At 38.3% G+C, this 1,016,562-nt stretch overlaps 4 protein-coding genes and 1 non-coding gene across 12 annotated transcripts; 3 read left to right on the top strand and 2 right to left on the bottom strand.

The window, feature by feature from the left end:
- The first annotated feature begins 106,339 nt into the window (after positions 1-106,339).
- On the top strand, positions 106,340-613,061 carry RARB (retinoic acid receptor beta). Of its 4 annotated transcripts, XM_058184373.1 has the most exons (12): positions 106,405-106,425; positions 186,968-187,037; positions 253,615-253,700; positions 308,810-309,278; positions 379,077-379,118; positions 508,131-508,279; positions 534,130-534,271; positions 577,169-577,329; positions 588,286-588,462; positions 602,828-603,032; positions 604,401-604,559; positions 611,610-613,061. In XM_058184373.1, exons 4-12 carry the CDS (start codon positions 309,101-309,103, stop codon positions 611,804-611,806), a joined length of 1,410 nt encoding a protein of 469 aa, XP_058040356.1. In that variant the 5' UTR covers positions 106,405-106,425; positions 186,968-187,037; positions 253,615-253,700; positions 308,810-309,100; the 3' UTR covers positions 611,807-613,061. The 4 variants fall into 4 exon arrangements, with proteins under 4 accessions (XP_058040357.1, XP_058040356.1, XP_058040354.1 ...); XM_058184374.1 differs by lacking the exons at positions 186,968-187,037; positions 253,615-253,700 and having other exon boundaries at positions 106,340-106,425; XM_058184371.1 differs by lacking the exons at positions 106,405-106,425; positions 186,968-187,037; positions 253,615-253,700; positions 308,810-309,278; positions 379,077-379,118 and adding an exon at positions 467,422-467,954.
- Positions 613,062-613,160: 99 nt separating this feature from the next.
- TOP2B (DNA topoisomerase II beta) lies at positions 613,161-682,869 on the bottom strand. 3 transcript variants are annotated; one of them, XM_058184369.1, is made up of 37 exons: positions 681,931-681,994; positions 676,968-677,057; positions 672,760-672,930; positions 672,416-672,506; positions 670,755-670,818; positions 670,049-670,194; positions 669,318-669,415; positions 668,571-668,783; positions 668,317-668,490; positions 666,791-666,892; positions 666,260-666,397; positions 665,434-665,572; positions 664,927-665,084; positions 664,706-664,831; positions 663,664-663,774; positions 660,519-660,624; positions 660,143-660,252; positions 656,425-656,517; positions 656,235-656,349; positions 655,639-655,760; positions 655,136-655,284; positions 645,458-645,689; positions 642,085-642,219; positions 641,801-642,001; positions 636,356-636,551; positions 636,156-636,247; positions 635,136-635,291; positions 634,440-634,523; positions 633,674-633,871; positions 631,333-631,477; positions 625,751-625,909; positions 624,536-624,743; positions 624,027-624,106; positions 616,763-616,873; positions 616,268-616,390; positions 614,016-614,113; positions 613,161-613,635 (listed from the first exon to the last, which is right to left on the bottom strand). In XM_058184369.1, the coding sequence occupies exons 2-37, from the start codon at positions 676,986-676,988 to the stop codon at positions 613,477-613,479; spliced, it is 4,824 nt and encodes a 1,607-aa protein (XP_058040352.1). In that variant the 5' UTR covers positions 676,989-677,057; positions 681,931-681,994; the 3' UTR covers positions 613,161-613,476. The 3 variants fall into 3 exon arrangements, with proteins under 3 accessions (XP_058040352.1, XP_058040351.1, XP_058040353.1); XM_058184368.1 differs by lacking the exon at positions 676,968-677,057 and having other exon boundaries at positions 681,931-682,869; XM_058184370.1 differs by lacking the exons at positions 669,318-669,415; positions 672,416-672,506; positions 672,760-672,930; positions 676,968-677,057; positions 681,931-681,994.
- A 24,859-nt stretch (positions 682,870-707,728) lies between these two features.
- On the bottom strand, positions 707,729-743,431 carry NGLY1 (N-glycanase 1). Of its 3 annotated transcripts, XM_058180212.1 has the most exons (12): positions 743,225-743,431; positions 739,704-739,818; positions 738,914-739,102; positions 725,705-725,867; positions 724,576-724,795; positions 723,763-723,884; positions 722,382-722,527; positions 722,063-722,173; positions 716,813-716,977; positions 715,762-715,947; positions 711,817-711,994; positions 707,729-708,416 (listed from the first exon to the last, which is right to left on the bottom strand). In XM_058180212.1, the coding sequence occupies exons 3-12, from the start codon at positions 738,992-738,994 to the stop codon at positions 708,244-708,246; spliced, it is 1,545 nt and encodes a 514-aa protein (XP_058036195.1). In that variant the 5' UTR covers positions 738,995-739,102; positions 739,704-739,818; positions 743,225-743,431; the 3' UTR covers positions 707,729-708,243. The 3 variants fall into 3 exon arrangements, with proteins under 3 accessions (XP_058036195.1, XP_058036194.1, XP_058036196.1); XM_058180211.1 differs by lacking the exon at positions 739,704-739,818 and having other exon boundaries at positions 743,225-743,430; XM_058180213.1 differs by lacking the exons at positions 738,914-739,102; positions 739,704-739,818.
- Positions 743,432-743,564: 133 nt separating this feature from the next.
- On the top strand, positions 743,565-752,753 carry OXSM (3-oxoacyl-ACP synthase, mitochondrial). The gene is made up of 3 exons (XM_058180214.1): positions 743,565-743,732; positions 746,366-747,373; positions 749,004-752,753. Exons 2-3 carry the CDS (start codon positions 746,391-746,393, stop codon positions 749,404-749,406), a joined length of 1,386 nt encoding a protein of 461 aa, XP_058036197.1. The 5' UTR covers positions 743,565-743,732; positions 746,366-746,390; the 3' UTR covers positions 749,407-752,753.
- A 79,183-nt stretch (positions 752,754-831,936) lies between these two features.
- LOC131198997 (U6 spliceosomal RNA) lies at positions 831,937-832,043 on the top strand. Its single transcript, XR_009155235.1, has one exon. It is a non-coding gene; the product is annotated as a U6 spliceosomal RNA (small nuclear RNA).
- Positions 832,044-1,016,562: the final 184,519 nt, after the last annotated feature.

Here is a 1,016,562-nt window from a genome sequence, read left to right as displayed (position 1 = left end):
TTAAAACCGGTATTCTATATTATATGTAATGAAGACAGATCTAGGAGTGGAACTATAGAGATAAGCAAACATTCTAAAACCAGGATGGGGAACCTGTAATCATCAGTAGGGATTATGTTGTAGAGTATAACTTTGAAGAGCTGGTTTGTGAACTCTCAGATTATATGGAGCAGCATCTTATTTCCCAGACAATCCTCCCTTACTATAGCCAATTTTTTGTTTACTTTAATTATCCATCCTGCTGTATTCTCCAGTTACAAAAGAGATGGAGGAAAATCTTGTACAAATTAGAATCACCTTTTTCCCAAGTTGAACTTAAATTCTCATAATTTCTTGTTCACTATTCTTCTAACATCTATTAATATAGTTTTCTTGATAGTAATATAGACACAGTTTGGAATTGTATTCTTCCAGGGTTTTTTAGGTTCTTAATTTAGGCTATAGATTTGGTATTTTCTAGATGACTCCCATTCACATATGCAGAGATCACTCCAGGTTTATCTTTCAAGTTCAGAGACATGCAACCAGGTGCTGCCACCTGCTGAGAGAAATGTTATGCCTGTTTTTTCATTGTATACTGCATAAAGGTAAGAACCATATCTATTACTCTACTAAAACAGTTGTCCATGCATTTGGGCACATTTATTTTGTATAGATTACCTATTAAATGTTCAACATTAAAATATTGCAAATTCTTCAAAATCTTTACCCAGTTGCCCTTTTTTGTAAGGATATCTTCACCTAGGCATCCTATTCCTAACCACATCATATCATAAAGTATCCTGCTTTATACTTGTGTCACAAGATGGGCATATATTAATTCCCTACATTTTGCCTAATTTGACATAAGTGACTTTTAAAATAAGTTTTATGGCATAATGTCTTTATTTGCCTTTGAAACCTTTTTTAATAATAAGACTCATTCATTGTTCTCAGTCATAAGAACAATGCTTTTTGCTTGCTTTTCTCACACAGATTGTATAAAAATATTGTTTTCCAACAGAGTAATAAAGGCAGGATAGAAATACAACAAACAAATAAAGAATTAATGGACCAGAGGAATGCTGTCGATATAATTTACTTGGACTTAGCAAAGCATTTGATAAAGTAGACCATAACCTACTACTAGATAAAGTAGAAAAATGTGGGTTAGACAGCACCACCACCAGATGGATTCATAACTGGCTGACCAACCGCACTCAACATGTAGTCCTCAATGGAACTACATCCACATGGAGGGAAGTATGCAGAGGAGTACCCTAAGTCTCTGTTTTAGGCCCAGTACTCTTCAATATCTTCATCAATAACTTGGATGAGGGGATATATGGGGAACTCATCAAATTTGCAGATGACACCAAGCTGGCAGGAATAGCCAACTCTCCAGAAGATAGGCTCAAGATACAGAAGGATCTTGACAGACTTGAACATTGGGCGCTAACTAACAGAATGAAATTCCACAGTGAAAAAAGTAAGGTTCTACATTTAGGCAAAAAACCCCAAAATGCACAGGTACCGTATATGTTTAGTCACTGCTTCTGCCAAAGTCTCCAAACAATTACAAATAAAATGACACTCAAGTTGGAGATATGCATTCACTTTAATGGTTCAAGTATATGCATAGCTGTCCAGGATAGGTAACAGCTGAATCATGGGATGTAATTACAATTATTTCTAGAAGTATATTCATAGAGCAAGATTTTCTTAAACATTAAATAAAAGTATAAAAAGAGAGCTATATAATATCTCTAGTCTATTCTCCAATGTGTCAACATAATTGACTACTCTTGCAGAGTTATATTTAGAGACTACACAGCAGACTGCAAATTAGTTCACACCAGAGTCTCCAGTGATTATTTTGAATCCAGTGTTCACACTTTGCTTCTTAAGATGGACTATATTTGGCAAAACGAGACACTTTCATTTCTTTATCCTTTCTAGTTCAAAATTGATATACAGATATATCACAAAGGAAGGGAGAGGAGCAGAATAATCCATAATTTGGTAATATTTTTATACAGTAGTATTTACACACACACACACACACACACACACACACACACATCTGGCACCTTCTGTGTGTGTTGAATAAACAATCCCATCAACCCCAAGCAAGCATCATATCCAAGCCATCTTGTTTACTGCATCTTTGTGTAAATATTATAATTTTGAGCACTGACCTAGTCACCAATTGACTAGACAAGTGAATAGAATTCTTTCCTGGCATTAAGTAAACCAATAGCATATTCTCCCCTAGCTATTACAAATGTATCTTTGTTCCTTGGTAGCAAGTATGAAAATACACTGAATGTTAAACAAGAGGCAGATTGCATTATCACTCTTTCCCAAAACTGCTTGGTTTGTGTGCTGACTATAAAAGCTGTTATTACTCCAAATCCAGTATAGAAATGTGATGGATTTGGAAATCAGAAATAATGTTCTATTTCTCTCTTGCCAGTCCACATCAGTTCTAGCCGTCAGAACTATGTCAGAACATTTTCCCCTCCCCCAATTTCAAAAAGAGACTTATTTTATGACTAGAAAGCAGCTGAATAAAGCAATAACTACCAATAGTTACCGGATAGATAATGTTTGATCAGGACTTAGATAAGTTACATAATACAATTATCTAAACAGGAATCTAAAAGAAATAGCAAAGGTCTGTGACAAAATTATTTAAATGCAATAGCCAATACCCCCGAAGACAAACTCAGAATCCAAATGGATCTTAACAGACTTGAATAATGGACCCTATACAAGAAAATGAAATTTAATGGAGAGAAAAGCAGGGTTTTACACAGGCAGGAAAAACCAAAGGTACAAGAAAAAATTAGGTGAAACCTGGCTCAAAAACCGTAACTGAGAGGAATCTTGGAGTCTAGTGGATGATCACTTTAATATGAGCCAGAAGTATGTGGCAGCAACCAGAAAAGCTAATATAATCTTTAGTTGCATAAACAGAGGCATAGAATCAAAATAATGGGAAGTATTAGTATCATTTTTTAAACCGTAATAAGACCACACCTGGAATACTGCATCCAGTTTTGGTCACTACATTACAAAAAGATGTTGAGACTTTAGAAAAAGTGCTGAGAAGAGCAACTAAGGTGATTAAGGACCTGGAGACTAAAACATGAAGATGGTTGCAGGAATTGGGTATGGCTAGTCTAGAGAAAAGAAGGACTAGGGGGTGACATTAAAGCAGTATTTCAGTATTTGAGGGCCTGTCACAAAGACGATGAGGTCTACTTCCAAAACACCAGAAAGTAAGACAAGAAACAATGGATGGAAACAGGAAAGCAACCTGGAATTAAGGAGAAACTTCCTAACATGAGAACAATTAATCAGTGGAACAACTTGCCTTCAGAAGTTGTGGGTACTTCAACACTGAAAGTCTTTAAGAAGAGACTGGACCACCACTTATCTGAAATGGTATAGGGTCTCCTGCTTAAGCAGGTTGGATTACATGACTTCTAAGGTCCCTTCCAGCTTTATTCTGATTTTGATTGTAAACTGTTGCCTATACGTTGTTCTCATGTTTCTTTCTCTGATATAATAGGCAGCAAAAAAGATGTCCATCACTGGTAGAACATCTGTTACCTCCAAAACATGGTCTGTGAATCTTTCTTAAAGCAAGAAATGTTATAAGATTTTTTGCTTTTCTTTTGAGAACTCATGTGATTTTAGCATCCTTAATTGAGACCCTATGAGACCCACAGCAAAAATTTGTGACATTTCATGAAATTTTGCTGATTTTTTGATCATTCAGCTAATTTTTATTTGGGTTATCATGTAACAGTACTTGAGATTTGAAAATCTTGCTGAGCCCTCCTTTAAGGTCTAGGATTTCAGCTAAATGAAATAAGGAACTCATGGTCTTCTAAATACCTCCAAGCATTACCCATCATTGGGTTCAGTGGATCTCCTAAGTTTATAATAAATAACATTTCAAACGTTCTTCTGTAGATAATATGTCTTTACATGTTTACATCTTTTGCATTTGCTAGTTTGTATATTTATTAAATTTACTCATTCAGCTAAGCTATTTTACTGCAAAAACTATTATGACTTTAATTTACAAGGACTGTAGCACCTTTCTATCTGATCATTTAGTCAACTACTAAATTATAAATAAGTTCTTTGTTTTCATGAAACTGAGTCATCTCTTGCAGAAAACTGCCTTCTCTTTTTGTTTATGCTTGTTTTCTCATGACATTGACAAGTTTCCTGCTTATTGACTGTATTCAGAAAAGCAGTTTAACAAAAGTTAATCTCATGCAGAATGGCATAAAACCAGGAGAATTAAAGGAATGTGCTGTTGTAGAAAGCAGTTTAACCAAGATTTTTCTCTGCCCTACTTCTGTAAAATGAATAGCAGACATGGTTGGAAATCAACTTTCATTCAAGTCTGAGATAAAGCAGAAAATTAGAAAAACAAGCATAAATCAGCATAGCCAATACAATTAAAACAAAATGCCTAGTTAAACAATTTAGTTAGTTCTTTGTTTACAGTTAATCCTTTCATTGATAAATATATTTTAGATGGCTAACAAGATAAACATTAAAATAATTACAATTAAAATATAACGAGGGCCTAATGAGAGTACATTAAATAACAATATGAAGACACTTCTCCAGCTTGTTCAAGCAAAAAGTCAAAGGCATAGGAAAATGCCATATTTTTTTCTTGCTGGCAGTAGAACATAATGAAACTGAATATAGGCTTAGTTAAGATGTCTATATATGTATCTCATTTGTTTGGAAGAAAATTTGCTATGTGTCAAAGAGATGTAATGCAACCTTTGCAGTTGTATCTTCGATATATTATCTCTATATATCTGTCAATAGTGATTGAACATGGGTTGAATCTCCATAGATAAATCTAATCAGGGTGATAAATCTATTTTCTGTGCATATAGCTGATGCCTTGAGATTTATGGATTTGATGTTGGTGTCTATATGTGGGGCCAGAGAATAAATGCTGAGTCACCCTGTGACAATTTTGTTGGAAAAAAATGATGGAATTGTACACTGATTACATACTGAACTATTCAAAAGCTGCCAAAATATGAAAGGTTGTTCCTGCCTAATGTGTGCTGGCGCAGAAGATGGCTAATATGTACCGTATGTAGGTCTATGTCCACAAAAGCAACTAAGACAATTCATTCCCAAATCCCTCAAACAAGACTGCATTGTAGAATACAGTCCTTCTCTTTGTAACTGTTAGTTCTGTCAAATGAGTCTTACTAATCAGGTCTTAAACATTAACCAGATTAAGAACCACAATTGTTGGACACGGAAACTTTCATCAGAGTGAACAGCTTTTCTATGTGGGACACATATTTCCCCTTATAGTAACCCTTGGAACTCTCTGAAATTAATTTAACAGGACATAATAACATTTTAAAAATACATTCAGCTGAGAAGATAAAGGAATTTGATATTTATATTCAACCTGTAATTATTTTGAGCCTTATCGTACAATAAATGTTCTGTCTTTGAAATCCTTCCAAATTTTTATGTTTGTTTTCCCAGTTAGGTGTCTCTTATAGGTTAGTAGAAAGTTTGTCAATAAATAAACAAAAAGAGTGTGATAACACAGTAAAATATTACGGCATTTTTTTTTCTCTGAAAAAAGAACTATCTGGGATAGTTTATTTTGCTGAAACACCAAAAAGAATATTATTGAATTAAATTTTCTGAATGTATTTCTTTTTATTTTAAAATGAAAATACATAGCTATTGCTATTTATTATTTAACGTATGGTAAAAACTTGATAGAAGAGAAATAAACATTGTATTGCTATTGCTACTAATAATTAACAATAATGATAAAATAGTTAAGAGTTTCTGGTATATAGCATTCACTTACAATAGAAAAAATGATAGTTAAAAATGATACAATTAAAAATTAAGATTAATTCCAATCTTCAGACTTCTATTATTTATCTTCCCTTTAAAATCACATTAAATTCACAAAATTATAAATCCTTTTATTCAGCAAATCCAGAATTCCACTGATTATTTTTGTCTATTTTCAGAAGAAGAAAAATCATAATTATTAAACCAACTGGTGAGTCAAGAGAATCAATGGACACCAAAAATATTTCTAAAAATACTAACTATGAGAATGTAAAACTTTAAGAGTTCACAAAAAAGAAAGGCTCAATGTTCTGGATATTCCATGAGCCACAGGTAGGTAAGACACTGAATAGAGATTGGGAGTTCTTCTGGCTGTGCTAAGAAGGTTAAAAAAAGTGGATAAGCAATAGTGCTCATAAAGCATCTTATCAGAGGTTCATTCACCGCAAAAAGCACCAACTCCAACTAATTAGACGCAACATGCAACAGAATTTTGTTCAACAAGGCAACTCTGAGAAGAATAAAGCCAAATCAATTCTTCATGTTTTCCCTCCTTTTTTTAAAACATTAAAAAACCTTGTTTCTACAAGAATATAAGAAACCATTTTAGGTACTCAGTAAAACAAAAGTCCACATTACTTTTAGCAATTTATCTTCCAGTTCTATGGAAAGAAATTAGTGAAATATTACCATCAAATTATATCAGTAAACGGAAGCAGTTTACTATTTGAAACATACGATATAAACCACACAAACACATAATTCTATTTATAACTATAGCTGATTTCTTTTCTAAAACTCTTTTCTTTCCCTGATCACATAACAAAGTATTGCTGAAACTGGGACTGTTTTTAATATCTTGGATGGTTATCTGAACAGAAAAAGATCTGGAAGTCTGAGCAGCCTACAAAGCCTCAGACAAAATTCTATTTGAATACTATATTAATAATAAGGCTTCACATCAGCAGCACAGCTTTCTGATGGTCAGATGTTAGGATGTGGGAGGAGAAACACTGGTGTAATTATAGCACCTAATGGCTTGCACATTTAACCTGATTACTGACTTAATCCAACTTCTGGCTTCACATAATATGAACCTATAAAACAAATCAACTTTAATTGTTGGTTTACCATGTGAAAATACAATCACTATATCTTTAATTAATCTGATTAAGACCTAGGCTGTATGAATGAATGAATAAATGAAGAACCACTAGCCAGAGAGCATCCAGATTTTTGCAACTCAGATCCCATAGTCCTGAATTTATGTGTTACATGAACACATTTTCCTAAATAAATCTAGTTGCAGTTCTCTGTTTGTTTGTTTGTTTGTTTGTTTGTTTTGTCACACAGTATATATAAGCATGAAATAATTATATAATATATAAGCATATATGAGTATGAGTATGTAATAACTATATTAATTGGATATAACGAAACGAAACAATAGGACAGGAACAGTAGGCATATTTGTGCTCTTATGCATGCCCCTTACAGACCGCTTAGGAATGGGGTGAGGTCAATGGTAGATAGTTTTTGATTGAAGCTTTGGGGATTTTGGGAAGAGACCACAGAGTCAGGTAGTGTATTCCATCATTAACAACTCTGTTACTGAAGTCATATTTTCTGCAATCAAGATTGGAGCGGTTAACATTAAGCTTAAATCTATTGTGTGCTCGTGTATTGTTGCAATAGAAGCTGAAGTAGTCTTCGACAGGAAGTACATTGTAACAGATGATTCTATGAGTTAAGCTCAGGTCATGTCGAAGGCAGCGGAGTTCTAAATTTTCTAAATCCAGGATTTCAAGTCTGGTGGCATAAGGTATTTTGTTGTATTTGGAGGAGTGGAGAACTCTTCTTGTAAAATACTTCTGGACACATTCAATTATATTGATGTTAGAAATGTGGTATGGGTTCCAAACAGTCGAGCTGTATTCAAGAATTGGTCTAGCAAATGTTTTATATGCTCTGGTTAGTAGTGTAGTGTTTTTGGAGAAGAAGCTACGCAAGATTAGGTTTACAACTTTTAAGGCCTTTTTTGCGATGTAGTTGCAGTGGGCTTTGGCACTTAGATCATTTGATATGAAAACTCCAAGATCTTTAAACTCCAAGATCTTTATCAGTAAGGTAGTGTCCATCAAGCTTGTACTTAGTGTTTAGGTTCTTTTTTCCAATATGTAAGACTGAGCATTTGTTGGTTGAGATTTGGAGTTGCCAAATTTTAGACCATTCTTTTTAAATCATGATCATAATATTATATATATATATATATATATATATATATATATATATATATATATATATATATATATATATATATATAAGTCTTTGGTTATTCGGGTTTTCTCCCGCGTAAAATTGGAAGTATCTTGGCGACGTTTCGACAAAGTCTCATTCGTCATCTTCAGGCTTCAGCTTCGTGCTTCTGGGAAGAATAAGTGCACGCATTGAAGAACATAAAAACTGTCAGAAAAGAGGAACCAACTTCTTCCCTGGTCCAACACCTTAAAGCCACAGGACATAAAATTGACTTTAACAATACCAGAACTATCGCCAAAACTGAACACTTTAACAACAGAATAATCAGAGAAGCCATTGAGATAGAAAAATGCCCACACAGCATGAACAAACAAGATGAAACCTCCCACCTACCAGCCATTTGGAAACCTGCCCTTATCAAGAAACAAGTCCCTAACATGAAGAATGACGCACACTCACAAGTGCCACACAGCATGTCACCACCACACATCCACTTGGAAAGCAGACTCAAACCCACACTGATAATGAAGCATGACCACGAACCAAAGCCAGACCGCAGCTGCATCATTAGCCATTCCAAACCCCTCCAATCCATACATGCAGCAGACTGGCATCCACCATGGAGATGTGGCACGATCACAAACGCAAAGCCAAACAACAGCAATGCAGCTCACCAACTCAAATCCCCCTGAAACTCAGACTAACCTGAACACAACCAAGCCGCCCCAAACAGAACACACCCCAGCCAATCAGAGCACAGACAACCCCACCATCCAATCAGAGCCAAAGCCCCAACCAATCAGTTCAAACCCCAACTAGCAGTTAAAAGGAAGAAACAGCTGTGATCACACATTGCTCCTAGAAGCACAAAGCTGATAACACCAGCCTGAAGATGACGAATCAGACTTCATCGAAACGTCACCAAGACACTTCCAATTTTACATGGGAGAAAACCCAAATAACCAAAGACCTATATCTATATCTATAAAATATATTATTATTAATAATATTATTAATATAATAATAATATAATATATATTATAATATATAATATATATAAGATCATATATTATTATAATATATATAATAATAATATAAGATCATGATCATAATCATTCGTTTTAATCATGAACCTTTGCACTTGAATTTACTTGAAATTAAAGAATTAAATCTGACATTTTGCATAAAAAGCAAATACTCTACTCTACTAGCCTCTCCTTTAATTAGAGTAAGACTGCTTGAAAATTGCTATGGTGCAAAGCTGAATCAGCTGTGAACTTGCCTCAAGAATGCCGTATCTGCATTTCTTTTTTCCACAGGTCATTTGTGCAATACTACCCATATTGTGAATGTGTTCCAACCAGTTAATTAAAGTATATCTTACATCTTTTATCTAAAATGCCACAAAGAGCAGTCACTTCCTTAGAGAAATATCACACCTTTGACTGGTTACTTCATTATATCTAAACTATAAAATTAGCTGCCCGCATTGTCAATTTTCTGGTAATAAATTATGTATGACATAATCTTTATTTTGCACTATGATTTGTTTTTTCCAACTGAAGAAAAAAAATGGGAAGCAAATTTTTAAAATGATCTTTTGTGCCGAGAAATCCTTTATTTATCAATCAAAACTTTTTTTTTTTTACTTTCTCTACTATTGTCTTGATTAATCGCCACTTCTTAGGGTCATCTGTGTTATATTCCAGTATCTTAGATTCCTCATACAGCCATTAGTATGTTAATTAACAATGTTATGCTGTCAGACAATTTAGTATGAGATAATTTTAATTTAACTTTTTTAATTTTAAAAACTTGTATTAAAAATAAAAATACCTAAAAAATTATTTTTTAAAAAAGTTATTAATTATTGGATCTGTTCATGCCAAGTTGTTTTCCTTTTGATAGGAACTGATATATATCATACACATATATATAAATTATAATAGGAATTTCTTTTGTCCAATATTAAATTGGAAGAATAATTTTTAAGAGTATTATACACTCAAAAATAATTTAGAAAATCTGTATCTCAATTTTCTGCCAAAAATAATGTGCAATGTGCAATAATGCATTAGGCTAAACTCCATAAATAATTTTTCTTTCCTCCATTCTTTCTTTTCAGTTTTCCTCCTCGATGTACTCATTCAAATATAATTGCAATATTTGTATATTATTACAAGAAGCAAATTTAATTTTTTCCCCTTTTATTTTTATATACAAAATTTAAAGCATGCAACTGTGGTTTGATTTCTCCATGGAAAATACAATCTATACAAACTAAAGGGTTGGATTTCTCAGCAGCCTTAGTAGTATTAACCATGGTGTCCTTCTGCATTGCCCTCAAGCCTTATGATTGGGAGTGAACATTTTGCTCTAGTTCTGTTCTGTTCTTTTCTCTTTGTTTATTTTATTTTTTACAAACATATCAAATCAATGCGTGAACAGTGTGGCACTAGAGTGTCATACATTCTAATTTATTTATTTATTTATTTATTTATTTATTTGTTCATATTTCTATACCACCCTTCTCCCGAAGGACTCAGGGCGGTTTACAGCCGTATTAAAACAATTTCTATAAACATTAAAATAAAATAAAATGAAATATTTAAATTTGGCTGGCTCTATAAAACCCATCTAAAACTCCCAATTAAAAACTCCCAATTAAAATACTATCAGGCCAGTCCTGCTCGATGAAACAGCCATGTTTTCAGCTCGCGTCTAAATGTCTGGAGATCAGGGAGTTGGCGCATGCCTGATGGTAATTCATTCCAGAGGGTTGGAGCCCCCACAGAAAAGGCCCTCCCCCTGGGGGTCGCCAGCCGACATTGTCTAGCCGACGGCACCCAGAGGAGGCCCACCCCATGGGAGCGCACTGGTCGCTGGGAGGCCATCGGTCGCAGAAGATGGTCCCGTAAGTAGCCAGGTCCCATGCCATGAAGCGCTTTAAAGGTGGTAACCAATACCTTGAATTGCACCCGGAAGACCACTGGAAGCCTGTGCAGCCTACGCAGGAGTGGTGTTATAGGGGAGCCTCGATTTGCTCCCTCTATCACCCATGCGGCCGCATTCTGGACCAGCTGGAGCCTCCGGGTGCTCTTCAAGGGAAGCCCCATGTAGAAAGCATTACAATAGTCCAGATGGGAAGTGACAAGGGCATGAGTGACCGTGCATAGGGCATCCGGTCTAAGAAGGACACAACTGGCGTATCAGATGGACCTGAAAGAAAGCTCCTCTGGTGACGGCCGTAATAAAAATAAATAATACAAATAAAACTAGTAAAATTGATCATAGTTATTATATTCAATCCTTATATATATATATATAAGGATATATATCCTTATATATTTTTAATAATGATACACATATAAAAAGTTGCAATCTGTCATTGTTCAATTATTCCATGTTTTCTCTTATTGTTACTTTATTTTATTATATAAAAGTGTCTACACTAACATTCCTCTTTCTCTTATTTCTATCACTTATTCTAACTTTTAATCATATCCCCTTTAACTGAAAAAAACATTTTATTTCTATCCTACCTGGCTTCTCTTTGTGTCACCTACCCGAAACAAAGAAAAAAGAAAAAGAAAAAGAAAAGAGAGAGGGAAAAGGAAACACAAATCAGTACAATAACAAAAATAAAGAAATCATTTATCCATTGTCTCTTGTCCACTTCAATACTTTGGTTGCTATGCTTTTTAAAATTTGCATTCCGCCTTCCTCTCTAGGATCTTTATTTCTATAATCTCTATCTGTAACGGCTTCAATCTGAATATTTCTCCCATCTCTCCCGTCTTCCAGTGCCTAATTTCCCAAATTTCTGCCCAAGCCCCTATCTCCCTTCCAAACATATCTTTCAACTCCCTTAATACATTCCCCGCCTACCCCCCTGCCCCGGTTTAATTCATCAATCACTGTTATTTTCATTGTTGTCACCTCCTTGTTTTCTTCCTTTATTACTTCTGTTGACTCTTCCCTTTCCTGGGTGTCTTGATCCCTACTCATCATCCCTCATATGGCCTTTTCCATTTTTCCCGTGATCTCCTTAAATCCTTTCTCCATAATGCCTTTTGTGTTTTGAAAAAGTAACACCATCTCCTTCAAGGAAGAAATGACGTTTCACTTCTTTGAAATGCATGTTATTTTATTTCTTTTTAATTCAACTTTTGTCCAGCAGTCCAAAAAACTATTTATTCAATCCTTGGGTTGCCCTTCAAAAGTACACTAGTCCCAGTTTTTTATATCCCATAGGTTGACAGTCAGTTTCATTTAGATTAGCCCAGAGAATATCAAAAGCCTCTTTGCATCTCCTTTACTCGTTCAACCTTCTAGTTAAATTTCCTTATTTTTATACTTGGGTCTGCAATAGTCCAGTAGTCATAGGGTGGTTAAAAGTAATGCAATAGAAATTTTCACACAATTTTATATAGATATTTCCAAACTCGTAATTTTTCCTTTCGTCAGCAGGTGGCACTGTCAGCTTAAATTTTTATTTCCATTTCCAGCGTTTTTTTAGTTATTGAAGAATTATAAAAGTTTTGTAAATAAATGATTCCAGCATTTTAAAATGCCTCCCCAGTACCATGCCTTCTCAGCTTAAGAGTTCAATTTTCTGTATATTTCAAAATTTCAAAGTTTTATTATTTTCATTCCTGCACCCTTCACTTCTGATCTGGTGGTTTCTCAGAATGCCTAGATGCTGCTTTGAGAGATGATTGTGACCAGATAATTCTAAATTGTTCCCTGGGGTTAAATTTAAAGTGGAAAAAAAATCCTCTCTCTCAGTTCCACTCACTGTTCACTTATTTATTTTTATTTATTTATTTTATTTATTCAATTTTTATACCGCCCTTCTCCCGAAGCACTCAGGGCGGTTTACAGCCAAATAAAACAACATAAACATAGACAAAAATTAAAAACATATTAAAAAACTGATTATAAAATGGCCTAATAGAATTAAAACTAAGATAAAACCATCATAAAACCCCCACTTAAAAATTTCATCAGGCTAGCCCCGCACGGTGAAATAAAAAGGTCTTGAGCTCGTGTTTTGCTCGGGAATTGATGCAACCCCAGAGGCAACTCATTCCAAAGGGCAGGAGCCCCCACAGAGAAGGCCCTCCCCCTGGGGGCCGCCAGTCGACATTGTTTGACTGACGACACCCTGAGGAGGCCCTCCCTATGGGAGCACACAGGCCGATGGGAGGCTATAGGTGGCAGTAGGCGGTCCCGTAAGTAACCCGGTCCTGTACCATGGAGCGCTTTAAAGGTGATAACCAACACCTTGAATTGCACCCGGAAGACCACCTGCAACCAGTGCAGGCTGCGCAGGAGAGGTGTTATATGGGAGCAATATGGTGCCCCTTCTATTACCCGCGCAGCTGCATTCTGGACCAGTTGGAGCCTCCTGGTGCTCTTCAAGGGGAGCCCCATGTAGAGACCATTGCAGTAGTCCAGGTGGGAAGTGACAAGGGCATGAGTGACCGTGCATAGGGAATCCCAGTCAAGGAAGGGATGCAACTTACTTCACTCCAACATCATGATGTTCATTGGCTGTCCCAGCTTTGTGGCAGCCATCTTTGGCTGCCTCTTCTTCTTGCCGTGGCTGAGTGGGAAAAAGAACCTTGGGCCTGACAGGAGAGCTGTGACTCTCCTCGACCTCTCAGGGTGCCCCTCTTTGCTTCACTGCCTCTACAGGGCGGCTTTGGCTCCTCTTGGAACCCATGAACATGGAGAAGGCAGCAAAGAGAATGCAGAGACCATTCTCTGCATCTGTATCGCCGCAACATCAAGCGGAAGCTCCCTAGTTCTTTTCTTTCCTAGTTGGCTAATTCCAGTTGGTGTGAATAGGGAAGAAGAAATAGGGTCTTTAGTCACTGTACTGTAGGGTATCCCAGGGATTTCTGATTTATTCAAAATCTATATTTATTCTTTTATTGAATTTATCTGTTGTCCATCTCATGACAAAACAACCATGGACAAATTAAAACATTAAAATCATAACAAATAAATATCTCTAAAACAATAAAAATAGAAAACCCAGGCAAGATAAAATTATAGTTAAAATATGGGAAGAGAGGAAACAGGATACACAAGGGTTGTGTAGGGTTGTCTCTTAATTCATCAACCATGTCCAGTGTGATGCTTTCCCAGTGGAGCCCCAAGACCTTTGGCAGAGTCAAGTCTTGTGGAAGGTTAGGAAAGCGAGACCCAATCTCGCCTCAGGAGATAAACTGTTCCAAAGGGCAGGAACCAGGTTCTGATAGCTTCTGGAGAACTGGTAGTGGAAATTTTGAGTAGTTCGGAGAACCAGCAAATACTTCCTTTCTCTGGCTCCAGACTGGGATGGGAATGGAGATTTTGCAATATCCTTCCCCAAGGAGTGAGAATGGGGATTTTGCAGTATCCTTCCCCTGGAGAGGGATGGGAATGGAGATTTTGCAGTATCCTTCCCCTGTCACATCCACCAAGCCATGCCAACAGAACCCATAGTAAAAAAAATTGAATTCCACCACTGTCAGGAACCATATGATAACTGGGAGATCAATTTAGTAGTAATAATAATAATGATAATGATGATGATGATGATGATGATGATGATGATGATGATGATAATAATAATAATAATAATAATAATAATAATAATAATAATAATAATAATTATTATTATTATTATTATTATTTAATTTGTATACTGCCCTTCTCCCGAAGGACTCAGGGCGGTTAACAGCCAAATAAAATAACAATCAAGACACATACAATACAACTAAAAACAATAATTAAAAAACTTATTAAATTTGGCCCAAGTTTTAAAATATATTCAAACCCTATAAAACTAATTAAAATTTAAAATCCATAAAATCATCTAAAAAATTAAAATTCAAGCCAGTCCTGTGTGAGAGAATAGATATGTCTTAAGTTTGCGGCGAAAGGTTCAAAGGTCAGGTAGTTGTCGAAGTTCAGGGGGAAGTTCGTTCCACAGGGTGGGAGCCCCCACAGAGAAGGCCCTTCCCCAGGGGGCTGCCAGCCGACATTGCTTGGCTGACGGCACCCTAAGGAATCCCTCTCTGTGAGAGTGCACGGGTCGATCGGAGGCACAAGATGGCAGTAGGCGGTCCCGTAAATAACCCGGTCCTAAGCCATGGAGCGCTTTAAAGGTGGTAACCAACACCTTGAAGCGCACCCGGAAGACAACAGGCAGCCAGTGCAGTCTGCGCAGGATAGGTGTTATATGGGAGCTCTGAACCACTCCCTCTATCATTTGCACAGCTGCATTCTGGACTAACTGGAGCCTCCGGGTGCTCTTCAAGGTGAGCCCCATGTAGAGAGCATTGCAATAGTCCAGGCGAGAGGTAACCAGAGCATGAGTGACTGTTCATAAGGAATCCCGGTCTAGAAAGGGGTGCAACTGGCGAATCAGGCGAACCTGATGAAAAGCTCTCCTGGAGACGGTCGTCAGATGTTCTTCAAAGGATAACCGACCATCCAGGAGAACACCTAAGTTGCGCACCCTCTCCATCGGGGCCAGTGACTCACCCCCAACAGTCAGCCACAATTGCAACTGACTGTACCGGGATGCTGGCATCCACAGCCACTCCGTCTTGGAGGGGTTGAGCTAAAGGAAATAAAACCATTATGCTGATGTTACTCAATATTTATCTCTATTCCAGGTCAAACAGGGCCATATGGACTATTCTTGAAAACAATCCAGAAACGATACTATGGCTGCTTGCATATTAATGGGGAGCTCTCATTACTGTCATGTTATATGGGTGTTACAGGAGCAGGGTCCATTTTTTTATTTGTTTCTGGATGCAGTTCCAGGTGCTGGTTATAACTAAAAAAGATCTATATGATTTGTGACCTGGTTAGTTTTGTGTTCACTCAAGCGTTAATCTATCCACCTAAAATGTGCAACGCCCACAATGAGTAATGGTGGAAGCTAGTTTAGACGCATGCATGAACTGTTGGGCTTTCCATCTTCTTTGTTGCCTAAACTATATTACTTCTTTGGATGAAACTATCCTTTCTTCCCCAATCTTGGTTGTCTTGATATGCCATATTTCAATATAGCATCTACACAATTTCCTGTTCTGCAAAAAGCATGTATATTCTTGTTTTGTTCTTTCTTTCTTTCTTTCCCTCCCTCTCTCTCTTTCTCTCTCTCTTTCTTTTCTTTTCCTTCCTTCTTTCTTTCCTTCCATCCTTCCTTCATTCTTTCCTTTCTCTTTGGGCTTCTTCAACTTTATCTCACTTTTTATTGCTTTTCCTATGGGTTCAGCTATTTTTCATGAGTTACTGCAAGGATCTTATTCCTTTTTCTGCTAAGGCTACATAAAGGCTACATATGCTTTCCCCCTTTTTCAAAAAAAATACAGTCATATGTGATCTTAGCTAGACTTCCTTCCTTGTCTTCTTACCAGAAGTGCGGTTTTCCACGCCCTCATTCTCTGCATTCCTTTGCCACATTAATCAGGATTTTAGGGAATAATTTAGCTTCTCCATTACAGACTTTCATGTTGCATATGAACACTGTAGATGAGTGTCTATGATTAGAAATTGTATTTTCCTCATTACTGTGCAAGTAATAATCACCTGTTGTACATAAGTGAATTTACAAAGCATTAAAGTAGTTTTAAAAATGCTAGTAGATTATACTGCCGCGAATTGAAAACGTATTTATTTATTCGCGCGGGGCTGGCTTAAATTTTGTTGTATTTTTAAATCTATATTTTATATTTCTAAATTTTATATGAATTTTAATGGGTTTGTAGAATTTTAAATGTTTTAAAGTTTTCGGCCAATTGTATAATAAGTTTTTAAATTTTGTTTTAATTGTATATTGTATTGTTTGGGTTTTTATTCTGGCTGTACACCGCCCTGAGTCCTTCGGGAGAAGGGCGGTATAGAAATCTAATAAATAATAATAATAATAATAATTCAGTTTTACATTATTGCATGTGGATTAGGATTGGAGCAATATCCTTTAATATGTTCCCTAGTGCAGTGTTTTCTTTCACCACATGAGGGCAGCTTCAAATAACATTTTCAGAAATCACAGAGGCACATACTTCAAGGCAATTATTTTAATGCCAAAAGCTCAAGATTATTCTAGCTTCATAAAAGACTGTAAATCAGATTCACTAGTTAAATCAATAAAATTAAATCCACCTGAGACCAAAGCTACATTCTAGACATCATACGTTACCACAGTAGCTTAATATGTACAAATTGTTCAAATATTATGTAATCTGCAACCTTACATTGTATTAAATGCTCACTATTACAAATGAAGGACTTATTTTCCACACCATTTATATTTACTAAGGAACAAAACAAAACAAAATCATCTATAATCAATGAGTCTACTTTTATTATCTGATTTTTTTGTTTTAAAAAAGGGTCACTTGGCGAACGAAAAAATGTCAGCAAGGAGCATTATTTGCATCACATTTTTTTTCCTGTACTGCCCTCTGGTGTAGAATATTTTAATGACAGAATTTGGTAAAAGTATCTGCAAGTTTTACAAACTTGATTCAATTAAGTCTCAGGAGACATGTTGCCCAGGGAAAGGAAGAACAATTTTGGGTTACAACTAATTCAGTAAAATGCTAGAGGCCTTGAATTTTTAAACCATTATCTACAAATCATAAATAAAGGATCATGAACAAGCAGCACACTTGAGATAATCTAATCCTCACTAGAAAAAAATGTTACAATGTTGTATTGCATGGAATAGGCATACATTTGTTGTGAATTTGGCAAGAGAATAGAAATGTATATTTAGCTAGAAAAAGAAATAAAACTGATTGAAGCTAGTATGACTTTTCCAGTGGTGCATGCAGTTCATAGTTAAAAAGAAACAAAAATCAAAACAGTGGCTAGAACAGGGTAAAGCTTTTTTTTTTTTTAATGTGCATTATATGGCGTCTATCTTGACTTTCTTGACCATATCCTGCATATATCCTGTCTGCAGTTTTCTTTATTTTTGAAATTACAATTTACTAGAAATATCTAATCGTCTCTTGACCATTTAACTCAGAACACACTACTTAATTTGAGCAAATTACTTAATTTGAGCAAACTGCTTTTCTTTAGTTATATTAGAAGAAATCACAAGTTGTCCAACTGATTTCCCAAGTCTCTCTAAAGTTCTTTAAGATCACCAGAATATTTAGGATAATTAATCTGATTCAAAATGAGCGAAACTACAACATACGACAAATAATATTGGTATGTGACAGGCACATTTTAGTTGCTTTCAAGTTAGCTAACTCTACCTTTAAGGCCCGCAGGCTGGATCTGGCCCACAGGGTACTTAGATTTGGCCTGCAGGGCTGTCCTTGAAACAGCAAAGGATCAGCCCATGGTTCCTCTGCCTGTGAAAAAGGGGCCTAGGGGGGCCATGCACGGCCTCTCCAGGACCTGTTTTTGGCCTCAGTGGCTTTCTGCAGCCCCCTGCCAGTGAAAACAAAACCTCCTGGGGTCCTGTTTTCACTGGCAGAGGGCTACAGGAGACCATAATGGCTGAAAATGGGGCCAGGGGGCACCCCGAGTTCCATTTTCATTGGCAGAGGGCTGCAGCAGGCCGTCACAGCCAAAAATGGAGCCTGAATGAGTGACGTTGAGCTAGCCACACCCAGTCTGGCCACGCCGTGGCCCCCAAGTCAAACACAACCCTGATGCAACCCACAATGAAATTGAGTTTGACACTTCTGCTATATACGAAGGTGCATGGAATACTGTTACTTTTCCAATAAATGGTACCTGTTTATCTACTCGCATTTGCATGCTTTCAAACTGCTATATCCAGACAATTTGAATATGGTTTATATTGAATTTAAAATCTCTTTTTCTTATTGTTGATATTAAGGTCTCTAAGCAACAAATTAAGCTACTTTTTGTATTTAGTATTATTTTTATCTTTTAGTATTATTTAGAGAGCCACAGTGGTTAAAATGCAGTATTCCAGGCTAGTTGTGCCAACTCCCAGAAGTTTGATCTGTATCAGCACAAGCTTGACTTAGACTTCCATTCTTCCAAGGTTGGTAAAATGTGGACCCGGATTGTTGGGAACAGTATATTGACTCTGTACTCTTAGAGAGGCTGTAAAGCACAATGAAGCAGTTTATAAGTCTAAATGCTATTGCTATTACTGAAGCAGGTCTTCCAGTTTCTGATAAAAGACTATGAAGAATATATACAGTAAGTTATATTAAATTTCTTCTCAAGCTGTTAATTTCTTTTTTTAAGAAAAGGTTGAAATTTCTGAATATAACTGAAAATTCATAATCTTTACAGCATTCATTGCCTACAACAGCACAACATTACCAGCTCTTGGAGTAGTAAACTCTTAAACTGGCAAAGCATTCTGTAAATATCTAATCTAAATCTAAAATATCTAAAACAACAGGCATTAAACCAGCAAGTACTACGTTTCCATAGCTCACATTTTGTCCCAGTAATTCCAATTCACAATTGTGTAGCAATTTGATCTATAGAATTCAAACAATGAAACATTTAATAGCACAGTGTTCAAGACAAAACATGGTAAATTAAGTGGCATATTCAAAACTTAACAAGTTAGCTTTGAGGAGATCATGCAGAGATGCAAAATGTAGCCACCGAGGCAGTTCCAATTTAATTTCTAAGTATAACAAGAAAATATATTAATTAAATTTGCTTTCATGATTACTCCTGGCCTGTAAGACTTCAACAGTGCCATTTTAAAAACTCCAGCCTGCATAATAATGTCTCTGATTATTTCCAAGGATTCTTTTTTAAGAGTAGTAGCCATCAGGAGCCAATAAAAATTGTATAGTCTAGATTATAATGTGCAAAAAGATATAAAAGTCTATTTATCTCATGAAAATTATAAAATCATGTATAAATTATATGCCTGTGATCTATGCTTTGTACGGATCATGTGGCTATTGTAGTGGTACTTCATGTAGGAAAACAAATACAAATGACCTAAAAAAAGGAGACAAATGCTACATTTATGCTCATTTTTGTTTATCTTCATGCTCTCTTTTGGAATTCAATACAAATCATCAATATTGAGCATCAAAATATATACTGAAACAAAATTGTGGGAACAATTTATTCATAAAGCATGGTAGAAAAGGATTTTCTAAAATAATGTAGTACAATGCAATATGTATTTAGAAGAGGTTTTAAGATTCATACCTTACTAATTTGTACCCTGTTGGCTATTTCCATAAATTTTAATTTATTAAGTATAATTCAGTCTATTCACTACTGCTCTCTATTAGTTGGTTTCAACTTTAGAACACTAAGAGTAAATTCATAGTAGTGCATTTTTTCACCTTAACTACACCAGGGGATCCCAACCCTCCATCTGCAGCCGGTACCAAGCCCCAGCCCATTCAGAACTGGGCCATGGAAGTGGTGGAGTGTGCATGTGTGTTTTTCTCAAAGTTGGGTAGAGGAGTCATACATGAACAAAGATAATGTAAAGGATTTTTTCCTTAATCATTGATCAGTTTATATACAAACTTATCAAAATATTTATGTGAATACGTGGAGAATTTGTTTTTCTGGCAATGCCTTTAGACTCAGTTTTGTCAGGGGTGTGGGGGGCAGCAGTGAAATGCATCAGCAATTAAGAAATAAAGTGACAGACTGTGAGATTCAATAAATATACTATGTGAATATTTCTTTGAGTGTTTCCCAATGAAAGTATTTCATAACCCTGCTAGGCAATTGAACTTTTAAATTAAGCAGAATAAAGCCCTCTCTGGGATTTTAGAATTATTTGTACTTTCTTAACTGCATACAAATTAAAATTAGAGTAGCAAGATCCTGGCTGTATTCCCACAATGCAGTTTGTGTGTTTATACATACTACAATAAGATATACAGCAATTTGTTTTGATTTCGTACATCTCAAGGATGTCTGTCCCAGAAATAAAAACAGAGCCATCTGTTCTGCTTTAAAGGAAACCAATGACTTGAATTTGACCCAGCTTAGTTCTAGACAAGAGATAAATACAATCATTTGGGCTTAAATAGCTTGTGGTTGTCAGCCCTAAAGAAATTCTGAGACAAGGCCAAAAGTTGACAGTAAGTTTAACTCAAGCTTCTGTTTTTCCATACTAGGAAACTAGGCAACATGTGACAAGGGAAAATATACCATTTCCTGCAATTCGGGAAAGTTATAAATAAAAGCCAGTTTGGGATAATGATTAGCATGTTGGACTTAGTTACTCTTTTTTTACCCTTGTAGCTGAGTGACCTAATGATCATTCCTTTTTCTCAATACAATTTATCTTATGTGTTTTCTATATAAAAATAGATAAGAGGTTTATGTTAACTTCCTTAGTTTTTTTGGAAAGAGGACAACACCCTTTCCTATGTGTTGTATTAAAGGTGGAAAAAAGGTGAAGTGATTTGTCTTGGTCTGATTTTTTACATCTCAAAACCTGGCATTTTAATAGGGGTGTGTAGACTTTTTATATCTACTGTGTGTGTATAATTCATTTAAATGCAGAAAAGTAATTCTATCCGTTCTGTTTTATTAGCCTGGTCTAAGTTATACTGGTATTGGCAGGGTAAAAAAATCAGAATGACTGCTATGATTCTGTGATCAGTTGTGTGTTTCTTTTAATGCACATTGCAGAGTTCTGACACATGGTCACAACTGCCATCTTGATCTTTTTTTATACCCCTTCACCTGGTTGTTCCTACTATATTAGGATTAGTTTTGGCTTATTGGATGTCATGAAGCTAACCATTATAACTGATAAGGCAAAATTCATGAGATTCAATAAACCAAAATTATGAATTGTGACAGACTCTTGTGTAAATCCTGTTGTGTTTATTCAGTGCATTGTTTAAGCAAAGAGAGGTAACTTTTTCTTTTTGGCAGGAGGTACAATTCGGTGAACATACCCATGAAATAACCGCCATGGGAGACTTGCTTGCATTCAGACTGGCTGCCATGCCAGAGAAGTTATATTTATAAAAAACAAATTAGCTTTCCAGAATATCAGTAAAAGAGAATATTTGTAGCTCAGAGTTGAAATGAGGTGTCCTTGGTACTTTCTAACTTGATTGTTTTATTGTAGACGTTTAGGTATTCAAGCTAAGTAACATCATAATTGATGTTAACTGATGATGATACCTATTGGGTAATAAAACATCTGCAAGAAAACAGCCAAGCTCAAGGACCACTCAGTTTCAGAATGCATTCCACTATTCCAGTATAACTATTGGGGCCCAAAGACATTCCTGAAAATGCTGTAAGTATTATATCATATTAGGGGTTGGTTCTTGTACCAGCTTAGATACTATTATTTATTTATGTTATGAAAATAAGGCAAATGAAACAAAAAACAAAACAAATTATCTCATTCAGAAATGAGATAATTTGGTCTTCATTAGCACCATTCACCTACTTTTTGCCTAATACCACATACAAAATCAGTTACAGACTCATTACTTGAAAGGTTTTAATCTGATCAGCATTCTAACAAAGATGAGTTTCATGAATTCTTGTTGATTTCTCTCAGTCTAAACCAAGATAGCCAAGACAGCATGTGAAAATCTTGAGACTATTATAACTTTTACCTGTAGGGGAAAGGCTGCCAATGTAAAGATTTCTGTATAATCAAACAGCTTGAATTATAACAAGCTCTGTTTACAGAATTAAAAGAAATAAGAGATCCACATGCTTGAATAATATTGTGAAATAACCTTGCAATCAAATTGGTGGTGGAAACTATCTTAGTCACAAACGTGAATTATTGTTGTTGTTGTTGTTAGTTGCGAAGTCATGTCCGACCCATCGCGACCCCATGGGCAACGTTCCTCCAGGCCTTCCTGTCCTCTACCATCCTCTGGAGTCCATTTAAACTCATGCCTACTGCTTCAGTGACTCCATCCAGCCACCTCATTCTCTGTCCTCCCCTTCTTCTTTTGCCCTCAATCTTTCCCAGCATTAGGCTCTTCTCCATTGAGTCCTTCCTTCTCATCAGGATCTGGCCTTCTAAAGAGCAATCAGGGTTGATCTCCTCTAGGACTGACTTGTTTGTTCGCCTTGCAGTCCAAGGGATTCACAGAAGTCTTCTCCAGCAGCAGAGTTCAAAGGCCTCAATTCTTCGGCGCTCAGCCTTTCTTATGGTCCAACTTCACAGCCATACATTGCAACTGGGAAAACCATAGCCTTGACTATACGCACTTTTGTTGGCAGGGTGATGTCTCTGCTTTTTATTACGCTGTCTAGATTTGCCATAGCTTTCCTCCCCAGGAGCAAGCGTCTTTTAATTTCTTGGCTGCAGTCCCCATCTGCAGTGATCTTGGAGCCTAGGAAAATAAAATCTGTCACTACCTCCATTTCTTCTCCATCTATCTGCCAGGAATTGAGAGGGCCGGATGCCACTATTTTAGTTTTCTTAATGTTGAGTTTCAAGCCAACTTCTCCTCCTTCACCTTCATATTATGTGAGTAATATCGCAGATCAAAGAAAACATAGTAAGCATTCAGAAGGATACAGTGGATGACTCTACCCCCTGCCCAGATTCTCAACGAGTTATTTTTTTAAAAAAAACAAGGACAAGATGGATGAATTTGTTTCTAGTATAAAGGCATTGCCATTTTCCAGTATGTCTACCTCTGTGTACCATGGTGCAAATATGAAGATGGTACTTTACACCTCCATCCAAACTAAGATATGCTCTTGAATTTTTCTTTCAGAATCTGGAGGTTGTAGGGATCTGGATGAGGAAAAGCAGACTTCAAACTACCTAGCAGGATTAAATGACTCAGGTTTTAGCACCTTCTGAATCAGGTAATTGCTATTACCTAGCCAGAACAAAATTGCAGTTTTGGACTTCTCCTGGACTTAAGGCTCCTGTTCAAAGAAGAACTAGCAGTTCAAAGAAGAAGTCCTAGCTCTTCTTTGAAGAGGAGCCTTGAGTCCAGTAGAAATTGCACCATTTCCTGGATCAAAAGACAGCATTCATGATAGGTCCCACCCCCAGCAGTAAATTATTGCAATGTATTCTACAAGGCCTACCTTTGAAAAACATTTGGATCTTCAGATGGCCCAAAATTCAACAGTCAAGCAATCAGAGGTATACCTTAATATGCCAGTTTGATACCTATGCTCCATGAGTTACATTGGCTTCCAATGTGATCCTAAGTGTTCCTGGATTCAATTCACGGTCCCTGTCTTCATGAAGTGGGGGCAGATTGTTTATGTCACTGCCTTTCTATCTATCCCACTTGGTTATAGAAATATAAATTATTTCTATCTATCCCATTTGGTTCAACAGAAAGGAAGTGGTCTAGTTATATCTATTAGGAAATGTCATCTAGCAGGTCCTAGGAAGAGAGACATTTCTATTACCTTAAGTCCTCTGAATCACTGTGTGAGCTAGGTGGTGATATAACTTACTTGATTCACTGTCATAAATAAATAAATAAATAACATATGTGCAATATATTGAACAGAAATTAGTCAAATAGTCAGTGAAAATGAATAATACCTAAAGAATTAGAAATAACTTTTTAATTTAACACCTTTAAGAAACTGTTTATTTTATATCTTGGAATACAACTGAAGTACACACACCTAAAATCACACTACTGTAGTTTCTCAAATATAAAAAAATTAGACAAAGTTAAATCATTTCAGAATTTTCTCCCACTTTTAAGGTAACATATATATAGCACAATTCAATTGCCAAGCAAACTGAAATCTGTTAGGTGGAAAAATAACAATAAAAAATGAAGAAATTTTATATCCACTGTAGCAGTGGTGGGTTTCAATTTTTTTTTACTACTGGTTCTGTGAGTGTGGCTTGGTGGGCATGGCTTGGCTTGGTGGATGTGGCTTGATGGGCAAGGCAATGGGAAGATACTGTAAAATCTCCATTCCCACCCCACTCCAGGGGAAGGATACTGTAAAATCTCCATTTCCTCCCGACTCCAAGGGAAGGTACTGCAAAATCCCCATTTCCTCCTGATCAGCTGGGACTTGGGAGGCAGAGAATAGATGGGGGCGGGGCCAGTCAGAATTTTTACTATCAGTTCTCTGAACTACTCAAAATTTCCGCTACCAGTTCTCCAGAACTGGTCAGAACCTGCTGAAACCCACCTCTGCACTGTAGGTCCACTGAAGATAGTCTGTTGGTGATTCCACCCTCATGTCATTTAATTTCCCCTGACTATTTCCTAAAGTCCTGAGAAAATACTGCTGCCAAAGTTGAGAAATTATAACCAACATGTCCCTGACTGCTCTTTGCTCCTAAACATTCTACCTCCCATTTCTTTTTCCCATATGGTCCACATCATTATTTTTCCTTTTAACTTTTCAATGAACTTATGTGGAATGTAAGATAGGTGAGGTAGGTGGCAGAATCTGTTGACTTTGTCTAAGATATCAAGAGAATATTATGGTTGTAATGATAATTTACATAGTTGCTAACACATGATCATGTTTTATACTGTTCTGAATTCAAACCTTAAATTAGCTTCTGCAGATCCTAATCAACAGTGAGATCTAATTTTCTAGTGGATTCTTCTTCCTGTTATATGCTAATTGAGTTACTTAAATGCTAATTGATAATTAAAATGTGATTACATCTTTATTATAGGTGTAATTTAGTTTTATTCTTTTTCAACCACACTTGCAATTTGCATATTCATAAGCCTCTGTGGGTGCTCTTTCAAAAGCCAAGTGAGTTTAATAAACATGGCAAAAACTGGTTTATTAAAGTCAAATTAAGGCTTTAGGCCCATAATTTAAACTATAGCTCAGAATGAATTAGTTTTAAAACCAAGCAGTAGTAAAAAGAACAATCACAGCTTGAAACATGAACAGGACTACCCTCCACTACTGCCAATTAATGTTAATACTTAGTGAAACATTTGTTTATGGAATATGATAACATTTCTATATCTGATAGAGTAATATTAGTAATATACTAGTAATATTAGTACTAGAACCAAATGCTGAGCAAATTGAAAGCTTCCAAAACCTACTAGTAAGTCAAAGCAATGGTTCTAAAATCTTATGGGATTTCTTTAATGGTTAAAGTAACACTATAAATAGATAGTTCAGAGAATGGTTGGTATATATACAAATGGATCAGGGAAATCAATTAATTTTATAAATAAAGTACTTAATTTTACACCTAAGTATTTTTTTTTCTTAATAAAAAATTTATTCGCTCAGCTAAGTAAATAAAACAGTCACTAACAGTAAGAGTTGTGAGAAAGGATACTTTTACAGGTTCTGAACATCACTCCTAAAATAATGAGATTGAATTAAATCTGATCACAACAATCACTTTGATTTGAGGGGAGAACCATCAGTTAGTGAATCTGCTAATCTATTTTCTTCCCTTTCCCACCAAAATAATAAAACACTTTTTTTCATTACCTATTCTGGTATGTGAAAAAGTTATTAGCTTAATATAACAGCAAAGATTCTTGGAGATTTTTGAAAAAGAGACAGAATAAATCAGAACTATCTAGTTTACGTTGTGGAAATTATAATGCTTCTGAATTTGCCTAATATATTCTGAGTATGTATATAGTATCTCAATTTTCAGTCAGAAACTCAAAGTATACAGAGCTGTACAATTTTTCTGAAATTAAGTTATTTCAATCAAATTTAACTATTGTACTATTCTATATATCAATGAATAAAACAGGACAGGACAGGACAGAGCAGGATACAATAGAACCAGAGCTGGTATTTAATTTTTTCCCTTATCAGTTCTTTGGGCGTGGTTTGGGGGGTCATGTGACTGAGTGAGCATGTCCAACTTGACGTCACTCATTGTTATGGCCACTCAGTCACATGACCTCCCTGCCAAGCCACGCTCATAGAACCTGATAGGAAAAAAATTTGAACTTACAGCTATTTTTTTACTTATTTTCTGCCTAGATCTGGCCTAATCTGCCAAAGATCTGGCCTAATCCTGTATGCCACCTGCTCTCCCATTTACCCAATTGCATGTGTCGCCTCATTTACCCTCCTTCAGAGACCTCAGCCCTTAATCTTCCCGCTTCCTCCCCCCATGACCGCCTCTTTCATCATCCTGCGGCCATGACCTTACCTTCCTCTTGTGGCTGGCTGCCAGGAAAGGCAAGTCAGGGCTGAGCCATCACCGCTGGGTGGCTCCCCGCCTGCCCACATCTTGCCTCCCCTTGTTGGAAGATGCCTGCAGTCTCACCAAAAAAAATGATGTGACGGCTGCAGGTTTCTTGCAGAAAAAATTACCAACTCTGCTCCAATGTGCCACCACTGCCCTGTTCTATATGCCCGCTGTGCAGGCGTACCCCATTGCCTGCTGCGCGTTTTGCTCAGACTTGCCGAGGCAAGTCCCTCTGGTGCAGCAATAGCAGGCAACAGGGTGCACCTGCACAGCAGGCACATAGGACAGGGTGGTGGCGGTGGTCATCGGAGAAGCAGAGCAGAGCCAGAGGTCAGTAATTTTCACTGCAAGAAGCCTGCAGCAGCCACCACATCTTTTTTTCAGTGTGGCTGCAGGCATTTCATGACAAGGTGGGGGGGGGGCGAGATGCAGGCTGGTAGGGACCCTCCCAGCATCAATGACTAAGTCCTGACTTGCCTTCCCTGGCAGTCAGCCATGGGAGAAAGGTAAGGTCATGGCCGCAGGATGATGAAAGAGGCACTCATGGGGAGAAGAAGAGGGGAGATTAAGGGCCGGGGCCTCTGAAGGAATGGAAACGGGGTGACATGTCATGCTTAAGGGAGAGTGGGCTGTGAGGCAGAGTGGGCAGAGACTCCAAGGCAAGGCTGGAGCCAGGGAATGGTGCATTCTCCAACCCAGCCAAGGTGGGCGGCAAGCAGGCAGAGCCTCCAGGACAAGGCCAGCACCAGGGAATGACACATTCCCTAACCTAGCTGAGGCAGGAGGTAAGCGGACGGAGGCTCAGGGACAAGCAAGACTGCAGCCATATGGCTGCAGCACTGGTAGCTTCGTGAGATACTCAAACCTGGGGACAGTGGGGGCAGCTAGCGAGTGCTTACCTATAGGCAGGAGGAAGCAGCTCCATTGGGGCGCAGGCACTGCAGAAAGAGAAATCAGCTTAGGCAGGCAAATCACAGAGCAGACTGTACATGTGCAAATGATAGCACCGGGGAAGTCAAGTCATGTGAGGAGTGACTGGGCTGCATGGCGAAGCAAAGGCAATATATATCGGGCTGGGATGGGCGGGACGAATGTCGGGCATGCATGGCAAGCTAGCTTTGAGTGGGTGAGCAAGCGTTGAGTAGGTGGGCGGCAACCAGGTGGGCAGGGCAAATGAGCAGCGACTGGGCAGTGAGCGGGGTCAGCCAATGGTCGCTGCCGGTTTGGTGACCCAGGCCAAATTTCAGCTGCTGGTTCACTCAAACTGATGCGAACTGGCTGAGTACCACCTCTGAATAGAACAGGACATGGCTGGACAGGACAGGACAGGACAGGGCATGAACAGAACAGAACAGAACACAGCTGGAAGGGAATTTATAGATGTTTTAGGTTAATTCCCTGCCCATGGCAGGACACTTTATACCATCCCAGACAAATAGTTCTCCAATCTTTTCTTGAAAACTTTCAGCAATTGACCACAACTCCAGGAGGCAACTTCTCACTGTCAGGAAGTTTCTCCTTGGTTCCAGGTTGGACCTCTCTTTAATAAACTCCTATTCATTTCATCTTTTCCTCCCCTCAGGAGCTTTTGGAAAATAAGTTGATATCCTTTTTGTGGTACCTCTCATGTATTAAAAGACAGCTATTATGTAATATTTTAATACACTCTGTGTATTTAGTACAAAGCTATATTTAGTGGAAGTATATCTAACAGGAAAATAATTCAGGTGGGTGCTGGGAGTTTCAACAAACACTATATTATTGTTTATTTTGAATCCAATTTAGCTACTGTAGTTTTTGGACTATAAGACATTCCAGACTGTAAGACACATCTAGCTTAGGAGAAGGGAAAAAAATCCCAGCAAATTGCCTCCTTGCAGCAAACAGCAAACATCCTGGTCAGCTTCAGCACAGCCTGATTTAGCAGGATCAGCTGATCTGGCTCCCAGAATACTGCCTATCAGTGATCTCCACCGTACATCACCATCACCACCACCCATCACTGCTGCCACCTATCACCGCCTGCACATGCCCCATTTTCAGCCTCTGCAAGTCCCAGTGTCGGCCTCTATGCACCCCATTTTCGGCCTGTTCCAGGCAGTGGGGATAGGTGGTGGCAGCAATCCTGCTGCCTGGAACAGGCCAAAAATGGGCCATGCAAAGGCCGAAAATGGGGCATGTGGAGGCTGAAAACGGGAAGTGCGGAGGCCAAAAATGGGGCGCGCAGAGGCGGCGATAGGCCGCAGAGGCGATGGGTGGCAGTGATGGCAGGGCAGTGGCAATTCCTGCAGCCTGGAACAGCTGATTAGCAGTATTCCGGGAGGTAGATCCAACCGCCAATCAGCTGCTTGTGCTAAATCAGGCTGTGCTGAAGCTGACCAAGCTGTTTGCTGTTTGCTGGAAGGAGGCAAATTGCTGGGAGGCAGAGGCTGAATGGTGGGTGCCAGTGGGTAGGTGGGGCTTTGGCAACATTCACTGTATAAGATGCACAGACATTTCCACCCACTTTTTTGGGGGGTGCATCTTATATACCGAAAGATACGGTAGCTAGTTTTGATGACCATGGATATGAAGACGTAGATTTCAAGGTACTGCTTCATATCATTCACAGATGTTCCACACTACACCATCCAATTGTCTTGGCTAATTTTACATCCTGTGTGTAAATTTATCTGGAAATTTCTTTGCTACTTTTTAAAATCAGAAGAAACATTTGCCAGATTTTCTGGTATAATAAAGTAAATAAAGTTGTCTCCCTTGATGTCAACAGTGTGTGCTGACTGTTTTACCCCACCATTCTAGTCATAAACCCAATATTTTTTCCTTGTTTCGCTAATCTTTCTTCTGATTATCACAAAGTACTCCAAGATAAAAAATGCTTCTCAAAGAACTTAATGAATACATAATATGTGCATGATTGCCTAATCATTTGAATTCCTGAATCTGTGGTTCTTTACAGAATCCACAAAGTTTGTGGGGGAAAAAATATAGGCGTCATTTAATTTTTTAAAAAGCTTAACAGTAAATCCTTTGTATTTTATAATTATGGACTTTAATAAGGTACAATGGAGCTTTTAAATATGGGTAGTAATTCAACTGGCATGTATAATTCTAAAGATCGCCATCCCTGCAATCCCTGCAATGGTAATCCCCTGCAGGGATTGCCATACCTATTGCTGCATGGGACTCTGCTGCTTGCTGCAAGAGGTAAATTGCTGGGCGCAGATTTTTTTTCCCTTTTGCTAATCAAGCTATGCTGAAAATGAAAGTAAAGAAGGCTGTTTGTTGTTTGCTGCAATGAGGCAAACTTGCTGGGAGACAGAGGCAGAGGCAGATTTCTTTTTCTTGTTTTCCTCACCAAAAAAGGTAGGTGCATCTTATAGTCTGGAGCACCTTATACTCCAAAAAAATACGGTAATTCAAGTTTGACTCTAGATGACATAGGAACATGCTACAGTACATGTTCTTCTGTCTTTGGCTAGAGCTGATCTGTTCTTTTTTGTTGTTGTTGCAAAATATAGGTTCAAAGATAAATAATATCCCATAAAATTACATCAATGTTTTAAGCAAGTAGACTATTCCTGTATCTTCAGTCCTAATAAGTGATTTTTGTCTCAAGGCATTGAGTGTTGGAAAATGCAGATGGGTATTATAGTCATCTGTACGATCACTAAATAACCCATTACTTTTTAAAAAGCTTTGAGATTCCATGAGTCTGAAAGGCACTACATAAAACTAAGTTCTCTTATAGTCAATTTACTTGTCTGTAAGTCACAACCAGTGAAATGGGGAAAATGGTAAGTTAAAGTGACATAAAAACCATGAAGGTCTCTATTCATCAGGGTTAGTGTAGCATTTCTCAAGCATCTGTCAGGAGAACTCATGTAAATGCCTCAGGAGGTTTAGCTGAGTATTTCTCTTCATGGAAGTTTTTTAGGCAAAATTGTTTTTATACTCTACGCAAGAAAGTGCTAATAGAACATTAAGATTATATGGGGAAAACAGGAAAAGCAAAGGAAAAAAGCAAACAAACTGGAATTAATGAACCCCATTGTCTTAAACTTCAGAAACTAAAAGCTCAGAAAGTAATAAAAGGAAACTCCATAAGCTGACAACAGGTTATTATTAAAAGTTGAGAGCTGAATCCTTTACATACAATGTATTCATTTTTTATAATGAATGTTGCACATGTTTATCTTGTCAAATAGTTTATTTCAAGGGCTAACATGAACTTGAGGTTGCCTGAAGAAAGAATATCTGGAATTTTACAGTAGGAGATAAAGTTAGATCAACTCTGTGGTGAAGTAGGCAATCAGTAGCCCAGGGCTTCCTGTGATCTTACTGTATTAGTAATAATGGAAATCATTGTGTGACTTTTGAACAAGAAACATAAAAAAGGATAAACCATGGTCTAACAGAGGCTTAAGATGCTTTGCTTTTCGTTTTGTTAAAATAAAACCTCAAAATTATGTTGGTGAAGGGAGCACAGTTAATCAAAGTGTTATCTATATTACATCATCACCTTCAAAAAGAAAAATCACTGCAACAGCCAAAACATTTTCCTTTCCTGCTATAAGGCAATCTTCCTTAACTTGTGGGTGGAAGAGATCAGCACATATAAACTGTACTGACTAGGGAAGTTATTCAGTTACATTTGAGTCATCAATCCAGGTTGGCCTTATGTTTACTGCTTTTTTAAAAATAAAAACCACCCCCCTCCTCTTTGATATCTAATCCAAGTATGTAATACATGTGAAAGACGTATATATACTGCAGCATAGTTGTGTCATTAATTAACATTCCAAAGGATTAATGAAAAAAGAATGTTGCCACGTAAAATATATTTAGCTGTGTGCATATAGTTCAGTAAAGTTAGGTTTCCATTTCTTCCACTTCTATGCTATGCTTCGTAGAAGTAACTTTTTAAATTAATAAATTAATAAGATGTAGACATTTTGTTATATAATAGCTAAACTGAAATGTACTTAAAATATTCTTGTTTCCTTTGAGATTGTATAGGATATCTTAAAATATGTACAGTCCCAATTGCTAAGGTTCCATTAACATAAACCCAATTGCTAAGGTTTCATTAACCTAAACACATCAGTCAATAGCAGCTGAAATGAGCTGCAAGTTTCAAATGCTTTTTTAAATGTTATACATTCAAATATTTTATTTGAAATATTTCAGAAAGTCATGGATATATTTCTTGAATTACATTTATTATATGGAAAAAGAAAAGAAAAATGAAAGAAGGGAAAAAGACACTCCCTATATCTATCTATCTATCTATCTATCTATCTATCTATCTATCTATCTATCTATCTATCTATCTATCTATCTATCTATCTATCTATCCAACAACACAGTATACATAAACATCATATATACCTATACATATACAAATACGTGTGTGTGTGTGTGTGTGTGTGTGTGTGTGTGTGTGTGTATATATATATATATATATATATATATATATATATATATATATATATATATATATATATATATATATATTTGTTTTCTGAGGTTTTCACGGGTGTTTGTATATAGGTCTTTGGTTGTTCGGGTTTTCTCCGTGTAAAATTGGAAGTGTCTTGGCGGCGTTTGAAGTCTCATTCATCATCTTCAGGCTTCAGCTTCGTGCTTCTGGGAGCAATGTGTGATCGCAGCTGTTTCTTCCTTTTAACTGCTAGTGGGGATTTGAACTGATTGGGTGGGAGTTTGGCTGTGCTCTGATTGGCTGGGGGTGTGTCCTGTGTTGGTGGGGGCTTGTTTGTGCTCAGTTTAGTCTGTGTTGCAGGGGGATCTGAGCCGGTGAGCTGCATAGCTGCTGTCTGGCTTCGCGGTCGTGCTACATCCTCATAGTGGGTGTTAGTCTGCTGCATGTATGGATTGGAGGGGGTTTGAAATGGCTAATGTTGCAGCTGCGGTCTGGCTTCTGGTCCTTGGTCGTGCTTCATGATCAGTGTGGGTTTGGGTCTGCTTTCTGGGTGGATGTGCGGTGGTGACATCCTGTGTGGACCTCGTGAGTGTGGGTCTGGTGTCATTCCTCGTGTTAGGGACTCGTTTGTCAATAAGGGCGGGTTTCCAAATGGCTGGTAGGCGGGAGGTGTCATCTCGTTTGTTCATGCTGTGTGGGCGTTTTTCTATCTCAATGGCTTCTCTGATTATTCTGTTGTTAAAGTGTTCAGTTTTGGCGATAGTTCTGGTCTTTTTAAAGTCAATATCGTGTCCTGTGACTTTAAAGTGTTGGACCAGGGAAGAAGTTGGTTCCTCTTTTTTGAATGAGTTCTTGTGTTCTTCAATCGTGCACTTATTCTCCTGTTGGTTTGTCCAATGTATGTGGTGGGGCAGGCGGTGCATGGGATTTCATATACTCCTTGATTTTCTAACTCAATTTTGTCTTTGGGGTTTCTTAGGATGGTGGATATTTTTCTGTTTGTGCAGAATGCTGTCTTGATGTTGTGTTTGTGGAGGATCTTGCTGATTCTGTCTGTGGTGCCTTTTATATATGGGAGGAGGGCTGTGCCGCTTTTCTTGTTCTCTGTCTTGGATTTTAGTGGGGGTTCTTTTGGATTAGCTTGGTAATCTTATTTCTTTGGAATCCATTGGATGTTAGTACGTTAGTGAGAGTGTCTAGTTCGGGTTTTAGGTGTTGTTCATCAGCTAAGCATTTTGTTCTGGAGATGAGTGTCTTGGCTACGGAGTTGATCTGTGCTGGGTGGTGGTGTGAGAGTGCGTGCAGATAGCGGTTTGTGTGTGTTTTCTTCTGGTAGATGGTGTGTCCTAGGGAGCCATTGGGTTTCTGTAGACTAAGACATCCAGGAAGGAAGTTGGTTATTAACTTCTGTTTCCATGGTGAACTGTATTTTGGGGTGTAGGCTATTGAGGTGTGTGAGGAAGTTGTCAAGTTTTTCTTTCCCGTGTGGCCAGATTATGAAGGTGTCGTCTACATATCTGAGCCAGAGTTTGGGTTTGTGATCAGATTTTTCTAGAGCTTGGGTTTCAAAGTGTTCCATGTAGAGATTGGCAATGACAGGTGAGAGGGGTGATCCCATGGGTGCTCCTTCTACTTGTTTGTATTTTTGTCCATTATAGATGAAGTATGTGTTGGATAGGCAGTGGTTGGTCAGATCTAGGATGTGCTTGGGGGGGTTATATTTGTTTTGGATAGCTGTCAAGGCTTCTTTGATTGGCACTTGGGTGAAGAGGGATATGACATAAAATAAAAGCCTCCCCCATCAGTGAAGAAATCCAACAAAGAATCATTCCCAGAGAGAAATCATCCAGATGCCCTAAGCTCTATGGCCTCCCCAAGATACACAAAGAAGGAACCCCACTCAGACCCATAGTCAGCTCCATAGGCTCACCTCTACAAAACCTAGCCAAATTTCTCGCCAAACAACTACAGCCCTATGCAGAATCCATCACCTCACACGTAAAAAACTCATTCCAGTTCATAGAGATCATAAAGAAACAAAACTTACAGCCCAGCGACCTACTCGTGACCTTTGATGTCATATCCCTCTTCACCCAAGTGCCAATCAAAGAAGCTCTAGAAAAATCTGATCACAAACCCAAACTCTGGCTCAGATATGTAGACGACACCTTCATAATCTGGCCACACGGGAAAGAAAAACTTGACAACTTCCTCACACACCTGAATAGCCTACACCCCAAAATACAGTTCACCATGGAAACAGAAGTTAATAACCAACTTCCCTTCCTGGATGTCTTAGTCTACAGAAAACCCAATGGCTCCCTAGGACACACCATCTACCAGAAGAAAACACACACAAACCGCTATCTGCACGCACTCTCACACCACCACCCAGCACAGATCAACTCCGTAGCCAAGACACTCATCTCCAGAACAAAATGCTTAGCTGATGAACAACACCTAAAACCCGAACTAGACACTCTCACTAACGTACTAACATCCAATGGATTCCAAAGAAATAAGATTACCAAGCTAATCCAAAAAGAACCCCCCACTAAAATCCAAGACAGAGAACAAGAAAACGGCACAGCCCTCCTCCCATATATAAAAGGCACCACAGACAGAATCAGCAAGATCCTCCACAAACACAACATCAAGACAGCATTCTGCACAAACAGAAAATATCCACCATCCTAAGAAACCCCAAAGACAAAATTGAGTTAGAAAATCAAGGAGTATATGAAATCCCATGCACCGCCTGCCCCACCACATACATTGGACAAACCAACAGAAGAATAAGTGCACGCATTGAAGAACACAAGAACTCATTCAAAAAAGAGGAACCAACTTCTTCCCTGGTCCAACACTTTAAAGTCACAGGACATGATATTGACTTTAAAAAGACCAGAACTATCGCCAAAACTGAACACTTTAACAACAGAATAATCAGAGAAGCCATTGAGATAGAAAAACGCCCACACAGCATGAACAAACGAGATGACACCTCCCGCCTACCAGCCATTTGGAAACCCGCCCTTATTGACAAACGAGTCCCTAACACGAGGAATGACACCAGACCCACACTCACGAGGTCCACACAGGATGTCACCACCGCACATCCACCCAGAAAGCAGACCCAAACCCACACTGATCATGAAGCACGACCAAGGACCAGAAGCCAGACCGCAGCTGCAACATTAGCCATTTCAAACCCCTCCAATCCATACATGCAGCAGACTAACACCCACTATGAGGATGTAGCACGACCGCGAAGCCAGACAGCAGCTATGCAGCTCACCGGCTCAGATCCCCCTGCAACACAGACTAAACTGAGCACAAACAAGCCCCCACCAACACAGGACACACCCCCAGCCAATCAGAGCACAGCCAAACTCCCACCCAATCAGTTCAAATCCCCACTAGCAGTTAAAAGGAAGAAACAGCTGCGATCACACATTGCTCCCAGAAGCACGAAGCTGAAGCCTGAAGATGACGAATGAGACTTCGTCGAAACGTCGCCAAGACACTTCCAATTTTACACAGGAGAAAACCCGAACAACCAAAGACCTATATATATATATATATATATATATATATATATATATATATATATATATATATATATATATATATATATATATATATACATACATACACTTTGTGTGTGTGTGTGAGTGTGTGTATTTGCAAAACTAGAGTGGGAAATTGAGACAAGACTAATTATCCTTCTTGTAATTCCATTTCTTTTTTCTTGCTTGTCTAATACCATTGAAGACTCCTTATCTGAAGGGGAACAGGGGAACAGAAGAATCAAAGCCAGAAGGAAACAGCAGTTCCAGGCTTGTGTAGGTCTGAGCCGAGCAATATTGCTGGATAATGTAATAAAAGCATATGACCTTGTAGATCCTTCTTCAGATCCTAGAGAATGAATTTCAAAACATGTTCATTCACCGGAAAACCTTATTGCATGTGTATTAATCTTCTCAAATAAACAATTAAAATTTGGATACCTGACTACTTATACCTCCCAAAAACCAAAAAGAAAGATCATGAGAGTCAGTGAACCTGACTCTCATGATCTTTCTTTTTGGTTTTTGGGAGGTAGCCAGTTGAAATCATGTTATGTGATATTATCACTGGAAGAAAATATAGCAGTTCAATATATAAATGTGAGACTGAGTTATACTCCAAAAAAAAGGGAATTGAAATCATATGAAGAAGTCTGGCCGCATCAACCCTGGGGTTCAGCAAATCTTATGTAGATAGAAAGAAATGCATACTTCAGGGCCTTCCAGTTGACATCACGGCAATATGGATGCAGGGAACAGGTCTCTGTGTTCCCTGTGCTGATTTCTCTATGTTCGTGGGCTCCAAGAGGAGCCAAAGCCACCCTGTAGGGTTGGTGAAGCAAAGAGTGGCACCCTGAGAGTTCGAGGAGAGTCGCAGCTCTGCTGTCGGCCCTGGGGTTTCTTCTCCCTCTCAGCCATGGCAAGAAGAAGAGGCAGCCTAAAGATGGCAAAGCTGGGACAGGTGATGAACATCTAAGATTGGTGCTAGAGCGAAGTAGGTAAACAGTAAGTTGAATGGGGGAGACAATTTTTTTTTTACTTTAAATTTAACCCCAAGGAACAATTTAGAATTTTCTGCTCAGAATTATCACTAATAGTGACATCTACACATTCTGAGAAATCACCAGACCACCAGACTGGAAGTGAAGGGTGCAGGAGTGAAAATAATAAACTGAAATTTTCAAATATACAGAAAATTGGACTGTTAAACTGGGAACATATAGTACTAGGGAGACATTTTAAATTTTGTAAAAATTTACAAACTTCAAAAATTATTTACAAAAGGTCCCCTGAATGTTATACTAGAAGACTGAACTAGTAAAGGAGATGCAAAGAGGTTTTTTATAACCTCTGGGATTATCTAAATGGAACTGACTGTCAAACATAGGATATAAAGAATTGGGACTAGTGTACTTTTGAAGGGACTGAATAAATAGCTTTTTGGACTGTTGGACAAAAGTTGGATTTTTTAAAAAATAAAATAAGATGCATTTTAAGAAAGAAATGAGTGAAACTTCAAAGGAGATGACGTTACTTTTTCAAAACACAAAAAACATTATGAAGAAAGGATTTAAGGAGATCATGGAAAAAATGGAAAAAGCCATACGAGGAATGATGAGTAAGGATCAAGACACCCAGGAAAGGGAGGAGTCAACAGAAGGAATGAAGGAAGACGAGGACGACAAGAAGGTGACAACCATGAAAGTAACAGTGATTGATGACTTAAACCGGGTGTGGGGGAATGTATTAAGGGAGTTGCAATATACGTTTGGAAGGGAAATAGGGGCTGAATTTCTTGGGCAGAAATTTGGGAAATTTGACAGTGGAAGAGGGTAGAGGTGGGAGAAATACCCAGATTGAATAGTCAAGAAGCAGTTACAGAGAGAGATAATAGAAATAATGATCCTAGAGAGGAAGGTGGGAGGCAAATTAAAAAAAGCAAAGTATTGAAGTGGTCAAGAGATGTTGGATAAATTATTTCTTTGTCTTTGTTGTTGTTGTTCTGATTTGTGTTTCCTTTTCTCTCTCTTTGTTTTTCTTTTTTTTCTTTGTTTCAGGTAGGTGACACAAAAGAAGCCAGAAAGAAAATGTGATATGATTAAAAGTTAGAATAAGTGATGAAAATAAGAGAAAGAGAAATGTTAGTGTAGACACTTTTATATAATAAAATAAAGTAACAATAAGAGAAAACATGGAATAATTGAACAATGACAAGATTACAACATTATAATTGTGTATCATTATTAGAACTATATAAGTTGATTGAATGTAGTAACTTCAATTTTAGTAGTTTTATTTGTAGAATTAGAATTATTTATTTATTGACCAGGTGATTGGACACACAAGGAATTTGTCTTTGTCTGTGTATTAGAATGTATGACACTTAGGTGCCACACTATTCACACATTAATTTGATATGTTTGTAAAAAGAAAGAAAGAAAGAAATATATGTATTTAAAAAGCAGATTCAATTCTTTATATTATAAAAATTAAAGATGGAATAATATATTTCTTGGTCTAGATTTATGTTAAGTTATTGAGCTCTGAATTAATATTATAAATCTCTTTTCCTCATTTTTTCTTCATTTTAATTGATACTAAGCTTACAATTCTTTTCTGGTTGTATTTTATTACTATTGAATTATTCTCTATTAATTCACTGTTAATTATTATCTATTATATTTCACCAAAATGATTAAAAATAAGTTTAAATATGAAAGCTATGAAATATAATTCTCATTTAAAGCAGAGGTGTCCTGTAACTACATTCAGCAATGTTTGCTGAATTTAGATGCTTCTCCAATTCAGGCTCCCCTGGGTGAATGAATGGCTAGATGGGAAGCAGGCCCAGGACCTGAGGGAACCTGATAAGGAGGATGAGTTGGAGAGGTAGGTAGGGGTGCAGTATTCCTGTGGCGGAATAAGGGTGAATGACTGTGGGGGTGCCGCAGAAGCTGTAACCTAAAGCTGGGTTGTAAGTAACTTTACAACTGAGGAGGCCTGTTGTAATTTCATCAGGCTGTAAATTGAGGACTGCCTGTTATGCAAGGTAGCTGAAACAGTAAGAACATTTAGGTGCAAAGGAATAGATGAACATTGCCATGATGAATGTTTGCTGCTATAAATATGAATGCCTGGTACCAATATCCCCCTCCTTACCAAGTAGCATAAATAAGAAGGAACATAGGTTTCAATCAGAAAAGGAGGAAGTGTATGCCAAACCACTTTTCTGACTTCCCAGGAGTCAGAAAAGATATCTGACTCTTGGGAAAGTAGAAATTCAAAAGAAGTCCACCTGGATTGTGTTAGGTATAAGTAAAGAGTGGCTTTAGCAGGCTTTCAAGAGTGTTGCAATATCCAAACTGCATTCCATTCCATTCCATTCCATTACGTTCCCAATGATGCTTGTTTCCTTGTCTATTTCAAATGGCTAGCACAGAGTTTTCAATTTCCTGCTGTCTGATTCCTATTAAAACACAACTAGCTCTATATTAAATATTTTTATTAACTTATCAAAATTTAAAATACAAATGAAAATGAAAATAGTGGGAAAATGGGAAAGAGATAAGAGAAAAGGGAGAAGTATAAAGGGTAAAAAAGAAAGAAAAATATTGATTTTCAACTCATTTTGCTGCAATGAAATAAAATAATAACATTATAGTCTTTTACATGCTTATTAAGTAGCTACTTCTATAAGAAACATATCTAATCAGCAAAACCCAAAGTCAAAGTTTCATTTTTTTTTCTATCTCAAGCATAAAATCCAGAAGTTAAATGTATTCTTTATTTTGATTAAAGCAGTTAATTTAGCCATCTTGGCTAATTCCATCCGTTTTTCCAGCCATTCTTCTATTGTAGGAATTAGGGTACCTTTCCATTTTTGTGCATATAACATTCTTGCTGCTTTCAATATTCAGTATATAACAACAAAGTTCCAGATTTTTTTCAAGTTAAGCCTAAATTCATTTAGTTTAAAAGAAAAGACTCTGGTTTGATTTTTATATTCATTCTGGGAATCTTCTATATTTAAATATGAATCTTACTCCAGTATTCCTTTGCTTTATCACAAGTCTACCAAAGATGGTAAAAAGTTTCTTCTTTTACATTTATCATTTCCAACATACATTTGAAATACCTTTACACATCTCTGAAAAATTATTGAGTGTTAAATACCAAACATACATTATTTTATAAACATTTTCATTTAAGTTATTTATAGTTCAATGTAAATTTCAAACCATATGTTTTCCCATTGTTCAAGCATTATATTATACCTATAATTCTTTGCCCATATAATGGTTCATATATTCATTGTCCAAATCCAAATTTGGTAATAGTTTATAAATCTTAAACATTCTTTCAATTGCAAGTATGTAAACCAGTGACAGACATATCCTTTTGATTTGAACACTTGTTTCCATTTAAGGATAGGTTCACCTTGATTAAAAAATATTATTTGATCCTAAATCCCCCAGTTTGGACTCACCATTGCTTCTTTTCTGAAAAAAGCTTCATGCGGTGATACCTAAAGATTTACCTTTGTAGAAAACCTTCTAAAACCATAACTAGTTCTTATGATTACGTTTGCAGTAAAAGCTGGTGCCTTAAAACATTTAAAGAAACTTGGAATACATTAAAAGTGTTTAAAATAATAAGTATCAGACCATGTTTGGAAGAGATGAGATAGCAACAAAGTAAATTAATATTGGCTGGAGAATTTTGGGAGTGGAAATCTACACATTAAAGTTGCCAATCTTGGGAAACACTGATCTAGAGATCAGAACATACAGAAGTAAGTGAATAAGATTTTTCCTTTCACCAAAAAATCCTCATGATTTAAAAATAATGTTGCATTTAAAGCATTAGGGCCACACTGAATTCAATTATCTGCATTCAACTCAGTGTAATCTGAAAATTCAACAAAAACACATAAAGTGGATTCAAGGTACTAGCATTGCATATCCCTCATGGGTCATAAATTGTTCATTTTTATCTCTTACTTAATATAACATATGATCAGCATCTCTTTTGCTTGTTCTCCAAGATTAGCTAATCACATTCTCCCAAAAAATTCATTCCAAGAAGGAAAATTTTAAAAAGAAGCGATTGAAATAATTCTACTAAATGATTCCATAACGATTTGATTTTTCTGTGGAAGAAAAAAAAACTGTTCAGAAAGACATACATCATCATCATTACCTTCCTAGTGTTTTTCCTACAGGAGCAGGGTCCAATTTTCAGGTCAATGAATGCAATATTACACAATTAAACACAGCATCTGGGTCACATCTGCATTTTGACAGAAATGATCAGAATAATAAGAGGTGGAAAGAAAAAATACATCACAATAATATAGCATAATTTTAAAAAAATTATTTAAAACTGTATGCAAAATTCTAGGGACATAGCCTGTATAGCAATTATGATATATATTTGTAGCATAATTCACCCTGGGTATAATATTTATTTTTCATTATTTCAGATCTAATTTTGTACTAATCTGTTGGCACAAATTGAGCTACATCATATGTGATATTAGGCATTATAAAATCTTGTTTATATTCTAAGGACAACTGGTCAAAGGTGAGATCAAGTTTTTCTAATACTGGTAGATGGTATTATCATTGCTTCGTTGAAACTAGAGATTTCAACTTTTTCATATAGGTGAAAAAAGGGCACTTATCAAGTGCCTTTTCCTTCAAATTTTCTGCATTCAGTGCCTCCAGCCTTAGTGATGCATTTGGCACACATTTAGGTACATAGAAAAGTGATTGAAGGAGCCTACTTTGTGCTCTTTCTAGAAGTTTATAATTAGGCAATGGGCATAACGAAGGACCATAACCATTTGGGCCATAATCTCACTAATGAACTACCAAAGACTTTCTTATATAAATACTTTTAAGCAAGGTATAATTACTGACATGCCTATGATGACAGCTAATAGTATTCTCTGACCTTCACTGGAATATGAACCAATGTGTATACAATGTAAAAAAAGAAATAAGGTATTTATTTTAATTTATACCAAATCTATTTCATAGAAGGAAAAGCAACTAGGAATGTCAACAGTAAAAATTGCCTCAATATTATTTTGACTAATAATAGCAAACTCAATTGCTTCCCTTAGAGCACAATGACTTCTGAATATACAAGTAATCCTCAAGTTACAATCACAATTGAGCCCAAAATTTATGTTGCTAAGTGAAACATTTGTTAAGTCAGTTTGTTCCATTTTACGATTTTTCTTGCCACAGTTAAGTGAATCATTGCATTTGTTAAATTAGTAACATGGTTGTTCAGTGAATCTGGATTCCCAATTGATTTTGTCAGAAGGTCACAAAAGCTGATCACATGATCCCAGGACACTGCGACCATTATAAATATGAACCAGATGCCAAGCATTTGAATTTTGATCTCATGATCATGGGGATGCTGAAGCGGCCATGTTATGTTTTTCAGGGCTGTTGTAACTTTGCACAATCACTAAACTGTTATAAGTCAAGCACTACCTATATAACTCTCAAACCACTGATTTATGCTCTGGATGAATCTCCTTAATTAATCTTGCATTTTCTTAGAAATAGCTTAATAAGATCTACAACATCCTCAGTTTATGATATAGACCAGTGATGGCCAACCTTTTCCGGACCGAATGCCCAAAGTGCGCACCCGAACCCCCAAAATCCAATATGCATGCATCCCCTGTGCAGATGCCCTGCCCCCCCATGCATGGTGTGGCCCCTGCGCACATACCCTCCAAATGCGCATGTCATCCCACGCATGCGTGCACAGCCCCCCTGCAAACTCCCCGCCCCCACACATGCACTGCAGAGATCTGATGACCAGCCGGTCAGTGAGAAGCACACATGCATGCGTGGCAGAGCTGAACTGGAGTGACGACTCATGTGCCCACAGAAAGGGCACTGTGTACCACCTGTGGCAGGTGTGCCATAGGTTCGCAATCACGGATATAAACACATACATTCTAGTTAAACGTTTAATACACTGGCACATCTGAATTAAAATCAAAAACTCTGGAAGAAGAATTAATAGAAGCTAGTATTGCTGATTGGATTGCTGTAGTTCTTTCCCAAAAACAATTGAAATTTCCACCCCACAAACATTCATCAGCTATCTTATTTTAATCTACTATTCTGCTTTTCTGCTTTCTTAACAACACCTTGAGATCTAAATGATGATACTTTATGACTTAAGTATCTGCCTCCACTTCCATAATCAATGTTGATCAAGGCTCTGCAGACAATATAATCACTACTACAGATGTAGTATTGGTTGAAAGAAAGAAACAGGAGTTAATGATAAATGGCTTGCAAAATTGAATGATATCTAGATACCCAAAGTTCATGAGATGGGATGAGATTATTCATGTGATAATAAAAGTGTTATCTGGAAGCATTTAGATGCCCATCACAAAATCTGTAGCAATGCATTTTACAATTTAACTATACTTTTAACAGTAGCACATGATTTTGTTCATGTGCTAACTATTTAGTAATTATCTGAGGGGAAAAAAAACTTTGGGTATCACTGTCACGACTGGTGACTGTACAAACTCAGCCATTTTTCTAAACCATGGTTTATGGCTTAGTTTGTTGTGTGAATTGTAGTTTATTGAACAAATAATGATTATCATGGTTAACTCACTAAATGAACCCAATTATGGTGAAATGACTATTGTACCTCCAATATAAGTAGGTGATAATTAAAAAAAAATAGTGACTATATTTTCAAATGTCTAATTATCTCCTCATTATGTAAAACTAATTATGTTCAATGTGATGTGTTATCAAGTTCACTTATGCAGGACTGCAGCCTTAATAATATAGGATTGAGGAAACAGACAAGTCACACTGATTCAGCTGCACTGGGGAAAAAATTGACCTTTTGTAGAGCCTTCTTATACCACTAAATGTACAATGAGGTTATAATTTCTATTCAATAGACTGCTTGACAGGAAAGTGTGTTAGATAAATTGATATCAGTTGAAATTAGCATCATTGATAGTTTTACTTCCCTTGCATCCATTTATATTTTGTTTGTAATTATGTAAATTACATGTCTTTTGTCAAGTGTATAGACTGCTTTTTTTAAAAAAAAATTGCTGCTTGGGCATAAAGTTGAAAGTAATGTATTGTCATTGTATCCAAAATATGTTGAATGGAGAGCCAGAGTATCAAGATTTATATATATATATATTCTTCTCTCACACACAAAAAAGATCCAGGGCTTCTGGGTGGCGCCACCTTTCTCGCTGGGTGCTAATTTATGGCACTCCGCATTGAATATGGTAAAAGCCGGATTTAATAACTGATCCCGGCTTCATTTCTCTCTCTGGTTGAAAGAGAGAGACAGAGCAAGGGGGAGGAATTGGGTAGATTCCCCTAGGGGCTTTGTTTTTGTAATACAAAGTCCTGAACGGTCGAATCCCCTTATTTACCCCTCCCCCACCTCCAGTATTCTCTGCGCTCCTGAAAAAGCAGGAAAAGAGGAAGGTGTCCACTTCTGCTAGCAATTGATTTCTTTTTGTGGATACGAAAAGCAGGCGGAACGAGTGTGAGGAACAATTATTGGTTTGCAAGTATTTTTGATTTTCTGACTTCTGCCCCCCCTTCAGTTTCGTTTTAGAGAAACTGAAAGCAGAGCGATACATCAAAGGGAGCTTTGCTGTTGAATCGAAACTGAATGGAGATTTTATCTTATTGTGTTTGACTGTGGACTGTTGGATTATATTACGCTGTTTAAGTACTTTACAAGGGGATTCTCAGCAGGAATTTTGTTATGGAGGTTCTTTCAGAAGAATGGATTCGTGACTTTATACAGGACTACACAGAAAGTATGTATTTAATTATTCAAAAATACGAATTGATAAAAAATGGGGACGTTTTGGATGAGAGTTTGGAGCAAATTAACCAGTGCAATTATTCGGAAAATGGAATGGAGGACATACAAATAAAAGTGGATAAATATGAAGATTTGATCGTGAAGAAACAAGGTGATCTAAAGAAGTTTTCTTTAAATAGTTTGGATGAGCTGCCTGAATTTGTGCTACAGGAGATTGTCCAAATGGAAAAGACTCACAAGCTTAATGTTTCCCAAGAGTTCTCTTTTTGGACTGATGGAATATACGGCAGTAATTTTTGGATTTCTGGACATAAGGAATTACTAGGAAATATTGTGATTGACTTTTTAAAAGGAGCAACGAAGGAAAGACAGAGATTAATGCACCAAAAAAATGGCAAGAGACAAAAGTATTATTTTGAAACAAGGTTTTTAAAATATTAATAGACAAAAAATATTAGTGTCCCCGAAAGACAATTTGTGATTATAAGAGACTAGATATTTGGATATACTGGATTTTGATGAGGAAGGACTAAAGTTGAATAGATATTGTAATTAATTAAATAATATTGTAATTTTCTCTATTGAAATTTTATAAATTTTATAATCTGTTGTATTGAATTTTAAATAGAATATTCTTGAAAGATCTTATGTAAGAAAGACTTGGGGGGGGAATTATATGGTTATATGGTTATAGAAGCTATAAGGGAGATATTCTCTGAACTGGATTGGATTTTTATGCTTTAGCTGGTTTTAAATATTTTAGGATTAATTTGTTCTACTGATTTATATATTTTATTACTGTTTATTGTTAATTTTTTGAAGGATTTGGTTATGTAAGGAGGAAGTCAGAGCTAGAGAGGGAGAATTGGTATAATAGTTTGGGGGAATTTTTTTTTAGCATATGTTTGTTTTATTTTTAACTATACCTTGTGTTTGTTCCGGTAAGCCAGGGGGGGAGGGGGGAGGGGGTTTGTGAAGGGAGAGGGGTTGGGGGGAAAGGGGGGGAAATTTTTTTTTTTGTAAAACTTTTTGAATAAAAAAAAAAAAAGATCCTGTGAAGTTGGAATTGATTGATTGAACTTTTCTTTTTTTTTAGTCCCACAAACTTTGTTTTCCTGCACCCAAATGCGAGAAATGTGATGGAGAAATGCCACAGAGCTGGAAATCAGGTTAGCAAAGAAATGCTTGGGGAAGTAAGGGCATCTGGGCAGTGGTATGTTGGGCAATCTCTGTGGTGCGGCACTGCACTGCAATGGAGAAAGGGGAAACAGAGCAGCTGGCGTGAGGGAAGGAGGAGGAACAGGAATCGGTTGTTAAATTATTTGAATCCTACCACTGCCCTAGTTGTAAGATTATCAGGAAAAAACCCTAAGGTAGTTTGCAGCTACCACACCACAAATAAATCCTAGGTGGAGGTGGATAGGAATACTTTCCAAAGGCTGAGCAATGTGTATTTCAGATTGCTTGAGCCAGCAATAGCAAAAAGGGTTCTAAGCTAATACTCTGATCCATTGAATTGTTTTCTATTTTATGCCCATCATGTGAGGTTGGTAACCCATTTTCAGAAGCTAGAAAATTTACCATTCTCTATTTTCACTCAAATGAATTTTATTAAAAATTTACTTGAACACAAATCAATTGAACTGATATCTCCTACACTCTGTCTTTATAACAAGACTCTTTGCATGTTATATATTTTCACAAAATTTTGCTTTTTCAATCTGTGCTACATCAGTGAATATGTTAATTGGTTCTAATGGCTTTGTTCTCTTTACAGAGGTGAGTTAGTTTCATTTGGTTTGAAATGAAATATTTGGTTACCCAAATACTGCTTCTTGCATAAAAAATATTACAGAAACATTCATGTAAAGCCAGTTTTGAATCTATTAGTGCATTATTAATATATTACAAACCTTTCAGCAGGTAATTTATCTGATATTCCTTAGACAACCTTGACCTTTACTTTCATGCAATGTGAATAACATTACATCACATCTACAAAAAACAGTGTAATCATCTTTTCTATTTGAGGCTTTAAGACAGTCAACAGTATTTGATACAATCAGCATGTGTCTTGATACTGAAGGCACATGGTGACAAGTCTAACTGAATGTAGTTATTCGGCTGTCATGAAATGAACCTTATAGTGATAAACTTCAGCCATAAAATTGGAAGACTATCACATAAACATGTTTCATGAAGAAATACACTAAGAGAATTCAATGCAAGTTTATTGCTGGAAAACTGTGTGTATTTATTACCATGCAATTTTTACAGTAAGCCAGTACTTGAAAACTCATTACATTTTACAGTGAAGTAATTACTGGATGCTGATTCCTTTATTTCAGCCAACAATAGTATCTAATTATTGTGCAATAAATTGAAATGCTGAGATTAGGGAACTGTGAAAAGACTTAGCACAGCGGGCATTGGCTTTAGCTCACACAGAATATGTTGTCTACTCAGCTATAATTTCACTGGATTGTTGCTTGCACAGATATGCAGAAAAGGGTTTCCTTTTTTTTTAATCGAATCCTAGAAATTTGTTTACCCAATTGGTTATTCTGGCCTAATTACTCCACTCCAGTTGTATTCTTTTCCATTTTTATTCTGTTTGCACACTTACTGAAGGGTTGGATTAGAGATTGATTTTAATCAAAAGTGATGCTCCTCTTGATTAGACAGGGAATATTGTTTTATTTTCACTTGCATATCTCAATCAGTGGTACCCAACTTCCTCCCCTCCCCCAAGCCAAGTTCCCTACTGTGAACAACACATAGCGTAGGGACTGAAAAAATATTAAAAAATAAGTTTCATTAGTTTACATAACATTTAACAGATAATATATTATTCCCATATATTTAAGGCAGTTCTGTCAAACTAACAATTGCAGCTTAGAAGGACTTTGGCCAAAATATTTAAAGTCTGCATGAATGATTGGCAATTTCTATTTTTATCCCTTTAAAGAGATTTTTATGTTAGGTTTATAATGTTTTAATGCTTGAAGCCGCCCAGAGTCATTTGCTATGAGATAGGCAGCAAATAAAACAAACAAATAAATACATAGGACCTCAGGCTGTGCACCTATGATGTTACTATCATATGAGGTGTCATCTGGATTAGAAGCAGAATAATCACAGCAGAGAAACGTTGACATTTGACTCATGAAGGACCACATTGCAATGACTTCAGTAAACTTTTACAACCAGCAACATAATATATCCAAATTATTCCATTGTTTGACCTGGGTGATCTCATTTGAATCTTCATTTAGCTGTGCTGAACTAAGAACTCCAGTATATATGTGCATATGAGGTTATATATTAAATGGTTATCTTTTGAGAGCTGAATGCAACTAAATTTCATTTTAATGTATGCTGATTAGTGTACATTTAAAATACAATATAGTTTTATTATAATTCTAATTTATTCTAATTCTAATAAGATTAGTATTTTCCCTGGGTGTTTAGAATATCAAGAAGAAAATGATGTGAATGTTGATTTGCTGTTTGGATAAGCATACTGAGAAGGGAAATCCATTATATTAGTAAACAGCAATTTTCAATCAGCCCACTTTTTCATAACCTTCTGCAATCTGGTTAAAACACTGACAGAAAATACAGTCTTGCCCTTGAAGTAAGAAACAAAGCAATTATTCTGCTCCAACATGCCAAGCAAACAGTCTTTTGTAGATTTCTATGACATTTCATTTGACAAATTAGGTAACTTGAAAGGATGGTGTTTGAAACAAGCCTATCCTATCAGACAGGTAATTTCTATTTCTAGTTTTGATAATTTATTTATTTATTTATTTATTATTCACACTTTTATACCGCCCTATCTCCCTAGGGACTCAGGGCGGTTTACAGCCATATAAAAAAACATATATATATACAGGGTAAAACATTAATTTAAAAAACTTATTACATAGGCCGAATATTTAAAATAGAGATATAAATAATAAAACCCATTTAAAACCAGATTTAAAATTTAAACATTTAAAAATTTAAAATTCTAGTCCAGTCCTGCGCAGATAAATAGATGTGTCTTAAGCTCACGGAAGGTTCAAGGTCAGGAAGTTGGCGAAGACCTGGGGGAAGCTCGTTCCAGAGGGTGGGGGCCCCCACAGAAAAGGCCCTTCCCCTGGGTGTCGCCAGTCGGCACTGCCTGGCCGACGGCACCCTGAGGAGTCCCTCTCTGTGAGAGCGCACGGGTCGGTGAGAGGCATTCGGTGGCAGCAGACGGTCCCTTAAGTAGCCCGGCCCTATGCCATGGAGCGCTTTGAAGATCATTACCAAAACCTTGAAGCGCACCCGGAAGACCACAGGCAGCCAGTGCAGTCTGCGCAGGAGAGGTGTTACGTGGGAGCCACGAGGGGCTCCCTCTATCACCCGCGCAGCCGCATTCTGAACTACCTGGAGTCTCCGGGTGCTCCTCAAGGGGAGGCCCATGTAGAGAGCATTGCAGTAATCCAGACGAGATGTCACGAGAGCATGAGTGACCGTGCATAGGGCATCCCGGTCTAGAAAGGGACGCAACTGGCGAACCAGGCGAACCTGGTGAAAAGCTCTCCTGGAGACGGCCGTCAAATGGTCTTCAAAAGACAGCTGTCCATCCAGGAGGACGCCCAAGTTGCGCACCCTCTCCATTGGGGACAATGACTCACCCCCAACAGTCAGCCGTGGCTGCAGCTGACTGTACCGGGATGCCGGCATCCACAGCCACTCCATCTTGGAGGGATTGAGCTTGAGCCTGTTTCTCCCCATCCAGACCCGTACGGCTTCCAGACACCGGGACAACACCTCGATGGCTTCGTTGGGGTGGTCCGGTGTGGAAAAGTACAGCTGAGTGTCGTCAGCGTACAGCTGGTACCTCACACCGAAACCACTGATGATCTCACCCAGCGGCTTCATATAGATGTTGAACAAGAGGGGCGAGAGAATCGACCCCTGAGGCACCCCACAGTAAGGCGTCTCAGGGCCGACCTCTGCCCCACCATCAACACCGTCTGTGACCGATCGGAGAGATAGGAGGAGAACCACCGATGAACGGTGCCTCCCACTCCCAATCCCTCCAACCAGTGCAGCAGGATACCATGGTCGATGGTATCAAAAGCCGCTGAGAGGTCTAATAGGACCAAGGCAGATGAATAACCCCTATCCCTGGCCCTCCAGAGATCATCCACCAACGCGACCAAAGCTGTCTCAGTGCTGTAACTGGGCCGAAAACCGGACTGGAACGGGTCTAGATAGACGGTTTCCTCCAGGTACTGGGGTAGCTGACATGCCACCACACTCTCTACAACCTTCACCGCGAAGCGAAGGTTGGAGACCGGACGATAATTACCTAAAACATCTGGGTCCAGGGAAGGCTTCTTGAGGAGAGCCTCACCACCGCCTCCTTCAAGGCGGCCGGAAAGACCCCCTCCAACAAAGAAGCATTCGTAATCCCCTGGAGCCAGCCTCGTGTCACCTCCTGTGCGGCCAGCACCAACCAGGAGGGACACGGGTCCAGTAAACATGTGGTGGCGTTCAACCTACCCAGCAACCTGTCCATGTCCTCGGGAGCCACAGGGTCAAACTCATCCCAAATAGTCTCAACAAGACGGCTCTCTGACATCCCACCTGGATCTATCCAATTTTGGTCCAGGCCGTCCCGAAGCTGAACGATTTTGTCGTATAGATAACCACTAAACTCCTCAGCATGTCCCTGCAACAGGTCATCCCACTCTCCCTGTTGAAGGAGAGAGCGAGTAACCCGAAACAGGGCGGCCGGCGCAATGAGGGAGGAGACATAGCAACATCTCGCTTCCCTCATTGCCACTAGGTAGGTCCTAGTATAGGACCTAACTAGTGTCCGATCAGCCTCTGAATGACTGGACCTCCAGGAACTCTCTAGGCGTCTTCTCCGGCGTTTCATCCCCCTCAGCTCCTCGGAGAACCAGGGAGCTGGTTGAGACCTACGCCGGGTCAGAGGCCGCAAAGGCACGACACGGTCCAAGGCCCCCGCCGCGGCCCGTTCCCAAGCCGCGACAAGTTCCTCTGCCGTGCCGTGAGCCAGACCCTCAGGAAACAGCCCAAGCTCCGTCTGGAATTCAATGCATGTAGATCCAATGATCAAATTATCAAGCATATATGGAAAACTTTACCAGAGATATCAAGTTTGCATCTAATAATTTTAAATTGTGGCATCACGCGTATGATGCCACAATAATTATTGATTATGGGATCATATATGTTCAACAAAAAAAGGGTGGAATCATTATTTATATTTTAATATAATGGGTAGAGATTTGTCTCCTGAGCATTGAAATATAAACCCACAGCTGCCAATAAACTGGAAGTTTACATGTAATTCATACATGTAAGTCTTTTCCCAGGTCAGCTGTGAAAATCTGGCAAAGGATATATTTACTTTAACACATTAACCATGCGTGCTTTAAAGCATTTCCCCACTCTTAGTTAGTAGGTCAGACACTGCTACGATTTACATAAGCTAAAGGTGATAAACTGGGATACAATAAATGTTGTACAATAAAGGGTACCACAGAGTCTGAAAGGAACTTGGTTTCATATAGCCCAACACATTGCTCAGTACTGGGTCTACTCTATCCTTTTCTTATGTAATAGAGTAATGTAATAAGGTATGGGGAATGTAATGTAATAAGGTACCGGGGAAGCTGCCATGTGGTGGCATGGCAGCTTCCCCGGTACCTGGATGAAGCTGTCTATCTAGACCCGTTCCAGTCCGGCTTCCGGGTCCGGATATAGTATGGAGACAGCTTTGGTTGCGTTGGTGGATGACCTCTGGAGGGCCAGGGATAGAGGTTGTTCCTCTGCCCTGGTCCTGTTAGATCTCTCAGCGGCTTTTGATACCATCGACCATGGTATCCTGCTGCACCGGTTGGAGAGTTTGGGAGTGGAAGACACCGTTTATCGGTGGTTCTCCTCCTATCTCTCTGACCGGTCACAGACATTGTTGACAGGAGGGCAGAGATCGACCGTGAGGCGCCTTACTTGTGGGGTTCCTCAGGGGTTGATTCTCTCGCCTCTCCTGTTCAACATCTATATGAAGCCATTGGGCGAGGTCATCAGTGGCTTTGGGGTGAATTACCAGCTGTACGCTGACGATACGCAGCTGTACTTTTCCACCCCGGGCCACCCCAACGAAGCTTTCGAAGTGCTGTCCCGGTGCCTGGAAGCCATAGGTGTCTGGATGGGGAGAAACAGACTCAAGCTCAATCCCTCCAAGACGGAGTGGCTGTGGATGCCGGCAACCGCAGCTGACTGTTGGGGTCGAGTCATCGGCCCCAACAGAAAGGGTGCGCAACTTGGGCGTTCTCCTGGATGGACGGCTGTCGTTTGAAGACCATTTGGCGGCCGTCTCCAGGAGAGCTTTTTACCAGGTCCACCTGGTTCGCCAGTTGCGCCCCTTTCTTGCCCAGGATGCCTTATGAACGGTCACTCACGCTCTTGTCACTTCTCGTTTGGATTATTGCAATGCTCTCTACATGGGGCTACCCTTGAGGTGCACTCGGAGGCTTCAGTTAGTTCAGAATGCAGCTGCACCAGTGATCAAGGGAGCCACACGTTGCTCCCGTGTAACACCGCTCCTGCGCAGTCTGCACTGGCTACCTGTGGTCTTTCGGGTGCGCTTCAAGGTGTTGGTTACTACCTTTAAAGCGTTCCATGGCTTAGGGCCCGGGTACTTACGGGACCGCCTGCTGTTACCTTATGCCTCCCACCGACCCGTACGCTCACACAGAGAGGGTCTTCTCAGGGTGCCATCCACCAAGCAATGTCGGCTGGCAGCCCCCAGGGGAAGGGCCTTCTCTGTTGGAGCACCTACCCTCTGGAACGAACTTCCCCCTGGTTTGCGTCAACTACCTGACCTTCGGTCCTTTCGCCGTGAATTGAAAACACATTTGTTTATCCAAGCGGGACTGGCCTAAATTTTTAAATTTTTTAAACTTTTTGAATTTTAAATAATTTTAATTGGGGGTATTTTATGAATTTTATGGGTTAAATTTGACGGTTTTAAATGTTTGGCCATTTATAGAATATGTTATTTTAACTTCTTTTTTTTTTAGTAAAAAAGTTTTATTTTTACAATCATGTCAAACAACTCATTCAATGAACAGTTATATACATTTAGTCGAGCCTGCCCAGTCACCACCCCCCTTTTTAACACTCTTCCCTCTTCTACCTTCTTTTACTTTCCAGACCTTCCTCTCCTTCTCTTATCTACATCCTCTCCTCGCTCCACCCTACACCTTCCTTCTCCCTCTTCTACCCCTCTTCCTTCCTCTTCTCCTCTTTCCTACCTCCTACTCTCTTTTCTCCCTCCCCACCGTTCAAAAATGGTAACTGGGCAGACCCGACCCTACATTAATCATATTTATACATCTTCAATAATCCCTGTACATTAACCATCACTCCATCTCTAGCCTCAACCCCCCAATTCCCCTCCCCCTTACCCCCCACCCCCCACCCCGACTTCCCAGAACAAAATGCAGGGTATCAAAACTAACAATCATAATCTAAAATAATTCCTAAATTATAATCTCTAGTCTCTCCACACTTAATCACACTCTCAATTCCCCTCTCCTTCAGAAATATATCTAATACAAAATATTTCCTAAATTTACTCATATGCTATTCGATATTTTTTTATCTGATACTTATTTTGAATATAATCAATCCACATTTTCCATTCTAAAATATATTTTTCTTGTGTATAGTCTTTCAAGTAAGCAGAGATTTTTGCCATTTCTGCCAGATTTGATACTTTAAATGTCCATTCTTCAATTGTAGGTAATTCTTCTTTCTTCCAATATTGAGTAATCAAAAGTCTTGCGGCTGTTATTAAGTTCAAAATCAATTTAGTCTCTATAGCTGTACAATCCATAATTATTCCTAGTAAAAAGAACTGCGGGGTAAACTTAATCTTCTTTTTCAAAATATTCTGCATGATCCACCATACTTTAATCCAAAATGTTTTAACTTTTTTACAAGTCCACCATATATGGTAATAAGTGGCATCTTCACAATCACATCTCCAACATTTAGCCTGTACATTAGGATACATACATGACAATTTTTGGGGGTCTAAATGCCATCTATAAAACATCTTATAAAAATTTTCTCTCATATTTTGCGCTTGTGTAAATTTAACATTCCTCACCCAAATTCTTTCCCAAGTTTCCAACATTATTGGTTGCTGAAAATTTTGTGCCCACTTAATCATACAATCCTTAACCAATTCAGTCTCTGAGTCTATTTCTACTAATACATTATACAACCTCCTAATATGCTGTTGGCTTTGATCTCTCATTTGTTTTAACAAATTATCCTCAATTTGCCTAACACCTATTTTTTGATCTAATTTCCATCTAGCTTGTAACTGTCCATATTGGAACCATGTATAATTTTTCCCTTCTTCCCCCATCTTTTCTCTAGATTTTAATTGTAATTCCCCCTTTTCCATACAAAGAAGTTCTTTCTAGGTAACTACCTCCATCTTTTGATATATATTTATATTTTCTATCATGTGTCTCGGGATTGCCCATATTGGAATCTTTCCATCTAATTTATATTGATATTTCCTCCAAACCCTCAATAATGCATTTCTAACAAAACTATTTCATCATCTGTTTTTTCTATTTTACTTTGAAATTCAGCCATTTTATTTTCTAATTTTGAATTATGTTGCTTAATTTCTTCAACTTCCTCTTCTAATAAAATCACATTTGTTGCCAAACTTTGTACTGCAATTACAAATCCTTCCTTAACTTCTTTATTTCCCACTTGAATTTCTAATATCTGCTCTTTCATTTCAGACATCTCATCAGTTATTACTTTAAATTTTTCTTGCATAAAGTCTTTTAAGTTCTCTTGTACCGCCTCTAAGTTCAATGTTCTAGTCTCTGCTGTATGAGCTGGAGAGGCACCAGCTGATGAAATTCCAGAGCCCTTTGTTACAGTAGACTTTAATTGTTTGGCTGCCATCTTCTATAAAATTATTTATTTATTTCCAACTTAATATTCACTTTAAATCTTCTTAACCTCTGAGAAACACAGTCTTTTAAAGCAATATTTAAAAATCTCCCCTAGATTCTATCAGCAGGCAGCAAAGAGTTAAAGAGTTAAAGTAGCAAATAACATGCAATTTACCAGCAGCAGACGGCAAACGCTAAAAGTATCACTTTCGTTTTCCACTCGTTAACTTGTTAACAATTCGCCTCCATTTTCTTGCTGTTTTCAAGCTTGTTACAAAGTAACGGGGAATTGGCTTGGCTACTTGCATAAAGTTCTCCCACTTTTGTTCTGTCTGGTATAATCCTTTATTGTCCAAAATAAATCTTGGTGTTTGGTCGTGGTGATTGGTTCCGCCAAAGCAGAAAAATCCTCGGATCTGGAACACTTCGGGTTGCTGGAGGGAACTTAACCCTTCAAACCCCTTTTTTCTCAGGGGCTTTAGGGAAATTCAACCTCTGCCCTCAGCTCACCATCTCTTCTTCTCCCGAAGAAAGGGTTTTTCGAACCGCTGGACAGCAGATTTAAGCTGTCCTAGCGATTCCACATAATCCAGAGGTTGGTGATTGTAAAGATCACCGCCATCACCTACGGTGCCAAACAGGAAGTCTTTTTTAACTTTTGTTTTAATCTGTATATTGTATTGTTTTTATAATCTGGCTGTACACCGCCCTGAGTCCTTCGGGAGAAGGGCGGTATAAAAATCGAAATAATAAATAAATAAATAAATAAATAATTTTTATAATGTATATTTTATATGTACAAATATAAAAAAACTAATACAAATTAATAAAAAATACAAAAAATAAAATAAAAATGCGGACAAACAAAGCAAAGAAAAGTATATATAAAGAAATAACTTTCTGCTATATTCCCAATAGTTAGGCTTTTAAATTTGTTATATACTTGAAGCAAAGGAGAACTTTTAACTCTCAAGGCAACATATAAGGAAAATACAGCCACCTATCTCCATAACCCCCATCTCAGACACACCAACAACAGCCAAGCTTCCTACAACTGACCCCATCCCATTGGGTTCACAACCTCTAGTAATCACAGAAAAGGCAGTGCAGGACCTATTTCACAGAAAAAAGCCAGGAAAAGCTCCAGGCTGAGACAAGATAACTCCTTCTTGCTTAAAAGTCTGTGCTGACCAATTGGCCCCCATCTTCACCCATATCTTCAACAAATCGCTAGAGATGTGCTATGTTCCTTCTTGCTTCAAATGCTCTACCATCATCCCAGTGCCGAAGAAGCCCACTATCAAGGAACTGAATGATTACAGACCGGTTGCTTTAACATCTGTAGTCATGAAAGCCTTTGAAAGGCTAGTGCTTTCCTACTTGAAAACCATCATGGATCCGCTGTTAGACCCCTTGCAATTTGCATACCGAGCAAATAGATCAACAGATGATGCTGTTAATATGGCTCTGCACTACATCTTACAACATCTTGAATCTCCAAAGACCTATGTAAGGGTCCTCTTTGTAGACTTTAGTTCAGCATTCAATACCCTCATTCCAGACACTCTTCTAACTAAGCTAAACCAGCTACAAGTACCTGAACAGACTTGTAAGTGGATCACAAGCTTCCTAACAAAGCAGCAGGTAAAGCTAAGCAGGATCACTTCAGATACTTGTACAATTAGCACAGCACCCCCCCCCCAAGGCTGTGTGCTCTCCCCACTTCTCTTCTCTCTGTATACCAATGATTGCATCTCCAACGATCCATCTGTTAAACTTCTGAAGTTCGCAGATGACACAAAAGTGATTGGTTTCATCCGAGACAATGACGAATCCGCATATAGACGTGAGGTCGAACGACTAGCCTTGTGGTGCGACCATAACAATCTGGAACTGAACACACTCAAAACTGTAGAAATGGTGGTAGACTTTAAGAGAAACCCTTCCATACTTCCACCTCTTACAATACTTGACAACACAGTATCAACAGTACAAACCTTCAAATTTCTAGGTTCTATCATATCGCAAGATCTAAAATGAACAATTAACATCAAAAACATCATCAAAAAAGGACAACAAAGACTGTTCTTTCTGCGCCAACTCAGAAAGCTCAAACTGCCCAAGGAGCTATTGATCTAGTTCTACAGAGGAATTATTGATTCCGTCATTTGCACCTCTATAACTGTCTGGTTCGGTTCTGCAACCCAACAAGAAAGACACAGACTTCAAAGGATAATTAGAACTGCAGAAAAAATAATTGCTACCAACCTGCCTTCCATTGAGGACCTGTATACTGCACGAATCAAGAAGAGGGCCGTGAAAATATTTACAGATCCCTCACATCCTGGACATAAACTGTTTTTGAACTCCTACCATCAAAACAACGCTATAGAGCATTGCACACCAGAACAACTAGACACAAGTTTTTTCCCGAAGGCCATCACTCTGCTAAACAAATAATTCCCTCAACACTGTCAAACTATTTACTAAATCTACACTACTATTAATTGTCTCATCGTTTTCATCACCAATCTCTTTCCACTTATGACTGTATGACTGTAACTTTTTGTTGCTATCATTAAGGGTTAAATTGCAACCTATGACCATCATTTGTGTTGTAAATGTTGTACCTTTGATGAAGGTATTTTTTTTCTTTTTTCTTTTTCTTTTATGTACACTGAGAGCATATGCACCAAAACAAATTCCTTGTGTGTCCAATCACACTTGGCCAATCTATTCTATTCTATTCTATTCTATTCTATTCTATTCTATTCTATTCTATTCTATTCTATTCTATTCTATTCTATAGAATAGAGGCAGCTCTCAGTGAAATGTTTTCTTTGCATAGAATTAATCTTTTTCTTTTAATCAAAGAACGGTAGTGGTGTATTCACATTGCATGCCATATCTTGTTTTATTCATGATTGATTGAATAATTAAATGCCTGGCTACATATGATATACTAAGTTAACTATGGCTAACTAATACAACTGCTGGGTTCAAACTCAGTTAAAACCAAACAATCACTCATGATGTGTGGACCTAATTTAATTAGAGTAGATGACAAACACATTTTCCGTATGAAGAATTCTGACATGCTGGGCCATTTAAAATTGCAATCATTTATCAGTTATCTCAGAGTAGTACAGTTTTTGAAAGAAGTACATTCTATTAATTTTCTGCATATTAAAATGGAGTTGCAGTCTAATACTGCATGCCCTACAAGAAAATGGCTTTATGCTTCTCATAAATGGTCAGTTAAATATATCCCTTAAATGTCACTTCTTTTTCCCTGTCATTATTTATGGAGTGATATCTAGCAAATGAAAAAAATCCATTTCAAATACCACTATGTTGAAATAAATTTCCTGTGAACATCAGATAATGACAAGAGATCATAGTTAAGATGGGAGAGAGCAATGTCTCCTCAATAGCATCCTTTGATTCTTTTGGCACAATTGCCTCTTTATGTTGCACCAACATGTCAGAATTCTGAAAATGTCTTTCATGTACTACCCTATAAAAGATGTATGGTAAAAATAAAGAAATGTCTGGGTAAGTAATTTTATATTTTATGACTCACGTCCCAAAAGGTCTTGAACTGTCAGATTTATAGTCTATCCAGTTTTATGACTTCCAGTTGTATTTATTCTTTGATGTTTACAATCAGCTGTGCCTACATGACTTCTTGCTCATGAGCTCTTGCTTATGAGACTTCCATATTGCTAATCATTTTTTAAGCTTTAGCTGTGTTCTTCTGTTTGCATCAATCCCCTGAGATTTACATTAGCATGAATCATTTTTTGAAAATATACAGTGCAATATGAACGTCTTGTTCAGTCAGTTATTCATTGTGATGGAAAGAAATGATGACCTTCACAGAAGTAGTACACTACAACTAAATATACGAGGAGATTACCATCATTGTCTGATTGTAAAATTTCTTTCTGTTTCTTTCTGCTTAGCAGAAAAATGCTTCTGAAAATTTTCTCCTTTTAAAAAGTAAAGCCTCGGAAAATCCATTTGATTTAATATTTAAAAATGTACTTATTCCAGCTTAAGAAACTATATCAACAATAACAAAGATACACAAGAAAAATACTCCAAGCAGTTAGTGATTAAAAATGCTCTCCACTTTTGTATATAATTGTATCATATTATACTCATGAATTAGATCACACTATTTCCTTTTGGGGCAAGAAACATTATATAAATACTGGTAATAGAAAATAAGGCAATGAAATTAAGGCATAAGAGAAAAGAAACTATATTACTATCCAGGTTACACCAATAAAGGTAAAGGTAAAGGTTCCCCTCGCACATATGTGCTAGTCATTGGCGACTCTAGGGGGCGGTGCTCATCTCCATTTCAAAGCCGAAGAGCCAGCGCTGTCCGAAGACGTCTCCATGGTCATGTGGCCGGCATGAGTAAATGCCAAAGCTGCACGGAACGCTGTTACCTTCCCATCAAATGCATTATATATTTCCATATAATTCATTACATCAATATACTAATTGTATGTTACAATTTTGTTGTTTAAGCATCTTATTTCTGTATTTTGGAGTTATCATGAATTTAATCAAATAAGAAATTTCTCTCTCTTCCCTTTTGTCCTCTTCATACGTTTTACAATTTGACCCTCATTCATTCTCTATACATGACCAAACCATTCCAACATATGTTTTGGAAAAGATCACGTGAAACGTTAGTACCATTTTATAATGCCTTGGAAAGACCATACTTGGACTATTGCATCCAGTTTTGATTGCCACAATATAAAAAAGAAATTGAGACTGTAGAAAGAGTTCATTGAAAAACCATACTTGGTATAAAATGATTGGTATAAAAATGATTAGGGGATGGGAGTAAAAACATATGAAGAACGGGTTCCAGGAACTGGGCCAGGATTAAATCCAGCCGGTTCTGACAGGTTCTGGAGAACCGGTAGCGGAAATTTTTAGTAGTTTGGAGAACCGGCAAATACCACCTCTGGCTGGCACCAGAGTGGGGAGGGAATGGAGATTTTGCGATATCCTTCCCCTGGAATGTGGTGGGAATAGAGATTTTGCAATATCCTTCCCCTACCATGTCCACGCCCATCAAGTCACACCATGCCAACCAAGCCACACTCACAGAACTGGTAGTAAAAAAAATTGAATTTCACCACTGAACTGGGCATGTTTAGTTTAATGAAAAGAAGGACTAGGAGTGATACGGTAACAATGTTCCAATATCTAAGGAACTGCCACAAAAAAGAAGGGGTCAACTTATTCTCCAAAGCACCTGAAGGCAGGATAGGAAACAATGGATTGAAACTAATCAACTAATCAACCTAGAACTAATCAATGGAATGACTTGCCTCCAGAAGTTGTGGGTTCTCTGAAAAACACTGAATGTTTTTAAGAAGACATTAAACAACCATTTGTCAGATGTTTTTGAGAAGACATTGAACAACCATTTTCTGAAATGAGCAGGTGGTTGGATTAGAAGACTTCCAAGGTCTCTTCCAACTGTTATTTTGTTAGTACTTAACAAGAAACTGTTTTTCCTTTCAGCATTATTTGAATCAATGATTGTTACAGCATGCTCTGTAGTGTAGAATAAGTTAATTTTGATTATACTATTATATTAACTTAATTTAAGTTATATTAAGTTGACACCAATAATTAAATGATTGTTCAAAGTTATGATAGACTTCTCTAAAGGTCTATCTGCACATATATCTGTGGTCATGTGATCACATTTTTGGATGCTTGGCAATGGACTCACCTTTACAGATTTTTGCAGTGTCCCACAAAGGGAGAAGGGCGGTCTATAAATTAAAATATTATTATTATTATTATATTATTATATAATTTATTTTGCCTGTTTCCAGTGTTTATTTCTGGGTTCTAGGGGAAAAAAAGCCCATTGGAGAAAATGGATCTGTTTAATGACTGCAACATTCACTTAAGAACCATATCATTTGTTTAAAAGTTGTTGCAAAATATGTCAAAAAATCAGGCCCAGCCATATGATATTTTGATTTATATCTGTTATTCTGGGGTCAATTACAATCATAAATGGAGGTTTATCTATATTGGAATGGACATAGCTTTTGACATAAAATAAATGCTAAATTAAATAAATACTTTACTATCTTATATGGCGCAGTATATCAGAACTAATCAGAAGGCACAGACAGATATTCATTCCACTTATTAGTTAAAATTCTGACATTTAAAAGTCAACACTAATAACAACAATTCTCAAAATATTTAACATTTTCAGTATTTATTCTGTTGTGTCCAATAGTGGAAAATATAGTAGCTGAGAGTTGTGTAAACTTGGTTGTTTTCATCCAGGAATTTTGTACAAAAGTTAACTAGTTCTTTATATACAGTAGCTTGGTCTATCAACCTTGATTGGGGTCATATTTTTCCTGATTATGGCCTTGTTTGTTCCCTAATTGTCCATCTAATACTGTCTTCCATACTGTGCTCATTGCTAGAAAAAAATGCATTCTTGGCCGTTTGTTTCCTTCTTGATTTACAGTTATATCTTTTAAATACATAAATGGGTTTATCTTCATGTGTCTGTTCTGTTAACAATGATTTTCAAAGTTTTGATCATACAAATAGCTATCAGTTAAGCAACATTTAAACACAATCTTAAGTTTAGTATGCTATACCCAACAGGTGCATATTTGTCTCATTCTATTGCTATTTTAACAGGTTTTTTTAAAAAAATTGCATATTGCAATTCCAGTCAATGTGTTGCTTAAGGATAATTACTTGGTACCTTCTCCCTATGAGATTGGCAATTACTAGTTATCAACTACCAGTCAGTTATTAAGTTGCTACTGTTTCATCTACACTATAGCTGAATAAATTTTCCCACCCTGCTAATGGTAGCACTCACTCAGAATTTTTAGTTCTTGTTTTTAGCCTTCAGTTTTGTGTATTGTTTTTTTATATAACTTCCATCATTCAGAGCTTTCTTAATCCAAATAAAATAAATCCATTGAAGTAAAAATCACAAATTATCTGTATGTGAAAGACACCTTTGAAAACTGGAATAATGTCTGTATATTGTTTTGCCTAACACAATTTAATTTTGCTTTGCTTACTAGTAAAATTCAGTTGTTACAGATGGCAAACTCCTGTGATGGCACTCTAATCTAGAGTATTCTAAATATATTTTATTTTTATTATTTTTGTTGTTGTTAGTTGCGAAGTTGTGTCCGACCCATCGCGACCCCATGGACAACATTCCTCCAGGCCTTCCTGTCCTCTACCATCCTCTGCAGTCCATTTAAACTCATGCCTACTGCTTCAGTGACTCCAGCCAGCCACCTCGTTCTCTGTCATCCTTTCTTCTTTTGCCCTCAATCTTTCCCAGCATTAGGCTCTTCTCCAGTGAGTCCTTCCTTCTCATTAGGTGGCCAAAGTATTTCAGTTTCATCTTCAGGATCTGGCCTTCTAAAAAGCAGTCAGGGTTGATTTCCTCTAGGACTGACTTGTTTGTTCACCTTGCAGTCCAAGGGACTTGCAGGAGTCTTCTCCAGCAGCAGAGTTCAAAGGCCTCAATTCTTTGGCGCTCAGCCTTTCTTATGGTCCAACCTTCACAGCCATACATTGCAACTGGGAAAACTATAGCCTTGACTATACGCACTTTTGTTGGCAGGGTGATGTCTCTGCTTTTTAGTACGCTGTCTAGATTTGCCATAGCTTTCCTCTCCAGGAGCAAGCATCTTTTAATTTCTTGGCTGCAGTCCCCATCTGCGGTGATCTTGGAGCCCAGGAAAATAAAATCTGTCACTACCTCCATTTCTTGTCCATCTATCTGCCAAGAATTGAGTGGGCCAGATGCCATGATTTTAGTTTTCTTAATGTTGAGTTTCAAGCCAACTTTTGCACTCTTTTCCTTCACCCGCATCAAGAGGCTCTTTAGTTCCTCTGTCTTTCTGTCATTAGAGTGGTATCATCTGCGTATCTGAGGTTGTTGATATTTCTTCCGGCAATCTTAATTCCAATTTTTGATTCATCTAGCCCCGCCTTTCTCATGATGTGCTCTGCATATAAGTTAAATAGGCAGGGTGATAGTATACAGCCTTGCCGGACTCCTTTCCCAATTTTGACCCAATCAGTGGTTCCGTGTCCAGTTCTCACTGTTGCTTCTTGACCCGCATACAGGTTTCTCAACAGACAAATAAGATGGTCTGGTACTTCCATCTCTTTAAGAATTTGCCACAATTTGTTGTGATCCACATAATCAAAGGCTTTAGCATAGTCAATGAAGCAGATGTTTTTCTGAAACTCCCTAGCTTTCTCCATGATCCATCATATGTTGGCAATTTGATCTCTAGTTCCTCTGCCTCTACGAAATCCTGCCTGTACTTCTGGTAGTTCTCGATCCACATACTGCTGGAGCCTAGCTTGTAGGATTTTAAGCATAACCTTACTAGCGTGTGCAATGAGTGCAATGGTGCGATAGTTTGAACAGTCTTTGGCATTGCCTTTCTTTGGAATTGGAATGTAAACTGACCTTTTCCAATCCTGTGGCCATTGTTGAGTTTTCCAAATTTGCTGGCAAATTGGGTGCAGCACTTTTTCTGCATTGTCTTTTAAGATTTATTTATTTATTTATTTATTTTTATTTATTTGTCACAATAGTATATATAAGCATAAGCATGAAATAACTATACGAATTGAATACAATCAAAGGGAACATTAGGACAGAGAAATTAGAAAATATTGAAATATATAGATCCTTATACCATAATCTCCATAGCCACACTTCAAAGACAATGCAAAACTTATATTCTATAGATAAATGAAAGGGATAAGCACACTCTCTTATATTAAACAAAAGCATATGTTATGATTAAAAATTTCCCTTTCTTTTAAGGCTAATGCATGGCATTTCCATTAGATTTCAAGCCTGAGCCATAGTTCAAATTAAATTCTCTGACATGTAAACTTGATTTTTTTTTTATTCAAAAGGTTTTACAGAAAAAAATTTTCCCCTTTCCCCCCACCTCCACTCCCCCTCCCTTCACAACCCCCTCCCCCCCCTGACTTCCCGGAACGAGCACAAGGTATAGTTAAAAATAAAACAAACATATGCTAAAAAATTTTCGTCCCAACTTAATTATACCCCTACAATCATCAATTCCTAACTTCCCCCAAAAACAATCAAAAATAATACATCATAATCATTCAAAAACAGTCTGATAACTCTTTTAATCTGATATCTACTTTGAATATAGTCAATCCATTTTTCCCATTCCTTTAAGTATCTTTCTTGTGTATTGTCTTTCAAAAAGGCTGATATCTTCGTCATCTCAGCCAAATTGGCAACTTTCAATATCCATTCTTCTATTGTAGGTACTTCTTTTTTCTTCCAGTATTGTCCTATTAGTAATCTTGCTGCTGTTATTAGATTTAAAATCAATTTAGTCTCAATTACTGTACAGTCCGTAATAATTCCCAACAAAAAAAATTGCGGCAGGAACTTTATCTTCTTTTTCAAAACATTTTGTAAAATCCACCAAATTTTTATCCAAAAGGCCTTTATATCCTTACAAGTCCACCAAATATGAAAATATGTAGCATCATCACAATTACATCTCCAACATTTTGCTTGCATATCTGGGTACATACATGATAGGATCTAAGTGCCATCTATAAAACATTTTATAAAAATTTTCCCTCAGATTCTGTGCCTGCGTGAATTTAACATTTCTAACCCAAATTTTCCCCAAGTTTCCAATAACATTGGCTCCTAAAAATTTTGTGCCCACTTTATCATAAAGTCCTTTACCAAGTCCCTTTCAGAATCTATTTCAAGTAACACATTATACAATCTCTTTATATGCTCCTGAGACTGATTTCTAATTTGCTTTACCAAATTTTCCTCGTTCTGCTCTATACCAATTTTCTGATCTTCCTTCCATCTAACACGTAGTTGCTCATATTGAAACCAAGTATAATTTTTCCCTTCTTCCTTTAGTACGTGCAGAGATTTTAATTGCAAATTACCTCTTTCAGTATACAAAAGATCTTTATATGTAATCATTTCCTGATTCTGTTCTATATTTATATTCTCTATTGTATGCTTAGGACTTGCCCATATAGGAACCTTATAATTTAGTTTGTAAGAGTATTTTTTCCAAACACGCAGAAGAGCAGTTCTTAACACATGATTTTTAAAGGCCTTATCCATCTTTTTGTCATAAATTAAATATGCATGCCATCCATATAGCAAGTCATAACCTTCTATATTCAAAATTTTTTCCTCCGTTAAATTAAACCAATCACTTATTACAGAGAGAGCAGCTGCTTCATAGTATAATTTAAAACTGGGCATTTTTAAACCTCCCCTTTCCCAAGAATCTTGAATTATTTTCATTTTAACCCTAGCTTTTTTACCTTCCCATATAAATTTATTAATTCCCTTCTGCCATTCCTCAAGATTCTTATCTTTCTTAATTATTGGTATCATCTGAAAGAGGAATAAAAATCTAGGTAAAACATTCATTTTAATAGCAGCTATTCTCCCCAGCAAGGATAATTGCAATTTTTTCCAAACAATCAACTCCTTCTGAACTTTTTGCCATAAAACCTCATAGTTATTCTTATACAATTTCACATTTGACGATGTAATATAGACCCCTAAGTATTTAACCTTCTTTACAATTTCAAATCCTGTTATTTCCTCTAATTTTTCTTTCTGTTGTCTGGCCATATTTTTTATTATCACTTTTGTCTTTTTCTGATTTAAACCCTGAAACCTTCCCATATTGATCAATTATTTCCAACAAAGATTTACTAGAGTTTATAAGGTTTGTTATGATTAAAAATGTTTCCCTTTCTTTTAAGGCTAATGCATGGCATTTCCATTAGATTTCAAGCCTGAGCCATAGTTCAAATTAAATTCTCTGACATGTAAACTTGATTTCTATGAGAAATTCAGTGAATTGTACTTGTAAGTCAGTGAATTGTACTTGTAAGTCAGTTTACCAATATTCTTCCCATACTGTCTAGAAAATTGCCAACTCTATTATTAAACAATCATGTTATAAGGGGTGGGGAGACTCACTTTTCTAGATTATACTTTTTTGGTCCTTCTGTTGAATCTGGGTTTTCAAAAGTTTTGACCTGAAACAATATACAATGTATACTGTGTGTTGAGCTTGTCGATCGAAAGGTCAGCAGCTCAGCAGTTCGAATCCCTAGGGCTGCCGTGTAACGGGGTGAGCTCCCGTTACTTGTCCCAGCTTCTGCCAACCTAGCAGTTTTGAAAGCATGTAAAAATGCAAGTAGAAAAAATAGGGACCACCTCTGGTGGGAAGGTAACAGCATTCCGTGCGCCTTTGGCGTTGAGTCATACCAGCCACATGACCACGGAGATGTCTTTGGACCGCGCTGGCTCTTTGGCTTTGAAACAGAGATGAGCACTGCCCCCTAGAGTCGGCAACGACTAGCACATATGTGCGAGGGGAACCTTTACCTTTACTTTTATACATAGTCATGTACTTATGCAATGCTTAACTGTCCTTTAGGTGTGTAACAAAAGCAAAATAATTTTCTATAAAATTACAACAGATCAGAAAAGGGGTGCTTATTTGAGATCATAGAGGAAAATGTGCTATTCTCTAAGACATAGAGGCATATTGTCTACTTCTTCAAATTCTTTTATTGGAGAAAAGATCCACTCTGATTTTATGCTGATTAAATATATTCTTTGAAATCTTAGATATTATGTTAACAAATATTTGTACACATAGTGTAAGTGGCACAATTGAAGAGAATGAGCATATATAATATAACAAATAACGAATTAAGTACACCACTGTGTTTTTTTTTGTGTTTTTTTGTTTTGTTTTTTTTTTGTTTACATTTATACCCCGCCCTTCTCCGAAGACTCAGGGCGGCTTACAATGTATAAGGCAATAGTCTCATTCTATTTGTATATTTTTTACAAAGTCAACTTATTGCCCCCCCAACAATCTGGGTCCTCATTTTACCTACCTTATAAAGGGTGGAAGGCTGAGTCAACCTTGGGCCGGGCTCGAACCTGCAGTAATTGCAGGCTTTGTGTTCTAATAACAGGCTTCTCTATTGCCTGAGCTATCCAGGCCCAAGTGTAAGCTCTTAGCTGCAGCTTTCCACTGGGTTTGCATCTGTTTGCCTGAGATCAGGGTGACATTCGCTTTTTACCAAGATGTTTTTCATGATTTATGTCTACATTCCTTCACAAGCACACAAATTAGCAGGGAAGTTGAAGGTTTGCTGACAAAAGATTTGTAGAGCTGCTGATTCTCAGTGGTAAGTCCTTTGGGAAGTATATCATGAAAGCAATAAATCTGAACTAATCATAAAGGATGAAAGCAGCTGAAATAATAGACTGACTGAAAATGACCACATTACAGATTTGACTGTACAGGCAATAAAATGCGGTGGCCCCTTATATTTTGTTGTTGATGTTACAGATGCAGAACTAAAATATCAAGTCTGAAACATTTCTACAAATGTCAACAAGGATTCATAAAAATCAAAGCAAAAAAGCACAACCAGAGTTTGAAATACTGGCACAAAGTGTCATCTTTAGAATGCAGGACTTTCAGGTTTTAATTACGGAGATGTTTATATAGGTATGTGAGAAAGACACAAAAAAGATGATTAGTGATGTATAATCCCAACTCATCTTAAATTCTTTTTATCCAGTGAATAAAAATATCTAAGATTAAGCTGCAAAAAAGTTTATTCCTATAAAATTGTAGGACTTAAGTTACATCACTTAAGTAACAGCTTTTTTAGGCACCATGTGATTTTTTTTGTTCTAGTCTTTTCAATATCTAATACTGGGTGGGTTAAACATTATTCTAAGCCATGGTTTAACATGTTTCCAGAGCCACTGTCAGAGCCAGAGCAAACATTTTATGACTTAGTATGATAAGTGAACCCCGTCATTTTGTTAATATTTTTAACAAAAATATTGTTTGTTTTGTGCTAATTTTGTGCTAATATTACAATATTTTATTTTTTTATGTTAAGATTGTTTTGCTATATTTTCTCATTAAAATGTAATCTATTAATTATGTTATGATTTAAAATTTTAGCCTGTAAATGATCCAAAAAATTGTTTTATTGTGTGCTATTTACATACTGAAAATTAAGCCAGTTCTCATCTATGGAAATTCTCAGTCATCAAGGTCATGATTATCTTGAAAATGCTTTTTCAAAAGGCAACTGCACTTTATTTTTTCCTTGAGGAAGACAGTTTGCTTCTTATCCAAGAAGTTTCTTCAGTTCTGAATGAATGGTGTGTGTAGGTGAGGGGGGAAATGGAAGGATTTATAGTCCTTTGCTAATCTGATTGTTAACACTCTTTCTGAGAGCCATGGAGACCATTTGTGCTTTATCTGTGCTTTCAGGGTCACCTGAATTTTCAACCAATACAACACACATGTACACTTTAAACCCAAGAATACACTAAGGCAGAAACTTATCCACCCCAAGGATAAAATACCCAGCCACAAACTAAACAATTTGATATTTGCACCTCTATAACTGTCTGGTTCGGTTCTGCAACCCAACAAGAAAAACACAGACTTCAGAGGATAATTAGAACTGCAGAAAAAATAATTGCTACCAACCTGCCTTCCATTGAGGACCTGTATACTGCACGAATCAAGAAGAGGGCCGTGAAAATATTTGCAGATCCCTCACATCCTGGACATAAACTGTCTCAACTCCTACCCTCAAAACGACGCTATAGAGCACTGCACACCAGAACAACTAGACACAAAAACAGTTTTTCTGCTAAACAAATAATTCCCTCAACACTGTCAGACTGAATCTGCACTACTATTAATCGTTTCATAGTTCCCATCACCAATCTCTTTCCACTTATGACTGTATGACTATAACTTGTTGCTGGCAATCCTTATGATTTATATTGATATATTGATCATCAATTGTGTTGTAAATGTTGTACCTTGATGAAGGTATCTTTTCTTTTATGTACACTGAGAGCATATCCACCAAGACAAATTCCTTGTGTGTCCAATCACACTTGGCCAATAAAATTCTATTCTATTCTAATGCAGTGTGCTTTGGAAAAACAGAATAACCACTTTACAAATGGCACAACATAGAAGAACAAACCCATCAAGACAAAATTCAGTGGTCCATCTACATTTGAAAAATAAAAGTCACTATTCCGAAGAAAAGCAAAATTCATATTCTGGATAGAAAGGATCACTGGTTCGAAAGAAGCATAAAGGAAGCCATCTATGTTAAAACTGAACAGCACTCTCTCAACAGAGAGGGAGAGATATGATACCTCCAACATAGTCCTTTCAGCATTTCCAAGAAGATTCTACACCCATTTTCACTTTGATTCAGGTGACTCAGGACACAGGACACAGAAAAACCCACAGGTGGCCTCAATGGCTCTCAGATGATTACAAGTAATATAAATTGTTCCATTCTACTCCCCATCCTCCACCATTCAGTCAAAACTAAAGAAACTTCTTGGATGAGAAGTGAATAGAATAGAATAGAATAGAATAGAATAGAATAGAATAGAATAGAATAGAATAGAATAGAATAGAATAGAATAGAATCGTCTTACTAAGGAAAAAAACAAAGTCGAGTTGCCTTTTGAAAAAGCATTTTTGAAATAAGCCAATTCTTGGCCATTTACACTACCTATGTTTTTTTAAAAATGTATAGTTCAGGGTGATAATATAGTGTATTAAATCATAAATACTTAGTTTTGGAATAGCGTGGTATGAGAAGTAAAAATGTGCAGAGCTTTAGATCTGAAAGCAAAATGTCCTTAATTGAATCAATGCACAATATTATTATATTTATTTATTTATTTATTAATCAAATTTCTAGACCGCCCTTCTCCCGAAGGACTCAGGGCGGTGTACAGCCATATTAAAATACATAGATAGACAATGAATTTAAAATAAATTTTAAAATGAAATATTTAGCCGGCCAATTGAACTAAAAATAATAAAACCAATTAAAATCAGTATAAAATTTAAAATTTAAAATTTAAAAGCTAAAAAATCTAATCCAGTCCTGCGCACCTGAATAAGTGTGTTTTAAGTTCACAGTGGAAGGTTCTAAGGTCCGAGAGTTGGCGAAGTCCTGGGGGGAGCTCGTTTCAGAGGGCGGGAGCCCCCGCAGAGAAGGCCCTTCCCCTGGGTGTCGCCAGACGACACTGCCTAGCTGACGGCACCCTGAGGAGTCCCTCTCTGTGGGAGCGCACGGGTCGGTGAGAGGTATTCGGTAGCAGAAGGCGGTCCCGTAAATAGCCCGGCCCTATGCCATGGAGCGCTTTAAAGGTGATCACCAACACCTTGAAGCGCACCCGGAAGGCCACAGGTAGCCAGTGCAGTCTGCGCAGGATAGGTGTCACCCGGGAGCCACGAGGGGCTCCTTCTATCACCCGCGCAGCCGCATTCTGGACTAACTGCAGTCTCCGGATGCCCTTCAAGGGGAGCCCCATGTAGAGAGCATTGCAATAATCTAGGCGAGATGTCACGAGGGCGTGAGTGACCGTGCATAGGGCATCCCGGTCTAGAAAGGGGCGCAACTGGCGCACCAGGCGAACCTGGTAAAAAGCTCTCCTGGAGACGGCCGCCAAATGATCTTCAAAGGACAGCCGTTCATCCAGGAGGACGCCCAAGTTGCGCACCCTCTCCATTGGGGCCAATGACTCACCCCCAACAGTCAGCCGCGGCTGCAACTGACTGTACCGGGATGCCGGTATCCACAGCCACTCTGTCTTGGAGGGATTGAGCCTGAGCCTGTTTCTCCCCATCCAGACCCGTACGGCTTCCAGACACCGGGACAGCACTTCGATAGCTTCATTGGGGTGGCCCGGTGTGGAAAAGTACAGCTGGGTGTCATCAGCGTACAGCTGGTACCTCACACCGAAGCCACTGATGATCTCACCCAGCGGCTTCATATAGATGTTGAACAAGAGGGGTGAGAGAATTGACCCCTGCGGCACCCCACAAGTGAGGTGCCTCGGAGTCGACCTCTGCCCCCGTCAACACCATCTGCGACGATCGGAGAGATAGGAGGAGAACCACCGATAAACGGTGCCTCCCACTCCCAATCCTCGAACCGGCGCAGCAGGATACCATGGTCGATGGTATCAAAAGCCGCTGAGAGGTCTAATAGGACCAGGGCAGAGGAACAACCCCTATCCCTGGCCCTCCAGAGATCATCCACCAATGCGACCAAAGCCGTCTCAGTGCTGTAACCGGGCCGGAAACCGGACTGGAACGGTCTAGATAGACAGTTTCATCCAGGTGCAAGGAAACTGATATGCCACCATACTCTCTACAACCTTCGCCGTGGCGAAGGTTGGAGACCGGACGATAGTTACTTAAAACAGCCGGGTCAAGGCAGGCTTCTTGAGGAGGGTCTCACCACCGCCTCTTTCAAGGCAGCCGGAAGACTCCTCCACCAAGGAAGCACTCGTAATTGCCTGGAGCCAGCCTCGTGTCACCTCCTGGGTGGCCAGCACCAACCAGGAGGGGCACGGGTCCAGTAAACATGTGGTGGCATTCAACCTACCCAACAACCTGTCCATGTCCTCGGGAGCCACAGGGTCAAACTCATCCCATAAAATATCACCAAGACCACCCTCGGACGCCTCCCCTGAGTCACTGCAATTTTGGTCCAGACCGTCCCGAAGCTGAACGATTTTATCGTATAGATAACCGTTAAACTCCTCAGCACGTCCCTGCAACGGGTCATCCCGCTCCCCCTGGTGGAGGAGGGCAGTCACCCGACACAGGGCGGCTGGGCGGCTATCTCCCGCCGCAGTGAGGGAGGAGGCGTAGCAACGCCTCGCATCCCTCAATGCCACTAGGTAAGTCCTAGTATAGGACTTCACTAGTGTCCGATCAGCCTCGGAACGGCTAGACCTCCAAGAACTCTCCAGGCGTCTTCTCTGGCGCTTCATCCCCCTCAACTCCTCGGAGAACCAAGGAGCCGTTTGGGACCTGCGCCGGGTCAGAGGCCGCAAAGGCACGACACGATCTAAGGCCCCCCCCGGCGCCCCTTCCCAGGCCGCAACCAGTTCCTCAGCCGTGTCGTGGGCCAGACCTTCAGGAAGTGGCCCAAGCTCCATCCGGAACCTCTCCGGGTCCATCAGGCGCCTGGGACGGAACCAACGTAATGGCTCCGTCTCCCTGCGGTGTTGAATGGCGGTCAGAAAGTCCAGGCGAAGAAGAGAGTGATCTGACCATGACAAAGGTTCAATAGCTAATTCCTTCAAATCCAGATCTCTCAACCACTGACCAGAGATAAAAATCAGATCCAGAGTGCCACCCCCAACGTGAGTAGGGCCATCAACTACTTGAGTCAGGTCCAAGGCCGTCATGGAAGCCATGAACTCCCGAGCAACTGTCGATGACGAGCCGGATATATTAGCACTCATCAAAGAAGCTGTACTGTTGCCTGCTTTTTACAGGTTATCCAGATTGACTCTCTCTACACAAAGAGATTGCATTAATTTATGCATGGGCATAAAAGAAATGTTGCCAAAGGGATTATCTTTGAGAACTGCTCTTTTGGGACTTTCTTTACAGAATGGTATCCTGCTTGTTGCAACAAAGTCAGTTTGATCTAGTTGTTAAGGGATCAGATAGAAAACCAGGAAATTTGAATTCCAGTGCCACTTTTAAATATTTGTCTTTGGACCAGGCACTATATCTCAATCCATTATATCAAGCTTGGTCAATTCTAATAACAAACAATGGATCAACATTTGACTGATCTAAAAAGTACACACTACACCTACATGAAAAACAGTAGTCCAGAACTTTGAAGGGGTGAGGGAGAAGTGCTGAGATAAGAGACTGCAATCAATAGGTACTGAGAATCTGATAATTTTGAATGCTGCTGTGCTTGGATGCTATGGCAATATAGGGATATGTTAGGGTACTGTTCACTCTGCTATGTAATACTGAAATTACTTCTGACATGGAGCTGAATCACCGCAAATGTCTTGTGGGACTTCAGTGTTTATATTAAGGTTCCTGAGTCAGCAAATTTACATACTATTGACCATAGTGTCCTTCTGAATTGTATAGCTGGATTAGACCTTGGGAAATATTGCTTTGCAATGGTTCTGCCTTTTAGCTGGGAGATGTTGAAAAGTTGGTGCTAGTGAACTACATTCTGATCTGTAGTGCCTTCAAGGTTTTATCTTCTTCATTATACTATTCAATATTTGAAATCAATATGGCGGGTCATTTGGAGCTGTGGATTGGAGTGCTATCATTACACTGATAATATCTAGCTTAGTTATCTTTTAGTTGCAAGAAAGCAGTCAGAAAGTTTAGTTGCAAGGAAACAATCAGTACTTTTGAGTGATTCTTCATTTTGATAATCAATTGAATCAAAGAGAATAAGCTAAGACTGAATTTAGCCAATACTGAGGCTGGTTTGGTTGGAAAAAGTGGTTGTCAGTTAAAGTTGTGGCAAGGAATGTATTTGCATAATTTACTTATTTGCTTGTTAAGCTTATCTGACAACCTGAGTCTACAAGATTACAGATTTTAAAAAATTAGAATAAAAATAATAAAAATAGTAATTAGGAATACTATTGTTGATCAGACAGAATGCTATTGAGAGTTCTAGAAGGACAAGTAAACTCATGCTTTGCTACAAATCACTCATGATAGTAACCAATATAGTTTCAGTTCCATGTCCAGGCCTAAGCTGGACAGCTCAGGATCCAGATAAACTGTAATGTCCAGACCCTCCTGCAATTACATCTTCTCAATAATCTTCTCCTAAAAGTGAAAGTTAGAAATATGACAAGAGTTGTACACTTTTGTTGGCTCTGGGCCTCGCCTCTAAAGTGTGTGTGAATCTGTGCATCTTTAAGGACCTCTAGTATTTCCGCTTATCACTCCTGATTCCAAGAAGGTTGAAAACACCCAGTACTAACAGCCTGAGTGAATTCAGAACCACTCCTAGAGTGAGATTGAGAGACATTGCTCTATAGTTGGGAGCATAGTACAATAGTCAAAAATTCAGTTTTTCTCTTTGGTTCAGCATTGCAAGGCTTTGCATCTGGATACCTTCAAAACAGCACTCCCCAAAATAGCTAGAGACTGTCAGTACATGATTTGTCACACATTTGTCAGTACATGATTTGTCACACATTTGTCCATGTTCTATGGAAGGACTGATGCACAAATTTCAGCCAGATAGACTTCCATGAGGGACCTGCATTCTCTGACTCTCATTTAGAACTCAGTAACATTAAGGCCTATACACAATTAAATTGTGAATGAAACTAGTTTTATTACAGACAGACCCAGCATTCAATAACATTATCTGATGATGGAGTAATATACTCACTGGTTCAAGCTGAAAGGGAGGACAAGTGCGGACAGACCCCATCAAAAATCAGGCCTTTCTTTTATCTCCTCTCCTAGCCCCCAACCATTTCTCAAGTGTTAAACAGTGAATAACTTACAACATTAACAACGGAAATAGTGGAATGGAATGATGCAACTCCCACTGACAACTTACACCAAACCAACACACTAAGCCCAGTCTGGCTCAGCAGAGAGGGTCCCCTTTTTTCCCCCAGGACCCCACCAGGCTAGTCTTTTATCTGCTCTCTTTAGACTTCCCCCACCCTCAATTCTGATATAATGTTTCAGATGGTTTAGAAAGGTATGACTAATTATTTATTGCATTTGTACACCACCCAATTCCCAACAACTACTTATTTATTTAAAATATTTATATGGCTACCCATCTTTCAGCCAACTGGGGGTCTCCCAATCTTTTTTCTATATGATGCTACATTCTGTAATAACAGATCAGATTGCAGATAATGTCTGTGATGACAGTCACAGTCCCTATGATCTCAAGTCTACAAAGTTTTGCTTATGAAGCCACTTTAGAGGGTTTCTAAGATTAAGTCGCCTTGTTATTTCCATTAACCTTTGGTTCTAGCTTCCACACTTCAGTCCATTATAGCTTTCCTAAATTTCACACTTGAACCATCCAAATTCTATGGCAGGCCTCCAAGATCAATTCCAGCCAGTCCAAACTGGGCTCTTTGTTCAGAAAAGGAAAATAAGATTTTTGCTTTATCTACAACCACCTCTGCGTAACTGCTAATAGCAGTTGTTAAATGGTTTAGTTGTAATTTGCTAAATTGTTTGGGCAACTACAAGAAGTGTAATTTCAATTGACTGTTGAATAGTAGGTATCATAGGCCATTAAAATATTAGATGCCAGCCACTAGAATCTTACAAGTCAAATGTGATTTACTGCTAATGAATGTGCGCCATGATGAATACTTCCATAATTTCACACAGCTGTTGTTTATCCAATATAATTTATAAAGCATTGCATGACAGCAACCTGCAAAGAATATTTGCAGTATAAAATGTAATGCTGCTCATTTAACAGAAAATAATTATCACTGGAATAGAAAGAAGACATAGTGTTGACACACTGTGCTGAACCGTAATCTGGTTTGGTTTACTATGCTACATGTTTTATAAAATAATGTACAAAGAAACAATGAGAAGAATATAATGAAACTTTGGATAAGGTGTATATAATTTATTATAAGGTAATGTAAATTAATGGTTCTTCATACTTCTCTGGATTCTGTCTGAATTTCTCCAAGAGAAATAGAGTTTGGAAAATCCTATACCAGGGGTCGGCAACCTTAGACACTCAAAGAGCTGCTTGGACCTGTTTCCTACAGGAAAAAAACACATTGGGAGCCACAAAACCTGGGTGGGCATGGCCAACTCGATGTCACTTCCTCCCACCCAGTCACATGACCACATAGCCACGCCTACCCAGCCACAAAACTAGTCTCTATGTCTCTTTGCCCCTCTCCCTATCTCCTTCCTCTGTGTCTCTCTGTATCTATCTCTCCCCCCTCTTTATGTATCACTGTTTGTGTCTCTCTCTCTCTCACACCCTCTGTGTATCATTCTGTATGTCTCTTTCTCTCTCTCTCTCTTTCTGTGTGTGTGTCTCAATCTCACCGCTCTCTTCAGGTGACCGTCCTCCTACTCCCACCTCCTCTCGTAATTCCCTAGCTGGCTGTGGCTGAGCCGGGAGTGTTCGCATGCACAGGGAGTCTGAAGTGGCAGGAAGCGAAGGCTGCCTTATGTACAAATGTGGCGCAAAGGCAGGTACATCGCTCCTGCACTCTCTGGTGACTCTTTTCCCCCTCCACCTCTCAGGATGCCCTGGATAGCTGTGGCTGACCCAAGAGCATGCACACACGCAGATTGACCCTCCTCAAGCAAGCGCCAAAGCTCAGGAAAGACACATACAGTGGGGTGGGCCACAGCTTGCTCACAGAGGGTCTCTCTATGCATGCGCACACTCCCAGTTCAACCACAGCCGGCCAGGGTTACGAGGGTTGGGGGAGGAAAGTGCAGGAGCGAAGCTCCCTTGTACCTGCATTCACACCATATTTACATGTAAGCCAGCCTTCGCTTCAGGCTGGAGTCCAAAAAAGAAATGAGTGGCAGGGCGAACTAATGATGGGACAGGGAGCTACGGCAGAAGGCCCAAAGAGCCACTCTGGAGCCACAGGTTGCGGACCCCTGTCCTATACCAAGCCTTGGTTTTTTTACATAAAATTCCACTGCCTAGATTTGCATTTTAAATTAAAACTATGGTTTATAAACCACAATGCCTGATTTGTAAAACAAGAATATGATTTAGTGTGTTGTATGAATTATATTTCTTTTCAGAATGGAGGAAACAGCTAGAAATGTTTATAGAATAAGTAACCATTCATATGATGCCCTCCAAAGTGCTAAGGCTACATTTGTGTTACTTTTGTGTAGGCTATCTCTGTGACACGGAAGTGTGAAAGTAGGTTTGGGGATTAGATCTGTCAAGATAAAAGATATTTACTCTCATTATTGTCCTTTCTCCATGTTCCATAGCAGAGAAGAGCTCTTGGTATCCTCCAGAATAGGACATTCTCCATGTCCTTTAAATCCCCAGATAGTATAAGCAATATCAGGATTATTGTAGTAATCATCTAAAACTACTGGAGAATAACAATTTTTAAATCTTCTTCTGTAGGAAGCTCTGCTGTTGTATAATCATGTTGCTGAATAGCATCTCTTTTAGTTGACTGAATAGAGAAATATTGAAGCATCTTGTCAAGCCCTCTTCTTGCAAGAGTTGATGAATAGAAAGGAAAGCTATCAAACTAATGCAGCTGGCCTATATATTTACCTTAATCTGCTCCAGTTTATAGTCACTTGGCATTTTCAGAACTATCATTCAGTACATCAACACAGATGTATTTTGGAAGGTCAAATGAATAGATTTAATCATTGCAAGGAAGGGAGACAATAGATTGTATCCACAATGCAAAGATCCAATAACTAATAAATGTTATGTAATAAGCATATCAACATGTTATGTAATAAAGATTATGTAATAACCAGTATATATAAAAATACAGCATTTGCAACTGAGGACAATTAAATCTTTGTCTTCAGCATTAATATAACTATAACTACATTAAGAAACATGATAGAGAAGATGGCCATGTACTTGCTGGACTGAACATTTCTATAATTATAACGTACATCATTTAAAGAATCCAAAATAATGTATTATTGTCACTTGTAAATGTAAAAATAAAATTATTCATCCACTTAGGCTTCTTTGGTCTACAATTCAAAAATGTGATAAAATAAATAAATAAAATTACATTTTTAATGTTGAGAGTTCTTTATGTAGGAGTAATACCTCAGGCCCTTTAAAGAAATCTCACAAACAAGTTACAGTATATCAAGTATTATTTATTTATTCATTGTATGGCACAGTCACATCACATTTCAATAACAACACAAGAGATAAAAATACAAAATATAAAATATAAAATTATGTCTTGATTTTAATTTTTGCTTCATTTGTCATAGCCAGAAAATCAACGAAGTAGCCATTATAAACTCTATTTTGGCACTCTGAGACTATATGTTGGATAGTTTGTTTTTCTGTTCCAGAGTTACAATTCAATGGTGGCATTTTACTTCATTTATAGAAGACATCTCCATTTCCTTCAAAAAAGGAGAAAAAAAACAGATCCAGGAAACTACAGACCTATCAGCCTAACCTCAATACCAGGGAAGATTCTGGAAAAGATAATCAAGCAACGAATCACCGAACACCTAGAAGCAAACAAAATAATAACCAAAAGCCAACATGGGTTTGTCAAAAACAGATCATGCCAGACTAATCTTATTGCATTCTTTGACAAAGTGACAAAATTAGTGGACCAGAGGAATGCTGTCGATATAATTTACTTGGACTTCAGTAAAGCATTTGATAAAGTAGACCACAACCTACTACTAGATAAGAAAAATGTGGGTTAGACAGCACCACCACCAGATGGATTCATAACTGGCTGATCAACCGCACTCAAAGTGTAGTCCTCAATGGAACTACATCCACATGGAGGGAAGTATGCAGTGGAATACCCCAAGGCTCTGTTTTAGGCCCAGTACTCTTCAACATCTTCATCAATGACTTGGACGAGGGGATACATGCGGAACTCATCAAATTTGCAGATGACACCAAGCTGGCAGGAATAGCCAACACTCCAGAAGATAGGCTCAAGATACAGAAAGATCTTGACAGACTTGAACATTGGGCACTATCTAACAAAATGAAATTCAACAGTGAAAAAAGTAAAGTTCTACATTTAGGCCAAAAAAACAAAATGCACAGGTACCGGATATGTGGTACCTTGCTCAATATTAATAACTGTGAGAGGGATCTTGGAGTCCTAGTGGACAACCATTTAGATATGAGCCAGCAGTGTGCAGCAGCTGCCAAAAAAACCAACACAGTTCTGGGCTGCATAAACAGAAGAATAGAATCAAGATCATGTGAAGTGTTAATACCACTTTATAATGCCTTGGCAAGGCCACACTTGGAATATTGCATTCAATTTTGGTCGCCATGATGTAAAAAGGATGTTGAGACTCTAGAAAGAGTGCAGAGAAGAGCAACAAATATGATTAGGGGACTGGAGGCTAAAACATATGAAGAACGGTTGCAGGAACTGGGTATGTCTAGTTTAATAAAAAGAAGGACTAGGGGAGACATGATAGCAGTGTTCCAATATCTCAGGGGTTGCCACAAAGAAGTGGGAGTCTAAAACTATTCTCCAAAGCACCAGAGGGTAGAACAAGAAGCAATGGGTGGAAACTAATCAAGGAGAGAAGCAACCTAGAACTAAGGAGAAATTTCCTGACAGTTAGAACAATTAATCAGTAGAACAACTTGCCTGCAGAAGTTGTAAATGCTCCAACACTGGCAATTTTAAAGAAAATGTTGGATAACCGTTTGTCTGAAATGGTGTAGGGTTTCCTGCCTGGGCAGGGGGTTTGACTAGAAGACCTCCAAGGCCCCTTCCAACTCTGATATTATTATTATTATTATTATTATTATTATTATTATTATTATTATTATTATTATCATCATCATCATCATCATCATCATCATCATCATCACCACCACCATCACCACCATCATCATCATCTATGATGGGCAGTGCAAACTTGGCACAGTGTTATCCATATCACAGATGGTTGGTCAAGTTAAGGTGGGTTTTCCAAGATACAAGGCAAACTTTGAGATCGGGGAGGGCATTTTTTTGTCTTATTTCTGGGGGCAGTATATGACTCAAAATACATGTAGTAGTAGTTTGAATTACCCCACTAACAATACAATCTGTGCCAAAATGCAATTGTGCATCAATCCTATTTGGGTATTGGGCTATTAAGCCATACTGAGGCATAGTATGTTGCTGAATAAATCAAGCTGAGTACAGATATCTGCAGTGTGTCTGTTGCCAAACCTCAATTAGTGTTGCACAATTTGTGCAGAATGTTCTATCTACTTGTCAATTTGGAGCAATTTTTGTCAAGTGTTCTTTGTAAGAAAGTGTCCTGTCCAAGGTAACCCCAAGATATTTAGGATATTTATTGTGATTGAGTCTGTTTTCCTTGAAATGTACATTAAGCTCCTGCTTGCTGATCCATTACAAAAATGAATGCATGTTATTTCCATCTTGGTTGGATTAGGCTATAACCTCCTTTTGCAGAAGTACTTATCTAATATATCTAAGTTTGAAGTGAGGATATCTTCAGTTGTCTCAAAGGTGGCTAAAGCCCAGTCATCTGCATAGCCAAAGTTCCTGGTCTTTGCATGAAAAGTATCAGCTATGTTTAAGTTGAAAAGAAGACGTGCAAGAACCGAACCTTGTGGTAATCCATTGTTTAGTATTTTAGGAACACTAATATTCTCTCCCCTAGTCACAGAAAATGTTCTACCAGAAAGTATATTATTAATCCTTTTTGGCATGGTATTACTTGTATTAATTTACATAACAATCCAATGGCTACATACTATATCATATGCTACATTTAGATCTATTAAAGGAAGCTGATGTTTTTTGTTTTGTTTTGTTTTGTTTTGTTTTGCCTGATATTCTGCTTCATTATAGGTTATTAATGAAAGCACTTGGTCAGTGCAACTTCGAGCACGGCAGAAACTGGCTTATTCCACTGTGATCATCTGAAAGATCTTCTCGCTGATTCTATTATGCAAGAGTATTTTGGGAAGCTTATAGACAATACTTAGCAGCCCAATTAGATAATAATTCTTTGGTTGTTCATTTGTTTTTCATGATTTATGTATTGCAATGGTTTTTGATTGCTTCATTTATATAATGCTTATTTCCATATCTGAGAAAAATTCTGACAACCACCTTTCCACATATTTTCAACAATGAAGGAGGAATTCAAGATGTATAACATCATGTCTAGTGTTTTGTTGACTTTTATGTCCTTAGGTGTCTTTATAATTTCAAAGATTGAAAAGGGGAATGAGAATTCAGATTGTTCAGTACAAGTCATTTAAGAATATTAAGTTTATGTCTAATTTCTTTAGCATGGGCTTTGTTTCTTGATGCTCTAGATATAGACAATATATGTGCATTGAGCTTATTGGCTGGAATATATGCCTTATTATTTATATTCTTCTTACTTCCGTAAACTTCCAAAAACTTACATAGTTTTTGTAACTATGCTTCTCTACTAGACATTTTACTGTTAAGCAATTCAGCTATTTCCATCTATTTGTCTCATGGGGATGCATCTGGGCTATGTAACAAATCGCCTGCAATTTCATAATCTCCAGTTTTAGAAATTCCTGATACAGATTTTCACGTCATTCCAGCCCAGAATATACTGCTTGTGATACCTTCTAGGAATAGCTTTACTTGCTCCGCATATAAATGCACCCATAGTTCTTTCCTTTAGGGGGGATCCAGCCCAAATATTTATCAAGCTCTCAGTAAATATATCACATTTTTCCCTCTTAGTTCCACCTTGGGTGAGAAAAAGATGACACAAAGGATATAACTGTATCAATTTCAATCAGAAATGGAAAGTGATGGTTATGGAGTAAATCTAGTACTAATTGAGAAGTATCAAGGATGTTGGAAAGGAAATGGATGATAATGTGCAATACTTCTTGACTATAACAATTTGTTTAATGGCTGTTTGAAGTTACAACAGCATTGAAAGTGACTTATGACTGTTTTCACATTTAGAATCATTACAGCCTGCTCATGGTTCCATAATCATAATTTGGGTATGTGGCAATTGACAGCCTCTCCCTTCCCAATGGTTCCAAAAGTAAACAACACTTAGTTGTTTTAGATTAAATTCTCTAAAGAAAAAAAAATGTTTTCAAGGGTCAAGTAAATGACAACAGAGCTGGAGCAACTTGAGCCTCTTAAACAGAATTTCAGAAGCATCTGGTAAAATGAAGGGTGGAGGTTTATGCCTATATATTAATATCAACTGGTGTCAAGATTTATCTGTAATTTACAAATTCTGTGACAACAATTTCGAGACTTTAATTATCAACTGCAAACCATACTATTCGCCTTGTGAATTTTCCTCATTTCTTCTAATTGCCACATAAATGCCTTGTGTAAACAAGGCATTATGAACTCTAGCTGACCAAATCATGGAGACTGAAGTCATATACCCTGATTCACTGGCCATTATTTTGGGAGATCTAAACAAAGCAAACTTAAGAAAAGAGCTACCTAAATACTTTCAGCATGTCAATTGTCCCACTAGAGGCAATAATACATTAGATCATTGCTACACAACACTAAAAGATGCTTATTGGTCTTTACCATGGTCCTACCCTGTAGGACACTCTGATTATTGCATGATTCACCTTGTACCTGCTTACAGGCAAAGACTTAAAACCACAAAACCAACCATTAAATCAGTGAAGATCTGGACAGAGGAGTCAAAATTAAAGCTGCAGGCTTGCTTTGACTGCACTGATTGGAACATTTTTGAAGATACCTCTGTAGACTTCGATGAACTCACAGATACTGTAACATCATATGTCAGCTTCTGTGAAGACCTATGTGTACCGACAAAGAACTTGCGAATATACAGTAACAACAAACCTTGGTTCACACCTAAACTTAACAGCTACGTCATTCCAAATAGGAAGCCTACAGGAAAGGTGATAAAATGCTGTACAATCAAACCAGAAATGTACTAACAAGGGAGATAAGAGCAGCAAAAAGAAGCTACTCTGAAAAGCTAAAGAATCAGTTTTCAGCAAATGAATCTGCAAACATGTGGAAAACTCTTAAAAATATCACTGGCTATGGCAAACCTTCCTCCCAGGCTGAAGGAAATCAACAACTGGCAGATGACCTGAATGTGTTTTACTGCAGGTTTGAAAGGAAACTACAGCCACCTATCTCTATAACCCCCATCTCAGACACACCAACAACAGCCAAGCCTCCTACAACAAATGATCTCATCCCATTGGGTTCACAACCTCTAGTAATCACAGAAAAGGCAATGCAGGACCTATTTCATAGACAAAAACCAGGAAAAGCTCCAGGCCCAGAAAAGATAACTCCTTCTTGCTTAAAAGTCTGTGCTGACCAATTGGCCCCCATCTTCACCCATATCTTCAACAAATCACTAGAGATGTGCTATGTTCCTTCTTGCTTCAAATGCTCTACCATCATCCCAGTGCCGAAGAAGCTCACCATCAAGGAACTGAATGACTACAGACCAGTTGCTTTAACATCTGTAATCATGAAAGCCTTTGAAAGGCTAGTGCTTTCCTACTTGAAAACCATCACAGATCCGCTGTTAGACCCTTGCAATTTGCATACCGAGCAAATAGATCAACAGATGATGCTGTTAATATGGCTCTGCACTACATCTTACAACATCTTGAATCTCCAAAGACCTATGCAAGGGTCCTCTTTGTAGACTTTAGTTCAGCATTCAATACCATCATTCCAGACACTCTTCTAACTAAGCTAAACCAGCTACAAGTACCTGAACAGACTTGTAAGTGGATCACAAGCTTCCTAACAAACAGGAAACAGCAGGTAAAGCTAAGCGGGATCACTTCAGATACCTGTACAATTAGCACAGAGCCCCCCCCCCCAAGGCTATGTGCTCTCCCCAATTCTCTTCTCTCTGTGTAACAATGACTGCATCTCCAACGATCCATCTGTTAAACTACTGAAGTTCGCAGATGACACAAAAGTGATTGGTCTCATTCGAGACAATGATGAATCCGCATATAGATGTGAGGTCGAACAACTACCCTTGTGGTGCGACCGTAACAGTCTGGAACTGAACACACTCAAAACTGTAGAAACGGTGGTAGACTTTAGGAGAAACCCTTCCATACTTCCACCTCTCACAATACTTGACAACACAGTATCAACAGTACAAAACTTCAAATTTCTAGGTTCTATCATATCGCAAGATCTAAAATGGACAGTTATAAGGTCCTTGAGTGGCTCAGACTGCTAAGACAGTCTGTTATTAACAGCAGCTGCTTGCAATTACTGCAGGTTCAAGTCCCACCAGGCCCAAGGTTGACTCAGCCTTCCATCCTTTATAAGGTAGGTAAAATGAGGACCCAGATTGTTGGGGGCAATAAGTTGACTTTGTATATAATATACAAATGGATGAAGACTATTGCTTGACATAGTGTAAGCTGCCCTGAGTCTTTGGAGAAGGGCGGGATATAAATGCAAATAAAAAACATCAAAAACATCAAAAACATCATCAAAAAAGGACAACAAAAACTGTTCTTTCTGCGACAACTCAGAAAGCTCAAACTGGCCAAGAAGCTACTGATTCAGTTTTACAAAGAATTATTGAGCCTGTGATTTGCACCTCTATAACAGTCTGGTTCAGTTCTGCAACCAAACAAGAAAGACACAGACTTCAGAGGATAATTAGAACTGCAGAAAAAATAATTGCTACCAACCTGCCTTCCATTGAGGATCTGTATACTGCACGAATCAAGAAGAGGGCCGTGAAAATATTTACAGATCCCTCACATCCTGGACATAAAATGTTTCAACTCCTACCTTCAAAACGACACTATAGAACAGGGGTGTCCAAACTTGGCCCCTTGAAGAGTGGTGGACTTCAACTCCCAGAATTCCCCAGCCAGCATGAGCTATAAATAGGAGCAAGTCGTAGGCTGGGGAATTCTGGGAGTTGAAGTCCACCATTCTTCAAGGGGCCAAGATTGGACACCCCTGCTATAGAACATTGCACCCCAGAACAACTAGACACAAGAACAGTTTTTTTCCCGAAGGCCATCACTCTGCTAAACAAATAATTCCCTCAACATTGTCAAACTATTTACTAAATCTACACTAATATTAATCTTCTCATCGTTTTCATCACCAATCTCTTTCCACTTATGACTGTATGACTGTAACTTTTTGTTGCTATCATTAAGGGTTAAATTGCAACCTATGACCATCATTTGTATTGTAAATGTTGTACCTTTGATGTATTTTTTTCCTTTTTCTTTTATGTACACTGAGAGCATATGCACCAAAACAAATTCCTTGTGTGTCCAATCACACTTGGCCAATAAAAATTCTATTCTATTCTATTAAAAGAACTCTTATAGAAGGCAAGTGCCCTGATAGAGAAGGCATATTTCCTAGGTCCTATTAGATGCTTTTAAGATGGAACCTGCAATATCAGCTCTTAGTAGATGGGCAAAAACAATGGTAAAAAGGTAGTCCTTAAGGACCTATGGTATGAAAGCTTAATAGACATCAAGCTGCACAATGGACTGCAGCCAGAACATTAGTTGCAAGCTGCACAGCTCATACATACCACAAAGGCATACTGAAGTACACCCAAAACTACCTATGACAATGCATTGTAGCTCAGCTGCAATTTCCAAGTGTCTACAAGGGCATCCTCAAATAAAGTCCATTGTATAAGTCCATATACAAAGTGACTAAAGCATAAATGATTAGGGACTCCTAGTCAAGAACACAGTTTAACATACTTACAAATTTAAGTAGACATTCCTATCCATGTGCATCTATAAAGACCCTGCAAAGCGAACATTTTTCGTGCCAGCATAGCCAGAGACTTCTTAGGGTCTACATCTACATCCCTAAGCAGGGCATGAACAAAGTCCCTGAGTGGACCATGAGAAAGCGAGCTGTACTGGCATAAGAGATGACCCTGGCTGGTACAGTAGGACGGCATGATGTTCCAGTCAGGGACAGGCAATGGTGACAGTTGGTGACTAAAAGGTAGTTGTAAATTATGGGTGGACACAAATGGGCCTGAAATTTGTTTCCAGGACCTTGAGGTCCTACAATAGCTTTCAGGACTGATTGTCCCCTTGTTCAGTGTTACTGTAATTTTGAACTGTTGATGAACAAATAGATGCTAAACAAGGATTACCTGTATCGTTTTAATTCAGTGTCTTATTTCACAGTTTCAGTGCTTTACAGTTAAGACATATAGAGACTATGATGTTTTGCAGGAAAGGAAAAGTATAGCTTAGTACAATTGGCATACAGTTGATCTTTAGCGTGAAATTCATGAATATTATTTCCTACAGGTTTAGGCAGATACAACATTGGAACAGACAAGTAACATGAGAAATAAATATTAAAGTGATTGGACAATTTTAGGGAGTTTTGCTCGGAAAATTAAATTTACTACCACCAAATGATTTCTGAATTGAACTTTAAAGTGCTTCTGTGACATATTGTGATTAGTATTGCCTAAGTGTAGTTAATTGTTGAGGGTTCCACAATATAAAACTAGTCAATCTCCATGTCAGTATCCTCATAGGAATTGAGAAAGATTACCAAAATTCTTTCTACAAGTTCCATAATTACTTCTAGCTCGGCTATGATGAAGATAATCCTGTATTGAACGGTTCCTTGAGAATCAGTAAATCTGTTCACCAGCAGAAGAAATCCTAGCATATTGAACACACGCCAATAGCTGTTAAATTGCCTAAATCCAACAAACTGGTAGGGAATTCTTCCTGGAAAAAAAGAAAAATTAATAATATGAATGGCTGTTGATAAACTAATTTCCTTAATGCACCCTGAAAAAAACAATCTAGGGAAGAATCTAGTAGGCAAGTAGTGGCATAAACAGAACCAATAATCTATATATATAAAAAAGGACCTATGTATGTAAGTATATATGTGTGTGTATATACGATCCAGCATAACTCTGGAACGGCTCAAGCAATTTCAACCAAATTTGGTACACAGATAACTTACTCTCTGGAAATAAATACTGTGGGGTAACACACCCCCGGTGTGTGTGTGTGTGTGCGCACACACATGTGTGTATGTGTGTCTATGTGTATGTGTTCCAGCATAACTCTTGAAACCCCTCTAGCAATTTTAACCAAACTTGCTACAGAGTTGACTTACTCTCTGGAAAAAAATACTGTGGAGGTAACACACTCCTAACACCCCTCAGAGAGTGTGTGTGTTTGTGTGTGTTCCAGCATAACTCTGGAATGGCTCAAGCAATTTCAACCAAACTTGGTACACAGATGACTTACTCTCTGGAAACAAATACTGTGGGGGTAAGACAACCCTGGTGTGTGTGTTTGTGTCTTGTGTCTATGTGTTTCAGTGTAAATCTGAAATGGCTTGAGCAATTTCAATCAAACTTGGTACACAAATGACTTACTCTCTGAAAAAAAATTCTGTAGGTGTTACATACCCCTAACAGCCCTCGGTGTGTGTGTGTGTGTGTGTGTGTGTGTGTGTGTGTGTGTTCCAGCATAATTCTGGAACAGCTCAAGCAATTTCAACCAAACTTGTTATATAGATGACTTACTCTCTGGAAAAAAATACTGTGGGGGGTAACATATTCCTAACACCCCTCTCTCTCTCTGTGTCTCTGTGTGTTCCACCATAACTCTGAAACACTTCGAGCAATTTTAACCAAACTTGGTCCACAGATGACTTACTCTCTGGACAAAAATTTGAATATTTTTTTTTTAAATTGAAACTTGCATTCTCAATCACGAGCAATAAGTCACAGGATCAGTCTATTAAATAAGGTGGAGTGGATTTGAGATCACCATGCTTCTCCCACAGATAACTTTATTTTGTTTGCTCAAGGGTGGGTTCACCACAGAATTTATTTATTCTTGGTCCTGGAGGTGAAATTAAAAATGTTGTTCATAATCAAGTTTTGTCTTAAATTAATATTATTCTTAATTTGAATAATATTTTACTTTATAATTTATATACTGTGCTTATACTTTTAAAACCCTGTGAATAAAATTGCTTTGATTTAACATTAAAGATATAATTCATTCCTTTTCCTGTCGAATACAAGATTGGGATAAATAAGTACTCGGGCAATGCGGAGTAATCATTATCAGGTAGTATTATATATAGTACTTCTTCAGGGAAAAATAATGCAAATGGTTTAGACGTGTACTGTATTAGCAGGCAGCATGATGAATGTCCTAGGTATAGCATTGCCACAAATGACATCCTTTTAAAGCATCTTGAAATATGTAGCAATGGAGTATTAGGGACTCCAACATGGAGATAGAAGGTATTTAAGATCCAATGTATTTAGCACCTTATACATTTTGTTCTTGTTCATCTCAGCCAGTCAGTGCTGCCTCTCACAGTTAAGTAGAACTGCTTTGCAACAGGTCTGCAACTGCTATTACTACCAGCCTCCAGATTATAATTACTGCTGTTTGTCAAACACTTCTTAATGGGCCGATTTTACTCATACCTTTTTTGACTTTAGATCAAGGTCTATTTTTGTTCTCAGATCTATGATTGATGATTATATGTCATCAGGTTGGTGCTAACTCTTAAGACTACAGAAATAGATTTTCTCAGAATGATTCAGATCTTTAGTTTTAATAGATCCTTTTGAGTCCGTTCTTAATAAATTAGTGAATATTTTCTTTGAATGTAACAGTTTATTTAATAGGACATTCTAGAAACTATTTCAACATCCTATGCCTAAGAGGGTCAAGTTCATAGGCAGTTATGTCCTTCAGAGGCAAGTTTTACCATACAGATACTTTACCTGTCTGAAAAAGGTATTTGGACATATACAATCCTTTGGGATAGAGAATCACTGAATAGGTCACTCTATCCCAAAGGTTATTCAGTGAGTTCTTAGAATTATAGTCCAATGAATTTAATGAATGTTACCTTAAAGAAGGTTACTGTTGTAATAGATAATAGGTAGACAATAATCTGCCATATTTTCAGTATTAAAAAAAAAATAGGCTAAGAAATTAAATCAAGCAAAACAATTATAATTCTTTTAATTACCGTATCATCACCATTATATCCTATTTGAAGAATCACAACTTGCAATAAATTAACTTGGTATCTTCAAATTAATTTCCTTTTGGACATTTACTGTCATAAATGAGATTTCATTATGAATCCCTATAGAGCTGTAAACCTCATTTTGTTTTACACTGAGGCAAGGAGTGTGACATCCAAACTCAACCAGAGATGTTCAGTGAAGAATAATTGATGAAAAAGTGCTTTTCCCATGGATATTAGAGCATGCTTGTTTCCTCAGATTCAGACATTATCATGCTCATGTATAGGCTGATTTTTTAAATCATCATGGAAGGTTAATATGAAATAATTGTTAATTATGCAGGAATACAGTGAAATTGTCCTTAAATACACACTTGAAGAGCAAAATTCCTTTGAGGCCACTGAGTAGCAATATTTTGGCAGTTTAATTGATTCACAGTTCTTTGCAGGGATCAACTCTATTGGCAATTTTTACTTTAATTATTCACAAGGCAGCAATTGCTTTAAAAAGTTGGTAGTGTATTTCATGTTTCAGTATAATTTTAATTGCAGTTTTTAAATAATCATGTAACCTAGATATGAAAGGGAATGAGGCGAAAATCTTACCTCTGCAAGATGATTATCTCTTTCTTTTAGATACCAGCTGGCATAAATTTTGGACAAGGTCTAGGTTGCAGAATTTGGACTGGTCAAACTAAAAATAGAAGAAAAATTAAACATTTTATAATTTTCTTCTTCTTTTTATTTCAAGTATCCTCTTCAATCAAGATTTTTTTCAAGATCTGGGACCAAACCTTATCCTTTTACTTTCTAAGATTTGATTTGATTGCTTATTTGTTCTCTATGACTATCATTAAATGTTGTACCTTATGATTCTTGATGAATGTATCTTTTCTTTTGTGTACAACAACAGCGTATGCACCAAGACAAATTCCTTGTGTGTCCGATCACACTTGGCCAATAAAGAATTCTCTTCTCGTCTTGTCTTGTCTCGTCTCATCTAATCTAGTCTATTCTATTCAGTAGAAGGGTAGGCGAAGAGGTATGGCCAATATTTCATATCACAAACATGGGTTCAACTCAGATAAAGGTGAAGGTTTTCTCTGTCATGTCCAATTCTAAAAGATGATGATTATCTCGGTTTCTTAGCTGAGGGAGCCAGTATTGTTCATGATGCCTCCATGGTCATGTCGTCAGCATGAATATATGCTGAGGTGAATGGAAGTTATTATCTTCCCATCAAAGTAGTACCTATTTATTTACCTGCATTTGCATGCTTTCAAACTGCTAGGCTGGCAGGAAGTAGGGCAAGCAACAGGAGCTTACACCATCACACAGCAGGGTCTCAAACCTGGCAGTCAGCTTTGTAGCTGACAAGCTCCATGTCTTTAACCATTTTGCCATTGTGGCTCCAACTAATTAAATAGATACACTAATATAAGTAGATAGATTTCAGATTGTCAAATACTGTTTAAAATCTAGATAGTTTTTTGGGGGGGAGAGAACAAACAAAGCAATAAGCCAGTTGCTGTTGCTCAGAGAGGAGAAAATATAAAATTTGCATAAAGTGCATAATACTGCATAAACAATTTCTTCTTAAAAGATCCCCGTTTTTTAAGATAAAACAAAATGCCTCTAGTAAATGTATTGTGTATTCTTTGCTAAAATTAAGAAACAAACCATATCTTTATAAATATAAACTGTTTTCCCCCAATATAAATTCAATAGAAAATCACTTTGGGTTGAAGAGAATGTTATGGTCTATAATCTTTTTTTATTTGGTTTATTCTTATTACAAGGACACCACAAGAACTTAGGAAAAGCACCTAGTTTCACATTCTTTAAAACAAGTACCACTAACTTCTTTTAGATAAAGGTAAAGGTTCCCCTTGCACATGTGCTAATAGTTTCCAACTCTAGGTAGCAGTGCTCATCTCCGTTTCAAAGCTGAAGAGGCAGTGCTGTCCGAAGACATCTTTGTGGTCATGTGGCCGGCATGACTCAACACCAAAGGCGCACGGAACGCTGTTACCTTCCCACCAAAGGTGATCCCTATTTTTCTACTTGCATTTTTTACATGCTTTAAAACTGCTAGGTTGGCAGAAGCTGGGACAAGTAACAGGAGCTAACCCCATTATGCAGCACTAGGGATTCGAACCACTGAACTGCCGACCTTTCGATCAACAAGCTCAGCGTCTTAGCCACTGTATCCCATTAACTTCTTCTAATAACTGTTAAATCTGCATAAGTATTAAAGCCATCTGCTGAAAATGTCTTCCCTGAAAGAAGTGTTATGAAGAAGGGATCACGTTTTACTCCTGTATGGCAGCCCAGTCCTGTTAAATTATTTTCACTTCTAAGTCCTTTCATTCAATCAATAAAAAAATATGGTTGACTTTGGTTAGCATATAAACATAGTTACCAATTACAATGTGCAATTCCCATCCATAAGGGTTATTATATGGGTTTTTAAATAAATATGTTTCAATAATTATTTTGGTTGTTATTATTGAATTGTGTGGTTATTTATAATTCAAATGTATAATATGGTTCAATATTAAAGTTAGTTGTATTATTTATCTAACCAAGTACTCATCTAAATGCATTTTAAGGTGTGTTTTTTAAAATTCTCAATATCTGTCAGGATTCTTTTTTTCTTTCAGTGTTTAACATTTTTTTTGCTTCCCATCCTTATAATATTTGTTTTATTGTTACTGGTAATATAGAATGTGGGTAAATTATTTTAATTTTCTTCGATTGTTTAAGTTACTGTCTAAAATATTACACAAATTAAGGATATACCTTTGTTTTTAATCAGGAAATCTCAGCATCTTAAAGACTAAATTATTTTGTTGCCCTGTGTTTTCAATCCTGGTACCAAAGAAAAATTAGCCTAATTATAGGTAAAATGCAGATAGTATCAGAAATCAAATCAAAAAACAAAACAAAACCCTGGCTTGCAACTTAGTGATATATGTAAAAGAGATTATGAGTCTGTCTTCCAAGTTAAATAGCATTTTATGGCCGTAGGAGATTTGATTAACTTCAATTGGGAAAGGGTTGTTGATTCCAATCCAGAACTCTTACAACATTTCAAACAAGAATCAAGCAATATGTTGTTGTTGTTGTTGTTGTTGTTGTTAGTTGCGAAGTCGTGTCCGACCCATCGTCACCCCATGGACAATGTTCCTCCAGGCCTTCCTATCCTCTACCCTCCTCTGGAGTCCATTTAAACTCATGCCTACTGCCTCAGTGACTCCATCCAGCCACCTCGTTCTCTGTCGTCCCATTCTTCTTTTACCCTCAATCTTTCCCAGCATTATCAAGCAATATACTGGTAATATAATGAAAACATTGGAAGCATCCAAGTCAGCAAAATAATTAAACTTTATGATGACAATTAATAAGAACTTTGGCTTACAATAGATAATGAAGCTTTCTTCTCCTTGGAAGAAAGAAGATTTATTCTAACATGATAAACGAATAAACCAAAGAAAAGAAGTAAATTGTTCAGATTTGTATCTCACGGCAAATAAGTCTATTAACTAAAAATTGGCTTTGTGTTGTTTAGCAAAAACAATTTTTGCATTGAAAATAAAGAATTTTTGGAGGATAATGAGCTGAAATTCACTTCAATTTCTGCCTACTTTAAAGAAAAATAATCTTCTCCTTTGATTTAATTGAGATGACTAAGCATTGCCTGTTCACTGCTCATGTGGTGTTTTCAACAGGTGAAACAAGTAACAAGAAAGTAAATGACAAGCTGAAACAATGCCATGTGAGCAAATCCAAAATTCGTCAAGAAAGGTAAAGCTTAATATAGAAAGTACCATGACCTCACGGGGGGGAGGGGGGGAGAAAAACATTCACTAATGAGACAATATGGACCTTAAAGCTCCAGATTTGACCAACAAATACCCTTATATTTTTGGAGGTCTTGTCAATGGACAGTTATATGACTGACAAGTGCTAAAGTGCATAACAGGGCACAATGGGATTATTTATTTATATGGGAGTCAATATTATTTCTAAAGTTATTCTAGATCAGGGCTGTCAAACTTTTGGCCAACGGGCCAGATGTGTCATGCACTAGCCACACCCATGCCCAATTTAGCGAAGGAGAAAAAAGTTCTGATACATCATGTGACACCACCATGAAGATGGGAATTTGACACCTCTGTTCTAGAGATATTTTTGCAACCAGTTATGTAAAGAGTGATTTATAGCTTCTAAAATAAATCACAAACCTGAAAGACAACCCAGCACATTATATTCCTTGATAGATTAGATAGATCTCTATTCCTAGATAGATAGATAGATAAGATACACACAGAGATATCTATTAGAGTTAAAGATTTGACAGATCCCTAACTCTAAGATGAATTACAGGTAGTCCTCAATTTACAACAGTTCATTTATTGACTGTTCGAAATTGTAATGCTACTGAAGAGTGACTCATGATCATTTTTCACACCTACAACCATTGCAGCATGCACATGATTACATGATCAAAATTCAGATGCTTAGCAACTGACTGATATTTCTGATGGTTGCAGTGTCCCAGAATCACATGATCATCTTTTGTAATCTTCTTACAAGCAAAATGAATGGGGAAGCCAGATAATAATAACCATGTTACTAACTTAAGACGACCTGTGATTCACTTAACAAACTCTGGCAGGAAAGGTTTTAAAATTGGGCAAAACTTATTTAACAAATGTCTCACCTAGCAACATAAATTTTGGGCTCAATTGTGGTCGTAAGTCGAGGACACCTGTACATGGATCTGGAACTTGTTCTTTGCTCGTACCCTCTAATGTCAAGAGCTCTCTTGTTCTTTTGATGGACTTTTGGATTATTGTTAGACCTTGTTTATGCCTAATCCCTTGATTGTTTATATAACTCATAAGAAAGATTTTAACTGCAAGGCTTATTTCCAGAAGCACATTTTCAAAAGTTCTTAAATTAATTAAAACATGTAAATCTTTTGTTTTGTTTTTTAAAATTGAGACACTGATGGGAATCTATACTCCAATTACCAAAATTTAATTTGTAACTATTGCTAACTCAATCGTGCTAAGTTTTAACCAATGTGCATAGATTCAACCTGAAAAATGTAATAGTTCGATTTATATTTAAGTATGAAAAATAAATCTTTGGGGTTTGTAAATTGTGACTGGTATCTTTTGATTTACTAATTTATTTTGGGTTTATTAATTTTGGATCTAAGATTTATTGAAGAAAGGTGGACATTGCCTTTCTATTTTTTATTCAATTAAGTCTGTTCAAACAACATAATCTGTGTGATCAGAAGAATTCCATCCACTTTTTTCATGACTCATAAACTTAATGTACAATTAATAGATTCTTATTCAAAATTCTTAAAATATAAAGTTGCCATTTGTTTACTGGCAAGGACTAATTAATTCAGATTTTAAGCAAATTAAGATAAAGTCTGCCATTATATTTTAAATTAAACTTCTGTTGCACAATATCTCAACTAGCTGTTGTAGTATTTTCAGTACACCAGAAAATTTAAAAACCCAGATGTGACAAGTGATGATACAGCAAATACATTCCTACATCAACCTAAGTTTCCAATTCCTTCCATATCCCATATTATGAGATGCATAATATGAAATCAGATGAGAACCTAGTATGTTCTCCATACAATTATTTCTGTTGCCAAAATTCTGCCTTGCATGTCAATGTTATTTTTCAGCAAAACGAACAGCTTATAACAATATAACAACAATGGTTCTAAGACATTGTAAATGTATAGCCTTAACCCTAGACTTAACTGCATTGCAAATAAAACCATTGAGATTTTACTCTGAGATAAAGGAAGATAGAGTAAGTTAATACATAAGAAGGAATATGCTAGAATTCACATACCATACAAAGCCAGGAGATATCAAATTGGAAGTCAAAATCAACTTAGAAAGGGGTGATATTTCTTTTAAAAGCTGATCAGAATTGTACAAACAAAGCAGGAGCTCTGGTTAAAAGTCACTCATGCTTTGTCTGTTCAAACATCTGTCAAACCCATCCTGCAAATCACAACAGTTTTATTTCTATTTATTTAATTTACTACTTATTTTTATAAGTTACTATCTTTATTCGCTTTCAATGAAGGCAAAAAACATACATAATATCCCTTTCTTTCTTATTTTGCCCACAACAACAACCCTGTGAGGTTAGTTGGACTGAGAGAGATTAACTAGCCCAAAATCATCCAGCCAGTTTTTCATACTTAAGGTAGAAAAGTAAAACTCACAGTCACCTGATTGCTAGACCACCACCTTAACCATTATCCCAAACTAAATGGAGATGGCATAACTCAATTTCTCATTTAGGTAGGGATTTAAAAAAAAATATTCTAATAAGCCCTCTTTTGCTTTTTTACTTTACTATGTGAAGCCAATCAATTGTTGCTTATTCAATGAAGTATACAGGTAGTCCTAACTTAAAGTTCACTTGTTCAGAGACTGTTCATAGATATAATGGGGGTACTTACTAAGGCCCTTGTAGGTACAACCATTTCAGTGTCTCCATAGTCATATTATTGCCTTTTGAAACTTTCACTGCTGGCTTCTTACAGTCAATAGGGAAGCTGGCAGAAGAGCCAAATGGTGATCATATTGCTGTGGGACATTGTAATTACAAGGGATTCGTGCTAGAAACTAGTGCAGTTAGAACTGCCATCCTACATCAGCATGGTTGCATTACATAGTACCATACAACTACATTGTTCAGTGATAAGAGTTCCTGGATCTAAAAACTGTTGGTAAGTTTAGGAGTAACTAATCTAACAATGAATTAGCACAATGAATTAATTCAGGAATATACTCTAGCTCTCCTGTAGATTTTTTAAAATGTTATGATCAAATAGCATTAACAATATTAACATTGTATTTTCATGGATCTCTGGATAAATGAATGTAACCATAAATCAACAGATATTATGTGCCTTAAAGTGATCTAGGAAGCAGAAAATCTATTAGATTAGAAGAACAGATAGTTGGAAAGAACATGAAAAAAACAAAGGAAACATTTGGATCATTCAGAATGCTGAACATTTGTTGAATGTCTGCTTAGAAAAAGATTTGATTTGGATATGTGGAATAAGCGTAAGTACACAACAAAGGAATTAAAATAAATTGAAAAGTATGATTGAATGGATTGTTTGTGATGAAAGACAAAAAACTAGTGAAACAAAAAGAGGTAATAAGATTCTGGATATGGACAAGCTCCTTTTTGAGAGTGGTAAAAATAAAACCTGGAAAAATAACTGTGGAATAAAAAGAAAGAAATGGAAAAATAACACTGAAAACAGAAGAATTGTAGGAAAAGAAAGTACTACTCTTTTATTGGAAAGTAGTAGAAATAGTAAAATATATATGGGACAGAATGAATAAAAGATTGCCATAAGGAACATTATTGAGTGAAAAGAATTTTAGTATGATATAAATCTGTGGATTTTGAAATTGACTGAATTAGCAGAGATGGAAAAATTAACTGCTTTGATTAGACATAATGGACTAGACATTGGAAACTGTTTCTATGTGCTAAATATAATAACAGACAGTATAATATTTAGTTCAACTTGTTGACTGCTTTTTCTTCTTTCTTCTATAGATATGTATTTGTTTTACTGTTTTGTATTTTATTTTCTATGAGAAAATAGTAAATTTAAATTTTAAAAAAAATGTAATATATAAATCTGCGGAATTACACTAGTGGGAAGTTGTAGAATGAAGGAATTAAAAAAACCAGGAATAAGGAAAAATATTTCTAAACACTGCTGCAAAAATAAAGAATAGAAAGAATAGATGATGATAGAAAGATGCTATAATTGCATACCTGGAGAAAAATACTGTTAGAAAGATTATATTCAAAGACAACAAGGAATGGCCAAAATTATACAAGGCAGAGAAAATCCAGAGTTATTTTTATGGAAATAAAATGTTACGTATGGAACTACTGGAGGGAAATTTAGGCGGGAAAATACCTGTTGCTTATTGGCTGGTATTTCGGCCGAATGGGTATAAAAGGGGAGCCATCCCTGGTGCCAGTTGTTGGATTCCCACCCTATATTAAAGACCTCCTCATTCACCCAACTCAACATTGATGACGAAGATGGGATTGAGGCTGGCACAGAGCGGCGAAGAACGAGCTAGTCACTCTTGAATCCAACCAACCAGGGAAACCTCGACAAAGACCGAGCAACAAGATGTCTGCCTACATGCCACCAGCTCCATTCGATCCGGCCACTGAAAAGTGGGGATCGTACATGGCCTGATTCGATTGCTTCCTCTAATTTCTGGGGGGTTTTTTCCTTCAAATTTCTGGGTTCTATCATATCGCAAGATCTCAAATGGACAGCTAACATCAAAAACATCATTAAAAAAGGACAACAAAGAATGTTCTTTCTGCGCCAACTCAGTAAGCTCAAACTGCCCAAGGAGCTGCTGATCCAGTTCTACAGAGGAATTATTGAGTCTGTCATTTGCACCTCTATAACTGTCTGGTTCGGTTCTGCAACCCAACAAGAAAGACACAGACTTCAGGGGATAATTAGAAATGCAGAAAAAATAATTGCTACCAACCTGCCTTCCATTGAGGACCTGTATACTGCACGAATCAAGAAGAGGGCCGTGAAAATATTGCAGATCCCTTACATCCAGGACATAAACTGTTTCAACTCCTACCCTCAAAACGACGCTATAGAGCACTGCACAACAGAACAACTAGACACAAGAACAGTTTTTTCCCGAAGGCCATCACTCTGCTAAACAAATAATTCCCTCAACACTGTCAGACTATTTACTGAATCTGCACTACTATTAATCTTCTCATAGTTCCCATCACCAATCTCTTTCTACTTATGACTGTATGACTGTAACTTGTTGCTGGCAATCCTTATGATTTATATTGATATATTGACCATCAATTGTGTTGTAAATGTTGTACCTTGATGAACGTATCTTTTCTTTTATGTACACTGAGAGCATATGCACCAAGACAAATTCCTTGTGTGTCCAATCACACTTGGCCAATAAAATTCTATTCTATTCTATTCTAAGCAAATGACTCCCAAGGACTACCAGACAAGCAGAAAAGAGCCTACTTCCTGAGCCACTGCGGCCCCGCAGTCTTTTACACCGCTGAATCTCTAACTGAGCCGATACCCTCAAGCCACACTATGGCCCAGTGCCATCCAAATTCGTACAGCGGTACAAATTCCGCCAATGACTACAGCACGAGGGCGAGTCAATCAGCACCTACATGGCCGCCCTGCGCAAGGTGGCAACACACTGCAAGTACCAAGATTTGGATGATGTCGTCCTAGAGCAACTAATCTGTGGAGAGATATACGGCTACAGAGAAAACTTCTGGCGGGATCAAACCTAACCCTACAGGTCACCCTTGATGAAGCACGAGTTCATGAACTTTCAATGAAAGCCACAGAGACACTCCAAAGACCGAACAACGAACACACCATCAAACTTGATGCCGGTGCATCAAGAGAAGGCTAAATTCGAAAGTGAGGGCAAATTGGAGGAAGAGGTATGCAAAACAGAAAGAGTGGCATGGGATGAAGAGGACAAATGTGCTAGCTGCGGGGAAGCCACCAAAGAAATACTTGCTGTTTCAAAGATGCTGTCTACCAGTGGTGCGAGCGGAAGGGACACCTGGCTAGAGTGTGCCAAGTGAGTCAACCTTCCTGCCAAAAGAATAGAACTGATTCAAAACCAGCAGCCGCCATTCCGCAGGAGGACTCAAAATGGCACCTTCAGAAAGGGCATGAAATCAAATCAAACACAAATCGGCCAAGCCAATGCCAGCCCAGAGGAAACAATCTTCACCATGGTTGGCATCGACGGCAAGAAAATGATGATGGATGTCGACACCGGATCATCCATCACGATCATTTCCTGGGACAACGTTAAAGCGGCACTTCCACACATCGAGAAGGCCAGACTACAACACCAAAGGCTTCGGGTGCAAGACTATCAAGGGAACAGAATCCCTGTGGATTCATCGCTACCGTGAACGTGACCTACAGTCAATACAAAAAATAATTTCCAGTAACCATCGTTCGGAAAAAACTCCCTAGCCTCCTGGGACTGGTCTGGTTCAGAGCTCTAGGGATGGGAGTATCCAGGGTCATCAGGATAAACGCCATCCACCAAAGCCTGAAGGAAGACCTCCTACGAAAATTCCAGGATGTGTTCACAGGCAATCTCGGCAAGTATGTGGGGACCTCTATTTCTTTTAATATAGACCCTGCCATTGCCCTGATCAGACTGAAAGCCAGGCGGGTATATTTTGCACTGAAACCCAAAATCGACCAGGAACTAGAAAACTAATAAGGCAGGGCATACTAGTTCCCATCGACCACGCAAAGTGGGAGACCCCAATAGTGACCTCCATTAAACCTGACAGGTCTGCCCGCATCTGCGCAGATTACAAAGCAACACTAAACAAGGCACTACAGAAGAGCGCCAATCCTGTGCCGATTGTGCAACATGTACTGCACTCCCTGGGGCCAGGAAAAACTTTTGCTAAACTAGACTTGGCGCAGGCGTACCAGCAATTGCCGGTAGATGGCACCACAGCAGAAGCACAGACTATTGTAACCCACAGAGATGCCTTCAAATGCACCCGATTACAATTCGGGGTCAGCATAGCCCCAGGACTTTTCCAAAACTTGATGGAACAGTTGCTGCAGGGGATACCAGGGGTGGTGCCATACTTCGACGATGTCCTGGTATTGGCAGCCAGCCAACAACAATTGGGAGATAGACTAAGGAGCGTCCTGACAGTTTTTAGAACTGCCGGACTACAAGTAAAACTAGAAAAATGCCAAATCGGACTACCGACAGTCGAGTTCCTGGGATACCGAATAGACGAATCGGGCATCCACCCCACAGAATCCAAAGTCAAAGCCATCAGAGAAGCACCCACCCCACAAAACAAAGCGGAACTACAAGCCTTCCTGGGTCTCCTAAACTTCTATGCGATATTCCTGCAACAAAAAGCCACAATAGCAGAACCCCTACATAGACTGCTAGCTAAAAGGGAAAGCTGAAGCGGCTGCATTCGCTGGGGTCAAGAAATTACTAGCAGAGGACAGCCTATTGATTCAGTATAATAATATTCTCCCAATTGTCCTTATCTGCGATGTCTCCCCCGTGTTGAGCCACCGGCTGCCCAACGGATCTTAAGCACCCATTGCATACTTCTCTCGAACCCTGTCCAGTGCTGAGAGGAATTACAGCCAGCTGGACAGGGAAGCCCTGGCCATCATTGCTGGGGTCAAAAAATTCCTCAAGTACCTCTTTGGAAGGACTTTTGAACTCATTACGGACCACCGCCCCCTACTAGGACTGTTGGCAGGGGACTGACCCACACCAGTAGCCATGTCACCGAGACTGACAAGATTGGCTATTTTCCTGGTTGCATATTCCTACACACTGGTCCACAACCCCAGCAAGGACTTGAGCCATGCCGATGCTCTAAGCAGATGCCCACTGCCGAAGTTGGTGGAGGACCCAAACCCCAGCATTGCTCATAGACTCTTTGGACTCGGGGCCTCTTACATCAGCGGAAGTTGCGCAGGCATCCAGAAGGGATTTTATTGTTAAGACTGTTATTGGCTGGGTACAGAGGGGGTGGCCTAGTGAACCAGTGCCGGATGAATTCAAACAGTTTGCAACAAAACAAGTTGAACTGTCAACGCGGGATGGGGTTGGGTTACTGTGGGGAGATCACATTGTAATACCAGCATGTATCCAAGAAAGAATATTGGAAATGTTGCATGAAGGGCACCCAGGGTGTCATGCCTCTTTCCCCCTCCGACGACCGGGTCAAGGAAGTCCGTATCAAACGTGGCAACGAAGCCTCTGCAGCTTGCCAAATTCCTTCGAGGTTTCTCAGGGCAGGCAGGAGTCCAAGTTGTGACTTCAGTGATCGAATCCGATATCAGCAAACTAAATGAGACTTTGCTTGACTCAAGGTTGGAATGCCAAAAGCAGGTCCTTTATATAGGCTGTGGGGTGTGGCTCCATGACTCAGCATTTCTCCCTTCCTTCTGCTGGCATCGCCTCTCAGATCTCCGGAAGCGAGGATCCTCCCACTTTGAATTCTCTTCAGCTGGATCTGCTGTCAGTAATTCCAGCACATGGCTGGCTTCCTGCTCACATGCTGTAGGAGTGAAGTTTCTCGGGCTTCTCTGTTCACTCCTGACATCCTCTCTAGGCATGGGGTCAGGGCCGGAGACTGGAGACATGACAGACTGTTCATCTTCATTATCAGACTCCGAGTCTGATAACAGGCTTGGGTGGAGATGGGAGGGGCCCGGCTGAGGAGAGGAGGGAGGACGAGGCACAACACAGGGATTGTATGGATGAAACAGCTGGCAAAGAGTTACGTGTGGTGGCCACAAATGGACAATGACATCTCAAAATGGGTAGTGAGATGCCCCCAGTGCCAGGAATTCAGACCCAACCCCCCCCCCCACAGCCCCGGTAAAAGAATGGGAGAGACCCCTGAGGCCCCTGGTCCCTGACTTCACGGGACCATTCCATGGCCAAACATTTTTAATAATAGTCGGTGCTTTCTCAAAGTGGTTAGAAGTAATACACATGAGATCTACCACTGCAGAAATGGTCATTAGAGCCCTCAGAAAATTATTTTCTACCCACAGGTTACCAGACACCCTGGTTTCAGATAATGGGCCCCAATTCACCGCAACCATTTTCAAGGGCTACCTGGCAGAGCTGGGAATTGCATCATTACTGAACTTCTATTACATGGGCAACATAAAGTTAAAAAGAATTATAAATAAAAAGTTAATATTGGCTTATGCTGAAACATCCATGTTAGATTGTTGAATGGTGACATAGGTTTTTTACATTTAATAATGGTTACACAGTACTTCTTTGAACTCATTTGGACTGTCAAATTTGATACATCTCTTTTTCTTCCATTGTGTTTAAAGATTCTGTAATCACAATACCAAGATAAACTGCCCCCACAAAGAGGGAAGAATTAGATTGAATGGAAAATTACAAAATGTTCTTTAGGCACTAGAAAGGACACAATGCAATTTTACATATATTTACTTAATAGTATGTCATGCTACATTGTATAAGTCATTAATAGTACACCTTATTTTTTTTCTAGATAATTTAGACGATCACCATCAACTCCAAGAAGGGTAGCTAAATAATAGCATAGGTTTGTGGGAGTTGTTGTAAAAAAAAATTACAAGGCTCCCTAACTCTTGTATTAGGTTTATTTTCCAGCAGATTTACATCACTGCATGTTATATATCTTAAACATAATGTACATATATTAGGTTGCATTAGTAAGGATCTTTATTTGTTTAATATTGCAAACATATAACAATGTTAACTTTACTGTGTGACTCAAAGCAAATCATTAAGGATATTGTTGTAAACAGCTGCATTAAAGTATATGTACGAACCAATAGTTTAATACAAGTCTAGCCACCACTGAACTTAACAAGCTTATATTCAACTTTATGCAAGTATCAGGTACATTTGTTTTTATCTCAGTTCCTTCAAATGGTAAGTCTGAATAGCTAGAGCCTTCAGGGCAAATAGAGACAGATATTGACAGCTGTAATTTATCAACATTTGCAGGGCCACAAGATCTTTCTATACTGAGGGTTATTTTCTGGGCAAGTGTTCTAATTTATATTGTATGGGTAAAGATTGTTTCCTGGATTTATAAAAATGTACCTCCATTTGCCTTTTTCCCCCCAACATTTCTAAAGACAATGGGGAGAATTCCAAAATTGTCACACAATAGCATCTTAACATTCACAAACTCTATTACCTTGTTTGGTACTTGGCTCACAGCAACATGCAACACCTGAACAAAGATAATCAATAGACTAGGTTTGCACAACTAGAAAAGTTTAAATATGATTGTTTATAGCTTATCATGTTGTGTGAATATAATTGGCATAATTAGCGAATGGTTTACTTTGTTGCATAAAACAAGACAAATTAATTCAGTTAATATGCTGAGTGAATACATTCAGATAGCAATGTATTTATTCATTAGAATTCCTCAGTTGAAGAATTGAGATAAAGTGTATCAGTTTTTTATAAAAGTATTGTCAGATAGGCTACATTATATATCTCAACACTAAATTTCACTTTAATCATTTGTAGAATTTAATTTTTCTTTGCTAGGTATTATGTGTTCCTAAGAACTTAAATGGGGGAGAGTGGGTTCTGTTCTCATAACATATCAACATTTTAGGCTGGTATATATAGCTTGAGTCTAGTTCATGTAATTAATTCAGAGTACTAATGTAAACCCCAAAGTATATTGTAAACCATTGGTATATAAAACGTAACATAACATAAAACATTGGTTTTATGTTGTGCCCTTGTTCTTTACAATATGAAGAGCACTCCAGTGCTCTTTAAAAAAAAACCAAAAAAAATCAAACCCTATTGATCTGGACACATATGTACAGATTGCCCGGAAAGGTAGCAAAACAGAACAACTGTTAACAAATGTAAACACTTGAGCAATACATAATTTGCGAGAGGAATACAAATTGTTCACTTCTATGGAGCAGTTGCTAGTTCTCCATGGAAGACCAGTGATTGCTATATGTTAATGAACAATGAAGTTAGTATGTGAGATACAGCTGTTCAGAGCTATCATCAGGAACTTTTGTGGGCCACAAGTTTTTCCTGCTCTGAATAGACCTACTTCCATGCTTGAAGGCTCAGTAAATTCATGTATTCAATCATAAATGTCTATACATATATGATGACACTGAATCATAAACTAAGCCATTTTGACTTTGTTGCACAAATCTTGACAGTGCATTTAGTGAACTCAGGAAATTGGGTTAATTCCATTATTAAGTTAGCCACGGGTAAGCAAGTTGTATAAAGATAGCCTATAGATTTAAACTCAATGAGTTCATTATCCTGGTGAGCAATAGTGACTTGCCCACAGGCATTCAGGATGGAACTGTAACTGAGGTCTCACAGGGCCAAATCTGACAGTCAAATTGCTTGAAAGCTGTTCTTTTGCATCTCAACAACAGCAATGGTCCCTTTGAGGTTTATTAGCTCTATTTCTTCACAGTTCCTTAACGATGGAACATTCTTTATAGATTTTCCAGTCTATTAATTTTGAAACATTTATGGCTTGAGAGTAGAATGTAGTATAGAAGGAAAATGTATGAGATCCCCTTACTCATGTCTTCTCAAAGTCTTCCATATTTATATATTATGTCATTTTTATCTGACCCTTCTTCTAAGGCGTTTTAGGGCAGCCTAAATCATCTTTAATCCTCATAGCTATCCTGAAAAATATTTTAACTAAGGGAGGCATTTTGAACTATTCACTGATAAGTTGTATAGCTAAGTAGAGACTTGAACTTTTGTTTCCTCAGCCTTTCAACCTCATGTTATGAAAACTCTAGGGATATTTGTTGATTTTTGAAAACAAATTTTGAAAATTTGAAAGTGAAGGACTGCTGGATATTATTGTTTCAGATAAAGCTCTGGAAACACTGTGGTAGGATGTATAGCTTATATATGATGTGTGCCATTATTAATAAAACTATGCAGCCAGTTGGATTTGAAGGGAAAAGAGGGTTTTGATTGTGTAGAGAAGCCCATGTTAGCATGTGCTTGATTAAGGAGTTTCCCATAGGTGCTAAGAGTACCTCAAATCTCTCAAGCATCACACAGCCTTAACTATTTATGTTGTATAAAAATGGCTACAAGAGCATTCCTATTAATCTGTATTCCTTTTGACTGGGCAAGGATAGGCCAGTTTGTTTGCATGACCTACATACCAATTATTTATTTAGTTAAAATCTATAATCAAGTAATCTTGGTTGGTTTGGCATACTGAGTTGTAAACTAATTAATCTGGGTACATTCATATATGGCTAAAACCTGATTTGCTTTCTTGCTTTTTAATATGTTATATGAACCTATCCTTTCTCTTCTGAAATTCCTTTGACATTTTCAAGGTCTGGTCATTGCACTGCAAATTGCCTCTAGAATGACTGGGTAAAGAACAAAACCTAGTTTCTGCATTTTTATAACAATATATTAGAATGAATTTCCATCCATGTACTTTTAACAAATTAATATTTTAAAAAGTAATTGCTTTTAAATTAAATGCATTACTAAAGACAGTACAGGAAGAGAACATGGTGACCTATATGGTGTCATCATGTGCTTCTGACAAAAATATGCAACTTTTGGTCTGTTTTCTGTTTATTAGCAAAAGATAAATCTTCTTTTCTGCATTTTTATGTAAAAGCATGCTTGGAGAAGAATGATGAATGGATTTTATATGGAAGGAGTAGTGAACTTGGTTAACTTGGAATTTATTACAAATTCCTTTGTCAAATATGTGTATAGAGTTGTGGTCTTTCTTAATTTTAGTAAAACTCACTAAACCATAATCTTATCAAATCATAGTTAAAGTAAATCACAATTTATGGCATGATATTTATAACTGGAAGCCATAAATATTATGCCATGAAGCACTCTCTGGAACAATAATGGCCTGTAAAGCAAACAAACCAAAGTCTTATCACGTCATATCAGAATTTGTCTAATGTATGAACTTTCTGGTTTGACTGTCTAAAATTCTAGGTCTGAGTTCAGTTACTGGAACTCTGCAACCTCAACTATTTGGCCTCAAAAACAAAAAGCATATTTCATATACTCCCAAAAATTAAACTTTGTCCTTATCCTGCTAAGTTTATGCTTGCATATGGTACTTATCTGCTAAACTAAAACCAAACAAACATTATGTCTTAGTGTGTGGTGTGCACCCCGCCCACATGAATTTATTTGGTTGGGGTGAAAAGCCACCCTGATATTGCAACTTATTAACTGATTATTGTGGTTTAGCATATTGATTTTTAAAGTTTGGAGACAGCAGAATGCATTCAGACTTTCAAAGGGGTCCCAATGATTAGGAAGCATTCCAAGCAGGCTGGGAACTCCTTGGGAACCCTGCTTTTAGTCCTCCTATTGGGGAAGCACTCTACAGTTGGGGTTGTGGTTATACAAAGCACTACTTTAGAGGCTTGGGTGCGGGAAGAAAGGAAGAGGTGAGCTTTTCTCACTGTCCCTCACTCTCAAATATCCTTACAGAACCTTGAAACCGAGCAGCTGAAGACGAAGTAAGGGTGTGGGGGAGCACAGGATTTCACGCATACCTTTCCCCAGGAGCTAAAACTCTGCCTTTTGGAAAGGGGGGGGGGAACCACTCAGCGTCCAGGCTGTCCTCCGGCTACGCGTCGTTTTGAGTAGCTTCGATTAAGCAGAGCTTTTAAGTAGAAGCCATAACGAGACGCACCGGCAGCAATGAAGTAAATCAAATAGCTTAAAGACCGCGGCGGTGGGCGTGGCAGGACGGCACGTGGATTGGCGAGAGCAGTGGCGGCGGCGGGGATCTAGTTGTTGCTATTTCTTAATCTGAGACGACTCAGGCTCTTGGCAGGAGGCGACGACGACCAGCGCACATCCGCCAAGGTATTGTAAAAGCCTTGTTGGTGCTTGGGTATAATTTGTACTTGCATTTATTTTGTATTTTTTCATCCCACAGCATAGTTAATTAAATGTACAGGAAATAAATAAGAAAACAAAGAAAAAGTGAGAACGATAGGAGGATGCTCTTCCTTGTGGTTCCCGCTGCCTCTCTTGGCATTAAATTCCACTTCCCGACCACTTTATTGCAGAGTGAAATGCGGTTTGCTCGTCTCCCCATACTTATTTTGTCTAGAAACTCCATTGTGTCCTATAAATGGGAAGACGTAGATCGACAGGGAATCAAAATGGTCCTGTCCCCAGTCCTCTGGAAGAATAACTCATGGTGGATGACGGTTTGAATTCTAAAAAACTGACGTTCATTTTGTAAAAAGCGTCGTGAGAGCGCAAGCAAATAAATCGGGGTGGTGGTGGGGATGCTGCTGCTGGTCGGAGACTGAACAGGAATATTCCGGGATTGATAGGTCTTTTTGCAGCAGCAGAACAAGAGGCGGGCTAGAATAAAGTTTGGAACGGGCGGCAGATGGTCATCCTTTTGAGACGAAGGGGTTGCGCAGGGTTTCTTAGTGGCTCCCGTTTCGGTAGCGTGTTTTCAGAGCACAGATCTAATGCAAACAAAGTCTCTTCTAGACTGCGCCATCCTAAATTACATCCTACCCTTCACGCAATTCAGGAATAACGCTCTTTAAAGTTTGGTGTCGACTTAAAAGTCCGAAGTTTGGGGGTGACAGCCGGAAGTTGCTTGCTTTTCCTCTTCTATTTTGATGTACAGTACAGGGTCTCTTCTGGGTATACACAGAAGTGTATCTGCAAGCCGCGAAGATGATGCTTATGTGGCATGAAGAGCTGGCTCCCATCAAGATGATGGAGTGAAGCTGAAGAAATAGGACCTGCGGCTCAAAGCAGCAGTGATCATTTTAAACTGTCACTAGTAACCTTTGAAGGCGGGGTTGATTGGACATGGGGTGAGCTCACTTTTTAGCAGCTTTGCAGGAAAGTTACACATTTCTCAGCCACCATAGTAAATAGACATCTACATAAAACTGGTGCTGTGTTTGCTGGAAAAGCTCCTGGAATTTAAAATTATGGCCTTAGTTAGTAATTGAGATTGATTGCTTTTATAACAAAACTGCTAAGAAGTGAAAAAAACAGATTAGCAGATTTTTAAACTCCACTAATTTCTTTTTCCTTAAAAAAATATTGCATAATAAATGCTTCTTCCTTCTCTCTGTGTGCTGTAGAAGTCTTGGGACATAAATGAAAAATATGGCTAGGCAGTTAAGTATCAGAAGGGAAGTTTTTAAGTGAAGCTTTAGACAGGATTAAATGGGATGTGTAACTGCTGTAAAGTACTGATGAAGCAATAAAATAGCTCAAAATAAAGTGGAAATAATTGTAAGAAGAAAATGAAAGCTTTGCAAGGACTGTGGTGATGAACTTATAATAGATGATACAATGCAGTAATTATTTTTCTATTTACATCATTAACAATTGTAATTTAACATTAATGCCTTGGTATTTTATTCTTTCTCATTTGCAGACAATGGCATATCTTAGACATCATGAGGGAGTAATTTAATAAACTAAAATAATGAATAGAAAACACTATGCTCAAAAGCCTGAAAACATAAAGTGTAGAACAAAACAAACTCATTCTGTTTTTATCATTGCTTGCATAAATGCATAGCAAATTATATAGTAAACCCATTTCTGTGGGTTAAAGTACCTTCACTATGAACAAGTTTGTTTGAATATTTTCAGGGCCCCTTTTGGGGAGTCAGGTAAAAAACTTTTTTAAATTAGCTTGAACTTTTTATGGAACAAAATTGAACTAGAATGCACAATTGTTCTCTGAAGCAGCAACATTTCCCCTTTGATGATTAAAATGGAATTAGTAATTTCACAATCTGATCTCTTATTTGTTAACTTAAAAAAATGGGCCTTTTTCACTAGTTTGTCTTTAACATAATTATCTTATATTATCTCTTTTGGAGACTGCTTAGTGAGCTAAATTTTGTGAGGTCCAGCAGTACTAAAGAATATGTTTCTAAACTCTGAATTGTCTGATAAAATCAAGAAAAGGAAATGACGTATTTTCATAGATAACAAAAGAAAGCTCATAATTGCAAGTGGATTTTTCCTCATGTAATACATTTGGAATTAAGTACCTTATGTGTTGCTGCTCCTGATTTTTGGTATGCTATAAGTTTGTAATGAGACTTTTCTTGGTAGTGTTTCTCTAGATACAGAATAGCTGGCCTGCCAGAAAGCACAAATTCCCAGTTTCCCTGAATCTCAGCTACTGTCACTAGTAATACAAAATTAATAAAACTTAGTTGTTCCTGTAACAGAATTCTGCTTCAGAAAAATAAAGTCTGTTTAATTACTGTATGGCATTCCTTCCAAACTGGGAGAATAATCTTGCAGAATAATTATTGCAGTTGGAAAAAAATGTAAATATGATATAATAGGGCTTGGGAAGAGGAATCAATGATAGTCAAGATTTTTTTTGTTCAAATGCTTAAGGGAGGCCTAGTGATTAATATTCAATGTTTTGAACTGGCATTGAGGAGACTGAGATTCTAATCCATCCTTAGTCATAGATGTCCCTTGTGTGATTTTGGACCACATCAGTTTTCCAAAGCCCCAAAATGCTTCAGGTGTGCTAGTGGGTGCTATCTCATCAACTTCAACTCAGACTAGTGACTCTCTTGTACAAGTAGTCCTTGAGTTAAAACTGTAATGGAGATTGCCCATTAAGCGAGATGGCCTTGCTTAAGGACTCTCATCCCTTGCTCTCTCTGATGCAGGTGTTAAAGAAACATAGACACTGTTAATGGAGCACAGGTTGGCTGGGATGGGGTGGCCATTTGAGACCTGTGTACCTCATTCTTTGCGTCTTGCTCCTCAGGATCCTGCAGTCCTTCAGTTTCCTTTCCATCCAGCGACCTAGGGGAGGTCAGGCTAGCTGGAGTTTGTAAACTTCCAACGGGAAAGGCAAATCATGCGAATGGCAGCTTGCAAGCATCCACTCAGCAAGGGAAAATCAGACCACCTGGAATTTGCAACTTCCAGTGAACAAGAAGAAATCATACTGGCTGAAGTTTCAGGGCCTCCAGTATACCGAATTCGTGCTATTCTGCCATACTGTAAAGCAGTGACACCCAGACTTTCTGGCTTTGTGAACTGGCTGGGGGGAAGGGAGGGGGAATGGTTACTCATGAGAAGCTCCATTTGCACGAACAGGCACACGTGCACAAACAGACCACGCTTGCGTGCTCACCCACCATTTCTGCAGCCCATTCTGAACGGGCCAAGGTCCAATAGTGGTCACAGCCCAGGGAATGGGGACCCCTGCTATAAAGGACTCCATTTTCTAAGGAGGTTTTGTTTGTTTATGGAATTTATGGAACTTGCTTAAAAAGAGAGCCTCCTACAGATTTGTGAGAATAATACCTATTTTGCCACCAGGCTGATTCTGTAAGAAATCCTCTCTCATTGCGAAAAATAGAAAGGTGAGTTGAGAGTTACTGAGCCCTGGAGTAGGCTGAGTCCTGCAAATCCCTGGGTGGGAAAGCAGTTGGAGGCTTGCAAGCTGCAGATGGCCTGATCTCCCCTTGCTTGTTGGCTAGGAAGGAAGTTGGAGACTTGCAAACTCTAGCTGATTTGCACATGTTTGTTTGTTTGTTTGTTTATTTATTTATTTATTTTGTTGAGTACATATTAGATTATATATATATATATAAGTATAAGCATGAATTGAATACATAAAATGAATACAATTAAAGGGAACATTAGGACAGGGACGGTAGGCACGCTGGTGCTCTTATGCACACCCCTTACAGATCTCTTAGGAATGGGTGAGGTCAATAGTAGACAGTCTTAGGTTAAAGTTTTGGGGATTTTGGGAGGAGACCACAGAGTCTGGTAGTGCATTCCAGGCATTAACAACTCTGTTACTGAAGTCATATTTTCTGCAATCGAGTTTGGAGCGGTTCACTTTAAGTTTGTATCTATTGTGTGCTCATGTATTGTTGTGGTTGAAGCTGAAGTAGTCATTGACAGGTAGGATATTGTAGCAGATGATTCTATGAGTTAAGCTCAGGTCATGTCGAAGGTGGCGTAGTTCTAAATTTTCTAAACCCAGGATTTCAAGTCTGGTGGCATAAGGTATTTTGTTGCGAGCAGAGGAGTGGAGGACTCTTCTTGTGAAATATTTCTGGACAATATTTCAATTGTATTAATGTCCAATATGCAGTGTGGATTCCAGACAGATGAGCTGTATTTGAGAATTGGTCCAGCAAATGTTTTGTATGCTCTGGTCAGTAGTGTAATATTACCGGAGAAGCAGCTACACAAGATTAGGTTTACATCTCTTAATGCCTTTTTGGCAATGTTGTTACAGTGGATTTGGTACTTAGATCATTTGATATGAGTACTCTAAGGTCCTTGACAGAATGAGGATCATCAAAAGGTCATGTTGACTTAGCTTGTATTTTGTCTTCTGATTCTTTTTGCCAATGTGTAAGACAGAGCATTTGTTGGTTGAGATTTGGAGTTGCCAGTTTTTTGACCATTCTGACACAAAGTCAAGGTCTTTTTGAAGGGTAGCAGCATTGTTGGTAGTATTAAATAGTTTAACATCATTGGCAAGAGAACACAGTTACTTATAATATGATCACAAAGGTCATTTATGTATAGTATGAAGAGTGTTGATCCTAGAAAGCTGCCTTGGGAGACACCGCTATTTTTTTTTATTTAAAAAGTTTTACAAAATTTCCCCCCATATATCCCCCCATCCCTCCCACCCTAACCCTCTTCCCTCCCCCTTCGCTCTCCCCCCAGACTTCCCAGAGCAATTGCAGGGTATAGTATCAACAATCACAAACTAAAATGTACTAATCAACCAAAAACTCCCACCTCTCTCTGAACCCTTAACTCCCCTTTTCCATAAAAACGAAGAAAAGATTATAACAATACAATTTACAGTCTTTCCATTTGTAAATTATTTAACTTTTTAGTCTTTCAGTCCAATTTTTAAATATCAGTCTATCTTCTCCTTTCCTGTATATATCTTGCATAAGCAGTCTTTTGAATATAATGTTTCCATGTTACCATCTAGGTTCATAAATTTTACTGTCCATTCTTTGATAATAAACGATATTCCAACTAGTCCATGTTTGCTTTCCAAAATATATTTGGCATACCTTATAGTCCATATTTATATATCAAACAAATAAACAAACAAATAAAGGCTTCTGGTGGCTCAGCAGACTAAGTCTGTCTGTTATTAAAAGAGCTGCTTGCAATTACTGCAAGTTCAAGTCCCACCAGGCCCAAGGTTGACTCAGACTTCCATCCTTTATAAGGGTAGGTAAAATGAGGACCCAGATTGTTGGGAGCAATAAAAGTTGATTTTGTATATAATATACAAATGGATGAAGACTATTGCTTAACACAGTGTAAGCCGCCCTGAGTCTTCGGAGAAGGGCGGGATATAAATTCAAATTAAAAACAAAAACAAAAAAAAATCATCCTTTTAATTTATTTAATCTAACATTTAACTCCAGTTCATTCCCATATTCCCACCATTACATTCTAAGCATTTTATAAACAATATCAACATATATAATTCCAACATTTAAATTAATAAACATTTTAAATTAATAAATATCCTTAACCAGTTACTTTTTTTAACAATAAAATTCCAATTATATCGCTACTCTTAATTAATCAAATAACATTACTAAAGTTACAGGAGACACTGCTATTAACAGGTGCAGGATTTGATAGGGCACTGCCTATTTTGACCACTTGTTTCCTGTTTGTCAGGAACGCAGTTATCCAATTATGGAGGAGTCCGGAGATGCCCTGTTATGATTATGTTATGTTATCAATTATGATCTGATCAGCCTGTTCTCATTTGGGTGGCTGAGTGTATGTACAGTATGTGGAATTGAGTGGGTGGGTGGGTGCTGCAATGCCTTTGTGATTGAGGATGAATGACTGCAATGGCTGTAACTTTGAAACTAGATCATAAGTAGCTTGGGGCAGGACTCTGTTGTAACTTCAGATAATTACTAACCAGTTGTAAGTCAAGACTATATCAGTGAAGAAAATTTCATTGCCTTGCTCATTCCATATTGTCTAATATCTCATGTTGACAAATTATTCTAGGATTACATTTAGTTTTTTTCTTTTTTCTTTTTTCTTTTCTCTTTTCAAAGAGAATTTGAATTAGCTTCCTAGGATTAATTGATTTGATGCCTTAAAAAGCATCCTTCTTATAAGCAATGCTCTTCTATTAATTTGAATGATAGATTATTTTTGTGGGTGTTTGGAGATCTACTCTGATGTGCCCTCACTTTGTGGACTTGTTTTTTCCTGGAGATCTGTTTGGCACTAACTAGTCCTGATATTATTCTATAAAATTGCCAAGAGAGGGCTATTCTGCATAGCATTTGATAGCTAATGTTGCTTGATACCTGAGTATTTGAAAATGTTTACTCGTTTTAATTATTTTATTATGTCACTGTTTGGGGGCTTAATTGCTTTTAATGGTTTGATGTTTTAATTGTTTTTAATGGCTAGCGTAAACTACCATGCATCGCAAGATTAGGCAGTAATACAGGCATAACAAATACATAGGATGGCACTATTCTGAGTGGCTAATGGCAGAGAAAAGACATTAACTCCATCAGAATAAACAGGCTTATTTTCAGCATTTCCCAATTTGCTCTCACTTTTGTCTTGATTCTAATGTTCTTATCCATGATATCACACTAAATAAGACGACTTTGATTACTTTTCCTCAAATGATCAGAATATTGAATTGGACACGATTTTGTTTTATTTTATATTCTTGGTGCTTTGCTATGATAGGAAAACAATGTAGAAGCAAACAGAATTTGCTAAATTGTTTTTTTTTAAAAGCAAAAAATTAAACATAAGCCATAATGAAAAAAAAAAACCCTGAAGTTTTGATTTGTAGCGATGTATTTTTAAGTTGCTGAACTTGCTATTAGAATGAGTTTAATATGTCACAAAGGGAACAATAAAATAGTGTATTTTAGTTGGAAGGAAGAGAGAGAGAGAGAGAGAGAGAGAGAGAGAGAGAGAGATGCAGACAGACAGACAGATAGACAGACAGACAGACATATTTGTAGAATTTTCTGCTGTACATAGTTACAAAACAGCATCTTGATTACTATAGAGATGCAGGCCCTAAATTAAACCTAATTTGATCAATATTTTTTCTTGTTATAAAACCTATCCAAGTAAATTGATTCATATTTAAGCCAAATGAAAATTAAAATAAAAGATTGCAGAAGTTCTTGCTCTCTAGTTGGCATAGATGTAAAATATATTATGTTCAAGCTTTATTCAGTCTTTGACCCTCAAAGTCTTTACAGAACAAATATATGCAACATGATCTTTAGGGAAAAGACAAGTAAGATTTACTCAAAAAATATTTTTGGTAGCTATATTAACAATATTTCCTTTTGATGATAGATTATTGTAACATGTTTGCTGAAAGCTATTTGCAAACTGCAACACCTGAGTAGTTTGACTATAATATCTTACTATCTGATATTGAGTTTTTCTGATATAAAGGAAAATTATAACTTTAGTGTCTAAATGATACAAAATCTTAATTCATCATTGAATACTGTAACTTTTCTGTTATTAATGACCAGAAGTCTCTTAATAATCCTGAACAATATAAATATTTTCTTTAACAATCAGTTATATAAAGCAAGCATCAATCAGAATAGTATTTGAGAGTTGATAAATGTGGTAATTAAAGCGCAACTGAGCAAATCCTGATTCAAATCTGCCATCAGCCATAGAGTTGACTCATTTTGGGCCTTTACTTTATGTCAACTCAACATACCTTACAAAGTTATTTGGATGCAATAACATCTTGCTGCCTTAAAGGAAAACTGAAATGTAATTATAAGAATAAATATTAATAAATCCCTTATGTTTTCCAGGAAATAAAAGAACAGTCAAAAGAAAGTATAGATTGTATAAGTTTTATTCTTATAATATAAATGCAGAATATTACATAGTTGCTCAGGGAAATAATAATTTCAATGATATATATATTTATAAGAAGATAAATCTAGAATTATCTGGAAGATAATTATCTAAAAAATGGTTTTCAGGGTGTTTACATATGTATGTACACATATCTGCAAGCAGATAAAAACACTTAAGGGTTACATTATTATCAGCTAAGTATAGTTGGAGAAGTCTTCCACTACGTTCTCTAGATCAGGGGTGTCAAACTCGATTTCATTGAGGGCCGCATCAAAGTTGTGGTTGATCTCGGAGGAGTTTGGAGTGTGGCCAAGATGGCTGTAGATATGGTGGGCGTGGCCAGCTTCCCTCCCTCCCTCCTTCTCATTTCCATCTCCCTCCCTCCCTCTCTCCTTCCTTCCTTTTCTCTCTCCCTCCCTCCCTCCCTCCTCTTCCTCTTCTCCCTGCTTTTCTCCTTCTCCTTCTCATGTCCTTCTCATGTCCTTCCTTCCTTCCTTCCTTCCTTCCTTCCTTCCTTCCTTCCTTCCCTCCCTCCCTCCCTCCCTCCCTCCCTCCTTCTCTCCTCATTCCCATCTCCTTCCTTCCTTTCTCCCTCCCTCCCTCCTTTTCTCCTTCTCATTCCCATCTTCTTCCTTCCTTCCTCCCTCCACTCCACTCCCCTTCCACCTTCTTTCTTTCTTATTCCCATCTCCTCCCTCCCTCCCTCCCTCCGTCCCCCTCCCCTTCCTCGTATCCTTCCCATCCCCATCCTTCCTTCCTTCCTTCTTCCTCCTTCCTTTCCTTTCCTGGGGAAAAAGGCAACTCTCCCCCCCAGCTTTTAAATGTGGCCCTTATTAAGGGCTGGGGATGCCTGCTCAGATACCTGCTGCTTGTTTTCCCCAAAAGGAAAAGAGAAATCCCTGGCCCAAGGTCAGCATCATAACTTTTTAAGGATTTCAAAAGCCATTCTTTTAATTTTGGGGTCTTGCTTTTTGGGACAACCTCACTTTCCTCCCCATTTCTCCTTTGTTTCCAAGAAAAAAAGAAATTGAAGGAAGGGAGAAGAAGAGGGAAAGAAAACAAGCCATACACACACATACACAAAGACACAGAGGAGACAAATCCAAAGTTGGAGAAAGGACCCTTACAAGCCCGAGTCACTGCCTCCTCTGCTCCCACTGCCTTTTCTTCTGAGGGAAACCCCCCCCCCAGTCCAGAAACAATGCTCCCAGAGCTGGAGAGCTGAGCTGTGGAGCAAGAAAACAGAGGAAGAAAAACCCAGGGAGGAAACCTCCCCCACAGCCTCCCTCTCACCCACATGGCTGCTTGTGAACTAAAGGAGACGAGTTTGGAACTAAAGGAGGTGAGCAACCAAGCAGGGAAGCCATAGCAGAGAGATCAACTGCCAGCCGGAGCAAATGTCAGCCTCAGGGATTTAGTTTTCAGATCACCTTTTTCATCCTTCCTTTCCCAGGAGCAGCAGGAATTGTACTTGGTTTGCAGGGGCTGACGTTTACTTTCCCTTTCTGCCTTTGCCTGCTTTCCGGCCAAGGAATGCTGCTTCTTTTGCTTGCTTGCTTGCTTGCTTGCTTGCTTGCTTCCTCCCTCCCTCCTTTTCAGTCCCATCTCGTTTCTTCTCTGCATTCAGGAATGGATGAGGGAATTGGGAGACATTGGCAGTGCTGCTGATAGCTGTGCTTATTGCAGCTGTGGCTTTCCCGCATTGGGTGGGGCGGGGGCAGTTTGAGTGAAAAGGAAGCTAAATGGGCTGCAAGGCCAGATGGCAAGCAGGCCATTCAGGTGCTGGTGGTGGGCGCAGTACTGATCTATAACTGGATGGGAGGCCATCTAGCCTGGAACATGGTGAACCTTAGATCCATGGACAGCCATGGAGACAGCTAGGGGACGCCTTGGCTGCCTCAGCCCTGCCGCCTGGATTTGTGCATAGGAGACAAGCGCCCAGAGAGTGGGGCTGAGGCAGGGCGGCTCGTCACCAGTTCCAGGGAGGCCCTGCAGATCTACCGCCTGGATCTACCGTGTTGTGGCCTGGATGGTGGCCATCAAGTTATAGATTAGTGCCTGGCCGGCCTGGGCCGGGACTGAGACACAAGGGACTTGTTCTTCGCTGTCTCAAGGGCAGCCCAGTGGGCCAGATCCGGCCTGCGGGTCTTGAGTTTGACGCCCCTGTTCTAGATTTTTTTTAAATCTTCAAGGCTGAGGGTTAAAACGATCAATTTAATACATCTGATGAGTAGCAAGTTGAAGGTTGATCTATAGCAAGTCATACTCAGCTTTTTATATATTGAATCCCATCACTTATACTGCCAAATAACATGGAATCTATTATGATATAATTATTTTTTATTATCCTTATCTTTGGTTCCATTGTCTATCAATCTTCTATGCTCACTAAGCATGCTCATACCTTAATGGGGCAATTGTCTGGAGTTCTTATCCTTTAAAAAAAAATTCTCCTGAATATGTACACTGGGATATCTACAAAAATATTGATAATATTTCTTAGCATGCTAATATCTTCTCTGTGATCATACTTTATTTTATCAAATAAGGCAGTTATAGAGTAATGTGGTTCCCAGTTTATCAAGTTAAGCAGGCAATCTATTTCACCAGAATCTTTTCTTTACTTAAGTAATAAAATGTTCAAGAAAATTTGCTTCCTAAGAAATTCCAGTTAAGTTTAACTCATTATTTTAGGTCTGCTGGTATACCTAAAAATATGTTATTTGCTTGCCTTTTCAACTAAACAGATATTTGTGGCATGAAATAAAATCTACAATTCTACATCTTTAGCAAGAATGCCTTAGAATGTTGGTTTGGGCAAGATTTCCTTTCATGTATTACTTGCTTTCTCAATCCAGATCACTGCTAAATGAGGAATATTTGCCAAATCTAAAACATTGAAAATGGGTAAATAACTATTCATGATATATAAATTGAAAAATAGACAAGAGCACACTGATTTACAGCATCTTAGTGACTGATTATAGAACTCTACTTCTTAACCACAGGGTCACAGAAATAGATGCAGTAGGGAAATTTGATGTTGTAGTGACTACAAGGGTATATTTTTTTCCATTTTTTAAAAAAAGTATATAAATAATGTACATATGTGGTTACATGATAATCACAATACAGTATTCCCTTGCGGATTAAATAGTATTACCCAGATGCAGAAAATAAATGAAAATAAATCAAATATGTTAAAGTTATAAGATAAAGAAAAGAAATTTCCATATAATAAAATGAATCAGAACATTTTTACACTCGGACATTTTTCTTTTTTTCACAGCTTAATTCTTTGTAACAGACCATCAGTATCTAATTATTATACTTACATGCTGGCAATCCTTATGATTTATATTGATATATTGACCATCAATTCTGTTGTAAATGTTGTACCTTGATGAATGTATCTTTTCTTTTATGTACACTGAGAGCATATGCACCAAGACAAATTCCTTGTGTGTCCAATCACACTTGGCCAATAAAAAATTCTATTCTATTCTATTCTATTCTATTCTATTCTATTCTATTCTATTCTATTCTATTCTATATTTCTACCCTCATTTGTATTTTTTAAAAATTCTCCATCCTTATCCCATATTTAGTATTGATTCTAAGATACATGAATTCAGGTGTTTACTTTGATTTATCATTTATTAGAATGTAGTATTGCAGGTTAATTTAGTTCATTGCCAGGAGTTTGATCCTGACTGGCTCAAGGTTGACCCAGCCTTCCATCCTTCCAAGATTGGTAAAATGAGGATTGTTGGGGACAGTATGCTGACACTGTAAACTGCTTAGAGAGGGCTGTAAAGCACTGTGAAATGGTATATAAGTCTAAGTGCTATTGTTAGTGCTATTATTATGTAGTGGTTGAAATTGTTAAGCCCACTTTCTGTATCAAAAACAACCGCTTTGCTCTGATAATTATTGTTTTTTGGATCCTTACTCCCTGTTGCATTGTTCAGCCTAGTATTCTCTGCAAATTATTTTGATTCTCAGTCAACAACATGGCATCCTGTATGTAAAAAAGTATACATACAATATTCATATTCACATTCTCAATCATGCTCCAATCACACATGCTTCACTACTGTGATATGGCATTGTAAATGCACTCAGCATTTAATTTTATTTTCACATGGATGTGTGAAGCTTATTCACTTTATCATATGCTTTTCTAGTTTGACTAACTGCAGTGAACATTCTATCTCACATTCATACATTTCTCTGTTGTTTGCTAAAAAGCCCTTGGCATAAAACTATACTGCTCATTGTTTTGCCAACCATCTAGTCCACTGAGCACTGACAGTTCCATGGTTTTAGGCATAATTCTTTGACATCGGCTTTTACCTCACCTTTTAACGAGAAATAGAACTAAACTTGAACATTACAGTTTTCACATGCAGAGTATTGCTTTATGCTATTCTTTCTGAAATTATATGATTTACATTCCAAAATGGATTGAAATCAATTTGAATTTGGTTGAATATTAGTTATAGCCCTTTTATAGCTTTAACTATTCTCAGCCAAATCAAAATCTTTTCTGATTGGTTTTTCAAGGTATGGAATTTAGATCAGGGTAACATGATCAAAGATGGCAAACTGAGTTGCCAAGATTGATGTCAGCTAGCATAAATGCCAAGAAGTTCTTTTGATCTCCCAAACCAAAGCCATAACTTGCTTTATGTTTATGTTGAGGGGAGCTAGTTGGTACAATTCTACACTCTGTTTTGCATTTGGACAAACAAATATAGGAAATAAAATTTCTGGCTTTAAAAAAAAATAAACATACTATGATTTGTATCTTAATTGTAGCTACCGTAATTTAAGATATTCACTAGCAGTAGGAAAAATAATACCAGCATTATTCAATCATTTCAAAAGATATTAAGATTAAAAAAAAGATAATACAAATTAGCAAGTCATATCAAATATGGTCAGAGGTATGGTATGTCTAATTCCATATTGAAAGTTAGAAATACGGAATGCAGTTAATGAACACATTTATATAGTATTTAATTTTTGGGGTTTGATAGAAATTTGTCTTCATGGATGTTCAGTTTGTCTGTATCTTATTTACAGTTTAGGGATCATAAAAATATATGCACTTTGATACATTTATTTATTTATTTTATTTTATTAATTACATTTTTATACCGCCCTTCTCCCGAAGGACTCAGGGCAGTTCACAGCCAAGTAAAACAACAATGAATAAATACAGAATAAAATCAATAATTAAAAAACTTATAAAATATGGCCCCAAATTAAAATGCATTTAGAACAATAAAACCCACTTTAAAATTTAAAACCGAATAATAAAAACTAATAATAAAAAATAATAATTTGTTTTTAGTTTTCCACAAATCGGTGAAAACTGTGGTAGGTACTACAATTCCTAGCAGAGGTATGAGGACTATAACACCTAGCATTCCAATTAGCATAGCCAGATAAAATTTAGGGAATTAAACTAGTTTATGATAAACTAGATTGGGAAGATTTAATTGTATAAGGTCCAAAAATGTACTTGTGTCACCAGAATGCCAAAGAGAGAGACCCAAGAAGAGGCTTGGGAAAATATCAGCTTTAATTTATACAAAGAAGAGCTGGGTAGACCATCCACTACATGCAGACAAAGAGCATGCAGTGAAAGGCCACACCTTGGGGAAGGTATGGCATCCTTTTATACCTTCAGAGACATCAGCTTACTACCCAATCTGGCCCCCTGGCCCATGCCTTCCTTTAGCAGTGCAGCAAGGGACAGGTGTGTGTGTGTTGAGCGCTTAGCAACAGAGGGGCTGGGTGCTTAGCAACACAGGTATTTGCCCAATGTAGCTCTGCCAAACCATGACATACCCTGCTTCTTGAGTTATCCACCAGGCACAGAGTTGTACAAAAAAACAAGATACCAGAAGTTAGATCACTGGCAGAAGCAGTGGCAGAGGCAATTCCAATTCTTAGGAGAGCAACTCTTACAGAAGTCAAACCAATTCTATTGACTCTACTATTATGTCCCACTGATTCTACCTACTCTATTATTATTATTATTATTATTATTATTATTATTATTATTATTATTATTATTATTATTATTATTATTATTATTATTATGTCCCTTGATTTGGATACTCCTGCTTTTTATAAAAGTGTTTTTGGATATTATAGAATTCATACTACTATACTATTAAAAAAAGGAAAGTAAACATTTCACAAATTAAATCTGACTACAGTTTCCTTTTTGCCATCTTATTTCTACGAATACTATGTTATTACATCATGTATATTATGGTTGGTTGCACAGTCAGCATGATGTGTAGACTGGATTTGGCATTTGACATCTGGAATCATTCCCAAGGACCTGTGATAAGCAGATGCAGTTTGATCTGTCATTAAAAGTATGTAGCAGTGTATAAGCTCTTCCAAGTAAAGCTCCTTTACTATTATTATTCTGTGCTTTAATGGGCTCTTTATTTTTTCCCTTCTCTCTTCAAGATGGAAGCTATTTTAGGTGCCACTGTCACAGTGCTTTGCTATTCTGCTATTCATATGTTATGTTGTAATGTAAGGTAAGTTTAAGTATTAGCCATAGCAGTTCTAAAAAAGAATATGTTGGTACATATTACGTTTCTGATTACTGAGCCATGGTTAAGAAACCAAGAACAGGTTTTTAAATCAGAAGACGATTGATTTAAATTTTGAGTTCGTTCTTGGAACATGAATCTCTTAAAAGCTAGCATAAAGTAATAATAGCTGCCATCATTAAACATGGCTAAAGATAGTCACTACTAGTGTGCACAATATTTGAAGCTAGAATGAAAGCTATGATAAAGAGGAGATTTGGATAGCTTTAGCAGCATTTTTAATTGATTTAGTTAGTATTGTGCTAAACAATCCATTATTTCAGCTTTAACCTAGGACAAAGTTGAAATCGAACAAATCAAGGTGCCACAAAATTCTCTGCAGGATCAAGTGGAGGAAAAGTCCCCTTATTTTATTTATGGGTGGCATTTTCTCTTCCCCTTGCCCTCTCTCTTGATACACTCACTCTCACTCACACTACCAAACTTTTAGTTCATTTTTATTGTTCCACTAATCACCTGCTCCTGAAATGGAGTGCTACATGATCATTGTAAAAGCTGTGTTAGACTTCTGCATTGCTGCATGTTAGGAAATGTACGTGTCTGTTGTTTGGAGGTGGTTGCATAGCTGTTGCATTTATATTTATGCAAATGTTAAATGTTCTGGCCAGAGAGCAGTCAACAAAGCACAAGCAGGAAGTTGGATCAACCAATCAGTATGCAGGACGTGCATTTGGACAATGTATAGTTGAAATTTAAGAGATGCATTCAGCCGTTCTGCAACCATCTAGAACAGTGGTTCTCAACCTTTATAGTGCTGCGACCCCTTTAATACAATTCCCCACAATGTGGCAACCCCTTTAATACAATTCCCCACGATGTGGCGACCCCAACCGTAAAATTATTTTCGTTTCAAATTTATCGCGCCTGAAGCCGTATTGGCTAGCGATCTGAACTGCTTGCGATTGTCTTGAGGACGGAGGCATTAAAGCGGAGATTGCTCCCCTATTAAGTTTATCGTGCCTGAAGCCAGATTAGGCTAGCGATTGGGAGTGATTGCAGCTGGCTTGAGAGGGAGACATCAGAGCAAAGATTCCTCTCTTTTTTAATTCATTGCGCCTGAAGCCGAATTCAGCTAGCGATTTGAAGAGCCTGCAGCTGGCTTGTGAAATCAACCATTGGAGTGCGATTCTTCGACTCGCAAGTATACTTCCCATATTTCCGATGGTCTTAGGCGACCCCTGGTAAATCGTCATTCAACCCCCAACGGGGTCGTGACCCACAGGTTGAGAACTGCTGATCTAGAACCTATGCTTACCCATCAATCCCTTTGCAGTGTAGACAACACTGAGGCAGTTGTAGACAAATTGAAATCAAAACTTAACACTAAAGGAAGACAAAAGAGATAGTATACCATTTTTAAAAGAACCCTCTCCAACCAGTTAGGACAGCCTTCGCTAAAAGTAAAGATACCTGCCAGCCCCCAGTTGTATTTTCAGTATTTTCTGAGAAAACCTCTGCTGATTTCTCATGAACTCACAGCTTTAACAAACACTGGGAACCTAATTTGACAAAACTTGACAAAATTTATTTTGTCAATTTACTTGCTCATTCAATTTAAAGAAATAAGGAAAAATTATGCAAAATAAAAATAAAGGTTTTATGAAAGGTAGCATGTATTCCATAGCTTAGCATACCTGTTTGTTTCAAGTAGCCCACTGCTTTATAGTGCTTAAAGCTGGTAAAATGTTTGGCATTTTTATCCATGGTACCTATAGTCTCCTCAGGGAGGAGACATGTTCTAAGTAATTAGAAAATATTTTCTAATTATTTAGAACATGTATTTAAAATGTCCATGTAACAAAATGAGATTTGTATGTGCGCGCGCACACACACAGAGTGCAGAAACCATACAATGGCTGTTCTAAAGCCTTGATTTTGGTAGTTTTTAAATACTGATGCATGATAATTTTTATAGATCTTCCAGTGACTCAGTTTGGCCACTATGTTACATTGTTTATAATCAGTTTGTAGGTATGTAATCTACAGTTTCTTCTGCTTCTTTGCATTAACCTGCACTTTTCCATTTTGGCCTTGATTAGATTGATTTGAATAGCTTGCTCCTGAGAGCAGGAAATCAAAAGTCTTCAGTTTCTTTATTTAATGTTTATGTTTATTTACTTTCCCCTTATTCTTTTTTAGAAATTGATTAATGCTTTTCCTTGCCAGCATTATGTTCCTGCTTTTATTAATTTATTTTGATATTCATGTTTTTTTTCTGTACATTAATAAATTCCAGTTTTTAACTTGCTGGTTGTTGACTCTTTTTTATACAATTAGCCAATGCATGTAGTTCTTTTTCAACTATTTATTTGACTTGAAATACAGATAGTCCTTGAATTATGACAATTGGGACTGGAAGTTCTGTTACTAAGTGAGGTGGCTGCAAAGTGATTTATGCCCAATTTTACAACCATTTTTGACATTGATGTGAAGTGAATTATTGTGTTTGTTAGATGAAGCATACGGTCATTAAACAAATATGGCTTCCCACATTGACTTTCCTTGTTGGAAGGTGGCTGAGAAGATTGCAAATGACTTCACCTTGTCGGAAGGTGGCTGGGACATTGCAATCATCTTAAATCCATGTTGGTTGCAAGATTGCAGTGGTTGCAAGTTTTTTCAGCAAACTTTAGCAACTTTGAGCAGTTGCTAAATGAATAGTTGTAAGCAGTGGTGGGTTTCACTTACCTTTGCTATTGGTTCGCTCGCTTTGCTCGCACGCATACCACTTCTGTGCATGCACAGATTATATTTGATGACATCCGGGCAGGTGGGCGGAGCCTCCCACCACTGCTGCTACCGGTTCGCTTTGGGCAAACCGGTAACAACCCACCTATGGTTATAAGTCAGGGACTACCTGTAAATCTTTGCCTCAGTTTTGTGGGATAGATACTTGTAGACTTCATTCTGAAATATACAACAAAATACCTTATGCCACCAGACTTGAAATCCTGGGTTTAGAAAATTTAGAACTACACCGCCTTCAATATGACCTGAGTTTAATTCATATAGTCATCTATTACAATGTCTTTCCTGTCGAAGACTACTTCAGCTTCAGTTGCAATAATAGATTGCAATTGAAGCACACAATAGATTTAAGCTTAATGTTAACCGCTCCAATCTTGATTGCAGAACATATGACTTCAGTAACAGAGTTGTTAATGCTTGGAATACACTACCTGACTCTGTGATCTCTTCCCAAAATCCCCAAAGCTTCAACCAAAAACTATCTACCATTGACCTCACCCCATTCCTAAGAGGTCTGTAAGGGGTGTGCATAAGAGCACAAACGTGCCTACCGTTCCTGTCCTATTGTTTCCTTTAGTTATATCCAATTAATATAGTTATTACATACTCATACTCATATATATGCTTATATGTTGTATAATTATTTCAGGCTTATGCTTATATATACTGTGTGACAAAAGAAAGAAAGAAAGAAAGAAAGAAAGAAAGAAAGAAAGAAAGAAAGAAAGAAAGAAAGAAAGAAAGAAAGAAAAAAAGAAAGAAAGGCTCCTGATGGTTTAACCAGTCAGCATTTCAATTTCATTGCTATTTGTGATATTATCCTTATTTTTTGCTACAATTTCACATTTCTCTATGCCAAATTCCTTTGTTATATCTATGCTAAAATTTCTTACAATGTTTGTCAACGATTGGATTTCAATTTCTGGACTTCCATAAAGCAAGTTTTCTCCTTTCTTCTTCCTCATTATTATTATTGTGTACATCAGATGTGATTATTATTAGAAATACTAAGTATAGATTATCTACAGTTAGGTTCACAGTGTAAAACTGGTGGAAACTTAATAATTCAAGTCTTAACCAAAGACGTAAGACTTATTCAGATGACATCTAAGAATATAGGCAGTCCCAAGCAGATTTTCTTTTGTAAAATTAGAGTGTTCACATGTGATAAATGCAGTATTTCCAAACATTGAGAGAGTCCTTTCTTTTTCCTTAAGTGTTCAATTTCAGTCTGCAAGTCTCAATATTTTGTAATTTTTTTCATTGTTTTTCTTCAATCCTAGCATTATCTGACATAGCAGCATCAATGAACCAGACTTTTTTTCCTAGTAACTGTTATATCAGAAGCAGGGTGGGTCACAATTTAAATCATTATTTAAATCACTAGTAAAAAGACCTGATTTAAATCAAGTTGATTTAAATCATAATTTTTAAAGAGAAGCTGTCATCTCTATCCTGCAATGGCTCCTCCTTTGACCCACTGCTAACTCACCGACAGCCCCATTTACTTTAATAAAAAAATCCAATTTAAATAAAAAATGCTTTTTTAATTTTTTTTAAACAATCATAGATTTTTATCCACCCTGATCAGGAATGTGGGGAATAAGATGCCTGTCTATTTGTATTTTAAAGCCCCTTAAATATTTTAACCTGCTCATAATGAGGACAGACAATGGTTAAGGCACTGGCTAGAAAGCAGAAAGTATGTGAGTTCAAGTCCTGCATAAAAGCCATCTGGATTACTTTGAGCCAGTCATTCTCTTTCAGAACAACCCATCTCAATCTCACAAGGTTGTTGTTGTGGGTAAATAGGAGAAGTAATGTGTTTTGGATATATTCACTGCCTTGACATATTTGTAAAAATAATAAATGCAAGAACGAAAAAAAGGAAGGAAGGAAGGAAGGAAGGAAGGAAGGAAGGAAGGAAGGAAGGAAAGAGAAAAAGAAAGAAATACTGTATTGTTTGCAGTATAAGACACATTTCCCCCCCGCCCCAAAAATGGGTGGAAATATCTGTGCTTCTTATACTCCAAATATTGTGGCGGGGGAGGGGCATTGGTGCAATACCGATCACCTGTTCTAGAATGGGCTGCGGCGGCGATGGAGGATGGGCAATGGGCCGACAGGCAAATGGACTGCGGTGAATGGGCCACGGCAAATGGGCTGTGGCAAATGGGCAGCAGTGCCAGCGGTGAATGGGCCATGGCAAACAGGCCAGATGAATACTGGATGGATGCTGGGAGGCAGAGGCAGATTTTTTCCCCCCCTTTGTTTTCCTCCCCAAAAGCTAGGTGCATCATATAGTCCAAAAAATATACGTAGTTAAGCATTTGTGTTTCCAAATAATTTTGGATCATTCATATAGACTATAAACAAAACGTTTATTTCTGTTAGGCTAATTCATATGCATGGTTTGTCTTGTTTGAAATTGTTTACATTGGGTCCATTTAAAGAATAAAGGTGATAATGAATCAAACTGGAGAGTTCCACACTTTATTTTAACTTCTCTTAACTCTACCCCATTAGCCATCAGCTTCTTTCATTAAAACTTTATTACGTATTCATAAATAACAAAATGTTTTCGTTGTTTCCAAAAACTTTTGAGACATTTCTCCATCCAGCTATGTGAAGTAGAATCAGATTCCTTTTTATAGTCTATCCCAGACCATAAACACATTTCTTTTTTCAACTCTTTAAAACTAATTTCTCATTCAATAATAATGTTTTGTTTCTCTTGAATTTCTGCAGCACCCTTTTTGTTCTATAGAGAATAAATCATTCTTTTCAAATAGCTATTTGTAAAATATATTGTTGACAAAGAAGTTATGGGTTGGTAATTTCCAAATTCATTTCCCTCTTCCTTATCTTTTTGAATTAGGAATGTCTTTCCTGTTGTTAGTCCTGTTTTGTTTTCTGGTGCTTCCAAAGACCTATTTATCTGGTCTGCAAATCACAAGTGCAGACTTGTCAGCAATGTTAGCAAGAATCCATTTAGCTCATCTGATTCAATAGCACTTCAGTTTTTGACATTGTCTTATGTCTTCCTTGGTTATTCTAATGTCTTTCATACTGAATATTTTCACTATTTTTTCAACTTGTCTGATCCATGTTGAATTCCTATTGTGACTCCTATTGTTTTTCTACAAACATTTCCAAAATTTTAAGGTTTCTTTTTTATCAGGCTTTTTATTATTTATAGCTGATTCTTTCCTACTTTAAAGAGTTTTGTAGAATTGATGTTAGTTTTCATATGTATTGAGTTCTTCTCAAGAATCCAAGATGTTATAATGTAAGAACCTTGAATGTCATAATGTAAGGTCAACGTATTGCATGAGATTGAATGGTTGCATTTCTTACACTATAATAATACCCATATTATCACATGCATTTTTCTCCTTGTCTCTGTCACCTTGGTCGGATGTGTGGGTGGGTGTAAGTGGGTGTTTTTTACACTAGCCTTCTGGTAAATGTATTTGAGAAGAACTGTATTTTGTCTTTAGAAATATAAGCCAGGGAATCAAATTTCACCCTCTCATAGATAGGATTGTCAAGTGTGAATTCGCTCATTGATGTATTCTAATGTGTGAAAGTGCTGTGGACAGCCATATGGTGATAAATCATCAGTGACAATTACCTCTTATCACTCCTAGGCCTTTATCCATCTAGTGTGCATGCCAACAATCATGTAACATGTGATGACAGTCACCCAAATTGAACTTTTGAACCTGCTTTCAGTTTTCCATACTGTATCTTTAAATTCTTTGCCACTGGATCATGTATATGCCTCTCTGCAAAAGGTTATTACAACAAATATAATTCCTTGATAATCTTAAATTTGAAACCAAGAATGGACATCTTTGATTATTCAAAGCACATTTTCCTATATGATGTCTATTATGCAACCACCTATACATATTCGCATGTTTTGGATTATAACCAGATTTCTAAGTGTAAAAGAACTTGGTTACTCTTATGTATTTCTGAAATGCATTGAGGTTTTTTGAGGGTCACCAAGGTTGACTCAGCCTTCCATCCTTCATAAGGTAGGTAAAATGAGGACCCAGATTGTTGGGGGGGGGCAATAAGTTGACTTTGTAAATATACAAATAGAATGAGACTATTGCCTTACACAATGTAAGTCACCCTGAGTCTTCGGAGAAGGGCAGGATATAAATGTAAATTAAAAAAAAAAAGCACTTGACTATTTGCTAAATTTGTTCGGTTTCTCTACCAAAAATAAATGGGAGGATATGCATGTATATAAAATATAGTAGAAAAACAAATGAAAACATTAGAAATCATTAAAGACTGATGAAACACATGAGTAAGTAATAAATAAAAGTATTTATTGGATTGTATCAAACTTATCAGTAGATTGCCTTAAGGCTATATATTGTAAATAAAAATGCCGTGATAGGATAATAGAAAATGTAGTAGCCTATGACCTCTTAACAGGGACTTCCAGCATGTGTAAATGGAGGGGGAGAATTTTCTTTCTTGTATTCTTTCCAGAAGATTTTCAGATGGGGCCTGTAGAGTGGCTCCCACAATGAGGGCAGGTTGATTTATGCAAATGAGGTAACTGTCCAGTCCTTAAGTCATGTAAAGTTTTGCGGGTTATAATCAGACCCAGAATTATTAAGAGGGTGAACTAAAGCACATAATATTACTTCAAATAAGATGTCTCAGTTGTAACATGTCCCCAAATGGGCAAAGGAATTAGATGTAGTACAATAAGAATATTTTTAATAGTTGTTATATGATATATCAAGCATGACTTCTTGGCAGTTTTATGGAAGTGGTTTTCCATTTTTCCAGGATGTTTTCAACTGCATTATCTAAATAGTAGTGTTGAGATTCACAAGTGGTAATACATCCAAGAAATAACTAAGGTTGATCCTGCTTATAAAAGCAGCTGAAGTTAATATTAGTATAGTAATCTCCTGCTCCTCCAGCTCCTGCTCCTGCTCCTCCATCACCATCACTTCAGGTGTCGTGAAAGATACAAAGTTCTAGCTCTTGCTCTTCTGACAGCCTCAACCATTGTTAATTGATGTTGCTGTCTCCATCTTATTTTGGGCCTGCCTTGTGTATTTTGACTTTCTCCTCTTTTTGTTCTCCAGACAATAAAATTTTAAGAGAAAACTTTGACCTCTTTGAACTGAAGGGGGCAGGTTTGATGAATTAGTGAATATTCTGAAAATTAAAATTTAGGACAGCTAAACAAGGTAACTACCCTGACCTTCAATTATCTCTTGAAGTCATGAACAAGATATTGTTACATCAATTCCTATAGAGTGTTTGTAAGGAATAAGTGTGTGTGTGTGCGCGAGCATATGTATTTTGGGAGATACAATTTGTATAAATATATTACAATGCAAATCCGGCATTTTATGAAAATATAAATGGATATTTTGATATCATAAACAGGTGCACAGCCCCAAATAAGATTTGTGAATTTAATAAACTTGTATTGATGGAGTAGTTATATGATGCTAATTTTTAGAAATTAAAATTCCCACCAATTTTTTCAGTACAAGAAAACTACTTGTACAGAATTGACTATTTTGAAATCAGAATATAAGGTAAGTATTTGAATCTTCTTTAGATACTAGGTTGGTGATGTTTACCTCTTCTAGAAGTAACAATTCTTTCAAGCAAGAATTGTTTGAAATTGTAATTAAATGCTTTTGTTTATAGTATTAATCTGAAGGTTGAAATCATATTACAGGTAGTCCTTAAGTTATGTCTATTCATTCAGCAACTGCTCTAAGTTAATGATATTTCTGAACAAATAGTAGCTGTGACCCATTCTCAAGTTTCTGGTTGTTGCAGTGCCTCCATGGCCACGGGATCAAAATTTGGATGCTTGGCAACTGACTGCCATTTACAGTTAAATCATGTGCTTCTGCCTATGCAAACTGCTTCAACTTCAGCATTCCCACAGCTGCCTCTCTCTCCTCCATCTTTGCTCTTTTTGCCAGCCTGCATTCTGCCACCTACTCTTTTCTTTCTGTCAGCACCCTGAGCTGATTTTCATAGTTTTCTGTGCTGGCCTGGCATGGTGATGTTTTGCTTAATGACCACTTTGTTTTGCAATGGAAATTCTGATCCTAATTATGGTCATAACCCAAGGACTATTTGTAAATTGTATTTTGCATGACATCACTATTTTAATAGGAATATTTACACTGCTTTCTTTTTGTAAAACTTCAATTGACCCAATACCTACTTCTTGCTGCTCTGTTTTTCAGTCTTTTAGCTGCAGAAAAAAATTAATAAACTTATGTAAAATATATATGTTTTTCCTGCAATAAGTATGTATTTGAATATCTAAGTAACCTTAAAACCTTCTTTTTAAAGTGAATTTTATATGACTGGTAGTCAGTGAAGGCAGGTAGATTTTAAATATTGCTCCTTTTAGTTTCTTTCATTATTTATGTGATTTTTTAGTTAAGAGATACGACTGTGGTGCTGTTTCAATTGTATGGCTTCTACAAATATGTTGGCTTCAGTGGGGGGAGATGTCAAACAATGCTCTTGATGATGGTTCAGTTAATTCACTTTCAGAAAGTTCAATAATTCATCTTCGAAGTGTCAGCAGCTTGCTCTTGTTAATGGTAAGCCTTTCATTTCTGTTAAATCAATTGTGAATAATAGAAGCTTTCAAAGAAAAATGATGAATAAGCATTGATTTCCAAACTGGATGTCTGATTTGGATCATTAATAAAACACAGTGCAAGCAGACAACAAGTACCTAATATATTCTGATCACCTAAGCAGTGAGCAGAGAAAAATCAATTATTTTTGTGTATAGCATTAGATCGTCTAACTTTTCACCTGCTTTCATTTGACACGATGTCTATAATGTCAATTTTACAATTATTTTGATATTTTAAATTTTTTTGGTTTATAGTTTGTTTGCATCAGAGTAAGTAATTCATTACCTGTTAAGTGACAAATATCAGCCTATTTGCCACATAGAGGCAAGATGCATTTAATATTCACATATAATGGAGAGATTGTATAAAGCAGTGATGGCTAACCTTTTTGCTGTCACATGCCAAAAGCGTGGGGAGTGTGTGGGGATCGCACACATGTGTGTTCACACCCATAATCCAATGTGCCCCACCCCCCTGTGCATGTGTGTGCGACCTCTCTTCACTCCCCCTGCTTTTGGCACGTGATGGCATGGTGGGCCCAGTAGGCCCGTTTTTCACTCTCCCCCACTCTCCACTTTCTAGGAGCCTGGGGAGGGTGAAAATGGGTCTTTCCCCCCCCCCAAAGCCCTCCAGAGGCCGGAAACAGCTTGTTTCCCAACTTCCGGTGGGCCCAGAAGGCCTGAAAATCAGTTGGCCGGCACGCACATATGTGCTGGAGCTGAGCTAGTGTAACGCTTGCATGCCCACCGATATGGCTCCATGTGCCATCTGCGGTATGCGTGTCATAGGTTCACTATCAAGGCTATAAAGGCTTCAATTGCTTACAAAATGCTTCAGAGTAAAATTAAGTAATCTTTAATTTATTTGTTTATAGTATGTTAGATTTCCAAAATATCTAAATATTTTTTTGTACTTTGTTTCTTCTCGCTTTTCAGAACATTATTTAATTACTTTGGTGAGAAATGTTAGCAACTGTGAGAAATCATTATCTTTGGTAGAGACCTCGTGTTATTACATAAAAATTTTGTTAGTTCAGAATCATTTTTCCCAAATAAAAGCTGGAGGAAGAATGAAGTAATTGTTTCCAGGAGGTGGGGATGGGAAATGCAACAAAGATGCAATTTTACCATTTGTAGAATTGAATGTAAATCTGCTTTGGAAGCTCAGAAGCATGGCCTTTAACTTTTTCAATTCCAACAGGAGTATGGAAGAGCATTTCACAACATTGACAACTTTAAGATGTGTAGAGTTCAATTCCCAGAATTCCCCTTCTAGTATGTTAAAGTAGAAGATTCAGCATCATTTGGAGAGTTCTGCATTGATTTATTCATGGCCTCTGCCTGCTTATGAATGTTTGGTTTATCTTAGCTAGTGGGCAAGGAAGTAGATTTAAGTTGCCATGCTTAATCTTTTCAAATATTTTTTTTATTTAAAAAATGAGTTATTTTTCTTTTACTCCTGGCAAAAAAAAAAGTCTCTCTAAAAACACTCTGTATCTCTCCGACCATTTTTTTGGTAACTTTTCTTTCTTGGAATACTGCAATTCTCTTGATTCCCACTATGGATGAATTGCTGCAAAAGTTCATGAAGTTAGCAGAGATGGCTAAATCGACTGCTTTGATTAAAAGAACACAATTAATTTTGTTTTTACTTCAAAACTGTTTTTGGATTTTATGCTTGAGATGAAAAAAAAAAGAAACTTTAGCTTTGGATTTTGCTAGTTAGATAGGTTTATTGTTATAGAAATGGCTAGTTTGCATCATCATATAAAAGTAAAAATTGAAGTTTTATTTCACTACCTTATTCTACTGCATGAAAAGGAGTCAGAAGTTAATACTCCCCCCCCCTGCACTTTTCTCTCTTACTCTTTTCTTCCGTTATTTTTCCCTTATTTTCATTTTTATTTCATGTATTTCTGTGCTTTATATTTTGATAAATTAATAAAAAAATATAAAATCAGGAATATTGAAATTCTCACAAACATAACCACATATCATAATTCTACCTCCACAATTAAGCTTGAAAAAAAGCATCTGCATGATTACAGGTAGTCCTTGGTTTCATCCTTCAATTATGGAGATTTCTCTTTAGTATTACATGTCATGATGGCCAATAAGTGAGCTTGTGTAGCTTAATGACCCTACTCACTGCTCTTCCTGATACGTTAAATACCACATGAGTTGTTTTGCAGAGCATGGAGTACATCAGATGGATAGGTCTGAGGTAAGGGCAGACATAGGCTCACCTGCCCAAGGCTTCCCCACCCCCCTCCCGCTCATACTCTGCTTAGCACTTCTTGGGCCCCCCATAGCCTTTGGTCTGCTTTCATTGCCTGATGGGTTCATACAGATATTCCACCCACGCCCAGGCAAGCTGCTTCATTGTTGGGCTATATGGTGCGCTCCTGGAAGGGGCCACCATTTTCTGACAGATCACAATTCAGAGTGGCTGCTTGTAAAAGCATATTTAATAAATATTTTATTTATTTATTTATGGATAGAGGATGTAAAATGGAGTCATGAGGATGAGGTTTTTTTTATTAAAAAATAAAATATTTATTAAATATTATAAATAAATAAATAGTAAATAAATAAATAAATAAATAAATAAATAAATAAATAAATAAATAAATAAATAAATTTATTATAAATAAAGCTTATACCACCAGACTTGAAATCCTGGGATTAGAAAACTTAGAACTCCGCCAATTCTGACAAGACCTATGTTTAACACACAGAATCATCTATTGCAATGTCCTTCCTGTTAAAGACTACTTCAGCTTCAATCGCAATAATACAAGAGCAAACAATAATATTCAAACTTAATGTTAAGCGCTTCAATCTTGACTGCAGAAAATATGACTTTTGTAACAGAGTTGTTAACGCTTGGAGCACACTATCTGTTGTGACCCATGTTCCTAGACTCGGACTCCTGGACTGATTCAGAAAGTGAGGGAGAAGACCTGGCAAGGCCTGCTTCTCCTGAGCCCTCTCCCTCCCTGGCACCCACCCAAAGGGAGGAGGATGGGCCGGCAAGGCCTGATTCTCCCGGGCCTTCTTCTGATTTGGCAACACCCCAAGAACAATTTTGGAGTGATGCAAGACTGTGCAGATGTGACTGGCACGCGCAGCAGAGGAAGCATTGGGACAAAGCCAAAGAATGATGGTCATGCAGTGACATCTGCAGAGACTATAAAAAGGAGGCGGAACTTCCTGTTTTTTTGTCTTGGACAAAGCAGTGAATTTACGCAGGCAAACTGTATCAATGGAGGGAAGAATATATTCGTGAGTAACTCTGGCCTTATCTATAATTTCCTCGTTATCTCCAGAGACTTGGCAGGCCCGTGGGTAGACGTGGCCAAAACATTTATCTATGTAAATAAATTAGAAAAGGAGGTCTTTGACTGACTCTTTGTTGGGATTATTGGGGGAGGGAAACAGAACACTACCTGACTCTGTGGTCTCTTCTCAAACTCCCAAAAGCTTTAACCAAAAACTGTCTACCATTGACCTCACCCTATTCCTAAAAGGACTATAAGGGGTGTGCATAAGAGCACAAAAGCGCCTACCATTCCTGTCCTATGGTTTCCTTTCATTATATATATGCTTATATGTTGTATAGTTGTTTCATGCTTATGCTTCTATATACTGTGGTGACAAAATAAAATAAAAAAAATGGCAGCTGCTTCCAGGATTGCTACACATAGCCTAGCAATAAAGTGGCTTGCTATGCTTCCCTAGTCTAAACTCCAGAGTTCTGGAGATCTTTGAAGGGTAAGTGAGAAGCAGGCTGTGGGAATGGCAGGGCAGGGTGGGAAGCAGATTCAAGCAAGGGTCACTGCAGCATTCCTGTAATCGGTTGTATGAGTGAATGATTGCAGGAGTGCTGCTGCAACTGTAACTTTGCAAATTGTAAACAGTTTTTGAATGGTTAGCTGCCATTCAAATAGATCTAAGCAGCAGGTTCTCAGTCAAGGAATAATTGAACAGTGTAGGCTTTTTAAAAGAAAATCCCAACCCTAATGTAATATATAGTTTCGTATGTATGTATATTGTGCTACTGCAACATACTTCTATGATTGTTAGTATACACAATCAAAATACAAAACAAACAAAATACATTTTGTTTAGTTGTTTGTTTAGTTGTTTAGTTGGATCCATGTATATATGACCATAATCAGTATATCTAGTGTGAAAACACACAATATGTAATAGAATAGAATAGAATAGAATAGAATAGAATAATAGAATAGAATAGAATAGAATAGATAGAATTTTTTATTGGCCAAGTGTAATTGGACACACAAGGAATTTGTCTTGGTGCATATGCTCTCAGTGTACATAAAAGAAAAGATACCTCCATCAAGGTACAACATTTACAACATTTATAACATTGTAACATAAGTCAGCTTATGGTTAAAAAATCCAGGTTCAATATAACATATGCAAAGAATCTATAGTAGAAGCACCTTTTTCAGTTTAAAATTTTTATTATAAAGCATTATTATATATAAATGCATAGGTAATGGTAATGAAAGTGATTTAACACTATTAAAGGTACTACAAAGTATACTTTGTGTCATATATACAACATAATATTATTGGAATCATAGGTGAAATATTACTAGCATAGTTTAGTATTAGTCTGAATGTAGATATATTTATGAAATTTTTATTTTTGAGAAAATAGATTTCCTAGAAAATATCTAAGAATAAACATATACTGTACAACAAAAGAATTATTTTTTTATTCATCAGGATGTGCAATTTTATAGAAATTTTCAAAGACATCTGTCAGCATCTTACACTAAAATACATCTAAAAGTATGGCAATATTAAAACAAATAATAAATTACTAAAAATGTTATTTTCTGAATAACCAAGGCTATTGGAGATTATTGTTTAGGATTAGAGAGTCTGTTGGTCTAGTGATTAAGGCACCACACTAGAAACTAGGATACCTGCGTTTTACATGTGTATTATGCTTTTGCATTTTGGGGAAGAAACAATTAGGTATTTTTCTAAATGTTTGATTTTAAAAGGATACATTTTATATTTTTTTTAAAAAAACATTTTATGTTTTTTTCCTATTTTTAAGGGCAATGCTACAGCAGAAGCAAAGACACACAAATTAAACTTTTGTACGAGGTTTCTAACATGATTTCCTCTATAATATTTCCAAATGTATAAATTTATTTATTCAATTTATACCATCACATTCTACTTATACAGAACCAGTTTGATTGTTAAGGCATCAGGCTAAAAACTAGGGTACTATGGAGTTCTAGTCCCACCTTAGATAGGAAGCTAGGTGTGTAATTTCGGACTAGGCATTTTCCCTTAGCTATAGGAAGGAGGCAAAAATCTTGCCAAGAAAATTGCAGGGATTTGTTCAGGTAGTCGGCAGGGGACAATACTGACTTGAAGGCAGCACGCCTTTAAAAACCAAATTATAGAAGAACTCAGATGATTCATAAAATTCAAAACAAAAGTACAAAATCAGAGAATGAAAATCAGTAAAACAGAAAGACCAACTAATATTGTTCAAAAGGTTCTAATACTTTATCAGGGTTAGGTTTGACAAACAGGTTTTTCAATTAAAAAAAAGGCTTATATTTTGATTTTTGTATGTAATCTCAAGTCATTTGCATTTTTCTGCAATGAAGAGAGGGTGAAATAAGATTGACTTGAAATATTAAATGCATATTTATTTATATGGGTTTTGGAAGCAGTGTATGAATTCCACAATTTCCCTTAATATATCAACTTGTAGCTGATAGCCTTGTTTCTCGTAATAGCTTTATTAAATTTGGGGGAAAGCAATAGCCAGGCTAATATCCTCTTAGTAATAGTGCGGATTTCCTTCTTTAATTGTTTGATGAAATTAGTGTCACTATAGAGCTATAGATCAATAAAGCCTGGATAGTCAATCAGAGTGGAATTTGATTAGCCAGTTCTCCTTATGCTTACAAAGCAAGCTTCTAATAAATGTTAAATGTTTAAGTAATGCTCAAAAATTCAGCCTAGTGATGAATAGCTATTATATTAAGCCTGGATATCTCTGTTTCTCCATCTTGTTCTCTCTTTCTCTTTCCTTCTCTTCCTCCCTGTCCCACTCCCTCCTTCCATCTATCTATCCAAATGTGTATAGTATTTCTTATCATTTCCCTTCCCTTTGCATTTTCCTTTTTATTAAAATAAAATTAGTTTATATTAAATTAAGAAAGCATGATGCTTTTAACTGGGTTTGTTTTTTAGGGATAGCCATCTGGTAATTTAAAACATTTTTTAAAATTAATTAATTTTAATTAAAAATTGGAAAAAAAAAGTCTTTGATATACTGCCCAAATCTTTGAATTGGTTAATATGCAAAAATGGTTAAAGAAATAAATGATACGAAATCACACAAAAAATATTGCTTTTTATTGGATGTAAATAATCCCTAGAATTTGTAGAAGATGAACAAACAATTACCAGTTGTGGGATTCTTGCATCACACCTTCATTTGTAAAGGAGGCTATAAGAAATAATAATGTAAAAATTTTACATCACACTTTTTTTAGCAGAACTGAATCAAAGAATAAAAAGATTAATGGTGATAAGATATATTTGTGTTAAATGTCCCTCATAATAGGCATTAAACTAATGGAAATACTAGAAAGATTTATTAAAATAATAGATTACATTGTATTGGTAATTTAAATGAGTTGGTAATTCATTTAACATAGTTGTATGATACTGTTTCTTTTGTACTAATCACTTTGAATAAAATCATTTAGAAAGTGTTTGATTTTGTAACAGTTTATCATAACTGTATTTGTCTTAACAGGTTTAGGTCAACCTGCACATGCAGGTTGATAATGTTGATATAAATCAACATTATCCAGTGTTTTGGAAAATATGAATTATCTTGGTTAGTATGCAGCATTTTTATTAAAAGAATTTCTGTGGATAGACAGGTTGATTATTCTATTTTTTTAGTTTAGGACACTGGGGATCTGATTAATGACCATGTTTAAAAAGAAAGAGAAAAAGATGCACATGCATCTTAAATGAAAGAAAGATTAAAGTAATTTATTATGAATTATTCAGATATGTATCAGCCCTACTATTCTTATAGAATGAAATATAATAAATTTGTCACATACAAATTTTCAACTATAGGAAATAACAAGTATGAGATATAACACCCAAAGAATGAATTACTTTTTCTGTCTTCTAATTGTGACATTTGCTTCAAAGTCTTTATTAAATATTTAATAAATTAGAAATAGTTTAAAATTTAAAGAAGAATCTATTTCAAAATCCAGTAATTGTATTATTTGTGAAAAGATATTAAAAGAGACTTCAGTGTATGCTGTCCCTATCCTATCCAGAGAACAACTATAATAAATTGAAATAAAATCCACTATTGATAAATGTTCCAATGTCAAGGCAAGCCTCATCTATTCTGTGCACTTTGCTAAGGCAGCAATATTAGTAGCATTTGAATGTTTTTCTTATTAAGGAGAAAAATGGCCAGCAACTGCACTATTATCTGTGCCAAAGGCCATGTTAAGTACAAACTGTCTTCAGCACATTTGAATTTCTCACTCTGTTCAGGAAAGAAACGCAGTGAAGAGGTGAAATTGTTCATTTTCCAAATTAGAATAAGCTATTGGAGCTTATAGGATGAAAGGGAGAAACTGATTACAACATAATGGAATGTACCATATTCATCTCTTTGAATTATGACCTCATTCAGCCTTTTCCATTTTACAATTGATTCTCCCACTCCATTAATGAACTAGTGTGCTCTCTAGTCTTTCTTGGAAGTATGCACATAAAGTATTAAGAGTGGCAAGGAAAAATTTCTACCCAGAAGGTATGAAGAATCTATTTAATTCAGTAATGCTGCACAGTGTTAGTGTGTCATAGTTTTTGAAATAATAAATAATAACATTGGGCATTCATTCTTCATAATATTGCAGGGTCTGCTGAAGCTCTAATTTTTGGCACTAGCACTTCATGCATATTGTAAGCCATGATGCTCTGTATTTTTGCTCAAATTTAAAAAACCCCAAACATTTTAAAAATTCAGCAGTATACATTCTAGAGGGGAAATAATTTAATAATGCCTTTTATGAGATACTGAATTTAATTATTTCAATAAAATTATGCAAGTTAAAAATATTAGACTTGCAAAGAAATTATTCTTGCTTACATATTGAAGAAATGGATTTATTACCTTAATACTCCTTCCTTTGTGATAAAAAGTTCTACTATCTTACAGTGAGGTATTCTTGTAGGATTCTTTTGAATTATTCAAAAGACAGTATATTACATTATGCTATTGGAGTCCATCTAACAGTGATAACATTCTCCAACAACTGAAGGTTACAATTTATTTACCTCATGATTATTTCATAATTGATGATTGAAGTGAATTTAATTTAAAAAAATGAATTAATTTATAATTCAAAAATAAAATATAAAATAGTAAGGTGTTCATTCCATACCTCACTCTGAATTCATGACTGGAAAGGATCTAGATAATAAATTTTCTGTAGAAACCTTTGTAAATCAGTTTGTAATTGTGTATGAGCTTGTATACTATGTAGTTAGTCTTAAATGTCATTTATGAAAACAAATAATACAATGTTGTTTAGGACTTTTTGCTTATTTCAAGATAGCATTTTCCAACTCTAAAAATATTGATTGCTGAAGAAAGGGGTAATTACAGCCCAGAAATTCTGTCAGAATCTTATTAGGATGCCCTAAACTATGCTTTGAATAGTAATTGTTAGGTTTAGAATTTAGAACTTAATTGGAAATAAATGTAAAACTTATAATTCTATCTATGCAAATTATATAAATAAATATATAAATATAAATATATATAAATAAAATGAAATGTTGTCCATTCTCTGAAATCTGTTCCATAAAATCAAGATTTCACTGCATTTTCCCTCTCTTCCTTCTTCTCATCTTACTTTCTATCATGTCTCTTATGGACATGATAGAAAGTAAGATGACAAGAAAAAGGGGGAAAAAAGAGAAATTCAGTAAAACCTTGATTTTATGCAACAGATTTCAGAGGGAATGGAGAGCATTCCATTTTATTTATATAATTTGCATAATGGTGCCACTCAGGGATGTCTGTAGCATAAAGCCATAAAACTCTAGATGATGGCCTCAGTGAGATGATCAAAGCTCTTGTTTTTATGCAGATTGCAGAATTTGAGTCACAGTGTTATTGCTGCCATCTTAACTATAACCTTTGGACAACATGCAAGTAATATATTTTCCAATTTAATAATGGAATAATGGACATTCTCTTCCCCTAATTGTTCCGGCAAATCAAAAATTCACTGCATACATTCAAGCCAGGTCATTATTAGCAGCGTTGTGTTTCTTTCTTTAATTAACAATAGTGTAATTGGGCAGATTCAGAGAAGCATGAGTAGTGCTATAGCTTTTTATTTAATTTGAGTGTTTATTTAGGATATATAATATATATAATATAACAACAGAGCTGGAAGGACCTTAGAGACCTTCTAGTCCAACCCACTGCCCAGGCAGGAAACCCTACACCATCTCAGACAGATGTTTATCCAACATTTTCTTAAAAATTTCCAGCGTTGGGGCATTCACAACTTCTGCAGGCAAGTCGTTCCACTTATTAATTGTTCTAACTGTCAGGAAATTTCTCCTTAGTTCTAAGTTGCTTCTTTCCTTGATCAGTTTCCACCCATTGCTTCTTGTTCTACCCTCAGATGCTTTAGAATAGAATAGAATAGAAGAATAGAATTTTTTTATTGGCCAAGTGTGATTGGACACACAAGGAATTTGTCTTGGTGCATATGCTCTCAGTGTACATAAAAGAAAAGATATGTTCATCAAGGTTCATCAAGAACAGCCCGACTCCCTCTTCTTTGTGGCAACCCCTGAGATATTGGAACACTGCTATCATGTCTCCCCTAGTCCTTCTTTTTATTAAACTAGACATACCGAGTTCCTGCAACCGTTCTTCACATGTTTTAGCCTCCAGTCCCCTAATCATCTTTGTTGCTCTTCTCTGCACTCTTTCTAGAGTCTCAGCATCTTTTTTACATCATGGCGACTAAAACTGAATGCAGTATTCCAAGTGTGGCCTTACCAAGGCATTATAAAGTGGCACTAACACTTCACGTGATCTTGATTCTATCCCTCTGTTTATGCAGCCCAGAACTCTGTTGGCTTTTTTATTATTGTTTCTGGTTATAGTTTATCAAACATTTTGATAATTTTAAGGATTATTTTCCATTTGATTATTTTATTTTATTTATTTAATTGTACAATAGCATATAGAGCATGGCAGCATGTAAGTAAAGCAAATAAAAGTGCATTTTCCTCTTAGATGGTAATAATAATATCTTCAATTATATACAAATATTAGCATTATCCATGCTTTGGATAAGTGCTTCAGCACAAACACATCAGTTGTATGCAAAATCATAAAGTATCTGTATTTTTCCCTTAGAAGTAATCACCAGCAGAGCAGAAGCATAGATAGAAATATGAAATGGGAAGGCTATGAAATTAAAAACAGGATAGAGGAGAATGTTATAAAAAACAACTTCATTTTACTTTTTTATAACTGTAATATTTCCAATATAACAGTTTTTGCTGGAAAAATTGTTGGGAATAATAAAAAAATTCTTTTTGAATTGTTACGATTCTTACTTACGGAAAACTGTTTTGGTCTTTTGTCTTTAAGCTCTTTAAGCGCCAATTCTTAGCCAACCTTCATTGATCTTTAAAAAAGCTAAGCAGGGTCAGTCCTGTTGGGATAGGAGAAGTATAGGACATGCTAGGGATATAGTTTAGAGTGGAATGTCAAAAAGTTTCTTAAGTTTCTTGAAGAAAGCAGTGGCAACATTCATGCTTACTGTTGCTAACTTGACTCAAGGGAAATTTCATCTTGAAATTAGAAAATATTATTTGGTATTCTCATCTCAGAGTAACTTTGGGTGGCATTATTTAAGTGTAAAAATGTTTCAGGATAGTTATATTTGTCTTATATCTGGACATTTTTTGTGGATTTTCTTTAGTCTAGTGGTGTGGGGTAAGAGAAAGAATCTTTCATACTCGCACTTAAAACACAATGACAATAGCCAATGCTTCTAAAATTTAGTTATATCTCAGTTTTCTGTTTCCAACCATATGTTAAGAAGAACCCGGCTTTTTAAAAAATATAAACTTGTGGTTTAGATTTAATGCAAGTCCTAATTTAGAACTAGAATATTCTTATTTTTAAAAAATAAATTTACAAGCAAACATTGTAAGGACTGTATATCATTTAAGGATTGGAGATGATTAACACAAAAACTGAAAGACTTTTAAATTCTCTTTGATCTTTAGCAGAGGAAATTTCAATTTATTCTTGAGCTCTTAATGCCTTGTCTCCCCACTGCTGTTTAACATATGTAAGAAGCTATTGGGAGAGGTGTCCCATTGATTTATAGTGAGGTGTTAGTTTGCTGATGATGTCCATTTACATATTGCCATCTTTGGCTGAGCTGGAAATGCTATTGAAGCATAGATCCAATATTTGGAAGTTAGAATAGAATAGAATAGAATTTTTTATTGGCCAAGTGTGATTGGATATACAAGGAATTTGTCTTGGTGCATATGCTTTCAGTGTACATAAAAGAAAAGATATGTTCATCAAGAATCATAAGATACAACACTTAATGATAGTCATAGGGTACAAATAAGCAATCAGGAAACAATATCAATATAAATCGTAAGATACAAGCAACAACATTACAGTCATAAATAGAAGGAGATGGGTGGTGGGAATGATGAGAAGAGTAATAGTAGTGCAGGCTTAGTAAATAGTTTGACAGTGTTGAGGGAATTATTTATTTAGCAGAGTGATGGTGTTTGGAAAAAAACTATTCTTGTGTCTAGTTGTTCTGGTGTGCAGTGCTCTATAGTGTCGTTTTGACGGTAGGAATTGAAACAGTTTATGTCCAGGTTGTGAAAAAATTGGCATTGGGTTATCTGAAGCATTTAAATTAATATCCCAAAAGATGGATTTGTTATTCGTCCATAAAATCTTGGTCAATGGTACCAGGGGAGATAGCTCTTTCTTTACATTCAAATAATTATTTCCTAATTACCTTACTAATCTGAACTGAGTCTCAAAGAGCTTGATCATCTTTATTGAGAATGGACAAACATGTCAGATTTAATGTCAAATAGTTTAATATTTTTAAAACCTTCATTTTTTCCATTTTTTTGCATTATTGGCCATTCTATAGAGGAGGAGTAGATAGAGGCAAAGTTAGATTAGGAATACATTATACTGAAATGATACTTTGCATAGGGTTAAAAGCTAAATGGTCTATAAAATTGGAGTTTCCAAGCTATCTACCCTCTAGTAATTAGCTATTTGGAATAAACTATGAAATGTTTTTGTGCTATATTACCCATTGGTGTGGTTTTTCTCGATGGTTGATAGATGTCAGTAATTTAATATATGCTAGAATGATAAACAATAGCAATTGATTTTTATAACTTGTCTTCCAGTTTACTAGGTGGAGCTGTCAATGACATAGAATAACAAGACAGCTTTTCCTTCAGAGCTATTTTTTGAAAGCACATAAAGACTGCTCTGTGTGATTGTACTAGTCAATATTGTGATAGAATGGCAATTTTATTCTGTGATATTGCCTGAGGCTACTCTATTCTGAAAGGTAATTCTGTGTAAGCTTTGTTTATTGATCTAACATATTTAGTATCTTTCTACAAATGCAAGATTTCCATTTAATTAAACTTTTATAGCAGGCACATGTAGCTCTTTTAGATTCATTTTTAATTTCATTGTACAGATTCTGCACAATTTACATAGAATAGAATAGAATAGAATAGAATAGAATAGAATAGAATAGAATAGAATAGAATAGAATAGAATAGAATTTATTGGCCAAGTGTGATTGGACACACAAGGAATTTGTCTTGGTGCATATGCTCTCAGTGTACATAAAAGAAAAGATACGTTCATCAAGGTACAACATTTACAACACAATTGATGATCAATATATCAATATAAATCATAAGGATTGCCAGCAACAAGTTATAGTCATACAGTCATAAGTGGAAAGAGATTGGTGATGGGAACTATGAAACGATTAATAGTAGTGCAGATTCAGTAAATAGTCTGACAGTGTTGAGGGAATTATTTGTTTAGCAGAGTGATGGCCTTCGGGAAAAAACTGTTCTTGTGTCTAGTTGTTCTGGTGTGCAGTGCTCTATAGCGTCGTTTTGAGGGTAGGAGTTGAAACAGTTTATGTCCAGGATGCGAGGGATCTGCAAATATTTTCACGGCCCTCTTCTTAATTCGTGCAGTATACAGGTCCTCAATGGAAGGCAAGTTGGTAGCAATTATTTTTTCTGCAGTTCTAATTATCCTCTGAAGTCTGTGTTTTTCTTGTTGGGTTGCAGAACCGAACCAGACAGTTATAGAGGTGCAAATGACAGACTCAATAATTCCTCTGTAGAATTGGATCAGCAGCTCCTTGGGCAGTTTGAGCTTACTGAGTTGGCGCAGAAAGAACATTCTTTGTTGTCCTTTTTTAATGATGTTTTTGATGTTAGCTGTCCATTTGAGATCTTGCGATATGATAGAACCCAGAAATTTGAAGGTTTCTACTGTTGATACTGTGTTGTCAAGTATTGTGAGAGGTGGAAGTATGGAAGGGTTTCTCCTAAAGTCTACCACCATTTCTAAGGTTTTGAGTGTGTTCAGTTCCAGATTGTTTTGGTTGCACCACAAGGCTAGTCGTTCGACCTCTCGTCTATATGCGGATTCGTCATTGTCTCGAATGAGACCAATCACTGTTGTGTCATCTGCGAACTTCAGTAGCTTAACAAATGGATCATTGGAGATGCAGTCATTGGTATACAGAGAGAAGAGAAGTGGGGAGAGCACACAGCCTTGGGGCGCCCCTGTGCTAATTGTACATAGGAAGTATAATTACTAAAACTAAGCAACTATGAAGAAAGAATGAACCAAAGATTGATTGGCATAATGTTACCCATAATGATGCATTTTTGGTAGTCTTTCTATTAGGTTAATGTATCCCAAAGCTTCAAATAATATTATGGAGGTACAGAGAATTTACACAATGAATTAGCAGCTTTGGATGTTTAATCATGATGGGCCCTTTAATGTAATTTTTATTAAACTTCCATAAGTTTAATAAATAAGAGGGACACGGTGGCTCAAGGGCTAGAATGTTGAGCTTGTCGATCGAAAGGTCGGCAGTTCGGCGGTTCAAATCCCTAGTGTTGCCGTGTAATGGGGTGAGCTCCCGTTACTTGTCCTAGCTTCTGCCAACCTAGCAGTTTCGAAAGCACGTAAAAATGCAAGTAGAAAAAATAGGGACCACCTTTGGTGGGAAGATAACAGCGTTCTGTGCGCCTTTGGCGTTGAGTCATGCCGGCCACATGACCACAGAGATGTCTTCGGACAGTGCTGGCTCTTTGGCTTTGAAACGGAGATGAGCACCGCCCCCTAGAGTCGGCAACAACTAGCACGTATGTGTGACGGAAACCTTTATCTTTACCTTTTAAGTTCCGTAATGATGAATCAAACTTTTAATTTTTTTTCTTATTTATTAAATTTATGCAGCTGGTCAGCTCACAAATTGACAGTTCAGTCATTTGTATCAAGAAACATTTTGGATAAACAGCAATTGGGCTGGAGGCTTTTATCATAAACCACTGAAGTTATCTTTATGTATATTAGACTACATATATAGTCCAATATATACTGTTCATCTCCAGCCAGCATGGCAAAGTTAATGGTTCTATATCTACATAGAAGGAAGGAAGCAGTGGGTTACTATAAGATAGTACTCTTATAGTACTATAGGCCCAGTACTCTTCAATATCTTCATAAATTACTTAGATGAGGGAACAGAAGGGGAATTTATCAAATGTGCAGATGACATGGCAGGAATAGCCAACATCCCAGAAGACAAGCTGAGGATCCAAAAAGATCTTAACAGACTTGAACACTAGGCTCTGTCAGCTTGAAATTTGATGTGGAGAAAAGCAAGGTTTTATACCTAGTCAGGAAAAATCAAAGGTGCAAGTACAGATTAGGCAAACCTGACTCAAAAACAATAACTGTGAGAGTATCTTAAGAGTCCTATCACGTGAACCAGCAGAGTGCAACAGCAGCCAAAAAGGCTAAAACAATCCTTGATTGTATAAATTTATTTATTTATTTATTTATTTATTTATTTATTTATTTATTTATTTATTTATTTATTATATTCCCGCTCTTCTCCCGAAGGACTCAGGGCGGTTCACAGCCAATAAAAGACATATATACATATGTAATAAAATACATATAATACAAATTAAAAACTATATAAGAAACTGATTCGATTGATGGCCTAAAATTTTTTAAATACAATTAAAACCCCGTTTAAAACCCCTAATTCAAAACCCCGGTTTAAAACTATGTTCAAGCTGGTCCTGCACGTCGAAACAACAGCGTCTTCAGCTCGCGGCGAAAGGTCCAGAGGTCGGGGAGTTGACAAAGCCCCTGAGGCAGCTCGTTCCAGAGGACGGGAGCCCCCACAGGCCCTCCCCCTGGAGGTCGCCAGCCAACATTGTTTGGCTGACGGTATCCGGAGGAGGCCCTCTCTGTGAGAGCGCACTGGTCGGTGTGAGGCTACTGGTGGCAGTAGGCGGTCCCGTAAATACCCCGATCCTAAGCCATAGAGCGCTTTGAAGGTGATAACAAGCACCTTGAATTGGACCCAGAAGATCACTGGGAGCCAGTGCAGACTGCACAGGAGTGGTGTCACACGGGAGCCACGAGGTGCTCCCTCTATCACCTGCGCAGCCGCATTCTGGACCAGTTGAAGCCTCCGGGTACCCTTCAAGGGGAGCCCCATGTAGAGAGCATTGCAGTAGTCCAGGCGGGATGTAACAAGGGCATGAGTGACTGTGCATAAGGAATAAGGACTGTGCATAAGGAATAAGGACTGTGCATAAATGGGGCTAGAATCAAAATCACATGAAGAACTAGTTGTTGTTCATTGCGAAGTCGTGTCCGACCCATTGCGACCCCATGGACAATGTTCGTCTAGGCTTTCCTGTCCTCTACCATCCTCTGGAGTCACGCTGACTGCTTCAGTGACTCCATCCAGCCACCTCATTCTTTGTTATCCCTTTCATCTTTTGCCCTCAATCTTTCCCAGCATTAGGAAATGAGTGAGTCCTTCTTTCTCATTAGGTGACCTATTTGAGTTTCATCTTCAGGACCTAGCCTTCTAAAGAGCAGTCTTTAGAGTATTAGTATTAGTAGAAGAGAAGTATTATATACACTTTATAAAACCTTAGTAAGATCAATTTTGGTCACAACTTTACAAAAAAGATGTTGACACTTTGGAAAAAGTGCAAAGAGTAAGTAAGATGATTAAGAGTCTGGAGAGATAAACAAATGAAGAACAGTTGCAGGAATTGGGTATAGCCTGTCTAGAGAAGAGAAGGACTAGGAGTTACATGATAGTCAGTATTCTAGTATTTGACAGGTTGCCACAAAAAAAAATCAATTTATTTTCCAAAGCACCAGAAGGCAAGAGAAGAAACAATGGATGGAAACTAACGAAGGATAGAAGCAACCTGGAATTAAGGAAAAACTTCCTAACAGTGAGGACAATTAACCAGTGGAGCAGCTTGCCTTCAGAAATTGTAGGTGCTTCATCACTAGAGGTTTTTAAGAAAAAGACAGTCACTTGGCTGAAATGGTATAGGGTCCAACCTGCTGCTCAGGCAAGAAATCCTATAGCATTTCAGACAAATGATTGTCCAATCTCTTCTTAAAAACTTCCATGTTGGAGTATTCAAAACTTCTGGAGGCAAGTTATTCCATTGATCAATTGTTGTAACTGTCAGAATATTTCTTCTTAGTTCTAGGTTCTCTCCTTGATTAGTTTCCATCCATTGCTTCTTGTCTTGCCCTCAGGTGCATTGGAGAATAGTATGACTTTCTCTTCTTTGTGGTAACCCCTGAAATACTGAAACACTGCAGTTATGTCACTCCTAGTCCTTCTGTTAAACTAGACATACCAAATTCCAGCAATTGTTCTTTATATGTTTTAGTCTCCAGTCCTCTAATCATCTTTACTCTTCTCTGCACTCTTTCTAGAGTCTCAACATCTTTTTTACATTGTGGTGACTAAAACTGGTTGCAGTATTCCAAGTGCGGTCAAACCAAGGTATTGAGATATTAACATTTCATGTGATCTTGATTCTATCTGTTCATGCAGCCTAGAATTGTGTTGGGGTTTTTTTGGCAGCTGCAGCACACTGCTGGCTCATTTTGAAGTGATTGTCCACTAGAATTCCAAGATCCCTCTCACAGTTACTACTTACTATTGAGTGAGGTACCATCTGTATTGTACCTGTGCATTTGGTTTTTCTTCCTAAATGTAGAACCTTGCTTTTTTCACCATTGAATTTCGTTTTCTTAGGTAGTGCCCAATGTCTGTCAAGATCCTTCTGTATCTTAAACCTATCTTCTGAGTATTGGCTATTCCTATCAGCTTAATGTCATTTGCAAATTTGATGAGTTCCCCATCTGTCCCCTCATATTATCCCCTCAATTATTCCCCAAATAATTGATGAAGATGTTGAAGAGTACTGGGTCTAAAACAGCTTTGTGGTACCCCTCTGCATACTTCCCTCAATGTAGATACATTTCCATTGAGGATTATATGTTAATTGCAATTGGTCAGCCAATTATGAATCCATCTGGTGGTGATGCTGTCTAACCCACATTTTTCTATTTTATCAAGAGGTAAGTTGTGGTCTATTTTATCAAATGCCTTACTGAAGTCCAAGTAAATTATATCCACAGCATTTCTCTGGTCCACTAATTTTGTGATTTTGTCAAAGAATATAATAAGTTTTGTCTGCATGATATGTTTTTGACAAACCCATGTTGGCTTTTGGTTATGACTTAGTTTGCCTTGTGAGATTTAAAACCCTGAATTTAATACTCCCATTTCAAAGACAAGTCCGGTTAACAAAATCAAAAATTTATTGGAGAAAACATAAAAAGAAAAAAGAAAAGCGGTTGCAAGCGCAGCCTCTTAGATCCTTCCCAAATGGATTGAGTTCAAACAGTGCAAAAAGCAGTTTTCAAGCTATATATTTTATACTTCTAACCATGCCTAATAAGCTCTCCCAACTCCCCTTTATTCTCCTAAGTAATTCTCCAAGTTATTTTACATTTTAAAGGGTCATCTTGACAATTTCTGTCTAACAGCAATTATCTTGTTTATTTGTAACTTTCACCTTGGGCGGATGTTCCTCTCTTACTGATAGTGGTTTTACCCAAAACATAGATTCCTGTCTCCTGGGCAGCTTTTAGCAAGTCATAATACACTGTCTTTACTGATTACAATTTGTGGTCATTTTGCATCAGCAGGAAGCAGCAGGCAGAGAGTCTCACACCTTGGTAATACATTTAATACAATTTATAAAAGAATAACTTTTATTTATTTCCTTTAGCCTCTAGGTGTTCACTGATTTGTTGCTTGATTATCTTTTATAAATCTTCCCAGGTATTGAGGTCAGACTGATAGGTCTGTAGTTTCCTGAATCTATGTTTTTTCCTTTTTCAAAATGGGAAAAAGACTTAAATTGGGGTTAGCTTAAGCTCTTGCAAATTTAGAAGAATAAGCTAGAATTCTACAGTAATCTAAAGCTTCATGTTGTTCCTATTAAGTCCTATTGAAAGATGGATGGATAATAAACATTATTGGTTCTAGATTGTGGGAATGTTTGCATTTGGAAATTTCCTTTTCGATCTTTTAGAATCAAGGCAGAATCAGAAGCCATTGTTTGCTGTTTCTTTAATTTAAAAAGCAAAGAGAAATTGTAATTGAACCTTGTACCTTGTTCAAATAATGTAAAATGTTTGAAGTGTGCTATTATTTAGCTTAACTTGTTTTTCCCTTGTATAACGTAAATCTTAGTTTTCTTCTTAAAACTAATTCCCCTTAGCATTATTTTTAAACCGTATTCCTTTAAGGCTGACAACTTGCTAAAAATTATCCTAGATTTCCCACATTGATGGTGAGCCATATGTTACTACTAATTATACAAATGAAATATTGTACAAAATGCAACTTGCTTAAACACATAGTGCTTTAAGGAATTATACAAATGAGCACTATCACGAATAAGTGTTAGGAGATGAAAAGGGGAACATTAGGTTTTGAGAGATGTTAGTAACTTTTCTTTTGCATTCATTGTTTTGAATACATTTCAGAAATACAGATAACTCAAACGTAACACTGCCAGACAGAAAATGATATTTATGACTATAGAAATACTCAAAAATATTTAAAAAATTTCTTATTAATTTAAAACCAAACCAAACCAACAAACAAAAAAATAGTGTAAAGGTATGTGATGTACTCTGAAGCCATCAGAGAAAATTGCAATCTCAAAGTGATTATAAATGCAAACAGGCTGCCAAGTATCCAGATTGTGATCACATGGCTGCAGGAGGTGGTGATGCAATGGTTGTAATGGCTACAAGTGCTTTATGGGGCAGGAGTCGCCAACCTGTGGCTCTGGAGCCACAAGCGGCTCTTTGGGCCCTCTGCTGAGTTTCCCTGTCCCATCACTGGTTGGGCCCACCCCTCATTTCTTTTTTGGACTCCAGCCCAAAACAGCAGGAAGCAAAGGCTGCCTTACACACAAATGTGATGTGAAGGCAGGTACAAGACTGCTTCGCTCCTGCACTTTCCTGCCCCCTCCTCTCATAACCCCTTGTCGGCTGTGGCTGTGGCTGAACCAGGAGTCTGTGCATGTGCAGGGAGACCCTCCTCGAGCAAGCGCCAAAGCTCAGAAAAGGCACGTGGGCAGCAGCTTGCTTAAGGAGGGTCTCCCCGCATGTGCACACGTTCCTGGCTCAGCCATAGCTGAACTGGGTGTTCTGAGAGGAGGATGGGGAAGAAGGTCACTGGAGAGTGCAGGAGAGAAGCTGCCCTGTACCTGTCTTTGTGCCCACATTTTATTTATTTATTTATTTTATTTATTTATTTTTATTTTATTTGCCCATAAGACAGCCTTTGTTTCCTGCTGCTTCGGGCAGGAGTCAAAAAAAGAAATAAGAGTGATGCGGCCATCCAGTGATGGGACAGGAATGGAAACTCCTCACTTTGGAATGGCAATAGAAATCCCCAATGTTTATGTTATATAAGAGAGAGAGTAACACATTGCTTTGCCAATTCACATGACTTCCTAATATGCAACTATTACACATCCACATGAATTTTCAATTGCCTCAACAGAGTTAAAGTTATTCCCTCAGGAAAGACACATGCGTGTTCTCTCTCTCTCTCCCTCCAAACTTGGCTGAAGAGCTGCTGGGGATGGGCAATTACACAGCAAGGCGATGGCTGGAACTTTAGTGTAAGAGAGAAGCTGCGTCCTGTTAAGAACTTCCTTAAGCAAGTGGCCACCCACCCCATGCACGACTTTGCTGCGCTTTGCTCCTGGCCAGGGAGTTACGAGAGGAGATGGGGGAAGAAGACAGTCTCCTGAAGGGAGGGGGGAAACACATACACATACACACAGAGAGAAGATGAGAGAGGAGAAGAGAGGGAGGGAGAGAGATACAGAGAGAGAAAGACACGGGGGGGGGGGAAGGGGAAGATAGGGACAGAGGCAGAAAGAGATACAGAGAGAGGGGGAGATAGGGAGAGTGGGAAAGAGACATAGAGAATGTTTTGTTGCTGGGTAGGCGTGGCTGGGGGGTGTGAGTGACATTGAGTTGGCCATGCCCACCCAGGTTTTGTGGCTCCCGGTGTGTTTTTATTCTGTAGGAAAAGGGTCCAAGTGGCTCTTTGAGTGTTTAAAGTTGCCAACCCCTTAAACATCTTTTCCAAGGCTGTTGTAAATCTGGATTACCATTAAAAAAATAGTTATAAATTGAGAACTATCGATATAATGATGCTAAAAATCCTTTGATAATAATAAAATATTAGACTGTTGTTTTGAGCTCTGAGCTTGGCAATTTGGTTGCAAATGTTTCGTCACCATTCGAGGAGACATTGTCAACTCAAAACACACTGCCCATGTCTTCTCAAATGATAATGAAACATTTGCAACCAAATTGCCAAGCTTGGAGCTCAAACTAATAGCCTAACTACCAACCGAAGCTACCAATATTCAAACACATTTCAACCATAATAAAATATTGCTTTGTGAAAATAGGGAGGAAGAGGTCTTGTTTAGCACATGAACACAGTTGGTAATTGAGCTTTTCTACTTATCCTCCCAACTCTGAATCTTTGGAAGAGGATTAGGTTAGGTTAGAATCAAGAAGAGGGCCGTGAAAATATTTACAGATCCCTCACATCCAGGACATAAACTGTTTCAACTCCTACCCTCAAAACGATGCTATAGAGCACTGCACAACAGAACAACTAGACACAAGAACAGTTTTTTCCCGAAGGCCATCACTCTGCTAAACAAATAATTCCCTCAACACTGTCAAACTATTTACTAAATCTGCACTACTATTAATCTTCTCATAGTTCCCATCACCAATCTCTTTCCACTTTATGACTGTATGACTGTAACTTTGTTGCTGGCAATCCTTATGATTTATATTGATATTGATATATTGACCATCAATTGTGTTGTAAATGTTGTACCTTGATGAACGTATCTTTTCTTTTATGTACACTGAGAGCATATGCACCAAGACAAATTCCTTGTGTGTCCAATCACACTTGGCCAATAAAAATTCTATTCTATTCTATTCTATTCTATTCTATTCTATTCTATTCTATTCTATTCTATTCTATTCTATTCTAAAGTAGTATTGTAGAATGAAAGGAAAGGAGATGTTTCTGAAAATTGTGTGGAGCCACCTGTTGATAAATGAGAGTACTATTACTCTCATTAAGGTAGAAAATATTAAGGTAGGGAGTGAGGGAGGATGGATGGAAGGGAGGGAGGGAGGGAGGGAGGGAGGGAAAGAACAAAAAGAAAAGATTGATAGGCTCCATTCAGTTGGTCATAAAAGATGCAAGTCTGACCAAATGCTTAGAATGCTGTTGATGAAACAATTTGAACTGCTGAAATCCAGACATGTAATTTCCACCTTAGGAGCAAGACACGAGGGACTAATCAAACTTGATGAATGGGATGCTTTTAATAACATTCATCTATTGCTTTTGGTCAGCTGCCTTTTCGTTGCTGGTAATCAGCTACCTTTGTCTTGCTGTATTTTATTTTATTTTTGTTACTGAGCATCCTACAACCTATAAAAAAGAACCATTTTCATATACTTAGAAGTAGTTTGTATTGCTTATAAAATTAATCTTATCTGCTGAAAATAAATTATAATATAAAGTAATTATGGAGTCACAAACGTAGAAATAATGCAAAGAGGCTTCATCTTTCCTGAAGACAGGATTTTTATCCTACAGATTTCCACGTAATTGGTTCAGACACCCACCCACCCCAATTAATCTGGAACAGGTATGCTTTTATGTATTTGAGACTAATACTAATTTAATGAATTGAAATTTAAAGAATAAAAGCATACCTGTTCCAGATTAATTGGGGTGGGTGGGTGTCTGAACCAATTACGTGGAAATCTGTAGGATAAAAATCCTGTCTTGCTAATACGTTGCTTGCAATCTAATATGGTGGCAGTGAATGGGTTGTCAAAATGACAACCACAACTCTTTTTATGTGCATTGACATTTCGAGTCCTGTACTGAAAATCCTGCTTGTAGGCTACTCTCAATCCCCTTAGTGGCCACTGTGAGAATAGAATGCTGGAATACATGTTTACTACCTCCTTTAATTTCAGCCTACTGATTACATGGTTTCATTGATTTTAAAATGACTCATTTCCTTATTTAATTAATTTAAAATACTTGGTTTGGGCATGCCAAAATTCTTTAATGCAAAAACCATGATCAATCTTCACATTAAAAATGAGAAGTAACAACATGAGCAAGAAGCTGCTTCAATGTCTATTTTTGCCATTTTCTATGTACAGATTAAGATCGTTTGTTTCACAAAATTAAGTTTTTTCCTTCTTGTCCAAAATTCATTTGAGCCTGTGTGTGTGTGTGTGTGTGCACATGCATGCACACGTATGTGTGTACATACATGCCTTTGAGTCAGCTTTGACTTTAGGCAACTGCTGGACTATCCCTGCAATTATCTTGGCAACATTTCAGAAGTGGTTTGCTATTGCCTAGGGTTGGGAGAAAATGACTGGCCCAGTGTTACCCAGCTGGCTTCATGTCTAAAATGGAACTAGAATTCAAATTCTCCCTGGTTCTAGCTTGGTGTCTTAATCACCACGCCAAACTGACTCAAATGAAGAGTTTTTACCTATTTGTAAATAATTGTTTATAAGGGAAAGACCACTACCAACAAACTCAAGATCTGAACTATTGGAGTAGTTCTGGCACAAATAGTTAAAATACTATAATGATGCACTGCATAACTGTATTTTCTGATATTATTTATTATTATTGTTAAATTTATTGGCCAACTCTTATGGTGATACTACTGTAGGCAGCTTACAATAATAAAAAGGAAAAAATGGAAAGAGTGTAACCAGACTAGAAGCTAATAAAATAATAACATAAACAATGAAAAAGAACACAATAAGAAATGTAACTATATGATTACCAAACAGAAAAAAAGAAGATGAAAGAAAGATGGACAGATAGTGAGTAGAAGACAATGGAGGGCAGGTGAGTGACATCAAGCCAGCAGCTACCTCAGTTTGGAACTCTCCCCCATTTGGATCCCAAATCAACTGGCAGAAACATATTTTTTAGGATCTTGTGGAAGGATAGGAGGGTGGGAGCAGATATTACTTTAGAGGGTAAGATGTTTCACAGAGGTGATATGGTACATTGGTACACCCTGTTCACTTCGGTCAGTTTCTCCCAGTTATCTGTGATCGGCCCATTTTTAATTACTGAATGTTTTCAAGCAGTTTTCCTTCTTTGTTTGATTTACTTGTTTTTTGTAAAATGATACTTAAACTTAAAATTGATTGATTATTTTAAACTATACTTTAGAAGTTGAGAAGAAAATAACATGAAAGGAACTGTCTTTTCTTAGCCTTCTACTTTTGCATGTGAAGAACACATAATATGCACTTTTGCCTTTAAAAAAGAGTGCACTTGCCATTGTATTTATCTGTGGAGCAGGGGCAGAGTAGCTTATTTGGTATTTGCAATGTGTGAATTTACCTTATCCTTAGTTTTTAGAATCTAGTGTTTCAGCAGAATAAATGTTGTTTGGAATTGGCTTTCTCTAAATTTGTTACAAAATTAATTTGTTTTATAAAAATCCTTAACCAGTAGAGGGCTTCTCTCCCCGGAAAAGATCATTTCTGACCGAGAGATTCTCTGAAAAAGATAGAGCTTTTGGCCACTCCTTTCTTTCTAAATTTGCTTTCTAAAGGCTCTTTTAATATTGGAGGTAAACCTTTAGTCTGGAATCCTGAGGTGTAAGAAGCTATGCAAAGTTTGGCTGTGCCATCCGATTGATTAGCTTTCACCCAGCAGTAAGGCCCTTGAATTTGGAAGCTCCTCTGCTAGCACTACCCTTAATAAAATGTTGGTTGTTCTTTCTCTCCTGTACAGCTTTTGAGGAAGCACATTTCTAATAAAAGGAAACTTTTTATAATTACCATTGGTTATATTGACCCATTGGTTAGTGTTTTAATCCAGTTTGCACATTAGAATCATCTGTATTTTCCAGCAGGTTTTGGTAAAAAAAGTACATTCAGTATCCAAGAATTGGATGGCAGCCAAATCTTCTTTTACTAGTGTTGGGCAAAGTAGTTGCAAAATGGGAGTCTGGATATCCTTCATAATAGAGTTGCTCCTAGGGTAAGTCTACAGCAGTTACATAAATTTGGTATATTTTCTATTTAAATCTTAATACAGCAGTCCTGTGTACAATTATAATGAACTATTTTTCAGGGACCCTTGGTTCTCAGGGACCCTGAGAAATGCAACAGAAATATTACTTAATGATACATGTTTTTGCCAGTTTCAAAAACAAGCAGTTTGTTCTGCCACTGTACTGATAAATAAAAAAGACTCTTTATATCTACAGTTAGTACTGATCTATTGGTGCCATGCCTCTGTGTTCCCATGATGCCACGAATTTAGCTGTTTTTGGTATATGGAGCTGGTTAACTTCTTGTTCTGCCACTTCTCTTTAGAAAATGCTGTGAGAAGAATTTTTATTTATTTATTTTTATTTATTTATTTTAATTTTGTCATAACAATATACACAAGCATAACACAAAAGATTATATAATATATAAACATATATATGAGGAGAAACAAGGAAGTATAAGCATATATATATATATATATATATATATATAGGGAAAGAAACAATAGGACAGGAACGGTAGCACGTTTGTGCTCTTATGCACGCCCCTTAGAGTCCTCTTAGGAATGGGGTGAGGTCAACAGTGGATAGATTTTGGTTAAAGCTTTTGGGGCTATTAGAAGAGACCACAGAGTCAGGTAATGCATTCCAAGCACAGAAAATTCTGTTACAGAAATCGTGTTTTCTGCAATCCAAACTGGAGCGGTTGACATTAAGTTTAAATCTGTTGGTAGCTCTTGTGTTACTGTAGTTGAAACTGAAGTAGTCATTAGTAGGAAGGACATTACAACGGATGATTCTATGAGCTAAACCCAGGTCCTGTCGAAGGCAACGGAGTTCCAAGTTTTCTAAAAACTTGGAGTTCCAGGATTTCAAGTCTGGTGGAATAAGGTATTTTGTTGGTTACGGAGGAGTGGAGAACTCTTCTCGTAAAATACTTCTGGACACGCTCAACTATATTGATGTCAGAAATATGGTATGGATTCCAGACCGGCGAGCTCTAATCAAGAATTGGCCTAGCAAATGTTTTATATGCTCTGGTCAGTAGTGTGGTGTTTTTGGAAAAGAAGCTACGTAGAATTAGGTTAACAACTCTTAGAGCCTTTTTTGCTATGTAGTTGCAGTGGGCTTTGGCACTTAGATCATTAGATATGAAAACTCCAAGGTCTTTGACAGAGTGGGGTCATCTGTAAGGTAATGTCCATCAAGCATGTACTTAGTGGTTGGGTTCTTTTTTCCAATATGTAAGACTGAGCATTTGCTGGTTGAGATAAGTAGTTGCCAAATTTTAGACCAAGCGGTTAGATGATCAAGGTCTTTTTGAATTGTAGATGTATTGTCGGTGGTGTTAAAAAGTTTGACGTCGTCAGCTGAGATATGGTCACAAAGATCATTTATGTATATTATAAAGAGAGTTGGTCCAAGAATGCTGCCTTGAGGAACGCCACTCTTGACAGGAACAGGATTTGATAGAGCATTACCAATTTTAACTACTTGTTGTCTGTTAGACAGAAAAGCAGATATCCAATTGTGTAGGGGTCCTGAAATGCCATAGGGTTTTAATTTTAGGAGAAGTTTATCATTATTATTATTATTATTATTATTATTATTATTATTATTATTATTATTATTATTATTATTATTATTATTATTATTATTAATTTGATTTTTATACCGCCCTTCTCCCGAAGGACTCAGGGCGGTGTACAGGCAACAATAAAATACAGACACTACAGTATACAATTTAAAATGCAAGTTAAAAAACTTATTATAATTAGCCTAGAACTTTAAAAATTTATAAAAACCAAAACCCCATTTAAAATTAGTAAAAAATTTAAAATCGATAAAATATATGTAATTTAAAATTTAAAATTTAAGCCACCCCGCGCGAATGAAAAGATGTGTCTTCAGTTCGCGGCGGAAGGTCCGAAGGTCAGGTATTTGGCGTAAGCCCGGGGGAAGTTCGTTCCAAAGTGTGGGAGCCCCCACAGAGAAGGACCTTCCCCTGGGGGCCGCCAGCTGACATTGCTTGGCGGACGGCACCCTGAGAAGTCCCTCTCTGTGAGAGCGTACAGGTCGGTGGGAGGCATACGGTAACAGCAGGCGGTCCCGTAAGTACCCAGGCCCTAAGCCATGGAGCGCTTTAAAGGTCGTAACCAACACCTTAAAGTGCACTCGAAAGGCCACAGGTAGCCAGTGCAGTCTGCGCAGGAGCGGTGTTACGTGGGAGCTACGCGAAGCTCCCTCTATCACCCGCGCAGCTGCATTCTGGACTAACTGAAGCCTCCGAGTGCACTTCAAGGGGAGCCCCATATAGAGAGCATTACAATAATCCAAGCGAGAGGTAACGAGCGCGTGAGTGACTGTGCACAAGGCATCCCGATCAAGGAAGGGGCGCAACTGCTTCAGGAACTGTTTCAGGAAGATCATGTACTACTGAGTCAAAAGCTTTACAAAAGTCTATGCAGATTGCATATATTGTTTTGCTTAGATCAAGATTTGTAGTCCATAGGTTTTTACAGTGGAGAAGTTGTAAGTTGCATGATAATTTTTTTCTGAAACCAAATTGTTTATTTGAGAGTAGGTTGTGCATTTCTAAATGGAAGGTAATGGATTGATTGATAATGGATTCCATTACTTTGCAGGTGATGCAACATAGGGAGATTGGTCTGTAATTTTCAACTAAGGTGGGGGTCGCCTTTTTTGAAGATTGGAATGACTGTGACTAGTGACCAAAGATTGGGAAGGGAACTGGTTGTGAAAGCTTTATTAAAGATTATACTTAGGGGTTCTGCTAAATTGAAGAAAGTTTTTTTAAGTAAGCACATAGTCTATCAGGTCCAATGGATAGAGCTGGTTTCAAGTTGCGAAGAGCTTTTCCAACATTATCTTCTGTGAAATCTATATGTGTTAAATCGTCATACTCATTGCTTGTACGATTTGGGAATGTCGGATATGTGTCATCACTGTTAACAAAAACTGAGCCAAAGAATGTATTAAAGAGGTTTGCTTTAGTTGTTTCGTCATTACATTCTTTGCCGTTAGAATCTTTTAGTGGTGGTATGGATCTAGAGTCTTTAAACTTATTGTTCACAAAATTATAGAAGGCACGATTGGAATTTGTGCGCAGAAGATCCTCTTCTTGCTTGGTGTGGTAATTTGTGCATTCAGTTTTTATTTGGTTGCATATAATTCTGTAGCGATTTTTAAAATTTGCTACATAGCCCTTTTTGTTTCTTCTCCAGAGGGATTTTTTTTAGATTGAAGCTTTTTTATTGATATGGGTAATTTGCTTTTCCTGATCTTGGTGATAGTTTGTGGTACGTATAGTTTAATGAGTCTATTGATTTCAAGTAGGAAAACTCTATAGTGGTCTTCAGCAGTTATACAGGTTGAGAACAGATTTTGCCAGTCCAGAGATGAAAGATCGTTGTTTATAAGGTCATAGTTGGCTTTTTTGAAGTTGTAGTTAGGAATACTATTGATATGACGATTTATGTAAGGACGTATATTAAGACGAAAGTCAATCATGCAGTGATCACTGTTGGAAAAGGGTTCTTTTATTTGTAGTCCATAAATGGTATTGGTGTTGTTGCAGAAGATGAGGTCAAGGCAGTTGTTGAGTCTTGTACTGTTAGTTACAAGTTTTCAAGACCTAGGTTTGTAACAGCTTTGTATAGTGTAGTAGGATGTGGATCAGTTGTACATACATTTGTTATCTAGTTAATGAGAGGTAGATTTAGGTCACCTAGGAAGATGAGGGGATATGGGCAAGAGGTAGCCCATTTAGTAGTGAGGTTAAAATATTAGCATGAGTAATGTCGTAGTCAGGGGCTCTGTAGCATAGTATGAATCGAAGTGTGGTGTTAGATGATAGGTCGCATACAATAGTTTCAGGAAGAGAAAGTTTGTGTGCAACTTGAATGTTTTTTAGATTCAGTGACTTTTTGTAAAAAATAGCCACTCCACCACCTTTTCAGTTTTCACGATCTGATCGGTGAACTTGATATTCTTTGTTTGAAATGATGGAGTCAGGGAGGGATGAGTTCAGCCATGTTTCACAAACAAATATAATATCAAATGTACCACTGTTTAACAGGAGGATAAATTCAGGTAATTTGTTTACAGTACTTCTTGCATTCATCAATTTACATTTAAAATTACATTTACATTTATCCGTGCAGGGCTGGCCTAGGATTTGATTTTTATAAATTTAATTTTAATGGGGTTTTGTATTTTAACTATAGTTTTAAATTTGGCCTAATGGAATAAGTTTTTTAAATGTGGTTTTAACATGTATTTATATTATATTTATGTTTTATAAGGCTGTAAACTGCCCTGAGTCCTTCGGGAGATAGGGCGGTATAAAAGTTTGAATAAATAAAATAAATAATAAATAAATAAAATCCGTAGAGAATGGTGTTGAAGAGGTAAGAGGCGTGCATACCTAGTTTTGGATGTTAGTTGGTTGAGGGATATGTACAACTGGTGGTTGTATAGGAGGTTGGATGGGTGGATGGATGTTTTGGGTGGTGAGTGTTTGGATGTTGGGTACTTGACTGTTCATTGATATGGTTGGTTGGTTGATGGATGGTTGAAAGGCTGTTGGATGGTTGGTTGGAAGGTTGGTTGGATGGATGTTCGGATGGCTGGCTGGCTGGTTTGTTGGATAGCTGGTTGAATGGTTTGTTGGATGGCTGATTGGATGGCAGTTTGGATGGGTGGTTGGGTAATGGGTACTTGATTAAACATTGGGATGTCTGGTTGGATGTTTTGGGTGATGGGGGGTTTGGTGGTGAGTTTTTGATTGTAGGATTTATTTTTAATGCAATCAGCACGATAGGCAATATATAGGTTTGATTCACCATTTTAGAATATTTTCTGAGTTACTGAGTGGCTGACTTTCACTAGTGAAAACATTTTACTTTATTCCTTAATTTTTTTCAAGCTCTCTCTCTTGAAGCCTGAATACCATAAAATGTTGTTATCAGGTGCTTTCCATTTCTGACGGGTGGCTTTGTTATTCCTTTGTTTCTTAAGATATAATGTATGTTGTTGTCCAGTCATTAAGTCATGTCTGACTCTATGTGACACCATTAACCACAGCACACCAGGCCGCCCACTCCTCCACTCTCTCCAGAACCTGTCCGAATTCATGCTTATTGCATCAATAACATCCACTAACCATCTCATCCTTTGCCATCTCCTTTTCCTTTTGCCTCTTAGTCTTCCAACATTAGCGTCTTTTCCAATGAATGGTCTCTTCTCATTAGGTGGCAAAAGCATTTGAGCTTCAGCATCTGTCCTTCCAAAAAAAAAGTCAGGGTTGATTTCCTTTAGGATTGAATGATTTGATCACCTGGAAGTCTATAGTGATCTTGGAGCCCAAGAAAATAAAATCTGTCACTGCTTCCATTTATTCCCCTTCTATTTACCAGGAACTGTTGGGGCCAGATGTTGTGCTCTTTTTTTTTTATGTTGAGTTTCAGGACAACTTTTACACATGTTGTAGCAAGATAAAGGTAGCATAGTAGCTAAAATTACTTATAATTAAAGTGTAGAATCATTAAAATAGCTTTGCAAACCATGCTTTTTTTGTGTTGGGCAATATGAAAGGCTAGAAAAATGAAACCAGCTTGTCAAAACATCAAGTTTATTGTAAATGGGAGGGGTGGATTGGGAGGAAGATAGATAACTGAGTCGACAAGTAAATACATGCTACATAAATATGCATAAATCCATTACCATCTGCCACATTGTCCAATTTGAGAAGGTTGTCTTTCAGTTTCTATCACATAAATCAATTTAAATTAGTTTCCCTTCAGCATAATTTTCTCTAATGAATCAGTAAAAGATTCCCCCCCTCTGTTAATGGCTGATATGCTAGTAAATAATATAGGGAATTTATTTATTTTATTTTATTTATTTTCAAAATGGAGATATGTGTAGTCAAGATTTACTTTGCTAGTTACTGGTGAAATGAAGGGTTTCTGGTGAATTAGAGGGTTTCAATCATAAAATTAGGTTACCTTCAAACATTATTAGCCATTACTCTTGCCATATAATTTATGTGGCATATTTGAAACTATGATTATAATACCCACGTTTTAAAGTATTGCTGTATAATTTACATGTCTATTTACCTTTCTGTCTTTCTCTTTCCATAATATAACTTTTTATTAGTAAATTTAGAAATATGTCAATTGTTAGCGTTCTAAGTTTGTTGCTAAATTGCTTATAAATCTGGGATTGTTTTGGGACAATCCTATAAAAGCAGAGTATGATGGAATATTTGTTACAATACAAATATTGTGAGTTTTTAGGCAAAAAGAAGAGTTTATGAAGAAATCCTAATGCCAGAATGCTTGATCATTTCAAACCATGTTTGATCCAGTTTACTGATCTTGAGTTACATGTTTAAGTGTGGTAATTGCTTTAGCAATTTTTGAATGAAAAGAATTGTATAGACTGATTTTAGTCTAGTTCACATCTGTGAATGCAACTAATGCACACATATATGTGTCTATATCTACAAGTAGTGCTTGACCTATGACCATTCAATCAACAACCATTTCAAATTATGATGACATTGAATAAATGATGGTTATGATTGGTCTTCAGAGTTTCAGTCGACATAGTATTCCTACTATCATATAAACATGCTTGGCATGCTTGGCAGTCAATTTGCACTTACAGCTTGTCACCAAGCACCCTATGATCATATGATTGTCGTTTGCAACATTCCCTAATATCTGCTCCAGAAAGTCATTGGGGAAAGTTATAGCTTCTGTGGCAAATAAACTCTGATCACTCTCTCCCAGCCCCTCCACAGTGTAGCATTGGCTTCTTATGCATGTCTACACACCCTCACTGATGCTTGTTGCACGTCCCCTGTATTCTCCTATGCTGTGCCACGCTTCTTATGCCCTCTCCCTAACTTGTATGGCATACACCATCCTATGCTATACATCTCATGCAACTTCCTTGTCCCTTCCCCACTCATTCACTATCTTTTCTATCTGGTATCAACCACTTAGATCTTAGAAAGCCATGGTGGCATTGTGGTTAGAATGCAGTAGTGCAAGCTTATTCTGCCGAATGCCAGCAGTTCGATTCTGAGTAGCTCAAAATTGACTCAGCCTTCCATCCTTCCAAGGTCGATAAAATTAGGACCCAGATTGTTGGGGGCAATATGTTGACTCTGTGAACTGCTTAGAGAGGACTGTAAAGCACTGTGAAGGGGTATATAAGCCTAACTGCCATTGCTATTGCCTGAAAGCCTGACACTTGCAATTGCTTGTTAGTTTCTCCACTGACAGTGGTTGTGAGAATCTGGTAGGAAGTTTTATTGCCTAATGACCATGGGATTTAGTTAATGATGGCAATTGGGATTATAGGTATTGTTGCTAAGCAATGTGGTGGCGCTTTACAACCATGTTGCTTATTGACAGAAATTCTGGTCCTAAGGCATAAATCAAGGACTACATGTGGTGGCACTGTGTTGGATTGCACCATGGAGCTCATTCTCTGAAGAACTTCCTGAAAAGCATAGTTGGCCTCTTTTCTTCATCCTTAAATTGTGTTTTACATGAGTTCAGTATTAATGAATTTTTATTTGTGGCATAATATTTTATCATCACTAACTTAATTATTTTTGATTATACTCAATTGGAGATCCCTTAGTGTAGATGGTTTTAAATAGAGGCTGGATAAATGAATGAATATAGGACTGTTGTTATATACTTCATTTGACTGTTGCACTACAGTACAGATGCCATAAATAAGCAGCTGCTTGAGACCAATAGTTGAGACAGACTGTTGCCCTTTTGTTCACATTTATAAATATGTCAGATGTGACACAGAATACTGGATGAATAAATGTTTGGGTAACCCAATAGATTAGGTTCTAATGTGCAATTTGCTGTCATGTTCCTCTATTTCACCAGTTGCTTTGAAGAGTTTTATATTCTGAAATACTTTAAAAACATTAAATAAACATTTTATTCACTAATTATTGGAATTCACCAAGCCTTGTACTTTACAGGAATGAGGTATTTCAGATTGAAAAATTGCAACAGTAGCAAAAAAATGAGCAAAGATGCAGCTAACCTTTGATGTTAGCTATCTAGTAAATTTATTATTAAAAATAATTTTTATTTATCTGTTTTTCATCAAATTTGTTTGCATTTCATCAAATTTATTTCTCTTTTGAACATTTAAAAAGCTTGTTGTCATAGTAAGCCGATAGTGAACAGTTAGCATATGGCTTTATGCAATGTATGAAGTTCCTTTTCTTTTTTTCTTTTTCTTTTTTTTTTATTGAAAGAGTTTTAAAAAAACAAAAACATTTTCCCCCCTTTTTTCCCCCTCCCTCCCCAAAAAAAACAAAACACCCCCCTCCCTCCCCCACCCCCCGGCTTCCCGGGTCAATCACAAGGTAAAGTCCAATCCAAATAACCACATCCAAAGCTTTTCGTCTCCCAACCCCCTCCCCATTACATAAAATAACTTTCTAATTATTCAAAGGCAATCTGATATTTCTTAATCTGATATCTGTTTTGTAGATAATCAATCCATTTTTCCATTCAATTAAATATCTTTCCTGCGTATTGTCTTTTAAAACGCTGAGATTTTAGCCATCTCAGCCAAATTAATAACTTTCAATATCCATTCTTCTATTGTAGGTATCTCTTCTTTCTTCCAGTATTGTCCAATCAACAGTCTTGCTGCTGTTATTAAGTTCAAAATCAATTTAGTCTCAATCCCTGTACAATCCATTATAATTCCCAAAAGGAAAAATTGTGGCAGGAACTTTATCTTCTTCTTCAGTACATTTTGAATAATCCACCAAATTCTTATCCAAAAGACCTTAATTTTCTTGCAAGTCCACCAAATATGAAAATATGTAGCATCATCACAATCACACCTCCAACATTTCGCTTGGATATTAGGATACATACATGATAATTTTTTGGGATCTAAATGCCATCTATAAAACATCTTATAAAAATTTTCCCTTAAATTCTGTGCTTGTGTAAACTTAACATTTCTAACCCAGATTTTCTCCCATGTTTCCAACATTATTGGTTCCTGAATATTCTGTGCCCATTTTATCATACAATCCTTTACCAAATCCTTTTCCGAATCTATTTCAAGACTCAAAGTCTTCCATCATTTCAAAAAAGGATTTTGGTAATTTTGCATGTATAGGTATCTTCTTGGAGGAGGTTCTCTTATCCCTTCTTGTATCAATTACTCCATTCCAGTCTCCTAATAAAATAAACGAACTATAATCCCAGAGGGTCAACCTCTCATGTAACATTTTGTAAAACTTTTCTTGTTGCTGATTAGGTGCATAAATACCTATCAACAAAGTCTTTTTTGCATCTATCACCAGTTCAATAGCAATAAATCTTCCTTGAATATCTGCCTCAATTAGCTTAGCTGGTAAATCCTTCCTGATATATACAACAATTCCATGCTTCTTTTCCAAAGCTGATGCAACAAAATGGTTACCCAATTTTGAATTAATTAAATATTTTTGGTCTGATAATTTTATATGTGTCTCTTGCAAACAAATCACATCATTTTTAAATTGTTTCAAGTAGTGAAATATTTTCCTTCTTTTCTGAGCTGAATTCAAGCCATTAACATTCCATGACAAGATTCTATTTGTCATTACTGGCCTCCTGAAGCTTTGAAGCAGACAACGGAAGCTCCTCCTCCGGTATCTTCCGTCTAGCTCCTCCCACAGCTTCCATAATGGGATCCTGACTTTTACTTTGAGACTGTTGCTCTTCTTTACGCTTAAGGGCTCCTCTTGTCACCCTTTGCTCTTGTGGTTCCTCTAATACTGGCAGCAATAAAGGCTCTTGGGTCACCACGCCTTCTTGAGTCTCTTGAAGTTTGTCTATCAGTTCTATTTCGACTTTCAAAACTGTAGAAAGAAAATCCTTTGCCTTTAAAACCGTGTCAATTCTATATCTCCTTCCTTGATAGAATAGTGTCAGTCCAACTGGCACCTCCCATCTGAATTGAATCTGATGTTTTTAAGTTCTTGTGTAAAAAAAGCAACTTCCTTCCTGTTTCTTAACATCTTTGAAGGAATCTCTTTCAACACCTTCAAGTCCTGTTCTCCAATTTTTAAAGTTGTCTGATATGAAACTTGCAGAATTTGATTTCTCATAGTCCTTTTCACAAAATAAACCACAATGTCGAGGAAGCTTTCTCTGTCTTGCAATCCAAGAATTAACTCTATATATTTTATCAATTTGGTAAGCTACCTCTTGGGGTCCGCTTCAATAAATTCAGCCAATGCTTCTGATATAATTTTTCTTAAGTCTTCTCACGCTCTTCTCGCATACCACAATTCTAAGAGCTCCTTCCATAAGTTTATATTGTAATATCACAACCTGATCTTCATTTTGATCCACTTTTTTCTGAACACCTTTCATTTCGTCTTCTAAATACTTATTTGACTGAGAGATCTGTTGCATTTCCACTTCCAATCCTTCAATTTTTTTACTCAGTCCTTGAACTGCCATAAGAATATCTTCTCTTATTTTTGCATTAAAATTCTCCATCATCTCTTTTTGCCTATCTTCAGAAAGTTTTAATTGTTCTTTCAATATTTCCTCAAGACTTGGTTCAGATCCCCTTCTTCCAGAAGGCTTTAAAGGTTTAGCTGCCATTCTGTCTTCAAAAGAATCAGGAATTCAAAGTTAATAACTCTCCTTCCCTCCTTTCAGTATAAAAAAACTCCGTTTGTAACAATCCACAAGTAACGCTGCTTCATCGTACTAAAAAATTTTTACTTTCACTTTTAGACGCCATTTTAAAAGTCAATTAATCAAAGACAAAGAAAGGTTTCAAATTTCAAAAAGGGAGTCGGTACTTGCCGTGCTGATTCTGCATCAAAGATTGAACGCTTGTGAAATTCCCGTCTGCTTGGAATATCAATCAATTTAATAAGTCCTCTAGAGCAGAAGCGACATTCCTCTCCTTTTCCCTGATAAAAACAGGGGCGTGCTGAAGTTGGAAGGAGTGGAATTCGGTGGGGTCATAAATCCAGGAAAATTCGCTCTTGAGAGCAAACCCCCTGTCAGACCTGCCACTCTTCCACAATTCTGATAACCTCTTTCACCCAGAGATTATGCTAAGCTCAGTGAACAGTGATTTATTTTCTGTTTCACTGACTTTTACAATCTTCTAACACGGAGTGCTCTGTTTGAGCACCCAGCAGGAGGGTGACGTCACTGGAGCCTCCTGAAGTTCCTTTTCTGATTGGGGAGTTTACATATGAGATTTTTACAATTTAGACACATACTGCCTCTGTGTATCAGCTTTGTGGATTAATATGAAAGTGCCTACATTTGCTATCAACAGAGGAAACCAACACCTCTGTGGCTCAGACTGGTAAGACAGTCTGTTATTAACACAGCTGCCTGCAATTACTGTAAGTTCTAGTCCCACCAGGCCCAAGGTTGACTCAGCCTTCCATCCTTTATAAGGTAGGTAAAATGAGGACCCAGATTGTTGGGGGGGGCAATAAGTTGACTTTGTATATAAATATACAAATAGGATGAAGACTATTGCTAACATAGTGTAAGCCGCCCTGAGTCTTCGGAGAAGGGCGGGATATAAATGCAAATAATTTAAAAAAAACTACAGGAAAAATGCAACTATTATATATTCATACTATATATTTATTGAATAAAAATTATTGCTTATTGCTTATTGCTATGAATTATATTTATACTAAAGTTTAAACTTTGTGATTTATCAATAATACATTCATTTAAAGCCTGTTATTAAGAACACAGTAGCCTGCAATTACTGCAGGTTCGAGCCCGGCCCAAGGTTGACTCAGCCTTCCATCCTTTATAAGGTAGGTAAAATGAGGACCCAGATTGTTGGGGGGGCAATAAGTTGACTTTGTAAAAATATACAAATAGAATGAGACTATTGCCTTATACACTGTAAGCCGCCCTGAGTCTTCGGAGAAGGGCGGGGTATAAATGTAAACAAAAAAAAAAATTACTTTGTTGAATCACTATTTGTGAATATAGTTTACATAGATCAGTTTACCTGAACAGCCACAGATTTAGAAAAACTATGATGTATTCAATTTGTATAGCATACACAGAAATTGGTGATACGTGACTTGCAGAAATAATTGTTTGTGCTATGAATTAAATTTAATTGTTTGTGCTATGAATTACTGGAGGCTCCAGTGACGTCACCCTCCTGCTGGGTGCTCAAACAGAGCACTCCGTGTTAGAAGATTGTAAAAGTCAGTGAAACAGAAAATAAATCACTGTTCACTGAGCTTAGCATAATCTCTGGGTGAAAGAGATTATCAGAATTGTGGAAGAGTGGCAGGTCTGACAGGGGGTTTGCTCTTAAGAGCGAATTTTCCTGGATTTATGACCCCACCGAATTCCACTCCTTCCAACTTCAGCACGCCCCTGTTTTTTATCAGGGAAAAGGAGAGGAATGTTGCTTCTGCTCTAGAGAACTTATTAAATTGATTGATATTCCAAGCAGACGGAATTTCACAAGCTCAACTTTGATGTAGAATCAGCACGGCAAGTACCGACTCCTTTTGAAATTTGAAACCTTTCTTTGTCTTTGATTAATTGACTTTTAAAATGGCGTCTAAAAGTGAAAGTAAAATTTTTAGTACGATGAAGCAGCGTTACTTGTGGATTGTTACAAACGGAGTTTTTTATACTGAAAGGAGGAAGGAGAGTTATTAAGTTTGAATTCTGATTCTTTTGAAGACAGAATGGCAGCTAAACCTTTAAAGCCTTCTGGAAGAAGGGATCTGAACCAAGTCTTGAGGAAATATTGAAAGAACAATTAAAACTTTCTGAAGATAGGCAAAAGAGATGATGGAGAATTTTAATGCAAAAATAAGAGAAGATATTCTTATGGCAGTTCAAGGACTGAGTAAAAAATTGAAGGATTGGAAGTGGAAATGCAACAGATCTCTCAGTCAAATAAGTATTTAGAAGATGAAATGAAAGGTGTTCAGAAAAAAGTGGATCAAAATGAAGATCAGGTTGTGATATTACAATATAAACTTATGGAAGGAGCTCTTAGAATTCGTGGTATGCAGAAGAGCGTGAGAAGACTTAAGAAAAATTATATCAGAAGCATTGGCTGAATTTATTGAAGCGGACCCCAAGAGGTAGCTTACCAAATTGATAAAATATATAGAGTTAATTCTTGGATTGCAAGACAGAGAAAGCTTCCTCGGGACATTGTGGTTTATTTTGTGAAAAGGACTATGAGAAATCAAATTCTGCAAGTTTCATATCAGACAACTTTAAAAATTGGAGAACAGGAGTTGAAGGTGTTGAAAGAGATTCCTTCAAAGATGTTAAGAGACAGGAAGCAATTTGCTTTTTACACAAGAACTTAAAAAACATCAGATTCAATTCAGATGGGAGGTGCCAGTTGGACTGACACTATTCTATCAAGGAAGGAGATATAGAATTGACACGGTTTTAAAGGCAAAAGTTTTCTTTCTACAGTTTTGAAAGTCGAAATAGAAGTGATAGAAAACTTCAAGAGACTCAAGAAGGCGTGGTGACCCAAGAGCCTTTATTGCTGCCAGTATTAGAGGAACCACAAGAGCAAAGGGTGACAAGAGGAGCCCTTAAGCGTAAAGAAGAGCAACAGTCTCAAAGTAAAAGTCAGGATCCCATTATGGAAGCTGTGGGAGGAGCTAGACGGAAGATACCGGAGGAGGAGCTTCCGTTGTCTGCTTCAAAGCTTCAGGAGGCCGCTAATGGCAAATAGAATCTTGTCATGGAATGTTAATGGCTTGAATTCAGCTCAGAAAAGAAGGAAAATATTTCACTACTTGAAACAATTTAAAAATGATGTGATTTGTTTGCAAGAGACACATATAAAATTATCAGACCAAAAATATTTAGTTAATTCAAAATTGGGTAACCATTTTGTTGCATCAGCTTTGGAAAAGAAGCATGGAATTGTTGTATATATCAGGAAGGATATACCAGCTAAGCTAATTGAGGCAGATATTCAAGGAAGATTTATTGCTATTGAACTGGTGATAGATGCAAAAAAGACTTTGTTGATAGGTATTTAAGCACCTAATCAGCAACAAGAAAAGTTTTACAGAATGTTACATGAGAGGTTGACCTCTGGGATTATAGTTCGTTTATTTTATTAGGAGACTGGAATGGAGTAATTGATACAAGAAGGGATAAGAGAACTTCCTCCAAGAAGATACCTATACATGCAAAATTACCAAAATCTTTTTTTGAAATGATGGAAGACTTTGAGTTTAGAGATATATGGAGGTTACGGAATCCAGATGAGAGAGATTTTACTTTTTTTTCTGATAGGCATCAATCTTTTTCACGCATTGATTTTATTTTAATTTCTAATGACTTGCTTTCTAGGGTGAAGAAAACGAAGATATTTTCGAGGTGTTTAACTGACCATAGCCCAGTATGGATGGAATTATTACAAGGGAAAAAAGGTGGTAGAACATGGAGGTTGAATGAAAATCTGTTTAGATATGAGGATAATGTAACTTATTGTAAGAAACAGTTAAAAGAATTTTTTGATTTTAATATGTACAAAGGGACACCTATAGGAACTGTGTGGGAAGCGAGCAAAGCGTTTATTAGAGGGATATTGATTTATTTGGACAATAGGCAAAGGAATAATAAACAAAAGCAGCGTAGATATTTGGAAGAAGAAATTCAAAGGAAGCAACAGTTATTAATTCAAAACCCACAAGATCATAAACTTAAAGAGGCTATAAAAATATTACAGAGTCAATTTAATATGTTAATGGCAGACCAGGTGGCAACGAATATACAATATGCTAAACATAATACTTTTGTAATGCAAATAAACCTGGGAGATGGTTGGCATATAATTTAAGGAAGAAACAGAAAGCACGTGTCATACAAAAATAGAATATAAAGGTAAAGAGACATATCAACAGGATAAAATTAAAAGGCATTCTCAGAATTTTATACTGCACTATATGCAAAAAGACAAAATATTGGATAGGGATATTTATGATTATTTGAAAGATTATAAGGTGAATATTCTAACATTAGAACAGAGGAGGAGCTGAACCGCCGATAGCTACTGGAGAAATAGTGGAGGCAATTAAACAATTAAAATGGGAAAACCCTGGTACAGATGGTCTTACAGCAACTTATTATAAAAACACAGGATGAAATATTAGGCCCACTTAAAGAATTATTTAATCAGATACAATTAGGGTGGAATACCCCGTCATGGAAAACATCTTTTATTTCACTGATACCAAAGAGGAGCAAGACTGCTCTAAACCTGGTAACTATAGGCCGATTTCACTTTTAAATAATGATTATAAGATTTTGTAAAATAATAGCAAATAGATTAATGTTAGTTTTACAACAAAGAATTCATACTGATCAATCTGGTTTTATAAAAGGGAGGCAGATGAGGAATAATGTTAGACAGATTATTAATATATTGGAATATTTGGAAAGAAGAATACTTCAAGCACTTATTTTTTGGATGCAGAGAAAGCCTTTGATCGATTGCATTGGGATTTTTTATTTAAATTAATAGAGAAAATGCAATTTGGAGACTGTTTTATTAGAATAATTAAAGCGATTTATGGAGAGCAAACAGCACAGATTATAGTAAATGGTAGTTTGACAGAAGTTATTAAGATTGCGAAAGGAACAAGACAGGGATGTCCCTTATCACCATTATTGTTTGTTTTGACTCTGGAACCATTATTAGATAAAATACGAGAATTAATGAAAATAGAGGAATTAAGATTAGACAATATGAGTACAAAGTTAGAGCTTTTGCAGATGATGTAGTGGTTACGTTAATGAATCCTATAAATTCAAGTAGATTTTGTTGGAAGTAATTGATAAATATGGAAAGGTATCAGGATTTAAAATAAATCAGAATAAAACAAAAGTGATAATTAAAAATATGTCTATACAACAGAAACAAAAACTAGAGGAAATGTCAGGATTTGAGGTAGTAAAAAAGGTTAAATATTTAGGGTCTATATTAGCTCATCGAACAAGAAACTTTATAAGAATAATTATGACTTGCTATGGCAAAAAGTTCAGAATGATATGAATGGCTGGAAGAAATTGCAGTTATCCCTATTGGGAAGGATTGCGGCTATTAAAATGAATGTGTTACCTAGATTTTTGTTTCTGTTCCAGATGATACCTATAATTAAAAAGGATAAAAATTTGGAAGATTGGCAGAGTGGGATTAATAAATTTATATGGCAGGGTAAAAAGGCGAGGGTTAAAATGAAAATAATACAGGATTCACGGGAAAGAGGTGGTTTAAGAATGCCTAATTTTAAACTATATTATGAAGCAGTAACCCTTTCAGTAATAAGTGACTGGTTTAACTTAACAGAGGAAAGAATTTTGAATATAGAAGGTTATGACTTGTTATATGGATGGCATGCGTACTTATTTTATGGGAAAAAAGTGGATAGGGCTTTTAAGAATCATGTGTTGAGAAGTGCTCTTTATGGTCTGGAATAAATATTCCTATAAATTAGATTATAAGATTCCTATATGGGCGAGCCCTAGACATGCAATAGAGAATATAAATATAGAACAGAAACAGGAAATGATTACATATAAAGAACTTTTGTATGCTGAAGGAGGTAGATTGCAATTAAAATCATTACAGGTATTAAATGAAGAAGGAGGAATTATACTTGGTTTCAATATGGGCAAATAAGTGCTAGATGGAAAGAAGATCAAAAATTGGTATAATGCAAAGGAGGAAAATTTAATAAAGCAAATTAGAAATCAGACCCAGGAGCATATAAAGAGATTGTATAATGTGTTGCTTGAAATAGATTCGAAAAGGATTTGGTAAAGGATTGTATGATAAAATGGGCACAGAATATTCAGGAACCAATAATGTTGGAAACATGGGAGAAAATTTGGGTTAGAAATGTTAAGTTTACACAAGCACAGAATTTAAGGAAAATTTTTATAAGATGTTTTATAGATGGCATTTAGATCCCAAAAATTATCATGTATGTATCCTAATATCCAAGCGAAATGTTGCAGGTGTGATTGTGATGATGCTACATATTTTCATATTTGGTGGACTTGCAAGAAAATTAAGGTCTTTTGGATAAGAATTTGGTGGATTATTCAAAATGTACTGAAGAAGAAGATAAAGTTCCTGCCACAATTTTTCCTTTTGGGAATTATAATGGATTGTACAGGGATTGAGACTAAATTGATTTTGAACTTAATAACAGCAGCAAGACTGTTGATTGGACAATACTGGAAGAAGAAGAGATACCTACAATAGAAGAATGGATATTGAAAGTTATTAATTTGGCTGAGATGGCTAAAATCTCAGCGTTTTTAAAAGACAATACGCAGGAAAGATATTTAATTGAATGGAAAAAATGGATTGATTATCTACAAAACAGATATCAGATTAAGAAATATCAGATTGCCTTTGAATAATTAGAAAGTTATTTTATGTAATGGGGAGGGGGTTGGGAGACGAAAAGCTTTGGATGTGGTTATTTGGATTGGACTTTACCTTGTGATTGACCCGGGAAGCCGGGGGTGGGGGAGGGAGGGGGATGTTTTGGTTTTTTTTTTTTTTTTTTTTTTTTTTGGGAGGGAGGGGGAAAAAAGGGGGAAAATGTTTTTGTTTTTTTTAAAACTCTTTCAATAAAAAAAAAAAAAAAAAAAAAAAAAAAATTACTTTGTTGAATCACTATTTGTGAATATAGTTTACATAGATCAGTTTACCTGAACAGCCACAGATTTAGAAAAACTATGATGTATTCAATTTGTATAGCATACACAGAAATTGGTGATACGTGACTTGCAGAAATAATTGTTTGTGCTATGAATTAAATTTAGCAGAAGTCAAGGGTACTGAAATACGTGAAAAAAGAGTAGACCCCACTGTATAAATTAGGTTTAATGGCAGAAAGCCAGAAACAAGCAAGAAATAAAACGTCCTGGAATCAATTTTAATGGTATTCAGACAAATAAAAAACTGAGACAGGGTGTTGAACACCTCTTAAAAACAGCTGTAATGAAAATGGTCATTCAATTGTTACTTAAAGACTTAATGAAGGAGATAGTTTTAATTAAAAGAAAAAAGAAAAAAAAGTAGAAGGAATTGTACCCAGTTTTGAATTAAGATGACCCAGATGAAAATAAATCAGTGGTGGGATTCAGCCAGTTTGCAGTGGTTTGGCAGAACCGATATCTAATTTTTGTTGAGTTTGGCAAACCAGTTATCCGCTTGAGCGAGGAGGAGGAGAAACATTGTGAAATCTAATGTTTATTACTGTTTTATGGAAATGGTATATCACCCGGATCATAGAATTATTAGCAATGTAGTGATGTGTGAAAAAAGAGATAAATTATGTAAATCTATTAAAAGAAAAGGAAGGAAGGAAGGAAGGAAGGAAGGAAGGAAGGAAAGAGAAAGAAAGAAAGAAAGAAAGAAAGAAAGAAAGAAGCCAGTTTGATGCAGTGATTAAGCATCAAGGTAGAAACCAGGAGGCTATGAGTTCTAGTCTTGCCTCACCCATTTTGAGCCTTAGGAAGGAGGCAGTATCAAGCCATTTCTGAAAAATGTTACTCAAAAGACTTTGCAGGGACGAATTGGTCATGAGAGGGAGGGAAGGAAGGAAGGAAAGCAGACATATAAATTATATGATAGACAGAGTATAAAATAAGTGTTCTAGTTCAGGATTTTTTTGCCTCTGGCAATTTCATTAGCAAAATGTGAATGTGACAGTTTTCTTCTATTGGTATCTTTGCAACCAATATTTCAAGCAGAGTGCCTTGCATTCTGAATTCTTGAATTCTGAAACCGTCAAGACAAAAAGTCATATCAGAGTTACTTATTTATAAAGCTAAAAGTTCAAGAAAGCTGAGACTTTGTAAATTTCAATGACTGATAAATTTCATAGAATTTTGGCAACTGTTGAAATTTAAAGTATTTCATTAAGCAATTTTAAAATTAATTTTTAGTTTTCTGTTTTTGAGAACCAAGGTGCTTGCTACTCTCTGGACTAGCTAAATATAGCTAAAGGATAGAAACCAGGAGAAGAGGTAAACATAGGATGAAATAGTGAAAGGTTGTAAGAAACATTTAGGAGCAGGATTTCTTGAAATACAGGAAATCTATGCTAAAGTGACACATCACAACAATCCAGAATAAACTTAGAATCATTTTGTTAAAGTTCAGCTTCTTGTCTTAGTCTTTCCTTATTGTGGTATTGGCATTAATTGCCAGGACTGTCTAGTTTTAATTATTCACAGCTACCTAACCTCATTGTCCTGTTAGAAGCTACTATGAAATCCTGCAATGTTCATCTGGATCTTAGTTTTCTGTACTTTTCTGATTGACCCTATTGATAGGCCGCTATCAACCAAACCCATATGTCAGAAAATATGTGACTCTAAATATTCACTAATATTGGTACCATTAACTTGCTCTTTCTGGAGATGTAGTCATGTTAGACAAACAAACTTAAAATGAGATGAGATATAATTTCTTGCTCTAAATTACTGGACTATGATTTTCAGTTGGCCAGGAATATTTGATTATTCGATCTCTGGAAAACTGCTTCTTTTATTCTCCTGCAAAAACTGTTGATACTTAAACATATTATTTAATATACACCTCTCCACAATCCCATATACACAAGTTCATATTAGATGTAACCAACATATAGTATGTAATAACTCCCAGTTGTTTCTGTGTGAATTGGAGAGGTTCCCCCCTCTCCGAAACAATGACTTGTTACTTTTGTATCTGTATTCTTGATAAATTCTATTTATTTGAATACACCTTCCACAGGAACATTCCCAATGGATTGCATCCATTGTTTGCTTCCTTTAGGCACTAAAATCAATAATGAAAACTGCCATAAAGTCAGGGTTTGATATTGATTTTTTTTGCACTTGAGATATCTATTGCCTTCAAAGATCACTATTTTTAATGTGTTCTGCACACTTGTGCACGCTACTGTAATAAACAAATAAACCAAGCTTTCTTTAAAGCCCAGAGGATGAACAAAATACATTTATTGTCTATTGTAATTTGAATATTGTGTTTCTTGTATTGAATAACAGTGAAGTAAAATGTGAAAGGATGTGGCATGTCAGCTATTATTTTTCGGTCATGTGCAATGCCACTTGTTAATTCAGTACTTATTTCAATCATCTTTAATAATAAGTTTTCTTATATGAAAAAATAGAGCAATAAAATAGAGCAATAGAGTTTTATCTTGTCTTTAAGAATAGTTTCCTAATGAAAAATAATCCAATGCAAAATGAATGAGTTGTCTTCTCTGAAATAATTAACAATCAGTAAAGTCTGGTTTATAGGACAGTCCTTGAAGAATTCTTTTTTGTTGCATTTATACCATTGTTTTCATTGTGAAAACAATGAAAAACATATAACCATAAATTAAAACCAATATCCAATAATACCATGATTGGAAATTAACAACACAAAAACAACAGGGGCAATGTATAATATATAAGTAATAATTTTAAAGGAAATGCTTCTAGAAAAGATCTAATGATGGAGAAGCAAACAGGATTAGATTGAATTATTGAAATGTTTTCTTTGGCTTTGAGCCATTTTAGTGGTGACAGGATATATATATATGCGCTTTGGGGGTAGATTTGTTCTTTTTGTAAGAATCTTCATAGTTCAATAAATAGTTACACATCGAAGGCATTTATACAAGTTTACCACAAAACATGTTAATATCAATCTATTAGCTATCTCTGCTTCTTCTGAAATATGATCTCTTGCATTGTACTTTTTTTTTGGTTTGTTTTACATTTATATCCCGCCCTTCTCCGAAGACTCAGGGCGGCTTACAGTATATAAGGCAATCTTGAATCTAGGGTTCTCGTTGAAAGAGCTAGTTATTTTTTTCTTTTCTGCATTGCTTGATTGCAATATATCTCATTCTTAGATAGAATTTTAGATGCTGGTAAGTGTCTACAGCTACAAAATGGGCGGGGATGACACACAAATATTTAAATAATGATATGTAGGAAAAATTATGCAGCTGTAGAAGAAAGCTAGAACAATAAACAGTGTTTATCCTTGGAATTTCAGTTTCTTATTTTTTAGATTTTAGATCTAAAAATTTATAGATTAGATTTTCTGATAAATGTGTCTTTTGGATCAATTTATCTATTTGCTTTTTATCACAATTAAAAATAATAGCCACTCTTCTCCCAATTTAAACAAATAAAACTTCGTTCCATTTTTAGCTGTACTATATGTCTAGATAATCCCACCAGATGCCGCTATGTTGTTATGCTGGCTGAGAGATCAACTTGGAAATGGAACAGTATCCTGTCCAAAATTGTACTGATAAATACTTATAAAAAGCAAAGGGAAATTGCAGCATAAGCTCTGTGACCTTACCAAGTCAGTATGAGTCACTAAGGGAGTCCCAATTAATCAGAGTGATCTGTACAATATGAGAAGCAATACTTTAGTGCAGGAAATTGCTGTGATACATATTATATCATTTGTGCAGTGTGTCCCTATCACACTCACAGATTGAGATATATAGGAAAGGGAGGGAATATGAAAAATTAAACTTCAAGAATAGCTTAGAGATTATGAGGATAATATACAAGGATACAGGGATTTCATATTTCTGTGCATTAATAATGTAAGTTTATATCTTTATAATAGCTCTTACATTTTCCTCTTGTGGAATCTATATCAATTATAGGGAACATAGGGAGCATAGGCTGAAATGTTTTATACTGTCAGCTATTGAAATGTATGGATGAAGGGAACTGGGGAAGAGCCATTCAAAGATTTTAATTTATTTTTAATTTTGTTCAGTAGAAGGCCAGCACATCAGAATACCATGGGTTTATGTTTACACACCATACTAATCTACGTTTTCATTTTATTTATTTATTTCATTTTATTTATATCATGCCATCAGTTTTTGCTATGTGACCAGCCCATTTCCATTTCAATTCCTTTACTCTCTATTGATATGGTATACTTTTGTTTGTTCTCTAATCCATGTGTAGGTCTTTCTATCTTGTCTTGTAATGCCGAGCATGTATTTTTCCATGGTTCTTTGCACCACCTGTAGATTTAGTATTGATTGTGAGATTAGTGTCCATGTTTCACTGGCATGGGCAGGTAGACCAAGGCAGTCATAGAATGGATCCCACTTGATAAAAAGTATCCATGAAAGAGACCTAAAACAAGATGGATTGATGAGATCAGCAAGTATTGCGGGCCCAATTGGCAAAAAAAAGTTCAGGATTGGTTGGAAGGCCTTCATTCTGCAGTGGATAGACAATGGCTAAAATGATGATGATGATGATGATGATGATGATATATCCTATCATCATCATCATAAACAACTCAAGGCAACAAACTTCTAGTACATCTCTATTTTCCCAACACAACAACCTTATGATGTGAGTTAGAATAAGAGAGTTACCGGCCCAAGGTCGGCCAGCTGGCTTTCATGGCTAAGGAAGGACTAGAATTCATTGTTTCTAAATTTGTGTTCTGGTGCCTTAACCACTAGAGCAACCTACCTTTCTGATTTTATTTGCTTTAGCTTTACTGTCTTGTACAAATACCTTAATTCAGTAAGCAATAATTATATTTAAATCTAACTTTGAACTCACAATTAGTTGCAAGACAGGTCAAAAGATATACCAGGGAGCCAAAACAGAAGATAGATATATTTCTAAGATAGTGCAAGAATTTAGCACATAAGAGATAACTTACTCAAGATCCAGACAGGTAAGTACCATCCAGTCCTAGCTGTTCAGATGATTGGAATTTTGACTCAGAAACAGCAGCTCTGTTCCATAGAATATATCATGGAAATCTAGTAATTATATAATGTCACATCATCAATATAATTTTTGGGGGAACATACATAGTAACTTTTGTGATACCGTGTTTCCCTGAAAATAAGATTTATCCCAAAAATAAGACCTAGCTTGATTTTTACATGTGAGCCTAATATAAGCCCTACATGAAAAATAAGCCCTAGTTATGATCCCGCCCGCTCCATTCCAGTGTCTGGTACAAGGTAAGACAAGGCACATGCGTAAAAATCAAGCTGGGGTGGGATGGGGGATAGAGCTGCCCCACGTGCCCCATACCTGCTTACTTTAGTACCACTGCAGCCAAGCCTTCTGTGCCCTAATACCTGTTGCACTGCTGCCTGACTCCTGCCGCTGCTCATGGCCAAACACCATAGGCACCAGTGTCTTGTTTGAGGTTGTACACCATGTGGCGCATCATGCCGGTGCTGCCACTTGCAGCACGATGCCACATGGCTTATCACACCAGTGCAGCCACTCGCTGCAGGAGGCCACATAACTTATCGTGCTGGTACTGCTGCTGTCATGCTCAGTGACACAACACTCCATGCAGCCTCCTTCCATGAGCGGCAGAACTGGCATGACTTTCCATGTGGCCTCCTGCTGAAAGCGGCACCGGCATGACGTGCCACACAGTCTTCTAGTGCGAGCAGCGGCACTGGTCAATATGCCACATGGTCGCCTGCAAGCAGCCGCAGAAGAAGTTGAGCAATGATACAACAGATGTTGGGATGTGGGAGACCTGGCTGCCTGGCAGTCCAAAGAAAAGGACCCATGTGGCGTCCTATCACTAGCAACAGCACTGGGGCAATATGTCATGTGGTGTTTGGACATGAATGACTGCAGAAGAAGTTGAGCAATGGTATGATAGTTGTCGGGGCTTGGGAGGCCTGGGTGCGGTAATCCAAAGGGTAAAACATTTTCTTAAAATAAGACCCGATTCTTATTTTGGGGCCTAGAAGAAAATAAGACAGGGTCTTATTTTTGGGGAAATAACAGTATACTTCATCTTGCTCTATCATCATTAGCTTTTTGACAGGAAATTAAGATGATTTTATTTCAGAAGACTATTCAGGTAAATTGAGTCATGATTAATTGCCCAGTGCAGTTGTAATGTTAGAGTATTGCATTTTGTTTGTTCTGTTTGTGCTAATAATAAATACTGATTTAGTTGTTATTAAAATTATTGCAAGCAATCATATTCAATTTGATCATCTTTTATTTACATCTGTCTTGATAGTACTGAAGTGATTAAGAATTTGATACTCTAATTTAATATCTAGATCCAGATAGTTTATATGGATAGTTTAAATAAAGTTTGGTTTTTTTCCTATTTTAAAAAAAAATAACATGTCCATTGTCCCATTTTTTTCCTATTACATAGTGTTTTGATATTTCCTTCAAATTCAATAGTTTTCGACTTGTAATTCAAGAAAGGGAAACTGTATTAAAAAATTAAACTGTGGGCATATATAATTTTGTAACATAGCCATATTTTTTGATAGCAGAAAAAGTAAATATGATTTTTCATATAATCCTGATAACTGATACTTAGAAAAACTTACTACTGTAAACAAACACGCAGACATAACTTTCTTAACTTGTATAAGGTTGGGCATAACTTTCACAAATTCAAGCTAAATTTTTTGACTGTTGTATATTATAATGTTATGTCTATGAAAGTATTTTCATTTGATAACTATCATTCTGACACTTGGCAAGTTTCATATTCCGGAATGTTGATTGCTTCTTCCTTATCCTTTTTGCTAAGTTGTTCATATCTTGTTTTGTTCTTACTTCTGTTTTAAAATATTGTGCACAGTTATGGATGGAATATAAATATTTGAAGTTAATATGTTTTGAAAATATTTTTGTGTAGAAAATGGCTAAAATAAAATGTTTAGAAAATGTATTTTTCACCCACTGGTTTAATGATTCTGTCGTAAATATCATCTTTTTTTTTCATAAATAGTGGCTTAGTTGTCCATTTTTTAAGCTATGTAGCCATAGACAGACAACAGAATAGATCTCCGTTATGTTTCAGCTCACCCTGTTGCTGCTTAACCCTGTAAGCCAAGCACGACGCACATTCATTTACATGTATGTATGTTTGCACTCATAAGTGAAGGGGAAGAATAGATTCTTAGATAGAATAAAGACTCCTGCTAGTTTAGATGGAAGTGGCTGTCACTGACGTTAATTTAGATGTAATGTAGGCAAGCCTCTTAAAGGTCAGGTTTCCCCTGGAGCGTTAGTTTTACTCAGAACATTTTTACAGATGATGTAATGTATCTAATAGCTGTGCTTTGGCTTCATCCACATAATTCATCAGATGTTTCTCTTTAAAACTGAACAATGTACATCAGTTGAACATATGAAAAACAGAGTGAAAAAATCTTTTGACCAATTTAATATTGTAGTTCGTTGTAGAAGCGTATGGTTTTTGGAAAAAGACTGAGAAGCAAATAATTCATCAATAGACTTGTACTTTTAAAACTTGGCTGAACCTGTTGTTTGATGTTAGGTAAAAAACAATATCTTAGAATGTCCAGTTTTTGATTCTGCTAATTAATAACCAAAATTGTAGAAGCATTCCAGATTGACTTGTACTTTTATTATGAAAAAATATGTTATATATATATATATATATATATATATATGATTTTTGTGCAAGTGTATTATTTAAAAAAAGGCAATGCAGCACAACTTCCAGTGCTCTAGAGAGGAAGTCTGCATGTTCGCTTTTTCCATTTACCATCCTTTTGTGTGCAGCTGAACATTTCATTCTAGGCTGTTTTGAAGCTATAATTGAGACTGAAGTTCTTTGTGGAATAGGATTCAGAGGATTGATGTTATATAATGAGAGTTAATATGATGACATGAAGCTACAATTTCAGTTTGGACCTAATCAGTATTCTAGTTTCAGTAAAAGAGGCAAAGCATAAAGGGAGGAAACATAAAGAAAAGCAAAGGCATAGAGAGGACAGATAGTTCAGGAAAGTAAATGGTGACCTTAAATATATTGTCATCTTAACAAAAAGCCAGAGGAGTCGAAACTGCCCAATATATGATAGTATATAGTCACCCAAATTTGAGCTGGATCCAAGATGAGTTTAGATAAATGTTGATTTCTGTATCTTGTCACCTCTTGGCATAAGTTTAAACTTCAGTTACGATAAAAGAATTGTTGCCCCTAAGGCTGATTCATTTCAGTGAAAACCGCTCTTTGTCCAGTGTAGATTCTGAAAAATGTGAAACACAAAGACCACAACTGGCCTTTCTTTGATCCTAGAATTTCCTTCTGTGTGTTTTGGCAATAAAACAGCATCCGTCTTAGACCTGTATGCAGTTGTTCAACCATGACCTCTAATTCTGAAACTGTCTTAAAATATTGATATTTTTCCTGGCACAATAAAAGGCATCTGAATTTATGGTTGATTTTAGAGTAGATGAGTTTTAAACACAAAAAAGAGTATAATCCTGCCTTGTTTAAATATTGAGCAGGGTATGAAGTGAAATTGCTTGAATATAGAGCAGTCACATGAGAATGGTATTCTCATTTAAGTATTCTCCTTCTCATTTCTTTTCTCTTGCTTATTGAATTTGGTTAAAACACATTTCAATGTTTGTGTAAATCTGGAAAAAGAATGGATTTGAAAGAAGTAAAAGAATAAGAAATCTTTCAGTGAGTTAAAAAATTGGAAATAAATTATTTTTCTTCACAAGCCAGAATAAACTTACAATGGCAAAGTTAATGCAGAAGTTCTCAAGCCACATCTCCTAACTTGCAAGAAATGCAAAAGAACAATTGAAATAAAAATGGCTTAATCTCGGAAAAAATTCTTTAGAATACCCAAGAACATAAACACAGTATCATTTTAAAGCCTGGTGACAAATTAAGCATTAATTTTAAAAAGATAAAACTACATTAAGGAAGTAATGTTTTCAAAATCCAAAATATCTTTTCTAAAATAATTCTTGAAGAATGCATAGCTTTAATAAATGTACTGTGTGTTCTTTTGGGATTGAATATTTGAGATTCCAATTATTAGAGGCAATGTCACTCTAATTGCCAGATTTAGAGATAGTATTATGCCAGATTTAGAGATTTAGAGATAGTATTATGCCATTTTTAGAGATAGTATTATGGTTAGCTTAAATTATTTTTATTTAAATTTAAAGTTTCTCTTTAACTCAGAAAATTGCCAGGACATTTTACTAACGTTGCTGGTCATTTAACAATGGTAATGGAAAAGTGTTTTTCTTCTCTCCTATTGCTCTGCTCTGTATCTTAATTGTTAAGATATAAGTTTCTGTTTTCATTGCAAATTTCTTTATTTTGGAACAAAATCAAAAATTGGATGGTGGCTCAAAGGAAATATATATTTGTTTATGAACTTAACCTTACCATCCTATTAATATTTTAACCAGCTATCATCAGATAATAATTATTTTTGCTTGCACTTATTTATATTTTTCTTGTCTCATGGAGGAGGAATAATATTCCTTTACATATTTTTGTGGTTATGTCATGCCTGATTCATTTGAACTGGAATTTGGAGAAATAACCAAACAAAACAAATAAGAAAAATCTTAAAATCTGTTTTAAATTAAAACTGCTCCATGAAACACTTTTGTACCAGTTTCTCCTTGCTCAACAGTTGTAGCCCTGTCTGAATGAGTCACCTAGACCTTTTAAGAATATCACAGTGATATTATTTCTACTGAGTTAGATTTTAGTTTGTGGGTTTTAACTTGGGTTTTAATTTTTTATATTTTTAATTATTAGGCTTTTGAATAAGTTTTTTAATTGTTTTTAGATTGTATTTATTGCTTTTAAATGCCTGTAAACCGCCCTGAGTCCTTTGGGAGATAGGGCGGTATATAAATATAAACAATAAATAAATAAATAAAATAAGAGATAAACTTTTTGATATTTTTTATAATATTCATCCCTGCTAATTTAACAATCTCATCTAACCTAAACTCTGCGCTGAAAGGATTCAACACTTGATATTATGTATCAATAAAAAATTATGGCTTCAATATCTGAAGATAAGATAGATGGACAGACCCATTTGATTGCAGTTCATTTAAAGAATACTATGAAATTTATTCTCCCATTCAATTATTGTTTTATGTTGGAAACACTTCTTTTACTTAAAATAGTGGCATACAGTCCTTTGTTTTTGGAACTAGAAAACTCAAAAGCAAAGTGAGATTTTTGAAACAATTGGATTATTTTTCATGGAGAGCAGTGGCTTGGTGATACTATGTTAAGCAAAGAATACCATTTTAATAACAAATGAAATCCATTGCAATTTATTCCTTCCATAATGTCAAAGAATATTCAAAAATGGATAGCTTTTTATTTTACTGTCTGAATCCACAGTTCCTTTTAAGTGCATATAATAAGATTCATAAATCTTATGGCATACATCCGATTTCCTAATTTTATTGGTTTATTTGGCTATATTTAACCTGAAAAACTCATCTGAATTAACAAAAAGCCCCTTCCGTCTTGTTTATTTTCTTGCCCACAGAAGGAGTGGAATATTCTAGAGATGAAGGGTTTTATGCTTTGATTGGTACTCACTTTCTCCTGTTTAATTAAGCCAAGGTTCCTAGCTTCGTACCTGAAAGCAACCATTAATATATTTGGAGCTTATGATATTCGGAATGGAGTTTAATATTTAATGATTTTTTTCTAAGTATTAAAATTCTATGTTTTTCTGAGCTACATAAGCATCTTAGGTTTCCAGAAAACCATTGTTGGACAGGAGAAGTGAAGTGTGTTTCCTAACCCTCCCCTTCCAATCATAAAACTTTTTAAATGCAGGGAAATAATATGGTGAGCATCTGTTGCTTTAGTATACTAAAGTTAATTTTAATCCCAGGTGTACTATGTGTGTATTCAGTGCAGGAGACATGGAAACTTTGCCAACCACTTTAGCTGTTTTTGGTTTTGTGCCTGATACATTTTTGTAGTTTATTAAGTGAATTTCATCTTATAATTGATGGGAACTTGGGATTTGAGATTATCAGGGAATCTTTAAGAATAGCTCAACAAGTACTGTATTTGTGTATGAAAAACATTGTGGCTGTTTCCTTTCTTTTAATTATTCTAGACGTAACAAGCAGCCAGGAAAGCTTATGAGCATGAACTCTTCAACACCTTTCCAGATTCAACAAAACTGACATTTATGACTTTATTGTAGTGGAGACATGGCGTTTCAATTGAGATTGTTTGGACTGCAGAGTGTCAGTATAAATAGCTATGATTGACTTTTGCATGGAGCACATCTGGAAGCAATTTCTGGCATTCCAGCTAGATTAAAGCATGTTTAAAGGAATTTCATGAACCATCTCACCCCCACTCCTACCCCCTTTGATGAATAAAATTTCAAAGCAGTTTTAGCTGCTGTTTCTATTAAGATGGACCATAGTGAAGTCAACTGTAGGGCAAATGGAAAAAAGCAACTCATTCCCCAAAGAGCAAAAGAGCTATTGATTATAAAAAAGGTTTAGCACATAGTAGTCTTATAGACTTTAAATGCAAGTAACTTTGAACAGGATAAAGATGCTAGAAGAATCTACTTAAAATATTCCCAGAAGGACAAGATAGTGGCTAAGAAAGGGAAATTGCCATATTTGGAGCAGTTTGCTTTTTGTTTGCTGGTTTTATGTGCTACTCTAATCATAGTCAATTCTTAAGTGGCATTTTTTTTCAGTGTTGCAAAGTAATCCAAATATCTGTCTGGAAATTAGAGCAAAATGCCTTAACTGTTCCAACTGACTTCAATTCATTTCCCTCTGGAACAAATTTATTTTGCTGACACTGAGTGCATTTTTCAGAGATGTTTTCTCTTGTTGGTAACTAAGTCATAATATATTATAATTTGTTGAATAAAGCACAATGTCTGGATTTATTATTATTATTATGGTTTGCTACACAGTCAACCAGATATTCAGACTGGATTTGGCACTTTTGTCTGCCAACCTAGTCTTTTTCAAAGACCTGGTATAGGCAGATGTGGATGTTTGATAGTGTTACAGATATCAAGGAAGGATGTAAGCTGCTACAAGTAAAGCTTGTACAAATATGCAATTGACTGATGGTCTATTTATCAATGCTGATGGTGTTCAAGCGGTATTCCAACTGTTTTGGGTTTGCACCCAAGGTGCACATTACTAATGGCACTACCTTTGTATTTTGTTATCTTCTCCTGTTCCTTCTCTTCTATTCTGATGTCTCCAAGTACTACTATGCAACAATCCAGACTTGTTTGTCTTTCTTATCAACAGTTGTTAACTCTGATATATTATGTGGCATATAACAAGTAGTGCCTGCTTGTTTGAATTCTAAAGTTCCAGAGCACTTTAGGTTCTTCATTTTCTAGCACTTTCTCTGTTTTATGGTCCCACTGTTTCTTGTTTGAAGACAAATGATATTTCTTGCAGATCTTCCAGTGTATCGTTGTTGCTACTTTGTCATGCTGCTATTCTCAATTGGTCTGTGTGATCAGTTAACAATGTGCTCCATTGTTTCTTCAACTTCTTTTCATAGGCAGCACTTGCTATTTGTTGCTATCTTCTCAATTATGGTTTTGTATGCATTTGTTTTTAAAGATTGGTCTTTGTGCAGCTAGAATTATCCTCTTTCTTGTTCTTAGACATTGCCAGATCTTTTTATTATCTAGTTTCCCTGCTATTTTTTAAATATACTGGTATATATTGCAACACGCTCTACATGGAGCATCCAGAAGCTCCAGTTGGTACAAAATGCAGCAGCAGCCTGCATGGTTTTGTTCAGACTCTGGTATGTACAATGTATCACCTCTCCTGCGGGAGCTACATTGGCTGTCGATTTGCTTCTTGGTGCAATTCAAAGTGCTGGTTGTCACCTTTAAAGCCCTTCATGGCTTGGGACCAGGTTATCTGAGGGACCATCTCTTCTTGGTCACATCTACCCAACCCATCAGAGCGAAGAAGCAGGTAATACTGTGGGTCCCATTCCCAAGGGTGATATACCTGGTGGGAACCAGAAGAAGGGCCTTCTGCTTGGTGGCTCACTCGCTCTGGAACATCATTCCCCCAGAGATTAGAATGGCCCCAACTCTAATACTCTTCTGGAGGGTGCTGAAGTCCTGATTCTGCCGGGGGCCTGCGGAACCCAGAGTGGGGTGAAGGCCATTAAATGGCTTGTGTGATCTGCTGTCGTTGGGTGGGGGGTGATTTTATTATATTATACTATATTAATTTATTTGATTTTATTAGTTTTATTGTTTTAAATGTGGTTTTATATTCTGTAAGCCACTTTGAGTCGTCATGGGCGAATAAATGGCAATATAAATTCAATAAATAAATATTAAAATTCTCTAAGAGTGAGAACAATTAACCAGTGGAACAGCTTGCTTTTAAAAGTTGTGGTTGCTTCATCTTAGAAGTTTTTTAAGAAGAGATTGGACAGCCACTTGACTGAAATGGTATAGGGCAGGGGTTGGCAATCTTAAACACTCAAAGAGTCATTGACCCGTTTTTCACAGAAAAGAAAACACCGGGAGCCACAAAACCCTTCCTGTGCCTGACTATTTCTTGAAGAGCCACAACACTAACGTATGTAGTTGAATTAAATGTTCTGTTTTCTTCTGAAACTTTTCTTTTCTTGGATTTATCCTGGTTGGCCTACCGGGGTTGAAGGGCAGGTGTCGTACATTGGCGGTTGTGACGTATATTTTTTTTTTTTTTGTGTGTGTGTGTGTTTTGTTGTTGTATGTTTATTATAAAAAACCAAGCAAGTCTATAATTAATGTAGCCACGGTATTTTGCAAGACACCTCAGCTATTTTTTTTATTTTATTTTATTTTTAATTTTTTTATTACTTTTTTGCAACAAACAAACAAAAAAAAAGAAAATACATTATTACACCCTTGTGCTATACATAAAAAAAGGAAGATTTGGGTCTTCGGATATATCCTCACGATCGCCAAAATCCACGTTCTCGAGGTACAGGTACCGAAGCGTCCAATGTTCCAAGCGCAAAGTCCACAAAAGGTTTCCAAGTCTTCCAGAAAATATCTTCTTTAAACACACCACTTCTAATTTTAATATCACATGTCATTTTATCATTTAAAGCTAATTTCCACATTTCAGAATTCCACTCTTCTATTCTAAAAATCACATCTAGTTTCCAATGTCTAGCTATTATAATTCTACCTATTATAATCATAATTCTAATCAATTCTTTTTCATATTTTGTTAATTCTATTTCCTTAATTACCAACAATAATATAGTTTCCACTCTCAATGTTATTACTTTCCCCATCATTTCAAATATCATTTTCTCCAATTGTTGCCAAAACTTTTAACCTTATCACATTTATACCACATATGTTCATAAGTCCCCAATTCCATCTCACATCTCCAACATTTTTACTAATTTTTTATCCATTTGTGACAATCTTACTGGAGTCAAATACCATTTCAAACAACTTTATAATTGTGCTCTTTAATCCTTATAGATAAAGTTCTCATAATTCTACTATTCCAATTCACATTCCAATCTGACTCTGGTATTTCAATATTAAGATCTTTTTCCCAATTTGTCCTCATCACTCTTTGTAATTTTTCATCAGAATTTATAATCTTATAAACCTTACTAACGAGTCCCTTTAGCCCAATTTCATCTTTCATAATCCGAGATACTAAATATTCAAATTCAGTTTCACATCTATTTATCGAATAATTTTCCTTAATTTTTTGTCCATTTTCTATCTGTATTTTTCAAACCAACTTAACCCTAATTTTTCAATAATTTCTTTATTCCTCCTTTCATTTTCCATAACTTTTATCCAATCTCTAATAATTTCTATATTTTCCTCTTTAATCACTTCATTACGTTTTATATTATTTTGAATCGGCCAAATTCCAATTGTCTCCCCAAAAGATTATATCCGAATTAAAATTTTAACAAATTTATTCCACATTTTTACTTAATCCTTTAACCAATAACTTCTACTTACACATTTTGAATTTGCTTTATCTAAAAACCACCTTGATCCAAATTTCTCTATATCCCTTAACTCTAAGTCTCTCCAATAGTTATCTTCACCTTTAAATATTTTTACCACTATCCGGATACCATACGCACAATAATAATTAAATAATTTGGGGATTCCTAATCCACCTTTCTTTTGATTTTGATACCACATTTTCTTCACTAATCTAGGTCTTTTGCCACCATTACAAATTTATCCAATTTTTCTGATATCCTTCAATATCTTTCTCTGTCAAATTTAGCGGTAGCATCTCAATAAAAAGTTGAACTTGGGCAGCAACATCATCTTACACATTGCAATTCTACCAAACCAAGACAACTTTAACATTTTATATTTATCTATCTTCTTCTCAATTTCATTAATCACCACATCATAATTAAGTTTTTCAATTCTTTAACCTTGAGTGAAAGCACTATACCCAAATATTTCAATGTATTTTAATCCTTATCCCAAATTGCTCTTGCATATTCTCAGACTCATTACCATTACTATCCATCAATAATTCTGACTTTGACCAATTTACTTTCAATCCTGTCATTCCCTCAAATTCTATCAAATGCTTATATATCTTTTTCAGGTCTTTCTCTACATTTTCAAAATAATTAAAGTATCATCCATACAAATTTATCTTATACCCCTTATATCCTTCTAATTCTTCATCTTTTTCTATCATTTTTGTCAAAATTTCCATAGCCAATAAAAATAATGTTGGGGACAAGGGACATCCTTGTCTCGTACCTGCTTCTAATTTTATCTCTTCAGTTAATATTCCATTCACCTTCACTCTTGCACTGCTTCTTTGATACAATTTTGAAATAACATGTATAAACTTATTACCAAAGCCTAAAGCCTCCACAATTACTTTAATAGTTTCCCATTGTACAGAATCAAAAGCTTTAAAAATATCCAATGATACTATACCAATTTTATCACCATTATATTCAGCTACATCTATAATATTTAATACTCTTCTAACAATATCACTCATGTATCTACCCTTCACAAAACCTACTTGGTTATAGCTTATATATCTATCTATAAATCTATTTAATCTATTACTTATAATAGCAGTAAATATCTTTGCATCCTGATTAATTAAAGAAATGGGCCGATAGGACTCAATCCTTTCTAAATCTTTATCTGGCTTAGGAATATCACCGTTCTATTCCATGACGAAGGTACTTCTCCACCATGTAATATTCCATTGAATAATTTTTGCAATCTTGGTATTATTAATTCTTTAAATTCTTTATAAAACTCAGCAGGTAATCCATCCTCACCTGGAGCTTTCCCTAATTTTAATTTTTGTATTATTCCATTAATCTCATCTTGTGTTATATCTTCTTCCATCAATTCCTTATATGTTTGATCAATTTTCACCACATACTTTTCTAAATAGCTTTGCAATTTTCTCCGATTAACTAGTTTCTTTGAATATAGATTCTGAAAAAAATTTCTAACCACTTCACATTTCTCTAATTTTTTATAACATCTTATACCTCTGTCATCTATCAAAGCTCCAATTTCTCTCTTCTCTCTTTTATTTTTCGCCATCTTTGCCAATAATTTAGAATTTCTATTACTAAATTCAAAAAAATTCCTATTTAAATATCTCAAATTTCTTTTTACTAACTCTGTATCCTCTTCTATCATTTTATTTCTTAACATATTAAGCTCCTGAAGAATTTTTTTTTCTTTAGTAAGCAAAAATTGATTTTCCAATTCTTTAATCTGATTTTTATCTCTTTCCATTTTAATTTTATAATTTTTATATTTCCTACTTGATAATTTAATACTCTCCCCTCTAAACACCGCTTTCATCGCATCCCAAACAATTTCAAATTTAACCTCCCCGTTATCATTTAATCTCCAACTTTCCTCCAGTTTTTTAAGTATCCATTTTTTATCCTTTTCATTTTTATAGTTTCTCGTCATATCTCCAATAGCTTCTTTTTTTCTCAAAATTAAAATCTAAATCCACCATAACTTCTGCATGATCAGAATCTTTAAAAATTCCCACATCTACCTTATCCACATTATTCAACAAATCTTTAGAAAGAAAAATATAATCAATTCTAGAATATGTATTATATATCTTAGAGAAAAAAGTGTATACTCTCTCAATTCCTTTGACCTCTCTCCACACATCCACCACGCCGTTTTGAAGCATCCACATATTTAAAATCCCCATTTTATTTGCTCCTCCACAGCGGGTGGGGTTAGTACTGTCTATTTTATCTCTGATTAAATTAAAATCCCCAGCCACAATTACTTTCCCTACACTTTCATTCTCCAAAATTTTTGTTATTTTTTCAAGAAATTCTCTTTGTTTTTCATTCGGTAAATATAAATTAACAAGTGTCACTTTTTCCTCATTAAGATTTCCAACAATTATTACATATCTTCCATCTTCATCCAAAATTACCTGATGTTTTTCAAAGTACACCCTATCTGATATCAGTGTTGCAACTCCTCTAGCTTTTGAAGTTCCAAATGCTTTTTCATATATTTGCATACCTTTTATATACATTCTATTTGAATCTTCAGATTTCTGATGGGTTTCTTGTAAAAATAAAATGTCTGGTAAATCTCTTTTAATCTTAAATTCCAATCTTCTTCTTTTAATCTGATTCCCTGTACCCTTCACATTCCATGACATTATTTTTATAACTCCCATTTAAAATATAAATTTTTTAATCCTATCCCCGCATCTTCCTTTCTGTGCCCACAACCCAACATTAAACTACCATATAACTTACATTTAACATATAAACAACGATAAGAAAACAAAACAAAAACAAAAAACAAGACAAACAATAAAATACAAACAATCTTCTTCCCCCACATCCTCATCGGTTTCGCCTCTATAAAGAGAATGGGGGAGAGGGGACGTGCCAATGCCCGGGCCACTTCTTTCGGGCTGTCTATTTAAATTCATCACTCAAAAAAAAAGATAGTGATGATTCTCTCCCGCATTCGGCTTCGTATTTTCCAAGACTCTTATCTGCTTCTTCTCCTGCTGTATCCTCATGACTTTTCTTCTGTTCAACCAACACAGGTGATATTTCTTTCCTCTTTAACCCTTTATAGTCTTGCCCTCCAATAGCCCCTTTTTCTTCTTCTGGGATTGATGTTTCCGCGTATGTTCCACCCATCTTAAGCATTTGATCTTTTATCTCCATTAAATCCTCCATCTCAATCAGTCCAAGCTCCCGTAAATATAATAATGCATCTATATCTGGGGTAATTGTACGCATCCTTCCTTTATAAAAAAATTTCAATTGTTGTGGTGGCCTCCAATTATATTTAATTCCATTATCTCTCAAAACTTTTGTAATTGGTTTTAAAAAAAATCTCCATGCCCTTTCTTCTCTTGATATATCCGGGAAGACTTGAATAGTCTTCCCTTCAAACTTCAAAGCATCTCCCATCTCTCTCACCTTGGCCATAACTTCCAGCTTATCACCAAGATTTGCGAACCTGACAAGCACATTCCTGTTAGAGCCATTTTGCCTTCTATATCCAATTCTAAAAACACTTGCCAGGTCTGCTATTGTAAACGTAAGTTGCGTATCCAAATCATTAATCCATTTCAAAACCCGCTGTTTCAATTTATCCTCCTTTTCTTCCGAGATTCCTCTGATAACCAAATTATATTTCCTCATCTCTTCTTCCAAAAGACAAATTCTCTTATCTTGCTGCTCATTTTTATAAAATATTTCGCCAATTTGCCGATCTACTTTTACCTCATGTACATGTATCTGCTCCATTTCATCTTTAATCATTATCATTTCCTCTCTTTGCTTCGCAAAGTTTTCATTCATCTCTTGCTTCAACTTTTTCATTTCGGATGTCAATTCCAATGTCATATTATCCATACGCTCTGATAGTCCTGCTATTTTTTCCCCAATTTTATTTAAAGCTGCAGCAAGTTGCTGCGTTTCTGAAAGTTGTTGAGTCATTTTGAAAAAAACCAAAATTTTTTCCCAAACTAGGATTCCAAACCAATTTTACAGAGGGTCTTAGTGAAGATCAAAGGACGGCAGTCTTTTAATTGAAGTGAAGCGGCTTATTTGCACTTGTTATCTCTCAGGTTTTCAAGGATAATCTCTCAGTAACTTATGACTCATAATCACTCCACAAAGAAACACAGAACCTCACAGCTAACATAAATCAGCGCCATTTTTTCTCCACGTCAGCAAAGCAGAAAGGAAAAAGAAACCAACTTAAGCTTCGAAACAAAGTCCTTTTTTTGTTTTCTGTGATATAGACAAGCTATTAATTTGCTCTCAAGAAAAAAAAATAAAGAAAAAATTATCCGCCCAGTAAAATCCTCTTGCTGCCAAACAGTCCAACACAAAAGGTCAGTTTCTCTTCAATTAAATTCTTCTCATTAACAGATTCAGTCTTTAATATTCACTCCTTAGCCTCAGCAATAAAAAAAAATTTTTTAACACAGAACACGATAGTTATAATTGGAAAAACAAAATACAGCAATTTATTCCAAACTTATCATGTCTGCCGGCCGGCTCGGTCATCCCATGCTGTAAAAACTCCTTAATTCAAGCCGTTTCAGATGACCTACCAGTTTTAAATTCAATCTGCTGGGCTATTAACACTTTCACTTCATGATTTATTAACTTTCATCCATAACAGTGCATTCCAAACAACATAAATTCTCATAAATTTTCATTAATAAGCCCTGTGAAGTGAAGGAAAGGTCCTTACCCCGCCACGGTCATGGCCACGCCCGTGACGTATATTTTGAACAACAGGAAGCCAAAGCAGAGGGGTGAAAGAGCCACATGCAGCTCCAGAGCTGCGGCTTGCTGACCCCTGGTATAGGGCAGTGATGGCTAACCTTTTTGCCATCACGTGCCGGGGGGTGGAGGGGGATCACATGCATGTGTGCCTACACCCATAATTCTATGTGCTCCACCCCCACGACCCCTTTACGCTCCCCCTGCTCCTGGCATGCGATGGCCCAGTAGGCCCATTTTTCTCTCTCACCTGACTCCTCTTCCCCACCTCTCCAGAGGCCAGAAACAGCCCGTTTGTCAACTTCCAGTGGGACTGGAAGGTCCATTTTTTGCTGTCCTAAGCTCCAGAGCCTCTCTAGAAGTCTGAGGAAGTGAAAACAGTCTCTCCCCCCCCGGAGGCCTTCTGGAGGCCAGAAACAGCCCATTTGCCAACTTCCAGTGGGACCAGAATACTCCTCTCTAGGAGTCTGGGGAGGGTAAAAATGGCCTGTCCCCACCCCTCCGGAGCCCCTCCAGATGCCAGAAATGGCGGGTGGGATCGGACGTTGGCAAACAGGCCGTTTTCGGCCTCTGGGTGTGTGGAAGGCCATTTTTATCCTCCCCAGACTCCTAGAGAGGCTCTGGAAGCTGGGGATAGCAAAAAATGGGCCTTCCCCCCCGGAGGCCTGTTTCCCTACTTCTGGTGGGCCCAGAAGGCTCAAAAATCAGCTGGCCAGTGTGCACATGCACGGTGGACCTCAGCTCATGTGCCCACTGATATGCTACGTGTGCCACAGGTGACACACATGTCGTAGGTTCGCCATCACAGGTATAGGGCATTGATGGCGAATCTATGGCATGCGTGCTGGAAGTGGCACACAGGACCATCTCTCTGGGCATGCAGAACTATTGCCCATTGCTCTTCTGGGTTCTGGCGCAATGGCCAGCTGTCTTCATGCACGTGGGAGTGTCAGAAACTTAAAGAGCAGCTGTGTGAAGACCAGTTGACTGGCATGCCAGAACGTGGAAGAGCAAGGGGAGCAGAGCTGCCAGCCGGGATATGCGGGCTGGGGTTTTCCTCCCTCCTCACCCAAGTGGGCTTCTTGTGCTGTGGCCTCCAGCCTGTGGTACTGATGTCCATTGTGTCTGGAGCACCTGGCCAGCTTGAGTGCACACGGCAGGTTTTCCTGAGGTAACTCCACTATTGGGTACCCAGGTTAATTTGAGAGCCAGGTTTGCAGAGCCAGATCTGCAAACAGATTTACTTGTTCAGGTGGACTTTCTTGATAGTTATTTGTTCAGCAACTGTTAAACTTGTGACAGTGCTGATCAAGTGTTACTTATTACTGATCCTTAGAGTTCTGGCCCTTTGCAGTGTCCCAGTAGATGCAATCACAATTTGATTTTTCTCTGCCAGCTTCAAACAAGCAAAGTCAATTATATTCTTTTGAACAGTTAATCCTTGATTTACTATCACATTTGAGCCCAAAATTTATATTGCAAGACAGTTGTTAGGTGACTTTTTTACCATTTTACAATATATTTGCAACACTTGTTAAGTGAATCAATGCAGTTATTAAGTTAGTAACATGGTTTGTAGGTGAATCTGGTTTCCTCATTAACTTTGCCGGTCAGAAGGTCGCAAAAGGGGAACATATTCCTCTGGGATTCTGAAATAATCATAAAAACGAGCCTGCTGCCAAGAGTCTGAATTTTGATCATACAACAATGTTGCAATGATTGTAAGTGTGAAAGTCACTTTTTCAGTGCTGGTGTAACTTCCAGTGGCTATTAAATGAACTGCTGTAAGTTGAGCTTCCAAGGATGCCATCCTAATTTCATTTATTGGGCATCTGTCAAGAAGATTACATTGTAAAAATAATAATGGTAATACTGTATACAAATAAATACATTTTGTTCCTAGGATCTGTATGTAATCATTTTGCAAACTGTAATTTAATAACTTCGGTAAATCTGAATGTAATTTTTTGGCATAAACAAAACTATTTCCTTACCTATAGTTTACTTTTATATTACGCCAAATACCTGACCTTCGGACATTCCGTCGTGAACTGAAGACACATCTTTTTATTCGCGCGGGGCTGTCTTAAATTGTATTTTATCAAATTTTAAAATTCTTATTAACTAATTTTAAATGGGGTTTTTAGCTCACTGTATATTTTAATTTTCAGGCCAATTTTAAAATAAGTTTTTTAATTGCATTTTAAATTATATATTGTACTGTTTGTTTTATTTTTGCCTGTACACCGCCCTGAGTCCTTCGGGAGAAGGGCGGTATAGAAATCAAATAAATAAATAAATAAATAAAATACTTTGATATTGGTATGTTTCCTTCAAAAAGTTTTTATACAGTAGATTTTTATGATGAAATCAAACTATGGGTAGCTTATACTTTCCTATTTGATGGGCATATTTTTCATAGAAATTGCAAAGTATGGATCCCTAATTATTTTATTTTTTAAAAGAGTAGTTGCACGTCACATATAAGATGACTTGAATTGTTTTCTTACATACAGTCTTGTTAATGATGCCCATAAGGAAGCAAATTCCGGCTAATTTTAAATTTTGTTGCCTCAGCTTTGGTTAACAGGAGTTGAAAAAAAAGGAAATTTACCTATTTCTCAATATAATTTGAACATAAGTACTTTGTAGGAGCATATTAATTTAGTAAAAACCACACAGTGTCAGAGTTTGGATGTGTGGAAGATATTTTCCTTCTCAGCACAGCTTCAGGGCATCTTGGCCTTGACCTTCTATAAAGAATTTTATTTTGGCTACACATCTTCTTCACTCTATACTATCCCCCCTCCCAACTTCCCACAGTAGGCTTCTGGCGGGCCTGAAGCCAGAAGGCACAAAGGTTGAAAGATGGCTTCTAGGTCTGACACACAGGATTTTTATAATGCTTTTAAGATACTCCCCTTTAGAAAACCTTGTGTTACAGTTGATATTATTTTCTTTAATAAATCTCAGAGAAGTGAAGCACGTACAAGAACAGATTGCGATGGAAGAAGATTTATTACAAGTGTTGGAAATACCTATGATGGGTTCAGATTAGAAGAAACAAAGGCTGACAAGAGCTGCTGCTAAACGCAAGGAACAAGATGTAAAGGCACAACAACAATTGGCAACTACTACAACAGAAACAGTGGGAGGAGCAAGGCCTAAAGCAAAATGTGATCTGCGGCTGGTGTTCCAAAAGTTTCCTTTAGCTGATAATAGCAATTAAACTATTATCTTGGAATGTTAATGGTTTGAATTCACCACAGAAGAGAAGGAAAGTATTTCATTATTTGAAACAATTTAAAAATGACATTATCTGTTTACAAGAAACACTTTAGACCAGAAATATTTGATAAACTCAAAACTGGGAGTACATTTTGTTGCCTCCGCTTTGGAAAAAAAGAATGGTTTAGTTATATATATAAAGAAGGATATATCAGCTAAATTAATTGAGGTGGATAAGCAAGGAAGATATATTGCTATTGAACTTTTGTTGGAGGGAAAGAAGATATTATTAATAGGAGTTTATGCTCCGAATCAACAACAAGAAAATTTTTTAAAGTTTTTACATAAAAGAATAGTATTTTGGGATTATAAATTATATATATTAATGGTGATTGGAATGGTGTGTTGGATACTCAAAAGGACAAAAAAAGTTTAAGGAAGATTTCAAGCCGGGCGAAATTACCAAAGGCTTTTTTTGAAATGATGGAGGATTTGGAACTAAGAGATATTTGGAGAGAACATGATACAGAAGAGAGGATTTTACCTTTTTTTCTGATAGGCATCAATCATTTTCGAGGATTGATTTTATTTTGATTTCTAATGATTTGTACTTCAGAGTGAAGAAGACAAAGATTTGTTCAAGAACTCTATCTGATCGTAGTCCGGTTTGGATTGAATTTGATCGGGAAAAGGAGGCTAGGAGATCATGGAGGTTGAATGAGAATTTGTTTAAATATGAACAAAATGTAAATGAATATAAAAAGCAAATGGAAGAATTTTTTATTATGAATATGAAAAAAGTGACATCTATAGAGATGATTTGGGACGCTAGTAAAGCTTATATGAGAGGAAGTCTTATACAAATGAATATTTATTTATTTATTTATTTATTTATTGTTTCAATTTCTATACCGCCCTTCTCCCAAAGGACTCAGGGCGGTTTACAGCCAAAGTAAAGACAGTTAGTACAATTAAATATATTTAATTGAATATTAAATATAGAGATAAACTGCAGAAAAAGAAAAAGGAATTGGAAGAGGAAATTAAAAAGAAAGAACAGTTATTGATAAATAGCCCAGGAAATAGTAAAATAAAAGAATCAATAAATATATTAAAAGGTCAGTTTAACATGTTGATGGCAGATCAAGTAGCAATTAATTTACAATATGTAAAACATAATACGTTCAATAACGCAAACAAGCCAGGAAGATGGCTTGCCTATTTAATAAGGAAAAAACAGAAATCACGAACGATTGATAAAATAGAATATAGAGGCAAAGAAGTGTATCAAAAGAATTTGATTAAAAAAGTGTTTTTAGAGTATTATACAAAGTTATATACTAGGGATATGATTGATGATACAGAGATAGAAAAATATTTACAACAACAAGATATTTGTGAGCTTACAGAAAATCAAAGGGAAGAATTGAATCAATTAATTACTTCAGAGGAAATTATGTTAGCAATTAAGCAGTTTAAAATCGGTAAAGCATCAGGTACAGATGGTTTAACAGCTGTTTATTATAAGATGGTATTAAAGCAGAGAATTATAGGCCAATATCACTTCTAAATATTGATTATAAGATATTTGCCAAGATGCTTGCTAATAGATTAATGCCAGTGATGCATCAAATAATTCATAATGATCAATCAGGATTTATTAAGGGTAGGCAGATGAGATATAATGTGAGGCAAATTGTAAATTTACTTGAATATTTGGAACTAAACAACCAAGTCTCAGCGGCACTCTTTTTTCTAGACGCTGAAAAAGCTTTTGACAGATTGGATTGGCAGTTTTTGTTTAAAGTAATAGAAAAAATGCAATTTGGGGATTATTTTATCCATGCAATTAAAGCAATATATCAGAAGCAAACAGCACAAATAATAGTAAATGGTGGGTTAACAGAAACTTTTAAAATTGAGAAAGGGACGAGACAGGGATGCCCCTTGTCTCCATTACTTTTTATTTTAACTTTAGAAATTCTTTTGAATAAAATACGTGGTTCTGATCGAAAAAAGGGAATTAGAATTAAACATCAAGATTATAGATTAAGAGCCTTTGTAGATGACTTGGTTGTTACTGTATCTCAACCAATATATTCAGCTACTGGTTTAAAAGAAATAATTGGTCAGTACAGTAAAGTATCTGGATTTAAGGTGAATCAGCAAAAGACAAAGATGATAACTAAAAATATGAATATACAACAAAAAGAAGAGTTAGAAAGATCTACGGGTTTTGAAATTGTTAAAAAGGTTAAATATTTAGGAATATATATTACAGCTTCAAATGTGAAATTATACAAAAATAACTATGAGGTATTGTGGCAGAAGGTATGGAAAGAAATGGAGAATTGGAAGAAGTTACAACTATCCTTTCTGGGAAAATAGCAGCTATAAAAATGAATGTTTTGCCCAGGTTTCTATTTTTGTTTCAAATGATGCCGGTACTTAAGAACAATATCAAATTACAGGAATTTTGTATGGATGGGCAAAACATCAAGAATAAAATTAAAAATAATGCAGGACACAAGGGAAAGGGGGTGTGTCTTAAAATGCCTAATTTAAAATTGTATTATGAAGCAGTTGTCTTATCATTAATTACTGATTGGATTAATTTAACTGAGGAAAGAGTTTTGAATATAGAAGGTTATGGTTTGTTATATGGGTGGCATGCCTATTTATTATATGACAAGAAAGCTGATAAGATATTTTAAAATAATATAATTAGAAATGCATTATTGAGGGTGTGGAGGAAATATCAATATAAATTAGATGGAAAGATACCAATATGGGCAATTCCGAGACACATGATAGAAAATATAAATATATATCAAAAGATGGAGGTAGTTACTTATAAAGAACTTCTTTGCATGGAAAAGGGGGAATTACAATTAAAATCCAGAGAAAAGATGGGGGAAGAAGGAAAAAATTATACATGGTTTCAATATGGACAATTACAAGCAAGATGGAAATTAGATCAAAAAATAGGTATTAGGCAAACTGAGGATAATTTGTTAAAACAAATGAGAGATCCAAGGTCAACAGCATATTAAGAGGTTGTATAATGTATTAGTAGAAATAGACTCAGAGACTGAATTGGTTAAGGATTGTATGATTAAATGGGCACAAAATTTTCAGCAACCAATAATGTTGGAAACTTGGGAAAGAATTTGGGTGAGGAATGTTAAATTTACACAAGTGCAAAATATGAGAGAAAATTTTTATAAGATGTTTTATAGATGGCATTTAGACTCCAAAAAGTTGTCATGTACGTGTCTTAATGTACAGGCTAAATGTTGGAGATGTGATTGTGAAGATGCCACTTATTATCATATATGGTGGACTTGTAAAAAAGTTAAAGCATTTTGGATTAAAGTATGGTGGATCATGCAGAACATTCTGAAAAAGAAGATTAAGTTTACTCTGCAGTTCTTTCTACTAGGAATAATTATGGATTGTACAGCTATAGAGACTAAATTGATTTTGAACTTAATAACAGCCGCAAGACTTTTGATTGCTCTATATTGGAAGAAAGAAGAATTACCTACAATTGAAGAATGGACACTTAAAGTATCAAATCTGGCAGAAATGGCAAAAATTTCTGCTTATTTGAAAGACTATACACAAGAAAAATATATTTTAGAATGGAAAATGTGGATTGATTATATTCAAAATAAGTATCAGATTAAAAAATATCGAATAGCATATGAGTACATTTAGGAAATATTTTATATTAGATATATCTTTGAGGGAAAGGGGAATTGAGAGCGTGATTATGTGTGACTAGAGATTATAATTTAAGATTTATTTTGGATTATGATTGTTAGTTTTGAAACCCTGCATTTTGTTCTGGGAAGTTGGGGGGGAGATAAGGGGGAGGGGAACTGGGGGGGGATGAGGGTAGAGGATGGAGTTATGGTTAATGTACAGCGGTTATTGAAGATGTATAAATATAATTAATGTAGGGTCGGGTTTGCCCAGCTACCATTTTAGAATGGTGGGAAGGGAGAAAGGAGGAGAGAGCAGGAGGTAGGAAAGAGGAGAAGAGGGGTAGAAGAGGGAGAAGAGGAAGGAAGAGGGGTAGAAGAGGGAGAAGGAAGGTGTAGGGTGGAGGGAGGAGAGGATGTAGATAAGAGAAGGGGAGGAAGGTCTGGAAAGTAGAAGAAGGTAGAAGAGGGAAGAGAGTTAAAAGGAGGGGGTGGTGACTGGGCAAGCCCAACTAATTGTATATGACTGTACATTGGATGAGTTGTTGGATATGAATGTAAAAATAAAACTTTTTTATAAAAACAACAATTGCCTTCTAATCTCTCATCATTCTTCTTAATTTGCTGAGCCAAATATGTAACTAAGCTTGATTTGAGGCTCAACATAACTGATTCCTGAAACTGCTAATGAATAATTCTTGGCTTTATATTTATTCTACAAATTGGAGAAATCCCTTTGGGAAATTTCATGATAAATGCATCATGCTAATATTTGTGATGTTGTCCTGCACTGTTACTAAGATCAATAATAATAATTCTACATCTAAATTGAAACTGGATTTTTACTTCTTAGAAACTTGTACAGAAAATGGAAAGACAATTTCATTTTATTAATGACACTTTTAAACACACTTTCTCTCTGTTAGCCATAGATACTGTCAGCCTCACATTTCATCCTAATCGGTATATTTTTCTTGGCTGGTTATACCCATTTGTTTGTTTATATGTGATATCATAGAACATTTGTGGCTCTGCCGTTCACATATAGATAGAACTCAGTCAATCTAGCTCCATGCCCATTAATGGGAAAATTCAGTTAACAAATATATCAATTATCAACAAATATTTTGGGCTCAATTGTGGTCTTAAGTTGAGAGTTACCTGTATTTGATATTATCCAAGAGTTATAGCTGTGACATGACCCCTGAAGTAAAGGTTAGAGAAAGCTCGAACAGCATTCTTCAAAATGAAAAAGGTCTTCTGCAGTCATGACATAAGTCTAAGACTGAAAATCAGGCTTGTCAGAAGTTACATCTTTTCTGTCCTGTTCTACAGAGTAGAGAGTTGGTCTCTGACAGAAAACCACTTGAAGAAGCAAGAAGAATTTGAAATGTATAAGCTGGGTTAACAAAATCATAAATGAGGAGGTGATAAACCGCCTGGGAGAGCAAAGGGAAATTATCAAAGCAATTAAAAAGCGAAAGTTAGAATATTTTGGACATGTGATGTGACACCCCAAAAAATACGGCATCCTTCATTTAATCCTCCAGGGAAAGATTGAAGGCAAACGAGGTCCAGGCAGAACCATGGCTTCAAAACTTAAGGCATTGGTTTGGACAAAATTCAGCAGCACTTTTTCACGTGGATGTTTACAAAAATAGGATTGCCAACATGATCGCCAACATCTGATGACAGATATAGAAGAGAAGAAGAAGAAGAAGAAGAAGAAGAAGAAAAGAAGAAGAAGAAGAAGAAGAAGAAGAAGAAGAAGAAGAAGAAGAAGAAGAAGAAGAAGAAGAAGAAGAAGAAGAAGAAGAAGAAGAAGGAGAGATAGAATGTTTAACCCTTCCTGTCAGTTAGTTGTTCAATAGATGAGGCATTTAACATTTCAATAATAGTTTTGGCAAAAATATATGAATGTATTGTAGATCATATCACAGCTTCTCATAGATAAGCATGAAAGCACCAAGAACAGTTACTTCAGATCACTGTATTGCAATCAAGAGAGACAGACACTTGGCTGCTAATCAGTGGTTGATAAGCCAACAGGAAAAACATATTGAAAAACAAATTCTACATGGTAATTGTTGTCCACTTTTCCCATGATTGGTGATATTTAAATCTTTATATAAGTATACAGTACAACTATGTGGAAAATAATATAGCATAGTGGTATTCCAAATGCCCTGTAGAAGAAGCAAGATTTTAGAAGGTAGATCAAGTCTGCTCTATGTCTAGGCCAGGGCATTAAATTTTAAGGAGCGCCAAAATTGAAAAGACCTCCAAAATGTGCAGTATGAATGTAATATATGATAATCTTTTCCATGACTTTAGAATGTTTTTTTCCTACACTTTTAAAAGTTGGTTGAATGGTAGTGAATGAATACTAACTACATGTCCACAATAACTTAAAAAATTGTGATTCACAGTAAATAAGACAAAAATGTCTGAGACAAAAAATTATCAAGGGCTAAAAATTGTATAGTAGGCGTCAGAATATAACTGCCCAGGGAACTAAAGTATTTAGAGCCAGCAATGGATAGGAGTTGTCCTGGTTCTGGGATAGGAGAAAAGCATAACAAAAGCATCTTTATGGATTGGTACCTTGTGGCTGTTAATGACTTAGTACTGCTGAAATCATAAGGATTTAGTAGCTTATCAAACACTATATTGGAGGTATTAGAACAGGGGTGTTAAACTTGATTTCATTGAGGGCCGCATCAAGATTGTGTTTGACCTTGGAGGGCTTGGGGGGGCATGGGGTATGGCTGGGTGGGTGGGTGTGGCCGTGGTGGGCAGGACATGGGATTTGTGTTGGGGGGGAGCACCTGTGGTGGTCAAGCGCTAAGGCAGGACTTCCCTCAGACCCTCACTCTCATTATACTCTCCTTCCTTCCTTCCTTCCTTCCTTCCTTCCTTCCTTCCTTCCTTCCTTCCTTCCTTCCTTCCTTCCTTCCTTCTTTCCTTCTCTTCTTTTTCCTTATCTCTTCATTCTAATTTCTTCTTTCTTCCTCTTTTCCCCTTTTTTCTTCCTTGCTCGCTTCCATCTTTTCTTCTTTTTCTTTGTCTTTCCTCTTTCCCTTTCTCCTTTCCTGCCCCTTCTTGCATGCTCTCTGTCAGGAAGATAATGAGCTCAATAATATGACAAACAGGTTCAAGGATCAGAGTGCAAGTTCAGAAAGTAGTCATAAAGACCTCAAGGGAAGAGAAAGAGAAGCAGAATCCAAGTCAACATAGGACTTCAGAAACCTCAACCAAGCCACCAGTAGCGTTTCTGTGACAAGTAGAATCTGTTAAAAAGGACATGTTTAATTACCTCTCTGGAGAATATAAATCAGAAAGGGGGTAGGATATGTTTTTCTGAATAATCTCAGAAAGAAGAGAAACAGTGAGTTGAGAAGCAAAAGTCACAGCAAGAGGAAACCCCAGAGGAAAAAAGGAAAGGAAACTCAATCCAGAAAATGCAGCCAAGGGAACTGCCCAAGCAAGGAAATAATGGCTGGCTATAGGAAAAAATGACAATGGGTGCAAACTAGAAAGTGCAGTTAAAAGTTGGGGTTAGAAAAGGGCTGAATAAGAGAAAGGAAAGAAATGCTGCTAAGGAGAAGATCATCTTGCCTTTGTAGGCAAAGTTCAGATAGATTAAAGCTGCCTAAAATTGAGTCTGTGTAGCCTCAAGGATCCCTTCTGTTGTCCTCTCTGCCACCAAATCAGAAGTCTTCCAGTCCTCTCAACGAGTGTCAGTGAAGCAAAATTAGGTGTCAAAATTTCTCAACTCAGAAACCTCTTGAACCTGCCAGTGCAAAGAATTATATCATGCCCAACTTCACTGCCTTAAGAAATTGACCCTGGAAGAGAGATTTCCTTGCAACTGGAGTTTGTTATCCAGTCGACAGATTGTTTTTTTAAACAGCTTTTCTCATTCCTATGCCATCCATATTTCTTCTGTGACAGTGTGCCTCCTTGCACCTTATATTTGGACTCTGCTCTTTGGCCACCTCCGTTTTTGAAAAAATGCTTTCATGACCATTTTTTCTTCTTCTGATTTCTGCCTGTGTTCCCAACTATCTTCTTTCCCAACTATTTTCCTGCAACACTTTGGCAGCCGAAACTGGTCATGGGGGGAGCGTGGGATGCCCCCCGTGCCCAGTTTTGGGCCTGGTCCACCTCCACCACCATCCTGGCTGTCTATACAGCTCATCTATCTGGAACCCATACTGCATATCGGACATAAATACAATTGAGAGAGTCCAGAGATATTTTACGAGAAGAGTCCTCCATTCCTCTACCCAGAATAGAATAGAATAGAATAAAATAGAATAGAATAGAATAGAATAGAATAGAATAGAATAGAATAGAATAGAATAGAATTCTTTATTGGCCAAGTGTGTTTGGACACACAATGACTTTATCTTGGTGCATATGCTCTCAGTGTACATAAAAGATATGTTTATCAAGAATCATAAGGTAGAACACTTAATGATAGTTATAGGGTACAAATAAGCAATCAGGAAACAATCAATATCAATATATATCTTAAGGATACAAGCAACAAAGTTACAGTCATATAGTCATAAGTGGGAAGTAATGGGTGATAGGAATGATGAGAAGATTAATAGTAATGCAGACTTAGTAACTAGATTGACAGTGTTGAGGGAATTATTTGTTTAGCAGAGTGATGGCGTTCGGGAAAAAACTAAGTTGGCGCAGAAAGAACATTCTTCATTGTGCTTTTTTGATGACATTTTTGATGTTAGGTGTCCATTTTAGGTTGTGAGATATGATAGAACCTAGAAATTTGAAGGTCTCTACTGTGGATACTCTGTTTTCTAGTATTGTAAGAGGTGATAGTATGAGACAGTTTCTCCTAAAGTCCATCACCATTTCTATGGTTTTGAGTGTGTTCAGTTCCAGATTGTTCTGGTCATACCATGAGGCTAGTTGTTCAACCTCCCATCTGTATGTAGATTCATGCTTGTCTCGAATGAAACCGATCACTGTTGTGTCATATGCAAACTTCAGTAGTTTAACAGATGGATCGTTTGAGATGCAGTCATTGGTATATAGAGAGAGGAGAAGTGGGGAGAGCCCACAGCCTTGTGGAGCCCCTGTTTAATTGTACAGGTATCTGATGTGATTCTGCTTAGCTTCACCTGCTGATTCTTTTCTGTTAGGAAGGTTATGATCCATTTACAAGTTTGTTCAGGTATCGCTAGCTGGTTCAACTTAGTTAGAAGAATGTCTGGAATGATGGTGTTGAATGCTGAACTAAAGTCTACAAAGAGGACCCTTGCATAGGTCTTTGGAGATTCAAGATGTTTAGGATGTAGTGCAGACCCATATTAACAGCATCATCTGTTGATCTATTTGCTTGGTATGCAAATTGCAAGGGGTCTAACAGCAGATCCGTGATGGTTTTCAAGTGAGACAGCACTAGCCTTTCAAAGGTTTTCATAACTACAGATGTTAGAGCAACTGGTCTGTAGTTGTGTATAATAGTGCAATGTATATGTTCTGAAGACCCTAAAAATGTTTTCACTAATTGACACAAGAGTTAGGATGATTATAGAAGAAAATACCTTGTCACCGGACTCCAAATTTTGGGCTTAGAAAATTTAGAGCTATGCCGACTTCAGTCTGACCTAAGCATAGTACATAAAATTATCTGCCACAATGTTCTACCTGTCAATGACTACTTCAGCTTCAATCACAACAATACACAAGCAAATAATAGATACAAACTCAAGATAAACCGCTCCAAACTCGATTGCAGAAAATATAACTTCAGTAACAGAGTGGTCAATTTCTGGAATGCACTACCTGACCAAAAACCTACCTAAACCCCCAAAACGTTAACCTTAAACTGTCTACTGTTGACCTCACTTCATTCCTAAGAGGTCTGTAAGGGGCGTGCATAAGTGCATCAGCGTGCCTACTGTCCCTGACCTAATATTCCTTTTTACTTACTCTTTTCATGTATTCAAATTATGTTTATACTTTTACCTGTTATCTTATATATGCTTAACAAAATAAATAAATAAATAAAATAAAATAAATTGAGCGTGCCCCCCCCCTCATGCCCCATTTTGGGCCTGGATGGCCTCCACCACCTTGGCAGCTGAAACGAAAAGATAAAAGATGGCAAAAGAGATGAAGTAAGTGGTTTCATTATCCCTTGCTGAAAGTCTGCATGTAAAACTAGGCCCTTGTGGTTCAATAAGAACTGGGGTGGGGAGGGGGATTTGGATTTTTGGGGAACCTTTTATGTCTTGTGGACTTCAACTCAAATGGCTGGCCCAGGAATTGTGGTAATTGAAGTCCACAAGTCATAAAATGACCATAGTTCTTCACCCTCTAAGGGTAGACGCTGTACAGGGAAGACATATTTCAGGAATCCCAAATGATGACATTGCTAAAACAAAGAAAACCCAATAGGAGGTTTTTTTTTTAATTTACTTGAGGATTTGAGAAATTATGACTCTTTAAATTTTTGCTAACTTACAATTGTCAGCATCCGCGAAGCTAATAGGAGTTGTTATTCAGCAACATTTGGAGATTCTTAGAATATATATTTCAGACTTTATTTTGTTACCATAAAATGTCAACCTGCTTGTAATGCTAGTCTAAACTGGAGAAATGAATATAGCAAAAATCTGAGAAAAGCTCATGTTTAGCTATTAAAGAAAACTGATCAGTGATCATTATGTTTGGTGCCCCTTCTCTAAAAAATTAAAAAAATATTTTCTTATATAGGACACAAAAGTTATTCTGTCTCCTTAACCACCCATCTCAAAACAAACAAACAAACAAACAAACAAACAAACAAACATAAACATCCTGGTGCATGAAGTTTGGGGATAATCATCCTAACCCTTGTGTCAATTAGTGAAAGCATTTTTAGGGTCTTCAGAACATACACATTGCACTGTTATACACAATCTTGAAGTATTTTTTAGTATAAAAAATACAAATAATCCTGCCTCGGTCTGGCTGTCACCTGGCCTGTGAAATCACTTTCTATTTCTTTTTCCTCTGTCTTGGCCATGCTTTTTCTCTTGGAGGAACTTGATCTCCTTGCAGGGTTTGTTCATATCTCCAATTAGTAGTTGTTCAGATATAAAGCTCATAATAATGTGGGAGAAGAATTGCATTTCCTCAGAAACGGGAAAATTTCTCTTTATAGATAAAAATGAACACTCTCTCAGCACTAAGTTTATTATCCTGGATTAGCAATTAAATTTACTGCTCAGGAACGTGAAGGTGTATTCTTTTATTTCAGCAGATTGGACAATTACAGTTATATTTCTATGACAGCCTATTGATATTTTATAAACCATAAATGTACATCCCCATCTGTCTGAACTAAGGTGGATGTTAGGAAGATGGGGGTGATATTTTTAAAATGTTTCTAATTTTCAGTATTAAACACATTTTTTTTTCCAGATCCATGATAGTGTTCTTTGTATTACACTTCTATTTGGCTTTATACTAATTCAGTATTGGTGTTAGGGTATTTTTATTTTTTACATGACACAAAGCAAAAAGAAAAGAAATCTAACCTTTAAGAGCTAGATGTGAGGCTTTAATAAATAATGTGATATAAAATATGATGAATAATAAATTGGGATAATGCATTTGAAATTAGTATTTCTGCTCTTTACCTTATTTAACACAAGGTAGATTTTGTGGCTCTTATAAGCATTGTGAATTTATTGAGAATTAGCAGAAAATATCTGTCTTGAGTAATGAAATATGCTCCATTACATAGTGTATAATCAACAGTGTTTGATTAAATAGGAAAAAAATACTTTAAAGGCTCCTTCCATAAGTCCAGAAACCTTTATAATTCATGCACATCAAACAAAAATTAGTTCTGTAATATAATATACAAAGAAAAAGTCACTTCATATATTTTTAGGCTTCCAGCAGTGTGTCATCAATTATGGTTTCCTGATTTCACATTTGTCATTTTTATATGCTTTTGTTTGTGGAAAGTTTTGACAAGGTGCTCTTTTTAGCGTGATTTGTTAGCAGCTTTCTCCCTTATTGTTAGTTTCACTAGGAGCTGTGGTGCAATATAATTATTTAGCAAGCCTATAACACCCCTATTTGGTCATCTATTATTAGGGTCATTTAGGCGAAGCCTACATAAAAATTGCATTCCTACACAAGTGTCTAATTTATAAGTAGCAATAAATATGCCAGGCCGTGTGCCAGATACAATTCTAAGGCTTGCAGCCTCTTAATGGCCAGAGAGCAAATCAGTGTCGCAAAAATTCTTTGCATTTTTAATAATAAAACTGGAGAGGAGGGATACTTGCCAGAACAATTTGGAGTTGCAATGAAATAAATGTATAGACTCTTTAAGCAGACTTGGAATTTTGTAACTGCTGAACTTACTTATTGAAAAAAAATTACACAATTCTTTGTATTAAGATTCTACACATTTCTTGTTATTTAATTGAAAAACATCTAAACACAATTAAATACATCACTTACAGTAAGTGAAACGGACCCACTTTTCTAAATGCCTTCAATAATATCAATTGGTGGAGACCAGTCCTCCAATACAACCCTTTAGAATAAATGAAGATAAAGCATAGTTTATTTGGCATTTTGAGATTCTGTGATGTATAAAAAATGTCTTAAGTCCATCTGCATTCTAAATAAGAAGCTAAGCCACTGCACAAGTATTTATAAGATACTCTTTAAAATTCTTTGGCTTATAGTTGTTCTGATGTTGATATCTGATGTCAAATAATTGAAAATCTGAGAATATATTGATTCAAGATTTGTTGTGGCGGATGCATCTGGTACTAGCAAGAGGGGTAAAAGTCTGCATTGCATTTGTTCTGAGTTGGGGGATCTGTGACCTTCTGTCAAGTCCCCAGCATGCTTCACTTGCTGTTGACTTGCTTGTTGACCCTGTTCACACTCCTTTGTACCTACAGGAAAATATACAGAAAAAGGTCAGGGCTGGTTCAGTACTATCTCAAAATATAGGACATGAAAAATAGAATAGAATAGATTTTTTTTTATTGGCCAAATGTGATTGGATACACAAGGAATTTGTCTTGGTGCATATGTTCTCAGTGTACATAAAAGAAAAGATAAAAAATAATAAATAAATCAATAAATAAATAAATAAAAGATTTTAAAAAATGGTCTTAAGTTAGAGGTAGGTAGCATTTAGTTGAATCTTGCTATAAATTCCTTAAGACTAGTTCAAATGTCACATATTACCAATAAAATCATAAATTCCCATTGGCTAGACTTGTGCATTGGATCCTTGCACTGAGAAAGAGACAGGAAGTGATACCAAAACTATATGTTTCCGTGAACATGTATTTCCCTTATTCTGCCTCGGTTATTGAGTTACTGAGATGAAGAAAACAGAAAGAAGATATTTTACCTATTGAACTGTATGTTAATTAGATATATTATCAATGAAATTTATTGTCCTTGGTCAAATATAATTAGAGATAAGTTAATCATTTAAAGCTTTAATTCTCCTGTAAGCTGCTTAGAGAGTACAAAGCAATGGATTGTTAACTTCATATGACTGGCCAGAGACTGAGTTGAATTTGTTTAAACACGCCTCCTCTTCCTGCATAGCTCCTCTTCCTGCATAGCTCTAGTTTATTAACTCAGTCAGAGAGACTTATCCTCCTTTAGCTCCATTGCTTTGACTCTTTAATCAGCATATTTAGGACCTTTTAAAATTCTAAAATATCTTTAAGCTTCTTCTAAACCTCCAAAAGCATTTCTCTGCCTGCTGGGAGCCTGAATTGCGGCGAAAGAGTTTACGCTTCATGCGGAGCCCAGCACAGCTCACCTGAGCCGCTAGGGCGAGGGTGGCCATTTTTTTCTACTCTGAGGGCTTCAAAGCCACGAAGGATCACTGGACTGCCGATTTGGACATCACTGGACCTCCAGAACTGTGAGTTGCGGCCAGCGGAGCACAGGAGAATCTGTGATGTCAGCTTTGCGCTAGCGGGGATAGAGAAAGAACCGTGTTGTCGGATGCAAGCTCTCCCTGCCTACGCTGCAGTGGTTAGGCGCTTAGAAGCTGTGATGTCTGCTTCGTGCCATTTTTGGCATTGCCCCCCCCCACGCAGCTTTAAAAGCACTTTTCAAGCCATGGTGCTGGCTTGGCGCTGATGGATCCTTCTCCTCTGATCTTTATTCTAGGATCACTGGATCTGGGGCTATAGTGAACAGAAAATATTTCTGAGGCTTTTCCTAATCCCCAGGCCTCTAATCCAAGATGGCGGATCACAGCAGGCTTCTGCCTCATCCTCCCTTGGACACCATTTTAACATGGCCCCAGCTCCTCATAGGAGCAGATCCAGCTCTAGGGGACCCTCCACCAGATCCAAGTCTTCTACTTCTCACCATACTTCTGCTGCTGCAGAAAAGGATGTCTTGAGAAGGCAACATGCCCTGGATAGGCAATTTGATAAGGCCAAACAAAAATTAGCAGAGGCCTGCAGGGAAGATATTGCCCCGCCCCCCCTAGAAGGCAGCAGTTTTTCTAACTCACCTCTGCAGACTGAAGCCTCTCAACAGCCTCAGCAGGGGCCTGGATGATCTCCCACCCTCCCTAGTGGTCCAGGAGAAAACCAGGAAACAGTCAGTGCAGTTTTTGGAGAAACTTCCAGGCCAATGCCCGAGCCATCGCATCAGGCACCACCTTTACTTCTACAGCAGCAGGAATCCACCACAGGGAGGACAATAATCCTAGCATTCCTAAAGATATTTGCAATCTTATTATGCAAACTGTTTCTCAAGGCATTGAAACAGCCTTTGCTCAGAGAGGATTCCCAGCTCCATCTCCATCTGGCAGCACAGGCCAAAGGACCCATTCTGAAAGCCATCCAAACAGGCAACGTGTGCAAGGAGGAGGCTTATGCCTATATATTAATTCAACCTGGTGTCAAGATTTTAACATAATTTACAAATTCTGTGACAACAATTTAGAGACTCTAATTATCAATTGCAAACCTTACTATTCGCCTCGTGAATTTTCCTCATTTCTTCTAATTGCTGTTTATGTCCCACCACAAGCCTGTGTAAACGAGGCATTACGAACTCTAGCTGACCAAATCATGGAGGCTGAAGCCAAACACCCTGATTCACTGGCCATTGTTTTGGGAGATCTAAACAAGGCAAACTTAAGGAAAGAACTACCAAAATACTTTCAGCATGTCAATTGTCCCACCAGAGGCAAGAATACTCTAGACCACTGCTACACAACACTAAAAGATGCCTATCGGTCTTTACCACGTGCAGCTGTAGGACACTCTGATCATTGCATGATTCACCTTGTACCTGCTTACAGGCAAAGACTTAAAGCCATAAAACCAATAATTAAATCAGTGAAAACCTGGACGGAGGAATCAGAATTAAAGCTACAGGCATGTTTTGACTGCACTGATTGGAATATTTTAAAGATACCTCTGCAGACCTGGATGAACTCACAGATACTGTAACATCATATGTCAGCTTCTGTGAAGACCTATGTGTACCTACAAGGAACTTGCGAATACACAGTAATAACAAACCTTGGTTTACACCTAAACTTAAGCAGCTACGACATTCCAAAGAGGAAGCCTACAGAAAAGGTGATAAAATGCTGTACAATCAGGCCAGAAATGCACTAACAAGGAGATAAGAGCAGCAAAAGAAGCTACTCTGAAAAGCTAAAGAATCAATTTTCAGCAAATGAACCAGCAAACATGTGGAAAACTCTTAAAAATATCACCGGCTATGGCAAACCTCCTTCCCAGGCTGAAGGTAATCAACAACTGGCAGATGACCTGAATGAGTTTTACTGCAGGTTTGAAAGGAAACTACAGCCACCTATCTCCACCACCCCATCTCAGACACAGCAACAACAGCCAAGCCTCCTACAACTGACCCCATTTCATTGGGTTCACAACCCCTAGTGATCACAGAAAAGGAAGTGCAGGACCTATTTCACAGACAAAAGCCAGGAAAAGCGCCAGGCCCAGACAAGATAACTCCTTCTTGCTTAAAAGTCTGTGCTGACCAATTGGCCCCATCTTCACCCATATTTTCAATAATTCACTAGAGATGTGCTATGTTCCTTCTTGCTCCAAACGCTCTACCATCATCCCAGTGCCGAAGAAGCCCACCATCAAGGAACTGAATGACTACAGACCAGTTGCTCTAACATCTGTAGTCATGAAAACCTTTGAAAGGCTAGTGCTTTCCTACCTGAAAAGCATCACGAATCCGCTTTTAGACCCTTGCAATTTGCATACCGAGCAAATAGATCAACAGATGATGCTGTTAATATGGCTCTGCACTACATCCTACAACATCTTGAGTCTCCAAAGACCTATGCAAGGGTCCTTTTGTAGACTTTAGTTCAGCATTCAATACCATCATTCCAGACATTCTTCTAACTAAGCTAAACCAGCTACAGGTACTGGAACAGACTTGTAAGTGGATCACAAGCTTCCTAACAAACAGGAAGCAGCAGGTGAAGCTAAGCAAGATCACATCAAATACCTGTACAATTAGCACAGGGGGCCCCCAAGGCTGTGTGCTCTCCCCACTTCTCTTCTCTCTGTATACCAATGACTGCATCTCCAATGATCCATTTGTTAAGCTACTGAAGTTCGCAGATGACACAACAGTGATTGGTCTCATTTGAGACAATGACGAATCCGCATATAGACGAGAGGTCGAACGACTAGCCTTGTGGTGCAACCAAAACAATCTGGAACTGAACACACTCAAAACCGTAGAAATGGTGGTAGACTTTAGGAAAAACCCTTCCATACTTCCACCTCTCACAATACTTGACAACACAGTATCAACAGTAGAAACCTTCAAATTTCTGGGTTCTATCATATCGCAAGATCTCAAATGGACAGCTAACATCAAAACATCATTAAAAAGGACAACAAAGAATGTTCTTTCTGCGCCAACTCAGTAAGCTCAAACTGCCCAAGGAGCTGCTGATCCAATTCTACAGAGGAATTATTGAGTCTGTCATTTGCACCTCTATAACTGTCTGGTTCGGTTCTGCAACCCAACAAGAAAAACACAGACTTCAGAGGATAATTAGAACTGCAGAAAAATAATTGCTACCAACTTGCCTTCCATTGAGGACCTGTATACTGCACGAATCAAGAAGAGAGCCGTGAAAATATTTGCAGATCCTCGCATCCTGGACATAAACTGTTTCAACTCCTACCCTCAAACGACGCTATAGAGCACTGCACACCAGAACAACTAGACACAAGAACAGTTTTTTCCCGAAGGCCATCACTCTGCTAAACAAATAATTCCCTCAACACTGTCAGACTATTTACTGAATCTGCACTACTATTAATCGTTTCATAGTTCCCATCACCAATCTCTTTCCACTTATGACTGTATGACTATAACTTGTTGCTGGCAATCCTTATGATTTATATTGATATATTGATCATCAATTGTGTTGTAAATGTTGTACCTTGATGAACGTATCTTTTCTTTTATGTACACTGAGAGCATATGCACCAAGACAAATTCCTTGTGTGTCCAATCACACTTGGCCAATAAAATTCTATTCTATTCTATTCTATTCTATTCTATTCTATTCTATTCAATGTACACGTTCTCCTACCCCTTCCCACCATAGTGAAGTTTCCTTTTTGGGGGAGGAAGACATGGCAGAATTTATAGAGATATCTGCCCCAGACAAACCTGCTTCCGCTAGGCTGTTTCATCATGAGCTTTTTTATACATTATTACCTAAGGCCAAAATCACGGCCAACATGGGGGTTGCTTCATGGCATTTGGAGGGAGCTTCAGATCCATCAGATCCCACCAAATTCCTTTTCACTGAACCAGTCACAGAGCAATGAGAAATTCCATCGCCAAAGCTCTTTATAGATGTCATTCAGCATCAGTGTGGACAGCCTGATGCCATCCCTGCTTCTAGTGGTTCAGACAAAAAGCTGTACATGACGACTGAGGAACTCGAGGATCTTCTTAAGGTTCTAACCATAGATACTCCCATGGCCACCTTGGCCACTTCTAACATATTACCTTCTGATGCCGCAGAAGGTCTCTGAACTGAGGATCGCAGGGTGGAACTTTCCACCCGCAAAACTCACCAAGTGGCTGCATGGGCCATTAGATCAGCCACAGCAGCCTCATTCTTCGCAAGAACTTCCTTGATCTGGCTCAGACGAATTGCAGGCAAGGGTTCCCCAAGATGACTCCCGATTGCATCAGGACATAAACAAATTGGTTGCGGCTGCCAAGTTCACCACTGATGCTACCCTTAATTCTGCTAAATTTGCATCCCGAGCCCTTGCCTCCAGAATCACCTCTAGAAGGTTACTATGGCTTAGACAATGGCAAGCTGACATGACAACCAAATGGCGGTTGGCGGCTGCCCCATTCAAGGGCAGATCCCTCTTTGGGGAGGCCCTGGATCCTAGTTTAGTTGAAGGGAGGGATTAGAGGAAGGTCCTTCCTTATGTTTCCAGATGGTCAGGCAGACGTTCCTCCCTCCCCTATTGCAGGCAGCCCTTTTGTACCCAGGATCCCTGGTTTCAAGCCCCGGCTTATCAACGATCCTTCCAGCCACCTCCTGATAGAGCACCTGACAGACAGCCCTTTCGAGACAGGACCAGACAATCTCAGGCCAGACGCCCCTTCCATGGATCCAGCTTTCAGCCTTATCGCAGAAACAAATGATCAGGATCCCATCCGTGGTTGCCTCGCCATGTTTGCCATCACCTGGCACAGCACGACCACCAATGCCTGGGTGCACCAGACCATTACGCTACTTTCTCTCGAATTCAACTCTGAACCCCCAAGGAGGTTCATCCAATGCTCTATCCCCAGGGAGCCCACCAAAAGGGCTCAAATGGAAGCCGAGATTCAGCATCTGCTGGGCCATAGAGTCAGTACCCCCTCCTCATCAGGGGTCCAGCTTCTATTTGATCCTCTTCTTGGTAGAGAAAAAATCAGGAGGAAACAGAGCTATTCTGGACCTAAAACAACTAAGCTTGTACATCAAGTATCGCAGATTCAAGATGCATTTTCCTGCATTCAATCTTGGGAAGCATCAGATGGGGAGATTATCTAACGTCCATCAATTTCAAGGAGCCTATTTACATGTGCCCATCAGGCCAGCTCACAGACACTTCCTCAGGTTCAGTTATGCAGGGGCCCACTTTCAATACCCGGCCCTGCCCTTCGCCCTCTCGTCCACTCCTCGCACCTTCACCAAGATTCTGGATGCAGTGACGGCCCACTTACGGACAACTCCTATAAGAATGCAGTTTTACCTGGGCGACATACTGATCCAGTCGGCTTCCTCCCAACAGGCGCTACTGGACCTGCAGGTAACAATTCAAACCCTACAGAATCACTGCTTCTCTGTGAACAGAGAAAAAAGCCATCTGGTACTATCAACCGACATCGTCCATCTGGGGGCAAGGATCAACACCAGATCCTACCAGTTTCTTGAGACCGATTCATCAATATCAGAGCCACGGTAAAGAAGGTAAGGGCACTCAGGAGGGCCCCACTATCATTGCTCTCCCAGTTACTGGGAAAGATGTCTCTTGTCTAGCAATTGTACCATGGGTACGCCTTCATTCACGACCCCTGCAATGATTTATTTATTTATTTATTTATTTATTACATTTGTATTTATTTATAGGGCTGGCACCTGCAATACCGAGACCAGGATTTTCCTGCCCCAAAAGGTCAGGAAATCCCTGCGGTGGTGGTTGTCCCCAGTTCTGTCAAAGGGCTGCTCATTTCAGGAACATCACCGTCTCATACTCACCACAGATGCCAGCCTTTAGGGCTGGGGTGCTCACCTCCTAGATCAGGTGACCAAAGGTCACTGATCATCGAGTGATCTCAAAAATGATATCAACTGGTTGGAACTGAGAGCTGCCCACCTGGCTGTAAGACACTTCCGAGCGCAGTTAACAGGCCCTCAGGTGTTATTGCTGACGGACAACGTAACGACAAAAGCTCATGTGAACTGTCGGGGGGGTACTCGGTCCCACCTCTTGATGAATGAGGCAGCAGCAATGGGCCCGGGGGACAGAAAAACATCTTCTATCATTACAGACAAACAACATATCCACACAAGCGGATTGCTGAGCAGGACTACCATTGACCAGTCAGAGTGGCAGCTACATCTGGATCTTTCTTACCATCACAAACAAATTCGGCCTGCCCATAGTAGATCTTTTTGCCAGCTCGACCAACAAACAACTTCTGAGATTCTTCTCCAGGTTCCATACCCCAGGAGCAGAAGGAACCGATACCCTTCAATGTCAGTGGCCCCAGGGTCTCCTTTATGCCTTCCCTCCAACCCCCCTTCTGCTGAGGGTCATTCAGAAAATTTTGGAACAGGAGGTGGAAGTCCTACTCATAGCCCCTTGCTGGCCACGACGGAGCTGATTCGCAGATCTTGTGAGCCTATCCATCACTCCTCCTTGGTGAATTCCACCAGATCAGATCTCCCTACGCCAAGGGGCCATTCTCCAACAAGAATGTCAATGGTGTCAATTAGCTGCCTGGCACTTGAGCGGGAGATGCTGAGGAAAGATAATCATTCCAGGAGGGGTATCTCCACCTTCCTGGCCTCAAAACACCCATCAATGACTCGTATATACGACACCACATGGTCAACCTTCCATCGCTAGTGTCTCAGACATCAAGTAACCCCCACTTCTGCTTCAATTCAGCAGATTCTAGAATTTCTCCAAGATGGATTGGACGCTCCGCCGGCAGGTTGCAGCTCTCACAACTGTCCTATTCTATGAGGGGATTTCCATACTTTTTCAATATCCCCGCATACATCATTTTTTAAAAGGAGCTTACAATCTGCGCCCCCCCTCCAGTCCACAGATATCCTATCTGGGATATGGCCCTTGTCCTTCAGATGCTTACATCATCCCCTTTTGAACCTTTGAGTTCCTCCAGCCTCAAGCTCTTAACTTTCAAAGTCGCCTTTCTCATAGACATAACTCCTGCTCGCAGGATCTCCGAGATGGCAGCACTTTCAGTGAGAAAGGACTTGTGCATTTTTCACTCTAGCAGGGTCATCCTCCATTTAAATCCTACGTTTCTTCCAAAAATAAACACATGGTTCCATAGATCTCAGGAAGTCATCTTACCGCACTTTTGTTCTCACCCCAAACATTCAACAGAGCGTTGATGGTACATGCTGGACATACGCAGGGCCCTGCATATTTACCTTGACAGAACAGCTCCATTTAGGAAGACAGAATCCCTATTTGTTTCTTTCCAACCCAGAGTCCTGGACATCAAAGTATCTCCATCCACCATCGGCAGGTAGATAAAGGCCTGCATTTCCATGGCTTACCACCACCAGAAACACCATCTTCCAAGCCTCATCACGGCATATTTGACCCGCAATGCGGCCACCACAGCTGCTTGGGCCACACTGGCCTCTATCTTGGACATCTGCAGAACAGCCACACGGGCCTCTCCTTCGCCCTTTATTAGAAACTACAAGATGGACCAATTTGCCTCAGCCGAAGCCTCATTCGGATAGAGGGTTCTGCAGCAGGTTCTTCCTGTTGCTGAGACTTCGGATTCTTCTGCTCCCCACCCTAGGGATATTTAGCTTGGATATATCCCATTGCTTTGGACTCTCTAAGCAGCGTACAGGAGAAGGAACATTGGCTTACCTGAAGGTTCCTTCTATGTACGCTGCGTGAGAGTCCAACCACTCCCTATGTTCTTTTATTTTTCTATACAGGAGCCTGGATGATCTGTTTCCTTTTCCAGATTGCAATTGAGTTCGTCTTCTCAAGTACTGGTTCTTCGTTAATAAACTGGAACTATGCAGGAAGAGGAGGCGTGTTTAAACAAATTCAACTCAGTCTCTGGCCAATCAGCTGAAGTTAACAGCGCATTGCTTTGGACTGTCACGCAGCGTACATAGAAGGAATCTTCAGGAAAGCCAATGTTTCTTTAATAAAATGTTATGCTGGGAAATTAATGACACTCTTGTTTAAGAATAACAAAAATTAGCTTTTTTTTGTTTTATTTATTTTATAGTAATTTTTTAGTTTGATTGTTGTGAGCCACACAGGGTCATTGAGAGTTGGATAGCATACAAGTTTAACATACTATTTATTATATAGATAGATAGATATAGATATAGAGAAAGAGAGAGAGTTTTCTGTTGAAGCACCTGGTCTGCCCCAATATGGGAGGAAGCATACTGCTTCCTTTTCACTTTTCAACTCCAATCCAGGAGCTCTCAGACAGTCACTTTCACAACAAACTATTTTGTACCAAATTTGTGTTTGCTGATAAAGAAATGAAGGAGACTAGTATAGATCTATCTCAAGCTATTTAGCTCTCATTAGCTGTCCATACCCTTACTCGGATAAGAACTTGGGCTGCCTGTATTTCAGGCAGTTGTATTAACCTCTGAGCCACAAGTTCTCCTCCCTTTCTTCATTTCTTTATCAGCAAACACAAATTTGGTACAAAATAGTTTGTCATGAAAGTGACTGCCTGAGGGCTCCTGGATTGGAATTGAAAGGTGAAAGGGAAGCAGTATGCTTCCTCCCATATTGGGGCAGACCAGGTGCTTCGACAGAAAAAACACTTACTCTCTCCCCTGACTCAGCTGATAAAGGGGGTTTGAAATAGATCTATAGTAGTTTCCTTTATTTCTTTATCAGCAAACACAAATTATATGTGAGTGTGAGTGTGTGTGTATGTATGTATGTATGTATGTATGTGTGTATCATATATATATATATATATATGGAATTAATATATAGATATATAATTATTACAATTCACATCTCAAATATTATAGTAGGACCCAAATGGAAAAGATTCAGCTGATGAGCTAGATTCTCAGTCTGACTTTGTGCTTCTTAATTTGTTTTATAAGTTTGAGTGCAATAAAATTCTTTTAATAAATTTACTTTAATTAGCAGAAGCTGAGAGGCTGAAGCTCTTTTGTAGTGAACACCAAATAGCTCAAAACTGCTTTTCATATTATGCCAAAATAGATCTTTCAGTCAATATTAATTGATTCCCTTGGAACTTTTCCAGGTAAACTATTTGTGAAACTTAAAAAACAAGCCAGATATGAACCTTATTAATGCAACAGTTATTTCATCCTGGAATGAATCAATAGAATCTTAGGTAATTACAAGAATATTTATAGCTAGTTCTTCTGTACTTTCATCTTAAAAGCACAACATGTGTTTAATTTCTGTTTCTCCCTTTATTTTAGCAAAATATTTATTCTGTTATGAATATGCTTCTTGTTTGTTAAACTAAAATATTTTGATCAAGAGTATAAACCTTATTTTTAATAGGAAAAATTTACACCTCTTTGGACACAATTTAGTGTTTTACCTAATTTGGCAATGATTTTCAGATTACTCCTTTTCTGAATGAAATTATATGAGCCCTCATATTATCATAAAATAAATGATCAATTCATTGGATTAAATGAGGTAAGTACCAGTGTTGCTGTTGCATTTAGATACTTCTCTGCAAAATGTTCATTTGTGAGCAGCATGCTACTCATAAAATTTATCTAAACACCTAAAGCAGACTACATTTTTGACTCTGGCATCCCAATGATATGCAATAGGCTGTTGATTCAATAATGTTAAGCAGCATAAATATGAAAATATTAATGAAGAAGATTCATTGCGTATTTTTGTCCTGAATTTTGTGATACTTTAATTTTGGAGTTTTATTAGGCTAATCTTAAAGGACTTTTTTCAGAATTCTCTATCTGCAGAAATGTTCCTACTGGCTTCTAGAAAGAAAAGTATCCATGTTAAGAAAGCCAATGCATATTTTGGTGAATAAAAAGTAAGCTACTTGTAGTCGTTCTGCAAAGCCTGATTAACATTTTGAGGTAAACACAATGTTACAAAGTAATGGTGCTGCTCTGCCTCTTTCTATGGCTACCTGAGGGTGTTAGAGAAAATCATTGGCATCAAAATTCAGCAGGCAAGCTCTAGGCTAAAAATATCAGTTTATTTTGAACATGCAAATACAGCAAGAACAATCAAAAGAGAGCCCTTGGATGAGATTTCTGGAGAGCTGCTGGCAAAGATATTCTATTAAAGAAGTTAACAAGAAACAAGGCCTTAGCCAGCACCAAGTTCTGTAAGCAATATTTTCCCCCTATTACGACAGTGAAAGAATGTGGTAAATCTAGTAGAACTGAATGCAGCAAGCAGCATGATGTGTAATGAACAAACTGTATAGATTTAAAGAGCCCTTCTCTGATTTTACAAAGTCAGGTTGGGGAGATGCCCTAGGTTCATTCTGTGACCTGAAGGATAATGGCAAAACAATGTCTATAGTGCAAATAGTTGTTAATATAAATTTGCCCTAGATATTCTTGAATTTCTGCACACAGTATTTTATCATATTTTCACCAAGGTCTTTCACAAACCAGTTTGAAGCAGGGAGTGATCTGCTAACTGCAAAATGTTATAATAGTAAAAACCAAGTCCGCTTGGTTCGCCAGTTGCGTCCCTTCCTTGACCGGGATGCCTTATGCACGGTCACTCACGCTCTGGTTACGTCTCGGCTGGATTATTGCAATGCTCTCTACATGGGGCTGCCCTTGAGGTGCACCCGGAGGCTGCAGTTAGTCCAGAATGCAGCTGCGCGAGTGGTAATGGGAGCCGCTCGAGGCTCCCACGTAACACCACTGCTCCGTAGTTTGCACTGGCTTCCTGTGGTCTTTCGGGTGCGCTTCAAGATCCTGGTTACCACCTTTAAAGCGCTCCATGGCTTAGGACCCGGGTACTTACGAGACCACCTGCTGTTACCGTATGCCTTCCATCGACCCGTATGCTCTCACAGAGAGGGCCTTCTCAGGGTGCCGTCCGCCAAACAATGTCGGCTGGTGGCTCCCAGGGGTAGGGCCTTCTCTGTGGGAGCACCGACGCTCTGGAACGAACTCCCCCCTGGCTTACGTCAAGTGCCTGATCTTCGGACCTTTCGTCGTGAGCTAAAAACATACTTATTCACTCAAGCAGGACTGGCATAAATAGTTGATTTTAAATTGGGGTTTTAGAGATTTTAAATATTTGTAAATTTTTAAATTATCGGCCATTTATTAATAGTTTCTTTTAATTTCTTTTAATTGTATATACTCTGTATTTTATTTCGGCTGTACACCGCCCTGAGTCCTTCGGGAGAAGGGCGGTATAAAAATCTAATAAAATAAAAAAATAAATAAAAAAATAATGTCCCCTCCTAGCAATCAGCAAGTAGTGTTTTTTTTAAGGATTCAAACCACATCTTTGCTTGAGTTGCCAGAGTCCTCTTACCTAAATGGCTGTAAGCATAGCATGTGATACTTGCAGTCAAGCATTTTATATAGGGTTGCAGGATGTAAAAAAAATGAGGTGAGGCAAGAATTTAATTAAGTATGTAAAATCAAGCTTGTCAACATTTTAAAGGGTTTGGGAAACTGACTAGAAGATTAAGCTTGCTGACCTGCTTGTGAGAAGTCAAGTCTGCAGTTATCTTAAGATAGGGATCCCAATTAAAGTGGTTTGCACAATTAATAGATTGCTCTAGTATCAAACGGTTACCAGTTGTGTATAAGTAGAAGCTTTGAATGAAGTAAAAATAAACTTGTTTTAATTTTTGTAGCAGAATTAAATTGTAGGGAATGCTAAGAATCTTCCACCAGATAGATTGCTAAATGTCCCAAAGTAATTCCATATTCCCTCTTTTGCTGGATTATGGCTTAGAATAATAAAATTGTGGCCCACAAAGAGAAGTACTTCTCTCCTCTGATTTAAAGGGAATTGATAGCTTTGAATGATATTGTCACTTGGATGAATGCCAGAGCATTTCCCAGTAATTTCCCATTACAGATTAAAGTGACAACTGGTCATTTTTAGTAGAATTATCAGTAGAACAGCGTACAGGGTAATTGGCTTCATATACATTTATGGGTCAATGGTGAGATAAAGGTACTTACTTTTTATCCGATCTAGGATATGATGGGTTATATACAGAAGGGGTCTTGTAGTAATAAAGGAAATTTACAAGAGAATATATACTGATCTGATCTCTTTGGAACCCACCAAATATTTTTGAACATGGTAAAAACCTAATAATAATAATAACAATGGTATATTGATCAAAAACCATAAAATGTACAAGTATATACAGTTTATAAATGTAAATTATGTAGTCCCTTCTAATGGAGAACATTGTTGTGAAAGACTTTACCATTTGGATGTAGTTTAAATAAAGTGAATTTTAACTATTTTTCAATTGAATTTGAAAACAATAACAGTAGACATGAAAGTAATGAAATTATTCTTTGAACTCTTTTGTCTGGAAGTAATAATAATAATAATAATAGAGTTGGAAGGGACCTTGGAATTCTTCTAGTCCAACCCCCTGCCCAGGCAGGAAACCCTATACCATTTCAGACAAATGGCTATCCAACATTTTCTTAAAAATTTCCAGTGTTGGAGCATTCACAACTTCTGCAGGCAAGTTGTTCCACTGATTAATTGTTCTAACTGTCAGGAAATTTCTCCTTAGTTCTAGGTTGCTTCTCTCCTTGTGAAGAACTTTGACATTAAAAAATGATGGAACTTATGATTAATACAAACACAAATAGATATAAGTGTATACATTAATCCATGGTTCAGTATTTGTTGAACAGGGGCTTAAGAGACCACTTTGAATAGCTCTTTCAGATTCTTTTTAAGATGTCAGGGCAACTGCAGGTTGAGAATACATTCTTCTGTCTAGGTCTAATTCCGCTCCCCCCCCCTGCTTTTTTTTCATGTTCAATGAAACTTTTTTTGTATTGGGTTTTTTTCATGCACCTGGATGGGATTAAGTTCAGGTTGAAGACTGAGAACTGTAGGGTTTCAGGTTTTATGTTAATGGGAATTATATAATCTGTTTGCCTTTGAAAACCTGAAGGGCATTCAGAGAGTACATTAACAATTTGAGTTAGAGTGTGAGTGTTTTTAAATGACACAAAATTAATAAAGTAATTTTGTTCTTGATTCAGGCAACCATTTACTGAACTGGAATAACAATTTAATATAGGAAATAAAAATGAACAGACTTTAAAATAATCTATGTGAACTTCTGCATTAAATTACAACAGAGTGAAAATGTCTGTGTCATCATTTAAATTTTCAGCTAATTAAAGGGTTATGGACTAACTTCTGCTCCTTAATTTCTTTTTGTGCTGGAATCAGTAGTATGGAATCTAAAAAGAATTATTGTGTGATTTTAATAAAATAGGTCCACTTCTGTGCAGTTATTTTGTGTTTAAGTCTCGCCCTGCTGATTCTTGGTGTCAAAACCAAAGCCATTTAATTCATTGTGCTAAAACATATCAAACACTATTGCAGCATAAAATTATAGTTTAAAATGTTGTTTAGATGTCTCTTCTATTCATATTGCATTTCCTGCATACTATACATACTTTTGCTGTTACATTCAGTTTATACCTGATCTAAATATTATTTTAGATAGATATGGACAGATGGGTAAGTTTCTGTTTCAGTTTGTTTACTATTTTTATATATATAAAATTGGAAATGTCTTGGCAACGTTTCGACGGAGTCTCATTCGTCATCTTCAGGCTTCAGCTTCGTGCTTCTGGGAGCAAATCATCTCGTCTGTTCATGCTGTGTGGGCGTTTTTCTATCTCGATGGCCCACACAGCATGAACAAACGAGATGATACCTCCCACCTACCAGCCATTTGGAAACCCGCCCTTATTGACAAACACAAGGAATGACACCAGACCCACACTCACGAGGTCCACACAGGAAGTCACCACCACACATCCACCCAGAAAGCAGACCCAAACCCACACTGATCAGGAAGCACGACCAAGGACCAGAAGCCAGACCGCAGCTGCAACATTAGCCATTTCAAACCCCTCCAATCCATACAGGCAGCAGACTGACACCCACTACAAAGATGTAGCACGACCACGAACACGAAGCCAAACAGCAGCAGTGCAGCTCACCAGCTCAAATCCCCCTGCAACTCAGACTACCTGAGCACAACCAAGCCCACACCAAACAGGACACACCCCAGCCAATCAGGCACAAACCCCCATCCAATCAGGCACAGCCAGCTCCCACCCAATCAGTTCAAACCCCACCAGCAGTTAAAGGAAGAAACAGCTGCAATCACACATTGCTCTCAGCACGAAGCTGAAGCCTGAAGATGACGATGAGACTTCGTCAAGCGTCGCCAAGACACTTCCATTTACGCAGGAGAAAACTCGAATAACCAAAGACCTACATACAAACACCGCGAAACCTCAGAAAACAAACATATATATATATATATATTTGTTTTCTGAGGTTTCACGGTGTTTGTATATAGGTCTTTGGTTGTTCGGTTTTCTCCCGTAAAATTGGAAGTGTCTTGGCAACGCTTCGACGAAGTCTCATTCGCCATCTTCAGGCTTCAGCTTCGTGCTCTGGGAGCAATGTGATCGCAGCTGTTTCTTCCTTTTAACTGCTAGAGGGGGTTTGAACTGATTGGGTGGGAGCTTGGCTGTGCTCTGATTGGATGAGGGTTTTTTTGTGCTCTGATTGGCTGGGGGTGTGTCCTGTTTGGGTGGGGGCTTGGTTGTGCTCAGATTAGTTTGAGTGGCAGGGGGATTTGAGCTGGTGAGCTGAATTGCTGTTGTTTGGCTTTGTGTTCGTGCTACATCTTCATAGTGGGTGTCAGTCTGCTGCGTGTATGGATTGGAGGGGTTTGAAGTGGCTAATGATGCAGCTGGGGTCTGGCTTCTGATCCTTGGTCGTGCTTCATCATCAGTGTGGGTTTGGGTCTGCTTTTTGGTTGGATGCGTGGTGGTGACATCCTGTGTGGACCTCGTGAGTGTGGGTCTGGTGTCATTCCTCGTGTTAAGGACTCGTTTCTCAATAAGGGCGGGTTTCCAGATGGCTGGTAGGCGGAGGTGTCATCTCGTTTGTTCATGCTGTGTGGGCGTTTTCTATCTCAATGGCTTCTCTGATTATTCTGTTGTTAAAGTGTTCAGTTTTGACGATAGTTCTGGTCTTTTAAAGTCAATATCATGTCCTGTGACTTTAAGGTGTTGGACCAGGGAAGAAGTTGGTTCCTATTTTTTGAGTGAGTTCTTGTGTTCTTCAATGCGTGCACTTATTCTTCTGTTGGTTTGTCCAATGTATGTGGTGGGGCAGGCATCTCATATACTCCTTGATTTTCTAACTCAATTTTGTCTTTGGGGTTTCTTAGGATGGTGGATATTTTTCTGTTTGTGCAGAATGCTGTCTTGATGTTGTGTTTGTGGAGGATCTTGCTGATTCTGTCTGTGGTGCCTTTTATATATGGGAGGAGGGCTGTGCCATTTTCTTGTTCTCTGTCTTGGATTTTAGTGGGGGGTTCTTTTTGGATTAGCTTGGTAATCTTATTTGTTTGGAATCCATTGGATGTTAGTACGTTAGTGAGAGTGTCTAGTTCGGGTTTTAGGTGTTGTTCATCAGCTAAGCATTTTGTTCTGGAGATGAGTGTCTTGGCTACGGAGTTGATCTGTGCTGGGTGGTGGTGTGAGAGTGCGTGCAGATAGCGGTTTGTGTGTGTTTTCTTCTGGTAGATGGTGTGTCCTAGGGAGCCATTGGGTTTTCTGTAGACTAAGACATCCAGGAAGGGAAGTTGGTTATTAACTTCTGTTTCCATGGTGAACTGTATTTTGGGGTGTAGGCTATTGAGGTGTGTGAGGAAGTTGTCAAGTTTTTCTCAGTTCATCCAGTTTGTGCAATGGCTACATTTTTAGAATACAAAAATGTGTAGATAATGTGTTTCTCTGTATATACTCCCAATATATGCAGTTTTGCTTACAGTTTGCAAACAGCTGGAAGACAATGTTTTATTTTCACAAATACAATTTTTTTTGCCTGCCTATCTACCTAATATACACTTTATTGCATATATAAGTGTAACATTGAATAAATTGACTTTTTTAAAACTAGGCATATTTTAAGGTACATATTTCACACAGTTTTCCTATATACCTGTGTTTTTGTGGTTCTGACTCCAAAAAAAGAAAACTATTAAAACCTTCAAATGTCCACATACCAGATTTCTTAGAGTACTTAATATTTAATAACAGCAGTGCATAAGCTGTCACTTTAGTGTGTAACAATCACATTTCTCATGATAGTACCTTCTTATTTTGAAACAAAAACATAAGATGATTCTATCATGTAAAAATAAGCTTGCTTAAAAATATAAATTAATAATAAAATTATAAATTAAAATAATAAATCTTCATTGGCTAAAACAGACATTGAAAGCATTGGCACAAAACTTGGAAAAGAAGCTCAAATGTGTGGTAGGAGCATTTGTAAAAGAATGTAGCAGAAATGGTCTTACTGCTTACTTTTTTATTTTACCAATCAAATTATTTTCAATGAGTTGTAATTATAGTAAGTCAATTTTTTTGTCCATTGAACATTAACCCCAGTTAGTATTGAATCTTTTCTTCTCTCTCATAAACTCTTGAAAGTGTCCTATAGAAGGGAGGCTTCTCTTTCCATAAAGTCTAGGCTTTCCTGTTACATGGTTATAAATCTTTCAGAAGGAGACGATATACAATTGATTACAAAAAGTAGGACTAACCGGCTTGTGACCATTGCATTTATCAGCAAGACTGAAAAATGTGTGGCAAGTGGGAACCTTCTGTTCACCCTATTATTGATGGGTTGAAACCAAGTCTCCTTATTCGCCTTTTGCTTCAGGGGGCTTTCTCTCCATCCATTCTGTTCTGCTTGGAGAATACCTCATCAATCACCAATCTGCTTTAGGGACTTTTGCATCAATCACTGATCTACTATAGGGTACTCCTCAGCACCAGGGCTCAGTGATGGGCAGTTCCTAATTACCAGTACTTCCTATGTCCATGTATTTTTGAGTTGGATGGTAGTAATTTTACATTTCCTTTCTCTAGAATCTTCAACACAACTTTTCCCATTCTTGTGCCATATTGTATTCTAAACTTTAGCCTTCCTGCTGGCTAGGGATTATGGGAATAGTCTTCCTTTTTTTTTAGTGAATTTTATTTTAAAAAAAATCACAAAGATTTTATCTTTATCATAGCTACCAAAACACAGAAGAATAAAATGAAAAAGAAAGAGATAATAAAAGGGTGAAGAAAACAATAGCAAGAAAAAGAAAAATATTTAAAGAAATGATTTCCAATCTTCTTTGCAGCGGTTACAAACATAGCAGTTACCATATCTAACTTCCCATATAGCATATCAAGGTTCTCTTCTTCCCTCTAGCACCCTTTTCTAATCAATAAATCCCAAAATCAGTTATCCATTTTTATCCATTTTAGCAAGTCAGCAAATTTAGCCATTTCTGCAAAAAGTTGGAAGTCTATCTTCATAATCCATCTTTTTTTTAATAAAAGTTTTTTATTTTTATTTCTCATAAAACATATATAAATGTACAATCTCTTTAACCATTCTTATTACACATATTATCTTTTGGTTTCTGTATTGGTTCATTCTTCATCCTAAAACTTTAAAATACATTTGGAGTTACTCTTCAACCATTCCATATCTCCCTTTTTCCACAACAACCTTTCTTCTCTCCTCTTACCCTTCCCTCTCCTTCTATTCTTTTCAACTTTCTTCTTTTCTCGTCTCCTTCCTCTTCTCTCCTTTCCCTTCCTTTCCCCCACTCCTCCTTCCTCTCTTTCTAACCTTCTCTCCTCTTATTTCCCATCCCTTTTTCCTCTCCTTTTCTCTCTCTTTTCCTCCCTACTCCTCCTTCCTACCTGTCCCACTACTCCTCTCTCCCTTCCCTCTCTGTTGTTGTGTCCATTTTCAATTCAATATTTTATCAAGAGGGTATTCGAGCAACCCTGATCTTATATAGGAGATTGGGAGTGCTGCAATGCTTATCTTGGCCTGTGCTGCACTTCCCAGGGCTACTCCCTGAGGTACCTCATGCTCTATTAATGACACATTGTCTTTTATGACCCTAAAGGGGAAAGCAAAGATTGTGGTAGATAAGCAAGGTGATCAAATGGGTATCTTGCTTAATGATTGCCATGACTTAAGACCATAACCCTGAGCTCAATTGTGGCCATTGTAAGTGGGGAGAAGTTGTAACATTTTGAGAACATATCCCTAAAAATGGTTAAACAAGACTTGATAAACTATGAGAGAGATGCAGTGATGTCCCTTAGTAACATAATACATTATCTGATATTCCTGTACTCATATTTAGGCTGATAAGGTGGGAGAAGTAGCTGTAACTGCAAGATAACAAATGATTTATATCTGCTTTCTTTTAAACCTATCAAGAATTATCATTGACTTAAATAGTAATAATAAATTAAATATTAAATATCTGTATGTCTTGTTGTTAAGTATTACAGTTAATACATAATTTGCAAATATCATTTTGTTTTAGAATAGTTTTTATTTCAGCATATTTTAATCTTATATATTAATTTGGTTTATATATTTCACCATACCAAATTGGTCATCTTCCATATGTGTACATTTTAGTTCCGAGAATTCTTTTTTTTTTTTATTCAAAAAGTTTTACAGAAAAATTCCCCCCCCCTTTCCCCCCAACCCCCCTCCCTTCAATAATACCCTCCCCCCTCCCCCCTGGCTTCCCGGAACAAGCACAAGGTATAGTTAAAAATAAGACAAACATATGCTAAGAAAATTTTCTCCCAAAACTATTATACCAATTTTCCTTCTCTAGCTCTGACTTCCTCCTAACATAACCAAAATCCTTCAAAAAAAATAAAAAATAAAAATTAAGAATTAACAATAGTAAAATATATAAATCAATAGAACAAATTAATCCTAAAGTATTTAAAACCAACTAAAGCATAAAAATCCAATCCAATTCAAAAAATATGTCCCTTATAACTTCTATAACCATATAATTTCCCCCCCCATGTCTTTCTTACATAAGATCTTTTGAAAATATTCTATTTAAAATTTAGTGCAACACCTTATAAAATTTCAATACAGAAAATTACAATATCTATTCAACTTTAGTCCTTCCTCATCAAAATCCAGTATAGATCCAAATATCTAGTCTTTTATGATAGATATAAAACATATAATCAACCCATTTCTTCCAGATTCCTCACAAATTGTCTTTCCGGAACACTAATATTTTTGTCTATTAATATTTTAAAAAAACCTTGTTTCAAGAATAATACTTTTGTCTCTTGCCATTTTTTTTGGTGCATTAATCTCTGTCTTTCCTTCGTTACTCCTTTTAAAAAGTCAATCACAATATTTCCTAGTAATTCCTTATGTCCAAGAATCCAAAAATTACTGCCGTATATTCCATCAGTCCAAAAAGAGAACTCTTGGGAAACATTAAGCTTGTGAGTCTTTTCCATTTGAGGGACAATCTCCTGTAGCACAAATTCAGGCAGTTCATCCAAACTATTTAAAGAAAACTTCTTTACATCACCTTGTTTCTTCACGATCAAATCTTCATATTTATCCACTTTTATTTGTATCTCCTGCATTCCATTTTCCGAGTGGTTGCACTGGTTAATTTGCTCCAAGCTCTCATCCAAAACGTCCCCATTTTTTATCAATTTGTATTTTTGAATAATTAAATGCATACTTTCTGTATAGTCCTGTATAAAGTCACAAATCCATTCTTCTGAAAGAACCTCCATGACAAAGTTCCTGCTGAGAATCCCCTTGTAAAGTACTTAAACAACGTAATATAATCCAACAGTCCACAGTCAAACACAATAAGATAAAATCTCCATTCAGTTTTGATTCAACAGCAAAGCTCCCTTTGATGTATCGCTCTGCTTTCAGTTTCTCTAAAACGAAACTGAAGGGGGGGCAGAAATTTCTCTTTTTTTTTTTTAAAAAAAGGTAGAAGTCAGAAAATCAAAAATACTTGCAAACCAATAATTGTTCACTCACGCTTGTTCCGCCTGCTTTTAGTAACCACAAAAAGAAATCAATTGCTAGCAGAAGTGGACACCTTCCTCTTTTCCTGCTTTTTCAGGAGCGCAGTGAATACTGGAGGTTGGGGGAGGGGTTCAAGGGGATTCGACCTTTCAGGACTTTGCATTACAAAAACAAAGCCCCTAGGGGAATCTACCAGAGAGAGAAATTAAGCCGGGATCAGTTGTTATGTCCGGCTTTTACCATATTCAATGCGGAGTGCCATAAATTAGCACCCAGCGAGAAAGGTGGCGCCACCCAGAAGCCAGTTCCAAGAATTCTTAACAGTAACTACTACTTTATAAAAAATATTTTTAATATCCGTGTGTTTGAGATATTTATTGTTTTATACATTTTTCCTGTACACTGCCTAGAAACATTTCTTGTGAGATGGGCAGCCGTATAAATCAGACAGACAGACAGACAGTCAGACAGACAGACAGACAACATTCACACTGTAACATACTGTATTGTGTAAACCAATATATTTTATGTAAACCATTGGAAATCAAATTTTTTGACTTAATATGTTGTGTAAGTTTAGCTGATTAAGTTTTATTAGCAGACATTGGTTAAACAAAGTACAGTTTCATATAAGGTGTGTATCCATTTCCAGCTATTGATTTTTTTTGAAGAAGTTTTGGGATAATATTAGATATGGTCTTGGCCCCACTTGTCATTTCTGAAAAGGTTATTGTTACCTCTAGATTTGTGATTATGAGCTACTTTGAAAATATTTGTTACTTCAATGTGGTCTTGTTTCTCTCACCCACTCTCCCATGTTATGATTCTTTATTGCTAATTGTCATATAGGGATGTTGCTTGAATAGTCAGTTTTACACAAACCAATAACCACAATGTCATATTTCTTCTAACAAGTTCAAAATAGTTCCGGTTGATCTTGCGGTGGGATCGGACACATGGGACAGGTCTCCATGCTCCTGTGCCAAGTTCTCCCCATTGGTGGGCTCAGAAAGGAGCCGAAGCTGCCCTGTAGGGGCGTTGAAGTAAAGAGAGGCACCTTGCGAGGTTGCGGAGAGTCTCAGCTCTCCTGTCTATTTATTTATTTATTTATTATTTAAATTTTTATACCGCCCTTCTCTCGAAGGACTCAGGGCGGTTTACAGCCAGATAAAATAAACATTCCTATTACAAAATAAATACTATTAAAATACCACTAAAAAACTTATTCAATTTGGCCGCAATTAAAATTTAGCAAATAATAAAACCCATTAAAAACCCATTAAAAACCCATCGATAAAACCCAATTAAAAACCCATAAAAAGCTAACCCAGTCCAGCGCAAATAAATAAGTGAGTTTTAAGCTCGCGGCGAAAGGTTCGGAGGTCCGGAAGTTGACGAAGTCCTGGGGGGAGTTCGTTCCAGAGGGCGGGAGCCCCCACAGAGAAGGCCCTTCCCCTGGGTGTCGCCAGACGACACTGTCGCGCCGACGGCACCCCGAGGAGTCCCTCTCTGTGAGAGCGCACGGGTCGGTGAGAGGTATTCGGTAGCAGCAGGCGGTCCCGTAAGTAACCCGGCCCTATGCCATGGAGCGCTTTAAAGACGTTCACCAATACCTTGAAGCGCACCCGGAAGGCCACAGGTAGCCAGTGCAGCCTGCGCAGGATAGGTGTCACTGGGAGCCACGAGGGCTCCTCTATCACCCAGCAGCTGCATTCTGACCAACTGCAGCCTCCGGATGCCCTTCAAGGGAGCCCCATGTAGAGAGCATTGCAGTAGTCCAGGCGAGGCGTCACAAGGGCGTGAGTGACTGTGCACAAGGCATCCCGGTCTAGAAAGGGGCGCAACTGGCGCACCAGGCGAACCTGGTGGAAAGCTCTCCTGGAGGCGGCCGTCAAATGATCTTCAAAAGACAGCCGTGCATCCAGGAGAACGCCCAAATTGCGCACCCTCTCCATCGGGGCCAATGACTCGCTCCCGACAGTCAGCCGCGGACTCAGCTGACTGTACCGGGATGCCGGCATCCACAGCCACTCCGTCTTGGGGGGATTGGGCTTGGGCCTGTTTCTCCCCATCCCGGCCCGTACGGCTTCTAAACACCGGGACAGCACTTCGATAGCTTCATTGGGGTGGCCCGGTGTGGAAAAGTACAGCTGGGTGTCATCAGCGTACAGCTGGTACCTCACACCGAAGCCACTGATGATCTCACCCAGCGGCTTCATATAGATGTTGAACAGAAGGGGCGAGAGAATCGACCCCTGCGGCACCCCACAAGTGAGGTGCCGCGGGGTCGACCTCTGCCCCCCCGTCAACACCGTCTGCGACCGGTCGGAGAGATAGGAGGAGAACCACCGATAAACGGTGCCCCCCACTCCCAATCCCTCCAACCGGCGCAGCAGGATACCATGGTCGATGGTATCGAAAGCCGCTGAGAGGTCTAATAGGACCAGGGCAGAGGAATAACCCCTATCCCTGGCCCTCCAGAGATCATCCACCAACGTGACCAAAGCCGTCTCAGTGCTGTAACCGGTCGGAAGCCGGACTGGAGCAGGTCCAGATAGACAGTTTCCTCCAGGTGCAGGGGAAACTGATATGCCACCATACTCTCTACAACCTTCGCCGGGCGGGTTGGAGACCGACGATAGTTAGCCAAAACAGCGGGGTCCAGGGAAGGCTTCTTGAGGAGGGGCCCCACCACCGCCTCTTTCAAGGCGGCCGGAAAGACTCCCTCCAACAAGGAAGCACTCGTAAGCCCCTGGAGCCAGCCTCGTGTCACCTCCTGAGTGGCCAGCACCAGCCAGGAGGGGCACGGGTCCAGTAAACACGTGGTGGCATTCAATCTACCCAGCAACCTGTCCATGTCCTCGGAGTCACAGGGTCAAACTCATCCCAAACAACATCACCAAGACCGCCTCAGATACCCCGTCTGAATCGCCACAATTTTGGTCCAGACCGTCCCTAAGCTGAACGATTTTATCGTATAGATAACGTTAAACTCCTCAGCACGTCCCTAGCGGGTCATCCCGCTCCCCTGGTGAAGGAGGGAGCGGGTCACCCGAACAGGGCAGCTGGGCGGTTATCTGCCGACGCAATGAGGGAGGAGGCGAGGAACGCCTCGCTTCCTCAGTGCCACTAGGTAGGTCCTAGTATAGGATCTAACTAGTGTCCGATCAGCCTCTGAACGGCTGGACCTCCAGGAACTCTCTAGGCGTCTTCTCCGGCGTTTCATCCCCTCAGCTCCTCGGAGAACCAAGGAGCCGGTTGGGATCTCGCCGGGTCAGAGGCAAAGGCACGACACGGTCTAAGGCCCCGGCCGCAGCCCGTTCCCAGGCTGCAGCTAGTTCCTCTGCCGTGCCGTGAGCCAGACCCTCAGGAAGTGGCCCAAGCTCCGTCCGAAACCTCTCTGGGTCCATCAGGCGCCTGGGGCGGTACCATCGTAATGGTTCCGTCTCCCTGCGGTGTTGGGTAGCGGTCAGAAAGTCCAGGCGAAGGAGAGTGATCTGACCATGACAAAGGTTCAATGACTATTTCCTTTAAGTCCAGATCTCTCAACCACTGACCAGAGACAAAAATCAGGTCCAGTGTGCCTCCCCGATGTGAGTGGGGCCATCCACTACTTGAGTCAGGTCCAAGGCCGTCATGGAGGCCAAGAACTCCCGAGCTACCGTCGATGACGAGCCGGCAGATGGCAAGTTAAAGTCCCCCATGACTAACAGTCTGGGGGTCTCCACTGCCACCCCGGCAAGCACCTCCAGGAGCTCGGGCAGGGCAGCTGTCACGCAGCAAGGAGCCAGGTACGCGACCAGCAAGCCCATCTGACATCTATGACCCCACCTCACAAAGAGGGATTCACACCGCGATCTGAGGTACAGTGGTCTCCCTCGGCTCTAGACTCTCTTTAATAGCAACCGCCACCCTCCACCCCTACCCTGGGCCTCGGCTGATGGAATGCACGGAAACCCGGTGGGCACATCTCGACCAGGGCACACCCCTTCAGTGCCCAACCAGGTCTCCGTAACGCCTATAATATCCGCTGCACCCCTGAATCAGATCATGTATTAGGGGCCTTATTGGCCACGGACCGTGCGTTGTATAACATCAGACGAGGCCCAGGCTCTGAGGGTCTTGACCATCCGGGAACGGGAAAAGTCAGATCGGGCACGCGATCGCCTGTAAACATCGAACGCGTGACCCCTATGTTGATACGATCCCCTTCCGCCATATCTGCCCCTCCCACTTACCGTGCAAATAGACTCACCCTCACACAAAGGAACACACTCCCCCATAACCTCCGAACCCATTTGATAGTCGCCACGAGCATGCGCTGGAACTGGTTTCCTCCCGACGGGCTACCCCTCACCCACCCTAACCCTCCACCCCGACCCTGGGCCCTCGCCTGATAGAATGCACGGAAACCCGGTGGGCACATCTCACCCTGGGGGACTCCCCCTTCAGTCCCCAACCACGTCTCCGTATCGCCTATAATATCCGCTGCACCCCTGAATCAGATCATGTATTAGGGGCCTTATTGGCCACGGACCGTGCGTTGCATAACATCAGACGAGGCCCAGGCTCTGAGGGTCTTGACCATCCGGGAACGGAAAAGTCAGATCGGGCACGCGTTCGCCTGTAGACATCGAACGCGTGACCCCTATGTTGATACGATCCCCTTCCGCCATATCTGCCCCTCCCACTTACTGCAAATAGACTCACCTCACACAAAGGAACACACTTCATAACCTCCGAACCCATTTGATAGTCGCCACGAGCATGCGCTTGAACTGGTTTCCTCCCGACGGGCTACCCCTCACCCACCCTAACCTCCCACCCCACCCAACACTACCTCCTCCAACCCAGACCCGTCAGTTCCTACCCCCTTAAAATTCCCATTAAAATTCCCTTTAAAACCCTATTAAAATAATTAATTAAAATCCCTGAGTCTCCTATTTTGGCATGCCATCTCGGGTTCCAAAACCGTCCTCAAGATGGACCCTCGATAATGTGGAGGGCCAGACCCGCGAGAGGGAATCTCGAGGGCAAGAAGGTCAGCCGCTGTAAATGTCCGCATGATAAAGTCCGCAACGGACCCATCCTGGACCTGTCAAGATGGAAGTTGACGCACCAGGAGTTCCGAGTAGAAGACAGACGGATATAGGTCTTGGGCGGTAGATGAACAAACCGCCATGATTAAGTCAGAGCTCCAACCCTCTTCTCCAGTCCCGAGGGTGGTCTATGGGCACAAAGGGGAGAGGATATAGTCCTACAATAGTCAAGCTAGGATTGTCCAGGACCATCCTCAATTCCCCCACTGGGGACCAAAGGACTTCAAACGATCCCCTTGCAGCCAGCCCATGGGCATCCTCAAAGATGGTAAAAAAGGTGCCTACATGGCCCGTGATCGTCCTTCAAGTTGACAAAGAGGACGAAACACGCGCCTAGTGGGCCAAGCTGCTCCACCGACGAGGCATCTCTCTCCAAAAAGTCCGGGGGGGGGCAAAGGACTCAAAAAGCCCCCACTGACGGTCTATAGACGTCCTCCAGGTGGTAGCGAGGGCGTCCCCTGGACCCGTGGACAGCCTTCAAGATGACAAAGAAGGCGACCATCGGGCCTCTTTGTGGCTGCTAAGCCTGGCCTCCAGCTGGAATAGGCCACTCACCCGCCAGGTTTGCTGGGTCATGCCACGAATTGCCGAACCCAGTCAACCACCAACAGGCTAGGCCCTGGCCAAGCCGGTCCAGCCAGGCCGCCGCCACCGCCGTCACCGTCACCGACACCGACTCTTCCGCTGCCGGGGGGAGAGAGCCTCCAGGCCAGGCCGCCGCCGCCACCGAAAGACTCGGCCGCCGCCGACACCGTTGGATAAGGGCCAGGCTGCTCCCACACCGGCACCGCAGACGAGGGGGGACTATCCCGGGGTCTATCCCGGGGTTCTTTTTGTTTCTTAGCTATGGCAAGGAGAAGAGGCAGCCTAAAGATGGCTGCCATGAAGCTGGGACAGCCAAGGACTAACTAAGACTGGTGCTGGAGTAAAGTAGGTGAACAGTGACTGGAACTGGGGGAGAAAATTCCTTTTCGCTTAAAACCTGATCCCAAGGAATAATTTAGAACTATTTGCTCAGAATTATTTCTTAAAGTGGTGATTAAGCATTTTGAGAAAAAGACTAGACTGCAAGGAAAAGACGCAAAGAGAGAAAAATAATAATTCTTTAAAAACACAGTTTTTGGACTCTTAAACGGGAAGATGTAATGGGAAGGCATTTTAAAATGCTGGAATTATTTATTTTAAAAACTTATCTTGCTTCTATAATTGAACTACAACTAAAATAATGAGTCAAGGACTAAAATCAGATTGACAAGTAGCAACACTGAAATTTAAATTGAGAGCGCCACCTGCTGACGAAAGGAAAATGTACAAATCTGGGAATATGAAGAATTGTAAAAATATTTATTGGATTATATCTAACTACCCCATGACTACTGGACACTCAAATAAGAGAACAATAAAGTTAATTAAAGTTTAATTAAAATGACCCCTGAATGTTATGCTGGAAGATTGAACTTGTAAAGGGGATGTAAAGAGACGTTTGATAACTTCTGGGACTATTCAAATGGAACTGATTGATTACCTATGGGATACAAAGAGCTGTGATTATTGTACCGCTTGAAGGGTAACTTTAGGACTGAATAAATGGTTCCTGGATTACTGGACAAAAGTTGGATTTTTAAAAACAAAATAAGATGCTTCATAAGGAAGAAATGAGTGGAATTTTGAAGGAGATGGCGTTGCTTTTTCAAAATACAAAGGACATGGAGAAAGGATTTAAGGAGACTATAGAAAAAATGGAAAATACTACACGAGGGATGATGAGTAAAGACCAAGACGCTCAGAAAGGGAGGAGCTAACTGAAGAAATGGAGGAAAAGGTTGAACTGACGAACCAGTTAACAAAAGAAGAAGACGAGGAGATAATAATGAAGATAACAGTGATTGATGAATTAAACCAGGGGGAAAATATTAAAAGAAAATTGGAGTTTGAGGAAGATATTTTTGAAAGGGAGATAGGAGCTTGAGTAGAAATTTTAGAAACCAGGCAGTGAAAGAGTGTAGAGATGAGAGAAATACTTAGATTGAATAGCCAAGAAGTAGATGCAGACAGAGATAAAAATCCAAGAAAGGAATATGGGAGGCAAGTAAAAAAAAAGCATAGCAACTAAAGTACTGAAGTGGGCAAGAGACGATGGATAGAAAGGAAATGCTTTTTCTTTTTTGTTGTTGTTCTGATTTGCTTTTCTTTTTCTTTCTTTTCCTTCCTTTTTAGGTTGGAGGCATGATTAGAAGATTAGGATAGAAAGAAAACGTTTTTTAGTAAAAGGATGACATGATTAAAAGTTAGAATAAGAGAAATAAGAGAAAGGGGGAATATTAATGTATACACTTTTACATAATAAAATAAAAGCAATAATAAACATTAAATAATGATAGACTATAATTAATATAAATGTGTATTATTATTAGAAATATATAAGTTGATTCACTGTAATAACTTTGATTAATTCTACTAGTTTTATCTGTATTAGAATGTAAGACACCCAGGTTGCCTACTGTTCACACATTGATACAAATATGTAAAACAAAATAAAAAACTTGAAACAAAAAAAATATTTTGAATCATGCATCAACTAAAATGTGTAGATTCAAATCTATACATTTTTTTTTGACTGATCTCTTCAGTTAACTGTCAGAGTCAGACAGTAACTGTAAAAGCCAGAGTCACATTGTGAGGTTGCTGACAACGCCCTGAATATGTTCAAGAAAGGGAGAGACTTGAAGCCAGTGATAACATACTTGAATTAGGCTGACTTCTGAAATTAATATTGAGATTTGTTGTTAGGTAGGTATTATTCTATTTAAAAATTACCTTGTCTTGTATTAGGTAGCTTGTATCCCCTAGCAGTATGGTTTTTCTGATTTCCTCTCGGTATTTACAATAAGGTTATTCAGTTATGCAAACATGATAAAGGAACGAAAAGACCCAAAAATTCTACAGGAAAAGGGAAGAACAAATGACATTAAGCATCCTGAAGTCAGTATTTATGTATTCCCCTGAGGATAGTCAACAAAGCACATTGTAAAAAAAAAACACCACCAAATTCTGACACTTCAGTGAGGGCTTAAAAAGAGGCCTTATCATCTCAAATGGTATAGGAAAATGTTCTTGCTTTAGGCTGAAATAAACTCAGAGATTCAATTTAGAACTATAGAGATGGAGGTTAATAAATTCCGTTCTTCTTCCCTTGATATTCAGTCCTTGGTCTTTTTTCAACAATACACATTTTTCAATGCAGAGCAAAAGTGCATTGTTGCGATTTGTAAGGACAGAAGTTTACTTTCCCCGCCCCCCTGCTCCCTCCACCGGCAATATGTTTGGATTCTTTTAATAGCTCACACATTTCCTTTTGCCCTTTTTGTCAAAGGAAAAAAAGAATAAATTAAGCTAGGTTTTAAGACAGTCCAATATCTGACCTGCTAAATTTCTGATTTCAGAAAATCTTTTTTTGCTCATTGATAAATATAAATCAGTTAGTTTGCCACAGATTAGTTCAATTACAACTTGTAACTGAGAACCAATGGTGCGCGAATCACCAAAGAGTCTTAGAACAGATGGGACACAGAATAAGTTTTGAAACAACTGTTAATTATATATAAAACAACCACATGCTCATAAAACAAATTAATTTCATGTTATGATGGTGTATTTTTCTGATTTTCACATAGAGGAATTTACGTTCTTTGATATAATAATCCTATCAGCTGAGTCTTATGTTTCCACCTTCTCCTATATGTTCCTGGCTGGGGAATTTCTGGAGTTGAAGTCCACACTTCTTCAAGGTGCCTAGTTGAAAAACACTATGATAGACAAAGTAAGAAAATTGGAATTTTATAGTTTTGGTTATAACCGAACCTAACTGTTTTCTTACAAATGCTGATTCTTTGAACTATTCCTTGGCTCACTAATGCACAGGAAGTGAAACCATCAACTCAATTTGATGACTTCTTCTTTTTTACTTCTTTTTTAAATAATGAGTTGTCATCTCATCCCAGCTTACAGTTTTTAGAGGATGTCGTAAAAAGTACTTATTGAGATCAATGTTATTTTCAAAGAAATGGAGTGATTTAGGAGCAAACTGTATTGGAAATATTTTAGATCTTTTTATGTTTTTATGTTGAACTATGTAAGTTAATAATAAGCCCAGAATTATTTCCTTTTATAATGGTTTAATGACATTTAGGGATTATTGATTCCAACATCCTTTTTTCGTACCATATAATTCTTTCCTATATGATAATCCAATGTGGCAGTTTTTCTCTAACTCAATAGAACATTGGAAAGAAATTACATACTCTGAGTAACAACATTTTCAGAGGTTTTAATCTATTATGAAAATAAGATGCACACTAGTCTTAATTTCAATGCATTCTGTTTTTGCAGCAGCTTGTAATTGTTTCTAAATTATTTCTGAAGATCATTCAAATGATAATTTGCCTGGTTATACATGCATTTTTCTACTGTATTTAAATACATTATAAAATACATTGTTTTACAAATTATTTTTGAAATACTATATATAGTTGTAAATACTTTCTCTTGATACATGTGCATTAATTTGCAATTTAAAAATTATAAACAATATTCTAGTATTTGGGGAAAAATGACAACTACATATAGTACAATTTTTCTGTTTCTTTGCTTGTAGATTTAGACATTATAAACTAATGAAGTTTGCATTAAAATGCAAACCAAGCAAGAACCTTTTCATCCCTAGTAAAAATTGCACATGTTCTGTTTGATCAAAGGTAAGCCTCAAGGAATTTTGCCATTCCTGCCTCTCTGCATAAGCCCTGAATCTGGGTTTTTTAAGAACTAATAAATTAAGTTTATTCTCTGAGGTCATTAATTAATTTTTGACATGAAATTATTATTTATATATTAATTTATTTTTACATTTATTGGAAAACAAGTAATTGGAGGTGTATAAATGTGTAGTTGTCTTGAAACTATATCCCCATTCATTTTTCCTTCATAATCTCAATTATGTGCAGGAATAGAAAAGATGTTATTTGACATCATTGTTACTGTTTTTGACTGTATTTTAGTTCATGAACTGAGGAGTCTATAAAGAAAAAAATGGAGTATGTAGGATAAATAAGATATTCTCCTTTTTTCCTACTTGTTTTTCTTTTCCAAAAGTTTTTAAAATTATTTTACTCTATTTTGTGAAGGTTTGTTTTCTATCTTTGGAATTTGGTAGCATATATATGCAGAATTCCTACTTGTGATATATTTGTCAAAAATTGATATCCACTCAGTGTTTTAACTGTTGCAGGGTTTTTGGGTGGGTTTTTTTTTTGGCATTTTACATTTGTTTCCTAAATAACAGTTGTTTATAATGACATTTTTAAAAACAAATCTGTCCTTTGACGTCAGTAGGAAGTTGACAGTCACATTCTGAAAATATGGCCTCCTGTTTACTGTAGCAACGTTTGGAGGAGATTAGAGTTAAGCATATTTTAAAAAGATTTGAAAAAGTCGAACTAGTGTTCCAAATGCTGATTTTAAGAAAATGGACTCTTACTTTTGTTAACACGTCTGATCTATTGGCAATCTTTGGGCTATATCTTGGTGTTCGTTCTGCAAGTGTTGCTACCAATTTTAAATGTTAAAGTTACCATATTAGATCAGCAAATGAGAAATGATCTAAACTTGGAATATTGAATTGGTCCATACTTAGCTATCCTTACTTACAATAATAATTATAATGATAATCCTGAAAAGCATCTTTCTATCAGAAATAGCAATAGCACTTAGATATATATGCTACTTCACAATGCTTTAAAGCATTCTTTAAGTGGTTTACAAAGTCAGCATATTATCCCCTACAATCTGGTTCCTCATTTTACCGACCTCAGAAGGATGAAAGCAATGGTGGATTTCAAATTTTTTTACTACCAGGTCTGTGGGCGTGGCTTAATGGACGTGGTGTGGCAGGGGAAGGATACTGCAAAATCTTCATTTCCACCTCACTCCAGGGGAAGGATACTGCAAAATCCCCATTCCCTCCCCACTCTTGGGAGAAGGATATTGCGAAATTTCCATTCCAACCCCACCCTGGGGCCAGCCAGAGATGGTATTTGCTGGTTCTCTGAACCACTCAAAATTTCCACTACCGGTTCCCCAGAACCTGTTAGAACCTGCTGAATTTCACCCCGGATGGAAGGCTGTGTCAACCTTGAATTGGTGAGAATCGAACTGCTGGCAGTCACCAGAATTAGCCTGAAATACCTAAGCACTGCGCCATTACTGTGCCACCATGGAAATCCACAAAGTTCTGTTCCTGACCTTAGGAAAACTTTAAGATATTTTCAGAAGGGCATACAAAATTTGTTATCAGTATGTGTGTGTGTATGTGTGTGTGTTTGTGTATATGTTTTCTGAGGTTTTCGCAGGTGTTTGTATATAGGTCTTTGGTTATTCAGGTTTTCTCCCACGTAAAATTGGAAGTGTCTTGGCGACGTTTCGACGAAGTCTCATTCGTCATCTTCAGGCTTCAGCTTCATGCTTCTGGGAGCAATGTGTGATTGCAGCTGTTTCTTCCTTTTTAACTGATAGTGGGGGTGTGTCCTGTTTGGGTGGGGACTTGGTTGTGCTCAGATTAGCCTGAGTTGCAGGGGGATTTGAGCTGGTGAGCTGCATTGCTGTTGTTTGGCTTCGTGTTCGTGGTTGTGCTACATTTTCATAGTGGGTGTCAGTCTGCTGCATGTATGGATTGGAGAGGTTTGAAATGGCTAATGATGCAGCTGTGGTCTGGTTTCTGGTCCTTGGTCGTGCTTCATGATCAGTGTGGGTTTGGGTCTGCTTTCTGGGTGGATGTGCGGTGGTGACATCCTGTGTGGACCTCGTGAGTGTGGGTCTGGTGTCATTCCTCGTGTTAGGGACTCATTTGTCAATGAGGGCGGGTATCCAAATGGCTGGTAGGCGGGAGGTATCATCTCGTTTGTTCATGCTGTGTGGGCGTTTTTCTATCTCGATGGCTTCTCTGATTATTCTGTTGTTAAAATGTTCAGTTTTGGCGATAGTTCTGGTCTTTTTAAAGTCAATATCGTGTCCTGTGGCTTTAAGGTGTTGGACCAGGGAAGAAGTTGGTTTCTCTTTTTTGACTGAGTTCTTGTGTTCTTCAATGCATGCACTTATTCTTCTGTTGTTTGTCCGATGTATATGGTGGGGCAAGCGGTGCATGGGACTTCATATACTCCTTGATTTTCTAACTCAATGTTGTCTTTGGGGTTTCTTAGGATGGTGGATATTTTTCGGTTTGTGCAGAATGCTGTCTTGATATTATGTTTGTGGAGGATCTTGCTGATTCTGTCTGTGGTGCCTTTTATATATGGGAGGAGGGCTGTGCCGTTTTCTTGTTCTCTGTCTTGAATTTTAGTGGGGGGTTCTTTTTGGATTAGTTTGGTAATCTTATTTCTCTGGAATCCATTGGATGTTAGTACGTTAGTGAAAGTGTGTAGTTCGGTTTTTAGGTGTTGTTCGTCAGCTAAGCGTTTTGTTCTGGAGATGAGTGTCTTGGCTACGGAGTTGATCTGTGCTGGGTGATGGTGTGAGAGTGCGTGCAGATAGCGGTTTGTGTGTGTCTTCTTCTGGTAGATGGTGTGTCCTAGGGAGCCATAGGGTTTTCTATAGACTAAGACATCTAGGAAGGGAAGTTGGTTGTTAACTTCTGTTTCCATGGTGAACTGTATTTTGGGATGTAGGCTATTGAGGTGTGTGAGGAAGTTGTCAAGTTTTACTTTTCCATGTGACCAGATTATGAAGGTGTCGTCTACGTATCTGAGCCAGAGTTGGGTTTGTGATCAGATTTTTCTAGAGCTTTGGTTTCCATGTAGAGGTTGGCAATGACAGGTGAGAGGGGTGATCCCATGGGTGCTCCTTCTATTTGTTTGTATTTTTGTCCATTATAGATGAAGTATGTGTTGGATAGGCAGTGGTTGGTCAGATCTAGGATGTGCTTGGGGGGTTATATTAGGGGGGTTATATTTATATAAAATCTAGGATGTGCTTGGGTGGGTTATATTTATATAAAAACCCCATCAAATCAGAGCACAGCCAAGCTCCCACCCAATCAGTTCAAACCCCCACTAGCAGTTAAAAAGGAAGAAACAGCTGTAATCACACATTGCTCCCAGATGCACGAAGCTGAAGCCTCAAGATGACAAATGAGACTTTGTCGAAACGTCGCCAAGACACTTCCAATTTTACGCGGGAGAAAACCCGAATAACCAAAGACCTACATATATATATTTGTATATATTTGTATGTATGTATGTATATATTTTCATTCATTCACAAGGGTAGGAGGAGCTTCAAGTCAGTATTGATTCCTGGTGACAGGACAAGTTCTTGCAGTTTGCTTGGCAAAATTTCAGAGGTGGTTTACCATATCTTGGAAGTTCCTTATTGATGGGGAATTAATTAAAAGGAAAAGTCTCCTGAATAATTTATAATTGCAGTTTGCGAAATAAATTTTATTACATCCATTCAGTTTTCCATTTGTTATCCACAATCTCTTGTAGGTCTTAATGTTTGAATTAGTATTATTTCTGTATTATTGTTTTAATTATTTTAAAATTTAATTATTTTTAAATAATTATTTTATAGTAATTATACATTACTATGTGGAATATGGTTTCACATTTATATATGGGATATAAACGTGGTAAATTAAAAAAGTCCTTTTGCATGATGTAAATTACTATAAAATTACTTTTAAAGCTAAAAGACATTTATCTAGGTGGGAGTACCATAATATGTCTTGATATTAACAGAAAATTTAAGATAATATTTCATTGTGTCCTGTTATGTAAGCTTGAGAATTGTGAAGGCTATATTAATATGGTTCTATATTTTTTTTTATGAAGACCATTCTCCAGGGTAATAACAAATAAAATGAATGATCAAATAGAACTCCTTTTGAGGTCGCTTCTGGGTTCTGTACAATGCCTTTATTAGGTATTTTGATGAGGGATTTGACAAATTCTCACTGTCCTAAAAATTCTTTAAGATTGTAGGCTGAAAATGATTCCAATAAAGTGGTGACGATGAAGAATTATTTTAATAACCATTGTAGCCTACAGGTCATAGCCTCTTAACAAAAGAATAGTATGTCTTCTTGGTGTTGTATTCTTTCAAATCAAATAACTTTTTACAGTGGATATCAACATCAGGATAGTTTCACATACTCTAAAAGAAGACTTTCTATATATTCTGGGTCAATAATTTCTAACTGTAACTTTGCAAAAAAATAATTTCTGTTATCTCAAGCCAGAGAATAATGTGAATGGTAATGTATTATATCAGCCAGGTGGTAAAGACTGTTTTAAGTCTTTGAATTATATAATGGCCTTCTTGAGTTGTATTTTCTCTACTTAGGTGCGGAAAGCACAAATATAAAAGACCACAATTTTGCAGAAGAAATTGAAGCTGACAATAGGAAAAAGAACTACATGATGAGTTAGTCTTTGAGTTACAATCACTTAAAGTGGTTGTTCAAAGTTATGAGGGATACTTACTATCTCTTCATGAAGCTGCAGCCATTGCAGTGTACTTGTAATATGTAAGAGCTTGGCGATCTGTTCACAATTAAGATGGTTACAGAAGTTCATAGTCACATGATCTAATTTGCAACCTTTCTTGCTGGCTTACTACAAGCAAAGTCAATCCTCCTAGGGCCTTTTGCCTATGCATTCATCTGCTTGTGCTTTGTTTGTTTGCCTGTTGCACCAAATCACTTGTAGTTCTCACCCATAACCTGCTTGCCTGGCACTCTGCCTCTTCCCACTTGGTGGTCAAATAAGATCCTCACTTAACAATGGAAATACCTGTCCAATTGCTGTTATAACCTGAGGGCTACCTCAGATTGCAGATGAACACTTGGGGAAACTAACACCTTGCTTAGTTTTACCTTAAGGTAATTTCATTTGATGAAAAAAATGTTGGATAGAAAATATAGTATACTTCTTTTTTTAAGGCTGTATTAATAGGTAAGTATTTAAGAATTTCCAAGATTAAGGTATAATGCTATAATGCCAAAAAGTGAATTGGAGTTTTACATTGAGATCGTGTGCTTTATGTAGTCTGCAATGCAGTCTTCTATACAAGGAATGCTAATCAGCTTTCAGCTAAGGATTTAAATCAGAATGAAAACCAGCTGTTCTGACCTAGTTTGCAGTTCTTACTAAAGAAGTTACTACTATAATTAGAGATGTGTTCCCCACCTATTTTTCCTAGGATTATTCTTAAATAATCTTAAAACAAACTTCTGGGATTTCTTATGTTTTGCAGTGAAATTGCCAATATTTCTTTAAATTCTATTTTTTCCCTTAAAAATTAACTATGTCAGTTTCAGTGGGGTGCAAATTGACATCCAGTGTTGTTGCAGCTTTCTATAATAAGATGATGAGCGAATTCAAGTGAGACTTACTACCATTTAGTTATTTAAAACATTTCTAGGCTGCCTTAAATCTTCCTAAGCTGACAGTGTTGGGATCTGAAGAACACAGGTTGCATTCAAGAGAGGGGCTATTACAAAATGCTTATTTTATAATGCATTAGATGTGAAATTTTGCAAGGCCTTCTAGTCTATTATATTTTCTCTTTCAAATGTACCTGGAGCCAGTGGTGGGTTCCAAATTTTTTAACAACCAGTTCTCTGCTGGGTGGGCATGGCTGGGGGGAGGGTCATGTGACTGAGTGGGCATGGCCAATTCCAGTGGTGGGATTCAATTTTTTTAACAACCGGTTCTGTGGGCGTGGCTTATTTGGGGGCGTGACTTGGTGGTCATGTGACTGGATGGGTATGGTAGCTGGTCATGTGACTGGGTGGGCGTGGCTATGTGCATAGGGACTCCTCAGAGGGCTGAAAAAAGTCATTTCTGACTGGTCTTCGCACTTATGACCATCCTCATATTTATGCCCATTGCAGCATTCTTAACAACCATGTCACTCATTTCACAACTGCTTCTCTACACCACGGCTTCAAGATAGGGCACAAAACGTAAAATGTGAGGACAGTTGTAAGTGCAAGGACCGGTCAAAAGTGCGATGACCTATCAAAAATAACTTTTTCAGCCCTCTGAGTAGTCCCTATGCACATAGGGACTATCCAGAGGGCTGAAAAAAGTGATTTCTGACAGTCCTTGCACTTTTGACCAGTCCTCGCACTTATGACCGGTCACCATTTATGCCTGTTGCAGCATTCTTAACAACTGTGTCACTCATTTCACAACTGCGGTGCTTCATGTGACCGGGTGGGTGTGGCCAGGTGGTCATGTGACATTGCTTCTTTGCCCTAATGACAGCTTGCTGCAACGGTTGTAAGTGTGAAAAACATTTATAAGTCACTTTTTTCAGTGCCATTGTAACTAGTCAGGGATTACCTGTACAAAAGTACAAAAAGCTTCTTTGCTTGCAAAAAGCTGCCCTAAATACCAATCATTAGATTAGAAATACCTGCAAACTGGAGTTACAAATCAGGCAGGGTGACAGAGCACCTTGAGGAATTAAACTGGTTAAAATGCAATGATAACTATCAGCAGCCAACTCTTCCTCATAAAGTGAAATCCTATAGCGGAGAGGTCATTTAAGCTCTCCAAAATGAAGCAAAGGAGCAAACAGTATCTGTTGCTTGTTAAACCAATTACCAGAACAAGTAGACACAGAAACTAGCCAGATTTCCAAAGCTGCTTCTTTTCAGGAACAGAGATTAACCTTTTCCCTTCTAAACAAAGCTGACTAGGGAAAATTATCTCATCACTAAACACAGGATTAAACATCACCAAGCACAGAATTAAACTTCACCAAAAAACAGTTTTAGACCACAAGTCAGAAAGAATATGTAAACTCACGTTTCAATGTCAATCTTTCTAACTAGCCAATAAGCCTTGCTGAATTACACTCATCTTGGTTACTTGTCATTAAAAGCTTCTGCTTCGTTATTCAATTATTTCTTCAAAGTGCTGATCATTTCATCCTGGCTGGAAGAACTCCAACAGGAGAGTATTTCCTCCCAATAGCGGTGTAAAAAGCTTAAAACAACCCTTCCCCTTTAGGAAAGTCAAGGAAAAAAAAACTCCAAGAAGCTCTGGAACAGTAAGTCTAGGCATACTCCCAAGAATGTAATAAGGATTAACAAAGAGGCAGTTTCTGTAAGCAGGGCAATAAAGATTAGGCTAGGAAACAACACCAGAAAGTTGTAATTCCTTACAGGATTAACCCTGTAAAGTGGAAAAAAACAAAAAGATTTCTTCCAACACCCGGTTCTCTGAATTGCTTAACAACCGGTTCTATTGAACCAGTGCGAACTAGTAGAATCCCACCACTGGCCAATTCTATGTCACTTGTGTGGGTGGTACCTGTATGGAACAGCATGGGGAAGGAATCCAGGGTTTCTGGTGAGGGTGGGTGGGAGGAAAGAAAGATCCAACCTCTGTGTGTGTATGTGTGTGAGAGAGAAAGTGTGTGTGTGTGAGAGAGAGACAGACAGACAGACAGACAGAGAGACCATACAGCTAGACTAGGAAAGCTGGCTGCAAGAGGAAGAGAAGTTGGGTAAGCTGTTTGGGGGAAGGTTTTTTGGAGTCTTTTTTTTTTTTTTTTTTGGCCGTTTTCAGGCCAATTTTGGCTCGAAAATGCCCCAGCCTGTGAACAGCCCAGAAAATGGCCTGTTTTGTGGGCATTTTGGGGCCATTTTCAGGCTGGTTTTTGGACCATTTTTCAGGTGAAAAATGGCCCGAAAATGGCCTGTTTTTTGGTCTGTTTTCAGGCCGATTTTGAGGCGGATTTTGGCTGGGGAAAAAACATGTGAAAACTGCCCCAAAAATAGGCAGGGGCAGGGCCAGATGGTCCAATTTGCCAGTTCTCCGAACCGCATAGAATCGGAACTTTGCTGGTCCAAACCAGCAGCATCCCACCTCTGCCTGGAGCTGCTTCTACATTTCCTTATTAGAAAACACGTTTGTCCATTCAGTTTCATGAAAAAAAAACCCAACAACGGGTAAAGTATGCCATTCTCAAACTATATTTTGCTCCTCATTTGGACGTGCTACATCATATATACGGTAGTTTGGGTTTTGTGGATGTCTAGATACTAAATGCCAGATTGTTATAAGAGGAACTGGATTTTCCAATAGATGAATACTATGCTAGCATGGTTTTTGATTGTATCTAGATTTAATCACTATCAACTTGATTTCAGTTGGTTTATTCTAAGGACAAACTTTCTGGATCCAACTGAATGGATTAGTAGGGTATTCGTTCTTTCCTATCTAAACATTTTTCTAGTAGTTGTGATTGAAGAAGTAGGTACACTAAATAAGGATTATTGTAATTGAGTCCCTGACTGATCATAATTTAATAATAATAATAATAACAGAGTTGGAAGGGACCTTGGAGGTCTTCTAGTCCAACCCCCTGCCCAGGCAGGAAACCCTACACCATTTCAGACAAATGGTTATCCAACATTTTCTTAAAAATTTCCAGTTTTGGACCATTTACAACTTCTGCAGGCAAGTTGTTCCACTTAGTGATTGTTCTAACTGTCAGGAAATTTCTCCTTAATTCTAGGTTGCTTCTCTCCTTGATTAGTTTCCACCCATTGTTTCTTGTTCTGCCCTCAGGTGCTTTGGAGAATAGTTTGACTCCTTCTTCTTTGTGGCAACCCTGAGATATTGGAACACTGCTATCATGTCTCCCCAGTCCGTTTTTTCATTAAACTAGACATACCGAGTTCCTGCAACTGTTCTTCATATGTTTTAGCCTCCAGTCCCCTAATCATCTTTGTTGCTCTTCTCTGCACTCTTTCTAGAGTCTCCAAATCTTTTTTACATCGTGGTGACCAAAACTGAATGCAATATTCCAAGTGTGGCCTTACCAAGGCATTATAAAGTGGTATTAACACTTCACATGATCTTGATTCTATCCCTCTGTTTATGCAGCCCAGAACTGTGTTGTCTTTTTTGGCAGCTGCTGCACATTGCTGGCTCATATCTAAATGGTTGTCCACTAGGACTCCAAGATCCCTCTCACAGTTACTACTATTAAGCAAGGTACCACATATCTGGTACCTGTGCATTTTGTTTATTTTTGGCCTAAATGTAGAACCTTACTTTTTTCACCGTTGGATTTCATTTTGTTAGATAGTGCCCAATGTTCAAGTCTGTCAAGATCTTTCTGTATCTTGAGCCTATCTTCTGGATTGTTGGCTATTCTTGCCAGCTTGGTATCATCTGCAAATTTGATGAGTTCCGCATGTATCCCCTCGTCCAAGTCATTGATGAAGATGTTGAAGAGTACTGGGCCTAAAACAGAGCCTTGGGGTACTCCACTGCATACTTCCCTCCATGCGGATGTAGTTCCATTGAGGACTACATGTTGAGTGCGGTTGGTCAGCCAGTTACGAATCCATCCGTCTAACCACATTTTTCTACTTTATCTAGTAGTAGGTTATGGTCTACTTTATCAAATGCTTTACTGAAGTCCAAGGTAAATTATATTGACAGCATTCCTCTGGTCTAATTTTGTCCCTTTGTCAAAGATAAGATTAGTCTGGCATGATCTGTTTTTGACAAACCCATGTTGGCTTTTGATTCATGATCTGCTTTGGAAAACACTTTGGAAAACATCATGATCTGCTTTGGAAAACATTTTTTGAATTTTAGGATTATGGGTTATGGGGAATATGTCATCAGAGCCCTGGAGTTGTAGGAAAAGTTTATGTTCCTAAATTGGCCTCTTATTTCTTTGTTAAAATTTGAAAGGAGACATTGAATATCTTTTATAACTTTTAGTGCCCCAGCAAGTTTGTTTAGTCTTGCTGTTCAAGAAATCAATTAAATTGCAATTGCAATTAATTTTTTTATTACAGAATTTGTTTTTCAGTTTATAGTGTGCTATTCTTCAGTTCACAGTTCATTGCACATTTTTAGCTGCCATAGTTGATGCTTTTCATTACCAACTGGTTTTTTTTAAAAAAAATCAGTAGAATCTACTTTTTATATCCTCATTGTTTCAAGAATCTTTTCACTCTTTTTAGTTGTCAAACCATACCTAGTAAAAGGATGCTAAATGGACCATGAGTCATGGTAACATTTCTAGACCGATAAGTAGCATGTTCTTATTTTATAGGGATTCCTGAGAAATATTTGCTCATATCTTAGTCTGCATAGTTTAATAGAACTTTAACAGAGAGACAGTTTGGTTTAGTGCAGGGGTCTCCAACCTTGGCAACTTTAAGATTTGTGGACTTCAATTCCCAGAGTTCCTCAGCCAGATTTGCCAACCTGGGAGTTGAAGTCCACAAGTCTTAAAGTTGCCAAGGTTGAAGACCCCTGGTCTAATGGCTAAGGCACCAGGCTTGAAACCGAGTGAGTTCATGTCATGCCTTAGCCATGAAAATCAGCAAGGTGTCTTTGAACCAGTCATTCACTCTCAGTCCAACTCAGCTCACGGGTTTGTTGTAGTGAAAAAAGGAAGAGAAAGGTGCATTAGATAGTTTCACTTCCTTGAATTATTGGTAAAATTAATAAGGCTGGGAAATAAATAAAGAAACAAATAAACAAAGGCAGTTTTGCAATGAGCCTTTTGTAAATGTTCTCATTTTCATTGGAATAAAAGCTATATTAAGATACAAGATCAATAAGAATAAAAAGCTTATAACATTGCCTATTAATCCATTAATAAGAGGAATGAATAGGATAGTTCAGTTCATCTGTGAGTTGAATGAGTTATTGCCAGTATTTTTAATTTTGTTTTTAAAGAAGAGGGTCCTTTCATACAACACATTATTGATTTTTTCTGTTAATGTGATGCCTTAAAAACAGTTTCTCCTTAGTAGAGCTTCTTAATTACTAATTACTCTTAATTACAAATTCTGAAATACATTAAATGGCTTCCAGAAAAGCCTGAAACAAAATAAAAATTAATTTGGTTTTAAATATACAAAATCATGGCTATTTAAAACTAAGGAATATTCAGCATAGTATGCATTTAAAGCTTTTCAGACAGGGAATAGTATTAAACTTCAGAAATATTCCGGAATGGTCATTTTAGTTTTTAAATTGCATCATTTTCTTGAGAGACAAATTGATTACCTTTGTGTGCATTTTTGCATGCATGTTATTTTTTAAAACATTAAAAGCTAGTTTGGTCTACCTTTTAATACAATGAAAAGTGGGAATGTTAATACATAATATGCTAGTTATTTATCACAAATGTATATGCAAAACATGCATATTCTAGTCACTGTTTTCCTCTTTGTCATACCCCATCTTATGTGTTGTTTTCACTCGGTCAAATCCACTCTTTAAATGTAACTATTTATTTAGTTGTTGACTTGTCTAGCTGCCTGGACAAGACCCTTCAGGTTTTCTGGCATTTTTTTTTTTAGAAGTGGCTTGCCTTTGCCTTCTCCTTAGAGTCGAATAACAATGACTGGCCCAGTGTTTGTGTATGTGTCCATACATGTGCCATATTTTCTATAGTTTGGTAATGTTATATGTTGGTAACATATGTAATCATCAAGAAACAGATAATGGCTACTACATCTTCCAACTTCAGCAAGTAATTTAGGAGACTCTAGGATTTTTTCCCCCACATATGACCTTTGTTGATAAATGAATTTCATTATTTTAACAACCATGTAATGTATACATCATTCCAAAGTACTTTATAGAATGACGAATGGAAGTAAGGTTAAGTGAGTAGTTTGGTTGATAGGACTATGAGCCACAATGGATATTCAGTTGTGATATTCCCATTTAGTGAAAGACAGAATCATCTATTCTCAGTATTAAAAGCATTTAGGATTAGTAGGAATAACACTGGAGAAAGGAAAATATTTATGAACTGAGAACTGCAATCTATTTCTATTCTGTTTGAATTCTTCTTATTCACAAGGGGAAAGCATATGAAATACAAACTCAATTGCATAGAGACATCTAGCCTGCAAGCATTAATTTTGATGAATAAAATTGGTTAAACGGTGTTGGTATATGATTGGTCCTATTTTGATCATCAAAATCTCTGAGAAAAATGGATGATTAAGATAATAGGATAACCAAAGAAACAAAACATATTAATTATGAATATGAATGTTAACATCTTTTTTAGTGTCAGATTCTGATTGAGAGAAGAAAAATAGCTGTCATACTAATATTTTGAGGACTACCTAGGGGGTATGAGGGTTCAATTCTGTGTGTTGACTAACTTTGGAATAAATATTCATAGCAGCTTTGTAGCTTTGGATCATAACTTTGATAAAAAGATGATGATTTTTTTAGCTGAAGTCCAGATACTGTTGAGCCACAATATCTACTGCAATCCTAATTGGTATTGCTGAAAGTCATAATTAACAAAATATAAAAGACGACAAGTTCTCTAGCTCTTTCTTAAGTATGAGCTAAACTTCTAAGTCATTTGGAGATACATTTTGAAATGTTGCCTGAGGCATTTAGTATATATAAAATCCTTGCTGTATGCGCGTAGTTAGAACTACTGCTGAAAAGATGCGATTAGACACAGTTTAATGGTCAACTAATATTTGTGAAATTAGGTATGCTCCAAATCTATATTTAGAGAACTATATAATTGGTCCTGTTTTCAGATATGCTAAGCAGTTTTTATTGATTTCAAACAGATGTAGATTTCTTAAAGTTTGACATTTTGTCTTTAAGTGTCAGCAAGTCACTGGAAAAAAGATTAAAAATAAAGACTTCCTGACTATTAAGGAAACATCATGCTCATTTGACCTTTGCCAAGGGGAAAAAGCAAAAGGACACAACTAATATAATAACAACAGCAATGCTAATTTTAACATGAAGCTACCAGGCAATTTGATTTTAGAGTTTTATGGGTTTTTTAAAAGACAATATTAATAATTACCACAACTAATTTATCCATGCTTTTGTGAGGTTGTTAAATTATTTTTCCATATAGTGATATGCTGTGTAATATTTCTACATATTTCTGTATCAGCCTTAGACTAGTAAATTTTGCAAGTGCAAAATTTACAAGATGTGCAATGATATCTGAAGAACTAATTAATTTCAGGCATATTTCCTGCTTAGCTAGACTATTTTCTCTATGAGATGTTCCAATCCTTCTCCAAAGTGTAGAATAGTTATATTAAAAGAGTATTGAGGTTTTTGCTGGTCTTTCTGTCTCAGCCTTGCTCAGCTCTGCTAAGTAGATTAGAATAGGTGCTTGTATTGTAGAGGCATTTGCAATGTACATTGAAAATATGAACCACTAACTTACATAGTGTTTGAAAATGCACCTAAGGCTAGAATTTGTGAATCTTTGTGAATCTTATTGGTTACTGCTTATAGTGGATTTTTTTTTCTACTTGTATAGATCAAAGTCCACTCATCTGCTTTAGAGAGGGAGAAATATTTTGTTTGCCTTTGCTGGTGTGATGGCTGAACTTTGAGATGTTGGAGGTATGTTCTGTTTCTCTAGAATATGACAAAACAACTTAGCTCTAAACTGGATATATTTCCATCCATTTTGGACTTACTTCCAATTTTTTTGCTGTTTCATGCTCCTTCTTTATCATCTTCTATAGCGGGCTTTCAAACACATTTATTTCTGTAATGGTAAAAGCATCATTATTGTTATTATCATTATCAATTCTAGCAATATTCTTATACTTCCATAATAACAAAATAGAAATAGATTGTGCTTTCTTATCTAAGCAATGTACACTTTGCATGTAATAAATTTTGATCACCTAAGTACATATACTAATATTCGGTTTCACTTTATTAAATAGTATGACCTCTTGGAAGTTGAAATTGTAGATTAGTATATACAGATGTGTGAATCTTCAATTTTCAAAACCCCTCAGCTGGCACAGCCATTGAAAATCACTGACGAAAGTTGCTATGTGTATGCTGCATGCATAGAATGGAAATAAGACACTGTTGTTGATATAAGGAGCTTGTTAGGTCAGACCAAGAGTATACACTTTTGTGTGCCACACAGTGACTAACTAGGCACATTCAGGAAACTCATAAATATGCACAGATAACTATTGTAGATGATCTTCTTCCATTTCCATTCTCCATCACAAGTATTTCCTTTTGGTTTAATATTGTGGTTAGCTGCACAGTCACCCAGATGTTCAAACTGGATTTGTCATTTTTATCCACCTATCAAGCCCTTTCCAAGAACCTGAGATAGTCAGATGTTGTTTGATGGTGCTATAGGTATTGTTTCAGGACATAACCTCTTCCAAGTAAACCCCCCAAGGTTTTTGGACGGTATTTTTTTGTGTGCAATTGATTGATGGTGACTTTTGTCAGTATTGGAATAGTGCTCCAGTGGTTTGGGATTGCACCCAGGGCACCTATTACTATTGGTAGTATCTTTTCTTTCTTTTGTTATAGTTATTCTGCTTTTATTTGCAGGTCTTAGTAATTTTTCCAGTTATTTCTTTTCTTTTTTGCTGTTTTCAGGAACTTCAATGTCTGGTCTAATGAAAAGAAGAACAAGGGGAGGTATGATAGCAGGGTTCCAATATTTAGGGGCTTCTATAAATATGAAGAGGTCAAACTATTTTTCAAAACACCAAAAGGCAAGGCAAGAAATAATAGATGCAAAAGCACTTAGACTTATATACTGCTTCACAGTGCTCTTCTTGCACTTTTCTTTTAAATACTACATGACAGGAATGACAGAGGATGATAAGAGCTTTGAATTTAGGAAGATATAAAGTATCAGGTTTTACTCATTCCTTTTGTACATGCTGTTTGTACATTTACAATCCTCTTGTAAGTGCTGTTTGTATAGCCAAAATTGTAGAGGAAGGCTAGAAGCCTTACTGAAACCTCTGATGTCTCTACAAAGCACTGGAATGGTTGATTCTCAATTGTATCTCAAAATTCATTAATGCATTGAACATAAGGGAACAAGCAGTTTTAGACCAGGGCAGCCATGTTGTGGCCAAATCCTAAACCTTACACAACATATTGGGATGGTTTCAAAAGACAGCTAATCATTGGAATTGCTATCATCAACCTACTTGCAACATATCACACTGTTAACCATAAAATATTGCTATATACGTTAAATAATATCATCAGAGAAAATAAACTTACCAGGGTCATTGGCACCTTCCTCCAGAACTGGAGATTTTATGTGATGCTGAATGGTAAGTAGAAAAACAGGCTGCCACAACAAAGTGTATTGTCTCCAACATTGTATAACATATATATGAACAATCAACCAGACCCTGACAACATGTTTAATCATCTAGGCATACAATACAGCCATGGCCGCACAAAGATCAACTTTGATGAGGTAGCAGGGAAACTTGGGGTGCATCTACACATAAGAAATAAGATGCTGTCCACCATCTCCGGATGGTAGGAGAAAGGAAGGCGAAATTAAAGAAAAAGAAGTGATAGTAATGGAAGAAGATCTTTTACAAGTGTTGGATGTGCCTAAGATGGGATCAGAGATTTCAAAAGAGCCAAGGATGACAAGAGCGGCTGTCAAACGTAAGGAACAAGAAGAAAAGGCTTAACAGGCTCAATCTGCTATTACAAAGACGGAAACAGTGGGAGGAGCAAGGCCCAAAGAAAGATATGATTTGCGGCTGGTGCTTCAAAAGTTTCCGATTGCTGATAATGGCAATTAGACTTTTATCTTGGAATGTTAATGGATTAAACTCACCACAAAAGAGAAGAAAGATATTTCATTATTTGAAGCAATTTAAAAATGACATTGTATGTTTACAAGAAACACATATTAGAACATTAGACCAGAAATATTTGATAAATTCAAAATTGGGAATACATTTTGTTGCATCTGCTACAGAAAAGAAGAGTGGACTAGTTGTTTATATAAAGAGTAATTTATCTGCAACATTAATTGAGGCGGATAATCAAGGAAGATATATTGCTATTGAACTTTTATTGGAAGGAGAAAAATACTTTTAATAGGAGTTTATGCACCAAATCAACAACAAGAAAATTTTTATAAGTTTTTACATAAAAGAATAATATCTTGGGATTATAAAACTTATATATTAATGGGTGATTGGAATGGAGTGATGGATACCCAGAAAGATAAAAGAAGTCTTAGAAATATTTCCAATCGTGTAAAACTGCCAAAGGCATTCTTTGATTTGATGGAAGATTTAGAATTGAGAGATGTATGGCGAGAACGCAATGAAAAAGAGAGAGATTTTACATTTTTTTCTGACAGACATCAATCTTTTTCTAGAATTGATTTCATTTTAATTACTAATGATTTGTTTTTCAGAGTGAAGAAGACAAAAATTTGTTCTAGAACTTTGTCTGATTATAGCCCGGTATGGATTGAGTTAGATCAGGAAAAAGAGGCCAGGAGGTCGTGGAGGATGAATGAGAACTTGTTCAAATATGAACAAAATGTAAATGAATGTAAAACTCTAATGAAGGAATTTTTTTCTTTGAACATGGATAAAGGGACACCTATAGAGATAGTTTGGGACACCAGCAAAGCTTATATGAGGGGAATTTTATTAGAGATGAATAATAAATATAGAAATAGACTGCACAAAAGGCGAAAAGAACTAGAAGAGGAAATTAAAAGGAAGGAGCAGTTATTGGTATGTAATCCAGGAGATAGTAAAATAAAAGAGTCAATAAATATATTAAGAGGTCAATTTAATATGTTAATGGCAGATCAGGTGGCAACTAATTTACAATATGCAAAACATAATTTGTTTAATAATTCTAATAAACCTGGAAGGTGGTTAGCATATTTATTAAGAAAGAAACAGAAACGACGTATAATTGATAAAATAGAATATAGAGGTAAGGAAGTATATCAGCAAAATTTGATCAAAAAAGCTTTTTTAGAATATTATACTAAGTTATATTCTAGAGATGTGATTAATGATAAAGATATAGATAGATATTTACAGGACCACGGTATTTTAGAAATTACAGTAGATCAAAGGGAAGAGTTGAATCAATTAATTTCTTCAGAGGAAATAGTGTTTGCAATTAAGCAGCTTAAAGCGAATAAAGCACCAGGTACAGATGGCTTGACAACTACTTATTATAAAAATTTACAAAATGAGATGATTGTACCACTTAAGGAGTTATTTAACAGAATACAAAGGAGGAAAAGCTCCTCCTTCATGGAGGACAGCTTTTATCTCATTAATACCTAAAGAAGATCGAGATGGTGTTAAACCAGAGAATTATAGGCCAATATCGCTTTTAAATACTGATTATAAGATATTTGCTAAGATACTAGCGAATAGATTGATGCCACTGATGAATCAATTAATTCATAATGACCAATCAGGATTTATTAAGGGGAGACAGATGAGATATAATATGAGACAAATTGTAAATTTACTTGAATATTTGGAAAGAAACAGCCAGGTTTCAGCAGCATTCCTCTTTTTGGATGCGAAAAAGCTTTTGATAGATTGGATTGGCAGTTTTGTTTAAAGTAATAGAAAAAATGCAATTTGGGGATTATTTTATTCAAGCAATTAAGGCTATATATCAAAAGCAAACAGCTCAAATAATAGTAAATGGTGGATTAACAGAATCTTTCAAGATTGAGAAAGGGACTAGACAAGGATGTCCCTTGTCACCATTATTATTCATTCTAACTTTGGAAATATTATTGAGTAAGATACGTGGTTTAGATCGAATAAAAGGAATTAGAATTAAAAATCAAGATTATAAATTAAGAGCGTTTGCAGATGATTTGGTTGTTTCTTTATCTCAACCAATACATTCAGCTGTATATATGATGGAGACAATTGATCAGTATAGTAAGGTATCTGGGTTTAAAGTGAATCAACAGAAGACAAAAATGATAATTAAAAATATGAATACACATCAGAGGGAAGAATTAGAAAGAATAACTGGATATGAAGTAGTTAAAAAGGTTAAATACTTAGGAGTATACATTACAGCATCGAATGTAAAATTATATAAAAATAATTATGAGGTATTGTGGGGAAAAGTAATTAAAGAAATGGAGAAATGGAAGAAGTTACAATTATCATTGTTGGGAAGAGTGGCAGCTATAAAAATGAATGTTTTGCCTAGATTTTTATTTTTGTTTCAAATGATTCCAATATTGAAGAAAGATGCAAATTTACAAGAATGGCAAAAAGGGATTAATAATTTTGTATGGAAGGGTAAAAAACTGAGGATAAAGTTAAAAATAATGCAAGACGTTAGGGAAAGAGGGGGTTTAAAAATGCCTAACTTGAAATTGTACTATGATGCAGTTGTTTTAACTTTAATTTCTGATTGGATTAATTTAACAGAGGACAGGATTTTGAATATAGAAGGTTATGGTTTGTTATATGGATGGCATGCATATGTAATATATGACAAGAAAATTGATAAGACATTTAAGAATAATATGGTCAGAAGTGCGTTGTTGAAGATTTGGAAAAAATATCAATATAAGTTAGATGGAAAGATACCAATATGGACCATCCCCAGACATATGATAGAGAATATAAATATATTACAAAAAATGGAAGTTATCACTTACAAAGAGCTTTTGACTATGGAAAAAGGGGAATTACAGTTAAAATCTAGGGAGAAATTGAGGGATGAAGGAAAAAATTATACATGGTTCCAGTATGGACAATTGCAATCTAGATGGAAAATAGATCAGAAAATTGGTATAAGGCAAAGTGATGATAATTTGGTAAAACAAATAAAAGATCAAGGTCAACAGCATATAAAGAGATTATATAATGTATTGGTTGAAATTGATTCAGAAATGGAGTTGGTTAAAGATTGTATGGTAAAATGGGCACAAAATTTTCAACAACCTATAATGTTAGAAACATGGGAAAAAATTTGGGTGAGGAATGTTAAATTCACGCAAGCACAAAATTTAAGAGAAAATTTTTATAAAATGTTTTATAGATGGCATTTAGATCCTAAAAAACTGTCATGTATGTATCCAAATGTGAAAGCAAAATGCTGGAGATGTGATTGTGAGGATGCTACCTATTATCATATATGGTGGACTTGCAAAAAAGTTAAAGCCTTTTGGATTAAAATATGGTGGATTATGCAGAACATTTTGAAAAAGAAGATCAAGTTTGTTCCACAGTTCTTTTTATTAGGAATAACTTCAGATTGCACTGTTATAGAGACAAAACTGATTCTGAATTTAATAACTACTGCAAGACTATTGATTGCACAATATTGGAAGAAAGAAGACTTACCTACAATTGGAGAATGGATTAGTAAAGTATCAAATTTAGCAGAAATGGCAAAAATTTCTGCCTACTTGAAAGACTGTACACAAGAAAAATATATTTTGGAATGGAGGAAGTGGATTGATTATATTCAAAATAAGTATCAGATTAAAAATATCAATTAGTTTTTGAGTGAAGTTAGGAATTGCTATGTATTAGTTTAAGAAAGAAGGAATTGATAGTGTGATGGTGTGAAATGGAATATGTTTTATGTTATATTTTAGATTATGTTTGTTAGTTACAATACCCTGTATTCTGTTCTGGGAAGTCTCGGGGAATGAGGGGGAAGGGAAGACTATAAATTGATTGGTTGCCATTGTACAGGAATAATGGTAGAATTAAACAAGTTGAATGGTGTAATGTCGGGACTGCTCGGCAAACACTCCCGAAGGAAAGGGTAAGGAAAGAGGAGTAAAGAAGGAAGAAAGTAGGTAGGCAGGTGGGTAGGGAGGAAAGAAGGGAGGGAGAAGAAAGGATAGGAGGAGGAGAAGAAGGAGAAGATAGAGGGTTAGAAAGGATGGTAGTGAGAAGTGGGAAAGAGGAGGGGAAGTAGGAAAGCGAGGAGAAGGTGGTGGGGGAAGTTTAAGAAGGATGAGAAGGGAAGAAAGGATTAAAGGGGGGAGTGGCAGTCGAGCAGCCCTGATTGAGTATAATTTGAGTATAGGACTGATTGTTGGATAAGTGATTGTATTGTACACTGGTCAAATTGTGGGAATTATTATGGAAAATAAAAAAATTTTGCTTTAAAAAAAAAAAAGAAATAAGATGCTGTCACCTTCAATGAAGCAGTAAATTTAGTGACAGGTTGTCTCAAACCTACACCAATTGAGAAAATACATTATCTCACTGGCATTGCCTTGCCAAAGATTAGGAGAGAAGTAGCAACAGATGCAGCGAGAACTAAGCAAGAGAATTATTCGCGATATGCTCTGAATGGACACATGCCTCAAGCTGCCAACTCTAATCTAGATTTATCACAAAAACATTAAAACTAAAATCCTACGGCATTTCAGGACCTCTCTACAATTGGATAAATGCCTTCCTATCAAACAGACAACAAGTGGTCAAAATTGGCAACGCTCTATTAAATCCTGTTCCTGTCAAAAGTGGCGTTCCGCAAGGTAGTGTTCTTGGACCAATGCTCTTCATACTATACATAAATGATCTCTGTGACCTCATCTCAAATTATTGTGTTCTCTTCGCTGACGACGTCAAACTATTCAATACCACTAACAATACTTCTACTCTTCAAAATGACGCTGACTTTTTTTCTGATTGGTCTAAAACTTGGCAACTTCAAATATCAACCAGCAAATGCTCAGTCTTACATATTGGTAAAAAGAACCCTAATATCAAGTACAAGCTTGATGGACATTACCTTACTGATGACCCCCTACCTGTCAAAGACCTTGGAGTTATCAAATGACCTAAATGCCAAAGCCAACTGCAACTACATAGCAAAAAAAGCTCTAAGAGTTGTAAACTTAATTTTACGTAGCTTCTTTTCCAAAAACTCTACACTACTAACCAGAGCATACAAAATTTTTGCCAGACCTATTCTTGAATACAGCTCATCCGTCTGGAACCCATACCACATCTCTGACATTAATACTATCAAACGCGTCCAGAAATATTTTACTAGAAGAGTTCTTCACTCCTCCGAAAACAACAAAATACCTTATACCACCAGGCTTGAAATCCTGGGGTTAGAAAACTTAGAACTCCACCGACTCCGACATGATCTGTGTTTAACACACAGAATCATTTATTGTAATATCCTTCCTGTAAAAGACTACTTCAGCTTCAATCACAACAATAAAAGAGCAAACAATAGATTTAAACTTAATGTCAACGCCTTCAAACTTGATTGCAGAAAATATGACTTTTGTAACAGAGTTGTTAACGCTTGGAACTCACTACCTGACTCTATAGTCTCTACTCAAAACCCCAAAATCTTCAACCAAAACTGTCTACTATTGACCTCACCCCATTCCTAAAAGGACTATAAGGGGCGTGCATAAGAGCACAAAAGTGCCTACCGTTCCTGTCCTATTGTTCTCTTCATTATAGTATTATATGCATACTTTTACTTATACCTTTACTTATATATACTTTTTCTCATGATGAATTATTGTTTATGTTAATGTTTGTACAAACTGTTGTGACAAAATAAAAAAAACATTCTTGAGGGTACACAAGAACTAAATTCAATTAAAAGATGGAGGAAGGAGACCTTAAAGCAAGGAATAACATTAAAGGAGGGTATGGTTAAAGAATCTGATCTCCTTTATCTCCTTGGAGGGCCCTGAATAGGTTGAAAATTGAAGTGCCTATAATATGCTCAATATAATATCAATATAATATGCTCAAGTGGAGGCTCTTTGAGGATATGTGAATGTGGAGAGACACAGAGCACGGTCGATCGGCTGGTATGTCACCTACCAGAAACATGTATTGATAATGACTTATTTTTTGCCAGTGACAAAGCCAAAAAGGTAGCTTCATTCTGACAGTTTAAGGGTTTGATCTAGATAGGGGAGAAGAATTATGGATGGTACAGAGAATTGTCTGCTGTGTTCTTTGGTTTCTGAGAATTGTGAATTATTATTAGAATCATCTATTGCTTAATATCATGAATCTAAGCTACTACGTTTAGGTGAAAGATATATTGATTTAAACATTGCTCTAGTCTAGCAATCCTTTCACCACTTTTACTCTGGTCACTAGAGACATATAACCAGAGGTGATGTAAACACCTGAAAAAAATGTGTAGCTTCCAGCCACACAAGAAGTCAAATATGAGACAGTAAGTCGGGATTGCCTTTCTTTCGGGAGAAAACTACCAATTATTTCTCTTTTTTCTTCAGCAGAAAAAGTGTAAACATTTTGAATCTCTGCAGGAAAAAATGGAGAATCTTGAAGACTTTCTATTAGTCCCAGTGAAAAGAAAGGATATCATTGCATTTCTGATTGAATTAATCATAAAAATGCTACAGGATCTTATTTTGAAAGTTGGAGATATGAATGGTGCTACCATGACATTCAGCAACAAGATAATAGGATGTTCCATGACCTCATGTGATCCTTAAGTCACTGGTTGCCCAAGGCTCTCATTTTAGACTATCAAGAGTGGTTTATAAATGCTTCCATGTGGGTTTTGTTTATTTATTAATCAAATTTATATAGCTTACCATCTCAGGAGAATTGATTGTGGGCTACTTATAATAATTTATCTCAAGGATCAATCAAGGAGATTGTATTTTTAAATGTGGTCTATTTCTGTGCAAATGACTGATGGAAAAAGGAAAAAAAAGGGGGAGGAATGGGTGAAAAAGGGGAAAATACAAGACAGGCAGGAAACTCCATTTCTCTTCTCTTGAAGATCAAACATGTTCCTCTGAAAACACTTCCAAAAATCTAAATTATTTCTAGGACTGCTTAGCAATTTCTCCCAAGCTTTTCAGTTTTCAACAGAAATTTAATAGGATGATTTTTTATGCTGCCTTGAGCAGTGTAGAAGTTAGCATATTATAGCATTGCCAGGAAAACTGTATCTTATAACAAGAAATCCTGTTTGCCATAATTCCCATAAACTCTATCCACAGTTGTGATCATTTTTCAGTTTAAGACATTTTAAATTTTCCCACAGATTATGAAATGAGCAAATGACCCCCCTAAAGAATAATTGGCCAATGCTTAAATAGGATAAGAGCTATTAACTTTCTTACCTTGCTGCCTCTGAGGTATTCTGCAACCTTGAAATTTGCAAGGATTTGAGGGGGATGAAGTGAAATTTAAATAATTTGTAAAAATTAATTAAAGTACATTGTATAGTATAGCCTTTATTGTTATTGTACATCATGTATACAATGAAATTGGTTAATTAAATTATCTGTTAATTAGTGGGAGAGTCTGAACTAATGTAAATTAAATGTTTATGTTTTTTCATATAACAGCTTACTCATACCTGAGAGTGTATCCAAATTATTTGGAAAAAATTGCTAATACTATTTTAAATAGAAGTGTCAAACTTGTGGCTTGCAGATGTTGCTAAATTATAATTGTCATCTCTGACTTCTTTTTTGGAGCAACATCTGTCGGACCACAATCCCACCCATTTGCCTTACAATTTTTAAGAACATAAAGATGTTTTTTCTCCTAGTTACTTTGATTTAACAACAAAGCAAAGAGGAGAGTTGGAAAAAAGAAGCAACTTATCTCTCATTTTCTTTTTTTGCTGACTTCTGTTCAATTTCATTCAGAAGTAATTGGATGCGCTGTGCCTAATTTTTCATGAAATAGCAGCACATTATCATGATATTGCCAGTATCTTTGCTAGTTCCATTGTCCCTTTTGAAAGTTATATTCTGCTTCAAAACAATTTGCTGTGACTGCTCTTGTTTGCTTGCCACACTAGTCTTTGTTCTGGTTGAAAACATTGATTTATCACTGTATGTAATTGATGGCTGTGGGGAAGGTGGACTATAGCTATTGCTCCTCCTCTTTTAATCTAGCTTTGCCTAGAAATCCAGGCTGTGGGGCATTCTCAAGGGAACCAGACTGGGAAATTTTTTGTATACCCAATGGGAGCCCATTAATCATAGTGAAGAGTCTCTTATGGACTGCATCCACGTTTGTGAAAGGAAAACGAAACAGTGAACTCCCACAAAATGACTTATTAGGAGAATAGATGTTAAAGTAAATGTATTCATTGAGGTAGCATTAAAAAAGAGTTGTTTGTGCATCACTAATTGCACCACAATATATATTTTGGGATGGAGATTATTCTGGTTAGACTCGGTAAGATACTATGTGAATCAGGAAGGGAAAAATAAATGAGTATAACAGAATAAAAGAAATAAAAATCAAACTGCTTTTGAGAAATAATACAAAACAGATAAAATATATTTATACCTAAAATAACAATATTTATAATTGTAGTATAATATAAAATGGATAACTTTTCATTCAGAAGAAAAACTAGATTGGGAGCTGAATGCCCTTCACTGGCAATTAAGATATTTACTTAATTTCCAGGTGGTTCTTAGTCCTGTATTATCACTGAACAATTCTTGAATGTGAAACAGAGAGCTACTGTACATTTTAAATGTATAGGGGATACATTTTAACAGTTTCCTGTTCTACTTGACATACTAATATTGAAAAAAGAGGTGCCAAATACCGTAATAGCTATGAAAAAACTAGCCAAAGTCAAAATTGTCTCTCTATGTAAACATCTTAGCTATATTTGTAGGGCATGTCAAATTTTTCAACTTTTAATTTCCAAACATTAGGAGTTCTCAAAAGTTATGACATGCCTTGAGGAGTGTAAAGTTATTCTGGTTACTTTAATATAATTTAGATGTGCTTGGTAAGTAACTACATAAATATCATAAGTTTTTAACATTTATTTTCATTTGATAGTATATTCAACAAGATTGGCTGTGCAAAAGCAATTTGTCAAAAGCTATGCATTGAATTGGATTCAGATATAATAATAAATATTTTGGTTCTATTGATTTTAATGAATCAACTACTTAGTTTTGGGATGATCAAAGAGATGGAGTTTAGAGCAGGGATGAATAACCTTTTCATTAAACTAATCTGTTGGAGTAGAGTTGTATGCTGAAAGGGGTGGAGTAGAAACTTTTCTATCTGATCTTTTTTTCCACTTTACTCGGCATCCCTATACTCTGTCTCTTTCTTCTGGATAACCTCTGATAAGGAAAAGACAAATGACTTTTGCCAGAGGCTTAATTTAGTTGCTCACAAAATACTTGACATTTGTATATAAGTTGGGTGAAGTGAAAACAAGGGCTGAAAGTTACTGAACTCTGCTTAGAACAGAGTCCAATGTTATATCCTGGGTGTATTTACTTTGCCCCCATGATGCCTTAGACCTTATTCCAGTGGTGGGATTCAGCCAGTTCGCACCACTTGGGGAGAACCGGTTGTTACCTTTCTGAGCAGTTTGGTGACTTGGTTGTTGGAAGAAATCATTAGGGCAGAGAACCGGTTGTTAAATTATTTGAATTCCCATATCTGTCTTAGATGTGATAAAGTCTTATGAAAATCATTTTTATCATAGATAATGCATCTCACCTTAAGGTAAGGTAAGATTTTTTAAAAAGTATCATGCTTAAGATGTTTTTGGAAGCAAAGCTATTTAAAATTAAGAAAACTTTGAGGCTAAAGAAGCATATATCATAATAATGATTACAGTGCAATGTCAAACAAAAAATATAATAACCAGAGGTTTTTTCCAGATCAATTTAACCAGCTATTGCTATTGCTCATTAAAGTCAAAGGTATTTGTTTTTGTAGTAAATAAAAATGTTACTCCAGCACACTTACTATGTAACTCAAGTCAGCTTCTTTCTTTTTTACTAAAGAGTTTTCATGTCTGCTTGCTGTGTCAGTAAAATATCATGATTTATTTCACCCTTTGACCAACGTTTTTACAATCCTTCACCTTTTCATGGCATGTTCAAACTAGCTCTGTAATTGCTAAGCATGATTAGTAATTGTCATGAACTTATAGTGGCCCTTTTCTGTGATATTATATAAAAATATCTTACTGGAGAGAAATAAATAGAGTTCTATATACATTTTAATCCCATGCTGTCAGGTTTTTCTCCCATATAAATAACAGTGAATCACAAAAAGGAGAATAATAACACATAGCACAAGATACTGCTAACGTGGCAGGAAGAATCCTCAGACTTAGTGGATTTGGAGGCATCATCAGACTAGGACTATCAGATCCTGACATCTTATTTTAAAGTTTCAGTGTAACTATTGAGAGAAATGTAAGTAGGAAGCTCTGACTTGTGTTCTTAAAGATCTTAATGATTCTTTTTCTTGCTCTGATCTAAACCAGTGCTTCTCAACCTTAGCAACTTTAAAATGCCTGGTTTTCAAACTCCCGGCTTGCTAGCTGGGGAATTCTGGGAGTTGAAGTCTAGACATCTTAAGTTGTTGTGGTTGAGAAACACTGATCTAGACTTCACTTCATTTTTTTTTTTCTCTTTGGAGCTCTCAGCTAGTTCAAGGTAGCATTCAGAAGTCTGGCAGAACAAAGAAATGAAACATATGCCAGTCCTTGCTGGATTAAACCATTCTCTTTGTTACAATAATGAGTCAGAGAGTATGGGACTCTTATAATAAGACAGGAGAAAAATGGATAGCTAGTTGTTGTATTCCAGTTATTGGTAATCAGGGACAGGCTGTATCTGATCCCAGAGAGAACATATAGCCAATAATATAGCCTTATTTACTATGAATTTGTACAATCTGCTTTTATAATACTCCAGTAGTAGCTTCATTCTGTATTTTAATAATGTACTTCATATAGGAGTACTTTGTTTGTCTACCCCAAGTTTATGTAATGCCCCACAATTTGGATATTATCAGTGAGATGGAATTGTTTTCTTTATACCCTTGCATAATTTTATTAAGCTCTTTCTTCTTCTGTAACTAAGATACAATTTTTATTTTGACTAAACTACTTAATTGCCATAGTACAAATGGCACTTTGACAAATCGGTCACCATCATAGATATAAACGATATCTATATACCAAAGGGGACAATTAACAACTGAAAAGAGGAACAAAAAGACCAGAAAATCTCCTCACTAGCAAGCAACACCCAGATGATTAGAGATTAGTGGTTAACATTACATCTATACTCAAGCAGCAAACAATATCCCAATCAAGGAATTGCTAAATAAGCTAACAGTAAACAGCCCAACTGAAGAATCACAAGTGCACTGACAGGCAAGAATAGAATATAAAATGAGAGCAAACAGCACTCCCAAGTAGCACAGATAATTTATTTATTTATTTATTTATTTATTTATTTTATTTGATTTTTATACCGCCCTTCTCCCGAAGGACTCAGGGCGGTGTACAGGCATAATAAAACCAACAATACAATATACAAATTTAAAATACGATTTAAAAAACTTATTTTAAATTAGCCCAATGATTAAAATTTACCATACTAAAAAACCCCGTTTAAAATTAATAAATTTAAACAATAAAATCCCATTTTAAGCCAGCCCCGCGCGGATAAAAAGATGAGTCTTGAGTTCGCGACAAAATGTCCGAAGGTCGGGTATTTGGCGTAAACCCGGGGGAAGCTCGTTCCAGAGTGTGGGAGCCCCCACAGAGAAGGCCCTTCCCCTGGGGGCCGCCAGCCGACATTGTTTGGCGGACGGCACCCTGAGAAGTCCCTTTCTATGGGAGCGTACGGGTTGGTGGGAGGCATAATGTTATGAAGTTTGGGTAATGAAATGTCTGCTGGAAAACAACCAAGGTCAGAGAATACCAAGGATTCTTTATTTACTGAAATTGGATATTACATAATCTTGCACGTCTGACTGCTGTAGATTCCCATCACTTCATATATGCCAAGATCTCAAGATATTGTTTTGTTTCTCAGAGCTTAAAAACTATTTCAGACCCTTTTGTCTAAATATTAATTTCTGCATATTTCTGTCAGGGTCATCTTACTTACTCTATTCAAGTATTGTCCTATGAAGCTGCACATGACTTGACTCCAAGATTTATGTTTATGTATGTACTTGAGTTAGAATATCTCTGGCCCCCATAATAATGTACGGGATGCTTAGGGCCTCTGGTGGCTCAGACTGCTAAGACAGTCTGTTATTAACACAGCTGCTTGCAATTACTGCAGGTTCAAGTCCCACCAGGCCCAAGGTTGACTCAGCCTTCCATCCTTTATAAGGTAGGTAAAATGAGGACCCAGATTGTTGGGGGCAATAAAGTTGACTTTGTATATAATATACAAATGGATGACGACTATTGCTTAACATAGTGTAAGCCGCCCTGAGTCTTCGGAGAAGGGTGGGATATAAATGCAAATAAAAAAAAAAGGTTCTATCTCTTGAAAGAGCCAATATGAACTTGAAAGCAGCTCTTTTTCATAGTGGCCCCATGTGGTGAAATATGACCAGAAGAACCAAATTCAAATCTGTGGAAGTACATTGGGTGATTTTAGTTCAGTCAGCTTAATTTATCTCAGTATGGTATTGTTAGGGAAAATTGGAGGTAAGAATTTTGCATTTTGTGCTTTGAGATTCTGAAAGATAGGTGCTACAGAAATTAAGATATAAACACATATAAAAAATGATTGAAACTTTCCTTTATATTAACTGGTTAGATTTTATATTGTTGTCTATTGTAAAGGATGGGGATAGTGGTTGGGGGAGCTAAAATGGTAAGCAAGCAGCAGCTTCCCTACTTAGCTCCTTACGATTTTTTTATCTGTTTTATCCCATTTTATAAATAGCCTAGCTACTGTAAAGGACTAGAGTAGGTGTGCATAAAGGTGAATATGAAAGAAATGAATACAGGATTTTAGATTGAAGAGGGAATCCTTCCCTATGGACATATCATATTTGTACTGAGCTTTGCACTTTTGAAAGGGTTAACTGTGGAATACAAAAATACTTACAAAAAGATTGATCAACTGCACTACTTTTTAATGCTTTGTGTTTTGTTTTTTGTTTTTGCTTGCAGGCTGAAACAGCTTTGTAGTACAATAGTGCTTAGAACTGATAAGCAAATCCAGAGTTTCTCCCCGATTTAAAATTAGTGGAGTCTTATGCCATGAATCCATCTAATTGTAGTGCTTGGAAACATTGGTCCCACTTTCCCACAAGCAGTTTGTTGATTCCTATTTGTTTAGAAGTGAGTATTAGTCAGCTCAGTTTAGCTGATCTTTACTGCTGGGTCTGAGCATGGATCACAAAGTAGTTGGAAGTCTGTGTTACTGGCTTGTGCTTCCAACAGTGAATTGAATGCAAAGCACCTCTTGGCATAATAATAGGATTCCCTCCCCCAATTTCATAATTGAATTAGGGCAAATGGTGATAATCTAGAAAGTTAGTTGCACACAGATGCAAAGTCTCAGATAATTGGGCACTAGAACTGGTTTTCAGACAATGGCAATGTAGCACACCACCACAAAGTAGGAACTTGGGAAGGCGGGTGGACAGAAGAAAGGAATTTGTAGAGGTGTGATTGAAAGTTGAGTCTGAGAAAAATGTCAAATCCTAGGCTATGGAAATAGACTGGTTTTGGAAGTGATAATTACTATTGCAGAAAACAAATATTTTTGTTAGTAGCCCAAGATGCTTTGTATAGCATAAGTGACTAGGAATTTCCTCACTGCAAGGATGAGAGAGTACTCTGTAGAAGTTAACCTAAATGATATTCTTAAAGAGACCTTATTTTTTATTTAAACCATTTATATGGCTACCCATCTGAAGCAATTCCAAACAAATCACAACAGTAAAAATAAAATAAAACAATAATAAAGTAGTAAATACAGTAAAACAAAAACTCTGTGCTTTAATCGTCCCTTTGGATGCCCCACAGCATGTACAGTTGCATGCTATCTGTCTATGTAATGCTATATGAAACAGCATAGGGCCCATCAACCACCTGGGCAGGCCATCCTAATAAGCTCCACTTCCCTATGGTGAGGGTAGCTGCTGAGAACTCTTGAGTTAACAGAGAGGCCTACCCATGACAGATGACTGATTTAACACCCCCCATGCAAAGCCACTGCTCTGAAGCAAACACCAGATCTAGTGCATCTTCCCCATGTGAATCAGGCCATGAGTAAGTGAAATCAGGTCCATGGCACCATGGTGACTGGCCCAGAGATGGCAGGTGGAAATTCCCCCAGAAGGATGAGCCTGGGGCACAGCACTGCCGGTTTAAGACACAGAGTCCAGGAGTACAGACAAGTATGCAGCTACATTGCAGGTAGAAAGGTAAGTGAACAGTAATCCCCATGATTTCCCTGCCCAACCCCACAAATGACTTTTATCTAAGGATATAAGGGCCCCTGAAGCCATCAGTCCCTTAATCTTGCCCTGGTTCATTTCTGATGCCACATTCAAAATTTGGGAGGGCACATTTCAGAGAGAAAAATACCCCCTTCGATGCCCAACTAGGTCTCAGTAATAAACACCAGTTAGACTTTCTTACCAACAATCTATTTGAGGCTTTATTACAAGTTGACTTAGCATTAAGCAGCAGCCAGAAACCAAAGCACCTGAAGCTCACACAAGGAAAAGAATCCAGCCACATCTGGCCCCCATTCCAACTATTAAAACCGTGTAAAAAAACCCTGCTCCATTCAATATCTTAAATATGGATGCCAGCAGCTTCAGTCTGAGGTTCTGTCAGAATAGCAAGGAAATCTACTAAAATGGCTGCTTTACCATGTAGCCATTTGAACAACTGCTGCAAAACACAAGGGAGTTCCCCCCACAAGTCCCCTGCATATCTTCTTCTACTATAACAAACCGTCTGGCTGCCTAGGCCCTCAGCTCTACTGGGGACTCCAAGTGCCAGGATCTTATAGCCACTGTGAGTTCCTTGTCCTGTGCTAGTCTTGTCTATCTTTATATTCTTAATGCGCTAGAGTACATTCTGTGCAATTTGTCAGCTAAAGCAAGAATAGCTGATTGATAGCAATGCTGAGCGCTGCAGCCTGCTGTCCATTCACCAGAGAGCCTCTGCAACCCCCACCTGCAATGCAGGCCCATTTGCCCAGGCAATTACTCCAGCTGCTCAGTCCACTACTGGGCTGCCACTGCTGCTCATCCATTTCTCCTGCTGGCCCAGGTAATCAGCACCAATACTGCTGACCATCCACATATCAGCCAGACCACCAAATTTTTCCAAATAGTATTCATACTATCCTCAACCTTTTCAGTGGTATGAACCTACCAAGTAGACATCCACCTCAGCATCATGATGAAAACAAAAAATAAAATAATAGAAGTTTATTTGAGTCTTTGTTCAAAATATATAAATATTTTATATTTCTTCATGTTCTACTATGTGATATCTCTTTTGTGAAGGAAAAGGAGAAGAATCAAAGATTTGCAAAGTCAAGAAGGGTATTGGTAGTGGCAGCAAAATTAGTAGATTCCTTAAGGATTATTGAGATTATATTTTGATTCTTAAGAATCAAAGAAAGAATATCCACAACATTTAGGATGTATCATACATGTGTCTTAGTTTCTTAAATTCCTACCTCCTTAACCAACAATCCGTCTCAATTGTATCCTGATCTGTCAATCTTGATTAATAGAAAGTACATTTTAAACATTTTTGAGTTAGCAAGCAATCTTGATTAAGCAAGCAATCTTGATTAATCTTGATTACAAAAATGCAGATGAATATTATGTATTTATTTCCTGAATAATACACTATCTGAATAACATCCATGGACTTCTTTTTATTGTAAAATTCAAAAATGTTTTCGTATATTCTTATAACAATTCAGTTACATCAAGAAGCATAAGTAGAATGAAATTTTTAATTGGGAATAATTGTTTTGTCTTTTACTATCAGTGGCAATAGTAAACATTTAATGCCAGAGTCTAGATGGAATACTTCTTTAGGGATTTTAATGGGGCAATAAGTTAATATCTTGAATGAATCCTTACCAATTCAATAGTTTCATGCAAGTGAGAAATTTATTTTTAAAGGATTTGCTGTGAGGATAAGATTCTCTGGACTGGCTCAGTGCTTTCCATAACTGTGTGCTATGGGTAGTAAATATGTAACTAGCGGAACTTTACCCTTTTCTTGCCACCTTTAATTTCCTTTTCATAGATACAACTGAATGTTTTAATAATAATGTCATATCATTTATTTGACAGTAAATATTTTGCAACTCTAAACACATCATCATAAAGCCCTGCCTAGTTGAGACAATCTCTGATAGAGTATTGAATTTATGTAATGTTTGTAAATGGCAAAATAGCTGGCCTCCATGCAATTTAAATTCTGTTAACATAACACTCAAAATAATATTGGGGAGAATAAATAGTATTAGGGCTGGAATTGCTGCCACTAAGTGATGTAGTTGTAAACTGGATGCTACATGAAGTATCATTTAATGATTACAATTCCATCAATCCTTGTTAAGTGTTAAGTAAGGCGTGTGAAGATTGGGAAGTGAGAACTTCACATAATCACAACTTTTGACTTCCTGTCAGCTTCTTCTATTGCTTATGGGAAGTTAGAAATTGTAATCATGTAACTGTGGGTATGCTGTTAGGGCCAGACCTCAGGGGACCTGTTGTAATTCCCCTTGTTCAGTACCATTGTAAATTTGAGTAGTTACTGAATGAGTGTTCACAGCCCAAATACCACTTGTATAGAATTATGCTGTAGAAGTAAGTATTTGGTGTGATCCATTAGGATTTTTAAAAAGCTAAACTCCTTAAAACTTAAATAAAAGTTGTATGCTTTTCACAAGACAGTTTAAATAAATTGCTTGTACCTGAAGAATCTTTTAGGTAAATGTTTTTTGGCAATTTATTAGGGATGCTACTGACTAATTTAAAATTAGTTTAAGAAAGGAAATTTCTTAATTTCTAGAATACTAAGTCACTAATATCCGTTTTTTTTTATTCAAAAAATTTTACAAATTTTTTTTCACTAATATCCGTTTTTGATTCACTTTTTTCTACTTTGGATTGTGAATATGAACACTTGGTAGGAATGATATGAAAATAATATCTGAAAATAAGGTTCAGTTCACATCTTTTGGAAATAATATATTGTACTAGATCAGTGATGGTGAACCTTTTAGGCACAGAATGCCCAAACTAAAAGGTGGCATATGCGTGCACCACAGCGGCAGAAATCTGATGACCAGACAGCTGGTGCACATACGCGCCACAGAAACCTGACGCACAGCTGGCCGGTGCACATGTACATATCAGAAACACCGACGACCAGCTGGCTGAGTTGGGGCAGTGGCCTGCATGCGCACAGAGAAGGCTCAGAGCCTGCCAGCTCTGGCTCGCGTTCCATAGGTTTGCAATCACGGCACTAGGTAGTGAGATTTTTATAGAATTCGAGTTACATGTATGAGAGGTTTTCTCCAAAATCCTAACTAAAATAAGTCATAGATCATTGTAGAATAATTAAAAGAAAGGAATTCAATTAATTTAAGTAGCCAATATTTCAAAATAAAGCTGGATGATCAGAATTTGATATTATTTTATTAATCTTAGATTTAGGCACAATCCTGTTCTTGATTTCTGATTACATTTTTTAAAAATATAGTATAATGTAAAATGTTATTGCATTTTGTATTTGAGCAAGCAAGATGAAACTTGTTGGACACTGAACGAACAATGTATTTGGGAAATGCAAAGCTTGGCGTATTAGAAACCTTGCATAGATCCTTCCTCAAACAAGATGATGTGGTGCATATAATATAAATGCAGGAAGAAGCCCTTTTACTGAATGATTACTGCCAAATTTATTTTCATGTATTCTCTCTTCTGCATAAATTGCAATCATATTTCTAGTCAGGATTATTCAATAATAATCGTGCATCCTTCTTTTTGGACAGCATATTTATTATAACAATTGGAAAAATATAGCTCTGCAAGAGGTAAAGCTTTCCTTTCTGGCTCCCGCAGAAGTATATAAAATCCTTGTTACACCATGTTGCTGACTTAAAATAAGATAGTTCTAGACATCTTGTGGTGATTTACCTATAGAAAATTTGATGTGGTACCAATAATTTACAATCATTTGAGTAAAAGTCCTGGAAATGCTATATTTTCTCCCTTTTAATCATTTTTAATACTTCTAAATTATACTTCATATTTCCTGCACAATTTCAAGGCTACATATAAAGTCCTTCCTCCTTCAGTTTCCCCAGAATAGTTCTGCAAGGAAGATTGACTTTAGAATATGAGTGGTGCACTAAGATACTATACCATAGAAACCAGAGTCCAGCTGAAATTGTACTTGAAACTTAGCCTCATCTAACACCATGCCATACTGGCTTTTTGTCCTAAACCATAAGGGGCCTGAGAAATAAGCACCAGTATTTTGGACTGAGCTTGGGGAAAGATTTACAAGTCATCACTTTAATAGGGGTAAAATACAATGCACTAGTTGCATTACATTTGACAATTTGGAATTCTGACTCTGACAGATTTTGACCAGCTTACAAAGTCATAATATTTCGATAGAGATGAAGTTCACCTAGAACAGGTTGATACAATGAACGAGAATTATATATTTCAGTAAAATGTCTTTCATAATATAGAAAGCAATGTTAATTGCATTGAGCAACATATAAACATTTGTATAAAATATTATTGACTCTGAGTGTTTGCCCAGAGGTAAATGGTTTGCTTTCCTCTAAAATAACTATTGGGAGTAAATTGTTTTTTTTTTTTAATTACTTTTTTTACAACAAACAAACAAAAAAAAATACATTATTACACCCTTGTGCTATACATAAAAGGAAGATTTGGGTCTTCGGATATATCCTCATGATTGCCAAAATCCACGTTCTCGAGGTACAGGTACTGAAGCGTCCAATGTTCCAAGCGCAAAGTCCACAAATGGTTTCCAAGTCTTCCAGAAAATATCTTCTTTATACACACCACTTCTAATTTTAATATCACATGTCATTTTATCATTTAAAGCTAATTTCCACATTTCAGAATTCCACTCTTCTATTCTAAAAATCACATCTAGTTTCCAATATCTAGCTATTATAATTCTACCTATTATAATCATAATTCTAATCAATTCTTTTTCATATTTTGTTAATTCTATTTCCTTAATTACCAACAATAATATAGTTTCCACTCTCAATGTTATTACTTTCCCCATCATTTCAAATATCATTTTCTCCAATTGTTGCCAAAACTTTTAACCTTATCACAATTATACCACATATGTTCATAAGTCCCCAATTCCATCTCACATCTCCAACATTTTTACTAATTTTTTATCCATTTGTGACAATCTTACTGAGTCAAATACCATTTCCAAACAACTTTATAATTGTGCTCTTTAATCCTTATAGATAAAGTTCTCATAATTCTACTCTTCCAATTCACATTCCAATCTGACTCTGGTATTTCAATATTAAGATCTTTTTCCCAATTTGTCCTCATCACTCTTTGTAATTTTTCATCAGAATTTATAATCTTATAAACCCTACTAACGAGTCCCTTTAGCCCAATTTCATCTTTCATAATCCGAGATACTAAATATTCAAATTCAGTTTCACATCTATTTATCGAATAATTTTCCTTTAGTTTTTTTGTCCATTTTTCTATCTGTATTTTTTCAAACCAACTTAACCCTAATTTTTCAATAATTTCTTTATTCCTCCTTTCATTTCCCATAACTTTTATCCAATCTCTAATAATTTCTATATTTTCCTCTTTAATCACTTCATTACGTTTTATATTATTTTTAATCGGCCAAATTGTTTGCTAACTTGACTGCCTGTTAGATAAACCAAACTGATGCAGCCTTTTGAAACAAAAAACCTCAAATAGTTGAAAAAGGGGCTTCCCTCTTTGATATGTCTATGTTTTGAAATTACTGAATTCCTACTTCAGGTGTCTCTTTTATAAGATATTCAGAATTTAATACCAAGAGAACAATTTTTCACTCCTGGCACCTAACTGGGCAAGATCTTACAAATCCTACCATAGTATTTTTGTCACCCTAGCTAATTGTGAACTTTTCTGAAACCTTATAAAGGTTGCAGGGGTTATCTAAAATATTCATAATTGATGTATAAACTACCTGTCTCTCAGTTTTATGAAAGTTTTCAGTCTGGGCATTTGATTAATGTAAGTTTAAGGTATCATTCTGAGTTATTTGTTTTTAGTTCCACATTTAGCTGCTTTGCACCAGTTTCTACCTGACTTTATTTATTTATTTATTTATTTATTCATATTTTTATACTGCCCTATCTCCCTAGGGACTCAGGGCGGTGTACAGCCATCTAAAAACAACATAAATATACACAGTAAAACATTAATCTAAAAAACTTATTAAATAGGCCGAATATTTAAAATAGACATAAATAATAAAACCCCAAGTTAAAACCAAATCTAAAATTTAAACAATTAAAATTTAAGAATCTAGTCCAGTCCTGCGCAAATAAATAGATGTGTCTTAAGCTTGCGGCGGAAGGTCCGAAGGTCAGGAAGTTGATGAAGTACTGGGGGAAGCTCGTTCCAGAGGGTGGGAGCCCCCACAGAAAAGGCCCTTCCCCTGGGCGTCGCCAGTCGGCACTGCCTAGCTGACGGCACCCTGAGGAGTCCCTCCCTGTGGGAGCGCACGGGTCGGTGGGAGGCATTTGGTGGCAGCAGACGGTCCCGTAAGTAACCCGGCCCTATGCCATGGAGCACTTTAAAGATCATTACCAAAATCACTTCACTGTTCAGTAAATCACTTTTAATAAGCAACTATTTGTTAATGTGAGGGCATGAAAAATAATAATAAATAGCATTAGGGGTATGTGGTTGCAGTCTTTTCCATGATAATGAGACTTCTGCTCAGTTTCTTGTTGTAGAGTTCAATGTTATTTCTTTTCTAGATAGAGGAGAATAGCATTCTTTGCAATTTATACTTCGTTTGAATATCCATGTGGAGATAGTATGTTAGGTGGCATCATCATCATCATCATCATCATTATTATTATTATTATTATTGCTAATAAGATTCTAAATGTTCATTCTGACTTCTTGGGATGTATTGTAAAAAATATAGTAGTCAAATGAGTGCTTCCTTTGATATACTAAAAAAAAACAGAAAAAGGCAGTTCTGTTTTTACATATTCTTAAGGAAACAGAAATAGAAATATTCTTTCCCTGCTCTGAAATTAATATTGGTAGACAGCATTGTAGAGTTAGACAGTAAACATTAAAAAACACAATACTTTTGCATAGAAAGGTGGACCTTTCTTTCTTTGTACTGTTTCCTTTCAAGTTGTTCAAAAGCTTGCGCAGGCAACCACTTTAAAGCAGAATTTCTCAATTCAACCTATTCTCAGATTTCCATCCTTCCCTCCTAGCAACTTCATATTGTCTTTTTAGTAGTTGCTATGATGTATATGGCTGAAAGAAAGTGGTTTTACATAAATGTCATGTTTACTGTACATTCTTTTTCATTTGCTTAAGACAAGTCTGTGCTCAGTATTACTAGCTGTAACATAAGAGAGATATCAGCAGATGGATTTTTATGTGGAAAAATCAAATGTAATTTAAATGCAAACATTAGCTTTTATTGCCTCAACCCGGCCGCCCCTCCCCCCTTGATGCACTATGAAAGGAAACATGTTGCAATCCTAAAGCAGTAGTGGGTTGCTACCGGTTCTCCCCAGTTCGCAAGAACCAGTAGTAAACATTTTTAGTAGTTCGGAGAACCGGTAGTAAAAATTCTGCCTGGCCCCACCCCCAATCTATTGCTGCCTCCCAACTCCCAACTGATTGGTTAGAAGGAAAAAATCAAGACTCACTTGTTGAAGAAGAGAGAGGAAAAAAACAAGACACCGTCCATTTAAATTGAGAAGCCAAGAAGCCTCCCAACTGATCGGCTCGCTTCTCAGCCAGGAGATCGCTTGGCAAAGAAGAAGTGGTGGGGGGAAACACTGTCATTTTAAATTGACAGAGCGGCTAGAAACTCCTTTCTGGGTCAGCTGAACAACAAACTGGATAAGAGGAGGCATTCTTATATGGTTCAATGTTTTTGAAGTTTTGGAGTTTGTGCAACATGGGCTTTGTGTTTCTAAAAAGGTTTGGGCAATTTCCATTGTGAAGTATCCTGTCTTGAATGAGTTTTCTGCCTGCTTGTAAATGGAGCGTCCATTCTTCAATTGTAGGCAATTCTTCTTTCTTCCAGTGTTGCACCACAAAATATTCAATAACCTATAATGATGGCAACATGGGAGAAAATTTGGGTTAGAAATGTTAAATTTACTCAAGCACAAAACTTAAGAGAAAATTTTTCAAAATGTTTTATAGATGGCATTTAGACCCTAAAAAAACTGGCATGTATGTATCCGAATATGCAACCTAAATGTTGGAGATGTGATTGTGATGATGCTACCTATTATCATATATGGTGGACTTGCAAAAAAATCAAACCGTTTTGGATTAAAATATGGTGAATTATGCAGAATATCTTGAAAATGAAGATAAAGTTTACTCCACAATTGTTTTTATTAGGTATAATTACGGATTGTGCAGTAATAGAGACTAAATTAATATTGAACCTAATATCAGCAGCGAGACTTTTGGTGGTGCAACACTGGAAGAAAGAAGAATTGCCTACAATTGAAGAATGGACACTCAAAGTTTCAAACTTAGCAGAAATGGCAAAACTTTCTGCGTACCTGAAAGATCATTCACAAGAACGATATATAGTAGAATGGAGAAAATGGATTGATTATATTCAAAATAAGTATCAGACTAAAAGTATCAAATAGCTTATGTAGATTGTAGATTGTAGAAAGTATCAAATAGCTTATGTAGATTGTAGGAAATGTATTGTATTTGTGTATTTGTTTAAAAGGGAAAGGGGAGTTAAGGAAGCAAAGGGAGAGAAGAGATTATGGGTTGTGGTTTATGTAGTATTCTAGCGTATGCTTGTTAGATGTTTTACCCTCTATTTTGCTCTGGGAAGTCTCCAGGGGGGAGGGGGGAGGGGGGAGGGGAGGGGGGAGAGGGGGGAGGGTGGAGGGTGGAGATAATTGTAAAAAAAAATTTATTGTAAAACTTTTTCAATTAAAAAAAAAAGACTTTAAGACAGCAAAGCTGGCTGAGGAATTCTGGGAGTTGAAGTCCATAAATCTTAAAGTGGCCAAGTTTGGAGACCCCTGATCTATAGTATGTAGATAATAAAATTGAAAAAAGGTGAACAACATTTTTGCAGAACTATAGATACATTGAGGCTAGGTGTGACAAGGAATGGCTGGGAAGGAAGGGCCAGACGAGGTACCCCTTGACATGAGAGACATTGAGTTGGCCATGCCTACCCAGTCATATGACCACCAAGCCACACGTCTGTCATATGACGATCAAGTCACGTCCACAAATTAAGCCATGCCCACAGAACCGGTAGTAAAAAAATTTAGAACCCACCCCTGTGCTAGAGGGATATTTTCAGATTATTTTTCTTCTATTTTCTTGTTTATTATTTTTCTGTTGCTAAAAGATAAAGTGTACAAATGTAAAAGAATTTTAAACCAAAAGCTTAAATTTTCTTTAAAGCAAAAACTGTTAAAATCTTAAATTTAATCAAATCCTGTTTTAAAAATATGTATACCGAGACATTTTTAAATATGCAATTTAAAGGATTTTGAGAAACCATCAGTCAGCTATCTAGATAGTAATAGATTGCTGAGTGGGGCTAGAAAAATCTCAAACGTAAGTTACTATGATATGTAATTGTGACATGTATGAGTGGTACATTTTTTAGTGACCTCTTGTCACCCAGACTTAAGCCATATGCAACCTTAAAATAATAATTAATACTTTATATTGTACCAGGAAACCAATTGCCATCTATTTTAGTAGAGGTGTAATATGGTCTCATTGAGATCTTGGTTGCTGATATCTGTATACATTAAAGTTCTTGACAAATTCCTGCACAGATTGCATTGCAAGTATCAGATCTAGAATTTATCAGTGCATGTGCCCATCATCTTCTAAGAAGGGGCATAGCTAAAACTGATCATGGCATTGGAAAACCAGGGAGATTATATTTTCATTTTTTTACTTTTTTAACATTTCTGAGTGAATTAAATTCATTCTAGACCCAGGAGATATATGTTTTTCTTGAAATTATGGCCCCTCTGCCTTGTCTTGATTTTGTTTCAGTTTGATGTGTCTCATCTGACATTTTATCAATTGCACGCAGACATTCAACAGAACCCCATACCATTAACTGTAAATGTTAGAAAGAGATTGGACGCCATAAGCCTCCCAACTGAACATCATTCAAATCCAAATTTTCTGATAGCCTTTCCCAGTCACTTTTATGGAGATATTGAAATGTATTTCAGATGGAATGGAGCACTAGGAGATTCTATATAACAACATCTGTTTGTAGGAACAAATTCTTTTAAATGATAATACCTTAAATCTGCCTGAAAACTACTGTGAATCAGTGTTTCTTATTTTGTATTATCCCAGGAGAGCAACAAAATACCAAGATTGATTCTTAACTGAATAGAGTAGAAGATTATTGAAATATATGGAAAGTTTGATATAAATTTACATAAATAAATAATAGAATTTACTAATGAGTCAGGAAGAGTTTTCAGAGTAGCACAATTTGTCACGATCTCAAAAGATCATCCATATGGATTTTCATGGCAATCTCAATCTTATAGATCGTATCTGGAGCCAGTTTGAAATCAGTCATGGTAATGGCCTCTCTAAAATAGACAGCAATCTACCAGTTCCTTGATTATTTTTTGCAAAAATGGGTGTTGAGAGATTATGCTGTAATTGCATGATTTGAAGTAATCTAGTGCTTCTTAAGAAAAGGTTTGATAACTCTGTCCTTTAAAAATGGAGGCATTATGTCCTTCCTTAGAGAAATATGGATGATATTAAATAAGGCCTCTCTAATAATCTGCTGAGTCGGAATTACAAACCCTTTTGATTACTGATCAGAAGAAGGATTAGTTGCAACAGTTTTCCTAAATCCTTTGCTATCACAGATTAAAATTGTTCCAGTCTAACCATATGAGATAAACTACAGATACCTCTATGATGGACTCAGTATAAACGGTATGTATAGTATATTCTAGGGGGTCCCCAGACTCTTCAGCTAATCAACCTCTTCATGAAGTTTTAGATTATTCATCAAGTTTCAAATATTTAATAATATTGGAAATAACAATAATAACAACAATGTCCCATCTATCCTTGGGAATCATTATTGACCACTTTGAGAATCATTTTGAGGTCTTGTAGGCTGGTCTGAATGTGATAAATTTTAAGTGATGAATTATATCACAAGCCAGTAAAAGTTTGATAAACAGTAGGAAAAAGCAGAAATATAAATTGCTTCTTATATTTCTAATTCAGTTGGGAAAAGTCTCTTCTATGTGATAGTATGAACACTCAACTGGGCTTTATGTTATGCTTTTTCAAATTCCTGGTGTCCTTGCTGTCTCTTCTGTCACTTTAGCAATTGCGGATCATCTATATGTGAAAATCTTCTGAATTCCACCCTACTATGTGAAAGTGGCTTCTGTGATTCTTAGAGCATCAAGATCTTGGCATAATGCGCTGCTCAGGGAAAAACATTAGATAAGCAATCTAAAAGAGGTTTTCTGTTAGAGAATCTTTGAAGTATAAATAGTTTAAAATGGAATAGAATGAAAGAATATAAATTAATAATACAAAACAGAAATATGAATGCACTTTATATAAATAGTGTAGCATTGTAATTTATAGCAATAGCAGTAGAACTTCGACTTCTAGATGGTTTCACAGTGCTTTACAGCCCTCTCTAAGCAGTTTACAGAGTCAGCATATTGCCCTCAGTTTACCAATCTCAGAAGGATGGAAGACTGAGTCAACCTTGAGTCTGTGGGATTCTAACTGCCAAACTACTGGCAGCCGGCAGTCAGCAGAAGTAGCCTGCAATTATGTCTGGCTTATACCCTGGATGAAAGCCAGTTTGGTCTGGTAGTTAAGGCACCAGGATAGAAATCACAGGACTGTGAGTTCCAGTCCTGCCTTAAGTATGAAAGCAGTTACATGACATTGGGGTAGTAACTCTTTTTCAGCACATGACATCAGACTTGGAGGACAAGCCAATCAGTCAATTGCTATCATAGGAAATGGATCAATCCTTGTGAATAAGGGCTATGTAATTAAATAATAAGAATGGCTTTCATAGATAGTTGTGAGTAGGAGAGACTTTTATGTAACTTTCTGTTGTGCTCCAGTTATGCCTTTACTAGATTGTGAGGCTCTATGTTCAGTCACTCATGCCTTGGTTTTCTCCCAGTTGATTACTGCAAGACACTCTACATGGTCCTACCCTTGAAAAATATTTGAAAGATACAACTGGTACAGAGTGTAGCAATGCAGACAGTTCTGGAGGCCCGTTGGATGGCACATGTGACACTCCTCCTAACACGAGCTACCCTCGCTGTCAGTTTGCTTCTGAGTTCAATTCAAAATGTTGATTATTATCTTTAAAGCCGTTTATGGCACGAGTCCATGACATCTGAGGAACCATATTTTCTCATTAGGGGTGAGGGCCACCCCCCAATTCCTACCATTCTAGAAGAGCCTTAAAACTTGGTTTTGTTACTTTGCCTAAGGCCCTAGTGGCTGACTGGGTAGAGAAGATCTTGACTCCCAAGGGTCATCATCTTGGTTTTTAACTTTTCTATTCAATCTTTTCTATTAATTTATTTTAATTAATTGTTTTTTTTAGGATTTTCTAACCTTTTATTATTATTATTTTGTTAGCTACCCAGAGTCACTGTATTTGTGAATTGGGTCTTGACATTAACAAGATACAGCTTTATTTTATTCCTTTAATTCTTTGGCTTCCTTTTAATTTTTTTAGTCTCTTTCTGTGTTTTGTAAAAAAATAATAATAATTATCCTGAAAGTGAATAGTGTGATGGATATATGCTTGAAATATATTAAAGGCAGTTATTGACCACAAGATTGACCATTCCCATTCAGATATTTTAAAAATTTCAATGAAATTTCAGTGTTTGCATGCTTTAAAAAAGAATGAAAATAGTCCTTTTTTTTTCAAAACTAAATGTAATTTTTGAACTGATGCCAAGATTTGGAATTCAGTAAATGCTAATACTAATACCAAAGACAAATGAGCTTCCTTAAGAAAAGAGGTAAGGAAACTTCATGAGAATATCATAGCTAAGATACTTTGTACACTGTCTTAATTGCCTTTCCAGTGCTGCAGAGAGTGAATTATTTTACAAAGCATTTTTAGACAGCATGTTCAGAAGGCTGTTACTACAAAAATAACCATTTCATCTGGAATAACTACATAGCTTCCATATTTGGGTATGAAATGACAAGAAGGAAGGCAGCACATATGGAGTACAGTGTTCAAAGTATTCTTTGAATTCCGGATACCAATCTACTTAAAAGAGAGGGAATAACTGAAAAGATTGATTGCATATATGTGTGTTTGGATGAGTAATTGTGTTTGAAGTAAATAAAGGTGAAGTGAAAGGCAAATTACATTAATAAAAGAAGTAATGGAACATGAAAAAGTATGTAGCTGCTGTTCTTTTTCCAAAAGGAACTATTACCCCTCATAATGACAGAATTGTTAATTTCCACTTTGATTAATATTGGAAATCAATGGAAATACATAAGGTTGGTGGTCATTAAATAAACGTTCAGCAACACTTTTGCAATGTGATAATAACACTGCAATACTGCTTAAAATTTTGCCAGCCTGATATTTCCATACAAATCTCCAAATTCCTAGCCAATACATCATGTATCTGATGTCATAAATTAACTTGCTATGAAGTGTTTTATAAAAATGCACATAATCCTATATAGAAATAAAATATATGCTAATCACTATCTAGTAATCTGTACAGAGTTTACATTAATCCAAGGCTTTCCAAGAAATGAATCTTGCCCTTTTTGTAGCTAAGCAAATTATGTACAATAGGATTTTAAAATCTTTTTTGTTTGATCAGTTAACTTCTCTCATATGTATCAGATTAGGTCTTGTTTCCAAGCCAATTTTACAGAAATGACCATTTTTCCATGATTTTTTGAATCCTGCTGTATATCATTGCTAAACCTGTCCCTCGTCAAGATTGACTACTCTAATGTTCTTTATATAGAACAAAGTTTAGAAAACTGTTTGTTTGATGCATTTCAAATAGTTTATTCATACAAAGTACAGAATTCCATGACCTCTGTACAGAAAGATTAGACAGTTACCGCTTTTATCATTTCCTAATTATTTTTATCTTAGAAGCATTGGAAATAAATTAAAACATTGAAACCAAGCAGATGCTCCACTCAGCATTTTAGTTCTTATACTACATCCCTTTTGTCCCAATAGACTTTCGTAATGCCCATCAGATTGCTGCTACATAGAGTATCAGAAATCATCTTGTTGTAGGTCCATTAAAATCTGGCATTGGATTTAGGGTCAATACCAAGAGTATAAAGTGATTTATGTCAGTATAGTGTAATGACATTGCTTAACACAATAAAGTCAAATTGGCTTTTATGAAATTGAACATTTGATAAATATTTTAAACTTGATTTATAAATTTCATCACAGATGCCAGGGAAATTTAAATGTGTAATTGAACTGATATACTACTCGTGGACTTTAACATTCACAAATTAAAAGACATCGATCCATATCTTTGTAAAAGGTGCAAATATATTTCAGTTAAGAATTGGTGTGGGTTTTTTTGCTTTATTCTAGCAACAACAACAGTAATCTGTATAAATATCCAGAATATTTTTTCCATATTTTCCTTTATACAGAGAAACAATTCATTTTGCATGATCTTTGCCTGATCTTATGCACTGGTTTGTTGAATTATTTTCTACATATTGTTGCATAAAAACCCTTCTGTGTGTAATAAGAGTTGATTATAGCAAAGCCCATGCTTTTGATTATAGAAATAGCCCCTTACTTTTGATTGATGGCCCAATAGTTGGAAGTTCTTAGCCAGAAATCTACACAGTTGGAAACTAACATGACACCACTAGAATATTGGATTCTGAGAATTAAGAATAGGAATTCTTTCCTTTAACCTTCAAAATATTTTCAATAAACTAGTTAAAAAAGTTGAAAATATTTTGAAGCTTAAATGAAAGAGTTCACATTTCCTTTCTGGAACTGTCTGAATAACCTGTTCTGTTTTGTAAATTGTCTGTGTATTGGATTGGCAGATGTTTCCTCTGTTTTATTACTTTTATAGAGTTTTTTGGCATTGGATTGTCTTCTAGGAAATTCTGTCCCTAATCTCATCTTCAGACCTTTTAACAGGGTACTTGTTCCCACTGTAACCTTGTTGCTAACTATCCACACCTTCTTCTTCCTTCCATCTTTCCCAATATTAGAGCTTTTTCCCAGAGAGCGAGGTTATTGCATAAGTGTCCACATTAAGATAATTTGAGCCTGGACATCTAGTGAGAACTCTGGGTTGATTCATTCAGTGATCATTGGCTTGTTTTCTTGACTGACCTTGTCATTTCTTTTCCAACACCAATGTTCAAAAGCTTCAGTACTGTTCCTGCTTCTTCATAGTTCAATTTTTACTTCCATAGACTGTCACAGGGAATGCAGTTGCGTTCCCAATTCTGATCTTTGTAGTTATAGATCCTTCACAGCATCTGAATATCTTTGCTTAAGCCTTTGTAGTTCTTCCACCCTTCAGCATATTTCTTGACTGCTTGTTCCTTTACTGTTGATAGGTGATCCTAAAAGTCAGAAACTATACACCACTTAGCTATTTTCACTGTCAATTCTAAGACATAGGCAAATTTGTGTCCTGTAGTAATATAATATTATGTCTGATCTTTAATTGTCTGACTTGTATTTTGCTAGCACTCCTTATTCAGAATTGATCGCCTGTTAGCAATTCTGATTTTCATTGATATGTATTAGGAAATTTCAAATGAGGAATCGAAAAGTAAAATAGCTTCACTATCATCCAAAACAGTCTCTAAAATGTAACAGTTCTCCTGTACGCTGCTAAGAGAGTCCAAAGCAATGGGTTGTTAACTTCATCTGATTGGCCTGAGACTGAGTTGAATTTGTTTAAACACACCTCCTCTTCCTGTTTAGCTCCAGTTTATTAACTCAGTCGGCCATAGAGAGACTACCTCCTTTAGCTCCATTGCTTTTGACTCTTTTACAGCTCATAGGACTTCAATAAATATAGCAAAATTCTTAAAAAAAGTTTTTAAAGTGCCCAATTGTTTTTCTTTGACTGCTGGGAGCCGGAGCGGCAAGGAAAGAGGCTCGCGCTTCGCGCGCAGCCCAGCGCAGCTCAGCTGAGCCGCCCAAAGGCCGGCGGCCATTTTTTTACACTCCAAGCCTCTCAAGCCTCGTGGAATCGCCGGTTTGAGGAACGGACATCGCTGGACTTCACCAAACTGTAAGTGGAGGCCAGCGGAGCGCAGGAGAAGCCGTGGTGTCGGCTTCGCGCTTGCAGGGGTGAAGATAAAGATCCGTGGTGTCGGAGGCTAGCTCCCCCTGCCAACGCTGCAGTAAAAAAGGCGCTTTAGGAGCAGTGGTGCCTGCTTCACGCCATTTGGGGACACACACACCCCACGCAACCCCCAGGCAGCTTTTGAATGCTTTGAATCCAGCTGTGGTGTCAGCTTGGTGCTAACTGGCCCTTATTGTTTGATCTTATTCCAGGATTCTCAGATCAGGGCCACTATATTATTTGGGCAAATATTCCAAGGCCTCTGATAACCACTAGGCCTCATTTCCAAGATGGCGGATCGCAGCAGATCTCCTTCCCGGGCTTCTGCCTCGCCCTTCCAAGGACACCTTACTAGCGTGGCTCCTCCCCCTCACAAGAGCAGATCCAAATCAAGGGCTTCTGCCACCAAATCTAAGTCTTCTACTTCTCTCCAAACCTCTGCTGCTACAGAGAGAGATGCCTCAAGAAGACAACGGGCCTTGGATAGGCAATTTGATATAACAAAACAAAAATTAGCAGAGGAAGGCAGGGAAATTTCTGTTCCACTAACTGAAGATTCTCCTCTATTAAATCAGCCTGGATGGTCTCCCACTATCCCTAGTGGTTCAGGAGAAGACCAGGAAGCAATTTGTACAGTTTTTGGAGATTCTTCTAGATCCATGCCTGAGCCTCCACATCAGGCACCTTCTGCCACCTTCACTCCCACAGCAGCGGGAGTCTCCCACAGAGAGGACAGTATTCCTGCCATTCCTCAGGATATACGTCATCTTATCATGCAAACCATTTCTCAAGGCATTGACAATGCCTTCACTCAGAGAGGTTTCCCAGCTCCATCTCCTTCGGGCAGCTCTGACCAAAGACTCCAGTCTGATAGCCACTTACCCAGACTACGCGCACTGCGCACATGCTCTCCAACTCCTTCACACCATAGTGAGGACTCCTTTTTGGGGAAGGAAGACATAGCAGAGTATAACCTGTCTGAAGACGAAGAGTCTGCCCCAGACAAACCTGCTCCCACCGGCCTTTTTCGCCATGAGCTTTTCTACACTTTACTACACAAGGCAAAAGTTACGGCCAACATGGGGGTTGTCTTACGCCAATCTGAGGGAGCTTCAGATCCGTCAGACCCCAACAAATTCCTCTTTACTGAACCAGTCTCAGAGTAACGGGTAATTCCTTCACCCAAGCTCTTCTTAGACACCATCCAACGTCAATGGGGTCACCCTGGTGCCATTCCTACTCCTAGTGGCTCAGACAAAAAGATGTACACAACGGATCAAGATCTTGAGGACCTCCTCAAGGTTCCTACCGTAAACACCCCAATTGCCACTTTGGCTTCTTCCTCCAACATTATACCTTCAGATGCAGCAGAGGGTCTCCGAACAGAGGACTGCAGAGCGGAACTCTCCACCCGCAAAACCCATCAAGCGGCTGCCTGGGCTATCAGATCTGCCACAGCAGCCTCATTCTTTGCTAGAACCTCTTTGATATGGCTCAGACAAATGCAGGAGAGGATTCCTCAGGATGACTCCAGATTACATCAGGACATAAATAAATTGGTAGCGGCTGCTGAATACACTGCGGATGCCACCCTTAATTCTGCAAAATTTGCATCCCGAGCCCTTGCCTCCAGCATCACCTCCAGGAGGCTGTTATGGCTCAGACAATGGCAAGCCGACATGAAGACCAAATGGCGGTTAGCGGCTGCCCCATTTAAGGGTAGATCTCTCTTTGGTGAAGCCCTAGACCCTATTTTAGTTGAGGGAAAGGACAAACGTAAGATCCTTCCCTACGTCTCTAGACGTTCAGACAGACGTCCTTCTCTTCCTTACCGCAGACAGCCTTTTCGCACCCAGGATCCCGGGTTCCAATCCCCGGCCTATCAACGTTCCTTCCAACCTCCCCCTGACAGGTTTCAGGACAGACAGTCCTTTCATGAGAGGACCAGGCAATCCCAGACCAGACGTCCCTCCCGTGGATCAGGCTTTTGACCTTATCGCAGGAACAAATGACTATCCCGACCAGGATCCCATCGTCGTCTCACCAAGTTCGTCCCTACCTGGTCCCGCACGACAACCAATGCCTGGGTACTGCAAACCATCACCCTTGGTCTCTCCCTCGAATTCAATTCAAATCCTCCGAGGAGATTCATCCAATGCCAGATTCCCAAAGAACCCACCAAGAGGGCTCAAATGGAAGATGAGATTCAACACCTGCTGTCCATCAGTGCCATAGAACCGGTTCCCACGCCTCACTATTCAATTCTTTTCCTAGTGGACAAAAAATTAGGCGGCACCAGAGCCATCTTAGACCTGAAGCAACTGAACCTTCATATCAAATATCGCAGATTCAAGATGCACTCCCTCAATTCAATCTTAGGAAGCATCAGAAGAGGGGACTATCTAACATCCATCGACCTCAAGGAGGCCTATCTACATGTACCCATCAGACCAGCCCACAGATGCTTTCTCAGGTTCAGTTATGCCGGAGCCCACTTTCAATACAGGGCCCTGCCCTTCGGTCTATCTTCCGCTCCTCATACCTTCACCAAGATTCTGGATGCTGTGGCGGCCCACCTTCGCACAATTCCAGTAAGAATGCAATGTTACCTGGACGATATATTGATTCTGTCATCTTCCGCCCAGCAGGCGTTACGGGACTTACAGGTAACAATTCAATCCCTACAGGATCACGGCTTTTCGGTCAACAGAGCAAAGAGCCATCTAGTGCCTATGACCGAAATTGTCCATCTGGGAGCGAGAATCAACACCAGATCCTGCCAGGTGTTTCTTTCCCGAGACCGTCTCCTCAACATAAGAGACACGACAAAAAAGGTAAAGGCACTCAAGAGGGTTCCACTTTCACTGCTCTCACAGTTATTGGGAAAGATGGTCTCTTGTCTGTCGATCGTGCCCTGGGCACGTCTTCACTCACGAGCCCTACAATGGTTACTTCTCCCACACCAAAGAACAGGCAACAGCCACACCGAAATCAGAATTCCTCTGCCCCCAAAGGTCAGAAAGTCTCTACAGTGGTGGCTGCCTCCAGCCCTGACAAAGGGCTGCTCATTCCAGGAACATTGCTGTCTTGTCCTCACCACGGATGCAAGCCTCTACGGCTGGGGTGCCCACCTATTAGACCAGGTGACTCAGGGTCGTTGGTTTCCCAACGACCTCAAGAATGACATCAACTGGTTGGAAATGAGAGCTGCTCATCTAGCTCTCAGGTACTTCCAAGCGCAGCTATCAAACCATCATGTGCTACTGCTGACGGACAACACTACCACGAAGGCCCATGTGAACCGTCAAGGAGGCACCCGATCCCGCATATTGATGAAAGAGGCTGCAGCCATAGGCCTGTGGGCAGAAAAACATCTTCTCTCACTACAGGCAGCCCACATATCCGGAGTCGCCAACACACAAGCGGATTGGCTGAGCAGGACGACCATCGATCAGTCAGAGTGGCAACTGCATCCGGATCTGTTTCTCACAATCACGAGCAAATTCGGGCAACCCATAGTAGACCTCTTTGCCAGCCCGACCAACAAACAGCTTCCAAGGTTCTTCTCCAGGTTCCAAACCCCAGGAGCAGAAGGAACAGATGCCCTACGATGTCAGTGGCCCCGGGGCCTTCTTTATGCCTTCCCCCCGACCCCCCTTCAGCCATGGGTCATACGAAGGATCTTGGAACAGAAGGCAGAAGTTCTCCTCATAGCCCCTTACTGGCCTCGACGGAGTTGGTTTGCAGATCTGGTGAGCCTGTCCGTCAATCCACCTTGGCAAATTCCACCGGATCAGATTTCTCTACGCCAAGGAGCCATTCTCCACCCAGAACCTCAATGTTACCAACTAGCCGTCTGGCACTTGACAGGGAGATACTAAGGAAAGAAAAGCATTCCATGGGGGTCATCTCCACCCTTCTGGCTTCTAGACGCCCATCCACAACGCGTATTTACGAGGCCACATGGTCATCATTCCATTGCTGATGTCTTAGACATCGAATAGAACCTACTTCTGCCTCCATTAGACATATCCTGCAATTCCTCCAGGACGGATTGGACAAGGGTTTAGCCACCAATACCATCCACTGGCAGGTTGCAGCTCTTGCCGCTGTTTTATTCTGTGATGGGACCTCCACACTTTCTCAACACCCCCGTATCCGAAGTTTTCTGAGGGGAGCTTACAATCTGCGACCGCCTCCGGTACACAGATACCCTACCTGGGACCTAACCCTTGTCCTTCAGAAGCTTACGTCTTCCCCTTTTGAACCCTTGAGCTCCTCCAGTCTTAAGCTCTTAACCTTTAAAGTCGCCTTTCTCATAGCCATAACCTCAGCCCGCAGGATCTCCAAGATCGCTGCCCTTTCGGTCAGGAAGGACTTATGCATTTTTCACTCTAACAGAGTCATTCTCCGTTTAGACCCTACCTTTCTTCCTAAAATAAACACAAGGGTCTCTTCATAGGTCTCAAGAAGTCATCTTACCGGATTTTTGTCCTCATCCCAAGCATCCATCGGAGCGTCGTTGGCACACTCTGGACGTAAGAAGGGCCCTGCGTATTTACCTCAACAGAACAGCTCCTTTCAGGAAGACAGAATCCCTATTTGTTTCTTTTCAACCAAGGGCTCTGGGCACCAAAGAGCAGGTGGATAAAGGCCTGTATTTCCATGGCCTACGACCAGCAGAAACACCATCTTCCAGGCCGCATCACTGCACACTCCACCCGCAGCGCGGCCACCACAGCTGCCTGGGCCACCCAGGCCTCTATCTTGGACATTTGCAGAGCAGCCACGTGGGCCTCTCCTTCGCCATTTATTAAAAACTACAAGATGGACCAATTTGCCTCAGCCGAGGCCTCATTCGGACGGAGGGTCCTGCAGCGAGTTCTTCCTGTTGCTGAGTCTTCCTAATTTCCTTTCCCGCCCTAGGGATATTTAGCTTGGGTATATCCCATTGCTTTGGATTCTCTTAGCAGCGTACAGGAGAAGGAACATTGGCTTACCTGAAGGTTCCTTCTATGTACGCTGCGTGAGAGTCCAACCCCTCCCTATTTTACTTATTGTTTTTTTGTCTATATACAGGAATCTGGAGATTATTGTTCCGTTTTTTCCAGTTTCAAATTGAGTACGTCTTCTCTAATACCGCTTCTTCGTTAATAAACTGGAGCTAAACAGGAAGAGGAGGTGTGTTTAAACAAATTCAACTCAGTCTCAGGCCAATCAGATGAAGTTAACAACCCATTGCTTTGGACTCTCACGCAGCATACATAGAAGGAACCTTCAGGTAAGCCAATGTTCCTTTCACATTTAAGAATGTAAAATCTGATATTGAAAATGTCTCAAAGGCCAAAGTCTAAAGAACAGATTACACTTTCGGTTTTTCTTTATTTCAATAATTATTGATTATTAAGTTAAATAGTTTTATTAGGACTGAAAGCTGTGAAAACTTACTGAGGAACTTTGCACCAGTCAGCTTCAAAGGGTTGTTTTTGTGGATATAAAATGAAGAGACTCATGCAAAAAAGGCAGATTATTGAGAGGCTTGCACTTGGAGTAGAAAGAAACCTGCAAGAATAGGAATGCTATGTGGGGTTTCTGGTATCTTATTCTCAGTAGTTTAAGAGTCCAGAGGGTAGTGAAAACAAAGCCTGGCTCCTGCTCTTTCCTGTCTCTTTCCTCAGTGTAATTCACCCAGAGGTAGACTTCAGCCGTTTCGAACCGGTTTTTAACTTTTTGCCCAGTTTGGAGAACCAGCTAATCCCACCTCTGGCTGGCTCCACCCACCCCACCATGCCCCTCCTAGGAATCCCTATGCAACCTGTTTTGACTTCCAGATTGGTGCAGGAGACTGTCCAGGCCCAAAACGGGACCATTTTGGCTTCTAGGGTGATGTAGGAGGCATTCCAGGCCCCAAACCTCTGCTCTAGGTTGAGTTGGGAATGGGGATTTTGTGTTGTCATTACTGTGGGGTGAGTATGGAATGGGGATTTTGCATTATGATTGCTCATAAGTAAGTAGGAACCAGTAAAAGAGGAATGGAAAAATCCCTATCTGTAGATCAACATTTTTCAGTCTTGGCAAGTTTAAGATGGGCGAACTTCATGGTGCCTGGGGAATTCTGGAAATTAAAGTCCATGCACCTTAAAGTTGCCAACATGGGGAAGCATGGGTCTACACTGGAGTTTAGGATTTTCCATTCCTGTTTTATTTAGAATTTTGTACAATTAAATAAATCAGTTACGATTTGTTAACAATTAGTGATTAAAGCGATATAAAGAATTACTGGACTTTTTGTCAGAAACTGAATTAAATGTTTGGGCTTTGATGATTAAATAAGTGATTATGGGAATAATGTAGACAAATGTTAATCTTAGAATAAGAGTATGATTTTTTTTTATTTATATCTGTTCCAAAGAAAGTTGGAAGTAATTCTTTTTCAATTTTCCTTCTTTTCCTCTTTTCTTATATTTTCATTCTTTTTCTTCCTGAGCCTTTTCTTCTTCCAGATCAGTTTTTAATTTGTTTCTCCTTTAGCTTTGTATTTTTTGATGTATGAAGGACTCAGCCATTATAATTCTACATTCCTTATTTACAGAAATCATATCAAAATTTATTATAAAATCCACTGGGAGCCTTCTCATATAACGCAGGCTCTGAGTTCCTCTAACAAAAAGTGTTTATTTATTTATTTATTTAATTTAATTTATATACCGCCCTTCTCCCGAAGGACTCAGGGCGGCTTACAACCAGGGTAAAAACACAACTCAGAAAAGTTAAAAAACATATAAAAACTACTTAAATTAAAAACTGAAGGAATATAAGACTATAATAAAACCCCAACAAAAACTTCATTAAGCCAGCCCTACACAATAAAATAGAAAGGTCTTTACCTCGCGGCGAAAGGTCCGGAGATCAGGCAGTTGACGTATCCTCGGAGGCAGCTCATTCCAGAGGGCAGGAGCCCCCACAGAGAAGGGTCTCCCCCTGGGGGTCGCCAGTCTACATTGTTTGACCGACGGCACCCTGAGGAGACCCTCTCTATGGGAGCGCACGGGTCGATGGGAGACTATTGGTAGCAGCAGGCGGTCTCATAAATAACCCGGTCCTATGCCATGGAGCGCTTTAAAGGTGATAACCAACACCTTGAATTGCACCCAGAAGACCACCAGAAGCCAGTGCAGCTCGCGCAGGACAGGTGTTACATGGGAGCCTCGGGTTGTTCCCACTATTACCTGCGTGGCCGCATTCTGAACCAGTTGGAGCCTCCGGGTGCTCTTTAAGGGGAGCCCCATGTAGAGAGCATTACAGGTAGTCCAGGCTGGAAGTGACGAGGGCGTGAGTGACCATGCATAAAGAATCCCGGTCCAGAAAGGGCGTATCTAAACTGGTGTATCAGGCGAACCTGATAAAAAGCCCCCCTGACAACGGCCATCATATGCTCTTCTAAAGACAGCCGTACATCCAGGAGGACGCCTAGATTGCGAGCCCTCTCCATGGGTGCCAATGACTCACCCCAACAGCCAGCGATGGCGTTAGCTGGCTATATCGGGACGCCGGCACCCATAGCCACTCAGTCTTGGAAGGGTTGAGTCAAAGCCTGTTTCTCCCCATCCAGACCCGCACGGCCTCCAGATACCGGGACATCACTTCAGCGGCATCGTTGGGATGGTTTGGGGTGGAAATGTACAGCTGAGTATCGTCAGCGTATAGATGGCATCGCACTCCAAAACCACGGATCATCTCCCCTAGCGGCTTCACATAGGTGTTGAACAGAAGAGGCGAGAGAACCGATCCCTGTGGCACCCCACATATGAGGTGCCTCGTGGCCAATCTGCCCTCCTGCCAACACCGACTGCGACCTATCAGAAAGATAGGAGAAGAACCACCGCAAAATGGTGCCCCCCACTCCTAAACCCTCCAACCGGCGGAGCAAAATACCATGGTCCATAGCATCAAAGGCCGCTGAGAGATCTAATAGGACCAGGACAGAGGAACAACCCCTGTCCCGAGCCCTCCAGAGATCATCCACCAACGCAACCAATGCTGTCTCCGTGCTGTACCCAGGCTGGAAGCCGGATTGAAACGGGTCGAGATAGGCAGTTTCATCTAGGTACTGTGGGAGTTGTCGCGCCACCACACACTCTACAACTTTCGCCACAAAACAAAGGTTGGAGACAGGACGATAGTTCGCTAGAACAGCTGAATCCAGGGAGGGCTTCTTGAGCAGGGGCCTCACTACAGCCTCTTTCAAGGCGGCAGGGAAAACACCCTCTGTCAAGGAAGCATTGACAATTCCCTGAAGCCAGCCTCGTGTAACCTCCCAGGTGGTCAATACCAGCCAGGAGGGACATGGATCCAATAAACATGTGGTCGCATTCAACCTACCCAGTATCCTGTCCATATCTTCCGGAGCAACAGTATCAAACTCTTCCCAGATAACATCCTCAAGGCCTATCTCCGTCACCCCGCCCGAATCCACCCAGTCAGAGTCCAGACCATCCCGAATCTGAGCAATTTTATCGTGCAGATATTGTCCAAAATCCTCAGTATGCCCTTGCAAGGGGTCCTCCCATGCTCCCAGATGAAGGAGGGAGTGGGTCACCCTAAACAGGGCGGCTGGGTGATTCTCTGCCGATGCAATAAGAGCAGAAAAATACTCACATTTTGCCGCTCTTATCACCACTAAATAGGTCTGAATATGAGACCTTACTAGTGTCTGGTCGGATTCGGAATGACTGGCCTTCCAACCGCTCTCTAGGCATCTTTTCCGGCACTTCATCCCTCTGAGCTCCTCAGAATACCAAGGAGCCAGTCAAGATCGGCGCCGGGTCAGAGGCCGCAAAGGCACGGTGCAATCCAAAGCCTCAGCGGCCGTCCTTTCCCAGGCAGCCACTAGTTCTTCAGTCGAGCTGTGAGCTAATTCCTCAGGAAATGGCCCAAGCTCCATCAGAAACCTCTCCGGGTCCATCTGGCACCTGGGACGAAACCAACTAGTCGGCTCCATCTCCCTGCGATGGGGGTTGGCGGTTCGAAAGTTGAGTTGAAGGAGCGAATGATCTGACCATGACAGGGGTTTGATGACTAACTCCCCTAATTCTAGATCATTCAACCACTGTCCAGAGACAAAAATCAGATCCAGAGTGTTTCCCCCAATGTGAGTGGGACCATTAACTAACTGGGTCAGGTCCAAGGCTGTCATGGAAGCCATGAACTCCTGAGCCACCACTGATGTTTCACCGACTGACGGCAGGTTGTAATCCCCCATAACCATAAGTCTGGGGGTATCAACCGCCATCCTGGCTATCCAGTAGTTCGGGCAGGGCTGCTTTCATGTAGCAAGGAGCCAGGTACATAATCAGCAAGCCCACCTGTATCCCTTGGCCCCACTTCACAAAGAGGGACTCACATCCGGCTAGTGACTCCCTCGGCTCAAGTCCTTCTTTAACAATAACTGCCACCCCCATCCCTACCCTGGGCCCTCGGCTGATGGAATGCTCGGAAGCCTGGTGGGCACATTTCAACAAGGGGCACCCCCCCTTCCGCGCCCAATCAGGTCTCCAAAATGCCCATCAGGTCCGCATCCCCCTCTTGTATGAGATCGAAAATGAAGGGGGCTTTATTCACCACGGACCTGGCATTACATACCATCAGCCGAAGGCCCAGGCTCTGAGGATTCAAGCCACCTGGGGAACGAGAAAAATCAGGGGGACCAGAGTGCGCGATCGCTGGCACACAGAGAGCACGCACTCCCCGAACATAACCCGGCCCCTGCTTCCTTCATATCTGCCCCTCCCATTTACCGTGCAGATGGAATAGCCCTCTTTAAATCGAGCTCCAACCTCCTCCGTCGCCTCCAAACCTATAATATCTATACCGCAAACCCTTGCAGGGTCAAGCCATAGCCCTAATGGGTTTCCCCCAGAACCCATCCTAACCCTCCCTCCCCTTAACAACCCTTTACTAGGATCATTTAAAGAAGTTATAAAAGAGAATTTTAAAAAACCCCTCAATCCCTTCTTTGCAGCATGCCACCCCTCGGGATTCCAAACTCCATCATCGAGGTAGGCCCTCGATAGAGTGGAGGGCCATATTTGCGAGAGGGGGGAATCTCGCAGACCAAGAAGTTCCACTGGCGAATACATCACAGTCTCAACAAATGGCAGGCAATTTATCTCGGCAAGTCCAGATGGTATCCCAGCAAGTCCAGATGATAATATAATATAACAGGTTCAGGAGGCACAAATATGATAAGGCCTTTACTTACACAGTAAAGTAAGGCCTTTACTGTGTTTACACAACAGTAAACCACCCCAAAACGTCCAGCCAGGACAAAGAAAACCCAAATACCCACTCATGGTGTTCGGATCGGTGTTCCATCCGATCACTGGAGACATGGGAGCTATGTAACATTTTAACTAGCTCGAGGGATTAAAAATCCAGACCACTCTCTCACTGTGGCCGGTCTGATGGTCCAGGCCCCCTGCTAAGTAGAAGCCAAACGCCAAACCGACACAGCCCGAGGGGGGTAGAGGCCTAAACCGCCCTCTCACTGTGGTAGAACAGATGGTTAGTCCCCTCTGCTGGTGAAATGACAGAAGTAAACCAGCTTCAATAGCCATGCACTATTCATGTCCTCCGGCTGGGAAACGGGATTAGATGACAAAAAAACCCAAGGTGGAGAATGATATCACTGGTGTCTTCAACTCCACTCCACTCGGCATCCTTCGATCACGGGGGGGGGGAGGGTCCGACCAGCCCAGGACAGCCCAGGACAGCAACCAAGCCAACACCTGGGCCATGCCAGACTACCAAAGACCTCCATGTGAAGAGCCATCGCAATCGCCCTGCTCTGGCTGCTCTAGCGTCCGATATGGCTCCCCCCCGGAGGAAAAACGCCGCCATCACCATCACCACCCAGCTAATGCAGTTAGTATAACCGCCACTCATCTCCAATCTCGTTCCAGCCAGCCATGCTCTCCCGGGGCGAAAAAATCCTCTTCAGGCTAACGGGATATTCTCCCAGCCGAACCAGGGGTCAAAGATGTTAAGTTGACCCCCTTGTAAGGACAAAACCGGAAAAGGCCACCATTCCTTAATCCTTATTCCGCCATCACCACCTTCTTGAGCAATTTACAACCAGGAAATACCTTTATCGATAGAAGAGAATATTTGTATCTTAGGGTTGAATTGTAGGGTCCTTGTGCTCTCTGAGATTAATGGTTTTCTTGCAGATGTTTCATTATCAAACTAGGTAACATCATCAGTACTAGAAGGGAGTGGAGTTTGCTCTTATTTTCATATGCTAGTGACTTACCCTGTCAGTGTTGATCAGTTGCTTCACAAACGGTGTTTTGATTGGTGCCAGGTCTCTACAATCTTGGGCAGAGAAGGGTTATTCTGCACGCTCCCTCAAATGTTTTTCTTTTAAAACATTTCTTTTAAAAGAAATGTGTTTCATTCCTTTAGGAACCTCCAACATGCAATCTGTGGTTACTCATCTTAAAATGAATCCTCTTTACCTGGAGCTTCAAATTATGCTGTTTGCTGGGGAGATGTGTAGCTAAAAGTCAGTTTACATTTAGTGTACATCTGACTTTGGGATATTTCTTCATAACCAAACAAAAGTATATTTTCTGTGCAATTCACACCCGTTGCTCGCTGGATCTGGTTGTCACAAAGCAAAGCCCACATTTTGTAATTAACCCCCGTGCCCTGTTTTGACTGGCAGTGCTGCAGGAGGCTGTGTGCTGTCCTGCCCCGTGGCCACGCCCACCTGGCCATGCCCATCCCGCTGGTCATTAGGGCAGAGAACCAGCTGTTAAATTATTTGAATCCTACCACTGATTCCACCCCAGCCTCAGTGTAGAATGTGGTATTTAAGTATTTGTGGAATGTGTATCACAACTTATTTCATAAAAAGAGAATTCTGAGATAGCTGTTATAATGTAGGATTGAAAATAAACTGGTTGATGGCTTTATGTTAATAGTGATGCAGTGTGTATGTCAAGATCTGGTGCAGGAAATTAGGAACCTGCAGAAAATCATTAATCAGTTGAAAGAGTAGTTGAAAGGGATACGGTTTATTGATTTACATGAAGTTGTACATTTTTACATATTCATAAGCAATGTAGTTTGCTACATTAAATGTAGCTCCATTTATCTGTATCATGCGTCACTTGCTAGGTTCATCTTCCTCATTTTTGCACTATTATGTAATCTTACTTAAAGAAAAAATTCAGGAAAATGGTAAAAATGTAATTAAATTTTCATTTCATACACTTCTTAGACCAAATTCAGAGCCTCACATATTGCATATCTTTTTTAAGCAATTGAATCAGCATGGGATAAAGAGAGATGAAAGTGGTGTGGCAGCGCAGAGTAAACCCTATCTCTTTTGTACACACACAGCACATACGTTAAAAAAAGTGCATTGCCACTTCTGAATTACATTCCAAAGATGCAATTTTTTAAAAATGGCTTGGGAAGGCTACATTATATCAGTTCTACCAGCTGTCCTTGTAGACAACACAGTGGTGCTACTTGTTATCTAAGTGATATTTCTACCTATTTACATTATTGTAGTAATATAAGTTAAAATAACAATAAAATTGGTCCTTAATACTCCCTTTGTTTTCATACCAGTATTTTATTTTATTTTTTGCAATCGGTGCAAATAATTTAGCAGTACTAAATTATCTTAATATATTATGCATGTAGCATTTGTGGTTCCTTGTTAGGCAAAATTTTGAGTAAGAAATTGTTGTTTTACCCTCCATCTCATCATATTATTTTATTCCCCCTCAATTAATGGTTGTTCTTTCTTAGGATTATTTCCTTATTGCTCTTTTGACAAGAAACTAAATAGAGATATAGTTTTTGAAATAGGTACATAATCACGATCAATTCAGTAGTATATTTGGCTGACCTTGCAAAATATTAGTGTGATTGAAGTGTGCTTGAGCTCATAACTGAAGGACTGGAATAGAATAGTTAAAAAATAGTGCATCCTTTATCCTGGAGAAATGGGTTTTTTCCTATATCATCCAGGTTCTATTTTGAAGCATTTGAGATCTCAAAGCATGTAAGTAAGGAAAAGGAAATGGTTTGTTTGGATTTCTTGTGTATATCTATGTGTTGTTAGCGTCTTCTAATAATTTTTATATATCTAATTTATAGATCTTGAATTTTGTTGTAATGTATCAATGTAGCAACCTAATTTCACAGAATTTCTTTAGAAAGGAAGAATGAGTTATTTGTACTTTTTTTCCTCATGCATGAAACATTTTGTTTATCTCTTTTTCAATATAAGAGAAGGGTAAGATAATCATACCACTGCTTTAATTACTTTATAATATTTTAGCTGGTTCTTAGTAAACTTTGCAGAGGAAAGCTACAGTAGTTTATTAAGATTATTTTTTTTTAAAAAAGAACATGAAGTCAAATCTGGTAGATGATGGAATAGTCTTGCATGTAATGTTCATTTTTTGAAAAAACAAATTGTATGAGCAGGTTTTCATTGGCAATTTTTCCCACACAACATACAGCAGCTTTAAAAGAAAGTGTTATTTCAGTAGAAAGGAGATGGTTAAATTAAAGGTCTTCTCCATGCCTGCTTCTCCCTGTTAATTATTTCTTTCTCCTAGCATTTTCAGTATAAAAATTTCTGCATCAGGAACAAAGAAATGTTAAGTGCATAATCCATGGACAACAAGACCCTTTTCCAAGAATAATTTAACACCTTCCAGCCACTGATTTTGAGTTTTATCTTCAGTACCAAATTCTTCATTTTCCCCTTGTGTGGTTTCTCTGCCATCCACCTTTCTGTACTATCTATCTCTGTTTCTTTTTTTAATGTGCCAAGTGGCAAAATGAGAGAAGATGTTATAGTATATACTCTGGATATGCTCAATTTTTCTTTCCTATGCCTTCTGTGTGGCCCCTAACATATTCAATTTGACATACATACTGACTTCCATCCCTAAAACGTTATGCTGCTTAAATTTAATGATGGTTTGGAAGTGTCTAAAATAAAGAATATATACTCTACCAATTCTTAAGATTTTTGCTGTGTAGCCTGTGGACTAACTTTCCAGGCACATTGCTGATGCTGCTTCATGTACTTTTAATGGCCATATAACGAATTCACACATCAAAAAAGATAAATGTCAAGCATAGAGATTTAAGGGAATCAGTGTGACACCTTGGATAAAATTGATCACCATATATTTGGATCAGTCTCATACGTTGGACTCACATAACTTAATCTTACTGCACCCTATTTCAAGAATATTGAGTATGTACAGCACTGCTTTTACAGGAAATATCACTCAAACTCTGAAAAAAAATATGCCCATTAAGCAAAGTTTAACTAGCATAAGGCATTGATTTTAATATCATATATGTGTACAAAGTAATGCACATAATTGCAGCTGTAGCATATAATCACAGTATTATATGTAAGAAGGATAAAACATCTCTATTATCTGTAACTGCCTGTTCTCTGTTGAGGTAATTATGCTGCATTCCCTTGCAGGATGTTTTGGAACTTGACAGCACAGGAAATTCACTACTTATCCTTTATATAAACACAATCAAGCTCTCCTACATCTGGCTTCTCAAGGCTCTACAAACAGAAAAATTGTTAACCCATCCATTGACCCATCCATTTATCTTTCTTTACAGAATTCTCTGGTCTATGGCTGACTAATGAAAGAGTTATGGAATGAAAAGACAGAACAGAAAAGAGATTGTTCTTAATGGATAGTGAAACAAAGGGATTTATATTCCTTCTAAGAACAGCAATTCCCAGGAGCATGATGCTTGGACAACTATTTATACATTTCTTAATATATGTAATAGCAATATATATGTTGAAAAAGATTGAGTTCAGATACGTAGTATAATTTTGGCTTGGGTGTGAAAGGTCTAGCAGATAAATTTGGTTATTCAATAAGTGAGGTAGTGTTGCATTATTTTTCTCCAGCATGGCCCTCTATAGGAGTTGTCTGTCAGCACATTAATACTCATATTGATCAGAACATAAGGGGAGCTAATCCAAAACCAAGTAGGAGAATACAGTGTTTTATTAACAATATTGTTCAATGCTTGTAGTAATATCATATTTATAAGATACTACAATCTTATAAATTAAACCTTCAGTATCAAAACCAAAGGATTTTGTGTGTCTTTGTTCTTTTTATCAGTATCCTATTTTTATTTTTTGAATTATAGCAATGGCCCTATGCAGAGAGAAAAATACTTATTTGTATTTTTCGTTCAAGATGCCTGTATCTCTTCCAGACAAAAGGGTACATTAAGTTCCATCTGTAAACAGAATCTGCTAATTAAGAGTTATTACATGGGAAATGGGCACAGGCCTTTCAGAATTAGATGTATATTCCTCTCTGATATCCATTAGCAGCTAATAAGATAATGCCGATGGACCATTCAGTTTCCTGTTTCCTTCTATTGTGCTTTCAAACCATATATGGACCAATGGGATGGGTTGAACAATAACTGGATGTTCTTCTGCTCTTTACATAGGATTCAAAGAATGTTTGTTATTAGATTACTCATGCTGTTTAGTTTCACAGAGCTGCACTAATAAAAGAAACATAACACTTCGACAGCTAATCTCCTCCATCACAGGCTGTTTTAAAAACCTTTTGTATCACAACTAACCTGTTCTGTTGATTTATGTTATTGTAGTATGCAGTTAGCAGCTTCTAGTAATCACAGATAAACTATGCAATGAATAAGATTTCTGTTTTATATAGAATTATTTTATTTTATTAATGTTAAAGACAGTTGAGTATTACTTTATATCAGGGGTATCAAACTGGCAGCCCATGAGCCGGATATGTCACACACAGGCCATGCCAACCTCTGCTCCATGAAGGGAAAAATGTCACGAAACATCATGTGACGGCAATGTGACGTCACAAGTTTGACGCCTGTGCTTTAAATAATTAGAGAATTAGAAAGCCCATTACTTCAAACTGTTTTTGAAGTAGAAAATGAGCCATTAAAAATTTAAATTGTTGCCTATTTTTAGTGGGGTTAAATTTTATAAATGGGGATTTTTCTGCAAGTCCTGATGTCTTATTTTCTCATATGTTCACATACAGCATGAATCTGATAGTTAAAGTTGTACAGAGAGAGGCATCAAGCTGCAGGATTCCTTGGATAACCTCCAAACCCTGCAAAGTTGTTAGTATGTTTTAATTTTTAATCTTGCATAATTGAGAGATGGTTTGATATTGCCATGCTTTGGATTCAAAGAAAAGAAAGTAGTTTGCTTTTGCTCCTGCAGCATCCTGGGAAAAACCATATTTGGTTGAAGGAGTTGCCAGCAGGTGTTACCTATACAATACTACAAGGAAACCTTTTTGCCTTTAAATCTGCAATACTGCTCTCTCATAAGGAGAGAGTAATCCTATTAAATATATGTAATTTTAAATAAGTTTAAATGTAAATAAAGTTAAGTCAGATTTAGTTTTTGTCCTGCTCCTGCCAACTACCTGACTGAAAAGTATTCAAGCTAAATATAATTAATTTTAATTAAGTTTACATATAAATAAGGTCAGTTCAAATGCTGCTTTTCTCCTGTCTCCACCAACTATTTTTTGGAGGACACTATACCACACAGAGTCTAAAAACATTCTTCAGCCTAGAAAGGTCACCAACCTTAAGATCTTGGGGTCAGAATAACTATTATTATTATTGAAGTATTTTAAAGTTTGCTAAGAAGAAACAGCAATTGAAATCAGATCAGTCCATCAGTCCAGTCTGATGGTATCATGTTTTATTTTGCTTATCTTGTACAGTGATTGATTGCCTTCTCAAAATGTACCAGTTTATGGATTGGCATTTTTGCTCTCCTCGTCTTTTTCAATAGCCTTTGTGGTCACTGAGTAAGCTGCCAGTGCGACTCATTAATTTATCTGGAAATAAACACATCTTCTGTCATATTCTTAAGGGGTTTAAGTAGAAGTGTTAAGTGAAAGGAAAATGGAAAAATTGTTTTTCCAAGTTAGAATAGAATAGAATAGAATAGAATTTTATTGGCCAAGTGTGATTGGACACACAAGGAATTTGTCTTGGTACATATGCTCTCAGTGTACATAAAAGAAAAGATACGTTCATCAAGGTACAACATTTACAACACAATTGATGATCAATATATCGATATAAATCATAAGGATTGCCATTGTTGTTATTGTTATTGTTATTGTTATAAGTTATTGTTGCTTTTGCCTTTTCTGATCAATTTGCTCTCATTTTAGGCAAGGCTCAAAAATTGTTTGAGTTTAGCATACATTTGGAATGTGGTAACATTGAAGAAAATTGTTATCATCTAAGGAGAAGTAAATTTGTTTTACTACAGTTGACAAGACATTGACCATTAGAAAACATATCCATTTTTGTTTAGAAATACATTGCCATTCATTCCTGATTTTTCATGATCATAAAGGATAGAAGAAGATGTTTCTCATTTCCTTCTTTCTAGTTTATGCTAAGTACAAAATGTTCTCTGAGCCTTTTAAGGTTGGCTAGGTCAAAAAACAAAGTACCCTAATAAAAGATAGAGTATGCTTTTATTGATATAGATCAGGGATGACAAACTTTCTGAGCTTGGCATATAAAAAAGCTAGAAATTGTTTAACTTTATTTTGCTGACAAGACACACATACACAAATGCACACATCCTGAACAAAAGAGAAACAATTGGCTTCTCCCCATTTAGGTAATTCTGAACAACGGCACTATTGCATTGAAGATTTACAATGACGTTTATGTTTCTGTATAAAATGTAATAAGAAATACTTTCTTAAGGATAGCAATAGTTATCATTTCATCTCAATATTTTTCTGTTTCTGGGGAAATTCAAATTCTGTGGAAATGTAAATGCATATGGTCTAAATTTAAATGTGAATATGCCTACCTAGATAACTGAATACAGAATGGGCATCATAGATGGCAGAATGTTACAATAAATTAAATTAATAAACTGCTTGGGAATCAGCAAATGGGCTATTCTTTTCCACACCAGAGCACCAAAGATCGTTCTGAATGTATTATTATTTTCCAAGAGAGATTTTTGTGTAATTTATTTGAAAGTGAAGTAATAGAGAAAACTAAATATAAAACATAGCTCACTGGTTATTGTGCATCAGAATACAGATTTTTCACTTAAATGAAATAGCAACGTATTTGCAGTCTACACTATTTTTTGTAGAAGCAGAGAAGGAACATATAGCAGATGATTTTTAGAAATATTTCTGTTCTAGGAATATGGGAGAAATCTCTCATTGATTTTTTTTCAAATCAAATGGAACAATCTGCCAAATACAATTTGTGATTTAAACAGACATCACAGTACATGATGTTCACTATGTTCATCCTGAAATATTTTTCAGATGGGAGACTTGCTTATAATAAATATATTGATCCGATTGCATATACAAAATTTATGTATTGGGGAAATTTGAAAACAAAGTGCATTTATTAGAAAAAGATGCTTATAAAATGGATTGTCTGGTAGGATTGTAAAAGAATGATATAGAACTTCAATAAAACAATCAAACATTTGTGTGTGTGTGTGTGTATATATATATATATATATATGTATGTATGTATGTATGTATGTATGTATGTATGTATGTATGTATGTGTGTAATTGTGTCACCTCCTTCATTCTGTCATATGTTGGCAAAAATAGTCTTAGAACGGTTTTTCTTTTAAAGAAAGGGGTAACACTCACCCTGAGTAAGGAAAAAAGAGGAAAACCCCCAGGACGCATAAGTATATGACTTAGCCTTCTATCCTCCCAAGATTGGTAAAATGAGGACCCAGATTGTTAGAAATAATTTGCTTACTCTGTAAACTGCTTAGAGAGGGCTGTGAAGCAGTATAAAGTGGTGTATAAGTCTAAGTACTATTGTTGCTGTTATGAATACTTTTTGACATCCATATGTATCCTGTAATACTTTATATTTTCAAGAAGTTGTTTATTTGGATTACATCTTTTAAGCATATGCTTATCTATCTGGTTTATATGCCTACTAATTCTATCTAGGGCTTAAATCAATTATACAGAAAAATAATTATATATTTGGGCACAATAAAGTATTAGATCCTATTATGAGTTTATATAATTTCATTAACATACTCTTGCCCTATTTTATTAGGTAATTGCTAAAAAGATTATGGATATGGTGAGGAAATAGTTTATATTTGAAATCAATACATCTGGATTGCAGCAAAAGAGTTGAGAAAGTTAAATCATGGTGGTAACCAATATAGATCTAGTTGGTTTCATAGTTGGTTTGAAAATTATACTTAAAGGGTGATAAAGAATAGCTTTAGTCAATATAAAGGGAAGTATTGAGTGTGGTATCATAAAATTAGTCTGAGTCTGAAACATCACATTTTTATTTAGACTAAATGAAGAGATAGAGAGAATGCTTATCAGATTTGTAGGTATCGCAAATGGGTCAGAAGAGCTAATAATCTAGAAACAAAATTCAATATTACCTTGAAGGTTTAGAGAAGTGAGGTAAAAATAACCAAGTGTCATTTAATAGAGAAAAATGCAAAGTAATTAAATGGACATATAATAGGATGAGGAATACTTGATAGCAGTGTTTTTGAGGAATATATAGAAATGTGACTGTAACCACAATTGTAAGCAACATAGTTTCTGAAACTACACATGCAATAGAACTATATTGACAAAATGATAGGAAATAACAGATTAACTTTTTAATGTATTAGTTAGGCTCAGCTTTGAGTACTGTAACCAGTTTTGGACTCTATATTATAAAAAAAAGATTCAGAGAATGAATGAAAAAGAAACAAAGAAAGGCAGTAAGAATGATTAAAGGGTCTGGAAATTAAGCTTTACGAGGAGAGGCTGAGAGAACGATTACTTACGAAAAATATGATTGAGGCAAAAAGTAAGACTGTGTGATCCATAGTGCTCTCTGAGCTTGGTTATTTTTTAGCCCTGATGATAATCTAGTTGGTAATGAAATGTCTATAAGAAAACCACCAAACTCAGAGAATGAACATTAAGCAGAGTGCATTCCCACAGTCCAACCTCTATTGGTACAAAATATAATAATTTTCAAAGAGATCATAGGAAAAACCCAGATTTCTTTTCTATCTTCTCATAATGCTGGATATGATATATAAGCAAAAAATTGATTGATCATCTTAATATGGAACTAGTTACCTAGAGAAGTTGTATACACTTTCCCTGGATGTGCTTAAAGCAGAGAGACGCATCGGTGGTCAATATTTATTCTGGATATCTGTACTGGATAGAGAGCCAATTAATAGGTACATGATCTTTTCCAAACTTGGTGATTTTGTGATTTCCAGGATCTATGTCTTCAGAAACCTTGAAATTAGTTAAAGCAAATCCGTTGATCAATTCCTTATTATTTCTATGTCTGACACTAATCTCTTTTGACACCAATTATTCTATCTTGTTAGGGGACCTTTCTGCTCATTTTATTGTTCTGGATGCTCTACTTCTGTTCCCATGGTCCACTGTGAAACCAACATTAGCTGAAATTGCCTTATAATTCTTGTTTAAATTTCACTGCTCACTTGCCTTATGGAGAGCTTCTTGATGATTATAGAATAGTATTCTTTATTGGCCAAGTGTGATTGGACACACAAGGAATTTGTCTTTGGTGCATATGCTCTCAGTGTACATAAAAGAAAAAAATACATTCATTAAGAATGTACAAGACTTGTATAACACTTAGTGATAGTCATAGGTTACTAATAAGCAATCAAATCATACTAGGAAACAAAACAATATAAATTATAGAGATACAAGCAACAAGGTTATAGTCATAAGTGGGAGGAGATAGGTAATAGGAAGGATGAGAAGAATAATAGTAATACAGTCTTAATAAATAATTAACAGTGTTGTCGGAATTAGTTGTTAAGCAGAGTGATGGCATTTGGGGAAAAACTCCTTGTGTCTAGTTGTTCTGGTGTGCTGTGCCCTATAGCATCTTTTTGAGGGTAGAAGTTGAAACAATTTATGTCCAGGAATGGAGGGGTCTATAGATGCTTTCACAGCCCTCTTTTTTGAATTGTGCACTATAAAAGATCCTCAATAGAAGGCAGATTGGTAGCAATTGATTTTTTTGTAGTTCTAATTCCCAAAATCCCCAAAGCTTTAACCAAAGACTATCTACTGTTGACCTCACCCCATTCCTAAGAGGTCTGTAAGGGGCATGCATAAAAGCACCAGCGTGCCTACCGTTCCTGTCCTAATGTTCCCTTTGATTGTATCCAATTCATATGGTTATTTCATGCTTATACTTATATATACTGTTGTGTTTGACAAATAAAATAAATAAAAATAAAATAATTATCCGTTGAAGTTTGTGTCTGCCTTGTTTGGTTGCAGAGCCAAACTCCGATAGCTATAGATGTTGAAAACATTGCATTCATGGAAGTTATTAATGAAAAAGTATGCTTGTGTTTATTTGAGCCTTACACTTTAGGTGACCTCTAGGTTAGTTCATAGAAGTTTAATGCAGCTATCATACTTTTTTTTGCATAAAATTGAGTGTTTGTCCACCAGTATTTCTTAGGTTTTAACTAATGTGAAGATAGCCAGCATCATAATGAAACTGCTGGGCACTAGAATTCATAGAAGACAACATTGTATTGACGTTCTATCTGTAAAAGTGAAGAGGCATGATCATATATTGCATTATTAAAATTAATATAAATATACATCCTTTTAACGAATGTCTATGAGACTTTGCAGGCAGAGAGGCTGAGTCACATTAATGTTTATTAATGTCCATTTGAGTTCCTGCTGTTATCCCATCTATCTCTTATTCCCAGGATGATCTTTGTTTGAAAAAGGATTTTTTTTAAAAAAAATGATTCCTTATTCATTAATTTTATCATGGTTTGATTAGATTATTGTTACAAGAAAAATAAAATTAGCTAATGTTCATGCTTATTTTTTATTATAATACGGAGAAAAATAATAATTGAATGTTTAATTTGGCTTCCTTCTTGCAAAGGTGATTCATAGTTGGATTCAGACCCCACCCCCCACTCTCTCTCCCTCTCCTCATTTCTAGCTATGTCTAAATATAAAAAAGCTCAGAGAGCACCAAGGACTCCATAGTTCAACCCTGCGATACAAACATTTTCTTCTATCAAAAAGTTTATTTTGCAGAGTTACTAGTATTATAATTTCTATTTATTTTCCTGTTCCCTACAGAACACTTCCACAACCAGCTGTAGAGTGAACCTATTGCTCCAAGAAAAAAGAAAAAGCTTGGAACAAAAGAGGAACAGCCATCCCCATATGAAGTGATATTAGAACAAAAACAAAAAAGTTATAATTACAGCAGGAATGTACCAGGAAAATGACTGGAAAAATTCAGTAAGGAGAAAAAATGAGAAATTATCTCTTGAGAAAATAATGCACGCTGTATTGCCAGACTAGGTGTCCTGTTTCCAGATTTCTATGGAGCAGTGACTGGACATCTCTTCCCTTCAAGGTATAATCATGACAACCAGCAGCCGTGCGTGTTCTGTACCAACAGTCAGTGGACATATGACTCATTTTCCTGGACCACCATACCCATTACTTTTTCCTCCTGTCATTGGAGGACTCTCACTTTCAACTCTTCATAGCATTCAAGACAATCCATCAACCAATCGATACAACATTCCTTCACCAGCAAGTAAGTTTTTATTTAAAATTTTACCTTCTATAATAGTTTCTAGATAAAATCCAGTGTAGCTTGATGCAGATAATTCTGTTTGCAGAGCAAAGAGTTGAGAATCTACTGTAATTCAATAAATCCTACAACAATCCAAAATCTGTTCAGAAAGTTTTGAGAACCTTGAAAGTACCATATTTTTCGGAGCATAAGATGAATATTAGTTTTTGGGGAGGAAAACAAGAAAAAAAAATCTGCCTCTGCCTACCAGCATCCATTGGTATTCATCTGGCTAGTATCCTTGCAGCAAATACCAAACAGCCTGGTCAGCTTCAGGACGTTATTGCTGCCTGATTCAGCACGAGCAGCTGATTGGCGATTGGATCGACCTCCCAGAATACCACCAATCAGTTGTTCCAGGCTGTGGGGATCGCCACAGCCCATCGCAGCTTCCATGCATTGCATTTTTGGCCTCTGCACATTGCGTTTTTGGCCTCAGCATGCTTCATTTTTGATCCATTTCAGGCTGCCAGGATTGGTACAGCACATCACCGCCGATTGCCGCCTCCTCACATCGTGTTTTCAGCCTCCAAGCATTGTATTTTTGACCTCTGCATGCCCCCCTTTTGGCTTCTGTGCATCGCATTATTGGCCAGTTCCAGGCGGTGGGGATCACCGCCTGGAACTGGCCGAAAACACAATGCTCGGAGGCAAAAAGGCGATGTGCGGAGGCCAAAAATTTGACACGCAGAGGCAGTGATTGGTGGTGATGTGCTGTGGCAATCCTCGCAGCCTGGAACGGGCTAAAATAGAGCATGTGGAGGCCAAAAATGCAACACGTGGAAGCTGAAAATGGCTGGCTGCTGGGGGCTGGCAGGTGGGCAGGACCCTGGCAACATTTGGTGTATAAGACGCGCAGACATTTCCACCCCCTTTTAGGCGGGGAAAAGGGTGTCTTATACTCCGAAAAAATACGGTACTTTTAGGGAATACTTGGGAAGAAAACAAGAAAATTATGGTGCAGTGATGGATTTAATTATCTCTTTACTATTTGTTTCTAAAAATTGACAAAGCATAATTGTGTATATTTGGTTTAGTTGCTGACAGCAATGTCTGCTTATCCAAATTAGCTCCTATGCTATGGGAATCCATTAAAAAGTAAAATTATAGCAGATACTGCCTCCTAATGCGATTGCTTTTGTAACCTGGTAATTTATCAGAATGGTTTATTTATTACATTTATAGCTAAAATTTATCGTCCATTTAAAAATACAGTAACAATAATTAATTGAATAAACCATCCACTTCCTGAGTACAGCAAACCTTTTTGTTTTAGGTTATTTAGCTATTGTATAGGGGATGTCAGAGTTCCTCTGTTTAGGAAAAAAATACCATTGGTCGGAATTATCAGGCAGTCTATCTGTTAAAGTTTAGATTAGTACACATCTTGTAAAATTTATACTGTAGGAGACATATTATGTTTAGCATTCTTAATTGCAGAATGAAGGGCACTGAAACATGTTCTTGAGAAAGAAAAATAATATTGGTAATAGGATAACTTGTGTAAGAATTGTGAGTTGCCATTTTCTTGTGTCCCTATATAATTGACATAGTCTTACGGCAGCCACAATATTCTTCTGTAATTCCATAACTTTTAGTCTATGTTTAATGTCATCCTTTGTTTAATTAGATCTCATGATTAAAAGGAAATCAAATGACACTGTCAAATGGAGCAGTTTGCTATATATGGTCCTGCATCTTTTGGATTGGAAAATGTTCCACACTAACAAAGGCAGCAGCCTTACAGGAGATAAATTGACTTTGACTTAATAATACGTTGCTATCGGCCTAGTTCTACTTTCTATGTTATATAGTCCATCCTAAGTCTAAATAAAGCATTAGAGAAACATTCTGGCATAGAAAATATTGCTGTCAGAAAATACAACTGAATTCTTTTGTATATTAGTAATCCTGGCCCTTCATCAGGTAGTTGTTCATGCACAGCCTTGGAAAGAGGACTATGCTGAGTTATCAGATTCCTCGCAAAGGGCCATGCTGGCCATGCCTCATAAAGCAGTAGGAGGAAAGAAAATGACAAAGACCAAACAGGGAGGCAAGCACAAGGTGGTTAAAAGGACAGAGATGGGGAAATAGGCAAGTGGGAGTAGTTGAAAATTTTTATACAGAAATCTTATACATTTCTTTTGACCGAAGCGTGTCTTACTTCTACAGTCTACATGGGTGAGAAATTTATTGGTTATGAGATTTACATAAGATAGATCAGGCCAAAACCTGTTCTGATTGTGAAGTAGCAATTCAATTGTCCCTCTCATCTCTATGGAAGTGATTATACTGTTTTATCATAAATATATTGTATATGAAAAGAGTTAGGTTTATCAAATACTCTGAAAAAGAATCACATTTTGGTGTACTAGTATATTTGACTAGTATATTTGACATATTCAATATCTGTGATCAACTTACAATCACAATTGAGGCCCACATTACTGTTAATAAGCAAGACAATTATTAAATGAATTTGTTCCATTTTTCTTCCCTCAGTTAAATGAATCACTGCAGTTATTAAGTTAGTAACACGGTTGCTAAGTGAATCTGATTTCCCCATTTACTTTGCTTGTCAGAAAGTTGCAAAAGTTGATCAATCACATGATCACTGCAACCATCATAAATACATGCCAGTTTGCACAAGTGTCTGAATTTTGATCCTGTGACCTTAAGTGTGAAAAATGCCATAAGTCACTTTTTCAGTGCTGTTGTAATTTGGTCGGTCATGAAATGAATGGTTGTAAGTTTTGATGCCTTCAAAACAGTGATATATATTTGGTATAAGATAATCATTATTTTAGAAATCGTAATGCTATTTGTTTTAATGGAAAAAACCTGAATCATGAACATATTTCATAGTGAAATTATGATAGTCCCCTCCATTTATATTAATAGTGATACTGGTGAATGTGATTCCTGGGCAGCCTGAGCACCTAATAATCTTTCCCTTAAATATAGATTTGACATTTCTTAGTAATTTGACATTTATAAATAGTGAAAAATACATAAATTATCTGGATTCTATTATTTATTTTCCCAAAAAAATTTTTTGATGAGCTACATTGTTCCATCTAATACTTATGCTTTATAGTGAAAATGTTCATGCAACAGTCATTATCCATATTGGTGGAGACAGCAGCCAGGAATGGGTTGTGCTCTGTTCAGACGGAGGACTGGGTCTGTGCAAAGTTGTTAAGTCCTGCCCTTGTTGCCAGGGTCCCCCAGCTTTTGGCTCAGTCCTCAGACTGGACAGATGTGTTGGAATTTTCTCCCCTTTCTGGCTGTTGCCTCACCTTTCTTTCTTTGGAAAATTTCTAATTTCTCTTGTGAATTGTTGTGTGTAGACTTTCTCATTCCTTCCCTAGGATGAGTTGGTGGGGAGGGAAATTCTTTTTCTCAGCGGTGTGCTTTGGCCCTGCTGCTTGGAGCCTTTATCTTTTTCCTCGAGGAGTAAGATCGTCCCAAGAAGAAGAAGCAGGCCGGGTGAGGAGTCTACAGGAGCTTTGTGCTCCAATTTGGTCAGAAATTAGTACAGAAGCTTCGCGCTCCACGGACCGCAGCAGGAGCTTCGGGTTCCAAAACTACCACAGCATGGTTACAGGAGCTTCACACTCCAATTTGGTCAACAGATATTGCAGGAGCTTCGTGCTCCATTTCCTTTTTTTTTTATTGAAAAAGTTTTTACAAAATTTTTTACCCCCCCTTCTTTTTTTCCCCCCTCCCCCCTCCCCCCTCCCTCCTTCTTCCAAAACCACCATCCTCCCCCTCCCGACTTCCCAGAACGAACACAAGATATAGTTCAAAAAACAATAATTCACTAAATTCTCCCTTTCTCAGAACACCCATAAGGTATAGTTCAAAAACAAACATAAGCTAAATTATTCCAAAACAATTATACAAATTTTTCCTCTCTGGCTCTGACTTCCCCCTTACATAACCAAAATCCTTCAAGTAATAACAATTAACATTGATAAACTATATTCAATACAGCAGATTAATCCTAAAGTATTTAAAACCAGATAATGCTTAAAAATCCAATCCAATTCAGAGAATATCTCCCTTGTAACTTCTATAAACCATATAATCAACCCATTTTCCCCCCAAATCTTTCTTACATAAAGTCTTTCAAAAGTATTCTATTTACAATTCAGTAAAACACATTACATAATTTCAATACAGCAAATTACAATGTCTATTCAACTTTAATCCTTCCTCCTCTGACCATTGCCATTTTTTTTAGTACACAAGTTTAAGAGAAAAGAAAAAAAAAGAAAAAAAATCCCATATAATTCCAAATATCTAGTCTTTTGTGATATATATCAAACATATAATCAACCCATTTCTTGCAGATCTTTCTTGCATACAATCTTTCAGGAACGCTAATATTTTTATCTGTTAATATTTCAAAAAAAAACTTCTTTCAAGAATAATACTTTTATCTCTAGCCGTTTTTTTTGATGCATTAGTCTCTGTCTTTCCTTCATTATTCCTTTTAAAAAGTCAATCACAATGTCTCCTAATGGTTCCTTTTGTCCAGCAATCCACAAATTACTACCATATATTCCATCAATCCGGAAAGAAAACTCTTGTAAAACATTAGCCCTGTGTAGCTGGTTCTGGAAACAACCTCTTGTAACGCAAATTCAGGTGTTTCATTCAAATGTTTTAAAGAAAGCCTCTTTACATCGTCTTGTTTATTCACGATCATATCTTCATTTTTATCCACTTTTGCTGGTATCTCCTCCACTCCATTTTCCAAGTATTGATTGGACTGATTAGTTTCCTCCAAACTCTCATCCAAAACATCCCAATTTTTTATCAATTCATATTTTTGGATAATTACATAATTTTCTCTCTATATTCCTGTATAAAGTCACGAATCCATTCTTCTGAAAGAACCTTCATAGCCAAATTCTTACTGAGAGTCCCCTTCTCAAATACCTAAACAAACTGAAGTAATCCAGCAGTCCGTTTAAATCCAAATAAAAAGAAGAAGAAATTAAAAATAAGCAAAAATCCAGTCTGCTCTGCTTACAGTCCAACACGATACGTTACCATTCACTTTCGCTTTCTCAGCAACTAACGAGCGCCATTTTGTTTCAATGTTGATTGTAAGCGGAAAAAAGTTTTAACTGCAGATTTAATATTTGCAGTTTAAATGACTGATCTCTTATGTTTGTTCCGTCTGCTTATTAAAATCCACAGCAATCATTTGAAGCAGAGATGGTCGCTTTCTTCTCTTTCTGCCAAAGCAGAGACACGCTGGGTCTGGAGCTGCTGCAGAGGGATTTCCAGGGAACTTTCCCCTTCGAGTTCCCCGCTTTAAAATCAAGAAAGCGGGGCCTCTAGGGAGTTCTTCCTATCCCTCCTCTGCTCTTTCCTTTCCCCTTTACCCGGGGAAAGGGGATCTTGCCCATGGCACGGCTGAAGAACTAGTCGCGGCTTGGGAACTGGCTGGGGCTTTAGACCGTGTCATGCCTTTGCGGCCTCTGACCCGGCGTAGGTCTCAACCAGCTCCTTGGTTCTCTGAGGAGCTGAGGGAGATGAAACGCCGGAGAAGACGCCTAGAGAGTGTCTGGAGATCCAGCCGTTCAGAGGCTGATCGGACACTAGTTAGGTCTTTTAGTAGGACCTACCTAGTGACACTGAGGGAAGCGAGGCGTTCTTATGTCTCCTCCCTCATTGCGTCGGCAGATAACCGCCCAGCCGCCCTGTTTCGGGTGACCCGCTCCCTATTTCAACAGGGGGTGCGGGATGACCCATTACAAGGGCATGCCAAGGAGTTTAGTGGTTATCTATACGATAAAATCGCTCAGCTTCGGGATGGTTTGGATCAAAATTGGGTGGATCCAGGTGAGATATCAGAGACCCGTCTTGTCGAGACTGTTTGGGATGGATTTGATCCTGTGGCTCCCGAGGACATGGACAGGTTACTGGGGAGGTTGAATGCCACCACATGTTTACTGGATCCGTGCCCCTCCTGGTTGGTGCTGGTCACGCAGGAGGTGACACAAGGCTGGCTCCGGGGGATTATAAATGCTTCCTTGTTGGAGGGGGTCGTCCCTGCCGCCTTGAAAGAGGTGGTGGTGAGACCCCTCCTCAAAAAGCCTTCTCTGGATCCGACTGTTTTAGGAAATTATCGTCCAGTCTCCAACCTTCGCTTTGTGGCGAAGGTTGTAGAGAGTGTGGTGGCATGTCAATTACCCCGGTACCTGGATGAAACTGTCTATTTGGACCCATTCCAGTCCGGCTTTCGTCCCGGTTATAGCACGGAGACGGCTTTGGTCGCGTTGGTTGATGATCTCTGGAGGGCCAGAGATAGGGGTTTTTCCTCTGCCCTGGTCCTATTAGACCTCTCAGCGGCTTTTGATATCATCGACCATGATATCCTGCTGCACCGATTGGGGGGATTGGGAGTGGGAGGCACCGTCTATCGGTGGTTCTCCTCCTATCTCTCCGATCGGTCGCAGACGGTGTTGACAGGGGGCCAGAGGTCATCCCCGAGGCACCTCACTTGTGGGGTGCCGCAGGGGTCGATTCTCTCGCCCCTCCTTTTCAACATCTATATGAAGCCGCTGGGTGAGATCATCATTGGCTTTGGGGTGAGGTACCATCTGTACGCTGATGATACTCAGCTGTACTTTTCCACCCCGGGCCACCCCAATGAAGCTATCGAAGTGCTGTCCTGATGCCTGGAAGCCGTATGGGTCTGGATGGGGAGAAACAGGCTCAAACTCAATCCCTCCAAGACGGAGTGGCTGTGGATGCCGGCACCCCGGTACAGTCAGTTGCAGCCGCAGCTGACTGTTGGGGGCGAGTTACTGGCCCCGATGGAAAGGGTGCGCAACTTGGGTGTTCTCCTGGATGGATGGCTGTCTTTGAAAGATCATTTGGTGGCCGTCTCCAGGAGAGCTTTTTACCAGGTTCGCCTGGTTCACCAGTTGCGCCCCTTCCTAGACCGGGGTGCCCTATGCACGGTTACTCATGCGCTCGTCACATCTCGCTTGGATTACTGCAATGCTCTCTACATGGGGCTCCCCTTGAGAGAGCATCCGGAGGCTTCAGTTGGTTCAGAATGCAGCTGCGCGGGTAATAGAGGGAGCCTCTCGTGGTTCCCATGTGACACCCCTCTCCTGCACAGACTGCACTGACTACCTGTGGCCTTTCGGGTGCACTTCAAGGTTTTGGTTACCATCTTTAAAGCGCTCCATGGCATAGGGCTGGGTTATTTACGGGACCGCCTGCTGCCACCGCCTGCCTCCCACCGACCTGTACGCTCCCACAGAGAGGGACTCCTTAGGGTGCCGTCCGCCAGGCAGTGCTGACTGGCAACACCCAGGGGAAGGGCTTTCTCTGTGGGGGCTCCCACCCTCTGGAACAAGTTCCCCCCAGGACTGTGCCAACTTCCTGACCTTCGAACCTTCCGCCGCGAGCTTAAGACACATCTATTTATTTGTGCGGGGCTGGCCTAGAGTTTAGTTTTAAAATTAGTTTTAAATGGGGTTTTGTATTATTTTAACGATAGTTTTAAATTTGGCCTAATGTAATAAGTTTTTTAAATGTTGTTTTAACTTGTATTTATTCTTATGTTTTCTATGTTTTTATAAGGCTGTAAACTGCCCTGAGTCCTTTGGGAGATAGGGCGGTATAAAAATTTGAATAATAAATAAATAAAAATAAAGTACTTTCAGCTGGCGAAAAGCTGATATTCGCTTTTTTGCCCGCTTTTTACAGAATCCCAGTGCGGGCGCCTTTCAGGCATCCATCGAAGAGAGTGGAGCCTCCAGAAGTCCCAAGCCACTGGAAGTCCCCTTCGTACTCCATTTCTTGAGCTTCCATGGACCGTAGCAGGAGCTTCGTGCTCCAAAATTGCCCCAGCGCATCACGCTCTATTAATTCACAGATTGGTTCAGGAGCTTGATCTAGTGACCACCAGGAGCTTAGCAATCCATTTTAAAAGGCATTTAGGAGCTGCAGTGTAAACGCTGGCCGTCCATTTCGGAGCTCCATTTTTGTGGTTGAGCTTGCGATTTCAATCCCCTGTGGCCCTTGTTTTGGCACAGTAGCTTTGCACTCTCTGAAGGCAATTTGGAGGTTTTTGGGGGGTTCTTTCAACCACTCAACATATTGTTTGAACCGTTGCCCTGTATTTAAGCCTCATTGGTCTGCTATGCACATAAGCCTTATTATTTCTGATAACTGCTAGGAGATTGCATGTATCAGAGTCTGTGGCTGAGGCTGCCAGTTCAAGTGCAGCTGTGCAAGAGTCTTGTGCTCCATTGTTGGCCTTGTATCGTGGCAAGATCTGGTTGCTTGGTTCAAGAGTTTTGCGCTCTGCTTTACGTTATCCTTATAAGCCTAGTGTGGCAGCCATTTTAGCAACAGGGCAGCATACGATATCAGATCTTTGTTGAACCCTTGAGGGGTCTTATAATCTTCTGAGTCTGGTTTGTCTTTTTGAAATTTCTAGAGATTTCTAGAAATTTCTAGAGATTCCTTTCTAGAGATCCAAGATGCCCAAGGCCAAATCTAAGTCTAAGTGGTAAGATGTTAACATGGTTAAGCCATTGTCTGGGCCAGTTCATTAGCTGGGGAGAGAGAAAGACACCTCTGTTCTATTTCTGATGCCTAAGTCCTCAGGTGGAGACCTATTTTGGACCTTAAAAGACTGAACAGATACATTTTATATCATCTTTTTAAGATGCAATCTTTACAGTCTATTTTAGCTGGCGTCAGGAAGGGCAACTTCCTTACCTCTATAGACATCACAGAGACTTATTTACACATTCCTATTTGTTTATCCCATCATAGATTTCTCAGATTTTGTTATGCCGGTAAGCACTATCAATACCAGGCATTACCTTTTGGCTTTTCTTCTGCCCCCCCTACCTTTACTAAGGTACTCACCGCTCTGACGGCTCACATTCAAGCCATCCCTGTCCATGTTCAATGTTACCTGGATGACATTTTGATCCAGTCCTCACTGTGGCGTTGATCTCCCAAGGCTCTCCAGATAACTATTTCCTGTCTCCAGAAGCATGGGTTTTCGCCAAACTTGGAAAAGAGTCACTTAGATCCTGCTACTTGCATTAATCATCCTGGGTGATTATTGATTCTCTAGAAGGGATAGTTTATTTTTCCTTGGAGTGGCAGAACACTATCAAAGAGCTAGTCAGTGTAGTGCAGAGCAGTTCCAAGGTATCCTTGGTCTGCTATCCATGCTCCTGAGTAAGATGGTTTCAACTATTCAGATCACCCCATGGGTGTGACTCCATTTACGAGATCTTCAGTGGCTTTAATTGCCTTTTCAGAAGGTGGGAAAGAGATCTTTCCCATCAAAGGTCCAGATCCCACCTGGAGTCAGACGATCCCTCATCTGGTGGTGGTCTCTGGCAATTTCCAAAGGCTGACTGTTTCATGAGCCAACTCGGCTAGTACTGACCACAGATGTCAGTCTTATTGGTTGGGGGGTGCACCTCCAGTTGCAGATCACTCAGGGCTGTTGGTCAAGCCATGAGCGGCAGCACAGCATCAACTGGCTGGAGCTGCAAACCATCTTTCTTGCCCTTCAGCATTTCCATTGCCTGGTCACGAACCACCACGTGTTGGTTCTCACCAACAATGTGACCACGAAGGCGCACATAAATAGCCAGGAAAGTACCAGGTTGTCCAGTTTGATGTTGGAAGCCAGGAGACTGGGATTTTGGGCAGAACACCACCTGTGCTCGTTGAGGGCAGAACACATATCCGGGATAGCCAACGTACAGGCCAATTGGCTAAGCCATCAAACCATTGATCACGTGGAGTGGCACCTGAACCCGTCCATCTTTCAGCAGATATCGGACCAGTTCGGGCTTCCGGCAGTGGATTTATTTGCTACCCCGCAGAATGATCAGCTGCCACGCTTTTATGTCCAATTTCCAGCCTTGCGTGCAGAGGGCGTAAATGCAATCCAGAGTCCATGGTCTTGGGGTCTACTTTATGCTTTTCCCCCACTTCCGTCATCCCCAAGGTGGTGCAGAAGATCTTGCACGAGAAGGCGGATGTCATTCTTATCACACTGCATTGGCCTCTACGAGGTTGGTTTGTAGACCTCAGAACCCTGTCCCCAGGATATCGCTCTCTTCAGCCAGGGATCGGTGATTCACCCGGATCCTCAGTGGTTCCAGCTGACCACCTGGTGCTTGAGTAGCGCGCTCTGAGTGGAGCCCACTTTTCTTCCAGAGTTATCCAAACTATCCAGGCTGGCCTTCAGGCAGCCACGAAATGTATTTATTTGGCCACTTGGCAATCTTTTTGTTCATGGTGTGACGGGGCCTCAATTTCTCTCTACAGGCGTCAATTGCTTAAATCCTGGATTTCCTTCAGGATGGTCTCGACCGAAGCCTCTTGCCTGACACCATTCAGTAGCAGGTGATGGCGTTATCTTCTGTCCTAACTTGTGGATCGTTTTCTTCTTTATCGCAGCATCCCACAATTAAAAGGTTCCTGAAAGGGGCCACTAACTTATGCCCTCCTGTCATGCAGAGGTATCCCACCTGGGATCTCTCTATCGTCCTGAACTCTCTTACCGGACCTCCATATGAGCCACTACAAACAACCAGTCTATGCTTGTTGTCCTGCAAAGTCGCATTCTTAGTAGCAATCACGTCTGCCAGGAGAATTTTGAAGATTTCTGCCCGTAGTGACCTTTATATTTTCCATGCCAACCGTGTGGTTCTTTGCCTCGATCTGTCTTTCATCCCCAAAATCAACACTCTGTTTCACTGGATGCAGGAATTGATTCTTTCCAACTTTTGTCCTCAACCAGCCCATCCGTTGGAGAGGCGCTGGAATTCCCTGGATGTTCGCCGGGGTCTTCATATTTACCTAAAGAGGACTAAGGACCTTCGCTGCACAGAGTCCTTATTTGTTTCTTTTACACTAGTCTCATTGGGTTCTTGAGTAACTTCATCCATCATTGGCCAGTGGCTTCGTCAGACCATTGCCAAGGCTTACAAATTTTGTTCTCTGCAGCGGCCTACTCATGTAACAGCGCATTTGACCCACAACGCAGCTACATCAGTGGCACGGGCCGCTCAGGCATCCTTGCTTGAAATAATCAGAGTGGCCACCTGGACTTCTCCTTCACTCTTTATCAAGCATTACAAGATAGATCAGTTCAGCAGCATTTGGCTACAGGGTGTTGCAAAGTGTTCATACTAGTGGGGAGTTCCAAGACCAGACTAGGGCCCACCCATAGTTGGGACTGCAAGCTTTGGTATGTCCCATTCCTGGCTGCTGTCTCCACCAAAACAGAGAAGGGGCATTGGTTCTTACCTGACATGCACCTTCTTGTTGAGTGGAGACAGCAACCAGCCCCTCCCTTGGATGTCTGGTTTTTGTCTTGTCTCCTTTTTATTTCTTACCTTGTTCCAACACATCTAATCTTTTTATCTTCACCTTCGCCGTAAACTGGGGGACCCTGGCAACAAGGCTGGGACTTAACAACTTTGTACAGGCTCAGTCCTCCGTCTGAACACAGCACAACCCATTTCTGGCTGCTGTTTCCGCTCCACGAGAAGATGCGTGTCAGGTACGAACCAACGCCCCTTTTAATGTCAACTTGTGTTTTTACCCCATTGATTTCAGTGATACATTTCTTTACTTATTCCTTACATGTACTTTTACTCAAGATATGCTATTAAGAAAATAATTCTCAAAACTAGTGCCTGCCTTGGCTGTGAATTGTATGTCTTTGTTTCATATTAGTTTAAAAGTAACGCAAACTAATTTTTCAGCTGCATCTGCTTACACTCAGTTGCTTATTAAGCACAGTTATCTCCATTCTAAAGCAGAGAAACAGTGACACAGTTAATTGAGCCCTGAAAGGAAAGAAAAATCATTGCCATTCTCCTTGTCCTGGAATCATTTAGTTCCTCACATAGCATAGACCTATATCAGTAATATTCCTAAATGTTTTGCAGAATAATTTTTCTGTAACAGTTTAAGATTTCAAGTTTTATGTTGCTGACAGATGTGCTTGTGTGATCTTAAAAAACTGATTTTAAATCGTGGTAGAATTTAGATTGTAAGAAATTGAAATAGTTAAAAGACCATAGTATATTTATATTTCTGTTTACCCAAATTCATCCAGAATCTGTGGTCCATTTTCACAAAATCTGTGTTCAATCTTAGAATGGCATTAGAAACGTATTTCAGAACTTGAAGGGATGACCTTAAAAAATGGGATGGAACAAGTTCTAATGATGCAGAATTGGAAAAGAGATCCAGCTGGGTAACACTGCAGACATTGATAGCAAACATCTCACCATTTCTAATGTAAAATGTAAGTAACAGGTTATGTTTTCCAACCAACAGTATAGTCTACCTGGAAAATCTTGTAAGGAGAAAGGATGTTGGTTTCTTTGTAACTTACGGTCTTGTTACTCATAAGAATTGAGAAGTACTAAATTACAATTTCAAAAAAGCCAAGTATGGTCTTATAAACAACTACCTCTCATCTCTTGACTGGCAAAATCTATTCTCAATCTGTATCACTACTAAAGACCACTATAGAGTTTTCCTACTTGAAGTCAATAGAGTCATTAAACTATAAGTACCACGAACCACCACCAAAATCAGAAAAAAAAACAAATTACCCATATCAATAAAAAAGCTCCAATCCAAAAAAAAAAAAATCCTTCTGGTGAAGAAACAAAACTGGCTATGTAACCAACTTCAGAAACCACTACAAAAATATATGCAACCAAATAAAAATTGAATGCACCAATTACCACAGCAAACAAGAAGACCTTCTGCGCACAAAATCCAATCGTGCTTTTTATAATTTTGTAAACAACAAACTTAAAGACTCGAGATCCATCCCACCACTAAAAGGATCTAATGGCAAAGAATATAATGATGAAACAGTTAAAGCAAACCTCTTTAATACATTTTTCGGCTCAGTCTTTGTTAACAGTAATGGCTCACACGCAACATTCCCCAGTTGTACCAACAAATTAGTACAATGACCTAACACAAATAGATTTGACAGAAGATAATGTTGAAAAGGCCCTTCGCAATCTGAAACCATCTCTATCTATTGGACCTGATGGCCTATGTGCATACTTCTTAAAAAAGCTTTCCACTAATATAGCAGAACCCCTAAGCATAATCTTTGAAAAAGCTTTCACAACCAGCTTCCTTCCCAAACTTTGGTCACTAGCCACGGTCATCCCTGTCTTCAAAAAAGGAGACCCCAGCCTAGTTGAAAATTACAGACCAATTTCTTTATGCTGCATCACCTGCAAAGTAATGGAATCTTTCATCAACCAATCCATTATCCTCCACCTAGAAACAAACAGCCTACTCTCTAATAAACAATTTGATTTCAGAAAAAAATTATCCTGTAATTTACAACTTCTGCACTGCAAAAACATATGGACTACAAATCTTGATCAGGGCAAAGCAATAGATGCAATTTACATAGACTTTTGTAAAGCTTTTGAATCAGTGGTACATGACAAACTTCTAAAACTAAAATCCTACGGCATCTCCGGACCCCTCCACAATTGGATAACAGCGTTCCTGTCAAACAGACAACAAGTGGTCAAAATAGGCAGTGCCCTATCAAATCCTGTTCCTGTCAATAGTGGTGTTCCCCAAGGCAGCGTTCTTGGACCAATACTCTTCATATTATACATTAATGATCTCTGTGACCATATTATAAGTAATTGTGTTCTCTTCGCCGATGATGTTAAACTATTTAACACTACCAACAATACAGCTACCCTTCAAAAAGACGTTGACTTTGTGTGGGAATGGTCAAAAACTTGGCAACTCCAAATCTCAACCAGCAAATGCTCTGTCTTACACATTGAAAAAAAGAATCTAAACAGTAAATACAAGCTCGATGGACATTATCTTGTAGATGACCTCCACACCGTTAAAGACCTTGGAGTTTTCATAGCAAATGATCTGACTGCCAAAGCTCATTGCAACTATATCGCAAAAAAGGCTTTAAGAGTTGTTAACTTAATCTTGCGTTTCTGGAGCTTCTTCTCCAGAAACACTACACTACTAACCAGAGCATACAAAACATTTGCTAGAACAATTCTCGAATACAGCTCGCTTGTCTGGAACCCATACCTCATTTCGGACATTAACACAATTGAGCGTGTCCAGAAATATTTTACAAGAAGAGTTCTCCACTCCTCTGATTACAACAAAATACCTTATGCCACCAGACTTGAAATCCTGGGTTTAGAAAATTTATAACTCTGCTGCCTTCGACATGACCTGAGCCTAACTCATTGAATCATCTACTACAATGTCCTTCCTGTTGAAGACTACTTCAGCTTCAATCACAACAATACATGAGCACACAATAGATTTAAGCTTAATGTAAACTGCTCCAATCTTGATTGCAGAAAATATGACTTCAGTAACAGAGTTGTTAATGCTTGGAATATACTACCTGACTCTGTGGTCTCTTCCCAAAATCCCCAAAGCTTTAACCAAAAACTGTCTACTATTGACCTCACCCCATTCCTAAGAGGTCCATAAGGGGCATGCATAAGAGCACCAATGTGCCTACCGTTCCTGTCCTAATGTTCCCTTTGATTGTATCCAATTCATATAGTTATTACATACTTATGATTATATTTATGCTTATTTATCATATAGTTATTTCATGCTTATGGTTATAGATACTGATGTGATAAATAAAATAAATAAATATAAATAAAATATAGTTAGAAGGACTATAGTGGAACACTGCAAGAAATAATAACATTTAAAAATTAAGTTTATCATTATAAACTTATAATGATATTAAGTATATCATTAAACTTAATTGGAATATTTTGAAATATATATTATGTATTCAGTTGCAATTTCATCTGTTTGTCTAATAGCTATAAACACAGGATTGTTTTTTATAAATGAAGAGGCTGATACAAAACAATCCCTGCTTTATGTTATTGCATATCATGCCTTCGTTGCTGGCAAAATACAGAGTGGCTTTTGGCAGTTACTACAACCAATAGAAAAGGAAATTCTTCAGCTATACTTGGTGCAGTAGTATAGTAGAAGATTACTTAGAAACTCAAATTTGTACAGAATGCAGTAACCAGATAAGAGCAGTAGTGGGATTCAAATTTTTTAACAGCTAGTTCTCTGCCCTAATGACTGGCTGGGTGGGCATGTGACTGGGTGGGCGTGGCCAATTCAATATCACTCATGTCAAAGGGTGCCTCAACCGGCCCCTCCCCTCCCAGCCACTCTTTGTCATGCCCGGCCTCAACATATCTATAGTTCTGTAAAAATGTTGTTCGTCTTTTTTCTACTTTATTATCTGCATCTACATACTGTAAATGTACTTTCATGGACCATTGAAAGGAGGAAATGGCTCACATGCCAAGAGTGTGATAGGCAGGTTAAAAAACAGTTTTTTGTGGGGCTGCCACAAAGAAGGGGGGAAGGCAAAGAAGCAGAAGGCAAAACGAGAAGCAATGGATGGAAACTGAACAAAGAGAGAAACAATTTAAAACTAAGGAGAAACTTCCTGACAGTAAGAACACTTAACCAGAGGAACTGCTTGTCTCCAGAAGTTCTGGGTGCTCAATCACTGGAAGATTTTAACAAAATACTGGACAGCCATTTCTCTGAAATGGTTTAGGGTCCCCCCTGCCCAAGTCCCTGTTCTGTTATTCTGTTATTCTGATACTTTTCCCATGCCGTCCACTCAGATTTTGGCATCCTCAATTTTCCTGCCTAAACAGGAGTTGGACTACAAGACCTCCAAAGGTCTTCTGTTATTCTGTTATTCCTGAGCTCAATAGCTAAGACACTCACAGGGATCCTATCTCGTTTGCTCCGACTGGACTAATGAGTTAAAGAGCTGCCTCTAGACATTCATTTTAATAAGATTTTTAAAAACCTGCAGTTGAAAGTTCTTCATGTCTCCTTAACCTGAAGACCCAATTTCATTTGGAATTTAATCTCAAACTGACTGCTCTTTTGGCATTTTTCTTGATACTTCTTCAAAATGCACCCCGAAGAAGCCATACATCCCTCTCTCTTTCTCCCTATCTCTCCCCCCTCCCTCCTTCCCTCTCTCCCTCCCCCCCCCTCTCTCACACACACAATTTAAACAAATTCCCTTATCTTGGAGACTTTAGAATCATAGACTAGAAGAAGGTACCTTGAAGGTCTTATAGTTCAACCTTCTGCTCAAGGCAGAAGACTTCATACATACTTGCGGGTTGGCAGACATCCCGACTTTGGCTGCGAGAACTGCAAGCAGTCTTCCTGGCCACACACTTCTTCCTCCTGCTGCAGGTAGGAGGCCTGAGAGAAAATGCCTGGTCTGGGCACATAGCCCTCCACAACAGAGTCCTTCCCAGAGCAGCAGCAGGCAGCAGCAGAAGGCAGAAGGCGAGCTCCAGAGTGGCGGTGGTGCTCTGGGAGGGAGAGCGGATGTCCCGGGGCTGCATGCACACAGTGGAGCAGCAGTTTCGGCCACAGCGCCAAATCTCCTGCTGGCTGGCCTGGCCTGGAAGCAGCATGTCTCCTTATCAGGACCTAAGGTGAAAGATGAGTGGGTGGCAGTTGCCCAGAGGCTCTGTGGAAGCTGAGCATGCCAGGCCCAAAAGGCAAGTGAACCTCGCTGTGTCCACTTGAAGTGGCTCTTCAGCCTTATCTTCCAGAGCTTCCACACACACTTGCCAGCCTGAATGCCCTGTCCTTCGGATCCAACGTGGCCAGTGCATGGCTGTCCACAAAGGTAAGGCTGATGGCAGGCAGCCCTTGGGGTGGGGGGACGCTGCACTGGGGCCGAGACTGCTGTGATGCGTACGTGCAGCCCCTAGATATCCAGCCACCCTCTCGGAGTGCTGTTGCTGTCGGGTGCTGACCCTATTGGGATCTGAAGGGCAGGGCATTAGGGCCAGCGGAGGCACGTGAAAAGTCTGGAGCTCCTCGAGGCCTTCAGAATAGATCAAATCATTCAAGGCTTTGCTCCCCAAGAAGGGTTCTGTTGTGGCAGGCTGTGTGCCCAAACCAGCTGCTTTGTCTTGGCTTCGAGAAGTGGTAGAGGGAGAGAAATGATAGGAAGTAGAGGGAGAGAAGCGGTAGGCAGAGGGAGAGAAAGTTGTCAAAAATGAGATGGTGAAGATCTTGTGGGACTTTTGAATACGGATCATCATTTGGAACACAACATGATAGATATTACGGTTGTCGAGGGCCAAAGTGTACAATTTAGTGATATCGCTGTACCAGGAAACACCAGAGTCAAAGAAAAAGAACTGGAGGAAAATCACGAAATATCACAACCAAAAAAGTCTGATAGTGGACGTGGCAGTGCCTGGAGACAGCAGAATAGAAGAAAAAGAACTGGAAAAGATAATAAAATACAGACTTACTAATAGAAATAGAACATCTGTGGCAAAGGCAAGCAAGGGTAGTATCAATAGTAATAGGCGCCTTGGGTACAATCCCAAAACAACTGGAGCACCAATTGAACACCATTGGCATTGATAAATGTTTCATCAGACAATTGCAAAAGGCGGCTTTGCTGGGAACAGCTTCCATCCTGCAATGATATCTCCAACACCATCAAACATCTACATCTGCCAATCCTAGGTCTTTGGTAAGAACTCGATAGATAGACAAAAATGCCAAATCCAGTTTGACTGACTGTGCAATGATTGATGATGATGATGATGATGATGATGAAAAAGTCAGTCTACATATATTCTTTTATATGTTCAACAGCATAAAAAGGGACATTTCTGAATGTTTAATCCAATAATGATGCAATTCAGGTGTATGGAGGATTCTTGTTATGTTTGAATGTGTTGTTTTTGTTCATTGAATATAATAATTCACAGATAAAACTGCAAAACACATTAATTCAGAATTAACTTTCGAAGTCTTTAAGTTAGAGATTTGTTCTGATTATAAATAGCTTTTCTTATCTCTGTACATAAAATAATCCAGGTAACTCCGAATTACCTGCAGAAGTTGTGAATGCTCCAACATTGGAAATTTTTAAGAAAATGCTGGATAGCCATTTGTCTGAAATGGTGTAGGGTTTCCTACCTTGGCAAAGGGTTGGACTAGAAGACCTCAAGGTCCTTCCAACTCTGTTATTATATTATATTATATTATATTATATTATATTATATTATATTATATTATATTATATTATTTTATATTATATTATATTATATTATATTATATTATATTATATTATATTATATTATATTATATTATATTATATTATATTATATCATATCATATCATATCATATCATATCATATCATATTATATTACCTTCCTTAGAGTATTATAATTTTGGGGGGAAACCACAAATGCTTCAGAACATATTACAAATTACCTAGAAATTGAACAATGCATCCAGATTCTAGCCATCTCTGCTCTGCAGTGGTGATGCTATGTGTTTAACAAAGGTATAAAGTACACATTTGGGTATAATTAGGGAAAGGATATATATATCTGAAACAAATTCTAACTCGTATGTTGATCTGTTCCAAAATAATGTGGTCTTCAACAAGAGTGAATCCCTGGATAAAATCCTAAATAAAGCTGGATAAAGATGGACATCTTAAAATGATTCAAAAGTCATTCCTCCATTGCCTCAAAGGCTCTGTGGAAGCTGAGCATGCCAGGCCCAAAAGGCAAGTGAACCTCGCTGTGTCCACTTGAAGTGGCTCTTCAGCCTTATCTTCCAGAGCTTCCACACACACTTGCCAGCCTGAATGCCCTGTCCTTCGGATCCAACGTGGCCAGTGCATGGCTGTCCACAAAGGTAAGGCTGATGGCAGGCAGCCCTTGGGGTGGGGGGACGCTGCACTGGGGCCGAGACTGCTGTGATGCGTACGTGCAGCCCCTAGATATCCAGCCACCCTCTCGGAGTGCTGTTGCTGTCGGGTGCTGACCCTATTGGGATCTGAAGGGCAGGGCATTAGGGCCAGCGGAGGCACGTGAAAAGTCTGGAGCTCCTCGAGGCCTTCAGAATAGATCAAATCATTCAAGGCTTTGCTCCCCAAGAAGGGTTCTGTTGTGGCAGGCTGTGTGCCCAAACCAGCTGCTTTGTCTTGGCTTCGAGAAGTGGTAGAGGGAGAGAAATGATAGGAAGTAGAGGGAGAGAAGCGGTAGGCAGAGGGAGAGAAAGTTGTCAAAAATGAGATGGTGAAGATCTTGTGGGACTTTTGAATACGGATCATCATTTGGAACACAACATGATAGATATTACGGTTGTCGAGGGCCAAAGTGTACAATTTAGTGATATCGCTGTACCAGGAAACACCAGAGTCAAAGAAAAAGAACTGGAGGAAAATCACGAAATATCACAACCAAAAAAGTCTGATAGTGGACGTGGCAGTGCCTGGAGACAGCAGAATAGAAGAAAAAGAACTGGAAAAGATAATAAAATACAGACTTACTAATAGAAATAGAACATCTGTGGCAAAGGCAAGCAAGGGTAGTATCAATAGTAATAGGCGCCTTGGGTACAATCCCAAAACAACTGGAGCACCAATTGAACACCATTGGCATTGATCAAAGTTTCATAAGACAATTGCAAAAGGCGGCTTTGCTGGGAACAGCTTCCATCCTGCAATGATATCTCCAACACCATCAAACATCTACATCTGCCAATCCTAGGTCTTTGGTAAGAACTCGATAGATAGACAAAAATGCCAAATCCAGTTTGACTGACTGTGCAATGATTGATGATGATGATGATGATGATGATGAAAAAGTCAGTCTACATATATTCTTTTATATGTTCAACAGCATAAAAAGGGACATTTCTGAATGTTTAATCCAATAATGATGCAATTCAGGTGTATGGAGGATTCTTGTTATGTTTGAATGTGTTGTTTTTGTTCATTGAATATAATAATTCACAGATAAAACTGCAAAACACATTAATTCAGAATTAACTTTCGAAGTCTTTAAGTTAGAGATTTGTTCTGATTATAAATAGCTTTTCTTATCTCTGTACATAAAATAATCCAGGTAACTCCGAATTACCTGCAGAAGTTGTGAATGCTCCAACATTGGAAATTTTTAAGAAAATGCTGGATAGCCATTTGTCTGAAATGGTGTAGGGTTTCCTACCTTGGCAAAGGGTTGGACTAGAAGACCTCCAAGGTCCCTTCCAACTCTGTTATTATATTATATTATATTATATTATATTATATTATATTATATTATATTATATTATATTATATTATATTATATTATATTATATTATATTATATTATATTATATTATATTATATTATATTATATTATAATATTATATCATATCATATCATATCATATATCATATCATATCATATCATATTATATTACCTTCCTTAGAGTATTATAATTTTGGGGGGAAACCACAAATGCTTCAGAACATATTACAAATTACCTAGAAATTGAACAATGCATCCAGATTCTAGCCATCTCTGCTCTGCAGTGGTGATGCTATGTGTTTAACAAAGGTATAAAGTACACATTTGGGTATAATTAGGGAAAGGATATATATATCTGAAACAAATTCTAACTCGTATGTTGATCTGTTCCAAAATAATGTGGTCTTCAACAAGAGTGAATCCCTGGATAAAATCCTAAATAAAGCTGGATAAAGATGGACATCTTAAAATGATTCAAAAGTCATTCCTCCATTGCCTCAAAGGCTTTTGGTATCCTGCAAGATTTGGCATTGAGTGAACTATTGGTCTGATAATGTTTCACAGTAATGCATTGCTGATGTGACACATGTATTATCCAGAAGTCAAACTAATAATGCATTTTTCTGTCTAATGAAGAAAGTGTCTAGTAATTGATGTGCTACAATTGAATGATAACATCAGGCTGAGTAGGACATAATAGAAAAGACAGATAACTGTATATCATTTCTTTAAATGGTTCTCAAGCACCCCTCTACCCAGTGACTGTATTTTCCCTGTTCATATTTGAGAATAAATAAAATGTATCCAAAAGTAGAGGGTTTTTTTTAATCCAGTAAATGACAGTTGTTTCCTTGGCCACACGATTTATTTCAAAAATATTTTCTTGAGGTAAAATATAAAAGTTAGACTCTTCTTTGTGCTTTCCTTCAAAAATCAATGCAGTTTTCATTTATTTCATCTCATGTTGTCCCTTGCATTTTCTGTGGTATAACTTTCCATGATTTAAAAATGCCTTCAGAATTCATTAAGATGCTTAAGTGTTGGTTTAAAAGAGCAGGCTCATCTAGTAAAGATGATTGATGCAAGGCTCAAGATTTACCACTTTTCCGTAGTTCAGCATTCTTTCTGATTGAGGCCATTTTATTTTTGCTTCCTTGTCACTGGACATTAATATGCCTGATTTCTATTTGCTGCCTGTCTTATGTAAGTCACTTGCCTCCTGGATGACGTTATTGACAATTTTGACAATTGTCCACTTATTTCTACGTCTAAAAACTAAGCCAGCACTGTAAAGCAGCACAGTACTATTAGCGTTATTGGTTGTAGTTCATATAAATTTGCTTCACACAGAGGGTTCTTGTGAAAAGATCATAAAATAGCTTAAGGTGTAATAGCTCTTGAAACTGGAGGAAAATCAGCCTATCTAAGCCACAGTTTGGCACTTTCAAACGACAGTTTTCTTCTATCCTGAATGAAAAAAAAGTTCTACATAAGAATAAAAATAATCTTTAATTTTTGGAAAATAGCAAAAGGAGGACTAGAATGTCGAATTTCAAGAGTTAAAAGACTAGATAGACTTGAAAGAATATTTCCTCTGTGGTATTTAAAATTATATAAAAGAATACATGAAGAACATATTAAAGAACATAGTAAAACTCTAGTTAGGGTGACCGACCCAGATTTGATTTTGCAATATATGAACATTTTGAAATTAACTGTAAGAAATCTTCCTATGGGGAGGTTTTGTTGATTGGAAAATAGCCTTTTGATAATTGACCAGATGGAACTAGAAAGAACTAAATATTTAAATTAAAGAGAAGAAACTCATTGATACAATGGAACAATATTATTTGACTATAGAAGAAGTTAAAACTGTTTGAGAACAATTTACCCAGAAATTATTTACAAGATTGTCTAATATTACAAAATGGAAAAAGAAATTTTACTGGATAAAACAGCAACTGAGGCTGATTTGAATGTACACGTGAGAATGGATTTTTTTAAAAAATGCCAGACTATGGGAAAAGATGCCACAGTGCACGTAAATGTAAATGTGAATTTGTTGTTTTGATCAGTAAAGAGGACATACAAATAATAAATCAGAATAATGATTTGAAAAGCTTCCATATTTTGGATTTACAGAAGGGATATGTTAAACTATTTAAGTTAATCCTGAAAGGAGAAAAAGAGTAAATGATAACAAATCAACTTGTGGGGCATTATATGATGGCAATAAGCATTAAATTTCTTTAAAATGTACTGAAGGAACATAAAGTAAACTTATTTGAATAGGGTTAAAATGTATATGTTGTGGTTTCTGGTATCAATGCAAATTTCTATTTGACTAGGACTGGCTTTAAAAATTGATTTATAAATTTCTTTTGCTTTTTTTCTTAAAAGAGAACAAAGCTGGAATGCAAAATAGATTTATTTAATTAAGGTTAAAATATTTTTATTTATTTATTCATTAATTCAGTTTTTATAGCCACTCAATTCAACCAAGTTATTCTGTAAAAGTTAATCTTTCAAGTTATTAGACTTTGTTGATTAGAACAAAATAATATGTTTTTACAATTTGATTGTTAATAAGGGATGAGATATGGGAAGGTTTTTTTTCTGTGAAATACAACAAGGTGTTAAGTTATGGTTTATACTTGTCTGGAAGGAGAAGGGAAATCATTTTTCTATATTTCTTTTTCTTTATTTTTTTTCTATTTCTTTCCGCTTATCCTTTTGTTTACATTTAATTTTTTTATTTTGTATTTGTAAACTTTAATAAAATTATTTTTTAAAAAAAATAATATTGGGGGAAAGGAAGGTGATGGGTTTTAATAATTGGGGAAAAGGTGCATGTTAAATTGGACATACAATTTAGACATCTCTAAGTTCTTTTGTATAATAGTCTCCTTTAGGCATTAACCTAATGTCTTTTCAATATTTCATAATGGATTTGGGGCATGAAATAGTAAATTTAACAACAGGTTGCTTACTTTAAATATTTACTTCAAGTAATGTAGAAAAAGCAGATGTCAATTTTAGCTTTTCTTTAAGTAGCAGAACCAGTACTTAGCACTAAGCAGGGGATTCAGGGATCCCTCCATAGGACATAGAACATACAAAAATAGAATTGGAAGGAACCTTGCAGGTCTTCTAGTCCAACCCGCTGCTGAAGCAGGAGACCCTATACCATTTCAGACAAATGGTTGTCTAGTCTCCTTTTGAAAGCTTCCAATCACGGAGCACTCAAAATTTCTTATGGCAAGCTATTCCAATGATTGATTGATCTACCTAAACATTGATTCTCTAAATATTGATTCTTAAACATTGATTCAATGGTTTGCACCATACAAATATGAATCTTTGTTAATATAAAATTTCTACGTAGAACAAAACTAGAAACTAGAAATTTGTATGACATATATTCAAAAAATATGTATTAGTACATCCTGTTTACAACAAGCTAGTCATTCTTATTTGCTGAGCTATAATGAGATATAGATAAGCTGGCTGAAAAGAAATAGGAATTGCATTTGGATTTTATGAAGATGGTAAATCACTGACTCTATTCTAGGTCTTCCAAATGCAGTTATAAATAATGATTTTGATGGTGACAGCAACTAATTATGCTGACTCCAGAGAACTGAGTATTGTGACAAGAATGGTGGATCTTTGCCAAGCCCTTGATTCATATCAACATATTGAATTTTCAGATGACTTTGTCTCTGACTTTGAATCACAAGCCTTAGTTTCAAAAAAATCAAAGTGCTTTATAGGTTGATATAACTTTCCATCATCACTTCAATTCTTTGAATAGCTAAAGCATTATAGCAACATGGATCAAAGATTCTCTATAAGATTATGTTCATACTCAAAGACGCTTTTAAAGAATAAACATATGTGGCATCTACTGCCAAAGAACAGACACAGGAAAGAGAAAGTAATGTTAGGGGAGAAATGTATGGAATAAATACATTCTGATCAACTGTAAATATGAATGTGATTGACAGGTTGAATCTTACATGGGTTTTTAAATTCTGCTGTTTCATTGCATACCAGGAGACCCAATAAATCTAGCCAGTTCTTTACATAAACTGTGCTTTCTAAAAACCATTTAGATAGATGAAAAGGTTCTTCCAGAAATTTATGTATTGTCTTCATTTATCATCATACTAAGCCATAATATAGGACATAGGGGAAGATTACGTTCCTGTCCAGGAGGGCTGTTCCATCGGCACGGTAAGTGGGAGGGGCAGATATGGCGGAAGCGGGGGGCCATATCATGTTAAGGGGGTGCGCGCTCGCTGTCTAAAAGTGATCGCGTGCTCCAGCCCCCCAGACTCTTCCTGTTCCCCGAGTCGCCGGAATCCTCAGAGCTTGGACCTTCGGCTGATGCTATGCAATGCTAGGTCCATGGTAAATAAAGCCCCCCTGATTTGTGATCTTATACAGGGGGGGCACGGACCTTATGGGCATTACGGAGACCTGGTTGGGCACGGAAGGGGGGTTCCCCTGGTTGAAATATGCCCACCGGGTTTCCGAGCATTCCATAAGTCGAGGGCCCAAGGTAGGGGTGGGGTGGTGGTGGTCATTATTAAGGAGAGTCTAGAATCGAGGGAGACCACTGTACCTCAGATAGCTGGTTGTGAATCCCTCTGTGTGAAGTGGGGTTGTAGGTTGCAGGTGGGCTTGTTTGTCACGTACCTGGCTCCTTGCTACGTGACAACAGCCCTGCCCGAGCTGTTGGAGGTGCTTGCCGGGATGGCGGTTGAGACCCCTAGACTTATGGTCATGGGGGATTTCAACTTGCCATCTACCGGCGTGGCATCGATGACAGCTCGGGAGTTCATGGCCTCCATGATGACCATGGACCTGACTTAAGTAGTTAATGGCCCTACTCACATCGAGGGAGGCACACTGGATCTGATTTTTGTCTCTGGGCACTGGTTGAATGATCTGGAACTAGGAGATTTAGTTATTGAGCCCTTGTCATGGTCAGATCATTCTCTTCTTCGTCTGGACTTTCGGACCGCTACTCAACACCGCAGGAAGATGGGTCCAATGCGTTGGTTCCGTCCCAGGTGCCTGATGGACCCTGAGAGGTTCCTGATGGAGCTTGGGCCGTTCCCTGAGGATTTAGCCCACGGCACGGCCGAAGAGCTGGTCGCGGCCTGGGAATGGGCCACGGCCGGGGCTTTGGACCGTGTCGTGCCTTTGCGGCCTCTGACCCGGTGTAGAGCTCAACCGGCTCCTTGGTTTTCCGAGGAGCTGAGGGAGATGAAGTGCCGGAAAAGACGCCTAGAGAGTGTCTGGAGGTCCAGCTGCTCTGAAGCTGACCGAACACTAGTTAGGTCATATATTCAGACCTACCTAGTGGCATTGAGGGAGGCTAAGCGTTCTTACATTTCCTCCCTTATTGCATCGGCAGATAACCGCCCAGTCGCCCTGTTTCAGGTGACCCGCTCTCTCCTGCAGCAGGAGGTGCGGGATGATCCCCTGCAAGGACGTGCCGAGGATTTTAGTGTGTATCTGCACGATAAAATCGCTCAACTTTGGGATGGGTTGGACCAAAATTGGGTAGATTCAGGTGAGACGTCGGAGACTCGTCTTGTTGAGACCATTTGGGATGAGTTTGATCCTGTGGCTCCTGAGGACATGGACAGGTTGCTGGGAAGGCTGAATGCCACCACATGTTTACTGGACCCATGTCCCTCCTGGTTGGTGCTGGCCACACAGGAGGTGACACGAGGCTGGCTCCAGGGGATTATTAATGCTTCCTTGCTGGAGGGGGTTGTTCCTACCGCCTTGAAAGAAGCCCTCCTCAAGAAGCCTTCCCTGGATCCAGCTGTTTTAGGAAATTACCGTCCCATCTCCAACCTTCACTTTGTGGCGAAGGTTGTAGAGAGTGTGGTGGTACGTCAGTTACCCCAGTACCTGGATGAAACTGTCTATCTGGACCTATTCCAGTCCGGCTTTCGGCCTGGGTACAGCACAGAGACAGCTTTGGTCGCATTGGTTGATGATCTCTGGAGGGCTCGGGACAGGGGTTATTCCTCTTCCCTGGTCCTGTTAGATCTCTCAGCGGCTTTTGATACCATCGACCATGGTATCCTGCTGCGCCAGCTGGGGAGTTTGGGAGTGGGAGGCACCGTTTTTCGGTGGTTCTCCTCCTATCTCTCTGACCGGTCGCAGACTGTGTTGGCAGGGGGCAGAGATCGACCGCGAGGCGCCTCATGTGTGGGGTGCCACAGGGGTCGATTCTCTCGCCTCTCCTGTTCAACATCTATATGAAGCTGCTGGGTGAGCTCATCGGTGGTTTTGGGGTGAGTTACCAACTGTACGCTGATGATACGCAGCTGTACTTTTCCACCCCAGGCCACCCCAACAAAGCTGTCAAAGTGCTGTCCTGGTGTCTGGAAGCCGTGCGGGTCTGGATGGGGAGAAACAGGCTCAATCTCAACCCCTCCAAGACAGAGTGGCTGTGGATGCCAGCAGGATGCAACCGCGGCTGACTGTTGAGGGCGAGACATTGGCCCCAATGGAAAGGGTGCGCAGCTTAGTCGTTCTCCTGGATGAGCGGTTGTCTTTTGAAGAACATTTGACAAGTGTCTCCAGGAGAGCTTTTTATCAGGTACGCCTGATCTGCGAGTTGCGCCCCTTTTTTGACCGGGATTCCTTATGCACAGTCACTCATGCTCTTGTTACCTCTCACCTGGACTATTGCAATGCTCTCTACATGGGGCTCTCCTTGAAGAGCACCCGGAGGTTCCAGTGATCCAGAATGCAGCCGCGCGGGTGATAGAGGGAGCCGTTCGTAGCTCCCATATAACACCATTCCTGCGCAGACTGCACTGGCTGCCTGTGGTCTTCCGGCTGCACTTCAAGGTCTTGGTTACCACCTTTAAAGCGCTCCATGGCTTAGGACCGGGTTACTTATGGGACTGCCTACTGCCACCGTTTGCCTCCCACCAACCCATGCGCTGTCACAGGGAGGAACTCCTCAGGGTGCCGTCAGCCAAACAATGTCGGCTGGCGACCCCCAGGGGAAGGGCCTTCTCTATGGCGGCTCCTACCCTTTGGAACGAACTTCCCCCAGGACTTCGACAACTTCCTGACCTTCGGACCTTCCGCCGCGAACTGAAGACATATCTATTTCTCCGCGCAGGACTGGCATAGAATTTTTTAGATTTTTATTATTGGGTTTTAAATTTTAATGGGTTTATGGTTTTAAATGTATTCTTAAATTGGGGCCAAACTGAATAAGTTTTTTAATTATTGATTTTATTTGTATTGTATTTTTCTATTGTCATTTTTACTTGGCTGTGAACTGCCCTGAGTCCTTCGGGAGAAGGGCGGTATAAAAATTAAATAATAATAATAATAATAATAATAATAATAATAATAATAATAATAATAATAATAATAATAATAATAATAATAATAATACCTAAAGCGTGGGTAGAGTTAGTGAATCATGGTTCCTTTTAGCTCTATTTGTAAACTGTGATTAATAAACCAAGGCTTAATGTAAGAATTGATAATAAACCAAGGCTCAATGTAAGAATTGGTATCTTCATCGCATCACAAATGTTTTGTTGAGTTTTTCTTGAAGAGCAAATAAGGTGAAATAAATAAATTTTGAAATTTTATGTAGTTTACCATATACTATATTTTTCTAGGGACAAAAAGTATGAATTTTTTGATCATATCCTGATATACTGCTATGATTTATGACCTTCTATATCATATTACACTGTGATTCAAAACACAGTATGATAGCTAAGAAATATAATATAATATGACATGTTTAGTGCTTAGTGCTACTATTCAGTTCAGAATAGAGCTGGAAGGGACCAACCCTCTGCTCAAGCAGGAGACCCTATACCATTCTGAAAGCAAGCTTTTCCACTGGTTAATTGTCCTCACTGTTGGGAAGTTTCTCCTTAATTCCATGTTCCTTGACTAGTTTCCATCCATTGAACAAATAGTTTAGAATTCTATGACTAGTTCCCATCATGGATAAGTCACTGTCAATTTTTCTGGGGTATGCTCAAAAATACACACACATTTTCTTCTGTGTCTTCATCCTATGTTGCTTTGATATATTATCTCAGTTGCCTCTAAGGATGTCTTCCATGAACATAACAGTACTATTTGAACCAGAATTGATTAAAAGGAGAAAGAATACCTTTGTGTAGTTTTCTTTTGTGTAAGCTACATAGAGATGTTATATCTGGGAAACAATTTATTTATTTATTTATTTATATTTATTTATTTATTTTGGTAGTTTATTATTTATTATATATTTATTATTTATTATAACTACCAATTTATTATTGGTAGTTGTAGGAATCCAAGAAAACACTAAAGGCTTCTGGCAGTATTTAGATTACACCAGCTTTCTTTAATTTGGGACATTCAAAGTACAGAGATAACACAAGTCCTATCATTTACGGTCAGCATATAGAATACTGTTGGAGAAGACTGATACAGAACTTGAGATACAAGAAAGTTATTATTTTTAAATGCAAGAACAATACTTTTGATTATAATTAAATAAAGTTTTCCTGCTAATAAAGTTAACAACTACCTGCAGCATAACTTGCTCATCATTTAACTGTATATATTTATATTGGGCATAAAGACATTTTTGTTCTAGTAGATCAATTATCTAAAGTATACTGTTCACCTATTCTTTGGGATAGTATCAGATCACCTATTCTTTGGGATAGTATCGGAGAATGCCTTACAATTAGATAAAGACTTCTGTAAAAAGTATTTTCTTTTATAACAGAGATTTATGAAACAAATAAATTTAGAAACAAATATCAAATGGGGTTTTTTTTTCTGTGAAAGATTAACCTACATCTCCAAACTTGTGTATGTGTATGTATGCGCTGTAGAACTCTTTAATAACATCCGTTTCCAACCTATATGTACATACTGACTATCCTGATAAGTACACTATTCTAAGCATTGCAGCTCAAGACTTCTAAGAAAATAAGAAATTGCAGAAGACTCTTTTGATAATTCCTACAATGGCTTCCATAAAATTTATGTTCATATGAACTGCATGATTATAGCAGCTTGCAAGGAAATTCTGGTCCTTATTATAAATCTAGAATGAAAAATTTACCTGTATTTAAATTACAATAAAGTAACCAGATGATAATAACCGCAAACAAAAGTATCAATTTGTTTCATTCATTAAATGTAACATAAAGATCTGTTTTTCCCATTTATTTTAACTTTTGTTTTTTCTTTATGGAAGTATTGTATAAATGTGGCTTAAAATGCTAAAAACATATATGTTTATTCCATTTGGAAAAAAATGGTGGAAAGGAATGTTCCTCAATCAAAGACTTTCTTCAGCTATTGCTTCATGCAGTTGTCTGTCTTCTACAGTGGGTCTTTGTTCAAATCATTAAATGGAAAGTTTAAGATTAATTCCCTATGAGGTCAAAAGGAGAAGGATAAATAACCAGTCCTGCTCAGTGTTCTTTCTTAATGACTTTGACACAGTGTGAAAGAGTAAACAGTTTTGACAAAAGACATAACTGATTGCTTAGGTGTGAGTGGTCTGTCAGAAATGTAGCTTACCCACTTTCAGAAGATGGTCCTTAATGAAGTGAGCTGCAGTTTGTTGTACAAAGAGGATAGAAAATGAAAGCCACCAGCTTGGCTTTTTGAGAATACAAGTGGGGAAGATGATGATTTTGGACAGATAAGTGAAACTAAGTACACGCTATGCCAAAAAAAAGGTTTCCTCTTCCCTATTTTAAAATCTTTCATTATTTTGTTGTGTGATGTTAGAAAGCTAATGTAGGCCATTAGAGTTCATTTCAGTTCTTGATCAATCATTAGAAACCAATATGCCATGCCTGGTTTGTGTTAAGAGAGCTATATATGTCTTGCAAATAAGACTCACAAGAAACACAAATGACTTGGGAATCTTTTGCTGCTTCTACTCTGTTTTCAGATATGAGCATAAAGATGTTTCCCTCTCAGCCTGGCCAGATTAATATCATGATTGTTCATATTTATTTTCCCATACAAGTAAAATAAGTTTGTGAAGTTGCAGTAAGACACCTAAAAGCCAATAAGGGATACAGTGGCTCAGTGGCTAAGATGCTGAGCTTGTCAATCAAAAGGTCGGCAGTTCAGTGGTTGGAATCCCTAGTGCCACATAATGGGGTGACCTCCCATTACTTGTCCCAGCTTCTGCCAACCTAGCAGTTCAAAAGCACGTAAAAAAATGCAAGTAGAAAAATAGGGACCACCTTTGGTGGGAAGGTAACAGTGTTCCGTGCACCTCTGGCGTTTAGTCATGCCAGCCACATGACCACGGAGATGTCTTCGGACAGCGCTGGCTCTTCAGCTTTGAAATGGAGATTAGCACCACCCCCTAGAGTCGGGAACGACTAGCACATATGTGCGAGGGCAACCTTTATCTTTGCCTTAAAGTAAAAATAAAAGGGGAATGAAGGATTCTGATCCTATCTATTTAATATATATCTGCAACACTCCAGGCAAAACTTAGCAGGAAAAAAAACACGGCAGTATTTAGCCACACAAAAAGAATCCAAAAGTATTCCTGCTTTTGTCTGTCTGATAAGAATTAGTTTATTTATCATATTTTTTGAAATAAATATGTAAGAAGAAATGAGATGGAAGCAACTCAGGAGCAGAGTAGTATGATAATTTTTTATTTACTTCGGAGTGTTGAAATAATTATAGAAGATTGGTAAAAATATATATTCACTATAAGAATTGGTCAAACAAGTAAATAAATAAATATCTTTGATTCCCAGTTGTCTGCAGTCATTGTACATTTGTTGTACACATCTCTCTATATAACTCTTATAGTAAAGACAGTCTACCCTCCTGACTTAAACTCCAGTTGATGGATCTTAGTTTTGAATTCAGTTATGGGACAATAAACAAAATACCATATTTTTCCGAGTATAAGACGCACCGGAGTATAAGACACACCTTAATTTTGGGGGAGGAAAACAAGAAAACAAGAATTCTATGTCTGCCTACCAGCATTTAAGGTGCTGCTGCTACTCGCTTTCCCCAAAGAGACCCCTCGCATGCTGTGCGGGAAGGGTTGGGGCACAACCTGAGGAACAAGTCTCTTCAGGATGGTCTGTGGGGGGAGGAATCTGCCTGGCAGCTTCGATGAACAAGATTTCCCCACAATGGAACAGTGGTGGCGTCCAGCTTCCGCCTTCACTATGAGAATTTTGATGACATCACTTCCCTTCGGTTTCCTGGTTGACTAACTGTACTCTGGACTCGTTGCCCCTGTGAGTGCCCCCTGGTGGATCCGGAGGAAATTACAAGGATACTGTGCTTGCCTGAGGATTTTGATTCTTTTTTTCAAATGGCAAAGGTCAGAGACCAACTGCTGGAGAGATGGAGAGAATTCTGGAAAAGTTATCCAATATGGACAAGAAACTGGATGATTTGCAAAGAGGCCAAGCGAAATAAGAGAAGAAATTGTGACTATCCAAAAGGATTTAAAGGATACTCAACAAGTCTCAGCAGAAAACAAGCAGAAAGTGGAAGGTCTGGAGGGTGAAATGCGGGCAGTGCAGAAAAGAGAGGAGGCGACAGGCAATGCTGTGCTTGGACTACAGATGGATAAAATGTCTTATTTCCTTAGGTTTCAAAATTTGGAAGAAGTGGACCAAGAAGACTTGAGAGATGTTGTGACTAAATTGTTGGGAGAATTTCTTGGGAGAGGTGTTGATTTCATGAATTGGGATCTGGATCGAGTTTATAGAGTTAATTCACAATATGCACGCACGCATGCAGTTCCCAGAGAGGTTCATGTCAAATTTGTGAGAAGAGGCGAGAGATGAAATTCTTAGAAAACATAGGAGTGGGGCACTGATTTACAGGGGCAGGAGATAGCCATTCTGAGGCAGATTCCCAGACAGGTGCGTGAAAAAGAAAGAAATATTATTTTTGTCAAGCAAATTGTACCAGAAGGAGTGGGCTTCAGATGGCTGATGCCAGAGGATTGATGATTTTCCGGAGGGCATTACGAAAAAATCAGTACAATTGCGGAGGCTACGGCCTATGTGGAGGAACACAAAGCCTTCCTGGAATCAGATGACCCAGGAATTGAAGAAGGAGGTTATAGATCATGGGGCTGAGCGGCTGCCGCTGTTGCGGCCCTGGAGTTAGGTCAGGCTGAACCCAGAGTTCTGAGATCCAAAACTAGGAAGTGATAAAGATATTTGGGATTGTGTTGGTTTTCCTTATTCTCTTTTGTACGATATTCTGTTTATTCTTGACTCTTCTTTATTACGTATTTAAAATTTGCAAACTTTGCTACTTTGTCACCTGCTTGCCTTATGGCTGTTGTATGTGTTAAAAAATTTGAGTAAAATTCTTATTTTAGATAAGAAAAATGAAAATTTACCATACCTGATATGTATTTGTATAAACCTTTTTTGACTAATAAAAACTTTTTTGAACAGGAAAAAAGATTTCCCCACAATCCAGACCGTCTCGAAGAGACTCGCTCCTCAGGCTGTACCCTGACCCAGATCCCCGCTGCCTGGAACTGCCCAAAATGCAACACATGGAAGTCGAAAATATCCGAAGGGTGGGGGCTGGTGGGTGGGCATGACTATATTTGGAGTATAAGACGCAGCCAGATTTTCAGCCTCTTTTTGGGGGTAAAAAGGTGCATCTTATACTCTGAAAAATAGGTAGTTTCCCCAGATAAAATATATATTCACTATAAGAATTGGTCAAACAAGTAAATAAATAAATATCTTTGATTCCCAGTTGTCTGCAGTCATTGTACATTTGTTGTACACATCTCTCTATATAACTCTTATAGTAAAGACAGTCTACCCTCCTGACTTAAACTCCAGTTGATGGATCTTAGTTTTGAATTCAGTTATGGGACAATAAACAAAATACCATATTTTTCCGAGTATAAGACGCACCGGAGTATAAGACACACCTTAATTTTGGGGGAGGAAAACAAGAAAACAAGAATTCTATGTCTGCCTACCAGCATTTAAGGTGCTGCTGCTACTCGCTTTCCCCAAAGAGACCCCTCGCATGCTGTGCGGGAAGGGTTGGGGCACAACCTGAGGAACAAGTCTCTTCAGGATGGTCTGTGGGGGGAGGAATCTGCCTGGCAGCTTCGATGAACAAGATTTCCCCACAATGGAACAGTGGTGGCGTCCAGCTTCCGCCTTCACTATGAGAATTTTGTTGACATCACCTTCCCTTCGTTTTCCTGGTTGACTAACTGTACTCTGGACTCGTTGCTCCTGTGAGTGCCCCTGGTGGATCCGGAGGAAATTACAAGGATACTGTGCTTGCCTGAGGATTTTGATTCTTTTTTTCAAATGGCAAAGGTCAGAGACCAACTGCTGGAGAGATGGAGAGAATTCTGGAAAAGTTATCCAATATGGACAAGAAACTGGATGATTTGCAAAGAGGCCAAACGGAAATAAGAGAAGAAATTGTGACTATCCAAAAGGATTTAAAGGATACTCAACAAGTCTCAGCAGAAAACAAGCAGAAAGTGGAAGGTCTGGAGGGTGAAATGCGGGCAGTGCAGAAAAGAGAGGAGGACAGGCAATGCTGTGCTTGGACTACAGATGGATAAAATGTCTTATTTCCTTAGGTTTCAAAATTTGGAAGAAGTGGACCAAGAAGACTTGAGAGATGTTGTGACTAAATTGTTGGGAGAATTTCTTGGGAGAAGTGTTGATTTCATGAATTGGGATGTGGATCGAGTTTATAGAGTTAATTCGCAATATGCACGCACGCATGCAGTTCCCAGAGAGGTTCATGTCAAATTTGTGAGAAGAGAGCGAGAGATGAAATTCTTAGAAAACATAGGAGTGGGGCACTGATTTACAGGGGCAGGAGATAGCCATTCTGAGGCAGATTCCCAGACAGGTACGTGAAAAAGAAAGAAATATTATTTTTGTCAAGCAAATTGTACCAGAAGGAGTGGGCTTCAGATGGCTGATGCCAGAGGATTGATGATTTTCCGGGAGGGCATTACGAAAAAATCAGTACAATTGCGGAGGCTACGGCCTATGTGGAGGAACACAAAGCCTTCCTGGAATCAGATGACCCAGGAATTGAAGAAGGGAGGTTATAGATCATGGGGCTGAAGCGGCTGCCGCTGTTGCGGCCCTGGAGTTGGGTCAGGCTGAACCCAGAGTTCTGAGATCCAAAACTAGGAAGTGATAAAGATATTTGGGATTGTGTTGGTTTTCCTTATTCTCTTTTGTACGATATTCTGTTTATTCTTGACTCTTCTTTATTACGTATTTAAAATTTGCAAACTTTGCTACTTCGTGTCACCTGCTTGCCTTATGGCTGTTGTATGTGTTAAAAAATTTGAGTAAAATTCTTATTTTAGATAAGAAAAATGAAAATTTACCATACCTGATATGTATTTGTATAAACCTTTTTTGACTAATAAAAACTTTTTTGAACAGGAAAAAAGATTTCCCCACAATCCAGACCGTCTCGAAGAGACTCGCTCCTCAGGCTGTACCCTGACCCAGATCCCCGCTGCCTGGAACTGCCCAAAATGCAACACATGGAAGTCGAAAATATCCGAAGGGTGGGGGCTGGTGGGTGGGCATGACTATATTTGGAGTATAAGACGCAGCCAGATTTTCAGCCTCTTTTTGGGGGTAAAAAGGTGCATCTTATACTCTGAAAAATAGGTAGTTTCCCCAGATAAAAATTATTTATACCAAATCTGGTAAATAGTATGTACAAGTGGATATTAGGAATGTCCAGTGCCAGCAAAGTTCGATGAGACAAAAATTATTTAAGAATTTAGCATTTCCATTCCATTTTAATTGGATTAATTGATATGTTTTTAAATAGTGGTCTTAGATCTAAAATTGATTGAAAAGGTTGATTATAATTACTGTTTCTTTTAATTATATCATGAAATGTGTGAACATGTATATATTGAACTGCTTTAATCATTTTGTTGTGCAAAAGTATGCAATAAAAATACTATTTCTCCATATTGGTGAAGACAGCAGCCAGAGTGGGTAATCCTCTTCCATTCAGATTGGAAAACTGAGTCTGACAAAGATAGTAAATGATTTTTTTTAAGAATAAACATTTGCCTCATATACCTTATGCATAGAGGGAGAAATAACCCTGAAAGACAAGTGAAGAGAGGCAATGAGTTGGAATCTTGAATTAAAAAAAAATAAAATGGCTAATTTACTTTTAAAAAGTGTCTTTTTCTACATTTGTAATAAAGGTAGTCCTCTACTTAAGTTCACAATTGAACCGAAAGTATCCCTTGCTAGGTAAGACAGTTGTTAAGTAAGTTTTGCTCATTTAACAACTTATCTTGTCCCAGTTGTTAAGTGAATCACTGCTATCATTAAGTTAGTAATACAATTATTAAGTGAATCTGGCTTTCTTATTAACGTTGCTTGTCAGAAGGTCGCATAAGGTGATCACATGACCTAGGGACCTAACAACTATAATAAATATGAACCAGTTGCCAAGCACTCGAATTTTGATTACGTGATTACAGGGATGCTGCAACAGTTATAAGTGTAAAAAATGGTGATTAGTCACTTTTTTCCAATGCCGTTGTAACTTCAAATGTTGCTAAATAATAGATGTAAGTCTAGGACTATCTGTATTTGCTTAGCAACAAGTGTTGGTGATTTGATTCTGGGCTACTGAATTGGAAAATAATACTAAACTGAAAAAAAAAGAAATGCTTAAGTGTTCTTTTTAAATATTCTTTGATGACAAATCACATAAATATTGCATCATTTCTATTTTCATGTATTCAAAATGTACCTTGTTATCTAGACCAGGGGTATCAAACTCAAGGTCTGGGACTCGATCCAGCCCATGTAGTGCTTAGAACTGGCCTGTGGGACCATTCTGGAAACAGCAAAGGTCCAGCCCATGGAAAATAAAATTCGAGAGGGCAGTGTGCAGCCTCCCAAGTTCCATTATCACTGACAGAGGGTTGCAGGAGGCCATTGCAGCCGGAAATGGAGCTCAGGAGCCCATTTTTACTGTCAGACCATTTGGGCCACCAAAGACACCCCTGACACGAGTGACATTGAGCTAACCATGCCCACTCTGGCCATGCCCACCCTGGCCTCTCAAGGTCAAACACAACCCTGATGTGGTCCTCAATGAAATCGAGTTTGACACCCCTGATCTAGATTTTCAGTGTCATTTTTCATAGAGAGATTAAAAATTGCTAGAAATTCAAACTCAAGGGTCAAAGAACAATATTTATTAATTCAATTTCTATAGCTGCCCACTTCAGCTTGTGGTGTTGTGTTTTACAGTACGTGCATATATATGGCCAATAGAAAGTTCCTGGGCTCTGGAATTACATCACTTAGTTGCCTATAAAACTAAGGAGAAACTTCCTAACAGTGTGATATAAAACTAAGGAGAAACTTCCTAACAGTGTGAACCAATATGGCCAATATAGGTTTCAGTCAAAATTTCACATATAAAATACACATTTGTGTAATACAACCTGCATATTGTTCAAAACAGTCATTAGTATTATGGCTGATGTTTGACAGCAAGCCTAAAATCCCCATTCCCTCCCCACTCTAGGGGAAGGTTACTTCAAAATCCCCATTCCCTCCACATTCCTGCCAGCTGCATAAAGGAAACTTTGTAAGCAGAAAACAGCTACCGGTGCTTAGAAATAATATAAAGTGGAAGCCGGAAGTTCGGCTCCATTTACAAGCAGGCAGAAAACTAATTCAAGACAGGATATTTCACAATGGAAATCACCCAAACATTTTTAGAAACACAAAGCCCATGTAAGATTGGATAACCATCTGACTGAGATGGTGCAGGGTTTCCTGCCTGGGCCATAACTTTATACTCAGGATATGGGCTTCTCCAACAATATTCATTATAATCAATTGCATCTGCTCAGGCATGAACTAATTCAGATATAAACTAGGTTGAACCAGCTTCTACTTTCCGTTCCAACTTTAACACTAATAATCAAAAGTGAATCAAATTAATTCAAGTATTGATCTATCAGAATTGTCACACATTTTCTTTTCATTGCATTAAAAAATCTGAATACAGAATGGATTCATAAGGTTTTTATTGCTCTTCTAATTGTATGTTTACGTGTGAAACATCTATTATCATTTTTTTTTCTCAAAGTTCAGGTTAAAACTGAAGTTAAATAGGAAAAAACAGCATTAGCCATGTTCAAGTAATTTGGTTTTTTTGCACCTTTTTCATGCTAAAAATAGAATATTCTCAGTTTTCTCCTGTAAATCAACATCTGATATTTTTTCTGGTAATCCAATTAATAAAATTGTGCTAAATTAATCCTTGGTAGATTATGATTAAACTGCAGATATCTCTGTCAATTAAAAAAAGTTTGTCAAGTTGCTAGCATGTGTGTGTATTGTATGTACACATGCAAATAATATATATTGTTGTTTTAACCATTCAGTTGTGATTAAAACAATTTAGCATCTTAGCGACTTTCTAGGGAAGTGCTGTCTATGCTACCCTGTCAAGCACAGCATCTTTAGGGTGTTGGATATTCATCTTTGTATCAGATTTGACATTATCAAGCCAGCATGTTCTTTGCTTGTCCCCTCTTCTTGTTTCACTTAGCATCATTGAATTCTTCAATGAATTCGCAGGCATGGCTTGACCAAAGTAAATCAAATATAGTCTTATGTTTTCAGCTTCTAGTTTTATATCTGGTTTTATATGATTTAGCACCCCTCTTAGTTATTCTGGTTGGCGATGTTATATGTAATGATTTATGCCAGCAACACAGTTCAAAGGCATCAATTCTTCTTCAACCAGCCGTTCTTAGTGTCCAGTTCTCACACCTATACATCCTTATAAGGAATATTATTGCTGTAATTAGCCTGCTTTTTGTATTTATATCAATATCTCTGTTTTTCCAGATCTTATTCATGTTAATCCTTGCCATGTGGCCTAAAGTTATCCTATATTTGATTTCAGGAGTAGAATTATCTTTGTGAACAATCTTTTTATCCAAGGAAGATAAATTCAATTTCCTCCTGGTTGATTTTAAACATTTCATGTTCATCTGCATGAGTTGTCATTATCTTTGTTTTCCTGATATTAAGACTCACATCTACTTTTTCACTTTTGTCCTTTAATTTTTTGTGAGTCAACCGGTAGCAAAGGTAAATGAAACCCACCACTGGACTATATAGCTAGGTTCATACAACTTTCTTGGCAACATTTGCAGAGATAGTTTGTTATTGTCTTCTTCTTAGGTTTGAGAAAAAGTGACTGGCCTATCTAGATGGTTTAGGTGCCTACTGTAGAATTAGAATTTATGGCCTTCTGTTTTCTAATCCAGTGTGTTTAACTGCTACATTAAATTGTCTCTTATTTATTCACATTTTTATACCGCCCTTCTCCGAAGACTCAGGGCGGTGTACAGCAAGTAAAACAACAATAATCCAAAAACCATTTAAAATACCATAACAAAATTAAAAATTGAATTAAACTGCTGTATACTTAAAACTATTAGGTAAAAAATACAAAAGATAAAAACTCCTGTTAAAAAACCCGCTAAAATCCCCAAATATTAAAATCAATCAATCAGGCCAGCCCCGCTTGGTGAAAAAAGAAAGTCTTGAGCTCGCGTTTAAAGGTCCGAAGATCAGGGAGAAGATGGAGTCCCAACGGTAGCTAGTTCCACAGAGCCGGGGGCCCCCACAGAGAACGCTCTTCCCCTGGGGGTCACCAGCCAACATTGGCTAAGGAGGCCCTCCCTGTGAGAGCGCACTGGACGCACCGGACAATGGGAGGGAACTAGCAGCAGCAGGCGGTCCCATAAATATCCCGGTCCGATGCCATGGAGCACTTTAAAGGTGATAACCAACACCTTGAAGCACACCCAGAAGACATATCCCACACTGGCAACCAATGCAGCCCGCGCAGGAGAGCTGTTACATGGGAGCTACGAGGAGCTCCCTCAATCCCCCGCGTGGCCGCATTCTGTACCAGTTGGAGCCTCCAGATGCTCTTCAAGGGGAGCCCCATGTAGAGAGCATTGCAGTAATCCAGGCGGGAAGTGACGAAGGCATGTGTGACTGTGCATAACGAGTCCCGGTCCAGGAAAGGGCGCAATTGGCGAATCAGGCGGACCTGATAAAAAGCTCCCCTGGCGACGGCCATCAGATGATCTTCTAAAGACAGCCGTGCGTCCAGGAGAACGCCTAAATTGCGCACCGATTCCATGGGGTCCAACGATTCGCCCCCCACAGTCAGCAATGGGATAAGCTAACTGTGCCGGGATGCTGGCATCCACAGCCACTCTGTCTTGGATGGGTTGAGTTGGAGCCTGTTCGTCCCCATCCAGACCCGAACGGCTTCAAGACATCGAGTCATTACATCGACGGCTTCGTTGGGGTGATTTGGGGTGGAGATGTACAGCTGAGTGTCGTCGGCATACAGCTGACAACTCACCCCAAAACCACAAATGATCTCTCCCAGCGGCTTCATATAAATGTTGAACAGGAGGGGTGAGAGAATCGACCCCTGCGGCACCCCACACGTGAGTTGCCTAGCGGTCAATCTCTGCCCTCCTGTCAACACCATCTGCGAACGGTCGGAGAGGTAGGAGGAGAACCACTGTAAAACGGTGCCTCCCACTCCCAAACCTCCCAACCGTTGCAGCAAGATACCATGGTTGAAGGTATCGAATGCCGCTGACAAATCTAACAGAACAAGAACAGAGGAGCAACCTCTGTCCTGTGCCTTCCAGAGATCATCAACCAACACGACCAAAGCCGTCTTTGTGCTGTACCCAGGCCTGAAGCCGGACTGGCACGGGTCTAGATAAACAGTTTCCTCCAGGTACTGGGGGAGCTGCCAAGCCACCACACTCTCAACAACCTTCGCCAAAAAGCGGAGGTTGGAGACCGGACGATAATTAGCCAAAATAGCTGGGTCCAGGGAAGGCTTCTTAAGGAGGGGCTTCTTAAGGTGTGTGTGCCCCTCGTTGAAATGTGTCCACCGGGTTTGTGTCACCACCCCTCTCACCCGCCCTAGCCCTCCCACCCCTTAAAAGCCCTTTAAAAGATTTAGTTAAAAAGTTCCTCAAACCCCTTTTTTCTGCATTTTTTCTTCTTTCCTTATTTTATATGGACCTATTTCCAGTTTTCCAGGCATCAGAAAGAGACAGTTTTTAACATATCTATAAAGTATATTCTATACTATTGAACTTGCTATGTTTCCTGTCTGCTACCTGCTAAGTCTCTAATCTGCTATGTTTTTAATCAAATGTCCTTGGAATTATTTTATAGAGTCCTTTATTTAGAATAATGAATAGAGGGGATCAATATTGACTGATTTAGCCTGTGCTTTATGTGCAGAAAGTTCCAGATACATTCCCTAGAAACATTTTGTGGAGATTTTAGTGGCAATATTGTTCTCAGTACTTTGGAAAACCAAGATAACTCAGCATTTAACCTTAGTCTTAAATGGAATTGCAGTCCCCTTCTGATGCCCAACTTGGGGTGGCATCTTTTTAGGCTCACAACTCCTGTTTGAGGAGAAAGTTTTAGCTGTGATTAAGAAGGCCTTCACACAAATTCATGTTTTCTAGCAACGGTGGCATTCCCTGGATTGGGAAAGTGTTTAGATAGTCAGTCCCACTTCGATATCTTGTTTCGCGTATTATTTTCAATGCAGTCTACATGGGTCCATCTTTGAAAACTAAAGTCAGTCCTCCACTTACAACAGCTCATTTGATGACCATTTGAAGTTACAATGACACTGAAAAAAGTGACGTATGACTGTTTTTCACAGTTACAACCATTATAGCATCCCCATGGTCATATGATCAAAATTCAGATGCTTGGCAATTGACTTATATTTATGACATTTGCAGTGTCCTGGGATCCGTGTTCTATAATCTTTTGACATGCAAAGTCAATGGGGAAGTCAGATTCGCTTAACAACTATGTCATTAATTTAGCAACTTCAGTGATTCACTTAACAACTCTGACAAGAAAGTTCATAAAATGGTACAAAATTGACTTAACAACTGTTTTGCATAGCAACAGAAATTTTGAGCACAGTTGTGGTAGTAAGTCGAGGACTATCTATATTCTGAAGCTGCAGCTGAAGCAGAAGGGACAATATGGGCAATTATGTGTCAGGCTCATATGACACCTTTTCTTTTTGAGTTTCAGTAAGGTTCCAGATACAATATAAAGTGCTGGTCGTTCCTACAATGGCCTAGCTTTGTAAACCTTTCTGTGGTTTCTGCCTAGCCTGTACAAGTGGGCTGAGTTGTTATACTGCAAATTTCATCTATTAAGCAGTGCCATATATAATGGCATATAGGAAGTTTGTCTTCTCTGTCACAGCATCTCTTCTCTGGAGCACTGTGACACCAAGATATATTTAACTTCATCCCTGGGCACATTTTAAAGAATCCAGAAAATTTGGCATTTTTACCAAGTCTTGGATTAGAGTGGGTGGTATGTGTTTGATGGAGTCAGTAGTGGTTTTTCTTTCAAAGTTTGGATTCTTAAAATACAGTTTTTGCTTTTATTGCATGCTGGTCAGAATTTGTATAGAATTGAGTAAGCTTATCACTTTCAGAGAGAGAGAACCTGCACAAAATAGTTCAACACCAGTGGGATACCCAATATGGTGTGATGCTTTGCGGGCTCCCAATCTCCTCCATTTGCTTCTCCTTTGTTCAGTAATAAGCTGTCTTTTCTGTATATAAATGTTCATTCCCATACCTACCAGCTGGTACTTTGTACCAGTACAAAGAGAAAATTTGCCACTTAGCTCTCACATTGCATAAAGCTATAATTGACAGTATAAAAAACAATAGTTGGATTTATATAACACTGTAAGCCAAACCCAGACAAATCACTTGCCAGATGTGTATATGAGTATTCATGTTAATATACAGCAATGGGCTTTAATGGCACATAGAAAGAGAAGTATTTAAAGTGGTATTGATGACAGACCACCTCATTCAAAATCTAGCTGAATATAGTGATTACAGAAGAAAGGTGGAATGGTGAAGAATTGTTTTATAATCTATTTAGAAGCATTAGATACTGTGAATTCAGGATCTTTATTTCTGTTTTTTTCTTAACATCCTTCCCTTCCCTTCCCTTTGATTACAGAGAATGAAGATGAAGGAACGTCATTTTCTTCTTTCAGTGGCAAACTTTCTTCTTGCCTGACATTTTTATGTCTCTCCTGAGATATTCTCAGTGGCTATAGCATTGTCTCTTACTTTACAGCTATTTTATTAAAAGTAGGTGTTCGTATGTATTAATATGCATAATATTTTTTATAATTTTACCTATTTTTCAAACTTAATCAGAAATAGACCAAGAAAAGAAATGGCTACCAAGATGTAGCTTGAAAAATAATAAAAGATTGAAGTTTCCTAGATCTACAGGAACAGAGACTGTGAAGCCCAGTTTAGGTACAAAGCCAGCTGGATGATCTTAGCAATTTCATTAATTATTCTCTGTCAACCTTAGGAACAAACTATTTTCACCTTTCTTCTCTAATCACCAAAATCGTATTCTCAATTATTATGTTGGAGGGCAAGGTTTGACTCAACTTCCTTCCTTCCTTCCTTCCTTCCTTCCTTCCTTCCTTCCTTCCTTCCTTCCTTCCTTCCTTCCTTCTTTTCTCCCTTTCTCCCTCCCTCCCTCCCTCCCTTCCATGGTGGTGCAGTGATTAGGATGCAGTATTGCAGGATAACTCTGCCCACTGTCTGGAATTTGATCCTGACAGACTCAAGGTTGACTCAGTCTTCCATCCTTCCATGGTTGGTAAAATGAGGACCCAGATTGTTTGAGAGTAATATGCTGATTCTGTAAACTGCTTAGAGAGGACTGTAAAACACTATGAAGCAGTTTGTTTATTTAGCGTATGGCAAATACATGGACTTACAGTGGTTCAAATGTTAATGTCCAGTCCACCCAGCCATTCAAGGATAGGGTGTTCTATGTTGAAAAAATCAGACATTGGGCCGGTGTAAGCTCTTGATGGACATTCAGACACAATGTGATGGATATTTTGTCGAGGAGCACCACAGTCACACTGAGGGGTAGAGACAAGACCCCACTTAAACAATGAGTCCTGACAGACACTATGTTGGGTACGTATCCTTTATATGAAGCAATACATAAATCTAAGTGCTATTGCTATTGTTTCCGTCTCACTAAATCTAGGCCCGAACTTTCTCCTTAAAATACCATTTTAGTCCTTTGTGCAATACGTATATTGCTAATTATCATGGTTAGCACCTGCAGCATTGCTTTGGTCTTCATATAAGAATTAATTCATCCATGTCACCTAGACTCAAGCACTACAATGATCCAGATCAGCCAATGTTTTTACTTTTTCACTAGTCATGTGACTAGAAAATCTTTCCATAGAATCATCTTACAAATATATGTCTATGCATTTTATTTTTGTGTGTCATAAGGATTCAGGTAAATGATGATCAAAAAGCATATAGTCATATCAAAGTGAAAAATAACTGCATGTTGAGTATTTTGCTTTTGTACATAAATCTTGATTGAAACATTTTGATCAACTAACCAGAAAAGGGCTAGCTGGTGATTCCAATACATATTTTTCCATTTTTTGCTGTCTTCCCATATTGTCTGGTCAATTTTTTCTTCTTCTTCTTATTTAGAGCCTCAGACTTCCTCCATTTTCATAATCTTTTCCAGCATTCTCAAACTATTCACGAATACTATAAACTAAAGCAATAATATAAACAAAACATGCGATACAAGCAAGTTTGCTTCTTTCGTTTTGCACATCTTGTGTAAGCATAATAATATGAAACTTTTTCACTATGTGTTCCTTTTAAAGGAATAAAAATTAGATGATAAACCATAAAGATTTAAACAACTGCCATTATAGAAACATGCATCTGATTCTAGGAAAATTATTGCTTTATTGTGTAGCTCTAAATGGTCCCATATGAATAGTTCAGTTAACTCCTATAATTGTTAGACATTCTTTGAAAAATGTTTTATGTGCAAATTATATTTCAATCATAATATGGCACTATATACAGGGTGCCTTGGTACTCAGCTGCTTTGAAACTCATTAAATTTGGAACTCAACATATTTTGATTGAAAATTTTGTCCCGGTACTCATTGTTTGGTACTCAATGCACAAACTAGAACTCATTGAAGTAACCTGGCTTGTGATTCCCTACATTACTTCTTATGGGGAAAATTTATTAGGTACTCATTGGTTTTGGTATTCATTGCACTTCCTGGAACCAATTAAGGATGAGTACAGAGGTACCACTGAATGTGCTTGCAGTTCTAAATGTCCTTTGTTGAACATTAATAAACAATTTCATATTGTAACAACTAGTTTTAAAATGAAGCATTTTGAAATAGAGTATTAGTTTTCTTTCATAATTCTATTATTTGGCACAAATGATATGCATATACCAAGAGAGGGAAAATGTGTTTTGCATACATTATTATTAGCAACTTGCCACATTTAGACATAAGCAGTGACAGATTTGTGTCAGAATGTTTGTGCCAGTTGTTATTATATGTTTTCCCTACTTCTTTTTAAAGAGAGTAGATGCACTTCACTCTTTTATCATCCAACATACAATGAAAGTTTCTTTATCATATTTACAAGAACCTGGATGGGCATTGTGGTGAAAGAACAGTCCTTTTTGGCAAGGACTGTGTGAAAGACACAGTCATTTCAAGAGTGAATATATATATTTTCACAGGGTTTTGACACTTTTTCATTTTCTCCCTCCTCACTAAAATGCACTTTCAAACTAGTCTTCTCACAGTGTAGATTTGTGCAGAATTCAGCAGCAGGGAGGTTATTCCAGCAGACATGGATTAAATGCAACTCTAATAATGTCCAACATCTGGAAATCTCCATCTTGGAGAAAAATGCTCTGTTGGGTTGATTTAGTTGAGCTACAACAACAGCAGTTATTACCTGTATAAATCAATGGTAGTGAATTAAACAGTGGATCTTCAAATGTATCTTTTAATTAAACATGAGTCTTGTGTCTGAAAAAAATCCTAGATAATAAATAGTAGTAATTTCTGTGCATTTATCCCATTTTTTTCCTAGGTCCCTGTTTGCTGTCTAATGAGAAAATAAAATAACTGCTGATCTTACGCAGTTTTCATTTATAAAACCACTATTTGATTGATCAGTGAAGAACATTCTGAACATGTAGTTCTCTTGACTGCTTGCCTAGTTCTGAATACTTTAGAAAAAGATTAGGAGGGGAATAAAAGTCTGCATACCATTTTAAGGACAAATCATATTTACTGTTAGCATTTTCACTTAGTTAGCAAAAGCAAGAATGTCTACGAACCTTAATTTGAATTTAAAGTATAAATATGAAAAATGGGGTCTGTTCTAAGCTTGTCCTTAAAGAGATTATAAATCTACTTGTTCTGATTTGAGCTGTTTTTGAATGCTTTACCCAGATATACCAAAATGTTAACTTTTGAAAGCAAAGATATGTAGCTGAGTTGGGCAGTTGGCAGCCATGGTTGTACTTCAGAAAGAGAATACCTATACAATGGCCAGATCTGTGGTACGAATGTACCAGATAGAATGAATAGTACTGAAGTATTAGATTTGGCACTTCATAGGTTAATACTCTTTGTGTATGGTTCAAGCGAAGGCCAACGGCAATGACTTCACTTTGGCTGGGGTTTCCTTGTAATCCATTTAGCAAATTAAAGAGATTACTTTGATTGGTGCCATTATCTCCTATTCTCTTGTGGTTGAACCACTTAACCTGTACTTAATTGAAAGAGATAGAAAGGGTACAGTAACAAATACAATCAAATGAAAGGGGCAATAGGATCTGTAGGCCAAACAAATGATCGGCATTGGGCGAACAATAGCAGATTAGAGGTGAGATCAATTAATTAGAAGCTATTGTAGGTTTTGGGTGGCTGCCAAGTTTTCTAATAGCCTAAGCAGTATGCAGCTCTGTTGAGGCAGATTTTAATGACTAGTATTTGATGTGCCTGTTTTAATAATTACTAATTTTAATAATTAGTTAAGTAGTACACAAAATGAATTGTTTAAAAATTTCAGATAAGGGGTAAGGAAGTATTCTTCTCCCAATGTAACTCGTATAGATGATCTAGGCTTTTGGAAGAAATAGAATATGACCAAAGTGGTTTTATTAAATTGTATGGTATTTCATAATAATCTGTGTCTTTCCTTAAGGAGCTTCATTTGTAGATACAATAACCTTCTCTCTGTTTCTCAAACTAAGATTGGTTGTATATGTATGATCAGTAAATATTTGGAGTTTGACAATTTGTTTTCTTAAATGACAAGTGATTAAGGGAAGTGTCTATCTATGTATGGAGATCTCATTACTTAAATTCCTGTGGGATTTTATTCTACATATTGTTAACTGTTGAAAAATTGTTTTAAGTATTAAATTACATTATCTTGTTTGTAAATTCCAATCACTGCAATATAAGATAAGTACTGTGTGAATTATGCCTACCATATTTGTTCCCTGAAAAAAAATGAAAGTACTATTTAATCTTTTGAAAGCCATTTTATTTTATTTAAATAAAATATGTGCTAGAAAGCATCAGTGAGAAAAAAACAAAATATTACAGCCAGCTAAGGTGTAATTAGAGAGAGAGAGAGTTGTTGTTGTTGTTAGTTGTGAAGTCGTATCCAAACCATTGCGAGCCCCTGGACAATATTCTTCCAGGCCTTCCTGTCCTCTACTATCCCGCGGACTCCATTTAAGCTCACGCTGACTGCTTCAGTGATTCCATCCAGCAACATAATTCTCTGTTGTCCCATTCTTCTTTTGCCCTCAATTGTTCCCAGCATTAGGCTCTTCTCCAGTGAGTCCTTCCTTCTCATTAGGTGGCCAAAGTATTTGCGTTTCATCTTCAGGATCTGACCTTCTAAAGAGCAGTCAGGGTTGATCTCCTCTAGGATTGACCGGTCCTAGAAAAAGTAGCTACCTTAAAAGACAGTAAAAGTAGGAAGATTATCTTGAAAATTGAACAAAGTATTTTTGAGAAATAAATATTTTTAAATCGTCTACTTTCAAAATAAAATATGTTTTTTTCTCTTATAAGATCTTAAATGGTGAAGTACTCTTTTGGATGGTGTGCATTAATGGCACTTGCATTTCATTGCCAATCGCAGGTTTCCTTCTTGCCAAAAACTCCCTTATTCATAGCCTCCTTTCTGAATTATAAAAATAGTATGGCTAGAAGGGCTGTGAGTAGCCGGCAATATGAGTATACAGTAAACAGTTACTTAAATTTGAAAAATAAAATTAATGTCCTCTAAAAAGTTCAGAAGATATATTTTGATGAAGAACAATATATTTAAAACCAGTGTTTAAATATTACCGGTAGTCTAAATAACAAGGTCTCTGATGCTGTTATGCTCTTTCTAGTACATTACACTGACTACTGCTACCACGGGAAGTTGATTTGGATTTTATTAGAAGTTCCATCAAACAAACAATAAAATCAATACTTTTGTGGGAAAGCATATATTTAATCTGCAGTAGATCCTCAATTCAAGTTTCATCACCTCCAGAGAGGCCAGAAGAATTCTTGCCTTAAATTCAGCAGAACAGCTTCCAGGCCATGTGATTCTGGATTAAAATTACAGTACAGATAGTCCTTCACTTATGACCACAATTGAGCCCAAAATTTCTGTTGTTAAGTGAAAAATTGGTTAAGTGAGCTTTGCCCCATTTTACGACATTCCTTGCCACAGTTGTTGAGAAAATCACTGCAATTGATAAGTTAGTAACCTGGTTGTTAAGTGAATCTGGCTTTCCCATTGACTTTGCATGACAGAAAGTTGCAAAAGAGGATATAATAATAATAATAATAATAATAATAATAATAATAATAATAATAATAATAATAATAATAATAATAATAATAATAATAATTTAATTTGTATACCGCCCTTCTCCCGAAGGACTCAGGGCGGTGAACAGCCAAATAAAATACAAAAACAAACACATACAATATTAAGAACAACCCTTTAAAAACTTATTCAATTGGCCAGAAATTTAAAATACATTTACACCCTATAAAATTACAGAAATTTAAAACCCATTAAATCAAATTAAAATTTTAAAAATCAAGCCAGTCCAGCAATACGAAATAAATAGGTTTTCACATGACCTGGGGCATTGAGACCGTCATAAGTATGGACCAATTGCAAAGCATCTGAATTGTGATCACATTGTCATGGGGATGCTGCAAAGCTTGTAACTGTGAAAAATGGTCATAAATCACTTTTTCAGTGCCATTGTAACTTTGAATGGCCACTAAATGAACTTGTTGTGTCTTCAGCTCCTGAGCCGGGCCTCCTGGCAGAGAGTGACTCAGAGAGTGAGGGGGAAGAGCCAACAGGGCTTCCCTCTGCAGGACCTTCCTCTCTGGCTCCACTCCAGGTCCCAGAGGCAGGCCAGGTGGAGGAGATGACAAAGCCTCTTTCTCCCGCACCTTCCCCCTCCCAGGAAATGCCTCAAGATGCAGCTGCTGACAATCAGTCCTGGGTAAATCCCAGGCATCACAGAAAGGAGAGGCGGGAACAACAAAAGAAGGGGTGGGGCAGGCCTAGAGAGTACTGAGTCACGGAGCCACACCCCACAGGATATAAAAGCAGGAAGAGCTGCTCTATAGCTTCTTGTGACAGACAAAAACTGACTCTTGGAAACTTTGGCTGCAATATTTTGAGACTAAGACTTTGGCTTCTGTTTATTTCTGAACTGCAGTTACGCTGGTCTGAGGAGATAAGAAAACTTGGCAGGCAATCGCAGGTTCGTTGCCAGATATCTGTCGTTGGAGTAAATTGCTGGCAGATATAGTCAGCTCGCGTGTCTTCTTGGTTGTGGTTGGTGGGACAGAACAGAACTGTTATAAAATTGAACAGTATCTTAGAAGGGAAAAATTATACTTGGTTTCAATATGAGCAACTATGTGCTAGATGGAAGGAAGATCAGAAAATCGGTATAGAGCAGAACGAGGGAAATTTGGTAAAGCAAATTAGAAATCAGTCTCAGGAGCATATAAAGAGATTGTATAATGTGTTACTTGAAATAGATTCTGAAAGGGACTTGGTAAAGGACTGTATGATAAAGTGGGCACAAAATTTTCAGGAGCCAATATTATTGGAAACTTGGGGAAAAATTTGGGTTAGAAATGTTAAATTCACGCAGGCACAGAATTTGAGGGAAAAAATTTATAAAATGTTTTATAGATGGCATTTAGATCCTAAGAAATTATCGTGTATGTATCCAGATATGCAAGCAAAATGTTGGAGATGTAATTGTGATGACGCTACATATTTTCATATTTGGTGGACTTGTAAGGATATAAAGGCCTTTTGGATAAAAACTTGGTGGATTTTACAAAATGTTTTGAAAAAGAAGATAAAGTTGCTGCCGCAATTTTTTCTGTTGGGAATTATTACGGACTGTACAGTAATTGAGACTAAATTGATTTTAAATTTAATAACAGCAGCAAGATTACTAATAGGACAGTACTGGAAGAAAAAAGAAGTACCTACAATAGAAAGATATTGAAAGTTGCCAATTTGGCTGAGATGGCGAAGATATCAGCCTTTTTGAAAGACAATACGCAAGAAAGATACTTAAAGGAATGGAAAAAATGGATTGACTATATTCAAAGTAGATATCAGACTAAGAGTTATCAGACTGCCTTTGAATGATTATGATGTATTATTTTTGATTGTTTTGGGGGGAAGTTAGGAATTGATGATTGTAGGGGTATAATTAAGTTGGGACGAAAATTTTTTAGCATATGTTTGTTTTATTTTTAACTATACCTTGTGCTTGTTCCGGGAAGTCCGGGGGGGAGGGGGGTTGTGAAGGGAGGGGAGGGGAGGGGGGGAAAGGGGAAAATTTTTTTTCTGTAAAACTTTTTGAATAAAAAAAAAGTTGAACAGTATCTTTACTATATTCCTATATTGCAGGATTTGCTGGATTTTACTTTGGATTCAGGAATATGTATGTAGGAAATCTTATGGTATTCTCATCTGCTATTAGCCTTTATACAGTAATAGCACAAACTGGAGATGGTCAAATTTTGTGAAATGTCATTGATCCAAAAACACATTTTGGACAAAGAATTTCAGAATATTGTTATAATTGAACATCTCGCAAGCTTTCAGTCTCTTTGAACATTGAATAAATGATAAAAATTATAATAAATGAATTAAATAGAAATTAATTTTTAATTTAATTTGCCATGGAACAATATACAGAGGTTATTTGCATAGCATTTATTTTTCTTGGCCAGCATTCAAATACTAAAAAAACTTGACTGGGGTAAATTTATATTTTTTTAAAAATAGTTATTTTTCCATGCATTTAACACACCCACACACATACACACACCATAATCAGCATTAGCTGAAACTGTTCACATGGTTCACAGATTTTAAATATATTTCTGAAGTGTACCAACCAAAACTGGAAAATCATACAATGTACAGAAATACTGATATGCAGCATTGTACATATTAATATATTAATGTTTTTGTCATTTTTTTTTTTTTTACATTTATATCCCGCCCTTCTCCGAAGACTCAGGGCGGCTTACAGTGTGTAAGGCAATAGTCTCATTCTATTTGTATATTTACAAAGTCAACTTATTTGCTGCCTATTGAAATAAAAAATGCTGCGTAATTTATCAAGAGAGCACAGTACATCTGGAAATTATTGTGGTACATGTTGAAATTGTCCTGTGGGGAATTTTAGTTCTGGGAAAATTAGTCTCAATTTGATACTGCTCATTGTTTAATCGCCTACCATTTAAATGAACGCCAAGTAGCTAAGTGATCAAGAAAGTGTCTCTCTCCAATATAATTATATTATCAGGGATTATAATAGGAATCAGTATAAACTACTTAGGAATCAGATTGATATAGCTCCTATTTCCATTCACAAGTTTGTCTATTTGCTTCGTTTTGCTTTTTTAATAGATATTTTAAATTCAGCATAAGATATGGATAAAGCCTGATTATTCAAATTTATGTCATACTCTAGGCAAAGGATCTAGTAGTTCCTTTGAGGATCATCCCGAGGTTGAATTGGCATCAAAGTTAAATATCTTCTGGTTCCCAGGGATGCTAGTCACTCCAGGCCTGGATGGAGGTCATTAGCAGGTCAGCCTAGAAAACCACATACTGCCTGCATCTCCTGGCCTGAAGATAAACAGAAGATTTGAATGTTGGCTGTAACCAGGCCAATAACCCTACAAACTGAAAGGATTGCTTAACAAATGTCAGCAATATTATTTTTCTTACAGGCTAGAATATTTTGATATTTTCCCTCAGTTATATTGTATTTTTACAAATGTTCTTTGAGAAAGTTGCTGAAAGTTGCTGAATACTGGAACTGTGTCATGTAACTGAAAAACCACAAATATTATATAAATAAATAAATTTTATGCAAATTGCAAGGGATGTGGTGGATGACTTGCTATTTTTTCATTTTAATTTATTGTATTAATTAACAAAAAATGCAGTCATGTAATAATTGTAACAACTTAAATTTGCTTTAGCTTTCAAAAACTACAATTTAAAAATAATCTATAAATTTTAATCAAATTGACCAAAACTTTGTTTGTCTCTTTCTGAAAAGAAGCCTAATTAAAAGATGAGACTTAATAGCAATCCATTGCTGCAAATAATGTATAGAATAATCCTTTCCAGTGATTCTTTTGGCCATCTCTCATGCATGAAAAATGTGTTCCAGATGCTTCAATATAAACAAACTGTGTGTAACAATTAGTCTAAATTCAAGTTAAGAATTCAGAGGATTTCATATCAAATTGTGGCAAGATATTTTACACTGTGTAAATAATATTTTTTCATCTGAAAATGCAATTACCGTATATACTCGAATATAAGCCGATCCGAGTATAAGCCGAGGTCCCCAATTTTACCCCAAAAACTGGGGTAAACTGGGGACTCGAGTATAAGCCGAGGGTGGGAAATGAGGCACCTACCGGTTGAAACCCTCCCTCAGCTGAGAAGGCTGGCGGCCCCCCCCCCCCGCCCTCTCACTGCACCGGCAGGGCTTCCCCGCGCCGTCCGGTAAAATGTGAAAAAAAGAAAAAAAAAAAAACTCGAGTATAAGCCGTATATACTCGAGTATAAGCCGAGGGGCTTAAAAAAAAAACAAAACTCGAGTATAAGCCGTATAGACCCGAGTATAAGCCGAGGGGACGTTTTTCAGCACAAAAAACGTGCTGAAAAACTCGGCTTATACTCGAGTATATACGGTAAATTGTAACTATGGTCTAATTTTATTGGGCATTTCTGGTGTGTCTAATATAGTCTAAATAGATTTTTCTGGTCTATTAACACATGTAAAGATTTAAAAAAAACATTAAAAAGTAACATTCTGCTGGTAATTATTTAAATTAGCTTTTTCTAAAAGTTGCATAAACAGTATTAATTATTGGGAGGAGCTCAGTTGACTTATCTAAAATCTTTAATATTGTGGACTTTTACAAAACGGCATCAAGATCAAATAATTCAGGAACAAGTGCTTAAATTTAATCAGCAAGCAACATTTGATGATAGATCAACCTCACTTTAATCTACATAACTATTTAAGGCAGCTTCATTAGAACTGAGTTACGCTCAACAGAAATATAAACATAAAAACCTGAAGGCAGAGAAAGACCTAGTGGTCCAACTCTTTTGAGTTTTTTGGTTGTTTGTTTTTGTTTTCTTTTTAATTTATTTTTAAATTTTTAATTTAATTTAATTTAATAAATTAATTTAATAAATAATTAATTTATTTAATTATTATTTAATTATTTTATTTTAATTTTTAATTTTTTTTCAGATGATACATAAGTGTTTATCTAACGTTACTTTTGAACTTTCCTCCTGTCAATTTGAGGTTATGTTCTTGTCTTCTTGATTTTTGCTTAATATTAAAAATACTGCTTTCTAGAACCTTATTTACACTCAATATATTTCAAAATTTCAAAATATCCCCCTTTTCCCTTCTCCAGGCTGTACATATTCAGTTCCTCCAGTCGCTTCTGATATGTTTTGTTTCTCAGACCCTGTCCCAAGGGTGCTTTTTCAAGAGGCATCTGGACTTTTTGGTTTTTCTTTCAAGGTGTTTTGCTTCTCATCCAAGAAGCTTCTTCATGTCTGACTGGAGGAAGATGATGATGATGCAATACACAAATATCAGAAAAGCTCAGGAGGATTTTCAGCCAACAAAACATACGTGCATGTTTCAAATCCAAGAATACACTAAGGCAGAAGCTGGAATAAAACACCCAGACACAAACTTAGTAATGTGATATATGCAGTACAATGCAGTGAGCCATATGTAGATCTGTATATCGGGGAAACAAAACTACTACTTTATAAACACATATGGCACAATATAGGAGAACAAACCAAGTCATGTTTGCATTCATCTTGCTTCAGATCTGCTGGAGCTGCGCTTGTCCTTGCCTTACTTTGAGCTAGTTGGGGCTGTGGTTGCTTTCACTGAGCCATGCCACTGTGGGGGTCATGACTGCCTTCATGTACCTTGAACTTGGAAAATTAAATTTACTTGTCCTTTCACCCAGTTTTTGTTCACCAGAGGCCTCTCTAAGGAGTTGTAAGTAAGAAATTATTTGCAAACTACAGTTAGTCCTCAGTTAATGATGGTAATTTCCATTACTAAGCGATGTGGCTGTAAAGTGTGATGTCACATGATTGCATCTTTTAGCAATTGCTATCCCAGCCGATCCCATTAAATAAGATGTTGTTAAGTGAGGACCTCATTGTAACCTGCTACTTAGTTATCTAGTTTATATATTGCACTAAGTTTAGTGACTTTATTGTTTAAGACACAGTTGTCTGAATTCATATTAGCATTAAACTATTAACCATGCTTACAAACAAAGGTATCTGAATTAACAGAAGATGCTACTTTAGAACCAATCACATTTTGGTTTAGTGCAGTGTATGAACCTATCTCTTTCCTTACAATGCTTCAAGGCATTATTTACTGCAGTTAATAAAACTTTTGGTTGGTTTGTATAATTTACAGGAACCGTCATTTGCCATGCACTATTATAGTTTTGAAATATCAATTCTGTCTCATCTGTTGAATCAAGTATACCCACCTATTCAAAAACAATTGTGCCAATCAAGCATAGTTGACAAAGTGTGGACATTAAATGACCACAATTTGATTGACCTTATTGTAACAATATGGCAGCATTGCAGCACTTGACTGCAGCTTTGCTAAATTTCAATCCCACAGCAATCACAAATCCCAGATTTTGGACATATTCTCAAATTAGGCCATTTAAGGTAAATTGATTTAAAAATTGTTCCCCTGTGATGCACGATTTTGCCCAATTGAAGGTTACAAACAATCAAACATACACAAGAATTTTAGTAATATTTAGATTACTGGGAAATGTTGTATTTCATGGATTCAACCCTTAGTCCCAATTTTTATCCTTGGTGTATCAGTGGACTATTGCATCAAAGTCTGGATAATCAGGTAAAATCTAAACATAGCTTTATGCTGGGTAGACTACTTTACAACATTCAAGACTGCAGACAGGGAAGGAAGGTAACACCATCACTTGCGTATTGACAATGTAAACTTCATAATCTGTATATTAAACATATCTTTAAAATTATATATTAATTTAAGATATAGATAGAGAGAGAGAGAGAGAGAGAGATTGCTGTTGTTAGTTGTGAAGTCGTGTCTGACCCATTGCGACCCCATGGACAATGTTCCTCAAGGCCTTCCTATCCTCTACCATCCTCTAGAATCCATTTAAGCTCATGACTACTGCTTCAGTAACTCCATCCAGCCACCTCGTTCTCTGTCATCCCCTTCTTCATTTGTCCTTGATCTTCTCCAGTGGGTCCTTCCTTCTCATTAGGTGGTCAAAGTATTTCAATTTCATCTTCAGGATTTGGCCTTCTAAGGAACAGTCAGGGTTGATCTCCTCTACGGCCGAAGAGGTTGTAGAAAAAATGCTTTTAAAAGGAAAAAAAATTTTTGGCCACGCCCACTCAGTGACATTACCTCCACTAGCCACACCCACAGAACCAGTAGTATCAAATTTTACATTTCACCCCTGATTAGGGGTGACATAATAGCAGTGTTCTGTTATCTCAGGTGTTGCTACAAAGAAGAGGGAGTCAAGCTTTTCTCCAAAGCACCCGAAGGGCAGGACAAGAAGCAATGGATGGAAACTAATCAAGGAGAGGAGCAACCTAGAACTAAGAAGAAATTTCCTGACAATTAGAACAATTAATCATGGAACAACTTGCCTCCAGAAGTTGTAAATGCTCCAACATTTACAACAAGTTTTTAAGAAGAGATTTGATAACCATTTGTTTGAAATGGTATTGTTCTGTCCTCCCTCACCTCCATCCGAGTGATGGCTTAATTAGCCAGCACTATCAGCTCTGGCAGCAGAATAGCCAGTGTCTGCCAAGAGGCTCCATTATCTTCCACGATGCTGGTGAGTCACCCAGGAACAAACAGCTCAATCAGTGGATTTGCCTGTTATAAAGAGACACAGCAGCTCTCGCTCCTTTTATATCCTGTGGGATGTGGCTTCATGACTCAGCACTTCCTAGGCCTGCCCCACCCTTGCTTCTGTTGTTCCCTCCTCTCCTGCCTACGAAACCCAGGGTTCAACCAAGCCTGATTGCCATCAGCTGGTCTACAGGCGTGGCCTGGGAGGGGAAGAGTCAGGGGATGGAGGCCTCGTTATCTCTTCCACCTGGCCTGTTTCTGGCTCCTGGAGCTGAGCCAGGGAAGCCGGTACTCCCGAGGTAAGTCCTGATGGCCCTTTTCCCTCACTGTCCAAATCATTTTCTGGCAGCAGGCCCAGCTCCAAGTCACTTTCTGGCAGCAGGGCCAGCTCAGGGGGTGCAGACATAACAGGTATAGGGTTTCCTGCCTAAGTCAGGGTTGGACTACAAGACTTCCAAAATCCCTTCCAACTCTGTTTTCTGTTATATTCTATTCTGTTCTGTTCTGTTCTGTTCTGTTCTGTTCTAGTCTAGTCTAGTCTAGTCTAGTCTAGTCTAGTCTAGTCTAGTCTAGTCTAAGGTAAAGGTAAAGGTAAAGGTAAAGGTTCCCCTTGTACATATGTGCTAGTTGTTCCCGACTCTAGGGGGCGGTGCTCATTTCTGTTTCAAAGCCGAAGAGCTAGCACTGTCTGAAGATGTCTCTGTGGTCATGTGGCAAGCATGACTAAATGCCAAAGGCGCACGGAACGCTGTTACATTCCCACCAAAGATAGTCCCTATTTTTCTACTGCATTTTTAATGGGCTTTCGAACTGCTAGGCTGGCAGAAGCTGGAACAAGTAACGGAAGCTCACCCCATTACGCGGTACTAGGGATTTGAACTGCTGAACCTTTCAATCGACAAGCTCAGCGTTTTAGCCACTGAGCCACTGCGTCCCATGTCTAGTCTAGTCTAATTTTCCAAAAGTTTTTTTCTGATAGGTTTGGCATACTTCTGTCAGGAAATTGTTATTTGTCTAACCAGTTGGCCAAGCAATATGTAAACTAACTATGTATGTTTGTATAAAGGCATGATATTGTTTTAAGGCTGTGCTGCATCATGCAAGCATCCTGAATGGCTGATCTCTGTAGCCAATGTATAAAAGAAAAGCTAAATTATGACTTGTGGGGAATATACAGGGACGCTACAGCATTGTTACCTGATGATATGCTGCAATGTATATTTGAGCTTTATGATCATTGCTTGATCATGGCTAGTTACTGATTCCTCAATATTTACTGACTGTTGTATATTGAACTGTGTTTTGCCGAACTGAGAGAAGACCAAGTCTATGTTTGGTAAGAAGACTTAATATTCATATCATCCCTGACTGGCTTTATATGTGTATGACCTGGATTGTTTTTGGACTATGACTTTGCCCTTTTCCTAAAAGTAAAGGAATATCAAACCCTAGTTTGTCTGTGTAGTGACTGTTATTGTCTACAACCAGTCTCAGTCGTTTTCATGCTCAACAGTCCACAACCTTGGTTGTGAACCCAGATTACCCTTAACATTGGTTATGGGCCCAGAACACTGAGAGTGGCTGTGACTATACAGTAATATAGTTCAGATGGCTGTGTTTGACACAAATAGTCCATGTGATGGCACAAGAACAATCATCCAGTATATCCATGATAACCCGGTTGGATGGAACAAATTATGCATCCTGGTCTGTGAAATGCAACCTACTTCTACGTAAGGAAGGACTATGGGTTGTGGTTAATAATCCACCAGATGTAACTGCATGGGATCCAGACAATGAGGAAGATGAAAAGAAAATAGCCAGATTTAACCAGCATAACGAACGGGCTCTTTGTATAATTGGACTGATATTGAATGACCAGCAGCTTGTCCATATTCGTGGTGAGGAGTCTGCTGCTAGGTGTTGGAATAATTTGAAGAGAATCTGTGTTCGAGATAGTGTGGGTGCACACATACACCTTACATGTAAACTGTTTCAAACTCGACTTCTTAAAGGTGGAGATATGGAGTTTATGATAAGAACTTTCCCAGAGCTACATGAAAAGGAACTCATTTTTCCGGAATTATAACAGGTGTATATTATTCTTTCCTTTTTGGATGAAAGTTATGACAACTATGTTTCTTCACTGGAGGTTTTGACCAGAGATGAACTAACATTGTCTGGCATAACCTGAAGATTGTTGGAAGAGTCCAGGAGAAGGCAAGAAAGAGAACAATTAAGAGAGAGACAACCACAGGAAGAAAAATTGTCTTCAACTGCTTATATTGTTAGAAAACGTTTTTCTTGTGGGGCTAAGGGTCATATAGCCAAATACTGTAATAAGAGTAAGAAAATGCCTACTCATACTCAAAAAAGGACCAAAAATGACGTTATTCTAGCTATATCAGGGTCTGCTCCTGGAAACAATGATTTATGGGTAGTTGATAGTGGAGCATCACAATCAATTACTAGGATGAAAGAAAAGTTTGTGAAACTGAATAATAGTAAACAATACGTAACATTAGCAAATGGGTGGAAAATGAAAGTGGCTGGCGAAGGTATTGCACATTGTTCATTTGTCAATGAGCAGTTGCCAATCTTATATATACCGAAACTAAAATACAACCTATTATCTGTTAAATCTTTAGTACAAGTTGGCTTTGTAATAAACTTTAGGGGAGATAAATGCCTAATCGAAAAGGACGATAAATGTGTTACCACAAAGTTAGAAAAGGATTTATTCATATTGAAAGATAATCCAGCTATAGTGGATAATGCTAACTCAGTTTACGATAATAAGAAGCCACATGATGAATATATTCATCTACTTCATCGATGCTTAGGCCATACAAATTTTAAAGCATTGAAAAAGACAGTAGCATTATCTGAGGGAATAAGGTTAAAACCATGTAATAAGTACCTCAATTGTAATGCTTGCAATCAAGAGAAAAGCAAAGTAACCTCAGCAAACTGAGTGAACGGATTCAAAACTAAACGACCACTAGAGGTAGTATTTGCAAACTTAATTGGACCTAAAAAACCCAGTTTAGGGGAAGCCTGCTATATAATGAGCTTAGTTGATCATTTCTCTAGATTTTGATTCTGTTACTTGATGAAAACAAAGTCTGAAACATTTTAGCGTATGGCAAACTCGCTGAAATTTGTTGAGAGGAAACAGAAACATAAGGTTGTTTGCTTGGTAACAGAAAATAGTACTGAGTTTACTAATCTTAGATTAGAGAAAATGTTGCAGGAGGCAGGTATTGAACATAAATGTTCTGCCCCTTATAGACCACAACGTAATGCTTGAGGTCAAACACTGCAAGCTATGGCTAGATCTATGTTAACAGATCTATGTTAACAGATTCTAGTTTATCAGAAACACTTTGGGGTGAAGCCATAATGTGTGCTAACCACGTGTTAAACAATGTAGTTCATTCATCTACTGGTGAATTACTGTTTACACTTTGGCATGGTAGAAAACCTAATCTTAGCTATCTGCATACATTTGGTGCTCCTGCTTGGATTCATATACCATCGCAATTAAGGCAAAAGGGACACCAAAGAGCAAGGGAAATGTTTTTTGTTGGGTATGAACAGGGGTGAAATCTAAAAATTTTCCTTACCGGTTCTATGGGCGTGGCTTGGTGGTCAGATGACTGGGTGGGCATGGCCAATAACAATAAATAATAAAAATAATAAACAAAGTGTAAAAAACCATAAGAGGTATCAAAAGCCAACTTTCACACTTTACACACACACAACTCAACACAACACAACTGACTCACACACAATGTAAAAGCAGCTGCACTTCACACTTCACACTTCACACAGCCACAAAAAACTCAAAAACCAACTTTCACACTTTACACACACACAACACAACTCTCTCTCTCACACACACACACACAAACATACACATACCCAAAATGCCACATACAGCTTTCTGAGATTTTGTGTGTTTGTGTAGTTAGAGTGAAATACTACAGAAACACACCAAATCTCAGGAAGCTGCACAAATATTTTATTTTATTATTTCATTTCATTTCATTTCATTTCATTTTATTTTCGACTTCAATTCCCAGAGTTCCTCAGCCAGCAAAGCCAGCCAGCGTTAATTGATCACTAAGGAAATAGATTAGCTAAGCAATTGATTCTGTCTGGGATAAAAGTGAAACTGTTTTCGGGCTGCGAAAAAAGCCATGCATTCATCAGTAATCAGGTAAGTGCCTTAGAATCTCTACTTTTACTTGTAGAAAACATGTTTTCTACAAGTAAGAGTACAAGTAAGGCTCTTCTGATGAGGAACTCAGGTGAGATCGCCAGAGGAGACTTTAAACATTTTTTTTTAAACCTTAAAGATCTCAGCTGAGGGGCGGGATCCTCAAAGGCTTTTTTTTTACTTTTAAAGGCTGTTTTCGGCTGAAGAAAAACTGGCTTTTAAAAGTAAAAGAAAAAACCTCTGCTGATGGTGCGGCTCAGCAGAGGTGGGGGGCGAGGCCAGGGATTTTTGCTACCGGTCCTTCGAACCAGCCGCTGCCATCGCTACTGGATCGTGCGAGCTGGTCCAAACTGGGAGCATTTCATCCCTGGGTATGAATCTAATCACAGATCATTTAGATTTTGGGCGCCAGGTACCACTAGTGTTTATCGTAGTGCTAGTGCAAAATTCCTGGAGCATGAAGGTTGGGATAAGCTTGAGCAAATTAATTACAGAAAGGAGGATAATGTTGTTATTGATAATCAAATGTTCAATAATACCCCTGAAGATGAAATAGATGATGTAGAATCTACTATAAAAGGAGAAGAAAGTTTAGGGGAGGAAGTTGATGAAAGACCAGTTATGAGTCCTGTATTACCTAGAAGATCTACTAGGGTATGACGTCAACCCGATAGATATCAAGCAAGTGTGGTTTGTCAAGTAAACATAGAACCTTCTAACTATGATGATATTAGAATGTATCCTGAAAAGGACCAATTAGCTTGGAAGGAAGCTATGGATAGAGAACTGAAATTGTTAACAGAGTTAGGTGTATATGAAAATGTTAAGTTACCACCAGAAGAATGGTTAATTGGTTGTAAATGGGTTTATAAGTTAAAGACAAGTGCTGATGGAACTGTAACCCATAAAGCGCAATTAGTTGCTCAAGGTTTTGCTCAGTCTGAAAAAGACTATGATGAAGTTTTTGCTCCCAGTTTGAGAGCAACCACGTTGAGAGCAATGTTAGTGTGGGCTGCGAAGAATGATTATCAAATTACTCATATAGTTGTTGAACAGCATATTTACATGCACCTTTACATCACGATATCTATATGAAAAAGCAATTAGGTGTGAGAATGGATGAGCGAACTGATTTCTAGAAATTAAAAAAGAGCCTTTATGGTTTGAAGCAATCAGGATTTGAATGGAATAGATGTATAGTCAAAGAATTAAATGCTATAGGTTTTAGGGCAGGTATAGCAGATAAATGTCTCTTTAAATGGGAGAAAGATGGTTTGGTTTCATTTTTATTCTTGTTTACAGACGATATTTTTATTATAACAAAAACTGAAAAGAAAGCAATAGGACTTATTGCTATGTTACAGAAGAAATTCAGAATATGGAATCTTGGTAAAATCAAACATTATTTAAGACTTGATATTGTGAAAACAACTAGAGGGTATAAACTGTCACAATCTAGTAAAATTAGACAATTATTGAAACGCTTTTGCTGTGTAAACGAGCAAAAACATCTATGAGTCAGGATTTTAAACACGGAAATATACAAAGTCCTGTATTCAGCAATGAAATTTATCAATCCTTGATAGGTAGTCTATCTTACATTAGTAATTAGTCTAGGCCTGATATTTACTATTGTGTTAACCAATTAGCTAGGTATAATGTAGAAGCAACTGAGAGGCATTGGCAAGCTGCAAAATGAATACTGAGATATTTGAAGCTAACAATGCATTACACATTATATCTAGAACCTAACTGCTATCTCATACTGATTGCATATGCTGATGCTAGTTTTGCTACTGATTTAGCTACAAGAAAATCTATATCAGGTATTGCAATAATATTAGGGAATTCATTAATTGGATGGAAATCAATCAGGCAAAAGCACAAAAGTTTAGCAACAATGGAAGCTGAATTTTCCTGTTTGTCTTTATTGTGCACAGAATTAATCTATTATAGACAATTGATGTTAAATATAGGTTTAAATGTACATAATCCAATTGTTGTTTTTGAGGATAATCAAGCGACTATTAAAATGGCAACTAATTTAGCTGTGAAAATAAGATCTAAATATACTGACATTAGATACCTAAATGTAAGGCAATGTATACAGAATAATATGATACAACTGAAGTATTGTATGTCAGAAAATAATATCGCCGATAATTTTACAAAACCGCAGGGTGCAATCAGATGTAAAATATGTTGTGAGAGTTATGGGCTGAGATTATAAGCCATTATATACTGACCTGTCCAAAGGGGAGTATGTCAGGAAATTGTATAAAAGCATATCGTGCTTTTATACAAACTAACTATGTATGTTTGTATAAAAGCATGATATTGTTTTAAGGCTGTGCTGCATCATGCAAGCATCCTGATTGGCTGAGCTTTGTAGCCAATGTATAAAAGGAAAGCTAAATTATGACTTGTGGGGAATATACAGGGACGCTACAGCATTGTTACCTGATGATACGCTGCAACTGTATATTTGAGCTTTATGATCGTTGCTTGATCATAGCTAGTTACTGATTCCTCAATATTTACTGACTGTTGTGTATTGAACTGTGTTTTGCCGAACTGAGAGAAGACCTTGTTTGTTGTGCGAGTCTACATTTGGTAAGAAGACTTGATATTCTATCATCCCTGACTGGCTTTATATGTGTATGACCTGGATTGTTTTTGGACTATGACTTTGCCCTTTCCCTAAAAGTAAAGAAACATCAAACCCCAGTTTGTCTGTGTGGTGACTGTTATTGTCTACAACCAGTGTCAGTCGTTTTCATGCGTAAGGTACTCTGCTCAACAGTCCACAACCTTGGCTGTGAACCCAGATTACCCTTAACAACTTCCAATGCACTGGACTGCATTCTTGGAAATAAGGCACTATGTAGATCTGGTGGTGCTTTGCTTGCACTGATCTATTTCATTATTCTCAGTTAAAATTAGGTAAACAAAGCAATATTTTGTTTTGTGTTATGGGCCCCAGTTTTGAAATCTAAAACTAGATATCAAAATGTCAGACAAATGTAAATCACTAAAACATAATTGATTTATTTCTAGGAAACAGAAGTCAAATATTGAACTACAGTACCTGTTACAATCAGGTAGTTCAACTAGTAACATAAGACCACAGGATGTCTATCCTTAGAAAGTTGAGTAAGTTTCAAACAAACAGCAGCTTCTAATTTAAAAAAGAGAGAAGTGACTTGATATATACGGTAGTTCTTCACGAACAGCAGCATGGTAGATTAGAATAATAAAATCAATGTAGCCAAATCCTGTTTGAGTTTTGATGTTGGATGATCTGTGGTAATGCAGTAGCATTGAATAAAACCAAATTCCAATATTGATTTGTCCATTTTAGTTCTTCACAAATATTGTTTCAATAATAATCTCTACAATATCAGAGATCACTTGAGAAAAAAGATAAATTTTGTAATTGAAGATATGCTTAATCAGAAAATTATCAACCTTGATAATTTTATATTATAGTATTCTATACACAGCAGTTAGACGCAAAATGGACATGAAAGAACTTGAACTGATTTTGGAGTATAGTATAATCAAAACTAATTAACCACCTTTTTCTCTCATGAATTCATTTTGAGGAAGCCTAACAATGTATTTTATTCAGTTTTGCATATTGTATAAACTTTAGTTTTGTCCTAATCTGGGAATGTCTAATACCTAATCAGCCATTACCATATTTTAAATCACCTATGTTCTCCCCTTTTGGGAAAAGGGCACTGCCATCTCTTACAGATCTTGACATCTAAAGGAAAAATATTGTCGAATATTCTGGTAAGGTTATTTCTTTTGGATTATTCTACATACAGGATTCTATCTGTATTCTTTAAGATCCTATGGATTCTATGGCATTATCCTTAGGCATTTTAGTACTGCAGTTGTAACTTGTTACAGGAAAGGTTAAGGCTGAATTATAGTAAATATCAGTAATCATGTTCATGCCTAACTAGCTAATCCTTATTAGGGTTTTTTTTAAAGTACAGAAATAATGTTGCATATCAGATATTTAATTGAGTATAATTACTGTGGTGCCACAACATGATAACTGGAGATTCTCAGTCTGCAGTTCTCCAGACTTTGCCCCAGAGGTAAAGGCTAGTTAGTGCTTGAAGACAATCTACTGTTGTAGATTGTCATTCCTGTTACTACATACTTTTTGTTACTGTCCTGTCTAGGCTTTCTGCATAGCTCCAGGTGATCAATTGGCCTTTGCTGGGAAATCGGCTGTAGTCCTTGAGGCAAGGCATTGTTTTCATGCTGTTTTGTTATTTAAATCAGCTCAGCTCCTGATGACTAGGTGGATGGGGTTTTTTCTTGGCAATAAGAACATGTGTTTTGCCATTGCCTTATTTCTGGATGATTTAAAAAAAAATTCTCTTCAGTTTTGGGGTTTCCTTAAGGCCATTCATCCAAACACTAATCAAGTTTAACTCTGGTTCTAAGCCCAGATGAAATTTTTGAGAGAAGGAAGAAGATAACAAAACAATTGTTGATCAAGGCAGAAAGATCCAAAACTGTTTTTTGAACATGTGTAAAAATAGTTCTAAGTACAAGGGCCTGAATTAATTCTACTTATTCATAGCTAGTTTCTGAGACTATTTAAAGCCAATTTAGGATATATAAATTGTTACTTGTACAATATACTTTATCTACTGTAGTTGTATGCCTTCTAAATAGAGTGAGGGAAAGCCTAGGGGACTGTTAAATGAAGGCTTCATCTATCTGTCTATATTGCAAGATCACTATAGCAACCAAACATAAATCAAGAAAATAGCCCCTTTTGTAAGTTTGTTAATAGGCACAACATGCTTCTTTAGAAAATCCAACTATTCTTTCAATGGACTTTGATTGAAAGTCAGCCTTTTCTACAGACACATTCACATTCACATCTAGTAGCAGCTTGTATGGTTGTCCAAGACCTAATTTATTATCCTTTAAAGATTGTATAAAGAAAAAAATGGTTCTCAGAACAATGTTTATATTCAAAGGAATAAGCACAGGACCACAAAAGAGCATCCTTTTGTTCTTGGTGTGGAATATTAATCTTTAACTTCTTTGATCACCCCATCTTCCACAAAGCTTTTTGTGTTTGGTTACCCATATTCTTGCCTTGTAATGGAGATTTTGGCTACATCATCATCACCACCATCATCATTTTTCTACCCATTTTCCACCCCCACTTCTCAATGTGCTCCCTGACATTCAAAGACTTTTGGTTTGAAGTTTTTTTAGGGCCAAGCTGAACATTCTTACAGAAGATCCTTGAATTCTCCATGCCCTAATTGTTTTAAAAGAAGGGTTATGGACTTAAAATAAAATAAGGCGAAGGTATGCAAATGAAGAATCAGTTCTCCAGCTTTCTTTCCTATAGCTTTCTGTTTAAGTTTTTCTTCCAGTTGAGCTATGCCTGCAATGTGTGAACTTCACATTGGACAGGGAATGCCTGAGACAGCATAATCTGTACTTATTTCCCCTTTTCTTGAAATTAAAAATGCATTTTTAATATTTCTGTACTCTTCCTTTTGTGTTTTGTAGCAAATCTCTTATATCACATGTAACTCAGCCAGAAGGCAGTTTGCTACCTGAGGTGACATGTCTTCCACTCCTTTTCCTAATCAAGATGTATTGAATTCAGTTACTCAGTTACTCAGAAACTGATGTGAAGCCCAGAATCACAAAAATAGCTTCTAAAGTACAGTAAATGGTTGCCATGTCGTAACACCTTCTTTGCCTTGAGTTTAGCCCACATTCAGCAGACAAAAACAGAAAGCAAGTCTTCTTTTGGCTTCATGTCACTGCAGACAAGAACATGGGTAGATGTATAATTTCCAATCCCTGTGAAAACTGCAATGGGGAAAAATATCCCTAGTTTTATCAAGTCATTAAAATGTCAGAATCTTAAAAAAAAAGTCAGGAAGGAATGCAATGAAAGTAGCCCAGAGCCTTTGATAAAAGAGTGGGAGTTAGTGATCATTGATCGTAAAACAAGATTTTGCTTAAAGGCATTTCAAAATAATTTGTTTTTCTGTTGCTTTTTCACAGGGAACAAAGATAAGGAAAAAATTTTTTGAGGTACAGTTATTATAAGAGCTATTAACCTTTGGTTGTAAAGATCAGAAAGTAGAGTAGAAATAATAATATTTCAAAGAAAATCAAACATACAACAAGTAACAATTACAGAAATATTCTCTATTCCAGGATTCAAGTGATTTCTAAGAATAGGCAACTAGTGAAATTCTTAAGTAACCCTACTGATTACATTCAGACATTAAATGTTATGATGAACTATAAAAAAGTCAATTTCAATTCAAGGTCAACTTCTAGGGCTTGCCGTGTCAATTCACATACCTTTTGCCTTTCCAATTTGGCCAGTACTTGCATTTCTGAGTGTTAGTTCCCCAAATATCTCCCCAGCAGGTCTAACCCTACTTAACTTTTTCAACATCTTAAGATCATCTAGATTTTGCTAGTTATCATAGTGTTATACCATAGTTTATGTGAATATATTTCTAAGAATGAGCCTTCTTTTCCTTGGGTTTGAGATGAGAAACATTTGCTTTTATTTTCACTTACCATTGTGTACAAACCCTAAATTCTAGTTTATTTTAATAAATTGAAACAAAATATCTTTATCACCATGATTTTGAAATTGGTTTGTTTTAGCCTAATATAGCTTAAAATATGAGTGTCTAGAATTGAAGAAAATTCTAAAGCAAAACTTCCTAGAAATAGATAGCAGAGTTTTTAGTGTGCCAGATCCATGGATGCCTAAGTTTGGATGATAAATATGTAACTCATCAACTGTAGCTCCTAAAATGTACCTTTGCATCCTTAAAGGGATTCAGTCTGTATATATGTTGTGCAGTTGAGAAATCATAAAATGCACAGTTTTATGTATATCTATCAAAGGTATATATCATAATTCCCATTTACAGGTTTTAGCAATTCACCATGATGTTTTTATGCATAGCTATATGTTTGGTATTAATAGCTATAGTCATAATAAGGTAATCTGTTGTTCAGGGCTAGACAACCTGTTTCAGTAATGCCTGATGAACATTTGTATCCACCAAGCTTCTCACCCAGTCTGACTTTATAATTATCTAAAGCTGGATGGAGAGATATAGACCACTGTTTTGTCTTAACATTAGTTTATACATGAGAATGTATCAGCATTGTATTAAAGTCCTACATCGTTTCCCAAACGTTGTCTAAATCAGGGGTAGTCAATCTTTTTATACCTACCGCCCACTTTTGTATCTCTGTTAGTAGTAAAATTTTCTAACCACCTACAGGTTCCACAGTAATGCGCCATGTATCGTCATCTGCGCATGCCTCCCCCACATAGTGGATTGGGTTTGGGGGGGCGCCGGCTACCAGCTCTGCTCGTCTGTTACAGCTGGGTGGTGTGGGCGAGATATGCGAACTATTCTGGGATGATGCTGTTTTGTTTGCAGTCACACTATAGCACCATTTAGTTTCATTTACGTAATGTGAACTAAACGTATGCGTGGGCGATATAAATAGTATATTTTCAGAAGTTTAAATTGTCACGGGGAATTTTATGAAAACCTAATGAAAATGTTTTTAAATAATGCTGTGAATTTTTTTTAAAAAGTCAATTAAATTAAAAAACGGAAAGTGCTTCAGTATTGGACAAAACCCCTACCGCCTATCATGAAAGCTGGAACGCCCACTAGTGGGCAGTAGGGACCAGGTTGACTACCACTGGTCTAAATCTTCTGCAACTGTTCTGTTAATATTTAGATATTAAATTGAATGAACAACCACAGGAATAGCAAAGAGAATATAAAATGTGTACTTTGCCCTCTGTTTCATAAACCCTCATTATGCAAAATATTTCTTAACAGTTGTAAACATGCATGACATGGGCCAGGGGGATATAACTCATGCAGTATTTTGTAATGTTTCTCTTTTGACTGGTATTTATATAGAGAGGTGTGTTGTAATTGAGTTCTGATTAGGAATGACCCCTAAACTTAGACATGTCAGGCATGACTATCTTTTTTTTTAATTTAGTTTTTTCTTCTCCCAGGAATTTCAAATAGTGTTCCATAGGTAATTTTTCCAAAGTTAGTATGTTGTATATACTGTATATTGGCACTGTAACATCCATATTCAGAATTGCCAATCTGACAATTACAGGTAGCTCTCTACATACAACAGTTCACTTAGTGACTATTCAAAGTTACAATGTCACTGAAAAAAGTGATATGACCATTTTTCATACTTACAAACATATCAGTATCTCCATGGTTATGTGATCAAAATTAAACTGCTTGGCAACTGATTCATATTTATAATATTGGCAGTGTCCCAGGATCATGTGATCAGCTTTTGCAACCTTCTGACGAGCCAAAATCAATGAGGAAACTAGATTCACTTTAACAACCATAGTATCGGGGGTAAAATGCTCCCAGTTCGGACTGGATCCCGCGATCCGGTAGTGATTGCGGCCGCTGGTTCAGCGATCCGGTAGCGATGGTGGAGCAAACCTCTGCCCAGCTGCCTGGGTATCATTACTTCCTGGTTTTAACCAGGAAGTAATGTGTTTTTTACCTTCTGTGCATGCGCAGAAGGTCTGCACATGCATGTGACACGTGTGTGCAGTGCCAAACTGGTGCCAAACTGGTAAGGAAGGTAAGTAGATTTCACCCCTGCATAGTATTGACTTAACTGCAATGATTCACTTACCGTAATTGTGGCTAGGTAGGTCATAAAATGGGACTTAAAACTCACTTAATAAATGTCTGTCTTAGCAACATAAATTTTGAATTCAATTGTGGTCATAAATCAAGGATTATCTATATAGTCTCAAAAATCTGGAAAATAGCAAATTGGGAAAGATGGCTTTAAATCATATTTGTATTTAAAAGACTATATTTAATATTCATCTTCAACTTCACTTTTATTAACTAAACTGGGTCAATCTATAGAATATATATAGCTATTCGGAAGGTATTAATGTTAGCCTCACAGTGTGATTAAGCTGGGTACCCACTGCTTTTATATGAGCACTGTTTAGCTATATAGGCTGCAATACTAGTACGGCCGGTTTAGCTCTGCCTGGTAAGGCCTGTTATTAAGAACACAAAGCCTGCAATTACTGCAGGTTCGAGCCCGGCCCAAGGTTGACTCAGCCTTCCATCCTTTATAAGGTAGGTAAAATGAGGACCCAGATTGTTGGGGGGGCAATAAGTTGACTTTGTAAATATATACAAATAGAATGAGACTATTGCCCTATACATTGTAAGCCGCCCTGAGTCTTCGGAGAAGGGCGGGGTATAAATGTAAACAAAAAAAAAAAAAAAAAATACTCAGCTGCAATTATACCAAGCAAGAGCTGGTGTCTTAAGTACTGTAGCATTCCCCAGCTGAGCACAGAAAGTCTATGTAGAATTAATAATACACACACACACACACACACAAATGTTTATATGATCATTTCTGTCTCTGAGATGGTTTATTTTAATTTATTTTCATTTTTCTGTTACATGTTATAGATAAACTTGATCACATCTAGTGTTTAACAGGCAGTTTTTTGCTCTGAAGTGAGTGCATGTGCATTAGAAATGGCAATAGAAGGGGGGAAATAGAAACATTCATTTTTAATCTGTTTACTTTGAGAGATTGCCAAGAAATGATTCATCTCTTCTAATTCATTTTTTTTTTCGTTTCAGCTACGGGACAAAGGATTGTTGAATATATACCATTATCTAAAAGTAAGCTTTATATTATTTATTTGAACTGATATAAAAATACTGCAATTGTTGTGTAACCTAGTTGTGTCATGCTCTATAAAAGCATTCAGTCTTTAGTGTTTTCTAAAAGCTTGTAGAATAGTTAGTTATTCCTGATACAAATGCATTTTCTTGAATGCAGAAGCAAAAGTATTCTTGCACTCCTGAAGAAGTTTGAGATTCACTTCTTGGTAGGATTTTCATCCTGAATACTTGTTATTTGGTATATACAGAGGTGCAATTGTTGTCCTGAAACCATATATTGATTATTGGTTCTAGAGAAATTATGTGGCTCCTAAGTCAACAACCTTTCTTTAGAAATTGAAAAAAGGTACTATAATTATTTATGGAATTTTATATTATGTGATTTTAAAAAACCCTTTCTTTTTGACGAACTTGTTAATTTCATTCAGCTTAGCTTTCTCATTCTTCCTTTTCAGAGGTGATATTCAGCAGGTTCTGACCAGTTCTGGAGAATTGGTAGCGGAAATTTTGAGTAGTTCGGAGAACTGATAAATACCACCTCTGACTGTCTCCGCTCCCATCTATTCTCTGCCTTCCGAGTCCCAGCTGATCGGGAGGAAATGGGGATTTTGCAGTAACCTTCCCCTGGAATGGGGAGGGAATGGAGATTTTATAGTATTCTTCCCCTCGAGTCAGTGGTGGGTTGCTACCGGTTTGCCCCGGACTGGATGAATTGGTAGTGGCAATGGTGGGAGGCTCCACCTCTGTGAGACATCTCTGTGCATGCACAGAAGCTTCTGCGCATGCGCAGAAGTGTTGCAAGCACAAGTGCACGCGCGCCCACAAGTGAACCGGTAGCGGTCGAAATTAAAACCCACTACTGCCTGGAGTGGGGTGGGAATGGAGATTCCACGCCCACCAAGTCATGCCAACCAAGCCATGCCACGCCCACCAAGCCATACCCATAGAACAGGTAGTAAAATTTTTTGAATCCTTCCACTGTTCCTTTTCCTTTCATTTTTTTCCCTTTATGATTTGTTTTATGATTTTTTTCTTCATTTTTATATTGTGGCCACCCATCTGGAATTGGACAATATCTAAATCTAAATTTTATACATTTACTTAACTAAATTAAAAAAATAATATAAAATGAATACAGATTATTTTTGTATTCTTCTGACCTAGCTCTTATTTCCATGTAATAAAACAGACTGTTGCAGACATTTTCCATTCATTTTTTCACAGATATTCATTTTGTCGATGTTCCGACTGACAAATCCAGTCAAAGCAAGCATGGACGAGGCAATCCAATCTCTGAATTCAAAACTTTATCGAGTACATTATTTTGGCACTGATTAGAGCAAAGCCAGCTCTAGCTAATTCCCGTGCAAACCCACATAATTAAAGTATAGAATTTTCCCTCCCCCTGCAGGTCACATTGTCCAATTGAGTATCATTGTATTGTTATGAGAAAAAGTGTTTGGATTTAGCAAGCAAGCAAATGCAGAAGTGACCTTGAATTGGCTTTTTTTCTTGATGTCTGGAATCTACATTCCATCTCACTCTTCCCTCGCCCTGGTTTGTTGGCAAGATGAGAAGTGATAATAGTTGCAACAGCATAAGCGCACTTCGCACTTGACACATTTCTCATCATAACACATATTTTATACATAGGTTTTTTTATTTTTTTATTTTTTTTTATTTTTTTTTGCATTTATATCCCGCCCTTCTCCGAAGACTCAGGGCGGCTTACACTGTGTCAAGCAATAGTCTTCATCCATTTGTATATTATATACAAAGTCAACTTAATTGCCCCCCCAACAATCTGGGTCCTCATTTTACCTACCTTATAAAGGATGGAAGGCTGAGTCAACCTTGGGCCTCAAGTCCAGCCAGGGACTTGAACCTGCATTAATTGCATGCAGCTGCTGTTAATAACAGACTGTCTTAGCAGTCTGAGCCACCAGAGGCCCTTTTATCAGTATTTTAATGTTTTAAAAATTCTCAATCCATTTCTTCCCTTTACTAAAGCATTTACCAAGATAATAGAAGATCATCTACTATTCTAGTCTACTTTTTTTCTATTCGCATATAATTTTCAGATTTTTCTCATTGTTAACTCTTGTATCCTTTCAATCAAAATTCTGCAAAATATCTCCGAGCCACATTAATAAACTAATTGCTGCATTATTTTTATATCCCCTGTTGCTACCTTTCCTATTATATAAGGCTCAACCCCCAGGCCTGTAGTAGTGGGCCATGGCCTGTTCGAAACCAGGCAGCAGGAAAGATGAGCAAGCATGGGCACATGAAACTCCACTCACATGACTGGGTGATTGGCTTGCACTCACAAGTGAGGCGCCTCTCTCATGAATGGTGCTTAATGTGTGAGTGGAGGACGCTTGCACGCAAAGTGCCATTTGAACGAGTGGAACTTCTCACATGAGCACAAACCCCTGCTGCTCACACAAATGGAACTCTGCGTGATGCGCCTGTCACTTATACGTTCCCACTTCCACTCCCTACTGGGCCAGGCCAGGCTGCCAAGCTAGAAACATTGGGGACTGATGATATAAGGTAATATTAACAGCTTTCTTCTAACCATCAGGCCATGTGTCAGAATATTCATGAACTGGAACAGGGGCATAGCAACAAGGTCAGCTAATGGGAGCTAAGACAGGAAGGAGCCTGGATGTGGCTCTGTGCTCAGCTCTAAAACGAAACTAGTCTCTGCAACTCTGAACTGAAAACTGTTCTCTGCTGTTGCTGTTGCTGTTGTTGTATATTTACTTTATGTATTATATTGTGTATAAAGAGAAGTTAATGAATCCTGCTGAATCAGTTACCCTGTGTGTGCTTTCTGGATTTGATTTTTGCAACAAACTCTGACAGGTTATAGGCCCAGAGCACACAGAAAGATTAAACTGTAATTAAGGTGAGAGACTGCCTGTGTTTAAAAGGGGAAACAAGGCAAAGAAAGCTTGCAGGATGGCTGCTGTTGAAATTAAGGAGAGCTCTTTGCTTCATTTGGGACAGAAGAATTCTATTATTTGGGCTGCAAAAATGGAATGTTTCCTGAAGGCCAAGGAGCTCTTGGATATTGTTGTTAATCCACACCAGGTACCATTAGCAGCTGCAGATCAGAGGCAGCATGATAAAGCAATCGCTTATATCATCTTAAATTTAGAAGATGAACAATTTCTCAATGTAGCTGATTTAAAGACTGCAAAGGAGGTCTGGTTGAAATTGAGAAGTGTGCATATGAGTGTGTCAGCATGAAATATTGTGCAATTATCACACAATTATTCCATAAGAAAAGCATATTCATTCTGTAATACTTTTACATTTTACAGTTATACTTCAGTTTTGCTATTTTTTCCTTTTTTTTTCTTGTGCTTGAATTCTAAAATTTATAGCATTTAAGTTCCACTCTTCCAGACCACTATCATTCCTTAAAAGTCCAAACATTTCCTTCTTTTAATTTTTTTGCAAATTATTTCTCACCAAAAATAATTTTTAAAATATTTTTATTCTTAATTTCATTTACTCTGCTGGAAGCTCAATGTTTAGCTCCTTTGCTCCTTTTTAACGTCTACATGAAACTGCTGGGTGAGATCATCTGTACTCGCGGGATGGGGTAGCATAAGTATGCTGATGATATCCAATGTATACTGTTAAGTTCGGGAAGTAACGAGGCTGGAGACCAGGGTAGTGACAACAGCTCTTTAATATAGGGTGAACCCAGCGACAGGCTGGGGGAAAAACCTCTCCTTTTATACAGTTCTGCTGGAGGCTTCGTCCAATCAGCAACGTGCTGATTTCCCGCTCAAATATTTAAAGGCACAACTGTTAATACATAACACTCCTCCCCTCCCAGAAAACACTTGGTCTTATTTACATATTTATTTACATGTTATTTTTCGACGTAGTCACGCAAATAACCTGGGCGTCTCCTAGTTCTTTCTGACCTGCGCGGTTCAGTTCTGGGTGGTGTTTTGAGCTGGTCGGAGGGGCTGTTTTCTCCTCCCAGCTCTTTCTCTAGGCCATCGGGCTCTGGATTATTGGCCGACTCTTTTTCTTGGCTATCCGGCCTTGGATTAATTTTGGAATTTTCCTTGCTGTTTCCCTCGGGGACCTGATGGCGTCGCTGGAACTCTGGGACCTCAGCTAAGTCTTGCGCCTCCCCCGGGTCATTGTCAGCTGTGGATTCAAAGTGGTATTGGTCATTACCTGTCTCTGTTGGTTTGGTTTGGTCAGTTATTCGTTTCCTTAACTGATCTATGTGGCGCCACACTCGGTTGTCTGGTAGCTCTACCACGCACGATTTTGGCCCTGTTATTTTTGTTACTTGTCCGGCGACCCAACTCGGGCCGTCCCCATAGTTTCGGCCCACACCCGGTCGCCTATGCTCATTTCCCTTGTTTTTCTAGCTCCCCTTGTAACCCTCGGGTGTGTAATGGGGTTCAAAGCAGTCAAGTGGGCACGGAGTTTTCGTCCCATTAGCAATTCGGCTGGACTTTTCCAGTGGCTGTGCTTGGGGTTCTGTGCTGGACGGCTAGGAAAAAGTCTATTTTGTTTGCCAGTCACCTGGCTTGAGCCTGGACAATGCCTCCTTAGCGCCCGGACGGAACGCCTGCAAGGCCATTCGGCGCAGGGTGGAAAGGTGCAGAGAGGGCATGTCGGATGCCTTCCTCTGCCAGGTACTCTTCAAACTGGGCTGCCGTGAATTGGGGCCCATTGTCGGACACCAGAGTGTCCGCAACCCGTGAGTTGCGAATAGGTGGCGAGGGTTGCGATTACTGCTTCGGCTGTGGTGGACTTCATAAGTATGATCTCTAACCATTTGGAAAATGCGTCCACCACCACTAGGAACGTTTGGCCGTGAAAGGGGCCAGCAAAGTCAATGTGGATTCTTGACCAAGGCCCTTGGGGCTTTTCCCATTCTCTGACTGGGGCTGTTGGGGTAGCGGTCTGGACTCTTGGCAAGCTTGGCATTTCCCTACCCTCTCAGCAATCTCTGCGTCCATGAGTGGCCACCATACATAGCTTCTAGCTAACCCTTCATCCTTACGATGCCTGGGTGACCCTCGTGGAGGAGGTCCAATACCTTGCCCCTTAACTTAACAGGAATTATTACACGATCACCCCATAACAGGCACCCCCCTTGAGCCGAGAGCTCATCACGTTTCTTAACAAATTCTTTGAACCGTTGGCCCGGCGCAGCGGCCACCCTCTGTACCCAACCGAGTACAGTCCTTAACACAATGTCCCGGTATGATGCCCGAGCCACTTCCTTTGATGTGACTGGGCCAGAGTCCAACGAGTCAATAAGGAGGATGGGTGTCCCCGGAGTGGGGTCTTCGGTCGCCCCTGGCAGTGGGCATCGGCTCAATGCGTCTGCATGCCCCACTTCTTTTCCCGGTCGATGCTGCAGCTTGTATGAGTAAGCGGCTAAAATATAGTCCATCGAGTCAAGCGTGGCGAAAGTGCTACAGGCGTTGGCGGTCGCCAGCCAGTAATCCCAGTAACGGTCTGTGGTCAGTCACGATTTCAAAATTCCGCCCAAAGACATACTCATGGAATTTTTGACCCTGATACAATGGCTAATGCTTCTTTGTCTAATTGGCTGTAGTTCCTCTCTGGGGAGGACATCGTTCTAGAGTAGAACGCTATAGGGGCTTCTGTGCCGTTTGAAGTCTATGGCTGAGTACAGCCCCACCCCATAAGGGACGATCGCAAACCAGCACTAGGGGTAGTGAGTCGTGATATTGGATGAGCAGGCTATCACTTGAGAGCAGGTTCTTTACTGCTTCAAAAGCCCTATTTTCTGACTTTCCCCAAGACCAAACAGTATTTTTTCCTAAGAGCCTATGCAGCGGTTCCGCAACGGTTGCTTTGTTCTTTAAAAAGACCGCGTAAAAATTAACCAATCCCAGGAATGCCTGCAGCTCTGCTTTGTTTTTGGGCGCTGGAGCCTTCCTAATTGCCTTAACTTTGCTCTCAGTAGGGTGAATTCCTTTCTTGTCTATCCGGTAGCCCAAGAAATCGACCGATTCGACCCCTATCTGACATTTATTTGTCTTGACTTTTAATCCGGCTGTCCGGAAAATGCTCAAGACCTTTCTTAACCGCCCCCCCAATTCCTCCATGTTTTCCCCTGAAATTAGGACATCATCGAAGTAGGGAACTACCCCTGGGAGCCCTTGCAGTAGTCGTTCCATCAGGTTTTGGAACAGCCCTGGTGCCACACTAACCCCAAATTGCAATCGGGTGCACTTGAATGCCCCCCTGTGCGTCACAATCGTTTGGGCTTCGGCTGTGCGGGCGTCTACTGGCAGTTGTTGGTAGGCTTGGGCCAAGTCTAACTTTGCAAAGACTTGCCCATGCCCCAAGGAGTGCAATAAGTGTTGCACCACGGAACCGGCACGCTTTTCTGTAAGGCTTTGTTAAGCGTCGCCTTGTAGTCAGCGCAAATTCTAATTGACCCGTCCGATTTGATGGGGGTGACGATTGGCGTCTCCCACTTTGCGTGATCGACTGGCACCAAAATCCCCTGGTTTATGAGCTTGTCCAGCTCCTTATCGATTTTTGGTTTAAGGGCAAAAGGGACTCTCCTCGCCTTAAGCCTAATGGGGGCTACCTGGGGGTCTAAGTTGAAGGAAATAGGGGTCCCCTTATACTTGCCCAGGCAGTCCTTGAAGACATCTTCGAACTCGTTAAAGAGCATGTCTTTCAAATTGCAGTCACTTCTGTAGATGCCAGTCACTCCCATGCCCAGGGCACGAAACCAGTCTAGTCCCAACAGACTGGGCAGAGTTCCTTCGACGATCGTTATGGGCAGGGTCTTTTTGTGTGGGCCGTACTCGACTCGGACGGAGGTGGTCCCTCGAACAGGGATGCGATTCCCCTGGTAGTCGTGCACTCGTAGCCGCTGTGCTTGCAGATGGCGCTTCGCGACGGACGGCAGCGACTTCGCCAGAGTGTCCCAGGACATGATGGTGATCGCTGATCCCGTGTCTACTTCAAGCCTGCACCGTACTCCCTCGATCTTGGGCTTTGTGAAAATCTTCTTTTCCACTTTGGTTGAGGCGCGGCCTATAATGACAGTCGTTTGGTTAGACTTCGCGCCTTTCTTGTTTGAACCAATCGCGGGCCGCCTTTCCGGTTCCGCGTTTTGATTGGCCGATTTGAATTTTCGGCGGGAAGGTTGGGCCGCTCTGCAAACCTGAGCTAAGTGTCCTTTCTTCCCACACCGCCGGCATGTCGCGTCTTTAAACCTGCAGCGTTGGCGCTGATGCTGCCCTCCGCAGCTTCCGCACTCGTCACGGTCCTCAGTGTCGCGTTTCTCGGTCCGGCAGACCCCTTCCTCATCCTCGCCCTCACCTTCGGATTCGGACTGAATCTCCTCCTGGTGTACTGGCGTTGGCTTTGCGCTCGCCTTGGATTGAAGAGGCTTTTGCAGGGTCTCTGCTGCTTTAGTAGACATTTCGTGTGCTCTGGCCTCGTCCAGAGCGGTGGCTAGTGTCAGGTTGCTCCTGGCTAGCAGTCGTCGCCGTAGGCGGATGTCCTTGACCCCTCGGATGAGTTGCTCGAGTAGCACTTCGTCTAAGTCTCGGTATCCGCAGTCCTTGGACGCTCTTCTTAAAGCGGCCATGTAGTCACCGATGGACTCGCCCTCCATCTGTCTACGTTCTCCGAATTCAAACCGCTGCACGTATTTGGACGGCGTCGGTGCGAAATGGTTCTTCAGCAAGGTCTGCAGAGTCGGCCACGATACCGATTGTATCGGCGTTGGCTCTGCCAGGGCTTCCGCAATCTCGATTACCTCCGGCCCGCAATGGCTTAGGAAGTAAGCCCGTTTGCGGTTATCAGGGGTCCCCTGTAGGTCGTTGGCTTCTAGAAAGCTTTCAAACGGGTCATATATGTTCCCCATTTCTCCTTGCCCGGGTTGTACGGTGCGGGTGGCGTGTTTGCCATTTCCGCGTTTCTGCCCTGAGTTTGCTGGGTTCGGAAACACTAGCGTGCTTCAGCTCGGTTCTGGTTCCCCTTAGCCTCGAGATCCCACCTTCGTCGCCAAATGTTAAGTTCGGGAAGTAACGAGGCTGGAGACCAGGGTAGTGACAACAGCTCTTTAATATAGGGTGAACCCAGCGACAGGCTGGGGGAAAAACCTCTCCTTTTATACAGTTCTGCTGGAGGCTTCGTCCAATCAGCAACGTGCTGATTTCCCGCTCAAATATTTAAAGGCACAACTGTTAATACATAACATATACCTCTGCACTGGGCTTGCTTGTATTTGTGTTGAAAGCTCCAAAGCACTTCCAGGCTGAAAGGATTAGTCGGTGACATTATCGTTACCCAGGGAATGCCTGGTTGGCAGCTCCTTTCCTATCCCCATTAATGCGCCCACTGAAGTGATACCTATCTATCTAGTTGTGATTACTTGTTTTCAAACTAATATGTCAGCAGGAGTTGGAGGTGAATAATGGGAGCTCACCCCATCATGCAGCAGCAATCAGGTGTCAAACATAGGATTGCTGATCGTCAACCCAACTATATGAGTCACTGAAGTCCTTGAGTCCTGGGCAAAATAAATGACACTGTGGATTCTGTTTCATGGTACCTGGTGGCTATGGGAATGGGGAACAATGGTTGAGGGCAGGAGGATCTGTTGTATACAGGAGTTTACCTTCTTTGGTCTGGGTGGAGGTTACACTGCCCCAGACAGACCTGGTGCATAATCAAGCTCCAGGTGCCTCCTGGATTCCTAACTCTTACTTGAGGAACATATGGCAGAAGTGTCTAGAAGTACCTTTGCTCATCTTCATGCTATGGACCAATTCCATCATTTCCTGGATCAAGAAACCCTTCTTTCAGTCATTAACATCCTGGTCATCTTGTAAATGGATTGCTGCAATGCATTTTTTATGGGTTATCCTTGAAAAGTATCCAGAAGCTGCAGTTGGTACAGAAAAATCAGTGAGAGCAGTTTTTGGTGACTGCCAAATTGCGTATGTAACACATCTATTACATGAGCTGCATTGAGTGACAGTTTGCTTCCAAGTTCAGTTCAAGGTATTGGTTATTCCCGGGGTGTGTGTGTGTGTTTCTACTTACCTTTACCTTCACAATGGGAGCGGGCATATGCGCTTCTGTGCATGCGCAGAAGCCCCTTGATGACATTGGGATGAGTGGGCGGAGCCTCCTGCCGGTTTTACTGCCGGTTCTATAGAACCGGACAGAACCGGGAGCAACCCACCTTTGGTTATTACCTTGAAAGGTAACCTGGAATGGAACCAGGTTACCTGAGGAACTGTCCCATGTTCCCATCCCATCTGGTGAGGCAAGGAGGATTTGTTGCAGTTCCTATCAATTAAAGAATTTTGCCAGCTGGGATCCAGGAAGAGATCTTCCTGGAGTCTTTGAAACATCTGTTATGTCCTCCTCACCTCTGTCTGAACAATGGCTTAATTAGCCGGCTCTTATCAGCTCTGGCAGCAAAAGAGCCAGCGTCTGCCAAGAGCCCTCGTTGGCTGCCAAGATGCTGGTGAATCACAACCTTCAGCTCTAGTTAATCCGTGGATTTGCCTAATACAAAGAGACACACCAGCTCTTTGGTGCCTTTTATATCCTGTGGGGTGTGACTCCATGACTCAGCACTTCCTAGCCTGCCCCTCTCCTGCTTCTGTTGTTCTCTTCTCTCCTGCCTATGAAATTGAGCCAAGCCTATGGGATTGAGCCAAGTCTGATAGCTGTCAGCTGGGTCTGCAGGCGTGGCCTGGGAGGGGAAAGAATCAGGAGAAGGATGCCTCGTTATCTCTTTCGCTTGGCCTGCTTCTGGCTCCTGGAGCTGATCCAGGGAGGCCGGTGTTTCCGAGGTAAGTCCTGATGGCCCTTCCCCCTCACTATCCAAATCACTTTCTAGCAGCAGGCCCGGCTCCGAGTCACTTTCTGGCAGCAGGCCCAGCTCCAAGGCACTTTCGAGCATGGGGCCAGGTTCAGGGGCGGGAGCCACAACAACATCTTGCCTCTAAACGTGAGGCAGGCCCCCACTCTTAAAACCTGGCTCTGGCAATTGGCATAAGGATCAAAGAATTGTGTGCATTCTGATACCATGTTTGGTGACATGAGACTGCTTTCTCCGCCTTTTAAAATCTGTAATATTTTAATTTTAACTTAGTTCTTAGCTCTGTTTTATCTTTGTTTTTGTTTTTTTTATTTATGCGTCTATGCAACTTTTTTGTTTCCATTATAAGCCATTCAGGTCATTTAGGTGAAATGGGTAGTATAAAAATCTGATAAACACAAATAAAACAAACAAATATTGCTGTGAGAAAAGCGTTGAAGTTAGTGTCCTTTGGCATTTTTAAAGCATATGTATAAGTATCTCACTGGTTTTAAAAAGGGGCTTTACTGCTCAGAAAAACATTCTTGGGTAAAGCATATTGGTTTTGTTGGGCTTCCAAGTCTTGAATATATTATTTATTCATAGCCTATCATTAAGCATGTCCCTACGAAAATGAGAGCAGATGTTTTTTATAAGCTTATCCTGAACCATGTTGTCCTCAATAAGAGAAGAACTCAAACTTGTGGAAACACCTGAGCCAGGTTCCAATGGGAAAAGTCAGTAAGAGAACTGATTGAGAAATAGTTTTTTAAACTTTTTTTTAAAACTGTAATTTCCAGTTTTCATTAATATTTTGTTGAGATAGGACTGATTTTACTGATAAGGTAGAACGAACATTTTTGAAAGGATTAAATGAATATTGAAAGTGGAATCTCAGTGGGATCTATTTGTTGTTGTTGTTAGTTGCGAAGTCGTGTCCCACCCATCGCGACCCCATGGACAAAATTCCTCCACGCCTTCCTATTCTCTACCATCCTCTGGAGTCCATTTAAGTTCACGCCTACTGTTTCAGTGACTCCATCCAGCCACCTCATTCTCTGTCGTCCCCTTCTTCTTTTGCCCTCAATCTTTCCCAGCATTAAGCTCTTCTCCAGTGAGTCCTTCCTTCTCATTAGGTGGCCAAAGTATTTGAGTTTCATCTTCAGGATCTGGCCTTCTAAAGAGCAGTCAGGGTTGGCTTCCTCTAAGATTGACTTGTTTGTTCGCCTTGCAGTCCAAGCGACTCGCAGGAGTCTTCTCCAGCACCAGAGTTCAAAGGCCTCAATTCTTTGGCGCCTCAGCCTTTCTTATGGTCCAACCTTCACAGCCATACATTGCAACTGGGAAAACCATAGTCTTCACTATACGCATTTTTGTTGGCAGGGTGATGTCTCTGCTTTTTAGTATAATGTCTAGATTTGCCGTAGCTTTCCTCCCCAGGAGCAAGCGTCTTTTAATTTCTTGGCTGCAGTCCCCATCTGCGGTGATCTTGGAGCCGAGGAAAATAAATCTATCACTACCTCCATTTCTTCCCCATCTATCTGTCAGGAATTGAGAGGGCCGGATGCCATGATCTTAGTTTTTTTAATGTTGAGTTTCAAGCCAACTTTTGCATTTTCCTCTTTCACCTGCATCAAGAGGCTTTTTAGTTCCTCTTCACTTTGTGTCATTAGAGTGGTATCATCTGCATATCTGAGGTTGTTGATATTTCTCCCAGCAATCTAAATTCCAACTTTTGATTCATCCAGCCCGGCCTTTCTCATATGTGCTCTGCATGTAAGTTAAATAGGCAGGGCGATAGTATACAGCCTTGCTGGACTCCTTTCCCAATTTTGAACCAATCAGTTGTTCCGTGTTCAGTTCTCACTGTTGCTTCTTGACCTGCATACAGGTTTCTCAAGAGACAAATGAGATGGTTTGGTACGCCCATCTCTTTAAGAACTTGCCACAATTTGTTATGATCCACACAATCAAAGGCTTTAGCATAGTCAATGAAGCAGAAGTAGATGTTTTTCTGGAACTCCCTAGCTTTCTCCATGATCCAGCGTAAGTTGGCAATTTGATCTGTAGTTCCTCTGCCTCTTCGAAATCCTGCCTGTACTTCTGGTAGTTCTCGATCCACATACTGCTGGAGCCTAACTTGTAGAATTTTAAGCATAACCTTACTAGCATGTGAAATGAGTGCAATGGTGCGATAGTTTGAATATTCTTTGGCATTGCCGTTCTTTGGAATTGGAATGTAAACTGACCTTTTCCAATCCTTAAAAAGTCTTGGAATCTTTATCATATCTGGAGTGTATTTGCAAGTAGAAAAACCAATTCATTTTTATACCTTGTGTTTCTAATTCTTGCATACTTTTAAGTTCACCCTTTTCATTCAACAATTCACTATATCTAACAATTTGTTCCTTTCTAAATGTTATTGAGTTTGAGAATGCCTCGGTAGTTGATAACCAGATTGGAATTTTTAAGTAGTGGTTTTTCTTAATCCTTTCCCAGTTTAATAACAAGCCTCTCTTATAAACTGTCTTCTAAAATACCCCTGTGCTTTAGCTTCCCCATAAAAAGGCATGCCATCCCAATAACAAGTCATGTTCTTCTAAAGTCAGTATTCTAGTATTTCTTAATGTTATCCATTTCTTGATCCACATTCCCTTCATATTTCCAATTTTCTTGAGGAGATCTCTGGTCCTCCGTATTCTATTGTTTTCTTCTATTTCTTTGCACTGTTCATTTAAGAATGTATTATCTCTTCTAGCTATTCTCTGGAGTTCTGCATTCAACTGGGTGTATCTTTCTCTTTCTCCCTTGCCTTTTGCTTCCCTTCTTTCCTCAACTATTTGCAAAGTTTCCTCAGACAGCCATTTTGCTTTCTTGCCTTTCTTGGTTTTAGTTGCTACCTCTTGTACAATGTTGCGGACCTCTGTCCATAATTCTTCAGACATTCTGTCTATCAGATCTAATTCCTTAAATCTATTTGTCCCCTCTACTGTATATTCATCAGAGATATGATTTAATTCATACCCGAGTGGCCTGGGGCTTTTCCCTACTTTCTTTAATTTAAGCCTAAATTTTGCAAGGAGAAGCTCATGATCTGAGCCACAGTCAGCTCCTGGTCTTGTTTTTACTGACTGTATAGAGCAGGGGTGTCCAAACTTGGTCCCTTTAAGACTTTTGGACTTCAACTCCCAGAGTTCCTCAGCCAGCTTTGCTGGCTGAGGGACTCTGGGAGTTGAAGTCCAAAAGTCTTAAAGGGACCAAGTTTGGACACCCCTGGTATAGAGCTTCTCCATCTTTGGCTGCAGAGAACATAGTCAATACGATTTCTGTGTTGACCGTCTGGTGATGCCCATGTGTAGAGTCGTCTCTTGGGCTGTTGTAAAAGAGTGCTTACTATGACCATCGAATTAACTTGACAGAATTCTATCAGCTTGTGCCCTGCTTTATTTTGTACTCCAAGGCCAAACTTGCCTGTTATTCCGGTTATCTTTTTATTTATTTATTTATTAATTAAACTTTTATACCGCCCTTCTCCCGAAGGACTCAGGGCGGTGTACAGCCAAGATAAAAAGCAGTAAGTATACAAAGTTAAAAATCAATTTAAAATACCTATTCAATAGTGGCCGAATTAAAACCGTCAAATTGACCAACCTAAAATACCCCATATAAAATTACAGAAAATTTAAAAATTTAAAATTTAAAATTTAGAAATTTAAAAAATCTAAAAAATCAGTCCAGTCCCGCTTGGATGAATAAATAAGTTTTTAATTCCCGACGAAAGGTCCGAAGGTCAGATATTTGGCGCAAACCGGGGGGAAGGTCGTTCCAGAGAGTAGGAGCTCCAACAGAGAAGGCCCTTCCCCTGGGGGCCGCCAGCCGGCATTGCTTGGCGGACGGCACCCTGAGAAGACCCTCTCTGTGAGAGCGTACGGGTCGGTGGGAGGCATGTGGAAACAGCAGGCGGTCCCGTAAGTACCCGGGCCCTAAGCCATGGAGCGCTTTGAAGGTGGTAACCAAAACCTTGAAGCGCACCCGGAAGACCACAGGTAGCCAGTGCAGACTGCGCAGGAGAGGTGTTACCCGGGAGCAACGCGGTGCTCCCTCAATCACCCGCGCAGCTGCATTCTGGACTAACTGCAGTCTCCGGGTACACTTCAAAGGTAGCCCCATGTAGAGAGCATTGCAATAATCCAGTCGAGAAGTGACGAGAGCATGAGTGACCGTGCATAAGGCATCCCGGTCAAGAAAGGGGCGCAACTGGCGGACCAGGCGAACCTGGTAAAAAGCTCTCCTGGAGACGGCCGTCAAGTGATCTTCAAACGACAGCCGTTCATCCAGGAGAACGCCCAAGTTGCGCACTCTTTCCGTTAGCCGGTGACTCGCCCCCAACAGTCAGCCGCGGTTGCAGCTGACTGTACCGGGATGCCGGCATCCACAGCCACTCCGTCTTGGATGGATTGAGTCTGAGTCTGTTTCTCCCCATCCAGACCCGTACGGCCTCCAAACAACGGGACAGCACTTCGACAGCTTCGCTGGGGTGGCCTGGGGTGGAAAAGTACAGCTGAGTATCATCAGCGTACAGATGATAACTCACCCCAAAGCCACTGATGACCTCGCCCAACGGCTTCATGTAGATGTTGAACAGGAGGCGAGAGAACCGCCCCCTGCGGCACCCCACAAGTGAGGCGCCCCGCGGCCGATCTCTGCCCCCCTGTCAACACCGACTGCGACCGGTCGGAGAGGTAGGAGGAGAACCACCGATAAACGGTGCCTCCCACTCCCAACCCCTCCAACCGGCGCAGCAGGATACCATGGTCGATGGTATCAAAAGCCGATGAGAGATCCAACAGGACCAGGGCAGAGGAACAACCCCTATCCCTGGCCCTCCAGAGGTCATCCACCAACGCGACCAAAGCTGTCTCCGTGCTATAACCGGGCCGGAAGCCGGACTGGAACGGGTCTAGATAGACAGCTTCCTCCAGGTACTGAGGAACCTGCCACGCCACCACTCTCTACAACCTTCGCAACAAAGCGAAGGTTGGAGACTGGACGATAATTACCCAAAATAGCTGGGTCCAGGGAAGGCTTCTTGAGGAGGGGTCTCACCACCGCCTCTTTCAAGGCAGCGGGAAAGACCCCCTCCATCAAAGAAGCATTTATAATACCCCGGAGCCAGCCTCGTGTCACCTCCTGAGTGGCCAGCACCAGCCAGGAGGCACGGGTCCAGTAAACATGTAGTGGCATGCAGCCTCCCAGCAACCTGTCCATGTCCTCGGGAGCCACAGAATCAAACTCATCCCAAACCACATCAACAAGACGAGCCTCAGTCATCTCATCTGGATCATCGCAATCTTGGTCCAAGCTATCCCGAAGCTGAGCGATTTTATCGTATAGATAACCACTAAACTCCTCGGCACGTCCCTGTAAGGGGTCATCCCGTCCCCCCTGGTGAAGAAGGGAACGGTCACCAAACAGGGCGGCCGGGCGGTTATCTGCCGGCGCAATGAGGGAGGAGGCGAGAACGCCGCCACCCTCAGTGCCACTAGGTAGGTCTTTGAAAAGACCTAACTAGTGTCCGATCAGCTTCGAGCGGCTGGACCTCCAGGTGCTCTCTAGGCGTCTTCTCCGGCGTTTCATCTCTCTCAGCTCCTCAGAGAACCAAGGAGCTAATCGAGATCTGCGCCGGGTCAGAGGCCGCAAAGGCACGACACGGTCCAAAGCCCCAGCGCGGCCTGTTCCCAGGCCGCGACTCAGTTCTTCAGTCGTGCCATGGGTAAGATCCTCAGGAACGGCCCAAGCTCCGTCTGGAACCTCTCAGGGTCCATCAGGCGCCTGGGACGGAACCAACGCATTGGCTCCGTCTCCCTGCAGTGGTGAGTAGCGGTCTGAAAGTCTAGGCGGAGGAGAAATGATCTGACCATGACACCGGTATTGTCACTAAATCTCTTACTACCAGATCATTAAACCACTGTCCAGAGATATAAATCAGATCCAGCGCAGATCCCCGTGTGAGTAGGGCCATCAGTTACTTGAATCAGGTCCAAGGCCGTCATGGAAGCCTGGAACTCCTGAACCACTGTTGATGACAAGCCAGCCGATGGCAGATTGAAATCGCCCATGACCAAAAGTCTGGGGATCTCAACAGCCACCCGGCAAGCACCTCCAGTAGCTCAGGCAGGGCTGTAGTCACGTAGCAAGGAGCCAGGTACGCGATCAACAAACCCATCTGATTCTTATGGCCCCACTTCACAAGAAGGGATTCACAGCCGGCTATCTGAGGAACAGTGGTCTCTCTCGGCTCTAGACCCTCTCTCATTACAACCGCCACCCCTCCACCCCTACCCTGGGCCCTTGGCTGATGGAATGCTCGGAAACCTGGCGGGCACAGTTCAACTAGGGGCACCCCCCCTTCTGCACCCAGCCAGGTCTCCGTAATGCCCATAAAGTCCGTGGATTCCCCCTGGATAAGATCGCAAATCTGCAGTGCCTTTGAAACCACGGACCGGGCATTGCACAACATCAACCGGAGGCCCGGGCTCTGAGGATCCTGACCTTCCGGGGAACGGGGAAAGACTAGGGGGCCGGAGCACACGATCGCTTTTAAACAGCGAACACGTGCTCCCAACGAACGATACGGCCCCTTGCTTCCGCCATATCTGCCCCTCCCACTTACCGTACAGATGGAACCAACTTCCAATTCTGGAACGAACCCCTCACCCCCCTCCCTCGGACCAGATGAAAAAACGCCGTGAACTGGGACTGGGACTGAACCAACCCTCCCCGACGGGATCTCCCCCCCTCCCGTCACTTTCCTCCCCCCCTTTAAAAAACCCTTATTAAAAAACCTATGTACAAAACCCCATAAATTCTTCTTCCTCGCATGCCACCTCTCCGGGTCCCAAGACCCCTCGTTAAGGCCGGCCCTCGATAACCCAGATGGCCATTCCTGCGAGGCGGGGGAACCTCGCAGTTGAAGAAGTTCGGCAGCCGTATATTTCATGCATAAAGATCTAAATAACAGCGGGGAGAGGAGAAGTTCCCGGTCAGTAGATGGTATTTTGGCTTCCTACTTTAGCATTCCAATCCCCCATGATGATAAGGACATCGTTTTTTCGTATTAATTCTATAAAGTGCTGTAGGGATTCACAGAACCGGTCAATTTCATCCTCTTCAGCACCAGTGGTTGGGGCATAGACTTGGACTACTGTGATATTGAATGGTCTGCCTTGGATTCGAATTGAGATCATTCTGTCATTTTGGGGATTGTATCCCAGAATTGCTTTTACTACTCTTTTATTGATTATGAAGGCCACTCCATTTCTTCTGAGGGATTCTTGCCCGCAGTAGTATAACTGATGGTCATCTGAATTAAATTCACCCATTTCTGTCCATTTTAATTCACTGATTCCTAAAATGTCGATGTTTAGTCTTGTCATCTCTTGTTTGACCACATCCAGCTTACCTTGATTCATGAATCTTACATTCCAGGTTCCTATGGAGAAAAAATCTTTACAGCATCGGACTTTCCTTTCACCACCAGATACATCCACAGCTGAGTGTCCTTTCAGCTTTGGCCCAGTCGCTTCATTCTTTCTGGCGCTACTAGTACTAGCACTCCGCTCTCCCCCAGTAGCATATTGGACATCTTCCAACCTGAGGGGCTCATCTTCTGGCATCATATCTTTTTTCATTTTTGTACTGTCCATAGGGTTTTCATGACAAAGATACTGGAGTGGGTTGCCATTTCCTTCTCCAGTGGATCATGTTTGTCAGAACTCTCTGCTATGACCTGTCCGTCTTGGGTGTCCCTGCACGGCATAGCTCATAGCTTCATTGAGCTACACAAGCTCTTTGCCACAACAAGGCAGTAATCCATAAAGTGAGCGATCTATTGGAGCTGTACATTATATCAGTAAGATTCTAATTTTATTGGCTTTCCATTTAATTCCAAGCCAAACGCATATTTAAAGCTATGAAAGCAATTTGATAGGTGGCTCAGTGGCTAAGACACTGAGCTTGTCAATCAGAAAGGTCGACAGTTTGGCGGTTCGAATCCCTACTATAGGTCTCCTGTGTGAGCAGGGGGTTGACTAGATGACCTCTAAGGTCCCTTCCAACTCTGTTATTGTTATCTGAAAAAAAAACTGTTTCCATGTTTTCTTCTTGCCTAGTGATATTTGCAGGGGTGAGACCTGTGCCCCATATTGTTGAGGTATACATGGTGATAAGAATGCAGGACAGACTTTCCTGTTTGCAGTTTCAAGATAGTGAAAGACTTCTTTTGTTATTAACTAGTTGCTATAATTATTATTTCCTATTATTATCTGACCATTTTCATTGTGTTTCAGTATTGATTTCTAAGCTGCTTTTCACTGTCTTAATTTCTAGTTCTATTTTCTATGCTGCTCAAATGCTATTTTGTTTCACTATTCAAACCTGAATGATTTAAAACAAGATTTTTTGAGAGTATCCATAGATTCACTTAACTCTACAATAGTAGCTAGTCCTCAAAACTTAATACAAGGAATAAACAACTTCAAATAACAAGTTCTGAAGTATGTCAGCAACTTTCAGATGAATACATATTTTCTTTACATCCTAGCCTTTTCTTCTGATTTTCAGCCAATGATGTTTTGTGTGAAATGCAATTTTCACAGTCAATGTTGAGGAATAACAATAGAAGTCAAAATGAAACCACTCAAATAACATAACAGTATAAACTGTAATATCCACAAATTATGGCTGTGAATGTTAGGACACTAATGAGTCTTAAAATTCACAACCAGACTAATAAGATTGAACTGAAACTTAAACTGCTGAGTGATTCAACATATATGCCGTTTTCTGCCAACAGTCAACTTAAGGACATATCTATAACATTTATCAAGAGCTCTTCTTGATGATATGGAAACAACTCTCCATTTTGATCCATTTTATACCAGACTCTGTTATCATCTTCCTACAGGCAACATGGAAAATTGAGAAAGTGGAGCTCAAAGAATATATATTCTTGCAGACAGCTTTGAGGATAGTCATGCTCATTTTGATTATGTGTGCTACCCAGAGTCATCTTTGGTAAGATAGGAAGCAATAGAAATTGGATTAATACAATTAATCAAGATAAAATAAAATAATTTTATTAGTTATGCCAAAATATTTTCCATTACTTTTGTCCTTAAAATGTGTAATCATGTGACTATTATTGAGCTAACAAAATGGTAACGATGCATTTGAAGCAACCAGTATCTTTTGGAAGCTGCAAATGAGGTTCAATTGTTGTTCTTTAACTACAGAAACAGAATGGATTGGAGTTCTTTCTAATTTTAGTATGCCTAGCATAGATTTCAAAACTCTTTATGACCAATTCTGAATTGTACATAACTGTACAAAAGTATTACTAATTTAAATAGTTATACTTGATAAAATAACTCACGGTAGGGACACTGTCAGATGGTTACATGGAAGCATTTATTGAATAATGGTCCATGAAAGTAAAATAGAAGTAGTATACTTGCTTTCTTCCACTGAGAACAGAAAGTGTTAATCAAAGAAGTTGATAACAGTTGTACGATCTTTTATCACAAACCTAATAGCTGCCTGCATGAAATCATGGTTCGTTCATTCATTAGCTCTGCCCAATTTGTCATTGACTCTGAAAAGCTTTAAAAAAAAAAGAAAAGAAAAATTGATATAAAAGAACATGCCCAACCAGAAAAACAAACACTCAACTTTAAATTAAATAAATGAAACTGACAAGAAGAGACTATACAACTGCCTTAAACTAGAGAAAAACAGATTTTGAAATTTTTTTGGAACATCTTAAAGGTGGGAGCTCCATGAATCTCTAGGGGGATACCAGTGTAGAAGACAGATGCTGCTACTGACAATATGCACCTCCTGGTTTCCATAAGATGACATTGATAGACAAAACTATGCAAAAGTTATTGGTGCTTCTTTATACTGTATGTTTTCCATCTATAAAGTGCACCATGAATAAAGACAGGCAAGCTCTGCTCCTGGAACTGAAATAGTGGTTTAGTTATACACACTTTATCCTAGCAGAGATGTGATTTTTTTTTTTTGCATTAGGATATTTAAGAGTTCTGGGTTTAAGTTCATCTGATAGCATAGTCAGAATGGCTCTGCTTTGCTTTGTTTCGGACTGGTAGACATCTGTGAGTCAAGCTGAAGAGCTGCATATTCCTTTTTCACTAGTATCAGATTTAAGTACATTTTATTTAGAAACTAAACACTTTATTATTATTTAATGGATACCTACAAAAGAATGTGCTAAGAAATTCAGCTGAAACAATGTGCCAAGAATAGAAGCTACTGATCAACATTCTGTTGGTGTGGAGTAGAGGATCCTGGGGGGCTTAGGATACAGGATTTGTGTTTCCACTGTTATTGCAATGTCTGGATTTGCCCTGGATGAGAAGCAGATTTGTTGACTCTGCAGCATGGGAAAAAGCCAACCACAGATTTACTGCAAAGTTAGTTTAGCTGTTTGCCCCTTTCCAAGTGTTATGAAAAGAGTTTTTAAAATGTTTGGCTTGGCCTGTCTGCTGCACAATAAATTGTTATCTAAAACAATAGAGAACAAAGGAGGAAAAAAGTCATAAATACATACCAGGAAATGCAAAGCTCCATTTTGGTGCTGGAGCCACAAGGGCATTGGGTTTCATTGCCTTGAGTCTCTGTGGAAAGCTGTCTGCTCCACAGGAAGACCCTGCGTTCCTGTCCTTTCGGTGAACCTGCCTGAAAGGAATACAGGAGTTATTGAGTAATCAAGGCTTGTCAGCACCTTGGTTATGCAGCATGGTTCAATCCGATAATGTGAATGGAACCAGTAATAGCACTGATGAAAAGCACACTGGTTTGAAAAGGGCCTTGAATGATTTTTTTTGTTCATTTTCTGTTTACATGTAATGTGTTATTGATGCCATTACCTTATAACACAGCTGCTTGTTTCATAGAAAAATGGGAAATTAGTCATTATTTCTTTAAAAGAAGAGAAGGAGAGCCAGGGAAGTAGAGAAACAGAAGGGAAGAAAGACAGACAGAAAGAAGCAGTGTTATATGAAGAAAATTGCATTTGAATACTGTGACTGAAACATATTGATTTTGTGGAACAGACTTTTTAGATTAAAAATGCCAATGCTAAATCCTTGCATGACCTATAGTTCATATGAAGTTCATGTGTCATTTATTGTTATTCTGGGAAAACAGCACAATCTTTAGAGAAAACATAGTTTGGAAAAGTCTTGACTTGCTAGCATTTGCATGCCTTTGTCAAAAATCATGGCTTGGAGCTCAGCATACCAAGGTTATTTCTCAAACACTTTGCTTTAAATTGCAACACATTTATCCTTTTTAATTGTCTGTGCATCTTCATTTGATATTTAGATCTTTTTTATTTTTATTTTTTTATTCATACTTGTTCATTGATTGCATTGAACATGTAAGAGGAATTCCCTCTCCACAAGTAGTTTACTGGTCCTTGATTTTAATTTAGACAAGTTTGAAATAGGATTAATGTCTTGTCTATATCTCCTTTACCTATTATAGAGAAGTGGCTACATAAAGTGATTATTTCTCTCCCCACTTTTGCAAAATAAAATATCTGAAGTTTGGTTATCAGAATGTCCTGGCTGCATTAATTAAAGAAGTATTTTATATATCTGCGGTAATCTTACTCAGCCAAGTCTAAATAAATGATTTTTCCATTCATGATATAAGCATGTAAGCACCCCCCAACTCTCTTAGTGTTCCCTGTTAGCTTCCAGAATGGTTCTTGGGCTTATGCCTATATTCATAAATGTATTGGCTAATTTGGCTACTTATTATTGGGTCTGCTTATCTTGATATCATTCTCTATCTGCCTGAATTTTGAAAAAAGTGTACAAATATAGGAGTAATGGTATGTGAATGCAGAAAAAATAGTAACTATTTGAGACTAGAGAATATGCTTGTTATAAATTTATGGGGAATTATGTATACAGTATTAAGACATAATTTGTTTAATGGGTGTGCAGTAAATTAATCTCTAGTATGTTAGAACATTTCAAAAATGCGCTAAAATATATAATTAAACATATGCACAAAGAAGTATTTTGTTTCAAGTTATCTTAATTTGTTTAAGCTAAACAGAACTGTCTATTATATAGGTCTGCCCATTTAATTTAAGAATTTTCAGACCGAAGCATCTTTAAGGTAAAGGTAAAGGTTCCTCTTGCATGTATGTGCTAGTCGTTCCCGACTCTAGGGGGCGGTGCTCATCTCTGGTTCAAAGCCGAAGAGCCAGCGCTGTCCGAAGATGTCTCCGTGGTCATGTGGCTGGCATGAGTAAATGCCAAAGACGCATGGAACCTGTTACTTTCCCACCAAAGGTGGTCCCTATTTTCCTACTTGAATTTTTTACATGCTTTCGAACTGCTAGGTTGGCAGAAGCTGGGACAAGTAATGGGAGCTCACCCTGTTATGCGGCATTTGGGATTTGAACCGCTGAACTGCCCATCTTTTGATCAACAAGCTCACCGTCGATCACTGAGCCACCATGTCCCCTTTGAAGCATCTTTACCTTGCTTCATATTATTGCAGTGTTTTTAGATATGTATAAAAATGATCACATATTTTCCAATGTTTTCTTTAATAGCAATACTATTTTTTGTTTCAATGTTTTAAATCATTTCCCCTTCATTTGTTTTTTTAAAATATTTGTTTTTTTAATATTAACATTGCTGAAGCTAAACCTTGGAATTATGTGTTGATAATAGCATATTATATAGCCAATAAAATAAATCTGATAGAATAGAATAGAAAATAGAATAGAATAGAATAGAATAGAATAGAATAGAATAGAATAGAATAGAATTCAATTCTTTATTGGCCAAGTATGATTGGACACACAAGGAATTTGTCTTCGATGCATAAAAAGAAAAAAATGCATTCATCAAGAATCATATGATGTCAAATATGCTACATAATCTTTCCAATACCAAGAGGTGATATGCTAATAAAGGAAGATGGAAGTTTGGTGGAGCAATGATTTTTAAATAGGCAAAGTGAAATTTCTATTACTATCCTTTTACTTGTTTTTTAGGTTTTTCTCATTTATTGTCTGTTTTCTCATTTTGTTTCTTATTACTAGAACTAACATGGTGACATTTTCTTAAAATTCTATAAAATAAAAATTAGTAATGTAGTTTTTCTGTTAAATTCAATTTTATATCTTACATTCAGCTTTAAAGAAAATGTACTCATTTAAGTCTAAGATAATTTAGCCATGCTTTAATCCAGTTAAATAAAGAGTAATAACTATTCTGCATTTTTTTTTAAATTTCAGTAATGCAAGAAAAATATCTAGATTTAATTTTTAACAATGCTCTTAAAAATTATTTATTTTAGGATTTGGATAAACTAATCAGTTTATTTCTTCCCCACTTTTAGTTTCATTTGTATTTAGTACTGAATTTCTTCTGTCTTATATCCTCATCTGATTAAAATATGCTGCTTATTTTAACATGCAATGCCCTCTAATATATAGAAAAGGTAAAATATAGCTTTTGCATTACCCTGAATTTTGCAGTGTGATGGATAACTGTTCCAGTATATACATTTATCCAAAAATATTGGTTCCTTAAAAAGGGTATCCAATAAAACTCTTTCATCTGCATCTGGAGTCTTAATAAATATTGGCACATAAAGATGGATGGAGAATAAGATTGCTTTCAGAAAGGCTATAATTGAATTCATCTTGCTTTTAGCAAATCCCAGGAATATTAGATTGTATTGTAAACATGCAGAGCTAGTTTGGTGTTTTGTAGTGGTAAAAACATCTAAAGTGAAAGCCATGAGACAATGAGTTCTAGTTCCAGTTTAGGCATGAAACCAGCTTGGGTCAGTTCTTTTTTCTGTTATCCTTAGGAAAAATGCAGTACAGTAGTAAACCATTCTGGGGAAAAAAAGTCTTTTCTATCACTTAAATTTGTTCTCTTTGAACTAGAAATATTATATGTTGAACCTACATATAAAACGTGCTCCTTACTGCTAGTACAGGCTCACCCAAGTAAGTAGCAATGAACTTAGATTGACCATTAAAGGAGCATGGTTTTAATGAATTTCCCTACCTTTTTGCTGTTGCTGCTGGCCTTTTTCTTTCAGTCCATGATGGCAGTTTGCTTACCACAGGGACTCTGGAGAAGCTCTGTTTTAATTTTCTTTTCATCTTTCCTAGCTGTGTGCGTAAGAGTAGGAGCATAAGTGAGATATAAATAGAGATGAGTGGAAGTCTCTGGAGATGATGAACTGCAGGGCTTTGCAGACAGAAGAGAAGAAACTGTCAGAGATTTAAAATGCACTCATAGTAGATAATTAGTTTTAATAAAACACAAATAGCCAATCATTATATGTTCTAAATTGTGCTTTAACAGAAAAAAATATTCATATAATTGAGTCTAAACATTAATCTAGAAAACCTCTTCTTTGTTTCTTTTAAATACAAACTATGAGGAAAGGATATAGGACAGAGGAAAGAGGGGAGACAAAAATGTCTTGTTAAATTCTGATTCCTCTTGCAGTAAATCACTGGGGGCAGGGAGGCTATGTATCATTGAAAGGAATGTTTTCCGCCTTTTCAATTGAATTTAAAACTAGTGTTCTTTCTCCGGTTGGTCAGGAAGTGTAATAATTCTGTCACTGCATTTGGATTGAAAGTGGCTAGTTCCAGGTCACGAATCAGAGCAGCTATGATTGAGAAAGTTTTAACTACTTAGGGGTTTGGATGATCGAATATATTCTATATTGGATACAGTAGAGATGGGCTAGTGGTCAAAGTGCAGGGTGAGGCATTCAGCCATGCATGAGAGAATTTTGTCACATGGGTCTACAGTTCACCACACATAGCAAAATACAGAAGCTCTTGAGGAATCAGACTTTCTACTGCCTTAACTCTCAGTTGGAGACCCTGACATTTATTGTGTTTATCTGTTATTTGTAAATGTGAACATCTGTCATATATGTTTTTAATAATATATTTTCTTAAGCAGTGTACAATAAGATAGGATTTACATGCTGGTATTGATCTGGAGGTAGGAGTAATTCAAAAGTTGGATCAATATCAGCAGCAAATACTATCTTGTTCTACTGTATTTGAGAAATTACTGCTATATTTGGTTAGAATATTTACTAGGGGCTTGAATTTAGCTCATAATAAAATAAGTTAATGTTTCATTTCTTTGTCTGTTAAAAGGTAAATAATTACTTTGTGATGCAGGAAACTAATCATATAATCATATTATACCAAGATAATTTAAAAAAGAAATCTAGTTGCAAAAGAGAAAACAAATGCATTTCCACCTATCCTATATGGTTTCATATGTTCCAGATTCTCTTGGTTGGAACCAATGAGAGTTACAATTCCAAACAAATGGAGGATTCAGATAAATGCACATTGCCTTACAGTCCCATTATCTTTCTCTCCTTCTCGCCCTATAGGTTTGTGTCTACATATAAATGGGCATTTACGTTTGTTATGTTTGCATACATTCTGTTTCCTTAATAAAAGCAAAATATTGAACCTAAATTTCTTGACCTTTGTAAATTTCTGATTTACATAATCATTACATAATCATAACAAAAAAGTTATATTTTCAGAATAACTTTTTGAGTAAAGTAGTAATGTTTAGGATTAAATGTACAGAGCCAGGTATGTTTCTTTATCCTATTTTTTTTTCAGCAGGAAGACTAATTTGTGGTGGGATTCTATTAAAAAAATGGAAAGCTGTAAAGTTTCTTCTTAATAGCTTTGCTAGAGAAAGATGGGGAAGCTTGGCCCTAGACCCGTGATGGTGAACCTATGGCACACCTGCCCAAAGTGGCATGCGAAGCCATGTCACCCGGCACGCATGACCTTGGCTGTTCATCTTCTGGGTTTCTGGCGTGCATATGTGCATGATGATTAGCTGTCTTTCGTGCATGAGGTAGTGCCGAAAACCAGTGTGCACATGCACACCGGCCATGTGATCATCAAGTGTGCATGTGTGCTAAAACCCAGAAGTTTTGGCTTTCCCGGTGCACGGTGTGCGCACCCACTTGCAACATTCCTGCATGAAAAGGTTTGCCATCACTGCCCTAGATAATCACCTAAACTTTCCTTCAGAAGGCTGAATTACACTGTGGTGTTATATGTGAACTATGCATTTCTTTTAGGAATACTGAAAAGTTATCAGGAGATGAATTTTAGCCTACCTCAGAATCTGATTTGAGTGGTTTTGATTAGCTCAGTGTATAAATGGTTTATAAATCATAGCTTAGCATGATATGAATTAGATTGTGATAATTCTTCAGCAAAACAAAATTAAATCATGGCACTTTTGTGAATACTATTTCTCAAATTAGCATTCAAATAAGCATCTATGCAAGTTAGGAGTATAGATAAACTCAACTTCAGGGGCTATACATAAGAAAGCTTTTGTATTCCTGACATTTCCTTATTAAAGACTGTTTCTTATCTTCAAAATGGCATTTACTTTTTTAATGAGTGAGATGAGTCATCTTTTAGTAGAAGAAAAGAATGAAAATAAATGCTAATCTTCAGTGCAAATAAAAATATCTGTCTAATTGGTATTTCCAGGAAATACTTTAGTTTGTTAGTCAAAGGGCAGTAGCCATCTGAAAAGTTCTGAACAGCCAGATGATGTTATCTGTTGACTTATTTATTTCTAGAAAAGGAATGAACAATTTTTGCACTTACTAGTCAACTTCAAATATAATTGTTGAAATAATGATAAGCTATGATGAAAGAAAAGCAAAATCACAGGCCATAATCCATTTTGGCACTACTTTAGACGATGCACAACATACTAGATAAACTTGTTTAGATTTCTAGTAAGTGGTAAAGGACAAAATGATGGAAATCTGTGCTTGTATTATAAAGAAACTGAGGTGGTTTATTTAAAAAGGAAAAATAAATAATATTTAAAAAATGAACAACTTTCATTTCCAGAGGTTTGTTGTTGTTTTTTTTTTTTAGTTTTAAACATTAAATTCTGACATAAAGCTTACTGGATTGTGGAATTAATAATGAAGTACTAAGATAGATTTTCTATTTAAGAAGTGTAAATAAATGTAAAAAATTTCTGTTGTTAGAAATAAATAAAATTCCATGTAGTGGTTATTATAGTACATACCAATTTTAAATAAAAGATTAACAGAGTAAAATGAAAACCCTAACATTTATAATATAGCATTTATATTCAGGAGAATAATTTCTATCCAATATTGATATAACAATTAATATTATGTAATATTCAAAGTAATATTAAAAAAAACTTTTAAATGTATTGATGCTGTAAAGGACTTAAATGAATTTACAGAGCAGAAATGATCAATGGACATGTTCTTACTTCCAGAAATTCTATTACTGGAGAATTGTATGGGGTTTTGTGGCACTTTTATGACCTCTGTCCTGCTTTCAAATAATTAGAATGTATTAACTCAGAGTACATTTTCTGGACTTGCCCAAGAGTTATAGAGTTTGATTGACATGAGAAAATGTATTTACTGTCTTAATGGCTACCTGGTAAATTTATTAACTTGCAGGCTAAAAGTTTAATTTCCAAGTTCGTAGTAGTAACATGATGCTGGCACTTAGATCATTATGCAAGCATTCCGGTCTATCATGTACTACATTCACCATGGTGTGGTGGCCTGAGTCAGATGTATATATTTCTGGTAAAATAATAATGGTATTACTAAATGCTGCAGGTCTGTTTTCTGTTTTCCATTGTTTTCTAAGCTCTTTCCCAGTGTATTGGTGAGATGGGTAGTATATACCGGTAAGTTAAATAAATAAATTCACTAATACAAAAGTTTCAGTTTGTGAATACAGATTCTTTTTTTATTCATATCTGTTAAGTTCGGGAAGTAACAAGGCTGGAGACCAGGGTAGTGACAACAGCTCTTTAATATATGGTGAACCCAGCAACCAGGCTGGGGAAAAACCTCTCCTTATATACAGTTCAACCGGCGGCTTTAACCAATCAGCAACGTGCTTGTTTCCCGCCGAAACCATTTAAAGATACATTACACTCCTTCCCTCCCAGCAAACACTTTACCCATATTTACATGATATTTACATATTATTTTTCAACGTAATCGCGCAAATAGACTGGGCGTCTCCTGACTCTTTCGGACCTGCGCAGTACATTCCCTGGGAGTGGGTCGAGCTGACCGGAGGGGCTGTTTGCTCCTCTCAGCTCCTTTTCTAGGCCATCCCGCCCTGGATTATTAGCAGAGTCGTCCCTGCTGTTTTCTACTGGAACCTGTGGGCGTCGCTGGACCTCCGGAATTTCAGATAAGTCCTGCGTTTTTTCCGGGTTTGAGTCAGCTGTGGAATCAAACATTGTATAGTCAGGGCCCGTTTCGATTAGTTCAGATTGTTCGGCTATGCGTTTTCGTATTTGGTCTATGTGGCGCCTCCATACTCGGCCGTCCTTTAACTCTACCAAGTATGATTTTGGACCTGTTCTGTTGAGGATTTGTCCTGCTATCCAGGTTGGGCCTTCACCATAGTTGTGTGCCCACACTCGGTCGCCTATGTCCATTTCTCTTGTTTTTCCTATTTCCCCCTTGTAACCCTCCGGCGTATAGTTTGGGTTTAGACGGTCTAGGGGGCACCTGAGCTTTCGGCCCATTAATAATTCGGCTGGGCTTCTGCCGGTTGTGACACAGGGGGTTCTGTGTTGGACGGCCAGGAAAACATCGATTTTTGTTTGCCAGTCGCCTGGCTTAAGTCTGGACAATGCCTCTTTGCGCCCGGACGGAACGCTCTGCAAGGCCATTCGTCGCAGGGTGGAAAGGCGCCGAGAGGGCATGTCGGATGCCCTCCTCTGCCAAGTACTCCTCAAATTGGATTGCCGTGAATTGCGGGCCGTTATCGGAAACTAGCGTGTCGGGCAACCCATGGGTTACAAATAGGTGCCGTAGGACTGAGATCACGGCCTCGGCTGTCATGGATCTCATGAGAATGATTTCCAGCCATTTGGAGTAGGCATCTACTACGACCAGGAAGGTTTGGCCGTGGAAGTGGCCGGCAAAATCAATGTGTATTCTAGACCAGGGGCCCTGGGGTTTCTCCCATTCCCGAACCGGGGCCGTTGGGGGTAGTGGTCTGGACTCCTGGCAGGCCTGGCATTTCCCTACCCTTTCAGCAATTTCTGAGTCCATTAAGGGCCACCACACATAGCTTCTCGCTAGACCCTTCATCCTAACGATCCCTGGGTGACCCTCGTGGAGGAGGTCCAACACCTTTTTCCTCAATTTTTCTGGGATCACCACTCTATCCCCCATAGCAGGCACCCCCTTGAGCCGAAAGTTCCCACTTTTTACAAATTCTTTAAAACGCCGCCCGGCGCAGCGGCCACCCTCTTTGTACCCAACCGAGTACAGTTCTCAAAGTAATGTCCGGTATGACGCCCGAGCCACCTCCTTAGATGTGACTGGGCCAGAGTCCAGAGAGTCAATTAACAGTATGGGCGCCCCGGAGTGGGGTCTTCGATCGCCCTGGTAGTGGGCATCTGCTTAATGCGTCCGCATGCCCCAACTCTTTTCCCGGCCGATGCTGCAGTTTGTAGGAATAGGCGGCTAAGAAGATAGTCCATCGGGTCAATCGTGGCGAAAGTGCCACAGGCGTTGGGCGATCGCCAGCCAGTATCCCTAACAGTGGTCTATGGTCTGTCACAATTTCAAAGTCTCTACCAAAACGATTCGTGAAACTTTTTACCCTGACACAATAGCTAGCGCTTCCTTATCCAACTGGCTATAGTTCCTCTCTGTCGAGGACATCGCTCTGGAGTAGAAGGCTATTGGGGCTTCTGTGCCATTTGGAAGCCTGCGGCTGAGCACAGCCCCCACCCCGTAAGGGGAAGCATCGCAGACTAATACCAATGGCAATGAGCTATGATACTGAATCAGTAAGCTATCGCTCGAGAGTAGGTTTTTTACTGCTTCGAAAGCCCTAGCTTCCGACTTTCCCCAAGACCAAGCAGTATTCTTTCCCAGTAACTTATGTAGCGGCTCGGCAACGGTTGCCTTATTTTTTAAAAAGACCGCGTAAAAATTCACTAGACCCAGGAATGCCTGTAGCTCTGTTTTGTTTTTGGGCGCTGGAGCCTTTCGTATTGCCTTGACCTTGCTTTCTGTGGGGTGAATTCCCTCCTTGTCTATTCGGTAGCCCAAGAACTCTACGGATTCTACCCCTATCTGGCATTTGTTCACTTTAACCTTTAGACCGGCTGACCGGAAAATGCCCAGAACTTTTCTCAAACGCTCCCCCAATTCTTCTAAATTTTCGGCTGATATCAATACATCATCGAAATAGGGGACTACCCCCGGGAGCCCTTGCAGAAGTCGCTCCATTAAATTTTGGAATAGACCAGGTGCCACACTCACCCCAAACTGTAACCGGGTACACTTAAAAGCACCTCTGTGAGTCACAATCGTCTGGGCTTCGGCTGTGTTGGCGTCTATGGGCAGTTGTTGATAGGCTTGAGCCAAATCTAACTTGGCAAAAACGTGTCCTTGCCCCAGCGAGTGCAGCAAGTGTTGCACCACGGGGACCGGGTAAGCGCTTTTCTGCAAGGCTTTGTTTAACATTGCCTTGTAGTCAGCGCAGATTCTAACTGACCCATCTGGTTTCACTGGGGTGACGATTGGCGTCTCCCACTTTGCGTGATCGACTGGCACCAGAATCCCCTGACTGATGAGCTTGTCTATCTCCTTGTCAATCTTAGGTTTAAGGGCAAAGGGGACTCTCCTTGCCTTTAACCTAATGGGGGCTACCTGGGGGTCTAAATTGAAGGAAATAGGGGTCCCCTTGTACTTGCCCAGGCAGTCCTTGAAGACATCTTCGAACTCGTTCATGAGTGTGTCTTTTAGGTTAAAGTCACTTCTGTAGATGCCAGTCACTCCCATGCCCAATGCACGGAACCAGTCTAGTCCCAACAGACTTGGCAGGGTCCCTTCGACTATCGTGATGGGTAGGGTCTTCTTGTGTGGTCCGTACTCGACGCGGACGGAGGTGGTCCCTCGAACAGGGATGCGATTCCCTTGGTAGTCGTGCACTCGTAGCCGTTGTGTTTGCAGTTTGCGTTTGGCGATTCTCGGCAAAGCTTTCGCAAAAGTGTCCCAGGACATGATTGTGATCGCTGACCCTGTGTCCACTTCTAGTCGGCACGGCACTCCTTCGATTTTCGGTTTAGTGAAGATTTTCTTCTCGACGCGGGTTGCTGCACGGCCTATGATCACGGTCGTTCGATTTGAGTTCGCGCCCTTTTTGTTTTGACCAATCGCGGGTCGCCTTGCCGATCCTGCGCTCTGATTGGTTGGTTTGAATTTTCGGCGGGAAGGTTGGGGTGCTCGACAGACTTGAGCCAGGTGCCCCTTCTTCTCGCACCGCCGACATGTAGCGTCCTTGAACTTGCATCGTTGACGCTGGTGTTGCCCTCCGCAACTTCCGCATTCATCCCGGTCTTCTTTGCCCCTTCTCTCGGTGAGGCAAACTCCTTCCTCATCCTCGCCGTCTGATTCGGTCTGGATTTCTTCATTGTGGACTGGGGTTGATTTCGCGCTTGCGCTCGCCGTTGGCGTGAGTGGCTTTTGTAGGGTTTCCGCCGCTTGGGTGGACATCTCATGAGCTCTGGCTTCGTCCAGAGCGTTTGCCAGCGTTAGATTTCTTTTTGATAGCAGCCGCCTCCGCAAACGAATGTCTCTGACCCCACGGATGAGTTGCTCTAGCAGCTCCTCATCCAAGTCTCGGTACCCACAGTCCTTGGAGGCTTTTCGCAGGGCGGCCATGTAATCGCTGATGGATTCGCCCTCTTGCTGTCTGCGCTCCCCAAATTCAAAACGCCGTACGTATTTGGACGGTGTTGGCGCGAAATGGTTCTTCAATAGATTTTGCAGAGTTTGCCACGATACCGATTGTACCGGCGTTGGCTCTGCCAGGGCTTCCGCAATGTCGATGACCTCAGGACCGCAGTGGCTCAGGAAATATGCCCTTTTGCGGTTGTCTGGAACTTCTTGCAGTTCGTTTGCTTCTAGGAAGCTTTCGAAACGGGTCATGTACGCTCCCATTTCTCCTGGCTGGGTCAAGCGCGGGCGGAGTGTAGCTGGCCATCTCCGCGTTTCTGCCCTGAGTTTGCTGGGTTCGGTTCCTCCGTGCTTCAGCTCGTTCCTGGTGCTCTTTAGCCTCGAGATCCCACCTTCGTCGCCAGTGTTAAGTTCGGGAAGTAACGAGGCTGGAGACCAGGGTAGTGACAACAGCTCTTTAATATATGGTGAACCCAGCAACCAGGCTGGGGAAAAACCTCTCCTTATATACAGTTCAACCGGCGGCTTTAACCAATCAGCAACGTGCTTGTTTCCCACCGAAACCATTTAAAGATACATTACAATATCCATATTTTTGTTCTTAAAAATTGTACTGTATTACAACCCAATTCCATTTTAAGAATACTTGATTACATATCATGCAATAAATGTATAAAATTTCTAGAACAAGTTTAATTGTGGTTGTGATTTCCAGAATAAGCCCTAGAAATACCTGAAGGGTGCAGTGAAAAAATCAAGAGAGTAGTCATTGCCGGTGCAATCAAAGTTCCAGGTGTTTTTAAAAAACATCACATCATTGCAGTAACCATATTGATATTTTTATCATTTCTTGTGGGCTCTCTGGTAGGTCCACAAGTGATATAAAAGCAGTCCCCAGGTTAAGAAGGTCCAACTTATGTCCAGTTTATACTCACAAACAAACTAGCTATTGCTAAAAATGGTGGGTTGCATTCTCCTTCCTTGAGCTGACAAACTGCTGAACCAGCACAAAATGTCCAGCTTTGCTAAAATTGCACATGTTTAATATACAGCCTGCTTTCACCGCTTGATAAAAACATTGTATGTTTTAGTGGTTTATTGGCTCAAGAAATAAAAGCACCATCCCTTATTTTTAATAATAGGCCTTATTAAATTGTTGGTTTGCCATTGATATGAGTTCTGACTTACATACAAATTCAAGTTAAAGACAGATTTGGAAACAGAACTAATTCTAATCCAGGAATTTCCTGTTCCTCCTTGACTGAACCAAAAATGTCTCAGCGAGGAAAATAAAATCCTATCTTGTCCAGTAAAGAAAACACTCTGTCTTCCTTTTTACCTTTCATTGTGACAAAACTCATTAAACAGCTTTTTAATAATATACTTAATGAGCTTTGGTACCAGGTAGCCATTTCTTTTACTTTTTAAGTTGTCATTACATTTTTCAAGGCATTTTAGATATTTTACACTATTTCTCTTTTGTACAGTTTTGGGATTTTAAATTGATTTTCTTAATATTTTAAAACAACAAGATGTTGAAATAAGAGGAAATAAGATTCTTCCTGTCTGTTCCTCCCTTTCACTTATCAGCTTCCTGTTTATCACATGAAGAAGTGTTAGATAGAGCCAAAGGATTAACTCCATTATAACTATTTGGAATGTAGTCACGGAGAATCTGGATTTAAAATGAAAATGATAAAAATTTCTCTTAGGAAAAGAAAATGCACACCTTCAACAAATTAGACATTGTGTGAAATAATCTTATGAAAGCATAAAGAACCAGTGAGTTCTAAAGTAATATGTCTATATGTTCTGTGAAGGTTTTCATAACACTACTATTTTAAAGATGGATTTCTTTCTTCCTAAATAAATTAAAAAAACAGAAGCAAAATATAAACAAAGTATTCAGGAATTATTTAATCAGATTTCGTAGAACAGGTTCAACTCTTTCTCAATTGTTTATTTATTTGATTTATATTATAACATATTTGGAATTTCATTTAAAGTTCACCATTGTTTTTCAGCTACTGTAATTTTAGGTTAACTATATTTTATCCTCAGTTGCTATATTTGGTCTGCAAGTTATTATTGTAGTTCCTTGGGGTATATTTAAGCTTACCTTATTGTAATAGATTATGGAATATAGTGTCTAATATGTCTAATGTGGAATAAATGACTCTAAAGATTTATGATGCAGCTCTTCAGTTTTATTGAACATAAGGATTATTGTACAAAAATGGATGATGTATTGCATATTTAGCATAAAATACTGAATAACATATTCAAGAAATGAATGGAACGGCCAGTTCTTAATATTCTGGTCCTTCAGCAAAGAGATCTTTAATAAGCAAAAGTGTCATTACACTTGAAAATGTATGGGTAGATGATTCATTATCTAGAACAATGACAGTGATCAGCTGAGTTGCATGTTAAAGAGAAAGCTTCACAGAAGATGATATATATCCCGTTTTGATACATGGAATGGGCACTTCTGTTCCACTTTGCATTTTTGCTGCATTGATGATAGCAGGAATTAGTGTATAGGAAATACATCTTTCCGATTAGGCAATTAAAGCCAGAGAGAATTTTTCTCAGCGTTAATGTGAGTGATTATATAATGCAGAACTCTTTTCAAACCTTTATTATTCATAAACTCTGCGTGCCTTTGATGTAAATGTCCCTGCATTTTATTTTTGTATCATCATATTTTTGATATAGTTCTATTTAAACATCTCCTCATTAACATTCCTAGTTGGCTTTTAATATTGTTGGTATGCAAAGGTACAATTTTATGTTTTTATTTGCTTGTTGCTATGGCAAAAAGCAACTAAGAAAAAGGTTTGCATAAAACTATAGATTAAATGTGTTTATTAGATAATAATAGGTCACTGACATTGTTCAGATCTTCAGGAAATCAGCATATATGTATGGTGCACATATAATCCAGGACATCTACTATATAACATATGTTCACATTTATTTTGCAGATTAATAAGGTATACCATGCTGCAAAGGATAAACTAAGCCATAAGTGATACAGGAATCATTCTTGAACCTTTGGCACACTGCAAAAGAAAAATATGTTTTGAAAAACAAGCATACTCATTGAAGGAGAAATTAGAGCTTTCCTTCAGGGATTAGAGATTAGAGTGTCATCGTATGTTTTGCCTTCTGAAGCTTCCCGTATAATAATTGCCATGCCCTATTCAAAGGATCAAATAGCAAAGAAGGAAACTTTCCAAAAGCCTGCTTCCAGTCAAAGCAGTTACTACTATGGTGGATGAATGAAAATAATCTTTGTAAACTGCATAATAATGAGCAAGATACAAAGAAACAAGAAGTTAAATTTGCTGAGGTTGGCCTGCATGTTCCTGTGAGAATCTCCAGTGGCCAGCAGCATGCTACATCATTGCCCATGTTTGGATCAGCTGATAATTTGGAATTCAACATTATGCAAGCGCAAGTAATAGAACAATCTCAAACTAAATCTTGGACTTTAAGATACCTAAATTCACTAAACTTAGAGAGAGCTTGGGAAGGATTCCATGGATGAGAATCCTCAAGGGGAAAACAATTCAAGAAGCTTGGGAAAATTTAAAAAGTGAGTTTATGAAAGCCTAGTCTAGCACAAGGGATGCGGTGGCTCAGGGGCTAGGACGTTGAGCTTGTCGATCGAAAGGTCAGCAGCTCAGTGGTTCGAATCCCTATTGCTGTTGTGTAATGGGGTGAGCTCCCGTTACTTGTCCCGGCTTCTGCCAACCTAGCACTTTCAAAAGCACGTAAAAAATGCAAGTAGAAAAAATAGGGACCACCTCTGGTGGGAAGGTAACAGCGTTCCGTGCGCCTTGGCGTTGAGTCATGCCGGCCACATGACCACGGAGACTGCTGGCTCTTTGGCTTTGAAACGGAGATGAGCACCATCCCCTAGAGTCGGCAACGACTAGCACGTATGTGCGAGGGGAACCTTTACCTTTACCTTTTAGTCTAGCACAATACCAATGACGAAGTAGAATAACAGCTTTAAAAAGAAATCAGCCTGGCTTCATAAAGAACTCTCTGATAAATTGGAAGAGAAAAAGGACAAGTGGAAACAGGCACATAACTGGGGCAGAATATCAGCAAATAGCCAGAGCCTGCAAAGATGAAGTGAGGAAAGCTAAGGTTCAAAATGAACATGGTTTCCGACAAAAGTCAAAAATAACAACAACAAAAAAGCTTCTTTCAACATGTTAAAAACAAGAAAAAGTCAATAAAATGATTGGTCCATTGTTGGGAGAAAGTGGCAAGAAGGTGGACAAGCAACAGGCAGAAAGCTAGAAAGAACTATTTAACTTGTTTTTTACATCCATCTTTACATAAATGTAAAAGACATCCCACCTATCAAAAACAGCACTGCAAAAAGCAGATTAGGAACACAAGTTAAAATAGGAAAAAAAATTGTAAGTGAGCACCTGTCCACCCTAGATGAGTTTAAATCACCAGGACCAAATAGATTACACCCCAAGATTCTGAAGGAACTGGCAGACGTGATCTCCAAACCACTGAACTATATCTTTCAAAGACCCTGGAGCACCAGGGAACTGCCAGAGGACAGGAAAAGAGCTAATGTAGTTCCTATCTTAAAAAAAGGGAGGGGGGCTGGAAATAGATCCAGGAAACTACAGACCTATCAGCCTGACCACAATACCTGGGAAAATTCTGGAAAAGACAAGCAATGAATTGAACAATGAACAACTAAAGACAAACAAAGTAATAACCAAAAGCCAACATGTGTTTGTGAGAAATAGATCATGCCAGACTAATTATTGCATTCTTTGACCAAATGACAAAATTAGTGGACCAGAGGAATACTATCAATATAATTTACTTGGAGTTCAGTAAGGCATTTGATAAAGTAGATCATAACCTGCTACTGTATATAGTAGAAAAATTTGGGTTAGACAGCATCACCACTGGATGGATTCATAACTGGCTGACCAACCACACTCAATGTGTAGTCCTCAATGGAACTGCATCTCCATGGAAGGAAGTATGCAGTGGGGTACCCCAAGGTTCTGTTTTAGGCCAAGTACTCTTCAACACCTTCATCAATTATTTGGACGAAGGGATAGATGGGAAACTCATCAAATTTGCGGACGACACCAAGCTGGCAGGAATAGCTAACATTCCAGAAGATAGATTTAAGATATAGAAGGATTTGACAGACTTGAACATTGGACCTAGGTAACAAATGAAATTCAGTGGTGAAAAAGTAAGGTTTTACATTTAGGCAAAAAAAAAACCCAAAATGCACAGGTACAAAATGTAGAGGTACAATATATGTGGTACCTCACTAGTAGCAACTGTGAGAGGGATCTTGGAATCCTAGTGGACAATCATTGAAATATGAACCAGCAGTATGCTGCAGCTGTCAAAAAAGTTCTAGGCTGCATTAACAAAGGGATGGACTCAAGATTACGTGAAGTGTTAATAACACTTTATAATGCCTTGGTAAGGCCACACTTGGAATACTTCATCCAGTTTTGGTCGCCACAATGTAAAAAAGATGTTGAGACTCTAGAAAGAGTGCAGAGAAGAGCAACAAACATGATTAGGGGACTGGAGGCTAAAACATATGAAGAATGGTTGCAGGAACTGGGTATGTCTAGTTTAATGAAAAGAAGGACTGGGGAGACATGATAACAGTGTGTTGTTGTTGTTTTTTAATTTGCATTTATATCCCGCCCTTCTCCGAAGACTCAGGGCGGCTTACACTATGTTAAGCAATAGGCTTCATCCATTTGTATATTATATACAAAGTCAACTTATTGCCCCCAACAATCTGGGTCCTCATTTTACCTATCTTATAAAGGATGGAAGGCTGAGTCAACCTTGACGTGTTGATATCTCAGGGGTTGTCACAGAGAAGAGAGAGTCAAGCTATTCTCCAAAGAGGAGAATTCTTGTCCTGAGAGCAGGACAAGAAGCAATGGATGGAAACAAATCAAGGAAAGAAGCAACCTAGAACTAAGAAGAAATTTCCTGACAGAACAATTTATCAGTGGAACAAGTTGCCTCCAGAAATTGTGAATGCTCCAAAACTGGAAGTTTTGAAGAAGAGATTGGATAACCATTTGTCTAAAATGGTATAGGGTTCCCTGCCTAAGCAGGGGGTTGGATTAGAAGATCTCCAAGGTCCCTTTGAACTCTGTTATTCTAATTCTAGAATGTTATTAATGTCCAGAACCTTTACAGCGCCATAATGTTTCCTATAAAAGGAAAAAAAGATGGGAGACCGAGCAATGTTTATCAGATATCTTTGATCATTAATCTTTCTACCCACCCTTCAAATACCTGCTGCGTCATCACATCCCACATGATACTAAAGTGTCATAAAAATATTTTTATCTATATAATATTGTGTGTGAGTTGAACAGCTATATAAATTATTTGTTTAATTCATGATTTACAGGCAGAAAATCTCAGACTGAATCCTCAGCATCTCCAACTGGAGCTTAAAACTATATAAAACTATTGGCTGATCAGTAACCGGGAAGGCAGCAGCAAACAAACCTGACTTCCATTCATGGGCTGGCAAAAATGGATTAGGCCTAGTGTTGCTTACCATCATCTCATTTTTTAAAAGATAACTTAACAGAATAGCTACTTTCATGCATATATAATTAAGAGTGTTCGTTTTGTCAATATTACACCTTTTGGCAACACATTGATTCTTGTTCCAAAGAGATAAACGAAACTGCAAAAAACAAATTCCTCCAAATTCATTAAGGTGGTGTCCAAAATGAGCAAGCTACACAAGTCCCTCAAATCCTGGTGAATTGCTATTTATCTCTGTAGGCCAGAATTGGGAATCTTTTAATGACTAAGGTCACACTTATTATTTTTGAAAAGAGAAAAATGTGACTAGATAACTATGACAATAAGCTGTTAGTTAGAGCTAGGATTTTTTTCCTTGCTCTTCATGCAGGTGTAGTATGCATCTATATTGTTGTTGTTGTTGTTTACTACATTAGGCCAGGAGCATAGTGATTTATAAATGTTTAACAGGCCTTCTTCTTCCCCCAAAAAACATTCAGTTGATTGATGCCTAAAGGTATCCACAAACTGAACTGCGGGAAGTTCTGTCTGCGGGAAGTAGGAAGTTCTGTCTGCGGGAAGTAGGAAGGATTTTGACAAATACATATAGCATTAGAATCACAGCTTGTATATTGTTGAAATAGACAACCTTGGGCTGGTTGGACAATGATGTAACGGGTTATAGCATATCTTCCTTGTTGCTTACTTTTAAAATCTGCTTTTAGGAGATTCTACTTAAAAGGACTAGGTAGATGACTTATCTATGATTTGTCTTTCCATCAGCAGATTTTATTAAGATTAGGTAGATTCAATATGTAGCACTGTATTAATCCAGAGAAATAATAGAACTACGATCTTCAATTTCAAGGATCCTTTATTTCCAACCGAATAGGCATTAAGATACCGTATCACCTTAGACACCACTTTAATAATGATTTCATGATTTCCTACATATTGCCTTCTGGCTGTTTGCTTGGCACCTGCTACTAGATTTAATTTCTTTGTTTTTTTGTTTCAACATTTCATCTCTTTCTCTGCTTGTCATCTATTTGTTTACTCTAACATTATCAACCAATCTCAGCTGCACAAATTAGATTATTGTAATGACTGCAGTTTGATTGCATTTGATTATGTTTTGATGTCAGCTGAATTTAATTCTAGTGAATTTAATTTTGCTTCTTCATTGGCTTAAATCCTGAATCTCATTCTTATTTTTAAAATCCAAATTAGGCTTTGAGAAGCTGGTTTAAAAGAGTTTCCTGCATTAATCTTGTAAAAGCCTTATTTATTGTTAACATTGATATAATGACTCCAAGGTTATCCAATTACTTTTATGTGCTCACATTTATTTTATGTTTATCGATGAAGCTGAAATTTATATATTTCTCTCCATATTTTTGCTTTGTATATTTAAATAATAAGAGTTGAACTAAATACTGAATTTATACATAGCCTGATGGGTTTTTATTTTTTACTTCTAAGAGATTATAGTTGTATTGAAGATTTCCAGTTCATTGCCTAAACAATGGCTGTTTAGCATTGTATCATATAATCTGTCCAAGAAGCTGGCAAGCCATACAACGAGACAGGGGTGAAATGCTACACTTTGGATAGGTTTTGGAGAGCTGGTAGCGGGGATTGGGGCTGGTTCGTTGAACCAGTAGCAATTGCTGGCTGGCCACACGCCTGAACCAGTCCACAGCCCGCAGCCCTGCCATGCTTCCCTGCTTTCCACACGGTCTTCCCGGCATCCTGTGGCCAATTTGTGAAGGCAAGCAAGTGGAAAACCATGAAGAAGGCAGGCAAGCAAAGGAGTGCTGCGGGGAACAGAGCTAGCAGCCTACTCCCTTCCCTGAAGCTTGCCTGCCTTCCACACTGCCTTCCTGGCAGTCCCCCATGCCCACTTGCCTTCTGAGGACAGCATCTAGCCTAGCCTGGCCAGTGGGTGGGCAGGTAGCCCTTGGTGGAGACACAGCCGCTGCTCTGGGGCTGAGAAGGGCAGCGGAGGTGGCGGTGGTGTTCCGGGAGGGCAGACACCAGGAGAATGTCTTGGGGTTGCCAACGCCAGGCTTATCAACACTCCCTGTCGGATAATCCCATCACTGGGTGACTCCTCCCCTCTCCCTCACTCTTCGTCTGCCCTGAGAAGAGAAGGCGGATGGAGACTCGCTCCCTATTCCAAAGTTCCAAAGTCCTATTGCCTCTTTTTCCAGCCTCTCATCTCTCTCTTCCTTTCTCTTTCTCCCACTCTCATTTGTGGGTGTGGATGTGGGTGTGCACGTGTGTGTGTTCCTTCTTGAACCATTTCCAAAAACAGGTGAGGGTTGGGTTTGTTTGGATTTTTTTTGCTGATGTTGTTCTTCTTTGAATGCTTTTTACCATATGATTTAAATCAAGAGTCATTTCAGGTTCCCAAATAAATGAAGCTCTTTCATCCCTCTGCTGTGGTTCTTTGTTGGCTGGCCGCCCTTCCCTCCCCTTTACTCCTCACCTGTCCTGAGAAGAAAAGGGCGATGATGGCAGATGGAGACTCACTCTGTAATCCAGAGTGGAAGCGAAGCGCCCCTCTACTTGCTTCTTTTTTCACCCCTTGTTGGGAGACATGTGACTTTTTTCCTGCTTGGGGAGAATGGCAGTCAGGCATGGGTAGACTCTGTCTGTGAGCCAATAGGACCGAGTCTGCTGATTTTAAAGTCCCACCTCTTCCTGCTTGACTCCAGTTTATTAACTCGGTCTGGCTTGACAGACGTGTCTTCCCTGCTTTCTGCATTTTGCCTAAATTCTCCTACCATTTATTCACTTCCTTTCTGGACAAGAGATTTCAGCAAAAGAAAGGTTTTTTACATTTTCTTCGCTGGGAGCCACTCTGCGGCTGGACTGCCGGCTGGCAGATCCTTCAGGCAGCACTCAGGAGCTTGCTCCGACGTGCTGACCCAGGAGCCCGGTTACAGGACCATCGGCAACGGGGTGGCCGTGTTTACAGCATTAGCTCAGCGGCTTGATTTGGCACGAAGAGCCACCCAGCACCATTTTGGAGTCGCCTTTCAGCCGGACGGCTGGCGACATCGTTTCGAGCGGCTGCTTGAATTTGGTCTCATTTGCCTCTTCACCTTCGGGATTGGAGGACTAGAGGACGCTGAGTACAATGAGTAGCAGGCTCTTAAGGGTCCTGGAGCACTTTTCTTGTAAGCGGCCATGTGTTAGTGGATCCAAAATTGCGGATGCTCAGCCTTCTCGGCCTTCCTGTGCTACAGCTTCCAAGGGAACAAGACCCTTGGAGGCAGATCCTGGGGAAGGCTCTTCTGGGACTGCCCCTCCCAGCAAATGAGTTAAGGGCCACAAAGCTTCTTCCAAATCGCACTCTTTTTCTTCCCAGATCTCTAAAGTTGAAGAAAGACACCACAAGGCTATTGAAAAAGTTTTTCTAAATGCCCATCACGAGGCCAGCAAGTAGGCTATTTGTCCTCCTGGAGTTAAGCCTCCCATCAGGGTGATTTCTACTCCTCTTCCTCCTATTCCTGTGGTGGCTCCAGACATTAAAGGGGTTTCCTTGTCTCCTGATGTTCCTTCTGCAAGGGATATTCCTCCTCCTGCAGATGCAGCCCTCCTATTTGCTCCTATTTCCAGGGAGCTACTACTCATTCACCAAATGCCTGAGACCAGTGATCCAGAGGTTCTTGTTCCTCATAGCAGTCCTATTTCAGCCCTGGCTGTTCCTACGAAGGCGCAGATTCCGACCAACCTAGCATCTCTTATTTCGGAGGCCATTTGCCAGGGCATTGCCCAGGGTATTCAGCTGAGATCATTCCTTGTGGCTTCTCCTTCTGTAACCCGCCCCAATTAGGCCCAGGGGATCCATGAAGCAGAAGATTCTGCAGCACGGCGGACCATGCTAATTCCCCAAGTTTGGGCAGTCAGGCCTCTATTTCTGAGGAAGGCAAAATTCTTCCAGATCCAGAATTTTCGGATGATGAAGGCCTTGAACTGGATAAGCCATCCTTTATTGGTCTTTTCAGGCTTCAGGTTTTCAGATCCCTGTTATACAAGGTTCAAACTTCTACCCGTCTGGGCAACCCTATTTCTACTTCTGAATCCACTCTGGCTGGGGTGGATCAAACTACTCCCTTCACAGACTGAAACGATTCCTGCTCCCAGGATGTTTTCTGATGTGGTGCAGAGACAATAGTCTTCTCCTGGCTCTGGTCCCTTGCCCAATGGGCTTGATAAATGCTTATATAACCTTGCTCCGGATCTATCTGATCTTTTACAGGTTCCAACTGTTGATCCTCCAGTGGTGGCTCTTTCTACCTCCTCAAATCTCACTGGTCCACCTGAGGAATCCTTACATCGGAGGATTGGTGGGCAGAGGGTAATGTCATCAAGGGGCACCAAGCTGCGGCCTGATCTGTAAAAGCGGCTTTGACCGCATCCTTTTTTAACCTGGCTTCCATTTTATGGCATCAGCAAATGCAGGGAAGAATTCCTGCTTCAGACTCTAGATCGCACCAGGATCTCAACAAAATTAGAGCTGCTATCAAATTTTCTGCTGACACTACTCTTAATGTAGCCAGATTTGCTTCCAAATCCATAGGTTCTATTGTTACCTCAAGACTGCTTTGGCTTCAACATTGGCAGGCAGATGCCAGGAACAAGTGGCGTCTCGCATCTTCTTCCTATCTTGACAACAAATTATTTGGAGCCTCGCTTGACTCCATCCTGATTGAAACCAAAGCTGATCATAAGATCTTTCCGTCCGCCTATTGCCAGCCTGAGGCTCGACAGCAGGGCTCCTTTCATTCTCAGTCCTTTCGGAGTTCAAATGGCAGTTTCCAGTCCCAACGTCCTCAGCATTCCTTCCAATCCCGAGGGAGTCACCTCCAGGGCAGTCAGGTTAGACAAGGTTATAGGTACCAACCCAGGAAATCATTCAGGGGCAGAAGGGGTCACCCCTTCTGTAGGTTTAAATAACACCCCTCCTGATTCCCTCATCGGAGGTAGCTGTTCTTTTCCACTAGTAATTGGGCGTCCACTTCCATGGATGTTTGGATAAGGGAAACTGTCAGGCTTGGTCGTCTGGATGTCCGTAGGGCCCTCAAGATTTACATTTTACCCACATCCTCCTTTCGTTGGACTGAGGCTCTCTTCATAGCCTTTCATCCGGGTTCCATGGGCTCTAAGGTGTCTGCGCCAGCATTGGGACAGTGGATCAGGGCCGCCATTTCCACGGCTTATGAAGTTCAATCTTTGTCTAAGTCTTGTACATCATGGCTCACTCTATACAGAGCGCGGCCACCTCTGCTGCATGGGCGACTCAAGCGTCCTTAGAGGAAGTTTGCAAGGCTGCCACCTGGTCCTCCCCAACTCTCTTCATTTGGCATTATTGTTTGGATTCTTATGCTTCCGTTAATGCTGCCTTCGGCAGACGAGTGTTACAAGGAGTTCATCTGGATCGGAGTTAGACGGCCTCAATGCTCCCTCCCAATAGGACAAGTTTTGGTATGTCCCATGCCTGACTGCTGTTCCCCCCCAAGCAGGAGGATGGGCATTGTTCTTACCTGATATGCCCTTTCAGTCAGCCCCATTTTGGCTGGTCAGCCGGGGGTGTCGGGGAGAGTGGCTACTAATTTTTTCTCATTCCAAATATGACACGTCAGTCTGTATCAAGGTCGTCATCAATAAACTGGAGTCAAGCAGGAAGAGGCGAGATTTTAAAATCAGCAGACTTGGTCCTATTGGCTGACAGACAGAGTCTACCCATGCCTGACTGCCGTTTCCTCCTATACAGAGAAAGGGCGTATCAGGTAAGAACAACGCCCATTCTCCGCACCTAGACACTGGCTGGGTTGCCTGGCTGCAAGAGTGGCAAGCAGCCATGGAGGCAGCGAGGGGAATATGGGGAGACGCACCCCAGCTGGTGTCTCAGGATGGAGAAATTCTCCATATTCTTCTTGCCGCCTCCATGGTTGCTTGCTGCTTTTGCACTTAAACTTAGCAGGCTGCACAATGGGAGAGATGACATCCCGTCCTCCTTCTCCTGGAGTCCATTACAGCAAAAAAGACCAAACACACCCAACCCTCACCTGTTTTTGGAAATGGTTCAAGAGGGTACAGGCCTGCGCATGCACACACACACAAACACACATGAGAGAGGGAGAAAGATGAGAGAAGGAGAGAGATGAGAGAGAGAGAGATTCAGCTCCATCTGCTCCCCTCGAGGCAACCTCGTGACACTGTGCTGTAACAGCCTGAGAGTCACTCCTTTTGCAATGCAGTGTTTATTTTTTGTGTTTTTCCAGAGACAGAAAGAATGTGGCCGAATTTCCTTACAATTATTCCCTGGGTGTGGAGGTTGGGAATGGCGGTGGGGCAGAGTGAAATGCTACCAGATCAGACTTGATTGCATGATCTGGTAGCGATTGCGGGCGGTAATTTGGCGACCCACCTGCCTGGGTGTTAGTACTTTTTGGTTTTAACCAGGAAGTAATGTGTTCTTTATCTTTTGTGCATGCTTGGAGTGGGAAGTGGGAGAGAGGGAGGGAGGAAGAGAGAGAGAGAGAGAAAGAAAGAGGAAGGAAATTTTGGATTTCATCACTGGTTTGTATGGAGGATTGGAGGGCGGAATGCACGGCCCTCCGATGGAGAGTAGGGCAAGAGAAGGGTTCGATGTTTGCTTGGGTGGCGGAGGGAAACTCAGGGCTTCAGAAGGGGCAGGATGTGCTTCAAAATGTACAGCTCCTGGCTCCAACAGTGAGTAATGTCAAGTTTGCCATGCCCACCCGGTTACATGACCACCAAGCCATGCCCATCAAAGCCACACCAGTAGCAAACATTTTTACATTTCATCCCTGCAATGAGAGAAATGTTACCATTAGTTTCTTCTGTATATGAATTGGAGGGAGATTGTGGTAAAATGTTAATCTCCATGCAACTAGTTGCTATAAACATCTGGCTCCCAATTTGATTTACATTCAGGCTATTTTAACAACCACATGGCATATGGTCATATGTAACTGCCCACTTCTCTCTTCAGATTTGTGCCAGAACCATAAGCCAGATCTTTGAAACAGTGAGATCAATAACATTGTGTAGAAAAATTGCCCTAGCTCTGAAATTATTCAGATGATTTTACATAGTAATTGATCTCTTGGAAATAAGTGATAGAAACCTCTTTGAAACAAGGATCCTAGGCATTTTATACCATCAGTGGGATAATAATGTAATGCCCTTATATAGCTGCAGTTCAATTAATCTATAGTTTAGCATCTGTCATTTTTTTCCAATTATATCTGTTTGATTGTTTATGTAATGGAGTACTGTAGAAGAACTAGCAATTTTAAGCTTTTTCTAAAATGGCTATTCTCTCTTAATTGTGTATTTCACTATCAGGGTTAGCTGATTGGAATCAACTCAGCACACAAACACAAATGTTCCTGAATGTTACTGTTATAGGTAAAGGTAAAGGTAAAGGTAAAGGTAAAGGTTCCCCTCGCACATACATGCTAGTTGTTGCTGACTCTAGGGGGCGGTGCTCATCTCTGTTTCAAAGCTGAAGAGCCAGCACTGTCCAAAGACGTCTCCATGGTCATGTGGCCAGCAACGCCAAAGGCGCACGAACGTTGTTACCTTCCCATCAAAGGTGGTCCCTATTTTTTCTACTTGCATTTTTACGTGCTTTCAAAACTGCTAGGTTGGCAGAAGCTGGGACAAATAACAGGAGCTCACCCCGTTACATGGCAGCACTAGGGATTCAAACCGCCAAGCTGTTGACCTTTCAATCAACAAGCTGAACATCCTAGCCCCTGAGCCACCGTGTCCCCTTGTTACTGTTATACTATTTTAATAATAATAAAACATGCTTGGTTTAATTTATATTTGATTATTAGCAGAATACATTCACATTTTTGCAGAAATCATAACTTCTAATCCAGATAATAAGCACACCTTAATCCACTTATTTCTTAACAGTTTAGTATCAATCAAATACTAATCTATTTGATTTTAAGAAGTTGTATCAACTACAAAAAGAAAAAGAAAAGAAAATGATATTGAAATTACAAAAGAGAATATTAATGGAAAACATGGCTATTCAAACAGAGTCACTTTGATCTAATAGTTAAATTTATATTAGCCCACTATATCTCCCATTTCCCATCATTCATATTATCAGCAGAAGCAGAATGCTCTGTCCTATATTTGGGTAGACCAGGTTGCCCTGATAAAAAACACTTGATCTAGTAGTTAACTAGAAAGCAGGAGAATGTAAATTCCAGTCTCATATTAGCTATGAAAGTCAGATGAGTGACCTTGGGCCAGTTTCTCTCCCTCAGCCCAATTCATCTAGTAGTTCCACTTGTTACATTCTCAAAGTTTTACTCATATTCTTGTTAATCTCAAACTCAAATTTATATAAAATGCAACCTTTTATAATACATCAGTAGCACTTGCCTCTGTCATGGCACTTGTCCCGTGGTACCTTATCCTGCCTTTTGTGAGATTGGTTCCATCTCTTTTGATCTTCCAGAAGTTCTTTAAAGCAGCGTTGTTAAATCGGACCTGAGACCACAGTAATTTGATCACTCCATTGTTTATAATCTAATATTCTCTCTTAGCCTTTTATAATGATATTAATTTTTTTATACTTTTTAAATGTTTTAAAAATTCTAAAAAGTATAAAAAATTTATACCATTATAAAAGGCTGAGAGAACATTTGATTATAAATAAAAATAGTAGGAAGTGAGTTACCATCTCTCCTTGATCTATCTGTCATAGATTCAGCTGAATGACTAAGTATAATGTGTGCATATTTATTGCAAGAACCAATTAGAATAGAGTCATTCAAATTCCCAGTTACCAAAAAGATTCAAAATTAGATTGCCACTTCACCTCTGTTGATTGCCTTGAGGCAAGTATGCCTGTCCAACTCAAGACATCATACATATATTTCCTTTGAGAAAGGCAAATCAAAGATGTTTGTAGTCTCAGTTGCTGCTCAATGAAGTAAAGTGGATCCCATTGAGAGAAGAGAGGTGAAGCCCACTATATCTCCCATTTTCCAGCATTTAGGGAAAAAAGATAGAAAAAATATGGGTTTCTCTGATGCCCAGAATTTGGGCTTCTGGCAATAAAAGTAGGATAATAGATATTTTATACTATACACTGAATCTCCATGTGAGGCAATTCTACAGGAAAAAGCAGTTTCAAAGAAGCTATTTCAAGGCTCACTTTTTTTTTTTTTGCTAGAATAGAAGGTGGCAGCCATGGCTAGGAGGGTTGATGTTTGCTCACGGTCACACATGCTTTTGTACCTTTATTCTGATTTACTGCAATGCATTCTATGTAGGGTGTCCTTAAAAAGTATTCACAAGCTTCAACTGGTGCAAAACGTAGCTGCATTAGTAATAAACAGATTTTTAACACATGTAATACCAATGCCTGAGCTTCATTGGTTGCCAGTAATGTTTCTGTGTCCAGTTCAAGATGCTGCTTGTCATCTTTAAAGCCTTTCATGGTTTGCTACCGGATTACCTGTGGGACCATCTTCTCCCGGTAGTTGTACTATCCAATTCAGGCCAGCATATTGGGCATTTTATGGGTCCCTTGAGACAAGGAATGTCAGCTGGCAGAGACTAGAAGATGTGTCTTATTTCCCCTAGCCCTGAAATATTCTTCAGAGACCAACCTGATCCAGAGCTTGCTGGCCTTCTGTAGGCCATGAAGTCTCAAATTTGTTAAGGATTCTGTTCCATGACTATATTAACATCTATGTTAATAGTTTTACTCAACAACTATGCATTTTAATTGCTTAATAATTTTATGTATTCAATCTATATTGTTGAGATGGGAGGCTATATGACATTATGACATATAATGATATTGGTATCAATATGATACCAATATCATTATGATACAAATACCAATTATTATGATTGTTACTTGCTGCTTTGCATTACACTGAGTGCTTTTGCACTGAAGACAGATTCCTTGTGTGTCAAATCACTGGTCAATAAAGTATTCTTATTCTATTCAAATTCTATTCAAATAAAAGCAATTCCACATTCTCAAGATCCCTTGGTTAAGTGTTATCTTCTAAAATAGCAGTGAAAAATGAGAGGACAAAAAGAGAGAGAATATCCCATTTCATTTTCTTTATTACTAAAGAATGGAATAATATCCAGATAGGTCCTCCCCAAAATTTAGCCTTCCTGCAGGTTAGGAATAACTTTTTGAAAATAAGGAAAAATAGCAAAATTGGTTGCAAGACCTTCACTTGGAAGTTAATAAATTGCAGAGGTTACAGTCATGCCTTTTCTTTTTAATGACTTCTCCTTTTCCCCTTTATCCACCTTGACAGTTTCCTTTCATGGTAGTTCTATTTTTCCAGTTTCCTAAGCTCATAATCTCCCACTCTTCTTTGGTCTGAGCCTCCTTTAGAAATCTATGTTAATCAGATTATTTATGAAACAGTCTTAGTATCAGCCTCATAATCTTGCCTGATGATAGGTGATTTATACTGTCATGTAAGGAAGCTGTATTGTATTATAAATACATGCACGCACACACATAGTATTCTGTAACTATTATAGATTGCTAATAAGTTTTCTAATTCTATACTTTTATTTTGACTTTCTATCACAATCCTTCTCTTAACAGCTGCACACTGTTGCCCATATGCCAAGAAAATTCAGTTCCGTGACTTAAGGGATTTCCAGAATATGCTACATTCAACTTTTGTTAGAATTCCTCTTAACTTTAGGTCTTTCTTCTATAGAATGGCTGAATCCTTGTGGTGATTGTAGAAGGCGAACTTTATAAAAATGTTGTTTCTTCCAAAGTGAGCAAAGGGAAACTGTGTTTATGCTACATCTTCCACTGATGTTGACATATCCCTTGATAAATAAACACATGTTTGGTTTTGTATCTAACACTGTTGTCTGAGTGATGATTCATAGAAGGATTCTTTATCATTTTTAAGGTGTTTTTTGTACATTTTAAATGAAAGGTGCCTGATGTTATGCAAAATGTCCCTCAGGGTCAGCCATAGGGGATCTGTTTCTTCTCTTCTGTCATGGGACTAAATCATTTAACTGAAATTTCAACAAATAATCCTTAAAAGTCTCCCTAACTAATCACCCACCAATCTTGACTATGTCTCTTTAATAAAGAAAAAATATAGCAAACTTACAAGGTGTGCCATAGTTCTTTATCAGAGAAATACCTGCATTATTCAAGTTAGCTATGTATGTATGACTATAGCCTATTAAATTAAAACTGTTCAGTGTTCAAGTTGCACTGCATTGCAAAAAGCCATGTTGATTTAAATTCAGAGCAATTAACATCAAATAGTGTGGCATAGAATGCAGTCACCATGCCTCTGAAATCATGGTTTAAGCTTGTTTCAACAGATGCCTTATGATGTTACTTTCATCTAAGGCATTTATCCATCTTGTCTTTTGAGAAGGAAAGCTTGTTGTAGCCATCTGATAAATTGAGCTAATGCCTTGTAATAAAATGTGTTAATCTGAAAAGTGCTACCAACTCCTTCTGTTTTTGCTTATGATGACCAATGATCAACATAATTTTATTACAAATGATATTGAGTTGTGAAGAAGAGAGGGGAAAAATAGTCACATATTTTTATATGAATTTACTGTGAGCAGCTAGTACTTACTTACCAATAATTCAGTCAGCAACCACTCAAGGTTACAATAGTATTGAAAAGGGAACCTTAATAAAGGGAAGCTTAAAATTGCAGCTGTCAAAGACTCCCTACAATCATGTGATCACAATTTGCGCATTTGCAAACCAACCCTGGACTTAGGATGGTCTCAACATTCTGTGGTCATGCAATCACCATTTGCAACTTCACACCTAGTTTCTAAAAAAGCAAAGTTAGTGGAGGAGCAAGTTGGGGATATGTGATATAGTGCTTAAAGATCTGTGGTGATTCGAAAAACGACTGCAACCACAATTGTCCTAATAAATTGGTACATCACATGACATTTCACTTCACAATTATATCACTGAGCAACAGAGTTACTGATTCCTATTGTGGTTGGTAATTGAGAACTATTTGTATGTAGTTCCTCAATCTCTATTTGAACTAGAGTACCCTTAAATGTGAAGATCTGCTCTGTGTAGTTCATAACTTCATGAAATAAAAATAAAGCATACATGAAATAAAGATGTTAGATATTCATATTAAAGGGAATATGACTTGTAAAAAGACTTACACTAAGATAGTAGTAAATAAGTATTTATGTTATGGGGAATATGCAAGAAAATCAGTATAGTTATCTCAGTGACACTTTTTAGCAAGTTCATATAAAAGCAGCCTAAATAGATTTACATTCAGGGAGATAGTTAGAGAAAGGTGAAATTGATGAATTTGTCCACAGTATTTTGAATATAAAGTAATCTAATAACTGGAAATGCAATAAAAATCATCAAAATGGTTGGATCAAAATAAAGATTTTAGAATGGCCAAGTGAATTTACAATTTCTGCCTGTTCCTAGGATTCGATCATATTACCATTGAGCTATGTATATTCTAATGTTGGAATAACCTAGTTTCACCTTCTTTGATCAATGAAGTTATGCTTTTTTCCTAATATTACTGGGATTCACATAAATTATTTTTATTCTTTTACAATCTGGTATGGCACATATTTATTTTAGATCCCCGAGGAAATTGCAAGTAGGTGATTAATAACCTACTCACTAGGCATAATTTTGATTATGTTCTTTTTTCATAAATTAAAAATATTTTTTCCGAACCATCTCTAACTGGTCATAGCACTGCATAATATCTGGGGGGGGGGGAAACAGAAGATGGTTCAGTTAAATCTTGACTGTTAAAATCAAATAACTGAATAAATTTTGCTTTTCTTTTCTTTCTTTCTTTCTTTCTTTCTTTCTTTCTTTCTTTCTTTCTTTTTTCTTTTTGCCTTTTCAAGGAGTAATATGACCTGCAGATGTTTGAACAAACCAATACATATTTTGTTAATGACAGCTACTGTTGGAACTTGCTCAGAGAAAGGCTGCTTATAAGCAGAAACAAAGGATATTCTTCATACTTTGTATTTATCTTTTTAAAAAAGTTTAAGTGGGCTAAAAAAATTGAAATAGTAATTCACCTACTTTTAGACAGCTTGGCAGAATAGATTTGAGGAAATAAGAAACTAATAGAAAGGTTTGCCACGAGTTTGTGGTAGCAATTGAATTGTGTTAGAGATTGCATGCTCATAAGCAAATCTACTCTTTTAAAAAAAAAATGCAATGTATATCAGGATGTGTATGTATAATGTGTGTATTTGATATATATATATGAGATATATATCACTCAGAAACAAAAATAGAGAAAACATTTTAGAGTATATCATATGAAAGGTTCATAGAAATACAATAATTCTATTTTAAACTTATATTTTGGAATATTTTTCTTTGGATGCAGCTTCATTTATTTGATTTTAACAGTCAAGATTTAACTGAACCATCTTCTGTTTTTTCCCCCCAGATATTATGCAGTGCTATGACCAGTTAGAGATGGTTCGGAAAAAATATTTTTAATTTATGAAAAAAGAACATAATCAAAATTATGCCTAGTGAGTAGGAATGCATATTTCATGATACTCTTTCACACATTTACTTGCATTACTTTTCTGCTGCCTTTGATCTGAAAGCACAGATCTATAAATAGGAAGGGGAATTCAGCAATGGACTTAAAGCTGCAAATCTCTTTTTCTCTGGCTCAGGATAATCATTTTCTGTGAACAACGGGCAGATTTTCCCAGCCAGAATATCATAGAGGCATATTAGTTGCCTCAGTTTTGGTTTATCAGTTAATCACTTTAGCTTTGATCTCTCATGATCAAGAAAATCAGCTCATTACAGCCTTGAGAGATTTTCATCCACTCTTGGTAGTTTTATTTTCCACATTTTTATATAATTTTGGATGGATTAAATATCCTTTTCAGTGGCTAAGTTTTATTTTGCTTTCAGAATTATGTTACTATAATTATGAGATTCTTGTGTTTTTAGTCTTCGGAAAAATTTATAGCATAGTACTTCAGTTAAAGATATAAAAAGAGCATCCCTGATTATATGCCATATAATCAGCTTTATCCTTATAATCACAAAACTCTTAACACATAAGGACTGATTATAAATAAATGAAGCCAAGGCTAGATCCAGTATTGAATATTGACAAACCCATTGATGGCAATCAAGGTCACAGACTACAATTAGCAATATTATAGGAATTGTTCCCTATAAAGGAGAGCTATGTTTTAGTTTTATACTGCAAAGTTATTATGTTTGGTTTTGGATTGAACATATGGAGTTTCTCAGCCAATTGATACATAGGTATCAAATCAAGTCATACCAATATGTCAGGCTCTGACATAATCCTAGAAGAAGACATGGCTGCTTTAACGAATTGCAGATAGGCGCTGAACAACTTGTTTTGAATCAGATCTGAAGTATTGCACCTCCACACCTGCCTGGCTAGGTGGCTCAGTGGCTAAGGCACTCGGCAGTTCGGCGGTTCGAATCCCTAGTATAGGTCTCCTGCATGAGCAAGGGATTGGACTAGATGACCTCCAAGGTCCCTTCCAACTCTGTTACTGTTACCTGTTACCATGGGTGTCAAACTCAGTCATGTCATGTGATGTCACAAGACTTATCGTGACATTTTTTGCCTTTGCAGAGCCGGGATGGATGTGGCCTGTACATGACGCATCCAGCCTGTGGGCTGCCAGTTTAACAATCCTGCCACTATTTATCTCTTATTTGTGCACATAATAGGGAGGAATTTAATAGTTTTAATTTGGAGATAAAAACACATCACTATATTGTACCACAGTCCAAGTTCTTTAAGCAATTCATGTACTGCTCTATTTTGTCCAGCAAAGTTTCTTTTTCTCTACTACACTGCATGTATTGATAAAAACTCTGAACTGCTTTTTGCAGTGAGGAAAGCAACATTAGTCCCTAGGGAACAACAGCTAATGAAGGGTGCCATGTTGTTTTGGCTACTCTGATATTTAATGACTTAAATATATCTCAGATATATATACCTTAAAGAACAAAATAGACACAGTTGTCTATTTATGGGTTCATTTGAGCTGCTTAAAAACCTAATTTGTTAATCCTGTGATACTTGTATTACTGTCTCTTTTTTGTTTATCTAGAATATTCAGTGTCTGTGTACTCTTATTGTACTAATGCTTCTAAGCAATACATACAATTAGTTTATTGGGAAGTTTTTGTAAAATATTTTGATTAGAGCTTTCTGGAACAATGACAGTGAAAACACTTCAAAGGCTCATTGTATACCACATATTTGTTGCTCAAAGAATTATATGGCTTCAGATGAATCTGGTTTGTTCTGGTTTGCTTTACATACAAAATTTAGGAACAGAGTATCATAGATCTCCATGGCAAATATAAACATGTATCTCCCATGCATCTTTTTCTTTGTAGTCGAAAGAAACTATTTTGAAACACAAACTATTTTGAAAATTCACTTGAAATTGAGATCAATTTACGTTAGTAATATTATGCCACATAAAAATGAAATGCAGTGTTCATGAACATAGCAGAGACATTGTAGACAAAGAGATGAGAAGCTGACTAACAAATAATAGAAAACATGACGATGTCACGGAGCTGATGGATGTTAGAGATCTTGCGCACTCCACCTTCTGTTTCAGAATGCCCCACAGATGCTCAATAGGGTTTAGGTCTGGAGACATGCTTGGCCAGTCCATCACCTTTACCCTCAGCTTCTTTAGCAATGCAGTGGTCGTTTTGGATATGTGTTTCGAATTCATGTTGGAATACTGCCCTGCGTTCCAGTCTCCGAAGGGAGGGGATTTTGCTCCGCTTCAGTATGTCATAGTACATGTTGGCATTCATGGTTACCTCAATGAACTGAGAACAATGAACTCCCCAGTGCCTTCAGCACTCATGCAGCCCCAGACCATGACATTCCCACCATCATGCTTAACTGTAGGCAAGACACACTTGTCTTTGTACTCCTCACCTGGTTGCCCCCAAACATACTTGGCGCCATCTGAACCAAATAAGTTTAACTTGGTCTCACTGGACCACAGGACATGATTCCAGGAATCCATGTCTTAAGTCTGCTTGTCTGTAGCAAACCATTTGCGGGCTTTCTTGTGCATCATCTTTAGAAGAGGCTTCCTTCTGGGACGATAGTCCTCTAGACTAGTTTGATGCAGCATGTGGCTTATGGTCTGAGCACTGACAGGCTGAACCCCCACCACTTTAACCTCTGCAGCAATGCTGGCAGCACTCATACATCTATTTCCCAAAGCCAACCTCTGAATATGACACTGAGCACGAGCATTCAACTTCTTTGGTCAACTATGGTGAGGCCTGTTCTGAATGGAACCTGTCCTGTTAAACCGCTATATGGTCTTGGCCACCGTTCTGCAGCTCAGTTTCAGGGTCTTGGCAATCTTTTTATAGCCTAGACCATCTTTATGTAGAGCAACAATTCATTTTTTCAGAGCTTGAGAGAGTTCATTACCATGAGGTGCCATGTTGAACTTCCAGTGACCAGTATGAAAAAGTGAGAGCGATAACACACCTGCTCTCCCTTCACACCTGAGACCTTGTAACACTAATGTGTCATATGACAGCAGGGAGGGAAAATGGCTACTTTTGTTGCCAGGAGTTTAGACATTAATGGCTGTGTATTGCGTTATTTTGAGGGGACAGCACATGTACAGTATTATACAAGCTATTATACTCACTACTTTACATTGTAGCCAAGTGTCATTTCTTCAGTGTTGTCTCATGAAAAGATATACTTAAATATTTACAAAATGTGAGGGGGTGTACTCCTGTGATATACTGTATATTGTTTTGGCAGCAATAGTAGCAGTTTAAAACTTGTTCTATTTTTCTCACACCAACAATCTCAATATATTCAGCTCTGAATATATAACAATTCCTGAGTTTAATAATTCTGGCCTCTTCCTTCCTTCTGAGTAAGACTTCTCGGTTTCTTTTCAAGCTTTCTTCTCTGCCTGGTCAATGAACTAAGACCCAGTCTGGGAGCATGGCTGGAGGAGACGGATAGCTTGTATATACAAGCCTGAAAAGGATAATCCTGCAGGCATCTACTCCAACTTCTCAAGTCTGCCCTTCTTCAGAGCAGCCTTTATGCTTAGTAAGCAATGAGTATGTAGACACTCATGTTCCGATGCTGTAGTTATTCACAAGAAGACTGATGTTTCCCTTTCTCTAGTCTAGAATGAGATTGTGTTATCTTGCATTTATTTTCATGGAGTTTAGGTATATGCCATCCAAATGCTAGTTGACTCAGACTTTCTTATCTGTAATGTCAAGGAGATGCCAAAATATTAAGAAATTTTCCATTTTTTATCTTAAACATATAAATACATGTTATAAAATTGGAAGTCATTCATTTTTAATTTTTCCATTAGAATTCCTAGAGCTGGAAAGAGCCAACTTTGTGATCAGTACAGTAATCCAAGCTATGACTCCCTGATAGATGATTAACCATCATTTGAACACATCCAATGAAGGAAAAGCTATGATATCTCTGGACAATAAATTCCACTGTTGGAGAAACTGAAATAATGCCAACTGTTCCTAACGAGCTTATTGATTATTCCACTATTTTTATACATCAGTGGTTATAACAGGAGTGTTGGATAATATATTAATCAGTATATTGATACACAGTGGTTGCTTACTTGGCTATATCTAAAGATTTCATATAAAGGCATATATTTCTAATTATTTTAAAAGATAGGGATAAAAACTGAAAGCAAGCAGATATGTGGATAAACTAGATTAGGTTTGAGACCATTATATTGAATTCTGAACCTAATTATTATTGAGGTGTACTCCTGAATTATTTAGATGCTTGTAAAATTGATTTTGTGTAAACAGTATTCTCAAAAAATGCCTGCTCTTTGCAGTGAACACAAGTTATACAACGTGTATTGACCTATTGTTTGTGTACTAGCATTTAGAGGTCTGTTTGGATAATTTTGTGTATATGAACTCCCATTGCACTATTCTGACTGTTGGATATTGATGGACACCTGACTAATAAATAAAATAGGAGTATTAATACCAGATTATTCAGACCTAAATAATCATTTTCTACTTTATAAGTTAATGCAAGGTTTTTCTGACAAGCAAGATGAGGATAGATCTCTAACATGGATTTGCTTTTTGATCTGTTTCATTTGGTTAGTCAACATGTAAAACAAAGGATTAGATGTAACTGTTTTGAATATATAATGTGCTATTTTGTAATTATAAACAACAAAGAACGTGTTGATTAAACTGAAATGGTTTTCTAATTTGTTGATTTATGAGGCCTATTGATATAAGATATGCGGATAAACTATATTAGATCAGATGCTATTATATTGAATTCTAAATATGCGCTCATAAAGTAGCTTCTTACTTGGTACTATACTGTGGTATATTTGATTAGATATATTTTTCCTTTTTTAAGGTAAAGGTCATTTTATTAACTCTGTGCAGTCTTTCTAAAACACTTCCTTATTTTAACATCAGCATTTTGATGGGATTTGCTGCTTATGGAAGCTAAAATTCCATTTTAAGAAGTAAAGATTTTCTTTTTCTCTTGGATTTTAAAGAGTTTTGTTCAAAAGAATTTGTAAAGAAGCTTTTCATATATCTTTCTGTTGACTAGTCTCCTTTCTTTGAGAGAAACTCAGCACTTTATTCCAAAGAGAAAACATTGCTGTAGTTTTCAAAGGAAAGTGCCTGTTTCTGCCTTCTGGGCACAACTACAGGTATAAGAAGAATCAGCATAATTACTTTTTCCTGTCTTTCCTTTGTTCTGCTATGTGGTGAGCATCAGCTTTTATTTTTAGCAAAAGCTAACTGCAATAAGCATGCAGTTGACTCATTCATACACAGATTGTTTATCTGTTCTGCCAGTTTTCCAAGAAAAATCTGCTTCATAGTTTAGTTCATTTATGAAAAGATTTTCCTGCCTTATTCAGTTTTTCTAGGATGTTAAATATTTTGAAATTCCAAGAATAATAAATCAAAGTAAACTCAATACAAAGGTAAATCTAATAGGGGGTTGTAAATAAATGTATAAGCATCTATAGAGCAGAAATGTCCTATATTAATGTATCATACCTTGTTCAGAAAGTCATCTTTTTATCTAATCGCAGGATTATTTTAAATAATGTTCAATATGAACCACAATGTTCAAAGACAGACAGGAGCAGAAATATATGGCCTATATAACTATTAAGTTTTTTAAAATGTTTATGTATTCTGAAGTACTTATAGCCAATACTAGACGTAGTTTTTAATTTAAAAATTTAGCTCACAAAATAAATAACTCCTCTCGCCCACATGTTCAGTTTGATATCATCTTAATTAATATTTTTCTAGTAGGAAATCCAAAAGCACTCACAAGCATTCCCACCAAAGTTTGGTTCCATTAAGGAAGTTGTATCAGAAATAACATGGTAGGAAACGTTTAAGACAATTAGTTGCACAAAGTGCTTGGTCAATATTCAAGTAACAGGCCAAAATAAGGAGAAAAATAATAAAAGTGTCAGCTTGCCTCCAATCAATGTTTAAGAAAATAAAGACCCAACTCCATCAGTTTGAAGAGATTGGTAATTTTTACTAAACAAGTCAGATTGCAAAGAAAGCTAAGCCAGAACTAAAAGTAATTACAACTGTACAAAAGTATTTCCTCTCTTGAACCCTCCTCCCTCCAGGGTTCAAACAGTCATAGTCCAATATCTTCTTCCTCCTTGGCCATGTGTTGTTTCACTTCCAATGTTCTCCCTCTGTCAATCTTCGAAGCATGCAACTCCCGTTATATTCAGCCGCCAAATCAGTTCAAACCTCTGGTTGAAAGACTATCTCCTTCTTCACCTGAAATGACAGCCGAACGCTGGCAACAGTACAAACCTCCCCCCTTCCCCATAAATCAAGTAAGATATTCAATAAGAAGAAAATCTTTAACTAAGTAATAAAACAGTAAAACACTCCAATAGGTAAATATACACTTCAAATAAAGTGGAGGCTGACAAAAAGTTTCTTTATGCAGCTTTCATAAAACATAGAGACATAATCTTTTAGAAACCAACTAAATATTAATTCACTATGGAAAATCTATTGGTACTTTATTTAACCTATTGCCTTTTAAATAATCATACTGCATTGCCATGAAAGCAAAAGCAGGACAGCTTAGTAGAAATAAGGATACTCTAATTTTCCAGTTGAAATCAATATTTCAGTAGCACTCATTATCTGTAGTTAAAGCAAAGATTTTTTAAAAAAATAAAACAACTAATTTGAGGAATAAATTCCAGAAGTAGTTTTTCCAATTCTGACAGTGTCTGTTTTTTGGAATAGGTCTGTGCTGCCCTGCTTCCCTCACACACATGAATACCAAGAATTCTACAGGTGTTTATTCAAACCCCCCAAACAGGTCTTCAGAAAGAAGGGTCGGGTTCTGAGCTCAGCATGGCAAGAGTCACTGGACAGGAGTTCAACATGCAAACACAAAGTCTAGGAAAGCAATCTACAAATTGAACAGGTCAGGATACATTGCATAAGCACACAAGTCACAGAACTGGACACATTGCCAGCAACACTTTGGGGGCAGATTAAATAGGCAATGCCAGTGTAGCCCTTCACGAGAGGCAAGGTTGGCCTCCTCAATGACTGTCATTGTGACTCTGTCTGCCCTATGTCCTTGACGGAATTCCACATTCTCCTCATTGCTAATGCTTCTCATGATCCTCACCTGGGGACTTACTCACCTTCAACCTGTCCTTCGTCCAATCAACCCAACTAAAGCTGCTCAGTCAGGCTAGCACTCCCCGAACCCTGATCCAGGCCATCACTTGACTGCTTGACTCTGCTGTTTCTTCTGCTGACTCAAACTCATTTTTATTTATTTATTTATTTTATTTATTTTTATTTGTCGTAACAATATATACAAGTATTGCAAAAAGGGTTATATAATATATGAACATATATAAGAGGAGAAACGAGGTACTAAAAACATATATATACATAGGGGAAGAAACAATAGGACAGGAACGGTAGGCACGTTTGTGCTCTTATGCACGCCCCTTTAGAGTCCTCTTAGGAAAGTGGTGAGGTCAACCGTGGACAGTTTTTGAGTAAAGCCTTTGGGGTTATGAGAAGAAACCACAGAGTCAGGTAATGCATTCCAAGCATATACAATTCTGTTACAGAAATCATGTTTTCTGCAATCTAAACTGGAGCGGTTGACATTGAGTTTAAATCTGTTGTTAGCTCTTGTGATATTGTTATTGAAATTAAAGAAGTCATTGACAGGAAGGACATTACAACGGATGATTTTATATGCTAAACCCAGGTCCTGTCGAAGGCGACAAAGTTCCAAGTTTTCTAGACCCAGGATATCAAGTCTGGTGGAATAAGGTATTTTATTGGTTTCGGAGGAGTGGAGAACTCTTCTCGTAAAATACCTTTGGACACGCTCAACTGTGTTGATGTCAGATATATGGTATGGGTTCCAGACAGGAGAGCAGTAATCAAGAATTGGCCTAGCAAATGTTTTATATGCTCTGGTCAGTAGCGTGGTGTTTTTTGAAAAGAAGCTAGGTAGAATTAAGTTAACAACTCTTAGAGCCTTCTTAGCTATATAGTTGCAGTGGGCTTTGGCACTTAAATCGTTAGATGTAAAAACTCCAAGGTCTTTGACAGGGTGGGGGTCATCTGCGAGGCAATGTCCATCAAGCATGTACTTTGTGATTGGGTTCTTTCTTCCAATATGCAAGACTGAGCATTTACTGGTTGAGATTTGTAGTTGCCAAATTTTCCTCCTTTGAACTCACATTTGGAGTGGGTGGTGGTCCCGGGACAGATCAATGGCAAAGTCAATATGCCAAGTTACATGCATTCATATTCCAATGAATATCTTGTTTTGAATAACAGCCAAATTAAATCATAGCTGTCAAATAACCCATTACGTTAAAGATAAAGCTACTGAATAGCTTTTTTTTTCTTATAGTTAGTTTCCTAGAGAAAAATTAGCCTTATGCCTTTTTTCAAGATGAAGGAAACATTTGTGTTATCAGAGGAATTACAAATGTGGCCCTTCTATTCTCATTTGAGCCCATCTGGGAAAAATGGCATAAAGGCATCCAGCTTCATTTTCCCTTGTTTTGTTTCTCAGTGAGACCTTCCCCACCTACACAACATAAATGCTACTTACTTTTTTAAAATAACATTTATCTTCTGAATCTATTAAATCTCTTTCTTAGATGCAACATTCATAATTATATTTTTCCATTTAAAATGCATATATTCCATTTAAAAATTATCCTAGAAATTATTCTATTTATTTTAAAATTTATCCTTCTAGGATAAATTTAATTAAAAGACTGCTTAATTTCATTTTATTGATAATCTGACTTTCCTGAAAAAGCCATAAAATGGCACATTTTTTCTCATTTTATTACTCAACAGTTTTCTTAAACTGTGTTGGATTTCTGAAGTACCGTAGTTGTTGGGATTAAAGAAATAAATTGTGTTTTTTACCCGTTAACTTGTGTTTTACCAAATTGGTAGTTATTTTTGCAATTTCTGAAATTGCAAAATTTAGCCTAGTAAGCCAATGGAGACTTATTTTATGTAATGTCAGTGTAGTTTCTTGTTATTGGCATCCTTCAGTCTCGAAAGACTATGGTATCATGCTCTGGAAAGAGATCCTAAAACAGCATCTAGTGTGATTAAAAAGGCCAATTCGAGAGTGGCAATCCCTTCTACACTGAGGGCAGATACATTCTGTCCCCTGCCCAGCCCCCAGATTTTGCTGGTTCCGGGACTGCCTCTTTGCCTCAGCCTGCCAAACAAATGTCTCTTCGAATTGGAGAAGGCCATGCTGCGTCTTTAGACTCCAAGCTGATTGGAGATCAGGGTTCCCCAGTTGTTAATGTCTATTCCCAGGGCCTATAGGTGTAGTTTCCTATTATCTTAAAATAAAGTTAATAAAACAAATTTCTAGTTAATTAATAATTGCAAGGCTATTTAATAAGAATTTGTGGCAACAGCCTTGATTTTTTAGATGCAATTCAGGAGTTAGTAAATTAGCTCATGAAACTCTGCTTGTCTATTATTGCCATGTTTGGGACCAAATCAATACAATTGTTAATACAATTCCAAATTAATCACTGTGTGTTAAAAGATGTGTGTCATTACATGCCAGTGTTTAGAATCTGTGATTATGGTTTTTGAAACTGGCTGAAAGAAGTATTACACAGTGCTAGAAAGAGAAATCTGTACCTAATCTTTATGTGGTTAATATATTAATAATAATAGTTTACAAAGGGGCAAAGAAGATTTCTGAACAAATGTATGGTCAAATAATTTGTTCTGTTTATAGTAAAATTCTCCAGTCTTTCCCTTCTTTCTAGTATGATTTTTGATGTTATATTTATAATAATTTTGCATTTATTATATAAATACACTTTCTGTTATATTAATTACTTTAGTTTTTTTTAAATAAAGGAGAGGGTAGGACTATGAAATGTTATAATGATCTCCATGCTTGAAAATTCAGACATTGAATGCCCATATCTGTTCTAACCACTTTGTAGTACAATAAATTCCATAGTTGACATAATTCACTCCTAAGCAGTTCTATAATTAGAAAATCAGCTACTGAATATTTGAAACAGCTGAATGTAGAAGTTGAAACATTTTGTGTTCAAACTTAGATTTAGATTTCTGTTTGTCATTTTAGTAGTAATATATGTCATATTTATAATGATATTAAGAGTGTTTTCACCGTCTCTGAAAAAGGAGTTTTGCTCCTTTTGTTTAAAATTTAACAAACATCAAAACCAAATAAATACTAAATAAAATCTTACCGTTACTTTTTTAATGTATGAATACCATTTTTTAAATTCTTGAATTTAGTAGTAAATTTATCCTTTACTTTTAATCATAAATTCAATTTAAAATTATTTAAACTTTTAGTCTGAAATAGAAACTTGATTAAAAAAATTGGATCCAGATTATTTTCTTATTTTTTTCATTTCCTATACTCTAATTTGTAACAAACAATGCTGAAAGTTAAAGCTTTTTTAAAGGGGTTAAAACTATGATAAGTTAGGCAGACTTTTTTGATATTAAAATTAAATTAAACTCAGTCTGAACTTCATGTAAAAGAGGGCAGATTTTTGATGCTGCCATCAAGTATGTTCAATGCATAAGGTCCTATTCCGGTTTAATTTGATTGTGGTAGGAGAATGGGGAAATAAGTATTGTATGAAAGCCAAAAGGGAGAGACACATCTGAAATACAACAAGAAAAAAAAAAAGAGTATCATGAAAAAAGGTTTTACAGTGTTCCTGGATTTGTTTTATTTTCTACAGCCCTGAATTAGTTATTAAGTCAAATAAGTAAGTGTTTAGGGTATCAAGGGAAGGGGGACACTAAATATACAGGATTTTTTCCCTTAGCAATCATGCCCTTAAATTTATTTATTTAGCATATATGGACTTTTATTATATATTAACATTTCACCTAGATTAGAAAAACACAGTAAAATTAAAATATATATGTTCAAATACCAATGTCTGGGCCAGAGGTGTCAAAGTCAAGGCCCAGGGGCCAGATCTGGCCCACAGCACTGCCCTGGAAACAGCGAAGGATCGGCCAACCGTGCCTTTGTCAATGCAAATGGCTTCATTTTAGTTGGGATGGCCTCCTGCAGCTGTCTGCCAGCGAAAACAGATTCTTTTTATCTTCTTTTCACTGACAGAGGGCTGCAAAAAGCTGTACCCTGGCAAAAATGGGATCCATGCTCTTAAATGAGCTCCATTTTTGTTGGCAGAGGCCCACCCCCACCCTATCCAGTCCTCTCCACCTGATCACCTGGTCAAACACAACCCTGATGCAGCCCTCAATGAAATCGAATTTGACACCCCTGGTCTAGGCCATCTAACTATTGAAGTGCAACATTGTTTATATTAAAAAAATTAGATACTGAACCAGTGTATGCCATCAGCTTACAGCTCCTCACAGTGTGAGCTACAGTTTGCCGTGAGATCCCATGGTCACACTGAGAGGACGATACTCTTCTTCATTTATAGAGAGTCCTGGCAGATACTGTTGTCGTGTCCCACTCCTCCGCTGACGGCCGGGTCAGGGAAATCCGAATCAGGCGTGCCTCTGCAGCTCTGCCAAAGTCCTAGCAAAGTTCTTAAGGCAGGCAGGAGACCAGAAAGTGACTTCAGCAAGATATGTTCGACTTTGCCTGACTCAGAGAATGCCAGAAAACAGATCCTTTATATAGGCCATGGGGTGTGGCTCCATGATTCAGCACTTATCCAGGCCTGCCCCTCCCTTCCTTCTGACGCCGCCGCCTATCAATTCTTTTGAAGCGAGGGTCTCTCCAGTCGGCAGCTGTTGGTAATTGACCTCCCTCAGGCTCACATGCTGTGGGGGAGGGGGAGGGGTCTAGTTGCTCCGTTTGCCTGGGCATGGAGCCAGGGCTGGGGCCGGGAGGTGCTTCCTCCTCCTCAGCCTGTCTGGGCATGGAGCCAGGGCTGGGGCGGGAGGCATACTAGGACATTCCTCAGCGTTCGGAAGCAGATAAGAAGGCCCCGGCTGCGGTGAGAGCGGGCAAGACACAACAACTGTGTGAGGTGTGAATCCTATTCAGGATTGTTCATTGCTGACGTAGTTTAAAGCCTAGCATCTTTTTTGTGGAGTCATTTATATGTCTACTTATGTCTGGATGTTCAGTGACCATTTGGCTTTCCATTGGGAATCTGTTAAAGTTGTTGGGCAGATGCTGTGCAAGTGCCAGAGGGAGCTTCCTGGATTTCAGTTTTCTGGCTGATAAATGAGAAAGGTCGGCATGCATGGTAGGAGTGAGTTGTTTATAATTTTTCTATATTCTTTCACTAGTGCATCTTGCCTTCATAAAACTGGCAATGCTGGAGACGACTTCCGGTGTCCAGTGGCAACGGTCGTCTGGAGGCTTCTCCTGCCTCCAGTGTCCGAATCCGGCCGCCGCCGAGGCCCCCAGGGGCCAGGTGTTCCGAAAAGGACGCCTGCCGCACGGACGGCTCGCCAGGGGTCTCCCAGCCGACATACAGGACTGGGGGGACCGATGCTGGCGCGTCCTAGGCTCGGCGGGGTTTGGAGGCCACAGGCCACGGCCATTACTTTGGTCGTCGCCTGGGCCGCTGTGCCCGGTGACACCGGGGCTTTGGATTTATAACTGCAGCAGCCTGGTGGTGAACAGGGAACGGAGAAGAATTGAGGAATGGAGAAGGGAAGGGGATATCGGTAAACGCGAGTGGAGTGCTCCGGAGTGCGGGGGGGTTTTTCTCCCCTGCGGCTGGAAGGAGCACGAGTCATTCTGGAGAGAGGAGAACTTAAAATAAGAAGATTACCGGTTTTGTGGAGCTCTGGAGAGAAGAGGTGATGGAGAAATTTAGGAGGGAGGGTTTGAGGCCCCCCCTCCCTCTGGGGAACAGTGGTGGCGTCCAGCTTCCGCCTTCACTATGAGAATCTTGATGACATCACTTCCCTTCGGCTTCCTGGTTGACTAACTGTACTCTGGACTCGTTGCTCCTGTGAGTGCCCCCTGGTGGATCCGGAGGAAATTACAAGGATACTGTGCTTGCCTGAGGATTTTGAAATTTTTTTTTTAAATGGCAGAAGGTCAGAGACCAACTGCTGGAGAGATGGAGAGAATTCTGGAAAAGTTATCCAATATGGACAAGAAACTGGATGATTTGCAAAGAGGCCAAACGGAAATAAGAGCAGAAATTGTGACTATCCAAAAGGATTTAAAGGATACTCAACAAGTCTCAGCAGAAAATAAGCAGAAAGTGGAAGGTCTGGAGGGTGAGATGCGGGCAGTGCAGAAAAGAGAGGAGACGACAGGCAATGCTGTGCTTGGACTACAGATGGATAAAATGTCTTATTTCCTTAGGTTTCAAAATCTGGAAGAAGTGGACCAAGAAGATTTGAGAGATGTTGTGACTAAATTGTTGGGAGAATTTCTTGGGAGAGGTGTTGATTTCATGAATTGGGATGTGGATCGAGTTTATAGAGTTAATTCACAATATGCACGCACGCATGCAGTTCCCAGAGAGGTTCATGTCAAATTTGTGAGAAGAGAGACGAAAGATGAAATTCTTAGAAAACATAGGAGTGGGGCACTGACTTATAGGGGCAGGGAGATAGCCATTCTGAGGCAGATTCCCAGACAGGTACGTGAAATGAGAAAGAAATATTACTTTTTGTCAAGCAAATTGTACCAGAAGGAGTAGGCTTCAGATGGCTGATGCCAGAGGATTGATGATTTTCCGGGAGGGCATTACGAAAAAAATTAGTACAATTGCGGAGGCTACGGCCTACGTGGAGGAACACAAAGCCCTCCTGGAATTAGATGACCCAGGAATTGAAGAAGGGGAGGTTATAGACCATGGGGCGGAGGCGGCTGCCGCTGTTGCGGCCCTGGAGTTGGGTCAGGCTGAACCCAGAGTTCTGAGATCCAAAACTAGGAAGTGACAAAGATATTTGGTATTGTGTTGGTTTTCCTTATTCTCTTTTGTATGATATTCTGTTTATTCTTGACCCTTCTTTATTGCGTATGTAAGATTTGTAAACTTAGCTACTTCGTGTCACCTGCTTGCCATATGGCTGTTGTATGTGTTTAAAATTTGAGCAAAATTCTTATCTTGCATAAGAAAAATGAAAATTTACCATACCTGATATGTATTTGTATAAACCTTTTTTGACCAATAAAAACTTTTTGAACAGCAAAACTGGCAATGCTATATGGCTCACAACAGGAAGCCAGCATGTCAGAATGGTTTTAATACATTAGTTTATAATGTATTGCATTTGCATTGGCAAAGGCACCGTGATATCATTGAGTCTTGGATCTAATGTATTAGTATAGCAGCTGTTAAACTATACAGAGGCACAGTAATATGCTGCTCAGTAGTCCAATCCTACTATTAATAATCTGGCACTGGAAGCTTCCCATTTAGTTTTACATAATTTCTGGAATATGTTGTTCCTAGTATTGATATTTTGATGTATTCTCTAGGTGTATCTTATAGGGAAAGCGGACCAATGTTATTCCAAAGATAGGGTTATAGGGGACTAGGTTGGTGTTTAAGTAGATCTTCAGGGCTTCATATGCTAGTTTGTTGTTAAGATGTAAATACATAGCTATCATTTTGCTGGTTTTAGGATTAAGTTTCCAGTCAATGAAGAATTTCTCCAAGATTTTAAAATCTTTGGCCAGAAAGCTGTCTGCCATTTTCATGTATTTTTCTTTTACTATTATGGTGTATCTAAACCAGTGGTGGGTTTCAATTTTTTTTTACTACCAGTTCTGTGGGCATGGCTTGGTGGGTGTGGCATAGCTTGGTGGATGTGGCTTGGTGGATGTGACGGGGGAAGGATAATGTAAAATCTCCATTCCCTCATGATCAGCTGGGACTTGGGAGGCAGAGAATAGATGGGGGCAGGGCCAGTCAGAATGTTTACTACCTGTTCTCCAAACTACTCAAAATTTCCACTACCAGTTCTCCAGAATTGGTCAGAACCTGCTGAAACCCATCTTTGATCTAAACATATCAAATGTGCTTGTTGCCGGCACATCTGATATGTTTCAGTTGAATAGTGAAGTGCATTACAGAGCCTTGTGGGAGACTTGTTTAATTTTTTTACCTTACCTTTGTGGTCCCTCATAATTATCTGAAAAGTCCTATCACTCTGCATGTTATTAATTAATTGATAGAGATTTTTAACAGACGATAATATGCAGATTAAAGTCAAGAAGGCAGATAAGGAGTGTTACAAAAATTCAAATGTTCCCTTAAATATTTCACTGTCACTTTGACTTTAGTCAAAATTTTTGTAATTGTCCTTCTAGATCATGTAATTTCAATAGGGGAATTGATATGAGTGTTTATTTTTCCTCATAATCTTTAGTAAATTGATTAAAAATAGCTTTCAAGAATTTTAATATCTGCAATTTTTCCTTATAACAGTTTTATTAAGAATGCATAAAAAGTTGTTGAAAATTTTCATTTTTTCATTGCTCTAGTTCTAAATAAATAATTTGCTTATATTATTTTCTCCTATTACGAACATTTTACATTTTAAAAATTGTAAGCTTCTATATTAATGTAGTTATGGGAAATGGCCTAGAAGAAAATGAAATTTTAATCTCTTATTTATGTTTAATGTCTAGAACAAGACAGATGCTTTATTGTGAAATAAATGTATTCCACTAAAATGTTTAAATTACTGTTAATTCATATATACAAGAGATCTTTCACTTCTTATTATTAACTATTTTCTTCTAACACAGAATACTGAATCAGTAATATTTTTCAATATTTTAATTTGGTTATTTTTAAAAATACTGTAGAAAATAAAACAATTCATATTTGACAATCTGACATATTTTTCCCTCTAAAATAAGTCTTTTAAACAGTGATGAATCAATTTAGAATATTTTCAACCAATTTAATTTTAGAAGACTTATTAATGATTTTATCTATATGTAATTATGGTTTCAGTTCTATGTTATTAATCTGCAAATAATAAAATGGTACAATGGAAATTTATTTTTATATATCTGCATAATTCCATAAAATTGCAATGATATTTCTAGTTATTCTGCAATATTCTTGAAAGTTACAATTTGTTATAAGATAGAAAGAATTGCATGCAACTTCATATAATTCCTTGTATTTTATAGAGACCTGGTTCACCTTGCTCTAATCTATACATTTAACTAGAGTTTAATTAAGAAACTATAATTTTCCAGGTTAATTCTGTCTGCTAAATTAACACATGCTAAGGCATCCACCATAGTTTATAATATAGAGTACTTCAGTTTGTACAAAGAAGTCAATTATTATGTGCTATAGATATTAGCATGAGAAATGGATTGAAAAGAATAAGTGAACCATTTATCTTGAGTGGGACAATGAAAGAAGGACAAGGGCAAATGAAGAAATGTGTGTCATAACATCATTATAAATACCATGACTTATAGATGTCATATACTTTAGATCACAAGTCATATCACTCTATGTTGTTATGGATGGTAATGATTTGGATACCTTTGTTTACAAAAATGGCAATCAAACAGAAATCAGTGGAACTGAGATATTTTAGGTGTTTTGAGGCTGAATCCAGTGATGCTGACAATAAGCAAGGTGGGTTCACCTTTTCATATGAAACAGATTTATATGATTAAAAACAAAGCAAAACCATATTAGAAAATATGACATAATTGCTAATTAAAGAGGAATATTCTCTTCAAAACTCACTGTTGTGATTAAACAATTGTGCAATAAATGTCTCACCTGGCAATATTATCTACAAAAATCATTGATAAAACTAAACAGATTAGCAATAAATATCTAATCTGGCAACTCTGTCAATAATAGGACCTTAATTCAGTATTTTTCTCGACATAAAAATTCATTTGCTTTATTACAGTAAGTAGTAGAAACCTAAGTCTAGTTTAAAGATAAGTGTGCCTTAGTTACACATTTTTTTAAAGCTGTGCTGATTTGACAGTATTCAGGAAAAAAATTCTTTGTTTGGAAAAGAGAGTGTTTTTCTGCCTATTTCATGGGCAGGGATTAAATTACTTACCAAATCTGCTGAAAAAATTTACAGCTACATAGAAGAACATAACAATATACTGTAAGGCAGTTTAAGTTAGTGAATGGTTGCATCTAGAAGAAAACCCTCAAGTTCTGACTTTTAAAACCCACAAAATGTTTTCTGCTTTTCATAGACCCTACAGATATAATTTCAAATTCTTCTAGAAAGGTAATTGAGCTATCCACTAATAGATCAATACATTGATGGATATTAGTCCACAAGTCAAGTTATCCTCCTCTTATGGTAAGTTCGCAGTGGTACAGGTAGTTTTCGACTTAACAACAATTCATTTAGTTCCACTTGAAGCTACATGGGCACTGAAAAAAGTGTCTTATGACTGTTTTTCACATTTATGACTATTGCAGCATCCCCATGGTCATGTGATCAAAATTCAGATGCTTGCCAATTGGTTGTCTATGGAGATTCTCAGTCATCCAGATCATGGTTGTCCCAAAGGGTGGAAATGATAAATCCTTGGAGCTCTCTGGGCATGGTTGTTCTCTTGCAAACATTTCATTATATTGATGTTACCTAGTTTGGGTAATGAAACGTCTGCAAGAAAATAACCAAGCTCAGAAAGCACCACGACCCCTCATTAATAGAAATACTTTGAATTTCTATACTTTGAATTAGGTTCTTATTAATTTCAGGGTGAGAAAAGAAATGAACAAAGATCTTATGAAGGTATTGTTATGAAGGAATCTCTTATGAAGAATTTGTTTTTATGCTTCTATTTGATCCTAAAAAATCTGTAATAATTCTAAAACCTTTTTGTGTTCAGTAACAAGCATAGTTTGTTAGTATGTTGAAGAAGGCATTCATGTCTTACTGGAGAAGTGGCCCAGATTTAATTCTGCTATTTCCAGGTAGGTCAGGATAAAATCTTATCAGAAAGTCCAATCTGATTCAATACCAATCATCGTTAAAAAATTAACTGGACTTAAATGGACTTAAATGGACAATGCTTGCCTGATGAATAATGATGAGAGCAGAGGGTAAATAAAGAAAAAGTGTATTTAATACAAATGTCAAATACTGGGCTCTTTGCATTACTCTTGTCATTGCATAGCCATTTTATCATTTTTTGCCATATCTGTAGCTATATTCCTACATTTTTGTTTATTTGAAAATATCAGTATTGCTAAAAATCCTAGGCAGATAGACAAAAAGTATAGACATAATAACTGCATTATTACAGAATGTATATAAAATATGCTTAAATAAATGAAAAGGAGCTCAAATCATAATTAACCTAGTATATAGTACATCCTAAAATTTCCTATGAATGGCATGTAGTTGGATAATTTGTGCACATACAGACTTCTTTTAGAAACTCTTCGTTAGGAACAAGTACCAGTTTGTTGCTGATTAACCATTTACTTTTAAATTAAATAAGGTTTTGAAATTACTAATATATCCCAGAGGAAGTCTATTGGGAAGAATATCTGTAATAAGTCTCAGTATGCCTGGGCATTGACATTAGTCTTGTTTGCTGCTGCTCCATATATTGTTGCTCTTTGATGTACAGTTGAGAATTAGTCCTACAGATCCTGGATATTGGACTTAAGGTCCAGGTATTATTGCACCTATGTACCTAGGCAAAACGATAACAGAGTGATCAACAGCTGAGTCTGTAAATCTTGGTCTTTGTCTGATTACAACATGTCCAACATGAGATGGTGATAAAGCATGGAACAAAGGGATTCAAATAATGATTGCAGCAGTATACAGGCAGTCTTATGTGCCATAAGGTGGTCTTTGAAATTTCATATATCCAATGGTTTAGAATTCTATTAGTTAATTACATATTCATTGGTGCTCTGAATTGTACAGTATTTGGACGGAAATATCCAAGAGAACTTTCAACGTACATGCTTAAAAATTTGTGAGATATGACTTATATTTTCAACTTTAAATTATGGAACATAATTTAAAATATGGCTTTTAATATTTTATTTATGTTATTTATTTGTTTATTTATTTATTTATTTATTTTTCACAACAGTATATATGAGCATAAGCATGAAATAACTATATGATTATAAGCATATATATAAGCGTACGTATGAAATAACTGTACAATTTGGATACGATCAAATGGAACATTAGGACAGGAACGGTAGGCACGCTAGTGCTCTTATGCACGCCCCTTATAGACCTCTTAGGAATGGGATGAGGTCAATAATAGATAGTCTTTGATTAAAGCTTTGGGGATTTTGGGAAGACACCACAGAGTCAGGTAGTGCATTCCAGGCATTAACAACTCTGTTACTGAAGTCATATTTCCTGCAATCAAGGTTAGAGCGGTTCACATTAAGCTTAAATCTATTGTGTGCTCGTGTATTGTTGCAATAGAAGCAGAAGTATTTTTCAATAGGAAGGACATTGTAAGAGATGATTTTATGAGTTAAACTTAGGTCATGCCAAAAGCGGCGGAGTTCTAAATTTTCTAAACCCAGGATTTCAAGTCTGGTGACATAAGGTATTTTGTTGTATTCAGAGGAGTGCAGGACTCTTCTTGTGAAATATTTCTGGACACGCTCAATTGTATTTATGTCAGAACTGAGGTGTGGGTTTCAGACACGTGAGTTGTATTCAAGAATTGGTCTAGCAAATGTTTTGTATACTCCGGTTAGTAATGTAATGTTTCTGGAGAAGAAGATATGCAAGATTAAGTTTACAACTCTTAAAGCCTTTTTTGCGATGTAGTTGCAGTGGGCTTTGGCACTTAAATCATTTGATATGAAAACTCCAAGGTCTTTAATGAGGAGAGGGTCATCTACAAGGTAAGGTCAATCGAGCTTGTATTTAGTGTTCTGATTTTTTTTTCCAATGTGTAAGACTGAGCATTTGCTGGTTGAGATCTGAAGTTGCCGAATTTTTGACCATTCCGACACAAAGTCAAGGTCTTTTTGAAGGATAGCTGCATTGTTGGTAGTGTTAAATAGTTTAACATCATTGGTGAAGAGAACACAATTACTTATAATATGGTCACAGAGGTCGTTAATGTATAATATGAAAAGTGTTGGTCCTAGAATGCTGCCTTGGGGGACACCATTATTGACAGGAGCAGGATTTGATAGTGCACTGCCTATTTTGACCACTTGTTGTCTATTTGACAGGAACATTGTTATCCAATTATGGAGGGGTCTGGAGATGCTGTAGGATTTTAGTTTTAGAAGAAGTTTGTCATGTACCACTGAGTCAAAAGCTTTACAGAATTCTATGTAAATTGCATCTATTGCTTTGCCCTGATCAAGAATTGTAGTCCATATGTTTTTGCAGTGAAGAAGTTGTAAATTACAGGATAATTTTTTTCTGAAACCAAATTGTTTATTAGAGAGTAGGTTGTTTGTTTCTAGGTGGAGAGTGATGGATTGGTTGATGATTGATTCCATTACTTTACAGGCTACGCCACATAAAGAAATTGGTCTGTAATTTTCAACTAGGCTGGGGTCTCCTTTTTTGAAGACAGGGATGACTGTGGCTAGTGACCATAGTTTGGGAAGATCTATCTATCTATGAAAGATTCCTAATTTTTCAGATTATTATTTCTTATGTAAGTGGCTGGAATATGATCATGGATCTGAATTCTCTATATACTCATTATTATATAAAAAGATGTGGATACTATATTTGAACTTTGGCTAGAAATTGTTGCTTTATAATCTAGACAAATACAATTAGTACCAAATGCAGGTTTTTTTTAATTGTTTAACTTTAGCTCTTTATTGTAAATTTTTTGCAATTGAAAATTAGAAGAAAACAAATAATGGAAAATACTTGAAATAAGAATGAAAAGAATTTGAGAATAGATGTTTTTCTGTGAATTTTTAACTGTTAGAGCTGATCACCATTGTATACGGGAAAATACTTTTTTAACGCAAAAAAATGTTTGTTTTGATTGATTCAGTGATATATCAACATATAGAGTTATTAAGTCAAATTGTTTCATTAATGCATGCATATTCTTTTTCTGAAATAGATTTTAATTAATTTATCTGATATATGGAAGGAAAGGAGTGAAATTATTTTCTTAGCAATGCACTTTATTAGATGTATATTATTTATTTGATGTATATTGGTATCCCATGATACTATCAATTTTAGAATATATTTGACTGAATCAGTTGGCAAAACAATTCTGTATGGGTGTCCAAAAGTGCAGACTCCACCCTATAATGACTTTCTGAATCTATGAGAAATTCACAGAAAATAGGTCAGTGGGTGTAGACTCTCAATCACTAATGTGAACATTAATAGATGATAGTCGAGAAAATTTCCCACTAGGATAATTTATATATGCTTTGAGGACATTCAAAAGAATGAAAGGGAGCTGTACTCAATTTATTTGAATGAATTAACATTTTATTGCAGTCCACCAGATCATAAAAGTTAAAAAAACTAAATATAATGTGAGAATATATTAAATCTAATTAATTAAGTGAATAGCCTACTTATTTTGTTCTGAACAGAGTAAAGGTTTATGGCTTGACACAGAATTTAGCAATTGTATATGTATTTCGGGGCACTTATTTTTGTGAGAGATTGTAAATGCCATTGGCCGGAACAGCCAGGCAGTCTATCAATTAAAAATTGGATTAGTTGGGCGGATAATTCTTTTTTAACTCTATACTTCAGAAAGACGTATTTTTAGATTTAAATTTTCTTAAGGCACAGCCACACATCTATTTTTAATTTCATACTAGTTTCTACACCGGAGGGTAGAATGAGAGATTAAAATAAAATAAACTCAAGTGATGGGCCTTTATGTCTCAACAAGATGCCTTTCTCCAATCCCCATTTTAAAATAAACAAGCCAATGTGCTGTGACCATTGAAGTGTTGCATATATACAGAGGAGACAATGTTCATGCCGATTATGGAAAATGCTTTGGGTAACTTTGGTCCAGCTTCACATGCTCTTTCCAGCAACTTAACCCACAGAGTTGTTGCTGTAAGGATAAATAAAGGGAGATCATCATGTTAACCATCTTAAATACATCTAACAAATAAATAAAACTTTGATTAAGTAAAGTGGTGGTGATATTTATTAAACATGTCCATTACCCTCTTTACAATATGTTGCAAAGAAGGAACAAGAACCAGTATATTGCTGATGGAATTATGTTTGGCTTACTATCTTACATGGAAAGCTCTAATTTCAACATATTTTCTCAACTCTGTTAAGATTAATGTTGTGCCCAAGTTGTCTCCAGTTTTTCAAAAGTTTTCTTCCCCTGTAAAATGGGTTCATGTTATTTTACCTTTATATTTGCACAATATTTAATAATTGCACATCTTAGTTTTTTACAATTATTTTTAGAAGCAGATGTATACATCCAAGGAATCCTTGACTGATAACAAGAATGAAGCACAGGATTTCTCTAGTAAGTCATGACAATCATAAATTGAAGCATCCATATGAATGATCAAATTCTGGCGTTTCTACAGAAGCACATCCCACTAGTCACATGTTTGCATTTCAGAAATTTTGGAACTTGGTTGTAAGTTTCCTTTTGGGGAGGTCTATCATAATTTCAAAAGGCACTAAACAGCCAAATAATGTTTTCTGATACACATCTTTGTATCATTCTGAAATCTTCTGGTAGCTCACTTTTCCCACTACGAAACAGCCAGTAGGAAGAATTTTCTCATGAAGTTTTTATGGTGTAACAAAAGCATAGAAAAACAGAGACGATACTAGAAAGGGGATTGCATGAATAAAAATGAAATTCTCATCCCACTACCACCCTTGAATAAATTCAAGAATAACACTTCCATTTATTTAATGGTTAAGCAACATAATTCCACTGCAGTTGTCTTCCCCTTTAAAAGTTCTTCTGAAAGCAAACTATTTCATCAAATTGCATTACCACATAGTGAAACAACGTAAGAGTATTTTCTTCTTCTATGGCACCAAGCAGTCTATTAGTCAATCTGTCATTTAATTTCAGTCTCAGACCAATACAGTCTGAGACCAATACAGTCTCAGACCAATATACAATAGCTGATTAAATTATTTGTAAGCTTGTATAGAATAGTCTAGCTTAAGAAAACTGTAAATAAAAATTAAAATACAGTTATAAAACAATCTGATATCGTTCTGCGCATGTGCAAGATGGCGGCGCCCTGAGGATCGGCGTCGGCGGTTTTCTTGGCTCCGACGGGATGGCAGCGCCCCTGGCCGCCTGCTCAGCCGCCCATGTCCGGATCGGATGAGTTGAAGTTCCAGGTAGCCGTGGGAGAGGTTTCTGGACATCTTAAGCCCCACGGTTGCCAGGAACGGACCCGGGAAGGTGAGCGGCGGATGGCGGCGGCCATGTTTGTGGCGCCGGCGGGGTGGTGAGCCGGCCTGTTTTCTAACTTGGTCGTGTTATGTTGGACCCTTTCCCTCGGCTGTGAATTCGAACTGCAGCGGAGGGGGAAGTGGTGAACTGGTGCAGCAGCGGTTTTTTGGCGTTTGGACAGCTTTTGCCACTTTTTCCATCTTCTGCTTCTGTCGTTTCCACTATATGGCTTTGGCCATGAAGGTTTTCGGGACTTATTCTCCTGCGGCCTTTGCTCATCCTGGCGGCGTATTGCGGCCTACTGTGGCCTGCTATGGCCTGTTGCGGCCTCTACTTTCATCTGGGCATCCTGTTTCCTCCTGTCCTTCGGCCCCTCGGGGGAGGCCTTGCCTTTTTGTGAGACCTCTTGGAGAGTTTTGGAGAGACTTGGAGGGACCTGGTCTCTGGAGCGATCCAGACCTGGGCATTCCAGGGGTGTTGGTGACGGAGATGGAGCGACCCCTGGCTGGTATGGGCTGGACGAATTTGGAGCTGGTTATTGGAGGACTGCCTGAGGCCGGCGGAGAGTAAGACAATGGAGGTACCTTGGTCTGTTCCTGACCTGTTCTTTTTTCTTGACACTGTGATATCATCGACAGTTTTTTGGCCTTTTGCGACCTTTATGGCCATACTTTATGCCTTTGTGGGTCATCAGGAATCAAGAAGAGACTTGTCCGGGAACAGCAAATTTCATCGATAGTGGAAACAAAACACCAACCCCACCCTTTCTCTCATGTTTAGGACCTGGCTTTGGACTCTCTTACATCATTCTATCCTGGACTTAAGAACTCATATTTATTGGACCGAATTAAGATCTTGGTCCGGATATTAACCAGGAGATACCATCATGACTGTCCATTGACTGTATTATTGTACGTTCGTCCTTAACTGAGAACTAATTTTATATTATCATCTTAGCCAATTTCGAGATGGAGCCAGTGTTTCGCCGATTTTTATTATGCGATATTCCTCAATTAAACTCTTGCACCTGCGAGGTGCCCCCGCCTCGCAGGAATGGCCCCCTACGTTACCGAGGGCCAGCCTCAATGGCGGGTCTTGGGATCCACAGAGGTGGCATGCACGTAGAAAGAACCTGTGGGGATTTTTAGATAGGGAATTTTTAAGAGGGGGGAGGGTAAGGCGGGTGCTGGGGGTAGTCCGCCGAGGGAGGGGCCAGTCACTGCACGTGCTCGCGGCGGGGTTTTAATAGGTCCGAAGGTTTTGGGGGAGGTCGAAGTTCCTGATAATGAGGGTGGGTCCATCTGTTTGGTTAGTGGGAGAGGCAGATATGGCGGAAGTGAGGGGACATATCGATATTTGGGGGCGCGTGCTCGCTGTTTAAAAGCGATCAAATGCCCCGACCCCTCAGACTTTTCCCGTTCCCCAGGCGGCCAGGATCCTCAGAGCTTGGGCCTCCGGTTGATGCTGTGCAATGCACGGTCCGTGGTCAATAAAGCCCCCCTGCTCTGCGATCTTATGCAGGAGGGATCCGCGGACCTTATGGGCATTACGGAGACCTGGTTGGGCACAGAAGGGGGAACTCCCCTTGTCGAAATGTGCCCACCGGGTTTCCGAGCATTCCATCAACCGAGGGCCCAAGGTAGGGGTGGGGGGATGGCGGTTGTTATAAGAGAGAGTCTGGAACCGAGGAAGACCACTGTGCCTCAGATAGCCGGTTGTGAATCCCTCTTTGTGAAGTGGGGTCATAGGGTGCAGGTGGGCTTGCTAGTCACATACCTGGCTCCTTGCTACGTGACTACAGCCCTGCCCGAGCTGCTGGAGGTGCTTGCCGGGGTGGTGGTGGAGACCCCCAGGCTTATAGTCATGGGGGACTTTAACCTACCATCAACCGGCTTGTCATCAACGGCAGCTCGGGAGTTCATGGCCTCCATGACGGCCCTCAACCTGACACAAATAGTTGATGGCCCTACTCACATGGGGGGAGGCACACTGGATCTGATTTTTATCTCTGGACAGTGGCTAAATGATCTGGATTTAGGAGATTTAATTACCAAGCCGTTGTCATGGTCAGATCATTTTCTCCTTCGTCTAGACTTTCAGACCGCTGCTCGACATTGCAGGAAGACGGGACCAACACGCTGGTTCCGTCCCAGGCGCCTGATGGACCCGGAGAGGTTCCTGATGGAGCTTGGACCATTTCCTGAGGATCTGGCCCACGGCACGGCTGAGGAATTAGTTGCGGCCTGGGACTGGCGCTTTGGACCGTGTCGTGCCTTTGCGGCCTCTGACCCGGCGCAGATCTCAACCAGCCCCCTGGTTATCCGAGGGGCTGAGGGAGATGAAACGCCGGAAAAGACGCCTAGAGAGTGCCTGGAGATCCAGCCGTTCCGAGGCTGAATGGACACTAATTAGGTCCTATACTAGAACTTACCTAGTGGCACTGAGGGAAGTGAAGCGTTCCTACGTTTCCTCCCTCATTGCGTTGCCAGATAACCGCCCGGCGGCCCTGTTTCGGGTGACCCGCTCCCTCCTTCATCAGGAGGTGCGGGATGACCCCTTACAGGGACGTGCCGAGGAGTTTAGTGGTTATCTATACGATAAAATCATTCAGCTTAGGGACGGAATGGATCAACAGTGGGTAGATCCGGGTGAGGAGCCGGAGACACGTCTTGTTGAGTTTATTTGGGATGGATTTGACCCTGTGACTCCCGAGGACATGGACAGGTTGTTGGGGTGGTTGAATGCCACCACATGTTTACTGGACCTGTGCCCCTCCTGGTTGGTGCTGGCCACACAGGAGGTGACGCGAGGTTGGCTCCAGGGGATTATAAATGCTTCTTTGATGGAGGGTGTTTTCCTCGCCGCCTTGAAAGAGGCGGTGGTAAGACCCCTCCTCAAGAAGCCTTCCCTGGACCCGGCTGTTTTAGGAAATTACCGTCCTGTCTCCAACCTTCGCTTTGTGGCGAAGGTTGTTGAGAGTGTGGTGGCATGTCAATTACCCCAATACCTGGAGGAATCTGTCTATCTAGACCCGTTCCAGTCTGGCTTCCGACCCGGCTACAGCACGGAGACGGCTTTGGTCGCGTTGGTTGATGATCTCTGGAGGGCCAGGGACAGGGGTTGTTCCTCTGCCCTGGTCCTATTAGACCTCTCAGCGGCTTTTGATACCATCGACCATGGTATCCTGCTGCACCGGTTGGGGAGTTTGGGAGTGGGAGGCACCGTTTATCGGTGGTTCTCCTATCTCTCTGATCGGTCGCAGACGGTGTTGGCAGGAGGGCAGAGATCGACCGCGAGGCCCCTCACATGTGGGGTGCCGCAGGGGTCGATTCTCTCGCCTCTCCTGTTCAACATCTATATGAAGCCGCTGGGTGAGATCATCAATGGCTTTGGGGTGAGGTACCAACTGTACGCTGACGATACGCAGCTGTACTTTTCCACCCCAGGACATCCCAACGAAGCCATCGAAGTGCTATCCCGGTGCTTGGAAGCTGTACGGGTCTGGATGGGGAGAAACAGGCTCAAACTCAATCCCTCCAAGACGGAGTGGCTGTGGATGCCGGCACCCCGGTACAGTCAGCTGCAGCCGCGGCTGACTGTTGGGGGCGAATCATTGGCCCCAATGGAAAGGGTGCGCAACTTGGGCATCCTCCTAGATGGACGGTTGTCTTTCGAAGATCATTTGACGACCGTCGCCAGGAGGGCTTTTTACCAGGTTTGCCTGGTTCGCCAGTTGCGCCCCTTCCTCGACCGGGATGCCCTATGCACGGTCACTCATGCTCTGGTTACCTCTCGCTTGGACTACTGTAACGCTCTCTACATGGGGCTCCCCTTGAAGAGTACCCGGAGGCTCCAGTTGGTTCAGAACGCAGCTGCGCGGGAGCCACACGTTGCTCCCATGTAACACCTCTCCTGCGCAGTCTGCACTGGCTACCTGTAGTTTTTCGGGTACACTTCAAAGTGTTGGTGACTACCTTTAAAGCGCTGCATGGCTTAGGGCCAGGGTACTTACGGGACCACCTGCTGTTACCGAATGCCTCCCACCAACCTGTACGCTTGCACAGAGAGGGACTCCTTGGGGTGCCGTCCGCCAAGCAATGTCGGCTGGCAGCCCCCAGGGGAGGGCCTTCTGTGGGGCTCCCACCCTTTGGAACGAACTTCCCTGGACCCGGCTGTTTTAGGAAATTACCGTCCTGTCTCCAACCTTCGCTTTGTGGCGAAGGTTGTTGAGAGTGTGGTGGCATGTCAATTACCCCAATACCTGGAGGAATCTGTCTATCTAGACCCGTTCCAGTCTGGCTTCCGACCCGGCTACAGCACGGAGACGGCTTTGGTCGCGTTGGTTGATGATCTCTGGAGGGCCAGGGACAGGGGTTGTTCCTCTGCCCTGGTCCTATTAGACCTCTCAGCGGCTTTTGATACCATCGACCATGGTATCCTGCTGCACCGGTTGGGGAGTTTGGGAGTGGGAGGCACCGTTTATCGGTGGTTCTCCTATCTCTCTGATCGGTCGCAGACGGTGTTGGCAGGAGGGCAGAGATCGACCGCGAGGCCCCTCACATGTGGGGTGCCGCAGGGGTCGATTCTCTCGCCTCCTGTCCAACATCTATATGAAGCCGCTGGGTGAGATCATCAATGGCTTTGGGGTGAGGTACCAACTGTACGCTGACGATACGCAGCTGTACTTTTCCACCCCAGGACATCCCAACGAAGCCATCGAAGTGCTATCCCGGTGCTTGGAAGCTGTACGGGTCTGGATGGGGAGAAACAGGCTCAAACTCAATCCCTCCAAGACGGAGTGGCTGTGGATGCCGGCACCCCGGTACAGTCAGCTGCAGCCGCGGCTGACTGTTGGGGGCGAATCATTGGCCCCAATGGAAAGGGTGCGCAACTTGGGCATCCTCCTAGATGGACGGTTGTCTTTCGAAGATCATTTGACGACCGTCGCCAGGAGGGCTTTTTACCAGGTTTGCCTGGTTCGCCAGTTGCGCCCCTTCCTCGACCGGGATGCCCTATGCACGGTCACTCATGCTCTGGTTACCTCTCGCTTGGACTACTGTAACGCTCTCTACATGGGGCTCCCCTTGAAGAGTACCCGGAGGCTCCAGTTGGTTCAGAACGCAGCTGCGCGGGAGCCACACGTTGCTCCCATGTAACACCTCTCCTGCGCAGTCTGCACTGGCTACCTGTAGTTTTTCGGGTACACTTCAAAGTGTTGGTGACTACCTTTAAAGCGCTGCATGGCTTAGGGCCAGGGTACTTACGGGACCACCTGCTGTTACCGAATGCCTCCCACCAACCTGTACGCTTGCACAGAGAGGGACTCCTTGGGGTGCCGTCCGCCAAGCAATGTCGGCTGGCAGCCCCCAGGGGGAGGGCCTTCTCTGTGGGGGCTCCCACCCTTTGGAACGAACTTCCCCCTGGACTTCGGCAACTGCCGGACCTTCGGACTTTCCGCCGAGAACTGAAGACCTATTTGTTTGTTCGCGCAGGACTGGCATAGGATTTTAATAGGATTTTAAATTAGTCTTAATGTTTTAACATTTTAAAATTTGGGTATTATTCTAAATGTTTTAATTCGGCCATTTGTAAAATAAGTTTTTTAAATTATGGTTTTATGTGTATCCCATTGTTGTTTTTATCATGGCTGTAAACCGCCCTGAGTCCTTCGGGAGAAGGGCGGTATAAAAATTTAATAAATAAATAAATAAATAAATAAAATCTGGCTGGGGTTCATGAATGAAACCCAAAAGTAATAACGTATATCTAAACCAGTGGTAGTCAACCTTGTCCCTACCACCCACTAGTGGGCGTTCCAGCTTTCATGGTGGGTGGTACAGGTTTTGTCCGATACTGAAGCACTTTCCTTTTTTTTAATTTAATTGACATTTAAAAAAATTTTTATAGCATTATTTAAAAACGTTTTCATTAGGTTTTCATAATTTATGCTTCTATATATGCAAAGTATAAATAAAAAGATAGATTTAACTACAGTAAGTTGTTTTATAAAGATTTATTATACCAAACTTAGCGAAAGTCCAACATAAAGTATTTGGTAAGTAATTATTATTATATGCTTTAACTTGCTGTAACTCTGCTTTATAAATTTTATAAAGTAAAGTTACTTCCCTACTTTATAAATCACCATTACTGTGGAACCGGTAGATGGTTAGAAAATTTTACTACTAATAGAGATACAAAAGTGGGCAGTAGGTTTAAAAAGGTTGACTACCCCTGATCTAGACTATAAATAATATCTAAATGTACACAAAATGTTATCAATATCTAATGTTACCAAAATACGATGTATTAATTACATAAAATGTGATAATATATAATTTACATAGAATGTAATAATATATAAATTTATGTAGCAGGAACCTGAACTGTTAAGGTTTGGCAGATCTTTTAGGCTACTGCAAAACACCTAGCCTCATGCTCTGTAATAAATGGTAGTTCATTTGAATAGAATAGAATAGAATAGAATTTTTATTGGCCAAGTGTAATTGGACACATAAGGAATTTGTCTTGATGCATATGCTCTCAGCGTACATAAAAGAAAAGATACATTCGTCAAGAATCATAAGGTACAACACTTAATGATAATCATAGGGAACAAATAAACAATTAAAATATATTAGGAAACAGTCAATATAAATCGTAAGGATACCAGCAACAAGGTTACAGTCATACAGTCATAAGCGGGAGGAGATGGGTGATAGGAACGATGATAAGATTAATAGTAATGCAGACTTAATAACTAGTTTGACAATGTTGAGGGAATTATTTGTTTAGCAGAGTGATGGCATTTGGGAAAAACGTTCTTGTGTCTAGTTGTTTTGGTGTGCAGTGCTCTATAGTATTGTTTTGAGGGTAGAAGTTGAAACAGTTTATGTCCAGGATGCAAGGGGTCTGTAAATATTTTCACAGCCCTCTTTTTGACTCATGCAGTATACAAGTCCTCAATGGAAGGCAGGGTGGTAGCAATTGTTTTTTCTGCAGTTCTAATTATCCTCTGAAGTCTGTGTCTGTCTTGTTGGGTTGCAGAATCAAACCAGACAGTTATAGAGGTGCAGATGACAGACTCAATAATTCCTCTGTAGAACTGGATCAGCAGCTCCTTGGGCAGTTTGAGTTTTCTGCGTTGGCACAGAAAGAACATTCTTTGTTGTGCTTTTTTGATGACGTTTTAGCTGTCTAGATCTTGCGATGTCATAGAACCTAGAAATTTGAAGGTCTCTCCTGTTGATACTGCATTGTCTAGTATTGTGAGAGGTGGAAGTATGGAAGGGTTTCTCCTAAGTCTACCACCATTTCTACGGTTTTGAGTGTGTTGAGCGTGTTCCAGTCGCACCAAGAGGCTAGTCATTCAACCTCCCGTCTCTTTGCGGATTTATCATTGTTTCGAATGTGACCAATCACTGTTGTGTCATCTGCGAACTTCAGTATTTTAACAGATGGATCGTTAGAGATGCAGTCATTGGTATATAGAGAGAAGAAAAGTAGAACGAGCACACAGCCTTGGGGGACCCCTGTGCTAATTGTACAGCTTCACCTGCTGCTTCTTGTCGTTAGGAAGCTTATATTCTCTTAGAAGTGTGTTCAGGTACTGCTAGCTGATTAGCTTAGTTAGAAGAATGTCTGGAATGATGGTGTTGAATGCTGAACTGAAGTCCACAAAGAGGACCTTTGCATAGGTCTTTGGAGATTCAAGATGTTGTAGGATGTAGTGCAGAGCCATATTAACAGCATAATCTGTTGATCTATTTGCTCGGTATGCAAATTGCAGGGGGTCTAACAGCGGATCGGTGATAGTTTTCAAGTGGGACCGCACTAGCCTTTCAAAGGTTTTCATAACTACAGATGTCAGAGCAACTGGTCTGCAGTCTTTCAGTTCCTTGATGGTGGGCTTCTTCGGCACTGGGATGATAGTGTGTTTGAAGTAAGAAGGAACATAGCACATCTCTAGCAATTTATTGAAGAGAAATGGTTGAAGATGGAGGCCAATTGGTCAGCACAGACTTTTAAGCAAGAAAGAGTTATCTTGTCTGGGCCTGGAGCTTTTCCTGGCTTTTGTCAGTGATCACTAGGGGTTATGAACCCGATGGGATGGGGTCAGTTGTTGGAGGTTTGGCTGTTGTTCGTGTGTCTGAGATGGGGGTTGTGGAGCTAGGTGGCTGTAGTTTCTTTTCAAACCTGCAGTAAACACATTCAGGTCATCTGCCAGTTGTTGATTTCCTTCAGTCTGGGAAGGAGGTTTTTCATAACCGGTGATATTTTTAAGAGTTTTCCACATGTTTGCTGGTTCATTTTTAAGAGTTTTCCACATGTTTGCTGGTTCATTTGTTGAGAACTGATTCTTTGTAAGTGGCATTTGGTCTGTAAGAAGTAATCGCCCACACCCACCTCCTGAGAATGAAATATTTTGGGGAATATTAAAAGAGGCAGAATATTATGTTTCCCCAAAGGAGAAATGGAGAAAAAATCTTAAGAAAGGCAGAAAGCAGCCAAACAGCCTCCAGCAGATGCCTTAAGTCTTTTAGAGATGGTTATTTTGTCTCATTAAAAAATTTAGGCCAACCTATTCACAAGCAAAACATCTTCAACTGCAGATGATGGCATTAGGAATTTACATCCCACCCCCCAAATTCTAAGAACAGGACATGACCTTTGGGACATAACAGAATTAATCCACTACCATTAGAATAGCAAAAAACACAAGAATAGCAAAAGTTTACAGTACTATATTGCACAATCCCTGAGTGTATTATAGACATTACACAGCCCCCTGCAGCATCTCAGAACAGTATAAAAATGTATATACTCATCAAATAAACATGTCAGCTGTTCCAGAACAACATGCTGTTGTTGTTTCTGTTCATCAATAAACAGAGTTCTTTTTTCTAATCAGCCTCAGTTTTATTTCCAGCACCTTTCTCTTGGGTTGGAACCAGACTGGATTTTTCTTCCTACAGATCATAGTCCAGATCTGATTGTTCAGGATATCTGATAATCAGGAAGAGGTAAATCTTTTTCATATGCCTCTGTAAATGGAGGAATGTGCATTTCCATGGTTTTTACTTGTTCAGTTGAAAGGACAGAACCTTTCAACCAATGCTATTTGCTATGCAAAACTGAGCAAAGCTGCCGTGGCAGCTGGGGAAGTAAAATATATTTCAAAATTGAAATATTTCTTGAATATCTAACAATGTATAATATTTCTGGATATTAAAAATTATTATACATCACAGTGGAACTGGCATCAGCAATGAATGGAATGCATCATTCTTTGCAAGTGTTTAAAGCAGTATATAGCTTGCTAAATTAGATGTATGTATGAATATTGGTGTAAAGGTTATATTGAGAATGCCTGCTCAGGTTTATTGTGATTAATACAGTTTATATGAAGAAAATTGTATAGTAAATCTAAACATTATCACACATTCTCACATTAATCTTTATATCAATCATATTCAGGTAGTTCGCAACTTACTATCAGTCACATAGGAACCATTGAAAGTTATCATGACCTCACAAAAGGTACTTATGAACTGATTTCAATGTTCTGAAAAATGTCTCCTGAGTCACATGACTACATTCTGGGGAATTTGGCAACCCAACTGCATTTATGGTTATTTGTAACTTCCCAAATTCACACTAACAAAATTTATGTTTTTGACAAAACTTTTCAGCAAAAACTTCCAACAGTGAAAAATGTGTTGCTTAATGATCATGGATTCACTTAACAATCATGGTAATTAGCTTAACAACTACTACAAAAACGGTGAAATTGAGATGGTCATGACCTGCTTTACAACATTCACGACTTATGACCATAATGGGCAGACTCCACAATGTGAGACTACCTCATTCTTTGGCTAGGGAAAAGCAGATCCAAAATTGTAAAAAATGTTTTCAAGGTTTTTTGAATAGCTTTTTTTTTAAGCATTTTAAATTTGAAGAGAAAAAGTTATATTCAAAAACATGCGACATTCACTGGTACTTGTTTCAAATTCATTGCATCTCTGATTATATCATTCCTCTTTGATATTTGATATTTTCTAGGTTCTAATGCCTAGAAAAAAAATTACTATTTTTATGATATTGAAATTGGAGCAGGTGAATAGTCATTATACAAAGATTCATGTTGTGCTTAAAACATTGTTGTGCACGCAGTACTTTGTAGCCATATCGGGAACAAATCTCTGGTTTCTTCCATTTTCTGATATTGAAGATGTTGCCACATGTCATTTATTTTCTCCCTCATTTATGCTGTTTTAAAAGTTAGAGCATTTCCACTAATAATGTGTGTGTCAGCACAGGAAATGCATTGCATATGTTTCATATATTTATTATGATACTTCTACTTCATTGATATAAACTGTGGAAAAATTATTACGCATTCAGCCTATATGCAGTCATTACGTTATGTTAATAGCAGATGAAGAAAAGTACAAATTGTGAAAATGTTTCACAAGGAATTGCTAATTAGAAAAAAAAAATCTTATCTGCAGTTTAGTGTAAATCAGAAGTAGTCTACCTTTTTATACCTACTGCCCACTTTTGTATCTGTTAGTAGTAAAATTTTCTAACCGCCCACTGGTTCCACAGTAGTGCGTCATGTATCGTTGTCTGCGCATGCCTCTCCCGCATTGTGGATTGGGTTTGGGGGGGGGGTGCCGGTTACCAGCTCTGCTTGTCTGTTACAGCTGGGTGGGGTGGGGGGAGATGTGTGAGCTATTCTGGGAAGAGGCTCTTTTGTTTGCAGTCGCACTATAGCGCCATTTAGTTTCACTTACGTAATGCGAACTAAACTTATGCGCGGGCGATACAAATAGTATATTTTAAGAAATTTAAATTGTTACGGGGAATTTAATTAAAACCTAATGAATTTTCATAGCATTAAATAATGCTACGAAATTTTTTTTAAAAGTCAAATAAAAAAAAAGGAAAGTGCTTCAGCATCAGACAAAACCCTTACTGCCCACCATGAAAGCTAGAACTCCCACTAGTAGGCGGTAGGAACAGGTTGATTACTACTGGTGTAAATTGATAAAAACACGATGAATGGAAATTTGCAAGTGTCTTAGAAATCTGTGCTTCTTCCCCCATCAGTGCATTTTTACTTTGGCTTCACATTAATTTAACCAAAGGGGCTCAATTTTATTTTATTGAGCCTTCAAGTCAGAGCTGAGTCCTCGTGATTGCCTGGTCAGTCACCCAGGTAACTTTGTACCTAAGATAGAACTAGAACTCAAGATCTCCTGATTATTGTCTTGGTGTCTTAACCACTAAACCTAAATTCTTGACTCTCTTGGTTAAGTATATTCTGCAAACCTTTTAATAAAAAGACTGAATTGTCATCTTGGAGTTTTCATATCAAATGATCTAAGTGCCAAAGCCCACTGTAACTACATAGCAAAAAAGGCTTTAAAAGTTGTAAACCTAATCATGTGTAGCTTTTTCTCCAAAAACACTACACTACTAACCGGAGCATATAAAACATTTGCTAGACCAATTCTCGAATACAGCTCGATTGTTTGGAACTCATACTACATTTCTGACATCAATATAATTGAACGTGTCCAGAAATATTTTACAAGAAGAGCACTCCACTCCTCTGATCACAACAAAATACCTTATGCCACTAGACTTGAAATCCTGGGTTTAGAAAATTTAGAACTCTGCCGCCTTCGACAGGACCTGAGTTTAACTCATAGAATCATCTATTACAATGTCCTTCCTGTCAAAGACTACTTCAGCTTCAATTGCAACAATACATGAGCACACAATAGATTTAAGCTTAATGTTAACCGCTCCAATCTTGATTGCAGAAAATATGACTTCAGTAACAGAGTTGTTAATGCCTGGAATGCACTACCAGACTCTGTGGTCTCTTCCCAAAATCCCCAAAGCTTCAACCAAAAACTTGACCTCACCCCATTCCTAAGAGGTCTGTAAGGGGCGTGCATAAGAGCACAAATGTGCCTACCGTTCCTGTCCTATTGTTTTCCTTCGTTATATCCAATTAATATAGTTATTACATACTCATATATATGCTTATATATTGTATAATTATTTCATGTTTATGCTTATATATACTGTGTGACAAAATATAAATAAATAAAAATAAATAAATAAATATTTTCATAAAGGGGATAGAACATGTCTTGAATAAACAATTATTTTTACACCGGAAAGAAAGACATTACTGTCAGCATCATCCCAACTGCCAATTAGGCAAAGGAATCTCCTTCACTGTATACTGCTGGTTATACAATAAAAGCAGAGAAACTTGAAGCAGCCAGAGCTAAATCAAGAGATGCCTCTAATTCTGTTTTAAGCTTGCAAGTCTCAATGCTTTGTGAATGCATTCTCCGCTCGGTATTTTCTTTTCACTCTCTTCTGGCCACCGTTTTGCTTTCTCTGTTTTCAGACAGGAAAATGATTTCTTCTTTTGGCTATGGAGTAAATGCATCTTGGTTTCTCCTGTGAGCAGTCTAACAGGGAACATGCATGTGCACAGAACTGAGCATTTAACTAAAAGCAGCAGCTTGATGCCTTTGTAGGAAAAGAATTTTTGCAAAAGGTAGTTTTGCTGCTTAGAATTCCAAGGCATCTCTTATGTCTGTTTTATATCCTTACATGTTTTTGTTTTTAAAGGGAACTTGCTTCAGTACGGGAGCGGGCACTTGCCCGTTACCCTGCCTTCCCTGCTTTATTCTGTAAGGCTGTTGGGAGTTTTTAAGCTGTGTGAGAATCCTGGGAGTTGGTGATGTCAGACGGGTTGGGTCATTTGAAGGTTAGCAGCCTGGGAAGGGTTCATAGAAAGTTCATTCGCATATATTAAGCAATTCAATCTTTCATTCTCTGTGACACAAGTAGTAGGAAGTGAGCCGTTCGAAAGCAGAAGGATCTATTCAGCAGCAAAGGGGGATCTCAAGCTGATACCGAAGACTGTTTCGTCCGCAAAACTTCAAGGCAGCACGGGAAGCAAAAAAAAAAAAATCGCTTCAGAGCAAGGCAAAGTTGCTCGAAGGCTTCTGAAAGATTTGGGGGCACAGATTAATGGGAAGTAGAACTTGGAATGCTGCTTGTTTTCCCCTCCTCCCTTTATTCGACTGGATTGGCTGAACAGCCTGGAAAATGGTAAATGATCATTTGGATCAATTACAGGCTTTTAGCTGTGTTGTCTGTCATAATTCATGATTCTGGTCTGGGAAAAAGACCAACAGCTTACGTGCCAAAAAAGGGGCAGAGTTTTATGGAGTTGGATGTACTTTTATATGTCATTTCCCCCCACACCTAGAGGAAGGCACTTTTGCAAACCTACTGAAGAGGGAATCATGTTTGACTGCATGGATGTCCTAGCAGTTAGCCCTGGTCAAATGCTGGATTTCTACACAGCAAGTCCATCTTCCTGCATGCTCCAGGAGAAGGCTCTGAAAGCCTGCTTCACTGGATTGGCACAAACAGAGTGGCAGCACCGGCACAGTGCTCAATGTAGGTCCTCCTATTGTTTTGTTGCACTTACTTGCTCTCCTTTTTTAAAAAAAATTGCATGCCAAAATCAGGAGAAAAATGCTACCCAAAAGAAAACAGGAAAGATTAAAGCAAGGTGTATTTCCCCCAAATCGATTTTTATGCAGGTATATGTGTATGCATGCACATTTTGGCTTTGCATTTTTAAAAAAAAAATATATCACAAATTTAAGCATGTTTCACCTTCCAACCTTATTCCTCTAGTATATTTAAATAGTTTTGTCATTAGATGTAAATGCAGTAATGCTTTTTATTAAATAAAATATGCCATATACATGAAAAGCTGTTTCCTTTTCTGTATGTTTATTTGCTTTTCATAGGGTTTTTAAAAAAAAATAATTTTTAATATTTTAACTAGATGTATTTTAGTATCTAAAACGATGGAGTATTTTGCAAAGCAGCAGTCTCTGGGTAGGTAAAATGCAAAGTTGAGGGCTTCTGTAAAAAAATTTTTTCTCTGACCAAGAAAAAGAAAGCAGCAGCAGCAGTAGTATTTCTTTGCATTGACCATGCTGCCACCTTTCTTTCCTTTTTTTACTTTATTGCTCTAAGAAGTCCCTGTTTTTTCTAGAAAACTAACTATGAACACCCCTTGTGTTTTGCCATCAATTATCTCAGCACTTCCTTGGTGTGTGAACAATTCAGTCTGGATAAGAAAAGCTATAGTTTGGTCCTGCAAAATTCTTTTTAAATGCCTATTATGTTATCAGATCTTCATCCAGCCTTAAAGGACATGGGTGTCAAAACATGGCATACTTTCATAGTTTACTTTAAAGTTTGAGAAAGAGCAAGCAGTGCTAAAGTTCCAACATTGCACCGTCTGCAGGGTGATGGGGGAGGGAGACCCTTGTAGGATGCTTCATTGCTTTGACACTGATTTGGATAAATGATGACTATCTATCAAATTGTTTTAACATGCTCTTTGACACCTCAGTGGACCATTAACTAGAGAGTACCATTGACATTAGTGTGGTTCTTAGGCTTCTCAATTGGTTAAAATACACAAGCTTTAAAAGATGCAATCTGCAAAGAAAGTAAATTATGATTTTTTTCATATCTATAATATGAGCATTTTGATAACAAATGCCATAATTAGAAGTATTGCCATTGTGATTAAGTCACCATTATTCATTACAAAAGCAAAAGAACGTAGAAAATGAGTCTGGGATAAAATATTGAGAATGTTTCAGGAATAAAGTGTGAAGTGTAAAATCAACAGGCAAATAAAATAGTGAAGGTACTTACAAATATTGCCATACTAGGGTGGGAAGGTATTTAAACTGCATTAATTCAGCATTACTGACTAAAATAATTTTATTTAACACTGTTAGGACACTTTCAACACTTCTGTTCTTTTTTTAAGCAAGAATTTTATAATGTATAGTTTAGTTGTAATCATAGTATAAATATTTAAATGTTAAGATGTTGCTTAGTGGAACAAGAGCTTTTATAGTGTCAGTGTCATAGAAAAAGCTAACATTGCAGAGTTCTACAATAGATTGCTATGAAACAGAACTATGTTTTCTTTTTTAAAAAAAATGTCATGTCAGTTGCTCAAGAACAAGTTAAGACAGGCTTACCCTGATCTGTGAATTGCAGGTTCTAAATATGCCATTTAGTCGAAGCTGGTACAATGTTAATTAAATTACACTATCATACAGCAAAATGATTTCAAAATATACTTTCATGGATTGAAATTACTTTTCAATTTGCAAATTATGATTTTAAATTAATGATATAGCAATTTATTTATTTTTTTCACATCCTGCAATTATCACATCCTGCAATATGTTTGATTTTATTCTTATATTTAACCTATTATCTTTAATTATAAAAATATACTCTCCATAGTAAGCAGTAACTCCAGTTAAAAATATTTTCTTTTGTTAACAACAAACTACAGTTTTGCATAATGTATTGAGATAAGAACCATTTTAGAAGATATGAAAAAAAGGGAACAGTGTATTTTGTTTTGGGTATAATCATTATGTTGCAATAGTTGATTTATTCCACAGTTTTTGATGCATCAATACTAGAAGTTTAATAAGTAGACAGTAACAGCAGTTATATTGGTTCAGTAATTAGTGTAGAAACACCCAGGAAAATATTGGCAGTTCTCTGAGATGCAAACATCCAAATAATTGAAATGTTACACCACAGTAATGCAGTACATATTTGATATATCCTAAAATCATATGTTTAAAGATTGAGTTGCCAATATTAAAATTGTGTGTGCGCGCACTTATTGTATATTGTTCTCAAATGTGCTAAAATGTGAGTTTCCTCTCAAAATAAAAATATGATTGGAGTTTAAAATTTATTGTAATCTTAGGGCCAATATTGCAAAGTGAAACGAACAAGTTTTGAGTGAAGAATTTAGAAATAACCTATTGTACTTTTCCTATAGCAAACTGCTTTAAGGAATTTTACGAAAATCCAAAAGGCTTAGATAAAACCTTTGTATATATTTCTGATTTTTAAAATGATGTGAAGCATAAATGAATGAAAGCTATTTTATTTCTGATTATTTTTATAAGAAAAGTAATAAACCAGCTTTTCAATGGATAATGCCTGTTTTAGAATGGTCCTTATATATTTTGTCATTGTTTTCAGAGAAAATATAATGGTATCAGCGTTGTTTTTTATTTAAATAAGATAATGAAGTACATGTATAATAACATATTCCTGTGTATCTCTACTCAAAAATAAGTCCAGTGAAGTTAAATGTTACATACTTTAAGGGAACTGCATAGGATTGCAAGGTAACGACATAATCTTGTTTATTCAGAAGTAAGCTTCACTGTGTTGAGTGAGGTCTAATCCTTATGTGTGTTTAGGATTAAAAATTTGATCTCTTTCGCAATAGAATGTATGGGACTGAAAAATGTCAGTTTACACAAATTAAGCATACAGGATAATAGTTTATAGATCTGTATAAAATCTCTGAAAAAAATCTGGAATTACAGGACATTGTAAAATATTATTAATATTTTATGTTATGTTATTAATGTTTAGATCGGACTGCATTCTTGCAGTAATCAGCTTCATAAAGTTCACAAGCAACTATCCTAAGAGAAAACTCACTGTTTATTTTTCGTATCTTTAGTCAGAATATAAAAACAAACATATTTAAGTGTATGACATGACATCTACATTCCTAGGTATTGAATTGCAGCAGGTGCTGTTGGAGGTTCTGCATTTCAAGCCAAAGAGAAGATTCATTGTTATATAGGTTTATTTAAAGGTTCTAACAAATGTTGGTATGGTTACTAAAAAACTTTCATTAAGAAGCTTTTATTTGCTATTTATTATTTATTATTTAATATGGATCCAAATTAATTTACGGCACTTTGAAAAACAGTGAATCTAACTTTCTAGATTTTTCTTGTGAGATTTGACATTTTATTTGACGAAGACAGCTTCTTTTCAATATATTCTACTTTAAAAGAAAAGACCAAAAGCTGAAGTTAATATACCTGAATTTGAAGAGGCAGAGAGGCTAATTATTGTTTTTTCATAAACGGGAATTCACTTACTTTCATCTTGCTTGGAGAAAATATCGATTACCTCCAGATTTTAGCCCAGTATTATATATCAAATCATTATAATCCAGCTAGTAAGATAAGATAAAGTCCATCTCAGATTGTGATAATATTTATATTATTTATATTATCCAAACAAGTATATTTCCAAAGCTGCTTATACATTGATTGTATTCATACATTGGTCATCTTCAACCATCTCTACTGAAAGCTGTTTGTTTATTCTGTTCGTGCACTCTTACCAATTTAAAAGTGTAATAATATCTGCCTCATTCATGTTTCCTGTGTCACTTTTTACAAAGGTGGCACATTTAATTCATACTTATGGCAACATGTCTGATCTCAAAGTAAAATGTCTGACGTTTAGCATCACTTCAATTTACTGTTAACCTCCACTAGCTGACAGAAAATAAAACTGATGCCAAGGACATTTTGGATCAAGGAGTCAGAATTAGTTGAATATAATTCTCATCTGACTTTGCATTATACATTTGAATGTCAAAAGTCTGAAAATAGTTGTATAAATATCTACTTTTTTTGTTCTTTTCTTTCTGATTGATCTTGTCAGAAAGGAAAGTCTTGAAATAAGAACAGAAAGGGAAAGGAATTGAAAATATTGCGTTTTTAAAAGTGCATGTGGAATTAAATAAATGACATTTCAGGATTTTTTTCTTCTCAATTTGATGTTTAATTATCATTGTTCTATAATTTTAAAAGTTTTAATCATAATTTAAATTTAACATTAAATTTATGTTGTTTTGTTTATGTTATATTATATAGTACACCACCCAGAGCCCCTTTTTGAGGAAGATGGGCAATTTAGTAATAAGAACTCTATATAAATAAACATAAATGGAGAGGGTCCGCAACTTAGGCGTCCTCCTGGATGAACGGCTGTCTTTAGAAGATCATTTGACGGCCGTCTCCAGGAGAGCATTCTACCAGGTTCGCCTGGTACGCCAGTTGCGCCCCTTTCTGGACCAAGATGCCCTATGCACGGTCACTCACGCACTCGTGACGTCTCGCCTGGATTACTGCAATGCTCTCTACATGGGGCTCCCCTTGAAGGGCATCCGGAGGCTACAGTTAGTCCAGAATGCGGCTGCGCGGGTGATAGATGGAGCCCCTCGTGGCTCCCGCATAACACCCATCCTGCGCAGACTGCACTGGCTACCTGTGGCCCTCCGGGTGCGCTTCAAGGTTTTGGTGACCACCTTTAAAGCGCTCCATGGCATTGGGCCGGGTTATTTACGGGACCGCCTACTGCTACCGAATACCTCTCACCGACCCGTGCGCTCTCATAGAGAGGGTCTCCTCAGGGTGCCGTCAGCGAGGCAATGTCGTCTGGCGACGCCCAGGGGAAGGGCCTTCTCTGTGGGGGCTCCCACCCTCTGGAACGAACTACCCCCCGGACTTCGTCAGCTTCCGGACCTTCGGACCTTCCGCCGCGGGCTTAAAACATACTTATTTAATTGTGCAGGACTGAGCTAGATTTTAAATTTATGGTTTTAATTGGGTTTTATTTTTATATTTTAATTAACGGGCTTTTAGAATAAGTTTTTTAACTGCTTTTATATTGTATTTATGTGTTTTTTAAGTGCCTGTGAACCGCCCTGAGTCCTTCGGGAGATAGGGCGGTATATAAATATGATTAAATAAATAAATAAATAAATAAATAAATAAATAAATAAATAAATAAATAAATAATGTGAGCTGGAAATAATTATGAAATTCCCAAAGACTGGGGTTATTTACCACACCTGTATTAATCAGTTCACTATTGAAAGAATGGGTCATATCCTAAACTGCAGTTTATGAATGGCCACAATCTATAGACAATTATCACCCACATTTCACTTTTATCTCTGACTTCTTAGTGTTTACAGTTGTTTCCCTACCAACAGTTGTTTCCCTCTAATACTCCATACATGTGATAAATGATTGCAGAACCTAATAATTCTGTAGTTTTTAGATTTACTACAAGATATTTGGTTATTATTGTTTAAGCTTCCCTTTGGCTGTGTATATATATTTGTGTAACCCAATTTACCACTTCTGAAGAACTCTTCTGAGAATCTGATAGTTAACTAGATACATTCACCCCATACAGTAGTAAGGAATCCAATCTTACAGACTTTACTACATTTGTATTTTCTGTTCCATGTCCCTGCCATCACAGACCAAATGTAACAGAAATGAAAAACAGCTTCCTGTGATCATAAATGCACGCCAGACTACAGGACACATGATCTGCCATTTCTGTAATGCTACTTTTCTGGTTTCTATATTCTGTAAATATGGAATATTTGGAACTAGACAGTACAGTCACTTAGTTATAGTAATACAACTTTGGGTGCACCAACTTCAAATAACATGTTCATAAAGCTCAAAACATGAATTTTTTTCAAGGATTTAAATGATTATAGGCTGTTTTTGAGAATTAAAAATGTATTTTTATAAAAAAATAATTTTTATTAAATTTTTAACTTTTAAAAAACAAAATAAAGAAAAATACAACAAAAACCAAAAACACATTAAAAACATATAACAGACATAACATTACATATTTTACATCTTGCTGTATTGGCATAAATATATATTCTCTGTTCTTATTCAATCGTTCCTCTACATGCTTACATTTACATTGGTATCTATTTACCAATCCATCCTTATCCGGTTAACACAATTCAATGGTTTACATTTCCTGATTTTAACTTAATTAGGTTAACATTCCAATTTATTAACCAATCATATAATCTATTCCACATTTTGTAGTATTCCGACTCTTCCCTTTCCTTAATTTCTAGTGTCATCTTCAAAATGTTAATCTAACAATTGAGAGGACTACTTTTGTGCCTATGAAGCTATTGAAACTATTTAGGGTTGGGGTTGTTTTTTTGTTTTTTTTTTGCATTTGTTTAAATCTAACATAAAACCTATTTATGTCAGCATTTTTCATGCAAACAGAAAAATCCCTAGCAAGGTCAAAGCAGTATATATTCATGCCTGAGAAAAAAAAGGGGGGTATTGTACCACCATGGAATAGCATCAACAGGACTGGTAGTTGAAGTTCATTGTATATTGGCAATAGAATTGGGTTTCTGAAACCATTCAAGTCTTTACAGTAGATTAAGAGTGTATTGTGCCACAATTAGATCTATTCCCAAAGAGCAAGATAAAGAAGGGGAGAACAAGCAAGATGGCAGAAGGAGAACATTGCAAAGCAGAACATTTATCTTTGGAAAAGCAGTTTTGTTCAGTAAGACAAACTATGTCAAGGGTTAACTAATCATACCACTGATAGGGGCATCAAACCAACACCACCCAGACTCGTTTGCTGAGATGGGCAGCTATAGAAATCAATCAAACAAAAAACACACTTCATCTAATGCAGGTCTGGCTATAGCCATTTGTTCTGTGAGGAGAATGCCCCAGATTCAAACCTTTTAAGAAGCAAATTTGAATTCTTCAAATTCATATTAAAGCTTCTGCATTTCATTTCAGCATATTGAACTAAAAGCAGAAGGGGAAGTGCAGCAACGTATTCCCAAAAGGACACAGATTCATGATTTGTATGACGCAAATGTCCAGCAAAAAGTAACTAGCCTGTGACCGGATAGGATATTTTCCCAGTAGTTGTGTCCATTATAATTTCGCACTGCTGTTCAACACGAACTTTACAACTATGAAATATTTACAGGAGGAGACTGTTTGACTATTAGTTTATATATTTCTACAGGAAATATGACTGAACTAAATTTAAGTTTATTTAATTAAATTTTAATATAGTCCTTCCTTGTTTGTTACTGTGCTTTCACATTAGTCTTTTCCTAATCGTTTTTTAAAAATATCTTAATAAACAATGTATTCAACCTTCTTTTTAAAGCAGGCACAAAAAGAAAGAATCACTGGATATTCTTTGAATTTTTCTGAGCATCTCTTTATTTTGTTACTATGGTTTGAATTTAGAGGGCCTAAGAATGCTTCCATTTCTACAAAATGGATTGTCCTTGCTTCAATCTATGTTGGCTGGTAAACACTTTACAATGAATAACAGAATAACAGAGTTGGAAGGGATCCTGAAGGTCTTCTTGTCCAGCTCCCCCCACCCTCACTCAAGTAAGAGATCCTATACTAGTCTAGACAAATGGCTGTGAAATCTCTTCTTAAAACCTCCAGTGATAGAGCAATCAGAGCTTCTGGAGGCAGGCCATTCCATTAATTATTTGATCTCACTGTCAGGAAATTTCTCTTAGTTCTAGGTTGGATCTCTCCTTAATATGTTTATTCCTTACTTCATGTCCTGCCCTCAGAGTCCTTGGAAAATAGGTTAACACCTACTGTATTTAATAACCAAATATTGAAGATGATATCATCTTTCCCCTAGTCCTTCTTTTCATTAGATTAGACACACCCCAATATTGCAACCATGCATATGTTTTATCCTCCAGTCTCCTAATCATTTCTGTTGCTCTTCTCAGCACTTTTTCTAAAGTTCTCAGCATCTTTTTTGTATCACGGTGACCAAAACTGGGCACAGTATACCAAGTGTGATCTTACCAAAGTGTGGTACTTTAATACCACACTTGATCTTGATATTATCTTTCTGTTGATGCTGCCTAGGATTGCATAAGCTTTTTTGACAACTGCAGCACCCTGCTAATTCATATTTAAGATGTAAGTAACTCTTACATCTTTGTCGCAGTTACTGCTGGAAAGCCAGGTACCACCTATTTTATATTTGTGCATTTGATTTTTTCTTGCCTAATTATAAAACCCTACTTTTCTCTCCACTGAATTTCAATTTGTTGGATAGAGCATTCAAGTCTGTCAAGATCCTTCTTGATCATGAATCTATATTTTCTCAAGTATTGACTATTCCCCCCCATTTGGTATTGTCTGCAAATTTGCTGAGCCCCCCCTTCTATCCCTATCTAAATCATTTATGAAGATGTTGGAGTGCTGGGCCTAAAAACAGAAGCTTGGAATACTATATGCTTCCTTCCCTATAGATGTAGTTCTATTGAAGACTACATGTTGACTGCGATTGATTAGGCAGTTATAAATAACTGGTGGTGATGCTGCATATCCCACATTTTTCTATATTATCAAGAAGTAAATGGTGTATTTTATTAGTTGTTCATATGAACAGTCATATTGTTTTCTTTGAAAAAATATGCTTGGAATTTCATTTTTGCCTGTACACCGCCCTGAGTCCTTCGGGAGAAGGGCGGTATAAAAATCAAAATAATAAATCAAAATAAATAAATAAATAAATTTTTAGCCAGAGAGAAACGTGGCATACTTGCACTAAAGATATATGGAATTCCTAGTCCTTTATCACTGATAGAATATATTCATGATAAATGCAGTGGTTGTAATGTTTAACACTCCTGTTAAAATGACAAGCTTGAGATATAAAAAATCAGATCAAGATAAAAGACTTCAGATTTGTTTTCACTTTTAATATAGCATATAAACTGAACATTTCAATTGAAAAACAAATTGAAATCTCTTAGGAGAAAAATAAAAAAAATAATATGCTTAAACTAATACTTCGTTAAAACAACTTTTGATGTTATTGACACATTCAGACTTATGGAGTAGGAGCCTGCCGTGGGAATCTTCTTTGCAAAAGCGCTCCAAGCGCTGTCAGATACAAGGGCATATCATATGCACAGCCCTCTTCAGCTCACTCAGTAGATTTTCAATTGGATTCACTTTCAGGCTTTGGCTGGGCCATTCTAGCAAGAATAATGACCTTTTTCATTGATCTTCTGGTGAACCCAATTTTTTGTTGATTTTTAGCTATGCTTTGAGTCATTGTCATGTTGAAAGGTGAAATTCTTTTTTATCTTCAGTATTTTAATAGAAGCCTGAAGGTTTTGTACTAATATTGACCAATATTTGGAATGTTCATAATTCCCTCCACTTTGACTAAAGCCCCAATTCCAGCTGAAAAAAACTGATACATTCTAACAATGAGAATCTTTTGATGCTTTATAAGTTCTTTACAGAACATGGCTTTTGTTCTAAGAGGCAATTGTGTAATGTCAGAAAACTCCTACTATAACAGCTGAAGTTTAGATGGGCTTGATCAGAATCACTTTATCTTTAGATGGGCTTGATCAGAATAGAATAGAATTTAGAATAGAATTGATTGGCCAAATGTGATTGGACACATAAGGAATTTGTTTTGATGCATATGCTTTGAAAAAGAAAAAGAAAGAAAAAAAATACCTTCATCAAAGGTACAACATTTACAACACAAATGATGGTCATAGGTTGCAATTTAACCCTTAGTGATAGCAACAAAAAGTTAAAAGTCATACAGTCATAAGTGGAAAGAGATTGGTGATGAAAACGGTGAGAAGATTAATAGTAGTGTAGATTTAGTAAATAGTTTGACATTATTGAGGGAATCACTTTAACAAGTATGTATTGATTACTATTTAACATCAGTTTGAATGTTGATGGGTTAATTCTGAATATAGCTAAATTCTTACTTATTAGATAGTGCACACACTTATGAAACCATGTTACTGTAAGTATTTTTATTTTATTTTTCTGAAAGATTTCAATTTTGTTTGTTCAATTGAGTTCTACAGCTTATATGTTATATTAAAAGTGTAAAGAATTCTGAAGTTTGAACATCTTGGTTTGATTTTTTTTAATATCTCAAAATGCTATCATTTTAACAGGGAGTGTAGGTTCTTTATATTCTCTCTAAGTTCTTAGGGTGAGGAGGCATAAGATGTTTGTACATTTGACCAAACTAGTCTACTCTGATTGATGGCAATTTTTCAAGTTCTCACTGATCTTCCAGGCACCTAGTGCTGAATCAAGATATTATTGATTGTATTTAGAAGCCCTACATTCATTTAGTTTACGGAGTTGCATATAGTCATCCAACATTCCTCATATAAACTAGTATTCCCCAATCCAATATCTTCAAGTTCTCAAGTCCTGCAATCTGTCACACAAATATTTTGGTCAATGAAAACTCTAGGAATCATTCCTTGGAAGATAATTTTGGAAGATCTCTGAGTTGGAAAATCAAGTCTTCTTGGTACTGGTAAATAAATAATCATATTGGGTGTTGAGTGATGTGTGAAGAAAACCTTAATCCATTTGAAGGATATTTGGGCTGACAATGTAATATTATAAAATAATAATCTCTAGTGCTTGACTGCAATTTTTGAATTTGTTATGCCTATCATTATTCCATCTCTTCAAACAATATCCATTAATATAATGTGTGTATGCATTCAGATTACTGAGTAAGAAAGCCTTTCTCATTTTTGCGATGTCTACATGTGAGTGATATGTAACTTATAACCGAATTTCATTATAAAAGCCAGTTATTTTCTTGGTACAATTAATATTGAATTCAGGGTATTGTATTCTGATAGTCCTTAGTTTTTATAAAGTACTGAAGCCCATGTTGCTTCTCTTGAAACATTTTCTATAAGTTTCTGTTAACTCCCTCTATAAAGAATTATTTTTAAAAAAACTATGAGATAAGTATATAGAAGGAACTTTGCATGTGCGTTTATATGAATGTATGCCTGGGATCTTCATAGATATTTAATATGCTTAATGAATTAACCTATTTTCTCCTATTTTCTAGCTTCATAAATTATATTTAAAAATAAATTTATTCAAATCTCTAACTTTGGCAGTCAATATATTTAGTTGTCCAAGTTAAACATGTTCCATAGACGCAACCTAAATGTCATTTTATTTTCTATGATGATAGAATATGATATAGAAAGTTATATGTTACACGTTTGGACAGATTTTTCTCCTCAGAGGCTGAAGCTCTATCCTGAGATACACTTCATTTCAAAAGTTCTGATATTAATCCAATATCATGCAATTTCTATCCTGCTACAAAACCAACTGCAACTCAGTAAGCTTCTAGGTGTGCTGCCTGTCTGGATTGTAAGAAGAATAAGACAAGCTGCATATATACAGTAATATGTTTTCTAGTCGCCTGTCATCAATTTAGGAAAGTTTTAATAAGTTGTGCAGGTCTGTCTTAATCTATATTAAATTCATGTGAATTGCTTCAGAGTTGGTTCATAGTGGCTAAACCAAGTTGCCAGATTCCAAATTACAAGTCTGAGTTACTGCCAAATAGAGATGGGGCAATTTATGTAATTGCTTGAGAAATTAAGCTTGAATACATCCTAAATTTGAGCCAACTTTCTTCCAAACTGTAGATTGTATTTCCTTGAAATATTAAAGAGTTCGGGGACTGAATTACCTTTGTTTCTTCATTAAAGTTGTAACTATTAAAGGATGCTTTTCTTTGAGACATTTCAGCTTCAAAAGATTTTTGAGGCTTAGTCTGTTGAAAAGCTTGAGGATATAATTAGCTAATATGGAGGCAAGTGAAATTTAGCTGCCTGTGTTCAGTTCAATGCTTGTGTTGCTATATGTTGTTGAAGAGAAGAATTCTTGAAAGCAAACATAATTATTTCATGATGATCTTCCAAATGCCTTTATTGGATTTAATGAGAAGCTATTGCATATGGAATTATGCATTTTAATCAGTTTTTCCTTTCACTGCATCAGAAAAACAACAAACATTAAAAAAAACATCATGAATAGTTGCTTCACAGATATTTTTGATTATGCAAACAATGTCACAATTTAATTATCTAGGATTATTGTTGTAACAGATCTACTTGAATAGTATGATTTTTATGCATTATCCTAAATTCACAGTGATGCAAGCCTGATCTTCAGAAGCCCAAAAAGGGGGAGAAGTATCTTTCATTATTTGTATGTACGTGATATTATACAGGTTTTGCTAATCAGTTAGCATAAGTGTACTTGTCTAAGGAAGCTTCTACCCTCTTCACCCTTTAAGTATCAGCAACATTTCCATTTACTAGGAAAAAAAACCACAGGCATTGCTTGCAGTGAATTTCTTGTTATTTCTGACCTAAACAAAATTGTGCATGTCTCTGTGTGTAGTGGAAGAGTGATTTTTACTTGCTTGAAGTACTGAAGGAAGTAACGAGTGTGCTGCTATAGATACAAGTATTAACTGTCAGAACATGGGGCCAGCACAAGAACGAAGGACTGGTTATAAAGGCAGATTAGCCTATCAGCAAGTTTATTTTTTGGTTTGCAGTACAGGAGTAAAGACTTAGATTTGTATAATTTAATCAACACAATTGAAATTAATTAAACTTAAAAAGCATTTCTAGGGTATGAAATTTGAATTACCGTACTTAGAAATGCAAAAAAGAGTAAAGGAGATGAGTTTTAAAGTTAACTTGTGAATTTTTTTTATTCTTCTATTTTTTTAATAGAAAAATTAAAAAAAAATTCACAAATTCTATTTTTTTGAGAGCCTTTGTCATTCTTTCCCAATCTGGGGAATCTCAACATTCTCAAACCACATGTCTTTTATTCATAGGGTCTGGAAATTTTCAAAGCATAATTTTTCTGACTTGATGGTATTGGTTATTATTATTTTAATTAGTTCAGATAAACAATTCCATCTTAAAATATCCATTTTCTTAATATATATGTTACAAATAAATACTTTCTCTTTTTTATAAGTAAATATTTTACAGAAAAAGATGTGTCTGGAGATGTGGAAACTAACTAGCACAATTATATTCGTATTTTAAAATGTAATACTTTATTATATTGCTGGCAAAACATAAACCAAACCCAAAGCATAACTTTCATTCTTCATTTCTTTAAAAGTGTCAAACACTAATGACTATTGATTTTCAATTTTGCTACAATTACAAGTAAGTGTGATGAGTGGCAGATAAAAAGTAATAAACCATAGAATTCTGTTTCATGTTTGTCTGTAGTTCTGTGCATGATCAATATTAACTGTCCCATTGAAACTAACTGCTATATCAAATAACAGTAAATCAAAGGAATGTGCTTACAGATTATTTATTGAAAGGTTTAATTGTTCACTGTGGTCCAGCTTATCTGAGGAAACACTAAAATGTAGTTGTTTGACAAACCAATGTGTAAATACTGAACTGTCATGTGTATCTCCAGATCACAGATTTTATAAGTAAATACCTCAACATTAAAAACAACAGCAGCAGCTAGTCAGGTGCCCTTGAAGCCCTGCAGCCCATGGCAGCAGCCATGTATCACTTTGCTCAATATTAAACTGAATGTTTTCTCTTGTAATAAGATTTTATATGACACAACTGATGCAGCAACAAACAAACATTCTGCAGAAGTCGGCAGGGATGTTCAGAAAGGGATTTTTCTTTGTTTTTAAATAATGTTTAATGTATTTAGGCCATGTTTCTTAAACACCAATGGGAAAGAGTTTTGGTCAGAGGAACTTTGAGGGCTACAAAGAATGAGAATTAGGCTCCAGGTTTTTCATCACTGGCTGAGGTAAAATACTGCATCCCATAATTGCAATCTATTATTTATTTTATTCATTTATTAAATTTCAATACTACTGAACTCACCGAAATGACAACAGTTTGTATACAATTGTTCTTATGGGCCAAGGAAGGCTGTAATATTCTAGGCAATATTCAATTCTAGGTAATATTCAACTGTATAATAAATAGAAATAGATTTTCTATTTATTATACACTTGATTACACAGGGTTATTGAGGACTTTTAATATTGTTTTAGTAGACAAATTCTCAGGTATGTGTACTATAAATGATTTTTTTAACAGTATATTGGCACAGTCATTGTTCCGTACAATGTATATATCTTAGATTTTCCTAATATGGCACCCTCAGAATAGATTGGGAGTATAGACTCCCAAATGCCAAATATTCCTCAGGTTGAATGCACAACCTGCAGTATTCTATCCACATGCCCTTGTCAGGAGTTCTCAGAGAGTTCCAAAAATTATTTTGAATTGTATTTTGTAATTGTATTTGTATTTATTTTGAATTGAATCTGCACTACTATTAATCGTTTCATAGTTCCCATCACCAATCTCTTTCCACTTATGACTGTATGACTATAACTTGTTGCTGGCAATCCTTATGATTTATATTGATATATTGATCATCAATTGTGTTGTAAATGTTGTACCTTGATGAACGTATCTTTTCTTTTATGTACACTGAGAGCATATGCACCAAGACAAATTCCTTGTGTGTCCAATCACACTTGGCCAATAAAATTCTATTCTATTCTATTCTATTCTATTCTATTCTATTCTAATATGATAGCAAGGGAAACTGTTAAAATATTTGAGAAGAGACTAGCACTAGCACTAAGATTTATATACCGCTTCACGGTGCTTTACAGCCCTCTCTAAGCGGTTTACAGAGTCAGTATATTGCCCCAACAATCTGGGTCCTCACTAGAGATTAATCAGATTGACAGTATTTAATTTTAATGATACTTAATAACAAGTAAAAAAAATTATTCTTAGTTGTTGCCTTAACACAACTGTTAAATAAATAATAGATGGTGTTAGCACATAATTGAAAGGCATATGTGGTTGCGTCCTGGCAGAAGTTGCATAGAAAAGAAATAAATGTTCCTCTATTATATTATTTTATTATTGTCAATAGATATCTTTTGTATTTGAATGTGGCAATCAAAGTAAGTATTCTAATAATTTTGAAAACATTCAATAGGAGAAACTCAGTGAAAATTATGAAGACTCATTTCAGAAAATCTTGCCATTGAATCTCAGAACTAATAATAAGTCTTGTGAAATATTGAAAATAATTTGATCTTTCTGTGCTGTACAATTCAAAACAAATTGCCAGTTTCTAAGAAATATAAGGACAATTAATACATTGCTGTTTCTGTTTCATATTGAGGTAAGTTTATTTATATGTACAGAGAAAACAAAAAATAGCTAAGTAAGATTTTTCTGAATAATATACAGATAGATGTTGACTTATGATCAGTCACTTAATAGCTATTGAAAGTTATGGTGGACTCCTTCCACCCCCTCAAAAAAGCTACTGTTCCCAAAGGTGCAGAAGTGGAGCATAGGGAGTCTTGGAGGGGAGCCCTTGGGAGACATAGAACAGGTGTGTTTGAGCCTTGTTATTTCTCCAAGTTTCTCCCTTACTGTTGAGGCAACCCATTCTCTGAGTGATAACCTGCATGTTTGTTTATTGGCCACATCAGAGAGAGCAGGAGAATCACTAAGTGAGGCCATCTTGCTTAACAGACATCATGGCATTCAAATGTAATTGCTCCATTACAGTTGAATGTCAAAGACTATCTCTATATTACATTGTAATATATTTTGTCCAGCGAACAACAGGTTTGAAGCTTTCATAATTAACTTTTGACAATAGTGGTGGTAAAAGTAGTAGTAGTAGTAATAATAGTAGTAGTTTAAGCAATTGGGGGGGAAGTATAATGAAAAACCTGCTAGTTCTAATTATAAAAGGTAGCATATCATTCAGTCTAATGAGTATACTCAGTTACATTTTTTCATCCTATGGAGAAAAATACAAGTTCCATATCTTTTAGAATAATTCAGGCATAACTCACTTAAATAATTTTGCTAGTTCCCTAATGACTCTTTCCAACTGGAACACATAGGAAGGTATATAAATCAATTAACACACCAGTATACCTGGGATGATCCCAATTAATTGGGGGACACTACAGTTATGAGAGAATATGATTCTAAGTTGTAAATAATTCTAGTCATTAAGTCAGTGCATTAATTTTAAGATTTTAACTATGATGCAAAATTTTAAGTTTCTTTAATTACCGCAACATGAAATTGTCAAATAAAATGTTACATAAATATTACTTTAAAAATCAATTATATTACTTATGATTATAACACTGGTGTTTTAGTCTGTCCACATGCTATTGGACAAATATGTAATAAATTAACGGCATTAAACCTCCCACATTTTCTTTGCTTTCAGCTAGGACATAAAATGGGATAAATAATTTTAACAGAAAAAGTTCCTATAAAAATATGTAATGCACACTATTGTGTTCTGATAGAAACAAAACTTAATAAAAAAATTATACAATACTTATTTGAAAATGAATGCATATTCATTGGATTTCTCTTTGAAACAGCCTGCCAAAAGTAAAAAAAAAGAAACAAATCAATGAATCCTATAATGGAAAAGTCACTTGTGGATGGGATAAATGCATAATCAATAGTTGAGGATCCATTTCTCAAGAAATATCTTTGGTAGTTTCCCATCAATGTAGAATACATCTAAGGCTTGGCATTATGAAGTTCCATATTGAGAAATAGTTAGGGTACAACCATTTCAGTAAAGAGGAAAAAGAGCCATCCTCAAGAATCAGTGGAAATAGGGAGCTAGAAGCCGTTCTCTTCTCAGAGTTTCCATTTTTTTAATTTCCAAACCTGGAACTCAATTGATCAAAATTATATTAACTGAGATACTATAATAATGATTGACAGTAAAAATCATTAAAAGTAACTGTTTAAGATTGTAATAAGATATAATTGTATTAGCTTTCCTCTGGAAAATTACTCCCATGGGTACCCTCTGGTGTTTTATTTCCAGTGTTGTGTTCTATTCATGCATTCCCTGTGGTAATTCTGTTGAGCCGAATTAACAATAGTCCAGATTATTGTGCTGATTGAGAGCTAAGGGAGAGAGGGCAGTGATTTATTCATTCAAAATGCTGGCTTCTTTAGAGTATCTGGAGTCTGGGACACCAGTTCATTCTATCATCTGTAAGAAATTGCAGCCATTTCCAAGGAATAAGTAGTCTACTATAAACTTGCTCCCGTTTTCTGTCCTATGGTGTAGATTTCTAATGCAGCCCAAAAAAATTCTGGTACTTAATTAAAAATATGAATAGATTCTTGAGAATTTATTTTTTAAAAAAATAAATAAAGAGAACATGATAGGATTTTCTGCTGCCAAACGCTTCATGTGCTCAGTGTACTGCTAGTTGTATATTCATTCAGAAGTCTTTTCTCATGCAAAGTTTTTTAGATTGACCATGATACTGCTATCACTACCCTTCCTTCATGTTTCTCTCCTAAAACAGCCTACCTGCAGGTAAGTTGATCTGAGAGATAACGGAAAGCAGAAAGTTCCCAAAGCTTATAGTGGATTTGTATCTATTTCTAGTCCAGCATCTTAACTAGTACAGTATCTCTCATTGGCTTTCAAAGTCTCTTATTTTTCTCATATTTTGTATTGAACTTATTATTGTTCATAGATGTCTGCTGTATTTGGCTAGCAGGAAATGTGAGTCATACAGCATAAATGGAGTTTGGGTAGCAGGTACAAAGCAGAATATAGGATCTTAAGCATGATCTTATGTGAGGAGGGGTGTGATAGCTGCCATGTGAAACAGCCTCCCTACCTGTCTATCTTCTTCTGTATGTTATCTCTAGTTCCCACAGTGCAGCGTATGTTTGCCACCCACAGTTTGCCTGATGTGGTAGTTTCAGATAACGGGCCACAGTTCACCTCGGCCATTTTCCAGATGTTCATGGCTAGTTTGGACATCAGGCATGTCCAGGTTGCGCCCTACCATCCGGCCAGCAATGGCTGGGCTGAACAAGCTGTCTGGTCTGTTAAGGATGCCCTGACCTGGTGCAGGTCGGGGACATGGCAGGAGAAATTAACGAAATACCTCCTGGCACAACATACTACCCCATGCCCGACGACCAATCGCAGCCCAGCCGAGCTTCCCATGGGCTGGCGCCTGAGAAGAGCCCTAGACATGTTGCATCCCAATTATGCCTCTGATACCCCATTGGACTCGACCAGCCGTATCAGGACCTTTACTGAGTGGGAACGGGTTTTTGTCCAGAACCATGGGGGTGATCCCTTGTGGTTGCCAGGCCGAATTGTCCAAGTAATGGGGCCCTGTTCTTCCAGGGTGGAGCTTGAGGATGGGCGGATTTGGCGGTGTCATGTGGACCAGATTCAGGGATGTAAATTCACTGCCCCTGCAATACCCCGAGATTCGCCGGACAGGACTCCTGATGGATTACCTTTGGTTCCTACTTTTCAGCCGGTCGGCAATTTCGACGTTCCCCTACAACCAATTTCCCGATGGCTAAGTTACCAGATGGGTTCAACTCTTCCATCGGCCACCCCTCCAGAGGTGCCGCCCTCCAGAGGTGCTGCCCTCCAGCCCTCCTGAGATATCACCCTCATCGGTCTCGGTTATTCCTGCGGTTCTAAAACTACCTCCTTCTGGTCAACCTGGTGGAAGCCCTGAACTGCGTCGATCGGGATGATTGCATAGGCGCCCCGCATATTTGCAGGATTATGCATGTGCCATTTGAGGGGGGAGGAGTGTAGCGTATGCAGCCACGCCTCTTCTTGGCAACTGAGAATCGTTGCCTATTGGCTGTGACGTTTCCCCTTAGCCGGCGAGAGAAATGAGCGGCCGTCATTGGCCAATAGTTGACTGCTGCTATATAAATAGCAGCTGTGAGAGAAGTTGTGCACTCTCGGTAAAACTGCCTTTTTTACTTGCCGTTCGTGTGTTCCTTTTGCCTGTTAGTTGTTAATAAAGAGTTATTGCTTTACCGTGAAGCCTCCATTCCTTCCTTCATTCCTGGAATGAAGCACACAGCTACCCACAAAATACTATTTTTGAGATCATGTAATATTTTACTTTGATTAAATTGAATGTTATCTTCATCCAGAAAAGTGTGATAAATTTAGGTGCATCTGTGGATTTTATATCCAACAACAGCCAACTCAATTAAAAGAGAACAGATGAAATGTTCAATTTTGAGTTGAATTGAACATTTCCTCTGCATTTTCAGTTCCATTCTTTTTATATTTGAAGAAAAAGAAGTTTTCTGTTGTTTTCCCCTGAAAGACAGAGAGAAATAAAATCTGTACGGGTAGGATGCAAAACCAATCGCAAGGTAACTAAAGGGGTGTATTTTATTGTACATTAATAAATGTGGTGATTTGCTTCCTCCCTTGCATCTCATACCTTGGATAAATTTCAAAAGAAGAGATCAGGTGGGAATGCCTGTCTTGGGATATTTTTAAGTTCGTTTGTTTATTCCCTCTGTCTTCTTCTGAGACTACAACAGTATTACTTGAAAAACAAATGTCAGTTTTGAAGAATATTGAGCATAATTTTACTTAAAAATTCCTTTGATCTTTTTGCAAAAAAAAAAAAGAAAAAGCAAAAGCAGCCATCCAGTCAAAGGAAAAGCATGTTTTGTTTTGTTTTTTAAAAAACATAACCTTTGAATTTAAAAGTTTAAATAAATAGCACGGTTTCAATTACTTTGCATGCACCTTTATTATGTGAAGCTCTCATTGTCAGTATGTCAGCAGAGTGATAAGGCATCCTGACTTTATCTTCTGACTACGAACAATGATATAGATCAGAATTACAAAAGATACACTCCAATCACAGGGTCAGGGTCAATATTCACATTAACTGTAGTGGCTGCAATACATGATCCCAATAGTTAATGTTTTAGTATCACCATTGGAACACAGTCATTTCTAGATGAAAAGCATTAGGAAAGATACTATCATTCAGCCCTGCAGAGCTTTCTAATATGTAATGGAGAGCATAGTACCATTACATTTTTTAAAAGTTTAGGATGCATCCTAAAACACATTTCAAACAAGAATTTGCCATTGAAAAGTGCCATGTACTGTATTACAATTCACAAAAGCTGAAGGGCTGTTAAATATGGACATAGAAGATTTGCAGATGCAGCTATACAATCTAAGACGTAGGACCCTTACTTCCATTTTGGAAGAAAAGAGCATGACTCATTAAATCAGCTGTTTTTGATACTGCTGATGCAAGTCGTCCTCATCTTGTGATCATTCAAAGTTACAACTGTACTAAACAAAATGACTTGCAAACACTTTTTATATTTAAAACTCATAGTTATAGTGTCCCATGATCATATGATCAAAATTTAGACTTTTGGCAGCTGGTATGTATTTATATAGCTGCAGTGTCTTGTCATGTGATTATATAGCTGCAGTGTCTTGTCATGTGATCATTTGTGGCTTTTCCAGCCAACAATAAGGAAAGCCAGATTCTCTTAAGAAACATGAAATTCACTTAACAATTGTGATAATTTGCTTAGCAACATCAGCAAAAAAATGCATAACATTGGGCATGATTCACTTAACCTCTAACTTGCTTAGTAACCAAAGTGGTTATAAATCAAGGACTACCTTTACATATTTTGGAACATAATAACATTCAGAATTCCCAGCCAACCAATTATATTGGGAAGAAATAATTTAATAGAAATACTTTCTATTTTCTAAGTGTTTCTTTCTAAGGCCTCAGATATTTAAGTGTTTTTAAATCGTATATGAAAAGTAAAATGTTATTCTGAAAATACCCTATCACTTTGGTCCATTGTTAAATATTTAACAATGTATTCATATGAGTAATTTTGACAAAGCCGAAAGGACACTTATCTGTGGATGTATCTGGTGGTGAGAGGAAAGTCTGATGCTGTAAAGAGCTATACTCCATAGGATCCTGGAATGTAAGATTCATGAATGAAGGCAAACTGAACGTGGTCAAACGAGATGACAAGACTGAACATCAATATCTTAGGAATCAGCGAACTAAAATGAACAGGAATGGGTGAATTTAATTCAGATGACCATCAGGTATACCACTGCAGGCAAGAATCCCTCAGAAGAATTGGAGTAGCCTTAATAGTCAATAAAAAAGTAAAAAAAACAATACTGGGATACAATCCCCAAAATGACAGAATGATCTCAATTCAAATCCAAGGCAGACCATTCAATATCACAGTACTATACCCCAACCACTGGTGCTGAAGAGGATGAAATTGACCGGTTCTATGAAGCTCTACAGCACCTTACAGAGTTAACATCAAAAAATGATATCCTTATCATCATGGAGGATTGGAATGCTAAAGTAGGAAGCCAAAAGATAACTGGAATAACAGGCAAGTTTGGCCTTGGAGTACAAAATGAAGCAGGACACAGGCTAATAGAATTTTGTAAAGAGAATACGATGATCGTAGCAAACACTCTTTTCCAACAACCCAATAGACGATTCTATACATGGACATCAGCAGACGGTCAACACAGAAATCAGATTGATTATGTGCTCTGCAGCCAAAGATGAAGAAGTTCTATACAGTCAGTAAAAACAAGACCAGGAGCTGACTGTGGCTCAGCTCATGAGCTTCTTATTGCAAAATTTAAGGAATTAGATCTGATAGACAGAGTGCCTGAAGAACTATGGATGGAGGTCCGCAACATTGTACAAGAGGTAGCAACTAAAACCATTCCAAAGAAAAAGAAATGCAAGAAAGCAAAATGGCTGTCTGAGGAAGCTTTGCAAATAGCTAAGGAAAGAAGGGAATGAACAGTGCAAAGAAATAGAAGAAAACAATAGAATATGGAGGACCAGAAATCTCCTCAAGAAAATTGGGGATATGAAGGGAACGCTTCATGCAAAGATGGGCATGGTAAAGGACCAAAATGGCAGGACCTAACAGAGGCAGAAGAGATTAAGAAGAGGTAAGTGGAACAACTATAAGTGGAGCAATTTGCCTGCAGAAGTTGTGAATGTTCCAACACTGGACATTTTAAAGAAAATGTTGGATAGCCATTTGTCTGAAGTGGTGTAGAGTTTCCTGCTTGGGCAGGGGGTTGGACTAGAAGATCTCCAAGGTCCCTTCCAACTCTGTTATTATGTTATGTTATGTTATGAGGTGGCAAAATTACACAGAAGAACTATACAAGAATGAGCTTAATGTCTCTGATAACCACATTGGGGTGGTCACTGACCTCAAGCCAGACATCCTAGAATGTGAATTCAAATAGGCCTTAGGCAACCTGAGCAACAATAAAGCTGGTGGTGGTGATAGTATTCCAGCTGAGCTATTCAAAATTGTAAAAGTCGATGCAGTAAAAGTGCTACACTCAATTTGCCAGCAAATTTGGAAAACTCAACAGTGGCCACAGGATTGGAAAAGGTCAGTTTACATTCTAATTCCAAAGAAAGGCAATGCCAAAGAATGTTCAAACTATTGCACCACTGCACTCATTTCACATACTAGTAAAGTTTTGCTTAAAGTCCTACAAGTATGTGGATTGAGAACTATCAGAAGTATAGGCAGGATTTCGAAGAGGCAGAAGAACTAAAGATCAAATTGCCAACATATGCTGGATCATGGAGAAAGCTAGGGAGTTCCAGAAAAAACAACTACTTCTGTTTCATTGACTATGCTAAAGCCTTTGATTGTGTGGATCCCAACGAATTATGGGAAATTCTTAAAGAGATGGGAGTACCAGACCATCTTATTTGATAAACCTATATGTGGGTCAAGAAGCAACAGTGAGAACTGGACACAGAACCACTAATTGGTTCAAAATTGGGAAAGGAATCCAGCAAGGCTGTATACTGTCGCCTTCCCTATTTAATTTACATGCAGAGCACATCATGAGAAAGGCGGGGCTAGATGAATCAAAAGTTGAAATTAAGATTTCCAGGAGAAATAACAACAACTTAAGATATGCAGATGATACCTCTCTAATGGCAGAAAGTAAAGAAGAACTAAAGAGACTCTTGATGAAGAATGAGAGTGCAAAGGTTGCCTTTAAATGCAACATTAAGAAAACTAATATCATAACATCTGGCCCTCTCAATTCCTGTCAGATAGATGGGGAAGAAATTGAGATAGTGATGGATTTTATTTTCCTTCTTGACTGTAGCCAAGAAATTAAAAGATGCTTGCTCCTGGAGAGGAAAGTTATGGCAAATCTAGACATCATCCTGAAAACAAAGTGTGTATAGGCTATGGTTTTCCCAGTTGCAATGTATGTCTGTGAAAGTTGGACCATAAGAAAGGCTGAGCACCAAAGAATTGAGGCTTTTGAACTATGGTTCTGGAGAAGACTCCAGACTCCTTGGACTGCAGGGCAATCAAACTGGTCAGTCCTAGAGGAGATCAACCCTGACTGCTCTTTAGAAGGCCAGATCCTGAAGATGAAATTCAAATACTTTGACCACCTAATGAGAAGGAAGGACTCACTGGAGAAGAACCTAATGCTGGGAAAGATTGAGGGCAAAAGGAAAAGGGGATGACAGAGAATGAGATGGCTGGATGGAGTCACTGAAGCAGTAGGCATGAGCTTAAATGGACTCCAGAGATTGGTAGAGGGTGAGTCAGACACGACTTCACAACTAACAACAACAAAATTTTGACAAATGCCACAGATAGAACCATGTTGTGGGAGTTCTCTGGGCTGTTACAGGTTTCTTGCAATAAAGCCAACAAAGATTATATGGCAACTTAAAGACCAAGTAAGGACTTTGCTTGTCTCTTTGGCTATCTTGAACTTAGTAAATTCAAACAGGGGTCTACTTTGTGGTATAAACCTTTTTAGGTTGGTGGCTATATTGTCCGATATATGGAAAATGTATTGTAACCGGAAGACTACAATAAATAGAATAATCTTTATGGTGATATCTCTTTATGTTGCATTCCTGTGATTTTGAAGATTAGATAATATTTTCTCTTCCACAAAATGAAGAAAAAGATGGGATAAATGTAGCCAAACAAAATCAGTGTAGGTATTTAATTTTCTAGATCTTCTGTAATTACAGTTGAACTTATAGATGAACTTCAGACTAAAGGAGGATATTTTTCATTTTTTTTGTCCTATCAAATAAGCAAAGTAGAGAAATTAGCTTTTTAAAAGAAATGTACATTTACTAAATAAAATCAATATCTGAAAAATATGGGCACAAATTAAAATGAGGTATTTTGCAATATAATTGTTTTAAACACAAAGCTGAATGTAATAGTGGTAAAAGATAATAAACTCACTACTACAAAAATATTTGAGAAAATAAAAAGGCCTGGCTGGACAATTATTCCCTAGTTGAAACTGTTACCACTACAAGTTTTCTTTTTTAACTCTCAGAAATTGAAACAGATTAGGAGTGAATTTTAAAAAATGAAGATGACGATGTCATGATGTCAACTCTGGTGCAGCAGTTGTTTTTCATGGGCCTTTAAAACATTGCAAAATTATTTCTGTGGTTCATTTTATAGCAGTGATCGTGTTGGTTGATAATAGTAGTTGCTATTTAGCATATCTGCAGAACGTTAAACTGAAAATTCATGGTAAGGGCATACAGCATTTATTTGATTAACTTATGGTTTTCTAAGTATTTTCCTATTTTGAATCCTTTTGCTGCCTTTCTTGGCTTAATGTTTCCCAGATGTGTTGGGATGAGTATAAGTTATAGTTTCTGCAGACTTAGAAGACCACCAGCTTGGAAATGTAGATGTAAAAAGATGCTGAAATAAAAGTATATATCTTGAAGTTTCTTTCTTGCCGTATTTTGATTGGAAAGGGAAAAAAACCTTGAAGAAAAGGGGGGGGAGTGTTTTATAATGCCAGTTTGTTTTCTTCATTGTCCTCAGTGAACTGCACCTGTTCTAAAATATGTGTCAAAAATAGCAGGGAGCCATTCTTAAGCCAGCAAGAAGACCCAGCCAGAGCCTTCTGTGACCTGGTCACGTACAGTATATTCTTGAGTGCAGGGTCATGGCCAGGTTACTAGTCCAGTCCGACAACCATCTGTGATCGCATTTATTTTACTCCTGCTCTCACTCTTTCTTCATCTCTCTTCCCACATTATATTTTCCTCTAGAATATGTATCCCAAATAGTGTCTTTTTCAAGTGTATAATGAGCAAATCACATATTATTCTGAATCTTAAAGTATAAAATATCTTTGAACAACACATGGAAAAAAAAATAGAACACACACAAATGACTTAACAAAGGCCTCTTCCAGAAGATAATTAAAAGCAGATTTTTTTGTCCCAGACTAGACATGAAAATTAAATGATACCTTACAAGAAGAGTTTGGGGCTTATAAATAACTTCTACAATAAAGTACACGTATCAGCAGCAAAGAATCTGGTTCTAATTACTTGTACTTTGGTTGAACTTTGGTGTTTCCTTTTGACTTTCCTTCTAAAGTATGTGAGATGTAGGTTTTGTATTTCTGCAGTGTATTCACATGTGGAGATGCATGTGTGTATGCACATATCCTGACTCTTTCTGGTGCCAATAGAAATTAGGGTTAATAGAATGTTTTGACCAAATGCAACACTTCACGATTCACCCTCAAATTGCTTCTTCTCTGGAAAGATTCAGAACTTAGTGTTCCCACTTTCCTAACAGCATTCCAGGAAATGCCATTTGCTTTACAACTACTGATTCTTTGAAAACTCAGCTGGTCTGAAAGAAGTGCATTAAATTTCTGCATGTGCATTTGTAGTAAAAACGAAAGAGATTTCAGAAATGTGTGTTCTATTTTTAATCAGCCAGAACATTAAAGTCCTTCAATTTATCAAAATATATTCACTATCATGAATATATTTATATACCTGTAAAGCATAATTCACTTCCTTAAACATCTCATCTACCACTTGAGCTAAATATTTTACATTTTAAAAAATGTATATAAATATATACAATAAATATATACAATAACTAGTTGCTCACATGCTTATAAATAAGTAAAATTCAAATTAAGAATGCAAGTCAAAAATAAGCAAGAAAATGGTAAGAGACTATCTATCCATTCTAGATGAGTTCATATCACTAGAACCAGATGGATTACACTTAAGGTTTTGAAGGAACTGGCCGATACGATCTTAGAACTACAACTTTCAAAAATCCTGTAGCTCCAGGTAACTACCAGATGAGTGGAAAAGGGCTGATGTACTGTAGTTCCCATTTCAAAAAAGGGGAAAAAATAGATCCAGGAAACCACAGACCTATCAGCCTGACATCAATACCTTGGAAGATTCTGGAAAAGATAATCAGGTAACGAATCCGTGAATATCTATTTATAACTGGAAATCAACATGGGTTTGTCAAAAATAGATCATGCCACACAAACATTATTGCACTTTTTGACAATGTGACAAAATTAGTGGACCAGAGAAATGCTATGGATATAATTTACTTGGACTTCAGTAAGGCATTTGATAAACTTGATCATAACTTACTAAACAGAAAAATGCGGGTTAGACACCATCACCATCAGTTGGATTCATAACTGTCTGACTAACCACATTCATGTAGTCCTTAATGGAACTGCATCTGCATGAAGAGAATGTAGTGGGGCACCCCAAGGCTCTGTCTTAGGCCAGTACTCTACCATATCTTCATAAATGATTTAGATGAGATAGAAGGGAAACTCATCAAATTTGCAGATGACACTAAGCTGGCAGGAACACTAGAAACAGGATCAAGATATAGTAGCAACTTGACGGACTTGAACATTGAAAATGAAATCAGCATTACTCCATATTAAGTATACATGATACATTCTCAGACCTAAGGAATTTATATAAGAAGGAATTATTGTATTTTTCGCTCTATAGGATGCACTTTTTTTTCTTTCCAAAAGTATGTGGAAATGTCTGCATTTTATGGAACAAATATGGGTGACAGGCTGCAGCGGCGAATGGTGGCAGCAATCCCTGTCACTTGGAACATCTGCTCAGCGATATTATGGGAAGCTGATCCAACTGCCGATCAGCTGCTTGGAGGCAAAGCAGACATGGAGGAGGCAAGCTGCTTGGTGCTTGCTGCAGGGATGCTAGCCAGATCATTACTAGATGGATGCTGGGACGCAGAGGCAATTTTTTTTTCTTGTTTTTGTCCTCTAAATTTAGGTGCGTCTTATGGTCAGGAGCATATTACGGAGCAAAAAATACGGTATGTTGGATCTCAATACAAATTGAGGCTTACCTTCGTAGGTTGAAAGGAAAAAAAGATTAATGTGCATCAGCATGTCATTGTAAAATAATGCAATGTATATAATTTGAAATCATATAATTAATTTATTTGCAAAATATGTCAGGATATGCATTGAATCACCAAAGCTGGTGTCAGATCCCTGTTTTACCTGTCCCAGTTAAAAAATGAAGGGAAAGAAAAATATAAAAAAATGAAACAACTGAGAAGGAAAAACATTTAACCCACCCAAATTATGCCCAACAGTGATCTTCCTGGTTAACTATATCTTAAACATAATATGTAAGGGATCCTAATTTTACTGACCACATGATCTGGACAGAAAACAGCCACACTATGTGTCCTATATTCTTGTGATGCTCAAGAACAGAAGATGGTAGAATATTAGCAAACAATGGTTTGTTTTATTTTATAAGTAAAACCAACAAAAGATAGAAAAATTCAGGCCTGGAACTTTTTATTTACTTATATGTATCTGTAGATGACATTTCAAAGTATCTACAATCCAGTGCAATGCAGGCTGCCACCTCCATTGTGCATCAATACTCTGTGTTAATAAAGATGGGCAGAATGAGTTCACCCATATGCAATCTACCAGAAAAGCTAGCTGACTTTAAAGAGAGAGCTACCATGTTTCCCTGAAAATAAGATCCAGTCTTATATTTTTGGGGCTCCAAAATAAGCATTAGGACTTATTTTTGGGGAAACATGATATCAGGGTGATCAGCCTGGCTTCTGGCCCCGCCCGGCATGTGCACAAAAGGCAGTGAGTGTGTGGGGGCCGATGGTGTCCAGCTGCAGCACAGGTGAGATGATTATCTATCTAAGCAGCAGATGGAGGCAGAAGCACAGAGAGGAGCCATGTGACCCGGACGTGCTGTGTCAATCGCAGGAGAGCTGAGGGTTGATGGACCGGTCACGAGAGGTTTGTCTTTGTGCAGCGGCAACAGACAGAGGCAGAGGCATGGGGGAAAGGCAAGTGAGAGACACAACGACAAGCCTCCTTCAGCTGCTCCTCCACTCTGTCATATCATTTCTTGACTTGCTTGCTGCCCGCATGGCAGGTCTGGATTGTCTGTCTTTCCCCATGCCTCTGCCTCCGCCTCCCATCTCCTGCCAATATTGCTGCACGAAGACAAACTTCCTGCAGTCGGCCACCTGTTCCAGCCAGACTCTGTTTTCTTGTGGCCCGAGCAGTGCATCTGGATCACCTGCTTTCCCCCCATGCCTCTGCCTGCATCTGCTGTCACTGTCGCCATGCAAAGACATTGCTCCTGCAGTTGGCCACCTGCTCCAGTGAACTGACTCAGCTTTTCTACAGCCCATGCCCCATGTCTGGGGTCGCCTGCCTTCCCTCCTATGCTTTTGCCTTGGTCTGTTGCTGGTGCCGCTATGTAAAGATGAGCCTCCTGTGGCCACCAGTTTTTTCTGGCCCACCGATTCTTGGCTTTCTTTGAACCTGATGCAGCGCGTCATGGTTGCCTGTCTTCCTACCTTGCTTCTGTCTCTATCTGCTGCGTGGGGAGATAATCAACTCACCTGCATTGTGCGGGCTGCAGCTGCTGTCTGATACCGTTGGCCCCTGTACCCTCACTGCTCTGGTGCTGGCCACACCCACCCGCACCCCCGGCTTATGACAACCTTAATTGGGGCTTATTTTGGGGGCAGGGCTTATATTAGGAGCACACAAAAATCGGGCTTATTTTCTAGTTGGGTCTTATTTTCAAGGAAATACAGTAGGTTTGCATATATTGATATACTTATATATCACTTCAATCTGTTGTGTAATGACAATATTTGGACATTTTCCTTCAGAAATAGGGTTCATATATAAGAAATCCTTTTGGTTCAGTAACTCTTCAAATAAGTGCTATGGATTCCTGTTTTCCTGCAGTAGGTAGAATTAAATAGCAGCTTATTCTACCCTTACTTTTCTTAGGTGGATACTTCTTTGATCTTATCAATTTGAAAATTGTACTTAGAGCTAGCTCTTTGTTTTTGTTTAATGATGTTAGCAGCTTGAACATTCTAATTGGAGGGCATTGAAATATTTGGGAGAGCAAATTTATTTATTTATTTATTTATTTATTTATTTATTTATTTATTTATTTTTCTGGGTCTCCTACCACTATCATAAAAAAAAGCTTTTGAGAGCAATACAGAAATTGAATAGCTTTCAGAGTGAAATATTTTTCCTCTTTTACACTGATTTGGGAATAACATGCGTGAATGAAATAAGAAGAACAGAATGCTTTGAGGCTTCTCAAGGGCATTTGATGAATCTAATTTTAATTTAAAGGGACTAATAGATTATTGATCGAAGTCAGAACACTCTCCTGCAATTGATTCTCAAAGCACTTTCTGCCTATCCTAAATAGCAACAAAAATTACTATAGAGAATATTGTACTCCTACCTTTCTTTCATAAGGAAGTGTAATTGTAAAGCTTAGAGTTAGACTTAGATATTTATATTTGACTGGTTGATCGATAAATATGACCTTTTGTTGAAGCATGTGCTCCATAAGTTACCTGTTCTCCCAACAATAAATAGTATTCACTAAAAGCTAAAGTAGTATCTTTGTATCTCCACAAATAAAAAGAAAAAAATAGATTGTAACTACTTTTATAAGTAATTTAACTTCATATTGGGCTTTCTTTATCCACCACGAACAGAGCTGTCTAAATTTACTTGCTTTATTTAGTAATTTTTGTACTGCCAAGAATCAATATTGGAAGTTTTAGACTATTTTATTTATTTATTTAATTAGATTTTTATACCGCCCTTCTCCCGAAGGACTCAGGGCGGTGAACAACCAAATAAAAACAATTCATACATAAATAAGCTTAAAAACATATTAAAAACTAATTATAAACTGGCCAAATTTAAAATTAACAATAAAATAAACAATCCTAAAACCCCTCTTAAAATTCCTTCAAGCTAGCCCTGCACGGGGGAATAAAAAAGTCTTGAGTTCGCGTTTAAAAGACCGGAGGTCGGGGAGTTGACGTATGCATGCAGACTACATGCATCTACAGACAAAGATCCAAAAATTCCTTTAAACATCTCAAATCTCCAAATTTTCCTTGGGTTTGAGAACAAGCTAAAGTAGTTTAAAGGATTGTGTTCGTACTCTACTTGCCTATACTATGTAGAAGATCTCTGATAGAAGAGCTTAGATAATGCCTGCACAGCCAATTAAAATTAATTTAAATGGTCATGCTGCCACTCCTATTTTGTTACCAAGTTGATACTTGAGTTCCTTAGATTTGTTCTTTGGACACAGCTAGTGCTATTTCATACCACACTAAACCTATCACTGTGAATTCAAAAGCTAGATTGTTTCTAACCCATTGGCTCAAATATGTCATCATATAGGATAAAGAATTAGGCTAAAACAATAACAAAAATTTAAAGATAGCGAACTTTCTTTTATGTGGAGCAAATTACCTAGCTTGATCTCCTAAGGCCCATGTGCAGCAGTAAGTGAAATAGAAAGGTTGAGTCATCTCTATATCTTTCTTATTTTGATGCCATTGCCATTGCCTGTCACTCATGTAACATTCAGCAAGTTATTGAAGATGGAACACATGGCTTGAGCACTAAAAATAAAATAAGTTTGTGAAAGTGGATTACCCTTAATTATTTCAGTATCAAAGTTGGTTTTGTACTCCTTATTTTGACTAAAAGCATTACTTCTAAAACGATTCATGAATAATTTCATAAAGAATTATAAATGACTTCAATGAGGTGAATTGCAGATCACACCATGCTGAGTGGAATAGCCAATACTTTAGAAGATAGACTCAAGATCCAGAGGGATCTTGACAGACTTGAACAATGGGTCCTATCTAACAAAATGAGTATTAGTAGTGAGAAAACTAAGAAAAACCAAATGCACAGGTATAGAATAGGTGGTACCTAGCTTAATAACAGTAACTATGAAAGGATCTGTAAGTCCTAGTGGCCAACCACTTAAATATGAGCCAGCAGTGTGTTGCAGCGGCCAAAAGGGCCAATGCAATTCTAGGCTGCATCAACAGAGAGATAATATTAAGATCATATCAAGTGCTGCTTTATACTGCTTTAGTAAGACCAAACTTGCAATACTGCACCCAGTTTTGGCAGCTGGATGTTAAAACGTGATGAACAATTGCAGGAACTGGATATGTCTACTCTAATGATGACAAGGATTGGGATAACAAAACCGCAATCTTCCAATATTTGAGGAGCTGTCCCAGACAAAACGAGGGCAACCTATTCTCCAAAGCACCTGAAGTCAGGATAGGAAGCAATGAATGGAAACTAATCAAGGAGAGATCCAATCTAGAATTATGGAGAAATTATCTGACAGTAAGAAGAATTAACCTGTGGAAGGACTTGCTTCTAGAAGTTGTAGTTGTTCCATCACTAGAAGAATAGATTGGACAGTCATTTGTCTGAAATGGTATAGGGTCTCCTGCTTGAACACGAAGATTGGACTAGAACAGGAGTTGGCAAACTGTGGCTCTGGAGGCATGCAGCTCTTTGGGTCCTCTGCCACGGTTCCCTGTTGCCCTGTCACAGCAGTGGCATGGTTGGACCCTTAGTGCAGGAGCAAAGCACCCCTGCACTTGCCTTTCTGAGGCAACAGGATTCCGCCTGGTACATTTGCTGTTGCCACCAGCAAAGACTGCTGGGAGTGAATGGTGGGGGCAGATTCCCCCAAGCCTGGCCTTCTTCCCTTGTCAGCAGGGCCAAGAGAAAGAAGGGGCCGGCATGGGGAAGTGCACCCCTGCCCTGCCGATCACAACAGCCCAGCGGGAGTGGGGTGGAGTGGAATGTGGAGATGGCCCGGCAGAAGCGCCCCCATTGATGAGTTGGATGGCAGAAAGGTGTGGTCTGGCTCTTGCAGCGGAAGGTCAGAAGATAACCTCCCATGTCACCCCAACACACATTTCCAGTGCGCACTCCTCTGTCCCAAAGTAGGATTGAGCAGGAAGAAGGGAGGAGGGAAGGAGAAACCCTCGCCAAAGACGCTCACCCATCAGTCAGTCTCCCTCACTATCTCTCTGTGTGTGTGTCTGTGTGTGTGTATGTGTCTGTCTGTCTGTGAGTGGGTGGGTGGGTGGGTTGTGCTCTCTCGTTCCCTGCCTCTGTCTCTTCTCACTGGAAAGCCCTGCAGTCCTGCGTGCTCTCTTTGGGGCTTTCGCCAGCTGTTTTTCTTCCTTCCTTTTGGAAAGCCTGCTGTGGCAGGGCCAGGAGGGTGCGCACAAGAGGAGAAGAAGGGGGGGATGAGGAGGGAAGCCTCTGCTGCAGGTTGCTCTCATTGCTCCGCCAGCCCAGCTTTTCAAAAGGAAGAAAAAAGCCCAAAAGAGAGCATGCAGGGCTGCAGGGTTTTCCCGAGAGTGAGAAGAGACAGATGCAGGGAGCGAGAGAAAGCGACACACACACACACACACACGTGTGCACGCGCGCGCGCACACACACACACACACACACACACACACACACACACACACACAGAGCGAGGGGGAGAGAAAGAAAGAGAAAGAGACAGAATAGTGAAAGAGGGATGAGGGTGATAGAAAAAGAAAGATGAGGGAAAGAGAAAGATAGGGAGGGAGATAGATAAAAAGAAAGATGAGAGAGAAAAAGATACAGAGAGAGAGAGAGAGAGACAGAGAGGGAGTTACCTATTTCCCATACAAAACACGGAGTCACAAAACCTGAGTAAGCGTGGCTGGGTGGGAGTTAGTGAGGTGGAGTTGGCCATACCCTCCCAGGTTTTGTGGCTCCCAGTGTTTTGTTTTCTGTGGGAAACAGGCCTAAGTGGCTCTTTGAGTGTTTAAGGTTGCTGACCCCTGAACTAGAAGTTCTCTAAGGTCCCTTCCAACTGTGTTATTCTCTATTCTGTATAATATGTCAGAGTGCACACAGTGTGACTATTTGGAGATAGGAACAAAATACAGTAAACAGGTTTGTCTTTCAAATAGAGGTTTAGCCAGAAGGAATATAGACATACACCTACTAAGCAAAGTCAGGCAATCAATCATCAGCTACAGCACAGAAGCACACACGGAGAGACACCCTCACAGGGCCTCTTATAAAACAGCCTCTTAAAGTGGTAATGAGTCAAATAACCCTGCTGACCACTGCATCATTGTTACAGTGTGACAGTATTACAACATTACAGCAGCTGGTCAGCTATTAGATCATCATTACCATGACATAATAACATAACAAGGAGACAAAATTGGACAACCTGAGATCATTTAATTCTGTTTTTGTGATTTCCGAACTCTATAGCTAATACTTACAAAAAATGGAAGTGGAGTTTCCTATCATTTTGAGACAGAAAACAAACATAAGCTCTACAATAGTTCCCTCCCTCCATTTATGTTGAAGATAACAACAACTCATTACCCATACTTCCCCAACAACACAGAAAAGTGAGAAATCCCAGCCACGCCATATATATAGTCTATCATACCAGCTCCCCGTCTTTAGGTACCATTTTTTATATTTCCATCCACTTGTATCTTTTCCCTACCTATTCTAGTTCTCATAATATTAGATTTGCCCATAATTGTTAACTTTACTGTGGATAACAAAAAACTCCTAACACTTCACAATTCAAAGAGTTAAAATTTTTGAAGAATAGAAATACAGGACCATGGTTAAGAAACATGGAAAATATTTCATATAATATATCTGAATCAGTAAGCTGTTTTTTTCTCTATTTTGTGGTTTTATGATCATGTCCTCCCTCCTTTCTCCCACTAATTCAAAGGCTTTCTCCTTTCCCAAAGTGCCGGAGAGAACTAGAAACCTGTTCTGTCCCCTCTCCACCTCACAAAGAAGATGCACAGACGTGTGTTTCACAGTCCTTTATATTTACAACAGACCTGACTTCCTGTAGTGGATGACAGACTTGGCAGTGACAGTGCAAAGGCCTGCCAAGTTCCGAGTTCTTTATCTCTTACGGAGACAGAAGCCCACGTGTCCAACATCCGTTGCCAAGAGCTCACAGAAAAATCCTTTGCACAGTCCAGGCCTTTTAACTCCCAAATGACCGATCTGCAGTTCACACTTGGTAGCCTTTTGTCTGTCACAAGGGCCAGATGGCAACTCCACCCGGTTTTATCCCCTCTGGGGTGTGGCTCAGTGACTCAGCAATCTCTGAGTTTGCCACACCTCTTCCTTTGCTGCACACGCTTATCTTTTCGTCATGCCTCAGGTCAATCCAAGATTGATCCTCAGCAGCTGGAGCCGGAGGCGTTGCCAGGGAGGAGGAGGGTCCGGGGGAGGGAGGCCTTGTCAGCTCCTCCTCCTGGCCTGGAGCTGGAATCTGGGGCGATGCCAGGGAGGAGGAGGGTCCGGGGGAGGGAGGCCTTATCGGCTCCTCCCCATCACTCTCAGAGTCAACCTCCTCCATGAGGACAGGTGCGGGAGCCGGAGTCACAACAAAACCTTTGCCTAAGGATGTTTTATTTCATGCTTGAGTTTTAGAATAGAATAGAATAGAATAGAATTTTATTGGCCAAGTGTGATTGGACACACAAGGAATTTGTTTTGGTGCATATGCTTTCAATTTGTGATTATATCATTGTATAATGCAGAGGTAAAATATACTAGAAGATATACCTAGTTCTCTTTCATATTTACATGATACCTATTTGGCAAAATATCTTCAAATGTTGCTCAAATGCTGCTTTTACTATGAAGTAAATTCTTTTCTATTTCTCTTTGTATTATAGATAGATAGATAGATAGATAGATAGATAGATAGATAGATAGATAGATAGATAGATAGATAGATTACATTGTCTTTTTACCTTGGCTGTACACCGCCCTGAGTCCTTCGGGAGAAGGGCGGTATAAAAATTGAATAAATAAATAAATAAAATAAATAAAGTAGGAATACATTAACCAGATAAAAATAGATGCTTTATATCTATAATAAATTAAGAGCTATAATAAATTAAAAGAGCTATAAAGTCTACTAGAATATATATTGTGAAATATAACATAATTTTCCACATGACATAGGATAGGCATATGATAGGATATGACATGCTTCAATATATAAACAATATAATCTAATTAATGTATTTAGATATTTCTCCTCTGCTCTCTAGAACTTGTGCTTTTTTTGCAACATTATTGTTAATTGATGGATCTGTTCTAGAGAAGATAGAATAATTATTAATAAAGAGGATTTTCTATATATTTTGATAGGTTTTTAAAAAGTGGTCTATTTACATGTTTTTCCTTTAAATTGCAGGAAAAAAAGTCCCAAAGAAAGAGAAAACTTAGGAAAAACAGCTAAAATACATGGCTGATTATTTATGATTGTTGAAGGCATTTGCATTTCTGTTCTTCTTTATACTGGAGGGGGTGAAAGAAATATCTGAATATTCTAATGTATTGTGCCTCTAGACTCAGACCTCTCTCTGACTCTTTAACTTCTTAAGAGAAATCATTCATTGGTATGGGGTGAAGAATGATCAATATGCAGATGATATCAAGTTTTACATTCCTATATTGGGTTGAATAGGAAATGCTGTGGAGGTCTTGATGACATATCTGAAATTGTGAGGTACTGGATGGGATAAAAAGGCTTAGGATGACTCCCAATGGGATAAAATAGGTGTTCATGGAACATCCTTTCAGGATTTTCATCTTTAGTTCTTGCTGGGATTGCACAACACCTGAAAGAGAAGGTAGGCAATTTGGGATTCTCTTGGACTTGCAGCTCCTTTTTGATCACTAGGTGGAAGCTGTAGCCAGGAAATCTTTTGCTCAAGTTCAGATATTGCAGCAGTTTTAGTTTCTCCTAAACTTGGAATTCATGCTTTCATTTATAATTTGGTTTGTTGAAATTCATTTTAGATGGTGCTGCCCTTGAACCTTTTTGGAAGTTGCAGCTGACTCAGCATTCTCTCAGGAAGAAGCTATTTACCATCAGTTTTTTTGAATACTGCCAGTTAGCTTCTAGTAGCAGTTCAAAGTATTGGTATCATCAGATAGTTGTTACTCAAAAAATCCATTAGGCTTGGGTCTGATAGATTAAAGGCTCTCTGTTCTAGGTAGAATCAACCCATACAGTATGTTCTGCTATGGTTATGAAGGTATGCTGGGGATACTTCCTTCTTTTCTTATGCTTCTCTCTTACCCTTTTGCAGGGGATACTTGCCTCTTTTACTTTTCTATTCTTAGTTTCATTGCTTTTAGCATCCTGCTCCAAGATCAGGTTGTCCCATTTCTGGGACCTTTTCTCAAAATGTGTTGAACAGTGGTGTTTCAAATAGCCTTGAGTGCAGGGAATGCTACTTATCTGGAAGCAGCTGCTTTTTAAGACTATTTTTAATTTTCATTTAATTACACCATGAGACAGAGAGTCTATATTAAATTGGGTAGCATTCATATGAAGAAGGTAGGGCCCCTTAAATTAGTTCAGCTTGGCTGCTTATATGATCATGTTCAGTAAATTCCTTGACAATAATTTTATTCCAGGTTGTTGTTTTTTTACTATCTGCTTTTATTGTTTTATCTATCTATCTATCTATCTATCTATCTATCTATCTATCTATCTATCTATCTATCTATCTATCTATCTATCTATCTATCTATCTATCTGTAAATAATACAAAGAGAAATAGAAAAGAAAGGGGGTGGGAAATGTAAGATACAAGGGAAAAAAGAAAAAACAGGTGCTGATTTCCGACTCTTCCTAGCTCAGTACAAGATAAAAACTCTCCATCCTCAACTTTTGCTTTTACACATTAGTATATAAGTAGCCATTTCTATAATGACAAATTTATCTAAACAACAAAATTATCTAATCGACAAAACCAAAGTCAAAGTTTCTTTCTTTTTTTCATCACAAATACAAAAACCAGGAGTAATATCCAAATGAAAAACTTACTGAAATATATTCTCTGCTTTGAATAAAATAACCAATTTAACCATTTCTGCTTTATCTTCCTTGCTGTGGAAATAATATATATTTCTATTTGCATATAATAATCTTTGTAATAATTCACTGTATTCTTTCAGATACTTTGACCTTACTTTTTTTCATCCTTGTTAAAATGCTAAACTTTTCTTTAAACACATTTCAAAACTTTCTACTATATCTTTTTCTTTTAAGTTCTTTACATACATGCTTTGAAATTCAGTATTAAATTTAGGTCCCTTTCTCCAAACTACGAACTTTCTTCTCATAAATTATGGTCCATGAAGGTGGGGAGATTAGTGATCCTTAGATGCCTTTCTATAGTTATATGCATAAAGCATGTTTCTATTAGAGTCTTCCTTCATAGATATGCTGCTCGGGATAATCTGTTGGTTTTTTTTAAAGGCGATCAAAGCAGTTCCCTAAAAAGGATTTGCCCATTTTTGACAGGGTTTTTCAAATTTACAATACTAAAATGTGTGGACTTCCAGAATTGCATGGATAGCATTCCAGTAGACTTCTGGAAGTTGATGTATATGCATCTTTAAAGTTGCCAAATTTGAAAAACATTGATATATGTTGATAGATCTATCAGAGCATCTAGCTCAATTTTATTTCAGGTTATAGATAGATAGATTCTCAATCTTGGGATTTCCCACTTAGAATTTCCTGTGCATTTGAAGTGTAAACCAAGTCTAATCCTACATATATGTTTTTCTAATATGACTATAGATGTTTCTGTTTGCTGACAGCTGTATCTTTATTAGGGCCGATCAGTTATACAAAATAATATGTAACTGAGAGACTTTGCTTATCTTGCTTTTCATCTAGAGCCTCAATGTGATAGTTCACAAATGATAATTCTCCTAGGAGGAAAAAGTACTATAAGGTACTAGGAACTCTGTAATGTGACTTACTGGCTGGCTAAGGTAGCCCAAACATTTTTTTAATTACAAGTACCCACCTACTGGTAGTTATATATATATTGCAGTACTATAGATATAAAACTTACATATTTTCTCTCCTCTTTTGAAATACCTTTTGAGATATTTCCTTGAAATTTGCAATGTTATTAGGATTTTTTCTTATAAGTCTCTTTCCTAGTTCTGCATTTCACAGGAAGAGTTTGTTCTCCATGGGAAAAATTTGTCTCTTTCCTTCTGTAATGCACTTGTCAGAGCCTGGGAAAGAATATGGTAGATTTGCAAATATTACACTTTCTGAACATCTGCACGTTCTTCTTTTATTCAGACCCCCCCCCCCCGCACACACACACATACTACATGAACAGGTGGTTAACAAAACAATCAAGAAATCCCCACCCTAACTAAGATAATTGGGTGTTAAAATAAATATATCAGATCACTAAATTTCTGTAATCTAAATTCTTTTTTTCCCTTTCAGTGTATCTGCTTAATAGGACATGAGAATTTAGTTTTTTGTTGATAAGCAGCTGCTTGGAGTTGATACCAACTTATAGTTCCTGTATTTAGGTTCAGACTTTTCTTTCCAATTCAAACCAGAATGGTATCTTGTCTCCCTCGTATCCCATAGATCTGACAGGTTATTTATCGATTTTAATATTTATATTTCTATTTTTAACAATTGGTATTAACTATTGGCATTAGAATAAGTCTTTTAATGATTATTTTAATTTGTATATTGATGTTTTTTATATGCCTGTAAACCGCCCTGAGTCCTTTGGGAGATAGGGCGGTATATAAGTTTAAATAATAAATAAATAAAATAAATATTCAAACAAAAAAAGCAGAGAGGACAAGGAGACAGAGATAAATCATCAAGTTTATAGTTTTATAGAAGACTTTGCGCTCAGAATTGTTTCTATGCCACCACATGATTTAAAAAAAAAAACGCCACTCAGGGTGGCTTTTATATGCACTATAGTTTGTAATATCACTGTGCCATTCCTCACAGTATTATTTTCAATAGTTTTTACTCCTTTTTTATTGTAGCAGAGAAATTTTGGCAAATTAAGGTGGAGGAAAGAGTGATACAAGCAAATTATTGTACTTAACTTTTTGTATATGAAGTATTTTATTCACTTGCAGAATTGTGATTAAATGAAAATTGATGACATCCATGATGATGTGATAGACATTTGAAAAGAAAAAGTTTTGATGGACCATCAGATGGGCCATTTTGACTGTTTTTTTACTACACTGTGGATATTGCTGAATGGATGGGATCAATGTGGATTCATTTCTTTATCAATTTGAGGTAGTCTGGGATTATGTTGATTGAATGATATTCCCCCCCCCTCTCTCTCTGTCTCTCTGGTTATGGTGCTATAAATGTCTGCATACATAAAAAAGTAAAAACTTCAGGTGTTCTCTGAATTTATTATGTGTATTTTGAAGACTTGGGAAAAGGACAAGCAGTTAATGAAAGTCTTACCGTATATACTCGAGTATAAGCCGAGTTTTTCAGCACGTTTTTTGTGCTGAAAAACGTCCCCTCGGCTTATACTCGGGTCTATACGGCTTATACTCGAGTTTGTTTTTTTTTAAGCCCCTCGGCTTATACTCGAGTATATACGGCTTATACTCGAGTTTGTTTTTTTTTTCTTTTTTTCACATTTTACCGGACGGCGCGGGGAAGCCCTGCCGGTGCAGTGAGAGGGCGGGGCGGGGGAGCCGCCAGCCTTCTCAGCTGAGGGAGGGAGGGTTTCCCCAACCGGTAGGTGCCTCATTTCCCACCCTCGGCTTATACTCGAGTCCCCAGTTTACCCCAGTTTTTGGGGTAAAATTGGGGACCTCGGCTTATACTCGGATCGGCTTATATTCGAGTATATACGGTAATTTGTCTCTGCTATTAGCACTATACCATAGCAATGTCAATAGTTAAATGCACTAAAATTATCTTTCTCTTTCTCTTTCTCTCTTTCTCTCTTTTTAGCAATTGAAACTCAAAGCACCAGTTCTGAGGAGCTTGTTCCCAGTCCACCTTCCCCGCTTCCTCCCCCTCGTGTTTACAAGCCCTGTTTTGTTTGTCAGGACAAATCTTCTGGATATCACTATGGTGTCAGTGCTTGTGAGGGGTGTAAGGTGAGTGTCCAAACATCTCAGTTAAATTGCATTCCTTTCATGGTGACAGAAGCCTAATAACAGTCAAAATACACAATCATACTGAGGCAATGGAAGGGATTGGAAATAGAGAAAAAGTCCAGTGTATAGTAGTGAAGCCATTTAATAATAATAAAAGGTAAAAATAAAGGTTCCCCTCACACATATATGCTAGTTTTTGCCGATTCTAGGGGGCGGTGCTCATCTCTGTTTCAAAGCCAAAGAGCCAGCGCTGTCTGAAGATGTCTCAGTGGTCATGTGACCGGCATGACTCAATGCCAAAGGCGCACGGAACGCTGTTAACTTCCCACCAAAGGTGGTCCCTATTTTTTCTACTTGCATTTTTACGTGCTTTCAAAACTGCTAGGTTGGCAGAAGCTGGGACAAGTAACAGGAGCTCACCCCGTTACACGGCAGCACTAGGGATTTGAACCGCTGATCTGCGACCTTTCAATCAACAAGCTCAACGTCCTAGCCCCTGAGCCACCGCGTTCCCTTAATAATAATATATATGGCTAAAAGGATGGGAACTCTAGCTTAAATGAATACGTTATATGCAATAGGTATTTTAAGTAGTTTGGGGAAAGGGAATATGCCCTTACAGTAGTTGTATAGTAGTACTATATTTATGCCATGTATGACAACAAACAAAGTGAGAGTGAGAGGGGGTGTGAAGGAAGTCCTGCCTTAGCACTTGGCCACCACCAGCCCTGCTGCCTTCTTGCCATCCTCCTTGCTCTCTCCTCCTGGCCTCTCTCATCCTTTCTCTGAGGATGCTTTGTTTACAAAGCTGGGGCTTCTTGCACGGAGATGGAGTGGGCCTCCCTCTGACCCACACACTTTGTTTTCTGCTGCCTCATGTGCCTTGGCTCTGTGCTCACCATGCAAGACCAGGGATTGGCAGGAGGTCAGCATTGGGTCAGGACTGGTGTGGGGACCTCCAGGCATGACCAAGGAAAGCAAGCACAGCAGCAGCAGTCTTAAGGAAGAGGTAAGTATGGCCAGGCACCCCCTCGTGGAAGCAGGGTTGGGATGGGCTGCAGGGTTGGGATGGGCTCCTGTGTCCCAGGAGCTCAAGGGCTGGGCTTTGTACTTGCCTTCCACTTCCCAGAACTCCGCCACCATCTGGGATTCCTCTGCATGGGGTAAGAGGGATAGTGAGGCTCCTCTGATGAATGATGCTTTGATGCTCGCCCTGGTTTCTCTTTCCTCTGCTGGAGACCTCTGGATCCCCCACCCAGCCTTGTCCCCCAAAAGAGGCGGAGGACGATGCTGATGTGGAAGCAGCATCCACACGAAGCAGCGTGTGGAAGTGCAAAGGAGAAAGTTTTCAGGAAGCAGTTTCCTCTGAGTTCAACAACTGTTGGATCTCTGGCGAGGGAGCTGTATGAGGGAAGGCTGCCCTAACAAGCCAGCATATTTACCACGCATAGTTCCCTTTCGAGAAGGACCAGCCTCCCTCATGCAGGATATACACACCCACAGAGCTTTCCTCATGCACACACACAGACAGACACGTGCACGCGCACACACACAAACACTATTCCAAGTTTGGAGACTTTTATTCACGTCTGAGCTTACAAACTGCCAATCATGCCTGGGCTTGGAGAGAAGGCCCTCTCTTTCCTCTGTGGATAAAAGTCCGCAAACTTGGAATTCTGGGAGTATGTGTGCGTGCACATCTGGCTGCCAGCCGTTAGGGAAGGCAAGGAACTTGTGGGGCAGCAAATTGTATCCACAGCGAGTTAGCTGGTGCAACTTGTTCCATCCCAAGTCAGCCGCGCCCAGTGAACAGTTGAGCTGACCATGCCCACCAAGCACACCCACCTAGTTGAGGTGACCTGGCTGTGACCACTCAGCCACACCTACCCACCACACCTACCTGGCCAATGTGTGTTATCATAGTCTTACATGCTACTGGCCCTTTAAGGGTCACCGTAATGCTAATGTGGTCCCCAGTGAAATTTAGTTTGATACTCCTGCTCTAAACTGATTCAGTTCACTGTGCTTGTTCATAGTTGTAGGTGGATTACCGACTTTTTATAGATAGAAAGCAACATGAAGCTAGGTAAAATTAGAGCTAGGGAGATATTACAACTAATACCAAGGCAAATAGCACAAAGCTGTGCACTCTCTCCATTGTTCTTCTCTCTCTCTATATATATACCTGTTCTGTCTTCGCTACACATTACTCTGTGTGCAGCTTGACATGCATCTAAACCCACCTATCCTCCAATAAAACAGACCATGTGTGTAGATCTGGATGTTTTATTGAAGGGTGAAACTAGGAAAAATAGAAATACATACAGTGAACAAATATAAAATAAGTGGTGTTGAGGTGCTGGTGAGCATAACAATAACAAACCCAGATCAGTCTAAATCTCACCAGCTATGCTGTGTGTATGGGATGTGGATTTTTGCCTTCAGATGAACATGTGTAACTGATTAGTTTCCTCAGACTGCTCAAGAAGTCTGGCTTCCCAGGATGCATTTGTTTTTGGAATGAGGGGTGATGGAAGATGGGTGTCTTAAAGGACTGGATTAGTTTCCAAATAATAAAGATTGGTATTTGGCTCTGGCCACTAGAAGGGGACAGAGAACAACAGTATATACCCAAATTATATGCTGGGGGCATGACAGTACCAATGACCGCACTTCAAGAAAATGGTCTGTTAAAGTATTGAAGACCATACAGCGATTATTGGCCTCATTCAAGACAGTGAGTCTGCATATAGATGGGAGGGTGAACAACTGGCCCTGTGCTACAGTTGTAGCAATATGGAACTGGACATGTTTAAAACTGTACAGATGAGATTGGATTTAAGAAGAAGCCTTTCAGTTTTATCTCTTACTATATTCGACAGCATAGCATCAGGAGTAGAGTAGAGAACACCTGATTCTCACAGTGCTGTCTAATGTCTGTATGTATTTACCAATGTAGTAAGGGTGTAGTAGGATTACTTTTTCTTATTATCTTCTTTATTCCCCCCCTTATTGGTATTATTGTTGTTAATCTTTAATCTTCAAATTGATTCATAGTCTGGGACTGGTAAAAATTATTATTATTCTGTTGCCTTATATGTGCACTGAGCACTTCTGCACTGAAGATGAATTCCCTGTGTGTCTAATAACACTTGACCAAAGAAAGTATTTAAAAAAAGGACCTCCCCAGTGGTTCCTCTGATTCTGATGGATCTTACATAGAGGAACATTTTCAAAAACTTCATTTTGCTTGTTTACATCTGCACATTTTATATCATATAGCCAACCTTCTATGTGTAATATGCACTCTTTACACTTGTACTTGTTCTGCTTTTTTATTTATATTTTTATATATAGATAATTTATGTACAGATAAACTCTCAAAAAACCTGATCCTTGGTTTTGTCTTTTTGCAAAGAATTCTATTAGCTTTTCTCCTTGTCAGCATTGTTGTTTTATTGATATACACCTTTAATTACTTTTAAAACCTAGTGCAATGTTTATTGTTTGACTCCTTATAAGGTTACCATTGCTTCTTACTTTTTATCATTAAATTCTAAGCTGATCCTTTTGACTAAAGTAGTTTAGTTAGTAATTTAACTAAATATATTACCTCTCTTCTTGATTAACATAACTTTTAAATATTTGTTTTCTTCCCTATAACTTTTTCTAAGAGTTTTCCTTCTTCTTCAGCTTTTCTTAATCCCATATTGGCCAATCAACATCTTCCCCTATTATGCTTTGCAATCTGATTTTTTGCACCTCAAGTCTTCAAGCTTGGATACTTTTAAATTATTGTAATTTTAATTATATTATGGTAATATTATTTACTTAAATATATAATAATATTTACATATTATGTTGATATAAATTTGGGTGGATAACAGATTTTTCAGTTTCTTGGGGGAGATAAAAGCTATATTTCAGTTAGGACTCCCATCAGTATAGCAAACTGGAAGAAGTGGAGTTTTTGTGAGTTGTATGTACATTATGTAGTTTCATCTTATGCTGTTTATTAAAAATATGAAAGTATGTCCCTATGACAAAACTGTTGTAATATCAATCTTGTTCACTGTCACAATGTTGCACATTAACAGATATGTCCTTATAGTCATTATTTATCAGATAGTATGTTCATTGTGCCCTGAATCAAAACTGTTCAGACTAACCTCATAGTCTGATACATTAATATGAGGACTTCACATTCATCTATGGTATCTCATTGTGCTATGATTAGGCAAGTTAAATGCGGTTTTGGCTGAAGTCTCAGTTGAAAAGCCGATAGCCTTGAGGAGAAGAAAATCAGAAACCATGGCTTAAACTGAATTTTAGATATTTTGTTAATGATATTCAGGTGCAATATTTCTATTTCAAATACTCATTGCAGCCACTATATGGTGTCAATGAATGTACTATAGAGAAGAGAGTGGCTTTCTGAAATTTATGATGAAAGCTTATGAAGGACCAATTAACCAAAATAGAAAATAACTTTAAACTGTAATTAATATAAGAGTATTCTTAATATTTACAAGCATAATTTCTTTGCAGTAAAATTATGTTTTTCCTGATCTGTTTCTTGATTTTCAGTTTGCAGTATATAAAAATACTAGACTCAGCAATTCTAATGTCATTGCTTAAAACTCTGGCTTTTTTGGTACTAATTTTGTCTTCTTTCTAACACAGCCTGCAAAAGATTTATGGGGGAGGAAAGAGTATACCAAGCATTTACCCCAAATAATGCTGGCATTGTGCTAGTAAATAGAAAAAAAACCAAGGTTTTGGCATATACAGCCATCTATTAGAAACTTGTCTCTTGTTAGAAACATTTAGAAGGCAACATTCATTTGGTACTGAAACACGATGCACGTTTCTGGCATAAACTAAATATGTAGTAACATGACTAGAACAAATTCAGACCAAAAAATGGAAGATTTACCCATTCACTTTCTCACTTTCTCTCTCTCACACACACACATACACAAACATATACACAATTTGTGTGTGTGTGTGTGTGTGTACACATGTGTATGCTTGTTTGTGGATTGATAAATATTTTAGTTTGGAAACTAATTCATTTCAAAAGTGAAAAGGAATAAATATTCAGAAAAGCTAGATCATGTTCAACTCAAACTTTTATAGTTATTTATTTTTTCCCTCTTGTCAAAGACACTACAGCTAACATGAATAAGTTTAAATTAATTTGACTTAAACTTAAAACTTTCAAAATCTTCTCACTCTTATCACATTGATTTTAGTAGATCTACAGTCTAAATTTTCATAGCAAAATATGAATATTTGTATTCCTCCATTTTAATCCACATTTCACGTATTGTTAGAGATTTTGTGGGGAGTGGGGGTTTCCATCATAGTTTGCATTTCATTGAAGGTAATATGGTGGAGTTGTTTTGGGGAGCTAACAGTGCTTGATTTAGAAGTTTAAAGAAAAGGTAAAGTTCCTCCTGTCCAATAATGTCCGACTTTAGGGGGCGGTGCACATCTCTGTTTCTTAGCTGAGGGAGCCAGCATTGTCCGAAGACATTTCTGTGGTCATGTGGCCAGCATGACAGTATATTGCAGGGTCACCAACTTTTCGGACCTCAGGGACCACTAAATTCGTAATTGCAAATCCCACGGACCACTAATACGAGTTTTTTAAAAGATAAGTAGTATTTAGTTCAATATAAAAAATGCAAATAATTTTTCTGTGGATCACCAAAATTTTCTCACAGACCACTGGTGATCCATGGACCACCAGTTGGTGACCGCTGGTATATTGGAACCCTGTTACCTTCCCATCAAAGTGTACCTATTAATCTCACATTTGCATGTCTTCAAACAAGACCTGGGGCAAGTAACAGGCAGGGCCCAGGGCAAGTAATGGGAGCTCACCTCATTATCACTCATATCTCAAACCTGGACTGTCAGCTTCCGAGCTGACATGTCAGTGTCTTAATCGTTTATCCCCCTTTTATTTTTGGCCATCTTTATCATATACCGACATGGCAAAATGATTGTGAGCTTCAAATTTTCTGGCAATAATATGTTTAATTATTTCTTGGGGATGAAAGGAAATGATACTGCTGCTTTTCATACAGAAGGCATCCCAAAAGTTTGGAGCTCAACCAAGAACTGAAGAACTAATTTTTTACCATGCTCTTTGTTCCCATGTGATGCTTCGTCTGGATCTACAATCTCTCCAGCTTCTTTAGTATTTTCCTTTCTCACAATTTACATTGGAAGCTTCATTTTTCTTTGTTATTTTGAGCAGATTAGCATTTATATCTTTTACCTACTTTACAAACATGGACAAATTTTGTATTCCTGCCTTGATAATGTTACTCACTTCATTCAGCCATTTGATTTCAAACTGCAGAAATTACAATTTTTGAAATTGATTGCATATTTTTCTCCCTGGTTCTAGTTTTTTATTTCCTTAACAAAATGCATTTCAAAGGATCCAGAAATAAGCAATGTGCTGTTTATTCTTTTCTTATGGTGCCATTGAAACTGAAGTTATCTAATTTGTTCACACTAATTTCCCCATAATTACTAGTTTAACTTGGTAAATTTAATTAATAAGTCAAAATTAAACAACAATTTCCAGGTTGTGATGTAATAAAGCATGTAAATAACCTGAAGCTGGTCACATATAAAAAGGAAGAAAGGCTGGGAATATAACAGTAGAGCCATTATTTTTTTAGTTTATTTTTGTTCTATTTTCAGAAATTTCATTATGTATTACATACCACTGAGAACTAACTGTATTACATACCACTGAGAACCAAGAGTTGAAGCCTGGCAAAACAATATTATTTCATGGTGCACATTATTTTTCTTCCTATTAAAAGGAGTGTTTGAATCACAATATTGGGATAAATATTATTTATTTATATTTATATCACGATATTGGGATAAATATTATTTATCATATTAAATATGGTCTCTTCCCATAATCCTAAAAACTTTAACCAAAAACTTTCTACTATTGACCTCACCCCATTCCTAAGAGGACCATAAGGGGCGTGCATAAGTGCACAAATGTGCTTACCATTCCTGTCCTATTGTTTTTCTTTTCTTCCTATATATCAATATGCTTATACCTCCTAATATTTACTCATATATATGTTTATATACTATATAGTTTTTTTGTATGACACTTATATATATTGTTGTGACAAAATAAATAAAATAAAAAAATAATATATATATATATTTGCAGATTAGTTTCTCTGGCAATGAAAAGGACTCTTAAAGTAGGACTGGGTGTCATTTTCTGTCATTTCCCACTGCCAGATCAGCTTAGAAAAAGCCATGTTGCAATTCACAAGTCACTGTGATAGTGCAGGCTTCATTAGTTTTAATGGGGCTTATGGCAGAACATACTTTGAGGATTGAGGCTGTTAACATAAATAGCTTTTCTCATGACCAGACATGGCAAATTTGTTTGCTTTTGAAATCCATCTTAAATAGCAACAATTCTAAATGTTTGAAATGTATTTGGTGGCTTTCTTCTAAATCAGTGAAGCTGAATTATTTTACAAGTGGCCATAATTATATGTTTCAACTTACTAAAAGTTTTGCCTTAAAAAGTTAAAGAGGAAAAAAAATAAGAGTTAAATGTAGCTGAATATAGTTGTACTTTGTCTGTCTGTAACATTTGGATTACATTTCTATCCTATTCTTCCAACAGAGAATTCAACCACATACAGTCCCATTTTGGGACTGGCAAGAACATAGCCTGAGGCAACAAATTATATCCTTTGTTCCCAGGTGTATAACACTTTCCCATCATGGCATTCTCTAAATATGTTGTAATCCAACTCTTAGAATTTTTAGCCAGCATTCCATACAAAGAATAGAATACCAAATGTCTACTATGACTACTGAGAGCTAGTTGGTCTAGTGGTTAAGATACCAGTCTAGAAAGCAGAAGAATGTGAGTTCTAGTCTCCACTTAGTCATGAAAGCCAGCTGGGTAACTTTGGATCAGTCATTTTCTCAGCCCAATTAAATTAATTAAATTAATTAATTAATTTAATTAATTAATTAATTAAATTAAAGCAAATCTCTTTAACATATTCTTTGGCTCAGTCTTGACTGAGAGATGGCTTATATCCGACATTCCCCAATCGTACCAACAATGAGTATGACTTAACACATTTAGACTTCACAGAAGATAATGTTGAAAAAGCTCTTCGCAAACTGAAACCATCTTTATCTATTGGGCCTGATGGATTATGTGCATACTTCTTAAAAAAACTTTCCATTAATATAGCACAACCCCAAGCATAATCTTTGATAAAGCTTTCACGACTAGTTCCCTTCCCAAACTTTGGTCTCTAGCCACAGACATCTCTATCTTCAAAAAAGAAGATCCCAGGCTAGTTGAAAATTACAGACCAATCTGTCTATGCTGCGTCACCTGCAAAGTAATGGAATCTATCATCAACCAATTCATTACCCTCCACCTAGAAACAAACAACCTACTCTCTAATAAACAATTTGGTTTCAGAAAAAATTATCATATAACTTACAACTTCTCCACTGCAAAAACATATGGAATAGTAATCTTGATCAAGGCAAAGCAATAGATGCAATCTACATAGACTTCTGCAAAGCTTTTGACTCAGTAGTACATGATAAACTTCTCCTAAAACTAAAACCCTAAGGCATTTCAGGACCTCTTCACAATTGGATAATTGCTTTCCTGTCAAACAGACAACAAGTGGTCAACATTGGCAATGCTTATCAAATCCTGTTCCTGTCAAAAGTGGCGTTCCTCAAGGAAACGTTCTTGGACCAACGTTCTTCATACTATATATAATTGATCTCTGTAACCTTATCTCAAGTTATTGTGTTCTCTTTGCTGACGATGTCAAACTATTTAACACCACCAACAATACTACTACCCTTCAAAAAGACCTTGAATTTATATCTGATTGGTCTAAAACTTGGCAACTCCATATCTCAACCAGCAGATGCTCAGTCTTACATATTGGAAAAAAGAACCCAAACACTAAGTACAAGCTTGATGGACATTGCCTTACAGATGACCCCCACCCTGTTAAAGACCTTGGAGTTTTCATATCAAATGATCTAAGTGCCAAAGCCCACTGCAACTACATAGCAAAAAAGCCTCTTAGAGCTGTAAAACTAATTTTGCATAGCTTCTTTTCCAAAAATTCTACACTACTAACCAGAGCATACAAAACATTTGCTAGACCTATTCTTGAATACAGCTCGCCTGTCTGGAACCCATACCACATCTCTGACATTAATACAATTGAACGCATCCAGAAATATTTTACAAGAATAGTTCTCCGCTCCTCTGTAAACAACAAAATATCTTATACCACCAGACTTGAAATCCTGGGATTAGAAAACTTAGAACTCCGCCGACTCCGACAAGACCTGTGTTTAACACAGAGAATCATCTATTGCAATGTCCTTCCTGTTAAAGACGACGTCAGCTTCAATCGCAATAATACAAGAGCAAACAACAGATTTAAACTTAATGTTAACCGCTTCAATCTTGATTGCAGAAAATATAACTTTTGTAACAGAGTTGTTAACGCTTGGAACACACTACCTGACTGTGGTCTCGTCTCAAAATCCCAAAAACTTCAACCAAAAACTGTCTACTATTGACCTCACCCCATTCGTAACAGGACTATAAGGGGCGTGCATAAGAGCACAAAAGTGCTTACCGTTCCTGTCCTATTGTTTCCTTTCATTATATCAAATTAATATAGTTATTGCATACTTTTGCTTATATATATGCTTATATGATGTGTTGTTGTTTTATGTTAATGCTTGTGTGTACTGTTTTGACAAAATAAAAAAAAATCACCTCATTGGGTTGCTATTGTGGAGAAAATAGAAGGTGGAAAATGTGTTGGATGTGCTCACTGCCATCAATTATTTGTAAAAATAATGAAGGCAGACTATAAATAAATATATCCTAACCCTAATTTTCTACCAATAGTTCATTTGGAGTGCTCTAAATGAGTTTGTTATGTTATTGCTAAATTTTTACTGGCAGTGTATAAAATTTGCCCAAAGGGGCACATTCATTTACCTGTAGTTGGCATTTGATACTGTATTTCAGAATTAAAACTACATGTCAAGACTATCCAGCTTTTATATTTGTTCTGTTTATTTCATCTGATTTTACATGTTTAATAGCCTATCATTCTTCCCACAGATGGGAAGAATTTCATAATACTGTTTACCAAATAATGTATTACCAATCTCCTTCTTTTATGCCTTCTGCTTCAGAGTCATGTCTCCCCTGCATTATTAAACATACAGAATGTGTGATTCTGTGTGTTTAATAATGTGGACAGAAAACTAAGCAGAACAGTTCTGTAAGTATTAGTTAGAAGTGGTTCCAGTTGAATTCAAAGAAATTTATTCCTATATGGAGTTGAAGTGCATCAATAAGAAGTTCAGTTCACAAAAATGTCTTTATTCAGGCTGAAATTTTTTTCCAGAAGTTGCCTAAGGCAAAAGCAAAGGTTTGACTTTTAAATAAGGAAGTATCTGTGTATTAAATATTTCATTGGTTCACCGAGTATTTATGTAGGAATAAGCCTCTGCTCAAGAGCTTTCAGAATCCTTCTAATACATATGTTACAGGACATTTTTTGGGAGAAACCTACCTTGAACAAAAGATGATCATTTCAGTGAATACGATGAGACTTTGTCACTGTATCATCTAATTTTATGTATCATTCAACCAAGCCAGCTATCTTCTGTTTACCTTTACAGGTAGAAGGCAGAGTATGTCTGAGCACCGTTTATTCTTTCTTTGCCATTCTTGTAAACTTCTTTGTATGCATATGGAAGAGTTAATATCTAATCAGGATAGATTTTAAAGTGCTAGACATACAACTCTAAACAATCCTGAAAACAGTTTCTTTCCTTCCTTCCTTCCTTCCTCCCTTCCTCCCTCCCTCACTCCTTCCCTCCCTACCTGTCTCTATCTTTCTCTGTCTTTCTCTTTCTCTCTTTTACATATTTATTTATATCCTGGCTTTATTATTTTTGCAACTAACTTAAGTGGCAAACATCTCCAACGTACTTTCTACCTCCTATTTTCCTCACAACAACAACACTGAGAGGGCTGAGAGAAAGTGACTGGTCCAAATTCACCCAAATGGCTTTCATGGCTAAGGTGAGACTAAAATTCAGTTTCCTGCTTTCTAGCCTGACGCTACAACTTTTTTTTCCTCTTGATGGTTGGGGAGGGGGAACAGAATTCTTTTCTTGCAATATTGATTTTGGACCTTCATGGTTGCAGAAATTATGTTTGATAAAAGAAACTCTGCTTTCTCTACAGCTTTTGAAGGTAAGGATGCCATTCTGAGATGCACAATTGACAATTCTAATCTAACAAAGATACATATAATTTTCTTCACAAATATTTTTAAAAGAGTAAGCCTCTTTCAAGTTCAGTTTGATTTCCCCACATCTTTGTGGACATGGTCATGCAATTTTCTTATTACCATAGAACACTAGAAGTTATTTGCCATTGCTTTTTGCTACCAACTTGCTACCAACTTGCCTTCCATTGAGGACCTGTATACTGCACGAATCAAGAAGAGGGCCGTGAAAATATTTGCAGATCCCTCGCATCCTGGACATAAACTGTTTCAACTCCTACCCTCAAAACGACGCTATAGAGCACTGCACACCAGAACAACTAGACACAAGAACAGTTTTTTCCCGAAGGCCATCACTCTGCTAAACAATTCCCTCAACACTGTCAGACTATTTACTGAATCTGCACTACTATTAATCGTTTCATAGTTCCCATCACCAATCTCTTTCCACTTATGACTGTATGACTATAACTTGTTGCTGGCAATCCTTATGATTTATATTGATATATTGACCATCAATTGTGTTGTAAATGTTGTACCTTGATGAACGTATCTTTTCTTTTATGTACACTGAGAGCATATGCACCAAGACAAATTCCTTGTGTGTCCAATCACACTTGGCCAATAAAAATTCTATTCTATTCTATTCTATTCTATTCATCTTCCTCTTCCTTAGTCATAGAGCCGCAGAATTTTCTACCTACAATGAGCCTGCTTAGTTTTTTCAAGATCAGCTTCCCAAATGTTACATGTGTGACTTAGCAAGTATTAGCTCTGCTGAATTTAGACAGAGTTTCATCTTCCTTGGCTTTTGTGTTTGACTGTTTTATCAGGCTAATCTAAATGGGCCTTATCTAAGCACAGTCCTTTGAAAAAGGGTGCCTGAAGTATGTGTGTATTCTTTGTACTAACATTGTAAGAGAGCATATTATATGTCATTTGAATTAGCTTTCTTTTTGGGTAACTGCAGAGAAGTCAGTTTGGAAGCTATTTTATATACAAAAGCTGATACTTACAGTTAACGAAAGCTGGTTGGATGAGCTGTTCCATAAAAGTTTTCAGCTTGCACTGGATGGTTTTTTGTTTTTTTTTTGTTTTTTTTGTTTCCAGTGCTTAATCTAAACTAATTTGCAAGTTTAGTTTTCTACTTGTAAATTTGTGCCTTTGTCAATAGGAGGCATGCATATAACCAGACAATACTATGCATTCTCATGATTTTAAAAGAAACACACTGTGCTAAACTAAGGCTTTTCCCTTTGAGAAAACAGTGGTATATATGAGTAGATTTTTCTCCAATTTTTGGCAATATTTATTTATTTGTTAGATTTGTTTGCCACCCATTTTGCCTTAAGGCTGAATGTTATACGCTGGTATAGATGCCTCTCTTTTCATCATGTTGGATAACAAGGCGAGATGTTCCAAAACATTTATATTGGTTTAAATGCCTTTGAATTTTGAGCAAATAGCCATTTGGTTTATTATCAAAGAGGATGTGATTACAATGACCTCCTTTGTATTCAGATGGCATTCAAAAGTTCTTTGTGATGCTAGTTATTAAATATTTTCAGATCTTCTTGAACAATCTATCTCTGAACTAAACTCTTTCATGTTTGACATAGTAATAGACAAGTATTACGAAAGTAAATAATAAGAAGTTTGGTCTTTTTTTCTCTTCTTTTGTTTCTTTTTTTAGCATTGTGCTACGGTAATATTGTCTAGATTGCATAATCTGGCTTTAAATAATGGACCTAGGAACTGTCTTTATTTGTTTTTGGGTACATGTGGTTTCACATACCATTCTCCACTTTCGATGGGGCAGATAAAGTATCAACACAATTAAATGTGAAAATAATCCATCTGCTTTGCCAATGGCGAATGCTCAGAGAACACACGTTGATACAGTCGATTTTAAATTATTTATACTAGGTGTTTTTCGTCCCATTGCAATCTGTAAATGGGGACATCTAATGCAACATGACTAAGATGATACTCTATCCAATAACCTTTAAGAAAAATTATTGAAGAAGGAATGGGTTGTAGAAAGGAGTCCAATATTCTGTTCTGAAGAATTTTGAATTGTAGAGCTTGAGAGAAAAGGAGGAAAAGAAAAAGTAACATGTATATATGAATAAGAATGTAACTGATGAAAGTTTTTTTCCAGAAGTGGATTGCTCTATCATTCTTTATCTATTAACTAAATTAAAATAGAAATATCCAAATTTCTTTTATAATTTGTTAATGAACATGGCATGCTTAGACAAAACATTCTCACTGTTTATTCCTTTTCTAAAAACCTACTTTAGATGTCAAGTAAAACACATGCAGTTTGGAATATACTGCTCTGAACATACAATAATTTGTCTGGCAAATCTTTCCTGCTTATTTTTGTCACTGACACTCTCATGCTTCTATCACAGAGGATTTATGTAGGTATTGAACAGCCATTAACACTAATGAGAATGGTTCATGTAAATTCCTTATGCCTCACAGGCATAATATGCTTCCTTGTAAGAGTACGCAGTGCTAATAAAAAGAATGAAATGTGGGCAAATGAATTCTTGAAAAAATAACTTAGATATCTCATACCCTGCTGGCTATTAATTTGAAGTCACTACATTATTATTATTATTGTTATTCGAGATAATAAATTACATATCATCTTAGGATATGTATAGTTCTCTCAGAGGGAAATGCCAAATGTATAAGACTGTGCTATTAAAGAAATACTTTCCAAGAACGATGGGTCTGATTTTATCCTGTATTCTGTTAGTATTTGGTGGAAGTGTTTTAGATTGGAGAATTACGCATCCTTTATATTGGGGATTAAGTTCTCTTTATCTTGAATTACAGTTCCTAGTATTCCCAGTTAGTATGACCAATTCTAGGTACAGCTAGCATCAGGAGACCATATATCCAAATTTGAGAAGTCTTCTGGCAAATGTAAGGTTTCCAGCTATATGCTTATTTTGTAGTATTAGTATCGAAATGGGAGCCCATTTCCAGGAAAAGCTTAGTTTGTAAGATTATATGGGTTATTTCCTACTAGTTTAATTTTCTGGCATGCTCTTTCTCCACATCTGCCCCAATTCTTCTAGTGCACTCTCTTCTAGTAGCTTCAAAATGCCTGTATTGTGATGGGCAACTTTTCTGGGTTGTGAAAACACCCACCCCAGCCCAAAACTTTATTTTGGGGAAGATGCCAAGACAGGAGTAGGGAACAAGATAAGCATGTACTAATGCGTTTCTGTTCTCTTCCTGTAAATGAGAGGAGCCTTCTCATGTTCTTTCTTCAGCAGTTGTAATAGGACCTTTGGGTTAAAAGGATTGCCTAGGTTGGTAGCGTAACAGGACAACTGTCAAACAGGTGACCTATAAATGGAAGTCAAATGGGTAGAGTGTCCTTCCTCATATTGCAGGCTTTGTTTCTTTCATTCTGTGGATTGGATAGCTCATTTTTTAAAAATGCATTATTCTTTAATTATCCCATCATGCCAGTATCTGTATTAATTTGAATTCAGATAGCCCTTTCAACTGTAGGGAATTTCTTCTGTCCATGTTATTTCTAATAGTTGATAATTGTCTGAGTTTGTTCTAGCTGCAGCACCCATAATGTTGGTATATCTCTTTCTAGAGGAACTGTTCCTTTCTAGGAACTGTCTGGGAAGCCTATTTCCAAAAGCTGAAATTTGTATGGTATAACCAAAGACCTATATATATATATATATGTTTTCTGAGGTTTGCGCGGGTGTTTGTATGTAGGTCTTTGGTTATTCGGGTTTTCTCCCGCGTAAAATTGGAAGTGTCTTGGCGACGTTTCGACGAAGTCTCATTCGTCATCTTCAGGCTTCAGCTTCGTGCTTCTGGGAGCAATGTGTGATTGCAGCTGTTTCTTCCTTTTTAACTGCTAGTGGGGGTTTGAACTGATTGGGTGGGAGCTTGGCTGTGCTCTGATTGGATGGGGGTTTTTTTGTGCTCTGATTGGCTGGGGGTGTGTCCTGTTTGGGTGGGGGCTTGGTTGTGCTCAGATTAGTCTGAGTTGCAGGGGGATTTGAGCTGGTGAGCTGCATTGCTGCTGTTTGGCTTCGTGTTCGTGGTCGTGCTACATCTTCGTAGTGGGTGTCAGTCTGCTGCATGTATGGATTGGAGGGGTTTGAAATGGCTAATGTTGCAACTGCGGTCTGGCTTCTGGTCCTTGGTCGTGCTTCCTGAACTGAACTGAACTGAACACTTTAACAATAGAATAATCAGAGAAGCCATCGAGATAGAAAAACGCCCACACAGCATGAACAAACGAGATGATACCTCCCGCCTACCAGCCATTTGGAAACCCGCCCTTATTGACAAGCGAGTCCTTAGCACGAGGAATGACACCAGACCCACACTCACGAGGTCCACACAGGATGTCACCACCACACATCCACCCAGAAAGCAGACCCAAACCCACACTGATCAGGAAGCACGACCAAGGACCAGAAGCCAGACCGCAGTTGCAACATTAGCCATTTCAAACCCCTCCAATCCATACATGCAGCAGACTGACACCCACTACGAAGATGTAGCACGACCACGAACACGAAGCCAAACAGCAATGCAGCTCACCAGCTCAAATCCCCCTGCAACTCAGACTAATCTGTGCACAACCAAGCCCCCACCCAACCACGACACACCCCAGCCAATCAGAGCACAAAACCCCATCCAATCAGAGCACAGCCAGCTCCCACCCAATCAGTTCAAACCCCACTAGCAGTTAAAAGGAAGAAACAGCTGCAATCACATTGCTCCCAGAAGCACGAAGCTGAAGCCTGAAGATGACGAATGAGACTTCGTCGAACGTCGCCAAGACACTTCAATTTCTGGGAGAAAACCGAATAACCAAAGACCTACATATATATATATATATATATATATATATATATATATATATATATATATATATATATATATATATATATATATATATATATATATATATATATATATATTCTGAGGTTTTCACGGTGTTTGTATATAGGTCTTTGGTTGTTCGGGTTTTCTCCGTGTAAAATTGGAAGTGTCTTGGCGACGTTTCGACGAAGTCTCATTCGTCATCTTCAGGCTTCAGCTTCGTGCTTCTGGGAGCAATGTGTGATCGCAGCTGTTTCTTCCTTTTAACTGCTAGTGGGGGTTTGAACTGATTGGGTGGGAGCTTGGCTGTGCTCTGATTGGATGGGGGGGTTGTGCTCTGATTGGCTGGGGGTGTGTCCTGTGTTGGTGGGGGCTTGTTTGTGCTCAGTTTAGTCTGTGTTGCAGGGGGATTTGAGCTGGTGAGCTGCATAGCTGTTGTTTGGCTTTGTGGTCGTGCTACATCTTCATAGTGGGTGTCGGTCTGCTGCATGTATGGATTGGTACGTACTAACATCCAATGGATTCCAAAGAAATAAGATTACCAAGCTAATCCAAAAAGAACCTCCCACTAAAATCCAAGACAGAGAACAAGAAAACGGCACAGCCCTCCTCCCATATATAAAAGGCACCACAGACAGAATCAGCAAGATCCTCCACAAACACAACATCAAGACAGCATTCTGCACAAACAAAAAAATATCCACCATCCTAAGAAACCCCAAAGACAAAATTGAGTTAGAAAATCAAGGAGTATATGAAATCCCATGCACCGCCTGCCCCACCACATACATTGGACAAACCAACAGAAGAATAAGTGCACGCATTGAAGAACACAAGAACTCATTCAAAAAAGAGGAACCAACTTCTTCCCTGGTCCAACACTTTAAAGTCACAGGACATGATATTGACTTTAAAAAGACCAGAACTATCGCCAAAACTGAACACTTTAACAACAGAATAATCAGAGAAGCCATTGAGATAGAAAACGCCCACACAGCATGAACAAACGAGATGACACCTCCGCCTACCAGCCATTTGAAACCCGCCCTTATTGACAAACGAGTCCCTAACACGAGGAATGACACCAGACCCACACTCACAAGGTCCACACAGGATGTCACCACCACATCCACCCAGAAAGCAGACCCAAACCCACACTGATCATGAAGCTCGACCAAGGACCAGAAGCCAGACCGCAGCTGCAACATTAGCCATTTCAAACCCCTCCAATCCATTCATGCAGCAGACTGACACCCACTATGAAGATGTAGCACGACCACAAAGCCAAACAACAGCTATGCAGCTCACCAGCTCAAATCCCCCTGCAGGACAGACTAGACTGAGCACAACCAAGCCCCCACCAACACAGGACACACCCCAGCCAATCAGAGCACAGAAAACCCCATCCAATCAGAGCACAGCCAAGCTCCCACCCAATCAGTTCAAACCTCCACTAGCAGTTAAAAGGATGAAACAGCTGCGATCCCACATTGCTCCCAGAAGCACAAAGCTGAAGCCTGAAGATGACGAATGAGACTTCATCGAAACGTCGCCAAGACACTTCCAATTTTACGGGAGAAAACCGAACAACCAAAGACCTATATACAAACACCGTGAAAACCTCAGAAAACATATATATATATATATATATATATATATATATATATATATATATATATATATATATATATATATATATATATATATATAGAGAGAGAGAGAGAGAGAGAGAGAGAGAGAGAGAGAGAGAGAGATGGAGGGTGGGGGAGAGAGAGAGGGAGAGAGAATGCACATAAAACCCACTTATTTATCATAAAGTGCCAACATGGCAATTTAACCTGAATAATGAGGTTTTGTGAGGAATTTCAGTCACTCTTTCACAACTTGACTTCTCCCTCATTGCATTGGATTTCTGTAACATCACAACTCAGGAATGATGGGAGTGTAGTGCAGTAGCCTTTGAAGGCCATCACATCCTCCTTCCTTCCTTCCTTCCTTCCTTCCTTCTCTGATTTCACCTTCCTTTACAGAGATCGACCGCGAGGCGCCTCACTTGTGGGGTGCCGCAGGGGTCGATTCTCTCGCCTCTCCTGTTCAACATCTACATGAAGCCGTTGGGTGAGGTCATCAGTGGTTTCGGGGTGAGTTACCATCTGTACGCTGATGATACGCAGCTGTACTTTTCCACCCCGGATCACCCCAACGAAGCTGTCGAAGTGCTGTCCCGGTGCCTGGAAGCCGTACGGGTCTGGATGGGGAGAAACAGACTCAAGCTCAATCCCTCCAAGACGGAGTGGCTGTGGATGCCGGCACCCCGGTACAGCCAGCTGCAGCCGCAGCTGGCTATCGGGGGCAAGTTATTGGCCCCAATGGAAAGGGTGCGCAACTTGGGCGTCCTCCTGGATGGGCGGCTGTCGTTTGACGATCATTTGTCGGCCGTCTCCAGGAGGGCTTTTTACCAGGTACGCTTGGTCCGCCAGTTGCGCCCCTTCCTTGACCGGGATGCCTTATGCACGGTCACTCACGCTCTTGTCACTTCCCGTTTGGATTATTGCAATGCTCTCTACATGGGGCTGCCCTTGAAGTGCACCCGGAGACTGCAGCTAGTCCAGAATGCAGCTGCGTGGGTTATAGTGGGAGCAACTTGTTGCTCCCATGTAACACCAATCCTGCGCGGCTTGCACTGGCTTCCTGTAGTCTTTCAGGTGCGCTTTAAGATCCTGGTCACCACCTTCAAAGCGCTCCATGGCTTAGGGCCCGGGTACTTACGGGACCGCCTGCTGTTACCTTATGCCTCCCACCGACCCGTACGCTCACATAGAGAGGGTCTTCTCAGGGTGCCGTCCGCCAAACAATGCCGGCTGGCGGCCCCCAGGGGCAGGGCCTTCTCTGTGGGAACTCCTATGGTCTGGAACGAACTTCCCCCTGGATTACGTCAAGTGCCCGATCTTCGGACCTTTCGCCGTGAGCTGAAAACATATTTATTTATTCAAGCGGGTCTGGCCTAATATTTTTAAATTTTAATTGGGGTTTTATCATTTTAGGGTTTGAAATTTTAAATTTTTAATTTTTAATACTGGCCATTTTTTCTAATTTGCTCGGTTTTAAATTGTTGTTTTAATTGTATATTTTTATATTTCTTATCTTTTGGCTGTACACCGCCCTGAGTCCCTCGGGAGAAGGGCGGTATAAAAATTTAATAAAACTAAACTAAAAAACTTTAATCCTGTATATTATGGTTCATTATTGTTAGTATTTATTAAAGAATGCTGTGTAGTTTAGAAACTCTCAGCAAAAATAACAGCAGCTACTTACTTGCTTACACACACACAACACACACACACACACACACACACACACAACACGCACACACACACACACTCTTACACTTTTTTTTATTCCACTTTCCCTGGGTCCTTGGGAAAGGAATTGCATCTTTTCCCCAACCCCATCTTTAATAAATCCTAACTCTAACCCCCCTCCCATCCTTTTAGCTACTATTGTCCCACCTTGCTTCCCTTTTCCCTTAAAACAAGGCTAGGAAAGAAAGCTGGGAGGGGGAATCTAAGGGCGAGGGAAGAAGATCCCTTTCTGAATAGCGTCCCACCCAGATTTCAACTGATTTCCTCTCCAATCCTCCAACAAACAGATTCCACACCCTCTTTTTGGACTCTGACCGCCGGGCCTTTTCCCCCCATTTATTGGAGGGAATTGGATTTTTATTAGGTTCCCCCCCCCCCGCTGCATGCCAAAAGGAAAGCCAGCCAGGCTTCTTTTAGAAGCCCCCCTACACTTCCCCCTGTTCCCTGCTCCCTTCCCCCTACCACCCATTCAATCCCACTTGGGGACAGAGGAGTGTGCATTGGAAAAGGTGTTGGGGTGATCTGGGAGCGAGCCTCTCTGCGCTCCTCAGCCTGGTTTCTGAGGAGGGGGGGAGTAGCCCTGATGCCTTCGCTGCTGTACCCATGGCCCCAGCCATCGCTAGCCGACTTCCTCAAAGGTGTGGTGCATTTCAAAGGTGGTAGCTCATGTCTGGAGGTGGCGAACAGCAGGACAGCTGTGAGAGCCAGGTCAGGCTTCTCCATCATCCAACTCACCAATGGGGGTGCTTCTGCTGGACCAGCCACCCCCATCCGCTGGGCTTTTGTGCTCAGTGCTCGGCCAGGGGATGGGAGAGCTTTACTACACTGTTCCCTTCCTTCTCTTGGCCCCGCCATCAAGGGAGGAAGAAGGCCAGGCATGGGGGATGGCCATCACCCCATAAGAACCACCCCCACCGTTTTCTCCCAGCCCTCTTTGCTTGCAGGAACAGTAAATGTACCACAAGGAAGGCAGAATGCTATTGCCACGCAAAGGCAAGTGCGGGGGTGCTTCACTCCCACACTAAGGCTTCACTCATCGCCACTGGCATGACAGGACAGCTCTTTCATCCCTCTGCTGTGATAGGGTGACAGGGAGCTGCAGCAGAGGGGTGCACATGGATTGTATTATGGCTCTGCGTCTTATTGGGCTTCAGGAGGAGGGGAACCCACCTCCCTCACTGTGAAGTGCGTGAGTGAAAAAGTTCACTCAATCAATTCCAACTTCATGAGAACTTTTTCTTTCGTGAGAAGTTGGACTTGACTGAATGAAATGCAATGGAGAAACGTGGTCGGAGCTAGGCTGGGGGGATGGCATGCGTGCCCACAGACAAGGCTCTGGGTGCCACGTCTGGCATGCTTGCCCATAGGTTCGCCATCACGGTTCTAATTTGATCAAGTTTGTTTTTTCTAATTTCAGTGATGCATAATTGCAGGTTAAAAATCTTTACAATCCATTATATTACATTGTGGTTTCAATATAGTTGCATATTAAATCCTATTAAGGGTTGGGTATATTTAACCTTCAGAAAATATTATTAGAGAAGATATGATAGTATCTTCAACTAACTAAAAGTAATAGTGATAGATTGTATTTTAATATTGAGATAAGTACTGTTTGAAGTTTGAACTGATAACTAGACTTCCTTGAATATGTGCAAGTAGATGATTGGTGATATTTTAATCTGACTCCTCTAGTGAGCAGAGAAATGTATCAAAATTTATTTTATGTATGATTTGTTCATTAATTAATTATTAAAATTAATTAATTAAAATTGATGTCCACTGCATTAAGGATACTCTTACTGTTTGGATGACAAAAATACTTATTTGATGCAATGTTTACTTTTTAAAAAAAGTCAATCAAGAAAATCTATTTTTTTAAATGCATTTGACAGATTTATATTATCTTTTATTCAGTTACTCAACTGGTACACAGGATTCTCTCCACCTATTCTCCACTATGAGATTCATTGGACTGAAATAGAATGTCTGGCACCAATGTCTTAGTCCAGTCCAACAACTTAAATACTATTCCAGTATATTATTAAATCCTAGCCTTTATAGCATTATTTCCTTATCATGCCATTTATTGCATAGTATAAAAGGTGCAGAAAAGGATTGAGAAGTAATGCATACAACACATTGGAGAAATAAAACCCAGTCTACTGTACACTAGTGGTTGTATTTTAAGATGCAGTGATAAGTTGCTGAATGAGTAGTTACTTTGTAGTCATCGACAGCAGCTCGGGAGTTCACGGCTTCCATGACGGCCTTGGATCTGACCCAAGTAGTCGATGGCCCTACTCACATTGGGGGTGGCACTCTGGACCTGATTTTTGTCTCTGGTCAGTGGTCGAGAGATCTGGACTTGAAGGAAATAGTCATTGAACCTTTGTCATGGTCAGATCACTCTCTCCTTCGCCTGGACTTTCTGACCACCATTCAACACCGCAGGGAGACGGAGCCGATACGTTGGTTCGGTCCCAGGCGCCTGATGGACCCGGAGAGGTTCCGGACGGAGCTTGGGCCACTTCCTGAGGGCCTGGCTCACGGCTCGGTTGAGGAACTTGCTGCGGCCTGGGAACGGGCCGCGGCGGGGGCCTTAGACCAGGTCGTGCCTTTGCGGCCTCTGACCTGACGCAGGTCCCAACCGGCTCCTTGGTTCTCCAAGGAGCTGAGAGGGATGAAGCGCCGGAGAAGACGCCTAGAGAGTTCCTGGAGGTCTAGCCGCTCGGAAGCTGATCGGACACTAGTGAAGTCCTATAATAGGGCTTACCTAGTGGCATTGAGGGAAGCGAGGCGTAGCTACGCCTCCTCCCTCATTGCATCGGCAGATAACCGCCCAGCCGCCCTGTTTCGGGTGACTCGTTCCCTCCTTCACCAGGGGGAGCGGGATGACCCGCTGCAGGGACGTGCTGAGGAGTTTAACGGTTATCTATACGATAAAATCGTTCAGCTTCGGGATGGTCTGGACCAAAATTGCGGTGACTCAGGTGAGACGGCTGAGGGTGGTCTTGGTGACATTTTATGGGATGAGTTTGACCCTGTGGCTCCCGAGGACATGGACAGGTTGTTGGGTAGGCTGAATGCCACCACGTGTTTACTGGACCCGTGCCCCTCCTGGTTGGTGCTGGCCACTCAGGAGGTGACACGAGGCTGGCTCCAGGCAATTATGAGTGCTTCCTTGGTGGAGGGAGTCTTCCCGGCCGCCTTGAAAGAGGCGGTGGTGAGACCCCTCCTCAAGAAGCCTTCCCTGGACCCGGCTGTTTTAGGTAACTATCGTCCGGTCTCCAACCTTCGCTTCGCGGCGAAGGTTGTAGAGAGTATGGTGGCATATCAGTTTCCCTTACACCTGGATGAAACTGTCTATCTAAACCCGTTCCAGTCCGGTTTCCGGCCCGGTTACAGCACTGAGACGGCTTTGGTCGCGTTGGTGGATGATCTCTTGAGGGCCAGGGATAGGGGTTGTTCCTCTGCCCTGGTCCTTTTAGACCTCTCAGCGGCTTTCAATACCATCGACCATGGTATCCTGCTGCGCCGGTTGGGGGGATTGGGAGTGGGAGGCACCGTTTATCGGTGGTTCTCCTCCTATCTCTCCGATCGGTCGCAGACGGTGTTGACAGGGGGGCAGAGGTCGGCTCCGAGGCGCCTCACTTGTGGGGTGCCGCAGGGGTCGATTCTCTCGCCCCTTCTGTTCAACATCTATATGGGTGGGTGAGATCATCAGTGGCTTCGGTGTGAGGTACCAGCTGTACGCTGATGACACCCAGCTGTACTTTTCCACACCGGGCCACCCCAACGAAGCTATCGAAGTGCTGTCCCGGTGTTTGGAAGCCGTACGGGTCTGGATGGGGAGAAACAGGCTCAAGCTCAATCCCTCCAAGACAGAGTGGCTGTGGATGCCAGCATCCCGGTACAGTCAGCTGAGTCCACGGCTGACTGTTGGGGGCGAGTCATTGGCCCCGATGGAGAGGGTACGCAACTTGGGCGTCCTCCTGGATGAACGGCTGTCCTTTGAAGATCATTTGGCGGCTGTCTCCAGGAGAGCTTTTTACCAGGTTCGCCTGGTGCGCCAGTTGCGCCCCTTTCTAGACCGGAATGCCCTATGCACGGTCACTCACGCCCTCGTGACGTCTCGCCTGGATTACTGCAATGCTCTCTACATGGGGCTTCCCTTGAAGGGCATCCGGAGACTGCAGTTAGTTCAGAATGCGGCTGCGCGGGTTATAGAGGGAGCCCCTCGTGGCTCCCGTATGACACCTATCCTGCGCAGGCTGCACTGGCTACCTGTGGCCTTCCGGGTGTGCTTCAAGATTTTGGTAACCACCTTTAAAGCGCTCCATGGCATAGGGCCGGGTTACTTATGGGACCGCCTACTGCTACCGAATGCCTCTCACCGACCCGTGCGCTCTCACAGAGAGGGACTCCTCAGGGTGCCGTCAGCCAGGCAGTGTCGTCTGGCGACGCCCAGGGGAAGGGCCTTCTCTGTGGGGGCTCCCACCCTCTGGAACGAACTCCCCCCAGGACTCCGTCAACTTCCGGACCTCCGAACTTTCCGTCGCGAGCTTAAAACACATCTTTTTATCTGTGCAGGACTGGACTAAATTTTAAATTTATAGGGGTTTTAAATTAGTTTTAATATTTATATTATTTTTTAAGAATTTTGGCTTTTAGAATAAGTTTTTTAATGGTTATTTTAATTTGTACATAAATGTTTTTATCTGCCTGTGAACCGCCCTGAGTCCTTCGGGAGATAGGGCGGTATACAAATACGAATAAACTAAACTAAACTAAACTAAACTTTGTCTCCCCCCCCCTTTTTTTTTCCTTTTATTTTTTTTTATTTTTTTATTTTATTTTGTCACAACAGTATATATAAGCATAAGCATGAAATAACTATACAACATATTAGCGTATATATAATTAAAGGAAACAATAGGACAGGAATGGTAGGCACTTTTGTGCTCTTATGCATGCCCCTTATAGTCCTCTTAGGAATGGGGTGAGGTCAATGGTAGACAGTTTTTGGTTAAAGCTTTTGGGAGTTTGAGAAGAGACCACAGAGTCAGGTAGTGTGTTCCAAGCGTTAACAACTCTTACAAAAGTCATATTTTCTGCAATCAAGATTGAAGCGGTTAACATTAAGTTTGAATCTATTGTTTGCTCTTGTATTATTGTGATTGAAGCTGAAGTAGTCTTTAACAGGAAGGACATTGCAATAGATGATTCTCTGTGTTAAATACAGGTCTCGTCGGAGTCGGTGGAGTTCTAAATTTTCTAATCCCAGGATTTCAAGTCTGGTGGTATAAGGTATTTTGTTGTTTTCAGAGGAGCAGAGAGCTCTTCTTGTAAAATATCTCTGGATGCGTTCAATTGTATTAATGTCAGAGATGTGGTATGGGTTCCAGACAGGTGAGCTGTATTCAGGAATAGGTCTAGCAAATGTTTTTGTATGCTCTGGTTAGTAGTGTAGAGTTTTTGAAAAAGAAGCTGCGCAAAATTAGGTTTACAACTCTTAGAGCCTTTTTTGCTATGTAGTTGCAGTGGGCTTTGGCACTTAGATCATTTGATACGAAAACTCCAAGGTCTTTAACAGGGTGGGGGTCATCTGTCATCTTTTGGGGATTTTTAAAAACTATTTTTAATATTTTTTTCCTCTTTTTTAAAATACACTTTTAAATTAGGTTCTTATATTATTTTTTTCTGTTTAATATAATTCCTAATAAAACTTGTTGAAGAAAAGAATAAAAACCAACACCAGCATGTACATTAACCATGTCTCATTATACCTTTCTGTTTTTGGTTCTTCTGTGTCAATATACTGCTTGGTGTTCTGTATTTTTAACTTTCTTACTTAAGAATCTTATCAGCTCCAGTTCTCTTTCCTCTTGACCCTTTATTTGTACCTCCCTTATTGTTATAATTGGATAGCAAAAGTATGCCAGAAAATGTTTTACTGTCATTCAGTCTTTCTTCCTCCAGGTTGATACAAGACAATTCCTAAACACTATCCTTTGTTTGCTGACAGCCTATTTTAGATATTAGACACTATTGTTTATTTTTTTAAAAACAGTTTCCTTTTGTTGAATGTTGAATATTTTTAAAACTTGAATGTTATCAAATTGCATCATAATGTTACACTTTCTGTCACTTAACAGAACAATTTGAAAGACAATAACACTTTTCACTTCACTCATTTTTCTTTTTTGCTTGATTGCAGGGTTTTTTCCGTAGAAGCATTCAAAAGAACATGGTTTATACATGTCATCGAGATAAGAACTGTGTTATTAATAAAGTCACTAGGAATCGCTGCCAATACTGCAGACTACAGAAGTGCTTTGAAGTGGGAATGTCCAAAGAATGTAAGTAGAAATTGTATCATTTGCTTTATCTTTCTTTTGACATCATAGTGGCATTCATGGGAATCTAGTATTTAATTGGACTAGTTGAGATCAAATGTTGGAGTGAAAACATCAAATGTCTCTTTTTTCATAAGGCTGTCATGTACTGTACATTTTGTTGGCAGTTTCTGCACAGTATTTAGGTAGCTTGAATTCTTGCAGTGCATAGCACCTCTCAGTTGCAACTCAGTACCTTGTTATTAGGATATTTATAATATGCAATCTAGATGAAAAATCAGGTAAACGTATTTAAAAATCCTTGAAAAGAAAGTGGTGAGAAAGATAGAGAAGTTAAGGACTACATATGAAACAGTAAGTGACACAGTAAAAATACATACACATGCAAAAAAATCCAGAATCTAATTTCGCTTGTGAAATAAGAATATATTAATAGTAAAAATGGAATAGAAGCTTTAAAAGGCTTCTCTTAAGTACAAACAGGATATGTAAATAAGAATAAGCAATGGTAAAAACTGTTAGCAAAAGAATGGTGAGTATAATCAGATTTAAAAATGAAAAATGGCCAACAAGAATTTGCGGGAGGTAAGTATTCACATAGTTACCTAAGTGGCCTTTGATGTTGTTGCAGGATAAGAAAATGTATCCAGTATATTTTCCCCCTGAATTAGAGTTACTTGATAGTTGCAGCAGTTCAGAAAAACACAGACATTGGTAACTGGATCTTTGTTATAGCAAATGCAACATTCCCATGTCAACACAATGGAATCAGAATACTCAATATGTCTGAGTAAATCCTAAGGTATGTTCAAAAAACCTTTGTAACAATCAACACCCTAAAACAAAAGAAAAACTGCCTTGTGAGAACTGAGACTGTTCAATGGGAATCCTGGAGTAAAAAGGATGGTAGAAAAGAATCACGATGGAGACAGTGAGAATAGGGACAATTAGTTTGATTTAATATTGTACTGCAGTAATATGGAGAAAGATATAGTTGCTAGAAAAATAATTGCATATAGTAAGAAATTGATAGCATGGTGTTACATTTTGCTTTTTCTCTGTTTGTTTTATATATTTATCAAATAACTAATATGTGCACAATTTATATATTTCAGAAAACCTTCCTATGCCTGACCTTCTCTACTGTTAGTGGGTCAGATAGTGAACATTAAGTAATTATTTGCATTCTAATTCTCTTTTGAACGTCTACTCTTAAGCCTATATTTTTCTACATTGAAAATAAGAAATAAGACTTATAAGCAAACTGTGACTTACATCAGAAGGCTCAATTAAATAGCCAACTTTCTTCAATTACAGTGGAATTTGTAAGTTAATATTCAGTGCTTAGATGAGAAAGCAAAACAGATAACTGTTTTTTGTTTACAAGCATTAGCCACAAAAGGAATCTGAAAAGTAATATGCCCTGAGTGAAATAAGATATTTCTTGTACCTGCCCCATGAAACAACGTTTATTAGAGTAGGAATTTAGAAATTTCTCATATAAACTAGCTATTCAGATCTTAAGAGTATTGCAACTGAATTTTGAATTGTGAATGTTAATTACATTGGCAATAACAAGAATTGGGATAAAACTGAATAATAATATTATACTTAACACACTGTGTAACGGATAAGACTAACATAATATTTGACTATGAGAAGAAATACAACACAGTGTTACAAATGACACTACTATAATACTATGCATGCTTACCATGGAAGAATCTTCACTGAATATAGTTGAACTGTGATAATATGCAACATAATATTGTATTAGTTCTCTTGGATCTTCGGAATCGAAGCTTTTGAGTTCAGTCTCATATCCTAAGCTATGCATTTCAATAGCAAATTATTCATTTCTCAAAGAAAAACTGAGAAGGCAAACCACTAAGACTCAAAAAATAAATCACATATGAGACAGGAGAAGATAGGGCTGCAATTGTCCAATCATATATCTGCTCTGGTGAAAGTGCCCATGTTCTCAGAAGTAAAACTACAGAATTTTCCTTTGAAAAATAAAAACAAGTAGGCAGAATATTATACATCTACAATAAAAAAACCCTGCTAAAACATTTCAAAATGTATTCTTATTCCCAAGGTCCCTAAATGACTTCCAGGCCAGATGTTGCTTTTCTGCAGTCTGAATTAGAGCTGCAGACTGAAAATTCAAATGCTTGTTTAAAAGTGGGATTACACTTAATATTTTGTTGCTATTACCGTGTTTCTCCGAAAATAATACAGGGTCTTCTAAGACAGAGTGGGGTGTCTTATTATTTTGGAGGTAGAGGAGGTGGCGAGCATGGGACTGGATGTCCCATCACTGCCACCGCCTCCGCTCCCTGTTCTTTGCGCCAGCCGAGCAGCTTGCTGCCACTGCCCTGACAAACATAAATGTGAGAATATTAATTTTTCATCACTATCCTACCTGCGAACAGTTGCTAAAAGAGGCAGTCACTCTTCAAGGATTACTTGAGGTATTATGCTTACACTGACCTCTACTTTCTCTTTAGAAGTAGCTTTATACCCTATTGAAAAGCTTAGGATTTTTTTTATCTGTATCTTTTTTATTTAAGTGCATTTATTGGAGGCTTCTGTGCATATTTTGGTTTGTGTATGCATTCTGCGTTTGGAATGCTTGATTTGTTTTGTGCACATGGAGAAAAAAGGTACTCAGAAAGTCATATAGGAAAACAAACTCACACAGCTTAGTCAGAACCCAGTGGGAAAATTAATCATAGGGGACAACTAAAATAGCAACTGAAATGCCTGCTCAGAGGGCACAGAAAGAATAAGTATCCAATTTGAGTAATGTGAAATTCTCTCTGTATCTATTACTGCTGGGCCTGTGGATGTCTTATAAAAAGGCAAAGTATAGCCCTATGGCTAAATGCTGTTCTTCTATGAAGTTCTAGCAGAAAACAGCTTTGTGTGCAAATCTAAGACCAGTCCCTACCATTCATATGATTTTAAAGATAGTAATTAATACATAATATGGCTCCAAATAACTGGAGAGCTGTTTAAAACTTCAGTTGTGTAACAGTGAAATGCAATTAATCCCTAAATTTTAGATAATATTTATGTTCCTGGAACATATTTGTTACGTATTTCCCCCTTTCTCTGCAGAGTTATTAATAATTTTCTTTTTTTAAAAATATTTTTATTAGTTTCTACCATTAACCTTAAATAGGGACTATAATATATGGGAAGGAAGAACAAACTAATCAGGCAGCCTTTTTTCTGTAAGTACTTTCACATATAGGCACAAGACGCTTTGTATTATCTCCCCTCCCACCCCCCAAATACATTTTGGGCAAAGTATATTCTTCATAGTTTGCTTTAAAAAGTCAAAAATTCAGCAGGTTGGACTTTTCTTGGCATGTATTTTCAGAGGATAGAACATTATTAATAATCCTTTACGTAAGGCTTCAGTATATTAAATATATACAATATATACAATACATCATTGTCTGGCAATATTCAGGGTTTCATCCCATCAAAATGCCTTGTTCATTAATGCCAGTATTTGCAGAGAAAGTTCTACTTGTTCATAGTCTCCACATGCTGACCTGTGAATGGTAATCTATAAATTCTCCTGCTTCTTGGGAATGGCAGTCAGACATGGGTAGACTCCTCCTGTCAGCCAGTAGGAACCGAGTCTGCTAAACTTAAAGCCTGCCTCTTCCTGCCTGGGCTCCAGTTTATCGACTCGGTCTGGCTTGGACACTGGAAATTTTAAAGAAAATGTTGGATAACCATCTGACTGAGATGGTGTAGGGTTTCCTGCCTGGGCAGGGGGTTGGACTAGAAGGCCTCCAAGGTCCCTTCCAATTCTGTTGTTATATTATATATTAAAACAATACAGGGCTACAGATTATTTTAAAAGTTGTTAATTACGACCACAATTTTTATACTTATATTTTTTTTTAAAAAGTTCCACGCTTATTTTAGCTGCCACCAGCAATCCACTTCCTTGTCATTAAGAATAAAGAAGTCTCAAAAATGGCAATAGCTGTGAAAAGGAGTGATAAGTTGTAACTAAAGAGAGCCTCTTTTAGCTAATAGAGATAATAGTCTCATAAATTGATTAAGAAACAAGGGGAAAAGCTTATTGTCCATTTAAAAAATAAATTCCAAAATGGCTGTTTTATCCAACAACGATGTGGTTTTAGTCCTATCCCCAGATTCAGCTTACCAGCTATTTTGGAGCATGGCTTCTAAAACAACTTGCAGACTGTTGCTGTTATCAGAGGATCTTGAGGGATGATTCTAGAACTATCCCCAACCCAAGAGAGTCAAATAAATAAAAGGAAGCCTCTTCCTTCTGTTGTTGACAGTCCAAGAGAGGAAATTCTCTGGGCATGTCAGGTGCTGGCCATGTCTTCACTGGAAGTTGAGAACTTTTTCTTGTAGAAAGTGCTAAAGTTCCTGAAAAGGACAAAAACATTTCCTGTTTAGGTATGGATTAGCCATATTATCAACGTATCATCGCAAACAGAGTATGAAATTCGTTGTAGTAAAATAACTAATATTACATAAGATGTTCTTAGCAGAAACTGGACTTCCTTATGCCTCCCATTATAGATATGGGCATAATAAGGGAGATGCATGTAGTAAAGTAGATTATTCCCTGTCTGCAAAATACTAATTTTTTTCTTCTAATTTATAAGCGTAGTGAAGAGATTTTCATTATATTCTGTATTATACACTATACTTTTGATAAACCTTTTATTGCCATTTAGAGTTTCCATTTTGTCAGGTTTTCTGCCAACTTGAGTGGTTCTTACCCATGTTTGCTTTGGACATCGCAACCTTTCATTCATTTATTTACAGTTGATACACATCTTACATCTGCTGATGTTATTCCTGATGATCATTAGTAAAAAGTGCTGAAGTGTTACATTGTTGTGAACCTATCTATATATAAGAATAAAAATGAGATGTATTTTTCAATGGATTAGTTTGTATTTAACATGGCAAGGCTGATCTGGGGCAGCATTAGTGTAGAATATGATCGGGCTGAGTTACTTTGTGACTCTGCATAAGGTAGTTTCATATTAATATAATTGTTGCTGTAGTTCACACTTCCGGAGAATTCAGTAAATATATGCTTATAAATACATTTTTGTAGAACTGACATCCTGCATTCATAAATCCACAGTACACAAACAATTAAAAAAATTGTTCAAGTAATCAGATAAATGGAACCAAACTATGGTGGCTTGCATGAGGTTTGCATAAATCAGATGTATGGTCATTATAACTTAAATACTGAGAATTAATATGTGGCTGAAGAGTTGAAGGAAATATTTAGACATTCTTGTCCATCAAAATCTCATACAGATGTCACATAGTTTTATTCCCTGCATACATATATATATACTGAAAGCTATAATCTTGATGAACCAGCTCACAATAAGGCTTTGTGTTATTGTTCTTCTAGCTCATATGACAGAAAGCTAACTTTATGGCTCAGTGCTAAAAATAACATCTGACTGGAGTGTTTTCACTCTTGAACTGTTTTATTTTAGATCTCCTTTGAAGAAATTTATTTTCTAAATTCCATTTTTTGAAACAAAAGTGAATTTTTAGTTCTTAGTTTTACAAACAACTTCATGTAATAAATGAATTAAATAAGTAGAAGTGAAGCAATAAAAGGGTCTTGTCGCCAGTGTTCTGTTCTGAGAACAAGGTAAGGAAAGGCAGAGGCTAGGCTAATGCAACAAACTCTTTATTTCTAACAAGAACTGCTAACAAACAAGGCAAACTCTGTGCCAGCTCGGCACACTGACAGAAAGTTGCCGTCTAACAGCTGCTTAAATAGGAAGCTGTCAGACGGGGAGAACCAATAGCGGCGTTCCAATTCCAAATCTACCGCTATTTGGCTGCATGCGTCTCAGCCAATCAGGAGCGAGTAGCAACTAGCCTTGCTGGGGCGGAGTCGTAACTGCAATGACATAACAAATTATTTTTACTTTGCATAATTTTTTAGAAATAATAAATAGTCAGATTACACTAACTATAATTTTTGTTATTAATACAAAATAAAATATATGTGTATCCTTTGTCTTTAAAATCTGTTTTGTCTCTTGCCTTGACCTTTTTAAATGTATCTTACTTCTTCCCACTACAAAAAAAATATATGGTATTTTTGTTTATTCATTAAATCCAGCCCTAGTGAAAAAATATGAGATCTTAATCTTAGCACAATTACTTGGGTATATATTCCATTGAACTTCCTTCGAAATATTTTTAAGTAAGGATAATAGTATCATTACAAAATATAAAGCAAAATTTGAATTGTGTTTAAGAAATGAACAATGCCTGTATTTTATGTACAGATTTGCTATACATTTTCTATAACACATATATTTATATGCGTTTTTGCTTTTCATTACTGGAAAATAATTAATTTTATTTATTTATTTCTTAAATTTATACATCTGCCCATCTCATGAGAAGTGATTCTGAGTGGGATAGAATAGTTATGTCCTAATATTCTAAAAATCTATGTCAGATTGCTTTTTGATATGGATTGGATAAAATTTTCAAGAGCATAATGTTATAAATAGAAAATATTTTATTTACTTCATGTTGCACATCATGTTGCAAACTCTTTTTAAAGGACAGAATTTCCCTGATTTAAAAAAAAAAAAAGTCCTTTCCAGTTGAAGTGGAGTGGCAGGAAAGCAAAATTATTTTGTCTTAACCAGCCATACGTTCTTCTGTGAGAGTATAAAATCCCAGCTATGTCACTTTATACAAACTATGCACAATTATTTGTAATGTAAATTTTAGCAAGCTTGGGCCTCCCTAAGGGCCACTGCACTCATCTAATGAGAGACCATTTGTTGAAACCAGACAGAGGGACAGAGGCCTGCCTTCAGTGAGTTGGAACACCCAAGCCTTTCCTTTCAGATCCATATAATATACAAGTTTCATCTTTTGTTTCCCATTCAAGAGTCTGGAAAAACTGGGTCAGTTAATCCAAGTAGAAAACATTTTATTGAATTAACTCTATGATGAACTACTGCTATTTTGCCTTATTGGGGAAACTCCCTAAAGTACTGTAATTCTTGACATAGAAGTCATACAGCATCTCTAGCAATTACTTTGATTTGAAAACATCAGAGCCATACTTTGTTCTTTAGAGATAACAGTGTTTTTGAGAGACAAATGTTCTCTGTTTCTCTGCCTTTTGCTAATTCTTTTATCATTAGACATGGTACGAAATCATTTAGTAAAAATAATTAGGTGTTATATAAGGTATCAGTAGGAGGAAATTAAACAAAACAAATCAACGTGATGGCTATGGCTGTGTGATCCCAGTACCAACCCTTTTTTCCACACATTGTTTGTATCTGTGTGTATGAGATGCACATAGAAGGTGGAGGAACATCAGTGGAGGAACATCCACGGATGCCATCCTGACTTTATTGACTTGCGCTGTAGAATGTTGTAAAATGATGAATGGAATGAGATTACAGTTTGGCGTATATGTTTTTTATATGTAGAAAAATACTTTTAAAATGATGCAATAATTATTGGTTTGACTTATTCTTTAAGAATCAGTTCAATCATAATAATATTATAACATAAATATTGAAATAATCAATAAAATAAATCAATTGTGGTCACTAGCCTCGGTCATCCCTGTTTTCAAAAAGGGAGACCCCAGCCTAGTTGAAAATTACAGACCAATCTCTTTATGCTTCGTCACCTGCAAAGTAATGGAATCAATCATCAACCAATTCATTACCCTTCACCTAGAAACAAACACCCTACTCTCTAATAAACAATTTGGTTTCAGAAAAAATTATTCTCTAATCTACAACTTCTACACTGCAAAAACATATGGACTACAAATCTTGATCAGGGCAAAGCAATAGATGCAAATTACATAGACTTCTGTAAAGCCTTTGATTCAGTAGTACAAACTACTTCTAAAACTAAAATCCTACGGCATCTCCGGATCCCTCCATAATTGGATAACTGCGTTCCTGTCAAACAGGCAACAAGTGGTTAAAATAAGCAGCGCGTTTTCAAATCCTGCACCTGTTAATAGCGGTGTCCCCCAAGGCAGCCATCTAGGACCAACACTCTTCATATTATATATAAATGATCTTTGTGATAATATTATAAGTAACTGCGTTCTCTTCGCTGATGATGTTAAACTATTTAACACTACCAACAATGCCCTTCAGAAAGACTTTGACTTTGTGTTGGAATGGTCAAAAAATTGCCAACTCCAAATTTCAACCAACAAATGCTCTGTCTTACACATTGGCAAAAAGAATCAGAACACAAAATACAAGCTAGGTGGACATGACCTTGTAGATGACCCTCACTCTGTTAAGGACCTTGGAGTACTCATATCAAATGATCTAAGCCCACTGCAACTACATCGCCATTAAGGGTTGTAAAACTAATCTTGCATAGCTTCTTCTCCAGTAATATTACACTACTAACCAGAGCATTCAAAACATTTGCTACACCAATTCTCAAATACAGCTCATCTGTATGGAACCCACACTGCATATCAGACATTAATACAATTAAGCGTGTCCAGAAATATTTCACAAGAAGAGTCCTCCACTCCTCTGCTCGCAACAAAATACCTTATGCCACCAGACTTTAAATTCTGGGTTTAGAAAATTTAGAACTATGCCACCTTTGGTATGACCTCATAAAATCATCTGCTACAATGTCCTTCCTGTCAATGACTACTTCAGCTTCAACCACAACAATACACAATAGATTCAAACTTAAAGTGAACCGCTCCAATCTTGATTGCAGAAAATATGACTTCAGTAACAGAGTTGTTAATGCCTAGAATGCACTGTCAAATTCTGTGGTCTCATCCCAAAATCCCCAAAACTTTAACCTAATTACTGTTGACCTAACCCCATTCCTAAGAGGTCTGTAAGGAGCGTGAATAAGAGCACCAGTGTTCTGTTTCCCTCCCCCCAATACTCCCAGCAAAGAGTCAGTCAGAGGCCTTCTTTTCTCCTTTTATTTACATAGATATATGTCCTGGCCACGTCTACCCACGGTCCTGCCAAGTTTCTGAAGATAACGAGGAAATTATAGATAAGGCCAGAATTACTCACGAATATATTCTTCCCTCCATTGAGACAGTTTGCCCGCGCCAATTCATTGCTTTGTCCAAGACAAAAAACCAGGAAGTCCCGCCTCCTATTTATAGTCTCTGCAGATGTCACTGCATGACAATTATGACTTGGCTTTCCCCCAACACTGCTTCTGCTGCGCACGCCGGTCACGCCTGCGCAGCCTTGCATCACTCCAAAACTGTTCTTGGGGCGTTGCCAAATCAGAAGAAGGCTCCAGGGAATCAGGTCTTGCCGGCCCCTCCTCCTCCCTTTGAGTGGGTGCCAGGGAGGGAAAGGGCTCAAGAGAAGCAGGGCTTGCCAGGTCTTCTCCCTCACTTTCTGAATCATCCGAGTCCAGGAGTCCGGGTCCAGGAACCTGGGTCACAACAACCAGCGTGCGTACTGTCCCTGCCCTAATGTTCCCTTTAATTGTATTCATTTTATGTATTCGATTCATGCTTATACTTATACATATTATTTAATATGTATTCGACAAAATAAATAAATAAATACAATTTTTAAATCTATTAACAATTAACAAATCTATTCATCTTTTGTAGAATGAAACAAAAAATCTTAAAAAGTTATGATATTTATGTACATAGTTACTTATCAAGCACATCTAAATTATATTAATGTAACCAAAATACCTTTACAATCTTCAAGGCATGTCACAAAATCTGAGCACCCCTAATGTTTAGAAATAGCAAGTTGAAAAATCTGTCCCACCCTACCAATATTTATTTGCATTAACAGTTTCCTGTATTCAGATATAGATGAAATTCAAAAAGAATGCATAATAGTACAATAGATTTAATTTATTAAATTACATAAGATGTTTCTTTAAGTAGGTATACTAGTCAAACTACAGGATTTTACAAAATAACTTGTTTTAAAAAGTTCATAAGGAAAGGAAAGGAACCTGGTTTACAACACTAGGCTACTTGAGTCTGACAAATATTTGCTGGCAATAAGATATGGGCAAAATCGGATTCAAATACACTGCATTTAAAAATCTTTAGATTGCTAGATGACATAGAATTATATCTGCAAGATACATGGAGGGAAATAAACAAGGAAAAAAACCAATACACATTCTATTCTAATCCATATCAATCATGGTCTAGGATAGATATGGTATGGATGATGACAGAGCTTAGAAAAGATGTGGAAGAAGACTTCTGGTGGCTCCGCGCACGTTGGAGATGGTCATCTCAGATCGCCGCCCCCATGATTCTGTTAAAGCCACTCAGACAGCGCAAATCAGCTGTCTGGCGGCTTGAAAACCTTTCCCTCAGAAGAAGAGGGAAAGGTGAACAGCCGGGTGGGGGTAGAGCTCCAGGAATAATTCCTGGAGCTTGAAAGGTGAGAGCTCCCTATTTAAACCTGGCAAATGCTCCAGATTCAGGAAGCTTCTGCATTTATGCAGAACAAAGTGCTCGCAACCATCTCTGCTATCAAGATGAAGATATCCTAATTAATTTAAACAGATGGAGCGGAGGCAAGAAGCAGGGTGGATGCATGTTTTAGACCTCATCTTGATCTTCGAAAGGTATTTGAGAAGAAGGAAAATGGCGGATTTGTTTAATGAGGCGTGAAAACAAAACTTAAGGAAGTCCTTTTTAACATCGCGCCTTGTTAACTCTGTGCAAGATGTTAACTCTGCTTAAATTAGCAGAGCTTGTTAACTCTGCTGATTAGCACCTTGTTAACTCTTGTTAGTGCCTGGTTAACTCTGCTTAAATTTGATGGATTTTATAATTAAGTGAAGAAATCTTAAAGAGAAAAGCCGAAGGTTTATAGAACTGATTTATCCATTTCAAATAAAGTGCTTGAAAAGATTTGACTTTGTTGCAATTTACAAAGTAGCAAGATGGCTTCTAAACAAATACAGCCTGCTGATTCTAAGGGAGCTGCCTCGCTAGTTCAAATACACAAATTACAAGAGGAGCTGAAAGAATTTTTGAAGGCTCAAATTTTTGCTTGAGACAAAAAACTTAAAGAAATTGAGGAGAAATTATTGGAAATTAAAAATTCTGCTACAGCTGAGAATGAAGATTTACAAGAAGATATGAGGTCAGCCTTTATGACTATGTTTGAATTTATAAAAAAGCTGGATGGAAAAGTTCATGAGATCGATCAAATTAATTTGAATTTAAAAAGTCAAATAGAGGTGCTTCGGAACAAGGTGGACAGAGCAGATGAAGAACGAATTTTAGTACAATATAAAATAATGGAATCTGCATTTGAGGGTGAGAGGTTTAAAAGAAAATAAGCAAGAGAATCTGAAAAAGATATTTGCAAAAGCCTTCTCACAGGTGATTGGACTGACATCAGTGGATCTTGAAAATCAAATTGAGAAAATTTACCGTGTTAATTCATGGGTGGCAAGGCAGAGACAACTGCCAAGGGATATAGTGATTTATTTTACATGTAGGAAGATTAGGAGTGAAATTTCACAAGCCTCCTATAAAAGTAAAATTCAAATATTGGGTCAAGAGGTTTTGGTATTGAAAGAAATTCCTTCCAAAATATTGAGGGATAGAAAAGAATATGTTTTTTTGGTAAATGAGCTTAGAAACCGCCAGGTATGGTATAGATGGAATGTGCCAGCCGGATTAACAGTAAATTATATGGGAGGGAAGTATTGTCTTAACGCAGTTACTAAAGCAAGAGATTTTTATATTAAGGTATTGAAGGCTGGAAGTTTACCAGTCGTAGAAGTTAAGGTGGGAGGAGAAGTGGAAGTGGCTAAAAAAAGTGAGAAGGAAGTAAAGCAAGCACAATTTGAAATTGGGGCTGTAACTTTGGGAGAAGAAATTCAGAAAACAGCAGGGGAGGAGCAAAGGATGGTAATCTCTAAAAAAGAGCAAGGAGTCAGAAAAGTGTTTCCTTTTATGGGAAAGGGTAAACTGTAAGTGAAAATTTCTGAACATAAAAGAAATAGAAAGGATAATGTGCATTTGTTTGAGTCTGTAAGTTAAATGTGGGTGTATTATATTTATGCTGTTATTATATATGGTGGATTTATTTATTTTGGATAAAAATTGAAAGTAAGAAAGGATAATTTAAACTCTTTTTTATATAAAATGTTTTATAGATGGTATTTGGAAATTAAGTTGGGGTGTATTTGTTTTAATTTGTAAGTAAAATGTGGGAGATATATTTTATTGACGTTATTTTATTAATGGTGGATTTAGTTACTTTGGATAAAAATTGATGTTGGGTTTAAAGTGTTGGGGGGAAATTAAATTAAAAATTAAAACATAAAGGGAATTGCTTAAGGTTAAAATGTTAAAATGGTCATAAAATACTTGTAATTTATTGTGATGGAAATATAGGGGGGGGGTGAAAAATTGAGATAATGTCAGCGTAATATTGGAAGATGGATTATATGTTTGTTATCAAACACTGGAGGTTAAAAATATTGAACTTGTTGGAAACTTCAATGTACCAGACTGAAAATCCACAAGAAAATATATGAGGAAGATGGACTGACTATATTTAGAACAATTATTGGATGAAGAAACATCAAATATTCTCCTGTATGCTGCTTAGAGAGTCCAAAGCAATGGGTTGTTAACTTCAGCTGATTGGCCAGAGACTGAGTTGAATTTGTTTAAACATGCCTCCTCTTCCTGCTTAGCTCCAGTTTATTAACTCAGTCGGCCATAGAGAGACTACCTCCTTTAGCTCCATTGCTTTGACTCTTCAATCAGCGTATTTTAATGGTTCTCAACCTTTATAGTGCTGCGATCCCTTTAATACAATTTCCGACAATGTGGTGACCCCTTTAATACAATTCCCCACGATGTGGCGACCCGAACCGTAAAATTATTTTTGTTTTGAATTTATCGCGCCTGAAGCCATATTGGCTAGCGATATGAACTGCTTGCGATTGCCTTGAGGATGGAGGCATTAAAATGGAGACTCCTCCCCTATTAAGTTTATCGTGCCTGAAGTCAGATTAGGCTAGCGATTGGGAGTGATTACAACTGGCTTGAGAGGGAGACATCAGAGCAAAAATTTCTCTCTTTTTTAATTCATCGCACCTGAAGCCGAATTCGGCTAGTGATTTGAAGAGCCTGCAGCTGGCTTTTGGAGTCAACCATTGGAGCGTGATTCTTTGACTCGCAAGTATACTTCCCATATTTCCGATGGTCTTAGGCGACCCCTGGCAAATCGTCATTCGACCCCCAATAGGGTCCCAACCCACAGATTGAGAACCGCTGGCGTATTTGGACCTTAAATTAAAAGAAAAAAATTCTCAAACCTCTCCAAAAAACTTTTCTTTATTATTTATTATTTAAATGAAATAAATAAATTATTTATTATTTTATTGAGCTGAATAAAATTGCTCATAGTGCCATCCTTTCTATGTCAAAGTTGACACAGCTCATTCTCAAAACACCTATAGTGCACTCCTAATTTTGAGTTCATTTGCTCAACTGTTTCAAGTATGCATCAAAAATATACTGCTCTTATGATTATGATGTATTATTTTTGTTTGTTTTCGGGGGAAGTTAGGAATTGATGATTGTAGGGGTATAATTAAGTTGGGACAAAAATTTTTTAGCATATGTTTGTTTTATTTTTAACTATACCTTGTGCTCGTTCTGGGAAGTCGGGGAGGGGTTGTGAAGGGAGGGGAGGGGGGGAAAGGGGGGGAAATTTTTCTGTAAAACTTTTTGAATTAATAAAAAATATACTGCTCTTTTCCAATTCCCATTCGTACCATGGCTAAATGAAAAGAAAAATACCTTGACAATATTTTCCCCCAAAACAAAGAATAGAATTACCATATTGCCAGCAAATGTAAGATGGGACATGCAACCTCTTGTCCTCCAATTTTAAAGAGAATTTTTTTCAGGAGCAGCATAGATTTCTTTTGGTTATAATGCAGCCATAACTCTGAGATACATTTTTATACCCAAGAGCTAATGGCTAATTTACCAATTACTGCAAAGACAACAAAGCATAAATCAGTATGATAACTATCCCAATTGTGGAAGAACTGAGATGACTCTCTGGGCAGGTGTAATTGACAGTTATTGTGATGCATTTTAAATAAAAAATTGTACATAACTGCTTGATTGGGAAAACTGTGTCATTTTATGAGACTCCACAACAGGATTCATATACAGGAAATTCTCAGGCAAGAAATGTTAGAATACCAGGTCAGGGCCACCTACCCTATCCCATTTGGAGAAAGAGTGATGGAGAGAAAGAAGGGGGCAGAAAATGATGAAGGAGAGAAAGAGAGATGAAGGATAGAAAGGGGAGAAAGATGGAGAGAAAGTGGGGGAGAAAGATGGAGAGAAAGAGAAGGAGAGAGAAGGAGAGATTAAGGAGAGAAAGATTGAGAGAAAAAGGGGGGAGAAAGATGAAGGAGAGAAAGGGGGGGAGAAAGATGGAGAGAAAGAAAGAGGGAGAAGGAGAGATTAAGGAGAGAAAGATTGAGAGAAAGGGGGGAGAAAGATGAAGGAGAGAAAGGGGGCTAGAAAGATGGAGAGAAAGAGGGAGGGAGAATGGATTTGTTCTGGTAATTGGTTTAACAAGCATGGCATGAAAAAGTGACTTATGACTGTTTTTCACACTTACGAACATTGCAGCAAACTGTCATTAGGGCAAAGAAGCTATGTTACATGACCACCTGGCCGCGCTCACCCGGTCACATGAAGCACTGCAGTTGTGACATGAGTGACATGGCTATTAAAAATGCTGCAACAGGCATAAATGATGACCGGTCATAAGTGTGAGGACTGGTCAAAAGTGTGAGAACCTGTGAGAAATCACTTTTTTCAGTCCTCTGGGTAGTCCCTATGTGCATAGGGACTACTGACAAGGCTGAAAAAAGTGATTTCTGATAGGTTCTGACACCTTTGAACAGACCTCGCATTTATGACCATCTTCACATTTATGCCTGTTGCAGCATTCTTAACCGTGTCGTTCATTTCACAACTACTTCTCTTCACTACGGTTACAAGATAGGGTGCAAAACGTAAAATGTGAGGACAGTCGTAAGTGCGAGGACTGGTCAAAAGTGCAAGGACAGGTCAAAAATAACTTTTTCAGCCCTCTGAGTAGTCCCTTGCACATAAGAACTACTCAGAGGGCTGAAAAAAGTGGTTTCTGACAGGTTCTTGCACTTTTGACTAGTCCTCACACTTATGACCGGTCATCATTTATGCCTGTTTGCAGCATTTTGTGCATAGGGACTACTCAGAGGGCTGAAAAAGTTATTTTTGATCTGTCCTCACACTTTTGACTGGTCCTCACACTTACGACTGTCCTCACATTTTACATTTTGCGCCCTATCTTGTAACTGTGGTGAAGAGAAGCAGTTGTGAAATGAGTGACATGGTTGCTAAAAATGCTGCAATGGGCATTAATGTGAGGATGGTCATAAGTGCGAGGACCAGTCAAAAGTGCGAGGACTGGTCAGAAATGACTTTTTTTAGCCCTCTGAGTAGTTTCTATGCCCATAGCCACGGCCACCCAGTCACATGACCAGCTAGCCACACCCACCCAGTCACATGACCAGCCATGCCTACCTGGTCACATGACCAGCTAGCCACAGCCCAAAATAAGCCACGCCCACAGAACCGGTTGTTAAAAAAATTGAATCCCACCACTGCCTATATGCACAAGAAAACATACCTGAAGAAAATATTAAACGATACCTAAACAAATCAGATCTATTGCACTTAGAAGAGACACAGAGGGAAATATTAAATGGGCCAATTAGTCTGAATGAATTATTATTATTATTATTTATTTTATTTTGTCACAACGTTATATACAAGCACATACAATGAAAGGAAACAGTAGACAGGAACGGTAGGCACTTTTGTGCACTTATGCACGCCCCTTATAGTCCTCTTAGGAATGGGATGAGGTCAGTGGTAGATAGTTTTTGGTTAAAGCTATTGGGAGTTTGAGAAGAGACCACAGAATCAGGTAGTATATTCCAAGCATTAACAACTCTATTACAAAAGTCATATTTTCTGCAATCAAGATTGAAGCGGTTAACATTAAGTTTGAATCTATTGTTTGCTCTTGTATTATTGCGATTGAAGCTGAAGTAGTCTTTAACGGGAAGGACATTGAATAGATGATTCTGTGTGTTAAACACAGGTCTTGTCGGAGTCGGTGAAGTTCTAAATTTTCTAATCCCAGGATTTCAAATCTAGTGGTATAAGGTATTGTTGTTTACAGAGGAGCGGAGAACTCTTCTTGTAAAATATTTCTGGACTCATTCAATTGTATTAATGTCAGAGATGTGATATGGGTTCCAGGCAGGTGAGCTGTAGTCAAGGATAGGTCTAGCAAATGTTTTGTATGCTCTGGTTAGTAGTTTAGAGTTTTTGGAAAAGAAGCTACGCAAAATTAGGTTAAAACTCTTAGAGCCTTTTTTGCTATGTAGTTGCATAGCAACTACATAGTTAACTACATAGTTAATGGAGGCAAGGCAAAAACAGAAAAATAACAAAACTCCAGGTCCAGATGGCCTACCAGTAGAATTTTACAAGACATGTCAGCAGTCATGTCTACTGTCAGCAGTAGACAAAATTTTATTAGAAACTTTTAATGAAGCAGTTTTGAAGCCCAAAATACCCAATTCATGGACCAAAGCCATTATCACGCTATCCCAAAAGAGGAGACAGACAAATCAAAAATTATAGACCAATATCATCACTAAACGTAGATTATAAACTGTTTACTTGATAATGGCGTAAAGATTAAAGAAAGTAATAAATGAATTTTATATTTATTTATTTATTTATTTATTTATTAATCATATTTATATACCGCCCTATCTCCCGAAGGACTCAGGGCGGTTTACAGGCACTTAAAAAACACATAGACACATAAATACACTATAAAAACAATTAAAAACTTATTCTATAAGCCCGTATTTTAAAATATAAAAAATAAAACCCGGTTAAAACCCATAAATTTAAAATCTAGCTCAGTCCTGCACAATTAAATAGGTATGTTTTGAGCCCGCGACGGAAGGTCCGAAGGTCCGAAAGCTGACAAAGGCCGGGGGGTAGTTCGTTCCAGAGGGTGGGAGCCCCCACAGAGAAGGCCCTTCCCCTGGGCGTCGCCAGGCGACATTGCCTCGCTGACGGCACCCTGAGGAGACCCTCTCTATGAGAGCGCACGGGTCGGTGAGAGGCATTCGGTAGCAGTAGGCGGTCCCGTAAATAACCCGGCCCAATGCCATGGAGCGCTTTAAAGGTGGTAACCAAAACCTTGAAGCGCACCCGGAAGGCCACAGGTAGCCAGTGCAGTCTGCGCAGGATGGGTGTCATGCGGGAGCCACGAGGGGCTCCATCTATCACCCGCGCAGCCGCATTCTGGACTAACTGCAGCCTCCGGATGCCCTTCAAGGGGAGCCCCATGTAGAGAGCATTGCAGTAATCCAGGCGAGACGTCACGAGTGCGTGAGTGACCGTGCATAGGGCATCCCGGTCCAGAAAGGGGCGCAACTGGCGTACCAGGCGAACCTGGTAGAACGCTCTCCTGGAGACGGCCGTCAAATGATCTTCTAAAGACAGCCGTTCATCCAGGAGGACGCCTAAGTTGCGAACCCTCTCCATCGGGGCCACTGACTCGCCACCGATGGTCAGCCGCGGATTTAGCTGACTGTACCGGGATGCCGGCATCCACAGCCACTCTGTCTTGGCGGGATTGAGCTTGAGCCTGTTTCTCCCCATCCAGACCCGTACGGCCTCCAGACACCGGGACAGCACTTCGATAGCTTCGTTGGGGTGGTCCGGTGTAGAAAAGTACAGCTGGGTGTCATCCGCATACAGCTGGTACTTCACACCGAAACCACTGATGATCTCACCCAGCGGCTTCATGTAGATGTTAAACAGTAGGGGCGAGAGGATCGACCCCTGCGGCACCCCACAAGTGAGGCGCCCCGGGGCCGACCTCTGCCCCCCTGTCAACACCGACTGCGACCGGTCGGAGAGATAGGAGGAGAACCACCGATAAACGGTGCCTCCCACTCCCAATCCCTCCAACCGGCGCAGCAGGATACCATGGTCGATGGTATCGAAAGCCGCTGAGAGGTCTAATAGGACCAGGGCAGAGGAACAACCCCTATCCCTGGCCCTCCAGAGATCATCCACCAACGCGACCAAAGCCGTCTCCGTGCTGTAACCGGGCCGGAAACCGGACTGGAACGGGTCTAGATAGACAGTTTCATCCAGGTGTAAGGGAAACTGATATGCCACCATACTCTCTACAACCTTCGCGCGGCGGGTTGGAGACCGGACGATAATTACCTAAAACAGCTGGGTCCAGGGAAGGCTTCTTAAGGAGGGGCCTCACCACCGCCTCTTTCAAGGCGGCCGGGAAGACGCCCTCCACCAAAGAAGCAATCGTAATCGCCTGGAGCCAGCCTCGTGTCACCTCCTGAGTGGCCAGCACCAGCCAGGAGGGGCACGGGTCCAGTAAACACGTGTTGGCATTCAGCCTACCCAACAACCTGTCCATGTCCTCGGGAGCCACAGGGTCAAACTCATCCCAAACAATATCGCCAAGACCACCCTCGAGCATCTCACCCGTGTCACCGCAATCTTGGTCCAGACCATCCCGGTTGAACGATTTTATCGTATAGATAACCGTTAAACTCCTCAGCACGTCCCTGCAACGGGTCATCCCGCTCCCCCTGGTGTAGGAGGGAGCGAGTCACCCGGAACAGGGCGGCTGGGCGGTTATCTGCCGATGCAATGAGGGAGGAGGCGTAGCTATGCCTCGCTTCCCTCAATGCCACTAGGTAAGTCCTAGTATAGGACTTCACTAGTGTCCGATCAGCTTCCGAACGGCTAGACCTCCAGGAACTCTCTAGGCGTCTTCTCCGCGCTTCATCCTCTCAGCTCCTCGGAGAACCAAGGAGCCGGTTGGGACCCGCGCCGGTCAGAGGTCGCAGGCACGACACGGTCTAAGGCCCCGCCGCGCCCGTTCCCAGGCCGCAACAAGTTCCTCAGCCGAGCCGTGAGCCAGACCCTCAGGAAATGGCCCAAGCTCCGTCCGGAACCCATCCGGGTCCATCAGGCGCCTGGGACGGAACCAACGTATCGGCTCCGTCTCCCTGCGGTGGTGAATGGCGGTCAGAAAGTCCAGGCGAAGAAGAGAGTGATCTGACCATGACAAAGGTTCAGTGACTATTTCCTTTAAGTCCAGATCTCTCAACCACTGACCAGAGAGAAAAATCAGGTCCAGAGTGCCACCCCCAATGTGAGTAGGGCCATCAACTACTTGGGTCAGGTCCAAGGCCGTCATGGAAGCCATGAACTCCCGAGCTGCCGTCGATGACGAGCCGGAAGATGGCAAGTTAAAATCCCCCATGACTAAAAGTCTGGGGGTCTCAACTGCCACCCCAGCCAGCACCTCCAGGAGCTCGGGCAGGGCGGCTGTCACGCAGCAAGGAGCCAGGTACGTGACCAGCAAGCCCATCTGACACCTATGACCCCACCTCACAAAGAGGATTCACACCCGGCAATCTGAGGTACAGTGGTCTCCCTCGGCTCTAGACTCTCTTTAATAACAACCGCCACCCCCACCCCTACCCTGGGCCTCGGCTGATGGAATGCACGGAAACCCGTGGGCACATCTCGACCAGGGCACGCCTTCAGTGCCCAACCAGGTCTCCGTAACGCCTATAATATCCGCGGCACCCCCCTGAATCAGATCATGTATTAGGGGGGCCTTATTGGCCACGGACCGTGCGTTGCATAACATCAGACGAAGGCCCAGGCTCTGAGGGTCTTGACCATCCGGGGAACGGGAGAAGGGAGGGGGATCGGGGCGCGCGATCGCCTGCAGACATCGAGCGCGCGCCCCCCCAGAACGATACGGTCCCCCCCTTCCGCCATATCTGCCCCTCCCACTTACCGTGCAAATGGAACCACCCTCACCAAAAGGAACGCAACCCCCCCCTATAACCTCCGAACCCATTACTGAACCGCCACGAGCATGCGCAAGGACTGGCTCCCCACCCGGCGGGCTACTCCCAATACCCGCCCTAACCCTCCCACCCCTCCCGACGGGTTCTCTCCCCTACCGTCGAATCCCTCCCCCCCCTTCCAAACCCTTAAAATCCCCATTAAAACTCCCCTTAAAAAATCTCTTAAAACAGCTAATTAAAAAGCCCCTAAGCCTTCTATTTTTAGCATGCCACCTCTCGGGGCTCCAAAGCCCGTCCTCAAGGTGGGCCCTCGATAGTATGGAGGGCCAAACCCGCGAGAGAGGGGCATCTCGCAGGGCAAGAAGGTCAGCCGCCGTAAACGTTCGCATCACCATATGATCAGAACGGTTTTATGCCAAAAATGCAAATAAAGAACAACATGAGAATAATAATAGATCTATTGGAATATAATGAAGCAAACCCAGACAAACAAATGGCATTAATATTCTTAGGCCTTCAATAATTTAAATTGGAGATTTCTTTTTTTTACAATTAGAAAATATGAAATTTGGTGATAAATTTGTAAATATGATAAAGAAGATAAATTTGTAAATATGATAAAGAAGTTATACTCAACCCAAACAGCAAAGATAGCAATAAATGGAGATATGACTGAACAATTTACAATAACAAAAGGAGTGAAGCAGGGATGCCTTTTGTTAAATAAAATTAGAAGCAATAATGAAATAAAAGGACTGAAAGTGAAAAAAGAAGAATACAAACTTCAAGCCTTTGCTGGTGACTTGGTCTTCATCCTGGTGCAACCGATATTGACAGGACCCAAACTACTATCACAAATAGAATATGGGAAGGTAGCAGGACTCAAAATAAACAGGCTAAAAACAAAGGCACTAATGAAAAATCTTACAAAACAACAGGAGAAGGAATTAGAAGACAAAATGGGTATAGAATGACAAAAAAAATATCTAGGAATTTGGCTAACAAATAAAGATTCATCAATCAGAGAAGACAATTATAATAAATTAACACAACAGATAAAGAAAGACTTAGAAATTTGGAGCAAATTACAGCTGTCTTTGCTAAGGAAAATAGGATCAATCGAAATGAAGTGTTACCAAGAATATTATTTTTATTCCAAGTAATACCCATAAAATTAGGGGAAATTTTTTTTAAGACTTCAATAAACTTATAGCATATTATATTTAGCACGGGAAGGAACCAAGAATTAAAATAAAATCTTTACAAGATAGCAGGGAAAGAGGAGGATTTCCAGATTGGGAAACCTATTATAAAGCAACATCATTGATATGGATCAAGGATTGCATAGAATTAGAGCGGTACGATATACAAAGAGGGTGGCATGCATTTCTGTGAGAAGGAAAAAATAGACAACATGGATATTTTCAAAGACATTTAATTAGAGAAGCATTGTTACAGACATAGCAAGGGATAAAAAAGAACCACTATGATAAAATTCCAGAATGGTTATTTGGGCCAATGGAGGCACATTGGCCCAAACGCATTAGACATTGGTAAAATGAAAAGATACAAAGATTTGTTAAATAATCAAGGGGAACTATTATTTATTTATTATTTATTAATTCGATTTGTATACCGCCCTTCTCCCGAGGACTCAGGGTGGTTCACAGCCAGTAAAAAATACATATAGTACAAGTTAAGAACAATATAAAAACCTGATTCAATTTATGGCCTAAAAACTAAAATAAGAATAAAACCCCGTTTAAAAGACTACATTTAAGCTAGCCCTGGGCGATGGAACAGAAGAAGATGGAACTAACCCTGCGCGATGGAACAGAATATGGAACTAAAAACAAGACAGGAATTAAAAGAACAGGTAGCCTTATATGCAAATAAAATCTAGATACAAGACAGATTTGATACAATTTAGATTCCAAAAGGAAGCATATGAATTAGACAAAATTCTTCAAGGTACAGAAGACAAATTGATTTAAAAAATTTACAATTATTTATTAAGATACAAATTGGAAGAAGAGGTAGTCAAAGAAAACATGATAATTTGGGCAAAAAAATTCAGCTATAATATTGAATTAGATAAGTGGAGAAATTATGGAATATAAATTATAAACTAACAATGTCTGTACCCATAAAAAAGAGATGAATAAAATGTTTTATAGGTGGCACCTGCCACCAACTAGATTGGCAAAGATGTTCCCCAATACTTCATCATTATGTTGGAAATGTAAACAACAAAAGGGAACGTATTATCATATGTGGTGGTCCTGTCATAAAGCAAAACAATATTGGCAAAAAATTAAATTACAAATAGAAGAAATTATAAATTAACATATAGAAATGAGGCCAGAAACATTTTTACTGGGAATAATTCCAGAGTCATATGAAAAAGAAGTTCAGTATTTAATGATCCACATAGTTACAGCAGCATGAATAGTCTACACACAGAACTGGAAAAATGACAATATACGATCGGAAGACAATGTAATTAGAAAAATTATGGAATGTGCAGAAATGGATAAGCTTACGAAGGAGATACAAGAAAAAGAGGAAATAATATTATTTAGTATGGGAGAGATGGTATAAATGGTTGGAGGAAAAGGGGGAAAAAAGTGCAAGGAAAGATTAAATAATGGATAAACTAGGACTAGAAATAGAAGAACAAATCGGAAGAAACAGAAATTGTGGAAAGGAAATTGGGTACACGTGTATATCTAAGTATATATGTAAATAAAATAAATAGAATAATATATTATAGTAATATACATATGATATATTAGAAATATTTGTATAAAAGATACATTAGGATAAGAGAGAGAAAATGTATAAGTATTGATCACTGACGCGAAACTGTTGGAAAGAAGAAAGTGTTAATATTTCTTTTTTGATTTTGTTTTTGCCTTTTTTAAAAAAAAATCTGTTTAATAAAAATTATTTTTTAAAAAATCTTTAGATTGCTGATAATGGAACTGTGCAAAGCATTCTGCATTTTAAAAAAGTTATTTCCAACTAGTTTAGCAATCTGAAATCTACTTTCTTGATATTAACCATTTTTCATTATGTTTTATTATTTTTGAAGCATGACTTTTAGAAAAACTTGGTAGATTTTACCTGAAGCTTAAAACAGAGAAATATAGAAAAGGCATTAAGTTTTTGGACTTAAAGCAATAAGAATTATGAAATCTCATAATATTTTAAAATGTATGACCATGTGTGCAATATAATAACCAATTAATTGCAAATTATACAAAAACATAGTGGCTATTTCAATGCCATTTCAAATAAAATGGGATATAAACCAAGAACTTCCATTTTTAAGTCTTATATTGTGTACTTATTTCAATTTTATTTTATTGGTAAAATATAACAACTATATCAACAAAATACCTCAATGATTACACAGTAAAAACCCTACAGACATAATTAAAATAAATTAGACATACAGGAAGAAAAAGAAAGTTAATATTAAAGGGAAAAATGATCCATGTACTATCAATATGAAATTAATGTTAATAATCCACTATAGATTAGTGGCTGTGGTCTTTTAGAAATAAATAATTAAAATACATCAATATGAAAAACAAAATAGCTTGTTTGGTTTTGTGGTTAAGTTACTAGAAACCAAGAGAGAGTCCTAGTCCTGCCTTAAGCATGAAAACTGGCTGGATGATTTTGGGCCAATGACTTTGTCTCAGCCCAACTCATCTCACAAGCAGGAGGAGGATAAAAAAATATTAGGTATATATTCACCGCTTTGAGTTATTTATTAAAATAATAAAAGCAGAATTTTAAAAAATCTTTAAAAAATAAACTAAATGACCTGGGGGGAAAAAATTTAAAGCCTTTCTTAAAATATTACAACTGAATCACATCATAGAACTTCCTTTCAAATCCATAGTTTACTCTTCCTAATAAATTAGAGTGAGAAGCCATAATTTGTTCTTGGAATTTTAACAAATTCCAAGACTTTATACTGCTTTACTGCAACATATAAAGTCTCACACTAACAGTAGTTAGTTTGAAATGAATTTCAAAATCAAGTTTATTTGTTTAAATGTAAATGTTACCATAACACTATGATAACATTTTTACATAATTCTAAATCTAAACCATAATTATATTTTTAAAAATGCAGTAATACACAGCTAGTATTTCTGGCTTTCACAGAACTATATCTGTTTTGGGAATTTAAAAGATATTTACTTCTCTAAGTTTGAGTTATTTGACTGTTTGCATCATATTGCTAAAATACAAACATAACATAACATTGTAACATCATTAGAAACTATCATACACCCACCATCTCCCCTGACAAAATAATCGAAGTCTCCGGAGATGGACCAGAATACAAAAACAGTGATGGCTCAGTGGCGCCTAGATTCTTTAGTGTCATCTGCATAAATGAGACCAGCAAATGAAAGTTCATTTATGCTATAAATTCATTTGCCAGAACCAACCCCAACCACAGCAAACTTCGATCACGGCCTGATCTATCATTTCTGCAACGGATCCGCTCCCGTGAACTCCACACAGAACTCAAAAGACAGCAAGACGAAGGCGAATCCAACCTATACATTGACTACCGCGCTGACTGCATAAAAAGAAAAACCTACAATCACTTGCCTAACATCCAGCCCTCCATCACCCAAAACATCCAACCATCCGTCGTACAAAACTTTCAACCAGCTGTCATCCAAAACTAGGTACGCACGCCCCTTATTTCCTCTATACCAGCCACTGCTGAATTTAAATGCAAACTGATAAATGCAAGAAGCATTGTAAACAAAACGCCTGAATTTCTCCTCTTGTTAAATACTGGTACATTTTTTTTTTGTTTACATTTATACCCCGCCCTTCTCCGAAGACTCAGGGCGGCTTACAGTGTATATATATTATATTTGTCTGTGAAACATGGCTGAACTCATCCCTCCCTGACTCCATCATTTCAGAAAGAGAATATCAGGTTTTCTTGTCGGATCGCGAAACCCAGGGGAGGTGGAGTGGCTATCTTTTACAAAAAGTCACTGAATCTAAAAAATATTCAAGTTGCACATAAACTCACTCTTCCTGAAACTATCGTCTGCGAACTGCCCCTTAACATCACACTTCGCGTCTTACTATGCTACAGAGCCCCCGACTATGACATTGCACATGCGAACAAGTTAACCACACTGCTAACATGGGCTGCCTCTTGCCCAGGGGTGAAATGCTCCTGGTTTGCACCGGCTCGCCCGATTAGGTAGCAATGGCAGCTGCCGGTTCAGAGGACCGGTAGCAAAAATCCCTGGCCCCGCCCCCTGCCTCTGCTGAGCTGCACCATCAGCAGAGGTGTTGTTTTTACTTTTAAAAGTTTTTTTTCAGCCGAAACATGCCTTTAAAAGTAAAAAAAAAAACCTCTGATGATCGTGGGGCTGAGCAGAGATCATCAAAACCCTTTAAAAGTTTTTTTTTTTTTAAAAACCCTCTTCAGCCGAACGGGGAAAAAAACCAGAAAAAAACCCGAGGTTTTAAAAGCCTCCTCTGGCGATCCCAGAGGAGTTTCCTGATCCCCACAGGCTTTTAAACTCACTTTTTAACAGCCCCCACTTATAAGAGTCCTCACCCATGCCCAGCCAATTCCCCCTCCTCACTTATCTATAATTACTGCTCCTTTCGGGCTGGCAACGCGATGCTTTCTTCAGCTACTGAAGAAAAAAAAAAGCTTGCTTTGACTTTCTGCTTTGCTGAATGAGGAACTCTGGGAGTTGAAGTCCACAAACTAAGTTACTAAGGTTGGAGACCCCATTCTAAAAAAATAAATAAAAATAATAAAATAAAATATTTGTGCAGATTTGGTGTGTTTCTGTAGTGTTTCACTCTAACTACACAAACACACAAAATCTCACAAAGCTGTATGTGGCATTGTGTGTGTGTGTGTGTGTGTGTGTGTGTGTGTCAGTTGTGTTGTGTGTGTGTAAAGTGCAAAAGTGTGAGGTTCCTGCTTGTTGCAGGGGCCATTTTGGGTGAAGTGCAGCTGCTTTTACATTGTGTGTGAGTCAGTTGTGTTGTATTGTGTGTGTATAAAGTGTGAAAGTTGGTTTTTGGTACCTCTTATTGTTTTGTATACCTTATTTATTATTTTTATTATTTATTGTTATTGGCCATGCCCACCAATTAAGCCATGCCCACAGAACCGGTAGGGAAAATTTTTAGATTTCACCCCTGCTCTTGCCCTTATCCTCTCATCTTTCTGGTGACCTCAACCTATCTCTTATTAATTGGAAGACAAATGAATGTACTACTGAACTCATCCATACTACCCTGTACAATGCTGTTACAAATCTAAGTCTTGATCAACTGGTAATTAACAACACAAGACTCAACAACTGCCTTGACCTCATCTTCTGCAACAATGCAAACTCAGTTTATGGACTACAAATAAAAGAACCCTTTTCCAACAGTGACCAACATGATAGACTTTTGTTTCAATATACGCCCTTATAAAAATCTCCATAATAATGGTATACCAAACTACAATTTCAAAAAAGCCAACTATGATCTTATAGACACCGACCTCTCATCTCTTGACTGGCAAATTCTATTCTCTAACTGTATCACTGCTGAAGACCACTATAGTTTTTTCCTGCTTGAAGTCAATAGAGTCATTAAACTATACGTACCACAAATCACCACCAAATTCAGGAAAAACAAATTACACATAACAATAAAAAAGCTCCAATCCCAAAAAAAATCCCTCTGGCGAAAAAACAAAACTGGCTATGTAGCTAATTTTAAAAACCGCTACAAAAATATATGCCACCAAATAAGGATTGAATCCACCAATTACCACATCAAACAAGAAAAAGACCTTCTGCGCACAAAATCCAATCACACTTTCTATAATTTTGTAAACAAAAAACTTAAAGACTTGAGAGCCATCCAACCCATAAAAGGATCTAATGGTAAAGAATGCAATGATGAAACAGTTAAAACAAACCTCTTTAACACATTCTTCAGCTCAGTCTTTGTTAACAGTAATGGCTCATACCCAACATTCCCTAGTCGTACCAATAATGATTACAACAATTTGACACAAATAGATTTCACAGAAGCTAATGTTGAAAAGGCACTACGCAGACTGAAACTATCTCTGTTTATTGGACCTGATGGTCTATGTGCATACTTCTTAAAAAAGTTTTCCACTGTTATAGCAGAATCTCTAAGCATAATCTTTGAAAAATCCTCAGGACCAGCTCCCTTCCCAATTTATGGTCACTAGCCATGGTCATTCCTGTCTTCAAAAAAGGAGACCCCAGCCTAGTTGAAAATTACAGACCAATTTCTTTATACTGCGTTCACCTGCAAAGTAATGGAATCAATCATCAGCCAATCTATTACCCTCTGCCTAGAAACAAACAACCTACTCTCTAATAAACAATTTGGTTTCAGAAAAAAATTATCCTGTAATCTACAATTTCGTCACTGCAAAAACATATGGACTACAAATCTTGATCAGGGCAAAGCAATAGTAAAGGCTTCTGTAAAGCCTTTGACTCAGTGGTACACGACAAACTTCTTCTAAAACTAGAATCCCACGGCATCTCCAGACTCCTTCATAATTGAATAATTTCATTCCTGTCAAACAGGCAACAAGTGGTCAAAATAGGCAGTGCCCTATCAAATCCTGCACCTGTTAATAGCAGTGTCCCTCAAGGCAGCATTCTAGGTCCAACAGTCTTCATATTATACATTAACAACCTCTGTGACTATATTATAAGTAATTGTGTTCTTTTCGCCAATGATGTCAAACTATTTTGACATTGATCCGTCAGTTATTGATTGATCCGCCAACTATTGATCCGCCAGTTGCGCCCCTTCCTGGACCGGGATGCCCTATGTACGGTCACTCATGCTCTCATTACCTCTCGTCTGGACTATTGCAATGCTCTCTACATGGGGCTCCCCTTGAGGAGCACCCGGAGACTCCAGTTAGTTCAGAATGCGGCTGCGCAGGTTATTGAGGGAGAAGTTCGGAGCTCCCATGTAACACCTATCCTGCGCAGACTGCACTGACTGCCTGTTGTCTTCCGGGTGCGCTTCAAGGTGTTAGTTACTACCTTTAAAGCGCTTCATGGCTTAGGACCGGGATACCTACGGGACCGTCTACTGCCAACGTCTATCTCCCAACGACTGGTGCGCTCTCACAGAGAGGGGCTCCTCAGGGTGCCATCAGCCAAGCAATGTCGGCTGGTGGCCCCCAGGGGGAGGGCCTTCTCTGTGGGGGCTCCTACCCTATGGAACGAGCTTCCCCCTGGACTCCGACAAATACCTGATCTTAGGACCTTCCGCCGCGAACTTAAAACCTACTTATTTCGTCTTGCTGGTCTCGCTTAAATTTTAAATTATCAAATTGATTTTATGGGTTTTAAATTTTTTGTAAATTTTAGAGGGTAATATTTTATCTATAAGTAGCCATATCAAATAGGTTTTTTAAGGGTTGTTTTTAGTTTGTATTGTTGTTTTCTTTCTGTATTTTATTCTTGGCTGTACACCGTCCTGAGTCCTTCGGGAGAAGGGCGGTCTATAAATAAAAATATTCTATTCTATTCTATTCTATTCTATTTAACACTATCAACAATGCTGCTACTCTTCAAAAAGACCTTGACTTTACGTTGGAATAATCAAAAATTTGGCAACTCCAAATCTCAACCACAGATGCTCTGTCTTACACATTGTAAAAAAGAATCACAACACAAAATACAAGCTTTGATGGACATGACCTTGTAGATGACCCTCACTCCTTCAAAGACCTTGGAGTTCTCATATCAAATGATCTAAGCCCACTGCAACTACATCACCATTAAGGGTTGTAAAACTAATCTTGCATAGCTTCTTCTCCAGAAAGATTACACTACTAACCAGAGCATACAAAACATTTGCTAGACCAATTCTCGATTACCGCTCACCTGTCTGGAACCCACACTTCATTTCGAACATTATACAATTGAGCGTGTCCAGAAATATTTTACAAGAAGAGTCCTCCACTCCTCTGATCACAACAAAATACCTTATGCCACCAGACTTGAAATTCTGGATTTAGAAAATTTAGAACTTTGGCGCGACCTGAGCATAACTCATAAAATTATCTGCTACAATGTCCTTCCTGTCGAAAACTACTTCAGCTTCAACCACAACAATACACGAGCACACAATAGATTTAAACTTAAAGTGAACCGCTCCAATCTTGATTGTAGAAAATATGACTTCAGTAACAGAGTTGTTAATGCCTGGAATGCACTACCTGACTCCGTGGTCTCATTCCAAAATCCCCACACCTTTAACCAAAGACAGTCTACTGTTGACCTTACCCCATTCCTAAGAGGTCTGTAAGGGGCGTGCATAAGAGCACCAGCGTGCCTACCGTTCCTGTCCTAATGTTACCTTTGGTTGTATTCAATTTGTGTGGTTATATCATGCTTATACTTATATATATTGTTGTGTTTGACAAAATAAAATAAAATAAATAAATAAATAAATAAATAAATAAATAAATAAATAAATAAATAAATAAATAAATAAATAAATAAATAAATAAATAAATTAATATATGCTACTTTGACATCTGATATTTATTATATGCCATCAAGTCATTTTAACTCCTAGTAACAACAAATATAAATTTTCTCCATGATGATCAATCTCTAATCTAATCTCTCAGGTCTTCCATCCTGCACTCATTGCCATTTGAACTGAGTCTATTTATTCTGCTGCAGATGATCCTATTCTTCCCCCTTTTTCACTTTTAGAATCTTTTTCATAGAGTTGGGTCTTCACATGAATAATTTGAGTATGGTCATTTGTGCATCAAATGAGAACTTAGGGTTGATTTTATTTTATTTTTAGTTCTTCTACTGTATAAATGGTGATTTCTTCAATTATTTTTAAATAATTATTAAAGTATTATAAATGTTTTGCCCCAAAATAGGTAGTATTGTTAAATGCTATTTATAGAGAGTGTTTTAATGATCTTTGGAGCAGTGTATTTTACACCCTCAGTATTTTCCTTTTTTAAAAAATCAAAAAGATCTCCAAAAAACCCAATTTCTCTACATTATCGACCATTTTCTTGGGTTACATAACAACATTAATGCAATATTTATATATTCTTAAATGATTAATCTCTAAGGTTATAGGTCAAATCTGGGCTATTTATTTTTGTAATAATCTGTCTAAAGGAATTACTGTTACAAATTCCAAGGCCCCATCCCTAAAGGTCACTTGCTTCAAGAAGTTAGCTCTCAAGGACATTTATACATCTGGAATGAGATAACACAACTTAAAGATTTTCTTTTAGTGATCTCTATCTGAAGGTTTAAAATTGATATTCAGATATTTCAAAATTTACAATAGAAATCTTTGTTTTTCTATTAAATTGATAATCCTTTATGAGGAAAAAATGTTTTTTCTAGGCTAGAAAAGAGTTGTTACATGTTATATGTTGATATTGCAGTTAAAAATTATTCCACAATAACAAATTATACCTCTATGTCGATTTTTGTACCCAGCAACCGTAGAGGTTTTAATTCTAAATCAATCTTCTTTTACCAGTAGTAGCATAACAGTGTTAAATGGCATTAGGAAAACAAATGTTAATTTTAATGAAATTTACTTTTTACATTATGTTAGCCCAATCATTTGTCTTATAAGATTTGATAAAGAACAATTAACAGTTTCTTTTAAATTTATCAAAATTGTAAACAAAAATTATTGTTGGCCAAAAGTGAACAGGAAACAATAAAAGCCCCATAAAGGCATAAATGTAGATTTCTGCAAAAATTAGGACTTACCATGTTGAATACTCTGGATAATTAAATTAAGGTACTATTTAAATTTCCCACTATGTGCATAGTACCTTTTTACGGTACTAAGAGAAATTAAAATAGTGACTGCTCAATGCTGGACAATATTCCCTGCCCTTCCTTTATCAATATTCCCTGGTAAAGGAATAGGCTGATTAAAAGTGTTCTTAGAAGTTGAAGTTTTTTTTTTAATTTTGGGTAATGATGTCTGAAAGCATATTCAAAACAATATACTTACTCATTTTAATGTTTATTGAAGAGTGGTGCAGACAATATGTAAAGTGAACACCATTATTGCCTTATTTCATCTTTTATATACTTTTTTAATTGTAGAAAATATGTCCAGATTTTGATCAGAAGTTCAGAGAATCTAATCTCTCGGCTGTTAAAAAACAGCCTTTGCATTACATAGTCTTTAAAATGAACAGTAGAAGATTACATGTTTTCTTACAATTAAAGTAAAAAACCCCAAAATAGAGCAAAATTATATACATTTGAATTCAAAAATAAAGCCCATATCTAAGCCTTAGGCAAGTTTATCATCATACTTCAGAATCCACATTTTATTTTTAATAATTAGGTTCTCCCTTCTAAAGAAAAAAGCATTACAATAAACAAGTCCTGCCCAATGCATGCAATGCTGCAAAAATATCCAGGATACAACCTAGCTACCCAAATTTTGTGTGTCTCATAATTAATATGAAACTGTTTATTTAAGAATAAAAACACAACATTTAATATTATTTCTGTTTTCAAGGATATTTAAAAAATCTGTAGTCTGTGAAAGAGATGAAACTGCTTAGGTTCCTCTCCCTGAGGATGGAATCAATCACTGTAGCAGAAAAAGCTGACATTTAAAGAAGGAAACTCTTAAGGAAAATGTCATGCTTAAAAAAACTAGATTTAAATGCACTGGCTCCTGATTGATTTTTATTACCCACAGATGCATGCAGTGATTGATTATGAGACTTACAGAGGTTTAGCACCTTTTTTCCCCTCTTATAATAAGAATAATCTAATTTTCTATGTCATTCAATGTACAGTATCAGAAGGTTACAATAGATTATGTTTATAGTGATAGCAACAATTATCTAATGTATAAGTATATTGAAGCCAGGCATACTTCAGACTCTCACACTGTTGTTGGAATAATCTAGAAATGATTATTCCAGTAATAATTCCAACTGCCAAATGCAGTATAATGTGTAAATGAATGGGCTTAAAATAATGTGAAACTTTTAGGATACCTTCTAAACCAAATAGTGTATTCCCAGAAGATGGTTGAGATCCTAAAGGAAAGCGATAAATTTATCAGCATTTTGGTACTTGCAACAAATAGTTTTATTTTATTTTGATTTGATTTGCTATGTACATTTCTTTCAATTAGCCATAAAATTAACAGTAAGACAATAGTCTTTAACATTTTGTTTTACTTTCTATTATTAATACTATATCAATTATATATAAATTTGAATGTATTCATTAGAAAGTCTTTTAAGATTGCTGAGTGTATAAAAATTACAGATAGTCCTCAACTTAAAATCATATTTGAGCCTAAATCACAATTGTAAGTTTTACCAATTCATTGCCTGCAATGGGAATTTTTTTATTGGAAATCAGATGTAAATGCCATTTCAATCAAAAAATTAAATTGTAGTCCCCTGACTATATGACACTTTACAGTCACTGCCAAGTGCCCAGAATGTGATCGTGGGGTCGTAGGTGGGGAAAGCTATAGGAACTTGGATTTCAGGTCCTGAACATCTTTTTTTGTGTCCAACATAACTTTGAATGATCACTAAGCAACCAATCATAAGTCAGGGACTACCTGTACTTTTGAAAGCCTAATTATTTATATGAAATAATAATTAAGGGTGCTTACTTTTCAAAAATACTACATACTCTTTTTATTTTTCTAGTAGCCAGAAAAGCAAACTGGTAAGTAATTACAATGACACTATGTTAGCTATTTTGTTAAGTGGTAGCATTCCTCAGCAGTTACGCTGGCCAAACACCCAAACATTTACTGAAATGTCTAACTATAGCCACTAATGCCAAAAGAGTAATAATCTGTATTATAATGCAGCGACCTTGTAGTTCAGAATATGAAACATGACATACAACGGTATATACATGCATACACAAACAATTTTGTGTAATACTTAAATTAAAATATTTCATGAATAGGTGTCAGAGTTCCTCCTTTAATATATTAACATTACAGTTGATAATTAATAAGCACATATAAAAGGATGGTATATAGCAACATCTGAGTCTACATGTTTAAACATATAATTTACATTTTTTCTTTGTGAAAGGAAGATTTTTTTTCCATTAACATTCCTCCACGCATATTACCTACAATGAAAGAATTCATAGGTATTATAGTTTCATTTAGATTCTGTGATCTTACATTTGTGCAAAGATAAAAGTTTTAGAAGATTCATAACATGTGTATTTCCACATAGTTAGAATTACTTTGGAAACCCTACTTTATAGCATATTGATTTTTTTACTTGTTTACTTAATTCTTCTGCGCATGCGCATAATAGCGGTGGCGTTTTGAGGCTCGTGAAGACAGCGGCTGGTGTTCCCAGCCGAGATGCCGCTTGGCCGCTTGCCGGGCTGCGTGGACTTCGGCCCCAGGTTGGTTATCATGTCAGCAGTCGAGAGCGAGGTCTTTGGACCTCGGTGGTCTCTCGGCTGCTGAGAGCGGGGCCAGAGTCCTGGGCGAGCAGCGGATGGCGGCGGCCATTTTGGGGCCGGGGTGGCCGTTCTGGACTGGCTTTTGTGATCCCCGGCCGTGAGCAAATGCTGGCGGCAGCGTGGTGGGCCGTTCGGGCACGACCTTTGGAGGGCTTGAAGATCGGCCGTTTCTCCCCCCCAGCTGACTTTCGGGCAGGTTTAGCCCCTGCCGCAATTTTCAGCAGCAGCAGGATTTTGGGCCTCATTTTTTACCAATTGATGAGTCAGCGGATCAGCGGATGGCGGCGGCCATTTCGGGGTGGGGTAGCCGTCCCAGACTGGCCCTGGTTCGATCCCCGGCTGCGCGCGATGTCGGCGGCAGTGTGGTGGGCCGCTCGGGCCGGAGTTTCTGAGGGCCCGAAGATCGGCCGTTTCTCCCCCCCCAACTGACTTTTGGTTAGGCCCAGCCTTCGCCGTAATGTCCATCAGCGGCTTGGGTTTGTGCCGTGTTTTTCATCAACGGCACATTGGCGGTCTGTTCCTGATTTCCATCTACGGCATGCTGGAGCATGAATTTAACATTGACCCAGCACTATTAATGGCGGCCATAGGAACGGCGGCGGCATTGACAGCATCAGCGGTAATGGCGGTACTGGTGCGTGCGGTATTCCATCTGACCACCGAGCTGCACGAGCCCCTTTCCCAGGATGGAGTTAACCCGGGACTCCGAGGGACATTATTCCATCTTAGCGGTCAGCAACCGAGGAGGATATTATTGTACCAACTTTTAGGAGGGAGGCCATTAGATTTGGCCGAACCTCTGGACCCCTTGGCTGTTTCCTGGATCATCTGGACTTGGGCCGGTTTTGTTCCCCGGATTTCAACGGATTGTGGGCTTAGCATTTTAGCCTCCTTTTCTCCATCTGTGATGAGGACAGGGGCAAAGCGGTCAATTCGGTTGGCCTAGAACTTGTTTAACATCTATGCCGGCTTGGGATGTACACTTTTTTGCTGTCTTAAATTGATATTCTTTCATGAGATATTCGTCCACCGACCTATTACGACTGCGAGGTTCCCCCACCTCGCAGGAATGGCCCTCTAAGTTATCGAGAGCCTACCTTAACGAAGGGTCTTGGGACCCAGAGAGGTGGCATGCGGCTAAGGAATTTTTGGAGGTTTTTAAATGGGTTTTTAAAGAGGGGTCTTTTAAGGGGAGGGAGGGATATGACGGGTGGGGGGAATAACCCGTCGGCGAGGGGTCTAGCCGCTGTGCTCGTTCGCGGCACTACGCCATCTGGTCCGAAGGCAGAGGGGGATGGGTTCCTTCCAGGAGTAGAGTGTTGTTTAATCTGTATGGTAAGTGGGAGGGGCAGATATGATGCTTCTTTGTTGGAGGGGGTTTTCCCAGCCGCCTTGAAGGAGGCGGTGGTGAGACCCCTCCTGAAGAAGCCTTCCCTGGATCCAGCTATTTTAGGTAATTATCGTCTGGTCTCCAACCTTTGCTTTATTGCGAAGGTTGTAGAGAGTGCCGTGGTACGGCAGCTACCCCAGTACCTGGATGAAGCTGTCTATCTAGACCCATTCCAGTCCGGCTTCCGACCCGGATACAGCACGGAGACAGCTTTGGTCACGTTGGTGGATGATCTCTGGAGGGCCAGAGACAGGGGTTATTCCTCTGCCCTGGTCCTGTTAGATCTCTCAGCGGCTTTTGATACCATCAACCATGGTATCCTGCTGCGCCGGTTGGGGGGTTGGGAGTGGGAGGCACCGTTTATCGGTGGTTCTCCTCCTATCTCTCTGACTGGTCGCAGACGGTGTTGACAGGGGGGCAGAGGTCGACCGCGAGGCACCTTACTTGTGGGGTGCCACAGGAGTCGATTCTCTCGCCCCTCCTGTTCAACATCTATATGAAGCCGTTGGGCGAGATCATCAGTGGCTTCAGGGTGAGATACCAGCGGTACGCTGATGATACTCAGCTGTACTTTTCCACCCCGGGCCACCCCAACGAAGCTGTCGAAGTGCTGTCCCGGTGTTTGGAGGCCGTACGGGTCTGGATGGGGAGAAACAGGCTCAAGCTCAATCCCTCCAAGATGGAGTTGCTGTGGATGCCGGCACCCCGATACAGTCAGCTGCAGCCGCAGCTGACTGTTGGGGGCGAGTTATTGGCCCCAAAGGAGGGAGTGCGCAACTTGGGTGTTCTCCTGGATGCACGGCTGTCGTTTGAAGATCATTTGGCAGCCGTCTCCAGGAGAGCCTTTCACCAGGTTTGCCTGGTTCGCCAGTTGCGCCCCTTCCTTGATCGGGATGCCCTATGCACAGTCACTCATGCTCTCGTTACCTCTCGCCTGGATTATTGCAATGCTCTCTACATGGGGCTCCCCTTGAGATGCACTCGGAGGCTTCAGTTGGTCCAGAATGCGACTGCGCAGGTGATAGAGGGAGCTCCACGTAGCTCCCATGTAACACCTCTCCTGCACAGACTGCACTGGCTACCTGTTGCCTTTCGGGTGCATTTCAAGGTTTTGGTTACCACCTTTAAAGCGCTCCATGGCTTGGGGCCTGGGTACTTACGGGACCGCCTGCTGTTACCTCATGCCTCCCACTGACCTGTACGCTCACACAGAGAGGGACTTCTCAGGGTGCCGTCCGCCAAACAATGTCGGCTGGCGGCCCCCAGGGGAAGATGTGGGGGCGCCTACTCTCTGGAATGAACTTCCCCCGGGTTTACGCCAAATATCTGACCTTTGGACCTTTCGCCGCGAACTGAAAACATATTTGTTTGTTCACGCGGGGCTTTCTTAAATTGTCTAGATTTTAAATTTAAATGTTATTTAAGTTTTAAATTGGGGTTTTTTAGATTTTTTATATATTTTAATTTATCGATTATAATTTAATTTATCGACCAAACTGTATAAGTTTTTTAATTTATTTTTAATTGAACATTTTTTATTTTTATCTTGGTTGTACACTGCCCTGAGTCCTTCGGGAGAAGGGCGGTCTAGAAATCTAATAAAATAAATAAATAAATAAATAAATAATTTTCTGGTCTGTAAGACTCTTAACTATTATGTGTGTCCTAATTAATTATATTCCTAAATATGTCCACTGCTTATACAAGTTCTTTACCATTTAGCAAAATACATCATTTGCTTTGCTTCAGCTGTGCATCATATTAAGCAGTGCATTCCTGATCAAGTCTGCCTAAAATGGAACACCACTTTTCATTAAATAGTATTGGAATCTTAAGCTTGATTAATACTAAAAATGTGAATATTTTTCAGGAAAATTGCATCGAAGAGAGAGAGGAGAGAGGGGAAGATATATATATATAGGGGGGGAGATAGGAAAGGGGAGAGAGATACAGAGAGGAGAGAGAGGGAAGATATATAGGGGGAGAGGGGGAGAGGGGGAGAGAGATACAGAGAGAGGGAGAGAGAGGGGAAGATAGAGAAGTGGGGAGAGAGAGTCATAGTGATGGGGAAGAATGGGGAAGATAGGGAGAGGGGAAGAGAGAGATACAGGGAGAGGGGGAGAGACATACAGAGAGAGAGAGAGAGAGAGAGAGAAGGGTTTTATGGTTCCTGGTTCTTTGCCCTAATGATCGGTTGGGTAGGCGTGGCTAGGCAGGGGTCATGTGACTGGGAGTGAGTGATGTCAAGTTGGCCATGCCCACTCAGGTTTTTTGGCTCCCAGTGTTTTTTTTTTCTGTGGGAAACTGGTCCAAATGGATCTTTGAGTATTTAAGGTTGCAGATCCCTGATCCAAGGTCACCCAGCTGGCTTTGTGCCTAAGGTGGGTCTAGAATTCAAGGTTTCCATGTTTCTAGCCTAATGTCTTAACTACTAAAGTGGCTCTCCTAATAATTTAATTACATTTAAAAGATTAAAATATGAAGTACTAGAATAATATTTCTCTTAATTTATGTTCCCTATAATATTTTTCTCAGGAGAATATAAACCATATGGCAAAATAGTTTATTTTTTTGACGAAAACGTAATAGATTGTGAGTAGCAGAAAAAGAACAAAGGGAAAGAAAAGTCCTTGACATGTGAGTCATCTTGTAGCTTTTGCATTTGGCAGCTTTTCCTAATATTTTCTGAAATAAGCATTCACATTTTGTAAAGCACTCAAAACTGTTAATTTAAATGGCTGATGAGAACTTATGCTGAGCAAAGCATTTTAGTCAACCCTTGGGCATTTAGGTAAGTGGAGTTTCTTTGCAAACATTTTGTGTTCCATTGCACTGGAAGATGATTAAAAGCAATTCTTTGCTTCTCTAGAATTTTCTCTATTCTATAGGACTTGTAGCTCAGAGTTGAAATGAGGGTCCTTAGTCTCTCTAAGTTTGGTTGTTTTCTTGCAGATGTTTCATTACCAAAATTAGATAACATCAGTGCTAGTGTTAGTGATCACTGATGTTGCCTAGTTTGGGTAATGAAACAAAATGCAACAAAACAATCAAGCTCAGAGAGCACTAGGGATGCCTCTTTACTTCTTTGCTCAGACTGATATCCGTGGAAGTTAGCGGAGTAGTATCAAAATTATCTATCGCACATTCAAGAAGGATGCAAAAATTAATACAAGAAAGTGGGAGTCCCTCAGTTGCTTGTTTAATGTGTGATATCCTTTGTTCTGTGAGAATGAAGTTATTGGCAGAAAAAAGAAAGAAAATAGTGGGTCAGATTACATCAAATATACATGAAAATGAGAACAGTTTTATTAACTAAGACTAATTCCACATGCCAGTGGCAGTTTCTCTGGATCTTTGTGTTTGAAAGTTTTATTTTTGGGGAATATAATGGGATCCTAACAACAATGCGCAGTTGTCAAGTAGAGAGGGATTACAAGGGAGACCTGTTTGCCAATTCTGATTACTCTGTTTAGTAAAAGAATATTAACATAAGTGTTCAGTTGCCTATGTCTTCCTATAATAATGGTGAACCCAAAAGACTTTTGAATTTGTAAACTCAATACTCTTAGAAGCATTGGTGCAGTGTTCTGGAGCTGTGAGTTGTAGCTGTTTTTTATTTTAATTATGTATAAAGAATAGAGTATGCCATTAATTTTTCCTTCAAATGCTGGATTACCAGCAGTGTGCATAATGAAAACAGTATATTCTTATTTGAAAGCAACCACAGTTTCTAGCTCAGACAAGCTTGTCTTGTCAGTGTCTGCCTAAGAGTGCCAGGTGATAGCATGACCTAACAGTGGGTGGAGAGAAGGAAAATTTGTATTAAATTTATGCACATTGCAGGTCTTACAAAGCATAAACCTAACCATATGCCTTAAATATTCTTTCAAGTCACAATGAACTTCATTAAAGATTAATTAATTACAAATTTTACCTGCAAAAATATATGGACTATTTTTTGGAAGAACTTTCAACATTCCCAATAGTTCTAGTGAAATCTACAATAACTTCTTCCTTCTCCTTTTCTTAATGACTATAGATTTGGAGTTTTTGATATCATAGGACTCATGGCTGCTCATTGCTATTCTTGAGTCTTCTTTGATTTTCATCATACTAAAAGATTGCAAGATGTTCAGGGCAGATTTGTTCATTTGTATATTATTTGCTTATTTCTTTACAATACAACATGCTTCATTCATGCAATTTATACGGACACTATTGACATTATCTTCTTTGAAAAGTATAAAATACATATAGTATTGCAAACCAGCGGTTGACTGATTCAGTGTAATATTCTTTACCACATTTTCAGTACACTTGAGACATAGAATTTTTTTCTACAAAAGGTCTTAGCTAATCATGCTTTGTCTCAGAAGTATCACAAATGTTGACATCCTGATGTTAATATGTTCATAAATGGTCTCTAAGGTATATAATCCAATATAGAAATGGAAATAATGTAAGTATGATACTGAAATGTGATTTGAAGGTAGCTATTTGGGGTATCATATTTATAGAAACTTTCTCAATCTTTTGTCCAATATACAGTATTTGCTAACTGGGAATTTGGGGAGCTGTCACTCAGGAAGACTCCAGAATAGAGTATTTTCTGTCAAAAAGAGGGCCACTTCCAAGTGAAATAAAGAGGGACAAAATATTGCTTATTTCCAGATTGTGGGAAAGCTGCACTTCTCAGATAGAGAAAGGAGAAAAAAAACCTCAGCTTCACTCAATTTTTAATATAGCTTTACACAAAGAGGAAACAAATGCACTGAGCATAAATTGAAAATAATTGCCCATGCCAGACTATCGGTTATGACGCAGTGTTTCCAAAAAGGAATACGGAGAGGAAAGAAACTCTTACAGATTTCATCAGAACTATTGATAATGTTCAGACCTCTCCCAAAACACTACTTCATATGTTTGAGCAGATAAAATTACACTGTGTTGTATCTGCCCTACCAAGGACTCTGGATTTCTGATTTTGTTGATAGTCAGTTAAGAGGAAGTATTTTAATTTTATTTCAAAGCAAGAATATTTTGCATCTTTAAAGATCCTAATACATTTCCAAGTAGAATTAGGGAAGAGTCCTGTCAAATTTAGCTTCTGTAAGACCATTTCACAAGATTTTACACATAACAAGATATAAAATGATCAAATTAATCTTATAAATATATTAATCCTATAATTATATATTTTGTAAAATACAAAATATTTCTTATGGCCATGGTTTTCAAATAGTGCACTCATAACTTTAAGGTTGCTATTCTAAAAGAAGCCACAGATTAAAAGATCAGGGGCGGGTTTCAAAACCTTCACTACTGGTTTGCTCATGGGCATGGGTGTACTTACGCACACGCGCAGTGCTTTTGCGCATGCACAAAAACATCTGGGCAGATGGACAGAACCTCCCGCCAGTGCTGCTACTAGTTCAGGGTGAACCGGTAGCAACCCACCACTGGTAATGGTATATTACACCCAAACCACAATTTTGTCCTTAACCAAATTTAGATAATAAAAAAATAATATTTTCAGGAATGTTTTTATATGTATAAATAGTAAATAAGTAAAAGTAATGAGACAGATCTTCAGTCTGTAGTTGTATATGTAGGTCCTTTGTGCCAGCAGGATTTTATAGAATTTCCATTGATCACTAGCTGAAGTTTTAAAGAACTCTATTAATTATTATTAATTTATACAATTGTATTACTCTCTGATTCTCTGCATGTACTATATTGCCTGTCCACCTAAAATCATTCCCCCCATATAAAGTTCAGCTGTTCTAGAAGATTTTTCTGAAATTTACTTAGCTGTCTCTTACAGCAAAAGCCATAGTCTATAAAGAGCATATCAAGATCACTATCTGGACTTTTTTGACTACCCCCTACAGACAATCCTGTTAGAAGAAAATTGTAGGAAATTAGATTTTTGTGGTAGGACTAGCAGCAAGGTAAACCATCCCTGTCTAAAAAGTACCAATCAATGTAAACTTAAATATTTAATGCCAATGGACATTTTATTGGAAAATCATATCTTAGAAATAAAAATGATGCTGGAAGCTGGCATGTAATATGCAGAATATTAGTTTCCCATTATTATAGTCAAAAGAAAAAAATTAAAAGTCAAAGTTGTGTTGGAGTCCACAGGCTTTCTCAATTTTAGTGGGCCCAGTGTGGCAGAGCTAAATGATTATAAGGTCCTCATGTTCCTGTTTGATTCCTTGATACTTTTTTGCATTCCAATAGCTGATATTTGGAGAATTTTTTCTTCTAATAAGACTAAGTGGTTCTAATATCAAAAATAACGTTCTAATTTTTAACATTGACTTCATGAAATATCAGATTTGTAGAGAAGGAGAATTTCTTACCGGTATTATAACTTTTTTACCCAAGTTTTTTATTTTTTTATAAAAATGTCAAATCAATGCGTGAACAGTGTGGCATCTGAGTGCCATACATTCCAGTACAAACAAAACTGATCAGATTAAACATTATTATTACATTCAATGAACTTATAAAATTCCCATAACAATACACATCTCTATTTGGTTACAGTCTATTGTTATCCAATTATTCCACCTATTTCTCATTACAAAAAGAGGAGTGGGGAGAAAAAGTATAGAAAGGGTGAGATAGGGAAAGATAATTCAATACAGCAACCGAGAGAAGGAATCATCCAACCATCATCTCTTGCCTGCTTTGTACTTTAGTTGCTATACTTTAAAAGAAAGAGGTAAAAGGAAAAGCAAGACAAAACAACATTAGAGAAAGAAAAAAGAAAAATCATCTACCCATCTTCTCTTGCCCGCTTTGATACTTCAATTGCTATGCTTTTGTTTTTTACTTGTCTCCCCCATTCTTCTCTTAAGTCTCCATTTATTTCTGTTTCTTGGCTGTCCAATCTAAATGTTCCTCCCACCTCTACCCTCCTCCACTGCCTATTTTACCGAGGCCCCTGTCTTCATTTCAAACATATCTTCCAACTCCCTTAATATGTTTTCCCCCTGGTTTAATTTATCAATCATTATTATTTTCATTGTAGTCTCCTCCTTGTCTTCTTTGTTTCTTCTTTTAGCTCCTTCCTTTTCTGGGCTTCTCAGTCTGTAATATCATACCTTGTATAGTGTTTTCCATTTTTTTCCATAGTATCCCTAAATCCTTTGTCCATTTCCTGGACAATTCCACTCATATCTGCTTCTTCGATATCATATTTTATTTTTAAGAAGGTTGATTTTTATCCAACAGTCCAAGAATTATTTATTTAGTTTTTAAGCTACCCTTCAAGGAGTGCACTAGTCCCAATTCTTTGTATCTCTTTAGTTAATACTCCATTCCGTTCAAGTAGTCCCCAGAAGTTATTAAAAAAAACTTTTATATCCTCTTTGGAAATTCAATCTCTAATACGGTATTCAAATGTCTCTTACTTAAATCACTTTCTTGTAGTTTATTCTTTTTGTCAGCAGGTGGCACTCTCCATTTAAATTTCAGTTTGCTAGATTACTAATCTGTTGTTGTTTGGGTTATCCAGCAAATATTGAGTAGAGTATGTTTTTTATATATATAAATAAATCCAATGTTTAAAAATAGCTACCCAGTAGCATTTCTTCCCAGTTTAGGAGTCAGTTTATTTCATAGTCTGTTGTTTATTCTCCTACAACTCTTGTTTCCGGTTAGTTATTACTTTTTTTCAAAATATCCCAAAATGCTTAGGCGCCGCTTTAACACTCAATTCTGGGCAAATAGTTCTGGTTATTTTTTGGGGATCAATTTAAGACAAAAGAAGAATCCTCTAGAATCCTCACTTCCACTACTGCTCATCTTCTTGTTCTCTCTATGTTTGGCCTCTTTAATACTTACTCAAGATCTATTGAATTTAGATAATTAAATAACTAAATTTGAATTGCTTTTTCTTGCCTCCAGCTGTCAGAAATGACAGGAACAAAAAGAAAAAGGAGCCTTTAAAGCAAGAGTTCTTAGAGAATTATGAAATGACAGCAGAACTGGATGATCTCACTGAGAAAATCAGAAAATCTCACCAGGAAACATTCCCTTCACTCTGCCAGCTGGGCAAATATACAACGGTAAGAGCTATTATAAAAAATTTTATTTTATTTTATTATTTTATTTTTATTTTTAGGACTGGAAGATTGGATGGAATTTCAGAATTACAAAAATTAATTGCTCTAGAGGGACCATGCCTATTATAGTACAATCACATGCATTAAAATAGAATTCTTTTATACTACACTGATCTAGCTTGGATAGTCCAGTAAATAAGTGAATGTAGTATTTAGTTGATGGACCAAAAATAAACAGAACAAATTTGTACTTGTAAGCAAATTCTTGCAACTGATAATAGTAAATCAGTTAAACAAAAGTATCTCTTGGGTACAGCATATGTTATGGAGTGGAAATAGGAAATTTGGATGCTTTTATTTTATTTTATTGGAAAATGGGAAAAGAAACTGGGAAAAGAAAATTTAACCTGGATGGGTTAGAATAGAATAGAATAGAATTTTTTATTGGCCAAGTGTGATTGGACACACAAGGAATTTGTCTTGGTACATATGCTCTCAGTGTACATAAAATAAAAGATACATTCATCAAGAATCATAAGGTACAAAACTTAATGATAGTCATAGGGTACAAATAAGAAACCAGGAAACAATATCAATATAAATCGTAAGGATACAAGCAACAAGGTTACAGTCATATAGTCATAAGTGGAAGGAAATAGGTGATAGGAATGATGAGAAGATTAATAGTAGAGCAGATTTAGTAAATAGTTTGACAGTGTTGAGGGAATTATTTGTTTAGCAGAGTGATCGCGTTGTATGCCCTAATGATAAAAGAAATACCATTTTTAAAGTGGAAATGTAAGGAAGAAAAGCAAAAGTTGGGGGTGTTGAGCTGCAAAGTATAATTCAGTATCCAGTGGATAAATAATAAGACAGCCAACTTCCCAATAAGAATATGTATATGTATCCATAATTGAAATTAGTAATACAGTTTGCATATACAATATTATACATACATATACAAGTTATAGGTATATTGCTATACTGTAGCAGAATAAGACATTATATAATCAAGTCAGTTCAAGAGGATAAAAGTGAAATAAATCCCGGGAGTCAAACAAGGTAAGAATTGAAGATCAAAATCTTGAGCAAGCAAGAACAAGGAAAGAAATAAGAATTAATTAATTAATCAATCAATCAATTTTTATTTGGTAACAGACTAGCAATATACAAATAGAATGAGACTATTGCCTTATACACTGTAAGCCGCCCTGAGTCTTCGGAGAAGGGCGGGGTATAAATGTAAACAAAAAAATAAAAATAAAATAAAATAAAATAAAAAACCACAGTTAATTAAGATAAAAAGAAAAACACACAACCTTCTAAAATATTTAAGAAAAATTGGAAGAGGTGCTAAGGTGTACTGTACAATCTATAGAGCAATACTTAGCTGTGAACAACAAATGAAATCAGATTGATCAGATAGTAATAATATAAGATAGAATGAGTTAGGATGTTTAGTGAAGAATGGACATAATAATGCATAGTGACCATGCATTAGAGAGAGAACAATATTAAATAACGTATTTCACCATTTCAGTTATCCCTCCACAGATTAACCCAGTCTCTGTTCAAAAGGGATATTTTGATATTGCTCTTCAGTAATAGCTGCTGGGGGGGGGGGGAACTATCAGTTCTGAAAGGATTGAAACACTTTATGCATGGATATATACTCCCAAGAAATACGGTTCCATAAATGGACATTGTCCAAAGATGCTTTTTTCCCCAAAAGGCAACTGAACATCACAAATGTGAACGTTGTTTCACCTGATTTGTACATGGGCTTCAGTGTTTTGTGTGTTTTTATGAGGTTTTGTTTTCTTTGTCTGATTCAACTGTGGGAGCTGGAATCTCAAAGGGAGACCAGATCTTTTCTGGCATCTTCAAGTTTCTATTGTGAATTACCAGTTTCCTCTTTCTCTAATAAGGTGGGGTGCATGTTTGATAAAACAGTTGAGAAGCACACCTATTTCTCTGGTTGATTGTGGTCTGTGATTAGATGTCACAAACAAGTTGAATTTCAGAAAGTCCAGTTGTTCAGGCAGTCCTTGACTTATGACCATACATTCAGTGATTGCTCTAAATTACAACAGTGCTGAATGAAGGGACTTAATACCTTTGCCTAAAATTAGGGCTTGCACGCATAATAAAAATCAGTAGCAGTCAACTCACACTTATAGTGCAGGGGTGTTGCAACTTTTCCTACATGCCTATCTTTGCCTCCATGTCAGCTATCAACCTGACCTACCAGCATGCACAAAGCTGCTGCAGGCCACTTCTTGACCATCAGCACATTGAAAGGTTCTGAGGATTGGGAAGTCACAGCCTGCTACCCAACCCACCAGTTTGCAAACTTGCCATCACCTAGTAGACCTTGGCCTTTTGTCTTGCCCACCAACATAGGTAAAATGCCCCACTTACCTACACTGTTTTTCTCCAGCCACTGATAGGCATGCCTAGCTTATGAATGGTGTTGCTTTCTTATGAAAGCTACCATGCACCATTCTCCAAGTAGCTTTCTTCTCCAAATCACTTAAGACTTGCAGAAGGAAGCTTCAGAAGGATTGCAAGAATAGAATCTCCTTTGTAGGGCTTTGCTATGTTTTCCAAATCACGTCCCAATTTTGGTCATCGATCAAGGACTACCTGTGGTGTAAAACCCCTGAAGTAAATATTTGGATGTTTGGTAGACTAGACAATAAAAGAGATATTGAGCCCTTACAAACAATACCATAAGTGACAGGGGCCAATCAATCAGTTAATCAGTCAGAATAGAATTGGAAGGGACGTTAGAGGTCTTCTAATCCAAACACCTACTCAAACAGGAGACCCTATACCATTTCAGACAGTGACTGTCCAGTCTTTTCTTAAAAATGTCCAGTGATGAAGTATCTAAAACTTCTGAGACAAGCCATTCCACTGGTTAATTGTTCTCACTGTTAAGAAATTTCTCCTTGATTCCATGTTGCTTCTCTCCTTGATTTGTTTCCATCCATTGTTTCTTGTGTTGTCTTCTGGTGCTTTGAAAAATAAGCTGACCTTCTCTTCTTTGCGGCAGCCCCTCAAATATTGGAATACTGCTATATGTATAGTATAGCCTTTATTGTCATTGTACAATCATGTATACAACAAAATTGGTTTTAGCCTCACTGGTGCAATCCATGACAAAAAATACAAACAATATAAATAGTTTAAAGAATAATCCCTATGCAAGTAATTAGAGGAAAAAAGAAAAAGAAAAGAAAAAAATCCTAGTCATATGTTTCCGCGTGTGCGTGGAGTGATTATGGTTGTATTTAAGAGTCTGACAGCCCAAGGATAGAAACTATTTTTAAATCTATTTGTCTGGCTGGCTATGCTATGCTATGTCACCCCAGTCTTTCTTTTCTCTAGACTAGATATACCCAATTCCTGCATCCATTCTTTGTATGTTTTAGTCTCCAGGCCTTTAATCATCTTAGTTGCTCTTTGCATTTTTTCTAAAGTCTCAATATCTTTTTTTGTAAAGATGGTTTATAATGTAGTGACTAAAGATGGTTTTATAAAGTGGTGACCAAAACTGGATGCAGTATTCCAAGTATGATCTTATGAAGGATTTATGAACAGTATAATACTTCATGTGATTTTGGTTCTGTGCCTCTGCTTATACAACCAAGGAGCTTTTTTGTTACTGCCGCACACTGCTGGCTCATGTTTAAGTGATCATCCACTGGGACAGCAGTCTGCAATCTTAAACACTCAAAGAGCCATTTGGACCCATTTCCCACAGAAAAGAAAACACCAGGAGACACAAAACTTGGATGGGCGTGGCCAACTCAACATCACTCCCATCCAGTTGCATGATTCCTCCAAGCCACTCCTACTCAGGTTTCATGGCTTTTGGTGTTTTCTGTGGGAAATGGGTCCCTTCCCCCCCCCTCTCTCTTCCCTTCCCTTCCTTCCTCCCTCCTTCTCGTTTCTGTTTTTCTCTCTTTTTCTTCTCCCTCTCCCTCCCTTCCCTCCCTCCCTCCCTCCCTCTTTCCTCCCTCCCTTCTTTCCTTCCTCTCTTTTCTTCTCCCTCTCCCTCCCTTCCCTCCCTCCCTCCCTCCCTCTTTCCTCCCTCCCTTCTTTCCTTCCCTCTCTTCTTTCTTTTTCTTTCTTTCTCATTGAATACAATAGCAAATCCAAAATAAAGTTATTAATTGTGGGAAATTGCTTCTCTGTAATCTTTTCATAGTGAACTCTTAAGTTGACAGAAGCTAGCAAGATACTAACAGCAATAGCATATACATTTTGATTTCTTTTGAGTTTGACAATATAATACATTTAGCCATCTCTGTTATTTCCTTAGTAAAAAAAATCAGACTTGATTCCAATTTGTGCCTTCTGGCAAACTGCAGTTTTCTTGGCAAGAGATCTAGCTTGCCATTGCTTTCATCATAGGTCTGAAAGAATCCTTCCTTCTTCCTTCCTTCCTTCCTTCCTTCCTTCCTTCCTTCCTTCCTTCCTTCCTTCCTTCCTTCCTTCCCTCCCTCCCTCCCTCCCTCCTTCCTTCCTTTCTCTCCCTTTCTCTCTCAATTGTTTCTCTCTTTTTTCCTCTCTCTCATTCTCTCCCTCCATCATTTCTCTCTCTGTCTCTCTCTCTCTGACTCTCGCTCTCTCCTTTTCTCTTTCTCATCTCTTTCTCGCATAAGCGCGCACACAAGCGAAACAGTCTCCTGGGCCGGGATCATGGTGGTGGCGGGAATGGCAACTCCTCTTCTCGCTGCCGCCACTGCGCAGTGAGGTTAGTAGCCAGCTGCACAGCGCAGGAGAGCCGCACTGCGTAGGAGACCCATGCTGCCCAGGAGAGCTAGAGCTCTTCCCTCCCTGCAACCGGCGATGGCAGCTTCTACTCCTCCCTATTCCCCTCCTTTCTGAGCCAACATGAAGGGGACCACAGCTGGCACTGAGCTGCCTGTGAAGGACATAGAATCGCAAAAAGCAGGCAGTGTGGAAAAAATGTTAGGGGTACTTCAGCCGTGCAGCTCTGAGGAAAGGCTTGTGCCTTCTTGGGGTGAAGAGCAGATTGCACAGTTGGGTCGGCAGGGAACTGCAGGAGAGGGGTCAAAGAGCCGCATGTGGATCTTGGGCCGCAGGTTGCTAACACCCACACTAGGACTTCAAAGTCTCTCTCACTGTTATCATTTTTTTTAGCCTGGTTTTCCTAATTTGTATTTGTACCTTTGGGTTTCCTGCCTAGGTGTAAAGCCTTGCTTTTCTTCGCATTAAATTTCATGTTGTTGGATAGGGCCCATTGTTCAAGTCTGTCAAGATTCTTTTGGATCCTGAGCTTGTCTTATGGATTGTTCACCATTCCTGCCAGCTTAGTGTTATCTGCAAATTTGATGAGTTCCCCTTCTATTCCCTCATCTAAGTCATTTATAAAGATATTGAAGAGTACTGGGTGTAAGACGGAACCTTGTGGTACCCCACTGCTTACTTCCCTCCATGTAGATGTAGTACCATTAATCATTAATACATTTGGTGGTGATGCTGTCTATCCCACATTTTTTTACCAAGAAATAGGTTGTGGTCTTCTTTGTTGAAGCCTTGCTTGAAATCTAAATATGATGTCCACAGCGTTTCGCTGATCTACTAATTTAGTCACTTTGTCAAATAATGAAATAAGATTGGTCTTATTTATTAATTTTCATTTTATTATTTATTTATTATTATCACCTAAAAATTGAATTTCCTATCATCAATATTCACCTTTTTTCCTTAAGGAAGTCTAGAAGTCATGAATCTTACATATCACATAATATAGGATGATGGCCTAATTCAAAAATAAATGAGAGAATTCTCGCAGCATGAAGGTGCTCTTTTGGCTTTGACCCTACTTATGTCTTGTCCTACTGATCATGCTATTCCCAGCAAATCATTAGTCAATTTAAAAAAGGCTGCTCAGGCTCGGCTTACAGATTCAAAAATTTGCATCTCCTGTTAATCTAAACCTCAGTGGGCAAGTGGAAATCAGTAAAGAAAAGCCAGTGTGGTCTAAAGGTTAATGCACAAAACTAGAAACCAGAAAACTGTGAATTCTAGTCCTGTCTTAGTAATAAAAGCTGGCTGGGTGACTTTGGACCACTCATTCTCTCAGATCAACTCACCTCATAGGATTGTTGTGCAAAAAGAAAAAATAAGGGGAAGGATTTTATGTATGTTTACTTCCTTGAGTTACGTATAAAGTAATAAAGGCAATGTTTTAAAAATCTGAAAATAAAGATCTTTTGTTCTTGTGCATTGTGTGGTTTTCTTTTCTGTGATCTCTATGTCTTTCTCTTTTTAGTAAGAGATGCAGCAAATAGTGGCAAAAAAAGGATATCACTTAAATGAAAAATTAAAAAAAAAACTAAATATCAAATGGCAGTACAACAGGCTTGTGCTTTTTTGCTAATAAAAACTGGACTAGAGTGCTTTCCAGCTTTATTCCTACCTCCTTACTTGGCTGGCATGTCATTGCTGAATTGATTTTATCATTTTGTATGGAGCAGTGGTGGGTTTCTACCGGTTCACTCCAGTTCGGGCGAACCGGTAGTGTTAGCAGTGGGAGGCTCCGCCCACCCGCCTGGACATCATTGCAGACGCTCTGTGCATGCGCAGAACCTTATACGCATGTGCAGAAGCACCGTGCATACTCACAGTTCCAAACCAGTAGCGAAGGTAAGTGGAACCCACTGCTGGTATGGAGGGAAATTGCTAAAACAATATTTCTAGAAATACTTTTAAATGCCTATTACCAAATGAAAGCTACAAATGCTTTCTGGCTAAAGCTCCCATAGTTATGAGGTATCTAGCCATTTTCAGTTGGAGTCTCTCTTGATTTAGCAGGGCAGTAAAGCAACAAGATAATTTTGTGCTTTATTCACAGTCTTTTCTCTTCAGTTTGCATACTAATCAAATTAGATTTATGCTTTGTTAGAGCTGTTAGTCATTGGCTCAGACCCAGATGCATCTAACTTTCTTGCAAGGGTGGTAGGGAAGCATGATAAAAAGAGCTGGGAAGATCCTGCTGAAGATTTCATTCACACTAGCTCGTTTCATGCAACAACTTCTTTCCAGATGGATGCCCTACTGTGGAATAAATTTCAAGCTCTAGGCTGTGTTGTGTTCATGTCTTCATTGCCATTTTTCTAGGAAAGTGGATATAAACTGGCTATTGTATTTAATTACATCCAAATCACTACACATCATGATTTTATCTCTGTTACCCTACCCCCCATGTACAGCATTTCACTAAGATCCTTGAGGATATAAAGTAAATCTTTATACTTATAGGATGCAGAATCCTGAAAAAGGAATGTATCAGATCATCAAAACAAAACCTATTAACCCCACCCCCCCAGGTGTGTCATATTGTACCACTAGAATATAATCTGCTGGATAAAATCCAACATTGGAATTCAATTCTTTGCACAATATATGTAGGAAACTGTAGAAGTGAAATATGGAGGTGTTTAGTACTATTTTATTTTACCTTCTGGATAGGTGTCATCTATGTTTCCTGTATATGACAAATTATTCGGGTTATGTTTAAAAATGAGGGAAAAAAGATCTAAGAGATAGCTCAGACATGGACTCTCATCTCAATTTACCTTAGTGTAATGCAATGTATGCAGTTTATTGTTATGGTCAAAAGACCAGCATAAGGAATATAGAAAAATAAACACACAGAAAGAGTTTATATATAACCAGAACGTAAAATAGAACAAATATAGAAAATTTCTATGTGTTTTAAAATAGTTCTTGCATCTCAGACTGTGGTTCATCATTCGTTGTATTTGTATCTTTTTCAAGTCTTGAAAACTCAGTCTGATCATTATTTTTATTCTTCAGGTGTTTGTAATTGGTGCACTCCTGTGCCAATCCTGTCCTGTCTCTAAGGGGCAGTTGTGACATTCCTAATCTTTCACTACATTGAATGCTCTATATCAAGGGTCCACAATCCCCAAGCCACATACTGGTACCATTCTATGATTTGTTAGGAACCCAGCTGCACAGCTGGAGGTGAGTGGCAGCCCAGTGAGAAAAATTGAAATCATCTCTCCCCCCCCACCCGCCTGGACATCATTGCAGACGCTCTGTGCATGCGCAGAACCTTATACGCATGTGCAGAAGCACCGTGCATACTCACAGTTCCAAACCAGTAGCGAAGGTAAGTGGAACCCACTGCTGGTATGGAGGGAAATTGCTAAAACAATATTTCTAGAAATACTTTTAAATGCCTATTACCAAATGAAAGCTACAAATGCTTTCTGGCTAAAGCTCCCATAGTTATGAGGTATCTAGCCATTTTCAGTTGGAGTCTCTCTTGATTTAGCAGGGCAGTAAAGCAACAAGATAATTTTGTGCTTTATTCACAGTCTTTTCTCTTCAGTTTGCATACTAATCAAATTAGATTTATGCTTTGTTAGAGCTGTTAGTCATTGGCTCAGACCCAGATGCATCTAACTTTCTTGCAAGGGTGGTAGGGAAGCATGATAAAAAGAGCTGGGAAGATCCTGCTGAAGATTTCATTCACACTAGCTCGTTTCATGCAACAACTTCTTTCCAGATGGATGCCCTACTGTGGAATAAATTTCAAGCTCTAGGCTGTGTTGTGTTCATGTCTTCATTGCCATTTTTCTAGGAAAGTGGATATAAACTGGCTATTGTATTTAATTACATCCAAATCACTACACATCATGATTTTATCTCTGTTACCCTACCCCCCATGTACAGCATTTCACTAAGATCCTTGAGGATATAAAGTAAATCTTTATACTTATAGGATGCAGAATCCTGAAAAGGGAATGTATCAGATCATCAAAACAAAACCTATTAACCCCACCCCCCCAGGTGTGTCATATTGTACCACTAGAATATAATCTGCTGGATAAAATCCAACATTGGAATTCAATTCTTTGCACAATATATGTAGGAAACTGTAGAAGTGAAATATGGAGGTGTTTAGTACTATTTTATTTTACCTTCTGGATAGGTGTCATCTATGTTTCCTGTATATGACAAATTATTCGGGTTATGTTTAAAAATGAGGGAAAAAAGATCTAAGAGATAGCTCAGACATGGACTCTCATCTCAATTTACCTTAGTGTAATGCAATGTATGCAGTTTATTGTTATGGTCAAAAGACCAGCATAAGGAATATAGAAAAATAAACACACAGAAAGAGTTTATATATAACCAGAACGTAAAATAGAACAAATATAGAAAATTTCTATGTGTTTTAAAATAGTTCTTGCATCTCAGACTGTGGTTCATCATTCGTTGTATTTGTATCTTTTTCAAGTCTTGAAAACTCAGTCTGATCATTATTTTTATTCTTCAGGTGTTTGTAATTGGTGCACTCCTGTGCCAATCCTGTCCTGTCTCTAAGGGGCAGTTGTGACATTCCTAATCTTTCACTACATTGAATGCTCTATATCAAGGGTCCACAATCCCCAAGCCACATACTGGTACCATTCTATGATTTGTTAGGAACCCAGCTGCACAGCTGGAGGTGAGTGGCAGCCCAGTGAGAAAAATTGAAATCATCTCTCCCCCCCCACCCGCCCGTCTGTGGAAAAGTTGTTTTCCACGAAACTGGTCCCTTGTGCCAAAAAGGTTCGGGACCATTGCTCTATCAGAAATGCAAGAAAGAATCTCTTGCTGCATTTTAGAAGTAGTTACTTAACCTCAGTACTTTAGGAACAGATGTGGGAACAGCAATCCTGACATCCCTCTCTGCTGACCATGGTGCTTTGAACCTGTGAGAGTATAGTTCAGTGATATTATACTTCCTGTTCTAACAGTTTGGTTGTATCTGCCCTCTCTACTCAGGCTCATTTCCATAATAATTCATTTTTGGAAACTATATATTTTTGTTTTAACTGACTTTAGTCAAATGTAGAAGCTATTCCATTTTTTATTTTGTAGGTGCAGACAATATCTAGATAGATCACAAAACTGTAATATTCTTCATAAGATGCTGCTTGTGCACATTACCCAATTTTTCAACATTTGTAAAGCAGACTGAACCCCAGGGCAATATAGTTTATATAGCTTTGGAGGTGACTGCTAACTCAGAACTTATTGTCAAATTGTATACTTTAATCAGATGGAAAGATATATCGGATATATTAGATATATACCCTAGAAATTGTGATTACTTGATTTAATTTTCATTACAATTAATGTGTATAAATCAGGTTTAGCTTTTGTTCTATTCTCACCCACTTGGGGAGATGTGTCTCTCACTATGCTCTCCCTCTCCCATAGTTATGCATCCTCGATTTAAATTCAAATGGTACAACTGGCACCAACATATGCATAATACTAAGTAAAGATCTAGCATATATTTTCTCAGTGGACAACAGTTTGTAGATGAAGAATTTTGAACCCAGGGTAGAAGAGATTATTATCAAATACCATATTTGGCAAGGGGAAAGGAAAAGGAATTCCTAATTGTTTTCTTCTGCAGAAATAAATGGTTCTTCTTTTGTTCATAATAAATTTATTTTTTTCAGAGATGTAAAAGCTTTTTGAGCCATAGAGGAGAAAGGCTAACTTGAACTACTAATTTGCTGACCTTTAAGCATGTGAAAAGAGGTCACATTGCATGGAAAGTGTACTCTGCAAAATGAAGCTGTTTTTCCCACACATGGAAACCATTCTTCTAGTTACACATAATTAATTCCTCGGTTCTGACAGTAAAGGGTGGGATTTCAGAGTAGACACTGTATACCATATGGGAAAAGAAGATTTAGAAATGCTGTCATTTATTTTACCCATTGGACGATATAGCCTTTAATCACAAGCATAAGAAAAAAATATAAGGAAAGATTAGACAAGATTAAAAAACAAAAGGATGATACTGAAATTGTTAAGATAAGTTGCTTTTAGGGGTCTTTGTTTCAACTACATTTTGTCACAGCAATTGATTCATTTTGTTCTTTTTAGAACTCTAGTGCGGACCATAGAGTTCGTCTGGACCTTGGGCTTTGGGACAAATTCAGTGAACTTGCAACAAAGTGCATTATTAAAATAGTGGAATTTGCAAAACGATTGCCTGGTTTCACAAGTTTGACAATTGCAGACCAGATCACACTACTTAAGGCTGCTTGCTTGGACATTTTGGTATGTAACTTGTCTCTTTACAGTATTCTGTTGACTTTTGCTTCCAGTAACCAGTTATTCAGGGGGAATCACGCTGATTAATACTGGTAATAGAAAGATAATGGGCACAACAGCCTTTGGGGGAGGGGGCATGTGCCATGGAAAAGTTTGCATTTTTATATAAATCACTGCCAGGAAACAAACAAGCAAGAATATTTTTACTGTTTTCTTTTGCCTCTTCATATTCATTCCCATACACTCTAGCATAGTCAGGCAAGCACACTTTTAAACGAAGCAGAGGCATTTTTGGGAACAAAGGAGGTTGTCACTTTAATTTCTCTTACAGTATTGCTGTGTGAGTGTGTATGTGTGTGAAGGGGTGGAGGGAGGGAGGGAGAGAAAGAACACTCATTTGAGGCAAGGAAACTGCTTCACACTAAAATAAGTTCTTGCAGTTAATGGTATTTCTTGTACCTTGCTGTAGTAAACAAAGGCTGCTCAAAACAGCTGTAACTAGCCATTTCCCAATTCCCCTGTATCTATCCAATCAAGTTCTAAAGAGAGACTCTGCCAATTTTAAGCAATTGGAAATTGAAACTGAATGCTTTTCCTCTTTCCTCTCCCATGATTAGAGGCAAACAAAAAGATCATAAAGAGAAATACTGCAGAACTGAAGAATGTATGGAAGTTTTTCTGTTCAGAATTCATAGCACTAAGATCCAAAATGTTTTCTTTTTTTAAGTTCAGGGATACTACTCCCAAGCTATCTTACAAATTTGTGATCCCTAGTAAATGTTGTGAGAGTTCATGTGTATATGATTAATCATTTTTTCTATGGCCCTGCAGATGTTCCTTAATATCATTAGCTTTAGCCAGTATAGCCAATGGTGAACAGTACTAGGAGGCTCCAGCAACAATTGAAGGACCATACATACCCTATCTTTGCTTTAGGGTAAAGTAAGTAATACAGAATTAATTCCCCAATATCTGGCTTGCCTCTTGTTAAATAGATTTGAAGTTTGGTTTGTACAGGAACATTGGCTACTAAAATAATTAATGTTATGTTGCCAGAAACCTATAAAGTTTGGTTGAAAACTTCAAACAAAATCCTAGGGAGGGGAATATGGTAAGTAGCTTCTTTTCCTTTTCTTGCAAGTTCTACCACCACTACTACAAGACGATGAGAAGAAAAGAGGCAAGAGGAGATTATTGTGCAGGTCAAAGATGCACCTAGCAGAGTCCTTTTTTATACAGGCTTTCACATTTGTTAGTCTTCTTTTTATTGTGTGTGCTTTTTCTTCAAGACAGACCCATCTATTGTCAATTACATGCTTGCCATAGTTAATGCTGCTGTAACATAACACAGTGAAGTAATGCTATGATTTATAAAATCTGGCATGGTTCCAAGCATGCTCGAGGAAGAATTCTGAGTGGGAAGTTGAGCTGCAGTTGAGAGGCAGAGTAGCTTAAATGGTTGGTTGCTGTATTATTGCTGGTATGGCTCTTTTAAATAAAGGCGAAGAGAGAGTTTTCATAGCTTAACTTCTCTTCAACTCTTCACTCTTAAGAGGCTTCTTGCTATTTTCAGCTTGCCATTCCTCTGGAACATTTATCAGCAGCTAGATATGATCATCTATAATCTCCCCTTATTTTAAGGACCATCCTGGATCCTAGACAGGATTGGACCAAGCTTTTGGCACAGGTGGTAATATAGCTCCTGTAGATATGTGCCATCTTTAGCATTTTGGACAACTTTCCTCTTTGGAGGAATTGAGACATTTCTCTTGTGTATATCTGATCCTCATCTGATCCTTTATATTCTCACTGTTTAGGTTGGCAGTAGTTAGGTAGGCATGGCATTCTTACTTTTTTGAATATCCTTTTATGCCAGGGGTGTCAAACTTGTGGGCCGGATGCATCACATGTCGACCTCACCCCCACCTGGTTTAGTGAAGGGGAAAAAAGTCCCGATATATCATGTGATAATGCCATGATGATGCGAACTTGACATTCCTGCTTTATGCTCTTCTGATCACTCCTTTTTATTTCTTTTTATTTCTATGCTTGTTTTCTCTTTCCCTACCCTATCTCTCTTCTGCTTGCTGAGAAGTCGGAATTGATTGCTATCAGGCCAAAAAAAAAAAATACATGAAATGAAACTATGGTCCTCTTTGAAACTAGGGGTTCAAATTTTCCACTTTTGCATTATGGGATTAATTATGGTAGAGTTCTTTCTTGCAGGACTTTCTCTAAAGATGAAATGTTACTCTTGATTACAGATACAGTGCATTCAGAAAGTATTCAGACCCGTTTCACTTTTGCCAATTTTGTTGTGTGGCAGTTTGATTCTACAGTTGTTGAAATTCATTTTTTCTCATTAGTCTACATTCAGTACTCCATAATGACAAAGTGAAAACAGAATTTTAGAAATGCCTGTAAATTTATTTTAAAAAATCCTGAAATATTATATTGGCATAAGTATTCAGACCCTTTGCAATGACACATGAAATTCAGCTCTAGTGCCTTCTATTTCTCTTGATCATTACTGACATGCTTCTAAACCTTGAATGGAGTCAACCTGTGGTAAATTAAATTGATTGGACATGATTTGGAAAGGCACACACGTCTCTATAGAAGGCATCACAGATGACAATGCATACTATAGGAGAGCAAAAGCCATAAGGTCAAAGAAACTGCCTGCAGAGGTCAGAGATAGGATTATTGCAATGCACTGATCTGGGGAAAGCTACAATAGAAATTCTGCTGCACTGAAGATTCCTAAGAGCACATGACCTCCATAATTCTCAAATGGAGAAGTTTAGCACAACCAGGACTCATCCAAGAGTTGGTCGCCCGGTCAAACTGAGCAATCAGGGGAGAAGGGCCTTAGGAAGAAAAGTGACCAAGGACCTGATGGTCACTCTGGCTGAGCCCCAACTGAGCTCCAGAGATCCTGTGTGGAGATAGGACAGAATTCCAGAAGGACAACCATCACTGCAACCATCTATTAATTTGGGCTTTATGGAAGAGTGACTAGATGGAAGCCTCTTAGTGCAAAACACATGAAAGCCCACTGAGAGTTTGTTCCTCATAGTCAGAGTTCTTCAGATGCTTTTTTGCAAACTCCAAGTGGACTTTCATCTAGCCACTCTTCCATAAAGCCCAGATCAGTGGGTTATCACTATGAGGAAAACAATATATTTATGAATACAAGCCATAAATTGTTATTTCCCCAATGAGGGGGAAGATCCATTCATTTATCAATATAAGCTACCCTAAAGAAGTCAACATATTCATTTAGAAATAAAAATTAAAACAATATTTGAAGTCTTTAGAAGTTTCCATTGTCTTACCATTCTTTAGAATTGAAAGTTCTGTTTGGCTACGAAGCGGTTCTTTAGGATGCACCATTTATTTGGAAACTAATTAATAATGATTGAGAATGCATAATAAATTACTGTGTCAGGTTTTTTAGGAGATGCAGGTAGGCAGAGGATGGATTAGTACACATGGATCCTTTGTATATTCTTAAAAGCATGAGTGTTTCAGAAGTGAGGAAATTAAATAATGTGTTTACTTGGAACACTTATCAAAGTAGATAACCTTGTTTCATTCTCACTCAGATGATAAGGCTTTTCCATTTCTGAAGATAATCTTTTCTTATATAGGATCAACTTTAGCAATATTCCTTTCTCTCATACACCCACAATACTATGATACTTCCACTGAACTATATAGAAAAACTCCAATAAGATTAACAATAAGCAGAATGAGGTATTACAGGATGGACTACTACTTTTTTCTGCACAATTAGCAGTGTTCCAATACCTAAGGTGCTCCCAAAGAAGAGGGAGTCAACCTATTCTCCAAAGCACCTAAAGGCAGGACAAGAAGCAATGGATGGAAACTAATCAAGGAGAGAAGCAACCTAGGAGAAATTTCCTGATAGTTAGAACAATTAATTAGTGGAATGACTTGGCTTCAGTGACTTGTGGATATTCCAACATTGGATGTTTTAAAGAAGAGATTGGACAACCATTTGTCTGAAACATTATAGGCTTTTCTGCTTGAGCAGCGGTTTGGATCAGAAGACTTCCAATAACAGCTCTGTTATTCTGTTCTGTTATTCTGAGACGACTAAAATTTCAAGCCACCAAATTCCAGCATCAGTGTGATTTTTCATATAAATTCTAGCAGGATTCTTAGAGTGTTCAAAATTAGAATGAGTCACCTGGATCTTCAACTTCAAATCCTGTTCTGTAAGGCAGGGGTTTCCAACCTTGACAACTTTAAAATTTGTGGACTTCAACTGGCTGGGGAAATCTGGGAGTTCTTAAAGTTGCCAAGTTTGGAGACTTCTGTTGTAAGGAATCCAGAACAGAACATAACAGAACAGCTGACTAGTTTCCACTTGAATACATTGAGCAATAGGAAGTAGACCAGTGGTGAAATCCTTTGCGGGTTACCACTGGTTCACTGCACATGCACGTGCAGTGTGCACCAAATGCCTGCTACATGTGTATATGTGCATGCTGTGCATGCAAACATGTGCAGTGTGTGCCAAATGCAAGCTGTACATACCTGCACAGTGCGCACCAAACTCACACTGCATATACATGCATGCATGCACGCACAGTGAACACGAAAGGCGCGCTGTGTGCGGAAAAAGGAGCCATTTGAAGGTAAGTAGAACAGCGGGGGGGAACAGCTGTGCCGTGCAATTAGGATTTCCTGCTTTCTAGTGAATATAAATTGCACTGTACAGCTGATCATCGGAAATACTGATTCGGACGAACTGGTAGCTTTTTTTACTACCAGTTAGTCCGAACTGGTTTGAATCAGTAGCATTTCATCCCTGAAATAGATTATTTGTTCTGTCTCCTTCCCCACTTTGGATTAACGAGCTGGCCTTCAGCCAGTGGATTCACGGCTCTTATCAGTCCTGGCAGAGAAATCGCAGCTGCCTGCCAAAGTTCAAACAAATGACTCACATAGCAAGACTTTCAGCTCTTTTTGAAATGATTCAGCTAAACTTTTGCTTCCCGTGGAGTGAGAGCAGTCCCAAAGCGCCTTATATATCCTGTGGGGTGGGGCTCCTGCCCCACCCTTCCCTTTGATGACACCGCCTCTCTAATCTTCTGAAGCACGGGTCAATCCAAGCTTGATTATTATTATTATCACCTGAGTCTGATGGCGTAGCCTGGGAAAGGGAGGAATCGGGGATGACGGCCTCATTACGTCCTCCAACTGGCCTGGTTCTGGATCCTGGAGCCGGGCCAAAGGAATTGGGGTTCCCGAGATAAGCCTTACCGGTCCTCCCCCTCACTCTCGGAGTTACTTTCAGGCATGGGGCCAGGTTCGGGGGCTGGAGTCACAACACTATTTCCTTGGTCATTAGGGTTGAACTGCTCTTACTATTGAAAAGATTTCTCTAAGATTCACTCAGGATACACTTTGCTATAAATTAAATTCATTGCAGTATTTTGTTTTCCGCTTAATAATATTATTTTACCTCTATTTTTATTACAATTTTATAATAATTTTATATGCTTGTGTGTGTGTGTGTGTGTGTGTGTGTGTGTGTGTGTGTGTGTGTGTATGTCTTTGGTTATTCGGGTTTTCTCCCATGTAAAATTGGAAGTGTCTTGGCGACGTTTTGATGAAGACTCATTCGTCATCTTCAGGCTGGTGTTTACAGCTTCGTGCTTCTAGGAGCAAAGTGTGATCACAGCTGTTTCTTCCTTTGAACCGCTAGTGGGGGTTTGAACTGATTGGTTGGGAGCTTGGCTGTGTTCTGATTGGTTGGGGGTTTGGCTGTGCTCTGATTGGATGATGGGGTTGTTTGTGCTCTGATTGGCTGGGGGTGTGTTCTGTTTGAGGGGGGCTTGGTTGTGCTCAGGTTAGTCTGAGTTGCAGGGGGATTTGAGTTGGTGAGCTGCATTGCTGTTGTTTGGCTTTGCGTTCATGGTTGTGCTACATCTTCATGGTGGTTGTCAGTCTGCTGCTTGTATGGATTGGAGGGGTTTGAAATGACTAATGATGCAGCTGCGGTCTGGCTTCTAGTCCATGGTCGTGCTTCATCATTGGTATGGGTTTGAGTCTGCTTTCCGCGTGGATGTGTGGTGGTGACATGCCGTGTGGCACTCATGAATGTGGGTCTTGCGTCATTCTTCATGATAGGGATTCGTTTGTTGATAAGGGCGGGTTTCCAAATGGCTGGTAGGCGGGAGGTATCTTCTCGTTTATTCATGCTGTGTGGGCGTTTTTCTATCTCGATGGCTTCTCTGCTTATTCTGTTGTTAAAGTGTTCAGTTTTGGTGATAGTTCTGGTATTTTTAAAGTCAATTTTATGTCCTATGGCTTTAAGATGTTGGACCAGGGAAGAAGTTGGTTCCTCTTTTTTGATTGAGTTCTTATGTTCTTCAATGCGTGCACTTATTCTTCTGTTGGTTTGTCCGATGTATGTGGTGGGACAGGCGGTGCATGGGATTTCATATACTCCTTGATTTTCTAACTCAATTTTGTCTTTGGGGTTTCTTAGGATGGTGGATATTTTTCGGTTTGTGCAGAATGCTGCCTTGATGTTGTGGAGGATCTTGTTGATTCTGTCTGTGGTGCCTTTTATATATGGGAGGAGGGCTTTGCCGTTTTCTTATTGTCTGTCTTGGATTGTAGTGGGGGTTTCTTTATGGATTAGTTTGGTAATCTTATTTCTTTGGAATCCATTGGATGTTAGTACGTTAGTGAGAGTGTCTAGTTCGGTTTTTAGGTGTTGCTCATCAGCTAAGGATTTTGTTCTGGAGATGAGTGTCTTGGCTACGGAGTTGATCTATGCTGGGTGGTGGTGTGAGAGTGCGTGCAGATAGCGGTTTGTGTCTGTTTTCTTCCGGTAGATGGTGTGTCCTAGGAAGCCATTGGATTTCCTGTAGACTAAGACATGCAGGAAGGGAAGTTGGTTGTTAGCTTCTGTTTCCATGGTGAATTGTATTTTGGGGTGTAGGCTGTTGAGGTGTATAAGGAAGTTGTCCAGTTTTTCTTTCCCATATGGCCAGATTGTGAAGGTGTCATCTACGTATCTGAGCCAGAGTTTGGTTTGTGGTCAGATTTTTCTAGAGCTTGGGTTTCAAAGTGTTCCATGTAGAGGTTTGCAATGATAGGTGAGAGGGGTGATCCCATGGGTGCTCCTTCTGTTTGTTTGTATTTTTATCCATTTTAGATGAAGTATGTTTTGGATAAGCAGTGATTGGTCAGATCTAGGATGTGCTTGGGGGGGTTATATTTGTTTTGGATTGCTGTTAAGGCTTCTTTGATTGGCACTTGGATGAAGAGGGATATGACATCAAAGCTCACGAGTAGATCGCTGGGCTGTAACTTTTGTTTCTTTATGATCTCTATGAACTGGAATGAGTTTTTTACATGTGAGGTGATGGATTCTGCATAGGGCTATAGTTGTTTGGTGAGAAATTTGGCTAGGTTTTGTAGAGGTGAGCCTATGGAGCTGACTATGGGTCTAAGTGGGATTCCTTCTTTGTGTATATTGGGGAGACCATAGAGCTTAGGACATCTCGATGATTTCTCTCTGGGAATGATTCTTTGCTGGTTTTCTTCACTGATGGGGGAGGATTTTATTTTGGATCTAGTGGTTTTTTCTAGGTAGGTGGTGGGGTCTGTTTTTAGGGGCTTGTATGCAGGGTCTTGGAGTAGGTTGGTTAATTTGGTTTGGTAGTCAGATGTGTTCATAACCACGGTGGCGTTGTCCTTGTCTGCTGGTAGGATTATTATTATTATTTACATGGGAGAAAACCCGAATATCCAAAGACCTACATACAAACACCCGTGAAAACCTCAGAATATATATATTTATATGTGTGTGTATGTATGTATGTATATGTGTGTGTGTGTGTGTGTGTGTGTGTGTGTGTGTGTGTGTGTGTGTTTTCTGAGGTTTTCGCGGATGTTTGTATGTAGGTCTTTGGTTATTCGGGTTTTCTCCCGCGTAAAATTGGAAGTGTCTTGGCGACGTTTCGACGAAGTCTCATTCGTCATCTTCAGGCTTCAGCTTCGTGCTTCTGGGAGCAATGTGTGATTGCAGCTGTTTCTTCCTTTTTAACTGCTAGTGGGGGTTTGAACTGATTGGGTGGGAGCTTGGCTGTGCTCTGATTGGATGGGGTTTTTTTGTGTGCTCTGATTGGCTGGGGGTGTGTCCTCTTTGGGTGGGGGCTTGGTTGTGCTCAGATTAGTCTGAGTTGCAGGGGGATTTGAGCTGGTGAGTTGCACTGCTGCTGTTTGGCTTCGTGTTCGTGGTCGTGCTACATCTTCATAGTGGGTGTCAGTCTGCTGCATGTATGGATTGGAGGGGTTTGAAATGGCTAATGTTGCAACTGCGGTCTGGCTTCTGGTCCTTGGTCGTGCTTCCTGATCAGTATGGGTTTGGGTCTGCTTTCTGGGTGGATGTATGGTGGTGACAATGGATTCCAGAGAAATAAGATTACCAAACTAATCCAAAAAGAACCCCCCACTAAAACCCAAGACAGAGAACAAGAAAACGGCACAGCCCTCCTCCCATATATAAAAAGCACCACAGACAGAATCAGCAAGATCCTCCACAAACATAACATCAAGACAGCATTCTGCACAAACCAAAAAATATCCACCATCCTAAGAAACCCCAAAGACAAAATTGAGTTAGAAAATCAAGGAGTATATGAAATCCCATGCACCGCCTGCCCCACCACCTATATCGGACAAACCAACAGAAGAAATTTTATGGATTTTATAGTTTTTATTATTAATTTTAAATGGGGTTTTAGTTTCTATATATTTTAAATTTTTAGGCAAATTATAATAAGTTTTTTAATCTTGCATTTTATATAATATTGTCTTGTCTGTTTTTATTTGCCTGTACACCGCCCTGAGTCCTTCGGGAGAAGGGCGGTATAAAAATTAAATTAATAATAATAATAATAATTTAACAACAGAATAATCAGAGAAGCCATCGAGATAGAAAAACGCCCACACAGCATGAACAAATGAGATGATACCTCCCACCTACCAGCCATTTGGAAACCTGCCCTTATTGACAAACGAGTCCTTAACACGAGGAATGACACCAGACCCACACTCACGAGGTCCACACAGGATGTCACCACCACACATCCACCCAGAAAGCAGACCCAAACCCATACTGATCAGGAAGCACGACCAAGGACCAGAAGCCAGACCGCAGCTGCAACATTAGCCATTTCAAACCCCTCCAATCCATACATGCAGCAGACTGACACCCACTATGAAGATGTAGCACGACCACGAACATGAAGCCAAACAGCAGCAGTGCAGCTCACCAGCTCAAATCCCCCTGCAACTCAGACTAATCTGAGCACAACCAAGCCCCCACCCAAACAGGACACACTCCCATCCAATCAGAGCACACACAAAAAACCCCATCCAATCAGAGCACAGCCAAGCTCCCACCCAATCAGTTCAAACCCCCACTAGCAGTTAAAAAGGAAGAAACAGCTGCAATCACACATTGCTCCCAGAAGCACGAAGCTGAAGCCTGAAGATGACGAATGAGACTTCGTCGAAACGTCGCCAACACACTTCCAATTTTACGCGGGAGAAAACCCGAATAACCAAAGACCTATATATATATATATATATATATATATATATATATATATACATATACACATATACATATACATATACATATACATATACATATACATATACATATATACACACACACACACATACATACATACACGTAGCTCTTGGCATTTTCAGGTCTTTTCCCGTGTAAGGTTGAGAGTATCTTGGTGATGTTTCGATGAGGTCTCACTCATCATCTTTAGGCTGGTGTCTTCGGCTTCGCACGTCTCTCTATAAATACTGGTGAGAAGGTGGGGAGTGTTGCTTTGAGCGGATTGGTTGGCTGTGTAATTGCCTCTTGATTGGTAGATGGAGTGGGTCTTTGCAGATTGGTCGGCTGTTTCGTAGCATCCTGTGTGGGTGTGGTTCTGGTCTTTTGTTCCTGAGCTTTGGTGTTATTGCCTCTGAAGTTCTGTGATGTGATGTCTTGAGCAGATGGCTGTGATGCAGCATCCCGGGCCCTGGTTTGGCTCCAAGGTCCTGTCATGTGTTCCTCGTGTGTGTCAGCCTGCTTTGTGTGGGGATCGGAGGGGGCGCAGTAGCCAGTGGTGTCAGCATGGTCAGGCTTCTGGATGGTGGTTGTGTTTCGTCTGTGGGATGGGTTTGGGTTTGAATCTGGTGAGGATGATTGGTGGTGGCGTTGTGTGTTGTCCTGGGTCCGGAGTCAATTTTCGTGGCTGGGACTTGTTTGTTGACCAAGGCTGGTTTCCAGATGTCTGGTAGGCGGGAGGTGTCGTCCTGTTTGTTCATATTTGGGTGGAGGTGTTTCTATATTTCAATGGCTTCCACAATTATTGTCTTGTTATAATGTTCAGTTTTGGAGATTAATTTGGTTCCTTCAGAATCAATTTCGTGTCCTGTGGTTTTAAGGTGCTGCAAAAGGGAGGAGGTTTTTTTCTTCTTTTCTGACTGTGTTTTTGTGTTCTGCGATGCGTGCATTTATTCTCCTATTAGTTTGTCCAATTTATGTGGCTGGGCAGATTTTGCATGGTATTTCATAGACTTCTTTTCTAGATGGATCTTGTCTTTGGGGTTTCTTAAGATGTTGGCTATTTTTTGGTCTGTGCAGAAGGCTGCCTTGATGTTGTGTTTGTAGAGAATTTTGCTGATTTTATCTGTGGTGCCTTTGATGTATGGGAGGAGGGCGACGCCGTTGTCTTGTTCTGTGTCTTGGTTCTTGGGTGGTGTCTCCCTTTGGATTAGGCTAGTAATTGTGTTTCTTTGGTATCCGTTGGAGATTAATACGTTTGTGAGGGTGTGTAATTCAATTTTCAGGTGGTCTTTGTCAGCTAAGCGTTTGGTCCTGGAGATGAGAGTCTTGGCTACAGAGCTGATCTGTGCAGGGTGGTGATGTGATTGTGCATTTAAGTAGCGGTTGGTGTGTGTTTTTTTCTAGTAGATGGTGTCCTAGGGACCCATTGGGTTTTTTGTAGATTAGGACGTCCAGAAAGGGGAGTTGGTTGTTAGCTTTTATTTCCATAATGAATTGTATTTTGGGGTGTAGGCTGTTGAGATGTGTGTGGAAGTTGTCCAGTTTCTCCTTTCCATTTTGGCAAATTACGAAAGTGTTATCTATGTATCTAAGCCAGAGTTTGGGTTTGAGTTAAGATTTATATAAAACGTTGGTTTCAAAGTATTTCATGTATAGGTTTGCGATGACGGGTGAGAGGGGTGATCCCATGGGTGCTCCTTCTATGTGTTTTTATCTTTGTCTGTTATGGATGAAGTATGTGTTGGTTAGGCAGTGGTTGGTTAGATCTAGGATGTGTTTGGGAGGGTTGTATTTGTTTTGGATAGCTGTCAAGGCTTCTTTAATAGGCACTTTGGTGAAGAGGGATATGACATCGAAACTCACGAGTAGGTCGCTGGGTTGTAGGTTTTGTTTCTTTATTGTTTCTATGAAGTGGAATGAGTTTTGCACGTGTGTGGTGATGGATTCTGCATAGGGCTGAAGTTGTTTGGCAAGGAATTTGGCAAGGAATTTGTAGAGGTGAGCCTATGGAGCTGACTATGGATCTGAGTGGTGTTCCTTCTTCGTGTATCTTGGGGAGACTATAAAGCTTTGGGCATCTGGATGATTTCTCTCTGGGGATGATTCTTTGCTGGATCTCTTCATTGATGGGGAAGGCTTTTATTTTGGATTTGGTGGTTTTTTCCAGGTAGGTGGTGGAGTTCGTGTTTAGAGGTTTGTAAGCAGTGTCGTGGAGTAGGTTGGATTGGTAGCCAGATAGTATTCATCACCACTGTGGCATTGCCTTTGTCTGCTGGGAGAATGATTATGTTATTGTCTTTCCTCAAATTGCTGAGTGCTTTTTGTTCTTCTTTGTGTAAGTTGCTTCTGGGTGGGTTGCTGGAGCAGAGGACGTTGGTGACTTCAAGTCTGATTTTATTGGCTTCATCTGGGTTCACCACCCTGCACAGATCAGCTGCATAGCCAAGACTCTCATCTCCAGGACCAAACGCTTAGCCGACAAAGACCACCTGAAAACTGAATTACACACTCTCACAAACGTATTAATCTCCAACGGATATCAAAGAAACACAATTACCAGCCTAATTCAAAAGGAGACACTGCCCAAGAATCAAGAGACAGAACAAGACAACGGCATCGCCCTCCTCCCGTACATCAAAGCCACCACAGATAAATCAGCAAAATTCTCCACAAACACAACATCAAGACAGCCTTCTGCACAGACCAAAAAATAGCCAACATCTTAAGAAACCCCAAAGACAAGATCCATCTAGAAAAGAAGTCTATGAAATACCATGCAAAATCTGCCCAGCCACATAAATTGGACAAACTAATAGGAGAATAAATGCACGCATCGCAGAACACAAAAACACAGTCAGAAAAGAAGAAAAAAACCTCCTCCCTTTTGCAGCACCTTAAAACCACAGGACACGAAATTGATTTTGAAGGAACCAAATTAATCTCCAAAACTGAACACTATAACAAGACAATAATTATGGAAGCCATTGAAATAGAGAAACACCCTCCCCCCCAATATGAACAAACGGGATGACACCTCCCGCCTACCAGACATCTGGAAACCAGCCTTGGTCAACAAACAAGTCCCAGCCATGAAAATTGACTCCGGACCCAGGACAACACACAACGCCACCACCAATCATCCTCACCAGATTCAAACCCAAACCCATCCCACAGACGAAACACAACCACCATCCAGGAGCCAGACCATGCTGACACCACTGGCTACTGCGCCTCCTCCGATCCCCACACAAAGCAGGCTGACACAACGAGGAACACATGACAGGACCTCGGACTCGGAGCCAAACCAGGGCCCGGGATGCTGCATTACAGCCATCTGCTCAAGACATCACATCACAGAACTTCAGAGGCGACAACACCAAAGCTCAGGAACAAAAGACCAGGACCACACCCACACAGGGTGCTACGAAACAGCTGACCAATCTGCAAAGACCCACTCCATCTACCAATCAAGAGGCAACCACACAGCCAACCAACCCGCTCACAGCAACACTCCCCACCTTCCCACCAGTATTTATAGAGAGACGCGCGAAGCCGAAGACACCAGTCTGAAGATGATGAGTGAGATCTCGTCGAAACGTCGTCAAGATACTCTCAACCTTACACGAGAAAAGACCCGAAAATTCCAAGACCTACATACCTATACCCGTGAAAAGCCACAAAAACATACACACACACACACACACACACAGAGACACACACACACACACACACACACACACATATTCTGAGGTTTTCATGGGTGTTTGTATGTAGGTCTTTGGTTATTCGGGTTTTCTCCCGCGTAAAATTGGAAGTGTCTTGGCAACGTTTCGACGAAGTCTCATTTGACATTTTCAGGCTGGTGTTTTCAGCTTCGTGCTTCTAGGAGCAATGTGTGATCGCAGCTCTTTCTTCCTTTTAACTGAAACCCCCACTAGCAGTTAAAAGGAAGAAACAGCTGCGATCACACATTGCCCCTAGAAGCACAAAGCTGAAAACACCAGCCTGAAGATGATGAATGAGACTTCATCGAAACATCGCCAAGACACTTCCAATTTTACACGGGAGAAAACCCGAATAACCAAAGACCTACACACACACACACACACACACACACACACACCCCACCCCACACCACACACACACACACACACACACACACACACACACACATATTTCATTTTGATGTTATAAACCATCCTGAGTCGCTGCAAGGTGAGTATCGAACAAATTTAATAAACCAACAAAGAAAGAGAACAGACTTTGATCAATTCCAACTCTGAATAAATAGGGGCACTCCATTGTAATCTATGGTACATTGCCTTCCCTTTCTTGACTTGAAAGAAAAATTGCAATAATGGCAGACAGAGAATTTTTACCTATTAAATCATATGTGATACATATTAAAACATTTGTTACAAAGAAAAGATAGAGAAAAAATGAGCATTTGGCCTAAAACACCTAAAATATTTTGCTTCAAACAAGTATTTCTGAGAGAACACAATACTTGAGTCTTAATTTCTAAGTTAACATTTAATATTTGGTGGCATAAGATGTACATTGTTGGATTTTTAAAAAGTAATTTAGCTAAGTGGTGGCTCCAAAATTGTAGAGAGAAATTTTGGTCTAATCAAACCTATTGATTGAGGCAATAACTATAAGGATTATTTCCAAAATTCATAATTTTTAACCTTCCTAAATAGACGTAACTTTTCTTTCTTCCTTTCTTTCCTTCCTTCCCAGATTCTCCGCATTTGCACAAGATACACCCCTGAACAAGACACAATGACATTTTCTGATGGCCTTACACTAAACCGAACTCAGATGCATAATGCTGGATTTGGTCCCTTGACAGATCTTGTGTTCACATTTGCCAATCAGCTTCTGCCATTGGAAATGGATGACACTGAAACTGGCCTGCTAAGTGCCATCTGCTTAATTTGTGGAGGTGTGTTTGAATGACATCAGCTTAATTGTGGAATGAGTTGAATAGGCAGGCTACTATTGCTCCAGATTTGGCAACAGGATTTTAAATTTTGATGCAGTTAACATGGAAGTAGGAGGAAGTTTGCTAGCTATTGCAGGACATTTCCTGTCTTACTAAGATCAGATATTGGGAAAGCCTTATTGCTAATATATATTCAATTTATATGCTGTCCAATTCTCAGCAACTTTGCAGTTCAGCACATATTTAAAACATGACAGTGAAAACAAGAAACAAAAAAACGGGTAGAGGTGGTAGAATAATCAACTGGGTTAATAAAAGAAACCTACCTAAGTTAAAAGGAAGCTTCAGTCATCCCCACCAAAGGATTGGATAAGTGCCATGTGTTCCAGTCTCTTGAAACGTTAGTAGGATGGGGACTGTTCAGTTCTTCAGGGGTAGATACATCAAGAGAAGGCATTCTTCCAGAGTCCAGATACATAGCACTGCTTAATTGAAGGAACCTGAATTGATTTGCCTGGCCAGATACAGTAGGGAGATAGATAATCCCTCAAGTAATCAGGGTCTCTGTCATGTTTTTCTATTTGTTTTTGCTTCTTAATGTTCTAGTCTCGAGATGAAATCTGTTGGTAGCTGAAGACAGTATCCTGGTACGGTAACTGTGAAACACAGAATTCTGTGTAAAGGGATTAGAAAGAAAGAAGGTGGTATTGAAATGCCTTGAGATAAAACTAAACTGTAATCAAAATTGGATTACTATGACCAGTACTTAAAAATGATTTGAATGTTGGAAAAAATTGGAGGAAAGCACAGCCAAAATCTAAATATTTCTTCATATATTCATTCAGGCAAAATCTGGTGGTAGATACATTAAAGAGGAAGCATTAGCAATAATTTTCAGTGTTTAAATATGAATGGAGGAAAGCAATAGATCTAGCTTTCCTTTAATCTTTTGCTGACATCTACTGGCACCCAAAGGCTATATTACTCTGGGATCAGGGATATAAAAGATAAAAGAAAGAATATATACTATTCTAATCTTTGAAATTTATTTTGTTTTATGTTACTGTTTTACAAATTAAAACGTTATTGATACTTACAGTTGGACTTTATATAAATATTTTCTTTTGATAGTGCAATGGTCTACAGCTGGAAAAGAGGAAATAAAATAGTTCATCAGTTGCAGTCTCACCAGTTAGAAAAAAACAAGTTGTGCAAAGAATGTTACCACAGGGATGACAAGTAGGAATTGATTTTTTTTTAAAAATCTCCAGAACAAATAATAGTAAAGGAAAATAGAAAGCCATCATAACATGTGTTTATAACGGTTTGATGTTTAGGTTCAGGCATTTAACTATTATACTTTCTCAGACCGCCAGGACCTTGAAGAACCAGCAAAAATAGATGAACTACAGGAGCCATTACTAGAAGCTCTCAAAATATACATCCGAAAAAGAAGACCCAGCAAACCTCATATGTTTCCAAAGATCTTAATGAAAATCACAGATTTGCGCAGTATCAGTGCAAAAGGTAAGTTTGATCACTTTTTAAGGAAGATGGAGATGTATTATCAACAGGAAATTGTTGACAATTGCAGTTGTTGACATAGCTGGTTAATCCTAAAAGTGTTACAGAAGTACATTTTTAAAAAGGCATTAGTACCTTTTACAGAATAGTAGAGCTGAAAGAGATCTAGGTCTTTCTTGTTCAGGCAGGAAACTCTATATCATGGGTGTCAAACTCGCCATGTCACATTGCCATCACATGACTTTTTCCCCTTTACGGAGCTGAGGTGGGTGTGGCCAGGATGTGATGCATCCAGCCTACAGGCCACCAGTTTGATACCCTTGCCCTATACCATTTCAGACAAATGTTTGTCCAACTCTTCTTTAAAACTTCCAGTGTTGGAGCATCCACAACGATCGGAGAGAAGTTGTTCCACTGATCGTTTTGTCAGGAAATTTCTCCTTAGTTTTAAGTTGTTTCTTTCCTTGATTAGTTTCCATTCATTGCTTCTTGTCCTGGCTTTAGGTGCTTTGGAGAATAGATTAATTCCTTCTTTATGGCAATGCCTTAGATATGCTTGTTACGTTTGCATAATCCGCTGTTAAACCCCCTACAATTTTCATACCGAGCAAATAGATCAACAGATGATGCTGTTAATATGGCTCTGCACTACATCCTACAACATCTTGAATCTCCAAAGACTTATGCAAGGGTTCTCTTTGTAGACTTTAGTTCAGCATTCAACACCATCAGACATTTTTCTAACTAAGCTGAACCAGCTAGCGGTATCTGAACACACTTGTAAATGGATCATAAGATTCCTAACAGACAAGAAGCAGCAGGTGAAGCTAAGCAGAATTACATCAGATACCTGTACAATTAAACAGGGGCCCCACAAGGCTTTGTGCTCTCTCCACTTCTCTCTCTATACCAATGACTGCATCTCAAATGATCCATCTGTTAAACTACTGAAGTTTGCAGATGACACAACAGTGATCGGTCTCATTCGAGACAAGGATGATGAATCTGCATACAGACAGGTTGAACAACTAGTCTCGTGGTGCAACCAGAACAATCTGGAACTGAACATACTCAAAACCGTAGAAATGGTGGTGCACTTTAGAAGAAACCCTCCCATACTACCACTGCTTACAATACTAGACAACGCAGTATCAACAGTAGAGACCTCCAAATTTCTAGGTTCTACCATATCTCATGACCCAGAAGTGGGTTCTAAATTTTTTACTACCAGTTCTGTGGGCATGCCTTATTTTGTGGGCATGGCTCAATGGTCATGTGACTGGGTAGGTATGGCCAACTCAGTGTCACTCACATCAAGGGGTGCCTCACTTGCCCCTCTCCTCCCAGCCATTCCTTTTCACACCCAGCCTCAATGTATCTATAATTCTATAAAAATGTTGTTCACCTTTTTTCAACTTTATTCTCTACATATTGTAGATGCACTTTCATGGTGCATCTATAGTATGCACCATGAAAGTGAGGAAATGGCTCACATGCTTTGAAAGGAGGAAATGGCTCACATGCTTTGCCCAAGAGTGTGATAGGCAACAGGCTTTTAAGGGGCTGCCAGAAATTAGGGAGGGCAATGTATTTTCCAAAGCACCAGAAGGCAAAACTAAGAAGCAATGGATGGAAACTGAACAAGAGAGAAGTAACTTAAAACTAACGAGAAACTTCCTGACATGAACCAATATAGGTGCAGAAATATTTCAGTCATAATTTCACATATAAAATAGCCATTCATGTAATACAACCTACATATTGTTCAAAACAGTCATTAGTATTATGGCTGATGTTTGACAGCAAACCTAAAAATCAAAGATTACAAGAGTGCTTCTTTCTCTGTATGTATACAAACAATCACATACCAGGAATAGCATATTAAGATGGACTTAATATGCTATTAAGATTAAGATTTATATTGACTGTTTTCCTATGACTATCATTAAGTGTTGTACCTTATGATTCATGATGAATGTATATTTTCTTTTATGTACTCTGAGAGCGTATGTATCAAGACAAATTCCTTGTATGTCCAATCACACTTGGTCAATAAAGAATTCTATTCTATTCTATTCTATTCTATTCTAAATTCAGTTTCCTTAATGGAAACAAATATTGATCCTGAACTTCTTGAATTATGTAAATTTCTAATTTACATAATCATGATGAGCTTTATATAAATTTGATTTATGTAAATCTCGTCAATAACAAAAAGTTATCATTGCAGAATCAGTTTTTAAGTAAAGTAGTAATGTTTAGTGTTAAATGTACGGAGCCAGGTAAAGAGAACTGCTGTCATGTCACCTAGTCCTTCTTTTCATTAAACTAGACATACTTAATTCTATCAACCATTCTTTATACATATGTTTTAGCTTCCAATTACCTAATCATCTTTGTTGTTGTTCGGTGTACATTTTCTAGAGTGTTAACTCTTTTTTACCTCATGGCAACTAAAACTGGATACAGTATTTCAAGCATGGTCTTACCAATGCATTGTAGTGTGGTATTGATACTTCATGTGATCTTGATTTTGTTAACGTAACCTAGGACTGCTTTGACCTTTTTGGCACCTGCAACACAGTGCTGGCTTATATTTAAGTAATTGTTCACTAGGACTTCATGATCACTTTTACTATTGAGCCATATACCATTTATACTATACCTATTTTGTTACATAGGTGTTCAAGTTTGTCAATATCCTGTATCTTGTAGAGTGTTGGCTATTTCTGCTAGCTTGATGTTATGTGCAAATTCAATGAGCTCTCCATCTATCCCTTCATCTAAATCATTGATAAAGATATTGAAGATTACCGGGCCTAAGACAGAGCCTTGGGTACCCCACTGCATACTTCCCTCCATAAAGAATTCTATTCTATTCTATTCTATTCTATTCTAAATTCAGTTTCCTTAATGGAAACAAATATTGATCCTGAACTTCTTGAATTATGTAAATTTCTAATTTACATAATCATGATGAGCTTTATATAAATTTGATTTATGTAAATCTCGTCAATAACAAAAAGTTATCATTGCAGAATCAGTTTTTAAGTAAAGTAGTAATGTTTAGTGTTAAATGTACGGAGCCAGGTAAAGAGAACTGCTGTCATGTCACCTAGTCCTTCTTTTCATTAAACTAGACATACTTAATTCTATCAACCATTCTTTATACATATGTTTTAGCTTCCAATTACCTAATCATCTTTGTTGTTGTTCGGTGTACATTTTCTAGAGTGTTAACTCTTTTTTACCTCATGGCAACTAAAACTGGATACAGTATTTCAAGCATGGTCTTACCAATGCATTGTAGTGTGGTATTGATACTTCATGTGATCTTGATTTTGTTAACGTAACCTAGGACTGCTTTGACCTTTTTGGCACCTGCAACACAGTGCTGGCTTATATTTAAGTAATTGTTCACTAGGACTTCATGATCACTTTTACTATTGAGCCATATACCATTTATACTATACCTATTTTGTTACATAGGTGTTCAAGTTTGTCAATATCCTGTATCTTGTAGAGTGTTGGCTATTTCTGCTAGCTTGATGTTATGTGCAAATTCAATGAGCTCTCCATCTATCCCTTCATCTAAATCATTGATAAAGATATTGAAGATTACCGGGCCTAAGACAGAGCCTTGGGTACCCCACTGCATACTTCCCTCCATGTAGATTCAGTTCCATTGAGACTACATGTTGAGTGCAGTTGGTCAGCCAGTTACTAATCCATCTGTGGTGATGTTGTCTAATCTATATTTTTCTATCTTATCAAGTAGTAAGTTATTAAGTTGTGGCCTATTTTTGACAAACCAATGTTGGCTTTTGGTTACGACTTTGTTTGCTACTAGGTCTTCGCAGAATGGTTGCTTGATTATCTTTTCCAGAATCTTCCCAGTTATTGATGTCTGGCTGATAGGTCTGTAGTCTCCTGTGTCCAGGAATAGAATAGAATAGAGCTTGAAGGGTACCTGGAAGTCTTCTAGTCTAGCCCCTGCTCAAGCAGGAGAACCTATACAATCTCAGGCAAGTAACTGTCCAGTCTCTTCTTAAAAATTTCCAGGATAGAGCTTCCTCGATTTATGAAGGCAAGCTGGTTAATTGTCCTCATTGTTAGGAAGTTTCTCCTTATTCCAGGTTGCTTATCTCTTCGGTTAGTTTCCAATCATTGTTTCTTGTCCTGCCCTCTAGTGCTTTGTAGAATAATTTGACCCCCTTTTCTTTGTGGCAGCCCTTCAAATACTAGAGTACTGTTATCATGTTGCCTCTAATCTTCTTTTCTTTAGACTAGCCAAACCCAAATCCTGCAACCATTCTTCATATGTTTTAGTGTCCAGGCCTTTGATCGGTTTAGTTGCTCTTCTCTGAACTTTTTCCAAAGTCTCAACATCTTTTTTTTGTAATATGGTGACTAAAATTGGTTGCATACCTATGGTCTTACTAGAGTTTTATAAAGCAGTACTAATACTTCATGTGATCTTGATTCTGTGTCTGCTTATACAACCCAGGATTGTATTAACTTTTTTGGCTGTTGCCGCACACTGCTGGCTCATATTCAAGAGATCATCTACTAGGACGCCAAAGTCCCTCTCACAGTTACTGTTTTTGAGTCAGGTCTCACCTAATCTGTATTTACAACTTTGATTATTCCTGTCTAAATGTAAAACTTCGCTTTTCTCCACATTAAAATTCATTTTGTTGGATAGGGCCCATTGTTCAGGTTTGTTGATCCTGTCTACCTGGCTATGATTGTAATGCCATTAATTCTGATTGCATGATCCTAAAAAATTTTTTTAAAAAAATGGTAAGACGAAAAGAGTAAAGTAGGAAAACGAATTACCAACTTTTTTCAGAGTTTTTGGGATGGCTGGAAAAATTATTTAATGGAGACATCAGATTCAGACTTCTGATATGATGAGCTATCAGTGCAGATATATAGATTGATTAGTCAATAATAGATATGGCTAAACCTATTATACTGGCTGAGGAGTACCATTATTTCATGAAAAAAATCAAAGACATAGTGTAAGCCACCCTGAATCTTCGGAGAAGGGTGGGATATAAATGCAAAAAAAAAAAAAGAGAGAGAGCATTTTCTTCTGACGTATTCATATGGGAGCTCAAGAAATAAAAGCAACTATGCTACATAGTCAAAGCTGTACCCTTTTTTAAAGAGAGACTAGCTGATAACCTGGCGTTGCCCAGATATTTATTTATCCCAATCCTGTACTAGACAGGAAAAACCATCACACACTGTGATGAGAATTAGAGACCTAACTGCCCTGGCCAACAGCCTGGGAAAAATTGTACAGGGAACAGCCTTTAAGGTGATTATCTGCATTAGCAGGCACCTCCCCCGACAACTTGTCCTCTTTGCTTGAAGCTGAGGGCCTAGGGGGTTTAATTTTTGTTTGTTTGTTTGTTTATTTAAGAACCAATCCCCCTTACCAGAGGGAGCCCCCTTGTGGAGTACTGTGAAGCCGTTACCATGGCAACTCCATTATGATGTACATTAGAAGCATTTTAAGGCATAACAGGCTGTATCTTAACAGAACTTTAATACAAAATGCACATATTCATTGTCAAAAGTATTGTGATTTGATACTAGATATAATTCATTCCTTTTCATTTCAGCAGCCCAACATAATTATGTTCTAGAGTTATGTTGAAACGCACACGCGCGCGCACACACACACACACACACACACACACACAGACTGAAGGGTGTTGGGGTGTCTTACCCCCACAGTATTTTTTTACAGAGAGGAAGTCATCTATGTACCAAGTTTGGTTGAAATTGTTTGAGCTGTTCCAGAGTTATGCTGGAATACACATACGCAAGGGGTGTTTGGGGTGTCTCATCCCACAGTATTTTTTTCCACAAAGTCATCTGTATACTAAGTTTGGTTAAAATTGCTCTTGGCATTCCAGAGTTATGGTGGAAAACACCCACACCCACACCCTGAGGGGTATTAGGGGTGTTTTACCCCCACAGTATTTGTTTCCAGAGGGTAAGTCATCTGTGTACCAAGTTTGGTTGAATTTGCTTGAGCCATTCCAGAGTTATCATATACATACATGCATAGATCCTTTTTTATATAGATAGATAGATAAGTCTGGTTCACTTAACGTGAAAATGTTAGATGTCACATCTCAACCAAAACATGTTTTTCTTTATGACTTGTGCCTAGAAGTTGAAACATATGACCATAGGTGGGTAAATTTGATTTTCCTTGAAATGTAGGCAGTTATGAGTTCAACATACCGTTTTCCTGAAAATAAGATCCTGTCTTACATTTTTTTGAACCATAAAATAAGTGCTTGGCTTTATTGCCATGTGGTAAGAAGCCCGATTGGGCTTATTATCAGGGGATGTCTTATTTTGGGGAAACAGGGTATTAATAATCATATATTTTAGTATAAACTAATATGCAAACAAATGTTTTTTGCCATATTTTTGCTAAGGTGCTCAATTTTGTTGGTATGCCTATTTATTCTGAACATTGTTCAGAAAACAAGAGTAATCCAAAATGGCTCCTAAAGGTTGACTATATTAAACCTACATGCATGCACGTTTGCTTATGTGTGAGTACTGGTGTGCAATGTGCATAGATAATGTTTGTGCATGTGCATTGTGTGCTCGAAAACTATGTGCATGTGCAGATTGTGTGATTGTCCATGCAGCACACAGTAAGGGGTGCACACAGTAACTGTGCACTTCCACAGTTATTGCAACAGTTGTATGTGCAGCACATGGGTAAGGAGCTGCACATTAGCACCCGTGCAAAACACATGAAGCGCATACCTGTTCAGCACTCAGTGACTAAAAGGTTCACCACTACTGCTCTAATTAAACACCTGAATAGTTTTCCTATTGCTGTTACCCAAATATAGGCATGGTTTCTTGCAATAATTATGTAATGTGGATTATTTTGTGTATTAGTTCTAATATTACCTAAATTTCTTGTCCTCTGAGAGAAATGAAGTATGACTGGAAAAAATTCCGATATACTAACTTTTTACATTTTTTTTTCTTTGCTGAACAATTCATAAGGTGCTGAACGTGTTATTACATTGAAAATGGAGATCCCTGGATCTATGCCACCTCTTATCCAGGAAATGTTGGAGAACTCAGAAGGACATGAACCATTGACACCAAGCTCAACAGTGACAACAGCAGATCACAGTCCAAGTATTTCTCCAACCTTGGTAGATAATTGCAGTGTCTCTCAGGCTCCTTTGGTGCAGTAAGACATTTTCTCTAACGAAATTCCTAATTCTTGATGCACAAGAATTATATGGCATATTCTCTCTACGACTGCTTGTTTTCTGGACTTTACAGACACCACAACCCAAAAGGACCAAGAATTGTTCATATGTATCTATATTGTGTGAAGGTATGAGTATGTATACACACACAAAAAGGAGTAACTTGCAGTTTAATTTGAAACATGTTTAGTACACTAAAATTTCAATATTTGTGCATGTGTGGGTATGCACACACACGCGCATACACACACACTGGGAGTAAGTTGCATTACTTCTCTACATTTGTAGGACTGTGCTCTGAATCTGTAATTTCATGAAATAAACTGATATGTTGCTATTACTTCTTTTGAATGTCCAACATTGCAAGTGATAAGATTGATCTCAAAGCGGAGGTTTAAAAGTTGTGGTTATACCATTTCTGATGACTTTGTACATATAAAATATATGAATATGTACTTTCTATCCTGGATATTTGATGCTTTCCCTTTTTAAATGTGTACATGAAATGCTCCAGACATCCCTTAGAAATGGATAACATACTTGTCTGGATAAGAACGTTTTAAAAGACACAGTCTTAGTTAGGATGAAAACTTATCATTGTTCTTTTTAAAGACCTCAGTGTATTACTTCTTTCCCAGCAAAAGATCAAAGAATTTCATTGCATTAGCAGAAGTAACTTTTGTGGGAGTGTAACTGCCAGCTGTTATTTGAACAGAATTTGTTCTATTGTTAATGTCACTTTAAAAATATACAAAGAGTTTATTACTTTATTGACTTCTCTACTTTTAAAAATACTGAAATTTTACTTCATTTATAGCCTTCAAGGCAAAAACACTTTACAGTGTTGTTTTACTTGTTCACAAGCTATTAGGGAAACTTGGTGAAATAATAACCAGGCATAATCACTACCTCTGATCGGTGGCACTAGTGAAAAAAAAACCACTCTGGAGAAAAGTGTTCCTCAGTCCTATCATTCTCTTCTGTGGCATCACAGGGCTGGCACTGGAACACCTTGAAACAGATGATGGAATCTGTCTCTATGATCTTGCTAATCACCATAAAACAGTGAAAATGTGGTAGAATGGTTACAATTTTTAAAGTGTCAGGTTTTTTTTAGGTTTCATTAAAAGCACTAGTGGATTTTTTTTATATATTCTAGCAAATCTGTGATGTACTTTCACTGAGTCTGTTTGTACATTGAGATTGTTTAACAATGCTTTCTATGTTCATATACTGTTTACCTTTTTCCATGAATTCTCTTGGCAAAAAATAAAATATATTTATTTTGACCCTGTGTAAACAAAATTTATTTAGAGAAAGCTCTATACACAAGTAAATGGTTTTATATTTTAATGTTTAAACTTCATTTCAAAAAGTTGCTGTTTGCAACCATGACAATTAAAATGTGTGCTTTTGCACAGCTCTCTAGAACATTTCTACAAGCCGGTCAGACACATGACATTTCAATGAGTAAAAAAGAGCATAAAACTGTAAGTGTAAGAACAAAATGTTAAAATGCCTACACACAATAATAAAAACCATCAATTACATCACATAAAATAAGTCAAATGTACAAAAAGTCTGCGACAGAAAAGGACAAAAGGACAACTTAAGATATTTGTTGGAAGTTTGTGTGCTCTTTCAGCACTTAATTAAAACATAGGAAAATCATCATCTTCATCAGACTCTGCAAAATACTTCACTTCTTTTCTTGCCCGACCTGTCCGTGGTCTGGAAGTTGTTTCAGAAGCAAAGTCAGATGGGAAAATGTCTACATCAGAATCCTGATCAAAGGCTGTTTTCTTCAGTTTCTGTTTTAAAATAATTATTAAAAGTTACTGGTGATGAAGAGATTAATTATGTAGTCATTTAAAGCTATAAATATGCAATTTTAAAAAAAATATGCAAGCTAACCCATAAATATTTACAATGCTTTCATTATCATTAAGAAGTGCAGTGGTGCAGTAGCTGCAGTACTATAGGCTACTTCTGCTGACTGCCAGCTGCTGCAATTTGGCAGCAAATCTCACCAGGCTCAAGTTTGATTCAGCCTTTCATCCTTCCGAGATGGGTAAAATGAGTACCCAAATTGTTGGGCGTAAACTGCTTAGAGAGGGCTGTAAAGTGGTATATAAGTAACTGCTATTGCCATTAATAACTTCTAAATATATCTAGCAGTTTGTTAAATTACCTTGCTCGCAATTGACTTGGGTGGTTTTCTTCCAGGGTTATATTCACCTTCATTTTCAGAACCAGATGCTTTCCTTTTTTTTGCTCCCTTGCCTTTTCCTATTAAAAGATTGAAGGGAGAATCTACCTCAGTTCATTGTATGTTTTACCATAATAAATAGTAAAACTGAATGATACAGCTGAATGGATATCATCATCATAGTAAACAAATAAAATTTAAATAACGTTTTAAAGAGAAATCATTAAATATAAAATTGTTTAGAGGAATTGCTATTATTTACTATTACTAATAAATAACTACTATTACTTCCATATAATAATAAAATAGAACCAACATTTCTTGCTATTTGTTACCGTATAACCAATTTCTCAAAGCAAGGTCCTTGATTGAATGACAGACAGAAGCTGTATGTTTTTTATTCTTGAGAAATTGTGCATCCCAATTTAATTGTATTAATAAAAAGTAAAACTAATCAATTCTCTATCCTTAATAGGATATTAATAGATTAAAATATCATAGAATCTCTTAAATGCTATAGCAACCAATAGTTTAACATGAAACGGATTGATTAAAACCATAATCACTACTCTGAAATCTATTATTTTCTATTCTGTTTTTTTTTTAACTTGTCTGGGTCTTCAATAATAATAAATATACCATAGTTTGAACTTTTAGCTGTTATAAGTAGCTGATTTTATTTTGTGTGTCATAATTCTGCTTCTTCTTTTATAGTTTTATACTTTACATATGGAAATGCTTACAGAGGTTTCTTGCGTTTCCAAGCACTGGTGCACTGAAGGAAACCCAGATTTTTCCTTGTCATCAAAATTTAAAGAATCCGATCAAACTTTGATCAAATTAGCTAATATGTAAGAAGTTAAAACAAAAATGGAAGCTTACTCTAGACAAGACAACATTCAACTGCTTTGCATGTTTCCCTGTCACAGACTGAATTAATTTGTAGATTTAATTCTAAACATGAAAATAACTTTTTTCAGTAGTGCCCAGAGTGCATTTATGAAATTACAATTCCTACAATAACTAATTGTTTCCAGAGTTGTAAGATCTGGCCTTAGTGATATCAGCTGTGTTATTATCACATGCAAAGTATCTGTAAAGTATTCCATATTTTAATTTTGGGAAGAATTAAAAAACTATATTCACAAAGGTCAACAATTTCAGTAAGTATGGAATACTGCAGAAGTATCTCTTAGAAGATACTGCAGGAATTGCTGACCGACAGATTACTATGCAAATTGAAATTAAGTGAAAAATCTGTTTTATGACTATATTTTCTTTATCTCTGCCATGACAAGAAATTAAGATCTGGATATTTTGGTGGGTACTGCTGGATTGTGTTGCTATGGGACACAAGCATATTTCATCTCTTGTTCTTCTGCCAGAAAGCAGATTCAAGCAAACTTCTTTCTGAAAAACATGTTGATGAAGTAGGCCCAGATACTTGATGGAATTCTTCTTCCAGAATGAACTTTCTTGAATATTAAAAATAGCCAAATAGTACTTTTCTGCATCTCACTTTGGGACGGCTACATTTTGCGAAATGTATGCCATTTGAATTGTTTTTGTACTGGTAGTCCTTGACTTATGATTACAGTCATAAGCGAGGCAGTTAAGTGAGTTTTGTCTCATTTTACAACCATTTTTGCTACTGTTCAGTGAATCACTGCAGTTGTTAAGTTAGTAACATGATTGTTAAGTGAATCTGGCTTCCTCACTGACACTTTTCTTGTCTAAAGTTCGCAATAGATGACCCTGAAACACTGCAACCATCATGAAAAGTGTTTGAATTTTGATCACATGACCATAGGGATGCTACAATGGTGTGATGGTCCTAAGTCACTTTTTTCAGTGCTGTCGTAACTTTGAACAATCATTAAATGAAATGTTTTAAATAAAAGACTCTTTATTGGTATTATATTATAGGTAGGAGAATTACTTTTTCCTTTTTATTGTATCTATTTTCATTATTGATTTTACATTGTTCTGAGAACACTGAGTTCTTTAATAAAATAAAACTATAACATACTTGCTTTTGTTTGATAGAATAAATTCAGTAAATATTTCTAAATTTGTCAATGTATATAAACATTAAAATACATGTACAAGTCACACTTAACACACTTTAGCTGCTGCCTTTTAACAAGAAAATCAATTGTTAAATAAGAATAAGATTAGAAATGTGCATCATAGTGTTAAGACAATTGGAAATTTAGAACATCAGCTTTTTTTACCTTTGGGAACTATGGACTTCTTTGGAATACCAAATTCAGATTCTGAATCAGAGTTTATTAGTTCCATCTTCTTAGGTTTAGGAGATCTTTTCAGCTTAGAGGGCATATCTGATGATAGTTTTGCTGTTAATTATGTAAATAAATATTAGTTTGCAGAAGCATCAACAGATTAGATTTCTACTAATTCTTTTTTCTCTGTCCTATACCCTGGCAAAATTAAGTGTTAACAAAATTAAATCTACTTCTCAGGCAGTATTTTTAAAACTATTACAGAGAGATTGATTTTTATGTGCTAGATTATGTTCTGTACCCATACTTCTGTATCATACCAGTGTTTCAGAAGCTAAGAGATATGCCCTCTACAGGTTTTAATAGAGCAATGTCTAGCATGTTCGCATCTTAAGACATGAAGTTAATCACATTTTATATTTTTATACTAATTATCAAGAACATTAAATTTAGAAGAGCAAGTAAAGTAATAAATGTAACACTTGCCTTTTTTAGTAACAATTGTTTTACTTGAAAGTGTTTCTGTTTGTTTTGGAATAAAAGATGAAGAAAAGACTGGTGTTGAATCTTCCTCTTCACTATCAAATTTTGATGTATCTAAAAAATACAAAATCTTTGTAAGGCCATACATGCCAACTAATACTTTCTAAACACTAAATATAAATATTTTTTCATATTAAAATGACAAAACACAAGTTAACTAGTTAACAAAGATGCTTAAAATATTTGAAATGTTCGGCATTCAGTTTAGGCATGCTAAATATGTCTAAAATTTGTGACTCCAAAAAAAGCTCAGAACAGCTCATTTCACAGCTCAGAAAATTAAAGTTTTGCCTTTAAGCTAGATCATTTGGGGTTTCCAGTGACGTCACCGCTCCTGCAGGGCGCTCTAACAGGGCGCTCCGCGTTAGAAGATCGTAAAAGTCAGTGAAACAGTATAAATCACTGTTCATTGACCTTACATTACTCCTTGGGCAAAAGGGGGTGTGCAGAGCTGTGGGGGAGTGGTAGATCTCTCCAGGGGTTTGCTCTTAAGAGCAAATTTTTCTGGATTGGAGATCCCATCGAACCTCATTTACTCCGACTTCAAACGTGCTCCTGTTTTTTCAGGAAAAGGGAGTAGGAGTCACTTCTGCTCAAAACGACTTGTCAAATTGATTGATTTTCTAAGCAGACGGGATTTCACAAGCGTTCGATCTTTGAAGCAGAAACAATACGCAAGTACACTGACTCTCCCTTTTGAAATTTGAAACTTCTCTTTGTCTCTGATTAATTGACTTTTAAAATGGCGTCTGAAAGTGAAAGTGAATTCTTTAGTACAACAAAGTAGTGTTATTTGTGGATTGTTATAAATGGAGCTCTCCTATACTGAAAGGAGTAAAGGAAAGTTTTTAAGTTTAAATTTTTGATTCTTTTGAAGACAGAATGGCGGCTAAACCTTTAAAGCCTTCTGGAAGAAGGGGATCTGAAGCAAATCTTGAGGATATATTAAAAGAACAATTAAAACTTTCTGAAGATAGGCAAAAAGAGATGATGGAAAAATTTAATGCAAAAATAAGAGAAGATATTATGATGGCTGTTCAAGGTTTGAGTAAAAAAATTGAGGGATTGGAAGAAGAGATGCAACAGATCTCTCAGTCAAATAAGCACTTAGAAGAAAAAATGCAAGGTGTTCAGAAAAAAGTGGATCAAAATGAAGATCAGGTTGTGATATTGCAATACAAACTTATGGAATGAGCTCTTAGAATCTGTGGCATGCAGGAACAGAGAGGAGAGGACCTAAGAAAAATCATATCAGAAGCATTGGCTGAATTTATTGAAGTGGAACCCCAAGAGGTAGCTTACCAAATTGATAAAATATATAGAGTTAATTCCTGGATCGCAAGACAGAGAAAGCTTCCTCGGGACATTGTGGTTTATTTTGTGAAAAGAACTATGAGAAATCAGATTTTGCAAGTTGCATATCAGACAACTTTGAAAATTGGAGAACAGGAGCTGAAGGTCCTGAAAGAGATTCCTTCCAAGATGTTAAGAGATAGGAAGGAATTTGTTTTTTTTACACAAGAACTTAAAAAACACCAGATTCAATTCAGATGGGAGGTGCCAGTTGGTCTGACAGTATTTTATCAAGGAAGGAGATATAGAATTGATACTGTTTTAAAGGCAAAGGATTTTCTTTCTACAGTTTTGAAAGTTGAAATAGAAATGATAGAAAAACTTCAAGAGATCCAAGAAGGCATGGTGATTCAAGAGGCTTCATTGCTGCCAGCATCAGAGAAATCACAAGAGCAAAGGGTGACAAGAGGAGCTCTTAAGTGTAAAGAAGAGCAACAGCTTCAAAGTAGAAGTCAGGACCCCAGTATGGAAGCTGTGGGAGGAGCTAGACGGAAGATACCGGAGGAGGATCTTCCGTTGTCTGCTTCAAAGTTTCAGGAGGCCAGTAATGGCAAATAGAATTTTGTCATGGAATGTTAATGGTTTGAATTCAGCTCAGAAAAGAAGGAAAATATTTCACTACTTGAAACAATTTAAAAATGATGTGATTTGCCTGCAAGAAACACATATCAAATTATCAGACCAAAAATACTTTATAAACTCAAAATTAGGTAAACATTTTGTTGCATCAGCTTTGGATAAGAAGCAAATTGGAATCGTTGTATATATCAGGAAGGATATACCAGCTAAGTTAATTGAGGCCGATATTCAAGGAAGATTTATTGCTATTGAACTGGTGATAGATGCAAAAAAGACTTTGCTGATAGGTATTTATGCACCTAATCAGCAACAAGAAAAGTTTTATAAAATGTTACACGAGAGGTTGATCCTCTGGGATTACAGTTCGTTTATTTTATTAGGAGATTGGAATGGAGTAATTGATACAAGAAATGATAAGAGAACCTCTTCTAAGAAGATGCCTATACATGCAAAACTATCAAAATCCTTCTTTGAAATGATGGGAGACTTTGAGTTTAGAGATATATGGAGGTTACGGAATCCAGATGAGAGAGATTTTACTTTTTTTTCCGATAGGCATCAATCTTTTTCACGTATTGACTTTATTTTAATTTCTAATGACTTGCTTTCTAGGGTGAAGAAAATGAAGATATTTCCGAGGTGTTTAACTGACCATAGCCCAGTATGGATGGAATTATTACAAGGGAAAAAAGGTGGTAGAACATGGAGGCTGAATGAAAATCTGTTTAGATATGAGGATAATGTAAATCATTGTAAGAAACAGATGAAGGAATTTTTTGATTTTAATATGCACAAGGGGACACCTATAGGAACTGTGTGGGAGGCAAGTAAAGCTTTTATTAGAGGTATATTGATATATTTGGACAATAGGCAGAGGAATAATAAACAAAGGCAGCGTAGGTACTTGGAAGAAGAAATTCAAAAGAAACAACAATTATTAATTCAAAACCCACAAGATCACAAACTTAAAGAGGCTATAAGAATATTACAGAGTCAATTTAATATGTTAATGGCAGACCAGGTGGCAACGAATATACAATATGCTAAACATAATACCTTCTGTAATGCAAATAAACCTGGGAGATGGCTGGCATATAACTTAAGGAAAAAACAGAAAGCACGTGTCATACAAAAAATAGAATATAAAGGTAAAGAGATATATCAACAGGATAAAATTAAAAAGGCCTTCTCAGAATTTTACACTACTCTATATGCAAAAGATAAAATATCGAATAGGGACATTTATGATTATTTGGAAGATTATAAGGTTAATACTCTAACATTAGAACAAAGGGAGGAATTGAATTGGCCGATAGCTACTGGAGAAATAGTGGAGGCAATTAAACAATTAAAAATCAGGAAAAACCCCGGTACAGATGGTCTTACAGCAAGTTATTATAAAAAATTACAGGATGAAATACTAGGCCCACTTAAAGAATTATTTAATCAGATACAACTAGGAGGGGGAATACCCCCGTCATGGAAAACATTTTTTATTTCACTGATACCAAAAGAGGAGCAAGATTGCTCTAAACCAGGTAATTACAGGCCGATCTCACTTTTAAATAATGATTATAAGATTTTTGTTAAAATAATAGCAAATAGGTTAATGTTAGTTTTACAACAAAGAATTCATACTGATCAATCTGGTTTTATAAAAGGGAGGCAGATGAGGAATAATGTTAGACAGATTATTAATATATTGGAATATTTGGAAAAGAAGAATACTTCAGCAGCACTTATTTTTTTGGATGCGGAAAAGGCCTTTGATCAATTGCATTGGGATTTTTTATTTAAATTAATAGAGAAAATGCAATTTGAAGATTGTTTTGTTAGAATAATTAAAGCGATTTATGGAGAGCAAACAGCTCAGATTATAATAAATGGTAGTCTGACAGAAGTTATTAAGATTGCGAAAGGAACGAGACAGGGATGTCCTTTATCACCATTATTGTTTGTTTTGACTCTGGAACCATTATTGGATAAAATACGAGAGTTAACGAAAATAGAGGGAATTAAAATTAGACAATATGAGTACAAAGTTAGAGCTTTTGCAGACGACGTAGTGGTTACTTTAACAAATCCTATAAATTCAAGTAGATTTTTGTTGGAAACAATTGATAAATATGGAAAGGTATCAGGATTTAAAATAAATCAGAATAAAACAAAAGTGATAATAAAAAATATGTCTATACAACAGAAACAAAAACTAGAGGAAATAACAGGATTTGAGGTGGTAAAAAAGGTTAAATACTTAGGGGTTTATATTAGTTCATCGAAGAAGAAACTTTATAAGAATAATTATGACTTGCTATGGCAAAAAGTTCAGAATGATATGAGTGTCTGGAAAAAACTGCAGTTATCGCTATTGGGGAGGATTGCGGTTATCAAAATGAATGTGTTACCTAGATTTTTGTTTCTGTTCCAGATGATACCAATAATTAAGAAAGATAAAAATTTGGAGGATTGGCAGATTGGGATTAATAAATTTATATGTCAAGGTAAAAAAGCAAGGGTTAAAATGAAAATAATTCAGAACTCACGGGAAAGAGGTGGCCTAAAAATGCCTAATTTTAAACTATATTATGAAGCAGTAGCCCTTTCAGTAATAAGTGACTGGTTTAATTTAACGGAGGAAAGAATTTTGAATATAGAAGGTTATGACTTGTTATATGGATGGCATGCGTATTTATTTTATGAAAAAAAAGCGGATAGGGCTTTTAAGAATCATGTGTTGAGAAGTGCTCTTTTGCAGGTCTGGAAAAAATATTCTTATAAACTAGACTATAAGATTCCTATATGGGCGAGCCCCAGACATGCAATAGAGAATATAAATATAGAACAGAAACAGGAAATGATTATTTATAAAGAATTTTTGTATGCTGAAGGAGGTAGATTGCAATTAAAATCATTACAGGTATTAAATGAAGAAGGGAGGAATTATACTTGGTTTTAATATGGGCAACTAAGAGCTAGATGGAAAGAAGATCAAAAAATTGGTATAATGCAAGGGGAGTAAAATTTAATAAAGCAAATTAGAAATCAGACCCAGGAGCATATAAAGAGATTGTATAATGTGTTGCTTGAAATAGATTCGGAAAAGGATTTGGTAAAGGACTGTATGATAAAATGGGCACATAATATTCAGGAACCAATAATGTTGGAAACATGGGAGAAAATCTGGGTTAGAAATGTTAAGTTTACACAAGCACAGAATTTAAGGGAAAATTTTTATAAGATGTTTTATAGATGGCACTTAGATCCCAAAAAATTATCATGTATATATCCTGATATCCAAGCGAAATGTTGGAGATGTGACTGTGATGACGCTACATATTTTCATATTTGGTGGACTTGTAAGAAAATTAAGGCCTTTTGGATAAGAATATGGTGGATTATTCAAAATGTCCTGAAGAAGAAGATAAAGTTCCTGCTGCAATTTTTCCTTTTGGGAATTATAACGGATTGTACAGGGATTGAGACTAAATTGATTCTGAATTTAATAACAGCAACAAGGCTGTTGATTGGACAATATTGGAAGAAAAAAGAGTTACCTACAATAGAAGAATGGATATTGAAAGTTACTAATTTGGCTGAGATGGCTAAAATCTCAGCTTTTCTGAAAGACAATACGCAGGAAAGATATTTAATTGAATGGAAAAAATGGATTGATTATTTACAAAACAGATATCAGATTAAGAAATATCAGATTGCCTTTGAATAATTAGGAAGTATTATTTTATGTAATGGGGGGGTTGGGAAATGAAAAGATTTGGATGAGGTTAATTGGATTAGAAGGGAAAATTTTACTCTCTGTTTGGTTTATGTGTAACAATACCTTGTGATTGACCCAGGAAGCCGGGGGGAGGGGAGGGAGGGGGGAAGGGGGTTTTGTGGGGGGGAGGGGGGGAAAAGGGGGGAAAATGTTTTTGTTTGTTAAAACTTTTTCAATTAAAAAAAAAAACTAAGATCATTTGTGAAGTGAGATATTTCAGAATAAAATATTTGCACATAGCAACTTAACAGACAGAATAGAATAGAATAGAATAGAATAGAATAGAATTTTATTGGCCAAGTGTGATTGGACACACAAGGAATTTGTCTTGGTGCATATGCTCTCAGTGTACATAAAAGAAAGATACGTTCATCAAGGTACAACATTTACAACACAATTGATGATCAATATATCAATATAAATCATAAGGATTGAGGATCATAAGGGGAATTGAAAGCAGTATTTTGCTCAGCATTTATAGAAAATAACCATGTTGTTCTAGGTAAAGAAAATAGCACTTCTCTACCAGCATCTGAGAAAAGTACAAAGAAGATCTCAAATGATGCTTTTTTCCTGCCAATGGATTATCATGACGTGCCAATAATGGCAGCAAAAAAAAAAAAAGCTGACATGGAAGCTCAATATGAAACTATTAAAGCCATCACTCAGAACTGACTATACAAAGACTGATAATTTATGAAGATAAATGATTTGGGCTAATGATTGGCCCAAAGTTATCCATGAACTTCCATGGTTGAAGGTAAACTTGGCTCCCCTAGTTCTAGTCTATACTATTAACCACTTTACCACACTACCCATTATTTAATGGAACAGAGTTCCTATGTAGGTGAAGGTAATTAGCACAACACTAATAGTAAGTGGTTCCCAGGTAAACCCTAAGGGAGGGATATCCAACTTTTCCATTTAAGATGTATGTTGAACCATTTCAAAAAAAGGTTTTTCTTTAATAACAATTAAATATAGTTTATACAATTATTATCTAGTTATGTTGGTAATTATGCAAATTATTAAATCAAGAATTACAATGTATAGTGTACAACTTTTTGGGAAGTCTATGAGGGGTACACTCAAGACCGAAAGCTCAAATAATTCACTTCTGATTTAAGGCATAAAAAGCAAAAAGCAAATTTGCTCTCATTGCTGTAATGGATGGCCACAGATAAAACAGAAATCTAATTTTTCCATCATGGTTCAGCTTTGTGTATGATCAGAGTGTGATACATAATACTTAATAGTAATAGTAATTAAACAGCAAATTTTAAACCAGAAGATATTGAATTTAATAAAATACTGGAGTTTATATTTTTATCATCTTAACATAACTGTCTTATGTACCAAATTTTCAAATGTTTGGATATTTCCCAGGAAAAGTGTATTTTCTGAGATTCAAGAAGAGGTTCAGCAGCCTTTAGTGACAATGGGTTTTAAGCAAAGGCTCCTTGCCTACCAAGTTGAATGTTTAATATATTTTATACATACCAATATTGGCTTTCCGAGAATAAGAAGGAAACGTGAACAGGTTGCCAAAATCTTGATTAGTTTTGTCTTGGGAAACCTTCCTACAATAAAAAGAGAATTTTATTTAAAAATTTCCTCTTCCTAAGTTCCTAAAAAAAACTGCAGAAGAAAGGCATTTGATTTTATGCAGGACTGCAATACAAAGTATGTAATAATACACAGATTAACCTGTACATATACATACATACATATACATACATACATATACATATACATATACATATACATATATAAATATATAATAATACATAAAAATAATGGCTAGTTATATTTCATTTCTATATATGTCAATAGTCAAAAAATGCACATACTCCAAATAATATATATTTAACAAGTAGCATCTGTTAACACCTTAGATACATAATATGTTTGCAAATTTGTCTCATCCTACAGATCTGTAATGATTTATGTTTTGTTAATCTTCATCTTTAGAGACTAACAAGATACTATCTCAAACCTATGATACTTACTCTGGAGAAGGCTTTGATTTGATTGGAGAGAAATCATATTCATCCTTTTCAAGACTATCTGAAGGCACAAACTCATCTTCTCTGTCATTGATGTTTGGAGATGTTTTTACTTTGAGTTCATTAAGATCATTATTGTTGTTGGCATCTTCATCCTCATCAGCATCATCTTCTTCTTCTGAGAAATCAAAGGTGTATTTGGGCCTTTCAGCTGGAAAGTAGACACAACCACAATTTCTGTTTTTTGTTACACGTTTTACTTTGCATTTCATACTACAAACATTTGAGAAATTCTGGGAAGCCTATAGAATTGCAACATTTTTTTTGCAACATATAAACATTGAATAACAAATCAATACTGTAGTGAACACTAAATAGGTCACCTTTCTGCAAATTTGATCACATAATTTGTTATACATTCGGAAGATGATAATTGTATATATGGTAAGTGCAGAAGTTTGGATTACTTTTCCATTGTAAATTTAGTAAGATCCAAAAGGAATTAACTTTTAGGTCTTATAAGTAGCCAGGAAAAGACAATTCCATAGATGGAGAAATACTTTATTTGCAAATGCTAATGAAGATAATTAGTTCACAAAGCAAGTTAAGGTATAAATAATACAAATGTTTCCAGCTAAATAATTTCACTGGTGAAAAAGTCTATTAAAAGTTGTGCTGTATGGAACTTATGCCACCAGACTTGAAATTTTGGGCTTAGAAAATTTAGAACTACGCCACCTTCGGTATGACCTAAGCGTAGCTCATAAAATCATCTGCTACAATGTCCTACCTGTCAATGACTACTTCAGCTTCAACCACAACAATACACGAGCACACAATAGATATAAACGTAAAGTGAACCGCTCTAAAGTTGAAACACCAGAAAAAACACTGATAAAAGAGTTTCAAAACTAGTCATATATACAAAGGAGGGCCAACAGATCACTGCAAACTTACTGAAAGGTTTAGCTGACACTGGGATAATTTTAGACAGAATATTGTATATAACAATGATCTGCATGATAGGGATGTCAGAAGTAAAACATTTTATCTGACAACGCAAAATCTATTTTCAAAAACATGAAAAAAGCCTTTTTAAAAAATGATTTTATGATTAAGCACAACATTCTTACTGTAAAATCAGTAATCAATTATTAAAATTTATTTACAATATAAAATTAAAAGATTCTGCTACATTATATATATTGGCATTACTACCTGCAGCTCTTCTAAGTAAAGAATCTCTTGGAATAATCACAGGGTCATTTTCTTCCAAGTCACTTTCAGATTTTGTTTCATCATCTGACCATGGATTTCGTTTCTTTACTTTTTTTGCAGAGGTCTTTGTGGCAGATGGTGTTCTTCTCACTCTAGTACCTAAAACAAGCAATACATTAGCAGGGTAAAAAATAATCTTCATTATATTTTCTCTCATTTAGCATTGATAACTTCCCAGATTAATGATACAGAAATTAATTACATATAGGTAGTCCTTGATTTATAACCATTCTTTTAATGACTTTTCAAAGTTACAATGGAATTGAAAAAGTAACTTCACACTTATGAGCATTGCAGCATCCCCATGTTCACGTGATCAAAATTCAACCACTTGACAATTGGCATGTATTTATTATAATTGGGAAGCCAGATTCACTTAACAACTGTGTTATTAATTTAACAACTGCAATGATCCATTTAATAACTGTGGCAAGATAGATTGTAAAATGGGGCAGTACTCCCTTAGCAACTGTCTTGCTTAGCAATTGAAACTTTGGGCTCAATTGTAGTCATAGGTAGAGGATTCTGTAAGTATATGTTACATATATATATTCATCATTTTAGCCATTGCCTATGGCTATTAGTCTTCTGTGTTCTAGTCTTCTGTGTTGTAACAGAAGACTAATGGGCACACAACTAGGACCACACCCATATAGGATGCTACGAAACAGCCAACTAATCTGCAAACATCCACCCCACCTAGCAATCAAGATGCAACCACACAGCCAACCAACCCACTTACAGCAATAAAGCCAAAACTCCACACCTCCGCACCAGTATTTATAGAGAGACAGCAGCTCCAACCACGCTTTGCTCGCACGAAGCCGTAAGCACCAGCCTGAAGATGACAAGTGAGACCTCCTCGAAACGTCGCCAAGATACCTTCAACCTTACACAGGAAAAGACCCGAATACGCCAAGACCTACATACATATATTGCATGCATATATATATGTATGTATGTATGTATGTATATGTATATATATATGTATGTATGTATGTATGTATGTATGTATGTATGCATGTCTTGGCATTTTCGGATCTTTTCCCGTGTAAGGTTGAGAATATCTTGGCGACATTTTGACGAGGTCTCACTCATCATCTTCAGGCTGGTGTCTTCGGCTTCGGGCTTCTCGAGCAAAGAGTGGTCGGAGCTGCTGTCTCTCTTTAAATACTGGTGGGGAGGTGGGGAGTGTTGCTGTGAGCGGGTTGATTGGCTGTGTGGTTGCATCTTGATTGGTAGATGGAGTGGGTGTTTACAGATTGGTCGAGGTGGGGATTGTTGCTATGAGCGAGTTGGTTGGCTGTGTGGTTGCATCTTGAGTGGTAGATGGAGTGGGTGTTTGCAGATTGGTCAGCTGCCTCGCAGATCCTGTGTGGGTGTGGTCCTAGTCTTTTGTTCCTGAGCTTTGGTGTTGTGACTTCTGGAGTTCTGTGATGTGATGTCTTGAGCAGATGGCTGTGATGCAGCATCCCAGGCCCTGGCGTGGCTCAGAGTCCGAGGTCCTGTCATGTGTTCCTGGCGTGTGTCAGCTTGCTTTGCGTGGGGATCGGAGGGGGGCGCAGCATCCAGTGGTGCCAGCATGGTCTGGCTTCTGGATGGCGGTTGTGTTTTGTCTGTGGGATGAGTTTGGGTTTGAATCTGGTGAGGATGATCTTTGGTGGCGTTGTGTGTTATCCTAGGTCCAGTGTCAATTTTCGTGCTGGGACTCATTTGTTGACTAAGGCCAGTTTCCAGATGTTTGGTAGGCGGGAGGTGTCCCAAAGCTGCTGAACAGGAAAGCAGAGATCAACCAATAACTACTTAATATATTCTCTGGAGTGGATCATTTTATCAGCAGATCAAAGCTGCTGAGTGAATAATTGAATCTTGCATTTCTCTTCTTTTATATTAAGCTAAGTTGCCATAATTCAAACACAGCATTACATATGTTTATGAGTCCAATAAATTCTATTGAAACATATTGCATATATGTGTGTGTGTGTGTATTTGTTTTTGTAGATTTTCACGGATATAGGTATGTAGGTCTTGACATATTCGGGTCTTTTCCCGTGTAAGGTTGAGAGTATCTTGGCGACATTTTGACGAGGTCTCACTCATCATCTTCAGGCTGGTGTCTTCGGCTTCGGCTTCGAGCAAAGAGTGGTCGGAGCTGTTGTGTCTCTTTAAATACTGGTGGGGAGGTGGGGAGTGTTGCTGTGAGCGGGTTGATTGGCTGTGTGGTTGCATCTTGATTGGTAGATGGAGTGGGTGTTTACAGATTGGTCGAGGTGGGGATTGTTGCTATGAGCGAGTTGGTTGGCTGTGTGGTTGCATCTTGAGTGGTAGATGGAGTGGGTGTTTGCAGATTGGTCAGCTGCCTCGCAGATCCTGTGTGGGTGTGGTCCTAGTCTTTTGTTCCTGAGCTTTGGTGTTGTGACTTCTGGAGTTCTGTGATGTGATGTCTTGAGCAGATGGCTGTGATGCAGCATCCCAGGCCCTGGCGTGGCTCAGAGTCCGAGGTCCTGTCATGTGTTCCTGGCGTGTGTCAGCTTGCTGCGTGGGGATCGGAGGCGCAGCATCCAGTGGTGCCAGCATGGTCTGGCTTCTGGATGGCGGTTGTGTTTTGTCTGTGGGATGAGTTTGGGTTTGAATCTGGTGAGGATGATCTTTGGTGGCGTTGTGTGTTATCCTAGGTCCAGTGTCAATTTTCGTGCTGGGACTCATTTGTTGACTAAGGCCAGTTTCCAGATGTTTGGTAGGCGGGAGGTGTCCCAAAGCTGCTGAACAGGAAAGCAGAGATCAACCAATAACTACTTAATATATTCTCTGGAGTGGATCATTTTATCAGCAGATCAAAGCTGCTGAGTGAATAATTGAATCTTGCATTTCTCTTCTTTTATATTAAGCTAAGTTGCCATAATTCAAACACAGCATTACATATGTTTATGAGTCCAATAAATTCTATTGAAACATATTGCATATATGTGTGTGTGTGTGTATTTGTTTTTGTAGATTTTCACGGATATAGGTATGTAGGTCTTGACATATTCGGGTCTTTTCCCGTGTAAGGTTGAGAGTATCTTGGCGACGTTTCGGTGACCTACCCATGCAATCCTCACCTTTTCTGCTGTCAACACCAGTTTTATCTGACAGCTGCTGATCCTAATACCATTGTCTCTCTCAGAAATAGCCTGATGACAAGGGAGGTGGTTTGGTAGGCCTTGTATCAAGTTTGTGGTGGTAATGATCACATTGGATGTCTCCTTGCCCCATAGATATCTTGTGATCTGTACAATGTGATTTTTCATTATGCTAAACTAAATCAGAGATTCAATTTGGCGTAATGTTAAGGCATCAGTTTAGAAACTATGAGGCAGTAAATTCTAATCCTAATTTAGGCACAAAATCAGCTGGGTGACCAGGCACTTTGTCTCAGCCCCAGGAAAAAGACAACGGCAACCAAAACCTTGCTAAGAAAATGGCAGGAACTTGTCCAGACAGTCTCTAAGAATTGGACATGACTGAGCAGAAAAAGAAAAAATTAAATCAGGATCTGCAAAATTTTAAAGGAAATTACATATTGTCTTGATGTTTATGATTCAACACATATGCATGTTAATCAACTCCTTAATGCTATTTTAAATATAGTATTGGTGGATCACATTAAACAGATAAGTCACTGGTCAGTGCAACTCCTGTAATTTGGGGATCTTGCACAATTTTTTAGTATTATGTTAAATGCCACTGGCGATATGTTTTATTTATTTGATTGGGTTAAAATTAAAATATGGTTCACTTCTTCTTCTGGCTAAAGTTGCAATTGAAGGACTGCACCCACTATTACTATACTAATATGTACTTTTTGTGTAGTTCCTAAAAGATAATACTCTTTATTATCAAAAACTCATACAAGGGCAATTCAATTCAGGGCCATATCATTCTGGGTATAAATACATCAGTTGCTATTGTTTTACCATATTTCCAGAGGTAAGCACTCTAGCTATTATTTTGAATGGTATTCCTCCTGAAAGCAGATCTTATGTTCTATTTTTGTTGTCAGTGCCTTTACACCACAATTTACAATCTCTTTTTGCTTTTGTATTAATGGGGAACAATTACTGGTCCCAGATTCCTTTCTACATAGACTGTCACATGAGATGCATCTTCATTCCATATTAATATAGCACCAATCTTTTGCACCAATATTAATCTGTAGTTTTATAGTAATGTTGATCATTTTCTCCTCATTGCACATGGTAATGACACTTAGGTTGAAAATCCTATTGTACTTTTCTGCCATCTAACAGATTAGGGACACAAAACTAATGTGTAGAGTTGCAATTTTATAAAATTCAAATTCTCTGTGGGGGTTATTTGATTTCACAGATTAGGGTCAATTATTTCAGAGGAGGAGCAGGGAGGTTATTTTGTGAATGCCATCTTCTACCAATAAAAAAGAATTGAATTCTGTTCTTCACATGGTGGGATTTTTGTCATTTCTGAAGAACCAACTTTGATTCTCAAGTTCAATTATTATTATTACGTTTGATGCTCTCTGACTTTGGTTGTTTTCTTGCAGGTTCATTATTCAAATCTGGTAACATCATCAGTGCTACAGAGAGTACCAAAGACCCTCCATTTCAACTCTGAGCTAGACGTATTTTCCTTTATTGGTATCCATTATTATAGTCTCTTCTTTAACAAATGTTTCTTTTATTTGGACTCAGGATCATGACCAAATTTTCTGTCAATTGAAGCAACACTGGCTTCTGCCCCTCTTAGTTTAATTATTCTTTAACTGTTACCCTGTTATGTCATGAACATGAGGTTATGTCTAACCTCTGCTGTAATTTATTCAAATTAATGATGATTATTTTTATCAAGTAATATATTACTAGTCACAAGTTGGATCCAATTGTATTGATTTTGTTTCCATGTTGAACAACTTATTGCCTTCTTAGTCCATAGCCTGTTGGGAACTGGACCATGCAAGCAGTGGACGAGTGTGTGTAACTCCATTTGCACAAGTGGCAGGCATGTGTGCAAAACAATATACACACATCCCCGCCACCATCACCACTGCGAGTCCCCATAGCCAGAAAGATTGGGGACTGTTGTATTATAGGACTATCCTCACTGCATCTGTTCTACACATAGTGGTGACTCTGCTTTCTCATTATGTTGCCTTGTCCTTGATTCCCCAGTAGTTGGACAAATTTAATAATATAAACGAATAAATAAATGCTTCTTAATTTCATCCTCTATATTACACATAATAATGGAAAAGGTATGGCTATCAAAATATTCATTTTTTCCAATACTTACATAGTTATTTTATTTTTATCAGTAGATCCAAATGTTATAGTTTTAGCCTACTTTTTTTTAAAAGTAGTGCATCTGAGACAAAGATTGTTTTAAACACTAAAAATACATGATACTGGTAGTACACCTTTGAATGTTCGAGTTTGAATGATGGTCTATGAGCATAAAACCTACTCTGGGTCTCCACAGGAGATTTCCTTCTGTCAACTATTACTCACCAGGCTCTTTCTTCTCTTTCTTGGGCTTAGGTGTCTTAATCACTGGACCAGAGGTATTAAGCAATTCTTCTCCAGCACCTTCTATTGGTGTACCACCAAATTCTTCATCAAATTCCAACTTTATTGCTGAAGTATCAAGGTCCCCCTAAAATTAAAAAGAAAACAAGTGAAGTTACTGTTCTGCTTGGGAGAATGATGCAAATTGAGAAATATGCTCAATTATATAGCTTCGGAGATAAACCTCAATTTTTCAAATTCCATTTCCAACTTAGAATTTGAAATTATATACTGTGTTTCCCCAAAAATAAGACCCTTATATTTTTTTGGGGACTTGGCCTTATTATCAGGGGGGGTCTTATTATTTTGGAGGTGCAGGAGGCAGGGAGCGTGGCCACCTCATGGCTGCTGCAGTGTTGCAGCACAACACTGCTGTGGCAGCGCAACACAGCCGCTCATCAGCTGTTCCCAAAGCTGGGAATCTCCCTGGCATTTTTGGCGCTTGCCTGCCTCCTTTCCACCCATCCACCCACCCATCCATCCATCCATCCATCCTCATCACCTGCAAAGTCCCGCCCTGCTCCTGCCTCTTGGCCAGGCACCCCTGGCAGCCCTAGATGCCCAAAGCCTGTGCTCGCTCAGCTACCTTTTCCATAGTGTCCAGTTCTTTATTGAGGGGGGTGGCAGGTGGGGCAATGGAGAAGCGAGACTCATGGAGCGAGACAATGCTTTCTCCCCTTGCCGTCTCTTCTTCCCCCCTTGCCGGGGGCTGGAGAGATGCGAGACATGCATCTTACTTGCCTTGCTGCTTCATCACATGTCTCGCCGTTGTCTGCAGGCAAACAAGTTTTAGGGTAAAAAAAAACTTTGCACAAGTTCAATCAAACTTCTTAAACTCGTGAGAAGTTTTTTTTTTAACCCTATGAACAGACAAAAGTGAGACATGCAACGGAGCTGCAAGGCAGATAAGATGGCTCCACATGCCCCAATGGTACCGTAACAGCCTGTCTGCTTCCCTTCCCCACCATCCTTTTGTTGAGGGAGGGTGGCAGGTGGGGTGGGGGAGAAGTGAGACATGTGGAGCGAGATGGTTAGCTGGAAGGCAGCTAAAATATGCATCTTGCATCTCCCCGGCCCCACCCCTCCCCACCTGCCACCCCTACATTGCATGCCATGCCCGGCGAGGGGGGGGGGAAAGATGGCAAGAAGAGCGAGCCCCATCTTACTCATAGGTCAGGACGAAATAAGGGTAAAAAAATTTGTGGATAGCTATTGCTACAATATCCTTTGGAAGGTCGGCACGAGGTGCATGGGGTGCATCACTTGGCCTCCTGCTGCAGAAGTAGCCGCAATCAATGGCAAAAGTGGCAGCACTTACTGAAGGCAGCTGTTCCATGGATGGTGCCTGAGCAGCACCACGAGGCATCTGTTCCATGGATGGAATTGCCTGCTGTGATTGTCACCGTTAGGTAAGAAGGGTGTGAGCCATGTGGGGTGCCTCCAGCTTCTTTTGCAACTGCAATTGGCTGCAAAAGTGGTTGCACTTGCTGGAGGCAGCAGCTGGAGCGGCACCCGTGAATCAGCAATTTCATGAATTGCAGCCAGAGCGTCTCAGCTGATCCAATTAAGGGGCCAAGAATCATGAGGTGACTGGGGAAGGTAAGGGCTGCTTCCTGTGCTGGCCACGCCTACCCCTTCACTAGGGCTCATCTTTGGGAAAGTGCGTGTAAATTAGATCAACCCCAAAAATCAGGCTTGGCCTTCTTTTTGGGACATGTTGTATTTTCGGGAAAACACGGTACATATATTGTCTTTCCATTTCACAAAGATATATAAGGCAACTAGCAATAAATTAAATTCAAAAATAGAAACTATATTAAAACACATACATTAAAAATAAAATCATAATAAAAGATTCATAAATTAAAATTTAAAATTTGGGTTTTAACCTTTGTAAAAACCAAAGAGATAAGAATAACATTCAATTTCCAAGGAAGCACATTCTACATTTGGATAGTACTACAGAAAGAAAATCTTATATTCTAGTTATTTTTTGTTAGGTTACTATTAAAGAGCATTAAATACTGCTATTGTAAGGAAAATCCAAAAATATTCAGATAGTCTAGATCAAACTGGACAATCATTTCATAGTATTGCCCTCCCGTTTTTCTTTTTATTGGTTTAATCACATTGCCTTTTGGTTTTACTATAGTTTTTTTAAAAAAATATTTGCAATTTTGTATTTCTTCAGTAATTTTTAAACTGCTTTTAATAAAAAAGATATAAATTGTTCTGGGGAAAATCAAAGATATGCTAACCAAAATATTTTAAAAGATTTATTTACCTTCTTTTTTTTTAGTAATTTCTTACTGGCATCAGCTTTCATAGCTGATGTAATCTGTGGAACTATTCTCCTACCAAAAGGTGAGGGCATGGTCTCTTCTAAGTGAAGTCTTTTCATCTTGGGTTTACCAACTTTGCCTTTTATGGGTTTGCCAGTCATTCCTGCCAATATATCTTCTCTTTCCTGAGCTTCTACTTTCTAAAATATGCATGAAAATAAAAATTAGATATAAACAGCTTCTATTCCAATGTATTATATTAACATAGTACACATATTTTTTAATTCATGTAATTATGACAGTATCTTTAAATATAATGTAGCTGTATTCTCTCACTACTATTCCTATAAAAAGTTAGATTAGACAATTACATCAAATCTCTTAACAAATATTTGCTTTGAAAATCAGACAAAAAATTAAAAGCTCATCAGTGTATATATAAAGAAATATAATTAGATTTTTTAAGTTGCAAAGTAAGAAGTAAAATATGTAGAAAAATTTAGGAACAATTGAGGAACTCTAAACCAGTTTTACTAAACCTAAAACTGTCTGAATGCATTCCAAGTCCCACAGACACCAGAAGCTTATTGTGTCCTCACTGCAAAATTTGCAACAAATACAGATTTGATAACACAATTCAAAAATGAAATTGCAAAATCCCATTCTCTTATAATGAACTTAGCTATCTGAAGATAATTAATTGCTGCCAAATAATAGCCTAATGTAAAACTTGACGGTATACATGGATTTTAATATAGGTCAGCATACATCAAGTTCTTCTATAAAAGCTGCTAAATCTTCTTTCCAAAGGTCAGAAGAAGATTTTCTCTTGAGATCATTGAGTTCCTTTCCCTACAAGACATAAAAGAATAACAAAATAATTTGTATTAGAAAGATGTTTTGAACATTTAAGGTAAGCCAATATAAGAACATAAATATAACTGTGCTGGATAAAACCAAGGTCCAACTTAATCCAATGTTTGTTCTGAAGTACTCAGAAGTAGAAGCTGGAAATCTATCTCCCTCCTTCTGATGTTGTCCTACAATTGATATTTGGAGGCAAAGTTCTCTCAATTGGGAGGTAACATTAAGATTTCAAAGCAAATAGGATATGACAGACCTTATCCTGGGTAAATTTATCCCAGGCACCATTTATAACCATTCAGATTAGTGGCTATCGCCTTGTCTTGTGGCAATGGGTTCTTCACAATAATTATGAACCAAGTAAAGTTGAACTTTGATCTTCTATATCAATATTATCAAGGCATGTAAAAATTATGTACATTTTGTTATATTTTGTTCATTAACAATATAAGTGCTATTAAATTATACATTTTAAGGAATAAATTTAATTTAAAAATTAACATGTGTAACTTGTAATTTTGCATTTTTATCAACCTAAAACAATATTATCAATAGCATATTAGGAAATACCTTCATCTTCAAAACTCAGAAAATACCTACTTTTGTATCTCGGTGCTTAATGATTTCCTCAACTTTCTCTTTAGTAAGACACCATAAAGACATATTTAAGATGTAATTGAAATCTGGACCTGAAGTAGATCCTGAAGAAGATGAATTATCATCATTCAGATTCTGCATTTCTTCCTCTTCTGCAGCCTATTTAAAGATAAAATTAATTAAAATACTGCACACATATGAATAAATTGGGAAACATAATAAAAAATTTAATAAGGATGAAAAATAATTTTTAACATATTACTTAGATTATCAAAACATGAATCACTCTTTTAAAGAATAAATATAATAGCAATAGCACTTAAGACTTATATACCACTTCACATTACTTTACAGATCTATCTAAGTGGTTTACAGTGTCAGCATCTTGCCCCCAACAATTTGGTTTCTCATTTTACCGACGTGGAAGGATGGAAGGCTGAATCAACCTTGAACCGGTAAGAATCGAACTGCCAAACTGCTGGCAGCCAACAGTTAGCAGAAGTAGCCTGCAGTACTGCATTCTAACCATTGTGCCACCACAGCTCTTGCAAAAATGCTCAAATTCAAATTTTCAGAAATACTGGCATGTAGACAGCTCTTCAGAGAAAAGCAAAATTTATTACAATATGAATAGCTGGCTTGTTTATGGATAGATATTAATCATAGCTACAATAGATTGTAATAAATTTTCCCCGAAGACTGCTATACAGCAGTCCCCATTTTCCCCGAAGACTGCAAAATAGAATCTCAAAGGCTAACCACACCTATACAATTGTGAAAAATAACAGTTTGACTTTGACTGAATTTTCATACATTGTATGAAATTCTAAAAAGGGACTTCAGTTCTAAAAAATTAATAATATTTCTTCCAACCAGTCAATTTGCCTAGGCTTAAACTTCTTTTTAAACTCTTTAAATTCTATTGAAGAAATCGATGTATTTATCTTTTTGAAATGCATGAATGTGACTGTGATTTTCTCAACCAAACAAATTAAAAAGACCAGTGGTGAAATTATGACTTACTTTTTCTTGAGCTTCCTTCCAGGCTTTGACAGGGTCAGATTCATAACCTCTCTGGACTAACATCTGAATCAAATCTCTCTTTGATTTGTTCTCTACAGGGGAAAAAGAGATTACAATGATATATATATATGAATCAAACAGATCAATTCAAGAGAAAATTATAAATTTCACAATAGCCTTTAATTCTGTATTGTTCTTACCTATGGCAATTTTCCCTTGTATTTTCTCTAAAATAAAGCGAGCTTGATTGTTAAGCTTTGTAGATTCTGCCCCTAACATTCCTGCAAGCCACTCCTTACGCAAACCATAATAATTTAAACGTAAGTCAAAGAATTCTTTTAAGATATCTTGTACAGTTTCATATTTCTTCAGACATCCCATATGATCAAATAGTACCTGCATAAATGTAAAAAAAATTGATTAAAACTATTTCCACTTTCCACAATGTTAACTAAGTGCTATTGACTGAATGACTACAGACCAGTTGCTCTAACATCTGTAGTCATGAAAACCTTTGAAAGGCTAGTGCTTTCCTACCTGAAAACCATCACGAATCCACTCTTAGACCCCTTGCAATTTGCATACCGAGCAAATAGATCAACAGATGATGCTGTTAACATGGCTCTGCACTACATCCTACAACATCTTGAGTCTCCAAAGACCTATGCAAGGGTCCTTTTTGTAGACTTTAGTTCAGCATTCAATACCATCATTCCAGACATTCTTCTAACTAAGCTAAACCAGCTACAGGTACCGGAACAGACTTGTAAGTGGATCACAAGCTTCCTAACAAACAGGAAGCAGCAGGTGAAGCTAAGCAAGATCACATCAAATACCTGTACAATTAGCACAGGGGCCCCCCAAGGCTGTGTGCTCTCCCCACTTCTCTTCTCTCTGTATACCAATGACTGCATCTCCAATGATCCATTTGTTAAGCTACTGAAGTTCGCAGATGACACAACAGTGATTGGTCTCATTCGAGACAATGACGAATCTGCATATAGACGAGAGGTCGAACGACTAGCCTTGTGGTGCAACCAAAACAATCTGGAACTGAACACACTCAAAACCGTAGAAATGGTGGTAGACTTTAGGAAAAACCCTTCCATACTTCCACCTCTCACAATACTTGACAACACAGTATCAACAGTAGAAACCTTCAAATTTCTGGGTTCTATCATATCGCAAGATCTCAAATGGACAGCTAACATCAAAAACATCATTAAAAAAGGACAACAAAGAATGTTCTTTCTGCCAACTCAGTAAGCTCAAACTGCCCAAGGAGCTGCTGATCCAATTCTACAGAGGAATTATTGAGTCTGTCATTTGCACCTCTATAACTGTCTGGTTCGGTTCTGCAACCCAACAAGAAAAACACAGACTTCAGAGGATAATTAGAACTGCAGAAAAAATAATTGCTACCAACTTGCCTTCCATTGAGGACCTGTATACTGCACGAATCAAGAAGAGGGCCGTGAAAATATTTGCAGATCCCTCGCATCCTGGACATAAACTGTTTCAACTCCTACCCTCAAAACGACGCTATAGAGCACTGCACACCAGAACAACTAGACACAAGAACAGTTTTTCCCCAAAGGCCATCACTCTGCTAAACAAATAATTCCCTCAACACTGTCAGACTATTTACTGAATCTGCACTACTATTAATCGTTTCATAGTTCCCATCACCAATCTCTTTCCACTTATGACTGTATGACTATAACTTGTTGCTGGCAATCCTTATGATTTATATTGATATATTGATCATCAATTGTGTTGTAAATGTTGTACCTTGATGAACGTATCTTTTCTTTTATGTACACTGAGAGCATATGCACCAAGACAAATTCCTTGTGTGTCCAATCACACTTGGCCAATAAAATTCTATTCTATTCTATTATTTCTAAAGGAAAAGTATAATTATTATAGAAAACTAGAGACTTAAAATTTATCAGCTTTACATTCAAAAATCAGATTTCACTTGTTTTACCTGAAATACAGTTATTTTTTGGAAATTAATAATGTATTAATCTTTGTTAAATATACTTGAAATTTTTTTTCATTTTGGTTTTTTTCCCCCAAAAGTATCAAATATTAAAGTCAAAGAAGCATTTGATTTTAACTTACAACTAGTCTTTTTGTTTACATATAGTTTTACAATGTTATTGCTTGTGGCCGGCATGTGTGCAAAAGACCATGGAATAATGTGCAGGTGGGCAAGACATAGCCCAGTGACTTGCCACCTTCTCTTTTGGTTTCAGCAGTAAGTTTCTGGAGAAACTGAAAGGAAGGCTGCAAGTGGCAATCACATAATCACAGAGTGCTGCAACCACTCATGAGTGAAAACTATTTGCTAAATGTCCAAATCATAATCATATGGCTATAGGGGTGCTTGGAGAGCTGGAATTCTGAGGACCAGTTGTAACCACCATTCAGTGGTGTCATAACCTTGAATAATCTTTGATTGAATGGTGATAGGAAGCAAAATTAACCAGTAGTGCAAAAATCCAGTAACTATCCATCTCTCACACAACTTGGGAAGAAGTGCAAACAATTTTATTGCAGTCATAGACCAGCATAGAATAATAACATAACAATTACGTTAAAATAGAAATAAAAACAATGTTATATTGATAGAATAAGATAAATATAAAATTACAGAGTACAGGTATTAAAATGCAAATGAACCCAATGAAATTACAATTAATTTTATAATAACTAATTTATTTTTAGGACAAATAAAATAATATAAGTAATACTGGAATTTAAAAAGAACACTATGAGAATGTAAAGTTATGCTAAATTATATTAATTCTAATATTTGCTATAGCCCTGCTCAGGTTTGTTATAATTATGGCCATTATATTCCAACCAACTTTAACAAAGAAATAGCAGAAGAAAACATAAAGTGGTATGTGCATATTTAAAAGGAGAAGAGGAAAAAAAGTGAGGGAGAGGAAGGGAGAAAGAGGGATGAAAGGAAGAGAAAATATGTTGAATTATGGAAACCTAGTAAGGCTTAGAATCACTTCATTTAGAAGACTTGCTGTAAACATCATTTTTAATCATAACTCTGAGAGAGAATCAGACTACATTGTCTGAAATTTCCACCATCTGGTCACCTAGCAAGACTAATTAACTTGCCCTGCCCAGATATTATGTTATACACAAGGAAATATGAGCCATAGTTTCAATTTCCCTTCACCACAGGGACTGAGCTAATTTTAATATACCTTTTTCAACAAGACAGCAGAGCAGAAAACATTATAGTGAGCAAGAGTAAAAACTCTTTTGTTGTTTTGGGGACAATATTGTAGAAGTAATGTGCAGAAAGCTTTTTGTGGGTTCACTAAATATATGGTGCAGCCTAATTAAGTTGATTTTGCGGAGCTATAACTCTGGCACACTGTTTGAAAGATGCTTTGGCTTCATCAAATCCAACTGGAATCAACACAGCAGGGTAGACTCCATAATAACTTAAAGTGGCACTAAGTAATTTATGCCAAGAAATCTGAAATTGATCTCGAAGAGTCAAAGAAGCCAAACCACATGGAACAGAACACAACAAGAAACCAAAAACAGATTCCTTAGGAATTCTTTGTAGTGCTTCTAAGGGTTCTATGTTCTTGTATGCACATTTTGGAAGTCATAGGACAACTGTGATATTATTTTGTCCTCAAATACTTTTAGTCCACCAGGTGTATGGAAAAAAAACTTTAATATAAAAGCTTAATTTCTGATCTTCTCATTTAGGAAGTATATTTGTTGGCACCATGAAAAAACCCCAAGATTTTGAAGACATAAACTTGTTTAATATCTTTGCTATTGATTTGCCACCTATGATTATGTCCATAAGACTTGTTTGAAAAAAAAGCTTTTTAAATTATTAATAACTAAATTATTATCTCTGAAGTAGGAAGCACTTTTACGGCTCCCCTCAAAATAGTGGATGAAATAGAAATGGTAGCTAGGCAAAACTTATTGGAAGTTATTTTATTTTGCCTATAAATTGATAGCCGATTCTGCATAACTCATATAAGAATTTAAAGGTGTTTAATACACCTATTACGATGAGAAATCATTCTGCATCTTTAACAACAATGGGTTATTATTAACTTTAAGGTTGCAATCCTAAGCATATTAGTTGGTTGCAAGCCTTACCAAACAAAATACTGTATAGTTTCCTTCTGAAGAAACATACAGTATTACACTATATATTTCTGTAAACCCACACTGGTATATATGAAATAATACTTATTTAATCACTGTTTTAGGAATCAGATGCTAAAAGAAATTGCCAGTTTTGAATTTTCAGCTCATTTAAATGCTGATTAATATCTTGAATATGTAAATAATTATAGGCCAGGAGCAAGTTTTTATTTTAAAATATTTTGAAAAGGAATTCCCAGCTTTATTTTAAATGAAAAATTACCAGGGAATGGATGACCTGAAGTAGACAGCAAAAATAGGAATGAAACCGACAAACTATAAATCCTTATGATTTATATTGATATTTATTGTTCCTAATTGCTTATTTGTACCCTATGCTTATCATTAAGTGTTGTATCATTAAGTGTTAAATTGTACCCTATGACCATCATTTTGTGTTGTAAATGTTGTACCTTGAAGAAGGTATCTTTTCTTTTATGTACATTGAGAGCATATGCACCAAGACAAATTCCTTATGTGTCCAATCACACTTGGCCAATAAAAATTCTATTCTATTCTATTCTAAAAAACTAAAGAGACTTCTAATCAACAGAAGGAATAGGCTGGGGACTATAATTCAATCTCTTCTGAAAGGAATTGGACTCTCTTATCCTAGGATGCCACTTTACCTTTAAAAGTTGGACATGATTAGAAGTGTATTATGTTCAATGCATGATTAATGGTTAATCTCTCAAAAATTATTCCTATCTTGGTTATATTACATTTACATTGTATTACATTTATGCAACACCTTTTTTTACAGAACTACCTTTGAAGTAGTAGTAGTAGAACAATTCCTAAGCTATTTTTATTCAAATATTTTAGGACCATAGGGATCTATTAAACACTGGACAACAAATATTTTGCTTCCTGAAAATGTTTGGATGTATCTTATAAATTTTTGGCTGCTAATCACAAAAATAATTATATAGTTATAAATATTTAAAGTACATTTGTTGTACTCTTATTTAAAGTACATTTGTTCAGTGACTATTCACAGTTATGATAGCACCGAATGAGGAATACTTACAAGGAATTCTGAAAGTTGCAGCTGTCACAGTGTCCTGATGGTCACATGATTGCAATTCAGGCGCTCGGCAACAAAGCCAATGCAAAATCCAGCAGAAAGATGCACATGGCAATCATATGACTATGGAATCCTGCAACATCAGATTTCACCTAATGACTGCAGCTGAGAACTACATCATAAATTTGTGCAGTCACATAATGTGAAACCTTATTACTACATCACTTAGCAACAGAGTTCCTGATCTCAACTGCCATAATTAATTGAGCAAAAAGAGAATACTACTTTTTGTATAAAATATACGAAGAGAAACATTAGTCATGTGCTACACAGAATGTATTATTGCTACGTAACACTGAAAAATGGTAAACAGCTACTGGTCTGGAGGTCAAACATAGAGGAAATTTACCATAGAATTACAAGTTAAACTTGTTTGAAGCTTAAAAACTTTGTGGAGTCCAGCAGCCTCTGCTTGAGCAAGTTTTTCTTCTGTCATTTTTACAACGAATTTCACAGTTGTATCAGTGTGATATTCTTTGTAATCAGAAATTAACGCTGGTGTTTTTTCAGTTCCATTCAACATTGGTTCTAATACTTGTTCTTTGTAAACCTGTAAAGACATTAAAATGAAAATAAAGTGCAAAGAAAATAGTAGACAAATTTTAAGTCTAAAATTGCATCAAAAATATTTACCTGAGTCCATGTTCGAACTGGAAGTTCTGTAATTTCTACTGTGTTCCTATCAACCACAAATATTTCTCCACTCACTACATATTGATTTTGACCAAGTTCTTGGATTGCTCCTTTAAAGTTTTTGTAATTTGGAAGCTACAACATTAAAAATATGCATTAATTATACACAACTTAAAAAGTCTCATATATATTTTTATAATTGTAGATAACAAAAACATTCAGTTAATATCAAATCAGTATTTAAGGCTGATTTAACGTATATAGAAATGGCATATTATTTCTGTAGAAAATTTCACACTATTAATTATTTCATATAAATGAGCAAACTAGTATATAACCACAGAGAAAGGAAAAAAGTTAGTGGGAATCAGAGTGTATACAAGGGTGCTTAAAAGATAGTTTGATTTTTCAATATTTCTGCATAAATATGACCTAAAATGTGATCTTCTTTTAAAAAGTCCCAAAACTAGATAAACAGAAATCAATTAAACAAATGGATCAAAAATATTATAGTTGTTCACTTATTTATTGAGGAAAATTATCCAAAAGTACATAATTGTGTGGCAAAAGTATTAGTTGCATTGTAGGAAAGTAAGATTGTCATTCCTCTAGAGCTTGCTGAATAGAGTGGGTAGACTATGTTTTTGGTTGAGTATTCCTATTTTATTATTTCAACACAAAAGTCTGGTAGTGTTTTTCTCATGCTTGAGTTCTCTTAGTATTGCTGATAGTTACACTCAAGATGGCGCAGTGGTTAGAATGCAGTACTGCAGGCTACTTCTGCTGGCTGCCTGCAATTTGGCAGATCAAATTTCACCAAGCTCAAGGCTGACTCAGTCTTCCATCCTTCTGAGGTCAGTAAAATGAGGGCCCAGATTGTCAGGGCAATATGCTGACTCTGTAAAACGCTTAGAGAGTGCTGTAAAGCACTGTGAAATGGTATATAAGTCTAAGTGTTATTGTTATTGTTATCTTGTTGTAATAGTCCATACTGAATCATCTCTGAAAATGTTAAGTCTATAAGAAGCCGTCCTTAACTTCTTGTCCTCATCTGAAAAACATATTCTTTCTCTCTAAGTCTCTTATGTTCTCCACCCGTGAAGACATTCTACTCTTCTATCTTTCTAGCTAGGTTAGTTAGTTCTACTATAGTAGTGGCCAAAATTGTGGAAACATTTTGGGAAAAGTGTTACTTTCTAAAACTAGCTAATAACACCACTTTTTTGTAGTAGTAGTACCATAAAATTATATATCAGTGGAAAGATAATTTAATTAAGAATGTAATGCAATAACTTTTATGAAGGATTTGCTATCAGAATAGCAGATACATTATAAAGAAGAAAAGTGAAACACATAGAAAAAATGAGATATACAAAAATTATCACCATAGAAAAACGAGATATACAAAAATTATTACATCAGTTAATACTTAGTTGGGTAACCTTTTAGCATGATTACGGCCTTACAGCGTCTTCCCATGGAGTGAACCAAATCTTTTAGTTCTGCAGCTGTTATAATGTGAAACCAAGATTGAATGATTGCTTCTATTAACTGGGCTCCATAGATTTTCAATTGGGTTAAGGTCTGGGCTATTCCTAGGCCATTCCAGCAGTGGAATATGATTATTTTGAAACTCAAAAAAAAAAAGTGGTGTTATTAGCCATCAACCCTCAAAAATACACTTTTCGCAAAAGGTTTCCACAATTTTGGCCACTACTGTATGTTGCAATCACTTCTCTTCCCTCAAACAAAACTTCCCTGATGGTGCTCCTAATCTTGCTATTCATCATGCTGACAATGGGAACAAGAAATCCTCTTTCATATCCAGTAGTTCTTTTAAATATGGAAATCACCTCCTCTGTTGGTGTGAATGATTTCCCACTTGACTGTATAAATTTATCTGGTCACATGAGTTCTGTATGTTCAGCCATGCTACTTTGTCATTATCAGGGAAAAGAAGAGAGAGTAGGGGCACCTTCACTGCCACTTCTGAGTTAAATAGAGAGATCTGGGATAGAATGTTGGTTTGAATAAAAGAGAAGTAGAATGAGAATGTAAAGTCATTATAGAGAAGAGATTTATACTCTGGGAAAATATAAAGCATGAAAAAGAAACTCAACTCTGATGTGAGGATGTTAGGTGTAAATTGAACTAGAAAAAGTTTTTGACAGATTTGAAACTGTCCAATTATTAAAGTAGATTCTAATACTTTTAATAATTTTATTGCTTGACCTTTCCTATCTTGAAGGGATGAGAAGATATCTAATCCGATTTTCTCCAGTGAGAAAAACAGCAACACCACTGCTTTCAGTGAATTATTTATCTGCATGTGTAACAGTTTTTCCAGCTTGGAAAAAAAGGGAGGATGGAGTTGAAAACCACAATTCTCCTCAAGCCATTTCTTGGGCGAAACAAAAGGAAGTCAGCTTTTCTCCTGCTGGTATTGATTGTTGCAGCTTCTTTTACAAGCCATATATGTTCCATGTGACTGAAGGTTCTTTGTTCAAAAGAACAAAGCTCAGCTCTACAGGAAAAGTTTATGTTAATATTCTTATCTCTCTCTTTTCCTTCATTATTTTCCTTCCTTCCTTCCTTCCTTCCTTCCTTCCTTCCTTGCATCTTTTTCTTAAAGCCTCTAACTAGATAGGCCTGAATAGGAAAAAAAAAATCCTACCACACTTGCAGAAAGCAGAACTAAGAGGGTTTTCCTCAATAGGAAAAAGTAAGCATTGGAAAAAATTGGCTTAATCCTAATGCTTTCCATGCTATAGATAATTGCATGTTCATTCATAATGATATCATGTTTTGGATAAGGTTTGAGTACCAGAAATACTGAGTACATACTTTGGGAGAATATATAATAAAACTTAAGGAAAAATACAAAATTCTAAATAAATGCAATATTTCTATGCAAATGACACTTTTATGAATAGAGGTAAATTATTTTATAATTATTGTTAAAAACTAAGGCCAAATTGTCCTCAACAAAAGATTTTTAAACCATTACTAGTCAATCAAACACTGATGAAAGAAGCACCAAATAATATTATCTTACTGCACTGATTTTAACTGCTAAATTTCTTCTCCTTTACTTCTCTTTCCACAGTTTCTTTAGTGTGATTGTGAACAAGATTTGTTTCTCTTCTAACAAAAGCTTAAAGCCTTTCTTTATTATTGCTTTCTGATTTCTGGCTTAATTGTCAAATCACACATAGAACATTCTATAAAAATATTCTATAGTTTGCTTAGCCTCTTCTTCTTCTAGCCATATTTTTTGTACACTGATTTACAAAACCTAAGTTTATCCCTCTGTAAATAAACATGTTTATGAAAAAAATTATATTACATTATTCTGCAGTGAATGTTGCATTACCATGGGATGAGGATCCAATCCATCCAACATTCGTCTGACATTGTTCACAATCTCCCTGGTATCATAGTTTGGAATCTTACATGCCCATCCTGTACCGATGCCCTCGGCACCATTTATTAAGACCATAGGAATTATGGGAATGTACCATTCAGGTTCCACACGCTGATTATCATCATACAGGAACTTAAGAAGATTATCATCTACTGCAGGAAAAAGTAATCTTGCTAAAGTGCTTTAAAGAAAAGACAAATAAAAATTTGAGGTTATTTTGGTTTGTAATTCAATCAATTGTTAAGCTGAATTGCTGTAGAAGTTCCAAATTATTAAATTATGCAGTTTATTTTGTAAATTTACATAGCTGCCCATCTCATAAAAAAGTGCCTTTTATTCTTTTTAAAATGAACTATAATGTTACAGGTATTCTTTATGTAATGCATCTAGTAAGAAGCTTTCCTCAGGCAGTACAATATTAAAGTAATTTTCAACAGGGGTTAGAAAACTTTAATTACTATTCTAACTACAAACACTTTCCAGACATCTTATGCAAAAATTCAGGTTGCATGAAAAAGTACCCTTTGATCCCAGCTGAATAGGGGTGTGTGTGTGTGTGTGTGTGTGTGTGTGCGCGTGTGTATGTGTGTATTGTTCAAATCAGACTGTGGCACTATTATTCATACTTATTCTTAAACACTTTCATTTTTTCCCTTTTATTCTAATTTCTCCCTATAAAATAAAAGCCATTATGTACTTGGGTATCAGAATTATTGTCAAGAAAGAAAGTGAAAATATAGGTTTGGATTAGGGCCTAACAGCATTTCAAATTTAGTTATAAAATCAAAAGCTGAATAATAGTAAATAAAGCTATGTTTTTTTTACTCTATAAATTCAAATTTATTTCTCTCTCTCTCTGTCTCCCTCCAAGTCAGTGTTGACTCCTAATGACTGTCTGAACAGGTTTCTGCAGTTTTCTTGGCAAGATTCCAGAACTGATTTGCCACTGTCTCCTTCCTAGGACTGAAAAGCAGTGATTGACTTAAAGTCTTCCTGCCTAATAAGGCAGGTCTAGAATTCATTCTGGTTTCTAGTGTGGTGCTTTACACTACACCAGCTTGGCTCTCCCTTTCTCTTACAAAAAATTCAAATTAAATGAAGATACGTTTTTCATTTTTGTTTTTTGGCAGGTTATGGGTTTTGTGTTTCTTCCAGACTTCTGAAGGACAATTTTCATTGTGCTCTATCCTATAGGCATTGAGTTGACCAAAACGTTGCACTTCTGGACTAAGAACTAAGGAACTGAAATACTTATGTATTTCTTTCTAGTTGTCTTCCACAATAACAATAACATACTTCCAGACTTCCGTTGGTGAGGCTCGGACGAAGAGAGGCTATGAGGAGCTAGCTCTGCTCTTCATCCCTCTTTTTTGGTGCTGGAGCAAAACCTAAAAGGGTACACGAAGCCTGTAGGGAAGCGTGTTGAAGTGGGGAGATTCGAGGAGCAGTTTGGTGACAGGCAATCATCAACGCGACGGAGAAAAACCCCATGGACCCCAGCAAGCAAAAAGCTGGCATTTCTTAATGCCGGCTCCGTAGTCTGACAGCCAACAAAGTGGGAAGCAAGATTACTGACAGCTTGTGGTGAGAAGCAAGGAAAGGTCAGTGCTAAAGAATTTGTGTAACAGAAGATTAACAACAACAACAAAAAAAAGGTCCACACTTCATTGTGAAGATTGATTGATCGTAACCCGAGAAGGCAGCTAAGAAGCTGGTGAGAAAGAATGGAGAGTGACTGGGTGTGATTGATAGCCTGAAAAAGGCAGGACAGTTTAACGAACAAAACAGGAGAAGACAGTACTTCGGAATATCCTTTGAACATTTGCACATTGAATTTCAGACTTTAAACTTTGAACTTTGAAAAACTGAGAACTGAACACTAGTTACGAGGCTGTGAGCTTTGGTTTTTTTTCATTAGAAGCAGCTGAAGTAACGGAAGTGAAGAGCGACCATAGCAAACAGCATTACTCAGCAACTTATCAGCATAATAAGGAAGACTGAGTTGATGGGAACTTTTGAGAGACCAACACATTAATAAGAAATTGAGGAATTGGTGACTCTTTTACTTTTTGCCTACTTTTGTTTACTGAATCTGCCAACTGATTTTTTTTCTCTTTTTTTCTACTGGATATAACGATTTGAATGCTTTTTGGAAATCACTATCATTATTTAATCCACTTAAACCATTAACTTACTTGTTAGAAGGCTAACTATCCCAGCCAAAGAATTGATTATAGCTAAATATTCTAATTTATACATTATATATTAACTAACTGAAAGTGCTACGTAAGTTATCTTATACATTGATACTCCTTTCATGTTTGTTTTTGCGCTTTCTTTTTTATATTTTTTCAACCTATATACATAATTATATATATACTGATTTATAACTCAGATTTATAGATTACTAGATATTTTGATTAATATATCAATATTTATATATACTTGTTAAGATTTATATTTATAACTCAAACTATAAGTTACTGTTATATTTAGTTATAGTCAGATTTGGGGAAAAAAAGAGAGTTTCATATAGATATTTATAATTAGGTACCTCAACCCTCTAATTAATTATGCATTCTATGATTTCTGAATATTGATGTGAACATCGAGATCTATACAAATAATATAATAACACAAAAGTTTATAGTAAGAACTAAATTATACTAATAACGAACTTTCAAAGTATAGAATTTGAAGGTGTTTAATGCCAGTTTGGGACAACGTGTATAATATTCTTAAAAAGCAGAAAGAGATACTATAAGAGATGACTTCCACAAACATCACATTAACTAAGGCAGGAAAGAAAGCTATATTATCTCTAACACCCTCAACAACAATACCTTCAGCAATAACACAAAAAACAACAGAGGGAATGCTGAAAGCCGAGGAACAAAATACTCCCTCCAATATTAATATTCAAATCTCGCTATCTTTGTTACAAGAATCAATGGCAAAACTCCAGGAAATAATGGTAAAGAATCATTTAGAGACAAGAGCGGATATTAACGAACTGAAAGAGGAAATGGGGAAATTAAAACTGGAAATGAGATCAGACATATCGAAACTCGATGAAAAAATAGGATCAATCCAACAAGCATTAGAGAAGAATGAACACACAATAAAGGAAGTAGAGAAAAGAACGTAGCAAACAGAGAAGGAACTAGAAAAGATGGACCAACAAATAAATATGGTGAGCAAAGAAATTGGAAACTCCCTGACCTTCATAGAGATGGATAAGGCTGCATCATATTTAAGATTTCAAAATGTAGTGCAAGAAAAAGATGAAGATTTGGAACTAGTGATGGCAGAAATCTTAGCTGAAGTATTAGATAGAGACAAGGAGGAAATGTTAAAGGAGATGGACAACGTTTATAGGGTCAGCACGAGTTATGCGAGAAGAAACAAACTCCCAAAAGAGGTCCACATTCGATTTACAAGAAGGAAGTAGATATTATATATAAAATATCCAGAGAAGAAATAATAACACATAAAGGTAAAGAAATTCAGATTCTTAAGCAAATCCCAAGAAGAGTAAGGGAGCAGAGAAAGGATTATAAATTTCTGGCGACTGAGTTGAATAAACGAAACATTTTATTTCGATGGCTGATTCCAGAAGGGATGTTGGTTACTTGGGAGGAAAGGACAATTAAAATAGATATGCTTGAAAAAGCTCAGGATTTTTTTAAACAACTGGTGGGGTCAGAAGACCAAAATAGCAAAGAAGATTTAGAGCTAAATCCCCAAAGAAGGCAAGACCAACTAAAAAATAAACACAAAGAACAAGAAGAAATAGATACTAATCAACAACAAACAGAAAGGGATATAAGAGCAATCAGAAGACAAAAAGCGAAAGATAACTAGGGCTATGGAAAAGGAGGTGAAACTCTTATCCATCAACATAAATGGACTAAATTCAATGACAAAAAGGAAAAGGATTTTTGCAAATTTAATAAAACAAAATGTAGATATTATATGCTTACAGGAAACACATATTCTAAAAACTGATGAAAAATATTTAAATTGCCCCAAATTAGGGAGGCTGTTTACAGCTTCTGCAGATCAGGAGAAAAAGAAAGGAATAGCGGTGTACATTAAGGAAGAGATAGAGGCAAATTTAATATTTGAAGACCCTAAAGGAAGAATTTTGGCAATAGAAATACAGATAAATTTTAAAAAAATCCTATTAGTGGTAATTTATGCCCCCAATGACAATCAAAGTGAATTTTATAAAGCCCTATATGACAAAATTATTGAATTAGAAAAGGAAAACATTTGTATCATAGGCGATTTCAATGCGATATCAAATTATCAAAAAGACTACAACGGGGGGAATAAGAAAGTGGGGGGAAAAAGAGAGCTACCAAAAATATTTGTAGAAATGACTAAAGAATTAAATTTAATAGATATATGGAGAATACTAAACTCAGAAAAAAGACAATTTACCTTTTATTCAAACCCCCATAAATCTTGGTCACGCATTGATATGGCATGGATGAGTGGAGATCTAGTAGAAGAAGTGGCAGAAGTAGAAATCTTATTGAATTCATGGGCAGACCACAACCCACTTAAAATTAGCTGGAAGGGGGGAAAAAAGCCAAGGAGAAGATGGACACTAAATACTCAATTATTGAAAGATGAGGAATTTACCAAGAAAATTAAGGAAGAACTAAATTTTTATTTTAAAGAAAATAATAATCAATATACATCGACCCAAAACCTATGGGATACTATGAAAGCTGTGATTCGGGGAGTTATAATATCCTTTACTGCAAAAAGAACAAAGAAAAATAGATGAGGAGCAGATTAGGAACTATCTAAGGAAAAAGAACTAGAAATAAAAGGATTGAAAATCAGAAGTGAAGAATATAAACTGCAAGCATTTGCAGATGATTTGGCTTTTATCATTGAAGAACCACTAGAGAGAGGACAAGCACTAATTAAGGAATTAGAAAGATATGGAACTGTAGCAGGGCTGAAAATTAATAGACAGAAAACAAAACTTCTACCAAAAAATTGAACAGAACCACAAACAATAGAACTGGAAAGATCACTTGGACTTCAAACAATTAAAAATTAGAGACTAACCTACAGAATAACCCATTAAATTCTCAACTACAAGAACAACTGATTCTCTATAAACACAAACTCAATTTAGTTGAGCAAGAAGAACTGGTCAGAAATCTGAAAGCAACCAAACAAATACACTTTGAACAAGCAAATAAACCAGGAAGATGGCTCTCTTATAAACTCAAAAAGAGAGAGAAAAGAACCATCTACCAATTACAAGATGAAAACGGAGAAAACCAATATAAAATAGAAAAGAAAAAGAGATTGCACATAAATATTTTGAAGATCTCTATAAGAAAGAAAAATAGATGAGGAGCAGATTAGGAACTATCTAAGGGAAAAAAGAACTCGAGAAATAAAAGATGAACTGAAAGAAATGCTGACTAAGGATATAACTATGATGGAATTAAATCAAGCAATTAGATCCCAGAAAAGTAGTAAAACACCAGGCCCTGATGGTTTTCCAGCAGAATTCTATAAGACAATAGAAGAACAAATAGGACCAATAATGGTTGATTTATTTAATGAGGTATTAACATCAGCTAAAATGCGGATACATGGAGGAAACACTAATTTCGCTAATCCCGAAGGAGGATACGGATCCTAGGCTGATACAAAATTATAGACCAATCTCTCTGTTAAATGTAGATTATAAAATATTTGCTACTATTATCGCCAATAGATTAAAGAAAATTTTGAATGATTATATACACTCAGACCAAAATGGATTCCTTCCAGACAGACAAATTAGAAACAATTTAAGAATAATTATGGATAGTTTGGAATACTATGAAGCTCACCCAGAGAAACAGGTAGCCCTTGTTTTCTTGGATGCCCAAAAAGTATTTGACAATCTCAATTGGCAATTTATGATTCAACAAGCATATGATATGAATTTTGGCAATAGAAATACAGATAATTTTTTAAAAAATCCTATTAGTGGTAATTTATGCCCCCAATGACAATCAAAGTGAATTTTATAAAGCCCTATATGACAAAATTATTGAATTAGAAAAGGAAAACATTTGTATCATAGGCGATTTCAATGCGATATCAAATTATCAAAAGACTACAACAGGGAATAAGAAAGTGGGGAAAAAGAGAGCTACCAAAAATATTTGTAGAAATGACTAAAGAATTAAATTTAATAGATATATGGAGAATACTAAACTCAGAAAAAAGACAATTTACCTTTTATTCAAACCCCCATAAATCTTGGTCACGCATTGATATGGCATGGATGAGTGGAGATCTAGTAGAAGAAGTGGCAGAAGTAGAAATCTTATTGAATTCATGGGCAGACCACAACCCACTTAAAATTAGCTGGAAGGGGGGAAAAAAGCCAAGGAGAAGATGGACACTAAATACTCAATTATTGAAAGATGAGGAATTTACTAAGAAAATTAACGAAGAACTAAATTTTATTTTAAAGAAAATAATAATCAATATACATCGACCCAAAACCTATGGGATACTATGAAAGCTGTGATTCGGGGAGTTATAATATCCTTTACTGCAAAAAAGAACAAAGAAAAATATGCCCAACAAAATAATATACTTCAAACAATTAAAAAATTAGAGACTAACCTACAGAATAACCCATTAAACTCTCAACTACAAGAACAACTGATTCTCTATAAACACAAACTCAATTTAGTTAAGCAAGAAGAACTGGTCAGAAATCTGAAAGCAACCAAACAAATACACTTTGAACAAGCAAATAAACCAGGAAGATGGCTCTCTTATAAACTCAAAAAAGAGAGAGAGAAAAGAACCATCTATCAATTACAAGATGAAAACGGAGAAAACCAATATAAAATAGAAAAGAAAAAAGAGATTGCACATAAATATTTTGAAGATCTCTATAAGAAAGAAAAAATAGATGAGGAGCAGATTAGGAACTATCTAAGGGAAAAAAGAACTCGAGAAATAAAAGATGAACTGAAAGAAATGCTGACTAAGGATATAACTATGATGGAATTAAATCAAGCAATTAGATCCCAGAAAAGTAATAAAACACCAGGCCCTGATGGTTTTCCAGCAGAATTCTATAAGACAATAGAAGAACAAATAGGACCAATAATGGTTGATTTATTTAATGAGGTATTAACATCAGCCAAAAATCCGGATACATGGAGGGAAACACTAATTTCGCTAATCCCGAAGGAGGATACGGATCCTAGGCTGATACAAAATTATAGACCAATCTCTCTGTTAAATGTAGATTATAAAATATTTGCTACTATTATCGCCAATAGATTAAAGAAAATTTTGAATGATTATATACACTCAGACCAAAATGGATTCCTTCCAGACAGACAAATTAGAAACAATTTAAGAATAATTATGGATAGTTTGGAATACTATGAAGCTCACCCAGAGAAACAGGTAGCCCTTGTTTTCTTGGACGCCCAAAAAGCATTTGACAATCTCAATTGGCAATTTATGATTCAACAAGTATATGATATGAATTTTGGCACCAAATTTGAGAATATTATAACAGCAATATATTCGATACAAAAAGCAAAAATTATAATCAATGGAGAAAATACCCAAACTTTAAATATAGAAAAAGGAGTTCGACAAGGCTGCCCCCTATCCCCTCTGCTCTTCATACTTTCATTAGAAGTATTACTAGAACGAATTAGACAAAATCCAGAAATAAAAGGATTGAAAATCAGAAGTGAAGAATATAAACTGCAAGCATTTGCAGATGATTTGGCTTTTATCATTGAAGAACCACTAGAGAGAGGACAAGCACTAATTAAGGAATTAGAAAGATATGGAACTGTAGCAGGGCTGAAAATTAATAGACAGAAAACAAAACTTCTACCAAAAAATTTAACAGAACCACAAACAATAGAACTGGAAAGATCACTTGGACTTCAAACAACAAGAAAAATCAAATACTTAGGGATATGGTTGTCAGCACATTGCAAAGCAATAAAGGAGAATAATTACAACAAATTATTACAAGAAACAAAAAAAGATTTAGAATTGTGGAAGAAGATGCAGCTGTCACTATTAGGAAGAATAGCAGCCGTAAAGATGTCTATACTACCAAAATTCCTATATTTGTTTCAGACTGTTCCAGTCAAATTAGAAAAGACCTTTTTTAATGACCTTAATAAACAATTGGAAAATTTATTTGGCAGGGGAAAAACCTAGAATAAAAATGAAATATTTACAAGATATGAAGAGCAGAGGAGGATTGGATTACCAAATTGGGAATTATATTATAGTGCAGCAACACTAGTTTGGTTAAAAGACTGGATCAATTTAAAGAATAAAAGAATACTAACTATAGAAGGCCACGACCTACAGAGAGGGTGGCATGCCTTTCTGTGGGAAACAGGCCATACGAAACAAAAGTATTTCCACAGACATTTGATTAGAGATTCCCTAATAAACAATTGGATTAAAGTTAAAAAGAAACACTATATAAAAATCCCAATCTGGCTATCCACAATGGAAGCAATGATTCACCCAAATAATTTAGATTTGAATAAAATGCTAAAATATAAAGATCTATTAGATATTCATGGAAAATTAAAAACACTACAGGACCTCCAAGAACAAGGACTACGGGTTGACTGGTGGGCCTATCTTCAGTTACAAAATCGATACAAACAAGATATAAAAGAATATGGAATATATCTTAAACCACAGCAATTAGATAAAATTTTACTAGGGCCAGACAAAAAAAATATTACCCAAATTTATAAATATTTGCTAGAAGTAGATTTGGAAGAAGAAGTAGTGAAAGGATGTATGATCGCATGGGGTCAAAATATTGGACATAATATAAATTTATCAGCAGCATACAAAGAAAATGCATATAAAATGTTCTATAGGTGGCACCTGCCCCCTTCGAGATTAGCGAAAATGTATCCCAAAATGTCTCCCATATGCTGGAAATGTAAAAATAAAGAGGGAACATATTACCATATGTGGTGGTCTTGCCCCGAAGCACGTAAATATTGGTTAAAAATTAAAAAGTGGCTACAAGAAATCACGAATGAACAATTGGATCTAGAACCCGAACTTTTTTTATTGGGGATCTTTAAAAAAAAATACGTGAAGAGTATAAAATATTTAATACTACATATATTAACTGCTGCTAGGATGGCCTTCGCTCAATGTTGGAAACAGCCATGTGTGCCCACAGAGAGACTTATTGTACAAAAGATTATGAATTGCGCAGAAATGGACAAACTAACTTTGAGTCTGAAGGATAAGGAGACATCAGTATTTTATGGTATATGGGAACGGTGGTATGGATGGATGGAAAGGAGATAGGAATATTTAGTTACTAAACATAATCAATAGATAAAATAAGAACACAAATATGTATAATTTAATGTTTGTCATTATTGCATCGATTATTATTAGATGAAAAACACCACAAATAAGCTGTTAAATGATATAAGCCTTTTTTCCCCTTTTTTTTATGCTTTTAATGTTAAAAAGTTTAATAAAGTTTAATAATAAAAAAAAAACAATAACATACTTCCCAATTCTGTATTATTTAGATTTCTGTTTTGAACTACACTTTACCTCAACATGGTGAAGATGTAACGAGGGCTTGCAGCATCCTTGCCACCATGAAGTCTAGTACCAAACTGACCAATAGGCTGTAGCAAGCTGACATTATTACTTCCAACAAAATTCTGAGCCAAATTGACAATTGTCATCATTAAAGCTTGCTAGAAGAAAATATTAAAGTTATGTTACTACCAAAAAGAAAAATCCAATATTATCAGAAAACTACTTAATGCTCTAACTATGACAAAGCTAGAAAAAAGAAATGGCAGCTCCCTTTTGAAAGGATATTTATTATCAAGTTATTATCATTTTATACATTATTAATTAGAAATAACAATATTGATGATGATCATGGTTATGACAAATTTGAATTTCAATGGAATATTTTTCTCTTTCAAAGTTAGTACAGGTGGAGCAAAAAGATTTAACTTTTCAAGTTTGCCTACTTTGCTTTACAAAATTATTCTTCCAAAATAATCAGGGTAAAATGGGTATGTTTTTATTTCTATACCCACCTCTCCATGGTGATAAGCAGACATTTCTGCCACAGAACCAGCCAACTGAGCAACTTTAACTTCACGTTTATCATTTCTCTTAAAGCAAGTATACAAAACTTTACGTTGCCCTGGTTTAAAGCCTTCATTAAAACAAAAAATGAAAAATTTCAAAATTGTACTCTTTCAAAGTAATATTAATATAAGAAGAGATATTTAATTAAAGTGCACATTTATCTAATTAAATTTATATATGTTGAAAGCAGCAAAAATTATCTAGTAAATATAAGGAATTATAAATTTATGTGTTTGATTTCTTGATACATACCATAATAAAGTTAGCAAATTTAAGGGTAGTTTTTTTACAACTTCATTTGTAAAGAAGACGATAAAATGAAGGTTGGTAAAATGAGGGGAAAAATTATTGGGGGAAATATACTAATATTGTCAATTACTTAGAGGTAATGCTATTGCTATTGCTAAAGCAACTAAGCTTATTCTAGATAGAAGGCTAACAATGAAAAAAGAACAGAAAAAAAATGCAAACAACAGTATTCCAGTATAATTACATATTTAAGTCACAAAAAAAGATACTATACATCATAAAAGTGACTCACCATCAACAAGAGATGGGATGGATCGCTCGTTATCTGAGTTGGAAAAGAGAATCAGCTCCTTGTTGATAAAGTCATTATAAGTGAGATGCTTGGTTGCAGTCCCATATAGAAATTGCTAAAATAAATAACAGTTATTATTACTTTGCAACAAATAACATCATTTTTTTCTCCTTAATATTCCAAAAATTACCTCTGGTAATCCATGCAACCGACGTTGTCTTCTATCTTCCATGAAATTTGTCAACCATTCTTTTCTGTCATCAATTTTTTTCTTACTGAAGGCCTACAAAAATATAACATACTACTGCTCACAATTATAAAATAGATTAAGGTGGCTATAAAACACCAAGTTTTAATCAAGGTCCAACAAAGACATAAACTAGAAATAGCTTATATAAGCTACATGCTGAACAACTGTACAAATGACCAGAGATCAGAAAATATTGTATCTATCTATTCCATGCTACATTCTAAAATATGTAACAGAAACTAATAGATGGCACATTTCTTTTAGAAAAAGGTCCTAATTTGAAGGCAATTTAATATCCTGCATATAACTTGTACACTTAAAACATGTGGTAATTATTTATAAATAACCTATACTTATAGGTTATTTTTATTCCAAAATAAAGAAAAGAGAAAATGGTTGTTTATTTTATTCTCTTTTTTTTCCAAGTAAAGAAAAATAGTAAAAGGAATAAGGAAAAACACCTTTAAAAACATTTTTAAACCTTGAGTCACATGAAAAATATTGCGCATTCTTTCCATTATGTTGACAAAGAATAAAGACTATAAAACTAGAAAGGCAACATGTCTATGGAGATTTTCATTATCCAGGTCATGGTTGTCCCAAAAGTACTTTTTCAAGAGGCAACTGAATCAATCAGAGCTGAAGAAGCTTCTTGGATGAGAAGTGAACCATCTTCAAAGAAAAACAAGAATGTCCTGTTGCCTCTTGAAAAGCACCCTTGGAACTAGAACGACAACATTATTCTGCTGCATAGAACACTCTAAATTCAACCATAGCAATTCATCTACCATATTTTTCAGACTATAAAATGCTCTGGATTATAAAACACACCTAGCTTTTGAGAAGAAACAAGAAAAAAAAATCTGCCTGTCTTGCCTCCCAGCAATTTGCCTACTTGCAGCAAACAGCCTGGTCAGCTTCAGCACAGTCTGATTTAGCACGAGCAGCTGATTGGCGGTTGGATCAGCCTCTTGGAATACCGCCTATTAGCTGTTCCAGGCTGCAGGGATCTCTGCCCATTGTGGCCGCCACCTATCACTGCGTCCGCGTACCCCATTTTCAGCCTCCATGCATCCAGTCCAGGCAGCAAGGCTCATGGAGGCCAAAAAATGGGGCACGTTAAGGGCTGAAAACAGGGCACATGTAAGTGGTGATAGGTGGTGGTGACAATGGGCTGCAATCCCTGCAGCCTGGAACAGCTGATAGGTGGTATTCCAGGAGGCCGATCCAACCACCAATCAGCTGTTCATGTTAAATTAGGCTGTGCTGAAGCTGACCAGGCTGTTTACTGCAAGGAGGCAAATTGCTGGGAGGCAGAGGAGGCTGGTGGTAGGCGGGGCTTCGGCAACATTTGCTCTATAAGACGCACAGACATTTCCACCCACTTTTGGAGAGGGAAAGCGCATCTTACACTGAAAAATATGTTAATTACCTATATCAGTATTGAAATTATTTAGCAGGATCCAACTTTTATTTAGTTTTAAAATATTTTAATCTAAAAATAAGGAGATATTTTATAAACCAGAAAAAGTGTGATTAAGGATTTAATAAATTTGGAAACCTGTATTATAGACAAAGTTCTTGTTCTTCCTTTCCTATTCATAAGATCCACACAAGTGACCTTCACTATACTAAACCTGCAAAACTTTATGTTTTCAATGCAGATAACAATACAGGTAATCCTCAATTTATGACCAGTCACTTAGTAACCATTCAAAGCTATGGCAAACTGCCCAAAAGATATTTATAACCCAGTTTAAAGGTTTGACTGCTATAGCATCCCCAGTGATTTTACAATTGACTGCAGACATGCTACAGCACAACCCCCCTCCCATCCTGTCCAGGAAATTCCCCGCAGACATTGGGTCTGCTTTAGCATCCCATCAGATTCCATACCCTTCTCCCCATCTTGGTCACCAGTCACTCAATTATATTTAAAAGATTTTCAGAGCAAGGGAGATCGGGATAGGGAAGGGAAGAGGCTGCTCTGTTACTGGGCCACTTCGTTTTGCTCTGCTGGCATTAGCCGAGCAAGAATTACTAATGCTAGCAGAACAAAACAGAGAGGAGCAAAGAACCTCTCCATTTTGCTCTTCTGGCATTAGTTAGGCAAAAAGTTCACTATTGCCAGTGGAGCAAATAGGACTCGTCAACTTATAGAAAGCTTAGCTTTTCTTCTCAGAAAAAGGCCTCAGTTGCTTGGAATCCACAAGCAGATGTCATTTTACAAACTGGTATTTCTGTGATTATGCTACACAGCCATAAATTGCTTTGCTGGACAAAACAGTTTGTATCAAGGTTTAGAAAAAGATAGCCACTTGTGGGATTATGCCATCTGTCCTCCTTCCCGATTCCTGAGCTCTGTAGATCTTCAAAAGGTAAGTGTGTAATTGTGATGAATATGGGTGGGAGGAGGCCCAAGTAGCTGTGAGCATCCGAAGGAATAGGAAGCAAAGCATAGGGTATCTTGGGGTGGGGAGATCTTGGGAGGCCAGATACACCAGTATGGTGTATCTGGGACACACCATACTTCACTTTAAAACCCACGTTTGTTAAGTCACTGCATTCAGGAGAGAAGGGTGGGGAATGATTAAGGAAGGCAATTCATTTAATGAGCTGGCTACATTACAGTAATAACTCGAGGACTACTGGTACCGTCTTATGACAAGACAAATATAGCATCTCATAAATAGCTCCATATTGAGAGGATTCAGCTTTTCCTAATACAATTTTTTCCATGTAATACATTTATATAAAGGTGCAACTGATGAAACCTACCCTTCATTTCTAAGTTTCATCAGGAAGTAAACATAGTTATTAGATAAATTCCAATTTGCTGCCTAGAACCTAAACAACATAGATGTAGCATTCTCCTTGTCTGGACAAAGCAACAATTTAAAGACCCTAAATGATTGGCATTCACTCTCATTTTATAAAACTGGGAAAAGTATTCAGGAAAGAAAAGGAAAAGGAAAGGATCAAGGAGTGCAGGTAAGAGAACACTGAAGCAGAAGGCCTCTGCTGTCATCTTCTTGGTAATGAACCTGAATATATGATGAAACCCAAGACCTTACTCCTTGAATAATAAATAGAGTTTAGCTAAGCTGGTTTGATTGATGCAATTTGGAAATTTTACTTTGTGATTCTGCAATTCCTTGCTTTCCTGTGTTTCTTCATAAAATTCCTTTCTTATATATGTATGGTACATTGGTTTTATAAAGAATTTTAAAATTAAACACTGAAATTACACATTACCCTTCATGTTTCAGGATCAGCAGTTTGTTTAATTTTGTATTTTTAGCTTTGGGCATATTCCAAGCAGGCCTCTTTTAAGATTTAGTTTTTAGATTTTTTCCTTTACTTAATTTTTAAACAAACTGACAACATGCAAAGACAATTTTTCATGAAATTTTACAGATGATAGGAATAAATCTTAAAACATTGTATTTTATTTTTGTAAGGTTAGAAAGTCACCCTCATCAGTTTCCTTTTACTGTGGTTTCTTACAGGTTTTTGCTACATAAATTTAGATATCATTACTTAATAATCGGATAAGATATTGTATCTGTCACTACAAAATACAATGATTTCAATAGGTTTCAATAATTTAAATAATTATAATTAACAAAAAAAAAAAAGATATTCAGCAGATATTTACCAATGTAATGGCTGCATCATCTTCAGGACCAGCATATCGAAATAAAATCCTATGTCTTTCCATATCTGCAAAATATTCTTTTGCTTCTTTAGCAGTGCTGGTGCCTAAACCTAGTTCCAATTGGAAAAAAATCTTGACATTTCAATCTATAGTTTTTTCTCAATGTATTACAGTTAACTTAATAATCACTTAGGAACACTAAAAAAGTACAACCAAAACAGTTTAATATTAATCCAATAGTGATTATATAAAAATAAAAAAATAAAAATGTTAATCCAATTAGTATTACGAATGACAAATCAACTCCATTTCATTTTAAAGTGCATTTTGAATTAAAAATATTTTTGAGAAAGGAGAAAAGAAGTTCAGTACAAACCTTTGTAGTATTTTATTTTCCATGCTTTATGATTCTCCATATGTTTTTTCCATTCATCAAATTCAGGAATACTATAGAAGGAAAGTTCCTGCTTATTTTTACTTGCCTTAAAATAAAGAGAATTTCAATTAGATTTTAATTCATAATTTTCCCTGTGTTTTATAAAATTACATATAATATTTGCAATGGTTATTTCAAGTATGATTTAGGCCATCTTAATTCAGCATAATAATAATAACAACAACAACAACAGTAATAATAATAACAGAGTTGGAAGGGATCTTGGAGGCCTTCTAGTCCAACCCCCTGCCTAGGCAGGAGACCCTACACCATTTCAGACAAATGGTTATCCAACATTTTCTTAAAAATTTCCAGTGTTGGAACATTCACAACTTCTGCAGGGAAGTTGTTCCACTGACTTTTTGTTCTAACTGTCAGAAAATTTCTCCTTAGTTCTAAGTTGCTTCTCTCCTTGATTAATTTCCACCCATTGCTTCTTGTTCTACCCTCTGGTGCTTTGGAGAATAGTTTTAGACTCCCTCTTCTTTGTGGCAACCCCTGAGATATTGGAACACTGCTATCATGTCTCCCCTAGTCCTTCTTTTTATTAAACTAGACATACCCAGTTCCTGCAACCATTCTTCATATGTTTTAGTCTCCAGTCTCCTAATCATCTTTGTTACTCTTCTCTGCACTCTTTCTAGAGTCTCAATATCTTTTTTACATCGTGGCGACAAAAACTGAATGCAATATTCCAAATGTGTCCTTACCAAGGCATTATAAAGTGGTATTAACACTTCATGTGATCTTGATTCTATCCCTCTGTTTATGCAGCACAGAACTGTGTTGGCTTTTTTGGCAGCTGCTGCACACTGCTGGCTCATATCTAAATGATTGTCCCCTAGGACTCCAAGATCCCTCTCACAGGTACTACTATTGAGCAAGGTACCACATATACGGTACCTGTGCATTTTAGTTTTTTTGCCTAAATGTAGAACCTTACATTTTTCAATGTTGAATTTCATTTTGTTAGATAGCGCCCAATGTTCAAGTCTGTCAAGATACTTCTGTATCTTGAGCCTATCTTCTGAAGTGTTGGCTATTCCTGCTAGCTTGGTCTCATCTGCAAATTTGATGAGTTCCCCATCTATCCCCTTGTCCAAGTCATTGATGAAGATGTTGAAGAGTACTGGGCTTAAAACAGAGCCTTGGGGTTCTCTACTGCATACTTCCCTCCATGTGGATGTAGTTCAGTTGAGGACTACATGTTGAGTGCAGTTGGTCAGCCAGTTACGAATCCATCTGGTGGTGATGCTGTCTAACCCACATTTTTCTACTTTATCTAGTAGTAGGTTATGGTCTACTTTATCAAATGCTTTACTGAAGTCCAAGTAAATTATATCAACAGCATTCCTCTGGTCCACTAATTTTGTCACTTTGTCAAAGAATGCAATAAGATTAGTCTGGCATGATCTGTTTCTGACAAACCCATGTTGGCTTTTGGTTATTACTTTGTTTGCTTCTAGGTGTTCGGTGATTCGTTGCTTGATTATCTTTTCCAGAATCTTCCCTGGTATTGAGGTCAGGCTGATAGCTCTGTAGTTTCCTGGATCTGTTTTTTTTTCCTTTTCTGAAGATGGGAACTATATCAGCTCTTTTCTAGTCCTCTGGCAGTTCCCCTGTGCTCCAGGATCTTTGAAAGATATAGTTCAGTGGTTCTGAGATCTCGTCTGCCAGTTCTGGCAGCTCCTCCTGCCAGAATCTCGGGGTGTAATACATCCAGTCCTGGTTACTTGAACTCGTCTAGGGTAGACAGATGTTCACTTACCATTTTCTTCCCTATTTTAACTTGTGTTCCTAATCTGTTTTTTGTAGTGCTGTTTTTGATAGGTTGGATTGTTTTTTTCCTTTTGTGTAAAGACAGATGCAAAAAATGAGTTAAGTAGATCTGCTTTCTCCCTGTTGCTTGTCACCTTCTTGTCACTTTCTCCCAGCAATGGGCCAATGGTTTCCTTGACTTTTTTCTTGTTTTCAACATGTTGGAAGAAGCTTTTTTTGTTATTTTTTACTTTTGTCGCTAGCCTTTGTTCAGCCTTAGCTTTCCTCACTTCATCTTTAAAGGCTCGGGCTATTTGCTGATATTCTGCCTTAGTTATTTGTCCCTCTTTCCACTTTTTATACTTGTCCTTTTTGTCTTTCAATTTGTCAGATAGTTCTTTATGCATCCATGCTGGTTTCTTTTGAGAGTTATTATTTTTCTTCTTCATTGGTATTGTGCTAGACTGGGCTTTTATAATATCACTTTTCAAAATTTCCCAAGCTTCTTGAGTTGTTTTACTCTTGAGGATTCTCATCCATGGAATCCTTCTCAAGCTCTCTCTAAGTTTATTGAAATTAGCTCTAGTTAGACTCTAGTTTGACTTTGTTCTACTACTTGTGTTTGAATAATGTTGAATTCCAATATTGTGTGATCACTTGCCCCCAAAGTTCCTGTAGCTTCAACATCTTCTATCATTTCATCTCTGTTAGTGAGAATTAAGTCCGATATGGCTGATCCCCTTGTTCCCTTCTCTACATTTTGGGAAACAAAGTTGTCTGCTTGGTTTGTTAGGAACCTGTTGGATCTTGACTTATATCTTGACTTATAATAGGTTAATCCAAATACAGCTCAAAATATTTTTGTTTGGCCATATAAGCCATGTCATTAGAATGAATAATATGTTTATTTCAAGATTTTCAAGTACTGGATATTGAATAATTAAATTAGAACACTTGAGAAGGTGGACATAGTACCATACAAAACTTACTATGATTCGCTAACTGATTGCTATTTCATATAATAAATTCGGATATCATACTAAGAAATAAAAGCAACAAGTTTATATAAAGCTTTATTTCTGTGCAATAAAAGCTTGTGCCTATGATATACAATCAAAGCCAGAAACACAAATGCTAAATGTTTTATATACAACTTTTGCTGAAGAAAAAAAAAAAGATTTTCTTAAGTCTTGAATCATTTTTAAATAAAAAAAAATATACTTGAATATTGGAAGAATTATATTCATACTTCATTTCAAATATTAAATGACATAAATTTTATCTCAGGTTTATTAATTATAGCATGTACACTGACGATACTAATTACCTTTACAATTGGAGTAATGAATTCTTCAAGGAAACCATGTTTCAGAAGTGAAGGCCAATTGTGATGAATAAAATTGATTAGCAAACCCTTAATATGTGATCCATCTTGATCCTGAATAAAAAATGAAAGATGGCCAAATATGATGAATCTCAAATAAAAATAAAATATGACTGTGCCACAAGGGATAACTTTTACAAATGATTCAATATTTATTATTTAAATAATTCAATTAAGATTCATATATCTATGACCACACTGAAAGCTAGTTAGACTATATTCAGATAAATATGCTTATACGGTATTCTATTACTTCTATACCTATTTATCTGAGGGAGATGGGAGGTTTAGAAATATAAATAAACATTTCTTCTGCAAGTCATGTAGAATTGAATGAATGTTACAGTTTTAATAGCAATATCAACTTAGATATCACTTCATAATGCTTTACAGCCCTCTCTAAGTCGTTTACAGAGTCAGCATATTGTCCCCAACAATCTGAGTTCTAATTTTACCGACCTCAGAAGTATGGAAGGCTGATTCAAACTTGAACCAGTCTGGATTGCATTGCCGGCAGTCGGCAGCTTGCAATATTGTATTCTAACTACTATGTCACCGTGGCTCTTTAAGCATAGCTTTTTTTATATATAGATCCAGGCTTCAAGTAACATATAAAAATTCTTCTATAAAAAAATAATATATATAATATGAATGCTAAAAATACAGTGTACAACTGAAAATATATCAGAAAAAATAATGGCAGAAAACTATAAATACATAATCTATTAAAAACTTTAAAAAATTGAAAACGACTGGAAATCTTTCTACCAAGAATCAATCACTTCAAAAAATAAAATCAATGGAAACTTGTTTATGATGTTTATTTTAATAAAATATTAATGTCATCAATTAGTATAATGTACACAGACTGTCAAGAAAGATGTCAGCAAATTAAATAAAGTCTGAAGGATAATAAAGTAAATGTAAATGAGAAGCAATAGAAAGGATTGCATGATAGATATTTAATTTTAGAATTTCAACTGACCTGATCAGTCATAATCATAATTTTGCCATATCTTAATGTTTTCAGAGACTCTGGATCTTCATAACTTTTCTTATATTGTAGACCAACTATTTTTATAATGTTATTAATTTCTGCATTTTCCATAATCTGTGTAGAAATAAAGAATTAAAACAAGCTATATTAGTAAATACATGCATATAATTAGCTAGGCACTCAACAACTCTTTAAATGACATATTTTACCTGTTTATGAGATGCCTCACGAACGTTAAGAATTTTTCCCCTGAGTGGAAATACCCCATATCTATCTCTTCCAATAACACCTAAACCAGAGACAGCTAAAGATTTGGCAGAATCTCCCTCAGTTAAAATTAATGTACAATCCAAAGAATGCTTGCCACCTATAACATAATGAAAAGAGCCAAAAAAATCAAAGTAAGGGGATTGAAGTAATCTTTAGTTCAAACCTAAATTCTTAAAATAGAGAATATCATATTTTTAGAAAAAAAAAACATTTTATTAAAAATTATAGATACTTGACATGATTTTGCTTTTTAAATAGCATGGCTCTTTAACCATGGTATAACTATGTTCAGTATTAATCTACCTATCCTGAAAAATACTTCTTTCAACGAATGTGTTCAACTTAGCAAGAATATTTACCTGAAGCGTGTTCGTAGTCATTAATTAATGACTTTGGAGGCATTTGTATTATTATAAAAAGTATCACAAGTGATTGTTAGCTCTTACCAGCATCATTAGCATCATCAAGTTTTGGAATGCCTTTAATTTTACTATGTTTCACTGATGAACATTTTTTGTTCAGCTGTGTCTGTGCCTTGAATTTCACCCAATTCAGTATACTTTCTACAATGCCACAGTTAGAAGCCTATAAAAATTAAATTCACAGTCATATTAAAAAATACTAGAAAAAGATTTACATTAAAAATAAACAAACATATCAAAGCACTAAAATCCATTTTTTCTTAGAAAATATCGCATATGTCAGAGTTTATTCTTTATGCAGCTTGATATTCCTTATTTTTATTCTCATAATTAACAGCAATAGCACTTAAATTTATATACCACTTCACAGTACTTTACAACACTCTCTCAGCAGTTTACAAATATCAACATATTGACCTCTATGATCTGGATCCTCAATTTACCAACTCAGAAGGATAGAAGGCTGAGTCAACATTGAGCTGGTCAGGATCAAACTGCTGGCTGTGAGCAGTGTTAGCCTGCACTACTACTGCATTTTAACCATTGTGTCACCAGTCTCTTTCACATACCACTCAAAGAGCTACAAAGTTTATGAGTTGAATTATGTGTTATATTCCCAAAACTAGATAATATTTTGCAAAACAGTTAATAAACTTCAGTATTTATTAATTAAAAAGAAAATGCATTTCAAATATTAGAGCATCATTCTTTTATTACTTTTCATTTAATCATATTAAGAATAGTTTTTGAAATGTAAAGGGATGTAAATGTAAAGGGATTTACTTTATTTAAAGAAGTTGGAATGATTCTTCAAATGATTATGGTTATGAAATAAATATGAAATACTTACTGCTTTAAAAAACTTTTCTGATAACTGACATTTGGACCCAAAGCTTTTCGGTTGGAGTGTCATATTCTCTTTTGTTTGAGAATCAAAAGAAGGGTTTTCAATAAGACAATTAATAAAAACCCATATATGGTTTTTTACCTGTTCAAAATAATAATAATAATAATAATAATAATAATAATAATAATAATAATAATAACAACAACAACAACAACAACAAAAACAACAATATATGTATACAATATATGTATATATATGTTTTCTGAGAAACCCGAATAACCAAAGACATATATATATATGTATGTAAAAACAATATATGTATATATATGTATATATATGTATATATATGTATATATATGTATATATATGTATATATATGTATACAATATATGTATACAATATATGTATATATATATACACACACACACACATACATACACACACACACACGTATATAAATCAGAAAACAAAGTTATAGAAATAATGAAGCAATATTTTTTGTGAAATTATTTTAAAATATGAACATCAACTTACCTGAAATGGTTTTACTGAAACACCAGCTTTGTTCTTTTTTTTGACTACCTCTATCAATTTTCCAACAATTTGATCTACCACATAATCGACATGCCTACCTCCCTTAAGGTAAAAAAATAAAAGAAGTAAGCAACAATAACAAAACAAAATTGTATTTTTGTGTTCTAATAATGAGAACTTTTCACAGTAGGAACAAAGAATATCAAATAAGCAAAAGAATGCTATACATCCTGAACACATTAGGAAAGTTACTACTTTCACATTGAAGTATTTTTAATTTATCTGTGTTTACCATATAAAATTTATATATGGTACACACATATGTGAACATATTTTCATTTTTAAAATTAAACTGTACAGTAGAGCTTCACAACTACATTGAGGTAACAAATGGGAATATTTACTGTAATATAATACAGTAAAAATCCATTTTTTATGGCAAAAAATTATGAAATGGTTTGCCATTACAGTCTTCCTAGCCTGGCCCAAGGTCACCTAGCTGGCTTATGCCTAAAGAAGTCATAGTCTCAACCACTATACCAAGATGTATCTCAAGGATTGCAGTAATACCAATATAATCTAATTTTGCAATCTTAACTGCCTATCACTGAGATTAAAAAATGAAAAGTGAGTAACAATTATACTGAAAATGTAATATCTGATCTGCTGACCAGCTATCTTTGAATTGGATGACTTGTTATACTAAGAATCACTAACAACAGAATTTTTAAAACAGACTATTTTTCTAAGTAATCTGCTCAAAAATATTCAAATACAGAGTTTTAGAAAGAATTAAATGATGCGCTATGTACTAACATATTATAATTTTAAGGCATGTAACAGACATTGATACTGACACCAATATTTAATACAAATCATATACATTACATTTGTTTATATGAAATCAATAACCTGTTTGACATTACTTTCACAACTTTTTAAAAAAAATTTGCATTACTTGCTTCAGGCATATATGTGATGAATATCAAAATTAGCCCAGTGATTTTCTATCATTGCATTTTATGTTGTTGTGTATATAATACAATTTATAAAATTAAAAACCAAAAGTACATTAATTCCAATTCAAAGATTGTGCTGTGCTTTGCAATAGTGGCAAATATTTGTAGCTCTCCTGATGAGGGAGAAGGTTCATTATCCGAGGCTATTGGTTAGTTTCCAAACATTCCATTACCAAGCTAGGTAACATCTTTAGTGGAGTTTAGGGGACGTCAGTGTTTATAAGGCCTATTTATAAGGCCTTAAGATGTGGGTGTGCCAAGTAAGGGTCTTGTGATAAGTCAACTGTGACTCATCAGTGGGTCTTGTGATGGGTCTTGTGATAAGGAGATTACATCAGGTCAGGGTCATTGGGAGGTGAACTGCTGGTGTGGGTTGTGTGGATTGGTTGAGGATTGGTACTGTCTCTGGTTGGCTGTGCAGTTGATTTGGATTCTGAGGGGTTCATAGGCTGATTGTTGTGCTGTGCTGTGTATTTTAATCACTCTTAAGTATGTAAAATAACTCACCTTTGTGGTAGCAATACTGTTCACAAAACTAATTTGCTGAAATCCCTTTTCACTTAAAGTAAGACAGACATCCCAGCGTTCATTAGCAAGTTCATGAATAACTTTCAAAGCAAGTCCAGTTTCATCCAACTTATCCTTTACATAAAGATCAACATAACTACGAAAGCCATTCACCTAGGATTTAACAAGAATAATCACTTTCTGCTTTGAATACATAGAATTTCATTATATAAATATTTTACTAACATTCTTACAGGTAATTTCTTTCCATTAAGCATAACTTTGACTCCTTTGCATGCTCCTGCCAAATCATAAGCTCTTCTTGTCATAAGAGCTACTATATCTTTGTCAAGCTTTTCCATCTTAAACTTTGAAAGATCTGGTTGGAATGTCACACATGTGTAGTCATCTCCTTCAAAATGTTTAATCTTGGGCTCTGAAGTCTTCATCATATTATTCATCCAAGTCTTAATTTAAAAAAAAGATAAAAAACAAACATATTCATTAATAGAAAATTTCTGACAAAAACACAGCAGTAAAGAAATATGTTTTTCAGTCAGTCATTCTAAATTTCTTTTTTTCAGTTCCCATATAAACTAAAATAACATCACATGTTATTTATTTTATATTTCTCTTGAAAAACATAAGCCATGTGTTCACAATACTATATAATTAATGCATTGAATATAATGTGCTTATTTACCACATTATCACTAGATTAATTTATGATATACTGACTAGATGTTGAATAAAGTGGAAAAAATAAATCAGGATTCTGACAAATAATATTTTTTAGTTCTCAATTAAGATTAAGACTAAGTAAAATTATATACTTCTACAATTACATTCATTTAAATAAATTCTATTGTTCAAAGCTTCAATCAGAGAAATCCCTGTGAACTTATCTCTGAATATCTTGTCCTATCATCTTTTTAAAAACTGTTTGAAAACTTTTAATCACATAAGAGATACGTTAAGAAAGCAAACGGAAACAATCATACCTGCTTAAAACTATGTTTGTATTCTTTGCAAGCAGTCTCAACTGTAAATTTGGTACTGAATATATTACAAAGTTTTGCACCATAGCCATTGCGACCACCTGAAAAGGTAGGGAACATGAATACCTCTCAAAATGTTTTTTTTTACTATGTCTCCCCCACTGATACATGCCATGCATCTGCAAATGGTATACAGGTAGTCCTTGACTTACAATAGTTCATTTAATGACCATTCAAAGTTACAACATCATGAAAAAAATGACGAGAATTTTTCACACTTATAGCCATTGCAGCATCCCCATGGTTGCATGATCAAAATTCAAATGCTTGGCAACTGATTCATATTTACAACAGTTGCAATGTTCTGGGATCATGTGATCACCTTTTGTGACCTTCTGACAAGCAAAATCAATGGGGAAGTCAGATTTAACAACCATGTTACTAACCTAACAACTGTAGCAAGAAAGGTCATAAAATCGTGCAAAATTAATTAACAACTGTCTCGTTAGCAACATAAATTTTGGGCTCAATTTTGATAATAAATCAAGAGCTATCTGTGTTGTATTTTAACATACAAATACTATAGCACTTCGTTTAGAATTTTGCAGCAGGAATGTAAAATTAGTTCCACTTATAAATCTCTTAACTTCCACCAATTAAAGCATCAAATGCCATGAAATTGTTATTACTACTTAAAAATTATCATTTATGTTATGCTGTATTAGTATATTTACCGGTAACTTTTTTTTCATCATCATCATAATTACTGGATGTTAATAGCTGTCCAAAAATTAAGGCAGGAACATACATCTTTTCCACTTTATGTTCCACAACAGGAATACCTTTTCCATTATTCCATATACTTATAATATTTGACTCACTGGAAGTGAAAATAGTAAATATTTTAACCACAGAAAAGTACAGTTGCCTTTATAGTTTTCAGCAATGTAATACAAATGCTTCAGTCTATCATATCTAATAGTTTACAAATATACAAGTTACCCGATTAGCAGTAAGTTCACTGCAGCTACCAATATCTTACGCTGTGGGAGAGCAATTAAGATAACGTGCAAGAAAAACATAACAAACAATGAAGATAACGTGCAAGAAAAACACAACAAACAATGAAGATAACGTGCAAGAAAAACACAACAAACAATGAAAATAACGTGCAAGAAAAACATAACAAACAATGATATCGCTGGTAGAATACCACACAGTGCATATTTTTTCTCCAGTGCTGAGAGAAGTGGTGGCTGTAGTTGCAATCTTCAAATTAGAATCTTGCCTATATTTTAGACTGTATTTTACTTAAAGCAATATTAAAGTTACAAGGCTTTCCAATCCCACCACGTATGTTCTACAACTACATAGAATCTTCTTCACAATGAGAATTTTAATAGTATGTTGTCATTATTAAAGAACAAACATCATACTTACGGATCAATTGATATTTTGATACATGTCATATTCTTATCTCTTTGCTTATTGTCAGCTGCATTTACTAGAATAAATAAGCATTTATTTAACTTAATAACTTAATAACTTCTGTTAAACAATTTTTAAAAGTTACAAATAAGAGAAATGCTTTACTTTTATATGCAGTAATTACAACAAATCTCAGCAATTGTGCAAGAAAGTTTTACAGGCCCAGAGTTCAATTGGATTTTCTTATAGAATGATTTAGAATAGTATCATCACTTATATTTTGCAATTAGTTTTCTATTCTTTCTATATAAAAATATACACTAAAGGGCACCTTGTATATTATGTTTATGTCAGTTTTCCAAAATGAAAATGTTAACAATCAAGTTTTGGTCATTTGTGTTTAGTTACAATATTTTAATCTTACAGATTTCCTATACTTCTGTCAACTGAGATATTTCAGTATCTGTTTTCCTTTTATTATATAATCATAAAGAAAAAAAGTTGAATTTCTAAGCAAGATTCATTAAAAGTAAAGAAACCTTCTAAGAAAATGTAGTAATTCTCTTGATGAAATTGCAGGAAACATCCTGTGTTCTGCTTCTCATCCCTTTGATTCCCACTCCCACCAGGTCCCCAAAGGCCTTTCTCCCTCCATCTTGGTCATCCTAGATCTTTTCCTCCTTTCTACTGGGTCCCTGTAGGTTTTTCTCTCCCTAATGGGTATCCACAGACCACTTTGCCTTCTTTCAGGCTAATCCCCCCTCCCACCAGGTCTTTGCAGGCCTTTCCCTCCCTCAATGTGTCAATGCAATGCAACGTGTCAAAAGGCCTGTGAGGGCTTGGGGAGATACATGAGAAAGGGCTGCAGTGTCTCTGCAGTTGGTTGTAAGACTGAATGACCACTGGGGTGCAGTGGCCATAAATTTGGGAATGATTTGTAAATAATTTTTGGGAGGTCCACTATAAATTCAAATGGCCATTAAATGTTAAGAGACTGGTTGTAATCAAGGATTATCCATGCAACCTCTTAATTTGTAATACTTAGGAAAAATTATAATTGATTATCAGGATATTGTAAATATAAGAATTTGATAGTGAACCAGACTGATTCAAATCAACCTGCTGAATATTTTTAAAAAGCATATGCTGATACTTGACATGAAATTGTAATAAGAAAATATGAAATAAAGATGTACTACAAAGTTATGCCACATAAGTAGCAGTTTTGATTAAATTACTTTTGAATTAATTCCTGTTGTAAAATTATCATTGATTAGTATAGCTTCCCACAATTAGTTACCAGGATTTTCATAGAAATGTATTTTAAAAAAAAAATCTAGGTCACAGAAAAATAATATGAGTATGTTAATATATATACATACATATACATATACATATACATATATACATACATACATACATACATACATATATATATATATATATATATATATACACATATACACACACATACACACACACACACATATACATACATTACGAATAAATTCATAATTAATTCTGAAAGGAAAAGGTTTCTTTTCATCTCTTTAAAAGTTAACACATTTACTATTAATAACAATGTATCTACAATATGCCAAAATATACCTGAATTCTTCTGTTTCAAAATAATTTTGAAATGCTGTTAATATATCATTGTTATAAATACTTACCAAGAATTTCATCAAATATTTTATATAAACCAGGAACAAAAGTGACTTCTCTGCAATTCATTCCTGCATCTTCATCAAACACCCACATCAGCTGTAAATAAAGTTTTGTTATGAATAAAAATGTTATATATATTATTTTAAAATATGTTTAATTTTTTAAAAGAATGCTCACTATATTTTAGAATTTATTTAATTATATTACCACTCACTCACCAAATGACTGAACAAATATTAAAAAATAGAAAAAAAGTCCAAATTACCATCTGTACCAGCCAAATACAAGCAAGATTTGATATACTCAATGATAATATCAACACTTCAAATAAATAGAAAAAGGAAATTACCTGAGTTAAAGGTTCTACCGAACCTATGTATGTATCAGGACGGAGAAGAATATGCTCAAGTTGAGTCTTTTTTTGATAAACTCTCTCAACAGACAGTTTTTTTGAATCATTTTTATTTGTGTGTTCAGGTTCTTCTTTTTTTGAAGCATTGTTTTGATTATCAAACAGTGTCTGTAATACATATAAAATAATATAAGTCCTAGTTTTGACCTACTCAAAAGCTTTGGAAAATGTTTTACTGGTACAACAATACCTATAATCTGAAAGTTAATCTACTTTGTTACTATATATATATATATATATATATATGTATGTATGTATGTATGTATGTATAATTTTAAATTATCTTTTTCAGTCTATAGGCTCCTTTGAAATCTGGAGGGACATACAGATGTTGAAAAATAACTATAAAGAGGAAAGGCCGGTGAATTTAAGAAATCTTTGCCAAGGTGAATGTGAAGACAAGTAGGCTACTTTTTTCCCACCTTATTTAGCACTTGAAAAACTATCATGCCAGTTTAATGTAGTTGGCAAACATGCATATTTCTAAACAAATAGTGAGTTGCAAATATTATTTTAATTTTTTAGATAAAACTGGGCCTAAATGAGCTTACAATTATTTGTGGAGATAAAATTGTTAGCAACTGGTATTTTGCTTACAATTTATTCATTTATTGTTGTAAATAATAAGATAAGGTAGAGTCCAGCAATGCCAAGAGATGTTGCCTACAATACTATTTTTTAATCTGCCAGGAATTTCACTAAATGGCTATCATAGATGGCTAAAATCCCATTCAAGAAGAATGCTGCTGAGGATAGTTTCTGAGGTAATAAAATTACATTTGGAATTATGTTAATAATCCTTGGATTCATGTATTTCATTGTCTTTGGTTTGCCAATTTACATTGATCATAATTTGTTGTTTAACTATAGGGACAACTAAAGCTTTGCCAAAAACCAGAAAGAAAGAGAACTGTACAATAAAGAAGATGAGGCTTGTTTAAGGTTCAAATAGTTTAAAATCATATTTTATTTATTATCCAGTGTATACTTTAGATGATTTCTAATTAATCAGAAAAATCTGGAGAATTTTTTTTTAAAAGAAGTTATTTCTCTATGTTAGTTAAATGTTAATCTTTTGTTATATTAAGATATTAGGATTATTATTTGTGAAATGTGGAAGTGCACCTATGGATTAGAGTGGAATATGACATGTATATTCAAATTGCAAAAGTTGCTGTTTAGAATATTGTGTATTAGAGTTAGTCTTTTTGTAAAGGAGAAATTATCTTCCTTTGCCATGTCAAACCTGGGTTTTCTTTTACAGACATTACAAATATTTGTTGTGAACATTTGTATATACAAACAAACCTGTCCAAAACCCACTTCTTGGTAAGCTAGAAAAATGTGAGATAAACAGCATCACCACCAGGTGGATTTGTAACTGGCTGACAAACTGTACTCAATGAGTAGTTGTTAACGATAGTTATATTTACATGGAGGGAAGTAAGCAGTGGGGTAGAGCAATGTTTTGTCTTAGGCCCAGTATTCTTCAATATCTTCATAATGACTTAGAAGAGGAAATAGAAGGAATTCATCAAAATTGCAGATGATGAAGAGAGAGAACACCCCAGAAGATAACCCAGAACACTAAGAGAGAGCACCCCAGAAGACAAGCTCAGGATCCAAAGAAATCATGACAAACTTGAACAATGGGCCCTATCCAATAAAATGAAATTGGAGAAAAACAAGGTTTTACACTTAAGACAGGAAAAACGAAAGGTACAAGTACAGATTAGGTAAAACCTGGCTGAAAAACAATAACTGTGAGAGGGGCCTTGGAGTCCTAGAGGAGGTTCAGCACTAGATATGCAGCAGCAGCTAAAAAAACTAATACAATCCTTGTATCAACAGAGGCACAGAACCAAATCCACATATAGTATTAGCACGGCTTTATAAAGCCTTAGTACGGCCACACCTCAAATACTGCATCTAATTTTGGTCACCCCATTACAAAAATTTTTTTGAACCTTTGGAAAAAGTGCAGAGAAGAGCAACTAAGATTATTAAAGTCATGGAGACTGAAACATGAACAATGGTTGCAGGATTTGGGTTTGCCTAGTCTAGAAAAAAAAAAACTGAAGGGAAAGTATTCCGGTATTTGAGACTGCCACAAAAGAGGAGGGATCAGCTTATTTTCCAAAGCACCAGAGAGCAAAGTAAGAAACAATGGATGGAAATTAATCAAGGAAAAAAACAACTGGAATCAAGGAAAAGCTTTCTAATAGTGAGAACAATTAAGAAGTGGAACAGCTTGCCTTCAGAAATTGTGGATGCTTCCTCACTGGAGGTTTTTAAGAGACTGGACAGCCACTTGTCTGAAATGGTGTAAGGTCTCCTGTTTGAGAAGGGGACTGGACTAAAAGACTCCAATGTCCCTTCCAGCTCTATTCTATTCAGTTCAAATCTCCAACCCTAGAAGATCCTAAAGCTGGAAAAAGGTGGGAACAGTTTCTAGAACTGCTATATAGGTGATGCTCTGGAAATTAATCCTTTCCAGTTTTCTTTTTCTGCCTTCTCCTGACTTCCATTTGCACAATACTTACAGGTCTGCTTGCATATTGTAAAATGAGAACTGTACTGACCATGTTGAATTTGCAAACAAAATGGACTTCTTGGAACATAACCTTTTATTGATAGAACAATATGTTTGTTTACATTGGGATATTGGAACCATTTTCTGTCTTCTGCCTTATACTGTTGAAATCTGGAATGTTGAATTTAATATATATTAACTAATGTTAAAATCTTAGATCTTTGTTTGGATCTTTTGCTGGTAATTAGATTGAAGAATGAGGAATTTATTTATTTCATTTGCCTATTATGGAATGGGTTTTATGGTTCTTAGTTAAGAGGAGGTGAACAGATTATGGAGTTGTTTATATAAACTATGATTAGAGTGGAATCACTTTCTTAGGGATGAGAGGAAGTCCTTTTTATTTTCTATTGCATTTTTTCTTTCTTTTCTTTTTTAATTTTTACCTTTTAGTGTTCTATTTTAAACCTTTAATATAATTATTGAACAAATATTCATTTAAAACTGTTAAAATAGTAATTAGATTACAAAAACAATCACAAACATTACTAAATAATCAAACTGTCATAGACTGCCACAAATTCCTTGTATGTCCAATTACACTTGGCCAATAAAATTCTATTCTATTCTATTCTATTCTATTCTATTCTATTCTATTCTATTCTATTCTATTCTATTCTATTCTATTCTATTCTACTCTATTCAAACCAATGGGACAGAGAGGAATTTAGAGTCTAGAGTTAATTGTTAGAATAACTCAGTATTTCAATTGCTACAATTGAAAAAAATACATTATTGCTTCCCCTTCCAACTGATATAGTTTGTATTAAATGGTTGTTTTTTCTTTTTAAAACAAAATAAGTCAGACATTCAATATATTAAATCTTTGGAATGAACAGCAATTCATTTCTGAATATTTCCTCCTAAAAGTAAAAATGGGGCAAAATATTATTTCTATCCACAATGAGTAACATCTGTATATCTAACTATGCTTGAGATTTTGAAAAGCCTCCGAAATACACAAATTAGCTACTTCTTCAAAAATACTGTCCATCCAATATACAATTAGACTTTACTTGAAACATACTAGCAATTCTGAAAAGCAATTATTTTTTTGCAGAAAACAGTGGTTTTAGACAAAATTATTCATGTTAACATTGAATATTATACAGCTATATTCAGCTTTCTCGAAGATAATACTAAACTTTTTAAAGAATGGAAATAACACGTAAAATACTTGGCACATAGTAACTTGAAATATCAGTGGCATTCATTAAAAAAAACTCTGCTTTTTCTGGAAGGGTCCTCATTTAGTTATAAAAGATAAAAGAAAGCTGGAATGATTCAAAACATATTTGGAAATGGGGAAGCGAGTTGGAAAACAAACTTGCCAGTTAACCATCTGTTATCAACCATAGATGGATATTTTGTAACTCAACACATCCATGACAAACATGCACAATCTTTATTGCAGGCATTCTGTGAGGACATGCAACATGCTCACAAAATTGTAAATTAGCCTAAAAGGACTAACCAAAAAAAAAAAAAAAAAGCTTGCCTAGCCTGCTTTAAAGCCATCACAGAATAGGACATATAGACTCCAAGAAGTTACCTTTCTTACTAAAATTTTCATTCAAGTACTTCTTTGCTCATATACAAACTCACAACTTCTTCAGATATGTTGGACAATCTCACCTCATTTCTTGAAATAAAAAATGTGTTAGGATGCAACATCATTTATTCTTGCAAACTCACTTCTTGAAGTACACCATTTTAAGTTCATATTAATTTTTAAATCATTCAGCTTATTTCAAATGTCTTATAAGATTTAAGATACATTGCTATGTGAATTATATGTGTTATGCTCTTTCCTAGAGGTTTGTTTTCCCAGCTTTGTAAATGCTTTTTTGGTAAATACACATTAATTACTCATTAAGCCACCTCTTATCTGTTTTGAAACATGTGCACATAGCTGCTGATAGGAATATCTTAACACAGATACCTCATTTCCTTAGCACAGCAGTCCTCTGGAATGACCATGTAAACTTGGAAAAAAAAAGGCTTGGTTTAAGATATTCCCAACATGTATTTTACATATTGGGAATACCTTACATAAACCACATTTTTTTTAATTTTCTTGCTCAAATTAAGAAAGATAAGGTACATAAGCAATACAGATGTAGATTTGATAGGAAAAAGTCATTGTAACATTTAATTTTGATGGGAGGCAAAATGGATCAAAATCATATTCACATTAATATTCACTGATTCTGTATTCTGTATGCAGGTTATCTTAATCAAACTGACAGAAAATTTAATGGATATTGCTGGCATATAAATTTCTAGATTCGGAGTTGGGCACAATATAATTTTATATATACACATGTATATATAGTTTCAGATTTTTGGAATTGAATGAGTTTTTGCTTTCTGAAAATTAATATTTAGCTACTTAAGGACTATATATTGTTAAGAGTGACAATTTCCAATCAATTTCCTCAGATAGATTGCTAGTGACAGTTTTATGGAAATATAAAAATGGATGCTATCCTTTCAAAATATATATCATTAAATCATATATTAAGTCAAATAAACACCAGTTGGTAAAATGTGTTGCAAATCTTTCAATTTAAACTTTAAAAGTATCAATTTAAGGACATTCTGCAATTTATTCAGAAAGGATATTTTGGGTCAGAATGTAGCTATAACCAAATACACACAAGAAATTACATGTGCATTAAATTATCTAGGGTCAATATACTTTTAATCAATAAATACAATGTGTTTTTACAGAAATAAAAATTGTTATTGATTTACAGGAATTATCCAGAAGAAATGCTGCAAGTTATATTTTACTCATAATAAAAAAGGTTATTTTCAAAATATTCAAATAAAACTTGTATATTATCCAAATTTAATTGAAACTATCATTTATTTGCTTTATTCAAAATTCAAAATTGTTATTCATATAAAATTCAGTATCGGGTAGAAAATTCAAGGCATAACCTTGTTGCTGAAGATGTAGTGGAAAATAAGGACAGAAATAATTTATTAGCAAATAAATACGAATGAAGACTATGAAGAAAGATTAATTAAAGGTTTTTGGAACCCATGAAATGAATGTTTTCACACATAGTGCTACTAATTTTTTTTTTGCAGTTTCAGACTATTTATGTTTACCATTATTATAAAAAGCAACAAAGTTAAATCCATGATTTAATGGAGCATTTACGAAGTAATGCATATTATTAAAATGTCTGTTAAATCCATAAATTAATCAATTTGTGTCATTCCCGTCAACTTTTTATTTATATTCATACAAATAATATATTTTTTCACTACTTTGTATCAATTTACATCATTTGCTTAGACATAGTGACAAAAATTGGCAAAAAAGATGCAATTTATATGAGTTATCCAAATGTCAGATACAGGAGACTTTGTCTATTGTTTTGGTATTATTTTAGCAAAAGGTTTGGGGATTATATCCAGAGTTCTATATCTTGACAATTTGTTGTATTTTTTAAAAGCTAAAATTTATCAAGGCATACACACAACTGTGATAGATTTTTATTTAGGTGCTATAAGCTATGAAGTGCTTGAATTTTTTTTTTTTATTTGCATTTATAGCCCGCCCTTCTCCGAATAATCAGGGCAGCTTACACTATGTTATTTAAGTATTTATTTGCTGTTCTATTTTTCATTAGATGCAAAATCACAATTTTATTTTACAAAAAAATGTAGAATTACCTAAGAATCAAAATGTTAATTGATTGCTTTTAAAATAACTTTAATAAGGTTATTTCCTTATATTAACCTTCCCCAACCTTACTATCTGCCAGATATGCAAGTTTCAGCTGCCTGAATTCTTAAGTCTTTGTTAAGCCACTGTTAATGACTATGAAGTTCACAACTCTAGAAGGCACTTAAGATTGAGAAGTCAAAGTTAGCAATGTAGTAGCTAGTAAGATAATAACATTTTATGACCGAAAAGGGAACTAAGATTAATGGCTTCCAAATAATAACAGTAATAACAATAAATGCCATCTATTAATTACACACTGCTTGGATCCACACATATACTATGTCAACAAATTATGAATCCTAGATTCTTGAGAAAAACTTAAATGTGTATGAAGGGCAACTGGCTAAAGAACTGGCAATTGTGATTTCACATTATTATCTATATAATGCAAAGAAAGCCAATTTTAAATCATGACCGTCATCTATTGCTTGCTTGGAAGCCATTGTGGATAATATTCGAAATATGAACTTTTGCCAATACTACCAAATCTGTCCACAATTCCAACCAAGAAGTTACCAGTTATACATAAAATAACCCTTTCCCATCTTCTCAAAACTTCACTTGCATGCTGTTTGCTGTTGTGCATAAATACTGTTCACTGTTTAGAGGTGTGTACTATAGTAACTGTGCATGCCCGAAATTAAGCGCAAGAGTGATTTTTAGAGTGATGTTTGGACTTATGAACATGATAGATTTACAGTCCCCCGGAACATAACTTGTTTGTAACTAGGTTATAAAGAGCAATGCCATGTGACTGCACTGATTTAAATGACAATTGTGGCAGTCTCAGTTGTTACTGTTAGACAAATCCTGTGAAGTCATGTGATCACCATTTGTAACGTCTTGCTGGCTTTTCCATTGAGTTTGCTTGTTGGAAGATGACACTGAAATTTGCAAGTTGTAAAAAGTTATAAGCAGTGATCACATGACTAAGAGGAAATGCAACAGTATAACTATAAAGTACTACCAAGTATGAACTGCAATCACATAATCTCAGGGACATTGTGATGGCCCCAACTACAAAGAATTATCATAAGTCCTGATCCTTCAGCACTGTCACAACTTCCAATGATTGCTGAATGAGTAATTATTCAACAAGATTTTTTTATGGATGTTTAAACTTTTGGCTTGCCTGGGCTACACTGAATGAAGAGGAGTTGCCTTGACCACATCTAAAATATATAACTGTATATAAATCAGATAATAACATGAAAAGTTCATGATCCTGGGAAGCTGTACTACTAGCTGTCAAGCACTGCATGTGGCCTGTGGCTCTGGGTAGAACATGCCTGATCTATACTTAAAATAACCACTTTTAAATATCTCTTAGAGAAGACAATTAAGAAAACCATTAAAAGAAATACTTCTGAATCATTGCTACTCTGAAGAGTAAGCTGGAAATATTCACTTGCAACTTAACCTACAACATGTCTGTAATCTGTTATTTTAAAAAACTGGTTTGCTTATTGGTTTGCTTATGAGAAGATGGCATTTACTGTCATAAGATACAACAGGTTGAGGCACTTACAAGTTACAGGCCCATTTTTATACAATCCATTTTGTTGCCCCTTCTGCACTTTGCAAATGTAAATCACTTTTGTATGAAAAGCAAAAGAATGAACTTTGCAGGTAAATACAAATTATTTTTCTATCAGTCCAATGCTGACGGAATCTTAGTTTATAAGACTGTAGTCTCAGCATCCTTTACTTTTAAGATGCAGCTGCTTCTGTAAAAACACATTCTTCAACACAAAAAAGACATGTGACTTTATTAGTTTTACAAAGAAACAGCAACATTAACATGAAAAGTAGATTTTAAAGATTTTTTTCAAGTACCACTTCAAGTTCTAACATTCTATTTGTTCATGCATCTGTAGAATAGCAGCAAGCCCTTTTGATAAACACATGAACTGCTTTGCTACTGTTCTGCTATGTTGCCTTTTTTAATGGTCAGTTACAATAAGGAAGTGACCCTGTTTGAACTTTCTGTGGAATAAGAGAAATAGAAGTTAGTAATAGGCTAAAGAAATTACAGTATCCATTCTATTGTCTCTCTGCCAGCCCCACAATCTTTCAAGAAAAAAATGATTACTCTTAATTAGACTAAAAGAACACCTCACTGTTTAATTTTTTCTTATATTGCACCTTACATACTCTTGCCCAACTAACTCAATTCTATTCTACTATAAGATTGAAAAGACTATCATTTCATGATTTTATTATTTTGTGACAGGAGATATGGAGTAAACTTAAAAACACATGTAGGTGTAGAAAAAAACTGGACTGATTTTCATATAGGTGAAATTATTGTCCAGAAAGCTTCTTCCTTGGTCTAAATCTAAACAAGTCTAGCAGCTTTACAGTGTCAGAAACTAGCAAGAGGCAAATACCTCTTCTCAAACGAGCAATTCAGTGAAAGAGACCTGTAATTTAATGGCATGAATACCAATAGCAAGACCCTTCTGCTAAATAAGTGAATGAATCCTCGGGGAACTAGCAAATCCTGCAGGCCCAGACCAAACATGTCAGCCTCCCCATGCCATCAAATCCACGATTCCCATTGCCTCCATCCCTTTCGCGGACCGGGAATAACAGTCCCCCCGCCCCAGTTCCTCGTATTACCTTCCCGCATCTCCATCCTAATAAGCATCTTTGCTCCTCCATTATTCCCTCGGGGCCTTCCACCTCTCATTTCGGTCTGGACCTGTTAGGAAAGCATCAACAGCGGGGAGGGGAAAAAGAAATACGGAGAAAATGCCAGGCAACTTACCACCCAGGTTAGACCCCCGCTGCCGCCGCCGCCAGCGGCTCCTCCACTGCCATTGCCGCCGCCGCCGCCGCCACCGCCACCTCCTGATTTTGCCATTATTTTATAATCGTTTCAGTATAAATAGTTATAAATATAAAGGCCTAAAAAGGGGTCGGTAGAAGGGAGGGGGAAAAAAAGCCACCCCGAACCGGACTTGGGCTACAGCTACACTCACACCCTCGTTTCCTGCACCGCAATTTCGGGGGGCGGGAGGAGGTGTTCCCGATCCACAGAGAAAGATTCTTCCCACCCAGCTCGCGCGCGCGCCTACACGCACACAAAACACACAAGAGATACGGAACCCAAGGCTCCCTCTCGTGCGAACGTGCGACCACCCCTTTCCCCCACAGCCCCTAACTTAGCTCCGAGGCACGCGCGCACCTAAGCGGTGTGAGTTCTAAAGAACACCCCCCCACACAGACACAGACACGTTTCACAGTGCACGCGCCCCTATACAATTCCCCTCAGGGACTTTATAGAGCGCGGGCAACAGCTCTGTTTCTCTGTTCTGGGTTTCAGATCACAAGTATTTATTTCATATTTGAGACAGAGCTTTTTCTTTTAAATACCGACAAATAAAAAAACGACTAGAAATCAGCACGCGAGGGCCCAGAGAACGCCGCAGATGGGGGAGGGGAAGTCTGCTCCGATGACGCTCCTGACACCAACGTTGGGCGGCGGCGTAGCAGATCGGCCAGCTTGGAGTCTTGTGCGTAATCGCGGAGGTGTGGGCCACCTTTTTTCTTCGAAGTAGGATCCAAACTGCCAAGAGGTCGAATTAAAAAACGGCCTGGCAAACCTCCGACCGATTGTCCGCCCCCGGAAAGGACCTATCCTCAGACAATAACTGCACTGCCCCCGTCCGGCATAGCTACCGCAACCTCCAAATGCTCCGTTTCTCCTCTCCCCACCCCGCCAAGCCGCTATCAGCCAATTATAATCAAATGACAGCCGCACAGATCTCATCTTCCACCAATCCCAAAAAAGCCATTCTGAGGGTGGTTCTACATCACCGCGGGTGGCAACGAGAGAACACTTTTTCGGAATGAGGATTCCAGGGATCGATGCTACGTTGCTGAGTTAAAAGAGAAACAGAAAGAGAAAATTCTTCTTCAGTTGCGAAGTTTCTGATTTAGGCCACAGTCTTTCTTTCAGACGTAGACGGTTAGCAGTGCCTAAATTAAAACTGCTTTGTTGCTCCTGATTTTGGATACTCTTAAGTGCTGTTAGATTATGTGAAAAATAGAATAGAATAGAATAGAATTTTTTATTGGCCAAGTGTGATTGGACACACAAGGAATTTGTCTTGGTGCGTATGCTCTCAGTGTACATAAAAGAAAAGATACGTTCATCAAGGTACAACATTTACAACATAATTGATGGTCAGTATATCAATATAAATCATAAGGATTGCCAGCAATAAAGTTACAGTCATACAGTCATAAGTGGAAAGAGATTGGTGAGAAGATTAATGAGAAGATTAATAGTAGTGCAGATTCAGTAAATAGTTTGACAGTGTTGATGGAATTATTTGTTTAGCAGAGTGATGGCCTTCGGGGAAAAAAACTGTTCTTGTGTCTAGTTGTTCTGGTGCGTAGTGCTCTATAGCGTCGTTTTGAGGGTAGGAGTTGAAACAGTTTATGTCCAGGATGCGAGAGGTCTGTAAATATTTTCACGGCCCTCTTCTTGATTCGTGCAGTATACAAGTCCTCAATGGAAGGCAGGTTGGTAGCAATTATTTTTTCTGCAGTTCTAATTATCCTCTGAAGTCTGTGTTTTTCTTGTTGGGTTGCAGAACTGAACCAGACAGTTATAGAGGTGCAAATGACAGACTCAATAATTCCTCTGTAGAACTGAATCAGCAGCTCCTTGGTCAGTTAGAGCTTACTGAGTTGGCGCAGAAAGAACATTCTTTGTTGTCCTTTTTTGATGATGTTTTTGATGTTAGCTGTCCATTTTAGATCTTGCGATATGATAGAACCTAGAAATTTGAAGGTTTCTACTGTTGATACTGTGTTGTCTAGTATTGTGAGAGGTGGAAGTATGGAATGGTTTCTCCTAAAGTCTACCACCATTTCTACGGTTTTGAGTGTGTTCAGTTCCAGATTGTTTTGGTTGCACCACAAGGCTAGTCGTTCGACTTCTCATCTATATGCGGATTTGTCATTGTCTCGAATGAGACCAATCACTGTTGTGTTATCTGCGAACTTCAGTAGCTTAACAGATGGATCATTGGAGATGCAGTCATTGGTATACAGAGAGAAGAGAAGCGGGGAGAACACACAGCCTTGGGGGGCCCCTGTGCTAATTGTACAGGTATTTGATGTGATCTTGCTTAGCTTCACCTGCTGCTTCCTGTTTCTTAGGAAGCTTGTGATCCACTTACAAGTCTGTTCCGGTACCTGTAGCTGGTTTAGCTTAGTTAGAAGAATGTCTGGAATGATGGTATTGAATGCTAAACTAATGTCTACAAAAAGGACCCTTGCATAGGATTTTGGAGACTCAAGATGTTGTAGGATATAGTGCAGTGCCATATTAACAGCATCATCTGTTGATCTATTTGCTCGGTATGCAAATTGCAAGGGGTCTAGCAGCGGATCCGTGATGGTTTTCAAGTAGGAAAGCACTAGTCTTTCAAAGGTTTTCATGACTACAGATGTTAAAGCAACTGGTCTGTAGTCATTCAGTTCCTTGATGGTGGGCTTCTTCGGCACTGGGATGATGGTAGAGCGTTTGAAGCAAGAAGGAACATAGCATATCTCTAGTGATTTATTGAAAATATGGGTGAAGATGGGGGCCAATTGGTCAGCACAGACTTTTAAGCAAGAAGGAGTTATCTTGTCTGGGCCTGAAGCTTTTCCTGGCTTTTATCTATGAAGTAGGTCCTGCACTTCTTTTTCTGTGATCACTAGGGGTTGTGAACCCAATGAAATGGGGTCAGTTGTAGGAGGCTTGGCTGTTGTTGGTGTGTCTGAGATGGGGGTTGTGGAGATAGGTGGCTGTAGTTTCCTTTCAAACCTGCAGTAAAACTCATTCAGGTCATCTGCCAGTTGTTGATTACCTTCAGCCTGGGAAGGAGGTTTGCCATAGCCGGTGATATTTTTAAGAGTTTTCTACATGTTTGCTGGTTCATTTGCTGAAAACTGATTCTTTAGCTTTTCAGAGTAGCTTCTTTTTGCTGCTCTGATCTCCCTTGTTAGTGCATTTCTGGCCTGATTGTACAGCATTTTATCACCTTTTCTGTAGGCTTCCTCTTTGGAATGTCGTAGCTGCTTAAGTTTAGGTGTGAACCAAGGTTTGTTGTTATTGTATATTCGCAAGTTCCTTGTAGGTACACATAGGTCTTCACAGAAGCTGACATATGATGTTATAGTATCTGTGAGTTCATCCAGGTCTGCAGAGGTATCTTCAAAGATATTCTAATCAGTGCAGTCAAAGCATGCCTGCAGCTTTAATTTTGCCTCCTCCGTCCAGGTCTTCACTGATTTAATTGTTGGTTTTGTGGTTTTAAGTCTTTGCCTGTAAGCAGGTACAAGGTGAATCATGCAATGATCAGAGTGTCCTACAGCTGCACATGGTAAAAAAAATACTTATAGAAATAAAATCTTACTGATATTTATTTATTTATTTATTTATTTATTTAGTCACAACAATATATGTAAGTATCATATAAAAAGATTATATAGTATATAAACATATATATGAGTAAATATTAGGAGGTATAAGTATATATATATATATATATATATATATATATATATATATATATATATATATATATATATATAGGTCTTTGGTTGTTCGGTTTTCTCCGTGTAAAATTGGAAGTGTCTTGGCGACGTTCGACGAAGTCTCATTCGTCATCTTCAGGCTTCAGCTTCGTGCTTCTGGGAGCAATGTGTGATTGCAGCTGTTTCTTCCTTTTAACTGCTAGTGGGGGTTTGAACTGATTGGGTGGGAGCTTGGCTGTGCTCTGATTGGATGGGGGTTTTTCTGTGCTCTGATTGGATGGGGGTGTGTCCTGTGTTGGTGGGGGCTTGGTTGTGCTCAGTCTAGTCTGTGCTGCAGGGGGATTTGAGCTGGTGAGCTGCATAGCTGTTGTTTGGCTTTGTGGTCGTGCTACATCTTCATAGTGGGTGTCAGTCTGCTGCATGAATGGGTTGGAGGGGTTTGAAATGGCTAATGTTGCAGCTGCGGTCTGGCTTCTGGTCCTTGGTCGTGCTTCATGATCAGTGTGGGTTTGGGTCTGCTTTCTGGGTGGATGTGCGGTGGTGACATCCTGTGTGGACCTTGTGAGTGTGGGTCTGATGTCATTCCTCGTGTTAGGGACTCGTTTGTCAATAAGGGCGGGTTTCCAAATGGCTGGTAGGCGGGAGGTGTCATCTCGTTTGTTCATGTTGTGTGGGCGTTTTTCTATCTCAATGGCTTCTCTGATTATTCTGTTGTTAAAGTGTTCAGTTTTGGCGATAGTTCTGGTCTTTTTAAAGTCAATATCATGTCCTGTGACTTTAAAGTGTTTGACCAGGGAAGAAGTTGGTTCCTCTTTTTTGAATGAGTTCTTGTGTTCTTCAATGCGTGCACTTATTCTTCTGTTGGTTTGTCCAATGTATGTGGTGGGGCAGGCGGTGCATGGGATTTCATATACTCCTTGATTTTCTAACTCAATTTTGTCTTTGGGGTTTCTTAGGATGGTGGATATTTTTCTGTTTGTGCAGAATGCTGTCTTGATGTTGTGTTTGTGGAGGATCTTGCTGATTCTGTCTGTGGTGCCTTTTATATATGGGAGGAGGGCTGTGCCGTTTTCTTGTTCTCTGTCTTGGATTTTAGTGGGGGGTTCTTTTTGGATTAGCTTGGTAATCTTATTTGTTTGGAATCCATTGGATGTTAGTACGTTAGTGAGAGTGTCTAGTTCGGGTTTTAGGTGTTGTTCATCAGCTAAGCATTTTGTTCTGGAGATGAGTGTCTTGGCTACGGAGTTGATCTGTGCTGGGGGGTGGTGTGAGAGTGCGTGCAGATAGCGGTTTGTGTGTGTTTTCTTCTGGTAGATGGTGTGTCCTAGGGAGCCATTGGGTTTTCTGTAGACTAAGACATCCAGGAAGGGAAGTTGGTTATTAACTTCTGTTTCCATGGTGAACTGTATTTTGAGGTGTAGGCTATTGAGGTGTGTGAGGAAGTTGTCAAGTTTTTCTTTCCCGTGTGGCCAGATTATGAAGGTGTCGTCTACATATCTGAGCCAGAATTTGGGTTTGTGATCAGATTTTTCTAGAGCTTGGGTTTCAAAGTGTTCCATGTAGAGATTGGCAATGACAGGTGAGAGGGGTGATCCCATGGGTGCTCCTTCTACTTGTTTGTATTTTTGTCCATTATAGATGAAGTATGTGTTGGATAGGCAGTGGTTGGTCAGATCTAGGATGTGCTTGGGGGGGTTATATTTGTTTTGGATAGCTGTCAAGGCTTCTTTGATTGGCACTTGGGTGAAGAGGGATATGACATCAAAGCTCACGAGTAGGTCGCTGGGCTGTAAGTTTTGTTTCTTTATGATCTCTATGAACTGGAATGAGTTTTTTACGTGTGAGGTGATGGATTCTGCATAGGGCTGTAGTTGTTTGGCGAGAAATTTGGCTAGGTTTTGTAGAGGTGAGCCTATGGAGCTGACTATGGGTCTGAGTGGGGTTCCTTCTTTGTGTATCTTGGGGAGGCCATAGAGCTTAGGGCATCTGGATGATTTCTCTCTGGGAATGATTCTTTGTTGGATTTCTTCGCTGATGGGGGAGGCTTTTATTTTGGATCTAGTGGTTTTTTCTAGGTAGGTGGTGGGGTCTGTGTTTAGGGGCTTGTATGCAGGGTCTTGGAGTAGGTTGGTTAATTTGGTTTGGTGTGTTCATAACCACCGTGGCGTCAATAGCCTACACCCCAAAATACAGTTCACCATGGAAACAGAAGTTAATAACCAACTTCCCTTCCTGGATGTCTTAATCTACAGAAAACCCAATGGCACGACCAAGGACCAGAAGCCAGACCGCAGCTGCAACATTAGCCATTTCAAACCCCTCCAATCCATTCATGCAGCAGACTGACACCTACTATGAAGATGTAGCACGACCACAAAGCCAAACAACAGCTATGCAGCTCACCAGCTCAAATCCCCCTGCAGCACAGACTAGACTGAGCACAACCAAGCCCCCACCAACACAGGACACACCCCCAGCCAATCAGAGCACAGAAAAACCCCCATCCAATCAGAGCACAGCCAAGCTCCCACCCAATCAGTTCAAACCCCCACTAGCAGTTAAAAGGAAGAAACAGCTGCAATCACACATTGCTCCCAGAAGCACGAAGCTGAAGCCTGAAGATGACGAATGAGACTTCGTCGAAACGTCGCCAAGACACTTCCAATTTTACACGGGAGAAAACCCGAACAACCAAAGACCTATATACAAACACCCGTGAAAGCCTCAGAAAACAAATATATATATATATATGAAGAAGAAAAGAAAAACAATAGGACAGGAACGGTAGGCACGTTTGTGTGCTTATGCACGCCCCTTATGGTCATCTTAGGAATGGGGTGAGGTCAATAGTAGAGAGTTTTTGGTTAAAGCTTTTAGGATTATGGGAAGAGACCACAGAGTCAGGTAAAGTATTCCAAGCACTGATGATTGTGTTATAGAAGTCATATTTTCTGCAATCTAGATTAAAGCGGTTGACATTAAGTTTAAATCTATTGGTTGCTCTTGTATTGTTGCAATTAAAGCTGAAGTAGTCTTTAAGAGGAAGGACATTACAATAGATGATTCTATGAGTTAAACTTAGGTCTTGTCGAAGGCGACGGAGTTCCAAGTTTTCTAAGCCTAGGATTTCAAGTCTGGTGGGATAAGTTATTTTGTTGTTTTCAGAGGAATGGAGAACTCTTCTTGTAAAATATTTCTGGACACGTTCAATTGTATTGATGTTAGAAATGTGGTGAGGGTTCCAGACAGGCGAGCTGTATTCTAGAATTGGTCTAGCAAATGTTTTATATGCTCTGGTTAGTAGTGTAGTGTTTTTGGAAAAGAAGCTACGCAAGATTAGATTTACAACTCTTAGAGCCTTTTTTGCTATGTAGTTGCAGTGGGCTTTGGCACTTAGATCATTTGACATGAAAACTCCAAGGTCTTTAACGGGAGGGGGGTCATCTGTAAGGTAATGTCCATCAAGTACGTACTTAGCGTTTGGGTTCTTTTGCTGGTTGAGATTTGGAGTTGCCAAGTTTTAGACCAAGTGGTTAGATGATCAAGGTCTTTTTGAATGATAGATGTATTGTCTGTGGTATTAAATAGTTTGACATCATCAGCAAAGAGAACACAATTACTTGAGATATGGTCACAAAGATCATTAATGTATAGTATGAAGAGCGTTGGTCCAAGGACGCTGCCTTGAGGAACGCCACGCTTGACAGGAACAGGATTTGATAGAGCATTGCCAATTTTGACCACTTGTTGTCCATTAGACAGAAAAGCAGATATCCATTTGTGAAGGGGTCCTGAAATGCCATAGGATTTTAGTTTTAGGAGAAGTTTATCATGTACTACTGAGTCCAAAGCTTTGCAGAAGTCTATGTAGATTGCATCTATTGTTTTGCCTTGATCAAGATTTGTAGTCCATATGTTTTTATAGTGGAGAAGTTGTAAGTTGCATGATAATTTTTTCCTGAAACCAAATTGTTTATTGGAGAGTAGGTTGTTAGTTTCTAAGTGTGAGGTAATGGATTGGTTGATGATTGATTCCATGACTTTGCAGGTGACGCAGCACAGAGACATTGGTTTATAATTTTCGACTAAGCTGGGGTCTCCTTTTTTGAAGATAGGGATGACTGTGGCTAGTGACCAAAGTTTGGGAAGTGACTGATAAACATATTTAAATCTCGATTTAAATACGCTGAATAATCTGCCTTAAAATTTTGTTTTTTGTTTTTTGTTTTTTTGTTTAATTTTTTTATTACTTTTTTCCAACAAACAAAAAAGAAAATACATTATTACACCCTTGTGCTATACATAAAAAAAAAAAAAGGAAGATTTGGGTCTTCGGATATGTCCTCATAATTGCCAAAATCCACGTTCTCGAGGTACAGGTACCGAAGCGTCCAATTTTCCAAGCGCATAGTCCACGAATGGTTTCCAAGTCTTCCAGAAAATATCTTCTTTATACACACCACTTCTAATTTTAATATCACATGTCATTTTATCATTTAAGGCTAATTTCCACATTTCAGAATTCCACTCTTCTATTCTAAAAATCACATCTAATTTCCAATATCTAGCTATTATAATTCTACCTATTATAATCATAATTCTAATCAATTCTTTTTCATATATTGTTAATTCTATTTCCTTAATTACCAACAATAATATAGTTTCCACTCTCAATATTATTACTTTCCCCATCATTTCAAATATCATTTTCTCCAATTGTTGCCAAAACTTTTTAACCTTGTCACATTTATACCACATATGTTAATAAGTCCCCAATTCCATCTCACATCTCCAACATTTTTTACTAATTTTTTTATCCATTTGTGACAATCTTACTGGAGTCAAATACCATTTCCAAACAACTTTATAATTATGCTCTTTAATCCTTATAGATAAAGTTCTCATAATTCTACTATTCCAATTCACATTCCAATCTGACTCTGGTATTTCAATATTAAGATCTTTTTCCCAATTTGTCCTCATCACTCTTTGTAATTTTTCATCAGAATTTATAATCTTATAAACCCTACTAACGAGTCCCTTTAGCCCAATTTCATCTTTCATAATCCGAGATACTAAATATTCAAATTCAGTTTCACATCTATTTATCGAATAATTTTCCCTTAATTTTTTTGTCCATTTTTCTATCTGTATTTTTTCAAACCAACTTAACCCTAATTTTTCAATAATTTCTTTATTCCTCCTTTCATTTTCCATAACTTTTATCCAATCTCTAACAATTTCTATATTTTCCTCTTTAATCACTTCATTACGTTTTATATTATTTTTAATCGGCCAATTTCCAATTGTCTCCCCCAAAAAGATTATATCCGGAATTAAAATTTTAACAAATTTATTCCACATTTTACTTAATCCCTTTAACAAATAACTTCTAATTACACATTTTGAGTTTGCTTTATCTAAAAACCACCTTGAACCAAATTTCTCTATATCCCTTAACTCTAAGTCTCTCCAATAGTTATCTTCACCTTTAAATATTTTTACCACTATCCGGATACCATACGCACAGTAATAATTAAATAATTTGGGGATTCCTAATCCACCTTCCTTTTGATTTTGATACCACATTTTCTTCACTAATCTAGGTCTTTTGCCACCATTACAAAATTTGTCCAATTTTTTCTGATATCCTTCAATATCTTTCTCTGTCTCTGTATTTAGCGGTAGCATCTCGAATAAAAAGTTGAACTTGGGCAGCAACAACTTGGGGGAGGGATTTGACGGGTGGGGGGGAAGACCCGTCGGGGAGGGATCCAGCCCCTGCGCTAGTTCGCGACATCACGCCATCTTGTCTGAAGGCAGGGGGGAGGACGTTCCAGGTTTAGAGGGCTGTTCGATCTGTACGGTAAGTGGGAGAGGCAGATATGGCGTGCGGGAGGGGCCGTATCGAGTTGTGGGAGCACGTGTTCGATGTTTGAGAGCGATCACGTGCTCCGGCCCCTCAGTCCCTACCCGTTCCTCGGGTGGCCATGATCCTCAGAGCTTGGATTTTCGGCTGATGTTATGTAATGCCCGGTCCGTGGTTAATAAGGCTCCCCTGATTTGTGATCTTATTCAGGGGGGGTCCGCGGACCTTATGGGCATTACGGAGACCTGGTTGGGCCCTGAGGGGGGGGTCCCCCTTGTTGAGATGTGCCCTCCAGGCTTCCGAGCATTTCATCAGCCGAGGGTCCAAGGTAGGGTGGGGGGGTGGCGGTTGTTATTAAGGAAGATCTAGAGCCGAGGGAGACCACTGTTTCTCAGATTGCCGGCTGCGAATCCCTCTGCGTGCGTTGGGGCTATAGGAATCAGTTGGGCTTGGTGATCGCGTACCTGGCTCCTTGCTGCGTGACCACAGCCCTGCCCGAGCTGCTGGAGGTACTGGCTGCTGTGGCGGTTGAGACCCCCAGACTTATAGTCATGGGGGATTTCAACTTGCCATCAGTTGGCTTGTCATCGACGGCAGCTCGGGAGTTCCAGGCTTCCATGACGGCCTTGGACCTGATTCGAGTAAATGATGGCCCTACGCACACGGGGGGAGGCATGCTGGATCTGATTTATATCTCTGGACAGTGGTTAAATGATCTGGTATTAGATGATTTAGTAACAGAACCAATGTCATGGTCGGATCATTTTCTCCTTCGCCTAGACTTCCGAACTGCCATTCACCACCGCAGGGAGACGGAACCTATACGGTGGTTCCGTCCCAGGCGCCTGATGGACCCTGAGAGGTTCCAGACGGAGCTTGGGCCATTCCCATTCTCTGGCCCACGGCACGACTGAGGAACTGGTTGTGGCCTGGGAGCGGGCCGCGGCCGGGGCCCTGGACCGTGTCGCGCCTTTGCGGCCTCTGACCCGGCGTAGATCTCGTCCGGCCCCTTAGTTCTCCGAGGGGCTGAGGGAGATGAAACGCCGGAGAAGACGCCTAGAGAGCACCTGGAGGTCCAGTCGCTCCGAAGCTGATCGGACACTAGTTAGGACCTATTCTAGGACCTACCTAGTGGCAATGAGGGAAGCGAGGCGCTCCTACGCCTCCACCCTCATTGCGTCGGCAGATAACCGCCCGGCCGCCCTGTTTCGGGTGACCCGCTCTCTCCTACATCAGGAGGTGCGGGATGACCCTTTGCAGGGACGAGCCGAGGAATTTAGTGGTTATCTATACAATAAAATCGCTCAGCTGAGGGACGGTCTGGACCGAATTTGGGGTGATCCAAGCGAGGGAGAGGAGGCACGTCTTGTTGAGCACATTTGGGATGAGTTTGACCCTGTGGCTCCCGAGGACGTGGACAGGTTGTTGGGGAGGCTTCACGGCACGACATGTTTACTGGACCCATGCCCTTCCTGGCTGGTACTGGCCATTCAGGCGGTGACACGAGGCTGGCTCCAGAGGATTATCAACGCTTCTTTGTTGGACGGGGTTTTCCCTGCCGCCTTGAAAGAGGCGGTGGTGAGACCCCTCCTTAAGAAGCCCTCTTTGGACCCAGCTATTTTGGGTAATTATCGTCCAGTCTCCAACCTTCGCTTTGTTGCGAAGGTTGTAGAGAGTGCCGTGGCGCGACAGCTGCCCCAACACCTGGATGAAGATGTCTATCTAGACCCGTTCCAGTCCGGCTTCCGACCCGGATACAGCACGGAGACAGCTTTGGTCGCATTGGTGGATGATCTCTGGAGGGCCAGGGACAGGGGATATTCCTCTGCCCTGGTCCTATTAGACCTCTCAGCGGCATTCGATACCATCGATCATGGTATCCTGCTGCGCCGGTTGGGGATTGGGAGTGGGAGGCACCGTATATCGGTGGTTCTCCTCCTATCTCTCCGACCGTCGCAGACGGTGTTGACGGGGCAGAGATCGACCGCGAGGGCCTCACTTGTGGGTCCCACAGGGGTCGATTCTCTCGCCCCTGCTGTTCAACATCTACATGAAGCCGTTGGGTGAGATCATCAGTGGTTTCGGGGTGAGATACCAGCAGTACGCTGACGACACCCAGCTGTACTTTTCCACCCCAGACCACCCCAATGAAGTTGTTGAAGTGCTGTCCCAGTGTTTGGAAGCTGTACGGGTCTGGATGGGGAGAAACAGGCTCAAGCTTAATCCGTCCAAGACGGAGTGGCTGTGGATGCCGGCACCCCGATTCAGTCAGCTGCAGCCGCGGCTGGCTGTTGGAGGCGAGTTACTGGCCCCAAAGGATAGGGTGCGCAACTTGGGTGTCCTCCTGGATGATCGGCTGTCGTTTGAAGACCATTTGACGGCCGTCTCCAGGATAGCCTTCCACCAGGTTCGCCTGGTTCGGCAGTTGCGCCCCTTCCTTGATCGGGATGCCTTATGCACAGTCACTCATGCGCTCGTTACCTCTCGCTTGGATTACTGTAATGCTCTCTACATGGGGCTCCCCTTGAAGTGCACTCGGAGGCTTCAGTTAGTCCAGAATGCAGCTGCGCGGGTTATAGAGGGAGCTACACGTAGCTCCCTTGTAACACCGCTCCTGCGCAGACTGCACTGGCTGCCTGTGGCCTTCCGGGTGCACTTTAAGGTGCTGGTTATGACCTTTAAATCGCTCCATGGCTTAGGACCTGGGTACTTACGGGACCGCCTGCTGTTATCACACGCCTCCCACCGACCCGTACGCTCCCATAGAGAGGGACTTCTCAGGGTGCCGTCCGCCAAACAATGTCGGCTGGCGGCCCCCAGGGAGAGGGCCTTCTCTGTGGGGGCTCCCACACTCTGGAACGAGCTTCCCCCGGGTTTACGCCAAATACCTGACCTTTGGACATTTCGTCGCGAACTCAAGACTCATCTTTTTATCCGCGCGGGGCTGGCTTAAATTGGGATTTTAATGTTAAATTTTATTAATTTTAAACGGGTTTTTTTTAGTATGGTAAATTTTAATTACTGGGCTAATTTAAATAAGTTTTTTAAATCGTATTTTAAACTTGTATATTGTATTGTCGGTTTTATTATGCCTGTACACCGCCCTGAGTCCTTCGGGAGAAGGGCGGTATAAAAATCAAATCAAATCAAATAAATAAATAATAAATAATCTTACACATTGCAATTCTACCAAACCAAGACAACTTTAACATTTTATATTTGTCTATCTTCTTCTCAATTTCATTAATCACCACATCATAATTAAGTTTTTTCAATTCTTTAACCTTGAGTGAAAGCACTATACCCAAATATTTCAATGTATTTTTAATCCTTATCCCAAATTGCTCTTGCATATTCTCACACTCATTACCATTACTATCCATCAATAATTCTGACTTTGACCAATTTACTTTCAGACCTGTCATTTCCTCAAATTCTTTCAAAAGCTTATATATCTTTTTCAGGTCTTTCTCTACATTTTTCAAAATAATTAAAGTATCATCCGCATACAAATTTATCTTATACCCCTTATATCCTTCTAATTCTTCATCTTTTTCTATCATTTTTGTCAAAATTTCCATAGCCAATAAAAATAATGTTGGGGACAAGGGACATCCTTGTCTCGTACCTGCTTCTAATTTTATCTCTTCAGTTAATATTCCATTCACCTTCACTTTTGCACTGCTTTTTTGATACAATTTTGAAATAACATGTATAAACTTATTACCAAAGCCTAAAGCCTCCACAATTACTTTAATAGTTTCCCATTGTACGAAATCAAAAGCTTTAAAAATATCCAATGATACTATACCAATTTTATCACCGTTATGTTCAGCTACATCTATAATATTTAATACTCTTCTAACAATATCACTCATGTATCTACCCTTCACGAAACCTACTTGGTTGTAACTTATATATCTATCTATAAATCTATTTAATCTATTACTTATAAAAGCAGTAAATATCTTTGCATCCTGATTAATTAAAGAAATGGGCCGATAGGACTCAATCCTTTCTAAATCTTTATCTGGTTTAGGAATTAGGGATATCACCGTTCTATTCCATGACGAAGGTACTTCACCACCATGTAATATTCCATTAAATAATTTTTGCAATCTTGGTATTATTAATTCTTTAAATTCTTTATAGAACTCAGCAGGTAATCCATCCTCACCTGGAGCTTTCCCTAATTTTATTTTTTGTATAATTCCATTAATCTCATCTTGTGTTATATCTTCTTCCATCAATTCCTTATATGTTTGATCAATTTTCACCACATGTTTTTCTAAATAGCTTTGCAATTTTCCCCGATTAACTGGTTTCTTTGAATATAAATTCTGAAAAAAATTTCTAACCACTTCACATTTCTCTAATTTTTTATAACATCTTATACCTCTGTCATCTATCAAAGCTCCAATTTCTCTCTTCTCTCTTTTATTTTTCGCCATCTTTGCCAATAACTTAGAATTTCTGTTACTAAATTCAAAAAAATTCCTATTTAAATATCTCAAATTTCTTTTTACCAACTCTGTATCCTCTTCTATCATTTTATTTCTTAACATATTAAGCTCCTGAAGAATTTTTTTTTCTTTAGTAAGCAAAAATTGATTTTCCAATTCTTTAATCTGGTTTTTATCTCTTTCCATTTTAATTTTATAATTTTTATATTTCCTACTTGATAATTTAATATTCTCCCCTCTAAACACCGCTTTCATCGCATCCCAAACAATTTCAAATTTAACCTCCCCATTATCATTTAATCTCCAACTTTCCTCCAATTTTTTAAGTATCCATTTTTTATCCTTTTCATTTTTATAGTTTCTCCTCATATCTCCAATAGCTTCTTTTTTTCTCAAAATTAAAATCTAAATCCACCATAACTTCTGCATGATCAGAATCTTTAAAAATTCCCACATCTACCTTATCCACATTATTCAACAAATCTTTAGAAAGAAAAATATAATCAATTCTAGAATATGTATTATATATCTTAGAGAAAAAAGTATATACTCTTTCAATTCCTTTGACCTCTCTCCACACATCCACCACGCCGTTTCGAAGCATCCACGTATTTAAAATCCCCATTTTATTTGCTCCTCCACAGCGGGTGGGATTAGTTCTGTCTATTTTATCTCTGATTAAATTAAAATCCCCAGCCACAATTACTTTCCCTACACTTTCTTTCTCCAAAATTTTTGTTATTTTTTCAAGAAATTCTCTTTGTTTTTCATTCGGTAAATATAAATTAACAAGTGTCACTTTTTCCTCATTAAGATTTCCAACAATTATTACATATCTTCCATCTTCATCCAAAATTACCTGATGTTTTTCAAAATACACCCTATCTGATATCAGTGTTGCAACTCCTCTGGCTTTTGAAGTTCCAAATGCTTTTTCATATATTTGCATACCTTTTATATACATTCTATTTGAATCTTCAGATTTCTGATGGGTTTCTTGTAAAAATAAAATATCTGGTAAATCTCTTTTAATCTTAAATTCCAATCTTCTTCTTTAATCTGATTCCTGTACCCTTCACATTCCATGACATTATTTTTATGACTCCCATTTAAAATATAAATTTTTCAATCCTATCCCCGCATCTTCCTTTCTGTGCCCACAACCCAACATTAAACTCCCATATAACCAACATTTAACATATAAAAAACGATAAGAAAACCAAAAAAAATCAAAAAACAAGACAAACAATAAAATACAAACAATCTTCTTCCCCCACATCCTCATCGGTTTCGCCTCTATAAAGAGAATGGGGGAGAGGGGATGTGCCAATGTCCGGGCCACTTCTTTCGGGCTATCTATTTAAATTCATCACTCAAGAAAAAAGATAGTGATGGTTCTCTCCCGCATTCGGCTTCGTATTTTCCAAGACTCTTGTCTGCTTCTTCTCCTACTGTATCCTCACGACTTTTCTTCTGTTCAACCAACACAGGTGATATTTCTTTCCTCTTTAACCCTTTAGGGTCTTGCCCTCCAATAGCCCCTTTTTCTTCTTCTGGGGTTGATGTTTCCGCGTATGTTCCACCCATCTTAAGCATTTGATCCTTTATCTCCATTAAATCCTCCATCTCAATCAGTCCAAGCTCCCGTAAATATAATAGTGCATCTATGTCTGGGGTAATTGTACGCATCCTTCCTTTATAAAAAAATTTCAATTGTTGTGGTGGCCTCCAATTATATTTAATTCCATTATCTCTCAAAACTTTTGTAATTGGTTTTTAAAAAAATCTCCATGCCCTTTCTTCTCTTGATATATCCGGGAAGACTTGAATAGTCTTCCCTTCAAACTTCAAAGCATCTCCCATCTCTCTCACCTTGGCCATAACTTCCAGCTTGTCACCAAGATTTGCGAACCTGACAAGCACATTCCTGTTAGAGCCATTTTGCCTTCTATATCCATGACCGTGGTGGGGTAAGGACCTTTCCTTCACTTCACAGGGCTTATTAATGAAGATTTATGAGGATTTATGCTGTTTGGAACGCACCGTTATGGATGAAAGTTAATAAATCATGAAGTGAAAGTGTTAATAGCACAGCAGACTGAATTTAAAACTGGTAGGTCATCTGAAACTGCTTGAATTAAGGAGTTTTTACAGCGTGGGGGTGACCGAGCCGACTGGCAGACACGATAAGTTTGGAATAAATTGTTGTCTTTTGCCTTTCCTATTATAACTATCGTGTTCTGTGTTAAAAAAATTTTTTTATTGCTGAGGCTAAGGAGTGAATATTAAAGACTGAATTTGTTAATGAGAAGAATTTAACTGAAGAGAAACCGATCTTTTGTGTTGGACTGACTGGCAGCAATAGGATTTCACTGTGCGGATAATTTTTTTTTTATTTTTTTTTATTTTGAGAGGAAATTAATAGCTTGTTTATATCACAGAAAACAAAAAAGGGACTTTGTTTTGAAGTTTAAGTTGGGTTTTTTTTTCTTTCTCCTTTGCTGACGTGGAGAAAAAATGGCACTGATTATTGTTTAAAAGCTGTGAGGTATTGTGTTTCTTTGTGGAGTGACTATGAGTCACAAGCTATTGAGTGCAAATAAGCCGCTTCGCTTCAATTAAAAGACTGCCGTCCCTTGATCTTCATTAAGACCCTCTGTAAAATTGGTTTGGAATACTAGTTTGGAAAATTTTTTAGGTTTTTTTAAAATGACTCAACAACTTTCAGAAACGCAGCAACTTGCTGCAGCTTTAAATAAAATTGGGGAAAAAATAGCAAGACTATCAGAGCGCATGGATAATATGACATTGGAAATGACATCGGAAATGAAAAAGATGAAACAAGAGATGAATGAAAATTTTGCAAAGCAAAGAGAGGAAATGACAATTATTAAAGATGAAATGGAGCAGATCCATGTACATGAGGTAAAAGTGGATCGGCAAATTGGTGAAATATTTTATAAAAATGAGCAGCAAGATAAGAGAATTTGTCTCTTGGAAGAAGAGATGAGGAAATATAATTTGGTTATCTGAGGAATTTCAGAAGAAAAGGAGGATAAATTGAAACAGCGGGTTTTGAAATGGATTAATGATCTGGATACGCAACTTACGTTTACAATAGCAGACCTGCCTTAAAATTTTGTATTGTAGCTCTTCACCTCATTTCATTAGTAACCTTTGAGACTAACAACCATTAAAGTTTAATGGGACGTTGGTAAATACGGTAGAACAATCGAACTCAAGAAATCAGTTGATTTCTCCAGATTTTAAAGTATCCGACTGGAATATTTACATGCTTAATTACTGTCACTTTTATTGCTAGTTTTGCCCAAATAAGAGATTTTCTAATATAAAAAGATCAGGTATTTTTGGGTTATTCAAATTTCAAAATAATTTTCTGTTCGTAGTAATTTGTATTAAGTGAAAATCCACATTATTTATTTAGGGAATGGCATATCATGCATGGTCTAGCAATATAAATGAACATTTCAACCAGATTAGTAGAACCCAATAAAATATAAATTTTAAAAAGATCTATGTTCAAATATCAATGTCTAGGCCCATGATAGCGAACTTATGGCACCTGTGCCACAGGTAGCACGCGTAGCCATACCGGTGGGCATGTGAGCTCAGCTCTGATGTGCATGCACGCACCGGCCAACTAATTTTCAGGACTTCTGGGCCCACCAGAAGTTGGCAAATGGGCCATTTCTGGCCTCCAGGGGATGGGAAAAGCCATTTTTGCCCTCCACAGGCTCCTAGAAAGGCTTTGGAGCCTGGGGAAAAGCAAAAAACGGGACTTCTGTTCCCACCGGAAGTTGTCAAATGGGCTGTTTCTGTCCTCCAGAGGGCCTCCGGGGGGGGAGGCCATTTTCACCCTCCCCAATGGGTTTACCAGGCCCACTGTGCCATTATATGCCAGGAGCGGGGGGGGGTCATGTGCGTGAGGGTGGGGCACATAGAATTGTGGGTGTGGGCATGCAACCCCCCCTCCCCCTGTCTTCTGGCACACGATGGCAAAAAGGTTAGCCATTGCTGGCCTAGACCATCTAGCTATTGAAGTGCAGCAGCATTTACTGCACTTACTACTGGGCCACTATAGGCCTTCAGTTTACAGCCAGTCATGAGGTGATCTATAGTTTGACCTGGGAGTCTGCAACGATACTGAGGGGAAGATATTATGTCCATTTATAGAGTTTTGGCAAATGCCCTGAGGGACCTGAATCCTATTAAGGTTTGTCCATTGATGATTTAGTTCAAAGTCTAGCACCTTTTTTGTGGGGTCAGTTATATGTCTTCCTATAACAGAGCTTTTAACAATCCATTTTTTCCATTATCCAGAATTAAACATAAACAGCAACTTGTAAAGCAGACTATACTTAGAAGTACTGTAAATATAAGTAGATGATGATCCAATTCTTTCTTTCCTTTCAATGGGATATCTTGAATCACTCCCTGTGAGGTTCATCTTTTGGACTGTTAAATATGGATGCTACCTCCTAGCTGAAATTTCTTAACCATATTTCATTATAAAATCTATAATACTGTAATACAGGTAGTCCTCATCTTACAACCACAATGGAGCCCAAATTTTTCTGTTATTAAGTGAGACACCTTTCTTGCTCCAGTTACTAAGTTAATAACTACTGTTGATAAATTGACTTTTCTTATCAGGTCATAAAATGGGATCAAAATACCTTGGGAAACAGCAATGGTCATAATATGAGCCAGTCGCAAAGTGACTGAATTTTAATCATGTGATCATAGGGAGGTTGCAAAGGTAACTATAAAAAATGGTCAGAAGTCATTTTTTCAGTATTGTTGTAAGTGAACGGTCACTAAATGAACTGTTGTAAGTCAAGGACTATCTGTATAATCTCAATATTGCTTTTTTAGGCCTAGCTACCTGCAGAACACGATTACTGTTTTATATTCTTATAATATAGCCAATCACATTAACATTATATACAATTAGAAGTATTAATACACCAGCAAGATGAGAATGTAATCCTAAAGATTGTATAGTCAATGAGAATGTAATCCTAAAGATTGTATAGTCAATTGTCAATGTTGAATTTTGCCTCTAAATATTCACTTCAGCTTCCATAGCATATGCAGATTCTAAAAGCATTTTAAATGCTACTTTCTTTGGAGATGAGCAGAATAATCTCTCTTTGGAGACCAGCAGCTGTTACGACGTTTGGTGTAATGATGAACACAGGCTAAAAGCTAGAAGACTGTGAGTTTTAGTTCTAGTCCTGTCCTACACACAAAACCAGTTGGTTGTCTCTGTCTTTCTAGTCCTAAAAAGCAGGCATTGGCAAACCACTTCTGAAATCTTGCCAAGAAAACTGCAGGGTAGGGGTAGGTGTCAAGAGTCAATACTGACTTGAAGGCATATGCACATACAAAGATGATAACTGTCATGTAAAATCGGTCCTTAAAAAGAAGAAAGACTAAAATGAGAGCTAAATCAGTATGGTTTAAGGCAGTGAGCTAGAAGTGGGTGATTCTGAGTTCTAGTCTGGATAACCTAAACAAAAATTGGCAATAATTTATGTGGATAAATTCTCTTCAGTTCTATCAGCATTGTCAATGGCAATGTGCCTGATTCTAGGCGTAAGTCCAAACTTTTTGGAAACAATATCCTTTATTCTGTAAATAGTTAACAGAACACATTTCAGTCTTAACAGATAGGTAGAAAAATTGCCTAATGAATCCCTACCTAAATTTATATCTATTTATATTTATTTAGAGTTTAAATCCTGGGCTTTTTCTACTGCTTTTTCAAATGAACTTATGCTTTACCATTGTCCAAAGCAAAGTGATCAGAGGCAATTGCAAATGAGGTACATTAACATGACTTATATTACATAGCTATATATCATAGCTTTCCAGTGTGCCAGGTTTAGACTTTCTAGTCTGAGTATTGGCCCACAATATGTCCACTATAGTTGCCTACCCCTGAATTACATTTCAGTATATCTATTGTATTGCACAGACAGCTTGTCCTTGATTTACAACCATTTGTTTAGTGACCAAACTTATAATGGCAGTGGAAAAAAAATGGCTTCTGACAAGTTTTCATTTATAGCTGTTGCAACATTCCCAAGATCACATTAAAAACTGGGTGCTTGGCAATTGGCAAATATTTATGACAGTTGCACCGTATTGTGTCATATGATCTCCATTTGTAACCTTCTCAGCTGCCTTTCAACAATGGCAGTCAATGAAGAAAAATCAGATTTGCTTAACAAATGCACAATTCACTAAACAACTGCAGTGATTCTTTTGGCAAAAAAAAAAGTACTCAGGCAAAACTCACAACTGCTTTGCTTAGCAACAGAAATGTTGGGCTCAATTGCAGTCATAAATAGAGCACTACCTGTAATTAATTCCAATCTAAATCAAGTCACCTGATTCATATAGAAAGAAGAAATACTACTGAGCATTTTCAAACATTTGCAATTTTAAAGCTTTTTACTAGAAAATCTGATTGATGTAAAAATATTTACTTATTCATGATCACAGCCATAATTTTTTTTTAAAAAAAATAGTTATATCAGGAAGAATAGGAAAAACTGCTTTAAAAAGAGATGGGTTTTTTAAGAGGCAATTGAAATATTATTCGATATTTTGAAGGTTTTCTGCAGTAGTCCGTGCTCTGGAATATCCTCCCCTCAGATTGGATTGGTCCAAACCCTGATGTCCTTTTGTAAAGCTTCAAAATTCTGGTTGTGTTCCTCAATCTGGGACACTGAATGTTTCCTGGCTTTATTTGTAATTGGCCAAGTATCTTTTTATTGTTTTCAAATGTTTTTTTATTTTAATTGTAGTATTTTTTAATTATAAGCCTCCCAGTCATTGATTGAGATGGACAACTACAGGAATTGAATAATTTTTTTATTGACATATTACAGAGACCTGCCATATGATTGTTTTATATTTATCGCTATGTTTGAAATGATTGACAATCTTATTTTTATTTATTGTAAACCAACGAGTCATGTACTGCAAGCTGGGCACTGTAAAATAAATACCGTATATACTCGAGTATAAGCCGAGTTTTTCAGCACGTTTTTTGTGCTGAAAAACGTCCCCTCGGCTTATACTCGGGTCTATACGGCTTATACTCGAGTTTGTTTGTTTTTTAAGCCCCTCGGCTTATACTCGAGTATATTCGGCTTATACTCGAGTTTTTTTTTTTTTTTTAAGCCCCTCGGCTTATACTCGAGTATATTCGGCTTATACTCGAGTTTTTTTTCTTTTTCTTTTTTTCACATTTTACCGGACGGGCTTTTGCATTAGCGCGGGGAAGCCCTGCCGGTGCAGTGAGAGGGCGGGGCGGGGGAGCCGCCAGCCTTCTCAGCTGAGGGAGGGAGGGTTTCCCCAACCGGTAGGTGCCTCATTTCCCACCCTCGGCTTATACTCGAGTCCCCAGTTTACCCCAGTTTTTGGGGTAAAATTGGGGACCTCGGCTTATACTCGGATCGGCTTATATTCGAGTATATACGGTAAGTTCATATAATCTATTTTACATATATTCTCATATCTGAATATATAAAAATCCATTCAGTAGATTTAGTGTCTTCCTGATTTTAAAATGTTTCTGGGTGGCCTACATAAAAAATAAGAATGGAAAAACAATAAAAAGGCAGTTCAATGCAAGACACTTCCCTAATAACAACAAAATCACCAACAGGATGCCACAAACATCCGATTCAAGGCCTGGAAGAGACTTAATTTTTTCCCCATCAGCATGGAAATGCGATAGATCTCTGGGTGGATATATTTATCAGATGGCAGATACCATAACAAAGAATGCATGTCTTCCAAGTCCTGCTAGATGGCATTCTTTGATTGAAAAGACCCAACATGAACCAACTCTGCCCAATCTTACTGGATAGGAAAGAATTATGGATAGGCAATCCCTCAAATAACCTGGCCCTAACAAATAGATAAAGAAGTTGTCTTATTTAACACTAGAAAATAGGAAATTCAGAATATAAATTTGTATATGCAACACAAATATTTAAACACTCATTCAAATGAGAATTTGGATCTGAGTTGCATTTGTTTTTGGGCCCATTGAAGCCTTCATTGCCTTAGATTATGGGTGAGGCAAATCCTTTGTGGAATTTTCTTGATCCATATCTTGAATAGGTTTTCTTTTCTAAAGAAACAAATTAATAAAAATACAAAATACTGTGATTTTAATCAGAAAAATCCATTATTAACTGTTTCAGACTTGTCTTGTAATCATTTTATATTTTTTAAGCTGCAGTATTTGATGTATTTTTATGATTTTCTTAGATCATAACAAATGAACTGAATATATTCAGAGTTTAACTGCCATCTAATATGGGTTTTTTAATTTGAATTCCCAAACAACTGTTGGTTGTACCCAATGGCCTGAGTGATCCCTTCCAAGTCTATAATTCTATGATTTTGTTTCATTAGGACTTAATTCAGAATCAATACCTGCATTACAAATTCAGCAGCTACCATCATGCATTTGATCCAGACTTAGTTAGAGGCAGCTCATTTAGTAATGATCTATTGTTCTGCAGGCTAAGGTATTTCAACAGTAATATAAAAAGGGAATGTGATGAAACCTCTTCATGAATGTGTAAAAATCTAGTTCTAGCTGTGACTGAGCACTTTGTGAACTTGTAGATCTGAAAACCAGAATACTGGTTTGACAAGGCAACTTAGAATTGAGTGGTTGGATAGTACAAAGCTGCTATAACCCCACAAATGGAGCACAAATTCTCACAAATTCATGAGCATGTCTCATCACATTCCCTTAATGACCTGAGGTGATGGGCAAGTTAATTGCATTTGAAGCAAGACTTGTCTAGCAACTGGAAGAGTTGGAATTAGTCTGGCCTTATCTTGCCTTTGATTTAGAATGCTTTGAAACTGAGTTTTGATGCTTAATATTTCTACATTCTAGAAATAGTTCTTATATATTATTAGTAGGTTTTATTGTTAAATTGTAAGACAAAATAAACAAAATTGAAACCTTTAAATTGGCTCCATGCTTCCTTGTGTAATGGCGTAAACATTTAGTTCAAATTTCTGGGGTTTTGTTTTTACCAGTCAAATCTATGAATTGTGTCAGTCATTCCAATGAATAAGCAAATGGAATCCTGCATATTCTTTTAATGCAACTGTAATTTCTTAAAGACTAAATCATAATATGTATATAATAGTACTATGAAAAAGATGTGGGTAATTTTCCCACTAAAGTTTGTATTGTATTAACATAAGGATAGTGATGTTGTTATAACTGGTGAAGTAACCTGGATGGGCAAGCAAAGGCTATTTATACTAAAGTTCCACAGTGAAACTTGATGGATTGTTAATAATTATGTCATAGAAGAAATCATTGTTCAAAATACATTCTGAAAGTATCCTTATGAGATGTTCGATAGATTCAGTTCCGATTTTCCCATAGAGGAAAATGCTATCAGAATAGCTGATTCTAGTTAACTTTTTCCTTGAATATTAAATCTCTTATATAGAAAATTGGTGTTTTTTTCAATACAATGCATCAAATAATCGGAACAGTATTGTTCAGTGTATTAGGGTTGTCAGCTATTTTGGTCTATTTCAGTTTGAGCAATTTCAAAAATGAGGTTATATTTAGAATGTCACTTACAAAACAAAATAAATCAAATATAGTTAGGAGCTTGCTGGATGGTAGACAAAGCATCCTGTTGCCACATTGGTGACCATAGGCACAATAGATTACAGGGAATCAGAGCAATAGAATAACAAAAAAAATTATAAATAAAAATAAATAATTAAAAAGTCAAAACAGGAGGTCCATTAAAAAGAGAAGATGGCAAGGAAGTAATAGACAGTAGGGAGAAAGCTCTCGCAAAAAGAAACTATAGCCAAACATATCAAAAACCTAACCATAAAGGATAGATTAGAAGTAAATATTAAAATAAACAAGAAAATGATCAGAGAATACCTATCTGATCTTGATGAATTTAAGTCACCGGACCTGAAGTATTATATCCCAGAGTTCTGAAAGAGCTAGCAAATGTTGTCTAGAACCATTGTACCATATCTTTCAAAAATTCTAGAAAATGGGAATTATCGGAGGACTGGAAAACAGCTGATGTGGTTCCCATCTTCAAAAAAGGTAAAATAAGAGACCCAGGAAATTGCAGACTAATTAGCCTAACATCAATACCTCGGAAGATATTGGAATCAAAAAACAGATCTGTGAACATCTAGAAACAAATGAAGTTATAACTAAAAGCCAGCATGGGTTTGTTAAAAACAGATTATGTCAGACCAATCTTATTTCATTCTTTGGCAAAGTGTCTAAATTAGTAGATCAGCGAAATGCTATGGACATACGGTAATATGAACCGTCCTGAGTCCTTCGGGAGAAGGGTGGTATACAAATGTAATAAATAAAGAAATAAATATACTTAGACTTCAGTAAGGCATTTGACAAAGTAGACCAAATCTCCTACTTGATAAGCTGCAAAAATGTGGGCTAAAAAGCATGATCACCAGATGGATTTGTAACTGGTACTCAATGAATAGTCCTTAATGGTACTACATCTACATGGAGAGAAGTAAGCAGTGGAGTACCACAAAGTTCTGTCTTAAGCCCAGTACTCTTCAATATCTTCATAAATGACTTAGATGAGGGAATAGAAGGGGAATTCATCAAATCTGCAGACAACACTAAACTGGCAAGAATAGCTAATACAAGCTCAGAATCCAAAAAGATCTTGACAAACTTGAACACTGAGCCCTAACCAATAAAATGAAATTTAATGTGGAGAAAAGCAAGATTTTACACTTAGTCGATCACTTAAAACATGAAACAGCAGGTGTGCATCAGTTCATACAATCCTTGGTTGTATCAACAGAGGCACAGAATCAAAATCATGTGAAGTATTAATGCCACTTTATAAAACCTTAGTAAGGCCACACCTCAAATACTGCATCCAGTTTTGGTCACCACATTACAAAAAAGATGTTGAGACATAAAAAAAATGCAAAGAAGGGCAACTTAAGATGATTAAGAGCCTGGAGACAAAAACATATGAAGAACAGTTACAGGAATTGGGTATAGCCTGTCTAGAGAAAAGAAGGACATGATAGCAGCATTCCAGTATTTGAAGAGGCCATAAAGAGGGGATCAACATATTTCCAAAGCATCAGACAGCAGGAGAAGAAACAATAGATGAAATAAAGATAGATCTTAGGTTTGTTTTTGTTTGTAGTTTTACAGTTTATATTTATCTCACTCAGTACCATTTACTAAGAGTCAGGTGGTGCAAAAGAATTAAATAAACAAATATTTGGTGGCTGGAACAGGTTGAAGATTGATTCTCTTGCATAAACTAACATAAGATGGTCTTGAATAACTGTAGCAAAGAAGCAATTTTATATAAAAATGTGAGTCAATCCAAATTTATACATTATAACATGCTAATTCAAATTAGATAGTTTATCAAAGCTCTACACTTTTAAGTAATGTATATCTTTATATTAGAATAGTCCAAATTTTAGGAACATAATTAATGTATTTAATATTTTTCTCTATCAGAATCTATACCAAATTTGGAATAATTAGAAATCATCAAAATTATCTTTTATCAAAATTTCATTTTTAAAAACTAAAGTTTAAGTAAATTAAAAATTACAAGAAGCAGTAGTACTATACTTCTATTAGTTTACTTTAATATTGTGAATGCAATAGATTGTCTACTATAAAATTACAGGTAAACAAAAATATTAAAATATGACACAAGTGTTTTTTAAAAAATGACATTCCAGAACCCAGATTTAAGACACTAAAATCTTCATTCAATTTTTTAAAAAACTTCTTTTATAGATTAAAAAAATTTAACCTGTATTTTAAAACTGAAAGAATATGCAGGAGATGCCATGCATGATTATTTAGCATCTAACTCAACTGTTTCCCTCTGTATAGGTATTCAGAGAATTGCTTTCCAAATTAATAAAAAAAAATCATATCCTTTTTCCGTGATATATTTTTTTCATTATTTTCAAGAAAACAAAAGTAATATAGAATTTTACTGCATTTCACATTAGTGTTTTTAGATTGTTTTCAACAGTAATAAAATATGAATCTTGAGGTGTTTTTTATTCTATTCATTTACTTCTAAAATATTTTGCATGGAAGTTGTTGTTTCATCAGAATATTTAATATTCAGAATTCAGTCAATGTTATAATTATCTCGAAACAATCTTCAATCTCTTTTAAACTTTGTCTAAATAGCTGTGCATGTTGCCATGCAATATTGCCATCTCCGCCACTTAGTTCAGCTTCTAACATAACATTTGTTGTATTGGAAATATCAGGATAAAAACGAAGTCTTTTATCTATGAAATGGAAACAAAAAAAGCCTGTTAAAAGAATTGTAATTACACACACAGAGAGACACACACATTGATAAGCTCTGTAAATTATTTATTATACAATAGTAATTGTTTAAATCATTTTCAGAATTTGCTTACGTAGAACAGGCAAGAGAATACATATCAGTTTACTATCTTCTCATGTATTTAAAAAGGCTTGTGCATTCTCTTTTCTACATTCTTTTTTTGACTCTGTAGTACATATATTACATCTGATGTACATTATTCGTATTTGGAAACTGACATGTGTATGGTAATACTGTTTCAGAAAATGAGTTTAACTAGTTGCCATAGTCTCCATAGCAGGAAGTAACTTAGAAAATGCAAAACATACATCCTTAAAGAGGATCAAGTTGCACTAATGGACATTAATAAAAAAGATTTGAGGAAAAAATTCATGAAAACCAGAAAAATGTTACAGAATGTCCCTAGCAATTTCTAAGTTTTTGTACAATTAATTAAAGAGAAAGGTTTCAAATGGGGAGAAGAGGGTCAAAGAAAGTTCAGAGAAAGAAATTCTCTTTTACAGGCACTACAGGTAGTCGTCGAGTTACGAATATAATGGAGCTTGCCAATTACATTCGTAACCCAAGGGTTCGTAGGAGTGAATTGCATAACTTGACCGCAATCACTCCATGCTTTGGCCTATGCATTTGCTAATCTAATTTGCAAGTCATTAAGTGCACATGAGGTATCTCAGGGTGGGAAAATCCATGGGGGCTGTAGGCCACCTGCTTCAGACCACCCAAGGCCTGTCCCGACCCCCTGGGATACTTCATGTTCCATTCCCTGGGCTCCCCACAATTACTCTCTCCCCCATCCTTCTGCGCCGGATCACATAGCTTTTGGAGATCTGTCTCCTATCTGCCACAATTTCTTTATCCGCATGCAGTCTCAGTGTGAAAAGGTTTGCAAGCCAATGGGAGACTTCGAGGCTTTGATTTCATTGCCCCAAAGTCTCATCGGTTTACAAGTGCTCTTCAGCTGGATCTGGTATAGGCCTCAGTTCACAGAGAAGTGAATACAAGATCACGCAAAATCAGTAGTGAAATCAGAGCAAATAATCTCTCACTACTTTAGACCTGTTTTCTGCAAATGCACAAAAGCAGGCAAAGGAACTGATGGCTTGCTAGATCATCACAAGTGAATCTCCACAGACTCAATGGCTGTGGAGACCCAGCGGAGGGGTGGGGGATAGGCAGAGTAAATATTGCAATGCCTCTGCCATCGTTTGTAAGTGTAAATGACGGCTGTGGTGCTGCAACATTTGTAACTTCAAGACGAGGTTGTAAGTATTTGAGTGGGGCTAGACCATAACTTCAAATGGTCACTAACTGAACTGTCGTACCTCAGGGATTATCTGTACTTGGAAATACTTGTTAAATGAATCACTACAGTTGTTAAATTAGTAACATGGTTGTTAAGTGAATTGGCTTCCTGATTGATTTTGTAGAGCCACAAAAGGTGACCATGCGACCCCACCCCCAGGAGACTGCAAACATAAATATGAGTCAATTGCCAAATATGAGTGAATTTTGGTCACATGACCAGGGGGATACTGGAGTGGTTGTGTGAAAAACAGTTGTAAATCACGTTTTTCAGTGTCATCATAACTTTGAATGGTCATTAAATGAACTGGTATAAGTCAAGGACTACCTGTATAGAGTAGCATTTTGCTATTCTTATGACCACAGAGATTCTGCAGCACCCTACACCTTTTTCGCTCTTATCTCACCCACTGGGTGCCCACAAGGACTAGACCTGCTTCTGGGTTTCTTACACACTTGCTCAGTTCCATCACAAATTGCTCACTTATCTTTTATAATAGATTTCCTTCTGGAATCTCCACAGATTGCACTGGGGAAGAACAACAGTGTTCCATCCCTAAGCCACCTGATCCAGAGCAAGCACCCTTTTTGGAGCAGGCCAGAGAGGCTATCTAGCAATGCAGCTCAGCAGCATGGCCTAGGAATGGAACAGCCTCTCTTCTGCAATGCCTTTCTTTCTAGACTCGGCATGCTAGAAGCTCTGGGAAAGTCAACTTTTTTGGTCAAATTCTTTCATTTTTATTTGGGCATGAGAGGCTAGAACCTGCAGGAAAGCGACATTGGGACAAAGTTCTCCTATCTTTATTTCCATTTTCGCAGCATGTAGCCTATTTTTTTATCCCTTTGTAATCTTTTCCCAATGCTTCTCATTAGACAGACAGACAGACAATTGCACAGCAGGCATGTGAGCAAGCAAGAAGCGTTGGCAAAGAAGAGATATGTGCAGTTGCCTTTGTCAGTTCCACCACTGTCATTCCCAGGACAAAAGACAGCAGCAGAACCAGCAAAGGTAACAACGTCCAGCGTTGTCCTCCAATGCTTCTCACTCAAAGGTTGTTGTGTGATGTGCATACAACTAAGAAGCACTAGTGAAGAAAAACAAGCTGCTTTATTTTTTAGGACACATTCCTCTATTCTAGAAGTGAGCAACATTTTAAAGCACTCTAAAATAGCACTTGATTTTGGGCCACAGTCTAGGGATGCCAAAGATGGGGCAGCTTGTTCTCATTGTTAATGTGATCTATGGAATGTGCAAATGGAGAGCTATGATAAAAGGTAAGTGAGCAATGGGTAAGCAATAGGTGACAGATTTGGGGAGGAGCATGTGAGATCCTGAGGGGAAAAAGTAGAGCACAGGTGTTCAGGGAGTGGTGGCGGCGTTGGGAAGTTTCAGGCAGGGCCTGCACTAGATCTCCCAGAATACCCATGGCACCTGTGCTCTGCTTAACAACCCATGCATACATTTTATGATTACATCCGCAGAGCTGGGATGAGGGTCATTAATGAGGCAATTCCAACTTTTGACCATAATGGGCAGGTTCCATTATTATTGTGAGTCAAGGACTACCAATGCTGACTAAATAATAATTTTTGAGACAAATATATTTCAAACAAATGCAGAATTATTTACATTTATTTGTAACATGTAACTCTCAGGATAGCAACACAATCCTTTGGTTATAGAATTAAATTCCACTATATTCAAATATTTATGAAATATATGAGAATCCAGCTATAGGTTGGAATCAGATTCACAACTAGTGATACATTCTAAATAATATTGTTAAGAGTTGCAATATAAACCACAAAAATTTGAAGTTTTAGTCTCTGATTTGTTAGCTTAATTCTTCTCATACCATTCTGAAAAAAGACACATTTGTTTGTGTTTTACTTGTTTTGTGTTTTACTAAAAATTGATAAACATGATGTATTGTTAGCATTGGATACACTATATTACCATCAAAATCTTAATTTTTAATATAATATTTTTAATATTTTTGCGCTGGCTGTATATAGTTATTAAATATTATATATACCTCCATTAACATCAACTGTAATGCTTCCAGAGTGCAGTGTCCACTTTACTCTTCCACTCTCAAATGTTTGGTTGGTTGTTCTAACTGAAATGTTGTCTATTTTCAGACCAACAGAACCACATTCAAACTTCCAACAGATGTAGCCAGATGAGAAGCCTTCCTTTCGAGCTAAATAAACCTAGTTAGATTGACAAAAAGTGTGAATATTAACCACTGAATTGCAATACTTATTTATTTATTAGATTATATTGCCACCTATTTGCACATGCCACCTATTTGCACTCAATATCACATTAATATTGTGATATTACACTCAACTTACTGCATAATTGTTTCAGTGATACCAGTGAAATATTAGTTGCTTCTTAAAAGTGCAAACCTTAGTATATTTAGTCATATAGACTACTAAGTTATCTGCAGTTTATTTCCTAATACATGCTGAGCATTCATCCTATTAAAAATAACTTCTAAAAAGAATTCTATATATAACTTAGTAGAATTCACATGTTTTCTTATGGTTTTACAATAAAATTCACATGCAGATAGTTTTATAGACTATTTAAAGGTTTTGTGCTTTACCAAATAATATTTTACGTAAGAAAATAAAATTACAGATATTAAAAACCTATCTGATTCTGACATACAGCAATGAGGCAGATATGTGCCAAAATATATTCAATTTCAAACTATCAAAAGGTGATAGTTTAGTCCAGGGATAGTCAACCTTTTTATACCTACTGCCCACTTTTGTATCTCTGTTAGTAGTAGAATTTTCTAACCGCCCACCAGTTCCACAGTAATGCGCCGTGTATCGTCATCTGTGCATGCCTCTTGCGCATCGTAGATTGGGGGTTTTTTTTGGAGGGGGGCGCCGGCTACCAGCTCTGCTTGTCTGTTACAGCTGGGTGGTGTGGGAGGAGATGCGCGAGCTATTCTGGGACGAGGCTCTTTTGTTTGTGGTCGCACTGTCGCGCCATTTAGCTTCACTTACGTAACGTGAACTAAACTTACGCGTGGGCGATACAAATAGTATATTTTCAGAAATTTAAATTTTCACAGGGAATTTTATGAAAACCTAATGAAAATGTTTTTAAATAATGCTATGAATTTTTTTTAAAAAAGTCAATTAAATTAAAAAAAAGGAAAATAATTCAGTATCGGACAAAACCCCTACTGCCCACCATGAAAGCTGAAACGCTCACTAGTAGGCGGTAGGGACCAGGTTGACTACCACTGGTTTAGTCCCTTGCTTTGAAAATAGGGTTTGCTTCTATCAACTTTAAATAAGAATCTTACATATCTGGAGCTGCACAGCTGAACTAGATGTAGCACAGTTGATCAAAGGTCTCTGTACCAGATGTGGTAATCCTTACTTATTAGCTACAGTTGGGACTAGAAGGTCTGTTGCTAAGTCAAGTTGTCATTAAGAGGGAAATCACATAATCTCCCTATGATTTCTTTTTCTCATTCCCCCTTCTCTTTAGAATGCTGAAAACACATTTTCTGTCTTTTTTGGATCTACTACCACTTCTCCACACTTGGGAATCCTCATCCTGATGTTGAGATAAGCATTTGCAATAAGTAAATTCATATCTGTATTTTGCATTGAGCAGGGAGAGATTACAAGACAATAAACAGGTATACAATGGGAAATACACATCAAATGGGATGGACTAGCTGTCACTAACATGCTACACAGATAGCCCCATATATTCCCCATTATGTGCCTGTTTACTTGCTACCGTGTTTCCCTGAAAATACAACCTACCCTGAAAACAAGCCTAGCTAGATTTTCATGCCTGCACTTAAAATAAGCCTTACCCCCAAAATAAGGCCTAGTTAAGCTATGCACACCACCTGGTTGAACAAGATAGGGTGAGGCACAGCTGTAAAAATCAAGCTAGGGCAGGGATGGTAGGAGTGGAGGACGAAATGAGGTGATGGGGGTGGAGGATGAAACGAGGCAGGGGGGTGCAGAGATACCACCACCACCCCGTACTGGCTTACCTGAGGTCTCGCAGCCAGGCCATTAACATCCTGACAACTGCCTGGCTTCCCAGCAGCAGCTTCAGAAACCTGTCAAGGAGCCAGTGTAGCTGCTGGACCATTTCTCCTTGCTTGCTGCCTCAACAGAGGAGGCTGAGCAATGCATATGAGGTCCTAGATGGGGCTGCTGGAGCCGCTGCAAGAGGAGGCAGTTGTTAAGATGTTGATGGCCTGGCTGCAGGGCTATCAACATCCCTGCCCCGCACTGGTAAGCCAGTGCGGGGCAGCTGAAGAGCTTGAACACCACACTTTCAGCATCACTTAGTTTTCCATCCCACCCCCACCAGACTGGTCTGGTCTGGTTGGGGGGGAAATTACATTCCACCACAAATGGGGATTGACCATCCCCCAAGCCCCGCCATTGTAAATACTGAGCACTGTGCTGCCCACAGATGAAAAGCGCAGCTTTTGTCTGAAGGAAGAGCAGACGCAGGAGAAGAAAGAGGGAGAGCGGCTGAGTGAGAAGCATCCCATCGGTCAGGCACTGAAGCCCATCACCACCAGAGGGAGAGAGAAAGGGAGGGCCGGAAAGCGAGAGAGAGAACGCAATCCAACGTGTGTGTGTGTGTGTGTGTGTGTGTGTGTGAGAGAGAGAGAGAGAGAGAGAGAGAGAGAGAGATGGAGAGAGAGAGAGAGATCCGATCCAACCTCAGAGAGATATACCAGGGCTGGCAGCAGTGTGATCTCTCTCTCTTTCACACTCACACACAGACCCAGAGGTTTGATCAGATTGTTCTCTCAGTCTCTCACCCCACCTCATGGCGATGGCACCAGACATGCTCTCCATGGGGGCCTGCAGCTGATCCAAGGCACGCAGGCCAATGCCTGCCTCTCTCTCTCCTGCTGTAGTCGGCCTCTGCACCGTCATCGCCTCTTGTATAAGCATGGGGAGGCAGGACGTACAGCCAGGCCAAGCCTTGTGATAAAAAAAAAAAAGCCTGAGTGCTTATTTTGGGCCCAAAAGAAAATAAGTAATCCTTTCCTTTCCATTTTCTCTACTCTGTGAGGAAGGTCAAGTTTAAAACAACATCTATTGACTGTAGTTATTACATTGCTATCATGTAATAGCGATCACATGTCTGAGGAATGTTGCAAGGGTTATAAATGATAGCACTGCTTATAAAGTTTTTTTCAGTATTGTCACAACTTCAAACAGTTGCTGAATTACGCAGTCACTAACAAGGACTACCTGTATCACTTTCTAAACTGAATGGAGTGTATATATACAGACAAATGTTAGAATGTCAGGCTGTCCATTTCAATTATCTTTTGCAACTGGTACTTATGGTGACTATTGAAAATACTTGATTCATGTTTAATCTACCAGTCCTCTTTTTATGTTGTATTTGGATATGTCAACTATTTAATTTCTTCACAAAACTGAAAACAGGTCGAATCTTAAATGTATAAAGACTGATGTGCTTTATTCTTTGCTCATGATTAAGTAAAATTTAGTGTAAGAAAATTTTGCATAGTTCTTATGTTGAATAATATAGATGTAAGATAAATATCCTCACTCTAGAATTAAATAAATAATACTCTAGGTAGCCAAACTTCTAACAGGAGTAATAGTTATACCAGTTCTTTCAGAGTAAAGTCATGGAAGCTATATTGATAAAGAAATGTTTTACATTAAGGCATACAGTGCTTTGGACTTGAAGACATAAAAGTGCTTTGGAGCATCCTTATCAACAACTTGTCAAAACAAATGTTTATTTAGTAAAGTCTTACTGCAGCTGCAGAAGATATCCAATAGATACCCAGAAAAGATTCAACTGTTCTAAGGAGTTGCCAACTGCTGTCACATGAGCATCCCTGCATGCACATGCCAAGCACCTTTTCCTTTTAAATAGGAGTCATGTGCAGCCCTATTTTAGAATAACGTTTTTTTCTACTTACCATTTTCCAATCTGATTCAATCTTTCTCCATAAAGAGTTCACTTTCCAAACACCATTCTCCCAACCATTTATTTTTTCATTATTATTTGATATCCGCGTGTAACAATCTTCCACTATATTATAGTTGAGGTGAAAAAGCTTGGAGGCTTTCTCTTTTACAGTTGGAATAAATACTACTTCTTTAGTCTAAATAATCAAACCCAAAACTGAAGTTAATTTCTTGTCATTTTAGAAACATCACTAATAAATAATATGTATCTGATACAAACATTTTATATAATATACAGTCATGCGAAAAGAAAGTACATCCTCTTGGTTTTATGTATCAGGATACAGTAAAAATCATCTAGTACTTGGCAGTACTTAAAAGTAAGTAAATGCAACCTCAGATGAACCACACATGAGATGTTATATCATGTTATTATTTATTATACAAAAAGAAAGCCAAAATGGAGAAGCAGAAGAAGGAATAAATTCTGTATGGCTTTCTCAGGTAGAAGGGTTTTTTGTTTTTTTTACTAGATTGGTACATTACAAAATTTTTAAAAATGTAAAAACAGAAAGGCAAATACATTTAGATTTGCATATTAATTTGGGAAATGAGGTTTAAGTTAGTTGATATTAACAGATGAAGCACACACTTTGCTAACATGCCTAAAAGCATGATTGTACTTACAGTACTTACATTAATACTATTAATACTAATTAATATTATTTTTAAAATGCTTTGTATTTTAGTTGCTTGAAATTTTACTGTTCCATTAATAGGAAGTTGAATCCAATCAAAGAATAAAATAAGTCTGTTTTTCTTTGTTCAAGTAGGATCTATTTGCTGTTGAAATTTTGATTCTAATTTACTCTAGATGAGACTAAAACAAATAAAAAAAACTGAATTACAATTTTGGTCTGAAATAAATAGGACAAACCTTTAGTTACTAAATAAAACCAACAAAATATAAGCATATTTTTCTTTGAATACACACCAAACCAACAAGTGACAATTAGGCTTATGCTAAAAATTCTAAAAATTGCTACTCGATGCTATAAATACCTCTAAAGCAATTTCATCTCTGGCAACTCTCCAAGCCAATGATCCAGACACTCTTCCACCAAGTTCTCCTGGCTTTGGTGTTTTTGGAGAAATAAACTCAACAAGCTCTACGATGAGTCTCTGTAAGAGCTCGTGTTTTCTTCCCTCACTCAATATTTCCTGCCTCTAGAATCAATGACAATAAAATTACACCAGAAATTTATACCTATGTACTCAAGAGGCAAATATTATCAGGAAACTGAGGATTAGAATCTGAATTTCATTGTAATAAATCATAATATAAAAATAATGTATGATAATTTATTTTACATAATCTTAGATATCAGCTGCAATTAGTTATTTTACATAATCTTAGATATCAGCTGCAATTTGTATGACATTTATTTATTAAATTTATATCTATTGAATTATTCACACACAAGATATAACAAAATTAATTTTAATTAGCATTAATATTAAAGCAAAGTTAAATAGGAAGATAAAAAAAGTGGGGAAAATTTTAACAGTGGTTTAAATCATGCTGTAATGTAAAGTCAGATAAACTGACAGTTTCATTTAAAGGTGTAGTTGTCAACATATGACTGAAATTTAAATAATAAATAATTTAAATTTAAATAATAAATAAATGTATTTATAAATTAATTATATTTATTAATATTAATATATTATTAATAATATTAATAATATATATTTAATTATTATTAAATATAATATTATATATTATTATTATTAATAATAATATAATAATAATATATTTATTTATTAATAATAAATACAATTTGAAGACTGTTCAGTTACAGCTACTTAAAAAAGCTACTTATGATCTATCCTTGAAGTTATGATTGCCACCAACCTTCTCCCTGCCCGCCTCCCTGCAGGCACTTGACAACCTGCTTGCATTGACACCAGTTGCAGTATCCCATGGTCATGTGACTGCCATTTGGAACATTTTGGGCTATTTTCTGTTATGTATTTCCAGACAAAAATGCCCCTTGGGAGAATGGAGTTACATAACAAATCTGTAATTTGCTTAATCACTACATGATTTTTTTAATGACTGCACTGCCTCACTTAAGAACTGTTATAAAGACAGTTGTAAAATTGAATCCGGTCATACAGTGCCTCCACATATGACTGAAACAACTTTAAGTGAAATCCCAGTCCAAATTGTGATTTTAAGTTAATTCTTTTGCAAGCAGGATTACAGGTAATCCCCAAATTACGTCAGTTCACTTAGTGACCGTTAAAAGTTATGACCTATCAACCCCCCAGTATTTATGACCCAGTCCCAAAGTTACAGCACCACAGCCATCATTCACACTTATGAACGATGGCAGAGGCACTGCAACAGTCACCCTGCCTATTCCCTCACCCCACCCTGCCAGGATTTACCTTGTGACGATCTAGCAAGCTATCAGTTCCTTTGCCAGTTTTGGTGCATTTGCAGAAAACAGAGACCTAAATAGTGACAGATCACATGAGATCAGTAGCTTTTGCAAAGCCTTTTGCCCCGGATCTTGTGCAGGCCTCGGATTGTAGAGTACAGAGGCCTAAGTACTGTAGTAAGACATCAGAAGCATGAAATCTTGTGCTACTGATTTCACGTGATCTTAACACTAAAGTAATTTAGGCCTCTGTTCCCTGCAAATTGAGGCCTGTACCAGATCCAGCCGAACAGCACTTGCAAGTCGACAAGTCAACTTTGAGGCAGCGAAATCACCTTGCTTCAAGCCTCCCATCAGCTTGCAAATGCCTTTCACACCATTCCAGTCTCAGTGCAAAGAGCATTTACAAGCCTATGGAAGGCTTGAAGCAAGACAATGAGACTCTGGGGCAGAGAAGTCCCTTGCTTCAAGCCTTCCATAACACCTTTTGCACCATCCCAGTCTCAGCACTAGTCGATAGGAGGCTCAAAGCAAGGGATTTTGCTGCCCCCAAGTCTTCATGCCAAGTCTGCCAGCAGCCAAAGAAACCATGGGAGTTTCTGGAGACAGATCTTCACAAGGTGAGTAACCTGGCACAGCAGGATGAAGGGAACAATTATGGAGACCCACGGAAGCGTGACGTATCCCAGGGGTTCAGGAGAACCCCTGGGTGGTCTGAAGCGGGTGGTCTGTTCCATCACTAGGCCCCTATGGCCTTCCCCACCCTGAGATACCTCATATGCACTTAATGACCCACACATTCAATTAGCAAATGCATGGATGATAAGCAGGGAGTGATCACAGTCAAGTTATGTAATTCACTTCCACAAATCCTTGGTTACAAATGTAATATGCAGGCTCCATTACATTCATAACTTGAGGACTACCTGTACTGATGAATTTCTATGCATGTCTATTTAAAAAGTAAGTTCCCATTGAATTATAAAGGATTTACAGTATTTCTGAATAAGTGTTATGGTTGGGGTTATAAAGCACAAAAGTCCATTACATCTAATTGTTTTAAAAAGTTTTAACATTAAATTGGATTTATGATATTTGAAAATTTAATTCTCTGGTGAGATTTGTTCTGTACTGTAATGAAGAAAAAAAAAGTGAATGTCTAGAAATAGATATGTCAATGTATGTTAAACTTGTATGTGAGATATGATTATATTGAGTATGGATGTAGCTGTTTAGGAGGAATTAACCTACATACTTGACATCTAAGAAGTAATGTAAATTTGTACAAAGATAAAGAAGTATATCATTTATTAGCTTAAATTTGACGACAATATTTAAAATCAGAAGCGTTAAACCATGCCCATTGTTTTTAATTTGAATTACTAATAAAAAACTTTTTTAAAAAGAAAAAAAAAACATTTAAAAAGTTGTTGGATGGATCAAAAACGTTATTCTGTACAATTACAATTGGGACTTGAATTTCTGTCATTGACTGATGTGGCTGTAAAGTGTGGTGTCACGTGACCGCACGTCTTAGGAATGGCAATCATGACATTCACCGATGCCATCGTTAAGCAAATTTCACAGTTAGTTAAGGACCCTCGCCAAACTAAGCCATTCCAGTCTTGTTTCCTCCAACTCAGGGACTGCCTCCCCGTTAACTCTCCACAATTGCCTATTCCCTGTATTTCTGCCCTTTTAGTTGCTCTATATCCCAAGGCATCAAGATATCCTGCATTCCGCTATCCCAGTTGGCCTTCATTAAGGTTCTTCATGAAGCAGCTGTTAACCACATGACGCCTTCTTCACCAGGTCTTGTGGGAAAATTGCCATGCAAAACGTTGTGCGGTGAGCAACTATGTCTCATAGGGCATGCTTAGTTAGCAGTGGGAGCAAGCAGAGAGCAAAGATTAGCTAAGGGAGTAGGGGCCTTGAAGTGCACGGATCTGAAAAAGCGTAGATGGGAAGAACCTGAAGTGCCAAGTGCCAAATTTTGATCATGTGACCAAGGGCACTGCAACAGCGATAACATCAGACGCTTTGTTCAGCACCACCGCAACTTTGAATGATTACTGAACAAATTGTCCTAAGTCTATCATTACCTATATGACTGTGTGTCCTTGGAATATAAGAATTAATGTTGTGAATAAGACAATATTTGATAAGTTTGGTTAAAAAGTTTGAATTCTTAAAGACATGTGTTTTGTCCTATTAAGCATTACACAATTTCAGTTGTAACAGAAAAGTCTGTACTAAATTAGATCATTGATGAATCATTTAAATCACATGAGCCTTCTATCTACACACAGAGTATTTGTCATAAGTTTAATAACTGAACATTTCAGAGAGGAGGAAATAGTTATTATGAGGACCCAGGTTGTTGGGAGCAATATGTTGACTCTGCAAATTGCTTAGAAAGGGCTGTAAAGTACTGTGAAGCAGTATATAAGTCTATAGGTTATTGCTATTGTTATTTTCATGAAAGCTATCTCTAATTTTTTTTTTACTGACAATTCTTTGAAATAAAGAGAATAGCCATTATCTTCAGAAAACACCACAGACTCCAGTGAGATTTAAAGAGATATAAATAAATCCAAAATTGCAATATCTGCCAAAATTGGATAAATCTGAAACACATATAGGCAAATAGAATCTGCTAAGTAGGTATCTTTCTCCAACTAAAATTTCACAGGGGCAGGAGAGCTTTAAAAACTGATTCACCAGTTGCGCCCCTTCCTTGACCGGGATGCCCTATGCACGGTCACTCATGCTCTTGTTACCTCTCGCTTGGATTACTGCAATGCTCTCTACATGGGGCTCCCCTTGAAGAGCACCCGGAGGCTCCAGTTGGTTCAGAATGCAGCTGCGTGGGTGATAGAGGGAGCCGCTTGTGGCTCCCATGTAACACCACTCCTGCGCAGGCTGCACTGGCAACCTGTGGTCTTTCGGGTGCACTTCAAGGTCTTGGTTACTACCTTTAAAGCGCTCCATGGCTTAGGGCCGGGGTACTTATGGGACCGCCTACTGCTACCAAATGCCTCCCACCAACTCGTGTGCTCGCAGAGAGAGGGACTCCTCAGGGTGCCGTCCGCCAAGCAATGTCGGCTGGTGGCCCCCAGGGGAAGGGCCTTCTCTGTGGGGGCTCCCACCCTCTGGAATGAACTCCCCCCAGGACTTCGTCAACTGCTTGACCTTCGGACCTTCCGTCGCGAGTTGAAGACTTACCTATTTATTCGCGCAGGACTGGCATAGAAATTTTAATAGTTTTTAATATTTGACATAAATTTTATGGGGTTTTTACGGTTTTAAATGGTTTTAATTTTGGCCTTATATCTAATAAGTTTTTTAACTATTGTTTTATTGTGTATATTATTGTTGTTTTATTTTGGCTGTGAACCGCCCTGAGTCCTTCGGGAGAAGGGCGGTATAAAAATCCAATAAATCTAATCTAATCTAATCTAAAAATCCAGGAAATTTACATGAGAAAAATCAAGGCCCTTGATAAGGACTTGCAGGAAAAGAGATAAAAATATGACTCTGTGAAATAAAATTTGTAACGGAGAATGTATGCCACGACAGGCTACAAGTCAATGTGGTCCTCTTACTTTTTTCAAAGAGTGCTATATTCAATTATGCAGCAGTTTATCACTTATATGGGGAGGTGTGTAATTTTTTTCTTGCCATCGATTGTAATTTACATGCAACTAATTTTTCATTCAGAAATAGCACATATATCTAGAGTGATAAGTCTGTTATCTCCTCTCAATTAACTGAACAGCTACAGGTTACATTTTCAATCTTTGATTCAAGACATGTTTGAATTCATTTTTTCTGTAAATTTAACAGATTAGTTAAAACTACATACAATTTTGTTAAGATTATTGATTGTTTCTCGTAACACAGTTTCTCTGACTTGTGTCCTTCTAGAAAGCAATTCTTCATGTTTACAAGAGTAACGCCAGGTGACATCAACAACCTGTAAAACACAAATTATGAAACAAAATACCTTATACAGCATTATAGAGACAAAATAGACTAAATTTCAAGTATGCTAAGATTAGAATTATTCCAATGAAGAAACGATATCCTCCTTGCTCTGCAGGTATATGACTACTTTATCAGAACCAGTACTATAGCTATAGCTACTGGAAGTCTGTTTAATTCAGTAAGCATTGTTCACCTACCTCCTCTTTAGAAAAGGCAATGATATATGACAATTTTTTCCCCCATCCAATCTCATACAAAAGGGGTTTATCGCAGACATTTTCACAAGAGTCGCAATGAAGCCATCTTTGCTGTGATATAGAATAAACTTCAGTCCATACATGATCTGAGAAAAAAAAAAACCCAATAGAAGCAGCGAGCATTAAAAAAGAAACTTCTCAAATTTAGAATGTTAAACTCCTCAAAGAAAGATTTTTTTCTTTTTACACTTCACTTAAATTTCATTTGCTTATTGATTTAAATATATACTCTCCTCATATTGCTTTATCAAGATCACTTAAAGAAAAAGCATGTCTAATTGTAGTAGTTATTCCTGACTTAGACTATTTAGAAAGATTAGACAAATACATAAATAAAGGTATTGATTAGTAGTAATCTCTCTCTCGACCTCCCTCTCTCCCTCTTTTTGTTCCTTGCCCTATACATTAATTTCAGGATTTCAGGATGTGGTACAATTAATAAAACTGTATTTTTTGCTAAATTGATAGGTTTGTTTGGCTAAGTTTGTTTTAGGTAGATGATGTTCAAAAAGAATGAAAGACATCTAAATAAACAGAATGACTAAACAACAGTTATGGCAAATAAAAGCTTGTTATTTTGTTTGTACTACCTTCCCAAGATTCCAAAGCTGGAGTTCCAACTACCATATATGAATGCCTTTTTGGTTCTTTTAATAGTGGGGGAGTTGACAGTCCCCTCAATAGCTGAATATAAAGAAATATCACCTCAGACCTCAGTTTATAGACTTCTCAGTGTGTGTTTGTGTGTGTGTGTTTGTGTGTGTGTGTGTGTGTATGTCTGTCCAAGCTCAGAAAATTCAATCTTCCTGCTTTTCAACCTCAACAATAAACCTCTGAGGTAGAATTTGCTAAAAAATGTTTTCAGTAAATTCTGTGTATGAGGTCTCAGCCTGGATATCCCCAATTCCTACCCATCTCCCTTAACTATCACATATTGCTTACCAAATATAGACCAACCATCTGCTTCTTAGGTCTAATCTTTTGGTGAAAAAGCTATTTTTACTATCCCAATTCCAAATTTATGAATCTTCCTCTGTCTCCAAAATAACTTCTTTCACTTCAGAAACTCTCTTAGTCAAGATAATAAGTGTGTGTTAGTAATAATAAATGTACTCATAAATGAAAATTTAAGAGGTTACATCAGTATATTCTGAAGCAGTTTATAAATAGAAACTCAGTGGGATTTAGATAAATAGGATTGCATTAATACTATAAACTAGAAGTCATTAAAATGGTTCTTGGTACAGCACTATTGATTAACAATTTCAGAATGCCTATAGAACATTTTGCTTTAATATAAGGTATTCTAAAACAGCTATACCTGTTGCATCCCAAATGTATCTTGCTTCAAATCCTACTGCTCTACAACAAAGTGTAAAGCAATTAGCCCATTCACCACAACGCCCTTGTCTAGTTTCCAGGAGTTTCTCAGGATTGTTGTATCTGGAAACATAATTTTTTAAATATGAAGTTTTTAGTTACTGTTATAAGAGCCAAAATAATTCAATTATCTTAAAACGTTTTCTCATAACTACCAGTATCTAAAGTTAATAGCTAGAAATTTTACAATAGGTCAAATATTATAATGTAAAAATTTGTCTTTTGGTTTATTACATCCAAGAATTCTTTCATAATGGTACTTTAATTTGTTTAGTTTTATCTTCTATCACTGTTTCCTTTTTGTGATATGGAGCCCAAAACAAAGCACTTTATGACTTCAAATCTTTAAGCTGGCTATTATTATCTGAATAAATCCAGAGGTATAAAATCCTATTACTTGATTCATGATTAAAATAAAACTTACAAAACTAGAGTAATATTTTAATATTTTAAATTTATTGATAGCACTGCTGCTCAACTCCAGATTTTGTAGTAAATCTTGAAACAATAAAATTTGAATGACTATCTTCCTCTGCTCACCAATATAATTTAAAAAGAAATCAGAAAGAAGATAAGGCACATATTCTACTCTATGTGATAGCAAAGAACCACCATGTTGTGCTATCCAATGGTTGTTGTGACCTTGCATTATGGAATTCCAAACTATGCAGACTGAAATACAAATGAGATACATATATTAAAGTAATAATGTCTAATACAAACTCAATTGTTAAAGAAAATTTACTAAACTCACCTTGGGAACCTGTTGCTGAACTGGCATTGGTTACAGAAGTGATTTTCAACTCTACTTGCATCCCATCTCAGGTCATCCTCGTTAGGTGACAAATTATCTTTAGTTTCTGTTTGTCCCCCACATTTGCTACACAGTAAGCTATCTACCCATTTGAAAAAACTACATTTAAACCAGTTGATTAACTCCACCAGAAGAATATCCTCTTCTCTCAGAATGCAATCTATATATTTAAAAAAGAATTAAAATTAAAGCAGGAGTCCAGGTTATCAAATTGGAATAACCATTTCAGGAATTATACAGAATTGAAAAGAAAATAATTTCCTTTCCTAAAGGAGCACCAAGAAATAGTAACTTTATATCAAATGTGGTATAACTTCTATAATATTCCTGTATTTTAGGGAGATATTAATTGGTTGTTTTAATCTAAGACACACTTGACTTGTTCATTATTTTACGTACTGAATATTTGAAAAAAAAATACAGTAGCTTTCAAGGTTCAGGTACTGAAAGAAATTCTTCATTAATTCAGAGCCAGGAAATTGGAAATATAAGCATTCTATACATAAATATCAGGACATCTCCACTGCCATAACTAACACATAATCAATAGGATGACAGATCTTGAATTCAAGCTTTCAATTTAGAATTTCAACCAAGTCTTACTTAAGTTGGGCTTTTTCTGCCTTGAAATGCAACATTAAGGCAGTTATTCTGATGGTACCAGGTGAAAAAAACTACTTTGAGTATAACATCAGAATTATTTGTAATTCACTTACAAATAATTTTGTAATAATTTGTAATTATTTGTAATTCACTTAATTACAATAATTTGTAATTCACTTAAAAATATTTGCTGCACTAGATAAATATAAATCAGGGACAAAAATGACCACTTTTAATAGAATCATGACAGTATAATGGAGATAACTTCACCATCTAAAATATCTTTCTATCAGGTTGCATGAACACAGAGCTACAATTCTTAAACTTACATAAAAATACATAGCTTTATTATTTCTAAAGCCATTCCAAAATGCATCCCCTGTGACAATTGTGTTTGCTAACAGATGAATGCATTTATATAGTAATGTTTTGTTTGATACTGTCAAACAACCTATTCAGATATTACCTCTGTCCAGTTTTTGGGTTTGTGATAACTTTTTCTGAGCTTGCTTTTTCAGATTTTGAAGTGGAATACAAGCCAAGGCTTTCTTTTGTAAAATTGGATTTTCATATGCCATTACATGCAGAAAATTTGACTGAAGTGTCTTCAAGAAAATTGATTCGGTTGTCTAAAACGGGAAAAAATCTTCTCATTTCAATTGTTTTAAACAGAATTTCTAGGAACTTCAGATAAATTTATTCTTCTACATAAATGTTCTTAAATCTGATGGTCCTCCAGATATATTCTTACAGCATAGATTTCAAGGTGTTCAGGGCTATTGGAAGTTATGGTCCTAATATATTTGGGGAACAATGATTTTAAAAAGGCTGTTTGAAATATCTCAAAAAGGACATTTGTACTAGTCTGAGAGGTTTCTTCACATATTTAAGTAAAACAAGTTTAAACAAGCTGTTCAAGCATAAATATTTTCCGTTGTTCAAAATCAGTATGTAATGTAAAATACTTGGGTATGCTTTTATAAAAAATGACATGATTTAGGAATAGAAATAATATCAGCAACCATTACAAGTTTATAACATCAGATTCTAGGGCAGAATATAGAATTGCAGGGTGCTTGGTACTCTCCAAGCTCAGATGTTTCATCACCAAACCAGGTAACATTATCAGGGCTAGTAGGCAGTGGGGTTTGTTCTCATTTTATATACTAGTGGCTTGCCCTGTCAGTGTTGGTGGGAGTGGTCTTGAATATTTTCTAGTGCTAGTTGTTGGTGATGATGACGTTACTAGTTTGGTAATGAAATAGGAGTTCACCGTTGAACTATAAATATTCTTTTCTATTGACATAGATGAATAAATGACTAAGCAGAATATACCCAAATCTGAAGTTAATAAACTAGTTTCTAGCGCAAATAAACAATCACAAGCAATTATGAGGTGCTTGGAATAATTATTTAAGGAAATTACATCAGAGAGTACCTCCAAAATGGGATCATGTATGCCATTTTTTTTAAACAAAAGGTTCTTTTGTTCAGCCTCTAAGCTCCTCAGAGATTTTGAAGGAATGTTGGCTGGCCCTTCCATACCTGACAATGGGTCACTTGCTGGTTCCTGATATTTCTCAGGATTTATCTTAGAAGATATTGTAAAGTATAGTCAATCAATTTATGTCAGTACATTTAACCTAATAACCAAAAGTCCAAAATGTGATTTTACAGTATCTTTTGGTGATAAGTACGAAGTACCCACTCCCACTTTTCTTTAACAATTTTTCTCCATAGGGTCTCCTAAGGTATTATGAGGTAGGAAAGGAAGTGGACTTAAATCCCCACAATCTTCATAGACATAATAAATTTTTGATCCAGTGTACTTTCGAATAATGTATATCTTTGAATCAGAAATATTGATTTACCAGAAGGCAAACTGATGTTATGTACAACCTTTTCTGAATATGTAATGATATGTTTCCTTCTAAAGCATTGGGAGGGGCACATGTGATCCAGAGATATCCAGTAACACACAATAGGAATACTGATTCCTACAACCCAGAGTCACATTCATAAGATGGGCAGATATATACGTTCGATAAATAAACTCTTGCTTTAGGAAATCTCTGATAGAAACTTGTTGGGAATCATTATGGCAATAGTCAGATAATTCTGCTTTGCATTAGCCACATAATCTCTTAGATAAACAACATAAACTTGTAGATGTAGATTCTTCTAAGAATTGGATCATGTACAAGCAAAAGTAGCAAGCAGACAAAGTCTCCATTGTATGTGTATTACTGCATACCCTGTTCCAACCACATAACCCTAACTGTGATGTTTCCATGTCTCGCTACATTTGAGCATTCTGTAGAAATGTATCCACACATGCTGTTGCAAACTGCTCAGAAACGCTAACTATAGAGCCTGTCCGGGTAACACCGGACATGATAAGAAAACTGCTTGCTCAGCTGTGCTTGCAAACATATTGCCACAATATGCATATCCAACCCAATGTGTCAATTTATGTATGGTTAATCAGGATCACATGCTTGCCTTCTGAATCTCTGTAACCCACCCCTAATCTTAATAAAAGAGTTTGTCTCGAGCTAGCTCGGGGCTCGCTCACCCCGAGGAGAATTGGACTCCGCGTCTTCATTTCTCACTCCGTCCGGTACGGAAGGCCGGACCCTTTCGTGGCGAGCCCGCTGGCCGCGAGAAAAGCCACAACTGGTGACCCCGATGTGATCCCCTCAAGGATACGTCTCGGACCGTCCATACTTATTCGCCCGAAGGAGGCCGCGCACTCGACTGGTCTGAAACACGACTACGTCTTTCGTAAGTATGGGCGGAAAGTTTTCTCAGCAGCAGGCAGCGCACTTGCAGGAGTTGAGAGAACTAACCGATTCCTCAACTAAGATAGCCTCAAACGGAGGAAAAACACTTCCCCATTTGAAGAACAAGGACTTAATTGGTCTTTTGTCCTACATTTGGAAACAGTGTCCATCATATCCCGAAAAGGGAAGTTTAAGAATTTCCACATGGACCAAGTTGGGGACTTTTTTCCACACATCCCCTAGAGCTTCTATCCAAATTTTAACAACCTGGCGGATAGTCATGGAATGCTTAATGATTCATCATAAATTTGACAATCAAACGCCCGCTGAAGTTATGCCGCCTCCCTACGTGTGTGATACAATTCCACCTGTCGCCTCACACACACCGACTGCCCCACCAAGCAAAACGGTTGATCTCTGCCCTCTGGCGAGTGACTCTCCTCAGGCAGGAGGTCACCTTATTCGAGCTGTCCTAGAGGCAAGGGGTAAGGGAGAATTGGGGGGGGGGGAGATTTGGAAGCTTGTGCAGCATACCCGGTGAGTTTTGTTGTCCCAGCGGGAGCCCCTGCCGGGGCAGCCGCAGTCCCAGTATACAACCCCATAAATTTCAAGCTTGTTAAAGATCTAAAAAATGCTGTTGTCACTTATGGTCTGAAATCTCGCTATACGCAGGGCATTTTAGCTTCATTGACTAACGCAACAACAGAAATGCTTTTGGCTGATTGGCAGTTGCTCTTTAACATGCTTTTATCTCCTGCACAATATGTTGTATGGTGGTCAGAATATCAAAAACAGGCTGAGATTGCTATTCAAGCAGGCTTACCTAACAATGTCTTGAGAGATCATCTTCTGGCACAGGAACAGTTAACACTGTAGCAGCCCAGATGCAATCAGATAGGGCCGCTTTTCCAATAATTACCCGGTGTGCCCTTGCGGCCATCAGAAAAGTGGATGATTCTACTTCCAGGCCGATTCAAACCTTTTCTAAAATTATTCAACAGCCAAGCGAAAATTATTCAGAGTTTTTGAGCCGCCTCCAGTTGACTCTGGAGAGGCAAATAGATAATGAAGAGGCACGCACAGAACTTTCTCTTAAACTGGCTTTCGAAAATGCGAATAAAGATTGCCAGAAGGTCTTCCAGCCCATAGCAAACAAGCCTGGGGTGACTCTGGCCGATTTTCTTCAAGCGTGCCGCATTGTAGGAACCACAAGCCACAAAATGGAGGCCCTTGCTGCTGCCTTGCAGACTAACACTTCATTCCCACTTTCTCCCTCACCTAAACGCCTGTCCGGCAATTGTTTTAATTGCGGGAAGCCCAGCCATTTTAAATCTCAATGCCGTGCCCAAGGGGGTGGTGCAAATAACAACCGAGCCACTGCCAAGCCAAAGACAGTGTGCCCGAAATGTAAGAAAGGCTTACATTGGGCGAACCAATGCAGGTCTAGATCCCAAAATCAACAGCCGGGAAACTAGATCTGGGGTGTTCAGCCAACCCCACACCAAAGACTGAATCTCCCCCGCTGGAACTAGATCCAGACATCATTGAACTCAGAGCGGCTGAATCAGTCATTGCTCCCCTCCCCGCAATCACTTATCTCGTTTCTCTCAAACCTGCTATCGCTGTCCCTGAGCCAGAAAATACCCCTGCTATAATTTTTCCCCACCGTAATTTGGTTGTGCAAGGTGTCATTGCTTCACCTTTCCTTCGAAACTCCGAAGAGCTTTCCTCTCTTGCTTTGGCTTTTATGGTTACTGTAGAGGTTCATATTAATGAAGGGGACATTGTCGCTACCATGATTCCTCTCCCTTATCCCCCCGCTACTATCACTTCCTTCCCACCCGCTGATGTTCTAACTATACAGAAGCCACTAAGGAGTCGCCCGGTTGTCACTTTTGTAATACAAGGCCAATCCTTTTCTGGTCTTCTAGATACCGGCGCAGACGTATCGGTAATCCGTTCTGAAGAATGGCCCCCGACCTGGCCCACTGTCTCCTCTCCAGCAGTCCGTGGTGTCGGAGGCGTTCAGCACGCCCAGGTCAGCAGAAATTGGCTTCCAGTGATATCCCCGGACTCTCCCACAGTCGCCTTTGTCAGGCCTGTTATTCTTCCTTTGCACATAAATTTGTGGGGGCAAGATCTTATGCAGCAGTTTCACGCTAGACTAACTCTTGATTGATAATGGTTTTCTCTGCTCCTGCTCCGCTTTCTCTTTCGCTAAAATCTGAAACCCCAGTGTGGGTGGATCAATGGCCACTGACTCAGGAAAAACTTGCTGCGCTTCATTCGCTTGTACAAGAGCAGCTTCAAAAAGGACATATTGAGCCTTCCCTAAGTCCTTACAATACCCCGGTCTTTGTAATAAAAAAGAAATCGGGAAAATGGAGATTCCTTCATGATCTGCGCCAAATCAATATTATTATTCACCCAATGGGGGCGCTACAATGTGGCCTCCCCAATCCAAATTTGATTCCTAAGGATTATGATCTCATAATAATTGACTTAAAGGATTGCTTCTTTTCAATTCCCTTGCACCCTAAAGATAAGCAATTATTCGCTTTCACAGTCCCAGTTTTTAACAATGCCAAACACACAACTAGATACCAATGGAAGATTCTACCACAAGGTATGCTCAATAGTCCCACGATGTGTCAATATCATGTAGATAAAATTCTCCAACCTTTTTGTTCTTTGTTCCCTTCTTTTCTTGTCTATCATTATATGGATGACATTCTTGTTGCTGCGCCTGGGCCCCCAGGCACAGTCAAACAGCAACTGCCAAAACTCTTACACATCCTTCAGAAGGGTGGCCTTACCGTTGCCCCAGAAAAAATTCAATCCCACCCTCCTTTCTCTTATTTAGGACATACAGTCCTTAGGTCAGCAGCAACCCCGAATGTGCCAACCCTCCACCTTTCAAACAACCCCACTTTAGTTCAGTTACAGCAATACTTAGGGACCCTGAATTGGGTTCGCTCTTACACAGCTCTAACCACTGCCCAATTATCTCCACTTTTCACAGCCCTCACACAAGGCTCTCACCCATCAGACCGCATACAACTGACCGATCAACAAACGCATGCCATGCATCAAGTCAATCAAACCCTAAAACACATATGGGTAGACAGACTTGCCCCCAATATCCCATTTGGCATGCTCATTGTCAACACTGTAATGCTCCCTACTGGGGCACTATTTCAAAAGGAGGAGAAACTTCTAATCCTAGAATGGTTTCATCTCCCTCACACCTCTCGCACTTCTTTGACCCCAAAGCCTACACAGTTAGCGCAGCTTATTACAAAGATTAGATCTAGAAGTAAACTCCTCGCTGGAATAGAACCATCTATTTTATATGTTCCTTTTTCTTTGTCTATTTGGGAATCTTTGTTGTCTGTTTCTGATGAATTGCAATTTGCGCTTGCTGAATGGCTTGCTGGTGCCATCCGCCACCAGACCCACGGCTGCTACTTCTAAGAACCATTCCTTTCTCCTGGAATTCCCCCTTCTCTCCCCAACCACTACCTAATGCTTTCACTGTCTTTGCCGATGGTAGCAAGTCTTATGGTGCCTGTGCTTGGCAGAAAGGCGGTCAGTGGCTCACCAAAATTACTCCTCCTCAAAAATCTGCCCAGAGAGCAGAACTCTTTGCTTCTATATTGGCTTTTCAAAACTTTTCTGATGAACCTTTTAACCTCATCTTAGACAGTTTGTATGTTACTCAAATTGTTAGCTCTCTCTATGAGTCATATCTGGCTCCCTCCCTCGATGCAGAACTGCTATCTTTGTTTCTCAAACTACAAACACTCATTTCTGCTCGACATCTTCCTTTTCATGTTTCACACATTCGAAGCCACCAGCCTCTGCCTGGAATACTTCAAAAAGGCAATAATGTGGCCGATGCTGCAGCTGCTGCTGCCTCTGCTAGTACCTTACTATCTGTTCTCTCTCTCTCTCCCCAATCTCCCTGGGAGAGTCACGCTTATTTTCATCAAAATAAAAAGGCGCTCATGAAACAATTTGGCTTAACGGCTGCTGAGGCATCTGCTATCATACAACAATGCCCTACCTGCAGCCGCCAAGGTCACTCTCTTCCGATGGGGGTCAACCCCAGAGGAATAGTGGCCTGTCAACTTTGGCAAATGGATGTTACTCAATATCCATCCTTTGCTCCATGGAAATTCTTGCATGTATCAGTGGATACCTTCTCAGGCTTCATCATGGCCACCCCTCAAAGGGGAGAAGCCACTAAACATGTAATCAATCATTGTATTCGGACCTTTGCATCGCTGGGATGCCCCAATGAACTAAAAACAGATAATGGTCCCGCTTACACCAGTGCTGCATTTGCAGACTTCTGCGGGCGGTGGAACATTACTCATAAATTCGGAATTCCATACAACAGCCAAGGTCAAGCTCTGGTAGAACGCGCCAACCAGACATTAAAAACAGCCCTTGACCGGTACACCAAACAACAGGGGAAAAATGCCCCTGGTCTCCCAGCAGTGCAAGATACCTTGAATCGTTGCTTATATGTGTTGAATTTTTTAAACTTAACTGGACAACCGCTCGCGACCGCTGCAGAGCAACATTTTTCCTCTCTCCCATCTGCAGGTCTACCCAAACCACAGGTATACTACCGCGACTTACCTGACCTGACATGGAGAGGGCCTGCTGATCTCATCACCTGGGGTCGAGGTTACGCAGCTGTCCAGCTGCCGGACCGACTGCTTTGGGTTCCAGCCAGACACACCAGACCGTATTTGGTTAAAGACGGTTCCCTTCAGCCATGCCTCAACTAGGAAGAATACTGTGGTTACCTGTTGCCCTTCAGCTACTGAACATTGCCTTCTACACCTCTAACTGTGCGCAACTCAATCCTCACTAGCCCCAAAACTTAACGTGGGAAGTATTGGACACACACCTGGACATCCTGAACTCCACTTCATCCATAGTGGTGCCGGGATCTTGGTTTCCTGATTTGTACTTTGACTTTGGCATAATGATGGACACCACCACTAGCCCCAACAAGCCGGGTATGACTAACCACGCAGCGGTCAAGCGAAGCCAACTTTATGTCTGCCCTGGCCATAAGAAGGAAACAACACACTGGAAAAAGTGCGGGGGGGCACGCCACTATTTCTGTGCAGACTGGAGCTGTGTCTCCACGGGACAAATATCTTGGGACTCTCCCATCAAAGACTATTTCATTACGCTCAAACAGGCTGAGAATTATGCAGTTAAGCCACACCATATGTTTGAGGACGCACTATGTGACAGAAACCAATGGGGGGGATGGGAACCATGTAATCCGGTAAAAATTTCCTTCACCACTTACGGAAAAGGATACAAGAAGTGGCAGGCAGGGGTCACTTGGGGAGGTCGTATTTATGACAAAAGCGGGGATCCAGGAAACATCTTTACCATAAAATTAGTGCAAACCCCCATAGGACCTCCGGTACCGGTAGGCCCCAAAAATATACTAACCGACCGTAAGGTACCACCCCCACAACCCACCGGTACTCCAGAAAAAAGTTCGCTTACTCCCATTAGTTATTCTTACTCTCCTTCACAGAGCCGCCCTGGGAACCCTCTTTGGGACATCGTCACAGCCACCTATCAATTGATAAATAACACCAATCCCAACCTTACTGAAGCCTGCTGGTTGTTCTACAATGTTCAACCCCCGTATTACGAGGCTGTTGGGCTTGTCTCTCCATACAATACTTCCTCGGATGACAAGGCATGCAGATGGAAACATGGCTCACAAACATTACGATCAGTCTCAGGTAAGGGAACCTGCATTGGACAGGTACCCACACAGTACAAACAATACTGCAACACGACACATAGCGAGATTGACACAACACTCTTTTACATACCACCTACAGATGGATGGTGGGCCTGCTCTACAGGCCTTACAGCCTGTGCCCACGGCCATGTGATAAGCACCAAAGGCTTTTGCATCCTTGTCCAAGTCATACCACGCATATACCTCTACACAGAAGAGGAAGTTTACAACACTTACTCAGGGCCAGAACTCATAAGACACAAGCGAGAACCCATCTCCACTCTCACAATAGCTCTTTTGGTAGGACTTGGCCTAACAGGAGCAGGAACTGGAATAGCTTCTTTCGCACATCAGTATACTCAATACCACAACCTTAGGGCGGCCATCGATGAAGACTTAGAGAGAATAGAAACTTCTATCTCTCACTTACAAACATCTCTAACCTCCCTCTCAGAAATGGTCCTACAAAACAGAAGGGGGCTTGATTTGCTTTTTCTAAAAGAAGGGGGATTATGTGTGGCTTTAAGAGAAGAATGTTGCTTCTATGCAGACCACTCTGGCATAGTGCAGGACTCCATGACCAAACTCAGGGAGGGCCTGAATAAACGTAAGAAAGAGAGGGAGGATCAACAAGGATGGTTTAGAAACTGGTACAACCTCCCCCCTTGGCTCACCACTCTGCTAAGCGCTCTTATAGGACCATTAATTTTGCTTGTATTAATGTGCACATTTGGACCATGTTTGTTTAACCGCTTCTCTAGATTTATCACAAGTAAAATAGATTCATTACAGATCCTGCTGTTGCTATCCCAGAATACCCCCTGGGACCAGGAAAGTGGTGGCACCTATCAATCTGTGCCACAGGATGATATGTCAGCAAAAAATCTCTCCATCTTGAACAGTGAGGATGAGGACGATTCAGTTCTCTAACTCATCTTGCCAGCCAGATAAACATCTCCTCAGACAAAAATAGGGTAAGGTCAAACGGTGCAGGCCGAGTCGGAGGACTTGACTCTATGCCCAGTGGTTGGTAAGTGGAAGTGACCCTCAGGCTCAGAGGAGTCTGGGCTAAACGCCGGCTTAACCTACCACAGCCTTTCCTTTGAAATAAAAAAAGAAAGGAGATGTTGGGAATCATTATGGCAATGGCCAGATAATTCTGCTTTGCATTAGCCACATAATCTCTTAGATAAACAACATAAACTTGTAGATGTAGATTCTTCTAAGAATTGGATCATGTACAAGCATGATCAAGTAGCAAGCAGACAAAGTCTCCATTGTATGTGTATTACTGCATACCCTGTTCCAACCACATAACCCTAACTGTGATGTTTCCATGTCTCGCTACATTTGAGCATTCTGTAGAAATGTATCCACACCTGCTGTTGCAAACTGCTCAGAAACGCTAACTACAGAGCCTGTCCGGGTAACACCGGACATGATAAGAAAACTGCTTGCTCAGCTGTGCTTGCAAACATATTGCCACAATATGCATATCCAACCCAATGTGTCAATTTATATATGGTTAATCAGGATCACATGCTTGCCTTCTGAATCTCTGTAACCCACCCCTAATCTTAATAAAAGAGTTTGTCTTGAGCTAACTCGGGGCTCGCTCACCCCGAGGAGAATTGGACTCTGCGTCTTCATTTCTCACTCCGTCCGGTACGGAAGGCCGGACCCTTTCGTGGCGAGCCCGCTGGCCACGAGAAAAGCCACAGAAACTGAATTAATGTATTGTTGTAGTTGTGCCAGAACAATTATCACCAATATACATGCATCCAATAAAACTGATACATGTACATTCAACTCAGAGTGTATGAAGCAGCTTGGATTCAACCTGAATCGCTAACTAGATCGTTCACCCAATTTGGAATCTCTAGCTGATTCAGATATTGAAAGCCCAGGGTAGGGGTGGGGGGGTGGCGGTTGTGATTAGAGAGAGTCTGGAGCCGAGGGAGACCACTGTACCTCAGATTGTCGGGTGTGAATCCCTCCTTGTGAAGTGGGGCCATAGATGTCAGATGGGCTTGCTGGTCGCGTACCTGGCTCCTTGCTACGTGACAGCTGCCCTGCCCGAGCTCCTGGAGGTGCTTGCTGGGGTGGCAGTTGAAACCCCCAGACTTTTAGTCATGGGGGACTTTAACTTGCCTTCTTCCGGCTCGTCATCGACAGCAGCTCGGGAGTTCACGGCTTCCATGACGGCCTTGGACCTGACGCAAGTAGTTGATGGCCCTACCCACACTGGGGGTGGTACACTCGATTTGATTTTTGTCTCTGGTCAGTGGTTGAGAGATCTGGACTTAAAGGAAATAGTCATTGAACCTTTGTCATGGTCAGATCACTCTCTCCTTCGCCTAGACTTTCTGACCGCCACCCAACACCGCAGGGAGACGGAGCCGATGCGTTGGTTCCGTCCCAGGCGCCTGATGGACCCGGAGAAGTTCCGGACGGAGCTTGGGCCATTCCCTGAGGGTCTGGCTCACGGCACGTCTGAGGAACTTGTTGCGGCCTGGGAACGGGCCGCGGCGGGGGCCTTAGATCGTGTCGTGCCTTTGCGGCCTCTGACCCGGCGCAGGTCCCAACCGGCTCCCTGGTTCTCCGAGGAGCTGAGGGGGATGAAGCGCCGGAGAAGACGCCTAGAGAGTTCCTGGAGGTCTAGCCGTTCAGAGGCTGATCGGACACTAGTGAAGTCCTATACAAGGACTTACCTAGTGGCATTGAGGGAAGCGAGGCGTTGCTACGCCTCCTCCCTCATTGCGTCGGCAGATAACCGCCCAGCCGCCCTGTTCCGGGTGACTCGTTCCCTTCTTCACCAGGGGGAGCGAGATGACCCGCTGCAGGGACGTGCTGAGGAGTTTAACGGTTATCTATACGATAAAATCGTTCAGCTTCGGGACGGGTTGGACCAAGATTGCGGTGACTCAGGTGAGGCGTCCGAGGGTGGTCTTGGTGACATTGTCTGGGATGAGTTTGACCCTGTGGCTCCCGGGGATATGGACAGGTTGTTGGGTAGACTGAATGCTACCACGTGTTTACTGGACCCGTGCCCCTCCTGGCTGGTGCTGGCCACTCAGGAGGTGACACGAGGCTGGCTCCAGGCGATTACGATCGCTTCTTTGGTGGAGGGCGTCTTTCCGGCCGCCTTGAAAGAGGCGGTGGTGAGACCCCTCCTTAAGAAGCCTTCCCTGGACCCGGCTGTTTTAGGTAATTATCGTCCGGTCTCCAACCTTCGCTTCGCGGCGAAGGTTGTAGAGAGTATGGTGGCATATCAGTTTCCCCTGCACCTGGATGAAACCGTCTATCTAGACCCGTTCCAGTCCGGTTTCCGGCCCGGTTACAGCACAGAGACGGCTTTGGTCGCGTTGGTGGATGATCTCTGGAGGGCCAGGGATAGGGGTTGTTCCTCTGCCCTGGTCCTATTAGACCTCTCAGCGGCTTTCGATACCATCGACCATGGTATCCTGCTGTGCCGGCTGGAGGGATTGGGAGTGGAGGCACCGTTTATCGGTGGTTCTCCTCCTATCTCTCCGACCGTCGCAGTCGGTGTTGACAGGGGCAGAGGTCACCCCGAGGCGCCTCACTTGTGGGGTGCCGCAGGGTCGATCCTCTCGCCTTCTGTTTAACATCTACATGAAGCCGCTGGGTGAGATCATCAGTGGTTTCGCGTGAGGTATCAGCTGTATGCGGATGACACCCAGCTGTACCTTTCCACGCGGACCACCCCAACGGCTATCAAGTGCTGTCCCGGTGTCTGGAGGCTGTACGGGTCTGGATGGGGAGAAACAGGCTCAAGCTCAATCCTCCAAGACAGAGTGGCTGTGGATGCCGGCATCCCGGTACAGTCAGCTAACCGCGGCTGACCATCGGTGGCGAGTCATTGGCCCCGATGGAGGGGTGCGCAACTTAGGCGCCCTCCTGGACGAACGGCTGTCTTTGGAAGATCATTTGACGGCCGCTCCAGGAGAGCGTTTACCAGGTTCGCCTGGTGCGCCAGTTGCGCCTTTCTGGACCGGGATGCCCTGTGCACAGTCACCCACGCACTCGTGACGCCTCGCCTGGATTACTGCAATGCTCTCACATGGGGCTCCTTGAAGGGCATCCGGAGGCTGCAGTTAGTCCAGAATGCGGCTGCGCTGGTGATAGAGGAGCCCCTCGTGGCTCCCGTATAACACCCATCCTGCGCAGACTGCACTGGCTACCTGTGGCCTTCCGGGTGCGCTTCAAGGTTTTGGTGACCACCTTTAAAGTGCTCCATGGCATAGGGCCGGGTTATCTACGGGACCGCCTACTGCTACCGAATACCTCTCACCGACCCGTGCGCTCTCACGGAGAGGGACTCCTCAGGGTGCCGTCAGCGAGGCAATGTCGTCTGGCGACGCCCAGGGGAAGAGCCTTCTCTGTGGGGGCTCCCACCCTCTGGAATGAACTGCCCCCAGGACTTCGTCAGCTTCCGGACCTTCGGACCTTCCGCCGCGAGCTTAAAACATACCTATTTAACTGCGCAGGACTGAGTTAGTTTTTAGTTTGTGGGTTTTAATTTGGGTTTTAATTTTTTATATTTTTAATTATTAGGCTTTTGAATAAGTTTTTTAATTGTTTTTAGAATTGTATTTATTGCTTTTAAATGCCTGTAAACCGCCCTGAGTCCTTTGGGAGATAGGGCGGTATATAAATATAAACAATAAATAAATAAATAAATAAATAAATAAAGCATTGATATGATTTGATCAAGTGAACTTCAAAGTAAATTTCCAAATACTCACATACTACTCAGCATGGTTATATAGGCAGGGCATACAAATAATTTCAGCATGATTTGCAAGTATGTTATCAAATATCATGTAAATGACCTTAAATCCACTATAAATTTTGTTTTAATATTATATAACATATTTGCAATCATACTTTATTGGGTATATCCTTGAAGACTAAATGCTTATGCAATATATAACTTTAAAGATTTTATATAAGCATAGAAAATAATATTTCTAGGAATTGATATATGAATTAATTTCCATTTCACACTGATTTAAAAATCTTCAATTTACACTCCCAATTTCAAATATTATTGTTTAATGTAACAAACTTTAAAATAGGTTACCATGACAGCAGACTGAGTATTTGTGTCTAATTTGGCGTCAGTAGTAGGCTGTGTACTTATTATCTTTCCAGAGGATCTCATTTGATCTGATCCATTTATTCAGCTATTCTTTTCCCCAGCAATTAGATTTCAAATTCTGCATAGCTGCTCAATTGATGCCTTCTTAGGAGAAGTAAGATGGGTTTTCCCCTGAAATTACAATTACAAAAGCAAAATTATCTATATTAAAAATTATTTTATTCTGCATTATGCCATGTCTTCCAGCCTGGTAAAATAAATGCATAAATAAAAAATACTCTTGTCAACTACAGATAAACTTGCTTAATAATGGTAACTGAGATCGGAATTTCCATTTCCACTTTCATTAAATGATGGAATCATAAAGTAAAACTCTATGAGACCACATCACTTAGTGATGGCAATACCAGCAATCATCATTACCATCTTTAAGTAAGAATCAATAGTTAAGCAAGGGTTTCATTTAACTGTTACTTGTGACCTCCTGCCAGCTTCCAAAAAGCAAAATCAATGGGGAAGTTAGCAGAAAATCTAACTAGCCATGACTAGTTTGTGTGTATATACAAATTATAAAATAGATAATACAATCAAGAATGGTTGAATATGGCATACGTATTTTTCACTAGGATAGATGTTGGTAATCTTAAAAAATGATCAAGTTTTCCTTAGCCAGAACAACAGGAAAAATACCTTCACTGTAGACGATGAAAATAATAGACATTTCAAAAGGACCAAATAAAATTCTTCCACATAACAATTTCAAGGTACTTACCGCTACAAACCCCATTTCAAAAAGGCATTCAACAGCTCCTCTGACAGCCAACAATGTAGTTGAAAATGCTTGATCTCCAATCCAAAGAGATCTATATTTTTCTTCATTTGAGTGTCTGATTAGATGAAAACTATTTAAAGTATTTTTCTAAGACATACTTGTGTTTTGAAGCTAAGAACATTGCTCTCAATTTCAGTAACAAACTATGGCTGTTTGCTGACCCCATGAGCCCAACCATGACTATTTTGAGTTCCATGGATATGTTCTCCGGTTTCACAATGCTGAGATATTATTATTCGCATTTTTAAAGTCTGTAAATCGATTAAAGTCTTTTATTGCTTATATTCCCAGCACCTTACATGATCAGTATTTTTAAGGGAACACAGCTGGGCTAATCAAATTATTTTGCCATATTTTGCAACTATTTCCTCTATTTCATCTTAGTGTTTTTAGATAAAGAAATTCTACTCATAAACACTCACACATTGATCAACTCCTGAATACATTACCTTTTGTACTGTCTACCTTTGAAAATTCTTTGAACTGGCTTCCAGTGAAGATGGCCAACTGACCAGAAAGCACTTTCCAGACCAAAGTCTTTTCAGTTTTACAAAATAATGAACTAAATTCTATAAGTTTATATAAGTCTCCTGGATTGCGGAAAGTCTAATAATCATCCCACAGCATCTTCCATACAGCAATGGTCTGCAAGGAGATTCTGGAGCAGCACTTCAAAGAAACCAAGTGAGCCATTTAACTAGAGGTAAGTTGGGAGCTGCTGTCACTCTGTTGTGGAAAAGCAGCCATTTTAGAGTTTATTTTTCAAATAGACAATAAGTTGTCCCTTTCATTTCTTAAACAATTTATTAGCTTATTACATTTACTGAGCTAAAAGAGGCTTCTTTCAATCACAGCCTATTCTATTCTATTCTTCTATTCTATTCTATTCTACTCCTTTTTGAAGGTCTTCACCTTTTGGAGACATTGTTATTGTTGAACGATGAGAAAGGCTACCAGATAACCTATAGGTTTTATTAGAAAATATAAATAAAAAATGTGATGGGTCAACAGTGACTCTGAACCAAATCCAGGAGGATATTCAAAAGCAGGAAATAACTGTTGGACTTGATTTGCAACTTGATGAAATAAAGTACGATCTGTTGCTGCCAAATGTGAAGAAGAAAGTATTTGGTTTGAAAAGGAATATGCAGACAAGAAATGTTGAGATAATGAATGATGAAGGATGGATTGGATTTTCTTGGCAAGATTAATGTTGTGTTTTTACGGAGAATTTTTCAACAATAGATGCTGCAGAAATATTCACAACAGAGACTTATGAACTTCAGAAATGAAATGCAACTTTTTGGAAAATTCCCAATTAAAATCCAAGAAATAGTTTTATTATTAAGACTCAAATGCATTTCCAGCATTTAGAGGACAGATTGCTGAACCTTTTCGCTAATCTTGCAGATGGTAGATGCCACCTGTAAGACATTTTATAGACGTTTTCTTTGTAGGCCGAAGCCATTGTCAATTTGTAATTTCTGTTGCAAAGTTTTAACCATTTCTCTAATTCTATATTGTATCCGAAATCCTTTGCCGAAAACCCTCATCATTTCTTTAACAATTTTTTCCTCCATTTTATAGTTAAATGAATAAACATATATACTTTTTGATCAATCCTGGAAATGCAATCAGACTCTAGGCACCATGTGGTGGACGTGCAGTAAAGCAAGAAAATGCTGGGAGAAAATATATAACTGGTTGGAAATGATAACTGAGCAAAATATTGAATTTAAACCAGAAATGTCTATCAGAAAGTTATGATAAAGCAATCACATATTTAGTGTTACGTATATTGACGGCAGCAAGAATTATATATGCTAAATATTGGAAAAACGTGAACACCCCATCAGACAAGGATATAATTGGGAAAATTTGGGATTGTGCTGAAATGGATAGACTAACTTTAAAAACTGAAGATAAAGAAGACTCAGAATATTATCGGACATGGAATAAATTTTATGAATGGATAGACAAGAGGTAGAAATGAGAGAAAGTAAGAGTATGAATGTTAATAATTGTTAATATGGAAAATAAAGATGTATAAAACTATAACTATAGTAAGGGATAAAAATGTAAATAAGCTAATGTAAGAAGAAATTTAGTTTAAGTTTTTTGGTTACACTATTATAATTACTATTATTATATTATTCTTATCATTAGTTTATGTGTTAAGATTTACTATCAATTTTTCTTTAATTTTGTCCTATTTGTAAATATTATCCTGACAAAGCACAAAAATGCATCTGAATAAAAAAAATTTTTTAAAAAAAAGACTCAAATGATGGTATTTGATCCTGGACCGTTAGAGATGATGACTGGGAATTTGAGGTAGATAAGAAACCATTGTAGACTCTCTATGAGTAAATTACAATAATAGTTTGTTAACAGAGGCCCTTGAACTTTAACTTCGCTGTTGTTTAACTCAGGGGTCCTTAACCCTGGTCGACAGGCAATTGGGAATTGGGCTGTGCAAGCAGCAGGCACATGTGTGAAATAATATCCACTCCCCCTCTCCGCTGCTGGAGATTCTCAGTCATCTAGATCATGGTTGTCCCAAAGGTGCTTTTTTCAAGAGGTAACTGGACTTTCTGAAGCTGCCTCTTGAAAAAAGCACCTTTGGGATTCTTAATCAGAACTTATTCCAACCCTGAGAATAAACTGGATTTCCCATTGTTAACACATTCAAATATGTTTTGTGCTACCCCAAACATCCAGAAGCATATTATTCCAACCTATAATTTTATCCTGATCTTTGAATAATAAATGTTCTAGATAGCTGCATTACTTGCTTGTTTTTCGATTGTGATATTACAGCTCTCAATTCAACTTTACATGCTTAATTTTTAAAATGAATTCTATTGCAAATCCAATTATACTAAGTCACTTTTCTATTCAATCTGAAACACAAACATTATTTTGTGAAGGGAATATGCACTCTGCACATACATAAGGTTCTCCCCAGCTCTCAAATTGGCATATGCTGGACAGAACAAATAGCAGGGTACATCTTTGTTTTAAATTCATCTACCTGGCAGAAAGAAGCTACTATAAGAGATTCGCCTTTCCACAATATTGGAATGTTGGAATGCAGCTTCGTATTCACGCTGAACAAATGCAGAAACTAGTAATGCCCTAGCAGTGCTATACTGTATACAACGCAGATCTTAATGGTGACTTCCTTCTCCTTAAACAGATGCAGGAGAGAGAGTTTAATTTGCAATTGAACGAGCACAAAAACAGGAAATTGCGCAACTGATTTTGTCAGCTAGTAACCCGCCCGCGACACTGAAAACAATTCTTATGCCCCCGATCCAGAAAGGTTTTTATATATATATATAAATATAAATATATATAAATATATATATCTAGGGAAGTCCCATTCCGACAGTCTTCACTGAAAAACAGACCCCCAACGTCGTCACCTCCTGTTTGGCGGACCCGTCCGTCCTTCTCACCTGGTGATATAACACGCGTAGGTAAGCAGCAACCAAAGGCCTCTAAAAACGTGTCTCTAGAATTCTGGGACAGGTCGCTTAGTCCACCATTCCCATTGCAATACCATTTGCCTACTGTTAGTCTTCGCCAGAAAACATTAACTTGTTTTTCGCGGCGCGCCCGCCCGCACTCAATTCTAAATCTTTCTGACTCAGACTACCATACGTCTAAATGGGGCGCCGACTATGGTGACTCAGAAAAGGATAGCGATGACGCCTTCATTCGTGTGACAGGACCTCTTTCCCCATCCCCGTGATGAGCATGCGCAGCAGCTACATTGTCGTTCTCCCCCCCCCCCGCAAACACCCCATCTGATAGATTTCCCGAACCTTACATGTGGGGAGGCGACTTCTTGAAGGTTTACCGATGCTGAGCAACAGAAATCCGGGCTACTGAATGGCAGTGACAGCAAAATAACACTTCTTTGTTCCCAGTTAGTGTAGTCTGGATTTTACATCTCCAGATATGGTAATCCTATAGGGCTTTCGAGCAAATTGTTTTTGTTAATGCTAGTGTCTTTTATGTCTGCTTGATATGTGTTGCAGAATCCAGACAGTAACTAGAAGATAAGAAAACTTTACTGTAACTTAGTGCTTATTCGGCTTTTGCAATTCAGATTTGGCAACTTTAATCAAAAAGCACTATGGATCTTATCCTCATTGTTCCCACTTTTTTCTTTTAAGAAAATAAGAGGAAAAATGATAAGGAAAATCAATATGTTTTATAAATTAGAAAACACTTATCACCCTAGATCCCTTTGGTGAATGAAAAAAGCCAGTCATATGAATTGCATGCTAACAAGCCTCAACTGGATTCATCTGCACTGCAATCCTAATCCTTATAATATTCATATAAAATGCTAAATGATGTATTTTTATTTTCCTGCAAAGTTAAATCTCGCTTACCTTTATTGGAGTTACTTCCTAAATCTGAACAATTATATATTAGTTGAAAGTAAACTTGCAAGCTCTGCCAATTCATTATGGTTTAGCTCCTTAGTACGGTAAAATTCCTTCCTCATACAGTTGAATGTTGGTGATCTGGAATTAAAATCTATCTACATTGTATTACCACAAGAAATGAGCAATATGAGTTCTCCAAATTTTGCAGCAATATAGGCTAGTAACATCAGTAGGATCACAGGATTATTTACACTTTCTATGCAATACAATTAAAATAGAATGTATATGATCATGTTATATAGGCCCCAAATTAAAAGGCTTGTATGGCATAAAAGACTTGGCATAAAAGACTTTTTTTTTTTGTTTTTGTTTACATTTATACCCCGCCCTTCTCCGAAGACTCAGGGCGGCTTACAATGTATAGGGCAATACATATATATATATGTATAAGGATTTGTTGGTGATATAAAGTAAACAGTAGCAAGGATATAAATTGTCTCTGATTTTGAATAGCTAATCCCTTTTTTCCCTTGTTCTCTTCGATTCAAATTAAACTATTTTTTCTTTCATTATTTGTCTTCAGCAATGCTGAAATTTATATAAGATACTGAGATCCAAATAGAGTTTCAGTAATAAGTAATAAGTAAGCGGCGTGCATAAGAGCACAAAAGTGCCTACCGTTCCTATCCTATTGTTCCCTTTATTATATCAAATTAATATAGCTAATGCATATTCTTTACATACATACATATACATATACATATATATATATTCTTCATGATATTTTTTTTTACTTATGACAATGTTTGTGTATACTGTTGTGACAAAATGAAATAATAATAATAAATTCTATATACTGAAGAGGACACTTCTGTTTCTTAAAGAATAGCATCATTTTATAAATATGCTCTAGGCAGTGAAAAAAACCTCTAAAAATAGGTTATGTATTATATGAGCCAGGTAAATACAAAGAACATAGAATAATAGGGTTAGAAGGGATAATGGGGGTCTTCTAGAACAAGCCTCTGCTCAAGCAGGAGACCTATACATTCCAGACAATAAAAAGTGTTTATGGACATATTTCAGCCCTTATATATTCCTGTCCTCCCTTTTTTTGGGGGGGGGGATGGCTATTGTCCTCATACCCCAAAAGGTGGAAACAGAAGGCTTATGAGCCAATTTGGCTAAACATCAGAGAATTATATATACAAATCAGAGACATGAATCAAATTGCTTATGAAGTTGGCTACTGCAGCGTGTTCTTGATGTTGTTGCTGACTAAAAAGTGATTTTAATAGATCCATACAGTTTTCATTACAACAGTGTCCTTCCTTTTTCTAGGACGTTTGAATAAAATTCTGAATCTATTTTCCAGTCTTGATAGTCTTTGACAGTGTCCCGTAGAATCATTAATCAAGCCTGACACTGTTTGCTTCCAAGCTAAAGTGTATTGTAGTATATATAACAAAACTGTGGCATAGTGAGTTGTTTTTCAAATTATTTCCTGGAAAGCAGTAAAATTCCAAAGTTTTGTTCTACTTCCAAAAATTTACAAGAAAGATAAAATTATAATAGTAAAGACTTCAAAGTTTGAGCTGAAAATTTCCATGCATATATTTTTGATTTAATACGTTACTTTGTGAATTTAATACATCAAATACATTGAGTTTAGTATGACCAAAGAGTCATTTCTTGCAAATTTTATGAATAATTTGACTGGAATATACTGGAAACTGATTACCTCTGTTCTCAAATTTCAAAGATAAATTCTTCAATTAGGCTTGAAAATTAGAATGTATTTATTTCATTTTACTTAAATTTATATTATTATAATTCACATGTTTGGTATATTGATAACTTTTTTTACTAAGAAATACAAACTTGGTGAAAGCTTGTAAATAAAACAGCTTCCTGACCTCCGGACCTTTCGCCGCGAGCTGAAGATGTACTTATTCTTCCTCGCAGGGCTGGCATAAAACTATTAGTAATTTTAATTAGGTTTTTTATAGTTTGAGTGTGTATTTTAATTAATGGGCCAAATTGAATAGATTTTTGAATGGGTTTTTAACTGTATATTGTATGTTTTATTGTGTTTTTACCTGGCTGGAAACCGCCCTGAGTCCTTCGGGAGAAGGGCGGTATAGAAATTAAATTATTCTTATTCTTATTCTAATGATTTTATTTTCCTCCCCTCCATAGGAATAAACTTTGAAGTAGTATAGTGATGATTCTCCAACACTTGAGAACTAGATTCAGAGCTACAAGCCTCTGCCTTCCAAGTTCACAAGTACAACAATATCTAAATATCAATAAAAGATGTCTGAATACTAGGTTAATTCATGGTCGAAGAAGGGTTGTTGTCACAGGTATAGGATTAGTATCTCCTCTTGGTGTTGGAACCCAGTTGGTTTGGAACAATCTTCTCCAAGGAAATTGTGGGATTGTTGCCCTTGAAGGGGAAGAATATGCTTCTGTCCCTTGTAAAGTTGCTGCTTGCGTGCCAAAAGGGGTTGATGAAGGTCAGTTCCATGGAGAAAATTTTATAATAAAATCAGACAGCAAAGCTATGTCTTCTGCCACCATCATGGCCATAGGCGCTGCTGACCTAGCATTAAAAGATTCTGATTGGTCTCCGCAATCTGACCAGGATAGTTTGAAAGCTGGTGTGGCTATAGGAATGGGAATGGTTCCACTGGAAGATATCTCCGATACAGCCTTGATATTCAAAACAAAAGGCTACAGCAAAGTCAGCCCATTTTTTGTTCCAAAGATTTTGATCAATATGGCAGCAGGTCATATTAGTATCAAACATCAATTAAAAGGACCAAACCATTCTGTGTCCACTGCTTGTACCACTGGAGCACATGCTGTCGGAGACGCTTTTCGATTTATAACTCATGGTGATGCTGATATGATGTTGGCTGGAGGAACGGAAGCTTGTATTAGCCCATTGTCTCTGGCTGGATTTGCCAGAGCTCGGGCTCTGAGCACTAGCTTTAACTCCAACCCTCAAAAAGCTTGTCGTCCATTCCATCCACTAAGAGAAGGATTTGTTATGGGAGAAGGTGCTGCAGTTTTGGTTTTGGAAGAATACATGCATGCTATCCAGAGAGGAGTCAAACCATATGCAGAAATTTTAGGCTATGGACTGTCAGCTGATGCCTGCCACATTACAGCACCTGATCCAAATGGAGATGGAGCTTTAAGGTAACAGCTATTATCATAAATCATTGGTATAATTTCCTAATGTAGGAATGGCTTGCTTTCTGGCTGATCAGAGGTCTTTTATACCGGAACATTAACTAGCTAATTGAGAAATCTGTTTACCAGCAAAGTGATACCAGTTTTGGGTGTGGTGGTGGTGTGTTTGTATGTATAAATATGTGTCTCCATGTGTGAAGAGCCTTCTGGCAAAGAGTCTCTATGGAGATTGGTAACCAGAAAGTCCAATTGCCTTTTTGAAAAAGCACTTTTGGAACTGCTGGCAGTGAGCAGATACTGAGACTTGCTATTTACCCTATAAGCAAAGTTACAATGCTGGGTTAGCCTTGGCTGCCATTTCACAATCATTTGAACTAATCACCAGGTGCAGCTGTGCATTCATGTTATTTGCCCAATGACAAATTATGGTGGCCACCCATCTTCCCAGGATAAAGCCAGATATGACATGGATACCAACAGCCTTCCTTTAAGGCGTCTTCCTTTAAGATTATGTAAATGGTACACTGGTAGAGAACCTTTTTTGTGGTCACACTTTGAAAAAATGTCTTTTCATATAAAAATTAGATTGGCATTAGTACACTTATTACTGAGACATCTTTTCATTTTCCTGTTTCTGTTTTCCTGGTTTTTTGATGGTTGATGAATGGAATATTTTTATTCCTTTATTTGCCTGTTTCTGGGGCTTTATATTACTGCCTCCTTTATACTGTTCTAAGTTTTTAGTTACATTTCCATATAATTATAAATTATATAATTATAATTATTTTCCATTCAAAATAATAATTATATTTTTAAAAAGGAATTGAGAAACAGCTGACCCAGTGTACTAGTTGTTAGCTTAATACCTGTTTTTTCATAATTTGGTGAAAGTATTAAAGTGTGAGCAGAGCTGTTATTTAGGAAGGATGTGAACCTGACATAGTTTTAAATTTGAATTTGGATAAAGCCATGAAATATTTTTGTGATTATTGGAGATAATCATGAGCCAATCATGCTGGCACATTGTAAATAAGGAAAAAATTATGAATTATATAGTATCTACATACTAAGTTAGAAATGACACTATTGCATTAAAAGTTAAACTAATCTATCTTATCCATTCTTAAAATAATGATGATCCTCCATTATGTAAAAAAAGACTACATTTACTGCTATTAATTGCTTCTGCTTGTTCAGCTCCAAAATACATACAGTGAAATATCCTACCAACAGCACAACTGAAAATTCAAGATAATTAAATTTATCAGCTCACTAGAATTTAATTTTCTAGTTTCAACCAATCAGGCAATACATATTATATAGAATATCATTTTTCAATTAAAATTATAATATAGAAGAAAAAGATGTCTATTCGTGTCTTAAAGACCCAGTTTAAGAATTCAACATTTAGTTGTAACAGGTGTCTTGTGAAGTTCTTCATACTTCTTAGTTTGGGTGAGGATCTCCTAATCTTCAGTGCAGGATTGCAGTAGATGGGATCCCAGAGTATCCCATTTACATATATGACATTTTACATCCTTACAGTGTTGCATGTTTCATTATTTCCAGGCATACTGATGGATTGAAATAACTTTCTGATATCTGATAAGCTAACGTCTTCCTTTTTGTTCCAAAGGTGCATGTCTGCAGCAGTCAAAGATTCTGGGATTTCTCTAGAAGATATAACATACATCAATGCTCATGCCACCTCCACTCCACTAGGAGACGCTGCAGAGAATCAAGCTATCAAAGACCTTTTTAAAGGTCATGCTTCTGCTCTTGCAGTCTCCTCAACTAAGGGAGCAACAGGTCATCTCTTGGGTGCTGCAGGAGCTATTGAGGCAGCTTTTACTGCTTTAGCTTGTTACCATAGAATTTTGCCACCTACTTTAAATCTGGATCAGACAGAGCCACTATTTGATCTCAATTATGTTCCTCTAGTACCACAAGAATGGAAAAGTAAAAAGCGGCTTATTGCTCTCAGTAACTCCTTTGGTTTTGGTGGAACTAATGCATCGTTGTGTTTTGCCAGTATTTAATCTTGCAATCTCTATATGTAAGTACTATGTTCCCTCCTCCATTTAACCTATCAACCAAATATAAGTATAAATGTAAATCATTTGTTTATTTTTTAATTCACATCTTTTTTGTTTTTTTGAATGCTTTCCTTCAACTGAATTTCTGAAGATTAGAACTTCTTCATTAAAAGGATGTGAAAGGTTTCAAATTCAGAACTTTTTGAATTTGTAATACCCTATGGGGTTGAAACAGTTGAAACAGAAAATTTGAAGTGAGTGAACACCTACTCTGAATCAAAAAGGAAATTCAGGTTATTTTATCCCATTTTTATTTTGCCTTAAAGTGTAATCCACAAGTCATGTATTTAGGTTAGGAGGCCAAATAAAATTTATTAAGTAAATAAATAAATAAATAAATATTCCCTGCATTTCTGTGCCACATTTATGCACACTAAAGAGAAAGATAGCTTCTTCATTTTTTTAGTTACCTAAACTTTAGTTACCTATTCTTTTGTCTACTTCTTATTTCCTTCTATTGTATAACATTTTTGATCTGATTATTTTCTTCCTTTATGAGTGGTTGGTTTGGTGAAAAGCCCTGGAATTTGCTTTTCTAAGCAAATAAATTTAATTAGAGGAATTAATTCAATTTGCTAAATATCAGTGTTTTGTGTATTGTCTATAATAGGTAGTTTCATATCATAAAATGTCTTAATAACCCAACTTCATAGCAATGATAAAAGGAAAATTTTTAAACAAATGTAATATTGAAAATGCAGTGATAGAAACATGTATCATGTAATATAATGTAAAATAATTTGTTTTTAGTTTAAACGAGTAATGATAATAATGCCTAACATCTAGACTAACATAAAAAGTTTAAGATTGTATATTTTTTTGTATATAATTTGTATATAATTGGGGAAGATATTGAAATAGTATGTTATCATCTAAATTAAAATCCTAATATCTTCAATATCTAGAGTAAAATGTATGGAATTGCAGAAAATAATTTCTAAATATATAAAACTAAATAGCTGTCTTAAGAAAGTGTCCTTGTTTACATATAGTGCTACTATATAGTCTATTGAATGGCACTGGATTTAGTTACAGCAAAGTTAAGGCAAAAGCTACCCATTCTCTTGTTTCAGAAACAAATTTAAATTCTTGTTAAGCTTGATGCATCTGTTCTCAAAGCCTATGACAACCTTTGTACATCTTTTTTTTAAAAAACTTTTTGAATCAGTTTTTCACTCCTTATGAGTGAAATAATTATTGACTCACCTTGTGGTGGTGGCACCAGCAGCCCCACCCAACAGGAGCCTGCTGCTGGCTCACTTCTTCTGTGGCTGCTTGCCACCACTCACACACATCGCCCTGGCCTCTGTTTCACCTTCAGATACCTGCTGGATTGATCCAGAGCTCTGTTATTGGCTGTAGATGCCTTCCGGAAAGCCCTCTGCAGCCGATAATAGAGCTCAGGACCAATCCGGAATTCTGTTATCGGTTGCAGGCAAAATGAAGGCCAGGACGATATGTATGAGTGGAGGCAAGTGGCCGCAGAAGAAGGTGAGGCAGGTGTCGGGGTGTGCGAGGCCTGGTAAGTAGGGAAGCTCCATTCCCCCATCCCCATCCTAGCTTATTTTTTACCTGGGTGCCTCACCCCATTCCTGCACCCCAGGTGGGCGAAGTTTTAATTTGGGCTAATTTTGTAGGTGGGGCTTAATTTGCATGCACTGAAAAACGTGATAGGGTTTCTTTTCAAGTGGCTTGTCCTTTTGGAGAAACACGGTATCTAAATGGCCATAATATAGAGCAGGTAACCACGTTCAAATACCAGGCTACTGGTTCAAGAAAAGCACATGATGAATATACAGCTGCCTTGGTTCAAAGATCAGCAAGTGCCATCCTTAAATTTTTCTGCACAAAGGGAGGATACTATGTTCCTGCTGCAATTAAGCTTTTTCTGGCCAAGTCACTAGCACAACTTCCTTATGGGACCTTGCTCGGACCCTCAGTTTCGTGTTTCACACCATTGGAAAAAGTTCAATCCAAATTTATTAGAACAATTCTCCAGATGCCGCACTTCTGCACCTGCACAGAGGATTGACAAAAGTCAAAACAAGAGTCTATATAGCATCTTTAAATCTCCGGCTAAAACTTAACTTCTTTCTGCAAGATCTTGTTCCATTAATCCTCCAAAACAAATTCTCATCATGGATCAAGACTGTGTGTCCAACCTTGCCAAACGAGGTTTCTCCCAAGCCTCAATATTCAAGTTGGACTACGACCAAGCAAAACAAACCTTGCGACAAAGGGTGGACTTTGCTGAAAGGCAAATGGACTTAGGAAAAGTTCCGTTGTTTCTGGCTCCAGATACCATTAGGTATGTTGTTACTCCTGCCAGATATCTTAGCTAGTTGGAGTTGGCAAACTATCAGAAAGCATTTTTGCTCACACGTTGCCAAGCTCTTCCATCGGCCGTCCTGTACAGCAAGTATAAAAAAATATCAGTGACTGAAAAACACTGTTCCTGTGGCTCAGGAGTGGTGGAAACTGTGGGTCACATACTCCTTCAATGTTCCTTTTAGAGAGATTCAGAAAAAAACATATCTTTCTAATTGATAGATATCCTGGCCCTTCTGACACTCTTATCTCCAGTGGCTGCTTAAGGACAAACAGTCCAAAATTACAGCACAGGTGGTTAGATTCTGTGCAGTTGCACTAGGGATTTGTCGGAAACACGCGTCAAACCCACCATAGCTATTTTATACAACAAATACGGCAAATCCTTTGCACTGCTTGTTCCTTTCCCTTTTTAGTAATAAACTGACTACGGGCCATACAGTTTATGGACTGTGATTTTACAATAGCTAGACCATGTATAATTGACAGACTGGATTTTATCAAAGATTTTATATTTTATTTATTATTTTATTCTAGAATTTTAATTGTATATTTATTTGCTCTGATCTCTGATCTATCACTGAAAAAAAATCTACTTCTACATAATACATGACAACCTACAAGCCAATGTAAACCATATAGTAGTAGATAATAAATAGCGATATAGTGACAGTTCAGATAACTATATTTAAATGTTTTTATGAATGAGAAATAATATACATAGTGATTATCTACATAAGAGGCAAAGTAATTAAAATCTATAAATAGTATTATTAATGCCAGAAACATATATGAAACAGATTAATAATTCTTCGCAAGTAACATGGTAAAATATCATTCCAACTTTTCTAAGAACTGTACTGAATTGTTAGAAAAAATCTATTTTCTGCTAGAAGTCAGCAAATAATAAAAAATGTAACAGTATTACTTGCATACTAATTACTTGCATACTAATTACTTGGATTACTTGGATATTCCTGAGAGGCAAAATAATTTCACAATGACAGCCAAAATGTATGGATCAAGATCCCAAGTATCATATATCAAGATGAATATCTTTCAAGTCAATTTTAATTTCCTATATAGTCTTCCATGTCACAATGAATCCTGTTTGAATGGGAGTCCCAAATCTTCAGACTAGGTTTCAAATGTGTCAAAAGAGATCTGTATTAAGTAGGATCCCAGAGAATACTATTTTTATACATGGAATTGCGTACAATATGTTTGGACCTGACAAGGAATACCAAGAGTTCTAAAAGTTTTTTACCATACAAGCAGCCCTCTACTCTATAATATATGACTTTACTATATAAACAGCCCTGATAATATATTGTTGGAATCTAACCAGATTAAACAGTAATGAAATGGGATTTAGAAATCATGTAAGACAGCTGTTTACAAAATTATCTGATTGACTTGAACCTATGTTTCCTTAGTCTTGATCACATTTTGATCACACTGACTTTCTTTTCAAAATTCAAAATTCATATCCTCAGAAGAGTTCTAGTACAGCAGCACATTAGCATACACATGCTTTCACTTTCAGAAACTTTGTTTTGGAGCAATCAGTAATCAACATTCCTATCTTTATAATCACATGGAACTCAATTTTTATTATTTCTTAATTAAACTTACATTGCATTTTCCCTCTAGTGTGAAATGGCAGGCAGCCATTCTTACACTGTATGGGAGTGAGAGTTGCCAATAGACATCTATTTTCATCATATGTACCTGAGGTGTGTTAGACTCTTTATACTTACTATATCTTTCAGTTTTAAGGATTGAATTCCTTCAAGAGTTCAAGATGGCACACAGAGCATTTCCTGTGGACTAGATTGTGTAAGACAGAATGACTGTCCCATAGTCATCCAGTGAACTTCTATGACCAAAAGTGGACTTTAATCTGAATCTCTAATGTTTAACCACTATACCACAATGGTTTTTACACGGAGTGGAGTGAAAAGAGGATACATTTTGTGTGGATTTTCTACATTTATTCTTTCTTAGAAAAGAATGTTAAGTACCTAGCTTGGATCAGTATAGGCTTGTATTCATTGTGATAGATTGGCATATACTGTATATTTCAATTTCATCCAGTAAATGTTCTTCATTTAATCAAAGCTCTATAGCAGTGATAGCTATTGCGTGCCCGGGGGGGTGGGCATGTGCGTGCCCACACCCATAATTCTATGTGCCCTGCCCCCTTGCATGTGCATGTGACCCCGCTCCCACTCCCCATGTTCCTGGCCTGATAGGCCCGGTTTTTCTCTCACCTGGCTCCAGAGCCTTTCTAGGAGTCTGGGGAGGGTGAAAACAGCCTTCCCCATCCTCCAGAGGCCAGAAACGACCCGTTTGCCAACTTCTGGTGGGACCGGAAGACTCGTTTTTTGCTGTTCCCAGTCTCCAGAGCTTCTCTAGGAGTCTGGGGAGGCCAAAAATGGCCTTCCCCACCCCCCTGAAGGCTTTCCGGAGGCCGAAAACAGCCCGTTTGCCAACTTCCAGTCCCACCAGAAGTTGGCAAATGGGCCGTTTCTGGCCTCCAGGGGTGGGGAAAGCTGTTTATGCCCTCCCATTACTACTAGAGAGGCTCTGGAGGCTGGGGACAGCAGAAAATGGGCCTCCCCCTCCCCGAGGCAGGAAACAGCCTGTTTCCCTACTTCTGGTAGGCCCAGAAGGCCCGAAAATCAGCTGGCGGCTGGAGCTGAGCTTGCGTGCCCACTGATATGGCTACGTGCCATAGGTTCTCCATCACGGCTCTATAGGATACAAAAACTTATACGTTTTCCCCCATGTAAAAACAATTAGAAATCTTACATAAAACTTCTAGAAATTCAAAGGTAGACATAAATACAGCAACTACTGGACCTATTGGCCAAAGAAACTAAATTTAAACTTTCAGAAAATATATCCTCTTACCATTGTAACCACATACAATACTTTATAACCACAGATAAGCTACCTGCTTAAAGAAGTACAAATTTTAAAAATGCTTGATATCTTGGCATCTCAGAGTTCTGAATCCTATCTTAACTCTATTCTTGTGCCTTTGTTCTTCATTCTAATCTTAATTTAATCCTAATTCTGGTGTGCTTTGAAGTCTAAATCCTAGTAAGGCATGAATCCTGGCATTACCCATTTATTGGGAGTTTTTGCCTATTGTCTGATCACCCAGAGCTATAATAATAATAATAATAATAATAATAATAATAATAATAATAATAATAATAATAATAATAATAATAATAATAATAATAATAACAACAACAACAACAACAACAACAACAACAACAACAACCGCACCACCACCACCAACAACAACAACAACCGCACCACCACCACCAACAACAACAACAACAACTGCACCAACAACAACAACAACAACAACCGCACCACCACCACCAACAACAACAACAACCGCACCAACAACAACAACAACAACAACAACAACAACTGCACCAACAACAACAACAACCGCCACCATCGAATTGGGAGGGACCTTGGAGGCATTCTAGTCCAACCCTCTGCCCAGGCAGGAAACCCTGCACCATTTCAGACAAATGGTTATCCAACATTTTCTTAAAAATTTCCAGTGTTGGAGCATTTACAACTTCTGCAGGCAAGTTGTTCCACTGATTAATTAATTAAGCTTATCCAGAATGCATGATGAAAGTTTTGAAATATTTTCTCAAACTAGTTCCTTTTTGGAATCTGAGTGACATTTTTTTAACTTCCTCCTAGTCATACATAGTCACATGCACACAGACTTAGTAAGTATTAAGTATTAAATAATACATATTAAGTATTATTTACTTAATTTGATGCTTATTTGTCAGCTTAAATTATGAGTTAAATTTTGTCAATTTCTAATACAACATATTTTCTGTGGCCTAATCTAAATACTCACATTTTGAACATATATGTGTATTTTGAAAACAAAGGACTAATTTTAATATTTAAGTACAAAGAAGGAAAGGAGAATAAAATGTAGGCTATTATGAAAGAAAAACAAACTGACCACACGATGGCACTAAAGCCATAGTAGTAAGTTTCCTTTGTGTAGTATAGATTAGAGAACCGATTCTTTTATTATTATACTACATTATTTTTCTTTTTATCAGAATATGTGCTATAAAATAAGAATTCTCTCCCTCCCTCTGTCTCTCCCTCCCTCCCTCCCTCCCTCTTTCTTTCTCCCCACCTCTCTCCCCCTCTCTCCCCTCCTGTATCTGTATGTCTGTCTATCACATTTCTAGACCACACATTTCATCTAAAGGAATGACAGTAGTGTGTGTGTGTGTGTGTATTATTCATTTTTCCCCACTTGGTCAGATTATACACACTCCTTGTTATTTGTGAAGATTCCACTCCAGCAGAAACCATTGATTATTTATCTATCTAGCTATCTAAGTATCGGCACATTCACATATTTATATAAAAATACATTGAATAAAATACAAATATGAAGTATAAAATATAAAATTTTATAAATGATAGATACAATTGTTTGCTTCTTTTGTCACAGCGAGCAAACTATCCACTATAGGCTCTATTTTGGCATTTGACTTTATATTGAATTGTTTTTAGATCCCACAGTCACAAGGCTGGTCAAATCCAGATAGTTTTTCCAAAATGTAAGACAAACCTTGTCATCGTAGATAACAATTTTGTATCCAATGTTCTTTCCACATATTGTGTATGTTAAAATCGTCTTCTTTAAGTACTTTAGCAGTAGAAATAGCTGGATGTCTGGATCTCAACGTCCTTTTGCTCCAGGCACTCTACATCGCTCAATATTAGTAGCTGGCAGTTATCAATAATCTTACTTCTGCGTTGATAAATGACTCAAAACAGGCAGCCAATATGTGGCAGTAGTTTGGATCATCCCACTGATGATGCACATTGACTCACATTGACTCATGACATCAATCCTATTTGTGCATGGGCTATTAAGCCATACTGGGGCACGATACTCCGGTGCTGAATAAACCAAGCTGTGGGCAAATTTTCATGTCTGTTGCCAAGCCCCAATTAGTTCTGCATAATTTGTGCAGGATGTTATTTCTACTTGTCAATTTGTCAGCAGTCTTCAAGTTTCTTTGTAAGAAAGTTCCTGCCCAGGATAACCCCAAGATATTTGGGATACTTATTTTGATTGAATTGGTTTCCCAAAGAACATTAAGCTCTTTGTCTGCTGATCTGTTACAAAGATGGAAGCTTTGTTACTTCCCTCTTGGTTGGATTATGCTCTAACCTTATCTAATACATCTATGTTAGAAGTGAGGAAATCTTCAAAGAATTTATGCTGAAGTCCAATTATCTGCATAGCCAAACTTCCTGGCTTTTGTATGAGGCATATTGGCTATATATAAATTGAAAAGAAGGGGCATTAGAACCAATCCAAAACAGTTCTAGGCTGCATAAACAAAGAGATAAAATCAAGATCACGTGAAATGTTAATACCACTTTATAATGCCTTGGTAAGGCCACACTTGGAATACTGCATCTAATTTTGGTCGCCACAATGTAAAAAAGATGTTAAGACTGTAGAAAAAGTGCAGAGAAGAGCAACAAAGATGATTAGGGGACTCAAGGATAAAACATAAAAATCAGTTGCTGGAACTGGATATGTCAAGTCTTATGAAAAAAAGAACTAGGGGCGACATCAGAGGTGGTATTCAGCCGGTTCGTACAGGTTCACGCAAACCATTGGAGGAAATTTGGCCAAGGTCACTAAACTAGTAGTGATGGCTAGCTGGCCATGTCCCCGAACCTGTCCCCCAGTCACCATTTGCTCGCCCCGCCCGCCATTTCATCGCTGCCATGTTCTTTGCGCATGGGCATGGGCGCATGCACATGGGTGCATGCGCATGGGCATCCCATTGTCTTACAAGTCCAATGGGATGTTCATGTGTAAAGAACATGGTGATGGCAGCAGCTTTTTCCGTGACCTCTGGTACTTTTCAGCGGCCTGCAGCCCACCACCACAATTGCAAAGTGGCTCTCAAAGAGCAGCGGCGGCGGCAGGCTGGGGACCATCAAAAACTCCAGTCAGCTTGTCTTCTGGACTCTGGACCAGCTGTCGTGGAAGGAAGCAGCCCGAACATAGATGCGGTGGTGGAGGAGGAGGCGGGGCTAGGACTGGGGCTGCTATAGGAGGGGAAATGGGGGTGACTGGCGAAGGGAGGGTGGGGATAGATAGTTGGAAATTCCAAAAAAATTGCTACCTTTTCCTGTGGATGTTGCTAGGGGGGGTCAGGTGACTGAGTGGGCGTGGGCGTGAGTGATGTTGAGTTGGCCATTTCCATTCAGTCACAGGCCCCCACCTAGCCACGCCCACCTAACCGGTAGCAAAAAGTTTTGAACCCCACTACGGGTAACATGATAGCAGTATTCTGATATCTCAGCGGTTGCCACAAAGAAGAGGGAGTCAAACTATTCTCCAAAGCACCTGAGGTAGAACAAGAGGCAATAGGTGAAAACTAATCAAGGAGAGAAGCAATTTAGAATTAAGGAGAAATTTTCAGACAGAACAATTAATCAGTGGAACAACTTGCCTCCAGAAGTTGTAAATGCTCCAACACTGAAAGTTTTTAAGAAGAAATTAGATAAGCATTTGTCTGAAGTGGTGTAGGATTAGAAGACCTCAAAGGTCCCTTCCAACTTATTCTATTCTATTCAAATCTTGTGGTAGTCCATTGTTTAGTACTAATATTGTCCCCCATAGTTACAGAACATGTTCTGTCAGTAAGCATATTATCAATAAATTGGATAATGTTTCGGCATAGGATTACCTGTATTAATTTATGTAACAATCTATGCCTCCATGTATCATATGCAGCATTTAGAGCTATAAACGTTTTGTTCCTGACATTCTTTAAGTCACATGTGATCCCTGGGCAGTGTTAAGGAACAGTCAAGTCAAGGCAAAACATCCAAAGCCTTGAAGATACAGTAATCACTTAATCCTAGTGATCTCCTTGCTATATACATCACATCCTACCACTAATAACTAAAGCAAAATATTAAATTTTTGAAGGTGTGGGAATTGAAAGTTAAGTTCCAGTAACTATGCTTATCCTCCTCCTACAAGAAATTTCTTCCTCCTCCTATCTGCACACTTGTATTTGCTGTTCCTCCTCTTTCTCACCCAGTCATGGCAGAGTTCATTGATTAGCTTGATCATAAACTCAGTGTGATTTTTTTTGTAGCAGCTGGCTTTTTTCAAAGTGACCTATTTGGGTAGTAATGAGAGAATTGCCTTCCTTATATCATGTGGTTCGCATCAGCTACCTGTTTTTCTGTGTAGCTCTTTAATGAATTTAGTGGAGGGACCTGTCAATTACTTTACTAGATGGTAATGCCACTTCCAGACAATGTGCGGTGATTGGAATGATTTGTGAGTGCAAGCTACACTTCAGCAGTGCAGTTCAAAAATCACACGATTGGCCTGCATGTAGAACTAGCCTTTAACAAGGTAATCAAGTTAACCATCACAAATGGTCTTTGGATAGCACTAGTATCCATATGACTCATTTGTCAGTATCTATATGCATAAAGTAACAAAAAAACAAGACTTGGAGCCTTTACACATATAATAATTTTGGACAAATGAAGGCAAATATACGTATCCCAGGATAATGTTGCAGGATCCAATCTGGGTCGGTCAGTGGGACCATAGGTTGTCTTCCGAGCTTTTGGACTCGTGCTGGAGCCCATTTTCAGGAATTTTCTCTCTAGCAGAATGTGTGCTGTTCTGTGTGGTGTGGTATTTATAATGCCTGTTGTACGTGGCTTTTTAGATATTGATTGGCGTGTGTTGATGGCTGGATTTTAAGCTGCTAGCTGTCATTTGCTTGTGCTGCCCAACTCTTGCTTTCTAAGTACTTAATGGGCTGGTGGTAAATCAGCACCCTTGTTGACTGATGAGTGGCCTGTTTCCTAGACTTCAAACACTGGTCTCAGAGCACAAGATTATGGATAAGAACATTCTCTGTGTGTCTGTGTCTATATATGATAGGTTTAAAATCTGGATGATTAGATGTCAGCAAAGACCTAGAATTTTTGGTATCTTTAATGCCATTTTGTGCTTATCTGTTGACAAAGTTTCAGTGAACTAAATATATAAGCAAATATAAATGCTGTAGTTCTCGCAGAAATTACCAAGTGATATGTTGGCTGGAACAAAGGAACTAAATTTTTGAAAGTTGAGCCAAATATCAAGCTACCAATTGTTCTGGATATTACGTTTCCAGGATGATAGGCTGTTTGTACATGCATCTGTGCATGAAAAAATATCAGAGCAGATGAATCTGTGGGAGTCTAGTACAAATAATATTTAAGGACATTAACAAGAAGGGCCAAAATGGAGTTGCAGGTATATTTCCTGTATAGAATTTTTCAGATTTTGCCCTTTTCCAGATAGAAAGAAAAAACTATAAAGAAAAAAAAAGTCTAAAAATTAGGGCAGATATACTCATGAGGTTTGTAGCCTTAGTTCACTGCATGTACACATTAGAAATAAAGGTATTTAGTGTCCAATTTCATCCAACACTTAACAAGAAACAAAATGATGGTTTCCCCAGTTTTAGAAAATAAAAGCATTATTCTCCAATCTGGTTTTTACTGCTAGGAGCTATTTCATCATACAGCTATCAAGACAACTGATTACATAGCCAGCTACCAAGACAGAGATAAACAGAACCACCATTTTTTCAGCTGAACAAATAATCTGCCAACAAGAAAGCATTTATCTCTTGAAAAACAATATCCACCCACAGAAGCATACGATCCATGCACATGCAGAGAAGGCAAACCAGAAGGCTATATCATTCTTTCCAAATCACAAATCTCGTACAAACTCCTGTACAGGAAAACAAACTCCTGTACTGATTCTATTATCTAATGGGGTATCAAATGCCTGTACTCCATAATCAAGGAGGGAGGGGGACAGCGAGAGAGAGAACAATCTCAAACCAAAGCATATGGTTTCTTTAATCATTTAGGCTAACTTTAGTAATTACTAATTAAAGGAACTAGACTAAAATCTAAGAAATGGGAGTTCGGCCTTGGGCAAGGAAACCAGCTAAGTAATTTAATTCCAGATGTACTCTCCCAGACCTAGGAAAAAGGAAAGGGCAAAATACTTATGAAATATTGCCTAGGAAAAAACACATGGATTTGTCCACATACTCACCAGGAATCAAGATGGATATAAAGGTAAATACCCACAAATGATATTATAGATTAAATGAAAGAAACAGGGCCTTCTGAACATAGAATACTGCTTCTTTTCATCGTTATCCACAGTGGGAAGATTCTGCCATCGGTAGCTAGATACTAGGTGCTTCCCAAACATACAATTGCTTTCTAATGTTTTGCAGCATCAGAACATTTTGTTAGGGCAGTCATATGTTGCCTGTTGTGCTGTTTATATCAACACCTGAAGATTTTTAAAACCATTGACATTGGGCATGAGAATAATTGTTCAGTTCTATTCATCACTGTGCTGACAATATGTGTTTGAGATAGCACAGAAGAGACTACAGTGATACCACTATATTTTGATTTGTAGCATTGAACTGAGATTAGATATTGACCAGTAATGCCATATGAAAATGGAACATGGCAGAAATGCTGAAAAAGTTATAGCAAACTTTCAATTACAATAAAGCTTTCAAATGCCAGTTCAGTGTTCTTGGAACCAAATATTTGATCACAGTCCTCCATGTCCAATATATTGGAATATAATTCTAAGATAGTGTACATAGAAGAAACATTTGTCTCTTTATAAGAGTTTGGAAGCCACAATTTTTCAGTTAACTTGGAGCAAAGAGAATGAAAGAAAACTTCTCAAAAGATCTATTCATTAAGCTATATATTGTTTGGAAACGTGAAGGGTAATAGTTAACTGCAAAATTTTTACAAAACATTTATGTTTTAAAAACAACCATGGACTCAACTGACTGGGCCAATGTATATGTTATCGTTATATTCTGGATATAAATATAGTGATATGGTATGTTTAGGCCACAGGAATGAGTCATAATGGGCTCATCCTCATGTTCTACCAAACGCAGCATGAATATATCTTAGTTATCATTTTTAAAGGAAATATCCTTATGATAGTGAGCTCCACACATCTCCAGATTACTGAAAGGACAGCATACTTTTTTTTTTTAGCTGTTCTGATGATAAAATAGCAGTTTCACTTGATGCAATTATTGCAGCATGAACAATTTACGATAACTTATATTTAAAACTTTTGATGACATCGTCTGGAACTGGCATTTGCATAACTGTTCTTGACTGCTTTGGGTTGCCATAGTATTACCACTTCTCCTCTGGTTTCTTAGCATTTCCATGGGCATTTTGGCTTGGTCGGTGGAAGACACAGATATTTGTTTTTCAAGGGAAAAATCTACCGGAGTAATGCTTAACCGGGCCTTCTCAAAGTGGTTAATGTACTGAAGTTCCTCCTCATGAATCCAATATTCTTTTGAAAGATCTATTTTTTTTTAATTTGGGGAGAAATTGAGAGAAATGACAAGGGCTTCAATATAGGAACTGATAGAAAAGAGGAGATCACTTTCCCAGTTAATCATGCTCCATGATTGCTTGCTCTTTCTCCTATCTATCAAGGTTCAACTTTATGAAGCTCTGTCCCTGACAGAAAAGGCAAAAAAAAAAAAAAAAGCAAAGAGGGAAGTGAAGCTGATCAACTTCAACAACAAAAAAGAAATTTTTGGACATGGGTGCAGTTAATCTGAAAAGAATGCTGTTCTGGAATCCCCACCCCCCACCCCCCACAACCCTTATGAGACAGTGAGGGAATTAACCAACTTTTCTTATCAATCTGTCTGAGCAAGAAGAGAATTGTAGGACAAGAATGGATCACTTGACAACCAGACTATCAGCTTTCATCATTTAAAATGTTAACACCAATCAGAGGAAATAGGATAAGTTGGGGGAAGGCAGCATCATTTTTCCTCCTCCTCCTTCCTCCTCCTCCTCCTCCTCCTCTTTTTCTTCTATCACTTATCTTAAGCAACTCTTTCTTCCCTTCATCTGGTTTCTCTCACCCAAGTAAAGCTGGTTGGTGCATGCATGCATGTGCATAAACACTGAGAAATACACATGTGCACACTCCTGAGAAAGGAAGAGAACCCACAGAAAGGGATTAATGAAGCTACTAAAGAAAAAACTTATTTTAAGAAAACTGTGGATCAAGCAGAGAAAGAGGTCTCTTCCTTAATAACAGGTTAAAGATCCTGCAAAAAGCCACAAGTCTAGATACAGTGTTAAGCTTGCTACTCTAGCCATGTGTCAATTTTACAAATTTCTCCATTCCATCTCATGTTAAGGAGAACAATTTGATGGATGTTTTTCCAGCTGGGAACACATAGGAAGCCAAGGGCATCTATCAGTCATTGTATTTGCTTGTTCATCAATAAAATGCTAAGGACAGCACCACTTCCTGACCTCATTACTGAAGTAGAATAGAGCTCATCAATGAGGACAGTGTAAAATATACCAGCATATTTTTCTTCTGCCTCAAGGATGGGAGTAGACCACTTTAATGTGTTCATAGCTTGATGACTCTAGAGAGTAACAATATACTCAACAGCAACAAATAATTCTGGTATAAATGTATTATAAAGCTTTAGTTTCTTACATTATGGAAATTGTGCCCATCTTACCTAATAATAATAAATTATAATAAAGCTAGAAGATAAATATTTGTACATATTTGGAACTTTTTCAGCTGCTGCAATTATTGTCTTCAGATTCTGTAATAGAATAGAAAAAAATACTCTGCTAATGATCTCACTCACTCATGATGAAGACTGGTGACGCACCATGTCCTATTCCTTTGGATCTCCCAATAGGGAATTACCAGCCACAACAGTCCTTCCTATGTTTCTTCTGTTAAAACTTTATATTAAATCATATTGTGATTCTAGACACCACTACTTAAAAATTAACGTTAGTCCACATTTATGGGTAATCTATAGAGTGTCAATTTGCTCTGCATTTTTCTTTTAAACTTCATGAGCACACTTGGGATTGAATAACCTAGGGCATACATTTATAAAATTTGGTACCTTTGTACACCAAATAGTTTAGATAGATAGCTTTTCTTTTCTTTTTAAAAAATTGATACATTTAATATAATATTAAATCTTGACATTTTCAAGTCTCAGTAGGAGACTATTGAATAAATAATTCATGATTACTGCACATACAGTTTTTTCTAAAGCCAAAAAAGGATGTTTAAGAAACATTATATTTGACAATAAGACTGTAACTGAGATCTGACAGTATAGAAAATGATATGTTAAAAGTCACAATTTCCAGATTGCTTATTTTAACATTTCTTGGGTTTATGAACTTTAAAAAGCTAATCAAAATGTCAAGCTGTGCAAGTACTATAAGTTCACAGCATTCACTTTTCCAATTCTTCACTGATTATTTCTATCTATTTCATTCTTTTTCTTTCTTCTAGTTATCTGATTTTTTAGCAATCTCAATCATAAGTTCTTTCCCCCTTTTAATTAAGGTTTTTGCTCTCCAACAAGTCTGTATTTCTTTTTTTAAAATTCTTTCTTTCTTTCTTTCTTTCTTTCTTTCTTTCTTTCTTTCTTTCTTTCTTTCTTTCTTTCTTTCTTTCTTTCTTTCTTTCTTTCTTTCTTTCTTTGACTAGCAATATATATTAACATTTCACCTGGATTAATAAACACAATAAAAATCTATATTCAAATACCAATATCTAGGCCAACTAACCATTGAAGCACAGCATCATTTATATTTTTTAAAAATCATATACTAGATTGGAATATGCCCTAAACTTACTGCTGGTTACAATGTGATCTACAGTTTGACATGGGACACTGTAGTTACACTGAGGGAAAGATATTATGTCCCATTTATACAGAGAGCTTTGGCAGACGATGTGTGAGATGCGAATCCTATTTAGGATTGTGCATAGCTGACATGATAGTCAAAGCCTGGCACCTTTTTTGTAGGGTCATTTATATGTCTTCCTATGTCTAGGCATTGCCTGGGCATTTGGCTTTCCATTGGGAATTCCATGTTAAAGTTGTTGGGCAGATGTTGTACAAGTGTCAGTGAGAGCTTACTGGATTTAACTCTTCGGCTGATTAATGAGAAAGTTTGGATGCACCGGTAGGAATGAGTTGCTCATAATTTTTCTCTGTTCTGTCATTAGTACATTTTGCCTTGATAAAGCTGGTGATGCTATATGGCTCAGATCAGGAAGCCAGCAAGTTGGAGTAGTTTTAATACATCCGCTTATAATCCTCATGGTGTCATTGAGTTTGACATCTAACTTATCAGTATAGCAGCTGTTAAACCATACAGGGGCACAGTATTTTGTTGCAAAGTAGACCATCCCTAGTGCTGATGCCCTGAGGGTGGCAGTTGAAACTCTCCATTTAATTCCACATAATTTCTGGAGTATGTTGTTTCTAATGTTGATTTTTGCCACTGTATTCTCTAGGTGAATCTTGTAAGAAAAAGTCCAGTCCAATGTCATTCCAAGGTTCTTTGGATGGGGATCACAAGGGAGTAAGTTGTTTAAGTAGACCTTCAGGACTTCATATGCTAGTTTGTTGTTAAGGTGGAAGCATGTAGTTACAGTTTTGCTGGTGCTAGAAGTGAGCCTCCAGTCAGTGAATAATTTTCCCAATATTTTATGATTTTTGGACAGGAGAAACACTTCCATGTGTTTTTCTTTTATTGCTATGACCAAATCATTATCCTATACATATTGTCAGCATATCAGATAAGATGAATAATGTATTTGCCATTACAGAGCCGTGTGGGAGGCTGTTGTTTAATCTTCTTACCTTACTTATGTTGTACCTCACTTTTATCTGAAAGGACTCTAAATATTTAGGGGTCACTCTAGATAGGACCCTAACATATAAATAGCATTATACCAATACTAAACTGAAGGTCAGTGGATGAAATAATGTCCCCAGGAAATTAATGAGCTCTATCTAGGATGCCAAACAAAGGTCCTTAAGAAAACCACTCTAGCACTTTGCTATTCAGCAGACGAATACACCTGCCCAGTCTGGTATAAATCAGCACATGCTGGGAAAGTAGATGTTGCTCTGAATGAAGCTTGTAAAATTATGCAATACTGGATGCCTTAAATCTACCTCTCTATTTCCAAAATTAGGTTCGGGTCATGACCAAATCAGGTTGCAACCAAATTTATGGAACAAATTATGTGACTAGAGGTTCTACTGTAGCCTGTTAGGCTTAGCACCTGGCTTAGCACTGGTCTACACAGCTCTAGTCTTGTCATCCATGGGCAGATGTTCATCTATTATGTGACCTATACTGTTTATAATTAATCTTTCCAGGAGTTTGTACCAGGAGCACAAAAGGGTGATTTTTGCTACCAAGCTTTCAATTCTATCTTGTGATTTGCCAGGTTTTAGAAATGATATTATTTTAGCTTTTTTGAATTTTGGTGGGAGGCAGCTGTACATCTGAGAGAAATTTACCAATCTAATTCCATGTGCACTTCCTGAGGAATTCTAGATGAATGCCATGAGAGCCTCTTGCTTTACCACATTTCAGACTAGCAATGGCAGTGCCAATTTCCTTTATAGAGAAGAGACAAAGGTACTCAGAGAGCATTCAACTTGACTGCTGAAAAGCTGAAAGCACTTTCTTGATGAGAATGGAGTGTTCTTTCACCCTTGGAGCTTTGGAAAGAGATACAACTTGAGATACTGTTGGGTCAGTAGTTAAACTGGGTGTTTGTTGTGCAGGTTGTCTAGCTCCATCCAGTTTCCTGCTGGATTTACTGATATTTAGTGATTCTATTCATTGTTCCCACTTAAACTACTCTTCGTGAATGTTTGGCAACAGCCTGCTGCTTGACAGTTGTTTATATACTGTTCTCAGGGTTTTTTGGGTTCCATCAAATGTAGAAAGCTGCTTTATATTATGAGCACGCTTCAATTTTAGCACTCTTTTTTTAACAATTCTCAAGAGCAAATATAAGAAAGCAGTATTCACTGGAAGTTTCTGCCTCACGTGGGATAGTGAATTAGAAGCTCCTTATCCTGTACTTTTGAAGTGCCTCATCCATAGAGATGTCCAGAGTTTCATGATATAGGCAATCCAAGGTGCTCTATATTTTTAAAAACCTAAATTTAAAAGCTGGCAGATGAAAATCTCCCAAATCTCAAGACATGTACCAAAGTTTTATTTGGCATGTCACTGTTGTACAGAGGGAAGAGGGAATAGTCTTGAGGGACAGAAAGAAGCACTATACTAGGACAACAGCCAGATAAAAGAGAACTGGGTCCAAGGCAGGAATGTAATCTGAGTAAACAGGTAGAGGATAGTTTAATAAAATAGTTTAGTAAATTAGAAATACTAGTGTTTAGTTAGTGCTTCTGCAAGTTAGTAAGAATTCTAATTTATTTCTAATGCTTTAGAAACATTGTGTTTATCATATTTTTAAATTTTATTTTCATTTTTAATTTCTGTTAATGAAACAGTATAGATTTCTGGCCAATTATTGCTGTTAAGGATTTTAATAGTCTGGAAAATCTTATAAGAGCAAAGCGAATCTCTGCAATTCACTAAAGAAATCCATCTTTTTACAATAGATTTTCATGTGAACCAGAATAAAAAAGATAAAATAACTTTAGAATAACTTTATTGTCACTTTAAATCTATATTAATAAGCATACATTAAAATGAAATTTCATTGCATACAGTTCTCAAAAAATCATCACCTCCAATATACACTACATAAACATGACAAAATAAATAAATACAAAATTATACATATATCCACATACCCACATGACACAGACAAACAATACAGTCTAGTCTGTATGTATACATGTACATGGTAAGGAAAATGAATTTTGCGAGAGTACCAGATGGAACTGTTACAGGATCTGGTAGTCCTGCTAGAAATATTTCAAAACCTCCTCCTGGAGGGGAGCAACACAAACAGACCATAAAGTGGGTGTGTAGGATCTCTAACAATGCTTTGAGCTCTAAGCACATAATGTTTATAGGCAGTATCCTGAATAACAGGAAGCTGCTTTAAGACTGGGGGTGAAAAACATGTAAGACACGGGAGGGTAGTGGCTTTAGAAAAAGCCAAAGAATATGAGACATTATTGTAGGTGATGGCATATTCAATTTGTCATAATGGAAAAAGTGAAAAAATAGTCTGTGTATTTCATCAATTATAGAAAGGCCTTTCATCATGTTGATCACATCAAGTTGTGGATCTCTTAGAAGAATGGGAATATCAAAACATCCAAAGGTCAGGAAGGAACAATATGGAGAAAACATGATGAAATAGATTCTCTCCAGGTTAGCAAAACAATAAGACAAGGCTGTATCCTTACCCCTTATTTATTCAATCCTGGATTGGAAGAAAATGAGTATGATACTAAACTTGGGGAAAGAAATATCAATAATCTCTGCTAAACTAATGATACTATCTGATAGCTAAAAATGCAAAGATTTATAACAAAAATCAAGGAACACAGTGAAAAAGTGGGAGTAAGTTTAAATGTAAAAAATATCAAATAAATGACAATAAATACAACGAGCCATAACATTGACAATGAAGACATTGAAGTAGTAGATAATTTCTGCCTTTTAAGTCAACTATTTAAAGTAAAGGAAAAAGCAGTCAAGAAATATGCTGCAGACTCAGGATGAGACTTAGTTACAGTGGTAATGGGTGAATTGTTGGAAGACCTGAAGGATCAAGTTAGGAACAGATCATCATGGAGAAAATCTATGTGTTTGCTAAGAGATGACATGTAATAGTATATAGTCAATCAATCAATGAAATTACTAAAAGACAACAAAGTGTTAAGGTTTTCTGTGTCCCTTGCTAGCATTGAATAGTCATATGCATTTTGAAGCACAGATATGGTTGCTTTACTATATGTTGTCTTTTGCTGGCATCTATTCAGGATTTCAGAAACTTTTCTAAATGAGAAAAGCCAGCACTAAAATTAGAATTATTTGTGTTATATCTGTTATTGGCTTATAAACTGGTATTCATAAATCAATGAACCTTCTTCACAATTTATTCCCACCCCCAAATGCAATTTATATTCCAAATCAATTCTGTCAAATGTTCTAAAGTAAAAGCTGTTACATCAAGAATATGCTATAGTCCCTGCATTTCCTGATTCATCCTGTCAGGGAAATGGGGAAAACTAAGTTTCCTCCTTACTGAAGCAAAACATTTACAATATTGGATTACCATTCTACATGCAGATGAAAACTTGTCTGATCAATCACAAAATAAATTTGTAAACATTATGACATAGTCATATCCAGCGTAAATTTAAGAACACAAATAGAGAGATATAATTAGACAGGACAAATTTATCAATTCTACTTTCTTGTTTTTGCCAATTTGCCAATTTGAAATTCTTTTATTTCTTTTTCTGCCATTTTTGAAGTTCAGAACATCCCATTTCCATTTTGGTTCAGAAAATTTTACAACACAGAGAGAGAGAGAGAGAGAGAGAGAAAGAGAGAAAGAGAGAGAGAGATTTGAGCTAAGATACATTTTTTAAACATAGGCAGTCATTTCATCTAAATTAAAATGTTTTTGCATAAAATATTTTTCATAATATATTTATTTTTCTACATTGTCATGAATCTAGGCACATCTTCATATAGACTTTTCTCTAATAAATATAATTTTATATTAATAAATTAAATTGCAAAATTTGAAATGATGCATAGTAAGCAATACCTGGTTTAAAAACTCAAATGTAGATAATTCACTTTCAGATGTAGTCTGATTCTTTTCCAATTGTTAGCTTTAACCATCAAGAAAAGGAGATGCCTAAATTCAAACTTATAGCCTAAATATAGTATGAAGTTGCTCATCCTGAACTTGGGGATGACTTGGTAATAAATTTTAAGGTGGCAGAAAAATTGAAGACTTCTTAAAAAAGCAATAAAAAAGCAAAAACAGTAACAGTATTCTCTATGAGTTAGCAGTTTCGTTCAAGTGTAAAATAATGTTAAAATATAAATAGGCTTTTTTTTGGTGCATTTTTGAGGCTTTTTTCAGCCTGTTTTTTAGGCTTTTTTTCAGATAGTTTTTTCCGAAATAATTGACCCCAAAAAAAGCCTCGAAAATGGGCCAAAAAAAGCCTCAAAAACAGGCCGAAAAAAGGCCTGAAAAAGGCCAAAAAAAGGCCAAAAAATGGGGCATGCAGAGGCAAAAAAATGGCCAATGGGTGGGCAGGGCTTCTATTAAATCTTACAAGTAGTGACTAGAAATAGTCCAGGCAGGAATTGCTGCAATACTTTTATTAGAGCTAACAGTACTCTTACTGTGGCTAACAGTAAGAGAACTTCTGACAGGAAACCTTTGACAGCTCTTATATACCGGCTGCCAGAGAGAGCTACACCAATGACAGGACTCCAAAACTCCGGCTTTTTTTCAGGTGCGTCTTAACCAATCAGAACACGCCTGGCTGTTGTCAGGCTAGAGACGCATCGAACTCTGGGACTTTACACCCTTCCCCTCCTGGACCGCGCATGCAAAATCGGCCAAGTACGCAGGCCAACATCGGCTCCGCCCAGATCTTCTCAGTTCAGGGGCAGCAGCTGCAGGAGGAGTGGCTGAGGTTGCTGACGGACCTGTAGGAAGTGGCAACTCCACCTCCAGGGAAGGCCAGGCCACCGCGGGAACTTCAGGAACACCAGATCAATCCATGGTTTGAGGGTTGGAGTCCCTCCCCGGCCAGCAGGTCCGGAAGGCCGCGTCCTAGAGACGGACCGGCATAGTTGTGGTTTCCTTCCGGGACCGGTGGCCTGGAAAGTGGAACTGGAGCGGCCTGCTCTGCAGTTTCTGGGTAGTCCTGTTCATATGGTAGATCCTATGTGCCTAGTAACTGCCGTCTGAGTTGATTTATATGGCGGCGCCATTCTCGTCCATCGGCCAACCAGACCCTGTAGGAATAGGGCCCAGTTATTTGTATAATGCTGCCCGGCAACCATTTATGTTGTGACCAAAAGTTCCGGGCAAACACAGTGTCCCTGTTTTGAAACCCCTGGTCGTGATTGAGTTATCTGGGCCCCACTCTGCATCATAATGAGGGTGTAGCCTATCCAGAATTGTCCGCAGCCGCCTACCTAGGGGTTTTAGGGTACCCTAATTTGCATATCGAGCAAATAGATCAACAGATGATGCTGTTAATATGGCTCTGCACTACATCTTACAACATCTTGAATCTCCAAACACCTATGTAAGGGTCCTCTTTGTAGACTTTAGTTTAGCATTCAATACTAACTAAGCTAAACCAGCTACAAGTACCTGAACAGACTTGTAAGTGGATCACAAGCATCCTAACAAACAGGAAGCAGCAGGTAAAGCTAAGCGGGATCACTTCATATACCTGTACAATTAGCACAGGGACCCCCAAGGCTGTGTGCTCTCCCCACTTCTCTTCTCTCTGTATACCAATGACTGCATCTCCAACGATCCATCTGTTAAGCTACTGAAGTTCGCAGATGACACAACAGTGATTGGTCTCATCTGAGACAATGATGAATCTGCATATAGACATGAGGTCAAACAACTACCCTTGTGGTGCGACCGTAACAATCTGGAACTGAACACACTCAAAACTGTAGAAATGGTGGTAGACTTTAGGAGAAACCCTTCCATACTTCCACCTCTCACAATACTTGACAACACAATATCAACAGTACAAACCTTCAAATTTCTAGGTTCTATCATATCGCAAGATCTAAAATGGACAGTTTTAGGGTCCTTGAGTGGCTCAGACTGGTAAGACAGTCTTATTAACACAGCTGCCTGAAATTACTGCAGGTTCTAGTCCCACTAGGCCCAAGGTTGACTCAGCCTTCCATCCTTTATAAGGTAGGTAAAATGAGGACCCAGATTGTTGGGGGCAATAAGTTGACTTTGTATATAAATATACAAATAGAATGAAGACTATTGCTAACATAGTGTCAGCCACCCTGAGTCTTCGGAGAAGGGCGGGATATAAATGCAAATTAAAAAAAAAAGTTCGGCTGGGCTGAGATTGGAAATAAGGCAAGGGGTGGAATGTTGTGCCAGTAGATACTGGCAGATCCGGTCATGCCAATTGGAGGGCCCCATACGGCCCAATGCTTTCTTGGCCCAACGAATGACCCCTTCTGCCCGGCCATTCGCTGCCAGGTGGAATGATGCCATTGGCGCATGGCAAATGCCATGCCTGGCCAAGAACATCTGGAAAGGTGCCGAGGCAAATTGAGGCCCGTTGTCTGTAACCACAAGGTCTGGCAACCTGTGGGTCACAAACAAATGTTCAAGCACCCTCATGGTTGCTTCCGCGGTGGTAGATGACATGTGTGCCAACTCCATCCACTTGGAGTAGGCGTCAACTACCACCAAGAATGACTGCCCAAAAAATGGTCCCGCATAATCCAGATGGATTCAAGACCAGGGTGAACGGGGGGCCTCCCACTCCCTGACGGGCACAGCCGGGGGTGCTGGCCACGATGTCTGACAGCGCTGGCATCTGGAGACACATAGTCCAATATCCTGGTCCACCTTCAGTCACCACACATAACTACTGGCTAAAGTCTTCATTCTGACAATTCCAGGGTGGGCCTCGTGGAGAGTATTTAAGACACCACCCCTTAAATCTTCCGGAACTACTACCCTATTTCCCCACAGAAAACAGCCCTTAAGCGCTGACAGCTCATGCTGTCTGTGCCAGAATGGGAGAAATTCTTCTGGCATGGGGTCCTTTGGCCAACCTCTGCGCACCCAGTCCAGGACCTGGGACAGGGTCCGGTCTGAGGCAGAGTGGTGAGCAATATCCAAAGAGGATATTGGAGACTGACACTCATCGATCAGAAGGACTGACGCTGCCGGGGCAAGGTCAATCACAGGGGTAGGCAAAGGGCAACGAGTTAGGGCATCTGCATGCCCAATCGCTTTGCCCGGCTGGTAGATAAGTTTATAATTATACGCAGCCAAAAACTCAATCCAGCGTGACATCCTGGGGGATAGGATTTAGTGGGACTGCCTGTCCCTGGCCAGCAGGCCGAAGAGCGGCTTATGGTCCGTAATCAAAGAAAAAAAATGGCCATAAAGATAGTGGTGGTATCTCTTGATTCCCACCACTGCTGCTAGAACCTCTTTGTCCAATTGACTATAATTCTGTTCGGGTGCCGAGAGCGTTCTGGAATAATAGGCAGTTGGCGCCTCATCTCCGCCAGGCAGCACATGGCTCAGGACTGCGCTGATGCCAAAAGGGGAGGCATCACAAGTCAGGGTGACCAGAAGGTGTGGATCATATTGGACAAGGACTGCCCGGGAGGTGAGGAGGCTCTTGACAGCCTCGAAGAAAGCAGCTGCCTGTTTCCCCCAACTCCAGGGCGATTTATCTGCCAGCAGCCTAATGCAGAGGCTCCGCAAGGGAAGCCTTATGCGGCAAAAAAATGGCATAGAAATTTAGGAGCCCTAAAAAAGCCTGGAGCTCTGTTTTATTCATGGGGACAGGAGCCCTAAGGATAGCCACAACCTTGGACGGGGTAGGGTGGATTCCCTGAGAGTCCAAAAGGAATCCCAGGAACTCCACTTGAGGAACCCCGATCTGACACTTCTGCATCTTAAGCCTCAAACCAGCGCTCCTAAACTGGGACAAAATGGCCCTCAATTTCATTGCCAGGTCCTCTGGACTGGCAGCAGAAATGAGGACATCATCAAAATAAGGAATGACGCCCTCCAACCCCTGGAGCAAATGCTCCATCAAGCACTGAAACAACCCAGGGGCAACACTAACACCGAACTGGAAGCGGTTGCACTTAAATGCCCCCTGGTGTGTTATGATAGTCTGAGCCATCGCTGTGGCGTCGTCTACTGGCAACTGCTGGTAGGCTTGCGCTAAGTCAAGCTTTGCGAAGACAGAGCCCTGCCCCAAAGGAGTGCAGCAGATGCTGCACGACTGGAAAAGGGTAGGGGTTGGCCTGTAGTGCCTTATTAATCATACCCTTGTAATCGGCACAAATTCTAATTGAGCCGTCCTGTTTGAGGGAAATTACAATAGGCGTCTCCCGGGGGAATGATCCACTGGCTCAATAACCCCCTGGGAGATGAGCTTATCCAACTCCCTGTCAACCTTCTCCCTCAATGTGAGGGGCACCCTTCGAGCTTTCAACCGGATTGGCGCGATTTGGGGCTCCAAATTAAACAACACCAGGGTGCCCATATATCTACCCAGCTGACTGCTAAAAACATCCGCAAATTCGCGGGTGATGCTGTCATAATCGTAAGGGATCGTGGAGTGAACTCACAACACATTTAAACTAAGGTTATCGAACCAATCCAACCCCAGGAGTGTGGGCAGGTTCCCTCTGACTACAATGAGAGGCAGATACCCAGAGAACCTCCCATGGCGAATATAGAACTCGCTGCAGCCCAAGACAGGGATTCCCCACCCTTGGTAGTCCTTGAGGTTGATGGGGCATGGCCGCAGGGGGGACAGTGAAAATCTTGGTAAAAGTCGCTTGACCGTGGACAAGAAATTAATGACTTGGAGGATCCAGTGCCCACCTCCATCCTGCAGGGCGTGCCTTCTAGATCTACCGTGAGGTAAATCTTATTACGCTGAGGGGCCGCCGTGGCATGCCCGATGGCAAAGCAATCGTCTCGGTGACCAGCGGCCTTCCAAGTCATCTTCTTCCGGGATGTTGGTTCCACTGGGAAGTCAGAGGCTGGCAGCACGGCATGGCAGACTCGGGCGAGGTGACCCTTCTGTCCACATTGGTGGCAGGTGGACATTTTGAATCGGCAATCGGACCTGCCATGATTTCCCCCGCAACCCAAACAACTAGCAGCGGGTGACTTCGCCACTGGCCACCCTTTTTGGGGGGCGGTCTTAAGGCGGCTTACATTTTCGCCCTCGTCAGAGGAGTCAGACTGGTCCACAGTGGCATGGTGGATGGCGAAGCCTTTCTTGGCTGGAAAGGGAGGTGTTTGAAACTTATGAAGCTCAGCTGAGGACTTCTCCGCCATCTCCGCCACCCGCACTTCATCGAGTGCTGAGGCCAAAGTCAAATCTGTGCGTGCTAGCAGTCGCCGCTGCAGCTGCAGGTTGACGATGCCACTCACAATCTGGTCCAAAAGGACCTCATCCAGATCATGGAACTCACAATCCAAGGCAGCCGTCCTTAAAGAAGCTACATACACATTAATCGATTCACCCGGCAGCTGAACCCTCCATCGGAACGCGTGCCGCCGGGCAATACGGGAGGGCATGGGGGAGTAGTGGCTCTTAAGCTTGCTCAACAGAATGTCCGAAGGCACCTCGAACACAGGAAGGGGAGCGGCTAAAGTTCTGGCCGTCCCAAACATGTCCCGACCACATAGGCTGAAGAAATAACTATGTTTCCTTGAGGCGGACAGATCAGTGTAATCATTCGCCTGCAGGAAGCATTCAAAACGGTCGAGGAACGCTTCCTACGTCTCTGTGTTCAGCTCGAATGGAGCGAAGAATGGCTGAGTCACCATTAGTAAGAAAAAAATAAAAAAATAAAACCGCAATAGAATGGTGCACTCAAAAGGCACACTGCGTCGTAGGTCTACTTCGTCCTCGTCGTCAGTATTAAATCTTAAAAGTAGTGACTAGAAATAGTCCAGGTAGGAATTGCTGCAATACTTTTATTAGAGCCAACCGTGGCTAACAGTAAGAGAACTTCTGACAGGAAACCTTTAACAGCTCTTATATACCGGCTGCCAGAGGGAGCTACACCAATGACAGGACTCCAAAACTCCCGCTTTTCTTCAGATGCGTCTTAACCAATCAGAACACGCCTGGCTATTGTCAGGCTAGAGATGCGTCGAACTCTGGGACTTTCCACCTTCAGCAATATTTGGTCTATAAGACGCATAGACATTTTTGGGAGAAAAAAGTGCATTTTATAGTCCAAAAAATACAATATTTATAAAATTTATTGGCCGCTTATATTACCACAGGGTAACTCTGGGCAACTTATAGTCATAAAAATCTATCTATATACAATAAAACATAAGTTAAAACTAACCATTAAAACCTAATTTCATATGGAGAGTATGGGGGCAGAACGGTGGGAGATGGGATATGTTGTTACTCAATCAACCACTCCACTGTGCTGTTCCCTCATTGAAGCCCCAAGCCAAATTGCAGAACCAATTCTTTAGGTTTCCTTACAAAATGATGAGGTTTGGAGTCAACCTCATTTGGGGGGCAATTGTGCTAGAGAGCAGGTACAATAGCAGGGAAGATTCTTCTCCTATACCCAACCAGCTGGAATATTCAGGCTGATGGGACCTGCAACATGTCCTCTCTACCAGCACAAATGAGATGGGTAATACCAGTGGGATGAGATCATCCTTCAAGTAGCCTGGACCCATGGCATGAAGGGCTTTAAAGGGGATCACTAACACCTTGAATGTACCTAGAAGCAGACTGGCAACCAGTGCAGCTCAGGAAGCAATGGTGTTACATGGGCTATTCTTGGGGCCCCATGAAATGCTGACAATGCCACAGACTGTACCAGCTGTAGCTTCCAAATGCTCTTCAAGGGGGTTGCTCCATGTAGCGCGCATTACAATAGTCCAGCCTTGAGATGATTAGGGACTGAACAACTGAGTGCAGGGAATCCTGATCCAGGAAAGGCCACAACTGGCTCTCCAAGCTGCACCTTCTCCTTGAGTAGGAGTCATGAGTCCAGGAGAACCCTGAAATTGTAACTGGATCTATCTAGGGCAATGGTACTGATATCCATCCAGAGTTAAAGTTGACAAAGTCCCACATCACAGAACCCCCTGTACCTAAAACCATTCTATCCTGCCAGGGTTTAGTCTTTTGGCCAGACCCCACAACCTCCAGGAAGGCACGAACAAGGCTGTTCTTGCCAGTAACTGAGCCCACTGTGCCAATTTGCACCTTACTCAACTTGGCATTCACACCTTCTCATTCAAGCTGCTGGGTGTTGCTCTGGTTCTTTCCACCACAGCTGCACAGCCTTTTCTTCCAATTGTAGCTATGCCTTGGCACTCGCAGTCATGGGAGCCAGGTCCAGGGTGGATTTTCCTCCCCTGCTGATGGCCTTACCTTCCAGTTCCAGCCCGCAGGGCTTGCACCGCTCTGCTCACTGTATCTGCCCGCAAAAGTAAGTATCTGCCCACGCTCGGCCAAAGGTCTCAGGCTGGTGGGGGAAGCCAGCTGGCAGAGGATGATGGTGGTGGCACAGCCTTGTGCTCCTTGGCTGCTGGCAGCTGTGGTAGGTGAGTACCAGCAGCTGCAGAGAGTCTGGGTGGAGGGACCAGATGTGGGCTGGGAGAGACAAGCGGCAATGGCTCGCCTTCCACTCTGTCACCAGCCATGGGAGAAAGGGAAGAGTAGATGGGGAACTCGGGTCACAGATAGCTGGGAAAGCTGAATTGCTGCCCAGACCAGAGCAGCAAAAGGTGGCTGAGCCTCCCCATGTCTCTTTGGCCTAGCATGGTGGGCCCAGAGCAGATTTCCCTCCCCTGCCATTGGCCTTACCTTCCAGTTGTAGCCCACTGGGCTTGCGCCGCTCTGCTCACTATGGCTACCCACAAAAGTAAGGCCTGTGCTTGGCCGAAGGGCAGGAGCTGGCAGGTGGGTGGGAGATGTGGACATGGCAGCCTCATGGTGCTGTGCAGGCCAGATTAATTGCTTCAGTAGGCCATAGTTTGTGGATTCCTGCTTTAGATTTTCTGCTTTATATCTGCTTTACTTCCTTGTAGGCAGTTTTCAGGATCTCATTAGCTACTTTGCAGAGAGAAAACCCTCTTAACTGATGCAATAGTTACTGTGATATAAAAAGAGTTAGGGTTTTTGCTTATTGTTATTATTAAAATAGCACAATAGTTAAAAGCCATGCATAGCACATAAAAAATTGCTATATTTTTAAAAAAAATCTTCAGTTATCCACAGATTTTTTTTAAGTGCAGGTTCTCTATTTTACTTTGGAATCCTGCCCATTTTTTCTTAAAGTTATCTGGCTGAAAATGATTATTATTTAAAATATTTGTGGTGAGTTTCAAACCTCCACCCTTCTATATATAGGTAAATTTCTTAGTTACTGTGCTTTATGGCTATTACATGAATGATATAGAAATTACTATAGTTTAAAATGAATGACAAGGAAGGAATTATTATTTTAAGAATGATTATTGTTCCTACATATATCTTGATGCTTTGCCATATATAATTGCTTTGAGTTATTCTATACATTATCTATAGAAAAGTCCATGGAGGTTCCCAACTATTCTGCTTCATTCATCTTCCTTTTTCAATGTTAGTGCTTTAACCTCTATGTTTTGACACAAATATATTCTCTAAATCTTATTTTAAAAACCTTAAGATATTAAGGGAAACTTCATTGATGCCAGTCGACAGGTCAATGCCAGATTAATGGCCAGTAGCTATAGAATTGATTTGATTCTCATCTAATGGGTTGTTTTTCTACTCCATAGTTCTTTCATATCTTAAGTTTCTAATCAATCTAGAAAACAACTCTGCCTTTATCATTATAAAAATAAAAATCCTAGGGTCCATTTATATGTTTACAGATATTTGGAGATTATATTTATTGTGTATGAAAAATCTGAAATACTTAATTAAAAATACTTGCCTTTATATAATATCTAGTTTACAATTGCAGTAGTAAACTGTAGCAGTAAAATGGTGCTCTATGTATGACCGTAACTGAATCTAGAACTTTTGACTAATTTTACTATCTTTTTTGTGATGATTATTAAGTGAATGCTGCAACCTTTAAGTAAGTCTGTTCTCCTCAATGGGGGTTTCTTGCTGGAAACTGAAAATAAAGGCAAACAAATCCCAAAATTTGTGGTCACATGGCCTTAGTGCTGCAAATGACTTTAAATGAAACCTGATTATCAAGCATCCAAAATGCAACCATGTGATCATTAAGTGATCGTAAAGATAAAAAATGAAGTGTAAGTAGCTCTTGAAAGATCTGTCAAAATTTCAAATGATCACTAAGTGACTAATTGTTAAGCAAGATTTATCTGTAGTACGTGCACCATTAGTTGTAAACTACAACATTAGTACTTATGTAATCACTAATAGAAAGATAGAGTAGATTGTGGAGTGGAAAATAAATCCTAGTAATATAATGTGGATAATTTTCAATGGTCTTTGATGAATCAAGTATCCCATGCTGAAGAAGTGCCAACTACTCTCAATTTGTTGCATACATGAGAGCAGCATAAAATAAAAGCACTGAGTATGCTTTTCAAAATATGATTTTTCTTTGGTAACGGTAAGAAGCAAAAAATCAGTTGTTTAAACTGCCCATCGCTGTGGATTCTGGTTGTTGAATTATACTTCACTTCTTTTCCACTTTTGAAAGATACTTTTCTGCTTTGTACAAAAAGAAATTAGAATTTTGACAAAAAGCTGCCTCCTAATTGATTTAGTTGTCTGTAGCCATTTGAGCTATACATAAAGGCACAGAAAAGGATAACGATAGAATTGTTAATCACTATGAAGGGACTAACATTGTGCAAATTTAACAAATATGTTCATTGTGCTAAAGGCAATATTCCGAATCTGATTCTCTGCCAAGAATCCACCATCCTTTTGCTAAAACTACACATTTTAGCCATGTCACAGAGGAAAAAACACCAGGCCACTATAATGTGCCTACCGTTCCTGTCCTATTGTTTTTCTTTTCTTCTTCCTATATATATATATGCTCATACCTCCTAATATTTACTCATATATATGTTTATATGCTATATAATCTTTTTGTATGATGTTGTGACAAAATAAATAAATAAATAAAATAAAATAGTCAAATATGTCCACTGAGGAAAAAGGAGGTTTGTATTACACAGAGGGGAACTTCAAGGTTTATGGAAAGGATAACAACATTTTTAATTGATGATTTTATGCCTTTTTGTATTCTAAAACTGAAAATGGTTATATAAATATTGTAAATAAATAAGTGCCTAAAATTAAAATGAGGGTACCAGAGGGAGAGGGAATTTGGTCACATGTCAAAGGAAGATGAAAAATGAGCTGTCTCTAATAGATTGACCTTTCAAAGATGCTTGGCTGCCTGCAGCAGAGCAGCAATAGCAGAATACCCCCAAATTAAGTAGTTCCTAAATCCAGTTAAATTATGTTGACACTGAAAGCAGAAAATCTCAGTACTTTGTCCTAATCCTGGCAGTTAATATAGAGTTTGCTTCTCATTCACCTTAGCCAGGTCTGATGTTTGAGGCTATCGCTTCAGTTTTATGAAAGGGATGGTTGTACTGCTGCCATTCAAATAACACAGGGCAAAAGGATGATCTCACGCAGGACAATTACATCACTGGAGCAGAACCTGGTCAGCTGGAAAAAAATGTTTGTTGGATTTCTGTCTTATCTTTCTTTCTAATGTTCTGTCTGACTTACAGGCAATTTTCCTTATAATTTATACCCACGACAGCAAGGTAGGCTGGTTGAAAAGAGAACAAGTAGTCCAAAGTCAGCCAATGAGTTTGCATGACTTTCATGTCTTCCTATTTTTTAATTTAACATCTTTACTATACAAATACTTACATGTGGGTGTATGAAAAAAAATACGGTCTGGTTCCAAGCCAGGAGAAAGGTGTTGTTAGTTGCAAAGTCGTGTCCGACCCATTGCGAACCCATGGACAACGTTCCTCCAGGCCTTCCTGTCCTCTACCATCCTCTGGAGTCCATTTAAACTCATGCCTACTGCTTCAGTGACTCCATCCAGCCACCTTGTTCTCTGTAATCCCCTTCTTCTTTTGCCCTCAATCCTTCCCAGCATTAGGCTCTTCTCCAGTGAGTCCTTCCTTCTCATTAGGTGGCCAAAGTATTTCAGTTTCATCTTCAGGATCTGGCCTTCTAAAGAGCAGTCAGGGTTGATATCTTCTAGGACTGACTTGTTTGTGGTTCCATGTCCAGTTCTCACTGTTGCTTCTTGACCCGCATACAGGTTTCTCAAGAGATAAATAAGATGATCTGGCACTCCCATCTCTTTAAGACCTTGCCACAATTTGTTGTGATCCACACAATCAAAGGCTTTAGCATAGTCAATGAAGCAGAAGTAGATGTTTTTCTGGAACTCCCTAGCTTTCCCCATGATCCAGCATATGTTGGTGATTTCATCTCTAGTTCTTCTGCCTCTACGAAATCCTGCCTGTACTTCTGGTAGTTCTCGCTCCACATACTGCTGGAGCCTAACTTGTAGGATTTTAAGCATAACCTTACTAGCATGTGAAATGAGTGCAATGGTGTGATAGTTTGAACAGTCTTTGGCATTGCCTTTCTTTGGAATTGGAATGTAAACTGACCTTTTCCAATCCTGTGGCCATTGTTGCTGGCAAATTGAGTGTAGCACTTTTACTGCGTTGTCTTTTAAGATTTTGAATAGCTCAGCTAGAATATTGTCTCCTCCACTAGCTTTGTTGTTGCTCAGATATCCTAAGGCCCATTTGACTTCACATTCTAGGATGTTTGGCTCAAGGTCAGTGACTACCCCATCGTGGTTATCAGGGATGTTAAGCTCATTCTTGTATAGTTCTTCTGTGTAATTTTGCCACCTCTTCTTAATCTCTTCTGTTGCCTCTGTTAAGTCCCTGCCATTTTAGTCCTTTATCATGTCCATCTTTGCATGAAACATTCCCTTCATATGTTCAATTTTCTTGAATAGATCTCTGGTCCTCCCTATTCTATTGTTTTCTTCTATTTCTTTGCACTGTTCATTTAAGAATACATTCTTATCTCTTCTAGCTATTCTTTGGAATTCTGCATTCAACTGGGTGTATCTTTCTCTTTCTCTCTTGCCTTTCGCTTCCCTTCTTTCATCAGCTATTTGCAGAGCTTCCTCAGACAGCCATTTTGCTTTCTTGCATTTCTTTTTCTTTGAAATGGTTTTAGTTGCTACCTCTTGTACAATGTTGCGAACCTCCGTCCATAGTACATCAGGCACTCTGTCTTTCAGATCTAATTCCTTAAATCTATTTGTCACCTCTACTGTATATTCATCAGGGATATGATTTAGTTCATATCTGAGTGACCTCAGTAGTGCTTTTCCCTACTTTTTTTAGTTTAAGCCTAAATTTTGCAAGAAGAAGCTCATGATCTGAACCACAGTCAGCTCTTGGTCTTGTTTTTACTGACTGTATAGAGCATCTCCATCTTTGGCTGCAGAGCACATAGTCAATCTGATTTCTGTGTTGACCATCTGGTGATATCCATGTGTAGACTCGTCTCTTAGGTTGTTGGAAAAGAGTGTTTGCTATAACTATCGTATTATCTTGACAGAATTCTATCAGCCTGTGCCCTGCTTTATTTTGTACTCCAAGGCCATACTTGCCTGTTATTCTGGTTATCTTTTGGCTTCCTACTTTAGCATTCCAATCTCCCATGATGATAAGGACATTATTTTTTGGTGTTAATTCTATCAGGTGCTGTAGGGCTTCATAGAACCAGTCAATTTCATCTTCTTCAGCATGAGTGGTTGGGGCATAGACTTGAACTACTGTGATATTGAATGGTTTGCCTCGGATTCCAACTGAAATCATTCTGTCATTTTGGGAATTATATCCCAGTATTGCTTTTAGAATAGAATAGAATTTTATTGGCCAAGTGTGATTGGACACACAAGGAATTTGTCTTGGTGCATATGCTCTCAGTGTGCATAAAAGAAAAGATACGTTCATCAAGGTACAACTGTCAAGGTTCCAGAAAAACCTCTTCTGCATAAAAAAAACTCAGAAGCCATTCTTTTCCAGAGTTCTTTACTAGCATGAGGAAACTGGCACACAATGAGTGAAATTCCAAAACTGAATTTCCGGATTCTTTTCCCAGTTATACAAACCCCAAAAGTCCCACCCCCCTGATCCCTTTGATGGTCACATGGTCCCACGTTCTCCCAGTTCATTCGAATATCTTCTTGCCACTCTTCCTGCAGATGTGAACACCATCCGACCTTGACCGCTTGAAGAATGTTACCATACCCCTCAGCCCCCCTTCTTCCCCTCAGGGGAAAAATGTGGCAGCGTCTGGAACCCTAAAGTCTAATATGGTTTCCAGGCCTGACAGGCGTCCCCCCTTGGAAAAGAAGCTATATCCTAGGAAAGAAAACAAAGAGTTGATAAAGAAGAGTGTCATGGTCCACACTTCCCTTCTACCCCCCCTCCCCTCTCCAAGAGGTTTTTTAGGTTTGTCAGGGAAAGTGTCGTGAAATTGTTTAATCAAATTGTCCGCATTTACTTTCCAACTTTTGACCCAAGTAGATTCAGATAATGGATATCCCTTCCAGTGGACTAAATATTGTAATTGACCTCTGTATAGTCTAGAGTCAAGGATTTTCTTGATTTTATAGTGGGTTTCACCTTGGATTATCAAGGGTGGTGGGGGAGCGGCAGGTTGAGGTCTCAGACCAGACTGTCTAGCAGGTTTTAATAAGCTGGTATGGAATACCGGGTGTATTTTCCCCAACATTCGAGGGAGCTTGAGTTGGACGGTAATGGGATTAATAATTTTTACAATGGGGAAAGGACCCAAAAATTTTGGACCGAATTTTCTGCTGGGTATTCTCAACCTCAGATACTTAGTAGATAAAAAGACTTTATCTCCAATGCGAAAAGGGGTTGAAGGGAACGGTGTTTGTCAGCTTGGGCTTTGTAATTCCGAGCTGTCACAGCTAAGGCCTTTTTTGTATTTTCCCAACCTTTTTTTAACGAATTCATCCAGTCCGTTAAGGAAACGGAAGTGGGGGGTTGCACAGGGAGTTCAGGCATTGGAACGAAGTCCATGCCGGAGGTTACTTGAAAAGGGGTTAACCCCGTGCTGCTGTGTACAGCATTATTATATGCGACTTCTGCAAATGGTATCAAATCTGACCAGTTTTCTTGTTGGTAACTTACATAACACCGTATGTATTGTTCCACCATCGAGTTCAATTTTTCAGCCGCTCCATTGGTCTCCGGATGGAACCCAGAACTTAGTCCTTGAGACGACCCAATGGACCGTAGGAACTCCCTCCAAAACTTGGCTGTGAATTGAACACCCCTGTCGGATATTATCCTTTTAGGAACTCCATGCAGTCTGTAGATGAAGAGCTTTGCTAATTTTCTCGCCGATGGCAATCCACTGCATGCAGTGAAGTGGGCCTGTTTAGAGAACAAGTTCACTACGGTCCATATCACTGTATTTCCCCCACTAGATGGGAGTTCAACAATAAAATCCATGGCAATCTCTTCCCAGGGTCTGGTGGGTTCGGCTACGGGTTGTAGGAGTCCAGGATAAAATGCCCAACCAGGAGGAATAGAAGCTGCTGGAGGCAGCGTAGGCCCCTGTTGGCGGGAAAAGTCAATTGGAGGGGGAAGTTGCGATTCGCCCCAAGTCCCTGGTGCTGCCTGAACTCCCTGCCGTCTGAAGGAGGGAAGGGAGGTCCTCCTGCATTCATCGGAATGGTTTTGAGCTTCAGTAATTTCTCCCTCTCTGGTGGGAGGGAAGGCGAATTTAGGCTGAGCTAAAGGCTCTCGAGGCGGGTGAGCTGAGCTTATACGAGGCCTCACTTCCAAACGCTCAAAAGTTTCAGGGAGGTCTAATAGGGACTGGGATTTCAGGGGGTTTCTCAGGTCCCAATCCAGTGACTCTCCCGATTCTCCGGGTTTTACTGTCCTCCAGTGAGGTTGAGAAGAGGGAGGGGGCTCTCCATTCCGCCCTGGGGAAATGTTTTCTCCCGACCGACAGCTTACCCATGAATCGGAGTCTTTGGGCCGTGCTCCAAGCTGACAAGCAGGCTCTACCACTTCGGGTTTTTGAGTCATATCTTCCGATGGGAAGTAGGGGATTTCAACTAAATCGTCAAGCTTCTGTGCTACTTCCACGCCTTCAGCTTGCTGCTCTTCCATCTTCGCTGGGTCTTTGCACCGCTGTGGAGGTTGCGGAGGCTGGGGCCCAGCACCCCCCTAACGGGCCCCCTCTGAGCGGAGGAGAGGGTACCATTAGCAAAAGAAAGTTAGGAGTTTTGGAATAATGCCAAGGTTCCAGAAAAACCTCTTCTGCATAAAAAAACCTCAGAAGCCATTGTTTTCCAGAGTTCTTTACTAGCATGAGGAAACTGGCACACGATGAGTGAAATTCCAAAACTGAATTTCCGGATTCTTTTCCCAGTTATACAAACCCCAAGAGTCCCACCCCCCTGACCCCTTTGATGGTCACATGGTCCCACATTCTCCCAGTTCATTCGAATATCTTCTTGCCACTCTTCCTGCAGATGTGAACACCATCCGACCTTGACTGCTTGAAGAATGTTACCATACCCCTCAGCCCCCCTTCCTCCCCTCAGGGGAAAAATGTGGCAGTGTCTGGAACCCTAAAGTCTAATATGGTTTCCAGGCCTGACAACAACATTTACAACACAATTGATGGTCAATACATCAATATAAATCATAAGGATTGCCAGCAGCAAGTTATAGGCATACAGTCATAAGTGGAAAGAGATTGGTGATGGGAACTATGAGACGATTAATAGTAGTGCAGATTCAGTAAATAGTCTGACAGTGTTGATGGAATTATTTGTTTAGCAGAGTGATGGCCTTCGAGAAAAAACTGTTCTTGTGTCTAGTTGTTCTGGTGTGCAGTGTGTCAGGCCTGGAAACCATACTAGACTTTAGGGTTCCAGACGCTGCCACATTTTTCCCCTGAGGGGAAGAAGGGGGGCTGAGGGGTATGATAACATTCTTCAAGCGGTCTAGGTCGGATGGTGTTCACATCTGAAGGAAGAGTGGCAAGAAGATATTCGAATGAACTGGGAGAACGTGGGCCCATGTGACCATCAAAGGGGTCAGGGGGGTGGGACTCTTGGGGTTTGTATAACTGGGAAAAGAATCCGGAAATTCAGTTTTGGAATTTCACTCATTGTGTGCCAGTTTCCTCATGCTAGTAAAGAACTCTGGAAAAGAATGGCTTCTGAGTTTTTTTTTAATGCAGAAGAGGTTTTTCTGGAACCTTGACATTATTTCAAAACTCCTAACTTTCTTTTGCTAACGGTACCCTCTCCTCCGCTCAGAGGGGGCCCGTTAGGGGGGTGCTGGGCCCCAGCCTCCGCAACCTCCACAGCGGTGCAAAGACCCAGCAAAGATGGAAGAGCAGCAAGCTGAAGGCGTGGAAGTAGCACAGAAGCTTGACGATTTAGTTGAAATCCCCTACTTCCCATCGGAAGATATGACTCAAAAACCCGAAGTGGTAGAGCCTGCTTGTCAGCTTGGAGCACGGCCCAAAGACTCCGATTCATGGGTAAGCTGTCGGTCGGGAGAAAACACTTCCCCGGGGCGGAATGGAGAGCCCCCTCCCTCTTCTCAACCTCACTGGAGGACAGTAAAACCCGGAGAATTGGGAGAGTCACTGGATTGGGACCTGAGAAACCCCCTGAAATCCCAGTCCCTATTAGACCTCCCTGAAACTTTTGAGCATTTAGAAGTGAGGCCTCGTATAAGCTCAGCTCACCCACCTCGAGAGCCTTTAGCTCAGCCTAAATTCACCTTCCCTCCCACCAGAGAGGGAGAAATTACTGAAGCTCAAAGCCGTTCCGATGAATGCAGGAGGACCTCCCTTCCCTCCTTCAGACGGCAGGGAGTTCAGGCAGCACCAGGGACTTGGGGCGAATCGCAACTCCCCCCTCCAATTGACTTTACCCACCAAACCCAAACCTACCCAACCCCTACCTTGGACAATGGACTGCCAACGTTCCTTTGAACACCTGAAACGCCTATTCTCCATGGAACCAATTCTTCAACACCCGGATCCAAATAAACCTTTTGTGGTCCAAGCTGATGCAAGTGATGTAGCAGTAGCCGCTGTCTTATTACAACGGAATACCGACAACAATCTAATGCCCTGCGCATACGTGTCTAAGAAACTGACGGACACTGAACGCAGATGGGCAGTTTGGGAAAAGGAAGCCTTTGCAGTGCGCTGGGCACTCCTCTCCTGGAGACACTTCCTTGAAGGGGGAAAAGAACCATTCAAGGTGTGGACCGACCACAAAAACCTCGAATACTTGAAAACCCCTCGAAAGCTTTCTCCCAAACAAGTTCGATGGGCTCAGTTTTTCAAACGGTTCCATTTCACACCCAAATACATCCCCGGCGACCAAAATCTACTGGCTGACGCCCTATCTAGGAAACCACAATTTGACAGCCAATGCAAAGAGGTAATACATGCGATGATTCCCGATGGCGAACCGGCCAGCCAAGCACTTACTCGACCACGATCACGCCATAGTACTAACATCCCACCAAATAAACTACTAGCGGAATTAAAATCAGCACTCACTGACGATGCTTGGTTTAAAGAAAACTTCCCACACCTCACCTTAAGGGATGGGATACCCTGGAAAGGAACCAAGATTTATGTACCTGTCACTATGCGGCTGCCTATACTACAGAGAAGCCACGACTCTCGCCTAGGAGGTCACTTTGGATTTTTAAAAATCTCCACTTGGCTAGAAGACAATTCTGGTGGCCAAAAATGAAATCAGATGTCGAAGACTATGTCCGGAGCTGTGCTACCTGCGCCACCATGAAGTCCAGACCAGGGAAACCCCCTGGACTCCTACAACCCGTAGCCGAACCCACCAGACCCTGGGAAGAGATTGCCATGGATTTTATTGTTGAACTCCCACCTAGTGAGGGAAATACAGTGATATGGACCGTAGTGGACTTGTTCTCTAAACAGGCCCACTTCACTGCATGCAGTGGATTGCCATCTGCGAGAAAATTAGCAAAGCTCTTCGTCAAACACATCTACAGACTTCATGGAGTTCCTAAAAGGATAATATCCGACAGGGGTGTTCAATTCACAGCCAAGTTCTGGAGGGAGTTCCTACGGTCCATTGGGTCGTCTCAAGGACTTAGTTCTGGGTTCCATCCGGAGACCAATGGAGCGGCTGAAAAATTGAACTCGATGGTAGAACAATACATACGATGTTATGTAAATTACCAACAAGAAAACTGGTCAGATTTGATACCATTTGCAGAAGTCACATATAATAATGCTGTACACAGCAGCACGGGGTTAACCCCTTTTCAAGTAACCACCGGCATGGACTTCGTTCCAATGCCTGAACTCCCTGTGCAACCCCCCACTTCCGTTTCCCTAATGGACTGGATGAATTCATTGAAAAAAGGTTGGGAGAATACAAAAAAGGCCTTAGCTGTGACAGCTCGGAATTACAAAGCCCAAGCTGACAAACACCGTTCCCTTCAACCCCCTTTTCGCATTGGAGATAAAGTCTTTTTATCTACTAAGTATCTGAGGTTGAGAATACCCAGCAGAAAATTCGGTCCAAAATTTTTGGGTCCTTTCCCCATTGTAAAAATTATTAATCCGTTACCGTCAACTCAAGCTCCTCGAATGTTGGGAAAATACACCGGTATTCCTTACCAGCTTATTAAAACCTGCTAGACAGTCTGGTCTGAGACCTCAACCTGCCGCTCCCCCACCACCCTTGATAATCCAAGGTGAAACCCACTATGAAATCAAGAAAATCCTTGACTCTAGACTATACAGAGGTCAATTACAATATTTAGTCCACTGGAAGGGATATCCATTATCTGAATCTACTTGGGTCAAAAGTTGGAAAGTAAATGCGGACAATTTGATTAAACAATTTCACGACACTTTCCCTGACAAACCTAAAAAACCTCTTGGAGACGGGAGGGGGGGTAGAAGGGAAGTGTGGACCACTGACACTCTTCTTTATCAACTCTTTGTTTTCTTTCCTAGGATATAGCTTCTTTTCCAAGGGGGGACGCCTGTCAGGCCTGGAAACCATACTAGACTTTAGGGTTCCAGACGCTGCCACATTTTTCCCCTGAGGGGAAGAAGGGGGGCTGAGGGGTATGGTAACATTCTTCAAGCGGTCAAGGTCGGATGGTGTTCACATCTGAAGGAAGAGTGGCAAGAAGATATTCGAATGAACTGGGAGAACGTGGGCCCATGTGACCATCAAAGGGGTCAGGGGGGTGGGACTCTTGGGGTTTGTATAACTGGGAAAAGAATCCGGAAATTCAGTTTTGGAATTTCACTCATCGTGTGCCAGTTTCCTCATGCTAGTAAAGAACTCTGGAAAAGAATGGCTTCTGAGTTTTTTTTATGCAGAAGAGGTTTTTCTGGAACCTTGACACAGTGCTCTATAGCGTCGTTTTGAGGGTAGGAGTTGAAACAGTTATGTCCAGGATGCGAGGGATCTGCAAATACTTTCACGGCCCTCTTCATGATTCGTGCAGTATACAGGTCCTCAATGGAAGGCAGGTTGGTAGCAATTATTTTTTTCTGCAGTTCTAATTATCCTCTGAAGTCTGTGTCTTTCTTGTTGGGTTGCAGAACCGAACCAGACAGTTATAGAGGTGCAAATGACAGACTCAATAATTCCTCTGTAGGAATTCCGGTATGGCTCCGCTTCGTGGAGAGCAGCTATGATTTAGCTGCTAACTCCCTAGTCAGTAGAGCTGTCAGGACATCGTAAATCTGGGTCCGACAGTTTGGAATTCTCTCCTTCGGGCAAAGAAGGAAAGATGAGCATTCAGGTTTGAAGTTGAGACACCCTAATAATCTTTTAAGGGGAGTTCTCCTTCCATAGCCTGATAAGCTCCTGGCTGGGCGAGGCTTCTGCCTTTATGGCGGACAAATGAAGCGTCCAATTTCCACGGCTGGAGTTGATTTATGATGGACTGTAACGTGGACGGAGCAGAAACTGGAGTTTTAACACTTGTTTGTAAGAAGACTGCAAGCCCCTGAGGATATATTTGCTGCGAAGATAGGAGAGAAGAAAGCAAATGGCAGTTTTGTGGAATGTGTGTATTGAAAACGAAAGTTAAAGCTAACAGCTAGTGTCGAAATAGAAGATATATAGGAATGATTAAATGGAAGAAACGAGAATCTTATGATTTATATTTTTTCTTCTTCTTTGGGATTATAGTGATTTAGAAGAAAAGTTTTTTGAATTTTTCTTTTTGAATTTTTTTCTTCTTCTTCTTGGTCCATTATCAAGCTATATATATATATATATATATATATATATATATATATATATATATATATATGTATATATATATATATATATATATATATATATCTTTGAAATTTCTTCAGCTCAGATTCAAAAATTAAAAGAAGAAATTAAAAAGGAATTAAGAAATTCTTTACAGGAGTTTTTGGAGAGTCATTTTTTAGAAATAGATCAAAAATTTGATGAAATAGAGAAAGAGATGTTGGATTTTAAGGAAGTGGTGGAAGAGCAGAAGAGGGAAATGAAAATGGTAAAGGATGCAATTGCGCAAATATTGAGCTCTTGTATTCAGATGGAGGATGATCTTGCAGAAATTAATAAAGCTAATTTAGAGTTGCAAAGGAAAATAGAAGAAACTCAAAAAAATCAAAACAATTGGAACTTAGATAATAAGATGGAAGATATACAGGCAAAGGTAGATAGGGCAGATGAAGAAAGAGTAATATTACAATATAGATTAATGCTATAAGGGTGAGGGGGTTGAAACAAAATAGGAAGGAAAATTTAAAGGAGATTTTTATGCAAGCCTTTGCTCAGATAAAGGGTGTGTGCCGGAAGATTTTGAGACTAATATTGAAAGAATTTATCGTGTTAATTCTTGGTGGGCAAGACAAAATAGAGTACCGGGGGATGTGGTTATTTATTTTACAACTAAAAAGGTTAGGTATGAAATTTTGCAAGCCTTTTATAAAAATAAATTTCAAATATTGGGACAAGATATAAAAATGATGAAGGAAATTCCTCCTAAAATGTTAAGAAAGAGAAGAGAATTTGCTTTTTTAGTGGATGAGTTTAAGAAACATCAGATATATTTTAGATGGGAAGTCCCAATGGGTTTGTCAGTGAATTTTAGAGGCAGAAAGTATTTTCTTAATTCAGTTATAAAAGCGAGACATTTTTATATTAATGTTATAAAGGGTGGGAATCCTTTGTTGTTAGATGCTAAGTTAATTGGTTTGGAAATGATGGAAAATAGAATGGGAGAGGGGAGGAATGTTTAAGATGTGAATATGATGATTATGGTTAATTTTTGGAATTGATTTGTTTAGGATATAAATTATAGGATTTTTGTTATTTGCTATTCGTATGGTATAAATTTATGGGATGATATTGTTCAATTGTGAAGGATGGAAAGTGAAATTTATGAATTTAGATAATGTGGATGTAATGATTTTAACTGCTTACTGTTATATTGTGGATGTAGTTTAAATGATTATTTGTTTTAAATGACGTTTATAGACAGTAAAAGTTACGAAGTTAAGCTGGAAATACTATATATGAGAGATTTTATTTGAAATGATATTTGATTGATGGAGTAGTATTGGAAGATTGGATATTAAATCTTATGACAATTGAAGAAATATATAAGTGATGAAAATTTGAATTTGAGAAGCTGGATTGTAAATTAAGAAATGGACTTATGAAATTTGAAGGAATATACAAATGGCTGAAAAAAAAATTGAACTTTAGAAGATGGACTAATTTTTAAAATGGACTGTAAGAAGAACGGACATTAAATGTTATGGTAATTGAAGAAATATATAAGTGATAAAAATTTGAGTTCGAGAAGATGGACAGTAATTTGAGAAATGGACTTATGAAATTTGAAGGAATATACAAGTGGAAAAAAAAATTTGAATTTGAGAAGATGGATTAATTTTAAAAATGGACTGTAAGAAGAAGTAATATGTGAAGTTAGTATTGCTTCTCTTCTTTTCTTTTTTTTTATTATTCTTTCCTATCTTTTTATTTTTATTGTGAGGGGATCTAAAGTTTTAAATTTTTAAAGGTGGGAGGTTATGTATATTTTGTATACGTTAGTTTGTGATTGTTGGTCATAATACCCGGTATTTGCTCTGGGAAGTCTGGGGAGGGGAAGGGGGAGGAGGGGGGGAAGGGGAGGAAATGATACATGGATTGATTATTAATGTACAGTAATTTTTGAAGATATGAAATTAAAAAAATTTAAATGATATTGGGGATGCTCGACTGCCATTTCAGGAAGAAAAGGAGAGAGGAGTAGAAGGAGGGAAGAAAGTAGGTAGGAATGAGTAGAGAAGGAGGAGGGGAATAAGAAGGTTAGATAGGGTGGAAGAAGGGAGGAGTGGAGAAGGAGGAGAGGAAGTAGTAAAATGAAGGAGATGAGGATGGATGGGAAAGTAGTAGAGGGTAGAGAGGGAGGTTGTGAAGAAAGGAAGTGGCAATCGGGCAGGCCTGAATCAGTAATAAATAAAAATTTAATGATTAATGATGGGTAATAGTTTGTACATAAATATGATGTTGCAAAATGGAAATAAAAATTATTTATAAAAAAAATAATAATAATTCCTCTGTAGAAATAATCTCCTACTCTTTTATTGATTATGAAGGCTACTCCATTTCTTCTGAGGGATTCTTGCCCACAGTAGTATACCTGATGGTCATCTGAATTAAATTCGCCCATTCCTGTCCACTTTAGTTCACTGATTCCTAAGATGTCGATGTTCAGTCTTGTCATCTCTTGTTTGACCACGTCCAGCTTGCCTTGATTCATGGATCTTACATTCCAGGTTCCTATGGAGAAAAAATCTTTACAGCATCGGACTTTCCTTTCACCACCAGATACATCCACAGCTGAGCGTCCTTTCAGCTTTGGCTCAGTCGCTTCATTCTTTCTGGTGCTACTAGTATTAGCCCTCCACTCTTCCCCAGTAGCATATTGGACATCTTCCGACCTGAGGGGCTCATCTTCCGGCATCATATCTTTTTTTCTTTTTGTATTGTCCATGGGGTTTTCATGGCAAAGATACTGGAGTGGGTTGCCATTTCCTTCTCCAGTGGATTACGTTTTGTCAGAACTCTCTGCTATGACCTGTCTGTCTTGGGTGTCCCTGCACGGCATAGCTCATAGCTTCATTGAGAAAGGTACTAGAAATAAAATGGAGGCTAATTGGAAAGAAGGACTCTAAACAGAACAAACAGCAGCATGTAGTTCTGGGACAGCTGACAAATTAGCTTGATGAGTGCAAGGATTTTTATACAGTTTACAGTATTTTCTAATTTTGAGGTTTGCTTGAGTGCTTTTATTATTTGATTGGTGGTGGATTAATTCTATTGTGTCCTAAAGATCATGGCCTGCCTTTCTTAATCCTATCAGTTAGACCTGAAGGTATTTTGTTTATGAATAGATTGGCCTGAATTTCTTAATGGGCACAAAATATCCATCACTAAAGACTTCAGGCATCTGCTGGAGGCTGTCGACTTTCTGCCTTTATTAAGATTTTTCTCCATTTCTCTTTCGCGGAAATACAATATTCTGCCTCTTTTAATCTCCCCCAAAATATTTCTCGGAGGGGGGCTTTTCACATGGGTTCCAGGACAATTAAATTGGGCCAATGAATTTTACCAATTATTATTGTAGCACTTCCCCTGAAAGAGCTGCTGGCAATCTAGCCTTTTCCCAGGTGACCAATTCACTTAGCCCAGGCACACAAACACTAATTGGAGGGAGTTACAGGCAATTCTGTTGCCTCTTCAACATGTCCTTCTCAGGCCCAGTCAGAGGCCTATTCAGTCTCCCTCTTGTGGTAGCCTGCGGTCTCCAGGCCAACGGTAACTATCGTCTCTTCCCTGGGGTGGCAATCTCCTTTCTGAAGGAGTGCATCCTCTTTCCCTCATAGTAGCTATTTTTTCTTTCGTCTCCCTCTCAGTTCTGTTTTTTTTTTCCTCAGCTCCCTCTCAATCCTGTTTTACCTCAGCTTCCTGAAGCTGTCCTCCTCCAGCTAGGGACTTCATCACCCAGAAAATAAAACTCCCTCGGGGACTCTTCCTGTCCCCATTCCAGGGAAAAGGCCCCAACATTGTCTAAAAGAAACTCTAAATATGTAAAAAAAAAGAAGATCTTTAAAAAGGATGGTTTAACTGGACAACCTTAAAACTAGATAGAACACATATCAATTATATTTTAGTAGGTAGCAGGAAAAAGACTATTTTTAAATGGCAGGAAAGCTCTGGTCTATTGTATCCATCTTACCTTGGTTTTTTTCTTCTTCTTAATAAACTGTGCATTTTAAAAAAATCCCTTCCTGAGGTCTTCTTCCTGACCCCATTTCAGGGGAAAGGTCCCAACCAGCCAGACAATCAGGGAATGCTGCTAATAGAGCCAGTACACAATTGTTAATTTTAAAAATCAGAAGTAAATACAGTTAGTCCTTGACTTATGACCATAACTGTACCCAGTTATAAGTCATTTAGGTAATTAAGTAGGTCCCATGGGATTGATTTTATGAATTTTTTGGTGGTCGTTGTTAAGTGCATGTTATGGTTGTTAAATGAATGTCACAATCATTAAGTGAATGTGGTGGTCATTAAGCAAATATATTTTATCAAATGGTTTATTATATTGCTTAGAGAAGTGAATTATTGTTAAACAATGATTATTACATTGATGAACAAAAGCTTGGGTGCTGCTAGATAAGAATATTGCCCAGAATATTATGCATAGGAAAAATCTAGAATTGTGATTGCTCCACATACTCCTTATCCAGACCAAGTCTGGATTATACTTGTAACACATTTTTGGAAACTTTGGCCATATAATAAATTATTTATCATTTGTTTATTAGCTTTGTTATCCACCCAGACAAGAGTCTGGCCCCAATATTATCATTTCTAGTTCTTCATGGATATAGGCCAATTCCTATTTTTTTTCTTGAATATGGGAACTGTTTTATGATTTGGGTCTATTGGACACAATAAGTCTAGTATAAATCTGTCTGATTGCCTTAAGAATATAATAGAATAGAATTTATTGGCCAAGTGTAATTGGACACACAAGGAATTTGTTTTGGTGCATATGGTCTCAGTGTACATAAAAGAAAAAGAAAAAAAATACCTTCATCAAAGGTACAACATTTACAACACAAATGATGGTCATAGGTTGCAATTTAACCCTTAATGATAGCAACAAAAAGTTACAGTCATACAGTCATAAGTGGAAAGTGATTGGTGATGAAAACGATGAGAAGATTAATAGTAGTGTAGATTTAGTAAATAGTTTGACAATGTTGAGGGAATTATTTGTTTAGCAGAGTGATGGCCTTCGGGAAAAAACTGTTCTTGCGTCTAGGTGTGCAATGGTAAACATTGGTAAGGTCTTATATTCAGACCTACTTAGTGGCGATAAGAGCGGCAAAACATAATTATTTTTCCGCTCTTATTGCATCGGCAGATAATTGCCCAGCCGCCCTGTTTAGGGTGACCCACTCCCTTCTTGAACAGGGAGCTCGGGAGGACCCCTTGCAGGGTCGTGTTGAGGATTTTGGACAGTATCTGTCCGATAAAATCGCTCGGATCCGGGACGGTCTGGACGCTGATTGGGTAGATCCGGGCGGGATGACAAAGGCAGTTCTTGAGAATGTTATCTGGGGAGAGTTTGATGCTTTGACTCCCGAGGACATGGACAGGATACTGAGGAGGCTGAATGCGACCACATGTTTATTGGACCCGTGTCCCTCCTAGTTGGTACTGGCCACACAGGAGGTTACGCGAGGCTGGCTCCTGGGAATTATCAATGCCTCTTTAATGGAGGGTGTCTTTCCTACTGCCTTGAAAGAGGCAGTGGTGAGGCCCCTCCTTAAGAAGCCCTCCCTGGACCCGGCTATTTTGGCAAATTATCGTCCTGTCTCCAACCTTCGCTTTGTGGTGAAGGTTGTTGAGAGTGTGGTGGCATGTCAGCTTCCCCGGTACCTGGATGAAACTGTCTATCTGGACCCGTTCCAGTCTGGCTTCAGGCCTGAGTACAGCATGGAGACGACTTTGGTCGTGTTGGTTGATGATCTCTGGAGGTCTCGGGACGGGTTGTTCCTCTGACCTGGTCCTATTAGATCTCTCAGCGGCTTTTGATACCATTGACCATGGTATCCTGCTGCGGCGGTTGGGGGGTTTGGGAGTGGGGGGCACTGTTTTTCAGTGGTTCTCCTCCTATCTCTCCGATCGATCGCAGACGGTGTTGGCAGGGGGGCAGAGATCGACTTCAAGGCACCTCATATGTGGGGTACTGCAGGGGTCGGTTCTCTCACCTCTCCTGTTCAACATCTATATGAAGCCGCTGGGCGAGATTATCCATGGTTTTGGGGTGGAATACCATCTGTACACTGATGACACTCAGCTGTACATTTCCACCCCTAACCACCCCAAAGAAGCCGTCGACATGATGTCCTGGTGTCTGGAAGCTGTGCGGGTCTGGATGGGGAAGAACAAGCTTCAACTCAACCCATCCAAGACAGAGTGGCTGTGGATGCCAGCATCCCGGTACAGCCAGCTTACACCATCACTGACTGTTGGGGGCGAATCATTGGCCCCCCGGGGGAGGGTTTGTAACTTAGGCATTCTCCTGGACGATCGGCTGTCCTTAGAAGAACATATGATGGCCGTCGCCAGGGGAGCTTTTTATCAGGTGCGCCTGATTCGCCAGTTGCGTCCCTTTCTTGACCAGGATTCCCTTCGCACGGTCACTCATGCCCTTGTCACTTCCCACCTGGACTACTGCAATGCTCTCTACATGGGGCTCCCCTTGAAGAGCACCAGGAGGCTCCAACTGGTCCAGAATGCGGCTGCGCGGGTAATAGAAGGGGCACCGTGATGCTTCCATATAATACCGCTCCTGCGCAGCCTGCACTGATTGCCGGTGGCCTTCCGGGTGCAATTCAAGGTGCTGGTTATCACCTTTAAAGCGCTCCATGGAACAGGACTGGGTTACTTACGGGACCGCCTACTGCCACCTATAGCCTCCCATCGGCCTGTGTGCTCCCATAGGGAGGGCCTCCTCAGGGTGCCGTCAAACAATGCCGACTGGCGGCCCCCAGGTGGAGGGCCTTTTCTGTGGGGTCTCCAGCCCTGTGGAATGAGTTGCCTCCGGGTTGCATCAACTCCCTGACCTCCAGTCCTTTAAACACGAGCTCAAGACTTTCTTATTCCACCGTGCGGGGCTAGCTTGATGAAATTTTAAGTGGGGCTTTAGGATTGTTTTACTTTAGTTTTAATTTTAATTGGCCATTTTATAATTAGTTTTTTAATATGCTTTTTAATTTTGTCTATGTGCATGTTGTTTTTACTTGGCTGTGCACCGCCCTGAGTCCTTCGGGAGAAGGGCGGTATAAAAATCTAATAAATAAATAAATAATGCTCTATAGCGTCGTTTTGATGGTAGGAGTTGAAACAGTTTATGTCCAGGATGTGAGGGATCTGTAAATATTTTCACGGCCCTCTTCTTGATTCGTGCAGTATACAGGTCCTCAATGGAAGGCAGGTTGGTAGCAATTATTTTCTCTGCAGTTCTAATTATCCTCTGAAGTCTGTGTCTTTCTTGTTGGGTTGCAGAACCAAAACAGACAGTTATAGAGGTGCAAATGACAGACTCAATAATTCCACTGTATAACTGGATCAGTAGCTCCTTGGGCAGTTTGAGCTTTCTGAGTTGGCGCAGAAAGAACAGTCTTTGTTGTCCTTTTTTGATGATGTTTTTGATGTTAGCTGTCCATTTTAGATCTTGCGATATGATAGAACCTAGAAATTTGAAGGTTTCTACTGTTGATACTGTGTTGTCAAAAATACATTTAACTGAATTGCATGAGATTGCTTCGGTTCTTGGCTTGTTCTCTAGCTTGATTACTGGTTGATCTAGTGGGTTCTTGTCAAATCAGTCTGCTTCCATCAACTCAATTCTGATCCATTTGATTTGACAATGTCTCAAAAATCCAGATAATACAGTAATTAGAAGGACACAAATAGATTTGGCTCTGGCAGAAAAAAAAGCATGGGTAAGACTTTTGAGAATAGAGCACAAAGAAAATGAGATATTGTTTCAATATCCATCTAATCAATGGAGAAGTTTACAATAGAAGGTTGGTCAAGCAAATCCTTTATATTTTTCTCTTCATTGCTGTTGTCACAAAGCTTAAAGTTCTTGATCCTTTCTCAGAAGCCAAAGAATCAATGGCAGAGTTATTTTTGAGTTACCAGTAAATGATAGAAATGTCTTGTCAGATCAAGGTAGCATAAAACGAATTGTTGGTGACTTTGCTTGAATTAGGCTGAGCTAAAGTTCATCATGGTCAACAGTTAATTTTGGGGATCTGTAGAGTTCTTGACCTTGAGGGCATAATATGCAAATTATATGGAATGAAGCCATTCATTTACAGATGTCACAGGTATGTTCTATTTTTGAATAACAGAAATTGAAAAGCTGTGTTTCTCTGAATGCATATTAAAATGTTTTATTGTACATAAACCACTTTTCCCACAAGGGCAATTTTCTTTCAAGTAAGTCTGCTCTGAAGAATGAATATGTGGCTGATGATTTTTCCTCATCAATTTTTGTAACCATGAAGATATTCTTATCTCTGATCAAGATAATTTGCACTAGGAATTAGGCATATTATATTGTGCCCACAATACTTACTGCTACTGTTTAAATTATCTGTATAGATGTCTTTGATTCTCAAAAAGAACATTTTCTATGAAATACTTATCATAGAGTTAAACTCATTGCAGTGCTTTATTAACATAATAAAATGTTATTTGAAGGTACATATAAACAATTGGGAGCATATCAATACAAAATGTTTTATACATTTAACCTGTGGGAATAATTGTCTATCTGCGCATCTATCTATTTATCTATAAATATTAAAGGATAGTACATTAATTAAAATTGTATCATGAAAGCTTCCAGGGACTAAAGTGCCATTCAACTGATATACAGGTAATCCTTGTGTCAACTCACAAAGCTTTCCTGACCTGCTTCCGAGTTGCCATTGGCAGAGGGATGGGAAATTACGCCTTGCAGCTGCACCGAGGAATTCACACCTCAGTCAAAACAAAACACATCCTAGCCGCCCAAAGTCAAGGCCATCCCCATGAAGACCCACAATGGCCAGAGGCAGTGACTTCTATGACCTGTGAAATTGCTTTGTTGGGGAATGTGACTGGTGACACACCTTGGGGGGAGGGAACAACAGGGTCAGATGCAAGGTGTGAACTGAGTGAAGTCAAAGTTGGCTTCACTTAATTCATGCCAACATGGCACTCCTAATAAACAACTGGATTTTTCTTGCTAAATGTCTTGGGGCTCCTGCTTTTATTAGGGCATTAGTTGGAACCCTGACACCTTGATTTACAACTACAATTGAGCTCAAAATTTCTGTTGTTAAGTAAGGCATTTGTTAAGTGAGTTGGGCCCCATTTTTTGACCTTTTATGCCACAGATGTTAAGTGAATCACTGAGGTTGTTAAATGAATTATTTGTTCATTAAGCAAATCTGGCTTCCCCCATTGACTTTGCTTGTTGGATGCCAGCTGGGAAGGCCATAAATGGTGATCACCAGAACAATAAACACATGCCAGTTTCCAAACACCCAAATTTTGAATACCGTATATACTCGAGTATAAGCCGATCCGAATATAAGCCGAGGCACCTAATTTTACCACAAAAACTGGGAAAAACTATTGACTCGAGTATAAGCCGAGGGTGGGAAATGAGGCAGCTACTGGTCAATGTAAAAAATAAAGATAGAGCCAAGTAAAATAACATGAATATTTATTTGAACGAAAAACAATAAAAGTGCAAAAGGGGGAAGGAGGATTCCCAGCTTTAGAAAATTTAGAACTACGCCACCTTTGGTATGACCTGAGCATAGCTCATAAAATTATCTGCTACAATGTACTTCCTATCAATGACTACTTCAGCTTCAACCACAACAATACACGAGAACACAATAGATTCAAACTTAAAGTGAACCTCTCCAATCTAGATTGCAGAAAATGTGACTTCAGTAACAGAGTTGTTAATGCCTGGAATGTGCTACCTGACTCTGGTCTCTTCCCAAAATCCCCAAAGCCTTAACCAAAGACTATCTAGTATTGACCTCACCCCATTCCTAAGAGGTCTGTAAGGCGTGCATAAGAGCACCAGCGTGCCTACCGTCCCTGTCCTAATGTTCCCTTTAGTTGTATTCCTTTTATGTATTCAATTCATGCTTATATTTATATAATTATTTAATATGTATTTGACAAAATAAAATGAATGAATGAATGAATAGAATAGAATAGAATAGAATTTTTATTGGCTAAGTGTGATTGGACACACAAGGAATGAATGAATGAATGAATGAATGAGTGAGTGAGTTACTTCAACAACATTGTCTCACAGAAATTGACAATACAACTGCAAGCATGAAAATGAGTCCTCCTTTAGCTTCCAAGGGACCAGGGTGCCTCTGAAGGTCAGTGCTCTAAGCACTAAGAACCCAGCACAAATCTAAGCCTGTATGCACACCAATAGTGAAAATACCCTGCACAGTGTCTCTTGGCAGAGAAGGTTAATTTTCATAGGCGTTGGGGTGGCTCTTTTTTTTTTTTTGGCAGGGCAATAAGGATCTCTAATATCATTAAACCCAAGTGTGAGGAAAAGACAGCAGCTAAAATGTTAAGGCCAGTTGTGTGACCTTCTCCAATACAGTTGGCCTGGCTGTTTGCCAAAACTTAAAACACCCTCCCATCCCCCTCCTGCTAAAGCTTCTTTCTTAAAACAATTGTGGTCTTTGCCTTTCATGTCGCTCAACCTTTCACCTGCCAGGTTCCTAGCCCTTCACCCTTGACCCACTGCTGTGTTTGCTTAGCATTGTGCCAATCGACTTTAGAAGTCTGTGTGTGTGTGTGTGTGTGAGAGAGAGAGAGAGAGGAGGGAGGAGGAGGGAGTGCAAAAGGGGAAGGAGGATTCCCAGCTCTAAACAAAGGAAATCCCGGAATGCCAGCCGAAGGCGGTGCTCGCGTTCCTCCTCCCTTGCTCAAAAGCCCCAATAACCTTCACCAGCAAGGCAGACCCCACGGGAAGGAAGGGGCAGGCTGACTCACGAGCATCTGGCTGAAGAGCAGCTGCTCCAGGTCGCCCAGCACGGTGAAGCACGGAGGAGAAGAAAGAATGAAAGAAGGAGGAACGGCCCTCCTTTCTCTCTCTCTCTCTTCCAGCGCCACGGAACAGAAGGGGACTAGGCGCGCACACACGCCCAGCTTCTGAAGCACGGAGGAGAAGAAAGAATGAAAGAAGGAGGAACGGCCCTCCTTTCTCTCTCTCTCTCTTCCAACGGGAAAACGCTCTTTCGCTTGCGGGGAGAGGAGGAGGGAGGAGGAGGTTGGCTTGCTTATTCAACCCTTCGGCTAGCCATCCAGCCCTTCCCAGGAGAAGGCGAGGAGTTTTGGGCGGCGACCTTTTTGCTAAGCGGCAGCTGCTGCCCCAACACCACCAGTTGGGGCGGGAGCCGGTGAGCTGCAGTAACTCCCGCCAGGCTATGCATTGGCGGGGAAGCCCTGGCGGTGCAGTCCTTCTCGGCTGAGGGAGGAGGTTTCCCCTCTTCTCTCTCCGTTGCGCCTGAACATCTGCCTAGCAACAATGGCGACACGGGAGAACCTTTTTCTACTGGTTGAGCTTGGCCAATCGCCGGCTTGCTCTGAGTTGCTGCATTGTTTGTTCACCCGGGCGTCTCAATTTACCAGAAAGCGGGCGAGTTTGAGGGTCGCTGGCGGGATGGCGCTGCGCTCTGCGCCGCCGCGAAACCACCCAAGGCCAGAAGAAAGGTCATTCCATCGAGTAATGGGCGAAGGCTCCTTCCTCTCCGCCTTACCCATGCTATGCGAGCCGGCTGGGCTGCAACCCCGCCGCCGCTCCTTCCTCAGCCTCCGGGGCTCGCGCTCTAGCAGCCGCCAAGCTCAGGCGGACTCGGCAGCTCCCCATCAGCACTCGCGGCGCGATTCGGGCAGGAGGTCGGGCTCGCTCCGTGGCGGTGGTGGCGGCGGCGCCGCCACCACCGCCACGGAGCGAGCCCGACCTCCTGCCCGAATCGCGCCGTGCGAGTGCTGATGGGAGCTGCCGAGTCCGGCCTGAGCTGGCGGCTGCTAGAGCGCGAGCCCCGGAGGCTGAGGAAGGAGCGGCGGCGGGGTTGCAGCCCAGCCGGCTCGCACAGCATGGGTAAGGCGGAGAGGAAGGAGCCGCCCATTACTCGATGGAATGACCTTTCTTCTGGCCTGGGTGGCTCGCGGCGGCGAGCTTCGCGTCGGGAAACCCTCCTCCTCAGCCGAGAAGGCTGGCGGCTCCCCTGCCCAGCCCTCTCACTGCACCACCAGGGCTTCCCCGCGCCAATGCACAGTCCGCCAAGTTTGCGCCGTCCGCCCACCAGACACGGGAATGGGGGCCGGCCTGGGGGCGACAAATCCCGCGAGACCTCGGCGGGCCCGCTCCCCGTCCCTCCCATGGGAGTCCGTTCGGTACCCCCTCCTGTGCGGGGTTCCCGAAGACGTAGACTCGAGTATAAGCCGAGGGGACGTTTTTCAGCACAAAAAACGTGCTGAAAAACTCGGCTTATACTCGAGTATATACGGTATATCACCATGAGATGCTGCAATAGTCCTATGAAAAATGGTCAGAAGCCACTTTTTTCAGAGCTATTGTAACTTTGAATAGTCACTAAACAAATGGTTATAAGTTAAGGGCTATCTTTGGTGAAGATTAAATTAGTCTACAACAAAATTAGTCTACAACAAAATAATTCTATTTTAGAGAGAGGTCATGTAGTGTTCTCCAGATATTTTACATTCTCACTTTCATAATTTTTGTCAATCAGTTGCTGAAAACAATTGGCTTGCCTATGACTGTTTTATATTCTTGCAGATGTAAGCATATATCTTATTGTCCATCTATACGTATTGCTAATTGCAGCATGAAAATATTTTGCTAAACATTTTTAAAGACTACAATTGCATGATATTACATTAATTACATCTCCGAATACATTATCAATGTGTACATTATAGATCCTGGTGGGAAGTTAAATTCTGTGGTAGTCTAGATCAGGGGTCACCAACCTTTCAGACCACAGGGACCACTAAATTCATACTTTTAAATCCCGTGGATCGCTAATCTGATCTGCCTAATGACCGGCTGGATGGGCGTGGCAAGGTGGTCATGTGGCTGGGTGGGCATGGCCAACTCGATGTCACTCATGTCCAGGGGTGTCTTGCCAGCCTCTACTTGCCACTCTTTGCCTGTCCGCCCTGGGCTCCTTAGGGCCCCAACAGGAAGCAGTTGCTGGAGCTAAGCAGCCACCATGAGAAAGAGTTGGCAAAATAGCTAGCTCAGTTCAAATTGGATCTGACCGAGAAAGAGGCTCAGCAGAAGCACCTCGCTGAGGACTATGAGCATAGGCTTTCCAAACAGAGGGAAGACCTATGGGAGTGCAAGGCAAGGTACTGGAACCTGGAGGGTCAGCAGGCTGAGATGGTCAGCCAGTTCCAGGCCATGAGGCAGTCCCACTGGAACAAGGCCCTCTGGCTCTTCGCCGCCACCAGCATTTCCCTTCAGCCTTTGCCCAAAGCCCCACGCCAGGAGGCTAAAGCAGATCCCAAGCTGGAATTTCTGCCCCTTCTGCCCCACACAAAAAGACCCCGAAGGGGGAGACTCTCTGCAGCAACACAAATGTTCATTGCATGTATCCGGCCCAGGGGCCATAGTTTAAGGACCCCTAATTTAGTGCAATATAAAAATACAAATAATTTTTCTGCAGACCACCAAAATTTTCCCATGGACCACCAGTGGTCCATGGACCACCAGTTGGTGACCGCTGGTCTAGATTTAAGTGGGGTTTTACTTCACTGCTGACATCATATAAACTGATAATGTTGGTAATGATGTCTTCAGAGACTGGGATCTGTCCATCATCTATCTATCTATCTATCTATCTATCTATCTATCTATCTATCTATCTATCTATCTATCTATCTATCTATCTATCTATCTATCTATCTAGTCAAGCATGTATTTGATAACAGAGACAAGTGTAAACATAATTATGAATATGTGAGATGGATACTAATAAAGGAAACATTAGGACATGATGACAGGGACGGTAGGCAAGTTGGTGCGCTTAAGCATACCCTTTAAAGACTTCTTAGGAATGGGGTGTGGTCTACAGTAGACAGTCTAAGGTTAAAGTTTGGGGAGTTTGGGGAAGAAACTACAGAGTCAGATAGTGCATTCCAGATGTTGACAATGTTACTGAAGTCGTATTTTCTGAAGTCTAGTTTGGATTGGTTTAACATGAGTTTGTATCTATTGTGTGCTCTTGTTTTGGTTGAAGCTGAAGTATTCATTGACTGGTAGGACATTGTAGCAGATGATTTTATTTACTACTTTTAGGTCAGACCAAAGACAACGAAGTTTTAAGTTGTCTAAGCCTAAAATTTCAAGTCTTGTGGCATAAGGTATTTTGTTGTGAGAAGAGGAGCGGAGGACTTTTCTCATGAAATATCTCTGGACTCATTCAATTGTATTAATGTCCGATATGCAGTGTGGGTTCCAGACAGATGAGATGTATTCAAGAATTGGTCTGGCAAAAGTTTTGTATGCCTTAGTTTGCAGTTCAATATTATTGGAGAAGAAGCTACACAAAATTAGGTTAACAACTCTTAATGGTTTTTTTAGCAATGCTGTTACAGTGAGCTCTGGCACTTAGATCATTTGAGATGAATACTCCAAGGTCTTTGACAGAGTGAGAGTCATCTGCTAGCTCATATCCACCTAGCTTGTATTTTGTGTTCTGATTTTTTTGATTTTGTAATTAAAATATGAAAATAAGAAAAAGAGGAAAAACATCTGCCTATGGATTATTAGGATAAATTATAATTGCAAAGTCTCAGTGGAAGTTCAGGCTATTTGGATCCTGCATTAATCTTAAAAATCTTGACATATTTCTAACTATTGAACTTTCAAGCAGGTTGATAATTTTGATTTAAAAACTCATTTTAAGTTTATAAAATGAAACTTAAGTTCATGAAATTGTTTACAGATCTTTGGCTGCTGAAGCAAGGTTACAAAACTGAAAGGAGTATTTATTTAAATATATACACTGTAGCTTTCTGCTATTCACACTGGGATAAACAAGAGGGAATTAATGTATTTAAATATAAATGTTGGTACTGATACATATTTTCTCCATATGCAACAGTGGTGAAATCCAAATTTTTTTACTACCGGTTCTGTGGACATGGGTGTGGCCTGGTGAGCGTGACTTGGTAGGCATGGCAGGTGAAGGATACTGCATAATCCCCATTCCCACCCCACTCCAGAGGAAGGATACTGCATAATCTCTATTCCCACCCCACTCTGGGGCCAGCCAGAGGTGATATTTGCCAGTTTTCCAAACTACTCAAAATTTCCACTACTGGTTCTCTGAACTGCTCAAAATTTCCGCTACTGGTTCTCCAGAACTGCTAGATTTCATCCCGATATGCAAACAGTAGCTTTAAAAACACTGAGGAAACTATTAAACTGCTCTCAATTGTTGGAATAGCAACTACCATTATATCCTTCAATGGATGATATTTCTACTTATAAATATTTTTATTAAATAATAAACTGGCCACAGTTTATTGGCATCTCAAAATTTCTATCTGGACTAAATGAAGAACCTGGACTGTTCATAAGCTTTCTATACAGAGGCTTCCCATGAGAAGACCGGAAAATAGCATAATGGATTTTAGATTTTGGGAGCTGAGAAAAAGTCATCTTTTCCCAAGCTGCCATTTGGAGCCTTCAGATGGACCTTGAATTCATCCACTTCCTTTCTTAATCACTTCTCAAAATTATTCTGATTTTTGGATTTTAAGAATCTTCAGAAAGGCAGGTTTCGTTATATCAGGTGATTATCTTTTAATGTTCAGTGAAAGAAGTTTCATGTAAATTTAGACTTACAAATCTATTAATCTTGATAGAGGGCAAAAAGAGTATTTAGGACATTGATTTTGGAACGTTATAAATAGATTGGGACAGACAGAGTAGAAATAAAAAATTGAAATTAATTCTAAGAATCCTTCCTGTGAGTTGTTTAAAATTCTATCAAAATATATGAAAAATTTGAATCTAAATGTAAGAAATCAACCTGAAGCAAGATGTTATGGATTAGGAAAAAAAAAACCAGTAAGAGGAGACTTTGAAGGCTATTGCTAAAGGCAATCAGAATGAATAAAGATTATAGTTAAAGGAGAAGAGACCCACTTATGCAAAATGGAGAAAATATTTTGATTTTATTTATTTATTTATTTATTTATTTTATTTTATTTTATTTTATTATTTTAATTTTGGAAGAATTTAAAGATATTTGGGGGAAATGATCTGGAAATTTCTCTTAAGATTGTCTGCTACCATGAAAACGAATTTGAAAGACAAGATAGAAGATGATACAGGCTGTTTCCGGTGTAGATTTAAAAATTACAAGTTAGAAGAATGAAAATGTTAGTGCACTAGATTTACTTTGACTTGGATAACTTACAGTATTTATCTTAGACTTACAAAATGAATGTGTTAAACTTATGAAGAATTTCCTAAGAAAAGACAAAAAGAAAATGAAAAAAAAAAGTTTTTGGAACACTATGTAAAGTGAATAAATATCAAAACTTTTAAAAGCAAAGAAGAGGAATATAAAGCTATTTTATGTGTGTGTGTGTGTGTGTATGAAAAATTAATAAGCTATGATATTAAAAATAAAGAATAAAGGAAAGAATATAAAGTTAGCTTAATTTGATTAAGTTTCAAATAGAGATGTTGTTATTGCTGAATGATGAGGCAGATACCACATACACATACACCCCTGCCAAGATAGGAATTTTTTCTTTTCCTGTCTACAGTCTGTTGATTTTGTTGCCAGACCTGGTTTTTCTGGCAGTGCTGTTATCTGAATTTGAATAGGAAATTTAGGAATGACTCAGCTGGCTATGGATCCATCTGTGAAAAGAAGTCTTGAAGATTTGAATTCCCTTTGGGAATGGTCAGAAAGTTAGAGTAGTTGTTTTCCTTTCAACATTCTGTTTTTTAAGCATGCCTGGGTATTAACTTTCATTTATTTATTGCTTTATTTTGCATTTTTATCTTTAAAAGTTAACTGGCAGATACTTTAACCCCTTGCTGGATTTTATCTGTTTTTTATTCCTCCTCCTTTTGATTTATGTTGCTGTTTTGAATAACTCTTGATTTTCTATATGGAAACACGGCATGTCCTTTGAGGGTAAAGTTCTTTTATTTGATTTATATCAATATTAGCGTTTCACCACAGTGTTTTTGCACTTTACAGTATTAACTTACAAAATATTTGGAGCTTACTTTTTTATTTTTCTTTCAACTTTTGAGCAACTTATCTAGAAAATATCTTTCCTGTTCCTTTAATTTCTTTTTTCACTTGGCTTTAGTGTGGGCTAATTTATACAAAGCAACAATAGGTCACATTACAAATAAAGAGAGATGGCTGAAAAAACTGTTTAGTAACATGCAGTTTTTAGCTAAAAGCTTCTTCAAAAAGTTTTATGAAATGATAATGGCTGTGGAATATATTCAGAGGAATATTGTTCTAGAATTAGATTCACAAAAGGAATGTAATTTGTTGGAAAGAAATTGGGATTATATAAATTTAGAATCAACTGAGCTGATGGCATACATCTCTTTGAAGTTTATGTCTGCAGTCTTTTACAATAATAAAAATTACACTGAGAGGGAAAGCAAATTAGTTTTCCAGGAGGATCAAAGTAAATGGGAGAATGGAACTATTTTTATCTGGATTATTTTGGGTTGACTAACTTTGGAGATTATTATATTTAATCAGACAACAATTGATAAGAAATGGCATTAAGAAACAAATGTGGATATTTAATCCAGAACAAATTACTGGTAATCTTTGGGATAATATGGGATGGATAAGATGCTGTGGAAAATTTTCTACAAGTTGTTTACAATAATAGTTTATTAACAGGGATTTTTGAAACTTTAATCTTTTCTTTATTACTGTTGTTCTTCCTGTTAACTATTTTGTCATTAATATAGTATATATTGTAGATGACAGGTTAGTAATTTGCAAATGGATTTGGTAGTTTAAAATCTTTTGGTCCTGTTTTGCAAGAGGTAAGAAATTAATCTTGTACTTTTATATTAACCAGTATTCAATAGGGAATAATATGTTTATAGTTGTTAGTTTTTCTCCCCCCCTCTTTTTCAATGCACTTTTTAAATATATTGCTTTTTTCTGCCTTTTACACAACATAATGGACATCTTGTTTTGCATTTCTCATACTGGCAGTTGATTAGATATATATGGTGTTTCCCTGAAAATAAGACCTGTTCTTCTTATTTTTTTGCTCCAAAAGATGCATTAGGGTAGCGGTTACCAACTGGTGGTCCATGAACCACTGGTGATCCGTGAGAAAATTTGGTGGTCCACAGAAAAATTATTTTCATTTTTTATATTGCACTAAATCAGGGGTCCTCAAACTATGGCCCCTGGAATGGATACGTGCAATGAACATATGTGTTGCTGCAGAGAATCTCCCTCTTTGGGGTCTTTTTGTGGGGGTCGGAGGGGGGCAGAAATTCTGACTTGGGGTCTGCTTCAGCCTCCTAGTGTGGGGCTTTGGGCGAAGGCTGGAGGGAAGCACTGCTGGTAGCAAAGAGTCGGAGGGCCTTCTTCCAGTGGGACTTCCATGACCTGGAACTGGCTGACCATCTCAGCCCACTGAGCCTCCAGGCGCCGGTACCTGGCCTTGCACTCCTGCAGATCTTCCCTCTGCTGAGCCTCCTTCTCTGTTAGATCCAATTTGAACTGAGCTGTTTTGCCAATTCTTTCTTATGGTGGCTGCTTAGCTCCAACAACTGCTTCCTTTTGGGCCCTAAGGAGCCTGGGCGGGGAGAGGAGGGGAGGGGTGAGTAGAGGCTGGCAAGGCACCCCTCCATGTGAGTGACATTGAGTTGGCCACACCCACCCAGTCACATGACCACCTAGCTACGCTGGTTATTAGGTAGATCATATTAGTGGTCTGCAGGATTTAAAAGTATGAATTTAGTGGTCCCTGAGGTCCGAAAGGTTGGTGACCCCTGTATTAGGGCTTAGTTTGGGGAAAACACAGTATCAGGGTGATCAGCCCAGCTTGGCTGACACACGCACAAGAGGTGGTGAGTGTGTGGGGACAGGTGATGGTGTCTGACAGTAGCTGCAGCCTGCCAGCCCCTTGGCTGGTGCACTTTGGAGTTGTGCAGTTCTCATGCCCCTGTCAGAGTCTGAATCTGTGGCAGAAGATGAGCTGGAACAAGAACTGACAGCGAGTGAGAGGGCAGCTCCGTTGGTCTTGAAGGAAACTGGGGAAGGGCAGAGTCAGTCCAGGCAAGTCTGTTTGGAATTAGTAAGGCTTGCAGGCAGGGAGGAGAGACAGCGCTCAGACAAGGAGCAAGAACTGATGCAAGGGTTTGGAGAGTGCAGAGAAGATGTAATCAGTGCAGACAGAGCAGGCCATGTGTGAGGAGAGTGCTCCACCCAGCTTCACCAGCCACACTTGGGGAATAAGACTTAAGGAGACGCTGTGGGGAGGCACATTAGTCGGAAACAAATGCTGAGGTCCTGAAGTGTTGTGTGCCGATGTTTGAACTTGCCAAGAGTCCTTGCATTCCTTGTTGGCATTCTGGAGTAATTATCTGAATCTTTTGCTCCCTGAACCCCTTGCTTGGCTCTTGTTTTCCCAAATACATTTGGAATTTATTGCTCTGCAGCTGTGATGCAGACAGCATTGGGCTGGACTAATTGCAGCCAGAGGCTGCTTGAGGTTTATGGGGGAGGGGTTGTTCTCCCTTTGCTCAGGGACTTGCCAGAAACATGGGCGAATTTGTGGAGCTTTGGAGAAATAGAGGTGGTTTGAACTTCCAGCTGTTTGTGTTATCTCTGTGCCATCCCCTGGGTCATCACAGCAGGTGAGTCCATGCCCTACAAACCACCAGGTCAGCCCTCTAAGCAGAAGAGAGAGGCAGAGATGTGGGGAGAAGTCACATAATCCAGCCCATTGGATGTGCTATGTAGCCGCCTACCATCTCATACCATCTCACCTTTCCTGGAGCTGCAACAGAGCAGGCAGCTGCACATCGTGTCTGATGGGCTGGATCACGTGCCTTCCCCGCCCCCCCGCCATGCCTCTGCCTCCGTCTAATACTGGTGCCACTACTGTGAGGTAAGGCAAATTACAGGGTGGGGATGGAGCTATGCTGTGGTCCCTGTGCACTTGGTCCCTGCCATCCAAAGTCATCCTCCAGCTCTCCGCATACCCTGGATGAGCTTCCCATGGCCACTCACCCACTGTCTGTCTTTGCTTGACTATGGCTGTGATTGGGCAGGCAGCCGCAAGGTGCATCTGGCAGGCTGGATAGCATACTTCCTTCCCTCTGCTTCTGCCTGCTGCTTGGAGGGCTGGTTCTGTGGTTGCAGAGCTTGAACTCATCTGCAGTGCATGGGCTGTGCAGCCCCAGAGTGTGCCAGCCAAGGTGCAGCAGGTAGCAGCTACTGCCAGACACCCTCTTGCAGCCTCCTCTGCTGGCCATATCTATCCACCCCAGAGCTGATAATCTTAACCGGGGTTTATTTTTGGGATAGGGCTTATATTATGAGCATCTAAAAATCATGCTAGGGCTTATTTTCTGGTTGCATCTTATTTGGGGGGAAATATGCTGTTTAGCATTCTTTTCTTAGGAAATGTCAGTTTTTACTGTATCTTATGTACCATTTTTCAGTCTACCTTTCTCTTGGTTCGCTTTTGTATGTTTGAAACTATTTGGTAAAATTAAAAGAGAATGGCTAACTTTTCAACCTGTTTTGTCACTCAGCCTCCCCTTCCTCCAAGTCTTTTTCCTACAATTAGAATTGCTGGCATTGGCAGAGATCCGTTATATAGTCAATTAGGTGATATGTATTTATGAAAGGTTAAAAGATATTATTATATACATAAAAATTATAATAATTATCCCCTCATTCATTTGAACTAGGTTATGAACTTGACTAATGTCTGACCTAATGAAAACTCATGACTTCTGTTAATAGAAGTTACAGAAATCAGGTAAAGATATTATCCACAATGTTAGAGAGATAAGAGGATGGTAAACCCCCTCTATAGAGAGTGTTATGAATTCTTTTAAGCAAACTGACTATGCCTGCAACTTATGGTATAGATTGCAAGTAGGAACTCATGCACTAGGAGCTCCAGGGATAAGTTTAATTGAGCAATCAAGAACTGCTGGGGAAAGGAAGAGGTAGATTTCTATTTTCCTAAACATATTTGAATAGTCCAACTATTTGGAAGACAAAGTTAGAGAGCCTCCTTCCTATAAATTATGATTGATGAGGAGTTCAACCTTTACAAGATATGAAACTGGTATCCAGAGAGTGGGTTGAATGGAATGGAATGGAATGGAATGGAATGGAATGGAATAGAATAGAATAGAATAGAATAGAATAGAATAGAATAGAATAGAATAGAATAGAATAGATTTTTTTATTGGCCAAGTGTGATTGGACACAAAAGGAATTTGTCTTGGGGCATATGCTCTCAATGTACATAATGAAAAGATCATCAAAAATTCTAAGGCACAACACTTAATGATAGTCATAGGGTACAAATAACCAATCCGGAAACTATAGCAATCGTAAGGATACAAGCAACAAAGTTACAGTCATACAGTCATAAGTGGAAGGAGATGGGTGATGGAAAGAATGAGAAGATTAATAGTAGTGCAGATTTAGTAAATAGTTTGACAGTGTTGAGGGAATGATTTGTTTAGCAGAGTGATGGCGTTTGGAAAAAACTGTTCTTGTGTCTAGTTGTTCTGGTGTACAGTGTTCTAAAGCGTCGATTTGAAGGTAGGAGTTGAAACAGTTTATGTCCTGGATGTGAAGGGTCTGTAAATATTTTCACAGCCCCCTTTTTGACTTGTGCAGTATACAGGTCCTCAGTGGAAGGCAGGTTGGTAGCCATTATTTTTTCTGCAGTTCTGCAGTTCTAATTATCCTCTGAAGTCTGTCTTGTTGGGTTGCAGAACCAAACAGATAATTATGGAGGTGCAGATGACAGACTCAATAATTCCTCTGTAGAAGTATATCAGCAGCTCCTTGGTAATTTGAGCTTTCTGAGTTGGCACAGAAAGAATATTCTTTGTTGTGCTTTTTTGATGATGTTTTTGATGTCAGCTGTCCATTTTAGATCTTGCGATATGGTAGAACCTAGAAATTTAAGGTCTCTACTGTTTATACTATGTAATGTAATATCATTATGGTCTAATGGATTGTGACCCTGAAACTATTCCATTTCCAGGACTATTAGAAAATGCAAAAGGTAGACAAAGTAAAATTGTAAGTATTTTTTAAAAATAATATTTTATTACTTTTAAACCAAACAGAAGACCAAACGTAAATACAGCAATACACAATTACAAAAATACAAAAAATAATTTTTTTGTGTAGAACTGTGACCATTTACACTACAAATCACTACAAAGTTTTTATATTTTATACATTTTACTTCATTAAATTTTAACTATGTCTAAGTCTGTTTAATTCTTCTGTTTTCAATCCATTTGTACCATTTCTCCCATGATACATAGTACTCCAAATCTGTCATTCTTTTCAATTCCAATGATAGTTTATCCATTTCAGTGCAGTCAAATTTTTTTAAAATTATTAAGTCCTCGGAAGGCCAACATTGCGAAAAGGCCAGTCTTGCCACAGTTCAGTGATGGGTTTCAAAATTTTTTTACTACTGGTTCTGTGGTTGTGGCATGGTGGGTGTGGCATGGCTTTGTGGGTGTGGCTTTGTGGGCGTGGCAGGGGAAGGATACGGTAAAATCTCCATTCCCACCCAACTCAAGGGGAAGGTTACTGCAAAATCCCCATTTCCTCCCGATCAGCTGGGACTCGGGAGGCAGAGAATAGATGGGGGCGGGGCCAGTCAGAAATTTTACTACTGGTTCTCTGAACTACTCAAAATTTTCACTACTGGTTCTCCAGAACTGGCCAGAACCTGCTAAAGCCCACCTCTGCCACAGTTGTTATATGTATAATCATATGTCTTGTTTTCTTGTGGTAAGTTTTTCTCATTAGCCCCAGAAGGAAAAATTCTGGTGTATATTCCAGCTGGGCACCGGTTATTTCTTGTAACCAATTTTTTATTTTTTCCCAATATTTTTTTGATTCTGGACACAGCCACCATGAATGATAGAAGATACCTTGCTTCTGTCTGCATTTCCAACAATTTGGGGTTAGATTTGGATATATTTTTGCCAATCTTGAGGGAGCCATATGCCAGTAGTAGAACATTTTGTATTGATTTTCTTTATATTTTGCCAATCTCGTTATTTTATAATTTCTGATCCAAATTGTTTCTCATTCCTCTAATTCAATATTGTGCCCTACATTTTTTGCCCATGCTATCATCACTCCCTTTACTATTTCTAAAATTGTAAGTATGAATGGTTGTCTTTAGTAAGTTTGAGTAGTTCTGTGAATGCAGTGATTGATGCAGCGCATTGGATCCAGTCCTCAGTTGCTTTAATCAAGATGGCTAGCTAACAGTAGAGCATAGCTGCATGCAAAATGATCTTATAAAATTGCCAGACTCATAAATGTCTATTGGTGTTTTAGCTCTGGATTCCAGTTCCTATCTGGGTTTGCAAGCTAACTGGAATGATTGCATTTTTACAAGCTGTTCTGCAAGTCTGGGGTCCACTCATCATGGTGGCCTTAGTCTTGGAGCTCTTCGATGGCAGTGAACAGAGGTCCATTGTCTCATTATTACATGGCTTCAACTTCTAGTTGAACTGTGTGACAAAGGAAAAAAAAAGGGAAAGAAGGGAAGTAGAGCATCTTCATTCCCCACTTTTTTTTTTTAATTTGCATTTATATCCCGCCCTTCTCCGAAGACTCAGGGCAGCTTACACTATGTCAAGCAATAGTCTTCATCCATTTGTATATTATATACAAAGTCAACTTATTGCCCCCAACAATCTGGGTCCTCATTTTACCTACCTTATAAAGGATGGAAGGCTGAGTCAACCCTTGCATTTATCCATAGCTCTTTGAACCTTCATCAATGCCTAGGCAGATTTTGATTAACACAATCATTAGGTTTGGGTGCCTGGATGTATCATATAGCTGAATGTATCATACATCATCAGACAGGGCTTCTCTCAACTAAACTAATTCAGCCTTTTCCATTGTACTCTACATAATATACCAATAGTGTAATACATCTAATATGCTTCTGCTTACCTTGAAAGAGATGGCAAATATTGCGGTTCAAAGACGATTGACAGCTTTACTCTAACTGAACCTACATTTTAATAAAACACACATGCTGTATATATAAAACATAGATCACATTTTACTAGCAACTACCCTGCACCAATTTAAGTATGTCCTGTGTATATAAGCACTGGGCACAGTCATTTGATATGCAGTCATACAATGGCATAGAATTCCAGTTTGATGATTTCTAAAAAGAGTTACAATTAATATGTCATGATCTGGTAATTGCATAACTCAATCTGCTCTGCACTCCATTAAAACAATAGAATACTTTGAGATTAATCTTTATTTTCCCTGATGGAGAAAATCAGGCTTTGATTATTCAGAAGACACTAGCTTTGTTCAGGTTGTCAGCTCCTGTTGAAATTCAGTGCATGAGTAGTGGTGAGCAACCTTCTTCATCCCTAAATTAACCTTAGTGATTATCCACTGATTATCTTTAGTGCTTATTCACATATTTACCTGCCAAGTGGAGTTTTTGCATACAATGCTTTCACATGAGCTGAAATTCATCATTTTCTGAGTTCAGACATTGTACTAACTCATGGTTTATTTAATTACTTAACAAAGTCCTTGTTGCATGGCTTCATTCATTATGCTACTAACAAACTACGGAGGCTGGCTGTAGATTACAAGCTAAAGGACTAAAGCAAAATCCAATGTAGCTCGATTTTGGATAACAGCAATATATGAAGTAAACGTTCTTTCAATTTAAGCAAAGAAAGTTGCATCCAATCATGTCTATTCCTTTTGAAAGTATTGAGTCTAGAGCTAACCTCTGCTTTAAAAAGAAGATGGGAAAGTCAATCCCTAAAAGGCTCCTTTACAATATTGCAATGCTAAATATTATTATGCTAAAATATTGTTAACCCCAGCCCAAACGTTCAGCTGAATCCAAAGTCCAAAGACTTTGTATCAAAGTCTTTGGACTTTGGAGTAGTACGGGTTTTTTGGAGTAGTACGGGTTTGTACTACTTGCAGTTGTTTGGAGTAGTACTGCATGCATTTTGGAATATTTTTTTTAATATTTAGAAAATTTTTATTGGTTTTAAAAACAAACAAAAACAATGGACATTGCTCTACGTCTCTGGTTTCTAACATTTGTGTCAAGTTCAAATTACCATATCATATATTCCTCAGTCTATATACAAATTTACATATCTCCTAATTCATTACATATCAAGTATATACTATATTACTACTACCCAGACAACTATATACATATTTAATAAATCTATTATATCCTCACAAGTTCAATATACATTGATATATACATTTCCAGACATCCATTATCACTTGTTTTTGGCATGCTTCTTCCTATCAAGCCAGTCGTAGAATTTACTCCAGTCCTCATAGTACCTTGATTCACTTTTGTTTTTGAGTTCTAAAGTTAGTCTGTCCATCTCCGCACAGTTGTAAATTTTGCTTATTACTTCTTCTTCAGAGGGTATTTCTTTACCCTTCCATTTCTGAGCAAATACTAATTTTGCAGTGGTTAATATATGCAATGTTAAGTAGGTTACATTTTTATCGTATTTGCCATCCATCATGCCCAATAAGAAAAATTCTGGTTTGACCTCTATTTTGACCATTAGCATCTCTTCTAACCAGCTTCTTCTTTTCTGCCAGAATTTTTTAGCTTTTTGGCACTCCCACCATATGTAATAGTATGATCCTAATTCAATTTCACATTTCCAACGAATTGGAAAATATTTTTTTACTAATTTTTGCCAATCTTGTGGGTGGGAAGTGCTACATGTAAAACATTTTGTACACGTTTTCTTTGTAAGAGGTTGCCAATGTGATTTTGATATTCTCTCTGTTGGGGGAAATGGCCATCAGGTTTGGGTTTATCCTCCTCGATTCCGATTGGACTGGGTCTGCTGTAATTTTTTTTTATGTTGCCCCGCCTCTTATCTGGTCTTCCAGCTTTTCGACCTGGTCCCATAAGGACCGGACGTGTCGGTTAGCATTCCTTGCATTTGGAAGTACTTGGAAAAGGTTTTTTCGTCTCTTTTTTCCTCTTGCTAAAAATTGCAGCATGAAGGGACTTGCTCCCGAGCCCGCTGACGGTTGTTCAAGGCAGATTTCTGCTTAAGGAGCAGTATTTCACTGAGGGTGATCACGCGCTCGCGCCAACACGCCCCAGGGAGGCCACTAATTGATGCAGCAGGAGGCGGCGGCTCTAAATTCGCATCGGCTAAATGCATTCGGAAGAGTCAGGCTGCTCTTTGAAGCTGTCGCGCCTGAAGCCGATTGTGGCTAGCAACTTGGAAAGCTCACGGCAGGCTCTAAAATGGCGCAAATCGCCTCCTGTAATCTTTGCCTCACTACAGAGCTCTTAATATAGATCGCGCTTGTAGCCTATCGGCGAGCGATCATTGGACTTGGCCGATGGCCAGAGAGCCACAGCAGAGCCCTCTTAATTGTTTTTTTTTTGGATCGAAGGAACACCGCGGCTTCTGCTCAGCCTATTTCTTCATCGGCGCTGCCATTAGCAAATGCTGGGACAGGCCTCCTGCGCTGTAAGTAAACTTTGTTGCCACTGTATTATTAGGCCACAGGCGCCCCTAAAGTGGCAGGAAACAACAAAATGGCCGATCGCTTATCACCGGCAACTGAGGGAGCTCTGGCTTCTGACCTGCCAGCACCCCATATTCAGGCTGACCCTGGGGAGGGCACATCAGGGACTTTATCAGTCCACAAACCTCGAGGATGGTCTACCACCCGTCCTAAGACCAAAAAGCTCTCTCATCAGGAAGAAAGACGACATAGGGCTTTAGAAAGGGCATACCATCAGGCTTCAGAGAGGGCCAATCAGTCGACTTCCCCAGTCAGGAGGAGTGCCCCTCCATCCACTATACAACCAACTTCTGGGAGCCCTCCTCATATCCCCCTTATGACCCAAGGATCAAGCTCTTGGTCTCCTGATAGAGCCATGACCGCAGCGCCTCTTCCTGGGCCGGAAGCAGCTCCTCTGTTTCGCACTGTGTCCCAGGCAGATCTTACATTGGGACACGGGCTGGCTCCTATCAGACCCGGAACCTAGGACCCTGGCTTACTGGTCCATCCTCCAGCATCCCAGCAACCAGTCCTACAACTCCCAGAGTCCTTTGGCCTTATGCTTTCAGAGGCCATTCGCCAGGGAGTTACACAATGCCTTCAGACGGAAGGTCTGCACCACAGACCACGTCACAGGGAAGCTGAGGCCACCCAGGCATGCGCCACTTCTCCCTCGCCCCACAGGGACCGTTCCCCGGAGTCGCCCGATCGAGACTCCTTTTCTGGAGAGGAAGGTATCAACGAGACCGCGCTGTCGGATGACAAAGGTCTCGGCCCAGACCAGCCGTCATTTGTCGGTCTCTTTAAACCCCATCTTTTTCGTTCACTGTTGTTCAAGACTCAAGCCACAACGGGTCTGGGCCTTCCTACTGCGTCAGAGAGGAAACCTCAATCTTTGCCAGATACTTTGGCAATCTCTTTGTCGAGCCCACGGTAGCCGTTGAAGCCATTCCGGCTCCTAAGTTATTTGTGGACGTGGTCCAGAGACAGTGGCAAAGCCCGAGTTCGGGTTCCAACCCGAATTCTAACGACAAGAGATTTTACAACTGCGCTCAAGATCTAGAAAAAATCTTACAACTCCCCACAGTGAATGCCCCAATAGTAGTGCCGACCTCGTCGTCACATGTGACAGGACCAGCCGAAGAAGCCCTTCGACCAGAGGAGAAGAGAGCTGATAGGTCCATGGTAAAATCTCATCAGGCTTCGGCCTGGGCTATCAGGGCTTCTAACTGCCTCGTCTCTTTTCAGCTGTGCGGCCTTTATGTGGATCAAACAACTCCAGACTAGGATTCCACACACTGACATACGGTCGCACCAAGACATCAATAAAATTATCGCAGCAATAGAATTTTCTGCGGATGCCAGTTTAAATGCCTCTAGATTTTTGGCTAAATCGATCGGCTCAACAGTAACTTTCCGCCGCCTGTTATGGCTCAAAAACTGGAGAGCAGATACCAGGAACAAGTGGCGCTTGGTAGCCTCGCAATATACAGGATCACAGTTATTCGGCTCCTCTCTGGATCCCATTTTGGTCGAAACTCGGGATAAGAAAAAAATCATGCCTTCTCTGTCGAGGAGGGGTGAAGTTAGACACCAGCCTTATTTTCATCCTTCAGTCCCCTAGTCTTCCTTTCATGGCCAAGAATTCGGGGGTTTCGGTCAACGATCCCAATGTTTCTCGTCTGCCAGAGGCGGTTACCAACGAGATAATCAGGTCAGGTTGGGGCCTAGATCTACTGCCCGCAGGTCATTTAGGGGAGGGCGAGGGAGGTATTACAACCGTAGTAAGTAATTCCCGCGCTGGCCTTCCCATTGGGGGCCGGCTGGCTTGTTTCCTTCCTCAATGGGAATCTTCCACCACTGACCTTTGGGTTCGAGAGACTATCCACAGAGGTCTTTCCGTCAAATTTCTCTCCACCCCACCGATGGTTTTCTTATTTTGCCCTCGGTCCTACGGCTCCAACCGGGTCTTGATGGACGAGGCAGTTCTCCACCTTTTGGAGATACGAGCTATTCAATCAGTCCCTGCAAATCAGCTAAAACAGGAATTTTATTCCTGCCTTTTTGTAGTGAGTAAACTGTTGGCTGGAGGGCTATTCTTGATCTCAAGGACCTTAACAGATATGTAGCATATCAGCGCTTCAAGATGCACTCCTTATGGACCATATTGGAGTGCATCTGTCCTGGAGATTGGCTGGCTTCCATCGATCTGACGGAAGCTTATTTACATGTACCTATCAGATTAGAACATCGCCAATTTCTCTGTTTCCACTATAATGGATCTCACTACCAATATAGAGCCTTGCCCTTTGGGCTGTCTTCGGCCCCTGGCTGTATTAATGGCACATATCCACAAGATCCCTGTTAGGCTTCAAGTCTATCTTGACAATATCCTAATAATGTCCGCTTCTCAAGATGGGGCAGAGAGGGATATATCTTGTACTATAAGCATTCTGCAGGCACATGGGTTTTCAAATAATTGGGACAAGAGTCACCTAATCCCCTCTACATCTATTATACACCTGGGGGCGAGAATAGACTCCCGTGAGTCCATGGTTTTCTTGTCAGAGGACCGGCAGAATAGTCTTTCAGATTTGGCAGCCGATTGTAGTCGCTCTGGTTCTATTCTCTTGGTGAGGCTATCCCAACTCTTAGGTAAGATGGTATCTTCCTATGACATTGTCCCGTGGTCTTGCCTTCACAGTCGACCTCTGCAATGGTTTCTCTTACCACACCAGAGGAACTTCATCAGTGCATCCAATCGTTGAGTGACTCTGCCAAAGGAAGTGGTGGAGTCCTTGCAGTGGTGGACCACAACGGCGGTGACCAGAGGCTCCTTCTTCAGGGATCCAATACGGAGTGTTATCACAACCGATGCCAGTCTGTCGGGATGGGGTGCTCATCTAGACCATCACCTGGCCCAAGGCAAGTGGTCACCAGCTGAAAGACACCAGGGTATCAACCTGTTGGAACTGCGTGCAATCTTTCTAGCTCTTCAGGCCTTCGAGTTTCTAATTAGTACTTACCAACAACATGACGGCGAAGGCTCATGTGAACAGGTTGGGAGGCACTCACTCTCGGGCCTTGATGACTGAAGCCCTGCATCTCGGACATTGGGCCAAATTGAACCTCTGATCCCTGAAAGCGGATCACATATCGGGCACAGACAACAAGGCAGCAGATTCCCTCAATCGTCACACAGTGGACCAAGCGGAGTGGTCTTTGGGTCCACAGATTTTCCAAGATTTATCATTCTGCTTTGGGTGTCCCCTCGTGGACCTGTTTTCATCCAGAACCAACAACCAAGTACCATGGTTCTTCACGAGGTTCCCCTCGTTTGGAGTGGAAGCAGTGGACGCCCTATGCAGCAGGTGGCCTCCAGGCCTACTATATGCCTTTCCACCTCTCCCGCTCATACCCAGGGTGATATGCAAACTGTTGACAGAACGGGCAGAACTGATATTAGTGGCTCCGTGTTGGCCGAGGAGGCCCTGGTTTGCGGATCTGATAGCACTCTCGACATGCGAACTGTGGAGGATCCCAGACGACCGGGTGGAATTGTGCCAGGGCCCACTCAGATATTCGGACCCACAATGGTTACAGTTAACCGTGAGGAGACTGAGCGGTGCATTTTAGCGGCAGCCAAGGTCCCAGAACAGGCCATTCCTACCATGCTGGCGGCTCACCGAGACTCCACCACAAGAATTTATGACGCTACATGGCATATGTTCGTCTCCTGGTGTGACAAGCACAATAGGGACATCACCTCTGCTTCTAATTTGGACATCTTAGCATTCCTACAACACGGACTAGACATAGGGCTTGCCCCTAATACGCTTAGGAGACAGGTGGCGGCGCTCCCTTCTGTCATGAGGTGCAGTTCGTCATCTTCTCTAGCCAGAGACTCTCTGATTCAACAGTTTCTGCTCGGGGCAAACAATATCAAGCCTCCGGTAGTACACCGTTTTCCGACATGACGGTTGAATGCAGTCCTAACAGGATTGACCAAAGCTCCATTCGAACCTCTTCAAGAGGTGTTGCTTCGTTTCCTGTCGCTGAAGGTGGCATTCCTAGTAGCTATTACCTTGGCCCACAGGATTTTGGAGCTTTCAGCTCTTTCTGTTCGTCAGGTTCTGTGCGTATTTCTGGCCGATAGGGTGGTACTCTGTATGGATCCGGTTTTCATTCCAAAAGTGAACTCAAGGTTCCATAGGTCTCAGGAGGTGGTGCTCCCTAATTTATGTCCAAACCCTTCTCATCACCTGGAGAGAGTGTGGCATACATTGGACGTGAGAAGGGCATTGAAGATCTACATCAACCGGACGGCATCCTTCCGGAAAACGGAAGCTCTTTTCGTATCATTCCAACCAGTGTCATTGGGGTCGAAGATATCTAAGTCTGTATTAGATTGATGGATTCAAGCTGCTATTGCTACAACGTACGAAAGGCAAGCTCTTCCTGTACCAAGGAACATTATGGCCCACTCTACTAGGAGTGCCGCTTCATCGGCGGCGTGGAGTACTCAAGCACCCATCAATGAAATATGTTGGGCCGCGACGTGGTCCACTCCATCGACATTTATTCGTCACCATTGGGTGGACGCTTTCGCTTCAGCTGATGCTGCATTTGGGAGACGAGTCCTACAGGCGGTTCAGGTGGAGCAAAGATGACTAGTGCCAGTTTCCCTCCCGTGAAGACATCTAGCTTTGGTATGTCCCAAACCTGATGGCCGTTTCCCCCGACAGAGAGAATGGGGCGTTTTAGGTATTTGACTTAAAACCTAAAGAAGTAATTATATAGAGTAATTATATAGAGATTGGGATGTGCTCACACATCCCAATCTTCTCAAAGCAGGAGGGTTTCATATAACGAATTATTAAATGTGAAAGGGTAACTGAAATCAAGGAATAAATTAAAGGAAGAAGGAATTTAATTAGAATGGTGGGTATATCTACACAGACAGTCTAAATTTATGAAGGACAAAAAAGAAACAGGCATAAAACCAAAACCATCAGAGTTGGATAAAATTTTATTAAATAACGAGGGAAAGGCCATAAGAAAACTATACAGGTACCTATTAGAACAAGATATGTTTGAAGAACGTCAAGGAGACCATGATAATCTGGGGTAGATGTTTTGGGTACAGTATTGATCTGGATAATTGGCAAAATTTGTGGGGGGGAAATGGGGCATTGGCTTACCTGAACGCCCCTTCTTGGAGAGGGGGAAACAGCCATCAGTTCCACCCTCGGCGACTGTGGCATATGGGGGTGGGAGGATATTAACTCTTTCTCGTTCAGTCCGACACATCAGTCTGCGATCGGTACCTCACCGAAAAGCTGGAAGACCAGATAAGAGGTGGGGCAACATAAAAAAAATTACAGCAGACCCGGTCCAATCAGAATCGAGGAGGATAAACCCAAACCTCTAATCTTAATCTTATTTCTCCATTTATCACATATATTTCTCAAAATCACTACATTTGTAAATAATCAATTTGTTTCCTCTTATTTTCTTTTTTCTATTGAAACCCTTTATTTTAAACCTAGTCATTTCCATCCTTAGTTTCTAATTTTTTTATTTATCTCTTAATGTTAATTATTTTCTATGGTGGACCAATTTATCATTTCTTATTTTCCTATTAATCATCTTACGATTTTACCAAAAACAATATATTTCTTTTTCACACCACCTTTTTCAAATACAAATATTATCTTAATCTCTTTATCACCTTCTTTTTCTTAATTTCTATTAATATCTTATTCAATTTCATTTGAAGTTTCATATCTTAACCCCTTCTAAATACATAATAAGATCATATTAACCCTTCTACCATTCTTTTTGTATTTCACAATTTATATCATAATTCCATTTTTACAATACTGATATTAGTACAGTTCATTTGATTCTATAAGTATATAGCATATTTCTTTTCATTTGATTCTATAAGTATATAGCATATTTCTTGTTTTTCTACATTCTACCATTTGTATTACACAATATTTCGTATTACACTCACAAATATTAATAATAATACAGTTCACTTATAACTATAGATATATATCATATTATCCTGTCTCCTTTCCATTAATTACTCCTTTAACCATTTTCTCTTGGTTCATCCAGCAATCCCACTCTTAAAATTTTCCTCCCTTTATCCCATTCTCTTTTTTTTTTATTTTGTCACAACAGTATACACAAACAAATGTCATAGATAAAACAGCATATCTTGAAGAATATATATATATATATATATATATATATATATATATATATATATATATATATATAATTAAAATTATGCATCAACTATAGTAATTGGATATAATGAAGGGAACAATAAGACAGGAACGGCAGGCACATCTGTGCTCTTATGCACGCCCCTTAATTATAATTCTCCCATTATATTTTTTTTAAATAATTATTATATCTTTTCTTCTGTATCCTTCCTTTGACTTTTAAATCCTTTACTTGTCTAGTTTGCCCTAAGTTCCCATCTGATCTATTCCCCTTTTCTCCTCTCACTTTTCTATTTCCCCACTGTTGATCTCAGTGTAGTCATTAAACTTTTTTGTAGCTAATCCTTTCCCCTTTTCTTTTCTCTTTTGCTTCATCCTATCCTCTCTATTTTTGCCACTGTTAATCCCAGTGTAATCATTAAAAATATTTTTCCTCTAGCCTTTCCCCCCTCATTTTGCTTCTTTTTTGTAAATTGTTTCCTCCTATCCCTTCTCTTTTTTTCATTGTTACTCTCAATGTAATCATTTAATTTTTCATCAATGTCTTTATATTCAGTGCCGTTTTCTTGCTTCTTGTTCTTAGCCTCTTTATCCAATTGAATATGTCTGACACAATTTCTCATTTTCTATCAAGATTAAATGATATATGCATCATTTTAACCATCTCAATTAATTCCTGCCACATTTTGACCAATAGTGGGTTCCAATTTTTTTTTACTACTGGTTCTGTGGGTGTGGCTTGGTGGGTATGGCATGGCTTGGTGGGCATGGCTTGGTGGGCGTGGCGGGGAAGGATACTGTAACATCTCCATTTCCACCCCACTCCAGGGGAAGGTTACTGCAAAATCCCCATTTCCTCCTAATCAGCTGGGACTTGGAAGGCAGAGAATAGATGGGATGGGGCCAATCAGAATTTTTACAACCGGTTCTCCAAACTACTCAAAATTTCCGCTACTGGTTCTCCAGAACTGGTCAGAACCTGCTGAAATGTGCATAAGAGCGCAAATGTGCCTACCGTTCCTGTCCTATTGTTTTTCTTCTTCATATATATATATATATATATATATATATATATATATATATATATATATATATATATATAGGTCTTTGGTTGTTCGGGTTTTCTCCCGTGTAAAATTGGAAGTGTCTTGGCGACGTTTCGACGAAGTCTCATTCGTCATCTTCAGGCTTCAGCTTCGTGCTTCTGGGAGCAATATATATATATATGCTTATTATATATAATATATATGCTTATTCCTCCTAATATTTACTCATATATATGTTTATATACTATATAATCTTTTTTTGTATGATACTTACATATATTGTTGTGACAAAAATAAATAAATAAATAAATAAGACCCACCTATGATTTTGATGTTCTGGTTTGTTTCTAACTCCAATATACAGTTTTATTATTTTCACTCCTTTGGTTGTCAAGATCAAACAGCTTAAAAAATCCTCCTTCAAACTTCTCATGGCTCTTGTAGCTCAAGGTCACTGTAATTTTTTCCAGATTTCAAATTGTTCGTTGTAGTGCTTTTTTTCCACCAGCAGATGTCTCTCTCCAATCCACAATTTTCAAATCAACAAAGTCGCAAAATATCCAATTTGTGTATTAAATCTGCTTATCAAATGTTTTTCAAGTTTCTTTTTTCTCTTCTTAATTTTATATATCCCAAATTCCAATTTCAAATCCAATTGAAAAATTTCCATTACAAGGCTTTTCTATTTAAAATTTTTCTTTGTTCTTCCTTCAAAGTTCAAAACTTTTAAGATTATGTCCAATTTTGTTCAGAAACTATTTTCTTTCAGGTTTTTTTTTCTTATAATAATTTTAATATCTCCAAATCCAATTTCCAATCCAAATATCAAGCTCTGTTCTGGGCTTTAGTGCTTTAACTTCCATTTTGTTCTTCTCCCTTCATTAACATTCCCCAATGCCAATTAGCTGCTATTCTTTAAAATTTTTTAAAAATACTTCTTTTTACCTGTGAGTTGGCCAATCACTCACCCAGTACCAATGCTCCATCCAAAACACTGCACTTGCACAAATCTTATTCCAGTTGCTCCAGCTTCATGGCCGCTACCCCCACCGCTGGATCGAAGAGTTTCCTCTGACCTCCAAGGAATCCATCTCTTATGCATACACAAATCCATAAATTATTAAAATTTTGGTTCTACTGTTAAAAAAAAGTCCACAAAGGGTTTATTTTAAACATATCTTATTTTAACTTTGGTCAAACAAACAACTTTGTACTGCTTCCTTTTGTTTCTAGAAATCTTGATATTTCACTCATTCAGATGCTATGATAGAATTGGATCTCTCTTCAGTTTTTCTTTTCCCTATTTCAAACACTCCTTTTTGGTGTTGGCAACCCTTTTTTACAAATCTGGTAAGAGTCATTATCCAGGTCTTTATCTTGACTTATCATTTGCATTTCCAGTTTAATTATCATTTCTGTCTTATAATCCACAATTTTTTATTTTTCATTACTTCAAAAAATTACTTATAGTTTAATACTAAAGTTAGCTTCAGCTATTTATATTGTAAATCTTTCAAGGTATTCTCTTTAACAACTTTTAGAAGCAGACATCATTGCTAACACTGTAACTGCTAGTTTCTGTCCCTATTCTTCAGGTATCTCCTGGACTGTTTCATACTATTTTCTGATATTTTGTATTAAAAAAATGGCAAGCTTCTTTTCCTTTCTTTCTCTTTTTCCTTTTATCCCTGGAATATTTAGTCCCCTCTATATTCAATTTCTGAAATGATAAAGTCCCAAATTTGTTATGGTATGTACTGGTATAAGGTGGACTAAGCAACTTAGTTTCCACAGTGTTACTGTTTATATTATTTCTGAAATATTTAGCAAAAGTCCTAATACACAAAAAACAACAATTAAAAGAAAGTTATAGGACATATAGTTGTCAAGTATATATTCCTAGGACTTGCCTTAAAATATTGAAGTTAAAACAGACCTGAACAAAGATTGCACTGTTCTGGTAACTGATAAATGGTAAGCCAAGCAGACCATGGATCTGAATAGGAAGCAATGCATATGAAAAAGGGAAAGAAAGATAGCTTATGTCTTGAGAAAAATAGAGGCAAAGTTTGGTAAGATCTTATACAGTACAGACAGTTGTGGATGCTGCCGGTTCAGACCAGTTCAGGCGAACCTGTAGTTCCGCCCAACTGCTGGCCCCGCCCACCTGCCCTGGCACTATCACGTCCTATATAATCTCCAGTTTTTCGATGCCATGTGCATGCATGGAAGGCATATATATATAATTTGTTTTCTGAGGTTTTCACAGATGTTTGTTTGTAGGTCTTTGGTTATTCGGGTTTTCTCCCATGTAAAATTGGAAGTGTCTTGGCGACGTTTCGACGAAGTCTCATTCGTCATCTTCAGGCTTCAGCTTCGTGCTTCTGGGAGCAATGTGTGATCGCAGCTGTTTCTTCTTTTTAACTGCTAGTGTGGGTTTGAACTGATTGGGTGGGAGCTTGGCTGTGCTCTGATTGGATGGGGTTTTTTTGTGCTCTGATTGGATGGGGGTGTGTCCTGTTTGGGTGATGGCTTGGTTGTGCTCAGGTTAGTCTGAGTTGCAATTATAGATGAAGTATGTGTTGGATAAGCAGTGGTTGGTCAGATCTAGGATACCCGCCCCCCAAGCACCTTCATAATCTGGCCACACGGGAAAGTAAAACTTGACGACTTCCTCACACACCTCAATAGCCTACACCCCAAAATACAGTTCACCATGGAAACAGAAGCTAACAACCAACTTCCCTTCCTGGATGTCTTAGTCTACAGGAAACCCAATGGCTCCCTAGGATACACCATCTACCAGAAGAAAACACACACAAACTGCTATATGTACGCACTTTCACACCACTACCCAGCACAATCAACTCCGTAGCCAAGACACTCATCTCCAGAACAAAACGCTTAGCTGATGAACAACACTTAAAAACCGGACTACACACTCTCACTAACGTACTAACATCCAATGGATTCCAAAGAAATAAGATTACCAATCTAATCCACAAAGAAACCCCCACTAAAATCCAAGACAGAGAACAAGAAAACGGCACAGCCCTCCTCCCATATATAAAAGGCACCACAGACAGAATCAGCAAGATCCTCCACAAACACAACATCAAGACAGCATTCTGCACAAACCAAAAAATATCCACCATCCTAAGAAACCCCAAAGACAAAATTAAGTTAGAAAATCAAGGAGTATATGAAATCCCATGCACTGCCTGCAGCACCACATACATCGGACAAACCAACAGGCATTGAAGAACACAAGAACTCAGTCAAAAAAGAGGAACCAACTTCTTCCCTGGTCCAACACCTTAAAGCCACAGGACATGATATTGACTTTAAAGACCAGAACTATTGCCTGAACACTTTAACAACAGAATAATCAGAGAAGCCATCGAGATAGAAAAACGCCCACACAGCATGAACAAACGAGATGATACCTCCTGCCTACCAGCCATTTGGAAACCCACCCTTATTGACAAACGAGTCCCTAACACGAGGAATGACACCAGAACCACACTCACGAGGTCCACACAGGATGTCACCACCACACATCCACCCAGAAAGCAGATCCAAACCCACACGGATGATAAAGCACGACCAAGGACCAGAAGCCAGACCGCAGCTGCAACATTAGCCATTTCAAACCCCTCCAATCCATACATGCAGCAGACTGACACCCACTATGAAGATTTAGCTCGACCACGACCACAAAGCCAAGCAACAGCAATGCAGCTCACCAGCTCAAATCCCCCTGCAACTCAGACTAATCTGAGCACAACCAAGCCCCCACCCAAACAGGACATACCCCCAGCCAATTAGAGCACAAAACTCCCCCATCCAATCAGAGCACAGCCAAGCTCCCACCCAATCAGTTCAAACCCCCACTAGCTGCGATCACACATTGCTCCCAGAGCACGAAGCTGAAGCCTGAAGATGATGAATGAGATTTTGTCAAACCATCGCCAAGACACTTCCAATTTTACACAGAAGAAAACCTGAATAACCAAAGACCTACATACATACATACATACATACATACATACATACATACATATATATCCTTTGCTCACATAAGAACAAAGCCAAAGCCTGAAGATGATGAGTGAGATCTCATCGAAATGTTGCCTAAATATTTCCAATCTTACACGGGAAAAGACCTGAACATACCAAAACCTGCATACATATACCCGTGAAAACCTATGAATATATATATATATGTTTTACTAGAACACGATCTCTAAATAAGCCTGAAATAGGCGTTCTCCTTCTTCATTATTAATCCTTTGTCTCTTCTGGCAACATGTTTGTAGCTTAAAACACAACTGCAAGCCATTTATCCACTGGTGACTATGTCTCTGATAATTTTTCAATTAATCATGATTTATAGTTTGGCCTTAGCCTCTTACAAGGTTTACTGTGCTTGCTGATTCTCTTTTCTGGCAATTTTCTCTTGAGAATCAGCAATCATAAAATTGGAGACCCAAAAGAATTATAGCCCAAACTGCTGTAAAACTGACTTTCAGAAAAGTCAGTTTAAAACTATCTTATATTTTTCAGAAGCATTTTGGTAGTACTTAGACTGAAAACAGCACTTTAGCAGGATTAAACGTAATATACTATAACTTTTTAATAGTTTGTTAGTGACAGTTTAAACTGAATGATTTTTCCATATAAAGAAAAATACAATATTCAGGCAATTTCTGTACTTTAGTGCTGGTTACTTCTAAAACCCTCTGAAACTAAGCCCGCTGATGGATAATATGGTACAATTATAAGCAATGCTTTCAGAGTTTGTAGAAATAGAAAATTTTGTGGGAATACAGAAGAGCTAGTCTCAGAAGGCTAGTCCCAAATCTCTTAAACTGGCTTTTCTGTAACTTCGAATAAATTCAGAATGAAGAAACTGATTATTCAAGCTATAAATGGGACAGTTCCAGTGAATAGTTTTACACATTGCGGTAACCCATGGCTGTACCCCAATTTACAGAAAGACAAATGGCTTGATTAGCATATTATGTATAATTCATGATTTACACAACAGTGGCTTGTACAACATAATTAATGAAGCCAAAATTAAGTTAACCATACTATGGTTTGATATATGAACATATTCACAAACTTACCTATTTCATGTAAGGCATGTTTATTGCAGAATTTCTATCATTTATTGTAACATTGTTTGTCTATTTTGGTCATTATTGATGGAGCTATATACCATCTGTAAAACATTTTGTATCAATTTTCTCTTAAATTTTAATATGTAATTTTACTGATTTCTTCCATAGACTTTCTCACTGTTAAACATCTATAATAAAAAGTAGAATATTTGAGAGCTCATTATATATAATAAGATGTCAAAGTCTGAATTACAACAAAACCTTTGGACACGGTAGAATGTTCTTTGACTTGACTGTACAGACAAGTTGCCATAGTTTTTTGTTTGGAATTAATCAGTTTCTTTTTTTGCAGCAGTTCACCAAAAGATTTTATTAGGCTCCCACACATTGTACAATCTTTTTGCTGGTTCTCTGGGCATATGAAACACAATTACTCTTTATTATTTTTTATATCTCATCAAATGCACATCTTTGTAAAATAGATTGGGAAGCCTGGCATTAATTTTTGAAAAGACTGATTAAACACACTTTTAAATTGATACATTAAAAACAATTGCCTAAAAGTCTACTCTAGGGCACTTTGTTACATAATAAAAGATCAACAGGAAACAAACCGGAACTAAATACATGTGCCTAAGAAATCATGGTAGTTTTTTTTAAAAAAACCTGTTATTTAAAGGAAAGGTAAGGTTAGATGAATAGATTGGATAGATCTATTCTAATAGATTAGATGAATAGATTGGAGGACCCTGTGAGCAACAATAGGAGAATGTCTTCTATTATATACAAACAACAGAAAAAAAAATAGATTATGTGAACAGCTATTCCAAGTTTTCTTTTGTGTTAGAGCATGGCTTTGGATGCAAATCCCTTGCTGTCCAGCTCATATTCAATCCCTACTAGTGATTTCCAGAATTTGGCCACTTTATGGTCTTTGGAGAGAAATGGGAATGACAAGAGGGGATATTTGCTATTTATCTTCTGACTCTGAGGAGATCCTGATTCAATCAATAGCCTACAGAATTACATTATAAATAAATAACAAGCTATTACCTTGAATATAAACATTATAAGGGAGCCTGATGACTATGTTTCATTATTAAAATCTGATTATATTTATATGAATAATTGTTCCAAATTTCTACATTGAGAATGGTGAATTTTAATAAACATAAATTAAATTAATTATTTGTAGAAACTCACATATCCTCTTAAATCATAGATTTAATCATTGTTTGTTGAATACATTAAGCTACTGAGAGTGGACTAAAACATTTTTGCTACAGCCTCTTCGGCCGAAGAAGCTGTAAAAAAAAAGTGTTTTTAAAGGGTTCTGGTGATCCCAGCTAAGTTACCTGATCGCCTGAACCCTTTAAAAGCATTTCTTTACAGCCTCTTTGGCCGAAGAGGTTGTAGAAAAAATGCTTTTTAAAGGGTTCAGATGATCCCAGCTAAGCTGCGTGATCATCAGAAGTTTTTTTTAAAAACTTTTTTTTACATTTTTTGGCTGAAGAAAAAATGCTTATAAAAGTAAAAAAAAAAACCTCTGATGATTGTGTGGCTCAGCTGGGCATGCAGAGGACCCACACAATGTAAGTGAGGAGTGACTGGGTGTAGGGGGTCGGGGCAAGTGAGCGTCGGGCGCCTGGTGAAGGGAATCGGTTTGTGGGTGTGGCCAGCCAGTAATTACTAACGGTTCTCTGAACTAGCCGAAATTACCGCTACTGGTCCTCCTGAACCGGGGCGAACCAGTAGCAACCCACCACTGCTATAAAGGAGGGAGAAAGGTCAGTTAGAGATCTGTCAGAAGGTCTCATATGACCAGATCCTAGACTATAATTATATTCTTTAGTTCCTTATAAAATGTGATAGAATGTAGGTTTGTGAGGTGTGGGTGTGGGTGTGGGTGTATAAAATATATTGTAATGCAATATTGTTTGACAAAAGAGATAAAGACATCCTGGAACAAATTTAAGGACTTGGTCATTGCATAGATAGATCCATATAGGTTTTTTGGGAGGAAGGAAACAATACAGTATGGATATTTGCTATTACATTCTTCTTCTTTACTTCTCAGTATAATCTATATCCTTCAGATTCTCTGATATTTCTCTTCCAAATACTTGATATTGCTTACCTATGAATCTCAGAGACGATGAGTCAAGGACTACATCTGCTGAGTTAAATAAATATTTCATTCTCAGTCACAAACATCATCAGCATCTTTGAACAAATCATTCTGTCACCTTAACTGAGTTCATTGCTATTATGAAATCATATGAAACATGACTTCTCCAGCTTATGCACTGATATACTGATTAAGTTATTTATAAACTTATGAGTGCATATATGTCTAAAGAACACGGTGACAAAGCCTTTGTAAACATTCAAGAAAATATGAACACATATTTGCATCTGCATTAAACTATAAGCAACAGATGGCTTGTGGGATGTATGAAATTTGCCAAAGTTTTTTTTCCTAAAAAAGTGACTGCCTCTTTCCTCTGGAACACATAAGCTAGCAGCATATGGTAAAGAAAGCTCCCGGGTTTAGACGTTGTCCTTTGGGTTATATTTTTAATTTTTATCTCTAAGAAGGGTTTTTCTTCTATGCTAATAGCAAACTGAAAAACTGAGTAATGTTTGTTGAATAATCCAAGTATAGTTACTTACAAGAAGTATTATTGGAATATTTGGTGGAGGTTCCAAGAAGGACTTTTCTATATTGGATCCTAAAATTTGGCTCAGAAAACTGTCAAGACTAGGCTTGAATTGGTTCTTTATTGGTAAAAGGAAAGATAGAAGCTTATGATTTAGCCCAATCAAAAGTTAATTTACAGTGCTCGCTTCGGCAGCATATATACTAAAATTGGAACAATACAGAGAAGATTAGCATGGCCCCTGCGCAAGGATGACACGCAAATTCGTGAAGCATTCCATATTTTTAGACTAAACTGATTTTAAATTTAATAACAGTAGCAAGGTTACTGATAGGACTGTATTGGAAGAAAAAAGAACTATCTGCAGTAGAAGAATGGATATTGAAAGTTGCCAATTTGGCTGAGATGGCAAAAATCTCAGCCTTTTTGAAAGACAATACGCAAGAAAGATACTTAAAGGAATGGAAAAAATGGATTGACTATATTCAATACAGATATCAGATGAAGAGATATCAGACTGCCTTTGAATGATTAGGATGTATTACTTCTGATTGTTTTGGGGGAGGTTAGGAACTGATGAGAATTGTAGGAATATAATTGAGTTGGGAGGGAAATTTTTTTACCATATGTTTGTTTTATTTTTAACTATACCTTGTGTTTGTTCTGGAAAGTCGGGGGGAGGGAGGGGGATTTGTGAAGGGAGAGGGGGTGGGGGGAAAGGGGAAAAAATTTTTTGAAAAACTTTTTGAATAAAAATAAAAAGTTAATTTATAATTTAAAAAGTGAATTGTAGCCATTTTGAGAGATATGATTATTATTTTTATATTATAATGGAATGGAATAATTCAAGTTTTCTTTTTCTTCCTTTTCTATATATTAGCTTGTTTCATTAATTTTTGTATATTTTGTTTTTTTTTGAATGTTTGATTTCATATGTTCAGGGTATATATATATATTTTAAATGGATTTGTAATTATAAAAAAAACAATATAGATACTTAAAAAAACCAAGGTAAACAGTTTGATGAATAATGATCCCTATAATCACAAAATTATTTGTTTCATATCTTGTGCTAATAGGATGAAAAAGACTTGTACACATAAGGACATAAATATTTCCTTCTGAAACTCCCAGAATTTAATTAATGAAAATCAATATCAAAATTTTTCATATTTCAAGATGTGAAACAAATAAAAACTGTCATGTAAGCTCTAAAAGAAGCAATCATGATTTTTTAAAAATCGACAGAATCTTCCCAGACCTAATCCTATTGACTTATATGATAGGGTATAGCTCTTTAATCATCAACAAATGTTAACTGAAGCCTGTGGATGCAGTTATGGCTGACTCTGTAGTCATAATTTCTTTACCAATTCACTGAGTAAATCCACAGTTGACTTACATATACCTGTATCATGATAAGCCATCCTGATAACAAATTGCAGCAGCTAGCACATGATATATTAAGCCAAAATTAAATGTATGCCTTTAAATGAAGAATTAATTATGTTAGTATTTACAGTAGCAGCCAAAATTATGGAAACCTTTTGGGAAAAGTGTATTTTTGAGGTTTGATGGCTAATAACACCACTTTTTTTGGAGTAGTACTATAAAATTATATATCAATGGAAATATAATTTAATAAAGAATGTAATACAACATAGTTTGTTCAATTATCTGTATTCTATGAAAAGTTATAGCTAAATAACCAGAAAAAGGAAGTACAACTTGCTTAGGTTGTTATCAGGTAGCTCTTCTTCATCTGATTATAGCCAATGAGCATGAGCGTCTAGAGAGCCAATCAGGCATTATCTTGTTTTGGCAATGAGCCAATCAGATTACAGTAGGATTCAATTATTGATGTCATGTATAGAAGCTAAGAGAAGGACATTTGTCAGTGTATTATGTGATTGCTATCAAGTTGGTAGGGTTTTTTTGTGTTCTTTCATTTAGTGAGCTTGTAAAACATAATAAAATTAAAGTAATGGTGCAAAGAGTTGACTGGTCGCCCAGAAAGCGATATAAAATAGTATTATTAAGTTAACAAGGCTACAGTTATAAAGAAATTAGAAGAAAAATTAGTGGAAACTTAACCAAAGGTGGCATTTCTAAGTTTTTGAAGAAGTATAAGGAGACTCAGTCATTACAAAACCACACAGGTAAAGGCAGGAAAAGGCGCACAACAGCAAGTAATGATAGAAGAATTAAGAGACTGTGCCTACATGACAGAAGAAAATCATCTGGATGTATACAAGATGAAATGGCACAATGCAATATGAAGTTGAGTGCAAGGACTGTTCAGCACAGACTGCAGGAATTTGGCCTAAAGTCTAAAAATCCATGCAAAAAGCCACTTTTATCTCTCAAACAAAGGTTGAAAAGCATTACATTCTTGATTAAATTATCTTTCAATGGATATCTAATTTTATGGTACTACTCCCCAAAAAAGTGGTGTAATTAGCTATCAAACCTCAAAAATACACTTTTCCCAAAAGGTTTTCACAATTTTGGCCACTACTGTATTTGGAATACTAACAGAAACCAAGTATGCATTTAACTTCTTGTATCATCTCAACAAGGTAATAATTGTGGTGCAGAATTGGAATGGAGCATGTTTAAGATTCTGAACCATTTTGAAAGATTGATATTAAAATTATTAATTGGTACTTAGATATCTAAAATCTTCTTGTAATTAAGTTTAGAATGCTATGACTGATCTAAAACATAATTAGAGCACATGGCTATTTTGCAATTCTATTATTCTCTGTCCACAACAGAGAATAGCTGCCAGTTCCTTAGCTGGTATTGGCCTTCATATGCATCAAATTCTTCTCAAGAATCTAGCATGTATAATGTGGCATAGTATGTATGTGGATCCAAACAGTGTGGCCATTTGCAATTGATAGATGGAAATTTTGTGCAGATTTTCTAAATGCCATCCAAGATTTTTTGGTATAGAAATCAATATGCCAGTAACCATTGGAACCACCAAAATCTGATTATGCCATAATTTTTCTGTTTTAATTTTTGCTTCTTCTTCTTCTTCTTCCTCTTCCTCTTCCTCCTCCTCCTCCTCCTCCTCCTCCTCCTCCTCCTCCTCCTCCTCCTCTTCTTCTTCTTCTTCTTCTTCTTCTTCTTCTTCTTCTTCTTCTTCTTCTTCTTCTTCTTCTTCTTCTTCTTCTTCTTCTTCTTCTTCTTCTTCTTCTTTACACAAAATGACAGTATACATAGCAAACGAGATAACTATGTTGGATTTCGTATCACAGATCACTAGTGGAACACTTCCCAAGCGTTTAGGACTGCGTGATGTATCAGCAAATTATGCGAGGAGATCCCAGTAAGGTGGCCTTCTGCAGCTGACCAATGATGATCTTGTCAGCACCAATTGCTTTTAAGTGCTTGCCTAAGTCTTTAGGCACAGCTCCCAGTGTGCTGATTACCACTGGAACCACCTGCACTGGTTTATGCCAGAGTCTCTGCAGTTCTACAAAGACAGACCTATCTCTCTGCAATTCTACAAAGACAGACCTATCTCTCTTTGTTGTGTCACCTGCAAAGTAATGGAATCTATCATCAACCAATCCATTACCCTCCATCTAGAAACAAACAACCTACTCTCTAATAAACAATTTGGTTTCAGAAAAAAATTATCATGTAATTTACAACTTCTTCACTACAAAAACATATGGACTACAAATCTTGATCAGGGCAAAGCAATAGATGCAATCTACATAGACTTCTGTAAAGCTTTCAACTCAGTAGTACATGATAAACTTCTCCTAAAACTAAAATCTTATGGCATCTCAGAACCCCTCCACGATTGGATAACAGCTTTTCTATCAAACAGGCAACAAGTGGTCAAAATTGGCAATGCTCTATCCAACCCTGTTCCTGTTAAAAGTGGCATTCCCCAAGGCAGCGTTCTTGGACCAACACTCTTCATATTATACATTAATGATCTCTGTGACCATATTACAAGTAATTGTGTTCTCTTTGCAGACGATGTCAAACTATTTAACACCACCAACAATATAGCTATCCTCCAAAAAGACCTGGACTTCTTATCTGAATAGTCTAAAACTTGGCAACTCCAAATCTCAGTCTTACATATTGGAAAAAAGAACCTAAACACTAAGTACAAGCTTGATGGACATTACCTTACTGATGACCCCCACCCTGTTAAAGATCTTGGAGTTTTCATATCAATTGATCTAAGTGCCAAAGCCCACTGTAACTACATCACAAAAAAGGCCTTAAAAGTTGTAAACCTAATCTTGCGTAGCTTCTTCTCCAAAAACACTACACTACTAACCAGAGCATATAAAACATTTGCTAGACCAATTCTTGAATACAGCTCGATTGTTTGGAACCCATACCACATTTCTGACATCAATACAATTGAACGTGTCCAGAAATATTGGACACCACTCTTCCGAATACAAAATACCTTATGCCACCAGACTTGAAATCCTGGGTTTAGAAAATTTAGAACTACACTGCCTTCAATATGACCTGTGTTTAACTCATAGAATCATCTATTACAATGTCCTTGCTATCGAAGACTACTTCAGCTTCAATTGCAACAATACACCAGCACACAATAGATTTAAGCTTAATGTGAACCGCTCCAATCTTGATTGCAGAAAATATGACTTCAGTAATAGAGTTGTTAATGCTTGGAATATACTACCTGACTCTGTGGTTTCTTCCCAAAATCTCAAAAGCTTCAACCAAAAACTATCTACCATTGACCTCACCCCATTCCTAAGAGGTCTGTAAGGGGCATGCATAAGAGCACAAATGTGCCTACCGTTCCTGTCCTATTGTTTTCCTGCGTTATATCCAATTAATATAGTTATTACAACTCATATTCATATATATGCTTATATATTGTATAATTATTTCATGCTTATGCTTATATATACTGTGGGAAAAAAATAAATAAATAATAATAAAAAATTTGATTCTCAAATCTTGATATCTGGTGACTTTTTCAAGTTGTTTCTCATCAATTTTGCTGTCACCAGGTATAGCAATGTCGACTATCCACACTTTTTTCTTTTCCACAATCATGATATCCGGGGTATTGTGTTCCAAAACTTTATCAGTTTGTATTCGGAAATCCCACAGTAGTTTTGCATGCTCATTTTCAATCACTTTTTCAGGCTTATGATCCCACCAGTTCTTTGCTACAGGCAGATGGTAGTTGTGACACAAGTTCTAGTGGACCATCTGAGCGACTGTGTTGTGACATTGTTTGTAATCGGTCTGAGCTATTGTCTTACAACAGCTCAGTATGTGATCAATGGTTTCATCTGCTTCTTTGAAGAGTCTGCATTTGGGATCATCAGCAGATTTTTCTATTCTGGCTTTGATTACATTTGTTCTAATGGCTTGTTCTTGGTCCTCAAGAATTAGACCTTCTGTTTCTTTCTTCAATGTTCCATTGGTCAGCCATAACCAGGTCTTTTTCTTATCTACTTTTCCTTGGATCTTTTCAAGGAACTGTCCATGCAGTGCTTTGTCATACCAGCTGTCAGTTCGAGCTTGCATTGCTGTTTTCCTATATTGATACTTGGTTTGCTGTACTTTTAGCAGCTTCCTCTTATTGACCTCCATCAAAGCTGGTTCAACACTGTCTTTCACATAATCTGCCAGAGCATGTTTCTCTTCTTCAACTGTCTGCTTCACTTGCAAAAGTCCTCTGCCACCTACCTTTCTGGGCAAATATAGCGTCAACGTCACTACGTGGGTGCAGTGCATAGTGTATGGTCATCAGTTTTCTTGTTTTTCTATCCAGACTGTCCAGCTCTGCCTGTGTCCAGTTTACAATTCCAGCAGTATATGTAACTGGTATGGCCCAGGTGTTTATAGCCTTGATAGTGTTACCACTATTCAGTTTACTTTTTAGAAGTTTCCTGACCCTTTGTGTGTATTCTTTGCTGACCACATTTTTCACTTGATATTGTCCAGCTGCAGTATGCCCAAGTATTTGTAGGCTTCGGGTTGGTTGCACTTGATGGCTTGTCCATTGGGCAATTCTTTGCCCATTCTTTGCTTGTTGCATTTTGAAGCATTTGATCAAATTGAGTGGCCATGCGATGATGGAGGCTTGTCAGGTGTTTTAGCCAGAATCCATTATTATTATTATTATGACAGTATACACAGCAAATGAGATAATTATGCTGGATTTCGTATCACATATCACTAGTTGAACACTTCCCAAGCGTTTAGGACTGCATGATATATTGGCGAATTATGCGAGCAGATCCCAGTAAGGTGGCCTTCTGCAGCTGACCAATGGTGATCTTGTCAGTGCCAATTGCTTTTAAGTGCTTGCCTAGGTCTTTAGGCACAGCTCCCAGTGTGCCGAGTACCACTGGAACCACCTGCACTGGTTTATGCCAGAGTCTCTGTAATTCGATTCTCAAATCTTGATATCTGGTGACTTATTATTATTATCAAGTTAGTATACACAGCAAACGAGATAACTATGCTGGATTTTGTATCACAGATCATCATCATCATTATTATTATTATTATTATCATCATCATCATCATCATCATCATCATCATCATCATCATCCACGGTATTAAAATTTGTTGGGCAACAGTCATATTTGAGAGTTAGATAAACTACCACTGTGACTATTAATCATTTGTCATAGTTGGATGTACTAGCTAATTTAAAATGTGTTATCTGTGAATTCATCAGAAAGACCAGGATAGGCAAATGACTAAATCATCTCCAATACTTTTAAAATACCTTTCTTAAAAATCAAGCAGAAAAGAATCAAACTGTCACTTCAACATGTTTAAAGAGAGGGGTAGCTTTTTAGCACTGATAAAAAACTCAATCTAGGCGTTTCTCCAGAAACACACAGCAATGTTGCAATTTTTGTCAATAATTTGATGACACAAGCCAGTTCCTTTGTCAGGCAAGGAAACTCCTATTTTAATCTTTAGAAATATGCTTCAAAATAAAAATGAAACTGTTACTTGAGAAGAACATTCTGGGAAGACAGTTTCAGTCATTCTGGGGAATAGTTTCTACACAGGCTTGGGATCAGGGATGAAATCCACTTACCTTCGCTACCCTTTTGCAAATGGGAAATTTCGCATGTGTGTTTGCTTTGCTTGCGCGCAACACCTCTGCACATGTGTAGGACCTTCTGCACATGCACAGAGCGTTAAAAATGGGATGTGATGACGTCCAGATGGGTGAGTGGAGCCTCCTGGCGCCAGCGCTACCGGTTCACCCGAGCCGGATAGAACTAGCTGCATTTCACCACAGCTTGGGACTCATAAGATTTTCTTTATGTAAGAAACTAATGGAGATAGTATTGTTTTTGCAAAGCTAAATGTATTTTAAGAGATGTGTTCTTAGAAATTCAATAGGGCATTGAAATACCAAGAAAAGGGCCAAGAGTGGAAAGTGGGAAATGTTTGCAATCCTAGAGCCAAGTCAGCTTGCAAAAATAAGCTAGTAGGTTTTTTAAAAAAACCACATGAGTTTGCACAAGATGTAGAAATCAATCACTTGTGCTTATACAGCTAAATCCTAAGAAAACAGGAACTGTGGGTTAAGGAAATTGTATGTACAGCTAATGAAGAAATCAGCTTAGAAAGGACAAAGATAATTTAGGGCAGGGGTTGGCAACCTGCGGCTCCAGAGCCACAAATGGCTCTTTGGGCCCTCTGCCGTGACTCCCTGTCCCATCATTGGTTCGCCCTGCCCCTTTTATTTCTTTTTTGGACTCCAGCTCAAAGCGGCAGGAAGCAAAGGCTGCCTTATGCATAAATGTGGCATGTACAGGGCAGCTTCGCTCCTGCATTTTCCTCTCCCCTCCTCTTGTAACCCCCTGGCTGGCTGTAGCTGAGTTGGGAGCGTGCGCACGCATGGAGAGATCCTCTGTAAGCTAGCTGCTGCCCGCCCCACATGCGCCTTTCCTACGCTTTGGTGCTTGCTTGAGGAGGGTCTCCTTGCACATGCTCCCGGCTCAGCCACAGCTGTCCTGGGCATCCTGAGAGGAGGAGGGAAGTCAGTCACCGGAATGTGCAGGAGCAAAGCTACCCTGTATCTGCCTCTGTGCCACATTTGCACCTAAGGCAGCCTTCGCTTCCTGCCACTTCAGGATGGAGTCTCCCTGTGTGTGTGAATGCTCCTGGCTCAGCCACAGCCGGCCAGGGAGTTATGAGAGGAGGGGGAAGAAGGAAGACAGTCACCTGAAGGGAGGAGGGAGACACACACACACACAAACCCCCCACCCAGAGAGAGACAGAGAGAGAGGGAGGGAGAGGGAGAAGGCGAGACATACAGAGTGATACATAGAGAGGGGTGAGAGGGGGTGAGAGGGAGAGATACAAAGGGAGTGAGACACAGAGGGGGGAGAGAGGTGGAGATAGGGAGATGGGGAGAGACATAGAGAATAGTTTTGTGGCTGGGTAGGCATGGCTAGGTGGTCATGTGACTGGATGGGAATGAGTGACATAGAGTTGGCCATGCCCACCCAGGTTTTGTGGCTCCCAGTCTGTTCTTTTCTTGTAGGAAACAGGTCCAAGTGGCTTTTTGAGTGTTTAAGGTTGCCGACTCCTGGTTTAGGGGAAGGAAGAAAGGGTAAAGGATAGGGAAAGAAGTAAGCATGGGAAATTCACAGAAAAAAGGAACTAGGCGGTTCTTGTCAAATTGGATTGCAAGGGTGGGAGGATTTTAGCTTTGGGCTAAGAGAATAAAAGGTGCTGAAATCTATTTTTGGGTGTATCTACTTTGCTACCTGCTCTTCCAAGAATGTATTTTACAACAAATAGCTTGCTGCTTCACTCCATGACTTTGTCAAATCTTTGTACTGTGAGTCTGTTTCTCAAAATTAGGAGGTTTCTCTGGGATTTTAATTCATTATGGGGAATGAGGTTGTCCACCCTGGAATCAGAGTCCCATTGATTTCAATGGCCCTGTGTGCCACTGGTGGTTGCCTGGCCCAATAAATAAATAAATATACAAAGTAAAATAATTATTTTATCTCTAGGGATACATAAGAATACAAAGAATGAATTACTGTTAATTTTGCAACAGTTGATATAACATGTTCATTTTAGTTCCGGTTGCTATCAGTTCTAAATTTTACCATATCTAAATAGCAGCTATGATATGTGAAAGTCATAAAAATAGATACATCCAAGCAATTCCAGAAAATTGCTTTCCCTAACAATAGACTGTCTCTCATTTTATTTTCAGTCAGTCAGTGCCAGTTATAGTTAAATACTATGTAATGTAGTGCAAGAAATTGCCTAGAACAACAGTATATATAAAAATGTTTCATGCAAAAACAATGCTGTATCTGTCATTCTCAAAAAACATTTTCAAATTCTCTTCTATGGGCATTTCCAAATTATTTGCATTGTCCTTTCAGACTACTGAAAGGTTTCAGAGCTTAAACATTCTTGGAGGTAAAGAAATCACTACAACAATAAATAATTTTCCAAAGCATGTCATGGTTGACTGATGGTTGCAGATTTTATCAGTATCTTCAATTTTTGGTTGTTTCAATTAGTTTCATTATTGAAGTTGGATTGTATGTTTCATTCTTGTTTGTCTCCCAGAGTACCTGAAGGGTATAGATAATAACCTAGCAATGTTGGTTTTTTTTACCGGGCAGTTATCTATTTCAATGAAAAATTTAAAAGTATTACCGTATATACTCGAGTATAAGCCGAGTTTTTCAGCACGTTTTTTGTGCTGAAAAACGTCCCCTCGGCTTATACTCGAGTCTACGTCTTCGGGAACCCCGCACAGGAGGGGGTACCGAACGGACTCCCATGGGAGGGACGGGGAGCGGGCCCGCCGAGGTCTCGGGATTTGTCGCCCCAGGCCGCCCCCATTCCCGTGGCTGGTGGGGGGACGGCGCAAACTTGGCGGACTGTGCATTGGCGCGGGGAAGCCCGGGTGGTGCAGTGAGAGGGCTGGGCAGGGGAGCCGCCAGCCTTCTCGGCTGAGGGAGGGAGGGTTTCCCCGACCGCGAGCTTCGCCGCGCGAGAGCCACCCAAAGGCCAGAAGAAAGGTCATTCCATCGAGTAATGGAGCGGCTCCTTCCTCTCCGCCACCCATGCTGTGCGAGCCCGGCTGGGCTGCAACCCCGCCGCCGCTCCTTCCTCAGCCTCCGGGGCTCGCGCTCTAGCAGCCGCCAAGCTCAGGCCGGACTCGGCAGCTCCCATCAGCACTCGCGCGCGATTCGGGCAGGAGGTCGGGCTCGCTCCGTGGCGGTGGTGGCGGCCGCCGCCACCACCGCCACGGAGCGAGCCCGACCTCCTGCCCGAATCGCGCCGCGGCGAGTGCTGATGGGGAGCTGCCGAGTCCGGCCTGAGCTTGGCGGTTGCTAGAGCGCGAGCCCCGGAGGCTGAGGAAGGAGCGGCGGCGGCGGGGTTGCAGCCCAGCCGGGCTCGCACAGCATGGGTAAGGCGGAGAGGAAGGAGCCTTCGCCCATTACTCGATGGAATGACCTTTTCTTCTGGCCTTTGGGTGGTTTCGCGCGGCGCAGAGCGCAGCGCCATCCCGCCAGCGACCCTCAAACTCGCGTTCCGCTTTCTGGTAAATTGAGACGCCCGGGTGAACAAACAATGCAGCAACTCAGAGCAAGCGGCGATTGGCCAAGCTCAACCAGTAGAAAAAGGTTCTCCCGTGTCGTCATTGTTGCTAGGCAGATGTTCAGGCGCAACGGAGAGAGAAGAGGGGGAAAACCTCCTCCTCAGCCGAGAAGGACTGCACCGCCAGGGCTTCCCGCGCCAATGCATAGCCTGGCGGGAGTTACTGCAGCTCACCCGGCTCCCGCCCCAACTGGTGGTGTTGGGGCAGCAGCTGCCGCTTAGCAAAAAGGTCGCCGCCCAAAACCCCTCGCCTTCTCCTGGGAAGGGCTGGATGGCTAGCCGGGAAGGGTTAAATAAGCAAGCCAACCTCCCTCCCTCCCTCCTCTCCCCCGCAAGCGAAAGAGCGTTTTCCCGTTGGAAGAGAGAGAGAGAGAGAAAGGAGGCCGTTCCTCCTTCTTTCATTCTTTCTTCTCCTCCGTGCTTCAGAAGCTGGGCGTGTGTGCGCGCCTAGTCCCCTTCTGTTCCGTGGCGCTGGAAGAGAGAGAGAGAAAGGAGGCCGTTCCTCCTTCTTTCATTCTTTCTTCTCCTCCGTGCTTCACCGTGCTGGGCGACCTGGAGCAGCTGCTCTTCAGCCAGATGCTCGGTGAGTCAGCCCGTCCCCTTCCTTCCGTGGGGTCTGCCTTGCTGGTGAAGGTTATTGGGGCTTTTGAGCAAGGGAGGAGGAACGCGAGCACCGCCTTCGGCTGGCATTCCGGGATTTCCTTTGTTTAGAGCTGGGAATCCTCCTTCCCCTTTGCACTCCCTCCCTCCCTCCCTCTCTCTCTCTCTCTCTCTCACACACACACACACACAGACTTCTAAAGTCGATTGGCACAATGCTAAGCAAACACAGCAGTGGGTCAAGGGTGAAGGGCTAGGAACCTGGCAGGTGAAAGGTTGAGCGACATGAAAGGCAAAGACCACAATTGTTTTAAGAAAGAAGCTTTAGCAGGAGGGGGATGGGAGGGTGTTTTAAGTTTTGGCAAACAGCCAGGCCAACTGTATTGGAGAAGGTCACACAACTGGCCTTAACATTTTAGCTGCTGTCTTTTTCCTCACACTTGGGTTTAATGATATTAGAGATCCTTATTGCCCTGCCAAAAAAAAAAAAGAGCCACCCCAACGTCTATGAAAATTAACCTTCTGCCAAGAGACACTGTGCAGGGTATTTTCACTATTGGTGTGCATACAGGCTTAGATTTGTGCTGGGTTCTTAGTGCTTAGAGCACTGACCTTCAGAGGCACCCTGGTCCCTTGGAAGCTAAAGGAGGACTCATTTTCATGCTTGCAGTTGTATTGTCAATTTCTGTGAGACAATGTTGTTGAAGTAACTCACTCACTCATTCATTCATTCATTCATTCATTCCTTGTGTGTCCAATCACACTTAGCCAATAAAAATTCTATTCTATTCTATTCTATTCATTCATTCATTCATTTTATTTTGTCAAATACATATTAAATAATTATATAAATATAAGCATGAATTGAATACATAAAAGGAATACAACTAAAGGGAACATTAGGACAGGGACGGTAGGCACGCTGGTGCTCTTATGCACGCCCCTTACAGACCTCTTAGGAATGGGGTGAGGTCAATACTAGATAGTCTTTGGTTAAGGCTTTGGGGATTTTGGGAAGAGACCAGAGTCAGGTAGCACATTCCAGGCATTAACAACTCTGTTACTGAAGTCACATTTTCTGCAATCTAGATTGGAGAGGTTCACTTTAAGTTTGAATCTATTGTGTTCTCGTGTATTGTTGTGGTTGAAGCTGAAGTAGTCATTGATAGGAAGTACATTGTAGCAGATAATTTTATGAGCTATGCTCAGGTCATACCAAAGGTATGAGTTCTAAATTTTCTAAAGCTGGGAATCCTCCTTCCCCCTTTTGCACTTTTATTGTTTTTCGTTCAAATAAATATTCATGTTATTTTACTTGGCTCTATCTTTATTTTTTACATTGACCAGTAGCTGCCTCATTTCCCACCCTCGGCTTATACTCGAGTCAATAGTTTTTCCCAGTTTTTGTGGTAAAATTAGGTGCCTCGGCTTATATTCGGATCGGCTTATACTCGAGTATATACGGTATTTTCATTCTAGGATATCAGAGTTCATAAGGTACATGAATGGCAAGAATGGCTCATTATAGCTGAATTTACATCTGTCCGATTTATGCACCATAGTACAAATTCTAAAGTTATCTGGCACTGTCACCCCTTAAATTTGTGTTAGTCTAAACGAGCTGTACTCCAAGGATGTATAAATGTGAAATGTACAAAAAGTCATTACATGGAATTGAACAGGTTACTAGACCTAGGATGCAAAATTCCAGATGATCATGAGATAGCAGCAAGGGAAAACTGTAACTATTTGCTGCCATCTGTGATCTCCTGGATTTTGGCATCTCAGATGTAAGTAGTTCTAGCATAAAGATTAGCTGAATGGGTTTTGATATTTTCTGTCTCCATTTCTATTCAAAATTCAAAGCATTTCTTTTTTAGCCTCCAAAATAAATCTATAGTAAGAAAATGTTTTGCTATCTTTAGCCAACTTTCAAAAGGCTATTGAATGCTAATGGAAAAACTGAAAGGTATCTTTGTTTAAAATTTACAATCATAAAAAAAAGTCACCAAGTAACAGTGTGGTTTTTTTTCTATAAACTTTTTTCTATAAACATCACTTTTGAAAAAGGAAAAACTTTTACTTACTCCAAAAACTCTAATGATGATTCCTTACAATATAAAGTATGCCTCCATTCAGAAACTAAATTAGGCAGCAAGCATAATTATTTTTCTTGCAGTTTTTGCTCAGGGGTACCTTTTCTCAATTTAATTATTCTCCTTAGTGGTTTGCCTAGCCAAATTGCCACTGAATGAATTAGAATAAAAGAGAAGGGATATTGTATTACATTGTAAGATAAAATGGATTCTGGGTAGTTTTGTGTTGAGAATTTTGCTGACTTTTATTAGTGAAATAGAAACTATTCTTTAATGAGAGATCTCTACACTGGGAAGAAATAATTATATTAATAGTGGGGTCTATTTAATGCTTTTTCATTGTGTCTAAGTCAGCAGTCACCAACCAGTGGTCCGTGGACCACTAGTGGTCCGTGAGAAAATTTTGGTGGTCCACAGAAAAATTATTTGCATTTTTTATATTGCACTAAATACTATTTATCTTTTTTAAAAGTTCATATTAGTGGTCTGCAGGATTTAAAATTATGAATTTAGTGGTCCCTGAAGTCTGAAAGGTTGGTGACCCCTGGTCTAAGTGGAGATCTTGTAATAAGATTTAAAATACATGCAAGAAACAAGTCAATAGTAACTTTCATATCATGTCTTTTTGGGCTGCTTGACTGGTTTATTTCCAAATGGAAATATGAATTGTTCTTTCAGGTATACTAATCCAGGTAATTTTGAGATAACATCCAAATTGTAAATGGCATTTCTTTTCTGGGTACTTGCTCCTGTCTTTTCCATGATAATGAGCCATTGAAGGTGTTGCTTAAAATGATGAGTTGAAAATATCTGTAGAACCATGAATCACTCATGGACATCCAGAACATGACACAATAACAAAATGTGTGGCATTATATCTGCATACAAATTATGTAATACAAGCACCAAGGAGTAAGGTGAAAATTGGCGCGGTGGGCTCAGTTACCAGCAAGAGCATTCATTGCCTCGCTTGCGCCTTCTCATCCAACCTGCCAGGTGTTGCTCCTGTTCTTTCCGCCACAGCCAAGCTGCCTTTTCTTCCAATTCTAGCTACACCTTGGCACTCGCAGCCATGGGAGCCCAGCATTGTGGTTCCCCTTGCTCCAACCACCTGCCTCTGCTTGCGTCAAGAAGCCAGAAGCTGAGTGTGAGGAGGCCAATGATAAATGACTAAAAATATTTTATAGTTTTATATCTACATCTAGGTCAGAGGTGTCAAACTCAGTTTCATTGAGGGCTGAATCAGGGTTGTGTTTAACCTGGGTGGATGGGTGTGGCAGGGATTGGCAAGGCTGGGATGGGTATGGCCAGCGTGTGCATGGCCAGGGTGGGTTTGGCTAGTTCGACATCATCATGTCGCGGGCTCCTGTGGTGGCCCAGGCAGGATTGGGGGAAAGCACTAAACTCTTGTCTTCCAGAGGAGCCTCGCCATCCCTTTAGGCCACTTGCAGGACCCCTGGATGGTGGCATAGGCAGTGTAGGGCTAGCACCCAGCCTGGCCCTTGAGTTCTCAGGGCATTGGGATCCCACAGCCCAGCCCTGCTTCCTTGAGGGGTTGCCCAGCTATGCTTACCTCCTCCTCGCCCCTGCTGCTGCTGTTCTCACTCTTCTTGGCCAGATTGCTTATGGTGTGTGTGTGTGTGGGGGGGGAAGTATGTGAGTCAGAGGGATGCCCACTCATTCTCCACACAAGAAGACCCAGCTTTGTAATCAAAGCATGGTCAGCAATAGGATGGGAGACCACCAGGACAGGTCAGGAGGAGGAGAAAAGGGGATGGCAAAAGGGTAGCAGGGCTGCTGGTGGCCAAGTGCTAAGGCAGGACTTCCCTCAGACCCTCCATTCCTCTCATAATCTCCTTCCTTCCTTCCTTCCTTCCTTCCTTCCTTCCTTCCTTCCTTCCTTCCTTCCTTCCTTCCTTCCTTCCTTCCTTTTCTTTCCTCTTTCCCTTTCTCCTTTCCTGTCCCTTCTTGGATACTCAAATGCAAAAGGGGAAACATATCTTGATGCCTCCTTGCCTTATGATTAAATGCCACTTCTGCTAGTAGTTTGCTTTGCTAGCACTCTGCCAGTGAAAATGGAGCTTGGGAGGGCTGTGTTTTTGGCTTCCTGCAGCACTCTGCCAGCAAAAATGAGTTCCATTTTCAGCTGCAACACCCTCCTAAAGCTCCCTGCCAGCAAAAATGGAGCTCAGGAGGGCCACATGCGTTTTTGGCTAAGACAGCCTTCCTGCAACCCTTTGTCAGTGAAAATGGAACTCAGGAGGGCCATATGCAGTTCTCCAAGCTCCATTTTTGCTGGTAGGGGCACAGTGGGCTCATCTTTCATTGTTTTCAGGGCAACCCCGCAGGCCAGATCTAAGCACCCAGTGGTGGGATTCAGCCAGTTCGCACCACTTCGGGAGAACTGGTTGTTAACTTTCTGAGCAGTTTGGTAAACTGTGTTTGGAAGAAATCATTAGGGCAGAGAACCGGTTGTTAAATTACTTGAATCCCTGTATTGTAAGCACCCCATGGGCCAGATCTGGCCTATGGACCTTGAGTTTGACATCCCTGATCTAGGTCACAGTTGAAAGTTCTCAGAGAACTGAAGAAGCTTCTTGGATGAGAAGCAAAGCATCTTCAAGGAAAAATAAAATCCGGTTGCCTCTTGGAAAACACCTTTGGAACATTTCTTAGCTATATTATTTTAAAAAATGATACAAAACATATGTGTTGAAATAGCTCTAGAATAGTTCACAGTAAGCTTTGCTATGAAGACATGAGCAAGTTCATTGAAAAAACTGACAAAGTTGTATCTTTAAACTATAATTTCTGATAGCTTCTTTATGTCAGCAGTAGTGATATATATGATTATTTAAAAGAAAATATCACTATTCCCAAATATGTTTGTGTGTTTATACCGTATATAAAACCTGGTTAGTTTTTTAAAAAATGAAACAAGATAAGACTTAGTATTCATATAGATGATCATGAGGAAATATTTGTAAGCTAGTTTGGGGAGTCTGAGAAAATAACCCAGAAGATAATGCAACTTATATATAGGTAGTCTTTGATTTACAAGTTGTTTAATGACTATTTGAAGTTATAGCAGGACAGAAGAAGATTAATTTTACTGTTTTTCACACTTAAGACCATTAAGTGTAGCATGTCCATGGTCACATGATAAAAATTCAGACACTTTGCAACTGATTCATATTTATGATGGTTGCAATGTCATGGGGCCATGTGACCCCCTTTGCCACCTTCTGACAAGCAAAGTCAATGGGGAAACCTCATTCACTTAAAAACTGTGTTATTAACAACTGCAGTGATTCGCTTAACACATATGGCAATAAATGTTGTAAAATGGGGCAAAACTCACATAACAATTGTCTAGTTTAGAAACAGAAATTTTGGGCTCATTTGTGGTTGCAAATCAAAGACTACCTGTAGTGTTGTTTAAAAGCCATGCAGACTGATTTTACAACTTTTTTTTTTACATATCACCCTTCTTCTTTCTTTTAAACAAAATTTAAATTATTTTTATTACATAATGCATATATGCTATATTGTTTGTTTCTCATTGGCTATTGTGGAAGCAGTATGCACTGCACCGAATGATGGACTAATTATTGTTACCAGATACCTGAACAAGCAAAGGAAGATGCAGACAATTGAAAAGGAGAATAAATGGGCTGAAGCGAGAAAAGGACAACATGACACCTGTTTAATTTTCTTGGCACCCACAACACAAATTACACTGAAAAACTACAAACTAATGTACTTAGACCTACATGTATATCAAATTACTTTTTCCAGCAGTAGCCAGACTGGTTTTTCAATCACAATATTTTTCATACAAGTCTTTAGCTCAAGAATATGTGCAAGCTATAATATAACACTGACGATGCTGCACTTTTTCAGATTTCATCCTAGAAATGACTCAGGATTTACATAATATAGTGGTCATAGATTTAAAGGAGCTGGATTGAAACCAATTGCTGGAATCAGGAAATAAATAACCAAAATCTAAGTTGTTGAGTCTATCAACAAACAGGGAAAGAAAAAAACAGACAAATTACAAGGTCATAATTCACAAATGTTTGAATGACTATGGTTGTGAAACGATACAAAACAAAAATACTCCAAAAGTCAGGCAATTTTAATTTTAAGGCTATGCCTGCTAGACACAGAACATGAGGACAAAGAAGTTTAATCCTGACTTCTGTTTCTCATCATGGCTTTGATCGATCAAATCTTTCATGCAATGCTATTTAATAATTGAAAAAAAGGTAGAATAGATTTCTATCAAGCCTTATTTGTAACTAGTGCAACATGCTGCACTGTCTACTACCCTTATGGTCAGGTTAGCACATTTTGGAAAGTTTGCCACAATAAAGACCAATTTTATTCTCAGCATGCTTACACAGTTCTACACAAGCTAGGATCTTTTATCTAGCATTATCTTGCAAGGCAGCATACTATTGCCTGAATCCAACAGATTAAAAAATATATTATTAAATTGATATTGCTGTGAAGTTCTTCCTAACATTCCCCCAGACACTTCCTTCCTGTATCTTCACATAATTATTCCTTGCCTTATATTTTGAAGCAATATAAATTTGGACCTTCTTACTATGATATCTATTTAGACTTTTAAGTAATATTATTATGTCCTCCCATTGCCCTCCCATTATTTTTTCTCATGACTAAATGTACCCAGTTCCCTCATTTTTTTATAAGAGTTAGTTTCCAGTCTCTGATCATTCTTGTTTCTCTTCTTGGCAATTTTCACTTTCTTAATGTGATATGGTGTCTGACCAATATAAAATATAATAAAACTATTAATTCCCTTGATTTAGAAACCTTTTCCTATCGTATTACTAGCACCTAAAATTGCATTTTTTTTTTGGCAGCTACCATATTTTGCTGATTCATTTTCAGATTGCCATTGGTCCTCAATACTTTTCATACCAGGTATCTTACAGCATTGGAGTTCTTTTTTTTTTTAAAGTGAAAGTATATCTAAGTTATTCAGAAAAGAGCATATAAGATATACTGTATAAGAAAAAGTATACAAATATTCCCAAAAATGTTAGGGAAAGTTGCATAAAATAAGTTATCCTGGAGGTAGACCCATATGTTGTCTATAAAAATATCCTTGTGACATATGTATGAAAGCCACTTTGGTATTGTGATTGAGACATCAGGCTAGAAACTGGAAGACAGTGAGTTCTAGCCCCACCTTACACACAAAGCTGACTGGTGATTTGAGGGCAGTTACTTTTCTCTGCCTTAGGAAAGAGGCAACCCCAAACTACTTGTAAAACCATGACCAAGAAAACTGCACTGACTCAAAGGTATGCAAACAACAACAACGACAACAAAATCTGTATAACAGTGGTGGAATATTTTTCAGAAATATATGTGCCTTAAACAGATTTGAAAGAAAATGTATTTTTTTCACTTGTGATTTAGCAATGAATAGGTTCTGCAATAAGATACTGGGTAAGATATGCTATTTAATTTTGCTATTCAATGTGCCAAATACAATGTGAAAACCAAAAATATGTTAATTTAGACCACTACTACATTTACATGTCAACTACTCATGAAGGCTAAGTCTTTTTTATTTAGAGTGGCTATAATAACAGAATCTCATAAGTATCATGCTGTGCCTCTTCTTCCTTTACCCATATGAATTAGGGAGGTCTGTGTTGTACCACTTGCGGCTATTTTCTGCTTGCTTTGGACAGCTTTATTTTTTCTCCTTGTTGCTTTGTAACAGATATGATATCTCTCTGTCAAGCTCATCTTCCTTGCTCTCCACATTTTTTTAAGAGGGTGAGCAAACAGGATCCTTACCACTGCAAGCAATGGCATGTAGGCATCTTCTTCTGTCTAACAAAATGAAGCCCAAGACAGGCTTTTTAAAAGAATATTATACTGACCTTGGGGTCCTGTATTTTTTTTATAATAATAAAAATGATCTGTCTACAACATAAATAAATGAAACTTCAAGGGATTAAAGAAATCTGGCAGACATAAGGGAAACATTTATGATATGGCAGTTATCATAATAACAATCTGGGAACTGCAGTTCACCAAAGGTAGATCACAATAAAGGGGAAATTGTCATTTAGCATATTCCTATTCAAGAAACAGATGTCATATTCATTTTAATGTTATTGAATAACATTAAGGTATAAAGAAAATTGTGAAAAATATATCAAAATAAGTTTGATGTATTTTAAAAGCTATAATAATTATATCAAAATTACCATGTTATAAGTAAACGCTATTTAATTCCATTAGTAGTTAAACCTATTGTAAACATTAATTTAAGAAGCAGATATATAAATTTTATATATAATTATAAACAAATCATTATTTAATAATAATAGTAATAATAATAATAATAATAATAATAATAATAATAATAATAATAATAATAATAATAATAATAATAATTTAATTTGTATACCGCCCTTCTCCCAAAGGACTCAGGGCGGTTTACAGCTAAGATAAAATACAATGAAAAAACACATACAATACTAAAAACAGACATTAAAAAACTTATTAAATTTGGCCCAATTTTAAAATACAGTCAAACCCTATAAAATTAATAAAAATTAAAACCCATAAAATCAACTAAAAATTAAAATTCAAGCCAGTCCTGCGTGACGGAATAAATATGTCTTAAGTTCGCAGCGAAAGGTCCGAAGGTCTGGTAGTTGTCGCAATCCAGGGGGAAGTTTGTTCCACAGGGTGGGGGCCCCCACAGAGAAGGCCCTTTCCCTGGGGGCCGCCAGCCAACATTGCTTGGCTGACGGCACCCTAAGGAGTCCCTCTCTGTGTGAGTGCACAGGTCGATGGGAGGTACAAGATGGCAGTAGACGGTCCCGTAAGTATCCCGGTCCTAAGCCATGGAGCGCTTTAAAGGTGGTAACCAATACCTTGAAGCGCCCCCGGAAGACAACAGGTAGCCAGTGCAGTCTGTGCAGGATGGGTGTTACATGGGAGCTCTGAACCGCTCCCTCTATCATCCACGCAGCTGCATTCTGGCCTAACTGGAGCCTCCGGGTGCTCTTCAAGGGGAGCCCCATGTAGAGAGCATTGCAGTAATCCAAGCGAGAGGATAAACAAGAGCATGAGTGACTGTGCATAGGGCATCCCGGTCAAGGAAGAAGCGCAACTGGTGGATCAGGCGAACCTGATGAAAAGCTCTCCTGGAGACGGTCGTCAAATGATCTTCAAAAGACAACCGCCCATCCAGGAGAACGCCCAAGTTGCGTACCCTTTCCATCGGGGCCAATGACTCGCCCCCGACAGTCAGCCGCAGCTGCAGCTGACTGTACCGGGGTGCCGGCATCCACAGCCACTCCGTCTTGGAGGGATTGAGCTTGAGCCTGTCATTTGACATTTTAAAATATTTTTATGTTATATTCAAATAAAAACTGATTACCTGGCAAGGAAATATGAAGGAGCTATCAATTATACAGTACTATATCAATAATGGTCCTGGAATCCCTACTTGTATGGTAGTTTTGTTCAGCTATTAACTTCACATATCTGTTGCTGGTTCCTGCGGTTATATTTACATCACCATCCCACACAACCCCATCCTGCAGGTAATCACCCAGCAACCCTCTTTAAGATGAGCCACCACCTCCTGGAGAAGGAGGAGATTGAGGTCCATCTGAGAGAGTGTGTTGAGGAATTTGTGGATTTTCTGGAAGACCAAATCACTTGACTTCATTCCTAGTTAGATGTTGGCGTGGTTGCTGGTCTGGTGGAAGCCCCTGCCGCAGGTTTTTGCCCTGTTAGCTGTGAACAATTTGGACCCTCTTGCTCCTGAAGAAGTGGACAGGATCCTAGGGAGAACCCTTGTTTTAGACACATGTTCCTCCTGGCTTGCATATATATATATATTCTGAGGTTTTTGCGGGTGTTTGTATGTAGGTCTTTGGTTATTTGGGTTTTCTCCTGCATAAAATTGGAAGTGTCTTGGCGACGTTTCGACGAAGTCTCATTTGTCATCTTCAGGCTTCAGCTTCGTGCTTCTGGGAGCAATGTGTGACTGCAGCTGTTTCTTCCTTTTTAACTGCTAGTGGGGGTTTGAACTGATTGGGTAGGAACTTGTAACTAACATACTAACATCCAATGGATTCCAGAGAAATAAAATTACCAAAGTAATCCAAAAAGAACCTCCCACTAAAATCCAAAACAGAGAACAAGAAAACGGCACAGCCCTCCTCCCATATATAAAAGGCACCACAGACAGAATTAGCAAGATCCTCCACAAACACAACATCAAGACAGCATTCTGCACAAACCAAAAAATATCCACCATCCTAAGAAACCACAAAGACAAAATTGAGTTAGAAAATCAAGGACTATATGAAATCCCATGCACCGCCTGCCACACCACATACATCGGACAAACCAGTAGAAGAATAAGTGCACACACTGAAGAACACAAGAACTCAGTCAAAAAAGAGGAACCAATTTCTTCCCTGGTCCAACACCTTAAAGCCACAGGACACGATATTGACTTTACAAAGACCAGAACTATCACCAAAACTGAACACTTTAACAACAGAATAATCAGAGAAGCCATCGAGATAGAAAAACGCCCACACAGCATGAACAAACGAGATGATACCTCCCGCCTACCAGCCATTTGGAAACCCTCCCTTATTGACAAATGAGTCCCTAACACGAGGAATGACACCAGACCCACACTCACGAGGTCCACACAGGATGTCACCACCACACATCCACCCAGAAAGCAGACCCAAACCCACACGGATCATGAAGCATGACCAAGGACCAGAAGCCAGACCACAGCTGCAACATTAGCCATTTCAAACCCCTCCAATCTATACATGCAGCAGACTGACACCCACTATGAAGATGTAGCACGACCACGTACACGAAGCCAAAAAACAGCAATGCAGCTCACCAGATCAAATCCCCCTGCAACTCAGACTAATCTGAGCACAACCAAGCCCCCACCCAAACAGGACACACCCCCAGCCAATCAGAGCACAACCCCCCCATCCAATCAGAGCACAGCCAAGCTCCCACCCAATCAGTTCAAACCCCCACTAGCAGTTAAAAAGGAAGAAACAGCTGCAGTCACACATTGCTCCCAGAAGCACGAAGCTGAAGCCTGAAGATGACGAATGAGACTTCGTCGAAACATCGCCAAGACACTTCCAATTTTACGCGGGAGAAAACCCGAATAATCAAAGACCTACACACACACACACACACACACACACACACACACACACACACACACATATATATTGTCACACAGTATTTATAAGCATAAGTATGAAATGACTGTACAATATATAAGCATATGTGTATAAGTATGAGTATGTAATAACTATATTAATTGGATATAATGAAAGGAAACAAAAGGACAGGAACGGTAGGCACACTTGTGCTCTTATGCACGCCCCTTACAGACCTCTTAGAAATGGGGTGAGGTCAATAGTAGACAGTTTTTGGTTGAAGCTTTGGAGATTTTGGGAAGAGACCACAGAGTCAGTTGGTTTATTCCAAGCATTAACAACTCTGTTACTGAAGTCATATTTTCTGCAATCAAGATTGGAACGGTTAACTTTAAGCTTAAATCTATTGTGTGCTGGTGTATTGTTGCAACTGAAGCTGAAGTAGTCTTTGACAGGAAGGACATTGTAATAGATGGTTCTATGAGTTAAACTCAGGTCATGTCAAAGGCGGCGTAGTTCTAAATTTTCTAAACCCAGAATTTTAAGTCTGGTGGCATAAGGTATTTTGTTGGATTCAGAGGAGTGGAGAACTCTTCTTGTAAAATATTTCTGGACATGTTCAATTGTATTGATGTCAGAAATGTGGTATGGGTTCCAGACAGTCAAGCTGTATTCAAGAATTGGTCTAGCAAATGTTTTATATGCTCTGGTTAGTAGTGTAGTGTTTTTGGAGAAGAAGAAGAAGAAACTTGTGAAAGATTCCCAGGAGGTGACATGTGGGTGGACTATGGTGATTAATGCTTCCCTACAGGAGGGGGCAATACCCCAGCACTTTAAGGAGGCTATGGTCCGCCCTCTTCTTAAGAAGCCATCACTGAACTCCACCTGGTTGGATAATTTCTGACCTGTCTCCAATCTTCCCTTTTTGGGGAAGGTTGGTGAGAAGGTGGTTGGTGGCAGTTCCAGCGGTTTGTGGATGAAATGGATTATCTCAACCCCTACCAATCAGGATTCAGGCCTGCATTTGGGACAGAAACAGCATTGGTCACACTTTTGGATGATATCTGGTGGGAGCAGGATGGGATAGTGCATCCATCCTTGCCCTTCTTGACCTCTCAGCAGCTTTCAATACCATCAACCATGGTATTCTCCTAGAGCAGCTTCGGGGGAAGGGACTGTGAGGCCTTGTGCTATCCTGATTTACTTCTTTCCTCTGCGGCTGCTCTCAGTCGGTGTTGATAGGAGGGGAGAGATCCAGCTTCATGGAGTTCTCCAGGGTTTCATACTCTTGTCATTCTTGTTCAACATTTATATGAAGCCACTAGGTGAGATCATCCTTCACCATGGACTGAAGTATCACCAATATGCTGATGATACTCAGCAGTTTGTCTTGGCCTGTGGTTAGTTAAGTGAAGCTGTGTCCTCCCTCTTGCAGTGCCTGGAGGCTGTTAGGGGCTGGATAGGAGCAAGTGAAGCTGTGTCCTCCCTCTTGCAGTGCCTGGAGGCTGTTAGGAGCAATGGGTTGAAACTAAACCCTGGCAAGACCTAGTGGCTCTTGGTTTGGAAGGTCATTGGCTCAGGGAGAATTGCCATCTTTGGTCTTGGATGGGGTGGCCCTACTCCAAACAAACCCTGTGCATAATCTGGAGGTTCTCCTGGATTCACGACTCCTGCTTGAAGAGTAGGCGGCAGGCCTGGCCAGGAGGGCCTTTGCACAACTGTAGGTGGTGCACCAGTTACTTTCCTAGACCAACTATTTTTACTCATAGTCACTCATGCCCTAATCACTTCCCATTTTGACTATTGCAACATGCTCTACATGGGGCTGCCCTTTAAGACATCCCGAAACTCCAGTTGATGCAAAATGCAGTGGCCCACATGGTTTTGTGTAGACCAGTGGTAGTCAACCTGGTCCCTACTGCCCACTAGTGGGCATTCCAGCTTTCATGGTAGGCGGTAGGGGTTTTGTCCGATCCTGAAGCACTTTCCTTTTTTTTAATTTAATTGACTGTTTAAAAAAATTTCATAGCATTATTTAAAAACATTTTCATTAGGTTTTCATAAAATTCCCCGTGACAATTTAAATTTCTGAAAATATACTATTTGTATCACATGTGCATAAGTTTAGTTCATGTTACGTAAGTGAAACTAAATGGCGCTATAGTGTGACTGCAAACAAAACAGCCTCATCCCAGAATAGCTCGTGCATCTCCCCTCGAACCAGTGGGCAGTTAGAAAATTTTACTACTAACAGAGATACAAAAGTGGGCGGTAGGTATAAAAAGGTTGACTACCCCTGATGTAGACCCTGGTGTGCACATGTATCACTCTCCTGTGAGAGATGCATTGCTGATTTGCTTCCAAGTGCATTTCAAGTTGCTGGTTGCAACCTTTAAAGCCCTTCATGGCTTGGGACCAGGTTATCTGAAGGACTGTCTCTTGCCAGTCACATCTATCCAACCCATCAGAGCGAGGAGGCAGGGAATGCTGCGTGTCCCATCCCCAAAGGAGATACATCTGGTGAGACCCAGAAGAAGGACCTTCTCCATGGTGGCTCCCTCTTTCTGGAGCATCATTCCTCCAGAGAATGGCCCCCTTTCTAATACCCTTCTGGAAGGTGCTGAAGACCTGGTTCTGCCAATGGGCCTGGGGAACCAAGAGCAGAATAGAGCCCATTAAATGGCTTGTGTGATCTGCTGTCGCTTTGGAGGAGGGTGAAGAGTGCAGGTGGTTTTATTAGGTTATATTATATTAGTTTATTTGTTTCTTTCTATTAGCTTTATTATTTTAAATGTGGTTTTATATTCTGTAAGCCACCTTGAGTCACCATGGGCCAATAAATGACAATATAAATTCAATAAAAATAATAAATAAATAAATAAATAAATAAATAAATAAATAAATAAATAAATAAATAAATAAATCCTAGTTTGAGCTAAAAAGCCTCCCATTCTAATTAGACCTTGGTTGCTGTTGTATTGTCAAATATGTCAAACTTAGTTCAAACATATTAGAAGGGATCCATCATTGTATATAATTTTGGAGACTACAGTATCTAAGAAAGGAGTTTTAACAAAAGTACTTCAAGGACAAATCATGAATTCTATTTTTTTTAATCTCACACCAAGAATTTTGTAGATTTAGAGAGATTATATTTTCATTAAGAAATAATACAGATACGATTTTTCATTATTCTGGAGAAAGTAATACTCCATTGTGTTATGTTATGGCATTATTTGCAAAATTATATATAATCCTTGTTAATTTGTTCTGAGAAAGCTGTACAATGAAATCTAATGCTGATGTCCATGTATTTGATTGATAACGAGATTCTTGGTGTGAGTTCTATCTCATAATGCAATATTAAATCACAGCTGCTTGGCTGTGGAAATAAACTTCAAGAAGAATAGAGTTCATGATTTTGTGTGAATGCAACACTTTTGCATCTACAGCAGCATTTTTCAGCCTTGGCAACTTGAAAAACTGTTCTAGAGATTTTCCACTGGAATAAGCATTCTTAGCTGCTGCCCATCCATGATAAACTATATTTAGAAAGTTATACATTTCAGGGATATAATTTAGTATCACATTGACATATTTCACATTTCTTCCTTTTCCAAGATTCCTTTTTTATGTAACTATTTAATAATTTAATTGTTCTAAATCAGTTACTGTACACTATAGTCTATCTACTGGAATGCAAGATCTTTTTAACTGCTGGCAAACAAGATAAAGCTATATTTAGAAAGGATTTGCCATCTGGTTACTTTTACTATTGGCTCTCTAAAGTTGGTTAGTAGGAATCATGGGATGATTAGAACTAAATGACTAACATTTTGATCAGGATATGACTTTATTTTATTTTTATTTATTTATTAATCGTATTTATATACCGCCCTATCTCCCGAAGGACTCAGGGCGGTTCACAGGCATTTAAAAACATATAAATATAAATACAGAATAAAAACAATTAAGAAACTTATTTGAAAGCCCGTTAATTAAAATATACAAATAAAACCCAATTAAAACCCATGAATTTAAAACCTAGCTCAGTCCTGCACAATTAAATAAATATGTTTTAAGCCCGCGGCGGAAGGTCCGAAGGTCCGGAAGCTGGCGGAGTCCGGGGGGAAGTTCGTTCCAAAGGGTGGGAGCCCCCACAGAGAAGGCCCTTGCCCTGGGCGTCGCCAGACGACATTGCCTTGCTGACGGCACCCTGAGGAGACCCTCTCTGTGAGAGCGCACGGGTCGGTGAGAGGTATTCGGTAGCAGTAGGCGGTCCCGTAAGTAACCCGGCCCAATGCCATGGAGCGCTTTAAAGGTGGTCACCAAGACCTTGAAGCGCACCCGGAAAGCCACAGGTAGCCAGTGCAGTCTGCGCAGGATGGGTGTTATACGGGAGCCACGAGGGGCTCCATCTATCACCCGCGCAGCCGCGTTCTGGACTAACTGCAGCCTCCGGATGCCCTTCAAGGGGAGCCCCATGTAGAGAGCATTGCAGTAATCCAGGCGAGACGTCACGAGTGCGTGAGTGACCGTGCATAGGGCATCTCGGTCCAGAAAGGCGAACTGGCGTACCAGGCGAACCTGGTAGAACGCTCTCCTGGAGACGGCCGTCAAATGGTCTTCTAGAGACAGCCGCTCATCCAGGAGGACGCCTGTTGCGGACCCTTTCCATCGGGGCCAATGACTCGCCACCGATGGTCAGCCGCGATTAAGCTGACTGTACCGGGATGCCGCATCCACAACCACTCTGTCTTGGCGGGATTGAGCTTGAGCCTGTTTCTCCCCATCCAGACCCGTACGGCCTCCAGACACCGGGACAGCACTTCGATAGCTTCGTTGGGGTGGTCCGGTGTAGAAAAGTACAGCTGGGTGTCATCCGCATACAGCTGATACTTCACACCGAAACCACTGATGATCTCACCCAGCGGCTTCATGTAGATGTTAAACAGGAGGGGCGAGAGAATCGACCCCTGCGGCACCCCACAAGTGAGGCGCCTCGGAGTCGACCTCTGCCCCCCTGTCAACACCGACTGCGACCGGTCGGAGAGATAGGAGGAGAACCACCGATAAACGGTGCCTCCCACTCCCAATCCCTCCAACCGGCGCAGCAGGATACCATGGTCGATGGTATCGAAAGCCGCTGAGAGGTCTAATAGGACCAGGGCAGAGGAGCAACCCCTATCCCTGGCCCTCCAGAGATCATCCACCAACGCGACCAAAGCCGTCTCCGTGCTGTAACCGGGCCGGAAACCGGACTGGAACGGGTCTAGATAGACAGTTTCATCCAGGTGCAAGGAAACTGATATGCCACCATATTTCTACAACCTTCGCCGCAGCGAAGGTTGAGACCGGACGATAGTTACCTAAAACAGCCGGGTCCAGGAAGGCTTCTTAAGGAGGGCCTCACCACCGCCTCTTTCAAGGCGGCCGGAAGACACCTCCACCAAAGAAGCGGTCAGAATCGCCTGAGCCAGCCTCGTGTGACCTCCCGAGTGGCCAGCACCAGCCAGGAGGGGCCCGGGTCCAGTAAACATGTGGTGGCATTCAGCCTACCCAGCAACCTGTCCATGTCCTCAGGAGCCACAGGGTCAAACTCATCCCAAACAATATCGCCAAGACCACCTCGAACATCTCGCCCGCATCACCGCAATCTTGGTCCAACCCATCCCGGCTGAACGATTTTATCGATAGATAACCGTTAAACTCTCAGCACGGCCCTGCAGCGGGTCATCCCGCTCCCCTGATGTAGGAGGGAGCGGGTCACCAAACAGGGCGGCTGGGCGGTTATCTGCCGATGCAATGAGGGAGGAGGCGAGCTACGCCGCTTCTCAATGCCACTAGGTAAGTCCTAGTATAGGACTTCACTAGTGTCCGATCAGCTTCCGAACGGCTAGACCTCCAGGAACTCTCTAGGCGCCTTCTCCGCGCTTCATCCTCTCAGCTCCTCGGAAAACCAAGGAGCCGGTTGGGACCCGCGCCGGGTCAGAGGCCGCAAAGGCACGACACGGTCTAAGGCCCCGCCGCGCCCGCTCCCAGGCCGCCACAAGTTCCTCAGCCGAGCCGTGGGCCAGACCTCAGGAAACGGCCCAAGCTCCGTCCGAACCCATCAGGGTCCATCAGGCGCCTGGGCGGAACTAACGTGTCGGCTCCGCCTCCCTGCGGTGGTGAATGGCGGTCAGAAAGTCCAAGCGAAGAAGAGAGTGATCTGACCATGACAAAGGTTCGATGACTATTTCCTTTAAGTCCAGATCTCTCAACCACTGTCCAGAGAGAAAAATCAGGTCCAGAGTGCCACCCCCAATGTGAGTAGGGCCATCAACTACTTGGGTCAGATCCAAGGCCGTCATGGAAGCCGTGAACTCCCGAGCTGCCGTCGATGATGAGCCGGAAGATGGCAAGTTAAAGTCCCCCATGACTAAAAGTCTGGGGGTCTCAACTGCCACCCCAGCCAGCATCTCCAGGAGCTCGGGCAGGGCAGCTGTCACGCAGCAAGGAGCCAGGTACGTGATCAGCAAGCCCATCTGACACCTACGACCCCATCTCACAAAGAGGGATTCGCACCCGGCAATCTGAGGTACAGTGGTCTCCCTCGGCTCTAGACTCTCTCTAATCACAACCGCCACCCCCCCACCCCTACCCTGGGCCCTCGGCTGATGGAATGCACGGAAACCCGGCGGGCACATCTCTACAAGGGGCACGCCCCCTTCAGTGCCCAACCAGGTCTCCGTAATGCCCATAAGGTCCGCGGAACCCCCCTGTATAAGATCACAAACAAGGGGGGCTTTGTTCACCACAGACCGAGCATTGCACAACATCAACCGAAGGCCCAGGCTCTGAGGATCCTGACCATCCGGGGAACGGGAAAAGTCCAAGGGGTCGGAGCGCGTGATCGCTTTAAGACATCGAGCACGCGCTCCCGGAATTTGATATGACCCCTCGCTTCCGCCATACCTGCGGAACTTAGAGTTCTGCGTTTTTATTCTGCATATTATCTATTTACCATTTCTATTTGAAATTAGCAGCTACCATGTTACATTACTCACAAAACAATGTCCAATATAAATACTTAGAATTGTATTGGGAGACAGGGGAACAGCCAAGTTCTAATTGGAAATGAGAGGCTTTTAGCTCAAAATGGAGTGGAGTAGATTGGGATAGTAAATATAAATAGAATCAAGGGAAGTAGCAGTAGATGGCTTCCCAACAAATATACAAAGGCACCTATCCACAAAAACATCATATAAATAAAAATTCTGGGAGTGTTATTGAAATACTGGCAGTGTCCCTTGTCAAATTAACTTTTTAGAAGCTATAATTTTTAAAATTTCTAGTGATTATTCTAAATGGTGTAATCTAAATTATCAAAGTCATTTCCAAAAAATAGTATCTATGACTAATTTGGCAAAACTCCCCTATATTTAAAATAGTATGGTAATCAATTTTTCTTTGAGTACGTGATAAAAAATATTTCTGAATGGCAAGAAACGAATTTTTGTGTTTATCTAGAGCTTGAAGTCAATAAATTTGTTTTTTTTTAAATTAAGGTTATAGTAAGTTTGATAACTAATAACTGATCAGTAGTCTATATGTTTGTTTCATCACACTGAAATTAATTCACTTTGCAATACATACATGTATAAAATTAGCCAAGGTAGTACTGTTTAAATTGACTCTGTAATATTTTTATAGCCTCTTTAAGTTTGTGATCTTGTGGGTTTTGAATTAATAACTGTTGCTTCCTTTGAATTTCTTCTTCCAAGTACCTACGCTGCCTTTGTTTATTATTCCTTTGCCTGTTGTCCAAGTATATCAATATCCTTCTAATAAAAGCTTTACTCGCCTCCCACACAGTTCCTATAGGTGTCCCTTTGTGCATATTAAAATCAAAAAATTCTTTCAACTGTTTCTTACAATGATTTACATTATCCTCATATCTAAACAGATTTTCATTCAACCTCCATGTTCTACCACCTTTTTTCCCTTGTAATAATTCCATCCATACTGGGCTATGGTCAGTTAAACACCTCGGAAATATCTTCATTTTCTTCACCCTTGAAAGCAAGTCATTAGAAATTAAAATAAAATCAATACGTGAGAAAGATTGGTACCTATCGGAAAAAAAAGTAAAATCTCTCTCATCTGGATTCCGTAGACTTAGGAATATTTTCATTTAACAAAACAAAATTCCACTGAAAAGGTATAAACTGTAAGATATCTTGTGCAAAAAGTCTTATAATGGGAATTGAAGACAAGATGAAAATGACTCAGCAGAATATTGTAACTGCCAAGTAGGGCATGGAATAATTGCCTCAAGTTACAAGAAGTGTCTGAATGAATATTAGGAAGAACTTCATGGTGGAATGAAGGCTCATTCTTCATTCTCTCTCAGGTGGTGAGCTCCCCTTCACTAGATATTTTCAAACAGGAGCTAGATGGACATCTGTCAGATCTTAATTTAGATCCCTATAGTAAAAAGGAAGTTGCACTCAACAGCCTAATAGTATCATTCAAATCTATGATTCTATTATATATCTCTTAATTTTTAAATGCAGTAAAGTCAACAGTATGTTGACTTGCAAGATAATGATTAGATAAAAGATACTAGCTTGTGCAGAATTGTGTGAGAAAGCTTAGACTAAAATGAGGGTTAGGTTGCATTTGTGGCATACTTTCCAAATTATGCTAGCTTGACTAATTTATTTAGTTATTATTTACATTTCTATACCACCCTTCTCCGAAGACTCAGGGCGGTTTACAGCCAAGTTAAAAAGACATATACAAAAATTAAAACACAATATTTGAAATTTAAAAATCTGAAACCATAAGGCCAAATATTAAAATAACAAGTAATAAAACCACTCAATTAAAAATTACTCTTAGACCAACCCTGCTCGGTGAAACAAAAAAGTCTTGAGCTCACGCTTAAAGGCCCGGAGGTCGGGAAGAAGGCGTAGCCCCAGAGGCAGTTCGTTCCATAAGGTAGGTGCCCCCACAAAGAAGGCTCTTCCCCTGGGGCCGCCAGCCGACATTGTTTAGCAACCCAAAGAGACCCTCCCTGTGGGAGCGCACAGGTGGATAGGAGGCTATTGGCGGCAGTAGGCGGTCCCGTAAGTAACCTGGTCCTATGCCATGGAGCGCTTTAAAGGTGATCACCAACACCTTGAATTGCACTCGGAAGACCACCGGCAACCAGTGCAGCTTGCGTAGGAGAGGTGTTATATGGAAGCTCCGAGACGCTCCCTCTATCCCCCACACAGCCGCTTTCTGTACCAGTTGAAGTCTCCCGGTGCTCTTCAAGGGGAGCCCCATGTAGAGAGCATTGCAGTAATCCAGGCGGGAGGTAACGAGGGCATGAGTGACCGTGCATAACGAATCCCGGTCCAGGAAGGGACGCAGTTGGCGGATCAGGTGAACCTGATAAAAAGCTCCCCTGGCAACGGCCGTCAAGTGTTCTTCCAATGACAGCCGTGTATCCAGGAGAACGCCTAAGCTGCGAACCAACTCCCTGGGGGCCAGTGACTTGCCCCCCACAGTCAGCGACGGAACTAGCTGACTGTACTGGAACACCGGCATCCACAGCCACTCCGTCTTGGATGGGTTGAGTCGAAGTCTGTTCGTCCCCATCCAGACCCGAATGGCTTCAAGGCACCGGGACATCACATCGACGGCTTCGTTGAGGTGATCCGGGGTGGAAATGTACAGTTGAGTGTCATCAGCGTACAGCTGGCAACTCACCCCAAAACCACGGATGATCTCCCCCGACGGCTTCATATAGATGTTGAACAGGAGGGGCGAGAGAACCGACCCCTGTGGCATCCCACATGTGAGGTGCCTCGCGGTCGATCTCTGCCCCCCCGCCAACACTGTCTGCAAGCGGTCGGAGAGATAGGAGGAGAACCACCGAAAAACAGTGCCCCCCACTCCCAGGCCCCCCCAATCGCTGCAGCAAGATACCATGGTCGATGGTATCAAAAGCTGCTGACAGATCAAGTAGGACCAGGATAGAGGAACAACCCCTATCCCGGGTCCTCCAGAGATCATCAACCAACGCGACCAAAGCTGTCTCTGTGCTGTACCCAGGCCGGAAGCCGGACTGGCACGAGTCTAGATAAACAATTTCATTCAGGTACCAAGGGAGCTGATGTGCCACAACACTCTCAACAACCTTCACCACAAAACGAAGGTTAGAGACCGGACGATAGTTCGATAAAATAGCTGGATCCAGGGAAGACTTCTTGAGGAGGGGTCTCACCACCACCTCTTTCAAGGCTGTGGGGAAGATATCCTCCTTCAAAGAAGAGTTAACAATTCTCTGAAGCCAGCCTCGTGTAACCTCCTGTGTGGCCAGTACCAACCAGGAGGGACACGGGTCCAATAAACATGTGGTAGCATTTAGCCCTCTCGGTATCCTGTCCATGTCCTCGGGAGTCACAGAATCGAATTCCCCCCAAATAATATTCTCAAGAGCTGCCTCCGCCATCCCACCAATATAAGTTATTATAATAACTTGGCATAGAATGCAACATGTGATGGTAGTACAACTAAGTCTAGAAATCTATTCCTCTACCTTTTTAAATTATTAAATAATATTATATGAAAGTTCTGACTGATCAAAGCCATGATGAGAAGCAGGGGTCAATATTAAAAAATATTGCCTAGTAAGATTCTGACTTGGATAAGAGTAAATAGTAAACAACATGTATTAACTGGTAAAGAACATGAATTAATGAATGACATGATTAAATGTAGATTTAATAACTCTAATAATATGTATTATGGCAGAGAAAAGAATCTACATTTAAAAGTATTGATTTGACTTGCTATGATAATAGTTTTAGAGAATTAGTGAAGAATACAAGAATGATTCTGAGATGATGTTTTTCCAGAGTGAATTCTGGATAAAAATGGATATATGAAGAGATCTGTACAAGAACAGATTATATTCAGTATGTTTACCTGTTGCACAAAATCTGAATTTTTATAAGTGTTTGCTGGCTGAAAGTTTTTTTTAACTTCTGACAATGCCAGAGAAGGAGAAGGAGAAGATTTATATAACTGCTTCCCCCCGTTTTATTAATTTTTTATTTTTAAATATACATCAATATCAATACATGAACACTGTAGCCCCTGGGCATAATTCATTTTGATACAAACATCAATAACGATAACCATAATAATTGTTATGTTAATCAAACTTATATAATCCTAGTATTAATATACATGGTTTTTTAAAGTAATTATTCCATTTTAATGCCAATTATATTGTAAGCATACTTGGTAATACCATCTTTACCCTCTGATCTTTTCCATCAAATTATTACTTATATTCTATTATATATATATAAAAATTATATCTACTAACATTCCCCCTATTTCTTATTTCTACCTCTATTATAATCAGTTCACTATTGCTAATCCTAATATTAATACGCATGTTTAATTAAGGCATAGCTCTTCTTTATTTAGTTATTCAAAGTCACAATATGCCATTCAAGTACCAGTCTTCCTATCATTTAAATATACTTTATAAATACCCTTTTTCAACTTCCATTCTTTCCATCTAACTATTGCTTTATATAAAGGTTTGTATTCTTATTTCTACTTTTATTCAAATTTCTAATCAGGCCATCTATATTAGAAAAAAAGAATATATATTCTGAGGTTTTCGCAGGTGTTTGTATGTAGGTCTTTGGTTATTCGGGTTTTCTCCCGCGTAAAATTGGAAGTGTCTTGGCAACGTTTCGACAAAGTCTCATTCGTCATCTTCAGGCTTCAGCTTTGTGCTTCTGGGAGCAATGTGCAATTGAGTTGGGGGTGCAAAACTAGAATTGTGCAGGGTTCACACCTTCCCAGTTCATTGATGACTAAGCCAGGGGTCTCCAACCAAATGAGACTTCGTCGAAACATCACCAAGACACTTCCAATTTTACATGGGAGAAAACCCGAATAACCAAAGACACACACACACACACACACACACACACACACACACACACACACACACACACACATATATATATATATATATATATATATATATATATATATATATATATATATATATATATGTTTGTTTTCGTAGGTTTTCATGGGTATATGTATGCAGGTTTTAGTATGTTTGGGTCTTTTCCTGTGTAAGGTTGAGAGTATTTAGGCAACGTTTCGACGAGGTCTCACTCATCTTCAGGCTGGAGAACAAAGCCAAAAACTCCAGCCTGAAGATGACGAGTGAGACCTCGTTGAAACATTGCCTAAATACTCTCAACCTTATATAGGAAAAGACCCAAATATACCAAAACTTGCACACACACACACACACACACACACACATCCTTTCTATCCATCATCTCTCACCCGTTTTAATTCTTATTAGTTTTTTGGCTTGCTTCCCATACGGCTCTCTTGGATTTTTATCTCTATCAACCTCTATATCTTCACCATTCAGACTGAATATTTCTCCCATCTCTATCCTCCTAAGCTGCCAGGTCTCCAGAATATCCACCCAAGCCCCTATCTCCCTTTCAAAAGTATCTTCCCAGTTATCCAATTCCATTTTTAAATCCTTAAAGTGATTTTCCCTTGGTTTATTTCATCAGTCATTATTACCTTTATCATGTTCTTCCCATCTTCTTGCTTTCTTTGCTGGTTTGTCTGTTCTGTCGCTTCTTCCGTTCTTTCTGCTATCTCCTCTCTTTCCTAGACTCTTTGATCTTCATTCATCATCAGTTGTAGCATATTTTCTATTTTCCCATATATGCCTTGCATTAGGTACTTTACCTCTCTATGATTCTTTTCCACTAACGCTTTGAAACATCAACATGATTTCTCTTGAAATCTCCCTCCTTTTCCCCGATGAAGTATCTTGTCTTACTTTAATAAGTCCTGTTCTTACTCAAGTCCAAAAGCAATATATTCCAGTCCAATGTTACTCCTCAGAAAGTTCAGTAATCATAGTCCTTTATATCTCAGAATTATTAATCAATTCCATTTAAATAGTCCAGGAAGCTTCTGCAAGTCAAAAATCATTTTGCTTTACTTAAGTCTTTCATATTCTCATAATAGAGTCTCCAGTAATCATAAAGTAATTAGTTATAGAACAGTAAGTGTCACCACAATCCCCCAGATGAATGTTCTTTATTTCTCTCATCAAAAATTTTTTCTAAACTTGTAAGGTATATTCCATTCACCAGTAGATGGCACCCTCAGCTTAGTTTCAGTGTTGTTTCAAGTCTTACAGATTTACCGTATATACTCGAGTATAAGCCGAGTTTTTCAGCACGTTTTTTGTGCTGAAAAACGTCCCCTCGGCTTATACTCGAGTATATACGGCTTATACTCGAGTTTTTTTTTTTCGTTTTTTTCACATTATACCGGCCGGCGCGAACTTGGCGGGCTTTTGCTTTAGCGCGGGGAAGCCCTGCCGGTGCAGTGAGAGGGCGGGGCGGGGGAGCCGCCAGCCTTCTCGGCCGAGGGAGGGAGGGTTTCGCCGACCGGTAGGTGCCTCATTTCCCACCCTCGGCTTATACTCGAGTCCCCAGTTTACCCCAGTTTTTGGGGTAAAATTGGGGACCTCGGCTTATACTCGGATCGGCTTATATTTGAGTATATACGGTAATTGATCCAAATTTAGTTCAGTTTATGGAAGCAAAGTCAACTATTCAAGTAAATTCAAGTAGATAGTCCAGCATTTTAATGCCTTTCCAAAACAATGCTTGCCCAATTAAAAAGTCCAATTTTCTACGTTTCAAAAGGTCTTTAGATTTTCTCCCCTTAGTTCCTTTCTTTCAGGTCTAAGATTTTTCTCTCTATGGTAATTATCATGTTTCTTTGTTGCTTTGGCTATCCCAGTTTTGTGGCAGCCTCGTCAAGGGAGAGGGAAGAAGCCAGGGGTGAAATGCTACCGGTTTGTACTGATTCGGGCAAACCAGTAGCGGTGGCGGGGGGTGATTCGGAGAACTGATAGTGGTGGCAGTGTGAGGCTCCACCCACCCACCCGGACATCAGGAAGTAACCTGTTTTTTACCCTCTGTGCATGTGCAGAAGGCTTTGTGCATGCACAGAGGGTCCAAAATTGCATCTGACACATGCGCAGCACATACTTCCAAACCAGTAAGGGAGGTAAGTAGATTTCATCCATGGAAGAAGCCCTGAGTCCAACAGGAAAGTTGCTGCTCTCCCTGAACTACAGGGTTCCCCTCTTTTCTTCACCACCCCTACAGGGTCGGTGTAGCTCCTTTCAGATCCCTCTAACAGGGAGAACTCAGCATGGGAGCACAGAGATCCGCTTCTCACTTCCGATACTGCCACAACATCAGCCAGAAGTCTATATAATTGTTTTTTCAAAAATCTCAGTATGGCACACAATTAAAACAAAATACTAAAAAATAAACAAAAGATGTAACAGAACATTCAACTGAAACCAACCAGATCTTCAAAAAGATCTTAAAAAAGATCTTAAAAAGACAAGGTCAGAAGTACCTGGATCTCAGCGGGAATAATATTCATTAATGTGTTGGTTTAATAAGCTATCTGCTAATATCTCAAATACTTTTTGTAAAGGGCTTTACTCTTCCTTTTCCTAATCTGCCTCTCATACAAATGTTGCTGATGTTTATATTTCATGTAAAGCTTTTTCAGATTTTATTGACACTTATCAATGAGATATTTACTTATTTATTTGTACAGCCTGGAAGAACAGATTGGTAGGTTCCATTCAAATGACTATACCTCTTATATTCTCATGAAAGCAATATTTTCAGGTGGCATAAGATAAAGATTTTCTTCACTTATAATGGCTGCACTGGTGAGATTCAAATAATTTAGCAACTGGTTCTCTGGCTGGCTGGGTGAAGCTGGGTGATCAGGTGACTGGATAGTCATGACTGGGTAGTCATGTGACTGGGTGGGCATGTCCAACTCGACATCACTCACATCGAGGGGCTGGCTGGGGAACTCTGGGAGTTAAAGTCCATCCATCTTTCAGCTGAGAGATACTGATCCCCCTTGTGTTCTATCTAGTGTGTTAAATCTCTGCTTCTATGGATCTGGTGCTTAGTGCCTGTTCTAGTGCTGTTTGATCAGTGATCAGTGCTGCCTTTTACACACCTATCCACCCCAGAGCAGGAGCCTGCCATATTAAACACTCAAAGAGCCATTTGGACCTGTTTCCCACAGAAAAGAAAATATAGAGAACCACAAAACCCTTGAGACATCTAAAATGAAGATAACACTGCCTATATCATTTTTTACCTTTATGCTTATAGTCTACTTAACTCAGTACTATTTCTTCTGTGCCTTAGGTGGAAAAAGAGCTTTCCTATCACTTGCTGGAGAAGTCATGGGTTAATCTGGGAATTTCTATGAGCAAATTCTAATTTATTGGACTTGCATCTTTGGCTTAATTGCAATTATATATTAAATTAAATTTGAAGCCTTTTATATAATTGTTTCTTTCACTTCAGAAATAATTATAAACATGATTTCTCACTCATTTCTTTACTACTTGTAGAAAAAAAATAAGTAGCCATAAATGTCACCTAAAGTTGGGACCCTATATTTGGATTCTGGTGCATATATATTGTTGTGAATGTATTTGCAAAACAGTGACTGGGAAGACGTGCTACAAATAAGTTTACAAAGCACCTGTTTCAAATAACATTTCTTTATTTTATATTGATTCAAATGAAAAAAAAAATATTTTGGAGAGCACAGAGAAAGGAATGCTGCACCTGTTTGCAATTCTTTAAGGCAGCTGCATTTTTTCCCTGGGATTATGCAGCTTCCTGGGATTATGCAGCTGTCTTTCTTTCCCTGAAAAAGCCGTATTTGTTTAAAGAATTGCTGACAAATGCATCCCTATCCACCATAGCAATGCAAATTCCTACACTTATAATTTTTCTGTTTTTTTAAGACAGGTGGACACTAAATGTTTCTAAACAAAACATTGGCTGCAGATAGCTTTCTTTTTCACATTGCAGGAAACTTCAGAAATGGCTCAGTAAGTTAACAGCTGACTGGTTGATTTTGGGCCAATCACTCCTTCTCTCAGCCCAGCCTACCTCACAGGACTGTGGTGGGGAAAATAGGAGGAGGAGGGATATTTGGAATGTTTGTTGCTTGGAATTACTTATAAAAATAATGATGGAATATAAATAAAGAAATAAATGATTTTTCTGGAGGATTTTTCTTTGTAGCAAGTCAGCTTCCATTTTTAAAAAAGTTTAAACATATTTTGAAGAATAAAAACATACAAGTGGAATAGATAAATTGCCAAGCAACTAATAAGGTATGTATCAGAGGCATACATTGGCCCTCTGGGTTACCCAACACAAATAGGGATCCCAGGCCTCAGATAATTGGTAGATCATATAGAGATCCAGTATCATTAAATTACCATTCTCTGTCTTCTTTTTTAATACTGCAAATCCACCCTTCTCAGAGAATTCTTTCTGTAAATTCAGAGAACCTATCAAAACAGTCAACATGAACAGCTTGTAGGAAAAGTTATCACATGAGCTTATTTAAATAATTTAATACAGTACAAAGTAATTGTTTGGAAACAAGGTTCAATATTTTTATTTTTATAAAGCATCCTTGCCAAAAATTGTTGTTTTCAATTCTAAGGTACTTCTAATGTACTGTCATTAAATACCTTTTGCTCTCAGTCACCAAAAGTTAATACTTCCAAAAGTTTCAAAGAGCTTAATTCCAACACTTAAAATCTATAGGGTTTGTCTATATGAGGTTTCATTTATTTATTTATTTATTTTATTTATTTATTTTGTCACAACATCATACAAAAAGATTATATGATATATACACATATAAACATATATAGGAAGAAGAAAAGAAAAACAATAGGACAGGAACGGTAGGCACGTTTGTGCGCTTATGCACGCCCCTTATGGTCCTCTTAGGAATGGGGTGAGGTCAATAGTAGAAAGTTTTTGGTTAAAGCTTTTAGGATTATGGGAAGAGACCACAGAGTCAGGTAAAGTATTCCAAGCACTGGTGATTCTGTTGCAGAAGTCATATTTTCTGCAATCTAGATTAAAGCGGTTTACATTAAGTTTAAATCTATTGGTTGCCCTTGTATTATTGCAATTAAAGCTGAAGTAGTCTTTGACAGGAAGGACATTACAATAGATGATTCTGTGAGTTAAACTTAGGTCTTGTCGAAGGCGACGGAGTTCCAAGTTTTCTAAGCCTAGGATTTCAAGTCTGGTGGGATAAGGTATTTTGTTGTTTTCAGAGGAATGGAGAACTCTTCTTGTAAAATATTTCTGGACACGTTCAATTGTATTGATGTCAGAGATGTGGTGAGGGTTCCAAACAGGTGAGCTGTATTCTAGAATTGGTCTAGCAAATGTTTTATATGCTCTGGTTAGTAGTGTACTGTTTTGGAAAAGAAGCTACATAAAATTAGGTTTACAACTCTTAGAGCTTTTTTGCTATGTAGTTGCAGTGGGCTTTGGCACTTAGATCATTTGACATGAAAACTCCAAGGTCTTTAACGGGATGGGGGTCGTCTGTAAGGTAATGTCCATCTAGTATGTACTTAGTTTTAGGGTTCTTTTTTCCTATATGTAAGACTGAGCATTTGCTGGTTGAAATTTGGAGCTACCAATTTTTAGACCAAGCGGTTAGATGGTCAAGGTCATTTTGAATGATAGAAGTGTTGTCTGTGGTGTTAAATAGTTTGACATCGTCAGCAAAGAGAACACAATTACTTGAGATATGGTCACAAAGATCATTAATGTATAGAATAAAGAGTGTTGGTCCAAGGACGCTGCTTTGAGGAACGCCACTCTTGACAGGAACAGGATTTGATAAAGCATTGCCAATTTTGACCACTTGTTGTCTGTTAGACAGAAAAGCAGATATCCATTTGTGGAGGGGTCCTGAGATGCCATAGGATGTTAGTTTAAGGAGAAGTTTATCGTGTACTACTGAGTCAAAAGCTTTGCAGAAGTCTATGTAGATTGCATCTATTGATTTGCCTTGATCTAGATTTGAAGTCCATATGTTTTTGCAGTGGAGAAGTTGTAAGTTACATGATAACTTTTTCCTGAAACCAAATTGTTTGTTGGAGAGTAGGTTGTTAGTTTCTAAGTGTGAGGTAATGGATTGATTGATGATAGATTCCATGACTTTGCAGGTGACGCAGCAAAGGGAGATCGGTCTGTAGTTTTCGACTAAGCTGGGGTCTCCTTTTTTGAAGATGGGGATGACTGTGGCTAGTGACCAAAGTTTGGGAAGAGAACTGGTAGTGAAAGCTTTATCAAAGATAATACTTAGGGGTTCAGCTATATTAATGGAAAGTTTTTTTAAGAAATATGCACATAGACCATCAGGTCCAATAGAAAGCGATGGTTTTAAGTTGTGAAGAGCTTTACCAACGTTGTCTTCTGTGAAATCTATATGAGTTAAATCATCATAGTCATTGCTGGTTCGTTTGTGGAATGTTGGATATGTGTTATCGGAGTTAACAAAACTGAGCCAAAGAAAATGTTGAAGAGGTTTCCTTTGACTGTTTCGTCATTGCATTCTTTGTTGTTAGAATCTTTTAGTGGTCGGATGGATCTTGAATCTTTAAGTTTACTGTTGACAAAATTATAAAAGGCACGATTAGAATTTGTGCGTAGAAGGTTCTCTTCTTGCTTGGTGTGGTAATTTGTGCATTCAGTTTTAATTTGGTTGCATATGTTTCTGTAACGGTTTCTGAAGTTTGTAACATAGCCTTTTTGTTTCTTTTCCAGAGGATTTTTTTGATTGAAGCTTTTTATTGATATGGGTAGTTTGTTTTCTTGGACATGGTAGTCATTCGTGGTACATATAATTTAATGACTCTATTGATTTCAAGTAGGAAGATTCTATAGAGGTCATCAGCGGTTATGCAGGTTGCAAACAGATTTTGCCAGTTCAGAAGTGAAAGATCGTTGTTTATAAGGTCGTAATTGGCTTTCTTGAAGTTGTAGTTGGGAGTTCTGTTGTTATGACGATTTAAGTATGGACGTATATTGAGACGAAAATCAATCATGCAGTGGTCACTGTTTGAAAAAGGTTCTTTAATTTGTAGTCCGTAAATTGAGTTTGGATTGTTGCAGAAGATGAGGTCAAGGCAGTTGTTGAGTCTTGTATTGTTAGTTACAAGTTGTTCAAGACCTAGGTTTGTAACAGCGTTGTATAGTGTAGTATGGATTGGGTCAGTTGAACATTCATTGGTTGTCCAGTTAATGAGAGGTAGATTTAAGTCACCAAGGAAGATAAGAGGGTATGGGCAAGAGGTAGTCCATGTTAGCATTGAGGTTAGCATATTTGCGTGGGTAATGTCATAGTCGGGGGCTCTGTAGCATAGTAAGAATCAAGAGTAGTGTCAAGGGATAGGTCGATACTATAGTTTCAGGAAGAGAGAGTTTATGTGCTACTTGGATATTTTTAGATTCAGTGTCTTTTGTAAAGATAGCCACTCCACCACCTCTTGGTTTTCCGATCTGATCGATCGACTTGATATGCTTTGTTTGAGATAGTGGAGTCAGGAAGGGATGAATTCAGCCATGTTTCACAAACAAAAATGATATCAAATGTGCCACTGTTTAATAAGAGGATAAATTCAGGTAATTTGTTGACTATGCTTCTTGCATTTATCAATTTGCATTTGAGATCTGATATGATTGGTGTTGAAGAGGTAAGGCGTGCATACCTAGTTTTGGGTGTTAGTAGGTTGGGGTTGTGGACAATAGATGGTTGTATAGATGGTTGGATGGTAGTTTGGGTGTTTGGTTGGATGGTTGTTTGGATGGCTGGTTGGGTGGATTGTTGGGTGGCTGTTTGGATGGCTGGTTGGATGGATGTTTGGATGGCTGCTTGGATGGCTGCTTGGATGGCTGTTTGGATGGTTGGTTGGATGGTTGGTTGGATGGCTGGTTGGATTGTTGATTGGATGGCTGTTGGTTGGATAGTTGGTAAGATGGTTGGTTGAATGGGAGGTAGGGGGATGGGTACTTGATTGAATACTGGGATGGCTGGTTGATTGTTATGGGTGATGGGGGGTTTGGAGGTGATTTTTTGATTGCAGGTTTTATTTTTTATGCAATCAGCATGGTAGTCGATGTATAGGTTGGATTCACCATTGTCTTGTCTTCTTTTAAGTTCTGTGCGAAGTTCACGAGAACGTATCCGTTGTAGAAAGGATAGATCAGGACGTGATCTAAGTTTACTGTAGGTAGGGTTGGATTTAGCAATTGAGTTTATAGTATTTATGAATTTGCGTTTACTGTCCTCATTAGTGCATGTAACTCTACAAAATCTTGGTGCTGTTGTCCCATCGCTGTTTTTATATTCTGGTCCATCTCTGGAGACAGCAATTATTTCATTTGGGGAGATGGTTGATGAATTATAATTTCCAATGATGTTGTGAATCTTATTGATATCTGGTTCGTTTGTGTTTTCAAGTCCAAATAATATTGCATTATTTATTTTTTGTCCTCTCTCTATTGCATCTCTGATTAGTTGATTAGTAGTTGTTTGTTGTTTGGGTTGTGTTGTATTAATTTGTTGTCTAGGTTGAGTTGTAAGTTGTATATTTTGTGATGATAGATGAGTTTGGAAGAGATTTAGATCATTAGAGTTTTCATTTTTTAGTGTTGAAATTTGTTTTATCAAATCTGTGAAACTTTGTTCAATAACTGATAGAATTTTTTTTTCTAAGTTTTGTTCAATATTTTGAATTCTTTTTTCTAGGTTTTGTTCAATATTTTGAATTCTTTTTTCTAGGTTTTGTTCAATAGCTTGTAATCTTTTATCTATGTTTTGTTCAATAGTTGTTAATCTTGATTCTAAGATTTTATCAGCGTTTGATTTTCTGGCTGGCATAATGATGATCTTTCTTATTCCTTTGTTTTATTTCACACACATTCCAATTTTAGTAATGATTAAGTATCTGTCACTTAATCAATTATCTTTGATTTTATATCTCTCTCTTTAACTTTAAATGGTAATCAATTTGGCAGTTGCTATGGTAATGGGGAGTCACTATGGTAACAGTGAGATTTGGCGGGAAATTTAAAATGGTGAGAAAGGGTGGTTGAAGAAGCTTCTTTACAGGTGGCTGTAATGGCGGGAGATTCAAAAAGACAGTAGAGGCCGGGAGACTGGAGTCTCCTAGGAACTCACCAGTAGTCCTGCAGCAGTCCTGCCGATTGGGGGATAGGTTGATTAGGGTTGATGTTAATGTTGCTGGGCTTTTATCTCCTTGGTGGGAAATTTAAAGTTAGAAGCAGTGAGGGAGGGCGATGATGGAGGGCGGTGATGGCAGCGGCGCGACTCACGGTAGCGGCAGCGGCAGCGGCAGCGGCAGCAGCAGTCCCGGGTCTGGCGGGGTGGCTTTAGTGGTTTCGGGCGTCTCTCGGGTCTGGCGGCGGCTCCGGCGGCACAAGCGGCAGCGGCAATCTCGGGGTTGGCGGCGGCTCTGGCGGCGGCTCTGGCGGCGGCTCCAGCGGCTCCGGTGACTCCGGCGGCTCCGGTGGCGGCTCCGGCGGCACCAGTGGTAGCAGCAGTCTCGGGGCTGGCGGCGGCTCCGGTGGCGGCACAAGCGGCAGCGGCAGTCACAGGGCTGGCGGCGGCTCCGGCGGTAGCGGGCAGCTCCAGCCTCTTTCAGTCGACGGCCCACGGCAGCGGCAGTCCCGGCTCCGGCGGTCTCCGACTCTTCGCCCAGCGCCTGAGTCCTCAGCAGCCTGAAGGAACCTCGGCAGCCTCAATCCACGGCAGCCTGGAAAAACCTTCGGCTCTGGAGTATCGCCAGCAAAGAATCTTCGGGGAAACTGCTCTCCTAAGAGCTCAAAAGAGCCCCTTTACAGAGAGCATTTCTCCGGTGCAACCTTCCTGGTCGCCATCAAGCACCTGTCATCTATAGGTTTGACTAGGAGTTGCCATTTAATCCATTCCAACACCACAAACGTGCAAGGCTTTCTCCTCAAAAGTCCCTCATATTATTTTTTTTAAATTTGAATTTATATCCCACCCTTCTCTGAAGACTCAGGGCGGCTTACACTATGTTAAGCAATAGTCTTCATCCATTTGTATATTATATACAAAGTCAACTTTTATTGCCCCCAACAATCTGGGTCCTCATTTTACCTACCTTATAAAGGATGGAAGGCTGAGTCAACCTTGGGCCTGGTGGGACTTGAACTTGCAGTAATTGCAAGCAGCTGTGTTAATAACAGACAGACTTAGTCTGCTGAGCCACCATTTTCTAATCTATTAAAAATAATAATTTTTCCTTCTTCCCTCACCATTCTCCCCACCTTTCCCACTCACCCTGAGGCCAAAACCCTCAAAAGTCACCACCCTATACCTGCCAGATTGCTGTAACAATTGATTTTGATGCTGCCTCTGTTCGTCCAAGAGTTTGCCAGGTTGGTAGCCCCCATGGAGGAGGCAGTTGAAGCGGTGTCCTCGGAATTTTCCTGGGCCAGCAATAGCCCCTTGAGCTCCAGCAATGCCCTGTGATACTTGCCAATGGCTTCCTGGCACTTCTCCTTCTAGCACTGAGCTCCTTGGCTTTTGAAATTCAGCACTTTTGGACCAGCTGCTTGGGCTCGGCAGCTGGAGAAGCAGGATTTCAAAAGCCAAGGAGCTCAGTGCTACAAGGAGAAGAAGGGGCTGTTTTGTTTGCCACTGACGGAACCACTGACTGCAACGTAGGAACAGGAAATGGAGCAGGCAGCATGAAAGAAGGAAGAGGAGTAGGGGAAGAGAGTGAAAGTGGCCTCTTTACCTTGTGTTGACCTCTCCATTGTCCAAATGCAGTAGTGTGCCACAGAGCTTTACCCACCCACCACCACCCAGATGCTCTCGCTTCTCCCAAGCATTTCTTTGCCTACCTGATTTCCAGCTCTGTCGCATTTCTTGCCTTCGCCTGCAGAAAAATGAAAGTTTGTGAGACTAAAAAAAATTTCACTCAATTAATTCCAACTTCTCAAGATCTTTTTCTTCATGAAAAGTTGGAATTGATTGAACTTTTTTTCTAACCCAACAAACTTTCATTTCCCTATATACGGAGGTGAGAAACACAATAGAGCTGGAAATCAGATAGGCAAATAAATCCTTGGGGAATTTGAGGAAAGTGAGGGCACCTGGGGGTGGTAATTAGGGAAAATTCTTCTTCCCACCATTTTTGCTGGCGACAAAAAGGCAAAGCAAGAGTGCATGGAAAATGCCAGTCAGCTGTTTCAGGCTGCAGGGAATGCCATTGCCTATTGCCGTGCGCCTCCATTGTTTGCTGCAAAGAGGCAAAATGCTAGGAGGCAGACTTTTTTTCTTGTGCTAATCAGGCTGTGCTGAAAATGAAAATGAAACTACAGCAAACTGTTTGCTGTTTGCTGCAAGGAGCCAAATTGCTGAAAGGCAGAGGCAGAGGCAGATTTTTTTCTTGTTTTCCTCCCCCCAAAAAGTAGGTGCATTTATAGTCCAGAGTTTCTTATACTCTGAAAAATATGGTAAGTATCAAAGCCTAGTAGTACAATACCCAATCTCGTAGCCCAAAATCACCTCTATTTTTAGAACCATGCAATATTTTCAAACTTATCCTTGCTTTTTTCCCTTGCCAAATACATTTTAATATTGTTTTATTTAATTCTTCAAAATATTTTTTCCAGTTTTATTGCTATTGTTTGAAGTAAATATAGTAATCCTGGCAATTAAAAAAAGCCATTAAAAAGCGAAAGTTAGGATATTTTGGACATGTGATGTGACACCCAGAAAAATACGGCATCCTTCACTTAATCCTCCAGGGAAAGATTGAAGGCAAACAAGGTTCAGGCAGTAGAAGAACATCATGGCTTCAAAACCTAAGGGACTGGTTTGGACAAAACTCAGCAGCACTTTTTCTTGCAGCTTTGACAAAAATAGGATTGCCAATATGATCACCAATGTTCAGTGATGGATATTGGACACTGCTGACTAGAGCATATAAAGCATTTGTTAGGCCAATTCTTGATTACAGCTCGCCTGTCTGGAATCCATACCATATTTCTGACATCAATACAGTTGAGCGTGTCCAGAGGTATTTTACGAGAAGAGTTCTCCACTCCTCCACAACCAACAAAATACCTTATTCCACCAGACTTGAAATCCTGGGGTTAGAAAGCTTGGAACTCCATCACCTTCGACAGGACCTGGTTTTAGCTCATAGAATCATCCATTGTAATTTTTTTTATTTATTTATTTTTGTCACAACATCATACAAAAAGATTATATGGTATATACACATATAAACATATATAGGAAGAAGAGAAGAAAAACAATAGGACAGGACCGGTAGGCACGTTTGTGCGCTTATGCACGCCCCTTATGGTAATGTCCTTCCTGCCAATGACTACTTCAGTTTCAACTACAATAACACAAGAGCTACCACAGATTTAAACTTAATGTCAACCGCTCCAGTTTGGATTGCAGAAAATATGATTTCTGCAACAGAATTATCTGTGCTTGGAATGCATTACCTGACTCTATGGTCTCTTCTCATAACCCCAAAAGCTTTAAACAAAATCTATCCACTGTTGACCTCACCCCATTCCTAAGAGGACTCTAAGGGGCGTGCATAAGAGCACAAACGTGCCTACCGTGCCTGTCCTTTTGTTTCTTTATATATATATATATATATATATATATATATATATATATATATATATATATATATATATATATATATATATATATATATATATATATACTTATACTTCCTTGTTTCTCCTCATATATTTGTTTATACATTATATAATCTTTTAGTGTTATGCTTGTATATATTGTTTTGACAAAATTAAATAAAAAAAAATAAATAAAATATTGCACAAAAAGAAGAAGAAGAATCTTGGCAAGATATTCATTTGAGCCACAATGGCGCAGTGGTTAGAGTGCAATACTGCAGGCTACTTCTGCTGATAACTGGCTGCCAACAGTTTGGCAGATTGAATCTCACCAGGCTCAAGGTTGACTCAGCCTTCCATCCTTCTGAGGTTGGTAAAACGAGGACCCAGATTGTTGGGGGCAATATGCTGACCCTGTACTGCTTAGAGAGGGATGTAAAGCGCTATGAAGCAGTATATAAGTCTAAGTGCTATTTCTATTTTTATGGTAGCTACTCTTCCCATCAATGATAATTGTAGATTTTTCCATTTCTCCAAATCCATTTTAATTTGTTCTGCCAGTTTATAATAATTATGTTCTTTAATCTTTACCCACCCTGTCATTAATTGAATTCCTAAATATTTAACTTTCTTGACTATCTGTATACTTATTTTCCTCATTAGTTCTTTTTCCTATATGCCTGTGACATTTTTAATTATTATTTTGGTGTTTTCTATTTATTTTCAGTCCTGCAACTTCACCATATTCTTCCATTTTCCTAATTAGTTTAAATCCATTTTTTGTGGGTTTTCCAAGATAAAGACCAAGTCATCTGCAAATGCCTGTATTTTTTATTGTTTTATTGTTCCTTTTTTATTTCCATACCTTTAATTTCTATATCTTGTCTAACATTTCCAATATAAATAGTAAAGGAGATAATGGACATCCTTGTCTTGTGCCTTTTTTTATACTAAATTTTATACTAAAATTCTCTGTTGTATCTCCATTTACCATCACCTTGGCTGTTTGTTTGTTGTATATTGCCTTTATCACGTTAAAACATCTCTCACCAAAGTCCATAAATTTTAGTTGGGTCAGCATAAATTGCCAATTCATGTTGTCAAATGCTTTCTATGCATCTAAAATCAATGCCATTTCTTTTCCAGGATGTGCTTCATAATATTCCAACATATTTAAAATCATTCTCATATTGTTTTTAATATGTCTCTTAGGCATTTTGGTCTAGATGTATAAGTTCATTTAGAAACCTTTTTAATCTCTCTGCCATTATTGAAGCGTATATTTATAGTCAGCATTCAGTAAAGATATGGGTCTATAGTTTTTTATCTGCATTAAATCTGAGTCTTCTTTCAGAATCAGAGTAATATTTGCTTCCAGCCATGAATTTGGCACCTTCGCATCAATCAATACTTCATTATAGACTTCCAACACTGATGGGTCTAAAGTATCTTGTAAACATTTATAAAATTCTGCCGGTAGCCCATATGGTCCTGGTGTTTTATTGTTCTTTTGTCTCTTAATAGCTTCTGACAATTCCATCATTGATATTTGTTCATTTAACATAGCTTTCACTGTTTCTGGTATTTTAGGTAGTTCCACCTTTTCCAAATATTTTTTAATTTTCTCTTCTGAAACTTTCTCTTGCTGATACAGCTTTTCATAATAGTCTTGAATTGTTATTTTTTAATCCTCATTTTGGTAATATAAACTTCCTATCTCATCTACCAGCCTATGTATCAATTTCTTCTCTTTCTCTGTTTTCAATTTGTATGCCAACCATCTTCCTCGTTTATTCGCATTTTCAAAAAAAAAAAATTGTTTAGCATTTTTGATTTTTTTGTGCCAATTCTTCTTTATCTAGTAGATTCATTTTATGTTTTATTAGTTCCATTTGATCTTTTAAAATCTTCTTGTTTTGTTTTTTCTGTAGTACTAATTCTAGTCTCTTGTTTTCGTCTGCTAACATCTTTTGGTTTTGTTTCTTTTTCTTGTTTTCCCTCCCCTGTAGATGTTATAGCTAGTCCCTAAATATATGCCTAAGCAGTCTCCCATACCTTTTGTAATGAGGTTTCTTCTTTTCTCTTTGGAAAAAAAGTCCATTTCTTTTTCCATATTTCGTATAAATTCCTTGTGTTTTAGTATTTAGTATTTATTTGTACAGCCTAGAAGAATAGATGGGGAGGTTCCATCCAAGTGACTATACCTCTTATATTCTCATGAAAGCAAACTTTTCAGGCAGCATAAGGTAAAGATTTTCTTCACTTATGCTGGTTGCATTGAGTTGTCTTAAACTTGGCTATATTGTATTATTCTCAATGTAAACTTTGTAGTTTTTAATTATAAGCTACATTTTTATTTATTTTTATTATCTTGATGGCAGCTTTGAGTGCATTTAAAATAGAAAAGTATAATAAAAAGAATGTTAAATAAACTAAACTTTTGTGACATAATGCTTTACTAATTATTATTCAACCTTCTACTATGGTTTGCTTTGACTTGTATCTCACTTTTTTCCAGACGCTCAACACAAAAAACATAACATTCTGTCCTCCAATTTTATTACAAGAACAAACCAATGAGATAAGTAATTGAGTGAGAATGACTAATGCAATATGTAACCTTCCATGGCCAAGCATAGACTGGATCTTCTTGGCCTTAGCCCAATATTGGAGCCACTGAACCACACTGGTTATTTTAATTAATCCCCTTTAGAATTATTTGGTACAATGAGACAATCTATAGTAGACTTTCTGGCAGTTTCAGGAAGAATATAACAGCACAAATGGAAGATAGGATGGCTATTTCCAGCCAGCTAAGGCTGGCTGCCTTAGTTGACCCTGAGAGACATCAAATTATGTGAGTGGGGTGCTATAGACATTTTTTTTGGAGGTATCAATTAAAGCAATTACTGGTGAATTTAGGAGCTTACCCAGTACTATTCCACTGCAGTTAAATGGCTTCAGCAGCTCTTCAGCTAATGCTAACTTTTACCCAATATCAATTAGAGTGCTCTTTTACAGATGCTGTTTTAGTGAAATGGTAGGTCTAATTTATTTCTTTTTTAAAAAAATGACACCAAAGTAACTGCATTTTTAGAAGCATTTCAGATCTGTATGATAAATCCAAACGTCGAAACGTCGCCAAGACACTTCCAATTTTACGTGGGAGAAAACCCGAATAACCAAAGACCTACATACAAACACCCGCGAAAACCTCAGAAAATATATATATATATATTATACATACATACATATATATATATATATATATATATATATATATGTATGTATGTATGTATGTATATGTATGTATATATATATGTATATGTTTTCTGAGGTTTTCGCGGGTGTTTGTATGTAGATCTTTGGTTATTCGGGTTTTCTCCCGCGTAAAATTGGAAGTATCTTGGCGACGTTTCGACAAAGTCTCATTTGTCATCTTCAGGCTTCAGCTTTATGCTTCTGGGAGCAATGTGTGACTGCAGCTGTTTCTTCCTTTTTAACTGCTAGTGGGGGTTTGAACTGATTGGGTGGGAGCTTGGCTGTGCTCTGATTGGATGGGGTTTTTTTTGGTGCTCTGATTGGCTGGGGGTGTGTCCTGTGTTGGTGGGGGCTTGGTTATGCTCAGTCTAGTCTGTGCTGCAGGGGGATTTGAGCTGGTGAGCTGCACAGCTGTTGTCCGGCTTCGTGGTCGTGCCACATCTTCATAGTGGGTGTCAGTCTGCTGCATGAATGGTTTGGAGGGGTTTGAAATGGCTAATGTTGCAGCTGCGGTCTGGCTTCTGGTCCTTGGTCGTGCTTTATGATCAGTGTGGGTTTGGGTCTGCTTTCTGGGTGGATGTGCGGTGGTGACATCCTGTGTGGACCTTGTGAGTGTGGGTCTGGTGTCATTCCTCGTGTTAGGGACTCGTTTGTCAATAAGGGCGGGTTTCCAAATGGCTGGTAGGCGGAGGTATCATCTCGTTTGTTCATGCTGTGTGGGCGTTTTCTATCTCGATGGCTTCTCTGATTATTCTGTTGTTAAAGTGTTCAGTTTTGGCGATAGTTCTGGTCTTTTAAAGTCAATATCGTGTCCTGTGGCTTTAAGGTGTTGGACCAGGAAGAAGTTGGTTCCTCTTTTTGAATGAGTTCTTGTGTTCTTCAATCGTGCACTTATTCTTCTGTTGGTTTGTCCAATGTATGTGGTGGGGCAGGCGGTGCATGGGATTTCATATACTCCTTGATTTTCTAACTCAATTTTGTCTTTGGGGTTTCTTAGGATGGTGGATATTTTTCGGTTTGTGCAGAATGCTGTCTTGATGTTGTGTTTGTGGAGGATCTTGCTGATTCTGTCTGTGGTGCCTTTTATATATGGGAGGAGGGCTGTGCCGTTTTCTTGTTCTCTGTCTTGGATTTTAGTGGGGGGTTCTTTTTGGATTAGTTTGGTAATCTTATTTCTCTGGAATCCATTGGATGTTAGTACGTTTGTGAGAGTGTGTAGTTCGGTTTTTAGCTGTTGTTCGTCAGCTAAGCGTTTTGTTCTGGAGATGAGTGTCTTGGCTACGGAGTTGATCTGTGCTGGGTGGTGGTGTGAGAGTGCGTGCAGATAGCGGTTTGTGTGTGTTTTCTTCTGGTAGATGGTGTGTCCTAGGGAGCCATTGGGTTTCCTGTAGACTAAGACATCTAGGAAGGGAAGTTGGTTGTTAACTTCTGTTTCCATGGTGAACTGTATTTTGGGGTGTAGGCTATTGAGGTGTGTGAGGAAGTTGTCAAGTTTTTCTTTCCCGTGTGGCCAGATTATGAAGGTGTCATCTACGTATCTGAGCCAGAGTTTGGGTTTGTGATCAGATTTTCCTAGAGCTTGGGTTTCAAAGTGTTCCATGTAGAGGTTGGCAATGACAGGTGAGAGGAGATGTCATATCCCTCTTCACCCAAGTGCCAATCAAAGAAGCCTTGACAGCTATCCAAAACAAATATAACCCCCCCAAGCACATCCTAGATCTGACCAACCACTGCCTATCCAACACATACTTCATCTATAATGGACAAAATACAAACAAATAGAAGGAGCACCCATGGGATCACCCCTCTCACCTGTCATTGCCAACACACCCCCATCCAATCAGAGCACCAAAAAACCCCCATCCAATCAGAGCACAGCCAAGCTCCCACCCAATCAGTTCAAACCCCCACTAGCAGTTAAAAAGGAAGAAACAGCTGCAGTTACACATTGCTCCCAGAAGCATAAAGCTGAAGCCTGAAGATGACGAATGAGACTTCGTCGAAACGTTGCCAAGACACTTCCAATTTTACGCGGGAGAAAACCCGAATAACCAAAGATCTACATATATGTATATATATATGTTTTCGTAGGTTTTCACGGGTATAGGTATGTAGGTCTTGACATTTTCGGGTCTTTTCCCGTGTAAGGTTGAGAGTATCTTGGCGACGTTTCGATGAGGTCTCACTCATCATCTTCAGGCTTGTTTCTTCAGCTTCGTGCCTCTCAAGCAAAGAAATATATATATATGGAGAGAGAGAGAGAGAGAGAGAGATAAATAGATAGCTAGATAGAGAGATAGCGATAGAGATAGATATATGTACACATGTCTTATCTAATAGGATTGTGACTGGTATAGGGAATAACTGCTGTGAAAAGCAAAACAAAACTGAGCCACTTTTTATTAGTTATTTATTATTGCTTGTTGGGTGATATAAACATTGACTGTAGACCCAGTTCTCATGCAGTTCACCATCTACAATTCATTTTGCTTCCTTTTATGCAAGTTATTTATCCTGCACAGAATAAACCAGATATTCATGATTGTAATTTATCTGCATCATTGTCTATCTATTTGCCTGCCTTCCTAGTTACCTAGGCCCTTGTCTTGTCAGCTTCAATCTTTACAGACAAAATTTTTCTTCCTGTAACAAATTATTTATTTCCCATATTCTAGGATGATAGAGAACAGTATTTAACAGTATTCTCAGTGTGATCTATTTAAGAAGTGCTACCTGGCTTTTATTTTATCTTCTTAATGCAAAGTCCATGCAATGTCTTCAACCTGCATTGATAAATCTTAATTTATAGTCCTCTTATCATACTTGTTGCCCTTGCTTGAACCTGTTTTACTTTGTCTGAATCCTTCCTGAGCTGTAGACAAAATGCTCTAAATGGGGTTTGACCCAGAAAAAATAGATTCTCTGCTTTCAAAATGAGTCAGCATGTGGTGTGTATATGTCTACTTCTCTCTTTCTTACTTAAATTCATTTTTAGATTGATGGAAAATATATGAATATTATGCTTAAAAAGCCACTTAGAATGCATTCAATTTGGGCCAATACATTTCACTTCAGCCTGGGCAGAAATAACTGATGTACATTTGGATTTGCATGTATAATATTAAATAAAATGTGGCATTCCATTCATTAATTAAAAATCAGAAAATAACTAATTTACCTCCTGAAAGAATTTCCTGATTAAATAGGACTATTAATCAATTAGCTGAGAGTGTTTGTTATCATTCTAGCATATGTGAATGTATGTTAGGACAATAATTCTCAAGCTTTGGAAGCTATTCATATGGAATTTTGAAGTCTTTTTGTGGAGGTTTGTACAAAATGATTGTCATAGAGTATGTTGCCAATCACAAATAGCTTTTATATTCTGTCCTTTAATAAGCATGGGTCTGGGCTACTTCTGTTACTGCATACCCTCTCCCCCTTTTTACTATCAGCTTATTATTCTGGTTCTTTTTTTTTCCTGTTAGCCTCACCTAATACCAGAACCAGAATCAACTCCATAGGAAGGCTACGACTACTTTTATTAAGAGTGGTTATAATAAAAGAATCTTGCAAGTTGCTCATGTTATGCTTCCTCCTCTTCCTATATCATTGTGAATCAGTGAGCCATTTATCTGACCACTTATGGTACTTTCTGTTTGCTTTGGAATTATTTCATATTTTTCTCCTTCTTGTAGTATCAGACCTGGCCTATTTATATCAAACTCATCTTCCTTATTCTCCATTTTTTTTTCTTGATGGGCATATAGACCCTTCCCAAACAATGGCATGTAGGGACCTTCCATTTTCATTTCATAAGAAAATGAGGCCCAAGAGTGGCTTTTAAGAAAGATAATTACACTGAAATTGATGTCATTCTCCTGTTTTGCAATAATTAAAGTTATCTGCCTACCACGTAAATCAATGAAACTATGAAATATGATGCAATTTCCTAGACCATGGTACCTATATGAAGGATTTCTGGCAAGGGATGGGTTACACCTCACAATATTGGGAAAAATGTATTTGGAAAATGACTGGCTCAAAAACAGAAGAGCTTTAAACTAAATTTGAGGGGAGAGGCGACCCATCCTTAGGATGTTTAGGACCTAATCCCAAGCATAAACACCAAGATAACCAATCGAGCAATGAGGCAGGGAGTGATGGGAAGGAAAAAAACCTCAGGAATAAAGTAGGAGATATAGGAAGCAAAACCAGGGTCATTGAAGTAGGACTCAAATGCCTATACACAAATGCTCAAAGTTTGGAGAACAAACAAGATGAACTTGAAATACTAGTACATAAGGACAAGTAATATATAGTTGACATTACTGAAACTTTGTGGGATGAAACCCATGACTGGAATGTACTGATGGAAGGACACAAACTATTCAAAAGAAAGAGACCTAACAAAAGAGGAGGTAGAATTTGAATTATATGTAAAAGATCACCACATCTTTACAGAAATATACAAAACCAAAAACGAAAGCCTACTAGAATCCATATGGGAATATAAAAGGAAAAAAGAATGACATTGCAATAGGTATATACTACAGGCCACCCATCAAGCAAAAGAAATAGATGAACCTTTTGCTAACGAGTTAACAAATGTATGTAGGAAATACATCACAGTAATAATGAGAGACTTTAAGTATCCTGAAATCAACTTGGAGATAACTTCTGCATCAAGCAGGAGTTCAAACAGGTTCCTGACCAACCTAGCTGATAACTTTGTCATCCAAAAGGTAGAGGAGGGAACTAAATGGGCAGCTATACTGAATCTAATTTTTACTAACAGAGAATACGTGATAGAGGTGTTTAAGTTTCCGGAACTTTGAGGAAAAGTGATTATGTCAAACTGGAATTCAATATCATGCAAACACAAAAATTAGAACATAATAAAGCCAGTGTCTTGAACTTAAAAAGACTGATTTTTAAAAACTTTGAGAGAGTTTAGAATGGATTTCATGGATGAAAATCTGAAAAGGGAAAACAACTCAAGAAGCTTAGGAAACTCTGAAAAATATCATATAAAGATGAGTTATATATAAATAGATGGCAAATACATCGAATTTGCAGATGACACAAAGCTGGTAGGAATAGACAAAGACAACCTTCCACAAGATAGGACACAGAAGGATCTTGACACACTTGAACACTGGGCTCTATCTAACAAAGTGAAATTCAATGGTAAAAAAAATAAGTTTCTACATTTAGGAATAGATATAGTATAGGTCTGATGGCGAACCTATGGCACATGTGCCACAGGTGGCACACGGAGCCATCTCTGCAGGCACTTGAGCTGATGCCCAGGTCAGCTCTACCATGCATGCCCGTGTGCCTTCCGCTGGTCTGTTTTTGGTCCCAGGAGGCTTCAGGGAGGCCTGCTAGCACAAAAATGGGGAGGGGAGCTGCACCACACCCTCACACCCTATTTTGGTGCTAGCAGGCCTCCCTGAAGCCTCCTGGGACCAAACACAGGATGTGGGGGGTGCGGCACCCCCCTGTGGCCCATTTTTGGTCCCAGGAGGCTTCAGGGACGCCTGCTAGCACCAAAACAGGTCACACACGCATATGCGGGGGTTGGAGGGAGTACAGGGAGGAGGTCTTGCATACATGTAGGGGGTTGGAGCCTGTGGGAGGGCATTGCATTATGGGTGTCAGCATGCACATGTGTGCTTTTGCACAAACGCATGTGCTTTTGGTACCCGAGGTTAAAAAAGCTCACCATCACTGGTATAGGTGGTACTGGATCAATAGTAGTAACTGCAAGAAGGGTCTTGGAGAGTTAGTGGGCAATCACTTAAATATGATTCAGCAGTGTAACTGCAGCTGCCAATAAGCCAAAGAAGTCCTAGACAGCATTAACAGAGGGCTAGAATCAAGATCATGTGAAGTATTAATACCACTTTATGTATAATGGTAAGAGAACACTTGAAATACTACATCCAGTTTTGATCACCATGATGTAAAAAGATATTGAGATTCTAGAAAGAGAAGAGTAACAGAGAAGATAATTAGGGGACTGATGGCTAAAACACATAAATAACGATTACTGTAATTGAGTTATGTCTAGTTTAATAAAAATAAGGACTAGGGTTACATGCTAGCAGTGTTCCAATATCAAAGGAGTTGTCACAAAGAAGAGGGAGTCAAGCTATACTCCAAAGCACCTGAAGGCAGGATAAGAAGCAATGGATGGAAACTAATCCAGAAAAAGAAGCAACCTAGAACTAGGGAGAAATTTCCTGATAGTTAGAACAATTAGTCAATGGAATGACTTGCCTCCAGAAGTTGTAGGTGCTCCAACACTGGATGTTTTTAAGAAGAGATTGGACAACCACTTGTCTGAAATGATATAGTGTTTCCTGCCTGAGCAGATGGCTGGACTAGGAGATCTCCAAGGTACTTCCAACTCTGTTATTCTGTTATTTCTGTTAAAAGAAGTGGCTGAACTGATCCATGATTTAGATCTTTTTGCAGGATCCTATTTGGGTTGGTCACCGGTTCCAGAGGTTTAGTCTTCCAAGCTCTAGGACTCAGGTTAGAGCCTATCCTCAGGAAACTTCTCTCTACCTGACTGTGTGCCTGAAATGTATAGAGAGAAGTTCCTTGAGGATAGGTTATAGCATGAGTCCAAAATCTCGGAAGACTAAATGTCTGGTCCTGATGACTGACCCAGACTGGATTCTGCAACATTATCTTGGGATACATATATTTGCCTGCATTTGTTAGATCTTCTTTTGACAGTCACACAGCAATCTATGTATCCATAGGATCATATATTAGGAAGTTGTTTCTAGTCTTTGATATTGGGGTTGGGATTTTTTTCAGTATCTATTTAATTTGTTTTGTGCTAAGGTTTATATAACAATATGTCAAAAAATCACAGCAGGCGAACAGAATAATGGCTAAATAAGGAATAGTATGTTACCGTGGTACTAGAACACTAGTTTAATAGGAAATATTTAATTATACAATCTTCAGAAACAGATCAGGATTGTTTGGTAACTTTTGGACTGAATAGTTCCTGCTGCACTTTAGATATAGAGGTGGAAAACTGAAATAAATTTTGTTTGTTTCATATAAAAATAGAATCTCAAGCAAGTTGAAACATTTAGAAATTAATTCTGCTATCTTATATTTAGCACAATAACAATTTAGTTGCCATTTCTTTCCCACTGTTCCATGTCAGATAGTGAAATAATGATAAAAATAGTTCCTGCTGGGTATGAGAGTACCCTCTGATTTTATCTGGCAGTATTTATTGATTGACTGGAATGTGGCTGAAGATTTAAAGATCTGTCACACCATCAGCATTTTCATTTTGCCAGTCATTTGCAAAACACTTTAAAGCTACCCATGGTTTCTTCACATAATCTTCATTATCTGCAAATCTCAATGCTTTCAGCAGAGCATCATCTGTATCCTGGCAAGATACAAGATCTCAGGAAATCCTTTCAACCAATTATTGCTCAGTCACAGCTGGCAAACCGCTGGGTACAAAAAATGCCAGTCAATCAATATTTGCTTTTACTGGCCAATCATTAATTGTATTGCTCCCAAAGCTGCTGCTGCTTCATATATTAGCAACACCCCTTCACAATGCATTTGTAAAGCTTCAGCAAAAGTGAAAAAATGAAGCTTTTAGTGAAGGCCTTCAAGTAACCAAAAATTGAAGAAACAATACTGTAAAATCACCTAAAATGAAGGTGGAAATGTTATTTGAAAATGTATTTCCTTGGTTCTTAGCTATGAATAAGCATACATGTCCTCAAATATACTGAATTCCTACCATTCCCTGGCATCATGTGTATGAATTTTGCAGAATTAATCACATTTGGAAGGCTAACTGAACCCATTTCTCCTTCTGTTGCTACTCAGCTAAAGCATTTGTATTCCAGGGTATACATATATGCTTGCACATACAAAAACATATACACAGAGAGAGAGACAGAGAGAAATACATATAGTCACATACAGAGAGAGGTATCAGTATCTGTAGAAATCTATGGACCAATCACAATCCAATCAAAATCAGTTGGAAGGGACAAAAGAGAAGAGTAAGGTGGACTTTAAATCAATCTATAACAAAAGATAAAACATTTATACAGATGATGGAAAGAGAACTGTGTTTTTTTTAAAAAAGAGAGAACAGAAAAGAGGAGACTTCATTACAGAATGTGTGGGAGAGAGCAAAAACATGTATTAGAGATTTAGCTATAACCTATATAGTGAAGAAAAATAAGAAAAAGAAACAATATCAAAAGACTTTGGAAAAAGAATATAAAGGACTTGAAATAGAGTTACAAAAAGAACCACAAAAGTTATGCTTAAAAAAATCAAATGGAGATGATTAAACATAAGTTAAATATAATGGAAAAAGATGAACTGGCACAACAAATAAAAAGAGCATAACACATTTTTTTTGAAAATGCTAATAAACCTGGAAGATGGTTAGCCTATAAACTGAAGAAGGAAAAAGAGAAGAAATGGATAAGTAAATTGCAGGATGAGAAAGGTACATAACAATACCAAATGGAAAAGAAAAAAGATATAATACAGGAGTTTTATAAGAAGCTATATAGTTATGAAAAAATACCTGAGGAAAAAATAACGCAATACTTGGAAAAAGCTAATCTACCAAAGTTTTTGGAAACGGTGAAAAATATGTTGTACAAAAGAATAACAATGGCAGAATTAACAGAAGCGATCAAAAGACAAAAAAAATAATAAAACACCAGGCCCAGATGGTTTACCAGCAGAAGTTTATAAAGACCTGCTAGGTGCATTGAGTTTGTCAATGTTAGAGGTGTATAATGAGGCCCTATTAGAAGCCAAGATACCAGATACCTGGACAGAAGCCTACATTACTTTGGTCCCAAAAGAAGACTCAGATTTAACACAAATAAAAAATTGCAGGCCAATATCTCTATTAAATGCAGACAATAAAATATGTGCTTCAATAATCGCTGAAAAACTAAAAAGATTCCTAACTGAATTTATACATTCTAATCAAAATGGGTTTTTAACCTAAGAGGTAAATTTGAAACAACATTAGAATAATTTTGGATACATTGGAGTACTATGAAATACATAGTGAAAAACAATTAGCACTAATCTTTTTGGATGCCCAGAAAACTTTTGATAATATAAATTTGCAATTTATGTTGCAACAATTAAAATGCATGGACTTTGGGGAAAAATTTACAAATATGATAAAGGCAATTTACATCTACCAGAGAGCTAAAGTGATGGTGAATGGAGATATGACAGAACATTTTAATATAAAAAAAGGAACGAGATAAGATTGTCCACTATCTCCATTACTATTCATACTAACACTAGAAGTCTTAACCAGAAGTATTAGACAAGATCCAGAAATAAAAGGAATGGAAATCAAAAAAGAAAAAATATAAATTACAAGCATGCACGGATGATTTAGTTTTTATATTAGAAGAACCACTAGAAACTGGTCCTAAATTGTTAGAGAAAATTGAGGAATATGGAGAAGTGGCAGGGTTGAAAATAAACAAAGAAAAAAACAAAGTAATTGTTAAAAACCTTACAGATAACAAGCAACAACAGAAAAGAATTGACAGAGAAAATAGACCTGCAGATAGTAAAGAAAGTTAAATATTTAGGCATCTATTTAACAGCAAGATGTGCAACAATTAAATATGATAACTATATAAAACTAATGTAACAAATTAAGTTGGACCTGGATAAATGGAAGAACTTACAACTATCTTTGATAGAATAGCCACTATAAAAATGAATATACTACCAAAATTACTTTTTTTATTCCAAACGATACCGATTAAAATAGAGAAAAAATACTTTGAAGAACTAATAAAACAATTTTGAAGTATATTTGGCAAGGGGAAAAAGCAAGAATGAAACTGAAACTGCTACAGGAATCTAAAAGCAAGGGGGGCTTGGACTACCAGATTGGGAGCTATACTATCAGGCATTGGCACTTACACAGGTAAAAGAATGGATAAACTTGAAATACAGAAGATGATTATTATTAGAGGGACATGATTTTCAATTAGGATGGCATGCTTTTTTATGGTACGAAAGGAGTATGGTACATAGATACTTTCAAAGACACTATGTGAGGAATGCTTTGCTTTATGTATGGGAAAAAATTGAATTACAAAACTATATGAAAATGCCAGTCTGGCTCTCCACAATGGAAGCATTGATATATCAAAATCTTATTAACTTGGAAAAAATTGTATTTTATAAAGACATTTTAAATGGTGAACTTAAAACTAGACAACAATTGCAAAAACAAAGGATGGATTTAGCTTGGTGGCCATATCTGTAAATACAATCAAAATACAAGAAAGATGTAAAACCATAGGATCTACAAAGAACCAACAACACCTGATAAGATTTTATTAGGGACAGATGAAAAACTGATGAAAAATATATAATTATTTATTAAGTTATAAAATGGAAGTCAAAGAAACAATGCTTGTATGGGCAAATTTTTTGGCTACACTATAGAATTAGATAAATGGCAAAAACTTTGAGATAGGAACTATAAATTGACAATGGCTACTGCATATAAGGAAAATCTTTATAAAATGTTGGCAAAAAAAAAAGATTGGCAAAAATGTTTAGTAATATGTCTGCCACATGTTGAAAATGTAATCAGACCCCAGGTTAGGGGTGAAATTCAGCAGGTTCTGACAGGTTCTGGAGAACTGGTAATAGAAATTTTGAATAGTTCAAAGAACCAGCATATACCACCTCTAGCTGACCAAGAGTTGGTGGGAATGGAGATTTTGCAGTATCCTTTCCCTGCCAAGCCATACCACCTCCACCAAGCCACACCCACAGAACCGGAAGTTCACACACAGAGTACACACAGAGAGAGACAGAGAGAGTTTACGCCAAATACCTGACCTTCGGACCTTCCGCCGCGAACTGAAGACACATCTTTTCATTCGCGCGGGGCTGGCTTAAAATTTTATCGGTTTTTAAAATTTCTTAAATTTTTATTATTAATTTTAAATGGGATTTTAGTTTTTATATATTTTAAAGTTTTCAGGCTAATTATAATAAGTTTTTTAATTTGCATTTTAAATTGTACATTGGTATTGTCTTTTTTACTTCTGCCTGTACACCACCCTGAGTCCTTCGGGAGAAGGGCGGTATAAAAATCAAATAAATAAAATAAAATAAAATAAATAAAAATAAAACATTTGAATTCCACCACTGCCCCAGGTACTTATTATAGTATGTGGTGAACTTGTATGAAAGCAAGAAAATATTACTTGCTAAAACATACTTGGTTGGAAAAGATAATTAAGCAACATATAGATCTGAAACCAGAAATAATTTTGTTGGGTATAATACTGGAGGGTTAGGATAAAGGGACTATGTATTAATTTTGCATGTACTGACAACAAGAAGGATTGTATTTGCACAATATTGGAAAAATGAAAACACTCCATCAGATGAGGATGTAATTTGGAAAATATTAAACTGTGCAGAGATGGACAGATTGACTTTAAAAATAAAAGAAAAAGAAGACACAGAATATTACTTGATCTGGAATAGATTTTAGTTAGTTAGTTAGAAGATGTAGAAATTAGATGAAGAAAGTTAATTGCTATATATGAATTAAATATAAAGACGGTTTATAATTATAAATATGCCAATATAATTAACAGAATTATAAATAAGCTAATATAAAGGATAATTTAGCCAAAACTATACTGTTATATTATTACTATTGTTACCAGTATATGTATCAATGCTTCTTTTTGTTTTCTCTTTGTTTTTCTTTTGTAAATGATATACCTTGACAATACACTATATTCAAATGTTTTATTATTATTAATAATAATAATAATAACAACTACTACTACTACTACTATTACTACTACTACCCAGTTTTGGAAAGACCTGTGGGAGACTGAGAAAGGTTATAACAAAAATGCTGGGTGGATCAGAGACTTTGAGACGAAATTCTCCAAGAACAAAATGGACCAACTGAAAATAACTACTGAAATGATAAGCAACAGAATGAAGAAAATCAAGAACTGGACATCGCCTGGCAAAGATCAGTTGCATGGCTTTTGGATCAAATACCTGACCAGCCTACACAGAAAAATGGCCGAACAATTCAGTGAGATGCTGCAGACGGGAAACATCAATGAATGGTTAACATCCGGAAAAACTTATTTGATACAGAAGGATCCAGCAAAAGGGGCAACACTTGCAAATTACAGGCCAATAACATGTCTGCCAACCATGTTCAAGCTGTTGACCGGCATCATAGTTGATAGGATCCAGGACTACCTAGAAGCAAATAACATATTGCCAGTAGAGCAGAAAGGAAACAAACAAGGAAGCAGAGGAACAAAAGATCAGCTCCTGATTGACAAAATGATTCTAGAAAACTGCAAAAGCCGAAAAATAACTTGGATTGACTACAAGAAAGCATTTGATTCATACCACACAGTTGGATCATCAAGTGCCTGGACGTTATTGGAATATGCAAGTGCATCGGTAATTTCATTGCAAATATGATGAAGCACTGGAAAACAGAACTGTTTATTGGAAGTGAAAACTACGGACTGGTCAACATTAGAAGAGGTATTTTCCAGGGTGATTCTTTGTCACCTCTGTTGTTCATCATTGCTATGATCCCCTTGTCAACAATTTTACAGAAAACTAACCTGGGTTATCAAACTGCTAAAAATTCACAGAAAATCTCTCACCTGCTGTACATGGATGACCTGAAGCTATACGGTAAATCAGAAATTGAAATCCAGTCACTGACCAATACAGTTTCAGCACTGACATCAGCATGGAGTTCAGGCTGGACAAATGCGCCACAGTGGCACTGAAGAAAGGGAAGATCATAGAAAGTGATGGAATTGAAGTGCCCAATGGACAAACCATCAAGTGCAACCAACCCGAAGCCTACAAATACCTGGGCGTACTGCAGCTGGACAATATCAAGCATGGGCAAGTGAAAAATGTGGTCAGCAAAGAATACACGTAAAGGGTCAGGAAACTTCTAAAAAGTAAACTGAATGGCAGTAACACCATCAAGGCTCTAAACAGCTGGGCCATACCTGTTATCAGATATACTGCTGGAATTGCAAACTGGACACAGGCAGAGCTGGACAGCCTGGATAGAAAAACAAGAAAACTGATGACCATACACTATGCACTGCACCTGCGTAGTGACATTGACAGGCTATATTTGCCCAGAAAGACGGGCAGCAGAGGACTTTTGCAAGTGAAGCAGACAGTCAAAGAAGAGAAACATGCTCTGGCAGATTGTGTGAAAGACAGTGTTGAACCAGCTTTGATGAAGGTCAACAAGAGGAAGTTGCTAAAAGTACAGCAAACCAAGTATCAATATAGGAAAACAATTATGCAAGCTCAAGCTGACAGCTGGTGTAACAAAGCACTGCATGGACGGTTCCTTGAAAAGATCCAAGGAAAAGTAGATAAGGAAAAGACCTGGTTATAGCTGACCAATGGAACATTGAAAAAAGAAACAAAGGGCCTAATTCTTGCGGCCCAAGAACAAGCCATTAGAACAAATATAATCAAAGCCAGAATAGAAAAATCTGTTGATGATCCCAAATGCAAAGAAGCGGATGAAACCATTGATCACATACTGAGCTGTTGTAAGACAATAGCTAAGACCGATTACAAACAATGTCACAACACAGTCGCTCAGATGGTCCACTGGAACTTGTGTCACAACTACCATCTGCCTGTAGCAAGGAACTGGTGGGATCATAAGCCTGAAAAAGTGATTGAAAATGAGCATGCAAAACTACTGTGGGATTTCCGAATACAAACTGATAAAGTTTTGGAACACAATACCCCAGATATCACGATTGTGAAAAAGAAAAAAGTGTGGATAGTCGACATTGCTATACCTGGTAACAGCAGAATCGATGAGAAACAACTTGAAAAAGTCACCAGATATCAAGATTTGAGAATTGAATTGCAGAGACTCTGGCATAAACCAGTGCAGGTGGTTCCAGTGGTACTCGGCACACTGGGAGCTGTGCCTAAAGACCTAGGCAAGCACTTAAAAACGATTGGTGCTGACAAGATCACCATTGGTCAGCTGCAGAAGGCTACCTTACTCGGATCTGCTCACATAATTCGCCGATACATCACGCAGTCCTAAACGCTTGAGAAGTGTTCAACTAGTGATCTGTGATACGAAATCCAGCATAGTTATCTCATTTGCTGTGTATACTGTCATTTTGTATAAATAATAATAATAATAATAATAATAATAATAATAATAATAATAATAATAATAATAATAATAATAATAATAATAATAATTGTAATAGTATATTGTAGGTAGAAATGTTACAGACTATGGTATGAATGAGATTCCCCCCCCCCCAAAATTGAGGGTTTTTTAAAATGAATTCTTAATATGTGTATAAACTGAAATCAGCAAGGCTTATTCACAATCAAACTAGTTAATAATATACATATACTGGCTTTTTGGAAACATCTTGTTATCATGTCTTTCAGCTTGAAGCTGCAATTCAGTGCTGACTTACCTGAAAATGAGAAAGAAGAGAAGAGAGGAGAGGAGAGGAAAGGAGAGGAGAGAGCTGCATGAAGTACTTAAGCTATCAGAATTGTCAACAACATGGTATCAAAACTTCGTAAAATATATAATGTTATAAACGGGATATTACAGAATGAATTTAAGTAGGAACTGTGTATATTTTCTATATTTATAAATTAATGGAGAAACAAAGTGCAACTAATTCAGCACTGAATAGCATAGAAAAATAGAATGAAATTATTCTGATTAACTCACTCCTATATGGAAATAAAACTAAATGTGTCTTAATTTTAAGTAGATGGTAGACTGTGTATCATATATGTTCTCTTTTCAAGAAAGAAATGAAACACAAACCACAAAAATTACCTATAGCAGTTCTTTTTCTATATGCACATATCAAAAATTTTCGTAGAACTATGATAAGGTCAGAGACAGATAGGTTCAGTGCTGTAATCTGCTTCAAACTATTTTAGCAGATCCCATAGCAAATTATAATCCAGAATGAGGTCCATAATCCAATCAGAATATTAGCAGAGCCTCTGGAAATTTGCTGATTGAATCAATGTTTCTGTTCAAAAAAATCTGAATTTCAGGAGACAGTAAGTCTGTTGAACTTGAGGCATAGAAGGGACTCTACTTTACAAGTCTAGCAAATTGTACAACATAGAATTTATCCTGTTACATCTCAGGGTTTGGGAAATCTGTGGCCTTCTTGATTTGCTTAACTGCAACTCCCATCACTCTTTTTTGGTCATAAAGATGAGGTCTGGTGAAAACTGGAGTTCTACATCATCTTAACTCTAATGAATATTGACTGTACATCTAACTCAATGACCTCTATATTAATAAAGAGGCTCCAGTTCCAAACCTACTTAGAGATGTATATTTTCAAACCAAATCTATAAGAATAAGACTAAAGTAACAAAGTAATCATGACCATACTAAATTTATATAAGCAGCAGTATAGTTGGTTTCCTATGTCAAAATTACTCTGCTCTACACATTAAGAGCAGGCACTTTGGGTGCAAAATTACCATAAGGAATGTTCATTTTAAAAAGATCAGGTATGTTTTTGTATTTTTTTCCAGAAAGCCTTGAATATTAAAAGATTTGGCATAAGGAAAGTGTTTTTATTTCTTTGCTTTTAAGCCTATGAGATAGTGCATATGATATTATATTTGATAGATGCCAAGTCTCATAAAGTACAAATATGAGTTGGATCTGGGTAGTCAACCTTTTTATACCTACCGCCCACTTTTGTATCTCTGTTAGTAGTAAAATTTTCTAACTACCCACCAGTTCCACAATAATGGTGATTTATAAAGTATATCATCATCTGCGCATGCCTCTCGCGCATCATGGATTGGGGTGGGGTGGTGGGGCGCCAGGTACCAGCTCTGCTTGTCTGTTACAGCTGAGTGGTGTGCGGGAAGATGTGTGAGCTATTCTGGGATGAGGCTCTTTTGTTTGAGGTCGCACTATAGCGCCATCTAGTTTCACTTATGTAACGTGAACTAAACTTATGCATGGGCGATACAAATAGTATATTTTCAGAAATTTAAATTGTCACGGGGGATTTTATGAAAACCTAATGAAAAGTTTTTAAATAATGCTATGAAATTTTTTTTAAAAAGTCAATTAAATTAAAAAAAAGGAAAGTGTTTCAGTATCGGACAAAATCCCTACCGCCCACTACGAAAGTTGGAACCCCCATTAGTGGGCGGTAGGGACCAGGTTGACTATCACTGAGTTAGATCAGATGCTTTTAAGCCTTTTTAAAAAAATTTATAGGAGATCTTTTAGAGTTTCATTGTTTCCCTTTCCTCTACTTTCATTGAACATGTATTTTTCCTCTCTCTTCCGCTACCCCATCTCTCTTTCTCTCCCCCCCCCTCCCTCCCTCTCCCTCTCTCTCTCTTTCTCTCTCTCTCTCTCACACACACACAGGGTTATTAGATACAAGCAGTATCACTTGAGAAATTACTGCCAAAGACCCTTGCAATTCACAAAATAAAATGCTTCCTTTTTAAAATACCACCTGATTTTACAGACAAAATAATAATAGTAAGCTGAGTAGGTTTCCTGACCTCTTATCTCCATTCTGAGAATTATTTTGAGTACAAATTAACATCCAGTTGCTATTATGTTGATGATGTCCTTCAGTTGCTGTGGGAAGAGCTAGAGCATCAATAGGGTCAAAGACAGCTAGCACAAGTTTTTTCAGTAATTATTTTAAACTTTAAAATGTGTAATGATGTATAAAATGTAATATTCCAGTTCTAATAATGTAATGATAGTAAATTTTTTATAGCAGTTTCTAATATTGGGATAAGATTTTGTCTTGTTTGTCTTATACGCCAGTTTGTGTCTAAAGATTGAATCATGGCAACTGGACCAAACTTTGTTAATCTGGTATGAAGTTGGTGTGGTAAGAGTTAGTTCATTCCAATGACTTTCTGCCTAACTAATTTTGCTCTGACTGGTGAAGTTGCTTGGATAAGCAATGAAATGTCTCAGGTTAATGAAGTTTGGTCCAATTATTTATTTATTTTATTTTATTTATTTATTTTGTCAAGTACATATTAGATAATATATATAAGTATAAGCATGAATTGAATACATAAAATGAATACAATTAAAGGGAACATTAGGACAGGGACAGTAGGCATGTTGGTGCTCTTATGCATGCTCCTTACAGACCTCTTAGGAATGGGATGAGGTCAACAGTAGACAGTCTTAGGTTAAAGTTTTGGGGGTTTTGGGATGAGACCAGAGAGTCTGGTAGTGCATTCCAGGCATTAACAACTCTGTTACTGAAGTCATATTTTCTGCAATCGAGATTGGAGCGGTTCACTTTAAGTTTGTATCTATTGTGTGCTCATGTATTGTTATGGTTGAAGCGGAAGTAGTTATTGACAGGTAGGACATTGTAGCAGAAGATTTTATGAGCTATGCCTCAGGTCATACCGAAGGCGGCATAGTTCTAAATTTTCTAAACACAGAATTTCAAGTCTGGTGGCATAAAGTATTTTGTTGCGAGCAGAGGAGTGGAGGACTCTTCTTCTGAAATATTTCTGGACATGCTCAGTTGTATTAATGTCTGATATGCAGTGTGGGTTCCAGACATTATTATGATTCAACTTTTAGACATCTTTGGTTTAGATGATTGAGTCTTCATTGACATACTTTCCAGTTTACTTTCAAACCAATAAGGACTCTAAGGACACCAACCAGGATATGCATTTAAAAAGCAGTTGGGAAGAGAAGTACAGAAGAGGAAATAGGAAATAAAAAAGCAAAGGTATTTTTGTTATATTGCTGGACCATTACTCTAACTAAGATGCTCGATCTGGTGGGTGCTCCTATAGTAATGTTAGAAGTTTTCCTCAGGATTATTATTATTATTATTTTGCAAATAGAAATAGTCTCTGGGACTTATTACCTTTTTAAAGATAATTTAAAGATTGTCCTAAATCCTAGGGATAGTTAAGGGTAATTAAGAAGAAGGATAAAAAAATCTAATCAAATCTGAACTGCTTTTGTAATTTTATCTAATTATGGTTCCTTTTTCCAGTATATTTGTAATTCCTCTTGTCTGAATTGTATGCTTTGTTTGGGTAAACATCTAGATGAATTCTGCGACAATATCCATTTTTAAAAAATAATATATATAAAGGATGTTCAATCCAGAGGTCCTTAACATATATATAAATAGTTAGGCATTAAAAATTATGAACCGAATAACTCTATCAAATTTAAAGAATTTTCATTCTGTCATATTATTTTGTTGCTTATGTCACTCCTATATCTGCTTTGTATCTAAATTAAGAGAATTCCAACTTTAACTTATACAGTTATGTAACTAACTTATATACAATGTTTACAATTTTTTTTCTGCTGAAAATTGCACTTAACATCTGACTTGCAATTGAAAGGCCTTATGGGCAACCACTATGATCCACCCCAAACAGCATTTGATTTAATTTGATTTTTAATGATTTTAATGTATTTTAATGTGCTTAATTATTTCCTCATGACTAACATTAAATCTTGCCATTTGGCAACAATTTTGTCAAAGTGTTTGGGGATCATAAATGGAATTCTGATCTGCAACTAGATCATTAATTGAGGTGAGAAATTCACTTCCTAGGAACATGGCTAACTGAACACATGCCCCGGGAGAAATCGCTGAAGGATTTTTCCCTGTGGTGTTGGTCTTCTATCTTTTAACTGAAGTGATTGGCATCCCATCAGCTTTTATCACCCATCCAGTCAAGGTGTGTTAAAAAATTTCCCCTCAGAATCCTTCAATAGAACTGTAAGCCAGAAAATGGCTTCTGGAGTTGAACTCTGAAGCTATCTACATGCCAAAAGCTGGGAGGGGATAGGCTGCAATCTGTTCAGGGTTGAAGAATCCATTGTTTTGAAATTTCACCTTTCAAATGTACAATACATTATGCCTTGCTCTTATTAATCACCTTTAACCACTATTATTCTTTCTTAAGTCAACTTAAAAGAGGCTCTTTCTAGCAACAACTTGCTATTCGTTTTTGAAGACTCACGCCATTTTAGTGCTTTCTGTTTGTCTCAAAGAACAAGCAAGAAGGCTGCTAAGGCAAGCCAAATAAGAAAGTGTGCTGAAAAAAAAAAGCTGGCGGAGAAAAGATAAAGATTGAAAGTTGTGATTTTAGTTTACTATTGCATTAACTGGTAGATAGATCTTCTTAGCTGTGGGTGGCTAAAATCTTCTGATTCTGAAAAGAGGAAGTATTAGAGATATATCTGAAAGGTCTCTAAATAAAATATGTCAATTTTTTGACCAGCTATTTTCTGATGATAAAAATTCCGCTCAAATTATTTCTGAGATTCAAACATATGGAGAATATTACTAAACTGCTGAGACAGCTTCACAAGTATGCAGAGGAGTTTATCACAGTTTTGGAAGAACCAGATATTAACTTTTACTACTATGGTTCAAATGTAAACCTCTCAACACAATTGAAAGAAGAGTGTTGAGAAAGAAGAAAAAATTGGGACTTTTTCTTTAAGGACAATTAATAAGGCTGAGGATATCATGATAAAAAGAAAGACCTATAAGCAGTGGTGGGTTTCAAATAATTTAACAACCTATTCTCTGCCCTAATGACTGGCAGGTGGGTATGGCTGCATGGGCATGGACAGGGGGCATGACAGCACTCAGCCTCCTGTAGCACTCTGCCAGCCAAAATGGGGCACAGGGGTTAATTACAAAATGTGGACTTTGCTTTGTGACATCCAGACCCAGTGAGCAAGGGGTGTGAACTGCACAGAAAATACACTTTTATTTGGTTATGAAGAAATATCCCAATGTCAGATGTACACTGACTTTTAGCTACATATGACCTGGCACCAATCAAAATGTTATATGAGATGGCTCCTATTGGATTTCATTCTAAATTTTGGTATGATTTCTGTAAATAAGAAACTTAGAATTATAATGGCTGAGTATTTGATCCTTCATACATCAAAAAATATAAAGCTAAGGAATAAACAAATCAGATTTGAAAAAAGAAAAGGTTCAGGAAAGAAAAAGAGTGAAAGTTTAAGAAAGAAAGAGGAAAAGAAGGAAAACTGAAAAGGAATGACTTCCAACTTTCTTTGGTACAGACATAAAGTAAAAAGAAAATAGATCAAACTCTTATTCTAAGATTAACATTTGTCTATATTCTTTCCATAACCCCTTACTTAATCATCAAAGCCCAGATCAACTTTTAATTTCAGTTTCTCACAAAAGTTTTGCACCACCCTGGAAGCCTGGGCACACGTGTGGGGGGGTGGGGGACTCATGGGAGGGGAGGGGGAGGGGGGCAGCCACAGGTGGGATTAGCCAATTCTTCAAACTGGACAAAAAGTTAACAATCAATTCAGCTGAATTGGTGCGAACTGGCTGAATCCCACCTCTGCCTATAAGTTTTTGATAAAACTTCCAGAGAAGCAAAAGATTTTACTCCATGAAGATAAGCTGGAAGGAATGACTTAAACTTAATGAGTTAACGGGAATCAGGATGCATTTTTCTCTGCTTGATATGTGCAGCTGAAATAAGGGTTTATACATACATACATACATATACATATACATACATACATATATATATATATATATATATATAAGATGCTTAATTATTTACGTAGGCAAAGCTATTGAAAATGTATCTGAGAGTACCTGTAAAGTTAAAGAAAATTATGTAGCAGTTTAAAGAAAAACTCTGTATGTTAAAAAGAATGTTTATAAAAGTGGGAAAATATTCTATAAGGGTAGATTGGAGGGAAGGATGCAACACTAAAGTTTAAAGCTTGTATGTTAAGAAGCCAAAAAAATATGTTCTTATTTGGATATTACTTCTGAAATTTTTGCTTGTGAAGAAAAAAAAATGAAACTTTGACCTTGGTTTTGTTGATTAGAAAGATTTGGTGTTATAGGAATGGCTAGTTATATATTAATGTGTAAAAGCAAAAAATTGAGTTTGGAGTGTGTTTATCTTATACTGTGCTAAGAAGAGTTGGAAGTCAATGCCACCTTTTCTTTCTTTTTCTTTTTCTCTTTCTCCTTGTATCTCACCCCCTCTTTTCCCCGCTCTCTTTCCCCTTAATTTCCTATTTTCTTTTCTTCTTTGTATTTTATATAATAAAATAAAAATGATAAATCGTAATTAATTGAGGTGAGAAGTCAGAATAAATTGCGAAAGCTCCATATTTGTGCAGGAAATTGGGCCTCTTCCAATGTCATATTGGTTTCAGCAGGAAGTGATTTCTAGGGAATAGAAATACACCCATGAACAAAAATGAGAAAAGCTATTACATAAATCTATGTGAATATTTCAGTAAGTTTCACAGAAATCAGTGATAATCACATCTGGGAATTTATACAATTCATCAGCTACTTTTTAGCACGTAGAAAACTCATATCTGTGAAGTATAATAGAAGTGCTTGTAGGATTGAAATTAATACTGCTACTGCAAAGTATTTTTATTCCATTTTCAATATATCAAACTAATATATGTATCAGCTTGCTTTCGAGTCTAATTCAATTCTGTCTTGACTGAGTTGCACTGATCTTTGTTGTCCAAACCAAACACTATTACCCATTAAAAGACTGTCAATTACAATACAGCATATTTTTTCAAACTATATTCTGAAAATCTAATGAGGCTTTATTGATTAAAATATTGACCGTGAGCTATGTCAAAACCTAGCATGACATAATTTATCATCCCTATAATGGCACAACCAGAAATATTGCTAAGAAGTTAATACTAATATTGTTTATATCTATATAAACAAGATATCTATATTGTTTGAACCAGAGATGGGTTTCAGCAGGTTCTGACAAGTTCTAGAGAACCGGTAGCGGAAATTTTGAATAGTTCGGAGAACTGGAAGTAAAAATTCTTACTGGCCCTGCCCCTATCTATTCTCTGCCTCCCAAGTCCCAGCTGATTGGGAGGAAATGGGGATTTTGATCAGTAACCTTTCCTTGGAGTGGGGAAGGAATGGAGATTTTACAGTATCCTTCCCCTGCCACGCCTACCAAGCCATGTCACATCTATCAAGCCACACCCATAGAACCGGTAGTAAAAAAAATTGAAACCCAGCACTGGTTTGAATTATACATGAATTATGTAATATATATTCCTTTTAGGATGTCCAGGTTAGTGAATGAAACATTACACTATTAATATAATTATTTCATTTCATTGTTCCGGTTCTCACACTGGACTAAGCTAAATATTTATTTGGTTTTGGCTGGTGTAATATGTGAGCTGGTTTTGGCTGGTTAATGTGCGGGAAAGGAGGCTAAAACAAGGTTGGTTGGTTTTGGCTGGTGTAATGTGAGGTACTGAAGGCTAAACATATAAAGAATGGTTGCTGGAATGGGGTATGTCTAATTTAATGAAAAAAGGGCTAGGGATAACATGATAGCAGTGTTCTTATATCTAAGTGGTTGCCACAAAAAACAGAAGGTCAATCTATTCTCCAAAGCACCTTAAGGCAGGACAAAAAGCAATGGATGGATCAAGGAGAGAAGCAATCTAGAACTAAGGAGAAATTTCCTGACAGTTAGAACAATTAACCAGTGGAAAGACTTGCCTCCAGAAATAGTGGATGCTCCAACACTGGGGTTTTTTAAAGAAGAGATTAGACAATCCTTTGTCTGACATAGTATATTCCTTCTTTTTTCTTCCTTGCTCTCTTTCCATCTTTCCTTCCTTTTCTTTGTCTTTCATCTTCCCCTTTCTCCTTTCCTGTCGTTTCTTGGATGCTCAAATGCAAAAGGGGAAACATTTTTCGATGCCTTGTGATCAAATGCCACTTTTGCTAGTAGTTTGTTTTGCTGTCACTCTGCCAGCACCCCCCCCCCAAGTTCCATTTTTGGCTGCCTCCTCTTCCAGCACTCTGTCAGCAAAAACGGAGTTAGAGAGGGCCGCATATGCCCCCCCCATTCCATTTTCAGTTTTCACGGCATCCTCCAGCACGCTGCCAGCTGCCACTAAGTTGTAGATCAGCACTTGATTGGCCTAGGTCAGGCTGAGCCACCATGGGCCAGTTCTTCAGGGTGTTTCCAGGGTGACCAAGTGGGCAAAATCTAAGCATCCCACATGCCAGATCCAGCTTGTGGGCCTTGAGTTTGACACCACTGCTGTAGAAGATTAAGATGACAAGATCTCCTTCCTTCCATCCTTCCTTCCTTCCTTCCTTCTTCTTCCTTCCTTCCTTCCTTCCTTCCTTCCTTCCTTCCTTCCTTCCTTCCTTCCTTCCTTCCTTTTCTTTGTCTTTCATCTTCCCCTTTCTCCTTTCCTGTTCTTTCTTGGATGCTCAAATGCAAAAGGGGAAACATTTTTCGATGCCTTGTGATCAAATGCCACTTTTGCTAGTAGTTTGTTTTGCTGTCACTCTGCCAGCACCCCCCCCCAAGTTCCATTTTTGGCTGCCTCCTCTTCCAGCACTCTGTCAGCAAAAACGGAGTTAGAGAGGGCCGCATATGCTCCCCCCATTCCATTTTCAGTTTTCACGGCATCCTCCAGCACGCTGCCAGCTGCCACTAAGTTGTAGATCAACACTTGATTGGCCTAGGTCAGGCTGAGCCACCATGGGCCAGTTCTTCAGGGTGTTTCCAGGGTGACCAAGTGGGCAAAATCTAAGCATCCCACATGCCAGATCCAGCTTGTGGGCCTTGAGTTTGACACCACTGCTGTAGAAGATTAAGATGACAAGATCTCCTTCCTTCCATCCTTCCTTCCTTCCTTCTTCCTTCCTTCCTTCCTTCCTTCCTTCCTTCCTTCCTTCCTTCCTTCCTTCCTTCCTTCCTTCCTTCCTTCTTTCTTTCTTTCTTTCTTTCTTTCTTTCTTTCTTTCTTTCTTTCTTTCTTTCTTTCTTTCTTTCTTTCTTTCTTTCCCATCTGGAAGAATCTAAAACTAACGCATGAATTGACTTGTAAACAAAGTAGCAAAAAGATTGCTGATTTTAATAGACACTGTCTCAAACTGTTTAAGATTTATTACCGCTATTATGATAGATATTTTTTTGCTATGACAGCTTTCACTGTTATCTCTCAAATGCATTCAACTGTGTTTTCAAATATCATTAAGGTTTCCATGGTAAATTAACTTCCAATTATATTTAGTCTACTCATAGCAATATAATCTGGTAGTCACATCATATATCCTAGAAGAAAGCTTTAGTTGCATATTCTCTGTTGGGGATTTTTCACATGAAACATGAATTTCAGTTTATATAGTACTTTCTATTCAGACTAATGAGAGATGAAAGGTTTGTTTGATTTCTCTCAATAGTTCAGCAGTGAATGAAATTTAGACTTTATTTGCATATTTCCAAGACCACAATATGCTTACAAATAAAATGTATTTTCCAAAAATACATGGATTTTCTTCATTTTATTTATACAAACACAGCTCCCTGATGTTTTGAGGAATAGGCTAGGAAGTGCTAACATCTCATTTTTTTGATCTTTGGAAAATTGTATTCATCTTGTTCCTTCTAGCATTGTTTCAACTTGGGACCTTGCTGAGCCAACAAAAAGCCACACCTAGGAATCTAAATAATATAACAGCTGCATCCACTCCTGTTGCTACCAATTCATATGCAAATAGGGAGCCAGCCTGAAAGATTATTTGATCCTGAGATTGTTACATTTGTCTCATTTAATTGATTCATGACATCCTCCTCATCTAAATAGCCCCTTTTGAATCAGGTTGCTTTTATTGTTTTGGATAACTGGGGTTTCATGTAGATACAGAATGTATTTTCACAAAAAGATTAGTTGATTCTAAATTGTATTGAAATTAATCAGTATAATATTTAAAATAAAGTTGGAAAACTATTTTATCATTGAGAAAGCTCATATCACTTTATAGTAATTGGGGGGGACCAAAATACTTGTTTCCCATATTGTTTTAGACTAATCAACCATTGCTGCACTCATGAATGTGTACTTTAATAAATGATGCTATAATGGCTTTTCATTTAGATTATTAGTGGTTTATAATAAAAAAAAATCTGACATCTCCAACTTCTGACCAGTAAGTTGTTTTCATTTGATATATTAACATTGATATATCATTCATTTTCAGGGCATAATCCATGCATATTAGTTCATATTCCATATATAGACTTCCAGAAAGTCTATTCTACAATGTAATTGCAGAATACTTTGGCTGCCTGAAATTGCTAGTTCATTTAGTACGTGTTTTCGCGCTATCCAGGGTGCACCACAAGTAATCAATTTCCTGATACCTCTTTGCTTCATTCACCTATCATAACTATTATAGATTGAGAAGACATTTAAAACTAATTTAAAAGATAAGTTTCACTTATGATTAAAAACTAAGTAGAATCACTAAGCAATCATTGCAGCAAAAATGCTAGAATTTGAGTAGTTCATGCCCTCAGATATTCAAAGGCTTAGTGTTTGGTAGCTGAGAATTTATTTGGGCCACAGATTTAAAAGCAATTTTTTAATAAGATAGTAAAAATACTTCAATATTTAATGTTATACATTGCATATCAGATTATACAATAAAGATTGTAAAATGATTTACATGCAGCCAGGATATTCTGTGTGTTTGGAACTATTATCAAATAGGTGTCTTTGTCCTTAACTCTATAATAATGTTTTGAACTAGGTCTGGGCTTACGTTTTCAGTCTTTAAATCCATAATATAAAAGATTCTGGCTTCATCTCATAATCTGTTCTACAGTTTCTGACATGCTGGATTTAAAGGACAATAAAGGATGTTAAGCCTTAGCTTATTCACAGAAATATAAAACAGGTGTTTTAGATAGGCATGGGTAGGATCTGGAAACATTACTTAAAAAATCTAGGTTAATACATTTTGCATCAGTAAATTGAAATTTGCATATTTATAGCTCTTTTATTTAATAATTGTTTGTTAAAATTGGACAATTCTCCCCAGCAAATGACTGTACCATAGTAGGTTTCAAATGATAGGTAAAAAAGAGTTATCTTTCTGGCATTTTATGCTCCAAAAACTTATTTAGAAACATTCCAGTTGTAGCTAAATTAAAAGAACATTTCAATCTCTAAATGTGAAGAAAAGTTGTGTTTTGTATCTGCATCCACATTACAACCTGTCCCTTTTATTAAGCTATCCTTCTTCTCAAAATAGCATTAATTTAAAGAAGAATGACAGACCATTGCATATATAACCTGTCACGTATTTTTATTGCATTTGAATGGGAACTCATCCATCCAACCCAAGGGTTATATTGCATACACCTTGAGCATATATAATTCAAACTCTGGGCTAGCACCTATGGTATTAACATGGGATACTTGCCAAGGCAACAACCAAATGGGACTATTCTACCAATAGTAAGGATCCTTGATTATCTATTTGCTGTTTAGTCAATTGCCTTGAGAATGCAAACAAGAGTTAAAGAAAAGAAATAAAATAACCAAGTCCCCTGACATTTCTACTTGTTTTGCCTTTGCTATTTTGGTAGGAAAACTGTAACTAGGACACAGAAGAGGACAAAACTAATGGAGCTAGAGATGAAGAACTAAGATCATCTTACCGAAGGCCCACCAAATTTTAGAACTGGCATCTGGAAGTTGCAAGAATTTTCATGTCAACTGTTTCACTTCAATTTTCACAGTAGCAATTTTATTTATTTATTTATTTTTGTCACAACAATATATATAAGCATAAGCATGAAAATAACTATATAATGTATAAGCATATATATAAGCATAAGTATGTAATAACTATATTAATTGGATATAATGAAAGGAAACAATAGGACAGGAACGGTAGGAATGTTTGTGCTCTTATGCACGCCCCTTAAAGACCTCATAGGAATGGGGTGAGGTCAATAGTAGACAGTTTTTGGTTAAAGCTTTGGGGATTTTGAGAAGAGACCACAGAGTCAGGTAGTGTGTTCCAAGCATTAATAACTCTGTTACAGAAGTCATATTTTCTGCAATCAAGATTGGAGCGGTTAACATTAAGTTTGAATCTATTGTTTGCTCTTGTATTGTTGTGATTGAAGCTGAAGTAGTCTTCAACAGGAAGGACATTGCAGTAGATGATTCTATGAGTTAAACACAGGTCCTGTCAAAGGCGGCGGAGTTCTAAGTTTTCTAAACTCAAGATTTCAAGTCTGGTGGCATAAGGTATTTTGTTGTATTCAGTGGAGTGAAGAACTCTTCTTGTAAAATATTTCTGGACACGTTCAATTGTATTGATGTCTGAAATGTGGTATGGGTTCCAGACAGGTGAGCTGTATTCAAGAACTGGTCTAGCAAATGTTTTATAAGCTCTGGTTAGTAGTGTAGTATTTCTGGAGAAGAAGCTACGTAAGATTAAGTTTACAACTTTTAAAGCCTTTTTTGCGATGTAGATTAATAGTGTCTGTCAGCCATCACAATGATAATAAATTTTCAACACAAACACACTTTATAATGTCAGAATTTGAATGATGCTATAAATCACTAGTATACAAATAATCTTACAGTAACATAGGATTAGACCTGCTCATATTAATCTGGAAGCGTGAATATGAAGCTAGTTAGCTTCAGACAAGAATGGGGAACTTTTCTGCATCTAGATGAACTATAAATCTCAGCATTGTTCACTGTTGGACTTTCTGGCCGGAAATAAAGTACAATAGCTTTCTTCTTATTCCTGCCATTAAACAGAGCTAGCATATCTGGTCTATAAAAACCCAAATGGTAATTCAAAGTTTTGTGGCTGATATGATAGCTCTAATTTATCCCATTGCAATTATTTTCCTGTTTGTAAATATCCTTGTCTCAAATTGCTGTTGACCTGGTAGAGAAAAAAAATGCAAACTAGGGAGATTTTCTGCCTCCGATATTTCTGCTGAAATTCCGGAAAGCTTTTGCTTAATGAAAAAGAAACCAAACAGAATGATATCAGAAGCTGCACAAAACTCATAATCTGAACTTACATCTTATCAATAAATCTGACTCAAAACTTAAAAAGAGATACAGGGCATTCTTTTTTAGTGACCATAATTTGGACAATTATTATTAAACAAAATGCTCACTAAGTGAAACTTTCACTGTGCTTAACCACCATTTATTTCAACTTTCCTTTGCTTTACAGACCTACAAATGTCATAAATTTTAGGATTGTTAAAAAGTTACCTTCTATCACTGTCTTAATGGTTACTAAATAATGCACACACTAAACAAGAACTACCTGTATTTTTACCATGCCTGTTCTTTTTTCTGGTTTTCTGGATGTACTACATCCATCCCAGCAGTGAAATCCACTTACCTTCGCTACCAGTTCAGGAACAGGAGTGCACACCTCTTCTGCACATGCGCAGAGGGTCAAAAACAGGATGTAATGACGTCCTGGCGGATGGCCAAAGCCCCCCTGCTTCTGGTGCTACGGCTTCACACGAGCCAGATAGATCTGGCCAGATTTCATCGCTGATCCATCCCCCACAATTATCTCCAAGTCTTCTATGCTATCCCCATGGTGCAATTCAACTTGTGACTTACACTGAGTGTACTATGATGATTCTTGTCTCATTTTCCTCAGGAGAGTTGTTAAAAAATACAGTATGGATTTATGGCCTGTCTGAAGCATCTAAAGCATTTCCTGATAATTAATGAAGTCAAAACTTTAAAAAGAAATCCAGATCCTGAATAACCCAAGAGTTCATGAATAATTGGAATAGGAAAAATAAAAAGAACAAGAAAAGAATAAGAAAGCAAGGAATATGAGAGAGAAAGTGAAGAGATGGGACAATGGAGAAGAGAGAAGAAAAATAGGCAGTGAGGAAAAATGTTCTGACCTCTCTCTTCTTGGTCATGCACCCCTATAATTGTAGGCCACTGGTTGAAAGAGTTCTCTATTTCCTGTTCAGAGCAGATTCCTTTTAGAAAATGAAAGAGAAAAGTATTTCCTTTGTTGCAAACTGCAGAAGAGTCAAAGCAAAAACTTTCTTAAAACATCTCAAAGAATCAAGAACTGCCTGATTGGCTCCAGAACAGCCAGGCACCCGTGTCGTCCAGTTTCTCTGGAATATGTTGCCAATCCAAATTGTTTTATTTTTTATTTATTTATTTATTTGTCAAACACAACAGTATATATAAGTATAAGCATGAAATAACCATACAAATTGGATACAATCAAAGGGAACATTAGGACAGGAACGGTAGGCACACTGGTGCTCTTATGCATGCCCTTTACAGACCTCTTAGGAATGGGGTGAGGTCAACAGTAGACAGTCATTGGTTAAAGCTTTGGGGATTTTGGGAAGAGACCACAGAGTCAGGTAGTGCATTCCAGGCATTAACAACTCTGTTACTGAAGTCATATTTTCTACAATCAAGATTGGAGCGGTTCACATTAAGTTTAAATCTATTGTGTGCTCGTGTATTGTTGCGATTGAAGCTGAAGTAGTTTTCGACAGGAAGAACATTGTAGCAGATGATTTTAACCTCAGGTCATGCCGAAGGCGGCGGAGTTCTAAATTTTTTAAACCCAGTATTTCAAGTCTGGTGGCATAAGGTATTTTGTTGTGATCAGAGGACCGGAGAACTCTTCTTGTAAAATATTTCTGGAGACGCTCAATTGTATTAATGTCCGAAATGAGATGTGGGTTCCAGACAGGTGAGCTGTATTCGAGAATTGGTCTAGCAAATGTTTTGTATGCTCTGGTTAGTAGTGTAATCTTTCTGGAGAAGAAGCTACACAAGATTAAGTTTACAACTCTTAAAGCCTTTTTGGCGATGTAGTTGCAGTGGGCTTTGGCACTTAGATCGTTTGATATGAAAACGCCAAGGTCTTTGATGGGATGAGGGTCATCTATAAGGTAATGTCCAAAAGAAATTGTGTCCAATTTCTTTTCACTTCAAATGCAAGGATATAATTTGGGACATATTTCTACTGTAGATGAGTTTATCAACAAAGCCTTCTGTACCAAAGGAATTGAGAATATACATGCCTTTCAGTATATTTCCAGTTTGTCCTTTTTTTGTTTCCTTGTGAACAGATAAGTTAATCAATAAAGCAAACACAGTAGACTACCAGAATTTCTAAGATACTTAATTGGAATCAGTGAAATCATGAAAACAAACAGTAAGTTGTTTGCAATGACATTAGCACAGCACAATTTTTGGATTGATAACCATAAACAGAGTTTGATATATAATTTTAATTTATGAATAATACATAAAACCTGGCTGTACAGCTTTTTCCAGGCTGCAAACTACACTTGGTAGTGAGTTGGAATTTGAACTAGTATTGTTTCAAATGCTCTGGGCAAAAATAATTATCGCTAGCATGGTGATGTATCTTTGCTTGATGAGCAGTGGTGCCTGCATGTTCTTAGGATCTGCCCTGTTGATATTCGACTTCAGAATAATGCAGATGTTACCCGTTTGTAGAGTATGGGGCAGTAATCTATTATCCTTTTACTTTTATTGACATAATGAAAGCTTGCTACTTGCTACTGTTACAAAATTAATCACTGCTTCTCCTGTAGCTGTAAAGTAAAAAAAAAAATTTTTTTAAAAAAAGGCTGGCACACAAGTCTAGCATTAATTGTTTTTTTGTATATGGAGATTCTCAGTTATCCATGTCATAGTTATCCCAAAGGTGCTTTTTCAAAAGACAAATAGACTGGTGGTTTTTTTTCTCTTGAGAAGGAAGAAGAAGAAAATGTTTCATTTCTCATCCAAGAATCTTCAGCTTCTTGGATGAGAAGTGAAACGTTTTCTTCTTCTTCTTCCTTCTCAAGGAAAAAAACAATCCAGTTGCCTTTTGAAAAAGCACCTTTGAGACTAATTGTTTTTGTTAAACTTGTACATATGATCAAAGCATATCCCAGTATAGCTATGTAAAAATTTGCAATGGGAATAACAATTCCTCTTTTCATTCATTAAATTAAATAATACATTTGGTTGTCTGTTGTTCTTTCAATTTGGGCACATGAATGCAGTTCTGTTTTGTGGAACATGGCTTTGTTTTGTTTTCTTTCTTACTCAAGAAAAGGAGTAATATTTGGGATTTGGTAATAACTTTATAGAATGGAGTGTTATTCAAATACTGATATTTATTAAATGTCTAAATATTTATGGATGATCTAAAGAATCTAAAGTTTCATTGAAAATAATTTAAATCATACTTTTTAACTTAGTTTACTGAATAAACATTGGTTGGATTTACACAACATAGTAAATCATAAGTAATATTTATAATCAAAATGGGTGGATTATACATGCTAAACAAAGTTCATCTAAATCACACATGGTTTAGCATCCCGGGAATAACCACAAAATCACAGAATATAAACATTGAAAGAGACTTTGGAAATAATTTAATTTAATCCCCTGCCCAGTGCAGAAAACCCATTATTACACTTGTAGCAAAGGTAAGTCTTTGTAAGCAGGACTGGACTAGATTTTAGATTTTAAATTTAAATTGGTTTTAATGGGTTTTATTATGTATACTGTTATTTTTAATTATTTGGCTATTTGGAATAAGTTTTTTAATGGATGTTTTATTTTGTATTTATATGTATTTTTATCTGCCTGTAAACCGCCCTGAGTCCCTAGGGAGATAGGGCGGTATATAAATACGAAAAATAAATAAATAAATAAATAAATAAGTCACTGTCTTCCAAGTTACCCAGTTCTATTGTTCAACAGTAATTACCAATAAGGTTTTCTTTTCCTGATATTCAACAGAAATCTTCTTCCTTGCAATTTAATATTCTGTCTAAACAACTTTAGACAATTCTATTATCTAACAGCAATTCAAACACCTGAAGACAACTAGTAGGTCTCACTGTATTTTCTGCCAAAATAAACATGCCCAATGACTACAACCATTCTTTAGGTTTTTCTTTCTAGTCCTTTATTTTAATAGTTTTTTTGAGATATCTCCAGAATCATTTGTATAAAATTGGCCATCATAAAAATATTTGGTACCTTAAAACAAACTTAGGAACTATATATCTTTTCTGCCACTAATTTGCTGTATTGTTAACAGTATCTAATGCATGCAATTATTGGCTCAATCTCTCTCACTGCAAAGGCAAAGGCACTGCTATATAGGATTTTTTTTTTTTAGTATCTATCCTAAAAATTGCATATGGTATAAATATTCACTATTTTGTATAGTGAAATGGAGTCTATAAGGGATACATTAAGCATTATCCTAGATGCGGGTAACAATTTTAATAAAGGTTAAAGATTAAAACATTACAACTTTCTTCTGCTATAAACTGAAGCACCATAAAGCACTTGCCTTCAGAAATATACAGTGTCATAAGGAGAAATTACTTACTGTCCTACCTTCAAGACCCCAGTTTTGGATAGGAACAAAATTCCTTTTTAAATTTTCAAATATATATTCGAATAGAATATAATACGTTCTTGGATTCTAAGTCATGATATGGTGAACTGCTTCTGGTTCAAATTTAACTCTGTATGCTAAGCAATTAAAAAAGCAAGAACAAGTTTTGCTGTACTAATTAGAATAAACTTGAGGGGCTGGCTATAAATAGATATTATTGATTTATTACTTTTCCTATTTGAGATGTAGTCAGTGTAAATATTTTAATCAAATTTGAATGCTTGAATATCTCTTATCTGATTAACTTTTTATGAACATATTAAAAAGTAAAGGTGGCCGATTAAGATAACTCCACATGTTTCCCTAAGGAGTGAGGAATGGAGGATCAAAAGCCTGATTAATGCTTAATGAGGAACTTTATCATAAAATGGCTGATTTTGAAGTGTCATACTTGAATTACTATGCAACATACTCAACAAGGCTATCAAAATGCTTGAAACTTGAATATGAAAATTAATTTTATGCAAATATAAATGAGTAAGTTGAATGTTGCAGGTCTACCTTATTTTATATAAGCCTTTCTACATATTTGTGTTTGTTTCCCATAGATTGCTGTTCACTCATATATGTGATTTTTTTGCTATTTCATACATTTATATCACATGTAAAATCTAAAAGAACAAACTTTCTTTATGAGCTGGATGATTTTTTATTTTATCTTCTAAAATATTCCTTTGCCTCAACAAGGCTTTTGGAAAACTCTCTTGGGTTGAATCTCAGTTGCATGCCCAATCCATAAAGAATCTTGAATGTTTAGATTTTATGGATCCAACTTTCATGCTTTTTTGTGTAAATTTATTTATTTATTATTTATTTATTTATTTATTTATTTATTCAATTTGTATACCGCCCTTCTCCCGAAGGACTCAGGGCGGTTTACAGCCAATAAAAATACATATAATACAGGTTAAAAACAATATAAAAAACTGATTCAATATATGGCATAGAAAAGCTAAAATAAAAATAAAAAACCCCATTTAAAACTGCATTTAGGCTAGTCCTGCGCAATGGAACAAAAGCGTCTTCAGCTCGCGGCAAAAGGTCCGGAGGTCGGGAAGTTGACGAAGCCCTGGAGGCAGCTCATTCCAGAGGGCCGGAGCCCCCACAGACAAGGCCCTCCCCCTGGGGATCGCCAGCCAACATTGTTTGGCTGACGGCACCCTGAGGAGGCCCTCCCTGTGGGAGCGCACAGGTCGATCGGAAGCTACTGGTGGCAGTAGGCGGTTCCGTAAATAACCCGGTCCAATGCCATGGAGTGCTTTAAAGGTAGTAACCAATACCTTGAATTGCACCCGAAAGACCACCGGGAGCCAATGCAGATGCGCAGGAAAGGTGTCACACGGGAGCCTTGAGGTGCTCCCTCTATCACCCGCGCAGCTGCATTCTGGACCAGTTGGAGCTTCCGGGTGCCCTTCAAGGGGAGCCCCATGTAGAGAGCATTGCAGTAGTCCAGGCGGGATGTGACGAGAGCATGAGTGACTGTGCAGAGGGAAGCCCGGTCTAGAAAAGGACGCAACTGGCGTATCAGGCGAACCTGATAAAAAGCTCCCCTGGCGACGGCCATCATATGATCTTCTAACAACAGCCATGCATCCAGGAGAACGCCTAGATCGCGAACCTTGAAGCATCCTCTGTATTATTTTGAATCAGGACATGAAATATTTAATCTGTTGCTCTCTGTTTGTAAAGTTTTACTTTTCTGAGGATAGCTTACTACTGCATTTTCCAGCTAGTGAACCTAATAATTATTTTCTACTGAGATATTAGAAGAAACCACTGAATCACTAAATTTATCTGTGGATGATCTCTATGAATAAATATTTTATATTTCCACCTAATATTTATGTTTTCATCTCAGGTATATTTATGTTACATTACTCAGACTTGTACTATCCTAGGACAAGTTTACTGTGAAAACAACTTGTTTAATTTTATAAAATTATTTTTACTTCTGTGTTACTAGAGATTAATGAACATTAAAGTTCCAGTCCTTACCAGCCTTCCCTTAAAGATCCCCTGTCTTTGATAGTACTTTATCTGGAGAATAGCTTATTCAAAATTTGTTTGAAGTGAGTACTATAGTATACAGTTAAGGTTTTTTTTTCCAAATAAGTATGTTTAGAGTTATATAATGTAATAATTACTATAATAATAACATTCCTTCTCCTGGTTTATGTTTAAATTAGCTACTGACCTCTTAATGTGCATTTGATTAGGCGTATTTTTTATATATTTCTCTTTCATTTTTGAACTTTGTGGTAACTCATGTAGAAATGGTAAATGGCCAATAAACAAATAATGTTAGCATTTTTATTTGTTTTATTCATGTTGGTATCAGTCACAGATATGTCATCTTTAAAGAATTATGTTCAACTGAAAATTGTAAGTGGGTCTGTGAAAATCTCCTAAAGTGAATGTTTTAGGAATTCTTCAAAAGGCAATAAAATGGATTAACAATCTTGTTGTTGGGATCAATATTTTCTCTTTTTCAACAACAAAGATCTGAATGTTAAATTCCTTGATTTTTTTTCTTACACTACTGTGATTGTGGTTATTTTCCATAAATGTTGCTTATCATAAAATACTCTGAATTCAGAATGAATAAAAGATATACAGTGAACTTTTTGTTCCAATTGAGGAGAAAGGATACTTTATGTAGATATTGCAAAGCAATTTTTATAGGATCATAAAACATTTCCTTCCTACAGTAATCAGAAATAAAAAGGTTTATTGTGAAAATGCTGCTTGTAATTAATATAGATGTATTATAGAAAAATATATCTGTAGAAAAAAAAATTGAGCATCTATTTAAACCAAAAGATTTTGTCTACTTTTTCACAATAACTGTAGAAACTTAAAAGAAAGCAGTGAGAAAAGAGAATCCCATGTATTGGTGCTTTAATACTTTGCACAGGATAAATTGCTGAATAAATTGCTCTTGAGATAATCTTGGAGTCTCAATAATAGGTTTGCAAAGGTTGTCTATTATTCTGATATATAGATCAGAGTAGTTATTACCCACTGTTATCCATGTACAGAATCTTGAAAATTCTCAAGTTTACAACTCTTTACACACCTTATTTTTCAAGAAGAAAATGAGAAAAATAATGATCAAGAAGAACTTCTAAAATAAGCTTTACTGAAACACATGGAGAGAAAGAGAAGATCAGGCTTCTCCAATTTAGTGTTCTGCAAATGTGCTGGCTGACAATTATCTCATAGTTTCTATGCTTTATGTAGAAGTTTGCCTCAGGCAAAAAAATTAAGCTTCATTAACTTAGTACAATCTTGGATACATTCTACATGGCTGCCCTTGAAGACCATAAAGAAGCTGCAGCTGATTCAAAATGCAACAGCTGAAAACAGCAATGGTCACATCTCATTTTGCCCAGTGCCATCATTGCTCTGAAAACTGCATTGATTGCCAGTCAGTTTGCAGATACAAATCAGGGTGCTGGATGTCACGTATAGAGCCCTTCTTAGCAATAGCATAGGGTCTGCTTATCTGTGGGACAGCCTGTCTCCAATATTTTCTGCCTAACTAATTATGTCTGGGCTCAGTGAGTGTGCTCCAGATCCCCTCAATTAAATATTATAATTTTGTGGGACTAAAGAAGCATGCCGTCTTGCATCCTCCCAGAGATATGGATGATGCCCCATCTCAGGGGTGAAATTTACTTACCTTTGCTACTAGCTTGCTACCGTGTGCATAACATCTCTGTGCATGCGCAGAGGGTCAAAAACAGGATGTGATGACGTCTGGGCAGGTGGGCGGAGCTTCCACCACTGGTGCTACTGGTTCGCTCAAGCCAGATAGAACCGGCTCAGTTTCACCACTGCCCCATCTCTTGGAGTTCTGGAATTCCCTTAAGATCTGGCTCTCTTCCCAGGCTTGAGGATAATGTGATATGGTATATTACACTATATATATATTATATATATACACAACTGTTTCTTCCTTTTAACTGCTAGTGGGGGTTTGAACTGATTGGGTGGGAGCTTGGCTGTGCTCTGATTGGATGGAGGTTTTTTTGTGCTCTGATTGGCTGGGGGTGTGTCCTGTTTGGGTGGGGGCTTGGTTGTGCTCAATTTAGTCTGTGTTGCAGGGGGATTTGAGCTGGTGAGCTGCATAGCTGTTGTTTGGCTTTGTGGTGGTGCTACATCTTCATAGTGGGTGTCAGTCTGCTGCATGTATGGATTGGAGGGGTTTGAAATGTTGCAGCTGCGGTCTGGCTTCTGGTCCTTGGTCGTGCTTCTTGATCAGTGTGGGTTTGGGTCTGCTTTCTGGGTGGATGTGCGGTGGTGACATCCTGTGTGGACCTCGTGAGTGTGGGTCTGGTGTCATTCCTCGTGTTAGGGACTCGTTTGTCAATAAGGGCGGGTTTCCAAATGGCTGGTAGGCGGGAGGTATCATCTCGTTTGTTCATGCTGTGTGGGCGTTTTTCTATCTCAATGGCTTCTCTGATTATTCTGTTGTTAAAGTGTTCAGTTTTGGCGATAGTTCTGGTCTTTTTAAAGTCAATATCATGTCCTGTGACTTTAAAGTGTTGGACCAGGGAAGAAGTTGGTTCCTCTTTTTTGACTGAGTTCTTGTGTTCTTCAATGCGTGCACTTATTCTTCTGTTGGTTTGTCCAATGTATGTGGTGGGGCAGGCGGTGCATGGGATTTCATATACTCCTTGATTTTCTAACTCAATTTTGTCTTTGGGGTTTCTTAGGATGGTGGATATTTTTTGGTTTGTGCAGAATGCTGTCTTGATGTTGTGTTTGTGGAGGATCTTGCTGATTCTGTCTGTGGTGCCTTTTATATATGGGAGGAGGGCTGTGCCATTTTCTTGTTCTCTGTCTTGGATTTTAGTGGGGGGTTCTTTTTGGATTAGCTTGGTAATCTTATTTCTTTGGAATCCATTGGATGTTAGTACGTTAGTGAGAGTGTCTAGTTCGGTTTTTAGGTGTTGTTCGTCAGCTAAGCATTTTGTTCTGGAGATGAGTGTCTTGGCTACGGAGTTGATCTGTGCTGGGTGGTGGTGTGAGAGTGCGTGCAGATAGCGGTTTGTGTGTGTTTTCTTCTGGTAGATGGTGTGTCCTAGGGAGCCATTGGGTTTCTGTAGACTAAGACATCCAGGAAGGAAGTTGGTTGTTAACTTCTGTTTCCATGGTGAACTGTATTTTGGGGTGTAGGCTATTGAGGTGTGTGAGGAAGTTGTCAAGTTTTTCTTTCCGTGTGGCCAGATTATGAAGGTGTCGTCTACATATCTGAGCCAGAGTTTGGGTTTGTGATCAGATTTTTCTAGAGCTTGGGTTTCAAAGTGTTCCATGTAGAGATTGGCAATGACAGGTGAGAGGGTGATCCCATGGGTGCCCCTTCTACTTGTTTGTATTTTTGTCCATTATAGATGAAGTATGTGTTGGATAGGCAGTGGTTGGTCAGATCTAGGATGTGCTTGGGGGGGTTATATTTGTTTTGGATAGCTGTCAAGGCTTCTTTGATTGGCACTTGGGTGAAGAGGATATGACATCAAAGCTCACGAGTAGGTCGCTGGGCTGTAAGTTTTGTTTCTTTATGATCTCTATGAACTGGAATGAGTTTTTACGTGTGAGGTGATGGATTCTGCATAGGGCTGTAGTTGTTTGGCGAGAAATTTGGCTAGGTTTTGTAGAGGTGAGCCTATGGAGCTGACTATGGGTCTGAGTGGGGGTTCCTTCTTTGTGTATCTTGGGAGGCCATAGAGCTTAGGGCATCTGGATGATTTCTCTCTGGGAATGATTCTTTGTTGGATTTCTTCGCTGATGGGGAGGCTTTTATTTTGGATCTAGTGGTTTTCTAGGTAGGTGGTGGGGTCTGTGTTTAGGGGCTTGTATGCAGGGTCTTGGAGTAGGTTGGTTAATTTGGTTTGGTAGTCAGATGTGTTCATAACCACCGTGGTGTTGCCCTTGTCTGCTGGTAGGATTATTATGCTGGTATCTTTTTCAGGTTAAGTAGTGCTGTCTGTTCCTCTTTGGGTAAGTTGCTTTTGGGTGGCTTGCTGGTGCAGAGGATGTGGGAGATCTTGAGTCTGATTTTGTTAGCGTCATCGGGGTTGATTTTGGTCAGGCTGGTTTCAACTCCACATATAATGGTTTCGGTGGGGATGTATTTGGGAGTGACTGCAAAGTTGAATCCTTTGGAAAGGACATCGGTTTCAGCTTTGGTGAGGATCCTACCTGAGATGTTATGCACTGTTTGTTTCATGTGTGGCTGTGAAGGGGAGGGTTTGTTTTCTGGCGTTCTTGTAGTCTTCGGAGTTTGTTGGTGTGCGTGTCTGTCTTGAGGGTGGTCTGTGTTTCGGCTCTCCAGACGGCAAGTTGTTTGGATTTGTCCCAAAGTGCAGGGTGCATCTTGTTGCTGAGTTTGAGGTGAAGTGTGAGGAGATCTTTGTTGATTTGATCTAGGAGGAATCTTTTTGTGTGAAGTTCATTTCTGATTAAGGCCAATTCTGTTCTTTTTAGGATGCGTTTGGTGGCTGCAGAGTTGGAGTGGAATTTCAATTGGAAGCATTTGGGGATTAAATTTTGATCTCGGCAGTTTCGTAGGAATGCGAGGTCACATAAAATGGAAGCTCTTTGGACTTCTAGTTTTTCATAGGTCCTGGTCAGATGGTGGATTTCCTCCCCGTAGAGGTGCAATATTTGTTTTCTGAGGTTTTCACGGGTGTTTGTATGTAGGTCTTTGGTTGTTCGGGTTTTCTCCCGTGTAAAATTGGAAATGTCTTGGCAACGTTTCGACGAAGGATCACCCCTCTCACCTGTCATTGCCAATCTCTACATGGAACACTTTGAAACCCAAGCTCTAGAAAAATCTGATCACAAACCCAAACTCTGGCTCAGATATGTAGACGACACCTTCATAATCTGGCCACACGGGAAAGAAAAATTTGACAACTTCCTCACACACCTCAATAGCCTACACCCCAAAATGCAGTTCACCATGGAAACAGAAGTTAACAACCAACTTCCCTTCCTGGATGTCTTAGTCTACAGGAAACCCAATGGCTCCCTAGGACACACCATCTACCAGAAGAAAACACACACAAACCGCTATCTGCACGCACTCTCACACCACCACCCAGCACAGATCAACTCCGTAGCCAAGACACTCATCTCCAGAACAAAATGCTTAGCTGACGAACAACACCTAAAAACCGAACTAGACACTCTCACTAACGTACTAACATCCAATGGATTCCAAAGAAATAAGATTACCAAGCTAATCCAAAAAGAACCCCCCACTAAAATCCAAGACAGAGAACAAGAAAATGGCACAGCCCTCCTCCCATATATAAAAGGTACCACAGACAGAATCAGCAAGATCCTCCACAAACACAACATCAAGACAGCATTCTGCACAAACCAAAAAATATCCACCATCCTAAGAAACCCCAAAGACAAAATTGAGTTAGAAAATCAAGGAGTATATGAAATCCCATGCACCGCCTGCCCCACCACATACATCGGACAAACCAACAGAAGAATAAGTGCACGCATTGAAGAACACAAGAACTCAGTCAAAAAAGAGGAACCAACTTCTTCCCTGGTCCAACACTTTAAAGTCACAGGACATGATATTGACTTTAAAAAGACCAGAACTATCGCCAAAACTGAACACTTTAACAACAGAATAATCAGAGAAGCCATTGAGATAGAAAAACACCCACACAGCATGGACAAACAAGATGATACCTCCCGCCTACCAGCCATTTGGAAACCCGCCCTTATTGACAAACGAGTCCCTAACACGAGGAATGACACCAGACCCACACTCATGTGGTCCACACAGGATGTCACCACCGCACATCCACCCAGAAAGCAGACCCAAACCCACACTGATCAAGAAGCACGACCAAGGACCAGAAGCCAGACCGCAGCTGCAACATTAGCCATTTCAAACCCCTCCAATCCATACATGCAGCAGACTGACACCCACTATGAAGATGTAGCACCACCACAAAGCCAAACAACAGCTATGCAGCTCACCAGCTCAAATCCCCCTGCAACACAGACTAAATTGAGCACAACCAAGCCCCCACCCAAACAGGACACACCCCCAGCCAATCAGAGCACAAAAAAACCTCCATCCAATCAGAGCACAGCCAAGCTCCCACCCAATCAGTTCAAACCCCCACTAGCAGTTAAAAGGAAGAAACAGCTGCGATCACACATTGCTCCCAGAAGCACGAAGCTGAAGCCTGAAGATGACGAACATTTCCAATTTTACACAGGAGAAAACCTGAACAACCAAAGACCTACATATATATATATATATATATATATATATATATTATACATATATATATATATATATATATATATATATATTTTCTGAGGTTTTTGTGGGTGTTTGTAGGTAGGTCTTTGGTTATTTGGGTTTTCTCAGAATTGGAAGTGTCTTGGCGACGTTTCGATGAAATCCCATTCGTCATCTTCAGGCTAGGTGTTTAAAGCTTCTTGCTTCTAGGAGAAAATTTTCTCCTAGAAGCATGGAGCTGTAAACACCTAGCCTGAAGATGACAAATGGGATTTCGTCGAAATGTCGCTAAGACACTTCCAATTTTACGCGGGAGAAAACCCAAATAACCAAAGAGATAGATAGATAGATAGATAGATAGATAGATAGATAGATAGATAGATAGTTTTCATATCAAATGATCTAAGTGCCAAAGCCCACTGTAATTACATCGCAAAAAAGGCTTTAAAAGTTGTAAACCTAATCTTACGTAGCTTCTTCTCCAAAAACACTATATTATTAACCAGAGCATATAAAACATTTGCTAAACCAATTATTGAATACAGCTCGACTGTTTGGAACCCATACAACTTTTCTGACATCAATACAATTGAACATGTCCAGAAATATTTTACAAGAAGAGTACTCCACTCCTCTGATCACAACAAAATACCTTATGCCACCAGACTTGAAATCCTGGGTTTAGAAAATTTAGAACTGCGCCGCCTTCGACATGACCTGAGTTTAACTCATAGAATCATCTATTACAATGTCCTGTCAGCTTCAATTGCAACAATATACGAGCACACAATAGATTTAAACTTAATGTTAACCGCTCCAATCTTGATCGCAGAAAATATGACTTCAGTAACAGAGTTGTTAATGCTTGGAATATACTACCCGACTCTGTGGTCTCTTCCCAAAATCTCAAAAGCTTCAACCAAAAACTATCTACCATTGACCTCATCCCATTCCTAAGAGGTCTGTAAGGGATGTGCATAAGAGCACAAACGTGCCTACCGTTCCTGTCCTATTATTTTCCTTCGTTATATCCTATTAATATCGTTATTACATACTCATATATATGCTTATGTGTTGTATAATTGTTTCATGCTTATGCTTATATATATATACTGTGTGACCAAAATAAATAAATAAAAATAAATAAATATGGAGCTCCTACATTCTTTTGACTTAGAGCTGTTTTCTGGTCTGGGCTGTTTTAATTGTACATTTGTTATGCTGTAAGCCATTGACAACTTTTGAAGAGGTCAACTATAATGATTTTAATAATAATAACCTCCCATTACCTTGCTGTGGTTGTGGCGCTTGTGTACACTGAGGAAGATGAAAGCTATGCCATTCAATCATACTGGATCCAATCATACTGGATACTTCTTATCAGAAGAGTCTGACAAAGAATGTCTCTCCCATAAAAAAATATGGTGAGATATAAATTATAGAAACTCACATTAGCTGGGTCATTGCCCAGATCAAAAAGATAATGGGTGTTGGAGTTCCTAACAATGGGCTATAAAATTCAGGATTGTTGGCTAAGCGACCAGGGCCAGCAGCTACAGAACTATTGGAAGGAAAAGTGTTTACCTATCACAAATATACAGTGATTAAAAACAAATAAATACTGATCTCTTTTTAAAGATCAAGTTGAAGAACAAGAGGATATTTGAAACTAATGCACCATTTTTGGAAAGAACAACATCAAGAATCAGAAATAACAGAACAAGAAGGTACCAGATCAACATTGATTTATAATATGAAATAAAGTATTCACAGAAGCAGAACTGGAAGATTTACAAAGGGCAAAGAAATCAAAGCCTTGCCAGAAGCAATCCAGGCTATAGAGGCAAACCAGGGGGAATTGGCAGTAAAGAAAGCCAGCACATTTATAGAATTGTTTTATTCAGAAACCAGGCACCCTTTCTTCTATGTCAGAAAGAGGAAAACTCTTTTACCGAAGAAGTAAAAGAATTGAAACCAAGAATAACTGAGCATCTACAGCACAAAAACAACAGAATAAGGATGTCTGCATTGAAGCTTGTTCCAAAGTAATAGCTAACACAAGAATTAAAAGATACCAATACTGTATTATCAAATATACTCACCAGGTCACTATAAGAAACAAACCAACTAATGTACAGCACAGCTGCAGTTATTACTGAATACCTGGGATGCAGAATCAACAAAGGAAAAAAAAGGACACCACCAAAATGGAAAATCATACTGGAAAATAAGATTAGCAAACTGAAATCAGATACAAGTAAACTAAAACAGATGACAGAAAAGAAGTTGAAGAACAAAAAGACCAAAGAATACCTAATCAAGAAATACCACCTAGAAACAAGAAAGATCAACGCATCATAAAGCAGTGAATAACAATTATAGTGAAGAAGAGTAACAGATATAAAGTTCAAATTGCAAATTATAGGCAGAATCTCCAATTTCAGTCTAATCAGAAACATTTTTACCAATCTATCAATGGAAAGATTGCAGTGGACCATTCAGTAACTAACAAGGTAGAAACTGCAGTTTTAGGCAAAGATATGGGATAACCCAAATAAACATAACAGGAACATAGCTTGGTTAAAGGAGAATAAAAAAGAAGATGAAATGAAATAACTTGTAATGATAGCAGAAATGGTAGAGAAAAGGGCAAGAAACATCAAGAATTGGTCAACACTAGGTGAAGATGAATTGCATATATTTTGGTGAAATATTGATTGTCTGCAGTCATATGTCTCCAAGGATTTTAACAACATTCTGAAAGAGGTAAAATTGAAAAGTGGTTAACCTAGCAGTCTTACCTGATAATGAAAAGTCCAGAAAAAAGAGCAGCATCAGGTAACCACAGGTTAATTATTTGCTGATGCAGTCCAATAGCATCTTAATTGAAAATAAGCTCATTCCACTTGAGCAGAAAGATAAACCACCCAAAGAGGAAACTTCAGGCAGAGGAACAAAAGATCACTCTTAATTGACAAGATGAATCTGAAAATCTGCAAGAGAAGAAACTAACAACCTACTCTCCAATAAACAATTTGGTTTCAGGAAAAAATTATCATGCAACTTACAACTTCTTCACTGTAAAAACATATGGACTACAAATCTCGATCAAGGCAAAACAATAGATGCAATCTACATAGACTTCTGCAAAGCTTTTGACTCAGTAGTACACGATAAACTTCTCCTAAAACTAAAATCCTATGGCATTTCAGGACCCCTTCACAAATGGATATCTGCATTTCTGTCTAACAGACAACAAGTGGTCAAAATTGGCAATGCTCTATCAAATCCTGTTCCTGTCAAGAGTGGCGTTCCTCAAGGCAGCGTCCTTGGACCAATATTCTTCATACTATACATTAATGATCTTTGTGACCATATCGCAAGTAATTGTGTTCTCTTTGCTGACGATGTCAAATTATTTAACACCACAGACAATGCATCTATCATCCAAAAAGACCTTGATCATCTAACCACTTGGTCTAAAACTTGGCAACTCCAGATCTCAACCAGCAAATGCTCAGTCTTACATATTGGAAAAAAGAACCCAAACACTAAGTACATACTTGATGGACATTACCTTACAGATGACCCCCACCCCGTTAAAGACCTTGGAGTTTTCATGTCAAATGATCTAAGTGTCAAAGCCCACTGTAACTACATAGCAAAAAAGGCCCTAAGAATTGTAAACCTAATCCTGCGTAGCTTCTTCTCCAAAAACACTACACTACTAACCAGAGCATATAAAACATTTGCTAGACCAATTCTAGAATACAGCTCGCCTGTTTGGAACCCTCACCACATCTCTGACATCAATACAATTGAGCGAGTCTAGAAATATTTTACAAGAAGAGTTCTCCATTCTTCTGAAAACAACAAAATACCTTATCCCACCAGACTTGAAATCCTAGGCTTAGAAAACTTGGAACTCCGTCGCCTTCGACAAGACCTAAGTTTAACTCATAGAATCATCTATTGTAATGTCCTTCCTGTTAAAGACTACTTCAGCTTTAATTGCAACAATACAAGAGCAACCAACAGATTTAAACTTAATGCTTTAATCTAGATTGCAGAAAATATAACTTCTGTAACAGAATCATCAGTGCTTGGAATACTTTACCTGACTCTGTGGTCTCTTCTCATAATCCTAAAAGCTTCAACCAAAAACTTTCTACTATTGACCTCACCCCATTCCTAAGAGGACCATAAGGGGCATGCATAAGTGCACAAACGTGCCCTCCGTTCCTGTCCTATTTTTTTTCTTTTCTTTTCTTCTTCCTATATATATATTGATGCTTATACCTCCTAATATTTACTCATATATATGTTTATATACTATATAATCCTTTTTATATGATGTTGTGACAAATAAATAAAAAAAAGAAAGGCCAACTTAAACGTAGCATGGATTGATTACTAGAAGGCATTTGACTCCCTGCCATGTGATTGGATAATCAAGGGTTTAGAAATAGCAGGAATCAGTAGAAGTATCAAAAGCTTTGTGCAAAGATCAACGGCATAATGGTAGACCTGGTTGCTGGTCAATATGATTGATTGGGAGACACTAATATTAAGAGAAGAAACTTGCAAGGAGGCTCACTATTGTTACTACCATTTGTAATTGCACTGAGACCTCTGTCAACAATACTGAATAACACAAGCTATGGCTATCAAACATAAAAAAAAAATCTGCCAGCTGCCCCACCTCCTTTATATGGAGAATTTGAAGCTATATGGAAAAAATCCATCTGAAATAGGATTGCTGCTAACGTTGTCCATATATTCAGCCAAGATACTACAATGGAGCTTGGACTGGACAAATGTGCAATGCTTACTGTCAAATGGGGGAAAATAGTAAAAATTGACAGAATCAAAACTCTCTACAGAAATAGCATCAAGAGTCTAGGTGAAGATGATCACTAAAAATATCTAGGCATCAGCCTTCAAGTTTCCGGCATCAAGCACACTGAAGTTAAGAAAAAGGTTATACAGTAAATGAATACATCAAGAGAGTGAAGAAGAGCTTAAAGTCCAAACTCAGTGGAGGCAATACCATCAAGGCAATACTATCAAGGCAATTAACATCTGGCCAATTTCAAGCATTAGATACATAGCTGGAATAGTGAAATAGCTGGAATAGACTCAAGCAGAATAAAAGATCCTGTATAGAAAGACCAGAAAAACAATGTTAATGAATCATGCCCTTCCATCTGCTCAGTGATGTTGATAGATTACTTATCAAGGAAAGTGTGTGTGTGTGTGTGTGTGTGTGTGTGTGTGTGTGTGTGTAATATTGCAAGTACAGCAGAAAATTGAAGAAGAAAAAGGGGTGTTGGAAGAATATTTGAAGGATAGTGAAGAAGATGTAATGAAATTAGTATATTAAGAAGGCCTACTAAGTCCTGGAGAGACCAAAGTGGCCAATATGGAAGATCAAATGAAAACCAGAAAAGAGGCACAGCAAGACAAAGCATAATAATAATAATAATAATAATAATAATAATAATAATAATAATAATAATAATAATAATAATAATAATTTAATTTGTATACCGCCCTTCTCCCGAAGGACTCAGGGTGGTTTACAACCAGAATAAAATACAACAACAACACGTACAGTATTAAAAACAAACATTAAAAAACTTATTCAATTTGGTCGAATATTAAAATACGAACAACCCTTTAAAATTAATAAAGATTACAAACCCATAAAATCATCTAAATTTTTTTTTTAAAAAGTCAAGCCAGTCCAGCAAGACGGAATAAATAAGTCTTACGTTCGCGGCGAAAGGTCTGAAGGTCAGATAGTTGTCGAAGTCCGGGGGGAAGTTTGTTCCACAGGGTGGGAGCCCCCACAGAGAAGGCCCTTCCCCTGGGGGCCGCCAACCGGCATTGCTTGGCTGACGGCACTCCAAGGAGTCCCCCTCTGTGAGAACGCACAGGTCGCTGGGAGATAGAAGATGGCAGCAAATGGTCCCTTAAGTAACCCGGTGCCAATTACATGGCAAGTACATTAAAAAATAACAGGAAAAGCAGATAATAACAAGATCTGCATTGGCTAAGAGCAGGAAAGTTGGAGAAAGAACATGAGGGGATAATTCTGGATACACAAGACCAAGCCTAAGAACAAATGCATACAAATGCTAGAATTGAGAAGACAGCAATAGATAACAAATGCCACCTATGCAAAGAAGCTGAAGAAACTGGATCACCTAGTTAGCTGCTGCATGAAGATTGCGCAGACCAAGTACAAATAACAATATGGCAAAGTAGCAATAATAGTGCATTAGAAAATCTGCAAGAAATACCATTTGCTTGCCAGCAAGAACTGGTGGGACTATACAATAGAAAAAGTAATAAAAAATGAAGAAGATAAAGTGTTCTGGGACTTTAGACTTCAAATAGACGGGCATCTGCTACAGACTTAGCAATTGTCAGTAAGAAAGACAAAAAAAGTCTGGATAATGGACATGACAATGACTGTCCTATCTCATTCATTCATTCACTCACACTCACTCATACACACACATATAGACACTCCTCAAGGGGTAAAATCTTTATTGAGGCTTCCTCAACCTCAAATAATATTCCCCAGGATTCATCCTGCACAGGAACCCAATCAGTCCAATTCCCAAGTTTGGAAACAGAATAAGTTCATAAAGTTCCCCACCAGATTCAAAGTCCATGGTCTTTGAATTTGTATACCAAACTAACCAAAGCCAAAAGCCAAATCAAAGATTCCAGAAGCAAAATCCCAAGTCCACGAAGCAGAGTCCAAATCTGGAAGCAGAATCAAAGTGTAAATCTATGCAAAGAATCACAATGGTTGAACAAACTCATTGCAAGAAGCAGAGAAGTTGTTCCCAGCTTTGCATTACTCCATGAGCTGGGCTAAGTAGCTGCTAGCCAGTTCAGCTCATCATGAGGGTTGAGGCTGCCCACTCATGAGTAACATTGCTGATCTCTATTGTACCTTCTTCCTCTCAGGTCTGATCAGGTGGAGGGGGCAATTCCTCCTCATCTCTGCTGAGCTGCAGCTGAGCACATTCTCCCTCCATGGTTTCTGAGCTCTCCAGTTGCAGGGGCACTTCTCCTGCGGCTTGTCCTCCTCATCTGAGCTGTTGTCTAGGGAAGCCATCACAGTACCTGGACACAGAATAGAAGAGAAAGAATGGGAAAAGATAATAAAATGGAAAGATCTGCAAATAGAAATAGAATGGCTGTGTCAAAAGAAAGCAAAGATAATAGTAATAATCATGGGCACTTTGAGTGCTAACCCAAAACAACTGGAGCATAACTTGACAAATTCACCACCAGTGAATTGTAAAAGGCAGCTTTATTTGGAACAACTTACATCCTGTAATGATAATTTTTAATACCATCTAATATCCACATCTGTTTATCCCAGGTCCTTAGGAAGGATTTGATAGGCAGACAAAACTAGCAAATCAATCTGTACATTGGCTGACTGTGTGAAAAACCAGCACTCATCATCATCATCATTACCATCATCATCATCATCATCTTTAATATTATTAAACAACAATATCTGCCAATTCTGATTTCTTGGAACTAACTCAATAGGTGGACAAAAGTGCCAAATTCAGTCTAAACATCTGACCAACTGGGCAACCAACCATAACAATAATAGTCATCGTTGGAGTATTAGGTCACATTAGGCTCTAGCTGTAATAGTTATCCAGTGGAATGTTGGAGACTTTTAAGTGGCTACACATATTCAACTATGAAATACACATTTCTATTCACACATATTTTTTCTTCTATTTTATTGTGTTTAATTCTTGCAGACTGCCTGGACAAGTCTCTACAGTTTTCTTGGCAAGATTTTTACAAGAGATTTGGCATTACCTCCTTCCTAGGACTGAGGGAAAGTTACTAGCCCCAGGCAAACTAGTTTCCTTTGTTCCCAAGATGAGGCTAAAATTCAAGATCTCCTCACATACTCAGTGAGGAGAATTTTGAATCTTTTCTATATTACTGGCATTTTAAAACAAAGGATACCTGAACACTTTGAATATGGAGATATTCACATTTAAACTTATTTAATTCCTGGCATTATGGTAATTGAGAAATAATGCAGTTTGTGTCTCCAGGCCCAAGTAGGTAGTAATAAACTTAGTCCATGGAAAAACAAACTTTATTCGAACAGCTGGGAATTACTTCATTCCGAGCGTCATTCAACTCAAAGTAAAACAAATGCCTCCCAACACAAATTCCTCAGTTATCTCACAAACCTTAGTCCAATTAGGCAAACTGCCAAAGGCCCTTTCTGGCAAATGTCCAGAAGCCACAAAAACAAAGATGTACACGAAGCAGAGGACGAAGCAGAAGACTCAGCTACCAAAGTTGTTTTCTGGCAAAGCTGAAACACTGGTGCTAATCTGTTTTAAGCCTTATGGGAGGGGCCAATCATCTCTTGTCCCTACTCCCGAGTTGTCCTCTCTGCTTGAGTTGCTCTTGCCTTGTGGCAGCTCTTCTTATGCTTGCATTAGGAACAGGCTCCTCCAGTTCCTCTTCCTCACTATTATCAGTCTCTGGAGGCTCTGGAGTCCGCACCTCACTTCCCTATGGCCCTGGCCTCACCTCAGCCTCATCGCTGTCCGACTCCGTTGCCAGCTCCGTAGGCTGCTGATGGACCACAACACTCCTGTTTTAATGCTAAACTTATTTATTTGAAAATAACTTTCTTTTGGTTCTGGATAATATATTTGTAATTAATTATAAATAAAAATAATAAAAGTAGCATCTTTAATCATATCTATAGTTCCCATTCATTGAATGTATTTTCTCCATAACTTGGTCTGTTTGTCACTCTCTTGTTAGCTGCTGCTCCATAGATAGATTGCACAACTGGCTATTTAGTCTGACAAATACAAAGCCAGGCCGGCTATTAAAGTTCTTTGTCCAGCCATATGATCACCTGTTGTTATAAAAAATAAATGACTGAGAACAATTGAACCAAATGAAACTTAGAAGCTAGGAAAGGTTGGAGACCCCGACCTAGAAGATTAGGACTTGGGGGATTTTAGAGATGTTTTGTTCAAATCTGAGTACAAAGAATCCATAGATCATAGGATTAATTCTAAATTATAGATGATAGGATTCAATTTTTAGTCATTTTAGGAAACCTGAACAAAACTTACATTCATGCAATCCAATTAATCACAAAAGATACATAGATGTACACAATCACGATATCATTTTATTTAAAATATATTTTGTTTATTTTTAGACAACCAGGACTTATTTTCTAAATCTAAAGCTATTATATTTCTTTTTGCTCTTTTGATAAGAAATACTAACATTCCTTTTCAAAGGGACAAACATGAGTTCAGAGGCAGAGCACAAAGAATATACTACTCTAGTTAAAACTGGATGAGGATTAGTAAAGTGAGCTAATATGGTGTTAGAATATTGAACTGCTGTAGAATTAGAAGACCCAATTTCTAGTCTCTACTCAGCCATAAAATTCAATGGCTGAATCAGTTTCTGTCAGCCTAATTTACTGTACTTCTCATTGGGGAAAGATAGGCTGGAATAAACAAAATTAAGTAAGTACTGCCTAAAATTCTAGAAAATCACTTATTTAGAGTATATAATAGTGGGCTTCATGGAATAGAAAATATCAGGAAGATAGTGGTATAAAATACTCCATTTTTTGATAAATATCAATAAATAAATCCAAGATGGCGCCGATGAAGGCTGCCTCGGTGAAATGCTCTCTAATGGTTTCTTTATTTCTATATAAATAATTTTTATTTCCATTTTCCAACATCATATTTATGTGCAAACTATTATCTATCATTAATCATTAATCATACTGATTCAGGCCTGCCCGATTGCCACTTCCTTTCTTCACACCTCCCTCTCTACCCTCTACTACTTTCACATCCTTACTATTTCCTCTCCTCCTTCTCCACTCCTCCCTTCTTACCCTATCTAACCTTCTTATTCCCCTCCTCCTTCTCTACTCTTTCCTACCTACTTTCTTCCCTCCTTCTACTTCTTTCCTACCTACTTTCTTCCCTCCTTCTACTTCTCTCCTTTTCTTTCTGAAATGGCAATCGAGCATCCCCAATATCATTTTAAATTTATTTTCATATCTTCAAAATTACTATGCATTAATAATCAATCCATGTATCATTTCCCCTTCCCCTCCTCCCCTTCCCCCAGACTTCCCAGAGCAAATACTGGGTATTATATCCAACAATCACAAGCTAAAGTATACAAAATAAACATAACCTCCCACCTTTAAAAATTTAAAACTTTAGATCCCCTCACAATAAAAATAAAGAGATAGGAAAGAATAATAAAAAGAAAAAAAGAAAAGAAGCAATACCAGCTTCACATATTACATCTTTTTACAATCCATTTTTAAAATTAATCCGTCTTCTCAAATTCATTTTTCCCCCCACTTGTATATTCCTTCAAATTTCGTAAGTCCATTTCTCAAATTACAGTCCATCTTCTCGAACTCAAATTTTCATCACTTATATATTTCTTCAATTGCCATAACATTTAATGTCCGTTCTTCTTACAGTCCATTTTAAAAATTAGTCCATCTTCTAAGATTCAATTTTTTTTTCACCCACTTGTATATTCCTTCAAATTTCATAAGTCCATTTCTTAATTTACAATCCAGCTTCTCAAATTCAAATTTTCATCACTTATATATTTCTTCAATTGTCATAACATTTAATATCCAATCTTCCAATACTACTCCCAATCAAATATCATTTCAAATAAAATCTCTCAAATATAGTATTTCCAACTTAACTTCATAACTTTTACTATCTATAAACATGTCAATTAAAACAAATAATCATTTAAACTACATCCACAATATAACAGTAAACAATTAAAATCATTACATCCACATTATCTAAATTCATAAATTTCACTTTCCATCCTTCGCAATTAAATAATATCATCCCATAGATTTATACCATACAAATAGCAAATAACAAAAATTCTATAATTTATATCCTAAACAAATCAATTCCAAAAATTAATCATAATCATCATATTCACATCTTAAACATTCCTCCCCTCTCCCATTCTATTTTCCATCATTTCCAAACCAATTAACTTAACATCTAACAACAAAGGATTCCCACTCTTTAAAATATTAATATAAAAATGTCTCGCTTTCATAACTGAATTAAGAAAATACTTTCTGCCTCTAAAATTCACTGACAAACCCATTGGAATTTCCCATCTAAAATATATCTGATGTTTCTTAAACTCATCCACTAAAAAAGCAAATTCTCTTCTCTTTCTTAACATTTTAGGAGGAATTTCCTTCATCATTTTTATATCTTGTCCCAATATTTGAAATTTATTTTTATAAAAGGCTTGCAAAATTTCATACCTAACCTATTTAGATGTAAAATAAATAACCACATCCCTCGGTACTCTATTTTGTCTTGCCCACCAAGAATTAACACGATAAATTATTTCAATATTAATCTCAAAATCTTCCAGCTCCACACCCTTTATCTGAGCAAAGGCTTGCGTAAAAATCTCTTTTAAATTTTCTTTCCTATTTTGCTTCAAACCTCTCACCCTTATAGCATATTCCATTAATCTATATTGTAATATTACTCTTTCTTCATCTGCCCTATCTACCTTTGCCTGTATATCTTCCATCTTATTATCTAAATTCCAATTGTTCTGATTTTTTGAATTTCTATTTTCCTTTGCAATTCTAAATTAGCTTTATTAATTTCTGCAAGATCATCCTCCATCTGAATATAAGAGCTTAATATTTGCGCAATTGCATCCTTTACCATTTTCATTTCCCTCTTCTGCTCTTCCACCACTTCCTTAAAATCCAACATCTCTTTCTCTATTTCATCAAATTTTTGATCTATTTCTAGAAAATGACTCTCCAAAAACTCCTGTAAAGAATTTCTTAGTTCCTTTTGATTTCTTCTTTTAATTTTTGAATCTGAACTGAAGAAATTTCAAAGTTTTTAATAACTTTTGGCACTATTTGCTTAAAAGCCATTTTTTAAAAAAATATAACTTAATAACAGACCAAGAGGGGGAAAAAAATATTTAGAAAAAAAAAATTCAAAAAACTTTTCTTCTAAATCACTATAATCCCAAAGAAAAAGAAAAAATATAAATCATAAAATTCTTGTTTCTTCCATTTAGTCAATATCTTCCTATATATCTTCTATCTTCTATTTCAACACTAGCCGTTAGTAAGCATTTCTACTTTCGTTTTCAGTACACACATTCCACAAAACCGCCATTTGCTTTCTTCTCTCCTATCTTCGTAGCAAATATATCCTCAGGGGCTTACAGTCTTCTTACAAACAAGTGCTTAGAATTCCAGTTTCTGCTCCGTCCATGTTACAATCCATCATAAATCAATTCCTGCCGTGGAATTTGGATGCTTCGTTTGTTTGCCATAAAGGCAAATGCCTCCCCCAGCCAGGAGCTTATCAGGCTATGGAAGGAGAACTCCCCGCAAGCCTTAGAAGATTATTAGGGTGTCTCAACTTCAGCCTGTATGCTCATTTTTCCCTCTTTGCCCGAGGGAAAGAATTCCAAGCTGTCGGACCAAGATTTACGATGTCCTGACAGCTCTACAGACTAGGGAGTTAGCAGCTAAATCATCCGCACGAAGCGGAGCCAAACCGGAAGTCGGTTTCTTTATTTCTAATTGTTCTCTGTGACTCACTACGGATTTCCTACTCACGAGACCATCTGCTAAAAATTAAGCAACATTTCTTTAAGGAGCAGCTTTCTTTGATCTCACCCCTGCCTGTCTTTACAAACACGGAGGAGATTCTAACACAGGAGGAAGCAATTCCCATGGAGCCATGGATTACTAAAAAAACCAAACGACAGAAACGAAGGAAGAGAGGTAAACGAGCTGGGATCTTAAACAGACTAAGAAATTGCATTAAAACTCCTCTGCCTTCAATTTTCCTAACAAATATAGGCTCACTTGCAAATAAGATGGATGAAATACTCCTCTTAAACAAATATTATTCTGATTTTTGCAATTCAGCAGTCCTATGCTTCTCTGAAACCTGGTTAAATGAATCAATTGAAGATAGCAGCCTGAACATTCCAGGGTTTCAGATTGAACGATCAGACAGGATTACAGAAAATCTGGTAAAAAGAAAGGAGGAGGCTTATGCCTATATATTAACAACAACTGGTGTCAAGATTTTAAAATAATTTACAAATTCTGTGACAACAATTTAGAGACTTTAATTATCAACTGCAAACCATACTATTCGCCTCGTGAATTTTCCTCATTTCTTCTAATTGCTGTTTATGTCCCACCACAAGCCTGTGTAGAATAGAATAGAATAGAATAGAATAGAATTTTTATTGGCCAAGTGTGACACAAGGAATTTGTCTTGGTGCATATGCTCTCAGTGTACATAAAAGAAAAGATACCTTCATCAAGGTACAACATTTACAACACAATTGATGGTCAATATATCAATATAAATCATAAGGATTGCCAGCAACAAGTTATAGTCATACAGTCATAAATGGAAAGAGATTGGTGATGGGAACTATGAGAAGATTAATAGTTGTGCAGATTCAGTAAATAGTTTGACAGTGTTGATGGAACTATTTGTTTAGCAGAGTGATGGCCTTCGGGGAAAAAACTGTTCTTGTGTCTAGTTGTTCTGGTGTGCAGTGCTCTATAGCATCGTTTTGAGGGTAGTAGTTGAAACAGTTTATGTCCAGGATGCGAGGGGTCTGTAAATATTTTCACGGCCCTCTTCTTGGTTCATGCAGTATACAGGTCCTCAATGGAACGCAGGTTGGTAGCAATTATTTTTTCTGCAGTTCTAATTATCCTCTGAAGTCTGTGTTTTTCTTGTTGGGTTGCAGAACCGAACCAGACAGTTATAGAGGTGCAAATGACAGACTTAATAATTCCTCTGTAGAACTGAATCAGCAGCTCCTTGGGCAGTTTGAGCTTACTGAGTTGGCGCAGAAAGAACATTCTTTTTTTATTGAAAAAGTTTTTAAAAAAACAAAGACATTTTCGCCCCTTTTTTCCCCCTCCCTCCCAGAAAACCCCCTTCCCCCCTCCCTTCCCCCCGCCCCGGCTTCCCGGGTCAATCACAAGGTATTGTTATACATAAACCAAACATAGAATAAAATTTTCCCTTTCAATCCAATTAGCCTCATCCAAAGCTTTTCATCTCCCAACCCCCTCCCCATTAAATAAAATAACTTTCTAATTATTCAAAGGCAATCTGATATTTCTTAATCTGATATCTGTTTTGTAGATAATCAATCCATTTTTTCCATTCAATTAAATATCTTTCCTGCATATTGTCTTTTTAAAAAGCTGAGATTTTAGCCATCTCAGCCAAATTAATGACTTTCAGTATCCATTCTTCTATTGTAGGTACCTCTTCCTTCTTCCAATATTGTCCAATCAACAATCTTGCTGCTGCTATTAAATTCAGAATCAGTTTAGTCTCAGTCCCTGTACAATCCGTTATAATTCCCAAAAGGAAAAATTGTGGCAGGAACTTTATCTTCTTCTTCAGTACATTTTGAATAATCCACCAAGCCTCTTTAAGTTTGTGATCTTGTGGGTTTTGAATTAATAACTGTTGCTTCCTTTGAATTTCTTCTTCCAAGTACCTACGCTGCCTTTGTTTATTATTCCTTTGCCTGTTGTCCAAGTATATCAATATCCCTCTAATAAAAGCTTTATTAGTTCCTATAGGTGTCCCTTTGTGCATATTAAAATCAAAAAATTCTTTCAACTGTTTCTTACAATGATTTACATTATCCTCATATCTAAACAGATTTTCATTCAACCTCCATGTTCTACCACCTTTTTTCCCTTGTAATAATTCCATCCATACTGGGCTATGGTCAGTTAAACACCTCAGAAATATCTTCATTTTCTTCACCCTAGAAAGCAAGTCATTAGAAATTAAAATAAAATCAATACTTGAGAAAGATTGGTGCCTTTCGGGAAAAAAAGTAAAATCTCTCTCATCTGGATTCCATAACCTCCATATATCTCTAAACTCAAAGTCTTCCATCATTTCAAAAAAGGATTTTGGTAGTTTTGCATGTATAGGTATCTTCTTGGAAGAGGTTCTCTTATCACTTCTTGTATCAATTACTCCATTCCAGTCTCCTAATAAAATAAACGAACTATAATCCCAGAGGATCAACTTCTCGTGTAACATTTTATAAAACTTTTCTTGTTGCTGATTAGGTGCATAAATACCTATCAGCAAAGTCTTTTTTGCATCTATCACCAGTTCAATAGCAATAAATCTTCCTTGAGTATCTGCCTCAATTAACTTAGCTGGTATATCCTTCCTGATATATACAACAATTCCATGTTTCTTTTCCAAAGCTGATGCAACAAAATGTTTACCTAATTTTGAGTTAATTAAGTATTTTAGGTCTGATAATTTTATATGTGTCTCTTGCAGGCAAATCACATCATTTTTAAATTGTTTCAAGTAGTGAAATATTTTCCTTCTTTTCTGAGCTGAATTCAAGCCATTAACATTCCATGACAAAATTCTATTTGCCATTACTGGCCTCCTGAAGCTTTGAAGCAAACAACGGAAGATCCTCCTCCGGTATCTTCCGTCTGGCTCCTCCCACAGCTTCCATACTGGGGTCCTGACTTTTACTTTGAGACTGTTGCTCTTCTTTACGCTTAAGAGCTCCTCTTGTCACCCTTTGCTCTTGTGGTTCCTCTAATGCTGGCAGCAATAAAGGCTCTTGGATCACCACGCCTTCTTGAATCTCTTGAAGTTTTTCTATCACTTCTGTTTCAACTTTCAAAACTGTAGAAAGAAAATCCTTTGCCTTTAAAACAGTGTCAATTCTATATCTCCTTCCTTGATAAAATACTGTCAGTCCAACTGGCACCTCCCATCTGAATTGAATCTGATGTTTTTTAAGTTCTTGTGTAAAAAAACCAAATTCCTTCCTATCTCTTAACATCTTGGAAGGAATCTCTTTCAACACCTTCAGCTCCTGTTCTCCAATTTTTAAAGTTGTCTGATATGAAACTTGCAGAATCTGATTTCTCATAGTTCTTTTCACAAAATAAACCACAATGTCCCGAGGAAGCTTTCTCTGTCTTGAGATCCAGGAGTTAACTCTATCTATTTTATCAATTTGATAAGCTACCTCTTGGGGTTCCACTTCAATAAATTCAGCCAATGCTTCTGATATAATTTTTCTTAAGTCTTCTCCTCGTTGTTCTTGCATACCACGAATTCTAAGAGCTCCTTCCATAAGTTTATATTGTAATATCACAACCTGATCTTCATTTTGATCCACTTTTTTCTGAACACCTTGCATTTTATCTTCTAAATGCTTATTTGACTGAGAGATCTGTTGCATTTCCTCTTCCAATCCCTCAATTTTTTTACTCAGTCCTTGAACTGCCATGAGAATATCTTCTCTTATTTTTGCATTAAAATTCTCCATCATCTCTTTTTGCCTATCTTCAGAAAGTTTTAATTGTACTTTCAATATATCCTCAAGACTTGGTTCAGATCCCCTTCTTCCAGAAGGCTTTAAAGGTTTAGCTGCCATTCTGTCTTCAAAAAGATCAGGAATTTAAACTTAACAACTTTCCTTTACTCCATTCAGTATAAGAGAACTCCGTTTGTAACAATCCACAAATAACGCTACTTTGTTGTACTAAAAAATTTTACTTTCACTTTCAGATGCCATTTTAGAAGTCAATTAATCAGAGACAAAGAAAGGTTTCAGGTTTCAAAAAGGGAGTCGGTACTTGCCGTGTTGATTCTACATCAAAGATAGAACGCTTGTGAAATTCCCGTCTGCTTTGAAAATCAATCAATTTAATAAGTCCTTTTGAGCAGAAGCGACTCTCCTACTCCTTTTTCCTGATAAAAAACAGGAGCGCGTTTGAAGTTGGAGATAGTGGAATTCGGTGGGATCATAAATCCAGGAAAATTCGCTCTTAAGAGCAAACCCCCTGTCTAGATCTACCACTTTTCCACAGCTCTGCACACCCCCTTATGCCCAAAGGGTATGCTAAGGTCAGTGAACAGTGATTTATACTGTTTCACTGACTTTTACAATCTTCTAACGCGGAGTGCCCTGTTAGAGCACCCGGCAGGAGCGGTGACGTCACTGGAGCCTAGAAAGAACATTCTTTGTTGTCCTTTTTTAATGATGTTTTTGATGTTAGCTGTCCATTTTAGATCTTGCGATATGATAGAACCTAGAAATTTGAAGGTTTCTACTGTTGATACTGTGTTGTCTAGTATTGTGAGAGGTGGAATTATAGAAGGGTTTCTCCTAAAGTCTACCACCATTTCTACGGTTTTGAGTGTGTTCAGTTCCAGATTGTTTTGGTTGCACCGCAAGACTAGTCGTTCGACCTCTCGTCTATATGCGGATTCGTCATTGTCTCGAATGAGACCAATCACTGTTCTGTCATCTGCAAACTTCAGTAGCTTAACAGATGGATCATTGGAGATGCAGTCATTGGTATACAGAGAGAAGAGAAGTGGGGAGAGCACACAGCCTTGGGGGGCCTAATTGTACAGGTATTTGATGTGATCTTGCTTAGCTTCACCTGCTGCTTCCTGTTTGTTAGGAAGCTTGTGATCCACTTACAAGTCTGTTCCGGTACCTGTAGCTGGTTTAGCTTAGTTAGAAGAATGTAAACAAGAAGTAAACAAGGCATTATGAACTCTAGCTTACCAAATCATGGAGGCTGAAGCCAAACACCCTGATTGACTGGCCATTGTTTTGGGAGATCTAAAATAGGCAAACTTAAGGCAAGAGCTACCAAAATACTTTCAGCATGTCAATTGTCCCACCAGAGGCAAGAATACTCTAGACCATTGCTACACAACACTAAAAGATGCTTATCGGTCTTTACCACGTGCAGCTGTAGGACACTCTGATCATTGCATGATTCACCTTGTACCTGCTTACAGGCAAAGACTTAAAACCAGAAAACCAACAATTAAATCAGTGAAGACCTGGACGGAGGAATCAAAATTAAAGTTACAGGCATGTTTTGACTGCACTGATTGGAATATTTTTGAAGATACCTCTGCAGACCTGGATGAACTCACAGATACTGTAACATCATATGTCAGCTTCTGTGAAGACCTATGTGTACAAGGAATTTGCGAATATACAGTAACAACAAACCTTGGTTCACACCTAAACTTAAGCAGCTACGACATTCCAAAGAGGAAGCCTACAGAAAAGGTGATAAAATGCTGTACAATCAGGCCAGAAATGCACTAATAAGGGAGATCAGAGCAGCAAAAAGAAGCTACTCTGAAAAGCTAAAGAATCAGTTTTCAGCAAATGAAGCAGCAAACATGTGGAAAACTCTTAAAAATATCACCGGCTATGGCAAACCTCCTTCCTAGGCTGAAGGTAATCAACAACTGGCAGATGACCTGAACATGTTTTACTGCAAGTTTGAAAGGAAACTACAGCCACCTATCTCCACAATCCCCATCTCAGACACACCAACAACAGCCAAGCCTCCTACAACTGACCCTATTTCATTGGGTTCACAACCCCTAGTGATCACAGAAAAGGAAGTGCAGGACCTATTTCATAGACAAAAGCCAGGAAAAGTTCCAGGCCCAGACAAGATAACTCCTTCTTGCTTAAAAGTCTGTGCTGACCAATTGGCCCCCATCTTCACCCATATTTTCAATAAATCGCTAGAGATGTGCTATGTTCCTTCTTGCTTCAAATGCTCTACCATCATCCCAGTGCCGAAGAAGCCCACCATCAAGGAACTGAATGACTACAGACCAGTTGCTTTAACATCTGTAGTCATGAAAACCCTTGAAAGGCTAGTGCTTTCCTACTTGAAAACCATCATGGATCCTCTGTTAGAACCCTTGCAATTTTCATACCGAGCAAATAGATCAACAGGTGATATTGTTAATACGATTCTGCACTACATCCTACAACACCTTGAGTCTCCAAAGACCTATGCAAGGGTCCTCTTTGTAGACTTTAGTTCAGCATTCAATACCATCATTCCAGACACTCTTCTAACTAAGCTAAACCAGCTACAGGTACCGGAACAGACTTGTAAGTGGATCACAAGATTCCTAACAAACAGGAAGCAGCAGGTGAAGTAAGCAAGATCACATCAAATACCTGTACAATTAGCACAGGGGGCCCCAAGGCTGTGTGCTCTCCCCACTTCTCTTCTCTCTGTATACCAATGACTGCATCTCCAACGATCCATCTGTCAAGCTACTGAAGTTCGTAGATGACACAACAGTGATTGGTCTCATTCGAGACAATGACGAATCCGCATATAGATGTGAGGTCGAACGACTAGCCTTGTGGTGCAACCAAAACAATCTGGAACTGAACAAGCTCAAAACCGTAGAAATGGTGGTAGACTTTAGGAGAAACCCTTCCATACTTCCACCTCTCACAATACTAGACAACACAGTATCAACAGTAGAAACCTTTAAATTTCTAGGTTCTATCATATTGCAAGATCTAAAATGGACAGCTAACATCAAAAACATCATTAAAAAAGGACAACAAAGAATATTCTTTCTGCGCCAACTCAGTAAGCTCAAACTGCCCAAGGAGCTGCTGATTCAGTTCTACAGAGGAATTATTGAGTCTGTCATTTGCGCCTCTATAACTGTCTGGTTCGGTTCTGCAACCCAGCAAGAAAGACACAGACTTCAGAGGATAATTAGAATTACAGAAAAAATAATTGCTACCAACCTGCCTTCCATTGAGGACCTGTATACTGCATGAACCAAGAAGAGGACCGTGAAAATATTTACAGATCCCTCACATCCAGGACATAAACTGTTTCAACTCCTACCCTCAAAATGATGCTATAGAGCACTGCACACCAGAACAACTAGACATAAGAACAGTTTTTTCCGAAGGCCATCACTCTGCTAAACAATTAATTCTCTCAACACTGTCAAACTATTTACTAAATCTGCACTACTATTAATCTTCTCATAGTTCCCATCACCAATCTCTTTCCACTTATGACTGTATGACTGTAACTTTGTTGCTGGCAATCCTTATGATTTATATTGATATATTGACCATCAATTGTGTTGTAAATGTTGTACCTTGATGAAGGTATCTTTTCTTTTATGTACACTGAGTATATATGCACCAAAACAAATTCCTTGTGTGTCCAATCACACTTGGCCAATAAAATTCTATTCTATTCTATTCTATTCTATTCTATTCTATTCTATTCTATTCTATTCTATATTTATTTTTATTATGCATAACAAGCATAATGAATGGATGCTTGTTAAAGAGAGATCTAACTTGGAACTAAAGAGAAATTTCCTGGCAGTGAGAACAATTAATCAATGAAATAGCTTGCTTTCTTGAATTGTGGGTGGAGGTTTTCACGAAAAGATTACATAACCATTTGTTTAGGATGTTATAAGGTCTTCCATCATGGGCAGAGGATTGGACTAGAAGACTTACAACGTACTTCTAGCCCTATGATTCTGTTATCAAAGTATTTCCTTATTTCATTTTATAATATGATATGAAGAAATAGGCAGACAGGCAAAGATCAATTCTTCATGGTTATGCATTCATAATCTACAAATCCTACTGTCACTAAATGGACCAGTAATATTTAATGTAAATGACTTCAAACAGAAATAAATAAATGCATGGAGTTACATCAGTTGTAATTGGCTACAAATCATAATAGCATGATAAATGATTGATAATAAAAATGGGAAGAGGTAATTACTTTCAGATACTACAAGTGACCTTCAAAAGTATCTTTCAGAGGGCCATAGCACCTTCTCACCAGTCAGGGTTTGCCCTGATGCAGCAGGACTGCTGCATTAAGCAATTTTTTTAAAAAAATCTCTTGTTAATAAATGTTAATAGAAAGAGCTAATGTGAGGCTAGATCTTTTCTTATTGTGTCAAAATGTGAGCATGTTTTATTTCTTTAGGATATTCAGCTGTACAAATCATTTTAGAAGACCATATGAGGATTACCAACTTTTGCTATGAAACATCGTCCCAAATTATGCAGAAATGTAATTTGTAAAAATGCAAATTGTAAATGTAAATGTAATTAAGATATTGAGGGCAATGTAGTAATCCTTAAAAAAAAAGAAATGAAATATAAGAAAAACTTCCTTATTTTATTTTTAAAAAAATCAATCAGCTTTGAAGTTAATAGTCTGCTACCTCTAAATATGTGTGCTCTCTAAAACATAATCCAATCTTTAAAGAGAATCCTCCTTGTGCTAAAAATGAAATAAAAATGGATGAACTGCCTACAGCTAAAGATTGTAATATTTCAAATTTTGACTTCAACAATTGGCAGATATTAAGAAAGTTTCCTGCTCTTCAAGTCCGCTAATAATCTAATAGGAAAAAAATATTTCCTTTCAAATGAATTGCATGCAGAAATGGCTGAAGTAATAACTAATTACAACAAATTTCAATCATTGTGAAGTAATTTTCAAACCTGTTGGTTTATGACAATGCTTCTTTCAGTTAGATATTCAAGCACAAAGAAAAGGAAAAAGAAAAGAAAATATATGGCTGGTTAAGGTAAAAGAATAGGAAAAAATCTATCTTCACAGGTAGAAGTCTCATTTGCATCTTTCTGTAGTCATATAATAGAATGAAGGAAATGTTTTGCAGACTTACAGTGCAATTCTAAATATTTGTATCTGTAGTGCAATACAGACAGTATGGTAAAAAACTTTTGGGTTGTGGCTGAGCATGTGTGAGGATAAAAGCTATGCACTAAAATACAAAATGAGCAATAATTAAAAATACTACTATAGGATAGAGCAACATAAGAAACAAATTTGGAGAGCATTTTTTTTTTGTCACTCAAGTGGTATCATTGTAGATAAGTAGCCCATAATCCATAATTCACAAGGCAAGCCATCCTAAAGATGTAGTCTCTGGAAACATCCAAAAATTATTCCAGATTGTAATCTTCAGGTTACAGAAGAGAAAATTATTAAATGTACAACTAGGAATAATAGTATTAACAGTAATCCATTTTAATTAAATGGATTAAATAATCCATTTTAATAATCCATCTTAATTAAATGTAAATGAAATGAAATCATTCCAGATTTTTGTGCTGACTTCATCCAAACTGTTTTGAATATGACATTCACATGCTATTTAAAGGGCAACTTTGCCCTGGGAAAGTTATGCCCTTCTCTCTTTTCTGAGTGAAAAAAAAATATGGATGGCAATCTTTATCCTGAAATTCTAGTCATTCTTCCAGGATTCCTCAGACATACAGTCATCAAGCATGGTGACCCAACCATATTTAAAGGGCCTTCCTAAGGTTGAATATTGGATAAAAATTGTTTTTTTAAATTGATGGATTAGATCAGGGCTGTCAAATTTCTGGCCCATGGGCCTGATGTGTCACATGCTGGCCACACCCAGTTTAGTAAGGGGGGAAAAGTTCCAATATGATGCCTGGATTAGATACTTTATTTAGGGATTATTATACTGTAATTTTGAATATATTCTATAAAAGATATCAGGAGCATTTGTCCTTTGCTTTTGTTCAGTTTCCAATTATCTTGGTGACATGCTTGGATCCCTTTTGGCAAAAAGAGAATGACATTTCCCTGAATTAAGCTACCCATGTTTAGTAGAGAAATGGCCATTTTTTTCTACCCAAGGCCAGAAATAGAAATGCTCAACAATTCATCCCTCGCCTTTTTGGGTTGAATGCCAGTTGGTTGACCAATGCTCATTTGACCTGAGCCTCTACTTCTCCACATTCATTGCCAATTACCTAGACAGTTCATTGTTTCAATCTTTGATTCTGCAAGTTCCCTAAGAGTCTACGGCCCATCAGTTTCTTACTACTTCAGTACAGGCCTGCCTGCATTAACAGTTAGTTAAATAAGATAATCCTTGATTTACAATCAGAATTGGAATCTTGGTTGTAGAGCAAAGCAGTAATTAAATGAGACATCATGTGACTACTTTGCTGCAATTCTGTCATTCCTGATTGCTATAATTAAGCAAGAATCATGGTTCATTAAGCAAAAATCATGGTTCATTAAACAGAGAATGTTCCAGGTAAAGAACATGGGGTTCTGCAGGGGAATAAAGAGAGGTTAGGGTGGCCCAGCACCAGCTGAGCAAAAGTTTGGGGTGTGATGCAGTGCAGTGCAAAGGAAGCCTCAACCATCCTGGCCCAGTTGGACTTACAACCACAAGGACACTGCAACTGTCCCCATCCCTTATTATGAGAATGGATTGTCAGCTTAGATGGCTCAAGATGGTCTTGGTAAGAAAGCTTGGTGCAGCCAGCATGCCTGTCACAAATGGGAGAAAAATGATAAAGATAATGGGACATGACAGATCCTGAGGAGTGCAGGGGAGGAATCAATTGAGGCTTTGCAGAATGGTGCTGGCATGGCTGGCTGTGAAGTAGGGCTTGAAGCAACATTTCTCAGTGGTAGCAATGTTTGTTTGTTTTTAATTTCTTTTTTTCACAACAGTATACACAAAAAATTGTCATAGATAAAACAACATATTTTGAAGAAAATATATACATATATGTAAAAAAATATGCATCAACTATATCAATTTGATATGATGAAGGGAACAATAGGACAGGAACGATAGGCACTTTTGTGCTCTTATGCACGCCCCTTATAGTCCTCTTAGGAATGGGGTGAGGTCAATAATAGACAGTTTTTGGTTGAAGATTTTGGGATTTTGAGTAGAGACTATAGAGTCAGGTAGTGAGTTCCAAGCGTTAACAACTCTGTTACAGAAGTCATATTTTCTGCAATCAAGTTTGAAGCGGTTGACATTTAGCTTGAATCTATTTTTTGCTCTTGTAATATCCTTCCTATAAAAGTAGTCTTTTATAGGAAGGATATTGCAATAGATGATTTTGTGTGTTAAACACAGGTCATGTCGAAGTCGACGGAGTTGTAAGTTTTCTAATCCCAGGATTTCAAGTCTGTTGGTATAAGGTATTTTGTTGTTTTCGGAGGAGTGAAGAACTCTTCTAGTAAAATATTTCTGGACTCTTTCTATTGTATTTATGTCAGAGATGTGGTATGGGTTCCAGACGGATAAGCTGTATTCAAGAATAAGTAGAATCCTGGGGGTAGTGGCAGCTGTTGAAATTGCCTCAACTGTTGTGGTGCAGGACAGCCAAAAGAGCCTAGATAGGGAGATAAGAGATAAAAGAGATAGGATAGTTTGAGAAAATAGCATAACTGTAAACTGGCCTTTTGAAGCTTCAAAGGGTAAGCCAAGTAACTGTGAATATTAAAATAGAAACATTTGTGCACTTTCAGCTTTATAGAAAAGAATAGGTCCAAATATTTAATGCCAGAAGCTATTATAACATAGAGTATATAAAATAATTGAAGTGGTAATAAATACTATTGCTGGATGAAATAATTTTGGTACAAATTTGAATTTTAATTTTAAAAATGAAGTGGACAGGAGTGAATGCAATTACAATAATCTTATTTGTCACAAACCATAAGTTTCCACGGTACCCATATTTTCTGCATGTTATTTAGTGATTGCAAAAAGTGTGAAAAACAATACTACAAAACTTTGAGTACTTCTGTATTGCTGTTTTATTTTTTTAATACAAATATACTCTCTTTAAGAAAACCACTGTGAAAACTACCCCATCCTCAGGGGTGGGATTCAAATAATTCTGTTCTGTGGGTGTGGCTAGGTGGGCAAGGCTAGGTGGTCATGTGACTGGGTGGGCATGGCTGTGTATTCATGTTATTGAGTTGCCATGGCCAACTCAACGTCATTCACGTCAAGGGGTGCCTCACTCAGCCCCTTCCCTCCCAGCCACTGCTTGTCACGCCTGGCCACAACTTATCTATAGTTCTGAAAAAATGTTGTTCACCTTTTTTCAACTTTATTATCTGCATCTACATACTATAGATGTATTTTCATGGACCACTAAAAGGAGGAAATGGTCCACATGCTTTGCCCAAGAATGAGATAGGCAGATCACAAAACAGGCTTTTGAAGGGCTGCCACAAAGAAGGGAGGGCAATGTATTTTCCAAAGAAGCAGAAAGCTAAACAAGAAGCAATGGATGGAAACTGAACAAAGAGAGAAGCAACCTAAAACTAAGGAGAAACTTCCTGACAGTGAGAACAATTAACCAGTAGAACTGCTTGTCTCCAAAAGTTCTGGGTGCTTGATCACTGGAAGTTTTTAAGAAAAGACTGGACAGCCATTTCTCTGAAATGGTACTGGGTCCCTCGCAAAATCCCTTCTATGTGTTACGCTGTTATTCTGACATCTTTCTCAGGCCCTCCACTCAGATTTTGGCATCCTCAGTTTTCCTGCCTGAGCAGGGAGTTGGACTAGAAGGCCTCCAAAGTCCCTTTCAACTCTGTTATTCCATTATTCCTGAACTAAATAGCTAAGACCCTCATTGGGATCCTCTCTCTTTTGCTCCCTCTGGACTAATGAGTTAAAAAGCTGCCTCTAGACATTCATTTTAATAAGATTTTTAGAAACCTGTAAGTTCTTCATGTCTCCTTACCCTGAAGACCCAATTTCATTTGGAATTTAATCCCAAATTGATTGCCCTTTCGGCATTTCTCTTGATACTTCTCCAAATTGCACCCCCAAGAAGCCAAGCCAACCCCCCCACACACACAAACACACACACTCAATTTAATCACATTCCTTTGTCTTGGAGATTTTAGAATCATAGGCTAGCAGAAGGTACCTTAGAGGTTTTATAGTTCAAACTTTTGCTCATGGCAGAAAACCTCAGACATACTTGCAGGTTCACAGACATTCTGGCTTTGGCTGCAAGAACTGCAGACAGCCTTCTCAGCCACATAGTTCCTCTTCCCGCTGCCCCATGCGAGGTGGGAGGCCCATGCGGCAGCAGCAGAAGGCAAGCTCCAGAGCAGCAGTGGCAGTGGCATAAGGCAAGCTGCAGAGTGGCAGTGGTGGCGGTGGTGGCAGAAGGCAAGTTCCAGAGTGGTGGTGGAAAGAGCAGTGGTAGAAGGTGAGCTGCAGAGTCGCGGCAGTGGCACTCGGGGGAGAGGGCAGATGTCCTGGGGCTGCATGCATGTACGGCAGTGGAGCAGCAGTCTTGGCTCGTGTGGCATCTCCCCTGAGGGCTGCCTGCCCACCTTTTGACTGGGCCAGGCCAGCAGGGGTGCGCCCCTGGGGCGTGTCACGGGCTGAATGTGGGACCCAAGGCAGAGGGAAAGGTGAGTGGGTGGCAGTCGCCCACAGAAGCCAAGCGTGCCAGGCCCAAAAGGGTGAGCAAGCTTCACCATGTTCACCTGAGGCAGCTCTTCAGCCAAGCACACTGGGTCTCCCTCCCCTGCCATTAGCATTGGCCTTATCTTTCAGAGCTTCCACACACCTCCACCGGCCTGAATGCCCTGCCCTTCAGCTCCCAATGGGACCAGTGCACAGCTGCCTGTGAAGGTAAGGCTGGTGGCAGGGGTCCTTGGGGGAGATACAGTGCTGGGGCCAAGACTGCATCTCCATTGCTGTGCATGCATGCAGCCCTGGGACATCCACCCACCCTTCCAGAGCATCACCATTGCTGAGTGCTGGGCCCATTGGGATCTGAAGGACAGGGCACTCTGGTCAGCAGAGGTGCATGAAAAGGCGGAAGGAGGCAGAAGGAGATAAACAGATTGAGCCTGAGAGAAGTGATAGGAGGCAAAGGGCGAGAGAAGTGGGAGTCTTTGGAGATGAGCACCCTTCCCAGTCCTACTTCCCCGAGGGGGTGCCTGGCTGTGCTTACCTGTTCTGCTGCTGGAGCAGTTGGAAGCAGCTTTAGGCAGGCATTCAGGAGCAGGCCAAGATGAGCAGGAGGCCACCGCATTGTAGGCCACAGCAAAGGTAGGCAAGCAGGCTGGGCTGTGTGGCCATGTGGTTGAGGCAAGGGAGCCAAAGAGCAGCTGCAGCTATGCCGCAGTGTGACTCTAAAGTACCAACTAAGGCGTGCGAGGCCAATAAGTAGTAGCTGGGAAGAACTGGCCAGCAATTTAACAACTAGTTCAGCCGAAGTAGTGCGAACCGGTTGAATCCTACCACTGCTGATCCTTCAAAACTTACAGCTCTGATGAAGAAGCAAAGAGTTTCTAAATATTGGAACAAGTGACTTTCCATTCAGATAATATCTGGGGAAGAAACTGAAAGCAAAACTATTCTCAGTTCTGCTCTTGCTAGCAATTCATATTAATGGAGATTCTCCTGTATTGCATTTTTTTAATAATTCAGGACAACCTACAAAAATATAAATAATAATTTCAGCCTGAAAATGAACAATTAGTTTATGTCGCTGTTCATTATAATGTGACTTGAACATTATATTTTGAGTTGGAGAGAGAGAAAAAAATGTTGGCAGATTAGATATAATTCCATAGACTTTTCCTCTAACTGTTGTGTTTGTATCACAGGGTTTATTCAGGAGTCAGTTCAATGTTTGATAGGTTTTATTACTTAGTAACTGTATTCATAAGCTAGGAAAAATTGACAACAACAAAAAAAAAGAAAGACAAGAAACTAGGCAATGATTTCAGGGAATTATGCATAAATGTATTTTTTCAGATAATTCTGATGCAATTGCTGTGACAGCAATAGTAATTTCAAAGCCATTTGACGCACATCAAAATAGATAGTTTCAAATCAATAAAAAAGGTACAAAAGCAAAATAAATAGGCATGCCTTACAACCTCTCTCCCTGCCTGGAATGTTTTATTTCAATGATACTGCTAGTTGAGTATTCAGGGACTATTTACTCCCATCACATCTGGAAAAAATTGATTAAAAGGAAGTTTGATTTAAACAGTTTCACATTCTGTTGTTGCTGCTATTGTTAGGAGGAGGAGAGAGAAGAAATAAAGTATAAAGCATTAGTCTCCACATCTCCTAATAAGTGCCTTCAAATATACTTTTTCTTTTATATTGATTTTATTTTTTCTGGCAGTACTTTGACTGGACAGAGTTACATGGCCCTAGGGTCAAATTCACTGCAGTTGGAAGTAGATTACATGGTTGCAAAGGATAGTTATTTATGCATGCATGGGACACATTTGAATATAAAGGGATTTGTGCATAGGTGTATTTATCTGTCTTTCAAATAAAAATGAAATGAAGCTCCACCTGTGTTACTTTTGCTGTTTGATTTTTCCCCCCCAGCAATTATGGCAAAGCCACCAGATGGACCTTGCCATTGTATTAATAAACCACCAGGCATTATTCTGATTTAAGCATTAATCTGGACACTCTCTTAAATTCTTGTTGCATTGGCCTGCTGCCTTTATCACATTATTTATGTCCTAGCTCTTTGAGAATTCAGAGTCTTCATGCAGCTCTATATATCATGCTGCGAGTATACTAATGGTAGGTCATCTCTACAATCATTTCACTGAAATCAGCATAACATGCAGATTGACTTTAAATGTTACTTTATAATGTGTATAAGAACCTCTTCTTTTTTTGTCTGTGAGACTTTTCAGAAGCAAGTCAATTCTGCCAATTGAAGCAATTAATTAATGTTATTGTTTTTCTTGGTCTAGATAGTATATTAAATAATACATTGAAATGTATTCAAACAGAAAATTATTAGAACATACTGAGATTTGCAATGAAACTTTTCTACAATTTGTTGTGATCCACACAATCAAAGGCTTTAGCTTAGTCAATGAAGCAGAAGTAGATGTTTTTCTGGAACTTCCTAGCTTTCTCCATGATCCAGCATATGTGGGCAATTTGATCTCTAATTCCACTGCCTCTTCGAAATCCTGCCTGTACCTCTGGTAATTCTCAGTCCACATACAGCTGGAGCCTAGCTTGTAGGATTTTGAGCAAAACTTTGCTAGCATGTGAAATGAGTGCAATGGTGCGGTAGTTTGAACATTCTTTGGCATTGCCTTTCTTTGGAATTGGAATGTAAACTGACCTTTTCCAATCCTGTGGCCACTGCTGAGTTTTCCAAATTTGCTGGCAAATTGAGTGTAGCACTTATACTGCATCATCTTTTAACATTTTGAATAGCTCAGCTGGAATACTATCCCCTCCACTAGCTAAGGCCCATTTGACTTCACATTCCAGGATGTCTGGCTCTAAGTCAGTGACCACCCCATCGTGGTTATCAGGGATGTTAAGCTCGTTCTTGTATAGTTCTTCTGTGTAATTTTGCCACCTCTTCTTAATCTCTTCTGCCTCTGTTAGGTCCCTGCCACTTTATCATGCCCATCTTTGCATGAAATGTTCCCTTCATATCTCCAATTTTCTGGAAGAGATCTCTAGTGCTCCCTGTTCTATTGTTTTCTTCTATTTCTTTGCACTGTTCATTTAAGAATGTATTCTTATCTCTTCTAGATATTTTCTGGAATTCTGCATTCAGCTGGGTGTATCTTTCTCTTTCTCCCTTGCCTTTCACTTCTCTTCTTTTCTCAGCTATTTGCAAAGCTTCCTCAGATAGCCATTTTGCTTTCTTGCCTTTCTTTTTCTTTGAGATGGTTTTAGTTGCTACCTCTTGTATAATGTTGCGAACCTTCATCCATAGTTCTTCAGGCATTCTGTCTATCAGATCTAATTCCTTAAATCTATTTGTCACCTCTACTGTATATTCATCAGGGATATGATTTAGTTCATACCTGAGTGGCCTAGTGCTTTTCCTTACTTTCTTCAATTTAAGCCTAAATTTTGCAACTAGAAGCTCATGATCCGAGCCTGGTCTTGTTTTAACTGACTGTATAGAGCTTCTCCATCTTTGGCTGCAGAGCACATAGTCAATCTGATTCCTGTGTTGACCATCTGGTGATGTCCATGTGTAGAGTCATCTCTTGGGTTGTTTGAAAAGAGAGTTTGCTATGACCATTGTATTCTCTTGACAAAATTCTACCAGTTGACCGGTTCTATGAAATCTTACACCACCTTCTAGAATTAACACCAAAAAATGATGTCCTTATCATCATGCGGGATTGGAATGCTAAAGTAGAGAGCCAAAAGATAACACGAATAACAGGAAAGCTTGGCCTTGGAGTACAAAATGAAGCAGGGCACAGGCTGATAGAATTTTGTCAAAATGGCTAGGGATAGGACTTGGCAAAGTCCTCTCTCTATTTCAATAAAAAAGACAAGTTGAATATTTTGGCACTAAATGTGGGATATTTTACACTATATTCTGAATGAAGGAAGCTAACTTACCTGGTATAGTTGGCAATGCACTGCATATATCCTGTCCTGTAAAAAATGAAATTGGCTAGAGGCTTCAGAAAGAGCAGCATCTTTTTCTTGGGAAGCATGTATTATTGCCTCCAAATTTGTTTTATTGCCTAATGATAAAGCTAGACCTAACCAAAGAGATATCAGGAGATGGTTTTTCCAAGACACAGGAACAGTTTATTTTTCAGTCATCTTCTGGCTAGCACATATGGCAGGCAGAAAGTTTCTTCTACTGTAAGGTACCATTGCTTTTTTTATGTGAGGGTTACTATTTTACAGAGTTCAATTATAAAAGATACTGTTCCCCTGCAGAGTTACATAGCAAATTATAATCCATTTAGAAATTTCCATTTAGAATACAATCCATTTAGAATCCATTTAGAACACAATTGTTGTTCTTATCAGGTATTATAAGGAAGACGAAGATTATAAAGAAGACAAAGAGCTGGAGGATGGTAGAGACAATTATAGTAAATATCAGCCAAAAGAAACTAGCCATATGTCAAGTAATAATCTCCAAGAATTTAAAATATGCATGAATCACCTTTGAATCTGCAATATTTATTTTCTAACAATTTTACAGATAAATGTACAATATTAATATATCAAGTATAACACACACACACACACACACAATTTAAACAACTTACTGATAATAAACATGCACTGCATTATATCAACTTTGTTGTTAGTTGTAAAGTCGTGTCTGACCCATCGTGACCCCATGGACAACCTTTTTCCAGGCCTTCCTGTCCTCTGCCATCCTATGGAGTCCATTTAAACTCATGCCTACTGCTTCAGTGACTCCATCCAACCACCTCGTTCTCTGTTGTCCCCTTCTTCTTTTTCCCTCAATCTTTCCCAGCATTAGGCTCTTCTCCAGTGAGTCCTTAGGTGGCCAAAGTATTGAGTTTCATCTTAAGGATCTGGCCTTCTAAAGAGCAGTCATGATTGATCTCCTCTAGGACTGACTTGTTTGTTTGCCTTGCAGTCCAAGGGACTCGCAGGAGTGTTCTCCAGCACCAGAGTTCAAAGGCCTCAATTCTTTGGCACTCAGCCTTTTTTATGGTCCGTATATAAACATAGCATACCATTTTAAAACCAAATGCTTACACCATTTAATTGTTACATTTCAAAACCCAATTTTTAGCACATATGTTTGCTGATATTATTGCCAGCAAATTGTGTATAACAAATACTGCTTTTATTCCACTGAATGGTGTGGAAGAGAAACAAACATAGTTGATTGCATAGTAAAAGCTCTGCTTGTATTAGTTATCATAGTTAGTTTTGATGGCTTCAATGTTCATTATTTAAGTTAAGCAAAGATTATCAAGCTGACAGTGTGATGTAAATTTTACATGATGAAGTAAGCTGTATTCTCCCGAATTAAGGGATTAGAGTTTGTTTGTTTGTTTGTTTGTTTGTTTTGTGGGCTAGTGGGTAGAGATGTGTATTACTGTTTGATTGAGTTTATCCCTTCTACTAGTACATTGAATGTGATTTTTGTGCTGGTTTCCAATATATCTCAAGCAATGGTACTCTTTGGAATGTAACATAGAGCCAAAGCAGTAAACAATGAAAATTTACCTTGAAATAGTGTTAGAGGAATGACAGGATACACTGGCAGATGCTGCTCAACCCAGCATTTTGTAAAAACAAAATATGCTTTATGGATATGTTTTAGATGTATGTTTTAGATTAATATTAGATGTTTTGAATATGTTTTAGATGAGTATTCATATGATTAAGTCTGCTCATTTCAGTATTTTTATTTTAAATGCTTATTTCTGTTCCAGCAAAATAATGCCTGTTGGGACTTTAGATTTGATCCCCAAATGGTGTTTTGGAACAAGCAGGATACTGTTATAATATCTTTCAAAGCAGCTGCATCTTTTTTATGCATCCTGCAACAGCCATGGAATTCCTGAAAAAGACACAGGTGCTATAAAGAGTAATAGGAAAATGCTATGATATACTCATCATGCTTTGTGCCTTTCTTAGCAACAATACTGGCACCAGTTTTTGTATGGGATTCTGCAAAGTTTGAATTTTGTATTTATAATTTAAAAAACAGCAGTATTTTCTTTTTAACATTGTCTTTTATTAGTTTGTGAGAACTTTACATTTATTGGATTCAATTCCATAATTAATTTATATAAGTTACAGAAATGTTCTTGTTGCTGTTATGAATAGATGAATATAAATTTAGTTCATTTATTCTTTGCATTGTACTGATCTATTGAATTTTTTTACAGACTTTAAAGGACCCAGTAAAAAAGGGACTGCTTCTCTTTTTGTCTGAAGTATTCCTTAACATAATCAGACAGCTTTTATTATGTAAAAACTCTAATATATGTAGTTAAATTTCTTAAGGAAGAAAATATTCTTAAATAGCATATTTTCCTAAAATCATTTTGAGTGGGTAATTTTTGATGCAAACATTTAAATATAAATTTCCTAGATATAACTTTTTTAAAAATGTAATTAACCTTTTATAAGTAATTATGAGAAACATATTTTAGACATGTCTGTTACAAAGAAATATCTTTTTCTGTCTATTAATATTTTACCAAAGAAAGTGGATGCTAGCAAATTCCATTCACTGCTAATATTCATGCTATGCATGAGTCTGTTTTGCTAGATCTTGCAAAACAGATTTCTTTTTCACCCTTAATTGCTACTGCACATTTTGCCAGAGATTTTAATGAGTCTAGTTCTCTCTAGCCTGTGGGGATACAAATCAAATAACCAAAGTATATGTTTTAAAAAAGCAAACACTTTGTCAAATATATTCAAAGTTGTTTCTTTAAAGTCAATGGAACAAAAAGTGAAGAGTATTGGTGGGAAAAAAATATCTAAAGCAGCTGAGGTCGAGTTTTCCCATCCCCAGCACCCAAGGCTGGGGAAAGCCCCTGAGTGACTAGGAAGAATGGAATGGATGTGGGACTGGGCACAGGCCAGGCTCCCAAAGCCCCTGACAGAACTGTTTGGGAGATCCATAGAGCAGCGGAGGGAGGAATTTGACCGAGCCACCCTTTGTGATGAGGGGCCATCATGCCGCCCACAAGAGAGTGAATTGCAGTGAGCCCTTTGAAGTGAGGTAGATGCAGACGAGAAAGCAGCTCCTCTTCTCCACCCACCAGAAGGAGAATGAACCTGAGCCTGCAGCCAGGACCTCCCCCATGCAACAGGCAAGCCACCCAGGGCAGGTGGCCTCTCCCCTCTCTATGAACTAGAGCCAAGGAAGACTGCTAGACACACCAAGTGCAAGCATACAGGGGCTAACATGAGGAGGGAAGAGCAGTACTGAACGAGCTGCCCTGATTCAGGGGGAAATTCGATGAGGACTCAGATCAGCTGGCTCTATTCCTTGATTCGGCTGAGGTCCACCTAGCCATAAAAGTCGACGGCGAATTGCATGACAGCAACATGAGAAAGCAACCAGACACCAAGGAGAGAGGACAACCATACCAGAGACCACCTGGCTGATGGGAGGCAGCAGCACCACAGCCGGCCCCAAAACCAGCTCTCCCACAAAGCCAGCTGAAATGCTATAGATGCAGAGGGATAGGCCACATGAATCAGCATGTGCAACCCCAGTCCTGAAACCAAAGCCAGAGCCATCACCCACGGCATGACCGGAACAAGGCCCCAGGCATGCCACTAACATGTCCCAAAAAGCCAGCCAGTCCATAGAGATCCTCCCCAACTAGCTGAAGAGGGCAAAACTCCAGCCAAAGACGACAGTCACAGAATTCCTATGTCAGCGAGGATGAAGGCGAAAATAATCCAATGGTGAGTAAACCAATCCACCCTTTCATCTTTCCAATATACCTCACAGCCCCCTAAACAGGAACCCAGGAGACTTTTCAAGCCCTAATAGACTCAGGCTGCACTAGATGCTTGATCAACCTAACCATGGTCCAGAAACTGGGGATTAGAGAGAAATGACTGACCTCAATCAGAGAAAGAGAAAAGAAAAGTCTTGATCAGGTTTGAAAAGGTTGATGGGTCCCTATTGGAGGGAGCCTATGCTATCCACCTGACCTAACGAATGAAACTAGAGCTAGCAAATCACTGGGACAAATTTGATTCGTAATAGACCCCAAAATGACAGACACAGTCATACTGGGGCTTTCCTGGTGAGACAAGTGGGGCCCGACCATCTGATGGCAAGGAGGCAACCGAAGGCTGAGGATAGCAAGGGGGCCCCAACCACCTCCACACCATAGAAGCATCGCTCATACAGGGAAATAGAAGCATCACTCATAAAGGGAATAGAAGCATCGCTCATACAGGGAACCCTCCCAAAGGGCCCACCAAAACTACTGGCAGCCATCTCTGACAAAAACTCGGAGGCTGAACAGATCCCCAGAGAATATCAGGACCTCATGGAAGTTTTCAATGAGGCCGAATGTGACATCTTACCCCCCACACACACTGCGAGACAGATTGCGCCATCAAAATCATCCCTGAGGAAAAACTACCCAAACCCAAACTGTATGCCATGATACCCCGGGAAATGCAAGAAATGCACAAATACATAGACAAAAACTAGCAAGGGGGTTCATCGAACCAGTCAAGCCTTCCATCCTTTATAAGGTAGGTAAAATGAGGACCCAGATTGTTGGGGGGGCAATAAGTTGACTTTGTAAAAATATATAAATAGAATGAGACTATTGCCTTATACACTGTAAGCCGCCCTGAGTCTTCGGAGAAGGGCGGGGTATAAATGTAAACAAAAAAAAAAAAAGCCTTGGGTTGCAGCTCTAGTCCTGTTCAAAGAAAAAAAAGATGGAACTATGAGATTACGTATTGACTTTAGAGGTATAAACTGCGTATTTGTACACAACATATACTCCTCCCTCACATGAAAAACATGCTATCTCACCTAGCCAAGGGAAAAGTCTTTACCAAATCAGACCTCAGAGAAGCATACTACCGAGTCTGCATGAGGGAGGGAGATGAATAGAAAACAGCATTCAACTGCCCCCTAGGGAGCTTCCAATTCAAATTAATGCCTTTCAGACTTCAGGGACCCCAGTGGTGTTCATGCAGTTAATAAATAAATGAGGTGGTACATGAACACGAACAAGGGGGTCCTTGTCTGCCTGAACAACATCTTCATCTACACTGAGACCATGAATGACCACATACTCCTAATCCACCAGGTACTGAAAAAAACTTATAGCAGACAACCTGTACATCAAGCTGTCAAAATGCAAATTTCACCATGCACGGCTAGATTACCTGGGCTACCGAGTGTCAAATGAGGATATAGAGATGGACCCAGTTAAAATACAAGCCATCCTTGGCTGGCAGCCCCCTCCCACCTGCAGACAGCTACAAAGCTTCCTAGGATTCACAAATTTCTTTGGGCAATTCATCTCCTTCGTGAAGATTGCCAAACCCATGACAAACCTCCTAAAAACAGGGGGCCTAGGGATGAAGCCCCTCCTACAGGACAACCCCTACAACCTAACCCCTAACATGCCGAAAGGCATTGAAAACACTAAAAGAACTTTTTGCAAAGGAACCGGTGCTGAAGCATCCTGACCCTGAACAACCCTTCATTATCCAAGCAGACACCAGTGATGTGGCAGTGGGAGCAGTGCTATTCCAAGGAAATAGCCAAGTAAAAATACAGCCCTGCACCTACACCTCCTGCAAACTCACAGACACAGAGAGGCAATGGGCTGCATGGGAAAAAAAGGTTTTTGCAGTAAGATGGATACTGCTAACCTAGCGCCACCAGCTGGAATGAGGGCAGAGACTGTTTGAAGTCTGGACTGACCATAAAAATCTGGAGGCCATTAGGATCTTGTCAAAACTATTGCCCAAACAAGTCTGCTGGGCTCAATACTTTAACCGGTTCAACGTCATGCTAAAGCACATCCCAGGGGGAGGAACCCTCTAGCCGACACCCTCTCCTGCATGCTCCATTACAAATGTGAATTTCACCATCTGTGCCACAATGAAAAAGCGACCAGGAAAACTCCCCAGACTGCTTCAACCAGTGGCAGAGCCAACAAGGCCATGGGAGAAAATTGCAATGGACTTTATAGTGGAGTTGCCAAAAAGTGGGGGGAACATGGTGATCTGGATTGTGATGGACTTATTCTCCAAGCAGGCACACTTCATACCCTGCAGCAGACTACCCTTAGACTACCAATTAGCCAAACTGTTCCTGAAGCACATCTACTGCCACGAAGAATTATTTCAGACAGAGGGGGCCAGTTAATGGAGGGAGTTCCCACTGGGCCATCCCAGGGCCTTAGCTCAGCCTTTCATCCGAGCACCAATGGGGGGAGCAGAGGGATGAATGCCATGATAGAACAATACCTAAGATGTTACGTGAACTATCAGCAGTCCAATTGGGTAGACTTCCTGCCTTTCGCGTACAATAATGCTGTTCATGCAGTTAATAAATAAATGAGGTGGTACATGAACACGAACAAGGGGGTCCTTGTCTGCCTGAACAACATCTTCATCTACACTGAGACCATGAATGACCACATACTCCTAATCCACCAGGTACTGAAAAAAACTTATAGCAGACAACCTGTACATCAAGCTGTCAAAATGCAAATTTCACCATGCACGGCTAGATTACCTGGGCTACCGAGTGTCAAATGAGGATATAGAGATGGACCCAGTTAAAATACAAGCCATCCTAGGCTGGCAGCCCCCTCCCACCTGCAGACAGCTACAAAGCTTCCTAGGATTCACAAATTTCTTTGGGCAATTCATCTCCTTCGTGAAGATTGCCAAACCCATGACAAACCTCCTAAAAACAGGGGGCCTAGGGATGAAGCCCCTCCTACAGGACAACCCCTACAACCTAACCCCTAACATGCCGAAAGACATTGAAAACACTAAAAGAACTTTTTGCAAAGGAACTTTTTGCTGAAGCATCCTGACCCTGAACAACCCTTCATTATCCAAGCAGACACCAGTGATGTGGCAGTGGGAGCAGTGCTATTCCAAGGAAATAGCCAAGTAAAAATACAGCCCTGCACCTACACCTCCTGCAAATTCACAGACACAGAGAGGCAATGGGCTGCATGGGAAAAAAAGGTTTTTGCAGTAAGATGGATACTGCTAACCTAGCGCCACCAGCTGGAATGAGGGCAGACAAACAGTCTAACTGAACTCATGACACTCAAAACCGAACTGCTAACAGACCCCTGGTTCCATGACAACCAACATATCTTGACAAAAAGGGATGACCTAGTGTGGAATGGGACGAAACTATGTCCCAGAGTCCCTACACACTCTAATCCTCCAGAGGAACTACAAAGTCAAATCGGCAGGACATTTCGGGTTCCTAGAGACTTTACACTTAGCAAGGAGGCAATTCTGGTGGCCTAGCATAAAGAAAGACATGGACAGTTATGTGAAAAGTTTCACCATCTGTGCCACAATGAAAAAGCGACCAGGAAAACTCCCCAGACTGCTTCAACCAGTGGCAGAGCCAACAAGGCCATGGGAGAAAATTGCAATGGACTTTATAGTGGCGTTGCCAAAAAGTGGGGGGAACATGGTGATCTGGATTGTGATGGACTTATTCTCCAAGCAGGCACACTTCATACCCTGCAGCAGACTACCCTTAGACTACCAATTAGCCAAACTGTTCCTGAAGCACATCTACTGCCACGAAGAATTATTTCAGACAGAGGGGGCCAGTTAATGGAGGGAATTCCCACTGGGCCATCCCAGGGCCTTAGCTCAGCCTTTCATCCGAGCACCAATGGGGGGAGCAGAGGGATGAATGCCATGATAGAACAATACCTAAGATGTTACGTGAACTATCAGCAGTCCAATTGGGTAGACTTCCTGCCTTTCGCGTACAATAATGCTGTTCACAGTAACATGGGATTAACTTCGTCCCAATGCCAGAATATCCAAGGGATCTCTCCTCCTCAGCAGCTTGACAGACTGGCTGTCAACACTGAAAGCAACCTAGGAGAATGTCAATAAAGCACTAGCAGACCTATAAGAACTAGGCAGACAAACACCATGCCCCGCAACAGCCATTCCAGCTTGGGGAGAAGGTCTACCTCTCTACAAAATACTTGAGGTTGAAACTCCCCAGTAAGAAACTGGGACCAAAGTTCATGGGGCCATTCCCCATAGTGAACATCATCAACCTGGTCATGGTGCAATTAAAATTGCTCCAACTGCTAGGGAAGATGCACCCAGTATTCCATAGCAGCCTGTTAAAATCCATGGTTGGATCAACTCTGAGGCCACTAACCTGTGAGTCCCTGACCCCGTGGGTTACTGGCCTCAGAGTCACTTCAGTGGTACTGTCTTCTGTGCCACTTCAGGGGTAGCCCTTCCACCTAATCAAGTGGAAGGGCTACTCTTATCAGAGGTGTTTTGGGTAAAGAGTAGGAACATCCAGGCTGACTGCCTCATAGCTAAATTCCACACAGACAACCCAGAAAGCCGGGGGTGGGGGGGGAATCGCAACCCTAAAATCTATACCTGTACTCAAATTGTCTTTGTATTGCACAGGTTGCCTTCAGAAAGTGAGGGGAACTTGCAAATTATCCATGGCCTGCTCTCAAGTTGCCATAGGCAGGGGGTATGGGAAAACAAACTATGCAGCCGCAGCGAGGCAGCATGCCACTCAAAACAAAAGCACATTCCAGCTATATCTCTGTCAAGGCTGTCTCCGTGGTTACCCACAGTGGCCGGAGGGAGTGATCTCTACAATGAAATTGCTTCATTGGAGAATGTGATTGAGTTAACTGGCTGCCACAGCCGCCCCACCACCCGTCCTACCCACTGCTGCTGCCACTATGGCTTGGGAAACAGGGTGGTGACATGTGAGTGTCAGAGAGCTGGCTGTACCAAGCTGGCTGCACTGAGTTGTCCCATTCCAAATCAGCAAATAGTCAAGTGTCAGGCTCAGGAAGCCAAAAACAGTATGCTTAGAGTACGTTTTTACATTGTTCTTCCATTGACAAAATCTTGCTAAACTAAAACATACTCTGCATAACTATCTGATACATGCTAGGGAAAAAATTAGGGAGGATTCATCCTGCATTGCTTTCGTCATAGCAACAATTCAAGGCTGATATTTCTATTTACTGCTCTCTCTTGTAATTCCATGTCAGATTCCACTACATCAAATTTACTATATCTAAATAGTATCTAAATCAAAACGTGGCTTGACTGGCTCTTTGCAGCAATCAATGTTTTCTTCCCCTTCCCCTCCTCCACATTGCTTTCTTCTCTCCTCCCCCACATTGTTTATTGTTTTGAGTTTCTTAGATTACCTGGCTGAACTTTGAACTTTTAAAAGTTAGCATTCTGAACTGGCATTCTGTCTCTCTAGATTATCTAGCAAAAAGTTACATTTTCATTCTTTGAGGAAAATGTTTGCAATAGGTGTTATATTATATCTAATATATTATATACAACTAAGGATTTACAACTGCAACAAATAAGAATGAGATTGTCTCAAAGGCTGGTCAATTGGCAGTAAAGAACAATTTATTTATTTATTTTATTTATTTTATTTATTTATTTTATTTTGTCACAACAATATATGTAAGTACCATATAAAAAGATTATATAGTATATAAACATATATATGAGTAAATATTAGGAGGTATAAGCATCAATATATATATAGGAAGAAGAAAAGAAAAATAATGGGACAGGAACGGTAGGCACGTTTGTGTGCTTATGCACGCCGCTTATGGTCCTCTTAGGAATGGGGTGAGGTCAATAGTAGAAAGTTTTTGGTTGAAGCTTTGGGGATTTTGGGAAGAGACCACAGAGTCAGGTAGTGTATTCCATGTATTAACAACTCTGTTACTGAAGTCATATTTTCTGCAATCAAGATTGGAGCGGTTAATATTAAGTTTAAATCTATTGGTTGCTCTTGTATTATTGCAATTAAAGCTGAAGTAGTCTTTAACAGGAAGGACATTACAATAGATGATTCTATGAGTTAAACTCAGGTCATGTCGAAGGCGGCATAGTTCTAAATTTTCTAAACCCAGGATTTCAAGTCTGGTGGCATAAGGTATTTTGTTGTATTCAGAGGAGTGGAGAAGTCTTCTTGTAAAATATTTCTGGACACGTTCAATTGTATTGATGTCAGAAATGTGGTATGGGTTCCAGACAGTCAAGATGTATTCAAGAATTGGTCTAGCAAATGTTTTATATGCTCTGGTTAGTAATGTAGTGTGTTCTGTTTCCCTCCCCCAATACTCCCAACAAAGAGTCAGTCAAAGGTCTTCTTTTCTAATTTATTTACATAGATAAATGTTCTGGCCACGTCTACCCACGGGTCTGCCAAGTCTCTGGAGATAACTAGGAAATTATAGATAAGGCCAGAGTTACTCACGAATATATTCTTCCCTCTATTGATACAGTTTGCCCATGCAAATTCACTGCTTTGTCCAAGACAAAAAGCCAGGAAGTTCCTCCTACTGCTTTTATAGCGTCTGTAGATGTCACTGCATGACTCATCATTCTTTGGCTTTGTCCCAACGCCTCCTGTGCTGCGTGCGCCGGTCACTGTTCTTGGGGCATTGCCAAATCAGAAGAAGGCCCGGGAGAATCAGGCCTTGCCGGCCCCTTCTCCTCCCTTTGGGTGGGTACCAGGGAGGAAGAGGGCCCAGGAGAAGCAGGCCTTGCCAGGTCTTCTCCCTCACTTTCTGAATCATCCGAGTCCAGGAGTCCGAGTCCAGGAACCTGGGTCACAACATAGTGTTTTTGGAGAAGAAGCTACGCAAGATTAGGTTTACAACTCTTAAAGCCTTTTTTGTGATATAATTGCAGTGGGCTTTGGCACTTAGATCATTTGATATGAAAACTCCAAGGTCTTTAACAGGGTGGGGGTTATCTGTAAGATAATATCCATCAAGCTTGTACTTAGTGTTTAAGTTCTTTTTTCCAATATGTAAGACTGAGCATTTGTTGGTTGAGATTTGGAGTTGCCAAGTTTTAGACCATTCAGACACAAAGTCAAGGTCTTTTTGAAGGCTAGCTTTATTGGTGGTGTTAAATAGTTTGACATCGTCAGCGAAGAGAACGCAATTACTTGTAATATGGTCACAGAGAACATTAATGTATAATATGAAGAGTGTTGGTCCAAGAACGCTGCCTTGGGGAACGCCACTTTTGACAGGAACAGGATTTGATAGAGCATTGCCAATTTTGACCATTTGTTGTCTGTTTGACAGGAAAGCTGTTATCCAATTGTGGAGGGGTCCTGAGATGCCGTAGGATTTTAGTTTTAGGAGAAGTTTATCATGTCTACTGAGTCAAAAGCTTTACAGAAGTCTATGTAAATTGCATCTATTGCTTTGCTCTAATCAAGATTTGTAGTCCATATGTTTTTGCAGTGTAGAAGTTGTAAATTACAGGATAAATTTTTTCTGAAACCAAATTGTTTATTAGAGAGTAGGTTGTTTGTGTCTAGGTGGAGGGTAATGGATTGGTTGATGATAGATTCCATTACTTTGCAGGTGACGCAACATAGAGAGATTGGTCTGTAATTTTCAACTAGGCTGGGGTCTCCTTTTTTGAAGACAGGGATGACCGTGGCTAGTGACCAAAGTTTGGGAAGGGAACTGGTCGTGAAAACTTTTTCAAAAATTATGCTTAGGGGTTCTGCTATATTAGTAGAAAGCTTTTTTAAGAAGTATGCTAATACAATTATTTGGTTATGTCTGATATACCTTTTGGGCCCAAATCTGCAGAAGAAATTATTCACGCATTTAAAAACTTTAATTAGATTTTATCCTGCCAGAGAATGTGGTCATTAAGAATTTATGAGGACTTTTGGAATTTATACCAAAAAAGCAGAATGCATAGTTTAGTGTAACTCTTAATGAATATATCATCCATTTGATGAACTGCATCTACTGTATGACTCTGATGAATTTGTATGTAATTGAAAAAACTGGTAATACAATAATAATTATATTTTAAAATTGTAAAGAGAAGCCATATTATAATGCAAAATGCTTTTTCATGAGATTTTAAGAGTTAATATGCTGCAAATTTTCCACATTTGTATGATTAAGCCAAAATAACAATATACAAATTAATTAATTCATTCATTCATTAATTCATTCATTCATCTATTTTACATTATTAAACTTGGAGCACAATTCTAGACTGCATAAATAATCTCTGCTTCTCTTTCAAGGAAAACAAAACATTTGTCTAATTCTTACCATGAGTTTTAAAACAAACAACATAACAATGAAAAATAGACACTGTAGAATAAATCATATGCATGCAGACAATGTCTGGAATTAATTCAACAAGCAATTGCTGTTTCAAACACAGTCGACATATTTGTTTAGAGCAGCATACGATAAGAGGCTTACAAAAGTGGGATTTTAGTTGTATTGTGCTAGTTCATTTATTAGCAAGTATGAAAATAAACCTAAAAACAGGGTTCTTTATGCAAGTATTCAAATCAAGGTTATATTTGTAATTTCAGTGAAAGAGGATCACTAGTTGGATGTATTCCATTAAATAACTGGGGCTACTTGTAGCTCCTGGAAAACTTTAGAGCAATTCTCACATCCTCTCTGAAACTTCCTCCTGAATTGTCTTTTCTAACATGACTTAAGGGAAATTTACAGGAAGTAATCATGCTAACTGTATTTCATTAATTGAATCAAGTATAGTTTTCATATTTGTTTCATCTACTTTTTAGAACTAAAGGCGAACAAGAGCTCTTAGATTAAAATTACAGTTTTACTATATAACTCCAGACAGGTGCAGTTTTATAATATGTTTTTTGAAATATACAGGTTGAAAATGCAATGGCTTACCATTGCAACAGGCAATCAAATGCATTAGATCTCCAAAGAAAAACATTTTTGGTAAGGATATATACTGCAACTGCTTCATCCATTCCAAGGGGAATGAGATGCAAAGTTCAACAAAGATGTGAGTAACTGCTCACTAATTGTTTTATTAAAGTAATTATTTGCATAAGCATCAGGAACAGTTGGTTAAAGTTTGTTAAAGAAGATTTTGAGAAAATTCAGAATAAACTATCAAAGAATCTGATGGTCTTTTTGTGTCTTCAGGTATATAAAACCTGAAGGGTATATAAAAGGTACTGTATTTTTTGGACTATAAGATGCAGTTTTTTGTCTCCCAAAATGGGGTGAAAATGTCTGTGTGTCTTATAGACTGAATATTGCTGAAGCCCCGCCCACCTGCCAGCCAGTTTTTGCCCTCTGCACACCCCATTTTTGGCCTTTTTGGGGCCGTTTTCAGGGATTTTTTCAGCCTGTTTTAGAGGCTTTTTTCAGCCCATTTTCAAGGCTTTTTTCATCCCACTTTTGAGGCTTTTTTGGCCCATTTTTGAGCCTTTTTTTGGGCCCATTATTTTTTGGCCCATTTTACAGGCCAAAAAAGCCACAAAAATGGGCCAAAAAAGTCTCAAAAATAAGCCATAAAAAGCCTAGAAAATGGGCCAAAAAAGCCTCAAAAACAGGCAGAAAAAAAGCCCCCAAAATGGGGTATGTGGAGGCCAAAAACTTTGTTGTTGTTTTCCCCTTCTAAATTTAGGTGTGTTTTATAGTCAAGTGCATCTTATAGTCCAAAAAATACAGTATATAAAAATTCCTTGACTTCAGAAAAAATGGATTGACTATATTCGAAGTAGATATCAGACTAAGCTGCCTTTGAATGATTATGATGTATTATTTTTGATTGTTTTCGGGGGAAGTTAGGAATTGATGATTGTAGGGGTATAATTAAGTTGGGATGAAATTTTTTTAGCATATGTTTGTTTTATTTTTAACTATACCTTGTGCTCATTCCGGGAAGTCGGGGAGAGGAGGGGGGTTGTGAAGGGAGGTGGGAGGGGAGGTGGGGGGAAAGGGGGGGAAATTTTCTGTAAAACTTTTTGAATTAAAAAAAAATCCTTGACTTCCGCTGGCTCCGCAGATCATTGGTGGTCTTTTGCAGACCGCCAGCTCCGTGATCTCGTAAAGCCGCTCAGACAGCGAAAATCAGCTGTCTGGCGGTTTGGATGCCTTCCCCTTGGGAGAAGAGGGGAAAGTGAGTTTTCAGGTTGAAGTTGATCCCCCGGAAAGCCCCAGGAATAATCCTGGAGGCTTAAGGGAGGGAGCTCCTTTATTAGCCTGGAAAAAAGCTCCGGATCCGGAGGCACCTCTGCCTTGTGCAGACCCAAACATCGCGTCCACATCTGCATTCAATTTTGGATTATAAATGGATTTCTACGCAGACGGAGCAAAACCAGAAATATTGGCAGTTGCAAGTTAAAATTTTAACTCCCCAGTTTGTGGATATAACGTATGATTGGGGAAGAAGAAAGGAAATGGCGTCTTTGTAACAAGGCATGAAAGTGAAAGTTAAAGAAGCTTTCACTAATGGTGCTGGTGTTGATTTAACAGCAAGAAGTAAAAGCAAAGATGAGTATAAATAGACTTATTTAACCCAATTATATTGTTAAAGAGAGGATTGGAAGATTTACTGGATTTTTTCCTTTCCTTTCCTTTTTCTTTTTTTCTTTTCTTTGGACTTCGTAGAATAAAGTTAAGGAGAAATGGCTTCTAAGCAAACAGAGTTAAGTGTTGCTAAGAATGTTGAAGTTTCTTTAGCTCAAATACACAAATTGAAAGAAGATACGAAAGAATATTTAAAAGCTCTTTTAAAAAAAGGCTCCAGTGACGTCACCGCTCCTGCTGGGTGCTCTAACAGAGCACTCCGTGTTAGAAGATTGTAAAAGTCAGTGAAACAGAAAAAGTACAGTCTAAGGTGGATCAGGCAGAAGAACAGATGGTTATATTACAATATAGAACAATGGAGTATGCCTTGAGGGTTAGAGGACTGAAAGAATGTAAACAGGAGAATTTAAAAAAGATTTTTACACAGGCCTTTGCACAAGTAATTGGAGAGAAAGCAGAAGATTTTGAACTTCACATTGAAAATTCCTTTCTCATTTCCTTTCTCATTTGCTCCACAAAAGCACATGAGTAGAGTTGCTGGTTTGAGGAGAGTTTGGGGGTGGGAAACTGCTTCCATTCCTTTCTCATTTGCTCCACAAAAGCACGTGAGTAGAGTTGCTGGTTTGAGGAGAGTTTGGGGGTGGGAAACTGCTTCCATTCCTTTCTCATTTGCTCCACAAAAGCACGTGAGTAGAGTTGCTGGTTTGAGGAGAGTTTGGGGGTGGGAAACTGCTTCCATTCCTTTCTCATTTGCTCCACAAAAGCATGTGAGTAGAGTTGCTGGTTTGAGGAGAGTTTGGGGGTGGGAAACTGCTTCCATTCCTTTCTCATTTGCTCCACAAAAGCACGTGAGTAGAGTTGCTGGTTTGAGGAGAGTTTGGGGGTGGGAAACTGCTTCCATTCCTTTCTCATTTGCTCCACAAAAGCACATGAGTAGAGTTGCTGGTTTAAGGAGAGTTTGGGGATGGGAAACTGCTTCCATTCCTTTCTCATTTTCACAACCCGCGCGCCTAACGGCGCGCAAATCTAATCTAATCACTATAAATCAAAAATAGCAATAATATATTCAGGGTTAGTTTACTTGAGATTGTGGTTTGATTCTATTTCAAAATGACTGGCTTAGTTCAGTGCAATACTTGTTTTGCAGCTGTCTTTCGCAGTACTCTTTTCAAATTTGGGTACTGTCCTCTTTGTAAACAAATTAGCAGTCTATGTGGACAGATTACCTATCTAGAAACTCTAATCTATGCTCTCCAAGCAGAAATTAGGTTCCCAATTCAGCCATTCCGGCTGCTGTGCCATCAGCCCCCTCAACCACAAAGATCCTGCAGGAGAAGGGCAGCATGGACAACTGTGGGATCTGGCAGGGTGAGAGCTGTGAACCATAAACACAAAGCTTTTACAGTGTCCCAGTATAACAGATATAGTGCCCTTGCTGACCTTAATAGGAACACTAAAGTGACAGATCAAGGTAGTTGTGATACTGATAATTCAAACAATCAAGGGATTATGGTCCGAGATGAAGAACTTACTTTGGAAAAGTGTGTATCAAGTATTACAGATCGGTCACACAAGAAGAGCACGGTATCCAAAAAGAGAAGCCACCTTCTGATTGGTGATTCAATTGTAAGGGATGTAAATTTAGGAAAGGATATGGAGGTCTTGAAAGAGGTCAGGTGTCTACCTGGTGCTACTGCCAGCAGAGACAAGAGGCGTATTCTTAAAATAGTCAAGAATGCCAGTAAGGATTCTGATGTTGATGCTATTATACATCTTGGCACAAATGATCTGTCCCAAAAGGATGTACTTTCTGTGCAGAATGATTTCCAGAGCTTGGGGTATGAACTTAATAGTATAGGTTGTAGGCTTATCTTTTCAGAGGTTTTACCAGTACATAAGGAACAAAAAGGTAAAGGCCAGCGTGTAGTGGAGTTTAATGTGTGGCTAAAGGAGTGGTGTAAAAGGGAAGGCTTTGGTCTTATTAGTCACGATGTCTGCAACTGGTCCAATGAAAAACTGTACAAAAGAGATGGATTGCATCCATCAAAGAAAGGGACTGAGTTACTTAGCAATAAATTCACAGATTTTCTGGATAAACATTTAAACTGAACAGTGGGGACAGAGAATTAATTGATACAGAAAATTTCTGTCCCCAGCAATCCAAAATTAAAAGGGTTATCAGTGCATGTAACATAGATGTCTGTGTGGGTAAGACTATCAGCCCTGCTATCAAGCAAAACCAAGCATTTAATAGTGAGTGCCATACCATGTGCAGTAAACCAACAGGTGGCAAGAAAGTAGGGGCAGTCAGGCACAACACAGGTTATGTAGACAGTAAACACAAGGTCAATCCAAATGGACTCAAATGTCTATACACCAATGCACAGAGTATGAGGAATAAACAGGGTGAATTAGAAATTCAAGTAAATGAGGGCAGATATGATATTGTTGCCATTACGGAAACTTGGTGGGATGAAACTGACAAATGGAACATACAGCTAGAGGGATATAAATTATTTAAAAGAAATAGACCAAATAAAAGAGGAGGTGGAGTTGCACTATATATAAGAAATAACTACATCTCTACAGAAATAGAGCACAACAATGATGAAAATCATCTTGAATGTATTTGGGTCAATATAAAAGGGGTGAAAAACGATATTGCCATAGGTCTATACTATAGGCCACCCAACCAAACAGAGGAAGTAGATGAACTTTTTGCTAGTCAGCTAACTAAGGTATGTAGGAAACACATCACAGTAGTAATGGGGGATTTTAACTACCCTGACATCAACTGGGAGACAAACTCTGCACCAAGCGGAAGATCCAACAGGTTCCTAACAAACCTAGCAGACAACTTTGTTTCCCAAAAAGTAGAGAAGGCAACAAGGGGATCAGCCTTACTGGACTTAATTCTCACTAACAGAGATGAAATGATAGAAGGTGTTGAAGCTACAGGAACCTTGGGGGCAAGTGACCACGCAATACTGGAATTCAACATTAAGCAAACACAAATAGTAGAACAAAGTCAAACTAGAGTCTTGGACTTTAAGAGAGCTAATTTCAATAAACTTAGAGAGAGCTTTAGAAGGATTCTGGTTTCTTTTGAGATCTATTATTTTTCTTCTTCATTGGTATTGTGCTAGACTGGGCTTTTATAATCTCGCTTTTCAAAATTTCCCAAGCTTCTTGAGTTGTTTTCCCCCTGACTCAAAATGGCAAATAACATTTCCTTTATCAAGTCAATGAACTGCTAAAGCTGTGCAATGTTTTGACAAACTACTGAAAGCAGGCTGTATTCTGTATTAAAAATGCATACACTACTCATCATTCTTATCAAGCATTGTGCGACTTCAGTAGTTTGTCAACTCAAGAAAGAAATTTATCATCCACTGTTTTAAAGCAGATCACATTGCTTGCTCCAACTCAAAATATCTGTTAACCTTCTACCATTTTAGAACTGAAACAAGTCAGCCATTCACCATTTTAAATACTGTGCCAGCTATCCAGCATTTTCAATATTCTAACAAATCAGCCATTTTTTATTTTAAATACTGCAACAAGTCAGCCATTTGCTATTTTAAATACTGTAACAAGTCTGCAGTTCACTATTTTGACTGCTGTATCAAGTCAGCTATCTATCATTTCAAATACTGTAGCAGGTGTGAGCCACTTACGACTTTGTAATACTTGCAATATTTTGTAGTATTGTTACACTGACAAATTAACATGGATTTTCTTGTCTTTTTAAAATTGCTAATAATTTGTTATAAGCCTTAACCATGAAGAAGAATGTAAAAACTCCTCCCTTTTAGAAACTAGGAATGGCCAAACTACTTGACACATTGTAGATAAAACAGGTTCATTCTCAGCTATTGAACAAAGCAAATGTTCAAGCTAGGAAAGCAATGAGAACATATCTTACCCCATATTCATTCTGATGTTTTTCCCTTGCAAATGTTCCTTTTATTTTGTTCAGAATACAATGCTGTTTTAACTCCTAAATGCTCACTTATTGTATGCTTTTAGTTTTACGATGTAACTGAACAAATGGTTTTTTCCCTAAACCAATCAAAATTTACTCTGTTCCAAAAGGTATATGCTAAAAGGTATATTTGCTATTCCAAAAGGCAACTGGATGTCCTTGGTTTTTTCCTTGCAAACTTTACCTTGTCATCCAAATCCAAAGCTTCTGAATTCAACTGAACTAACCTGAACTGAACCGTCTAGAAACTAGGTGTAAAATTAATGCATAAAGATGATATAGAAAGTATGTTAATTTGAAAATTGTATATATTTAAGAAAAAACAGGTTCAAGCAGTGGTAGTCAGCCTGGTCCCTACCGCCCACTAGTGGGCGTTCCAGCTTTCATGGAGGGTGGTAGGGATTTTGTCCAATACTGAAGCACTTTCCTTTTTTAAAAAAAAATTTAATTGACTTTTTAAAAAAAAAATCATAGCATTATTTAAAAACATTTTCATTAGGTTTTCATAAATTTCCCTGTGACAATTTAAATTTTTGAAAATATACTATTTGTATTGCCTGTGCATAAGTTTAGTTCACGTTACATAAGTGAAACTAAATGGCGCTATAGTGCGACCGCAAACAAAAGAGCCTTGTCCCAGAATAGCTCGTGCACTTCCCCCATCACCACCCAGCTGTAACAGACAAGCACAGCTGGTACCCGGCAGCTGGTAGCTGGTACCCAAACCCAATTCATGATGTGCGAGAGGCATGCGCAGACGATACACGGCGCATAACTGTGGAACTGGTGGGCAGTTAGAAAATTTTACTACTGACAGAGATACAAAAGTGGGCAGTAGGTATAAAAAGGTTGACTACTTCTTGGGTAAAGGGTAAAAGGAATATGTAAAAACATACATATAAACATCTGTGTATATATATATGTATGTGTGTGTGTGTATTCTGAGGTTTTCGCGGGTGTTTGTATGTAGGTCTTTGGTTATTCAGGTTTTCCACCACATAAAATTGGAAGTGTCTTGATGATGTTTCGACAAAGTCTCATTCATCATCTTCAGGCTGGTGTTTACAGCTTCGTGCTTCTAGGAGCAATGTGTGATTGCAGCTGTTTCTTCCTTTTAACTGCTAGTGCTGGTTTGAACTGATTGGTTGGGTGCTTGGTTGTGTTCTGATTGGGTGGAGGTGTGTTCTGATTGGGTGGGGAGTGTTCTGTTTGGATGGGGGGGCTTGGTTGTGCTCAGGTTAGTCTGGTTGCAGGGGGATTTGAGTTGGTGAGCTGCATTGCTGTTGTTTGGCTTCGCGTTCGTGGTCATGCTACATCTTCATGGTGGGTGTCAGTCTGCTGCATGTATGGATTGGAGGGGTTTGAAATGACTAATGATGCAGCTGCGGTCTGGCTTCTGGTCCGTGGTCATGCTTCATCATCGGTGTGGGTTTGAGTCTGCTTTCTGCGTGAATGTGTGGTGATGACATCCTGTGTGGCACTCGTGAGTGTGGGTCTTGCGTCATTCTTCATGTTAGGGACTCGTTTGTCGGGTTTCCAAATGGCTAGTAGGCAGGAGGTATCATTTTGTTTATTCATGCTGTGTGGGCGTTTTTCTGTCTCGATGGTTTCTCTGATTATTCTGTTGTTAAAGTGTTCAATTTTGGCGATAGTTCTGTTTTTTTTTAAATCAGTTTTATGTCCTGTGGCTTTAAGGTGTGGGACCAGGGAAGAAGTTGGTTCCTCTTTTCTGACTGAGTTCTTATGTTCTTCAATGCGTGCACTTATTCTTTTGTTAGTTTGTCCGATGTATATGGTGCTGCAAGTGGTGCATGGAATTTCATATACTCCTTGATTTTCTAATTCAATTTTGTTTTTGGGGTTTCTTAGGATGATGGATATTTTTCAGTTTGTGCAGAATGCTGTCTTGATGTTGTGTTTGTGGAGGATCTTGCTGATTCTGTCTGTGGTGACCTATATATGGGAGGAGGGCTTTGCTGTTTTCTTGTTCTCTGTCTTGGATTTTACTGGGGGTTTCTTTATGGATTAGTTTGGTAATCTTATTTCTTTGGAATCCATTGGATGTTAGTACGTTAGTGAAAGTGTGTATTTCGGTTTTTAGGTGTTGTTCGTCAGCTAAGCATTTTGTTCTGGATATGAGTGTCTTGGCTACCGAGTTGATCTGTGTTGGGTGGTGGTGTGAGAGTGCATGCAGATAGCAGTTTGTGTATGTTTTCTTCTGGTGATGGTATGTCCAAGGGAGCCATTGGATTTCCTGTAGACTAAGACATCCAGGAAGGGAAGTTGGTTGTTAGCTTCCGAAACTCGAATAACCAAAGACATTATATATAACATATATGAAGAGTATACTAAATTGATGTTTAAAGAAGAACAAATGTAGAGGATAGGAAAAGATGTCATGTATTTAAAGGAGTATATAACGTATAAAATGATAGGCCACAAATTGGAATTATGAAATTTGAATTGTTACCGATTATTGAAAGCTGTAAAAGTGGAAATGTGTTTTTAAAACTAAAAAAAAAGGTTGAATAAAGATTATTTAAAAAATAAAATAAAATCAACTGAACTGAAGCTTCATTGTTGTGTTAACTATCAAAGTAAATGTAATCCATTTTCCAGATTATATCTTTCTCCTGTAAAATTAAAAAGAGAATCCTTTTTAATTCAAATGTTGCAAATAAATTGTAAATTAAATGATCTTCCTTGTCCCAGTAACATACCGTGTTTCCCAGAAAATAAGACCCTGTCTTTTTTTTTTTTTTTAACCCTGAAACAAGTGCTTGGCTTTATTGCAATGTACTCAAAAGCCCAATTAGACTTATTATCAGGGGATGTCCTATTTTGGGAAAAACAAGGTAATTGGGGTTTAGCATACTGAGGTACTTCCTAAAAGCCACATTTGGCTAACATAGGTTAGCTATCTACCAGTTTGTAGCCAGCAATTCCATTTGTATCTAATTGTCTTTAAGCTGAACATTATTAACCCAGGGACTGCCTGTATGTTAGTGAAACCACATTGGCTAGCTGAACAAAATGATGAAATATATTATTTCCATTATGATTCTCTTTTTATTTACATTTCATTGCTTATAAGGGAACAGACTGAGACCACAAGTGATAAAGTTTATATTAAAGAGCATTCTATCTCTCATCAATTCTAAAGCCAAAAGCAATCGCAAATGTGATTGTGAAGCCACATTCTATTCACATATTTAGACCTGTTCATGAAGAATCAGAATTCTGGCAAATCTGAATTACCTTAGTAGGAGAATAATTTTGTGGAAATACATCATATGACCAGGTGTAAATCTTCTTACTCATCCTTCCCTAAGAAGGAGCAACAAAGTTCCACATCCTTACTCAGCTATTGCATGAAGCAACAGCAAGATCTAAGGTATGTTCAGGAAGGTAAATTGGGCCGAAGATTACTTGGGAGAGGATTGTACAATAAACATGAATATAAAGTAACCAATGACCATTATAAAGATTTTAATTTCATTGCCTGTAAACAAATATCTGCTAGGAGAGAAAATAGGGAACAAATATTTCTGATCTCAGATTACAGTAGTATTGCATTATTAGATGCCTAGAGTAGTCCTATTTGCAAGAGTCCTATTGGCAAATAAATGTAATAATAAATTAAAAAATAGGAAATAAGCACAGATATTTCAATTTATATTTTATGTTATGTACACTTTTTCTCTGTGGGTACTTGTAAGTTACTCAGTGTCTTTGAAATGGAACAAAACTGAAGGGAGAAAAATCAATCCTCTCATCTTTTTTAATGAGTGAAATACAACACTCTAGTTCAGGAGTGTCAAACTCAAGGCTTGTGGGCCAGATCCAGTCCATGGGATGCTTAGATCTGGCCTGTGGGGCCATCCTGGAAACAGTGAAGGACTGGCCCACAGTGCCTTTTCCAGCAAAAACTGGACTCCGTTTTCTCTGGCAGAGTACTAGCAAAACAAACTACTAGCAAAGTGTCATTTGATCACAAGGCAAGGAGGCATCGAGAAATGTTTCCCCTTTTGCATTTTAGCAGCCAAGTAGGGACAAGAAAGGAGAAGGGTAAAGAAAAAGAAAAAGAAGAAAAGATGGGAATAGAGGAAGGAAGGAAAGAGAGGAAGAAAGAAGAAAGAAAGGAGAATGAAGAGGGAAGGAAAAATAAGAAAGTGGAAAAAGGAAGGAAGGAAGGAAGGAAGGAAGGAAGGAAGGAAGGAAGGAAGGAAGGAAGGAAGGAAGGAAGGAAGGAAGGACATTATAATGAAAGGCAGGGAGGGTCTGAGGGAAGTCCTACCTTAGCACTTGGTCACCAGCAGACCTGCTGCCCTTTTGCCATCCCCTTATCTCTTCCTCCTGACCTATCCTGGTAGTCTCCCATCCTATTGCTGAGGATGCTTTGATTACAAAGCCGGGTCTCCTTGCATGGTGAGGGAATAAGTCTCCCTCGATCCACACACCTTGCCCTCCCGCACACACCGTGAGCAACCTGGCCAAGGAGAGCGAAACAGCAGCAGCAACTTTGAGGACGAAGTAAATTCAAGCCGGGCACCCCTTCAGGGAAGTGGGGCTGGGCTGGGCTGTGGGATCCCAGTGCCCTGGGAGATTGCAGAGAGTCTCCCCCTTCAGGGTCTTTTTGTGTGGGTTGGAGGGAGACAGACATTTCAACTCAGAATTGGGGTCTGCTTCAATCTCCTGGTGTGGGGCTTTGGGTGAAGGCTGGAGTGAAGCACCACTGGTGTTTCTGGTCTTTACATGTTTATCTAAAATAGATCTAGAGTGCCTGTATATAAAATATGGGTAGAAGAAGAAATTGTTTTGGTGAGATCCAAAGACAGTTTATTTTATTTAAAAACACTGCCAATCTTAAGTTCTTGGTGGCTCACAACTTATATATTTCTGAACTGAAACAAAATATGAACATGTACAAGCATTTTTAATTGATGCAATAAAAAATGGAAAGTATGTAGATTTTATAGATAGGTGGGTTCCTGGGCTTCTAATTCATAATCTCCTCCTGCGTTTAATACTATAATATTATTTATGACAAAGTGATTATATAATCTCTAACAAAACCAAAACAATTATTCTGGTTAAATTATTTTAATTCTGCTTAAAAAGAATAGGGGAAGGCAGAGGAAATTAATCCTCATTGTAGTTCCCAACAGGGCTGCCATGAAAAATGATTTTTTTAAAAAACATAGCAAAACAACCCCATTCTCTATGCTGTGATTGACAATGCAGGGAATGGAATGTCTGCTAACTTCTTTAGAGTATCTACTTAAGATGCTTCTTTGCTGGGTAAAAGATTTGTCATTGTCAAGAGCCGCAGCATGCTCAATCATAGCCTTGGTCAGCCTTGGCAGAAAGGAAGAGAACTACATGTCTAAAAAGAGAAGGGAGGAAAAAAAACCTTGAACAAGTGAATATTTCTCTTAGCTTGTTTGTACATGCATGTATTTTAACAGTACATTTTTGTTGAAAATCAAAGAATGCAGTCATTTGATATAATTGAATTGACTTAAGCACAATTATTTAATAGTGTCCACATGACAAGTACTGCAAAATCCTCTGAATATTAACCCACATAATGATAACGTTGCCAACTTGTTGATTAGAGCTTATTGATTAGATCAACAGCTTGTTGATTAGAATGGAATCTGTTTTGTGTACTGTGTATACAATATATGTCTGTACATATTATGGTTGAGTTTGTTCTTGTGTTACAATGATTAATTAGAATTAATAGAGCCAAACATTCTTTTCCCCTCCACCTGGTTCTGGGAGAAAAACTAATTTAATTAATCTTAAAAAAATTAAAAATAGAAGAAATTGCATTACTGAAAAACAATAATTCTGATACTAACTTTCAGTAATTAATATTAAAATGCTTTAGCTACTGAAAAATGGGTTTTAGTCAAGCTGATAAAATTTACCTGCTTTGCAATTAGTGTTCATCAGACAACTATGTGGGTGATGGTTGAGGTCCTGGGTGACCTCAATCTACCTCTTATTAACTGGATAACAAATGAATGTACAATTGAACCCATTAACACTATCCTGTACAATGCTGTTACAAATTTAGGTCTTGATCAACTAGTAACTAACAATACAAGACACAACAACTGCCTTGATCTCATCTTCTGCAACAACGCAAACTCAATTTATGGACTACAAATAAAAGAACCTTTTTCCAACAGTGACCACTGCATGATAGACTTTTGTCTCAATACACGCCCTTACAAAAATCTTCAAATAATGGTATCCCAAACTACAATTTCAAAAAAGCCAACTATGAACTTAAAAACACCGACCTCTCATATCTTGACTGGCAAAATCTATACTCAACCTGTATCACTGCTGAAGACCACTATAGAGTTTTCCTACTTGTAGTCAATAGAGTCATTAAACTATATGTACCACAAACCACCACCAAAATCAGAAAAAACAAATTACCCATATCAATAAAAAAGCTCCAATCCAAAAAAGAAATCCCTCTGGCAAAGAAACAAAACTGGCTATGTAGCCAACTTCAGAAACTGCTACAAAAATATATGTAACCAAATAAAAATTGAATGCACCAATTACCAATTACCACACCAAACAAGACGAAGACCTTCTGCGCACAAAATCCAATCGTGCTTTTTATAATTTTGTGAAAAACAAACTTAAAGATTTGAGATCCATCCCACTACTAAAAGGATCTAACGGCGAAGAATATAATGATGAAACAGTTAAAGTAAACCTCTTTAACACATTCTTTGGCTCAGTATTTGTTAACAGTAATGGCTCATACCGATCATTCCCCAGTTGTACCAACAATGAGTCAATGACCTAACACAAATAGATTTCACAGAAGATAATGTTGAAAAGGCCCTTTGCAAACTGAAACCATCTCTAACTATTGGACCAGAAGGTCTATGTGCATACTTCTTAAAGAAGCTTTCTACTAACTTAGCAGAATCTAAGCAGACATATAATCTCTGAAAAAGCTTTCATGACCAGCTCCCTTCCCAAACTTTGGTTACTAGCCACGGTCATCCCTGTCTTCAAAAAAGGAGACCCCACCTAGTTAAAAATTAAAGACCAATCTCTTTATGCTGCATCACCTGCAAAGTAATGGAATCAATCAGCAACCAATCCATTACTCTCCACCTAGAAACAAACAACCTACTCTCTAATAAACAATTTGGTTTCAGAAAAAAATTATCCTGTAATTTACAACTTCTACACTGCAAAAACATATGGACTACAAATCTTGATTAGAGCAAAGCAATAGATGCAATTTACATAGACTTTTGTAAAGCTTTTGACTCAGTGGTTAATGACAAACTTCTCCTTATACTAAAATCCTACGGCATCTCCAGACCCCTCCACAATTGGATAACAGCGTTCCTGTCAAACAGACAACAAATGGTCAAAATAGGCAGTGCCCTATCAAATCCTGTTCCTGTCAATAGTGGCGTTCCCCAAGGCAGCGTTCTTGGACCAACACTCTTCATATTATACATTAATGATCTCTGTGACCATATTATAAGCAATTATGTTCTCTTCGCCGATGATGTTAAACTATTTAACACTACCAACAATATGGATACTCTTCAAAAAGACCTTGACTTTGTGTTGGAATGGTCAAAAACTTGGCAACTCCGAATCTCAACCAACAAATGCTCTGTCTTACACATTGGAAAAAAGAATCTGAACACTAAATACAAACTCAATGGACACGACCTTATAGATGACCCCCACCCTGTTAAAGACCTTGGAGTTTTCATATCAAATGATCTAAGTGCCAAAGCCTACTGCAACTACATTGCAAAAAAAGCTTTAAGAGTTGTAAATTTAATCTTGTGTAGCTTCTTCTCCAGAAACACTACACTACTAACCAGAGCATATAAAACATTTGCTAAACCAATTCTTGAATACAGCTCACCTGTCTGGAACCCATACCTCATTTTGGACATTAATACAATTGAGCGTGTCCAGAAATATTTTACAAGAAGAGTTCTCCACTCCTCTGATCACAACAAAATACCTTATGCCACCAGACTTGAAATCCTGGGTTTAGAAAATTTAGAATTCCGCTGCCTTCAACACGACCTAAGCTTAGAATTATCTATTACGATGTCCTTCCTGTTGAAGACTACTTCAGCTTCAATCACAACAATACACGAGCACACAATAGATTTAAGCTTAATGTGAATTGCTCCAATCTTGATTGCAGAAAATATGACTTCAGAAATAGAGTTGTTAATGCCTGGAAGCACTACCAGACTCTGTGGTCTCTTCCCAAAATCCCCAAAGCTTTAACCAAAAACTGTCTATTATTGACCTTACCCCATTCCTAAGAGGTCTGTAAGGGGCATGCATAAGAGCACCAACGTGCCTACTGTTCCTGTCCTAATGTTCCCTTTGATTGTATCCAATATCATATAGTTATTACATACTTATGATTATATATATGTTTATATATCGTATAGTTATTTCATGCTTATGCTTATATATAATGTTGTGACAAATAAATAAAAAATAAATAAATAAACTAAATCTATGCTCTCAGTTCAGGTATCATATAGGATACCTATGTATCTCAGCAGCTTGTGTCATCCTAAATTGAATCTCTCAATTCAGTAATCTCTCAATCTCTCAGTTATGCTATTCACAACGCTGCAAGTGATTAAAGATACTGAAAAACAAGACAATTTTAGAAGCTACAGTTAAGGACTTTCATAAACTTTTGCCTTGAATATGGATTATAAATTTTAACATGGAATATAAATTGAGCTCTTCAAAAAAGAAAAAAACCTTTTCGTTATTTGAGAAAATTGAAACAAGTTATATTTTCCCCCCCCCAAAACCAGATATAAGAAAAGAAGTGAAGTATTTGATACCTAAGACTCAGGGTAAAGAATTCATATTCTTTAAAAGACTAATGGGGCTATTTTGTACACCAATCCACAATTAAAACTGAAATTATTATTAACAGATGAACGTGATAGATATATTACAGTTAAAGTTGAATTGCAGGCGATTAAATCTATAATAGTTGGTTTTAATGCTCCAAATGAGGATAAAATAAAGTTCTCTAATTATCTTATGTCAAGGCTATGGTTTTCCCAGTATAGCTATGAAAGTTGGACCATGAGAAAGACTGAATGCCAAATTCAGCCAGCCATCCGATCATCCATCCAACCAACCTTCCAACCTGCCTTTCAACCATCCATCCAACCAACCATATCAACAAACAGTCAAGTACCCAACATCCAAGCACTCACCACCCATAACTTCCATCCACTCATCCAACCTCCTATACAACCACCAGTTGTACATATCCCTCAACCAACTAACATTCAAAACTAGGTATGCACGCCCCTTACCTCTTTAACACCTCTTTCTACAGATTTTAAATGTAAATTGATGAATGCAAGAAGTATTCTTAACAAATTACCTGAATTTATCCTCCTGCTAAACAGTGGTACATTTGATATCATATTTATTTGTGAAACATGGCTAATCTCATCCATCCCTGATTCCATCATTTTAAACAAAGAATATCAAGTTCACCGTTCAGATCGTGAAAACCGAAGAGGTGGTGGAGTTGCTATTTTCTATAAAAAGTCACTGAATCTAAAAAACATCCAAGTTGCTCACAAACTTTCTCTTCCTGAAACTATTGTATGCGACCTATCATCTAATGCCGCACTTCGATTCATTCTATGCTACAGAGCCCCCGACTACGATATTACTCATGCTAATATTTTAACCTCATTACTAACATGGGCTGCCTCTTGCCCATATCCACTCATCTTCCTGGGTGATCTAAATTTACCTCTCATCAACTGGATAACAAACGAAAGTACAACTGATCCAATCCACACTACAATATACAACGCTGTTACAAACCTAGGTCTTGAACAACTTGTAACTAACAGTACAAGACTCAACAACTGCCTTGACCTCATCTTCTGCAACAACACCAATACCATTTATGGACTACAAATAAGAGAACCCTTTTCCAACAGTGATCATTGCATGATTGACTTCCATCTTAATATACGTTGTCACTTAAACCATCATATCAATAGCATTCCCATCTACAACTTCAAAAAAGCCAATTATGACCTTATAAACAATGATCTTTCATTTCTGGACTGGCAAAATCTGTTCTCAACCTGTATTACTGCTGAAGACCACTATAGAGTTTTCCTACTTGAAATCAACAGAGTCATCGAACTATACGCAGTACCACAAACTACCACCAAGATCAGGAAAAGCAAACTACCCATATCAATAAAAAAGCTTCAATCTAAAAAAAGATCCCTTTGGAAAAGAAACAAAAAGGGCTATGTAGCTAATTTTAAAAATTGCTACAGAACTATATGCAACCAAATAAAAACTGAATGCACAAATTACCACACCAAGCAAGAAGAGGATCTTCTGCACACTAATTCCAGTCGTGCCTTCTATAATTTTGTCAACAACAAGCTTAAAAACTCTAGATGCATGCCACCATTAAAAGATTCTGATGGCAATGTATACAATGATGAAGTAACTAGAGCAAACCTCTTTAACAAATTCTTTGCATCAGTTTTTGTCAACAGTGATGGCACTCATCCCACATTTCCTAATTGTACAAGCAATGTGCATGACAACTTAACTAATGTTGATTTTACAGAAGAAAATGTTGGTAAAGCTCTAAGTAAATTGAAGCCATCTCTATCCATTGGACCTGATGGACTTTGTGCTTACTTTTTAAAAAAACTCTCTAGTAATCTAGCAGAACCCCTAAGTATAATCTTTAATATAGCTTTTACTACCAGTTCCCTTCCCAGTCTCTGGTCACTAGCCACAGTCATTCCAGTTTTCAAAAAAGGCGACCCCAGCTTAGTTGATAATTATAGACCAATCTCCCTATGTTGCACCGCCTGCGAGGTTATGGAATCCATCATCAACCAATCCATTACCTTACACTTAGAAATACACAACCTTCTCTCAAATAAACAATTTGGCTTCAGGAAAAAATTATCTTGCAATTTACAACTTCTCCACTGTAAAAACCTATGGACTACAAATCTTGACCTAGGTAAATCAATAGATGCAATATACATAGACTTCTGTAAAGCTTTTGACTCAGTAGTACATGATAAACTTCTCCTAAAATTAAAATCCTATGGCATTTCAGGACCCTTACACAACTGGATATGTGCTTTTCTGTCAAACAGACAACAAGTAGTTAAAATTGGTAATGCTCTATCAAATCCTGTTCCTGTTAAGAGTGGTGTTCCTCAAGGTAGCATTCTTGGACCAACTCCCTTTATAATATACATAAATGATTTTTGTGATCATATCTCAACTAACTGTGTTCTCTTTGCTAATGATGTTAAACTTTTCAACATCACTGACAATACATCCACAATTCAAAAGGACCTTGATCATCTAACTGCCTGGTCTAAAATTTGGCAACTACAAATCTCAACCAGTAAATGCTCAGTCTTGCATATTGGAAGAAAGAACCCAATCACAAAGTACATGCTTGATGGACATTGCCTCACTGATGACCCCCACCCTGTCAAAGACCTTGGAGTTTTTATATCTAACGATTTAAGTTCCAAAGCCCAACTGCAACTATATAGCTAAGAAGGCTCTAAGAGTTGTTAACTTAATTTTACGTAGCTTCTTTTCAAAAAACACCACGCTACTGACCAGAGCATATAAAACATTTGTTAGGCCAATTCTTGATTACTGCTCTCCTGTCTGGAACCCATACCATATATCTGACATCAACACATTTGGGCGTGTCCAAAGGTATTTTATGAGAAGAATTCTCCACTCCTCCGAAACTAATAAAATATCTTATTCCACCAGACTTGATATCTTGGGTCTAGAAAACTTGGAACTTCGTCGCCTTCGTCAAGATCTGGGTTTAGCATATAAAATCATCCGTTGTAATGTCCTTCCTGTCAATGACTTTTTTAGTTTCAATAACAATATCACAAGAGCTACCAACAGATTTTAAACTCAATGTCAACGCTCCAGTTTAGATTGCAGAAAACACGATTTCTGTAACAGAATTGTATATACTTGGAATGCATTATCTGACTCTGTGGTTTCTTCTCATAACCCCAAAGGCTTTACTCCAAAACTGTCCACGGTTGACCTCACCACTTTCCTAAGAGGACTCTAAGGCGTGCATAAGAGCACAAACGTGCCTACTGTTCCTGTCAAGAGTGGTGTTCCTCAAGGTAGCATTCTTGGACCAACTCCCTTTATATTATACATAAATGATCTTTGTAATCATATCTCAAGTAACTGTGTTCTCTTTGCTGATGATGTCAAACTTTTCAACACCACTGACAATACATCCACAATTCAAAAGGACCTTGATCATCTAACTGCTTGGTCTAAAATTTGGCAACTACAAATCTCAACCAGTAAATGCTCAGTCTTGCATATTGGAAGAAAGAACCCAATCACAAAGTACATGCTTGATGGACATTGCCTCACTGATGACCCCCACCCTGTCAAAGACCTTGGAGTTTTTATATCTAACGATTTAAGTTCCAAAGCCCACTGCAACTATATAGCTAAGAAGGCTCTAAGAGTTGTTAACTTAATTTTACGTAGCTTCTTTTCAAAAAACACCACGCTACTGACCAGAGCATATAAAACATTTGTTAGGCCAATTCTTGATTACTGCTCTCCTGTCTGGAACCCATACCATATATCTGACATCAACACAGTTGAGCGTGTCCAAAGGTATTTTATGAGAAGAATTCTCCACTCCTCCGAAACTAATAAAATACCTTATTCCACCAGACTTGATATCTTGGGTCTAGAAAACTTGGAACTTCGTCGCCTTCGTCAAGATCTGGGTTTAGCATATAAAATCATCCGTTGTAATGTCCTTCCTGTCAATGACTTTTTTAGTTTCAATAACAATATCACAAGAGCTACTAACAGATTTAAACTCAATGTCAACCGCTCCAGTTTAGATTGCAGAAAACACGATTTCTGTAACAGAATTGTATATACTTGGAATGCATTACCTGACTCTGTGGTTTCTTCTCATAACCCCAAAGGCTTTACTCAAAAACTGTCCACGGTTGACCTCACCACTTTCCTAAGAGGACTCTAAGGGGCGTGCATAAGAGCACAAACGTGCCTACCGTTCCTGTCCTACTGTTTCTTCCCCTATGTATATATATGTTTTTAGTACCTCGTTTCTCCTCATATATATGTTCATATATTATATAACCCTTTATGCAACGCTTGTATATATATATTGTTATATTGTTATGACAAATAAATAAATAAATAAATAAAAATAAATAAATTGAGGCCTTTGAACTATGGTGCTGGAAAAGACTCCTGCTAGTCCCTTGGACTGCAAGGCGAACAAACAAGTCAGTCCTACAGGAGATCAACCCTGACTGCTCTTTAGAAGGCCAGATCCTGAAGATGAAACTGAAATACTTTGGCTACCTAATGAGAAGGAAGGACTCACTGGAGAAGTGCCTAATATGATATGGATTTCTAAGAATTTTGCAAATAATATCTCTGAGAGAGGTTTCATCTAAAACTTTTTCTGCTCACAACTGTCATCTTGGTACTATGAAAAAGATCTAGAAGTTTAGACAGAAACTATATGAGATGTTATTACAGAAAGACTTGGTGGTGGATGATTAAAGGAAGAAACTAACTGATTTTTTTGACAAAAAATTAGATAAAGGTACAGACTTAAAGACCATTTAGCTGCGGTGGTTCAGTGGTTAGAATGCAGTACTGCAGGGTATTTCTACTGACTGCTGGCTGCCTGCAATTTGGCAGTTTGAATCTCACCAGGCTCAAGTTGACTCAGCCTTCCATTCTTGGTAAAGTTGGTAAAATGAGGACCCACATTGTTGGGGGGCAATATGCTGACTGTGTAAACTGCTTAGAGAGGGCTGTGAAACAGTGTGAAGTGATACAGTCTCAGTGCTATTGCTATTGCAATGTGGGATGCCAGTAAAACTTTAATGAGTTTTTTTTAATGCAATATGATTATTGAAGGTTAAAAAGTTTCAAGAAAAATGCAGCTTGTTTAGGATGCAATTAAAAAAATATTTACAAAAGTCATTGACACATGCATATATTATATATCGGATTACATTTTTCAACAACAATTAACTATGTTATCTATAAGGGAAAGAAACAAAATTGAAATAGAACAGAAGAACTGTGAACAGAAGAATTTTGAGTTTATAAATAAATCTGAGAAATGGTTGACATACAAACTGAGAAAGCAAAGAGAAAAGAATCTGATATTAAAAATTCAAAATTTAAGGGATTAGTGGGCAATGTGAGCAAACAGAAAACTTTTCTTATTATTATTCTAATTTATACAAACCACAAGATACTTCTTTGTGCAAAACAGAGTAACATCATAAAAGAACAAAATTTATCAAAACTTTGAAACCCAGAGACAAATTTTTAACAGTTCTATAACGACTGCAGAGATATCAAAACTATAAAAAAGATCAAACGGAAGGCATCAGAATCAGATGAACTACCTGGAAATTAGTAATGCAAATTTTTTTGAAAAAGAATGTACAGTTTAGAAACATTTTTGTTATGATGATAGTTTAAACTTCAAGATGATGTTTCAGCTTTTGGGACTCCTTTAAAGTTTTAACTAAGGACAAGACAAAAGTTATATATCTGCAGGCTAATATAATTTGATAATGTTTAGGTTATTGAATTAATAGGTGGATCTTTTATTATGTGCTTACAGTATACTAAAATACACATAATTTAATCCTATCATAAAAACAATAACATTCTTTTTCTATTTTGTTTTGTTTTTCTTCTTTTTTTCACTTTTTTCCCTAAAGTTTCTCTTTCAGACTTTTTTCTGTTTATTTTGTTCTTGTACTTTAAAAAAACCCAATAGTTATATATAAGTCATTAATTGAAATGGGATGCCATAGAACTTGAACAAATAAAATAAATATAATAAAGGATTTATTATTATTCTAGTGCTCTGTAGTGCCTTACTCAAAAAAATTATAATTTTTCTGCCTTGATTTCTATTTTGACTAGGTTCCCCTTGCTTTGTTTTTTTTTTTTTTTGTTTTTTTTATTACTTTTTTTACAACAAACAAACAAAAAAAATACATTATTACACCCTTGTGCTATACATAAAAGGAAGATTTGGGTCTTCGGATATATCCTCATGATTGCCAAAATCCACGTTCTCGAGGTACAGGTACTGAAGCGTCCAATGTTCCAAGCGCAAAGTCCACAAATGGTTTCCAAGTCTTCCAGAAAATATCTTCTTTATACACACCACTTCTAATTTTAATATCACATGTCATTTTATCATTTAAAGCTAATTTCCACATTTCAGAATTCCACTCTTCTATTCTAAAAATCACATCTAGTTTCCAATATCTAGCTATTATAATTCTACCTATTATAATCATAATTCTAATCAATTCTTTTTCATATTTTGTTAATTCTATTTCCTTAATTACCAACAATAATATAGTTTCCACTCTCAATGTTATTACTTTCCCCATCATTTCAAATATCATTTTCTCCAATTGTTGCCAAAACTTTTTAACCTTATCACAATTATACCACATATGTTCATAAGTCCCCAATTCCATCTCACATCTCCAACATTTTTTACTAGTTTTTTTATCCATTTGTGACAATCTTACTGGAGTCAAATACCATTTCCAAACAACTTTATAATTGTGCTCTTTAATCCTTATAGATAATAATATAAAACGTAATGAAGTGATTAAAGAGGAAAATATAGAAATTATTAGAGATTGGATAAAAGTTATGGGAAATGAAAGGAGGAATAAAGAAATTATTGAAAAATTAGGGTTAAGTTGGTTTGAAAAAATACAGATAGAAAAATGGACAAAAAAACTAAAGGAAAATTATTCAATAAATAGATGTGAAACTGAATTTGAATATTTAGTATCTCGGATTATGAAAGATGAAATTGGGCTAAAGGGACTCGTTAGTAGGGTTTATAAGATTATAAATTCTGATGAAAAATTACAAAGAGTGATGAGGACAAATTGGGAAAAAGATCTTAATATTGAAATACCAGAATCAGATTGGAATGTGAATTGGAAGGGTTCCCCTTGCTTTGTATCTTGGTTTATGACTTCTTGTTCTCATTAAGTAACTGAATATGGATTAGTTTTAACAGATTGGAAAAGGACATGTATATTTAAATGATTTTACACAGAATATGCATGTCATAATGTATAATGATTTTAGATTTCTTCTCAAGCTTGTTGGATCAAATTCATTCTGAACAGAAAAATTAGAGAAATAAATTATATATATTTAGCTAAATTACATAAATAGAAAACATTGATATATTTTTAGATGTAAATTATTTAGAAACTTTCATTGGCTATTTAATGTTCAACAACTAAGAAAGCAACCCCATGTAACTCTATTCAAAATCCCACTAAATTTAATGAGATTGATTCCCTAGTAAAATATGCATTGGAATGCAAAATAATTTATGTCTCCACATTATTAAATTATCCTATTCAAGTTATTAAAACAAAGAAAATTCTTGCTGTAAATTATATCTGGCAGAGGGCAGAAAAATCCAGCAAAAAATAATAAATCTGATAAAGAATAAGATACAAAGTGATCAATTGTAATATACATACATATGCAAACAAAAAAGTGTCAGTAAGTTTACATAATGATTTGTCTGAAGTTATATACACTCTTGGGTAAAAAAAAAGTAACTGCTGTTATATTTTAGGGCTATGTGACACCACAAATATACTGTAATTTTTAAAGGTTATTGATTCTCTGGCAATTCAAGTCAAAATTTGTGCACTGTTGCCAGAGGTGCTTGAAATATTAGAGAGTAACATAAAATAGTGAAAATGCAATAGCTACATTTATAGTTTATACTTATATATACTTTATAGGTTTCTTGGAAAAAGCTTGCTGTCCTATGTACTTCACATGAAAGGAACCAGTGATGATAATTATGATGATAGTTTAAACTTCAAGGTGATGTTTCAGCTTTTGGGACTCCTTTAATAATAATAATAATAATAATAATAATATTTTAATTTGTATACCGCCCTTCTCCCGAAGGACTCAGGGCGGTGAACAGGCAGATAAAATATAAATACACACAATAATTTAAAAACAACCCTTAAAAAACTAATTTAAATGCCCAAAAACGTTAAAAAACATACTCCCCTGTAAAATAACACAATTTTAAAAACCCATCCAATAAAATAAAAATCAGGCTAGTCCAGCCATATGAAATAAATAAGTTTTAAGTTCGCGGCGAAAGGTCCTAAGGTCAGGTAATTGTCAGTCCGAGGGAAGTTCGCTCCATTGAAATGAGCTCCCACAGAGAGGTGAAAATGCAATAGCTACATTTGTAGTTTATACTTATATATACTTTATAGGTTTCTTGGAAAAAGCTTGCTGTCCTATGTACTTCACATGAAAGGAACCAGTGATGATAATTATGATGATAGATAGCCCGGTCCTAAGCCATTTTAAAGATTTAACTAAGGACAAGACAAAAGTTGTATATCTGCAGGCTAATATAATTCGATAATGTTTAGGTTATTGAATTAATAGGTGGACCTTTTATTATGTGCTTACAGTATACTAAAATACACATAATATAATCCTATCATAAAAACAATAACAAAGGAAAAATGGAATATTCTTTTGGTGGCTTACATATTCGTTCATTTATTCATTCACACAAAGATCTTATGACATACTTTCAATAATCTTATTTCTTAAATTGTAAGAAATATTGGCTTGAAGGATAAATTTGCTTTTAAAAAGCACATTCATTATTGAATAAGGATTTCAAATTTTTTAGCTTAATTATTATACAATGTTGTATTTAATAATTTAATAATTTAGATTTAAGTATATGAATATAAACTTTTCTGGATTTATTTTTTATGATACTAGCTTTTTACATTTTTCTCAGATACGCATAGCTTTATACATTTCCAAATAATTGATGTCTGTCTTCCATGCTTCAACATTCTACATCACAAAATCTAAGACAATTTTTTTATCACTAAACTTGTGATATTCAAGACCTTGTTTGTCAGATCTTCTTGAGAACATCCCTATTTAATGAATATTTAAAATCTATAAGCATCAGCCACATTTAGCATTATAACATCCCCCTACATCCCCCACAACCCTGAAGTGACATGCAATTTTAATTACCTCATCATAGAATTTCCAGGTATATGTGAATTTTTTAAAGCTTCTATGAATTGCTCTTTTAATTTGATCACCATGCAATGGTGTCTGTCTTGTCTAGCAGTCAAATGATACAGTCAAAATCTTCATGACATGTTTGTTTTTATCATAACATATGACACTGTGCCATTCTTTCATTTTGAAACAAGCACTTGTCTTTCTATGCAAATCTAGATATTCACTTGTTTGTGTGTCAAAGTGTTATAAATATTAAATTATCCTATTCAAGTTATTAAAACAAAGAAAATTCTTGCTGTAAATTATATCTGGCAGAGGGCAGAAAATCCAGCAAAAAATAATAAATCTGATAAAGAATAAGATACAAAGTGATCAATTGTAATATACATACATATGCAAACAAAAAGTGTCAGTAAGTTTACATAATGATTTGTCTGAAGTTATATACACTCTTGGGTAAAAAAAAAGTAACTGCTGTTATATTTTAGGGCTATGTGACACCACAAATATACTGTAATTTTTAAAGGTTATTGATTCTCTGGCAATTCAAGTCAAAATTTGTGCACTGTTGCCAGAGGTGCTTGAAATATTAGAGTAACATAAAATAGTGAAAATGCAATAGCTACATTTATAGTTTATACTTATATATACTTTATAGGTTTCTTGGAAAAAGCTTGCTGTCCTATGTACTTCACATGAAAGGAACCAGTGATGATAATTATGATGATAGTTTAAACTTCAAGGTGATGTTTCAGCTTTTGGGACTCCTTTAATAATAATAATAATAATAATAATAATATTTTAATTTGTATACCGCCCTTCTCCCGAAGGACTCAGGGCGGTGAACAGGCAGATAAAATATAAATACACACAATAATTTAAAAACAACCCTTAAAAAACTAATTTAAATGCCCAAAAACGTTAAAAAACATACTCCCCTGTAAAATAACACAATTTTAAAAACCCATCCAATAAAAATAAAAATCAGGCTAGTCCAGCCATATGAAATAAATAAGTTTTAAGTTCGCGGTGAAAGGTCCTAAGGTCAGGTAATTGTCGAAGTCCGAGGGGAAGTTCGTTCCACAGGGCCGGAGCTCCCACAGAAGGCCCTCTGGGGCCGCCAGTCGACACTGTTTGGCTGACGGCACCCTGAGGGGTCCCTCTCTGTGGGAGCGTACCGGACGATGGGAGATAGAAGCCAGCAGTAGGCGGTCCCGTAGATAGCCCGGTCCTAAGCCATTTTAAAGTTTTAACTAAGGACAAGACAAAAGTTGTATATCTGCAGGCTAATATAATTCGATAATGTTTAGGTTATTGAATTAATAGGTGGATCTTTTATTATGTGCTTACAGTATACTAAAATACACATAATATAATCCTATCATAAAAACAATAACAAAGGAAGAATGGAATATTCTTTTGGTGGCTTACATATTTGTTCATTTATTCATTCACACAAAGATCTTATGACATACTTTCAATAATCTTATTTCTTAAATTGTAAGAAATATTGGCTTGAAGGATAAATTTGCTTTTAAAAAGCACATTCATTATTGAATAAGGATTTCAAATTTTTTAGCTTAATTATTATACAATGCTGTATTTAATAATTTAATAATTTAGATTTAAGTATATGAATATAAACTTTTCTGGATTTATTTTTTATGATACTAGCTTTTTACATTTTTCTCAGATACGCATAGCTTTATACATTTCCAAATAATTGATGTCTGTCTTCCATGCTTCAACATTCTACATCACAAAATCTAAGACAATTTTTTTATCACTAAACTTGTGATATTCAAGACCTTGTTTGTCAGATCTTCTTGAGAACATCCCTATTTAATGAATATTTAAAATCTATAAGCATCAGCCACATTTAGCATTATAACATCCCCCTACATCCCCCACAACCCTGAAGTGACATGCAATTTTAATTACCCCTCATCATAGAATTTCCAGGTATATGTGAATTTTTTAAAGCTTCTATGAATTGCTCTTTTAATTTGATCACCATGCAATGGTGTCTGTCTTGTCTAGCAGTCAAATGATACAGTCAAAATCTTCATGACATGTTTGTTTATCATAACATATGACACTGTGCCATTCTTTCATTTTGAAACAAGCACTTGTCTTTCTATGCAAATCTAGATATTCACTTGTTTGTGTGTCAAAGTGTTATAAATATTAAATTGTTTATCATTAAACTTCAGAAGCCATTGCTAGTGGCAATTGAGGGTAGAATGTTAATGATAAATGGGCTGGATAGAAGTCATTACAATGATTTCTGACAGCTGAAATATTATTTTGTAAGCTGAAACTATTTTTTGGAGGAAAAGAAAGCAACCCCATGTAACTCTATTCAAAATCCCACTAAATTTAATGAGATTGATTCCCTAGTAAAATATGCATTGGAATGCAAAATAATTTATGTCTCCACATTATTAAATTATCCTATTCAAGTTATTAAAACAAAGAAAATTCTTGCTGTAAATTATATCTGGCAGAGGGCAGAAAATCCAGCAAAAAATAATAAATCTGATAAAGAATAAGATACAAAGTGATCAATTGTAATATACATACATATGCAAACAAAAAAGTGTCAGTAAGTTTACATAATGATTTGTCTGAAGTTATATACACTCTTGGGTAAAAAAAAAGTAACTGCTGTTATATTTTAGGGCTATGTGACACCACAAATATACTGTAATTTTTAAAGGTTATTGATTCTCTGGCAATTCAAGTCAAAATTTGTGCACTGTTGCCAGAGGTGCTTGAAATATTAGAGAGTAACATAAAATAGTGAAAATGCAATAGCTACATTTGTAGTTTATACTTATATATACTTTATAGGTTTCTTGGAAAAAGCTTGCTGTCCTATGTACTTCACATGAAAGGAACCAGTGATGATAATTATGATGATAGTTTAAACTTCAAGGTGATGTTTCAGCTTTTGGGACTCCTTTAAAGTTTTAACTAAGGACAAGACAAAAGTTGTATATCTGCAGGCTAATATAATTCGATAATGTTTAGGTTATTGAATTAATAGGTGGATCTTTTATTATGTGCTTACAGTATACTAAAATACACATAATATAATCCTATCATAAAAACAATAACAAAGGAAAAATGGAATATTCTTTTGGTGGCTTACATATTCGTTCATTTATTCATTCACACAAAGATCTTATGACATACTTTCAATAATCTTATTTCTTAAATTGTAAGAAATATTGGCTTGAAGGATAAATTTGCTTTTAAAAAGCACATTCATTATTGAATAAGGATTTCAAATTTTTTAGCTTAATTATTATACAATGTTGTATTTAATAATTTAATAATTTAGATTTAAGTATATGAATATAAACTTTTCTGGATTTATTTTTTATGATACTAGCTTTTTACATTTTTCTCAGATACGCATAGCTTTATACATTTCCAAATAATTGATGTCTGTCTTCCATGCTTCAACATTCTACATCACAAAATCTAAGACAATTTTTTTTATCACTAAACTTGTGATATTCAAGACCTTGTTTGTCAGATCTTCTTGAGAACATCCCTATTTAATGAATATTTAAAATCTATAAGCATCAGCCACATTTAGCATTATAACATCCCCCTACATCCCCCACAACCCTGAAGTGACATGCAATTTTAATTACCCCTCATCATAGAATTTCCAGGTATATGTGAATTTTTTAAAGCTTCTATGAATTGCTCTTTTAATTTGATCACCATGCAATGGTGTCTGTCTTGTCTAGCAGTCAAATGATACAGTCAAAATCTTCATGACATGTTTGTTTTTATCATAACATATGACACTGTGCCATTCTTTCATTTTGAAACAAGCACTTGTCTTTCTATGCAAATCTAGATATTCACTTGTTTGTGTGTCAAAGTGTTATAAATATTAAATTGTTTATCATTAAACTTCAGAAGCCATTGCTAGTGGCAATTGAGGGTAGAATGTTAATGATAAATGGGCTGGATAGAAGTCATTACAATGATTTCTGACAGCTGAAATATTATTTTGTAAGCTGAAACTATTTTTTGGAGGAAAAGAAAGTAAGAGAGAGAAATATAGAATAAAAAAGCCAAAGAAAGTGTAATGTATTTGAATTTTAGGAGGGAAATTTGGGCGGGAAAATGCACGTTGCTGATTGGCTGATGCCTCAGCCAATATACTATTTAAAGAGGGGGTTTTGCCTGTTGGCTTTTGCTGGGATCACAATAAACCAAAGAGCTGTTGTCACTTGTATTGTCTCCTGCCTCTTCATTGTCCGAACTTAACGTTGGCGACGAGGATGGGATATTGAAGGCAGTGAGACTAGGAAAAGAGCTGAAGGAGCAACGTAATTTCAAACCCAGCCAGTATCAAGGGTGGATACATAGCGATGTCTAGCTATATGCCGCCAGCGCCACTCGACCCAGCCAAGGAGAAATGGGGGTTGTACATAGCTCATTTCGAGTGTTTCCTCAAAGCTAACGAACTGCAAGGAGTATCGGATAATCAGAAGTGCACTTACTTCTTGAGCCACTGTGGGCCAGAAGTCTTCGATACCGCCAAATCGCTGTCGGAACCAACGCCGGTACAGTCGGTGTCATGGCAAATGCTACAGACGACGCTACGAGCACACTACGCGCAGGTGCCATCGAAGTTTGTACAACGGTTCGAGTTGAGGCAAAGAGTTCAGCGAGAGGGCAAATTGATAAGCATGTACATGGCCGCATTAAGGAAAGCCGCAAACCACTGTGAGTATAGAGACTTGGAGGACTCTTTATTAGAACAACTCATTTGTGGGGCTAGGAACATCCGACTACAAAGGCGGCTGCTGTCGAAAAGCAACCTAACCCTGGCGATAGCCCTGTATGAGGCCAGGGCACACAAGATGTCCACCAAAGCGGCGGAAACCTTACAAAAGCCGAACCTTACAAAAGCCGCACCAAATGCCGCAGCGAAAGCAACGCCAGTCCACAGCGAAGAAATCCAGGCCAAATCAGACGGTGAAGAAGAAGAAGAGATTTTTCACACCGGGAGGCCAGAGAGAGGCGACTGGGACAAGTGCGTGAGTTGCAGAGGCCAACACCAATGACAGAATTGCAGGTTCAAAGACGCAATTTGTCGGCGGTGTGAAAAGAAAGGACACATAGCTCAGGCCTGCCGAGCCTCTCAACCTTCCCGCCCAAAATTCAAACCGGCCAATCAACAGGGCGCCGGATCCGCGAAGCGGCCAGGGATTGGTCAGTTCAAAAAAGGCGTGAAGTTGAATCAGACCACTGTGAGAGTGGGCCATGCATCGACACGGCTAGAAAAGAAAATATTCACCAAGACATACATCGAAGGAGTGCAGTGTAAAATGGAGGTGGCTCAATCACGATTATGTCTTGGGACACAATTGCAAGGGACCTGCCAGATGTCGCAAAACGCCAGCTGCAACCCCAAAAGCTGAGAGTGCAAGACTACCAGGGGAACCGAATCCCTGTTCGAGGAGTCACGTCCGTCAGAGTGAAATATGGACAATTCAAGAAAACCCTGCCGATCACCATCGTAGATGGAAACCTGCCCAGTGTGCTAGGTCTGGACTGGTTCAGAGCCTTGGGCATGGAAGTAACCGGGGTTCACAGAAGCGGAGTCAACCTGAAGGACAAATTGTTGAGAGAATTCGAGGACGTTTTCCAAGACTGCCTGGGCAAGTACGTGGGGACCCCCATTTCATTCAATTTGGACCCCCAGGTGGCTCCCATTAGATTAAAAGCTAGGAGGGTCCCGTTTGCCCTCAAACCCAAAATTGACAGGGAACTAGACAAATTAGTAAGCCAGGGAATACTAGTCCCCATCGACCATGCAAAATGGGAGAAACCAATAGTGACCCCAGTCAAACCAGACAGATCAGTCCGGATTTGCGCTGACTATAAGGCAACGCTTAACAAAGTATTGCAAAAGAGTGGTTACCCGTTCCCATAGTGCAACATTTGTTGCACTCGTTAGGACAGGGACAGGTTTTTGTCAAACTCAATCTGGCTCAAGCCTACCAACAATTACCAGTTGACGACGAAACGGTCGAAGCACAGACGATTGTCACACATCGGGGCGTTTTTAAATGCACTCGACTTCAGTTCGGAGTTAGTGTAGCCCCCGGGTTATTCCAAAACCTAATGGAACGACTCCTACAAGGTCTACCGGGAGTAGTTCCATATTTTGACGATGTACTGGTATCAGCAGAAAACTTGGAAGAATTAGGGGTCAAATTGCGGAAGGTTTTGGGCATTTTCAGGTCTGCGGGGCTTAAGGTTAAACTCAACAAATGCCAGATAGGAGTTGAATCTGTAGAATTCTTGGGTTACCGGATAGATAAGGAAGGCATCCACCCAACTGAGAGCAAAGTGCGAGCCATTAGAAGAGCTCCAACCCCAAAAGAATTACAAGCATTTTTGGGGCTTATAAACTTCTATGCGGTATTTTTAAAAAACAAGGCAACGGTAGCCGAACCGCTACATAAATTGCTAGCGAAAAAATCTGTTTGGACTTGGGGCAGGGTTGAGGCTAAGGCATTTGAAGGCGTTAAGAATCTCTTGTCCAGCGATAGCCTTCTAATTCAGTACAATGGGACATTGCCACTAGTACTAGTTTGTGATTCATCACCCTACGGGGTAGGGGCTGTCCTCAGCCACAGGTTACCGAATGGTTCAGAAGCCCCTATCGCATATTTTTCCCGCACGATGTCCGCAGCGGAAAGGAACTATAGTCAACTAGACTGGGAAGCCCTGGCTATAATTTCTGGGGTTAAAAAATTCCACGAGTACCTGTTTGGGCGGCAATTTGAAATAGTCACAGACCACAGACCTTTATTGGGACTCTTGGCGGGGGACCGTCCAACACAGGTTGCATTATCACCCAGGCTGACCCATTGGACTATTTTCCTGGCGGCATATTCGTATAAACTGTCTCACCGACCAGGCAAGGATTTGGGACATGCGGACGCTTTAAGTAGATGCCCGTTGCCAGAGACTATTGAAGACCTGACCCCAGGGACGCCCGTCTTGTTAATTGACTCTTTGGACTCTGGCCCAGTCACATCTACGGAAGTGACTAGGGCATCTTACAAAGACATTGTCCTAAGAACTGTGATCGGTTGGGTGCAGAGGGGATGGCCCACTGCACCGGGGGATCGTTTCAAAGAATTTACAAAAAAGCGTTCGGAACTGTTGGTACAAGGGGATGATAGAGTGTTAGTTGTTATGGGGGGTTATGGGGGGATAGAGTGGTTATTCCGGAGAAATTACGAGGGCATGTGTTGGAACTATTGCATGTGGGCCACCCGGGGATTGTGAGGATGAAAAGCCTAGCGAGAAGTTACGTGTGGTGGCCACAAATGGATAAAGACATTAGCGACCGGGTAGGGAAATGCCAAGCATCAAGGCCACTACCCCCAACAGCCCCCATCAGGGATTGGGAGAAACCCCAGGGTCCTTGGTCCAGGATCCATATAGATTTTGCCGGGCCGTTCCATGGGCAGACCTTTTTAATTGTGGTAGATGCCTACTCGAAGTGGTTAGAAATTTTACTCATGAAAACCACAACAGCGGAAGCTGTAATCACAGTATTCAGACATCTATTTGTGACACACGGGTTGCCCGACACTCTAGTGTCCAATAATGGTCCACAATTCACGGTCACCCAGTTTGAGGGGTACTTGGCAGAAGAGGGCATCTGACATGTCCTCTCGGTGCCTTTCCACCCGGCGATGAACGGACTTGCAGAACATTTCGTATGCAGTGCCAAGGAAGCGCTATCTAGAATTAGCCCAGGAGATTGGCAATCCAAAATTGATACCTTCCTGGCAGTCCAACATAGAACTCCCTGTGTGACCACCGGCCGCAGCCCATCGGAGTTATTAATGGGTAGAAGACTCCGGTGCCCCCTAGATCAGTTAAACCCAACATACTCCCCTGATGGGTACCAAAGCACAAAGGGAAGAACCAGAACAATGACAACAGGTGAACCGGTATGGGCACATAACTATAGTGAGGGCCCAGCGTGGCTAAAGGGAACAATTGTAGGAGTGACGGGCCCAAAGTCATACATAGTGGACATGGGGGATGGCCGAGTGTGGAGACGCCACATAGATCAATTACGAAAAAGAATACAAAACAATCCAGAAACCAAACAGCCAGACCCTGACTACCCAATATTTGAACCAACAGCTAACTCAACCCCAAGGCGATCAGAGGACTTAGCTGAGTCTGAAGAAGTCCAGCGACGCCAACCGCCTCCTCCAGAGGACAGCAGGGATGACTCTGCCAATAATCCAGGGCCGGATGGCCCAGAGGAGGAGCTGGGAGGAACAAACAGTCCCTCCAACCAGCTCGACTCACTCCCAGGGAATGAATTGTGCAGGTCAGAAAGAGTTAGGAGACGCCCTGTCTACCTGCGTGACTATGTGGAAAAATAACATGCAAATGTTATGCAAAAAAAAAACTATGTAAATATGGTACAATGTGTTCTGGGAGGGGAGGAGTGTAATGTATTTGAATTCTAGGAGGGAAATTTGGGCGGGAAAATGCACGTTGCTGATTGACTGATGCCTCAGCCAAAATACTATTTAAAGAGGGGTTTTTGCCTGTTGGCTTTTGCTGGGATCACAATAAACCAAAGAGTTGTTGTCACTTGTATCGTCTCCTGCCTCTTCATTGCCCGAACTTAACAGTAAGGCAGAAAAGACTGTATAATACTTTTAAAATGGATAAAAGAGAAGCTTACATTACTAAGCACAGATTTGGGGTAAACTACTTCAAAAAATTTCTAATATTCTTGCTAAATTCACAAATAAAGCTAAAATAAAAAATGTGGCGTTTTCAGTTAGAGATTTTGGGTTTTATAGTTTATTAATTGTGATTTTGTCAGCATATTAGAAAAACTAAAACAGTTGCTAATTTAGCAAACCATGGATTTGTTTTATTGAGCATTATATCTGAATCTAGCCATTGCATCTAAAGGGATCTTGTGCTTCTAGCAACAACCTTCCCTTTTTTAAGTGACAGCACAGATTTACCAAATTTAATGCCAGTTTAATCACAATTTAGTCACATTAGCTATTTAGGATGAATTCTGCAAAATTGTATCTGTTACCTGTAAATAATCCTCCTACTTCATTGGATTAGGTACTTCTGAGTAAACAGAAGATTTTACCCTTATATGTGAAAAAGAAGAACCAATGTAAAAATGATAGTACTTTCTAATATATATATGGCAACATATAGTATTGCTGTTATAGACATCTCTATTTGTCAGTTGAAATTCAACATTATTCCCAAATATAGACAAGGGTCATTAGATGAAGTATGTGGATCAGAATTCTACTAGCTAATCTTAATAGGAATATTCTCTTCTTCTGGAGTCAGAATGTCAGGATTAGTATAGTGCTTTCCTCATATTTCATCTTATTCCATAGCAGAATGGCTATGGCAGCAGCAGCAGCTCCATTATTTTGAAAGTAGCTATATGTTATATTATATTTTATAATTATAATTATAAAATAAAATAATTATAATTATTTTGTAATTATATTTCTGCATTCAGCTTGAGAAGCTACCAAGTTATGTACAGAACAATAAAATCCTCAATGGTAGGTTTGGTTTTATATTATAGTTTACAAAATATGCAACATAAAATATGTAAAAGAAATATCAGTGCTAATCTGTGAAGTTGGGCGTGATAAATCAAGAATAAGTGTAATTTTATTTTTAAAAAGATGAATACATGACTCATAACTGATTAACTCATTTTATCTCTGGCCAGCATCATATTTGTCATTTTGATCTAACAGGCACCAGTTAGTATCAGTGTCATATAGTTCTGAGTAGTAACATAATAGATAAGCAAGGCATTGCTACAAAATATCTCTAAATTCCTGTACAACTTAAAGAATCAAGAAACATTTATAGGTAATATTTTTCTTGACCCAATCCAAGCAGATTGTACTGCAAGTCTACTAAACTGTTTGCTATCAGGTATGTCAGAAGATGCCCTGCCAGTCTGCCTTTTTTGGATATAACTCTCCCATGCTTTTAATTCTTTTTTACCCAAATCTGTTAATGAAAGAAAGAGAGTATAGTTGCACAATACTTTTTGATTAGTAATGACAAATGTCGTTTTAGCAATCAACTGAAAGAAGTTAGCATATAAGTGATCTAGCAAAACTGAAGACTCTAAAAATTAACTTTTTTCTCTATTATATTTTAACGCTGTATTTTGTGTATGGACTGTTCTGAGGAAAATAGGTGTTTATTGTTTGATTGCAGACTCATGGGATCTTGTTAACATGTCACTTAGATATAATGGCAAACTGGGTGTTTAAACATATTTTATCTTATAAGGATTTTATAAGATGACCTGCCTAAGTACCATGGAACATTATTGTTCATTTTAGTTCAATAATTCAAACTTAGCAGTATCACTTTTACGAATGTAAACTGAAATCTGTATGCCTGGGTCAATAGAAGTAATACTGTGTTTCCCTGAAAATATGACCTACCTTGAAAATAAGCCCTGGCCTGATTTTTGGGGATGGGTATAATATAAACCCTACCCCAAAAATAAACCCTAGTGAAGGGGCGTGGTCAGCACAGGAGGCAGGCCTTCCTTTCCCCGATCACCTCATGGAGGGTTGGCCCCTAAATCACAGCCTGTGGATCAGCTGAGCCAGCAAGGGCCAGGAGCTGCCTTTCATTCTGTTTCTCTGTGGAGGCCTCCCAATGCAACGCTGTGCTGCAGCTTTGGAGCAAACCTCCACCTTCCCTGTGCAGGATTGAAAAGCTGAAGGCTTCAGAGGGAGCATTTTTGGGAAGTGTGTCTGTGAGAGCTCTCCAAGGATAGAAAAATCAGCAGTGAAATGGGAGGGGGGATTTTCCTACTGATCGGAGTAAGGCGAAGCCTCCAGCCTTGCAATCCTCCACAGGGAAGGTGGAGATATGCTCTAAAGCTGCAGCAGAGTGTTACACCAGGAGACTTCCACAGGTAACATTCCTGAAATGCTAATTCACAGGAAAATCACAGGAAAATCATCCCTCATTACAGTTTGATTTACTTTCTATGAAGCTTTGAGCTGAGAAAGGTCCGTGCTTTCTTGTTCCTTTCTTACCCCTCCCTCCTCCAGCTGTCCATCTCAGCTTTCGCAGACAACCATCCGTCAGGGTGGATGATCCCTCGTGGGATATGACCGAATTTCCAACCCCAATGGACATGGTTGGCATGAGTTATCCTAACCGAGAAAGGGGAAGGAGCTGATGGGGGTGCTGTGGGGAATTCTGGGAGTTGAAAACCACAAGTCTTTAAATGTCTCTTCACCCTTCTGGCAATGCTGCTCTCGGCAGCACTGGGACTGTGCTTTCCTGGCTGGGTTGAATCATCCCAGATTGAAAATGTCCTAAGTACTGCCAACCTGCCTGGGCCCCTTCAGGAGCGGCTGGTGGTGGAACCATGTTGCCTGTGCTGCCTTACCTGCTGCCACCTTTGGGGCTGTTGAGCGCCAGCCTGCATGCCTATTCAGTGCTGTAGACGCCAGGCTTTCCATACATCTACACTGAGCCCAAGGCACTTTGGACCCTGGCAGGTACTGCAATTCTCTTACTGGCTGTGTGAGGCTGGCATGGGCCTGCCCCGGTTGCCTTTGGCACCTGCCTCATTTGTGGTGCCTCTGCAGCCACCTCACCTTCCACCTGGCCCAGCCTATTACCAAGACCCAATCGAAAACCTTTGAAAACCAGAGCACTGCCAGCCTGCCTGGGCCCCTTCACGAGCGGCTGCTGGTGGAGCCATGCTGCCTCACCTGCCTACATCCCACGCACAGCCGGAATGAGAGTTGCAGTGCCCACCAAGGCCCAAAGAGCACCAGGCTCAGTGTAGCTGTAGCCCAGCACCTGCAGCACCAAGTAGACTGATTGGCATTCAGCAGCCCAAAGGCAGCAGCAGACAAGCAGCCTAAGCAACATGGTTCCACCCACAATGCCAGCAGCATTGGGCCTATAGCAGATGAGAAATGTCCCAGAAGCAGCTGGGCCAGCAGGCAGGTTGGGTGAGAAGCTCCCCGCCAGCCAGGCACTTAAGCTGTCCAGAAATATTTTACAAGAAGAATTCTCCACTCTTCTGATCACAACAAAATACCTTATGCCACCAGACTTGAAATCCTGGGGTTAGAAAATTTAGAACTCTGCCACCTTCAACATGACCTGAGTTTAACTCATAGAATCAACTGCTACAACGTCCTTTCTGTCGAAGACTACTTCAGCTTCAATCACAACAATACACGAGCACACAATAGATTTAAACTTAATGTGAACCGCTCCAATCTTGATTGCAGAAAATATGATTTCAGTAACAGAGTTGTTAATGCCTGGAATGCACTACCTGACTCCGTGGTCTCTTCCCAAAATCCCCAAATCTTTAACCAAAGACTATCTACTGTTGACCTCACCCCATTCCTAAGAGGTCTGTAAGGGGCGTGCATAAGAGCACCAGTGTGCCTACCGTTCCTGTCCTAATGTTCCCTTTGATTGTATCCAATTCGTATAGTTATTTCATGCTTATACTTATATATACTGTTGTGACAAATAAATAAATAAATAAAATAAATAAAGCTATACCACTGCTGCTGGGGGGTGGGAGAGAGAGAGAAAGAAAGAGAGAGAGAGATCCGATCCAAGACGATGTGCATTCCTCTGCGCTCTCTCTCTCTCTCTCTCTCTCTCTCTCTCTCTCTCACACACACACACACACACACACACACACACACACACACACACACACAGGCCCATGCTGCTGGCACCGTGAGTGGATCTGCTGAGCACTGGCCTGATGTCTATTCAGTGCTGGGGCATCAGGCTTACAGTTATGCTGAGCCCGGCACCCTTCAGGCCCTGGCGGGCACTGCAACTCTGTTATTGGCTCTGCAGGGGCAGCATAGACTGAGAAAAGGAGGGCAGGCAGGAGAAAGCCCAATCCGATGGAAATACTGCCTCCAGCCACCTCTTCATCATGGTGAAACTCGTCTTTGAAAGGGCAATCTGTAGGTGGGGGGGGGAGATTACCATATTTGCTGAAGACAGCACCCTGAGCAGCACCCATGAAGCAGCTGTTTCGTGGATGGTGCCTGGCTTGCTGCAACCCTTCGGGAAGCTGGTGCAAGGGGCCGTTCAGCCCCCCACCTCATACCAGTACATGAGGAGGAGGAAATAAGACTCTCCTGAAAAGAAGCTCTAGCTATTTTTTTTTTGAGGGGGGTGGTCAAAAAAAATAAGACCCGGTCTTATTTTCAGGGAAACACAGAAACTACATAATGTCAAGAATATGGGGAGTCAGAATTATTGAATGCAAGGTAGATCCCATAAAAATAGAATAGAATAGAATAGAATAATTTAATTTCTATACCTCCCTTCTCCCAAGGACTCAGGGCGGTTTACAGCCAAGTAAAACACAATGAAAACATACAATATACAATTAAAAACCTATTTTAAAAAACCTATTCAATTTGGCCCATTGATTGAAATACGCATTAAAACCACTAAAATTACTAGTAGATTTCAATTTTATGCCAGGCCTGCATGGAAGAATAAGTACGTTTTCAGCTCACGGCGGAAGGTCCAGAGGTCGGGAAGCTGTCGAAGTCCTGGGGAAAGCTCATTCCAGAGGGTAGGTGCCCCCACAGAGAAGGTTCTCCCCCTGGGGGTCGCCAGCCGACTGTTTGGCTGATGGCACCCTGAGGAGGCCCTCCCAATGGGAGCGCACAGTTCGATGGGAGGCAAATGGTGGCAGCAGGCGGTCCCGTAAATACCCCGGTCCTAAGCCATGGAGTGCTTTAAAGGTGGTGACCAACACCTTGAATTGCACCCAGAAGACCACAGGCAGCAAGTGCAGCCTGTGCAGGAGAGGTTTTATATAGGAGCCACGAGTAGCTCCCTCTATCACCCGCGCAGCCGCATTCTGGACCAGCTGGAGCCTCCGGGTACTCTTCAAGGAGAGCCCCATGTAGAGAGCGTTACAGTAGTCCAGGCGAGAATTGACGAGGGCATGAGTGACTGTGCATAAGGAATCCCGATCTAGAAAGGGGCGCAACTAGCGGATCAGGCGTACCTGATAAAAAGCTCTCCTGGAGATGGCTACAGCTGACTGTATCGGGATGCCGGCATCCACAGCCACTCAGTCTTGGAGGGGTTGAGTTTAAGCCTGTTCTTCCCCATCCAGACCCGCACGGCCTCCAGACACCGGGACAACACTTCGACAGCTTTGTTGGGGTGGTTAGGGGTGGAAATGTACAGCTGGGTATCATCAGCATACAGCTGGTACCTCACCCCAAAACCACGGATGATCTCACCCAGCGGCTTCATATAGATGTTTAATTTTTATTTTATTTATTTATTTTGTCACAACATCATACAAAAAGATTATATAGTATATACACATACAAACATATATAGGAAGAAGAAAAGAAAAACAATAGGACAGGAACGGTAGGCACGTTTGTGCGCTTATGCACGCCCCTTATGGTCCTCTTAGGAATGGGGTGAGGTCGATAGTAGAAAGTTTTTGGTTAAAGCTTTTAGGATTATGGGAAGAGACCACAGAGTCAGGTAAAGTATTCCAAGCACTGATGATTCTGTTGCAGAAGTCATATTTTCTGCAATCTAGATTAAAGCGGTTTACATTAAGTTTAAATCTATTGGTTGCCCTTGTATTATTGCAATTAAAGCTGAAGTAGTCTTTGACAGGAAGGACATTACAATAGATGATTCTGTGAGTTAAACTTAGGTCTTGTCGAAGGCGACGGAGTTCCAAGTTTTCTAAGCCTAGGATTTCAAGTCTGGTGGGATAAGGTATTTTGTTGTTTTCAGAGGAATGGAGAACTCTTCTTGTAAAATATTTCTGGACACGTTCAATTGTATTGATGTCAGAGATGTGGTGAGGGTTCCAAACAGGTGAGCTGTATTCTAGAATTGGTCTAGCAAATGTTTTATATGCTCTGGTTAGTAGTGTGGTGTTTTGGAAAAGAAGCTACATAAAATTAGGTTTACAACTCTTAGAGCTTTTTGCTATGTAGTTGCAGTGGGCTTTGGCACTTAGATCATTTGACATGAAAACTCCAAGGTCTTTAACGGGATGGGGTCGTCTGTAAGGTAATGTCCATCTAGTATGTACTTAGTTTTAGGTTCTTTTTCCTATATGTAAGACTGAGCATTTGCTGGTTGAAATTTGGAGCTGCCAATTTTTAGACCAAGCGGTTAGATGGTCAAGGTCGTTTTGAATGATAGAAGTGTTGTCTGTGGTGTTAAATAGTTTGACATAGTCAGCAAAGAGAACACAATTACTTGAGATATGGTCACAAAGATCATTAATGTATAGAATAAAGAGTGTTGGTCCAAGGATGCTGCCTTGAGGAACGCCACTCTTGACAGGAACAGGATTTGATAAAGCATTGCCAATTTTGACCACTTGTTGTCTGTTAGACAGAAAAGCAGATATCCATTTGTGGAGGGGTCCTGAGATGCCATAGGATGTTAGTTTAAGGAGAAGTTTATCGTGTACTACTGAGTCAAAAGCTTTGCAGAAGTCTATGTAGATTGCATCTATTGATTTGCCTTGATCTAGATTTGAAGTCCATATGTTTTTGCAGTGGAGAAGTTGTAAGTTACATGATAACTTTTTCCTGAAACCAAATTGTTTGTTGGAGAGTAGGTTGTTAGTTTCTAAGTGTGAAGTAATGGATTGGTTGATGTTGAACAGGAGAGGCGAGAGAATCGACCCCTGTGGCACCCCACACATGAGGCGCCTTACGGTCAATCTCTGCCCCCCTGCCAACACCGTCTGTGACTGGTCAGAGAGATAGGAGGAGAACCACCGAAAAACGGTGCCCCCCCACTCCTAAACTCCCCAACCATTGCAGCAGGATACCATGGTATCAAATGATGGTATCAAAAGCCGCTGAGATATCCAAAAGGACCAGGGCAGAGGAATAACCCCGTCCCGAGCCCTCCAGAGATCATCAACCAACGTGACCAAAGCTGTCTCCGTGCTGTACCCAGGCCGGAAACTAAAATAAAACAATGTTAATCAGAAATCTCATGAAAGACTGGATCTTTTCTGTGAATTGTGTTTTGTATCTTTCTTCCCCACTGGAATATCCAGTGTTGCTGCTTATTATTCTTTATGAATTAATAAGGACAAAAGACCTTCTTTTCAGAGTCTGCATTTTCATATTTGGAGGCTTTTAAGTCAGTGGTGGGCTTCAAATAATTTAACAACCAGTTCTATAGACCTGTACTAACCCATAAAAAATAAAACCTTAAGATTTTATGTCATACCTGATATCTCGAAATTATTTAATAGATATTGTGTTTATCTGTGTAATTATATTTATATAAAGTATGTAGGAAGGAGTTGTACTTTTAAAAATCCCACTCATTACCCTCTCCCTCACTAGCTATCAAGGAAATATTGTGCATTGTTGAGCATCCCAAAGTGCCCCAAAACATTTGGAAATTCTGGATAAGATATCAAGAAATACCATAAAACATTCCAGATAAATATGAAAATAAATTATATATATATATATAATTTATATACACATTATATAATGTGTGTGTGTATACATTATACACACACACACACACACACACACACACACCACTCACATCTCTGCATTGTGTGTGTGTATTTACTATTCCCAGAGATCTTATAGAGATTACGACTCTAAGAGCCTAAGGGAAATACAGAAACTTTCTTTGGTGTTTCAGGAAAATTAATATCACCCAAGGTGATATTAACAAATAGAAGAGATAATTTGGCCTGGTTTCACTCAGTATGTTTGGCACAAAGAAGGCATTCTACCAAGACAGCCTTTTCCATTTTCAAGTTTTTTATCCACACCCTTGAGATAAGATTTTAAATTTTAAATGAAAAGTAAAGCTGTTTTTGTTCATATTTTTTCATATAATATGTATAAATGGCAGATTAGATATCCCTCCACAATTTGGTAGTGAGGTGTATTAGTATATCTTCCATTAGTCCTGAGTTATCAAAGCTTTTTCCTTTGATTACACCAGCACCTAATCATTGATACGTTTTTCAAGCAATCTTCAAGATATATATAAATAACAAGGTATTTTTAAGGACAGAAATGTATACATCTCTCACTAATGTTCATTTTATTTTTTTCTTCTTTTTCTTTTGCTAACTCTTTGACAAATAATAATGTATTCATCAGAATAAACCAAGTATGTTTTGCTTGTGAAAATTATTGTTAAATTGTGATATTGCTTTTTGTGTTGTCAGGTCTTTCAGAATGACAGAGAACATGCTATATTATAGCAATAAAACCATTAAATTTATTTTGTCTTAAATTGATTATGAACCAGTCATTGATGGCCTGTTACATATAAATCAGCTATACATATTTAATATCTTAATTAAGGCTTAAATAAATGTTTAGAGTTATAATGAATGCAGCCTTCCAAATCATAGTTATCTATTATTTGCCATTTAAATTATTATTACCTTGTTATTATTTGCTTTTATTTTTGAGAGGAGGTTATATAATTGCTGAGAGTTGCCTAGAATTGTATTCTAAGGTGAGCGCCTTAGTATTTGCAAGTGCAAGTATTTTAAATAAATAAAAATTTAAGGGGCGTGCATAAGCGCACAAACGTGCCTACCGTTCCTGTCCTATTGTTTTTCTTTTCTTCTTCCTATATATGTTTATATGTGTATATACTATATAATCTTTTTGTATGATGTTGTGACAAAATAAATAAATAAAAAAAATAAATAAATAAAAAAATAAAAAAATAAAATACTGTATGGTTCTTGCAATTCTGTAGTTCTGTATAGAACTATAGCAGAAAGGATAGAGATAAGATTTCATTCAGATTAGGCGAATTATTTTTGTAGTTCTCAACTTTTTTTATTCTACAATTTATTTATTTATTTTAAACATTTATGTAGCCAGCTATTATGAACTTTGAGGAGTTCCCAATCAAAAGTTAAAGCAACATATGTAATCATATGAAAACTATAAAATTAAACACATTAAAACATAAAAAAGAAAAGAAAAACTGGCATCAAGTTTATTATATTCTACAATAAAATACAGTCCTTGCTTTTTCATGAATATAGGAAGACCTCAATTAGCTCCATTCATTTAGTAACCATTCAAAGTTACAATGCCACTGAAAATAGTGACTTATGATTGTTAAACCAAAACTCTTTCGTAGCAGCAGAAAACGTGTGCTCAACTTTTGGTCATAAGTTGATGATTACCTGTATCAATAAAAGTATTCTTTTTTTATGCTCTTTTTCTTGGCTATTAAGAAGGGTTATTCTGAAAATCACTTCAGTATTTTTCTCTTTGAAATTTGGGGTGAGGGATGCTTCAATTTTTATAACATCTCATTTCTATTTATAATTACTCAGATTCACTTTTGCATGTTATGCATACTAAATCTGTATTCTCCATATAACTGAAACTATACAGTTGGGGAGGATATGGCTGATATACCAACTCTTAACTATGGAAAAGGTATTTTCAAGGTGTGGAAGAAGAAAGTACACAGGCATTGTACTTAGTGCAGTCACCAGTATAATATTCCCTCCATTTCTTCAAAAGATGCATATAAACAGATATTTATCCTCATGTATTAGTAATTCTACTTTTTGCAAAGGCTAATATGGGTCCAAACCAGTAGTGGGTTTCAAATCCTGGTTCTACCAGTTCGCTATCGGTAGCATGAGTGTGTGGCACTTCTGCGCATGCGCAGAGCGATTTTGATGACGTCTGGGTGGGTGGACAGAGCCTCCCACCGCCATCACTACTGGTTTGCCACTATTGGGGCTACCTGGGAGCAACCTACCACTGGTTCAGACATTATTTAGCATTAGAATATTATACTAGTAGTCATTCATGTACTACCACAATTGAGCCCAAAATATCCATTGCTAAACAAGACAGTTGTTAAGTGGGTTTTCCTCCCTTCTTCTGTGAATATTCAGGGATCAGGTGATTTACCTTTGGACACAAACCTAGTTTGTTATTTAAAAGCAAACTGCTCCCCACTACAGCTGCTTAAAGAGTTTTATAAAACAAAAATATTGAAGCCAGTAAATTGGAACAAAATGCTATTATGAGGTAAATCTTGAATGATCACAAACTAGAAACTTTGATAGCTATGCTAGTCTTATCCTAACATAGCTATGAAGAGTGCTCCTATAACTGACAATAGTTTGGTGTGTTAAGAAAATATGTTCAGGTTTTTAAATGGAAGACTGAACTAAGCCTTCAAGATTTCGGCACCAAATAAAGTATTCTAAAAAAGCAAAATGGACTGCATTAAAATTTTAATCCTATCCATTAACTTTGAAAAAAATCTCATTTTCTTTTTGGCTGAGGAAATCCGGATCTTATAAAAAATATTTCAGCCTAATGTTTATCCATGAATATGAAAAACCTTCCATACCTACTCTATATTATGTGTTGGGAAAGTAATTAGAATATGAGCACAGAATGAGCACAGAATAACTATATGAGCACAGAATACTATTTTCTCTTGGTTTGAAAAAAACATTAAGCATCTTACTTTGGAGTTGGCAACGGATCAAGATGATTTAACAGGGCACTTATAACCTCTGATTTCTGGATTTAGGATTTCTGAACTTTACTTCCTGATTAAGCAAGAAATTAGGTAAATAAAATTCCTGACAGCAGTCTTTGCTTTCTGCAAGAAATTCTATCGACCATAGAATTAACTGGATATTTCATGAGGGACTAGAATAAGAGAAAATATTAATATTGTAAACCCTCATCATGTGCTCAGTTTCAACTATCCAATTGGCCAATCCAGAAAAAGAAATTCTTGCAACATTACTTTACCAAGAGTATAAACTTTACTGAATAAACCACATTGGCACAAAAGAAGCTAAACCTGCTTTAGGTTGCCTGCACAAAAGCAAGCATAATTAATTCCCCCTTTGCCTATTCGCCACCCACAACCCATTATGTCCACCAATTACTTCTGCTCATTTTTTATGGAAATCTGCCAGTCATGCTGAGATATCTACTTGATGTGTCCTTAATATGGAAGCAATGTCTCATGGGAACTGATGGATGCTTGGATGCCATTCCCCCCACCCTGCATTGTCAAGCTGTGAGAGAAGCAGAATGTAGGTGAAAGTGTGAGTCAGTTTTGACACTCAGCCTCTGTAACTCTTCCTAATTAGCCTAAAATAGAAATGACCAATTGACTTTCTTCTTAAAAAATAAAATGTTGAGTTAGCAATTAAGTCTATGAAATTATTTAGAATTTAGGAGCATAAAAATACATTTATCTGGCTTGTATAACATAGTTAAGGCTGAAACCAGTGCTAATAGCTGCTTGACTCTATTACTTTAATGTTTCCTTCTAATGATATTAGTAATATTCTGATTTTACTTTTCTATCATTTAAAGAATTTTAGAATATGATAAGCATTTTAGTAAACATATACATATGCATTACAGAACTTGTTTTGACTAACTTGTTATTAATTAAATGCACTTGTATATTTTGTTGGCATCACTGGATTTTTAAAAATGTAACATTACTACATTCTTAAATAGAAATAGTTTCCCTATTTTTGTTTTGTTATTTGTGTTTCATATGGCATTTAATCAATTTGCATTTTGGATTTCTTTAAGAATGACTCAAACAAAGCCTTAGACAATTTGAATGACTCAAACAAAGCCTTAGACAATTGTACAAATGATAAATAAAATGTGTATAGTTAACTATCTTTTAAAAATAAAATACTGTATTTGCAAAAGGATACAAGTGGAAAAGAATCCCCTAGTTACACAATTGCATATTAATAATGTTCAGCCAACATTATGTTTTCTCTAAACAGTTCTTTTGTCCTTTCTTCTCTAGTTTACTTCTTCTTGGCCTATTTTCTCCCATCTCAGATGAATAGAACTAATTCATGGCAATTGCATACTAATTTTATTTCTATTTGTCTTCTGAAAAGTGGAAACACAGTAATTAGCCTCCAGTTTGACTAGAAAGCAGACTAGGCTCCTATATATTGAAGCGGCGCATGTTCAGATCCGTTTGTGCAGGAATGCTTGTAGTACAAACACAGGTTGCCTAGGTACAAATGAAGCCCTAGAGGTCTTATTTTATTTAAACCAAGAGTGACAATTGGTGGCAATTCAGACATAATTAGCTGCAAGTCTCTGCAACTATAGATAGCACTGCACACCTCAGTTATTTACTCTGAGATAATTTCCAACCCTGCTTCATCCAATTTTTATTTGGAGATACTATGATAAACTCCTCTACTTGTGTATTCTCAAGATATATTGTAGCTGCAAATAACTGTGGTTAGCCACTATGCCCAAAATATCTTAAGAAAAACTATTCTAGGATTCCACCAGAATGAAATCTATGGAAACAATGCTTTATTATAATTGACAGAAAGGGTATATGACCCTTTTAGTCCTTAAATAGTCCTTAAATGTCAGAAATACTAAACTTAGATTTAAAATACTGATGAATCAGATGAGAAAATTAGAGAGTAGGTTGCATAAACTTGAGATCGTCCATCAGCAATTTTTTATGCAAGTCCACATTCATTTTTTTGTTTTTTAAATGGTTTGTTTCCTCTTTTTTTAGCAATGTAAATTATTGAATAATAGGCTATTCTCAATGTGTTTATTATTTCACACGTTTCTTAGTTAAGAAGTGAGAATCCAATGCCAATTTTTAGAGAAGATATTTAAGAGATTTTAATAACCTTTAATAAGTGGTACTGCAGCAATCATTTTGAAAGACTCACAGTTTGTAACTGTCAAAGTGTCTAACTAAACCAGGTTTGTAAGCTAAAGAATATGAGTGGAATTATTAGCATATGCCTTCTTTTTTTTTTTTTTGTATTCAAAAAGTTTTTATTGGTCAAAAAGGGTTTATACAAATACATATCAGGTATGGTAAATTTTCATTTTTCTTATCCAAAATAAGAATTTTACTCAAATTTTTTAACACATACAACAGCCATATGGCAAGCAGGTGACACGAAGTAGCTAAGTTTACAAATCTTAAATACGTAATGAAGAAGGGTCAAGAATAAACGGAATATCGTACAAAAGAGAATAAGGAAAACCAACACAATCCCAAATATCTTTATCACTTCCTAGTTTTGGATCTCAGAACTCTGGGTTCAGCCTGACCCAACTCAGGGCATAACAGCGGCACCCGCCTCCGCCCCATGGTCTATAACCTCCCCTTCTTCAATTCCTGGGTCATCTGATTCCAGGAGGGCTTTGTGTTCCTCCACGTAGGCCGTAGCCTCCGCAATTGTACTAATTTTTTTCGTAATGCCCTCCCGGAAAATCATCAATCCCTCTGGCATCAGCCATCTGAAGCCCACTCCCTTCTGGTACAATTTGCTTGACAAAAAATAATATTTCTTTCTTTTTTCACGTACCTGTCTGGGAATCTGCCTCAGAATGGCTATCTCCCTGCCCCTGTAAATCAGTGCCCCACTCCTATGTTTTCTAAGAATTTCATCTCTCGTCTCTCTTCTCACAAATTTGACATGAACCTCTCTGGGAACTGCATGCGTGCGTGCATATTGCGAATTAACTCTATAAACTCGATCCACATCCCAATTCATGAAATCAACACCTCTCCCAAGAAATTCTCCCAACAATTTAGTCACAACATCTCTCAAATCTTCTTGGTCCACTTCTTCCAAATTTTGAAACCTAAGGAAATAAGACATTTTATCCATCTGTAGTCCAAGCACAGCATTGCCTGTCGTCTCTCTTTTCTGCACTGCCGCATCTCACCCTCAGACCTTCCACTTTCTGCTTGTTTTCTGCTGAGACTTGTTGAGTATCCTTTAAATCCTTTTGGATAGTCACAATTTCTACTCTATTTCTTGGCCTCTTTGCAAATCATCCAATTTCTTGTCCATATTAGATAACTTTTCCAAAATTCTCCATCTCTCCAGCAGTTGGTCTCTGACCTTTTGCCATTGAAAAAAAAATACAAAATCCTCAGGCAAGCACAGTATCCTTATAATTTCCTCCGGATCCACCAGGGGCACTCACAGGAGCAACGAGTCCAGAGTACAGTTAGTCAACCAGGAAGCCGAAGGAAGTGATGTCATCAAGATTCTCATAGTGAAGGCGGAAGCTGGACGCCACCACTGTTCCCCAGAGGAGGGGCCTCAAACCTCCCTCCTAAATTTCTCCATCACCTCTTCTCTCCAGAGCTCCACAAAACCGGTAATCTTCTTATTTTAAGTTCTCCTCTCTCCAGAATGACTCGTGCTCCTTCCAACCGCAGGGGAGAAAAACCCCGACCGGAGCACTCCACTCGCCACCGATATCCCTTCCTTCTCCATTCCTCAATTCTTCTCCGTTCCTGTTCACCACCAGGCTGCTGCAGTTATAAATCCAAAGCCCGGTGTCACGGGCACAGCGCCCAGGCGACGACCAAAGTAATGGCCGCGGGCCTGTGGCCTCCAGACCCCGCCGAGCCTAGGACGCGCCAGCATCGGTCCCCACAGTCCTGTATGTCGGCTGGGAGACCCCTGGCGAGCCGTCCGTGCGGCAGGTGTCCTTTTCGGAACACCTGGCCCCTGAGGGCCTCGGCGGCGGCCGGATTCGGGCACTGGAGGCAGGAGAAGCCTTCCAGACGACCGTTGCCGCTGGACACCGGAAGTCGTCTCCTAGCATATGCCTTCTTGAAAAGTTCCACATTTTGATTTTAAAAAAGATCTTTAGATCTGCACTTGGGAAGAGGATGTGGCTGACATTGCAGCAATTTGATGCATCCTGCAGGGCTCCGTGGATCATGCCAAAATCCAAACTGCTGGGAGGTGCAGACGGACCAAAATCACCTCAGAGGGGTGATGAATAAAGAGAGCATACTCCTGTGATCTCAAGGAGCCCACAATCTCCCTGATTGATTCAGAGAAAGCTCTCAAACCTGACAGAAAGGAAAAGACGATCTTTACATGCCGGACCAAAGCTGTGACAGCCACTGGAAAGGAAGCATGGAAGATTGAATGACAGTGTGATTGATCTGAGTGAGATATTTCCAACTTTGAATTTTTAACTTTAATGGAAAGAAGAGCCTACTGGAAAACATCTGGGTGAAAGTGGGACCCAAAAGGAGGAGGTGGAACTGTTTTTTTCTTCCACCTCCAGAGAAAAGTGGCGAGGAAAGCCTAAGAGCCATTTTAAAACAGGAAATTAAGCTATAGAACTTTTTAGAAAAAGAATGAAAACACTTCGCAATTAAAAAACCAGTCTGGGTACCTCAAATACAATACTGAATAATTTAGAAGCTTTTGGACACTACAAAACTTGGATATACCGAACTTTCTTTTTTATTCTATTTCTATAAAATTTAAACTGGAGTATATTGTATAAAAGGAGAAAGAAAAAGAGAGAAGCAGAGCTACAATGCCACCTACAGGCAGAAGTGAAAGTGGATTTTTATGATAAATGTCATAAGAAAATAATAGAACTGAAGTATGAAAACATATGTAAAGTAGGAGACTTGCAATTGTGAATGCAGAATTAATTACAAAAACAGAAAGGTAAATAAAAAAGTCAGGAAATCACTTCCTAAGGCTTTCTTCAAAATGGAAGAAGAACTAGGCATACAAGATGCATGGTGAGAGATATATCCCAAGGAAAACCAATATTCATTTTATTGAAATAGACATATGTCTTGGTCAAGAATAGATATGATATGGATGTCAGCAGAGTTAAAATCTAAGAAATAAATATAGAAAAAAAGTAATTGGGTGGATCACAATCCAATAAAAGTTATAGGGAAGAGACAAAAAAGGAAATTAAGATGGACATTGAATCAAACAATACTAAAAGAAAAGAAGTTTATTCAATTTATGGAAAGAGAACTGGACTTTTTCTTTAAAGAGAACAGAAAAGAAGAAATGTCATTACAAAATGTATGGGACACAGCTGAGGCATGTATTAGAGGATTTACTATAACATATATGGGAAAGAAAAACAAAAAGAAGAGAAAAAAATAAAAAGATACTAGAAGAAGAATATAAGAGACTAGAGATAGAAGTACAAAAAGTTCCACCCCCCCAAAAAAATATAAAAAACCAAATGGAGTTAATGAAACATAAGCTGAATCTATATTACATATTTACATATTTAAATGCTGCTACCTGAATATTCACCTGTCTCACAGATTCATCTGACAGTTTCTCAAATTTCTGTTATCTAGCAACTTGACTTTCAACTTGACCTCAATTTGCTGAGCTTACCTTATTCATCTGCTGGACTTTAGTGTTTTAATGGGTTTTAATTTTAGCTCCAAATTTTAATCCTGGCCAATTTAATAAGTTTTTAATTGTATTTTAATTGTATTTATTGTATTGTATTATTTTTCTGTGAACTGAGTCCTTAGAATATCAATTAAATAATAAATAAATAAATAAATAATCTAATAGATAAAGAAGAACTAGCACAATTAAAAGTGCTAAACAAAATTTCTTTGAAAATGCAAACAAACAGGAAAATGGCTGGCATATAAATTGAAAAAGGAGAAAGAAAAGAAATTGATACACCAGCTAATGGATGATGAAGGAACTCCTTTTTTTATTTAAAAAGTTTTAAAACAAAACATTTTTCCCTTTCCCCCCCCCACAAAACCCCTTCCCCTCCTTCCCCACTTCCCGGTCAATCACAAGGTATTATACATAAACCAAACATAATAAAATTTTCCTTCTAATCCAATTAACCTCATCCAAATCTTTTCATTTCCTAACCCCCATTACATAAAATAATACTTCCTAATTATTCAAAGGCAATCTGATATTTCTTAATCTGATATCTGTTTTGTAAATAATCAATCCATTTTTTCCACTCAATTAAATATCTTTCCTGCGTATTGTCTTTCAAAAAAGCTGAGATTTTAGCCATCTCAGCCAAATTAGTAACTTTCAATATCCATTCTTCTATTGTAGGTAACTCTTTTTTCTTCCAATATTGTCCAATCAACAGCCTTGCTGCTGTTATTAAGTTCAAAATCAATTTAGCCTCAATCCCTGTACAATCCGTTATAATTCCCAAAAGGAAAAATTGCAGGAACTTTATCTTCTTCTTCAGTACATTTTGAATAATCCACCAAATTCTTATCCAAAAGGCCTTAATTTTCTTGCAAGTCCACCAAATATGAAAATATGTAGCGTCATCACAGTCACATCTCCAACATTTCGCTTGGATATCAGGATACATACATGATAATTTTTGGGATCTAAGTGCCATCTATAAAACATCTTATAAAATTTTCCTTAAATTCTGTGCTTGTGTAAACTTAACATTTCTAACCCAGATTTTCTCCCATGTTTCCAACATTATTGGTTCCTGAATATTCTGTGCCCATTTTATCCTACAGTCCTTTACCAAATCCTTTTCCGAATCTATTTCAAGCAACACATTATACAATCTCTTTATATGCTCCTGGGTCTGATTTCTAATTTGCTTTATTAAATTTTCCTCCTTTGCATTATACCAATTTTTTGATCTTCTTTCCATCTAGC

This window comes from Ahaetulla prasina, chromosome 4 (genome assembly GCF_028640845.1).
Source record: "Ahaetulla prasina isolate Xishuangbanna chromosome 4, ASM2864084v1, whole genome shotgun sequence".
Taxonomy (NCBI): Eukaryota; Metazoa; Chordata; class Lepidosauria; order Squamata; family Colubridae; genus Ahaetulla; species Ahaetulla prasina.
The sequence above is the reverse complement of the archived record's forward strand: the minus strand, read 5'-3'. Positions and strand labels throughout refer to the sequence as shown.

Excerpts from the sequence above, each read along its gene's own strand:
- TOP2B (XM_058184368.1), bottom strand. The coding sequence starts at position 682,026 with ATGGCAAAATCAGGAGGTGGCGGTGGCGGCGGCGGCGGCGGCAATGGC. Across the intron at positions 664,832-664,926 it reads GTGAGGCATCTCATAAACAG|ATTATGGAAAATGCAGAAAT; the intron begins GTAAAATATGTC and ends ATTTCTACACAG. Across the intron at positions 624,744-625,750 it reads TTTACTTAGAAGAGCTGCAG|CTGAAAGGCCCAAATACACC; the intron begins GTAGTAATGCCA and ends TCTACTTTCCAG.
- OXSM (XM_058180214.1), top strand. The coding sequence starts at position 746,391 with ATGATTCTCCAACACTTGAGAACTAGATTCAGAGCTACAAGCCTCTGC. Across the intron at positions 747,374-749,003 it reads AATGGAGATGGAGCTTTAAG|GTGCATGTCTGCAGCAGTCA; the intron begins GTAACAGCTATT and ends TTTGTTCCAAAG.
- NGLY1 (XM_058180212.1), bottom strand. The coding sequence starts at position 738,994 with ATGAGATCCTCTGGAAAGATAATAAGTACACAGCCTACTACTGACGCC. Across the intron at positions 725,868-738,913 it reads ATACTCAGTCTGCTGTCATG|ACAACCGAATCAATTTTCTT; the intron begins GTAACCTATTTT and ends TTCCCGTTTTAG. Across the intron at positions 722,528-723,762 it reads ATACATTTGGGATGCAACAG|ATCATGTATGGACTGAAGTT; the intron begins GTATAGCTGTTT and ends TTTTTTTCTCAG.
- RARB (XM_058184371.1), top strand. The coding sequence starts at position 467,657 with ATGATTCTGGTCTGGGAAAAAGACCAACAGCTTACGTGCCAAAAAAGG. Across the intron at positions 534,272-577,168 it reads AGTGGGAATGTCCAAAGAAT|CTGTCAGAAATGACAGGAAC; the intron begins GTAAGTAGAAAT and ends TCTTGCCTCCAG. Across the intron at positions 604,560-611,609 it reads GCGCAGTATCAGTGCAAAAG|GTGCTGAACGTGTTATTACA; the intron begins GTAAGTTTGATC and ends ACAATTCATAAG.